The sequence below is a fragment of the Phyllopteryx taeniolatus genome, chromosome 6, assembly GCF_024500385.1.
Source record: "Phyllopteryx taeniolatus isolate TA_2022b chromosome 6, UOR_Ptae_1.2, whole genome shotgun sequence".
NCBI classification, from domain to species: Eukaryota; Metazoa; Chordata; class Actinopteri; order Syngnathiformes; family Syngnathidae; genus Phyllopteryx; species Phyllopteryx taeniolatus.
Genome location: NC_084507.1, coordinates 2,405,975 through 3,559,407, shown reverse-complemented (window position 1 = coordinate 3,559,407; position 1,153,433 = coordinate 2,405,975). Strand labels below are relative to the sequence as shown.

At 42.0% G+C, this 1,153,433-nt stretch overlaps 17 protein-coding genes and 3 long non-coding RNA genes across 40 annotated transcripts in view; 10 read left to right on the top strand and 10 right to left on the bottom strand.

The window, feature by feature from the left end:
* The window catches only part of LOC133479357 (protein LYRIC-like), a 12,850-nt gene extending 12,796 nt beyond the window's left edge, over window positions 1-54 (top strand). For all 7 annotated transcript variants that reach the window (XM_061776244.1, XM_061776245.1, XM_061776243.1 and 4 more), the window contains one exon: window positions 1-54. This exon is cut by the window's left edge and continues 718 nt beyond it. The gene's annotated coding sequence lies outside the window, so the exon portion shown is untranslated.
* Window positions 55-5,531: 5,477 nt separating this feature from the next.
* Window positions 5,532-12,686, top strand: LOC133479359 (lysosomal-associated transmembrane protein 4B-like). The gene is made up of 7 exons (XM_061776247.1): window positions 5,532-5,757; window positions 6,992-7,103; window positions 8,665-8,738; window positions 9,030-9,152; window positions 9,255-9,353; window positions 10,273-10,368; window positions 11,703-12,686. Exons 1-7 carry the CDS (start codon window positions 5,659-5,661, stop codon window positions 11,784-11,786), a joined length of 687 nt encoding a protein of 228 aa, XP_061632231.1. The 5' UTR covers window positions 5,532-5,658; the 3' UTR covers window positions 11,787-12,686.
* A 6,966-nt stretch (window positions 12,687-19,652) lies between these two features.
* Window positions 19,653-33,984, top strand: LOC133479722 (uncharacterized). Of its 3 annotated transcripts, XM_061777045.1 has the most exons (5): window positions 19,653-19,943; window positions 21,892-22,213; window positions 24,948-26,153; window positions 32,427-32,492; window positions 33,367-33,984. In XM_061777045.1, exons 3-4 carry the CDS (start codon window positions 24,989-24,991, stop codon window positions 32,486-32,488), a joined length of 1,227 nt encoding a protein of 408 aa, XP_061633029.1. In that variant the 5' UTR covers window positions 19,653-19,943; window positions 21,892-22,213; window positions 24,948-24,988; the 3' UTR covers window positions 32,489-32,492; window positions 33,367-33,984. The 3 variants fall into 3 exon arrangements, with proteins under 3 accessions (XP_061633029.1, XP_061633026.1, XP_061633028.1); XM_061777042.1 differs by lacking the exon at window positions 21,892-22,213; XM_061777044.1 differs by lacking the exons at window positions 21,892-22,213; window positions 32,427-32,492.
* A 6,861-nt stretch (window positions 33,985-40,845) lies between these two features.
* Window positions 40,846-59,800, top strand: pop1 (POP1 homolog, ribonuclease P/MRP subunit). Its single transcript, XM_061776866.1, has 16 exons — window positions 40,846-40,983; window positions 41,151-41,262; window positions 44,052-44,189; window positions 44,977-45,152; window positions 45,258-45,515; window positions 46,819-46,906; window positions 46,999-47,177; window positions 47,243-47,517; window positions 47,596-47,689; window positions 47,774-47,882; window positions 47,962-48,081; window positions 50,565-50,686; window positions 50,776-50,967; window positions 51,355-51,509; window positions 53,332-53,565; window positions 58,638-59,800. The coding sequence occupies exons 2-16, from the start codon at window positions 41,154-41,156 to the stop codon at window positions 59,308-59,310; spliced, it is 2,922 nt and encodes a 973-aa protein (XP_061632850.1). The 5' UTR covers window positions 40,846-40,983; window positions 41,151-41,153; the 3' UTR covers window positions 59,311-59,800.
* Window positions 59,801-61,692: 1,892 nt separating this feature from the next.
* Window positions 61,693-77,243, bottom strand: LOC133479643 (NIPA-like protein 2). Its single transcript, XM_061776867.1, has 11 exons — window positions 77,015-77,243; window positions 74,027-74,095; window positions 72,923-73,091; window positions 66,642-66,701; window positions 64,972-65,093; window positions 63,627-63,723; window positions 63,262-63,397; window positions 63,032-63,120; window positions 62,246-62,309; window positions 62,066-62,160; window positions 61,693-61,931 (listed from the first exon to the last, which is right to left on the bottom strand). Exons 1-11 carry the CDS (start codon window positions 77,102-77,104, stop codon window positions 61,825-61,827), a joined length of 1,098 nt encoding a protein of 365 aa, XP_061632851.1. The 5' UTR covers window positions 77,105-77,243; the 3' UTR covers window positions 61,693-61,824.
* Window positions 77,244-95,076: 17,833 nt separating this feature from the next.
* LOC133480119 (potassium voltage-gated channel subfamily S member 2-like) lies at window positions 95,077-98,866 on the top strand. Its single transcript, XM_061777801.1, has 2 exons — window positions 95,077-95,380; window positions 95,598-98,866. The coding sequence occupies exon 2, from the start codon at window positions 95,600-95,602 to the stop codon at window positions 97,037-97,039; it is 1,440 nt and encodes a 479-aa protein (XP_061633785.1). The 5' UTR covers window positions 95,077-95,380; window positions 95,598-95,599; the 3' UTR covers window positions 97,040-98,866.
* Window positions 98,867-202,861: 103,995 nt separating this feature from the next.
* LOC133480047 (uncharacterized) lies at window positions 202,862-214,740 on the bottom strand. Its single transcript, XR_009789161.1, has 3 exons — window positions 214,613-214,740; window positions 204,518-204,605; window positions 202,862-203,037 (listed from the first exon to the last, which is right to left on the bottom strand). It is a non-coding gene; the product is annotated as an uncharacterized LOC133480047 (long non-coding RNA).
* Window positions 214,741-220,973: 6,233 nt separating this feature from the next.
* On the top strand, window positions 220,974-224,482 carry osr2 (odd-skipped related transciption factor 2). 2 transcript variants are annotated; one of them, XM_061777696.1, is made up of 4 exons: window positions 220,974-221,236; window positions 222,724-223,417; window positions 223,667-223,766; window positions 224,094-224,482. In XM_061777696.1, exons 2-4 carry the CDS (start codon window positions 222,762-222,764, stop codon window positions 224,166-224,168), a joined length of 831 nt encoding a protein of 276 aa, XP_061633680.1. In that variant the 5' UTR covers window positions 220,974-221,236; window positions 222,724-222,761; the 3' UTR covers window positions 224,169-224,482. The 2 variants fall into 2 exon arrangements, with proteins under 2 accessions (XP_061633680.1, XP_061633679.1); XM_061777695.1 differs by having other exon boundaries at window positions 224,012-224,482.
* A 2,814-nt stretch (window positions 224,483-227,296) lies between these two features.
* Window positions 227,297-716,501, top strand: LOC133479384 (intermembrane lipid transfer protein VPS13B-like). 8 transcript variants are annotated; one of them, XM_061776309.1, is made up of 69 exons: window positions 227,297-227,572; window positions 227,936-228,022; window positions 228,266-228,435; window positions 233,868-234,011; window positions 253,288-253,405; window positions 263,507-263,674; window positions 265,073-265,254; window positions 269,040-269,214; window positions 283,605-283,876; window positions 293,450-293,545; window positions 294,304-294,426; window positions 296,545-296,682; window positions 300,780-300,867; window positions 305,399-305,584; window positions 311,015-311,184; window positions 311,743-311,937; window positions 316,192-316,316; window positions 350,853-351,037; window positions 377,949-378,083; window positions 378,583-378,762; window positions 434,138-434,247; window positions 436,584-436,716; window positions 450,652-450,785; window positions 470,357-470,591; window positions 472,046-472,263; window positions 486,901-487,104; window positions 499,512-499,683; window positions 504,008-504,122; window positions 508,504-508,639; window positions 509,439-509,708; window positions 509,807-509,963; window positions 510,043-510,154; window positions 549,849-550,052; window positions 555,534-555,660; window positions 556,294-556,437; window positions 586,293-586,625; window positions 587,578-587,986; window positions 588,116-588,253; window positions 595,871-596,233; window positions 618,102-618,304; window positions 620,779-620,995; window positions 628,238-628,422; window positions 642,509-642,705; window positions 647,988-648,169; window positions 648,269-648,489; window positions 648,693-648,824; window positions 655,125-655,286; window positions 678,583-678,738; window positions 681,668-681,934; window positions 683,719-683,802; window positions 690,700-690,875; window positions 692,641-692,811; window positions 696,986-697,193; window positions 697,283-697,471; window positions 698,184-698,330; window positions 699,217-699,503; window positions 699,818-699,945; window positions 700,031-700,227; window positions 701,261-701,379; window positions 701,800-702,250; window positions 703,226-703,384; window positions 703,477-703,705; window positions 708,597-708,773; window positions 708,851-709,021; window positions 709,875-710,051; window positions 712,158-712,260; window positions 713,925-714,093; window positions 714,175-714,255; window positions 714,813-716,501. In XM_061776309.1, the coding sequence occupies exons 3-69, from the start codon at window positions 228,289-228,291 to the stop codon at window positions 715,059-715,061; spliced, it is 12,135 nt and encodes a 4,044-aa protein (XP_061632293.1). In that variant the 5' UTR covers window positions 227,297-227,572; window positions 227,936-228,022; window positions 228,266-228,288; the 3' UTR covers window positions 715,062-716,501. The 8 variants fall into 8 exon arrangements, 7 of the variants coding, with proteins under 7 accessions (XP_061632293.1, XP_061632292.1, XP_061632294.1 ...); XM_061776308.1 differs by lacking the exon at window positions 227,936-228,022; XM_061776310.1 differs by lacking the exons at window positions 227,936-228,022; window positions 508,504-508,639 and adding an exon at window positions 507,702-507,768.
* Window positions 716,502-718,496: 1,995 nt separating this feature from the next.
* On the bottom strand, window positions 718,497-738,104 carry LOC133479400 (regulator of G-protein signaling 22). Its single transcript, XM_061776377.1, has 22 exons — window positions 738,090-738,104; window positions 737,844-737,906; window positions 737,539-737,718; window positions 737,373-737,458; window positions 737,056-737,120; window positions 736,071-736,191; window positions 734,165-734,326; window positions 733,917-734,070; window positions 733,710-733,832; window positions 733,448-733,549; window positions 731,287-731,481; window positions 730,998-731,090; window positions 730,366-730,538; window positions 729,812-729,974; window positions 727,361-727,525; window positions 725,477-725,518; window positions 724,830-724,976; window positions 723,642-723,821; window positions 719,469-719,639; window positions 719,262-719,399; window positions 719,017-719,116; window positions 718,497-718,679 (listed from the first exon to the last, which is right to left on the bottom strand). The coding sequence occupies exons 1-22, from the start codon at window positions 738,102-738,104 to the stop codon at window positions 718,582-718,584; spliced, it is 2,736 nt and encodes a 911-aa protein (XP_061632361.1). The 3' UTR covers window positions 718,497-718,581.
* Window positions 738,105-738,765: 661 nt separating this feature from the next.
* fbxo43 (F-box protein 43) lies at window positions 738,766-746,767 on the bottom strand. Of its 2 annotated transcripts, XM_061777847.1 has the most exons (7): window positions 746,629-746,767; window positions 746,159-746,285; window positions 743,612-744,434; window positions 742,726-743,454; window positions 742,216-742,318; window positions 739,335-739,529; window positions 738,766-739,206 (listed from the first exon to the last, which is right to left on the bottom strand). In XM_061777847.1, exons 3-7 carry the CDS (start codon window positions 744,388-744,390, stop codon window positions 738,958-738,960), a joined length of 2,055 nt encoding a protein of 684 aa, XP_061633831.1. In that variant the 5' UTR covers window positions 744,391-744,434; window positions 746,159-746,285; window positions 746,629-746,767; the 3' UTR covers window positions 738,766-738,957. The 2 variants fall into 2 exon arrangements, with proteins under 2 accessions (XP_061633831.1, XP_061633830.1); XM_061777846.1 differs by lacking the exon at window positions 746,159-746,285.
* Window positions 746,768-746,797: 30 nt separating this feature from the next.
* spag1b (sperm associated antigen 1b) lies at window positions 746,798-773,294 on the top strand. 2 transcript variants are annotated; one of them, XM_061777844.1, is made up of 19 exons: window positions 746,798-746,879; window positions 747,463-747,545; window positions 747,876-748,035; window positions 748,114-748,236; window positions 748,331-748,386; window positions 748,493-748,596; window positions 748,718-748,823; window positions 748,908-749,038; window positions 755,645-755,751; window positions 758,617-758,737; window positions 759,666-760,109; window positions 764,676-764,775; window positions 765,307-765,459; window positions 765,638-765,795; window positions 767,211-767,352; window positions 767,890-768,016; window positions 768,229-768,387; window positions 770,800-771,120; window positions 772,060-773,294. In XM_061777844.1, exons 1-19 carry the CDS (start codon window positions 746,859-746,861, stop codon window positions 772,186-772,188), a joined length of 2,745 nt encoding a protein of 914 aa, XP_061633828.1. In that variant the 5' UTR covers window positions 746,798-746,858; the 3' UTR covers window positions 772,189-773,294. The 2 variants fall into 2 exon arrangements, with proteins under 2 accessions (XP_061633828.1, XP_061633827.1); XM_061777843.1 differs by lacking the exon at window positions 746,798-746,879 and having other exon boundaries at window positions 747,309-747,545.
* Window positions 760,642-762,710, bottom strand: LOC133480153 (uncharacterized). Its single transcript, XR_009789200.1, has 2 exons — window positions 762,570-762,710; window positions 760,642-760,809 (listed from the first exon to the last, which is right to left on the bottom strand). It is a non-coding gene; the product is annotated as an uncharacterized LOC133480153 (long non-coding RNA).
* Window positions 773,295-774,090: 796 nt separating the features above from the next.
* rnf19a (ring finger protein 19A, RBR E3 ubiquitin protein ligase) lies at window positions 774,091-822,221 on the bottom strand. The gene is made up of 11 exons (XM_061777845.1): window positions 821,985-822,221; window positions 810,715-810,879; window positions 804,429-810,568; window positions 801,181-801,389; window positions 795,572-795,716; window positions 785,881-786,043; window positions 783,332-783,446; window positions 782,917-783,078; window positions 778,713-778,926; window positions 778,493-778,636; window positions 774,091-775,944 (listed from the first exon to the last, which is right to left on the bottom strand). The coding sequence occupies exons 3-11, from the start codon at window positions 805,142-805,144 to the stop codon at window positions 775,203-775,205; spliced, it is 2,610 nt and encodes an 869-aa protein (XP_061633829.1). The 5' UTR covers window positions 805,145-810,568; window positions 810,715-810,879; window positions 821,985-822,221; the 3' UTR covers window positions 774,091-775,202.
* On the top strand, window positions 791,504-793,336 carry LOC133480152 (retrovirus-related Pol polyprotein from transposon opus). The gene is made up of 2 exons (XM_061777848.1): window positions 791,504-791,944; window positions 792,502-793,336. The coding sequence occupies exon 2, from the start codon at window positions 792,519-792,521 to the stop codon at window positions 793,308-793,310; it is 792 nt and encodes a 263-aa protein (XP_061633832.1). The 5' UTR covers window positions 791,504-791,944; window positions 792,502-792,518; the 3' UTR covers window positions 793,311-793,336.
* A 6,078-nt stretch (window positions 822,222-828,299) lies between the features above and the next one.
* LOC133479004 (polyadenylate-binding protein 1A) lies at window positions 828,300-840,942 on the bottom strand. The gene is made up of 15 exons (XM_061775385.1): window positions 840,139-840,942; window positions 839,043-839,236; window positions 838,750-838,865; window positions 835,702-835,841; window positions 830,868-830,962; window positions 830,661-830,798; window positions 830,463-830,558; window positions 830,083-830,355; window positions 829,871-829,961; window positions 829,673-829,795; window positions 829,426-829,568; window positions 829,176-829,260; window positions 828,960-829,090; window positions 828,752-828,842; window positions 828,300-828,654 (listed from the first exon to the last, which is right to left on the bottom strand). Exons 1-14 carry the CDS (start codon window positions 840,329-840,331, stop codon window positions 828,753-828,755), a joined length of 1,908 nt encoding a protein of 635 aa, XP_061631369.1. The 5' UTR covers window positions 840,332-840,942; the 3' UTR covers window positions 828,300-828,654; window position 828,752.
* A 3,932-nt stretch (window positions 840,943-844,874) lies between these two features.
* LOC133479005 (14-3-3-like protein) lies at window positions 844,875-864,414 on the bottom strand. Its single transcript, XM_061775386.1, has 6 exons — window positions 864,255-864,414; window positions 855,162-855,473; window positions 847,934-848,057; window positions 847,187-847,350; window positions 846,497-846,592; window positions 844,875-845,759 (listed from the first exon to the last, which is right to left on the bottom strand). The coding sequence occupies exons 2-6, from the start codon at window positions 855,462-855,464 to the stop codon at window positions 845,724-845,726; spliced, it is 723 nt and encodes a 240-aa protein (XP_061631370.1). The 5' UTR covers window positions 855,465-855,473; window positions 864,255-864,414; the 3' UTR covers window positions 844,875-845,723.
* Window positions 864,415-886,221: 21,807 nt separating this feature from the next.
* On the bottom strand, window positions 886,222-951,721 carry LOC133479723 (neurocalcin-delta A). Of its 3 annotated transcripts, XM_061777048.1 has the most exons (5): window positions 951,481-951,717; window positions 904,207-904,616; window positions 891,965-892,070; window positions 889,123-889,242; window positions 887,865-888,004 (listed from the first exon to the last, which is right to left on the bottom strand). In XM_061777048.1, exons 2-4 carry the CDS (start codon window positions 904,582-904,584, stop codon window positions 889,145-889,147), a joined length of 582 nt encoding a protein of 193 aa, XP_061633032.1. In that variant the 5' UTR covers window positions 904,585-904,616; window positions 951,481-951,717; the 3' UTR covers window positions 887,865-888,004; window positions 889,123-889,144. The 3 variants fall into 3 exon arrangements, with proteins under 3 accessions (XP_061633031.1, XP_061633030.1, XP_061633032.1); XM_061777047.1 differs by lacking the exon at window positions 889,123-889,242 and having other exon boundaries at window positions 886,222-888,004; window positions 904,207-904,613; window positions 951,481-951,721; XM_061777046.1 differs by lacking the exon at window positions 889,123-889,242 and having other exon boundaries at window positions 886,222-888,004; window positions 951,481-951,720.
* A 25,943-nt stretch (window positions 951,722-977,664) lies between these two features.
* On the top strand, window positions 977,665-981,141 carry LOC133479644 (uncharacterized). Its single transcript, XR_009789029.1, has 4 exons — window positions 977,665-978,772; window positions 979,768-980,004; window positions 980,283-980,479; window positions 981,026-981,141. It is a non-coding gene; the product is annotated as an uncharacterized LOC133479644 (long non-coding RNA).
* A 98,855-nt stretch (window positions 981,142-1,079,996) lies between these two features.
* Window positions 1,079,997-1,083,093, bottom strand: id4 (inhibitor of DNA binding 4). Its single transcript, XM_061777736.1, has 3 exons — window positions 1,082,530-1,083,093; window positions 1,081,905-1,081,971; window positions 1,079,997-1,081,341 (listed from the first exon to the last, which is right to left on the bottom strand). The coding sequence occupies exons 1-2, from the start codon at window positions 1,082,917-1,082,919 to the stop codon at window positions 1,081,924-1,081,926; spliced, it is 438 nt and encodes a 145-aa protein (XP_061633720.1). The 5' UTR covers window positions 1,082,920-1,083,093; the 3' UTR covers window positions 1,079,997-1,081,341; window positions 1,081,905-1,081,923.
* Window positions 1,083,094-1,153,433: the final 70,340 nt, after the last annotated feature.

Here is a 1,153,433-nt window from a genome sequence, read left to right as displayed (position 1 = left end):
AAAGATTCTTTTGTTTAAAAAAGGTGGTTGGTAATAAAAGTAAAGCAAAAGCCATATGTTAAAAGACCAAAATTACTGTGGATTTCCTTTCCTTTCGGCTTGTCCCGTTAGGGGTCGCCACAGCGCGTCTCCTTATCCATCTAAGCCTGTCTCCTGCATCCTCTCACCAACTGCCCTCATATCTCACTACATTGATCAACCTTTTCTTTGGTCTTCCTCGAGCTCGCTTGCCTGGCAGCTCCATCCTCATCATCCTTCTACCAATATACTCACGATTTCTCCTCTGGACGTGTCCAAACCATCGACGTCTACTCTCTCTAACTTTGTCTCCAAAACATCTAACCTTACCTGTCCCTCTGATGAGCTCATTTCTAATCCTATCAAACTTGGTCACTCCTAGAGAGAACCTCAATGTCTTCATTTCTGCCCCCTCCAGCTCTGGTTCCTGTTGTCTCATCAGTACCACTGTCTCTAATTCGTACATCATGGCTGGCCCCACCACTGTCTGATAAACTTTGCCCTTCATCCTAGCAGACTCTTTTGTCCTATAACATACCTGACACCTTCCGCCACCCGTTGCAACCTGCTTGGACTTGTTTCGTCACTTCCTGACCACACTCACCATTGCTCTGGATGGTTGACCCCCAGTATTTAAAGTCCTCCACCCTCGCTATTTCTTCTCCCTGTAGCCTCAGTCTTCCCACTCCACCACTCTCATTCATGCACATACAGTGGCTGAAATATTTAACCTCACCATTTTCTCACCAAATATTCTTCCAAAGGTGGTATTGACGTGAACATTTGACCAGAATAAGAGTTGTCCAACAGCCAATGACCACCTGTGAAGAGTTTCAAAAAGACCTGGAATTAGCAGGTACCTTTGTCACAAGGAAAAACAGTGAGTAATGTACTCCACCGGCATGGCCTGTATCCACACTCTCCACACAAGACCCCATTGCTGGAAAAAAAAACATACTGCCAAGGAAACACTCAATGGTTTTCAAAGGAAAAAAAATAAAGCTGCTAGAATGGCCCAGCCAATTACTAAATTAAATCCAATTAAAAATCAATGGAAATAACTCAAGGTCCATAAAAGAAGCCCACGGAACCTTCAAGATTTGAACACTGCTTGTGTGGAAGAATGGGCCAAAATCACACCAGAGCAATGCATGCGACTAGTGTCTCCATACTGGAGGCGTCTTGCAGCTGTCATTGCAAACAAAGGCTTTTGTACAAAGTATTAAATAAATACCAGTTGGGGTGTTCAATATTTTTTCCCTGTGTCATTTCACATTCGACACAACTTAATTTCTGAGCTCATTTGTTCTACTTTCTTTGTATGGATTACTTGGGTTATTTCCAACATCTGGTGATGTTTTCATGTCAATAGTACCTTTGGAAATATATTTGAGATAAATGGTGCAATGTTAAATATTTATTTCAGCCGCTGTATATTCTGTTTTACTTTGGCTAATCTTCATTCCTCTCCTTTCCAGTGTATGCCTCCATCTTTCTAACTGTTCCTCCACCTGCTTTCACTGCAGATCACAATGTCATCTGTGAACATCATGGTCAACGGGGATTCCAGTCTATCCATCACCGCTGCAAACAGGAAGGGGCTCAGGGCTGATCCCTGATGCAGTTCCACCTCCACCTTAAATTACTCTGTCACACCTACAGCACACCTCACCACTGTTCTGCTGCCCTCGTACATGTCCTGTATTATTCTAACATACTTCTCTGCCACTCCAGACTTCCGCATTCAGTACCACAGTTGCTGTCTGGGTACTCTGTCATAGGCTTTCTCTAGATCCACAAAGACGCAATGTAGCTCCTTCTGACCTTCTCTGTATTTTTCCATCAACATCCTCAAGGCAAATAATGAATCTCTGGTACTCTTTCTAGGCATGAAACCATACTGTTGCTCGCAAATACTCACTTCTGTCCTGAGTCTAGCCTCCACTACTCTTTCTTCATTGTGTGGCTCATCAACTTTATTCCTCTATAGTTCCCACAGCTCTGCGCATCACCCTTGTTCTTAAAAATGGGCACAAGCACACTTTTCCTCAGGCATCTTCTCACCTGCTAGAATTCTGTTGAACAAGCTGGTCAAAAACTCCACAGCCACCTCTCCCAGATGCTTCCATACCTCCACAGGAATGTTATCAGGACCAACTTCCTTTCCATTTTTTATCCTCTTTAATGCCTTTCTAACTTCCCCCTTACTAATCATTGCCACTTCCTGGTCCACCGCACTTTCCACTTCTACTCTTCCTTCTCTCTCATTTTCCTCATTCATCAACTCCAACAATCAAAGTATTCCTTGTGTGTTTTTGACATACTTGGCAAATAAAGATGATTCTGATTCTGATTGTTTCAGACTTGCAAGCTGCCAGAATTAAGACAAGGGCATGCAAATTCCTCTCGGAAACCTCCACATCCTGGTTACCATCAAGCGTTTGTGATAACTGGTTATGAGTCTTCTGCTTCACTGTGGAGAAATTTTGCCCCATTCTTTGCATAATTATTTCAACTCAGTCATCTTGAAGTGAACTCTGTTTAAGGTCATTCCCCTCTGAGGAAGCAAAGCAGGACCGTCACACTGCCAGAACCATATTTGACTACTGGCATGATGTTTTTTTTCATCCTGCAATTATTTTTTCATAGAGGGCCCCTTAATAAATAAAATCAGCATTCAGAAACTGTTTTTATATTCCATACTTATTTGGATTGTCTTTGAGATTTTGGCATTGACTTGATGAGCCGAAATATTTAAGTGTGATAAATATGAAGAAGAAAAAAACAGCGATCAGAAATCAGGAAATCAAAACCCAGTACTTCAAATGTCAGACTTTTAAAGTGCCCGGTACACCTCACCAGGGAGGCGTCCAGCAGGCATCCTAATCAGATGCCCCAGTCCCCTCATCTGGCTCCTCTCAATATGGAGGAGTTTTGTCGAGGTGGGTGTCCAAGACATGCGGCCGCAAGTCCGATGACACAACCACAAAGTCCATCATCGAACTGCAACCTAGAGTGTCCTGGTGCCAAGTGCACGTATGGACACCCTTATACTTGAACATGGTGTTTATGGACAATCCGTGATGAGCACAGAAGTCCAATAACAGAACAATATGGTTTTGATCGCGGGGGCCGTTCCTCCCAATAACGTCCCTCCAGGTCTCACTGTCATTGCCCACGTGAGCATTGAAGTTCCTCAGCAGAATGATAAGAGTCCCCAGCAGGAGGGCTCTCCAGCACCCCCTCCAAGGACTCCAAAACGGGTGGGTACTCTGAACTGCTGTTTGGTGCATAGGCAAAAACAACAGTCAGGACCCCCCCCCCCCCCCCCCCCCCCCCCCCACACCTGAAGGCAAAGGGAGGTGTACCCTCTCGTCCACCAGGGTGAACCCGGATGTACAGGCACAGCTCCTCGGCGCCTCTCATCGTGGGCAACTCCAGAGTGAAAGAGAGTCCAACCACTCTCAAGACGACTGGTACCAGAGCCCAAGCCATGTGTGGAGGCGAGCCCGACTAGATCTAGTCAGAACTTCTCGACCTCACACACCAGCTCGGGCTCCTTCCCTACCGGAGAGGTGACATTCCACGTCCCTTGACCCAGCTTCTAGCCGGGGATCAGGTCGCCAAGGTCCCCGCCTTCGGCCACCGCCCAGCTCACACTGCACCTGACCCCTATGGCCCCTCCTGTAGGTGGTGAGCCCATGGGAAGGGGGGCCCATGTTACCCTTTCGGGCTGTGCAGGCCCGGCAACCAGGTGCTCGCCTTCGAGCCCCACCTCCAGGCCTGGCTCCAGAGGGGGGCCCCGGTGACCCACGTCCGGGCACGGGAAACTAAATCCATTTGTATAGGGGTCTTGTATAGGGGTCTTTTAGCCGTGCTTTGTCTGGTCCCTCACCTAGGACCTGTTTGCCATGGGTGACCCTACCAGGGGCGTGAAGCCCCAGACAACTTGGCTCCTAGGATCATTGGGACACACAAACGCCTCCACCACGATAAGGTGACGGCTCCAGAAGGGGTGTTTAAGATCATCAAACAAATTTAAATAGAAGACAAATAACCTAAGTGAACTTAAAATGTTGTTTTTTTAATCGTAATTTCTTTTCTTATGGGGAAAAAAATATATATATAATAAAAGTATACATATACAGTATTTTGGCCCACTCTTCCTTGCAGAATTGTTTGAATTCAGCAAAAATGTAGTTGTTTTGAGCATGAACGGCTTTTTTAAGGTCATGCCACTGCATTTCAATCAAATTCAAATCTGGATTTAGACCACTCCAAAACCTTCATTTTGTTTTTTTTAAGCCAGAAGTTGACTTGCTGGTATGTTTTGGATCGTTATCCTACTGCAGAACCCAAGTGCGCTTCAGCTTGCGGTCACAAACTGATGGCCTCCTTCAGGAGTTTCTGTTAAAGAGCAGAATTCATGGTTCCAGCAATCACAACAAGTTGTCCAGGTACTGAAGGAGCCCAAGCAGCCCAAGACTATCACACTTCCACCACCATGTTTTGACTGTTGGTATGATGTTCATTTTCTAAAATGCTGTGCTACATTTACGCTAGATGTAACGAGACACACACCTTTCAAAAAGCTCAACTTTCATCTCGTTAGTCCATATAATATTTTCCCCAAAGTCTTGGGAATGATGTTTTTCAGTATATATATATTTTTCTAATCCAAAGCTTTATAAATGGGTTTTGTAACCTTTTCCAGACAGATAGATGTCAATTACTTTGTTTCTCGACTGTTCTGGAAATTCTTGAGATTGTGTCATTTTGTTGCAGCTTTTTTTTTTGGATCTTTTGGCCGTCTTGATTTTTGTCGGGACAGATTCTTTTTAAGTGAGTTCTTGATTTAACAGGTCTGGAGGTTAATCAGGCTTGGGTGTGATCAGTGAAAATGAATCAAAAATTGTGATTAGCCACGATTAATGCATGATTTAACAGGGGTGTAATTACTTTTTCACACACGGCGCAGGTAACTTTGAATATTTTTCTTTGCTTAATAAATGAAATCACCATTGACAAACAACTTCAAACGTCTGTGTCAGTGTCTTCCTTTTTTTTTTTTTTTTTTTAACACAGCCATAAAGAAAACACAATTTTAGCTAGTTGGGCTTCAAAACAATGATGTCGTGCAACCATGCAAAGTACGTCAACATCGCGTTTTCCGGGTTAGGTCACGTGACGTCCGGCATGACGGATTGGGGTTTGTATATTTTTACATTTACCAAATATTTGTATTTATTTTATGACATAAGTGATGAATAAATTTGAATGGCATTAATTATAAATAGTGAGCAAGATTCAAATCTGAATGAATTATTTGATTATTAAACTATTATACATACACTTTTTAAACGTGGCCCTTGAGCACAAATGTTTTCCAACAATGGGGTATACAGCACCGTATGAGTTAACCAAAAAACAAACAAAAACAAAAATCTATAAAATGTGACTGGAATGTTTTATTTTGAAAGACGGAAGTTGTATCACATATGTTCCGGCATTTTGACGCTGGGGCTCTTCACGGTTAATCTGCTCGCAGAGATCGGTAACAAGTAGGGTGCAAGTGGTGGACTGGACTGGACTGTGGCGCCACGCTGTGAGGGAGCGCCGACGTAGTTTTGAAAGGTTGACATGATGAGGACATCCCCGTGGGACCAGTGGTACTCCACAAACTGCTGTCTGTGCTGTCATGTCCGCACTGGAACCATCATCTTGGGGGTCTGGTACATGGTGAGCACCGCATATCAGCAATCATCCAATTGAATGACAAGTAGTGATTATGGGCTGTTTTATATTTACATAAGATGTAACTCACCTTCCATCGTGGGATTATAAATTAGAGGAGAAACAAGAGCGCACACGTGGAAAAATGTGCTCTCCCAATAAATAAATAAATGAACTGTGGGCCTCCTCAGGTAGCGGCCGGCTTTTGTTACAGGCTGCCTATTGAATTTTCCGTTCCTGATCAGTGTTTGGAAAACTGTTTTTGACCAGACTAAAGCAACCCCCCCCCCCCCCCCCCCCCCCAAAAAAAAAAATATATACAATTAAATATTCACTGGATTTCTGCACTTTTACATCAGTATTATACACTAACTAGACACTTTATAAGATACACCTGCCTATTGGGCTGCTTTAAGGGAGCGCTGTCAAAATTGGAATTAACTGTCCTAGCCATCCATCCATCCATTTTCTGTACCCCTTGTCCTCATTAGGGTTGCAGGTGAGCTGGAGCCTATACCAACTAACTTTGGGCAAGAGGCCGGGAGCGGGTTGAACCGCAAAGTTGAATTCATCAATATTTCTGACTGTTCTCACGTTTCTAATATTTGTTTCAGCGGTTCAATTCAAAAAGAAAAACTCATATTATACAGATTTATTAAGCACATAGGAAAGTAGTTTTCAGAAGGCCAATTTCTACCTAATTTCTAGATCAGGGGTGTTCAACCTTTATGAAACTGAGAGCTACGTCTTGGGTACTGATTAATGCGAAGGGTTACAAGTTGTGAAATGAAAAAAAAAATAAAAATATTATATGTCATTGTCAACAATTAATTTCTGTTCATTTATGTGAACCTTCTGACCATGCTAATGATTTCTCACAATAATTAGGAAGCAGAGAAATATCAATATGCAACACTCTATTTCGGAATAAAATCTTTGCCAGTGTTTACATTTTCAAATGGTGACTTCTCCAACTTTCCTAGAAAATCACAATGTCTCATCAGTGGCGAGCAATATTTAGAACAGGCCCGTGGGCTACTCATGTCTCCTACGGGGCACCACGTTGGAGACCCCTGTTCTACATTAAAACCATTTTGATTGTTTCTGATGTATTAAAGCAGTGGATTCTAATTTCTTGAGGTAGTGGAGTTGGCGTTTTCTTGGTCTAACCAATCTCATTGCACCTGCCTCCTTGTCTACATTGTTAGTCTTATCTGCCCATATGCTGTGTGTCCCTAAGCTCATCAACGCTGTGGTGTTACTCATCCTGCTCACAGCGCTCGGTGATCCTGAGCAGTACCACCTGACCACCGCTGAGTTGGCTAATGACTTGGATGTCATGGATGACGCCAGTAAGTTGCTCAGAGTACTTTGCTCTTAGTCCCAACAGTTTGACAGACATTCTAAATGGCACAAGTCCACAGATGTCAAGATCAAGGTTTTATTTTTTTGTTTTTGTGATGCCAAGCCCAAGGCACAGCACACAAGCTTAATGTGGGTCGGTGCTGAGCATTTGAAAAGCGTCCTTAACAGTTGGAGCAGGTGTGCACTCAGAACAGTCTGACAGGTGGGACTCAGTGACAGCCACTGTTAACCTTTGGACTCCAGTGTCCTTCTGAGGGATTAAGCTGACTGATGATTTTTTTTTCTGCCAAGTGAGTGCTTTTGGACTTTTGAGCTTCAATCAAATAAACACACTGTGGTTCTGTGATAAGACAGAATGAAAGCCATCAAGGACCGACCAGTGGCTGGCCTGTCATCAATTATTAATTGTGCAAACCTGACCCTTCTATGATATTGTTGAAGAGATAGCTATCCACGTAATTCACATTCAGAATGAGGAAAGTTATACCAGGATAATAGCGGGTTACTGTAAATGTTTGATGAAGTGGGGGAAAAGAAATAAAGCACCTTCAGTCCAAAGTTGTGTTCCAGAAAACACCCGCAATAGACAAACTAGCAACCAATTACTTGCTGCATTATTTACATACATTTTCAAGTTTCATATATGCAATATAATCGCAATACACAGCATGTGATGCTGCAGAGAGGTGCAGGTATTTATTTGTCCACTTGAGGTCACCATCCACACACTCAAGGTGGGTGTCCTCTGCTTGTGCGACATGAAAGTCAACCCCTGCGGACGTGAGAAAGATGAGTTATTTGCTGGCTCAACCATTAGGCAATGTGCCACACAGTGATGGTCTTGGAGTTGTAGGCAGTGCAAAGCATCATAATCCTTACTGCTGCTTCCCATAATTCATTGCGGCGCTCTTTTAACTGCAGATTGTAGAAAATCAAACTAAACTTTGCTCTTTACTTGCATGTATTCCATATTGTTATGTGTCTGTGCATTAGCTATACGATACGTCGAGCTAGGTTGGCATTTGTGAATTTCTTTCAATGGCGATTGAGGATGTTGTTACCATGACGTGGAGCAAGGGGATTGAACAGGCGAGCAAGGTCTTCTACTTGCAGGAGGAGTAAGGGGGGGGGGGGGAAAGCAAGTGCCCATAAGGACAACAAAGCGTTCACTCGTGGGGGCAGCAGTTCATCCAATATCGCTAAACACAAATACCGCTGCGTTGACAACTTCACCAAGCAATCAAGTATATATATATATATATATCAGAGGCTAACATGCTAACGCTCATTTGTGCAGACAACAAAACTCAGTGCAGCTCTGCTTACCTTTTGGCTTTGATATGATACATGGGGCGTTGCACCTGTGGGGGATGTGGGTGTTTCTGTATCATAGTATCCTCTGCAAGCTAGTGCTGCCTGATCTCACCCAATTCTCCATACATCCCCTATAATAAAGATTATCCACTTTTCTTTTTTTAACCACATTTGGCAGATTCATTTTACATTCTCTTCCAAATACAATAGGTTTGCCTTGTCTTTCTGCTTCAGATATGTGCATTGCCTCGGCCATCTCTCTGCTGATGATACTCATATGTGGGATGGCAACATATGGTGCATACAAGGTAAAACGTATATTTATTTCCATAATCCGGTACATGTTAATACTTGGTTAAAGTACTGCAAGTGACAATGGTACACAGTAGTCGTTTGTTTTGTCCCGAAGTGTGATTTGGCTTTGTACTTACAGACTAATGATGAACAGCCTCAACCGAAGAAATCCAGATTATTGTACATTTATTAATATTCTCCCTGCAACACAGGTTTAAGATGTGTTTAATGCAAAGTTAGATTTTTAGGATTTAGCATCTTGTGCAAATTGATCTGAAAATCTGCAATCCAAATTTCTGTTCCAGATGCGTGCTGCCTGGATCATCCCATTTTTTTGCTACCAGATCTTTGACTTTGCACTCAACACCCTAGTTGCTGTGAGCATTGTGGTTTATCCTAACACGATACAGGATTACCTGCAGCAATTGGTAAGAAATCTACATAATAGTCGTAATAGTAATAGTGATTTCATAATGAGATTTCTTTACATGTTCAGGTATGTCCACGCTTTACCTTCTTCTCCCTTTTAGCCTGACAATTTCCCTTACAAAGAGGAGATTGCTGCCCTGAGTACTGTGTGCTTGGTTCTCATCGTGCTGATCTTCATCAGCTGTATTCTGGGCTTCAAGGTATGTTCTTTTCATTTGAGGAGATTCTTTTTTTTCAGCATGATGTTCTAGTAGCAATTTTGGACAATGCTATGCTTCCAACCTGGTGGAAACAGTTTGAGGGTGACCCTTTCTGTTCCCCAGTGCACAAAGGAAGGTCTGTAAAGTCAGTTGGGAGAGTTTGGTATAGATGATTGGCCCACACAGACCCCTGACCTCAACCCAATCAAACACATTCAGGATGATCTAGAACAGAGATTGTCAGCCTGGCACTATCATGTGACCAATGCGCTCGCTTTGTGAGCGTTATGGCAAGAATGACAGTATGCATGCTTATCTGTTTTTTAGACTCGCTGATCGGCTCCCAAAATTCTCCCTTGGTCTGATGTGTTAAGAGTGGATTCGTCCCGAATTTAAATCATGAACACCTTTAATATTTATGAGCAAAACTCTCCATGTGTGCGGGGAATGCCGACTTCTCCCGAGTCATGACTCCCAAGAGTGGTGATGTGAAACCGAATGTAGCCCATCAAAGAAGCATCCGAGACTGACGAACACGGAAAACGACAATAAATAGAAACAAAAATGTCATGTCATGTTATGTCGTTTTATGTATGAAAGTGGGTTCCCCAGACGGCAAGCAGTATTTACCAGAGCAAGTAGTTTTTTTAGAACGTCGCCATTTTACAAGGCTCCCGGCTCCGGCAACCTTTGGGAACAATTGGGAAACATCGGCGTGTATCCTGAAGTGTTTCTTCTTTGTTTTTGTGAGATCACGTGCGATCATTATGTGGAAAAGTAGAAGTATTCTCTGTACTCAAACTCCCACTTGTGCGTAATAGGATTGGCGTCATTCGCAATGTCCGTTTCTCATGAATAAACTCAAAAGGAGGTTTGATTTTCTATAGTTCACTGTTATCATACTCTTTTCTCACGCCAGGCTTACCTGATAGCCTGCGTGTGGAACTGCTACAGATATGTGTGCAGTCGCGGCACTGCTGAAATTCTGCTTTATGTCACAAGCAATGACACAACGGTAAGTCACAGAATTAGAATAGAATAGAATTAGTCCTCAGTATGATGCAGTACATCCAGTTTTACATCCCTTCAAACTACAACCACAATAATAGCAATATCGTGAAATTAAACCTGTTAATGGAAAGTAAAAACTACAGTATTACAGGATTGATACAGCACTTCTCATCAGATTGTACTCTCTTGTAGTCTATGCTCTGTTGAACTGTTTCACTTTGTGAAAAGTCACATATAAAAAGCACATGGACAAATTGAATTTGTAACCATATCCTGGTTAGGCCACCTGTGTGAACATTAATCAAGTTTTCTATTGGCTCACACTAACACTGTTGGTTGACCACACGCAGTCAACATGCCAGATTCAAATGTGCAATAAAGCATGCATTTAGTCGCCATTCTTAGGCCCTCGTTAATTCTCCTATTCTAATTGGTGCTTGATTTCATGTCCAAAAGGTAGTCAAAGGAGTGTTTCTGAAGAATAATGTACAACTTTGTTCCATACATCAAGGGCCCATTTTTATCTTCTTCGTTAGTTTCATCAACAACGATGAAGTCATCATGTTGTGTGAGGAAGGAAGTAGAACGCTGGCCTGGAGCTTCCGATTGATTTACATACGTAGCGTCACATGGCACACATACGGTAGAAAGATGTGGCTCCATGCTTCATGCACTGCGGGTACACAGTTTGCAATTCTTTTACAATTGTACAACTTTCTTACACTGTCAATACCTAAAAGGCTGTTCGGATGTAGTTGAGAAACATATTTGAGTCCTGATTACTTTAGCAGAGTCTGTTTATTCGAGCATTGTAATCATGACTTGTTAAATTGTTTGTTGAGCTTTTGCGTAGTTCAGCTAATTAACCAACCAAAGCTTGATCAATGTGAATATTTACGACCTTTCGGAACCCAAAGCAGTCTCATGGCATTGTAGACTGAACTAACAAGGAACACAAAACCAAAGCTCAGAACAAATCATGACAATTACAACAGATGTCGTAAGGCTCACTTTTGAATACACTTTCAAAAGTCAGAGAATTGGTGGACCCCATTTCTCATCCAAAGCCAGCTGAGGTAGACTGTGAACAGGACAACTGGAAGAAAAGAGATGGATAGTTTGTCGTGGTGAAGAATTGTGCTGCATCATTTGTTGCATCTCATTTGAGGGCATGTACCCCCAATATTACTGTACAGTAGAGCAAATACTGCTTGTGCTGTGTGCAGTAACATTCCGAATTGGTTGTTGTTGTGACAGTTGCAACATGAGAATGTTGTGGAAGCATTAGAGGAAATCCCTCTCATTTAAAAGTGCGTGTCCTTTCCTATTTATGCACAGGTCCTGCTTCCGCCGTATGACGACGGTGTCGGTGTTCCTACCAAGCAGGGTGCTCCTCTGTCCTCATCCACTATGACAGCATGAGAACATTCCCAGGATCCCTCTGATCGGAGCCTAATGTGAAGACAATCCATGTGTGCACCACACTGCCTCTCCAGTGTCCCTTATGCTCATGTTGTTTCTCAACACACATTTTTGAATGGACAAAGTCATCACACACGTATGCTGTAAAATGCACATGCACACGCCATATGACCTACTTATAACCCTACTAACTGTATGTATCTCATGAGTCCAACACACACTGACTCCGTCCGAGGAATTCCGGAAATGGTTTTATGCATTTGATTTTGTTGATATTAGAATTAAGAAAGCACCAGAACGTTTACTAGATAAAAGATGATATCTATTTTTTATTAATGCTGTGTTTGCTCTTCGTGTACATGTAAGTGTATCGTGTGACTTTCATATTCAAGCGATCAATGCCCAGAGTAAAGAGTGAAGGGCTGACATGTGATTCCTGTTTGTCGTATCTCTTCTAATGATCAGGCCTTCATTTATCCTGTGGTGTAGTGTTCTTTCTGATGGGCTGCACGTTGAGTAAAACATGTTTTGAGAGCATCCTAATCTAAGGTTATGTGTAATTTTGCCTTTTTGTTGATGAGAAAATTAGTCTTTGGATTTTTTTAAATGTTTTTTTTTTTGAATGATTCAAATCGGTTCGCAGAGTCATATTATAAAGTCACTCGTGGCAAAGATGTGATGATGTCTGTCAGGCCTCGATGTTACAGAAGCAAAAATGTATATGGACCCATTTGTGTTTTTTCAATTAAGTCAGTGTTCCGCTGTGTCGAAACGCACACGTGTTGTACCGGATACGCTTTTTGGGTTCGTGTTCTCCGGAAAGCAAATGCCCTGCTGGAATGTGCAAACAAAGTGCAAAATTAGTTTTCTTGTGCATTAAACTCAAATTGAGATTTCAAATGTTTGTGTTGCAAAGTTATTAAACAATCTGGAAATCACTGTATATTAGGCTTAAATTTGTCATGATCCTTATAAGAGGCTTCATGTTGACAAACAGGTGGAGGGTTAGAGGATGACGTCTTTATGCTACACGGATATCCGATTCTCACTGCTATTATAAACCTGACACGTGCTGTATAGAAGCCTTAAAATGCTGCATATCAGTTGTTTCAGACTAGGACACACCTCAACATTTGGTGACTCTTATTTGCCAGCTCTGTTTTCAGGTACATTTGAAACAGCAGGGGACAATATAACAAGACAGAATGTGACTGTTGTGGGCTTTAAACTGAAGCAGCTTGAGGTGTTTTACTGGACATACTCACTCATTACAAACCACATGCAGCCAACAACTGAATGGCACTGAAATATTGTTAGAAAAATATCATTGCAGTGAACATTTCTCCCAAATAAAATGTAAGCATTTTCAATTTGCAATCTCAATGCTTTACACTGTACCTGAATTAAACCTATGTATTTATTTGTAGTTATTGCACTTATATACACTGTAGGAAATCTGAAGCCTGGACACTCAAATATGTTGGAGGGGAAAGTTGTGCCTATTTATAAGCCTCCTCATTAACTTCAATGCAACACCCTGTTTACTGAATGTCACTATTTCTTTTGGTCTGGAAGCAGCAACATCCAGTGTTTGGTTGTCTGCTATTTTGCGCTTTCCTTAACAGATGACATATTTGATATACTGTACATTTAGTGCATTTATCATTTTTGAGTGGGAATAGGAAAATAGGAATAAGTGATTGAACTTAAAACCTTTTGTCCCACTTCTTAAGTCAACAATAAAGGCGTCTTCATACGTCGAATGCCGCGAAGATCATCTCTCGCGATTGGTCCGTTTTAGTCACATGCTGTGATGACGTACTCAGCGTGCCCCTTGGTTCCACATACCACCTACGCCGCCGCCTTCTTGATCGACGTTGCAGCATAATTAAACATACTGGGAAAACTCCACCCTGTGGTGTCCTCGCCGAGACCAACCGTAAGCGACTGTCAGAGTTCATCTGTAAATCTACAGATATTCTCAATTTAGCATGCACCGGAAAGAGACAAGAGTCATTTCCTCATTATTTGTTTCCCCTCCCACAGGTGGTGAGCCCATGGGAAGGGGGACCCACGTTACCCTTTCGGGCTGTGCCCCATGGGTGCAGGCCCGGCCACCAGGCACTCGCCTTCGAGCCCCACCTCCGGGCCGAGCTCCAGAGGGGGGCCCCGGTGACCCGCATCCGGCCAAGGGAAACCTAAAACTATTAATATTTTTCCTCATAAGAGTGTTTATCTACAAGTACATTATATAGTTCTACAAATTAAAAAAATAACTGTTTTACCTAATGTGTAAGGAATTTTAAAACTGCTAATCTAACAGGGTACAGGAAGTGATTGTTTGACCCCGTTTTTTCAACATTTGAGGTGGAGCAGTCTTTTGCGCTAAGAGATGATGGAGGGCGGGTGGAGTACTAAACAATGGTCTGTGGACTGTGTAAAAGGGCCTGCCCTCCAAATGAGAGCCAGTACTACTTTATACAGATGCAGTATCAACATACTGTATATCAATCTCCTGGAAAACATATTTACATTGCACTAGAGGACTTTAACTGAGCATAATAAATGGGATTCCATCAAGTGTGATTTTGCAATCATCTGAGCAATTGATAAAATGCATGAATGAATACATAGTTTATAACTTTGTCCCCTGTGAGCATTAGCGAGAGATGATTTACAAACAAACTGGTACTCTTTATTGCAATGTTTTTATTCCTGCTACCTGTTGTTCCTAATGTATAGCACAAAAAAGCACAGATCAGTAATACATGTACTTTTCTCTGCTGCTCTCTGTGCTATACAATTGTACAGTATCCATGGTAATACATTCAGAGCAAATTCTAACCCCACAGATTAGACTTCTGTGACCTTGAGTGCACAAGGATAGATTATGACTTGTACACTGAGACGTGATGCAGCATGCTTTTACAATTTGGGATGTCAAATGAATATAGACAAAAATACCATGTAAGAGTTACATAAGGTGGCACGGCGGACAACTGGTTAGCACATCTGCCTCCCACATCTCAAAAACATGCAGGGTAGGTTAATTGAAGACTCTAAATTGCCCGTAGGTGTGAATGTGAGCGCGAATGGCTGTTTGTTTGTATGTGCCCTGCGATTGACTGGCAACCAGTTCAGGGTGTACCCCGCCTCCTGCCTGATGATAGCTGGGATAGGCTGCAGCACTTCGCGACCCTTGTGAGGAGAAGCGGCTCCGAAAATGGATGGATGGAGGGATTGTGAGAATATTTATTGTAATGTCCCTCAGCTCAATAAAAAGGCGAGACTTTTTGTATCGGTTGTTTCACTTTTATTTGCAGATTAGTATCATCAGACACCGTGTGCAGTAACACTGTTAAAACTAAGTACAAATGAACATTATATCAGTTCCCAGATCAGGACAAAATACAATGACGCATACAACTGTCCTTTTTCTATGAACACAAAGTAAATTACCTTGTTCCGCATGTGACTGGGATAAATGGCACCCCCTACCAAAGCTGTTCTGTTTTTGGATTGTCCATAATGAACACTGTTTTGTTTTTTTATTTTTACATTTTTTTTTTATTAAGGATATCCATACTTGCACTTCACAGCACAGCACAGCACCGCAGGTCACAGTTTGATGATCTACTGTATTTGCGGGCACATATCTTGGACATTCAAGTGAAGAGAAGGACGTAGCTATCAACTTACCGTAGTTAATCACCACCAATGGTGGGGAAAATGTTGGTCCATCCTGGCAGACCCAAACGTATGGTGAATACGACCCTTTATAAACTACTTACAGTATCTATCGTAAAAATTATAACAACAAATGGCAAGTGTGGTTATGTAATATAATGGGGTCATAATCAGGTAAGGGACTGGAAGTATAACTACCTCGCGTACTACCCACACATCTCGTCTGTAAACAGACAACATGTCTTGCGAGATTTGTTAAGTCATTCGGAGTGCCATAACATGAAAATGAATATCAGTGCAGCGTGAAAATAACATTGTTTTGCATTTTGTTCCCTTACTGTATCGAGTGCAAACAGAACCGTGACCTTAAAACCAAGGTACATAATGACCTGTGATTTGGGGTGTACCGTGTTCCGCCCCTAGTGATTATACATTTATGTTTCGCCATTATAACCGGCCCGTCGAGGGCAACCATTAACTATGTGGCACAAATTCCACTCTGGAGGCGTGATTCAAACCAGATACCGCTTGACTGTTTGTTAGACATGCTCATCACTACTTAGACATGTTGGGGAAGAATACAGAATAATATTTTCTCGCCAGTGGGCCTGGCAGCGCCTTGCATGGCAACAATCACCCATTGGTGCATGAATGTGTGTGTGTGCTTTAGGCACTGTGATGTTGTAGATAAAGCGCTATATAAGTGCAGTCCATCCAGCATTTTCTACCGTCACAGTAGTGAACACAGCGAACACACACAGTGGAACGGGCTACTGAGGAGCAATTCAGTGTATCAGTGCCATGACCCAATGGCAAGGCGTGGAGCTGTGCCAGACAGTGGACCATCGTTGTGAGTGTCAGTGTGTCAGCACCACTCACTCCTACGTGTGCAAGTGTACAGAAGGATTTATGCTGGATGAGGATGGGCGGAGCTGCAAAAGAATGTCACCCCGATAAATGGCCTATTCGTTTTAATGTGAAATATGACATTCATCCGGGCCGTTTGAGAAATATGTCTATTACACTGAGGACTTTGAGAAAATGGAAGAATCAAGTCCAGGATATGTAATGGTACGCCACACATGGCTAACACGCAGAACTCTTTATAAACATATAGTTTATAGTTACAGACGTATCCCTGCCAATAGCCAACACGTTTATTAGTAAAGTTATAGAAAAGCTGCTCAAACCAACAATCAAGGCCTCTAGCACTAGAAGACCCTCAGCCCAGACAGAGGGCTTTTCTACCTATAATGCCTCAATGGTAGCCAAGTGGCTGGATTAGTTTGAACTAATATCCTAACTCAGGTGTGAACAGCCCAGCAATTTGCCTTTTCTAATTTCCATGACCAAAGGGGCTTGCTGGTTGAGTTTTTTCACCATTCTTCACCATCTTGTCACCATTGTTCGGTAAATGAGGCAATTACTTGCTGCGCGTCGAATGTCGCGGAGATCATCTCTCGTGAAATGTAATGCAACTATATGTTTCTAAGGAGATCTGGGTGTGTTCTGTAATGAGACGTGTCAAACAAAAAAAGTGTATGCAGTGTTGTGTAAGCGTGCATCCAGCCCTTTGGGTTAGCCTTGATGATGACGCCGGCTGGAAACTTTTCTTTTGGCAAAGTCTTCCTCTTGAAAATGACCATGGGTGGTAGTTTCTGGCCATTAAGCTGGCAACCGAGAACTACAGTGAAGGATGACTTCTGGTTCCCAGTGGTCTTCTTTACTTGGCGCAGGTCGTCTTCTTGCTTCCGACACTTCCGTACCATTTATTCATTCATGTTGAATTCTCTCGCAGCTGCTCTATTCCCGTGTTCTACTGCGTGACTGATAGCCTTGAGTTTGAAATCAGCTTTGTACGCATGTCTCTTAACAGATGCCATTTTGGGGTCCTTATACAGCACCATAATATTAAGTTGAAGCACAGTACATATTCCTCTGTGAGGCTCCTTACTACGGTAGCCATAATGCTCCGACAAGCCATCAAGCATTGCGGCTTCGTACCTGACCAAAGTTGTACTCAAACATTTGAACAGATTCTTGAGTATCGGTTCGAGGTCAGTAAGCACAACCAAAATGAATACATAAGGTTTATAAGGATTGTAAGGCGCACTGTCGATCTTTGAGAAAATCAAAGGATTTTAAGTGCGTTTTATAGTCCAAAAAATACGGTACACGTGAAAGTAGTGCTATCAAGAAGAATATAAAAAGTGTACCGCAATAAACCACTAAATAAATAAATGAAATAAAACCATATTCAAAAATACAACCCCAATTCCAATAAAGTTGGGACGTTGTGTTAAACATAAATAAAAACAGAATACAATGATTTGCAAATCATGTTCAACCTATATTTAATTGAATACACTACAAAGACAAGATATTTAATGTTTATACTAATAAACTTTATTGTTTTTAGCAAATAATCATTAACTTAGAATTTTATGGCTGCAACACGTTCCAAAAAAGCTGGGACAGGGTCATGTTTACCACTGTGTTACATCACCTTTTCTTTTAACAACATTCAAGAAACATTTGGGAACTGAGGACACTAATTCTTGAAGCTTTGTAGGTGCAATTCTTTCCCATTCTTGCTTGATGTACAGCTTCAGCCGTTCAACAGTATTGTACACTTCAGAATGCACCACAGATTTTCAATGGGACTGCAGGCAGGCCAGTCTAGTACCAGCACTCTTTTACTACGAAGCCACGCTGTTGTAACATGTGCAGAATGTGGTTTGGCATTGTCTTGTTGAAATAAGCAGGGTGTCCATGAAAAAGACATTGCTTGGATGGCAGCATATGTTTCTCCAAAACCTGTATGTGCCTTTCAGCATTAATGGTGCCTTCACAGATGTGTAAGTTACCCATGCCATTGGCACAAACACAGCCCCATACCATCACAGATGCTGGCTTTTGAACTTTGCGTCCATAACAGTCCGGATGGTTCTTTTCCTCTTTGGCCGGGAGGACACGACATCCACAATTTCCAAAAACAATTTGAAATATGGACTCGTTGGACCACAGAACACTTTTCCACTTTTCATCAGTCCCTCTTAGATGAGCTCGGGCCCAGAGAAGCCAGCGGCGTTTCTGGGTTTTGTTGATAAATGGCTTTTGCTCTGCATCGTAGAGATTCAAGTTGCACTTACTAATGTAGCGCCGAACTGTATTTACTGACCTTGGTTTTCTGAAGTGTTCCTGACCCCATGTGGTGATATCCTTTCCACATTGATGTCGGTTTTTGATGCAGTGCCGCCTGAGGGATCGAAGGTCACGGGCATTCAATGTTGGTTTTCGGCCTTGCCGCTTACATGCAGTGATTTTTCCAGATTCTCTGAACCTTTTGATGATATTATGGACCGTAGATTATGAAATCCCTAAATTCCTTGCAATTGTACGTTGAGGAACATTGTCCTTAAACTGTTCGACTATTTTCTCACGCACTTGTTCATAAAGAGGTGAGAGGCCCCATCTTTGCTTGTGAATGACTGAGCAATTCAGGGAAGCTCCTTTTATACCCAATCATGGCACCCACCTGTTCCCAATTAGCCTGTTCACCTGTGGGATGTCCCAAACAGGTGTTTGATGAGCATTCCTCAACTTTCTCAGTCTTTTTTGCCACCTGTGCCAGCTTTTTTGGAACAGGTTGCAGCCATAGAATTCCAAGTTAATGATTATTTGCTAAAAACAAGGTTTATCAGTTTGAACATTAAATATCTTGTCTTTGTAGTGTATTCAATTAAATATAGGTTGAACATGATTTGGAGAATCAACTTGTGAAAAAGTGAAAGACTCAATTTGATGGTCGAGTCCCTCATTTATCCTGCGGCCTGTCGTCAGTGCAGAGTCAAGCTTCCCTTACCCCTTCAATTGCAATGCTATGATAAATTTTTAATAGATCTTCTTGTCGTGTAACAAAAAAATACAAAAGTCTTTGTACAGTTAATTGACAAACTCTTTACATATCACATGGTGGCAAAAGTCACAACTGCATTGAAGCCCTTTGCAGTCACTTTCTTTGCTCACATGCTACCATACATATTACCACAAGGTGGTGATTCCTTGTAGTGGTGGAAGGGGAGGAAACATCAGAGGTGAGGAAGGGGAGGACACACATTCCATACAGGTTTCCCCTCTCCAATCCCCACCCTCCACTCCTCCTCCTTTTTGAGAACAATGTGAGCGTGTGCATGAGGTTGACAGGGAACAGTGAACAACAGATGTTTCGGGGACAGCAGGCCACTCATGGTCACACAGACACACACGGAGTGTAGCTGTGCATGTGATCACAGCTACAAACTCTCCCTATTTGTCAAGCGTGATTTGCTTGAGTCATAGATACATAATTTTTAGTTGAAGTGTGCTTTTATTCCGCAAACATGGGCTGCTCCTCATCCAGTGCTCAGACAGTAGATCAAGAAAAAAAACCTGGTACCAAGCCAGAAGAGAGCAATGGAGGCACACTGGGTAAGTTATGAGTTACTTTTCATTTAGACATCAACAACTATCTATACATGTGGAAAAGTGAATATTTTCATTTAGTGAATCTTTGTTGAGGGGGTGTGTCTTTTCCCTACTGCTCTGGTACACCGTGTGCTTTCTCGGTGATGGTACGGTAAACAATGAATTTTATGGTTGATAAATGGACATTTTTTTTGTACTGGTGGTAATTGTAATTGAACATTTGTTACAATGTAAGTCCAAATAATATGCTTGTTGAACAAAACATATACCTGCACAATCTAACAATTTCATACAAACGGTCCATTAAAACAACAAATTGTTGATTGTTGTGGTGTAGAATTTGCACTGCATCAAAACAAGATGTGTTTCTAACGAACTTATAGAAAACAAATGTCAGGATAGCTCCTTGTGAAAGAATGTGCGCTGAGATACATTCCTCTGTGTGGAATAACGCTTCCAGTTGTTGTGTCTCAACATTTAGGTATGCTCTTTACTGGAATAAAAGAATGCAGAGTAACTGCCTCTGTTTATTTAGTTTTTTTGCGCATTTACAGGGCTGTGCCCATGCCCATCAAGGGAGTCAACATCACCATGATTGTCCATTCATGGGTCAAACCTAAAGTCACATAGCTATAATGTCATACCAGGCACAGCTTTGCGCTGACAAAACCTCCACACATACATGCATGACAATCCCAGCTATTGTTAGTCAATATTCCTTTTTATTGTGAATGCGCAAATCACGTTCGCACTGTGTAAAAGTTGGATTCCTACCGGCCTGAATTAAAAAAATGAGCAAAAAATACGGTAATACTATGTACTATACAACAGGGTCTTGAGCCATTAAATTTTCCAAGCATGTCAACTTCTATGCCTTTCTGTGACTCTTCCAGTCTCACTGTTGCCCCCTACTGATGACACTCTAAGCTCAGTGGCAACTTCCCTCAATGGTGAGGTACTGTTGACCAATTGTTAGATGTCATCTTGGTCTCACAATGTCAAAATGTGAAAGAGGACGTGTTTAAATACCTATTCTCGTTCAACCAGGAAATTCATTGGTCCATTCATGAATCAAACAGCTGTTTTGTGAATTTTGCCGTTCAGCTCCTTGTTAGAGAACAGAAAGTTGTGCAAAAAATACAGAAACACTTACAAATTTGCCATATGCATTCAAAAGCATAGAGAAGGTCAAATGAAGTGTCCCTCAAAAGTAAAAGTGCGTTTTAGGTTCACCTTGAAACTTCACCCAAAGGCCGAATATCCCATTGTGATGTCAGTGTTAATGCATTCATTTTTCAAGCACCTGTAGCTCATTTCTTTAATAGGCTTACAAAATACAAATGAGAACAGTTGGTATACTCTTTTCCGAAACTGAGCTTGTTTCATGTGACTTATACAAACACATTGTGTGCTATCTCAGTCGCCAGTGGTCCCATCTACTCCCTGGACTCCCTGTCTGCCTCCTCCCAACCATGTCACTGTTTTGACTGCCACCTCTGTCATCATTGGCAGACAAATCATGTTGACGCGCGAGTCATCCATGTATGCAGGCACTCCGTTTCAATACATATCTAAGTTCTATCCAAAGTTTCAGTGTCTTGTGGTATCCAGTCATTTATATTAAGATAATATATTTCAAAATTCAAAAAGAACAAAAATCTGCTTAAATTACAAATGCTGTTATACTCTTAACCCCTGTTCAAAAAAATGTTGCTCTACTCATTAATACTGAGTACCATGATTGTGATGTAGCCAAAAACAGCTAAATTCATTTGAGCCTGAGTTTGCCAGCTTATTCTAGCTACACCATTGAAAGCATAACATAGTCGATTTTGTTACTCACTGACCATGTCCATGTGAAAATGAGAGACCTCACCATCCGATCAAAAGTTCAACTTCTAGAATAGTGTGCAATGCAGTTCTTTCATTTTCTATTGTTATTTGTCGGCAGGAAGAAGGACTCAATTGCAGAAAGAGAGAAGTATCCAAGTGCAAAATCACAATGTACTGAACACAATGATCAACACAAACTATCGAAAGGCAGCGCATATACCAAAAACTCAAGGGCCAACGTAAGGGAACAAGGAGAGACGTTCTGGCGCCAAGTGACTGCAACACGGAGGCTTCCCAATTCACCATGCCATCACATGTTCTTTCAGTTGGCAAAAATCTAAGTTTCTCTGATGGCACCACTAGTAAACAAACCCTTCTATGTCATTTGACCAAGGCAGAGTGATTGAGAAAACAGGCTAAATGGCATGTGGGGTGTCACAGTAAGTCTTCTCTACTGCTGTAATTTCAATGTGTGAAGTATTAGTTGAAAAAATGTTACGTGAGGTAAACTGCTTGGAAGGGAGTCTCAATGGCGGCTTGAGCTAAACTCCAGCTGAGATGCACAGCCTTGCAGACTAACCATTATAGGTTGCTAAATTGTTCAAAGACAACCCATCCAAACCTTTTACACATGCTTGTGAGAAAATGACTTAACGATGGAGGTTTGGTTGCCAGTCTGTCTCTTTTGCAGTGGCTACTCCATCACCAGACAGCTCTGCTATCTTCTCTGTAGAAGGTTTTGGCCAATCAAACCCATTTGCAGAGAAGGCACAATAACAATGGACAAAAAGCAAACACACACACAAATATATACACACACATGCGTATGCACACACACACACACAAACCATGCTAATTTTAGCACCCAAATATAATTGGTTTCAAGATTATAACATTTATTTTATTTGGCATAACATTTTGTTTGTGGGCGGACCAAAATGCATGGAAAAATATGCCTTTTGCAAATGTTTGTGTTCGTGTGAAGGCGGCCTGATTTGAGAAAGCAGGCTATCACATTCCTTTCCACCTATCAACTCTTGGCTCTTTACACCATTTCAGACCCACTAATACAATCATGCAGCTGCTGAGTCGAAACCTTTCAGCCATTCAGTGAGCAGATGCATTCTGATTTGTCCTGTTTGGGGGTAATCTTTGAAAAAGTCAAACAGGCTAGGCTCTTATGAAACCTTTATGGATTTACTTTAGGTTATTGCTCCTGACATTTGACTTGAAAAATCTGTGCACGCTTTGTTTGCTCGTGTACTGTACTTTTACCCCAAGGCTAACATTTTGTCGACACACAATTCAAGTCAGTAGATGTGAGTTAAGGTGGGGTGCGTCTCAGAAAAGTTATTGTCAGATGTGATTTATTTCCTCTGAGCGTGCCTCGCCGAGCCTCCAGGATTCAACTCAGTGTCAACTCTCTCAAGTCTCACTTTAGACTCAGGAAATGAAAATTTGGTTTCAGCCATTCTTTGTGGCTCATCAGAATCAGAATCAGATCAGAATCGTCTTTATTTGCCGAGTATGTCTAAAAAACACACAAGGAATTTGTCTCCGGTAATCAAATGTTTATTCATTGTTTACTTAAAATTTCCTGTAGTCAATTAATATTTTAACCATAATCCCTGTGTATTTTTTATTTTATATGTGTATAATAAAAAAAAGATGAGCCAGCATCTGCCGTGTAGTCAAAAGGAAATGGGTTTGAATCTCGGCGCAGGCCAGGAGTTCACATGTTGTTTGTGTTTGTATGGGCTTCCTCTCAAACTCAAAAATCATTCATCTTCAGTTAATGGACGACTACATTGTCCATAGGTCACGGTGGGAATGTGAGTTTCAATGGTTTGTCTATACGTGTCCTGCAATTATCTAGTGCTGTGTGTACCATCCCCTCTTCTCAAAAGTCAGCTGCAATAGACCCCAGCTCGACCATGACCCCAAAAAGTATAAGTAGTAGAATACAGATAGTCACAGACCATAATCAGAATCCTTATCATCCGAATCATCTTTATTTGCCAAGTATGTCCAAAAAACACACAAGGAATTTGTCTCCGGTAGTTGGAGCCGCTCTAGTACGACAACAGACAGTCAATTGACAGAGAACACTTTGGAGACATAAAGACAGTCACTGAGCAATAAAGGATTGCTAGTTATCTGGTAATGCCGGTACAAATGTATTTATTTTTTTTTTTTTTGGGACAATTGTGCAAAAAGATGCAGAGTCCTCTAGCATTTAGAGCAGAATTGAGCAGGATAATGCAGGATCAGGTCCCAGGATTTTGTTTTTGGCTCCTAAATAGGTTTGCACCATTAAACAAAGTCATTTCCCCTCCCCTGTCCGCAAATGTTTCTCTGAATTATCATATAACATAATTGCTGTGTGAAGAATGGATTGATGTGTTAAACATGCTTTTACAGATTTCATACATGCAAATCAGTCGCCTTTCGGCAAAATTCGTCGTTTTGAACTCAAAATAGGACATTTATGTGAATCGTATAGATCCGATGAGTTTTTCCTGGGGGAGGGGTATTAAGCGACGGAGCGATGTTAGGGATTATGTCACAACACAGAACGATCTAACTTCAAATTCAGAAATGGCCAATAAAAACAGAAAAATATTGTCCTTAATATTTTCCTGGAGGATACATTTGGGATTAGCCTTTGAAGTTGGTAATAGTGAAAAATGAAGTGAAACAGATAATGATTTTAGTCAATTCTTTTCCAGAATGAGTGCTTAAAGAGGAGGAGGCTATTCATGTGGCACAGCTTGAAGCAGGCATCAGGTGCAGATGGAGATGGGCCTGGGTCAAGTTGGAGGCCAGAACAAAAAAAAGCAAAGAAATTAGGCAAATTTCATTTTAATCTTAAATTTGTACATCAACATGTACTTGAGCGCTGTAAATAAATGTTTTTCTGCGTGAAGAAAATGTGTTTGCCTTATTGTCCTCTTCAGAGTCTTCTAGATTGCTTAATTTATGTTAAAATAAAAAAGAAATCTCTGCGGAGGCCTGGAGAATCCCCCCAGACCCCCATACAATGTTTTTTTTTGGTCACCTTTTTTTTTTCATGCCTTTGGTGTTTTCATGTCTGAGATTTACATTGGATTTCTAACTATGATTAGCTATTCGCCTCAGCTATAAATCATTATGCCTTTTCTTGTCTGTTGGCAGCTGTTCAGAACGGCATCATTGGAGAGACCATTGAGGACAAAATGCAATTGCCTGTAAGTGACTTGGCAGATGATCTTCAGCAGGAAGCTGATGATGGGGCAGAGGCAGTGTTAGTGGTAATGGAAGCCCAAGAGGATCTTGGCTCTGGTGAAGACATTTTGACTGATCTTGAACCACAACCAGATCCTGTCAGTGTTGAAGAACCTGGTTCAGCTTCTGGTTCATCAAAAGCCTCCGGTGACTCAACATTTGCTGATGTTGCTGCAGAAGCCTTGGACCCTTTGATGGCCAAACCACTTTCCGAGGAGGAGATCCCTGTCATGGGAGATAGTGAAATTAGGCAAGCAGAGGTACCTGCTGAAGAAGATATTGAAACTTGGAAGACAATTGTTCCTGTCCCAGAAGATGATGATGTGATTAAGGGTGAGGTCCCAGTTGTAGAAGAAATGAAGGCTGATAGTCCTACTGTAGATGTTGAACCTGTGTATGCTAAGGTTCCTGCTGTTGTAGAACAGGCATCTGCTGTCCCAGCTGGGGCCTCTCCTGAAGTTGCCAATCCTGTTGCTGAACCTGTGGTAGCAGATACACAGGAAGCAGTAGCTGATGTCCCTGATAAGGTGGCCCCTTGTTTAGAGACAGCAACTGAAAATTCTCCCCTGCTTCCACCTTTAGTAAGGCCTGAATCTCCTGCTTCAACTGAGGCTGCAATCAATGAAGTTGAACCACCAGCTGGAGCTACACCAGGTGATGCTTCAGTAGAAGATCCAATGACTGCTAAATCCTCTGAGGTAAAAGAAGCTACCATAGATACAGGGATTGCAGTGGCGACGATTCCGGAGATGCTTCCTTTAGTTCCAGTTACAGATGAGACACAAGCTGAGTATACATTTGCTGTTGAAGAGTCCAATGAAGCTCTTGTGATGCCTTCAGAAACTGTTCCACAAGCAGAACCCTCGTGTCCTGCAGAATCGACCGCTCCTCAGGAGCCTGCCTTGGTAGTCCTGGAGGTTCCAGTCTCTTCCACATTGCTTTTAAAAACATCATCAAAAGAAGCCTCAGAAGTTCCACCAGCTTTTGGAGCCTCTTCACCTTCTGTGGCGATTGATTGTGCTGTTGAAGTTCCTGTACCTAGGCCTACACAAAAAGAAATTGAGACCAATTCGCCAGTCACTGCTGCTGAGCAAGTCTCTGAACCCTCAACTGAAGGTATAAACTGACAGAACACCTTGCTGGTGCTCTTTTATTTAACACCGCCAAACACAAAGTCAAGAAATATTTTTTAGATTACTGTTTGTTGGTTTGATGGGTTAAAAAAAAAAACAATATTCATGAAATGGAGGGGTGGCACATGTGCCAAGCAAGACGAATAGGTGTACGTAATAGAAATGCAGACAGATTTTCACTTTTTGCTGTTTGGAACAATTGAACTCCACCCCAGAATTCTGTCCGTCAGTTACAAATGTTTTAGGTCATCGTCATAAACCAGGAAGTAGCCTGCTAATTAATATACGGCTCAACGAAAAGCTTTTTACTTTTGCTTCTACTACTTAATTTTCGATGGAATTACTATTGACATATTCCCCTTAACAATGGTTTGACAATCAATAAGTGAAGTGAAGTGTGTGGTAGGTGACATTATTGTTTATTTTTTTCCCTCCATGTTCTCTGAGGTAAAACATTTAGTTGATGATGACAGCTATTATTTTACAGAACTTGATTTAACGCAGCTTTATACAGGTATTATCTGTCAAACCTACCATGGTAACTTGGTTGTCAAGGTGTCATACCACATCTCAACCTGTTAAATAATGAATGACTGATGAATTCTGACAAGCTTTTTGAAAAGACTTCCAAACTGTGCAACATTATGACTGGCTAAAATAACCGACTAATCCACGCAAAGTTGGGCACTGGACCTGTCCAACACATTTAGACAGGTAATGAATAAGACCAAACATATAAGAGCTTGTTTACATGCAGACAAACAACTAATGGGAAAAGTCCCTTATCTAGCATGTAAACATTAAGATTGGCATTCATTATGCCAAAGCTTTGATAACTGTTACCATGCAGATATCCAACACACAGTTGGCTAGCAACCAAAAACACACAATGAATTGTTTAACTTTCTTTGAAGTGAAGTCCAACAATCCATTGCACATGGTCCTGTCTGGAGTATATTGTTTCCAGCAGACAACACCTCGTTAGTCTGTGAACACACACATATGCACGTACGGATGCACGCACACAAAAACACATGCGCGCATGCACACACGCGCACAAACAAAATGTAATACTTGTCTTGAGTGAGTTTACTGTGGTAGCATTTTGTCACCACAACAGACTCTGTCACGCAAGTTTCACTGTGCACCATTTACTATAGTTCCTGGTTCTCCACATTACATTAGACAAATGCTCAACAAGACAAACCAGATCCCAACCAGGCACGAGAATTATTATCGTAGAGGTGGGGAAAGAAATTTAAAGAGCATTTAGCTGATTTTACAACTTGATAAAGCTGTAAAATCCCGACTTACCTTTAACTTTTTCACTGCTGGGTTTGAGAGAGGCACGTTCCTTGTTCTTATTTATTCATTTTTTTGCCTCATTTTAGAGTTTAGAATAGATTTGCCATGCAACGGTAGAAAAGCTTCTGATGTGTCCCCAGCTACGTTCTCCATGTTAGGCAAGGTAAATTTATTTACCCAGCGCATTTCATACACAAGGTATAACTCAATGTGCTTTACATGATTAAAAGCATTTAAAAACAAAGAGCAAAAAGACATTTAAAAAGAAAGCAAAGAAAATCAAAAGACAGTATACTAAAATTACTAAAAACGTACAGTGCAAGAAAGACCATTTAAAAATGGAAATGCTCTAAAATGCTTAATCGTAAGCATGTCAAAAAAAGAATTGTTTTTAACCTGGACTTAAAAACATTGCAATTGATTTCACTTCTGTTAGCAACTTTTTTCCATTTGTGTGCTGCATAATAGCTAAATGCTGCTTCATCATGTTTGCTTTGGACTCTGGGCTCCACTATCTCAGAACCCTACTGGGTTTATGTCCCATGAGCATTTCTTTAATGTATTCAGGACCTAAACCATTTAGTGATTTATAGAGCATTAGCAGAACTTTAAAGTCTATTCTATAGCTGACTAAGAACCAGTCTAGCGACTTTAGAATTGGAGTAATGTGCTGTGATGACTTTGTTCTGGTCTGAACCCGAGCTCCAGCGTTCTGAATGAACTGCAGTCATTTAATGCTCTTTTGCAGGAGTCCAGTCAGAAGACCAGAACAATAGTCCAGTCTACTGGAGATAAAATCATGTATGACCTCCTCCTGGTCTGCTTGGAACATGCAACCCTTCACTCTGGATATGTTCTTCAGCTGGTAGAGGCTGTTTTAGTAATAGATTTGATATGAATGACGAAAGTCAGCTCGGGTTCTATCAGCACACCAAGGTTTCGGACTTGGTCTTTGGTGTTTAAAGAGTGTGACTCCAGGTATTTACTAACAGTGATGCTCTCTACTGCCAAAAACAATTAGCTTGGTTTTGTTGTGGTAAATTTAAATTAAGGAAATTGTGATTCATCCAGTTATTTGTTTTAGACAGTGACACAACACCTCAATTGAACTGTAGTCATCTGGAGTCACTGCTAGATATAAATAACTGTGTGTCATCTACATAGCTAAGATAGTCAACATTCAAGTTCTGAAGAATTTGACTCAAAGGTAGCATATACAGGCTGAACAAAAGGGATCCAAGAACTGACTCTTGAGGAACCCCGTGTGTCATTGCCTTTCTATAAGATTGGAAACTTACAATAGTTACAAAATAACTCGCCATGGTGGTTGACTGGTTAGCACATCTGCCGCACAGTTCTGAGGACCCGGGTTCAAATCTGGCCTCGACTATGTGGAGTTTGCATGTTCTCCCTGTGCCTGCGTGGGTTTTCTCCAGGTACTCCGCTTTCCTCCCACATCCCAAAAACATGCATGGTTGGTTAATTGGAAACTCAAAATTGCCCATAGGTGTGAAAGTGAGTGCGAATGGTTGTTTGTTTATACTATATGTGCCCTGCGATTGGCTGGCGACCAGTTCAGGGTGTAACCCACCTCTCACCCAGACTTAACTGGGATAAGCTCCAGCACGCCCGCGACCCTAGTGAGGATTAGTGGTATGGAAAATGAATAAATGAATTAATGAATAACTCATTTCCGCTGGGTAGGACCTGAACCAATTAAAGATCAATTTAGTCCTACACACATTTCCACCGTGTTCAACAGTATGCTACGATCTGCTGTGTCAAACGCTGCACTGAGATCCAACAAGGAAGGAAATGACACCTATCCCGTGTCAGTGTAAGCAAAGCAAAGTAATTTTATTTATATAGCACATGTGATGAGGTTGGAAAAACCTGATTCAAATTTGTCAAAATGTCCATTCAAGTTCAAGAAATTGACAAGTTGATTAAAAAACACTTTCGCAAGAATCTTGGCTATGAAGGGGAAGTTTGAGAAGAGTCTATAGTTTGCTAACATGGAAGCATCCAGCGTTCTCTTTTTTTAGAAGTGGCTTAATGGCAGCTACTTTTAGAGGTTCAGGACACTCGCCGGACTGAAGTGAGCAATTGATTAGTTGCTGCAAATCAGCGAGTAATGACTTTGGAATAGTTTCCAAAAAGTCAGATGGTATTGAGCCAAGACAGCTAATTGATGGTTTCAGCTGCTGAACTGTTTTCTCTACGTTTTTTCTTTGGGTCAACTGTATCAAATTCAGATTTTTTTCTTGGTGGTTTTAGGTGTTGCATCATTTGATCATTTTGCTGATTTGTGCTGATATTTGAACTGATGGATTTTTTTTCACTAAAATGGCAAGCAAATTCATTGCATGTATCTGATTATGGGAGTTTGTGAGCATGTCAACGACAGTAAACAAAGTGTGAGTATTGTTGAGATTCTTGAGATTGTTGAGAAAAATGTTGCTGTCGAGCCCTGACTAACTAATGGTTAAAAATACAAAGACTTTGTATGTAGAGGTCGTGATAAATTTGGAATTTAGTTGATCTCCACAAGTTATACAAGTTTCACTATGTACAGTAAAGCCCAAAATTATCCTTTCATTATTTGTTGAATGTTCTGGCACAAGAAAGTGTCAAAAGATGGTGTGCTAAGATATATTAAGGAAACATTTTAACATTTGGAAAATTATTAATCATCGAGACAATTTTGAGGAGACGTAATCTTTTTTACCATAGGATCCTGGTAACTTCTAGCCTAGACAAAACAAGAACATTCTAATCAACTATAAATTTAGAACATTAAATATGCCTGTACTGAGAAAGGGCATGAATCATTTTCGTCATTGAATGAAGGATGGCCTTAGACTTTTACAGAGTACTCCACATTATTGGGAATTATTCTGCTCAGGCTTCTCTTTATTTATTTGAATCCTTCCCTCACAAATTAAATACAAATCTGTCACATCAGTCTACTGCAACAGTTCTGTAGTTAAGATCGATAAAATAACAAAAGTGTACATCAAATAAATGTAAAACAAAAGAAGCAACAGACATAATCAAATATTTGGTTACCACATAAATCCTTTATATCAGTATCCAGTGGTCAGTTGTCTTGAATGAGAGAGACCAGAGCTGCTGCCTTTGCTACCTTGTTTTTTTTTTTTTTGTCCTGTTCGGCTGTTAGGTCAAGCAGAATGGAGGATCTGTATGCCTTTTACGCCGGAACAGTTTTACTGTGTCACAGTTTCTTAGTATTATAATTGAAGTTTCTTGAGAATCAGAGTCAAACAGAACAAAGTTTCTAGAGGGGAGAGAGAAATGAAGACAAAAGACAAAGCAATACTTGTAAAGAGGATGAGAAATGTAAGTCATTACATTATCTACAACAATGAAACATCAAATATTAGTGTGCATGGGGCTGTAGTGTTAAGGACAGGAAGGACAGGACAAGCGAGAACAGGACATGAAGCATGCAGGACAAGGGTCGTGAACCCAGCTGTACAACTGAAGTGTGGTGGGATTGACTATGTAAATTATAAAAGTCTATAGGACGAGAATATGAGTGAGGGGATACACAAGCAATTCACATATTCATGAGTTATTTGTCGCAATAAGTGAGTGGCCCCACACGCAGTGAAAGAGTCCCAGGGGTATGTGCCTGCGGACCCCATGCAAGTGAATTGACACTGTTTTACATTCACAAAGACTGACAGAAGTGTCCTGTAATTGCTGTGCACGTAATTGCTGTGTGTAATTGGGATGAGGACCCCACCCAATCTATCGAGGGGCAGGGTCGGGCCCAGGGATCCACCTGAGAGCAGCCCGGTGGACGGGACACGTCCCAAACCGAGGGACCCAGGGCGGACCGCCGGCCCCACAGAGGCGCCCCAGCGAGGCCCCTCACAACTGGCCACCCTTAACACAAGGTTTAGGAGTGTGTTTATGGGAATTAGTAACCATTTTTCCAGAAGCGCATTTGTGAGATTACACACTGACGTTGGACGAGAAAGCCTGGCTCTCAGTCTCCGCTCTAATTACTCCAAAAGTGTTCTGTAGGGTTGAGGTCAGGATTGTCCAGGCCAGTCATGTTCATCCACACCAGACCCTGTCATCCATGTCTTTATGAACCTTGATTTGTCCACTGATACACATTTCCAAACTGTTACCACAAAGTTGGAAATGCCCAAAATATTAGCTCCAGTGAAGGGAACTGTGAATGCTTCAGCATACCAAGAGATTTTGGACTGTCAAACAGTGTCATTACCCCTTCCTGTTCCAACATGTATGCGCACTACTGCACAAAGCAAGGTCCATAAAGACATGGATGAGAGAATTTGGTATGGTTGAACTTGACTCTCCTGCACAGAGTCCTGCCCTCAACCTGATAGAACACCTTTGGGTTGATTTTGAGTGGACAGTGAGCCAGGTCTTCTCGTCCAACATCAGAATGTGACCTCACAAAATATGCTCCTGGAAAAATGGGCAAAAATTCCCGTAAACTCACTCCTAAACCTTGTTGAACGCCATCCCACAAGAATTGAAGCGGTTACAGCTGCCAACGGTAAACCCACATTATATTAACCCTTTTAGCACCATAATAATAGATATATTTATTAGTTTCACAGCTTCCAGGGGCAGTTTGAATGATTAAAATTGCACGACGTAGCAAGGACGTAGTTACGGTAATTTCAAATACACATGCGTCGCGGTGTCACCGGTGATCCCCGTGGTTTTAAAAGGGTTAAATCATATGGATTTAGAATAGGATATCACTTAAACTTATATGTGAGTCAAGGCAGGTGAGCGAATACTTTTGGCAATATAGTGTATGTGTGGTATATTTGGCACGTGATTAATCACGATTAATCAAAATTCAAATGTGTGATTAATGTGATTAAAAAAGTAGTCAATTGCCTTTCCCTATGTGTATGTGTGTGTGTTTGTGCCTGTGTAGTAGTGTCTGAAGCAGAGTGCCATCAGGCTATGGAGAAAGAGAAAGCCAAAAAGGAAGACTGAATCGGTAAGAGAAAACAAACTGTACTACAGAATCAGAATAACATTAACCAATAGAAGAACAACCATCCATCCGTTATCTGAGCCACTTATACTCACAGGGGTCGCAGGAGCGCTGGAGCCTATTCCAGCTATCATCGGGCAGGAGGCGGAGCACACCCTGAATTGGTTGCCAGCCAATCGCAGGGCACATATAAGTAAACAACTATTCACCCCTACGGGCAATTTAGAGTCATCAATTAACCTACCATGCATGTCTTTGGGATGTGGGAGGAAACCGGAGTGCCCGGAGAAAACCCACGCAGCCACAGGGAGAACATGTAACTTCACACAGGCGGGGCCGGGGATTGAACCCCGGTCCTCAGAACTGTGAGTCAGACGCTCTAACCAGTCAACTACCGTGCCGCCTAGAAGGATGTCACGCAGTAAAACCAACCAGAATCATAATCAGAATCAGAATAGAATCATCTTTATTTGCCAAGTATGTCCAAAAAACACACAAGGAACTTGTCTCCGGTAATTGGAGCTGCTCTAGTACGACGTGCCACGTGCAGTGATGGACAGAACTATTGTATGCCTGAGGAATTTGCAGAAATTCTGAAGAAGTGTCAGCACTATAAACATTTGAGCTATAAAAAAAACAACATACACATTTACCAGTAGTGTGAATGGTTGTTTATATGTATGTGCCTTGCAATTGAGGGGTGACGAGTCTGTGCTGTACCCTGCCTCTCGTGCAGATTCTGGTGTCAGATCCAGCTCACCCATGACCCTAATGAGGACAAGTAGTATAGAAAATGGATGAATGGAAGGAAAATTTTAATAAAATGTTGAATAGTCGTAGTCATAAGTGTTCTTTAACTGTTTTTATCATCTTTCAGACAGAGGAAAACTGCTAAAAAAGGAAAAAACTCAAAGCTGCAAATATAAAGGCAAGTGAAGGAAAAAGGTGATGCATCAACAAAGCCAACTTACCATTGTCTGTAATGTCTTAGTTTTTATCAAGTGTATACATGTCTGATAGATGAATACACAATGTGGCTTAATTTTCCATCTATTAGAACAAGTTTTTAACAGATTCTATTATTACTATATATTGGAGATGCTATGTAAAAAAATAAGATGGGTAACATGGTCCAAGTGTAGTTGTTAATGGTACTATAAAATGTTTTAGTTATGTCACATTTCAGAAATGTAGTCATACTCTACTTTGGTGTGTATGTAATATCTTTGGCATCTTCCTACTAATGTGGTTGGTGTTTTTAATTTTAAAAATGTGTTGAATTACCTCTAGTTCTGAATGACGTTTTAAAATAAAAATCCTGAATGTCGAACAAAACTAACTTACAAAACGTAATACATGGAATGTGCAGAAAGATTCCTTTTTTATTACTATTGTCTTTCGTCATCAGCATTTTTGTCTGTAATACAGAACATTCCTTATACTGTATGTGATTCTGCTAACAGTGAACAGAATAAAGTTTCAGTCACTAATCCCATTTTGCGTGTTTCTCTATCTGTGTGTGTGTGTGTGTGTGTGTGTTTTAAAGGATACAGAAGTCATTTTTGAAACAATATTCAATTTTGTGCAAACACAGAAGGGACATTATTACAAGAAATAATGTAAGAACCATGATGGAGGAATGTGTCGATTTAAATTACCTGTTCATTTACTGTATATAATTTTATTACAATAAATAATGTATCTTTGTTCCTCTATTTATGCCAGTGAGGCATAGTGACAGACAGAACAAATGAATGGTCTTCTATTCGATGGCAGGAAGTAAATACAGTAACTAATGTATCCACTTTTTGTGACATTTTTGTTTGTTGGTGTGCCGTGAGATTTTGGCTCCATAAAGGTTGGAAATCACTGCTCGAGTCAGGTCATGTATTCTAATCAGTCAGGTCAAATCAACATTACAACATGACAGAAATAATGGCTGGTAACTTACTGTAACTAAATTACTTTATTTTTAATTACATTACTTCACCCACACTGAAACTTTAGAGCATGATTTGACAGAATAGCGGCATGTTTACGTACAACCATTCGTGCTAGCACTAGCTTGCTAGGCTACATAACGTTTTTGTTGCCTGCTTGCTAGCCGTATCGTATTAAAAGTATGTAAACATACCTGAAGCAAGCCTTAAATGAACATCCTCTCCTGTCCTGAGCACCGCAGACCACCAACACACATTTTGTTCTTACAAACACAGGACGCGATCCATCATTGTTGTCGTCGCCATGGTAACGAGTGTATCCGGTCGCGTTTGTGTTGACACGATGAAGCCCAGTGATCGGAAAAAAACGGGATGCGGCGGTATCGGAATACAAGATTTTATTGCAGTAGTCTGACATCGTGCAATCGTGAGAGCAAATTTGTCTTGTAGTCTGATCCGGGCATTACGTGTTGTCTGTCTCAGACGTGGCGGCACGGTGGCCGACTGGTTAGAGCATCAGCCTCACAGTTCTGAGGTGCGGGGTTCAATCCCCGTCCCCGCCTGTGTGGAGTTTGCATGTTCTCCCCGTGCCTGCTTGGGTTTTCTCCGGGCACTCCGGTTTCCTCCCACATCCCAAAAACATGCATTAATTGGAGACTCTAAATTGCCCGTAGGCATGACTGTGAATGGTTGCTAGTTTCTATGTTCCCTGCGATTGGCTGGCAACCAGTTCAGGGTGTACCCCGCCTCCTGCCCGATGATATCTGGGATAGGCTCCAGCACGCCCGCGACCCTAGTGAGGAGAAGCGGCTCAGAAAATGGATGGATGGATGTCTCAGACGTGTTGTCTGTTCCACACTGCCGACATGTTTTTTTTTTTAAATAACTTTATTGCCCGTCAGATATTTACACTACTACGCCAAATCAACGCCAATCAATGATGTCATTGATCGGATCGGCAAATTATGACATTAAAGCCGATCAGCATAAAATGCTAATTATCGGCCAATACCGATAAGGCCGATAAAATCGGTTTAGAGTCTACAAAATTTACATTTAGGACATAAAAAAAAACACGAGTGTGGAAAGTCATTGAGCAATGAAAGTATACCACTAGTGTGGTGATCCTGATATAATGGCAATTGTGCAAAGGATACAGTCTTCAAGCAATTTAGAGCAGTTTTAAAGTGACTAATAGTGCAATGATCTGGTCTAGTGGCGATTTTGCAAATGGTGCAGAGAGTCCTTCGACACATAAGTGTGCAGGAGTAATCAACAACAGTATGCAAACAGTGCAGCATGATAAAACTGAGTGTATGGATAATGGAGACGTGTCCCGACAGAGCTGTGCAAAATTGGTAGCATGTTGCAATAAAATTGTAAGTCAACTGTTTAAGAAGTTAACGGCAAGAGGGAAAAAGCTGTTGGAATGTCTGCTGGTTTTAATTTGCATTCTTTGATAGCGCCTACCTGAGGGAAGGAGCTGGAATAGGTGGTGACCAGGATGTGGAGGGTCCAAGAGGATTTTGCATGGCCAAGTCTTATTTCTGGCAGCATGCAAGTCCTCAAGAGTATGGATAATTTTTTTGGTAGTCTTGAATGTCTGTTGCAGTCTGATTTTGTCCTTCTTTGTGGCAGAACCAAACCAGACTGTGATGGATGAACCGATTCAGTGATTGCTGTGGAGAACTGCCTCAACAGCTCCTGTGGCAGGCCGTACTTCCGCAGGAAGTATATCCTCTGCTGGGTCTTTTTGAGAAGTGGTTCCCAACCTTTTTTGCAACACGGACCGGTTTAGAGTAGGCATTTTTTTTCGTGTAATTGCTGTCAAGGTGTGTTCTATATATATATATACAGTAAAAATAAATTATCACGACCGACTTTAAAAAGAATGTTACACGCATGAAAAAAACAACAACCCACCATAACCCATACCGGATAAAAGAAGCTTTCTTTTTCTTTGAGGTCGTAGGCTGTTCTTCTGCCTCCTCAGATGGGCTTTTTCCTTTTGAAAAGAAGCTCTCCGAAGACGTTTGTTTTTTACTCATTTTTGCTTGTTTGCGGACTTATTTTTGGTAACGTATCACATGACCGACGTGCAGTCTAAGTGTGTTCAAAAGAACAAATCTTTTCAGTGAACGTAATGAACTGAATCAGTTTATGAAATGATTCGTTCTTTGAGCTTGGCCACCGCCATGAGCGAGTCGGCTGGGTAACAAATGCCTCACGGACCAGTATCGGTCTGCGGACCGAGGGTTGGGACCACTGTTTTTGAGGATGGCGTTGATATTAGTCTCTCACTTCAGGCTCAATTCCCAGGGACCTGAAGGTCTCGACTGGTGTCACAGGGCAGTTGGCCAGCGTGAGGGGCAGCTGTGGCGAAGGATGTTTCCTGAAGTCCACGATCATCTCTACCGTCTTGGGTGTGTTCAGCTCCAGGTTGTGTTGGCCGCACCACAGGTTCAGCCGCTCCACTTCCTGTCGATACGCAGACTTGTCACCATCTTTGATGAGGCCATTGACTGTGTGTCGTCTGCAAACTTCAGGAGGTTGACGGCCGGGTGTGTTGTTCGTGTAGAGAAAGAAGAGTAGCAGAGAAAGGACATATCCTTGGGCAGCCCCGGTGCTCATGGTGCGTGTGGATGAGGTGGTGTCAACCAGCTTCACCTACTGTGTCATGCCCGTCAGGAAGCTGTAAATGCACTGGCAGACGGCAGGCGAGACGTTGAGCTGGAGAAGCTTGGAGGAGAGGAGTTCGGGGATTATGGTGTTGAACGCAAAGCTGAAGTCCACAAACAGGATCCTCGTGTAGGTCCCTGCGCTGTCAAGGTGTTCCAGGATGAAGTGCAGTCCCATGTTGACTGTGTTATCCACAGACCTGTTTGCTCGATAGACAAACTGCAGGGGGACCAACAGGGGTCCTGTGGCGCTTTTGAGGTGGTCCAGCACGAGGCGATCAAAGGACTTCATGATGACAGATGTTAGAGCAACAAGTTTGTAGTCATTCAGTCCTGAAATTACAGGTTTCTTGGGGACTGGGATGATAGTGGTGGCTTTGAGGCAGGATGGGACTTCACACAGTTGCAAAGATCTATTGGAGATCTTGTTTGAAAACTGGAGCAAGCTGGTCCGTGCAGGCTTTCAAGCTGGAGGGGGACATACTGTCCAGGCCTGCCGCTTTGCTGATCTTTTGTTGTTTAAAGACACGTTTCACATCCTGTTCGTGATGGTCAACGCAGAAGGGGGAGTCAGAGGTGTGATGGTGGTTGTCGGTGGTGCAGCTGAGTGGATCTGGTGTGTGAAAGTGTCCTTTTCAAATCTACAATAGAAGGTATTCAAGTTGTCAGCCAGTCCTTTATTGTTCGCCGCTTGGGGGATGATCGCTTGTAGCTGGTTAGCGATTGTAATCCTTGCCAAAGTGACACAGTCATTAGCAGCAAACTGGTTTTCCAGCTTTCCTGCATAATTTCTCTTTGCAATGCTGATTTCCTTTGTCAGCTGGTTTCTGGCCTGATTGTACAGAGCTCTGTCCCCACTCCGATAGGCCTCCGCTTTAGCCAGGCAAAGTTGGCGAAGTTTGGCGGTGAACCATGGCTCGTTGTTATTGAACGTGCAAAATGTCTTTGTTAGTACAAACACGTCTTCACAGAAGCTGATGTAGGATATAATAGTATAGTCATCCAAACTGCCAGTTGAAGTTTCAAAGGCATTCTAATTTGTGCAGTCTAAACAGTCTTGAAGTTCCATTTTAGCTTCATTGGTCCACTTCTTCACTGTTTTCGCCACAGGCTTCGCACATTTAAATTTGTGCTTGTATGTTGGTATTAAGTAAATTAAACAGCGATCAGACGAGGCCAAAGCTCCACGGGGAATAACACGGTCCTTAGGCGTGGTATAGCAGTGGTCTAGAATGTTGTTTTCCCTGGTGGGACAGTCAATGTGTTGCTTGTATTTAGGGAGTTCGTGGTTGAGTTTTCCTTTGTTAAAGTCCTCAAGAATAATGAAGGATGAATCTGGGTGCTTTTTGTTTGTTTGCTTGGTCAGCCAGCGTTTGCAGTGTGGCGGTTGTGTTAGCCTGTAAGGGGGGGGGGGGGGGGGGGGGGTTGTAAAGACCGGTGAGTATGAATGAAGCAAACACGCGCGGCGAGTAGAATGACTTACAGTTCAAAAACAGTGACTCCAAGTCCAGGCTGCAGTGTGTGCTGAGCTCCGACATCAGTTCACCATTTTTTATTGATGTAGATGCATGTCCCGCCACCTTTTGTTTTCCCCGAAATCTCCATGTTACGGTCCGCTCAGTGTAGTTGGAAACCAGACAGCAGTACAAAGCCGTCAGGGATGCGTTCACAAAGCCAAGTCTCTCTGAAGCAGAAGGCAGCAGAATGAGCAAAGTCTTTACTGGTCTTTGTAAGGAGATGAAGCTCGTCCATTTTGTTGGGTAGACAGCGTAGATTTGCAAGGTGAATCGAAGGAAGTGGTGTTCGAAATCCTTGCTGTCAAAGCTTAGCTTGCACTCCGGCACGCTTTCATCTGTGGCGCCGTCTTCGTCTTCTCCATGCGCCATAGAGTGCTAGTAAGTATCTCTGAGAAAAAAACTTTGTGGATTTGTGAAAGTTGGCAAATAAAATGTGGAGTAGACTCTCTAATATTAAGCAAGTCTTCCCTAGTGCAAGTAAGTCACGTAATGTCTCCAAAGATGAACGAAAATACAAAAACAAGGACAATACTACAGAGTGCGTTATCAAAGCGCCATCTTAGTCATTGACCGTATTGAAGTATGAGCAGTCTATTAGGTTCAAATTGAATTAATTTCAAGCAACATCAGTTTCACTGTGCTTACACAGGACGCAACACGCACCACAAACATGGTGAACAACTTTAAATATACAGTATAATGCACAGTGTTGTTTTATTTATTTTTTTAAATAAAAAAAAAAAAAACCTAATTCCAATGTAGCTCACAAGTCAATCGCACCTCTATGATATCAACCTGTTCAGTTAGGCAGCCATACGAATTGTGAATCAGTTTCTACTGCTGTTGTGGAAATGGAACTGACGTCCGTTGGAAATGAGCGGTAATTAGCAACTTAGCATGTATTGAAGAAAGGTTTTCAGTAGAATTTTTCAACCATTAATATCTAGGATGTTGTTTACGTGTTCCCTTTATTTTTATTTTTTATAGAAGCACATATTGACACAATTTTAAAATCAGTTACCGTTAGAGAAATCCTACCCCTAAATAGTGTGTTTTCTACAAGTTTAACCATATTGGAATAAAAAATGAAGTACAGTACAAGTTGTTGGGAAGCTATTCCAGCATGGGGAAACAGCGCCCTCAAGTGGTTGGAATGTGCTCTGAGCATGATTGGTAAGCTACTGAAGGCAAGAGCAGTTCCCCACTGTTGTCACCCTGGGAACCATATTTTCCTATTGTTGCAAAGTCGTGAGTTGTGACCCACTTTTATAGAAGTTAAGAACAAGAAAGATTTGTTTTTGTTTAAAAATAGCCTTTGAAAATACATGTACAATCAGGGTTGGGAAGGTTACTTTAAAAATGTATTCCGATACAGTAAAAAAAATTTAGTCAATAATGTATATGTATGTATGTATATAACTTGATGACATTCACTTTTGGATTACTCCAATACCAAATCTGACAAAAGACATTCCAATAAAATACACAGTATATTTAATATATATTTAATATATATTCCACTACTCTTTCCCATAACTTCATTGTGTGGCTCATCAACTTTATTCCGCTATAGTTCCCACAGCTCTGCACATCACCTTTGTTATTAAAAATGGGCACCAGCACACTTTTCCTGCATTCCTCAGGAATCTTCTCACCTGTGAGAATTCTGTTGAACAAGCTGGTCAAAAACTCCACAGCCACCTCTCCGAGATGCTTCCATACCTCCACAGGAATGTCATCAGGACCAACTGCCTTTCCATTTCTCATCCTCTTTAGTGCCTTTCTAACTTCCCCCTTACTAATCATTGCCACTCCCTGGTCCACCACACTTGCCTCTTCTACTCTTCCTTTGCTCTCATTTTCCTCATTCATCAAATCAAAGTCTTCTTTCCATCTATCTAGCACACTACTGGCACAGTCAACAAATTTTCATCTCGATCCTTAATCACCATAACCTGCTGCACATCCTTCCCATCTCTAGCCCTCTGTCTGGCCAACCTAAATAAATAAATAATTTGATTAAAAAATGGGAACAACAGAGTGAAATAATTTAACTACACGTAATAACTAATCAGCCAGGATGATAATGAATTTGGAAAACAAAAATCACATTTTAATAGACTATATTAAAGTATATTTTAAAACATTAAAGTGGTATGCAGACAGGTGCATTTAAACAATGCAAACGTTCCTACGGCGCTCGATAAATGTAGTTGCGCATACACACTACAACTCCCATGAGCACCAAATATCCGGAAGCAACTCGCACGTTCTCTCTCTTGAGTTTCACACGCTGGCTCGCTAGCTTGTCAACAGGACAAAAATCACATTTGAGACAGAATTCCTGGCATCCACCGAGGTAAATGTAGCTCCATAATACTATTTCATTGCGTTTTTGTTCGACAATAACACAATTCGTCACGTCCGCCTGGAATAACGTTGTTGGTTTGGTAGAAGTCTATGTTGTTTTTAGTTAGCTGGATATGATATAATAATATGGAATCAGGAATGTTCCCTTCTCGACAGAAAATGTCTGCCGCAAAAGTCAAAATGCGACAGAAGAAACTGAGAAACCAGCCCGCCAGTGTGCAGTTTGTATCCTCGCCTGTTCGTGAGGAGGGCAGCCCCCATCCCAACGGTAACAGTTGAAATCTTGACGTCTCAAAAACACACCGTTAATGTAGTAGTTTGTCTGGTTTTGTTCCTCTTCTTTCCCTGACGCGCACTACGTTTTCCTGTTGTTCTTTCTTCATATTACCGATATTTAAGCATTTACACGCAAACCCTTTTTACAACTTAGTAGCATTTCTGTCACCTTTCTCTCACGTCATCTTCAATATCGTTGTGCCCGTTACAATGACGATAAACATTATTTAGGTATGTTACAAAAAACTTCAAACCTCCTGTATATTAAAATGGAGAATATAATTAGAGATATGACACACAAATGAAATTAGCCCTAGTTTGTAAAAATCGGATAAAAATTAAGGATTTTTATGCTACTTTTTATGTCGCAAATTGGCCCAAGTAGATTTTTCCTGATTTTTAATTTCAATCTGATTCAAGTCTTGAATTTGACTATGCCACTCCAAAGTCTTCATTTTTTTTTTTTTTTAAAGCCATACAGAAGTTGACTTGCTGCTGTGTTTTGGATCGTTATCCTGCTGCAGAACATTACACAGTACTGATCGTGCACTGCTTCCCCCCTCCCTAAAATGCCGGATGGTGTACCAGAATTTCCTCACAGCTGTGTGGAATTTGATTTCCATGGCCTCACCAAACACCTCCCACGCCGGAGTTTTTGCCTCAGCGACCCCAAAAGCCGTATTCCACTTGGCTAGCCGTACCCATCAGCTGTATATAGGCCAAACAGGCCCAATAGGACTCCTTCTTCAGCCTCACAGCATCCCTGACAACTGGTGGCCCCCTCCAAGGACTCCAAGAAGGGTGGGTAATCTGAACTGCTGTTTGGTGCATAGGCACAGACAACAGTTGGGACCTGGCACAGACAACAGTTGGGACCTGTCCCACCACCCGAAGGTGGAGGGAGGCTCCCCTCTCGTACACCGGGGTGAACCCCAACTTCCAGGAACCGGGACGTGGGGCCGTCAGTATACCCACACCTGCTCGGTGCCTCTCACCGTGGGCAACTCCAGAGTGGAAGATATTTTGTTGCAGCTTTTTTTTTTATCTTTCGTCCGACTTGATTTTGTTGGGACAGATTCTGTGATGTTTTTTTGTTTGTTTGTCCCCATCCCCCCCTTCCCCCTGATTGAACATGACTGGAGATAATCAGGCTTGGGTGTGATCAGTCATAATTAACCAAAAATTGTGAATAGCCGCAATTAATTTATGATTTAACAAGTATGTATTTACTTTTTCACAGAGCGCCAAGTAACCTTGTTCTTTTTCCTTAATGAAAAACATTTAAAAACAGCATTTTATTATAATTTTTTTTATTCCCTTGGATTATATTTGTCTATTTACATTTGTTTGATGATCTTAATAAAGTGAGGAAATTATGCAAAAAATCTAAGAATTTGAGAAGGGGGCTATTACGTTTTCACGGCACTATATATCGACTTATCGTTTGATAAATAAAATGATCAACGATAGTTTTTCCCGCACTCGGTATATGGTCATTGTTGTAGTGAGCCGGTGTGTGGATCACACAGTGGACAAGAGTTGGACGGCTCTGTTTTTACGGCGGACCAGTACACTCTTGCTGGTGTTGGCTCCGTCCAATACTCCACAGCCTTTCTACATGTGCAGCGCAACAGAGACACTTAAGGGAATGTTCAGTTTGTTGTGTTTGCTAGCCCGGCCGTGAGTTAACGAGCTAGCCTGAAGCTAGGGAGCTAAACAGCTCGCTCCGCCGCGGCGAAGTCATTTTAAACGTCAGTCACTGACGTCATAGTCTGTTTTCGTACTCCTTGAAAGCTGCCAGCTAGATCCCTTTCACACATCCACCATCAACACACAGATGTAATTTTGAATATTACTCCGCGGTGGAATAATATACGGCCTGAGGTTCCACCTGTGCGCTCGAAGTCACAGGAGTTGACGAGACCAGAAAAAAACTTACGCCGCGTCTGCTGTTAATAAGTCACGGTACCTTTACTTCGTTACAATGATCTAAATGTCGCTTGCTACTTTTATTCATCAATTATTGCTTTTTTATCAACTATTTCGTGCGCATCGGGCGCTGTCACTCCAATTTAAGAGCGAGTGACGTTTAAGTCTAGTTCACCAATTAAAACGACACAAGAAAGTCACATGACCTCACACAAAGTCTTCCATTGGGCTTCCCGGACATAGGTATTCATACTAGATAAGCCTGCCCCGCTGATCGTCGTGCGTACATGGCGGCCATGTTGAGAAGATCGCCGTTACCATGAAGGCTACTCTTGTTTACATTTAGACGAACAAAAACAACAGCTTTCATGTATTGTATTGTCTGGCACTGTCGGAAGAAACGTGGATATTTCAGCTCACTTATAACTTGAGAAAACACCGTGCAGTAAATTGCTGATGTTTTGACTGTGGATACACACACACACCCAGCAACATCAGAATTTGTACATTCACATTTTTTTTAAATATTTTTATTTTTTTTTAAATGCTGTTCATGCTATGGTAAAAAAATCTGAAGTTACTCACTATTTACCAAGTATGCTTTCTTCAAGCTGTTTATTCATCACTCCCACGTAGTTTACTGTAAAAGAAAACTGGAATTGATGCTCATATTCATTCTGTCTGCAAGATAATCCTTCTCTTTTGTTGTGACAGAAAAGTCACCTGACCAAAAATCTGAAGTTACTCACTATTTACTCTATTTACAAGTGAAATGGAAAGAAAATGCCGACCGGTGATCTGGATTTATTAACATCACAACATTCTTATTTATTTGTAAACATTGCCCGTCAGGTGGAGGTGGTGATGGTCCATCTGACAAAGATCCACTTACAGTTAGAAAGAAGAGCTCCCACCAACAGACTGGGTGGGTCCGTGGACACCAGAAAGATGGTGGAGTCTATGCTGACAAGATGCCTCAGTATATTACTGGTAAATACACCTCTCCTCTTTTACATGAGTAGACCGTTAGAGACAGTTAGAGTGAAGGCTTAATTATGATTTACCCCTTCCTCTAAACATCAGCACTGTAATCAACTTACTACTTGTATTCTTTCAGTCTGTTGCTTTTAATCAGAATGGTTTCACTCATCAAGCTAACATTTGGTAACTACAGTGAACTTCCATTTATTGCGGCTTGCACACTTCTCCAAGTAAGAGGCCAAGTATGCTTTCTTCAAGCTGTTTATTCATCACTCCCACGTAGTTTACTGTAAAAGAAAACTGGAATTGATGCTCATATTCATTCTGTCTGCAAAATAATCCCACCCTTTTGTTGTGATAGAAAAGTCAACTGACCAAAACCTCCAATCAGGTTCAGTGGGAATATTTGGAATCGCAACACATACGATCTGCATCAGATTAAATTTGGTTTTGCGTTTTGGCCATTGATATAACAATACTAACTGCTCTATGGGAACAATGCATATTAAAATGGCAAAATGTGCTACTGTATTACACCGAAGGGGCATCCCCTCTCCTTCGTCTCAATTATGCTGCGTCTTTTCCAGTCGACCTTGGTGGTGCCTGGAATGTTGCGGCTGTGGACACTGCAGGCGCACATCAAAACCCATAAAAAATGGTTGCTTAAAAATCCATGCTAAAACGAGAGCGAACAAATGGAGATATGGGGGTTAACTGCCCACTGTAAGAGGCTTCTTGCATTGTTTGAGTGACAATTGTTAATGTTCCTCTCGCCTTCGCCAAATTGTATCCGTAGCTGGAGTTTTTGCCAGGGCCAGGGCAGCAGAGGTAAGAGCCATGCTGAAAGCTGTTACCAAGACCACAGGCAGCTGTCATGTCTTTGGAGCGCTGCCAAAACATATGAGAAGAAGAGCAATGAGCCACAACACCAAGCGTCTTCCTTGCCGGCTGAGAGAGATGGCCAACAAAATGGTAGTGTTCAGAAGTGGTACTTCCTCATTGTTGGTTTCTGTTTTAATCAATCTTACAAACACGTTACTTTGTCACTTAAATTATTTTGATGTTGGCTGACCACAGAGGGAGAAATGCCTGCAGGGCAGCTTTAAAAAAAAGGCGCACTCTAAGAACAAGAGCCGCAAAGCTCGTCGCCGTCACGGAAACATGCTGCTGGAGTTCAACCGGCGGCAGAGAAAGAATGTGTGGTTGGAGACGCACATTTGGCACGCCAAGCGCTTCCACATGGTAAAAAAGTGGGGCTACTGCCTAGGTGACAGACCCACCTTGAAATGCTACCGCCCCTGCTACAGAGCCATGAGCAGTCATTGTCTGCTGCAGGTATGGACCTTCACACAAGGGAGGAAAGGATTGTGTTTTGTATTTCATAAACAGTGAACCCCTGTTTACCGCGGGGTATAAATTCCAGATTCACCAGTGATGAGTGAAAATCTGCTAACCAGTGATGAGTGAAAATCTGCTATATATATATATATATATATATATATATATATATATATATATCCATCCATCCATTTTCTGAGCCGCTTCTCCTCACTAGGGTCGCGGGCGTGCTGGAGCCTATCCCAGCTGTCATCGGGCAGGAGGCGGGGTACACCCTGAACTGGTTGCCAGCCAATCGCAGGGCACATAGAAACTAACAACCATTCGCACTCACAGTCATGCCTACGGGCAATTTAGAGTCTCCAATTAATGCATGTTTTTGGGATGTGGGAGGAAACCGGAGTGCCCGGAGAAAACCCATGCAGGCACGGGGAGAACATGCAAACTCCACACAGGCGGGGACGGGGATTGAACCCCGCACCTCAGAACTGTGAGGCTAACGCTCTAACCAGTCGGCCACCGTGCCGCCATATATATATATATATATATATATATATATATATATAAATATAAACCATTATCAAAATGTTTTTATATATGTAGGTTTACCCCTCTGAGAGGTTTATAATAGATTTTAACTTAAGTACTGCTTATCTCATGTTCTCACCCTCTCGCAGTCACGAAATGGGAAACTATTGTATAACATAACTATGAGGAAACAAAAAGAAGACTCGCTTGCACAGTTCTCCAAATAAGAGGCAAGCCTGCTTGCTTCAAGCTGCTTGTCATTCTCCGTTAGGGATGGGATTCGAGAACCGGTACCGATCGCGAGCCGGTTCTCAAGTTAACGATAACTTGGAATCGTTCGCTAAATTTCCAAAAGGTTCCCTTATCAATTCTAGTCGGGGAGAATGACATATCGCACACTTGACGCAGTTTACGAAACGTGGACCTTCTAGTATTCATAGGATGATCGCCCTGCAAGTGGTCTTAATAGGCTATATCAGTCTAACAATTCTGAGTAAGGGTGCCAGATTGCCACCAAAACCAGCAGTAACGACACCAATTTAACTATACTAAAAACGACACCACTTAAAATATTAAACCCTGTCTGTGCAAAATAACACATTTAAATATGGGTTTTAACGCATTAAAAATAAAAACTGAGCGCTTAAAAATCCACGATAATACAAGGGTGCAAACGATAGACCTTGGCATAGCGGGGGTTCACTCATAGAAATAGATTTAAAAAAAATAAAATAGTACTGTCAGAGACAGATTTCTGCTTGTGATTGAACAGGACCTGTCTTACTACTGCTGCCTAGAGCTCCAGGGAGAGGAAGACAAGCTACTGGATTGTCTGTCACAACTGACCAGCAAGGAGACTGGTGACTGTGCTCTTCCTCAACCACAAATGCAGCTTTTGATTTGTCACGAGGAGTCAGTTTGCATAACATGTACTGCTTTTCTAATTCGGCAGGCCCTACATTTGCTCAACGGTTGTGTCTGTCAGGACAAAGACAAGGTAGCGTGGTGTTGTACAGGGCAGGACAGTTCCCCTCGCAGGCTTTGGGCCCGGTCACATTCCTCTGGAGACCCCGTTCCCTGGGCTCAGTTCACAGGCAAATGTGGACCTGGGTTCATCCCACTCTTAAACAAGTAGGGTGTTTTTGTTATTTGTTTAATTTAAAGTTTTTCTTTACTGAATTAATTTTTACTTGCAGGACATCCTCAGTGAGTTCCTAAGTGTGTGTCAGTGTCATGAGGCTGTGGTCCCACTGCCCATGCCATATGGTACGCGCACAGAGGCAATCTCCACCAAAGATTCAGAACCAAAGCCTGATGGAGCCCCTGAAATCAAGCAGGCACCTGGAACTAAGAGGAAGCAAAGCCAAAAGGATGCCAGTGGACCTCCTCCTAAGAAGATCTTTGGTGATGGCACCAGATCACCCGACACCCCTGTTACCTGGAAATCCAACTCAACTGGAATATTAATCAAGTTTGTGTTGCTTCTTGATTGGATTTGTGAGAAAAATCTGCAAAAGGTGACATGAAATATGTTGTTTATCTTATGCAGTGATCTCACAATGGAGATTGTACGATACCGCCTGATTGGACCGCAATCCCATTCTGTGCTGGCAGATGCTTTGGAAGCTGCTACAAACTGTGATGTAAGTGTCTGTGAATTTTTATCAGCATGGAAAGCAGAGTCTTTTTTTTTTATACCAACCAAATGTTGCATTGTCTCTTATTAGGATATGAGCAAATCCCAGCCCTCCTGCCTCTGGTGGCCTGATCACTGCAAAGATGAGCATAAGATGAAGCTCCATCAGCAACAAACCGATGTCTTTCACTTATTGAAAGGTTTCCTTTTTCTGTCTCTGTGTGAATTGGTCGGTTTGAATGTTTTTGTCATCTAATCATTTTTGTGTAACTCGTCCAGGCATCTACTCAACTGCAGAGCTCCCACCTGGCACAGTGCTGGGGCTGACAGTTGATGACCCGAGGCTTAACATACCGGCAAAGAGGGTTAAAGCGTTGCCCTGTGTAAAGGAGACACAAGGTAAAAGCTGTCCTACCGCTGAGGCGGTGGAAGTGCGGGCTGCTAATTACGACAGATGCTAATTGTGGTTTACACGTATGCCATTTAGTGTGCTTAGTCTTCCTTTTCAAATTCGAACCCCCATTTGCTTCGTAGAACTTGGCTTATCTGTCAAAGGAGATGTACAGTGGGTATGGAAAGTATTCAGACCCCCTTAAATTTTTCACTCTGTTATATTTTTCACTGTTATATTGCACATTCATGGCGGCACGGTGGGTGACTGGTTAGGGCGTCGGCCTCACAGTTCTGAGGACCCGGGTTCAATCCCCGGCCCCGCCTGTGTGGAGTTTGCATGTTCTCTCCGTGCCTGTGTAGGTTTTCTCCGGGCACTCCAGTTTCCTCCCACATCCCAAAAACATGCATGAATTGGAGACTCTAAATTGCCCGTAGGTGTGACTGTGAGTGCGAATGGTTGTTTGTTTGTATGTGCCCTGCGATTGCCTGGCAACCAGTTCAGGGTGTACCCCGCCTCCTGCCCGATGATAGCTGGGATAGGGTCCAGCACGCCCGCGACCCTAGTGAGGAGAAGCGGCTCAGAAAATGGATGGATGGATGGATATTGCACATTCAGCCAATCACATGTGACCAGCAGCCATGTCATGAGCAGACAAATGTGTGGTGGACTGTCATCATGTCAGTTCACCCACTGTTGTGTAACAGTGGGGCGGGTGTGCAGAATGGCTCACAAACACATTTTTAAAATTTGGGCAGATTAAGAAAAATAAATAAAAAGATTTACCATAATTTCTCGTGTCTAATCCGCACCCATATTTAATCAGTACCCCCAAAGTTGACCTCAAAATTCTGGAAAACCCTTCTACATATGTATAATGCATTTGTACAATGCATCATTTTGCTTCTACCCATATGATCAAAACATGATTATCTGTATTTTTGTTTTTTCAAGGAATTATTCAGAAGTTAAGCACTTTATTTGAACACGCTCTTATTTTGAAAGTTCACAGCCCTACTTTTATTTAGTAAATAAAAAAACATACGGTTGGCAGACTTTTTAAGATGGGTACAATTCTTTAAAGAAAACATGAAGCGCTCTGGTGAAACACATACAATTTGATTTTAATGGAATTCAAATTAAACTGTAAATTATTTCAGAAATGCATTATAATTAAACAAAACATACCAAAGAAATTAATTATGGTTTATGTTCAGTCATCAGTCGTACTTAAGACAACAAAAAATATTTCACATATTCTGTCAGGGTATGTAAACTCATGAGCACAACTGTATATATATGCAGTCATACATACCCCTGTCATATTGGAATGAAAGTGTAGGCCGAGCGTTTTTCATAACCTCTAGATGGCAATGCCATATTAGAATGAAAGTGTACACCGTTCTCATAACCTCTGGGTGATGGTGGCATATTGGAATGAAAGTGTACAGCTTTTTCATAACCTCTAGATGGCGGCATACATTTATAAAATGTGAAAGTTTTTTTTATATTTTCCCCTACACCTATGTATAATGTGCACCATTGACTTTACAATTTTTTTGCAGAAAAAATGCGCGTTATGCATGAGAAATTACGGTACTTGGTTGTTGTTTTTTTTTTGTTCGCCCCCCCACACACTCTTGATGGGTGGGCTGGCCCAAATGTTTGTATGAAAGGCCATTAAAAAGTACATTTTCCGTAATGTCCTCTTCAAGGTTTTTTTGGCTCAGTTTTATTAGTTCATCAACATGAGATACAAATATGGTTGATAATAGCAGGTCCAAATAAGTCTGTTGTTCTGTCCTGAGGCCGTTTCACAGAGTGCACCCCTGGTCCTGTGCTCCTGGGGGGCCTCTGCTCAGCCATGCAGATGCTCCAGGTTCGAATCCTGGCAGGACCCTGTACTCCAAAAACGGCATCACTGACAAACAACAGCTTATGTTCCTCTTCCTTTAAACAGAGTGACACATTTTCACTGGTATTAATAATAGAAATGTTGCTCGGCAGCAAGAAGAGAGTGCCCCAGTTTTTGCCCTAGCTTTCCTTACCACCCTGAAATGGATAAGCAGTGTAAAAAATGAATACACAGTGCAGGAAGACACTTCAAGTTTCTCATTGTCTGCTTCAAATGAGGCTTGTCAATGGTCATTACCGAGGAGATGGATGCTCTTGTTGTCTGTATCTCGAAAACAGATATAATAAGGTAACTACAAAGTAAAATGGCTTTCATTTAGAATACAATACCGGTCATTCTCTAAATTTTGTATGTAGGTCTGATAAAATATATACTTTGAATATGAGATGGTAAACACATTCATGGATATATTAGATAGAAACATCTAAATTGGCATCTTGCTGCTCATTTAGACAACGATCATCTGAACTGAGAAATTTCCAAAATATGTCACTATGGCAAGATTCATACAGTTACTCCATTTTCTATTTAAATGTGGGATTACACAGGGGCATGCTTATGTGATGTTTATTCCAGAGGTGGATGACGACAAGAGAAAGGCGCTGTCTTTGGGCGGTGTACCAGAACACTGTTGTCAGAGTTTCCTCTGGGAACAGTCTGTTCGCAACAATGTCACAGAGAAAAAAATTTCAGAGCAGGTATCACAAAATGGCATTCAAACTTTGTCTTAGTTTGTGTACAGTACTTTATTTATAAGGCCTTTTACTTCTGCCTTTACATCTCACAGGACTTGAACCGTATGAGGAGCGAGGTTCTTGTGCCCGGGTCGAGGCTTAGCCCTATTCCCCCACAGTGTCGAGTGCCCATCCTGCTGGTTCAACAGCCTGGCAAGCAGGAGGGACATGAGATGAATTCGTGGGGTGTCGGATGGGACCTGTTGCTTCCTAAAGGCTGGGGCATGGCTTTTTGGATCCCACTGGTGAGTACTGGGGACCACCCATTTTTGCGTGTGTGTGCGTGCGCGCGCGTGTGTGTGTGTGTGTGTGTGTGTGTCTGGGTTCCATTTTCCCTTTGTAAGAGGGACAGAAAGCAGAGGGGCTTACAGGTTTGTTTTTGAGGTTTTCCTTTCTGTTCTTAAACCTGTCTTTTTCAGGCGCTTGACGTGTGGAAATTGATCCTTCATGTTGATAGTTTTATAGAAAGATTATTCACTTGCTATGTCCTTATTTTTGTTTCAACATGCCCTGTGAAAAAGTTAAATCTACCTTGAAATGAAAGGTAGACGTGAAGCCCCCAGGTTTATTTTGTTTTTCCAATGACAGCTCAAAATCCAGTGCTTACGTTCTGACATTTGTCCCTCTGCTAGGTGTACAGAGGTGTTCGCATTGGTGGACTAAAAATGAGTCTGACACACTCGCAAAATAAAGGTGTTCCTCACTTCCCCAACGATTACCCAGACTGCCCTGCAGGAGCCCGTTTTCAGGAGGACCAAGAGTCTGAGCTGCTTGAAAAGTTCAAAAGGTCAGTTGAAAAATAAAAGCAATTTAAGTTTAATCAAAAATACATCTTGCTTTTTCTTGACAAGAATAATTGTCATGTGGTATAGATTTTGTTTTTTTATACACACACACACACACAGCGGCTGAATTAAGTATTTAACACATCACAATTGTTCTCACTAAATATACTTCCAAAGGTGCTATTGAAAATTTCGCCAGATGTTGGGAAAAACCGAAGTAATCCATACATAAAAAGAAAGTAGAAAAAATAAACAAAAAAATTAAGTTTTGTGTAAAAATGTGAAATGAAAAAGTATTGAACACATGAAGAAAGGGAGGTGCAAACAGGCACGGAAAGCCAAGACAATCCAGCCCTTTGTCACTGCAAATGAATATCAGCTGGTTCAGTCTTAATTGATGGGCTACAAAAAGGTCTCATTGCCAAGGTGTGAGTCAAGACACATCTCATGATGGGTAAGAGCATAGAGCTGTCTCAAAACCATTGCAAACTAATTGTTGCAAAACATAACGATGGCTTTGGTTACAGGCGCATATCTAAGCTTCTGAATGTTCCAGTGAGCACCGTTGTGGCCAGAATACGTAAGTGGAAAGCCAATCATATACCACCATAAATTTGCCTCGATTGGGTGTTCCTCGCATGATTTCTGAAAGAGGAGTGCTAAGAATAATGAGAAGAGTGGTCCAAGAGCCAATGATCACCCGTGCACAGTTTCAAAAAGACCTGAAATTCGCAGGTCCTGTTGTCACAAGGAAAACAGTGAGTAATGCACTCCGCCGCCATGGCCTGTATGCCCGCTCACCACGCAAGACCCGTTGCTGGGAAAAAAAAAGCATGTCAAAGCTTGCTTAAAGTTTGCTGAACAACATTTGGACAAGCCAGTTAAATACTGGGAGAATATAGTCTGGTTGGATGAGAGCATAATTGAACTGTGAAGACAGTGACGTTCGGAGGTAGGAACATGATGGTGTTGGGGCTGCTTTCAGCATGTGGTACTTGTAAACTTTACATTATTGAAGGAAGGATGAATGGGCAAACCAAGACATTCTTGACTAAAATCTGCTGCCATCAGTGAGGATGATGATAAATGAAACGAGGGTGGACATTTCAGCAGGATAATGATCCAAAACATGCCAAGGAAACTCTCAATTGGTTTCAAAGAAGAAAAAGTTTCAAATTAAAAAAATAAAGCAGCTAGAATGGCGCAGCCAATCACCTGACTTGAACCCAATCGAAAATCTATTGAAAGAACTGAAACTCGAGGTCGATAAAAGAAGCCCACGTAACCTCCAAGATCTGAAGACTGCTTGTGTGGCCCAAAATGGGCCAAAATCACACCAGAGCAATGCATGCGACTAGTTTCTCCATTTAGGCTTTTGTACAAAGTATTAAATAAATACCAGTTGGTGTGTTTTTCCCTGTGTCATTTCACATTATTACACAGAACTTAATTTCTGATCTTATTTGTTCTACTTTCTCTGTATATATGGATTACTTGGGTTGTTCCCAACATCTGGTGAAATTTTCCGGTCAAATAGCACCTTTGGAAATATAATTAATGAGAAAAATGGTGACGTTAAATACTTATTTCATATAACATATCAATAGGAAGTACAAATTTACGTTAATGTACTTAAAATATTGGGTGATTTTACTCTGACCCTAAATAATTTCTATCACATGGATAGTTCCCCTGATGTAGATGAGATTGTAATAAAGCTGTTTCGTCATCCTACGCGAGCTGCTGTTTAGCTCTCACAGTTTGTCTCATAAACTGGGGGATTTGCAGTTTGACAAGGGTTTGACCATTTGCCCTCTACTCTAGACGTCCACCTGCCAAAAGAACCAATTACATTAAACATGGCTGCCTGGCTCCATTCTGTTGCCCTTGGCAACAGCTGGCTGAGGAGTGGGACGTTATTGGAAGTGATGGAGAGGATAAAAAAGGAGACATCCAGGCTAAAAGCACATCGCGGGGTGATACAGCAATCCAATCTGAGATAATGTCACATCACGAAGTCCCTGCGACAAAGCTGCAAACCCACTTCACTGTCCTGAGGTATGATATTTTCATGACACGTTTGATGTAATGTTCTCTATGGTGCCTGTGTCATATTGGTCAGATAAACAAGGTCGATTTTACTCAAAATATGCAACAGTCTGGTCTCTGCTGACATTATTAGGCTTTACCCGATCAGGATTTTTGGGGCCGATCAGCGAGTTTAAACGATCCCGCCCCTCGATTGATTGGGTGGGGTCCTCAGCCGCCGCCATGCGGCCACAGCAATTACAGGACACTTCTGTCAGTCTTTGTGCATATAAAACAGTATCAATTCACTTGCATGTATCCGCAGACACAGACCCTGAAGACTCTTTCACTGGTTGTGGGGTCACGCACTTACTGCGACAAATAACTCATGAATATGCAAATCGCTTTTGTATCCCCTCACTTATTCTCGTCCTGTAGACTTTTATAATTCACATAATTAATGCCACCACACTTCAGTTGTACAGCCGGGTTCACGACCCTTGTCCTGCATGCTTCTTCTCCTGTCCTTGTCTTGTTCTATCTTGTCCTGTCCTTCCCTCACAGGGTGTAGCACTACAGCCCCATGCAGCACTCATAGTTAATGTTTCATTGTTGTAGATAATGTAATGATTTACTTCTCTCATCCAGTTTACAATTAGTGCTTTGTCTTTTGTCTTCGTTTCTCTCTCCCTTCTAGAAACTTTGTTCGGTTCGACTGATCAAGTCTGATTCTCAATAAACCTCAATTATAATACCACAGTGGACGCTTAAAAACTCCACTGTGACACAGTAAAACTGTTCCGGCAAAAAAGGGATACAGATTTTCTATTCTCCTTGACCTAACAGCCGAACAGGACCAAACCCCCCCCCAAAAAAAACGATCACTCATCCGATCACAGGATGAAGCAATGTGTCTATTTCATTTACTTTATATACTTGTGTGCTGTATACTGAGTATCTTCAGAAGTATTCTCTAGCATTTTAGACATGGTAAAACATGAACGACCTGTTGGTGGCATTCAAGGATTGGCCACTGACATAAGTAAGTTTTCAGTCAGATCAAACCAACATTACAACATGACAGAAATAATGGGTGCTAACTTAGTGTAATTAAATTACTTCACACACACCGAAACTTTAGAGCATGATTCAACAGATCACTGGCATGTTTACTACAACCGTTAGTGCTAGCACTACACAGGCTACAGAACGTTTTGTTGCCTGCTTGCGAGTATTAAAAGTACATGAACATACCTTAAGCAATCCTTGAATGAACGTCCTCCCCCGAGCACCAGTGATGACCACCATGTTTTTCCTTATTTTATCTTCCCCCCCACACACAATAAATTTGCACGATCCATTGTTGTTGTCGTCGCCATGGTAACGTGTGCATCCGGTCGTGTTTGAGTTGACAAGATAAAGCCCAATGATCGTAAAAAACGGGATGCGGTGGTATGGGAATACAAGATTTTATTGCAGCAGTCTGACAGTGCAATCGTGAAAGACCAAATTTCTCTTGTAGTCTGATCCAGGCATTACATGTTGTCTGTCTCAGACAAACAACTTTATTGGCGGTCAGATATTTACAGTACTAAGTCAAGCCACGAGACAAGGCTAAAAATAAACTAGCTTTTGGATTCAAATATACTGTACACGATGGCGAGGCGGAGTAAATGTCTTTTGCGGAGCCGATCACTTACCTCATTGACCGGACCGCTGAATTATGAAAAATGCTAATTATCGGCCGATACCGATCTTTAGTTTTGAAAGTTTTTTGGGGGAGAGAGATGTTACTTTGGGCCTATACAGCACCTCATAGCCATGCGACTTGTCATGCAATCCCTTATTCCAGTGAACATCCAAAAACTAAAAAAAAAATAAATAAAAAAACTGTAGTTTCTGTTTTTTTTGTTGTACTTCCAAAATGCTACCAGACAGAAGGGCACCAGTGGTGGCAATGAGGACTAACGTGATGATGACCACTGAACAATAAATGCAAGTGTTTTAACAACAAAATGGTTGGCCAGTACAAGATGGTGACAATAATTAAAGAAGAAAATGTGCACGCTAAATAGAGCTGCATGAAGGAAGAAATGCACTTGAGGCAATAATCCTCCATCTCCTGTCATCTCCCCTCTTATAAATGTTAAAATGATATTTAAAAAAAATATTGTAATTTTTCTAAAATAAAGGCTTTACTTTGGGAAATATTCAAAATCTGAACACATTGGAGGTTGACAGATTGGGAGATTGACTTCAAGGTTCCACATCTTTACAGGAGAATGAGGAATTAAATGTAAATGTGTAATTCTCCAAGACACCTGGATCAAAGTTTGTGGCCATTTCAGGGGTGTCAAATAATTTTTAGTTGCGGGCCTTATCGTAGTTATGGTTTACTTCTGAACGAGGGACCGGCGAGTACCGATATCGGCCTTATTTCAAGGTATTGGGTACTTGTTAAGTTTGTCGATACCATCCACCGATATTTAGGTTAAAAAAATCTATCGAGTGAGTAGTGTCCGCTACCCTGTGGTTTGACACATGAGCGAATCATCATGTGCGTCAGTAAGAAAGAAATGTCTTTATTGACAATCATCTGTCATTGTGTTAATTTAAATTTTATTTACAGATTTTAATCGGCCGATATTAGCCTTTTTCAAATCAGCCAAAACTGCCCGATTTAGTTATTTTTACCTAATTTTCAGTTATTATTCAATATATTTTAAAAGAGGAAATTCTAACAGGATAATGCAAGCATTACTTTAACGTTATTAAAAGGTGAAGAAAGTCTGCAAGTTTGGTATTTTGGCAAGAGACATACAGTCCACACACTTCATTTGCTTTTGTGAGCCACATAAAATAACGGATCATGAGTTTGACACCTGTGCATTAGGCTATTATCAATAAAAAGGAAAGCAAAAAAATATATTTTTTTGGCCTTCCCTCAATATGAAACTGTTTCGGTGATTATAAAACGTTAAACTGGTAAACATTTTTGGTTCCTAAACTGAAAAACACTAGTCTGTGAATAAAACACTGCAGCAAGCCACATTGGATACACATTACTCATACAATGGTGTGAAAAAGTATTTGCCCCCTTCCTGATATCTTTTTTTTTTTTTTTGCAAGTTTATCACACCTAAATGTTTCCCATCAAACAAATTTAAATATTAGTCAAAGACAACTCAACACAAAATGCATTTTTTAAATGTTTTTTTTTCTTATTAAGGGAGGGGGAAAAAATCCAAACCTACATGGCCCTGTGTGGAAAAAGTGATTGCCTCCTAAACCTAATAACTGATTAATAATAATAACCCTTAGCAGCAACGACTGCAATCAAGCGTTTGCAATAACTTGTATAGTGTACTGACTAAAATGTGAGTGTAGTGTACTGTCTAAAATGTGTTGAACTGTATTTGTTTGAATTGCTGTTCTGAAAACTAGTTAAAAGTTTGTTTGGTTCTTTGCGTGGATGGATACTGGGGTGTCCTGCGTTCTGAGGGGTCTGTAAACATTTCAGGTTTTTTTTTGTTTTAATGATTGATTGAAGGGGTGGTGCGTCCAATGTGATTGGGGGAAGGAGGTGGGTCGTGGAGCGGGAGATGCGGCGGGGGAAGAAGAGTTTTTTTTTTGGGTGTCTGGACCTGGTTTTTCGACGCGAACGGATTTACTGTTTCAACGCGAACGGATTTTTGACTGTTTCAACGCGAACGGATTTACTCTTTCAACGCCACGGGTCCTGCCTGCTCAACGCCACCGGGCTGCCGCTTCGACGCTACGGGATCCAGTCGCTGTGCCTACTGAAGCGTTTTGAGGGCGCGTTCCTACGGCAATCGGTTTGGGTTTCTTTTCCCCAGTGAATTGAGGGTTCAACGGTTTTGTGAGTACTGCCAGTGAGGGCTACATGTGGGGGCTCGTCCGGGATTGTTATTGTTCACTAGTGTATTTGTGAGCAAAGAAAAACAAAACAAAAAACAAAAAAAAAAAACCCTGAAATGTTCACAGACCCCTCGGAACGCAGGACACCCCAGTATCTATCCACACAAAGAACCAAACAAACTTTTAACTAGTTTTCACAACAGCAATTCAAACAAATACAGTTCAACACATTTTAGTCAGTACACTACACTTGCAATGAGTCTCTTAAAGCGCTGTCATGTTGACACCTTGCAAAAAGTTCAACTTTTCTCATCAGAACACAGGGTATTTTCCCAAAAGTGTTGGGGGTCATCAAGATGTTTTTTGGCAAAATTTAAACGAGCCTTGATGTTCTTTTTTGCTCAGCAGTGGTGTCCGTCTAGAAAACCATGACCATTTTTTGTCCAGTCTCTTTATTATGGTGGAGTCATGAACACTGACCTTAACTGAGGCAAATGAGGCCTGCAGTTCAATGGATGTTGTTGTGACGTCTTTTGTGACCTCTCGGATGAGCCGCGCTGCGCTCTCTGGGTAATTTGGGTCAGCTGGCCACTCCTCGGAAGGCTCCCCGCTGTTCTGTTTTCGCCATTTGTGGATAATGGTCACTGTGGTTGACTGGAGTCCCAAAGCTTTAGAAATGGCTTCATAACCTTTTCCACACTGCTAGATCTGAATTACTATCTTTCTCATTTGTTTCTGAATTTCTTTAGTTCTCTGCATGATGTCTGGCTTTTGAGCATCTTTTGGTCTACTTCACTTTGTCAGGCAGGTCCTATTTAAGCAAGTTCTTGATTGAGAACAGGTGTGGCAGTATCAGGCCTGGGTATGGCTAAAGAAATTGAACTCGGGTATGATAAACCACAGTTATATTTTAACGGGGGGCAAATCACTTTTTCACACATTGCCATGTAGGTTTGGATTTATTTTCTCTCCTTAAAAACAGCATCTTGTTTGCTTGTGTTGTCTTTGACTAATATTTAAATTTGTTTGATGATGGGAAACATTAAAGTGTGACAAACATGCAAAAAAATAAGAAAACATGGCATAAATGTTTTTTGCTGATGTTATGTCCCTGAAACATCAAGAAAGCAAAGGAACCAGTTCACGTTTTTACTCAATCCTTCTCATTTATGCATACATTGAAGTGCATTTTTAAATTTTAATCATACAACTTTGTTTCCTAGGAACAGGAAGTCTTTGAGGCTTCTCTCTAGTTGGTGCAGACCCACTTCATGTAAAGGTCAGAGGTTGTACTGTGTCAAGGAAACGCTACCTCTGGACCATGCTGCAAAGATGTCATTCCAAGCAAGTCATGGGATGACTCTGGTTTGGGTACGTCTGTCACTGTTGTTGAAGGGTAAACCAGACCCCCATGCCATGGTGTGTGTGCCAACTGCAGATGACCTCAAGCTGCTGAACCAAGGGCCTGTCAGTAGCGGCCCTCAGGAGCCCCCCCACAAGGACCTCTTGAAAAGCACGATTAAACATAGTAAGAAGGGTGCCAAGAAAAGGGCTTCTGATAACAGTAAAAGTAAAGACACTCCCTCAGCCTCCGATCAGAAGACCACCACGTTTGAGAAGCCCCAGTCATCTTCTCCTGCTTCTGATTTTGTTTTGGGAGTGTGGCCGAATCCCCTGCCGAGTGTCACCTCTCACTGCTCCCGACTGACGCTAGGCTGGGTGACTCAGGCCGACTTCTCCCTGTCTGCAGGGAGTGGGGAGGCTCTTGGCTTTGTGAGTGTCACCGGCCTCATTCACACACTCATCAGTCAGCCTCTGGAACACAGAGGAATGGTGCTGCTACGCAACCCCATGTCCCTACAGTACCGCTTTGCAAAAATTAACATAGAAGTTTGAGTGGAACATATGCTGAACTTGCTTGATTTTGAGGCAAATACATTTTTCGGTTTATGGGTAACTGAAAAGCGCACCTAAAACGTAGCATCATGCAACTTTGTCATCGGTCTTTGCGCAGTGATCTAACTGAAACCCTATGTCTTTAATTTGTGTCGGCTGTAAAATAAGATGACTGGTAATATAAATTACATTTTGCATTTGCTAGACATACTCGAGTGCCGGTCATGGTCAAGTTCATCTATTACCATTTTAGTTAAGTACATTTCTTGTATTGTCTATTTTACATGCAGATGGAATCTGTCAGTACTAGGATTTTGATTTAAACATTTCATTGGAAACCAAATTCCATCGCATAGAATTCTTATTTTTTTTTTCATTAAAGTTAATAAAAGACCCATATATGACTGTTCAGATGATTACTACGCACGTATGTAATTGTTGGTACCCCTCTGTTAAAGAAAAAAAATAAAAATAAATGGCGACCCCATCATCTGCGACCGAAACCAACCTTTCTGACACTGGTTAGCACAGAATGCGTTGTGTTGAGATTTCTTGCACCCTGCACACATTCAAGACACCCTGTGCCGGATGGAGCGAAGCAACCCAAGAGCAAAACCAAGCATCCATGTTTCTTTGTATGTCTGTAAACATAGAGCTGATGTGACTTGCACGAAAGTTTCAGTTTCCTCATCTGTTCAAAGCATCTTCTCCCATTAGCAAGTCAAATTGTATTCCCCCCAAGATTAACAGTATTTCATCGACCATTGTTGCTTTTTCTGCAACAGAAGGATACCAACAATTTAGCCTACATGTATCACATTCTCCAGCGGGAACAAAAACACCAACACTATATGACAGCAGAGGCAATGTGAGAGAAGGCACAGACTCCTCCTTAAACATCAAGTCTTGTATACACATCCCATTATGTGTGGGTGGTAAGAGGGAAGTAAAGGTTTGGTTGCTTGGCAACCCTTAATTTTAGATTCAGGTCTTTATGTGGTTTGGTTTATTTGAGGTTAAGTGTATGGTATGTATTATTTAGTGCCGTGAAAAAGTATTGGCCAGTTCTCAAATGATATTTTTGCATAGTTTCTCCACTTTAACATCATCAAAAAAATATTTTTTAAATATCTGGCATATAACCCAAGTGAACTTAAAATGCTATTTTAAAATGATTTCTTTAAGAAAAAGAAAATGCAGTTACCTGGAGCTGTGTGAAAAAGATCTAAAAAGCTGCAACAAAATGAAAGAAATTCCAGAACAGTGGAGAAAAGGTAATTGACATCTATCAGTCTGGAAAGATTAGCCCAAGAGAACAGCAATGACTCATCCAGGAGGCCACAACGGAACTCAGGACAACTTCTGAAGAACTGCAGGCCTCCCTTGGCTCAGCTCCTTCAGGACTTGGACGACTTGCTGTGATTGATGGCACCATGATTCTGCTCTTTAACAGAAAATCCTGAAGGAGAATATTCCACCATCAATTTGCGACCTCAAGCCGAATCGCACTTGGGTTTTGTAGCAGGATAACAATCCTAAACCTACCGTCAACTTCCTATTGGCTTAAAAACACTTTGGACTGGTCTAATCAAAGTCCAGACTTGAATCTGATTGAAATGCAGTGGCATGACCTTAAAAAGGCCGTTCATGCTTGAAAACCCTCCATTTTTGCTGAATTCAAAAATTCTGCAACGAAGAGTGGGCCAAAATATCTCCACAGAGATGTGAAAGACTCAGTGCCAGTTCTAGAAAACGCTTGATTTCTGTTGTTGTTTCTGAGAATGGCCCAACCAGTTATTAGGTTTAGGGGGCCATTAATTTTTCACACAGGGCCAGGTAACTTTGAATAGTTTTTTCCTTAATAAATGAAGGATAATAAATGTCACTTGGGTTATATTTGTCTAGTTACATTTGTTTGATGATCTTAACCAAAGTGGGGAAACTGCAAAAATATAAGAATTTGAGAAGGGGGCTGCAAACCGGCGGCACGGTGGCCGACTGGTTAGAGCGTCAGCCTCACAGTTCTGAGGTGCGGGGTTCAATCCCCGTCCCCGCCTGTGTGGAGTTTGCATGTTCTCCCCGTGCCTGCGTGGGTTTTCTCCGGGCACTCCGGTTTCCTCCCACATCCCAAAAACATGCATTAATTGGAGACTCTAAATTGCCCGTAGGCATGACTGTGAGTGCGAATGGTTGTTTGTTTCTATGTGTCCTGCGATTGGCTGGCAACCAGTTCAGGGTGTACCCCGCCCCTTGCCCGATGACAGCTGGGATAGGCTCCAGCACGCCCGCGACCCTAGTGAGGAGAAGCGGCTCAGAAAATGGATGGATGGATGGCTGCAAACCACCGTCAGTAACCATGACATATACACCAAAAACATACCACACCTTTTTACATTTTGCTTTAATTTACAAGCCCTTACACATTGATGAGCCTTTTTTTTTTTATGCTGCCCATTCACTTTTTAGGAGGCATGTGTTCACACACTTCCTCAGTCTCAACAGATGGGGCGGGTCCTAAGACTCTTCTGTTTGGTCACCTCTGTTGCACATGAGCTTGGCTGCCAATGATCCATATGTTTGAGTTTTGGTCTCAGGCTGCACTCTGTCTGTGCGTCGCTTTCCTGCCAACACAAAAAGGAGAGCTCTTTCGATGAAGCCTTAGATGCCAGCGCTGCTGCACTCAGCCATCATAGAAGTCGTGGGTCACTTCTTGCTAGTACATTTAACGCTTCTTGCTAGTACATTTAACGCTTACCAGGGACAATATCCATTGCTATAAAGTTGCAATCTTTTTTTACTTTTGGCCTGTTTCTGGCTATCAGGAAAACTCCCAGGAAGGATAGCAAACATCTGCAAACAATGTAGAACCTGTTAAACTCCTCATAAATGAAAAATGAAATCGTAAGATGAAATTTGTGTTTTAGTGAATGCTCACCCGAAAAGGAACATGAAAATATTCAGTAATGCCAACCCTTCAAATTCCTGGTAAAAGATTATCCCTGTAAGGCAACATATTCAACGTCAACTTCTAGTGTACACAACAGAATTTCCCATGTAGACAAGTACGTATTTAGAATTAGGTGCAAGTGTACCTAATGATGTGGCTTTTTTTCTTCAGTGTTCTATCCACTTTGTTTGTATAATATTCAACTATGAATAATAATCATCATAAAAAAATCTCTGTCACCATACAGTATGGCCTCAGTTATACTTTACTTTGTTCTGAAAATATTTTTGGCTACTTCGCTTATTGGTGCTCAGCATGACAGAGCTGCTAACACGTGCACACAACTAAGTCTCCAGTACTTAATCTTGGTGCAAACTGGAATTACTTTTAATTAAAATTAGATATTAATTTTGTGCATTGCTCATAAAATCTACTGTTAGTCCATCCATTTTCTGTAGCGCTGGTCTGTATTATGTATTATTTTTAAATTGAAATAATTGTATTTTGTATTTGGATTATTTTTAACGCACCTAAATGAGGTCATTAATATGTTAGAAACAACAATCTGTGGCTGCAAACTACAACCGTAATACCAGACATATTTTTTAAATTTGTCTCTCTGACCATCTCGTGGACATTTTTAACTTCGCAACAGCAGCATATTTCATAATGTGTTCGTACTGGATCTCATCAAATTGTGTAAATAGAACATAATCTGGAGGTTGGTGCGTAAATGGAACGACCCACAGAGTGACGCTTTTGTGATTAACATACCTGCAACAATAGCGCTTGCGGTGAAAAACACAAAGTTGATTGGAACCACCTCCGTGGCATCAAACATTTTCATTGCCTGATTGAGAAACCTGTGGACGAGCAGAAGAATAATATTGGATATGTGCAGCGAATCCTTGCTTTACATGATTGTTTTGTCGGACTGATCCGAGTAGTTCCATCCAATAGAAAAGTGGGAGAATAGCAAGCCCAAAAAGAAAAGTAGAACTAACTTGATCTGGAAGGCGCAAGAGGCCACCAGGACGACGAGCATGACGTAGAAAATGGGGTAGATGAGCTGCAGATGACCTTTTATCGACTCCGTAATCATTCCTGACACAGCCTTTACTGAGATGACCGTAACAGAGGCTGCAGGAATACAAGTAACACGTCACTAATATGTAATTGCGTGGCTAATATTCAGAGTAAATGATCCCATCTGGATGTGAATTCACTTAATTATTTTGCCTTGACATTCTCTATGCAGAAATGATGAGTGACCACAGGTCCATTTTGGTAACTAGGCAACAAAGCAACACACGACCCAAATTGCTAAAATTCATGCGCCCTCAATCAAGCAGTGTGCACTTGTCCGTACCAAGCAGTGCCACCAGCAGCATCACAATAACAATGTGCTTCATGTTCTTCTTCTTGTATAGAAAGAGCAGGATGCAAAAAACGATGACCTCTATCATCTATTGAGAAAGGAGAGGGGGGGGGGGAGATTAATTTATGCAGATCCTATTTCCTCATACTTCACAAAGAAAATGAAAGTTGTAATTGCTCTTCCTCTTTTCCCGACCACCTCATCTGTATGACAAAGTGCTCTTTGCAGACAAAAGAGCAGCACTCTTTAATTGAAACAAATCACCACGGTGTGGGGGGGTGGGGGGTATAAATTGCTGTTCTTTTAATGAGAAGAGCTGTCCTTGTGAGTCCAATAGCATTCAGCTGTTGAAGGACCTCGAGCAAACACCACAGGGCGGTAACAAATGGAGAATAAGAGGGGAATGCAAAAGTAGGGTGTGGAAAAAGGGCAAACTGACCTTTAAATCAATCCAAACCACCCCTCTGCCTTTGCGTAATATGGACGTGCGTGTGCGTGTGCGTGTCTATATCAATTGCAGGACTTTTTCAATGCAGTGCATCTAGTCTTCCATCAGTATTACGCAAATTTCGGAGACATTTCTATTGCACATTTCTTGCGTCAGTTAAGAAAACCAGACCAGATTCAAGTGTAGAATGTGAATTACAATAATATGGTGATCAGTGAATAATGCTGGTATTGTTACACAGGGCACACACTCAGCACTGACTGAAATACTTGGAGAGCTGCTTGCTGTTATCTTTCTGGGTCTGTTTGGAAAGACTACAGTATGTGCATGCAATAGACTGTCCCGTAGGAATAAAGGGAACATTTGGAATATACGTGGAGATTTGGCAGGGTTGAATTGATCTGTGCATGTTGCGGCATTAGATAGAAATAAATAGTAGCTTTTGTCAGAAGCGCATTCATCCCTATGGTAACAGCCACAGTATGTTTACAACATCCATGCCAAAGGTTAAACTGGAATGACTTGCATCCATCCATCCATTTTCTGTACCGCTTGTCCTTGTCGTTAGGGTCGCAGGTAATGGAGTTGTTTTAATCTTTTATTTGTTAGGAAGACAGAGGACTTGCTGTCTATAAACTACTGTATACATACTGCATGACACTCATACCAGATCAGAATCTCAATCTTATATGTCTCTTATATAACATGTTCAGGTTTAAGCACAATAATGGTTGGTTATTCATACTCTATACACCTGTACTCCTTGGATCTCCCCCCCCAATGAGTGGTTCTTCTCATGAAAACTTTGGACCCAAAGAAAATAGAACTCTTCTTTCTCTTACATGATTGTATATACTGCATAGATCATGTTTGGATAGGGTTACATACAAGGTACAGCAGGAAGTGCCAGCTGATGACATAGTACTGGACCAGATGGGCTGTAATGTGAGTGGATGTGTGGGGAGCAAATGTCACCAAGACGTAGGTGCCTGTTATTGCCAGGGTGCCACCTAAAGACAGAGACGAGAGGTGAGCTGACAACTTGCAAACATTCATCGGCCAGATCCATTGAAACACACGCGTACAGGAAAAAGTGGGTATTGTATTTCAAATACTGTACAGAGAAACCAAAGACACCTCAACGCTGACGTATTTTTCAATCCAGACAATATGGAACAAAACAATATTATTCAATCCAGCAAGACCTTGGATTATTATTTTGTTATCAGGATTTCATGCTTCTATCATGACCGAAACAGCAAAAACAGACAAAAAATAATTTGTCAACATTTCTACCTGCATTAGCATACAAATATAACTGGTTCTTGCATAGCAGTGGTGCACTTTTTTTTTTTTGTCATCCAGACAAACACCAAATGGCGGTCTTGCCCTCCTGCTTTTGCACTTTTTAGAGTTTTCCTACTTACTTGCCCCACTTCATCCCATCAATCCTTATTTTTTGTGTGAGTGATAGATGCTGTTGTCAAGACTAAATACGGAATATGTACTGATTGCATTGAAATAACAGAAATCCATCCATCCATTTTCCGTAGCGTTTATCCTCAATTTGGTCGCGGGCGTGCTGGAGCCTACCCAGCTGACTCTGGGCACACTCTGAATTGCCCACCAGCAAATCGCAGGGCACATATAAACCAACAATAATTCCCACTCACATTCACACCAGTGGGCAATTTAGAGTTTTCAATTAACCTAGCATGCATGTTTTTGGGGATGTGGGGGGGAAACCGGACACAGGAGAGGCCGGGTTTGAACCTGGATCCTCAGAACTATGAGGCAGATGTGCTAACCAGTCCTCCACTGTGCTGCTGAAATAACATAAATAAATGATATAACAATAAATATGAGTACATAAAGTGCATTTCTACATTTTTTCTTTGCAGCACTTGCAACAACAGGAAAGTATATATATCATGGTTGTTTCCTGCAGTCCCCTTTTTGGAGCTTAGGTGGCGCTTTGTGCCTCGCCTCCCTCTTTCGCTCTCTCCCCCAGCAAATCAGCACCACCTGGGCCGTGCCCCTGTCCTCTATCAACACTCATCACTGCCTGCATAAAAGCCTGCCGGATCCAGGAAACCATCACCACAGTATTAACACGTTGTGGTGGTACACATGCCGACCCTTGCACTCTCTTCACTCGCTTTCCTGAAGTCATACTTACCTCCTTGTGTTTTCCTTCGTCTCCAGTGCCCCTTCCGTGCCCCCCGCCTCGCTGTCCGCTCCAGCCACGCCGCCAAGCTATCCCACCTATCCTTACCCTGAGCCAACCTTCAATAAACCATTCTAAATCTACTCCCTCCGCTTCAGTCTGCTTTTGGGTCCTGTCAAACCTGATACGAATTAGTATCGTGACAGTATACATGGATATGCCACAGCAATAATATTAGGTTTCTCAGTAAATTTCCATATTTCTTTACTCTCTCTCTCTCTGACAAATAGTTTAAAAACTAATTTCATTAAATATAACTTTAGTTATTTCTTCAACCAGCCAGCAATCTGTCAGCAGATACATCTATTATTGTTCCTGAGTGTTTGCTTACCGACAATGTCAGAGACGCACAGGGTCTCCTTGAGGAAAATCACAGAAATGAGAGCGCTTGCTAGAAAGAGAAATAAAAAGATATTCCCATTAGTTTAACAATCATTGAAGCATCTGATTCTTTGTTAGTGTCATAGAGGCACTGAGCTCTAATGCAGTCTTTTTTTCACCCTCTGACTGTGTGCCTTGAAAGTAGCAAAGTCTAGACACAATAAAACAGGATTAAAATATATAATGCTTGTAAATTATTTTGCAACCTTGGGATCGACATAGGGCAAAGGACAAGGGCATAAAGTTGATTGGATATAAATACAAACAGGATTGGGATGTGTTTTTTCGGATGAGGAAGCGTCAATTGGCAGACAGATGGTCTCAAGTTCTCTTGCAAAATGTCTTGATAAATTCATTGTGTTATTTTTACAGTGCTGAGGTGCTCTAGCAAGACTCAATTAACCTGCATATTATTCATGTGCATTCAAGTATCAGACAACGAGCGGGGATTATAAATGACAGTAATGGATATGGCCGCAGTAATTGTTGATAACTGTGCTTTTGGAGAATCACAGTGAGGGAATTTTTACTTAACAGGGCTGTCAAACTCAAAATCACGGTGGGCCAAAATTAAAAATGGGGACAAAGTCTCAGGCCAAACTCAATATTTATTCAAACTTGACCGCAATTGTGCATGTTTTCACTTCTCTCCAGATATGTAATGTCAAACCTTATCCTATGAAAACCAACTTAAATGAATTTGGAATAAGCAAACGTTATTATTATAAACGCACGACATTGTCCAATAAAGGACACATCAGTGGTATTTGTTTCTTATTTAAACAAATACAAACAGGATTGGGATGTGTTTTGTCGGATGAGGAAGCGTCAATTGGCAGACAGATGGTCTCAAGTTCTCTTGCAAAATGTCTTGATAAACTTGGGATTATGTCAATTTTATTTTATTTTTATGTCAATGAAAGCAATGCGTCCAGGCCCTGAGGATGCTAAGCAGTCCCAAACCACGATGCCCACTGCACCATAATGCATGGGGCCCCTGCGGCCTCTTGCGGGTGGGTGGTTTTTGGGGCGCCTTAGTGATGCCAGTGGACCGCCCGGAGTCCCTCGCAGTAGGGGTGTCCCATCAACCGGGCCGCTCTCGCGTGGACCCCGGGACATGGACCCGCCTCTCGGATGGGTGAAGTGGAACCCTCTGCTCCCGCGGTGCTGGCACAACAATTACAGGACACCTCTGAGGGTTATTGTGCACGCGAGATGGTGTCAATTCACTCGCATGTGTCCGCAGGCACACCTGGGACTTATTCGCTGGGTGTGGGGTCACTCACTCATTGCTATAAATAACTCTTAAAACTATGCGAAGTTCCTGGGTATCCCCCCACTTGCACTCCGTTTCCATAGGTGTTTAGAATTTAAACTGTAAGTCTTTAGCCAACACTCTAGCGGTGTCTGACTATGGACTGATGAACATCAAGACATCAGACCCCTTCCAGTTTCATGCAAGTTAACAATTGTGAATTGTAGGGCATCTAAGAGCTCTTTTGTGCCAGGCATGGTTAGCATCGGGTGATGCTTCTTGAGAGTCGAAAACTCTAAATTGTGTTTTTTATAGGGCAGGGCAACTTTAACCAACACCTCCACCCTTATCAAATTGATTGGGATCGAGGTTGACTAACTCCTGACTTTGGTTAGCTCGTAGAGAGGTTCATTGTTTACACAGTGTGTCCAATAAAAACATGAAAACCTAATTGTTTGTGTGGTATTAACTAATGCAGACTGCTTTTCTCTATTACATATAGATTTTATGACCAATTTATGCAGGAATCCAGGTAATACCAAAGGGTTCACATGCATTTTCTTGCAATTGTGCACACTAAGTTGACAGTTTGATCTGCCTGTAAAATCTGTCAGAATCCTGAGATGGATGGAGCACATTAGGTTAAGCTCACCAACTTGATCTTCCATGCAGCATGTTTAATGAACACATTCATCAATATCAGCGTCAAAAGATGAGATACTGAAAAACAATCATTTCTACATGAGCCAAGCCTCACAAATCGTCTTTGTATTGCCCCGGGATACGCAGCGAACCGAGACTGATGGGCAACCATTACAGTGTTGGAGTGTGACAAAGATGGGTTGTGATCCAGGACCACAGACACACGTCAATAAGGAAGTACGCACACAGATGGATGGCCACACAGGCCCAAACTGCATGGGGCAATCAAAGCAGACAGACATAAATACAAATATGTCATGCTGGGGATCTAAATGTCATCACGATGTACTGTATTGCAAAATACTGACAAACGCCAACCAGGACACAGACGGGCAGCGCATAAACAATCAATATTACACGGATTCACACAAACAAATATGTGAGATTAAATGTAGTGAAAAGGTAGGACACAGTTTCTTCACACATTGATCGCCAAGCATGACAACAGTTTTAATTAAATGTCTGGCACTGGAAATGAAACCAAAGTACTTTTAAAACAACATACACTTTTAAGTTAAAGCAATAATATCTACACTACTGTAATGTATCGGTCGGAGTGTAAAACATGGAATGCATGTGCACAAAGCTGGAAGGACATTAGTGACTAATTGGAGGATTAAAAAGACTCTTCAACCGTCAGTTGTTAAATATTTCATACAGATGAAATACACACACATTAAGGAACATGCCTGTGCCTCTGGGAGCAGCTGGCTTTTGCCAAGTGACGTCACCATAGCAACACCGTATAAAGTGGGATTCACACAGCTTGATAAAATGAGAAATGTGACAAAGGGAACCTCTGGGGTAAGCAGTTGTGCGCGCGTGTGCGTGCGCGTGTGTGTGCATGCACTAAACCGGGAGACTCCCTGAGGGAGATCACACATCACACTATAGCAATCAAGCTGCCGTTTTGGCAAAGAAACAAAGATAAAAGATCCTACAATATTGCTGATCCTGTGTAACCAATGCTGCTAATTGCTACTATACACTACTGTTAGGTCCAGAAGTATTTGGACATTTTTTTAAACTACTTGTCTTCATTAGTGCTGAAGCCTCTCCCAGCAGTAAATAGTCAATGACATATACGTTTACGAAACATCTTAATTAGCTGAAAGTCTACACTTGAATCACATCCTTATTGCTTTGTTTCCAAATGGGTTAACTGTAATTGGATTTTTGTTATTGCGATATTATGTGTCGCCGCCATGTGTTTAAGGTGACCTTCAGTGGAGCATGCCAGCCTCCTTCCTCCGAGTGATGAATTGACTTCTATTTCAAGGGAAGGAGAGGTGACACGTGGGCCTGCACAACATTTGGAAGGCTGTTGTCTCACCTAATTGTGACAAGCAGCCTCAGAGGAAAAGGCCGGGATAGTGACTGGGGTATCACAGTGGCGGACTTGGACAGGCGTACAACAACAATCTCATCAATGGGCTCCCTCTCGCATCGTCTCCATTTCCCCCCCCCACTTGGAATATTATTTTAGTACTCATCTGTATTCTTCATCCTTTTTTTTTTTTTTTTTTAGTCTCCCCTCACAAATCTCTTTCATCTATCACCCACCCTCCTGTTGTTTACGCAGCCGAGGACTCCTGCTATATTTGTCGCCCCACGAAGCCTTCGCTCGCATCCAACACCGCCACAGGATCGGAGTGCGTTAGCTAGCAAAGCATGTCTGAAAAAAAGAAAAAAAAACTCCACACACCCTGGGTGTCAACACACCGCTTGCTCTTTTGTGTAGAATGGTAAGGCGCCCCCTTTCATTGTGTTATTTTTACAGTGCTGAGGTGCTCTAGCAAGACTCAATTAACCTGCATATTATTCATGTGCATTCAAGTATCAGACAACGAACGGGGATTATAAATGACAGTAATGGATATGGCCGCAGTAATTGTTGATAACTGTGCTTTTGGAGAATCACAGTGAGGGAATTTTTACTTAACAGGGGTGTCAAACTCAAAATCACGGTGGGCCAAAATTAAAAATGGGGACAAAGTCTCAGGCCAAACTCAATATTTATTCAAACTTGACCGCAATTGTGCATGTTTTCACTTCTCTCCAGATATGTAATGTCAAACCTTATCCTATGAAAACCAACTTAAATGAATTTGGAATAAGCAAACGTTATTATTATAAACGCACGATATTGTCCAATAAGGGACACATCAGTGGTATTTGTTTCTCATTTAAACAGATACAGTGGGCACGGAAAGTATGCAGACCCCCTTAAAATGTTCACTCTTTGTTATATTGCAGCCATTTGCAAAAATCACTTCTTTTGAATAAATCTGCAAAAATATCAACAATTCCGTTTTTTTTTTTTTCTTTCTGTCGATATGGGGTGCTGTGTGTACATTAATGAGGGAAAATGAACTTAAACGTTTTAGCAAATGGCTGCAATATAACAAAGAGTGAAAAATTTAAGGGGCTCTGAATACTTTCCATCCCCACTGTAAGATCTGAAATCTAGAATCTGTCGTGAACAGATAATACGCCTCCCACTTTGTCTTGAAAGCTCCTGTTTTCCATCTCTCATTTGGCCATTTTACGAGGGGTAAATTTGCCCGAGGAGACTGGGTGCATGGTCGCTAATGCTGGTCTCGACTGATGCGCCAACACACTAGCAAAGCATTCTGGGATTTGTAGTATTAGTATTAGTATTATGCGCTATACACTGGAGGGCCAGCTGTAATGCACATTTGATATGATCTTGCGGGCCAAATACTAATACATCGGGGGCCGGATTTGGCCCGCAGGCCTGATTTTGCCTTATAATGACTTACAGTAATGATATCAAATTTTGTGTGTTAACAGCATTATATACAGTCAAGTACAAAGTACTTTGGTAAAACTAAATTGAGTACGGTACTGCATTCAGCCCTCAACAAGATTGTGGTTTACTTCAGTGTATTATTCAAACCACTCAGCCATTTGCAACACATGGCAATAGAAAAACTGTTTGAAGCACTTGGGTAATCGATATCAATAATCATGAGCAGCCGTCACCTCCGTTTCGGTGACTGACGAGTTGCAGGAGTTAAAAAAATAATAATTAAGCTGTGTTTTTAATGTTTAACCTGCGTTTGGAATGTATGCACAGAGCAGCTGCCAGCTGCGACGAGCAGACAGGCTTTGTTTTGATTGGCCCGTGAGTCTGGCTTAGTTCATAGCAGCTTAGTTCACACTGTCACAGTCAAATGAGCTAGTGTGGAAGAGGAGAAGAATGGAGAATGGAAAGAACACGGTAGGAATGGAAATGAGTCCCGAACATCGCCTGCACCCACAATTTGGTTGCAATCACCAGGTCGACTGATTTAGAATTTTTAGAATAGATGTCTTATATCAGACAGGAAATCATTCAAAATTCCCTTCGGATTAAGAAAGTATTGGAATGCAGATACAATGGAAGCTCAAAAGTTAGTTAGTACATTGAGGATTAACCATGCTCGTTGAGATTTCCAGCTTTATCATATACATTCACGCTTGTTATTAAAAATTGTGGCACACGTTTGTGCGTTTTCACGCTTTACTTTTAACAAGAGTTATCTTGTTTTTACACCTACTGTATATAACAGTAAAACAAAATAAAAATTTACCTAACTTGCATGTTTTTGAAATGTGGGAGGAAGCCAGAGTACCCGGAGAAAACACGCAAGCATGTTGAGAACATGTAAACTCCACGCCAATTTTTTCTTCAATGATCCCTTTTCTTTTTTTTTTAAAGATAAGAAAGGGAATTACCGTCTGTGACATCAATTCCACCTGAAGTGTTTTGATACCTGACAGGCATTTATTTGAATTTTGCATGCGACATGATATAATTATGATAACTATTACTGGGACTTTTTGTGCCCTCCTTTTGACTAATACCTTTGAATGATGAGACCCATCTGATGCTGCGGAAGCTCTCTGTGGCCCACGGCTTGTGTTGTAAAATGTGACTACAAAAAATGTCAGGACTAGCCTACTAGAACATCTGAGATTCATTTGGGGTTAATAAGAGGCACTAAATAGTGGCAGTTGTGTGGTGACTTCTATAGGTTAACTAATAGTAGCAAAAGGTTTTGAAATGATTTATCTTGGTTTTTTTATTTTGGTGTATCACAAAAACCTGCAATTTGAACAGGGGTGTATAGACTTTTTATATCCACTGTAGCTTCCCTTCATCTCATTTGTTAATAGTTGTATTACTGACTGTTGATTGTGTTAACAGATATAAATACACGATACATAATACGTATGCTGTTTTTTTTCTGAATTTAATCAAAATGTACCTATGACAGACACACAGCCCAGTGGGGCTATGAGGGATGCCGGGGCAAAGCCGTAGGCCGCAAAATTCCCCAGTTCCCCAACTCCCATGAGAACCAGACCGCACCACCACAGCACAGAGGTGTAGTAAGGCTTGGAGCCTTGCTGGGACAGACGGACGTGGGCATATTTCTGTTTGGAGGAGAGGGAAGAAGAGTTTGTGGCAGCTTCAGATCCATGCAGTAAACACCTGCATAAAGCACACTTGCACATCACACTGATAGTAATTAATCATACGTAACATTTTCCGTAATATGTCATGATAAGGGTCGTTGCCCAACTCTTAATATAAACGTAAAACTTTCAGCAGCATTCAATCAGAGAGGTGGCTTGACACCAATTAAGCAGATCAATGAGTGGGAAGCTCATTCCAGTCGAAGAAGGACACATTCCTCCATAAACAAGCTCACGGTGCCAAACCAATGGTTGGCTACATTTGCTCAGCATTTCCCCTGATTTTTAATTGACGCTGTAACATGTCTCAACCTCAGTCAGTTCCAACCGTTTACGAGGTTTCTCTCCAAATCGATTTTTCACCAATTTGCTCGATTTTTGTAAGATGACAACGCATGCATTTAGGACATTCAAGCAGACTCGGGTGAGCAACACTAGTGGCACAATGCCAAAGCAATCGATTTTTCTAATCAACTGAGAATCATTTGACCACATTTACTTTCAGATGACCTTTTACACTTGTACACCTAATCAAACAATAGTTACTTTTTACAGCTAGACTTTCCAGAAGAAGTCGTTTGGTCAAATAGTTATAATTCTGAAAGGTACTTGGCTCTAACAAACAAAAATTATGTTTCCAGTACAATTGCAAATATAAACTTTTTATTTTTTTTATTTGCTATCTCTACCCATGACAGTGTTAAATTCAAATCCAACTATGATGTTTAAGCCTTGGTTAAGCACGCTTAGCACTTGTAGCCAGTAGGTCACACATTCCGTTCCGTAAATATGTCAAAGTCAGGTTACGCCGCAGAAGATATGCAACAAAGTGTGCAGAAATTGGGATTTTAATAATTTCATGTTCTGGATAGCAGGATGGCAGAGTGTCCTACTTGTATGTTGAGGGAAACGCTGATGAGGACATTCCCACATATCGAGATGATGATTCCGAGGAGATATGTCTGTGGAAGCAGGCAGTAAACAGGCAGGAGATTAGGTGACGCTTGACTAGTCATACAGCAACTCCCACAATTCTGCAACTCTTCCCTCCAGCTGTTACTTTTATGAAAGTCACACAGAGCCACGAGGGTTCTGTGTTTGCATGTGTGCTTCACTACACGCTTCCGAATTTGTGAATATCAAAGTCTCTCTTTCTATATATACATTGACATGCAACAAACAGACAGGAACAAAGAGTCACGAAAATGTTACTCGCACAGAAATGATCAACAGTATCCCAAAAATAAGAGTGCAGTCAAAGTCAATTTCTGTCCCTCAAGTTACGGGTCGACACTAGTGCTCATTATTGGACTCCAAATGAAATGTTTTTCCAATATGTGTTTCCCCAACCATTCTCACATTCACCTTGAACTCAGAACTTCATGTGTGTTGTTGACTCTCGCCACACATAAAGCGAGAATGAGACCACGCCAGAAGTAAACAGGATTACGTCTTTACTGTGTGAATGGCTTTGTCTCGAAGTGAGACCATGTTTGATGATCGCCGTGTATCAGCGGCGTAACAGGATTTGGGAGAAGGAGGAGGCAGAAAGCAGATGGGCGGCTGCTTAATGAGATTCTGGGACTGATTTTAATTGAACTGTGCGTGTGTAAAGTATAATGGGATGCAAAGCTTAAGGACATCATTTAGTTAGCAATAGCACTGATGAAATTTCATGCTGAGGGTACTTTTGACTTTAAAGCAACATTGTGTAGTACCTGATACCAACTCACATCTTAAAAATAATGATGATGATGGTGATGAGGATGTGCGGGGGGGCGGGTGAAATCTATCCTCTGTTATTTTCTGAAAAACTCACCTATTCGCTGCTTCTGTGTTCAGGCTAATGCAATATAAGTATGAATTTGGCACTATCTTGTGTCATCTTGGTGCCAGGGAAATACTGTGTGTTGAAGTGAGTTGAAGTGTTTCATTTATACAAAAGTAGTGCTTTGCTGTCATCTTGTGACATCTGTAGGTAATTGTAAACCTTTTTAGGGGGGCATCAATTGCGGATTTTTGCTATTCACAGCAGTCTTTTTCGTGGAAGACCATTGTCATAGTCGTAGCTCTTCCTGAGCTTCTATCAATTCAGTCCATAAAGATTTGACCTTAGATGGACGGGGCGACGAATCCAGCTGCGGAAGTTTAAAAAAAATAAATAAATACCCACCCTCCCAGTTATTAGTTTTAGCCATAAAAATGTACCGGTAGACAGATTGCAACACTTGCACAACTTTTTTTTTCTTATACTGTAGGTGTGTTCCCGTCAAGAGCACAATGTAATTGCCAAATCAAATCATAAACCCCATGACATATTTAAAGCCAAATGATAATTGCATGAGGGAAGCGTAATGGGCTTGCAAGCTGCTGGTATGGTTGTTGGTTTAAATGTGCCCTGCGATTGGCTGGCAACCAGTTGAGGGCGTACCCCACCTCCTGCCCGCAGTTTGCTGGGAGAAGCACTGAACAGCTATGAATGCTAAGCATCATTCACCCCATGATCTGAATACTGTACATCAGTGGGACTCAAGTAATCAAACCAACCGGATAAGTTCTTTGCCTGTGGTGTGCTGCACTTTTTTTTTCTTTCTCTCTCTTTCAGGCACACTGCAAACCTCCAGCTCCAGCTCCAGCTCCAGAAGCCAGCTGAAGTGTGAGACAGAATGATATTGTTATGATGCTCACTGGCATCGTGGGTAGCTTGGGACAAAGGAGGCTGGGACCATTATCCAGCTCTTCAGGATTCTTACAGTAGATCCATTCTCTAACGCCCACCCGTGAGCCATTACTCACTATTTGTGCCTCTCTTGCCTCCTCTTGTTACTCTCTCCTCTCTGCCGCCCCAAAATGTCACACACAAGACAAGACAATTAGAGGAGAAGCTGAGCATGAGGAGAATGTGAGCGTAAGAGTGGGAGGACAATCACATGTGTGCGCCTCCCGTTAAAGGCATGATCATACACAAACTTTCTGTATTAGTGCAGTGAGTTGGAGAGTCCAGCTGAAAGAGAAGGACTTTCTGCACAATGGTGTAGTCGTGATCACATGAGAAAATAGTGACAGATGTCAACATTAATATATTTCTGTGCTGGCCCACGCCCAATAGTCATGACACAAAAAGCTTAAGAGACAACACAGATGAACGTCATCACTATTGGGGGCATGAGTGGTCCATGTGGTTTGTTTCTACAGAAAGGCTAAATTTGAATATTTCCAAGGGAATTTATTGGCTCATGATCATGAATTGCCATCAATGTACGCCCATTGCAAGCGGTGGCTAAAAAGGTCGACACACAATTGTTCAAATGGCAAAGTTTTGCGCTGTAAAGATATTCACCATACTATTAGTGAAGCCTTGTTGTGGCGGCATCATGCTTTTGGGCAATCATTTCCCCCATCTAGACCTGTCAGAATTCCGACAGTTCCGAATACCAGTCCCTTTTTTTTTGGGACACAAAATCATCAGGCTTCATTTAGAAAGCTGAAGTTAAAGAGGATTTGCGCCTTTCAGCATGCATTATTAAATCAGCTAAGGAATTTACTTGACGAATTAGTTTTCAAATGGCCGAGCAGGATTGAAAATCGGAGTCAAATCTGGGGGCTGTGCACAGATTTCCTTGCAATCTGACATATTTCAAGAGCATTCAAATGGCCAAACATTCAAACACCGAATGAAGTGTACACATGAAAACAAAAAAAATATATATAAAAAAAAGGGTTTCATTTTTCTGCATGACCAAAACCTGGTTGTGTGTTCACTGGATACTACTGTACTAGGTTATTGAGTCAATCACAATGAATATAATACATACGTATTATATACAATGGGATCCACTTCTTAATACTGACTAATGTAGGCTTCAATAGAATAAGGTTACCTGAAGTGGATTTTGCAGGACTTCAGCCCGGTGAGCCAGTGCGATCGTCAAATTAAGAGCACTTAAATTCGCCCTCATATTGTACAACATCGATATATATATATATTTTTTTTTGTCTTCCAAAGCTTGCCGCTTCACATCTTTGGCCGCCGCTTTACAGCCCTCTCCATTCCGTGCACGCACAAAACTTGAGGCAAACTTCTGTCTTCCACGACGACTGTCAGCACTTTTACGACCGTAGGAAATATGTCACTTTACCAATGGAACTATGACCACATATTTTGGGCGGGGAATAAAAATGACAATTAATACAGTACTAAGACACTTTTAGTCTCATGAGAAGCTTTCCATGAGGTTATTTCATTTTTTTTTAGGGGAAAACATTGGATTTAGATATAATTTACACAATTTCGAGTGTGCCTGAACGCACCATCATCAACTCCTACTTTCGTGCCAGAAACATCGTCAGATTTATTTGATATCCTTTTAAGACAACTTCAATAGAAGATTGAGAAAAGAGACAGACCAAAGATAGCACTGTTAAATTCTTTCTTTTTTTTAAATTACTAAAATTTGAAAAACTAGATCAATTGTTTTCGTGCATTTCTTCAGATTTCAAAGTGTTTATTTTGTGTATATAACGCAAAATAACCTGAAACTGGTATTTGATGCGATTTGTGAGTGCGTGCATGTTTTCCGAAGTAGTGAAATGTTTAAAAGTCAAAAAGATAACAGAAAAAAAAAGATTACATGAAACAGATAGTCATACAATATTTAGATATGTCGCCCCCTACTGGAGACCTCCAGGATTCCTAAGCGATATGAGGGACAGTTTTGTCTGTAAACTATGGAAATTCATGAAAATGCATTGCACATAATAGTTAAATAAAAATTGTAGCTAAATAAATGTTTGGAAAATAAACAGTTCCATAGGAGATTAAACAGATATATATTGTACTTAAAGGTTACGCAACTGTACTATACTGATCAGGTGTAGTGGACTGGATTTAAAAAATACGTTTAAGGCCACATTATCCAGAGTTTGAACATTTAATCCAAAGATTCCTTCACATACCACACTTTGAGAATCACTAATAGTTGATCTGTCCATTTGTCACATGCACACAGTGAACTCCTGCCTCTCCAAGTGAAACTGCTTTTTATTGTCTTTGCAGTACTTACTTACTTTAAGTAAAATGAGGGCAATGTTCAACACATTGGTTTAATTGTGGCGCATTTTTAGTGCTTCCAACTACGAAGGCTACAAACCGCCTCCTGATATTTCTAGATGGGCGGCTAACGTTCTCACTTCCAGTCTACAAGATGTTTCAGTGTATCTGGATCCTCATCGGCCCTTCCTTTTGCGAAGCTCATCTGCAGCTGAAAGGGAGAAAGAGAAAGGACCGCCTCAACAAACACAAAGCCAAAGCATCTCTCTGTATGGGCCCAGCTGCACGTTCTCTGGTCAAAGAGATGAAATTCGACAAGACGGCGCTCCCTTTCATCTGAACTCACTGAGTGATCCCGCTCCCGACGAGGATGCAACCGCAAAACATGTTGTTTATCACGGCCACGTCTATGTAGACGCAGATTATTATAGTTGGCTCCCGTAACGTGTACTCGTAGTTGTAATCCTTCGTTACACTTGCTACCCTCTTAAATCAACATGTGAGTCAACGGCATCTCATATTTTTGATTTCTTTTCATTAATCTCACCCTTTGTGCGCTGCTCTGAGTCTACCAGCCCTTTGCGACAATAATTGACAGCCATTTGATGGGATTGCTGTGGTGTGAAAGGGAAGAGGCACAATAAAGCAAAACATACTTCATTTGAATTGTCAAGACTTCACATGACTAAACAGATTCCCTTTTATTTACAACATGTATTAATCTCTCGAGACATTGTTTATAAACTGGTGCCAGTAGACGATCAGGATGGGCTTTGAATGGCAAATTCTCTTATGCCTCCAGGCAAGTAACATTTTCCATGTGGCTATGGAGACACATGTCACCAAATGTTTTCAGTCAAAGAGGAGTTCAAAATATTGTTGTTCCCTGACCTTTCTGATGGAGAACAATGGTGGAGGGTAAACGTGAGGAAATACTCGTGTGGAACAAGAGATAAGGCAGCGATTAAAGGGTTAAGATAACAGAGGGTGAATAATGTCTCAGTTGAGGGAAGAGTGAGGTTTCTGTTGAGAAAAGCTCAGGAGCAGCAAATTTAAAATAAAATAAAAAAAAAAAAAAAAAAAAAAGACTCCTACGCACTCTTTGTCAAGCCTGCGCCTCTGATTTTGAAGGAAAGGAAAACTTCATTTTCTCTCCTCCCCATCCTCAATTTGACATCTTTACCTCCTCCTAATCTTTCTCCGCACAACCGTCTTACACTAAACCACTGCTATGGTCACGACGCTGTGAAGGGCAACAGTACATGCAATGATTCTTATTCTCTCTTCACTATTGTTTGATATGTGTAAAAATATTGTTGATGAGCTAAGTTTTAAGAACCAACCTTCAAATCATCAGAACACGTATATACTGTTTAAAATAGTGAAAATGTGGAGAAACAAGTGAGGGATACAGCGTGAGAGTTGTGATGTCATAGAGAATGTTGATGTGACAAGCATGAAGCAGTCATGTCACCTGCGCCTTTATGATTACTCCCTTTGACGACATGAAAATCTACATTGGATGATAAAATAGTCGGTTCACTACTCTTGTTTTGAACCCTACCTTGTTCATTGAGCTATACGGCAGAAAAGTGACAATGGATTTTATTGATGGAAGCATAGGTGTCTATAGACCCATCATGGTATGTTTGTGCTGGACTCGAAGTTTCTCTATTCATGTGGCACTTTTCCAGCTACTGGTAACAGACTGAAAAATATCTCTGGTTTAACCTTCCCCTCAAATCCCTCCAGAAGGATCCTTCTGGAATTTCTAGGGCTAGGCCCACCCACTTTAGGGATTGTTGGAGATTGTGCTTAGAAAGAGCACACAACCTGCAAATAGCAAGATGCAACCTTGTCACTCAGCACTCCCTGAGTGTGTCTTGAGATTGTCCATGACTATCACAAACATAATCAGATTTAAAAAAAAAACACAAAAAAACACCTGGTGGAGCACAGTCTCTCATTGTGATTGTGTTGGGATCAGGTAGTTCCTAGCAGTAGTCCCCCTCACCCTCTACTAGGCCAGTACCTCATGGACTGGCCCTCTCCTGGTCATGAACATGGAAATTCCCACAACCCACCTAAGGACTCCTTTTGAGTCCAGTGCAGACTTTCACAGTTTGACAATCAGGTGGATTCTCCTTGTGAGTCCTCATAGGAATAGTCATAGACTGCCCCAAGAGGCTATTGTTGGAACACACCTTCGCATCGGTACACAATTTGGAATCAATTTCAAGGAAAGACCATATATCCAACTGCCACTACTCAGTGAAAAGGCAGGTCAGTCAAGACATCCATGCATCCATCCATTTTCAACAGCGCTGGAGCCTATCCGAGCTGACTTCGGGCGAAAGGCAGACTACACCCTGAACCGATCGCCAGACAGTCGCAGGGCACATATAGACACGGACAACCATTCGCACTCACATTCACGCCGTCATTGAGTGGGAACTGAACCCACTCTGCCCGCACCAAAGTCAGGCGAGTGTACCACTACATCAGTCAAGACAATCCAACAAAATTTAAAGCCTTCAGTATCTCAAGACAAATCTTGTCCATGTGCAGTGTCTTTTCATAACCCTAATGTTCCAAAAAAGTGATGGTAATGGCCCAGGACTGTATATCTTTTGGGATTAAAGGTTCCCCGGATCACCTCAAGTCAGCAGTCATTGCTGCATGACCATTGAAGTGCTCTTGCAGCACAAGAGAGGTATTGTCCAGCACATCGCCCAAGATTTCTAAGAAGGCCAGATACTCCGAACCTCTGTTTGGTGCATAGGCACAAATAGTCAAAACACGTCTTTCAGCAACCCACATTGACAAGAAGGTACTCTTGTCGTCAACAAAACAGAACAAAACAGCGCTTTGCTTCTGCCCACTGCTATTTGACATTAAACCCTACACCCATACATTTTCACACCCAGGTTAAAAATGGATTTAAACCCCCCGCCCCCCCAAAATTATGACTTATTTTTAATCCTACTTTACAGATGTTTTTTGACACTCCCGCGTATAAAAATGCTCTGAAGACTTGCTGGAACCTCCACGCTTATATCATCCAGGTAACACCCACAAAACAAACATGTCTAATCTAATATAAAATAGATACATGCTACAAATCTTCTTCAGTACTTCACCGGAATGATGAAAGTGCTTGTTTTTTTTTTTTTTAGATTGGACTGTTGGCAGAACTTTTGAGATGTCAACAGAATAACTTGATCCCGCCTGAGGTGACTGTTGAAACAATGACTGACCTTCTGGTGGAAGAGACCAATAAATCTCTCAGAATAAAATAAGTTACTAGAAATATAGTTACATGGCACCTATACTTATGTTGATCTGATTCATTTGAAAAGTAAATATTTTGCTTGTGTTTGCAGGCTTTGGGAGTTTGACGTGGAAGAATGTTTTGAGGCTCAGGCCAAGATGGTAAGATTACAATCTGGAAAAACATTGGCCGTTTTTAGTAAGTAACATAATGTTTAATTAACTTTGCAATGTTCTTCTTGCATCTTATTCTTATGTCAGGCGTTTGAGGTGAACATCAGTATGAAGATGAGAGACATTGAGTTTGAAGCCAGAAGGCCTCCTGGCGTCTCCTGAGATGATCCCTCCCCAGTTAAAGTCAGTGTCGCTTGATGCCCATTCAGCATATCAGCCCAAGTACAATGTTTATGTCTACATACAGCATTTATCAAACATTAATATATAATTTCATAATTGTAACCTCCAGACATCCTGGGATCATCAGCAAAACTCAGCAGATTGCTAGCAACTTGAAGCAGCAGGAGGTCACCTCCGGCAAGCTACTCACCTTGCATGAGATCGTGATAGAGGTGCTTCCAAAAGTCTTGCAGGGCTTCTGGTTCTCTCCTCCAAAAAAACTCTTTAGCATGCCATCCCTATACCTCAGCAAAATGGTTGTCGGAGTGACACAGGCAGTGCTGGATTGTATCTCTCTACCCTTTACCGAACAGATCCGTATATATTTCTCCCACTTCATGAGAGACAATTTGGTCCTGACTATCCAGGATAAAGTGAGTCAGGCTTTCACTTTGGATGACCTAGCAAAGAACATTCATAGCTTTCAACCTGAACTGCTTAAGATCATCACACATGTCGCAGTGGGAGAAATCTGCACGCTGTCTCCTTTCTTTACTCCTTTCTTTCCTACCCCACCTTTGCCATTTCCCGACCAGTCCCTAGGCACTGTTTTACAGCTGCATGATGAAGACCTGAGTGAGGAGCTCATTGAAGAAACAAATTCCATTTATTCAACTTTAGCTCTTCTCCCTACAAGTGAAGAAAAGGAAATCAGTCAGGATGATATCACAGGGAAGATGATAATCCATACCATTTTTAATTGGCTGAGGAAAAAAGTCTGCTGTTGGTGCTGCTGAATATTTTTCTGTTTATTTCGTGCATTCAGTAGCAACATTGCAAAATGTATATGTGACAGATGGTTTCACTATTTTCCTCGTCTACTGCTCAACTGTCAGGGCTCGGAATGGGCATAGTAACATAGCGGTACTCAATTGATCGTTGAGAATTGATTATTATTTGCTTCTTGTAGCAACTGAAGCAAAATAGAGTACACTCCTTGGCTGCAACCATCAGTGGCGCTGTTTATCTCAGTCTCAACTAGTTTGTGGTCTTAAGCAGAACCATACGTCAACTAGGATTATGCCTTGGCTTTATGGAGTTCGCATCATTTAGAGCAGGGGTAGGCAACTTTTTTCCTGTCAATTCAATCGCGGGCCGAAATTACATTTTAATCAGGCAAACCCTGCCTTTTCTGTTTAACCCCCCCATCTCATTTATGTTATTATCCATCCATCCACCCATTTTCTGAGCCGCTTCTCCTCACTAGGGTCGTGGGCGTGCTGGAGCCTATCCCAGCTATCATCGGGCAGGAGGCGGGGTACACCCTGAACTGGTTGCCAGCCAATCACAGGGCACATACAAACAAACAACCATTCGCACTCACAGTCACACCTACGGGCAATTTAGAGTCTCCAATTAATGCATGTTTTTGGGATGTGGGAGGAAACCGGAGTGCCCGGAGAAAACCCACGCAGGCACGGGGAGAACATGCAAACTCCACACAGGCGGGGCCGGGGATTGAACCCCGGTCCTCAGAACTGTGAGGCTGACGCTCTAACCAGTCGTCACCGTGCCGCCTTATGTTATTATATCATGGAAAAAAATAATTTAATGAACTTATAAATTTCAAACAATTGAATTCGCTACAGGGTTTTATTACTGTGTTACTTCTGCCGCTCCTCACGGTGTCATGAAACAGATAGTAACCTGGCGATAATAAAGCGGCTGGCTTTAATCGCTTACACAAACTGTCTTCTAAGACTTAATGGTTAAGTAATTGCCATTTTAAATAATAAATACTTCTCTGAGCGCAATTCATGCATTTTTAGGTATGTATTTGACTCTTTTTGCCCATGTAGTTGTTATTAGTTGAGATGAAAATGTAATGTTTAAACAGGCCATTTTCAGGTTTTTTCGAGCCATCTCATTCCTGGGATGCAGGGGTGGTTTCTGATATGAGTGATAAGGGCAGTCGCCCTGGGCGGCATTCTGTGTGTGTGTGTTTGTGTGTGTGAGGGGGGGGTCGAGGAATATTTTGATCTTTGTAGGAAGTACAAAGAAGAGTGGAAATAAAAGCATGTGTTCATCGTACCTGTGTTTGAAAATGCCACGCCAACTTGTCTCATTTGCAACAAGGTTGCAGCCAGGATGTGGGCATCCTGTTTTAAGGATTGGGGGTGAGGTTTCGCAATGTACATCCGCACAGCCTCGCTTGATCCCGTTACATGAGGAGCACCTCTCGCCCGATAGATTGCAAAGCGACCCTCCGATAGGCGAGGTGCCTTTAAAATCACAATGATGTGTCCTGCAATTCCCTTTACTTAGTTTTTTTTTTACTGGGTGATTAACATACACCCCTCATAAATAATTACAGCTGGTGTAGCTGGTTGCGTTTTTTAGACATTACTTCTGCATTCAATAGCGACGCTGCATTTTGGTCATGTGGGCAAACAGCCAATCAGTGTATTTCTTGTGATATCACATCAAATGGGTTGCTTGGCCAATGATCTGCTTAAATACTGTAACAAGGAATTGAAGTGCCATTGCACTGTAGCAGCCCAGCTCATTATCGTGCCTTGACAAACGTCATTTGGCGGGCCAGATATAATTGGCCTGCGGGCCAGGCCCCTAGTTGCCGACCTCAGATTTAGAGAGAAATTCCGTAATCCCATTAAAATATTTTTCAGATATCAACTAATCAATTAATTTTGTTAATTAAAAGCTAATTTCCCATTCAGTTTGATTAAAGAAACTTCAATTTCCCATTCATAGTCAGGGATATGCGTCCTCGCTGAAGTTGTTTGTGTGTTTCGATACAACAATTTGTACATGTTTCAGGCAATAGTATAGAGTCCACTTCCTGCTGTGTGCTGTTAGAACGTGCATTAAGAGGGAAAACACAATTTAAATAATCTCAGGCGGCTATCATTTAAGAATGAAATCCTAAATGTTGTGACCTTTTAACAGCATTCAGAAATGCAGCAGTAAAGATGTGCTGGTGCCTACATGCCATTAGGCTGCATCATACAGCAGCCCTATGGGGGCACAATCCAGTGCAAACTGTAGGCCAGTCCCAAGCCTGGATAAATGCAGAGGGTTGCGTCAGGAAGGGCATCCGGCTTAAAACTTTACCAAACAAATATAAGCGTTCATCCAAAGAATACCATACTGGACCGGTCGTGGCTCGGGTTAACAACGTCCGCCACCGGCGCAGTCAACCTGCGGGGCGCCGTTGGAAATTCAGCTACTGTGGGTCGAAGTAAAAGGAAGAGGCGGAAAGCGGGTTCTTCGGCAGAAAGAGAAGAGGAAAGCACAGAGCCTAGAACTGAATGTGGGGACTTTGAATGTTGGGACTATGACAGGAAAATCTCGGGAGTTGGTTGACATGATGATTAGGAGAAAGGTTGATATATTGTGTGCACAGGAGACCAGGTGGAAAGGCAGTAAGGCTAGAGGTTTAGGGGCAGGGTTTAAATTATTTTACCATGGTGTAGATGGGAAGAAAAATGGAGTCGGGGTTATTTTAAAAGAAGAGTTGGCTAAGAATGTCTTGGAGGTGAAAAGAGTATCATTTGGATACTCCGAAACCAGAGTATCATCCGGCATTACCACATAACTAGCAACCCTTTACTGCTTAGTGACAGTTTTTTTTTTTGTCAATGTCTTTATGTCTCAAAAGTGTTCTCTGTCAATTGACTGTCTGTTGTCGTACTAGAGCGGCTCCAACTACCAGAGACAAATTCCTTGTGTGTTTTTTGGACATACTTGGCAAATAAAGATGACTCTGATTCTGATTTTGATCAGATCGAGTGATGAGGTTGAAACTTGAACTTATATATAATGTGATTAGTGGCGATGCCCCACAGGTAGGATGTGACCTAGAGGTGAAAGAGAAATTCTGGAAGGAGCTAGACGAAGTAGTTCTGAGCATCCCAGACAGAGAGAGAGAGTCGTGATTGGTGCAGATTGTAATGGACATGTTAGTGAAGAAAACAGGGGTGATGAAGAAGTGATGTGTAAGTACGGCATCCAGGAAAGGAACTTGGAGGGACAGATGATGGTAGACTTTGCAAAAAGGATGCAAATGGCTGTAGCGAACACTTTTTTCCAGAAGAGGCAGGAACATAGGGTGACCTACAAGAGCGGAGGTAGAAGCACGCAGGTGGATTACATCTTGTGCAGACAATGTAATCTGAAGGAGGTTACCGACTGTAAGGTTGTGGTAGGGGAGAGTGTGGCTAGACAGCATAGGATGGTGGTGTGTAAGATGACTCTGGTGGTGGGGAGGAAGATTAGGAAGACAAAGGCAGAGCAGAGAACCATGTGGTGGAAGCTGAGAAAGGACGAGTGTTGTGCAGCTTTTCTGGAAGAGGTGAGACAGGCTCTCGGTGGACAGGAAGAGCTTCCAGAAGACTGGACCACTGCAGCCAAGGTGATCAGAGAAGCAGGCAGGAGAGTACTTGGTGTATCTTCTGGTAGGAAAGGAGAGAAGGAGACTTGGTGGTGGAACCTCACAGTACAAGAAAACAAGTATGTTAGAATAATAGAGGACATGTACGAGGGCAGCAGAACAGTGGTGAGGTGTGCTGTAGGTGTGGCAGACGAAATTTAAGGTGGAGGTGGGACTGCATCAGGGATCAGCCCTGAGCCCCTTCCTGTTTGCAGTGGTGATGGATAGGCTGACAGTTGAGGTTAGACTGGCATCCCCGTGGACCATGATGTTTGCAGATGACATTGTGATCTGCAGTGAAAGCAGGGAGCAGGTGGAGGAACAGTTCGAAAGATGGAGGCATGCACTGGAAAGCAGACCTTTCTGTGACACATCAGTGCTACCTACAAATTGCCACCCTCAAATCGACAATAAATAGTAATGTTGTATTGAATTGTGTCACTGATGGTGTAGTGGTACACTCGCCTGACTTTGGTGGAGGCAGCGTGGGTTCAGTTCCCACTCAGTGACGGTATGAATGTGAGTGCGAATGGTTGTCCGTGTCTATATGTGCCCTGCGACTGACTGGCGACCAGTTCAGGGTGTAGTCTGCCTTTCGCCCGAAGTCAGCTGGGATAGGCTCCAGCGCCCCGCGACCCTAACCAGGATAAGTGGTGTTGAATATGGATGGATGGTATTGAATTGTCTACCTATAAGCCCAAATAAAATTAACGGTTCACGTCCTGGTCAAATTTTGAGTTAAAACAAATTCATATTTTTTAACCTGTGGCGCCAAATGAAACAAAAAAGTGGCCCAAAAATAAGAAGTTGCGTTGGAGATATTAATGACAAATTTTGCCATGGACATTTTAAAAATTATTCACAAGCCTGGCAATTTTGAGGAAACCTAACATTCTAAAGGACCCTAGAGCATTGTAAACTACTACTCGTACAGAACATTGCATATGCTTCTGTGGGGTATGAACAGGTGTGAATAATTTTGGACATAAATTCTTTTGGGTCAAAATACAAAATAATATATTTTTGGAAATCTCTGAAAAAAATATCCATTCACCAAATAAAATCGGCTGACCTCTGTGCAGGCAGCATGGGTTCAATTCCCACTCACATTGTTTGTCTCGATGTGTGCTCTATGAGTCACTGGCGACCAGTTGAGTGCCTCTCACCCGATGTCAGCTGAAATAGGTTCCAGCTCCCATGAACCTTGAACAAGATAAGCAGCTTAAGCAGTATGCAAAACGAACGGCTGGTTAAGAACCTCTGAAACACAAGTTAATGGGGTCATCTTGTAATGTCAAAGCATGGCTCTCTACTGGACCTATTAATAAAAGTGGATGTTGTGTTTCAGAGCAACTAGTTCTACTGTTATCTGCAGTCTGGAATGTTCCTGAAGTATTAGCATTAGCAACACCAATTTGCATATGTGTAATTATTTCTTTTGTATTTCCAAGACAATTTCATATCTCTCTTATGACTTTACCATCATGCCTAGTTCCTGTGTGGGCTAAATTATGCTGGTAAACTGAACAGCATCTGCCAAAGCTTTGCCTTGAGCGTAGATGTATCTGCTTCTTACATCAATGCTTTCAATCATCGATATTTATTGAGACGCAAGGAACATACCCATCGGTGTTTCATCAGTAATGGCTGTTCTACAATGAGACAGTTTTATGACAGGCCTTATATTCTGACTGATGGTGTTGATGATGATAACATCACTGAAGTGATAAAGACAGCTGGTGTCATATAGGTTAAGTGTTTAAAAATTCATAAAGTATGTTCACCTTTTGGATTGTTTGTTCCCCCACACTGTTACAATTAGGAAACCGGACTGTAGCAAGTCAAATGTGGAAATTCACCAAGAAAAAGGGTTGATCAACAACCATGAAACTCAATAATTGAATGTATAGAAGCACTGCAGCAGTGCTTTGTCTTAAGGGAAACAGTAAATATCTGGATAATGATAATCGTGTCTTCAATCGGTACTATGCCTCTACTGTTTAAAATGAGGAGCTTGTCATTAAGAGACAATTGTGACTATAGATTGTCCGCTAAAAATCTTTTTATACAGCATTTTGGAGCACGACCTACTGTAAACGGGTGTATATAATCTATATAGTTCAATCTTTGCTGAATGGATTTCAAACGATCTTCAATCACATTTTAGGAAGTATAGACTTATTTGTATTTATTTAAAAAAATAATTTATAATTTAAAGCTTTGATTATTTATCTGCCAGGAAAATAATAATTCTATTGGTATATTTCATCTGTATTTTTGATCACTTGCTTTCCATTCACATAAAATTCAGTCATTCATTCATCTTCCATACTGCTTATCCTCACCTGGATACGGTCACGGCTGTGCTGGAGCCTATCCCAGCTAACTTTGGGCGAGAGGCGGGGTACACCCTTAACCGGTCGCCTGCCAATCGCAGGGCACATATAAACAAACAACCATTCGCACTCACATTTACACCTACAGGCAATTTAGTCTTCAATGAACCTACCGTGCATGTTATTGGGATGTGGGAGGAAACCGGAGTACCCGGAGAAAACCTACGCAGGCACGAGGAGAACATGCAAACTCCACACAGGCGAGGCCGGATTTGAACCCGGGTCCTCAGAGCTATGAGGCAGACAGTTAACCAGTTTACCACTGTGCCGCCCATATATACATCCATCCATCCATTTTCTGAGCCGCTTCTCCTCACTAGGGTCGCGGGCGTGCTGGAGCCTATCCCAGCTGTCATCGGGCAGGAGGCGGGGTACACCCTGAACTGGTTGCCAGCCAATCGCAGGGCACATACATACAAACAAACAACCATTCGCACTCACAGTCACACCTACGGGCAATTTAGAGTCTCCAATTAATGCATGTTTTTGGGATGTGGGAGGAAACCGGAGTGCCCGGAGAAAACCCACGCAGGCACGGGGAGAACATGCAAACTCCACACAGGCAGGGCCGGGGATTGAACCCGGGTCCTCAGAACTGTGAGGCTGACGCTCTAACCAGTCGACTACCGTGCCGCCCATATATACATAATTGTGTCAAAAAAGAATTTTGTCAAATAAATAATTTCCATCAATATTTTGGGTGCTCTGCAAAGGCTCAAGTTATCTGACAGTGAGGGCACCGTGAGTGCATAAAGCATAATATAGAATGGTTATGTACGACAATTATTACAAACTTCTTATCCACACTCCTTATTAGCAGTGACAGACCACTGAGCTCAGTACAGAATGCTTGCTGTGACTTTTCTCCAGAGTGACATTTAATACAGTATATCTTTATACTCTCCTGTATGATATTCCCATAAGACATTATGTTGCTTGTGTTTCATGAGACTATAACAGTAATTACCTCTTTGAATGAATTTATGTTATCATTGACACGGTAAAGTGTGCTTGTTTGTTCGTATGCACTTCCCTGTGTACTTTTTATGCCATGTTTAACCTGCAATTTAATCATCCATCCATCCATCCATCCATTTTCTTCTACTTATCCAGGGTCGGGATGCGAAGGCAGCAGATTAGGCAGGTAAACCCAGACTTTCCTCTCCCAGCCACTTCATCGAGCTCTTCCAGGGGGATCCTAAGGCCAGGCCCAGGCCAGCTGGGAGACATAGTCTACCCAGTGTGCTAGAGGCCTCCTCCCGGTGGGCGCAGGCCCAGAACACTTCACTAGAGAGGCATCCAGAGGGCATCCTTACCAGATGCCCAAGCAATTTCATCTGGCTCTTCTCGATGTGGATGCGCAGCGGCTCCAGTCTGAGCTGCTCCTGGATGACCAAGCCTCTCACCCTATCTCTAAGGGAAAGCTCGGACACCCTGCAGAGGAAATTTGCAAATCTTGTTCTTGGTCAAGACCCACAACTCGTGACCATAGGAGAGGGTGGGAACGTAGATCGACCGGTAAATCACGTCCACAATAGACCGATGCTGAGTCCGTTTCACTGCAGACGCTGCACCAATCCGCCTGTCGATTTCCCGCTCCATTCTTCCCCCACTCGTGAACAAGATTCCAAGATACTTAAACTCCTCCACTTGGGGTAGGATCACTTTCCCGACCCGGAGAGGGCACTCCATCCTTTTACGACTGAGACTCAGATTTAGAGGTACTTATTCTCATTCCGACCACTCCAAATTTGCTGCAAACCCCTCCAGAAAGAGTTGAAGATGGCAGCTTGATAAAGCCATTAGAGCGACATCACCTGCTAAAAGCAGACACATAATACTTAGGTCACCAAAGCAGACCCCCTCAACACCTCGGCTGCGCCTAGAAATTCTGTCCATAAATTATACACAGAATTGGTGACAAAAAGGAGCCTTGGTCAACCCTCATAGGAAATGAATCCGACTTACAATGCGGCTCAAACTTTGACACCGGATCGAACAGCCTGCATTAGGGGGTCCGGTACCCCACACTCTCCCTCCACATGACTCCCCTGAGGGACACGTTCGAAAGCCTTCTCCAAGTCCACAAAGCACATGTAGACTGGTTGGGCAAACTACCATGTACCCCCCAGAGCCCCACTGAGGGTGTAGAACACCCACTGTTCCATGGTCAGGATGAAACCACAATGCTACTGATAAATCTGAGATTCGACTTCCCAATGGACCCTCCTCTCCACCACTCCTGAATAGGACTTATCAGGGAGGCTGAGGAGTGTGATCCCCCTGTTTATGGAACACACCCTGGTCTTCCAATGTCAGAAGCCCTGTCCCCGATGTCCTCGTGTTGTTGCAGAGGCGTCTTAACCAGGACAGCCCCACAACATACAGAGCCTTTAGGAACTCCTGCCGAATATTTTCCATCGCTGGGGCCCTGTCACCGAGGAGCTTTTCAACCATTTTGGCAACTTCAACCCTAGAGATAGGAGAGCCCACCTCATATCCTCATACAAAAGTTGTGTTGGTGGACATGAGGAGGTCTTTCGAAGTATTCTCCCCACCGATTCACAACGTCGCGAGTCGGGGTAAGCAGCACCCTGTCCCCACAGTGTTGATGTTGAACTACTTCCCCCTCCTGAAATGGTGGACCAGAATTTACTTGAAGTTGTCCTGAAATCCTTCTCCATGGCCTCAGCAAACCCATCCCACGGCCATGTTTTTTGCTTCAGTGACCACCAAACCTTTTTTCCGCTTCGTCTTACATTACCTATCAACTGCCTCTGGAGTCCCACAGGCCATGTGGTCCAATAGGACTCCTTCTTTAGCTTGATGGCATCCCTCACCGGCAGTTTCTACCAATGGGTTCGGGAATTGCCATAATGACAGGTACTGACCTCCGTACGGCCACAGCTCCATTTGGCTGCCTCACCAATGGAGGTGCGGAACATGGCCCACTCGAACTTAATGTCCCCCGCCTGCTGTTGTCAAAGTTCTGGTGGAAGTTGAAGCTCCTTCTTACAGGGGGACTCCGCCAAAAGTTCTCAGCAAACCCTCACAATACGTTTAAGCCTGCCAGGACGGACCGGCATCTCCCCCCACCATTATTGCCAACACACCACCAGGTGGTGATCGGTTGACAGCTCTGTCCCTCTCTTCACCCGAGTGTCCAAGTCCTCCGCATGTCCAATGACAGGACCACAAAATCGATCATCGAACTGTGACCAAGGGTGTCCAAGTGAAAAGTGCACATATGGAGACCCTTATGTTTGATCATGGTGTTCTTTATGGACAATCTGTGATGAGCACAGGAATCCAATAACAAAGCACCACTTTGGTTAAAATGGGGGTTGAGGGGGTGGGGGTTGGCAGTTTCTCCCAATCACGCCCTTCCAGGTCTCACTGTCATTGTCCATGTGAGCGTTTAAGTCCCCCAGCAGAATGAGGGAGTCCACAGCAGGAGCCCTCTCCACCACCCCCTCCAAGGACTCCAAAAAGGATGGGTACTCTAAACTGCTTTTTGGTGCATTAGCAGGAACCGTTGCCCGACAAGATGGTGGAGGGAGGCTACTCTCTTGTCTACTGGTTTGAACATCAACGTACAGGTGCCGAGCTGTGGGGCAATCCATATGCCCACACATGCTTGGCACCTCTCACCAAGGGCAACTCCAGAGTGGAAGTGAGTCCAACCCCTCTCAAGAAGACTGATACCAGAGCCCAAGCTGTGTGTTGAGGCGAGCCCAACACATCGAGTCAGAACTTCTCGACCTGTCACACCAACTCAGGCTTTTTTCCTGCTAGAGAGGTGATGTTCCACATCCTTTGAGCTAGTTTCTGCAGTCTGGAAACATACCGTCAAGCAGCTCACACTGCAGCTGACCCCCTCAACCCCTACCACAAGTGGTGAGCCAATGGGAAGGGGGCCCACATCGTCTCTCCGGACTGTGCCATGCCAGCCCCATGGGTGCAGAGCCAGCCTCCAAACACTTGCCATCGACCCCCCCCTTCGAGACCTGGCTCCAAAGAGGGGTATCGGTGACCTGCATCCAGGCAAGGTAAAACATCCAAATGTTTTTCGGGTTTTATTGAGTGGTGCATTGTCTGGTTCCTCACATACAGTAGGACCTGTTTTCCCTGAATGACTCTACCAGGGACATAAAGCCCCCGACAACAGAGCTCCTAGGATCATTGGGACACACAAACTCCTCCACCATGGAAAGGCAATGGCCCGTGGAGGAGCAATTTAATTATCATAAGGTTTTTGTGCTGCGACTTACTTTAGGTGGGAATCAACACATATGAGGCAATAATGAACAACCATCCATCCATTTTGCCCTCATTAGGGTCACATGTGAACTGGAGCCCATCCCATCATACTTTGGGTGCAAGGCATGATGCACCCCAGAGTTGTCACCAAACTAATCAAAGGGCCAACACCAAAAAACAAATGTTTACTATGATACACTGAACAAAAATATATATTTCTTGCAAATATTGTGAACAAATATGTCTAAATCTGTGTTAGTAAGCACTTCTCCTTTGGTGACATAATCCAATTACCTCACCACAAGTTAGTGTGGCACACTAAGTTGCTGATTATACAGCATGATTTATGCACAGGTGTGCCTTAAGGCTGCCGCACACCGACTGAACTGTTATGCAGTGTGTGTGGTTTGTTTTCATGGGTGGCCGATCAGTCGGACATTTGTTTTGCCATGATTCAAAATTTTCATTGGCGGCGCTCACCTTCGCAACATTGCATCTTACAGCCAATCAAAACGCACACAAACTTTCACTCACGCTGAAAACACATTTCCGGGTTTTTACGCAAGCGAGACACTGGAAGGGCCGCTGCGCCGCCCCAAGCCAAATATTTGACATACAGTATATAAAGCATCAAATATTGTGTTTTACATCAATATTTAAAGGTCCTGTATTTTGGCTATTTACACCTGTTTAGAGCGACTCTCTAACATGGACTTGGTAAAAAATGGTCAATTTCATTTAAAAAAACAACAACTTGGTTTTGTCATACGATTGTCCAGAAAAGGCTCCTGTGACAGCTACTTCTGTTTGACCCCGTGTTGTATCCGCTTTGTCCATATTTGGCTCAGACAGCCCCCTTTCCTCTGATTGGTTGCCTCTATGTAGAAGACGCACATGTGAGAGGACACGTTTGTCACGTATACATCCCTGGCTCGGGAGCGGAAAAACTCAGCAGAAAAACGCCAACAATAATTCATCCAAAATACTAGAAAAAGTTGGTTTGGCAAAATATGTCCCCTTTCACTATATTCATAATGTATAATGTGGATGAAAAAGCAAAGCTTGTGACCAAAATGCACATATCTCGCTGGGTACATTCAAATGAATGGAGTCAGCGCGACTCCTTTAAAATCTCCCCACTCACGCTTTTATTCCCGCCCACGTCCACTATCTTTAGCAACCTGCCTCTTCTTTAACTATTATTATATGTTTTTATGGTTTAAGAAATGTTAAAAAGTACAATATACTGTTTATACAGCATCAAACGCCTACACAGGCTCACTATTCAGGCCGTCCGTATGTCCAATTGCTCAATGTGTGAGGTCGCGTGGGCAACTCTTATTTTTATGCAACGGTCCGGTCCAGTCGCATTCGACTGCATCGAGCAGTGTGGCCTTAGGCTGCCCACAATAAAAGGCCACTCTAAAATGAGCAGTTCCACTGTATTGGGCAGAAAATCAGTCACTACCTGGTGTGACCACCATTTGCTTCATACAGTGCGACATGTCCTTCGTATGGAAGTGATAAGGTTGTTGTGTGGCCTGTGAAATGTTGAGCCACTCCAACCCAAAGGCTGCGGGAAGTTGCTGAATACTGTCAGGAACTGGAACACACAGTCAATTGCACTCAATCACACTTTATAAAACCAGTTTATTTCATTATATTCTCTTTAAGTATGTTTTATTATGATTTGATAATCACATTTCACAATACAGTGAAATACAGTCAACTGTATTTGTCAGAAATACATGGCCGGCCGTTTATGGGCCTCAGGCTGTAGGTTCCCCAACCCTGTTCTATTGACTGTGGCAATTGCACATAACAAAGGAGGTGGTCAGTGCTCGCTTTTGGCTTTTATTGTTTTGTTATGATGCACTGATTTTCTTACTGATGCCTGTTTTGTCTCACTGTCTATATTTTTACCACCTGGTCAGTGGTGACTCCGAAAAGAGCCGCTGTCCCCTTATCACCGTGATGTTGAAATCAGTGGAGGGAGGTGGGCGGTGCAGTGGGAGAGCTACGTGTTGCTGCGCAGCAACAGAAAGAAGAGAGATGTTGGAGAGAGAGAGACAGAGAGAGAGAGACAGAGAGAGAGAGAGAGAGAGAGAGAGAGAGAGAGAGAGAGAGAGGAATAGAGCAAGCCGGGGAGAGGATTCCCCTATTCAAACAAAAGCAGTTGTCAGGGCGTGTGTCTGCTGCTTGCGCTCATAGCCCAGACTTGTCCGTGGCTGTGATGCTGCAAACACAGCGGACTATATTCTTGTATATTTGAGAAAGGAGTGTCAATTCATTTTGTATGGCTACGTCTTTACATTTGGCATCACTCCCTTTGGAGGAGTTTATCCTAATCAACGTGACTGAGACACGTCTGCGGTTTTCTGGGAAATCCATGTCAATTTATACATTTTAGAGGAGACAACTTGGCCACAAATTGCCAGGATGCTATCAAAGCAATCATCTGCAGGGATTTGTTGACCCAGTTGCAGTAAGTTCTTTGTTTTCCTGTTTGCTTCTAAATTCCTGGGAATACGTTTGAGGGGAACACGTGGTTGTACCGTAAATAGGTGCCAGTTGATTACAAAGCACAAGCTTGCAAATAGTTGACCTACATCAGTGATTCTATTGATGCTTTTTTCTTACATTTTTGTTTCTTTCTTTCTTTCTTTCATTGTGTGTGTGTTTTTGTGTGCGTGTGTGTTCAGACATGACGGGTCAGGTCCTGAGGGAACCTGGCGCCAGAGCTCCCTCAGAGGACGATGCCGCCATCCGCATCAACGTGGGCGGCTTCAAGAAGCATCTCCACACAGAAACTCTGTCTCGGTTCCCGGAGACACGACTGGCGCGTCTTCTCCACTGCCGGTCTAAGGAGTCCATATTGGAGCTGTGCGACGACTACGATGACGCAGAGAAAGAGTTTTACTTTGATAGGAATCCCGCGCTTTTCCCCTATGTCTTGAATTTCTACAACACGGGACGGCTGCACGTCATGGCTGAACTGTGCATTTTCTCCTTCAGCCAGGAGATTGAGTACTGGGGCATTAACGAGTTCTTTCTCGACTCCTGCTGCAGCAGTGCCTACCACTGTAGGAAAATGGACCAAGACCGGGAAGAGTGGGAGGACAGGAGTGATGAAGGAAGCACCACCTCGTCATTTGACGAGCTGTTGGAGTTTTACAATGACGCCTCTAAATTTGACAAACAACCGCTGGGGAGCACCCGGAGGCGCGTTTGGCTGATGCTGGACAACCCAGGCTACTCCGTGGCCAGCCGCTTTATCAGTGTCTGCTCCATCTTGGTGGTGCTCGGTTCCATTGCCACTATGTGCATGAACAGCATGAGCGAGTTCAGCCTCGTGGACGCCGAAGGGCAGCCCACGGAGGATCCCCGGTTTGAGATCGTGGAGCACTTGGGCATTGCTTGGTTCACGCTGGAGCTGGTGGCCAGGTTCGCGGTGGCCCCAGACCTCGTACACTTCTTCGAGCACCCGTTGAACCTGATCGACTTGGTGTCCATACTTCCCTTCTACCTGACGCTCGTCATCAACCTGGTGGTGGAGAGTAGTCCAGCGCTGGCCAACCTGGGCCGTGTCGCTCAAGTGTTGAGGCTCATGAGGATTTTCCGCATCCTTAAACTGGCGCGCCACTCGACCGGGCTACGCTCCCTCGGGGCCACCTTGAGAAACAGCTACAAGGAGGTGGGCCTGCTGCTTCTCTATCTCGCAGTCGGAGTGTCTTTTTTTTCCGTCGTGGCATACACGGTTGAGAAAGAAGATAGCGAGGACTTGTCCACCATCCCGGCATGCTGGTGGTGGGCCACGGTCAGCATGACCACTGTAGGCTATGGGGATGTGGTGCCCTTGTCTATTGCGGGCAAGCTGACAGCCTCGGCCTGCATTCTGGCTGGGATCTTAGTAGTAGTGCTTCCGATCACACTTATTTTCAATAAATTTTCCCTGTTTTACAAGAGACAAAAACAACTGGAAATCGCAATGCGAAGCTGCGACTTTGATGAGGGCATAAAAGAAGTGCACTCAGTCAACCTGAGGAACTATTATGCACACAAAGTCAAGTCTCTTATGGCCAGCTTGTCAAACATGAGCCGGAGTTCACCTAGTGAGCATAGTCTGAGTGAGTCAATACACTAAGGGCCTGCGTGAGGAGGTGGCCCAGGGACTGAATCATCAGGTGTCAAAGCCCGATGACCTTCCATCATGTGGGACATTGGCTTGTGGGAAATTAGAAGCTTTTTCCATGGGAAGTTGGATAGCTTTTGCAATTAGTTGGAATGGACTAGAAACGTGAGGTACAGTCATTTAAAAATAATTAATTTCATGCAATCATAATATTGAAAATTTTGCTTTAGATGTTTTCTTTATCAGTCCTTTATTGGAAAAAGCTTTGTTTCAGCAGCCAAAATGCTGAATAATTTTATATAAAAAGAAGGCAGCCCAGTGACCTTGGGGTTACCACATCAGCCCCAGAGTTCTGATCTTCTGGGTCAGAATTTCGGCTCTCCCGCCACATTCCCAAAACATGTAGGGTAGGTTAATTGAAAGATCTAAATTGTCCATAGGAGTGAATGTGAGTGTAAATTGTTGTTTCTCTATATATTATGTGCCTTGTGACTGGCTGGCAACCAGTGCAGGGTCTCGCCCCGCTTCTAGCCCAAAGCCAGCTGGGATAGTCTCCAGCTCACCCATGACCTTAATGAGGACAAGCGGTATAGAAAATGAATAGATTTCATATGATCATGAGAATTAACATTTTGTTTTAGATCTATTGTTTTTCAATCCCTGTGATTGGCTGGCAACCAGTTCAGGGTGTACCCCGCCTCCTGCCCGATGACAGCTGGGATAGGCTCCAGCACGCCCGCGACCCTGGTGTGGAGAAGCGGCTCAGAAAATGGATGGATGGATGGATGGATGTTTATCAATCCTTTATAGGAAATTGCTTTGTTGCAGCAGCCACACAATCGTAGTCATAAAAGTAGAAGTGAAACATAAAGTATGCTTAAATGTTTCGTGTAAAATTATGTAAATGATGTGAAAACACTTGTAATTATGCAACAACAGATCAGGGTGTAAGTGTGCAATGATGAACAAAGCTGTAGGTACAGGTATAACATGGATGCATATTGTCATCTTCCTACAATAATAGCCTAAAATACTGTAAGTCATGTTTATTTTTGTTTTTTGTTTTGCCCAGAAAACGCAGAAAGCTGAACCAAATACTGAATATATTATATTTTTTAAGAATTACATTTCAGGGGTAGAATTGCAGGATCTGTTGAGCTGAGGATGAGAGAGGTGGCCAGCATGATGAGGAGATGATTTAGGCATTTAAAATGTTTATTTCTTATTTTTACTCAGGCTATTATTCTAGGAAGGTGACGATATCAATACGTATATACTGTATTCATATAAACATAGACACTCTCATAGGTACATGCTGTTTTCTCATAAGCATGCAGAATAATATACTTTTTAGGTGGTTTTAAGGCATTAAAATAAGGTTAAATGAACACCACCAACAACAAAAACATTCATGCTAAATCCAATGAACAGATACCCTAATTTCCAATTTATTTCTGGTGATCTGTTCTAAAAGTCCATATACTGGATTTCCATGGACAGTCTCCAACTTAGAATTTTGCAATCCTACCTACGCCTCTCTGTAGCTGCGTGCAATAATCTTTGTGTCAGTTCTCAGCGGAAATAACAGCAAACGTAGTGGAGTCTGAATATAACATCCCACTGTGCAGTATTTCCCAAAAAGAAAAAAATGAAAAAGACAGAGAATGCTGTGGTCATTTTCAGTCTTATAGAGTATATGTAGTCCAGCCTCCAACTCTACTTGTTGTAGTATCTGAAGTAAGCTGTAAAAGATGTGACTTTAGGAAGAGTCAAATGTGAAATTGTGGTTTTGCAACATCGTTACTTCAAATGCGTGTCATGCAAAGTGAATTAAACAAGAAATACATTAAAGAGTTTTTCATTTTTCTTCATGAAGGATCATGTTCTACCCTTTCCCTTTCATCCTGATTCAGGTAGTACATAGAAATTAGGAGACAACCAGACATTTGTAATGACTGACATTAAATCGAAAACATTTTGACAGGGAACAGCAGTGATATGCAACTGACATTTCTTAAACGAGACAATTGGTTTATTTTCTACTGAGCCGTGTAACTGTGACGCTTTGCAATCATTCTGACGTAGGGCATTTATTAACGTACAGTACTCTGTAAACTGCATACACTGGCCACTTTTCATAACATCTAACAGGAGCTATTAAATATGCCTTGAACAATATAATTATGTGATGAAAACACTTTAATTTAAATTAACATATTTTGTTATTTATTCACAAAATCAATAATAATAATATTTTGAATGACACGGTCAGAGTTGTTTCTTTCAAAGTACAGTACATTCATTATTTTTTTTGTTCGTTTGCAGTGGTGTGCAACTGCAGTGTATTCTATTCAGACATGTTTCTTGTCCCAAAAATAATAATATCCCAAAATAATGAAAATTTAGATTTGAGTCTCAATCCAGACATTGATTGACATCCTCCAGATTCGTCCTACAGTCTAAAATCATGTTACGTTCCAAAGTCAGCTGGAACATACACATAGTGTATAGCTGTACAGTAGAAATAATAGTACATAATATATGAATGAATACAAATATTTAATCAATGATGAATATACTGTTTGACATTTTGAAGACGATATTAACGGGAGTTGCATAAAATAATCTATTGGTCGTACAGAGGACCATTAGTAGCGTATTGGTTCACCTAACTGACTTTCTTGCAGCTGGTGCAGGCTCGATGACCGGTCGATTCCCCATAATTGGTTCATGAAAAGGACAGGATCCGTCAACTGTCATACAAATATGAGTGTATTTAGGTCACTGGGACTCCTGAGGAGCAAGATGGAAATGTCTTCCCCGCCCTTCTCCCCTTTGGTTTGACTACACTATTATCCTCTGACTGAGGTGTTAAGAGGAGAGCTTTACTCCTGTCTGACACACAGCGAAAGCAGGGTACACACACCAGGGATGATGATTCTCCCTTCTGATCAAAGTCAGCAAAGGCCTGATGTTCAGATGTCTATAAAAGATTATTATGACTAATTATTCAGTGAATTTTACAAAAGCAAACCCTTACAGTATGTGTGTGGACAACATCGGCGATGGCCGAGCCATGGACTCCATGAAACCCAAGAATATACAATTAGGAAGTGACCTGAAGCTTATGCTGCTTCCGGAGACAAATAAAGGAGAAAGTGGATGTGTTGAGTGTTTGTATAATGTGTCACCTAAGTCATTCAGCACAATAAAAATGACAAGGGAAGAATTTGCAACAGCAGCGTTGTTGGTACCAGATCAGTCAACATTAATGGATAGCCTACTTTCTTCAATTTATTTTTCTACAACTACTCTTTCTTCTTTGCATATTCTGGCATTCTGTGTCCCACAGGTCAGTCTTGGTACTACAGAAGACATCTGGTTTGGGGAGAAGACTCACGATTACAATATCGTTATACAGTATGTGTGGTGCGCTGTGTTCATCATCTCGAGTACGTCACACACTGTAAGAGCAGTAAGAACACACATTTTTTTCATCATCATGTGTGTGGTCTCTCAAATTTGAAAAAAAAAAAACCCAAAAAAGTTTGTGTGTTTTTCTGGCTTAAGATGGCATCTTAAAGGGAGTTTGCAGTTTTCAAAAACAACAACACTTTTTATCATATCAGAGTAGACTGATAGTTTCTTAGCCGGATTGCTTGATTCCATTCGCAACAAAAGTTAAAACAAAAAAAAACAAAAAACAGCGCTTAGGCCTGTGATGATAACTTTACGATAACGATATTCTCCCAAAAAATATCACGTTAAAAGATAATCTATAAATACATATTATAAAATATAATATCCCCTCCTGGAGCCGTCACCTTATCGTGGTGGAGGTGTTTGTGTGTCCCAATGATCCTAGGAGCTAAGTTGACTGGGGCTTCACGCCCCTGGTAGGGTCACCCATGGCAAACAGGTCCGAGGTGAGGGACCAGACAAAGCATGGGGAAAAGACCCCTATGATGAATATTGTAAATGGATTTAGGTTTCCCTTGCCCGGACGTGGATCACTGAGGCCACCCTCTGGAGCCAGGCCTGGAGGTGGGGCTCAAAGGCGAGCGCCTGGTGGCCGTGCCTGCACCCATGGGGCGTAAGCGTCCCCCTTCCCAAGGGTTCACCACCTGTGGGAGGGGCCATAGGTGTTGGGTGCAGTTTGAGCTGGGCTGTGGCCGAAGGCAGGGACCTTGGCGATCCGATCCCCAACTACAGAAGCTGGCTCTAGGGACATTGAATGTCACCTCTCTTGTACAGAAGGAGCGTGAGCTGGTGTGTGAGGTGGAGAGGTTCTGAATAGATATAGTCTGGCTTGCCTCCACACACGGCTTGGGCTCTGGTACCAGTCCTCTTGAGATGGGTTGGACTCTCTTCCACTCTGGAGTTGCCCACGGTGAGAGGCGCCGAGCAGGTGTGGGTATACTTATTGCCCCCCCATTTCGGCGCCTGTACGTTGGGGTTCACCCCGGTGGACGTGGGCATTGACAGTGAGACCTGGAAAGGCGTGATTAGGAGGAACCACCCGATCAGAACCTGAGCGGTGTTCTGTTATTGGACTTCTGTACTCACCACGGATTGTCCATGACGAACACCATGTTCAACCATAAGGGTGTCCACATGTACACTTGGCACCAGGACACGCTAGGTCGCAATGATCGACTTTGTGGTTGTGTCATCGGACTTGCGGCCGCATGTCTTGGACACTTGGGTGAAGAGAGGTGCGGAGCTGTCAACCGATCACCACCTAGTGGTGAGTTGGCTCCGATGGTTGGGGAACATGCCAGTCCGACCTGGCAGGCCCAAACTTATTGTGAGGGTCTGCTGGGAACGTCTGGCAAAATCCCCTGTCAGATGAGTTTCAATTCCCACCTACGACAGAACTTTGCTCATGTTCTGGAGGAGGCGGAGGACATTGCGTCTGAGTGGACCATGTTCCATGCCTCCATTGCTGAGGTCGCCGACCGGAACTGTGCCTGTCATGGCGGCAACCCCCAAACCAGTTTGTGGACACCAGTGGTGAGGGATGCCGTCAAGCTGAAGAAGGAGTCCTATCGGATCTTTTTGGCCTGTGGGACTCCTTAGGCAGCTGATGGGTACCGGCCGGCCTAGCGGAGGCCACGGAGAAAGACTTCTGGAATACTTCGGGGAAATTCTGGTCCACAATCCGGCGTCTCAGGATGGGGAAGCAGTGCACACTCTGTATAGTGGGGATTGGCAGACTGGGGTGGTGGTCCCCCCTTTTTAAGAGGGTGTGTTCCAACTACAGGGGGAGTTCGACTGTGTCCTTCGGGGAGTCCTGTGTGGGGTGCTTCGGGAGTATGGGGTACCGAACCGCCTGATACGGTCTGTTCGATCCCCGTACGACCAGTGTCAGAGTTTGGTCCACATTGCCGGTAGTAAGTCGGACTCGTTTCCGGTGAGGGTTGGACTCCGCCAAGGCTGCCCTTTGTCCCCAATTCTGTTCATAACTTTTATGGACAGAATTTCTAAGCGCAGCCGAGGCATAGAGGGGGTCCGGTTTGGTGGCCTCAGAATTGCATCTCTGCTTTTTTGTAGATGATGTGGTTCTGTTGGCTTCATCAAGCCGTGATCTCCATCACTCACTGGAGAGGTTTACAGCTGAGTGTGAAGCGGCTGGGATGAAAATCAACACCTCCAAATCTGAGACCACGGTCCTTAGTTGGAAAAGGGTGGATTACCCTCCCCGGGTCATGGAGTTCAAGTATCTTGGGGTCTTGTTCACGAGTGAGGGAAGAATGGAACGGGAGATCGACAGGCGGATTGGCACAGCGTCTGCAGTGATGCAGACTTTGTATCCGTCCGTTGTGGTAAAGAAGGAGCTAAACCGAAAGGCGAAGCTGTCGATTTACCGGTCAATCTACGTTCCTACCCTCACCTATGGTCACGAGCTATGGGTCGGATACAAGTGCCTGAAATGAGTTTCCTCCGCAGGGGCTCCGGGCTCTCCCTTAGAGATAGGGTGAGAAGCTCGGTCATCCGGGAGGATCTCAGAGTAGAGCCGCTGCTCCTTCACATCGAGAGGAGCCAGATGAGGTAGCTGGGGCATCTGTTTAGGATGCCTCCCTGACGCCTCCCTGGTGAGGTGTTCTAGGCACGTCCCACCGGAAGGAGACCCCAGGGACGACCCAGGACACGCTGGAAAGACTACATCTCCCGGCTGGCCTGGGAACGCCTCGGGATCCCCTCGGAAGAGCTGGAGGAAGTGGCTGGGGAGAGGGAAGTCGTGGCGTCCCTGCTAAAGCTACTGCCCCCGCGACCCGACCTCGGATAAGCGGTAGAAAATGGATGGATGGATGGATGTTTTTCTTTAAACAGGGAAATCACAGCTTTATGACCGTGATCCATTTTGCAAATACAAAGAGTCCTGAAGTTGAGGCAAAAGCATAGATCTATATATTGCAGTATGCAGGAAGAAAATGTATTTAATTAATGTAGCACTGTCAGCGTGAAAGCACAACACAAACATATTAGAGTAATTTGAAATGAGAGCCTATTGAATATTGCCACAAGAGCATCCTCTTCAATGTGCTGTGTTCTGGTAAAATTAACTCTGCTGCTGTTCCTAAGGAGGCGTTAGTGTTGCTTCACATCACCATCTGCTACTATGCCCTTGCTTAAAACAGTGTGGAGAGATTGACTCTTTTCTCCATGTGACTGTGTGAGTGAGAAAATTGAAAATATGGAACGTATTACATCTTCGATTGCAGTAGATTAATTTCACCAAATGTGTCAAAGTGCATTTTACAAGTGTCCAAAAGGCATAAACAGGACTGGGCGACCCAAGTTGGAGTGGGTAATTTGCGTAATTGTGTCTGCTTTGGTGGTCAAGATGCTAAACTGTTATTGCAAGCTATTATTGCAAGATATAAATAATCTTCAGTAGATGGTAATCTCGTTTTGAGGTCAGAATTGACCTGACTCAATCATATTCTCATTCTCTCTGATGACAATGTGATGTCTGTTTTAGAAGGTATGTCATAATCATTTTTTTTTTTTTTTTTGGTGGTGTTGGTGGCAAGGCAAAACGTGGAGGACCCAAGTGCAGGGAAGCAGGGAGGCAAGGCAGGAGTGCAGGAGTCTCAAATGCTAAAGTAACAAAGTCACTACGGGACAAAGAACTCACCACTACAAGACAGGACCAGGAAACATGACGTGAGACAACAGACTAGAATCGACATCGACATATAACATTCCACAATGAACCAACAAGCACTGAACGAAACCAGGGACCTAAATACAAACAAATTGATGAGACAATGAGGAACACCTGGACAAGACACGAGTGGCTGGCGGGAATTGAATGGTTGACACAACGTAGAGGGTTGCTCAGAACAGGTGGACACAATAACTGAATGAGCACACAAGACATGAACAACATGGGACACAGGAAGACATGAAAAAAAACTAAATATAATCGAAACTAAAACACAGACCATGACAAGGTATATGTTATGGTGCCTTGTACAGGTATCTAGAAATGTGTCACAAATACATGGTGTATAAATGACATCATTTCAAATAAACATATATGAGTTATTTTAAATTTAAAAAATAAAAGACAAGAAAATTGCAACAAATTCAAATGGATATAGCGTTTATAACTGATTTTACCAAGCTTCACAAATGTTCAATATAAGCATCGCCTGTGACACTAAAGACATTTTCATTTTTGCTTTCCTCTTTGAATGTGTTGTGCATTGTCCAAATCGGCTTCCCATTCAGGGACTTTTTATTTAATGTCCTCGAAAATGCACGCTGCACACTATTGTTTGTCTGCGATTGAGCATATTCTAACACGCAAAATACTTTTTCATTGCTAGTGAATGTCATGCTTCACCATGGTAAAAAGTCAACGTAAAACAATAAACTAACACTACTTCAAACTTGAGATCTTTGGAGGGAAAATTGGCTATGTTATTAGACTAGGAAATGATTTTTTTTGAACATCTTGTACAGTATTTACTTTCAGGTAATTCTAGCTAACACCATCAAGTTTGTATCCACAAAGGACTTATTCATTTTTCTTCAAGTTGGCGAGCAACAGTGTTCAGACGGATGGTAAAACATTTTGCACAAACTACTGCACAGTCATGAGGGCAGTACACGTAAAAGCTACTTTTTGTATCCTTAAAATCTGACCTGAAGACTTGGAAAAACGATAGATAGTGTATGTTCTCCATACCGTCTGTTGAATGGTTTAGGTCAAGTAGCCATGTGTAATGGGATTTGGATGGAGTCATGCTAAATACATGTCATTGGAAGTGCTGTTTTCTTGAGCTAGGATTTGCCGAGGACACCAGTTCAAACAGTTTCATTTACAAATATATGTGAGAGCTTTATAACAGGTCCCACCTGAGGCTGGTGCGATGATATCACAGGACAACAACTGAGAGGTGTGAAAATGATATTATGAAGTTCTGGAAGGAGCTGACGATGTTTGACATAATAACACCATCGGTTGTAAAATAAATAATACATGAACTACAGTATTCTGCAAGCAACCACTACAATAGAAATAGTTTCATTTCCAATAAGGTCAATAGTTAAGCGGTTGCTGTTTATGCAAATGTAGCTATGAAGAGGCACCATTGCTCTGTAACCTATTTCTAGTTCTAAATGGTCATGTTTAAAACAAGGTCAGTCGTCGGTTTGCTGCTGTCCTATGTATTTGCCTGGAAAATAAACTCACGCCAAATTAAATGTTACAATCAGCACCCCACACTAAAGGGATGGTGATAATTACCTAATTTGTTGTAATTACTATGCTGGACCATGGCACTGTAGTCCATGTGGTGTTAAAGCGCTGTAGCCAATCCTAAATTGACAAGGCATCCAAAGGAATGAAATTATGGTAACAAACTGAATCATTGCACTATTATACTCTTGGAATGGTCCTGTATTTTTGGCATATAGCTCAACAAATTTATCAGACCACCCAATGTAAGGTTATGCCACAGCTGCTCCAAATTAGCAGCATTGGTAAATACCAAAATAACAATAATAATAATAATAATAATTGTATTATTAATATTATTACTTTTCTCGAATGGTAATACACCATGTATGTAGAAGTGCAAATAATATTTTCCAAAATATAATTATTGCTATCGATTGTTTTTAAACATTTTACAAAATCTGAATAAATTTAAAGCAGCTTTTTTAATGTCTTGATCAAGAAATTACAGTCTAACTTTCTATTGGCATTAAATTCAAGCGAATTTAGTTGAATTCCTGAATGGAATTTCTTTTTATTGTTTCCATGTTATGATCAATTTCTGACTTCTGAGACAAGCCTGAGTGAAAGTGTGGGTATGAAAAATTGGAATATATATTTTTTTTAATTCTCATTCCTCAAAATTGTAAAATGTCTATAGCAGTGCTCCCAAAAGAGGATCGCAAACCCATTTTAAGGAGGTTGCGGGCAAATTACAAGGAGTCCTTGGTTTACAACAGTGCCAATGTACGTGCCATGAACTAGTTTGCGCGGCAGTGTCGTAATACAGTATGTCCTCACATGGCACAAAAAGGCATGCTCAATACAGCGGTACTTGATTCATTTATATGTATGGACTAGACATGCATTTTTGCATACAAATATTTACTGTAATTATGACTTAACTACTGTGTTACCCTAAGTTAGTGATAGAATTATTGCGCGTTCCGACTCATGCCACACACACACACACACACACACACACAAGGTAACTCAATGTGCTTTACATGATTAAAAGCATTTAAAAACAAAGAAAAAAACAGCTTATAATAATTTGAAACATTTTTAAACATTGGCGTATACACTGTATAGTTATACATATATATTTATAATACATATATGTCGTGATTGTTGTGTTACAATAACGCTTTTCCTCATTGACTTAACATGGTTACTTTTAATTTGTAAGTGCTGTAGGATATGATGCGTTGGTCAGCCAATCAGAAGCCGTGTCGTGCATGACTCAGGGCTCGGCTCGTCTACCCAGAGCTAGACGCCATTAATCGAACGTGGGTGCTGCCAAAAGCGCAAATTGATGTGTGTTTACTCCTGGAGTCAAGACAGAGTTTCAACACTGCTCTATTACATGAAATGTACACAGTTTGTTGCAGACAGGATGGCCGGACAGTCGCATATAGGCGCCCCTGCGCCAGTGTACCTAATGAGGTGGCCCAGGTGAGTCAAGGAATTTTATTGTCATACCAACACATAGTTACACATGGTATGGCATGCAATTTGATACCTGAGGTCCTATATTAGCCCGATGGGTCCCAGGCCTTGTGAAACTATACTAGTAGTATTTTTATTGTATGTGTTTTATCCACTTTAGGACAAAGGATGAAATTTAGCCACTCTTTTATCTCTGGCATACTTATATGAATGCCTTTTTTCTGATGTGTTGATTAATGTGGATTCTCCTATCAAAGAAATAATTAAACACAGGTAGATCTCGATAAATTAGATCAGCGTCTAAAGCATAATATTGTTAGGAAGTTCAATTCAAAAGGTGAAATTTGTGCACTATAGACTACACACCCTCAGTCAAATATATCTGTATATATATCAAATATTTCGTGATTTTTTTTGTTTTAATATCGGTACATCTCAATAAATTAGAATGATTCCTGCCTAATTATTACAACTCCAATTCCAATGAAGTTGGGACGTTGTGTTAAACATAAATAAAAACAGAATACAATGATTTGCAAACCATGTTCAACCTATATTTAATTGAATACACTACAAAGACAAGATATTTAATGTTCAAAGTGATAAACTTTTTTGTTTTTAGCAAATAATCATTAACTTAGAATTTTATGGATGCAACACGTTCCAAAAAAAGCTGGGACAGGATCATGTTTACCACTGTGTTACATCACCTTTTCTTTTAACAACATTCAATAAATGTTTGGGAAGTGAGGACACTAATTGTTGAAGCTTTGTAGGTGAAATTCTTTCCCATTCTTACTTGATGTACAGCTTCAGCTGCTCAACAGTCCGGGGTCTCCATTGTCGTATTTTACGCTTCATAATGAGCCACACATTTTCAATGGGAGACAGGTCTGGACTGCAGGGAGGCCAGTCTAGTACCCGCACTCTTTTACTACGAAGCTACGCTGTTGTAACACGTGCAGAATGTGGTTTGTCATTGTCTTGCTGCAATAAGCAGGGGTGTCCATGAAAAAGACATTGCTTGAATGGCAGCATATGTTTCTCCAAAACCTGTATGTACCTTTCAGCATTAATGGTGCCTTCACAGACGTGTAAGTTACACATGCCATTGGCACTAACACAGCCCCATACCATCACAGATGCTGGCATTTGAACTTTGCGTCCATAACAGTCCGGATGGTTCTTTTCCTCTGGCCCAGAGTTAACAACGTCCACATTTTCCAAAACAATTTGAAATGTGGACTCGGACCACAGAACACTTTTCCACTTTGCATCGGTCCATCTTTGAGAAGCTGGCGGCGTTTCTGGGTGTTGTTGATAAATGGCTTTTGCTTTGCATAGTTACGTTTCAAGTTGCACTTACGGATGTAGCGCCGAACTGTATTTACTGACATTGGTTTTCTGAAGTGTTCCTGAGGCCACGTGGTGATATCCTTTACACATTGATGTCAGTTTTTGATGCAGTGCCGCCTGAGGGAACAAAGGTCACGGGCATTCAATGTTGGTTTTCGGCTTTGCCGCTTACATGCAGTGATTGCTCCAGATTCTCTGAACCTTTTGATGATATTATGGACCGTAGCTATGAAATCCCTAAATTATTTGCAATTGTACGTTGAGGAACATTGTCCTTAAACTGTTCGACTATTTTCTCACGCACTTGTTCACAAAGAGGTGAACCTTGCCCCATCTTTGCTTGTGAATGACTGAGCAATTCAGGGAAGCTCCTTTTATACCCAATCATGGCACCCACCTGTTCCCAATTAGCCTGTTCACCTGTGGGATGTTCCAAACAGGTGTTTGATGAGCATTCCTCAACTTTCTCAGTCTTTTTTGCCACCTGTCCCAGCATTTTTGGAACATGTTGCAGGCATACAATTCAAAGTTAATGATTATTCGCTAAAAAAAAATCAAGTTTATCCGTTTGAACATTAAATATCGTGTCTTTGTAGTGTATTCAATTAAATATAGGTTGAACATGATTTGCAAATCATTGTATTCTGTTTTTATTTATGTTTAACACAACGTCCCAACTTCATTGGGGTTGTACCTTACAAATCACTTTATTTCTTGAATGAATTAATTAATTATTTATTTTCACATTAGAATTTAGTTTCTAAAGATAGGGAATTAGTTTTTTTCAGTTGCTATGAGCTATACTTATAAAATTATAAATATATATTTTAAATATGAAATATTTCACTCTGAGTGTTTGCAGTGCATCTATGAGTTTCACTTTTTGAATTGAACTACCTAACTAAATCAAGATTTACACTATTCGCGTGTGAGCATAATCAATGTGCGCGTAAGCGTTTGACATGCGCACGTGAATGTTACTGATATTTGTGCGTTAACGTCAGTGACTTACGTGTGAATGTGATTGACATGCATGCGCGAGTGTCAGTGACATGAGCGTGTGAGCGCTAGTGACATATGCGAGTGAACATGATTGACATGCGTGCGTGAGTGTCAGTGACATGAACGTGTGAGCACCAGTGACGCGCGCATGAATATCATTGATTTGCGTGCGTGAGCGACAATGACATGCGCATGTGAGCGCCAGTTACATGCTTTTATGATCGCTTTTGACTTGTGTTTATGAGAGCAAGACTTTCAGCCGTGTGTATGTGTTTGACTAGTGTTTATAAGAACATTTGACAAGTGTTAATGAGCGTGCTTGACTAGTGTTTATGAGAGCCATTCAGTAGTTTGTGCGTGTGAGCATTTGAATAGTAAGTGTGAGAGTTAATCCTGACTAATGTCCCTAACGGCCCCTCATAATACAGTGAGATACTGTATTTAATGCAGTCCTAGGTCAGACTTGTCTTTTATTCTGACAAAAACATTTAGAGAGGCATGCATCAGAAATGTTATTACTGAGGGCATACAGTAATTGTACATGTACATTACCGGTATTTGTATTGTGATTTTTTTGCATGGAACAGAGGTGTAGAGTTCCCACACAGAACATATTTGATAAGGGACAAGAAGTGCAACTGCCTCCCCTCTAACCACTTGTTCAGGGATTCCCAACCACCGTGCCATGGCACATTGGTTTGCTGTGAGAGATCATTAGGTGTGGCGCAAGAAAGTATCCAATTACCAATCACTACATCCCAAACCTTACGTACATGGTCTTTTGGTGATTCCAAGAACTAAAAAAGAATTCACCAGGTTCTAGAGAATTTTCTATTTGGGCCCCAGTATTCTGGAGTGCCCTACCTGTGAAAAATTAAAACAGCTGTCCCTTTAGAAATGTTTAAATCTCTCGTATTTTGTTAAACCACAGCTAGTATGCAAGTAGTCTCCTAACACTGTACTTGCCCCCTCAGCCCACAATAAGTACATTTTGTGACTAAATTGAGACAAGATCATTATTTCAGTATTCATAATTTTTGCTGTCATGGAAGGTTCTGCCAGGCCCGCTGGGAACATTTTACGGTTCAGTGTTCCCCCAAGGGCACTTTAACATTGGACAGTTGGAGCTGGGATTCAAACCGTCGACCCTTCGGTCACTTGGTGACCCAATCTACCAACTAAACCACAGCTCAAGTCATACATAGTTTTAACATATATGACAAAAAGTGTAGTTTTTTTTTGTGTTTTATTTTCAACTGCAAACCCCATGATCTAGCCATGATCTACTCTTTAAAAGATTGTTGAGCAAAACCAGTATAGGCTACTATTCGATTGGAAATAATTATTTGGCATGCTACTGTGATAGAGTTGAACGGCAAATGACAAAATAAGAAAAATGAGGGTGACAGAAAGAACAAGTGAGAGACAAACAGTGTAAGGATAGGCTAACGGGTAGGAGATCTGTTTGAGGTGACTGATCAGCTGCGACATGCTGCCTTTGTTCATCATTAGTCTACTGACTGGAGGCAACAGTGTTGTTAATCTTGGAAAATAAGTATTAATAAAGATGGACAACATCACATTATATGTACTGTATTATCATGCCTCCATGTGGGACAAAGATCTGCTAATGTGACAGTGGAACAGAGTGGTGCATCATCATTCTTCTTCATTCCTGTTGCGGGTTGGAGACAAATGCTGCAAAACATTTAATCTATATGCATGTAGCTATTGTCTTATTAACACAAAAAAAATATTATTCTTTGTGGCACTGTTAGGCCCTGCTGTGCCCATTTTCAAATGCAAGAACATTTGAAGTCATGGCTTCCCCATCCCCTTTGCCTAAATAGGTAGCACAAAGTGATAGAGGCAAAAGGGTGATAGACTGGCTTATACTTTACCTGACACTCCTTGTCAGTGCAGCTTGTCAGCTCCGAATCCATTCAAGGGTTTGGATTTTGACCTTTGTGGTGCCCTCAGCAACCCACCTTCCAAGTGATTCCCCTAAATACTCTTGCCTACCCTCATTGAATGAGGAGACGACTTTACCTCTGTGAATCTTCTTTTTTTGTTTCTTTTTTTTTTTTTTTGGTGAGATGTCACACCAATATTAATTTCTTGAAAGACTGTTTTCCCCTTGTTATCTCTCAAACCATGTGAGACAAGTAAATCATTGGGAGCAACTCATTACTATTTGAGCACTTAAATCAAATGCACCTTTTCACACACACATTTGTTCCGAAGGTCACCATTAATTAAGTGTCTCACTGTTGCAGAGATAGTGATGAATGGCTGGTATTTCCTCAGAAAGTCCACTCTGCATTGAATGCCAGGGCAAGTCTTTCCTCCATCAATCATCCAAGAAGGAGGTTTAAATCTATTTGCTCCTGTCCGTTGGAGCAACTGGGCTCAAGACACACCAGAGAGAATGGCATCTGAGTGGGTGTGGACTAAATGATATTTTGTCACTGCTGATCTTGCAAACACTCCTCCAAGGACACTCGCCCTTTCGTTCAGACAAAATAACAGCAAAGGACATATAAAGACAAATTGTATATATATCAGAGTTTCCTTTTAGAACAAAGTATTGGTCCTTTTATAAGACAAACAGAACACTAAATACCAAGAGTCACATTATTTATTTACAAGTACAGTACTCATTCTCTTTTCTATGGCCTTAGGTAATCTCCTCATACCCCATTGAATCACATAATTATTACTGCCTCATGTTCTTAATTACTATTATCTAGGAGACAAGATAAATGTAAAAAACAAAACAAAAAAAACAGAAATTACATTTCTAGAGATGCAACAGATATAGGGCAACATAATTTGTTACTGTAAGAAGTTCATCATATGTCAAGTTAGAAATGGATTGCAAACCACAAGCACACTTTTCATGCACAAGACGCCCATGCACACCCCTGAAAGACCCAAAAGGGTCAACACCAGTGGAATTATATGTTACAAGCCATAAATGCGCTTGATAGATGTTCATTTCAAATAGCAATTTGCTAAGTGTCAAGTAAAACAGCAGACTGTGAAGTTTAATTAAAATATAGTAATAATGTCCATGTTGCTAGGTATTTACAGGGTCATGTTCCCTTCATATTTTTTGTCAGGGAGATGCTGCTTTGGGGTATGAAGAAAAAGTTGTTTGTGCTGCAATCGATTATTCTGACAATTTATCTCTCTGCTAACCTTGTCAGGTTACTAAATATGATAATTCTATTGTTTTTATACTGTGTCTATGTGGAGAGGCATTGCCATTGTCCACATTATGCTGAGTTACTACACAAAGAATCCTTGCTGTATGTGCGAGGGTCTGAAGATGTTTTTTTTTTTTTAAATTTATATTAAGCTAGTAACAGAAGAAGGAAATAACGTGTTATAAACTGTCACATAGAGTGAATTCTAACATCCAAATAATCACTTGCAGTCCTGATACTTATGTCTCTCATAAGAGCGAAATAAACATTTACATCCAGCCATTTAATATCCTAAATATCCTCATTAGGGTCAGGGGTGAGCTGGAGCGTTAGCGTGAACAAATGTGCCCCCTGCACACCCGCGTCATCAGCTCTGAGCCTGGCCTGATTTTTCATTATTTTGAAGCCTCATTTTATATGAAGTACTTGACAATTGTTGTATTCATTCAAATTTGGTATGGTAGTTAACAACACTCTTCTCTGTGGTGTGTCAAATTTACAAAACGGCCAACGGCCGTAATAGGTATGGACACTTCACGCCGACATTCACCTATGGGTATAATGTGTCCCTACCATTATAACATATGTCGCCACACGTTGTAAGCGACTTCCAGAAACCTATGAAATATAGCCAGACTGGACAAAAGATATTTTACTGAGCTGGTCAAAGAGTCGGCTATTATAGCATTTTATTTGTGATGTATATTGGCAAAAAAGGAGCTTTTCTGCTTCAAACATGCTCCTGGTGGCTTGGATTTTTTTTAAGGCGCAGGGCTTCCACTATTACAACTCCTGCAGTTTTCATAAATTTGGCACAATGGTGAGTTAGATATGTATTCATTTGTTTTTATTTGCTCCTATGGCGGTCATCAAAGTACATGTCCATGTTAAAGTGATTCTTTGGTGCAAGGAAAGTTGTGCACCGCTGCTCTATAGAATGGCAGGCACTAGACTAGACTGAACGCATGTTTGGAGGTGCATCCAGAAAAAAAGGGGTCGTCCCTTTTTTTGACGTGACGTGATGACATGAATAAATAAATGACGAAACGTTTTGTGGGGTACTCAAGGTCAGAGGTCTGAGAATGCAGGAGCATCCGGGTGCACAGATAGATAGATAGATAGATAGATAGATAGATAGATAGATAGATAGATAGATAGATAGATAGATAGATAGATAGATAGATAGATGATAGATAGATAGATAGATAGATAGATAGATAGATAGATAGATAGATAGATAGATAGATAGATAGATAGATAGATGGATAGATAGATAGATAGATAGATAGATAGATAGATAGATAGATAGATAGATAGATAGATAGATAGATAGATAGATAGATAGATAGATAGATAGACAGACCAATATACAGTACATACATATGCACATACACATATAATACATACTGTAAATAGCAATACACCATACATACATCAAGGAATCTGAGCAGTCATGCTGCAAACCTCCTGCTCACAAATAGTCAGGGAGCGAGTGGGAAGTCCAGTAAAACTGGAGAACACCTTGACTCCACTCTGTGTGCCGTTTTTCCCTTGCAGGTTGATGGAACGGTACCAGCAACATGAAAACACAAAATGAAAGGAAACTGCTGTTTGTTGAGAACTTTGATAACTACTTTATCTGGGCAATCTAGCAGGCCCACACACAAGCGTGGATTTATTGTTCCTCTGCGGAAGTTCAAGGGCCTGGCCCGTGGCAATTACAGGGGAGTAAATTTCACTTCTGCGTGAACTTTTTGCACGGGTGATGAAGTTACTTTTGTATCAGCAACCCAAGCACTCTGGATTCACTCTCCAGAAGTCAATGGTCAACTTCATCTTTGCACATCCTTCTTATAGTATCAAATGTAAATTCCAAACAAGATTCTTTGCAGATTTGTTGATTTTTCAGTCTTGTGCAGCCCTTTAGAATGTGCTAAGAATTTTTGCTCCCATAGAAGAGACTGGACCTCATAGTCGATCTGCATAGCATGTCTGTTGGTGCTTTACAAGTTGGTGGTGGTGTCTTGTTGCCCAAAGTGCTAGAGGGACTCTGCATCTTTATGCACAATTGTCAAAAAAAAAAAAAAAAATTGTTCTGTCATTACCAGATAACTAGCAACCTTTTATTACTCAGTGACTGTTTTTCTCGATGTCATTTTCTCAATGTGTCAAAAGTGTCTGTTGTCGTACTAGAGCGGCTCCAACTACCGGAGACAAATTCCTTGTGTGTTTTTTGGACATACTTGGCAAATAAACATGATTCTGATTCTGATTGTTTTTAATCACAACAATAGGCTCTCTCGAGGACTAGATGCCTGCAGCAGCCCAACCATATAATTGAGAAGAATTACATATATTGCCAGGTAGTGAGACCTTTTTCCATGCATGCTTGGGTAGCAAATTGATAAGGAATATAAGCATGAAAGGACCATTTTCATGCAGAAATGTTGGCGCCTACTTATTAGGTGTGGACGGATTATACACTTGCACTATTGATTCATTGTTCATAGACCAAAAGATAGGTTGGCAGACATCCTAAAGGTGGGTTTCATTACTATAATTAAACAAAATGCATTTAATAGCTCAAGTAAAAAGCAGTCAGATCCCCCAGTTCTACTACTAAAGAAACAAGTGATGTTGCATCCACACTTTAACTAGAGATCCCAAATGAGTCGCTTAACGATTGATTGTTTACAAACAATTATAAATGGAAGTAAAAACAAGACTGAGTTTAATCAGGTCTGGGGAATCAATATGCTATTAAACCCTGTCTTTGCTTCCCACTGCCCAACGGTGCCCTCTGGCTGACCTACAGTATGTTACGTTAACTGAAGAATGCAAATAGGTGGCGCAGTACTAAAGCGGTTAGCACTTATGCCTCACATCTCGCGACTCTGTAGGATTTGCACGTTATTCCAAGGTAGCTTCCGTGCGCAGCAAGCTAATGATGAACTGTTTGCTGTGTGGCTTTTGTCAGAAAGACTCACTTCAGGATTACGCACGGATGTTTTAGCTGACTCGGGCAGAACTCTCCCAACAGACTGCTTGCCCTGTCTCTCTTTTGACGTGTCTGTCTGACACAGTAGCAGAAAGGCACGCAAAAAAGGAAATATTCCAGTCATTCCATTTTCCCCAAGTTCATCTGACATTGCACAAATGCATGCTTCTAATACAGACTTGCGAACCACTGGTTCACTGTGCTGGCTGGCGGGCTAGTGGTTGTATTATTACATTTGTATTATAAACTAGCGATTGTCTTATTATTAAGAAAAATAATTGTCTTATATTTGTGTTGCTTTGATAGCACTGTTAAAATACATAAATACAAATACACACAAATACATAGATCATCTATTGTAACTGGTAATTGAAATGAATGTTTTTTCCCTCTTTTTCTGCAATTTTGCACTTTCTTATATGGAAAAAAAAAAGACTGCCTTGAATTCAGCATGCATGCGTTACAAAGTGACATTTATAATAAAGGTAACACTTGTTAAATGCAGAAAAAAAGTTTTGTAAGGGAGTGACTTGCAATTTATTCAAAAAGAACTCTGAAAAAAACAAATTGTCACATCCACAGGAGATTTTGAATTCCACATCAATAGCCTTATTTTTATCTGTGATTACCCAGAGGCGGTAGCCGCATTTATCTGCAGCAGTCTCTTGAGGATATTAATTTTACGCACAATTCATTCCATCAAAATCAGAAATTCTTCATCATAAAAGACCTCTTTTCTCTTTTCCACAGTCCATCAGTGGAATTGCATACTTGAACCTGAATATGCAAGATGAGACATCCTTGCGATGGTCACGGTTCCCAAGGAAACAGCTTCCCACTTCCCAACAATAATGGGCTTTTCCTTTTATTTTTTTTGCTCTTTTCTTATATAAGAGAAAGATAGTTTATTTTCATCATCTCCCATTTTGCTGCGTGTCTTATAGCGATACCTTATAACATTTGTGGGAGTCTGGAAGAGAGCCATGAACAGAATATTTGAGACAGACAGAAAAGGATAGACTTTCAATGCGTCAGATCACATAAAAATTATTACAATCACATGCCTCTGCGTCCTTTTAGTTTTGACTCAGCCAGTTGATTTCCAATTGAAAATGATTCAACTCTCGAAAGGCATTGCACACTTGGATTTGGGCCCCCTTAAATGATGCAAGGACATTTAAAAGGAGGTGAAAGAAGACCGTGGACAGTACAGCTCTTTAAATTATAAGTGTGAATATGACAAGTTATATTTATAGAATAAAACAAATAGCTACGCCACCTACCGTATCAACACTTCAGCCCCTTATCTTAATACCTTCTTTGACAAGTAGGGATGAACAGATGGAAGAGATTGTAAAACTAAAATGAAAAATACTTAATAAGCTTGACATAGCTTCTCGTATTGACATTGTGAAGTAAGAATCTCACAACGGTGTATAAGGACACACTTTCAGTGAACAACTGGTAACATAAACACATGGATGAATAGGATTAACGTCTTTAGAACAGCAATAGTTCAGCATTGCACGTTGCAATGCATTCTGGGAACCACATGGCTTCACTGTCACAACAATACTCATTATTTATTTTCCAATTAGTTTTGAATTTTAATTTGTTTGTTTTTCATATGTAATTTTAAAATTGTTTCTGGTCATCTTGTAACATTAAAATCAATAATTGTTACCTATTTTTTTTGTCGTCCAAAATATGTGCGACACATGGCGCCAATATTTATTCATGCCACGTGCTGTAAGGACTATATAAAAAAAAATAAAACATCGCTCTCATAACCTCACAGATGACAGCTTACAGTCGTGTGAAGATGAAGGGGTATTATTTTGCAAATATATATTTTACTTTGTTAAGTGAACTAATCCTTTTTCATTCGAGTTAACAGCTGACTACGTGCTCCACATGTGATAAAATGGTGACGAAACACAAAGGCAGACAGCATTTTTGGTTCGCTGCAGGTGGATAATTGCAGGTGACTTTAATTTCATGAATATGAGAAGGACTCATATGGATGACGATTTGATTAGAAAGTAAGCTTCAACCAAGTGTCCTTTAAAGAGTTCACAATGCTTTTGTTTTGTGCGGAAATAACATTTTGCGTTCTCTGTAGTAGTTTATTGATTTAATAAATGGAGCACGGTGACTCCACTATAGTTTATTATAAAGTACATACAGGTGAAGGTCCTGTGGTCTTGTGCTTGTGTTGTGCTTCAGTATGTCATAGTTTTCTTTTAAAATGGCTGTTTTTAGATAATTTTAATGGAACATGAAGGATGTGTTTACATAAGAACTAGAAGTCAATACAATATCTTAATCGAGGATGTATACATTGTACTGTATGTCACCTACCAAAACAACACACTTAACTTAAATGATAATGTGATATTCCAAATTACAGTAAAAGTCAGAGGTGCATAATATCGACTACTCATGGAGTTAAACTATGGCCATTACTTAGATAATGAGCTCAGCTTTGTCCCACCCATTCTAATGCTTGTTTACCAACTTACTTATTACTTCCAAATGTTATCAATTACATTTGTTGTACTGGGGACTGGTGACATTGTTGAGCTGTCGACTTACTTAAGACTTGACTTTAATTTCTTGCGAACCAGTTCCACTTAGTTGACAAAAGTTGACAAAAATAATGTGTTGACAGAATAGCATTTTTTAAAAATTATTATTTTTTGTGTGTAACTAAAACAATAGAATCGCGTAGAACCAGCTGACAAGAAAATCTTAATTAACGCTGACTATACTTAACACTTCAACACTTCAAATCATTAGAAAGCAGCAAAAGTTAGTAGGTAAACAAAATGTAAAATATTAAATACAGTAAATTATATTAATTCATATTAACTAAAGTCATTGCTTTTTATTTATTTATGTATGTATTTATTATTATAATCATTCATGTTAATGAATTAATTTATGTATGTATGTATGTGTGTATTTATTTATTTATTTATTTATTTATTTATTATAGTCATAGTCAGAAATGTGCACCTAATTGGAATTGGACATTAAGACCTAAAGTGCGTAAATGCAGCCATCATGCCTCCTTCAACATCAATAATGGATGACCAGCCAAGACAGCTATTGAGCCTGCCTCGTGCGTACATAACCATGTCCAGTTAACAACATTCGTTAAGACAAGGATTCCAGTAAGACTAGTTTTTTTGGTTTAAATATGGTTTGATTTTTCTCTATTTTATACAGTATATGTTTGACTTTAACTATGCGGCACAGTGGTCAAGTGCATTAGCACATCCACCTCACATTTCAAAGGTTGGGGGTTTGAATCCGGGCTCTGGCCTTCCAGCGTGGAGTTCGTATGCTCTCCCCATGCTAGTTTTTTCCAGCTTTTTCTCACATTCCAAAAATATGCTTCTTTAGTTAATTGAAGCCTAAGTTTTTCTTAGGTGTGTATAGGAGTGTGATGGTTGTTTGTCCTAATGTGACCTGCGATTGGCTGGCAACCAGTACCTCGCCTCTTGCCTAAAGTCAGTGAGGATAGCTCAGCTCACTTGTATTGACTGATTGCTTGTTTTTGCTTGTTATTGAACATATAAACATGTGACAGAAGACATAATCATGAAAAGTAAAAGGGGAAAAAAAAGAAAACATTGATAGAGCCATTGTAAAGGAAAGTTTACATGTTCAAAAGGGAGTAGGAAGAAGTAAGAAACATAACTAGTATTACCCCTTGAGTTCCATTCATCCATTTTCAACACCGCTCATTTTGGTTAGGCTCGCGTGGGATGCTGGAGCCTATCCCAGCTGACTTTGGGTGAAAGGCAGACTACAACCTGAACTGGTCGCCAGTCAGTCACAGGGCACATATAGACACGGACAACCATTCGCACTCACATTCACACCGTCACTGAGTGGGAACTGAACCCACTCTGCCCGCACCAAATTCAGGCGGGTGTACCACTACACCATCAGTGACCGACCACTGGAGTTCGATATATTTTTACTTATGTTAGTATAATAATAGTCTATGCATACCATGCCATAGAAAAATAAAACAGATGCACACCCCTCTGAACCCGTGTGCAGATAATCATGGATTTGAGCTCAACATATATACATTTACATACCTGTATGTACATATACACTGACACATGTAAATACAAGCATACGTATGTGCATTACACACAAACATACATACACATGCATACTACACCCTTACACATACTTACAAATATAACCTCGTATTCACATATACACATACCTACGGTAAAAGGGGACATATGATGGAAAATGTACTTATTAATGTGATATAGAAATATGGATGATGAATGGATAGACGTCTCTAAAACCCAGTTAGACTTGTGCAGTCCAAGTGTTTTGTCAGCCATCGGTGTGGATGTCCATACCAAAAGAGGATTCTATTCCACGTAAAATTCCCATTCTAACCAAAACCACTCCGTTAAGGAGCTCAGGTTGGTAAGCCTCGGCTCTTCACCAACAGGGCTCTTTCATCACATCTCTTAGCCACACAAATCTCAGACTTAGACCTATCCAAATATTTGAGATGCCATCTGAGTGTTCCACATAATACGAAAAGTATTATAATAACTATAATAGTATGAGGCGGCACGGTGGCCGACTGGTTAGAGCGTCAGCCTCACAGTTCTGAGGACCCGGGTTCCATCTCCGGCCCCGCCTGTGTGGAGTTTGCATGTTTTCCCCGTGCCTGCGTGGGTTTTCTCTGGGCACTCCGGTTTCCTCCCACATCCCAAAAACATGCATTAATTGGAGACTCTAAATTGCCCGTAGGCATGACTGTGAGTGCGAATGGTTGTTTGTTTCTATGTGCCCTGCAATTGGCTGGCAACCAGTTCAGGGTCTTCCCCACCTCCTGCCTGGTGAGGAGAAGCGGCTCAGAAAATGGATGGATGGATAATATGAAATGGCTGTACATTGAGTGGGATACAGCAGTTATGATCGTCGTCTACAATGTGCTGAAATAAGACTGATTCCCATATTAATACATTCTATAATTATATTTATTTCAATTTGTGTATACAATGCATGTGTGTTGTGAAATATGCATGGACATTATTAAATTCATGTCAATGTCACTTGTGCAAATCCTAGTACAAACTATGGTATTACACATCATGTCTTATAGACACTTTTATTCTGCCTCATATCAAAATGAATGAACCATTATCATAATAATAGAGAGAGAGCGAGAGAGAGAGAGAGAGAGAGAGAGAGAGAGAGAGAGGGGGGAGAGAGAGACGGCTAGGTGACATTGACCGAATCTGATGCTGTTGCTGTTTGGGTTCTGCACTGACCAACTTGGACAAGATCTGAGGTGGACGACTTACCCCATTGCCATGGAGGATTTGATCCGCTCTGACCGACCGGGCCAGGTCTTGACGCAGAACCACCGAAGGTGTCTACACTGCAGCGCCTTTTCTCTTGGAATGGACTATGCTATCCTAATAAACATTGTACAGCATCTTGCCATCGTAATGAACATTGTACAGCACCAGAATATGTGATAAATTTTGCCCACTCGACATCCATTGCAGTCTGGTCATCCTGGAAGGGGAATCCCCCCCATCTGCTGTCCCTTCTCAAGGTTTCTTTCTTCCCCAAATGAGGTTTTGAGCTTTTCCTTGCCCGATTGGGGGGTTTAGATTCAGGGATGTCGTCAATTATTGCCAACTGTGGGCCTGTGAAGCACTTTTGTGAATAAGGCCTATACAAATAAACTTGACTTGAATAATGATAATACTAGACTTTACACCGATTTTATCGGGCTGATCGGTATCGGCCGATAATTAGCATTTTATGCTGATCGGCTTTAATGTCATAATTCGCTGATCTGATCAATGACGTCATTGACATTTACTCTGCATCGCCATCGTGCACAGGGTGTTTGAATCCCAAAGCTAGTTTATTTTGAGCGTTGTCGCGCGTCTTTTGACGTATTATTGGAAATATCTGACTGCCATTAAAGTTATTTAAAAAAATACATTTAAAAAACGTCGGCGGTGTGGAACAGGCAACACGTCTGAGATAGACAAGATGTAAAGACAAATTTGCTCTCTCGATTGCAGACTACTGCTATAAAATCTTGTATTCCGATACCACTGCATCCCGTTTTTTACGATCATTGGGCTTTATCTTGTTGACTCAAATGCGACCGGATACACGCGTTACTGTGGAGACAACAACAAGAGTGGATCGCGCCGACGGTATTATAAGAACAAAATGGGGAAAAACGTGTGTTGGTGGTCACCGGTGCACAGGACAGGAGAGGACGTTCGTTTAAGGCTTGCTTGAGGTATGTTCACATACTTTTAATACGATACGGCTCACAAGCAGGCAACAAAAACGTTATGTAGCCTAGCAAGCTAGTGGTACCACGAACGGTTGTACATAAACATGGCGCCGTTCTGTCGAATCATGCTCTAAAGTTTCAGTTTGGGTGAAGTAATTTAATTAAAAATGAAGTAATTTAATTACAGTAAGTTAGCACCCATTATTTCTGTCATGTTGTAATGTTAGTTTGACCTGACTGATTAGAATACATGACCTGACTCGAGCAGTGATTTCCAACCTTTATGGAGCCAAGGAACATTTTACAATAAAAAAATCTCACGGCACACCAACAAATAAAAATGTCACAAAAACTGGATACATTAATTACTGTATTTACTTCCTGCCATCTAATAGAAGACCATTCATTTGTTCTGTCTGTCACTATGCCTCACTGGCATAAATAGAGGAACAAAGATACATTATTTATTGTAAATATAATTTTTGGAGCAATTAAGTACACAAATATATACAGTAAATGAACAGGTCATTTAAATAGACACATTCCTCCATCTTGTGATCGGATCGGTGATCGGTTATCGTTTTTTTTAAACTTGCTGATCGGTGATCGGCCCCAAAAATCCTGATCGTGTAAAGCCTAGATAATACTAATGCATTATATTGATTGCCCCTTGTGCCTACTTTAATTTCACTTCAGAGTCAATTGGACACATGTCGTAGTGTCTTGAAACACCCAATAAGAAAGACAGTGGGTGGGACAGCAGATAAACAACAGCTCTTTTGTTATCTGCATCGTTCGTAGTCTTGTGTTGCTTACATTTTCTTTGTCAATTCAAGCTTGTTTCCTAGAATTCTTTTGTTTGAATTAATGCATGGCTCAGCTCTATTCGGCTTCCTATATTGCCAACAACCTTTTTTAACTCATTGTTTCCCCCATGGTGCTTCTCTAATTTCACCACCAAACTCGTTTTTCCTCCATGGCTTCTCATGTGAAGATGAGATGATAGTGCTGTTAATTAACTGTGAGATGTGCGAGAGGTTCAACAAGGCCGTCAAGAGTGAGAGAGAGTACTTGACAGCGGGCCAAAGATAATGAACAGATCTGAGGTAAGAACCGTTGGCAGCAAGTCTTCGAAACTCACTGCTGCCACTGTGGAGAGGACACCTTTGACTTTCAACAGCCACGTTTTTTGCTCCCATTTATTTCAAAGATGATTTTCCGTCCATCCATTTTCTGTACCGCTTATCCTCACTAGAGTCGGCGGCCTGCTGGAGCCTAGCCCAGCTATCTTTGGGCGAGAGGCAGGGTACACCCTGAACTGGTCGCCAGCCAATCGCAGGGCATACACAGTATAAACAAACAACCATTCACACTCACGTTCACACCTATGGGCAATTTAGAGTCTTCAATCAATTCAATTTTTGGGATGTGGGAGGAAACCGGCGTACCCGGAGAAACCCCAAGCAGGCACGGGCAGAACATGCAAACTCCACACAGGTGGATTTGAACCCCGGTCTTCACAACTGTGAGGCAGATGTGCTCACCAGTTGGTCACTGTCCCGCCAGGTGATTTTCCATTAAAAAGCAATAAAACTAAAACACACTTCTGTTGTCTCTCTCCTGAGCAAAACAAGCTTCTTTTGTCCTCCGATCAGACATAATTTGTTGATTTGATACCATTTTGAACACATAACATTTCAAGTAGGCACTTATAAGCCAGTTGGTCATTTTGGATTGACCCACCCAGGATTTTATAAGACCATCACATTTTTTGTCTCTGTTGCCACTGCGACTTACTATGTTCTAAAGCTATCTCGACACACTATATGAAGACCAAGACACAGGAAACCTGGTTTATATCATCTGACGCCATAAAAATGGTTGCACAGCATTGGGGGAGGAGGAAGTGATGGATGACTGTTCAATAATGGAACATAATCAACCATCTCCAGTGGTGGTTAGAGACACTGCCTTTCGGAAATTGAAATCCCACGTTTGGAACAAACAAACCTTCAGGAATATTCTAAATGTATGCCTAGATGTCTGTGTCATTAATGTGTCAGTTTACAGGTTCGGCTACAAGACTTTGAGGACTGTCCTCTTGATTTGAAGCCAAACAGTAAGAAATTATGTTGTATTGAACAATTAGTTGATTTGCCAAGACTGAAGTTTACACAATCATTCTATATGCTTGATCTATGAGTAAGCGTACAAAGTTGGGAGTATTTTAGATTAATATATGATTTTTAAACCCATTTTATGGGCCAAATTTGTAGACGAAATCCAAGTTGTTGGGTGCGGTCTTCTCTACTTCCCCCGTCCCTTAGACACGCCTCCTTGGTATTTAACCCTTCGACATCCGTAGCTCTTCTCTCTTGTCTTCTTGGTCTCTTGGCTCTCTGTTCCTCATGGCTAACCTCCTCAGCTACGGGGCGGCTTCGGCCAACCCTTTCCCCCTCCCCTTTTCCTTGTCCTTCGTTGCCACCACGTGCGCGAGTGACGCCGGACCACAACGGCGGTACCGTCCGATCAAAGAAGCTGGCCATGCAGCTTCGATCGTTTTTTTTTCCCAGCCTTGATCTGTTGGCGGAGCTCCAGGAAACAACTACTGGCATCTGTACTTGTTACGCCTGCAGTTGAGAGCAACAGCGGGGCCTGCAACAAGTTCAAACACCAGGAAAAGTTACGAGCACACCCCAACGGGAGAACAACTTTCTTTTTGCATCTCTTTTGTTTTTACTTTTTCTGAATCTTCTTTTTCAACTAAACCTACCTCCTTTCCTCCTGAGATGCTCGGAGACAGACAGATCAGGGCCAACTGATTTACGGTCGTGAGTAGAGCATGGCAATGAATGTACAAAATTAATGCCTAATAATTTTGGGGGGAAATACTAGCTACACATAAGTTCCAACTTTGTACTAGCTCAACACGCTGTAACCTATTCATGCGCATTCATTTCGAGTTCAGCCACACACAATGCCCTATATTTCTTTACGTATGCCTATTTTTCTTTCTATTACCATGATTATTTTCTTTTTGAGTATAATTCCTCTTCATTGTTTCCCTTTAGATTTTCAATAAAATTTTCTATAAAATTCCACTTCCTGTTGTGTTTTGTGAGTATTTGAGTTTAATAGTGAAACCGCTGTAATCAAGAACTCATATTTCATTCATGTAGCAGCCTTCTAAATTACTGAGATTGATCAAGGTTTTTCATCACTTTTCCTAAATTTTACATGTATAAAAAGAGATGTGGTACACCTTTTCGAGACAAAAATAGTTTGATTGTAACGTTAAGTAGAACTAAACCAGAAGTAAATGCAGGTGTTCGCTTCCGGCGATTCTTTTCCAAAATGAATTACGTTTTTTTCCAAAACCAATATACGCTAGACTTTGCTCCTCTGTTGGCACTACAGTCACTCTTTGGCGCTCATGTAGGTCAATTAAACCAGGTTTAAGTAGTAATTTATGATGCAAATCAGTGGTTAACAATGCCCATTTAAAAAATGCTACCATGTTTTCATCCATCCAGCCATCCATTTTCTTCCGCTTATCCAAGGTCGGATTGCGAGGGCAGTAGCTTTAGCAGGGACGCCCAGACTTTCCTCTCCCCAGCCACTTCATCCAGCTCTTCCAGGCGGATCCCGAGGTGTTCCGAGGCCAGCCGGGAGACATAGTCTCTCCAGCGTTTCCTGGGTCCAAGGCCACGGGGTTGGATGAGATTTGCCCGGAGTTCCTAAAGGCTCTGGATTTTGTAAGGCTGTCCTGGTTGACATGCCTCTGCAACATCGCGTGGACATCGGGGACAGTGCCTCTGGATTGGCAGACTGGGGTGGTGGTCCCCCTTTTTAAGAAGGGGTACCGGAGGGTGTATTCCAACTACAGGGGAATCACACTCGTCAGCCTCCCTGGTAAGGTCTATTCAGGGGTGCTGGAGAAGATGGTCCATGGGGAAGTCAAATCTACGATTAAGTGTTGACTAACAGTCAACCACATTTCCAGACGTTTGACAGTTTTATCTAAAAGTTCCAAATCCTTGACTAATTCTTCTGTTCTTTCTCAACCAACTTTCTTCTTATTTTAATTTTTTTTTTAGTAGTACACAGGCTCCCTGTTGGTGGAAAACCACATTCATTCATCCACATCTCTACGTATTCCACAGACTTGTCTTCATATTCTTCTCTCATACGAGACATAATAGGTGACGTGTACACTGTACTCTTTTTTTGGTCTTCCCACTTTCCATTTTCCAATACCCATTAGAAGCGCTTCTCTTTTTTACAATATTCGAACGTCTTCAGAACTGTTGGGGACCTGAACACCTGATTATTGGACTCGAACCTGGGGACCCGAACCCCTGACTATCGGACTCAAACCTGACACTGACCTAAACCACTAACCAAACTCCAACCGGGGAACTGTAACCTAGACTTTAACGGACTCAAACCTAAGGAATTTAATCCAGGACCTTAAACTAGACTTTAAGCCAAACGTAAGGACTCTGACCTTACCAATGGAATGTGGGGACAGCAATTACTAATACCACTTATTACAAAGGCAAGATTGTTTCAAATACAGTACACCATATGAAATGGTCTGATTTTCAAGGAATTAACATTTTCTTTACCGTAATTCTTTGTTTGGAGGACAACAGGTCCGTTTGGATCCTGAGGTGGTAGCCGACATCCAGAGCCCCGGCAGCCCCCCATCCTTAATTCTTTGGGTGGAGGCAGGACTCATGTGTTGGTCCTGGATGATCAATCACTCCCAGGGTCCCCGGGATCGGCGATCAATCCTAGGATCCCAATTCTGACACCAGCTGTTTTGGCAAATCTTTTTCTGACAGAATAAGTAAGGAAGCAATCTTGTCTTTGTGGGTTTTTTATTACAAAAAAGAAAGAACAGTCTTTGCAAAGAGAGGAAAAGGTACAAATTTTATGAGTTGTGACCCCTTACTGAAGTCTAAGCAAAACAATCACCTCTGTTATACAGAAGTGAGAGAGACAGAGAAAAAAAGGAAAGCAAAACAATTATCTTTGTCCAGCTGTATTCAACTTATCCATCCATCCATTCTCTGAGCCGCTTCTCCTCATTAGGGTCGTGCTGGAGCCTATCCCAGCTGTCATCGGGCAGGAGGCGGGGTACACCCCGAACTGGTTGCCAGCCAATCGCAGGGCACATACAAACAAACAACCATTTGCTCTCACAGTCACACCAACGGGCAGTTTAGAGTCTCCAATTCATGCGTGTTTTTGGGATGTGGGAGGAAACCGGAGTGCCCGGAGAAAACCCACGCAGGCACGGGGAGAACTTGCAAACTCCACACAGGTGGGGCCAGGGATTGAACCCCAGTCCTCAGAACTGTGAGGCTGACGCTCTAACCAGTCGGCCACTCAACTTATCTTTATCGAAAAACAGCTATAGTAAGTCTTTGATTATGTATCCTGTATATCATATTGTCTTGTAGATGTATTTTACTGCTTTTTTACATCACGGCCAGGGGACTACAGATGAAAACTGACCTTCTGGCTAATTCTGGCTTTTTTAACCATGTGTACTTCATGTGTTTTATGAAATTGCATTGACGCCGTTCAAATAAACTGATTAACGATTAACGAGCTAGTAGTTACAACATGGCTGGGAACAACCTGGATGCACAAAACGGTCGGAAAACAGCCAGCAGTCACAACATGGAACAATAAAGCATGTGAAGGTTGTATAAGACTAATAGAAGAAAGATTTGGTATATATAAAACCTGAATTTTCCAACTCAATAGGCATCACTGATTTCAAAATGCTGGCAGGCTGTAGTGCAACAAGATGTGCGGTGACAATGCTGCGACATGTCAGTCATCTAGGGGGAACACCTGGGGGGTCCAATTAAATTTTAGCAGTGTCCAGTGCTACCCCAGCTCCCTCTCTGGCTCAGCGAGTGCCTCTCTGGTTTGGTTCATGTTCACACAGCAAAAATTCTAAGTGTACCAACATCCGTCACAACAAGCCAGAAACAAGAAAGTTTACTGTATGAATAAGTGTATGATGATAACGTCATACGTACCTGGTGAAAAGACAATGTGCTGCAAGTCTACACAAAGCGGCAGTGTTGGGCAAGCTACTAGAAAAATGTTATTCTACATTAAATCAAGCTTCACTGCACTGAAGCTATCCACCAGAGAAACATAGCAAGCTATGCTACAATGAAATAGCAAAAGTGGTGTGGGTCTATTTAAAAGAAAAACAAAATCTTAAAATGTTGTACCCCGCAGTGGGTGCTGCAAGTACCAAGTGCAGTGTGTGAACACCTTTGGGTTTCGTTCAGCTGTGTGTGTCAATGACAAAGTGAGTAGTGACACACAAGTATACTATAACTGCACTATATATCCATCGCTTTCGTGCAGAGATTTCTCCAAATTCTCTGAATCTTCCATGTTATGATGGACCAAAGATGATGAATTGCCTAAATTCCCTGCAATTGTAGGTTGAAAAACTGTTGAACGATTTACTCACGCAACTGTTCACAAAGTGGTGAACCTCGCCCCATCCTTGCTTGTGAACAACTGAGCCTTTCGAACTTAATACCCAATACCCAATGTTGACACTCACCTGTTTCTAGTTAACCTGTTCACCTGTGCAATTTTTTTGCAGCATTCCTCAACCTTCTCACTTTTTTATTGGCCTTGACCCAGATTTTTGGAATGTGTTGCACGCATCGAATTCAAAATGAGAGAATATTTGCAAAAAAAACAAACAAAAAAACGTTCATCAGTTTGAAGATTAAATATCTTGTCTTTGTAGTGCATTAAATTGAATATAGGTTAAAAATGATTCGCAAATCATTGTATTTTTTTTTCATTTTACTGTTTTTATTTACATTTTGCACAACAACCCAACTGAATTGTAATTAGGGTTTGTACATCTCTGCCCCCTACTCTGCCATTGTCTGCCGATGTGCACTTTCCATCCTGATGCGCTCCAATATCAGACTTTGCGGGCATCTTTTAATACACCTTTAGAGGGGATTGGTAAGTGACATCAAACGGAAGAGACACATTTAAGGTTTAGAACAGCCTGGGGAAATGTAGCTTCTGTGGACACCTCTGTGTTATGTGATCACAAAAGTAGCCTCATGACTGAAAAGTTATATGATGTTGGAAGCTACGAACAGGCTACTGAGAAATATAATTAAAGTAGTAAGGCAGCTACTTATAACGTCACTTGTGCCCAACACTCCAAAGCTGTCGAATGAGTTTACATGCCACCTGTAGTTTAGTCCCCATGATTTTCAAGACTGGTTGGAGCATATCAGTAGCAATCTTGTTGTGCTACGATGCACATGCTCCATCACAGAATGCAACCCTTAAATTCAAAGTTAACTCTCTCTGTCTCTCCCTGCCCTCATTGTCAAATCTTTATATTGAGGTCTCAGCATAGCTCCCCAGTCTAATTTTAGCCTAGAGTTCCTTGGGGGGGGGGCCTTGGGTAGACAGTCCCATTCCTCTCCGCCATCAGCCTGCAAATGCCCATGGAGCTAAACCTTTACTTTTTTAAACAGACCATTCCATTGATATTGTTTTTAGTAAAATAATAATAATAATTATAATATCGGCATTGTCATTCATTACATACTGTATATCTGGAGCACAAACAAGGAGACTGGCCTGTTAAAAGCACACAAAACAAAACGGATGGCTGTTGGAGTTGCTTATTGTTAGTGAGGTTTCTTTCCCTGGACAAAACACTTGACTTCCAGATCTCTAATGAAAATGTGCAATATGATTGTATAGAATAGTGTGCTACCTCCTTTTTACCGCATTCACATTATTATGTATTCATACAGTGCAACCTCCAAAGTCAAATACTGCAAAACTGGCAGTCTGCCATTTCGGTCATGACAGAAAGCCAATCTGTCTGCCAATCACATTCTCCTAGCCACAGTGATACACCCCCTATTTAAGGCTTTGTTGATGATGCAATGAGTGTCAGAGCGTCCGACAGTCATCCGTGCAACATGCAACAATGCTACCCCGTGAATCCACACCGCTGTCCGCCACAACCACAACCACAACCCTGGAGTCGCCCTCGCCTCTCGGTTGGGTGGGGTGGGGTCCTCTGCACCCGTTGTGCTGGCACAGCAATTCCAGGAACTGACGTTTAACCTTTGACGTTTATTGCACATGCGAGACAATGTCAATTCACTTGCATGTATCCAGAGACACACACCCGTGTGACTTGCTTGGTGTGGGAGCACTCCCTAATTGCTATAAACAACTCATATGACATTGTGAACTTATTGCACTCAGTTTCTAGAGATGTTTAGAATTTACATTGCCACACCCATGACATTCCAGTTGCACAGCCGGGTCCACTACCCTTGTCCTATTCTCTTCCTCTCCTGTCCCTGTCCTGTCCTCGCCTATCCTAAATTGGCCTGTTCTTCCCTCACAGAATGTAGCGCTACTGTCACGTACAAAACTCGAATCCAATGTGACATTGTAGTATTCATAAAATGCACTTGTTTGTTTACTTTTCTTACAACTTACAACTTATTTTTATCTCTTTCCTCTCCTTTTTCTTTTTTATCACTCTCCTCCAAAACCTTGTTCTGTTCGACTAAAATACAAGTAAAAACACTTTAAAAAAAAAAAAAACTGCGAATGATGTTTTATTAAGAGTTCATGGCCCTGAAGTAATTGAGCCACTGCTGCAAAATTGTTCCGACATATAAGAAATACTGATTTTCCATTCTACCTGACCTAGCAACCAGACAGGACAGGCTAAAAAACAATAAAACCTTTTGATAAATGCCCATTGTTCAGTTGTTTGACATTTCAGGAAAGCTGACTGAAGTTGACCTATCAAAGGTAGATCTTTCAAGTATCTCAAATGTTCTTAACTTTCTTTACTGCCGAGTTCTGTACCATAAAAAAAAAATGTATGTAAACCGTACTTGAAACTGAACTAATGACAGGAAACCGAACTAATGAAAAAACTGGGTGGACAATCAGAAGAAAATACAAGAAACTGGACTGAAGAAAAGGCTTGACAAGAGATGGCTACATCTCACGGCCAGCCACAGATTTATTAGAAAGCTGGATTACAGGACTATGTCCAAATAACTTGAATGAACATGAGTGTTTGTTCAATGGAGTGGGAAGTCCTTTCCATTGTCTGTATTGTATCAATCATCACTCAAACAACCCAGTCAACAATCGTACAGTACGTCGCATCAACCTTAGGAAGGCATGTCGGCCAGCAGTTGCTATACGTCTGACAAGCATCGGCCGAAAAACGTGTATTTCCCAGCTTCATTAAACGTCTCATCGGAGTCTGACAAAATAACCTTACTTTTTATGTCCTTTTTCTATTGTCAGCTGTAATGTTATTTTAATAAATAAAAAAACGTAAATCTGTCTTTATTCGTGTCTTACATGTTCTGCTTCAAATGTGCGTTCTGCACTGTTAATTTCAAGCGGTCATAGAAGTGCTTCATGAGCAGAAAGGTGTGGAGGTGACATGCATGCATAGCCATTTCGCTTGGCTGGCCCACCCCCGTATCGTGTGGGAGGGAACTTACCAGTCTTAGCGCAGAGGCTACACAAATATTTCACAGCTGTATTAATTAACACACAACCACGCCATTTACCACCACCATTTTTTCAGCTAAGTTATCATTTCAATTAGGGATGCATGATAACTGTTAACCACTGATACCAATAACTCGCTGCTTCTCGAAGCCAATGCCGATAACCAGAGGTGGGACCAAGTCATTGTTTTGCAAGTCACTTTTAAGTCCCAAGTCTTACAAGTCCTACACTTGGATTTTTCGACTTTCAAATCATTTCATTGCTGTTCAAGTCTAAGTCCAATTCTTGCTACATTTTGTCAAGTCGAGTCTAAAATCATCAAATTCATGACTCGAGTCCAAATCATGTGACTTTATAGTCCACACCTCTGCCAATAACCAATATTGCATTTGTTTAATGGTTAAAATCAGGAGCCTTCAACAATTTCCAGGCCAAGGACCCTCAAACCTTCGCTGTTATCCCACCTTGGCAACCTTACCACTCCCGCACGCTCCTGTGTCGGCTTGAGCTGCTATGCGATTCCGCTGCGTCGTAGGCCACCGGGTCTCGCTGAGAGCTGCTCTCCGAAAGACGCGAGTGCAGTAGTTAGGAGCTCAAAGTCGCTGGATGCTTGTAATTTCAACAAGTCCTTGTGATCATATGCTAATTTACTGTGGTTATTGTGTTTTTTTTGTTGTAGCCGAATAATTTTGGTGATAATAGTCATGAAATTCCCAAGCCAATGCAAACTGAGTTACACGGCTCTTGTTATCGGTCCATTTTTTTGTGTGATGTAATTTTTTTCCAAATGTTGTCCTGCATTATCGTTATCATGCATCCCGAATTTAAATTAAATTGGCAGAAATGACAATGTTGCCACAAGTAATGAAGTTGTGTGTTACTGTCGGCACAAACCGAGTGTGCCAGTCGCCCATATCCATCCCGTCTGCAACACACGAAAGCTTCTGATATGGGCAGCTGGCATTCTTTGTGGGGCGACACCACCCGGCCCCACCCCGTCCTCAACACAGACCGCCATTTGGTCTAGGAACGTCTAATCCTCACCTTTCATTTCCACTGTTTTTTTTGCCTGTTTTTTCACTTTTTGTCTTTCACCTCTGTTCTCCATCCATCCATTTTCTGTACCGCTTATCCTCACTAGGGTCGCAAGCGTGCTGGAGCCTATCCCAGCTATCTTCGGGCGAGAGGCGGGGTATGCCCTGAACTGCAAACTCCACACAGGCGGGGCCGGGGATTGAACCCGGGTCCTCAGAACTGTGAGGCTGACGCTCTTACTTACTTACTTACTTACTTACTTACTCAAACACCCAAATAAAAAAAACTAAAACTAATACTTCAACTAATAAAAACTGAACTAAAACTGAAGTCAAAACGAAATAAAAACTAACTCTATTGAAAAAATCTCCAACTAATAAATCTTGAAGAGATGTGGTCACTTGTGCCATTCACCCACGACCATCACCTCATGTTGCAGCATGATAATGCACGGCCCCATGTTGCAAGGATCTGTACACAATTCCTGGAAGCTGAAAACATCCCAGTTCTTGCATGGACAGCATACTCCCCGGACATGTCACCCATTGAGCACGTTTGGGATGCTCTGGATCGGCGTATACGACAGCGTGTTCCAGTTTCTGCCAATATCCAGCACCTTCGCACAGCCATTGAAGAGTGGACCAACATTCCACAGGGCACAATCAACAACCTGATCAACTCTATGCGAAGGGAATGTGTTGGACTGCGTGAGGCAAATGGTGGTCAATAAAGCAAAACTGCATATTTCAGAGTGGCCTTTTATTGTGGCCAGCCTAAGGCACACCTGTGCAATAATCATGCTCTCTAATCAGCATCTTGATATGTGAAATCTGTGAGGTGGGATGGATTATCTCGTCAAAGGAAAAATGCTCACTAACCTACTAACCCGATTTAGACAGATTTGTGAAGAACAATATTTGAGGGAAATGGCCTTTTGTGTATGTAGAAAAAGTTTTAGATCTTTGAGTCAAGCTCATGAAAAATGGGAGCAAATACAAAAGTGTTGCGTTTATATTTTTGTTTAGTGTATGTAGAGTGGTGGCGCATGGTCTGAGGTAGAACCCATGAAATTCTGGTGAGGATCTGTATAGGGATATAAGGATGTACTGTATGATGATCCTCGCAAATACATCTACACACAAACTGTGTTAATGAATGCATTCAATGGTAAAAATACAGTACAATGATAGGACAAGAGGCAACTAAACAGGACATAAGCTAGAAAAACAAGACAATATGTGACCATATAATAAAGCATTAAGTAGATCATTTTATATATAGTACAGTCATCCCTTGCAGCTTACTTATTGTGGATTCAGTGCACTGCTGACTTTTTTTTGTGTGTGTAGGTCAGTATAGTGCAGTTACCCGCAGAATTCTGATACAGTTGGCTTTATTGGCTATATGATTTTAATGCTGCAGCAATAACTCACACAAGGTCAGCAAATAGATTATTCTTAGCAGAAAAAGACCTTACTGAGACATCTCAACTCATACATTCAGTAAGTCACAAAATTGCGTGAGGATACAACAAACAAGACTGAAACGTTTTATGAAACAAATTCACAAATACCAACCTTAGCCCGACAACGAGCAAATGCGCACACTCATAACAATATGGACAGGAACAAACGCAAGTAAAGAGCACCATAAAGTTAGATTTTCTACAGCTACTACTTTAGTTAAAAAAATCACTGCAGTGAATTCTGGGTTCCCATAATGCTTTTAACTGGCTACATTGCCAGAACCGTCAGTGTGAGGAACGGGGCCAAGGATTAACACAGGAAATCGGCTGTTTTTTGGACTGTAGGACTCCTGAGGGAGCTGATGGGTACTGGCTGACCAAGCGGAATATGGCTTTGGTGGTCGCTGAGGCAAAACCTGGGCGTGGGAGGAGTTCGGTGAGCCCATGGAGAACGACTTCCGGACGGCTTCGATGAAATTCTGGTCCACCATCCGGCGTCTCAGGAGGGGGAAGCAGTGCACCATCAACACTGTGTATAGTTGGGATGGGGCGCTGCTGACGTCGACTCGGGACGTTGTGAATCGGTGGGGAGAATACGTCAAAGACCTCCTCAATTCCACCGACATGCCTTCGCATGAGGAAGCAGAGTCTGGGGTAACTGGGGCGGGCTCTCCTATCTCTGGCGTTGAGGTCACCAAGATGGTTAAAAAGCTCCTCGGTGGCAAGGCCCCGGGGGTGGATGTGACTCGCCCGGAGTTCCTCAAGGCTCTGGATGTTGTGGGGCTGTCCTGGTTGACACGCCTCTACAACATCGCATGGACATCGGGGACAGTGCCTCTGGATTGGCAGACTTGGGTGGTGGTCCCCCTTAAGAAGGGGGACCAGAGGGTGTGTTCCAACTACAGGGGGATCACACTCTTCAGCCGAACTGGTGAGGTCTATTCAGGGGTGCTGGAGAGGAGGGTCCGTCGGGAAGTCGAGGAGCAGTGTGGTTTTCGTCCTGGCCGTGGAACAGTGGACCAGGTCTTCACCCTCGGCAGGGTCCTCGAGGGTGCATGGGAGTTCGCCCCAACCAGTCTAGTACATGTGCTTTGTGGACTTGGAGAAGGCGTTCGACTGTGTCCCTCGTGGAGTCCTGTGGGGGGTGCTTCAGGAGTATGGGGTACCGAACCACCTGATACGGGGTGTTCAGTCCCTGTACGACCGGAGTCAGAGTTTGGTACGCATTGCCGGCAGTCAGTCGGACTCGTTTCCAGTGAGGGTTGGATTCCGCCAAGGCTGCCCTTTGTCCCCAATTCTGTTCATAACTTTTATGGACAGAGTTTCTAGGGCGGCACGGTGGATAAACTGGTTAGAGCGTCTGCCTCACAGTTCTGAGGACCGAGGTTCAATCCCTGGCCCCGCCGGTGTGGAGTTTGCATGTTCTCCCCGTGCCTGCGTGGGTTTTCTACAGGCACTCCAGTTTCCTCCCACATCACAAAAACATGCATGCGAGGTTAATTGAAGACTCTAAATTGCCCGTAGGTGTGAATGTGAGGGCGAATGGTTGTTTGTTTGTTTGTATGTGCCCTGCGATTGGCTGGCGACCAGTTCAGGGTGTACACCACCTCCTTCCCCTTGATAGCTGGGATAGGCTCCATCAAGCCCGCGACCCTAGAGAGAAGAAGCTCAGAAAATGGATGGATGGATGAATTTCTAGGCGCAGCCGAGGCATAGAGGGGTCTGGTTTGGTGGCCTCAGTATTGCATCTTTGCTTTTTGAAGATGATGTGTTTCTCTTGGCTTCATCAGGGCGTGATCTCCAACTCTCACTGGAACGGTTCGCAGCCGACTGTGAAGCGGCTGGGATGAGAACCCGCACCTCTAAATCTGAGACCATGGTCCTTAGTCGGAAAAGGGTGGAGTGCCCTCTCCAGGTCGGGGATGAGATCCTTCCCCAAGTGGAGGAGTTCAAATATATTGGGGTCTTGTTCACGAGTGAGGGAAGAATGGAACGGGAGATCGACAGGCGGATCGGTGCAGCGTCTGCAGTTTCCTGCGCAGGGTGTCCGGGCTCTCCCTTAGAGATAAGGTGAGAAGCTCGGTCATCCGGGAGGGGCTCAGAGTAGAGCCGCTGCTCCTCCGCATTGATAGGAGCCAGATGAGGTGGCTCGGGCATCTGTTTAGGATGCCTCCTGGACGCCTCTATGGTGAGGTGTTCCGGGCACGTCCCAATTGGACGAGACCCCGGGGACCACCCAGAATACGCTGGAGAGACTACGTCTCTCGGCTTGCCTGGGAACGCCTCGGGATCCCCTCGGAAGAGGTAGAGGAAGTGGCTGGGGAGAGGGAAGTCTGGGCTTCCCTGCTGAGGCTGCTGCCCCCACGACCCGAGCTCGGATAAGCGGAAGACAATGGATGGATGGATGGATGACATGTACTGAATGTACTAGTCAATATACAGTAGTTGTTTTTGTGATAAACACTCCTGAGTGGAGGTGCGGCAGTCATGCTCAACAGCAGTATTAATGAGGAGGCTGCGGCAACTGTGCCCAGTGAGTGCCCGCAGAACAGAAGCATCAACGGTATGACTGCCCAGCAAACTCACACTGACTCTCCATTCTCCACTACCACCCACTCACTATTAAACAGCAGGATGGCCACGTTCAGGACAAACAAGGCATCCATATACTACAGAAATTCAACCAGTGGTGGCTTTCAGTCTGTGAACAAGAGAAATCAGCATGTAGAATAATTATATGAATGTAGTCTATTTTGCCAGAACTAACTGGTTAGGTCTCCTCCAATAACAGTTTACTGAAAATCAACAACCCTCTATGACAGGATGAGCACAACATAGAAGACAGAACACAGAAATAGTAAGCTGCAAGCTTTTGAAAGTGAAAGAGAAGAAACCTGTCACAAGTTCCTTGCATTATTATGTAGAAGCTCAGCATTCAGATACTGTCCACTTAGGTTCATCTGGAAAATTACGAGACATACTGTCCTATAAATACTTATACTTAAAATACTTATATATATATATATATATATATAAATACAGATGTGGGCGTGTGGATTTGCATCTTTGCACACACGCAAATTTGTAGATAAGTATTTTATCTTTTACATCTTATTGGGCCAATCTGGGACGTAGGGGATCGTATCGTCCTTTCTGTGTTAACTGAAACTGTGTTACAGTAACTGACAATGGATTTCTGAAGTGTTCCTGAGCCCACGTGGCAATATCCCTTACACAATAATGCCGGTTTTTAATGCAGTGCTGCCTGAGGGATCGACGGTCACAGGCATTCAATGTCAGTTTTCAGCCTTGTCACCTACATGTGGCGATTTATCCAGTTTCTCTGAATCTTTCGCTAATACTATGGAACGTAGATGATGAAATCCTTAAATTCATTGCCATTATACATTGAGAAATGTTCTTAAACTGTTGGACTATTTGCTCATGCAGTTGTTCACAATGTGGTGAACCTCACCCCATCTTTGTTTGTGAACAACTGAGCCTTTCAGGGATGCTCCTTTTATACCCAACCTTGATACTCACCTGTTTCCATTTAACCTGTTCACCCGTGGAATGTTCCAAACAGGTGTTTTGTTTTGTTTTGTTTTTAGCATTCCTCAACTTTACCAGTCTTTTGTTGGCCCTGTTCCAGATTTTTTGGAACGTCCTGCAGGCGTCACATCCAAAATGAGAGAATATTTGCCCAAAGAAAAAAACAACTTTCATCAGTATGAACATTTAATATCTTCTCTTTGTAATGTATTCAATTGAATATAGGTTGAAAAGGATTTGCAAATCTTTGTATTCTGTTTTACACAACATCCTAACCTCACTGGAATTGGGGTTTCTAATTTTCTGATTTGGGAATCACTGGATTAGAGTCATTTGAGTGATGAGCAGTATTAGTAAAACCAATGACAACATAAAAATAGTAAAAGCCAGAAGGAACTTGCCACAGGGAACTGTATTAATTTTAAAAATTCACTCTTGTCCCGTCATCTGTAAATGCACTGAAGATAGGGTTGGGCATCGAGAATCGAGAACCAATTGGAACTGGGACTAATGTTCCGGTCCTCCCGGAATCGTGAGGGGAAACGGCGAAGAAAACGAACGAAGAAGAACGCACACGAAGACGTGCTTGTGCTGAATGGCGGTGGCGAACAAAAGTGTGTCTTAACTTTGTTAAAATTAAGTTGTAATTAGGTTTGTTAGTTTTTATTAGTTTTATTTTTTCAAAAATGCCTTTATTAGTTTCAGTATTAGTTTTACAACCCCAATTCCAATGAAGTTGGGACGTTGTGTTAAACATAAATAAAAACAGAATACAATGATTTGCAAATCATGTTCAACCTATATTTAATTGAATACACTACAAAGACACGATATTTAATGTTCAAACTGATAAACTTTATTGTTTTAGAAAATAATCATTAACTTATAATTTTAGGGCTGCAACACATTCTAAAAAGCTGGGACAGTTGGCAAAAAATACTGAGAAAGTTGAAGAATGCTCATCAAACACCTTTATAGAACATCCCACAGGTGAACAGGCTAATTGGGAACAGGTGGGTGCCATGATTGGGTATAAAAGGAGCTTCCCTGAATTGCTCAGTCATTCACAAGCAAAGATGGGGCGAAGTTCACCTCTTTGTGAACAAGTGAGTGAGAAAATAGTCGAACAGTTTAAGGACAATGTTCCTCAACGTACAATTGCAAGGAATTTAGGGATAATATTATCAAAAGGTGCAGAGAATCTAGAGAAATCACTGCATGTAAGCGGCAAGACTGAAAACCAACATTGAATGCCCGTCACCTTCGATCCCTCAGGCGGCACTGCATCAAAAACCGGCATCAATGTGTAAAGGATATCACCACATGGGCTCAGAAACACTTCAGAAAACCAATGTCAGTAAATACAGTTCGGCACTACATCCGTAAGTGCAACTTGAAACTCTACTATGCAAAGCAAAAGCCATTCATCAACAAGACGAGACGAGAGTCAGCCGGTGAGTGACAAACAAGTGTCAATACTCAGGCGACGGCTTCCTGGAACTGACAGGGTTATATGCAGGCAGTGATGAGTACTGATTGAAGACAGGTGAGCGGCCAAGGTGATGCTGATTACTGGGGGGGGGGAGAGAGCGCGAGAGAGAGATAGAAAAAGAGAGAGGGAGGCAAGGCAAGGCGCATAGCGTCACCCAAGCTCCAATAGAGGAACTGCAGGGCACAGATCATGACACATAATACTGCTTCTAAGGTTGGTTTAGATGCATCACAACGTACAGTAAAACCATTTATGAGAAATGCCGTAGTATGCCCTCTTATATGTGTTGATATGTTTTACTTACAAAAAAACCTCAAGTTCTTATTTGGCATGTTTTCCATCCAATGTTGCTAAATAGCAAACGTCACAAGTGGACTTTCAGATGTGTGACTGTTAGACAGACAGATACATAGAATATGAGCTTGCTTTTACCTGCTGTATCTCCAGTGAAAGGTATCCAGGAAATGATTCACTATAATTTTTTGTCAATTGCAGATAATGAGCTCGGCTGACTTTGTGACAACATGGGGACCTTTTGTGTATAGTTTTGCTTACACTCTTTCGTGGTTAATCCTGTAAACATACTTCCTGTGTTTGTATACTGTATTTAAAAACAGAAAACAAATAACTACAAATCTAGTGACTTTGTCACAAGGTGACTTTGAACTTTTGTTCAATATTATATTGTTTTAAAATCTGTCCGGAAACGTTAAATAGCCATTTCTGAGTCGTCGTTAGCTGCTTGTGAAATTTTGTGATCGCGCGCTACATTCACTCGCATCCTTTTCATCTCTTGGGTGCTAAGATCCCCTATCCATAAATCTTAGTGACGGCCTTGGACTCGCCTATGATGAGTACTGTACATTAACAATGACCTAGCACAGTAAGTTTGGATAAAATGTGAAACTTTCAAGTTTCAAACATCTATCCATCTATCCATTTTCTGTACCGCTTATCCTCACTCGGGTCACGGGCGTGCTGGAGCCTATCCCAACTATCTTCGGGCGGGAGGCGGGGTGCACCCTGAACCGGTCGCCAGCCAATCGCAGGGCACATAGAAACAAACAACCATTCACACTCACATTCACACCTATGGGCAATTTAGAGTTGTCAATTAACCTACCATGCATGTTTTTGGAATGTGGGAGGAAACTGGAGTGCCCGGAGAAAACCCACTCAGGCACGGGGAGAACATGCAAACTCCACACAGGCGGGGCAGGGATTTGAACCCCGGTCCTCAGAACTGTGAGGCAGATGTGCTAACCAGTCGTTCACCATGCCAAGTTTCAAAATTTTTTTTTTGTATTTATTTACTATTTACTATGGCGTCAAAACAAAAGAGTGCTTCAATGTTACAAACAATTACAACCCCCCCCCCCCCCCCCCCCCCCCCCTGCCTTTATTCATCCATCCATCCATCTTCCGTTCCGCTCATCCTCACTAGGGTCACGGGCGTGCTGGAGCCTATCCCAGCTATCTTCGGGCAGGAGGCGGGGTACACCCTGAACTAGTCAACACAAACAAATGTGGCATTAAGACAAAATCATACAACCTGCTGCTGGTTCACAGCTTAATACAAAAAGGTTTATGGGTCAATTGTCTTAGTTTGCAAGGGCACCATGGAGGATTTACTGCAAAGATAAATTTTCCAAAATCCTACCGAAGAGCTGAGGGGAAACAAATAGTTAATTACCTTGAATTTACAAAGCCTTTGAAAAGCAAGGGCTTCACTCTATTTCCCTTTGCATACTCAAAATGTGTTGTACTGAGTCATGCAGCAATTATACTTTTTCAAAAAGATTACACACGATTAGATAGTCTAGTAATGTTTCTTTTATTCAAAAGCTAGTCTGATGACGATATGTTGCTTGTTTGCATTAGACATGGTGGATCACAAAACATCAACGGGTAAATGAGTAGTTGTGATTTGTCAGACACTGCACATTTGTTTTCGGCATATCCCTCTAAAATATGCATTGTCTAGATATACCTGCTATACACTATAGTATTAAAGTACTTGGGTAATAACATTGCCTTTCAGAAAATAAAATACATTTTCAGAATCACTGTTGATGCTTCTATGATAATAATAATAATAACAAGAAGAACAACAACAATAATAATCATAATAATCCATTCATCCATCCATCCATTTACTTCCACTTATCTGAGGTCAGGTCGCAGGGGCAGCAGCCTCTCCCAAGCCACTTCCGGGGGGATCCCGAGGTGTTCCCAGGCTAGCCGGGACACATCGTCTCTCCAGCGTGTCCTGGGTCGTACCCCATACTCCCGGAGCACCCGCCACAGGACTCTGCGAGGGACACTGTTAAATGGCTTCTCCAAGTCCACAAAACACATGTAGACTGGTAGGGTGAACTCCCATGAACCCTGGAAGAACCTGCTGAGGGTGTAGAGCCGGTCCACTGTTCTATGGCCAGGAAGAAAACCACACTGCTCCTCCTGAACCTGAGATTCAACTTCCTTACGGACTTTCCTCTCCAGGACCCCTGAAGAGACCTTACCAGGGAGGCTGAGAAGTGTGATACCCCTAAAGTTGGAACACACCCTGACCTTTTTTTATTTAGACAGTGTCCCAGTCTGCCAATCCAGAGGCACTGTCCTCGATGTCCAAGTGAAGTAAATGAAATATTGAGGCGAGTGTTCTATTTTAAGAGGTTGAAGTGGGCATAAGTACAGATGTCAACATAAATTTTAGTGTTGATTGATTGGAGTTTTGTAATATTAACCTACGTTAAGGTTTTTCTCTATAGTGAGAGGAGTCGCCAAAAGTTCTCCAGTTAAATTGAACGTGCGATTTCATCGCGACTCCTTGGCGTCCCAGCTAGTTTCTCGTAGACTCCAGGAGATATCATGGAGACGTCTCCGCAACCAGCTGAGACTTGAGTCTCCATCCGGTCGACAACTAGTCTCCTTGGCAGTGAGATAGGGGTCTTACATCTGAAGTCTTTGTAAAGAGGAAGCCAGATTTAAGGGCTCTCCTTGCTCAGTTTCGTACTTACGTCTCATATCTTTCAGTTCCGTTTGTGTGTCACACATGAATTGAAGGTATTTGTTGTTTTACCAAGTGTTTCTCCTCATTATCACATTAATGAAGTTAAAGAATAGCAGATCAGTGCTGGTCTCGATGAGTCTTAACGGAAAATTCAGAGTCTAGTCCGAGACCGAGACAAGACCAAGACTTTTGGGACAAGACAAGAAAAAGAACTTCAAAATGTTGTCTCGAGACAAGCAATGTGTTCAGTTTCTGCTGCCTAAATGCATGAGTGCAGTCAAAAAGTGGGGCTATCATTGGAAGCAGCCTATCAAATAGGTAAATTGAAGATTCAAGACTCAGTTGTCCATAGGTGTGCATCATAATTTGTCTACCTCCTGTATATACTGTATGTCATGCGGTTGACTGGTCACATTACTGTGACAAGGGAGAATCTCATTACATACAGTAGATAATTGCTTGGATGTGGATATTTCCCAAATGAGCACCAGTTTAGGCACGTTAAGATCAGTTCATGTATCGGCCTAATGCGTTTGAAGCTAATGGCAAAGTCTCACCAAAATGCGGATGCTCTAGTCCTGTCTCTTTCTGTCTGTCTCATCCCTCAGTACTCTTCTGTCATCACGCTACCCCTCTTTACGCCCTGAGTCATGTTCCTAGGCTCACGACATTGAGGAAAATCTGTAGTGACTGCTGTATTGTGTTTTCTCTTGGTGGTTAAGGAGTTGCTAGAGGCTGGAGATCAGCATTGTTCCAAATCTGTTTGCTCTGCAGGCCACTGAATTGCACCATCAGAAACGATCATATAATTTATTTCCACAGCCATTTAGCACAGGCTCCTCTAATAATGACTCACACAGGAGCAGAGGCACTACGCTGCTAATGATGCAAAGAACAAATCAACACACAGCTGCATTAAAAATACACATTGCACAGAAAAAGAAACAACGTGTAGTACCAGAAAGACTCACACTGACACAGAGATGCAAAACCACATATTACCACTTCATTTACTGTAAATATATTTAACCACTGTAAACATGCTCATAACGTTGAATTCCTATGGTACTATTTTTTGTTATTATTTTTGTTACATACAGTGGAACCTCCGCAGTTGAACCCAATGTTTTCTGGGACACTGTTTGATCTTGAATGTGTTTGTTTTTTCCATAAAAAAAATATTACCATTTTAAATATTCAATTCAAGAGTCAAACTGTTGCAAAAATCATGACGGATGGAAAATTGTTCTATCACTCTCTAAAATAATCTACTGTATACATAAACAGGAAAAAAAAGAGAGAGGTGAGTCTCCTCACATTAACTCTCAACACGTTGATTGCCGCAGGTCCAAAGCTCCGAAACCAAAGTTACATTCTGCATTTTGCTCAAATATGGCTTTTACATTTGGAATAGTCTTAACTGTAAGTAAGTGTAGAAATAATTTCTTATCTTCCTATTGCAGAACTTTATAACATGACCATGTATTTGCAACAAGGCATAAGTGTAAAAGGTCTAGTTGGAAATTTCATCAGCGACCCAAGGTTTTGCAGTGCTGGCACAGTTCAGAGTGGTTTTAGCAGTTCCCGGAAATCTTATGAAGACTTCAAAATTCCTCACCCGGACATAATGTGCCCCATATCGGAAAGGCTTTATCATTCCAACCCTGACAAGCAAAAGGACCAGGCAGATTCTAATTGACATATGCTGAGCAGATGTACCTGCCTTAAGTGACTAAGGAACAGAATGAGTTTTGTGTGATGCTATTTATGAATAATTAATTGGAGCGCTGTGGTTAGACGACCAGGGCATCCTAAATAATATATGAATTGCCCTGGATATATATGTATATACAGTATATATATATATATATATATATATATATATATATATATATATATATATATATATATATACATATATATTCAAATGTTGTCTTAGCAAAGATAAAAATGATCAGTTTGTCACTGCAATAGTAAAGAAGTAAAGAAGTATTAATTTTAATGTGGATGTAGTTTGCAGTGGTGTAGTCCTGTATTGCACATTACTGCCAAAAACGAGCATTCATTTACTCAGAGCAGAGTATTTGATACTCCTGTTGCATTGATCAAATGTGCAGGACTCCTGCAGCAGGAGCAATGAAGTCTACAGTATATTGCATTGGTTTTCCATTAAAAACGTGCGTTTAAGAAGACCAACAAAAGCACAGCAGAAAGAGAGGGTAAGGCATATAATAGAAGTACCGTAAGTATTAATTAGCAAAGAAGGAGTGTGTATTATATTGCTATTAAAAAATGGCCAGGGGCTGGCTGGCAAGTGTCGCACCCATATTGAATAATGAGCTCCAATGACGTGAATGTAGCTCCAAGCCAATGTAATATTGTATTACATGGATGTCATTTGATGCTCAGTGCGATCACAAACTGGTTATGTCTATGCATGAATTAAATTGGTTCATTAGATGTGTTTATGACCAGGACCAAAGTGAACAGATGAGCTCGGGTAAATGACAGCAGACAGTAGAGTTCTGAAGGAACACACAACACTATGCAGATAACTTTATGTCATAGGTTCAACAGTTAGGTCCAGAAGTATTTGGACAATGATCGAGTAAATGGTAAATAATCCTCGTTTTGTGAACCTCTTTACTGTAAATCAAAACTGAAGGTCTTCACGTAACATTTTGTGATCCATTACAAATCTAGGCAAAATCATGAGGAAAAAAAACCCAAGATTGAAGATCCAAAGACTGGACGACAGAAGAGAGCAGAGATGGTGTAGACTGTTCTTCTTTAATTCAGTCTTTTTTTCTTCTTCGAAACATTGATGGCACCTACCAGTGTGGTCGCCTCGGTAACGCGCTCTCTAGTATTGTTTTTGTTTTTATGTTTTTCGTCCGTCTTTGGAGACCTTACACGACTCACTTACACAAGGGGAGACCTGCTAACCATCAAGGAGGCTACTCCGGACTTTCTGTCACCAACTTTCACAAATCCGCTCAGTTTTTCCCCCGAGTTACTCACCGGAGCGGCGTCCGTGGTTTTCGGCGCATGGAGATGGAAGAGGCGCCACAGAGGGAAACGGGCCGGCATTCAGGTGAAACTCCGCAAGAGAGGACACAGATTGGCGTTCCCGTCGATCCACCTCGCGAATGTACGCTCCCTACCCAACAAAATGGACGAGCTTCATCTTCTGTTAAAGACCACTAAAGACTTCGGACGTGCTTCACGGAGACCTGGCTTTGCAACGCTGTACCCGATGGCGCCGTCATGCTTCCCGGCTTTCACATTCATCGAGCGGACCGCGACATGGAATCATCGGGGAAAACAAAGGGCGGCGGGCTATGCCTCTATATCAACGAAAAATGGTGTACGGACGTCACGGAGCTCAGCACACACTGCAGCCCGCATTTGGAGTCGCTATTTTTAAACTGTAAACCATTCTACTCGCCACGTGAGTTTGCATCGTACATACTGGCTGGAGTCTACATACCGCCTCAAGCTAACACGAACGCCGCACTGCTAACGCTCGCCGAACAAGTCAACGAAATTGAAAAAAAACACCCGGACTCACCCCTCATTATTCTCGGGGACTTTAACAAAGGTAAACTCAACCACGAACTCCCTAAATACAAGCAGCACATCGACTGTTCTACCAGGGAAAATAACATTTTAGACCACTGCTACACTACGGTAAAAAACGCATACCGTGCTATACCTCGTGCAGCCCTGGGCTTGTCTGATCACTGCTTATTTCACTTAATACCGACGTACAGGCAAGAACTTAAATGCGCGAAGCCTACAGTGAAAACAGTGAAAAAGTGGACCAATGAAGCCAAGATGGAACTTCAAAGCTGTTTAGACTGCACAGACTGGAGTGTCTTTGAAAATTCAGCTGGCAGCCTGGATGAATATATGGACACTGTCACATCCTATATAAGTTTCTGTGAAGAGGTTTGTGTACCAACAAAATCATTTCGCACATTCAACAACAACAAGCCGTGGTTCACTGCTAAACTTAAGCACCTTCGCCAAGCTAAGGAGGACGCATATCAGAGCGGGGACAGGGCCCTGTATAATCGAGCTAGAAACCAGCTGACTAAAGAAATTAACATTGCAAAGAGGATCTATGCAGCAAAGTTGGAAAATAAGTTTAGCGCTAACGACTCTAAATCAGTCTGGCATGCATTCCAATTGCTGACTAATTACAAGCGACGATCCCCCCAAGATGAGAACAATAGCACACTAGCCAACGACTTGAATACCTTCTACTGCAGATTTGAAAAGGACAGTTTCACACCACACACCCACCCGGCCGCACCCGCGACCACAATCACACCTCTGACCTCTGTGTTAACCATTCATGAACAGGATGTGAGACGCATCTTCAAACAACAAAAGATTAACAAAGCGGCAGGCCCGGACCACATGTCCCCATCCTGCCTCAAAGTCTGTGCGGACCAGCTCACTCCAGTCTTCAATCAGATCTTCAATAGATCTCTGGAAATGTGCAAAGTTCCATCCTGTTTCAAATGCTCCACCATCATTCCAGTCCCCAAGAAACCTGCAATCTCTGGTCTGAATGACTACAGGCCTGTCGCTTTGACATCTGTGGTCATGAAATCCTTTGAACGTCTCGTGCTGGACCACCTCAAGAGTGTCACAGGTCCCCTGCTGGACCCCCTGCAGTTTGCCTACCAAGCGAACAGATCTGTGGATGATGCAGTCAACATGGAACTGCACTTCATCCTAGAACACCTCGACAGTGCAGGGACCTACGCGAGGATCCTGTTCGTGGACTTCAGCTCAGCGTTCAACACCATCATCCCTGAACTCCTTTCATCCAAGCTTCTCCAGCTCAGCGTCTCACCTGCCATCTGCCAGTGGATTTACAGCTTTCTGACGGGCAGGACACAGCAGGTCAGGCTGGGGGAGGCCACCTCATCCACACAAAGCATCAGCACTGGAGCGCCCCAAGGTTGTGTCCTCTCTCCGCTGCTCTTCTCTCTCTACACGAACTACTGCACCTCAGCGAACCCGACTGTCAAACTCCTGAAGTTTGCAGATGACACCACTGTCATCGGCCTCATCAAGGACGGTGACGAGTCTGCATATCGACAGGAAGCGGAGCGGCTGGAGCTGTGGTGTGGCCGACACAACCTGGAGCTGAACACGCTCAAGACTGTAGAGATGATCGTGGACTTCAGGAGGCATCCTTCGCCACAGCTGCCCCTCACGTTGTCCAGCTGCCTTGTGTCAACCGTCGAGACCTTCAAGTTCCTGGGAATTACAATCTCTCAGGACCTGAAGTGGGCGACCAACATCAACTCCGTCCTCAAAAAGGCCCAGCAGAGGATGTACTTCCTGCGGCTTCTGAGAAAGCACGGCCTGCCACCGGAGCTGCTGAGACAGTTCTACACAGCGGTCATCGAATCAGTCCTGTGTTCTTCCATCACAGTCTGGTTTGGTGCTGCTACAAAAAAGGACAAACTCCAACTGCAACGGACAATCAAAACTGCTGAAAGGATTGTTGGTACCCCCCCTACCCACCCTTGAGGACCTGCACGCTGCCAGAACTAAGACAAGGGCGTGCAAAATCCTCTCGGACCCTTCGCACCCCGGTCACCAGCTCTTCCAGCTCCTTCCCTCAGGTAGGCGCTACCGATCAATGCAAACTAGAACTATTAGACATTCCAACAGCTTCTTCCCTCTTGCAATCAACTTCTTAAACAGCTAACCTATAATTCCATTACAACAAGCTGGCAATTTTTTGACTTGAGTTCAAAATTATCAGGCCAATTATGTATTACTCGTGCACTCACTGTAGTTGTCTCGCCACGCTGCACTATTTGCATATCTGTTGTTGAGCAATACTGGCCACTCACGCCAGAGTAGCATCTGCTCCATTTGCACACTGATTGAGGAGTATCTGTAACATTTGCACAACCATTGTCCCAGATTATCGCACTACTCATCACTTTAAACCGCATACACTCCTTGAAGTCTCAGCGCCCTTTGCACAATGGTCATTGCACCGGACTATTGCAATATTAGTCATTCGAACTGCTCTAAGTGCTAGAGGACTCTGCATCTTTTGCACAATTGTTTTTTGTCAATGTCTTTATGTCTCCAAAGTGTTCTGTAAATTGACTGTCTGTTGTACTAGAGCGGCTCCAACTACCGGAGACAAATTCCTTGTGTGTTTTGGACATACTTGGCAAATAAAGATGATTCTGATTCTGATTGACTCTTTTTTTTCTGCTTACTTGTGCTTGCAATATACTGATAAACAATGCCAGGATCTGTTCATCTGTTCTCATGCTGCTTTCTATGCATGGTATTTTTCATTGTGACAGGTCTGAATTTAGCCATCTTTAACTTCACGCATTGCATTAGAGCTACAGGCTAGTTATTCAACTATGGACATTTAACATTTTGGGTGAAGAAGACAAGACTGAGAAATGGTCAGGATCAAATCTTGTGTGGACTTGAGGTAATCTCTTTGTAAATGGGGCCCACATTTCTTGAAATAAATAAATATGAATCAGGTTATTAAAAAAATTCAGCTATTAGCATGTCGAATAAGAAACATCCATCCATCCATCTTCTGTACCGATTATCCTCACTAGGGTTGCGGGCGTGCTGGAGACTTTGCCAGCTATCTTCAGGCGATAGCCGGGGTACTGAACTGGTCGCCAGCCAATCACAGGGCACATATGAACAAACAACCATTTTTGGGATGTGGGAGGAAACCGGAGTACCCGGAGAAAACCCACGTAGGCACGGGAGAACATGCAAACTCCACACAGGTGGTCCTCAGAACTGTGAGGCGGATGTGCTAACCAGTCTTCCACCGTGCCGCCAATATAAAACATATTAAACCAAAATAAATTTCCTTTGAAAAAAGAAAAAAAAAAAAAAAGAAAAAAAAAAAAAGAAAAAAAAAAAATATATATATATATATATATATATATATATATATATATATATATATATATATATATATATATATATATATATATAAACTCATGTTGGTTTTCCTCATAAAAGAGCTGCAATTTGCAGCAGTTTAGCACTGGTTGGTGCATTTCTTACAAACTGACTATTCTTTTTTTAACCAGGCTTAACAAACAAGCCCTTAACAGTCTTTCCAATTTGAAATTTCCCTAAAAGTTAGTCTTGCTGTAATCTAATCATAGTTATTTATTTGATTAACAAGACAGCTTGTGTGATTGTCTAACCAATAAGTGACACTGAAAAAGTAATCAACAATCAATTTCCCACTTGTTGAATCACTATGGTGTCAGGAATATAATGTCTGTTTGGGCCCAAAGACAAAAGGTCATCTGTGTGTGCTCAGGGTTTTAGTTGTGTGTTTATCTAACTCTCAACATAATTTAATCATCAACTGTGACTCACTGACGCCATGATGCCAGGGCAACGCAGCCATGCAGAGATTATTGCCGTTTTGACAATATGGAATTGCAGTCAAATCGCTAGGCGGGCAATAAAAATTAAATTAGGCAACACTTACATCTGCTGGTAGGTAGTTGAATTGCAGCCTCACAAACTCAGGTGATGTGTGTTTTTTCGAGCCATGTGCAAAAGATGATAAACCTGCCCACTCACACCGCCAATTTCCTCTGACAAAATATTTCAACTTCCAAAAGCAAAATTGTGTCCAAAAATATGATGACTTCTGCAGAGTTGAAGCAGCTATTTAAAGTCATTCAATCACAACACTAATGCGCTGTGGAAAGACAGGAGAAGCTTCTCCAATTTTTTGAATGTCTTGAACCCTAGCACTCATGAGGTGGGATATTGAGAAAGCATTTTGTAACATTTGCATCTCTGCTCACTTGGGTCTTTTGAGTCATTTTCCTCTAAAGCTGTGTTTCCAGCACACCATCAATCAAAAATGTCACAAAAGTATCGTGTACACTGAAATAATGACAATCTTGTCCCAATTTAATTACAAATGTACTTTTCTGGGCCTGTTTAGTTGCATATAAAGTTATTAGTCTACTGTGTGAATGACAACAAGAGATTAAACAAGTTAATTGTACATTTTGCCATGTGATTGGATAACATGCCAGCTGTGTCTTTGCAGAGCATTTAATTGTTCTGCCTGTCTGTGAGCATTAATTCCCTAGGTTCGCTCTTTATGTTTTCATCCCTGCTTAGAGAAGGGAATTGTTTGAGTGCCTCTCTCAAGGGCACTTTAGCTATTTTGGAGAAGCATCCATCCATCCATTTTCAGCACCGCTTGGTTGGGGTTGCGAGGCGCTGGAGCCTATCCCAGCTGACATCGGGCGAAAAGCGGACTACACCCTGAACTGGTCGCCAGTCAGTCAGAGGGTACATATAGACATGGACAACCATTCACGCTCACATTCAAATTCACACTGTGACTGAGTGGACACTGAACCCACGCTGCCCGCACCAAAGTCAGGCGAGTGTACCACTACACCAACAGTGACTTTTTGGAGAAGCAAACTGTTAAATCTAAACTGGAAGCAACTAATCCCAATTTATGCCATCTTGCTGACTGACATGCCTCGTGGCGGCCATGTTGGGAAAGTCGACGTTCCCATCAGAGGCGATGCATGGACATTTTAATCTGTTCTTTATTAAAACTGTTCTCTGCTGTATAAGGTCCCTATACTGTGGATTTTTGCAAACTCACGGAATGGCTATTGCCGGTCCACCCATCTCACCATGGGCAACTCCAGAGGGGAAAAGAGTCCACTCTCTCTCAAGAGGACTGGTACCGGAGCCCAAGCTGTGTGTGGAAGTGAACCGGACTACAACTAGTTTGAACTTATCAACCTTGCACACCAGTTCGGGCTCCTTCCCTGCCAGAGAGGTCCCATTCCATTATCCTTAGAGCCAGCTTCCGTAGCCGGGGATCAGACTGGCAAGAACCCCCAGCTTCGACCGCCACCCATCTCACTATTCATCCAAACCCCCTTGTATTATGAAGCATAAAATATGACAATGGAGACCCCGAACTGTTGGAACAGCTGAAGCTGTACACCAAGCAAGAATGGGAAAGAATTCCACCTACAAAGCTTCAACAATTAGTGTCCTCAGTTCCCAAACATTTATTGAATGCTGTTAAAAGAAAAGGTGCTGTAACACAGTGGTAAACATGACCCTGTCCCAGCTTTTTTGCAGCCATAAAATTAGTTAATGATTATTTGCTAAAAACAATCAAGTTTATCAGTTTGAACATGAAATATCTTGTCTTTGTAGTGTATTCAATTAAATATAGGTTGAACATGATTTGGAAATCATTGTATTCTGTTTTTATTTGTTTAACACAACGTCCCAACTTCATTGGAATTGGGGTTGTAAGTTTCTCGAATGCTGTCAGCTTCAGCCATATCTTATCTGTTCCAGAGCTACTCTCCTTACCGTCATGTCCCTTTTCTTCCTTTTTTCACACACAGTGTTGAGGCCAACCACATGTAAAGAAAGACTGTCGAAAGACTGGCTACATCAGCACCTGAGCTACAAGAATGCCCCTACGTCTCGCTCTAGTACATTCTCTCCCTGGGGCAAGAGGATTTTCACTCAAGATGAAGTTTCTGGTGACAGCTTTTTGTTGTTGTTCTTGAAGCGAAGACTACTGCTGCTGTCTTACAGGAAAAAAAAGAACATTAGGCGGCTTGAATCTGACTTCAAATGGAAACTCAATGAGGGTGTGAAATGGTTTGACTGTGCAGCAGCTCAAACAATTTGCTGTTGCTGAGTGTCTGGTTCTATTTAAGAGGAACAGACAGTGAAAAGCTGTTAAGAAATGAGGATTCACCCCCCCCCCCCCACAAACACAATATCTGCTTCAGGCAAGTGTTGGGTGGATGTTGTGAGCTGAGCTTGCTGTTTGATTTTCAAGTGACAAATGTGACAAATATGTGCAATTAAGTCTTGGTTTGAATTTAAGAACAGAGAATTTGGTGGGGGCATATTTTCTCACAAGTGAAATTGTTTTGGTCTGAGCTGATTAATATGTGAGGTAATAATCTGATGAGTTGGGAAGAACTGGTCCAACAAAACTGGAGTGGGTAATAACAGAGCTGTGTGCGGCCGAGTTGATGAGATTCATAAAGTAGAGGGTTGTTTTTCACCTCTTCAGGGAGGAGCGTGCCGACCTGATGATGTAATCGTCATGGTAACATTAACCACAAGTTTGTTACAATCCATCAAAACTAAAAAAGTCGTTCTTCTAATTCTTTAGGGGATGGTACTGTAATTCTACACTGACCGTGCATTCATCCCTCATTAAAAAAGAGAAGGCTACTCCACAGGCTAATGATAGAGACGTGTGTGCAGAGGACTGAAAGTGAAATCAAGCATTAATCACTGTGCATGTCATGAGTGTGTGTTTAAGTGTAAGAGAGATCGAGAGGGAGATTCACCTCATTGCATTTGCTACCAACTGGACTCTCCTTGTGTTGGGCTCAAAGCCGGTTGCTGGAGGCCAGGGGTCCTTAGTGGAATGCTGTCTGAACAGAAGCCTGAAATGTTATTAAGAAACTGTGGAAGGAAGAGAAATCTATGCCACATTTCTTTCCTCACAAGCTCACATTAGACATCAATAATTAAGTTTAATTCTTTGCAGATTTCTTGTGAATTGAAGCCACAGTAAAGTGATGGGATTCTGATAGGTTTGGCCCTTGTCCGACATTGTAGTGGTTTCTCATCACTGCTCTCTGCGGGTTATAATTTCAACTGACCTTCATAATTGTTGGAATTATTACCTTTTGATTTAGACTTCAGGCAGTCATTGACCACAAAGTATTGCAGAAAACTAATGAAAATACATTTGAAGATAAACTGCAGCCAATGAGAATACTTTCTGTATTTGGGAGTAAGCCACTCAAGCGATTCATACATAATACAATGATGGGTCATTTAAGGACACCTAAGAACAAATCTAGCAAGCCAATTATAAACAACATTAAGATGATGAAGATTTGAGTCTGAGGTGTTCTGATACACTATATCTGCATAGTCTAAAATTGCAAGTAATAATGCAAAACAATTTTTTTTCTAACTTGGAGGCTAAAACAATTGATTGAACGGTATAGTATTCTCAAGCTACAAGTTATCTTCTGTATTAACTTAGTCAACGTGAGACTTAAAAGAAAGTTGAGGCTCAAGCCAGAGGCCCAGATATTTATATTCCTTGACTTACTCAAGGAGAGAGGCATCACGCAATCGGCAAGGATAGAGAATTTGCTTTTAAAGAAAGCTCCATACTGTAGGATTTCTTCCTGTTAAGTATCAGCTCATTTAGATGAAACCATTTTTTAACAGAGTTCAAGTCTGGCTGTAGTGTGCAGAGAGTTTGTGAAATGTCTGGTTTGCAACAATAAATAATCATGTCATCGGTACCTTGTAGAGTGTAGAGTCCGAACAAATTTTAGGCAAATCATTAATAAAAATGGAGAAAAGTAGTGGCCCCATGGAAGAGCCCTGCGGTAAACTCCTCACAATGATTACAAAGTCTGATCATAATCCAAGAAGCCTGAAATTAAATCCAATTATTTGATTTCTTCAATGATTCAGAAGGTTCGGTGCCCACTGTTCACACGTTTAGAAAATGAAATACATCTGTCATCCATCACACATGTCCGCGCAGCTCGCTTATCTGTTTGCTTGTGCCCTGATTAAATTCACCAAAACTGCGTAAGACTAGCTGCTTCAAAAGTTAGATGTGGTCTCAGAAGGCGTAAATTTAGAACAACATTCGGGCACCATTGTAAATGCGCCGGCCGTCATGTCAAAAGACACACCCTTTCTGCACCAGTATACCCATCTTGTTTGCAGACTGTTCTGCAGAATTGGCAAACGCGCAGCAGGGGTTGCACTCGGATGAAAATCAAGACACTCCAGTTTTTGCGCTCCACCTCAGTTGCACAGTCCACAAAAATAGAGTCCTTTTTCTCACTGGTCATTGTTGTTTTGATGCGTGTTGTCGTTCCTGTTGTCTGCGGTTTAGAGTCAGATTGCCATGTTTTTTTATCTCTCAGTTTCTCAGTTCATGGAGAGAATTGTTCAGACATACATTAAACAGTTCAAGTGATTAATTTTTTTTATATAATTGTTGATATTATTCTAAAAATGCAGATCTTTCAAAAATATGTATAAAATGATCAAAATCTTTGTAAAATCACAAATTAAGACAAATTGACCTCCAAGAAATGACTATTCGACTATTTTGTTCCCACTTGTTAACACAATTGGATCGCCAGGCAAAGATTATAAACATAGGAACAAGGCTGCAGTGGATATAAAAAGTCTACACATCCCTGTTTATATGCCAGGTTTTTTATGTAAAGAATTTAGACCAAATACAAACCCAATTCCAACGAAGTTCGAACTTTGTGTTGAACATAAATAAAAACAGAATACAATAATCCCTGCGCCACAGTCTGCTCTTGGGTCCAATCCAACTCACATCCAACTTCGCATCGTGACAATTATGCACTGCACTTATTGCACTTCAAATTCTGTGGACTGTTATCAGTACCTGTATTTGATTTGTGGATGGTTGTTCATGTTAGTAAATTAGTTCCTTTTTCTAATGGTATTTTTTAAAATGTTTTTATTACACCGTACTTATTGCGATCTTTTGACAAATACCCCCGAATAACAACAACCAACGTTGGGACGTTGTGTTAAACATAAATAAAAACAGAATACAATGATTTGCAAATCATTTTCAACCTATATTTAATTGAATACACTACAAAGACAAGATATTTAATGTTCAAATTGATAAACTTTATTGTTTTTAGCAAATAATCATTAACTTAGAATTTTATGGCTGCAACACGTTCCAAAAAAGCTGGGACAGGGTCATGTTTACCACTGTGTTACAGCACCTTTACTTTTAACAACATTCAATAAACGTTTGGGAACTGAGGACACTAATTGTTGAAGCTTTGTAGTTGGAATTCTTTCCCATTCTTGCTTGATGTACAGCTTCAGCTGTTCAACAGTCCGGGGTCTCCGTTGTCGTATTTTATGCTTCATAATACGCAACATAGGTTAATTGAAGACTCTAAATTGCCCGTAGGTGTGAATGTGAGTGCAAATGGTTGTTTGTTTATATGTGCCCTTCGATTGGCTGGCAACCAGTTCTGGGTGTACCCCGCCTCCTGCCTGATGATAGCTGGGATAGGCTCCAGCTCTGCAGCGACCCCTGTGAGGATAATGGTTCAGAAAATGGATGGAGGGATAAGGCGCCACACATTTTCAATGGGCGACAGGTATAGACTGCAGGCAGGCCAGTCAAGTACCCTCTTTTACTACGAAGCCACGCTCTTGTAATACATGCAGAATGTGGTTTGGCATTGTCTTGCTGAAATAAGCAGGGCCGTCCATGAAAAAGACATTGCTTGGATGGCAGCATATGTTTCTCCAAAACCTGTATGTACCTTTCAGCATTAATGGTGCCTTCACAGATGTGTAAGTTACCCATGCCATTGGCACTAACACAACCCCATACCATCACAGATGCTGGCTTTTGAACTTTGCGTCCATAACAGTCCGGATGGTTCTTTTCCTCTTTGGCCCGGAGGACACGACGTCCACAATTTCCAAAAACAATTTGAAATGTGGACTCGTCGGACCACAGAACACTTTTCCACTTTGCATCAGTCCATCTTAGGTCGTGTGTCTGCTTTGTGCCGTTTGATTGGTGAACTAGAGTCAAATGACACCACTGGTAACATTGGATTGGTGCAAACAGCGCCGACGCAGAAGTGGAAGTCAAAGTCTAAAAATTGATTGCGGCGCATGCAATAATTGATTAATAAAGGAGTAAAAGTACTGCTTCTTAAATACTCAAGTAAAAGTAAAAAGTATGATGCATTCAAACTACTCTGAGAAGTACATTTAATCCAAAATGTTACTTGGCTAAATGTCAATGTACATTCTTACCCACCTCTGTATGTGTACTTGTGTGTCGTGACTCACTTGTCATTAAAACACACAGCAAAAAAAAATTACAATCCTGTACATACATGATCTTCTACCAACTGCATCACATTTACTGGCATTTACTGGGAGCAAAAGCCCAAAGACATGGGACAACATCTAAAACGGAGGACACAACACCAGTAGATTACCAGAAATCCGGCCTGCCTGCGTTGCGGGCTGCTTCAACCTCAAGTGAGCGGCCATGGATGGTCGCTACAGCGAAGGGCAAGAAAAAAGGATGTGAGTCAATGCAAAATATTGACAACAGACTTACAAACAGATTTGAGCCACTTTTACAAGACCCTGGCCAAGAATGCCCATCCTCCACCACCCCTGAAAGGTATGAAACTAAATCATACAAGAAAAAAATGGCACCCCAAACGTTAATAGTTGGTGATGGAGCTGTCAACAATGTGAAACGTTTTTGCAGTGAGAAGAACACCAAAGTACTGTGTTTTACCAATGACATGGTGTCTGATATCTCTAAAAAAAATTACTGAAGATCGCTAATCAGCACCCAACTGTGAAATATGTCATTATACACACAGGGGCCCTGGAGCAAGCAGGCAATCAAGCAGCAATCAGAGGTACTGAAGCGAGATTTCATAGACCTAACAAAAGTGCAATGTTTGGAAGCTGAGGTTTTTATTAGTGGACTTCTCCCACTTGTATGATTTGGAGATGAACGTTTCTCTATGCTCAGTTAATTAAATAAGTGGCTCAAAGAAGTGTGCACGGCACTATCCGTGAGTTTAATTGACAATTTCTGCATTTTTTGGGAGCGCAGACATCTTTACAAGGCAGATGGTTTCTGTCTAAATAGACAAGGATTTAAGTTATTGGCTGCCAACATTTATTACTGTGTACGTCATTCAGCGGCCCAAAAAGAAAACACTGGCTTTGGTGACATGGATGAATGACAAAAAGATGCAGTTGTTCCCAAACAATCGGAGGAACAGGCGATAAGGCAACACGAGGCTCAGACGGATTAATCAGCATCATCCAAACAATTGGAGGAGAGAACTGCTAGGTATGATTTGGGATGAAGACTATTGTCAATATTGGAATCCAACGCACACCACGCCAATATCTTCCTCCTATCCCCCCTCGCCTGAAACCACCATCCACTAAGATGCGAAGGGCCCCTCCTCCACCCATGAAGAACCTTATCTGCGAATCTGACTGATATCTGTGGGGTCTTTTCCAGAATAAGTCAGACCCCTATGGAGATCAAGCATTTTTGATCCCTGTAATTACAAGGGACAGAAAGTTGGTCACAGAAATATGGCACAAAAAAAGTAGAACTACACACTTAGTGAGGATAAAATGTGAATCTATCAAACCATTGTCTCCAGTTATCTCTGCGAGACTAGCACTTTTCAATATCAGGTCACTGGGTAATATAAATCAATGTTGATTAATGACATAATTTCAACCTATGATCTGGACTTTTTGTTACTAAATGAAACGTGGTTAACAGAATGTAGCTTTAATACCATTTTAAATTAGGCAACACTATGTCATGGGCGTGTGTTCCGGTTGTTGTTTTCCCCCTGTCTCGTACACACCTGCTCCTCAGAGCATCTTCACCACCTGTGACTCGTTCACCCTAATTACCCCTTGCATTTAACCTTGTGTCTTGTTCTTTCTAGTTGCCAGTTCGTTGTACCTTGTCGTCGCGTTTCAGCATTCCTTGTTTCTACGTCACAGACTCACAGTAAGACTTGACCCTGTTCCAATTATCGATCTCTCCTTTTTGCTTCACGTTTTTGGATACTGTTGCCTTTTTTGGATTGCCTGCCTGTGTACCGACCTCTGCCCGTATATTAGACCTCTCTTTTTTGAAACTGTCCATTTGTTTTGGAGTCGTGCATTTTTGGGTCCCGTCCTCTGTTCCGTTCATGACACACTAGCAAATTTTATTTTTATGAAAAGTGTCGAATAGGGAACAAAGGTGGTATTCCTGTTATTTTTAAGTCGTTATTTCAGTGTAAATAAATTATACTGGGTGATTCTATCTCTTTTGAATAGCTCTGTTTTTTAGTGAAAGGTGACCCAAAGGTTACTGTTTTAATAATTTATAGGCCTCCAAGATACAATAGAAAATTTATAGAGGACTTTTCAGAACTGCTGTCAGTTATTTGGACTGACTACAACTATTTTGTCATAACAGGAGACTTTAACATTCACGTTGACAATATCATGGGAAAAAAAATAAAATAAACTATTTGCTATACTAGACACATTTGACCTGTCTCAACATATTAAGAGTCCAACCCACACTCAAGGTCACATCTTAGACCTGGTCATCTCTATGGATGTTGAACTTCTAAGGATATGGCAATTTCTGAGCATTTTTGTGTATTCTTTGAATTATAGATTCTTCCAAAAATTCAAACAACCTCTATGTCTATTAAGAAAAAGGTACATAAATGAGAGGACCCCCACTAAGTTTATAGAGACCATTGCTGTGCCACAAACTGTGAATGCAATCGCATTGTCGCTACTATTAAAACTAAGACAACCTTGAGGCGACCTAGAACACCGTGGAGGAGCACAATGATGGTAAAGACCTCTAAATCAAAGTGTAGGAAAGCAGAACATAAGTGGAGAAAAACTAAACTCCAAATTGACTATGACCTCTACAGACAAAAGTCTTTGTAATTTTAACCAAAAGTTAGCCAGGGCTAGACAGCAACACTTTTCTGACATCATCAGTAAGAACTTCAACAATGCTCGCACTCTGTTTGCTGTTGTTGACAAGCTCACAACCCCTCCAAATCAGATGGCTCCTGAACTCCTAACAGCAGATAAATACAATTAATTTGCTTGTTATTTTAGTGAAAAAATAGAATCCATCAGGTTAAATATTAGCACAAATCAGCAAAATGATTACAATTATACTACATCTGAAGCCACCCAGGAAAAACTCTTTTACCAAGTCAGAATTTGATACAGTTGACCAAAAAACTGTAGAGAAAACGATTCAGCAGCTGAAACCATCAACGAGCTGTCTTCACTCAATACCATATGACTTTTTCAAAGCTATTGCGCAATCTGTGCTCGCTGATTTGCAGCAAATAATCAATTGCTCACTTCAGTCAGGCAAGTTTCCTAAAGCTGTTAAAGTAGCTGCCATTAAGCCTCTTCTAAAAAATAGAATGCTGGACGCTTCCATGTTAGTAAGCTATAGACCCATCTCAAATCTCCCTTTCATAGCCAAGATTGTTGAGAAAGTTATTTTTAATCAACTCAGCAATTTCATGAACTTAAATGGACTTTTTGACAAATTTCAATCAGGTTTCCAAACTCCTCGCAGTACAGAATCTGCTCTTATCACCCTAGGGTGCTAAATAATAGAAGGTTGAATACTGACTCGGGAAAGGTGTGAATTCTGGTCTTGTTGGACCTCAGTGTAGCTTTTGATACGGTTGCTCATAATATACTGCTGAACCGGTTGGAAACGTGGGGAGGACTAAATGGTTATTTTGTAACCATTGGAAGTGTTCAATTTCATCAAATGGCAATGACCTATGGGGTCCCTCAAGGGTCAGTTCTTGGACCCCTCCTATTCAGCCTGTATATGCTACCCTTCAAATTCTTCATAACTTTAATTTTGAGCATCATAGCTATGCAGATGACACACAGTTATATCAAGCAGTGTCTCCAGATGACTAGTCCATTTGAGGTGTTGTGTCACTGTCTAAAATAACTGGATGAGCCAAAATCTTCTTCAATTAAACGACAATAAAACTGAGAAAATTGTTTTTGACAAAAAAGAAAAGAGGATTGCTGTTAGTAAATACCTGGAGTCACTCTCTTTAAAAACCAAAGACCAAGTCCGAAACCTTGGTGTTCTGATAGATTCCGACCTGACTTTCAACAGTCATCAAATCAATTACTAAAATTGCCTTCTACCATCTGAAGAACATATCCAGAGTGAAGGCTTGCATGTGTCAAGCAGACCAGGAGAAGCTCATCCATGCTTTTATCTCAAGTAGACTTGACTATTGTAATGGTCTTCTGACTGGACTCCCTAGAAAGAACATTAAACAGCTTCAGCTCATTCAGAATGCTGCAGCTCTGGTTCTGACCAGAACAAAGAGGTCAGCGCATATTACTCCAATTCTAAAGTCTTTACACTGGCTTCCAGTCAGCTTTAGAATAGATTTTAAAGTTCTGCTACTGGTCTATAAATCACTAAATGGTTTAGGTCCTGAATACATGAATGAAATGCAAATGGTATATAAACGCAGTAGGGCTCTGAGATCGACAGACTCAGGTCAAATAGTGGAGCACAGAGTCCAAAGCAAACATGGTGAAGGAGCATTTAGCTATTATGCTGCACACAAATGGAATAAGTTGCCAACAAAAGTGACGTCAGCCCCAAGTGTGCATGTTTTTAAGTCCAGGTTAAAAACTCTTTTTTTCCCATGTTTTTTTTAGAGCATTTCCACTTTTAAATTATATTTCTTGCACGGTATGCTGTTTTAATTGTCCATCCATCCATCCATTCTCTACCGCTTATCCGGGTCGGGTCGCGGGGGCAGTAGCTTCAGCAGGGACGCCCAGACTACCCTCTCCCCAGCCACTTCATCCAGCTCTTCCGGGGGGATCCCGAGGCGTTCCCAGGCCAGCCGAAGGATGTAGTCTCTCCAGCGCGTCCTGGGTCGTCCCCGGGGTCTCCTCCCGGTGGGACATGCCCGGAACACCTCACCAGGGAGGCGTCCGGGAGGCATCCGAATCAGATGCCCCAGCCACCTCATCTGGCTCCTCTCAATGCGGAGGAGTAGCGGCTCTACTCTGAGATCCTCCCGGATGACCGAGCTTCTCACCCTATCTCTAAGGGAGAGGCCGGACACCCTGCGGAGGAAACTCATTTCGGCCGCTTGTATCCGGGATCTTGTTCTTTCGGTCACGACCCACAGCTCATGACCATAGGTGAGGGTAGGAACGAAGATCGACAGGTAAATTGAGAGCTTCGCCTTTCGGCTTAGCTCTTTCTTTACCACAACGGACCGATACAAAGTCCGCATCACTGCAGACGCTGCACCGATCCGCCTGTCGATCTCCCGTTCCATTCTTCCCTCACTCGTGAACAAGACCCCAAGATACTTGAATTCCTCCACTTGGGGCAGGATCTCATCCCCGACCTGGAGATGGCATGCCACCCTTTCCCGACTGAGGACCATGGTCTCAGATTTGGAGGTGCTGATTCTCATCCCAGCTGCTTCACACTCGGCTGCGAACTGCTCCAATGAGAGTTGGAGGTCACGGCTTGATGAAGCCAACAGAACCACATCATCTGCAAAAAGCAGAGATGCAATACTGAGGCCACCAAACCGGACCCCCTCTACGCCTCGGCTGCGCCTAGAAATTCTGTCCATAAAAGTTATGAACAGAATCGGCGACAAAGGGCAGCCTTGGCGGAGTCCAACCCTCACCGGGAACGAGTCCGACTTACTGCCGGATATGCGGACCAAACTCTGACTCCGGTCGTACAGGGACCAAACAGCCCGTATCAGGGGGTTCGGTACCCCATACTCCCGAAGCACTCTCCACAGGACTCCCCGAGGGACACGGTCGAACGCCTTCTCCAAGTCCACAAAACACATGTAGACTGGTTGGGCGAACTCCCATGCACCCTCGAGGACCCTGCCGAGGGTGTAGAGCTGGTCCACTGTTCCACGGCCAGGACGAAAACCACACTGCTCCTCCTGAATCTGAGATTCGACTTCCTGACGGACCCTCCTCTCCAGCACCCCTGAATAGACCTTACCAGGGAGGCTGAGCAGTGTGATCCCCCTGTAGTTGGAACACACCCTCCGGTCCCCCTTCTTAAAAAGGGGGACCACCACCCCAGTCTGCCAATCCAGAGGCACTGTCCCCGATGTCCACGCGATGTTGCAGAGGCGTGTCAACCAGGACAGCCCCACAACATCCAGAGCCTTTAGGAACTCCGAATCTCATCCACCCCCGGGGCCCTGCCACCGAGGAGCTTTTTAACTACCTCGGTGACCTCAAACCCAGAGATAGGAGAGCCCGCCTCAGAGAACCCACACTCTGCTTCCCCATGGGAAGGCGTGTCGGTGGAATTGAGGAGGTCTTCGAAGTATTCTCCCCACCGACTCACAACGTCCCGAGTCGAGGTCAGCAGCGCCCCATCCCCACTATACACAGTGTTGGTGGTGCACTGCTTTCCTCTCCTGAGACGTCGGATGGTGGACCAGAATTTCCTCGAAGCCGTCCGGAAGTCTTTCTCCATGGCCTCACCGAACTCCTCCCATGCCCGGGTTTTTGCTTCAGCGACCACCAGAGCTGCATTCCGCTTGGCCAGCCGGTACCCATCAGCTGCCTCAGGAGTCCCACAGGCCAAAAAGGCCCGATAGGACTCCTTCTTCAGCTTGACGGCATCCCTCACCGTTGGTGTCCACCAACGTGTTCGGGGATTGCCGCCACGACAGGCACCGACCACCTTACGGCCACAGCTCCGGTCGGCCGCCTCAGCAATGGAGGCGCGGAACATGGTCCACTCGGACTCGATGTCCCCCGCCTCCCCCGGAACATGAGCAAAGTTCTGTCGGAGGTGGGAGTTGAAACTCCTTCTGACAGGGGATTCTGCCAGACGTTCCCAGCAGACCCTCACAATACGTTTGGGTCTGCCACGTCGGACCGGCATCTTCCCCCACCATCGGAGCCAACTCACCACCAGGTGGTGATCAGTTGACAGCTCCGCCCCTCTCTTCACCCGAGTGTCCAAGACATGCGGCCGCAAGTCCGATGACACGACCACAAAGTCGATCATCGAACTGCGACCTAGGGTGTCCTGGTGCCAAGTGCACGTGTGGACACCCTTATGCTTGAACATGGTGTTCGTTATGGACAATCCGTGACGAGCACAGAAGTCCAATAACAGAACACCGCTTGGGTTCTGATCGGGGGGGGCCGTTCCTCCCAATCGCGCCCTTCCAGGTCTCACTGTCATTGCCCACGTGAGCATTGAAGTCCCCCAACAGAACAATGGAGTCCCCAGCGGGAGCGCTCTCCAGCACCCCCTCCAAGGACTCCAAAAAGGGTGCGTACTCTGAACTGCTGTTTGGTGCATAGGCACAAACAACAGTCAGGACCCGTCCCCCCACCCGAAGGCGGAGGGAGGCTACCCTCTCGTCCACCGGGGTGAACCCCAACGTACCGGCGCCGAGCCGGGGGGCAATAAGTATACCCACACCTGCTCGGCGCCTCTCACCATGGGCAACTCCAGAGTGGAAGAGAGTCCAACCCCTCTCGAGAGGACTGGTACCAGAGCCCCAGGTGTGTGTGGAGGCGAGTCCGACTATATCGAGTCGGAACTTCTCGACCTCACACACCAGCTCGGGCTCCTTCCCTGCCAGAGAGGTGACATTCCACGTCCCTAGAGCCAGCTTCTGTAGCCGGGGATTGGATCGCCAAGGTCCCCGCCTTCGGCCACCGCCCAGCTCACACTGCACCCGACCCCTATGGCCCCTCCCACAGGTGGTGAGCCCATGGGAAGGGGGACCCACGTTACCCTTTCGGGCTGTTCCCGGCCGGGCCCCATGGGTGCAGGCCCGGCCACCAGGCGCTCGCCTTCGAGCCCCACCACCAGGCCTGGCTCCAGTGGGGGGCCCCGGTGGCCCGCGTCCGGGCAAGGGAAAACGAAGTCCATTGTTTGTCGTCATCATTAGGGGTCTTTGAGCCGTGCTTTGTCTGGTCCCTCACCTAGGACCTGTTTGTCATGGGTGACCCTGCCAGGGGCATAAAGCCCCAGACAACTTAGCTCCTAGGATCACTGGGACACACAAACCCCTCCACCACGACAAGGTGACGGCTCAAGGAGGGGTGTTTTAATTGTACTTTTATTTTTTTTCCTCTTTGTTTTAAATGTTTGTAAGCTGTTTTTTTTCTTTGTTTTTAAATGTTTCTAATCATGTAAAGCACATTGAGTTACCTTGTGTATGAAATACACTGTATAAATAAATTTGCTTTGCTTTATTGTCATGAACATTCAACCATGCACATGAAATTTGTTCTCTGCATTTTACCCATCACAGTGAACACACACACTTCTTAGTGGAACACACTGGAGCAAGGAGCAACCTAAGCGCCTAGGGAGCAGTTTGGGGTATCAGTGTGTGGCTCAAGGACACCACAGCCGTGTGTCAGGGAGATATTGGTGGATGGTCCAGTCGGGGTCTTGAACCAAGGTGCCCACGGTGGCAGGTGATGATCTTAACCATTTACCATTACCATTGGGCCACAGCTGACTGCAGCTTTTAAAGGATTATCGGAGCCACTCAAAGACGCGCAGCCAGGGACGAACCCACCACTCGAGGAATTCATCTCATTGGCCATTAAATTGGACAATCGTCTACAGCAGGGGTGTCAAACTCATTGTTGTCACGGGCCACATCATAGTTATGACTTTCCTCTGAAGGCCGTTACGACTGTGAACCCATATAAATGAAAGATTACATCATATAATTACATACACTATACACAACACGTTGATGAATAACTAGTTCTGAAATCATAAGCCTATAAAAACATGTTTATCAACTATTACATTTGTTTTCAAAGGGGGATTGGTAAAAAAAAAATGCTTATCTCATTCTGGTGGAATATCTCTGTTATTACACCAGAATGAGCAATTTTTATTTGCTTTCACTGGCCAGATAAAATGATGTGGCGGGCCATATCTGGCCCCCGGGCCACCAGTTTGACACCAGTGGTCTACGGGAAAGAACTTGAGAGCGAGGAAGTAGGAGCGCAATAGAGCACTGTCCATGGGCACAACACCTCCAGCCACTCCGCCGCACCCTGAACCCCCCGGTGCCTCCTCTTCACCCTACACCGGACTGAAGGAGCCCATGGGCAACACCCGTTTAGACCCCCTGCAACGTCAGTACTGCTTCACTCAGGGATTATGTATTTATTGTGGACAGCCAGGTCACTTCAGAGCCAATTGCCCCATAAAACCAAAAGACCGGGCTCGCCACGACCCGAGAGCGTGGTGAGCCAAACCAGTTCTCCCTCGCGTATGACCGTTCACTTGTGTATTCTTGGTCCCGTTCGCAACGCACCTGTCACAGCCCCCATTGACTCCTGCGCAGATGACAATTTTATTCATGAGGGCTTAGGGTTTTAGCACCAGGTTCCCCTCAAGCCCCTCGAGGATTGACACCTCTCGACACTGCGTCTGGAGCCGTCCTTTGCCGGCGGGACCCTGTATCCCAAAAATTACATCCCTATGCCTTATTCTCTCATCCCATTTCTACATCTGAGCAGAAATACAACCTAGGAAAGGTGAGCTATTAGCCATCGTCTGGGCTCTGGAGGAGTGGAGGCACTGGCTGGAGGGGACCGTCTCTCCCTTTATTATATGGACTGACCACAAAAACCTTGCTTAGTTCCGTTCCGCCAAATGCCTTAACCCCCGGCAAGCACGTTGGGAGTTATTTCTCAGTCGGTTCAATTGTAGCCTTTCCTTCCACCCTGGTTCCTGTAACGGCAAGCCTGATGCGTTCTCCCGCCTTTATTCAACCCCTCGCCCCAGCCCGGTGGAACCGGAGCCTGTCCTTCCTTCTCCCTGCTTCATTGGGGCTGCCACGTGGGAAATCGAACAAGTTGTTAAGAAAGCTCAGAGAACCCAACCCGATCCCAAGACTGAACACCCTGACCGTCTCTTCGTGCCCAATTCCACCCGCGTTGAAGTACTTTAGTGGGCCCATAACTCCAAACTAACCTGTCATTCCGGAATCACCCGAACCATTAATTTTATTCAACAACACTTCTGGTGGCCCAGTCTGGCTAAAGACACCCGTGAGTTCGTCCTAGGATTCTCTGTCTGTGCCCGGAGTAAAGCTTTGCATCAAACCCCAGCTGGTCTGCTGCGCCCCTTACACATTTTGAGCTTCCCTTGGTCCCACATTTCACTGGACTTCGTTACCGGCCTACACCATCATCCTTACCATCATTGATCGATTCTCCAAGTGTGTCCATTATGTACCCCTTCCAAAGTTGCCCTCTGCTTTTGAAACCGCTAACCTTCTAGTCCTCCACGTATTCAGACTCCATGGCAGTCCGATTGACATTGTTTCAGATCGAGGTCCTCAATTCTCCTCCCAGGTTTGGAAAGAGTTCTGCAAGGCGGTGGGCGCAGCAGCCAGTCTGTCTTCCACAACCCCGCCTCCTGGAGCACCTTTCTCCTGTGGGTGGAATATGGCCACAACTCCCTCACCAGCTTCACCACAGGTATGTCTCCCTTCATGGCGTGTTACGGTTTCCAACCCCATTTGTTTAAGGAACAGGAGCATACGGTGGCGCTTCCCGCGGTGAGGGAGCATCTTCGACGTGTCCAATCGGTGTGGAAGGAGGTCAGGGCTACCCTTACTCGTTCAGCCAAGAAGAATAAACGGCTAGCAGATCTGCATCGCTCTCTCACACCAGGATACAAGGTGGTTCAAATGGTTTGGCTCTCCTCCCGTGACCTCCCTCTCCAAACCGAATCACGTAAGCTCACGCCACGCTTTATTGGTCCCTTTACTATCACCAAAATCATCAATGCCACCTCGGTACAGTTAAAACTCCCATATCCCTCAAGATCCAACTGACATTGCATGTTTCCCTGCTTAAGCCCGTTTCCACCAGTACGCTTAGCCCTCCCTCTGGCCGTAACCCCTCCGTCCCCCTCATGTCATCACGGTGTCACACATCCTTGATGTACGGCCCCGGGGCAGGGCCTTTCAGTTTCTGGTGGTGGACTGGGAGGGGTATGGTCCGGAAGAACGTTACTGGATCTCGCGTAAGCTTATTTTGGACGAGTCGCTGATTAGGGACTTTTACCAGGCGCATCCTGATAAGCCTGGGAGGACGCCAGGAGGCATCCGTTGAGGGGGGAGGTGGGGGTGGGGGGGGGGGGGGGGGGGGTTGATACTATCATGGTCTGTGCCCTGCAGTCCCCTTTTTGGAGCTTGGGGGGCGCTTTGTGCCTCGCCACTCTCTCTCTCTCGCTCTCTCTCTCTTTCCCCAGCAATCAGCACCACCTTGGCCACGCACCTGTCTTCAATCAGTACTCATTACTGCCTGCATATAAGCCTGCCAGATCCAGGAATTCATCGCCAGAGTATTAACACTATTGTGGTACACAGGCCGACTCTCACAACCTTGTAAGCAAGTACCTATCCGACGACCTGCAACTGTACTCACCCTGTAGTGTTTTCTCCCGCTTCCAATGCTCCTTCCGTGCCTCCCGCTTCGCTGCCTGCTCCAACCACACCGTCAAGCCATTCCTCCTCCTCACGTTCCCGCTTCCTGACCCGTCTTTGGTCCGTCGAACAACAACCCCGTCTTGGATACCCGAACTCTTGCCACTTCTAAATAAACCATTCTCATCTACTCCCTCCGCCTAAGTCTGCTTTTGGGTCCAGTCCAGTTTGAGACAATTTCGTATGGTTACAACCAAGTCGATTTCTCCTCCTGTTTCATCAGCCATTTGGGGAAATTTTTGCTCTAATCAACCAGTCGAGGACGGGAAAATGCCGACATCATTCGGTGCCTTCTAGGTAGCCCTGTTTATTGAATCTGAAATCTGATTGGTTGAAAAAAAATCAACAGCCATTACCATTGTGTGTATGCGGCATGGGCCAGTGTGCACAGCATTGAATGCTTAGGCAAATTACATTGACTTGGCAACACATACAAGCTAAAATCTGATTGGACCAAGAAAAAAATCATCCACACGAGTAGAAGCTGGACAGCCAAGAAAAACGCTTTGAAATTCAGACAAAAGACTTGGAAATTAATACATATTATTATATGTATTAACATTAATACATATTCTTGTAAATGTTATATTTTTTATATTACATTATACATATAAATATGAAGAATTATTTAATAATGTAATGGAGTTGTAAATGTACTTCAGTGCTTTTTATAGTGATTAGGCCAGCAGAGAAGGCTCTGAAGGCCTTCACTGCACATCACTGCCCTGCCATCTGCAGTTTAGTAAATGAACACCCGCGCCAACATATTAGGAAATATGACTCTTCTCGACTAAATTGTATCCCGTTTTACCGATATAAGCCCCGAAACGCTCAACAAATTCACTCAAAACTTTGTGGAGGGGTGTGGAATAGGCCAAAGATCAATCAATTTTGGTGGAGAGATCACAAACGTGCCTAAAATGTGGAGAGAGAAATGTCATCTTCTTGGCCAGCATGCTAATGGTAGAGTGCTATCCATAATACAATACTAAAGCCATTGTCCAGTAACCAGAATTAAGCCCGCTCATTAGAGGTCACTCACTTTTTTGTAATGTAATTTTGTATAGTTCTTTAAAATGACATATCGTCAATTTTATTTGAGGAAATCTCCTGGAGTTTGTTTCGAAGAAAGACAGAATATACTTGGTGTGGTCAATGAAGATTTGTTCAAACATACAATCCCCTGCCAGTGGCTGAGGGGAAACAGTAATCAATTATCCTCACATGGTTCTACAGGAATTATGTACTCCAATTTAGTTCTGGATGGTGTAGAGAAGGGAAGACGGGAGGGGGTTGAGGGTAAGAGAGCCATTTCATGCTTCTCCTAACCACTTCCACCCATGTATCTCTCAGATCATATCTCATTAGAGCGTCGGTGCACAGATTCAAGTTGGCATAGAGGAAACTAGGTCCATATTACCTCCTAATTGGTCATTTCCAGGGGAAGCCTTCGTTTGCAAAACCTACTTCCAGGACAGGGATTTCTTAAACAAGCATGGGCTTAAGACGGGGGCTACATCTGGGTGGCGGCTGGCTGACAGGCAGGCAGTGATTGGGTCCGTCACAGCACTAAGTGGGCTGATTACAGACTAGGCAACACGTTACATCAGCTTTTGGTTTCCTATTTACCTTATGTCACAGGAAAAATACTGTTCAGGTACTGTAATCGCTTCAAAGTGAATGGAGACTGTGTCAGGAAACTATAATGTCCTTGACTGTGTAACTACACAATTCGCTGATGCTACTGATTGTACTGCATGGGCCTCCTAATGTAGTGTCTGGACTGAATATCTCAACATTGTGGGCTACTATTTGGTCATGGAGAAAAAATGAGTATAACTCTTGGCTCAGCATCGTTGTCATTTTTTTGTCTGTACTGATTGCTGGTATTTACTGTACAAAAAAATAAGGTATGCCTGCTCACATTCATCATGTGGAGACACCTGGTATTATTTAATTCACAGAGAGAATTTAGTGGTGTAGAGCTGCACTGTATTATGAGAACTGTATTTTTTACCTCATTTGGCTACAGGAGAGGCATCGAATACTTGACTCACCTCTCAGTATGATGCAGTGCAGTTCTACAGCCACAAATAGTAAACATATTGTCAAATTAATATTTCTCAAAACTGGGTATTATGATGTTTGGAAAGAGTGGCTTTTTGCTGCTCTTGTATTGGAAGTCATTCCATACTGTAAGTGGATGATAATGTTTGGTTGGTTCAACATAAATAATGCACCATAATGATCACGCACACACAATACACCATAATGATCACGCATACACACACACACACACACACACACACACACACACACACAGCACCGATGCGTAGCCTGGATCTGGCTTTAAAGTACTGACAGAACTTGTGGCTATTGGGTTTCTAGCTGCAGGTTACTCTTGATGAGCAGCTCCTTATCGACTGTTTAATTGAGGTGTGACTATGTGTGTCTTCATGTAAATTTGCATTTACTACCACGAAGGGTTATTAAAATGGTCATGGACTTTTAAGTGCTTGGAAGTGCTCCATGCCATTTTAGGGATGCTTGACAGTAGTAGTAGTCCATGATCTAATTTTCCTATTTTTCCCAGTAAGGGGATGTATTAAGCACTGGGGGGCAGTGTACTGTCGAGTTGAACACCCTCACCTACCACCCTCCACATGGTTGAGCACATCTAACAATAGACTGACTGTTGTACAGTGTTGGGGTCAGTGCTCCACTCACCTCCACCCATGGAAATCACTCACAAAATTTCTACGACTGGCAGAGTGCTGAGTGATCACTAAAATCAATCCACCTCACACAGTTAAACCACTTTAAACTGAATTACAAGCTCAAAAAAATCTGCATGAGTATAAACAGCTTTTTTAGAAATGTCGAAATAATTATATATATATCTTTTTAAGTACATTATGAGCACACAACATGGTCCTTGCAGGTATGTTATGTGTGATTTATCAGAAACATGAGGCAAAAAAAACCTTGTGAATGCGTGTGTGCGTGTGTGCGTGTGTGTGTGTGTGTGTGTGTGTGTGTGTGTTTTCGTCTGGGTGCTGCACTACTGTAATAACATTGGCAGGTGGCCCACCCCACCCCAGCCCTTTTGGTTCCCCCAACCCCCGTCCTCTCCACCGCAATGGAAAGCAGGTGTCCGACCCTGGTCTGGGGACAGAATTGAATTAATGTGCAAAAACAAATGACTCCATCAGCAATGTCTAGAGGGGCTGCAGTGACAGGCCTACAGTTTAGAGCCCAAAGCTGAGCCCGCTGTCACCCGACACTGGGCCGACCGGGCTAATATCCACACCTATTACACAAGGATTCATGGGAAAACAACGGTAAGGCCAAAGGTGAGGATGAGAGAGGAGGGAGATGTGAAGAGCTGGGAAAAGTAGGGAGGTTAGAGAGGACAAAGTTGTATTCTTGGACTCATCCAATTTAGCCAGTAACGGCCTCTATGTCTGAGGTGAAAATGCACAAAGGAATGTGTTAGTCCTTTCAATCTGGAAGGCTTTGAGGAAATGTTTTGTCTAATTGGAAACGACGGTAGTCAATACACAGGCGGGATCCCTCCCTTGAATGACATGCCCAAGTCTAATACTGTCTCCAATTTCAGGATTAGCCCGATAATAACCGAGCCAGTCATTTCCAGAATACACGCAATACATACAAGCAGTTCTGGCAATGACATTGTACCAGGGCACCGAGACTATACAGTATGTCTGAAACTATTAACTGCATTGAGGCTTTCTTGGCAGGGCGCTCATGAGAACCATCGAGAGAAGCTGTAAACATGACAAAGTCAATATCAGAGATGACCACAATTACAGACACTTGGGGGATTTAGTTGGCCTTTCTGGGAATAGTAGGCCTCCATACGTATAGTATTGTTATCTTTCTGTGGCATGCTTCTTCACAATATATTTCCAATTTTTGTCATTTTATCTCCTGCTTTTCTACATTTATCAATTTAAAGTTTGCACCCACGGTGAATACCATTTACATAAATAGGTTGCTGTCAGGCATGCAAGGAGGCTATATTTACAACTGCTCCAGACTAGTTTCCAGGCAAACCAGGGGGATACCCTTTTTCCGTACCCCAAGCTTCCATATACACCCCCTCCAAACATTCTTGCACAGCCCCCAACTCGTGCTAATCTTATCATCTACCATCATTACACCCTTCTCCCCACAAAACAAAAGCCACCAGCCAGAACTATCACGCCTGACCCTCCCTTACCCTTAACTTGCTCTCCCAAAACTCTCCTCAATCATGCGGTGATTTGTAACGACCCCTCTCCTCCCTTACGCCCCGCAATAGCTGCCCTATCCCGTAATAATCAAGCCATCAGCCACACTTTGATATTAAGGATTAAGCTCCCTTCTGATGGGACGTAATTTCGGTCCTCTGATTTGTGAAAAAATGTATGGAATGACATCAGCAGCTATAAAAACACCAGGAAGCGGGGGAAGGGAAAATGTAGCTCGTCTTCGGGATTCTCGCTGCCCGACAGTGGCTGATTGAGTTGGATTGTGGTGGTGTATCTACTCAAGCCGTGTAGACAGACACAAGGGTTAATGGGTGGCAGAGTGGCGATCAAATGAGGGACGTCTCTCTCTATCTCTCCTTGTCCAAGCCAATGCATGCAAACCAGTGGCTCGGCATGTGGGGAGTGGGGTGCCAGCTGGGTGAAGTCAGCAGGGAGGGGGGTCAGGGGCAGTTATCAGCTCTGATAGCATTATCTGGGAGCAAACAGGGATCCTGCTGTGTTGTGATCTAAATGGGCTGGAAAGATTGAACCGTGGTGTGCAGCGGGTCGGCCACTGTGTTACGTACAGGCCGTCTGCATTTTCAGACTCTCACCAGAGCTAAAGAAGTCACACACGCTCATACACAACAAGCCGTCAAGTCATTCATAGAATGTGCTTGGCCCAGTGGGTTCATCTGTTCAGTTCAGTAATAGACCCATCTGTTCCCGAGGAGAGGAAAGCAAAAATCTAATAAGGTTTGAAGGTGCCCTTGCGCTTACCTCATGAGTCAGTAACACATGCCAAATGTACACTGGCTATTAATCAACTATTATTACAGAAATTGTTTGATTAAAATATCAAACTGAAATTGCCACACCACTTTGCAATAAGGGTAACCTTACCGAGGGTTTACACCATTCATACTGTATAGTTCCAATGAGTTTGTTAGGACTGCCCCTTAAGTGTTAAGCCTCAATTACAGGAGTGACCTCCTGCTTGGCAAATAGTCATCCCACATTTAGCACTACTAACTTTCCTCCGTCTTCATTAGAAAGAGTTGGATTTATTTTGTTGCTAGCATTATATAGGGAATGTTAGGAAAACAAGAGATACACCCCTCAGAAAGAAAATGTATTTTAATTAATCATCATTCATATTTCATTCGAACATCATTTTGAGTTAGAATTATTATTGTGGGGAGATTCAAATGATTAATAAACTTCTAACAGATGCCTGGTACTCTGCAGTGGAGTAAATAATGTGGCGGTATAGTCTGAACTTGCCAATTAGTGGTGGACGGCTTGCATGTAATCTATTTCTTTCTAATAATGATCTAGACATAGTTGATAATCTATTTAGGAACCCTTATTGTAAAATTCTTACCTGATATGAAATGCAGTAAACATGTAGTCTTTGCATGAGATGAATTCTTTGTTTGTCAGTGAGAAGCAGTTAACATTAATATTACCTTTTGGAAGGATTTACCAGCTCTACAATTTATACAGTGTGTGATGGATGACCTGGCTGCAATCTCTTCATTTCATCTCTATCTGTGTGTCGCTTGCACTATTACTCATCACTGAATTTATGACCTGCAGCGAGGTCATCAAAAGACTTACACATTCCCAACAGTAAAGAAGTCGATGGAATGAGAAGGGGGTGGTCCTGTGAAAGGAAAGCAGTGAGTTGTAGTGAAGGATGTAGTGAGGGGAGTGAGGACGAATGGGGAGCAGGAGCGAGAAGAGAGATAAGGAGCGAGAGAGAGAAGTGCTGATGGCTGTAGGTCAAATGCCTCCAACCACCAGTCAATAAAATTGAGGCCCACCCGAGAAATGTGATAAGATGTTTCTCTAAGTGTGCTCTATATATCACAACAATAAACATGTTTGAAAAGACATTTATACCACTGGAAAAAAAAGCGTGTCCGACTGGTTAGAGCGTCAGCCTCACAGTTCTGAGGACCCGGGTTCAATCCCTGGCCCCGCCTGTGTGGAGTTTGCATGTTCTCCCCGTACCTGCGTGGGTTTTCTCCGGGCACTCCGGTTTCCTCCCACATACCAAAAAAAAAAACATGCATTAATTGGAGACTCTAAATTGCCCGTAGGCATGACTGTGAGTGCGAATGGTTGTTTGTTTCTATGTGCCCTGCGATTGGCTGGCAACCAGTTCAGGGTGTACCCCGCCTCCTGCTCGATGACAGCTGGGATAGGCTCCAGCACGCCCGCGACCCTAGTGAGGAGAAGCGGCTCAGAAAATGGATGGATGAATTAAAACAAACTATCATTATGGCTAGCTACTCCAGGAGACTAATAAAAAGGCCAGGATGCTATTTTTTTGTTTTTATTTATTTTTTAAAATGTATTTATTTATTTATTTTAAGAAAGTTGTGTTTGGTGGACAGACCCACAACATTTAAGATTTTGCCAAATCAATCTCAAGATTAAGTGAAACCTAATCACTGGTTTAAATAGAATCCAACTGGGCTTGGATTGCTGCACTAAATACAATGTATAGTATTTACATTACAGGAATAAAGCTACATTAGAATGGACCTGTTTAGCTGTACAGCTGCAGCTGCATATATCAAAATATCCCTTTAAAGTGAGGCCCGACTACTTTTTTAGAAGATCTAATTGGTTTCCAACTATTCCCCATCAGTTTATAGCTTTAGGTCAGAAGTCTAATGCTGCATGTTGGCCATCCATTCCAACATATAATTCATTGCTATCTTAACGTAATACGTAACATAATACATCACAAATTGTGCGTATCCGCCAATATGTTATGGATGGTGTTCTGTAGGTTGGAGTAACAATGACTCTGGGGTATTCAAGGTAACAGGTTATCAATAAATGTGACTAATGATGCAATCAACAGGTCCTATAGTGAAAGCATTTCTTACCGTCATCTCACTCAACCACTCAACCCTCAGTGGAATCATCCACACACACTCAGGCCCCACTCACATATGCACGTACAAGACAAATTACAACTCTCACTTGCTCTCATCTGTACATGTGCGGCACTACACACACACACACACATTCACACACATGAACACACACCGCTTGTAAAAATCCAAACTGAAATCTTTTTTTCACGGCAGCCTTTCTTCAACAAGTGACTACATTTGTCAGCCTGAAGTTTTAGCATCGAAAGGATCCTGTGAGGATTTGTTGTGGGAATTCTGAAAAGAGTGTGACAAAAAGAAGAAAAACGGAGGAGAGGCAGACAGTGACACATAGAAAGAAATAGGCCAGGAAAATCTGCAAAAAGATATTAACCATTGCTGTCTGATGTACCGGGCAAAAAAAAAAAAAAAAAAAAAAAACTTTCCAATTTCATCTCTTAGTTGCTATCATGCTGTAAATCTGGTGATCACATTAACTGTAGAGGGCTAGGATGTGTGAATGTTCAAGTGTGTGTGTGTGTGTGTGTGTGGCACATTTTAATATTTCCACCATGACTGAGGTCCAGGAAACTGCTCCATCTGCTACCAATGTAGCCACTTTCATTAAATTTCCTCTCTCAAAAGGGCATCACATAGAACCCATCACTTCTTAGTCTTTATCTTTGGCCTCCTGAAAGGCTCTCTGGAGGCTGTAATGACCGACATATACCTCAGTCCATTTGACAAAAGACAGTTTATTCTTTGTACAAACACCACAACGTCCTCGGTGCTGTTGGAAGGCACGCTTTCCAGACAGGCACACAAAAACAAGTGCACACATTTTCCTTACTCAATGGATAAGGTTCAACGAGGCCGAGGAGATAATTGTAATTAAGTTTATTTACTACTAATGCGACCATCATCCTGACCTCAGTACCTGAAAGATACTGTTTCACATGCACGCTGAATTTAGGGAGCGGAGTATTGCCCGCCCGGATGGTGCTTTTCTTCTTATTTAATTTGAATTTACTATAATTAATATCCATGGGTCTCATAGGAAATCATGGCAAAGAAATAATCAGTTCCAGATGTAAATTTTCTACATTTTTAAGAAGCATTTCTTATTCTCTTATTTAGGCATGTGAAGATGATTCATGTCACAGATGTGCCTCCCACATCTCACCTAACAGTATAACATTCCTACCTTAAAACCTTAATACCGTAACCCTTACCTGTCAAACAAGTGTGAAATGAAGTTAACCTAACCTAAATCTAACACACACTACCTTAAAGTGACAATGCGCAGAGTGACGTTGGTGTTTTACAGTTCTGAATGTGATTCTACCTCCTTCATGTAACTTTGAGTGCATATACAACCCCGATTCCAATGAAGTTGGGATGTTGTGTTAAACATAAATAAAAACAGAATACAATGATTTGCAAATAATGTTCAACCTATATTTAATTGAATACACTACAAAGACAAGATATTTAATGTTCAAACTGATAAACTTGATTGTTTTTAACAAATAATCATTAACTTAACTGCAACATGTTCCAAAAACGCTGGGACAGGTGGCAAAAAAGACTGAGAAAGTTGAGGAATGCTCATCAAAGACCTGTTTGGAACATCCCACAGGTGAACAGGCTAATTGGGAACAGGTGGGTGCCATGATTGGGTATAAAAGGAGCTTCCCTGAATTGCTCAGTCATTCACAAGCAAAGATGGGGCGAGGTTCATCTCTTTGTGAACAAGTGCGTGAGAAAATAGTCGAACAGTTTAAGGACAATGTTCCTCAATGTACAATTGCAAGGAACTTAGGGATTTCATCATTTACGGTCCATAATATCATCAAAAGGTTCAGAGAATCAGGAGAAATCACTGCATGTAAGCGGCAAGGCCGAAAACCAACATTGAATGCCCGTGACCTTCGATCCCTCAGGCGGCAATGCATCAAAAACTGACATCAGTGTGTAAAGGATATCACCACATGGGCTCAGGAACACTTCAGATAACCAATGTCAGTAAATACAGTTCGGCGCTACATCCGTAAGTGGAAATTGAAACTCTACTATGCAAAGCAAAAGCCATTTATCAACAACACCCAGAAACGCCGCCGGCTTCTCTGGACCCGAGCACATCTAAGATGGACTGATGCAAAGTGTAAAAGTGTTCTGTGGTCCGACAAGTCCACATTTCAAATTGTTTTTGGAAATTGTGGACGTCGTGTCCTCTGGGCCAAAGAGGAAAAGAACCATCCGGACTGTTATGGATGCAAAGTTCAAAAGCCAGCATCTGTGATGGTATGGGGTTGTGTTAGTGCCAAGGGCATGGGTAACTTACACATCTGTGAAGGCACCATTAATGCTGAAAGGTACATACAGGTTTTGGAGAAACATATGCTGCCATCCAAGCAACGTCTTTCTCATGGTCCCCCCTGCTTATTTTAGCAAGACAATGCCAAACCACATTCTGCACGTGTTACAACAGGGTAGCTTCGTAGTAAAAGAGTGCAGGTACTAGACTGGCCTGCCTGCAGTCCAGACCTGTCTCCCATTGAAAATGTGTGGCGCATTATGAAGCGTAAAATACGACAACGGAGACTCCGGACAGTTGAACAGCTGAAGCTGCACACCAAGCAAGAATGGGAAATAATTCCATCTATAAAGCTTCAACAATTAGTGTCCTCAGTTCCCAAACGTTTCTCGAATGTTGTTAAAAGAAAAGGTGATGTAACACAGTGGTAAACATGACCCTGTCCCAGTATTTTTGGAATGTGTTGCAGCCATAATTTACAAGTTGATTATTTGCTAAAAACAATCAAGTTTATCAGTTTGAACATTAAATATCTTATATTTGTAGTGTATTCATTTAAATATAGGTTGACCATGATTTGCAAATCATTGTATTCTGTTTTTATTTAACAGAACATCCTACTTCATTGGAATTGGGGTTGTACTTCTATCATACTACTTCACTTTTAACACCTCTTGCTTAGGTTAGTCCTTTTAAAAAGAAAACACAAACACACACATATACAGACACACACACACACATAAACCTTTGATGTTTGCAGGATTGAGGTCTTGCATGACACAGTGAAATTTTGCATATGAGTGGTTTGTCCAGTCATACCTTTCCATAAGTGTTGGTCAAATTCTCAATTGAGCATTAGAGATTTGGTTTTTGACCTCTTCAGGAGCACAGTGCTTTTAAAACAGCCTAATTGGCATGATTGGCATGGGATTTTCTTTTATTAGGCTGTAGGGCATAAACAGTTGCGCATCACGAATTGTGCCCCACAACAAGCAACTGAACGTACAGTATGTAAAACAGGAAATAATCACAGCAGTTCAGTTGATCTAGCTTGCTGCTGTTGGATTGATTGCAATGTTATTTCAATTGTGAAGTTTGCTAATAATTCATGAATAATTTTGTGTGTCTGCCCAGTTTATAAAATTGCACTCAGAGCAGAAACTTGAATTTAAAAAAAAAAGCACATTGCAGTTGTTTTGTGTGCTCTGTTTTGAAAGAGTTCATTTTACAGCCAGGCACATGACCCATTTCTCAGTTCTTGTTTTACCACTCTGATGCAAAAATGTTTGATTTTGCACTGCTGGACAGTATGACAAATAAACACAGACTGACATCACAGAACCAGACTCAAGGGCTAGAAAGGCACACTCCTCCTATGTGACCTTCTAACATTTATTCAACTCCCCAGTGGAAAGAAAAACAGACTGAGGGTGAGGTCCACTTGGTGTAGGTGGATGTGGAAGGGCTAAGCCCCACAGTGACTGTTAAGACTGACACCACCTCCTCACATCTGTGCAATGTTAAAATTGAAAGGGAATGTGAAGGAAATAAGAAGACAGGAAGGAGAAACAGAAAAAGTAACCTCATGTTTCTTGCAAGTTACCTGTATATTGCTTTAATTACTGATGTGTGTATGACAACTGACAGTGGGCAATTGGGTAAAATTGTGATGAGGACATCAAACCCTTTGTGTTGCATGTTTCATACAGATGAACTTGAACTTTAACTGAGTAGTAGCCTCTTACTGCAGCTCAGACACCTCTGAAGAATGCCACCCATACAGAAGGGTGGGTGAGGTTGACGAGGATGGGCCTTGACGGATGGGTGAGCGGCAGTGACCAAAATAGTAAGAGGCTTCTACATGAGTTAACTAATCAGTGCTCATTATAGATCATGTCTCGCCATAACACAAACAGAGGCTCAACAAAGGCTCAGGGTGAACTGACACCGCGTCAATTAAGCAACTGAGGTTGTTGGCTAAGATTGGTCCTTGTTCCAGCCAGTAAAAAAAAAAAAAGAAAAAAAAATGTGATGTTTTTTTTTTCTCAAGTCCATTAAACCAGGGCATTTATATACTGTATATAACTGTTTAAAAAAACAACAACAACAACACTAAAACAACAGCACACCCTCTCACCGTCTGATATACTTCTTAAAATTACAATTTCTATTCCAACAGCAATAAATTGCAAAGAAAACTGCTGTGAATCTCTCTCTCTCTCTCTCTCTCTCTCTCTCTCTCTCTCTCTCTCTCTCTCTCTCTCTCTCTCTCTCTCTCTATATATATATATATATATATATATATATATATATATATATGGATCCCACATCACCTGCACCAAAGACAACCGCATGTACCACTTCCATGCATTAGTAGAGCATTAAATATTAAAATTGTAGTCATAATATTACACTGAAAAAAGTTGCAATGTTACAAGACTAATATTGTATTTAGTCAAGAAAAACGGTGCTTCCTTACAAGAATTAAGTCATAATTTTAATGGGTGAATATAAGAATATAATAAGTAAGAATAATATAACAACTTATTATGATTTACTTATTATTATTCATACATTCATCCATTGTCTTCTGCTTATCCGAGGTCGAGTCGCGGGGGCAGCAGCCTCAGCAGGGAAGCCCAGACTTCCCTCTCCCCAGCCACTTCCTCGAGCTCTTCGGAGGGGATCCCGACGCGTTCCCAGGCAAGCCAAGAGACATAGTCTCTCCAGCGTATCCTGGGTCATACCGGGGTCTCCTCCCGGTGGGACGTGCCCGGAACACCTCACCAGGGAGGCGTCCAGGAGGCATCCTGAACAGATGCCCGAGCCACCTCATCTGGCTCCTCTCAATTGGGAGGAGCAGCGGCTCTACTCTGAGCCCCTCCCGGATGACCGAGCTTCTCACCTTATCTCTAAGGGAGAGCCCGGACACCCTGCGGAGGAAACTCATTTCGGCCGCTTGTATCCGGGATCTTGTATCCGGGATGAGCCAAAGCTCATGACCATAGGTGAGGGTAGGAACCTAGATCGACCGGTAAATTGAAAGCCTCCCCTTTCGGCTTAGCTCCTTCTACACCACAACGGACCGATACAAAGTCCGCACCACTGCAGACGCTGCACCGATCCGCCTGTCGTTCTCCCGATCCATTGCCCCCTCACTCGTGAACAAGACACCAAGATATTTGAACCCCTCCACTTGGGGAAGGATCTCATTCCCGAACTGGAGAGGGCACTCCACCCTTTTCCGACTAAGGACCATGGTCTCAGATTTAGAGGTGTTGATTCTCATCCTAGCCGCTTCACACTCTGCTGCAAACTGCTCCAGTGAGAGTTGTAGATCATGGCCTGATGAAGCCAACAGAACCACATCATCTGCAAAAAGCAGAGATGCAATTCTGAGGCCACCAAACTGGAGGCCCCTCTACGCCTCGGTTGCGCCGAGAAATTCTGTCCATAAAAGTTATGAACAGAATCGGTGACCTTGGCGGAGTCCAACCCTCACTGGAAATGAGTCCGACTTACTGCCGGATATGCTGACCAAACTCTAACACCCGTCGTACGGGGACCGAACAGCCTGTATCATGTGGTTCAGTACCCCATACTCCCGAAGCACCCCCAACAGGACTACACGAGCGACGCGGTCAAACGCCTTGTCCAAGTCCACAAAACACATGTTGACTGGTTGGGCGAACTCCCATCAGAATCAGAATCATCTTTATTTGCCTAGTATGCCCAAAAAACACACAAGGAATTTGTCTCCGGTAGTTGGAGCCGCTCTATTACGACAACAGACAGTCAATTGACAGAGAACACTTTTGAGACATAAAGACATTGACAAAAAACAGTCACTGAGTAATAAAGGGTTTCTAGTTATCTGGTAATGCCGGTAAATTTTTTTGACAATTGTGCAAAAAGATGCAGAGTCCTCTAGCACTTAGAGCAGTTCGAAAGACTGATATTGCAATAGTCCGGTGCAATGACCATTGTGCAAAGGGCGCCGAGACTTCAAGCGAGTAGTGCGATAATCTGGGACAATGTTGATCGTGGAAATATTGTAGATACTCCTCAATCAGTGTGCAAATGGAGCAGATGCTAATCTGGCATGAGTGGCCAGTATTGGTCAACAACAGATATGCAAATAGTGCAGCGTGGCGAGACTACTACAGTGAGTGCACAAGTAATATATAATTGGCCCCACTGAAATGTGACAACAAACGCAAGTCAAAAAAATGCCAGCATGTTGTAATGGAATTGTAGGTTAGCTGTTTAAGAAGTTGATTGAAAGAGGGAAGAAGCTGTTGGAATGTCTGCTAGTTCTATTTTGCATTGATTGGTAGCGCCTACCTGAGGGAAGGAGCTGGAAGAGCTGGTGACGGGGATGTGGAGGGTCCGAGAGGATTTTACACGCTCTTGTCTTAGTTCTGGCAGCGTGCAAGTCTTCAAGGGTCAGTAGGGGGGTACCAACAATCCTTTCAGCAGTTTTGATTGTCCGTTGCAGTCAGAGTTTGTCCTTTTTTGTAGCAGCACCAAACCAGACTGTGATGGAAGAACACAGGACTGTTTCGATGACCGGTGTGTAGAACTGCCTCAGCAGCTCCTGTGGCAGGCCGTGCTTCCTCAGAAGGCGCAGGAAGTAAATCCTCTGCTGGGGCTTTTTGAGGACAGAGTTTATGTTTGTCGCCCACTTCAGGTCCTGAGAGACTGTAATTCCCAGGAACATGAAGGTCTCGACGGTTGACACAAGGCAGCTGGACAACCTGAGAGGCAGCTGTGGCGAAGGTATGCCTCCTGAAGTCCTCGATCATCTCTACAGTCTTGAGCGTATTCAGTTCCAGGTTGTGTCGATTGCACCACAGCTACAGCCGCTCCACTTCCTGTCGATATGCAGACTCGTCATCGTCCTTGATGAGGCCGATGACAGTGGTGTCCTTTGACAGCCGGGTGCGTTGATGTGCAGTGGTTCGTGTAGAGAGAGAAGAGCAGCGGAGAGAGGACACAACCTTGGGGCGCCCCAGTGCACAGTGCAGATGCTGCGTGTGGATGAGGTAGCCTCCCCCAGCCTCACCTGCTGTGTCCTGCCCGTCAGGAAGCTGTAAATCCACTGGCAGATGGCAGGTGAGATGCTGAGCTGGAGAAGCTTGGATGAAAGGAGTTCAGGAATGATGGTGTTGAACGCTGAGATGAAGTCCACGAACAGGATCCTCGCATAGGTCCCTACACTGTCGAGGTGTTCTAGGATGAAGTGCAGTCCCATGTTGACTGCATCATCCGCAGACCTGTTCGCTCGGTAGGAAAACTGCAGGTGGTCCAGCATGGGACCTGTGACGCTCTTGAGGTGGTCCAGCACGAGACGTTCAAAGGACTTGATGACCACAGATGTCAACATCAGGCGACAGGCCTGTAGTCATTTAGACCCGAGATTGTAGGTTTCTTGGGGACTGGAATGATGGTGGAGCGTTTGAAACTGGTCCACGGCCAGGACGAAAACCAAACTGCTCCTCCTGAATCTGAGATTTGACTTTCCGACGGACCCTCCTCTCCAGCACCCCTGAATAGACCTTACCAGGGAGGCTGAGGAGTGTGATCCACCTGTAGTGGGAACACACCCTCCGCTCCCCCTTCTTAAAAGGGGGGACCACCACCCCAGTCTGCCAATCCAGAGGGACTGTCCCCGATGTCCACGCGATGTTGCAGAGGCGTGTCAACCAGGAGAGCCCTACAACATCCAGAGCCTTTAGGAACTCCGGGCGAATCTCATCCACCCCCGGGGCCTTGCCACCAAAGAGCTTTTTAACCACCTCGGTGACCTCAGCCCCAGAGATTGGAGAGCCCGCCTCAGATGCCCCAGACTCTGCTTCCTCATGGGAAGGCGTGTCGGTCGAATTGAGGAGTTCTTCGAAGTATTCTCCCCACCGATTCACAACGTCCCGAGTCGAGGTCAGCAGTGCCCCATCCCCACTATACACAGTGTTGATGGTGCACTGCTTCCCCCTCCTGAGGCGCCAGATGGTGGACCAGAATTTCCTCGAAGCCGTCCGGAAGTCGTTCTCCATGGCCTCACCGAACTCCTCTCACGACCACCAAAGCCGCATTCCACTTGGCCAGCCGGTACCCATCAGCTGCCTCAGGAATCCCACAGGCCAAAAAGGCCCAATAGGACTCCTTCTTCAGCTTGACGGCATCTCTCACCGCTAGTGTCTACCGACAGGTTCGGGGATTGCCGCCACGACAGGCACCAACTACCTTACGGCCAAAGCTCCAATCGGCCGCCTCGGCAATAGTATACTCGGACTCAATATTCCCCGCCTCCCCCAGGACGTGGGTGAAGTTCTGCCGGAGGTGGGAGTTGAAACTCCTTCTGACAGGGGATTCTGCCAGATGTTCCCAGCGGACCCTCACAATACGTTTGGGTCTGCCACGTCGGACCTACATCTTCCCCCATCATCAGAGCCAACCCACCACCAGGTGGTGATCAGTTGACAGCTTCGCCCCTCTCTTCACCCGAGTGTCCAAGACATGCGGCCGCAAGTCCGATGACACGACCACAAAGTCGATCATCGAACGGCGACCTAGGGTGTCCTGGTGCCAAGTGCACCTGTGGACAACCTTATGCTTGAACATGGTGTTCGTTATGGACAATCCGTGGTGATCACAGAAGTCCAATAACAGAACACCACTCGGGTTCTGATCGGGGGGGTCGTTCCTCCCAACCACGCCCTTCCAGGTCTCACTGCCATTGCCCACGTGAGCATTGAAGTCCCCCAGCAGAACGATGGAGTCCCCAGCGGGAGCGCTCTCCAGCACCCCAGCTAAGGACTCCATAAAGGGTGGGTACTCTGAATTGCTGTTTGGTGCATAGGCACAAATAACAGTCATGACCCGTCCCCCCCCCCCCCCCCCCCCCCCCCCCCACCCGAAGGCGGAGGGAGGCTACCCTCTCGTCCACCGGGGTGAACCCCAATGTACAGGCGCCGAGCAGGGGGCAATAAGTATACCTACACCTGCTCGGCGCCTCTCACCGTGGGTAACTCCAGAGTGGAAAAGAGTCCAACCCCTCTCAAGAGGACTGGTGCCACAGCCCAAGCCGTGTGTGGAGGCAAGCCGGACTATATCTAGTCAGAACCTCTCGACCTCACACACCAGCTCACGCTCCTTCTCTGCAAGAGAGGTGACATTCAACGTCCCTAGAGCCAGCTTCTGTACTTGGGGATCGGATCGCCAAGCTCCCTGCTTCCGGCCACAGCCCAGCTCAAACTGCACCCAACCCCTATGGCCCCTCCCACAGGTGGTGAGCCCTTGGGAAGGGGGACCCACGTTACCTTTTCGGGCTGTGCCCGGCCGGACCCCATGGGTGCAGGCCCGGCCACCAGGCGCTCGCCTTCGAGCCCCACCTCCAGGCCTGGATCCAGAGGGGCCCCACTTATTGTGTGTGTGCGTGTGTGTGTGTGTGTGTGTGTGTGTTTGTGTGCGTGTGTGTGTGTGTATACAAGGTGATTGAAAAGTAACTCCCGATTTGAAAATACTTATAATTTATTCATATGTTGTAATGTTTTTCTCAATTTCTTTGCGTATGTTCCGTGATTAAAGGAGTAAGTCTATTCTGCCAAACCAACGACTTTGGAAGAACTTGAAGGGCGAATACGAAAAGTTATGTCTTCCATCCCACAAGAGTTCCTAGTGAAATCAGTTAATGCGGTTCCCAGGCACCTTGAGAAACTGTTGTTAATGCTGGCGCCCATATCAAATTTGAAATAAAACTCCATACAATAAACTTTCTTCTCATGTTCATTTCTTGTAAGAATTATAGTTCAGAAATAAATTACAAGTACTTAAAAATAGGGAGTTACTTTTTGATCACCCTGTATATAGATATATAAACTGAAATGAAATGAATACCTTTTTGTCAAGTGCTAATAGAATGTGTTTTTCATTGTCATTAGTTTAAGAATATTTTGTGTACAAAGTTAAGAAATACTTTCCTTAAAGAGGTTAAGTTCTATAATGTATATCAATATGTTAACTGCCCACGTGTTAGTATCAAGCTCAAAGCACAGACGTCACACAGGTTGTTTACCATTAAGGCAAAGACAAACATTGTCAGAGCTGCAGGACCAAGACTACTAACAAGGAAGAAAACAACACTGAAACAAAAAGATAATTTAAAGTGAACTGATTTTTGGGGGGCTCTGTTTTGAATACCCTTTGAGCTCAAAGACACTCCAATGCTTATCTTTCTAAGATATGACATTTCCATGCACGTTTGGTTGCTGGTTATCAGAGCACGGAAAATATTCCAAGTAATACCTTCTTTAGGTTGCTGCCCAGAGCTTCTAGAAGATGGAGAATGGCACTAATAAACACTTCACCTTTGTACTGGGCAATCAAAATGAGTATCAGTGGTGACAAGAGCAAAGACAAGAGGAGGATAAGACCAACCTTTGACAGAGGGCAGCGAACAACATTAATGTTAAGGTGAACAGAGTATGCTGAGATTTTTTATTTTATTTTATTTGTTTTAATTCATTTTGTTTAATCATATGTAAAGTATTTCAATGGCACATGTGGCAAAGAAATCCTTTTGCCTGATGACATGCAAAAGATAAGGGCGGGACTGTTTATAGACAAACCAACCGATGGTTATCATATCACAATCAATATTATATAGCGTCATCAACATCCCTGAGTAGTTAAGTGCACTTTATATTCCGAACTACACTTTGCTTGCCTGCAGGCCTCATTGCTCTAATGGGCCTGTTTGCTGCTCTGTCATCAGCTTAGGGTGCTGGCGGCTATGTGATCCCACGGTCAACACATCGATGTGGATGCCTGATAACCGTCGTATCATTATCTTATCACAGGCATCTGCTAGCAGTGAGGAACTGGTGCCCTGCTATGCTCGCAATCAGCTCATTTTTATGCTCCTAAACGGTGCCGTTTGAAAGGTCGTAATGGCAGCCATCCTACCATTTGCAGATGAGAGTTTTCAACTCTTTGCCTCACTCACACGGGCATATATACAGGTACTGTATATCCGCTAAAATGCATATGTGCATTTGGACAAGTTGCTGTACAAATACATATACACGCATGTGTATCTTGTGCGAGTACAGAATTATGGGATAGGAAGTGAACAGACTTATAAGACAATAAGACTAGCAAGGCAAATGACTGGTTCCAGACAGACAAAATGGCTGTTGGTCAGTTACAACATAAAAGCATACAACTACAGGGACTTTTCCAACAGGAAATAACTTGTATATTAACCCAGTACCATACTGATGACTTGTATGTGTTGATAGCCAGGTGTTTTGTGAGCAACATTCAAAAAGAGTCCAATCTTAAAATGCAAATGTAGATCAATTAGAAAATGAGTATAAGTAATTCATATAGTTATGGTATAGCATATTGTTTAAAAATGTATTAAGGTTTAAGAATACTCATACAAATACTTGAAATTCGTGGAGTACAGTCATATAATAAGAATAAGAATAACGATAAGAATAAGAATAAGAATAACAATAGGAATAGCAATCAGAATAAGAATAAATGTGAGATACAGTAAATGTTATCACATCGGCCTCACAGTTCTGAGGTTGGGAGATTGAGATTGAGTTTCTATGTTTTCCCTATGCTCTTGTTTGGTTTTTTTGGTTTTTGTACTTCGGCTTCCTTCCACATTCCAAAAAACATGTTTCTTAAGTAAGCCTCTAAATTATCCATAGGTGTGAATGTGAGTGTAAATGCTTGTTTGTCTACATGTGCCCTGCGATTAGTTGCAAAGTGTACCCCACCTTGTTGTTGTTGTTATTGTTGTTATTGTTGTTGCTGCTGCTACTGCCAATTGCAGGGCACATAATGTATAGCAATAGAATACGAACATTAACGTTATTTTTATTGTTACCATTTTTGTTGGTGTATTTATTTTTTTAAATATTCATCTATTTGGCATTTTACAAATCAAGAAAACATTTGATAACGTATATGTAATTTGATATATATAATATACTTTCATGTCATTATACATTTTATTATTATCAGTTCCTCTATTTGCCGCTGTGGGAAATCACAGGCTTCTACTGTTTTATAGTGAGGTAGCCTACATTATGTGGCATACATGTCTTTTGTTAAGGTTACCAAATACGGTTCCTTGCCTAATGAAGTGCTAAGAGGTGAAATATCTGTATTTGTGGTTAGTGTATTATGGCTTTAATATAGAACCGTTCATATAAATGGAACTGATTCCAATACTATTGTTTAAAAATTGTCAATTTTTTTTTTAATACATTGTCTTACCATTTGAGACATTGAAGTGTATAAACAGTCGACTGAGCTGAGACTTTAATTTGCAGATATGTGCAAGTGCAGGAGTTCTTAATCAGGGAATCGGTGCGCAGGTTCAAAGTCACTGTAGTTAAGAAATCAATAGACAGTAGCCATGATAAGACCTCACAACTTTTTGCTTTTTATTTTTTGGTTGATTTGCCATTAGGTGGCACTACTGCTGTTGTTTCATCTCTAAATTCAGGACAGTACATTGAAACGCAGGACTTTCTCGTCAATCTACCTACAATACTGCTTCCTCCTTCCAATTCCTTCTGTTTTAAAAAGCAAAATTCAATGTTATTGACACTTTTGAGTGCATCAGTGCCACTTTTTTGCCTAACGTTGCTTCTGTGTGCATGTAAATACTTTACTTTCACATTTTCTGACTGAACCCTGGCTGAGGACAGTGAAAGAAGATGCATGATAAAACTGTATGATATGATTAGAAACTACTGTGCTGACTGTGCTGCATACACAAGTCGGACAGGATTGATATTTTATGCCCCGTTCATTATCTTGTGCACTGCGTCTGCTTCAGTGTTCTCAAGTGTTTGTGCAGCCGCAAAAACTTGAGGGTTGCTCGAGGTTAGCAAAAATATAATTTGAGAAAAATCTGCACATATTGCAACAATCGGAAAAGACCAGATGGTGTTCTTTTTTATGAAACAAGTTTTTCCATTCATGACCATGACTGGCAGTGGTCCAACTATGACAGGTTGTAATGTGTTCAGTCCTTTTCGCCGTACCGTTTCATGTCTCTGATTGTATAATAAGACATTAACATATGTCTTTTATTAATCTAAAAAAAAATATGTCTCCCTTTTATTGAGGTTTAGAATCTAATCAAAGTATTCTGCTGATGATGATGTACTGTCCTGTCCGAGGTTTGTATGGAGATATTTTAAACTCATCACAAATCCTTACACAAACGTGGAACCTAATCTCTGAAAGACAACATAGATGCACCGACCTAACACAGAAAACTTTGCGTTAGTCGTCGTCAAGAGTCCAAACCTTGCACGATGAATTTAAAAAGCTTTTTCAACATTAGATCAACTTGCTGATGCGATCTAAAGAACACAACATTGCTGCTCTTTTACCTTCGTATCAACAGAGGACTAAGATGAGCTTCAAATAAAACAATCTTCCGCCTGCCCAGAACACATCTTAGTCTTTATTGTGAGCAAAGGTCAGCAGCAGCTGGCACAGAGAGGTCCCGAGCTGAAATAATCTTATCTCCCACCAGCTATAAATATTTGACAGAGACGAGGGAAAGAGCCATGAGGAGCGAAAAAAGGGATGAGGAGAAGGGTCAGATGCCCAGTCTAAATGACTTCAAAACATGAAATGGGACTATTACAATTACAATTACAATTAGAGAAACAGGCATTTAGAGACCCACTTGACTTACTTTACACAATATGTTTCTCATCACTATCACAAGTTGATTCTTCTGGTTGGAAACACAGGTGGATCCACAAATAAACAAAATAAAACAGTCTGGACAGCGTTTCTATTTGTGCAGTACTCCCATAACATTCCTAATCAAAGGAAACAACCCCCAAAACACATTACAGGTGGTCTCTGTTAATGTGTTTGTGTGGGTGGATGAAGGGGGTGGGGGCTCGGGGGGTACTATTCTATTCTTACATCCAACGACGTCAGATTTTGTTTTAATGTATTCCATATTACTTGACTGACTTGTTCTGTTCCCCCTTTTTTTCCAGCGTGTGGTCCAAGCCACTCGCAAAAGGAGAAGATTATATGAAGGGTGGAAAAACAAAACTAATTACTGGAGGTATTTCAACAAGCCAATGCTGCTTAAAATGTAATTACATGGGTTTAGAGCACTGGCTCAGGCTAGGGTGACTGCAAATCTCACACTGGCCGACCAGTTCCCGCTGTACCTTTTGACTGACGTGCAAGATGACAGCGAGGCAGAGACCACATGTTGGGCACATGATTATTGTATTTGCAAACAACAACAAAAAACATTTTTTCATTGAAAATGTGCCCTGTTGAATGAAGAAGTACTACGAGAGTCAAGTCCAAATATTACAAGTATACGTTAAGAGAATAAAGTTGCAATACCGCAAATCGAGCCTTATAATTTTACAAGAAAATAAGTTAGAATATTACAACTGCCTCCGTTAGATACTGGACTGTTGGTGATCTTATCTGTTGACGCTTTATATTTTCTTGTTTTCATTTTTTAGCTGTGAGAAAGTAGAAGAAATGTTGTTTGTCTAAAACATTCTCGCAACACAGTTTTTCAACTTCTCATGAGCTTACTTTTTTTCATACTCCGTGCACTGTGCTAATGAATTACACTCCGAAGAAGCCCGCTACACCACATCAGCTTGCAAGTGGTTCATTGCAAAATGAGCCAATAAATCCATTCAAAACAAACATTTATTTTTCAAACTCAATGAAAAGTTCTACATCCTAAAATAAAAGTCTTTGAAAACACCACAACACAGGTAGCGACATTTTACAAGGACATCTTGTCGTTTAATCACCAATTAACTACTGTAAACTGTTATCTTTGGATGGATGCACCTTTGAACGCTATCACAGGTGAAGAGACGCACACAAAGGGTGGTAAAGCCATAAAATTAGGGTAGCTATTTGACAGGCCTGTACGAAGCAGAGGTGAAGGCTGTGCACTGAGGGAGCTGATAAGAGGAGCTCATCGTTCTCAGATTGCTGACTTTTGCTGATGTTTTTTTTAAAGTTGGTGTTTTTTCTATCCGTAATGAAGTAATTGCAAAGGGAATGTAATATAGCTATAATAACAGATTCAAGTCATACACCAAGTCATGATATTTTTACAACCAGTAAAAAAAAAAAAAAAAAAAAAAAAAAAAGCAACGTAATAAATGTGAAGGTATTTGGGGAAGTGAAGTGGACTAATCCGGTACAACAAATTTTCTTTGATAGAGCATAAAACATAATTTAAGGGGGAAAGTGTGGCTTGATCCATGCAGATAAGGGCCTACGTTTTAATGTTGCTGTCGGGAGGAAGAAAACATTTTTCAATGAAAACCATCATTAGAACATCTGCTTCAAATGAAAACGGCCCTGCCTTCTTATGCAATGCGACAGTAACACAGCGCCCATAAACTACTGTTTATTCCGTGGCCGTAAAAGAAAGGTGTGTTTCCTCTGCCTGCTTTACTGCTGCTTTACTCTGTAGTCTTTTCATCTTTCTAGGGCTACCTGTGAAAAAAAGAATCAATTGCAAATGTTTGAGAATAAAAGGCAAACACAAGCCACTGCGCTCTCCGTGGACTTTGTTAATTGTGCTGTTAAAATGATGTATGAGAGTGTTTCCAGTTAGAGACAATATCCTGTATAGGCCATCACGAAAAGCCTTAAAAGATTGGTTTCTCTTGAGGTCTAGGCGTATATCTTACGTTTACAACATAAAACACCTAAAATAAAACTAGACTTCATAACTTTAATGTCCCCCTGACACTATCTCCACATCTCTGACTTGACATGTGCTTTGGCTTCAATTTTACAAAGGAGAGAAAGTGAGTCACCAGTTATTGGACGTGACAAAAAGGCAGCCCGCTCTCTTTTTAGTCAGCTCCCGTCTCAGAGGGAAACATCTCCAAGAGCAACATCAATGCGCATATATTACAGCATTAACACAACAGTACTGTGCCACAAGCCTATTAGTATTGTTTTAAAAGCCTGTGTAAATATCCCTACACAGCTCCGTAGGTGCAGAAGACGACTTCCTCCTTGAGAAATGGAGGTTTGGAGAATGTAGAGCACACAGGCGGGGTGATTTTACAACAACAAAGTACAGACATTGCAGGCTCTTGGATCATGCTTCAAAGACCAGTGTGTTAAACACTTGCAGAGAGAAATTCTTTGGATTCATGGTCATTTGAAATAAGGGGAAAAGAGGAATTAGGGAGGAAGTTGAGGAGGAGTATGAATGCAGAGAAGAAGAACAAGGAGCCCAATACTCAAAAGAGTCAAGCATTAGACGAGAGCGAGCTCGTAAAAATGTGGCCTTTTCAAATGTCTCACGTGCGGTTGATAATGTTCACATTTATTTTTTTTCCCTTTCAAACTGAAAATGCTCCGGTGTAAATGGCCCCTCGGTGTGATAACATAACATGAATTTGAGTTTAATCCACAGGGTCGATCCCCTCACCCAGTCTTCCTGGTTTCTTCCTGCCCCCATAAGAAGCCCACACCTACATACACTGTTGCCATTGGAAATGAAAATAATCCAGTCTAAGTCTCTGGTGTCATGTGGCTCTGAATGACCCAAAACATGAGGTACATGTGCTGACGTCGCTGCTAAAAAGGTCCATCCTCTGCCAGAACTCCACTCTGTGTCTCATCAGGTGGCTCAGTCCACTTACTGAAACCTCTGGCAGTGTGTTTCAGGCCTGCTGGATTAGAGGAACTGGCACCAACATCTAAGGGCCAGTACACAATATAAAACGAAATAATAAACTTCCTCAAAGAAATGAGAGCCAACCATGTGGGTTAACGGGGCTTTTGTCATGAAATTAATGACAGATTGGGACACACTAACTTAAAAACAGATATGTGCTGGTCTAAATTGTGTGCACTTTGCTGTACTTTCTCTCATTGTATCATAATTAATTAAAATGATTTAACTGACAAAAGAGTTTTTTTGAATTATTTTTTTTTAATAAATGCCGTATTGTACCCTCGAGAAAATTATGGAATTTCAATTAACACGATAGTTTGATTAAAAGTAAAACGATGGCAGAGTGGCCACAGTCAAGAGGTTGTAGGTTTGAATCTCAGCTGTGCCTTCCTGTGTGGAATTTGTGTTCTCCCTTCTCCCTGTGCTTGCGTTGGTTTTCTCCGGGTACTCTGGCTTTCTCCCATCTTGCAAAAACATGCACGTTCGCGTCATTGAAGCATCCATGTGAATATAAGCGTGAATGGCGTGAATTTCAGGGTGTACCCACCTCTCATCCAAAGTCAGCTCACAGGATTAGAGGTATTGAAAATGGAGGAATGGATAGGTTTGATTTAGGTTAGGAAAAGGTCAGGTCGGATTAAGAGGGTTGGACAAATATTATAGATTATTTTTTAGAATTAGGTTATGAAGACGTCACTATGCAAGTACACAAAACCTGTGAACAACAAATGCCTATTCATGGGAGGAACATCTTTTTTCAATGACACAGGAATGCATCCCATTCTTCCACTTTTTAGTTCAGCAGCTTTTCAACTATTTATTCTTCCATGTATAATTGCATGCACAATGACAGATCAATCAAAGAAAAGCTAAGCATCAAGTGAGTCATGTTTCACATTCCCTCCAAATGGCCACCTACCCTTATTGCAAGTTAACTGAAACCTTGTTTAGAAATGCCAAGTTCAACCTTTCCAGCCATGTTATCCTAATTAGCCTTGCAATGAATCCCTTTAAGTACGGGGTTTGGAGTAGATGACCCAAAGAGCTACTTGAATTCCCTGTGGGACACCCACATTCAGAGCCTGGGAATGACAGAATGGGGAACTAGAAGGGGGCATGTGCTGAAGATGGGAAGTGGTGAATTATTCTCATCTGTTAAGAGATATATTTAGCCATCATTTGAAAGTGTCTCCACTGTAATACTACATCAAATCTGTTTTGCAACCAGTCCCAATTTCAGTATTTTGTCTTTCGCCGCTCTTGAACCTTTGACACAAACAGTTGTATATTTTGTTTGGCTTTATTTATCCATCCATCCATTTTCTATCACGCTTGTCGTCACTGAGTTGGAGGCTATCCCAACTGACTTTTAGCACGAGGCGGGGTACACCCTTGACTAGTCAATACTCTTTGTTTATTTAATTTTTATTTTTAGCCTTTCTAAAGAGGGCATAACAGCACACAAGGATGAACAACAATAATGACAGAATTGATACCAATGATGCAATGAAATGTGGTGATAGTGAAGAGAAACAAAATAAAAGCGGTTGCAGAACTAAACACCAAAAAGAGGCACAAGTATGAGAAACAAAGACAGACCTAATTGGTTGCACACAAATGGTGGGTCAAACTAATCAGACAAAAGGGTGCACAAAGACGTGGGTACAAAGAGTATGTATATGAATCAATTCAATTTCTGATTAATTATATTGGAATACATACAGAGAAAGAGCGCAGAAAGATGGCTGATTAGAATTATCAGAACAAGATGCTGCATCTGGAAAGGAAACATGCAGTCATTTCTTTTCTTTTTCTTTATAAAATAAAAAAGTAAAGCAGATTGTATTGGACATATTCATTTGATTATAGTCCAAGCAAGAGATGCCATTTGTAAGGAGAAATTCCTTACAGTGATCAACTATGGTCGTAGTTAATAATAATTAGACTATAAAAAAGGAAGAAATGTCTTCAAATAAATGGAATCTATGAAAATAAAATATACAAAGGAAATTCTGAAGTCCAACTGCTGTACAATTTAAAATTAAGTCAACATTTTTGGGAAATATACAGTACTGCATTCCTCTAGTCACACATATCTCTGCAGACATTCAACTCAAACAATGTCATCATTACACGCGAGACCTCAGTTCAGCAAACCTCAGATGATTAATGCTGCACGTGTTTTTGCTTTTTCTTTGGTCTTTAATGGCTGTTTTCGTGCCGCCCATTCCGAAAAAAGGATCCGCCTCAAGATCTGCAACGCAGTTCCGCTCACATGACGTCGTCGTCAACAGCTCAAGTTAAGACTGTCTTCTTGTTTTTATGTTTAAGTAAAAGTGGTTAAATTATTTTTACATTTTTCTATTGTAAAGAAAAATATCAGGTAAATGATGTTGTTATTACGCCATTTATATCTCTGGAGAAATACTGTAATACAGTTTTCGTGTTTTTTTTTTTTTTTGCTGTTATACTGTACTCTTTCCATTGAGTGAAACCAGAAGCATCCTGAGAACAGTATATGTAAAGACTACGAAATATGAAGGCTGCCTCAATGGAGCGAGCAAATTCCATCACGAATCCTGATCTCTCTGATGTGAATTATAACATGGAGTTACATTGGAGTAGTTACGGCAATTTCCCTACTGTGGTTTCACAGCTTCCAAAAACACAAGCAGACAGTGTCATTACCACACTTTAAGACAGCCTTGTTGAACACCACAGCTTCCCTTTTCACTGCATTTCCACTACAAATACACAGATCACTGCCCAAGGTTAAGAAAGCAGGGCCTGTGTATTTTGGCAGTTGGAAAATATTCTGCAGCAGCAACAAATCTGCTATATTTAGGCTTTGATAGCTGAGGGAGCAGCAGGAACCAAGGCCGGTGTCAGTAGGAAGGAAGGACAAAGTAGCTCCAGCTTGCAAAGGTGATGCAAGGGATGCAAACCATATGCTTGTCGTAATGCTCTTGTGAATGAATTATAATGTTCCACCAACTCTGGAGTTTGGTGTCAGAAAGCCTTATTTATATAAAGAATGAACATGGTGAAATGTATTATTCATATTCCATCTGAAGGAGTTTTGCCCATTTGCCAAAAAGTTACAAAAGCGACAGTAACATCTCACTTTCCATCATCTCTGCGCAGCTTGTCCAGCAGATTTACGGCCCAGCACTCAAGCAGCAGTTGGCTGTGCAACACGGGAGGGAGGCTAATCTTGTTTACATTCAATCTGCTATTTCCTTCCCTATGAAGCCTTGAAAGAGCAAAGTCATGTAATACTTTATTGAAATTGTTGCAGAAATGGGCCTACTGGCAGCATGCAGCAGAAGGGTTTTGTGGCCTGGCCAAGACTGCCTGTAGCAAAACCCAATAGATACACTCGATATTTTGAACATGCAGTCTTCTCGAATAACAATAACTCTAAACCGCAAACTCCAAGAGAAACGAAGGAAGCTTACTTTCTCTGTCCATCTTGATTCAAACATATGTTGAATATGATGAAATGTAACATTTACATGTGTGCCTGTCAATGTCTGCGTTTTAATCAAGATTCAAGGTAAAGAAAATAGAACAGCATAATCTTTTGCACAGTTAAGGTTAAACCTTTAACAGATCCATCACATCCATACCTCAGAATAACAACATGTTATTTTTGTGTCATGACGATTTGCTGCAGTTGATGCTGGGAAGCATGATGGCCGTGATCTAACTTGGTCTGAAACAGACATTGAAAGTTATACTTTCTGTTCATCACAGGCCGCTGTTAACAAGTTGCTTCATCTTTATAATGCTAGAAATAGCTCTGCCTGGGGCCTTGGCTTGCTAATTGACATGTTTTTTCCGGTATATAGAAGAACAAGTTCAGCCAAAAATTGACAGCTGCACAAAAAGTTGTCCAAATGAAGCAAAGAAAAGCAGAAGGCCATCTGCTGTTCTTTTGGTTGGATTAATGGAATGATTCTTTTGATTTAAAGCCCATTCATCAACATAGGAGACTGAATACCTGTACGTGGCCACTAATCAGCAGGGCCGGCTCAACCATTAGGTGAGATTAGCACATGCTAAGGTTGCTGCAGCCTTAAGGGGGCAACCAAAAAAAAATAAATCACATGAAAATTCACCTTTAAAAACCAAAGACCAAGTCCGAAACCTTGGTGTTCTGATGGATTCCGACCTGACTTTCAACAGTCATATCAAATCAATTACTAGAACTGCCTTCTACCATCTGAAGAACATATCCAGAGTGAAAGCTTGCATGTGTCAAGCAGACCAGGAGAAGCTCTCCATGCTTTTATCTCAAGTAGACTTGACTATTGTAATGGTCTTCTGACTGGACTCCCCAATAAGAGACTTAAACAGCTGCAGCTCATTCGAATGCTGCGGCTCAGGTTCTGACCAGAACAAAGAGGTCAGAGCATATTACTCCAATTCTAAAGTCTTTACACTGGCTTCCAGTCAGCTTTAGAATAGATTTTAAAGTTCTGCTACTGGTCTATAAATCACGAAACGGTTTAAGTCCTGAATACATGAATGAAATGCTAATGGCATATAAACCCAGTAGGGCTCTGAGATTGACAGACTCAGGTCAAATAGTGGAGCACAGAGTCAAAAGAAAACATGGTGAAGCAGCATTTAGGTATTATGCTGCACACAAATGGAATAAATTTCCAACAGAAGTGACTTCAGCCCCAAGTGTGCATGTTTTTAAGTCCAGGTTAAAAACTTCTTTTTCTCATGCTTTTTAGAGCATTTCCACTTTTAAATGATATTTCTCGCACTGTATGCCTTTTTAATTGTATTTTTATTTTATTTATTTTTCTCTTTGTTTTAAGATGGTTTTTTTCTTTGTTTTTAAATGCTTTTAATCACATAAAGCACATTGAGTTACCTTGTGTATGAAATGTGCTATATAAATAAATTTGCTTTGCTTTGCTTTAATAATATATTAAAATAAAGAATTACTAGCAACTCTTCATTTAAAGTCAAAATGTTTCCACTTTAAGAAAAGGAAACAGGAGAATATTGAAATGAATATAAACAATTAAATAAAAGGAGAGGAGCAAGGTGAACTATGTACTTTAAAATCAGTGTTCCTGCTTGGAGCATAAAAACCGACATACCCAGCCACAGTTGAAAGCAAACGGGGTGTAAACAGATAATTCTACGAGTAGCAAGTGGGACAAAGATGCTTTCTAAAGGTACTTCTGCAACGGAACACATTGTGCAGGACTGAATAATCTACACAAGCCCCAAGTAAAACACTAAGTTAAGACGCAAGCAGAGCAGCGCTTCTAGTGTTGGGAAAGTTCATTTTCTACGCAAACTAGTTCAATTTAAATGCAGAATTACAACAAAAACAGGACTTTTGTCCTTAATGTGCAAACAAAATGTGCTCGCCAGCCAATCGCAGGGCACATGTAAACAAACAACCATTCACACTCACATTCACACCTACAGGTCAATTTAGAGTCTCCAATCAACCTACCCTGCATGTTTTTGGGATGTGGGAGGAAACCGGAGTGCCCGGCCGGCAAAAAACCACACAGGCACGTGGAGAACATGCAGACTCCACACAGGCGAGGCCGGATTTGAACCCGGGTCCTCAGAACTGTGAGGCAGATGTGCTAACTAGTCGTCCACTGTGCCGCCCTATTCTTTTATTACAAAACTAAATCAATTGCATATCATGATAGTGTGATTGTACAGAGTTACCTCAAGCTGATACAAATGCAAGTTGTAATAATTTCTCTAGTAATCAAGTTCATCAGCAAATCAACAAAACCTGGCACTCTTGAATGAAAATGAAATTTCGCTCGAAAACCGTTCTTTGATGCCAGAATGAGCACATTCCCGATTACGTTTATATATATATGTACTTGAATTAGCTGCACTGGTTAGAGCATCAGCCTCACAGTTCTGAGGTGCGGTGTTCAATCGTAGACTGGCTCTGGGGCAAATCCTCTTCTTCTGTTGAGATTCTTCTTCTTCTCCTAACAAATGTGGATTACAACTCCTTGTGGTACATAGCGCCAACTACTGTACAAGAGGGACTTAGCAGTCAAAAGGCGTCACAGATTTTAAAAATGCAAACGGTTTCTTTCGACAAGACGTGCGGTGCCGTGATATATCAATTATCTGGGGGGGTCATCAGATTTCAGGGGGGTCCAGTGCTACCCCAGCCTCCCCTCTGGCTCCACCCCTGCCCATTAGGTGTCACAACAGCAAGTTACGCGCATGATTTGTTTGGCAGCAACAATGCAGTAATGAAATGAAGAAAATGTTCTATTTCGTATTTTAAATTGTATGACGTTATCTTATAAAGGCAATGTTAAAAGCGATGTTATTCGACGTTTTGTAAGCGTATGTAGTTCATCGATTGATGGGGGCGCCGTATAAAATCTCGCCTAGGGCGCCGCATTGGCTAATGCTAATTAGAACCAATTTTGCATGAGGGAGCACATGCCCCGCCATATCAAGCGCTGTTTTGGAAAGATGTTTTGTTTTTTTCATGTTTGTATTTTATATTTAATACAGAGTAGTGATTTAACAAAACTATGCACGGTAACATTACCAGTCTAAAGTTTGGACACACTTTCTCATTAAATAGAATGACAAACGAGCCTTTAAACTGCTACTCATTTGGAGACACCTTCTGTCCCACTTTTGACTAGTAATTCATCCCTACGATTTATTTTTTCTAATACCTCCCTTGTCTGACTTTTATCAAGTCGAGTCATGTTTATTTATATATCCTTTAATCGTTACAGAGTCCCAAAGGGCTCCACAGGCCTACAGTTCATGAAAATCTGCATGTGTTACCGTTGACCTTCCCTGTCCTCTCTTGTGTTGCTAAAATAGAGCCCTTTGCTACAACAAGAAACTATTTTTAAGTTGTTTTATCATAATTTATGTTGACAATTTGTTTGATTTGTGGACATGCATACCCACACACTCACTGACTTTTTTTCCTCCACATGAAAACAGGACAGGTGTTTCAGATCAATATACATCTGTTTGTTCATGTATTGAAATAATTTGCTCCCTACAGTAAGTAGTTGATACCCTACCATTTTCCATGTAAAAACACCACTGGCTGTAATGATCTCTTTCCATCAAGGACATGCAAGAGAACACAAACAGACAAGGGAAAACATTGAGCAGACCTAGTTTGAGGGTCATCACAGCTCCTTCATTTGAAACATGATCCTAAGCCCAAGGATCATATCAACCCAGCCCAAGTCATCAGCACCTAACAGCACCATCCCCCACCTTGTATCTACATGAAGTAAAAACAAACATGGAGGGTTCTAAAATTTGGAACGTTCACAACTTAGCCATTTGAAATTCTCAGGGCAAGTATCCAACAACACTGACGGTATAGTGGTACGTTCACCTGACTTCAGTGCAGGCAGCGTGGGTTCAGTTCCCACTCAGTGACGGTGTGAATGGGAATGTGAATGGTTGTCTGTGTCTATAGGTGCCCTGTGACTGACTGGTGACCAGTTCAGGGTGTAGTCCAACTTTCACCCAGAGTCAGCTGAGATAGGCTCCAGCACCCCGTGACCCTGAACAGGATAAGCGGCATTGAGAACGGATGGATGCAAGTAGCCAAAAAAATGCTTTTTCCATTCAACAACTCAGTAATTATTCATGGCAGGAGTATGTCATCATCCTAAAGATTGAAGTCTTAGAAGCACCAGACCAAGCTGCCCTTCCTGGCCACCTGACCCAAGTACGTCACTTGCACTTATATGTCGCCCTTGTGAACTCATACTTGGCAAAGGTTGATGTTAAGAGGTACCGCCGCCAGCCAAGAGACTGAGCAAAGCCTGGATACAGTACAAAAGTGAGAACCTTGTATTTGAATGGACCAACATGACATTGTATTATATCACACCTCCTCACTTTCCTCCAAAACGTGGTCATGGGCTTTATTGTAGGAAGGAAGCCGTTGCCTCAGTCAAACTGAGAGAAAAACACAAAGGCCACTGCCGTATTCACCTCACATCCAGTTCCGAACCAGCTGTGGCTACCCATAAATGAAAACTATGGTTATGAGAACACCTCCCTCAGGTGCCATACGGTCTTTGATTTTCCCAAGATTTCTTACTTTTGCCCAAAATTCCACAATTCCCTCCCACTATTCATGGAAGTTTATGTCTTGTACTTCAGCTGCACTGATGCAGTGATGACAGAGCAATGATGCCAACTCCAGCCGCAATATTTACTACTTTCAAATGTGACGAAAATATAAGTTGGTGAAGAGTTCAGAGCTCAGTGACAATCCTGAGTCAGTACCTTGGAAAAACTGATAATTTCAGCAACAAATGAGAGCAAAAGACAACAGAAGAGTGTGTTCTTTTTACGGAAACTAACTTTCAAACCGAAGCCGTGCAATCACCACATTAAAGGGCTCCCATTCTTTAGACAACCACTGGTATGCAGTGTGAATGCCAGGGTAGTGTTTTTCATTAGATTTCTCTGTTTTTTTCTGTTGATCTGGCAAATTAACTTACAACAGGCTGAACACAAGATGCAACTTGGAAAAGAGCATTGCAGCAAATTGCTTTTATCAAAAACATTCACTGGAGCTGTTTACTTTGAGTGATCTAATAAAAAAAAATAAAAAAGCTCATGCTGAGAGTGTTTCGGTGAGTTCATGTGGATAAAAGACCACAATAAAGCACACAAGAGCATACGCATTTGATCTCCATCACGGCCATTTATTAATCACTTACTGCTTGCTTGTTCGAAATTTTGCATTCCTGAGAAAGGGTATTGTGGCCGAGCAAAGGGACACATCACACACATCGGGGCAAGGCTGCAGGCTGTGACAACAGTCAGCACAGCTTGCAGCATGTTAGTTATTGTCCATGTTACATCTTCGGGGGCAACCGGGGTGCAGCTGTATACCAGGAACAAATGTTGGGCCACTGTGCTTTCCAATTAAACCACATCGCAGATAATACAACTAGAGGTGGTTGAGTTTTCAACCACTTGTGTATATCCATAATTAATCTTTTTCAAAAATACTTGCTGAGTCACTTTAAAAATTGTGCAGGACTGTTGCGAGTCAAAATATTTGGGGACTTTAGAGATATGTGTCTCAAGTGGAGGGCATAAGAATCTTGGTGGGCGGGCACTGCCCTCTATGGCCTCCCCATTGTGACGGGTGTGGTCTGCAGCCAGATTGGCATTGCAAATGAGAATCAGTTCTCAGATGACTTACCTGGATAAATAAAGGGTTAGGGTTAGGTTTTAAAGGTCTCGAAAAATGTTAAACTTAGCTTGAGATATAAAATAAGACACTATCTTGAAAGCTTAAATTGCCTGCAATTATTTTTTTAGATCCCGCAAGTGTCAGTAATTAGCAAATCCCCCACTCGGATAAGCTATCGTGAACTAACACAAACACACATGGTCCACAGGAACCTTCTGCTACCAGGAAGTCAAAGTTCCGAGGCCGGTTGGTGACAAAAGGGCTTATGTGCTTTTCAAAGTCAAGTACAATATGTTTGTTAAAGTCATACAGCACATGAGTTGGATTAGGGAGAAAAAATCTGTAAGTAACATGAAAATAATTCATGTGAGCTGACGGCCATAAAGTATTTCCTTTTTTTTTTTTTTTTTTTAAACCTGTCCTGTTCAGCTGCATGGCCTTGCAGAATGGTGGCTCTGTATGCCTTTGTGCTGGAACAGTTTTGCAGTGCAACAGGGGAGTAAAGTATTAAGTATTTCAGTAAAGCATAAAGCATTTCAATCATAGATCCTTAGTACTCTTTTCTGCAACTCAACAATTCTGGTACTTTAATGCAAAGGGGTGAATTTGCTGAATATGATGGATTCACATTTTTTTAGGCATGAAACTCCACAATACAGAATCATTAGCCACATTGAATTTCATGACACGCAGACCATAATAAAATACTATCAGGTCCTTCTCCAATCCCTTACAGCCTTGACATAAAAATTCACAATGAGCACTTGCTGACTGTCATACATAAAGTCATACAAACAAATAAGTATATTTTTGTCTCAGGATTTCAGATTTTTATTTTCAAAATATTTCTTACACTGTGTTAAGCCCAGGGGTATGATGGTTTATTGAACTATATACAGGACATTCCAAGCACTGTATTAGAGCCTTAACACCATTCCTATGGCCCTACTTTGCTCCCAGCTCAGTCTCAGCCAACTCGGGTTCTAGCAGGTCACATTCTTTAGGGGTCTCTTTAAATCACTAAGTTCTTTGCAAAAATGGATGTGTCCAGAAAGTAAAGGGGTGTGACCAGGTGAGTAATGGGTCGCTTATGCTCTGTAGACCATGGACCACCCAGTCAGCAGCAAGCCAAGTAAGTTTGGAACTATTTGGCTCTTTCATTTTAATTCTGTCTCTGAACAATATTACCAAAGATATCATTACAGTATGTGGTCTCCCAAGGGTATTTGTCTTGTGACTTTCTCAGTGGGGAGATTAAAGGTCAAAATTAGCCTACAGAGTAGTCAAACACTGTGGTCACAGTGACCTCAACATGAGAGGAAACTTAACAGTTTGCTAATCTTGTGGGCGCTTTGGATGTACATTTAATTATGTGTAAATGTGAACTTAATTTTCCACCTTTAGCATATTTCACAAATTTCCTATAGTACAGGGATATTCCCAGCCTTAAGAAAGAGAACTGCTGATCAGCTGGAAACGGTTGTGCACTGGTATCCACAGGGAGCTGAAGTATCGCTTTGGCCCCCCGCAGAGGAAAATATTCATCAGACAAGAGCAGCAAAGACAAAACCAAGAGTGGAAAAGTAAAATGTTCTCAGTGACTTGCAACCACCCCTCCATAAATCTATTAGAAACATAAAAAGAAATTAGATCCATACTCCCCAAAATATTACAGCATTTTCTTTTGTTTGCGGTGTTTTCTTGGGTTTGACATAATATAGGCTCACGTGAAGAATTAAATACATGACTACATTGTTTGGATGCCTAATGTAAGCGAAGACTGTGAAAAAAAAAAATTCAATGTATTCTGCCTTTTGTTTTGCATCTCAAAGGTTAATTCAGTCACAGTAAAACCACTCAAGACAAGAATGATCATTTGTCATAATCCCCAAGGAAGACCTTTTTTATTATGTTGACTTTTCAATAGTCGAAGGCCCAGAGGAATCAAACTCACCGTCAAATGGCCAGCCAGACCAGATTTAGCCAGTTTCGCATGACCTCCCTTGTCACAAAGTATATTCCCAGCTTCAATCTCCCTGGTGATTTTCCTCATAAAATGCAGATAGCACAGGCTCCTCAAGGTTAATTTGAGGATGAAGGCTGTCGCATCCTCTGTGTACAGTAAAAACATTCATTCCATTCTCATTTTTGAGACATTGTGAAATATCAGAAGATGTACTGGTTACACAAGTTGTAGGTATTGCTAGATAAACTGATACTATCACTTGTCAATTTACACTTCTACAGTTGTTTAATACTCAAGTAAGCAAGTCTGACATAATTTCATCCATCAAATTAGAAAAATTAAAATGGATTTCCCAGTTTTGTGGAGCATGTGGAGTACATTTAAAAAGATCAGATGATGAATGTCAACATACAGTGTTGCCCATGCAAAGTACTTCCCTGTCCACACCACAGTGTCAGGGGCACAACCTCTAAACAGACACCCAGACCTGTATTTACTCAAACCTTTTAACAACGAGGCAGGTTGCTCTGCCAACCTGTCCAACAGTGGCAAACCAGTTGCCGAAGATTCATAACTCAAATATTCTTTGGCTAATAGCTGACATTTTATAAGATTTGTCACACACATACACACACACACTAGAGTGACAATGGCAGCGTGTGAGGTAGACAAAGATGCAATGAAGACTGGGGATATTCCCATTAAAAGATGAGCAAGGTATCAAGCTTGCCAAGCGCTCCACTCAGAATGTGCACTTCATTAGTGGGGAAAAGGCTGGGGAGAACCATGTTGGGCCAAGTACTTTGGGGCTCTGGAACAGCTAATAAAAAAACAAGCCAAGAGACATACAAGTACACTTGAACTAGCACCATTGAGTGAGTGAGGCAACAGAGGTCTGATCAGAAAAATTACTAGAGGTATTTTAAAGGGTGAAATAATAGTCCAATACTTGGATTTTTCTGTGTAGGCTTTATTATGTATGTCAAAATAAAAGTTGAATGTACAGTATTTTTGTTTGTTTGTGTTGGGATTCGGGGGGGTGGGAGTGAGGGATAGCGGTCGGGGCAGGTGGGGGAGTGCAGTGCTGGTGAACGTTTTTAAAGGCCTCCCAGCATAAGAATAAATTTTCTACAAAAAGGTCCTCAGAGCCTGAGAAGTCTCTCGACACCACAATATCTGAATATCCAGATCCCAGCATTTGCAGCTGGGCTGGAACTGCTCTGGTTGACTTACACCGCAACACTGCAGGGTGGGACCTAAAGGGCACCAGGTCAACACAACTTCAGCAGCCACCCAGCTGTTTCAGCTTGGGGAGTGCACATTAAACAATCCCTATACAAATATATACTATTTACAGTATACTTACTTACTGACTTAAGTAGAGTGAATTTCAAGTTGCCATTCTACAAAGACTGAACTAAGAAAACAATATTAAGGAGAAGAAATAACAGCATCGGCCAAATAATCTGGTTCTGTATGAATAGTGGGAAGTGATTACTTTTTGACAAAACATTGTACACAAAATAACTTTTGGAAACTCGACCTATCCATAAATAAACTGAAACCAAAACATCAAACATGCAGTGTTGAAATTAATACTTCCCAAGCAGAGCTAACTGTGCTCACCTGACCCAGAACGACACATCGCATGGCCAAATCAGGGGAAGTAGAAGGCCAGTGCACTAGGGAGTCCCCAAAGCTGCAGCCTATGACTCTGAAAGAAGACATCAAGAAGTTATTCAGCCAGTCCCAGAGCAATTTAATAACCAAATAACAGACAAATGATGAAAATGTGCAGTTTTTGCAACATATTATTTGTCGATGGCTCTTAATACCTATACATCCATAGTTGTATTGTAACAAAATGATACACAAACAGAGTACTAGTTGGAACATGAAAAAGACAGGTTAGAAATAGTACAATGACCTTGATTATCTCGGAATGTATACCATTGAATGGCAGCAGGCAATTGGGATATGTGTAGTATATTGGCAAGGGGGAAATCCCTCGAGAGTTTTTGTAGAATTTATACGTGGATGAAGATAAACTCATATGTGAGGGGTGTCTCGAGTTCAAGCAAGACCAATAGAAGTGTCAACACACTTTATCTGTACTGATGTGGTAGATAATCTTTTGTGACTGCAAACCACAGATCAGAGAGGGCATGAGTGACCGATGTCCTGTCCCACCTGATGTTATTTGTGTCAGTAGAGAACCTAAGGCCTGGAACACACATAAAGACAATTAGGCTCTTTTTTTCCCGATTTTGCCACCTCCCGACCAAGGACGTCAAACGCCAGACTATTTTATCCATCCATTTTCCGTACCGCTTTATCCTCACAAGGGTGGCAGGCGTGCTGGAGCCTATCCTAGTTATCTTCGGGCGAGAGGCGGGGTACACCCTGAACTGGTCGCCAGCCAATCGCAGGGCACATATAAACAAACAACCATTCGCACACACATTCACACCTAAGGGCAATGTAGAGTCTTCAATTAACCGACCATGTATGTTTTTTTGGGGGGATGCGGGAGGAAACCGGAGTGCCCGGAGAAAACCCACGCAGGCACGGGGAGAACATGCAAACTCCACACAGGCGGAGCCGCGTTCAATATTTTCGACCAAAAATCTTTATGTGCCCCTCCTGAAGCCATCACTTTATCGTGCTGAAGGGGTTTATGTCCCAATGATCCTAGGAGCTCAGTTGTCTAGGGCTTTATGCCCTTGGCAGGGTCATGCAAGGCAAACAGGTCCTAGGTGAGGGAGCAGACAAAGCACGGCTCAAAGACCCCCTAATAAGAGAAACATTGAATCATGTTTTTACTTGCCATGACGCAGGTCACCAGGGCCCCCTCTGAAGCCAGGTTCGGAGTGGGGTTCGATGGCAAGCGCCTGGTAGCCGGGCCTAAAAGGCAACATGGGTTCCCTTTCCTATGGGCTCAAAACACGTGAGAGGGGCCAAGGCGGTCTGGTGCTGTGTGCGCTGGGCAGCGGCCAAAGGCGGAGACCTTGGCAGTTCGATCCCCGGCTACAGAAGCTGGCTCTAGGGAAGTGGAACATCACCTCTCTGGCAGGGAAAGAGCCCCAGCTGGTGTGCGAGGTTGATAAATTCTGACTGGACATTGTCGGGCTCACCTCAACACACAGCTTGTGCTAGGGTCTTCACAAGAGAGGTTGGACTCTCTTCAACTCTGAAGTTGCCCATGGTGTGGGCATACTGACTGAGCCACCCCCAAGCCCCGCCCCCGACGCCCCCACACAATGACAGTGAGTTAGGAACACCTTGCGGGTGCAGTGTTCCAGGCACCTCCCACCAGGAGGAGGCGCCAGGGATGATCCAAGACACGCTGTAAAGACTATCTATCCCAGCTGGCCTGGGAACACCTTGGACTCCCCCCAGAAGAGCTGGACGAAGTGGCTGGGGAGAGGGAAGTCTGGGCTTCCCTGCTTAAGCTGCTGCCCCCGCGACCCGACCTAGGATAAGCGGAAATAAATGGATGGGTGCAATATTTATGTGGATGGGGAACGGCGAGTCATGACAACGTTAATTGTGACGAGCAACAGAATGTAACGAATCAAGAAGTGCCCTGCCTGACCCGATGTCATTTTTCCATCCATCCATCCATTTTCTGACCCGCTTCTCCTCACTAGGGTCGCGGGCATGCTGGAGCCTATCCCAGCTATCATGGGGCAGGAGGCGGGGTACACCCTGAACTGGTCGTCAGCCAATCGCAGGGCACATACAAACAAACAACCATTCACCCTCACATTCACACCTACGGGCAATTTAGAGTTGTCAATTAACCAACCATGCATGTTTTTGGGATGTGGGAGGAAACCGGAGTGCTCGGAGAAAACCCACGCAGGCACGGGGAGAACATGCAAACTCCACACAGGCGGGGCTGGGGATTGAAGCCCGGTCCTCAGAACTGTGAGGCAGACTTTCTAACCAGTCGCCCACCGTGCCGCCCCCAATGTCATTTTTATTCTTTAAAAGTTGATTCCCCAGACTGCAAAAGTATTTTTCAAAGCAAGTCTTTTTGAGATGTCGTTGCCATTTAACAATGGTCCTGCACCCAGCAACATTCAGAAACACTCGGGTAACATCAGCGCATACCTGGAAGTTTCTGCTCATCTTAATTTTTGTGAGCTTACGTGTGATCACGCGAGATTTCGAGATCGATGGCAGAAAATAATCTTTATGTGTGGAGCTCTCTGTTGAGAATATCGGAGCACAGCACATATAATCCAAACAAAACTGTTAAATGCCAGATTTTTTTTTTTTATCTTTATGCATGGGGTCTGTAAAAGATAAAAACAATCTTTTAAGATTTGAATTTCATCCTATTCCCATTGTCCATTGTATCCCTCTGTCTGTCCCTTTTCTGTCTGGCTGCATTTTTTAATAAACATTAGAATAATTAAAAAAATGTAAAATATGCAACGGGAGTACTTCAAACTCCTAAGTTGCACAGCAAAACTGTTTCAGCACAAACGGCAGACTGAGCCACCATTCTGCATGGCCATGCAGCTGAACAGGACAGGTTAATTAAAAAAAGAAAAGAAAAGAAAATGTGTTTACCAGGCTTCAGGAAGCTGGCAATATCCACTAGTTGGACATTAAAATGTTGGGACATCCGTAGCAGTATATCTGGGTCTGAAAAGCCATATCCTGTGATTGCAACCCGTTTGGAAAGCTTACACATCTAATACCATTGTGACCAATATGGCTACTGTGACTAATTTTTTAAAGACTTTGTCCATCTACCCCAACCTGACCATAATGGGGCCTGTCAGGGTCTCATGAAAAACCAATTGTTGATGACCTGTTGGTAGCCCCTATTTGGGCTCACCTAGCAAAATTACATTCCAACAACATTCCACATCAGGTGGCAGAAAACCCAACATGTTGTGGGAATGAGAGGGGACATAGCAAACTTGGGGTGCACATGTATAAAAGAAGCCAATTATCTGTTGGTAATTCCTGTAGGCAGACGTCACCTACGACATCACATACTACTTAGATCCATCGAAGTGAGTTACATTGTTTTGTTTCTGTTCAAACAAAAGAAGGGAGCCTGAGTACTACTAAGTAAAATGCATTTGATGACAAAAGTGCAACATTTGACTAATATATGCTGGATAAGAGTTTGTAGAGCATGGTGAATTACAGATCCCCACAGCCCAATTCTGTTACTTGGACACGTCAAACTCCCAATGCTTTCTGGTGGCACATAACAACTCCCCCTGTCCTTCCTCTAACCCTTATGTATGTGCTCTATTAATAATGAAAGGATGTGACCGCAGAGAACTGTATCTTTTGTAATTACATCACTTATATGAGCAGTGAAATAAACACACAAGAGCTCCAGCGTCTGGTCGTCCAGGTTTACAGCTTTCCTACCTGTCTGTCCAGTGGAACCTCTCGTGACTCATGTAATGCTGTCTGCCTTCTTACTAGCGTAAGGAACAACTTGCATTAGTTCACAGCTCAATTAAACCTAGTTACAGCATGCAAGACTGCATTGTTTTTTTCAAGCACTCATGGAGAAGCAGGGAGTTCTTTCAAGATGAATAGCTTTACAATGTTGGAGGGTCTCGTTAAACAACGGCACTGTGTTAAATAATGAGCGCAACCATTGTTACTCTTTCTCTTGGATAGTTTGAGATATACTGTATACCAATATTTTTGTTGTGGCTGTTGTTGTTGTATAAACTCAAATGTCAAATGACTTGATAATCTAATAACTAAGCTGTCTAATATTAAATTAAACAGTATTTGAATAAACATATATAAAATAAAAAACATCATCTGGTTGGCAGTGAATTCAGGGCAGTAAAAAGCAACCTTGTAATTTAATATGAATTTTGAGCTTGTGGGAATTTCATTTTAGCCACATTTTCCACACGTCTCCATATACTGTACATACATCTCGTGAATGTGCTTAATTGATTCTTTTCATATTGCCAACATTTTCTCATTATTCGCATGAACAATGGCACTGGACACTAGCCAAATAACACTGAAATTAGACCCCTACAAATGCAGTACTACACTCAAGGCCAAAGCCAACTTTGGAATATCAAATCTTGTTATTGCATGAGAGGGTAATAAAGAAGAATTTATGTTTAAAAAAATCATAAAAATCACTTTAGTCGAGTCAGCATGAAACAACGGCTGCAATTTTGGTGGTCTTATGCAGTATCACATCTTGAAATCGAATTCTGTCTTGTGTACAAGAGTTGCAACAATATGAGCCTTTTAAGTTGCAGAGTTGAAATGAAAGATTCCAGATGGTAAAAATGACAAAGATCAACAGATTTCCAGCATTGCAATCATAAATAAAAAGCTAGTCCCTTTGGGTTCCAAGGCTGCGGTCGAGGCACTAATATGGAGCATTTGGATCTGCTTCCTCCTCGCAGTACTTTTTTGACAGTATACAGTATGCTTGCTGTGCTGTACCCAAACCCCATTAACTAAAAATCCCAAGAAGATAACAATTAAATAAAAACAAAAGAAAAGTGTGAGGACCATTTAGCCACTGAAAATTGAGCTTGCTTGTCATGAATTTATTGGTTTTTTGTTTTGTTTTTTTGGATCCTGTCCCGCATTACCAAATAACTAATGACGTTTATCAGAACTTTGCTCAAACTGATAATAAGAACCTTTCAGTACAAATATTACCAGTGGAGTAATGTTTTGGGATGATGTTTTTGTAGTTAGCATTAATTTTGTCTTGGTCTTGTATTGTACTGTAATTTGCAGTGGCATTTGCTGTGGTATTTGTTATTAAGAATGCTGTTTCTGGATACCAGAATCTTCTATGATAGATAACAATAATGTATACTGAAGCTAACATAACGTAGTCATAACATAGTACAGTTGTGTCTTGAGATACGAATTTAATTTGTTCCGTGACCACACTCGTAACACTGAACACTCATATCTCAAGTCCTCTTTCCCCATTGAAATGAATGGAAATGCCCTTAATCTGTTCCAGCCTCTCAAAAAAAAAATTTTTAAGCACACAGTAATGACATGATAGAATGTAAAGAATTGATCAGTTAGCCACATTTTTTGCTTTCATTGAGTGGACATGGTGCTGCTCCTTCTGGTGTGCACGCCTAGGCAATATAATAGAGACATACGGATATATAAATGCCTATGCCAATGAAGTGCGGCCGTTGTGTAAAATGTAAATAAAAACAGAAATGATGATTTGCAAATCCTTTCAAACCTATATTAAATTGAATACACTACAGAGACTAAATTGTTCATGTTCAAACTGATGAACATTATTGGGTTTTTTATTTGCAAATATTCTCTCATTTTGAATTTGATGCCTGCAACACGTTCCAAAAAAATCTGGGATATGGGCAACAAAGAACTGGGAAAGTTCCATTCCATTCCACAGGTGAACAGGTTAATTGGAAACCGGTGAGTGTCATGACTGAGTATAAAAGGAACATCCGGGAAAGGCTCAGTTGTTCAAAAGCAGAGATGGGGTGAGGTTCACCACTTTGTGAGCAACTGCATGAGCAAATAGTCCAACAGTTTAAGAACATTTCTTAATGTAAAATTGCAATAAATTTGTTGTTCTTATCATCTACAGTCTATAATCTCATCAAAAGATTCAGAGAATCAGGAAAAATTCCTACACGTAAGCAGCAAGGGCGAAAACCAACATTGAATGCCTGTGACTGCATTAAAAACAGCCCGGACCCGCAGGAGTCTAGCCTCTTACTTCACAAACTCTGCACATTTTTTAATACCCAAACTGTACAAGTACATATTCCGCATATTGGGCCCGCTCATATCTCATTCAGGGTCCCCTGGGGGACTGGCATCAGGTATGGTGGGGCGGGGGCCGGGCCGGGTGCTGACACATCTGTACTGGTTTCTGGTCTGGTCGTGAAACCCCCCTCCGCCCCGACCCTTCACTGCTCTGCCGGTCCTCCAGTTTTAATAACCCCCCCCCGCCCCACCGTTTTGGCCCCGCCTTCCTCTCCCCTCTCTTGGCACCCTCGCCCGTCCTTGCTCACGACGGGCGCTTAACTCGGGCTCACTTTGGCGGGCTATGACGCTATGACTTTTTTTAGGTGACTGCTGGCTCCTGCGTTGGGCTCTGTTGGTGGCTGGGGGCCCCAATGCTCTCCGGGGGTGATGTGGGTGATGGTCCCCTTGGGACTGGTCGGGGCACTTCGGTCGGGCTCGGGACCTCCCTCGGTCCTGGGCTCACTCTTCCTCAATGTGCCGGCTCAGCAACTATGTACACCAATTGACTAACATGCATGTGATATGGTGTTCATTCACTCATAAGTTCGATAGAAACACTATAGACTTTAATTACTAGTGCTGGGACCACTAATAACAACACAGGTTATACTAACATATCAACTCACAGGTTCTTCCAGAAAAAAAATCCCACCGCACCACTCGACAGTAGCACTGCCTTGCTCATTTTCCCACATCCTGTCCTGCCCTTTTCTGTCCTCTCTTGTTCTCTTGGGTAGTTATTGCATGTCCTCACCGGCTGTATCCCGCCGCCCCCTCCCCCCTGTCCCCAACCACCAATCTGCAAATGACTGTTGTAATGTTACTTGTGTTCAAATATGTAGACTGTCTCACTATTATTCTGCTGTGGTTTTCACCCCTAGTCCCCTTGTCCACTCTGTCCCTCTGTCTCTCCACTAAAACCCTTTTATGTCTGGCTGCATTTTCAATATCCATCCATCCATCCATCCATTTTCTTTACCGCTTCTCCTCACGCGGGTCGCGGGCTGCTGGAGCCTATCCCAGCTATCTTCGGGTAGGAGGCGGGGTACACCATGAACCGGTTGCCAGCCAATCGCAGGGCATATAGAAACAAACAACCATTCACACTCACATTCACACCCACAGGGCAATTTAGAGTCTCCAATCAACCTACCATGCATGTTTTTGGGATGTGGGAGGAAACCGGAGTGCCCGGAGAAAACCCACGCAGGCACGGGGAGAACATGCAAACTCCACACAGGCGGGGCCGGGATTCGAACCCCGGTCCCCAGAACTGTGAAGCAGATGTGCTAACCAATCAGTCACAGTGCCAGCGCATTTTCAATAAACATTCGAATAATAAAAAAATGTAAAAATAAGCAAAGGGAGTATTTCAAACCCCCGTGTTGCACAGCAAAACGGTTCCAGCACAAAGGCATACATATCCACCATTCTACAAGGCCATGTAGCTGAAGAGGACAGGTTTTTTTTTAACCTGTCCTAGGTTTAAAAAAAATAAAAATAAAAAACTGGCATCATTGTGTAAAGGATATTGCCACGAGGGCAAACTTCAGAAAACCATTGTCAGTTATATTTACAAATGCTTTACCATGCAAAGCGAAAGCTATACATCCACAACAAAATCCAACTGAATATAGTTTTTAAAGGATTTACAAATAATTGTGTTCTGTTTTATTTATGTTTTACACGTCCCAACCTCATTGGAATTGGGGTTTGTACATGGAGACGGTCACTTCTAAGTAAGCCACACTAATATTAGTCATTCTTTGCAGTGCATAAAGAATATCCGCTTGTGAGTATTGTTATATTATTTGTCTAAATGAGGTACAAACACCACAACACCTATGCTATGCATTAGCCCGTCGATGCTATTTTGTAGTGCTTCTTAGTATTTGTCTTGAGTTTGTTGTCACATTTCTGTCGGGCCAATTATACATTACTTGTGCACTCACTTTAGTAGTGTTGCCACGCTGCACTATTTGCATATCTGTTGTCGACCAATACTGGCCACTCATGCCAGAGTAGCATCTGCACCACTTGCACACTGACTGAGGAGTATCTGCAACATTTGCACAATCAACATTGTCCCAGATTATCGCACAAGTAGTCACTTTAAACTACATACACTCCTTGAAGTCTCGGCGCCCTTTGCACAATGATCGTTGCACCGGACTTTTGCTATATTAGTCATTCAAACTGCTCTATGTGCTAGAGGACTCTGCATCATTTTGCACAATTGTCAAAAAAAATAAAGATTACCAGATTTCTAGCAACCCTTTATTGCTCAGTGACTGTTTTTCTCAATGTCTTTATGTCTCAAAAGTGTTCTCTGTCAATTGACTGTCTGTTGTCGTACTAGAGCGGCTCCAACTACCGGAGACAAAATCATTGTGTGTTTTTTGGACATACTTGGCAGAACAAAGATGATTCTGATTCTGATACGGCACAGCTGTGGTTGTTTTAAATACACGTGTAATTCTCTTTGTTTTGTGTTTAGTTTGACCATAAACTTTAACTGTGGGTGGCAATAAACAGTTTGAAACATCTTTTTCTTAAGAATTATTCACTTTCTGTCAAACTGCTGCTTGTTGTAAAGCAAGATGAGTTCACTGCCACCATACAGCGCTTGTATCTCAAATTTTTACTCACAAGCCAAAGCAAACATTTTCTGAACGACGGCTCGTATCTCAAAAAAACTCATCAGATCACTCATATCTCAAGGCACCACTGTACATTTGTTTTCATTTTTAAAGCTGTTTTTTACTCACTTTTGACAATTCATCCATCCACTTTCTATACCGCTTATCTTGTGTTGCAGCCTATCCCAGCTGACTTTTGGCAAAAGGTAGACAACACTATGCACTGCTAGCCAGTCTATCACAGGGCACATACCATATAGAGACAGACAAACATTCAGACTCACATTCACACACTCACTGAGTGTGAACTGAATCCGTTCTATATGTTAAAATGGAAGGGATTCCTTAACCTATAGTATAGGTTACTGAGCATTTTTGGCATTGCCTTTGATTAGTTTGAAACATCTCGTTCTTATACACAGTCTTCCTATTAAATATTCGTCTGAAGGTTTACTGTATGCGTAATAATTGTTCATGCAATTTCCTTGGTTCATAATCTTGTTAAATTAATTCACTTCGGGTTTTTCTGTGGCAAAGCAGAGAACGGGTTGCTATGACCAATATAACATGCCAAATGATATTTAAAAAAATAATAAAATTGTTCCCTGTCTCTGCTCATTTATAGTTACTGCGTAAACTCTTATCAAGTGAATCCAAAAAGCAATCATAATTGCAGAAAATCTAGACTTTCATAGTATTTTTAACAGGTCCCACAGCGGTGGAAACAGTCAATGGGCCCCTGGAGTGTCTAGTATTAACATCCGAAGCTCTGAATCCCCTTCATGTCTTAATACTTTACCTACACATGTGAAATTAGTGTTACATCATTTATATTGAATTCTTACTTGTGCTGTCAAATCTGAAGCATATTGCCAAAAGTATTCCCTTTTCATACTCTCATAATAGAGATAAAACCCGCTTCGGTGTATGAGAAGAACCCAGAATATTGGAAAATAGCGCAAGGAAATCATATGACACATATTTGCGCATTTAAAGGGTGTTTCAGAATTCTCTTTCTTAATGTATCATTTTGAATTACGTAGTTCTCACTTCTCCTTTGTAGTAAATTGATTCCTGATAAGTATCATAATTTGATATCCAAATGGCAGGGGTGTAGATCTAGAATCAGGGAATGTTTCGTTGGATATGCAGGGGCCTCAACTAACTCGAGACCCACTTTTAGGTGTTTAATAATACAGCAATAGTGTTCATCTAGCACTAACACTTTGACTAAGATTATGTGCTTTGCAGATCAACCCCAGGGTCTCTTAAATGTTCATAAAACATAACCCTGGAACAGACTTACACCATCCATGTGACGCACACCACTCATGCAGAGAAAGTTTTTTTGTCACCGTGACAGGTAAGTCTGCATGTTCCATTCCTATTATTTCCATTTTCATTTCATCTGTCCCAGTCAGGACAGAAAAGGGCTGTGGGAAACCGGCACAGTAAAGCAGAATGGTGTCACAACAGGGATCGCAAACTCTCGTTAGGTTGGTATGCAGCACAGAACATACATCACACCTCTATATGCAAGTCCTTCAACACTAGTTCCAAAGTCCAGTGACGGGTACTTGTTTGCATCTAAAAAGAAAGGAACATGGCTGAAGAAGTACCCGAAAAGAGCCTTGCCATCAATGTAGATACAAAAGTACCTGTATTTCGGTGTACCTGTACTTCAACTCTCAGCAGACACAGCAGCCCACAACACTTGCATGGTTTTGCCACAGGGGGACCTTTTCCACCCACTTCAAACAAATACTCAAGTTGTGACTCCACTTCCCCCTAGTTTTATGACAAAGCGCCTGTGTTAGTATAAAACAGGTCATTTGGACCTCCCCGGGACCAGTTTGGTGGAGCTGTGCAACCTGCCAATATGTACAGCTGCCCAGAAGTCCCCGAGGGACCACTAACTCCACTCTCACCTATATGTCATAAACAACTTAAAACCCTATTAAAAGCACAAATACATTTCAGAGACAAGTACACTTTAAAAAATATATATATTTCCTGTCTGTGAGTTGACTGTATTGAATGTGTGACTGTATAGATGCAGAAGCCTATAATGTTTTCCTAGTGGTAGCCAAACTTTCCCCTGGCTATAAGTAGTGAGCATGTATTCTATAAATGCATTAGTGAAAACGGTGATTTAGTGGGCTGGAGGGGAAGTGATTATGAGTGACTGATGAGAGGGAAACACAACCTCCCTAAAGACTGCACCTGTACATTAACATTTATTTAGTGTGTGAGTGAGTGAGTGTGTGCTAGAGTGTGTTGAAGCCCCCCATGTTTACGTGTGTTTGTAATTCAACCATAGAGACATGCACACTAATAATTCAAACAAGAGTGGATCAGTAATCCATCAGCAACAGATGCTGTTAAAAATGTTTTTAGTTCAAAGTGATGGAGAATAATAAGAGAAAGAAGTTCTACAATGCTGAAGGGATATTTTTAGCGTTTAGAGAAACAATTGCCTTTTCAGTTTTTATTACAGTAATTTATGAGTGACTGATGTGCACAGCAATAACATATGGAACAAATATTGTGGATGACTTTAATTGTTACTTCTACGCTTCTATGAAAACATGAGAAAAGCCTACTTGCCTGCAGAGTGGTTTTCCCACAGGTCATTCACAGCCACAGGTCTCTCTTGTAACAGTGTCAAGATCTGCATGCACTTTTTTGATGGAAAACCATTTCCTGACTCTCTTTGTAATTGACTTACATCTGGCACATCACAAAGAGAAAATAAGTCAAGGGAAGAAGAAATTATATGAACTCAAACAGGATTGTTGATGCAGGATGGGGCTATTGCAATATTCAGTCAACATCCAACTTAATCAACAAATGTTTTCAAGGTCTTCAAAGGGGACTGATTACACAAAATCATGACGAGTAGTCTGGATCCCGGTTCCTTCATCTCTCCATTCCTCACTTTAGCTCGTTTCCAGCTCACACTGTATCTCTCGATATTTCCACTACTTCCGCAAACATCTTTCCCTCCTTCCATTCTACAGTTCTTCCATTTCTTCATCTTATTCTCCACCCACCTCCTTTCCTCTCCACCCATGAACTGTAAAAGCTTTCCATCGCTGCTTTCATCTCTCCATTCTGGCTGTATTTCCATCTCCCCAGGTAAATATTGAATACAGCGGGCACTGGAACCTTTTAAAAATGTCATTTCTGACAGACTGGATGAGACACATTTGCTCTCTGTTGATTTATCCCTCCAAGTGTGTTGCAGAAACTTTGTTAATGTCTTCTCTTCGTGGCTGTAACAACACTTCAGCGTGGCCAGGAAACAGGTGCAGGAGTTTTACTGTCCATCACTTTACCAGCGAGAGTAGTGGGGAATGTATAGAGTGCAGTTGCACCAGAGGATTCGACACCGTGGGTCAAAAAGGCACAATAGCAAAGTATACAATATAAGATACGGGGCAAGTGTATTGGACATTGATGTTAATATGAATTTGTTTGTAATGGCAGCTCTGAGTTGTTGCAATATTTTAGGAAGTACATTCCTGTACCAAGTGATATACGTAAACTGACCAGATGCAAGGCAAATTATGTTATTATAGCAATACAAAAATGCAATTAAAGAAGTTAATACCTATATTGTGAATGAAAGAAAGTGGTGTCACCACAGTAGGTTACTGCACATTCTTGAGAAGTCTGGCTGACTTTGTACACAATATGGATCTTCCAACATCACTGCATGCACACTTTTGCATACGTCTCCTTGGATAGTGATCAACAGTGATGATCATGTACAGATTCTCCCTTTGTTTCGTCTGTTTACTGCATATTGACTGCAATCGCCACCAGATGGACCTGAAAACAAAACAAAAAAGTCAAGTATGGCATATGAATGGCAGGCAGCTCTACAGAAGCGCCTGGCCAGAACAAACAGCCTCAGGGAAGCTATTTGCTGACAAATGGGATTCAGTGCTGAGATTCAACACCATTAACTGGTGGGTTTTATCGGTTGAACAAGCACGATATCATGGTTTTCTTTGCTATGCCTCTCTGGCAGCACGGATGACATGGCTCGGAGTAAAGGCATTTGGTCACGCGAAGACGGTGGGTGCTGTTTAACAGATGGCAGGAGACCAGTGAAGAAAAGTGGCAATGGACAGCAGATGGAGAAGAGATCAACAGGAGACTAAAGACTGCACAATCTCTTTGCTGCCATTCGGGCAACAAACACATATTGTTACATTAATGCCTCTCCGTCAGTGTCATTCGAAACTTTTTAAAGGCAGACGTTTTGACACAGCCCTTGAATTGTGGTTCACTCGGTTCTGTGTATAGCTTGCAGTGAAATTGTGGGGTTGTAGTTTGGTGGTTAACCAACAGGAGGCAATCTTGTATAGTGCAGTAACCAACACTGTGACAAGTGGACCATCCTAAGCAGTAAGATTTACAAGCGCAAACGTAACCGCTTTGCAATCCAATTAGAAACATGCCAATAACAAACGTTTTTAAATTTCACACGTATGGGTATTTTACAGGCTACGTGAGTTTTACAGACACATCTGCAGGAGAGGGTCCTCGCCTCAATGTGACCTTAATATGCTGTTGTCGAGATTTAGGGTACACAGTGTACACATTTGAAAATCTGTAACAAATGCGACCACTTTCTCCATTTCATGTACTGTATTACTATTGCTTTTATTTAGTCTTAATTACAAACTGTATTATTAACATCTCATTTTGAAAATGTAGTTAATTGAAATAATGGATAGATTTTTTTTTTTTTTTTTTTAATGTTATGTAGAAGTGTGATGTGAGAAACTGTGACAGCAGGGGTCTTTGGGTGAACCAGTGCCGTATACAGGATGAGGGACTGTGTAGGTGGGAAGGTGGGGGCTTTGAAACCACAGCGGGTAGGTAAGAGTGACAGCTTTGCCTCCGCGTGCACTTGTAGTACGGACCTGACATCCTGTAAGGCAACATGCTTAGAAACACATAGAATCCCACACACTCACATGCAGAAACAAAGCCAGGAACTACTACACTGTCAAAGACACCACAAATGAGTACAGAGCAAGTGGCCCTTTCGTAAAATGAAATCCAAAATAAAAAAAATAGTTTGTTTAAAATCTAGACTTTTAGACTAGACTAGAATATATATATACTGTGTTTAAAAAAAAAAAAAAAAAGAGGCATAATTTGATGTCATGTACAGTACATGTTTTATGTAAACCTGTGAGCAATCTCATAGTCTTTACCGATAATCGAGTGTACCCCTTTTCTTTTGATGGTCAGAGTTGGGGGGAAAAAAAGTATCGGCCATTACAGGCTTGTCAGCTGTATGGCGCTCCAACACTGAGGCTCTCTGGTAGTCAGATGATCACAGAGAATGATGGCGGGTGCTGGGACTCAAGCCAGGGTCAAATGTCACGGCACTAACTCGCTGACGTAAACCGGAGTAAAAAAGACTGTATGCGTGTCCAAGAAAGAAAAAAAAAAAAAAAAAGAAGCCACAAAATATCATGGTGATGATCTCATGATCAATCATCATGCAGACATAAAATTCAACACCCACACTTAATTATTTACTGTCTGAGTTGTGTCATTTTAACACTAACAGCAAAACACTTTCCCTGTGTTACAGTATTGATTACTACTATTTCGCCAGGGGGTGGGGGGAAGACACCACACAAAGTTAACGCTGGCATTGTCAACGTACCACTGATAATTGAAATGGATGCAAGTTGCAACCATTAACCCAAGTTTAAATATGATCAGAAATGACACTCAAAAACAGTCAAACGGAGAAAAAAAAAATGTCACATCTGTGAGTTTTCGATCAATCTTCAAGCTCATTCATATAAATAGCCCTGCTATTAATGGATTTAATTATCAAATCAAATTCAAATCTGGAAGTAATTTTTCAAGGGACTGAATGATAAAGCAAATTTCTATCATCCATTCAAACACGTGTCATCCTTTTAATGATAAACACAAATCTTAATTTATGTAAAATAAATATAATGGGCTATATTGTACTAAAAATAGCTGAAGGTAACGATGGAAGTCGGAGTAAAAGAATGGAAACCACACGCATGTTGTGTGCAGAAATGTGTTGCACATGCTCTGCAGCTCTGCAGTATTTTTTCAGTATTTCACTTGTGCTACTGTTGGAAATTCTGTTTGTCTGATCACTAAACAGTGTTCGGTCATGTTTTGTTTCACGTGTAGCTCAATTTTATACACTTGCGAGAAAAGTTTAGAAATGAAAATGATCGGTTTAGTCTTGTCCGTGACCGATATCTGAAATAGCCAGACAAATCCTTTAAAAAAAAAAAATCATAATAATAATTGTCATTCAGTTGGTTCATTTCTGTTCGAAATGTCTGTTTTTGGCAATGGTGTGATAGAACGTCCCCCCCCCCCCTCCCATTTTTACATTCAAACGCATGAGTGGAGGAGGCCTTGTCGTTATGATAAAACATCGATAGGGGACGCTGCAGACTCATATACTCAGTGCCAACGTTCTGATGCGCCACAGGCTGCCGCTGCGTACCTTCAGCCACTCGCTCTGCATTCAAAAAATTCACCATTACAGGACCATGGCAATTCCAATGCTATTGACAGATTTAAAGTTATTATAATAATTATAATAATAATAATAATAATAATACACATTTTGAGAATTAGGCCTATTATGTGTATTGTATTTGTATGTATTTGAATCTTTTATTTATTTGTTTGTATTATTATTTATTTTAAATGCTTATCATTTTTTTTATTGTTTATTATATTTTGATTATTTAAATTGAATCGGGAAAATCAAGCGTCTTCGTTTAACGGTTGACATGGTTTACATGAAGATACGCGTGATGGCACTTTGTGTGTGAATGCACACCACCGTTTGGTGCGATGCCCTCACACGTCTTCACAAATGCATTCGATCTGTTGCCAAAAAGAAACCAAGCGCAATTAATTACATATTGAATAATGCGACATGCAGTAGATACTTTTCCACATGGACTCGCAGGAAATACACGTTTTGTTAATACATTAATTCTGGCATTTCAACTTGTCCCTTGCTCATGAATTTGAATTTCGATTGAGTTGTGCAAAACATCTCGAATGCCTTGTTTTTACAGACGTATTCGTTGTGAATAACACCGATTGAAATTTCCCAACAAATTGCATTTTGTGTATTGCAGGATAAAAGTTTAGATACAATTAAGAAGCATTTATTATTGTGTGTATTTTCTTTTCTCCCCGCTAATATCAGTGACTCCATCCGCATGGAAATGTTTCCTTCTTACTTAAATGACACAAGTGGTTTAATATTGTCCTTTTGCATCATGCCGCGTCTATGGTTTGAAAGAACATCTCGCGAGGTAGTCAAGCATCCAAAAGCAGGTACCGTGTTCAAGAAGCGTGGCGATGAGATGGTGGGATCAGACTTTGCACTTAATGTGTCCATGAAATGCAGGACTCCTCTGCCTTGTCTGTTTTCAGAGAGGTGTCGCATGGGGTATGGTTGAGTTGAACGGGGTGCTTCAGCTCTAGTTGCTAACCAAACACAAATAAACAGAGGAGGAACGTTGGAATTAATGATAGAGAAAGAGGAGGCGTGTCGGAGGCGGGCAGAGTGAGCCCTAAAAAGTGAAGAATCGGTGCGCATGACGCACACTTCCAGCCTCAGCTGCGGACGGGACTCCCACAGTGCTGCCTGCCTGCCTGCCTGCCTGCCTGCCTGCCTGTCTCCCAGACCCACTGCAGCTCGGTCCCACTACACGAGTGTAGTGTGCACAGGTCCGAGGCATAGCACTTGGCTGCATGGCTGTGAAAGTTTCATGGACTTCGAACTTGGAAAACTTATAGTGGCGCTGTACTGGAGCCGGTCGCTTCAGTAGTTCCTGTGGATTACTGGCATACCGCAGGATTTTGACAGCTATTTATTGGGGTAAGAGTGTGTTTGGAAGGGTACATGCCGACGTACGTCACTCAAAACTTGACTTGTTTCGGAACTGCTCTGTCACTTCAAATACTTGCGCTGCAATGCGCATCAAACCAGCACTTGTCATCTTCCCATAAACGAAACCAATGGATCCATGAGGCTGATTATCGCTTCTTGTTGAGGAATGTGCGGGTCACGTCTTGCTTTTAGTTTTTGCACAAAAACATACGCGCGTTGTAAACACGTTGTTGCTATAGCGCAAAAAAAAAAAAAAAAAAATAATAATAAAATAAAGAACGTCAGGAACACGGACACGCACACACGTTCAGGCAAACTGTCAAAGTGTAAATGAAGTCCAAAGGTTAGGGAGAACATGTTGATCGAAATAGTGAGTATGGCAGAGTGTGGGTGGGGTGGGGGGGGGGGGGGGGAGTGCCTGTATGGTGACTTAAGCTGCACCTGTGCAACTTTATATTTAACCCCATCCTGTCTGATGTGGGGGGAGAGCCCAATTCGAAGACTTATACTGTGAAAGTGTTTTCAAAAACATCAGCGGAACAATCGAGGCCTTTAGTCATCTCGTGCATGCTGTCTCCAAGCATTTTCCTGGAGGAGGAATGCTACATTTATTTTGGGTTTGATTTATAAAATGATGGGAACGGGATAAAACATCAATTCCGAAAAGCCCCAAAAAAGAAAGGAGTCATTTTTCTTCTGTGCCCTCAATAATCATTCTCGCTGTCAAGTAATCAATCTCTCTCTCGCTGTGATTCAGTCCAAAATAATTTCGGAGATTTACTTCATTCACTGTTGGCAGATCACCTGTTTTGTCTTATTTTCCTTTTAAACTATTTGCAAAGGCAGCTTAAAATCTCGAAGTGGAAGCGTCAGAACAGAAATAAGTTACTCCTAAAATTGTTCAACAATTCAAAGAAATACGAAATGCCTTTTTAGCATCCTCATAATTAATACGCCTATACAAAGGCTTTATGTATTTTATCATGCCTTATAACTTGTAAAATAATGTTAATTGATATAGTTCAATTTTCCCACAGAAATTTCACGAGAAAACATGATGTCAAATACAGCTCGCGTTTTTTTGTTTTTTGTTTGCTTTATTCAAAGAAATGAATAGATACACGTTCATTTGTGTTTGTCGCCATCACTGAAAACAATGACTGTATACAGTGACGACTTTTGGAGAGCCCGTTGCATTAATTGTAAAATGTGCCTTTTTAAAAACATATATTATTAGTTTATTTATTTATTTATTTATTTTTAAATGGTGCTTGTTCGCACAGTCTCGTATCCGCGCTCTCCACAGACGACCGCTTCGGCGTGCGATCGTGGTGAGTTAGAACAAAGTGGCTATATTATGCACAATGATTCCCATTGCGAGGTTAGGGTCCGCTGCAATGCAGCGTTCATTCTGTAAGTCTCTTGTGTCTCCCAATCCACGCGACTAACAGCGGACATGTTTTCTGTTTTCCAAGGGGTTGTCGGCGTGTCCTCTGCACAAGCGTGAGCCGCGATGGGGAGCAAAGCTCTGCACGCTCCGATCCCCCTGCACCCGCCCCTGCAGCTCACTAACTACTCCTTCCTGCAGGCCGTCAACACGTTCCCGGCTGACCAGCTGCAGGGACTGTACGGCCTGAGCGCAGTGCACACCATGCACATGAACCACTGGACTCTTGGCTACCCGCACATCCAAGGACTGAGATCGACTATCACAGAAATGGCAGCCGCCCAGGGCTTGATGGACCCCAGGATTCCATTCCCGGCTTTGCCCTTCACCGCCGCCGCGCAGCTCTTCCATCCAAAACAAGCTTCAGTCACGCACGGCGTGCCCTCGCTCATGCACAAGGACAGGCCGAGGTTCGACTTCGCCAATCTGGCCCTGGCCGCAACGCAGGAGGACCCGCCGAAGGCTGCGGATTTGGCCAAGCTGGCGTCGGGACTAGGGGGAACCATAACCGAGCTGAACAAGCTGTCCCCGGACAGAAAACCCACGAGGGGCAGGCTCCCGTCCAAGACTAAAAAGGAATTTATTTGCAAGTTCTGCGGCAGGCATTTCACCAAGTCCTACAACCTCCTCATCCACGAAAGGACCCACACGGACGAGCGGCCCTACACCTGTGATATTTGCCACAAGGCCTTCAGAAGACAGGACCACCTCAGAGATCACAGGTACGGCACGACCCTCCGCCTTACTTATCCCGTAATAACGATGACATGAAGTCGCTGTAAAATCGCGGCTGTCTCCTTCAGCGCGCAGAAGCTCTTGCGAGCAGACTCTCACTTTTTGCACGTTACAGATGGCCGCTTTAGTAGAATATTCTTCTTTTTTTGTTTTTTTTTAAATGGATATTCGGCTCGTAACCCCCACGCCAACCTTTACCTCGTAGCGCACCTATAATTGTCATTTCTGTTTTACAGATACATCCACTCCAAGGAAAAGCCATTCAAATGTCAAGAGTGTGGGAAGGGATTCTGCCAGTCTCGCACTCTAGCAGTCCATAAAACCTTGCACATGCAGGTGAGATGCCAAAAACACCAACATATTTCATGCATATGTAGCTTTTCTTAGCTTTATGACCATTCGTTCACATATGCATGCATTCGTGGGGATATTACAGAACGTCTGTCGCGGTCAGTCATACAAATGGGGCACATATCTCACATTTCAAAATCCGCATGAGTTCTAATTTTGGAAAGATATTCATGATCAAAGTTCTACATCATTGAAAGGAATAATCCTTTGCTTGCTTTAAATCTAAACAGGAGTCTCCCCACAAATGCTCCACATGCGGAAGAACCTTTAATCAAAGAAGTAACCTGAAAACTCACCTTCTCACCCATACAGACATCAAGCCCTACAGCTGTGGCCGCTGCGGAAAGGTGTTTCGGCGCAACTGTGACTTGCGACGGCACAGTTTGACGCACAGCCCACATCGGGACTTCTAGGTCTGGACAGAAATAAACAAAATAAACAGAAAGGAAAAAAAACAACAACAACAATCAAACAAATGGAAACGAGACGAGAAGTCAGCAACCTTTGTGCATGGACAATATCCGAACGTGGACACTGCAAACACATGACTTGATTGCACAGCATGTGGGACACCACCATGTAAATATCAAGATCGTGTACATAAGAAAAACTGTATTTTCTGGCATTCAAATGATAAAGTTGTTATAAAAAAAAAAACCCTGTGTTGAATTTGTATTTTAGAAATAAATATTTCCATTACATTCATTGGTGTGCTTTTATTTGTTTATGACCTCAATATTCACATGAATCTAACGTGCTCATCAATTGTATAGTTTATAGTCGCTAAATTTACTACTGCAGCAGAATGTACAGTATAAGCAAGCAGAAGACACACATTTCTACTTAAATTTAAAAAAAAAAAACACTTCAAGGCCTTGGATCATTGACGAAGCTAAACCATGTCCGTATTGACTAAATAATTATCATATTACAATCACACAAGCATCTCAACATTTCCATTTAAATAAATGTTGAAATGGATCACTATAATGTCAGCCGTATCGCATTTTCACGACGCTATCATGACGGCAGAGACAATTTTGAGATAACGTGACAAGTTGAATAACACAGGACAAGAACGGGAAACTAAAGCGTGGCAAAAAATTCAGTCATTTTCTTTTAAAGTGAAATGAACTGCAACGAGGTTCATTTCAAATACAAGATAAGTAAACATGTAGGCGTGTATGTTTTGTATGTCGCTATTAGAAGAAAGGATATTTGGGGTGTGCGATTAAAGCTCGTATTTAGGCTGTGTGCAGAAAGGGTTGGATTTAATCCAACTAACCTTTGATTAGGATGATCTTGAATATTAACCCACAACAGTGTCGGACAGATAACACATCATCATCATCATCATCATTTTTATCAGGTTTTTTTTTTTTTTTAAATTGATTAGTTGGCCTTGAGGCCTGTTGCTTCATGACTGCAAGAACCACAGACAAAAAAAAAAAAAGATCAAAATCTGCTTTTCCACGCACATGGGAAACAGTTGCTTAAATGATAGTACATTTACACTTAACGGTCTTAAAGACTGGCAAAAAGAAACAACGCAAGTTTTTAGATATTAATAGATATGGCATTTTTTATAATAATAACACAGCTGGATATTTCAAAAATAAAAAGATCACAAACGTTGTGAATATTATATATTTCTAGAAACGACAGTAAGGACTTCTGTCTTGGAAATAAAGAACTTTCAAATAGATGAAATCATTTCGAGGGCATTAGTCAACATTTCGTCATTTTGTTCTGGCTGGACATCTTACAAACCAGATGCACAAAAGGGCTTACAGTTTGTCTTTCGTGTTCAGATTCATCATCTAACCGCTATTTGTAGAAAGCAATTTTAATGTTGGCTGGAAGTTTATATATATATTTTTAATTTTTTAATTTTTTATTTTCTGAATCACGTTGTGTGCGACGCGTTGGTCTCAAGATGATTTCAGAGTAAATCGTCTCTGCATCGGTCATGGTACACAAATACATGAAGCAAACAAAGTAAATGTTTAATTTTAAAATATGTAAATAATTTCATGATAACATATGGCGGTGACTTACACTCTTTTTCTGCTTACATTTCTGACTAGTAACCCTTCCTGGGCATTTTCAACAATTTGTTCAAGCATGGAACTGACAACAGTATATATACATTTCGCAAAACTCCACAGATATATGTTTGTGCCGTTCATGCTTCTGATAGGACATGCTCTCAATTATAATTTATAATTGCCTATACAGGGAGGGACGGCTCTAATGCCAGCAGTAATAGCTACAACTTCATAAACAATATGTCAGTACCTTTGGACTATATTAACAACATGATTCAAGGCCTGTATACAAAGTCAGTTACAAAGTTTAAAAATTATAAAAAAAAAAAAAAGAGGTTTATGGCCCCAAACTAAAATGATGTACACTTAAAAACGATTTTCAACGTCGTGTATGGTATTCTTGTGAACTTTCTATGAATATATATATATATATATATATATATATATATATATATATACACACACGTTCAATTCATACGCTGATAAAGTTTATTTTCCTATATGGTGCCTCAAAAGGTCCCCTCACATACCCCTAAAATAATACAGTTGGTGGACCATCTTTGTTTGTTCGGGCTACAGTCTACAAATAGTGACCAATCAAGCAAAACAAATAATTGGGGAACGAGGCGTAACGTAATTTAAAAAAAACGACTCTTTTTCCAAATTCATTTTTCAGCTGATTTAAAATGTGAAAAACTCCAATATTCACAACGTCAAGGCGTAAAGTTCCTCAGTACATTAGATTCGGGAAAATTATGATGGCAAGAATAGTTTAAAATTGTTTCTTCCGTTAGATTACGTAGCTATTTTATATATATATATATATATATATATATATATATATATACACGCATGTTAATTTGCATAACTAAAACGGGAATCTATGCACCGACAGAAACTGTCTAATGCTGATTTATACACACAAAGAAAGTACACATCAATTTCGCATCAAAACTCCATACGCGGCGTTTTAAGTTTACGTTGCCCGACTGAACGCAACAACTGCTCCATCTAAAATAATATTGAGTCAAGAAAAATACCTGCAGACTGCAGAGAGATGCGCATATTCTGTGCGTGACGTCCTTACTCCGCACCGTGGGTAGCTGTATATTCTTCTAATATTGCCAGATTTTAAAATACCGATCTGAATGTATTAGGTAAAATTACGCCTCCGTTCTCGAATATTGAATTATTAGTTACAAATACACTTAACCGGTTGCTGACCTGTTGCTGAGACAATGTATAGTTTAGGCTAAATGACGCCTAGTTCCCCAATTATTTGCGTAGTAGATGAGACGCCATTCGGTTCTAAATGGCAACTCACTATTAAGCATACAACACAGTAAAATACGTATTATGACAAATCATTCCAATGTAGCACCTGCCGTGAACAAAGTAGTCGAATTTCACATTTACCAGCGGACTTAAAGGCAACACCAGACATGCGGAAGTCGTAATCGTGTTTACTGATGACGTTGCCTCTGGAGCGGTGGAGAACTGGGGCTAGGCGTTTGATAATGCAATGAAATCGTCACTTTAAATGCAAACTAAACCACCAGATAATCCAAGATAGTGTCGCGTGAGAGCATGTTTTTTGTTGTAACGCGTGTCTACCCGTTTGGCTTCGAGAAAACCAAGTTAGGAGGACTTCTTTCAAGGAGTTAGCTTAGCTACTCTGCCTCGCAGCTGCGGCGCTGGTTGCTTTAAATGATGACAGCTCGTAGCTAGACTAAATACAGCGAAGTAAGTTTTCTCTACTCTACGGTACCATTTTAAAACAAAATGCCGTGTTACACGGGTGTGCACGAGTCAAGCACTGGCAAATATTGTGTAGCTCATTCACTACAGACGTATGTACAAAATGAAGGTGGGTCAGAAAGCATTAGGAAACAGGCTAACTGATCATTCAGTTATTTAAAAAAAAAAAAAAAAAAAAAAAGATAAAAATATGTAGGGACTCCATCATACGCAAACTACACCTCCCGCCTCTGTTTTGTCTAAATATCCTTGCTTCCATACATGGAGCCGTAGCCACTGGACTAATGTGTCAAAATGGATGAAGTTTTAATTCATTTTGTGAATGTCCTGTACTTTATTTGTTCGTAGATGTTCCTTACCGAATACACGCTACAAGGCCTTCAGAAGACAGGACAGAGTCCCTTGATAGAGCAGAGTGACACTGAGCTAAATTTTGTAAGGTTTCAGTTGATTTTAATCTTGCATATGCACTTCTTTTCAGTCACCAGTACTGACGATAATAATAATAATAGTTACATGATAACTAAGCTGTTAAATGCACAACTCTGCCCTTGGGATTAATCTGTGAATAATTAGTATCTGGCCAGACAAGATTTAGAGAGAGAAAAAAAAAGTGGCATTAAATAAGAGTGCATTGCTTTTTATTTTTATTTATTTTTTATTTTTTTGTCCAAACAGCTGGTTTACAGAAGAGGGACACGATGTTGGAGTCCTATGTCACGCCGCTCCTGATGAGCTATGTGAACAAGTACATCAAGAATCTGAAGCCATCTGACTTGCAGCTGTCTCTCTGGGGAGGAGATGTAGTACTCAGCAAGTTGGACCTGAAGCTGGATGTGCTAGAACAGGTACTTTCTGCAGTATGTAACCTCAACTGTCTTGAGCCTTTGGCAATTTAAAGGCTAGATTTATTGGCATGGTAGGTATTTCATTCGAGTCCCTGTAAAGTGAAAATACGTCTTCTAAATTTGACACACCACTCAGAAGAGTGTTGTTAACAACCGTGTCAAATTTGAATGATTAAAAAAAAAATGCCAAGAATATAAAATGAGACTTCAAAATCATGACAAACCAAGCTTGTCTCTGCTCTCAGATGCTGTAGGTGTGGCTGCTGAATGCACTCAAATCATGACCCACTCAACTGTCAATCAAATACCTATGTCAAACAAATACCTCTACTATGACCTTAAAAATGTCTAGCATCTTTCTTATGCTGACACATAACTACATGTTTGAGCTGGGAAACTAGATCCGCCTAAAGCCTCTGTTGGCTGGAATATATCCGTCGCCAGGCTTTTCCGTGCTGCTGCAATGAGGCACTCTGAAGCTGCCACTCCACCCCGAAGCCCCGGTCCACAGGCTGACTGTCAAGTTGGACTTTTAAAAATTTTTTTTTACCCCCTCCTGGCCCTTCCACCTTTCTCACCGTGACATGGGCGTGCTCACAGCTGACGACGAGGCACTCTCAAGCAGCCACACTATTGCCAAGCCCTGGTCCACCCTCTGGCTTTCAAGTCAGATTTCTTTTTTTTTCTTCTCCTGGCGATTCCGCCTTTTTCTGGGTGATATGCGCGCACTCACTGCCAACAACGAGGCGCAATAAAGCAGCCACGCTAGTGGACAATCCGAAAGCAAGATGCATTTTTGTGTTGTAGGCATAGCTAGCAAATAGGGGTGTAACGATTCATTTTGGCAGCGATCTGATTCATGTCACGATTCGTGGTTGCCGATTCAATTCTAGGACAAGATTGGTGCATCTAAAGTGATCTGATCTGAAACGATTCACTGTTTGGAAATCGAGTCAGTATTTTTTAAGACAAAATTTCAACGATTATGACTGTGAAATAAATACCTGGGTAGTGGACAGTGCAGGTGAAAATTTGGAAATTCCTTTTGTTCCTTGTAAACGTATCAGGTAAACAAACCATAACCAACACTTTACAGCCGTGGTTCTCAAAGTGTGGTACATGTACCACTCGTGGTACGTGGGCTCACTCTACTGGCATGCAAGAATCACTGAATTAAAGGTTTAAACTGTGCGTCATGTTACAGTGTCTTAAACTTTTTAAGAAAATTTTTAAAGTACAGTTGTATTTAAAGTTTAAGCACAATACACTTGCATTTGATTGTTTATAACTGTTGTAAAGAAATTTCTTTCAGTACAATTTTGATTGAACTTTTATGTGCAATACATTTTAATTAAATCATTTAAGTATTTTTTAATTTTCCTATATTTAAGTGCAGTGTTAACGTTCAAACTGTGTATAATGTTACAGTGGCTTAGGTTTTATTGCTAAAAAGTATTGATATCTAAAGGTCATCATTTATTATTGTAAGCCGTTTTTGATGAACTCTTTTGCCTACTACGCTACAGAATTTTAATGTTGGTCATGATGATGGTGGTACTTGGAGTCCTAAGTATTTTTGAGGTGGTACTCGGTGTAAAAGGTTTGAGAGCCACTGCTCAACAGTATGCCTGCTCAATGCTCTCTTTCACTACTTTGGGCTTTGTCTCTTAGTGAAGTGTTGGTGTTTGTATTTCGTGATGAAATATTGTACCGTGGCACATTAAGCGTGTTCACGAACCCTTTAGCTCTCGATCATCCTATCATGAAACCTGCTTGAAATGTCTCACGAATTGGTGTTGGGCCTCACTTGCTTGTTGGTTCCAGGTGATTGCGGCTTTTCATATTACTTGTATTCCACGACTTGTCGATGGCGGCAGTCAGCAGTTATTGCATGCCTGTCATGGTTTCTCTGCAATTGTTTTTTATTACTGCAAAACAGAAATGCGTCCATATTTCTGATTTAAGCTTTCCAGGACGTTCCCCCAATGTCTTCAACAAACAACAACAGTCCAGTTGCCCTGATTCATCCATCCATCCATCCATCCATCCATTTTCTTCCACTTATCAGAGGTCGGGTTGCGGGGGCAGTAGGTTTAGCAGGGACGCCCAGACTTCCCTCTTCACAGCTACTTCATCCAGCTCTTCCGGGGGGATCCCGAGGCGTTACCAGGCCTGCCCGGAGACGTAGTCTTTCTCGTGTGTCCTGGGTCATCCCGGGGTCTCCTCCTGATGGGACCTGCCTGGAACACCTCACCAGGGAGGCGTCCAGGAGGCATCCGAATCAGATGCCCCAGCCACCTCATCTGGCTCCTGTCAGTGTGGAGGAGCAGCGGCTCTACTCTGAGCCCCTCTCGGATGACCGAGCTTCTCACCCTATCTCTAAGGGAGAGCCTGGACACCCTGCGGAGTAAACTAATTTCAGCTGCTTGTATCCAGGATCTTGTTATTTCGGTCACGACCCACAGCTCGTGACCATAGGTGAGGGTAGGAACATAGATCGACTGGTAAATTGAGAGCTTTCAGCTTAGCTTCTTCTTCACCACAACGGACCGATACAAAGTCTGCATCACTGCAGATGCTGAACCGATCCGCCTGTCGATCTCCCGTTCCATTCTTCCCTCAATCGTGAACAAGATCCCAAGATACTTGAACTCCTCCACTTGGGGCAGGATCTCATCTCCGACCTGGAGAGGGAACTCCACCATTTTCCGATTGAGGACCATGGTCTCAGATTTGAAGGTGCTGATTTTCATCCCAGTCGCTTCACACTCTGCCGCAAACCGCTTCAGTGAGAGTTTGAGATCATGGCTTGATGAAGCCAACAGAACCACGTCATCTGCAAAAAGCAGTGATGCAATACTGACGCCACCAAACCGGATCCCCTTTACGCCTCAGCTGCGCCTAGAAATTCGATCCATAAAAGTTATGAACAGAATCGGTGAGAAAGGGCAGCCTTGGCGGAGTCCAACCCTCACCGGAAACGAGTCTGACTTACTGCCAGCAATGCGGACCAAACTCTGACACTGGTCGTACAGGGTATCCCATACTCCCGAAGCACCCCCCACAGGACTCCCCGAGGGACACGGCCTTCTCCAAGTCCACAAAACACATGTAGACTTGTTGGGCGAACGCCCATGCACCCTCCAGAACCCTGTCGAGGGTGTAGTACTGGTCCACCGTTCCGCAGCCAGGACGAAAACCACAATGCTCCTCCTGAATCTGAGATTTGACTTCTTCTTTGGACCCTGATCCCCCTGTAGTTGGAACACACCCTCCGGTCCCCCTTCTTAAACAGGTGGGGGGATGGGTCCTGACATAAAAAGGGGGACCACCACCCCAGTCTGCCACTCCAGAGGTACTGTCCCCGATGTCCACGCGATGTTGAAGAAGCGTGTCAATCAGGACAGCCTCACAACATCCAGAGCCTTTAGGAACTCTGGGCGAATCTCATCCACCCCTGGGGCCTTGCCACCGAGCAGCTTTTTAACCACCTCGGTGACCTCAACTCTAGAGATAGGAAAGCCCAGACTCTGCTTCCTCATGGGAAGGCGTGTCGTTGGAATTGAGGAGGTCTTTGAAGTATTCTTCCCACCGACTCGCAATGTCCCCACTATACACAGTGTTGATGGTGCACTACTTCCGCCTCCTGAGACGCCGGATGGTCGACCAGAATTTCCTCGAAGCCGTCCGGAAGTCGTTTTCCATGGCCTCACCAAACTCCTTGCATGCTCGAGTTTTTGGCTCAGTGTCCACCAAAGCTGCGTTCCGTTTGGCCAGCCGCTGCCGCTTTACGGCATCCCTCCACCTGAAGGCGGAGGGAGGCTACCTTCTCGTCCACCTGGGTGGACCCCAATGTACAGGAGCCGAGCCGGGAGGCAATAAGTATACTCACACCTGCTTGGTGCCTCTCACCATGGGCAACTCTAGAGTGGAAGAGAGTCCATACCCTCTCAAGAGGACTGGTACCAGAGCCCAAGCCGTGTGTGGAGGCGAGCCAGACTATATCTCGTCCGAACTTCGCGACCTCACACACCAGCTCAAGCTCCTTCCCTGTGAGCGAGGTGACATTCCACATCCCTAGAACCAGCTTCTATAGCTGGGGATTGTTTTGCCAAGGTCCCCGCCTTCGGCCCCCGCTCAGCTCACATTGCACCCGACCCCTTTGGCCCCTCCCACAGGTGGGGAGCCCATGGGAGGGGGACCCACGTTACCCTTTCAGGCTATGCCCGGCCGGGCCCCATGTGTGGAGGCCTGGCTCCAGAGGGGGGCGCCGGTGACCCACGTCTGGGCGAGGGAAATCGAGGTCCAATATTTGTACTCATCATAAGGGGTCTTTGAGTGTGCTTTGTCTGGTCTCTCACCAAGGACCTGTTTGTCATGGGTGACCCTACCAGGGGCGTGAAGCCCCAGACAACTTAGCTCCTAGGATCATTGGGACGGCTCTAGGATGGGCCTTGATTCAACCTTTGCGGATTCCACACATTAAGTTTTGTGTGCTGCTCAATGGAACACTGCTCCATCATATTTCCTGCACTGCGCATGCTCATTCTTAGTACACTCCGCCCACTCAATAGCGCCAGAAAAATACTACTGTTTGATGCTCCCATGATCACTTGCGACCTCACGGACATCAAATCTTAATCAAGTAACGCTTTATGGCTATCATTAGAAATTCTAAAATACACACACATACGCATCCATATAAAGTGTGCCATGCCTAAATCCAATGTGTTATTTCGTATTAACAATAGAAACGATTGATTACCTTTTTAAAACGATTTAAATCGATATATTTTTGTCCGGAAGAGGAACACGGCAAATGACTGATCGATCCAATTGAAACGCAGGAATATAAATCGATACATTGATATCATGAATGAATCGTTACACTCATACTAGCTAGTTAACTGCACTTCGTAATTGCGCTGTATAACTACTGATGCGACAAAGGCTTTCAAGTTCTTATAGTAGGAGAAGCGACTTATGCCGAGGCCCAAGTGCATCAATGGTTTTAGCCACGTCCCAAAAAAACTTAACATTTGTCGTAAAGCCCTCTTCATAATACAGTAATCCCCGCTATCTGCTTTTCGCGGTGGATAGGGGCCAAGCTTAGGTGGGTTTTTCAGCAAATAGGAGGGGATAGGTTCCACAGAAAAGAAAATGTAAATAGGTGAGTTTTTCAAGCAAATAATGGAGGGTAGATTAAAAAAAGAATAAGTAGCGAACCATGAATATGTGGTCGATTACGGTACATCTCTTTATTATAATGTAATGTCACTTTCAAATCAGATTCAATATTGATAATGTATGACTTGACTATTAGTGTTTCTATTATTTACCCTTTATAAAAAGGTCTTCAAGGTAGATGTGGGTTTTTTGTTTTTGTTTTTCAAACCATTGTTTCTGTTGTGTTTTTTATTTGTCATTTGTAGGAATTGAAGCTTCCTTTTACATTCATGAGTGGTCATATACATGAGCTGCGTATTCATGTACCCTGGACCAAGCTGGGTTCCGAGCCTGTCGTCATCACCATCAACACCATGGAGTGCATCCTAAAGTTGAGGGATGGAGACCAGGTTTGTTCACAATTTGAACACATTCCAAAAACATCCATGTTAAGTTGATTGAAGCCTTGTCTAAATGTGTGAATATGAGTGAATTGTTGTCTGTGTGTGCTATATGTGCTCTGCGATTGGCTGATGACCAGTACAGGGTGTACCTCACCGGTCCCATAAAGTCAGGTCGGATAAGCTCTTGCTTATTCGCGACCCTAATTTGGACACGTGTTTTCCCCTTATGCCAAAATTAAGATGTTGTATTCCATTTTCTGCCAGTGTTACAGGTTCTTTATTCGAATGGATCCCATATCACCCACTCCAATTGGTAATATTTACAAAATCAAAAATGGTCTTAGGAAGTGCGAAATATGGCTTCCTTAAACTTGTAGATATCTATATTACAGTAATCAAATCCGAAGTGACAAAAGACTAATTTATGTTGGCAGAAATTATGTACTTTTGAGTCAGAAGAGAAACATTTAATTTTATTAAGTTTTAACAATGTTGACTTTTCATATTTTTTATTATTTTTGCTGCAATGCCTAGTCATCCTTTTGCCATTCAAGCAAGTTAGAAAGATGCTATTGGAGGCCAGGCACGTCTTTTTGGGAAGTTGCAGTTTTAAGACCAGATGTCCCAGAAGAAACACATTTCTCGGGAAGTCAATTACAGGTAATTATATAGGCTGTGGCAAAAAGATTTGTAACACATGAGTTTTAGCTGCTCAGAATTAAGGGTAAATATCATACAGTGCCGGTGGCTACTGCTTGTTGAATCAGGTTTCAAGAAAGAAGCAAATTGAAACTTGGATTTTGTGCCCATACAGAGTTGACCAGCACTGGTAAAATGCAATGTCTCAAAATTATTTATATATATATATATATATATATATATATATATATATTTTACTGTTCCATAGAGCCAATATTACATCCCAAATACTGTAAAAAAGCTGGTTTGGGAAAATATGGCAACTTTAATGACACCTAGTCTATGTAATCCACTTTAAAAGATGGAAATGCAGCAAAAAGATAAGCTAAGAATAAGATAAGAAGTGGATATGTATGTTTTTGGACTAGCCAAGTTAATTTCGAGACTTAAACCAAATATAGCACATATTTTATAACATGCTGCCTGTAAAAGTTGTGCCAGTGAACGTCTGCCAAGCAGGCCTTAGGAGATGTCTTGTTCTTTTTCAGGCTACTAACTAGTTAAGATTGGATCAACGACACTGTTGTAGTAGTGCACACTATTTTGCCTCAATTCCTTCAATTTCTTTTGCCCTGTCTAGTACTCCCCCGCCTATTCATGTACAACCCCAATTCCAATGAAGTTGGGACGTTGCGTTAAACATAAATAAAAACAGAATACAATGATTTGCAAATCATGTTCAACTTATATTTAATTGAATACAGTACAAAGACAAGATATTTAATGTTCAAACTGATAAACTTTTCAGTTTTTAGCAAATAATTATTAACTTAGAATTTTATGGCTGCAACACGTTCCAAAAAAGCTGGGACAGTTGGCAAAAAAGACTTGAGAAAGTTGAGGAATGCTCATCAAACACTTGTTTGGAACATCCCACAGGTGAACAGGCTAATTGGGAACAGGTGGGTGCCATGATTGAGTATAAAAGGAGCTTCCCTGAATTGCTCAGTCATTCACAAGAAAAGATGGGGCGAGGTTCACCTCTTTGTGAACAAGTGAGTGAGAAAATAGTCGACAGTTTAAGGACAATGTTCCTCAACGTACAATTGCAAGGAATTTAGGGATTTCATCATCTACGGTCCATAATATCATCAAAAGGTTCAGAGAATATGGAGAAATCACTCCATGTAAGCGGCAAGGCCAAAAACCAACATTGAATGCCCGTGACGTTCGATCCCTCAGGCGGCATTGCCTCAAAAACCGACATCAATGAGTGAAAGATATCACCACTTGGGCTCAGGAACACTTCAGAAAGCCAATGTCAGTAAATACAGTTCGGCGCTACATCCGTAAGTGCAACTTGAAACTCTACTATGCAATGCAAAAGCCATTTATCAACAACACCCAGAAATGCCGCCGACTTCTCTGGGCCCGAGCTCATCTAAGATGGACTGATGGAAAGTGTAAAAGTGTTCTGTGGTCCGACAAGTCCATATATCAAACTGTTTTTGGGAAATTGTGGACGTCGTTTCCTCCGGGCCAAAGAGGAAAAGAACCATCCGGACTGTTATGGACGCAAAGTTCAAAAGCCAGCATCTGTGATTGTATGGGGCTGTGTTAGTGCCAATGGCATGGGTAACTTACACATCTGTGAAGGCACCATTAATGCTGAGAGGTACATACAGGTTTTGGAGAAGCATATGCTGCCATCCAAGCAATGTCTTTTTCATGGACGCCCCTGCTTATTTCAGCAAAACAATGCCAAACCACATTCTGCACGTGTTACAACAGCGTAGCTTCGTAGTAAAAGAGTGCGGGTACTAGACTGGCCTCCCTGCAGTCCAGACCTGTCTCCCATTGAAAATGTGTGGCTCATTATGAAGCGTAAAATACGACAACGGAGACCCCGGACTGTTGAGCAGCTGAAGCTGTACATCAAGCAAAAATGGGAAAGAATTCCACCGACAAAGCTTCAAAAATTAGTGTCCTCAATTCCCAAACGTTTATTGAATGTTGTTGAAAGAAAAGGTAATGTAACACAGTGGTAAACATCACCCTATCCCAGCTTTTTTGGAACGTGTTGCAGCCATAAAATTCTAAGTTAATGATTATTTGCTAACAATAAAGTTTATCAGTTTGAACATTAAATATCTTGGTTTTGTAGTGTATTCAAATAAATATAGGTTGAACATGATTTGCAAATCATTGTATTCTGTTTTTATTTATGTTTAACGCAACGTCCCAACTTCATTGGAATTGGGGTTGTACATGAATAGGCGGGGGAGTACTAGACAGGGCAAAAGAAATTGAAGGAATTGAGGCAAAATAGTGTGCACTACTACAACAGTGTCGTTGATCCAATCTTAACTAGTTAGTAGCCTGAAAAAGAACAAGACATCTCCTAAGGCCTGCTTGGCAGACGTTCACTGGCACAACTTTTACAGGCAGCATGTTATAAAATATGTGCAAACATGATTTGCAAATCACTGTATTATGTTTTTATTTGTGTTTAACACAACGTCCCAACTTCATTGGAATTGGAGTTGTATATTTTTAGGGCGGTACCTATCCTCTGTTATTCGCTGAGAAGTTCGCCTATTTGCCGTTTGTGTGCTCTTTCTGAAACATAGTCCTATTTTTTTTTATTAGACTAGGCTTTGGTGCCATCTTGTGCCATGCTGGTGCCTCGGAACTAAGTTGGAGTGTCACATCTTGACTGAGAGAGAAGCTTTGTATGTCATTAAGGAGCTAAGTTTAGACAAGGAGGCGGAAGAAATCAAGAGAGTTGTCACACTAGGGCTTTTCAAAATCAAATAATCTGTAAGCCATTTATTTTTAATTGTAATGTTACAAGCTGAATTTGATTTATATTAAACTGTCTGGGGATCATAGTTTAGGTGTATATGTTCTGTTTGAACTATTAGTATAGGTAAATTATAAACCCTCTTGTGGGGAGGGTCAATTAAAGTGGACCCCCATACTATGGTTCGGCGCCTGCGGATTCACCTATTCGTGGATTCCTTTCACCCAATTTGTTTTCATTGTTTTTTTCAATTTTCTTTTTTTCTTTCTTTTTTTGGGTGGGGGAGGGGGGAACCAACCCTGAAAAGGTTCATTGGCAGTACATCCCTGCTTATTCAAGAGTTTTTTGGGTTTACAAAAAAAAAAATTATAATTTTTTTTTTTTTTTTACCCCTCTCCAGTGCAAATGTAATGGACGTCAATTATTCACAGATTTTTGCGATTTGTGGTTGGCCCTGTCTCTATACTGTATTTAAATTTTAGGTCTTCAGATCAGGTTGTGTATAGCTTTTGGATATTTATTTTTGGGTGTTTTTGTTGTTTGATTTTGTAATATATAATAAAAAATTGGCCACACTGACAGGAGGCACAGCAATTTTACTAGCACATTTTTCTTCCTCTATAGTTATTCTTGACATCTTGGGAAACTTCTCCAGATGTTGGAAGATGAGGTGTTATCAGCAGAGATAGTGGCGTGACAGCAGCTACAGTGGATGATAACACTCCCAAGCAATTTATATTTCTTTACAAGACAAAGATAAGGTTTTGCTGAGTAACGTTTTTCCTGATTTTTGGTTCTGTGTTTGCCTCATGTGGGAGTTTTAGCCCTGCTGAGTGCATTTGCCACTGCTGTGGAGCCTCTGATTGATGTATTGCTTCAAGACAATTTGTGGAGGTGCCTCTAAACATGCTCTTGGTGTTATGGAGCCTTTTCTTCGGTTGAATTCCTTCCAAAGTGTTTTAAGCTCTATTAACACTCGATAGTATCCATCTAATGTATTTGCTAATAATGTGATTCTGGGATCCACCTCCTTAAATTCCATCAAATCAAAATAGAGCAAAATAAAATAGGAGATGCTGCAGACCTAAAATATAAAGATTAAATGTGACTTTTGGAGAGACGCTGCTCTGCTTCCTGAGCACTGTCGAGGTGCCCTTAAGCTCAGGCACTGAACCAAAGAACTGCTCCGTGGTGTTTGAGTGATTTATTATTCTTTTAATTTAAATTTGTTCTTCCAAGGCCCTCTTTCATTACGTAAATGTTTTCTCTTTTTGTCCCTTTTTCATATTTCATCTTTTGTTTTTGGAAGGGCCATCTCAAAAATGCCAATGGGAGAACAGCATATTAAGATCTTTCCTGTCAGCCACTATAGTCCTAGTCTCCCTAGACAGAACAAGACCAAGTCTATTTGTGCTTGTAAATCTCCACTTACAAGGGGCATAAAAGACAAAGGACAAATGAAAAAAGTAGAAGAAAACAGCCTGTGGGAGTTTGCAATCAGAGAGCAAAAACTGGTTAATCTCTGTCCTGTTACCATCCGGAAATCTAGTCTTTGATTCTCCTGCTTTCAGGCAACAAATGGCTCACAGAGATTGCACTATAAATCCATCTGACCATCAGTTAAACTCGGCTTTGTCTTCAGGGAAGAGGAGTCAGAAGCTGAGAACATGGAGCTTTGAAGCTTTCCTATTCCTATAGTTCAACCTTTTGTGATTAAATAGACGTATAGATAGACAAACAGACAGACATTTCTTGTAGTTTATTTTTGGGATGTATCAATTGAATAAAAAAAAAAGTGGAGTTTTCAAAAGACTGCCTTTGAGAATAATATTAACAATATATAACCTTGGATTTAATGTAAAATAAATTACTATTTTACTTGGAAAGTGAATAAGTCAAACAAATGTTTTCTGGCATGAATGTAACAGCTTAAAAAACATAATAATTTGTGCTTTATCAGTTTCTCCCTGATTTAAGTTGTAACAATTCCAGAATGATCCATTGCTCTGAGCATGTTGGCATTCCAGACTGATTTAAAGCATATGCAGACGTGAATGCAAAGCAGCATGTCATTCTACCAGAAAACAGTGTGCTTAGCTGCCCTTGCATTTGAGTCAGGTGATTCTGGTGTAACACTGCTTTGTCTTTGAAGTTTAATGAAGTTTTGGGTTCCTGGTAGGATGATGTTACTGTTGCTCCTCAGACACAGGAAAGCAGCCAGGGAAAGAAATTAAGCCCAGCGGCTTCCTCTATCCATTGAGTCAAGTGGTGATCAATACACTCTGGACAGGATGCTGCCACTGCTCAGCTTAATCCTTGCTTTCAGCCCTTCCGGACTGTCGCAATTCCTCTTTGGAGTCTATTACTTGCTTTCCAGGCCTTGTTGGTGATACTGCAGTCTTGAGGTCATAATTTATTTTTGCTGTATTAATACTTTGCTGAGGACAAACTGACTGGTTATTGTGGTGTATATACACATAATTGTCCCAAATAAAAATTGGGAAATGTTTCCATGAAAGGTTTGCCACTGCTGTTTACAGATATGAATGCAGCCATAAGCTTAAGGAAGTGGAGGCCAATGACAAAGCACTCACAAGCAATGGATTTTATGGAGATATTTTCTGTTCGACAAGAAACCTAGGGAGTTTGTTGCACTCGATACAACAGATTTGGACTGCCTTGCCAAGGATGGCAGTCAGCGCTAAATGCCTATTATTTGAGTATAAAGCGTTTTGGGCAAAGAGTGCACTGGAAATGTGATTTGACTTTGTTGCCTTTTCTGGATTCATAACATGTTTTGTCAAATATGCTGAAATGCTTATAATGCCCTGTAAAAGGTTTTGTGTGTAGTTGGTATGAAGACACCCTGGAAATAGATTGGTTTACAGGTCCAAGATGTTTCAAGGACACAATTGAAATGTTTTGTTTACCAAGTATGACAGTTTTCCATTATTAAAGTGAGTTTGATACTACCGTTATATTATCAGTACTTCAGTTGTATTAGAACCTGGCGGTTGAAAGTGCGGGAAACATGAAGTTTCATCCATCTCACTTGCTTGCTAAATCCTCCAGCAATTTGGCATTGATATTTATCATAGATGAAAAGTCTTCTCCCATTTCTTTCTGTTTGATTTGCTGGTTTTAGAACATTAATACTTTCCAAGAACACACATGACTTTGCCGTGCCCGCCTTCCAGCTGTACCTCACATGTGCAATTAAGTTGTCAAAGTAGCCTCGGCCACTGCTTGTATTGTTCTTGGTGGTCGATATGTTGTACAAGGGATGCTTATAGCTTTTATTATGTGCCCAAAACAGTGTATACAATAATGACTGAATGTAAGAAAGTGCGACCATCACTGTTGTGTGTGTATATATATATATATATATATATATATATATATAGTGTATTATATCATTATTAGATATAATAATAATAAATCATTTTGAATTTCCTTTGATTGATTAGAGTATGTATTTCATTTACACGTGGTAAGGAACTTTGTTGTTATTTGGATTAGAAATCAAGTTGCCCTACATGTTGGAATTTCCCATTGCGGATTGTGGTTGATTTGACAAAGATGTATGTGTTTGTGTATATATCAAGGGTATGTATTGACTGTTATACTACTGTATATAACACATTGCAATAATCAGCATGAGGGGATAGCAATGCCTGCACAAGCAGCATGCTTGTGGTTAGTTGATGGAGACATCTGACGGACCAGAGCCTCTTAGATCTAAATTTGGAAAAAATTCTCCTGTTTTCTCTTTCTATCTGTGAGTCTCCTTCACTTTCTCCCCTTCACTTTCCTTTACTTGTTGCCATGTTGGCCTCTTCACAATAATTTCTTTTGTCTGTTCATGGTGCAGCCAGTTGTGTGAGGTTAAGAAAGAAACATGACTAACATCAAGAGGTCGCAGAAACATCATGACAACTTGTTGCCTATCCCTTCTGGTATGAGGGAAATCATGTTTGAATTTGAGATACTATGATTTTAAATGGGACATATGATGAAAAAATTGCTTTTTAATTAGCAACAATATAATAGTTCCCCAAAATGGTCTGTCAAAATGCTTAGTCTGGTTGGAATGGCCACTTCAACCTGAGAAAAACACATCAAGAATTTTGAAACTCGGATGATGGTAGAAATTGAGTTTTTGTGTTGGAAAAAAAAAAAGCCTTTTTGGGGAACGTTTTTGTGCGATGTCGACGATTGAAAATCTGGTTAAGAAAACGCTTTGAATTAGAGTAAAACAGTGTTATTTCATTATATTTCTCCACGGGATCCCCTCGGAAGAGCTGGAGGAAGTGGCTGGGGAGAGGGAAGTCTGGGCATCCCTGCTAAAGCTACTGCCCCAGCGACCCTACCTCTGCTAAGTGGTAGAAAATGGATGGATGGAACATATCCCCTTGACCCTTTCGTTTCGTCCGCTACTTGGAAAACCCCTTTTGTGATTGACTGACAAGTTTCAGTCAGTTAAAAATATCAACCAATAAACTTGTATGGGCCGAAATTCCAAGGGGTTCTCCAAGTTGACGTGCCAAAATTACCATGACGTTTCAGACGGCCTCACTTGCACTAAAAACTCGACCTAAATAGCGCAAATGGAGCATTATTCGTGAGAAGAGCAGTGTGGGGACTAGAATAGGTCATGTACTTTAGTAAGACCGCCCCACGAATGTATTTCTTATGGAGGATTTTAGCAGCGTTTGAAGTTCTCATTCCATGATTTTAAGAAAATTTTACAAGGCTGGCAAGCACTTGTCGCGTTGCGATTTTAATTGCTTGTATATGAATAGTCTCTGGAGTGCCTGTTTCACCCATCCAGTGCCAAATTAAACCAACCAACCAACCGAATAAATCTTGTTTGCTGTGTATTTCTGAAAATGCGTCTGTGAGCGAGCCATTTGGAATTTACCCTACTGTGATGTAACAGAGGTGTTACACCAAATGTGTCCACCCACGATTTGGCAGCTATGCTTGGCGAAGATCTGCCACTTTTACGCCACAACCAGACTACATAGTCGGAAACACTATGCCAGAGCAAAAACGAGCTCCATTGAGTTTTGTTGGATGCACAGAGTTGGATGTATTAGCGGTTGCCACCAGTTTTAGCTTTTGATATTTGGGGAACATACTTGATTGCTCTGTGAAGTCGACTTGGTGGGGTGTCTGCTGCATGCGCCACATTCTCGGATCAGATTGTGTCTAATTCAGTGGCTTGGTGATGAAATGCTGAGTAGGGAAATAGATGCCGTCTTTTTCGGGGCTCCCATGTCCTTTGCTTTTCACACTTCCTTTTTAGACTTTGGGCTCGACATTCACCCCCACCCAAGAAGAGCTAGCTGGGGGCATCAAGAGGGCTAAAGAAGCCTATGCAGAAAAAATGTAATGCCACTTCACCTCCAGTGACCCTCGGAGCATGTGGAAAGGCATCAAGTGCATCTCAAATTGCAACACCAAGGATGCACAATGCCCAGAAGACCCTTCCCTGCCAGATGCCCTTAACCAGTTCTTTGTCCGCTTTGAGGACCCCAACGTCACCCCCAGCCTCAGTGCCAGACTCACACCACCACCCGATGACATGCCCCTCAGCATAACCCTAACAGACGTGAGGAAGACCCTGCGAAGGATAGACCCCCGCAAGGCTGCAGGTCCTGACAACATCCCAGGGCGGGTACTGAAAGACTTTGTCCACTAGCTGGCAGAGGTTCCAACAGACATATAACGCCTTGCTCCAACTAGCGTCTGTCCCAACCTGCCTAAGGACTGCCTCCATCATCCCCATACCCAAGAGCCCCACACAGTGACAGGTCTGAATAACTACTGGCCAATAGCCCTCACTCCAATAGTCATGAAGTGCTTTAAAAAGCTGATCAAGGCACAGATAAAAAAAAACGCTCAACTGATGATGCTATCTCATCAGTGGTCCACACCGTCCTCACTCACCTGGAAAGCAAGAACTCTTACGTTCGCCTGCTATTCATTGATTTCACCTCCGCCTTCAACACCATCTTCCCACTGACCATGGTGAAAAACTGGACATTCTAGGGCTGCGTTCATCACTGGGGAACTGGGTCCTGGACTTCCTGACCAACAGACTGTCAGGATCCACAACATCATCTCCACCTCCATCACCCTCAATACTGTCTCCCTCTAGGTCTGCATGCTTAGCCCCCTCCTGTTCACACTACTGACCTACGAGTGCTCAGTGAAATCCCACCACTCCAGACATCTCTACCAGCAGGTACAGAGAGAGGGCTCTCTGTGTATCAAAGACAACCCATCCTGCAGAACCCTCTCTTTCATCCACTCCGCTTGGGCAGGAGGCTACGGAACATCCGATGTAGGCCCACCAGTCTGAGGAACAGCTTCTTTCTGGAAGCTGTAAGACTACTAAACTCAAACAGTGGTCTTTTGCCTCGACATCAACCCCCCCCATGCCTATTAAGCCCTGTACGATGAACACTTTATTCTTTTCAACTACAAAGGACGAGTGCTGGGAGAATGAAGGGCAATCCAATCAATATTTTAATAATCCTTAATATCAAAAAAGGCGATCATCGATTTTATGTTCCATATTTTTCGCTACTCCGGGTGATTTTGTGGCACCGCATGACTTCTGCGGTAGCTCTTGCTGCACTGACACAACATGGAGAAGATGCTAGCGACCAGCGAGTCAGAAATAGTCCAAAAAAAAAAGAGCATAACTTCTATCATTTGGAAACAACCGCAGTCTGTGAAACGTGTATGAAAGATGTTACGACAAAGACAGGCATATCTGTGTAAAATCACCTGAGGATAAAGCACGTTATTGAGTGTGATGCACGTGTCATGCTAAAAGAGCCGCGACTCCCTGTGCCGCTGCATTAACCTAAACAAAACAACGGCACGGACCGCATAGTGATAGCGGAGGGAGTTGAAGCGCTTTTGTTTTTGTTAGCTCCGTGAACGGGGCAGGAAGATGACAAGATAGTTGTTTGCAAATCATGGACGAGATGCAAAGTGTTTCATGGGATTGTTTACATTAGCATTAGCAGCTAGCCTCGTTGCATGAGTGATCAGGAAATAGTTTCACAGTGGGCGTGCCATCGCTGTCTGAGCTACCTGTTCCGTACAGTCTGGTTTGGTCAGTGTGGCATTGTCAAGAATCAGTATTTCTCTTTTTACTCTCTTCATTTATAGATCAGCACACAATATTCATTTGGCGTGATGTCACATAAAGCAAATCAGTTTGGTCTGGTCTGGTTTTGTACATTTATAAACTTTGATACAATAAATATTGAGTCATATGGACATTAGGGAAAAAAAATTGCGATATCAAATGTAGGCCATATCTCCCATCACTACAAAGGATCATGGAAATAATATGTAAATATTATGTGCAATTCAAGCCTCTGGCATTTTGTATAGTCACTGCATCCAAATCCTTGCTGCATTTGCACCATTGCAAACATTCACAACTGCAAATAGGTATTAGGTATTATTTTATCTTATTTCTTTTTCTATTTATATTTCACAAGTCTTGAGACTTATTGAGCTAATTTTGGACCTTGGGTATAAAATCTCCTGTCATATTACACTGGGGAACACAATTTTTGTTGAGTTAGGTCTGACAGCTGTTTTTAACAAATTTTTGGGTGCGGAATCCAAAACTCATCACGTCAAGTTTTTGAACAAACTGAAAACAAAGTGCAACAAAGGAAATATATACCTATGTAAATAAAACATTAAGATGGAATAGTTACAAGCTTTGAAAACTAAACTGCATGAAACGAAATAGAACTTACAACAGTATACCCATGGTTACAAGGTTAAGAGAAAAGCCAGCCCAAATCCTCTTAATTCCTACTATGCTAGCTTTCTGCTTGCAGATATTGATAGTACTGACCTATTGAGAGCTGCACACACCTCTCACCGCACTGTCTCAATTGTGACTGCACAAACAAGTTGCCACGTAGCTGTCCAATCGTAATCAGCTGCCAAGTCTTACTACAGCTAATCAGTGGAATTTAGTCTATCTGGAGGGTAAGCTGTGGAGAAAAAACTTGACTGCAATTTTGGAATCAGCATGCAAATTTTAGTTTTAATCAGCATAAAAATCTAACTCAACAGATTTCTTTTTTTCAAATTGTTCCCGTTATTGACAGTGTTTTCCACAAATACATTTGTGGTTGGCCGCAACAAGTGAATTTTGGCCGCCACTAATGGATTTAGCTGCTATCTGTTCGTCTTCGCTGTGACTGTCGCGTATCATTACACGCCGGTCAGTAGGTGGCATTATGTATTACCTCCGCCAAGAGGCGCAACTTGGTCTGCCAGAGAAGAAGTGGCTCAAGACGAAGTGAGCCGACAGCGTGAATCGTGAGGGACACGAACAGACGAAGATAAGAACGAAGGTAAACAAGAAATACGATCACACAAAAAAACCTCGCCAAACAAGTCCAGAAGTTTGAACAGGTCAAATTTATGTTATATTAAGCTGTCTCTTTGTTAATGATTCTAGAAGCTAAACCATGAAAACTTCAGTGCTCCAGCGAAGAGTGCAAATTCTGCAAGAAAATTGAACACTTGTTACTTCATTTGTTACATACCTTATTTCTTATTTATTTCAGTAAGCCATGATATTTCTAATGAAATTGCCTTTGTTATTTGGCATTTGATATTACAGTTTTCATAAATTTAAAAATTGATGCGCAAAAAGACATCCCCCCCTTTCAGCAACGCGCCCGCGCGGGCCAGCCGGTAGATGCCCACAACTGCAAGTAGATTCTGGTCCTGTGGGAAACACTGATTGGTATGACAAATAAACTCCTTGAATCTTTGAACTCCAAACTCGCCACTGGCACAGAATTATATGGGGCCATTTGAGCACTGCCTCACATGTATTACCCCCTCAAAACAGACTAATTTCAACAAGACAACAAATAGGTGGTGTGAAATGTGATATATTTCTTAATACTGAATACAAAAGCATGCCACACGTTAAGACGCGTGGACTGTTTTAGATTGTTGCTATGGAGAAGATGCAAAATGTATTGTATGTTTCCTTTACAGTGCTATAAAAAAGTATTGGTCCGCTTCTCAAAATCTTATATTTTTCCATAGTTTCCCCACTTTAAAGTTTAAGATAATCAAACAAATGTAAATATCAGACAAATATAACCCAAGTGAACTTCAAATTCTGTTTTTAAATGGTGATTTCATTTATTGAGGGGAAAAAAACCTCTTCAGTTACCTGGCCCTATGTGAAAAAGCAATTACTCCCCTTGTTAAATCATTAATTAAATCTGGCTAATCACAACATTTGGTTAGTTTTCACTGATCACACCCAAGCCTGATTACCTCCAGACCTGTTCAATCAATAAATCACTTAAACAGAATCTGACAAAATCAAGTCAGACAAAAGATATAAAAAAGCTGCAACAAAATGACATGATGCAAACAAATTCAAGAACAGTCAAGAAAAAAAGTAATAGACATCTATGAGTCTGGAAAAGGGTTACCAAGCCATTTCTACAGCTTCAGGATTTCAGCGAAAAATAGAGAGTCATTTACCTGAAATGGAGAAATTATGGAACCTTCTCAGGAGTGGGCAACCGACAAAGATTACCCCAAATGCACAGCGATGACTCATCCAGGTAGTCACAAAGGAACACAGGACAACTTCTAAAGAACTGCAGGCCGCCCTTGCCTCAGTTGAAGTCAGTGTTCATGACACCACACTGAGGAAGAGACACGGCAAAATTGGCATGCAGGGCAGACTTCCATTGCGAAAACCCCTGCTGACCAAAAAGAACATAAAGGCCCGTCTTACTTTTGCAAAAAACATCTAAATGATTCCAAAGACTTTTGGGAAAATATTATATGAACTGACATGATGAAAGTTGAGCTTTTTGAAAAGTGTGTCTCGTTACATCTGCTGTAAATGTAGCACAGCATTTCAGGAAAATCATACCAATAGTCAAGCATGGTGGTAGTAGTGTGATGGTCTTGGGCTGCTTTTCTCCTTCAGGACCTGGACAAGTTGCTGTGATTGATGGAACCATGAATTTTGGTCTTTAACAGAAAATCCTGAAGGAGAATGTTCGGGCATCAGATCACGACCTCAGGATGAAGCGCACTTGGATTCTGCAGCAGGATAACGATCCAAAATATACCAGCAAATCTACTTCTGGGTTTGGAGTGGCCCAGTCAAAGTCAGGACTTTAATCTGATTGAAATCCTGTGGCATGACCTTAAAAAAGCAGTTCATGCTCGAAAACCCTCCAGTGTTGCTGAAGTTCTGCAAGGAAGAGTCGGGCAAAATATCTCCACAAAGATGTGAAAGACTCATTGCCAGTCATAGAAAACCATTGATTTCAGTTGTTGCTGCTGAGGATGGCCCAGCACTATATGTGTGTAAATGTTTGACTTTGACACTCCGTTTTGCATATCTCACTGGAGTTTGCATTTTCTCCCCATGGTTGTGTGGTTTTTCTATTGGTATTCTGATTCCCACATCCCAAGAACTATTTTTTATTTTTTTAAAGGTTAATCGAAGCCCCTCAGGCGGCACGGTGGACGACTGGTTAGCAAATCTTCCTCACAGTTCTGAGGACCGGGGTTCAAATCCCGGCGCCGCCTGTGTGGAGTTTGCATATTCTCCCCGTGCCTGTGTGGGTTTTCTCCGGGCACTTCGGTTTCCTCCCACAGCTCTAAAACATGCATGGTGGGTTAATTGAAGAGCCTAAATTGTCTGTAGGTCTGAATGTGAGTGTGAATGGTTGTTTGTTTTATATGTGCCCTGCGATTGGCTGGTGACCAGTTCAGGGTGTACCTCGCCTCTTGCCTGAAGATAGCTGGGATAGGCTGCAGCACACCCGTGACCCTAGTGAGGAAAAGCTGTATGGAAAATGGATTGATGAAGACCCTAAATTCCCCATAGATATGAATCTGAGGGTGAATTGTTGTTTATCTGTTTGTCAGCACTGGGGTTGACTGTGGTTTGAACTAGTCCTGGATTTACCCCTCCGCTCGCCTGAATATAGGCTCCAGTCACCCGCTATCATAAGGAGGACAAGCAGTATCGAAAATTGACTGTTTCATTATCACTTTAGCTTACAGGGGTCTTTCTTTTCACAGATATTTTTGAGTAGAAACTTAAACTCATACAGTATCTTTAATTGTTGTGTAATGCCTATCAGTCTTCATAACAATTTCATTAAAAACCCATTAGTGGCATTTTTTTTTGTTGAGCTCACCGATGGGTTTGAGGCCAAGGAACATTAAAAAGTGTAATATGATTCAAATGCGATGAGCTCTGTTTCACTCCACCTACATTCCAGTGGGTTAATCGTCAATAGGTTAAGCTGCCCCAAAAGGCACAAGTGAAGTGTAGAAAAGTGGCCACATGCTGACATTACATTACTGTAAAAAATCACTTTTTTTTTTTTTTTTTTTTTTTTTTGGTGGTGGTGGCTACAAACAATTTTTTGAAAGTCAGTGTCGTTAGTGTTAAAGTAAGTGTAGATCAAGTGTAGTTCAAATACTTCTATTAACTAATATCTGACAGCTTATGTGTATAACCCGGTCGTTATAAATGATGATTGGATGATTGACTACATTTGTTTAACCAAATGTGACCTAGTATGTATGATTAGAATTGTAAACGCAACAGGAACTTCTGAAACACTTTTTTTTTTTTTTTTTACCCATAGCGGGGATGCATTGACCACTTCTCTGTTACATTAATTCACTTTAATTGAAAACAATGTCCCCTCCAAAAGTATTGGAATGGCAAGTTCAATTCCTTTTTTTTGTTGTATTCTGAAGACATTTGGGTTTCAGATCACAAGTTGAAAATGGGTGGGTTCATACAAAAGGTGCTCTGTCTTGAGTCGTTTAACACATCTAGATGTAAATACCATGAAATAAAAGATGTAATTCTGAACTTTTGTCTCATATTCATCTTTTGATCTGAAACCCAAAAATGTCTTCAGTATACAACAAAAACAAAGGAATTTACCTTGCCGTTCCAATACTTTTGGAGGGGACTGTATTTTGGGGGGCATTTTTGGCTTCAGACATCATTTGTAAATCCATAACTCTGGAATAAGTGCCAATTTTTACACGATTAGCTAGGTCCTTTAAGCTACAAGTCCGAAAAATATTGGCAGAACACTGCGTGGTAAGTGTATCTTGTATTTAGTTGTTAAAACACAAGCGGTCTAATCCCAATTAGAGAGTTCTGTAGGTCCTGACATGGAAGACGGGGCCTCTTCATGTCACGGGTGAGGCGGCTGGAAGGCGGGATTCTGTCTTTGATAAAGAGCTATTGGGTGTCCTATCATTCATTTATTTTATCACGCTATTGGCGTTCACCCTTCACTGCATGGCCTCCAATCTCCACGCCTGTCACTTTGATGTCAGCATGAGTCTGCTTGCGACTCACAGTGGAAAAACAACAGTAACAGTGAGAGTGTTTGCGGTGCACGAAGTGAATTGCTATTCTTTAACTCTTCATAAGACTTGTTTTTTTTATGTTTTTTTGCGTGTTACATTGCTTTTATCTCATTGGTTTCTTTATTTACAGTGGCGTGAAAAAGTATTCACCCCCTGCTCAAATTCTTACATTTGTTTGCATAGTTTCCCAACTTTAATGTTTGAGATCATCAAGCATCTTTCACATCTCTGTGGAGATATTTTGGCCCACTCTTCCTTACAAAATTGTTTGATAATAATGGAGGTTTTTTTAGCATGAACGGCCTTTTTAAGGTCAAGCCACTGCAGTTCCTTTGTAGCCTCCTGGATGAGTCATTGCTGTTCTCTTGGGGTAATAGTAGCCCGGCCACTCCTGGGTAGGTTCACCACTGTTCCATGTTTTCTCCATGTGAGGATAATGGCTCTCTCTATGGTTCGGTGGAATCCTGAAGCTTCAGAAATGGCTTTTGTAACACTGTATTTCTCGACTGTTCTGGAATTTCTTTGGATCGTGTCATTTTGTTGCAGTTTTTTAAAATCTTTTTTCCGACTTTATTTTTTCGGGACAGATTCTGTTTTAGTGATTTCTTTATTGTACAAGTCTGGAGGTAATCAGGCTTGGGTGTGATCAGTGAAAATCAACCAAAACATTTGATTAGCTACAGTTAATTCATGATTAACAAGGGGTGTAATTATTCACTCAGGGCGAGGTAACTTTGAATATTTTTTTTTCCTTAATCAATGAAATCACCATTTAAAAGCAGCATTTTAAGTTCACTTGGGTTATGTTTGGCTGATATTTACAGTACATTTGTTTGATGATCTTAAACAGTAACGTGAGGAAACTATGCCAATATAAGAATTTGAGAAGGGGGCCAATACTTTTTCACGGCACTGTATTGCAACCTGTCCAATAGCCTATTTCCAAGTCTTATATTACCTTGTCTTAAGTTTTTGTTGTGGCTGAATATGCATTGGAACCTGAAAGCTGTAAATTAATTGCCTGCATGGGGATCTATAAAGTTGTCTGAATCTGATTCGGCAGTGGCCATTTATATGCTTCCATTAACCTACAGAATCTATAAAAAAGGGTGCTATAAAAATGTTTTAGTTACTGACATAGATTAATCTTCAGAAAATATGTACTTTGATTTTTCAATGTGTGCATCAATAATTTGACAGTGTTACAAATTGCAACCGTGTGTAGTGTGTATTGTGTAGTCATAAAATGTGGTGAGAGGTAATATTGGTTAAATGTTTCTAGAACCTCTAGTAGTTTGCATGTTTATACAAGGAAACCTATGACAGTATCTACAAAGTTAATGTTTCTGATAGCCAGCTGTGGCAACAGGGTTCAACTAATTTCTGAAAGACTCAGATGGGGTCAACACTTCAGACATGTCTAACACACTGCGTTTGGGTCTCTCACTCAGCCAGATGTCTGCGGGGATAGAGGTTAGATCTGGCCTCCCTTTGCGCTCACCCTCAACTGGTGCTCACTTACACTCTGGCTAGGGGGTCCCCACTTGCCGAGAGGCAATGCCACTCTCATAGCTGAATCCTGTGCCTCTTTGTCTGCCTGTACAGTATTTTGTTTCACATTTGTACTGACTTGATATGGCTGCAGGCAGTGCTTGGCCTGCCTTTCCTCAATCTCCATCTTGTATCCCCTGTGTTCCTGCAGCACTTGTTCCCTGTTTTGTGCCCTTATGTAATAACCTAGCGATCCATTTACCTGGCAGCCACTGAGGCACCATCATGTTGTCCTAGGGAGTCACTCAGAAAAAGGCATTTTGTGCCTCATGAGAAAAGTTTATTGCCTAAAATGGTATTGAGTGGTTAATTGTGCGCCTTCCTCTTCCTTCCCTCCCCCGTTTGAGTAGTTGAAATCAGTCAGCTCTTAAAGCTAAAATGGCTAGGCAATTTTTGTTGTAAATATTTGCAACTCTACATAACATAATCTGGCTAGTGCCTGTGTTTGTTTAAAAAAAGTTTTGTTTTTATTACATTTCTGTGCGTCTATCTGATTCAATCCAAGAGCAAACAAAAATAAATTTCTATAGCCTTTTTAAATTGCTTACTTGATTCTGCATAAAGACAGACTATTGCAGGACCACAGAGACCCTCCCACCATAAATAATAAGCACACGTGAATGCTGCTTTTCTTTATCTTGCTTAGCTCACAATTTTACCCCCTAGATTGACTGTTAAACAGTTACAGTTCCAGTAACCCCTCAATGCCATAGACAGTGCTTATCACACATAGCCCACCAGCTTTTCACAAGATCTCAGATTTTACAATTGTTGAAATGTTTTGTCTTGCTTTTCCCCCTTTTATTGTATACCTTTTCATTACCATTATTTACAAAATGTCTCTCGCTCGCCACTTTATTTTATGTGGCCTGCGAAAGCAAATCAAGTGCATCAACTTCCATGATTCTTGCTAATATCCATACTAATATTTTGAATTGTTATATGTAGCAAATGTGGAGATATTGCAAAGGCATCTTTTTGTTATAACTAAACCTCTTTTTACAGTAACTTGAACAATAGTTGGTTATCCTTGACTTCTATTTCAACACCAATTATCCATCAATTTGTATGTACATGTAATAATATGTTGAGGCAATTAAACATTTATATGGTTTCACAGTCAAAATTCTCCTCTGCGGGAAAACCGTAACCACAATGTGGCCCGTGACAAAAATGAGTTTGACACCCCTGGGTTTGGGTTACAAATTTATAAATGGAAAAATTTTTTTTTTAAACAACCTATAAAACTAAACTAGTGTGGGGATTCTCTAATGCAAAACCTATGTACTTAGGATGAAGGTTTCCTGAGCACGGTGGCGGTGCCCTTGGGCAAGGCACCAAATTCCTAAACCGCTGACAGTTCTATGTAGTGTGATGAATGTAATACAAATATAACTATGAATTAAGTGGTTTTCTTAGTGTCTTTCATACTATCCATACTACTAAACGGCAAGCACCTTGTCACAATGTTTTGAAAAGTACTACATAAATTAAGTTATGTTATTATTATTAATACTAATGGAGACATGCAAGTTGCGGTTACATTCCTGAGTTGCAATTACTCAGAAGTGATGTATAGTGTTGCGGAGGAAAGACACGGCCTCATTCAAGGACCACTATTTATTTATAGTCTAAATTGGGAGTGGGGTCTGGTTGGAATTAATGTAACCTAAAGAAATGCTCAAAAACAGTACTGCATGGTTGCTGCCACCCCAAATGCACCTCGTATTGTTCTGGTATCACAACACTGTTGATTCTGCCATTTGTCTGTGATTAAAAGTCATATTTGAGTATCCATCTTAACACGAGCTTGTTTTTGTTTGTGTTTGTTTTTTTCATCAGGATGACCATGAGAGTGGTTCTAGCTCCACGAGTCGGAGTGTCTCTGAGAGTTCCAAGGCTGTCGGCAAGCCTCGCCGACTCCAGCAGGCTGCCCCTAGTGACCCAGACCTGCCCCCAGGTGAATGCTCTGCTACCTCCCTTCTTTTTTAATTATTCCAATGAAGGCTGTAGGGGGGAGGACAGGGACACGGACCGAGGCTCATCTTCGAGCCAGTTTACACAATCAAGGGGTTGAGCAGGCCTCCAAGAATGTTGAGAATATGTTTGCATTTGAAAGGCTTCAATGGACCAATGCCTCCAGGTTTGCCATCAAATAATGTCTTACCTGTTTATGAGAAAAATACTCATATTGCCATATATTAAGGAAGATCACCAGTGTAAATACGTGTTGAGCAGTGTGGGGGTTGTGTCTGTGACCTGCAAATTTTACAAACATTAAAGGGGAAGGAAAAGCAATTTTGGGGGGCAAGAATATGTTGTGTGTGCTCCCACTAGTCTAAACACAGCATACTGATTAATATTGTGTTCGTGGAATAAGAACTAAACAAAAAATTCATAAATTTTCACTGATCCCAGGGGGCAGCCATGTTAAGCAATATGGCCCTCTTCTGTTGACTGAAATTAACGTCACATCTGCCCTTGCTCTTGTATAGCGAACGTCACGTGACCAAACCCAGTGATCAGGATTGCGGGCTCTCCGTGTATTCTGCGATAACTAGCAGAACTATGGGTTGATTACTAGGCTTTACACGATCAGGACTTTTGGGACCGATCAGCGAGTTTAAAAACCCATAACCGATCCGATCACAAAATGGAGGAATGTGTCTATTTAAATGACCTGTTCATTTACTGTATATACTTGTGTACTTAATTGCTCCAAAAATTATATTCACAATAAATAATGTATCTTTGTTCCTCTATTTATCCCAGTGAGGCATAGTGACAGACAGAACAAATGAATGGTCTTCTATTCGATGGTAGGAAGTAAATACAGTAATTAATGTATCCACTTTTTGTGACATTTTTGTTTGTTGGTGTGCCGTGAGATTTTTCAAAATATGTTCCTTGGCTCTATAAAGGTTGGAAATCACTGCTCTAGTCAGATCGTGTATTCTAATCAGTCAGGTCAAACCAACATTACATGACAGAAATAATGGGTGCTAACTCACTGTAATTAAATTACTTTATTTTTAATTAAATGACTTCACCCACACTGAAACTTTAGAACATGATTCGACAGAACGGCGGCATGTTTACGTGCAACTGTTTGTGCTACTACTCGCTTGCTAGGCTACATAACGTTTTTGTTGCCTGCTGCGTGGCGTTGGGTCCCTGTGGTGGGTTTTCGGGATGCCTCAGTGGGGCCAGTGGACCCTGGATCCCTCGGTGTGGGAGATGTCCCGTCCATCGGGCCGCTCTCAGGTGGAATCCTGAGCCCGACGCTGCCTCTCGATTAGGTGGGGTGGGGTCCTCAGCCCCGACGGTACAGGCAATTACAGGACACTTCTGATGGTTATTGTGCATGCGAAACAGTGTCAATTCCCTTGCATGTGTCCGCAGACACACACCCCTGGGACTTATTTGCTGAGTGTGGGGCCACTCCCTCATTGCAACAAACAAAATAACTATGCGAATTTCTTAGGTATCCCCTCACTTACACCCTGCTCCTATAGATGTTTATAATTTACATAGCCACTCCCATCAAACTTCAATTGTACAGCCGGGTCCACGACCCCTGTCCTGCATGCTTCCCCTCCTGTTCCTGTCTTGTCCAGTCCTGTCCTATATTGTGCAGTCCTTCCCTCACAGGTTGTAGCACTACTGACACACACAACACTCAAATCCAATGTGTGGCTGGCAACCCATTCAGGGTGTATCCCGCCTCTCATCCAAAGATAGCTGGGATAGGCTCCAGCACACCCGTTACCCTAGTGAGGATAAGCGGTACGGAAAATGAATGAATTAAGGTTGCATGAACTCCGGGTACTCCGCTTTCCACATTGCAAAAACATGCATGGTAGGTTAATTGAAGGCTAAATTGTCATTAGGTGTATATATGAGTATGAATGGTTGTCTGTCCATTTGTGCCCAGTGATTGGCTGGCAACCAGTTCATGATGTACCCCGCCTCTCGTCCAAAGTCAGCTGGGATAGGCACCAGCACACCAGCGACCCTAGTGAGGATAAGCGGTGCAGAGAATGACTGGATGGATGGAGGTCTTCCTATGCATTTTTGTTCATTTTGAAAACAGGATACGTGTAGACCGACCAAGTATTAGCTTGTCAGTTTTCCATATCAAGTCTAAAATTATATGTACACCGATATAAAACATTTCACACTATTAAATTAGTGTAGTTTGTAAAACAATCTTAAAGCAAAATGGTAATACTAGGAAAAAATTTTTTTTTTGAGGGGGTTGTAGCAGAAGAACGGGAAGGAAGGAAAAGGGTATTCAGCTTACAGAGCAGGTCACAGTTTCACACCCAAGTTATCCGAACCTCAGCATGCCAGAATATATGAACTTACATCCATTCCTAGCTGGTTTTATCTAGGGAGGATCCATTTCCATGCCTGATGTTATGATATAATATCTCTCCCCAGCTGCTAAAGCAAGGTGCCTCACCTCAGATTCTCCCCTTGGGCCTGCATTTAGCTGAGCTCTGATGTAGGTGTGAGAGAGAGAGAGAGAGAGAAAAAATCCCACCACACTTTTCCAGGAATGAACCAACCAACTACAGGCTGTAGAGACTCTAGGTCAAATGTTGAGTCACTTCTCAAACCGTCCAGTGGTGGTGGCATTACACAACTCCATCCAATGCTTAGCATTTACCTTGAGATGTGAAGCTTCCATATAGTTGTTTACCAATGGAAATGCATGTCATTAGGTCTCTGGTGCAGTTTTTGGGGAACCACCACTTAATTTCCCCCCAAATTAAATAACAGTGCTTTATGGGGATTAACTATGAAAACTTGGAAAAAAAGCATGTCCTTGGACTCTGTTGCAACCAGTTTGTTGCTGTGGTGGGATGTAATGTCAATTTGACTGGCATAGGATCATACTTACGATACTGACAGGAATGATTGTTCGCCCCTTTGGGATAGACTTACCAAATTCTTATGAATTGCTATTTAATATACTGTGTTTACTATAGTGTTGAGTGCAGTGCTTACACACAAATATGTTTCACATTTGTTCTGCTTCCACTGCTCTTGAGTGTGTCAAGAATTGTGCATGCATGATTGTGTAATTATGTGCGTGATTGGAGGAGATTGAGATTTGCCTGAGCTGCAGAGCAAACACACTCCTGAGATAAATCCATGGTCCAGTGCTACTGCTGTCGTGGTACTGGGGCCTCTCCAAAGAGAATAAATACGGCAGCTGTTCTGGTATTACTGGGAAATGCTACTTAAGAATACTGAATATCCCACCCTTGAGCTTTTTGCATGTACAGCTTACTTCTGTACCAGACAAGTAACGTACTCAACACTTTTGGGTTTTGCGAATCTGTTTCACTGTTTTAGAACCAAAGGTTGACTATAAAACATGAATACACTATGGTGATAAAAGACATACTGTTATTACTTTGTTACTATTACCTGATCGATCACTGTTTGTTTTCTCGCTTTGCTGAAGTGGAGCTCCTTTCAAATCTATAAGATCAAGTCAAAAATGACATGTTTTTAAGCAAACTCTAAAATTTTGTTGAAGTTGGTAGACTTGCCCAGTAGAACAAAATCATAGAGTGGTCCCTTGCATTCACCCCCTCCCCCCCTATGTTTTTCCTCTTAACTTTTCTGACTGGGGTGAACATTTTTGAATGGCGTATATTTTTGGCATTAGGATAGGTGCTGGCCATGTCAGTTGTTTACAGAAGGTCACACAAGTGTGACAGTTCATAGATGGACTTTGTGTGAGGCAAGAATAAGTACAAGTGAAATTTGAGAGAAAAACATCCCAGCGGTCGACAAATTAGATCCAGAAAGGGAAATAACATTGCTGGTTTAATGTCCAGGCTGCTGATGCAACAGCAGCTTTCTAACTGACCTCAGAACCACAGCCACACTCATACATGCTGCAGAAGCCAGAACACACTCAAACTTTGGCACACGCATGCATGCAAAGCCAGGCACCTATGTGACAAACACATTGCATTTGTAGCTGAGTTTATGTCAACCTCGCCTCTTACCTCTAATTGGTCAGTCAGCAAACTCTCAACAATTTTGTCATGTCTAGTCAGGCACAGCAGAACACCTTGCTAATTCATTTAAAATAATTTCATCAAGAGCGGCATTTAGTGCTGCTTCATTATTGGTTCTGTTACTCTTTAGGGTATTCATGAAAATACAGGAAGAAAAACATTTGGTTTTGAAAATAAAGGGAAAACTCAAGATGTTTATACAGTATGTTTTACTATGCTGTGACTGTGTTAAACGGGACACTGGAGAAATAAATGACTGCACTGGTCTGATGGTTTGAAGGATTCTGTCTGGAGTATTTTAAGTTAGTTCTCACTTTGGTTAGTAATGTTATGTACTGAAGCTTTTCCCCAGTGGATTTGGCTCCCCAAGTCAAATGACTCATATTCTTTTAGATTGCTTATTCTCTTCTTCTTGTGCACATTTACTTTCTCAGCACAAAAGCCCTATGGTTGTCATTTCACTTAAACACAATTCAAATTCTATATTTGTTTTTTTTAATATGTACACTTTATCCATTAATTGGACTCCAGGACTCAGTGTCTCAGTGTCTCAGTACAGAATCAATGTGTGATTTGTGGAAGTAAGTATATGCCAATATAATGTACTCTATTTGCACAAAATGGAATACATCTTTTTTTCAATTATTTCATTCATCATGACTTAGTGGGAATCCCAGGGGTGCTGCTCAAGTAGTGCGCAGCTATGTATGTATGTATTTTATTTATTTATTTTATTTTTTATCTCACAAAGGGAAAAATATAAAACATTTTATGTCATATGCCACGGTGGACAACTGCTTAGCACATCTGGCTCACAGTTTTGGGGACCGGGTTTCAAATCCCCGCCCGCCTGTGTGGCGTTTGCATGCTCTCCCCATGCCTGGGTGTGTTTTCTCCGGGCACTCCGGTTTCCTCCCACATCCCAAAAACATGCGTGGTAGGTTGATTGACGACTCTAAATTGCCCGTAGGTGTGAATGTGAGCGCTAATGGTTGTTTGTTTCTATATGCCCTGCGATTGGCTGGTGAGCGGTTCAGGGTGTACCCCGCCTCCCACCTGAAGATAGCTGGGATAGGATCCAGTAGCCCGCGACCCTTGTGAGGATAGGCAGTAAAAGAAGATGGATGGATGGATGTTACGCCATCAATTAATTCAGCAGCACAAAGGCCTCGTGAAACAAGAGAAATTACCCAACGTGGCAGTGTTTTAGCAGACTCCAAGTGCCTTCCTTTCCTATCTGCATCGCTCTGCCCTCATTAACTCGTCTAATCGCAGCCTCTGCGATTAGCAAATCGTGTTTTATCATATTGCGATGATTTGCAGATGCAATTAATTGTTCAGCCCTATCTAAAACCTTAATTATTATTTTTTTTTTTAAGCCATTCAGAATTTGACTTGGTCGTGTGTTTTAGATTATTGTCCTGCTACAGAACCCAAGTGCGCTTCAGCTTGAGCTCACAAACTGATGGTCGAACATTGTCCTTTAGGATTTTCCGTAAAAGAGCAGAATTCATGGTTCCATCAATCACAACAAGTAATCCAGGTTCTGAAGAAGTAAATCAGCCCCAGACCATCAGACTACCACCACCAATGTTTGACTGTTGGGACGATGATGTTTTTCTGAAATGCTGTGTTATATTTACTCCAGATGTAACGAGATCCACCTTCTAAAATTTTCAACCTTCGTATTTCGTCCAAAGAATATTCTCCCAAAAGTCTTGGGAATCTTTCAGATGTGTGTATTTTTTTTTGTGTGCAAAACCAAGACAAATCTTTGTTCTTTTTGGTCACCAGTGGTTTTTGCCTTGGAACTCTGACATGGATGCCATTTTTGCCCAGTCTCTTCCTTATTGTTGAGTCATGAACACTGACCTTAACTGAGCCAAGGGAGGCCCTGCAGTTATTTAGATCTTATCTTCGGTTCCTTTGTGACCTCCTGGATGAGTTGTCGCTGTACTTTTGGGGTAATTTTTGTATGCTGGCCACTCCTGGAAAGGTTCACTACTTTCCATGTTTTCTTGATTTGAGTATTATGGCTCTCACTGTGGTTCCCTGGAATCATAAAGCTTCAGAAATTACTTTCTCACCCATTCGAGTCTGACGGATGTCATTTACTTATTTCTCGTCTGTTCTTGCATTTCATTGGATCATGGCATTTTGTTGCAGCTTTTTGAGAGCTTTTGGCCAACTTCATTTTGGCTGGTTCTATTTAAGTGGTTACTTGACTGAACAGGTCTGGAGGTAATCAGGCTTTGGCGTGGTCAGTGAAAATGAACCCAAAAATATCACTACCCACAGTTAATTCATGATTTAACAAGGAAAGGGGGGGGGGGGGGGGGGGGGTCATTTTATGTTTACTTGGATTGTAATTGTCTGATATTTACATGTTGGATTTACATGTGTTGGATGATCTTCAACATTGAAGCAGGGAAACTATGCAAACTTATAAGAATTTGAGAAGAGGGCCTATACTTTTTCACGGCACTCTATATTGCTCGGGTCCATTTTGGGAACAGTGACCGCAAGCTTCACTATTTATCCCACAGGTACAGTTGTGCTCACCATTATTGGTACCCCTTGATGTTTTGGCGTAACCTGTGTAATATCTTCAGAAATAAATGGAAATGTATCAAACTTATATCATCATGGTATTTTAATTGAAGGTACAACATAATTTAACAATTTTTTTTTTTCAATTTTGATATTGTAATAATAAAAAAAAAAAAAAAAAAACAGAAAACAACATGCAGCAATATTGGCACCCCTCAATATTTGGTTGCACACCCTTTGGCAGCGATGACAGCCTCCAAACATTTATTGTATCCATCCGTAAGCTTTTTGCACTTCTTAGGTGGTGTGTTCGCACACTCTTCCTTTGCAATTTGTTAAAGGTCTTGAACATTTGCAGGGTTGTTTTCCCCAATGGATTTCAGCTCCCCCAAAAAAATTTCAATTGGATTGAGATCAGGACTCATTGCTAGCTATTTTAAAAGAGTCAAATTTTTCCTTTTCAACCATTCCCGTGTGCTTTTGGATGTGTGCTTTGGGTCTTTGATATCATGATACCTGTGACACAGTCAAGGCCTCCAGTTCCAGATGATGCAAAGCAGCCCCATAGTATTATGGATCCTCCACCATGCTTGATTGTTGGGAGGGTGTTCTTTTCCTTAAAAGCTTAATTGTGCCGTCTGTAAACATACTGTTTGTCTATATTGCTAAAAAGCTGTATTTTTGTTTCATCTGTCCCTAAAATATTTTTTGTCATTTGCTGTTTTTTATCTATAGAAAAACTTTGTTTCACTTGATTAATTTTCTTCAGAAGATATTCCACATTTAATACTTAAATTTCATGGGTGCCAATAATTGTGAGCACAACTGTACTTATGAAATTATATATATTGTTAATTATTGTTGTAAAAGACAATACATGTATACTGTGTATACTGTATTTGCATGACTTGGCAGTGTTCGGCTGGCTCTCACTTGCTTAAAACCAGAAAATGTATTTTTTGCACGTGACATTTGCGAAGTTGCAACACCATGCAACTCGCTGCAAAACCAGTGGCTGACTGTCAGCCAATCATGAAAACTAGTTGCCAAAACCGCTGAACACTGCACAAGAGTTCAGTCGGGTTCGGCCGGGTCGTGCAGTGTGTGCTGGCCTTTAGTTAGCGCACTCGACTCTCAGCTCAGGGGACGGTGTTAACGTAGGGTTCGAGCCTCGAGCAGGACCACCCTGAATGACCACTCTCACACATGCACTCCGAGATACAAAAACTCGGGAAGTCATTCTGTCACAAGAGACAAACCTGTTGTAAATCAGGCCCTAAAGGTGGTATAGGGTCTTAATGGTCCATATTTTACGAACAACTTGATTTTATGTATTTTGTGCTCAAGAATAATAATAATATCAATCCATTTTGGAGCAATTGGTAAATAACCTTCTTGCCTTTGGAACGCCCCTTTTTCATCAACAAAATCAACATTCCCCCCATGTCTTGGAAGTGGAGACCAAATTCACTGCATAGCCGGTGTGAAAAAGAGTGTGCGTGCTATACTATGAAGTGGCAGTATCATATTTTATATATTCTCGCTGTTGGGTAGAATCCGCTCACCTTCAAAATGCCAACTTTTTAGGAAAAAACAAATGATAATGACAAACAGGCGTTTGATTTTGTGACTTTAAAGGCTTTCTGTACAGTTAAAAGATTTTAATCCTTATTCTGAGTGACCAATCGACTAATTGTAAAACACACGTATACACACACAAACGCAAGTGGCTTGTTTCCGCTCACGTGAAACTCTACCACACATTTTTACACTTTTCACACTCTACAGAGCAGGCATGCATAAAAAGCCTCAGCTGTAAATCAAATGCACATATGGACTAAATATGATAGAGTCCAGTTGCACAAAATTATTAAATTAGGAAAACTATTGCTGATGTCGGTCAGTAGAGTAATGCCTATTGGGTAGGGCTGCCCGATTATGGCCAAAATAATAATTGCAAATATTTTGATTAATATTGTAGTCATCATTATTAGTCATGGTTACTCTTCATGTTAGGGAAAAATCTTCATTTTTATTGCACTACTTTTCAACAAACAATATGTAACAGTTTTCAGTGCAAAATTAATCTCTAAATAAGAAAAAATAATTGATAGATAATAATACAAAATAAACGTACCCCCAAAAAATCTACTTTAGCAAGGGCTAACTGAATAAATATAAATATGAAATACTTTTCATTTGAAAATCCCCATCAATATAGTGAATTGTCAAGGAAGGGTAAGTCTTCGTTGTTTTGCTTGATTGTTCAATCGTGCACGGTCACAAACTGCAAAGAACTTGACTTGTGATTTCCCTCTCTATTTACTTCTGTTTTTTTTTTTAATTTTCATTTATTTTCTTTTTATTTTTTACTGCCGTTAGGCCACTTGAAAAGTTGAAGTCAAGGCAGCTGCCACAACGATTGTTGATAGGGTCTTGCCGTGACACGCTGCCTCTCCACCAACGGGCTGAGAGGGCCAACTTCAAAATAAAAGCTTCATCAATTACTACATTGGACATCAATGCCATTTTAAGCTTTTATTTTGAAGTTGGCCACAGAGCGCAGTGCAGGCCCTTAATGAAGCCGTAAACATACGTTTGCTCCCTGGTGGCTGACTGACAAGGTAGCGGGCACTGCTGTAAATTAAACACTTTTCATATGAACAAATTTGCCGACAATAAGGCTCATTTAATCGTGGCAGGCGAAATCCATCCATCCATTTTCTGAGCCGCTTCTCCTCACTAGGGTCGCGGGCCAGCTGGAGCCTATCCCAGCTATCATCGGGCAGGAGGCGGGGTACAGCCTGAACTGGTTGCCAGCCAATCGCAGGGCAGCAGGCGAAATCATGATCACGATTAAAATTTGACTTGTGAAGCCCTACTATTGGGGGAAGTAAACAATATGCAAAATGTGGTACTTCTATTATTTATTCATTATTGTTTATTTCCTTGTTGTTTCTGTCCAATGTTTCCACTATACACTGTACTTTGTAGTTATTGCATTATGGGCGCTCTGCACATGCAAGTTGTTACAGGTGTTTGGTAAAAATAAAACGAGTGATATTGTATATGGGTCACTTGAAATGTCTACGTCATTAGGCCTTTAAAAAAATCTCATGTCCACTAAATCAGAATTTGCACATAGACCTTCCGTGTGTATCCAGCCTAAGTGGGCTGAACATGAACAGTTGGATGGAAGAAGTTAGCACAAAAATATTGGACAATTCTATTCTTTCATCTTTGTGGGCACAGTTTGGGGAAGGCTCTCTTCTTTTGCAGTGCTTCAAAGTTGCGTACAGTTGCAGAAAGTTACATACAGTATTGCTGGATGTTTTTGTGTGGAAAAATTGCACTAAAAATTGTGAGCGAGGCCTTGTCCGACAACATACATGTTTTACTTGTGTCTGTTTAATGTATACATAGTATACGGTATAATGTGTTTCTCAATTGTATGCTTGTTTTTGTTATAGGTTATGTGCAGAGCCTTATCAGACGTGTGGTGAATAATGTGAACGTTTTGGTGAACAACTTGATATTGAAGTACGTTGAGGATGACATTGTGTTGTCAGTCAACATTACTTCAGCAGAGTGCTACACTGTGGACGATGTGTGGGAGAGGGCCTTCATGGACGTCACTGGTAAGAAAGGCTATTCACATTCTGTTGTAGTGGTAGACACAAATCTGTATACTATATACTGTGTTCAAGATCAATATGTATGTATGATTTAAGTTAAACATTTGTGTTTTGGTTTATCTAGGGAAGTTTTTGCACGTTGTTTCTCCTTTCAGTTAAGATCACTGTTATCAATCTCAGAAAAGTTTGATAATTAACTTCTAAGCTCACTTAAAGAAAAATAAGGGAGTTACTTTTCACCCACACTTTAGTTTTATCCAGTGATGAATGCCATGCTATTTTAAATGGTCCAGATGGATGATGTTCTGGATTGCTGGTGGGTGTCCCAAATAGGCTGGAGGCTGTAGTAAGGAGGTGGTGGAGTGATGTTTTGGACTGGAATAAAAGGGTATGAGATGGTTGGTGCCTGAAGGTGTCAGAATGACCTCTGCAGAATATGTAGAGTTGACCATTTTCTGCCATGGTACAAAACAAAGAACTGTGCCTTCTTAGTAAAGTAATACTCATGCAAGACAAAGCACTATCCCATGCTGCAAAAGATACACTATATTGCCAAAAGTATTCGCTCACTTGCCTTGACTCATACATGAGTTTAAGTGATATTCCATTCTAAATCCATAAGGTTTAATATGATGTTGGTCTACCTTTTGCAGCTGTAACAACTTCAACTATTGTGGAAAGGCTTTCAACAAGGTTCAAGAGTGAGTTTATGGGGATTTCTCCTTTTTCCTCCAGGAGCTTATTTGTGAGATCACACGCTGATGTGGGACGAGAAGGTCGGGCTCACTGTCCACTCAAAATCAACCCAGAGGTGTTCTATCGGGTTGAGGACAGGACTCTGTGCAGACCAGTCAAGTTCATAGTTCATCCATACCAAATTCTCTAATCAATGTCTTTATGGACCTTGCTTTGTGCACTGGTGCATGTTTGAAAAGGAAGTGGTAATCCCCAAACTGTTTGACTGTCCAAAATCTCTTTGTATGCGCAAACATTCAAATGCGCTTCTGGAAAAATGGTCATAAACCATACACTCCTTAACCTTGTAGAAAGCCTTTCCAGAAAAGTTTAAGATGTTAAAACTGCAGAGGGTAGACCGATGTCATATTAAACCCAATGGATTAAGAATTGGATGTCACTTAAATTCATATAAGAGTCAAGGCAGATGAGCGAATACTTTTGGAAATGTAGTCCACCATTGAAGCTTTACAAACTATGGGTATAAAGGCAGAAAACCTGTGGACTCTCTGTAAAATGAAGGTCTATGAGTGTGGATAGCAGGCAATTCTTGCATTGTCAAATATGATACAGGCAAATTTAGGGGTTTACAATTTCAAAGGATGAGAGAGATGGGATACTGAAGAGGGGGTCGAAGATTAACATGTAACTCTGCTCTTTTTGCAGCTCCAGAACTTGTTCTTCGGAAAGTGATCAACTTTTCTGATTGCACTGTGTGCTTGGACAAACGAAATGCAAGTGGCAAGATTGAGTTCTACCAAGACCCACTGCTGTACAAATGTTCCTTCCGAACACGTCTTCATTTTAGTTATGACAACATCAATTCTAAGATCCCCTCTGTCATCAAAGTAAGTAAATAAGCATCAACAACACAATAACTACCACCAATGCTCAAAACTACAAGTTAATTTGAGTTCCAATTGTGCCACATGCTCTAGTGGCAGTAAATCAAATGTGAAACAAAAATTTGAAATAAAGGGCTCTCATATTATGCCCTGTAATGTTAGCTTAAAGTTCCCATATTATGGCTATGTAGACCTCCATTAAGTGACTCTCTAACATGGACTTAGTATAAAAGTGTCAATTTCATTTTAAAAAATAACACCTTGGTTTTGTCATACAAGTGTCCGAAAAAGGCCATCCGACAGCTACTTCTGTTTGACCCAGTTTTGTATCCGCTTTGTCCATATTTGGCTAAGACCACCCCCTTTCCGCTGATTGGTTGCCGCCGAGTAGAAGATCCACTTGTGAAAGTACATGTGTTTGTTATGTTGACAGTGCTGGCTTGGGAGTGGAGATTTAGGTGGAGATCTTCGTTAGTCACAAAGACAAGCTCGAGAAATTCAAATGACCTGATTTCAGGCCTCGAGGCAGAAAAACGTCTAGAACTCAGGAATGCATGGACGATTTTAATTCATGCAACCCCAATCCCAAAAAGTTGGGACGTTGTGTTAAACGATAAATGATTTGCACATCATGTTCAACCTATATTTAATTGAATACACTACAATGACAAGATATTTAATGTTCAAACTGATAAACTTTGTTTTGAGCAAATAATCATTAACTTAGAATTTTATGGCTGCAAAATGTTCCAAAAAAGCTGGGACAGGTGGCAAAAAAGACTGAGAAAGTTGAGGAATGCTCATCAAACACCTGTTTGGAACATCCCACAGATGAACAGGCTAATTGGGAAGAGGTGGGTGCCATGATTGGGTATAAAAGGAGCTTCCCTGAATTGCTCAGTCATTCACAAGCAAAGGTGGGGCGAGTTTCACCTCTTTGTGAACAAGTGCGTGAGAAAAAACAGTTTAAGGACAATGTTCCTCAACGTACAATTGCAAGGAATTTAGGGATTTCAAAATCTACGGTCCGTAATATCATCAAAAGGTTCAGAGAATCTGGAGAAATCACTGCATGTAAGTGGCAAGGCCGAAAACCAACATTGAACGCCCATGACCTTCGATCCCTCAGGCGGCACTACATCAATGTGTAAAGGCTATCACCACATGGGTTCGGGGACACTTCAGAAAACCAATGTCTGTAAATACAGTTCGGCCCTACATCCGTAAGTGCAACTTGAAACTCTACTATGCAAAGCAAAAGCCATTTATCAACAACGCCCAGCAACGCCACCGGCTTCTCTGGGCCTGAGCTCATCAAAGAAGGACTGATGCAAAGTGGAAAAGTTTTCTGTGGTCCGACGAGTCCACATTTCTAATTGTTTTTGGAAATTGTGGACGTCGTGTCCTCCAGGCCAAAGAGGAAAAGAGCCATCCGGACTGTTATGGACGCAAAGTTCAAAAGCCAGCATCTGTGATGGTATGGGGCTGTGTTAGTGCCAATGGCATGGGTAACTTACACATCTGTGAAGGCACCATTCATGCTGAAAGGTACATACAGGTTTTGGAGAAACATATGCTGCTATCCAAGCAACGTCTTTTTCATGGACGCCCCCTCTTATTTCAGCAAGACAATGCCAAACCACATTCTGCACGTGTTACAACAGCGTGGCTTCGTAATAAAAGAGTGCGGGCACACTGACTGGCCTGCCTGCAGTCCAGACCTGTCTCCCATTGAAAATGTGTGGCGCATTATGAAGCGTAAAATACCACAACACTGGACTGTTGAACAGCTGAAGCTGTACATCAAGCAAGAATGGGAAATAATTCCACCTACAAAGCTTCAACAGTTAGTGTCCTCAGTTCCCAAACATTTATTGAATGTTGTTAAAAGAAAAGATTATGTAACACAGTGGTAAAAATTACCTTTTTTTGGAATGTGTTGCAGCCATATAAATGCATGTGCATATATAGAACATGAATTGCAAATCATTATATTCTGTTTTTATTTATTTTTAACACAAGGTCCCAACTTGATTGTAATCGGGGTTGTATTTCACATGTTTACTGAAGCACCATAAAGCCAACATTACATCCCAAGTACTGGAAAAAGTTGGTTTGGTAAAACATGGCACCTTTAAATGTTCATACTAAATGCTTTTTTCTCAAGTACATTTGATTATTGTAATGGTCTTCTGACTGGATTCGCCCAAAAGAGCATTCATTCATTCAGAATGCTGCAGCTCAGGTTCTGACCAGAACAAAAGAGGTCAGAGCATATTACTCCATTTCTAAAGTCTTTACACTGGCTCCCAGTCAGCTTTAGAATAGATTTTAAAGTTCTGCTACTGGTCTATAAATCACGAAACGGTTTAAGTCCTGAATACATGAATGAAATGCTAATGGCATATAAACCCAGTCGGGCTCTGAGATCTACAGACTCAAGTCAAATAGTGGAGCACAGAGTCCAAAGCGAACATGGTGAAGCCGCATTTAGCTTTTATACTGCACACAAATGGAATAAGTTGCCAACAGAAGTGACGTCAGCCCGAAGTGTGAATGTTTTTAAGTTTGTTAAAAACTCTCTTTATCTCTTGCTACTTAGAGCATTTTCACTTTTAAAATTATATTTCTTGCACTGTATGCTGTTTTAATTGTACTTTTATTTTTCTCTTTGTTTTAAATGATTAGAAGGTCTTTCCCTTTGTTTTTAAAGCTTTTAATCATTTAAAGCACATTGAGTTGTGTATGAAATGCGCTATTCATCCATCCATCCATTTTCTGAGCCGCTTATCTTCATAAGGGTCGCGGGAGTGCCGGAGCCCATCCAAGCTATCATCGGGCAGGAGGCGGGGTACACCCTGAACTGGTTGCCAGCCAATCGCAGGGCACATATAAACAAACAACCATTCACACTCACATTCACACCTATGGGCAATTTAGAGTCTTCAATTAACCTACCATGCATGTTTTTGGAATGTGGAAGGAAACCGGAGTGCCCGGAGAAAACCCACGCAGGCACTGGGAGAACATGCAAACTCCACACAGGCGGGGCCGGGGATTGAACCCCGATCCTCAGAACTGTGAGGCAGACGATCTAACCAGTCGTCCACCGTGCCGCCTGAAATGCGCTATATAAATAAATTTGGTTTGCTTTGCTTTAAAGCTGGTGCATGTTCTCATTAGATCAGCGAAGTGATCCCCCCCAAAAAGTTTAGATATTTGACTGTTCATACTTCACAGTACTCTTTGAAAAACATTGTGGTCTTTCACTTTATATGCTAATCTAGTAGTTGCCACCCATCTTGCCCTCAGTCATGTTTCATCATTTTAGGGATAGATGGATATCAGGATCAAGACAAAATAAAAGTACTTTAGTTAGTTTACAGAATTAAAAAAATGTGGAGACATATAGCTTTAAAATAGTATATCAGGTCCTTGAAGTAGAGATTTATTCATGACCCATCGGTCAATACATTGTTGCTTATTTTATAATCGAAGTACTATGTATACTGTGTTGTATGGCAAGAATTAACATTAGCAAGTTAGATTGATTTCCATTTAGGTCTAATTTCCATTTGTACTTATGTCTTTAAGGTTATAATGTCTTACTCTCATTCCACTCACATGCAGACAACTCGTTTTTTGTTTCTATCTGCAGGTAATCAAATCAGCTTTGATTAACCCCCATAGTGGCTTGGTGTGAGGATGTTTCATGCAAAATCATGTAGTTTGAGAATGGATTTCTTTATTAAAACCATCATCATCTTTTATTTCTTCTGTCTCCTCAGATACAAACCATGGTTGATAGCCTGAAGTTGTCGATTACGGATCAGCAACTTCCCATGTTTATCCGCATTTTACAACTCATTATTGCACTCTACTATGGGGAAATAGGAGGGCACAAAGAAGCAGAGCGAGAAGAGGCCAGCTGTCATGTCAGAGAAGCTGGAACAAATTTACCTGGTAAGTGAGTTGTCTTTTGAGTCTACTTCATTTCAATTTAATGTCAAGTATTATGCTTTTTAAATATTTATTTTCACTGGCCTTTGTTTTTGATGATGTAAAAAAATAAATAAATCTGGTGCTAAAGCAGTGTGAGTATAAATTCACCTTCACATAATGTTCCTTATGTGAAATGTTCCTTCCTGACCTCACTCCAAAGGGATGTTTTCTTTTTTGTCATTTTTGCTGGATGATCTCGCTAACTTCCAATAAACACCAAAACAAGACAGCTGTGGCCAAGTACTGTACTGCAATATATTATGAAAAATCGCGTTAGAAGTTTAACGTTAACGTCTTATAGCATTTTCTTTTATTCTGGAATATTTCAGTAACCATACCTACTCATCATCCCTGTAAGGTGAAATCAAATGAAAATAAAAGAAAATATATTTATTCTGCTGTGAAAGAGGGTCATGTACTAACAATACTGTACAAAACGGTGGTTGAAGAATATTTTTCCAGGTAAGGCAATTAATTGTGAACAGATTTCATTTTCCAATGGCTACTAATATAATGATTAGGGATGCACCAATGGCACTTTTTTTTTCAGACGGAGTACTTGCATTACTTATTGATATTTGATAATGCCTTTGTCTTGCAATTGTGATGAAAATGTGCCATATTTTAATTAAATATTGTTCAAAAACAAACTCTTCTTGAACATGGCATGTTTCATTGTAATATAGCACTTTCTGGATTAACAGCTTGTCATTACTGACATCTTAACATCCAACATCATATTTTCACTTAAATGTAGCCTGTAACACAAGGTATTTCAGTTACTTGGTGTTTAAGTCTGAACACTAGGGGCACTGATGTTCAGACCGTGTGTTCACATGAAGGAGTATAAGAGACAAAGAAGAAGGTCTTCTTGAGAAACAAGTAGGAATACAGATGCCATGTTACCTCTGTGTGTTAACCACAAAATAAAAATAAATACAAGACTGCCTCTTGAGAATACCACAGGTTATAAAACTGTGGCAGGACAACTGAAGTGATACTTATCATACCACCGCATACTTCTCTTTATTCAACGTGTTAGATCGCAGCACGTTGTCTGCTGCAGCTTCGTGATGGGAGGGTGGCTGGCTCGGCTGGAGCCAAGTAACACGCTCGACGAGGCTCGCGAACATCTGTGCTTGCCATGACCGCTAACCGGGCCCCGCGAGTTGTCTCTATCGCCTCCCGCACATTCGTTATCCTTTTTGCAGAGTATTATGTGCAGTCTGCTCCAACCATAATGTACATCATTATTATCAGTGTGTACTGCATTGATATAGTGGCTTAAAAACAGTAAAACATAATACTCTCATCTAGTTGTAAAATCTTCACCACTTTCTAGTGAACATGAACTTGTTGGCTTGTGCTTGGTGCCGATTTGCACATCAGGTGTTAATCTACTTAGGAAAATTATGTTGTTGCTGAATAGAAAGACTAGTTGTCCCCAAAAGGGGAATTTATTTATTTTTTCCACTTTTAAGTTGAAAGACAGACATGTACTAAATATTTATGGATGTGATTAAGTGAACATGCAAGGAAGAGTTAGAGCTAGAGCGGTGCACTTCATTGAGCACCCCAAAGTGAGGACAGTGATTGGGAAACAAACTAACTCCTCAAGCAACTGGTCCCCATTTCATATTTTGTCAATAGCAGGACTGGAATTGGCCACCCTCAAGTAACTTGTCCCTAAACTACATCCTTACAGAATGAGCTACGACTGAATTTAAACATGCTATGGAAAAAAGCAAGACTTAAATTGATTTCACACAGTTATCGTAGTAAATCTTTTGGGGCTTATGAAAATAGTCCATATAGAGGAGCCTCATGTAAGTGCTGAATTATAGCAGTGCTTTTCGAGAAATATACTGTATATTTTTTTCTCTTTCTTTACAAATGGGACAGTATACGTCACTTCTACCATTGTGCATCTTCCTCCTGCTTTTTCAGCAAATAAATCTGAGCATATTTAACTGAACACAGACTATTGTCATCAAGCTTGAGCCCTCCATGTGCATAGAAGGATCAAGTGAAGAAACACGGGTAAATCAAACACAGCCCCATCTCTTAGTTTCTGATTTGAACCTCATAGGAAATCACACTCCTCACATCCTGGAGCCAACTAAAACACACATGTTCCTGACTTCACTCGCAAACGTGTCCACACTGCATTATTATACACAATGATACCTGGAGCATATGCACATGTTAAATTAGGTTTAATGGTCACATGACTAGTCTTAATATGCAACAGTAACCTTCACTACTATTCTTGTTACTTGATCATAATATCCTTACGACACTTAAAGGAGGTATGTGGTCTTAATGGTCCATATTTCACTAACAAGTTGATTGTATGTATGTTTTGCTCAAGGAAATAAAACTAGCAGTCATTTCCAATAATATCAATCCTTTTTCATCGTCAAAATCAACACTCCTAATAGAGTTCCATAGATCACAAAGCATTTCTGTAGGTGACAATATGTGATAGATGCAGATTTGGCTGGCTGTCATAATGTCAGCTCAGAAGGGCATCGATCTCCTGGCCAAAAGCTTTATGTCCCAAATTTGTGGCTGATCATCACCAACATTTATAAGTGCGTTCCTACTTATGCCCATGTACGCCTCTGAAAATATCAGAATAATTGGCCCGGTATTTACAATTTTATGGACCAAAACGTTTTCCTCTCCATAGATGATCATTTTGGGGAATTTTTTTCTGCAGACATCATTTGTAAGTTCAGAGCTATGGAATAAGTGCCAATGTTCACAGAATAAGATAGGTCCTATAAACTCGGTGCAGTTGTCCAAAGAAAGCCATGTTGTTGGGACTTTTGTCGTGTCCAATCAGGGATCACCACGATGAATCACTCGCATGATTGGTTTGGCACCAATTGCCCTTACTGATGCAACCTACCCATTTTTATTTATTTATTTATTTATTATCATCTGGGCTTGCGACCGGCCGTTGCTGGGTATTGGGTGCTGTCAGCATGAAAGAGAGCAGCATGCACCACTACACCACCAATGAGCACATACATAGAGCCATACCATTTATAAATACATTCTTTCAATAACTGAAGACACAACCATAACAAAATCGCACCTCATGCTGATCCTCATTTCAACACGATTGAGTTATTAAGTCCCAGGTCTCAATGGGCCAACACTCTTTTTGTAGCACTAGGAGCAAATAGAAGAAATGATGATCAGAAGGGAGGGAGTCAGAGAACACGACACACTATACTGTAGCTCCTTCAGTTATTCCCCACCAACCTACTCCCTGCTTGTTGGCCAGGAACTTTAACTGTAAGTTGGCGCAGCTTGCAGTTTGGTTTTCAGTGCCAGATGTAAAAGTCGGTGTCATCCTACTGCTACAGTATTTGGAGCCTCTGAGAATGAATTAGTACCCTATCAAAATATAAAATATACAAGAGGGGAACAGCTCTTGGAACCCGAGCACACCCAGAGCTTGTTTTGCTGGAAATAATCGACAGAGTAAAGAAACTGGGTGTGTATTTGCTGAAATAGGATTGGGAGCAATTCTGGCTTGTGCATGAACATTAGGCTTTCCTTGCATTCCCCCCCGATAGGCTGGCAACCAGTTCAGGGTGTCCCCCGCCTCCTGCCTGATGATAGCTGGGATAGGCTCCAGCACTCCCTTGTGAGGATAAGCGGCTCAGAAATTGGATGGATGGATGGATTCCCAACCAGTGTGTCATGAGAGATCATCTTGGATATCACGGGAATTTATCCAATTCACTTAATTTGTCCAAAAAGTATGGATTAATTTCAAATACACTCGTGCCTTGCTAGAGTGACCTGACTTAGCAGTTTTTTTTAGATACAAGCAGTCATTTGGACGAGTTTTTGCTTTAACTTGCAAGTTCGAACTTGAGATATGAGTGCTGTATGGTGGCAGTAAACTCAATTCAACTCACTTCATAATAAGCAGCTTCAATACAATTAACGTTAGCATCAATGATCGCGGTGATACAACACTTTAAGCAACAGATATTTGAACACAAATGGTGGAGCAACACATGTAGACTAATTATATAACAATACTCACAGGCTTATTCTTTATCCTCTATGAAAAATGACTAATGTTGCAGAAACTTACTGAGTAGTAGTAAAAGAAGCAGAGTACAGTACATTACTGTCTGCATGACAGTAATGTACAGTACTGCCTCCCGTTGGCCAAGGCGGGCACACCAGATGTAGCAGCACACTGAATTGCATTGCAGCAATAAATCATTATGCACAAATTGTTTAATGCTTTACATTTTTAAAAATTATTTTACGACTCCGTTTTAATAAGGTACAATATGATAGTGTGCTTTTTCATTATTAAAAAACTAAAAGAACAATTGTGTTTTTTGGCGGGTGGGGGGCTGAAACAGCTGAATGTAATTTTCATTCATTTCAATGGGGAACGATGATTTGTAATACAAGTGTTTTGAGTTACGAGCGTGGTCACGGAACGAATCGTACAAATCGAATCTCAAGGCACCACTGTATATCTTTGTTCATCTATCTATGCCAGTGACGTATACTGACAGGCACAACAATTAAATGCTCTTTCATTAGATGGCAGAAGGTACAATAAACCTGTGTAGCCACGTGTTGCCATTCATACAGCAGAATAAGTCTTGATTTCCTGCACATACAGTCCGGAAAGTATTCGGACCCCCTTAAATTCTTCACTCTTTGTTATATTGCAGCCATTTGCTAAAATAATTTAAGTTAATTTTTTTCCTCATTAATCTACACAAAGCACCCCATATTGACACAAAAAAACGGAATTGTTGCAAATTTATTAAAAAAGAAAAACTGAAATATCTCACAGCCATAAGTATTCAGACCCTTTGCTCAGTATTTAGTCGAAGCACCCTTTTGAGCTAATATGATGATAATAATGATAATAATAATAATAATGATGCAACAAGTTCTTCACACTTTGGGGATCCTCTGCCATTCCTCCTCGCAGATCCTCTTCAGTTCTGTCAGGTTGGAATGTTGGTGGACAGGCATTCTCAGGTCTCTCCAGAGATGCTCAGTTTGGTTTAAGTCAGGGCTCTGGCTGGCCCATTCAAGAACAGCCACAGAGTTGTTCTGAAGCCGCTCCTTCAATATTGCACAATTGGTGGCTGACTTAGGCTCATTGTCTTGTTGGAAGGTGAACCTTCGGCGCAGTCAGAGGTCCTGAGCACTCTGGAGAAGGTTTTGGTACACTATATCCCTGTACTTGGCCACATTCATCTTTCCTTCGATTGCAACCAGTCGTCCTGTCCCTGCAGCTGAAAAACACCCCCACAGCATGATGCTGCCACCACCATGCTTCACTGCTGGGACTGTATTGGACAGGTGATGAGCAGTGCCTGGTTTTCTCCACATGTATTGCTTAGAATTAATTAATCTTGGTCTCATCTGACCAGAGAATCTTATTTCTCACCATCTTGGAGTCCTACAGGTGTTTTTTAGCCAACTCCATGCAGGCTTTCATGTGTCTTCCACTGAGGAGAGGCTTCCATCGGGCCACAATGCCATAAATCCCTGACTGGTGGAGGGCTGCAGTGATGGTTGACTTTCTAGAACTTTCTCCCATCTCCCGACTGCATCTCTGGAGCTCAGCCACAGTCATCTTTGGGTTCTTCTTTACCTCTTTCACCAAGGCTCTTCTTCCCTGATTGCTCAGTTTGGCCGGACGGCCAGCTCTAGGAAGGGTTCTGGTCGTCCCAAACGGCTTCCATTTAAGGATTATGGAGGCCACTGTGCTCTTGGGAACCTTAAGTGCAGCAGAAATTTGTGTGTAACCTTGGCCAAATCGGCCAGCTCTAGAAAGGGTTTTGGTTGTCCCAAACGGATTATGGAGGCCACTGTTCTCTTAGGAACCTTAAGTGCAGCAGAGGCTTTTTTGTAACCTTGAGCAGATCCTGTGCCTTGCCACAATTCTGTCTTTGAGCTCTTCAGGCAGTTCCTTTGACCTCATGATTCTCATTTGCTCTGACATGCACTGTGAGCTGTAAGGTCATATATAGACAGGTGTGTGGCTTTCCTAATCAAGTCCAATCAGTATAATCAAACACAGCTGCACTCCACTGAAGGTGTAGAATCATTTTAAGGCTGATCAGAAAAAATGGACAGCACCCGAGTTAAATAGGAGTGTCACAGCAAAGGGTCTGAATACTCATGGCTGTGTGATATTAAAATGTTTTCTTTTTTTAATAAATCTGCAAAAATGTCAACAATTCTGTTTTCTCCTGTCAATATGGGGTGATGTGTGTACATTAATGAGGAAAAAAAAAAAGATTTTAGCAAATGGCTGCAATATAACAAAGAGTGAAACATTTAAGGGGGTCTGAATACATTCCGTATCCACTGTATATCAGCTTTTTGTTCAGTTTAACGGCTATTGATTTGAGTAAGTAAATTTGCAAGTGAATTGAGACAAGATCATCATTATTTCAGAACTTATACTTTATGGTGGTGTGTTGTGAGGTTTTTCTTATGTAAAATGGATGCATTGTCTCAAAGTTGGGAAATACTGATGAGTTATGTCACATTTTGTTTGAAAAAAAAAACAAAAAAACATCAACAGCTAACAAACGCGTTTGCCTTTAATACCTTGTGAATACAACCACATTTAATTATGTTGACACTTAAAGTTACCGATCTCACATTTACGGAACTGTGCAAAAGTTTTGTATCATGTCTGTATTTGTTGTTTTAATTACCTATTCCCAGAGCAGTTATTTTGATTAAGTCAGACACTGGAAGCAGGATTATGCCCCCAAAAAAAACAAACGAACAAAAAAAAACTTATGCATGGTTAGATTTTCACAAAGCCTTATAAGGGGTTGGTAAGTGTGCTAAGAAAGAACCCATTCAAGAATTTAGTTAAGACCTGGATAAGGGAGCAGATACAGGAATTCATTTATTTTTAAAATGTCAATATTCAGTGTAAATATGACATCAATGGAACAGTCCACCATCATTAAGCCATTTTTCTGTTAGTCATCCTCCATGAACCAGAAAATAGTCTGCTAACACACAACTTTCCTACCCGTAACCTGAGTGATTCCTTCTAAGAATGAGATTCCTCTGAATCTCCTCACCTCTCTGAGCTCTCTGTGGACCATTGTTTGTGCTTTAAAAAGTGACTACAAAAATGTCAGGAAATGTGTACTGTAACAGCTGAACTTTATTTGGGGTTAATCACAGGCACTTGGTGACAGGTGTGTGCAGGCTCCCATTTAACATGAGTTTGAATATCATTGGTCATTAACTCCGAACACAGCCACATCCACAGTTCTGAGAGGGTGAGACGCTTGTATTGTGTGTTGTTTATTTTTGCTTCCCTTCCTGCAACTATTCGTTTTTTTGCATTTGGTTTGCGTGGATTATAGGTCACATTAATGGTGGAAAACGTTTTGAAATGATCATGCTCTCCTTTTTTATACCACAAAAACCTTGCAATTGAATGGGGGTGTGTAGACTTCTTACACAAGCTGTATTTGTATTATGTTGCAATTCTTAGGGCATAATGATCGAAACAATGTTGTGTACTGCATATGTTACTAAATATGTCTCTATGCCTGCAATTTGTTCACGCGCTATTTTGGTATGAGCCTGTATCTTAATAAATTGCCCCGGTAGGTGGAAGGTCAAGGAGACTTGATCAATTGATGATTCAGTTGGGAAATAGTGTAAATGCTTCAGTGATTGGAAACAAACAGAAAATTACTAAAACACTTGAATGGATGAGCTGGTCATTTTAGCAAAAGCTGTAAAGTTTCATGAATATGTGAATCATTTTCAATTGTTTTCTGTGTATGTTAACTATGGTCTGTAGCTGTGTGTGTATGCACGCGCACATTTCGTGTGTTTACGTGGATGCGCATGCGTCTCACTGTAATGTACTGTATGCTCTGTGTGTAAGGGCCTGGATCATGTCCAATAGCTCATGCTTATGTTTTCTGCTCATAAGTTTGCTTTGAAGGAGAGCTTGCAGTCACTTTTCTTACAGTCTTTGAATGGACCAGACTATCACACATATTGGTTAGAGGCCACGCACTATCAGGGTATCTCAAACAGAGTTCATATGGCTCACATATGTCAGGGTGGTGACATGTCAAGACCTTTTATATTTTACACAGCATATGAATTAGGATAAAAAAATATGACTCAGATAATCATATTACTGTCTTTTATTTTTCAAATCATTTTCATCCGAATGGATATTATTTTTGCTTGAAATGACACAAGAAAATGTAACGTTTGTATAAAACAAAAACATGTTGATATATATATTCATTAGAGATAATCACAATTGTAAATATATATATATATATATATATATACATATTTTTTTTACATTTTAACAAAACGTTTTGTCTAAAATTGTTCATACACTGTCTCAATACAGGCCTATACAATGTTCTAAATACTTTTTTTTATTCAGAGCTGCACAATCTTCCCATTGAAGTGCATTATCTTTTATGTAGGCTCTGAAAATAAAATGCACTGAGAAGACAGAAGAAGAGTCGGAACACTTCAGGGTTGGCTAATGTGTCAGGTGATCAGTCCACCTTTCCCTTGCATAAACATGGAGAGACATCTGCTGGCCTTTGAGGGCACAGCCTTTCTCCCATTTGTCCTCTTAGGTCTTTCTCAATGTCAATCACCTGGTCACTCACTTACATAGCCACTTGTTATTTAAGCTGAGGAGCAAAGCGACAGGTGTTAAATGCTGACCCTGGAGCCCTACTTTGGACATTGATACTCCTCTGATTTGAGTTATTTTAGATTCGGCCACGAAAGCTTAGGCTGAACTAATGTGAGAAACAGTGGTCATTTTATTTCTGCAGATGCAGGGAATCAGCCACATCTCTCTGGGAATTTTTCACTCACTTCTTTGGATTAATACTTCAAAGTCTACTTAAGCCGCTGTGTTTTGATCATTTCGTTCATAATTGCTCTTTTATTCTGATTGTCTCATAATTCAAACGTAGGCTTCGTCAGCCTGTGACATGAAGCAGAACAGCTTAACTTGTTGAAGTGGCACCTCAAAGGCTACCACAGAGTGGAAAAAAGAGACCAAATTGGACTGGAACACTGGAGAAGAGAGCGATAATAAACCATAACATTGGACTTCCAATTGACCAAGTGAAACATTTAATTAAAATATGTCATATTTTCACCCCTTTAGCCTCTGGGATTCCTAAGCAATGACCTCACAGACAGTATTGTTTTCCTGCAGAGGACATGAGCCTGCAAGGAATGGGATTACACATTCTTGTGTATTGACATCAGCTTCCTCTTTCTCCATCTTTATGGTAACAGACATGAGATGAATGTTCGGGATCAGAAAATGAACAGTGTGGTGTAGTTCAAACCTGTGAAGAGTGATTGCATTCAGAGGTATTTGGTTTTGATACAAAAACAACCAATGTACCAGTCTGTCTGCTCGCTTTACATCCAGGTTCACTGAAATAAAGACAATTGAGGACAATTTTGTTTGCATTATTCAATCATGGTTGAATGAGACGAACAAAATGGTCATCCCTCTTGTGTTGTACCCGTGATTTACCAATTCCTTTTTCTGTCCAAGTTTTTTTTTTATATTCTCACTTACTTTGTGGCACATTTGTCTATTCACACGATAAGAGGCTGATTACAAAATGTTTGTGTAGAAACCCCAATTCTAATGAAGTTGGAATGTTGTGTAAAATGTAAATAAAAACAGAATAGAATGATTTGCAAATTATGTGGCTTGGCATTGTCTTTACGTTTAAAAAAAAAAAAAAAAAATGTCCCAACTTCATTGTAATTGTGGTTTGTAGTTCCAATCTTCAAAACACTTGTTCCATCACTATTTGGTGTATGCTAGTTTTTGATCCATTAACATGCATTGCACTTTACTCATGTGAAAAAGTGTGTTTAAGCAGCACATGTGCTCAGTCTCACGTATGCTACAACTTTGGCAGCAACCAATGTGAGAGTGTTTGCGTCTTCATTTGTTGGCAATTTAAAAGTACTAAACTAGTTAACCACATATGCAGTTTGCCATGGGCAAACTGCATATGTGGTATTTAGGGCTGTCACTATCGAATCTTTTTAGTCTAGTGATTCCCCCCCCCCCCCCCCCCCCCCAAAAAAAAAACATCCATTCATCCATTTTCTGAGCCGCTTCTCCTCACTAGGGTCGCGGGCGTGCTGGAGCCTATCCCAGCTGTCATCGGGCAGGAGGCGGGGTACACCCTGAACTGGTTGCCAGCCAATCACAGGGCACATAGAAACAAACAACCATTCACACTCACAGTAATGCCTACGGGCAATTTAGAGTCTCCAATTAATGCATGTTTTTGGGATGTGGGAGGAAACCAGAGCAATTTAATTATTATTATTTTTTTTTAAATACTACTAACACCTTATTCTCATTTATGAGGGCTGGACTTATATCCTTAAATTGCATCTGTTGGTTCTGAGTGTATAGTATAAACTCTGCAGAATTTGAGTTAACAAAATCAGCCTTTGCTTAACGGTTAGCATTTGTGATTAGCATTAGCAAGCTAGTGTTTACCATTTTAGGTAAAAAACAAAAAATGCTAACTACCATTCAGCTCACTCAAAAACAGTGGGGCAAAAAAGTATTTAGTCAGCCACCAATTGTGCAAGTTCTCCCACTAAAATAGATGAGAGAGGCCTGTAATATTCATCAGAGGTATAACTCACCTATGAGAGGCAAAATGAGACACAAAAAAATCCAGAAAATCACATTGTCGGATTTTTAAATAATTTATTACCAAATTATGGTGGAAAATAAGTATTTGGTCATCTACAAACAAGCAACATTTCTGGCTCTCACAGACCTGTAACTTCTTCTTTAAGAGGCTCCTCTGTCCTCCACTCGTTACCTTTATTAATGGCACCTGTTTGAACTCGTTATCAGTATAAAAGACACCTGTCCACAACCTCAAACAGTCACACTCCAAACTCCATGATGGCCAAGACCACATGTACATCATGTTATACGTACAACCCCAATTCTAATGAAGTTGGGACGTTGTGTTAAACATAAATAAAAACAGAATACAATGATTTGCAAATCATGTTTAACCTATATTTAATTGAATACACTACAAAGACAAGATATTTAATGTTAAAACTGATAAACTTGATTGTTTTTAACAAAATAATCATTAACTTAGAATTTTATGGCTGCAACACGTTCCGATAAAGCTGGGACAGGTGGCAAAAAAGATTGATAAAGTTGAGGAATGCTCATCAAACACCTGTTTGGAGCATCCCACAGGTGAACAGGCTAATTGGGAACAGGTGGGTGCCATGATTGGGTATAAAAGGAGCTTCCCTGAATTGCTCAGTCATTCACAAGCAAAGATGAGGTGAGGTTCACCTCTTAGTGAACAAGTGCGTGAGAAAATAGATGAACAGTTTAAGGACAATGTTCCTCAATGTACAATAGCAAGGAGTTTAGGGCTTTCATCATGTACGGTCCATAATATCATCAAAAGGTTCAGAGAATCTGGAGCAATCACTGTACGTAAGCGGCAAGTCCGAAAACCAACATTGAATGCCCGTGACCTTCGATCCCTTGGGTGGCAGTGCATCAAAAACCGACGGCGTCCCTGGTAAAGCTATGGTCCCGCAACCCGACCTCGGATAAGCGGTAGAAAATGGATGGATGGATATCACCACATGGGTTCAGGAATACTTCAGAAAACCAATGTCAGTAAATACAGTTAGGCGCTACATCCGTAAGTGCAACTTGAAACTCGACTATGCAAAACAAAAGCCATTTATCAACAACACCCAGCAATGCCGCCGGCTTCTCTGGGCCCGAGCTGATCAAAGATAGACTGATGCAAAGTGGAAAAGTGTTCTGTGGTCCGACAAGTCCACATTTCAAATTGTTTTTGGAAATTGTGGACGTTGTGTCCTCCGGGCCAAAGAGGAAAAGAACCATCCGGACTGTTATGGACGCAAAGTTCAAAAGCCAGCATCTGTGATGGTATGGGGCTGTGTTAGTGCCAATGGCATGTGTAACTTACACATCTGTGAAGGCACCATTAATGCTGAAAGGTACATACAAGTTTTGGAGAAACATATGCTGCCATCCAAGCAATGTCTTTTTCATGGACGCCCCTGCTTATTTCATCAAGACAATGCCAAACCACATCCTGCACGTGTTACAACAGCGTGGTTTCGTAGTAAAAGAGTGCGGGTACGAGACTGGCCTGCCTGCAGTCCAGACCTGTCTCCCATTGAAAATGTGTGTCGCATTATGAAGCGTAAAATACGACAACGGAGACCCCGGACTGTTGAACAGCTGAAGCTGTACATCAAGCAAGAATGGGAAATAATTCTACCTACAAAGCTTAAACAATTAGTGTCCTCAGTTCCCAAACGTTTATTGAATGTTGTTAAAAGAAAGGGTGATGTAACACAGTGGTAAACTGTGTTACATCAACTTTATCAATCTTTTTTGCCACCTGTCCCAGCTTTTTTTACATGTGTTGCAGCCATAAAATTCTAAGTTAATGATTATTTGCTAAAAACAGTAAAGTTGATCAGTTTGAACATTAAATATCTTGTATTTGTAGTCTCTATCCAGCCATCCGTTTTCTGAGCCGCTTCTCCTCACTAGGGTCGCGGGCGTGCTGGAGCCTATCCCAGATATCATCGGGCAGGAGGCGGGGTACACCCTGAACTGGTTGCCAGCCAATCGCAGGGCACATACAAACAAACAACCATTCACACTCACATTCACACCTACGGGCAATTTAGAGTTGTCAATTAACCTACCATGCATGTTTTTGGGATGTGGGAGGAAACCGGAGTGCCCGGAGAAAACCCACGCAGGCATGGGGAGAACATGCAAACTCCACACAAGCGGGGCCGGGGATTGAACCCCGGTCCTCAGAACTGTGAGGAAGACGCTCTAACCAGTCGTCCACAGTTCCCACCGTCTTTGTAGTGTACTCAATTAAATATAGGTTGAACATGATTTGCAAATCATTCTGTTTTTATTTATGCTTAACACAGCGTCCCAACTTCATTGGAATTGGGGTTGTAATAGGGTCTAAAAAAATAACAGACGCTCCTACATTGTTTTTGGCAATGTTTTCAGTGGTCCAAAACTGCGTCCGTCTGCAAAAAATGTCCATGCAGTGAACATGGACAGTGGCCAAATGCTTCCGGGTGGCGCAAATATGCTTTTATTAATATTTTTTTATTGCCTCGAGGCAGAAATGTTTGCCTTGAACAATGTTTATGGTTAACCTAGCCGAGTTAGCTTTCACAGCCCTGGTTGTACTGGGTAAAGAGACTAGCAGATATTTCCCCTAAAATGTGTTCTTTAAACTACGATTTAAATGTTTTGTCTTTTGAGTGGTAATCGTTGGTATCATGCATCGCATACATAATTTCTTCAATGTTCTCCAAATCAGTGACACTCGTCTGTTTGCGTTCCTGTTTGAACTTCTATTCCAAGCCTTTTTATATCTATTGTGTGCTGTAAAGTGCACGTGACCAGTGAGGTTTTTTGGCCTCAACCTGCGACCCACATTTTGCTATGGTAATTTAGTCAGAATCCCTTTCATAGATGTCAAACCAAGCCTTTGAAAACACATGTACCGTTTGTCAAACAGAGGAACACAACAACTATACCGTAGAATAGATAGAAGAGAAAGTGAAGAGAATAAATATTAATACTTAACAAATTAAACACGACCTAATGAAATGTCATTGAAACAGTTCAACATGTAATTTATTCTTAATCTTGGGTGACAGTTGACAATGATTCTAAAAACATTTTATTTCCAACCTGTTTGGCAACGCTATTTTTTCATGTTGATATCAAAGGGTCACGTATCAATGTACAAAAATCCACATATACCCCGGATTGGATTCACGCTTTGCTTCTTTGCCATTTTCCCTTTAAACAGGAACGCAATCTTGTAATAAATCAAATAACATGGAGTAAGACACTACACTGTTGCTGAATTTGGATGCATACCTGTCAATATGTTTTTTCAAAAAAAAAAAAGACGTTCAACAACACATGCAGATATATAATGAATATTAAAAAATATATAAATAATAGATATAAATATTTTATTTCCTGACTCCACTAGTTGATTGATCACTGCTCTCAGGGTTGTAGGTATGGTATTTATTGTGCACTTATTTACCTACTTATGTACATTAGATAAAGTACAGAGTTACATACTTTGACCAACCAGACAATTTTTGTCTCACCTCTATCAACACACCTCTGTACAGTTTAATTAATGTATGCTGTTTTTGTTATTTGCATATTTTTGTTTCAGGGATAGATATGGACATGGAGAACCAAGGTCCAAGCCCGTACTCCAGTCAAGAGTTCTACATGAACTCAGGCCTTTCTGCAGATAATAACCAGGGCTGGGTGTCTTGGGCTTGGTCCTTTGTTCCAGCCATTGTGAGCTCAGAGGAGGGCGAGGAAGGTGTCTACCAGCAAAGAGAGACAGGGGGCATCCCAAACAATCCCCAACAACACACAGTCAAGGATCCTGTTGTTTCAATCGGCTTCTACTGCACCAAGGCTTCTGTAACATTTAAGGTAATTTATCTATTGCAGACCTGGCTTGTTGTGAATGTTGATTAAATGGCTATAATTGTTTGATTTTATTTACTGCTTATAATTGTTTACCATTTTTATTTCCCAACTATAACAACATATACATATATCCACACGTAGCAGCTTATTAAAACAAAACAATTTTACATGTTAAATAAATACATCAAATTAATATTGAATGCCCTGGAGGTGGGGCTCGAAGGCGAGCGCCTGGTGGCTGGGCCTGCACCCATGGGGCCCGGCCGGGCACAGCCCGAAAGGGTAACGTGGGTCCCCCTTCCCATGGGCTCACCACCTGTGGGAGGGGCCATAGGGGTCGGGTGGAGTGTGAGCTGGGCGGTTGCTGAAGACAGGGACCTTGGCGATCCGATCCCCGGCTACAGAAGCTGGCTATAGGGACGTGGAATGTCACCTCTCTGGCAAAGAAGGAGCCCGAGCTGGTGTGTGAGGTCGAAAAGTTCCGACTAGATATAGTCGGACTCTCCTCCACACACAGCTTGGGCTCTGGTACCAGTCCTCTTGAGAGGGGTTGGACTCTCTTCCACTCTGGAGTTGCCCACGGTGAGAGGCGCCGAGCAGGTGTGGGTATACTTATATCACCCCGGCTCGACGCCTGTACGTTGGGGCTCACCCCGGTAGACGAGAGGGTAGCCTTCCTGCACCTTCGGGTGGGGGGGACGGGTCGTGATTGTTGTTTGTGCCTATGCACCAAACAGCAGTTCAGAGTACCCACTCGTTTTGGAGTCCTTGGAGAGCGCTCCCGCTGGGGACTCTATCGTTCTGCTGGGGGACTTCAATGCTCACGTGGGCAACGACAGTGAGACCTAGAAGGGCGTGATTGGGAGGAACGGCCCCCCCGATCATAACCCGGGAAGTGTTCTGTTATTGGACTTCTGTGCTCATCACGGATTGTCCATAACGAACACCATGTTCAAGCATAAGGGTGTCCACACGTGCACTTGGTAGCAGGACACCCTAGGTCGCAGTTCGACTTTGTGTTCGTGTCATCGGACTTGCGGCTGCATGTCTTGGACACTCGGGTGAAGAGAGGGGCTGTCAACAGATCACCACCTGGTGGTGAGTTGGCTCAGATGGTGGGGGAAGATGCCGGTATGACGTGGCAGCCCCAAACGTATTGTGAGGGTCTGCTGGGAACGTCTGGCAGAATCCCCTGTCAGAAGGAGTTTCAACTCCCACCTCCAACAGAACTTTGCTCATGTTCCGGGGTTGGCGGGGGACATCGAGTCCGAGTGGACCATGTTCCATGCCTCCATTTCTGAGGCGGCCGACCGGAGCTGTGGCCTTAAGGTGGTCGGTGCCTGTCGTGGCGGCAATCCCCGAACACGTTGGTGGACACCAACGGTGAGGGATGCCGTCAAGCTGAAGGAGGAGTCCTATCGGGCCTTTTTGGCCTGTGGTACTCCTGAGGCAGCTGATGGGTACCGGCTGGCCAAGCGGAATGCAGCTTTGGTGGTCGCTGAAGCAAAAACTTGGGCATGGGAGGAGTTCGGTGAGGCCATGGAGAAAGACTTCCGGACGGCTTTGAGGAAATTCTGGTCCCTCATCCAGCGTCTCAGGAGGGGGAAGCAGTGCACCATCAACACTGTGTCTAATGGGGATGGGGCGCTGCTGACCTCGACTCGGGACGTTGTGAGCCGGTGGGGAGAATACTTCGAAGACCTCAATTCCACCGACACACCTTCCCATGAGGAAGCAGGGCCTGGGTTCTCTGAGGCGGGCTCTTCTATCTCTGGGGTTGAGGCTACCAAGGTGGTTAAAAAAGCTCCTCGGTGGCAAGGCCCCGTGGGTGGATGAGATTCGCCCAGAGTTCGTGAAGGCTCTGGTTGTTGTGGGGCTGTCCTGTTTGACACGCCTCTGCAACATCGCGTGGACATCGGGGACAGTCCCTCTGGATTGGCAAACTGGGTTGGTGGGGTGTGTTCCACCTACAGGGGGATCACACTCCTCAGCCTCCCTGGTAAAGTCTATTCAGGGGTGCCGGAGAGGAGGGTCTGTCGGGAAGTCGAATCTCAGATTCAGGAGGAGCGGTGTGGTTTGGAACAGTCCTGGCCATGGAACAGTGGACCAGCTCTACACCCTCAGCAGGGTCCTCGATGGTGCATGGGAGTTCACCCAACCAGTCTACATGTTTTGTGGACTTGGAGAAGTGTCCCTCGGGAAGTCCTGTGGGGGGTGCTTTGGGAGTATGGGGTACCGAACCCCCTGATACGGGCTCTTCGGTCCCTGTACGGCTGGAGTCAGAGTTTGGTCCGCATATCCAGCAGTAAGTCAGACTCGTTTCCGGTGAGGGTTGGACTCCGCCAAGGCTACCCTTTGTCACCGATTCTGTTCATAACTTTTATGGACAGAATATCAAGGCGCAGCCAAGGCGTAGAGGGGGTCTGGTTTGGTGGCCTCAGTATTGCATCAATGCTTTTTTGCAGATTGTGTGGTTCTGTTGGCTTCATCAAGCCATGATCTCCAACTCTCACTGGACCAGTTCGCAGCCGAGTGTGAAGTGGCTGGGATGAGAATCAGCACCTCAAAATCTGAGACCATGGTCCTCAGTCGGAAAAGGGTGGCGTGCCCTTTGCAGTATCTTGCGGTCTTCCTCACGAGTGAGGGAAGAATGGAACGGGAGATTGATAGGCAGATCGGTGCAGCCTCCGCAGCGATGCAGACTTTGTATCGGTCTCGATTCACCGGTCGATCTACGTTCCTACCCTCACCTATGGTCACAACCCACAGCTCTTGACCATAGGTGAGGGAGGCGGCTGAAATGAGTTTACTCCGCAGCGTGTCCGGGCTCTCCCTTAGAGATAGGGTAAGAAACTCGGTCATCCGGGAGGATCTCAGAGTAGAGCTGCTGCTCCTCCACATCGAGAGGAGCCAGATGAGGTCGCTGGGGCATCTGATTCGGATACCTCCCGGACGCCTCCCTGGTGAGGAGACCCCGGGGATGACCCAGGATACGCTGGAGAGACTATGCCTTTCGGCTGGCCTGGGAACGCCTCGGGATCCCCCCGGAAGAGCTGGATGAAGTGGCTGGGGTGAGGGAAGTCTGGGCATCCCTGCTAAAGCTACTGCCCCGCGAACCGACCTCGGATAAGCGGTAGAAAATGGATGGATGCGATGGATGAATATTGAATGCAACTGAGGTTGCCCCACCCCTGATCTATTGAATGATTATTGTTTCAAAAACCTGAACTGAAATGCTATATATAGAATGGAGTGCATGCCAATCCTTTTCTATCACATTTTCCAAAAACAACACAAATGCATATTAAATGACCGAATTATTTAAGTGTGAATGGACCAGTTTTCCAGTTTGTTTGTTTTTTTTCGTCAGTAAGTACCGGTAATTATTATACACATTTGTAATCACTGGTAGGGGAGCATCAGTTATTCGCAGAAATGTGCTATTTTTGGTCGGGCTCTGTCCCTGTCCCTCACGAATAGTAGGGGTCTACTCTATCTCACAAAAGTGAGCATCCCCCTCACATTTTGATATATATTTTATTATATATTTTCATGGGACAACACTGAAAATACAACACTTTTCTATAATGCAAAGTAGTCACTGTACAGCCTGTATAACTGTCATTGTCCCCTCAAAATAATTTAACACAAAGTCATTGATATTTAAATGCTGGAAACAAAAATGAAAATGTCTAAATTGGGCCGAAATAGTCAATATTTTTTAGTCTGCTTATCTTCAGCAAACTGTGTCCGGGCTTTGTTGTACATCATCTTTGGAAGAGGCTTCCTACTGGGAAGACAGCCAAGCAGACCAAGTTGATACAGTCTGCAACATGTGGTCTGAGCACTGACTGGCTGACCCCTCACTTCTTCAACCTTTGCAATAATGCTGGCAGCACTCATACATCTATTTTCCGAAGACAACCTCTGGATATGATGCTGAGCATGTGCACTCCACTTCTTTGGTTGAGCATGGCGAGGCCTGTTCTGAGTGGAAACTGTCTTGTTAAACATCTATATGGTCTTGGCCACCGTGCTGCAGCTCAGTTTCAGGTTGTTGGCAATCTTCTTTTAGTCTAGGCGAGTGGTCACTAACTAGCGGTTTGCGGTCCGGGTTTGGGCCCGAAAGCTGTCCCATATGGACCCAGACCTAAAGACAAAAATGCAGGGTTGCTTCTATTTTAAACTGTGCCGCAATTGTAGGCTTTACAGCAGTGGTTTAGTGGATGACAAAACGTACAAACCAATTACTTGTGAGTTAAGACATCCCATAGGCCCTTACTCAGCCAATCAAGTCTCCAATTCAGTTAGTAAACATTGTGACTTTATAGTGCAGAGCAGACAGCAAATAACTGACAGAGAAGGAGCAGGGGAGTGTATTAGTCTACTGTGCTGGAGAAAGATGAGTTAAAGTCAGAGAAAGTGAGATTCCCTGGAGAAAGTTGAAAAATGAATAAAGGGAGAGAAAATACAGACAAAGTAACTTATGTGTAGTGGTACACCATTGGCTGTCTTTGGTGCAGGCAGCATGGGTTCAGTTCCCACTCAGGGATGGTGTGAATGTGACTCCAAATGGTTGTCCCTGTCTCTTTGTGCCCTGCGACAGACTGGCGACCAGTTCAGGGAGCAGTCCGCCTTGCGCCTGAAGTCAGCTGGGATAGCCTCCAGCACCCCATGACCCATAACAGGATTAGTGTTATTGAAAATGGATGGACGGAAAATACAAAAAAATGAAGATGGAATTTTAATATTTCTGTTTCGACTTCCCACTGAGGAGCACTGATTCAAAACTGCAAATGTGAAACGCCATTATAAGACAAAATGTAAAGGTTTTGAACAATCATAGCCACTCAAAATCTGAAGTGACATGGCAAAAAATCCTAGAAGTACAAGCTAGAGCTCAATTCTATCATCGAGGAAAAACGTGGGGGGTGTGTGCGCTTTGGTCTCTGGTCTGACGAGTCCACATTTCATATTGTTTTTGGAAATCATGGACCGCTTCCGGATTGTTATCGGTGCAAAGTTCAAAAGCCAGCATCTGTGATGGTATGGGGGTGTGTTTGTGCCAATTGCATGGGTAACTTGCACATCTATGAAGGCACCATTAATGCTGAAAGGTACATACAGGTTTTGGAGAAACATATGCTGCCATCCAAGCAAGGGCCTTTTCATGGACACCCCTGCTTATTTCAGCAAGACAATGCCAAACCCCATTGCGTTACAACAGCGTGGCTTCGTAGTAAAAGAGTGCGGGTACTAGACTGGCCTGTCTGCAGTCCAGACCTGTCTCCCATTGAAAATGTGTCATGCATTATGAAGCGCAAAATATGACAACGGAGACCCCGGACTGTTGAACAGCTGAAGCTGTACATCAAGCAAGAATGGGAAAGAATTCCACCTACAAAGCTTCAACAATTAGTGTCCTCAGTTCCCAAACGTTTATTGAATGTTGTTAAAAGAAAAGGTGATGTAACACAGTGGTAAACATGATCCTGTCCCAGCTTTTTTGGAACGTTGCAGCCATAAAATTCTAAGTTAATGATTATTTTCTAAAAACAATAAAGTTTATCAGTTTGATATTAAATATCTTGTCTTTTTAGTGTATTCAATTAAATATAGGTTGAACATGATTTGAAAATCATTGTATTCTGTTTTTATTTATGCTTAACACGTCGTCACAACTTCATTGGAATTGGGGTTGTAGTTTAGAGCCCTTTAAGCGTTTGATTTTACATTTTACTTTTGTATTTATGTATGTATGCATGTATGATAAGTGTAAGGTTGTGTGTTTTGTGTTCTTTTATCTTTAATCCCCGCCCAACACCCCAAAAACCCCGGCCAGCCACCGGATACCGACCACCACAAATAGATTCTGGTCCTGTGGGAGACACTGTAATATTTTTTTTTTTTTTACTGAAATCCACATAATGCATTGTAACAATGTTCTGGAGAATTTCATGATTGAATAAATTTTTGTGTGGTTACAGTGGGGACGGAAAGTATTAAGACCCCCTTAAAATTTTCACGTTTTATATTGCAGCCATTTGCTCAAATCATTTAAGTTCATTGTTTTCCTCATTAATGTAAACACACCACCCCATATTGACAGAAAAAAATAATTATTTAAATTTTTGCAGATTTATTAAAAAATAAAAAAATAAATATCACCCAGGCATAAGTATTCAGACCTTTTGCTGTGATACTCATATATTTAACTCTGGTGCTGTCCATTTCTTCTGATCATCCTTGAGATGGTTCTACACCTTCATTGGAGTCCAGCTGTGTTTGATTATACTGATTGGACTTGATTAGGAAAGCCACACCCCTGTCTATAAAGGACCTTACAGCTCACAGTGGATGTCAGAGCAAATGAGAGTCATGAGGTCAAAGGAACTGCCTGGAGAGCTCAAAGACAGAATTGTGGCAAGGCACAGATCTGGCCAAGGCTACAAAAAAAATTGTGCTGCACTTAAGGTTCCTTAGAGCTCAGTGGCCTCCATAATCCTTAAATGGAAGACGTTTGGGGACGACCAGATCCCTTCCTAGAGCTGGCCGTCCGGCCAAACTGAGCAATCGTTGGAGAAGAGCCTTGGTGAGAGAGGTAAAGAAGAACCCAAATATCACTGTGGCTGAGCTCCAGAGATGCCGTCGGGAGAAGGGAGAAAGTTCTAGAAAGTCAACCATCACTGCAGCCCTCCACTAGTCTGGGCTTTATGGCAAAGTGGCCCGACGGAAGCCTCTCCTGAATGCAAGACACATGAAAGCCCGCATGGAGTTTGCTAAAAAACACCTGAAGGACTCCTAGATGGTGAGAAATAATATCCTCTGGTATGATGAGACCAAGATAGAACTTTTAGGCCTTAATTTTAAGCGGTATGTGTGGAGAAAACCAGGCACTGCTCATCACCTATCCAATACAGTGAAACATGGTGGTGGCAGCAGAATGCTCTGGGGGCGTTTTTCAGCTGCAGGGACAGGATGACTGGTTGCAATCGAAGGAAAGATGAATGCGGCCAAATACAGGGATATCCTGGACACAAATCTTCTCCAGAGTGCTCAGGACCTCAGACTGGGTCGAAGGTTCACCTTCCAACAAGACAATGACCCTAAGCACACAACTAAAATAACGAAGGAGCGGCTTCAGAACAACTCTGTGACTGTTCTTGAGTACCCCAGCCAGAGCCCTGACTAAACCCAATTGAGCATCTCTGGAGAGATCTGAAAATGGCTGTCCACCAACATTCACCATCCAACCTCACAGAACCGGAGAGGATCTGCGAGGAGGAATAGCAGAGGATCCCCAAATCCAGGTGTGAAAAACTTGTTGCATCATTTCCAAAAAGACTCATGGCTGTATTAGCTTAAAAGGGTGCTTCTAAATACTTAGCAAAGGGTGTGAATACTTTCAGTTTTTCTTCTTTAATAAATTTGCAAACATTTTAACAATTCTGTTTTTTTCTCTATATGGGGTGCTGTGTGTACACTGAAGGGAAAAAATGAACTTAAATGATTTTAACAAATGCAATATAACAAATATTAAAAAATTGAAGGGGGTCTGAATACTTCACGTACCCACTGTACATCCCCTCCCCTTTTACCACATCTTTGCTGCGTAGTTCATTCCTTATGTGCACCCACCCCTAAATCGTGTGGTCATTTTGAGTTTAAGTCTTAAGAATAGCTTGGTCCCCAGGATGTTTCAGTCCTCTTTGTCTCTGTGTGTGGTGCAGGCAAGGATAGAGAAACCGCTAACTGGCGTCTCGTGTCCAGTTAATGATTTAAACATTCTATGTGGATGGATGACTGTTCAGAAACAGATCACAATCTTTAATCCTACCAGTTCACTCAAAATTCTTAGAATTCATCTGTGTAAACCCTCAGGTTCAGGCTCTCATATCACATTATTACTTTGTCTGTGTGTGTGTGTTTTCTCAGTAAAGAAAAGGAATGGTGCCAATGTTTAAATTGTTTTTATATTGTTTAATTTCTTTTAATCAACAATTACTTGTCTAGAGTAATTGCTAACAGCTGAAAAGATTGTTTTTTAAACGTTCACATCACTTTCCTTTTAGGAAGTATTTGGCTAGAGGGAATGGTTAAATAATGCCTAAAATCCAGTTTGAAATGTATGGGCTTGAAATCACAGGATTTACTTTAATTGCTGACGCTATACTCTCCAGTTTTGTTTTGTTGGAAAAATGGGCTGTATACATAAATGACTTTTACAGGCACAATTTAGCCTTGCCTGTTTCACCTTTGCATGCCTGCCAAACTTTCATTTGTTCTCTCTCATTTGGCATTTTTTATTCCAAGAACGTGATGTATGGATGAAAAAAAAGCACTGAATGTTTAGACCTGTGTGTGCATTTTTTTAAATAATGGACAATCAATTCAGCAATTTGGTCTAAAATTGAAGCCACATAAAATGAACTTTTAAAAGGACTCAAAATGCCATGAAGGTAAAGTAGCAAGGGTGGTTGTGTGGCTACTTTTCTCATTGCATATACAATGTCTTACGAGTTTAATTAATCGCTTACCAAGTAGCATATTCTTAATACTTTATGAATGCTTCTGCACTCACTCGGTTATCAGACAGTAAAACATATCTTCATTCAGGTTTGAAGTAACCTTCTTCCTTAATATTGCAACCAGGAATTTGCAGGTTAGTCCTCACACGTGATTAACTGAAAAAGGGAGAGGAAGGCAGTGACTTTGAGAGAATCTGCTCCATCAGTAGGGATAATAAGGCACAGCTGCTTCTTGTTCTGCACCTGCTTCCTGTGCTAAAGTTGAATGGGTTGAGGCCTGCACAGTCCTACTCTACACCCACAGTTGTTACACTGACCAAACTCTAAGCATCACTGCCCTTTCTTGTTGCAGCCAGGGAGCTTTGACCAGATGCTCTCTCGGGCTCTTTCTTTGTTCAAACTTCACTCAGAGGAGTAAAGGTTTTGCTGAACAATCCCTATTTTACATTGACTTTGGAATTTTTTGGCCTGTAGCAGTGTTCTGATTGTTATTCCCCAAAGAGACAATCAGGGCCTCCCAGAAAACTAGATAGGAGTTGGTGCAATATGATTTGATGAAAGTATTTGTCTAAAGCCCAAACTTGGTAAAGAAAATGACCAAAAGGATCATTTCGGTTTTAAACAACATTTTGTAGGGCTTCATTGGCATTCAGACTTGGATGGCATAGTTTATTTTTTAAAATCACATGTAATTTTAAAAAGTCAAATATGACTTTATACTCAGACACACATTATCTGACACATGCTTTTAATTTGACCACGACGACATTAAAATAAGTACATTTAAATTTTTGAAATGACATCTAACGTTAAGGCTCAGTGAGCTTGCATTATTGGTTACAAACTTTTTTGGTTTATTCTTAAATTACTAAAAGATGAGAACAGTGAAACTTCCAAGTAAGGTTTGTTTATTCTTTGACTGAATTGTCCCTTTTATGAAACCAGCATTTAGTTTAGCACTATTTTAGTTTGCTCTTAATAGTATAGTCAAGCCTTCTTAGTTAGAGAAACATGACAGTTTGACAATGCACTCTCTTCATTGTGTCAGCTTACAGAATCCCAGGCAGAGAGCAGCTACTACAGTCCTCAGAAGGTTAAGTCAAGAGAGGTATTGGGCCTGGAACAGGAGGGAATCACTATTGAGGTAAAAATCAATCATCATTATTTATTTATATTGCAATTACCCCCACCGTCCCCCCCACCCCCCAAAAAAAACAAAACAAACAAATCCTGATTGTGTGACTGTATTACTTTATTCTCTTCCTTTTTGATCCTGTAGTATTTTATGTTATTTTAAATTGCCCTCATATTTACTTTGGAATACCTCCATCTCTAATTGTATCTATAAAGCCTCCCTGGTCACTTATCTCTTGCCAGTTGTTAGTATAGTGAAATCTCTGCCTGAGTCTGATCATTTCTGTATATCTCCCTTGGTGTAGATATAAGTTTTTCTCTGATTACCTGGTTGGAATAGAATTGTGTTTTCTTTGTTTAAGCTTTCTACCAGATGTAACAATTTCACAACGTTTCCAAAGACAATTTTTGTAAGTTATGCTTTTTTTTCTGGTACACTGAGAGAGTAGTCTGAACTCAGACCAAAAATAAAAAAGCCAAGCAATTCAGAAAGGCCTACTAAATATTGTGTGTAGTAAGATGTTACATTCTGTGTATACTCTGCTTACTATAGTTTCGTGTTAGGTTAGCATAAGGAACATTTTGTGTTAATTTCAGTCATGACTTTTCTCTCTTAATACCATTCTTGTGTTTCCTTGAAACAAGCAAATTCAGCTGGTTTTCATTTTGTCTAATGTTTCAGGCTTAATTGTTGTTAGTTGTTTTAAGATGTTTTGTAAAAGGGAATGCATTGGTTTAACCTTTTTCATGTTTTTATTTTATTTTTAGGTGCTTATGAAGGGAGAACCCTTCTTTGACTGTCAGATTGGCTTTGTGAGCTGCCGGGCTCTCTGTCTGAAAGGCATCATGGGAGTGCGGGATTTTGAAGAAAACATGAACCGACCTGAAAAGGTAAGACAACCTTGAAACCACAAATGAGGACCAAAAATATCTGGTGTGAAAAACAAGAAAACTTGAGCCTGGAATGCAGTTGCTTTTTACTTACAGTGGGGCAAAAAAATATTTAGTCAGCCACTAATTGTGCAAGTTCTCCCACTTAAAAAGATTACAGAGACCTGTAATTTTCAACATAGGTATACCTCACCTATGAGAGACAAAATGAGAAAAAAAATCCAGAAAATCACATTTTCTGATTTATTTATTTATTTAAAAGAATTTATTAGCAAATTATGGTGGAAAATAAGTATTTGGTCAATAACAACAGTTCATCTCAATACTCCCTCATATATATATATATTCCCTTTGTTGGCAATGACAGAGGTCAAACATTTTCTTTAAGTCTTCACAAGGTTTTCACACAATGTTGCTGGTATTTTGACCCATTCCTCCATGCAAATCTCCTCGAGAGCAGTGATATTCTGTGGCTGTCGCTGGGCAACACAGACTTTCAACTCCCTCCAAAGATTTTCTATGGGGTTGAGATCTGGAGACTGGCTAGGCCACTCCAGGACCTTGAAATGCTTCTTACGAAGCCACTCCTTCGTTCCCCGGGCGGTGTGTTTGGGATCATTGTCATGCTGAAAGACCCAGCCACGTTTTATCGTCAATGCACTTGCTGATGGAAGGAGGTTTTCACTCAAAATCTCCTGATACATGGCCCCATTCATTCTTTGCTTTACACGGATCAGTCGTCCTGGTCCCTTTGCAGAAAAACAGCCCCCAAAGCATGATGTTTCCATACCCATGCTTCACAGTAGGTATGGTGTTCTTTGGGTGCAACTCAGCATTCTTTCTTCGCCAAACACGACAAGTTGAGTTTTTACCAAAAAGTTCTATTTAGGTTTCATCTGACATTATGACATTCTCCCAATCCCCTTCTTTTATTAATTTTTTTTTTTTGTCCTGTTCAGCTGTTAGGTCAAGCAGAATGGAAAATCTGTATCCCAATCCTCTTCTGGATCATCCAAATGCTCTCTAGCAAACTTCAGACTGGCCTGGACATATACTGGGTGAAGCAGGGAGACACGGTTCAGCTGTTAGGTCAAGCAGAATGGAAAATCTGTATCCCAATCCTCTTCTGGATCATCCAAATGCTCTCTAGCAAACTTCAGACTGGCCTGGACATATACTGGGTGAAGCAGGGAGGCACGTCTGGCACTGCAGGATTTGAGTCCCTGGCGGCGTAGTGTGTTACTGATGGTAGCCTTTGTTACTTTGGTCTCAGCTCTCTGCAGGTCATTCACTAGGTCCCTCCGTGTGGTTCTGGGATTTTTGCTCACCGTTCTTGTGATCATTTTGACCCCACGGGGTGAGATTTTGCGTGGAGCCCTAGATCGAGGGAGATTATCAGTGTTCTTGTATGTCTTCCATTTTCTAATAATAGCTCCCACAGTTGATTTCTTCACACCAAGCGGCTTACCTATTGCAGATTCAGTCTTCCCAGCCTGGTGCAGGTCTACAATTTTGTTTCCTTTGACAGCTCTTTGGTCTTGGCCATAGTGGAGTTTGGAGTGTGACTGTTTGACATTGTGGACAGGTGTCTTTTATACTGATAACGAGTTCAAACAGGTGCCATTAATACAGTGGAGCACAGAGGCGGCTCTTAAAGAAGAAGTTACAGGTCTGTGAGAGCCAGAAATGTTGCTTGTTTGTCGGTGATTAATACTTATTTTCCACCATAATTTGCTAATAAATTCTTTAAAAATCAGACAATGTGATTTTCCAGATTTTTTTAATTCCCCCCCTCATTTTTTTCTCATAGGTGAGGTATACCTATGATGAAAATTACAGGCCTTGCTCATGTTTTTAAGTGGGAGAACTTGCACAATTGGTGGCTGACTTAATACTTTTTTGCCCCACTATAAACCTTGTTGGTAAAAGAATGAAGGTAAGATAATATGCACTCTTTTTTTTCACTGCAATGTATGCCTTGTTTAGTATGCCATTTATTCCCCAAAAAGGTATTGGCCCAGATATACTCCATACTTCCAGAAAATGTTTTTTCTAACTTGTATGTTCTTCATTGACACCCTTTACTTGTTTGATCATTTTGTCTTTGTGGTCCTTCAGGATGCAGTGTTCTTCAGCTGTGGTGACAGCCTAAGCAGCAAAGGAATGACCTACCTTACCAACTCTCTGTTTGACTACCGCAGTCCAGAGAACAATGGCGTCAGGGCTGAGTTCATCTTGGATTCTGTAACTCACAAGGTCTTTATACTTGTAGTAACATCTTTCTTACCTTGACAGCATTGCATTTAATTCCTACTTATTTTTGCTCAAAGTATTTGGCCCATTCATTACACTTCAAACTTGCTCATCAGCAAAGCAGTCTTCCGAAAGTACACCTTTTACACGGTGTTCATCAATTCTCAAGACTCACTGCTGATGCTGCTTTGTGTTGAAAGCAAATGTCGCTGTCGAGACGCTGGTCTTGAGGTTGCCATTTATCTAATTATCTTAATGCGCAAGGACGCAACCGCTGTTTGAATGCATACTAAGGACACAGCCTGCTTCCAGTACCATTGGTCGCTGACATGCTGCTCTCTCGCTCATGTTTGGAGTCAAAATATGTTGTGTGTGAAGTTGATGCCTCAGATTGCTCTACACTCCCTTTCATGGCCACATCGTGTGACCATTTTGTAATCGGATGTTTTGTCTAGAAAATCGCATTTTATCACAAAACTCGTCACCTCTTTATCACAAAAATCTTAAGCGTGGAGAAAAAAAAACAAATTATGCGAAAACGATCCCAAAATGATCCTAAAATTATCAAAGGAATCACACATTTGAAAATGCGCACTTTTTTTTTTAGCACCTAGCCATAATAGTGTTTTGCCTGGACTAGTAATACACTGTAATTAAATAGTTTTTTTAATGAAGCAATGACAGCTGTTACTATATTCAGTGGTACTAAGTAGGCCTACATATGTATTTATAGTTTTTTAAAAAGTGTATTTGTGCAGCCTCTCATCTCAACAAATCAATAAGACAATACTTAAATGTTTTATTAAACTTTAAAATCCGCACTTCTAATTTTAGCCACCCAGCTGCTTGCCCCAGTGCAGGAATTTTCCTCTTATTGAACTAGTAACTACCACACCAAAGACTGTCTGACAACTCTAGGCTCACTTCATCCACTGTCACAACTTGAGTATTGACTTTGCTCACAAGTGCTCATGACCATCAGTGAAGCATTTGTTTGTATATCCATTCATCCATCTATTCAGGCTCAAAAGTCAAGAAGTCAAAGGTTTTTGTGTTAATTCATTAGCGGTTTTGAAATCAGCTTTGATCCAAAAGCATGGCAGGGCTATTCGAGTACCCCTTATAAATATTACTCATTAACCTGCTTTTCTGATAAGACTGCATTGAAATCTCTGTTTGGAGAGCTTGAGATTTAGTTTGGGGTTAAGTATGTGTGCGCACGTACTTTGTGTATGAGTTCTATGTATGTCTCTTGTTTCATACACACATTTTGTTAATTGAATGAGTATAAGAAATGTACTTAGAGCTTTTACATTAATTTTTTTATGTGGAACGGTTCACAAAATCCATGGTTTGGTTCATATCTTGGTTTTGTGGTGACGGTTTTTGGTTCTGTTTGGTATATGTTGACTCTTAAGAAAATCAATGTCTTGTATATTTTGTATTATTATTATTTAAATTATTTTTGCTAATCAAAAATATATATTTGTCTATCCCTGCCAGTGGTATTTAGTGACAGGCAGAACAATTAAATGCTCTTCCATTGGATGTCAAAAGGTGCAATAAACCTCTGTATCTACATGTTGCCATTCATAAAACAGAATAAATCACATGGCTCCTTGCAAATATATCAGTTACGTGTTCAAGCCCAAATTTCACACTGAGTATCTACATATCTAAATTTAGACAAGATCATTATTTCAGTATTCATACTTTTCATGACCGTGAGATTTTTCGAATATAAAATATAGTAGGCACCTTGCCTCAACCAATGTTGGAAAACATTCATTCATTCATTCATTTTCCGTACCACTTATCCTCACGAGGGTCGTGGGCGTGCTGGAGCCTATCCCAGCTGACTCTGGGCGTGAGGCAGGGTACACCCTGAACTGGTCGCCAGCCAATCGCAGGGCACATATAAACAAACAACCTTTCGCACTGACATTAACACATATGGGCAATTTAGAGTCTTCGGTCAACCTACCATGCATGTTTTTGGGATGTGGGAGGAAACCAGAGTACCTGGAGAAAACCCACGCAGGCACGGGGTGAACATGCAGACTCCACATGCAAACACCACACAGGCGAGGCCGGATTTGAATCCGGGTCCTCAGAACTGTGAGGCAGACCAACCAATCTAACCAATCTTCACTGTGCCGCCAGGTTGGAAAACACTGATCTTATTATTACGCTCCTTAATAAAAACTCAAGTTTTTTCACATCTTATATGATGCACATTAACTGACATGTTTGTACGAACGTAGCGATTTCCAGGGAGTTGTAAATACTCCAACGCGAGAAGAAGTCCATTTTATGCAACAGAGCTGTTATGTTGGAGAGATACAGAGTGGGTACGCTGATCTTGTGTTCATCTGGGATGTTATGAGAGTATTGAAAGGCACACGAAACAAGTATCTAGTGCCGGTCGCCAGTCTCATTAAGGTCTTGGCGGTTGTAGCAAATGATCACAGAATTGATAGCGCATAAACAAGCAAGGAAATAGTACATATAGTGCACCGAAGAGGAGAGCCGTATGTCACTGCAGCGTGATTATAAATCCCACTTGAGTACGCGTCAGTACGCGCCCCGCTGCAAAATGATTGGCTGCTGTATCGCTGGAAGAGCATGAGGCAAATGGTGTGTCCTCCCTAGTCGCCTACTCGAGTGGGAGTCAACGCAATGCCGCAACCATGTGCGCCGCCATGTTTACCAGCATTTGCGCTACATTCCAATTTGCCTCAATAGTAAATGGGTGAAAAAAAAAACCAAAAAAGAGTTTGCGTGCCGAATGGTACACATGCGGACCGAAGCGAAACAATCGAACCGAACTGTTTGTACAGTATTAAAAAACTGTTTCACCCCTAGTGTGTATAAATTCCAAGGTTGCTCCTTGTATTGAGCACCGTTGCTGTGCAATATTACCATATATATTGTAGTGCTATGTAAAAATGTCTACCGTATGTTATAACTCTCTTTCGTTTACATCTTTTTTTTTTTCATGCGAGGTGTATCGGGTTAGCTCTGTTGCTACACTAATGTAGTGTCCGAGGTGGGAACATAACAACAGGCTTTCAATTACGTCATCCTTGTGCCTCACTTTCCATGTATGACTATTCGATGTACGCTCAATTCAACTGTTAAGGCGTCTTTATACTCCCGCGGTCACGCGGCCGACAACGCCCGCATTGCATCCATGACCAACGAATTGGCCCGCGCGGCCCCTCTGTGTTGCTTGACGCGCTCACAGCAAAAATAGTTGCTGCGCGCCGAACGGCGCGGAGATCATCTCGCGTGATTGGTCCGTTTTAGTCACATGCTGCTTACACCTTGGATGCTACCCTTTGCATGAACAATGAATGTCGGTTGCTGTAACTGCAGTGATGCTACTACTTTGTGGTAGCATTTTTACATTACCCGCAAGTACTACGGCACTGCTAGAGGAGGATGGATGTAAACAACATGCCAGACGTTGTGAGCTCAGCAGAGAACAAAGTAGAAAAAGAGCCAGAGAGTTGGTCCTGAAAAGAAGGAACCTGTAATTCCATGGTTTGGTTTTAAAAAGTCAGACACCTACCAGAAAACGGTAAGCTGCGAGACATGCCGCCAACAATTCATTATTCATGATGCAAACACGTTACATTAAAACCACAAAGGGATGAAAAAGAAAGTGACTGGTCATCAGTGTCTCCAAAATGTGCATATGACAGCTCCAGAATTTGCATCGAGGTATAAACATTCTCCTGCCAAATTGTTTTTAATAACTCACATAATTGCCATAAAAAGTGGTGTACGCAACTTTCAGACCCCGATTTGCGCATACCCAACAGTTTGAAATGAGGGCTGAGCTCTTTAACCTTTTAATTTCCAATTGAAGGAAAGTGCCAAAATCCATCAGATTTTCTGGTTCATTGTGTACTTGTTAGTGAAAGGCTCCAAAAATGTAAAGATCAACCCATTAATGAGTTTTTTTATTTTAATCATAGATTTTTAACCCCTCGTTGTCATATCCAAGATGACCCCAGTCATTGCCACTCTTGAAGGCTATCAGCTTGTTTGCTCCCTCACTGCCATGTTTATCTAACTCTTCTTTTGTTTGACAGGAGACCTACACAGAGATAGCAGGCATGCAGCGCTTTGGTGCTTTCTACTTGGATTACCTCTACACAATGGAGAACAGCAGCAGCAAAGGTATTGTCTTAAGTCATTCCTCCTCATAGAGCTTGTTTGCTAACCTTGCCACCTCTTCTCTCTTTTTCTTTATCCTTGTCATGTTCTCTTTTGCTCCGGCTTGCCCTGCCTTTCTTCCTATCAGTCTTGCGCTTTCTATTGCATTCTGCTTCTTCATCTTTCTTTTTCTCTCTCTCCTTTTTCTCCATCAAACAAGCCCCCTGGAGACCTGAATAAAGAGATTGTCTTGTTTGAGTCGCAGCCACCTGGTCCTTGACCCTTCCTGTCCTCTCTCTCACCCCCAACTTACCTGGAGGGCAACTGTCACAAAAGTGTTTAGTCTGCTGACACATTTGAGTTTCATTCTCCCCGCTGCTTGTTGAAACACTGTTCCTCCCCTTTCTCCCTACCTGTAAAGCCCTTGAGAAAGTGAATTGAACCGTCTTGCCTAATTAGGTGTCACTCTTTTTGGCAAGTGCTGAGAGTCGGGGGGTCTTCCTCATTCTTGAACTAAAGCACTCAATGATTAAGTTTGAAAGAACAGAAGTTTCCATTGAGCGATACAATTCTGTCTAACTGAAATAATTCATTGCAGCTACAAATGTTTGTCTGATACTGTGGGATTGCCAAATCTTTGAATTTGTTGGCTATATATGATGTAAACTTAAACTCATAAGAGGGATTCTCTGACATGATGAAGTCTGAATGACAAAGATTTATATTTGCTCAGAACTCCAGAGAGACCATGTGGTTTTCACTTGATTCATGGGCCAATCCAGTCTGACAGACAAATGTTGAAGTGGAATCTACTGTATTTGGAGTTGAATTCTTGCTAAATTGCCTGTCGTTTATCTTGCAGTTTGCAGAGGCTTATTGCGCGTGATTCAATACCTGGACAATAAATGATCCGCCGTCTGGAGAAATGGATTGTCTTTTTTTTTTTTTTTTTTTTTTGGTAAGAATTTAGTTTAGTGAAGTTGCGTTACAAGTCGTAAGAGCGCATAGCATTTTTATCTCTGCGGAAATGACAATTAAAAGCTGTAGTAAATTTACTGAATTAATGCATTGCCTACAATTGATTACGAACCCATCTTTATCAAATCTGATCAGTTTGGTCCGAAAGCAATGTTGTATGACGCTATCATAGCAAATATATAGCAAAAGCAGTCCTAGTTCATTTCTGTTTGAGCAAATATATTGTTAGATGATAATCCAAAATTGGAAAAGGAACATTGATATGATCTTTTTTCACTGTATTTTACAGTAGGAATAGTGTCCGTACTCCTGTGGGACGACCGTGGTCAAATAGAATGCTTCTCTTCTGTCAGTGTTTTCTTCCTTCCTGCACACGAATGAGATCCAATGTCTTCCATACAAATTAGTCTCTATTGCCACAGGACTAACATAAACTCCGAGTCAACTGAAACACTAACCCACCCAGGTCACACTTACTACTGACTTCAAATTCAAGGGAACTTTCTTTTTAATCTTTAGAAACAGAGACACTCTTTAAATTGTTTAAATCCTTACTGTAGTCTGCCTCGCATCATGTCACACTGACTATTCAACTGTAGCCATATGGTTAATATTAAGCCTAATCCTTCCCAGTGAAATCTAACTGAAGAAAAGAAGAGGAAGTGGCATTGCCAGTTACCCTTTTTAATCTGTAAAATATCTTATCCATCATAGAACCATTGTAGCTTAGAAAGTAGTTCCTACTTTGTCTTCAAAACTAAAAGAATTTTCTGTGTGTTGGTGGAACTTAAAGCAAGTTGTGACCTTCTGTCCTTCCACTCCCTGTGTCGTCCATTCATCCACCCCCTTCTTTTATTTTTAATTTCTCCACTTTTATTGCTGGGGAGCATAGTCTTTTAAGTGAACCTCTGGAACAGAGGCCTGCTGAGACCGAAGGGACAGCTGTGTGAGGATAGCGGACATTTGGTATACTCATCATTCGAGAGTTTAATGCTGTGTGAGCTGATTGCTTTGGGCTGTATCAAATTCTTGCATAAAGCCACTTAGCACAGTTTTAATTGGCTAATTATTCCCAAAATGTTGCCCAAGTAGAGGGTATTTTTTATTTTTTTTTACTTGATTAAGAAATCAATATTTTTTGTTGCATTTATGAATATTGGAAATAGAGGAACCTTGTCTTGCAAATTAAATAATGTTGGCTGTGCAGAAAACCCACTCCGCTATTCGATCGCTTTAAGTAGCTAAATGAAGGCGGAATTAATTTGCAATCAAATAGTTCGAGTGCTTGGCTGTATGCCAAAAGTCACAGTTTGGTATGTACCTTTGTGTTGAGATTACGGTTCAGTTAACATTCGGGACAGCAAAGGAACAAAATATAAAATAATTCCTTTGTATTTTGTGTGAATAGAGACAGATTTAATGACACTTAAAATTAAACATCCTTTCCTTTTTAGGAAAGTGCAATATCAATAATTTTCATTTTTTTCAGGAAATGAATGCTGCAGACAAGTCCAACAGTAACAATTTGAACAGTCTGAATCATGCTATGAAAAACAGTAATAAAGGGCATTCACTTATTTTTTTGCGTTGACTCCAGCTGCATTGCCCAGGAAAAGGTATTTAAATGCTGCTGTAAGTTGCATTTGCACAGCTCTACTTCTTTATTTTTCACACTGCACTTCATATTCGAGTGTTGTCATTTCAAATGATTGACCAAGTTCAGCCAAAACCATACCGCTAGCCATAACAGCTGCTAACCAAATGCTGAGTTGCACTGTGTTTGTTTACGGACTAGGCGTTACCCAGAGCGGGAGGCAGTTATACTTCCGGTCCCTTACCTAATACGTTCTTTGTCATTACCCTAATAATCGGCCAATCATATCATATAAGTGCCCCATGCATTCGACGACGATCATTTTTACGACTAGTTTCCTTGGCGAAACAGCAGGCGACCAACATAAGGACTGTAACAGTTGGGTATAAGACACAGTGGATGTGCTGCCCAGGTATGTTAAGAGATAAGAGATAGATGATAGAAAATAATAGAAATAGAAAATAATATTTCATTCATTCCATTCTTTTCTAACCCTGTCCATTATTATTATTCACTGTGTTTTATGTTCGATCTTTATTTACTGCTTTTTCTTTTTTTATTAAAAAAATGTTTTTAATTTGAAAAAAAACCCCAAGTGTTCTAGAAATAAAGTTGAGGTAAACTTAAAAAAAAAAGAACTGAAAAAACTCCCATGCTTTTGTGGGCTGGATAAAATGATGTGGAGGGGCAGATCTGGCACGTGGGCCTTGAGTTTGACACCTGTGTTTTAAATCTAAAATCAAAAAATTACTAGTTTGTCCCACGTGTTTGAGCTCAGATCTTGATGGATGTCTTTTTTTACACTGTGCCGCAGTCATACAGTGACCTTCTTAAACTGCTTTCTGCAAGTTGGTAGCATAGGCTTTGCCAAATGTGGAAATTTAGTGTATCTAAACCTTAGATTATTTAGGGTATATAATGCTTGTTATTAGGGTTTACGCGATCAGGAGTTTTGGGGCCGATCACCGATCAGCGAGTTTAAAAAACTGATCACCGATCCTATCTCAAGATGTAGCAATGTGTCTCTTCAAATGACCTGTTCATTTACTGTATATACTTGTTTACTTAATTGCTCCAAAAATTATATTTACAAGAAATAATGTATCTTTGTTCATCTATTTATGCCAGTGAGGCATAGTGACAGAGAAGAAACTTGTAAAATATGTTCCTCGGCTCATTTGAAATCACTGCTCTAGACAGGTCATGTATTCTAATCAGTCTGGTCAAACCAACATTACAACATGACAGAAATAATGGGTGCTAACTTACTGTAATTAAATTACTTTATTGGAATTAAATTACTTCACCCACACCAAAACTTGAGAGCAGGATTTAACAGAACGCCGGTACAACCGTTAGTGCGAGCATTAGCTTGCTAGGCTACATAACGTTTTGTTGCCTGCTTGCGAGCCGTATTGTATTAAAAGTACATGAACATACCTCCAGCAAGCCTTAGACGAACGTCCTCTCCCGAGCACCGGTGACCACCAACACACGTTTTTCCCCATTTTGTTCTTATAATACAGCCTGCGAAATCCACTCTTGTCCTTGCCATGGTAACGAGTGTATCCGGTCGCATGTGAGTTGACAAGATAAAGCCCAATGATCGTAAAAAATGGGATGCAATTGTGAAAGAGCAAATTTTTCTTGTAGTCTGATCCACGTATTACGTTGTCTATCTCAGACGTGTTTTCTGTCCCACACCGCCGACATGTTTTTTTTTTCTTTTTAAATAACTTCTTGGGTGGTCAGATATTTACATTACTATGTCAAAAGACACGCAACAAGGCTAAACATAAACTAGTTTTTGGATACAAATATACTGTACATGATGGCGACGCGGAGTAAATGGCTTTTGCGGAGCGGCGAATTATGACATTAAAGCCGATCAGCATAGAATGCTAAATATCGGCCGATACCGATCAGGCCGATACCGATCAGGCCTATCAGATCGGTCTAAAGTCTACTTGTTTCTCTTGGTAGATTCTCAGGACTTCTCTGTGTTGAATGTGGAAGAGGTCGTCCCAACTAGCCAAGAAGCATCCATCAAGACACTTGTGGTTGGACCGTTAGACATCAAGTTGCACAGTAGTGCAGTCCATCGTATACTGAAAATGGTGACCTGTGCCATGGATCACGAATATGAGCCTTACTGCAAACCACAGCAAGGTAAGACATCACTATCCACACTTTCATTATTGGTTTTCTGGAGTTACATAACACCCTAGGCAGCTCATATCAAAGAAGTCATTCCACTCCCTGCATTGAACTAATGCAATACTATTTCTGCTCCATTCTGTCAGTGGTCAGAAACTACACAAGTTTGAACTTTACAATATCTTCATCACATTGTTATTTCCTTGCGCAACCCATCTTTCACCATGTAGTTGTACATGAAAGTAGTGACCTTTTGGAACATATAAGGGAGGATGAGCCAAACACCTCCGTAGTAATCAGCCCTGCAACGCTGTCGAGTTCATCCCTGGCATGTTGTGAAAGAATATGGAATGTGTGTGTAATATCTAAAGCAATAATTCTCATTATGGTGAAATGATAACATCCTTTGGTTTTACTTTTATTTTAGCATCTGTGATAGATAATACAGAATTGGGTCGTTACTGAATCTTATGACTAATGCCATATATTGTTAGTATCTCAGTGATTTAAGGGCATTCTCTCATTTCCTTAGCTAACAGCTGAATCAAAAAAAAAATCCTCAGTCTTACTAATTAATATTGAGTATACAGTTTCCAAGATACTTCATGTCAATTCATATCATTCTACACCATTCTCCATGGAACACCTACTAACTAAATAACAGATGAACACAACAAATGCAAACACGGATATGCTGTTCTTTGTTTCTTTTTCTTTTGTTAACAGTTGGGCTTGAGCAAATGTTATGTCACTGTAGACACGCAAAGTATGTACAGCGATTCAGTTTTTCCATGAAATTGTTACATTATTTCAAAATGGAATATTTTTCCCCCCTAACATTTTTACATACAACAAACACCCTATAATGACATTAAAGGTTTTAAAAAATCTCTCTCTCTCTCTCTCTCTCTATCTATCTGTCTCGCTTTCTCGCTCTCTCTCTATATATACATATACAACCCCAATTACAATGAAGTTGGGATGTTGTGTTAAACAAATAAAAACAAAATAAAATGATTTGCAAATCATGTTCAACCTATATTTAATTGAATACACTACACAGACAAGATATTTAATGTTAAAGGCCGAAAACCAACATTGAATGCCCATGACCTTCGATCCCTCAGGCGGCACTGCATCAAAAACCGACATCAATGTGTAAAGGATATCAGCACATGGGCTCGGGGACACTTTAGAAAACCAATGTCAGTGAATACAGTTCAGCACTACATCCGTAAATGCAACTTGAAACTCTACTATGCAAAGCAAAAGCCATTTATCAACAACACCCAGAAACGCTGCCGGCTTCTCTGTGCCCGAGCTCATCTAAGATGGACTGATGAAAAGTGGAAAAGTGTTCTGTGGTCCGACGAGTCCACATTTCAAATTGATTTTGGAAATTGTGGACGTCGTGTCCTCCGGGCCAAAGAGGAAAAGAACCATCCGGACTGTTATGGAAGCAAAGTTCAAAAGCCAGCATCTGTGATAGTATGGGGCTGTGTTAGTGCCAATGGCATGGGTAACTTACACATCTGTGAAGGCACCATTAATGCTGAAAGGTACATACAGGTTTTGGAGAAACATATGGTGCCATCCAAGCAACGTCTTTTTCATGGACGCCCCTGCTTATTCTGCACGTTACAACAGCGTGGCTTCATAGTAAAAGATTTCGGGTACTTGACTGGCCTGCCTGCAGTCCAGACCTATCTCCCATTGAAAATTTGTGGAGCATTATGAAGCGTAAAATACGACAACGGAGACCCCGGACTGTTGAACATCAAGCAAGAATGGGAAAGAATTCCACCTACAAAGCTTCAACAATTAGTGTCCTCAGTTCCCAAACGTTTATTGAATGTTGTTAAAAGAAAAGGTGACGTAACACAGTGGTAAACATAACCCTGTCCCATCGTTTTTGGAACGTGTTGCAGCCATAAAATTCCAAGTTCATGATTATTTGCTAAAAACAATGAAGTTTATCAGTTTGAACATTAAATATATTGTCTTTGTAGTCTATGCAATTAAATATAGGTTGAACATGATTTGCAAATCATTGTATTCTATTTTTATTTATGTTTAACACAACATCCCAAATTCATTGGAATTGGGGTTGTATATCACATGTATGCAAGTATTTACAGCCTTTGCTGAATGCTTAGTAGTTGCATCTTTGGGCTTCTGTTTGGCCACACTACCACATAGGCCAGATTGGTTAATTGCTTCAGAGATCATTGTCTTTCGGGATGTTTTCTCCTCTTTCCACAGAGGAATGCTGAAGCTCTGACAGAGTAAACATTGGGTTCTTGGTCACCTCCCTGACTAAGGCCCTTCTTTCTTCCCCGATCACTCAGTTTAGATGGGCGGCCAGCTCTAGCAAGAATGCTGGTTGTCATCAATTTACGGATGATTGAGGCCACTGTGCTCATTACGACTGTCAAAGCAGCAGAAAATGTTCCTTACCATCTCCACATATGCTTGACATCATTTCAACCAAATAAGTAGAGGTCGGCTGAGTAGGCAAATATTGTACTCAAGTAAAAGTACTGTTACTTTAGAAATATATGAAGTAAAAGTAAAAATTAGTCATCCAAATATTTACTTAAGTGAGAGTAAGAAAGTATGCAATGAAAAAAACTACTCAAGTAAAGAGTTACTTGTAACTTTTTTTTTTTTTTTTTTTTTTAAATCAGAGCAAATAAAGCAAATTAAAAAAAATAATACATGGGAGTCGACACACACCTGCCACCATTTAAATTTTCAACTCCCCAAAAACCAACACCACATGCATTGGGGCCCTACAGAAACATTATTTGCTTTATTCACTTAAATGACTTCATGAAGAAGCTGTTTGCTGACAGGACTTAGTGATTGTGTGTGGGTATGCATGTGAGACACCATAGGATAGGGCTAATGTTGCCATATCCACTCCCAAAACAACAAAAGAAACATCTGCAATTTACCACAAGGTGTTTTCTAAAGTTAGAAGTGGGGTGAAATAGTTTGGGCAGTCACAATTTTAGAGCTGCTTGACAAAGCTGCGGTTGTTGGGAGTCAGTAAAGTAAACACACTCGCGCGGCTGCCCCCCCTCCACACACACACACACACACACACACACACACACATTTGTCATTTTGATTGGGTCGCAAAGGCTACGTGTGCGGTCATGCGACTGCCTTGTGTTGTCTGATTGGTGAATTGGAGTCAAATTACATTAGTGATCATGTTGGACAGGGCAACGGGCACCTTGTGCGGAAGTTGTAGATGGAGTCTAAAAATAGACGCACACACGCAAGAATGGATAAATAAAAGTAGCGAGCGGCATGTCGGTCATTGTAACGGAGTAAAAGTATCGATCCTTCTTCACATAAATAAGTAAAAGTAAAAAGTACGGTGTGTTTCAAGTACTCTGACAAGAACAGTTTACAGAAAATGTTACCTGAGTAAATGTAATGCATTACTACCCACCTCTGCAAATACGTTTACCATTTTCTCATCAGACCACACGACATGGTCATAGTAATCCATGCCTTGTTTGTCGTGCTTGTCTTCAGCAAACTGTTTGCGGGCTTTTTTTGCATATTATCTTCAGAAAAAGCTGAGCCCCCCACCGCTTCAACCCATTCACCAAAGCTGGCAGCACTCATATTGTCCATTTTCCAAAGTAAACCTCTGGATATCACGCTGAGCATGTGCACTCAAATTCTTTGGTTGACCATGGCGAGGCCTGTTCTGAGTGTAAACTGTCCTGTATGGTTTTGGCTACTGTGCTGAAGGTCAGGTTCGGTGTGTTGACAATCTTTCTATAGCCTAGGCCATCGTTATGTAGCGTAACAATTTTTTTTTTCAGATCCTGTTCCCCTCTCTGAACCATCACCTTATCGTGATGGAGGAGTTTGTGTGTCCCCATGATCCTAGGAGCTAAGTTGTCTGGAGATTTACGCCCCTGGTAGGGTCACCCATAATGAGGGACCAGACAAAGTACAGCTCATAAGACCCATCATGATGATAAACATAAACATAAAGTTTCCCTTGCCTGGACGTGGGTCACCGGGGCCCCCCTCTGTAGGTGGGGCTCGAAGGAGAGTCCCTGGTGGCTCATTCTACGTCATTTCATATCATTCAACATCATATCATTCCACGTTTCCATATGATGTCATTCAGCATTTCAGCTTTCACATGCAATTTCTCCAGAAATTGCGTTGTCTAGTTTAACTCTTTTTTTTCACAGATTAGGAAGAATTTTTGCCTGTGAGTATTGTTGTATTATCTGTCTGTATGTGTTACTATGGAGTTTGTGTATAAATATTCGTTATTTGAAGTGAAATCCCCCTGTGATTTAACGCTAATTCTAGCTAGCCCTTCAATTGGGTTTTCCCATTGACTGTTAGCATTAAGCTGGCAATTTCGTGTGTCTTGCATTAAAATGTTTCATGTGTGTAATTCTTTTTGTTACGTGTTTAGTTTTACAATAAAATCTACGCTTGGGGGTAGGGGGTGCCGTCACAAATAAATGTATATGTGGGAAACCCTGCAGTTAGAAAAGGGTGGATTGCCCTCTTTAGGTCTGTAATGAGATCCTGCCCAAAGTGGAGGAGATAAAGTTTCTTGGGGTGTTGTTCACAAGTGAGGGAAGAATGTAGCGGGAGATTGATAGGCGAATCGGTCTTCTGTGATACGGACTCTATCGGTCTGTTGTGGTGAAGGAGCTAAGCAGAGGTGCAAGCAAAGGTGAAGCTCTCAATTTACCGGTGGATGTACGGTCCTACCCTCACCGACATCCCACAGCTCATGACCGTACGAACAAGATTGCGGATACATGCGGCCAAAATTAGTTTCCTCCACACGGTGTCTGGGTTCTACCTTGGAGATAGAGTGAGAAGCTCGGTCATCCTGGAGGGGTCAGAGTCGAGGCGCTGCTCCGCCGCATCAAGAGAAACCAGATGAGGTGGGTCGGGCAACTGGTTAGGATGCCCCTTGCACGCCTCCCTGATGAGGTGTTCAGGTCATGTCCCAAGGGGAGGAGGCCCCTGGGGACGACCCAGGAGATGCTGGACTACATCTCTTGGCAGGCAACATGCCTAATTTGGACAATTTCACTTAGGGGTGTACTGACTTGTGTTGCCATTGGTTTCAACATTAAGAGCTGAGTTATTTTGACGGCACAGTAAATTTGCACTTTTATACAGGTTGACTACTTTGTGGCAAAGTGTCATTTCTTCAATGTTGTCCTATGAAAAATGATAATAATTTTTTTCCAAATATGTGAGGGGAGGTACTCTCATTTATGAGATACTGTATATGAATGTATAAATGAAAATTGAACAATTTTCCACGACTACACATTTGACCATATTCTTTTCTGTACACGAGCAGTATATCAGCAGACAAGTTTTTTTTTTTTTTATTATTACTGGTATTACTTAATGACTTCATCATGTCTGCAGAAATGGTTGAGGAGAGTTGTTGTCCAGTCACTCCAGAAGAGATATCAAGATTAGAGGAATGTATCCCCACCAGACTCACTTGTCTCACACTCCTCCAAGTCTCAGTCACAGTTTCTATGGCTGAATTCAATCTTCTTCATATGCTAATGCCCGTCATCATCGGATGCAAGGTGAGTGAAAAAATATACACGACCTTTGTTGTTCATGTTACATTTTATACATTTAGGTCCATAAATATTTGGATAGGGATGAAGTTTTGTTTGAATGTTGGTTCTGTACAGTACCACAATGAATTTTAAATGGCACAATTCAGATGCAGTTTGAAGTACAGACTTTGAGCTTTAATTCAATGGGTTGAACAAAAACATTGCAGGAAAAACTTCAGGAACTAAAGCATTTTTGAAAACCCCAACCCATTCATTTCAGGGGCTCAAAAGTAAGAAATTAAGAAATTAAAATAAAAAAAACCTGAAAACCTTTTGCTGGCAATGACTGGTTGAAGCCGTGAACTCACTGCACCCATGCAATCTGTGGGGGAAAAAAAAAAAAAAAGAAACCTGCTAAAAAGACATACTTTATGTAGAAGAATAGCACATCTCCTTTATTATTCAAAACTACAACCAGGTTAACACAAATACAACTGAAGAAAACATTGAATAACCAGTGTTTGCAATGTGGATAGCATACTCACTTTTATGTTGTCCTTTCCCACATATTTAATCTCATAGGCTACTCCAGGACTGGTCAACATATCAGCATTTCAGCCAGCGCGCCCCCTACCATCTGTACAGTTCCAAGTGGAGAGAGTGAATGTTGAGCATTCTGTGCCGATGTATGCTCTGGAATTGGTCAGCACTGTTAGTGCTCTCAACCAGCCTCCTGACAACCTCCTACATCACTGCTATGCACATTTTTACCTGAAGGTAGATGGGACAATTTTGAATTGAAGCATTAGCTCTGATACATTTCACCAATTCACAGTCGTAAAAGACAGCTGTCTTTATTATTATTACAATTAGTTAAATGCACTACAGTTGAATCATTTTGACCTTGCTAACTACTAAAAACTTCTTTAAAAGGTTCTCCAGATCTGATTAAAAAAAAAATAATAATAATAATTAAAAAAACTTAAATACCCACGTATTTACACCACATTTTTTTCATTTATTTATTTTTTTATAGACCCTTGTCCAGTCTCTATAGTCAATGAACTAAATAGCCACACTTGTAATTCCAGCCTGTTATGGTGCAAATGACCCTTTAGTGACCTTGATGACCTTTTTCCACCTGGTCATAAAAATCTTAGCACTGTGAGCTTCCTGAGGATTACCAGTCCTGCTCTGGTCCTTCACAGCATTCAATGGGATGCTAAAGACCGCTATTGCTGCTGGCACTCTGGTCTTCGCCTGTTGTTGTGTCGGTTTTAGCCTTTAATTAGTTAGTTCAGCATACAGTATATGTTCAATGACATGTTTGTGTTGATTGATATTTTGTATTACCGTCCAGATGTCACTTAGTGATTACTCATTTCTATTCTGTACACCTCCTTGGCAAGGTTCTGCATTTTGCCAGTCATAATCTTTATTTCACTAATTGCTAAAATTTCTATAATCTATTTCTATAAACTCAAATGTACATCATACATTTACAAACACAATCTGTTGAATCCATTGGTCAGGCTATTTAGGATGTGTTTTTTCACTTGGCTTGCTCTTGCAGTTGTATGCACATGCAGAAATTTAATTGACACGCCCTGGGCAATGGGACATATTACTTCCTGTTAACATTAAAGCAGTGGCCAGCGAGTGAAAGCTAAGTCTTTCGCGGTTACAGTACAACACATACAGTAGATACACAGAGGCAAATTAATTGTGACTCGTTAAATGTACTTATGCTGATTAATGGGGGTACAGTTTAAGAAATGTGCAGACTACCATTTTATTACCATTAATCTGATGATCTATGTGTAGTCTTTTCAATGAGAACAGTATGACTCAATGAAACTGTTCAACAAACCATTCCAAAAGGAAACCTTTCTTTAATTCATCCAACATTTGTAACTGATTTGATCTTGGTTTTCGACATAAATATTTGTATATCCTGTTATATCTATAAATAGCTTTGGCAAATGGGAATAATCAAAACATTTGGAAAGCTGGCACATACTGTCTATCTGTGTTAATCTTGGATGCTATACTCTGGCCTGAAATTGCCTGGAAGTATTTTTTTAAGGCAGGATGTTTGCTGGATGTCATGCTGTTAGTCTTATCACAGGGTCACTGAAGGGTTAACAATAAACTGGTCAGTGGATGAGGATCAGTCCAACCAACTAGCCAATGAACATCTGCCGATCTGCAGTCAAATACCACTTCTGTATTTTGAGAGTGGGATTGTGATTTAGTGGAGGTCACTCTGGCCACAACTCACCCATTTCAGGAAATGACTTGAAATGGATATAAACTAAGACTTATCTTAATCTTTGTTTTATGGAGTCTGGTTGTCAGCGTTTAGGTGTCTGTCTTGATGGTGGTGGTAAACCATTATCCCACCCCCATGGTTGTTGAAAATAACTAAAATAAGCCTGGAAGGGAGGCTTAAGCGAATAGTCGAAAAGCAAGCATTTTCTGAAGAAATGCTTCAGTATTTCCAAAATTGGAGTCGATGTTAAAAACAAACAACAAAAAAACAAGGTGAATCGACTCTACTATATTGTGTTAGTTGACTATCACTCTTTGTTTTAGTTTTGCATGTCTTCTCTAAAATGTCCTCCTCACAAGACCGAAATCTTCTTATTGCAACATTGGAAAGAACTGATGCAGTGCGCTAGGTCGTTATTGAATACACTTGCATGCACTAAAGAAAAATTAACTCTTGCATTAAATCGCTCGAAACTAGACTTTTAAAAAACAAACAGCATTGACCGTGTTCGACTTTTAAAAACTGGATTAACACACTCGACTGTTTGAGTGGGGGAAAAAATTCTTCTCACAAATACATTTCCGTTGATCGAACATCCGAGCTGGAATACCAACAAACAACAATTTAGACTTTGTCATAAAAATTGCTGTTGAGGCCTGCATTTTAAATGATGGCCTGTACAGCGGAGCGATTGTTTTCAAATAGTCAATCAAAGCAAGCCATCAGCTATATTTAATTCACTCATCATACCTTTCTTGACTTTTGTTTGGCATCACAATAATGAGAGAACCTTCATAGTTGACACAATCAAAAGCATTTGGTGATTGTGTTTTGATTTGATTAAAAAAAAAAAAAAAAAAAAGTCTCCTCTGTTTTTGAGTGCCAACATAACCATAAGAGTCATGACAGAGCTCTTGCAAAAATTAAAACAGCAGTATGGCACTCGGCTTGTGCCAGTTAGTAAGTAGCAACAAGCTGCTCTTCCTTGTTGAACCCTAACCATTAAACAAGCCAAAAACTCGCCGCGTAGCATTGTGGACTTAGACATAGTTTGGCTAAACATCAGATTTTACTCGACTCATATAAACTGTGACTCCACAGTGAGAGGGATGTTTGGAAAAACTGGACAGTACTATGTCACTAACCTGATTAATCTGTGAATGTGAACTTAGTCAATGACGTCGTGTAGTTATACAGTATACAGATTTTTTCCCACTGTGGTTGGTTGGTCTCAACAGCATAATGTGTTTGGCAGTGTGACCTATTGTGACATAGGTTATAAGACCTGTCAGAGAAACTGTGGAGGATGTTGGAATTTTGGATTGATATTGTTGTAGTATTGACATGATCACTCTACCTCATAAGGTGTTGATTGCGCGCTTTATTGTCAAGACATTGGAATCAGTAATGTTTACATGTTACATGTGCATGTTAATATACAGTATACTGTAGCGCCTTGTCTTCAGGATGAGTTCCTTCTGTCAAAGCAGTTATACTATTGACTTAGGAGGATATCTGACACAATATGACTAAAATTGAAAACACCACGTTCCTTGAGCAGTGTGCCAATTTCAACTTGCATCTCAAAGTCGGGAATGAGTTTGAAATCTGTTTTAAAGGATATCCATCCCAGGATGTTCAAAGTAGCTAAATGTTCGTTGCGTTCTGCTAGAACCAGGCGGCACAGTGGACCGACCAGTGGTTAGCACATCCTCTTGACAGTTCAGAGGTTGTGGGTTCAAAACCGGGCTACGGCCTTGTGTGTGGAGTTTGCATGTTCTTTTCATACCTGCGTGGGTTTTCTTTAGGTACTCTGGTTCCCTCTCACATTCCAAAAATATGCATGGTAGGTTATGTACATACATGTGTGAATGTAAGTGTGAATTGTTTTTTGTCTATACGTGCCCTGCGACTGGCTGGCGACCAGTTCAGAGTGTACCCCGCTTTTCGCCCAAAGTCAGCTGAGGTATGCTCTCAGCACACCCACGACCGTAGTGAGGATAAGCGGTACAGAGATTGGATGCATAGATAATGGCCACTGTTTTACTGTAAGGCAGAAAAAATATTTTTAAGTAATACTGCTTTTTTTTTAAGATTTCGCAGGCCACATAAAATGGTATGACCGGCCAGAGTTGATTTTGAATTTGGAAAAAAACGTATGTGCTGTATAATGTTTGTCTGAAAAGTTGGGACTCATAATCAACACAAAAATATAATAACTTTTAATTTGTGTGTAAAACTGTTATCATTGTATGAGTAAAAGTACAATGCAATGGCCAAAGCCTTTCTGCCATATAAACATCCATCCCATCCATCCATTTTCCGTACCGCTTCTCCTCACTAGGCTCGTGGGCGTGCTGGAGCCTACCCAGCTATCTTCAGGCGAGAAGCGGGGTACACCCTGAACTGGTCGCCAGCCAATCGCAGGGCACATATAAACAAACAACCATTCGCACTAACATCCACATCTACGGGTAATTTAGAGTCTTCAATCAACCTACCACACATGTTTTTGGGATGTGGGAGGAAACTGGAGTGCCCGGAGAAAACCCACACAGGCACGGGGAGAACATGCAAACTCCACACAGGCGGGGCCGGGATTTGAACCCCGGTCCTCAGCGCTATGAGGCAGTCAACCATGGTTCCACATAATTATTGTTTTAAAAAACCTTATGGAGAGAAAAATGGTGGCACCAGTGTAGATGTGCTGTCCAAACAAGCTAAAGCAAATCTGCTAATATGTTTGTCCGTTTCTCTAGGTGTTTGGGTTCCAGGCAGGCCTGACATGCCAAGACAATACAAGCGGGTTCCTTCCTCTCATCCCTGTTATTCCCTCCTTTAGTACGGCAATTTATGGGAAGACGATCCAGATGCCTGCATACTGGTGAGTACTTATTGTTACAGATTAAGGACTTTTATTCATTTTTAGATGTTCTACCAAAGTGTAGTTCTTTCACGTACACTATATGGCCAAAAGTATTTGCTCACCGGCCTTGACTCACATATGAGTTTACGTAACATCCCATTCCTAATCCATTGGGTTCAATTTGACCTTGGTCCACCCTTTGCAGCTATAACAGATTCAGCTCTTCTGGAAAGGCTGTCCACAAGGTTTAGGAGTCTGTTTAAGTGATTTTTCACATTTATTTATTTATTTTTGACCATTCTTCCAGAAGCGCATTTGTGAGGTCATGCACTGATGCTGGAGGAGAAGACCTGACTGTCTCCACTCAAATTCATCCCAAAGGTGTTCTATCGGGTTGAGGTCAGGACTCTGTGCAGGCCAGTCAAGTTCATCCACACCAAACTCTCTCATCCATGTCTTCATGGACTTTGCTTTGTGCACTCGTGCACAGCCACGTTAGAAATGGAAGAACTGTTCTCACAAAGTTGGGAGTATGGAATTTTCCAAAGTGTTGACTCATTAGTTCCAATGAAAGGAACTGTGAAGGATTCAGCATACCAAGACCTTTTGGACAATTCATTGCTCCTAACTTTCCAGGAACAGTTTTGGGATGGCCCCTTCCTCTTCCAACATGACTGTGCACCAATGCAGAAAGCAAGGTCCACAAAGACATGGATGAAAGAATTTGGTGTGGTTGAACTTGACTGGCCTGCACTGAGTCCTGACACCAACTTAATAGAAAACCTTTAGGATGAATTAGAGTGCAGACTGGGAGCCGGGCCTTCTCGTCTAACATCACTGTGTGACCTCACAAATGCGCCTCTGGAAGAATGGTAAAAAATTCCCGACACACACTCCTGAACCTTGTGGAAAGCCTTTTCAGAAGAGTTAAAGCTGTTATAGCTGTAAAAAGGTGGACCGATGTCATATTAAACCCTATTGATTAAGAAGGGGATGTCACTTCAGATCACATGTGAGTCAAAGGCAAGTGAGCGAATACTTTTGGCAATATAGTGTCACTCAATAGATTGCAAAAATTGGGAGGGAGGGAGAGGGAGAGATTAACTAATTAAGTCTTAATTACAGTAAATATTTGTATGAAAAACACTTCCAGGTCATAAATATGAGGGCCAAAAAACATCTTGTAAATTTGACACATCACAGAAGAGAGTAGTGTTTACAATGAATGAATGGGGGGGAAAAAATTGCAAAGTCTGTGAAATCAGGCTTCAAAATGGTCAAGAATTGAGACATTCTTTGATTTTCCAGACGCTGTAGGCTTGTCGCTGGGTGCTCTGAAAATGCCGCCTCCAGCTCTGAATCAAATACTTCTTCTGTCGCAGCTTTTATCTATCTGCGGGTAGAGGAGCGATGCACGTAGCGCACGCTTGCACGGGCTGCAGAGTCATTTTGCCCCTTTGTTTCCATTGAAATTCAGCGGGCTGTTAATCGATAGAGGTACTTGTCAGATGCGCCGTGTCGTGAGGAGAATGGGGTGGATTCCGTGGTGCACGTATTGCGAGTTGGAGCCTTCAGCGGCGACAGCCGGATGACCCCCCCCCCACTTCCTTGCCTGCAACGCGAGTGGCTAAGAGCCCTTCGCTGTTGCGCGGCACCTTCGTTGTGTATTCAAACCGCTGTCGGGCTGGCGTTGGGCCGCGGGGTGTGGGATACTATACGGTTCGCTGCTGCCTCATAACACAAAGTGCATGGGACCAGATGGCAGAGACATGTTAGCCCAAATAACACCAAACACATTGCACTTCAGGCAAGATTTTTCAAGTTGTGGGCATACTTTGATGGCTAACTGCACACTATACTGGTTCCATTATGAATGAGGAAGGGCCAATTACATCGGCTTGCCACTGCATGGAATAAGGGCACTTGGTGTTTATATAGTGGGAGACTAAACGTATACGCCAAACCTCCTGACATCACGAGGATAAAGCCCTGACCACAAATCTCAGGAACATTTAGAAGGTGAAAAAGAGTTTTAAGCCATATCTCAACAATTCAGTACTATAATGTTCTCAGTCTTTGCACATGTTTTCAGTACTTCAAACATATTTAATGTATTTAGAAACAAAACAAGTATTTACGCTTTGGGGCACTTTAAGAACCTCACCAATTATTTGATTTCAATTCTTATGGTTGCAATTCGATTTGATATTGATTTAAATGCTTGAATATCGATTCAGTAAGAAGTAGAAATAAATAAGAGTAAATTCTGACACATTTTAAGTATTTTTGATGCCATGTAAACTAACATGTCGTATGTCATGTCAATTTTGAAACATTTATTTTTGATGCCATGTAAACATGTCGTACGTCACATTACAATTTTTAAGAAATAAAACATCAGAAAATACAAATTTTCACATTTATTTGTGCACATGGAGTAGAAAAAAAAATGCATTAACTTAATGTTCATATCCTCTTGGTAATTGTAATAAAACAATGTCCACAAAACCAAACACATGATGACAGTTCTGTATGTATAGTGCTTTGAGAAAGTATTAGCCCGCTTCTCAAATTCTTATTTTTGCATAGTTTCCCCACTTTAACGTTTAAGATGATCAAACAAATGTGAATATCAGACATATATAACCCAAGTGAACTAAAAATGCTGTTTTTAAATGGTGATTTTATTTATTAAGGAAAATAAAAATATTCAAAGTTACCTGGCCTTGTGTGAAAAGTAATTATCCCCCTTGTTAAATCATGAATTAATTGTGGCTAATCACAATTCTTGGTTAATAATTTACATAGCCACTCCTACCACACTTCAGTTGTGCAGCCGGGCCTACGACCTCAGTCCTGCATGCTTCCCCCTCTGTCCCTGTCCTGTCCAGTCCCCCATACAACACTCGTTTATAATGTGTCATTGTACTAGGTACGTAATGATTTACTTTCTTGATCTTGTTTACAGCTTGTGTCTTGTTCTTTGTTGTCTTCTTTTCCTGTATTATTTTGTTACCTTTTCACTGTCTCTCCTTTTTGTTTCCGTCACTCCCCTTCCAAAACTTTGGTCTGTTTGACTGAATGACTGTAATACTCAATAAATATCCGTCCGAATACAAAGGAACCACAGTAGCAGCTTAAAAAGTCCACTGTGACACATTAAAACTGTTCCGTCATAAAAGGGATACAGATTCTCCTTTCTGCTTGACCTAGCAGCTGAGCAGGAAAAAAAAATAATAATAATAATTTTCACTGATCACACACAAGCCTGATTACCTCCAGACCTGTTCAATCATGAAATCAACAGAATCTGTCCAGACAAAAGATCTAAAAAAGCTGCAACAAAATGACATGATCCAAAGAAATTCCAGAACAATCGAGAAATAAAGTAATTTACATCTATCTGCCTGGAAAGGGTTACAAAAGCCATTTTTAAAGCTTTAGGATTCCAGCGAACCATAGGGAGAGCCATTATCCTCACGTGGAGAAAACATGGAATAATGGTGAATCTTCCCAGGAGTGGCCGGCCTACAAAGATTACCCCAAGAGAACAGCAATGATTCCATCGGACTACATCCGGTGTAAATGTAGCACAGCATTTCAAAAAAAGAACATCATACCAACAGTCAAACATGGTGGTGGTAGTATTGATCTTGGGGTGCTTAGCTCCTTCAGGACCTGGAAAACGTGCTGTGATTGATTGAACCATGAATTCTGCTCTTTAATAGAAACTCCTGAAGGAGAATGTTCAGCCATCAGTTTGTGACCTCAAGCTGAAGCGCACTTGGGTTCTGCAGCAGGATAATGATCCAAAACACACCAGCAACCCAACTTCTGAATGGCTTAAAAAACAAAATGAAGATTTTGGAGTGGCCTAGTTAAAGTCTAGACCTGAGTCTGTCTGAAATGCAGTCGCATGACCTTAAAAAGGCCGTTCATTCTCTTTTTGCTGAATTCAAACAATACTGCAAGGAAGAGTGGGGCAAAATATCTCCACAGAGATGTAAAAGACTCATTGCCAGTTATAGAAAAAGCTTAATTTCAATTGTTGCTGCTGAGGGTGGCGCAACCAATTAGGTTTAGGGGGCCATTACTTTTTCACACAGGGCCAGGTAACTTTGAATAGTTTTTTTTCCTTAATAAATGAAATCACCATTTAAAAACATAATTTTAAGTTAACTTGGGTTATATTTGTCTATTTATTAAATTTGTTTAATGATCTTAAACAAAGTGGGGAAACTATGGAAAAATATAATTACTCACACCTTGCAGTCAAGTGCCTGACTTATGAATTGGTTTTTCCACATTACTTTCAATTTAAAACTGTCAAAGGGCTGTAGATGGTGTCAACTTTTTTTTTTTTAACTTCTTTTCCAGACAATTGTCGTATGTGCAAGTTTGAGAGCAGGTCACACAGAAATCTTCCATTTAGTCTTCTGTAGAAGCAGGTCTATGTCAAGACTCTGTTTTACATCTCTGTTCTCAATATGAAACTTGTAGTTGCTTGTTTGATCTCCAAGTGTGCCTTTTCTACCCTGCCTACATCAAATAGTGGATTCAGATCTGAAACGGATGTTATTTTTCACTCTATGTTTCTCCTTTAAGAAAACCTCACAGATCATACCGTGCTGTATTTCTTTTTTGGATCTGGGACAAGCCCTTAAAAATAACACAGACAATTTCCCCCTCCATGTCTACTTCCCTCAACTGATTAATAGACAGGGCGCTCTTGGGCAAGCCTTTTAGATCTTTCAAGTATACTGTAACTTGACTTAGGTTTGACCTTTTCTTTCTTAGGAGGTATTGCTTACTTCCAATCTCTGTCCGTCTATTGTCAAAATGTAATTAACATAAAACGACAGTGTTTGCCTGTAAGAATGATTGTGAGGTTTGACAGGAACCTAGTTTTGAAAAATCAGCAACTTTGTGACGTTTAGTTGTATGTTTTTATTTCTCGTTTTTCTAATGCCTTACGTTCTTTGAGCAGAGGAGCTGCCCCTCTAGTAGGATTCTTTGGTTTAACAATGTGTAGTGTATATTGGCGGTTGTATAAAATGTAATGTAGTTAAGAAATACATTCATCGAAGCAGCGACGCCTCCGTTGCTTCCGGTTTAGCGTGATTTGACGACTAACGTTACAAATCAAGCTATTTTGTCTCGTAAAGGGCACCACGTCTCTTTTTTATATTTATAAAATTTAGGAAAAGCGAGGAGAAACCTTTTATCAGTCTCGTAATCTAAAGGTTGCTACATTTTATGAAATACGAATCCTAGATTACAGAGGCCTGATTATTAAACACAAAACACATCAAAGAGTAGAATTTTATAGAATTTTTAATTAAATCTACAAGGGATCTATAGGGAAACAAACAGAGGGGTCTAACTACAAAAAGGAAACACGAATAATGGTGAAAGAAAGGGAAATAGGACATTGTGTGTTGCGGGGCTAAAGTTGAAAATGTGAGCGTTTATCGATTGCACCGTGTTGAGCGAGTACAAGGTTGGAGCTTGTGTGAAGCTAACAATTTCCCCAAAATTATTAGGCACTAATATTGTACATCCTAGCAACGCTTGTTGTGGTACTCACGACCGTAGCAGGTTTGGTTGAAGAAGAAGAAAAAGGATGCAGAAAAATAAAAATAAAAAACAGGCAGGAGAAGAAAAAGGGAAGTTATCTGTCAGGCTTCGTTGGGAGAATATGACCGTCTCTCTACCTGCCTGTTTTCGGGATCTGCTAGCACGGCCAAGCCGTGCCGGGGTCACCCAGCGCAAGACAGAGGGAGTCAGGCACAAGAGATGAAAAAAACCCGAGACACCCAGAAGAGGCGGGAGCCAAAGGTTAAATACCCAGGGGGTGTGTCTAAGGGATGAAGAAGACTGGAGGAAGACCACACCCATCAGTTTGACGCTAGTCTACAGTTTTGACCCATAAAATTTGCACCTGTAAAGTTGACACACTGACACAGATATCAAGGAATACATTTGGAATATTTCTGCAGAGTTTGTGAAATATCAAAACAGACATTTTATCTTCAGTTAAAGAAAACCCTGAATGGAAGTCCACATTGCAGTAACTCTCAAACACAAGTGGGTGGCGCCCCTGTACCAGCAATTGTTCCCAGTGGGCGTTCGGCGCCGCCTTGTATGCATGTTTCAATATTAAGCAAATAGTTCATTGCTGTATTTGCATTCCGTTGTCGATCTGTCCCAGCTTGGTCTTCTTGGAGAGAGGATCCCCCAACCTTTTGGTTGCTATCCTCAAAAGAAGGAAAGGAGTCTTTTGAAGATGGGAATCCAGATTTTACAGGAAGCTGCTAATTAGGTTAAGGTCCAGCAGGCGTCTTTAGTGGCTTTCTTGCACAGCAGGGCCGCAGGGGGGAATGCAGTTTATCAAGTTGTTGGTGGGGGGCGTGAGGTTTTTGCAACTGGGTCAGAGTCACTACAAATATAATATTTGTACAAACTCCAGTTCCAATGAATTGGGATGTTTTATAAAACGTGAATAAGTATGTTATGTTGTTTTTTTGTTATGATCAAAAAAATTGTGGTTTTATTCTCTCTTAATAGTATAGTTTGATTATGTATCCTGTATTATATTGTCTTGTAGATGTATTTTACTGCTTTTTTACATCATGGCCAGGGGACTACAGATGAAAACTAGCCTTCTGGCTAATTCTGGCTTTTTTAACCATGTGTACTTCATTTGTTTTATGAAATTGCATTGTCCCCTTTCAAATAAACTGATTAAAAAAATAATAATAATAAATTAAAAACACAATACAATGATGTGCAAATCCTTTTCAACCTATATTCAGTTGAATACACGACAAAGAAAAGATTTTGAACTAATAAATTGTTGTTTTTTTTTTGCAAATATTCACTCATTTTGAATTTGATACCTGAAACATGTTCCAAAAAAACTGTGACAAAGGCATTTTTACTGCTGCGTTACATCACCTTTACTTTTAACAACACTCAATAAGCATTTGAGAACTGAGCAGTTTTATTTTATGTACATCTTCAATTGTTCAACAGTCTGGGGTCTTCGTTGTCGTAATTTGCGCGTAATAATGCACCACACATTTTCGAGGTGAGACAGGTCTGGATTGCCGGTGGACCAGTCTAGTACTCACACTCTTTTACTACAAAGCCACGCTGTTGTAACACGTGCAGAATGTCGCTCGGCACAGTATTGCTTAAACAAACAGGGACGGGCCTGAAAAAGACGTTGCTTGAATGGCAGCATATGTTGCTCCAAAAGATGTACCTTTCAGCTTTAATGGTGCCTTGTTGTTGAATTTGAAAATGAATGTTGAAATTCCAAATGAGAGAATATTTTTTTAGGGAACAAATTTATTGAATCAATGTTAATTTCAGTTTAAATTTTACAAAACATGTAAGAGAATTTAAAAAAAAAAACAAAAAAACGTGGCAACTCGTCAGTAGTCACAAATACTGTATAAATTATACATACCGTATTTTCACGACCATAAGGCGCACTTAAAAGTCTTAAATTCTTCCCAAAATGGACGGCACGCCTTATGTGTGCACCGAGTTCCTAAAATCCGTAAATGTTGTTGTGTGACTTTGATGAGCGCTCCGCTTGATTGACTGGTAGCATTTCCTGCCGACACGCTGCTTATATAGAGGAAAGGCGGACGTGACTGAGGACAGCATGCGGACGTTAAAGGGGGAAGGGTGCGTGTGAAAGAGGACGCTAAAGGCACGCCCCCAGTAGGTATAAAGTGCCGGTATGTGAATTGTGGGAAAACAACATCGGTTTGGTTAAGGACCCCCGAAAATGGCACCTACGAAGAGAGACACTTACGAAGCACGGTTTAAACTGCAAGCTATCAGTTACGCGGAGGAACATGGGAATAGAGCAGCCACAAGAGAATTCGAGATCAACGAATCCATGGTTCGCAAGTGGAGGAAGTAGGAAAACGCCGGCATCATTGCTGAACAGCCCCCTGGCAACGAGACTGACTCCGACACTGACGAGAGGGCATGTTTGATGGAGAACTTGCCCAGCTGTTAATTTCGGATACAGAAGATGATGGATTTATGGATGAGGATTGATAAAAAAAAATCACGTGAGTACATTGTTAAATACTTCATTAAAGTACAACCAAACTCACTGTTTACATTGTTAAATACTTCAATAAAGTACAACCGAACTCAGTTTTGCTCCCGCTGCCTTTTAAAAACATACGCTAGCATGCATGCTAGCGTATGTTTTAAGCTAGTGTATGTTTTACCATGCCTGCGCCCAATAATATGGTGCGCCTTATGTATGTGTTAGATACAGAAATTGACCCAGTGACTGAGACTGCGCCTTTTAATACGGTGCACGCTATGGTCGCGAAAATACAGGACTTTAAAAAAACTTTTTTTTCCCCCTTTCTTTTTCCCCTTTTCGCCTTTATCTCCCTTTTCCTTTTTTCCCCTTCTCGTTTCTTCCTTTTCCTTTTTTCCTTATTTTCTCTTTCCCTTATTTTTTCTATTTTTTTCCCTTTTTCTTCTTTTCTCCTTTTCCAAAATGAGATAAAATAATAAAAAAAAGAAATAAAAAAAAAACGAATTGTCAGTTTGCACGTTAAATGTCTTTGTCGTGTATTCAATTGAATATAGGTTGAAAAGGATTTGCAAATCATTGTATTCTCTTTTTATGTACGTTTTACACAAAGTCCCAATTTAATTAGAATTGGGGTCTGTATAAGAGTATAGAGATAAATTTTAAAGGTTAATAATAAACTGGCCTTGGGGCAAGGATCATTCTGACAAACCAGCCAATGAACTTGGGGTGGTTAAAAATATTGATTCATCAGTGCATTGCAATACTGTCCCCCGCAATTCACTATCAAATTTAAATTCACTATCTCCCCCCCCCGGGGACCAAAAGGGTGATAGAACGCACCACTTACAACTACTTCTCATCCTAGGATTATTTGTGGTTTTAAACCATTGGGAATAAAAGATGAATTATTGGATCTAAGATAAGGTAACCGGTTCCCAGCTTTTCATTGTCACGCACACCCTATTTAATTCATGTAATGAGTGTTTAAATTTTATGTGGGTGCTGAGAGCATTTAGTATTTGCAATGTGGCATTTATGTTGTGTGGGGTGAAATATCTCATCTGGTTCAGTTGACAAAGAGATTTGACATCAGACATTCAAATTCGAAGAAATACAATCACGAGTGACACTGGGAGCATTCATGCAAAGTTCTTAAAATGTCACACAACATTCACATTCGGTGAAGCTATGTTTGCAGTAACTCTCCACCGCCTGCGGGTGTCGTTTGTGATCGACCAATTGTCCCAGACCCGAAGGGCCAAATGGTCTTCTGTTGGTGAGTAGAGACAAGTCTTTGTCAGTGAGAGTCTTCAGACCGGCTGGGGGTGAAAGTTAAATAACTTGGCATCCGAGTGAGAAACCAATGTCCTGTGCCTCAGCTTTGATAATGAGATTATCATTATCATTACCAGGCTGGCTGGTAATTAATTTAGCGTCCATGCGAGAAGCCAGGTTTCCTGTGCATATAGGCCGTGGCGGCGGAGTACATTTTCCTTGTGACAACAGTACCTGCTAATTCCAGGTCTTTTTGAAGCTATGCACAGGTGGTCCTTGGCTCTTTTACAACTCTTCTGATTATTCTTTGCACTCATCTCTCAGAAATATTGTGAGGAGCACCTGATTGAGGCAAATTTATGGTGGTATGATAGGCTTTCCACTTAAGTATTATGGCCTCAACCGTGCTCACTGGAACATTCAGAAGCTTAGATATGCACCTGTAACCAATGCCATCGTTATGTTTTGCAGCAATTAGTTTGCACTGGTCTTGGGGACAGCTCTCTGCTCTTACCCATTATGAGATTTGTCTTGACTCACACCTTGGCAATGAGACCTTTTTGTAGGCCATCAATTAGGACTGAAGCAGTTTATATTCATTTGTACTGACAAGGGCTGGATTCCTGTTTGATTATTGATAGATTTTAGGTATTGTCTTGGCTTTCCATGCCTTTTTGCACCTCCCTTCATGTGTTCAATACTTTTTCCCTCTGTCATTTCACATTTTTACACACAACTTAATTTCTGATCTTATTTGTTCTACTTTCTTTGTATGTATGGATTACTTGGTTTGTTCCCAACATCTGGTGAAATTTATAGCTCAATAGTACCTTTGGAAGTATACTTAGTGAGAAAATGGCGACGTGTTAAATACTTATTTCAGCCACTGCATATATAAAGTAAACATTTTTTTTTTTAAATTAATTCATCAAGTTAATGTTTCTGTCTTTGCTAATCTGTTACTTACTAAACATTTTTTTGATTAGATTACAATTTTTTAAAGATCAGATTTGTCTCCTACTGGACTTTCTATTAGAAAGAATTGTGATTATGAATAGTAGAACTGGAGAGGGCAAGCGATGTCGTACATGTGGTTAAGTCACTTTTGTTCAGTCATTCACTTGAACAGACAAGCAAGCACACACATTTGACGTACTTTTACCAAATCTTTTTTGCTTGTATACAATTACATGATGGAGTTTGGATAAACACTGGGCATCTTTGAAGGGCCAGCTCCTCTCCTGTGAGCTTTCCTACAGTCCTCAACTCATGTTGCGTTTGGTCTCACCACAAAGACTCTTGCCTCGCACAGTGGGCAGCCTGGGATTTTCAGTGGGGAATGTACATCACTGACATCTTTTCTGTGCCAACCTTGGCCTTAACTGGGCATGATTAATGTCAGACTTTGGATCTCTTGAAATGAACTGAAATGTTTCTAAGCTGGCTGCTGGTTAGCAATTGCAGAGTGACATTGTACATTTTGGGGGAATTTGGAGATTGCAGAAAAAAATTAATCTCACACGTGGCAGCTTTTTTTTTTATCATATGTTTCTTGGCTGTAACCTTCCTGATCAACTAAACATTGGACACCTTAACCAACCTGTATTTTCCTCAACATTGTAAATTTCAGTTGTTACAACCTGATAAAATGTCTCAAATCTTTTCTAACTATAACACATTTGATTTGACTGGCACAGTGGAACAGTGTGTAATGTGTCTGCATGGCAACGATCAGTTCAAGCCTTATTTGGTAGTAGAATGTTGGCTCAGTAAGTTCGGACAAAAGACATTGGTATCTTTTCTGCTATTCACTACAACTATTCCTTTGAAACAATTGTCAATATTGAAACCGTAGACAACACAACATTTTGGCTTCATAAATTACCTTCTGCTAGCATAAGTAATGCATTCTTTCAAGTGACTCAACTATTTTGTGAAATGACACTGAATTTTAGTATAGTACACACAGAGGTAATTTTTGGCACTTTTCTGTTAAAGAAAACCCCCAACAGTGGTCATTGAAAAAGAACTTACTAAAAATTAACTGATGAAAATCAGTTCATCATCTCATTTTATTAAGCAAACAAACAAATCGGGCGTATACAAGGAACTTACAATCAAATGATTTATGTAACTCTCAATGAAACCTGTGCACTTTCCTGCTCCTATTCTAGATGTCTCAGGTTTGATTGGTGGCTTCTCTGGACGGCATGTTTCAACTCATTCCAAAAATGGTCAATAGGCTTTAGGCTTTTAGGCAATCGGGGGTACACCTTCATTGGAGTCCAGCGGTATTTTATTATACTGATTGGACTTGATTAGGAAAGCCACATACCTGTCTTTGTAAGACCTTACAGCTCACAGTGCATGTCAGAGCAAATGAGAATCACGAGGTCCAAGGAACTGCCTGAAGAGCTCAGAGACAGAATATATCACAGCCATTTGGTAAAACCACTTAAGTTCATTTTTTCCCCTCAACGTACACACAGCACCCCATATTGACAGAAAAAAACTGCATTGTTGAAATCTTTGCAGATTAAAAAAAAACCTGAAATATCTCACAGCCATAATAAGTATTCAGACCCTTTGCTGTGACACTCATATATTTAACTCGGGTGCTGTCCATTTCTTCTGATCATCCTTGAGATGGTTCTACACCTTCATTGGAGTCCAGCTGTGATTGATTATACAGATTGGACTTGATTAGGAAAGCCACACACCTGTCTATAAAAGACCTTACAGCTCAGAGTCCATGTTAGAGCAAATGAGAATCATGAGATCAAAGGAAATGCCTGAAGAGCTCAGGGACAGAATTGTGGCAAGGCACAGATCTGCTCAAGGTTACAAAAAAGCCTCTGCTGCACTTAAGGTTCCTAAGAGAACAGTGGCCTCCATAATCCGTTTGGGACAACCAAAACCCTTTCTAGAGCTGGCCGTCCGGCCAAACTGAGCAATTTGGGGAGAAGAGCCTTGGTGAGCGAGGTAAAGAAGAACCCAAAGATCACTGTGGCTGAGCTCCAGAGATGCAGTCAAGAGATGAGAGAAAGTTCTAGAAAGTCAACCATCACTGCAGCCCTCCACCAGTCGGGGCTTTATGGCAGAGTCGTCCGACGGAAGCCTGGAGTTTGCTAAAAAGACACCTGAAGGACTCCAAGATGGTGAGAAATACGATTGTGTGGTCTGATGAGACCAATATAGAACTTTTTGGCCTTATTTCTAAGCAGTATGTTTAGAGAAAACCAGGCACTGCAGTGAAGCATGGTGGTGGAAGCATCATGCTGTAGGAGTGTTTTTCAGCTGCAGGGACAGGATGACTGGTTGCAATCGAAGGAAAGATGAATGCGGCCAAGTACAGGGATATCCTGGACGAAAACCTTCTCCAGAGTGCCCAGACTGGGCCGAAGGTTCACTTTCCAACAAGACAATGACCCTAAGCACACAGCTAAAATAATGAAAGAGTGGCTTCAGAACAACTCTGTGACTGTTCTTGCATGGCCCAGCCAGAGCCCTGACTTAAACCCAATTGAGCATCACTGGAGATACCTGAAAATGGCTGTACACCAACGTTCACCATCCAACCTGAAAGAATTGGGGAGGATCTGCAAGGAGGAATGGCAGAGGATCCCCAAATACAGAAAACTTGTTGCATCATTCCCAAAAAGACTCATCGCTATATTAGCTCAAAAGGGTGCTAAATACTAAATACTGAGCAAAGGGTCTCAATACTTATGGCTGTGTGATATGTCCGTTTTTGTTTTTTAATAAATCAGCAAATATTTAAGCAATTCTGTTTTTTTCTGTCAATATTAGGGGAATAAAATAACTTAAAAATGTTTTTAGCAAATGGCTGCAATAAAACAGAGTGAAATTTTTAAGGAGGTCTGAATACTTTCCGTACCCACTGTATATCCTTACAATTATCAACACGCAATTTGATGTATTAAAAGGGGCACAAATGTAGTCCTCTGTGAACAGTGTCGATTCTTTCACACTTACATCGAGGTACACTTCTCCACAATTGGTGTGTCTGAAGCTTCCAACTTCACCCGTGCTCAGTTTCAATTGTTCTGGCTGTTAAACCCCTAATCCCAAATAAGATCAGTGCTATAAAAAGTAGGATAGTTGAGGGATGTGGCACTTAGAAGGGGTGTTAGAAGTCCCACCTGCATCGAGCTACCCAATAACTGCCCCCCTCACACTCATGCCATGCAATATGCAGGGCCACCTGAAAGCATCAGCATATGGAGGCAGGCCAAGTCTGGGGCCCACCAACCAACCAACAAACCCACAGCAGCTTAGTGTGGCTGGTCGCTTTGCAGACTATAATTCAGACCCACGTCAGCTTTTATGTGGCACTTTTAACAGCCTCTATTTCTCGCTCAGCTATTTCAGAGGGGATCATTTCTTAGACCATGTGGCATTACAGGTGCATGTTATATAGCCACAAAAAGCTCATTTGCCCTGTGAATGTTTCTCAACGAAAAGCAAATGTTTTATTTCCCTTGGTATCTAACGCTTGCCATAACTCTAGTATATTGTCAATAGTTTATTCTTTTTTTCACACAACTTGAAGTATTGTTTTATGTGAAGTTGAAATGTCCATTACTATGTCTGGACCAGTAGTCTAGACTCTAGATTAGCTCATGTGGTGATTTATGAAGGCTGCTTGAGGTATCTGAGGCATGAGCCTTGTGGTGTGATTGTAATGCCTCATTACTTCTGTTCATAGTTAGTCAAGGCAAGCAGCTCCTGGTCTGTCTCCAAGCACAACTAAGAACGGAGGGACATAATGTCACAATAAGTTAAGTCATGGTTAGCAACCATACCTCAAATGGCAATGATCACAATGAAAACATAATACATTTGTATTATAAACAGGCAAATTGGTTTTGGAAGTCTTTACTGTCCCTGAGGGGTCATTCATTAGTAACAGCAGAAACACATCGATTGTGTGGCTAAGATACTTTATCTGATTATTGAAATTTAATTGATTGCTTGGTAATATTTACCGGAATTTTAAATAGTCTTGAATTTTTTTGTTTAATCTCTAATTATCAAAGAATGACCTTCCTTTGGATTCAAATGTTGTGGCTATGTTGAGCTTTTTCTGAAACCATATTGTACATGCAGGGAATAACTAATATAGCTCAAGAAGGCGATACCAAGATTACTCTCCATTTTCCATTCTTATCAATATTTTAGAAAGATAATATTACCCAGTCACTGTTGGTGTAGCGGTATAGTACATTCGCCTGTTTTTGGTGCAGACAGCATTGGTTCTCTTCCCACTCAGTGACACTGTGAATGGGAATGGTTGTCCGTTTCTATAAATTTGTGCCCTGTGACTGACTGGCTGGCAGTCTAGGGTATAGTCTGCCTTTCACCCGGAGTTAGCTGAGATAGGCATTAGCTCCCCGCGACTGTTAACAAGATGAGCAGTACAGAAAATGGATGGATGGATAGTATATTCGCCAATGATTAAGCTCCAACAAGTTGTCATTATGTATTAACAGGTGTTTAGCCGACAATGACAATATGAGGTAATATTGGTCCACTCTGCACTCCAAACCACTGGACTGCCATGCATTGTAAACTGCAAGGTAAAACATCAGGCAATACATGGGCCATGGCTGAAGTATTTTGTCCCATTTTGTGTTGTTTTGTTTATTTACATCTGGTGTCTGCAGTTTTATATGGTTGCTGTGTATAGCTCTATAGGTGTATTAAGCCCTGTAGCAAGGCAATGAGATAATTCTAAATCTTTGTTCTGACTGACATCACTATACTATAGTGATCAGCTCATCATTGTGATTAACAGATGTTTAAAAGGCAGTGTCTTTTCCTTCTAAAATTATGTATTCAATTTCACTGCTACAGTAAGATGGTTTTGTTAAAACTGCAAACAATATGAGGAAATAAAAAACAGGTGCTGATGTTTTCAGTTGACTAAAATGTGATTAATGCCTGAATCCTCATCTGAAGAACTGAAACTTGAGGGAGGGAAAACAGTGGGAAATGGGGAAGGGTAGATGGATTATCAACTCTAAATGGATTATCACTGTGTGCATTCCACTTTCCTCTTCTCCCCACAACTCCTTAGACTGCGGTGCTGCTCCACTCCTTCCCATGAACAAGTCGATCAAATTTTTGCTACTTTATCGTCCCTATTTCTATTTTCTGTCTTCTGGCCCAGAATAATACTGAACAAAACTACTTTGCTGTATTTTTCATTTCACTGTGACATGACTTACAACTGCTGTGATTACAATTTTAAAATAAAACTGTGACAATAATTTGCATCTCCTAATAATGACCCACATCGTCCACAGTTGGACATGCGAGACAACGGCAGGAAGCTGCATACACTGTTATACACACTAATGCATGGGCTTCACATACACAGGCCTCTTGATATGTTTTCCTTTAACGCCTGATGAACCACGTCATTGCCATTTTCTCGCCTTGCGATCTGCAGCTGTCTGCACAACTTGATTAAAACATTTCTTTTAGTAATCCCTGTGTAATGAAGCTCTCTCCTGAGAATGTGTGTGTGCATGTGTGTTAGGTCAAGGGTGCTCCAGATGGTGCTTTTGTGTGTGTGTGTGTGTGTGTGTGTGTGTGTGTGTGTGTGGCCGTGTGTGAGAGAGACGGGGAGTTGTGGGGAGAAAGGAGGAGTGAGTTTCACTCGACTGTTTCTTAGTTTGGGTATTACAGAACAGATGACTGAGAAATGCACACATGGAACAAGTTTGACACTGAGGAACAGCAAAACTTGGAAAAGTGACCAGCAATCTAACCGCTGCATCATCTTAATTCCCCATACTCAGATCCATGAGTGTTTATTCGGTTTGTTGGCTAGATGTCATGATTGCCTTTATTTGACCACAATTATTTCGCAGAGAAAGCAGCGCCATTGATAGGATATGTAATGAAGTACTTACCATAATTTCTCGTGTATAATGTGCATACCCCCACCCCCAACAATTGTCAGAAGTCAATAGTGCGCATTATACATGGGTATAGCGGAAAATGGAAAAAAAAGTTCCCCTTTTTATAAATGTATGCCGCCATCTAGAGATTATGAAAAAACTGTACACTTTCATTCCAAAATGCCACCGCCACCTAAAGGTTATGAGAAAGGTGTACACGTTAATTCTAATATGCCACCGCCACCTAGTGGTTATGAAAAAAGTGTAGCCTACACTTTCATTCCAATATGACAGGGTTACGTATGACTGCAATTATGTACCGTGTGCTCATAAGTTTCCATACCTGAGCAGAATTTGTGAATTGTTTTTATTTTTTAATTTTTTTTATTTATTTATTTTTTTTAAATATGACTGAACAACAACCATGATTAATTTCTTTATGGTTATGTTTTGTTTAATGATAATGCTTTTCTGAAATGCTTGACTGTTTAATTTGAATCCCATTAAAATAAAATGAAATGTTTCGCCTGGCCCTTCATGTTGTCTTTGAAGAATTGTACACACCTCTTACAAATTCTGCCTGGGTAATCAAACATATGAGCACAACTGTGTGTTTTCTCATTTACTAAATAAAAGTAGGACTGAGAACTTTCAAAATAAGAGCAAGTACATAAAGTATTACGTGTTCAAATAGTGTTTCACTTCAGAATAATTATTTGAAAAAAACTAAAACAAAATACAGATAATACTTAATGTTTTGATCATATGGGTAGAAGCAAAAGCATGCATTGTAAAAATGTATTATACATAGGTAGAAGGGTTTTCCAGAATTTCAAGTTCAACTTTGGGGGTACGTATTATACATAGGTGCGTATTATACACAAGAAATTACGGTAATTTGGTTTATAGGGCCTAATTACATATAAAATATGGGATGTCTTATGTTTTTTAAATACAGGTATAATAACCCTGTGTTTACACAGTTTTTATACAACACGTTTGAATCCGTTTAATTATTGTCACTGGTTTGGAACCAGGGGCACGGTTGCCGACTGGTTAGAGCGTCTGCCTCACAGTTCTGGGGTCCGGGGTTCAATCCCCGGTCCCGCCTGTGTGGAGTTTGCATGTTCTCCACGTGCCTGCGTGGGTTTTCTCCGGGCACTCCGGTTTCCTCCCACATTCCAAAAACATGCATGGTAGGTTAATTGACAACTCTAAATTGCCCGTAGGTGTGAATGTGAATGTGAATGCAAATGGTTGTTTGTTTGTATGTGCCCTGCGATTGACTGGCAACCAGTTCAGGGTGTACCCCGCCTCCTGCGGATGATAGCTGGGATAGGCTCCAGCACGCCCGCGACCCTAGTGAGGAGAAGCGGCTCAGAAAATTATGTCCTCACGCCCTGAGAAAACTTATCATGTTCTCACTCCCTCTACAAAGGTTTTCTCAGCTGAAGATGAAAAATATAAATTTGTACATATATATGTATATATGTATGTATATGTATATGTATATGTATATATATGTGTATGTGTATATATATATGAGTATATATATATGTATACGTGTGTATATATATATATATATATATATATATATATACATGTGTGTATGTATATGTGTGTATGTATATGTATGTATATGTATGTATATGTATATATATGTATATGTATATATATGGGTATATATGTATGTATATATAGGTATATATATGTATGTATATATAGGTATATATATGTACGTATATATAGGTATATATATGTATATGTATATATAGGTATATATATGTATATGTATATATAGGTATATGTATATATAGGTATATATATGTATATGTATATATATGTATATATATGTATATGTATATGTGTATATATATATGTATACATGTATGTATATGTATGTGTATATATATATATGTATACATATATGTATATATATATGTATACATATATGTATATATATATGTATATATATGTGTATATATATGTACGTATATATAGGTATATATATGTATATGTATATATAGGTATATGTATATATAGGTATATATATGTATATGTATATATATGTATATATATGTATATGTATATGTGTATATATATATGTATACATGTATGTATATGTATATGTGTATATATATATGTATACATGTATGTATATGTATATGTGTATATATATATATGTATACATATATGTATATATATGTATATATATATATGTATACATATATGTTTTTTTGATATTTTTAGAGTGGTAGTTTTTTGGGTTCTGTATATATATTTTGGGATAGTATTGGTTGTGGGTGGGAGTGGGGGTAGTGGGAGGGGTGGGGTGGTGTTTGGTTGTGTTTGGGTTGGTGTGGGGGTGTTTTGGTGTTTGGTGTGGGGTGGTGTTGTTTGTGTGTGGGTTTGTGTGTGATTGTTGTTTGTTTGTGTGTGTTTTGGTGTGGGTGGGGGGGTGTGTGTTGTGGGTGGGGGGGTTGTGGGGTGGTGGTGGGGGTTTGGGTGTGGGTGTTGGGTTTTGGGGGGGTGGTGGTTGTTGGGGTTGGGTTGGTGGTGGTGGGTGTTGGGGGTGTGGTTTTGGGGGTGTGGGTTTGGTGTGGTGGTTGGGTGTGTGGGGTGTGGGTGTGGGTGTTGTGTTGTGTGTGTTGGTTTGAGTGGGTGTTGGGGGGGGGGGGTGTGTGTGTGTGGGGGAGTTGGTGTGGTGGGTGTGTGTTGGGGGTGTGTTGGGTTGGTGTGTTGGTGTGGGTGTGGGGGTTTGTGTGTTGGATGTGTGGGTGTGGGGGGGTGTTTTTGTGGTTGTGGGGGTGTGGGTGTGGGGGTGTGTGTGTGGTTGTGTGGGTGTGGGTTGTGTGGGTGATGGTGTGTGTGTGTGTGTGGGGGTGGGGGTGTGTGTAGTTGTGGTTGAGTGTGTGTTGTTGGGGTGTGCTAGTTGATAGAGGTGTGTCGATAGATGTTTGATGATGGGAGTTGTGTGTGAGTGTGTGTGTGAGTTTTGGGGTGTGTGTTTGTGTGTTGTGTGAGGGGGTGTGAGAGTGTGTAGTGTGGGTGTAGGTAGGGGTGTGATTTGTGTGTATTTGGTTAGTGGGTTGGATTGATATTGTGTTATTTTTGTTTAGTGATGGTGTGTATATATATGTATATGTATGTATATGTATATATATATATATATATATATATATATATATATATATACTAGTCAAAAGTATTAACTGAGCTCCAAAGATGGGTGCCAATTTAATTTCAATATTTTTTTTAACAATTGGAAAATTTTCTTTTGGTAATGTTTGCTTTGCTTAATTAAGACAGGCTGTGGCGGTGAATGATTTAGAGAAACTTTAGATAACATCACTGGCTCTAAGACAGTGGCTATCAGTTTTGTCTATCCGACAAATATTTCACTCTATAACGGATTATACTGGAGCTGCCATGGAATAGAGTGGTTTAGATAAGCCAACTGTCAAGTAGGACAATGTAATGATGATTGAAACAAACTGACTTCATTGACATGGTCCTTTTGCTCACTGAATTTATTTTACCATGAATTTTTTTTTAATTCTTTCTAAAAACGTTTTTAAATTGCCAGTTTCAAAGCATCTGTACTGGAACAGAAAACTGAAGAAGCTACAGAGTAGTTCAACATTCAAGTAAATTAAAGAAAAATGAAAAAGGTGAATATATTAAAAAAAATTAAACCATTTTTTTCCTCAACAGTACAAGTGTAGGCAAATATAAAATAACACAGTGAATGAGTTTTTACAGTCTTGACTGAGTGTTTTTACTGGTATGCAAGACCCAAAATAAACAAATTAATCTCCTTGGATATAATGAAGATGCTTTAAAATGTGAATCCCACCATTTTCAAGTTATGACACTACATACAGTGTTAACTTCATTGAAACTTTCAAATTGGCGTAATCTTTAATCACAATACCAAAAAGAGAGAAGACAAAATGGAAACAAAAACACCTGGAACCAGCCGAGCTTCATTCGGAGCTTCCTCCGGATGATAATGGAAATGAAGGTAACTCGTTTCCAGCTCGCGTTAGCTACATTTAGAAGTTTACAGTTTGAAGTATACTGTAACACAATACCGATTACAAGTAAAAATATAACATGGTCAATATTTAAAAATGTATGACAGATGACACAAGTGATTCCTGCTTAGTTTGCGTCCAGTTGCCAAACTGCTAATGCTACGTAGCATCAGCACGTATGTAGCAGCATGTACGTGTGCTGGCAGAATTGAGTGACAGGCTGTACCGATACTCACATTTTGTCACTTGCATGGTACTACTTGGAGAAACTGGTTGCGAGACGGGCGGCCCACTGCAGGGACTTCCGGAGCGGCCGCCTCCGTTGCAGGGCTAGCATCGGGGTGAGGAGGGGCCGCTAACAAAGGACGGCTGGGTCCAATGGGGCGTCTCACTATGGAGCGGGCAAACGGAGGAGCGTGGTTTCTGTTTACTTCCACAACTTGCAAACAGAACTGGAAAAGGTTGACTCCGTTTGGCTGTTGTCATGCACAATTCCACCATGTTTGATCACACCTGATCATCGTGATCAACCTGAAATTTTATGTGATCACTAATTGTGATCTTTTAATCACGCAGCCCGAGTTCAAACTCATGTTAAATGTGAGTCAGCACATGCCTGCCACCATTTAACGTGCCTCTGATTAACCCCAAATAAAATTAACCTGTTCTAGTAGGCTTTTGCTGACATTTTTCGAGTCATGTCTTACAGCACAAGCCATAGTCTGGAGAGAGCTTACCCCACATCAGAGAGAGCTCATTGTTGAAAGGTATCAATCAGGAGAAGGGTACAAAAGAGTTTCCAAGGCATTAAATATTCTATGGAACACAGTGAAGACAGTCATCATCAAGTGGAGTCCCTCCAAAATTAATGAAAAGACGAGAATAAAAGTGGTCAGGGAGGTTACCCCATGAGGCCTACAGTACCTTTGTAGGAGGTGCAGGAATGTCTGGCAAGTACTGGCTGTTAACTCATTTCCTGCCAATGCCGTCCAAAGACGTGATTCAGAATCGAGCTATTCCCTGCCAATGCCGTCTAAAGATGTCAATGGCGCTTTTTAAAGGGGATGGGTGGGGGGGGGTCTTATGCATTTTGTGTGATCGTCAAGCCTCTGGATAACTGCAATGAGGAGTGGCACCCTGTAGAGGGCAACAATGCCTTGAGGTGAACGTCCCTCCCTCAGAGGAAGAAGAAGGAGGGGGAGGGGGGGACAATGAGAAAAGGCAAGCATAATGGAAAAGAGAGAAGACAAAATGGAAAAAAAACACCTGGAACCAGCTGAGCTTCATTCGGAGCTTCCTCCGGATGATAATGGAGATGAAGGTAACTCGTTTCCAGCTCGTGTTAGCTACATTTAGTGAGCAAACACGCTCCTTCAATCCTTGACATAATTTAGTCCCACTAGTACACATTACAATGTCTGTTGCCAGTACTGATTTGAATTTTCCATTTCCAACTCGCCCGTCTTGCAGTAATTCAACACCCGCAAGTCAAATGTCTTTTTTTTACCCTTCCAAAACACGTCATCAATAAGAAGTATCTCAAAATCGTATTTTTTAAAACTTACAAGTTATGCATCCATCAGACGTTCGATTCCCATTCCATTACGCAGTGCAAACAAAATGTAATTAAAAGCTTTTTTTTCTCCACATCCCACTTCAGCAATTTCAATAATGTATTTTTATAGTAATAGTTATATTTCTAAACTGCACAGGTTGTGCTTCGAGCAGAAGTAGGGACTGGTTTCAAGGACAATGACAACCACCCAAGATCCCATTCACCGCCACCAAAGAATAAAATACAGATGTGGATAAAACTTTGCTAGATTTTATGCGCAAGGTAATAAAATCCTGGACTTAGGAGGAGAATTAGGTGGAAGAAAGTACAAGCGTGGGAGCCCCATTTGTACATGCATTTTTGTCTAATGTAAATTCTGTACATAGTTATACTTGTAAATACATTATTTTTCTGTCAAAAGTACTTTCGCAGTGTTGTTTTATGTTCAGATGTTTGAGATTTTCACGAAAGAAAAAACAAATATTGGTGTGAAAGTCATTATTCTGCTTGATCTGTCTGCTTTCACAAAAAGGCTGTTTTCAATTTTTCTTCCCTACTGAAACAGATTCGGCTGTAAGTAGCCTATATTTGTCTGCTGATTACTAAAGAACGGTATAAGCAAGAGCCTTTTTTTCTCGGATGGAAGAAGAGAGTCTGATCTTTTTTTTTTTGGTGGTTTGGGTGTTTACATAGTCATAGTACACAATATTCTGTGGGGCTTGAAACATGAGTGAAATTGCTCGAAAATGCCTGGCAGTCTAGGGGTTCACTGCTCAGGAAACGGCTGGCAGTGAATGAGTTAAGTAAATGTGACAACAATCTCCTGTCTCCTTCATATATACAGTGTGTACGGAAAGTATTCATGCACCCTTAAAATTTACACTCTTTGTTATATTGCAGCCATTTGCTAAAATCATTTAAGTTCATTTTTTTTCCTCATTAATGTGCACAGAGCACCCCATATTTTTCACACCTGGATTTGGGGATCCTTTGACATTCCTCCTTGCAGATCCTGTCCAGGTCTATCAAGTTGGAGGGTGAACGTTGGTGGACAGCCATTTCAGGTCTCTCTAGAGATGCTCAATTGGGTTTAAGTCAGGGCTCTGGCTGGGCCATTCAAGAACAGTCACAGAGTTGTTCTGAAGCCACTCCTTCGTTATTTTAGCTGTGTGCTTAGGGTCATTGTTGGAAGGTGAACCTACGGCCCACTCTGAGGTCCTGAACACTCTGGAGAAGGTTTTGGTCCAGGAGATCCCTGTACTTGGCCACATTCATCTTTCCTTCGATTGCAACCAGTCGTCCTGTCCCTGTAGCTGAAAAACACCCCCACAGCATGATGCTGCCACCACCATGCTTCACTGTTGGGACTGTATTGGACAGGTGATGAGCAGTGGCTGGTTTTCTCCACACATGCCGCTTAGAATTAAGGCCAAAAAGTTCTATCTTTTTCATCAGACCAGAGAATCTTATTTCTCACCATCTTGGAGTCCTTCAGGTGTTTTTTTTTAGCAAACTCCATGCGGGCTTTCATGTGTCTTGCACTCAGGAGAGGCTTCCGTCGGGCCACTTTGCCATAAAGCCCGACTGGTGGAGGGCTGCAGTGATGGTTGACTTTCTAGAACTTTCTCCCATCTCCCGATTGCATCTCTGGAGCTCAGCCACAGTGATCTTTGGGTTCTTCTTTAGCTCTCTCACCAAGGCTCTTCTCCCCCGACTGCTCAGTTTGGCCGGACGGCCAGCTCTAGGAAGGGTTCAGGTGGTCCCAAACGTCTTCCATTTAAGGATTATGGAGGCCATGGTGCGCTTAGGAACCTTAAGTGCAGCAGATTTTTTTTTGTAACCTTGGCCAGATCTGTGCCTTGGCACAATTCTGTCCCTGAGCTCTTCAGGCATTTCCTTTGATCTCATGATTCTCATTTGCTCTAACATGCACTGTGAGCTGTAAGGTCTTTTATAGACAGGTGTGTGGCTTACCTAATCAAGTCCAATCTGTATAATCAATCACAGCTGGACTCCAATGAAGGTGTAGAACCATCTCAAGGATGATCAGAAGAAATGGACAGCACCCGAGTTAAATATATGAGTGTCACAGCAAAGGGTCTGAATACTTATTATGGCTGTGAGATATTTCCATCCATCCATCCATCCATTTTTTGAGCCGCTTCTCCTCACTAGGGTCGCGGGCGTGCTGGTGTCTATCCCAGCCGTCATCGGGCAGGAGGCAGGGTACACCCTGAACTGGTTGCCTGCCAATCGCAGGGCACATAGGAACAAACAACCATTCGCACTCACAGTCATGCCTACGGGCAATTTAGAGTCTCCAATTCATGCATGTTTTTGGGATGTGGGAGGAAACCGGAGTACCCGGAGAAAACCCACGCAGGCACGGGGAGAACATGCAAACTCCACACAGGCGGGGCCGGGGATTGAACCCGGGTCCTCAGAACTGTGAGGCTGACGCTCTAACCAGTCGTCCACCGTGCCGCTGTGAGATATTATCTTTTTTTTTTTTAATCTGCAAAAATTTCAACAATGCTGTTTTTTTTTTCTGTCAATATGGGGTGCTGTATGTACGTTGAGGGGAAAAAATGAACTTAAGTGGTTTTACCAAATGGCTGTAATATAACGAGTGAAAAATTTAAGGGGTTCTGAATACTTTCCATACCCACTGTATGTCTGGGCTATGGGTAGAGTGACAAGATAGAAGCCTGATCATACGCAAAAAAAAATCCATTTATCTCATTTTTTGCATTCACAAAAACTTTCATTTAAACCGGGGTGTGTATACTTTTTATGTACACTATCTTTAAAAGGGTTGTTCTAGTTCAAATTGAATTTTCACATCCAGATCTCATTACAGACAGACTCCACCTGCGCAAGGGAATATACAATTGTGTAAATATAGTCCTCCTTTCCGATCCATTGACAGGCACCGAGCTCCTCATCTCCTGTCGACCTCCCAAGCCCCACAGCTGTCTTTGTCACTGTATTTTGAAAAGAGTGAGGGAAATGAATTTTGGTCTTCTGCAGCATATGAGTAATAACAAAAATAAACACTGTGGAAAAAATTCTGCTGGTTCCAAGCTTGAATTCTGGGACACTGTATAAACCATTTGGACCAGCTGCTCTTGGCAATGTTCTTCCAATCATGGCAAGATGCAGGCCTTACTTTTTTAGGGGGGGTTTGCAGACCACAGGTGGCTCTGCTGTTGAGGAATTATGTTTTGTTCTTAGTAGCACCTCTCTCAGAACATTGGAGTTACTCTCAATAATTTGCTGTACATCTAAAGACACACATTACGTGTGAACACACACACCTAAATATTTATATACAGTGGGTGCGGAAAGTGTGGCACGGTGACCGACTGGTTAGAGCATCTGCCTCACAGTTCTGAGGACCGGGGTTCAATCACAGGGCCCGCCTGTGTGGAGTTTGCATGTTCTCCCCGTGCCTGCGTGGGTTTTCTCCAGCCACTCCGGTTTCCTCCCACATTCCATAAACATGTATGGTACGTTAATTGAAGACTCTAAATTGCCCGTAGGTGTGAATGTGAGTGCGGATGGTTTGTTTGTACGTGCCCTGCAATTGACTGGCAACCAGTTCAGGGTGTACACCGCCTCCTGCCCCATGATAGCTGGGATAGGTTCCAGCACTCCTGCGACCATTGTGAGGATTGGCAGCTCAGAAAATGGATGGATGGATGGGTACGGAAAGTATTCAGACCCCCTTAAAGTTTTCACTCTTATATTGCAGCCATTTGCTCAAATCATTTAAATTCATTTTCTTCCTCATTGCACACACAGCACCCCATATTGACAGAAAAAAATTGAATTGTTAAAATCTTTGCAGATTTATTAAAAAAGAAAACTGAAATATCACCCAGCCATAAGTAGTCAGACCTTTTGCTGTGACACTCATATATTTAACTCGGTTGCTGTCCATTTCTTCTGATCATCCTTGAGATGGTTCTACACCTTCATTGGAGTTCAGCTGTGTTTGATTATACTGGTTGGACTTGATTAGGAAAGCCACACACCTATCTATATAAGACCTTACAGCTCACAGTGCATGTCAGAGCAAATGAGAATCATGAGGTCAAAGGAACTACCTGAAGAGCTCAGAGACAGAATTGTGGCAAGGAACAGATCTGGCCAAGGTTATAAAAAAAACTCTGCTGCACTTAAGGTTCCTAAGAGCACAGTGGCTTCCATAATCCTTAAATGGAAGACGTTTGGGATGACCAGAACTCTTCCTAGAGCTGTCCGTCCGGCCAAACTGGGCAATTGGGGGAGAAGAGCCTTGGTGAGAGAGGTAAAGAAGAACCCAAAGATCACTGTGGCTGAGCTCCAGCGATGCATTTATGGCAGAGTGGCCGACGGAAGCCTCTCCTCAGTGCGAGACACATGGAGTTTGCTAAATAACACATGAAGGACTCCAAGACGGTGAGAAATAAGATTCTCTTGTCTGATGAGACCAAGATAGAACTTTTTGGCCTTAATTCTAAGTGGTATGTGTGGAGAAAACCAGGCACTGCTCATCATCTGTCCAATACAATCCCAACAGTGAAGCATGGTAGTGGCAGCGTCATACTGTCGGGGTGTTTTTCAGCTGCAGGGACAGGAAGACTGGTTGCAATCGAAGGAAAGATTAATGCGGCCGAGTACAGGGATATCCTGGACCAAAACCTTCTCCAGAGTGCTCAGGACCTCATACCAACAAGACAATGACCCTAAGCACACAGCTAAAATAACGAAGGAGTGGCTTCAGAACAACTGTTCTTGAATGACCCAGCCAGAGCCCTGACTTAAACCCAATTGAGCATCTCTGGAGAGACCTGAAAATGGCTGTCCACCAACATTCACCATCCAACCTGACAGAAATGGAGAGGATCTGCAAGGAGGAATGGCAGAGGATTCCCAAATCCAGGTGTGAAAAACTCATTGCATCATTCCCAAAAAGACTCATGGCTGGCAACCAGTTCAGGGTGTACCCCGCCTCCTGCCCAATGTTAGCTGGGATAGGCTCCAACACGCCCGCGACCCTAGTTAGGAGAAGCGGCTCAGAAAATGGATGGATGAATACTTTCTGTACCCACTGTACATGTATAGGTCTGAAACAACCTCTCCAATTAAAGATTTCTAGAGTACTGCAGGAGTTATTTTTGTTTGATATATTCCACTGGGCGGCATGGTGGACGACTGGTTAGCACATCTGCCGCACAGTTCTGAGGGCCGGCGTTCAAATCCCGGCCTCGCCTGTTTGGAGTTTCCATGTTCTCCCGGTTCCTCCGTGGGTTTTTTCCAGGTATTCCGGTTTCCTCCCACATCCCAAAAACATGTGTGGTAGGTTGATTGGAGACTGTAAATTGCCCGTAGATGTGAATGTATGTGCGTGTGGTTGTTTGTTTCTATGTGCCCTGCGAATGGCTGGCGACCAGTTCAGGGTGTACCCCGCCTCTCGCCCGAAGATGACTGGTATAGGCTCCAGCACGCCCGCGACCCTAGTGAGGATAAGCGGTACAGAAAATGGATAGATGCATGGATATTATACTGATGTCACTGATGATGTGGTGGTAAATTTGCCTGACTTTGGCGCAGGCAGCGTGGGTTTAGTTCCAGCTCAGTGAAAGTCTGAATGTGACAGTGAATGGTTGTCTGTCTCTATATGTGCTTTGCAACCAGTCCAGAATGTAGTCTGCCTTTTTGCCTGATGGGATAGGCTCCAGCTCCCTGCAACCGTGCACAGGATAAGTAGATAAGCAGAGATTGGCTGGATGGATTATTTTACTGAAGACCAGGAGAAACACCTATAGCTTTTTCATATAGCTTTGGCATTATATTGTAATTGCAAATTGCTGTGTTCTTATTAGTCTGAGCATATTCTGTGCACAGTTGAAACAGTGAGTTTGTTATGTCAGTCATGGTTTTGGCATTAGTTTTTTCTTTTTTCTTTTTTCTTTATTTTGGCGGTTTGTCTCCATTTGCATTCTTATGTGGTCACTGTTGGCAGAAATAACAGCCTATTCGAAAGAGCTGTATTTGTCTAAATGTCATGACCACAGTCAGATCAGACCAGGAGGCTTGTCTGCCTGAGAACCATTGGCCTGTATGGATATAGCTGATGGAAATCGCAGAATGTATCTCAAACCAGCTCTGAGCTACGATTGGATCTATAGAAACTCACTATGAGAGAAATAGGTTATTTTGTGAGTCATTACTGTTAATTCTAACACCTTTTTGATTTCAAGTATTCATTTTAATGACTAAAAGCAACTTGCTGTTCCTGTTTATTTTGACATTTTAGCCAGTCAAAAGAGGAAACAGACTAGGGAATAGTACCTCTGCTGTTATAGTGGCTGTAACTCATGACTCATATCTTCTGCACAACACCAGGCTCTGTTTTGCCTGATTCCGACTGGGGCATTAGAGAGGAAGACAGGTGTGCCAGTCAGTAAGTAACCTAGTCCAGCAGTTTGGGAGTCTTCCAGTTGGCTTTGCCTCGATTTGGAGTATGATTTTGTGACAGCACCAACGGAGGACAGGTCAGGAAATGGGGCTTAATGTTGTTGAAATACACCTGGCAGTAGCTGTAGTTCAGATGCCTTATTTTTATAACTCCTGACTAATTTTAATTTGCCGTTTTTTACAAGCTTATGTGTTCTCAGTTGAGAATGTATTGATATGAAAGACTAATGTGGGATCAGACACTGTCAATTCAATGAAGCATTGATTTTGCAAGTCAGTAAGCGGGTGTCTTAATTTATGAGCCAGGATCCCAAAAGGTTTGTGGGGCCACTTCTGGTGGGTTCCTACATTATAGTTGAAGTATGCTAAAATGAGCGCTACTTCCCATGGTGCAAAGTCAACTTTGTTTCACACAACAAGATGTTAGCTGCCCAATACAGGGTTATTTGTTTTGTGTTAAATATTTCCATTGTGGCTTTTAAATTCTTCTCCTCGGATAATTTTTTTTTTCCAGACCCGAAGGTTTCTGCCAAAGCTGTTTACCATGTTGCATTGCCAGCTGAAATCTGAATTGTCTTGCTGGCCTCACAGCCAACATTCTGACCCTAATGAGACTTTATTTAAGTCCATCCGCATTGCTTTTTTAATGATGAGTTGTGCATAATATAATAAAAGCAGGTGCATAATTAAGGTTTTAGGGGACCTCATACGCATGACAACTCCCTTGAAATCACACTTGAATAAGCCAACAAACCTTTATACTTTATCCTTTGCCAATCCGCCTATTGAAGTGGCTTTGCAGACACATTTGCTCTGCATGTGGGGGACATTATTGTTGCACGGTCCCCTTCACTTTTTTTGTACATCAGCAAAAAGTAACTATGTACACAGGCATGCACAAACACATGAAAATCTGTTTGATGTCAAGCTATATATAATGTAACAGTTGTGATTTGAATAGTTGAGAACCATGGTTGTCAAATGCACCACATGCAACTGTGGATTAAAAGTATGCGTACTATAAAGTTAAACCTGTTGACCCTGTCACATTTTCTCTTTGCTTTTATCTTCTTTCTGTCCAACTGATTCTGTCTTTTCGTTGCCCCCCCTCCAAGGCAACAGGCGGTTTAGTACTCCGCACCCGTCTGTGTGCAGCTAACGGGTCGTGTCTCCCGGCTGAACCACCCAGGAGCAGAATAAAGGGAAAGATATAGAGAGACAGAAAGGAGAGCAAGAAAAGTAGAGAAGTTAAACGATTGCAGAGCTGCTTAGCGGGGGCAAAACCTCGTGACATACAGCACACTTTAAAGGGGAATTTAACCCAAGTTGTTAAAACGTTTTATTATACTGTATTATAAATGTGCATATCTTCTTTTTCAGTTGCTGTTTACTTAAATCTACAAAGTATTTATTCTGAAAAATACTTTAAAACACTCCATCTACTTGCTCATGGGGGGCACCATTTTTAGTTCTTGGAATATGAATTTGCAAGAATGTGTGTGACTTGTCAAGAGTCAGATTGTATTATCCATTTATGTCCGTTTTATTTACAAAAAAAAAAACAGAGTTGGTAAATATTCAGTAACAAGCTAAACATCGGACAGAGCCACTTATTTAGTCAGCTAATGGTGGAATCCTGGCTGATGGTTGTTCTCGCATCGTTTAAATTGGTATTACAGCCTAATTTATCTACAAATTGCCATCATATACTTGTTGTCACCAACATCAACACAACACCCTCCCGAAATCATGTTCAATGGATAATTTAATATGCTAATAAAATGGTAATTAATTACGCTGTCATGGATTAAAATTGTAAAATACAGCTCCAGTTCAGCTAGCTGCTTGGCCTCTCGCCCAATGCCTTGTTGGCTTGGGCTAGCCGGCGGGCTACTTTAGTAAGTGAAAACTAATCTGCACACTTACACTTCATTCTGACAGCCTGACACAGTTGCATTTCCTACCAATCCTTTTTTTTTTTTTTTTTTTTTAACAAACCAGGCTTACCTAAATGTGCTGTGGCAGGAGGTAACCGCTTCGTCGTCACTACGTCTGCGATAGAGGGCGACATGTGGCCGCTTCCTTAGATTGTTGACATTTTCTGTTTCATTGTTACTCCATGAATGCAATATTAAAGTATATAATACTGCGAACATTGGCACGTATTCAATACTTCTAGACTTAAAAACGATGCCTGCAGAAAACAGTTCCCCCTTGTTTTCTGATCACATTTTTGATTTTCATACAGCTCTTGGCCTGCCCATGTTTAGGTAAAAACTTGCATGTGCGAGCACATTTCCTTATTCTAGTACGTGTTCTTGATTGCTTCACAAATCGATAGTATTGGTCTGTCCCTACGTCGTCTGTTATTTTTTACACAATATTAATCAATTTAAAGTAGTGAAAATAGCTTGAGAACAAATCGATAAACGCTCTTGAATGCTGAAAATATCTTGAAGTGATCCAAGTTCCTCGTTCTCCCGAGGCCGGCAGCTTGATTGTCACCTATATTGAAAGTCTAGAAGTTTTTGTTTCGACAATAATGAATGAAATCAGGTTAGATACATTCCAGTAGGCTTGTTTTGTTAAAATCGATTGCTGTAATTCTTTGTTGCAGAAGGAAGGAAGCTCTATGGGCATAGGTAAGTGCGTGCATGCAGATTAATTTCCACCTATATATACGTATTTAGTCAGCTCGTTGTTGTATTGATTGCATCAGTTTTGAAGAGTTTCGAAAGATGACATAATATAGCCGTTTGTGTAATTAAAGGCTCTTTGTACGGTCGGTGGTATTGTGTGACCGTGGTGGTTTTTAATGGGTACGTCTGGCACCCAGCGGGGTGTTCGTGCCAATTTAATCATCCATCCATCAATTTACCATACCGCTTATCCTAACTAGGGCCGCAGGCGTGCTGGAGCCTATCCCAGCCATCTTTGGGCGAGAGTTGGGGTAGACCCTGAACTCATCGCCAGCCAATGACAACATAATAAAGTATTATTTTTTTTTTGCATATTAAATTAGCATTTGAACAGAATTTTGGGGTGCTGTTGTGTTGATGTGACTGTGCAACGGTATATGATAGATAGCTTAGGATGAGCGAAGCTTGTAATGAGGACGGTTGGCGTCCGGTAATGTATTCTACCGCCGTATTCTACTATTTTGACAGGCGACAGGCCTGTAGTCATTTATACCCGAGATTGCAGGTTTCTTGGGGACTGGAATGATGGTGGAGCGTTTGAAACAGGATGGTACTTCGCACAGTTCCAGAGATCTATTGAAGATCTGAGTGAAGACTGGCGGGAGCTGGTCCGCGCAGACTTTGAGGCAGGATGGGGACACATGGTCTGGGCCTGCCGCTTTCATAATCTTTTGTTGTTTGAAGATGCGTCACACATCCTGTTCGTGGATGGTGAACGCAGAAGTCAGAGGTATGATTGTGGTCGGGGGTGCGGCCAGGTGGGTGTGGGGTGTGAAAGTGTCCTTTTCAAATCTGCAGTAGAAGGTATTCAAGTCGTTGGCTAGTGTGCTATTGTTCTCAGCTTTGGGGGATCGTCGCTTGTAATTAGTCAGCAATTGGAATGCATGCCAGACTGATTTAGAGTCGTTAGCGCTAAACTGTTTTTCCAACTTTGCTGCATAGTTCCTCTTTGCAATGTTAATTTCTTTAGTCAGCAGGTTTCTAGCGCGATTATACACGGCCCTGTCCCCGCTCTGATATGCATCCTCCTTAGCTTGGCGAAGCTGCTTAAGTTTGGCAGTGAACACGGCTTGTTGTCGTTGAAAGTGCGAAGTGACTTTGTTGGTACACACACATCTTCACAGAAACTGATATAGGATGTGACAGTGTCCGTATATTCATCCAGGCTGCCAGCTGAATTTTCAAAGACACTCCAGTCTGTGCAGTCTAAACAGCTTTGAAGTTCAATTTTTGCTTCATTGGTCCACTTTTTCACTGTTTTCACTGTAGGCTTCGTGCATTTAAGATCGTGCCTGTATGTCGGTATTAAGTGAATTAAGCAGTGATCAGACGAGCCCAGGGCTGCACGAGGTATAGCACGATATGCGTTTTTTAGCGTAGTATAGCAGTGGTCTAAAATGTTATTTTCCCTGGTAGGACAGTCGATGTGCTGCTTGTATTTAGGGAGTTCGTGGTTGAGTTTAGCTTTATAAAAGTCCCCGAGAATAATGAGGGGTGAGTCCCGGTGTTTTCTTTTCAATTTCGTTGACTTGTTCGGCGACCGTTAGCAGTGCGGCGTTCGTGTTACCTTGAGGCGGGATGTACGCTCCAGCGAGGATGAATGATGCAAACATGCGGCGAGTAGAATGGCTTACAGTTCAAAAACAGCGACTCCAAATGCGGGCTGCAGGGTGTGCTGAGCTCCATGAAGTCCTTACACCATTTTTCGTTGATATAGAAGCATATCCCGCCACCTTTTGTTTTCCCCAATAACTCCGCGATGCGGTCGGCTCGGTGAAGATGAAAACCCGGAAGCATAACGGCGCCATCGGGTACAGCGTCGCAGAGCCAGGTCTCCGTAAAGCACATGGCGGCGGAACGTCCGAAGTCTTTACTGGTCTTTATCAGAAGATGAAGCTCGTCCATTTTGTTGGGTAGGGAGCGTACATTCGCAAGGTGGATCGACGGGAACGCCAATCTGTATCCTCTCTTGCGGAGTTTCGCCTGGATGCCGGCTCGCTTCCCTCTGTGGCGTCACCTCCGCCTCCATGCGCCGAAAACCGCGGACGCCGCTCCGGTAAGTAACTCGAGGAAAAAACTGAGCGGATTTGCGAAAGTTGGTGAAAGAACCTTCTTCAGAGTGCTCAGCACATCAGAATGGGCCAAAGGTTCAACTTCCAACAAGACAATGACCCAATGACACACAGCTAAAATAACGAAGGAGTGGCTTCAGAACAACTCCGTGACTGTTCTTGAATGGCCGAGCCAGAGCCCTGACTTAAACCCAATTGAGCGTCTCTGAAGATATCTGAAAATGGCTGTCCATCAATGTTCACCATCCAACCTGACAGAACTGGAGAGGATCTGTAAGGAGGAATGGCAGAGGATCCCCAAATCCAGGTTGCATCATTCCCAAAAAGACTCATGGCTGTATTAGCTCAAAAGGGTGCTTCTACTAAATACTGAGTAAAGGGTGTGAGTACTTTTGGCTGTGTGATATTTCAGTTTTTCTTTTTTAAGAATTCTGCAAAAATTGGGGTGCGGTGTGTACATTGAGGAACAAAATGAATTTAAATGATTTTAGCAAATGGCTGCAATATAAAAGAGTGAAAAATTTAAGGGGGTCTGAATACTTTCCGTACCCACTGTGTGTAAGTGTGTGTGTTTGTCCATAACACATACTGAGTTTCTGATGGACATAAACCTGAAGGACACCAATCCAACTGCTGTTACATAAACCTCCCTTAAGCTTGTCTTTCCCACGCATGCAACTACAGACACACATACTCATCTCGCTCTCAACTGACAGATGAAATGTTAACTGTTCCGAGATTCTTTTCCGTTTTAGGTTTCTAGGCTAGACATTCCTTCACATAAATCATCATTTCAGTTTTGGCTGAGGTGGGAGAGGGTTCGGTGGCAAAGCAGGCCCTATCCCAGCTTTTTTTAAACGTGTTGCAGCCATAAAATTCTATCGCACTACTCGCTTGAAGTCTCGCCGCCCTTTGCACAATGGTCATTGCACTGGGTGACTTTAAAAAAAAAAACAAATATATATATATATATATTTTTTTTTGTCGTCAATGTCTTTATGTCTCAAAAGTGTTCTCTGTCAATTGACTATCTGTTGTCGTACTAGAGCGGCTCCAATTACCGGAGACAAATTCCTTGTGTGTTTTTTGGACTTGGCATATAAAATTGATTCTGATTATCAGTTTGAACATTAAATATCTTGTCTTTGTAGTGTATTCAATTAAATATAGGTTGAACATGATTTGCAAATCATAGTATTCTGTTTCTATTTATGTTTAACTCAACGTCCCAACTTTATTGGAATTGGGGTTGTATATTTGATGTTGGAATTAAATTCTTCCTTTTTAGCGTCTTGTGCTATGCCGTCAAGGCAACGTTATTTATTAATCATATGAATTAGAGTCAAGCAGAAGGTTCCGCCAACATTATTGTGAAAGTACCTTGCCTGCAGTTGTACTATCCTTCACCTTACCATCTTTCTATGTTGCTTTACATTATCTTGCAGGAGTAAAAGGTCTTCTGTCCCCACCACAGAGTGTATTGTGGAGCTTCCTTACTTCACTGTGCAGGCCACAAGAGCACAGACACATCTGCTCCAAGCAATCTGGCAAAGCTGGACACCTGGCATTTTGAATTGGGCACCCTCGATATCCAGCGAAAGCCTTATCAATGAGGTTTACAAAGCTCCAGGTAAAATAAAGCGTTAGGTCTTAATCAACTCATAACTGCTCAGTGGTGCCCTTAATTGTTTTAATACTAGCACAAAGTGCAAGCTTTGTACAGTATGTACAGTGCCCTCTAAAAGTATTGGAATGGCAAGGTCAATTCCTTTGCTTTTGCTGTATACTGAAGACATTTGGGTTTCAGATCAAAATATGAATATGAGACAAAAGTTCAGAATTCCATCTTTTATTTCAAGATATTTACATCTATATGTGTTAACTCAGGACAGAGCACCTTTTGTTTGAAGCCCCCCACTTTTCAAGTAAGCAAACGTATTGGAACGTGTGACTGATGGGTGTTTCTAGTTGCTCAAGTTTTGCCTTTTAGATCGATTGCTTAAACATTAGAGAGTGCTTGTTGTTGGCTTTGGGTTTCACCTGTGAAAACTGCATTTGCTGTTAAGCAAACGTGAAGACCAGAGAGCTGTCTATGGGAGAAAACCAAACCATTTTGAAGCTGAGAGAAGCGGGAAAATCCATTAGAGCTATTGCACAAACATTGGGCATAGCCAATACAACAATATGGAAAGTCCTGAAAAAGAAAGAAACTACTGGTGTGTACTGTACTGAGCAACAGACATCGAACAGGTCGGTCAATGTTATCAACACCAGTTGATGACAGAAACATTGTGAGATCTGCGAAGAAACACCCAAAGACAACAGTCAGTGACATCACTGCCAATCTCCACAGGGAAGGGGTGAAGGTATCGCAATCCACTGTTTGAAGACTACGAGAGAAGAAATATACAGGCCATATCACACGAGACCAAGATTAACCTCTCCCAAAGTGATGGAAAGGCCAGAGTATGGAGAAAGAAAGGAATTACATGTGAGCCAAAACACACTAGCTCATCTGAGAAGCATGGTGGAGGTAATGTCATAGCTTAGGCTTGCATGGCTGCTTCTGGAACAGGCTCACTCCTCTTTTTTGATGATGTAACTCATGATGGTAGCAGCAGAATGAATTCTGAAGTCTACAAATCCATTTTGTCTGTCAATTTACGGAAAAAGTGCATTTAAATTAATCGGGAGAAGCTTCCAAATGCAACAAGACAATGACCCAAAACACTGCCAACACAACAAAAGACTTCATCAGGGGGAAATAGTGGAAGGTCTTAGACTGGCCAGGTAAATCACCAGACCCAATAGAGCATGCATGCATTTTATCTCCTGAAGAGGAGACTGAAGAGGGAGAAGCCCCCAGAAACAAACAAGAACTGAAAGAGGCTGCAGTAAAGGCCTGGAAAAGCATTTCAAATGAAGAATGCAACAGTCTGGTGAAGTCAATGGCTCGCAGGATTGATACAGTTATTGCTTGTAAGGCTTATGGCACCAAATATTAAATGTCATACACTAAGTTAATTTAATAATGTCTGTTCCAATACTTTTGCTCACTTGAAAAGTGGGTGGCTTCAAACAAAAGGTGCTCTGTTCTGAGTTGTTTAACACATCTAGATGTAAATACCATAAAATAAAAGCTGGAATTCTGAACTTTTGTCTCATATTCATCTTTTGATGTGAAACCCAAATGTCTTCAGTATACAACAAAAACAAAGGAATTGGCCTTGCTGTTCCATTACTATTGGAGGGGACTGTTTGTCTGCATGTTACCAGCGTAACACAACTACTTCACTGATTTCCATAAGACTTTTTGAAGCGGTATGGCAGAGGCTTGAGCAGAAAAGTTGGCGTTCACCTACTTCATATGCTCTCTTTTTAAAACTGAACCCCAAAAACTTTCTATTGCGTCAGAAAATTGCACTATGAGATCAGAAAGCTACAGCAGTAAACTTGTGTGACAGACAGCTGAGCAATGAAATTAAATTGTCCATAAAGCCTAAAGTAAAGCCAAAGTAAACAGAGTTGGGTGATATTTTGTATTTCCATCATTAATCATGACTACAGAAGCATGAAAAATTGTTCCTTTATATATTCATCACATAAAATGGATAAATGAAAACATTCACACGTTCAGTCACATAAATGTGGATCAACTTCTGCCTGGTAGGGGGCTAAGAGTTGGAAGTGGTTCTGAAGACAAGGTGAAATGAACTCAAACTCCTTTATGCTTCAGATTATCTGCCATAGCAATCTTCCGTTTCAGCGTTTTTCCTTTTGTTAGAGTCAAATTAAAACAGTAGCACTTCTCATGATGGTCACATCTGGACAGTTCTCTGGAGGGTTCGGGGTTTTCCAACTCATTACGATTGCGTTGTTTGGTAAGCCATCGGTCTCTGGCTGCCAAACCAGCAAAGCTACCTTTTTACTGTTGTGTGGCTGCCAAAATGTATGAAACTGGTCTCCTGTGGAGTAAAATCAAATATTCCTCTTCTCTCACTCTGTGTTCTCTTGGAACAGGGTTTGACCAGAACAATTTTAACATCTGGACATTTGGTTGCAGGTTAGAAAAAAAGGTGGTGGGGGAGCCTTTTGGAGGCAAAGAAGTGTTGAGGAATTGTTGATGTGTTCTGTAGGTTTGTAGTTTAAACGTGGAGGTGTTGAATAAATGTTTGAAACTGCATATGAATGTGGGATGGTGAGTAGCTTTTTACAACTTTTAATTTAGTTTTACAGCTCAACCCTTACTATTTTTTTGTGGTTAACGATCAAGCCGTGACCCGAATATCGAAAATTAGCAAATAATGGACGCCCATCCTAAAAATGTTTGTATTTAGGTATACACACAGTAAATTTGGTCTGGTTCTTAAAGGAGCATCACAGGTTGTTGCTTTGTGTTAATTTTTTGCCTGACCCACCAACCTCAGTGGTTGAACGTAAAGACTTACAGTATGGGACCACACGATCAGCTGCTTTGGTGTAGTTCTCTAGGGCAGGGGTCGCCAATCTTTTTCGCACCACAGACCAATGTCACAGAAGACATATTTTGACGGACTGTCGCAGCCGCTGCGCAGCCAGATTGAGACAGCCACAAAGCCTGCTGTCTCGTTGGGGAGTTTCTAGTGCGGCACATGATCATGGCTGAGTTCAACTAAATTGAGAAAGGAACAAATCAGTTCATGAAGTGATTCCATTCAGTATGTTCACTCAAAAGATTTGTTCATTTCTGTGAGTTGTTTGTGAACGACACAACACCCATCGAGCCCAGTCTATCGCTCCGCTCCAAAAAACCCAAAAGAAAATGAAAAATGCGGAGTGACACACTAGAGTCTGGTAAAATTTTTGATGAAAACTTGGGCCTATTATGCTACTGCATTTTAATGTGGGTCATTTTGTTGGTATTTGAAGAGCTGTTTTTTGAGGTGGCGCTTGGTGTAAAAAGTTTCAGAACCATTGATTGATTGTGGGCATTTGGGCGGCATCTTAGGGCATTACTGAAAGAGTACAATATGTGGATAGGTGCCAATAGGTGGATTCTTTCAGTAAATAGTTGTAAGAAAAGAAACAAATCACGGATGGCAATTTGGAAGGGGTTCACTGTACAATTTTTACGATATAATAACGATAAAGGCACCTTAATGGTCACGGTAAAAAAAAAAAAAAAAAAAAATCTTAATTTTACTGAATAAGCCTATGTTCTATTACAGGGGTGGCCAACTAGTCAGAGACTAAGAGCCACTTTTTTTTCTGTGTTACTGCAAAGAGCCACATACACGGGTACACATGAACATCATCTTTTAATCATGTATGCACGCATACACAGACCTCTGCTCAGCCAGATCTAATGAAAATAACCACACCAACATGATAATATCAGTAATTTTCAACAGTTAACATTGTGTACACTGTCTCACACACACAAACTCTCAGTTCAAGCAAGTCCACAAACAATAATAGAATAATTTTCAATAACATCTTTCTCTTACTATGCTGCTTAGTGAGACTTCTGGCATTCCTTATCTTGAACAATCTTCTTCAAATCTGGCTTGTATTCTGTTGTTGCCACTCTAAGCAATTCTTTCAAATGAGTGTCAGTCAGAACAGATCGATGCTTTGATTTCACGTTTCAGGGTAGAAAACACAGACTCGCAGACGTACGTTGACCCAAACATGGACAGTATCTTAAGCGCAGCTCGTTTGATGTTGGGGTATTTTTCAATTGGCACACTTTTCCAGAACTCAACGGTCCCTTCCCTTAAAACAGCTTTCAGTTGATCCTCCTCACAAAGGTCGATCATCTCCAACTCAGCCGCAGCCTCATCTGTGACGAGCGGGGCTTTCAAACAGTCTGGCTTCCAAGCCAGCTGATATGATGCAAGCGTTACGGTCTCCCGAGTGTTTTGTAAATTTTTTGCAAAACTGCACCTGCTTTTCTGCCGTGCTTTTCAAAGCGACCAACTTGTTCTTGCGAAGTTCAGTCCCTTTTGGAAATTCCTGTTCGATGTTAGGGTGGAGTGAGCTTAAGTGACGCTGAAGATTTGAAGCTTTGAAATGCGCTAATGCTGCGTGACATATAAGGCAGATCGGCTTGCCATTACGTTTAACAAAAAAATATAATCTCTCCCACTCTGGCAAAAACGTCCTGTGTTCTTCTTCATATTTTCGTTTGGCTGTGCTTTTTTTCCCTGCCATTTCAAGAGGTAACTTGACGGAAATTGTTTACAACACAAATGATGTCACACCAACGATTCTCTCGTCGCTCGTTTGACGTCACTCAAACAGGCTTACGTGGTCAGTGTGCCATCTAGCTGTAGGGGGAGTGAATGACAGCGCCAGCCAAGCATTTTTGACGCATGTCATGTGACAGCTCCTGAAGAGCCGCATGAAACTAGTTAAAGAGCCGCATGAGGCTCGCGAGCCGCGGGTTGGCCAGGCCAGTTCTATTATTAATAATACAGTTGTTGTGGTCAGCCTTAAAGCATAGATTTGGGTGTTGTGTGTATAAAAAAAGCCTAAAAGATGGATTCCGTAAATGCAAGTGTAAGTGTTTAAATGTTTAAAAAAATTGTAATAGTCTAACATTATTGGACCTTTCTAATATTTTTACGCTTGCTAATTCTCTTCACAACACAGGTTTACCTTCTGTTTCTCTTTAAAGTGCTGACACAGTAGCATTGTGTTAATAGTCATCGTCGCAGTCGCATGACTTTTCTCTTAATGTTGCTTTCTGACAGAGTGACTGTGGTTATTTTACAATAATTACAAAATCTAGAACTGGAACCGGATTAGAGACCTGTGTTCGTTCTTCTTTCACCAACCAGTGGCCATACATCAACTGCCTTGACCAGTGTTGTCAAACTCAATCGCACAGGGGTCCAAAAATCAACACACACTTTAGGTTGTGGGCCGAAAAGGATACCACAATTATTGAATAGACTAAAATTTAATTTTTATTAACATCAATATTAATTGAAAAAGACAGGATACAGTATTACAATAACATAATACTAATACTGTATGTTACTCTGCATTAAAATATCTGTCAAAATTGTACAAATTCAAAATTTTAACATGCTGTAAAATGATAAAATTATAATATATTCAGTCAAAGTTAAGGTAATCATGAATCCAAACTTCCATTTTTCTTTGCTATTATGCCATTTTGTCAGAGCTGGATATTACTTTTTATTTTTTTTTACACTTTTTTTCTGCAGCAAGTTCATTTATGTTTTGGGTAAGGTTCTGTGTTGAAGAGATTCTCAGGATGGACTGCTGGACTGCAGGTGTTCATGAGTGAGGCAACTCCTGTGTGATGTTTTGTTCATTTTCATCACAGAGAACAGCTGCTCACACAGATATGTGTTCGAGCTACAGAATGATTGCCGTTAGCCTGTTGTTCTGTAGGGTGGCTTCTCCGCGCTGTATTATTGCATTTGTAGTTTGTGCTTCATCACACTGCACCGCTAAAAAATATATTGTGGCGTGTTAGGGAATCTGAGGAGAAGGCATTTCCCAGCATGTTTTGCTGCCTGTTATCATGCCTCTTTAATGTGTTATTTTGTACAGACATGGTGTAATAGTTAAAGTGGTGTCGTTTCTAGTCATGTCGAATTAAATTATTGCTACTTTTGGTGGTGGCCAGTCTGGTACTCTGAATTGCAATGTGAGTGCGGTAATTGACACTCTGGTCTCTTGCGACATTTTTGAACCACATCTGTGGTTCTGTTAAGTACAAAGTAATTATTGCTGTGAAGAGTAAAGTCACCATATGTTTACGGCTTAGTTCACATCCGTGGTGTGGGTCAGTTCCACGCTATTTATCAAATGATTCTGTTGGCCACTTCCGGTATGGAATGAAAATACATCCGGCCTGAAACTTTGACACACATGGCCTTGACTGATGCACTCAAACATAAAGGCTGAAGCTGCACCCTGAACGAGAAAAAACTGTTCGCTTTGAAAATTTATTATTATTTTTTTTTTGTTTGTTTTTTTTTTATTTTATTTTTTATAAAGGAATTTTACCCCCCTCCCTTTTGATGTAACAGGGTTTCTCAATAGTAAAAGGTGTTTCATATTGACTATCTGTTAACACATATGGTCAGTGTCCTTCGTGGGGGAGATGCTTTGGATTGAAATTTCTTCTCCAAAGTAAAAAATCAAAAGCAAGGGGGGCAAACTCATGAAAGCTGAAATTTTAATCTCAGGGTACTGACAGGCAGGTAAAGTTTCCCTGAAATAATTTTGGCCACAGATTAAAGCAGCTGTCAGAGATTTGAAATAATTGAAAAAGACTAACACAACCACAAGAACTTGTAAGTAACTTATTATTTTTTAAATTACTGCACGGTGGCAGCAATTTTAACTCAACAGGCAGCATGGTTATTAGCCTACATTTGGCATTGAAAGCTGATCGATGATTGAATAAAATCAGAAAATAAAAAAGTGTAAAATTGTGTTTTTGCAGCACAACACAGATTTCCAGTGCTGTTTTCTCTTCATCTAAGATACGAGTTTTATGTGGTGACCAATGATGGGAGTAATGGCGTTATAAATAAATGGTGTTCCAAAGTGTGTTCCTTTTTGTGCATAATCGAAGTACAGTGGTCCCTTGAAATACGAGTTTAATTTTTTCCGTTCTCAAAACACTTTTCTCAAATGATCTGTCCCAGTAAAAATGAACGGAAATACAATTACAGTGGACACCCGCATCGTTGTGGTTCAGCATCTATGGATTTGCGGCAATTTTATAAAATAGTTAATTTTTTTGTGGCGAACCTATGCCCGATTTTCATGGAAAACGCTTATTAGTAGTATTGTACAACTTAGTCAGCCTTTTATTTTTTTTCATATTTCGTATTATTATTATTATTTCACAAATCTATTTTATTGGTCAGTTCCCACATGGGTCTGTTATTAAGTTATTGCTCAATATAAAAAATGGCTGCTCTCTTGGACAATGTAACATAATTGGCTCAACAAACAAGACATTTTTTTGGCCTCCTGAAATGTGATTGTTTTGGAGATGTGAGATTTGCTCTCCACATAACCAATAAACATGGAAAATGTAAGCACAAAACATGAATGTACCTAATGGATTGACCCTCCATGTTTTTCTTCTGTGGTCTCTATTGGTAGTTGGCAAGCCAACTAAATGGCGCATTACTCCCACCGACTGACATTGTCCTTCCACTGCAAGGAAACAATTTGTGAATTAATTATGGCTGGATATTGTGAAGTGGTGGCTGGGGTTCTGAAGCGCATTTGTATCTCAAATTTTGCTTGTATCTTAAGACAAAATATCTGGAAAAACTTGTAATTCAATGCACCCATGTCTACTTTTTTAATCATGATAACGCTGTTACTGCCAACAAACGCAGACTAATTCAGTTAGTAAGTCAATTACTTTATTGAGAAAGTAATTGGTTACGAGAAGTAGTTTTCCAAGTACTTTACAAAACATTGGTGGTAACACGTGATACCAGCTCTCTCCTTTTTATTCCACACAACACACTAGTGTTATGTTTTTGTGGGGTTGCAGAAAAACCTCGTCGTACTTTGTGTCTGATGGAAATGGAGAGGTGTCCCATAGAGAGAGAGGGATTTACATTTGTACACGTACTAACTCTTAACACCATGTCAACTGTCCACTTAGGGTAGAAACTGCTTTTCATTCATTTATTTATTTTTTTGCTAGAAGAAAATCCTGGACTTTTTTGATGTGTTGACAGACTTTGTTTTACATTTTCTTTCAATCTTTTCTGAGTATACAGACCCTTTCCAAAAAATTTAAATATCATGAAAAAGTTCATTTATTTCCATAATTCCATTCAAAAAGTTAAACTTTCATAGATTATAGATTCAGGGCCCATAATTTTAACAAAGTATTAATTAATTAATTTATTTATTTATTTTTTAATGTCAGCTCATAAAACCCACAAAATCAGGAATTCAAAAAAATTTAGTTGGCTGGTCAGTCAAGCACTGTGATGGCATGGGCATCAAACCAGGTTTTGGTGCTGGAAGATGAAATCTGCATCTCCATACAGATCCTCAGCAGAAGGAATCATCAAGTTGTCTAAAACATTCTGGTAGACTGTTACGTGATCTTGGATTTAAGAAAGCAGAGTTTACCAACACCTGCACTGGAAATTGTACTCCAAATCATGACTGTCTGTTTATATTTCACACTGGACCTCAAGCAGCTTGGGTTCTGTTGTTCACCCGTCTTCCTCCAAACCCTTGGACCTTGATTCCCGAATGAAAGGCACACTTTACTTTCATAGGGTAAATAGGACCTTGGACCACTGGCCAACAGTCCATTCCTTGTTCTCCTTGGCCCAGTTGAGACTCTTCCTACGTTGGCTCAGGCTCAGATCTCCATCTCCCGGATGCGTCTGAATGTGGTGGTTTTTGAAGCTGTGACTCCCGCCTCATTCCACTCTTTCTGGATCTCTGCTAGATTCTTGAATCTTCTCTGTTTGATAATCTGCTGAAGCCCACGGTCATCTCTTTTGCTGGTCCATCTTCTCCTGCCACAGTTTGTCCTTCCACTAGACTTTCCATTGATATACTTGGACACAGCACTCTGTAAACAGCCAAACTCCTTAGCTATGAACTTTTGTGGCTTACCCATCCTATGGAGGGTATCAATGACTGTCTTCTGGCCAGTTGTCAAATCTGCAGTCTTCCCCATATTGAACCCAACTGTGACAATTGAACCAGACTGAAGCAATTTAATGACACCTGGGGAAACCTGTACAGGTGCTTTGAGTTTAGTAGATTATTAGTGTGTGACACTCAGTTTAAAAAAATTATGGCCTGCAAAATTTGGGCTGATTTCTTCACAGTATTCAAATTTTTTTAATTCCTGATTTCGTGGGTTTTATGAGCTGGAAGTGAGGAAATGCGGTACAGAAAATGGATGGATGGATGCCCAAATTATATAAAAAAATAAACAAATAAATACTTTAAATTGTTTAAATTGTGGGCCCTGAATCTATAATCTATGAAAGTTTAACTTTTTGAATGTAATTATGGAAATACATAAGCTTTTCCATGATATTCACATTTTTTGGAAAGGGTCTGTATCAGAGTCCTCATTTCTGTCGCACATTCATTGTTTAATCTGATTTCCTTACGTATACTGTACATATAATTTATTTGCTTACTGGCTGTGATTGTCAGCGGCCCCCCTTGTTTTATATTCTGTCAAACTTTTGGGATCCGTGTGTGGTTTATAGTAGCAGCTATCATGGTAGCAATACCAGTAGGAAGCCTGTAATTCCTGCCTGCCGTGGCGTGCAGCCACTGCTAACCTCAGCTTTAGTGGCACACTGACCACACTGTCGTACCACACACTTCGCCAGTCTTGAGGTTTTTTTCATGTATTTCGTGCAACAAAATTGCAAGAATGGTCAGAAACCATTTTCTAAAGTTGCTTGGTTCCTCTCCATTACATATTAATTGCCAGCAGAGCTGATTTCTTTCACCAGACATTTTTAGAACCATTAAAATAAAAACGACGTCACGGAATGACTGTCATGGGGTGAAATTTTTTAATCAAAGGCACATAATTTTGCTGAAATTCTAATATTATCACTTAATATAGATAAACTCGTGAAAAACAAAAGGTATCCTTTAAAACTTTATTTTTATAGCACAAACAGTATTTGTAGTTCACTATGCTGCACCGGTCACCGAGTTGACATTGAATTGATTTACTCACCCTAATTTGAACATTTCTGTTTTTGGGGTGTGACTGTTACAATTTGAGCAGACCTTTAAATTACTCAGATCATTTAATCCCTGTTCAAAATACATTTTTCTAAAAACATTTTTGCTTTGCATATTGAGTGCATCATGGACACCAAAATTCATGTAAGTGTCATAAAGTGGCAAATTTATCAGGGACAGATTGCGCATGAAGTATAGACACTATTCAAGGTGGCGGCATTATATCACACCTGCTGTTTGGAAGAACACAATTTACTGGTAAAAGTCTGCCTATTCACTTACTGAATAGTTTATCCAAGACCCTAATTCTCAAAAACGTTGTTGGCACACGTCACTGACTGACATTTTATGAAGAAAACATTAGTTCTAAGCTGTATAGCACCCTGTAAAACATTTCTTTTTGGGAAAAAAAACTTGTGTGGTGTGGGAAGTATAAAGTATGAGTATTATTTGCTTTAATGAAAAAGCTGTATTTTATTTTATAAGCAGTAAGGACCTGGGAACACTGTGGCCACTAAAAATAAGCGCTGAGCGTTGCATAGCGTTGAGGTCAGGATTGTGCAGGCCAGTCAAGTTCATCCACATCAAAGTCTCACATCCATGTCTTTATGAATCTTGATTTGTCAACTGATGTACAGTCATGTTGGAACCAGAAAGGGTCGTCTGCAAACTGTTCCCACAAAGTTGGAAATGTCCAACATATTAGACCCTGATCTACAGTGAAAGGAACTCCTAATGCTTCAGCATACCAAAAGATTTTGGACAGTCAAACAGTTTGGGGATTACGCATTCCTGTTCCAACATGTCTGTGCACCAGTGCACAAAGCAAGGTCCATAAAGACATGGATGAGAGAATTTGGCATCGATGAACTTGACTGGCCTGCACAGAGTCCTGCCCTCCACCTGATAGAACACCTTTGGGTTTATTTTGATTAGAAAGTGAGCCAGGCCTTCTCGTCTATCAGTGTGTGTCACAAATTATGCTCCTGGAAGAATAGGCAAAAATTAACTTAATCTTGTTTATAGCTTTCCCACAAGAGCTGTTTTAGCCTCAAAGGGTAGACCACCATCATATTAAACCATATGGATTTAGAATGGAATATCACTTAAAATTAGGGTTGGGCATCGTTTGAATTTGAGCGATTCCAGTTCCTTATTTCGATTCCGGTTCCAAACGATTCTCAATTCCGATTCTTTTAGGGGGCTGGGTCAAAAAAGTTTGCATGGTTTAAATAAAAGGTGTCCAAATTATGAACATCCATTTTCTTACTAGCCCGCAGCGTAGACTAAAATGAACATTTTACTCGAGGTTCTTTATAACCAGTATCAATATCAAACCAATGAACTAAATGGCAATGTGTGTGGAACTAGCCTCATTGACTTAATATTCATTAATATTTCAGATAAAAGTTAAATACAGCATTGTTAAAATAGTTATTTGGGACTGTTTCATCACGTGAAATGGTTTATATGTGCAAGTTTTAACTTGACTTCATGTTTTAACCTTGTAGCCTTTTATTTTGTAGGGAACGCACCGGAACTCAGCATTTTGGCACTAGCATTTAACTTCACACGGCACTAGTGATTTTATTTTTTATTTTTTTAATGGATGGAACCAAATGCTATAAATCGCTGATTAGTTTCCTTACCCACTGATGAGGCACAAGGTTATTGTTTGTGATACTGTGAGACATTTATGTGAATTTTGTCCCAATTCATTGTGATGTAAAGTTGCTACGGTGAAGCTTTACCCCAATGTTAAATTAAGCTTCTTTTTTTTTGTCATCGCTCACGTTTGTTTGAAGACTAAAATAAATGCTAAAAAACATCAGTGCAAAAGTGCCAGCAACCTTATTAGCTGTCTCAATGTTAGCATAGACTTATTTTATTGTTTCACTCACCCAGTTGACTGAAAGATGACTTCACTGAAGCTCCGCGCGGTGTAGGCTAAGGCTCAGAGCGCGTGAGACGCTACACATCGTGAAAGCCTCCTTTGGACAATGTAATCTTTTTCCAAGTGTTGCACTGAGGTGACTGCTCATTAATTTTAAGTTAAGACGAACTTTTGTTCGCCGCAGCCTGGCGTGGGGCACAAGCACATCATAGTGTGCGTTCTTCTTCGTTGGTTTACGCCGTTTCTTCGTTGTTTTTCCCCACTTCTTCGCGGCTGGAGGACTAGGCATCGAAACTGGGAACCGAAATTTTTACATTTCAATGGTTCCGGGAGAACCGGAACGTTAGTCCCGGTTCCAATCGAATCTCGATGCCCAACCCTACTTAAAATCATATGTGAGTCAAGGAAGGTGAGCAAATAATTTTGGCAATATAGTGTACATGAAATGTATCAGCGATGCAACGTTTATCAAAGTTAAGCGTTTAAGGAGTATTTTATTTTGTCTAACGTATTGCTCTTAGAATGGTGTGTTGCTGTGTGTTATATGAGCTGTGACATAACTTTAGAAAGACAGAGTAAGCGTGTAAGGACAAAAAACGAAAAGTCATGATATACAGTGAGCGAAGAATGACCAATGAAAAAGTGGAATAATAAAGGTTGATGGTGAAACGTGACAGAAGGATGGACATAAAAACATTTAGAGTGTGGTGTGGACCCAATGCCAACACATCTGACGATTGCTTCACTTGCTATGCTGACACAGCTTCTCTGCACGTAATTGGGTGTGACACTCCACATTTTTTTAAGCGATCTGGCCTGCACCATTGAGTGTTTTAACACACACTTTCATACTGAATTCCCTTCTTCTCTACGCAAATTTGAGCTGGCTCATTTGGCCTCTGAGAAGTCAGAAATTCGTCAAGCATTACATTAAAACACTAAAGCACTTTCTACTCAGGAACTCAAGTAAATACGTAACAATTTTATGTCAATGAAGAAATGATGTTTTACAATTTTTTCATGTTTTTGTGAATTAGTGAATTATAAAATTCATGGATAACAATAATGCTCTAGATATACTGTATGTTACCATAAAAAATATACAAACCCCAATTCCGATGAAGTTGGGACTTGGTGTAAAACAAATAAAGAGAATACAATGATTTGCAAATCCTTTTCAACTTATATTCATACATGAAAATCAGTCGCCTTTCGGCGAAATTCGACGTTTTGAACTCAAAACAGGCCATTTACGTAAATCGTATATATCCGATGATTTTTTTTTAGGGGGTCGCTGTCATCATAGGCTGTTTCATAGTCATTGAACGCTGGCAGCTAGGTCCATTCCACACATCCACCATCCACACACAGATGTAATTTTCCGCCTGTGCATTCGGGACCTGCTTTGGATAAGTCGCAGGAGTTGACGAGACCAGAAAAAACACTTCCGCCGCTCCAGCTGTTAAGCAGTAATGGTACTTTTACTCTGTTACAATGTCGCGCGCTACTTTTATTTATCAATTATTGCTTATTTATCAACTATTTCGTGCGCGAGACTACGATTTCGACTTCCGCATTCGCCGCTGTTTTTTTATTTTAGTCAATTCTTTTCCAGAATAAGAGTGCTTAAAGAAGAGGATCCTATTCCTGTGGCACATTAGCAGGCATCAGGTGCAGGTGGAGATGGGCCAGACTCAAGTTGGAGGCCAGAACAAAAAAGCAAAGAAATTAGGCAAATTTAAGTTAAATCTTCAATTTGTACATTAACATGTACTTCAGCGGTGTAAATAAATGTTTTTCTGCTTGAAGAAATTTTTTTATTTTACCTTATTGTACTCTTCAGAGTCTTCCAGATTGCTTAATTTATGTTAAAATCCCAAAATTTCTCTGCGGGAGCCTGGGGGATCCTCCCAGACCCTCATACAATGTTTTTTTTCTTGTGTTTGCATGTCTGTATATTAAATTGAATACAATACAAAACACAATATTACAAGTTTAAACTGATGAACGTTGTTTTTGCGCCCCCCCAATTACTCTCTTATTTTTAATATGTTGCCTGGAACATGTTCCCAAAAAGCTGGGACAGGCAAAACAAAAGACTGGGAACGTTGAGGAATGCTAAAAAAACACCTGTTTGGAACATTCCATTGGTGAACAGGATAATTGGAAACAAATGAGTGTCATGATTGGGTATCAAAGGAGCATCCCTCAAAAGGCTCAGTTGTTCAAAAGGAAGGATGGGGCAAGGTTCACCACTTTGTGAACAACTGCATGAGCAAATAGTCCAACAGTTTAAGAACAACATTTCTCAACATACAATTGCAAAGAGTCGAAGGATTTCATCATCTGCAGTCAATAATATCAAAAGATAATTTCATCCAGAGACTCTGAAGAAATCTCTGCACGTAAGGGCAAGGCCGAAAACCAACATTGAATGCCAGTGACCTTCAATCCCTCAGGCAGCACTGCATTAAAAAGTGCATCAATGTGGAAAGGATATTGCCATGTGACTTCAGGAACACTTCATAAACCCATTGTACGTTAACACAGTTCGTCGCTACATCTGCAGCTACATCTAAGACACACGCAAAGCAAAAACCACACATCAACCACACCCAGAAACACTACCAGCTTCTCTGGGAGCGAGCTTATCTGAGATGGACTGAAGCATAGTGAAAAAGTGGGCTGTGGTCTGAGTCCACATTTCAAATTGTTCTTGGAAATCATGGATGTCACGTCCTCTGGGCCAAAGAGGAAAAAGACTATCAGGATTATTATCAGTGCAAAGTTCAAAAGCCAGCATCTGTGATGGTAGGGGTGTGTTTAAGTTCCATTGGTATGACTTATTTGCACACGTGTGAAGGCAACATTAATGCTGAAAGTTTTGGAGCAACATATGTTGCCATCCAAGCGACATCTTTTTCAGAGACATCTCTGCCTATTTCTTGCTTATTTCAGAAGGTTAATGCCACGCCACATTCTGCACATTACAACAGAGTGGCTTCGTTGTAAAGGAGTGCAATTACTAGACTCACCTGTCAGCATTCCAGACCGATTTCCCGTTGAAAATGTGTTGCACATTATCCATCCATCCATCCATCCATTTCCTGAGCCGCTTCTCCTCACTAGGGTCGCGGGCGTGCTGGAGCCTATCCCAGCAATCATCGGGCAGGAGGCGGGGTACACCCTGAACTGGTTGCCAGCCAATCGCAGGGCGCATACAAACAAACAACCATACGCACTCACAGTCACACCTACGGGCAGTTTTAGACTCTCCAATTAAGGCATGTTTTTGGGATCTGGGAGGAAACCGGAGTGCCCGGAGAAAACCCACGTAGGCACGGGGAGAACATGCAAACTTCACACAGGCGGGGTCGGGGATTGAACCCCTGTCCTCAGAACTGTGAGGCTGACGCTCTAACCAGTCGTCCACCGTGCCGCCTGTTGCACATTATGAAGCACAAAATATGGCAACGGAGACCCCAGACTGTTGAGCAATTGAAGTGGTAAAACAAGTAAGAATGGGAAAGAATTACACCTACAAAGCCTCAACAAATGGTGTCCTCAGTTCCCAAATGCTTATTGAGTGTTGTTAAAAGGAAAGCTGATGTAACATAGTGGTAAACATGCCAGCTTTTTGGGAATGTGTTGCAGCCATCAAATTCAAAATGAGTGAATATTTGCAAAAAAAAAAGTATCAGTTTGAACATTAAATACAGTATCGTGTCTTTGTCGTGTATTCAATTGAATATTGATTGAAAAGGATTTGCAAATCATTGTACTGTGTTTTTATTTATGTTTTACACAATGTCCCAGATTCATTGGAATTGGGGTTTGTACTTTTGGTTAAAGAGCATTTGCATGCTGGTGAGTAACAAAATATCAGCCCATGTAAGGAAAAGATTAATCAAGAATGTTTGGATGCATGGTTTTACTTATTGTCACTCTGATTCCAACCAATTATATCAGTTCTATTTTTTTCAACAGCAGAAAAAAATTGAAATGTAATATATAAACTATACAGATTCAAAGGTCAAGACTAGAGAAAAACAGTGTTTTGAGAAAATGTAAACCAAGTCTAAGGCTGATTAAGTCACTTATTAAACTATCACCCATTCCTTGGTAAGCAAAACAAAACAAAAACCTAAAACATTTTGTTGCACCTTTAACTTGTCTCCACAAAGCATTGGTTCAGTACATTTATTTATTTATTTATTTTCTTTGATAATGTCGAAAGATGTGAAGTGATACCTAATATTGTAACTGTGTCATAGTTCTTTAGACCATTTCTCCTGGGTTATAATTCACTTATTAATAATGTTTTGAAGCATTTAATGCAGCATTGAAAAACATAATCCTGTAATGACCAGTTATTCACATTCATCCTGTAACTGTGTTTTCGGATGCAAATCCCACTCTATACGCTACTGCTTTATCACTTTAAATAATCGTTCTGTTATTGGATGTGGATAAAACTGGATCAAAATGTAATGTTTTACACTACCACAATGTTTATCATTTAGTTAATACTATGCAAATAATGTTGATTGGTCCCGCAACATGACCTGTCTTATTTTTTCCCTAGTCCCTTTCACCTGGGTCAGTGTTGCTGCTATTCACCACCAATGTCCAATGCTGCTGCTGATAGCCTTCTCTGACCATGCATGAACATTGGAGGTTGTTTTCCAACGTCTTCTTATGCTGAGTTTGGCGGAAATATTCTTCTTACTCATTGTTAATGTTTCACACACATTATTCAAATGTGTTATGCTATTATGTTTTATAATAGTTTCAAACTCTGAGACAAACATTGAGCTCCGTTTCATTGTTGCTCAATGAAAGCAAAATAAATTATAGTCACAAATGGTGGTTAGGTTTTGAGACAAAGTCTGTTTCACTATGGCCTGACCCCCTCACTCAGGACACTTTCTTTGAAGAGGTAAATTGTTAGTTTGAGTCAAATGTTTGCCTGTCACCTACTGTGCTTTAAATGGTAGCGAGAAATCAGGAAGAGTACGAAAGAAAGAGGCCTTTTCATACACACAGAACCTTATTTCTGACATTAAAAACACATTGTGTCAGCATCAGAGAACTGATAAATAAATCTTGGATGGAACTTGAGACGGCTCTTGTCAATGCAAACTTCAATGGGCCACATACGGTCTAGTTCCTTTCCTGGCGGATCATGATGATGTTTTAAGTTAGTCCAGACACTGGGCCTTCGTCTTTTTCTTTTGTCCTCCTGCATCTCTGTTCTTTTTTATGTCATTCACTTCTGTCTAGAGTTTGTACATGAAACCAGGGAAATTAATTCAAAACATGTATTTTGAGCTGTATTTTCCCATAATCATTCAAAGCATTGGACTGTTACTTTTTATGAGATCAAAGCAAAACAAAGCACATTTGTTAATCGTTTAAACAACATCTCTGATCAACTGTCACCAAGCAACCGCAGTTACACTGACTCAGAAACACTCAGTTAGCCTCTATCTGTCCTTAGTCTTGATATTCTCTAATCTTCCATGTGAGGATTTAAATGGGGAGAGAAAAAAAGAACAGTCGTAACTTGACGTTTGAATGGCTCAAAAGTGGTACAATTTGGAGTCTGCCAATATTTTGAGAAAAAATGGAAGGTGGTTTTGAGTAATTGATCCAAATATGCTTTATTTCAATGGAAAATAACATTTTGTACATGGACCAAATTGAAGTTCAACTTGTGTACCACTGTAGTTAACTGTAAATAAAACAGCTAATTTTCTCCTTACCAGTGCCATTGCAGGAATCCTGTAGCTCCCTGCAAATGCTTTTCCCACTCTTCACACATACCTTCTTACTGGTCCTGTGATTGTTGCACTGCCTCTCTTTTATCCCTCGCTTCCCTGGCCCAACTTTCACTGTCTCCCAAGCCTAGTGCCAAGACCCATTAGTTTTGACCAAATGGCTTCCGCAAGAAGCCTTAATTGAAATAATTCGGTGGCGGAGAGGATAGCCAGGAACATGTGTCACTGCTTTAAGTGTGCAGACAGAAAAGCATGCAGCCCGTGGGGAGGATGGAAATCTTGACAATTACACCCCAAGCCTCTGCCACCACCAACATTAACAACCGTGATCTTTTTCTTGGAATCACTATCTTAATACTAGTATCTGTTAGACATTGACATAAGTATTTTACACTGTATACCTAGGAAATGTTATTACAGCGATACACAGATAAGTACACACACACATGGACACATGCACACACATGTGGACACATGCACACACATGTGGACACATGCACACACATGTGGACACATGCACACGCATGTGGACACACACGCACACACACACACTTACACCCGCACACTCTAAAATTGGCCTCGTCTGCACAAACTAGCAAAAAAAACAACAACAAAAAAACAACAACTGCCCTGTTCCTGTTCCGCCTCTTCCCAACCTATACTGGCATTGACTCCTATTTGAATATGTACACAAAAAAAAATTATTTTGCCCTTTTACTCTTCATTTTTTTCTGGACTCACTGCTTAATTTCAGGATGGCAAATCCAGCTGCCCATATTTGCCCTCACGGTGTTTGATGGTGTGCTGTAGCCTCTGGCCTCTAGCTGTGTGTTTATGTACTCCTTGCACCTGCCCTCTTTTGACAAATAACAGCACCACACACATTCAATTCTCTTTGCCACACACAGAAACACACGTGTGGTTGTAATACACACACTAATGCTTTGCACACATATACCTAATGGAATACCACAGTTCATGGCAACAAACTAAAAACCCGTGTGTTTTCTCTTCCTGGGCACCCCACTTTTTATAGGCTTAACAGCTGGACAAAACATTATTCATAGCCCCCCAGTGCAACTACTACCACCCCGGCAGGTGCACTGTGCCCTTTAGGACATCTACGTGGATATGGGGTCGAGTAATACCTCTCGAGTTCATGGTTGTTGTCATATTCATGTTTTTATAAAAAAAATAACTACTATAAAATAATGTTTAATGTTTAGAAAAAAAAGCTTATAACACAACCACATATTAATCATTTAGAATATTTACACGATAGACCCATAAATCTCAACAGGTGGGTCTGTTCTGAAAAGTGGCAAGTAAAAAAAATCAATTTTCAAAGATTTGTGCATCCGATTTTTCTGTCGGTCTAGCATTACCCTGAAGATTGGTTGATGTTACGTCAACTTTGTGCTGATAGTGGGGTAAATATGAAGTAAGGTTTTTAAAATATGAATTTTCATACATTGGGAATAAAAATGATCAGAAACCAAGATGTGATAGTTAGTTTGGCCTTTTTTAAAATTGCAGTTTAGTTTTTACGTTTATTTGTTGTGTCACTTTATAAAGGGATATATTTATTAACTGTCCAGCTTTATTCTGTGTGATTTTGGAGTTTGTTTCCTCAGTACCTTTATAATGTGCTCTGAATGCGCTATGCACAGGTAGGCATGTGTATTTGTTGGGTTTTACACGATCAGGATTTATAGGAGCGATCAGCGAGTTTAAAAATCGATAACCGATCACAAGATGGAGGAATGTGTCTATTTAAATGACCTGTTCATTTACTGTATATACCTGTGTACTTAATTGCTCAAAAAATTATATTTACAATAAATAATGTATCTTTGTTCCTCTAGTTATGCCAGTGAGGCATAGTGACAGACAGAACAAATGAATGGTCTTCTATTAGATGACAGGCAGTAAATACAGTAATTAATGTATCCACTTTTTGTGACATTTTTGTTTGTTGGTGTGCCGTGCGATTTTTCAATTGTAAAATATGTTCCTTGGCTCCATAAAGGTTGGAAATCACTGCTCTAGTCAGATCGTGTATTCCAATCAGTCAGGTCAAACCAAAATTACAACATGACAGAAATAATGGGTGCTAACTTACTGTAATTAAATTACTTCATTTTTAATTAAATTACTTCACCCAAACTGAAACTTTAGAGCATGATTCGACAAAACAGCGGCATGTTTACGTCCAACCGTTCGTGCTACCACTCGCTTGCTAGGCTACATAACATTTTATTGCCGGCTTGCGAGCCGTATCGTATTAAAAGTATGTGAACATAACTCAAGCAAGCCTTAAACGAACGTCCTCTCCTGTCCTGAGCACCGGTGACCACCAACACACGTTTTTCCCCATTTCGTCCTCATAATATAGTCGGCGCGATCCACTCTTGTTGCCATCGCCACGATAACGCATGTATCCGGTCGCATTTGAGTTGAAAAGATAAAGCCCAATGATCGTAAAAAACAGGATGCGGTGGTATCGGAATACAAGATTTTATTGCAGTAGTTTGACAGTGCAATCGTGAAAGAGCAAATTTGTCTTGTAGTCTGATCCGGGCATTACGTGTTATCTGTCTCAGACGTGTTGCCTGATCCACACCGCCGACAAAAGACGCGCGACAAGGCTAAAAATAAACTAGCATTTGGATTCAAATATACTGTGCACGATGGCGACGTGGAGTAAATGTCTTTTGCGGAGCGGATCGGCGAATTATGATCAGCCGATCAGCACAAAATGTTAATTATCGGCCGATAACGATCAGCCCGATAAAATCGGTGTAAAGTCTAGTATTTGTATGACATACTGGTATTTTCAAGGACTTCCAAGTAGGATGCGACTTACTCCAGACAGAGGAATCTATTAACAAAAATTCTGTTGCACTACATGTATTAAGTGGCAGGCGAGGAGAGATGAAGATTGTTATTAACGTCCTCCTCTTCCACGTGGTAATACAGAGAGCCGCTCATACAGCGAAGGAAGAGGTCACTAGGTAATTTGTTGAGAGGGAGAGGAGGGAAGTCGGTCGTTAAGATTTTAGCAAAGTGCCTGCAATTCTTTTGGTTAAATGTCAGTAGATTTATCTACTTGAGTCATTCCATTTACACCCTGCCTGCTGTTTGGTGTTTTATATTTTTCGAGGCCTTTAAAACTAGTTAATGGGCCAATCCCAATTCTACCACTTTAAACCTTCCCCTACATCTTTCCCCTCCCTCTAAAGCCTCTGTTTGGATGGATTTGTTCATCCCAATTGTTTGTATTACTAATGCTCAACAGTAAATGACTTATTTTTAAAATGTACATAATGTGTAATGTTTAAAACATTAAATAAACCTACCTGCAAAAGAATTTTGAAACAACCCTTTCCCTTAGTGGTAGTTTATGACATCCAGGGAATGTAACAATTATTTGTTCACAATAATTTGTTTAGAACGGAGGGAAAGCAAAGATAAAGTCAAAAGAATGCTTGTTGGGAATCAAATAAAGAGGGGGTTATTTTGACCAGTCAGACCTATCAAAACAGATAATGCAAGAATGACTATGATCCGCTCTGACACTTTTAGCCTCTTGGAAGAATGTGCATGTGATGAGTGAATCCTCCTCTTTTCTCTCAACAGGTGGCCTAGCACGTAATTCCCTAAGCTATCTTGATTTTTGTAGTCAACCAGCTTTTTTCCCTTCTCAGACTACTCATTTGAAATTCCTTTGCAACATAGAAATAATATTGACAGTGTACATTAGAGCTATCGCGATCCCATAATGTAATTTTAAACTGATTTGTATGAGGTGAAAAACATATTTTTAAAAATACTCTTAATTTTTAATGAAAAAATAATCTAAGGTACAAAATAGTTTGCCAAATAGAACAGCAATACCTTAGTGTTATATTAAAGTTAAACATTTTGAATTTGTTAAGTGGAGTGAAAAAGGGGCAGAAAAAAAAATCCACATCCACATGATTGCTGGGATTCCACTAAAATGCTTGTTGTTAAATCAAGCTGCAACTTTTCCAATCTGGTTGTAGAGCAGTTTTTCATCTATGAACCAAAAAAGGAGCCCACACATTGCCTCATGTTACAGGGTGATTGACAAAAAAAAAGAGGAGCTATGGCAGTGAGTTGGCGACCGAAACAAAGGTGCTGCCTGATTTTGCTTCTAGGCGACGACGCACAGTAAGAGAACAACTTTACCCAAACGATTGTTGCAACATCAATCTTCATTGTTACACAACGATTGTTGCAACATCGATCTTCATTGTTACACAGACATGAGTCAACGTAACGTAGTTTACAGCTGATGGGTAACGTTAAGCTAGCATTAGTTGGAGTGGGCATGCTGTCCCTTGTGGACAGTGTAAACGTGAAGCTGGTGTCTCAGGACAGGGTTATTGGCTGCAAGTTGGAAGTATTTCAATTCGGAAAGCGATGACAGTGCAACAGCGACTTGTAATGTCTGTAAATGGAACGTATAATAATAATACTAATAATTAATAATATTTTGAGGAGGTGGTCGATCCTGTGTTATGCAAATGAGCCACTTCTCATTCACCCTGCCCTCTTCCATGCGGGGCCAACACTGAGTACAGACTTTTGTTACCCTTACAACTGAGGGCTGAGCTTGTGCGATGTGATGAACGGCTATTTGCTCTCAAGCAGCCCATAGTCCGAAGGGAAAAGTGAGCCATAATAAAGACAAATTAAAAACATCAATTGTAATCTGCATCAATTGTATTCTACATCGAGGAGGCGCCACTTCATCACCAATCTGTCGTATTTGTATTCCGACCTTTCCATAGTTTTGCAAAAAAACGTTATGAAGTCAAAGTAAAACAAAATATGTGGTGCTTTCATTTTAAAAGCACTGCTTTTTATGTGCACATAGATACAAGCAAGCAAGAGAAAGTACTAGTGTCTTTAGTGTTGCCGACTAAGTGACTTTATATTTAACGGCTTTTCTGACCACACTATCGACTACTTTTCAAAAAGCGACAATGCCAACAGTGCTTCTCGACATTCTTATTTCCTACACGGAGAATGAAAGAGTATTTCGACATAAGTAGTATCTTATAAAAACAAGATGATTTACTGCATCATATAAACAAATAATTGCGTTCACAATTGAGATTTCCATGTTGGTATGGCCCTCGACAACCATTCCAGTTAATCATACAGCCCATTTGGAAAATTAATTGCCCACACCTGATCTAATCCATCTATTCCATTTAATCCCTCTATTTCATTGAATTAGCTGTTACCAAGGGGAACGCTGAGTACGTCATCACAGCATGTGACTAAAACGGACCAATCATGATAGATGATCTTCGCGGCATTCTTCGTGCAGCAACAGTTTTTGCCGTGTGTGCGTCAAGTGCCGCAGCGGAGCCGCGCGACTCAATGCGTTGGTCACGTGATGCAATGCGGGCGTTGTCGCCCGTGCGAGCGCGGCAGTATAAAGAGACCTTTAACCATATTGTTTAATCTTATGACTAAAAAATAAGATATGATTTATGTTTTCTATTTGCCATGTATACAGTAGCGGGCAATACAGTAAATCAAATTGAATGATGGTTTTTAGTGTTTCGTAATGAAACAAGCTTTTGTTTCAATCAGCTTGTGTTAAAACCTCAGTAGCCAGCTAATTTGTTTTACCTTCTTTCTCCATGCAGCGAGGTAACAGCTCTGCGTAACAGCGGCGTAACATTCCTGGCCTTAAACGGCAGTGTAAAAGTGGCTAATGACTGCCTGAAATCTGGAACCCATCAAATATGTTTCTCCCCTTGGAATGTTCTGCCAGGTCTTTCCTGCAACAGCCTTCATTGCTTGTTTGGGGGACTTTTTGCACAGGCTCTGTGGGCTTCAATGTGTGAAAATGTGCAATCACCATATTGTCACAAGCAATTAGAAGGAAATTATTTGTAATCAGATCAATACTTCACAAATGTTTTGATTCTCAGTGGCAAAGTTTGTGTGTTGCAGAATCATTTTGATAATATTCAACAATCATTTTTTTTCCAAGTCATGCCAATATTACGTTTTACAGACATTATATTACATTACATTAAGCCCGCCGGACACTGAACAATATTGCCAAAACTGACTGAACTGCTTGTGCAGTGTGTCGGGTTCAGCAATTAGTTTTCAATATCACTGCTTTTGCGGTTATCTAAAATTTGAATCGCTGGTGCACGGCGTTGCAACATTTTAGATGTAACAGCCAATCAAAAATGCACATGAGCTTTCACATACCCAAGAATATATTTCCAGGCATTAAGCATAAACAAGACCCAGTCGGCCGGTGGCTGCAGCGGTGCCACCAAGTTGTACCAATACAGTATATGCACAGTATGTTTTTTGTTCACAATTTCATATGCACCTGTGTCAAGAATGCAAAGTGCGTGGAATGTCTGTCGCCGAAATTCACGGGTGCGATCAATGAATGGGGCAATCGTTCATTGGCAAACAGCCTTTCAAAATATCCACACTCCTTATTCTTGCCTGTTTCCTATTTTGTGGACAGCCGCTTCTTTCTTGACAATTGCGACATTCTTTAATGTAATAATACATCATCCATCCAGTTTCCTTAACGCTTATCCTCACTAGGGTCACTGGCTGCTGGAGCCTATCCCAGCTATCTTCGGGCGGGAGGCGAGGTACACCCTGAACCGGTCGCCAGCCAATCGCAAGGCACATCGAAACAAACAACCATTTGCACTCTCATTCATACAGTAAAGTATATTTAATGTGGAGCCTCAAAACCCGATATAGGACCATAGTTTTTCCGTTGCAGCGCATCAGTCGATGTGCGGCAAAGAGTCGCCAACTCTATTTTTTATGCAATGGTCCACTTCAGTTGCTTTCGGCGCTTTGCTCTGTGCCGTGGGCCTTTCATGCTAAGGTCAGGTGACTGACTTGGTCATGTCAAGAATTGCTTCATTGTGTCATCCGTATGCTCGATAACACTCTTTACCTGTTAGGTAGCATTTGGCAAAATGTCAACAGATTGCATTGTCACCTATACGTTCAGATTGGTGAGTGCTTGTTCCTATCTGTGCTATACTACGAAAACCTTATTCAACATATACAGTAATTGTATACATCACATGAACAGAGAGTTACGGTCACTCAAGCAAGTATCAAGTTAGTACGGGTTTGCGGTCACCTTTTTGCCAGAATTCTAAACTGTGCAATTTTTTTTTTGTCTTGACGGCTGGGAAATTAACTTCATTGATATCCACAGACCTTTACTATTTTCAGAAACGTATACTTGTACAGACCCCTCCATTTATGAAAGAAAAACCCTCATTCGTCACTGAATTAACTTGAAACTGACAAATAATGTAATGGATAAAAAAATTACTAAAACTTAATCAATGAAAATCAAACATTGTTTCTGAGTTGTGGTTCAACAGAATCAGTTTAAAAAACAAAGTAATGAAACAGGCCTGGATAAAAATGATGAATAGAGGGGTACCAACAATTCTGTCCATGTGTGTGTGTGTGTATATATATATATATATTTATATAAATATGTGTATATATATATATATATATATATATATATATATATATATATATAAATATATAAATATAAATATATAAATATATATATAAATATATATATATATATTTATATTTATATATATATATATATTTATATATATATATATATATTTATAAATATATATATATATATATATATATATATATATATATATATATATATATGTGAGGTGTGTCTGCGAAGTTCCAGTGGTGTCACAAAAGATGCATTTCAAACCCAAACTACATGTTTGAGACAGACAATGAACCAGCACTTGATGTGTTAGGAGAGATGGAGTGCGAGAGAGGGAGAAGGAAACAGGAAGAGACAGGTGTCAGAAAAGTGTTGTTTGTTCCGATGGCGAAAATTGAGCTTGAAAATCTAGCCAGCTGTCCATCCATTTTTCTATAGCACTTATCCTGTTCAGGCTTTGTGGGGAGATTGATTGATTGTTTATCAATCACAGGGCACACATAGTATACAGTGCTCCCTCACTATATCACAGTTCAACGATTGCAGACACAGTACATTGCAAATTTTTTTTTCATATTGATATTGCACATAATTCGCCATATTGCGGGATTTAGAGTGTATGCTGTAATTTGTTTGTGGTAAAATAAACATAGCTTAAACATTAAAACTGTAAAAAAAAAAAAAAATTAAAAACATATTACAAGGCATAAAATGTACATAGTATACAGTACTACTGTGGATTAGTTTAAAAAATGTGTCAGAGTAAAGAAAGTGTTTATAATAGTATGGTAGAAGTTAATAGGAGTGTCGGAAAGATTATGAGTCTGGGGCGGTTCATACAGTTTTAAAATATGTATAAATAAAAAAATAAAAAAAATATGTGATGGCTACTTCGCAGATTTCACCTATTGCCAGGGGTGGTCCGGAACCTAACCCCCGCGATAACGAGGGATTACTGTATAGAGAGACTACACACACACTCACATTTACATCATCGCTGAGTGGGCAGGCAGGTGAGTCAACCACAACACAGTCCGTGACTCGCGCAGGTCCAATTTAAAAAAAAAAAAAAAAAAAAAAAAAAAAAAAAAAAAAATAAAAGTCATTCATGTTGTCTCGACATCGGAACTAAGGCTTTAGAATGCTCGACCAAGACATTTGATGGTGACCTTGATTCAATTTTCATTGACTGCTTGGCCAAAATGTGCTTGAGAGGTGACAAATGTGTTTTTGTGGAGATTTTATTATTTTTTGAAATATATTTTTCAACATACAGTATACGTAGGTGTTGATGTCAATTAGGATGTGTGAGTAGAAAAACAAACTAGTCGGTTAGGATTGTAAATTACGCTGTAATGTTGGACTCTGGTTTTATGTTCCTGTTGGAACTCAGCTTTTGGGTTTACCTCAGTTCTGGTTTAGTGTATCTCGTTGCTCAGAACTTTGCAAAAGAAAGTGGTTAAGAACAATTAAAGGGCAATCAAGTGTTTAATGAAGCCACAGCAACTGTATTTAAACCTGTCAAAATTCACTTCATGTTCACTGTTTTCTGCTTTTTCCTTGTTCTTCCAACCCCCCTTTTTTTTTTTTTTATTAGGTGTGAAATCTCGAGGCTCGTCACCGACTCTTGAGGGCTCGCTCCAAAACCTTGAGCTGAAATTCTGCAGCCGTGCAACGGTGAAATGCGCTTCAGGAACCGTGGGAGCTGTAAAAGTGTGTGCCAGGACCCCAGGTGTGTGCAGCTGTGCCCTGTTAAAACTTTACTGCCTGTGTAGGAGGGAGAGAGTGAGACCGACTGGACTGCACTAGACTGTCTTTTACGTTCTCAAACATACACTTTTCTCAAACCAACACTGTCTCCTGTCTTTCCTACTTTATGTTGATTCACTTCCAGCTATGTGATTAAGTTGCTGTTTTCTCCCGTGGCGTTGTCATTGGGCTTTGGTCATGTCTTTGACGCAAGGATGTTATTGGAGACCGAGTCCAACAGGTCAACCTGAACATATGATGTCAGAAGCTTAAGATTTACTGCAGCTGTTGATAAAGAAATACGACGATATAAGCGTACACACTTCGTTATAATTTAATGACATTACAAGAGTTTAAACTGGGTCAAAATCCATTTGAAACTAGGTAACTTCTACATTATAACTATAGTTATAAATAGTTTTATAATGTGTCATAATGATTTTAACAATGCTTACTGAGGAAATTTTGTTTACGTCCCGCAGGCTCAGAAGAGGTCACAAAGGAGAGGCTGATTCCTCTGATCCAGGGCCCATCCGACACCAAGGAACTTCATATGAGGCGATGGCTAAATGAGAGCCGCAAACCTGAATCACTTTTGGCTCCTGACCTGCTGGCATTTTCTGTGCAGGTGCCACAGCAAGGAGATGATTCCAGGAACTCAGGTAAAACGCTTCAGCTATTATAAGGCTTCATTGAAAACTTCATTTTCAGAATACCTTGCTTATCACCAAATACGCATGTTTTTGTCAGACCACTAACCTGTTGCTGTTTTAAATTAACAACATTGATAATTACCAATTTTGTTTTCCCTGTGATGGTTAAAACACTGGCATCAAGAAGCTCTTTTACTCAAAATTGGATTGTTAATGCTAAAATACATTTTATTTTACAAAAAAAGAAAAAAATAGGAAATCTCTATCATTTACTGATTGAGATTTATTTATTTGTTTTAGGGGCATTTCTGGATTGAAAATGAGTTTTAGCCCTTGAGTGTTATGCTTAATTAATGTTAGACTTTTCAGAGAACCTCAGTGAGCTGACTCAAATTTGGGTATTAAAAGGCGATCATTGCTGATGCAAAGAGCGCACTAAATTGAAAGAGTCCCCACCCATCAAAGCACTTCATGATGCTGGATGGTCACTTCGTGACAGTTGGTTGAATGAATTACGTTCAGCACTGTAAATGTGTCTGTTCTCAGTTTTTTTTATTTTTTTTTTATTTATGTATTTATTTTTTAACTATAGGTACTAGTTGCTGGTGCTTGTCTGCATTATTTGTTTACATCTATGCATGAAACCAGACTGGGTGGACAGAGAGGATTATTCAGATGCTGTTTTTAAAAATCTTGAACATGCAACACAGTCTAGAGACCTGTTTTGTTTGATAACATTTGGTCTCCAGCACTTACCAACTGGGCAAATATATAGCTTGGCTGTGAATACAACAATCAGTGCGTCTTCATAAAACTATCCTAAAATGCAACCTTTATATATATGTATTTCTGCCTTGTTTTTTTCCTCAAAAGTAAGATTTATATTTTGGACTTCCAAAATGTATTTAACTGCCATTCACATTTTCAATGCGATTCCTTTTGCACATTTTCAAACCAAGCAGCATTGTATTGACCTACCTAGACATGGAACTGGCATGAGGAATGGAAAGGCTAGAAAATGCAACTGTCTGCTCAGGTGCAATTAAGAAGTAGTTTTTTTCTTTATCGTGAGATTGCTCTGGCTTATCGGGTAAATCACAGTGCGAAGATACTGCTGCGCTATGTATATATATTGTGTGGTAAGAAAAGGCCTGGGATACCTTTTTAGGAATGTTGGTACAGTAAAAACCTTGATAGATTATTTTTTTTTCTTTTCATCACTGGCAATTTCTGCATCTGGAATTTCAAGAACATGCTTCTTTTTTTTCTGCAAATTAAAGACCAGTGTCTTCTCCAGAAAGCGAAAAGGGGAGTAAGACACATTCTGATTTAGCTGTAGAGGTCCTGATTCCCAGAAGCTTTGCATATCCAGTATATCAAGCAGATGTAGAGCAGAAGGCGCTAGAGTCCCTTCTGATCATCAGTTCTCTTGATTTCTTTTTTTTTTTTTTTTTTTTAATCTTTTTCTCTGCATTCGTTGCATCCTTTGATATACTGTACTTAAATTTCACATCTAGGGTTTACTTGTTCTCTTACCCTTCCTGCCATATGCATTTATCTTACTAGCTGGTGGTAAGTTCAAAAGAATAACCTCATATGTGCAATAAAATGTATTCAAATATTAACTGCAAAAAAAGACTGTAGAACAGCTGGCACACACACACAGTATTTACGGCACGCTCATACATACAGAACCAAAGTTTATACTGTATATGTCAGAAATATTTCTTTTATCTATTAATACTGTCATAGTTGAAAAGTGCCCTATTGTTTGACAAGTAACAATTTGACCAGACTGCTACATTCTCTCTTCGCATGTGTGTCGTGTCAAACATCTGAGAGACGAGTTTGAAAACGAACCGTGAGTTCCCGTGTTCATGCGCTTGTGTGCTAATGTTTGTATGCAACAGACATTTTTTGGGTGTCTGATTTTAAGCCTGCGTTTTGTATGGTGGCCAGGCTTACATCAAAGCCTTTAGTCCACATATTCAATGTCCCTGCCATCATCCAGAGGTTGACATAGAGCCTCTTAGAGCAGCGTTAATGGAATGATGAATGCAGTGCTTAGCTCTGGCAGAGATGAAAGGAGAAGTAGCACCAGTCTAAATGAGTTGCACCTTTTGCTCCCATTGGACTGACTCATGGCCCAACATTTTGTGATGATGACCATCCAGCCATCCATTTTCTACACTGTTTATTCTCACTAGGGTCGCGGGTATGCGGGAGCCTATCCCAGCTAACTGCGGGCGAGAGGTGGGGTTCACCCTGAACTGTTCGCCAGCCAATTTGGCCTTACTATTAAGCACAATTGATTAGTCCCATGTGGTTCTATGGGATCCATACACCCATCCATTTTCTGTACCGCTTATCCTCACTAAGGTCGCAGGCGTGCTGGAGCCTATCCCAGCCATCTTCGGGTGAGAGGCGGGGTACACCCTGAACGGGTCGCCAGCCAATCGCAGGGCACATACAGTGGGTATGGAAAGTATTCAGACCCCCTTAAATTATTCACTCTTTGTTATATTGCAGCCATTTGCTGAAATCATTTGTTCATTTCTTTTCCTCATTGTACACACAGCACCCCATATTGACATATTGACAAAAAAAAAACGGAATTGTGGAACTTTTTGCAGATTTATTAAAAAAGAAAAACCGAAATATCACGCAGATGTATGTATTTAGACCCTCTGCTGTGACACTCATATATTTAACTCTGGTGCTGTCCATTCCTTTGATCATCCTTGAGATGGTTCTACACCTTCATTGGAGTCCAGTTCTGTTTGATTATACTGATTGGACTCGATTAGGAAAGCCACACACCTGTCTGTATATGACCTTACAGCTCACAGTGCATGTCAGAGCAAATGAGAATCATGAGGTCAAAGGAACTGCTTGAAGAGCTCAGAGACAGAATTGTGGAAAGGCACAGATCTGGCCAAGGTTACAAAAAAAATCTGCTGCACTTAAGGTTCCTACGAGCACAGTGGCCTCCATAATCCTTAAATGGAAGACGTTTGGGACGATCAGAACCCTTCCTAGAGCTGGGAGTCCTGCCAAACTGAGCAATCGAGGGAGAAGAGCCTTGGTGAGAGAGGTAAATAAGAACCCAAAGATCTCTGTGGCTGAGCTCCAGATATGCAGTCGGGAGATGGGAGAAAGATCTAGAAAGTCAACCAGCCCTCCACCAGTCAGGACTTTATGGCAGAGCGGCCCAACAGTAGCCTCTCAGAAAGACACATGAAAGCCCGGATGGAGTTGGCTAAAAAACACCTGAAGGACTCCAAGATGGTGAGAAATAAGATTCTCTGGTCTGATGAGACCAAAATAGAACTTTTTGGACTAAATTCTAAGCGGGATGTGTGAAGAAAACCAGGCACTGCTCATCACCCATCCAATACAGTCCCAACAGTGAAGCATGGTGGTGGCAGCATCATGCTGTGGGGGTGTTTTTCAGCTGCAGGGACAGGACGACTGGTTGCAATTGAAGGAAAGATGGATGCGGCCAAGTACAGGGATATCCTGGACCAAAACATTCTCCAGAGCACTCAGGACTTCAGACTGGGCTGAAGGTTCGCCTTCTAACAAGACAATGACCCTAAGCAAACAGCTAAAATAATAAAGGAGTGGCTTCAGAACAACTCTGTGACTGTTCTTGAATGGGCCAGCCAGAGCCCTGACTTAAACCAAACTGAGCATCTCTGGAGAGACCTGAAAATGGCTGTCCACCAACGTTCAACATCCAACCTGTCAGAACTGGAGAGGATCTGCAAGGAGGAATGGCAGATAATCCTCAAATCCAGGTGTGAAAAACTTGTTGCATCATTCCCAAAAAGGCTTCTAGTAAATACTGAGTCAAGGGTCTGAATACTTATGGCTGTGAGATATTTCAGTTTTTCTTATTTAATAAATCTGCAAAAATTTCAACAATTCAGTTTTTTTCTGTCACTATTGCTGTGTGTACATTAATGAGGAAAAAAATGAACCTAAATGATTTCAGAAAATAGCTGCAATATAACAAAAAGTTAAAAATTTAAGGGGGTCTGAATACTTTCCGTACCTACTGTATACCTAAACAACCATTCACACTCACATTGGAACCTATGGGCAATTTAGATTGTTCAATCAACCTACCATGCATGTTTTTGAGATGTGGGAGGAAACCGGAGGAAACCCACGCAGGCACGGCGAGAACATGCAAACTCCACACAGGCGGTGCCGGGACTTGAACCCTGGTCCTGAGAGCTGTGAGGCAGATGTGCTAACCAGTCCTACACCGTTCCACCTCTATGGAATCCATTCTGCAAATTATTATAGTGTGATCACAGTATGTTTAGTGCATGACTGGTGAAGCAGAGTAAAACCATGGTAAAAAAAATTAACTCCCTCACTAAAGTAACTAATATTAATCTATACAAGGTTTCAGTACTAATGTCACAAAAGACATTTTAACTCCAAACTACAAACTATGTTTTCCCTTTCAATGTGGGCCAGACGATAAACCAATCATGTCTACAAAAAGATACTGCATCATTTGCTTCTGTCAATACGTGAGAAGAGGCAAGAGTTGTGGCAGGACAGGTCGTGGCTGCTTCACCTTGACAAAGCGCCCACTCACAATGCCCTGAGCATCTGACAGTTCCTAGCTCATAAGATCATTGCCCTGCTGGAGCAACTTCTTTCCCAAGCTCAAGGGAGTATCAAGGGAACGTGTTTTGAAGACTTGGATGACATCAAGATGGCTGTGATGATGGGGCTGCGCAACATCCTGGAAGGTTCCTTCTAATAGTGCAGGTGTGGCAGAGAAGCCTAGGAAAGTGTGTTACACACCAGGAGGATTGCTTTGAAAGGAAAAACGTAGTGTCGATTTGAAATGTATCTTTTGTGACACCATTCCTGGAGTTTTTCCTGAAACATCTTGAATATTCAACATTTATTTCAATAATTTTTCACATTTTTAATACTTTTTATTTCTGATTTATTGGGTGACTTGTTGTGTTTTGGACAGCTTCTCTGATCACGGAACAGTGTCATTGCAACCTGCATTGAATACAATTAAGGGCTTTGGTTTAAATGCAGAAGGTCCACGTGGCACAACTTGGTCAACCTTTCCCCGGATCCAAAGAGGCATAGTCACCTACTGCAGTAGAGCATAAACTCATACCTTACATGCTTACATTTTATAAAATCCATGCATGACTTACACGGTACAACATGCATGTCATAATGACAAATCAGGATCATTAATGAACATTATGCACCGATTACTAATTTTAAAAAGTACAGATATTTTTCAGTAAAATACAATTAATAAAGTAAAAGTAGGTTTGATCTTGTATTTGCCATCAGTGAAGCACCTGAGACAGCCAGATGTCTCTATTAACTTTATTATATAAATTTAGATTTTTGAACCTACTGATAAGAAGTTCTTGACCACATCACACTAACCTCCAGCAATACTCGAGTGACTTATCATTTTGGTCCATTGACATTTGCAGTCCTCTTTGGCTTGATCTTGGCCTGTCACTGCTGATTGATGAGAGAGACTTTTGGAGCCTTGGACAAACCGAATGTGTGGGACCAGAGGGAGCAGAGGGCCAGAGGGCGTGTGAGGAGCTTGGCTTTATGCTCAACTTCAGGGCGAGCAGCGACCTGCAGGTGTTTCCCGCCACCCTCCACCACACTCGCTTGCAACAGAGGAGGAGGGACTTTTGGGTCGGGTGTGCTTTATGATCATAGTGAAGACAAAAACGAGAGAGTGAGTGAGGGATAGCATGTGTTCTCCCTAAGCACGCCAGCAGCTGCAAGACAGTGATTTATGCTTTTCTTAGAACTCTTAGCTCTCTGAAAATGTTACATTTAATCAAGCACACTGAGAATAGAGCAAATGTTAAAGATGTTCCCTATAAAAACCCTCCAGTTTTGATCTCTTTACCAAACCATGGAGGCTGTGAAAATAAGGGTACAAAGTGACCTTTAATCTTAATTTCAATAAATTTAAACCTCCCTGAAATTTATTTTTTTAATTTATTTTTTCGAACATATGTATGTAGTTTCCTCATAGATCTTGAAGCTGGTTTCAGTTGAGTTCCGTTGTTCAAGATGAAAGTAAAAAAAAAAAAAAAAATAGTTAATCATTTTATGGAAGACTTTGGTGTAATAGTTTGACCTTTTTAAAGTTATTGAGCCCTCCGTGATGGGACTTTGAATGTCCTAACTGGGAGACCTTCCCATGGCAATAAAAAAGGTTGCATCTTGTACTACGTAAGCCCGTAGACCAAAGACTAATGAGAGCAGATGCACCACCTGCCTTTGATATGAATATTTCACCCACAGACACACTCTAGCAAGTGTAGTGCCTGCATGCATTGAAACACACATGCTCCTTTTGTTGAAACTGGAACCCTTGAATGAGTTGCACCGTAGATGAGGTGTGAATTTTGGGATATCCCTTGGTAGTCTCCTCCATTACAATATTTCAAAGACCTGCTGTACTTTCATATGTCCATCTATCATACTCCCTTTCACTCCTGTGCATATGTTCATTCACTCCGCCGAGTGGTAAATCAACAGGCTGGCTTTATTTCAGGCATCAGCATGATGGTTTTAAGCTGCTGGCTCGAACTTTGGCTGGCTGATAAATCCACAGTAGACAAACTTAAACTAAAAATAGATTTTATAAAATCAATCTTGTGAGTTAGTCAGTGAAAAATTAGACCAGATGGACCTATTATTATCCAACCATTTTCTGTACCGCTTATCCTCACTCGGGTCGCGGGTGTGCTGGAGCCTATCGCAGCTATCTTCGGGTGAGAGGCAGGGAACTGGTCGCCAGCCAATAGCAGGGCACATATACACAAACAACCATTGGCACTCACAGTCACACCAACGGGCAATTTAGAGTCTTCAATTAACCTACCACGAATGTTTTTGTGATGTGGGAGGAAACCGGAGTACCCAGAGAAAACCCACGCAGTCATGGGGAGAACATGCAAACTCCACACAGGCGAGGCTGGGATTTGAACCCCGGTCCTCAGAACTGTGAGGCAGATGTGCTAACCAGTCATCCACCGTGCCGCCTCTATTATTATTTCGAGGTCATTTAAAAAAACTTAAAAAAAAGGGTAGAAAATTCAAAAGTGCTGCCACTACCTTGTTTTGCATCATCCATCCATCCATCCATTTTCCTTAACCACTTATCATCATTTCAAAAAAAGAAGAGAGAAATTCAGAACCACCAGGACTCTTCCTCAAGCTGACCACCCACCGAAACTGACTGACTGGACGAAAAAATTGCCTTAGTCAGAGAGGTGACCAAGAACTCGATGGTCACTCTGTCAGAGCTCCAGGGCTACTTAATGGAAAGAGGAAGAACCATCCAGGACAACCATCTCTGCAGCAATCCAGCAATCTGGCCTGTATGGTAGAGTGGCCATACGAAAGCCCCCTTTAGTAAAAAGCATGTTGCAGCCCACCAGTAGCTTCCCCAAAGACACTTGAATGTTGTTGGACCATGAGAAACATAGGTCTCTGATCTGATGTGATAAAGATAGAACTCTTTGGCCAGACGTCATGTTTGGAGCCCGTCACTGCAGTGAAGCATGCTGGGGATACATCATGCTCTTGGGATGTTTTTCAGTGGCAGGAAATGGGAGACAAGTCAGGATTGAGGAAAATATGAATGCAGCAATGTACACAGACATCCTCGATGAACACTTGCTCCAGAGCACTTTTAAGCTCAGACTGGTGTGAGAGTTTTATCTTTCAACACGACAATGACCCTAAGCACACAGCCAAGATATCAAAGAAGTGGCATCAGGACAACTCTGTAAATGTCTTTGAGTGGCCCAGCCAGAGCGCAAACTAGAATCTGAGATCTGAAAATGCCTACGCAGGCTGATGGAGCATTAGCGTTGCTACAAAGGATTCGATTGAAGCTCAGGGGTTCGGCGAGTGAATTTCAGGCGTTCAGCGGAGGTCAAGATACATAATGTTTGTGCGTGTTCATTCCATTCACCCCACTCGTATGACTCTTGAGAACGCTTCAGAACAATGAGGCTCACAGGGTTTTGGCGTCGTAGAAAGCCTTTGAGATACTCATACTGTTTGTTACAACGTATCTTTGCGAGCAATCCTTTTCGGGGATGGTAGACATAAAATCAAAGAAAAGGAACATACTTTGCTGGGAAAATGATGTGTGGCACTTGCCACGGTGAAGTTGAGCATTCCCGATTCTTTAGTTAGTTTTTGATTTTTGAGTGAAATTCATGATTTGTTGGTTTTGTTCTTTGAAAACAGTGATTTTGTGTGCAAGTGATGCATTTTGTGCACTGATATAATATGTACAGTGGTTTGAAAAAGTGTTTGCCTCCTTCCTGATTTCTTATTTTTTGCATGTTTGTCACCCTTAAATGTTTCCCATCATTAAACAAATTTAAATATTAGTCAAAGACAACACAGGTAAACCCAAAATGCAGTTTTTAAATGGTTTTGATTATTAAGGGAGAAAAAAAAATCAAAACCTGCACGGCCCTGTGTGAAAAAGTAATTGCCCCCTAAACCTAATAACTGGTTGGGCCACCCTGAGCAGCAACAACTGCAATCAAGTGTTTGTGATAACTTGCAACGAGTGTCTCTTACAGGGGTGTGGAGGAATTTTGGCCCAGTCAGCTTTGCAGAATTGTTGTAATTCAGCCACATTGGAGGGTTTTCAAGCATAAAGCCTTTCTAAGGTGGCCATGCAGGCCATTTTTGCCCATTCTCTTTCTTATGGTGGAGTCATAAACACTGACCTTAAATAAGGCAAGTGATGCCTGGAGTTCTCTGGATGTTGTTGTGAGGTCTTTTGTAACCTCCTAGATGAGTCGTCGCTGCACTCTTGGCTAATTTTGGTCGGCCAGCCACTTTTGGGAAGGTTCACCGCTTTTCTATGTTTTCGCTATTTGTGGATAATGTCTCTCACTGTGGTTCTCTGGAGTCCCAAAGCTCTAACAATGGCTTTATAACCTTTTCCACCCTGATAGACATCAGTTACTTTTTTTTTTACTCATTTGTTCCTGAATTTCTTTAGATCTCTGCATGATGTCTAGCTTTTGAGGTCTTTTGGTCTACTTCACTTTGTCAGGCAGGTCCTATTTAAGTGATTTCTTGATTGAGAACAGGTCTGTCAGTATAAGTCCTGGGTGTGGCTAGAGAAATTGAACTCTGGTATGATAAACCACAGTTATGTTTTACCGGGGTGGGGGGGGCAATAATGTTTTTTTCACACAGGGCCATGTAGGTTTGGATTTTTTTTCTCCCTTAGTAATAAAAACCTTAATTGAAAAACTGCATATTGTGTTTACTTTGACTAATATTCAAATTTGTTTGATGATAGAAAACATTTAAGTGTGACAAACGTGCAAAAAAATAAGAAATCAGGAAGGGGGCAAAAAGAAATTTCCACACCACTGTACCTATGTTTTGAATTTGAAATTAAAAATCACATTTTCTTTTTCAATTTCAAAGTGTTGTGTGAATGCATGTCTTAAAAGGGTTTCAGTACCACCAACGAGGTTAAGAAGAACCACTGGCCTAAAGATAGGTGTGCCATGCTTGTGGCATCATATTCAAAATGTTGAGGCTGTAATTGCTGCAAAAGGTGCATCAACCACGTATTGAGCAAAGGCTGTCTTATTTTATTATTTTTAACGTATTTGCAAAGATTTTTCATACTGTCATTATAGGTTGATTGTAGAATTTTGGCAAAAAAGAATTATTTGATTCCATTTTCTAATAAGGCTGTAAGATAACAAAATGTGGAAAACGTGAAGCACTGTCAATACTTTCTGAATGCACTTTACACCTCAGTTATCTTTTTAATCTACATGTCTGTTAGTCTCATCATATTTATCAGTACGTATGTGGGAAGCAGAGCTAGTAATGGGGAGATTAGACCTGAGGGAACCCACTCAGAGCTGACTATTGAGGTCAATCACAGCCCATTACTAAAGCTGCTCATCTGTGAAGAAACTTAGGCCATTATCACAGTGCTTAAAGTTTGATTGGCTCATGAGGCTGAGATGCAGTGGGCATAGATAGATTTGAGACAATGACGGACAGTATAAGCGCTGATACTGATGATAGTGCTGGGGTTGGGTTGGCATGTGGCTGGGGTTTCGTCTGTTGCTCAGTCGACCTTCCCCTCTCTAATGATATCACTGCCCCCATGTGTCTATTTGGGACTGACCAAGTCACAACTATTTCAAACTGCTATGAGTACGAGAGGACTCTGCATCTTTTTGCACAATTGTCAAAAAAATAAAAAATTAAAAAAAAAAAAATTGTACTGGCATTACCAGATAACTAGCAACCCTTTATTGCTCAGTGACTGTTTTTCTCAATGTCTTTATGTCTCAAATGTGTTGTCGTACTAGAGCAGCTCCAACTACCCGAGACAAATTCGTTGTGTTTTTTTTTTTGGACATTCTTGGCAAATAAAGATAATTCTGATTCTTCTAGCTAGGAGTTAAGATCAAAGTGACGCAAAGGGAATAGGAAGCAACTGACACTTGATTCTCTTAGTCATAGAGATTATGTACCAAAATGATTGTCAAAAATAGTCATACAAACAAACACAAGCCTCGTTAAAAACTCAAGAACAAACATATCTTAAAATTATAGGGTTTCAAGCAAAAACATAATGATACTGCAATATATTAGAATATACAACCTGGTCAAGTTGATTATGAATGAACACAAAAATGATCTGGGATTGTGGTGCTTTGACTTTGGAAGGTTTTGTCGCTTTTACTTAACACATAACACAACTTTATAGAATGCACACCTTTCTTACAGAAAACATTAAAAAGTCACATCTCACATATATGCTGAAAGTATTCAAAAGACTTTCTCATAGGACAACGAGATAACGCTGCCAAATACTGAATCAGCATTTGTTTTTTTAATTGGTTTGCTGGCAGGAAATGTTTTGACAATATCATTGTCTGTACATAAACCTTTTGAAGCATTCCTATTTTAACTGGGTTTTCAGTGTTGTGTGAATGTACCTGTGGTTGTCAGCATCATAGTGTAGTAGTGACTGGGCTAAACATGAAAATATGGCCTTGAAGAGGAAAGAGAGGTCATTGTGGGTCAAGGGGTTCTCAGGTTGTCTTCTAAGAAGGGCAAGGTCAGAGGGAAAAAGAGCAATAATGATCCTTATTCACCGTGTGAAAGTTAACCCATCAGGTTTGAAGATGTCCAAATGGATTAAAAGATCTGTATGGCTTCTATATTGTGTGTGTCTGTCCGCGCGCACGTGAGTTTTTTTCAATTATTGTTGTTTTAATTTTTTGGTGTAATTTTGTTTAGGTACCGGTGATTTAACTGGTTGTTTGATACATTCCCCTTGTAATGCCAAAGTTGCACTGAAACTTATAATAATTTATTTTAAAAAATGGACACCAATTATTGAAAATATTTGTTTTTAAGTTTCAAATGGGTCTTTTACCATGAGTGGAACACTGGGACAACCAGTCATGAATGTGCTTTTATTATGGAGAACACTTTATGATGCAATATTTACCGTAATTTATCTTGTATAATGCACACCCATGTATAATGCACACCCCTAAAGTTGACCACAGAATTCTGGAAAACCCTTCTACCCATGTATAATGCGCAATATACACGAGAAATTACGGTATATGGAAAGTGCCATTTTAATATGGATTGATTCTGACTAACAGAAATGTGCATATGTTATTTGGGCAGTGGCATCTTAATCCATGTATAATTGGTCCTTTCCATTTTCTATTAAAAATTTGATGGATTTTGTTTTATTTTTCAAAATCCTAACACCCCACGGGGAAGAAAAAGAAAAAAAAAAAAGCCTAAATTTTCACGTTTTTATTTTAGGCCCAGTTCAAAAGAATACGAAATGGAAAAACTATCAAAAATATTTAATTAGTCTGGTTTCATATTAGTACTAGTAGTATTAGTAAAGATACGCTGGCTTGTTAGCCACCACAATAAGTCTGGACCACGACCATGAACCATCAAACGATCCATCATTCTTATTATATCAAGGACAAAGCTTATTGTAATTAGTTTCATGCGTTCTGTCTGACACAGAAGATATGCTTTCATTGCTGTTTGTCTATGCGATCGCATTCCCCACCACACGAAACACCACAGGATGACTAGTGGACTTGGCGAGAAATCACTTCAGCAACCATTCTTTACATTGTTCTTACTTCAACCGTTGTACAGTGACACACAAGGAACTACGTATATATGACTCAATTGGGGGCGTGGCCCTTAACAGTCAATATGGCGCAAATATAACGAGCAGAACGAAAATGTTCACCAACTGGTTCTGACTGCAGCTCATGCTATTTGATTAGGAAGAGAGAGATGAAAAATTGAAGTGGGCCCTTGAGTAAAGTGTGATCTTGGACAGCTTTACTTGAACCGCTGATGCAAAGTAATAAAGCAAGGTCTAGATGTGCTCTTCCCTACTGCTATAATACCAACTACCACAATTTCACTGGTGTAAAATATATACCAGTACTACTACACTTAAACAGACTAATCTAAGGTACGCACATGTCAGATGGCTAAAAGAAAGCAATTTAACACGGTCAAGGTTCTTTAAACTCGCGCATGGAACACCCAGGTACCTGATCTGCATCAGATATAATGGTACATTAAATACGTATGTTTGGTGATGACACTGTGTGTATGAGCAAAGACATGTTTGAAGCCTTTCTCTTCATCGACTTTGTTCATTACTGCAGACAGGAAGGAAACCCTTCCACTTGGGCTGGACGATAATTCAATATCAATATGTATCGTGATAGACACGTTTGTCAATATCAATAGAAAATACGTGTAATATGAATGTAAATGTTTGAAAGAAAAAAAATATCTTGAGGAAAGCCGCAAGGCATTCTGTGGGAGGCTTCAACAGAGGCTTGAGGGCTCTTCTCATTTCTCTTTTTGCCGGGTTGCTGTTGATGTACAGCGGCTGAAATAAGTACTTAACACGTCACCATTTTTCTCATTAAATATATTTCCAAAGATGCAATTGACATGAACATTTCACCAGATGTTGGGAATGACCCAAGTAATCCATACAGCCAAAAAAAGTAGAAACAAGGAGCTCAGAAATTAATTAATTGTGTAATAATGTGAAATGACATGGGGAAAAAGTATTGAACACACCAACTAGTATTTATTTAATACTTAGTGCAAAAGCCTTTGTTTGCCATGCCAGCTTTAAGACGGCACCTGTATGGAGAAACTAGTCGCATGCATTGCTCTGGTGTGATTTTGGCCCATTCCTCCACACAAGCAGTCTTCAAATCTTGAAGGTTCCGTGGGCTTCTTTTATGGACCTTGAGTTTCAGTTCTTTCCATAGATTTTCAATTGGATTCAAGTCAGGTGATTGGCTGGGCCATTTTAGCAGTTTTATTTTCTTTCCTTAAAACCAATTGAGAGCTTCCTTGGCAGTATGTTTTGGATCATTATCCTGCTGAAATGGCCACCCTTGTTTCATTTTTATCATCCTCTTAGATGACAGCAGATTTTTGTCAAGAAAGTCTCGGTAGATTTGCCCATTTATCCTTCCTTCAAGAATGTGAAGTTTACCAGTGCCATTTTCTGGAAAGCAGCCCCACACAATCATGTTCCCACCTCTGGACTTCACTGAGTATGGCCAATTTATGGTGGTATGATTGGCTTTCCATTTACGTATTATGGCCCCAAACGTGCTCACTGGAAGGTTCAGAAGCTTAGATATGCGCCTGTAACCAATGACATCGTTATGTTTTGCAAAAATTAGTTTGCGATGGTCTTGAGAGCTCCCTTCTCTTACCCATCATGAGATGTGTCTTGACTCACACCTTGGCAGTGAGACCTTTTTGTAGGCCATCAATTAGGACCGAACCATCTGATATTCATTTGCACTAACAAGGGGCTGGAATGCTGTTTGATTATTGATAGATTTTAGGTGTTGTCTTGGCTTTCCATGCCTTTTTCCACCTCCCTTCATGAGTACAATACTTTTTCCCTGTGTCATTTCACATTTTTTACACACAACTTAATTTTTGAGTTGATTTGTTCTACCTTCTTTGTATGTATGGATTACATGGATTGTTCCCAACATCTGGTGAAATTTTGAGGTCAATAGCACCTTTGGAAGTATATGTGGTGAGAAAAATGGTGACGTGTTAAATACTTATTTCAGCTGCTGTATATGGAGAAGTTAGGAGCCTTTCAATCTATCATGGCCCGGCTAAGCAAATTTGTTTACATCCATATTTTGACAGATCATACCAATAGCCAATTATAATGCGAGTTGCTCCACGCTGAACCAATCATGTGACGTGAATTGAACCATGGCAAGTTAGGTTGACGCACACAAAACCTTAGCAGCTAGACGTAACAGGCGCTAGGTGTTGAACCAATTAGTCAACTAATCAACACGTCGACTTTGCCACTGTGCAATGACGGTTATAACTTGTAGTCGAATCACTGCCAGTCACGTGTTTTGGACACGGACTAGCTTGCTGAAAGGGCTAAAGCTAACGCTATTTGACGAGCTGTAAATTCTCACCAACAAACGCCCTCATACTGTGGTGTTTGCTTACACAATGACATGGAGGCAAGCCATGGTTGATTAATAAACTCTTTATTGTCAAGATGAACGCTTAATGTGTCAAAGAAAGATCGTCTTCCAATCTTAACTCACTCGTAGGTTGTGTCTACTCTCTGCTGTGGCTAGGACCACCTCCTTATACATTTAGGGACTGTCAAAGAACATTTTTTTAAATAAATAAAACTCTTTTATAAAACTCTTGCAACAAAATTTCCTGTAACACAACTGAAAGTTTTATAAAATACATTGTTGAAAACCGGTTTCTCCTCTTTTATTTTTGGTTTTTAAACTTCATAATACTCTTATACAGTATACTGCAGCAAATTGCGATGCTGCTGTTTTAGATTAATTGTTGGTAGCGGTGTATACATTCCAAAGGTACCTGAACTGTATCTTAATGTGATTGGATGAATGTGTAGGAGGGTGGGGTGTGTCTTCAGCATAGCAGCCAGCCAGTGTGTGAGGGAGAGCGAAGGTTTGAATGCACAGCGATTAATCAATCAATTAATTTATTTATTACATTGGCGTTCAAGTTAAGATACATAACAATGATGTCATCAATCAGTCGACGTCGACTCTACTACTATCACCCAAGTGTCGATTTAAAAAAAAATTATCTGGAGTCGTTCAACCCCTAACAGGCATTGTTTGTAGCCTACTGCTGCAGCCATTGGAGAGCGCTGGAAAAAAAAAGAAAACGAGTGTTGCCTTGGAAGAAACAATGGGAGACACAGGCCAAGCCTCATTGTTCACAAGAAAGGCCCGAAAAGTTTGGCAGTGTGGAGTTATTTTGGTATTGTAGTCTGACCAGAAAACAGAATAGGCCCACCCCACCCCCATCCAAAAACAACAAACACATTGTATCGCAAAAGACATACTACCTATAAGCACAGTTAAAAAGAAGGGATTAAAGTGGATGATTAAAGACTCTCATTACCAATTTTTTGGGGCATAAATTGGTATTGGAAAACCAAGCTTTTGCATGGTCAGATGATACATGTTTGTAAGTTTACAAGTTGTATTTGTCTGGATTTTTATTTTTATTTTTAATATATATATAATGTTCCATGTCATGTTCAACTTCTGACAGAAAATAAAAATTTAAATCAAATGGTTGAGTAACAGGGAACATTTAAGATTGAAAAAAATATATATTGATTTGTTTTATATCGTGGTATATATAAAAAAGTTTTGTGATTGGATTTTTTTCCCCATATAGACCAGCCCTACCTTCCACTGCTGTTTGCTTGTTTAATTGCGTTTTTGAACTAAAGCCATTCATTTCACATCCTCAGTGTTGGACCAAATGTCTTAATTGGATACAGCGTTTTGTTATTAACCTGACAATCGGAAGAGCCCAGAACTGTTCACACTGCAGGGCATGATGCCCAATTCAGATGATTTTTATTAAATCTGATCTTTTTATGTAGTCGTTCACATTGCAAAAACAAATACGACTTCTACTGGAGACGGAACGCATCCTTGACGTCTCACGCATGTGCACAAAACAGGATGTCATATTGCGCATGTGCACAAACACGAGGTGCCGTCTTGACAGAAGTAAATACGGTCCCTCGCGTAGGTCTCGTCATGAAGCGCTTGTGGTAATTGCAAGGATTTTGTCCAACCGGAGCCAAGATTTTATTGGATTTATCACTGAAGCATCTTCTTTTCGACACTGTTTTCTGCTTCTTTGTCTGCCGTTTACTTTTACCGCGTCTCTTTTGTCGAAAGATTGTGACGTCTGCCGCTGTTTGATGACATATAGGTCAGATGAGCGCGTCATGAGCATCCATATTGCACTCGTTTCGGATACATATCAGATTTATATCCGCATACAAAAGAGGCCTGAAAAAAAAATCGGAATTGTACTATTGACATTGAAATGAACAAATCTGAATGGACCTGCAGTGTGAACATTGCCTAAGACTTTATTTTTCAACTATTCCCCTTTGTCAAGTTTGTTGTTGTTTTTGTTCGATTAAAAAACTAATAACAAAATATTTTTTAATTTTTAATTTTGAGAATTTTTTGGATTGCCAATGGAAAATAGAAAGAATGAATGGTCCACGGATTGATCTTGATTTTCTAATTTGGACATTTGCACAGTGGTAATCCCTGGTTCACTGTGTACCAAACAAACCACTTACTATCCAGAGCCAAGAGCCTATCCAGCTCTTGCCTGAGTGGCAGAGGTGGGGGAGGTCAATATAGTTAACCTTATCTAATTGAATGTTGTCACCAGATCAAGGGTCACCACATTCCACACAGTCAGATCAAACATCATACAACACAGTCAAAACAATTGGTTTCCCCCGAACGCCTAATCAGAGACTTGGGATTTTGGATGGATCAGTCTGGATAACGTCCAGACTGACTGTGGCAGGTTATGACATTGTCCTTGGTTGGATTCATTTTAATTTGGTTGCTGCATCTCTACAGGACTGAATTCACATATTATATACACTATTTCCCATTCCTCTTAACACCTTGTAAGTGATACATGCATGTTTACATCATTAGTAATGTAACTATGGGCTTTGGTGAGATTGGCAGAAAATTGCAAGTCATTAAACATCCGTCATTTGTCATTGGTAACTTCTGCTGAACTTAACAAATATCAAAGCAACAGACTGTTTATTGTTAGCTTCTAAAATACATTTTCCTTTTACTACTGTAGCTGACAGAGGCAAACAATTTGTGGTGTATCCCTGTCACTTAAATCCTGACAATGATCATCATTTTCTTTCTTTCATCTCCCAGTATTGCATTGTTCCAGCTTGAAGTAACTTCCTTCCCGCCTCCTGATATTATTAGAATTGGGTTACTGATTCATGCATTCATACGGCCAGTACTTAAGTCACATACAGGCTAACCAGAGTCCAGGCACTTTCAAAATGCACCTTGCAAACTGCTATTGAACCATGTCGACTGGAGTTCTGTGCCAGTAGCCTAACCAATATGGGCTTGACTGCTCCAGTGGCCATCAGAAAACATAGTGTTGCCGTGGGAAAGGGAAGAGGATGAGAGCCCATTAGCTTTTTCACAGCTCAGCTGTTGTAGCGCGCCTCCTCCCATGTTCCATGCCTTTCCTGCATCTCTTAGACCATTCCTCCCACACTAATTCCTACCTCCACCTCAATCTTCTCCCTTACCCACACTTTCCCAGGCTATACTGTTGCCTAAATCAGTTGCCCAAACTACAGGGAACTGCAGTAGTCGCTTCAACAGATATAAGTTAGTGGGTGCTTGCGGTTCCACATTAAGCAGTAGTGATGACAAATATGTTTTGAGGGAAACCAGTTATGAAAAGTGTATGACAAATTAGCTTGGCTTAATGTAATGATGGCAGGATCTAACTTTTCCTTATAAGATCTAATTTATTCTTCCACGCGCACTCACGCGCACACCGACCCGCGTGCGCGCACACACACACACACACACACTCAATTACAGTGTTTTTCACCTTACGGTTTGACTGATGTAAGTGATGACTGGATCTAACAATCAGTAGTGTTGTGTGCCAAAAATGCATTTATATATAAAGCACCAATTCACAACAAAAGACTTCCCAAGGCATTTTTCATCTGGAACAGGTTGAAAAAGACACTTCTTATAGACCAGTGGTTCTCACCTGGTGGGTTGGGACTCTAAAAGTGGGTCGCGGAGCCATTTTGGGCTGGTCGCGGACTGCTGGTAAAACATATATAGTATAATAATTCAGACTTTTAAAACTGTTCCAGCTGCTTTGGTCTGCACCCTTCATTTCCTAAATAGAGGACATATTTGTTGCAATTTCCTAAAAAGAAGAGATCAGTGCCAAGATATACATTTTTGGAGGTACAGTTATGTTCATCCTCAGTTTCTTAATAAGGTACTCTGAAAGGTACTTTAAACATGTAAGCGTGATTATTTGTTTAAAAATATCATATTCTTATGGTCCAAAGGTTATTTTTGAACAACACGTTCTTTATTGTTCCTAACTTCTGTAAAAGTGGGTCGCGACTCAGCGGCAATAGAAAATTGTGTGTCCCAGGGTGACAACAGTTGAGAACCAATGTTGTAGACTAAAGATACTCAACAGTTGAGATGAGATTCAGAATCAGATTTAGAATCATCTTTATTTGCCCAATATGTCAAAAACACACAAGGATTTTGTCTCCAGTAGTTGGAGCCGAATGAGCAACACTTTACAATAGTTCATTTTGTCACCTTTATACAAATGGTGCGTTGGATTGTGCACCCATTAAAAGGGAACATGAGCTGGGTTTAGACTGTTGTGATACAGGTTAGTTTTGCTCTACTGATGATGTGTTGTCGCATTAGTAATGAAAAGGCAACATTGTAAAACTCAGTGGGTTTGAGGCACTAAATGTGGTACAATATAGACTGGCCTAAAAATACAGTACCTAAAATAAAGCCAACGGTTCCACTCTGTGTGTTTTAGGCTTTAGTAAATTAGGGAAGATTAGGTTACTCACAGATTTTTTTATAGTGTGTCCAAGTGTGCGTGTCCACGTGATTGACAGTGACCTCTCAAATTAAATCTTTTAATTTTCCATTCATTCTGTGTTAATGTCCATACCTTTGTGCTTACTTCACGGTCTCACAATTGGAAGTCTATTAACTCAGGCCTAAGCAGGAATCGCTGGAGGAAGTGGGAGCTCAGCATCCTGGTTTATGTCAACCTCTCTGCTGTCCACTGCTGACTGCAGGGGTCAAAGCCTTAAGATATTTCTTCCTGCCATTACGCATGGCAGTAGGATTTGGAAAAGACAGCTTTTGGAGAAATAACATTTTATTCCCATGTATTTGCAATCTTTTGATCGATGACAGCTGATATGATTCTTCCTTTGGCAGGCTTTTGTGATGCTCAGCTTTTTGAAATGAGCAAGGAAATAAAAAGGTTTACATACTGAATCAAAGTGAAATGGCCTAGCTAATGTGTTTATATGTAAAAACACTGTATACCCTTTACTCCCTCAACCCACTTAACCTTTATTCAGTCTTCTGCCAGGTTAGGCAGGAATGTTAATGGCACCTGTCAATGGGACTAGATTTGGAAGGTGAATGAGATCTCCTTACAGGGCAAGCTTTCGTGCAAGAGGTTCTGGCCCAGCAAGAATTATGGTTTCTTAGGTGAGGAGAGCATCTAGCTCCCTTGGGCCTTCATCCTCTTCTGGAAACCTGAGCTTCAGTGTTTTTGAAAGCCAGACAAAACCTTTTGACTGGTCATCTTCAGCTCTGCTAAACTTTTATGATCAGTTGTCATTCTCTGACTCTGAACACTCATTTATTTGTCCTGTGCCTCTGTTTCTCATCGCCCTCCCTCTTTCTTCTCCTCTATGACTCACATGGTGTGGCTTACATAGAAAAGGACAAAGTTTAAATTTACTCTCTGTGTACGTCTTAATTTTTGTACCATGTAAGTGGACAGAAGAGAATTGTCCTAAAATAAAGGTTGCATGGACAGCATCAACTCTGTATTGCTGTTAAAATACTACGTTAGAGACATACTATTACAAGTACAGATTAGGATTAAAACTTGACCTATGAATTTATAAATAAAGAAAAAAAATCATTTTGACATCACTATCTGTGTGTAATCACACATTTGATGAATTACATGCGGTGACTTGACCACATGCGCATTGAAGAAATTAATAAGGAAAACATTTTTGACCATGAAATATAATCTGGTGTTTTGAAAGCTGTGGCTAATATGTCTCTGTGCCCATGGTGTGTATCAGCTTAATCAGTTTCCGGACGGCACAAATTGTTTGGACTGAGAGGTTTACCAGTAGGCCTGGGGGCTACTTCCTTGCTTCTGTGTGAGTGAGCTCCACAGTTAAGGTGAAGACTGTGATCTGGGTCCTTGGACCTCAGAGCCTCCCTATCAACTCGATGGTTGACAGCACCATTTGGCCCAGTTTCTCTAAAACTGACAGTCAGTTCCCCTCACATTCTGTAACTGTAATAAAACAACTATCACGATAAACGATAGTATAATTGTTTATTTTTATGCCACTGATATAATGATATTATAGCACATAATAATTAAAGTACATCTTTTTTAAGAACAAGTAACTTTCAATTCTAAAGAACATTGAACAGTGGCATTGTAATGTAGAACAATCAATAAAATGTCTTAGAGAAATATCCATCCATCCATCCATCCATCCATCTTCTACCGCTTATCCGAGGTCGGGTCACGGGGGCAGTAGCTTTAGCAGGGACGCCCAGACTTCCCTTTCCCCAGCCACTTCATCCATCTCTTCCAGCCGAAGGATGTAGTCTCTCCAGCGTGTCCTGGGTCGTCCCCGGGGTCTCCTCCCAGTGGGACATGCCCGGAACACCTCACCGGGGAGGCATCCGGGAGGCATCCAAAGCAGATACTGAGGCCACCAAACCGGACCCCCTCTACGCCTCGGCTGCGCCTAGAAATTCTGTCCATAAAAGTTATGAACAGAATCGGTGACAAAGGGCAGCCTTGGCGGAGTCCAACCCTCACCGGAAACGAGTCCGACTTACTGCCGGATATGCGGACCAAACTCTGACTCCGGTCGTACAGGGACCGAACAGCCCGTATCAGGGGGTTCGGTACCCCATACTCCCGAAGCACCCCCCACAGCACCACCCGAGGGACACGGTCGAACGGCTTCTCCAAGTCCACAAAACACATGTAGACTGGTTTGGGCGAACTCCCATGAACCCTCGAGGACCCTGCCAAGGGTGTAGAACTGGTCCACTGTTCCACGGCCAGGACGAAACCCACACTGCTCCTCCTGAATCTGGGATTCAACTTCCTGACGGACCCTCCTCTCCAGCACCCCTGAATAGACCTTACCAGGGAGGCTGAGGAGTGTGATCCCCCTGTAGTTGGAACACACCCTCCGGTCCCCCTTCTTAAAAAGGGGGACCACCACCCCAGTCTGCCAATCCAGAGGCACTGTCCCCAATGTCCACGCGATGTTGCAGAGGCATGTCAACCAGGACAGCCCTACAACATCCAGAGCCTTGAGGAACTCCGGGCGAATCTCATCCACCCCTGGGGCCTTGCCACAGAGGAGCTTTTTAACCACCTCGGTGACCTCCTCCCCAAAGATAGGAGAGCCCGCCTCAGAGAACCCAGGCTCTGCTCCCTCATGGGAAGGCGTGTCGGTGGAATTGAGGAGGTCTTTGAAGTATTCTCCCCACCGAGTCCCCACCCTCACAATATCCCGAGTCAAGGTCAGCAGCGCCCCATCCCCACTATACAATGTTGATGGTGCACTGCTTCCCCCTCCTGAGACACCGAATGGTGGACCATAATTTCCTTGAAACTGTCCGGAAGTCTTTCTCCATGGCCTCATCGAACTCCTCCCATACCCGAATTTTTGCTTCAGCGACCACCAAAGCTGCATTCCACTTGACCAGCTGGTACCCATCAGCTGCCTCAGGAGTCCCACAGGTCAAAAAGGCACGATAGGACTCCTCCTTCAGCTCACTGTTGGTGTCCACCAACGGGTTTGGGGATTTCCGCCACGACAGGCACCTTACGGCCACAGCTCCGGTCGACCGCCTCAGCAATGGAGGCGCGGAACATGGTCCACTCGGACTCGATGTCCCCCGCCTCCCCCGGAACATGAGCATCTGTCGGAGGGATTCTGCCAGACGTTCCCAGCAGACCCTCACAATACGTTTGGGCCTGCCACATCGGACCGGCATTTTCCCCACCATCGGAGTCAACTCACCGCCAGGTGCTGATCAGTTGACAGCTCCTCCCCTCTCTTCACCCTAGTGTCCAAGAGATGCGGCCGCAAGTCCGATGACACGACCACAAAGTTCATCATCCAACTGCGACCTAGGGTGACCCGGTGCCAATTGCACGTGTGGACACCCTTATGCTTGAACATGGTGTTCGTTCGTTATGGAAAATCCGTGATGAGCACAGAAGTCCAATAACAGAACACCGCTCGGGTTCACGCCCTTCCAGGTCTCACTGTCAATGCCCACGTGAGCATTGAAGTCCCCCAGCAGAACGATGGAGTCCCCAGCGGGAGCGCTCTCCAGCACCCCCTCCAAGGACTCCAAAAAGGGTGGGTACTCTGAACTGCTGTTTGGTGCATTGGCACAAACAACAGTCAGGACCCGTCCCCCCACCTGAAGGCGAAGGGAGGCTACCCTCTCGTCCATCGGGGTGAACCCCAACGTGCAGGCGCTGAGCCGGGGGCAATAACTATACCCACACCTGCTCGGCCCCTCTCCCCGTGGGCAACTCCAGAGTGGAAGAGAGTCCAACCCTTCTCAAGAGGACTGGTACCAGAGCCCAAGCTGTGTGTGGAGGCGAGTCCGACTATATCTATTCGGAACTTCTTGACCTCACACACCAGCTCGGGCTCCTTCCCTGCCAGAGAGGTGACATTCCACGTCCCTAGAGCCAGCTGCTGTAGCCGAGGATCGGATCGCCAAGGTCCCTGCCTTCGGCCACCGCCCAGCTCTCACTGAACCCTGGGCGGTGGCCAGCTCGCACTGAACCCGACCCCTATGGCCCCTCCCACAGGTGGTGAGCCCTTGGGAAGGGGGACCCTTTTTACCCTTTCGGGCTGTGCCCGGCCGGGGCCCCTGTATGTTCTCCTTCAGGATTTTCTGTTAAAGAGCAGAATTCATGGTTCCATCAATCAGAGCAAATTGTCCTGAAGGAGCAGGGCAGCCCAAGACCAGCACACTACCACCGCCATGTTTGACTGTTGGTATGATGTTCTTTTTCTGAAGTGCTGCACTACAATTACCCCAGATGTAACGAGACATGATGAGCCTTTATGTTCTTTTTGGTCAGCAGTGATTCTCACCTTGGATGCCATAGAAGACATTTTTGCCCAGTCTCTTCCTTATTGTGTCATGAACACTGACCTTAACTGAGGCAAGGGAGGCCTGCAGTTCTGTAGAGGTTGTCCTGAGTTCCTTAGTGGCCTCCTCGATGAGTGTCATTGCTATTCTCTTGGGGTAATCTTTGTAGGCCAGGGAAGGTTCACCACTGTTCTGTGTTTTCTCCATGTGACGGTAATGGCTCTCCCGATGGCTCGCTGGAATCCTAAAGCTTCAGAAATGGCTTTTGTAACCCTTTCCCTACTGATAGATGTCAATTACTTTATTTCTCACTGTTCTGGAATTTCTTTGGATCGTGTCATTTTGTTGCAGCCCTTTTAGATTTCTTGTCTGACTTGATTTTGTCGGGACAGATTCTGTTTAAGTGATTTCTTGATTGAACATGTCTGCAGTGGAGGTAATCAGGCTTGTGTGTGATCAGTGAAAATTAACGCAAAATTGTGTTTAGCAACAATTAATTCATGATTTAACAAGGGGATAATTACTTTTTCACACATGGTCAGCTCAGTGTGCATAGTTTTTTTTCCTGAATAAATGAAATCACCGTTTAAAATGCATTTTAAGTTCACTTTGGTTATATTTGTCTGATATTTGTCTATTTACATTTGTTTGATGATCTTAAAGTGGGGGAAACTATGCAAAAATAGAAGAATATAAGAATTTGATAAGGGCTCCAATACTTTTTCAGGGCACTGTTTGTTTGTCAACTATTGGTATCAGTTTTGCAAAAAGCAGAGCCACGATTTTGACCTCAGTGGCATTTTTTGAACCACAATTAAAGCAAAGATGCGGATCACAATACACATAACAATACATAATGATGATGATGTTATGTACACATAAAATAATTCTTATAATGATGTTGGCAGTTCAAATCATTGGACAATATCTTTTTAGGTACCTATTTTAAACATGTTCTGATACTGGCATGATTGTTTGTTTAAGTAAATATGAATCAAAGGCATGTTGTACCAAACAGTTTTCAACCATGCACTAAGTTTTTTTTTATTTTTATTTTTTAAAGCAAATGCTGCCCCCTGTGATTTAACATAATAATAATAATAATAATATTTGTAATACATGGATGACAGATAGTTGAACCCCTTCCTGGAGGACAAGTAAAATATATTATCCTATTACACAGTAAATTATAGCCTTTCTGTCCGTTATCCTTTCTATATCAACACATTCATCTAATTCTCATTTTCTTGCTGATTAATCTGCCATGTTTTGTTACTGCGTCATTGTCCTCTTGCTGCATTTAGCTTTTTTTTCCCCACATAGCATCACTTTCCTGTTAATTGTAAATCATAGTAATTCAAAATGAGTTATTTTGTCTTGTGGTAAAAAATGTGCAATATAGTTTGTACAAAGAGTTGTCTTTGTGCATACAGTATTTATTTATGTATGTTTTCTGGTTGTGTCTGTCTAAGGTTCATTGTCTACTTATTGTTGATCTTGGTGGCTCTTGTGAAGTTGTCCAACATTATCGCCTCGCCTCATAGAATCACTCTCAACCTTTAACCTTCATCTGCCTCTGACAGACAGACACCCAGCCTCTCTGAGACAGGTACTGGATGGCTAAGTGGTAAATACTGTAGATGTGTGACAATCCTGAGAGGGTGGAAGGCCCCTTTAGTGAACTAATAAGTCTGGCTAATCTGTAAGCCCTATGATGGCCAACACTCTCCCACCACCTCTGCCACCTCCGATGTGTTGGCAAAAGCATTTCAGCACCGCTGCTTCTGGATCCGTCTTAGCCTCTGGGCTAGTCAGTCAGTCGCCCTGTCAGTCCAATCTGCCCAGTCCATCAGTTTCATTTAAGAGCCTCTTTAATACCCTTGATTAAGGTGTCAAAGGTCACACCGTCGTGCTTTTCCATAATATGTAGAAGAACGGAAGGTGGGATGGTGGAGTGGAGGGAGTGTGCAATGGTGTGATATGAAGCATATGGGGGAAGCTCAGCCAAGGGACCTACAGTTGGGCAAAACATTATTTCGTGTGCCACCAATTGTGCAAGTTCTCCCACTTAAAAACATGAGCGATGCCTGTAATTTTCATCATAGGTATACCTCACCTATGAGAGACAAAAGGAGAAAAAAAATCACAGTCAGAATTTTAAAGAATTTATTAGCAAATTATGGTGGAAAATAAGTATTTGGTCACCAACAAACAAGCAAGATTTCTGGCTCTCACATACCTGTAACTTCTTTAAGAGGCTCCTCTGTCCTCCATTCGTTACTTGTATTAATGGCACCTGTTTGAACTGTGTAAAAGACACCTGTCCACAGCCTCACAATAGTCACACTCCAAACTCGACTATGGCCAAGACCAAAGAGCTGTCAAAGGACTCCAGAAACAAAATTGTAGACCTGCACCAGGCTGGGAAGACTGAATCTGCAATAGGTAAGCACCTTGGTTTGAAGAAATCAACTGTGGGAGCAATTATTAGAAAACGGAAGACATACAAGACCACTGATAATCTCCCTCGATCTGGGGTGCCACGTAAGATTTCACCCCGTGGGGTCAAAATGATCACAAGAACAGTGAGCAAAAATCCTAGAAACACACGGGGGGGACCTAGTGAATGACCTGCAGAGAGCTGGGACCAAAGTAACGAAGGCTACCATCGGTAACGCACTAGTCCGCCAGGGACTCAAATCCTGCAGTGCCAGACGTGTCCCCCTGCTTAAGCCCGTACATGTCCAGGCCCGTCTGAAGTTTGCTAGAGAGCATTTGGATGATCCAGAAGAGGATTGGGATACAGATTTTCCATTCTGCTTGACCTAACAGCTGAACAGGACAAACAAATTACAAATAAAAGAAGAGGATTGGGAGAATGGCATATTGTCAGATGAAACCTAAATAGAACTTTTTGGTAAAAACTCAACTTGTCATGTTTGGCGAAGAAAGAATGCTGAGTTGCATCCAAAGAACACCATACCTACTGTGAAGCATGGGGGTGGAAACATCATGCTTTGGGGCTGTTTTTCTGCAAAGGTACCAAGACGACTGCTCCGTGTAAAGCAGAGAATGAATGGGGCCATGTGTCGTGAGATTTTGAGTGAAAACCTCCTTCCATCAGCAAGGGGGTTGAATAAGAAATGTGTCTGAGTCTTTCAGCATGACAATGATCCCAAACACACCGCCCGGGCAACAAAGGAGTGGCTTCGTAAGAAGCATTTCAAGGTCCTGGAGTGGCCTAACCAGTCTCTCGATCTCAACGCCATAGAATATCTTTGAAAGTCTGTGTTGCTCAGCGACAACCCCAAAACATCACTGCTCTATAGAGGAGATGTGCATGGAGGAATGGGCCAAAATACCAGCAACAGTGTGTGAAAACCTTGTGTAGAAAACGTTTGACCTATGTCATTGCCAACAAAGGGTAATATAACAAAGTATTGAGATTAACTTTTGTTCTTGACTAGATACTTATTTTCCACCATAATTTGCTAATAAATTATTTAAAAATCAGACACTATTGATTTTTTTTTTCTTTTTTTTTTTTTTTTTTTTTTTTCTCTGATTTTGTCTCTCAGGTGAGGTATACCTAAGATGAAAATTTACATCCCGCTCTCTTCTTTTTAAGAGGGAGAACTTGCACAATTGGTGGCTGACTAAATACCTTTTTGCCCCACTGTAAATCACCTCGTCACATGGTAGATTTATGACTGTAGAACTTATGGTATTTTCACATTAGCATCCTTCAGTTTGCTTTAATCGAACACGAGTTCGTGTGCCAACTTGGTGTGGTTCAGTTGGATAGGTGGGAACACAGCAAACAAATTGGTGCACTTAAAACGCTAGTCACATATGATGTGAAAGCCATCCGACCTCAATCGACTAACCTATGATGTGGTGTGTGTGCAAGTTGAAGCAAGTTGTGATTGATTCGCTCCTATCATGCTTGAAAATCATTTTAGTGACGTAACTACATGTGACATTTAAGCAGATTAAACCATTAATTTGTCAGACACGTTTGGTTTAGCATGTTTGCAGTTACCAGCAGGTCTTCTTTTCACGGCAAGAACAATTATAATGTGGTCAACTTTTGCTTTTAAAATCATGGCTATTTTCTGCTATATTGTAGCCTGCTAGATAATTATTAAGGTTCTCAACTAATGTCCAATTTGCTCCATGTTGTATTTATTTCTGCTGATCTATTCGCTAGTACAGTACAACAAACTTCCTTTTGTTTCCATTCTTGTGAAAAAGAGTGACATCATGTGGTTTGTTGGGATGCATTTGGTACACTTTGCATTTTTGTTGCGTGGAGTCAAATATGTTTTTATACTCACCAAGTGATTTTGGCCAAATAAAGCCAACTACAGGTGTGAAAGCGCTTTTAGTGCAGCATAAAATCTGAGCAAATAATCAATGTCATCTTAATTGGAAGTGAATGAAGCTCAAATTTAGTCAAACTGGATTCAAAAGTCCTAATAAATTACAACTGTGATGATTGGTAGCTCTACCTCGTGACATGCTGTTAGGCCTGTAAACCTTTAACCTCTGATCCGTCATTGTAGACCCCTGCAGTGACAAGTTTACCCTGCTGTTCACACCTTGCTTATCAAGCAGCAGTACTTCTCTGCTATCACAAAGCTTCACAGGGGCTTCCTCTATGCCATAGGGAAGCTAGACAGACCACAGCACTAAGAATTAAGGCCTTGCCTGTGAAAGAGAGTGGCATGTTTGTCAAAGGGGAGATGTGGATGATAAGACTGGTCTTGTATACACTGTAATCCAGTGTTATCCAGTCCTAAATTATCATCTAATTTCACTTTTAATGGAAAAGGAGATCTTGACTTCCAACAGATCCTCTCAGCAGTTGCAGGCAGACTGTGGATATGATGCTCGCTGGAAGAGTGCCGCCAGACAATCAGAGATTTAGAGGAACATTTCAGAGTTTTCTTACTGCTATCAAGGAGTTAACATGGGGTCACCAGTGACAGGGGAGGGAAAGAACAGCAGGGTGCTGGAGACGGTGGTCAGGCCCCGACTGGTAATGCACCAGAACTGTTTTTCCTTTTCTAAACAAGTGATTCAATTTGTTGCTTATCGTGCGGTTCATGTGTTTGTGAGAAAGTATAGACTGTTTTACGAAAAAAAATATCCACTAAAACATAACTTAGACATACTATGCAATGTTTTCACAATTTTAAAGCAAGTCCAAGATGTCTGTGACATGCTTTTACTAAACTATTCCAAGGATATTACAAGAATATTCCAAAATAGAGTATGGTCTTCGTTACCGTGACCACCAAGCGTAGTGGATCCGTGCAGGTGTCACAATGAAACTTAGTTGAGGTTTTTGTTGATCATACAATCTTGAGAAATTAGTACTCCAGGTTTCCAAGGCAATTTTGGCACAATCTTAATTTTTAAACATAAATTAAAGCACCTCCCTCTGGGACATTTTGGCTTAACCGGAACACATTTCTGGAACTAGCCTAAAATCTATTTTATACCAATGCACCAAAATAATTTTATTTATCATCCTTTGTGACAGTCAATATAATACATAAAGTTTTGGTCTGGTTTGGTTTAGTTTGTAGGAAGTTCAACTCTATTTTTTTCCAAGTCTCTGTCCTTCTAAAACAACAATTAACGTTGCAGTTTAAAGTAATGTTTGTATATACATAGTACACTCTGTCACTGTTTTCAAGTCTTTGACACAAAAACTTCCTTTTGCACATCTCTTTTTTTGCCGTTTGTACACAGTTGATATTCCTTTACACTGTCCCATGTCTGTAACAAGAGGCCTCTTTGACCTTTGGTAGGTCTTTGTTACATCACTGCCCCCTTGTGGTTTGCTATGAATAATGTGAAGCAGTCCACCTATACCTGATGGCAGACCACCCCCCATGGTACAATTGCAATAGTGTGTATAAAGTCTTGTACCTTGGGATTCCTGGTTAGTTATTCGAACATGGTAGATTGTCTCTTTGTTGGAAAAGATAGAAGAACTGCTGTCATTTTAATGTGGACACAGTTGTTTCTGTGATAAAGAACATTGATTTGCTGACACTGACATGTTAATCTTTTTCCATTTACTGTAGATGAAATGCACTATTATGTTAAACTGTTGTATATGTGTTGCTGTATATAAATTAATTAATTCAGTTTTTCCTTTTAAAGAAATAATAAAGGCACGCCAGTGCCTTTCATCCTTTATACAAGGTCAACAACACGAAGAAAGAGGGTCTGATATTATTTTTCCCCCCACAAAATAACTTGAGCTAGTCACTTTTCAAAATATATCAAGTTAAGCCAGGCCTTTATATGAATCTCCGAAGTGGTTTCTGCCGGGCCAACTATATATTACTCGTGCACTCACTGTAGTAGTCTCGCCACGCTGCACTATTTGCATATCTGTTGTTGACCAATACTGGCCACTCGTGTGCCTGAGTACCATCTGCACCATTTGCACAATCGACTGAGTAGTATCTGCAACATTTGCACAATCGACATTGTCCCAGATTATCGCGCTACTAGGCACTTTAAACTGCATACATTTCTTGAAGTCTCTGCGCCCTTTGCACAATGGTCATTGCACCGGACTATTGCTCTTTTCGTCATTCAACCTGCTCTCATTGCTAGAGAACTCTCTTTGCACAATTGTAAAAAAAAAAATATTAATTTTACCGGCATTACCAGATAACTGGCAACATTTTATTGCTCAGTGACTGTTTTTCTCAATGTCTTTATGTCTCAAAAGTATTTTCTGTCAATTGAGTGTCTGTTGTCGTACTAGAGTGGCACCAACTACCGGAGATAAATTCCTTGTGTGTTTTTGACACGCGAAATAAAGATGGTTCTGATTCGGATTCTAAATGTATCTAGTCTTGGCAGTGCGAGCGTGAGTGCATGGGTGTGTGCATGTATGCGTGTGTGTGTGTGTGTGGGTGGGTGGGTGTTTGTGCACAAAGTTGTGTAAATGTTGTGAGGCTAAAGGAATGTGGCCATTCAGAGGGCTTCTCCTCTCCAAATAAATATTTGGTGATGACAGTATTGAAGATATGTTAAACACAAGCGGGGTCATTTTCTATTCAAATAAACCTCCAGTGTGGTGTTGGTGATGGGGGCACATATGTGTCTGTATTTCAGTTGTGCTCAGATGAAGGAAGGATTGGTGGAGATAACTAAAGAGATAACTAAACATATGGTCAGTCAATGCTAACTACTTGATGGTATTGTTGGAGTGGGCTTTATTATTTATGGTATTGCACAATTTTTTTGGGCTTGATTCTTTTGTCTTATTCTTCTGCATCTGTGAATGTTCAGTTCAAAGCACATAGGAACAGATATAAACACAATAATTACAAATGAATAATTGTTTTTGTTTATTTGTGTTAGGAATACAAATTTATTACACTTTCAAAATGCATTTATACGCTATAGTCAAATATGAAATAAAAATGGAAAATGCATTTTATATGTTCCACTTCTTCCATCGAATAAATTTCGTTGAGGGTTTGTTAATACCACACTATTTTAGGTATCTTTGCAGTTCATCCAGATCAGTGAAGATTTTTTTCCCCCCCTTTGTATATTGTCTTGTTTGTATTATCCATTCCAAGTTCTTTTTTGTTGCAGTCTTGTTAAACGTGTCTATCCATTGGATTAAAAGGCCATAGCATATAATACATATAATAAATCATATAGGCCAACTGTACTTTCACTTTAGGAAATTATTTAAAGGGGACACATTATGCATTTCCCCCCACAATTTAAAACAATTCCCAGGTGCTCAGTACACACATAAAGGCAATCGGGCTGACTAACTAATTTATGCCTTATAAAATTCATCCCATAAAATTATCCTTCGGTTCTTTATTGCATTAAGAATGAATTTGTCCCGTTAATATGGTCTGAAACTGGCGGGGGCCGACAGTCATTAAGATTGAATGTTCAATATTTACCACCAAAAATCTTTGTGTGTCGGGAAAGCCAAGTGCTGGTTTCCTGGACGGCAAGAAGTATTTTCCAAAGCAAGTCTTTTCTGACACCATCGCCATTCTACAACACTCCCGCCTCTGCTCCCTTCGGAAACACTCATGAAACATCTGCGCATATCCTGAAGTGTCTGCCCTTCTTCGTTTTTGTGAGATCATGTGTGACACACATGAATTCTGCCTTGTTTCTAGATCGGTGGTAGAACAGAATCTTTGTCGTGTTCTAGGTTGAGATTATCGTAGCACACCACACACAAAACAACCAAAACTGTTAAATACCTGATTTTTTTAATCTTCATGTGTGGGGTCTGTAGCAGATAAACAATATTTTACAATTTGAAAAATCCCTATATGTGTACCAGGCCTTAGTAACATCTTTTGTCAAAATACTCCAAGGATCACAAATTCAATACACTTGACACACCCTATGTGTGTCTTTCTGAAATTAGCCTGTTTTGAGGGGGCCAGCTCTGTTTTAAGTGAACCAGCTGTTATCCCGTCCCACACACTGCTGGGCCAATGGGGAGTGCAGATTTTGTTACCATGACGATTAGGACCAGTAGTTAGGAGTGGCTGCTGTTTGAGCCCCAAATACAAAAAAACAATAACTGTGAACTATGAAGCACATAGGAACCACAACAAAGGCAGCATGGGTTATATTTTCCCTCGCTGATGCATCACTTAATCACCCAGCCGCCAAATTAAACGTGTTAAATACAATGCAGTTCCGTGTTTGTTGCACATGCAGACACAACTTCAAATACAAACAACTCCTCACCCCCACCACATTGACAACTTCTCAGAGCAATCAAGTGTGTACTGCTGATGAGAAGATAACAGTAATCTGTGCATCCAACAAAAATCTGTACAGTTCTCCATACCTTTGGGCTTTGACATTGTAGAACGTGCATATACACTATATTATCAAAATATTCCCTCACCTGCCTTGACTCAGATATGAATTTAAGTGACATCCCATTCTTAAAATCCATAAAGTGTAATATGACTTTGATTCCCCCCTCTGCAATTATAACATATTAAACTCTTCCGGAAAGGCTTTCCACAAGGTTTAGGAGTATGTTTATGGGAATTTATGACATTTGTCCAGAAGTGCATTTGTGAGGTAACACACTGATGTTGGACGAGAAGGCCTCAAGCTCAGTGTCTGCTCTAATTCATCCAAAAGTGCTCTATAGGGTTGAGGTCAGGATTGTGCAGGCCAGTCAAGTTCAGCCACATCAAACTGTCTCATCTGTGTCTGTATGAACCTTGATTTGTGCACTGATGAACAATCATGTTGGAACAGGAAGGGGCCATCTCCAAACTGTTTCCACAAAGTTGGAAATCTCCAAAATATTAGCCCCTGAGCTACAGTGAAAGGAACTCTGAATGCTTCAGCATACCAAGAGATTTTGGACAGTCAAACAGCTTGGGAATTACCCCTTCCTGTTCCAACATGTCTGCACCGGTGCGCAAATCAAGGTCCATCAAGACATGGATGAGAAAATCTGGTATGGATGAACTTGACTGGCCTGCAAAGAGTCCTCTCCTCGACCCGATAGAACACCTTGGGGTTGATTTCAAGTGGACAGTGAGCCAGGCATTCTCGTCCAAGATCAGTGTGTGTCTTCATAAATATGCCCATGTAAGAAGGGGCTAAAATTTCCATAACCTCACTTCTAAACCTTGTTGAAAGCCTTCCCACAAGAGTTGCTGTTGCAGCTGCAAAGGGTAGAACAACATATTAAACCATATGGATTTAGAATGGTACATCACTTAAAATCATCTGTGACTCAAAGCAGGTGAGTGAATACTTTAGACAATATAGTAGAGTAATATAGTAATTCAGAATGAATTTTCATTAAATATTTCAGTACTTGCCAGTTATCAGATGCTGCCGCTGACGATGTTGGTAGAGAATTGTAATCTCTGCAGTTTTCCTTACCTTTCGGCTTTGACGGGGGACTGCCTATGTGAAGTCCGCTTGAAAATGGCGGATATTTGCCCAGCCTCGCTGCTAAATCATGGGCGAAGAAACTTAGTGAGAGGGTGGTATTAGTCAGCAAAATTCGGAACGGCTTGCTAAGAGGCACATTTTTGGTAACGAAAACTATTTGTATTCAAACTATTGGCCTAATAGATGGTAACACATTCAGCATTTCTGGTGGAAAGGTTAGTTGGCATAACTCAATATCAGTATGTTACAAGCTACTGGGACGCCATCTGACTGAAAAATAATCTCTGTCGTCAAAAGTGTGATAACCAGGGGTTGAATAATAGGTATATTCAATAGTTTGATGGTGGTAATTTTCGAGGTCAAAATTGCAGCAAACGTTTCTCCTTTTCAAGACGAGGAGATAATCTTATCCAGCTCAACAGAATGGTGTGCCACTATGTTCAGCATCATCTCTGTTTTTCAGTTTTAACAGGTTGCCCATTTAGTGACAAATGTGTTTACATGCTAACTGTAAGCTAAGATGTCATCTTACACAAAACGCAGTCATGCTACGTGCATAGACTCCATTAAAAAGTCAGTTTTAAGTCATATGTAGCCTTTAAGCTTTTCCTTTAATTCAACACACCTCTGTAAGATATTACTGATACTCAGTAGATATTTCTGAGGTACAGTTTGCTCCAAGGAGGTAACCTCTCTCTGAGTTCTCTTCTGTGGTTGACAGAAAGAGATGTAATCAGCCTTAGTAAAGCATATGAGGCAGGTCAGAGCTGGGTGAGCCAGAAGCGCCACAGACTTTGTCCGCACTCCTTAAACTTTATGGTGGGCTGGGATGACAGCAAAGCAAAGAGGTCAGAGCCAGGACAGCGTCAGTTTTAAATTTTTTGTTATATATGTAAAGTTCTGGGCGAGGTGAGTTTTGTAAACAAATCGGGCCAATTAAAAGAGAAAAAAAACATCATTTAATGCTCCATTCATCTTTTTTGTCAATAAAAGTTTGAAAAATATTTGTATCAAAGTCATTCAACATATTAAACATACAACATATTAGACACTCATTAAATACTCTATCAACTTCAATGAAACATGACAATCACAGCTAGTGGCTCTTGTTAGCACTTAGCAATGAACCCCAATGTCTTCACTCAATGTGTCTTCAACATGACAATCTTCACTGTGTTCATTCATTCTTCGATCTACTCCTGGTTCAACTTCACATCATCTCTAGCAGATGAAATACTAAAATGCGCTGGGCACTGAGACGCAGAGGAGCGTTATGGCCTTGAATGTTCGTCTGCTTACCTTTGTTATTCTGGCTTCTACTTTTGAAGCTGGTTCTCTTTTATCATAAGAATAAATGCATGATGAGAGTTAAACCAAGTTTTTCCACAGAGGTATACGTAATTGTTGTTTATATTTAAAAGGTTGGGTAATTTACTTATATCCCAAGGTCTTTAGAACCAGAGGATTGGGTTTGAATCCCACTGCGGAAATAGCGGTTTGTTGGAGAGATACTAGTTTGCACCTTGACTACTGTCCCGCAGCCTTGAGCATGGTACTGAACCCCTCAACTTCAGATCAGGGGCAGACCACTGTTCCTCATCACTGTGACATGTCTGTTTGTATGCCTGCATGATTGTGGTCTACTTCTTTGTGTGGTATGCAACAGAAATATACAGCAGTGATAATTGGATTTCCCTTGTGGGTTTAAAATGAGTATAGTAATGTTAAAAACATAAAATAATGGGGATTTTTTATTTTATTTTATTATAATTGTTTTAATTAAGCTGATCCTCAACTGTAGTACACACTACTCCACATATTACTATTGCTAATAACCTAACAAAGTAGTTTTACTGGCACTGTAATAGTTTTCAACCAGGTACCTAATATTAAAACGTTCAGATGCCGTATTAGCCGTTGTGGTCCTGACATAGACTGTATGGCTCTAAGGCCATTGCAACAGCATTAATTGTAGGACTAGATGTGTCAGATGGCACAATATCCTGCATACATGCCAAGGTTTATTTGAACAGCAGCTCTACTTAATGTTTTCAAAGTGTGAGAAGGGATTTATTGTTTAGCTGTGTCTGTCAGTGACATTCTTATTTCAATACTTGTTGGATGGGTCCAAGAAAAATAATCCTGCACCTGAACTAGGTTTATGGGCTGCCTTACGTCAGTCCCCGCATCCACAGCAGTGACTTCACATTTATATCCATCTGCTATTTGTATTGTTTTTGCTCTTGTCCTACTTTTAATAGAAGAAGTAGCTATGTGACTGTGTTAAATGTTCATTCTCTTCAACAGTAAAATTATTTGCCAATTAATTGGGGTTCTGGTGGATTTTATTTTATTTTTTTAGATGGAAGCATGTGTGACACTAGAGTATAAAGTGACAAAGAAAAAGGACATTAAAATGAACAATGATCATGCCCTGTTGCGAGGAGGACAGAAACTAATGACTGGTCATACAGGGTGGTACAGAACATTAAAAGTACATTTTGAAGTAATAAAACAAATGTGCTCTGTAATATGTTCTTTGAGTAAGAGGAACTTTGCAAAATGTGCAGTTAGGATCTGCGTTTTATTGCATTCCTCGTTTTTCTTATCATGAACACCAAGACTGACCTGTATGCGACATCATGTGAGTCCAATTCATGTCTTGGATAGTTTGCTCCATAAAGCCCAGTATTTTGCAACACTATCTCCTGCTTTATCCAACATTTTCTGGGGCCTGACCTCACTGCAACCAAAACATGAACTGAACACAATCCTTCAAAGTTAGGTAATGCACCATGGACCCATGTTGACCATCCCTTGGGCTCGGAATCAGGGATCAGTTCATTTTATCCTGTTGTCTGGTCCTTATTACTTAGCTCCTCTAGAGCTGTTTGAGATGAGTGGCTCCACCCAGCCCTGGGTCTGTATTCCCAAAAGTGACCACAAAGATCCTATTAAACTAGTGAGTTGAAGTGAGAATTTCAACACTCAGAGGGAAATTTGTGGGAGAATTTCACCACCATGACAATATTCTAGTATGGGCTAGCGCTTTCACTCGTGTAGTTCTTTTCTACTTAGGTAACTCAAAAATTTTACTGGACACACACACACAAAACGAGTGCCCACAGAGTGTTCATTGGCACTCTCAGAGACAGCATTACATAACTCAGTCACCATATTGCATTTGTTAAGTCAATAAGTGTAGTGGTGTGGTGCATAGCATCGGCAAACACAAATACCCTCTACTCCCATGAAGCCAACTTAGCCGAACATTATTATAACATCATTAGAAGTAATCCGTTAGGTCACGCTAATCTTTGCCGACACTACAACTACTATATCTTATATAATATTTATATATTTGATTTGTGGGCAGGCACTCCAAGGAGCTGACCATTTGTATTAAAAGACATTAGAAAAGGTTGATTGAAGACTCTAGATTGCCCATACGTGTGAATGTTTGTTTGTTTATATTGGAAACAATGATACGCTAAATATAAGCTGAGCACAGACTAACGTCTTAATCATCTCTTTTGTACTCCCCCCCCAACGGTGCATGGTGGAAAATTGATGGCTAGAGGGATGGATAGAAAAGTAAATTTTCCATAATATGTCCCCTTTAAGAGAATATACAAAGGTGAAACATCCATCCATCCATTTTCTTTACTGGTTAGACTCACTAGGGTCGCGGGCTGCTGGAGCCTATCCCAGCTATCTTAGGGCGGGAGGCGGTGTATACCCCGAACCGGTCGCCAGCCAGTCACAGGGCACATATAAACAAACAACCATTCACACCTACGGGCAATTTAGAGTCTTTAATCAACCTACCACGCATGTTTTTGGGATGTCGGAGGAAACCGGAATGCCCGGAGAAAACCCACCCAGGCACGGGGAGAACATGCAAACAATGATCATGACCCGATGATTTCAACCCCGGTCCCCAGAACTGTGAGGCAGATGTGCTAACCAGTCGTCCACCGTGCCGGCAAAGGTGAAACAGAAAAGGGGGGGAAGTACGAAAGAGATGATTAAGACGTTAGTCTGTGGTCAGCTTATATTTAGCTTATCATTGTTTCCCCTCCCCTTGCAAGTGAGTGATGCGTGGGTAGAGGGAGGACGTGTAGAGTGAAATAAGGTTGATAATCATGTTCCTTCAATGGAACTCCTTTGATGTGGGTTGTTTTTGCCTCTTTGAGGCTCTCTGCTTGGAGTCATCCCCTACAGCAGATGTTCACTGGTCAGTGAGCACTGAGGGTGAGCTGTACTGAGCGTTCTTTTGTGCTCTGCTAATCGGATCTTCCAGCTGCCCTGAATAACAAATAATAAAATATTATTTTCATGAAAATGTAATAACTACCATTTAATTAGCCTTCTCTTTTTGATTGGCTATGTATAAAATTATTGGACACGGGAAACAAGAAAATGACAGATCCAATCTGAGTGTACCCTTAGAAAGAAATAAACCTTAGCTGAGCTCAAGTTGGTCCGACTGGTCTCCTGCACTATTTATTGTCTTGAGCTGTGTGAGGCAGTTGGCCTGCTACGTTCACAATACACTGTTGGTCTGAGTTAACACTGGCTAAAATACAGAAACAAAAACATAACACTGATGAGGGTTATAATTCATTATTCATCAAGGTCTACAGGGTTTCAACTTTCCTGCTCCTCTAGAGCTTTCCCAGTTGGCTTTGTGTTTTTTGTTTCCTTCTACCGTCTCACCTTCCATCTTTTTCCAACTTGGCTTACTTGACCTACCTTTCTGACGTTTGGCTACCAATCAGACAGATGACAACCACCTGTGCCACAGTTTTGACACAAACCGTTGTTTACTTTCTTATGTAACCCCGTAATTAATAATAGTGATGTATTTAAACTATTTTGGGACAGATTGCATTAGATATAATGTTTCAATTTAGATGTTCTATGTAGATTTTTCAATTATTAATTAAATCATCACCAATACACATGGACTCAGTCCAGCAATTTAAAGGTGCAGGTGCCTCATATCACCCTCAGTGTTCTTGGGATGGGCAGCTCCCTACACAACTGAGATACCACATGTAGACATAACAGCAAACATGAAAGGTAGTTGCAAAGAGATAGTATACACTTATACAACACAGAAGTAGTACAGTGGGAGGAATGACGTTGCCACACTTCATGTTTCAACCTTAGGCCATACTATCAGACTTAAGGAGAAATCGCATACCTTAGACTCTGTAAAGACACAGCTGGATGGCCCTTATTTATAATGCCAGCCTTACACCGTGAGATGTTTATATTCTCAGACCATAATGGGCTAGGATTTTGATTGCTTAGATGCCTTCCCAAAAACATTCACTATTTGACAACACTCTCCTTCACTTTTTGTTTTAATCTCTCTCTCTCTCTCTCTCTCTCTCTCTCACTCACTCACTCACTCGCTCACTCCGCCACTCCTCTCTCCTTTTTCTCGCTAGCCCCCATGCCTCAGGCAGTTGTCTTCATTAACCCAGGTTGTAATTATTTTTGTTTTAGTCTCATATTGCTGACATCTCAACTCAGGGGCTCCTCAATCAGGATTAACCCAAACCACAAGAAATCACACTTCACAGCCTTTTTTACAGCAGCCCCTGTTGCCTGCAATTTCAGTCAAATTAAAATGTTTATTTTATTTAGCTATTTCTCCTGCCCACAGCCCCATTCAAACCCTCCCCTACAAGAAAACAAACTCAGCTGCTTGCCTTCAATTTGCTGGTTGCTAGTGGCTGCCCTATGCTTTTTCTTGGTCTGCACAAAGTGGTCCTCTGTGCAGATTTTTAATAGCAACACGAATATCACACAGGAGGTAGTGGTATGACCGCCTGCTTGGAGGGAAAATTCAGTTTTACTTTCTTGGTAAGCGTACATATCATTGAGAAGTTTGCAAGCCTTTCTTCACTGGCCAATGAGTCACATATAAAGTGAACCCCTGCATGTTTGTGGTTTGGCATTTGCAAATTCACACATAGACTTTTTTTTTTATTTACTGAAAACCTCAAGCAAAGAAAGTATTGTTTTACTCTAGAGGACTGCATCATTTGCACAATTCCCCCCCTCTAAAAAAATAAATAAAAATTGTATCAGCATTACCACATTACCGGTAACCTTTCATTGCTCAGTGACTCTCCGTACTGTGTTTGGTTTTTTTTTGTCGCAAAAATATTTATTTTTTTGTCAAATGTTGTCGTGCTACAGCGGCTCCAACTACCGGAGACAAATTCCTTGTGTGTTTTTGACATACTTTGCAAATAAAGATTATTCTGATTCTGAATCTGAAAAGTGCCCTGCGCTGCTAATATCGAATTTATTTGATCTGTTGCGATCGACAGTATCTTACACATGCTTGGCCTTCTTAAAGCTGGGATTCTTTCTTTGACTTGTTCTTAAAGTCCCCCTCAACTCATCTCCCTGCCCCAGGGGCATCTAGTCTCACCACAGTAGTAATAAACTCTCAACACTGAGTCAAGGATGTGTGTGTGCATCAGCAGCAGTAGTTATAGACCAAGCAGTAGTTGTAAAACTTCATCACTATGAGTAGTCCTTCGGGGGTCCTGGACTCCTCTCACTGTGTGTGGTTTGACCTGCTGTGGCCCGCCAGGCCCCACATGCCCACTTAGATAAACAGGCAGTAAACACTGGCAGTTCAAGCACCTCTCTCTCCTGCTCACAGCATATACAAGCTTGGTAGATGAAAGGACGGGTTCCCGACACTATTACCTTCTTCTAACCTCTGCCTCATAATTAAGAGTCATGCCACCATGCTCATGAAGCTTCTAATAATAGTAGAAGTTTCTGCTCACATCACAGACTCACAGCTTGCATGTTCTCTAGCTTTACTTTGAAGCCTCCTCTCCATATCTTCTTTGCGAAACAACTAAAATATACAATGCCAGCATGTTTAAATATAGGTTATATAAGGAAGTGGATCTGGTTGAAGTTACTATGAACATCCAAGCCACAGCAATCTTAATGCAGGCCTGAGAAATTAGACAAGCTGAAGTTGGGGGAGGTTTTTATTTGCTTATCATGCTCTCGCGCTTATCTGAAAACAAGCTTAATTTGATGTGTGCAATGAGGGCCTTATTCTTAGTATAATATTATGGTTTCTGATATCACAACCTGTTTTTTTGTGAGGTCATAGTCTCAAGATTGACCTTTTGGGTCTTGGTTTTTCTCATTAAATGTAGTTTAAGCCAATCCTACTACAACAGAAGGCTTGTTGACCACTGTGGTCAAAATATGATTGCCTGCTGTCGCAGGGTTTACTGTATTTTCACTGGTGGACTTTGCAGATCATTTGGGTCCATAATAAATGATGTACCTATCACTGAGAATATATTTATGAATCAGTGTGATGAAAATGACACAAACACTTACCAGTAATGTGTACCGTATGCTGGCTCATTACAACACCCTGTCTCACAATATTTGTGATTATTTGAGTCCAGACAGGAATTTTCATTAGGTTTATGATTTCCAAAAAGATGGTCATTTTGGACGCATTTCCATTGGGGTTTGTTCCATTTCACTAGCCAAGTATGTCATCTCCTTATTTTGATGGTTCCTTGTCTAGTGTCAGACAGGAAGTAGAGTAGATAGCTGGAGGATTATGACCTAATACCACAGCATTAGATGTGTCAAAAACAGAGTAGTGGTGTTAATTGTATAAGTTGTGCAGGTGAACTGTTCAGCCTCATTCTTCCTGAAACTGGAACATACTATATAGTTTCTTCCAATGGAATTTAGTAGAGTATACATTTCAAATGGACATTTTATTAGGAATTTGAAAATGAGGAAAGGATGAGCCAATTAAAGAGTTTCCTTACTAACACTGTGTACCACTCGAAGGACAAGTGCAGCTGCTGCTTTTACACCTTCAAAGTCCTTTCTCCCTCCCTTTCCTCATCACACCCTGACTCTTTTGCCTTTATATAGATATATATATTTTTAAAAAGCTTGTCCTCTTCGTTTCCTTGTCCCAAACCCTACATTGCAAAAACTCAAAATCTTACGAAGACTATTTGTCTTATTTCTAGTCAAAAATCTCAAAACTAATCTGATTACACTTACAATAAAATTAATCACCTAAAAAAGTAAGTAATTTTTAGACAATTTTCACTTGTTTCTATTTTTTACTTGAATTAAATAAAAGTTGACAGTGGAGTATTTTTTATTATTTTTATTTTTTTTATTACTCCACTGGGAATTTTTTTCCGACTAATTACAGAAAAAAATATTTTGAAACAAGTGAAAATTGTCTTAAAACAAGTTACTTTTCACATTAAGTCTTATTTTAATTGGTTTTGACTAGAAATAAGACTAATATTCTTAGTAAGAGTTTGAGTTTTTGTAGTGTATCTGCTCCTCCTATAATAATAGAAATATTGCAGCAATAAACATACAGTTCACCTTGAACTTTTAACGTTTTAACATGCTCACCCATCATCTGAGCAAAGGAGATTGGTGATGAAAATAACCTCCACTCTATTGTGAAAGTAATCTATGCATCCATTTTCCGTACTGCTTATCCTCACTAAGTTCGCGGGCATGCTGACACCTATCTCACCTGACTCTGGGCAAGAGGTGGGGTACACCCTGAACTGGTCGCCAGCCAATAGCAGGGTACATATAGACAAACTACCATTTACGACCAATTTAGAGTCTTCAATCGACCTACCATGCATGTTTTTGGAATGTGGGAGGAAACCGGAGAAAACCCACGCAGGCACAGAACATGCAAACTCCACGAGTGAGGCCGGATGTGAACCAGAGTCCTCAGAACTTTGAGGAAGATCTGCTAACAAGTCGTTCCCCCCATATTTTATTATATTGTGAAGTTCTGCAATATAAAATATCAATAGAATAATGGATGTCTTAGTAGTAGTAGTAACAATTGCCACATTGTATTATTTGTTTCATGTATGAGATAAACTGTTGTGCTATGGTCCATACAGATTCATCCTTATTGACAAAGCCGTTAACATTCCTGTTTCGTGCACGTTTTATGGTTACTGAACAACTTGTCGCTCTATGGATTGCTTTTGCTTAACTCATTCACTGCCAGCCTTCCCAGTTAACATGGATATTTGACTTCTAAAGCCGTCAATGGCAGTGAATGTGTTATTAATATGCTTTAATTACGCTTTGGTTGTTACACACCAAGTCATAAAACTTTGTCATTTCACTTGTGTGCACTGCCGTCGTTCTCCTCGCTGCTTTGTGCGCGCCTACATGTGTGTGCGCCTGTGTGTGTGGGTCTGTGTGTTTATCGCAGGCTCCTGCGATAAAAGACCCCCTAACAGACAGCGAAAGTACCATCATTTATGGATAAAAAATAAATAAATGTGTGTATATATATATATATATATATATATATATATATGTAGTGGTGTGAAACTGTTTGCCCCCTCCCTGATTTTTTTTTTGTTTTTTTTGCATTTGTCAATGTTTCCCATCATTAAACAAATTGAATATTACTCTAATATAATACAAGTAAACACAAATGCTGTTTTTAAATGAAGGTTTTTATTATTAAGGGAGAAAAAAAATCAAAACCTACCCTGTGTGAAAAAGTGATTGAACCAGCACCCCCCCCCCCCCCCCCACCCCCATTAAAACATAACTGCGGTATATCACACCTGAGTTCAATTTCTCTAGCCACACCCAGGCCTGATACTGCCACACCTGTTGTCAATCAAGAAATCACTTAAGTAGGACCTGTTCGACAAAGTGAAGTAGACCAAATGATCCTCAAAAGCTAGACATCATGCCGAGATCTAAAGAAATTCAGGAACAAATGAGAAAGTAATTGATATCTATCAGTGTGGAAAAGGTTATAAAGCCATTTCTAAAGCTTTGGGACTCCAACGAACCACAGTGAGAGCCATTACCACAAATGACGAAAACATAGAACAGTGGTGACCCTTCCCAGGAGTGGCCGGCCGACCAAAATTACCCCAAGAGCGCAGCAATGACTCATACAAGAGGTCATGGAAGACCCCACAACAACATCCAAAAAACTGCAGGCCTCACTTGCCTCAGTTAAGGTCAGTGTTCATGACTCCATCATAAGAAAGAGACTGGGCAAAAATGGCCTGCATGGCAGAGTTCCAAGACTGAAAACCCTGCCGACTTTGGAGCAGCCCAGTCAAAGTCCTGACCTGAATCCTGTTGAGATGCTGTGGCATGACCTTAAAAAGGTGGTTCGTGCTCGAAAATCCTCAAATGTGACGGAATTACAACAATTCTGCAAAGACGAGTGGGCCAAAGTTCCTCCATAGCGCTGTTAGAGACTCGTTGCAAGTTATCGCAAACACTCGATTGCAATTGTTGCTGCTAAGGGTGGCCCAACTAGTTATTAGGTTTAGGGGCAATCACTTTTGCACACAGGGCCATGTAGGTTAGGATTTTGTTTCTCCCTTAATAATAAAAACCTTCATTTTAAAACTTCATTTTGTGTTTACTTGTGTTGTCTTTGACTAATACTTAAATGTCTTTGATGATGGGAAACATAGTGACAAACATGCAAAAAAAATAAAATAAGGAAGGGGGCAACCACTTTTTCACACCACCGCGAGTGTGTGTGTGTGTGTGTGTGTGTATGTATAAATATATATATATAGTAACAAAACAATGGTTCATCATTGACCATTGTTCAGCATTATTACCGTGTCCACATTATTTGAGTAACTGGCTATTTATTCTGTCGCATATTATATTATTATCCTTTTGGCAGAACCCATCTCATAAATTGCGGAGAATTTTTGTTTTTTTGCACAGAACACAAGTCAAAGTTAAAACAAGGACAGAAATTATTAGAGACGGCTCACATTTTAATCCACTGCAGTTCTACATGACTGCACAGTTCCACCACAACAATCCAGTATCATAGATTTTCTTTGCATTTCTCTATGGATGTCAGATTATGAGAAGTTTTCATAATGTTGTGACCTGTCACTTTTTATTGGAACCTGTTTTGTTTTTTAAATCGTTTCTATGCATGTACTGTATGCATTGAGAGATGCCCACTGGGAGACGCTGTGGTCATCTACCACCATTTGATGTGTACTTTTCACATGAAGAGAAATGTTGAGAAACCTTTTAATTTGTATTAACATAGCTATGTTCAATTGTCAGATCAAGATAAAATACACACAAGAAGCCCCCATTAATGACTGACATTAAATAGTTAAACTACCCCCTCACCCATCATGATGAACTGGGAGAACTGAGCTTGAACTGTAGTAAAAGCCCATGAACCAGCTGCAGGCTAGCTGCGATAAGGACTTTTCAAGGTAATGCTGAAAAATTCTGTCCGTCGGTCGGAATTCAGCAGCAGAAGCAGAAGTCTGTTTATTTTAATGAGCTCAGAATTGTCTCCTCCGTTTCCCTTATATTACAGTGGAGCTCATTTTAAGTTTGCACAGTGCACTTATAGCCATGATGGATATGGTAAAGATACATTAGTGCAATCAGGCCCTTGTCTGTTTTGTCTCTCATAAAGAAGACTAGCTATCTTGCTGACAAGAGCCAGGTCATGACTTTAATTTCACATTAGTGTGACAAGACAAAATACTGATTATTTTTGTGGTCATTGAAAAAAATAAATAAATAGTGCCAGAAAGATAACAGCTGTTATACTCCAAATCCAAGCAGCTCGTTTCTTTAGGGGTACAGGCAGGAGCTATTTTATTTTTGTTCTCCCAACAATGAGAGTCATTGCTAATTTATGAAGGCTCAGAGTTGGCTATAAAAGGGGATATGTTATAACTGTGTAGCTTCTTATCAACATCTGGGGGCTCAACAGAGCTGCTGTACTACCTCTTCAAACCCTCATCTGGCCTCACTACTATTCGGCAGTTCATGCAAAAAGTATTTTTCCCATGTATTTTATATATTGCATGAGCATGTGTTTTAAATCATTTCAGACATTTTTGTGAACTTATTTGTTATAAAAAAAAAAAAGTTTAATTACATTTATTCATGTATACATTTTTTTGTGACTGTAGTTATGGATTTTTGTTGTTTTCCTATTTGTATTCATTGATTCATTTTATTGTAAGTATTGCTTCTAGCATTAGTCGAATATTTTGCAAAAGTTTACTATTTTGTCCATCGGATAATATGCTTTGGATTATCTATCTTTTAATTTTTCCATCACATTTCCATTTTCATCACTTGATGAGACCCACTCGAAAAAGTTGCTATTGTTCACATGTGCAAGCACGCACGTACGCACACACACGGACACACAAATGCAAGCACACACAGTTTACTGCATTGTCTTGTCTAGCAGTATGTGATGTACCCAGTTCAATTTACATGACATAGCATGTAGATTATCGTAATCGCAAAACTCATACAGACACGGACGGCCCATTAGCTTTCCTATATTCCCTGTTTTAGATATTCCATCCGTTTATTTTCACTAGCTCAGCCTTTGCCTCTTTTATCCTCTCTGAATGTATGTCTATCCTTTATGTCATAGATGGCTCATTTTATGTTCACAGACATGCTTAGTGGCTGAGGCGCATATGCCTCTCTCCCTAATTATTCATCATTGCCGCGACTACCCTTCCCAAACAACCAAGTGGGCACGCACACACACACAAACACTGATCAGGCTTTCTGTATGCCAGGAGTCTGTTTCCAGTCCAGCCAGTCTGTGTCCTTCCTGAGCCCCTGGCTCCTTCGGCAGCGTTGCCCTCAGGTCACAGCCCCACATGGAAATAGCAAAACAGTGATTGTGAGTAGGAATTAGTTTACATAGGGAGTATTTTAGTGTAGAGTACAGTATTTGGCTGTCTTTATCCCTGTCTCTTCATCCTCTGTTGGTGGATGAAAATAGAAACACTCCCTTATCTCGACAAATATGCATGTACACTTTTTGTTTTTTTAATTTTAACATAGTGTTCATTACACCCACCCACACACCGCTGAGTCATTTTTCTGTAGTGCCAACAGCTCCTGGTCTGTCACGTGCATACATTGACATAAACACACACACATACATTTATAGTTACTGACACTCACACCGATTCCAAAAAATAGCAGAACACCTGTCGAAGTGCATGCCTCGCTCCAGGACACCTTAAAGTTATGAGCTCATCGGAAAACCAATTAAAGGCAGCATAGGCCCTGTACGCTTGCGTAATGTTTTGTTTTGCTACTTGGCTTCGAAATTAACTAAACCTGTCAGAAGTCATCTGGCTGACGTGAGCTGGGCTATATTTATTTATTTTCTGTTGGAGAAGCTGGACACACAGTCCCAGCACTGCCTCATGTCCAATAATGAACCAATTCTGAGGGGGCGATTAGCTGGCTAAAACACGTATACTCCCCCCTCCTCTTGATGGGTTGGGGGGTGAGCATGTCTTTCTTGCCTGTCTGAAACTCTGATTTTTGCGTCATGCCCCTGTAGTTTTGAGGTTGTGCCCTTTTGAAGGTTGGGTCCTCTTTAACCCATGACATAACCCATTCCCTCTGGGAAACATGTTGCTGTACACCGACTTTGCATTGTAACATAATATATGCTGTATGCTGATAAAGACATAAAAAGAGGATATGACCTCAGAGCGATGATATGAAAGAATTACCGGTATTTGGGGAGTCAAGAAAAAAAAAAAAAAAAAAAAAAAAAAGTCAAAATATGGATAACATTTTAAAGGCCTTGATTAGCCGGTCTCGTGATTCAACATGGCCTGGGAGCAGCCTGTTGTCAGAGAGCTGTAAAACAACACCAACAGCCCCGTACTCTCTTTTAAGTCTACTGCTCTTAAGCCTTTGGAGAGAAAAAAAAACACCTTTGACATTAATAGGTCCATTGTGGGTGAGTCAAGGTAAGTGTGTCCTCATATGTCTACACATACACGGCACAGTTCTCTAGTGTTTTCTTGAGGAATAATTTATGAAGTAAGAAAAACACATCTGTTATCGTTGTCATCACTTTCTGTAATTACCCATGTGCCACCCTATTAGAGGAGAGAAAACAACAGTTAGCGTCCTGCTGAGGTCGCCCCCTAAGCATGTCAGGCTGTTTCATGATACTGCCTGCTTCAAAGGAGATGTCACTCTGTGGCTGTTGTGCCAACACAATAAATGGAACAAGAACACAGTTGTGTTATTAGGCTTGGTCTTCAAAGCCCCAAGAGGCAGGTCAACACATATTTTGTCTGTGTTATTGTGAGCTTAGTTCAGAGAAAATGTTTGCTCTTTAAGAGATAAAATGCCATGCCAATAAACTTGTGGGCATATTTTCAATTGTTGAAATATACTGTACGTATGGAGAAATAATTAATAAACTCTAGCAAACAATGCCCCATACATATTTCAGTACACTGGTTTAAATCAGATGTTCACATATGCTTGAGATTCATCTACAATCCTAGTTGTTATTCATCGAAAGGTCTGGCCTAACTGCTGAACATGTTTTAGAATTTGTTTGGTCACTGAGAAATGGTAGCGATGGCACCACTTTTCTCACAGTACCTAATCCCCAATTGCTACATGACATAAAAAAATAAAAAAATAAAATAAATATAAAACTTTTGCCACATCACTTACTTAACACTGTGCGATTCGACCTAAAACATGCTCAACCGATTATGTGCCACATTTTACAACCTGGCAACCAAATGTCTGCCAAGCACCACTCACTTAAATTCCAAATGTTGTAATTGGAACTTCTGATGGAGAAATTCAATTCACAAGAGAAATTACCTCAGATTGTGTAAAAGAATCCATCATGCATTTGCAACTGCTTTCCATGTCTGTAAGCAGCTTTAAGATATGTGACGTGAAATCAATTGGAGGCCCACCTCATAACATGACAGTGAAATACAGTTGAAAGAGAAAGTATGTGAATCCTTTGGGAATACTTAATTTCTGCATTGACCTGTCATAAAACGTGATCTGATCATGTAAGTCACAATAGACAATCTGCTTAATGTAATACCACACAAACAATTATGTTTTCATGTTCAGCCATTGCTAGCAGTTTGATGTTGTATTTTTTAGAATTTACCATCAATTAAAAATATAAGAGATGTGATAAATTTACTTGTCGACCTGGTGAGGATGTGTTGGAGGCGGCAATGGTAGCTTGTCAACAGAGGGTGCTGCCCCTCCGCCACTGACTCAACATTAAGAAGAAAAGTGAATGAAATGAAAGAAAAATGAAAATAAGATTAGTTAGAATTAGTTTAGATTAGATGAGATTAGTTTTTCGCCATTGTCTCATTCTTTGACGTAACTTCCAGTTTTGAGTGCACAGTCGTTTGCCCTTAATGTCTCGTTAAATTGTGACATGCAGGCTGGGGTCATGTACAATAAGAAAGATGTTGCCGAGACAGGGCGTCAAATTCCATCGCCCAAACCAATTAACGTTAAACTGAGTTACAGTTAAACCCTCCCTCACTCAATCAATGGAAGCCAAATCAGCCCACGTCATTTCGCCACCCCGCTGCAGAGGCCCCTCTGCAGACTGGCTCATTCAAAATGGCATGGAACAAGTGTTTGTTAGAGAATGGATTGATGGATGGAAGTAATTTAAATTTTTTAAGGTATGACATGTTTTCTGAAACTGTTGCCCATGCTGTGAAAGCAGCCCTCACTTTTGCTGGTTTAAGAATGGTGATTGGCTCTATACCTGCCTGGCTGAGTGGTTAGAGCCTATGGCACAAGCACTGGCTGTTCATGATTTTAGTGTGACTTTAGTGATTGAAGTGTTGTGTTGTGCCTTTCAACAAATGCCTTTCATAATTCAGATGTTATATAATAATTTAATTGAAACTCAACTTTATATCTCTGCTTATGGCTTTTCTTAATGGCCGAAGAGCTTATGAAGGGGGCTGTTCACGTCATTGCAGACGTGCTAATGGCTGACCAAGACAGTGCAAGATGTAATAATAATATTAATTCATTCATTCATTCATCTTCCATTCCGCTTATCCTCACTTATCCTCACGGGGGTGCGGGAGCCTATCCCAGCTATCTTCGGGCGAGAGGCGGGGTACAACCCAAACTGGTCGCCAGACAATCGCAGGGCACATATAAACAAAACCCCATTCCCACGAACCCCGGTCCTCAGAACTGTGAGGCAGATGTGCTAACCAGTCGGTCACCGTGCCGGTAATAATAATAATACAATAAAAAATAAATACATAAAATGTTATTTTATAATTAAAATATTGAAGAGCTCCCTTGATATTGGCTTATATGTAGCATACAGGAGATGATGTTTTATTCGTTTTCATGATTAGACAGGTTGTCTATACTGTAAATGGAGAATGTTTAGCACCGTTGCAACTTTCCCTAGGGGTGGCCGTTCTGTAAAGATGACAAAGAGCATCGCACAGAATGCAAAGAGGTGGAGAAAAGTCGTAGTCTTTCCGCTAAAGTTCTAAATATTACTTAAACACAAATTTAAGTTATTGGAGGACACCATGGAAGAAGCTGTTGGATGTTCCACAATGCTATTTGCAAACTATTGTGTAGACAAATGAAATCAAAATGGAGTTCTTTGGAAGGAACACACGATGCTATGTGTGAAGGAAAAAAAAGACACATCACACCACCATCAAAACCTCATCCCAAATGAAGCATGGCTGAAGGGGCATCATGGTTTCCAACTGCTTTGCTAGCTCAACTTTGATGAGAAAAACACATTTCCAAGTTTAATTTAAGACTATCAGTCTTCCAATTAAAATTTAACAGAAGGTGGGTGATGCAATGGAACAACTACCCAAAGGACTGAAGTAATTCAACAACTGATTGGCTTCAAGAGAAGAAAATACACATTCTGGAGCGACTCAGTCAGAGTCGTGACATCAACCCTATTGAGATGCTCAGATGATCAGAAATCCCATAACTATTGCTGAAATGAAACCGTTTTGTAAGGAGGAATGGTCCAAATTTCTGGTCTTTGGTTGGTCTCTGGTTTTATGTAGTTGCATATCAGACCTTGATTGATGATGATGCAGTTCTCAATCAATTTAGAGCCATCTAAAGTGACTAGTAGTCCAATGATTTGGTACAGTGACAATTGTGCAAGTGGTGAAGAGTTCTCAAACACATAAGTGGCTAGTAGTAATCAACAACAGTATGCAAATTGTGCAGTGTGATAAAAAATTCAGTTCACGAATAATGTAGATGTGTCCCAACAGAGATGTGCAAAATCGGCAGCATGTTACAATTAAATTGTAAGACGACTGCTTAAGAGGTTGATGGCAAGAGGGGAAAAATCTGTTGACATGTCCGCTGGTTTTAGTTTGCATTGTTCGATAGCGCCTACCTGAGGGAATGAGCTGGAATACGTGGTGACGAGGATGCGGAGGGTCTAAGAGGATTTTGCACAACCTTGTCTTAATTCTGGCAGTGTGCAAGTCCTCAAGAGTGGGTAGGTGGGTACCAGTATTTTTTTTGGCAGTCTTGACTGTCGGTTGCAGTTTGATTTTTTTTGTCCTTTTTTGTGGCAGCACCAAACCGGACTGTGATGGATGAACACAGAACCGATTCAATGACTGCTGTGTAGAACTGCCTCAACAGCACCTGTGGCTTCTAAAGAGGTGTTCCAGGAGGAAGTGCAGCCCCATGTCGATTCCGTCATCCACAGACCTGTTTCCTCGATAGGCAAACTACAGGGGGTCCAGCAGGGGTCCTGTGATGCTCTTGAGGTGGTCCCACACGAGGCGTTCAAAGTACTTCATGACCACACGTCAGGGCAACAGGTCAATAGTCATTAAGTCATGAAAATGCAGGTTTCTTGGGGACTGGGATGATGGTGGTGCGTTTGAGGCAGGATTGGAGTTCACACAATTCCAAATATCTATTGAAAATGTGTGTGAAAACTGAAGCGAACTGGTCCGCACGGACTTTCAAGCAGGAGGGGGGCACACTCCCTGGGCCTGCTACTTTGTTGATCTATTGTTGTTTGAAGACACGTTTCATGTTCTGTTCGTGAATGGTCAATTCAGAAGGGGGAGTCAGAGGTGTGATGGTGGTCTTAGGTGGTGCGACTGGGTGGGTGTGGGGTGTGAAAGTGTCCTTTTCAAATCTGCAGTACAAGGTATTCAAGTCGTCAGCCAGTCCTTAATTGTTCTCCGCCTGGGGGATGAGCGCTTGTAGTTGGTTAGCGATTGTAATCCTCGCCTAATTGATGCAGAATCATTAGCAGCAAACTAGGTTTTCCATCTCTTCTACATAATTTCTCTTGGAAATGTTGATTTCTTTTGTCAGCTGGTTTCTGGCCTGATTGTACAGGGCTCTGTCCCCACTCCGATAAGCGTCCTCTTTAGTCTGCGAACTTGATGAAGTTTGGCATTGAACCATGGCTTGTTGTTATTGAACGTGCAAAATTTCTTTTTTAGTACGCACATATCTTCACAGAAGATTTAGGATGTAATAGTGGCTGTATAGTCATCCAAGCTGCCAGTTGAAGTTTCAAAGACGCACTTATCTGTGCAGTCTAAACAGTCTTGAAGTTCAATCTTGCCGTCATTGTTCTACTTCTTTTCTGTCTTCACCACAGGCTTTGCACATTTAAGATTGTGCCTTTATGTTGGTATTAAGTGAATTAAACAGTGATCAGACGAACTCCAAGCTGCACGGGGAACAGCATGGTACAAGACCTTCAGCGTGGTATCGCAGTGGTCTAGAATGTTGTTTTCCCTGGTGGGACACTCAATGTGCTGCTTGTATTTAGGGAGTTCATGGTTGAATTTTGCTATGTTAAAGTCCCCAAGAATAATGAGGGGTGAATCTGGGTGCTTTTTTACAAGTCTTTTACTTGGTCAGCCAGCATTTGCAGTGCGGCATTTATATTAGCCTGGGGGGGGGGGAGGTGTAAACCAGCGAGTATGAATGAAGCAAACTCATGTGGCGAGTAGAATGACAAGTTTTAAAAACAGCAACTCCAAGTTCGGGCTGCAGTGTGTGTTGAGCTCCGTGACATCGGTGCACCATTTTTCGTTGCTATAGAAGCATATTCCGCCACCTTTTGTTTTCCCCGATAGCTCCGTGTTGCAGTCTGCTCGGTGTAGTTGGAAGGCGGGCAACAGTACGTTGCTGGCGGGGATGCGTTCACAAATCCAAGTCTCTGTGAAGTAGAGGGCGGAAGAAGGAGCAGTCTTTACTGGTCTTTGTGAGTAGATGAAGCTGGTCCATTTTTGGATAGAGAGCGTAGATTTGCAAGGTGAATTGATGGAAGCAGCGTTCAAAATCCGCGCTGTTGCAGCCTGACCAGGACACTAGCTCGCTTCCCCCTATGCCGTCTTCGTCTCCTTCCTTCGTGAAAGTATCCTTTTCAAATCTGCAGTTGAAGGTATTCAAGTCATTGGCTAGTGTGCTATTGTTCTCAGTTTGGGGTGATCGTCGCTTGTAATTAGTCAGCGATTTGAATGCATGCCAGACTGATTTAGAGTCGTTAGCGCTAAACTGTTTTTCCAACTTTGCTTGCAATGTTAATTTCTTTAGTCAGCTGGTGAGAGTGCATTACCGAGGCGACCACCCGTGTCGGCGCCATCTTGGATTGCATAATACACTGCAATGAGTGTTCCGCGGTAATGTTCTTGACATCATTTTAAAAATACGGAAATTGTGACCAATTGTTCTTGAAGTCAATTTCTACAGGTTATTTTGGTGTTTCAGCTTTTGGCCATGGATTCGTCAGTTTCAGGTTTTTGGTTTCGTCCATGAATTTTTATTTAATTGCTAGTTCACATACTTTTCCCTGAAACTATATCTTTATTCTCTTTAAAGTGGATAAGATTCTCTGCTTGAGACTATAGTGAACCCCCCGCTATTTGCCGGTGATAGGGACTGGACTGGACTGCAATAGCAAAAATCATGGGATAAATGGCATCCATTATAATTGTGTTGACGATATATATATATATATATATATATATATATATATATATTTCTTTTTTTTTTTAAATATTTTTGAATGGTGACAAGTTGCCCCCCACCAAAAAAAGTAAAAAAATCAAAAAGTTAAAAAAAAATTTAAAAATTGAAAAAAAAAAAAATTATTACATTTATCTCTCTAATACTCAAATAGGTTGATTACTTTTGGTGTGACTCATGATAGTGCTGTATCATGTATAGCTGGCTGCCAAACCTTAAATTTAAAGTCAGTTATCGAATACATATTCACTATGCAGCTCATTCCCTGCCTTACGTGTTCTATCTTGCTCATGCAGTTCTGGTCTATGATGAAACTAGTTGAAGTTGGCTTCCAGTAGTACAGCGAAAGCCAAGTCCAATTAGGCAGCCACATTGTGGTACAGGAGTTCAAGCCACAGGGCTGAGATTATGATTCCTATTTAGGAAAAGGCGAGAGTGGATGCATGGTGACAAAAGAAGACTGAAGGTGGAAAAACTTGCAATGTGCAAAATGGAGGATGACAGCGATCTGGACACTGAAGTGAGAGATTACAATGGTGTGGAAGTTTTGGTACAAGGGAATGAGGGGTGGAAGATGGATGGGAGAACACAAGGGTGGGTTATGGAATAGATTTGAATTAGGGACAGACGCCAGAAAAAACTGTTGTTAAGGACACGACATTTGGGAGGTACAAGGGGAGACATTATGACAGGTCTGACGGAAAGTAAACTACAGAAGATTGATGAAACAAAAGAGGAAGGGTTGTTAATTTGACTTGATCCAAGAAAAACATTTGTCTTTTTTTGTCATTTTGTATCCATTGCACACCATTAAAGGGTACTTAGTAAACAATGATTAGACACACAAAACAGAAACATTTGCCCAAATGTATTGCCCATCCAGTATTGTACACACATACACACATTTTAACATTGCACATAATTTCAGTCAACCATTTCACACTGCAGACACACACAAATAGCGTCACAAATCACTGAGCACTGAAAAAGCGAAGCAAATTAGAGCCGTTTTATTCTTTCAAAATAATATAATAGTTGAGAGGAATGCCTGCTCGGCTGGCAAATTTCTGTATCAAAGTGCATGCTTCTGTTGCGTGCAGTGCGTTTCTGTGTGTGCATGATTGTCACATCTGCAAGACAGCAAGCAATCAGGCTTCCACTGTCTCACACACACACACACACACACTCACACTGGTTCTCCTTTGCCTTGGGGCCTGAAACAGCAGATTGGGGTCTTGTCCAAAGTATCATTAAACTTCTTGAAAGTCCTGCTGTTAGAGCTAAAACATCCTCTTGTCGTCATGCTGGGACATTCCACGGCACGCCAGAGACCCTGCACTAATCCTGCCGGCATGGGAATCATTATTGATAGGATCCTAACGCATTACCTCAGGGCTCGCTTATTGTTGGTAAAGATTATTATTTAAGAGTAAACCAAAACACAGCGAAAGTCTCAAGTTTCATAGAAATTTATCAGAAGAAAATGTTATGATTGGCTTAGAGCGCTACCTCTTTGAACAGTGCAGTTGGAGGAAAAATAGTCCTTGCTGCTCTCCAATAAACAGTTTTATATACTCAAGATATGTAGGTCACACTGAGACCTGTGAGAGTAGAACAAGAGTAATCCACCTTTGGCCTTTCTGCTATTAATTTAAGGTACAGCTACAGTGCTGCGGGTGATCGTTTTTTGTGATTGGCGGCTGATCGATCGGAGCACCACAACTAAATACAAATGCACACCACACTTTTCAGATTAATATTTGGTTAAAACTTTGAGAACCATATATATCATTTAGTTACGCTTCGCAATTATCTGCTACTTTTTGTTGGTCTATCACAAAAGCTCAACAAAATACATTCAAATTTGGGATCTTCGAGTCACAAAATGTAAAAAACAAAAGTTCAACGGGTATGAATACTTTTTCAAAGCACTGTATTAATAATATTCCTTGTATGTTAGTCAAATTGTGTGTCATCAGTTGAGCAGTTTTGTTAGGATAACACTATTGAAACTCATTTTCTTCTGTTTTCCACGTGTCCAGGTGGAGTTCTGTTGGCCAGTGTCCAGGGTATATCCATCAACGTGGACCCAATCTTCTGCACATGGCTGCTGCATCAGCCTCATAGAGGGAGCAGCAGGCAACAGCAACAGGTGTGAAAGGCTTCCTTCAGTTATGTTTGGAACAAAACAGCTTTTCCATCATCATTTGTGTTGATAAAATGCAGCAACTCTATTATGTTGCACACCCCCTAGCGTGAGTGAACGTGTGTATGCATGTGACAGTTTTAAGGTATGTATTATTTTTCATGTAAATGACATGGACAGGACACCCTGTCCAGGTTTATCGGGTTTCTTTTCAGTTAGCACTATTTGTGTTATTTTTTTTCAATACAAGTGGTATTGTATCAGAGTCATTAGGGTTGAATTCTCTCACCACCCTTTTTTTTTGTAATGACAATTTCTTTTTGTATTTCAGTGAACCGCTGACAGAACATAAAACCAACACTTTCAATTTTGGTCACACTGACGCATAAAATGAAAAGTAAAATGCAAAGCAACATTGCTGAGGCGTCTCCTCTTTCTCTCTCATCTTCTCTAACTAAAAGCTGCACACTCATCCGGGATCAGATCCTGCATCTGGTGCGCCTGTCCATGTAAAAATGAAGTATTGATGGAAAAATACAAGCTAATACATGCTTTAAATGTAAATAAGTGGAAGCTCCAGATTTCCGCAGTAATGTGACGCTAGTTTGATACTGGGTAAGGACAGTGAAATTTTATTTATTTATTTATCTATCAAGCAATCATTATTATTTTGATTATTATTAATTATGTGAGCGGACGTGCCCGACAGCACAAATGATAATTTCATGGGGCTCTCCTACAGCTTCTGTTGCTCTAGATATTGCCTAGCTTGTGCACCTTTAAAGTATCAGTGAGGACACTGTTACTTCTTGCAAATTGCACAAGTGGGGCATCAAACTGCAATGAACAGCAAGGATTGCAGAAGGAATTATCAGTGCCCCTCTGCCCATGCTTGAATCAGAATCACCTTTATTTTGCCAAGTATGTCCAAAAAGTACACAAGGAATTTGTCTCTGGTTATCTACTACGACAACAGACAGTCAATTGACAGAGAATACTTTTGAAACATAAAGACATTGAGAAAAACAGTCACTGAGCAATCAAGGGTTGCTAGTTATATGGTAATGCCGGTACAATTTATTTATTTATTTATTTTTTACAATTGTGCAAAAAGATGCAGAGTCCTCTAGCACTTAGAGCAGTTTGAATGACTAATATTGCAATAGTCCGGTGCAATAACCATTGTGCAAAGGGTGCCGAGACTTCAAGGAGTGTATGCAGTTTAAAGTGACTAGTAGCGCGATAATCTGGGACAATGTTGATTGTGCAAATGTTGCAGATACTCCTCAGTCAGTCTGCAAGTGGTGCAGATGCTACTCTGGCATGGGCGGCCAGTATTGGTCAACAACAGATATGCAAATAGTGCAGCGTGGCGAGACTACTACAGTGAGTGCACGAGTAATATATAGTTGGCCCGACAGAAATGTGACAACAAACTCAAGACAAAAAAATTGGCAGCATGTTGCAATGGAATTGTAGGTTAGCTGTTTAAGAAGTTGATGGCAAGAGGGAAGAAGCTGTCGAAATGTCTGCTTATTTAGTTTGCATTGTTCGGTAGCGCCTACCTAAGGGAAGGAGCTGGAAGCGCTGGTGACCGGGATGTGAAGAGTCCGAGAGGATTTTGCACGCTCTTGTCTTAGTTCTGGCAGCGTGCAAGTCCTCAAGGGTGGGTAGGGGGGTACTGACAATCTTTTCAGCAGTTTTGATTGTCCGTTGCAGTCGGAGTTTGTCCTTTTTTGTAGCAGCACCAAACCAGACTGGGATGGAAGAACACAGGACTGATTCGATGACGGCTGTGTAGAACTGCCTCAGCAGCTCCTGTGGCAGGCCGTGCTGCCTCAGAAACCGCAGGAAGTACATCTTCTGCTGGGCCTTTTTGAGGACGGAGTTGATGTTGACTTGCATGTTGCAAGAACTTAAGAAGTGGCAGGCAAAATCCTCATGCACTCATTCTACCCTGGACACCACCTTTTCCAGTTCTTTCCCACTGTAGTAACACTGCACACCAAAACCACCAGACATTCCAACAGCTTTGTTCTTTCCCCTTGTCATTAACTTTTTAAACAATGGACTTGTCAGATCAAAGTGAAAACAGCACTGCATTTGTCACTGTAGCATCTGCGCTTTGACATGATCTTGCATACTTATGTTGTTGATTATTCTTACAGCACCGTTGTAATAACATTTGTGTATATGTCCTAAAAGTGTGTGTATTATGTACAAAGTTTGTTGCTAATTCATGTGACACAAGCGCTACAAATCCCCTCCGTGTTTTTCGCCTACTTTGTGAATAAAGATGATTCTGAAGGAGAAGGCCGCTTATCTCAAAAATATCATTACAGAATCCAGGTCCAGTTCCCTTGGCAAAGCGGAGAGAGGATGAGGTATCGGTAGGCAGCACACCATTGGTCCAGCAGCCCTCCAATCAAGCTTCCGACTATGCAAGCAGCCCCGTCAAAACCAAGACTGTCACAGGTAAGCTTACTAACCACCGAATGTACTCCAGTGGCAGCTGCATTTCTGTATTTACAGTTGCAAATATTTTATTACGATTAGACCTGTTTTCTTGCAGTCACTCTGTCACAGTTTTCAAAACCGTAATGCTAGCGACGTGAGGTGGCTGCCCTCTTGGTGGAATTAAAAAAAACAAAAAAAAAAAACATGGACCTCGCACTTCAAACGCCTCTATAATCCATTGCTCCATAACAAATAAATTCACGGAAAAACAATTAATTACTAAAGGACGACCTATTATACCGCCCACACTGCTATTCTCACAAATAATGTCCCATTTATGCTATTTAAATCAAACCTTTAGGTCGAGTGATGCCGTTTGAAATGTTACAGTAAATTTGACGCGTTGACTTGAGTTGGAGAACCCCTCGGATTTTCAGCACATAGGAGCTTATTGGGGATATTTGTAACTGAAACTTGTCAACCAATCGGAGGAGGGTTTCGACGAGTAGTGGATGGAACGAAAGGGTCAAGGAGATATATTGAGAAATAACTGTACTGTTTTACTCTAATTTGAAGGGGTTCTTTGACCAGATTTTCTCTAGGTGTTTACCAAAAAGGGATTTTTTTTTCCCCTCACAAAGTTCTTTGTGCGTTGTACTCGGGTGGAAGTCGCCATTCTCAGCATTTTGACAGACTTTCATTTTTGGGAAATCTTGTCATATTGCTAGTAATACTACCACTTTCACAATGATTCTAACCCTACTGCGGCAGGCACACTGACCCTCTTTGACCAGATTTCTCAAAAGACACCTGTCCTCTCATTCCGCTTCTTTGATAACGTAAGAGTGGCTACTGTATATGGTTCTGGATACCCAGAATAGAAGCTGTAACCACACGCTGCTACCAATGTTTTACTTTTTTCTTATTTTTTTTTTTCAGCCAGAAACAAGTAGTTTTGCAAAACAACAGGCTGTAACTCGACATTTGTAATTCGGATCATTATGTTTATATGTATTCCGTAATAAAAAAATTAAATATGCTTTATATGGCATTAGACTAAATACCTTAATTGCTTTACCAATATGAGGACCGCACTGTAAACTGTATGGTGGTGAATATATAAATTATCACAATGAGAGCTTATTATATTATGTAAAAAATACTGAGTTGGACAGGCCTTTAATTTAACTACATTTAAACTTTTCATTTTGGAATCATAATTTCAGTGGTATTTTTGAATTATTGACTTCATGCTGTACATAAAACTACCTTCAGCTTTTTTTACAGACACATTTTCTTCATTGGGCAGCTCACAAAAAATATTCTTGTTGGGTAATTTCACACTTGACGAGTGGACAGGCAATCCAATTATTGGTATAAAGTACAAGCAATAAAACAAATCCATATGTCACCTTTAAGACTTTAAGGCCGATCGGCGGTTATGATAGTTTTGAGTTACTTTAATGTGATAGTGAGATTAAGTGAAAAAAAAGGTTCATACTTGATACAAAAAGTGAAAAATGCATAAGTTTGATTGAATGTAGTAAAGCACACATAACAGCTGTCTTCAATGATTTTTGTTTCTTATGAAGTGAAATTCAATTTGTGATTTGGCGTCATTTCATCACATCACCAGTTGCCAGTCCCCAGTGCCTCCAAAATGTGTGTATGACAGCTTTTGAGTTTGCACAAAGGTATACACATAATCCCAGGCCAAGTTGTTGTTGTTGTTGTTGTTTTTTAAATAAATCAAAGCAGTGGTGTAAAAAAGTGTCATATGCAGCTTTCAGGCCAGTGCAGGTTTTGTCCATATTTTATTTATCCTTTATAAATTAGGCCATAGGTCTGTTTTTGAGGGTTCCTCAGATTGGCCCCAAATTAAATAGGTAAATCAGGCAGATGGTCATGTTGGATTTGGAATTAACATAATCAATTGCAAAGAAAAAGAAAAGATCCAGCCACTCACAACGTTTGTACAGTCCTGCTCACCATTATTGCCACCCATGAAGTTTAAGTACTAAATGTGGAATATCTCCTGAAGAAAATGAATCAAGGGAAACGAATTTTTACAATAGAGAGGATGCATTTGATACAAAAGAGCAAATGATAAACAACATTTCATGGACAGATGAAACAAAAGTAGAGCTTTTTGGCAATGCACACAAACAGTACGTTTACAGACGGCGCAATGAAGACTTTCAGGAAAAGAACACCTTGCCAATAGTCAAGCATTGTGGAGGCTTTGACTGTATTACAGGTATCATGAAATCACAAAATTATCAAGGGATTTTAGAGCGAAATAGCTTACCCAGTGTGAGAAAACTTGGTTTGAGGCGAAGATTATGGAACCTACAGCAAGACAAAACCCCAAAGCACACATCCAAAAGCACACAGGAATGGTTGAAAAGGGAAAAACTTTGTTTTAAAATGGCCAACAATGAGTCCAACAGTGATCTCAATCCAATTAAAAATCTCTGTGGCGAGCTGAAATCTCCAATTGGATAAAAGAACCCTGCAAAATTTCAAGACCTTGAACAAATTGCAAAGGAAGATTGAGAGAAAATACCACCTGAGAAGTGCAAATAGCTTGTAGATGGATACAAGAAACGTTTGGAGGCTGTCATCACTGCCAACGGGTGTGCAATCAAATATTAAAGAGGAGTGCCAATATTGCTACGCATGCCTCTTTTCTGTTTTTTTTTTTCTTTTTTCTTTGAAATTACAATATCTAAGTTGAAAAAAACAAAAAATATTTTGTTAAATGACTTCGGACCTCCAATTAAAAGCTCCTGATGATACAAGTTTGGTACATTTCCATATATTTCTGAGAATATTATACAGGTTATGCAAAAAAAGAAGGGGTGCCAAGAATGGTGAGTGGCACTGTAGTTCCTAGATACTTTGCTTTCAACTGGCCATGCCTGGAATGTTTACTGTAAAGAGAGTATGATGCTGTTTTGTTAACACATTTAGCGTAGCTTCATTGTAATCAAGGGGACTTTCCTCCAGGCTTTTTGTGGGTTCCTGTTAATGTGCAAGCAAATGTACACAGACACACATAAGCAGCTCACTACAGATCATTTCCCCAGAAAGCGCTAAGGGCAAGGTGATATCATGCCGCAGTGTTGTTGCTGCCCAGCTCAAATCTCGGAACCAATAATCTCTGCATTTGGCAAGCAAATATGTTACTCTGTCTTTATTCCTCTCAGGTTTTAGTGGTTGCTTGTTAAATATACATGTACATGTTCAAAATGGGGCGGCACGGTGACCGACTGGTGAGCACATCTGCCTCACAGTTCTGAGGACTGGGGTTCAAATCCCAGGAGTCTCCCCGTGCCTGTGTGGTTTTTCTCCGGGCACTCCGTTTTCCTCCCACATCCCAAAATCATGCGTGGTAGGTTGATTGAAGACTCTGAATTGCCCGTAGGTGTGAATGTGAGTGTGAGTGGTGGTTTGTTTATATGTGCCCTGCGATTGGCTGGAAACCAATTCAGGGTGTACCCCACCTCTCTCCTGAAGATAGCAGGGATAGACTCCAGCACGCCCGTGACTCTTGTGAGGATAAGTGGTACAGAAAATGGATGGATGGATGCCACTGATTTGTAGAACAAACATGGCTGAATTTAACTGAGGCCCCTATAGTGTGTCATACAGGATTTGTAAATAGAAAAGGGTATTTTCATGTTTTTATCACCCTCACACTTTTATTTCTGTCCGTCTACAGTTCAATACAGTACTTTTTTTTTTAAATATACAATTCAAGATATCACTCCCTTACCATTATGTATTCACAGCAGTGTTGACTATTTTGTTAGTCGCAGTTTTTTTTTTTTTAAGCTATGCTATGTGTGTAATTATGTTTTTCACTGTAGTTTTAAATCGGTATTCATCTGCCCGGACAATTACTTCTTAAATTGGTTCACATAAACGTTAACCCCAAATATATATTTTTTTAAATTTCTCCCTAATGAATGTTCTTTGTAGAAGCAGCATCATGTTCCAAGTCCCGACCTTCTCATTGTTCGCTAACATCTACCAGAGAAATGAGCTCACTGGCCTTGCTTTTCAATCCTTCAATTAGCCGTTGGCGCCCTAAAAGAATTCTGCTTTGCTGAGAAGCCTATCCTCCAATCTGGCTCTGCTTCCCAAAGTTTGGAACAAGAAGTGCTGCCTTTCTTCCTGTCTGCTAGTGGTCTGGATGATGGGATTATGTGTAATTTTCCTGTTTACTGGGAGGACTAGCAAACGATAGAGTGAAATGGAAACAGTTGTATTGTTTGTGCCATTAATCTGTGAGGTTGTCAAAAAATATAATTTGGTGGTCAGAGCTGCCCTCCTAAAAAAAAAAAACTCAGCCATATAAGAAAAATGATGGTATGCTAGGAACAGGAAGGTTCATGGTCAGAAACATTCCTGATAGTCCTCACTTGCTATATATTTGGTAGATGTATTTGGTAGATATAGATGTATTTATATACAGATAAATGATAGAGGAAACTGAAGGGAAGACATGTAGGCAGAACTAGGTATTTCTACATAATCTCCTAGTAGTCTGATGGAAGTCAGGCAGGTTTTTATTGGCTGCTGTGTGCTTTCCAGAATGGGCTAATATTTTCATTGCAAAGTTTATATAGTTTAACTTTTTCTGGTACAGCCAATAATTTATCAAGGTAAGGATTGTTGGCTTGGGAAAGAAAACAAGACAAATTCTAAATAATGAGATATGAGGCCCCTTCTTGAGAAGACTGCTTAGTCTCAAAGGGACTCTTACTGCTAAATTTGAATGTATTTGGATGCCTCATACTGATTAGCCCATTCAAACTGTCATTGACTCCAGGGGGAATACATTTTTCTTTGCGTTGCCTTTTTGCGCTTTTATGAATGATAAGGGTATTATTCTTGTGGAATCTTGGCTTCATGCAATTAGGTCAAAGTGAAGTGAACAAAAAGGGAAGTGATGAGAATAGGAGAACATGCAGTGATTCGAAACTGGGTTTCCTCAATTTCACTGAGACGTTTGAAAGGATGTTGTGTTGTCTATTATTTACATCTTGCGTCATGGTTTTGCTGGCGTAAGTCCTCTCCAACATACACTGCACCATCCCCATCAACGGTTCAGGCATTATCCTGCACATTTTATGCATTTACACATTTTTATTCTCATTTGCGATGCTGACCTGGCAACACATGCCAGAGCGACCCTATTGCTTCATTCTTTTCTCTGCTCTTTCACTCCGCCAAGGTCCACCTTAGATGACCTCATAACAACCTACCCATTCTTGGCCCCACTTTTAGCAAGGGGGGAATGACTCTTGATCCCAAATATAGCAGGTATAATAACTGATTGAAAACTGACCATAGCACCAAGAGCCAGACCAGTTATGGTAGTAAGAGCCACATGCTTAATCGTAACAATAGTAAACCATCATGTACATTCCATTCGGCTCCAGTCTGCCAGACGATAATCACATGTTCATGTCAGCTCCGATTGTGCTGTAACAAATGGTCACATGAATATTTAAATAAACAACTTGCATCCAAAACAAATAGCTAGTCAGGTTTATTAAAAAATCCATTTTGCTGCCTCTTGCACAGCACATTTTTGTTGGGCTAACCTTTCTATTGGTATTGACTGTCTGTACAAACATCTAAAATGTGCTCAATTTAGGTTTGATTGGTCTAAAGGATAATTTTTAAATTCTAACTGTAGCCAGTACCACGTTAGATATTATCCTAGTAGATCATCTACCCTAGAGCACTGGCACAAATTATTTTTTATTAGCACAGTAGTAGAAAGACGTGGACACGTGGACAGTGTTAATTAAGATGCATATTATGATTTTTAGCCTCAAAAACTTTGTGTTGTCAGTTGTAATCTTGAGTTTAGCTGTAAGCTATTCTTCCTTAAGTCTCTACCATTTGGGGTATGAAAATCTCTTGACTTTTTAAACAGTGTTACATACACTATACCAGAAACCAGACTTTTAAAAATGCATTTAAACACCCTTAATATGACCATGTTCAACTGTTTAAAAATTGCATTAACACAAACAGACCATTCAAATTACTCTTGCATTTATACACATACTGTAGCTCGATTGCTATGGAGTGGATTTATATGGCAGCTTAAGTCACGAGAGTAGACGACAAAGCCGGAGGGAGAGGGGGCTGGCATGTTTGGACTGACGAGGATGTGAATTCATGGAGCATGAGCTCAAAGAAGTCAATATTTGTGAATGGATGGAAGGAAAGCCTACCTATTCAAAAATGCAGTTTTAAACTGTACCCAAACAAATTCGCCTATCAAACAGACACATTTTAACATCCAAAATACATTTTTATATTCACATCTACAGTGTAAATAAAAATAAGCACAAATAATTCGCCTGTATCTTGTTGGTCCATTACAATTGATAAATAATTCTGTACTGTTACACAAACGAAATGTACTCATCTTCAGCAATGTCGCTTGTTACCCCAATGCAAATTGACTTAAAAATAGTAAATACTTGAAATTAATGTAACGAGCATGCACAAGAAGTTGTGTAATTGTTTATTCATACTTTATTTAATCAAGTAGGTATCCCCAGACTCACCAATTTAGATGTCGCAAACATGTTATTGTTGAATACATTTAATGGCATGTACATGAGAAAATGTGTTTTTAGCTAAATCAAAGCAATCATTTAGAATGTATTAAAAACAATGCGTCCCACCAGTCATTACTTTTGATCATCATCAACTATTTGTAGACAAGGTAGTAAACAAACTGAAAGAAGCGTCATGGAATCCTAGTGTTGCAGAGACAAACAGTTTGGTATATGCGCCCAATACATGTAGACATCACATAGAAATGTGGGGAAAATGGAGAGAACCACCTACATTGGTAACCTCATTGTGTGCATGTAAATTGACTGGGTGACACTAATGAGAGGCTTGCAGTTATTGGCATTTATTCTTTGATTGTGCCGCACCTTAAACTTAGTGTAGTCTTACACCCTGATCTTCTGAGACATTGAGCTCCAATGCATATGCAGCATATGTTTCTCCAAAACCTGTATGTACCTTTCAGCATTATTGGTGCCTTCACAGATGTGTAAGTTACTCATGCCATTGGCACTAACACAGCCCCATACCATCACAAATGCTGGCTTTTGAACTTTGCGTCTATAACAGTCTGGATGGTTCTTTTCCTCTTTGGCCCGGAGGATACGACGTCCACAATTTCCAAAAACAATTTGAAATCTGGACTCGTCGGACCACAGAACACTTTTCCACTTTGTATTAGTCCATCTTAGATGAGCTTGGGCCCAGAGAAGCCGGCGGCGTTTCTGGGTGTTGTTGTGAATGGCTTTTGCTTTGCATAGCAGAGTTTCAAGTTGCACTTACGGATGTAGCGCTGTATTGTATTTACTGACATCGGTTTTCTGAAGTGTTCCTGAGCCCATGTGGTGATATCCTTTACATATTGATGTCGGTTTTTGATGCAGTGCCGCCTGAGGGATCGAAGGTCACGGGCATTCAATGTTGGTTTTCAGTCTTGCCGCTTACATGCAGTGATTTTTCCAGATTCTCTGAACCTTTTGATGATGATATGGACCGTAAATGATGAAATCCCTAAATTCCTTGGAATTGTACATTGAGGAACATTATCCTTAAACTGTTTGACTATTTTCTCACGCACTTGTTCACAAAGAGGTCAACCTCACCCCATCTTTGCTTGTGAATGACTGAGCAATTCAGTGAAGCTCTTTTTCTACCTAATCATGGCACCCACCTGTTCCCGATTAGCCTGTTCACCTGTGGGATGTTCCAAACAGGTGTTTGATGAACATTCTTCAACTTTCTCAGTCTTTTTTGCCACCTGTCCCAGCTTTTTTGGAACGTGTTGCAGCCATAATATTCAAAGTTAATGATTATTTGCTAAGAACAATCAAGTTTATCAGTTTGAAAATGAAATATCTTGTCTTTGTAGTGTATTCAATTAAATATAGGTTGAACATGATTTGCAAATCATTATAATCTGTTTTTATTTATGTTTAACACAACGTCCCAACTTCATTGGAATTGGGGTTGTACATAGGGTTGGACAATATGTCGAAAAAATATCGTGATATTGGCACGTGCAATATGTGGATACAGTATATGAACAGCCCTAATTTTACACACATTTATATCTATTATGTTGGATGCAAAGTGAAAGTCAGAACAACATTAAACAGCAGCAAAAAGAAACAAACTAGTTTTATTTAACAATCATAAAGTCTGGCATCCCTTTTCCTGACACAGTCCTCGTGCCACAGTATTACAGCCTCCGTGGGATCATACTCCCTGGCACTTGTGCTCCTGTTTAAATTTTCATCATTGAACATTTTTAAAGGACTTTCAAGCAGCTTGGAGGTTGAAATATCAGGCTGTCCGTGTTTTATTTAATTTGACTTGAAAGAGTTTGGATTTTGCTAAGTAAAACAGCTGTGCGGATTGTTGTATTATGAGATTTTCTGAATGTTTTTAGCTTGTACTGCAAACCTGTTTAATGTGTTGGTTGTTGGGCTGGGTGATCTGGCAAAACAACAACAACAAAAAGATCCCATTTATTTTTTTCATTATCCTCCGATCTTGATTATCACCATATTTTCTTTATATTGTTTTTAAACTTTTTAAAATAGCTACTTTTAAAGCATCTATACTGAAAACTAAAGCCAGAGAGTAGTTACATTTTTTTATTAAAGCCTTTTGTTAAGAACACTCTTCCAAGTCAATAATTAAAATCGCAACCCCAACATCATATTAGCATACTTACTACAGTAAGCAAATAAAATACATAAAGAAAAATATAAGAAGGCTTTTTACTCATTAGTTCAGCTAATGTAGAAACATATAGTTGGAAAAACAGTTTAGCGCAAACGACTCTAAATCAGTCTGGCATGCATTCCAGTCGCTGACTAATTACAAGCGACGATCCCCCCAAGCTGAGAACAATAGCACACTAGCCAACGACTTGAATACCTTCTACTGCAGATTTGAAAAGGACAGTTTCACACCATACACCCACCCGCCCGCACCCGCGACCACAATCACACCTCTGACCTCTGCGTTAACCATCCATGAACAGGATGTGAGACGCATCTTCAAACAACAAAAGATTAACAAAGCGGCAGGCCCGGACCACGTGTCCCCATCCTGCCTGAAAGTCTGCGCGGACCAGCTCGCGCCAGTCTTCACTCAGATCTTCAACAGATCACTGGAAATGTGCGAAGTTCCATCCTGTTTCAAACGCTCCACCATCATCCCAGTCCCCAAGAAACCTGCAATCTCGGGTCTGAATGACTACAGGCCTGTCGCTTTGACATCTGTGGTCATGAAGTCCTTTGAACGTCTTGTGCTGGACCACCTCAAGAGTGTCACAGGTCCCCTGCTGGACCCCCTGCAGTTTGCCTACCAAGCGAACAGATCTGTGGATGATGCAGTCAACATGGGACTGCACTTCATCCTAGAACACCTCGACAGTGCAGGGACCTACGCGAGGATCCTGTTCGTGGACTTCAGCTCAGCGTTCAACACCATCATCCCTGAACTCCTTTCATCCAAGCTTCTCCAGCTCAGCGTCTCACCTGCCATCTGCCAGTGGATTTACAGCTTTCTGACGGGCAGGACACAGCAGGTCAGGCTGGGGGAGGCCACCACATCCACACGCAGCATCAGCACTGGGGCGCCCCAAGGTTGTGTCCTCTCTCCGCTGCTCTTCTCTCTCTACACGAACGACTGCACCTCAGCGAACCCGACTGTCAAACTCCTGAAATTTGCAGATGACACCACTGTCATCTGCCTCATCAAGGACGGTGACGAGTCTGCATATCGACAGGAAGCGGAGCGGCTGGAGCTGTGGTGCGGCCGACACAACCTGGAGCTGAACACGCTCAAGACTGTAGAGATGATCGTGGACTTCAGGAGGCATCCTTCGCCACAGCTGCCCCTCACGTTGTCCAGCTGCCTTGTGTCAACCGTCGAGACCTTCAAGTTCCTGGGAATTACAATCTCCCAGGACCTGAAGTGGGCGACCAACATCAACTCCGTCCTCAAAAAGGCCCAGCAGAGGATGTACTTCCTGCGGCTTCTGAGAAAGCACGGCCTGCCACCGGAGCTGCTGAGACAGTTCTACACAGCGGTCATCGAATCAGTCCTGTGTTCTTCCATCACAGTCTGGTTTGGTGCTGCTACAAAAAAGGACAAACTCCGACTGCAACGGACAATCAAAACTGCTGAAAGGATTGTCGGTACCCCCCTACCCACCCTTGAGGACTTGCACGCTGCCAGAACTAAGACAAGGGCGTGCAAAATCCTCTCGGACCCTCCCCACCCCGGTCACCGGCTCTTCCAGCTCCTTCCCTCAGGTAGGCGCTACCGATCATTGCAAACTAGAACTAGTAGACATTCCAACAGCTTCTTCCCTCTTGCAATCAACTTCTTAAACAGCTAACTTACAATTCCATTACAACAAGCTGGCAATTATTTTTTTTTTGACTTGAGTTCGTTGTCACATTTCTGTGGGGCCAATTATGTATTACTCGTGCACTCACTGTAGTTGTCTCGCCGTGCTGCACTATTTGCATATAGTGGCCACTCATGCCAGAGTAGCATCTGCTCCATTTGCACACTGATTGAGGAGTATCTGTAACATTTGCACAACCATTGTCCCAGATTATCGCACTACTCGTCACTTTAAACCGCATACACTCCTTGAAGTCTCAGTGCCCTTTGCACAATGGTCATTGCACCGGACTATTGCGATATTAGCCATTCGAACTGCTCTAAGTGCTAGAGGACTCTGCATCTTTTTGCACAATTGTTGTTTGTTGTTGTTTTTTGTCAATGTCTTTATGTCTCCAAAGTGTTCTGTAAATTGACTGTTGTACTAGAGCGGCTCCAACTACCGGAGACAAATTCCTTGTGTGTTTTGGACATACTTGGCAAATAAAGATGATTCTGATTCTGATTCTGATATAACATGAGTTTGAAGTCCAGGGTATTTTTGTAAGCACGAGATACAAAATTGTTGTCTGATTTTGAGGGCGCCAACATACCTCACACAGTTATAATAGCATTGCTCCAGGTTGCTTTGGAGACGCCGCCACACAACTCGTGTACTCGCGGACCTCCGTCCCCGAGGTGAGGACAGGGCGCCACCGACTCAGCAGGCGGCGAGGACAGCTGAGTCGACAGTGCAAGCCAGCCGAGTAGCCGCGGTTTCTTTTTACTCCCACTACTTAAAAACGCGAGTGGAGCAGGAAAAGGATGTATCTGATTGGCTGCTTTACAGCACATTTGCGTCATGTTAGATCGAGCCCTGCTCCAATATTACTGGCTCCAAGAAACCCGCCGCTGCACAATGATTGGCGTACGTGGGTCCAAACATTCACTCACCATGTCGAGTCGCGCTCTGAGATTCACTCGCCAAACAAATAATTTTGTCGCATTTGGCACCTGCCGAATGTTAATTTCGGACCCTGCCCTGTTATAAGCAAGTGACCGTTCCTAGAGCTGGCCGTCCCACCAAACTGAGCAATTGGGGGAGAAGAGCCTTGGGGAGAGAGGTAAAGAAGAACCCAAAGAGGCTGTGGCTGAGCTCCAGAGATGCAGTCGGGAGATGGGCAAAAGTCGGGGCTTTATGGCAGAGTAGCTCGACGGAAGCCTGTCCTCAGTGCAAGACACATGAACGCCCCCATGGAGTTTGCTAAAAAAAAAAACACCTGAAGGACTCTAAGATGGTGAGAAAAAAGATTCTCTGGTCTGATGACACCAAGATAGAAATTGTTGGCCTTAATTCTAAGCGGCATGTGTGGAGAAAACCAGGCACTGCTCATCACTTGTCCAATATAGTCCCAACAGTGAAGCATGGTGGTGGCAGTATCATGCTGTGGCAGTGTTTTTCAGCTGCAGGGACAGGATGACTGGTTGCAATGGAAGGAAAGATGTATGCGGCCAAGTACAGGGATATCCTGGACGAAAACCTTCTCCAGAGTGCTCAAAACCTCAGACTGGGCCGAAGGCTCACGTTCGAACAAAACAATGCCCCTAAGCACACAGCTAAAATACCTAAGGACTGACTTTAGAACAACTCAGTGTCTGCTCTTGAATGGCCCAGTCAGAGCCCTGACTTAAACCCAATTGAGCATCTCTCGAAAGACCTGAAAATGGCTGCCCACCAACGTTCACCATCCAACCTGATAGAACTGGAAAAGATCTGCAAGAAGGAATGGCAGACGATCCCCAAATCCAGGTGTGAAAAACATGTTGCATCATTCTCAAAAAGACTCATGGCTGTATTAGCTCAAAAGGGTGCTTCTACTAAATACTGAGCAAAGGGTCTGAATACTAATGGCTGTGTAATATTTCAGTTTTTCTTTTTTTAATAAATCTATGGGGTGCTGTGTTTTCCTTAATGTGGAAAAAAATTAACAAATGTTTTTAGCAAATGGCTGCAATATAAAAAAAAAAGTGAAAAATTTAAGGGAGTCTGAATACTTTCCGTACCCACTGTATACTTTACAAGGTAAGTTCCTGCAATATTGTTCAGTGCCTAAGCGATTCACATATTTAGCTATGCTGATTGATTTGGCTGTTTTATTGATGTATAGATGAGTGGTATCTGAGGAGGCTGGGGTTTCTGTGACATCACCACTGTTTCATGACAAATGTGGGCTAAAGCTGCTGAATAAGGCATGCCTAAATCATGCAATATGTCTAAATGCGCCTTCAGAGAAAACTCTTGTTAATCTCTGACACCCTGATGGCTTTAACATGCACAGACGTCAGGGTAATCTGGTAGAAAGGGCGTTCATGTCCCTCTCATCGGCTCAGTTTCTGCCTCTCTACTTAACCTTTCTCATCCCTTGTTTCTCCTCTCGCATTTTTCCCACAGTGAGTGTGCCTTAAACGCTTATGATGTGTTCTAAGATTCCTTCGATCTGTGAAATATGAGGGGTAGTCGCTGCTGTTCAGCATAAATGTCTGCACAATCTGCTTTCGTCTGGACCACAGCAGGCATACCAGGATGTGTCATGTCTAGCTATTACTGTCTTTCGGTGTGTGTGCATGATATATGTGTGCACACATTCCCAGTTGAAGAAGTACACGATACTGTCCAGTTAAATGGATTTGTATTCCAAGATCATAAATTTTCTCATTAATTGCATCCATCCATCCATTTTATATGCAGTCGTATCTCAAACTCTGACCACAATCCGCTCTGTGAGATTGGACAAACTTCAATTTGTTCGACTTTGAAATAAAAAAATACCATTGGGAATAATTTATTACTGAGTCCAAAATGTTGTCATAATAAAACATTTATTTCCTGAACAATATATGTTTTAAGTGACATTTTAATGTTGGTGTCATACAAATATCAGCAGGAGTTAAACACTCCAATAATACTCTGAAAGAAACAATTAAACACTCTTTAAAAGACTCCTTTTATGAATTATTCTCAATAAGCATTGCTGGAAAGCTAGAACCTATTCCAAGTGACTGGGAAAAAAGCAGATAACACTGAATTGGTTGCACAATGAACACCTAGCAAAAGACAACCATTCACACACATTCCCAACTAGTGTCACAGAGCAAGAATCTATCCTACACTGGCTGCACAGTTGGTGCAAAAGCTTGGTAAATACAGTCTTCCTGAGATACAGTCAAGGCAATGGGAATTTAACAAATTAGGAAGTAACAACGTATCAAATCAAAATAAAAGTAGTCGTACTTCTAAAGATCGCTGAACAGAACTTGTGTTTAGTTATCCACATGGCTATTCTTGATATCCGACTGTTCAAGTGAACACACAGGTAAATATAATTTGTGTTGCTACTACAAACATGTTGATGAATGGATTGAGAACACACAAGCTGTTGTTTGAATCCAGTGTAATTTGCCTATTTCCCTCCTCTTCTCCAGAATCTCGTCCCCTTTCCATTCCTATGAAGGTAATGCCTGACACCACAGCAGTAGAGTCATTGGCAACGTCGGAGGAACAAATGAAAGAGCTCATTGGCCAAGCCTGGGATTCTGTTAAACGCCTAACTCTACAGGTAACAAACCACACCCCGCAACTCTTTTGTATGTTTGTGGCATTATCAGCAGTGATGGAATGAAATCATGATTTAGCAGTTTTGGGCGCATGAGACTAAATTTTCACATAATTCAATCAGTTTTAGGGAAATCCAAAGGATTGAGTTTTGAAAACCTGCACACGCACATTGTAAACAGTCACTCAATCTCAAGTGATTTATTTTTGCCTGTCTCGCATTGTTTAACACAAGATACACCATTCTGCAGCTGCAGCGTCTCACATTATCTGGCAGAAACAATCACAATAGTCCGTGTTCTGGTGGCTGACAGGTTGACATTACGGTTGAATGTGTTGGAGAAAAACAACAGTTTTTAGATTCTTGCATACATTTTTAAACCTCTAAATGGTCTTGCTCTGCCTTACCTCTATGAGCTACTCCATCTCTATGCCCCTGCCCCGATACCCGAGTTCAGCTGATTAGCTGCTTCTTCAGGTACCGATTCAAGGCGAAAGCTCAGAGGAAATAGAGCCTTTTCTGTTGCTGGTCCAATGCTGTGTGTGACCCCTCTGCACATTACAGAAGCCCCCCTCACTGTCCATTTTTAGAACTTGTCTTTTAAAACCCATTTTTCCTCTTTGGCTTTCAACAAGGCTTAAGACTCGTTTTATTGTTTATATTTGTTGTGTTTTGTTGTTTTAATTGATTTAAAAAATATATTTTTTTTAATCTGCGATTGGCCGGCGACCAGTTCAGGGTGTACCCTGCATCTCACCCAGAGTCAGCTGGGTGAGATGCTGAGATAGGTGCCAGCACACCCGTGAACCAATTATTATAAAGTTTTACCTTATTATGATTCTCCTTACCTTGAGGACTTTACACTTCACCGTGAACACTCATCATGTTACCCAATTTTACCTGCAAGCAACTTAAGCCTTTTCAGTTTAGGAGGAATACTGTCATCTTATGGAGAAGATGCACTTGGAGTTTCTCGTTCAGTATGCTCAGTTTTTTTTTCTCCCAGTAATGACAGTGTCTTCAAGTGGTCTTATTTAAATCGGCATCTTATTTGATGTGCCCCGCTATGCTGACGCCGATTCTGGCTGGGGAGCTTCATTCGTCCACGTTTCTTCCATAGAAGGCCTTGACAGAACGTGTGTTGGACCTGATCAGAACGTGATGGGCCAGGAGGAAGCGTACTGGCATCCATGGTAAAACGTGCGCCAAACTCAAGTGCATCTCGGGAACTCATCAGCCCCATTACCCCCGCGGTCCGTCACAGCGACTGGGATAGACCCTGAGAAACTGTCGCAAGACTTGAATACAGAAAAAAATGGCCCAAAATCCACGGTATACTACATTTTGGTGCTGCTGTGGCCGCCAGGAACGTAGTATGAATGTAGCCTAACTAATTTTGAATTTATGTTACCGGTGGTTGGCGATCCATTGCAGGACTCTGGGCCATGCTATTCTGATATCTTGGCAATTACTCCTTTTTCAACTTTTCAAATCCTAGAGCTTGTGCTTTGTCAAATTTCCAGTAGATGAAGAAGGCCACTATGTAAACCTTATAAATGACAACATTTTCATACTAATGACTCCCCTAAATTGCGCAATTGACTGAAATTTTAGTACAACATTCTTTTTTTCGGAGAGGTACCTTGCAGTGGTAGAGAATATTCACTGTTTTTATTTACTTTTGAATGAGTTTATAAAAGATAGAAGCAGTGTCTTACCAGATTTATAGAAAAGATGTCGAGTAAATGGGTGAGTCAACCTTTTAGTATAAACATGGCTTTTTAGGGATGTCTAAACAATGTAATTGTAAGTTAATGTAAAATGCAAGTAAACAGCCAATGATGCAAATCCAACAGGCTTTACTAATTCCATTTAATTCTCATTGCTGGGACCACACAAACCGATGTATGTCAAACATGAAAGAGTGCATGACGTGTGTGAATTTGGAGGGGGGAAAAAAGCTCCAATAACCCAAGTCTCATGTCAGGCCATTAAGCTGTTTACAGTACTTCCTCAAAAGTTAACTCAACCTTCTAATAGTTTGCCGAGCCCGTCATTGCCTCCACTTTCCTCTGTCCCCTTTGGCTGTACAACTGGGACCACACCAAGCACAGCAGTAATTAGGAAACAGCCTACACTGTTGACATGGAGGTAGAACTGAACCAAACCGACAACCTGACAGCTGGTACCCCAGGCCTTGGATATCTCAAAACTTAAACCACTCTATTTATTTTAGTGCCACGTAAATAGAATACCTATTGGATCACACTTCTTCTGCACATGAGGATGTAGGAATTCGTTTCTTGCATCTTTTACAAAAGAGAAGTGTACCAAAGAAATGCCTTAACAAGAAGAAAGTTGTATTTATCTTTTTGAAGAAGATTTTACTTAATATATTTTTTTCTCAACAGTGTCAGAGAAAAATTAAAGCTTATTAAAATAAGGACATGTGACTGCTGGTTATGATTTATAGGCCGCTATAAATATTGGGGCAAAGACACAATTCTCATCTTTTTCGCTCTTGACATCACCACAATAGATTTGAAATGAAAGGAACACGATGTGCTTTAACAGCAGACTTTCATCTATAATTTGAGGATATTTACATCCAAATCAGATGAACGATGTAGGAATTACAACAGTTTGTATACTGTATGTGCTTCCCAGTTTTTAAGGGAGCAAAAGTAACGGGACCAATGAACAATCATAAATCCAACTTTCACTTTTTCATAATTGATTGCAAATCCTTTGAAATCAATTTCAGCCTGAAGTCTGCAATGCATAATCACCACCAGATGTTGGATTTCATCCCTGGTGATGCTACTGCAACTGTCTTTAGTTCCTGCTTGTTCTTGGGGCATTTTGTCATCAGTTTTGTCTTCTGCAAGTGAAATGCATTCTCACAGTATGCTTCGGGTCATTGTCCATCTGCACTGTGAAGCGTCGTCGAAGCCTAAACGTCGGATACGGTCATCCTTGATAACTCATGAAGACAAACAAAATGACAGTGTAGATTTTTAATATTTCTACCGTTGCTTTGTCCTGGTCTCCTGCCAGCTGGCTTATCAGTCACCTGAACTGGAAGGAAAAAGAACTTGAATCAGTATTGCTGAATATGGAGATTGGTTACACATAAGCCCTTTTGACGACTTATTGTGTCAATTGACAGAGGTATGAGTTTCAGTTGATTCCCTGTGGATTGAGCAAACACCTCTGGCAACAGTAGCTTTTCTTCTAGCGGTGAAATGGTGGGAGTTGGCCAGCATTACAGGGCAATCATCGTTTCCTACTGTTTAGGAGTGTGAATGGCCAGCGTATACAGCCCTTTAAAATTAAAGCACGGTCATTTTGAAAATTTTTTTTTTTTTTCCCCCCTCTGGCGACCCATTGAAAACTCTTCTCTGTCCCGTAACCCACCAGCGCTGCTTTAATAGAGACTATATTGTACTTTAGAGACATTTTCTCGACTCAAAATGTAGTACAGTACTCTGAATATTCACGGTTCACTGTTCACAAATTCACCTACTGTATTTGGATATTTTTGTGCTCTGAAACGCCCTAAAATGCCGCAAGAGGCCACCTAAGCCTTGTCTAAATAGAAAAGTGGTGTCAAGGAAGTATGTTGAAGTGATACATCTCGACTAAGAGATAAGGTTTGTATGGCAAGGGGGAGCTAAATTTAGCAGGGGTTGTGAGTGGACGTTACGGAGAGTTCGCCGCAGGTGGATGTATTTGTGCACTTATGGTGCCTTTTTTTCAAAATCAAATCACCTGGAAGCCTTTTGTTTTTAAGGGTGATGTTGTAAGATGTGGTTAAAATTGTATGTAACTGTTTTGTGGAATGTTTATGATTTAACTATTAATATAGGCAATTATAAAAAATTTGAGTTGTCCCTATCCGATCATGTAATACTACACAATGCCGTGTTTCAGGTTTGTGTGCTGTGTGTGTGTGTGTGTGTGTGTGTGTTGGGGGGGGGGGGGGGGAACCTTGCCCAGAATTTCACATAATTGCTCATCATTTATTCAAACTGCAATCTATTAAGGCCAGTTTTATAAAACCTATTCGTTCATACATGAACCAAAAAAAAATAGACCACACTTTTTCCTTGCCTTATGGGGTGAGTTGGTTGACAAAAGAAAAGAGGCGGTGGGCAGGGGTGCTGGTTGGCCTGGGGGGGGAGGTTCAGCGGTGGCTCCCTGTGTTCTCCTCCAGGTGTCTGATTTTGAGGAGTGCGGTGGAGCTGGGGGACCGCCCTGAACCCCTTGGTATGGGTGGTGTCCTGTCAGTCGAGCCCTTCTCGGGTGGGCCCCTGGGCCCATCATCCCCTCTTGGCTGGGTGGAGTGGGGTCATCCGTCCCCATCGTGCTGGCACCTCAATTCCAGGACACAGCTGACATTTATAGTGCATGCGAGACAGTGTCAATTCACTTGCTTGTGTCCACAGACACACCAATGGGAGTCAGTTGCTTGGTGTGGGGCGACTCCCTAATTGCTATAAACAACTCTTACGACTTGTTCAACTTCTTGGGATGTCCCCTCACTTGCACTCCGTTTCTACAGATTTTTAGACTGTACATAGCCACTCCCACCACACTCCAGTTGCACAGCCTGGTCAACTACCTTTGTCCTCCTTTCTTCCCCTCCTGTCTCCCGCCTGTCCTATCCTACATTTTTCTGTTCTTCCCTCACAGGGTGTAGCTCTACTGTCCTGTACAAAATTCAAATCCATTGTAGTATGCATAGAATGCTTTGTTCGATTTTTCTTAGAGCTAGCTCTCTGTTCTTATTTATTTTTCCCTCTGTCCTCCCCTATCTTTTCGGTCACAACAACAGATGGTCTGCTATAACTAGTAGATAACGTAAATGTGAAGCTGTTGTCTCGTGAGAGGGATAATGTCTGCAGTTTAGAATTGTTTTAATTTGGAAAGTGAAAGGTGGCACGGTGGACGACTGGTCAGCACATCTGCCTCACAGTTCAGAGGACTGGGGTTCAACTCCCGGCCCCGCCTGTGTGGAGTTTACATGTTCTCCCCGTGCCCGTGTGGGTTTTCTCCAGGCACAACGGTTTCCTCCCACATCCCAAAAACATGCATGGTAGGTTTACTGAAGACTCTAAATTGCCCTTAGGTGTGAATGTGTGGACGAATGGTTGTTTGTTTATATGTGGCCTGTGATTGGCTGGCGACCATTTCATGGTGTACCCCACCTCTCGCCCGAAGATAGCTGGAATAGGCTCCAGCACGCCCACGTTATTTTATTAGTTTACTTGGTTTGGACCACCGCTGCACTAGATTTATTTTCATATAAAAAGCTATCATGTTGGAATACTTATACATTTACTTATACATACTTTTTTTCCCTCCTTAATGCATTGGCGAGGTATCGGATTGGAACTCAATTTTAATATCAAATCAGGTAGCATCTAATTGACAAGACAGTGACTCAAAGAGAAGTTGCTCTGTTTCTGTTGCATTTTGGGGGAGTTTTCTGATTGAATCAGTTACATTCTGCATTTTAATCAAGACATCTGTGTTCAACTTGTTGGGAGAAAAAAAGTACACAATTTACCTCTTGTGTTGGGGACAATTGTGTCTGTTTGACAAGTCTTGCATACTCTGTCACACCAGGCGCCGGCACGCACATAACCACATTTAATTATCTGTTTGCGGTAAACTATGTTGCTGATTGAACATGCACGCACTTCATTTAGTTCTGTGTGAAAGGCACAGGAGAATATACAGTATGCTGGCTATACTGTTATGTCTGTGATGCCCCAAATTTTGCAAAAACTCTTTTACATCTCCAGCTTCTCTATAGGCCTCAACCGGATAAGTGGTATGGTTGGATATTTTGATGGATGAATGGGCTGTGAGTAGCATCACAAAAACCTTGACAGCTTTGACAGCCAGCGTGAAAGAGGCTTTAGGGTTAGAGAGGCAGGTTACTCCCGAGACAGACCTTTTAATGACATGGCTGATACATTGTGTTGACATGTACACATTAGTTGAATTACCACAAAAGTTTGTCTTCATACATAAGATTAGAGTTCTCGCCTCGTCACAGTTTCCATGTCCAGTGTGCGTAATTCGATCTTTAGCCAAACTGTTCGCCTTCGCAAAGATAGATGAAAATATGCTCTCTTTATGCTTGTTTAGCAACTGGGCTTTTACAGTTTATCTATTACGTCACCAGATTTTTGGAGTCTGTCTCGCTTTTCTTTAATCATACCTCGATGCAATTTTTGATGACCAGTTTTATCCCTTTACTATCTATGATACTTCAAATGTGTAGACTTCATCACTGTAGAATACATTTTCGATTCTAGGTAGTGACTCTATTATATATTTTTTTGTAACTCATGTTTACCCTGTATAAGTATTTCCCAAATGTTCATCTCATACCTATCCATTCCTTCCTCGGTTTCCTTCCTTTCATCTCTTACTCTTTTCCATGTTTGCCCACAAGACACCCATGTTCCCACCCATGTTAATAATTGCTTGTGATCAGGACTGTGAATTTATCTCAGGAATTTAGCAATAATTCCTTCTATTTAACACATGCAAGTGTTCAATGTTGGCAAAGCAGCACGTTGCTCCCAAAACTGAAATGGGATCTACTTAAACAAAAATACTGTTGCCATGGAAAAATGCAGTAACACTGCTCCCTGCAGCTGCTGTTTATTAATGAGTAGGATTTTTTTTAGGGACAAAATGCAGAGGCATCAAAGGTAAAGTGATGGAAATGAGAAGGAAGTTGAGATGAGAAGAAGGAGTAACATACACAGAGGTTACTTTTAAGGAAGAAGTTAAGGGAGAGATCGAATAGGACTACACTGTATTTTTGGTGTTGCTCTGATGGAGCTAGCCAGATGGTTTCCATGAACAGGATTTGACCCCCAGCTGGAGCATTTTCTGCAGGCACATTACTTCATCTTCTGCACCGTCCCTCCATTTTATCATCCCTCCATTCAACACCTCATCTTCATAATCAAGAAAATCTAACAGTTTCTGAAGGATTTACAATCATAACTAATAGCACTTTGAAACACTTTGAATAATTACAGAATCATATACTCATTAACTAATAGGATGTTTACTTTTGACTTTATTTGTGACGTTTAAGAAAAATTTAAGAACTTGAATCATTTTGGTGAAAATATGTTAGTAAAATTTCTTTGAAGTATACCAGTTACATTTAGGGGTTCATGGGATAAAAACATACATAGTTTACTTAATATGACCATTGTTTGACCAGTGGTCGCTTGTAACACTGACTCTAGATATGAACATGGAAAGCTGTTTAATGTATGAAAACCTTGGGAATTTTTCACACAAATACTAGGGCTAGAGTAGGTTCACAAACCAATTTATGTCCAACTTGTTAATGCACCGCAAAGTATCGAGTAAAAAATGTACTCAGGGCAAATATAGATGTGTGTAACAGTGACTAAAACTACATGGAAAATGAAGGACCTGAATACTAACAGGTATAAGTGAATGAATTCAGTGGATATCAGAACTTAATAGGACTAGTTAATTTTTTAATATCAGTTTCCTTACTTGGTATTATACCCTTCACAGTTAGACCATCATCTTGAAGCTTGAACGTTGACATGTTCCATCACTTGCCATTTGTAACTTAAAATTAAATCATTTGCCCAACTATGTTTATCTAATTGTTTGTACATGATAAACAATGTACAACCCCAATTCCAATGAAGTTGGGACATTGTGCTAAACATAAATGAAAACAGAGTACAATGATTTGCAAATCATGTTTGACCTATATTGAATTGAATACACTACAAATACAATATATTTAATGTTCAAACTGATAAACTTTATTGTTTTTAGCAAATAATCATTAACTTAGAATTTTATGGCTGCAACACGTTCCAAAAAAGCTGGGACAGGGTCATGTTTACCACTGTGTTACTTCACCTTTTCTTTTAACAACATTCAATAAACGTTTGGGAACTGAGGACACTAATTGTTGAAGCTTTGTAGGTGGAAGTCTTTCCCATTCTTGCTTGATGTACAGCTTCAGCTGTTCAACAGTCCGGGGTCTCCGTTGTCGTATTTTACGCTTCATAATGCGCCACACATTTTCAATGGGAGACAGGTCTGGACTGCAAGCGGGCCAGTCTAGTACCCGCACTCTTTTACTACGAAGCCACGCTGTTGTAACACTTGCAAATGTGGTTTGGCATTGTCTTGCTGAAATAAGCAGGGGCGTCCATGAAAAAGATGTCGCTTGGATGGCAGCAAGTGTTTCTCCAAAACCTGTATATACCTTTCAGCATTAATGGGGCCTTCACAGTAAGTTACCCATGCCATTGGCACTAACACAGCCCCATACCATCACAGATGCTGGCTTTTGAACTTTGCGTCCATATCAGTCCGGATGGTTCTTTTCCTCTTTGGCCTGGAGGACACGACAATTTCCCAAAACAATTTGAAATGTGGACTTGTCGGACCACAGAACACTTTTCCACTTTGCATCAGTCCATCTTAGATGAGCTCGGGCCCAGAGAAGCCGGTGGCGTTTCTGGATGTTGTTGATAAATGGATTTTTCTTTGCAAGTAGAGTTTCAAGTTGCAGTTACGGATGTAGTGCCGAACTGTACTGACATTGGTTTTGTGAAGTGTTCCTGAGCCCATGCGGTGATATCCTTTACACATTGATGTCGGTTTTTGATGCAGTGCCGCCTGAGGGATTGAAGGTCACGGGCATTCAATGTTGGTTTTCCGGCCTTTGCCGCTTACATGCAGTGATTTCTCCAGATTATCTGAACCTTTTGATGATATTATGGACCGTAGATGATAAAATCCCTAAACTCCTTGCAATTGTACATTGAGGAACATTGTCCTTAAACTGTTCAACTATATTCTCATGCACTTGTTCACAAAGAGGTGAGAGTCCCCATCTTTGCTTGTGAATGACTGAGCAATTCAAGGACGCTCCTTTTATACCCAATCATGGCACCCACCTGTTCCCAATTAGCCTGTTCACCTGTGGGATGTTCCAAACAGGTGTTTGATGAGCATTCCTCAACTTTCTCAGCCTTTTTTGCCACCTGTCCCAGCCCCAACGTGTTGCAGCCATAAAATTCCAAGTTAATGATCATTTGCTAAAAACAATAAAGTTTAAATATCTTGTCCTTGTAGTGTATTCAAATAAATATAGGTTGAACATGATTTACAAATCATTGTATTCTGTTTTTATTTGTTTAACACAACGTCCCAACTTCATTGGAATTGGAGTTGTAAAGTCAACATTTTAGATTTTTAGATCAACATTAAGGTTGTTTATATTTTTATTCAGGTTTAACTATTGCCATTTTTTTACTGCTCAAACCCTAGATGTACCTTTTCAGTGTTATGCTTTGTCAGTTGGAAGTACACACAAAATTGTTTATGAAGAACAGCATGTACGTAACTTTGACTGGGCTTTATGCCAGTCAAACACATTTCCAGTTACACACACCATGGCATTCCAGAGTTTCAACATGTATTTCAAATACCAATCTTTGACTGAACAATACTATGATTTCAAAACGTTGACACATAGTTCTGAACACAATGTCTCTACAGAAGTCAGTGTTAGTAAACGATAATACAGCCATTTAGACCTGTGCGTAATTTTGACACCAGCGGTCTTTGCCAGTGGCCATGTCATGTTACAAGCACCAGTAACAATCCACCACACATCATCGACATTTTTATCAACAAAGTGAATCATATGTTTTGATCAAAGATAGTTAAAAAAGTTTGACAGGAGGCCTTTATAATCGGAACCGAATCCAAGTTTAATAATAAGGATTAAAGTATGAGCGTAATCATGACCACATCCTCAACACTGCTGTGAGTCGTCAAAATTACCAGCGAGTCTGTAGTGCCGTCAGGAAACACAGAAAACAGCCTGTGCACTAGCGATAGAAAACGGTCGAAATTCACCAATCATTTCTCCTTCAACGAATCAATGACTGCTGAAATGTCACACTTCATGCTGGTCAAAAACCACAAACATGCATTTGACATGGTTTATTCCAAAATAATTGGGGGTGGAAAATTCTTGATACAATATTATTTTATATCTACCTGTTGATACCTGATTACTGACGATACTGTTGTGTGTTACTATTTGATGCCTTTTAATGTATTTTGCCGTTAATAATGGCTCGTAACATTTCACCACATCCGTGGAGTAACCCATATATTTTTTATTTTTTTCCAGAAGTCGACTCAAGTAAAGCAGTAACACCTTTGGACACACTGATAATTTCATAGCCATGATTGATACAAACACCTTTGACTTTGTTTCTGGGCTACACTGGATAAGTGCTTACAGTATCCTCTTGATTGACCAACTGAAACACAGACACTTTAGAGCTCTGAGACCTGGCTTAATTTGAAGGAAACTTTTTCATAAAAAGTACAGTACTGACACAAATTTATCGCTCTATAAAAAAAAATAAATAATTAAATGTGTATTTTGGAATCCTTGTGTGGAAGTGAATCTGGACAATTTTTGTGGCATGCATCCACACTTTGCCTTGGGGTGTAAGAAGATGAAGCCTTGCCAAACATAGGTCTGGTCAGCTCAGCTGAGGATTCCGTTTGGCTTGCTGTATTCCATCGCACTTCATAAATCAGCGATGTGCACTACAACACAATTCATTCCATCCATTTTCAGTACCTCTTGTCCTCATTAGGGTCACGAGTGATCCATAGCATATCCCAGCTCTCTCGGCAAGAGGCGGGGTCCACCCTGTATTGGTCGCCAGTCAATCATAGGGCACATATAGACAAACAACCATTCACATGCACATTCACACCTATGGACAATTTAGTCTCTATTTAACCTAACATGACATGCGTTTCAACATGCAAACTCCACCCAAGCCGAGATTCAAACCCAGAAAGTGTGGGGCAGACGTTTCACTGTGTTGTCCCCCATTTCACTCCATTTCTAGTTCAGCCTTACTACCCTATCACCCAGTAAAAGGAAAATGTCTCTGTCTGGGCACTTTAGATTTAAAGCCTTTAAGGGCATCCTCTGGCCTAATTTGGCTGAGGCTACCCCTTTGAATGCATCTGTACTGGCTCAGTATGCCAAAAATGGTTGTGAGTTGATTGTTTGAGCTCAAAGGGTGGGATCAGCCGATGCAGGCCAGGCCAGCCGCACTCTAAGGCCACTGTTGGATCAATAAACGTAGCGATCAAAGTTGCAATTAACCCACTGCGCTAACACAAACATCTAGGCCAGCAGAAACAAACAAAGCCTTCATGTCACCTAAAGCGTTTATTTTTGCAGATTTCCACCTCAGCCAAGGAGACCTCCAGTGCTTGTCAGCTTCTGTAAGCACTGTTAGAAGAGAGGAATGTGGGGCTTCAGGGATGGCTGACGGCTTTGCTGTGCTCCTGTGCCAGGCCACAAGCTTATTGCTGGTGATGGCATGCGGCCGAGAGCTAGCCTATTTCTTGTCAAAGGGCATCAGCCTTTCTCACAGTATTTTAGAAGCGAAGCAGTTTATTGAGGTGGCAACAAATGTGTGCGTATACATCCACACACCACAATGCACATCTGCACAGTTTCATCTTTAAATACACACATTAATCATCTACATTTCTAGAAGACACTATTTACACTAGTTTAGCCACTATTCCAAATGTGTTTTTGGATACAGCTGGAAATGCAGGCTGTCCAGAAAAACGGGGAGCAAAAGGTGAACGGTGGGCGGGGTGCCCAGAGAGATATTCGGGGGATGCTCCATGAACCTTCTGTTCATCCGACCAGCCACTTCGGAAACACTGTCCCGTCTGGTGCAGGCACAGGAAGATTACATTTGGAGAGGTTTCAGGTTTTCAAAAACAAAAGGATGTGTTTTTCCGTTCACTGCCGATCCCCCCAGTGAGATTTTTCTCCTCCTGAGTTGCAAATGTTTTCACCGGGGATGCAAGGAGGGTGTTTCTAATTTCCTTTCGTACAGCTCTGTGTATCTGGTTGTGAATAGCTTTTTTGCGTGTGTATGCAGTATGTGTGAGATTGCAAAGTGTTGGCAAAGAATTAGAGATCAATGTCAGATAAGTCAGTGAATGTGTAACTGTTTAATTAATTTATTTTTTGTCTCTATGTGGACACTCTGTCCAATGAGAGTTTATGGTTTCTAGGTGTTAGGAAAGAGGTTTTCAAACTGCCGCTATATGAAAGCAGTTGCCAATTGATCTGACCATATATATACACACTGATTATACCACAGGTTAAATGTCTGTCTTAATTTTATGCCAGGGCTACGACAGAAATGATTTTTAAAAAGTGATTAATCAGGGTGATTTGTCAGGTAAACAAATACATATATGAATTCATTATTCAATAAAGGTTAAGTATATTTGACAGTAATTTCTCATTGAAAACCGTTGTAAATGCTAACAATCCTAATGTATGTGCAAGTCTGCTTCTGCAGTGGTAAAAGGAACCAAAAGCATAACACAGAAAGATAAGATGGCTCGAAACTTGCTGGTGAAAATGGGTAAACATACAAGGTATGAGTGTAAGCTAGTAGTAAATTTTTAATAAACCATTGGTGACAGACCCCAAATGCCTCCTGTGGTTGTAAGGAGGATGGTCATATCCTTTAAACGTATGTCTGTTTGTGCCTTAGCTTCCTTTCTGGTGGAAGCTGCTCTGTTTGAACTAGATAACTATCTTCACAAAGACTCAAGGGGGAAATGATAGACGAGTCAGAGGATATGCTCTCACTCCTGCTCATTGACGGAGGAAGTAAGGGACATTTTGTAGGTGGTGGTGGCAGTGGTTGTGAAAGGGGAAAGTAGGGATTTGATTTGATTCACTCGTGGCTGGAATTGTAACACTATTTGATGGAGTAGAGAAGCGATTAAGAATAAAAGTGAGCAGAACTTGCCACAAAAAAGACAAACCATTTTGAGCTCTTTGATGTGATGCCAGGCTTAAAGGGAAGGAGATACCGTACTAAAAGAGGGAAAAAAATGCAATTTAATTAATATACCCAACAACTGGATATACTTCTGTTTTCTTTGTGTCTCTTTTCTAGTAGTATTTATTCATTACAGACCAGCAGATGCTGGTGCTGTGATCCAGAATCCAGACTGAGTTAGTGCCTGATTGATTACAGATCAAAGTGTAAGAAGACCTTCTTACCTTCTTACACTGCTTCGTTTGAAGACTTAAAATGACGGGATCAGGGCCTAAGCGCGAGGATAAGCAATAGTCACCTCTGAAATAGTCTGGAGGCTGTCACTCAAAAGTGACATTCGTTTTAACTCTTTGGGGCAGTTATAAGTTGAACAGACTTGTGTTTGTTTGTGTGAGTTGTTTAACTTAGCTGATAGTCAGCTTTGTTTCATTATAGGGCTGCATGATTATGACTAATAATCACTATTTTTTTTAATCAAAATTGTAATCTCGATTATTAATCACGATTATTCCTCGTTAGGGAAAAATCTTGATTTTTTTTTTTTCATTGCACTACTTCTTAACTAACAGTTTTCAGTTTGAAATGAATCTTTAAATAACAATGAATGATAGACAATAAAAAAATTCTACTTTCGCAAGGGCTAACTGAATAAATGTGCTGTTACAAAGTGCAATCACTAATTGCAACATAATGGAAGCAAATACAGTTCATGCATAGAAGGCAATAACATTAGGGTGCAAGCACTGACTTTTCATTTGAAAATCATTTGCCTATCGAGCAAAGAGATCTGTGGATGACGCAGTGCACTTCATCCTGGAACAACTCGACAGCGCAAGGACCTACACGAGGATCCTGTTCGAGCTCTGCATTCAACACCATCATCCCCAAACTCCTCTCCTCCAAGCTTCTCCAGCTCAGTGTCTCGCCTGCCATCTGCCCTCTACTCTTCTCTCTTTTCTCTCTCACGAACGACTTCACCTCAACGCACCTGGCTGTCAAACTCTGACGTTTACACCACAGTCATCAGCCTTATCAAAGATGGTGACAAGTCTGCATATCAACAGGAAGTGGAGTGGCTGCAGCTTTGGTGCGGCCAACACAAAGTGGAGCTGAACACGCTGCAGATGATAGGGATGATCGTGGATTTCAGGAAACATCCTTCGCCATAGCTGCCCCTCATGCTGTCCAGCTGCCTTGTGTCAACTGTCAAGACCTTCAAGTTCCTGGGAATTATAGCCCAGCAGAAGATGTACTTCCTGAGACATCTGAGGAAGCATGGCCTGCCACAGGAGCTGTTGAGGCAGTTCTACACACCAGTCATTGAATTGGTTCTGTGTTCATCCACCACAAAGAAGAAAAAAAACAGACAGCAACGGACAGTCAGGGCTGCCAAAAAAATTACCCACCTACCAACTCTTGAGGACTTGAGCAGGCTGCCAGGACTAAGACAAGGGCATGGAAAATCTTCTTAGACCCTCCACATCCTGGTCGCCACCTATACAGCTCCTTCCCTCAGGTTGGCGGTATCGAACAATGCAAGCTAAAACCATCAGATATTCCAACAACTTCTTCCCTCTTGTTGTTAACTTACAATTACAATTTCATTGTAACATGTTACCAATTTTGCACATCTCTGTCGTGACATTTCTACATTATTAATAGACTCACTGTTTAATCACGCTACACAATTAGCATACTGTTGTTGTTGAGTACTGGCCACTTATTTGTTTGAGAACTCTCTGCACCATTTGCACAATTGTCACTGTACCAGATCATTGCACTATTAGTCACTTTAAATTGCTAATCTACTTTGCTGGAGGACTGCATCATTTGCACAATTGCCATTATATCAGCATCATCACACAAATGGTCCACTTTTATTGCTCAATGACTCGCCTGAGAGCGCTGCCTGGAAGTCATTATGTGTATATGTACATGTATGTTTTGTCACAGTGGCTGTTTTTTTTGCCATACTAGAGTGGCTCCAACTACCGGAGACAAATTCCTTGTGCGTGTTAGACTATATTTGGCCAATAAAGCTGAATCTGATTCTGCTATTCTGGATAGCTTTCAAATATGTCAACTGTGTGTTTAGGAAGATATTCTTAACGTATGCCTTGTCTATACAACAGTGGTGACAACTTTTCTAAATGTGATCTCATTATCACACCTCTGTTGTAGTTGCACATTTCTCAAGTGCACCGCTGTTGCACTCCTACTTCAGGGGTAAAAAAAAATCTGTTTAACAACTAGTAACCAGTTGTTCATTTAAATTTGCTCCATAATGTAGTGGCAGTTAACCCTTCAATTCAGTTTTATATCTAACACTGTATTTTATATTACCGGTATATGGCCAACTGACGTGTTAGTTAGTCATTGTGCTTTATTTGTTTATGGCACTTTGTCTCTGGGCACTTGTCTCCCTTTTGAGGGTAAAACGTAAGTGATTTTGATGTAATTTATTATTTATTAGAAGGCTGGGTTTAAAGTTTAAGTCTCCAGGAAATTAAAATAAGTTCGTGTCCTCTGAAGCAATATTTACGCAGTTAAGCTGTGGCACGTGTGACTTCATATGGAGTTGATTGGTTTAAAGCTTACTTAATATAGAGTTCCTGATCAAAAAGGAAGTCATTCTGTCAATTGGAATGGTTTTGACAGTATTGGATACGCGTGCAGACTCACTGACTCTGACGTTGTCTCGTTGTTTTCCTAAATCATTCTGTCGTTCGACGTATTAATTAACTGTAGAAATTCCAGGCTCATTTTTTTGCTTTATTAAATTTCACCTTAACATTATGTCATGTGGTAAATGTAATTACAAATCATATTCTATTTGCTTCACAAGTGAAGCCTTTATTGATATGTACATTTTCATTGTCGCACCTCTTCCCAACAGAAGACTAGAATCCCAATTACTCCTTGTACCCGAGTTATTTTCAGAGGCAATGTATTTCTATATTACCCCGAACCACTGAGGACAGAGTTGGGTAACAAATATTCCACACAGCAATTACACTCCTGAATTTAAGCTATTTTTTGTGCCCATTTCTAATTTTAGAATGTTCCTTTAGCATCACTTGGAAATCCTGCCCTTCCATGCGTTGGCCCTCAAATGATTATTAATTTTCCACTATTCTATTATGGACACAAATTTGTGAGTGGCTCTTGAGTCTAGTTTCATGTGGCAGCTGTGGGCCTCACGCCCTTAGCATCTGATGGAACAAAACTTCGGTCATCCTGGCATCGTTAGTTTCCTGTCCTGACATTGTGCATGCGTTCTCTCTCAAAAAACATACACAAACCTGACATGCCCATCACCTCATACTAAAGAGACATACTCATACAGGCTAACTTCTTCCATTCTTTTGTTTATTTACTTGTTACCGAGCTGTTAAACATAATTGTGGGGAATACCATACTTAACCCGAGACAACCTCAACTGAACTGTTATACCTTTAGTTGAGACACAAAGCCCACACACCCATTCTCTGCTCTTTGTACTGAGTGCAAGCCACAGTCATTGTATTTCCACTGTGCATGCAACTACATAATTACCCTTAACACAAACAGTGGATTCCCCACAACTCTTCCAAACTCCTTTCTATCCCCGCTAGGATTTTTATCTGCAGCCTTTGCTCACAGCATGTCTACATGGACTTTCCATCTGGAATCAATGCCTGGTCATGGAGAGAGATCTATATGCCAAGCTTTGACCTTGACCAAAGGACTGATGCACATTTGGGCTGGGCGATGGCGTAAGATGGATATAGAGTCAGTCAGGGAAAGGGATGCTGTCAGTGGTTTGGCTATGCTCAAATTAATGATTTATTTGCAACATTTTGACCTCAGACTATTTCTGTCGTTGGATCTGTCAGCTCTGTCAGGTCTTTCAGGTTTGTTCGGAAAGTGCATGTTTCCCTCTCTCTGCTTATGAGTGAGACACAAGTCAAACATGAGACCACAGTGGATTCATGGACAGTTTTTTGAGGTAAACCACAGTGACCTGTTGTTAACAGTAGCTTGGAAAATAGGGTGAATGATAGCCAGTCAGCTATGCGGGCTTCCAAAATTAGGTTCATGACTGTTCAGTTGACATTTTAGCTTATGCTGTCCCTCAATTCCACGTGGATTGCTGGGGTAAGGAATGCAGAATATTTACATTATGCATAGAAATATACAATTGGAATTGAAACAACCATTACAGAAGCCTCAACTGGCGTAGTCATTTTATTTTCGTCATATTTCTTAGCAATATTTGTCTTGATTCAGTTTCAGCCAGTAACTGTTGCCTTTTGCAGTTGGTATTGGTTACATTAAGTTTTGCTGAGGAATCTCCACATTCTTAAAACTTGAATTAATCAAAGCACTGGCAAGACACTGACTTTCATTTCAGTCTTTCAAATTTGATTTGTTGAACAATATTTCCTTATTCCACACTTCAAGATTTTCAGTAGCTGCTTGTTCTGATCCTCAGCATGTATATGTAATTGACTGTTATTCTTACCTATCAACTCTGTTCATTTCATCGACTTTTCTCAACAAGTATAACGCATATGTGGATGCAAGTACAATTTGAATGTCTGTCGTTTAATGCGAGATGTTAATTACAGTTTCAGCATCCAGAATATTGCAAAGGGGAAATTATTTTTGACCAATATTGAGATCCGTTGTAAACACACAACATGAGAGCATGGACAAACTAAAACTATGATCTAGGTTGCATGCATACCAAAAAAATCCTTGTTGCTGTAAACACAATGGACAAAATACTATAAATCCATATTTGCTGGTGCGATACTACAATTATGTACTTTATGTCGCACGATATACAATCTATGTCAGATGAGCGTTTGCCCCAGGCAGCCTGAAGGGGCCAACGTGAGTAAGAATCCTAAACCTTGCAGTTTTAGTATGCTTGCGTTAACTATTTACAGTAACCCTGCTAACATCTGCAGTTGTCTCAGTAGTGTAAATGTATTTTCTTTCTGCGTTTAAGAGGATGTAAATGCAGATGCTTTATGTGCTCTCAAAACTACATTTGAAGAAAGAAAATGGAATACGAAACTGCGTTAGAGTAAGATTAACATCTTTCCCATCTTTATCGTTTTCTCTTATGTTTACCCCATTTCATTCTTTTTGTCTGCTCTTCTGTCAGTCTCGTGGAATTTGTATGTCTCAATCTTGCCTCTGTGTGCAGAAAATGTAACATAATTGCTTTTGTGCTTCTCTCACATGAATAAACACTCACCACAATAACAGCCCAAGGCAGTATAGTCTTATCATTTGTTGGTGTGGATGTTTGTAATTATGAAATTTATGCTGAGTATTGTTTATATTAATGTTATGTATATGAAATGTGCTATGCCATGGACCTTGCATGCAGTCTCTACAACATTTTGAGGTTAAGAATGGCAAGCAGTGTGCTAGTTTACATAAGAAGGCACGTTCACTCCATACTTGCTGTTCTTTATATGATTGTTTTTGTCAGGGGAGAGCGGGTAAATGGAAAAGGACCCCAAGGCAGACAACGAGCCGTAGAACGAATGAATACTACTAGTACTTTAATAAACAAAAGGCGCACGATAAACGTGGACACAAAGTTCAACCAAAAGCAACGACGAAAAAGGCCGTCGTGAGCCGAGTTACTCAAAACAATAACAACTATACTGTGCGCTGGTGGATGGAGCCGCAGCGAAATGGAGTATCTAACAACAATAAATCCTACACAAGGATGTAAGCAAAACTACTCAGAAAACAATTGTAAAAATAGCACAAGTAGGACGTACCACTGAACAGTGGGCAGGGAACTCGAGATTCTGAATACTAGGAATACAAACTAGGCAATGGCAGTATGCAGGACCGTATGATCTGACAATTCCTTTCTGCTCCTGCTGGGCTTTAAACCAAATGAACAGCAACACCAATTTAAGACCATAACAGTTTTATATTAAAGGCCTGTGATTGTTTTTTATGCAAATCCTTACTGTAATTATGACTTTGCTATTGCGTTAGCATAGCTTAGTGAGACTACGTTCCGAGTTGTTTCGTCGCTGCCATAGGAATCAAAGTCTGTCGTAAATTGAGGAAACTACAACATAACAATCATTCCTACTTATCTAAGACAAATATAGCTACGTCAATTTTAAACGGAAACTTTCACATAAAAATGGAAACTTTATTAATGGCCATCTTGTTCATGTTCAAACTTGTTGACATTCTGTGCTTGTCTACAGCTTAAGAATAGTTATTTAATTTCCTAGGAGGTGAAATTCATTTGTAATATAATTACATACATCTGAAAATACACATGCAAAGTCAACAACCTCTTGCCTTCATATACAGTAGGTAGAGGGGTAAGCAGAGTGAGTCAATCATCTGCACTTTCACAATTCTGTTTTTCCATGTGTTGGTTATGGGCTTTATTTTGGACCGATGGCTTGAAAATGTTCTTTGTAACCTACACTTGGTTGATAACTTTCAAAAAACTTAATTAGCATATCCCTTAGATATATATTTTATGCTATTGTTGTTAGTAATGTTTCTCATTTATCTAATTGAAAGTTACTAACTTGATCATCATGAGCCATGCGTTCCACTGTGTTTTCTCTCCAGTTGGAGCTGCAATCATGTTGTGTGTTCCTGCCCAATGACAGCCTTCCATCCCCAAGCACTATCATCTTTGGTGACATTCCTGGTACAGTGCGTAGTTGGTACCACAACCAAGCATCTATGCCAGGAACCCTTGTGGTCTGCCTGCCCCAGATCAGTGTCCTCAGTGCTGGGCACAAGTACATTGAACCGGTGCAGGAGCTCCCATTTGTGGTCTCCAAGCCCATCCTGGAAGAAGGTAAGTTTTCACAATGTATGCTATGAAATGCATTTAAAAACAATCTAGTTTGTTAAAACCGTTAATGCCGTAAGTTTAAACCGTAAGTTTAATTAATATTAGACTTTGAAAAATCCAATATAAATATTAAGAGCAACAGTTTGAGATGTGAATCTGAATCCATGTATTGGTTCGATATGTTTGATATGATTAGGAATTTAGTATAGTGGTATAAATTTCACCCCAAAAAAATCACAACATAATTACAGATATATCATTTAGAATTGAAATGGCTGGTGATAATAATAGCAAGGAGATATTATATGGAAATTCATCATCATTATGGCCTTTTCATCACTAGGCAAACCTTTGACTGAATAGTACTCATTTACCATGACAAAAGACAAACAAACTTAAGTAGACCGGCTTTGAGAGATAGAGATAGATCCTTGCACGTGGTCTGCACACCTGGCAAAGTTGACATAAGCCCTGACAGTCCAGCAGTGTTTTTTTTTTCTTAGAATAACAAGACTTGGGGGCACACCACTTTTTTTCATACCTCCCCAGTGACATCAGAATTAGGCATACAGATTTTAAAAATCCAGGAGAAGAAATGACAACAAAAATAGTGACATCAGTAGTCTTGGCAATATTGCTGGTGAAAGGATGGTTTTAGCAATATATTCCTACCGTTAAATATGTGCGTCAACACTCCTGTTCCATTGAATGTTAACAGATTATCTCAGCAATAGTTAATTAGAACTGCGTGCTTGAAATTCACACTCAAATGTTTTGCTTTTTTCCCCTAGCAAGGATATACACACGTGGATAACATTGTTGGTACTGCTCTCTTCATGAAAGAAAAACCCACAATGATCACAGAAATAACTTGAATCTGACAAAAGTGATAATAAATTAATCAGTGTCAATGAACAGAATTATTCCAATAAAAAACATAAAACAGGCCTTGACAAAAATGATGATACTCATAGAAAAGATTGAAAATAATTTGATCATAGGGACGTTCAAACAAGATGTGTCCTCTAAGTAGCGTCACAGGTGTCTTCAAACTTGTAATCAGTCAGTCGGCCTATTTAAGTGGTGACAAGTAATCACTGTGCTGTTTGGTGACATGGTGTGTACCACACTAAACATGGACCAGAGGACGTGAAGGAGAGAGTGGCTTTAGGAGATTAGAAAAAAAATTATAGACGCGCACGTTACAGGTAAAGGCTGTAAGACCATCTACAAGCAGCTTGAGTCCAAAGTGGACTTTATGGGAGATGACCTAGGAGGACAGAGAGATTGGTGTTAACTGTTTGTTGCAGTCTGATTTAAAAATAAATAAAATAATAATAATAATTTAAAAAAAAAAAAAAAAAAAAAAACATTTCACCAAATTTCATCTGGTTATCTCTGGTTTTAACTTTGTTTGTGTAAATGTTCACGTTTTCTTTGATTTGTAACCCCACCAGGTGATGCTTTCCCATGGACAATTAGCCTGAGTCACTTTAGTGTGTACACTCTGCTGGGGCAGCAGCGCAGTCTGAGCCTTCTCAAACCAATGGGGTGTACCTCCACGCTGGCAGTCACGTCACATAAGCCGCCAAACTGTTCAGAAGGAAGGCAGTCTTTTGTTGTCTGCCTTCATGTTGATCTGCAGCCCGTCCGAGTCACGTGCTCCAACCCTCAGGTGAGTCATAAATCTCACAAATCTCTGAATTAGCCAGCTACATCCCTTGTTTTATTTCCATTGAATATGTACTGTACATCTTACCTGAAGACTGAAAAAATGAGCCTGCCTCCTGACAACGGTTTACAGTTTGCTTAACAATTCATATCTTTTCAAGTTGTAATTACCATTATTACCATATTTAATGTAAACAATAAAGAAGGTTCATCCTGAGAGAAAACCACAACCAGAGTTTATATCTACTCAATCTTGCAGTGCAGGTATCCCTGACTATAGTGCTCAGGTTACAGAGAGAGCTACACTGTGCTGATGCTCCAATCATGAACAGCTAATAGTTGACAGAAAGTCCTTTAAAAGCTTGAATATATCTCATGTGAAATTCATGAGTTTAAGCCATGTAAATATTATATCAGCTCTAAATGCAGCTTGTAATAATATGCTTAATATGATAAATAATAATGAATATAAATGACAATTATCTGTTAGTGTATGTTTAGCATGATGGAAATGTTTTTTTTTTGATTGAATGTTTTCATTTATTTTCATGTGTATAGGGTCCACCAATACCATATGCCTTTACTTGAACTCAGACTCGAAAAAAACACTTTAAACACCAATACCACTTTACCAGCCTGACATATAACTTTCAGACAGGTGGAGTAGTAGCCATGTCAGCTGTGTGGAGCTACTTTAAGTTAAAGACGGATGACAACACTTTGTTAGTCAACTGCAAATTATGCGCTGTAAAATGTATGATGAGCTCGGGCAGCTCCAAGTCTCTCGGACTCCGTCGCTGGCTCGGCTGCAAAGCGGTCCCATCACAAAGTGGCTGTTGCATGGCACGTCGAGTAAAGAGACGTAAGCGATGATATGATAAAGTGTCATTTCAGTTCTCCTGTCACGGTTTTATTTTATAATTTGTGGTATTCTCCAGAAGATTTACATGATTAAAAGCATTTAAAAACAAAGAAAAAAAACAGCTTATAAACATATAAAACAGAGAAAAAAAATTAAAGTACAATTAAAATAGCGTACAGTGCAAGAAATATCATTTAAAAGTAGAAATGCTCTAAAAAGCATGAGAAAAAAGAAGAATGTTTTTTTCTAGACTTAAAAACATTCACACCTTGGGGCTGACGTCACTTCTGTTGGCAACTTATTCCATTTGTGTGCAGCATAATACCTAAATGCTGCTGCACCATGTTTGCTTTGGACTCTGTGCGCCACGATTTGACCTGAGTCTGTCGATCTTTGAGCCCTACTGGGTTTATATTCCATTCGCATTTCTTTCATGTATTCAGGACTTAAACCATATAGTGATTTATAGACCAGTAGCAGAACTTTAAAATATATTCTAAAGCTGACTGGAAGCCAGTGTAAAGACTTTAGAATTGGAGTAATATGCTTTGACCTCTTTGTTCTGGTCAGAACCCGAGCTGCAGCTGTTTAATGCTCTTTTTGGGGAGTCCCTTCAGAAGACAATTACAATAGTCAGGTCTACTTGAGATAAAACCATGGATGAGCTTCTCCTGGTCTGCTTGACACATGCAGCCTTCACTCTGGATATGTTCTTCAGATGGTAGAAGGCAGTTTTAGTAATTGATTTGATATGATTGTTGAAAGTCAGGTCGGAATCTAGCAGAACACCAAGGTTTCGGACTTGGTCTTTGGTTTTTGTAGAGAGGGACTCCAGGTATTTGCTAACAGCAATCCTTTTTCTTTATTGCCAAAAAAATTTTTCTCAATTTGTGGTTTAGTTGAAGAAAATCTTGGCTCATCCAGTTATTACACCTCAATTGAAATGTAGTCATCTGGAGACACTGCTAGATATAACTGTGTGTCATCTGCATAGCTATGATAATCAAAATTAAAGTTCTGAATAATTTGACCCATGGGTAGCATATACAGGCTGAACAGGAGGGTTCCAAGAACTGACCCTTGAGGGACCCCATAGGCCATTGCCATTCGATGAGATTGAGCACTTCCAATGGTTACAACATAACTTCCTCCCCAGTTAGGAACTGAACCATTTAAGGACGATTCCATGTAGTTCATGGATTGTTCCATTTTAGTTAGTAGTTAATTATCACATTTTAATCGTGATCTTGATTTTGGCTGTTAAGATTAAATTAACCTGATAGTCGGCAATTTTTACATGCAGCCTATGCTGCATATGAATTTGAATCACTTTCTCAACCAGCAGTCAGGCAACCACCAGGTGGCAAACACATGGTTAAGGCTTTATTAAGCTGCCTAAATAACAGGTGAGCGACGCCCAGCGCACTCTGCAGAGGTAGCCTCAGTCAATCTCCGTGGAATTATGAGCTTGTGTCATGGCGAGAGAAGCAAGGTGAGGAGCTTCATGGTGAGGAGCTTCATGGTGAGGAGTTAGTGCCTCGAAAAGGGATCAACATGTTTTCTGGACATGTTTTTATTCAAGGCATGTTACCTTAAACAAGATGTAAAGAGTGCAGCAGAGTTGTCTACCTCACACAGTAACAGAGCTGCCAAATGTTACGGAAAGTCTGTATTTTGTTACGGAAATCACTGAACGTTGACTTGTTACGGCCGTAACACTGATTGTTCCGGATATTAGGGGGGGGGGAAAAAACAGCGTCTTACATTACTGCCACGTCCACATTGAACAGCTGCTTGGTGCACGCTATTTTATTACACCCCCTGGCTGCCGAGCCATAGAGGCGAAAGTTCTCTTTGCGTCCGGTGTCAATGCATTCATTGTAAGTCATTGATCATCGACTCCATAGTAGCGAATAATATACACATCTTACCATGCTTCTTACAAGTGTCACGAAGGGGGAACGAGGGGGTTGCTAATGACTAAATGCTAATTGCTAAGCTTGGCGGCACAGTGGCCGACTGGTTAGAGCGTCAGCCTCACAGTTCTGAGGACCCGGGTTCAATTCCCGGCCCCACCTGTGTGGAGTTTGCATGTTCTACCCGTGCCTGCGTGGGTTTTCTCCGGGCACTCCGGTTTCCTCCCACATACCAAAAAAAAAAAACATGCATTAATTGGAGACTCTAAATTGCCCGTAGGCATGACTGTGAGTGCGAATGGTTGTTTGTTTCTATGTGCCCTGCGATTGGCTGGCAACCAGTTCAGGGTGTACCTCGCCTCCTGCCCGATGACAGCTGGGATAGGCTCCAGCACGCCCGCGACCCTAGTGAGGAGAAGCGGCTCAGAAAATGGATGGATGGATAATTGCTAAGCTATCGTTACAAACAGTCGCAAATCATCGAAAAAAAGTGGTTTGGTGAAACAATACACTTGTCACATAGGTCTGGCTGGAACCGTGTTTTTGCGGAGAGTAACCAACTTTGAACAACAAAATAACACACCAATTAATATGTTTAGAGATATAAATATAATATAATACAAGTCCACACAGGACGCTGTGTCTGAACCAGAAATGAATTAGTATGTCACTGCACACGTCACTTAAGAATGTGGGCAAGTTTAATGTATATAATTATTATTAAATATATGTAATATAAGATAACCTTTATTGGTCACACAATGGGGAAATTTGCATAGTTTCAGCGGCATTCGTGGATATAGGAAATATAAATATGTAATATAAATAGCATGCAAGAGAAGACACAATTGCATTTCTTCTTCTTACATGTACTTCTTTTACGTGTACAAGAAGTACTGTACATTGCACAAAATAGAAAACAAAGCTATTGTCTAAACATCCATCCATCCATTTTCTGAGCCGCTTCTCCTCACTAGGGTCGTGGGCGTGCTGGAGCCTATCCCAGCTATCATCGGGCAGGAGGCGGGGTACACCCTGAACTGGTTGCCAGCCAATCGCAAGGCACATACAAACAAACAACCATTCGCACTCACATTCACACCTACGGACAATTTAGAGTTTTCGATTAACCTACCTCGCATGTTTTTGGGTTATGGGAGGAAACCGGAGTGCCCGGAGAAAACCCACGCAGGCACGGGGAGAACATGCAAACTCCACACAGATTGAACCCCGGTCCTCAGAACTGTGAGGCTGATGCTCTAACCAGTCGGCCACCGTGCCGCCTTGTCTATACATAAACTATCCAATTCAATCTATCAGCATGTTATTTGTTTGTTTTCAAAATAGAGTGCAGAGTTTTTATTTTGACGTTTGAGATCTGATTGATGTGCTTGATTAGACTTGCGTTTGTTCATTTATTTATTTATTAGTTTATTTGATACCAGGGTTGAAATCAGAATTGGTGAATTTATATACAGACAGATATTTTTGAGAATGGAATGTCGAAATCTCATATAGTAGTATTTTGCCTCAGGCTGCAACTGCGTCCACCATTAAAAGGTTAATGTAATAAAAACATTTAAATGACAAATATTGAAGCTATCATTTAGTCCCGATTATGATTGTGTCTGTCGCACGGAAATGTTCTTGGTAAAATTTTGAAAATATGGAAATTCAGACAAATTTGGATAAATAGTTCTGGAAGTGAATTTTGATCGGTTGGCAGCTCTGCGGTAATACAACTAATCTATTCAACCATCTGAAACAATGGCAGAAAACATTACCAGATCAAAGTACTGGACAAGAAATAAAGTGTGTGAATCCCTCGCACAATTTTTTTCTCCAAAGTGGCATGAACTACACTGTATGAACAATGACTGCGGTCAGGCCAGCCTCCAGTCGAAAAGAAGCCAGCCGCTTTGTGAATGTGAAAAGTAAACAAGAATGTGACACTAATGACAGACGTCTGTGTGAACCAATCAGCGTTTGTCAGCACAGACCACACCGTCAAGAGTTGCTGGTAGGCTGAAGAAGACCCTAGGAAATAAATAATCCTTGGGGAACGTTCGGCACCCTGGTAGTTTTTCTCGGTAGAAACACAGGGAACTTCCTATGTACCAGGGTAGATAGGGAAGTTGCAGAAAAGGTTCCTGCAGTGGAAAAGAGCCTTTTACAAACTACTATCTCATATTAGCTGTTTTGACTGGGGACTCACAAAATGGGAAAGTTGCTAACATTGCACAACAAGAAGCGCTATTGATAAGGTCGCTAGTCATTTTTTTTTCTTTAAATGGTTGCTAAAAATGGCAACAAAGTCACTAAGTTGGCAATTCTGAACACAAGTTGTTGCTCTTGCTTGCTTGTACTGGTGACACGTGCAAATCAAAATAAAAGCACCACTGTCAAAATAAAATGTTCCATTATTTTGTTTTTACTTTTTATTTTGACTTCATATAGACTGCAAGGGCCGGTCAGAGACTGTGGACGGGCCGGATGAATCCAGCGGGCCATGCTTTGCCCAGATTGTGTTAATGGCTACATTTAAGTGAAATGTGTAGCAAGACTAAAAAAAAAAAACATGCAGTTGGATGTTAAAACTAATAAGTTGTTACTCTAAAATGTGTTATATTTGGCTTGTTCCAGAAAGGTTTGTTTCGTGTCTTTGAACAATATTTGATTAAAATAAAACCAATTTTTATCACAATTGCAAGATCTAATGACATTATCAAGTATTGGTATTCGGTATCAGTGAGTACTCAAATGTAAGTACTTGTGCTTGGTGTGAAATACAGTACGTTTTATTGGTGCACCCCGAAGTTCCTTTTCAGTGACAAAAATTTGTGTCATACAGTATTTATTTGATTTATTTATTAAGTTTCAAATTTGATTAATGTTTTAAAAGAATCCCACCACCATTAAATATTTGATATTTGTTTTTATTGTGGGGTCTTGCATGGTTGTTGCGGTTTACAATTTCTGATGTCCAAAACTAAATAGGGTTGCTAATTTAATTTTTTATGGTGAGAATAACAAATGTTGCATTGTTTTTGGTGCTTGTACCCAACATTTATTTGTATGTTTGCATTTCTATTAGCAATAAAGTATATTACTAATAATCTTGATGTGAACTTCATCTCCACTCCTCACTTTTTTAAATCTGATTTTATCCAGAAAGTTATTTTTTTGTTAGGCGTAGAGGGGGTCCGGTTTGGTGGCCTCAGTATTGCATCTCTGCTTTTTGCAGATGATGTGGTTCTGTTGGCTTCATCAAGCCGTGACCTCCAACTCTCATTGGAGCAGTTTGCAGCCGAGTGTGAAGCGGCTGGGATGAGAATCAGCACCTCCAAATCTGAGACCATGGTCCTCAGTCGGAAAAGGGTGGCGTGCCTTCTCCAGGTCGGGGATGAGATCCTGCCCCAAGTGGAGGAGTTCAAGTATCTTGTTCATGAGTGAGGGAAGAATGGAACGGGAGATCGACAGGCGTATCGGTACAGCGTCTGCAGTGATGCGGACTTTGTATCGATCCGTTGTGGTAAAGAAGGAGCTAAGCCAAAAGGCGAAGCTCTCGATTTACCGGTTGATCTACGTTCCTACCCTCACCTATGGTCATGAGCTCTGGGTCGTGACCGAAAGAACGAGATCCCGGATACAAGCGGCCGAAATGAGTTTCCTCCGCAGGGTGTCCGGGCTCTCCCTTAGAGATAGGGTGAGAAGCTCGGTCATCCGGGAGGATCTCAGAGTAGAGCCGTTGTTCCTTCACATCGACAGGAGCCAGATGAGGTGGCTGATTCGAATGCCTCCCGGACACCTCCCCGGTGAGGTGTTCCGGGCACGTCCCACCGGGAGGAGACCCCGGGGACGACCCAGGACACGCTGGAGAGACTACGTCTCTCGGCTGGCCTGGGAACGCCTCGGGATCCCCCCGGGAGAGATGGATGAAGTGGCTGGGGAGAGAGAAGTCTGAGCGTCCTTGCTAAAGCTACTGCCCCGCAACCCAACCTCGGATAAGCGGTAGAAGATGGATGGATGGACTTCTTTTTTTAATCCCTTTTGTTATTATAAAATGAAATTACTTTGCCTCATTTGTGGTCAGATTTAAGGAATCCATTGGATTATTTGTGATGCACATTATCGAATATGATGTTATTATACTGTACTTTTGGTGAGGGCATGTTTTTTTAGAAAGGAGCACTTTTACGGTATCTCCCAGTTAGTTGACTGTGTTGTTTATGGTTATATTCATCAAATTTACAGGTACAAATTGAATTAGCTGGATGAAATTAGGCTTTCTGTAAACACTTTATTGGGGCAACCTTTTGAGTGGTCACAAAGTCTCAGACCGCAGTGATGAGCCGTGGTGATATTGGGAAAATTGGTACCAGAAGCAAATGATAGTACGTCATTTGTTGTTGGTGGTGTAAAACTTCCCCAGATATTTGAAGAGCTGGTCTGGGAAACTTCCTTTTTGCCCTTTTAATGTGTAATTCCTTTTGAAATGGTGTGTCTAAATCTGGCAGTGCTGGGTACGGCTATTTTGATTATATGTTGAGTCATTACTAATACTAAGACCCAATGAATCTCTTTCCTACTTCTTTTCTCTGCTCATAATGATGAGTCAAACCATGCAGCAGCTTTGTAAGTGCTGCCAGGGTAAACCCACCCTTTCAAAACAAAACAGACCTCCCACTCCCCTCAAAGTATTGGAAGAGTGAAACCATTTTGTATGTATATGTTTATATGAAAACATATATACATACACACACACACACACACCGTGTGTATCACAATCCTCTTCTGGATTATCCAAATGCACTTTCCATACACTGATCCTTGTAAAGGAAAGAATGAATGGGGCCATGTATCCTGAGATTTTGGGTGAAAACCTCCTTCCATCAGCAAGGGCATTGAAGATGAAACGTGGCTGGGTCTTTCAGCATGACAATGATCCAAAACACACCGCCCGGGCAATGAAGGAGTGGCTTCGTAAGAAGCATTTCAAGGTCCTGGAGTGGCCTAACCACTCTCCAGATCTCAACCCCATAGAAAAACTTCGGAGGGAGTTGAAAGTCTGTGTTGCCCAGCGACAGCCCCAAAACATCACTGCTCTAGAGATCATCTGCATGGAGGAATGGACCAAAATACCAGCAACAGTGTGTGAAAACCTTGTGAAGACTTGTAAAAAAACGTTTGACCGCTGTCATTGCCAACAAAGGGTATATAACAAAGTATTGAGATTAAATTTTATTATTGACCAAATACTTATTTTCCACCAATAAATTCTTTAAAAAAAAAATTTTCCTCTCATTTTGTCTCTCGTAGGTGAGGTATACCTATGTTGAAAATTACAGGCCTCTCTCATCTTTTTACGTGGGAGAACTTGCACAATTGGTGGCTGACTAAATACTTTTTTGCCCCACTGTGTGTGTGTGTTTATGTGTGTACATATATATACACGCACACACTGAACAAAAATATATAAATGCAACAGTTTTGTTTTTGCTCCCATTTTTCGTGAGCTGGATTCCAAGATCTAAAACATTTTCTACATACACAAAAGGCCATTTCCCTCAAATATTGTTCACAAATCTGTGTTAATCTATGTTAGTGATTTTTTCTCCTTTGTTGAGATAATCCAACCCACCTCACAGTTGTGGCATAGCAAGATGCTTATTAGACAGCATGATTATTGCACAAGTGTGCCATAGGCTGGCCACAATAAAAGGCCATTCTGAAATGTGCAGTTTTATCACACAGCAAAATGTCACAGATGTCGCAAGTTATGAGGGAGCATGCAGTTGGCATGCTGACTGCAGGAATGTCCGCCAGAGCTGTTGCCTGTGAATTGAATGTTCATTTCTCTACCATAAGCCGTCTCCAAAGGCGTTTCAGACAATTTGGCAGTACATCCAACTGGCCTCACAACCGCAGACCACGTGTAACCACACCAGCCCAGGACCTCCACATCCAGCATGTTCACCTCCAAGATTGTCTGAGACCAGCCACCTGGACAGCTGCTGCAACAATCGGTTTGCATAACCACAGAATTTCTGTACAAACTGTCAGAAACCGTCTCAGGGAAGCTCATCTGCATGCTCGTCGTCCTCATCGGGGTCTCGACCTGACTGGAGTTCGTTGTCGTAACCGACTTGAGTGGGCGAATGCTCCCATTCGATGGCGTCTGGCACGTTGGAAAGGTGTTCTTTTCACGGATGAATCCCGGTTTTCACTGTTCAGGGCAGATGGCAGACAGCGTGTGTAGCGTTGTGTGGGTGGGCGGTTTGCTGATGTCAACGTTGTGGATCGGGTGACCCATGGTGGCGGTGGGGTTATGGTATGGGCAGATGTCTGTTATGGGCAACGGACACAGGTCCATTTTATTGATGGCATTTTGAATGCACAGAAATACCGTGACGAGATCCTGAGGCCCATTGTTGTGCCGTTCATCCACGACCATCACCTCATGTTGCAGCATGATAATCCACGGTTCCATGTTGCAAGGATCTGTAAACAATTCCTGGAAACTGAAAACATCCCAGTTCTTGCATGGCCAGCATACTCCCTGGACATGTCACCCATTGAGCACATTTGGGATGCTCTGGATGGGCGTATACGACAGCGTGTTCCAGTTTCTGCCAATATCCAGAAAGTTCGCACAGCCATTGAAGAGTGGACCAACATTCCACAGGTCACAATCAACAACCTGATCAACTCTATGCGAAGGGGATGTGTTGCACTGCGTTAGGCAAATGGTGGTCACACAAGATACTGACTGGTTTTCTGTCACCCCAGACCGCCACAATAAAGCAAAACTGCATATTTCAGAGTGGCCTTTTATTGTGGCCAGCCTATGGCACACCTGTGCAATAATCATGCTGTCTATTCAGCATATTGAGATGCCACACCTGTGAGGTGGGATGGATTATCTTGACAATGGAGAAATGCTCACTAACACAGATTTAGACAGATTTGTGAACAATATTTGAGGGAAATGGCCTTTTGTGTATGTAGAAAAAGTTTTAGATCTTTGAAAATGGGAGCAAAAACAAAAGCGTTTATATTTTTGTTCAGTACATATATACATATATATGTATATTTGTATATATGTACAACCCCAATTCCAATGAAGTTGGGACGTTGTGTTAAACATAAATAAAAACAGAATACAATGATTTACAAATCATGTTCAACCTATATTTAATTGAATACACTACAAAGACAAGATATTTAATGTTCAAACTGATAAACTTGATTGTTTTTAGCAAATAATCATTAACTTGGGAGGAGTTCCGTGAGCCCATGGAAAACGACTTCTGGACGGCTTCGAGGAAATTCTGGTCCACCAGCTGGCGTCTCAGGAGGGGGAAGCAGTGCAACATCAACCCTGTGTATAGTGGGAATGGGGCGCTGCTGACCTCGACTCACGATGTGAGTCGGGGTAGGGAGAATACTTCGAAGACCTCCTCAATTCCACCAACACGCCTTCCCATGAGGAAGAGTCTGGGTTCTCTAAGGCGGGCTCTATCTCCGGGGTTGAGGTCACCGAGGTGGTTAAAAAGCTCCTCGGTGACAAGGCCCCGGGGGTGGGTGAGATTCGCCCGGAGTTCCTAAAGGCTCTGGATGTTGTTGGGCTGTCCTGGTTGACACGCCTCTGCAACATTGCGTGGACATCGGGGACAGTGCCTCTGGATTGGCAGACTGGGGTGGTGGTTCCCCTTTTTTTAAGAAGGGGGACCGGAGGGTGTGTTCCAACTACAGGGGGATCACACTCCTCAGTCTCCCTGGTAGGGTCTATTCAGGGGTGCTGGAGAGCAGGGTCCGGCGGGAAGTCGAATCTCAGATTCAGGAGGAGCAGTGTGATTTTCGTCCTGGCCGTGGAACAGTGGACCGACTCTTCACCCTTGACAGGGTCTTCGAGGGTGCATGAGAGTTCGCCCAACCAGTCTACATGTGTTTTGTGGACTTGGAGAAGGCGTTCGACCGTGTCCCTCGGGGAGTCCTGTGGGGGGTGCTTTGGGTGTATGGGGTACCGAACCCCCTGATATGGGCTATTCGGTCCCTGTACGACCAGTCTCAGAGTTTGGTCCACATTGCTGGCAGTAAGTCGGACTCGTTTCTGGTGAGGGTTGGACTCCGCCAAGGCTGCCCTTTGTCACCGATTCTGTTCATAACCTTTATGGACAGAGTTTCAAGGCGCAGCCGAGGGGTAGAGAGGCCCGGTTTGGTGGCCTCCGTGTTGCATTTGCAGATGTTCTGTTTAATTCATCAAGCCGTGATATCCAACTCTCACTGGAGCGGTTTGCAGCCGAGTGTGAAGCGTCTGCAGTGATGCTGACTTTGTATCGGTCCGTTGTGGTGAAGAAAGGAGCTAAGCCAAAAAGCGAAGCTCTGAGTTTATAGGTCGATCTACATTCCTACCCTCACCTATGGTCACGAAAGAACAAGAACCCGGATACAAGCAGCCGAAATGAGTTTTCTCGGCAGGGTGTCTGGGCTCTCCCTTAGAGATAGGGTGAGAAGCTCGGTCATCCGCAAGGGGCTCAGAGTAGAGCCGCTGCACCTCCACATTGAGAGTAGCCAGATGAGGTGGCACGGGCATCTGATTAGGATGCCTCCTGGACTCCTCCCTGGTGAGGTGTTCCCGGCACGTCCCACCGGGAGGAGACCCCAGGGACGACCCAGGACACGCTGGAAAGATTATGTCTCCCAGCTGGCCTGGGAATGCCTCGGGCCCCCCACCCCCTCTCCCGGAAGAGCTGAATGAAGTGGCTGGGGAAAGGAAAGTCTGGGCTTCCTTGCTAAAGCTACTGCCCCCGTCATCCAACCTCAGATAAGCGAAAGAAAATGGATGGATGGATAGATGGATGGATCTAGAACATTACTACGGGACAGTTATTGCACAAATATACTATGTAATAGGATTTTAAAAATAATAATACTATTGGCATACTGTTCAATTTCACAGCATACATAATTATTACTCTATTATCATTAATAAATGGTTTTATTATTTGTTATTTTAAAGTATTTATTGCATCAACCTTGTAATGCCGGATGCATTTGCAGCCAAATGTCTTCTCTTTTGCATGCTCCTTTTGTATTTCCTGTATCCACTATTGCTGCTGAACTGATGCAAATTTCCCAATTGTGGGACTTATAAAGGTTGTCTTGGATTTTAAAGATTCATTATATTAAAACATTCACTGCCAGCCATTTCCTGAGCAGGGAAACCCTAGACTTAGTTAATGTACTTTTAAATTATAGGTTCATAGTCTCAAGTGACGTTGCAGAGGTGACATACTAATTTGTTTCCAGTCGCTGTTATGGCTGTTTACCATCAAATAGTAGGGTATTTACCTCTATAAACACTTCCTAATTTGCCCACTATTTTACTCTTCTAAGTTGGCTTGTCTCCACTATAACGCAGCTCTCAGACAGACCGATGTGATAAGTGTACTATACCACCCAATCACATATTTTGGTGTTTTGCAACAAGCATTCCCCTCACCCGGACAGCGGAATGTGTTTATCTTACCAGTAGTTTGTTGAGTGAATGTGTTATTTAACATATGCTTATTTCACATTTATGGTTGGTTGATTGGTACGATGACACTATGTCATTGTCCAACTGTGAGTGTGTCATAAAGGTGTGTGTAATAAAGTGACCTCCCAGTCAATTCAACTGGATAGTCAGCAAAGCTCTATAGGGCATTGCTTGTTAATAGTGAATGATTCTTCCCTCTGAGGTGTGCACACACGTGTGCGCCGGCAATCACTGTGTTCAACAGGTGACATGTATGTGACATGTTATTTCGGTAGTTCTACTTTGGTGAAATAGTCTTTCAGTCCGAAATTGAAAATGCCCTTTTGGTCTATTTTCGACCAAAACATTTTGGTGGTTGAAATTTCTGCGCATCACTAATTGTGAGTCCATGTTAGCATGTGTGTTCTCGTCTCTTTGTGTCCCAACCTGCCTGTAGGTTAGACAATAGTTGCTGAACAATACCCACTCTCCTTCAAAAATGGGACGATAACCAGGAGATAGATAGGGACCTAAGGCAGTCAGTCAATGACAGATGAACGACAAGAGATAAAGATGATGGACAGTGTAGAGATGACTAAAATATGAAGACATGGTATGTACAATATGGGAATTGGCTTTAGGTGGGGCACTAACATTTTCATGGTAGAAATAGAGATTACAGTCAACACTTTGCTCAGAGTAGTGGTAATTTATTGCCCATGAACAGCCATTCTCTAGCTCTTTTCTCTAGGTCTTGTGTTTTGTTTGATTTACTGGCCTCAGACTCAGACAATGGTGCATGGTGTAAGGTCTCTGCTGCCTGAGGCACAGTCCACTTGCTTGGGTATGGCTGACAGCTGTTGGCTCTGTCCCTGTGTGGCTGCTGGACTAGCGTTAGCAGGTCTTCCTAGACATGTTTGAAATAACCCAGCTGTAATGAATTGCGCTGATTTTCATTTATTTATAGAAAAAATTCCCTCTAATGTATGTGCTAACAGGCCAGCATGTGTGGGCGAATGAGCAGATGAGAACAATAAAATTGTGTTTGGAGTTGTTTAAAGTTATTTTGTGTGTTCTCATATATCTGTGCACCTTCTACTTTCGAAGGACCAGCAGTAGTAGTGTGGAGTTATAGAGGTGTATGGTAGGCTTCAGAAGCGAAACATTTGAAATCCACAACTGAGCTCATGGTGAAAGGGGGTTGCTTTTTTAGAGCTCCCTCTTCTCTAAATAAGTCTTCGCTGAATGCATGAATAACTGAAAGCATCACATCACGTCCCCCTGCTTTTCCCGTCATGATTTCCACTCGTGTTTTTGGCTTTGTTGTTGTTTAAAGTTAGGGCCTCAAGTGAGCACATGATAAATTGCTCTGAACTTTTTGACGCCAAGCCTTCAGTTTTTCCTTACTGTGGTGAGTTTTTTAAAGGGAAAATTATGAGACAACAGAAGTTTCCTCTGTGGCTAATTCTTTGGGATTTTTGTTGTTAGAGATAAAGAAAAAAACCTGAATCGTGAGGCACGTGTGTTAGCATGCGGTGCATTTCAAATTAATGTACATTGAGAAAAATCAAGATTTTCATTGGAGTTTTGGAATTTCAAGTCAGACAAAAACAATCAGTGTTGAAGAGAGTATTGGGATGGATTGTGGTCCATCTCTGGCTGCTTGTCTCTTTACTCTCACTCTTCAAGGTTTGACAAGATTTAGTGTCACGCAACTACCAAACTGTCAAGCCAAATCAGTGGTAACGGCCTCAAACGACATGGGAACTTCCTAAAGCAGCTGTTGGAGTAGATTTTTTCCAAAATACATTTGAATCTGCTTTCAAATGTTAAGATGTGTGGTATGTTTTGTAGGTTTATCTTTTAAGTTACTCAACTGGAACAGCGTTCCGCATGTACTGAAGACATATGCAGCTTTGAAAAACATGTATTAATCAGCATAATAATAAAACCATGTTAACAGCACAGTGTGAATTCCAGAAAACTGCTACCTAGTCACGGTTTACTATTGACAAATTCATTGTTTTTTTCTGTGGAACCTATTTGCTGAAAAATTCAAATATTCGCAGGTCTCAACAAATTTTGTGGTGTTTTCTGTCATGCTTGAAATGTTTATATGTTTTAGGATCATAGTTTGTGATATATTGACAGTTTAAACTATTAATATCGGCAGTTATGAAACAATTTAGAGGGGGGTGTCCATTAGTCGTGGGTTTCTGCTATTTGCATCAGGTTCAGTCCCTACCCCACACAAATAGCAGGGCTTTACAGTATTTGATTTGTATTCTTTCTCCATGTTTTTGGGTATGCTTTTTTTTCTTACTTTCTTTGGTCACTCTTCAGGTGCAGCTGTTGTACAAGCTCCTTCTCAGCTGGTTGTCTACATGGGCTCGTCTCCAGAAACATGGCATCTTACCTCAGTCTGCCAGTAACGCAGAGCACCCTGCTGGTGCTGCTCCATCCTCTTCAGTACACAGCAGCGCTGGAACAGCTTTGCCCGATACCAGCACCTATAGCCCCTCTGCAGATGTGGGATCCCCGACTGAGGTTTGTTTAAATTGTACAGCTGAAGTGTTTATAAGGGTCGATTCTCTGTTAAGCAAGTATATTAGAAATGTACCTGTCAAAGACAACTTTTACATTGCACCCCAATTTATTGTAAGCACCTTGTATCGCCTACGTTTAATTACTTTCAGTGAATACATCTTGCCAAAATGAAACCATGCTATGTGCAATGCATTTAAACATACTAGATAAGACTTTGTTCTATGCATATTTATGCTCTTGATTTATTATTTAACCACACAGTTTTTTTTAAAATTTAGAATAGCTAAGTATATGATTGGATTCCAAATAAACATTTGATATACAATGCTGCAGGTTTATGCACTATCGAGTTACGAGAAAAAGTATGTGAATCCTTAGTTGTCTGCAAAAATTGGTAATGTGATTTGACCTAGCATGTAAGTCACACTAATAGACAAACACCATGTTCTTGAACTAATACCGCACAAACAATTATATTTTTCCGTTTTTTTTACTGAACACAACATTTATACATCACAATGCAGGGTGGGAAAAAGTATGTGAACCTTTGGATTTGATCATGGTTTTAGCCTCCTTTCGCAGCAATAACCTCAACTAAACATTTCTTGTAGTTCCAGATCAAACCTGGACAACAATCAGGAATAATTATAGACTATTCCTTTTTAGGAAACTGTTTCTGTTCAGCAATATTCCTGGCATGTCTTGTGTGAATTACTCTGATGGTCTTTCCAAAGCATCCAAAAGCCAGTTGAGGTCAGGACTCTGATTGGGCTACTCCAGAAGGCGTCTTTTCCTCTTTTGAAGCCATTCAGTTGTTGATTTGCTTCTTTGTCATTGTCTTGTTCTGTGTCACACATTTTCTGTTAAGCTTCAATTGGCAGACAGATGGTCTTAAGTTGTCTTTCAAAATGTCTTTAATGTTTTCTGTCTATGACAGCAATACGTCCAGGCCCTGAGGTAGTCAAGCAGTCTCAAACAAATGGTGCCGACTCCACCATACTAAACAGTTGGGACGAGGTTGCAATGGTGCAGTTTTTTTCTCCAGACACAGGTTTTGTGTTCCTTCCAAACAACTCCACTTTGGGTTCATATGTTCACACAATAGTTTGCCAGTAGTGTTGTGGAACACCCATGCATTCTTTTGCAAACTTTTGACAAATTATTGTCTTTGTATTGGCAAAATTCTGATACAGTACTGGTATTGGATTGACTGTTGTGTGTTGGAAAGACAACAACTAAATGCGTGTGTGTTATTTCTCATTTGGGGGTAGTTAGGCCCGTCACGATAATTACGATATACATTTATCGTTCGATAAATAAAATGGACACGATAGTTTTCCAGACTTGATAAATTGTCATTGTTGTGGTGAGCCGGCTTGTGGATCACATAGTGAGTCGACAGAGTTGGACAGATCTGTCATTAGCCACTAGTGGGCTTATGAAATGCCAGCAGACCGGTCCGTCCAATACTCCATAGCCTTGCTCCATATGCAGCGCGTAGATTCATACAACATAAACACTTAAGGGAACATGAACAGTTTGTTGTGTTCGCTAGCCTGCAAGCTAACAAGCTAGCTTGCGATCTAACGAGCAACCGTGCCGAAGTCGTTTAAAATGTCAGCGCCTCTCAGAGTTGTTGTGTGTGTCTGTGTGTGTCCCCAATTAACACAAACACAGGAACTAATTGTTTATTCAGCATAACCTCAGTGGCACACAGTATTCAGCCAGTAGTTGACTCCAGCGAATTTGATTGACAGGTGAAGGGCTCGCTTTCAGCGGACCAATCACACGGTAGCCGGGTTTGCATGGAGACTTTTTTGTCATTATGATTGAAATAATTTCGATTGAAGATCTCTGGTCAACTGTTTACGTGATGTGATCTACTCCGATCGGGTGCCCACTAAATTTAATCGGAACATTCATGTGAAATGCGCCCTTCGTCGTGGACGTCACGTCATTTATCAAGATGGAAGTCCGTTGTCTATTCAGCACAGTAGTTGGGATTGTTTATATATGTTTTGTTTAAAAAAAAAAAACACACACAATAAAAACAACATCTCCGTCGCATACATGCTCTGCTGGGAGCTGGCATATTTACCCCGCGCATAAACGATGACATCACCGCATCTCTGTGAAACCGAATGAAATTCCATTCAGATTCGGCCTGTTTATTCCGATTAAGGTGTTTATATGTAACATTTTGATTCGGTTGGGCTTCTAAACCAATTATAATTGAAATAGAAGGCTCCATGTAAACCAGGCTAGTCTTGCAGCTCTTTATTCTTTATTTCAGACCCAGGGGGATCAATATCACAGAGTAAAGAAAAACAATTTAATTAATTATAATAATAACAATAATAATGATGATGATGATAATAATAATAATACTGAATTAAAAGCAAAAAGTAAAATAGAATAATCAAAAATAATAGTATTTTTCATGATTTCAGAGACATTAAAAAAACGACATTATCGTTAATTGTGATAGTTTTTGGGAAAATATATCTTTAAAAAATTGTTATTGTGACAGGCCTAGTGGTAGTGAATGTTTATCCCAGTTTGAGGGTATTTATCTAAGCAGTAATGATGGAAGCAGTGAGCAGTATTAAGGCATTTACACTGTTAGTGGCCAGGGTGATCATAGAGATGGTAGAAAGGATAACTGTAACACTAACTGCCTAAGTCCCTGCCCATCCCTAGTGCATTGTGTGATTTTTGTGAGGTTGAAAAGCCAGCTCCATTACAATGATGGTCTAGATGAATGTTTGTGTTGTTAAACTGTGGCAACCAGCCAGTGATTTAATGACTACTCTTTGACCACATTGGACCTGTCAGAAATGTGTGGCCCTCCGGGATCACAGAAACAACGTTATGACATCTGAGAGGCAATAAAGTGAGTCAGTATTCATGGTATTTTCATACCATATGCCTATGTACATCTGTTTTGGCATTAATTTTAGAGCCATCAACGTGTTTATTCTTGCATCATTTGTGGAACCAGTGGCAAGGCAACAGTTTAGTTAGTCAGGGAAGGGCTTTATGTGTGTGTCTATAACAGCCTTAGAGTCCCCTGACAACCCACTTGTCACTGTTTACTTAAGTACAAACATTGGAAGAAGTGTTTAGTCCTGTGGAAGGTTGATGATTAAGCAAGAATGTAGGAGCTGTTTTGATAAGTCTCAGCAGTAGTGGCAGCACACTCTCCCCAAGAAGCACACCCCATGACCTCCCCCTACTCCCTATCTTTTTTTAAAATGTACCCAAACCACACACAACACATCCCAACCATTACCCATCCCAATAAATGGCAATATTATACCATCCTATAAACCTATAAACTTCTCCTTGTTTGAATATATTTTGTCAGATTGATTAATTGCTAATGGTATACGAAATCACTTGATATTCTGTAATAAAGTTGAATCATATTTTCCATTCATATGTTGTTTTTCCACAGAGATTGAATAATTGTTGACCACACAATAATCTTCCATTTCACAACGTCACACAGTGGTGCAAAAACCCCAATCCGCCACACCCACCCCACATCTCACCGTGCCAAATGCAAAGCGCTGCCTTCCACCCACCTATCACAACACACTAGCATGCCATGAAGTGTTTAACGTAACCAGATTTGCTGATTTAGCTTATCTATTTGGAGATGCAGTAACTTACATTCGGAGGTCCTTAAGTTAGTGTCAATAACTCATGAAATAAGCTATAAAAAAAATCCCGTGCCAGTAATCCATTCATTCTAACTTGTTCACTTTTTTCATCCACTCTTCCATAGTTTACCTCACCCATAAGAACCTGTTTGAGTAATTCCAGTCTGCTGTTTGTCCCCTCCACAGCACTGAAATAGCCGCAATAAAAATCACCTACAAGCTCCTCCTGGCAACTGACTGACTGGTTTACTCACCATCCTTCTTATCCTTGATCTCTGTGCGGCCTTTTACACAATATCCTACACTATCCTCCTCAATGGACTAATCTCCATTGGCATCTCCCAAATCCCCTTAAACTGGTTTAAATCCTACCTTTCTAACTGTACTCATTTCATTCGACTTAAAACATTTAACTCCCAGCAGCCCCCAGTCACCACAGTTGGCGCCTCCTCTTCGTCACATCTTATTCCAATCTGCAATATATTTCACAAGCGCAACATCTATTTTCGCTGCTACGCGGTTGGCACCCAGCTCTACCTCTCCAGCACGCCTCACCCCCCCCCCCCCCCCCCCCACCCCCACCATCTTATCACACACACTGTCTCACTGAACTTAAATCCTTATTCAGTGCAAGCTTTCTCAAACCCATTTTTCCCTCTGCCCCAGGTTAAGAGAGTGGCATCTTTTCATTTCAAGCGAAAATAGTGCAGTTAATATAACACGGTCCGCACACATGCATATCAGCAGTAAAAAATGTTCACTGCCTTGTCACATCCTGGGTCGAATATGGCAATTTACTTCATTTTGGTCACAAATCCTTCCATAAACTCCAGTTGATTCAGAATTCAGCTGAGTCAGAATGAGAATCCCATCCTTCTCACTACATCACCCGTCTTAAAAAAGTTCCAATGGCTGTAGGTTGAATTTCTATTACATTTCTAGGGTTGGCACTGGGTCATGAAACCTCTTAGCCAATGGGGCTAAACATCATAAAAATATCATAGCCACACTTGTATAGTTAGCCACAACATCACGTGTGATGATGTGGCTAAACCTTTAGTCACACTTAGCCATTCTTCGTCACTGGGAGGGAAGCCGATAAGCCTTAGCGATGTGGGCCCAATTAAATCTATCAAGTCATTAATCAGGAGTAGGGCTGAACGATATGGATATTGCAGGACACATTGACTAGCAACACTTCAAACGCACGTAGCAGTAATAAATATGCATGCCTCAATTCGGCCCCAACCGACATCCAATCTTGTCTTCGCCAAGGTGCCGCTCCCCGCAGTTGGGAAAGCCTGTGAGCCTGAATGCTTATAGCCAGTATCGGTTGGATGGCGGATTTAAGCATTTTATGAAGCGGGGGGGAAACTAAACCTTTAACACCGTTCACAGCTTCACACAAGGCTTTTAAACTTTTATCAGGAAGGGCTTTTAAGTTTTGATTCACCAGCGTGGCGAACGTCGGCAGTATTCATCCTGTTTCAATTAGCCATTAGCGAGGTGGCAAACGGCCAGCGCGAACCCTGATTTCAAAATTCTTCTGCTTACTTTCAAGACCACCATAACTTCACCCCATTCTGTCACTTTGCTCCCGTCCTCTGGAACTGAATACCAAAAGACCTGCTGCATAACACAGACTCTCTTTAAAGCCAAACTCAAAACATACCTAATCAGAATTTCATACTCGCCCTGGTATAGTCTTGTTTTTTTACTTTGGTTTCTTGACCTTTTAATATATTTTTACCTTAATTTTACTGTTTAATTATATGATATCCTTGTGTTCTTAGAAAGGCACATTTAAATAGCATGCATTAACCCCCCCCCCCCCCCCCCCCCCCACCCAGCTGTCAGTTCTTCCCTCTTTCATTCTCTGACACTTACCAGCCTGTTGTTTGCCAGTGTTTGGGCCTCTTTGATGAGCAAAGACAAACTCTGCAGAAAAAATAAACCGGGATACTCAGCCCATGTATAGCCCTGTGGCCCCAAAATTAAACTGTATACTGATTTTGAAGGAAAAGGGTGGCGTGCCCTCTCCAGGTCGGGGATGAGATCCTGCCCCAAGTGGAGGAGTTCAAGTATCTTGAGGTCTTGTTCACGGTTGAGAAGAATGGAACAGGAGATCGACAGGCAGATTACTGCAGCGCCTGCAGTGATGCGGACTTTGTATCAGTCCGTTGTGGTGAAGAAGGAGCTAAGCCAAACGGCGAAGCTCTCAGTTTACCTGTCGATCTACGTTCCTACCCTCACCTATAGTCACGAGGTGTGTGTCGTAACCAAAAGAACAAGATCCAGCACACAAGCGGCCGAAATGAGTTTCCTCCGCAGGGTGTCCGGGCTCTACCTTAGAGATAGGGTGAGAAGCTCGGTCATCCGGGAGGTACTCAGTATCTAGGTAACTAGCTCGGGCATCTGATTAGGATACCTCCTGGACACCTCCCTGGTGAGGTGTTCCTGGCATGTCCACCAGGAGGAGACCCCAGGGACAACCCAGGACACACTGGAGAGACTACCATATTTTCATGACCATAAGGCGCACTTAAAGTCTTCAATTTTCTCCTAAATGGACGGGGCGCCTTATAATGCGCTGTGCCTTATTTGTGCACTGAGTTCCAACATCTATAAATGTTGTTGTGTGATGAGCGCTGTGCTTTACTTTTTTTTTTAAGCATTTGCTGCCGACACACTGCTTACACAGAGGAAAAGCGGACGTGGCTGAGGACAGGGAAAGGGTGCGTGAAGTACGACGCTAAAGCCACGCCCCCAATAGGTATATAGCACTGGGGTGTTTTTTTTTTTTTTTTTTTTCCCGCTTGACTGACTGGGAGCATTTCCAGGGTGTGCATTGTGCAAAACAACATCGGTTTGTCTAAGGACCCCCGAAAATGTCACCTACGTAGCGACACACTTACGACACACAGTTTAAACTGCAAGCTATCAGTTACGCGGAGGAACATGGGAATCGAGCAGCCGCGAGAGAATTCAAGATCAACGAATCCATGGTTCGCAAGTGGAGGAAGCAGGAAAATGAGGTTCGCCAAGTCAAGAAGACGAAGCTGAGTTTCCGCGGGAAAAAAAGAAAAACAAAACGCGGAAACAAGGCGAGGTGGCCGGAGTTGGAAGACCAACTCCAGCAATGGATTAATGAGCAAAGAACAGCCGGGAGAAGCGTCTCTGCAGTCTCCATTCGACTGAGTGCAATAACTCGGGGCTTGCCATCATTCCGGGAGGCTTGACGAACCCCTGGACATCCGTGTAAACAGCGCGTTCAAAGTGAAGTGAGCGGCGTGGGAGCCATGGATGACAGATGGCGAACACAGTTTTACTAAGACTAGGAGGCAGCGGCGGGCGAGTTACGCCACAATTTGTGAATGGATTGTGGATGCTGGGGCTAACGTGTCTGCTTGCACTGTTGTTCGAGCTTTCGCACGGCAATGAGACTGTCTCGAACCTGGCGTGTTTGGCCCAGCTGTTCATTTTGGATACAGAAGATGAGGACTTTGATGGATTTGTGGATGAGTATTGAACAAAAAATGACGTGAGTACATTGTTAAATACTTCAATAAAGTACAACCAAACTCAGTTTTGTTCCTGCTGCCTTTTTAATACATTGTTTTAGTGTGCATGCATGCTACCGTATGTTTTAAGCTAGCGTATGTTTTATCATGCCTGAGCCAATAATTAAATACAGAAATAGAACCCGTAACTGAGACTGCGCCTTTTAATACGGTGCGCCCTATGGTCGTGAAAATACGGTATGTCTCCCGGCTGGCCTGGGAATATCTCGGGGTCTCCCCCAGAAGAGCTGGATGAAGTGGCTGGGGAGAGGGAGGTCTGGGCTACCCTGCTAAAGCTACTGCCCCCCACCCCCGCGGATGAATGCATGGGTGGATGCTTTTGAAGGTATGGGGGGAAAAAAAGAGGGCGTGTGTGTCTGCGTGTGTGTGTATTTGGGGCCCCAACTTGGCAGCTTAGGAATGTGAAAGAACCCGCCTCACCCTGCGCAACATGGCTATACTATGTTTTCTTTAAGTTATCACCTTGATGAGTGGAGCAGGAGTAAGCTTAGTTAAACAGATTAAACATGAACTAAATGGTGTCCTTGTACAGTTTTATCATTTAATTGTTATGCCAATGTGCTAATTTTCTGTAAATGCTTTATTTCAGTTCCGTTTTAAATTTGTATATACTTATTTAATCTAGGTGTCTAGTATCTCTACACAATAGCAACTTTGTTGGTACGCTTTCATTAAAGAAGGTTAGTGTTTTAAAAAAATAATGTCAGGAAAAGCAAGCTAGAACATCTGAACTTTATTTGGGGTTAAACAGATAATCAATCAAATACCAATAGTGGCAGGTGTGTGCTGACTCTCATTCAACATGAGTTTTAATTTAATTGGTTAATTCTGAACAAAGCCACATCCCTAGTTATAAAAGGGTGTACACACTTTTGCAGCCACATCATCATCATGTTGTTGTTTTTTTGTTTTGTTTGTTTTTTTAGAAAAAACATGATTTTGTTTTCTCTGGTTACTAGTCATTTTTATTATGCTTACCATGTCTAATGTATTTACTAAACTGAAAGACCTTACACACGGCAAATGCAAAATTACTGGAAATAAGCCAATGAATATTAGCATTTTTCACTGAATTCAAATGTCTTGGCTTTCTCTATAAATTATAATAAATAGGATTACATGTTTTTTGAAGAAAAAATACTTGAATCAATTACATTTTAGAAGTACAACACAAATCTAAGACATTAATGATGTTTTAAATCACCACTGATAAAAAAATTTTACTATATAGTTTGGCTTTCTGTTCAGGGGCCACTACTCCTAACTTTTGTGCTTGTCTCCCGTAAGTACGAAAATAAATATAACACCTTGAAGCTGATCAGCTCAGTGTCATTGGGCTGTCTCTATCTTCAAGACTCTACGCACCCTGATGGCATCATATATCCTTGGCTTTTTGCCATCCAAATAATGTAGTACCGTACAACACACTACCGATCGATTGAATTTACTTGCCGTTCCTTTTCGGTGTTAGGCATGGCTCAACGCCCGTCCAATAGTAGTTTTTATAGATTTCAGATAATGTTAAAGGATTTTTATCCAAATCCACTGCCTTTTGTAACACCTTCCACAAACTTCGACTAGTGATTTTGGCAATATTTAATTACATTTGCATGGTGCCGACAAATTGAACAATGTAACTGACTTTTGACCAATCAGCAATCACGGAGCTGTTTACCTCTACGCAGTTTTCATTTCTGTGATAAATCCACGCTCTCTTCGCCGAGTGACGAGAAATAAAAGGTTCAAAACGTGCATCGCATATTGTAGCGATGGAAATTGAGGAATACATCGTTAAAGACCTCCTTTTACGTTGCATTTGGCGATGCAATACCAGATATTTCGGACCCTGTGTGTAGACTTAAAATCCATTGTATCTATCCATCCATCCATCTTTATTGAAAGCTGTACTTCTTTTTGTCACTATTCTTCTCTTCGCTGTGCACGAAGGTGGGAATAGGGCAGCTGATACCTAGGATCTGAATGTGATTGGCTCTGTAGCTCGGGAGAATGGCAAGAAAGTCCATGTGTGGAGAAAGGTCTGAGGTCAGGGCCACAGGTCTGAAGTCCTCTGTCTGACTCGTGAGGGCTCTTGGGGACTCGGATGAAACATGATGTCTTCTACAGCAGTGTTCCCCAACCTTCTTTGCACCGCGGACCGGTTAGGAGTCGGCATTTTTCTCATGGAATGGCTGTGGTGGCGTGCATATATATATTTATATATATATGTGTGTGTGTGTTTGTATATGCACACTTGCCTCGCTTCTGCTTCCTCCTTCGCCATTCATGGCGCGTCCAGGGTGGGCGCGATGCAGGAGTGGGGGTCGGAGTTTTTGTAGGCGGCCAGACCAGACTGCAGTTCCGTAGCTCCTCATTGAGAGTAGACTTTTAACTCCGTAAAAGTAGTTCTGCCTGTGTCGAGCAAAAACCTACGACTGTATCTATATCAGAGCAAACTCGGTGCGTGAAAGTTAACTTTTGCGATAAACCCGTTATTTTAAGTAGTACTCCTGATATAGTGTTGTTTCGTTCGCCAACGTTTCGTTCAACAGAACAAATCTTTTCAGTAAACATAATGAACTGAATTAGTTTATGAAATGATTTCGTTCTTTGAGCTCTGCCGCCGTTAGCCAGCCCGCTCGGACCGGAAACAGAAGCGTTCGAGCCGGCTGGGACCGGAAACTGAAGCGTTCATGTTCTGGCAAACATGCATTAATTGAAGACTCTAAATTGCCCGTAGGTGTGAATGTGAGTGCGACTGGCTGTTTGTTTCTATGTGCCCTGTGATTGGCGGGCGACCAGTTCAGGGTGTACCCCGCCTTTACCCCGAAGATAGCTGGGATAGGTTCCAGCACGCCGGCGACCGTTGTGAGGATAAGCGGAACGGAAGCTGAATGATGATGAATGTTATGGATGTTAAGAATTTAATTAATGTTGCAAAAATGTATATCGGTTCAGTTTCATTTCAAGTAGGGGTGTACATGTATTCATATTCAAATTTTTCACACTGAACATATTAGGTAAGGGAAATGTAACTGCCTCACGCTCTTGTCACACGGTACTCCGTAAACAAATACAGTGAAGCTCAGCCTCTGGCTAGCGGACGCCATGGATAGCGACATACTCTTGCCAGTATGTTAAACTTGTTAACTCATTTGAAATATTATCACAAACTATTACAGTCACACTTATGTGAATCGCTCATTTTCTGAAAATGAGAGAACGAAAAGAATTAGTTATAAATGATTCAATATTTATTAGTATAATATTGTTTTTGGGAGAATTTACTGCAAACATTCTTTTGTTTTTATTTGTTTTTCCGTTTACATAAACGATACGCAGTTCTATAGTTTTCATGTTGTTCCATTACCGTACCAAATGTGACCCGAACCGTGACCTTAAAATCAAGGGACGTACAGAAATGAGAAATGTACCTTTAGACCCCTAATTTCAAGGCTCTTTTTTGTATCGCAGCGAAAGCGGTTTCAAAGGGCTTTTCTGGTTGGGAAGTAGAGGTGGTTGGGTGTCCAATGTTACAGCATAACAACTCTTCAGTACACTGTGGTCAGTCCCACAGTGCCAGCGGCCAGCTCCTACTTGGACTCTTGACATTACAGAGTGTAATCCCACTGACTGGCTAGAACTGTAAACTAAACACTCGTAACCGCACACATTCAAGTACCCACACACACACACACACACATGCACTCACCGAGGGATATGTTTTGACTCCAGCTCAGCAATAATTAGTCCCCAAATGGCAGTTGAAATTATATCTTATGAGACGGACTGAGCACCATTACTGCTGGGCTCATGTTACCCGCTGCCAGTCGTTGTTATTACATAGGCAGACTGACACACAACAATCTTGTTTGGTTCCCTGGAAACCTATTGCAGTGCTTTGGCAGTTTCTTGGAACAAGTTTCACTTAAAAGATAACTGAATAATTATTTGTCAAAGAATATAATTCCTTTACAGCCTTTAAATTCCTCCTGTTGACAGGACTAATGGTGTTGATGCATCATGTGTAATGTTGTGTAATTTATGCTATGGACTATGGTATTATAATAATAATAATAATAATAACGTGAGTGTGAATCGCTTTGCGATTGGCTGGCGACTAGTTCAGGGTGTACCCCACCTCTCGCCCAGAATCAGCTGGGATAGGCTCCAGCACGCCCGCGACCCTAGTGAGGCTAAGCAGACCTGAAAATGGATGGATGATAATAATAATAATCATAATATGCCTCTCGGTTAAATTTTTCTTCTTCAGTGTCACATCTGATCATACTTTTGTCTAAAGCCTTGCTTAATTTTAATCAGTTTGAAATTCAGTTTTAATCAGTTTGAAAACTTTATACTCTGAGAACGTGCCTAAAACTTTTTTTCTTGCTTAAAAAGCAAATATATTTAATGGGGCACATGTTTCTCATCAGTGTCTTGTGGTCTCCATACGCTATAATGTTGAATATGTTTTTAAATCAGCGCGATCCATATATATTTTTAATACGATTGTCACTGAGCCCTTGTCAGCCACTCCAAACTGTGCGATTAAATTCAATTTGCAAATTAGTGTTGTGCTCTTATCCTTCCCAAACATTGGAATGGGGACATAGTTTCCTCATCTGGATCCTCTTAAAGACGCTGTAATCATCCCAGCAGCTGTGGTGTTTCTAATTGAGATGGTTGATAACCTCCCCCACCAGCCACAGCCAGGCTCAATAACCATGACATAATCTGTCATTACAAGGCAGCGATGGAAGAAGCTGTGGAAAAAGAGAAAATCCCACATTTCTATAGCTTCAAATTACCACATTGTTTATTTGCAGGTCTCTCACTTTCCAGTCATGCAAATATATGTTTGGAAAACAGATTTACTCGGAAGAAAGACATCGGCACAAAAATATCCCCATTGCCCTGCTCCTCAGAACCTCACCAACCTCAGTGCTGAGATGAGAGATGACAGGGAAAAAAAAAAAAACACGACATTTTAAACTATGTGTTATTACATACAAGTATCCCGGTGAAATTGAAGAATATTTTCTCCTTGCCATGCAATCGAAATTATCATTTGGATCTTGTTACTCACTTGCTTACAGTAATTGCACATTTTAAAATAAACATGGGGGCACCCTCTTAACTTAACCTTGCTTTGCCTCCCTAGGGAGATTCAGTACCAGGAGGTGATGATGGTCCTTTTGCTGACACAGTGACCCTGGAGCAGAAAACTAGCAACATCGGTGGAACTAGTGGAAAAGTCAGCCTTTGGATGCAGTGGATGTTACCCAAGGTTATTGTTAAACTCTTTGCTCCTGACCCAACAGTCATAAAAACAGGTATGTTTCTCTATGTGATATTCACAATTATACTTTGTTATCCCAAAGACAATATTTTTCACAATCTTCAGTTTCCTCTTTCTGAATTAGAAGACATACTGGATAGTTATACGGTGTATAAAGCAAGTTCATATTTTGCTGCTTTGATTACACCGTTGCTTCTGCAACAATGATGACTATAATGAATAAAAATGAGCTCCTATAATTTTTATAGTGGAACAGAGATGTGAACTGTGGAGTTTCGCTGTCTTAGCATTTAACTGTTGAAGGGTAAGAGGAGGGGAGTAGCTGGGGAGGAAGAGCATTGATGGAAAATACATTTAAATAATTGGGTGATGAATCCAAGTGAACTGTGTCCTGTCCCTGTTAAATTTATTGTCGTGCTGAAAATCTTAATTTACTTTCAAAGGGTGCCGCCAATATGGAGCATCTGCCCTCCAGATTTAAAAATGGCCAGTCTTTAAGTGGGGACATTGAATTTTTTGGGGGAGCATTTGAAGAGAGGAAGAGGTTTTGGAAAAACAAAAAAACATTTCAATCATGCATCATTTGGTTCACAATGAAAGAAATCTGGGTTTATTTCCAGCCAAATCCACCGACCGATGATCTGACTAATGTCGGGTCGATGTTGTCGCGGTCCGATGACATCCATGTATGTCACATTTCCTTATTCATCAGTATTTGATTAGAAAAAAATAAAAAATACAACAAATGTTTTTTATTGAACATACACAAAATGTTATTTAAGGGACAGGCTACTTTCAGGTTGAAATTTATTTGTTGACACAAAATGCCCTATGACCTTTACAGTTGAACTCAGTTTTAAACTTTTGTCCAACTGTTGAGTGTTTCAGTACATTCTGCACAACTTGCTGTTCTCTGAGAAGGAGCTGAATGGCAAAATTCACAACAGGTCTTTGAGCCATGAATCGACCAATACATTTCATGGTTCAATTAGAATTGGTATTTAAAAACGGTCATCTTCATAATGCTGTTCACATTTATAATGTGAACAGCATTATAAATGATTCATAATCAGTACCTCGCCATTACGGGGCTTCAAACACGATGTTCTCAGAGGGAAGTGGCCACTGAGCGTAGTATGTCATCAGCAGGTTGCAACAGAGACTGGAAGAGTTACGGAAATGCATAGAATTGGATGTCCTAGGAGATTTTCATGGATCAAGCACTTTTTGTGAATCTTGCTGTTCAGCTCCTTGTTAGAGAGCAGCAAGTTGTGCAAAACGTACTGAAAGGTTGAACAGCTTGACAAGATTAGAGAAGGTCAACCTAAGTTCACCTTTAAAGGTTAAAGTGCATTTTAGGTTTATCCCCAAATTTCACCCAAAAGCCGAATGCAAATAAAATGTTTCCGGTAGTAAGGTTAGTACAAAAAATGTAAATCAATCCTTTTTCAATCGTTATGTTTTATGTATTCATTTGTTTTGAGGTACTTAAGCGACCAACAATGGTTGTGTGTAATAACTTTCTAAGAAAAACGGAAATAACTGTGTGTTTATTTCACAGTTCGAACGAAGTACCAAACTCATAATTTTCTACATTGATCATTTTACAATGAATTCATCATGAGGCATCAGCTTAATGGGTAATTTTCCCAACGAGTTTTGCCATGAGTGCATCAGTCTTCGTTCAGAGAAATTACACCTTGGTCAATGAGTGGCTCTCAATATTACGTTAGATTTGCACGGTTATTTGCATTTTGTGTGTTAATAGAAAGTAAGTGCTTTGCCCTTGATTTCACTGCGTTGTTTCTTCCCAATTCAAATGAATGGGGGCGGTGCGTTACATAGAGGAAGTACGTTTAATATGGACTTCTGTCGACTAGCTGGAGAGTAAGATTTCTGTATATGTTGCCATCAATGAAACACATCTCTAGATTTTGGATTCAAGCAAAAAAAAAAAATAATAATTCTCTCACAATTCAGACACATGGCACACTACAACTACCACTATTTTAGGTTTAGATCTCAAACTTCTCATACTAATTAGATGAGGTAAACACACCCATCCATGACATTTCATGGGATACCTTATAGAAATGCATTGGCTCATTGTTTCCATCCTGCAAATGGTAATTGAGGCTCAAGTACTGGATTCACTCAACATTTTCTGAAGCTAATCGGGTGCTGATATTCTCCACCCACCCAAGTTATCTCAATGATAAATACAGTGGACCCCCGCTATTCATATGGGATTGAGACTGAGCCCGACAGCGAATATGAAATGTCCACAAATTATTGATGCTCCCCTGAATATAATCATAATTGCCTATATCAATAGTTTAAACCTTTAATATACCACAGACTATGATCCCAAAACATCTTATTAGCATTTTAAACACTTGCAAACAAATAGATTTAGACAAATAGATTTTTTTAGGGGGGGGGTCGTTACAGCTGACAATAACGGTTTGTTGTCTCAATTAAAGAGACACTACATTACAATAAATATCACGCATACTGTAGGGAATATTTTGCCACGGGTGAAAAAAAAATCTGAGTTTTATTGCATTTACAAAAAGTTTTTCTATGAATAACGGATCGTTTTTTTATTTATTTATTTATTTATTTATTTATTTTATAAATAAGTGAATAGGTGAGGGTCCACTGTACATAAACAACATTCTGCTATCTAGATCACCCACAAATTATTCTCCACTGGCTCAACCTAAAGTGCCAGAAAAAATGCCCAAAAATTTGACACACCACAGAAGAGAGTAATGTTAACAAGCTGAACAATGAATGAATGGTTATTCAGTTGCAAAGTATGTGAAATCAGGCTTCAAAATGGTCAAGATTCTTTGAGTTTCCAGATGCTGAGGGCGTGTCGCTGGGTGCTCTGAAGGTCCCGCCTCCAGCTGTCAATCAAATACTTATTCTATCACGGCTCCTATCTATTGGTGGGGAGAGGAGCGATGCACATAGCACATGGTTTCACGGACCACAGAGAGTCATTCCGCCCCTTTGTTTCTGTTGAAATTCAGCGGGCCGTAAATCGATGGAGGGACTTGCCAGCTGCGACGAATTGCGAGGAGAAGGCAGAGTGGGGGGGATTTCTGTGGTGCACGCTTTGCGGGAGCCGGAAGATTCCCCCCAGCTCTTCCTCGTCCACGCCGCGAGTGGTTGAAAGCCCTTCGCTGTTGTGCGGGACCTTTGTCGTGTACTCTGACCGCTGTCAGGCTGGCATGGGGCTGCGGGGTGCCTCACAACACATGGGGCCAAACGGCAGAGACATGTTAGCCCAAATAACCCCAAACACATCGGATTTCAGGGCAGATATATTTTTTTTAGAGTTGTGGGCATACTTTGATGGCTAACTGCACACTAGACTGGCAGAACTGTCAATTATGCCGAATGACCACTGCATGGAAAAAGGCCGCTGAGTGTTTATACAGTGGGGGATGCCTCTTGACGTCACAAGGATAGTTTTTAGCCCCGCCAACAAAATCAGGAAAATTTAGAACGTGAAAAAGTGTTTCATTCTTTTTTTTTTTTTTTTTTTACTTTAATGTATTTAGAAACAAAACAAGGATTTAGGTTTTGGCGCACTTTAAAGCCCAAATCAATTATCCAAATTTTCAGCATGAGCTGAGTAAAGTCGTACATCAATATTAAATCATGTTCGGAGACTACGAGTTCCTGACGACTACTTGTACCAACTTGGGTGCGTTCTTTCCACACAATATCCACAATAAAGCTGACATGCCTTGTTTTTCAAGTTAAGAACCCACGAGGAACCTCTGTGTTTCTCAAAATCACCACAAGGCAACAGTAAAAACATGCTTGAAGTCCATTTTCCCAAGCCACTCTTAGACTGCGGGACTTTTTCAGTGGAAACAATGACAACGATCCACTCAGCTCAGAGGCTTGCTTCACAACAATCTTCATCAGTTTGTAGAGCATGAAACTCATTTTGCCTGTTGTGGGTAATTTAGCTTTCACACAAGGTGCAGTGAGTAATGCGCATAGTATATGTACAGTATGGCTGTATAAATGCACAGTCTTTATGAACAATCAGTGTTGGGTGACATGCACGTTCCTCATTTTGGCAAGCTGAGGCTGTACTGTATACTCAAGTCATTTCACCTTGTTACTCATTCTCTCATTTTCCAATATGGTTCTTTTTGCCAGTGTGAACGTATGACCATTGAAACAAAAACTAGGAGAGCCCCTCCCATCATTAGCAGTGTTCCAGCTTAAGGATTCATGTGCAGCCAAACATTTGTAATGCTTGTATGTCAGCACTTACAAACGTCATATGAAAATATGAAAAACAATACCTTTTTTTTTTCGTTTTCCAACAGAAGTCTGCGTGGTCAGTGAACTAGAAGACTTGAGCGCCTCAGTAGATATCCAGGATGTATACACTAAGATCAAATGTAAAGTTGGCAGTTTCAACATTGACCACTACAGATGCAGGTGGGGTATTGTTAACACACAATCGCACACACACACACACACACACACACACACATTGCGTCTCTCTCTGTGCATGTATATTCATGGGGAAAGTAACCATCACCACTTAAAACCCAAGTAATAACAAAAACACCCCCGAAACACACACCCTCACACACACACATGCACACACTTTACCAATGCCAATAACACTTTTCTGTTCCCATTCCACCTTCGTGAGGGGGATTTTTCGGATTATCACCCCAGCGTCATCGTCTTTCCAGACAGCTTGAGACCAAAAAATTGGATGGACGATTTGACTCTGCTATGGGCTGGCCCAAGTCTGACTCACAGAGCAGATGAGTTCAGTTAGGCCATCAGTCATTTTATTTGCGCCTCTGGTGTCTGAATTGATTCATAGAAACATTAACACACTGGAGGAAAACCACTTGGCGTTGTTCCATGACATCCTAATATATAGTAATCTTTCTCCAAGTCCAGTTGCATTTGGAATGCTATGATTTAGCTTCTCCACAGAAATTATCAAAGCCAAACAAACTGAAATGGTGACTAAATTACAGTATTTGTAATTATTGTTTTTCTTTCCACATACTGTATGCATGTTCCTAGTCACTTTCTCCTTGAATTTTTCCTGCTCATGCCATTTGCATTTTTCATTGTTGGACTCAGTGATTCAAGAGTGCCCAGTATTTTCTGCCTGAGGTCCACTTAGCGGAAGACAATTCCCTCTGCCTTAGTTTAAGAAGATAACAAACCCAGCTCTTTGGAACCTATAGACCGTACGGTAATGTGTTTGTGTGTGTTCTGTGTTCAGTTCTGTGTGCTTACATGTCTGTGCAAATATGTTCTTGGCTTTAAGTGCCTCTTCCTCTCATCGAGCCAGACAGTGAAGTGGGGATGGAACCTCCTTGCCCTGAGTCTATATTGAAGCCTGTCATTGGCAATGAGTGCGTGAACCACCAAAATGATAACAGAAAAGGACTCTGATTTGCCAGATTTTGAAATCACCTTAGCTGGTTCCAATTCGGTTTGTAATAGCCGTATGTGTTAATTACTGGCAAGAGAGTGATTCAAACAACTGACTTGGCTTTAAAAGTAAACCTCAGATTTGTGCAGACCTCCCTGGTGTTTTTTTTATTTTGTATTTTTTTTTTTTTGCTGTAGTTTTTTAATTTGATTCCACCAGGCAAAATGTTTTCCATTAAGTTTGCTCCACCACACCAAGCCAGTACAATGTCAGTGGTGAGAAGTAGTTTTCCAGTGTTAAGGTGTCATGGGTGATTATGCAATCTTACCTCTCTCTACAGGTGTGTGCCCAATTGCTACTAGGACTGGGCCAAGCTCAATCTTTTTTAGTAGACCTCCGTGCTTTCCCAAGAAGATAATGGGTCTATTTGCACATTTTCCAGTTATTTCTGTTTAATACACATTAATAAACGCCCTTTAAACTGACCAGAGTTTTGGCAGGAAGAGGCTCTCCACAATCCAAGCCAGGTAACATACATGTCTGTTCAGGACACAGTGGAGGCTCCATGGGCTCCTGGCCCACTGTAATCTCTATCATCCGCATATACAAGAGAGCCCACTGGGATTGGAGTCTATATTCATAATTCTGAACAGATAATTGTTTGGTATTTCTGCCCCAGCCCAGTTTATTTGTGTGCAATGGCTTGGTTTAAATTAAGCCTGACACAGAAAATGTCTCATCTGGCTCATCATGTCTCACTCCTGGAAAATGGTAAAATGGTTAGGTCAGTCTAGTATTAGAAGTACGTAGATCATTGAATTCTAAATTTAATCAAACATGAGGAATATAAGAGTAGAGGATTGAGAACGACAGAGAGGTAACTCAGAATAATAGCAACATTTTGATGTCGTTTTCAGATGCTTTCATTATAAGGCATGAAAGGGACTTTAGGGGAGACAGTAAAGCAATGTTTTGTCACTTTTGTGGACTTTTGTGTGATTAATAGCAGTGCCTTTCCCATCTAATTATTACTGTATTTGGGAGAAAAGCAATAAAGTAGTTGTCTATTGTATCGCCTTCAAGCACTTGTCTATTGTAATTATGATATGGCTTTACATGACCAGTATTTAAATTTTTAATTACTGTAATTTCTTGTGTATAATGCGCATTCCCCCCAAAAACAATGTCAAAAATCAATGGTGCGTGTTATACATAGGTGTGGGGGAAATGAAAAATAAACTTTCCCATTTTATAAATGTATGCCGCCATCTAGAGGTTATGAAAAAGTGGTACACATTCATTTCAATATGCCACCTATACACTTAAATTTATATACCCTGGCAGAATTTGTGAAATATATATATATTTTTAAATATGACTGATGACAGCACAACAACCATCATTCATTTCTTTATGTTTATGTTTTGTTTTATGATATTGATTTTCTGAAATGCTTAACAGTTTAATTTGAATCCCATTAAAATAAAACCAAATGTGTTTCGCCTGTCCCTTCATGTTTTCTTCAACGAATTGTACCCATCAAATTCTGCCTGGGTAATCAAACATATGAGCACAACTGTGTGTTTTCTCATTAACTAAATAAAAGTAGGTTTGTGAATTTCAAAATAAGAGCAAGTATATAAAAATAAAGTATTACGTGTTCAAATAAAGTGCTCAACTTCAGAGAAATTCTTTGAAAAAACTAACAAAATACAGATAATACTTAATCTTTTCATTATATTGGTAGATGCAATTGATCCATTGTAAAAATGCATTATACATGGGTAGAAGGGTTTTCCAGAATTTTTAGGTCAACTTTGGGGGTGCATATTATAAATGGGTGCGCATTTTACACGAGATATTACGGTAATTTCTTTATTTGGCATTTTGACCCACTGACAGCATCTCTCAACTTTCAAAAGTTATGACTGAACAAAATGCAAATATGCTCCCTCGGGGAGTTGTGAGGTGTTTATTTATTAGTCAGTCACACAGACATTAGAGACAGTCCGAAGAGAAAGTCATAGAAGGGATTCATGTGTCTTAGCCACCCCGGCAAATGTGTTCACATACCTTAATGTCTCGTGTATAATGCGCATTTTTGCAATCAAAATCATGCAATGTAAAAATGCATTATACATAGGTAGAAGGGTTTTCCAGAATTTTTAGGTCAACTTTGCGCATTATACACGAGAAATTACGGTACTCAGATTCAAAACCAGGCCACCTGGTTTGAAAAGAGAAATCCTGATTGCTATACTAAATGGAAACAAGTGAGATGAATGCTGTTTATCTTAATTTTAATAGCTTCATTGTGCATTTTTTCTTTACAGGTGCTCTCTGTTTCTGTGTGCCACAACCTTAATTGGATGCCAGAAGGAATATCTGGGTTTATTATTATTTGTTTATCTTGTCTCCGTTAATACCTTCGAAGACTGTTACTGTTAAAATGATATCCCGGTTGCAATTGTATATACATACATACGCAGCCAAGCCCATGGCTTTGTTTATCCCAAAACTCCTGCCATTAAAGAGATATTATCAAACTGTGTCACAGTCATGTAATTAATTCCAGATGCCCCATTTAAACTTGGCCATGTGTGTGTCTTCAGGCCAGGTCAAGGCTGGCACTCTGGGCTTTATGAAGGACTCCTTCTGCGGTGCAAGGAGACCGCTGTGGTGAGGCCTCTGCCTGTCCCAGAGCAGCCAGCATTAGGCCTCCTTATAATGCGTCTCTGCCATTCTGCTGCTCTTAATTAGGGTTCTTAATATCTCCTCATGCTGGACAGACAGGAAAAGACTTCATGATTCTGGCTGTGACTCAGAGTGGCCAGACATGTTGGATTAAGATACACCCTAAAAAATTAATAATATAAGAACAGTCTGACATTAAATGACATCCCCTGTCTCTCCAGTGGTTCTAATTGTCTTCATAATCAAGTGGATGGAATCTGGTGACATGGCCTCCATTCTCTTGTTGATTCAAGCTAATACTGTAGATGGTCTTATACTTGTAACATATGCTGTATCTAAAATTATTTTCATAATAACAATCAGTCATTATCCAATCATGTTTATCATGGAATGAATCTACTTTACTACACAAAAAATAATGCTTTGACAATTGCATTCATATTGTGATGACATTATACTCATATTGTGTTCTAGTATATGACCATTACACAGTATTTCTGCTGGTTCAAGATGGCACAGTTTTCTTTGGTTTTACCGATTAACTCTTAACGTTTCCCCCCCAATTATGTAAAGGACACAATTCTATGAAATTCAATGAACTTCAATCATCTCTGTAATATTGTTTGCTGTGTTTCTTTCTGTTTACGCACACTAAAATTTTCTCCTTCTCCTGCTCTCTCTGTCCTCCTGTCCACCTATTGTCTCTTTCCTTACCTCCAGTACGGAGGAGGGTGTTCGGCACAACTGTGGAGGAGTGGTCCTCTCTTGCACTGACAAGCTGAACAGACGCACTGTGTTGGTTCGACCGGTCAGCAAGCAAGATTCTTTCAGCCAATTCTCTGGCTTTTTCCCTCCTGTAAGAATATGGCACTTCTGCTTTGTAGCTTTCTCTGCTATGCTTCATCTGTAGTGGTGTAGGTTCTGTGCATTCCTCAGAGATGTTTTTTGGCAGCCAGTGCTTTGAGACTTTTACTTTGAAACGTTCCACTTTATTTAAATCAGTCACATATGATTCTAAAGGGATGTAAATCTTTAGATATGACACTTTGAGGAATGTATCATAAGTTTGTTTGCTTCAATTTTTGCAGAAAGCTCTTCCAAAGGGCACATAATTGTATGTTTCACACTTGTTTAATTGAATTTTTTTGTTTCATGGATATCAACTGTCACTGTTTGTTTTTGAAGACTAGTTTGGTGTTTTAAGAAAAGTTGTCGTTTTCTCGCTTTTGATTAGGAGTATATTTTACATTCTTATTCAACATTGACTGTATAACTGTATACAATTTCACAACAAAAACATACTTTTCTGATTTCATTGTCATCTCAAAGTATTTTTCTTTTACCTTATTCCCTGCTAGACCATATAGCATCATAGCCCAGGCCTCTGTCCTAATAGGCATTAGCTTATGTTTAAACATTTTTAAGTCTGGTACAGATAGTTCAGTGTTAAAAAAATATATCTGACCATTTCAGATTTAAAAAAAAAAAAAAAAGTCTCCTGTAAGTCTCATTATGAACGCACATTTATTTTCAATTGGATCTTACAGTCAATGTATTTAGTTATTATTGGTTGTACTGTAATGAGTTTGACATGATTTCAGGTGACAGTGCCTGTTGCAGTAATAATTTTTTCCCCCTCTCTCACCACTGGCCAGACGGCAGCCAAGGTCTTGGAAGGCTCTCACCAACAACATGGGTTCTTGTCCATTACCTACACACAGGCTGTCACCAAAAATGTTCGTCATAAACTCACCACACGGCCTGAGCGGCCAACGCGCAGTGCTACAACAGCCGGTCAGCGAGTTACTGCTGATCCACTAGCAGATGGTTCACCTCAGTACCTGAGAGAAATCCTGCTGACAGCTCAGCCCTTTGATGTTGTGCTGTCCTGTCCTTTGTTAACTACTGTAGCTGGAATATTTCAGGTAGGAACTAATTGAATGTACAAGTTTACAAATATGTTGTTCCATGAAAATTATTTTGACGTTCTTTTGAATTATCTAAATTTTGACTGGATTATTAGACGACAGTACCAAGATGTTACAAAGACCGTGGAAAGTCAGCAGGCCAGCCAATGAGGAGCCACACCTTGACCTCTCGGTGTTTGCCTCTCATCTACCTCAACACTAATCTGATCAGGGTTTTCTGCCCTCGAGCACCTGACAAAACTACCACACCAGGTACAAAACAGTCGTTTGAAGACACTCTACTTTTGGATGTTCCATAAGACTTATACAGCTGTCAATTTTGTGTCAACAGATCTCCATGCAAAGAAAGAAGATACCTTAGTACTTAAGTTGGGTTCCCTTAGCATGGCACCTCAGGCTGATAACCACCTTACCCGCACAGTGCTACGCAAAGACCTCTACCAGTAAGATGAGCCTTTTTTTGCCCCCTAATAAGTCTAAGCTATTTCAGAAACGTCTTCTATGAGCTGATTGTTGCTTTATTATTACAATGTGCAGCATAAACACCGATGCCATATTTTAATTGATTTCAAAGTCCAACAGACTTGGCTGATTAATTGAAAAGTATTGTAACATAGAATAGAACCTGTAGTAAGGCAAATATTTTTCAGGGTACCTTACGATTAGTAATTTGTCCCATGAGTGTTTCCCCTCAACAGCGTGTTATATTTAAGAATACAGCTAGCACAGTCAAGCTGCATCAGCAATGACAAAGCACAATAAACGACATATTTAGGGTCTACAACTTCTGCCAGCTCAAACAAAAGAGTCATATGGTTGAAAGCTGCTAGGTCGGGAAAATCTGAACTTCTAAGGGGAATATCTCGGCACAAAACATATTTCCCTGCTATAGGCAGCGCTGAGGTTCTGGATTGTGTCACAGCTGCCTGGAAACCACAGCCCCACATTGTATCTGTGAGAAAGCATTTGTTTGAATGGGCAGATATGTTGCTGGCAAACATATGTAATGGGGGGATAAAAGTGATGCCTAATGCTTTGTGCAGCTGCAAGTAAGATGTGTGCTGACACACGACGTAATGTGGAAGAAAAAAAGGATGGATGACAACACTTGCTTCAGCCAGCGGGAATGTCTTAAAAGGGGGAAAATGCAAGCGGCAGGCAGGCAGGCAGGCAGGCAGAGATGGTCTATGCTCAGGGGTATACCCGCCAACCTGAAACAGATATAGAGAACAGCACGCATGCTATTGATCAGTTACCATAGCTACTGTTTTACTGCCTCTTGTCATGTTCCTTCTTTTTTTTAAATTCAACCCAGTTTCACAAGGGGCACTCTTATGTTTTATGTTTGTTTATGGTAAATGTTTGTTCGGCATATACTTCGGTTCCATGGAATTGTGTTGACCATGTTGTTATCTTGTCAGATGATGACTGATGATCTTGTAAATATGGAAGAAATCCTTTGCGAAAATAAGACTTTCTTCCCCCAAAACGTGCAATTTCACCCTACGAAGGGCCTGAAAAGGTCTGCTTCTGGTAGTTTGAGGCTCTGTGGCGCCACATCTCCTCAAGAATGATGGGCTCATAGAAAGCTACACCCTGACCCAAACACACTACATTGACTCAAGGCTGCTCCATGCACTTCTAGTAAATGTACGATGAACTCAGTAAAGTGCACATAACATTCATAAGGTTGTGCATATATGTAATACATACACCACATGCTGTACATATTCAAGATGCATGTTTGCACTCACTCTTACCAATACCACGACCAGTAAGCATGTGTTTGTGCATGTGTGGAAACAAACCACATTTGGAGTCACCACTTCCCTTTCTGAGTGGAACCAATGCCAAACTACTTTGTGTGAACATTTTTCTTGTCCTAACCAGGCATTATCTTCCTCACTACCTTCCTAGATCATGTCTGAACATCAATTAAATACGATCGTTGACATTTTATTCCGAAGAATGCATGTGTTTTATCTGTGCTTAATCATGCTGTATTTGATCCCCCAAGTCATATAACGTAAGTCACAGTCGATGGGCTGTGATCCTGTAAACATATGTGTGTTTACAAACTATAACCATATGTGGCTGCAAACGCAATATGTGCCAGTAGCCATTTGCTGTAACTCTGTATAAAGTCCACCTCTAATTACATCCGTGGACCTAACTGAATGACTAATCCGAGCTACAGCTATGGTGTTATTGTCTCCTGTACATGGAATTGGTTAGAATGTCTAACACGAGGTTTGATTTGAATGCCACCCTGGGAGACGAGAGGCCGGCCAAGGCTAAGCAGCGAGCCGGCGTAAACATTCTGACGGAGCATATCTAGATGAGGTTTCCTCGAAACGCTATCTCCAACTTCCATTTGATCCTGAACATTTTAAGTGTACTGTGTGCATGGTCATCACTTTGCCTCTTCAAAGAAGGCTAAATAAACCAGTGCCTGTAAGACTTCAGACCCAAGTTGATATCCACTACGAGGTTCATTTGGTAGCAGTTTACAGTTTCATTTGATCATGTGACATTGAATTTAGTTTCCATAAAAGAGGAGGTCCCCAGCGGCTTCTCTGCTAAGCAGGAATTATTACACAGGCCTCAAGGCTTCCCCTTTTCTTCCCTCTCCATCTTGAGCTTACAAGGCCGCTGTCAATTTACACAGCTGAAATCATTTTCCTGTCTTGAAAAATTGTGTGCATGAGTGCTGGTCCGAGGAACGTCCAGCATGCATTCAACCCTGACTTTCTTGTGGTTTGGGCCCTTTCTAAAATCATACAGATCTTTTACTCACCACTTATGTGCATTTTTTTTTCTTTTTTCAGTCAGTTTTTTATTTTTTATTTTTGCTCCATATGGAACACCCAATTGAAAGCTTCTTGTTGGGTCACAAGTTTGTGTGAAGGGGATTACAAGTACCCTAAAGATGGCTGCACCTTTTCAGGTACACCATGTTACATGTAGAATCACATACAAAATGCAATGTGAAGGAGTTTAAACCCAGTTTGTGTTTCTATTTTCTGTACAGTGATTTTTGATCATTGATAGTGGAATGTTTAATTCCGAACAATATTTGTTCTGAGAAGCTGGACAGCTGACAATTTGCTTTAGTTTCGAGAAATGAAATTCAATCTGTTCGATGTTCAAACTGTAACCACTATAAAATCTTTATTACCTGTCCAAGCAGTGTTTAGCTTAACATTTTAAATATCATACACCAGTGGAAAGTTTATTTCATAGTATATTTCATAGAAGACATTGATTTTCAAAGGAAACCCAAAGTTTTCTAACAAATATTTTAGGGTGTACTCGTTTATGTTGAGTCCTGGATTTGTGTTTGTATTTGTGTCTTTAGCGTCCTGCACATTTCCCGACAACTCCTAAATGACACAGCCCTAGATTCCATCACATACCCGTTACCTCATGGTCTGTCTGAGAGAGACCAAGGGAGCATCCCGCAGTGCCTCAAAATATGTTTTGTTATTTTGTTTTGATTGGTGCAGGTCTGCATTTCTATGGTAACAGAGGGGAAGGCTGATCCTGCTGTGTCAGTAGTAAGAGAGAGCGAGCAAAGCTAAAAGGGTGAACAGTATCTATAGATGTTATTTCAGTCTCCCCTTTTATATTTTATTCGTCGGTATAAGATTCTCCCATTCTGTATTAGTTTCCTGACATTTATGGCACTCCAGCCAATTTTGATAGTTCAATAACTTTAATTTATTACCTCTATTATACAACGCTTGTCTCCTTAACATTAGTTATTTTTTCTTCTTTGACCACTCCTGCTTGAAGCTTGATTTTTGTAAGTTAAATTGAACTGTCACTTTTTGTAATTTCTTTCACATGCTCACTGTTACCCATCATTTTTATTGTTATTCGCCTTTTCCTTTTTTTCCCACATGCTCCATGTCTTAAAAAAAAAAAGTGTCTATCCACATTATATTTCACTTGTCTATTTTTCCATGCCCGGTCACTCTTAAAGGTCTTACTAATGTTTTCTTTCTATGTCTCCATGTGAATTTGTGTTTTCCTTTTCCCCATCTTTCCAATGTAGGGAAAATCACTGTATCTATATCACAAAAATATCTATATCACACACACAAAAAAAAATTTTTTTTGTGATATAATGTATCTATTGTGATATAGATACAAGTAAAAAAGATTACCCCAAGATAAACCATTTCAAAACATTTTCCACCATTGTGACCTATAACCTGTAGAAAACAATTGGAGAAAAAAAAAAAAAACTAAATAATTTTATCTATTTTCTTGCCAATTTACCCCTTAGCCCAGACATATGAAGAAGACGTTAGTTTGTTGTCACCTTTACTAAACAGCCAGTAAATGCCAGACATTTCTGAAGCTCCTTCAATATTGCTGTCAGTCTCTTGGCAGCCTCCCTGACTAGTTTCCTTCTCGTATTTTCATCAATTTTGGAGAGGCTTTCAGTTCTTGGTAATGTCACTGTTGTGCCATATTTTCTCCACTCGATGATGACTGTGTTCCAAGGTATATTTAATAATGCCTTGGAAATTCTTTTGAAGAATGAGACCCCACTGATGCCGTGCAAGCTCTCTGTGGACGATGGGTTTTGCTGTATATGTGACTACAAAAATGTCAGGAAAAGCATACAAGAACTGCTGAACTTTTGGGGGGTTAATCACTGGGTCTTTCAAAGACGGGAGGTTTGGACTCCCATTTAACCTGAGTTTGTATGTGAATGGTTAATTCAAACAAATGGAACGGTTGTACATGCTCAAGCAGGACATTAAATTGCTTGTGACGTCACCTTGAAGTGGAGTTCCCGAGATCAGTGGTTCTCAAAGCTTTTTCCCCACATACCCGCAAAAAAAAACTTGGCTCTCCCAAGTACTGCCATAGTGACCAACATTACAATACAGTAACAAAACAGGCTATAGTGGTCATTAAAAACAAGATAGATGATTTATTCCTAAAAAGTGTTTTTCATTTTATAAGCCACTGTATGTTATCTGTGGGCGGCACGGTGGGCGACTGGTTAGCACATCTGCATAACAGTTCAGAGGACCGGGGTTCAAAATCCCGGCCCCACCTGTGTGGAGTTTGCATGTTCTCCCCGTGCCTGTGTGGGTTTTCTCCCACATCCCTAAAACATGCATTAACTGAAGATTCTAAATTGCCCATAGGTGTGAATGTGAGTGCGAATGGTTGTTTGTTTCTATGTACCCTGCGATTAGCTGGCGACCAGTTCAGGGTGTACCCTGCCTTTCGCCCGAAGATAGCTGGGATAGGCTCCAGCACGCCCGCGACCCTAGTGAGGATAAGCGGAATGGAAGATGAATGCATGAATGTTATCTCTATTATGCACAGTTTGAACATTAACACTGTTCAAATATAGGGAGAGGAAAAAAAAACCTCTACTAAAATCATTTGATTCAAATGTATCGCAGTTATATAAAATTTTACCTAAATATGTTTTTTAAAAAAAACAGTTCTTAAATATTCACTTCAAATGTACTAATAAGTTCAATACAATAGAATATATAGGCAGTGATTATATGGCGTACCACCAGAGGGATCCCGGAAACCACTAGTGGTACTGGTACTACACTTTGAGAATCATTGGCCTAGAAAATTATTCTATACTGACCAGATAATTAGTTATCAACATGGCCCTTTTGTGGCCTCTTGCTTTAATTTGTGGTGTTTCACTCATTACACTGTACATTCTAGGCATACTAAACCATACGTAAGGTTTATTATTTTTATTATTTATTATGCAACCCCAATTCCAATGAAGTTGGGACATTGTGTTAAACATAAATACAAACAGAATACAATGATTTGCAAATCATGTTTGACCTATATTTAATTGAATACACTACAAAGACAAGATATTTAATGTTCAAACTGATAAACTTTATTGTTTTAGCAAATAATCATTAACTTGGAATTTTATGGCTGCAACATGTTCCAAAAAAGATGGGACAGAGTCATATTTACCACTGTGTTACATCACCGTTTCTTTTAACAACATTCAATAAACGTTTGGGAACTGAGGACACTTAATTGTTGAAGCTTTGTAGGTGGAATTCTTTCCCATTCTTGCTTGATGTACAGCTTCAGCTGTTCAACAGTCCAGGGTCTCCGTTGTCGTAGTTTACGCTTCATAATGCGTCACACATTTTCAATGGGAGACAGGTCTGGACTGCAGGCAGGCCAGTCTAGTACCCACACTCTTTTACTACGAAGCCACGCTGTTGTAACACAATGGGGTTTGGCATTGTCTTGCTGAAATAAGCAGGGGCGTCCATGAAAAATATGTTGCTTGGATGGCAGCATATGTTTCTCCAAAACCTCTATGTACCTTTCAGCATTGATGGTGCCTTCACAGATGTGTAAGTTACCCATGCCATTGGCACGAACACAGCCCCATACCATCACAGATGCTGGCTTTTGAACTGCGTCCATAACAGTTCTTTATGATGGATGGTTCTTTTCCTCTTTGGCCCGGAGGACACGACGTCCACATTTTCCCAAAACAATTTGAAATGTGGACTTGTCGGAACACAGAACACTTTTCCACTTTGCATCAGTCCATCTTAGATGAGCTCGGGCCCAGAGAAGCCGGTGGTGTTTCTGGGTGTTGTTGATAAATGGCTTTTGCTTTGCATCGTAGAGTTTCAAGTTGCACTTACGGATGTAGCGCCGAACTGTATTTACTGACATTGGTTTTCTGAAGTGTTCCTGAGCCCATGTAGTGATATCCTTTACACATTGATGTCGGTTTTTGATGCAGGGCCGCCTGAGGGATCGAAGGTCACGGGTATTCAATGTTGCAGTGATTTCTCCAGATTATCTGAACCTTTTGATGATATTATGGACCGTAGATGATGAAATCCCAAAATTCCTTGCAATTGTACGTTGAGGAACATTGTCCTTAAACTGTTCGCCTATTTTCTCACGCACTTGTTCACAAAGAGGTGAACCTCACCCCATCTTTGCTTGTGAATGACTGAGCAATTCAGGGAAGCTCCTTTTATACCCAATCATTGCACCCACCTGTTCCCAATTAGCCTGTTCACCTGTGGGATGTTCCAAACAGGTGTTTGATGAGCATTCCTCAACTTTCTCAGTCTTTTTTGCCACCTGTCCGAGTTTATGTTTAACACAACGTCCCAACTTCATTGCAATTGGGGTTGTAGTTTACTTCCGTGTTGTCACTTCCAGGTGTTGAGACTTGTGGAGTTACTTAGATGTGATTTGGACATCTATGCATGTGGATTGTTTCTTAGGTTCCGTGAACATAAACACATCTGTAAGGGATATTAGTTGCTAGCAATTATTCATTTTAAAATCAGATATAGGAATTGGGCACTTGTAAGTGTTTAGACAGATCTGTTGTCTCCTCACTGAGTCAGAAAGATGCAGTAAAATTGTCTCAATTGTCTGTGTGACAACCACAAATGTTGTTTCCTTTAGTTTTTAATGGAATGCCGTTGTTTTTTTTTAAGCTCTCAGCTGCCAACCCCGTGTCCACACTCCTCATCTTTCTTTTCCTCATAAAACCCAGAATTCCCAGAAAATGATTCATTAGATGCTTCAGTGCACACTTGCTTCATCACTTTAGTCTGTTGCCAAGTGCCAAATTTCCCTGTTTGTTTACACCAGCAAAAAGTGTGTCAACTCTGCTACACTGCTGCAGTGGAAAAGCACTTTTAGGCCACACACAGTGCCAAACTGGACCTGCGCTTATATACATTAATTTTGGAGTTGTTTTAAAATATTTCCGGTCTACTGAGAAATCTAATGATTACTGTAAGCTCTTTTATAGGTAGAGTTTTTTTGGCTTGACACACTGCATGTACAATACTGTATGTGTATGGTGTTGAAAGGGGTTCAGTCCAGAAGATTTCTTGAAGCAAATGTCCGGAAGATCATAATGTGACATTATTTAGTCTTATGTATATTTAAGTAGCCTCATAGTTGTAGCCACTTCTGCATCAGTCTAATCAAATGAATTCAATACTATTTATAAACCTTTTGATAATTAATAATAATAATTATAATAACCATCTCATTATTTTCTTTGTGGCTGTTTTGTTTAATGATTGCGCTACTGTAAAATGCCTTATAGTATAGTGTAATTTGAATGCCATGTTTTCTTTAAAGAATGGTACACATCTTACAAATACTGCCTGGGGTCATGGATTCCCATCATGAACACAATTGATTTCAACACAAAGGGGCATGGGCAGTGAATCTCGGGTGTTAAACTTCACACTGTGGTCGCAGCTGACAGTGTTCCACCTCTGATAGTAAATTCCTGGGTCAACTTCAAGCCTCCATACTGCTCTGGTACCATGCACAGAGCACGGTGAGCCAGGAAGAAGCAAAGGGGATGTGTATAAGGGGCTTTAGAGATTTAGTGACTACAAGAGGAAGTATAGACTCAACTCATTATTCAGATGTCTTTGATCCAGGTTCTTATCTTTACTTTTTTTTATAAATTTGTTTTACAGTTTTAGTAGATCTATATCTGTTATTCTTCTCTTTAAGAAATGGGGGTTTGATTGATGGATTTCCTAATTTCCCAGAAGATATAGCGAGCATGTTATATAGTGTGTAAACTGATATCAGCAAATGGAAACAATGGCATTCACTAAGAGTGCTTTCCGAGAACTTTGTTTGTGGAGCTTAATTCTATGAGAGAAGAACAGAGGAAACCAGAAAAATGTTAGTGGTTTTGATCTTTGATCTGTGAACTACAGTACCTTTCCACTTTATTTAATGAAGTCAACCACTCAGAATGAGGCTATCATTCTTTTAAGGGTGTACTCCACACTCTCTAGACTGACCAGTAGTCATACCTCTTTCTGTTTAGTAACTTAAAAGAGATTTGCTTCAAAGTAATATTAAGACCTAAAAAACTTGGCAATGCATTGTTATCAAACAAACTCAGACTTATTCATCATACTATGTTGTAGTCATCTTTCATTATTCCTCTAAATCCACTTAACCGTCATCCTAAAGTTGTCCCGCAGCTCCTCATTGTGTTCAACCAACAGTCTTTACGCAAGCAGGGAGCTGTATACAGGGTCTTGTGTTGTGGTGTCTGCTGACTTCTGTGTACAGCTTGTGGTTCATTCCTTAAATATCTGTGGCCTCTCTGATGTTATTCTCAGGCTCTTTAGCTCAATGACATGGTTGCAACACAACACTTGTATTCCCCCACTGGAGTTTAGATAGTTGGGGAGATTAGGCAAGAAGAACCTCCCTTGCTAGGGTCCCACTTTACATTATATAGTAATATTATTTAAAGAATTTTCATGGATTCTGTGAAGAAACATGGAATGCTTGGATATTGGAGCTCACCACAGGCGAATCAAACAAATAAACCACATTAAACTAGTACATTTGTTTTCATTCTTTTTTGTAGGAGCTGTTGGTCTTGGAGCTTGGTCCAACGTTTTTACCCAGCCTGTGGTCTCCTAATTACCTTTGTCAGACTGAGTATTTATGTAATTTTTTACCGACCAAAGAAGATTGATTCTTGTCATCCTTATGACATGCTGATCTTTTCTGTAATCACACTGGGGGTTCGCAGAAGTTTTCTTGAGATAATGATTCGACTGAAAATGTTTTCAAACATCTAAAACTAGAATAACAGTCAGGAGAACAGCCTTCCGTCAAGGTTGAACTATAACAAAAGACAAACATTATAGAGCCCTACATTTATATTTGTTTGTCCAATCACATTGTGGCAAGCTACAGTTTGTGTAGTCAGCGACGTGCGCTCTCCCAATAACGATAGCAGTGTTCTTTATTGTTAACCCACACACAAAAAGCAAACCACCGGGGTTTCTGTCCTGCAACCAGGCAGTTAATTGAACACAAAACCCACAATGGACACTGACTAATAATGAAAAAATATATACTGAAAATTAACCAACTAAAATCAGACATTGCTTTTGCATTGTAGTTCAGTAGAATCATTAAATTGTATTTTATTTTATTTATTTATTTATTTTAAGTTTTTGGCTGGGAAAACACCTCTCACTTGTGGGTTAGGTAGAAATGTAGAAAAGTTAAAAACTCATCCAGTGCCCTATGTTGTTAGTTTCTTTACGCAGGATATTTGTTAGCAGGATACATTATGGTTCATCGGAAAGGTTGCAAGGGGGGTGGGGGTAGGGGGGGTTAACCATTTGCAGTCTGGCATAGGGAGACGTGTTCCATTGTAACTCAGAGTGCAAAAAGAGAAGATACATTGCTTGATCTGCCTTTTATTTCTAAATATGCACCAAAATTCAGTGAGCCCCTGCTCAGCATATGTGTCATCTCTCCAGTGTCATGTTAATCAGTTGTAGCGTACATTGGATTTGGATGAACGTAATTTATTTAAGAAATTAATTCGTCGAAGGTGAACGCCTGCGTTCACTTCCAGGTTAGTTCGATTTACGTTTTAACGTCACAATCAAACTATTTTTGTCTCGTAAAGGGCACCACGTCTCTTTTTATATGTATGAAATTGGGGGGAAAGTGATGAAAAACCATCAGTCTCATAATCTGAAGGTTGCAACATTTAGGAAATACAAATTCTAGATTACAGAGGTCTCATTATTAAACTCAAAACACACACAAAACACAAGGAGTGGAATTTTCTAGAATATTTAATGGATCGAGCAGGGATCTATAGGGAAACACAGAGGGGTCTAAGTACAAAAAGGAAACACGAATAATGGTGAAAGAAAGAAAAATAGGCGTACGAGAAGCGAAATAGGACATCGTGTTTTGCTGGGCTAAAAATCAAAATGTGAGCATTTAATGCGTTGAGTCAGAGCGAAAGAGTACAACGTTGGAACTTGTGTGAAGCTGGTATTTTACCCCAAAATTAGTAGGCATTATAATCTTATACATTCGAGCAACGCTTGTTGTGCTGTACTCATGACCGTATATCAGTTGGTCGTTGGGGATGGTCTTTCTCTTCGCATCTCAGAAGGAAAACGAAGCAGGTTTGGTTGAAGAAAAAGGATGCACCAAAATAAAACAAAAACAGGCAGAAAAAGGAAAATTGTTGTCCCATCGGGGTGCGCTCATAACTTTCCTGCCAATTGAACTTGTGGCCGTTCTTGCTCTCAAATATAGGTGACCGGTACGGAATGCTGGTAGTTGCTTGCTGAGGCTCCGCTAACCGATCACGGCTGGGACAAGCGATTGAAGCCGCATGGCTGGCTTCTTCGATTGAAAGCGTCGCCGTCAGCTTGTGGGGGTCGCGCGCGCACATGGTGGCACCGGAGGACAAAGGAAGGGGGAGGGGCTTGGCCGAAGCCACCCTGTGGCTGGAGAGATTAAACAGCCAGAACAGCAGAGAAGCCGGACACAAGACAGAAAAACACGAGACGGAGAAGAGGCGGGAGTCAAAGGTTAAATACCCTGAGGGCGTGTCTAAAGGACGGAGAAATTGGAGAAGACCACGCCCATCGACTTGAATTTTAGTCTCCAATTTAGCCATAAAAATGGTGTAAAAATCATATAATAATATAATATACTCCCAACTTTGTACTCTTACTCATAGATCAAGCACATAGAATGGTTGTTTAAACTTTACTCTTGGCAGATCAGCTACTTAATGTTCAATCCAACATTTGTACTGTTTGGCTTCGCATTAGGCTATTGGTCCATATTGAACACAAGTATTGATGTGGACAAATTTGCTTAAATGATACGACTCACCTTGTTCAGCAAAATTTCCATTGTCTTGAGTGATCTTGTGAAGAACGCAGTCATTTTGTCAGATTGACGGACCTGAAGAACCCAAGCAGGGTGAGTCCTTAAAACAAAAATTCAGGTTCATAACCCCCATGAGCATTTTTACTGGTTAAATGGTAGTTGGCATACTTGCATGTGACTTGAAGCACTTTATTATTGTATTTATTTTAATTATCTGCACTTTATTGCATTTCTTGAAAACTGGTCGTACTACAAGATACTTTAAATGCTATTTATTTATTTATTATTCAGCTCATCTGCAATCCATGTGCCATTCACAGCATAGCTTCTTCTTCTTTTGTCCACCTCACTGTTATACAGTATGAAACAAGGCCTCCTCTAATTCTTGTTTAGGGCATGTGCAAGGTGACAGACCTTATCTGCGAGCTTCCCGGAAACCACTCTTGTGTTTTGGCATGCTGCTGTCAGTCAGGTCGGGATGCATGTTGACAGATGTCAGTGGGTTGACCACTCAGCTGTGCTGCTCTCATAAAAGGATCTGATCCAGGGGTTGAATGCTTGGCCACTGGACTGTGACCTCAGTGGCCTCAGCTGTATGTGCAAGTGTATCAACTTCATCCTGAAGCAGGATATGAGGCTCTAAGAATACACCCTATCACAAACTAGGAAACCCAACTGAAAACTGTGATACACACATTCTCCTGTCAGTGTGTGATGTGTGCACACACAGCGGAAATAGAATGTGCATATTTTTTTGTGTGCTTGTGTGTCAGTGTGTGTTGTCAAACCCCAGCCTTGCACATTATGATGGTGTTTTTGTTCTTTTTCATGCTACGCATGACATGTTGATATTCTGGCATCCTGTGGTTGGTTTGAAGCTGTCAGGGAACCTCTGACTGGTCAACCACACAGCATATCACACACCAGGTGGTCGGCAGTATGTCGTCGCTAATTTCTTTTTCGGAAGATTTACCATGAAATATCAGAAACTGAGCAATTCATCAATATACAAAGCAAGGACAGTTCAGAAGTGTTCACATGGAAACATTCTTGTTTAAGCTTGAAAGTGTGCGTGTGGTCAGTAGTTACCTGCCATCTACACAGTAGAACATCACATCAAAGAAAAGACAATTGGAGGGCTGAAGTAGGAAAAAAAAGACTTCAACCTCAAGAAAGAAGGAATGTGCAGATGCTTTTAAATGCCCATGTGTGAAGCCACAAGCATAGCTCTGGGAAACCCATGAGAATCCAGTGGTAATTGTCTAATGCTTGTGTAATGAGAGGCATATTATAACCCCAGGAGGTCATACCAAACTCTAAAGAACCAGAAGCTGTGCTCAGAACTTTTTTTGGAGATCCAAGTCCTTGAGGGGGGTATAGGACGTTTACACTGTCTGTGGCTCACTTCCTTTCTACAGTAGTATATTTGTCATAGAGACCATGGCAGTCTGGCTGGAATAATTACTGCATTGCACACAGGTTCATTTTGGTTTCATTTAATTAAAATTTCAAGCCAGGTGTATATACAATATACAGTAAAAACCTGAAGCAGAGGTATAAGTCATTATCTAGATTTTTCTTTAATTACATGTATAGACAATGTGCACATACTTTAATCTAAATCAAAGGCATAAAAAGACAATTGCACCCGATTTAGCAGAAAGCAAATTTTTATCTGTAGTCCCGACCATAAAATAAACAAACATATTGGAGTACATAACAACTAACTCATAAAATATACCAAAATGTAATACAGACTCCGTAATATATCGAAATACAAAACCGTAATAAAAATTACAATGTAAAGTTCAATTAATTCCTACATAAAATGGCAATAAAATAATTTAAATCACAATGTAAAGTTAATTATAACATATATAAAGCGCCTATAATAAAAATCACTTGGTAAAGTGCCAATTAAATTATCAAATCCTAGATGTGAAAAAAACAAGGCTTATTTACAAGTGTAATAGAAAAGAATTGCGGACAAATCAGAGATTGGGGGGGGGGGGGGGGGGGGGGGAATCCAATGCATTGGGTGTCACATGTTCTGCACTGTGCAACATTTGGTTTTTGAAGGCAAGGCAAAAACGTGGTGGGCCCATGTGCAGGGAAGCAGGGAGGCAACGCAGTAGTGCAGAAGTATCAAAAAATGATATTTAATTTCCAAAAAAGGCAAACAAGGAACATGGAAAAGCAAACTAAACGAAGTCCCACAACTGATAACCAAAGAAAGAAACATTTGAATAAACCTAAAACTGGAAACAAGACATGACTACAGACGACTATGACGTGACACAGACAGGGACAATGACAATGAACCAACAAGAACTGAAAGAAACCAGGAAATTAAATACAAACAGATTGACAAGATAATGAGGAACACCTGGACAAGACACGAGTAGCTGGAGGGAGCTGATTGGTCGACACAAGGTAGAAGGTTGATAAGAACAGGTGGACACAATAACTACCATATTTTCCGCACCATAAGGCGCACCGAATTGTAAGACGCATTCTCAATTACAGGGTCTATTTCTTAAGCCATACATAAGGCGCACCGTATTATTCGGCACATGCTAAAATTAGGTAACGGAAGCAAAACAGTGAGTTTGGTTGAACTTTATTCTACTACGCATTTAAAAATACATTTATGTTATTTTTTGATCAATCTTTTGTCACAAATCCATCGAAGTCCTCATCTTCTGTGTCTGAATTCAACAGCTGGGCAATTTCGCCATCAAACATGCCGGGTTCCCTCTCGTACTTGTTTGAGTCAGTCTCGTTGCTGGGTAGCTGTTCGGCAATGATGCCGGCTTTCGCGAAAGTTCGGACAACAGTCAAAGCAGATGACTTTTCACAAGACATGAAAAAGATTGAACACAGGAAAACATGAAACAAAACACAGACCATGACACACTGTAGACCTTTATGGCCAAGGGAACATATGGGCAGGCCGTCAACAACACTGGAGTTTGGATTTTTAATTCCAAACAGTATGTTTGACGAAAAATAAGAGAAACTGGCACAGAACCAAAAGTGCATACCCAAATGAAACATGTTGGTGGGAGGATCGTGCTTGCGGATTGTTTGTCTTCAGCTAGAATTGGATCGTTTGACAACATGGAAGGACTTCACTAACAGTTTCAAATACCAGTTTTGGCTCAAAAACTTAAGAGTGTGGCTGGGAAAGTGAAGATGATGAGGAATTGCACCTATTAGTGTGACAATGATCCAAAGCATATGTCCACCTCAACAAAAAAAATGGCTTCACAAAAAAGTGTTGTTTTTGGAACCACTCAATTAGAACTGAAATCACGACTGTGCTTTGTAAATGCCATTGTAATGTGAGACTTGATCACTTTTGTATAAAAGGGCTATTGTTATATTGTTGATACCCATCTTCCAGGCAAATCTACTAATTGTTTTAATGACTGATACATTATTTTACAGACATGTTCTGTAAGTCAACTTGACAGCTATTTGTACTTGATCCAGTGAACAGAACAAACAACAATTCAAAATCCACTCCACTGTTTATATAATGTGTTTCAATGCATAATTTGGAAGAAAAAAAACACACACACAATTTGAAAATAATAAAGGGGGGATTGTAATGATTTGGTCGAGCTACGTATTTTGAAGAATAGTTTGGAAATAATAAAAAAAACATTTATTGTATTTTATGTATTACACATGAGTATTTAATGTATCACACAGGAACAGTGCTCAATGTTTAACTCAATATAATAATGTAATATAAATTGCCACAAATAAAACTTTTCTTTTTTGTTTGTCCTGTTCGGCTGTTAGGTTAAGCAGAATGGAAAATCTCTATCCCTTTTGTGCCGGAACAGTTTTACTGTGTCACAGTGGAGTTTTTAAGCTTCCGCTGTGGTATTGTAATTGAGGTTTATTGATAATCAGACAGTCCAACAGAACAATGTTTTTAGAAGTGAGAGAGAAAAAAAGAAATGACAAAGCATTAATTGTAAACAGGATGAGAGAAGTAAATCATTACATTATCTACAACAATGAAACATTAATTATGAGTGTTGCATGGGGCTGTAGTGCTACACCCTGTGAGGGAAGGACAGGACAAGATAGAACAGGACAAGGTCAGGAGAAGAAGTATGGAGGACAAGGGTCGTGAACCTGGCTGTATAACTGAAGTGTGGTCGCATACATTATATAAATTATAAAAGTCTACAGGACGAGAGTATAAGTGAGGGGATACACAAGCGATTTGCATATTCATGAGTTATTTGTCGCAGTAAGTGCGTGACCCCCCCACTCAATGAAAGAGTCCTAGGGGTGTGTGTCTGCAGATACATGGACGTGAATTGACACCGTTTTACATACACAAAGACTGACAGAAGTGTCCTGTAATTGCTGTGGCCGCACAGCGGCAGCTGAGGACCCACCCAATCAATCAAGGGGCGGGATCAGGCCCAGGGGGCCGCCCGAGAGCAGCCCGGCGGACGGGACACGTCCCGCACCGAGGGACCCAGGGCGGTCGGCAGGCCCCACCAAGGCGCCCCGACAACTGCGGGGGCCGCAGGGACCCAATGCCAGCCTGCCAGCCAAACCCCCCACCACCCACTCCACCTCCAGGAGAGCCAGACGCCCCCAACCCGCAGGCCCCGTGATGCAGCCAGTCCCCGCCCAGCCCGAGGGTGCGAGAGTGTCCCTTGTTTGTTGGAAAGGAGGGCGGATAGGGGCACCCGACAAGGGAACGATAAGAGGGGGACCCAAGGAGCACCCGCGGGCCATGATAGGTCAGCCCCAACATCAAGCAGTCATCCAGCCCGGGGGACCCGGCCTCAGGAGTGAGACCCACCTCCCCCCCTGTTACTATGACTGCCAGGTCCCCGACTGGCAGCTATTGGCCCTACCCCGTGTATCAGTGACCCCCCCACACACACACACACACACCCGAGTGGTGTGGGTGCATTAAAATCTGGAGAGGTCCGTGAGCCGAGGGGTGGGGGCAGGGCTGCCAGGCACTACTGCCTAACAGCCACCCACCCATGACCCACAGCCCTCCAGTGATGAGTGTATGTGGTGCATTAAAACATGGGGAGTGTGTGTGATGCATTTAATATCCAGGGGGGGCAGGCAGGGGGAGGGGCAGGGCGCACGGAACGGGAAACAGCACAGACGTGCTGATACCCGATCCGACACCAACACCCTCCCGATTCCATACCAGTCCCCCAGGAACCCTTTGATATGTGTATATGCCCAGATGCGATTAGTGAGAAAAATATATACAGTGAATGGTGTGAGTGTGTGCTAAGTGAGTGATTAAGAAGCATGGCTCCTGCAGGTCGGGCCAATTAGGCCGTACAACCACCGACAAAGAGGGCCATCCCACCCAGACCCGCAGCACCAACCCCCCCCCCCCCACACACACACACATTCCCGCCAGTGCTCTCTACCAGCCCCTGACCGTGGGAGGTGGACCCTCGGAACATGGGCAAGTCACCATCACACCACCATTACTCCCCAGGAGTTCCCCCCCACCCCCGAGATCAGGAAGGAGTGAAAAAAGCACAGACTCCGGAACAGCAAAGACAGGGAAAAGAGGAGAAGATCCACACAACATGCATGTGTCTTTTCACCATGCAAACTGATCTAAAATGTGTGAAAATAAAAAGAAAAGGAAAAATAGAATAATAATAAAACAACAACCTCGACAACAAAGAATATAGAATTCCATTTTTTACTTTTTACACTTATGAAAATAGTCTTGCTATTGTCAAATGGCTCCCTACTCAGGCAAAGGAATCAAGAGTCTAGATTAAGCATGTTGCGGAAAGGTGACCAGCTATCTACGTATATGTGTATGTAGTTGATTTTTTTAGTTCTGCTGATATTTTTTCTAACGCAATATATTCTATGATGAGATTTAGCCACTGATTGATGTTAATAGCTTGTTTGTTTTTCCAGTTTAATAGAATTGTTTTCTTAGCGGTAGCTAACGCGACAAGTAATGATTGTGAATATACAATTATGCTTAAGTCGCCAAGTATGCACAATCTTGGGGAAAGTGGAATCCTGCAGTTTAAACAAGAGTTTTTGTATCACCGAAGACCAAAAGCGTTGAATTGGTGTACATTCCCATATAGCATGAAAACAGGTGTCTGGGGTATTTTTGGTGCATTGCACGCATATATTAGATGGAGAGAAGCCCATTTTATGCATAATGTACTGAGTAAAGTGTGTTCTATGGAGCACTTTATATTGTATAAGCTGTAGATTTGTGTTTTTTGTCATTCTAAACATATTGTTACAAAGCTGTATCCAGTAGCTACGGTCAGGAGACATGGAGAGCTCTTCTTCCCATTTGGTGATTGATAAGTGCATTGATTTAGTACATGAAATTAATTTATAAACTTTTGAGAGATTTCTTTTGCTTTGCGGGAGAAGCTTCATTATTTGCTTGACAAACTCCGGCAGTTCGAGGGTGCTCCGGAGTGTTGGTATTCTTTTTTTTAAATTTTTTTTTTAATTGCTGCTTTTAATTTATTGTATTGAAGAAAGTTTCTGGCTGTTATTTGGAATTCTTGGAACAGTTCATCATGTGTCCTAAAAACATTATTGTTAAATAGTTGTTGTCGGTGGTTAATTCCACGTTGTTCCCATATACTAAAATGAAGGGGTATATTATTAATTTCGAAATCTGTATTATGCCAGATTGGGGAGAGCATACTGGGAGCTAATTGAGATCCTGTCGATTCTAAACTTTGCCACCAAGCCGTTAAGGTGGATGCGATTATTGGATACGTGAAACATTTATGGCGTTTAAGACGAGTAGAAATAATGGGAGTTTTGGTAGTTTGATGTTGTTGCAGTCTGTTTGTTCCAATTCTAGCCAAGAATCACACTCCTCACTGTGGTGCAACCATTTGATGAGGAACATCAAGGCTGTCTTTAATTTGTGTATTTAATTGAGGGATGTTTAGATCCTTAATAAAAGTTTACATTTCTTTTTGATCTGGGTTGTTTGAAGATGCGTATAAAATGCTATAAAAATTGTAAAAAATGTCATTTCTAGCGGTGACTGTCTACAGTTGCTGTTTGAATCTTGAATGGCTGTAATTAATGACTTTCCTTTATTGCGCTGAAGTTGGTTGGCAAGGAATTTTCCCCATTTATTATTGTACTCAAAGTTAGTGTAGCTTAACTGTTGTAGAAAATCTGTTATTTTTGATACAATAACGTCTAACTGATGTTTTGCCTTTTGAAGTTGGTTTCTAAGCATATCTATCTGATTAATTGCATATTCTTCTGTGAGGTGTTTCATTTTTTTTCCTCCATTCCATTTTCCAATTTTTGTTCTTGTTTCCTCTTCTTTACCTTTCGGCTTGTCCCGTTAGGGGTCGCCACTGTGTGTCATCCTTTTCCATGCGAGTCTATCTCCTGCATCCTCCTCTCTAACACCAACTCCCCTCATGTCTTCTCTCACGACATCCATCAACCTTTTCTTTGGTCTTGCTCAAGTTCTCTTGCCTGGCAGCTCCATCCTCATCATCCTTCTACCAATATACTCACTCTCTCTCCTCTGGACATGTCCAAACCATCGAAGTATGCTCTCTCTAACGTTGTCTTCAAAACATCTAACCTTGGCCATCCCTCTGATGAGCTCATTTCTAATTTTATCCAACCTGGTCACTACTAGAGAGAATCTCAACATCTTCATTTCCGCCACCTCCAGCTCTGCTTCCTGTTGTCTCTTCAGTGCCACTGTCTCTAATCCGTACATCATGGCTAGCCTCACCACTGTCTTACAGACTTTGCCCTTCATCCTAGCAGAGACTCTTCTGTCACATAACACACCTGACACCTTCCGCCACCCGTTCCAACCTGCTTGGACCTGTTTCTTCACTTCCTTACCACTTGCTCTGGACTGTTGACCCCAAGTATTTAAAGTCCTCCACCCTCGCTATCTCTTCTCCCTGTAGCCTCACTCTTCCCCCTCCACCCCTCTCATTCATACACATATATTCTGTCTTACTTCGGCTAATCTTCATTCCTCTCCTTTCCAGTGCATGCCTCCACCTTTCTAACTATTCCTCCACCTGCACCCTGGTTTCACTGCAGATCACGTCATCTGTGAACATCATGGTCCACGGGGACTCCAGTCTAATCTCATCTGTCAGCCTATCCATCACCACTGCAAACAGGAAGGGGCTTAGGGCTGATCCCTGATGCAGTCCCACCTCCACCTTAAACTCCTCTGCCACACCTACAGAACACCTCACCAGTGTTCTGCTGCCCACACATATGTCCCGTACTATTCTAACATAGTTCTCTGCCACTCCAGACGTCCGGATGCAGTACCACAGTTCCTCTCTGGGTACTCTTGTCATAGGCTTTTTCGAGCTCTACAAAGACACAATGTAGCTCCTTCTGACCTTCTCTGTACTTCTCCATCAACACCCTCAAGGCAACTAATGCATCTGTGGTACTCTTTCTAGGCATGACACCATACTGTTGCTCGCAGACACTCACTTCTGTCCTGGGTCAAGCCTCCACCACTCTTTCCCATAACTTAATTGTGTGGCTCATCAACTTAGTTCCTCTATAGTTCCCACAGCTCTGCACATCACCTTTGTTCTTAAAAACGGGCACCAGAACACTTTTCCACCATTCCATATTCTCACCAGCGAGAATTATGTTGAACAAACATGAAAAAAACTCCACAGCCACCTCTCCTAGAAGCTCCAAGGTATTTCATCAGGTCCAACTGTCTTTCCATTTTTCATCCTCTTAAGTGGCTTTCTAACTTCCCCCTTACTAAGCTTTGCTACTTCCTGGTCCACCACACTGGCCTCTTCTACTCTTCTTTCTCTCTGATTGTCCTCATTCATCAAGTCCTCAAAGTATTCTTCCCATCTGTCCAGCACACTGCTGGCACCTGTCAACAAATTTCCATCTCTATCCTTCATAACCCTAACCTGCTGCTCATCCTTCCCATCTCTATCCCTCTGTCTGGCCAACGTGTATAGATCTTTTTCTCCTTCTTTCGTGTCCAACCTGGCATGCATGTCATCATATGCCTCTTGTTTGACCTTTGCCGCCTCCATCTTCGCCCTACTTCGCATCTCCACATATTCCTTTCTCCTCTCCTCGGCCCTCTCAGTGTCCCACTTCTTCTTAGCTAACCTCTGTCCTTGGATAAGTCTGCCTCTCCATTTTCCTACCAGAAGATACACCAAGTACTCTCCTGCCTGTCTCTCTGATCACCTTGGCTGTAGTGGTCCAGTCTTCTGGAAGCTCCTTCTGTCCACCGAGAGCCTGTCTCACATCATCCCGAAAAGCCGGACAACACTCTTCCTTTCTCAGCTTCCGCCACATGGTTCGCTGCTCCGGTTTTGTCTTCTTAATCTTCCTCACCCACCACCAGAGTGATCTTACACACCACCATCCTATGCTGTCTAGCCACATTCTCCCCGACCACTACCCTGCAGTCAGTAACCTCCTTCAGATTACATTGTCATCACAAAATGTAATCCACCTATGTGCGTCTACCTCCACTCTTAAAGGTCACCCTATGTTCCTGCCTCTCCTGGAATATGTCTTCAGTACAGACATTTCCATCCTCTTTGCAAAGTCTACCACCATCTGTCCCTCAAGGTTCCTTACCTGGATGCCGAACTGACCCTTCATTTCTTCATTACCCCTGTTTCCTTCACCAACATGTCCATTACAATCTGCGCCAATCACGACTCTCTCTGTCTGGGATGCTCAGAACTACTTCGTCCAGCTCCTTCCAGAATTTCTCTTTCACCTCTCGGTCACATCCTACCTGTGGGGCATAGCCACTAATCGCATTATACATAATACAAAGCAACAACTGTCGTATTGCCGAGGATTACTTTATCTGTACTCCGTGATGATAAATTGAAGGGACTCATTGTTCCGGGGGCTGGGATTCATTGTTTCCAGACATGTGTATCCTGGGACTGACATAGTCAAGTGTAAAATGATCTCTGACATTCATTCATCTTCCGTTCCGCTTATCCTCACTACGGTCGCGGGCATGGTGGAGCCTATCCCAGCTATCTTCTGGCGAGAGGCAGGTACACCCTGAACTGGTCGCCAGCCAATCACAGGGCACATATCATCAAACAACAATTTGCACTCACATTCACACCTATGGGCAATTTAGAGTTTTCAATTAACCTACCATGCATGTTTTTGGGATGTGGGAGGAAACCAGAGACCCACGCAGGCACGGGGAGAACATGCAAACTCCACACAGGTGGGGCTGGGATTTGAACCCCGGTCCTCAGAACTGTGAGGCAGATGTTCTAACCAGTCGAGCACCGTGCCGCTCTCTCTGACATGTGCAACTCAATATAAAATAATAAAATCTTTTCGATCGGGAAAGTGAAAATAAACAACTGAGGTAATGTGTTTCGATAGTGTGCACCTCCCCCATGGGAATGTGGTTGTGTTCAGAATTCACCAATCACACTCAAACTCATGTGAAATGGGAGTCAGCACACCCCTGCACTCATTTAAAGTGCCTTGGATTAACCCCAAATAAAGTTCAGCTGTTCTAGTAGGCTTTTCCTGACTTCTTTTTTGGCTTTCTAGCAGAAGCCTGAAAGTTTTGTGCTAAAACTGACACATTTTTGGAACTGGAACTCTTCACTATTCCTCTCACCTTGACTAAGGCCACATTTACAGCTGAAGAAAAACAGCCCCAACACATGATGCCGCCACCACCATGCTTCACTGTTGGTATAGTGTTGTTTTGGTCCAATATACCTTTTGGAATTATCACCAAAAGTTTCAACCTTAGTTTCATCAGACAATAACACATTTTCCCACATGTGTTTGGGATATTTCAAGTGTGTTTTTGCAAAATGTAGCTGGACTTGGATGTTTTTCTTTGTAAAATTAGGCTTACGTTTGGACACATATGAAGATGGGAGATGGTGGTCACATGTCAAGGCCAGTACTTGCGAGAAATTTCTGCAGCTCCTTCAAGTTGCTGTCACCCTCTTGGCTGCCTCCCTGATCAGTTTTCTTACCATCTTTTCATCAATTTTGGAGGGATGTCCTGTTCTTGGTAATGTCATTGTTGTGCCATATTTTTTACACTCGATAATGACTGTCTTCAGTGTGTTCCATGGTATCATTAATGTCTTGGAAAGTCTTTTATAATCTTCTCCTGATTGATACCTTGAACAATGTGTAACGGACATGCTCTCGCCCGATGGCACTGTGACCCCAAAACTCCAGACCAAGCGGCATCACTATCGGGACGAGGTGGCAGAGGCTGGGAGACACCGAACTTCCCGCAGGAAGCTCCTGCCAACTCCCCGAAACTACCCTTTTGGGTGTGGGACAGTTTACGGACAAGGCTCCGTTGGGAAGTAATTGCGGTGCGAGGTTTTCCCTGACTGCGTGGCAAGCATTGCAACTGCCAGCATCTTTTTCTCTTTCCTTCCTTTTTCTTCAAACCATCCCTTTTGAGCGCTGTTGCCAACCCCCGGAAGGTCGACCCGCCTCCCTGAATTGATCAACACATGTAAGTCAAACTTGCAGTCTATTAAAAGTACAGATTAGTGCATATTTGGGTTTTAAACTGAGAACAGGAATCTCAGCTATATGCATTGTCATCCCAACCTCACATCACAAGTCAGTTTCCTTTGCCAATGTTCGTCCGTCCTTTGTTTTTTTTTTTCTCTGTATTGGTTCCCTGTAGATTCCCCATTTTAGATATCATTAAATTTTCCATAAAATTCACTACCTGCATTGTTGTGTGTGTTTGGGTTTGAGGAAAAAAAAAACTCTGGCCGTCTCGAACTCTTATTTAATTCATGTAGCAACCTTAAAATTACGAGACTGAAGAAAAAAGGTTTGTCGTCACTTTGTCCTGAAGTTTTATACGTTTAAAAAGTGACGCGGTGCCCCTTTACTAGATAAAATAGCTTGATTTAAAATTACGCTAAACCGGAAGTAAGGCAGGCATCGCTTCCATCTTATTCTTTTCTCCTAAATTCATTACTTTATTCAACTCATATACGCTACAAATGTGATACCTGTGATGCTGTGGTAGTACTCCGGGGACCATGTTTTGCACTGTAAAATGTGACTGCAAAATGTCAGTAAAAGACTACGAGAACATCTGAACTTAATTTGGGATTAATTCGAGACCATTAAATGGTGGCAGGTGTGTGGTGACGCCAATTTAACGTGAGTTACAATGTAATTGGGTGCCACTTTCCCAGTCCAAAGAGGGTCTTCACACTTGTGCAACCACATTGTCTCAGTTGTTTATTTTTAGTTACCAACGCGAAAATATTTCTATTTTTCAGTTGAGTTGTAAAGGTTAGAGATCACATTCATGGTGGAATAAGTTTTTGAAATCATATAGCTTGGTGTATTTTATTTTATTAATTTTTTTTATCACAAAAAACGGCCATTTAAACAGGGGTGTGTAAACCTTTTATATCCAGTGTGTGGCTGAACTACTGTACATCAACGTGTGTGTGTGTGTGTGTGTGTGTGTGTGCGTGCGTGCATGCGCGCGTGTGTGTGCCAAATGTAGATTTGAATTAACCACAGAGGGAAATGTGAAGCCACCACATGGACAGGTCTACTGTGGTGGTCCTCTTTCTTCTCTCCATAGCGTACCCGGCGCACATAACAGTACACACATGCACCCATACACAGCAGCCCGCCAAGTCAGCGCCCAACCCCCCTCAATTTATTACTGCCCAGCTCCAGTTTCACACATGTAATCAGGGGAAAAATTATTAACTCAAGCAAAATGCTTTGCTACATACGGTACATTCATGTTGTAATAAAATGTCAGGTTGTTGGCTCAATTTCCATCCATCCTCAGTAATGATGAATGGACGGTTTAAAGTATCATGCTTTTCAATTTACTACTTCCATCTCATCATTGAACAACTCTCAAGGCAGTCAGTGCCTGGTGTTTTTTTTTTTTTTTTTCTTTGGTCCGGTCTCTCCATATGTGTGGCTGGTTGTGAGATCATTGGTATCATAAAACGACATTATACATTTCGGATGCCTGGTTTGATGTATGCGAGAGAGAGCAGGTGACAGGGAGCACAGGCTCAGACATCGTCTGACCAGTTACATTAAAGTACCGACATGCACCTCAAACACAAAATAGCACACATTTTTACAGTCACAGTGGACCCCTAGTAGTAGTAGTATTCGTAGCGGTGGTGCTTAAACCAGGATATCACCATGAAAACTGGCAGTGACATAATATGCCTGTATATACAGTACAGTGTGTGCATGCGTGTGAGTGAGTTAGCTGTGCAGTATGAGCAACAGTTCTGTTATTGAGAAATTAGTATGACAGATCCATTAAACGGAGTGAGGGTGTGAGGAAGAACAAATTTTGCAAATGTGCCAAGCAAATCTAACCATTCTTAGAAATCTTGTAATGGAACATGTTTTATTGTGCAAGTTATCATAAAGTTGTGACTGGTCGGCAGACTTGTATTGCACAGTATTCTACATATGAACACACAGACATTCTCTGAACATCTGGGAACACTTTTTAATGTAAAATCTGTCCAAGTGTTATTTTAAAATCCATACATCTTTTTTTTTCTTCCTCAATTAATTTCTTTTATTCTCTGTCCAACTAAAGCAAGCCAAGTTCACCTTCGGATGCCTGCTTTGTATTGCTGTAGTTGGCGCAGTCATTATTATGCATCTTATGTGACCACCCCCTACACCCCCTTCTCTGCAGGATGCTCTTGAACATCTTCTACATGTTCTTAACCTCCCGTTTTATTTAGACTCCTATATGCTGTCACTTTTTGGTCAGATCACAGGATGCTGTTGAGCATTTCCTGCCACCATGGCTGCAGGAAAGAGGGGAAAAATGGCCCTGTTTGATGTGCCATCTCCTCTAATGCTTTCCACCTGGAATGTGCTCTACACACATTTTATGTTCAACAGAAGCGCTTACATTACATCCTCCCTTCCCACCCACTCCTACAAAGTTGTCGTTGCTCTAACTGCAGCCTCTTGCTGTGCAATATCCACTCATGTTTAGTGCCATTTAAGATAAGGCTTTTCAGGTAAGGTTAATTTCCATTGCATCATATCACTGAGGCTTCATCCTTGGTGTGGCATACAGTACTTACAGTGTAATTGATTTGTGTCTACATAAAGACTGAGGCACTGGAGTGTCAGATGTATCATGACTGATATTTTAATGAATTATTGTGTCCATTAAAAGTTCCCAGTACATGCAGATTTAAATGTCGTTAGGGGCCACTTTATTTTTACTCACATGTGTTCTGTATTTTTACTATTTAGTTTTTCATAGTCAATTCGAATGAGCTGGAAGCTTTTCTTTTTGGGGCCTGCTGTTTTGTTTTGTTTTTTGGGGGTTTTTTTTAGGGGGTGGTGGGAGTGCTGAATCAATCATTTACTGTCTTTTTTTTTTTGAAAACATGATTTGTACTGGTACTTCACAATCTGCTGTGGTCGGTTTAATCCTTAAAGTCTCTCTCTTTTTTTTTATATTGCTCTTCTTTTTTGTTCCAAAATTAACAATCTCTAATTGCAAAAAAAGAAGTATCTGCTGACTTAACTCTTGGTGTATGTGACTTAATTCTCTTGGTGTGTTTTCTTCGGAGAGCGACAGAAGGGAAATGGAAATCTCCCTCGTAGAGATGTCAGTGAATATAAATACACTCAAAGGTCTGCACAAATGCCAGATCCACCTCAGAATTACCAAGACTTACGCTGCAGCCTTTTAGTGAAGAGGAAGAATTAACTGATTTAGGAAGCATGTGTGCCTTGGATAATTGTAATTCTTTTGCATTGTTTTGCATGACTAAATGCTAATATAAAAGAGCTGCCGTTTTTAATTATATATTTTAGCGACAAGTCATTGTATTTAGTTTCATCGTCATTGCTGTATTTAAATTTGAAGACAAACAAAATGTTGTTAAAGCTTGTGGCAGACGTCAGCACGAAGGACCTACTGTTTTAGCTATCAAATTACATGTTACATTGTTCAGCTTGCCCATACATTATACTCATCAAATATGGCCATTATTCCCCTGATTTTTGTTTGGGGGAAAAAAAATCTGCCTCTATCCAAAGAAGGATAAGAACTTTATGTAATCATACCTCTTTAAACATCTGTCAGGATTAGGCCTGTCACGATAACACACACACACATATATATATATATGGGTCATTCCACAGATGTGGTGAAATGTTACGAGCAATTATTAACGGCAAAATACATTCAAAGGCATCAAATATTAACACACAACAGTATCGTCAGTAATCAGGTATCAACACGTAGATAGAAAATAATATTGTATCAAGAATATTCCACCTCCAATTATTTTGCAATAAACCATGTCAAACGCATTTTTGTGGTTTTTGACCAGCACCGAAGTGTGACATTTTAGCAGTCATCAACGGAAATAGGCACAGTGTGAAAAATATCGGCAAAATCATGCAACCACTTCGCCAATATCTGCTAAAAGGGTGCGCCCACCACTCAACAGAAGTTAATGACATTTCACGGCGAGATTTCTTAGAGGCACTTATCAGAAATAGGCGTCATGCTCGTAACTTTGTCGGTCAAAACGCGTTACGAGCAAGCGGCCACTCAATTTCATAACTGTAAACAAACAACGATCATTTTACGACGGCTATTTGGAATTGATGCAATAATCTCCAAAAATAATCATAGAAGGATCAATCAAATGCTTCAGAAGGAGTAGGAGACAATATTGACTTACATTTTTAAGTGTCGGTCATACTTTGGACAAAATAACAAAACTGGTCGACTATTTTGCGACATCGATCACCCAGAACCATTTTCGGCTTTCATACGACCAGCATACGGCAGCATTTGAGCTTGATGGGAACATGGAGGGGCCGGTAGAACCTGGTAAGTGTTTTCAAGAAAATGATGTCAAAATGTTACAAGCTTCGATCTCAAAACGGTCAAGTTACTAGCAATGATGAAAAGCGAGTTTGTATAGAATTAGATGGTTTCTTGTTTGATTCGTTGAAGGAGAAATGATTGGTGAATTTCGACCGTTCTCTATCGCTAGTGCACAGGCTGTTTTCTGTGTCTCCTAACGGCACTGCTGACTCGCTGGTAATTTTGACGGGTCACAGCAGTGTTGAGGATGTGGTCATGATTACGCTCATACTTTAATCCTTATTATTAAACTTGGATTCGGTTCCGATTATAAAGGCCTCCTGTCAAACGTTTTTAACTATCTTTGATCAAAACATATGATTCACTTTGTTGATAAAAATGTCGATGATGTGTGGTGCACTGTGGATTGTTACTGGTGCTTGTAACATGACATGGCCACTGGCAAAGACCGCTGGTGTCAAAATTACGCACAGGTCTAAATGGCTGTATTATCGTTTACTAACACTGACTTCTGTAGAGACATTGTGTTCAGAACTATGTGTCAACGTTTTGAAATCATAGTATTGTTCAGTCAAAGATTGGTATTTGGAATACATGTTGAAACTCTGGAATGCCATGGTGTGTGTAACTGGAAATGTGTTTGACTGGCATAAAGCCCAGTCAAAGTAACATACATGCTGTTCTTCATAAACAATTTTGTGTGTACTTCCAACTGACAAAGCATAATACTGAAAAGGTACATCTAGGGTTTGAGCAGTAAAAAATGGCAATAGTTAAACCTGAATTAAAATAAAAATATAAACAACCTTAATGTTCGCTCTGATCTTAAATGTTGACTTTACATTGTTTATCATGTACAAACAATTAGATAAACATAGTTGGTCAAATGATTGAATTGGAAGTTAAAAATGGCAAGTGAGGGAACATGTCAACGTTCAAGCTTCAAGTTGATGGTCTAATGTGAAGGGTATCATACCAAGTAAGGAAACTGATATTAAAAAATTAACTAGTCCTATTAAGTTCTGATATCCACTGAATTCATTCACTTATACCTGTTAGTATTCAGGTCCTTCATTTTCCATGTTGTATTTTTAGTCAATGCTACACACATCTATATTTGCCCTGAGTACATTTTTTACTCAATACTTTGCGGTGCATTAACAAGTTGGACATAAATTGGTTTGTGAACCTACTCTAGCCCTAGTATTTGTGTGAAAAATTCATACAATAAACAGCTTTCCATGTTCATATCTAGAGTCAGTGTTACAAGTGACCACTGGTCAAATAATGGTCATATTAAGTAAACTATGTATGTTATTATCCCATGAACCCCTAAATGGAACTGGTATACTTCAAAGAAATGTTTCTTTTTTTTTGAAAAACATATTTTCAACAAAATGATTCAAGTTCTTAAATTTTTCTTCCGTTACAAATTGTGTACCACCTCAGTGGAATGACTCAAATAGAATATATTCCCCAAAAACAATAACACAGTAATAATAATATTGCTATTTTTATGCCTCTGAAATCATGCAAAATAAGGCCCAACCTTATTATTATTATTATTATTATTTTTGCTTTTAAACAGTTTTGTTGGTATTATTATTGTTGTTTTTATTATAATATCATTTCTTGTTTCTCTATGCGATTTTATTGTATCTATGATATGGATCCCCCTGAGTCTGAAATAAAGAATAAAGAGCTGCAAGACTAGGCCTTCTATTCCAATTATAATCGGTTTATAAGCACAAACCGAATGAAAATGCTCCATATAAGCACCTTAGTCGTAATGAACAGGCTAAACCCGAATGGAATTTCATTCAACTTCATTGGGGTGGAATATTCCTTTTGCTAAAGTACATTTTCACCATGCTTCGTCTCACCGTTAATGTGCGGTGTCGTCATCGTTTTACGCACGACGTAAATATGGCGGTTCCCAACGGAACTCGTATATGACGGAGGTCTTGTTTTTAACTACTTATAAGTTGTTTTTATCAAGCGTTTTTAAAATAAATCTATAAAAACAATCCCACTTTTCTGAATAGACGATGGACCGGCATCTTGATAAATGACGTGACGTTCAGTGCGCATGCCACACGGCTGTTCCAATGAAATCTAGTGCACAATAATGTATACACCTGATCGCAATAGATCACGTCACATGTGAACAGTTGACCAGAGATCTTCACTTGGAATAATTTCAATCGGAATGACAAAAACATCTCCACGTAAACCCGGCTACTGCCGTCCTATAAAGATGAGCCCTTCATCTGTCAATCAAATATATGTTGACGTTTGCTGTCGTCAACTACTGGCTGAATAACGTGTGGCACTGAGGTCATGCTTAATAAACAGATCATATTCCCAAATTGGTGTTAACTGGGGTCTAACATACACAAAAACACGGAGTGAAGAGCTGATATTTTAAACGACATTGCTGCCGTGCAGCGAGTTGTTTACCAACTTAACTTGCTAGCTCATTTGCCGGTGAGCCAGCTTGTGAGCTCGCAAACAAACAGATAACTTTCCCTTAAGTTTCTATGTTGTGTAAATCTACGTGGCGCACATGGGGCAATGCTGTGGAGAACTGGACAGGTTCACCACCTGCAAGAGTGTACCCATCTGCCGGCGTCCCAATAGCGGCTAATGACACAGCCGTCCAACTCTGTTGGCTCATTGTGTGATCCCCACGCCAGCTCACCACAACAATGACCATTTATTGAGTCGAAACTATCGTGTCCATTTTATTTGTCGAACGATAAGTCGATATAGTCATTATTATTAATTGTCGTGACAGGCGTAGTCAGGATTCAATATTTGTTGTTAACAATGTGTAATTTACTTAAAAGTGCTTTGCCAGAAGCCCTCTTTGACAGATAAAAAGGATTATCTTCAGAAATACTCTTTACAGGCGTGTCTGTAATGTGAACCAGACTGGCAATACACAACCTCCTAATCAATTTTAAGTGGGGAAAAAAATGCTCATGTTGTTTAAGCTATTAAGCAATCCTAATTTTACAACTCTATAAAGCGCCCTCTGCCAAATCATGAGTCAAGACTCATATTACACATTGACCAATCATATTTTGACTTTCCCTGTTAGCTCAAGTGAAATTGAACTGTGTTTAGAGAGTTTTGCCGTAGCTTTGAGTCATTTTCACATAGGCTTCCATGGATGGTTTAGTTGTGGCCTTCACACTCCATTCTTTGTTTTTAAAAACCAGTCGTAATATTTTCATGTTCGAAATACTGGAAAAGGAAGTCTGGACATTGTGTGTAACATGTAAGTGGTTAAAAGAGTAACTATTGGATAAAATTTTAGTCATCCACTAGAACATATCTCACAGATAACCCAAGTAAATGTAAAATCTCCACCTTATAATTATTAAGGAGGGGGTAATACAAATCTGGCCTTAGTTAAAAAAGTGTTATGAGTTAAACCCTGGGCATGTGGTGTTTTAAAATTATTAGATTAGATTTTAATGTAGCCACACTTCACTAATCTCCCCCCCCCCCCCCCCCCCCCCTTAAATTTCTGAACAAAGCCCCTTCCTAACGTGAATGTGCGCGAGACGTGCACTGTACGCAACGTCCACTGTAAACAAGCTGACATTAACCACAGCTGCTGCATTGGTAGCATGACTTATTTGTAATTGAGTGTTAGTATAACGCTAAATGTTATTGCTTTGATGTTTTATTTTTTATTTTTTGGGGCATTTACAATCAGTTTAACAAAAATTACCTTAAACTTAACTGTCCATCAGAAATGTTGCTAATTTCGCGTTGCTGCTAAATCCTCAGCTACCTTTTTTTTTTTTTTATATATATAAACCTGCCCTGTTCAGCTGCATGGCCGTGCAGAATGGTGGATCTCTGTCTTTTCTGATGGAACAGTTTTGCTGTGCAGCTGGGGAATTTGAACTAGTCCCTCTGCTTATTTTTTTATTTTTAATTATTCTGATGTTTTAGGGATAGACAGAGGGACAGAACAGGCAAGGGGACTAGGGGTGTGAGGCACAGCTAAACGGTCTAGATATTTGACCACAAGTAACGTTAGAACAGTCAAATCGTGTTCTTATTTGTGGATGGGTGAGGGTGGGGACACCCCAGGTTATCTGGTGAGGACATGCAACAACTAACCAATAGAACAAGATGAAAGAGGACAGAAAAGGATGTTGGATGAGCAAGGCAGTCCTATTGATGAATGGTATGGTGGGATGCTTTTTATAGTGTCTAAACACCTGTAAGAACCAGTGAGTTGATATCTTAATATAACCTGTGTCAACCAGGACAGCCCTACAACATCCAGAGCCTTTAGGAACTCCGGGCGAATCTCATCCACCACTGGGGCCCTGCCACCGAGGAGGCTTCAACCCCAGAGATGGGAGAACCCACCTCAGAGTCCCCAGACTCCTTCCTCATAGAAAGGCGTGTTGGTGGAATTGAGGAGGACTTCAAAATATTCACCCCACGACTCACAGCATCACGAGTTGAGGTCAATAGCACCCTGTCCCCACTATACACAGTGTTGACGGTGCACTGCTTCCTTCTCCTGAGATGCCGGATTGTGAACCAGAATTTCCTCAAAGCTATCAGTCCATTCTCTATGGCTCCAAACTCCTCCCATGCCTGAGCTTTTGCCTCAGCGACCACCAAAGCTGCGTTCCGCTTGGCCAGCCAGTACCCATAAGCTGCCTCTGGAATCTCACTGACCAAAAAGGCTCCATAGGACACTTTCTTCAGCTTGACGGCATCCGTTATCGCTGGTGTCCACCAACAGGTTCAGGGATTGGCGCCACAACAGGCACCGAGCGCCTTACGGACACAGCTCTGGTCAACGGCCTCAACAATGGAGGCACAGAACATGGTCCACTTGGACTAATATCCTCCGCCTCCTCCGGGACGTGGTCAAAGTTCTGATAGGGGATTCTGCCAGACGTTCCCAGCAGACCACTCACTGTCATTGCCCACATGAGGGTTGAAGTCCCCCTGAAGAACGAGGGAGTCCTCAACAGGGGCGCTCTGTAGCACCCCCACCAAGGACTCCAAGAAGGGCAGGTACTCTGAACTGCTGTTCGGTGCATAGACACAAACAACACTCATGACCCGAAGGTGGAGGAAGGCAACATTCCACGTCCCTAGAGCCAGGTTCTCTACCCGGGGATCGGATCGCCAAAGTCCTAGCCTTTGGCTGCTGCCCAGTTCTCTATGCACCCGACCCCCTTCGCCCCTCCTACCAAAGGTGGTGAGGCCATAGGAAGGGGGACCCACGTTGCTCTTCGGGCTTTGCCCGGCCGGGCCTGCACCAACCAGGCCTGGCTCCTGAGAGGGGCCCCTGTGACCCGCGTCCAGGCGAGAGGGTCTTTGAGAGTTCTTTGTCTGGTCCCCCACATAGGACCATAGGTTTACCCTGCGTAACCCTACCAGGGGCATAACGCCCCCGACAACTTAGCACAAACACCTCCATCACGTGAACGTAACGGCTCAAGGAGGTGGATATACTGTGTGTGTGTGTGTGTGTGTGTGTGTGTGTGTGTGTGTGTGTGTGTGTGTGTGTGTGCGCGTGTGTGTGTGTGATATATCCATCCATCCATTTTCTGTACCCATTTATCCTCACAAGGGTCACAGGCGTGTTGGAGCCTATCCCAGCTATCACTGGGCGAGAGGCACGATACACCCTGAACTGGTCGCCAGCCAAGGGCACATGTAAACAAACAACCATTCGCGCACACATTCACAACTACGGGCAATTTAGAGTCTTCAATCAACCTACCATGTATAATTTTTGGGATGTGGGAGGTAACCAAAGTTCCCGGAAAAAACCCACGCAGGCACGGGGAGCACATGCAAACTCCACACAGGCGAGGCCGGGATTTGAACCCCTGTCCTCAGAACTGTGAGGCAGATGTGCTAACCAGCCTCCACCGTTCAACTGTGTGATATATACATATATATATAATATATAATGTATTTTCACGACCATAAGGTGCACTTAAAAGTCTTAAATTTTCTCCAAAATGGACAGGGCGCCTTATAATGCGGTGCACCTTATGTGTGCACCGAGTTCCAACATCTATAAATGTTGTGTGATGAGCGCTCCGCTTGACTTTTTTTTTTGACCGCTTGACTGACGGGGAGCATTTCCTGCCGACACACTGCTTATACAGAAGAAAAGCGGACGTGGTTGAGGACAGCATGCGGACGTAAAGGGTGCGTGAAGTAGGACGCTAAAGCCACGCCCCCAGTAGGTATATAGCGCCGGTGTGCATTGTGCAAAACAGCATCGGTTTGGCTAAGGACCCCCGAAAATGGCACCTCGAAGAGACACGCTTACGAAGCACAGTTTAAACAGCAAGCTATCAGTTACGCGGAGAAACATGGGACTCGAGCAGCCGTGAGAGAATTCAAGATCAACAAATCCATGGTTCGGAAGTGGAGGAAGCAGGAAAATGAGCTTCGCCAACTCAAGAAGATGAAGCTGAGTTTCCGCGAAAAAAAAAGAAAAAGAAAACGCAGAAACAAGGCGAGGTGGCCCGAGTTGGAAGACCAACTCGAGCAATGGATTGAGCAAAGAACAGCCGGGAGAAGTGTCTCAAGTCACCATTCGACTGAGTGCAATAACTCTGCCATGTGCAGCAAGTGAGGAAGGTTGGCGTCATTCCGGAAGGCTTGACGAACCACTGGACATCCGTGTAAACGGGGTGTTCAAAGTGAAGTAAGCGGCGTGGGAGCCATGGATGACAGATGGCGAACACAGCTTTACTAAGACTAGGAGGCAGCGCCAGGCGAGTTATGCCACAATTTGTGAATGGATTGGGCTAACGTGTCTGCTTGCACTGTTGTTCGAGCTTTCGTAAAAGCCGGCATCATTTCTGAGGAGCCGCACGGAAACGAGACTGACTCTGACAAGTACGAGAGGGAACCTGACGTGTTTGATTGAGAACTTGGCCAGCTTTTCATTTCGGATATAGAAGATGAGGACTGATGGATTTGTGGATGAGGATTGATCAAAATATAACGTGAGTACATTGTTAAATACTTCAATAAAGTACAACCGAACTCAGTTTTGCTCCCGCTGCCTTTTTAAAAACATTGTTTTAGCGTGCAGGCATGCTACCATATGTTTTAAGCTAGCGTATGTTTTACCATGCCTGCGCCCAATAATACGGTGCGCCTTATGTATGTTAAATACAGAAAGCGACCCCGTAACTGAGACTGCGTCTTTTAATATGGTGCACCTTATGGTCATGAAAATACGGTATATATATAGAGAGAGAGAGAGTGAGAGCGAGAGAGAGAGAGAGAGAGAGCGAGAGAGCGAGAGCGAGAGTACCTGTGGCTAGAAACCAGAGCACGTAGTAGTCTGTCAGAAAATGGGGCGATCCATCATTGCCAACAGCCTCTCAAGATATCCACACTTTCTCCCTATTCTTGCCAGTTTCCTCTTTTTTTGTGGCCACCCGCTTCTTTCTTGACAATCGCTCCATTTTGTTCATGATTCAAAAAAAATTATACAGTACAGTATATTTTATGTGGATCCTCAAAACCCCGTACAGGGTTGCAGTTTTTCCCCATTGCATTGCGTCGCTCAATGTGCGGTGCTCAACATGTGACTCTTGATGCATCCAGGAGATGTTGTTTAGTTTTCAAACTGTACGACTTTTAAGTTCACTTCTATATTTGAATTACCTAAAATACGCAATGGCTGAGGCCAAATTAAATATGTGGTCGTTATACATGGATTTTTTGCCACGTGAATGTGCTAGATGGTTCAGACATGTTAAGCGGCCCATCATTGAGAGCACATTAGCCAGTGTTTAGAGTAACACACACATCCGATACCAACTGTATATAGAAAAATATCACTTCCCTGACATGTAAATTGCGAGGGCGATAGATTACTTATGTTGAAATAAATCTGCAAACACTGATTTTGTGTTGTATAAAGATGCAGTGTAAATAGAGGGCCTCATTGTTTGGTATCATGTATGACTTTCGTGAGGGTGGCATACATTAGAATTTTGGGCACAACTGTTAAGATGAGTCATGCTGAGCATGATTGTCGTGAACATGAGCCAATGTATGAACTTTAAATCACAGAGCAGGAATGCTGCACTTTCTCTTTATCATGTGTCAGCCCATTTAAAGGAAAAACACACTTAGAATGCGAACAATTAAGTTCCTTTCATACACACATTTGGAGTAGCTTGTTGCTGCCGTCTTTAAAATGGTGTTTTCTTCGTGACTGAGTTTCATCCTTGTTGAAGTCATCGAAAATTAGTTTGGGAGAAACTGTAACTGACAGGGTTTTATATTTTGCTTACTGTATATATTCCACAGCATCATTTTACCCCCTCATTCTGAGGCTTGGCAAGCATTGTAATTTCAATGATTTAATTACAATAATTGGTGGTTGCAGATTAAAAGCTATTTGATTTGTTGACTGGAGTCATAAATCCGCCACTCACAAGTTGCAGAATGTCTGGCTAGTCAGAACAGATCACTATAGACAGGGAGGGGGATTAACCTACTTACTAATTGCAACTTTTATGAATCATACTGCTTATGAATTCCCTCTCAACATTCACACTTGCCAAGTGGGAGTCAAAGCAAACTGATTGAGAAGCCACTGTGCAGCCTAATGCTTTTACAGGACTCCTGGATGCAAATAAGGACTTGCTGGCTACACTTGGAGCTACGAGGGAGCAACACCAGAACCTGAAACAGTGGAGCCTCAAATCGCTGAACACAAAATGTGGAGGAACATCTCACGTCAAAAACAGTCCATTCCAGTTTTTACACTTGCCAAACAAGTGTAGAATGAAGTTACCCATGTAAATACTACACTCTACCTTAGCCGTGATAACAAGTGACAACAGCATTTAAACGTATTGCCACACCAAACCTACTCCTTGTGAGTGTGAATCAGTTGACCTTATGTTAATAGGTGTATTTTTTTCTTCTCACTTTCTGAACAATCTTTGCCTCCTTTCAGAAAATGTTTTGAACAGCCACAATAAGTCAAAGAGAGAGCACAAAACGCACCTAGCATTATTCCTTTGATGCATGGTGAAATGAGGTACGCAGAGGTCTTAAGAGGCATATGTTCGCGGACATTTCAGTATAATTAATAATTCTATGACTTCAGGGGCATTTAACTTTAGAAGTTCTAATGTATATGGAGCACTCTTGAATCAGTACATCTCTATTTGAACTTCACTTTGCTGAATTACTACAAAAACAGAGGACCTAATCTCCTAATCTAAGTGCAACGATACATGTATTGCAAGTGATTGTTGGGGAAATAGAGTGAAAAACAGGTTTGGGGTTGTGGGTTCAGGTTGTGGGTTTTGGAGTGACAAGACCCAGAAGCTGGCAGGGCTTAGTATTACACTGGCGCTTCCTGTACCACTAGCCGGAGGCAGGAGTTTGGGAAAGGGGTCTGGATGGAAGTTGCAAGAGAAGTGTTTGTGCGCTTTCGCGTGTATGCACACGTGTGTATGTTGCCCTGCCGGATCACCCCGGTTGGAGTGTTTTAACACAGCTCACTGCTCCCACACTCCAACCATCAGGCCAGCAGCCTCAACCAGATCCCACTGTGGTTTATTTTACAACCTTGAACCTCAGTTAGCCTTCAAAACCTCAGCATGGTAATCAGTCCGTCCCAGGATTCTACTTTTAACAAGCCCTTTTACTTATTTACAATACAATTTGCTGCAATATTCTCAAGGTATTCAACTTTACTTTTCTAGCAATTATTTCTCCACTGTAATGCAAATATATAGTCCATGTCTAGATTTGATTTTTGAAAGTTGTTTTTTTTTCTCCACAGTTTAGGCTTCCACTTTGATGTGCTACATCATGAAACAGCAGAGTTTGCCTGCATCTATCTATAAGGCCCCTCCTTTAATTCTGTCGCCACATGATCCCTAATCTGCAACACCTCTATCACCAATACTCCCAGAAGTCTTCCCATTGAGACAAATCAAGATTAATGTTCTGTCAAAAACACGCAGACTCAAAGACTTTCAAACACTACAATGTAGGGTGTAATTAATTTTCCATTTTTGCTTTGAAATATTTTCTCATGTCTTATTTTCAAGGGAATTTGGGCTAGCGATATACAGTATGTACAGTATGTTCCTGTCATGACGCACCTGTGAATTTGCAGGTCTACATTCAGCATATTGCCAGTGCTCAAATTGGTAGTGTTTGACTTTTCTGCCAAAATCATTTGGAACAAGCGGTCTTATTTGAACTCCAATCCAAAAGATTTCTGGCTCCTCAGACATAAATGGTGTGTTTCGAAAGAAGTTGAACTGCCTCCTGAAATAATGACCATGAATGCAAGATACAGTGCACTTACAGCATTTATGGTGCTTTTGATCTTTTTTTTTTTTTCTTTTTTTTGTTTTCCCCATACATAAATTGCAGCATTTTGTCATTCACTGATATTTCCCAGCTATTAAATAAGTTTGGCTCAGGAACAAGGGCAAATTAAGGTACTACGTGCCCCCTAATCCTCAAATACTCTCCCTCCCGTCATGCCTTCCTCATCTGGAAAAGGGTGTCAATTATTAGTTGTTGTTTTCATTTTCCTCACTATTCTCCACGTGGTAGTGGCTCGCAGATGTGTGATAAAAGCTTGTGAGAATAAATGGTGTGTTCCACCTGCCTTACATGTTTTAGGTCATACATGTGCACATGAGTAGGTGGAGTGCTGTGCTTTCCCAAGGCCTTCTCTGTCTCCTCTTGGCCACGCAGTGTGGTCCTCACATGACCAATCAAATATGTCAAACCGCCAGTGCCCCCCACCCCCAAACACACATGTACAGCAAGAGCTCTGGCTTCAATTATTATTGCACCCCAAGGGAAGCTCCCAAAATTCCTCCCCTCCTTATTTGTCAGAAATGAAGCTCTCTTGTTTCCTCTGATTGGCTGAAATATGCCGTTTGATATTAAATCACACAGGTTTCCATTGGCTGCATGACCAAGAAAAATGTTTATCATTTATACTTATATCACTGGGGGGGTGACCCTGCAGCTCAACAATGTAGAAACTTGGCTGCAGGCGGTCATGTTATGTTGATTATGAGTAAGAGGCTCTGCTAAATGGGCTCAAGTGGAGAGACAATTTGGAAAGCATATGAGCTAACTTAGGTTTGTTTAATGTGAAAGATAGAGTTTGAGGATGGGCAGGAGATGGAGGTAGTGTTACAAAAAAACCTAATGAATCTAGACTGACACGTCCCACCGAAATCATAGTTGGGCTTTTGGCTTGATTCAAATCTAACTATGTTGATAAATGTAGTTCCAAATGTTGATTAAGGATCAGTTTCGCTTGTTTGTGTGTCAACAAATCCAGCTAACTCTGGTTATGCACTTCTGATCTCCCATCACTGTTGTTTTTGTATTTGATGCTTATGTCATAACATAACGCACTTGTGGAGGTTTTTTTTCTAGTGCGGCTAAGCGAGGAAAACTGAATGAAAATTAGCATTGACGTTGCCGAACTAAATAAAACTACTCAGCCTGCCACTACATCTGTAGTCATTTTAAACTCTTATTTATTCCATTTAAGCATTCATTTGAATTCACCAGCACAAATAAACATATCATAACAAACCAAAAGCTCTGATGTCATAAGCAGATGCTCGATTGTGATTGTTCCTTTTTGCTTTGCGAATTCATGCGTATCTTGTCTTTAGAATGCATCATCTTTTCTTGGCACTGATAGAATAGTGTTTGTCGCAGTTCAACTACTGAAGCCAGCCATACCCATGCCTGATGTATCTCTCCATCTCTTCCCAGATTTGTGTTTGTGTCCATGTCCTCTACTACAGAGATCACGAAAAAAGAAAGAGCGGTGTACCCAGGCCACTATCTGAAAACTATGGTGCTGTCTTGCCAGACAGGCAGTGAACATTTGCAGTGTTTACTGCCAATGATAAGCTGGCAGGGTTGTTGGTCTTAGGAGTACTACTGTTTTTTTTCCCCTTCCCAATCGTCCTGTAAAAATACTGAACTATTTAGTGGGCAAAGGAAAAGATTGTGAGACATGCCTGTTCATATTCTCATTCATCATACTACCGCAGTGCAAACACAACTTCTTGCATTGTTCATTTTCCTGAAAAGGAGACAATTGATATACCACTTTCCTAAAAAGAAAAGCTGTTTTATGTTATGTATTTATTTTCCGTTTTATTGGACACATTCTTTCATTTGATTGTAGGAAGTTAGCATTTTTTTTCAGGTTTCATTTATTTTTTTTGCCATGTGTTTCAATTTATTCCGTATGTTTTGAATTTTGTTCCCTATCAAATATGAACCCAACTGGGACCTTAAATCCACGGCCTACCGTGACACCCCACCTAAGTGGAATTCATGAAAAGTGATTCAGTGTGACGTTTACCACAATGAAATATATTTGTGCACTAGTATAATAGGTTTCTGTCCCATTATGCGCCAAGGTAACAATTCCATCTTTCTTCCCCCTCTTTTAGACATGCATTAAACCTTGGTATCCTGCGTGACCCAGGTTCAGAGGTTGAGGATCGTCAGTATCAGGTCGACCTTCAGTCCATCAACATTGGCACTGCTCAATGGGAGCAACTCAAGCCAGAGAAGGAGGGAATAAAAGGAGGTGTATCCTCCGACGTTGAGAGGAACTCCCAGAACCCGGCCCTGGAATGGAACATGGCCAGCAGGTCAGGAGAATTATTATTTCTTTATTGTGTACAGACAGCTTAACTCCATCATCATTTGTAAGGAAGTCGTCACACTTTACCCCACCTTTTTCATCAAACTAATGTCTGCTGGACTCATTCGTAATGGCGGCTGTCACAAACACATATGTAAGATGCACAGAGTATGTGTTAGCCAAAGAAACCGAGTGAGAGGTGAAGTTGAACATTTAACACACCAAACGGAGCCAGATCATTTTATGACTTGGCAACTCAACCAGTGGTGAAAAGCTAAGTTATCATTGGACTTACTGTTCAGTAAATCTGTTTACTTGTCAGAGGGACACCATGTCTGGCCTTGGATACATGAAAGATACTTGAGACTGTTGTTAATTGTGAGTCACAGATGTCCTCTGACGGTATTGTGACATTTAGTCTGGCGAAAGGCTTAAATGGTAGTTTCAAGAGGTTTTGATGGTGAGGAAACGCTCCATTCTACACCACTTTTTATTCGATAATACAGGTGCACTTAAAGTTGTGTTCGATAAGTCTAAATATTGTTTGTCTTACCAACAAGTGTTAACATTTTTACTGACTGTAGATCAATGTACAAATCTGAAACCTATCGATATAGATCCCTGCGATGGACGTCACTCATGAATGCATGAACATTTTGGGGAACAATTGAATTCATTTTTTAATTCTGCTTTGTATTGATTTATTCTAATAATATTTGTTAGCTGATATATGTCTTGTCTGAATGAATGTCACGTAATTTATCTCCAAAGTATTGATGTGGGAGCAGGATGTAGTCATTGAGGTAGCTTTCCCTTTAATGGAGCCTCTTTGAACACGTAATTTCACACTTTTGATGCTTTTTTTTAAGGGCTCGGGAGCTTAAACAAGCATGAGTGTTACAGCCTGTTTGGCCTCACATCCATTTTTCCACTCATGTTTTCTGAGGAATCAAACCCAAAATTCACAGACTCATGGGCTAAGAATTCAGTTTTGTTCTCTGTTAACTAAAAACAAGCGTGCAAGAGTGGAGTGCAAAATCAACCTGGGCCTGATTTCTCTCTGATCATCAGGATATACTGTCGACGGAGTCCATCTAAAAGCGCGCCTTAGGTAACTGATGGCTTTCCCGATTGAAAATTTGGGAGAGCATCGCAAGCGTAAAATGAAGTTTGAAATGATGGCATTGGAAGTGTTAGGGGAGGAGGCAAACAAACATTACTGAGTTACAGAAAAGAAATAGATCGCTCCCATAATCCATAAAAGATCTGTTTTGTTTGATTTAACTCGCCCGAGCGCATGGCAGTTGGATGTTTGTGCCAAGCCTATGTAGAATAGCATTTCAAATTTGGGACAGCACACCCGACAAACTGCTCTGGGAGAGGCCAGCACCAATTTTGTTTGTACAGTGGCTAGAAGAAGTATACACGCCCCTGTTCAAATCCCAGGTTTTGGTGATGTAAGAAATGAGACCGAGATGAGTGATTTAAAAGCATTTTTCACCAATAATGTAACCTGTAACCTGTGCAACTCAGCTGAACGCAAAATGAAATCCCTTTTTTGGGAGGATAATAATGACAAATGTGGCTGTGTTTAGAGTTAACCAATAACATTCAAACTCATGTTAAATAGGAGTTAACAAACGACACACCTGCCACCATTTGAAGTGTCTCTGACTAATTATCAATGACGTTCAGATGTTCTTCTGAACACAGACACATCCCCAGTTACTGTATAAGAGGGTGTGCACACTTGTGCAACCACATGATCTCTATTGTTTATTTTTACTTCTGCTCTCTAAAATATTTTCGTTACTGGTTTTAGGTCTCATTAATGGTGGAAAAAGCTTTGAAATTGATGACATGAGTATCTGAACTATTGGTGGTCGTTATCCATCAAAAAGTCTTAATTGTTTCTAAGAAAAAATCTATTCTAAAGTAATGTTTTTTCAAAATGAAGGTACATGATTTGTAACATATTTTCTGAGGCTGGTAATTACATTTTTAGATAAATCACATTTTTCTCCTATTGCTTAATCTAAGTTTTCCATGAAAATTAACACAAAAGCATGTTCGTGTCTTCAGAGCTCAGTACTGTACGTTGGTTCTTTTACAAACGGTCCTTCTTTGTCACTCAAGCTGTCTTTACCGTTAATGCCACTCGAGAGAGACTCATTATGTTTCTGCAATACACCAGAGGGATCTGTGAGCGGAAATGCCAGGATGAGGAAGTCCTTTTGCATTCACACAAAAAAGCCCACATTAAAATAAATGGTGTTATTTCTGAGATATGAATAAATATGTAAGCATTTGTGAAATTGGCGGAACTATTGCATGTCTTTACCGTTATTGCGGTTGTATAAAAACAAGAATAATTTACTGAGTACCGCACTTGTAACCGCAGAGTTTTAAGGTGCAACATGTGAAAATTGTGCAACTCACACACACAATTTTTATGCACTTTTGTGTGTTTTTTTAATTTATTTATAAAAAGAAGTGTATTCCAGTGGGCCACCACCCTTTCCTCTGTCAATAAGCATTGCCTTTACTATGAATGCATACATTTTTAAATCATCAATAACGTTTAGAAAGTAGGACTTTAAGTCTGGCTGTTACAGCATGGGAGACATTTACCCATTTTAAACCAAGGCGGCATAAAAGAATTGCAAATATGTATTTATTTATTTATTTTACAACTGTATTTGCCATTATTGATCAAATGATATCTCAATGACCCTTAATACACATTTGACATTGTTCTTAAAAAAAAATAGACACAAATACACTTGAGTCGCAAGGCAAGCAGACTTGTGGAGTTTATTATGCTCATTTTGTTGAGCATGAAGTCATGCATGGCTTTGGTTTGACCTCCTGCGTTTTAGGTGACTTAAGAGGTGTTTCTTTTTTTGCGGCACATATTACAAATGAATTAGCTAAATGTGTTTATGTATTTCTCCAATTATCTCTCGATGAGATAACTATTTCAATCCTAATTGAATTTGTCATTTGTATGTATGAATATATAGGTTTTACACATGGCAGCGATGACTCCCTCACTTTTCGTTTTCATACCAAATATAAACAGAAAAAAAAACAGCACTTAAGACAAAGAGTTGAGTTCACAGTTTTACTTGTCTCCTGTAATCACACAAAAATGCAACCCCCTCCATTTTAACAAGATTTGACGCACACCACTTCCAGAGTTCTCACCTTCCACTTGTTTTCTACATCGATACCCTCACACTCTCTCCTGTTTTGGAGACACTAGGCATGTTCTCTCCACAGCTTTTTGGGTTCACTACAATTCCAGTAGTTTTGGATCAGCAGTGGCCTCAGTCAGTTTCCTGAGGTTTTGTGAGGAAATTCCAGCACCACGGATCCACTGACAGGATCTGTCCTCATCCCACTGTGTAGTTGCTGGATAGGAAAGACCCTTTGTCAGGGCTCTGTGAACTTTCTCCATCTCTCAGCTTGTCAAGCCTTCCTCATTTTGCACATGCCATTGATATTGCTGCTGTTTCGTTTTGCACAAAATATAAGCCACACTTCCCGTGTGTTGTTGTTTCCACCACATCCACTCAAAGGTGTATAGAGACACACACTCAGCTCGATGTCAGAGGCCCCCCATATATTACTGGTAAACTGAGCCCTATGCATTTTTGCCTTTCTGGTGAATGATAGCACCTGTCCACTGCAACGAGACACTTACTGTTTCAATCCCTGTCTGAGGAGAGATTAGCTAACACCAATTGCCCTCATAGATCATTTCACCTCTAAATGAAACCTCTTTTGCTGGCTATTCAAAGAAATGTGTCAGAAAATAATAGCCTGAGGGCAGCAGTAATGCACATTTGTATTGGAGAAGTGAAAATGATAGTGGTTCGGGCTGAGTACTGTACTCCAGGCCACCTAGAGACAGGGCTTTTTATAATCCCGGCCAACTATAAATATTGTAAGCCATACAGCATGATTGTTTTAATAGCAGCAGATGTGGCAATTAACACCACCTTATAAAGCTGGCTTGTATATTTGTTTTACTGCTAACAAATGTTCCCACAAATATGACCTGATTGTGGGAATGCACATTAGTGGAATGAAGAAAGCTGATGTGAGAAGGTCTCAGTTTGATCTTGTGTATACAATTAAGGTTGTTCCCAACTGGGACTTGTCAAATAATGTCTCACTATGTCTCTAACTTTGTTTGTGCTTCCAGCTAAAATGTGTTTAGCCAGGAATTTGAATCGTCTATTCACGATACTATTATGTCCAGCATATAAGAAAAATAAATCACTGATAGTTGGAACTTTTATTTTCCTTTAAATGTGACATGGCAATGCAAGTGTATGAAATGTGTCTCTGGTTGTCAACTTGAGACATAACAATGATTCAAATGTGAATACTTTTTTTCCCCTAGTGTATCATGACATTTTAGCTCAATTGGTCAAATGAACTCCAATGAATTCTGCCTTTACAAATGTAAAACTAATAATCCAATTTGATGGACGTGTGGTTTTAGTTTGCAAACATGTAGGACTGCACTGATGATACTTGGAACCCGCTGTAATATTTTGTCCTTCTCCTTTGAAATTGTTTCCCAGGAGCAGGGCTTTACATGAACACCCGCCAAGCCGCAATTTGCGGGTCAGTTTCCACCATGGCGGGGAGCACGGCCACTCCCACTTGCCACTTTGGCGGGTTGAATTGTATTCATTTTTTTTGTACTGCACGCAGTACACGTAAATTCGACCACTCTACTCCTCTGTCTCATTCACTCTGCCTTGAGTCCACACACATATGCACGGGCGCACAAGCAAACACGCGCGCGCGCACACACCCTTCCGCCGATCACACGCTGGCCGGCGGCCACGTGTACACAGACTGATAGCGCTTTTGTCAGGCATGTTTTAGAGAGGGTATTCGAGCATTTTACCATTCTGTAATTTGCAACTTTGCAAACTAAACAAAGATATATAACTGGTAACACCCATGTCTGCCATTATACCATATAAGACTCATATACAGTGTTTTAAAGCTGTGTAAGTTGCGTCTTTGTTCCACAAAGATACTGAATATGCAACTTAGCTGTTGCAGCTACAAGACGCAAATAACTGCAGGAATTGTCTTTTGACGTCAGCTGTATTTTTAAAGCCAAAACATTTCGATATGGGCTTACAACGGCGCGACAATACGCCTTGCCTGGGCTACGTCGTTCGACTGACGTTATGTTGCCTCCATACAAACCGATACATCAATATTAAACAATAGAAAATGAAACCATAAAAAGGTATGTGGGGTGATCAGTTCAATGCCCTGCGAATGAAATGACCTGGATGAATGAGAATATTCACAGGCAGGCATAAACAGTGAACCTTATTTCCAAACATGATCATTAAAGATTGATGCCTCTGATGAAATGAATGTTGTTTTTTTCCAGAACCTTCCTAAAATGCATGCACTTAACCATTGTTTGATTTTATATGTATTTGTGTAGTATCAGGAGGCACCAGGAGCGTCGGGCCATCCTGACACCCATTGTGACTGACTTCTCTGTCCGAGTGACTGCTGCCCCCGCCATCATCTTCAGCAAGAATCTCTCCCTTGATACTGGACAAGCAGAGGTCAGTGGACTGAGCACAGCTTGTACAGTGTCAAAGCATTTTTTTTTTTTAAGTTCCCATCATGGAAAGTTTGATTCAATATTGAGTAAACGTTTGACCACTAGTGCCACCTTATTGTCCCCTGTCCTTGGACCTTGACGTTCTTAGAATGGGGACTGCAGAACTGGTTCTATGTTCTTGATTTCGGGTGATGCCAGATGTATTCAACTTTTGCCTCTTTACATACAGTAAGTCCCTCATTAGGAATCCCACAGACAGAAAACCATGTAATGGAGACTTTTGACCTGCAGAGTTCAAACCTCTGCTTGTACAGCTGATGTTTTCTGGCCCAGCTCGCTCCAACTTCCTGCCTCTTTGATGCCTACTCTCTCCGCACAAACATTCCCCTTGACAATGCATAACAACTAATTCATAATCTGCACTGACATGTACACACAGGGTATGCAAAATATGATGTGCGGCTCCCAAGGATTTGGAAAACATAACTAACAAGTAGGGATTATAATATATCTGATATGACTCATATATTAGAATACATGAAACACTGTTACAGTACTTTACATTTTTTAAATGAATTTTCTCCTATTCTGCTTCAATGATTGATTTGCTATTTGAACTGCCCTTTCTTTTTAGGACTTTGTGGTGTGTGGCCATTCTCTTGAAGTGAATGTGACCAGCAGTCTGGATTTTTACCTCAGCGTTGCGCAGGTGCACCTCCTTCAACAGCTTCTCAGAGACAACATCAGGGGCATGGACACTCCTGTGCAAGGCACTGAGGTAAAGACCTGTACAGTAATTGCAATTCCCCATCCTAACTTGGCACTCACGGTCACTGTCCTTTAACGTAATCTTTAACTTTTGTTTAGTTGACACTGTTAACTTGAAGATGGTGCTTCAACATAATACATCCATATACTTATACTATATATGTTATTCATATACAGTGGTGTGAAAAAGGGTTTGCCCCCTTCTTGATTTCTTTCTTTTTTTCCATGTTTGCAACACTCAATTCTTTCCCATCAGCGAGCAAATTTGAATATTAATCAATACGGACAAGACAAGTAAACACAAAATGCATGTTTTAAATGAAGGTTTTTATTATTAAGGGAGGGGAAGAAAATCCAAACCTACATGGCCCTGTGTGGGAAAACTGATTGCCCCCTTAACCTAATAACTTGTTGGGCCACCCTTGGCAGCAACAACTGCAATCAAGGGTTTGCTATCGCACTTGCAATGAGTCTCTTTCAGCGCTGTGGAGGAATTCTGGCCCACTCATCATTGCAGAATTCAGCCACATTTGAGGATTTCCCAGCAGGAACTGCCTTTTTAAGGTCATTCCACAGCATCTTAAAAGGATTCAGTTAAGGACTTTGACTGGGCCACTCCAAAGTCTTCATTTTGTTTTTCTTCAGCCATTCAGAGGTGGACTTGCTGGTATGTTTTGGATCATTGTCCTGCTGCAGAACCAGTTCGTTTCAGCTTGAGTTCACGAACAGATGGCCGGACATTCTCCTTTAGGATTTTTTGGTAGACAGCAGAATTAATTGTTCCATTTATCACAGCAGATCTTCTAGGTCCTGAAGCAGTAAGACAGCCCTAGACCACCACCACCACCATATTTTACTGTTGGTATGATGTTCTTTTAATGAAATGTTACTTTTACGCCAGATTTAATGAGACACACACCTTCCAACAAGTTCAAATTTTGTCTCGTCAGACCACAGAGTATTTTCCCAAGTCTTCAAGAGTCAAGATGTCTTCTGGCAAAATTGAGATGAGCCTTAAGGCCTCTTCATACTCCCGCGTGACCGCCAGCGCCCGCACTGCATCACGTGACTGACGCATTGGCCCACACGGCGCCTCTGCGTCACTTGACGCGCACACGGCAAAAATTGTTGCTGCGCGTAGAATGCCGCGAAGATCACCTCTCGTGATTGGTCTGTTTTAGTCACATGCTGTGATGACGTACTCGGCGTTCCCCTTGTTTCTACATACCGCCCGCCGCCTTCTTGATCGATTTTGCAGCATAATTAAACATCATCTGGTCATCTAGGTCCATTTGTTCTAGCAGACACTTCCACGGTCGCCATTGTTGTTGCTTTGTTCCTTGTTACAGAAAGGAAAGTAAAAATGGCTACCGGAAATGGCCAAACAATGCAGAGGAAACTCCACCCTGTGGCGTCCTAGCCAATACCAGCCGTAGCGACACCTCCGACTTGGAGGACAACTGCAGTACATTTTCAAAACTGCGCGTGTGGGTTGAACTCAAGTATAAAGGCAAACTGCGTGCGGGTTAGCCGCAGTGACTTCAGCGTGGTCGTCGCCCGTGCGAGTATAAAGAAGCCTTTAATGTTCATTTTGCTCAGCAGTGGTTTTCGTCTTGGAACTCTTGTCATGCAGGCCATTTTTGCCCATTCTCTTCTTATGATGGAGTCATGAACACTGACCTTAATTGAGGCCAGTGAGGTCTGCAGTTCTTTGGATGTTGTTGTGGGGTATTTTGTGACCTCTTGGATGAGTCATCGCTGCAGTCTTAGGGTAATTTTGGTCCACCGGACAGTCCTGGGAAGGTTTAACACAGTTCTGTATTTTCGCCATTTGTGGATAATGGGTCTCACTGTGGTTCGTTGGAGTCCCAAAGCTTTAGAAATGACTTTATAACCTTTTCCACACTGATAGATTTGAACTATCTTTCTCAGTTGTGGCTGAATTTCTTTAGATCTCTGCACGATGTATGGCTTTTGCAGATATTTGGTTCTACTTCACTTTGTCAGGCAGGTCCTATTCAAGTGATTTTTCGATTGAGAACCGGTGAGGCTGTATCAGACCTGGACGTGGCTAGAAAAAATTCAACTCCGGTATGAAAAACCACAGTTATGTTTTAACATGGGGGGGGGGCCAATCACTTTTTTACAAAGGGCCATGTAGGATTTTTTTTTCCTCCCTTGATAATAAAAAACATTTAAAAACTGCATTTTGTGTTTACTTGTCTTTGACAAATATTTAATGTATGATGATAGAAAACGTTTATGTGTGACAAACATGCAAAAAAAATAAGGAAGGGGGCAAACACTTTTTCATACCACTGTATGTTATTATATAAAGTTGAGTTATCCATTGACCTCTGTCGACTTTGGTCAAAAATCCTATCGCAAATGTTTTCTTGATATATTTTCTCTAAACTGGTGCCTATACTGGGGTGCATCCAACACATTGAAATATTTACTCAGCACACAGTGGTTCTCTAATGTGGCTTTAGTTTACTGCACTGTGCTCAGCTGCAGCTTTCAGGGCCTTTTCCTATTGTTTACAGGACAGGGAGCTCCCAGGCGCCATTTGCCCAGTCTGACCGCTCAATAAAACTTGCTAATGGAACACAATATAAAAATATTTACCAGCTGTGGTGAGGATGAGAGTCATAGCGATGAGCAATGGACAGCGAAAAGAAGAGACTGTGCAATGAAATGAAAAGAAGTGACTTGACAGGCATGGAGTAATTCTGTTCCTCCACCTGTAGTTCTTTTCTGCTTGTTTAATCAAGTAGCGTGAATTCTATCAAAGATATCACAAGTGACATTAGCTTCTCTGGAAAGAATAAAGGTAATTAACATATGTAGTATATTTTAGAATATTGTGTTAAAACAATTCTTGACCAGTCACTTGTGAAGCCCTTTTGTTACTTAGACAGCTAGACCTATGTAGGTAAGTGCTAGCTTTACATCTGCTCTTGATTTGGTCTTGAAGGCCTCACCTTTGACTGGTAATGATTCATGGCATGATTCTGCTGAGGGTCAGCTAATGGCTAGAAGAAGGTTCATCCAAGTTCAAGGCAAGATGGGAAAGATCAGCAACTCCTCTGGGAGGTCTACAAAAAGATTACATAGGATAGTTGTTTATCCATTAGCCAATGCATGAGCAGAATCAGAAACACAAAAGGTTTTTTTTTTTTGGCCAGCAGTTGGTGTCACTCTAGAACTATAGCAGAACATGATACGCAACCAAATATACCAACTTTATATATTACGTTTGACCTGGTATGATATACAGTGGAATCCCGGGTTATGAATGACTGTGGTTACGAACACTTTGGGTTACGTACCAAACTTTTGTAGAAAACTGACCTCTAGTTACGTTACTTTCGGTTTGTGAACGGTCTTGGTATGAACAAATGGAAGGATCTTTTGTGCTTCTACTTGCACTGCGTCACAATCATCGACTCTGCATAACGCTTGGATGTAACGTGAAAACCAGTTTTTTGCTTTGCAGCGTAAGGCGGAAATCTGTTCTAGGCGGACGTTCCTCCTCAACATCATCGATCATCTTTTGTGATTTGACGTAAAAAAAAAAGTCCGAAAATCATTTATTTTCATCAAAAAAAATACTATTTACAGTATGCACAGTATGTTATTTATTGAATTGTTGCGTCTCCTTAATTAAAACAACGAATGGTGAATGTTGGCTTAATCATGTCAACATAGCCCTTCACGGAGGTGTTAGCTTGGCAAAGCTCCGCCTCTACACACATTCAGCTAATCCAAATGCGAACAGCAGCCGCCACGTTATGAATAAAGAAGGAAGGAGGTGTGCTATTGTCGCGTGGAACTTTTTCTAAAAAAGTAAACAAAGGGCTAAACAGTCAGAATGGCACCCAGGATAAAAAGGGAAACTGCTAAAGTTAGTGTTAGGAAGCACTTTTGATGAGCAGAAAGATGTGCGCATTGTGAAACCGTCATTTACTGTGTGTCACACACTACAACTGAAAAGGTACACACACTCTGTAGCTTTGTTGTTTGCTCTTTATTAACCTGACAAAAATAAGAAAGCACTCGCTGGTGATAGCGTTTGGCAATAAAAGAAATGATCATAAGAAATGTGCAGCATGACAACAGAAAAGTTTCCCTGGATCAGTTTGCTGTGCCATAATCAACCAATAAATTAGAAAAGAAACACCTGAATCAGAATTTCCCCGTGTTTTGATGGAAGAACGCTCTTCTTCAATGAGGAGCTGTATTCCTCCTCCCCATTCCCATCCTTAGTTAAAGTTAATGAGCAATAAACTGCAATCATATTTATTTAGTGTTTTATTTCTTTAAAATAGTGTGTTTTCACTTATTTCTATATTGCACTCTATTTTTAACCACATCCTGATAAAACAAAGGTAAGTATAATAACATTTTGGGGCTGGAGCAGATTAATTGCATTTCCATTCATTTTAATGGGAAACATTACCTCGGATTAAGAACGTTTCGGGTTACAAATGGTCATGGAACCAATTATGTCCATAACCTGAAGTGCCATGGTATATGGAAAATTGGCTTTTTAACTGCTAGCATACAAATAGTTGGATATATTGATTTCCTGCCCACCGATCAAGTGTGAAATTACACAAACAAGTAAATACTTGGTTTTATGGCCAACATAAATGATCAGTTTCCGAAAATGTGTCTATGAGCAATGTGTCCATTCTCCATTTATGACTTGTTAGCCAGAGTGTCATGTCATAATGAAAGCACGTCACAGACGTATCATTAATAAGACAGCTTGGAACTGGTTTAAATTGGAGGAAATGCATAATATGGCTCCTTTAAAGGTTACTGAACGCAAAGTGTGTCCACCTATGTTGGTAAATGCTTCTATTGCCGTCAACTTTTATCACCTTGTAATTCTTTTTCAAGAATAATCTTGCATGCATGGAGGTTAATCACAATAAATATGGTCTGGCTCATCTTGTTTTAACTATCTGTAGCTCCATCTGTGTCAGGGGTGTGAGTCCTTTGTGAACTGCCTCTTCCCGCTTCTTGGCCCAGGCTAGTAGGAGAGAATTCCACAATATTCCAGCATGGGTTGGTCATTAAGCAGGAGCCCATTGTGCAAGCTACGAGTCCCTCTAGTGGTGTGTTTTATCTCAGTATCCCCCCCCCAACTCAAAGGCTGAGTCTTCTCACTTACCAATCTGCTGTGCCAAAAATCTGTCTCCCCCCAGCTAATGCATTAGGCCCACCACAACAAAACAATCGTATCAGTCGCATGTACTCTGACATTGTTTGCTGGTGGAATTCGCAAGAGTTTTTGATGTATTGAGAACAGAACACAATAGATGCTGGTCCTGTGTTAACGGCATACAAAGAAGTCATCAAGATAAAATGCATTTCCATTTGCCAGTTTCCAAGATATAAAAAAAATGTATGTATATATATTTGGAACCGTTATATTTGTACATTACAAGTACATTTCATGAGTGATATTTATAGTATTTGACAGTTGTGTTTGTACTTCATTTATACATCCTGTTCATAACATTCTATTAACGCTCTATTAAAAACGGTTCCTTATTGTGTTTTAGGAAAGCCTAAAAAGCAACTCTGCTCTCACTCAGCAGTTTAGATTAAACACTGCTCCTCTCTCAATGTCCCTTACTTCTAAGTCTTTTTTTTTCCTTGCCTTTCTTTCCCACTCATTTTGAGAACATGCTGTTTGACTTGAACAGATTCCCCCCCAATCCCGCGCACTGATTTCAAACAGTTCCCATCATCCCTCACAGCTGTGTTTTATTGTCCGGGTTAATGAATTTGTTTTGTAGAGGCTTTTGGGTTCCCTGGCAGTGGTGAGGCGAAGCAGGCATGTGGGCAATGTGTGCACACATGCCTTCCATGGAAGCCTTGTATGGGACTTCACTCATTTCAATTCATTGAGCTGTGTGTGTGTGAGAAAGTTGCGTATTGTCATATGCTGTGATTTTCCCCATAATCTGTTGCATTTTATGCTGTTGTATAATATGGCCTTTTATCCATACTTAAATCACAAGGTTTATGCAGACTGATTGAAGTAAAATATAGGCACATCCAATTTACTCATTATTTATCACCCACTACATTTATCTGCTATGTTATTGTTTCTCTAGCTATAGCACTATAATGCCATCACCCACACCTTTATTTACATGGTATCGCATTGGTCAAGGGTGAACTCATAACATTTCGGGCAGATTGTTTTACACACTTTTCGTTGTTCTTCCTGGAGGACTTGCGACATAAGATGGTTTATATTAATCATGAAGAAGTGAAGCTGGGCTTTTGTCAGGCAGCTTTCAGCAGCAGGCGATGATTCAGTGAAGCACATATGAATAGGTGATCGAGTGATTTCTTGGACTTTGGCAGTGTCACAACACAGAAGTGTCTATCCTCACTCGCGCACATATGCATATACATACATATGGTTCCCACATTCTCTACATGCTAACATTATCACAGTGTGAGGGAGATTACTGAAATCCTGCTCAAGTGTGTATTTTGTCTGTCTGCTCTGCTCTTTTACTGAAAGAGAAGTAGAGACACCTACAACGTGGGACAAATTGACACTCAATTCTCATCTCACTAATTCGTCACACCTTCACAATGATATACAATACAAGTTCTCCTCTTTCAAAGATAATAATTATCAGTTTTGGTTGACACAGTCAGATAGTTCTTATTGTGGTGATACTCTGCAGTGGTTTGCAGCTTTACTGTATCATACCAAGATGCGTTAAGATTTTTGGTGCCCTTGTTTTAGTAAATTATTTTTTAAAATGCAGAGTAACTTAAAGGTTCCATGCCATTAAAATCCACTGTTTTATGCATAACATACCGTAATTTCTCATGTATAATGTGCACCCATGTATAATACGCACCCCCAAAGTTGACCTCAAAATTCTGGAAACCCCTTCTACCTATGTATATAATGCATTTTTACAATGCATGATTTTGTGTCTACCTATATGATCAAAACATGAAGCATTATCTGTATTTTGTTTGTTTTTTCAAAGAATTATTCAGAAGTTCAGCACTTCATTTGAACACGTAATACTTTCTTTTTATTTACTTGTTCTTCTTTTGAAATTCACAGTCCTACTTTTATTTAGTAAATGAGAAAACACACATTTGTGCTCATATGTTTGATTACCTGGGCAGAATTTGTAAGATGGGTACAATTCTTTCAAGAAAACATGAAAGGCCAGGCGAAACACTTTTTTTTATTTTTTTTATGGCTTTCAAATTAAAGTGTCCAGCATTTCAGAAAAGTATTATCATCAAACAAAACATAACCATGAATAAATTAATGATGGTTGTTGTTCAGTCATCAGTTGTATTAAAAAAATAAATAAATAAAAACAATATTTCACAAATTCTGCCAGGGTATGTAAACTTATGAGCACAACTGTACATATTACGAAGTCATATTGGAATGAAAGTGTAGGCTACATCTTTTTCATAGCCTTTAGGTGGCGCTGGCATATTAGAATGAAAGTGTACACCTTTCTCGTAAACTCTAGGTGGGGGTGACATATTGAAATGTACCGCTTTTTCATAACCTCTAGATGGAGGCATACATTTATAAAATGGGAAAGTTTTTTTTCATTTTCCCCTATACCTATGTATAATGCGCACCATTGACTTTTACATTTTTTTGGGGGGGGGTGCGTATTATACACGAGAAATTACAGTAAGTCACAATGAATCTGTGATCTGGTTGAAGTTTGACATATATGCGGTTTGTCGATTGTATGCAATAGGTGATAAAAGGAAAAAGGCAGGAAAATGAGCTGAGTTTAAGGCGTCATAGTGATATAGTTACAATACTTATTAATGAAGTACCCACCCACTCAACTCATCTTTGGAAAATGGCTGACCGACGCTAGCCTAAACAGTCAATGTAACGTTTGCAGCTAGATCGACCTACACTCTGTATCCGATCAGATTTGGGCTTTAAAACAGTCCAATGATTGGTAAATTCTGTATCACAATGATAGGCATAGCCAACAGCAAAGGATCAAAAAGCGACATTGCTATGAACACTCGGCCACCACAAGCCAGTTATCTCGTGGTAACTTTTTGACATCTCCTGCTTAAAGCCCAGCTATAATGATGATTGCGGCCAAGATATAGCCTCCTAACAAGCAGACGAAAACTGCTTTCTATATTAAAATTAAGGAGAACAGCGATCCAATCAGAGCAAAGCTTATTTAAATATGGAATATTAATGAGAAATCCAGCCATCTGACCTGAGAGGCATTTTAGACCAACTCGAATAGCTTAAACAAAGGGCATCCTGGGCATTTCCAACACAAATTATCTTGCAACCCTGTAGAAAGGACATCAAAGATTTTTTTTTTTTAAAAAGGAAAAAAAAAAAGGTATGCTATGGGACCTTTAAGAGTTAAGCTGAAGAATGCTTGTCTCAGCAATCACAACCTCTTACATGCAGTGTCTTCTTATAGACAGAAATTTTCTGTCTACTCTCTTGTTTTTGATAGTATTAGATTGTGCAGGTGTACGCAATGAAGTGTCCAGTAAGCATACAGCTGTACATTTTATTTTGACATTTGTCCATCATCTGTCCATCAACATACAATCGTCACCTAATTCTAAGCAGCTGCGTGCAGCTCGTCATTTGTCATTAACATCGTCACACTGCCAGTTGCTAAGGTTGCCAAAGTATTTCCTCTGTCAGACGCGAGTACAGATACAGAACAGTGCGTGTCCCTTTGGTCTTCGCTCACACACGGATGCAGCCGAGGTCAGCCATGTGCCTCTACCACAGTGGAAGAGGAAAATACCCTCTGGTGCGGGGGAAGTCCCGCACGGCTTCATCATCCACCTCATCCTGGGATGATTACACGCATGGGAAACAGGGCTTTAGACTTCCTTCAGCACTCACACAAGCGCACGTTTCAAAGTGCACACACCAAGGTTGTACACAGGTTCGGTCGGGGAGAAAGGTACCCTGCATGAAATGTACATCTTAATTACAGTCAATATGTATGACAAAAACCTTTAGTCGCTCATAACTTGGTCACAATTGCCCCGTGTCATGTTTTTACATAGCTCTTCTGTCATCTCTTATGAGTCTTTTTATCTATATACACCCTTGTTTCATACTTTTCATCTTCTCTTGCTTAAAGGTCTCCTTTCACTATTATTTTGGCATTAAAATTTTGATCATCTATGATGTCCTTTTTCTCTGGTTCGCATGGTAATTTTGGTTGGAAATGGCAAAAATGTCCTTTTCCAAGCAATTGCAGTTGGTCTTTTCCTCCTGACATTTCAGACTGTCCGATTTCTCGTTATTTTGCAACATGTAAATGAGATTTGCTCTAATTGGATTGCTCACCTTCCCTCATTTAAATATCGAAAAAACAGCTTGGGTCCAATTGGTCCATATCATGGTGTCTGCTAGATGGATGTCAGGTCCTTTGATGCCTAGTTCAGATTCGAATCCCTTGCATGAATTTGATCATGGGAGTTATTTATATTCAAATATTCAATATTCAATATTCAAATACAGTCTTAAGTATACATATGTTGTGTTTTATAACAATACTTAACGATATTTGTAATTTTAAAAATGTAACCGGTGGATGAAATAGCAAAGCTTGCATTCATTGTCACCAGCAATGGGCGTCGCGGCCAATTCCATTCACATGAATGGGAGTGAAACATGAGTTCAAAATAGCCCGCTCTTTTATGTCACCCACACGTCCCATCTCAGCCAGCTCACATTCTCTTTCAGTGGGCCAACAATCAAACACTTAAAGAATTGTGCTTCACAATGATTTATACACACGGAGCCACTCATCTCACCCGGGCCACCTGACATGCCACCTAAGTCCTCGTCACTCTCACCATGCTTTGACAACCGGTGGGGGACGGGCGTCGCTGTGGCGACTCAAAGTGCTTTTTGGCGCCGGACCTCCACTAACTCGGTCCTCCCTAGTGTGCTAGCGTGCTGTTTCATCCACCACAGTTTCATAAAAAATGACAAATATAGGGTATTTAAGTTTAAGTATTGTTGTAAATCATCCATCCATCCATTTTCTGTACCACTTACCCTCACTGGGTCGGAAAGGTGACAAGCTATCTTCGTATATATGTGTAATTGATTTCTCCGTTCTGCTGATATTTTTTCTAACGCAATATATTTTATGATGAGATTTAGCCACTGATTGATGTTAATAGCTTGTTTGTTTTTCCAGTTTAATAGAATTGCTTTCTTAGCGGTAGTTAACGCGACAAATAATGATTGTGAATATTTATTAAGGAGGTCAATTATGCTTAAGTCGCCAAGTATGCACACTCTTGAGGAAAGTGGAATCCTGCAGTTTAAAATATACGAGAGTTTTTGTATAACCGAAGACAAAAAGCATTGAATTGGTGTACATTCCCATATAGCATGAAAATAGATTTTTGATGCATTGCCCGCATATATTAGATGGAGAGAAGCCCATTTTATGCATAGTGTACTGAGTAAAGTGTGTTCTATGAAGTACTTTACATTGTATAAGCTGTAGATTTGTGTTTTTTTTTTGTCATTCTAAACGTATTGTTACAAATCTGTATCCAGTAGCTACGGTCAGCAGACATGGAGAGCTCTTCTTCCAATTCTAGCCAAGAATCACACTCCTCACTGTGGTGCAACCATTTGATGAGGTATTGTAATTGGTTAGCTAAATAATAGTGTTTAAAGTTGGGAGCATTTAGGCCTCCCTCCTGTTTATTTTTCTGAAGACTGGATAGACTGATTCTATTTTTCTTATTTTTGGAATAAAAATGTATTACACCAGAATCTAAGGTTTGAAACCATTTAAATGTGGGCTTAAATGGAATCATTGAAAATAAATTTATTTCAGGTAAGGTTTTCATTTTTATTGTAGCTATTCTTCCCAGTTATGATATAGGCAAGTTATTCCAGCGTCTTAAATCAGATGACATTTTTTCCAGAAGTGTGTCATTGTTAATTAATTAATTAACTGTTATTGTAGAAAATCTGTTCTTTTTGATAACGTCTAACTGATGTTTTGCCTTTCGAAGTTGGATTCTAAGCGTATCTATCGGATTAACTGCATATTCTTCTGTGATGTCTTTAATTAAAAGGCTAGATCATCTTTATTTGGAGCGTATATATTGACAATTCTATAAAGCTTGTTAAATATTGTAGCCTGTATAATTATATATCGGCCTTCTGGATCTACTACTGTACTATTTATTGTAAAAAGTAGTCTTTTATGGACTACTATTGAGACTACTCTTTGTCTGCAGTTATAAAAGGCCGAGATAACCTGACTGGCATTTTTCTTCTGACTTAGTAAGGTGCATTTCTTGTAATAGGAGGAGGTCTGTTTTAAGTTTAGTGGTATAATCCATAACCTTAATTCTCTTTGCCTGTGATCGAATGCCATTGACATTCCAAGACATGAATGTTAAATGTGACATATAATGGGTGTGTGTATCATAATTTTAAATAGATTTGGTACGATGCATTCTCTGTTTTCTTTTTTTTTTTTGACAGTTTTCGGGAGATACACCCTAAACTGGTTGCCAGCCAATCGCAGGGCACATAGAAACAAACAGCCATTCGCACTCACGTTCACACTTACGGGCAATTTAGAGTCTTCAATCAACCTACCACGCATGTTTTTGGGATGTGGGAGGAAACCGGGGTGCCCGGAGAAAACCCACACAAGCACGGGGAGAACATGCAAACTCCACACAGGCAGGGCCGGGATTTGAACCCCGGTCCTCAGAACTGTGAGGCAGATATGCTAACCAGTCTTCCACCGTGCCGTTGTAAAACACAACGTATGTATACTTTAGAGATTTTATATTCATGGCTCTGTAGCGGCTGAGACTGGACCAGAAATGCTGTGTTGCCGTTCAGCTGAGTTGTGTGGGCGGGAAAAACCCATGAAGTGGTCCAGTATAATAAATGAATAGATGAATATACTTACCAAAACTATGTCACACTGTCAGCGATTTAAAATCATGTCTTTTGTAAGTGGTTTTGGTGTTCAAAGGCATTCAGAGGACGAACCTTGAACCATTTCACAGACACATTTTCACCTACGTTATGCATAAAGATTAGAAAAAAATGGATCTGGTGCTTTAATGTCTTTCCTTCATGAAATTCGTACAGTGCAGTGTGTTGTCTTCAATCTCTGTATTGCGTGTCTGTGTTTAAAGGCTCAAATATGCACATAGGCTGCAGTCACGCACAGCTTCACTATTACAGCACCTAATTATAAAGCAGAGTACATTGCCAGCCAGCACGAACTGCGGTGAGACATGGATTTACAGTAGACACGAAACACATTGGTCGGTAGCTGCTTTGGTTTGTCAGTGGGTTAGGAGAGCAGTTAGAAGCGGCCAGCACTTCTGTGAAGCTTCTTTTTTGTGTGCACATTCGCCATGCAACCACACATAAATAGTGTGTGTTTCAAGGTTGTCCCATTGTTACGAGTATGTCAAAGTACTCCAAGTATGTCCAGTATATGAGCGACTAACTTCTAAGGTGTCACCTCTAGTTAAATAATGCAACATTGTTTTCTCGTCTTTGCCTCTTCATGTACTGCTAGAAAATGTTAGACTGTCAAAGTTTGGAAGCTCAGTTGGTCTCATACGCTGTTTCAGTTTATCTTTTTTGTCACAGTGTCAGCTAAATATCAGAAGCACATATAAGATTTGGACCTGAATCTGGATCAATTTCTGTGTACGGTATGTTTCAAGTGAGCTGTCTCCAGAAGTGCTTCTCCTTGTGATGAGTGTTTCATTATTGTCTCTGAGAGGTAAAATGTCTCACTTGAAACTTTCCAAGACAGTGATGTGTCGCAGCGACCTTTTATGGCCAACAAAAATAATGAGTGCAGCCGGTAACAGACTGGAAGCTTGAGCACGAACGGATGGAGAATGTAGCCGAAGGAAAAAAAAACACTGACATGACATAGGGAGAATAAGAGAAGCTGAAGCTGATGTTTGCTTTGATTTCTGCCTCTTTCCAAACTATTTTCTGTAAATGTGGGAGCTGACGTTCCTCAGAGGTCTGCTCTTAACCAGTTAACCTGGCCATTAACACTCTCTGAGGACGAGATTGCATTTCCCCTACAACCTTTTCCCATCCTGCTTAGCTCTGTTCTCATTTGCCCTTTTTGCTCCTGAGTACAATAATAAATAACCATCCCTGTGCAGCCATCTCCTTTTCTATTTTGGCAGGCTTGCATCTTTATAGGAAACACTGTTGTCTCATCTCATCTTCAGCACAGTTTCTTAGCCAGTACACATCTCGCTGCCCTTCCTTTGTTATGAAACTATACCGCCCCCTCCCATTTTTCCATCCCTTACTGACCCTCCTGTTTGAATCAACTGCTAATTGACAGCCAGTCATAACAACTCACCTTGCCTGTTCAGTCCATGCACCCTAACCGTCCAACTTCTCAAAGCAATAACTGTGGCAGTCTAAAATGGGCCCTTTGGAAACTTAATCTTTTGAGATCAGTAGCAGCTGAATTTGCTGTCCCTTCAATCGGTTTTGGCAAAATTGGCGTGAAAACTCCAGATTAAATCATGAAGGTTGGAATTGTGTTAGGGCAGACAGCGTCTTATAGGGGAGGTCGATTGTGAGATCGGGTATCGACTCAGGTGAACGGAGTGAGACGTGCCCTCTGTCTCTCTGCCTGCAAAGGAAACGGAGCCAGCGACTCAGGGGACAAGTAAAAGCACGGCACATCAGGCCAACCAGTGCAGACTCATATGTACGCATATCGTGATAGACTTGGTTCAGTACAAAAACGAGCAGTGAGGGGGTGGAAAAAAAGGAAAGATTTTCTTTCTCGACTGTAAAAGCAACAATGTGTAGCAAAAGTGTTTGCATGTTGACATGGTTGCATTTGATTGTACCTTGCCCATTGTATCTGTCTGGTCTCTAAATTGTGGTAATGTCATGTAAAATAGACATACTTTTAAGGTTGCAAGAAAAAATATACAGTGGGTATGGAAAGTATTCAGACCCCCTTAAATGTTTCACTCTTTTTTATATTGCAGCCATTTGCTCAAATCATTTGTTATTTTTTTTCTACATTAATGAACACACAGCACCCCATATTGACAGAAAAAAAAGGGAATTGTTGAAATGTTTGCAGATTTATTAAAAAAGAGAAACTGAAATATCACACAGCCATAAGTATTCAGACCCTTTGCTCAGTATTTAGTAGAAGCACCCTTTTGAGCTAATACAGCCATGAGTCTTTTTGGGAATGATGCAACTTGGGAATGAAGTTTTTCATACCTGGATTTGGGGATCATCTGCCATTCCTCCTTGCAGATCCTCTCCAGTTCTGTCAGGTTGGATGATGAACGTTGGTGGGCAGCCATTTTCAGGTCTTTCCAGAGATATTCAATTGGGTTTAAGTCAGGGCTCTGTCTGGGCCATTCAAAAACAGTCACGGAGTTGTGTGAAGCCACTCCTTCGGTATTTTAGCTGTGTGCTTAGGGTCATTGTATTTTTTGAATGTGAACCTTTGGCCCAGTCTGAGGTTCTGAGCACTCTGGAGAAGGTTTTGGTCCAGGATATCCCTGTACTTGGCCACATTCATCTTTCCTTCGATTGCAACCAGCCTCCCTGTCCCTGCAGCTGAAAAACACCCCCACAGCATGATGCTGCCACCACCAATATGCTTCACTGCTGGGACTGTATTGGACAGGTGATGAGCAGTGCCTGGTTTTCTCCACACATGCCACTTAGAATTAAGTCCAACAATTTCTATCTTGGTCTCATCAGACCAGAGAATCTTATTTCTCACCATCTTGGAGTCCTTCAGGTGTTTTTCTTACAAAACTCTATGCGGGCCTTCATGTATCTTGCACTGAGGAGAGGCTTCCGTCGGGCCACTCTGCCATAAAGCCCTGACTGGTGGAGGGCTGCAGTGATGGTTGACTTTCTAGAACTTTCGCCCATCTCCCGAATGCATCTCTGGAGCTCAGCCACAGGGATCTTTGGGTTCTTCTTTACCTCTCTCACCAAGGCTCTTCTCCCCTAGTTGCTCAGTTTGGCCAGACGGCCAGCTCTCGGAAGGATTCTGATCGTCCCAAACGTCTTCCATTTCAGGATTATGGAGGCCACTGGGCTCTTAGGAACCTTAAGTGTAGCAGAAATGTTTTTGTAACCTTGGCCAGATCTGTGCCTTGCCACAATTCTGTCTCTGAGCTCTTCAGGCAGTTCCTTTGCCCTCATGATTCTCATTTGGTCTGACATGCATTGTGAGCGTAAGGTCTTATATATACAGGTGTCTGGCTTTCCTAATCAAGTCCAGTCAGTATAATCAAACACAGCTGGACTCCAATGAAGGTCTAGAACCATCTTAAGGATGATCAGAAGAAATGGACAGCACCCGAGTTAAATATGAGTGTCACAGCAAAGGGTCTGAATACTCATGGCTGTGTGATATTTCAGTTTTTCTTTTTTAATAAATCAGCATAAATTTCAACAATTATGTTTTTCTTTTGTCAATATGGGGTGCTGTGTTTACATTAATGAGGAAAAATATGAACTTAAATGATTTTAACAAATGGCTGCATTATAACAAAGAGTGAAAAATTTAAGGGGTCGGAAAACTTTCCGTACCCACTGTAGATACATAAATGTGTACACACAACCACAGTGGGATCATGCTAATGTTGGATTAAATAACCCTATCCAGCTAACTGGTTTTATTCCACATACACACATTAACTATCCATCGATCTATCTAGCGATCGATCTATCTATCGGTCGGTCTGTCGGTCTGTCTGTCTGGAGAATATAAAGTCTACACACCCCTGTTTAAATGCCAAGATAAATACATTTTCCGCCATGACTGTGACCTGTATTCTGTACAACAAAATTAAAAAAAGGAAGTAAAAATAAACAACTGAGATAATGTGGTTGCACAAGTGTGCATAACTTCTTATAACTGGGGATGTGGTTTATAATTAAATAATCGCATTCATCTCCATGTTAAATAGGAGTTGACACACATAGGTATGTGTATGTATGTGTGTGTATGTATGTTGTCCCTTTTATTTTGCACAATACCTACTCACCACGGCTCGCCTCACCATTCCTTACTTTCCATTGGTGGAGCAGGTACTCCCAGGTACTATGAGGTACCATTTAGAGTACCTGGTCAGCCAAGGAAGGTGCCAAGCATGCCACACCAATGTTCACATTTTGTTATCGCCACAACATTGGAACACTTGAGGCTATAAAAGACAAACATAAATACACATGCTAGAGGGTTCCTAGTGTTAAACCCTTTCTTAGAAACATCCAAATGCAGTCTAGTGATCATGAGTTTAAGTTTCTCCCTTCTTGAACAGTCTGTCAGTTCAGCCGGAATGCTATGAAACCAGAATGTCCTTTTTTTTCCATTTTGCTTATCTTTTTGGTGTATTTATCGCCAAAGAAAAACACCCTGCTATTGTAGATGATGGGACGGTGGGGGTCTTACATTATTGTCCTTTGCGTGCTCAACATAAAGCACATCTGAGCAGTTTCCTCCCTCAGTCCTTGGAACATATCCAGACAGCAATGAATAAGTACTAAATACTTTTCTTGTTCTCTTTCATCACCTCTGGACATAAACAGCATTCCTGCACTTATAGTTTCTTAGATTCATACCACTTTTTATGCTATTTGTAGTGGCACGGTGGGGAGTGGTTAGCACATCTTCCTCACAGTTCTGAGGACCCAGGTTCAAATCCGGCCTCGCCTGTTTGGAGTTTGCATATTCTCTATATTGAAGACTCTAAATTGTCTGTAGGTGTGAATGTGAGTGTAAATGATTGTTTGTCTTTATGTGCCCTGCTATTTGCTGGCGACCGGTTCACGGCATTCCGTGCCTCTCGCCCAGAGTCAGCTGAGATTGGCACCAGCACACCCGCAAACCTAGTGAGTATAAGCGGTACAGAAAATGGATGGGTTTCTAGAACACCCGTTTATGCATCACTCGTATCAGTCGTCATCAGATCATGCATCTTTGCTACACTGAACCACACGGCCCCACTCAAAACGGCCTGATTCCCGCCTCACGTGGTTGCTGTTTTCCCTGCTGATGCAGACATTGCTATCTTGCAGAACTTACAGGAATTTCAGAAGAACCCTTCATGAACTAATGAAAAGCATCTACTGTTTTTGAAGTCTCTCAAGCCTTTGCTTTTGTGAACCGCAAGCCAATGCTGAAGACAATACATGCTGAAGTATCCTTTATTGTTTGTTTGTTGAAAACTCGATGCCAAAGCTAAAGATGTAAAGTTAAAAGCATTACTGAATCTTCAATAATTTATCTTGGGAGCCAATTTTGTAACCTAAGAATGTGTCTTTTCTGTTGGAATGCCACTCTTTGCTTTCTCCCCTAAGTACAAACTGAAATGAGACAAGAATTACATTGATTCATTATGCCTTAACAATATACTTAAAAAAATATTTTTTAATTCCAATTACACAACAATGTTTAATGTCCACAACTTATCTCCTGGTATCCTACCCATAGACTCAGTGGGCCTCATTCACTAATAAATGCGTAGAAATGCTCTTACTCTGGGCACAAGTTGAGCATATAGTGGAACCTCAATTTAACAAACTAATAGGGGGTAGGGATCGTCCGTTAATTTGAATAAAGTTTTTCTATGGCCTATAAACACCCAGTATCATACAAAATTATTGTAAATAAATGTTAAGACGTTTGAAAATGTTTGTAAAGTTTTAATGTTGACCTAAATTTACCTTTAAACATTGCTGTGATTGTCTAATACTGCCGTGAGAGCCGTGATCGCTCGTGCTTGGGCGGTGTGATAATGGCCTGCAGCTGGTAGGAAAAAGTTGTTGTGGTGGCGAGTTGAGGGTCACTTACATGAGCCGCCTGGTTAGCGTGCGTCCTTTTCCCACCTCCATTACGATTGGTTGCCATAGAGAAGAGCTTGACAAAAACCAACAGTGTACGCTTCCAAACTCAGTATATCATGCTTGAGAGGCATGTACATGGCCAGCGCCCGAGTAAACAACAGCCATAGATATGAATAGATACGACAACAAGGCTAAGCCAATATCAATGATGCCTTTGATGAGAACGTTGCCTCTGCCAACATGGTCTCTACGTAAGTTAGCTGGATCTGTGACAACAGCGGCACAAGCCGGAAATGCAGTTCTGTTGATTTTGCCAATAAACAACAGCGGCCAATTCTGGAACCAAAAGACTTGGTCCACTACAAAGGGAAATGTTGAGTTCCAAACGGACACTATTTTCTGTCCATGCATACCGGCCAATTTCCGACGCCCCACCGTGTGTATGTTAATGAATCAGAATTCATTCTAAATGACAAGGTGGTGGCCGCGATCTGCAATCTGCATAAACTTTGCCCCTATTTCCCTATAAAAGGGCGTCCGTCTGAAGCATCTAAACCAATGCGCGGAGGTTTAAAGTTTAGAGAGATGGCCCCGAAACTTTAATAACTTTATCCTATTTTCAAAAGGTTGGTATCATCGGTAAGCTTGCTAAACACAGAAACTGACAACATATAATACTCATATTAATCATGTTTTTACTAATTCTGAAGTTAAATTCGAGAATATTGCACAAAACATGCATATACAAAAACAGGTTAAGAGCTGATAATGAACAAACACTGCATATGTTGTTAACATACATAGTAGCACAACAAAGAGGCAGTTGAGGAAACTTATGAAATCAGCATTGAAAGTAGGCTTTACACAATCAGGATTTTTGGGGCCAATCAAATTTTGAATTAACTTTATTGGTGGTCAGATATTTACAGAACTACGTCAAACGACACGCAACAAGACTAAAAATAAACTAGCTTTTGGATTCAAATATACTGTACACGATGGCGACGCGGAGTCAATGTCTTTTGCGGAGCCGATCAATGCGAATTATGACATTAAAGCCGATCAGCATAAAATGGTAAATATCGGCCGATACCGATCAGGGCGATCAGATCGGTGTAAAGTATAATTGGAAGCAACGGAAAATACATGTGCCATAAGCCATATGCCTATCAGACTTAATGTACGTCACAAGCAGCCACGCGAGCGTCAGTGTGTGTGCAAATTGATCAATTTTCATCACTTTTGAACATGCAGAATCACAGAAAAATATATAAATCAGATTTTGGTAGGGATTTGAAAGAATCACTGAAGCCTTGGATAAATTAGGAACTGCAGGTTGCACAACCTGCTCACTGAGTACTGCACGCAGACAGCTGCATCCGCGGTGTCACATATACTGTAAATGCACATATAAGCACATGAACGGAATGAGGATACAAGTAATGAGAAGTGTCCTTTTCACTGTTATTTTGGACATTAGTCAACTTATTTGCAAATTCCTGATTTAGGTTATTATAGTTGAAGTTAGCGGCACGGTGGCTGACTGGTTAGAGCGTCAGCCTCACACGTGGGTTTTCTCCGGGCACTCCGGTTTCCTCCCACATCCCAAAAACATGCATTCATTGGGGACTCTAAATTGCCCATAGGTGTGAATGTGAGTATGGATGGTTGTTTGTTTGTATGTGCCCTGCGATTGGCTGGCAACCAGTTCAGGGTGTACCCCGCCTCCTGTCCGATGATAGCTGGGATAGGCTCCAGCACGCCCGCGACCCAAGTGAGGAGAAGCGGCTCAGGTAATGGATGGATGGTTGGATAGTTAAAGTTATTATTGTTTTTATAAATGACTGTAGTTTCAATACAGTACATTGTGCGTCTTGGGTAAAGGGTGTGGTTAAAATGTTGATCCTTCATTTGTGCGTACCCAGGGTCTGAGCAGGTTCTAAATTTGTTCATAAATTCAAGTGCAAACATGTTGATGAATCACAGATTTGTGCGTACGCACTGTTGGAGAACAATGGGAGCCTATCCCATTTAGGGATACATGCGTAAACACTGCAGCCCGATTATCAGATTAGAGAATTAACCCAACACAGTTCTCCAAGCTAAATAGTGACAGTTCATTCATTTTAACATTTCTATTACATATCTTTGTGTTTGTGTGGCCAAAATCCAGACTTAGTCTGCAATCAGATGGTTTTTTTCTTTCTTTCTTCCATTTTCCCTTAATAGAAGAAAAGGGGGCCCACTATCTTGCTGTTGAAAAATGTACTTGTCTAATGTTGTGTTACCCAGATGACACGTTCTTATTAGATGTTAGTGGGGGTGCAGCACGGTGAATAAGTGGTTAGCACATTTGCCTCTGAGGTTGGTGGTTCGACTCTCAGCTCCAGCCTTTCAGTGTGGAGTTTGCATGGTCTCGTTGTGCTTGCGTGGGTTTTCTATGGCTTTGGCTTCCTCCCATATTCCAAAAGCATACATGCATGTTAAATTTATTGAAGATTTAATAGGTGCCCATAGCTGTGAATGTGGATGATTGTCAGTCAGTGTGCCCTGTGATTGGCCGGTGACCAGTCAAGGGTGTACCATGCTCAACGTTAGCTGGGATAGGCTCTAGCTAATCTGTGACCCTAATGAGGAAGAGCAGTATAGAAAATGGACTGATTGAACGCTGTGAGTGGTTCCCTCCCCGAGTGAGAAAAGAAGCAGAAGAGGATGATTCTTTGCTTTCAAATGCAGACACTAATGGCCACCATTCGCTTTGCCGATAGAAGTGAAGTCAGTTTGCTTTAAAGTGCTATTGAAGCAGGAAAGTGCACGTTCACTTCACACTGAGCTGCTGTAATTGCTGCCTGAATAGAAAACACTGTCTCTTACGATCTTTCCCCACGATCCAATTTGTTCAACCTTGTACTCATAGATCTGCCAACAAGAAATAAAACCTCTGTGTGAGCTGTTCCTGTGCATTTATAGTGCATTGTCTTTCAAAGATTATTTAGCTGTTTTTTGTTTGGTTCCATATACTGTACGTCTACCATTTTAGATGATGCTGGAGGATGCATTTAAATATTTTTGGATGTTGGAGAAACAGATAAATATACATATTTGGCATCACAACATATTTCTTACGAGTACTCCCACCAGCTTTCGCTTGATAAATTAATCTCCCAACTATAAATTTCTATTTGGATTGCTGCTATATCTTCATATTTTGATGATAAGGACTATTCTGCAACAACTTGTTCCATGCAGGCGAGCTCTTATTCTGGATGTGAAGAGAAAGTCTTTGGCGTATCTAAATTCTCACATCATGATGCTCAAACTAATTGCTCACGGTTTGCTTCAACTGAGAATTGGGCTGTGCAGTTAGATATAGAATTATAACAAAGCCTTTGCAATAAATTCCTTCACAGAGTTATACAATGACCTTCACCCTGCATGTTATTGTGTCTTATCCGGGTTAACTCCTGCATGCCCAGCTGTCAAATTTGATCTGAATCAGGTATTGGGTTTATATTGGTTGATCTGTTCAGAATGCTGAAGCAATTATCACACATGAAGATGGCGCCTACCCGTGTGGTCACCTCGGTTACGCGCTACATTACATGACTCACTTATACAAGGGGAGACTTGCTAACCATCCAGGAGGCTACTCCGGACTTTCTTTCACCAACTTTCGCAAATCCGTTCAGTTACTCACCGGAACATCGACCGCGGTCTTTGGCGCATGGAGGCGGAGGCGGCGCCACAGAGGGAAGCGAGTCGGCATCCAAGTGAAGCTCCACGAGAGGATACAGACTCGCGTTTCCGTCCATCCACCTTGCGAATCTACTCTCCCTACCCAACAAAATGGATGAGCTTCATCTTCTGATAAAGACCAGTAAAGACTTCGGACTTTCCGCAACCATGTGCTTTATGGAGACTTGGCTTTGTGACACTGTACCCGATGGCGCCGTCATGCTTCCCCGCTTCCATCTTCACAGGGCAGACCGCAACATGGAATCATCGGGGAAAACAAAAGGCGGCGGAATATGCTACAGCAACGAAAAATGGTGTACGGACATCACGTAGCTCAGCACACACTGCAGCCCACATTTGCCCACACTGTAAGCCATTCTACTCACCTCGCGAGTTCGCATCATTCATTCTGGCCGGTGTTTACGTTCCTCCTCAAGCTAACACGAATGTTGCACTGCTAACGCTCGCTGAACAAGTGAACGAAATGGGAAAAAAACCTCCCAAACTCACCCCTCATTATTCTTGGGGACTTTAACAAAGCTAAACTCAACCATGAACTCCCTAAATACCAGCAGCACATCGACTGTCCCACCAGGGAGAAGAACATTTTAGACCACTGCTATATTATGCTAAATAACGCATACTGTGGCAAACCTCGTGCAGTCCTGGGCTTGTCTGATCACTGCTGAATTCACTTAATACCAACATACAGGCAAGAACTTAAATGCGCAAAGCCTACAGTGAAAACAGTGAAAAAGTGGACCAATGAAGCAAAGATGGAACTCCAAAGCTGTTTAGACTGCACAGACTGGAGTGTCTTTGAAAATTCAGCTGGCAGCCTGGATGAATATACGGACGCTGTTACATCCTATATCAGTTTCTGTGAAGAGGTTTGTGTACCAACAAAGTCATTTCGCACATTCAATAACAACAAGCCGTGGTTCACTGCCAAACTTAAGCAACTTCGCCAAGCTAAGGAGGACGCATATCAAAGCGGGGACAGGGCCCCCTATAATCGAGCTAGAAACCTGCTGACTAAAGAAATTAACATTGCAAAGAGGAACTATGCAGCAAAGTTGGAAAAACAGTTTAGCGTTAACAACTCTAAATCAGTCTGGCATGCATTTCAATCGCTGACCAATTACAAGCGACGATCCCCCCAAGCTGAGAACAATAGCACACTAGCCAACGACTTGAATACCTTTTACTGCAGATTTGAAAAGGACCCTTTCACACCCTACACCCACCCAGCTGCACCACTGACCACAATCACACCTCTGACCTCTGCGTTGACCATCCACGAACAGGATTTGAGATGCATCGTCAAACAACAAAAGATTAACAAAGCGGCAGGCCCGGACCATGTGTCCCCATCCTGCCTCAATGTCTGCGCGGACCAGCTCTCTCCAGTCTTCACACACATCTTCAATAGATCTCTGGAACTGTGCGAAGTACCGTCCTGTTTCAAACGCTCCACCATCATCCCAGTCCCCAAGAAAACTACAATCTCAGGTCTGAATGACTACAGGCCTGTCGCCCTGACATCTGTGGTCATGAAGTCCTATGAACGTCTCATGCTGGACCACCTCAAGAGCGTCACAGGTCCCCTGCTGGACCCCCTGCAGTTTGTCTACCAAGCAAACAGGTCTGCGGATTATGCAGTCAACATGGGACTCGACAGTGCAGCTACCTACGCGTTCAACACCATCATCCCTGAACTCCTTTCCTCCAAGCTTCTCCAGCTCACCGTCTCGCCTGCCATCTGTCTGGATTTACAGCTTCCTGACGGGCAGGACACAGCAGGTGAGGCTGGGGGAGGCCATCTCATCCACACGCAGCATCAGCACTGGGGCACCTCTCCGCTGCTCTTCTCTCTCTACACGAACGACTGCACCTCAACGCACCCGACTGTCAAACTCCTGAAGTTTGCAGATGACACCACTATCATCGGCCTCATCAAGGATGGTGACGAGTCTGCATATCGACAGGAAGTGGAGCGGCTGGAGGTGTGGTGCAGCCGACACAACCTGGAGCTGAACACGCTCAAGACTGTAGAGATGATCGTGGACTTCAGGAGGCATCCTTCGCCACAGCTGCCCCTCACGCTGTCCAGCTGCCTTGTGTCAACTGTCGAGACCTTCAAGTTCCTGGGAATTACAGTCTCTCAGGACCTGAAGTGGGTGATCAACATCAACTCCGTCCTCAAAAAGGCCCAGCAGAGGATATACTTCCTGTGGCTTCTGAGGAAGCACGGCCTGCCACGGGAGCTGCTGAGGCAGTTCTACACAGCGGTCATCGAATCAGTCCTGTGTTCCTCCATCACAATCTGGTTTGGTGCGTTCTTCCGGCTCCTTCCCTCAGGTAGGCGCTACCGATCAATGCAAACTAGAACTAGCAGACATTCCAATAGCTTCTTCCCTCTTGCAATCAACTTCTTAAACAGTTAACTTACAATTCAATTGCCACATGCTGCCAATTTATTTTGTGTGAGTTTGTTGTCACATTTCTGTAGGGCCAATTATATACAACTCGTGCACTCACTGTAGTAGTCTCGCCACACTGCACTATTTGCATATCTGTTGTTGACCAATACTGGCCACTCATGCCAGAGTAGCATCTGCACCACTTGCACACTGACTGAGGAGTATCTGCAACATTTGCACAATCAACATTGTCCCAGAATATCGCACTACTCGTTACTTTAAACTGCATACACTCCTTGAAGTCTCGGCGCCCTTTGCACAATGGTCATCGCACCAGACTATTGCGAGATTAGTCATTATGGCAAAATAGTGCTAGAGGACTCTGCATCTTTTTGCTCAATTGTCAAAAATAAATAAATTAATTCATTCATTCATTTTAAAAAATTGTACCGGCATTACCAGATAACTAGCAACCCTTTATTGCTCAGTCACTGTTTTTCTAAATGTCTTTATGTCTCAAAAGTATTCTCTGTCAATTGACTGTCTGTTGTCGTACTAGAGTGGCTCCAACTACCGGAGACAAGTTCCTTGTGTGTTTTTTGGACATACTTGGCAAATAAAGATGATTCTGATTATGATTAATCTCCTTTTGTGCTTTAAGGGCAGCGTCTTTCAGAGCTATTAAATCATTCTTGATTGCTGAAGATTGAGCGCGGGGCAGTGTGGGTTTGCTAAATGTCATTACTCAGGATGTAGCTCAGTTTTCTTCAGCAACAGAAATGTGGGCTTTATTTGTGGCAGCATATTTGTAAGTAAACTAATGCTGCACAAAGGCACAGGAGAGAACCCGTTTTTGAAGTTTAAACAAACAATTATAAAACCAAGGCTTTGGCTGCCATGTGTCCCAGAACCAGTCTTTTGTTAAGTAGCTTACTGTCGGTCCCCATTTGGACGGCATTAAATCTGTCTTTTGCCAATTATTCTTTTCATCATCCAACTTTTATAATACTGTATCTTTGTGTTTGAGCCAAGGCTTTCCCAACCTTAAGGCATTTGAAAACTGATCAAAATCATTGTTGATTTTCCATCCTATTATACGGGTCCAGCAGACATCCCTGAATGTACAGTGAGCAGGAATTACATTATTATTATTTTTTTAAACTTGAGTTTCTTTCTGAATCAATATTTTCATACTATATACATTTTTGTACATTTGTCCATATGGAAATACAAAAATGTAATTCTTCCACCAAATTAATTTAATATTGCAATGTTACAAAATGTGTGAATACCAGCAAAGCTAATCTTTTTTTTTTTATATATATATAAAATTCTAATTTATACCAATTCAACCACAGGTATCAAATTATCATCAAGATTCTGATTTTTTTTTAATCCTGTATTCACTGAGAAATAAATAGAAAACATTTTTCCAAGGGTGTGTACTTATTTTTGTTGAGCACAGTACAACAGCCTTATCAAAGAATTCACCCCCCCCCCCCCCACCCCCACTCTTGGCGTCTCTTCCAGTTGAAAAGTGTTCCATCTGACCCAGTGCTTTAGGAATGTCCAGATGCATAAATTGTCCTGTCATTAAATGTTTTTTTTTCCTTAAGTATGTCGCGTGCAACTTTTTTTCCCCCCCTCTTATTATTAGCTCTCTAAGCCTTCCTGAAGTCAAGACAGAGGATATGCTGGTAGTCTGGGAAATATAAATGAAAAGTATAAAGTGTGAAGTTGTCCCTCATTCTCCTAAAGGCAAAAGATGGGCCATTAAGCCCCGAAGGAGTAAAACCACCCACCAGCATTACAGAGTGCAGGGAGCTTGTTAAAATGGCCCCTCTTGGCGCCCTGAGCTTTGGAGTATGCCATGTTTAAAATACAGTTGACAGTCACTCTGAAGCACTCAGCATCCATTTCCAAGCTGCAAGGTCATGACCTTCCATTGCTACTTTGTTGTGGTTCAGTTTAAGTGCATTGCAGGTTGCCTTTGTTAGTGAAACAACGTTGAACGTATTAAATGGCAGCCTTTGATGCCTTTCTTTACTTAGTGGCTGCCGTTAATGCCTAGAGAGAGGTGACTTCACATTATAAATGTCTTCCACCAACTGTTTTCCACAAGAAAATGAAAGGTTGAATTGAAGTCTTTTTGGCATTTAGTATAGAATTATTGTTATTATTTTTTGATGAAGGTGGGGCCCATTTGAGTGTTTTCTACCTTGGGCACAAAAGAACAGAGGCCTGCTATCGGCTTTCAGTTTCTGGTAAACAATAGCGGGTAGCGCAACAGGGGGTGAACTTGTAAACGCTGATGTAGTCGAGCAACAGAAGTTAATCCCATGCAGACGTCCTGCAAGCAAGTAGCTCAACTGTATTGTGCTGTCACAAAGATTTACTAATATGACTTCCTATGATTTTAATGGAAATTCTACTGCAGTCCACCAGAGAACACGAGAAACCCGTGTCAAACACTGAATAAACATTAAATACTGAAAGATAGCTCAACATTCTATGACTACCCCCACTCACTCTTACTCGTGGGTGACTTTTATATGCTTAAGAAATAAATGAATTGCAAGGGAGCATAATATTTACGTAGTGATGTTTTTAGATTGGAAAACATTGCAACTAACCATATTGACTGTAGTTTTTGGAACAATTTTGTGACCAACTCAACTTGTAGCGCTGTTGCTGTTACTATGTACTGTTGTCATTTCCATTCTAAAAACCTTTGAAATTCACATATTGGAGAAAATACACTATATATGGTACCACTAAGCTATTACAAGATTTATTTTGTATTTATTGTTCTTTTGTTGTCTTTTTTTTCCTTACTTGTACTTTATTTATTTGGTCCTTGTCTGCCCCCTTGAATAAATCATTGCACCAATGAATCCACTCTCGTAGAATATTAAAGGAGTTGGACTTCACTGTGGATATATGGCTTCTAAATAGACTCGTGAAATAACATTCACCTACAGTATGTGACTTATGCTAAATTGACTGTATTCTTTTGAGACCATATGGACTTTCCTACAAGTGAAAACCTCCAGATTTTCTTATTCCATGATCTCTCAACCTGAATTGCAACCTACTTTTGATTCATCTGGAAACACTCAAGTGCATATGTGCTATTCAGATGTAAAACGTATGTTGTCATATTGGACTAGCAAGCCAACACTGTAAACGGGTGGCATTTGGATGATGTGACATTTGCTTCCGCTTATTAGCCTTACTCGAGCCAAGCTGTTCTGAGTTACACTGACAGAAATTGGGGTCACACAGATGCGCACTGATATGATTGGCACCTGGGAGACTCATGGTTTCACACTTTGGGGATTATCCTCCATTTTCCAGGACGTTATGCCTAGAGACTGTGAGAAGCATGACATCATGATTGGCCAATGGAGGTTGTGGGTTGCGTGTGTGTGTCATCGCACATTCACGATCACGATCAACTCCCAAGTCCAGAGAAAGATTACTCTGGGATGTGGAAACTGTGTTTCAGTGCAGCTATTATATAATGTAATAGAAAGTAATGGTTGGAAAGGGGGATTTCAGCTGGGAGCAGGCATGTAGCTGCAGTGCATGTTTGTATTCGGAATTTATTGCCTTCTGTCAGTGAATAAATTGGCGTAACGTTAAAGTCTACAGACTTCAGAGCCATGCGTTGTTAATACCTGTTCGCCTTGCCTGTGAGTAATAATAAAGGTGTGTAACTAAGTCCAGAAATGCTGGGAGAAATCCAGTCGTCTGCTTTACTTTTTTTTTTTTAAAGTGAAATTTATATGAAATCATGGGTTTGTGAATGTGCTAATTGCACGCTTTGAATCAAACTGCAGTTCGAACAACTGTTTTGCCATTGTTTCTTTTCCTCTACCCCGCGATTGTGTGCCCCATTATCCCATATTCCACTTGCAAGCATGTCTAAATATAGATCAAGAATTTGCTTAGGAGGCACTTTCTTTGCGGTGGTGGTAAGAGAAGATTGGGTATTTGCCATAATTGTAAATGCATGTGTATAGCCTAAGCTCATGAAGAGAGACAGGGGAGCAAAATGAGTATTTGGCAGTGGTTTTTTCTGGCTCTTGCTCTTTCCCAGCTGCTGCACAACTTATTTGTCCCCTCCAACAAGGGGCACTCATTAAGCGGACATTTCTACTGCGCTGATGCGCATTTCAAACACCTCTTTTCCGCCACAGAATCGTCACCTGCTTTAGACAACACTCTTGAAGATCAGCCCAGAATCCTTCCCCTTTCATTTTTGGGGAAAATCTTACTTTTCTACAGAAATAGAAGTCCACACATCCTATCCACAATCAGCCAGAGAAAATAAGAAGGATCTGGCAGGGCCTATCCTGTGAAAGCCGGGCCTAAAAGAACAGAACAGGCAGGCGTGCCGCAGCGTTTTATATGGCTCTTGTTCTTAGCCTTTGATGACACTGTTTAGTTTCGGAAATATCTAATAAGTCAAGTATTCTGTCTAATGTGCTGCCAGTGGGTTTACTATTTGCTCAGAGGTCTTGAAACACTATCTCTGCCACGGCAATAATATACATTTAAAATTCCCATGGAGTGGGTGGGAGCGAGTGATGCAGAGTGCAAGGGGGCAGCTGAGCGTACATGCTGTAATAGCAACCATGTGCATGTTGATCAGATGAGGGTATAATAAGATTCACCACACATTGCGTCCACTTGAAGCACTCTTTTCCAAACTAATGTAAACGGTAAAAATAGCAGTAGCGAACTGAACGTACACTGTAAATACGTCGACTAATGTGTTTTCCGGAAACATGTTCGACCAAAAACCGTCAGAAATTTCTAACGTGAGTTTTTAATTATGATACACACGTGAACAGCGTCATCATTGGGAGTTAGTTTCTTTTGCCCTCCCTGCCATCTCCTTTGTCACAATTTCTACTGCTGTCGAGATATTACTTGTCATTTTCGTTCCATGGGAGCCAATTGCAGCAGTTTCATGGTGGCCATGTTTTGTAGATTAAACATGTCCATTTTTTCTTTGTCGTTTGAATCACTACAATCTAGTCTCGAAACATATTTTCTGGCCATGAAGTCTTTTTCATAGCCACAGTAGTTGGAAGTCTCTGCATCTGGAGCCAAGCATACAATTTGGGCTGCTTTATGCGTGATACCACAGCCACTGCAAAAAAAACAATTGGATTTTACTGGAGTGAAGCCCTTCTTTCAAGATATCTTCAATATTTCAGAATTGCTAAATTATGTTGAAGACCACAAAAAAGGTCCCACAGCATGCCTTTAATGTTTTTGTGGCAATACGATGCTCCCTTTCATTGGTCAATTGCTCCATGGTTTCAATCAAGTCAGCTATTTGGTTTATGTCTTGTTGTAAAGGCCACAAACGACACAAGAACTCTCTGAAAAGAAAGAATGCTCTCATGTTTTATTTGATACTCATTGATGTTCCTTTCATTAATTCCAATCAACTGGTTTGTTCTGGGTCGTTTTGTTTTTGAATGTTAAAACTTTTCTACACATTGTTCATTTTCGATCATTGTCATCTTTTTTCCCTGAGCTTTTTTTTTTTAGTGAGTGTAGTTTAAGTGTCTGCTGTGGTTAAAGTAACCCAAAAACATTTCACACCTGACGATAACTAAACTATTGATCTCTTTCTATTGCTATTTAATCAGGCATTGGGATTGCGGTTGTTTCCATTAGTGACATTTCCAAAAGTGCAATACAAGCAGTATGTAGTAACTTGAGACTCAAATGTGGCCTTTCTTTTCTTTCCTCTGTGCCTGTATGCAGATCCGTAAACACGAGCAGAAGCAGAGCAGTCGAGGCTCGTTGACAGGCATCGACAGTTCATCTCGTCACAGTGGGAACGGGCAGGACAGCGGCTTCGGCAGCGATAGCGCTCACATCCGAATTGTCCAGATTGAGCAGCAGAGTGGAACCAGTCACCACTGCATAGCCAGGCCCTCCCATAAGTCCACCATTACCAAAAACCTCAACTTTATCCCCTTTGACATCTTTCTGACTGCTAGTAGGCTGTCTGTCATGGCCTATGAATGTTCTAATCCCCCACAGGCCCCCACTTCATTAGACAGCACACAGGATAGGAAAGAGCCCATTGAAAAGGTAAACAAAAAAGTGTGACTTGGAAGCTCCCACTGGAGTCAATGGTCATAACTGGTCTGAGTGCGTGTGTGTGCATGGGAGGCCCTTTGTGTCTGTGTAACAACAAGTAAACATCAGTTATCGAAGCAAATGAACACAATCTGAAACTTGTTACAAAACAAGTCAACATACATAGCTACAGTAAGATGTTAAACAGTTCCTGCACTCATGAAAATTACATTGGGTAGTGTTTGGTACCCAGGTACCAATTCAGTCCAGTCCAAGAATACCTCATTGTTTGGAAAGAATTTGGTCCTGTCCTTACATTGTTGTGGTGTCCTGTAGCCATGATGAAAGATCACTTCTTTTTTTTTTTTATTTATTTTTTTTTTTTTCCCCCAGCTCATGTTGTTGCTATCCACTGCTGCCACTGGAACTTCACTCTCTTAATGGTGTCCGTTCATGCATTTCTAAATGCATTATCCTGCACTGAACATGCTGAACCTCCCCGGAACATAATGTGGGAGAATGTTCATTCAGTTTATTTTTTATTTTTTTTCAGTTTGAAACGAATGGTGGATAATGCAGAAACAATGGCTATCAATGTAGCATGCCAAGATGAAATTAAAATGGTAACTTGGCATTTACATACTGTTGACTGGCGAAAAGGAAGGTTCATTTGTTATAGTTAATTTGGGGTCGGCGTGGTGCAGAGGATGAGTACGCTCTTCAACCAGAGGTTTGCCGGTTCGTATCCCCGCCCGAGCGGATGTCATCGTGGCCTCGGGCGCGGAATGGCAGCCCTGCTTCCCCAGTGCAGCTGTGGCTACACAAGGGAGTTATCACCACTAGGGTCGGACTGTGGAGTGAATGAATAATGTGTGCAATTCTAAAGTGTGTTTGAGTGCCTTGAAAATGTGGTATGCATTATTCTATTATTATTAATTTAGGGATCCATTTACACCTTCTTTAGGTAGGAAAGAGTGCTCTCAACCAGCCTGAAATCCTGTCTGAGTCTCCTCCAGCCTCGACCTTTGCGTCTCCGGACCCTGCTGCCCAGGTTACCCTGACAGACCTGACTGCTGAAGACATCCTCAACAGCAATAGCTCCAAGCCCGTCTCCCCTATGCTGAGGGGCAGTCTGCTCTCCCTCAACTCCCTGTCAACCCCCAGCCGCTCCTCAGCACGCCACGCGCTGGGGGTGACAATTGTAAGGCAGCCCGGAAGAAGGGGGGCTGCTGACCAGGTACTGGAACCGCTGCTCTACCTGCAGGTGATCCAACCTTCTGCTCTTCTCAGCTGCCACCACCGCAAACAAAGGATGGAGGTCTCTGTGTTTGATGTGGCCTTAAGAGGAGTGGCTTCAGACTACAAGTGCCAAGGTATGAGAGCGATATTGTATGGCTTATCATAATACATAATACATTTGACCGCTGAAATAGTTTGTTGTTGTTGTTGTTTGTTTTTTTTGTTTTTGTTTTTTTAATTTCCATTTGTGTCATTCCGTTCAGACCAAGGGAAGACCTTGCCCGAGTCTCTGGATTATAATGTGTGCTGGCTCCAGACAGCAGCAGGTGAGGTGGACAGCGAGACAGGCATTCCGCCGCCTCTGCTATGCCTTCAAATTAAAGACTTCCTCAATGGACCCGGTAGGATGAATTCACTTTTGACAAAAACTTTTGTTCAAAGATGAAACTTAAGATGATGTATATTGTAATATATATCTATATATGTATATATATTTTTGAAATTTGTTTCACATGAAATGTGCGAAAGCACCCTTGGACTACATTGTGTGTGTATGAGTGTGTGCGTGTGTGTCCTGTGAATTTGCTTTTTCACAGGGCTTGGCCATCTATTTTTAGACTTATATTATATCCATATGAGTACCTTGACGCTAAATATTTTGACCCATGGGTTTGTCTTACATTTTATCCAAATTGATCTGCAATAATCAACTGTGTGAGTGGGCTTTTGAGTGGATGAGTAAGTGGAACTTCCTCATCCCTTTGAGGATTTCATGAATCCATGAACAGTGTGTGTAGGCGCAGGAAATCCTTCACAGTTTAGCTCCCTGATCCCAGTAGACCCACCGTACTGTAGTTGTTATTGATGATGGTTCGAGCCACACACATCCCTTCCTGCTGTCCACGGAAAGCCCTCAGCGTATCTGTCCACCAAGGATCAGTCAGTACAACACAATGCTGCTCTGTACACCACGGCAAATACACAACACAGCCACACACAGATTTCCATCTACCCATCTGCTTCTTTCAGCGGACACCAGAAGCAGGAAGAAAAAAAACAGTATACTTTCCATATGGTACATTTCGAAGTCAGTCACAATTTTAACCTTAAGTTCCAGTATCTATTGTCTTTGTGTGTGTGTGTGTGTGTGTGTGTGTGTATTGAATTGTAAATCTAGATAAACTGGAGGCACCAAAAACAGGTTGAAAACTCTTGTATTAAAATGGTGCTTGTTGTTTGTAAAGAAATTCATTTATGACTTACGACTTTCGGCTTGGCCCATCAGGGGTGCCCCCTGCGAATTGCTCACATTTGTTTGTTTGCCACAGTTGTTCCAGGTTCACTATCTGCATGAAAAGCAGCAACATTGACCGCTACATCACCAGTGCCAGATATGTAAATGAAATTTTCCAAAATCTATATTCTGCGCTTCTGGGTACCAGCATAGAAAATGACGTTTACCATCCATCCATTTAACGAGCCGCTTATCCTCACAAGGGTCGCAGGAGTGCTGCAGTCTATCCCAGCTATCGTCAGCTATTATTCATTTATTGCCACTTTCCAGTATCCAAACCGCTTGTATCTCCAAATTGTGTGTGTTTGTTCCTATCGGATAAAAACAAAACTAATCATTGGAGAGAGCAACAATACGTCCCTCCTCTTATGAATTCACCATGGAGTAATTGAGTTTATTTTTGTTCAAATTAAATTTGTATTGTTAAAATATAAAAAGCAACAGCTAATACATTCAAATGTTAGACATGTAGCAAATAATGAAATGGTAATCCTTTAAATTATTGATTGAAAAAGTTTTATATATTATTATTATTAATAATATATATTAATATATATTATTAATATATTTATTATTCTGTGTATTCTTATGAGGAACAACATTTGCACTTAGACGCTTCGATCGCTTTTGATGAAATACTATTGTACAGTATTCATTTTATTCATAACAGGACACTAAGACTTCCTTTTTCTCAGTAGTGGAAGTAACGAAAAAAGGACATCATGTACAGTACATTACAGATATTTCCCTTGAAGATAGCAAGATTACCTGCCCTTATGTCTGTCTATATTTATAACTTCACTTTGAATCGTGCGCACACACAAAGAGCACTCTGGCAAATTACATAGACAGGATCCAGGCTCAGTGTGAGGTTGCCCCTGCCACCCTCACACCCCCTGGGTCACCGTATGCTGGAAATATGTGGAATTGACCACACGTGCTACTGGTTTCCCTTCACCCACATCACCTTTCACAGACACATTTGCACACACACTCATGCACATTTTTTGATTGATTGATTGATCTTTTTTTTTTTGCTTTTTAAACTAAGGGGACTTTACTGTTGGCAGTCTGTTCCTGCAATGACGCAAAGGAAATTGCAACGAGGAGAGAGATTAATGAACCTGAAATTCTACTTTCATGTCAGAACCGTATATGCATCTACATTCATGTTCGGAAATTCTCCGCGCATAGTAGTCTGCGCATATACCGGCTTGAGAACAGATTCATCTCATTTTTAAGGCAGACCTGGCTGCAGACAGCAGAGTAAAATGAAATTAAAATAATATAATTAATAAAATAACTGAAAATTAACAAATTATTTTTTCAAAAAAACATTGTTTTCTTCTGGTACAATACAATTGTTCAACAACATGATTTTGTTCAACAAGCTTTTGAGGCAGTCACTGCAAACAAACAATTTATGCAACTCTCGATAGGTATCGTGGCCCGTGCCTCCATCTGTCTCGGGTTTGATGGGTGCCTTCCTCAGATTGCGTGTTTCAGCTCCTTCCACATATGTTCAATAGGTTTTAGATCAGGGCTCATGGAATGCCAATTCAAAATAGTCCAATATTTTGCTCTTGGCCATTCTTGGGTGTTTTCTAGTTGTGTGTTTTGGGGCTTTCTCCTGTCAGATGACCAATAACCTGTGCTTTCTGACACTGGGCAACACATTTCACTCCAGAATGCCTCAATAGCTTTGAGAGTGCATTGTACCCAGCTCAAATTCAAGAAGCCTTGCTTGTGCCCGATGGAACAAAGCCCCCAGAACATAACTGAGCAGTTCTTTTCTTTATATGCTTTATTTTTGCATGACTTTTGATTTGCCTAAAAGCTCTCAAGTGTAGTCTCATCTGTCCAAAGGATATTTTTCCACTGTTCTAGAAGACTTATGGAAGCTTTGTGGCTCGTCAAAATGCATTTTGGCAAATTCCAGTCTCATCAGTTCATTGAACATTGTGGGCTTTTCTTTCTTTAACAGAAGGAGTTAATTGCCAATTTACCTGTGCTGCCTTTACAAATAACAATGTACTTACTGTAAAACATTGGAGGAGGCGCATTTATGTTCTGGGGCTGCTTTGCTAAATCTGCGCAAGGTACAATGAAATCGCAAGACTATCATGGTATTCTGAGGCAAAATGTACTCCCCATTGTCAAAGCTTGGTCTCAGCTGTAGGTAATGGGTACTATAACAGGATATGGACCCTAATCTAAATCCTATTGAATCTGTGAAATGCAGTCTGAAGAAGGCCCCCTTTAATCCTGAGGCTGCAGGAGAATTTACCTTAAGAGGAGTGGGCCGAAATACCCGTTGACAGGTGCCGAAGTCTCATTGAGAGTGATAGAAATTGTCTGAGAAATTATGCAACAAAATTTTAAAGGATAATTGTTTGTCTGGACCACTTTTACCACACACGTAAAACAATGCTTAATTTTCATGATTTCATTTACAGTCATTTAGAATTATTATTTTTATTTATTTATACTTTCGTCATATTTTACAATTCTGGGTTTTTCTTTCTTTAATAGGAGGGCACCAACATTTTGGTCAATGTGTTTAACACCCAAGAAGAGAGAAATATAATGATATATTTTGAGATTTTCTCCTGAATTTTCTTGAACCATCCACAGTTTAATTGGTTTCTTGTGGAAGTCTTCCTAATAGTTTATCGCTGTGTGTGTAATGCGTGCCTATCACGTCTGCCGGCTCTTAATTTGACAATGCGTCAAATTTGATTTATTTAAACGAGATGTCACTATGAGGCTACTTTTTCCTGCGTGATGAAAGCAATATGCTTGCAATTTTAGTAGTGTTTATTCCACATGACCAATCCAACCTACCCTCTCAAGGATGCATAGTGGAAAAGCTGGATGGTGTCTCAGCACAGTCATCACTCGATGCAATTAATATAACTAATGCAGATACATACTGATTTTTCAACTGCGCAAGTTCATGTTTCACCAGTGATTATTAAAAACAAGGTCGTTTTTTTGTTTTCTAATCAGTGATGGAGTGGCATACCCTCAGACAATATCTTCCCCCCCTTTTGTCATCCTAAACAGTTCCAGTCTCGTAGCAGGTCAGTCGGTCAGTCCAAAGATGTAACTGCTACCATTTGGAAACGAGAGATCAGCCTTCTCTCGAGTGAGAGGCAGGGGGTGATAGATTAGCTAGAACAAATTGGAACCATTACTCTCCTATGTCCCTGGTTTCCGTCAAAGTACGGCTTCTAAGAAAGACTGTCAGTTACTGTATACAAGCTTGTGCACCTCCAAACCATCTAGAACCATTGTAATTCAATTCAGATGGAATCTGAGGTACGTGTCACTGGCCTTATATGTACGAGGCTCTTTTTGTGAATTTGGAATTCTACCGATACCCTTCAAGCATTTGTGCTCACACAACCACAGCCTTGCACAAACATCCTCTTCACACGCAGGCAGCGTGTAATTGGACACATCACCACCTGTGTCTGACACAGCCTCTCTGCTGTCAAAAGTCAAGCGTAAAATGTCAGCCGCAGAATCAAAGGAGGGCACAGATGAAAACAAACTTTGTGGTTGTTGCACACACGCGCAGCAGGTTCAAAGGGGCAACGTTGTCACGCTTGACCTTGCCAAAAATGCAAGGTAACCTGTTTAATAAGCATATTTTATCCAAGTTCCATGTTCTCACAGTTCCTGTAGTGCTAATCAAAGCTGACATCAGAGAAAGGCTGTGTAAGAATCCCCACAGCTTGTTCATATCAAGGACTGTTCTTTAAAATGTTGAAACAACTAAGAGTAATTTCCAACCTACAGAACTGATGCCCGCTCCTCTGTTAGGCCTTCCACTTACAGCAACAATCTTGAAATAGCTGTTAGTGTGTCTGAAGCTTATCTCGTCAATAAACACATTGAGGATGATGCTGGGAAAACTCAGGAATTCCCCTTAACCTTATTTTAGGCCCAACAAGTACATTTGAAACTTTGAGGTTTGCTGAGGTCTCACAAGATGTCATGCATGACAGCAGTTCCAATTCCGAAGTTTCATGCAAATCTAGAAGCATATTTTTTTCTGATAAATGTAAGAATGTATGAATTATAAGACCTTAGGGGAATTGGAAGTTAAAGTTTGTGCTCCATGACAACTAAATCCCTAAATATACGTATTTATAGGTGAATCTGTATCAGTTGTATTATGTAGTCAAGTTTATTTATGTAGCCCTTCATCACAAAAGAGTTTTGAGGGGCGTAAGCCCAAAGGTCACAAAAATAAATGACATCCCCTGGTCTTAAGGAAAAACTCAGCGAAAGTGTAGAGTGTGCATTTAATTAAATGAATCAGGCCTCCAGGAAAGTTGTTCTCCTCAGGACCATTCCCTGTTGGTCAATGTTAAATCCTCCACAGCAGCGACTCTGTGAAAGTGGTCCTCCTCAGATCTTGTCCCGGTCAATGAATGCAGAGTCCTCCACAGCAACAGCCTCAATTCGCTCATCGCCACCTGGCCCACTCTCCGAGCAGGGCAGGGGGGAAGCGAAGCGGCAGTAAAACAGGCCAAAATCCAGATGTCAGGGGGTGAGGAGAGGCAAGAGACTAGTTGTATATTAGGTGTGTTTTAACCAAATGCAAGTGTATAAATAAGTCTTAAGTTGCTCTAATTTGCGCAGGTAGGGCATTCCAGGGTACTGAAAGCCAAATAGAGAATGTTCTAGAACCTGCTGGCTTCTTTTTAGCTCTCGGAGTCACCAAAAACCAGTATGGAATATATGATATTACTAAGTCAGCAAAATAGTTGGGAGTAAAGCAATATTTGCAATATTTTCCACATAACAAAACCATAAAATCACATCAGGTAGACAGACCGGAAGCCAGTTTGTATTATCACAGACTGTGGCTCTCCTTTCCCACATGCAATGGCAGTACAGTAAGTAAGTATACTGTAAAAACCCATTAAAAAATTGTGAAATAGTGATGGCATAACAACAATGAACCACGGTATATGGGGGAACGCTATATGTGAACTGGCAAAGCAGTGCCGCGCTCTGTGAGGAAGGGATACAAGAAAGCACTTCTCTTATTGAATGGACATTGGACATATTTACTGCAGGGGTCACAAACATGTTATTTAGAAGCAAAGGTTTAAGGTTTGTTTGCATTAAAGGGTAATACTTTACCTCATGTAAAGTTAGTAAGTCATTCATTTTGTGTTCCTCAGTTGCTTTACTACTAACTGGTTATAGGGGTACAGTTGGGGGGGTTTTCTGGGTGGGTACAGAAAGGGACACTTGATGTTGACAGTCAGGCAGAGAACACAGAGCCAGGCACCGCCCTGACTGTGATGAGAGCCAACTTGATGTGATTACAACCAGGGTGGGGTTGATTAGGCTGGGGCCCGGTGGAAAAAGAAAAAGATGTGATTGAGTAAAAGAGGAGAGAGGCAAGAAGATGAACTCCATGAAGCAGAGAGGGGGGAGGATAAATGAGTGAAGAAAGTTAGAGGTGTTCTAAATGAACAGCTGCATACATGGGTTTTATTCCATCTCCGGAAAATTTCCAGGTCTAAGTCAGGTGGAAATGATAAGCTACATTGCTCTGCAAATTGCACCTATCTGCCCTCCAGTTCCATCCTTCCTTTTTACCATCTGCCTCACTTCCACTGGATTAAACAAAAGAATCTTGGTTGCAGTGACTGTGTGCGTGCGTGCATGCACACATTGCCTCTCCTGGCAGTGCTGCTGCTAGTTCTCATCTAGTTCTTGTATCTGGGAAGGAGACATACGGAAGGCCTAAACCCCCTTAAAAGCACTAGTGCCTTGAGGATACCATGAAAAGCAGCTGGACTTGTTTTCAGCTGCTTCCCTATCCCATCATCATGACCAAGTGGAAAAATTGGATAATGGAAGTGGTGTAACACGGCACGGAGTGAATTCATGTGTCTCGGCGAATTCCAGTCAAGTGTTTGAAGACTGTAGTGCAGAAAGGCACAAGCAAAAGACGTCTTGAATTTATGTCTTTCATGAAGAAAAGATTCCCTTTCATGCTCTTCCACATTAATTTATGTTATGTATATGTTTGATTATAAGAACAGGAGAGTGAGACTGAGACCATCTGTTCTCAAACACATTCTTTCAAGCAAAGCTGAACGATCAGAGAAGATAAAATCCAGTGTCCCGTGGGTTTGGTAGCAGCACATTTTGCTCCATGGAACACTGATGAAGCTTGTCCCTTTTTTATGGAACGAAATGGAATTTGTCCAGTTATGGCGGATTTTCAAATTACTAGCAGGGCCGCACCTAACCTTCTATTTGTTCATGTTGTGTCCTGGGTGAACACTAAGATTAAGAAGCCTTGTTTTAGCATTTGCACATACTAAATAGCCCATCACGAAATTGGCTGTCATAAAATGAATATACTAGAAAATTGCAATTTCCCATCCACTGATGCAAAACCGCAGAAATTGGAACACCCACAAAGCCCCAAGACCAGTGAGCGTATGTGAGCATGATGACAATATATTTGTCACTAGCTACCTGAAAGCATTGCTCCTTTTTGTTCCCTTGATATATGCTTTCTCACTTGCCACTTCACAAATATTACACACTCAAGTACTGGGGAGATTTTCTGGTTTTTAAAGATAGCCCTGAATCTATTCGTGAACTTGCAGTAAAATGTTGATAGCACTGTGTGTTTTCATTTAATTGTACCTATCTAATTCCATCTTTCTACTTCCCTCCACAGCTGAACTGAATTTACAGTTCTCTCGCCCCTTGAAAATCAACCCAACACTGGTCAAACTGGAGCAGGCCAAAGCCTACCTGAAGAAAATCTTGCCAAACCACACTTGGATCACCTCCTCTTCCCCTCATCCATCCCCTGCAAAGATGCCAACAAGGGCCTTTTCCCCACCTCATCAAAGTCAAGGCCTGTGGAAAGCCAGCAGCATCGGTGCTTTGGCTTTGTCCTTCCACAAAGTCTTTCTCCACACTACACAGATTGTGGTTGTCCTGGAGACGGAGGCCCATCCAATGAGGCCCAGCGTGACTGTGTCTGTGTCTTCTCTGATGGGAAGTCTCAACTTGAAGTCAGACCCAAGCATCGAGGGTGAGTAAAACAGAACTATGTTATTCGGTTTGGTGGGCATGGAAAAACATTGTTTAAAGATAAATGATCACATTTTATAACAACAGAGTTAGGAACTTGTTCTCAGGAAAATGTTATATACATTTCTGCAAAAAAAAATGCATTTGAAATCGTACCAAACTGACTGGGATTGCTTGAAAAGCTTTTTTCTTTTTTGAAATACTTATCTAAGTAGGAATTCAACTTTGAAAAGCTTTTTTTGTTTGTTTGTTTATTTTTGTTTTAATCATTTTTAGACCTTTGTTTTGTTACCGTAATTTCTCGTGTGTAGTACGCTCGAGTATAATACGCACCTCCAAAATCACACTTTCACAGCTGAATTTTCCTTCTACTTATTTATAATACGCACCGTAGAATTTGTGGTATTCATGCTCAAAGGTTGCAGTATTAGCCGCATATTAACTTGTGTTTTGTTAGGTTTTCAAAGAAATTTTAAAGTTCTCTGAAGTTCTTTGGCTACTTCTGTGTATGCGTCAAACAAAACAATAGCGGAAAATGCTTGCCTTGCTCTGTACACATGCGCTGATGACACTGATACTTAAGACTATGGAAGCAGTTACATAATCAAAATGATCTATATTAGTCTATGAATTAGGTATATTACAAATTCACAAGTGAGCATTTCTGCCGTCAAGTAAACTAAGACACAATATCCGTTGCCGTCAAAGCACCCTATATGCCTAAGACATAGAAGCAGGGAAGGTTTTTGCGTTGTTTTTTTGACAGTTTAAGGCTAATTTGGTAAATTTTTTTACACCTATGTATAATACGCAGTCTCGATTATTATTTTTTTATTAGAGCATAACAAAAAATTGTACACATCTTACGAATTCTGCCCTGGTAATCAAACATATGAGCAAGCCCTACTCTTCTTCTTATTGGCTAGCACAAAGACAGACTTTTAGTGGATAATGATGCGCTGAAGCGCTTCAGCAACACACACACACAAGGCTCAAAATATATATATTTTTTTTGAGGAGCAACTTTATAATTTTGAGGAGCAATTGTTTTCAGATTTATTGCACATGGACCCGAAGCAAGGATTTTATGAAACTATTAAAATATGACAATATAATAATGGGGGAGTTGAATGTAGGGCTGCAGCTAACCAATATTTTAGTACTCAATGGATGGATGGTATCCGACTGAAAATTCTATCAAACAGTCGATTGTTTGGATGAACTATATTTTTCCTTGGTTAAAGAGCAATTTTGAATACAAAAGAGAAAATAAGAACTTTCACTTAATACTGTATAATAATTAATTGGTTCCCTTTTTTCTTATATAACCAACAGTTTGTATTTCTTGAAATGACTGTGCATAAATGATTTTTTTTAAGCATTAACAGCCTTTGTGCCTCTTCACTTAAACAGCTTGCATTTTAGCAATTTGTAACATTAATACATTATGTTCATGGCTGGGCATTTATGATCTTAAATCAGCTGACTAGGAATAAGACAAATATTCTTTTATAAGTTTTGGAAGTGTTCAATTTGTTCATACTAAAATGAAGAAACCTCGAGAGAGAAAAATATTTCCTTCATCTCCCTTCACCAAAACCCTCCTCTGTTTGGGTATATGATGATCCATTTTACTCGTATTCCTGTCTTGCCACATTTGCGACGTTTTTCACCTATTTGACGCAACGTTTTTCCACTTACAGGTCATCAGTGGCCATATGTCACACAGCAAAAAGCACACTGCACTGTATGTACTGTTATGGTTGTGTTATGCTGTTCTTGTCACGGTAAAAAAAAAAAAGCCACACATTTGACAGTACTCATAATTAAGAGAGACACTCTGCAGCGCTAACGTTGTTAGTAAAGTAGACTAATGTTAAGATCACTGATTTGTGCTATGTTAACTTCACCTATGTCTCTCGGGTCCCGTGACACGGCGTCATACTCTGCTGAGAGAAAGGTCCGTGTTACAACGAATGGGTGCTCGCCTTCCATTTTACTCTGAAATGCTACCACACTTTCGCCATTTGTCTTTTTTCTCTCTCTCTCCTCAATTCGGCGTCACATTTCGCAACCGCTGTCTTCCCGCTAATCCATCGAACGCTTCACTTCCGCGTCCGTGCTTCGGTGACGTACGTGTGTTGTGTCTAATACTCCCCTGCCTGCTCCCGTCTTCGCGACTGTCTCCGTGGTAAACCTGATGTGCAGTTTTGCTTTTCAATGTTTTGAAAAAATTAGAATTTTGACACACAAAATGCGATGCGAAAACTCTTAATTCGAGCCTTGCACACATACGTAGGTAAGTAATGTTGTGCGTCAGTGGACGGACATTCTCCATGCTTTTTGCGTCCCTGATCATTTTTGTTCATCTAGGACACGGGATGCACATCAAACGAGATCCCTGTAATGCATTTTATTTAGGGCGCCTTTCATGTCACTCAAGCTCACCTTGCAGGATTAAAAGAACAATATAAAATTAAGTATTACAAAATGAAGAATATAATACAGCAAAGTGATCTAAAAGTATTGTCTTTATGTGTTTTTTCGTTCGTCTTTGGAGACATTACGCGACTCACTTACACAAGGGAAGACTTGCTAAACATTAGTGAGTCTACTCCGGACTTTCTTTCACCAACTTTGGCAAATCCGCTCAGTTTTTTTCCCCCCCGAGTTACTCCCCAGGGGGGCAGCCGCGGTCCGCATGGAGACGAAGGCGACGAAGGGGGAAGCGCGTCGCCATCCAAGTGAAGCTCCGCAAGAGAGGATACAGAATGGCCTTCCCGTCGATCCACCTCGCGGATCTACGCTCCCTAACCAACAAAATGGATGAGCTTCATCTTCTGACAAAGTCCAGTAAAGACTTTGGACGTTCCGCCACCCTGTGCTTTACGGAGACATTTGTGAACGCTTCCCTGATGGCGCCAAAATGCTTCCGGGCTTCCAACTACACCGGGCAGACCGCGTCACGGAAAACAAAAGGCGGCGGGATATGCTTCTACATCAATGGAAAATGGTATACTGACGTCACGGAGCTCAGCACACACTGCAGCCCGGATTTAGAGTCGCTGTTTTTGAACTTTAAGCCATTCTACTCGCCTCATGAGTTCGCATCTCTCATTCTCGCCGGTGTTTACGTTCCTCCTCAAGCTAACACGAATGTTGCACTGCTAACGCTCGCTGAACAAGTGAACGAAATGGGAAAAAAAACTCCCAAACTCACCCCTCATTATTCTTTAGAACTTTAACAAAGCTAAACTCAACCATGAACTCCCTAAATACAAGCAGCACATCGCCTGTCCTACCAGGGAAAATAACATGTTAGACCACTCCTATACTATGCTAAATAACGCCTACCGTGCCATACCTCGTGCAGCTCTGGGCTCGTCTGATCACTGCTTAATTCACTTAATACCAACATACAGGCAAGAACTTAAATGTGTGAAGCCTATGGTGAAAACAGTAAAACAATTGGACCAACGAAGCAAAGGCAGAACTTCAAAGCTGTCTAGACTGCACAGACTGGAGTGTCGCACGATCGCCCACCATCACACCTCTGACTTCTGCGTTTAGCTTCTACAAACAGGATATGAAACGCGTCTTTAAACAACAGAAGATTAACAAAGCAGCAGGCCCGGACCTTGTGTCCCCATCCTGTTGGCGCGGACCAGCTCGCTCAAGTCTTCACACAGCTCTTCAATAGATCTCTGGAACTGATCCAAGTACCATCCTGTTTCAAACACTCCACCATCATCTCAGTCCGCAAGAAACCTGCAATCTTGTGTCTGAATGACTACAGGCCTGTCGCCTTGACATGTGTGGTCATGAAGTCCTTTGACCGCCTCGTGCTGGACCACCTCAAGAGCGCCACAGGTCCCCTGCTGGACCCGCTGCAGTTTGCCTACCAAGCATACAGGTCTGCGGATGATGCAGTCAACATGGGACTGCACTTCATCCAAGAACACCTCGACGGTGCGCGGACCTACGCGAGGATCCTGTTCGTGGACTTCAGCTCTGCGTTCAACACCATCATCCCTGAACTCCTTTCCTCCAAGCTTTTCCAGCTCAGCGTTTCGCCTGCCATCTGCCAGTGGATTTACAGATGACGGGCAGAACACAGCAGGTGAGGCTGGGGGAGGCCACCTCATCTACACGGACCACCAGCACTGGAGCGCCCCAAGGTTGTGTCCTCTCTCCGCTGCTCTTCTCTCTCTACACGAACAACTGCACCTCAACGCACCCGGCTGTCAAACTCCTGAAGTATGCAGACGACACCACAGTCATTGGCCTCATCAAAGATGGTGATGAGTCTGCGTATCGACAGGAAGTGGAGCGGCTGGAGCAGTGGTGCGGCCGACACAACCTGGAGCTGAACACGCTCAAGACTGTAGAGATGATCGTGGACTTCTGGAGGCATCCTTCGCCACAGCTGCCCCTCACGCTGTCCAACTGCCTTGTGTCAACTGTCAAGACCTTCAAGTTCCTGGGAATTACAGTCTCTCAGGACCTGAAGAGGGAGCTCAACATCAACTCCATCCTCAAAAAGGCCCAGCAGAGGATGTACTTCCTGCAGCTTCTGAGAAAGCACGGCCTGCCACAGGAGCTGCTGGGGCAGTTCTACACAGCAGTCATCAAACCAGTCCTGTGTTCTTCCATCACAGTCTGGTTTGGTGCTGCTACAAAAAAGCACAAACTCCGACTGCAACGGACAATCAAAACTGCTGAAAAGATTGTCGGTACCCCCCTACCCACCCTTGAGGACTTGCACACTGCCAGAACTAAGACAAGAACATGCAAAATCCTCTTGGACCCTGCACATACTGGTCACCACCTCTTCCAGCTCCTTTCTTCAGGTAGGCGCTACCAAACAATGCAAACTAAAACAAGCAGACATTCGAACAGCTTCTTCCCTCTTGCCATTAACGTCTTAAACAGTTAACAGTTCCATTGCAACATGCTGCCATGCTCATTTTCAATAATAATCTGAATAATAATAAAAAAATTATTAAGCAGAGGGAGTATTTCAAACTCCCCTGTTACACAGCAAAACTGTTCCAGCGCAAAGGTATACAGATCCACCATCCAGGCATACAGATCCACCATACAGGCATACAGATACACCATCCAGCTGAACAGGACAGGTTTTAAAAAAAAATTAATTTAAAAAAAGATAAAAGTAGATAAAACCAAACCAGTTCTAAAGAATATGCCTGTATACAAAGATGTGTTTTGACTAATGATTTGAAGGTGATGAGAGAGTCTGATTTCCTAATGTCAGAGCGTTGCACTGGTGCGGGGGCTGAGCGACTGAAGGCTCTTTACGCCATGGTGATCAGGCGGGTGGGAGGTGAAACAAGTTGAAGAGAGGAGGATGACCTAAGGGAGCGGGTGGGTCTGTTGATGTGGAGTAGGTTGGTGAGATACTGAGGGTCGGGGTTATTGATGGATTTGAATGTGAGGAGGAGGATCTTATATGAAATGCGGTGTGTAATGAGCAGCAGTGAAGTTGCTGTAGGACAGATGTGATGTGACTTGTGAGGGCATTTTGTCAGAATGCGGGCGGCAGAATTTTTAACCATTTGACATCTACGGATGAATTTGTTTCGGAGGCCAGTGAGAAGAGAATTGCAATAGTCAAGATGGGATGTGACTAATGTATGACTAAGCGTGACAGTGTTGTTAGGGAGCGGGATGGACAGAGACAGGAGACGTTGCTTTGGTGAAAGTAGGCAGACCCAGTGATGGAGTAAATGTGTGACTGGAAGGAGAGTGCTATTAAGGATGACACCCAGAGTGAGTTGTCGATCTGGAGGGAAAAGACTGCTGGTTTTTGAGAGGGTGGATTTAGTGCCAATGAGAATTTCTGTTTTTTCACTGTTAGTTTGAGAAAGTAATGGCAAGCCAGGATTGGATTGGATTGTAATCCAATTTACACTCTCACACTTAACTGGGACTCCAAGGACTACACAAGTAGCCCTACGGGTCTGTTCTAAAAAATAATTTAGAAGTGATTGGACATTGTGATTTCCTAAGAATGCTGGAGAAGTAATCATTTGAAAATATAAATACTTGCAGAGATTTATAGTGTTGCATATAAGTGTTGCATATTGATATCTGTTTCTAAGCTTTGTTGATGATTATTGTGAGAAAACAGCACAATCAGTATCTTCACATAGATGAATATTATCAACGATTGATAATAAAATATCATTAAAGTTGAGCAAATGTGTTATGAAGTGTGAATGAAACTGGTAGCACTTTGCATTAATCAGTACCCAAGAAGTAGCTCTCAGTTTCAAAAAGGTTGGTGACTCTGGTATATACTGTAGTTTGTTGTACACCACACACATTGAACCAAAGCAACACATGCGAGCATTTGAGATGTCAACCCTGCAGGTTTTGTGCGGAAAATGACCTGATTTCTATCTGAAGAAAAACAGCCCCAAAGCCACCATTATGTTTCACTGTGGGTGTGGTGTTCCTTTGGTGATATACAGTGTTATTTTGCACCAAACATACCTTTTAGAGTTATGGCTAGTAAGTAATAAGTTCAACCTTGGTTTCATCAGACCATAAAACATTTTCCAACATGCTTTTGTGAGACTTTGTTTTTGCTAGGTTTAGCCAGGGTCTGATATTTTTCACCCATCTTACCACCTTACCCCCTAGCCCAGACATGAATAGTATGGTAAATTGTTGTCACATAAAGGACACAGCCCATACTTGCCGTAAATTCCTGCAACTCCTTTAATGTTGCTGTTGTAGGCATTTTTAACAGCCTCCCTGATCATTTTTCTTCTTGTCTTGTAATCACTTTTGGAGTAATGTCACTGCCATGTTTTATCCACTTGTCAAGGACTATCTTCACTGTGTTCCACGGTGTGTACTAACAACTCTTTAATGTGAGTTTAAATGTGAATGGTCAATACTGTGCATAGCCACATCCCCAGTTACAAGAGCTTGTGCATGCATTGCCAATTTTCCTTAGTTAAAAAAAAATTAAATGATAGCAAAAGAACCAAAGACTGATGATCTTCCCCATGCAGTAGATAGAGGTTTTACCTCTAAGTGGCTTGTTTGTACATGCTGCATTGCTGTGCAACCTCTCACTACGGTTGCTGAGGGACAAAGACAAAATTGGGGCAGGGCTACACAAGTGCCTGCATCTGTTTTACAGATGGTGATATAGAGTTACATTATACTAAGATATTTCTGTGTCTAAGCATCTCATTAAAACCTCAAAAAACTTGTATTTTGTTTACCTTAGTCTACTTAGCTGCACAATGAAACAATACTACATGCTGCCCCACTTTTCATCAACCTTTTCCATCATGGATGTGTTGACTTTGACAAAACCATACACTGGAACCTCTTAAGGGTCAATGCAATTTGTTACAGAATGCCAGTCAACCTCCAATTTAGTCAGATTTATAGATAGAAAAACAATTCCATCACGACTAATATACAGGTAGTTCAGTGTAATTGGGGTGGTTTATTCACATTAAGTGTACGCCCTGCAACTGGAGGGTGGCTTATTCACATCCCTGCCCGAGTGCATGTCGTTGTTGTGTCCCTGCGCAAGAAACTTAACCCACATTGCCTACATATGAATGTGGTTGGATATTTGGTGGCGGTCGGCGGGCCCGTAGGCACAGAATGGCAGCCATGCTTCCACCAGACTGCCCCAGGGCAGCTGTGGCTACACAAGTAGCTTACCACCACAGGGGTGTGACTGTAGAGTGAATGAATAATGTGGGCAATTGTACAGCATCTTTGAGTGCCTTGAAAAGTGCTATATAAAGTGTATGCATTATTATTAATAAGGAAAGGTGTTGACCTCTGACAGTTGTAAAATGTAAAAGCAATAAGAACACGCTTAGTCTTAACTTTAATGGCAAATGATGAAGCCCTAATGCTTTTTGAGAGTAATGAATCTCACTCACTAAATTTTCATCATATTTTTATTTAGTTAATATTCTATGCGTAAATCCAGTGAACCAATGTTAAAAGTCAAACTTTTAAATAATAAAACATCCTCCCTCAACTTTCCAGTTGTCACACATTGAAGTGGAATTTTACTATAAGTCTCTGTCACGCAACTTCCAATGTGTGTTATTCTTGTTCTCCTCTTACATTCTTCTTCTCTTACTCCTTGTTGTGGCTGATCTTTCTTTTATGTATTACAAAAAAGGCGGGGGGGGGGGGGAAACTAACAAAGTAATCAAAACACATCCAGTGTTCATCCTTTGGACTTGCTGAATTGAGCTCTTTACTAACACGGACTTCTCAAGGGACATCAGACTTGACGTCTTTTAGGGCAAGAAAACACACACCCAGAGTTAATCATTGGAGGGATCTTGCTTTCCTTATAAATATGAACATATTATAAAAACATGTGCCCTCATGGAATTAGGGTTTGACTGGAGAATCGTTACAATTATTCAGTTTGGCTCACTCGTGTTTACTGATATTACTGCAGTTTGGCTGGAAAATGGTTGCTGGTATGCCCCAACAAGATTATGTAGACAAGCACGTCTGTTCTGAGCAGCACAGCTATAAATATAACACTGTCACCATATGCTACAAAACTTTTATTTTCTTCCTCGTAATTCCTATTTGAGCACTTGGTGAAAACCTGTGAGGTTTCTTATGTCTAGCTCATTATAGTTGGTAATATTTCATCCCTGTCTTTGAAAGAATGTTGAAAAGTTCATGTGGGGTGAAACTTGTCCATGTTGCCAGTGGAATACAAGAAAGCCAAAGTATGCTTGTGTGTGGGAAACAGTATTTTTTAAAGCAAATGTCTCAAACCTAGCTGTTTAGCGACATGTTTGCCTCACCTTTTTTAGTCTCTTGATAACTTTGGGACTCTTATAGGGAGGGCTCTGTCATAAATTGTCTCTGTTCCCCAAGGATGCCTTCTCATAGTGATTCCAGATTTTGTTGCCATCATAAGGAGACAGATGTCTTCAATTACGACGACTGATTGTTGGTTCCAATAGGTCTATCTCCCAATTTTACGTATTTTGTTTTGTTTGTTTTTTGACTCCGCCGCACCGGCTCCATCACTCACCGATCCAGACTGCTTTTTAATCCGTACCTCTGAAAAAAAAGATACCTTAGAAATTTACTCAGATGAAAGTTAAGATTCCAGTTTGAGAAGCCTCAATCAGTCAATGGGAATGACCCCCATGAGACTGGCTGTTCATATGAGATGTTAGACAGGAGAATGTAATAGGACTACTGCTGCAATATTTACCAGTACTACTGCTACTCTTGTTGCTCTCCTGGCCCTTAGTGGATGATAGTTGGTATTGATGGAGCACAGCACAAGTGAGCAGAATGTCAGTGTGCATGGAAGGAGACATAAGGACAGGGGAAAGAAAGATGGAAGGAAAATCATTTCAAAGCAAGTATTGTAGAAGATTGATGCAAACATGGAGAAAAAGCAGCTTGAATAGAACGAGGATACAGACAAAATTAATTAGTGTACAAAGAGCAGATGTTGTGGAGGTCATTCAAGAAACACTGGAAAAAGACGTCAATAAACAAGAGAATGGCAAAAATGGAAAGAATGAGATATGATAAAGGGCATGAAGTAAGAAGAGAAAGCAGGGAAAACAGAGGTCTTCCCTGAATATGTCATTGCACGCACCCCACCTCATCCTGTCTTCATGAGACTTTAGCTGCTCTAACATCTGGGGGTCTGTACCTGGTCATAGCAGCCACGCTCTGCCAAGGAACAAGATGGAGAGAGAGGGGATTAGGTTGACAGTGAGGTGTGTTACCAGATCCTGTGTTAATGAAAAGCAAGTGGAAGCCCCACATTCTTCCCTCCGTCCACGGCTCACCACTCCCCAAGGTAGAGGGGCATTCATAGTTCATTGAAAGAAAGGAGGGAGGTGGGCAAAAAGAGAGAGAACAGATGTCTAAAGGTCCATGAAACAAGACCTTCCCTAATCTCTCAACTCTCCATCAGACTGCTCAAAGAGTGCCCCCGACTTCCTATGAACGAACACACACACACACACACACGCCTACTTTTTCACGCGCATACGACAATATGTAGTCTGACATACAAAGCTTTCACCTCAGTCCTGTGCCTCTGTGGACCCTTCCCAACCCTCATGACACCCCACCACCCCTACCCCAGCCCACACTTCAACTCTACCACCCCACTTCTTCAGGCTGGTTTACTCTAACATGCTTCCAACGGAAAACGTCTGCTCGTAGGAACAAGATGAAAGCTACCCAGTATTTATTTAGGTGTCTTCATTTAATTCATTATTAATTGTTTTCTTGGACAACCTTTGGATTGGGATCAAACCTGTTAGTTTACACACAACAAAAATTATGATCCCTTTCCAAGTATCCTGTTGTTATTATTGTCTTTGTTTTATCCAGTACTGAGCATTTTCCTCCACAAAGCATCTGGCTCGTCACAGTGTTCTCTCGTCACTTAAACAGTTGGAAAAGGCCAAAGACAGTGACATGATCATAAATCATCGTTAAAAAAAATACATTAATAACAATTTGACCAAACTAATAATTTTGTCAACTGAACAGGCATTTTTAAAGGGGAAATATTGTGTTATGGAACATGTATTTTTTTTGTTTGTGTACAAATATTTGGCCCTCAGGAGAGCCTGCCCACCCCATCATGTGTGAAATTAAACAACCAAGTAAATTACTTATCTACTTATTTCTGAAAACGTGCCTGTCAGCAAGTCAATCTGCCCCCCCCGCCAATCCCATACACACACACACACAGTTACAAAGCGGTGTGGCTCATTAACATAGGTAATAACCACCACACACATTTTTCGGCCAATGACATGCCTCTTTTAAGTAACCTTTTAACCTTCTTAACTATCATATAAGCAGAAAAGTGAAAGTACTGTAATTTCTGAGATGCACCTCTCTCATTGAAGCTCAAAATCCAAAATCCTTCCATTTTCTTGACCACTTATCCAATTTTGGGTACTTTTTCAATTGATTGTCAAAGAAGTGTATTAAAAAGACTGTACATTTCCATACATGGCTCATAATTAGATATTGAAATTAAATAAAATAGTACTCTGCCTTTAATGACAAGTGATGATGCATACAATGATGCTGAAGTCTTTTTTTTTTTTTTTGCATGCGAGTCCGTTTAAGTATCTGCCGGTGACATCATGCTTGATAATCGTCCATCTTTGAATTAAAGTTAGCAAATGGAGGCAGGTAAGAGGTCTCTTTGTAAAAATTGGTTATCATTGCCATACAGTTCGGGCTAGAAGCCTCTACTCCCAAACGTCAACCCATGCAACTTAAACAATGGTCGGATTTACAGTGTATGTGAATTTTCCCTATCACAGGAGCGTTATATTATCGTCTATTCACCAAAATTGTGTTTACAGTTTAATGTTTTTGTTTTGAATTTCCATGTTGAAGTGTCAACTGTTTACATCAGGAGTGTCAAACTATTTTTTGTCACGGGCCACATCGTAGTTCTGGTTTCTATTATATGGCCATTATGACTGTACCCATATAAATGTATGATCGTCTCATATTATTACAGACCATATACACATAAAATTAATAGATGACTGCTTGCGAAATAAGAGGCCAGTTTGTTCAACTATTATATAATTCATTTTAAAAGGGGGATTGATTAAAAAAAAAAGTACAACATTAATACCACTGAAGAAAATTTTGAGTTTTGGTATGCTATCAAGAAACAAGAAGTCAACGGCACATGATTGTCTTTCACGGGCCACATGATCTAGCCCCCGGGCCTTGAGTTTGACACCTGTGGTTTCCATTTTTAATCAAATTGAGATGCATTGAAGCTTTCGGATCGGTATTCTGCTCTGCTCAAGCCCACGTTCATCAGACAGAAAACATGACTTGTTACTTTGTACTTTTTCCACTTGTTTAAGTCCTAGAGTAAGGTTAGTTGTTTTTGTTTTCTCTTGTATTTGTCTGTGCAATATGTGGGGCTTATACGTGAAATAAATGGGTGCAGTTTATACAGTATACCTGTGCGCTCAATTTTTTATTTTTTATTTTTTTTTAAAGTAAGACGAGCATTTATGTTCTTTTTGGTCTGGAGTGATTTTCGCCTTGGAACTCTGCCATGGATTCCATTTCCGCCCAGTTTCTTCCTTATTGTTGTGTCATGAACACTGACTTTAACTGAGGCAAGGGAGGCCTGCAGTTCTTCAGAGGTTGTCCTGAGTTCCTTTGTGGCCTCCTGGATGAGTCTTTGCTGTTCTCTTGGGGTAATCTTTGTAGGCCGGCCACTCCTGACAAGGTTCACCACAGTTCTGTGTTTTCTCTATGTGAGAATAATGGCTTTCCCTATGGTTTGCTGGAATCTTAAAGCTGTAGAAATGTCTTTTGTAACCCTTTCCAGGCTGATAGATGTTAATTACTTTATTTCTTGACTGTTGTGGAATTTCTTTGAATCGTGTCATTTTGTTGTAGCTTTTTTAGATCTTTTGTCCGACTTGATTTGGTGGGAACAGATTCTGTTTAAATCAGTGAAAATTATCAAAAAATTGTGATTAGCCACAATTATTCATGATATAACTAGAGAGGTAATTACTTTTTCACGCAGGGCCAGGTAACTGAATAGTTTTTTTTTCTTAATAAATGAAATCATTTAAAAACAGCATTTTAAGTTCACCTTAGTTATAATTGTAATTGATATTTACATTAGTTTGGTGATCTTAAAACGTTAAAGTGGGGAAACTATGCAAAAATATAAGAATTTGAGAAGTGGCCAATACTTTTTCACAGCACTGTCTTGTTATTTGTCATCTTTTTTCTTATTCACTTGTATGTGCAGTTGCCTTATAAAGAACATCTTATAGATTCCCTTTTTCCTGTGGGTGTGATGTGAGAAAATCTCGGTGATACAAGAATAATTAATCTGCAGTATTTGTTCTGTTTGCCATTCTAGAACTTTGACTCCAAATGAAAAGATATTTCCGAAAATCTCCCAAGCCTTACTTTCCTTTTCTTTTGATTAATAAATTGGCACATATATTACAGAACAACATTTATCACATAGGGGTTGTCTAATGACTTAGATGACATACAACACTTGTACTTGGGCTGTAATGTCTGCCCCTATGGAACCAGTTCCCTATAGTGGTCTGGTGGTAAGTGGAAAGTGTATTCCTGTGGTGAGTGACAATATATTATTTCTATTACTCTAAGCATCTCAGCTAGTCTATGGAGGGTTCTGCTACTTAGGTAATGACTCCTTTAGGTTTCGTCTAATTGATACCAGTTCACCCTGAAGTATAAATCAGCCAGGCAGTGGTCAGATAAGGCCTGCCAGGAAGAAACTGAGACAGTAAATCAGCCGCGATCCTATCTAATCTTACCCAAGTGTTTGCCAGAGATGTGTTTCACTCTACGAAAACTTCCACCCACACCACCCACTTAGTTGCTGGAGTGACATAAGTTATATGTTAGCCTGCAGAGAAAGGCTGGTGTGCACTGGATTACTGGCGGGTCTGTAGAGTATTATGCAGGTGAAGGTTAGCATATGCACATCTTTGATTGAATGTTCTCAGCGTTTTGACATCGTTCCAGTTCTTTACATCAGTCAGCCAGCCATGCATGGACCAAGCTTCCTGGAATATGCTATTTACCCCCCACCCCCTCCCCATCCAATCATATACAGGGCTGCTTGTATTTACTGACTCGCTGATGCCCAAAGATTGGTACTGCAAGTTTTGCAGATACTTACATAGATGGTAAGGTATGTATGTACCTGTAGAAATTAATGACAGTCCCCCAAAAATTGAAAAACCCCAAATTTGGAATTCAATCACTGTAAGTGCATGTACATGTTCATATACTAATATCATTTTTGCAATGGTACCTTATAAGGAGGCTTTTCCAGCCATAGATGTTACCACAGCATCAAATGGCTCCAAAACAACAGCTGTAGGAGTTCCCCTGTGTGTGTGGTTGTGTGACTGCATGCGCATACATTTCCATGCATGGCCAATAAAATAAAATGCCCCCTGTTGGTCATGTGTGAACCTCTTATTTTTAACTTCAACAGAGATGTCGACGGTGCTACTTCTACACTGGGTTTTGTCACTCCCTCATTGTGCCTATAGCTTGAGGTGGGGTGCAAACCAGCCCGCCAGGATGAATTTGAAAGTAAAACAAATATGGCAGTGATCCTGCAGTTGTGTTGTGATAAGAGTTTCTTTAATTTCCAACTGTTTTTGAGGCTGTGAATGTGAAGAGGAGTCCTGACTTGTGACTGGATGAGAAAGCCAAGGGGGCAGGTGCAATTAAGTGTTAAGTCAGCAGCTTCACTACAATACAGTTTGGTGTGGTGGGATCATATGGTTCATGCAATGCCATATCATTTATCTATGTATTTTTTATGTGTTTAATTCATGCAGTTTATACATTTGAAGTGCAGCCAGTCACTTTCCTGCTTAGATAATACATTTGAAATAGTTTGCACATTAATTTGTACATCAATTTAGGTTTTGAGAATTATTCACATGTAGAAAATGGAGTGTGATAATTCCTAGATCTTCATAAATTGATTTTATTTGAATGTACAATACTATATTCTTCAGTTCCAAATACCTATGACTTGAAGTTTGGACCTCACTGCGATCACTTAAAATACACACATTTTCTTAAGAAATCTGAGATCGTTTTTAATGTTTCTTAAAAAGATAGTTCATTAAATGTCAACATTTTCATAAGGTACTACGGTATTGCTTTGCATTAAGGTAAAAGCAAAAGGGAGTTGGTGTTCTACCAATTTATTGTTTGATATGAATGTTGCTATGATTTTACTGGTGCGGCCAAGACAACATCAAATTAGACTTTATGTGGCCCCTGAATTGCAACTAGGGTAAGATTATCATAACAAATATATTGCAAATTGCAATTAGCGTTTATACATAGCGTACTGTATCTACGAGTATTGATTTAAAGTCCGTGCAACAATATTAGCGATAGCATGAGAAGCTAACAGGATCAAGATAGGTGTTCTTACAATGCTTAAAAATCATTATGGTGATGTAACTACAGGTGGCACATAAACAGATTACACCACTGGCTGAACAGATATGTCTTTGGTTTAGTATGCTCCTGTTTTTTTCACCTCGTGAGATAATGTAGTTACATCATGCTTTTAAAGTGACTCTGCTATTTGCTGGTGTGTTGTTGCTTACTAGATTGTAAAGATAATTATTTAAGTCAGAAACGCAACACTTTTGCTCCATTTGGGGTTATTTGAACTTCTACCGCTGCACCATGGAGAGCATCCTCACCAACTGCATCTCTGTGTGATGTGGCATTTGCTCTGTTGCGGACCATAGATCTCTCCAGAGGCTGGTGAAAACTGCCAAACGCATCACTGGTTCTTCACTCCCCACATTAAGGTCGTCCTACGCAAAAGACCTTTGCAGCTTTAACAGCTTCAGCTGTTCTAAGAAGGCTATCCACAAGGTTTAGCAGTGTGTTTATGGTAATTTTTTACCATTATTCCAGAAGCGCATTTGTGAGAAGCATAGTCATGTTGGACGAGAAGGCCTGGCTCTCAGTCTCTGCTCTAATTCATCCCAAATGTGTTCTATGAGGTTGAGGTCAGGACTCTGTGCAGGCCAGTCAAGTTCATCCACACCAGACTTTGTCATACATGTCTTTATGGACCTTACTTTGTGCACTAGTGCACAATCATTTTGGAAGAGGAAGGAGCCAGCTTCAAACTGTTCCCACAAAGTTGGGAGCATGGAATTGTCCAAAATCTCTTGCTATGCTGAAGCATTGGGTGTTCTTTTCACTGGAACTAAGGGGCCAAGCCCAGCTCCTGAAAAACAACCCCACACCATTATTCCAGCTCCACCAAACTTTACACTTGGCACAATGCATTCGGACAAATACCATTCTCCTGGTGACCACCAAACCCAGACTCGTGAATCAGATTGCCAGACGGAGAACACGGCCACTGCTTTAGCGTCCAGTGGCGGAGTGATTTACACCACTGCATCCAACGCTTTGCATTGAACTCGTATACTTGATGTATAGCTTGGATGCAGCTCTCGGCCATGGAAACCTATTCCATGAAGCTCTCTGCGCACTGTTCTTGCGCTAATCTGAAGGCCACATGAAGTTTGGAGGTCTGTAGCAATTGACTCGACAGAAAGTTGGCGACCTCTTTGCACTATGCGCCTCAGAATCGGCTGACCCCGCTCCGTCGGTTTATGTGGCCTACCACTTTGTAGCTGAGTTGCTGTCATTCCCAAACGCTTCCACGTTCTTATAATACAGCTGACAGGCGACTGTGGAATATTTAGGAGCAGGGCCCGAAATTAACACTCGCTAGGCGCCAAATGCGACTAAATTATCCTTTTGGCGAATGAATCCCAGAGTGCTACTCGTCATGTGGCGAGTGAATGTTTGTACCCACGTACACAAACATACACGCCCCAATCATTGTGCAACGGCATGTGTCCTGGAGCCGGTGATATTGGAGCAGGGCTCAATCTAACGTGACGGGAATGTGCATGACAACAGACAATCAGAGACATCCTTTTCTGGCTCCACTTCCATTTACAAGTTGCAAGAGTAAACAGAAACCGCGCCTACTCGGTCGGCTCGCCCTGTAGCGAGATCTGAGTCGGCGGCACCCCGTCTTCACCCCGCCCTCGCCCCAGCGACGGTGGTCCGCGAGTACACAATGCCGGTTGTGTGATGGCGTCTCCAAAGCAACATGGAGCAATGCTAGCCAATGTGTAAGGTATAGCTGCGCCCTCAAAAACGGACAACAGTGTTTATTCATTTGAAGACGTACCACCCAAGTGATTATGTGGAAAGCAAAAATAAATAAAAAATAATGTGATTGCAGTCAGTATAGCCTGTCGTTATTTGTTGCTAGCACAAGTAGCAGTTAGCCACTTCTAGCAGTGAGGCCACCAGCAACAACAATAATTTGTGTCATCATTATTCAAGTGGTTTGTAAAATGGCAAAACTACTTTATCTGTATTGTTATTACAGTTGATGCACATTTGAAAGTAGCAATCATGTTAACAGGGTATTAGCATTATAAATGGAGAATGATCATGTTTGCGATTCAAGGTGCCTTCATTTTCTCCATCATACCTCCAAAAATACTTCAAACCACTGTTATATTTTTCTACATTCACTCCACTGTTGAGCGCAAAGTGTTCTTATATTTTTCTTTGTGTCTTTTATTTGCTTAGTAAGTATGCTAATATATTGTTGGGGTTATTGTTTTAATTCTTGACTTTGAGGAGTGTTGTTAACAAAAGGCATTCACAAAATGTTGAAATACTCTCTAGCTTCTTTAGTTTTCAGTTTAGATGCTTTAAAACGGGCTATTTGAAAAAAGCTTTAAAACAATATAAAACATTTGTGAATTTTATTTTGATTTATTATTTCAGAATCAATGTTGGAAAAATTCATTTTCTACACCAACTTGGTCAAAGTTCAGTTCATTGTTCATAATTCCAAATTTTTAACTAAGTTACGGGTTCAAAAATTAACTAGTTCATAGTTATTTTTTTACCCCCCAATATGTTGCTGACGGGCTATTACCCTCAAAATAGTGGCATTTCATTTCCCCATTGTTGCCACCCATTCAGGCCACACGAGTAGCCAGCTGGAGCTTTCACCCAACAATCTCAAAAACATGTCGCTTTGTTTTTTTTTGTTGGTTTTTTGGGTTTTTTTTAAATGATGAATTAAAACAAAAACAAGACTGTAGGACTATATGTGCAACCAAAAACATGCAACACAGTATGACAGGAACGATGTTGAAAGGACATTGATAACTTTGCATTCCCAGGAGCATTTAACAAAATATCTATCTTATCTACTATCAAAAAAAAATCCATCTTTTCACAGTGTGATTGTACAGTGTTATGACTAAAGCATTCAGATGGAAATAATAATTTTACTAGCAATCCATTTTTACAGTTATGTATTGTATTACAAAAGAATCAAGGAACATATTTGCTCCTATGCACACAGTGTCCCTGAACACACCTTGTGCACTCACGCAGCTGCGGCATGCCTGACTATAGTTTCTGAATTGTGAAGAGCAAAATAGGAAATGCAGCAGGTGTACATTGTTTCCTGCGTCCTCTTACCATAGTTATCATATGTTTGAAGCGTTATAATTGACTGTAACATGGGTGCTAATCTTATTAGCATGTCCAAATGGGTCCCTGTTAATATAACAGTTGATTCACAGTGTATTACAGGACACCAACATCGCAGCGGACCCTGCGATGTGACTATTGCGCATAGGTACATACTGATGACAATGCTCAAACAATGTATCGTACAGCCCTAGTGTATACTACTATTCAGATGCACCTCCTGCTCTCTTACCACTCACTGGTTAGATGCTAAACTGTCTCAATACTTTTATGCTGTGCAATGACAAAGTTGAATCTAATCTAATTTATGCTGCTTTATTCGCTTCTCAGTCACCAATCCATACAGCAAACCTTCCTGTTTATATTCTTGTGACCAATAGGAGAAGATAGTTTGTTGTGACGCATTTTGGTTTTGTACTTGCCATTTTTATTAAAGAACCGATTATTTACAAACCCATCAACTCATTTCAGTCGCTGCTGCTTACGATGTCTAATGAGCAAAAAGTGCATTTCAAATAAAACCGCAATACTTAGGAAATACCTGGATTTCCTCTACCAATATCGTGGTAACAGTGACAATTTTGGTCATTTAATTGTGATGTGATTTTTTTTTTATACCATTTTGTGTGTACTTGCCACATTAAAAAAAAAAATAATAATAATTTTGTCATAGTGTGACTGATTATAAAAGTTACATGGATATTGGTAGGCAGCCTAATTACAGACACAGCTTGTTTTATTTTTTTAGACAGGGAGCCTCGCAATATTTCTTTACATTTTCAAGGATTTGTAAACAAAAATGGCAGAGGCAGTCAAGGTCAAAGGGCTGCATTCCCGAGATGGCTGAGGTAGCTAAAGTCAAAGGTCAAAGTCTGCTGTGTGCAATTTTCAGTCCATCTTTTTTAGGATTATTTTTCTATGTCAAAGCAAAAACCTCCTCATGGCCTGGCGCATACAACGTCCGCGTGTATCAGAAACTTTACTTTACCGGGAACTCATAAATTCAAGGTGTTACATCATGTGCATTAGGGTCTCTTACAGTATTTGATGAGTTCTACAGAAAACCGATGACACCTGGCTCATCCTACTGTGTATCCAAGTATTTTTATTGTGCATTCCTTCCACTCACACTTTTCTGTTGCGCTGCATAATGTCTTTAGCTGTCTGCTGACGCATCTTCTGGGACCAACATACTGGTAATATGGTCACACAGAGCGCTTAGGAGTGGATAGGGAGGAGGTTGACAAATAAGAGTCTGACTTGACTGGATGGAAAAATGGGATGAGTAATGACTGTGATTCCCCCTCATTAAAATCATTCCAAATTAACGTAATTATTATGAGCTGCTGCTGTTGCTTCTGGTTGCAACTGCAGGATGCTGAGGTCAACTAGGCTGTAAATGATGCATGGTGAAAGAGTTGATTGCCCATTGGATCTGAGCATGTGTGTGTGAGTATGTTGCATGGTTTTGGGCGCACTAGCTTGTCCATAGTTCAACTTTCTGTGTCTGGGAATAAAAGACCACTTTTCACAATTTAAACAACCCTGTTTGGGAGTTTCCTTGCATTGTCAAATAAATCCTCACCATGAAAATAAACCTGTTCAATAAATAACTTTCAGTGCACCACAACACCAGAAGACGTTAGCAGGTAAACTGCCAACATGTATCAACAGCATCTGTCCTGGACAAATGACTCACCCCAGTGTAATATTTCAGAATGATTTATACAAAAAAAAGCCTTCTTTCAATGGAACACTCCAGTTGTGATGTTGGGCCCGAATATTGAATAAGACATATCTTAGTCAGTTTAGCAAGTCTGGAAAGATCTGTGCCATATAGATCATTTAATGTCATCCCCCCCCCCCAAGTCTACATACATTTGTCTCCTTAGTTGATCAGCTCCTGTTCCACTCCCACTGCATGGTTTTCCATTTTCTCCTTAAAAATTCACCTAGCCTATATCACACCAGAAGAACCCATTGGAATTTCTGCAAGCAGCTATGGTTTAAATATGAAATGTTTTGCGTCATTATTGATTGGTTACAGGAATTGGCAAAGGAATCATGCCAAGTATGTAGTCCACTGGATATCGTATTCCAAATGGAACCCTGGCAACAACCTTACCTGTATGCAGCTGTATTTTGTTGTTGGAGGCTGATGGATAGAATTCCCCCACTCTTTTTTGTCCAAGTCAATAAAAAAATGTAATGAAAAATGACATTTATATCAGTTACATACTGTAAATGTAGTGAAGATAAATCAATCATTGCTGTTCGAAGATGACATATCGTTTACCCAATAGCTTAGTTGCCAAAGTCAGATTGGAACATTTTCGGAAAACAAGAAAAAGCACAACGAATTCAATAAACAAAAAGTCCAGTTGCCTTGTTTCAACCTTTGGGGATTACCATGACCTGGATGACTGAGAATCTACACAGACAACAAAAAAACAAAAACAAGCAAAAATTTCAGCACGCACATTGGTATTTTTGATTGACATTGTGACAGTAAAGTTAAAAATGACTTGGGCAATTATGCTATTAGGCTAATGATTTGTATAAATGTGCCCTATGTTAGCCACATCTGTGTAATATAATGTGGACTGTAGTTGCATGTGCACGCTCTACTTTTCTGCTTCCCAGGACTCGGAGCCAAGCACAGTGGAGGGACCATTACTGCCGTCAAAAGGCAAAGGGCCACTTCACAGGGCATTATTAGTCATTCTGGTTTGAGGTTTCCAAATGGGCTGCTGCTGTTGCTGTGACTGACCAGCTCAGCCCTGCCATGTTAACAACTACTAGATGAGGTTGGAGTCTGCTGATTTATGGGGACTTATAGGCCAACTTCTGGACAGCCTGTGACCACAGTTAATGACCCATCTGCGATTAAATGGAAAGGACAGAGAGTGCTGTCTTATTGTGGTGGCTCCTGCTATGTTTGGTTCTTTCGGGATGAGTGGGTGTTTGGCTTCTCCATGTGGATCTCACCATGTTTTTTTCAGTCTCACTGTCTTTGTTTAAACATGTTGGTTAGCGGCACACTTTTAAAGAAAAACAGGAGCAGCCTGATTCCCTGATTCTTATTGTAATTGTTCCCATGCAGATCAGTTATAATTGAAAGAATCTGTGCCAGAGTAAAAGTGTCACAATCAAATCTTATCTTTATTAACTGCACAGGCATTCTTTCGGTAACATTTTACAGTTTTTACTGTCATACAAGTAAATATAGAGTAAATGTATGTTAACCACAGTTACTAATAATGTGTACTTACCGACATGTTTGATGTGCGACAAATGGTAACGAGTGTACAAAGTGTACTTTTATATTATTATTGTTGACGTATTGTTGAATTGGCCATATGGTGACCAGCCTGGACAGATATAAGGGGACTGAACAAGTGACATTACCATGTATAAGATTCATAAGAGACCAAGTCGACATGGGCTGGCGCGCAGGTACCGGTTGTACAAAGTGTTCAACCTTGAGGGCATTTGGATTTGTATGTTCCACGGTAGTTATTACATGAACAAACCTTAATTCCATTTGATTGCTTTTTCCTGTATTTCATCTTTTTCAAAAGATAGTGTAATATGTCTGTGGATACTGTATGGTGTTCTATGACTGGCCTAACATTTTCCATTGTCCTGGTCCAATGTTTTTATATGGTTGTGTAACCCCTCATCATTTCTTGTCACTTCTTCTGTTCTCCCAGATGCAGTGCAATCTGCTTCTGTGCAGCTGGAGCTACAAGATGTGCTGATGAGAACAGGGCTGAAAGACAGAAGCCATCTCCTACTGGGGCCATTTTCTTGCAGCAGCTCACTGGAGGCGAGGTGGTGTCGGCACAGTGGTAGTCCTGGACCTGAGCCTGGTCCCCCTAAACTGCTGCTGGACCTGAAAGGAGGCCTGTTGCAGGTCTAAATACCTCCATATGTGATAATTACAGTACATTTGTAAGAGGTCAAGAACCTCTGTAACATTTTTGGGCTAAGTATTTTTGTTATAGTTAGATGATATTCCAATTCCATTTGAGTGCTTTTCGGTTTCGCATTAATAACATTCTTTGATATTTTGCTGTTTTATTCTGCTGTTCCTCTTGAATTCTGTGTTACCGGCTGTAGTTGTAGTACTAGAAGAGGCATTGAACCCTTCAAATCCACTGTGACCAGTATGTGTGTGTCACTTGGGGTCTCATCTGCCGGTTAAGTAGTGGAACATTATTTGGCAATTTCTAGGCTGGGTTATATTTTATATGTGGCTTTGTGCTCAGTGTTACATAATGTCCCAGCTGAAAAATCCCCTTTTCAATGTGACTAACTGATTGCATTATTACTAATGTATTGTTCCACATTACTACTTCAGAGTGACCCTGCTCTCTGTCTTTTTCAGTGGTTGCCCTTAATACGTAGTTGTATGTTTCCCTTTGAAAATATTGGTGTTCGTGGTGTTTTAATCAAGTGCTGTACAAAAACCACTGGAATTCCTTCCGATTTCTTCATCTTATTTTCTCTCTCCAAATGCCTCGAAGAAACTCCCACAATTTTCCTGTTTTCAGAGTTTAGTCATTAGTTAGTAGCAGGCACGCACACAGCACCATGTGTGAAATGCTTTTGACTCAGAGATTCCTGCTCCTTTGTCCAAACCCCAGCAGACCCACATTGATGGTGTGTGGGAAGGGGGACACCATGTAAGAAGGAAACTTAGTTGTGTTTGGTAGTTATTGATCATGCACTGTAAAGTGGTGACTCATGTGACTGTTTCACATCTTGTTTTGGGAGATAATGTTGAAAAATGATCAACATCTGCATACACACATCACCCGTGAGTCATGTTGCTGTGCAGATATTTACTGTATGTGCTGACACCATGTACGATGCATCCTGAAAGTATTCAGAGCGCTACACTTTTTCTGCATGTTACAGCCTTATTCCAAAATGGAATAAATTCCTTTTTTTTTTCCTCAGAATTCGACACACAACACCCCAAAATGACAAAATGACTTTTCTTTTAAATTGCAAATTCATGAGAAATAATATATATATATATATATATATATATACTAAGAAACCACATGTGAGTATTAACTGGTCAATACTGTGTCGTTGGACCTTTTGCAGCAATTACAGCCTTTCTGAATACGATGCCATAAGCTTGGAATTTCTTTAGGCAGTTTTGTCCTTTTTTCATTGTAGCACCGCTCAAGGTTGGATAGGGAGTGTCTATGAACAGCCATTTTCAGATTTCATTTGTATATGTTCAATAAGATTCAAGTCTGGGTTCTAGCCGGGCCACTCAAGGACACTCACAGAATTGTCCTGATCTCCTGCTGACAGATGAAGTGTCGCCCATCTGAGGTCAAGAGCGCTCTTGAGCAAGTTTTCATCCAGGTTGTCTCAGTGCATTGCTACAATCATCTTTCCCTCACTCCTGACGAGTTGCCCAGTTCCTGCCGCTGAAAACATCTCTGTGATGCTGGCACCACCATGCTTCACTGTTGGGATGGTATTTGCCAGGTAATGAGCAGTGCCTCTTTTCCCTCGAAACGTGAGAACTGGCATTCACGTTTAAATTTTGTCTCATGGTCCAAGACTCCAGATGCATTTGGGAAAACTCCATGCGGACTGCCATGTTCCTTTTAATGAGGAGTGGCTTCCATCTGGCCACTACCATATTGGCCTAATTGGTTTATTGCTGCAGAGATGGTTGTCCTTCTGGAAGGTTCTCCTCTTTAAGCAGAGGAACACTGGAGCTCCTTGACTAAGGCCCTTATGCCCCGATCATTCAGTTTATAAGGGGTGGCCAGCTCTAGGAAGAGCATTTGTGGACAATGGAAGCCACTGTGCCGATTGGGACCTTCAGAGCAGGAGTTTTATTTTCTGTACCCTTTCCCAGATTTGTGTCACAAGACAATCCTGTTCAATTCCTTTGACATGCTTGGTTTGTGCTTTGACATGACCTGTCAACTTCAGGACCGGATATAGAAAGGTGTGTTACCACGGCTGGACTCAAATTAAGCTCTCAAGGATTATCAGTGGAAACAGGATGCACCCGAGGTCAATTTGAGCTTCATGGCAAAAAACAAACAAACTAAGAAATCACACGTACATAAGTATTCCGTACTTATGTACATGTGATTTCTTCGTGTTTTATTAGTAAAACATTTTTTAAAAGGTCATCGTCATTACGGGTGTTGTGTGTAAAATTTTGAGGGGGGAAATAGATTTAATCTTTTTGCAGAAAAGTAATTTATTAAGTGCATGCTTGCCGGATACACTGTACTTCCAAACTTTTTTCCAGGAATTAATCTCACAGTTTCATTACTTCTGTAAACGCTTCTATTCTCCCCACCCACCTAAAGTCCAGCTGCTCTCCTGCTGCTTGCTACACAGGTGTTCTGGGGACAAGAACATCTAAATTGCCTGAAGCTAGTGGAGGAGCACCTGCAAGCATATCACTCTGCACAGAAAGGGGACTCGGAGGAAAACTGCTCTAAAGCCAAGACTTTTCTGGCCCAGCCACCGCCCTCCCCAGGCTCCCCCTGTTCTGGCTCAGAACACAGCTCTGACGACCTGCGAACGGGGAACTTTCAGTACATCCAGGACTCAGGTGAATAATAATTCCATTTGTATTTTAGTGGGTTACAAAATTACAAACTTATATATGTTTACTGGAGAAAACCGAGTTACACATTGGAGTCATAGTTATCTGACCGCTCTGTCCACCAAAGTTTGTGTGTGTGTGTGTGTGCGCACACCATACTGTAGGTCACAGGTTAATTTGGACCATGTTCAACTGGTGTGCAGGTAGCCAACAATTTGCACGATGATATCAATCAAAGACCTCTATGTAGAGAGGTTTGATCCGACAAAGCTGCCTGGTTCTACTCTAAGTAACATGCTGTCTTGACGTTCTTTGAGTTTTGTGTGTGCTGCTCTGGGTATGCACACATAGGAACATTATACAAAGAGGATCAAACTACTTAATGGCTGTAGACTAGTCATCCACTGTCAACTGTGGTTGACCTTGTTTTTGTTTTCAGTTTTACTCTTGCATCTTTGATAAAGAATGCAAATTTTGGGTGGCGTGGCACAGAGATTAAGAGTACGCCCGACAACCGCAGCGACGCTGATTTGTTTCCCCGCCCAACCGCATGTCGTCGTTTTGTCCCTGGGCAATACACTTAACCCACATTGCCTACGGATGAATGTAGTTGGATATTTGGTGGTGGTCGGAGGGGCTGTAGGCGCAGAATGGCAGCCACGCTTCCGTCAGACTGCCCCAGGGCAGCTTACCACCACCAGGTGTGACTGAGGACGGGATGAATAATGCATGAAATTGTAAAGCATCTTTGAGTGCCTAGAGAAGCGCTATATAAGTATAATGCATTGTATTGCTTGAACAAGGACACAGGGGACAAAGTTTGCAAGACGTTGTCAACAGACAAAGGAAAGCAATCCCCAAAGTGCAGAGTAGTGCAAGTACCCCCCAAGGGCTTGACAAAGGGATAGAAGGAACTTGAGAGAAGTAAAAGATAGAGGGAGAACAAAAACAAAAGGGTCTCTGCTAATGCGACTGAACGCCAAACCATGAAAATGTCTGTTTTTGCTTTTGTTTCCTCCTCTGTTTGCAGCAGAGTAATACGTTGGTCTCTTAACATGAAAGGAACATTTACCCACAGAGAGATTTTGCTACTCCCTGAAATGTGTTCGCTACAAAGAGTATCAGTTTTGTACCCCCAGGGTTATTTTTCCCCAAATAAACATTTTTCCAAAGGACTTGGATACGAAACAGCAGCCACAACTTGATTCAAACCCCACTCAAAAGTTTCAATCCATGTAATCCAGCTTTTTCAGGTGCTTGGCACAATTCAGTCAGACTGTTTACTCTCTAAAGAAAAAGTTTAGTCAACCCCTCTGTTTACATATTGCTTCTTATGCACATAAACATTCTGAAAGCATGGAAAAATCTATGTTCTGTTTTGGGTTCCATAGAAACACCTATAAATGCATCACTCCACATTTTGCAATCTCTGCTCAAAGTGCAGATCCGATTTTTATTCTGAATATATAAATAAGAAATGACAGGGACTGAGCAACAACAAAAGGAAGTTTTCTCACAGCAAATAAGACAGAGAAAAAAGAAGACACAGGAGTTCCCCCGTCCTGATTTGTGATATTTTTTTTGTGTCATATTTGTCGCACTTAAATGTTTCAGATCATCAAGCCAGTTTTAATGTCACAAAGACAGTGTTAAGTAAATAGGAAATCAAATTCCAAATGATGATTGTATTCAAACCTATCTGGCCCCATGTTAAAAAACATTTGCCCTCTAAAAACCGGTTGCGCCACCCTTGGCAGCATTAACTGGAATCAAGCATTTGTGATAACTGATGTGTTTTGCATCACTATGGAGGAATCTTGGCCCAGTCTTCTTCACATAATTGTTTTAACTCAGTTATATTGGAGGATCTTCGTGCACGCACTGCCCATTTATGGTCATACCACAGCATCTCATTGGATCCAAGTCCAGACTGTGACTTGGCTATTTCAAAATCTTTTTTATTTTACAACCCCAATTCCAATGAGGTTGAGCTGTTGTGTTAAACATAAATAAAAACACAATACAATGATTTGCAAATCGTGTTCAACCCATATTTAATTGAATACACGATTTTTAATGTTCAAACTGATCAACTTTATTGTTTTTAGCAAATAATCATTAACTTAGAATTGTATGGCTGCAACACATTCCAGAAATGCTGGCACAGGGTCATGTTTACCACTGTGTTACATTACCTTTTCTTTTAACAACATTCAATAAACGTTAGGGAACTGAGGACACTAATTGTTGAAGCTTTCTAGGTGGAATTCTTTCCCATTCTTGCTTCATGTAGAGCTTCAGCTGTTCAACAGTCCGGGGTCTCCGTTGTCGTATTTTACGCTTCATAATGCGCCACACATTTTCAATGGGAGACAGGTCTGGACTGCAGGCAGGCCAGTCTAGTACCCGCACTCTTTTACTACGAAGCCACGCTGTTGTAACACGTGCAGAATGTGGTTTGGCATTGTCTTGAAAAAGTCCATGAAAAAGACGTTGCTTGGATGGCAGCATATGTTTCTCCAAAACCTGTATGTACCTTTTCAGGATTATTGGTGCCTTCATAAATGTGTAAGTTACCCATGCCATTGGCACTAACACAGCCCCATACTATCACAGATGCTGGCTTTTGAACTTTGCATCTATAAAAGTACGGATGGTTCTTTTCCTCTTTGGCCCGGAGGACACGACGTCCACAATTTCCAAAAACAATTTGAATTGTAGACTCGTCGGACCACAGAATACTTTTCCACTTTGCATCAGTCCATCTTAGATGACCTCGGGCCCAGAGAAGCCGGCGGCGTTTCTGGGTGTTGTTGATAAATGGCTTTTGCTTTGCATAGTAGAGTTTCAAGTTGCACTTACCGATGTAGCGCCGAAATGCATTTACTAACATTGGTTTTCTGAAGTGTTCGTGAGCCCATGTGGTGATATCCTTTACACATTGATGTCGGTTTTTATGCAGTGCCGCCTGAGGGATCGAACGTCACGGGCATTCAATGTTGGTTTTCGGCCTTGCCGCTTACATGCAGTGATTTCTCCAGATTCTCTGAACCTTTTTGTGATATTATGGACCGTAGATGATGAAATATCTACATTCCTTGCAAATGTACGTTGAGGAGCATTGTCCTTAAACTGTGCGACTATTTTCTCACGCACTTGTTCACAAAGAGGTGAACCTCGCCCCATCTTTGCTTGTGAATGATTGAGCAATTCAGGGAAGCTCCTGTGGGATGTTCCAAACAGGTGTTTGATGAGCATTCCTCAACTTTATCAGTCTTTTTTGCCACCTGTCCCAGCGTTTTTGGAACATGTTGCAGTTAAGTTAATGATTATTTGCTAAAAACAAGTTTATCAGTTTGAACATTAAATGTCTTGTCTTTGTAGTGTATTCAATTAAATATAGGTTGAACATGATTTGCAAATCATTGTATTGTGTTTTTATTTGTTTAACACAGCGTCCCAACTTCATTGGAATTGGAGTTGTATAATCAATTCAGAGTTTCACTTGCTGGTATGTTTTGGGTCTGCTGCTGCATAACCCAAGTGTGCTTGAGTTTGAGGGCATAAACGGAAGCCCACACGTTCGCCTGCAGGATTTCCTGGTAGACAGCAGATTTCATTGTTCTATTGATCTCAGCAAGTCGTCTAGGGCAGTGATTTCCAACCTTTATGGAGCCAAGGAACATATTTTACAATTGAAAAATCTCACGGCACACCACCAACAAACAAAAATATCACAAAAAGTGGATACATTAATTACTGTATGTACTTCCATCTAATAGAAGAGCATTTATTTGTTCTGTCTGTCACTATGCCTCACTGGCATAATTAGATGAACAAAGATAAATTATTTCTTGTAAATAAATATTTTTTTGAGCAATTAAGTAAAACTTGATAATTTCCCACGGCACACCTGAAAAGCGCTCACGGCACACTGGTTGGGAATCACTGGTCTCGGGGTCTCTGAACTTCATTGTTGGTATGGTGGTTTTTGGGTGATGTGCAGTGCCATTTCTCCTCCAAACGTGGTGTGCATTATCCCATCCAAACAGTTACATTTTGCTCTCATCCGACCAGACTATATTCTCCCAGTATTTAACTGGCTTGTCCAAATGTTGTTCAGCAAACAAGCTTTGACATGCTTTTTGTTCAGCAATGGGGTCTTGCGTGCTGAGCGTGCATACAGGCCATGGCGGCGGAGTGCATTACTCACTGTTTTCCTTGTGACAACAGTACCTGCTGATTACATGTCTTTTTTAAGCTCTCCACAGGTGGTCCTTGGCTCTTAGACAACTCTTCTGATTATTCTTGGCACTCCTCTGTCAGAAATCTTGCGAGCAGCACCTGATCGAGGCAAATTTATGGTGGTATGTTTAGCTTTCCGCTTATGTATTACAGTCCCAACCATGCTCACTGGAACGTTCAGAAGGTAAGATATGCTCCTGTAACCAATGCCATCGTTATGTTTTGCAACAATTAGTTTGCGATGGTCTTGAGTCAGCTCTCTGCTCCTACCCATCATGAGATGTGTCTTGACTCGCACCTTGGCAATGAGACCTTTTTGGAGGCCATCAATTAGGACTGAACCAGCTGATATTCATTGGCAATGACAAGGGGCTGGATTGCTTTTTGATTATTGATAGATTTTAGGTGTTGTCTTGGCTTTCCATGCCTTTTTGCACCTCCCGTCATGTGTTCAATACTTTTTCCCTGTGTCATTTCACATTTTTACACACAACTTAATTTCTGAGCTTATTTGTTCTACTTTCTTTGTATGTATAGATTGTTTGGGTTGTGCCCAACATCTAGTGAAATGTTCAAGTCAGTAGCACCTTTGGAAATATATATATATTTTTAATGAGAAAAATGGTGACGTGTACTACTATACTATATAATACTTTTCAGCTGGTGTATATGGTTTGGTTAAATACACAATGTGTAATTCTGTTTGTTTTATGTTTAGTTTTACAGTAAACTACAACTGGTAGTGGAAACAAACAGCTTTAAGCAGGCACTTGGCCAATTTATTGACAAATTGTTCACTATCTTCCAAACTGCTGCTTGAAATTTACTTCCTCCATCTAGTGTTTGTAACTAATTTTTTTTCTCGCAATTCAAAACAAAAAAAAAGTCAGATTACTTGGAATTTAAGATGCCATTCGATTCAAAGTGTTGGGAGGAAAAAGTATGTGAAGCTCTTGGCTAATAACTAATGAATCAGTCATTAGTCGGCCAACCTAGAGTCTGCACACTGTGACGAGATTGAAGGTGTTGGTTAACGCTCCCCAGCTCTCGTAAAACAGTTTCGAGTTTTGTATTCTCAAAAAGCATTCCGGTACAAAAGAGCTCTCGGAATACCTAACATTCAAAATTGTTAACTTACAGTACATGAAGCTGAAAATGCTCACAGAAGCATCTCTAAAAGCCTTCATTTGTCATCAGTCCACAGATTGTCTGTAAATGGAGAAAGCTGAGCACTGTTGCTACTATCCCTAGGAATGGTCGTTTTGTAAAGATGACTGCAAGAGCCCAGCACAGAATGCTCAATGAGGTGAAGAAGAATACTGGAGTTTTGCCTAAAGACTTTAAAGAGGTCTCTTGACACATGCTGACATCTGTGTAAACAAATCTACGATAGGGATGTAATTGGAGGACATCACAGAGGAAGCCACTGTTGTCCAAAAAAACATTGCTGCACGTCTGAAGTTTCCAAAAGAGCTCCCCGCAACCTGAGGTGACACAGTGATTCCCCCCCCACGGCTTGATAAAGTGCATTCATCCAAGCGGCCCTGCTGTGAGACTACCACAAGAAGACGCCTACTGGACCCTCAAGTAATTAGCAGATCCCCTTGAAATCTTGGTTTGCAGTCATCAAAGAGTCCTTGTCTTCGTTTTGAACTGACAGCAGCCCAAAAGGGACGGATCGACGATGGAATGCAAAGACAGCAACAAACTATTTGCTTAATATTCAAACATGCACGCAAGGCAAGACCTGCTGGCGTTGAGAGCAACTGCAAAGCCGAACCGTGAACTCGCATTTGATGTTTAACCAAAGGAAAATTTCTGTTTTAATATTTTACGAACTCTGCTGAATTATTCCTAATGTATGCCTTGATGTCTGTGTCAGTTTGTCAACTCTACAGGTGCAGCCGTGAGATTGTGAGAACTGTTTGCCTTGATTTGACTCCAAGTAGCATGAAATGTGTTTTGAACCATAAGCACTTGATTTGCCAAGACTAAAGTTTAAACAGTCACTCTACATGCTTGACCTGTAAGTAGAGAGTACAAAGTTGGGGGTATAATATATGTTTTTAAACCCATTTTATGGGTAAAAATTGTAGACTAGATTCAAGCTGATGTGTGTGGTCTTGTCTGGTCCTCGGTCGTCTTCGACACGCCCCCGGCGTATTTAACTCTTGACTCCCGCCTTCTTGCTCTCGTGTATTTTTCTCTCTTGGTGTCCTGGCTGGCTGGCATCGGCTCTCCCTCCCCCCTCTCCTTTCTTTGTTTGGGCACGGAGCTTGGTAACCGCAGGCCTTGGGTTTGGAGACTGATTCCCAGCCTCTTCGTGGCTGTTCATAAAATGAAAAACATTCAGATTACGAGACTGATAAAAAGGTTTCTCGTCACTTTCCCTAAATTTTACACACATAAAAAGTGATGTGGTTCCCCTTTACGAGACAAATTAGTTCAACAGTGGTGATGCAACAGAACAACAACCCAAAGGACAGAAGTAAATCAAAACCTGAATGACTTTAACAGAAGAAAATATGTCGTCTGCAGTGGCCTAGTCAGTCGGAGTCCGGACCTCAACCCAACCGAAATGCTGTGGCACGACATCAACAGTGCGATTCACAGGCGGCATCCCAATAATAATGCTGAAGTGAAACACTTTTGTAAGGAGGAATGGTCCAAAATTCATTCTGATCGTTGGGCACGTCTGATCTGCTACTAAAGGAAACGTTTGGTTGAAGTTGTTGCTGCCAAAGAAGGCTCAACCAATTGTTCATTTCAAATGTTCACAATTTTTTTTCCACCCTGCACTGTGACATGTTCAGGAAAACAAATACATGGAATCATTATTTGTGTTATTAGTTTAGCTTGTTTGCGTGTCTATTTTTGTAACTTGAAGATCTGATCACGTTATAATCAATTAATGCAGGGATCCAGGTACTTCCAGAGCTCCCCTACATATTACCTGCACGTGTAAAGTGTATCTCATATAACTATCGGTTTACTTTGTGACAGCTTCCCAAAGATGGCCAGGACCACATGAGGTTGTGTTCTACGGTGAGACAGAGGATAGCCCAGGACTAATGCTGTGGAGGTATCCTGAACCTCGTGTGCTAACCTTCATCAGGATAACTCCAGTCCCTTTCAACACCATAGAGGACCCGGAAATCAGTATGGCTGACCTAGGGGACACCTTACAGGTAGAAACAAGCCAATGTTTGATTTTAGAAATAATTGATTGCACCCATGAACTTCCAACACATTACACTATATGATTGACAAGTATGCTAATTGGGTTTAGACTTAAATTTAGCAGCATACGAGTTTTTCACATCAACAGCTGATATAGTCAGGAGTGCCACCCGGGATTTGAGGCCACATGAGAAAATTTCCATTTGGGCACTTTCCCATCATTCCCTCTTAAGGGACTCATGCTTAGAGTACATCCATTGCACTCAACCAAACCTTGAGGCCAGTAACAGTTCATAAGTACAGTCATGTACAGTCTACACCACAACTGTCAGACTAACAGTAGTATTTATACTTGGTTGTCACTGTTTTTCATGACTTTTTATTTCAAATTAAATTTGTTTTGTTGTCTAAATTGCCCGTAGGTGTGAATGTGAGCACGGATGGTTGTTTGTTTCTATGTGCCCTGCGATTGGCTGGCGACCGGTTCAGGGTGTACCCCGCCTCCGGGATAGGCTCCGCAGCCCGCGGCCCTAGTGAGGATAAGCGGTAAAGAAAATGGATGGATGGATGGATGTTTTACATATATATATATACACCCTTTCCAAAAAAATTAGAATATCATGGAAACGTTTATTTATATCCATAATTCCAATCAAAGAGTTAAACCTTCATAGATTCTAAATTCAGGACCATCCATCCCATCCATTTTCTACCGCTTATCCGAGGTCGGGTCGCGGGGGCAGTAGCTTTAGCAGGGACGCCCAGACTTCCCTCTCCCCAGCCACTTCATCCATCTCTTCCGGGGGGATCCCAGGCCAGCCGAAGGATGTAGTCTCTCCAGCGTGTCCTGGGATCCTGCTCCAAGAGGAGGAGGATCTCATCCCCGACCTGGAGAGGACACGCCACCCTTTTCCGACTGAGGACCATGGTCTCAGATTTGGAGGTGCTGATTCTCATCCCAGCCGCTTCACACTCGGTTGCGAACTGCTCCAGTGAGAGTTGGAGGTCACGGCTAGAAGCCAACAGAACCACATCATCTGCAAAAAGCAGAGATGCAATACTGAGGCCACCAAAACGCACCCCCTCTACGCCTCGGCTGCGCCTAGAAATTCTGTCCATAAAAGTTATGAACAGAATCGGTGACAAAGGGCAGCCTGGGTGGAGTCCAACCCTCACCGGAAACGAGTCCGACTTACTGCCGGATATGCGGACCAAACTCAAACTCTGACTCCGGTCATACAGGGACCGAACAGCCCGTATCAGGGGGTTCGGTACCCCATACTCCCGAATCACACACCCACAGGACGCCCCGAGGGACACAGTCGAACGCCTTCTCCTAGTCCACAAAACACATGTAGACTGGTTGGGCGAACTCCCATGCACCCTCGAGGACCCTGCCAAGGGTGTAGAGCTGGTCCACTGTTCCACGGCCAGGACGAAAACCACACTGCTCCTCCTGAATCTGAGATTCTCCAGCTCCCCTGAATAGACCTTACCAGGGAGGCTGAGGAGTGTGATCCCCCTGTAGTTGGAACACACCCTCCGGTCCCCCTTCTTAAAAAGGGGGATCACCACCCCAGTCTGCCATCCAGAGGCACTGTCCCCGATGTCCACGCGATGTTGCAGAAGCGTATCAAGCAGGACAGCCCTACAGAGCCTTGAGGAACTCCGGGCGACTCTCATCCACCCCCGGGGCGTTGCCACCGAGGAGCTTTTTAACCACCTCTGTGACCTCAACCCCAGAGATAGGAGAGTCCGCCTCAGAGAACCCAGACTCTGCTCCCTCATGGGAAGGCATGTCGGTAGATTTGAGGAGGTCTTCGCAGTATTCTCCCCACCGACTCACAACGTCCCGAGTCGAGGTCAGCAGCGCCCCATCCTCACTATACACAGTGTTGATGGTGCACTGCTTCCCTCTCCTGAGGCGCCGGATGGTGGACCAGAGTTTCCTCGAAGCCGTCCGGAAGTCTTTCTCCATGGCCTCACCGAACTCCTCCCATGCCCGAGTTTTTGCTTCAGCGAACACCAAAGCTGCATTCCGCTTGGCCAGCCGGTACCCATCAGTTGCCTCAGGAGTCCCACAGGCGATAGGACTCCTTCTTCAGCTTGACGGCATCCCTCACCGTTGGTGTCCACCAACGGATTCGGCCGCCTCAGCAATGAAGGCGCGGAACATGGTCCAAATCTGTGTTTCGACTTTCGGCTTAGCTCCTTCTTTAGCTTTTATGAGTTTGAAGCCCGAATCTATAATCTATGAAAGTATAACTTTTTGAATGGAATTATGGAAATAAATAAACTTTTCCATGATATTCAAATTTTTTGGAAAGAGTCTGTGCGTGTGGATGGATGGATAGATAGATAGAATTGCAGGGGCAATCATATTTACATTATAATATGATGAGGTGATCATTCATTTATATCATTTTCACATTCATTCCTCTGAGGAGAAGCCATAACTATGATGTGGCCTGCGATGCAAATAAGTTTGACACCCCTGGACTACACTATTATGTGTTTACTGTGTTCTCCGTGGTGTCTCATTATTACGCCTGCTCTTGAATATGCATTACCTACATTGGCAGTGGTGACTAATCCTGGGAGCTGCAGAAGTTTCTTACATGGGACCACAGTGTCTGGGAAAGGGTGGTTGACTATGTTGAGTGTGCTGACCCGACAGTTCAAACAGAATTGGTCACATTGGAGCATCTGTAGTTGGGCATTCCAAGATGACATAGATATCATAGAATGACGTACACCGCAGTCTTGCAACATCCTGCCCAAACACAGACATACACAGACGTATATCACATTTTCACCGATGACACATCTGGAGGATCCAAGGAGTGACGACGTGTTATGCATCCACACAGGATATATTAGTTGTCTTGGAGTCGTGCTGCTAAAACTAAGGTGCTAGGGGCCTATAGAGCAAAGACAATCCACAAACTTCCTTCACTGCTCCATGCTCAACATCACTCATTGAAAACGACAAATAAATTCTCCAAGCTGGGCTGTGTGCCCATATGATTCTCCTGATCTGAGTCACGAGAGACCCAGAGCTTACATGTTATTGAATGACATAGAGCCCTGCTGTCCCTCCAAACATGTAATGTACGGTGAGACAGCTGTGAAAGTCATCTTACATGTCATGTGCGAAAAGCCAGGTGTCTTCAAACGCAGATGAGGTTATGTTTTTGGCAGGCTGTTGCAGCTACTGAGTCTACTAAGGCTCGGTATGGGATGAGGCATCCCATCTTTTCTTCTATTACTTGTTTGATACATTTCAATGCACCACCTCCCTTTCCAGCATAAGTATTCGAATGTCATGTCCCACTTTCTCTGTCCCTATCCTTTCCTTTGTGTCTGGTGTAGGAATATACTGCTGCTTTTGACAAAACAATTGTACTCCATCTCATATTTTCCTCTGAAGAACAAATGTTATTCTACTGTATGTATTTAAGATGTACCAGCACATATGCCAAGAGATGCTGTGCGATCAGGGCCCACAGTTGTAAAATCATGGGCAAAGCTTCTAGACTCTTTGGTTGTTGTTTTTTTGGTCCTGTTCGGCTGTTAGGTCAAGCAGAATGGAGGATCTGTATCCCTTTTATGCCGGAACAGTTTTAGTGTGTCACAGTAGAGTTTTTAAGCTGCCGCTGTGGTTTCTTAGTATAATTTACAACCCCAATTCCAATGAAGTCGGGACATTGTGTTAAACATAAATAAAAACACAATACAATGATTTGCAAATCATGTTCAACCTATATTTGATTGAATACACTACAAAGACAAGATATTTAATGTCCAAACTGATTAACTTTATTGTTTTAGAAAATAATCATTAACTTAGAATTTTATGGCTGCAACACGTTCCAGAAAAGCTGGGACAGGTGGCAAGAAAGACTGATCAAGTTGAGGAATGTTCATCAAACACCTGTTTGGAACATCCCAAAGGTGAACAGGCTAATTGGCAACAGGTGGGTGCCATGATTTGGTATAAAAGGAGCTTCCCTGAATTGCTCAGTCATTCACAAGCAAAGATGGGGCGAGGTTCACCTCTTTGTGAACAAGTGGGTGAGAAAATAGTCTAACAGTTTAAGGACAATGTTCCTCAACGTACAATTGCAAGGAATGTAGGGATTTCACCATCTACGGTCCATAATATCACAAAAAGGTTCAGAGAATCTGGAGAAATCACTGCATGTAAGGCCGAAAACCAACATTGAATGCCCGTGACCTTCGATCCCTCAGGCGGCACTGCATCAAAAACTGACATCAATGTGTAAAGGATATCACCACATGGGCTCAGGAACACTTCAGAAAACCTTGTCTTTGTAGTGTATTCAATTTAATATAGGTTGAACATGATTTTCAAATCACTGTATTCTGTTATTTATGTTTAACACAACATCCCAACTTCATTGGAATCGGGGTTGTATATTTATTGAGAATCAGTCGATCAACACTTGTGGGAAGGTTTTCACCAAGGTATATGAGTGAGTTTATTGGAATTTTTGCCCATTCATCCAGGAGCATATTTGTGAGGTCACACACTTATGTTGGACGAGAAGGCCTGGCTCGCTGTCCACTCGAAATCAACCCAAACATGTTCTATTGGGTTGAGGGCAGGATTCTGTGCAGGCCAGTCAAGTTCATCCATGCCAAATTCTCTCATCCATGTCTTTATGGACCTTGCTTTGTGCATCGGTGCACAGACATGTTGGAACAGGAAGGGGTGATCCCCAAACTGTTTGACTGTCCAAAATCTCTTGGTATGCTGAAGCATTCATTCCTTTTCACTGAAGCTCAGGAGCTTATATTTTGGACATTTCCAGCTTTGTGGAAACAGTTTGGAGATGGCCCCTTCCTGTTCCAACATGACTGTGCTTCAGTGCACAAATCAAGGTTCATAAAGACATTGATAAGAGAGTTTGATGTGGGTGAACTTGACCGTCTGGCACAATCTTGACCTCAACCCAATAGAACACTTTTGAATGAATTTGAGCAGAGAATGAGAGCCGAGGCCTTCTCGTCCAACATTATTGTGTAACTTCACAAATGCGCTTCTCGAAAAATTATCATAAATCCACATAAACACACTCCTAAACCTTGAGGAAAACCTTCCCAAAAACTGTTCTAACTGCAGAGGATGGACCGATGTTATATTAAACCCTATGGATTAGGAATGGGTCGTCACTTAAATTCATATCTGAGTCAAAGCAGGTGAGTGAATACTTTTGGCAATATAGTGTACAGTGCCGTGAAAAATTATTGGCCTCCTTCTCAAATTCTTGTATTTTTGCATACTTTCCCCACTTTAATGTTTAAGATCATCAACCAAATACCAGACAAATATGACTCAAGTGAACTTAAACTGCTGTTTTTAAATAGTGATTTCATTTATTAAGGAAAAAATATATTCAAAGTTACCAGGCCCTGTGTGAAAAAGTAATTATCCCATTTGTTAAATCATTAATTGTGGCTAGTCACAATATTGGGCCTGATTATCTCCAGACCTTTTCAATCAAGAAATCACTTTAACCAAATCTGTCCTGAAAAAAATCAAGTCGGACAAAAGACCTACAAAAGCTGCAACAAAAAGACACGATCCAAAGAAATTCCAGAACAGTCAAGAATTAACATAATTGACATCGATTACTCTGGGGTGACAAAAGCCATTTCTAAAGCGTTACGATTCCAGCGAACCTCAGAGAGAGCCATTATCCTCACATGGAGAAAACATGGAACAGTGGTGACCCTTCCCAGGAGTGATCGCCTACAAAGATTACCCCAAGAGATCAGCAATGGCTCATCCAGGAAGGCACAAAGAAACTCAGGACAGCTTCTAAAGAACTGCAGGCCTGCCATGCCTCAGTTAAGGTCAATGTTCATGACGCCACAATAAGGAAAAGACTGGGCAAAAATGGCATACGTGGCAGAGTTCCAAGGCAAAAACCACTGCTGATCAAAAAGAACAAAGGCTCGTCTTACTTTTGCAAACAAAAAAAAACATCTGAATGAATTTCCAAGACTTTGGGAGATTATTATATGGACTGACGAGGTGAAAGTTGAACTTTTTAGAAGGTGTGTGTGTCGTTACATCTGGCGTAACTGTAGCACAGCATTTCAGAAATAGAACATCATACCAACAGTAAAACATGGTGGTGGTAGTGTGATGGTCTTAAGCTGGTTGCTTCTTCAGGAGCTGGACGACTTGGTGTGATTGATGGAACCATGAATTTTGAAGTGGGGAAACTATGCAAAAATATTTCAATTTGAAAAGAGGGCCAATGCTTTTTCACGGCACTGTATTTGATAAAATGTCTCATAGTGAATGTAATCTTGACCAGAAACTTTTGCAGGAATCAAATAGATTTCTGGCTACAACATTGACCATTCATTCATTAGTACTTTTGCAAGCCATTGAACTACAGTGACTTTGGATCTACAGTGTATTTATGGTCCAACCATAAGATTTGTGCTGAAGTACTCTGAAGTAATCGTATTTCTTCAATATTCTAGACAAAGCATCATGCCAGTTCAGATTATCAATAAATAACAGAGGAAAGCTCCCATCACTTGTTGGGACTGGTCAAATAACTAAATGGCATGCTTAAACACTCCAGAAGGAATTGCCTTTGTCCATATGGTCTGTTGTAAATATGTGATGTGACCGAGGAGGTTGGGCCAACACCTGTCTGTCTTTCCTGGACAACAACCTCGCTTCAAAATGTTTTTGGCATAAATAAAGTAGCTACCAAACCGATGTTGACACTTATTCCGTCAGTGTTCAGTTTATGGCAGGCCTTGTTAATTCCTGAGGTATTACTTATACTACTCACACATAATGTTTGGGCTGATGATCCTGGCATGTTCAAGACATTCATATCTTCCGCAAATCAAGGATCTTCTTTCTCAGTTCCGTACTGTCCTAATTGGACTCGTGATCATCACAATCATTAACATGCAGTTGGAGACAAAAGGCCCTGGCCTTGTCAAGTTAAAACATCTTGGAACTTTCTACATAACCTCGATTTAGTGTACCTATCATTTCATCAAAATCAAACATCAAAACATTTTAACCATTAGAGAAGAATAAACCTTCACATCTTTATGAAGGTGAGTAGGCCTACATCAACTGCCAATACCCCAAATACCACATTGATCAAATCATTAGCATACATGAGACTACTTCCGAGTTATGTGTTAAAATGAGTTACACGGCAAAAAATGCAGAATGCAACCTGTGGTTGATGAACATGTGTTTTCCACATCTTCTAATCCCCTTGTCATCTGGCATGTTCCTGCCGAAAATAAGTCTGTTAAACAAATGATGAGTGTTTCATTCAAGTGTTGAAAGGAGAGGGTTCGGAACCCCCTTCTATTACTGAAACCACCTTTGGATAATGTGAACTGGTGAGATGATTTGTCTCTACAGAATGCACGTTGTATATGATAGAGCCCACTGTGTAGTAAGACATGAGAAAGTCAAAAATGTATAATAATGTCTGTACATGCCAGAAGGCAACATAGTTACAGAAAACAGTCAGGACCATAGCAGTGAGTTAGCTGAACTTACTGTAGGTATAGGGGGCAATAAACATTTAGGAGGCCATGGGTGAATGGCCTTGATCCATATTACTCTGTTTGAAAAATGCATGACCTTTTGAAAAGTGTGATTGTGAAGTAATCATAATTTATTGGCTCCATTGCTTATGGGGTTACACAGCCAAACTTGCCTTAGACTTGTGTCCAAATACTCACTCAGTCTGTCAGTTGTGTGCGAGCACAATGGTTAGGTTCAAGGGGGTTATTTGAACTGGACCCCTCAGTCATCAACCAAAAGTCATTGTGATCCCAGATGTAATAGATTCAAGCCTATGGCCAACAAGCAGCTAGCCTTACTTTGTGCAGAAGTGCAGATGTTTTAATTATTTCGCTTCCTCCCAAGACCAGAAAAAAAAATGAAAAGAGTCAAAGGATGGAAATGCAGCCATAAAAAAACATTAATGATTCGGTTTCTGTTCCAAAAAGAATTTAACTCACTTCGCATCTAGACACTAAAGAGTGAGGGGTTGAAACCAAGTCAGTCATTTATTTCTCAGGCCTCTAGAATTACCATGGAGCCACACAGAGATGGAGGCTGATAGATTTTGAGAAATGTAAAGTGAGAGGCGTAGGAAAAGAAATAGAAATAGGGAGCAAAGAGAGCTGTCTTGTAATTCCTATCTGTCATGTAAAGGTTCTCTGAAAATGGCTCTTTAGGATTGATTGCAAGTGGATAAAATGTGATCCATATTTTCACTCCATTCACTCTTCCCTCATCCTCTTATTGTCACCCCCACAAATCCTATTTGCTGCTGCTGTGCTCCCAGTCTCTACTTTGCTGAATAGATAAAGGTAGGAGTTGGGGGGTTGTAGTTTTTAGCCATACCTCTTGCTTGTCCCCAGAGCTGATGATTATATACAGTCTATAAAATCAAGTTTCCCTGCAAATAAATAGTTCTGGTTTCCCAACTAATTCCAGTGTCCTCCAGTGGGAATCCCAAACTACGACTATTCCATAGTACTGCTTGCAATATTTTCACACACAGACAAAGGAAAGTGGCAGGATCAAGGGAGTTGGATCTAGAAATTGACAGATCTCTGAAAGAACTTCTACAAGTTTGCACCAGTAGAGGGCCGAAGTGATGATGGGACAGTAAAAGAGAGAGGAGGGTGACTCATTGACACATTTTCAGTGCACTGTGGACTAGCACTCTGATTTATAGGCAGGTGTCCTTTTTTTGTCCCGATGTCGCTTTGTGGCGTTATATAGCCTGATAAAGAGAGTTAATACAGGAACAGGAATTTTTGTCACACCTCAAATTAGGAGTGCAAGAGCGGGGGGTTACAGTATGTTAAAGCAACTCTCAACTCAATTTCTGTATTTGTACTTTCACAACAACTAGAGCTGTAACAGTAAAGTGCTCTCCATAAGATCGAACATAAAACATAAACCACAATACAAAAAATAATAATATAATACTTATGATAAAATAATAAATAGATCAATAAATAAATATTGGTCTCTAATTAAAATAGATAAGCGCTCCCTAAACATTGGCATTTGGCATACAGGAGGTCCAGACTTTGATTTCCTCTTGTTATACAGTCCAACATCTGTGTGAAGTTGTTAGTAGATGAGAGAGAGGAACATGATTATATATTCGCCGCTAAAAAAAAGGGAAAAAAAGTAGCACCGCTATAACGCTGTCATAGTGCAAACACAACATGGCACAAAAAGTAAGGGTGGGCAGTGTAAAGAGGATAAAGTCACACATAACAACAAGCGCTGATATTCTTTGATAAAGAATGTCAAGGCTAAAACGATGGGAATGTTTCAAAACGGGTTAGCACAATGCAAACTGAACATCCATCCATTTTCTGTACCGCTTATCCTCTCTAGGGCCACGGGTGTGCTAGAGCCTATCCCAGCTATCTTTGGGCGAGAGGCGGGGTACACCCTGAACTGGTCGCCAGCCAATTGCAGGGCACATAGAAACAAACAGCCATTTGCACTCACATTCACACCTACGGGCAATTTAGAGTCTTCAATCAACCTACCACGCATGTTTTTGGGATGTGGGAGGAAACCGGAGTACCCGGCGAATAACATGCAAACTCCACACAGGCGGGGGGCCGGGATTTGAACCCAGGTCCTCAGAACAGTGAGGCAGATGTGCTTAACAGTCGGTCACCGTGCCGCCGAAACTGAACACTAAATGATAAAAAAATGGTGGGTAAGTACAGATAGGAGAAAGTTAGCTGGGCTATTGCCACAGGCTGTCAATTCACAAGCACTTCCTTGAACTACATGAAAGATCAAACAATGCTATACTGTAAATTTAGTCAGCATCAGAAGTAAGGAAACAAATGCAATACATTTCCCTTTTGTCAATACTACAATGCATTGTATTTTACAGTATGTAGTCGTGGTTATCCAAGACTTTTTTTTTATTTTGGAGGCGAACATCAATTTATTAGTAGTCATATTATCTTCTGTGATACCTATTTTACTCAAGTCCAGGATTATTTCTTCCGACTAGAATTTAACCTCACTTATGGTGCACAACACTTGCTGCATAACACTCACAATTCTCCACTCTCCCACCAATTGCCAACACATCACTACAGTGGAACCTCGGTTCCCGAACGCCCCTGCTCACAAAGAAATCAGTTTACGAACAAAATATTGTTTCAATTCACCAACGGTCACAGCATCTACTTGTGCGTTCTCTCACACGACAAAAGCATAACTGATGTGACTAGCATTCCGTCACTAAAGGACAACCATACTTTGCTGTCTGACACTTACAACTGTGAGTAAGATAGAGCCCTCAAACTCCAATTAATAAAAGCCTAAGGGAAGTCTATGAGCTGTTTAGCTTTAAGCGCGGCATTGACCTAAAAATAGCACAAATGCATTTCAGCCAAGATAATTATTGTTTTAACAGGACAGCACTCAAGTAGACTTGTACTAGTCACAGCTAATGCACTATAAAAAAGAAAATACTGTTCATGTGGTTAATTTGATTTTGAGTTTTTACACCTCATCCACCAAAAACTTCACAGTCCCTCTTTGCAACTTTGGCATTACATCTTATCCCTGATTTTCCACCCTGATTAACGTTAACATATACAGACCCTTTCCAAAAAACTTTAACTTTTTGAATGTAATTATGGAAATAAAAAAACATTTCCATGATATTAAATTTTTTTTTTGGAAAGGGCTTCTATTAGCCCACCTGAGACAGCAGTGCGGGAGTCGTTTTCAGGGGTGGGGGGGGGGGGGGGGAATCATTGCATCTTCTGAGTAAACGTTTGGTCAAGCTGATGTCAATTCAATTTTTCAGCTGGCGTATAAGACGTAATGAGCTGTGGATATTTTATACATATATAGACACCAGTCACAGAACTGAGGACCTAATCAGTGTTGATCTTTTTAATAAAAGTCATGGAAAACAGGGCAGGGCATGTTAGCAGTCAGAGCCTCAGAGCAAGCTAGGGGAGTCTTCAGTTGCACAGGCATACTTGAACTTTGATTCAGCGATCACACCTGGGTTCATTGTGGAAATTGAAATCATTTCTTCATGCTGTGTGTTTGCTTTAGGTCGCCTGTCTTTAATTATCCTTCAGAGGGACTGTAATGTGTCAATCAGTCCAAGACAAGTAACTCCATGCAAAATAATAGTTTGAGGTTTGGCAGAAACTGAAGTGCTTGACAGTGATGGAAGTCAGATCAGCTAGCCGCCCTAGATGTAAAGGAAATTTATAAATAGTTTTGAATATTTACTGTACTTGCCCTCAACATATGTACATTTTCTTGGCATTTGAGCAGCTTTCAAAATGGAACTTTATCTAAAGAAATAGGGTAACCTGGCTGTCTTACATCATCAAGTCGTTTAAGACTTGCAGCAGAGCGTGTGACTTATTTATAGTTACATCTTGTTCATCAGGTAAGATACACACAATCACGTTGAAACTAACAATACACAGCCTGTATTTACTTGCCCTTCATAAGAACAGCTGTATATACAGTACATATGCAGTCTACATCCATATTGTCTTTCATAGACAGTTATTTATTGTCTTCTCTTGAATACAAACAGGTAACATATACAAAGCTCTATTTGCCACCTAAAGTCAAATCAAGAAATATTTGGACAATGGCAGAGTTTTTCATGTTTTAAGCATTTTGTAGCCCCTAAAAATTTAGTTACTCTGCATAAAATGGCTATAGTTTCAAAATGGTAAGGGGCATACTTTTGTCGAACCTTTTTAATTAAAGGAAAAAGTATTTCAGTTGCGTTGGCGTTGTTTTATCTCGAGTCTATTGTGTTGGTGTAAACATGAGCAATAATAAAAACTCAATTTAGCCCAGGCAAAATCAAGTGCATCAGTGGTCTCGTGTTAAGAGGAACATGATAGAAATTCAACAGTTTCTGTCCTATTGTATAAACATTACGTAGTCATATCTGCTGTTGTGTGGATAGAATAAAAGAGGGGATATTTCCGGGAATTCTCTTTGGAGACGATAAATTTCCGCTCCAGTGGCAAGTGCTAAGGTTGCGGGTGCACAACTATGTCGGCTACAATTATGAAAAGTTGATTCCAGGAAGCCGTATGTGGCATTTCTTACACAATGTAAACCATGGTTACCTCATCTGATCAAGGTTCAGACCCCCACATACAAATTCAAGGAGTTCACACTGCACATATGCATACTGGCCCTCTTGACAGTTCCAAATTGTCCGGGGAGCACCATAGCTTTAGTAAACAATTTGATTTACACAGACCAATGCACTCCACACACACCTTTGTGCCTTGGTGTCTGGCATTTATCAGGTGGGCTGCTGAGAGCTCCCTGCCACTACTGATCCATCAGTAGCAGGGTTCTGCAGGTGGTCAGTGAAACCTGAGAACTGGGTTTCGTTCACACAGGAGCACCCACCCACCACATGCATGCTAATGTTGGCTCACTGTAACAGAAATTAATGGAGCCCTGCCAGCCATTGTACTGTGAAAATGGTCCCATATCCTGATTGAAATTCAGTGTGAAAAAAGCTCTAGGACTTAAATGCAAATGGATGTCTCGTAGCCTGCAGTTAACTTATGCTGCTGTCATGCAGTGTTGTTATGGCTATGAGTTGTCACTCATGCTTTATTAGTGTTGTTCTGTGGTGAAAATGTTTTGGCTTTTATGACTTGATGAGAAACAAACTTGTTTGTTCGGTAAATAAAAAGAATGGCATTGTACAAAATTACCATAATATGGCGGTAATGTATCACACGGTTTGTGTTTAGTTGACAACAAAAGTAGCTTAATCTGTATAGGGATACACTGGAAAGTATTGTTCATTCAATAGCAAATGATTGCAATGATGCTATTCTTTGTCAGTCATGGTTGTATTGGTGTATTTGCAGGGTTTTTGAACCGCAAATTGAAATGATGTATTGTCCTGAATAGGAGACCAGGTTCATTTGGGGTAATAAATAAATAAATAAATGGGGCATCGAAGGTCAAATGCTTACAGGTGCCCTTCCATCAGAAGCCAATTTATTTTTTTTTTTTTTACTGTTTTATGCATAACATAGGTCAAATGCTGATCCGTGCTGATAGCGACACTAAACTAGGGAGGTCAATGTCATGTGTGTGGACGGTAAGAAAACCAAAAGGACAAGGATGCCGGCACATTGTACTGAAATTGCACACAAAGCTGTACAATTACGACAAGGGACCTGGGAATAACCTTTCACATGTACAAATATCGTTTTTTTCAAACGTTGGGGCTTGATAGCATACACTTTGGCATTGACAAAAAAAGTAAACTTCATGAAAATCGGTTGAGAAATAACCAAGTTAGAATTGAATTTCCTTGAAAGGATCACAAACACTTGAAGAGCCAATGAAAGCCAGTATGCTAATTTACTGTCGTATTCCCACACCCCCAACAGCCCTGAGCTGCTGCAGGGATTTTCCCCACAAACAACAGATTTTAATACAAAATTGAAGGTTTTATGTTCCTCATTATTGTTAATTGAAAGTTGGAGTAAGTGACTTCATGACAAAAAATAAAATAAACAGGAAAAAAACTTGTCAGGCCGGCTGTTTTTCTCATGGCCGGCCACAAATGGTCCAGCAACTCATTTAGACATTAAGTACAACAGTACTCACATTGATCTATTCTTTATCCTCTATGAGGAGCTGAGACGTCTGTACTGTCCCTTGTACATAGACGTTCATGTTTGAGAAAGTATGACAAAACAAAATTATTTTTAATTCTATTTAATTATGTCATTACTGTATGTTTTTATAAAGTACAATATTAGAGTGCTAATTTTCTCATTTTAAAACAATATTTTTTTGGGGGGGGCGGGGGGCTGGAAAGGATTAATGTCCATTAATTTCAATGGAGAAAGATTATTTGAGATACGAGTGATTTAAGTTACCAGTGTGGTCTCCTATCTGGAGTCAACACTGTACTGTGTACATTCAGATGGATGCAGAGGTTGTATGAATAAACACCATGTTATTTGGTGCCTTTTTTCCAGGTACCATGCAGCCTAGAGTACTGGGATGAGCTCCAGCAGACCTTTGTTCCATATCGGGACTTTAGTCTGTCTGAGAGCCGCACCTGCCAGCTGCAGCTTCCCAGCCTGAGCCTCGCTGATCAGCAGAAGGAGTTGGTGGCCTCAGACGTGTGGAGGATTGTCCTCAATAATAACAGTGAGGCAGGAGATGAGCAGAGGTAAAAGAATGTTCACCTTATTATTGTTGTATGTTCTTGTGGAGACACACCACCCAATCAATTAAGGAGCTAGCCTAGACCACTTCAGACCATCCTGTTTCTACCAGTAGCATGGTCTGTTTCAGTACAAGTTCTGTGTTTCCATTGTAAAAGGTCCCAAAATGTCTAACCTGTACTGCTGCCCAATGACTGATCGACAGACGGTTATCACTTCTGTCTCACGACTGGACGTAAGAATGGAATGGGAAGGAAACTTAGAGATTCATTTCAAAACGTAGTCTTGTATTACAACAGACAAAACCATTCAAAGCCCTTCATCAAGCGAGATCAAGTTTTCCCAATCCAAACTGTACAGTGGCGAAGGAAACTGAACCGAAAACCGTATTTAAGTTCCTCCTGAACTGTAATACTATAGCGCTCACAGACATTTTCTAAATTCTGCCTCACACTTTGTGAAAGCTTGAACAAAGTACTTTGTTCCAGCATGACTGTGCCACAGCACATAGCAAGGACCATAAAAAGCTGTGTGGGAGGAACGTGGTGTGGAAGAACTTGACTGGCCCACACAGACCTGATTTCAACCCCATCAAATCTGAGTATGGGTTCCATCCTAAACACATTAGTGATTAATTCGAATAAAAGTTGTGAGACAGGCCTTCTCATCCAACATCAGTGACTTCTTACCTCGGAAATGCTCATCTAGGTGAATACACATTCCAAAATGTTATAGAAAGTCTTCCCAGAAGATTGCAAGGTGTTTTCTTGTTGGTGTAATGACTCTGTGTCCTCACATTTAATATTAATGTAAGTCTGGCTTGCCTGTCTGTACACTTACTGGAGCTTACGTTGTAGTGCGTTGAGGTGAAATATTGAGCTATTTCTGCTGTACTGTGTGCATTTATATCTACAATGGGTACAAGTGAAAGTAGAGGGAGAGCCACATCCAGGCGACTAAGTGCAAAGAGTCAGCAATGTGTCCCTTGTCCCACATATGGTGAGCAGGAGCTGGGAGTGGGTTTGGAAGGCGTTCAGATCGGCCTAATGAGATTTCCCAGCACACCAAGTGCCTGTCAGGCCCCATCCGGATTCCTTCCTGCTTACCTTGAGTGTATCTAATCGAGGGAAAGCTCACGGGAAGCACAAGGAGTAAAAGCCCCTTTTGGTTTGGCTCACAAGTTGCCAGAAGGGTTGGGTCAACTTGTAACACCTCAAAAAGAATGTGTTTGGTCGTCCAGTCTTACTACCAGTGCTTCTCTTCTCCAATATGTCAGCGAACACCTTCTGACTTCTTATGGGCTTCACACATTCTCTTTTCAATGTCTTCCCATCTTAATTCACTTATTTCCTCTCTCCCCTATTTCCTCCTGAGATTTAGGGAACTTTAAGTGGAATAGAATTTGAGAGAGCTAGACGAGCAGAAAGGGAAGGACCAAGAAAACGTAAGAGAAGAAACTGGGGGGGGGGAAATAACTTGCCAGAAAGAGTGTAAAACTAAATATACATCTGACTTTCATTATAATCATCCTCCAAGTACTACATGTTCTTTGTTTAAATTATTTGTCTTTTTTGATCTAAACTGATCCACTCTCCCAACTCACTCATTTCAACTGCCGTTCTTTAGTTTCAAGGAGGGAAAAAAAACACTAAGAAAAGCTACAACATACAAATTATATTAGAAATCGTCAGCATACGATGCTTTTCTCTTTTAAGGTGTGCCCTGCTGTAGCTTTAGGTCTCAAGTATTTCCTGCTAGAGTTGTTATGGTGGACCAGCAAATTACTGAGCAAATGGTCATTTCTTTAATTCAATTACCTTCCATTCAGCACCATCAACCATGGCATACATTAAATGTCCATGGGGATGCAACAGCAGCAGCAGTAACCATATACCTAATTTTGCTATGTTAAACCATGAGGGGGTGGGCCACAATCGCAAATAATTACTATTATTCAGAAAATGGGTGCTTTTTTAAAATACAGTAGGTACGGAAAGTTTTCAGACCCCCTTAAATTTTTCACTATTTGTTATATTGCAGCCATTTGCTAAAATCATTTAAGTTTTTTTTTTTCCTCATTAATGTACACACAGCACCCCATATTGACAGGAAAACAAATGTATTGTTGAAATTTTTGCTGATTTATTAAAAAAGAAAAACTGAAATATCACACAGCCATAAGTATTCAGACCCTTTGCTGTTACACGCATATATTTAACTCTGGTGCTGTCCATTTCTTCTGATCATCCTTGAGATGGTTCTACACCTTCATTGGAGTCCAGCTGTGTTTGATTATACTGATTGGACTTGATTAGGAAAGCCACACACCTCTCTATATAAGACCTTACAGGTCACAGTGCATGTCAGAGCAAATGAAAATCATGAGGTCAAAGGAACTGCCTGAAGAGCTCAGAGACAGAATTGTGGCAAGGCACAGATCTGGCCATGGTTACAATAAAATTTCTGCTGCACTTAAGGTTCCTAAGAGCACAGTGGCCTCAATAATCCTCAAATGGAAGAAGTTTGAGACGATCGCAACCCTTCGTAGAGCTGGCCATCCGGCCAAACTGAGCAATCGGTGGAGAAGAGCCTTGGTGAGAGAGGTAAAGAAGAACCCAAAGATCACTGTGGCTGAGTTCCAGAGATGCCGTCGGGAGATGGGAGGAACTTCTAGAATGTCAACCATCACTGCAGCCCTCCACCAGTCGGGGCTTTGTGGCAGAGTGGCCCGACGGAGTTTGCTAAAAAACACTTCAAGGACTCCAAGATGGTGAGAAATAAAATTCTCTGGTCCAATGAGACCAAGATAGAAATGGTTGGCCTTAATTCTAAGTGGCATTTGTGAAGAAAACCAGGCACTGGTCATCACCTGTCCAATACAGTCCCAACAGTGAAGCATGGTGGTGACAGCATCATGCTATGGGGGTGTTTTTCAGCTGCAGGGACAGGGAGGCTGGTTGCAATCGAAGGAAAGATGAATGCGGCCAAGTACAGGGATATCCTGGACGAAAACCTTCTCCAGAGTGCTCAGAACCTCAGACTGGGCCGAAGGTTCACCTTCAAAAAAGACAATGACCCTAAGCACACAGCTAAAATAACGAAGGAGTGCCTTCAGAACAACTCCGTGACTGTTTTTGAATGGCCCAGCCAGAGCCCTGAGTTAAACCCAATTGAGCATCTCTGGAGAGACCTGAAAATAGCTGTCTACCAAAGTTCACCATCAAACCTGACAGAACTGGAGAGGATCTGCAAGGAGGAATGGCAGATGATCCCCAAATCCAGGTGTGAAAAACTTGTTGCATCATTCCCAAAAAGAATCATGGCAGTATTAGCTCAAAAGGGTGCTTCTACTAAATACTGAGCAAAGGGTCTGAATACTTAAGGCTGTGGGATGTTTCAGTTTTTCTTTTTTAATAAATCTGCAAAAATTGCAACAATTCTGTTGTTTTTTCCTGTCAATAGGGGGTGCTGTGTGTACATTAATGTGGAAAATAATAACTTAAATAATTTTAGCAAATGGCTCCAATATAAAAAAGAGTGAGAAATTTAAGGGGGTCTGAAAACTTTCCGTACCCACTGTATGCCAGTCCCATTGTCTGCCTGCATTGCGCCACAGCGCCAATAAACGACAGCGGCCAATTCTGGACCTATGAGACTTTGTCAACGGCATTTTAAGTGACAAATTTATTTTTCTATTTTTGGACACATTGGTCAGACCCGATGGTCAGTTTTATTAGATATCCATTATATCGCGGTCCGTTTTATCGAGGTGCCCCTGTATTTGTCCAAACAAATGTACCTTTAGTTCCACCAAGCCTTAAAAATGAACAAAAAACTGAAAAAAACAAGAGTGGTCAAATATTTTTTTCCATGAATATATATATAAAATAAATATTCCGATTGTTGTAATTATGGGGAGTAGAATGGCCATTATTTTGCCAATGGAATTACTGCATATACTGTACTTGATTCAAAAAAAATTTCGCTTATCCTCATTTCTTGAACACCTAAGAGGAACTTAGCATTTTTTTTAAATAAATCTAAAATGCCAATCGTGATATTCTACCTAGTTGTTATACACAATTGAATAATCCACCATAAAATTATACACTGACAATTCTCAAAATTTCAGATACTGTGGCAAAATCATGTATTGCCTACAACATTAAAACACATTGTTCATTAACTTCAAGTAATAGTAATGATATAATAGTAATTTGGTAATATCTCAACTCAGAATATCTCATTTTAACATAATGCTATTAATATATATTATACATATATATCATCTTAACATAATGCTACTAATATATACTATACAATATACTAATATATATATATAGATCATCTTAACATAATGCTACATACTAATATATACTAATATATATATATATATATATATATATATATATATATATCATCAGCCATTATCTATCCACTGCAGGATGAAGGCCTCTTCTTCACGTTTCCAACTACTACGACATTTTGCAATTTGTTGCCAGTGTATTCCGGTGTGTTTAATGATTTCATCTATCCATCTACTTTTAGGTCTTCGCCGTGGTCACTTTCTGTCCAGTGGTATCCAATTGATAGTTTCTGTCATCCACCTTTTGTCAGCTCTTGGGGCAACACGGCCAGCCCATTTCCATATTAGGCTTTTTATTTTTTGAATGACGTCGGTAACTCGCGTCTGTTGTCTCATCCAACTGCATCTTTTCTTGTCCCAAATGCTTATTTTCAACATTTGGTGTTCCATGTTCCTTTGGGTTACACATACTCTTTGTATAACTTTGCCATTCGTAGTCCAAGTTTCACTACCGTAAGTGAGGACTGGTAAAATAAACTTAACCGTAGGTAAAACTACGGGACTAAGTTTGGGCAATCTGCCAACACGCATTAGGCCAGCGTGGCAGATTACGGCCTATTCCTTCTTCATGGCAGTATATATATATATATATATATAGATCATATAAGATGTATGCACATACATGTCTACTATATGTAAAGAGGCAGATAGCTTGATCAGTGACATTATCTCTTTGAACAATTTGATCATGTTCAATCATTGAATGAGCCTTTGCCTTATAATTATCAAGTGTCTTATCACTTCAGTTTCAGTCATCAATATTAAACGTTGTCACATGTTAAAATTGAAGGCTTTTACATTTCTCATTTTCTCCACTTTTGTTTTTCTCAGAAATTGTTTCTAAAGTGGCTTCACGTTCACTTGCATATGAATTTTGAATTTATTTGAAGTCTCAAATCTGTTTCTCTTCATTGCCTACAGTTCAGATAGTGAAACTGGATCTCAACTACCATGCGATCAGTTGGTATCTCCCATGGCCCTGGCAGCATGCACCCGTGTGGACTCCTGCTTTGCACCTTGGTTTGTCCCCTCCTTGGGTGTGTCCCTGCAGCTAGCACAGATGCAAGTTCACCTCTGCCACCATCTAGAACAACTGGGAACAGGTCAGGGTGCAGAAAACGGATTCATACCAAACTCGGTTAACATTTTTAAGTTTGAATCAGTTTAGTTACACAAATGTTTAATACTCTCTCTCGTCACAGTTCCATCTCAAAAACTTCGACCCTTCCTGCCAGACAGGAAGATACCTCAGAAACAAGAATTCATGGTTGTTGGTGCTTGGGAACCACAGATCTTCTTGCGTCAGTGGACCAGTGGACCAAGACGTTGTCAGGAGTTCAACTTTTCCACCCAGTTAGACTGCAAGCTTCTGGAGTATCGAAACTTAACACACCTGCAAGTTCTGCAGCCCTGTGTAATACAGGTAGATGACAGTACAATTACAGAATATGTGTGTGCAGCGGTATAGAATTGCATTGCATCCCTAGTATTTGAACCCTCTCATTTCAGTTAAAAAAAAAAAAGGATGTCTGTATTCTTACATTAGAGTGTATTAAAAAATTCAATCCAATTTATTGGTGTCCATTGATTTTGAGATCTGATTTACTTTCATGTGCTGTGTTTCAGGGCCAGGCTACAGCCACATCTTGTCTCCAAAGCAGTGTGTTGCATGCAAACTTCTTTATGGAACCTATGTTTGCCACAGTCAGTCAGTATGCCATCCACACATTGGACACTGCCCTGCAAAGCTGGCAACAGGTAATACAGAGAACAACACTGTATATATTAAATCACATCTGATATATTAGTGATCCAGAAGGTTTTCCAAAATACTTCACATTTAATAGAACATATGTAGTAAGAATATTAGCTGTAAGGGCCTGGTTTACTAAGATCTCAAAAAGCAGAGATTCAATTGTTCAGTCACTGTAATAGATTGTGTGCGCTGTTGGCTGCAGGTGTAAAAGAGGTGGAGATTGCCATATTTCAAAAGAGGATTTTGTACTTTAGATAGCTGTGATGGATTTCACTCTTGAAAATTTGCAAAATGCAAAATGAAGTTTGAAGTGAAGGAATTGGAAAGGTTAGTGGAATACAAAGAAATGGTTACAGAAAGTAAGTATCGCAAACCAAAACGAAACCAGCAACCACATAAAAGCCAAGTATTGTTTGATTTAACTCACCCCAAGTGTGTTTGAATTAGATATAGCTGCCCATTCTGCGGCACATTGCATTTAAAACCTAGGACAGCAGTCCCGAAAAACTGCTCTGGGAAAGGCCAGCATCAATTGTCACAGTGAGCTGAAATCAAATGACCCAGATGCAAGGAAAGTTTTGTCATAAGTGATATGGCCTGACTCCTTCTTGTGCCTCGCTCCAAGTCAGCCCTTGGATCATTCAGAAGCTCAAAAATTGGATTGCTCAATGTGCCATGTCATGTGTCATGATATAGTTTTGTTTCTGGCATTTCAAAAATGTTTATGCTACACTTGCGCCACTTTGCGTGCAGGTGTGCATCTGCCTTTCAGACGCAGTATTTGAAAACACAAAGTCAGCCATCGCAATTCGTCTCAGGTTTGATAAATCGCATTGTGCTTGCTAAATCCATTTACACTATTTGCATACACTCCTCCCGGAACGCGCAAAATGAACTGTACGGAAATATTGCTCGTTTGGCAGATGCAATCCTGCGGGCACCTGGTTAGATCAGCTCCCACATCTCTTTGCGTGAGTGCAAACCTTTCGTGAATCAGGCCCTGGGTATTTACAATTAATACTTACTGTGTTTGTAGTACTACTGGCTAATGTTTGCGTCTGTAGAAAATGTTGTGGACTGTCAAGTGGTTTAAAAAAAACGCTAAGGGAAACAACAGTTGACGCTCAATTGTTCTTTAGGTATTGTTTAAAACCTGCCTGTTAAGTCTCTTTCCCTTGAGTCATACAAGCCAGCATAGGAGAAAGAATGGTATATAAAAACAGCTTGTGCATTTTTACTTGTTTGATATGCACATAGCAACAACAAACAGAAACCTTTTTCTAATGTTAGTCATTTAATTACAAGGAACCAAATATTATGCATACCATTTTGTGATATTTTTTCTCAGAGGTTAAGTACCAAACTGTTGAGACTATAACCACTGTTCTAAATTTGTAGTTGATTGGGTTTTTCTACTTACCAGGATCCTTTAGAAGTGTTTCCTCAAAATTGCTCCATAAGATCAGGGAAATTAATAATTTTCACAATGTAAACAAATGAAAGTCGTCATTTTTTGTTTGATTATCTATTGTTTTTGCAGCCAGAAGATACCCAATCAATAAATTCAGATTAACTTTAACTCAAAACGGGGAACGAAGGGTAAGAATAAATGTGTTCTAAGATGTATGTCAGATGAGAATAGAATATTCATGTAGATAGCCATTAATTAAAAAACGGGTTTAGTTTGATCAGCACAAAACACGGTTATGTTTTATTTATTTTCAGTTTTGATGCTTGATGCAATGCAGGGTTTCAGTAGCAGTCAAGAGGGCGTACTATGTGTATTCAATGAGCCTTTTGTGCTGTTTGTTCTTTCGCATCTGTTCGGTCTCAACCCCAATGTCAATCGTTTGATGTAACGAGTTTGGAAGATAAAGACTGCAATGTATGCAAACGAAAGAACAATAGTAATCTGTTGCATTTACATAGTATTGCATTACTTGATATTCAACTAGTTTACTTGAGACAATTAATTCAAAATGCGCTTCTTCTCATTTTTGCATATGGTAGAGTAAATCTGTCAGGGAAATCCCAAGAAAATACTGTAAACAGTTATCTCCCATCCCAGGTGGAATATCAGCTAAACAAAATGAAGCAGCTCACACGGATAGTTTGGATTTTATGCAACTCATGTATATACAGTATACGTACCGTAGGTATAATTCCTTTTTAGTTAGTTGTAAATCATGACAAAGACTACTGCAATGTGTCTGTTGTAGGACTTTAGCATGTTGGTCCTCGTCCTCCCTCCTTTCTCAACTCTCACCACTGCCTCTGGTAGCCAGAATTGCACCGTGTTTGAAGTAATGCCCAAGATAATACGGTAACATTTGAGTGATGACACCTGTCAAGACTTCATCTGGCCCAGGTCCTCCACCCACTTCTCTACCACACAAACAGGCTCACGCACTTGGGACGATCTGGCTTTGCGTGGCTCTGCTCAGCTGTGCTGACTCATTATAGTGGCCTCTGGAGACATGAAATATCCTCATGGTTTTACTTGTGAGAAATAATAGCTATTTGGAGGTTTTATATAGAAAAACAGCTGTGGTCTCTACCTGTGGAAAATAATCTATCAAATACATACAAATCTGTCTTAAATTAATCGTTCAGCACGGAGTTTATTTGTACTCCATCAAAGTTCTAATTAGATTTTGCTGGATGATGGATCATATTTGACCATTGGCCTCGTTATTTTATTGATGCACGCTAATGCTCCTTCCCAATTTCTATCCGTTAATTTAGCCATAAATAATACTTGAATGAATGAGCACTGTAATGAAAACTCATAGTGCAGCACTGAAGTAGTGTTTTGGACATGTTGATGTCTTTGCTAAACTTGCCAAGCATGACTTCTTGGTCATTTCATATCCCACAGAGACTTTCTGATACTCACTAGGGGTTGGTTCGTGGAGTTGTTGAGTTTATATATTGCTTTGATTGGACTAAACAGCAGCAACCTTGGAACTTCTACAGAACTACTTCAACCACTTTGCTTAACACGGGGGGGGAAACAGACCATAATTATGAGGTAAATGTGCTGTATGTGGGTACGGTCGTTTTGGAGACAGGGGTAGAGAGAGGTCAATCACAAAACACAGATCTTGTTAAAAATGGTGGTGTGCTAATGTAAGACTTGAGCTTTAAATGTGTTTGATTTAAATGCGACTAAAGCCTGAACACACACACACACACACACTGTTCATAAATCATAAAACGTGATCCAAATTGAAAACCTACTTAGTCTGACATGTTAACAGCCTTTTCCTGCCACAACAGAAGGATGTGTCTTGGCTTGTTGTAAACATTTTATGATTTTCATGGTTCCTGGTTTCAAGGCTACCAGACAGGTCTGTTGTGATGTGGCCTTAAGGGTTACCATTGAACCAAAGAGAAGATTCCTCAACTACCACACAAGTTAATGCTATTAGTCCGTGTCTGGTCATACCACACCCCCAGAACCAGGACAGCTGTAACGCTTCCAGATGCACAGCAATAAACATGCATAAAAGTGCTGCGTTGTTATATGGTTGTAATTTATATGTATATAGTCATACACATGGTTGTTGTCATGGTAACTTGGGTTGCTGTTCTATCCATAATACCATCAAGAGCATTTCTGCTGTCAGAAATGTACACGCCAAATGGTTTCTCAATGTTAATAATCCTCACCTGTGTTCTTCCATCTACTTTGTGCTTTCTATTGGCTCTATCCATCAATCTCTTGGGAATTATTATTTTATGACATGTAAGGATTGTGGTTAAATTCAGAGCATATTTGTGTGTTTCTGTTATTTTTGAGAAAATAGGCAGCCATTATATTTATCAGATTCATCTTTTTTGGTTGATATCCTTGAACTCAGTTCCCCCATATGGCCTCGACCTCAGCCTTCTTATATTTTAACCTCAAGCTTCATCATGCCTCCATTTACATTTCTCCATCCTCATCTTTGCTCCCTCTCAGCCACTAAACCTCAGGGAATTGGCTTAGGGGGAAAGCCACAAAAAAGCCTGGCACTATGTATTTTCTCACAGAATCTTCACAGGCCTTTGTAGTGTACGTATATGCTAGTGAGACTACAAAGTTATTGTCTTATGTCAATTGCATAAATGCACGCCCGGACACACACACACACACACACTGTGTGCACACAGTGTATTGCAAATTGAAACAACGTGTCAAAAGGTAGTTTTCCCGGTAGTAGCAGATGTATGGTTGCAAGTCATCTATCGAAGAATAGTGAGATCAGACGTGCTTCTCGGCTGCCCCCGGTGCAGCTCGCAGATGTTGTACATTTTTATGAGGATAAACCTCTTGAGGTGTAGCATCTTGTTTTTGAGATGGTCCCGTCATGCATTACAAACATCAGAATAGGAGCACAAAAAGAACAGAACTGGCCAAAACAAGACTTGCGAATAAGATTAGCATTGATGTTGCGGTAAATTATAACACTTCAAACACACACAAAGCAGCCCAGAGTGTTATATACTTTTACAATTACCACCTGCATTTAATGTAAAGGTCTTCCAAATGTGACGAACCAACTCTTGGCAATGGAATAGGCTGTTTTTGTCTCTATTTTCATCTGGCTGGCTACTCCCAATGTAGGTGATTGTAGCTCTAACAATTGTTTCCTTATGTCCATTTTACAGGCGTCAATCTCTAGTTTCAAATTTTGTGTGTTCTTATTTTCAGTGGGTATCATTATTTACAATTTATATTCCAGACATTTTATGGGCATGTAGGCATGTGCCACTTGCATAAACTCAAGATACTAAAGTAATAGTATCTGGGTTGATGAGTGAAATTGATATGCTGATTCCTGATACAGAAGCTGACAGAAGTTTGCATTTTATCATGTTCTATTTAACGAGGAAGATTCATTTTCTTTTCATTTCTTTTCTATTTTCCCGAATGCTGATACACTTAAAATCCCTGGATAGAAAGAGGTGATTGCAATCACAGTAGGAATCTTTTGTGACGTGCCTATCATGTTGTCTTGTGAACTGGAGCAGAAACACGATACCATCAAAGAGCGGGATTAGCAAGATAGCACCAGGAAGTTTGTAAATGTGCAGTGTCAGATTTGATAGGGAACACAGATAGTGTTCCACTGTAAAACTGGAAGTGGATGCAAAACCAGTGCAGCTGTCCCCTTTCTATGTTGCTCAGGCTTTCACCTCTCTCTCTCTCTCTCTCTCTCTCACACACTCTCTCTCGCTCTCTCACACTACCTTATTTTAGTGTTCTGTCTGTCTTGTACACATCCATCATCAAGTGCTGTTTCGATGGTTTAAATTTTCCCATCCGTTCTCAATAGCCTCAACAACCTCAGGACCTTAAACGTGCTTGGCAGTCAAACTGTAAGCTTTTACTGCCAGCCTCTTATAACCACGAACCCTTTCGCCATTTGAAAGTCTGTCATTTTTTTTTTTAAGAAGTTGGGTAGCAGTAAATAGGCCGTCTGAACTAAATGCTGGGAGGGGTGTGCATGAGAGATCCCCTTTGGGCCGAAAAGCTTTGAATGGAGCTCAACTCAAATTGTAAATTGTACATAGTATGTTGCCCATAAGCTCTCTTTAATTTCATTAAAGTGATGTATGAGTACCAAGGCATCAATCCCTGCATGACGCATCTTGGTTTTCTCATTGATCCATGGATTTAGATCAGACTAGGAACTCAGTAACACAATAACTCCCCAACTAATGTGGCCTCTTTGTGTAATCCTTTTTTCTATATGAATCAATATAGTCATAAGCACATAATAGAACTGCTGTTTGCAATAACCTGACTTTCTTGTCTAATAAGAACTCTGAAATAATTATATACGGTCATTATAGCATTGCATATACTTGGCATAGTGGTTTAAATCATAAATGATCATTATTAACTAGTGGAATTACCAAAACTATTGTTGCTTTCTGCTACTTGAAGATCTAGGATGTGAGAAAGTAAAATGTTTCAGAGGCAGAGAAACCAAGATGTATATTTGGCTCTCAAGTTCATTCCATGCAGTATCCTGGTTAGCTGTCAGTCTGTGATTTGTTTTACTCCCCTATTGAGGTTGTGTTGCTCCCACAGATGAAATCACCGCAATTTCCTACTGACTCACAGCTGACCTGGCAAGTTCAGAATTTTTTTAGATCAAGAACACTACTAACTTGATGTTGTAAATGCACTCAGAAGCAGGTCATAGTACATGATTGCCGGCCTAAGTCCTTTCTCTCTTCTGTCACCTTTTTAATTCATCTGTCCAGTCTTAACTCCTACCGCTAACTACCATTGTGCTGTTCATTCACAGAATGGAAACCCAGAGGCTGAGGAACTAGTTTACAGCCATTATGTCATCTGCAATGATACCCATGAGACTCTGCGCTTTGGCCAGGTGGACACCGATGAGAACGTGCTGTTGGCAAGCCTCCACAGCCACCAGTACAGCTGGAGATCCCACAAATCTCCCCAGGTAACGCAAACACACAAAGGCTGGGAAGTACCCGACATCTCAGAGCTCTTTGGCTGTGCTAGTTTTTATAATTTCAACACATTTTATACAATGTACACTGCCATGAAAAAGTATTGGCCCCCTTCTCAAATTATTGTATTTTTGCATAATTTCCTCACTTTAATGTTTCAGATCATCAAACAAATGTAAATATCAGACAAATATAACCCAAGTGAACTTAAAATGCTGTTTTTAAATGATTTATAAAGGGGGGGAAAAAAACGATTCAAAGTTACCTGGGCCTGTGTGAAAAAGTAATGGCCCCTTAAACCTAATAACTGGTTGGGCCATCCTCAGCAGCAACAACTGAAATCAAGCATTTTCTAGAACTGGTAATGAGTCTTTCACATCTCTGTGAAGGTATTTTTGCCCACTCTTTCTTGCAGAATTGTTTGAATTCAGCAAAAATTGGGTTGTTTTCCAGCATGAACGACCTTTTTAAGGTAATGCCACTGCATGTTAATCAGATACAAGTCTGGACTTTGACTAGGCCACTCCAAAACCTTCATTTTGTTTTTTTTTAACCCTACTTGACTTGCTGGTGTGTTTTGGATCGTTATCCTCCTGCAGAACCCAAATGTGCTTCAGCTTGTGTTCACAAAGTGATGGCTGAACATACTCCTTCGGGACTTTCTCTTAAAGAGCAGAATTCATAGTTCCATCAATCACAGCCAGTTGTCCGGGTCCTGAAGGTACAATACAGCCCAAGACCATCCCACTATTGCCACCATGTTTGACTGTTGGTATGATCTTCTTTTTCTGCAATGCTGTGCTACATTTATGCCAAATGTAATGAGACACACACCTTCAAAAGTCTTATGAATCATTCAGATGGTTTTTTTGTTGTTGTTTTTCTCAAAAGATGAGCTTTTTTATGTTCTTTTTGGCCAGCAGTGGTTTTTGCCTTGGAACTCTGCCATGGATGCCATTTTTGCCCAGTCTCTTCCTTACCTGACCTTAAGTGAGTAAAGGGAGGCCTACAGTTCTTTAGAAGTTGTCCTGAGTTCCTTTGTGGATGAGTCTTTGCTGTTCTCTTGGGGTAATCTTTGTAGGCCAGCCACTCCTGGGAAGGTTCACCACTGTTCCATGTTTTCTCCATGTGGGGATAATGGGTCTCCCTATTTCTGGCTGGAATCCTAAAGCTTTAAAAATAGCTTTTGTAACCCTTTCCAAACTGAGATGTCAATTACTTTATTTCTTGACTGTTCTGGAATTTATCTGGGTCATGTCATTTTGTTGCAGCTTTTTTAGATCTTTTGTCTGACTTGATTTTGTCAGGACAAATTCTTTTCAAGTGATTTCTTGATTGAACAGGTCAGGAGGTAATCAGGCTTTGGTGTGATCAGTGAAAATTAACCAAAAATTGTGATTAGCCACTATTAATTCATGTTTTAACAAGGGGTGTAATTACTTTTTCACACAGGCACAGGAAACTTTCAATATGTTTTCCCTTAATAAAGGGTTTATATTTGTCTAATATTTACATGTGTTTGATTATCTTAAACAAAGTGGAGAAACTATGCAAAAATATAAGAATTTGAGAAGGGGGGCCAATACTTTTTCACAACACTGTATATCAGAGATGGGAGTGAGTCACAAATGTGCAAGTCACAAGCAAGTCTCAAGTCATAACCTTCATGTCTCAAGCAAGCCCTAAGTCACTGTGGGAAAAATATCTAGCAAGTCAAGTCGAATCGCCGCTAAATTTCAAGCAAGTCGAGTCAAGTCATTACTTGGTTTAAGCAAATCGCAAGTCAAGTCATACAGACTAGCTCCAGTCGCAACAAGCTGTAGTAGTGGAGTGGTAATAAAATGTTTTTTCACAATTTTTTTCCCCATAAATCATAACACTAAAAAAGTTTTCATCTCCGCAACACAGTTTCACTTCTGCATTCAGCGGTTGGCATTATATTTTAGGCGCTACTTTCTAGAGTGCACGAAAGAAAGAGAGGGGGAAAAAAAGACTTTTGCATGCCTATAAACCAAAACTAAAGGTTCGGACAATTATAAACCATCCCACACCTAGTTATGTTACTTTGCTGTACTAAAACATTCACAATCACATCATTTTTATTTTTAATTATCCCAAACCAGTCTATGAAACTTAATGTTTGACCAGCTAGCTAAATTGTTAAATGAGTTTACCTGTCTTTGTGAGTTTTGTAGTGACGGAGAAGTTCGATGTCTTTAATGCGCGCGTTACAAGGCATGCAGATTGCCATCTGCTTTTTGCAGACAAAAATAATCCTTGAATCCAAATTGTATTATCTTTGGAGCTCCTTCCATCGTTGTTCATGCAGGTGGTTATGTCACACTGGCAAGTGTACAACAATGCATACTGGGACCAAAACATTTCTTACTTTAAAAAAAAAAAAGGGAAAAAAAAGGGAGGGGGGGGTGGCAAACTGTCTCAATTAAAATGTAGATTTCCAACTCTAAACGAGATGACTTTTCAAGTGATGTACTTCAAGTGAAGTCTCTTGGCTACCAAGTAAAAGTCAAGTCTTTCTGAAGTATTTTGCAAGCAAGTCGCAAGTCATAAAAGTGGCAACTCGAGTCGACTGGAGTCAAGTCATTTGACCCGAGTCCCCCCATCTCTGCTTTATATTAATGCATGCCTTTAGAACACATAAAGACACAAACAAAAGGTGTGTTATTTGCATCACAGCATAACAGAGGATTTATACTGTCACTGGTAATTATGATTTAAGGTGTATAAAAGTTGTTTTTTTTTTTGCTAAATTTGTCTAAATTTCCTTCATCAACTGTGGTGCAAATGTGCAATCAATAACAATCCCAACCACATTAATTGTGTGAATGCTCTTCAGCAGTCACACAATTAATGAGGTTGGACCTAACGATAGGTGTCAAAAATGTAGCTTGATGTAGATCTGTCTGTGGTACTACACCTTTTGACAGTAGAAACTCAAAAACGTAAAATACTGTTCCAAACAGAGCAGAACTGTACTGCGTGGTCAACAGTGTGTTTCTTTAGTGTTTCTGTCCGTGCCCAGACAGTGTTGGTAAAAAAGATTGATGATATTTAACCCTTTGTGGTTTTGAGGTTGAGTGGAGGGTGGGCTTGGCTGTTGAGAGCATAAACGTGTGGGCTCGTTGAACACATGTACTCTACGACAAGTGTGAGAAAGTCAACCTTGAGAAAAGACATTGCTATAATTACTCACAGTAAGTCAGTCAGTCAAGTTGTATTAATCATTCACTATGGTTAAGCTGTGTGCTCTTACATCATTTCAAACACCCACTGGGGAACTTGCAATCCGGCATATTGGCACAGCAAACATCCCATCTCATGTCTGAAGTGAGTCAAAATGACCTCTGTCTGTATCTTCAAGATGTCTCTGAAGAAACATTGTCCGAATGATAAATAATGTGATTCCAAGATGCTTTTGTCATATGTTATTTTATCATGTGTTTGTGATACAGCATATTAAATATGTGTTCTCAAGATGAGCATGATTTGTGAAAGTAGATAAATAAGTAAGTGCATCTCTGCCAAAACAATCAGCTAACTTATTAAGCCTGATGATAAATGTGTGCCCAGATGTCCGCCTTAGGACACACACTTAATTACTTTTCAGGGTTATACAAATAATCAAACTGATAAAAGAAAGGGTTGTATTTCTTAAATGGTTGTTCAGAGGTCTGTTTTTGTTGCTTTTGCAAATCATTTCCCAACAGTCCTAATTGTTTGCGCTGTTTTGCGTACATTCCATGCTGCTTCGGAGAGTCTCTCAAACAAGTGAACATGATGAGCCATGAATACCCCCAGACATACCCTTTCTCAGTTACTTTTTTGTACTGCATTACATTGTTAATTTCTTTTACTTATGAATTCATTTTAACGGCTCATGACCTTTCCACTTCTCCTTCCCTTCCAATTGCACACTAATTTCCCTATTTGTCTTATATCACCACCAGAATACCAGAAAAGCGTTATAGCTTGGGAGTGTTGGTGTAATTCTGTTCAGTTTTGCACTTTAAACAACAACAATATAGTAGAGAAAATTCTATTGAATACTATAAACACTGTGCTGGGTGGATCAGAAGAGAAAATGGTTTATAATTACATCTCCCATCTACTGTAATTTCTCGTGTATAGTGCACATTTTTCCCCCCAAAAATTGTCAAGTCAATAGTGCGCATTATAGATAGGTATAGGGGATAATGGAAAAAACTTTTACATTTTGGAAATGTATGCTGCCATCTAGTGGTTATAAAAAAAGCTGTACACTTTCATTCCAAAATGCCACCGCCACGTAGTGGTTATAAAAAAAAGTGTAGCCGACGCTTTCATTCCAATATGACTCCATGTATGTACATTTGTGCTCATAAGTTTACATACCCTGGCAGAATTTGTGAAATATTGGTTGTTTTTTTAAAACATAAATAAAAACAGAATACAATGATTTGCAAATCATGTTCAACCTATATTTCATTGAATACACAGACAAGATATTTAATGTTCAAACTGATCAACTTGATTGTTTTTAGCAAATAATCATTAACCTAGAATTTTATGGCTGTAACGTGTTCCAAAAAAGCTGGGACAGGGTCATGTTTACCGCTGTGTTACATCACCTTTTCTTTTAACAACATTCATTAAACGTTTGGGAACTGAAGACACAAATTGTTGAACCTTTGTAGGTGGAATTCTTTCCCAGTCTTGCTTGATGTACAGCTTCAGCGGTTCAACAGTCCGGGGTCTCCGTTGTCGTATTTTACACTTCATAATGCGCCACACATTTTCAATGGGAGACAGGTCTGGACTGCAGGCAGGCCAGTCTAGTCCCCGCACTCTTTTACTACGAAGCCATGCTGTTGTAACACGTGCAGAATGTGGTTTGGCATTGTCTTGCTGAAATAAGCAGGGGCGTCCATGAAAAAGACGTTGCTTGGATGGCAGCATATGTTTCTCCAAAACCTGTATGTACCTTTCAGCATTAATGGTGCCTTCACAGATGTGTACGTTACCCATGCCATTGGCATTTACACATTGATGTCAGTTTTTGATGCAGTGCCGCCTGAGGGATCGAAGGTCACGGCTATTCAATGTTGGTTTTCGGCCTTGCTGCTTACATGCAGTGATTTCTCCAGATTCTCTGAACCTTTTGATGATATTATGGACCGTAGATGATGAAATCCCTAAATTCCTTGCAATGGTACGTTGAGAAACATTGTCCTTAAACTGTTCGACTATTTTCTCACACACCTGTTCACAAAGAGGTGAACCTCGCCCCATCTTTGCTTGTGAATGACTGAGCAATTCAGAGAAGCTCCTTTTATACCCAATCATGGCACCCACCTGTTCCCAATTAGCCTGTTCACCTGTGGGACGTTCCAAACAGGTGTTTGATGAGCATTCCTCAACTTTCTCAGTCTTTTTTTGCCACCTGTCCCAGCTTTTTTGGAGCGTGTGGCAGCAATAAAATTCTAAGTTAATGATTATGTGCTAAAAACAATAAAGTTTATCAGTTCGAACATTAATTAAATATCTTGTCTTTGTAGTGTATTCAATTAAATATAGGTTGAACATGATTTGCAAATCATTGTATTCTGTTTTTATTTGTTTAACAACGTCCCAACTTCATTGGAATTGGGGTTATACATGGGTGCGCATTATACACGAGAAATTAGGGTAATCACAAAAGTGGAGCTAAGACATTACCAAAAACAAGAGACGATAAAATAATATGTATATAAAAAGCAAATGTATTCTGGAAATTTAAACACTAACAGCAATATTACGTACACATTGAAAGCAGTGAAATAATTATGCCCATTCTACAGTATGCCTATTGAAGGAAGTTGGGCAAAATTGAGGATGAAAATCTTTGGAATTAGACCAAGTAAAATTTATAAACCAAGGGTGTCATGTTCTTTTGTTATATCATAATTCATCTTGCATTTTTTTTTTTTGTTTTTTTTTTTTTAAATGAGCATTTTCTGATGAGTCCTTACTGTAATGACCTTGCATGTTGTTTAAAAAAAAAAGAAGCTATTTATTAAATGCTGGGAGAACAGTAAAACACATCAACTGTACACATTTCCGCCAAAGCTGCTGTCAGCACAGCCCACTCAAAAAATCGCTCACACGCATACTCGCTGAATTCACACAGCACCCCACAAGGCCCCCCTCTTAAAGGCACATGCATGTACACAGACACTGCAATATGTACAGTATTTTTTATACATTTTATGTTTGTAATTTGTTCTTATTTGTTAAAATTGGTTTGAAACATCTTTCAAGAGTGTATTTTAATACATTGATGATAAGTTTCAATGTGTTTAAAGCATATTTGAGGGGTGGTCTTTATATGGTCTCTGTATATCAGATGTTCACCTATTGCGGGTGGGTGTGGAACGTATTACCCGTGATGAACGCGTGTTCACAGTATATTGTGTATTTTTCTTTGCAAGAAACCAAACGCTGTACAGAGATGCCTTAATGTCAGTTTGATCCTTTACTCTCTGTAATTCACTGACCAGCTCATTAAGATCAGTAATCCTGAGCCACCGCTGGCTTATTAACTGTTTTGGAACTTCATTTGGATATCACAGTAACAATAAAAAAACAGTACTTCCTGGTACTGTGACTTTCGCAGTTCCCCTCCTGGTGTCAAACATACAGTACATACTGAGCATATTGCCCATGCCTTCTTTCTGACCAAGCTTTTTTTTCCTTTGAGGCACGATAGATGCTCTTCACCCCTCTTGTTCAGTTATTTTTACTCTGCATCAAGATTGGGGCCTTCAAACTGTTCTCATAGCTTTGGTATGATGTCCGTGTCCCAGCTGAAATGTCCCATAGGCACACACGAACCAGAAATTTATTTTTTGGCTGTGAAATTATTAGTCCCCTTCTCTTGAATTCTATTTCTTTCCCTGCAGATCCTCTGAGAACTCACAAAATGGGAAGGGCGGATTGAGGAGAGTTTGGAGCACAATGGAGTGGATTTATTATTTTTTTAAAAAACCAAAAACAAATTGTAGTAGTTGTAAAACTCACTGGGAAGAGAGACCAAAAGCAAAAGAGCAGAGAATAATCCATGCTCACTGGTCCAGAGAACCCACTATCACAACACAGTGAAACTCAATACAGTCGTACGTTGTCTTGTGAGTTTTCCAAGTTACAAGCTGTTGGTCGGTTGATTTCTTTTTTCTTTTGTATACTTTGTGTTGCGAGCCAAAATTTGAGGTACAAGCAGGCCCCAATTGCTACATGCAGCGTACAGTATGTCCGTTTTCGTGCTCCACTCAGTCTCCTCTCAATTCGAATGCGTTTCCTTAGAGTCGCCAACAGCCACATGCCTACAAGTAAATTCAGGACACCCTCATTCTCCTCCATTGGTGTTGTTTTCTTAGTACGTCGAATTGCGATTGATGCATAAATAGTCCATCAGTTTCCCACCGTACAATTTTGTACTGTAACAAAATACCTATCACCACCACAAACCAAAGCAAGTACAATGCAACCTCAGTTTACTAACTTAGTTGGTTCTTGAACAAAATTGACAGTTTGTCAATTGGACATAATTTTCCCACAACAATAATTGGTTCCAGCCTCAACAAAATTCCCTATTTAGTAAAGGTTTGTACAGATTGAACACAATATAACGCTATACAGTACAAAAGATTAACCAAGTTAACAATAACAAGCGGAACTGTCCTCCTCATTCAAATGCAGCTGTCCTGCAGACTTGCGCTCAAACGGTGTCCCTCTGGTACATTCACAGTCAGTCGGAAATCACAAAACCCGTTAACTTTAACAACCAGGTTGCTACAATTACGAAGACTAAAAAACGAAATCCACTTAACCAACAGTGTCTCGCCTTCACGCAAATGATGGTCTTGTAAATGCTGTCACTTGCTAGCTGTTTTTTGTTTATCCAGACGAGCAACAGCAGACTTGGTCCAGAGGTTTCTCTCGGTCCGATAAAAATACTTCACTCCCTTGGCCTTGTCAGTAGCAACAAAATGTCCTTTTTTTACACAATAGTGGCATTTGCTGACTTGTTTCTTCCATACTGTGCTGTACTTGCGAACAAGCTTTACAATGCGTGCACCATTGATATACTCCTGACAAAAAATGTCCACAGCTACTCTCTCCTTCTTGCCATGCTTTTCTGTTGCTTTTCTTAGACCCATATTGAGCTAGCAAAACGTGAAAATGAAGGGGGAAAAGGCACACAACGGCGCACTAAGCGAAGCAGTGACCAAACGCGACGCTGAAGCGGCTGAGAGTCATCCACCTCGCCACAGTGGGCGCACCACCGCCTGGCACAAAATGGATGAGTGAAACGTTGTCACACTGCCATAAGCTTCGACCATCGGGCAATATTTTTTTTATCGCTGTGGTTCGTAAATGGGAAAGTGCGAACATTGAGGCGTTCGTAAATTGCACTTCCGCTGTAGAGCTTGGACGAGGGTTGAAATGCAGCATTATTTATTTTGCCTGTTTTTACCTAATTGATGTACTTTTAAAGAGTAAGGAAAGAAGGAGAATCCTTGAAATGAACGGAACAACCCCTTACATGCTTGTGTTTGAGGAGAGTATAGTGTTAAGTGCATCTGATTCCGAGCAGTCAAACCCGACAAACTTGCAATGATGTTGACATACCTCTGGATATCTGTCACTTCTCTCCCAAGGAACGCTCCAGCAGAGTGTTTTCTTAGTGAAACACAACCCTTGACTCAGGTCACACTCCCTCTCAGTGCTCCTGTGTTTTTTTGTTTTTTTTCTCACCCCGTTTCTTCTGCAAATCATAACCATAAGTTGCATTAAAATGGATAAATGAGGCAGGTCGGCTGTGACCTGACCCTGAATCAAATCCTCTCACACACCTATAGAACGTGATCAAATGTTTCCTACGGTCGGGAGGCTGGCAGGGCTCAAAGTCTAGTTTTGCTAGTCAAGCCCCCGCATGCCTTCACACCCCAGCATTTCCCAACCAAAGCAATGTATATTTATACTGTATCGTAGACTACAAGCCATCTAGTGATTAACAACATCCATTAAAAACTCATCACTGCGTCGTGCTGCACATACTTTTATATTTAGAAGCATGTAACATCTATTCCTCTCACACTCCACCCTGTTGTTTTTCAGGACTCTGGCGTGTGGTGTGGATAGTTGAAATATCTGGCTACTCAGTACAGGAAACAGCCTGGCTGATGGAAATCCTTGTGGTTATTGTGGTTAAGCTAGGAGAGGGGCGTAAAAAGCCCCCAGGATTTTGGACTTTTAAGTGCCTACAAGGAATTATCAGAATTCGAATAAATAGTGATTTACTCCAGCGGCAGGCTTCTAAGCTTGACCTCTTTGTAGTGATTGCTGTTCTCCTGAAGTCCAATAGTTAGAGCGTGAGCAAAAGTGGTCATTGGTTCTTTCCCTAGACTGACATTATAAACCGTTCTGGGAAAAGTGAGCGCTTGCAGGTTCTTTGAGTAAAGGTCCTTCATCCCAAACTGCTCAAGTGGAGCTGCTACTTGGCCTAAAGATCAGACTGTGGTTTTAGTGGGCAGATTGCAGATGGGTTTACCTGTGGACATGATACTGACATTGTTAGATAAGACAATATTGCTCTCTTTGACCCTTACCTAGAAATATATTTCTTTTGGGCACAAAACATATCAAAACATTTCTGAATGCACAGTAGAGTGGATATAGAAGGTGAACAGGGAAACTATGAATGAAATAAGTTGGTTGCATATAGTTAATTTCAGAATTATTGTATTTGGACAATGATCTGTTTGGCCTTGATACACCACAATATTTGGTTTGGAATCAATCAGTCAAAAAGTGGAGACTTCAACTTTAATTTGAGAGTTTGTACAAAAATACTGCATTTACCATTTAAGAAAGCAATTTTCAGGGTCAACTTCATTTTGTGGAGCCCTTGTACAAATTATTTTCCTCCCTTGAGATGCTTTGACAGGTTATCACTGCAGCCATCTTCAGTCACTGTTTCTTTGTAGTTCTTGCTGCGTTCACCTTTGTCTTTGTCACAGGAGACATTTTTTTCCAAGGACCCCTCATAATCCTAAATCCAATTAAACACCTTGTGCACCACTAAATGTAATGGTAATTGTTGTTTTATGTTTCAACCTAAACCTGTTTAATAGAAAGGAACTTGGCCAAATTGAAATGAATGAAATTCAACATTTATCAGTCATTGCTAACTGATTGTCATTTCTTCCACTAACAACATGGTTGTGAACAGAGAGGAGCTAGTTTATAAAGCCACAGTTAGTTTTGCCAATTTAGCGATTTGATTGATTGATTCATTCATTCATTTCTTATGAGTGTTCCAGGTACTATTTTTCAATTTTTTTGTCTTAAATTGAGCGGGCTCATTTTCACATTGTTTTGCATATAACAAGAAAGGAGCCGATGGAAGGCAGTCACAGAGTCAGTCGCGCTTTGCCCAAGACATGGTGGCCATTTATGCTGTACGTTGCAAAGCATTGATTTTTCCACATGCGGGAAACTTTTGACCAGAGCTCCCAAGCTGCAAATATTTTGCTGAGGTCATTTTGCCTCACCGATACAACTCTACATGAGAAAAGCTAGAAATGCTGAGCAGGAATGTCAGATTTATGTGATATTGTCACAATCATATCATAGCTTTTAATTGGTCAGAAGTTAAGGTAGGGAGGAGTAGAGTGGACACCCGCATACTTGTGGTTCGGCAACCGCGGGCTGATTCGCCTATATTTGCAGATTTTTGTTCTTCTTTTTTTTTTTTTTTTACATTTTTTGTTTTTGTTTTTTAAAGCTATTTTTCTGATTTTTTTTTTTCTTTTTTTTTTGCAGGAGAACGAATCTCAGAAATACTTATTGGCAGTTTATCCCCGCTTATTCAAAAACTTTAGGGGTTTTAAAATATATATCTATATATACTTTTTTTTTTTCCAAGACAATTGTAGTGGATTTTCACTAATGCCCTGCGAATAGCAGAGGTCCACTCTAATTTGTTTAGTTTGTTTTATTGGTGCGCCAGTCCCCATATGTAGGTAGGCACTTTTTTAAAAATGATACATCATAATTTAATACAAATTGTTTTGCAGACCCCACCTCTTGTCAATGAAAAAATTGCCCACCATAAAAGATAAACTGAAATGGTACAATTTGGTGGAAATATAGTTTTTGTCAGCAAAGTTTACTCAGAAAAATAATCTTCTTTTACTAACTGCTTTTGGAGGACCATTGATATATATATATATATATATATTAAATGTAATTGCTTGTGTACAAATATTGTGTCCCTGGAGTGCCTGCCCACCTATCAAGTGTGAAATTACGCAACCAAGTAAAATTTTTGTGAGCTGCTTATTTCCAAAAATGGATCATCAGTGAGCAAAAAAAGGTACAAAAAAAAAAAAGTTTTTTTTTTTTTTTAAAGTGCATTACTAGCTGTATCATGTGATAACCGGCACATACTAGAATGTTAGCAAATTTGTTGACGTCACGTGGGGGCATTGTTTACACAGTTGTATACGCAGCATGCGCCGCAGGCACAGAACCACTAATTAACAAGTGTAATTCAACTTCTTGATGAAGTCCTGCCTGAACAAGTGAAAATAAAATAGATCTTCAAATCCTCGCTTGCTTTTTTTTTCTTCATACTCTGGGCTAGTGGTAGCCCTCGCCTCGTCGCAAGCGCCTCGTTCCCACTCTGTTCTTCATGGTAATGAAGGCCAAGCAAAACTTTGAATTTATCTTTACTCTTAAGACCACAGGGTTAAACTATTTTTCCTATCTGTACTTGTTCAAAGCTTATTAGGGATGAATTGGTTGTCTCTAAAATATCCAACAATATGAATTAATGATTGATTATCTATTATTAACATTTGTTCACCAGCCAAACTTTTAAAAAACAATCAATTTTATTCCCTAGCTCCTTACCACAACTTCTTTAGCCAAACCTTCATGAGAAATACAATAAGGACTGTCAGTCTCTTTCTTCACCACCCCCTTTTTTACTGTTTTATCTCAGTATTCTTAAATCCCTCTCATCACTCTAAAGTCTATCAGGCCAATATTTACTTAGGAGGGTTGTTTTTCTCTCTCTGATTTTCTATGAGATTGTATTATGACTCCATGGTGTCTATCAGATGATCCATTGTTCTGTCATGGCTCCTTGTGTGTGTGTGTGAGTGTGTGTATATATATATATATATATATATATATATATATATATATATATGTTTATGCGTTGAAGTAATTCAACTCCCTGTGTAGTTTGTCCCACAGGAAGTTCTCTTTTTCTGACATGGGGAATTAATTCAATTATCATGTTGATGAGAGTTGAACTTAGAGAATAATAATTTTTTTCCTTTGTAATTTTTTAAACATGTCAATCTGTTAGCATTTTAAAAATGAAAGGATGAAAATATTTGCTGTTCCCTGCCAAGTCCCTGGCCTTGAATCTACAACAAAGGGCTGTAACTGTGTTTGGGCAGCAAAACCATTCCTGGTCAAACTCCACATGACAAAAGTCCTGTTAATGATTCTGCCGCACTGTGACTCCAGATTTAAGCAATTGAGATCCATCTTCCAACAAGTTCCTCAAATCAAATTGGGCTATGATGTCACCCACACAATAAAAGGTCTCCTACTGTGACTGGTGTTTTGTTTTGACTCGTATCTTTTTTTTTTTTTTTTTTTTTTTTTTTTTTGCAAGCTTGTCATTGCTTTTCAAACACTTTGTTTGATTGAGATTTTTTTTTTTTGTTATGATCTGAATATTTTTGGTGACTTTCACTGAAAATCTAGAAATTATGCAGAAAGACGTTGTCTCACTGGGTGACTGTGACCCGAACAAACCATGCAGATAAATACTTAACAAAACTGGTTAATCTCAAAGGGGCCATATTATGGAAAAGAAACTTTTTAATGTTTCTGTACAAATAGTTGGGTATCTGTGGTGCCTTCCCACACTCAAGTGCAAAAATAAACAACCAAGTAAATCGTTGGTTATCTGCTTAGTTCTGAAAATGTGTTTGTTAGCGAACTGTTCTGCACTTCTGACCCGCTGTTAGAAAACAGTGGACCTAATAGAATAACCTCCCCAGCCAATGATGTGGCAGCTAAGATGGACAGAATTCTAGAGCTAAAAAAAACACTTTGAAGCAGCGGTTGCTATCATGTCAAAGCCAAAAGGTAATCAAGAGTTGCAGTGTTATCACAGAATATCTCTAGCTAACAGTGTAACCAGCGGTAGCTTCTGGGTATAATGTTATGCAAGGGTATCAACCTCGTTTTTTTCGCGGGCCATATCAGAGTTGCGGTTTCCCTCGGAGGGCCGTTATTACTATGAACCTATATAATATGTATGATCGCCTCATATTATTACACACAGCAAATTTATGGATATCTAGTTTTGAAATCAGAAGCCAATTTAAAAGAGAAAACAAATTGCAATTTTGGTATTTTAGCAACATTAAGTTGGCGCACATGATTTGGTTTTGCGGGTCACATAAATCAGTGTGGCGAGCCGGATCTGGCCCCCGGGCCATGAGTTTGAGACCTTTGTGTTTTAGGAATGTTCATGCATCTTCCGTATGCCACAATTTACTGAACAGCTCGATGTCATTTAAATTCCCTCATGTTATGTTTTGTGTTATTCAGGCTACCGAAATATGTATGTTGAAGCACAAAGCATTGTGGCGTTTAGAACGAGCAGGAAGTATGTGCTCAAATGTTGTGTAGTCTTAGCAACCGGCTGAATAACGTGTGCCGCTGTGCTTAATAAACGCTTCACTTTCCCTGAAGTGCCTCTGTTATGTCGACCCACACACTGACACAACACCAAGTGAGGCGGTGACGTATTGGACGACCCTGCCAGTCTGCAGCATATGGAACCCTGTTAGCCCGTGCAATAAATATCTCCTATATCTCTATCCATATCTCCTGAAGAAAATTAATCAAGTGAAACAACATTTTTCTAGAGAGAACTTTTGTTTGATACAAAAGAGCAACTGATAAAAAAAAACATTTTATGGACAGATCAAAAGAGCTTTTTGGCAGTGCACTCAAACAGTATGTTTACAGATGATGTAATGAAGTCCTTAAGGGAAAGAACACCCTGCCAACAGTCAAGCATGTTGGAGGATCCATAATGCTGTGGGGCTGCTTTTCTCTATCCGGTACTGGAGGTCTTGACTGTATCACAAGTATCATGAAATCAGAAAATTATCAAGAGATTTTAGAGCGAAACGTCTTACCCTGTGTAAGAAAACTTGCTTTGAGGCAAAGATCATGGGTCCTACACCAAGACAAAGACCCAAAGCTCACATCTAAAAGCACAGAGGAATGGTTGAAATGGAAAAAAATGTACTGTTTTAAAATGGCCAGCAATGAGTTCTGATCGCAATCCAATTATATCTCTGGGGGGAGCTGAAACCATTCATTGTAAATGTTACAGAGCTTGAACAAATTGCAAAGGAAGAGTGGGAGAAAATACCACCTGAGAAGTTCAAAAAGCCTATAGATAGATATAAGAACCGTTTGGAGGCTGTCAACGCTGCCAAAGGGTGTGCAAATATTAAGGAGTGGTGCCACTGTAGCTGCACATGCTGTTGTCTAATTTTTTTCTTTGAATATGATGATATAAGTTTGGTACATTTCCATTTATTTCTGAAGATATTATACAGGTTATACCAAAAATGAAGGGGAGCCTATAATGGTGCGCAGGACTGTATAGGAATGTGTAAGGCATATGCTAGACGTCCGAACATATTTGATTGACAGTTGAAAGTTTAGCAGGACGTGTTTTCAGCTCATTCAGCGGACACGCCTGAGAGCTTAGAGAACATGTCAGCCAAAAAAAAAAACGTGATTTCATAAACTTGCGGATATTTTTATTCATTCAAATTTGGCAGGTTTGTTAACAACACTTTTCTCTGGGTTGTGTGAGTGTATAAGACCTTTTTTTGCACTTTAGAAAGGACTTAATATCTCTATGGGCACTTGCTATGAATTTGATGATGATGATTGTTATTAGTACTATTATTATTGTTATTAGTGTGTCTGAGTGGGGGCGATGTAATTTTATTAGCTAGTGGTGGCGTTGTACTCAGCAAAGAGAACAAGAGTTTTCAGTCTGAATTAGATAGCACTGTTGTCTTCTAAAACGTGCCACTTTTTGATGCCTCGGTGAAGTTGTTGGCGGGGGTGTTTGTGTTTGGCAATGAGTCAGTACATTGATTGATTTTAAGAATGTTGGTGAAACCCTCTGAGCTCTGTTTTTATCCATTTGTCCATTCATGTCAACACCCCCAATTTTTTTCCCAACTGCTCTTCACTAAATTGTCCTTATTTGGTGCAAACACCTTACGTGTCTGCGTCTCTTGGAACCCTGGAAGCCGAGCGAAGAGTTATGTGCCGCTTAAGTTGAAATGAGAGGGAAAGTTAGCTAGTTAGTTAGTTCGGCACATACCTCTTAATGTCCTGGCAACCACAAGGTCACACAATATGTTTTCACTCTGTATCTCTCATGAATAAAACGCCTCTTCGACTTGCAATTCTGGCCTTTGATGGTGTACTGCCTTGCTTCTTTTGTCAAAGATAGGGAGCCATGGAGAGGTGAAGTATTGCAGGCAGATGTTAGCGCCACCATAATTCCCTCGTGTTACACTGGTGAGCCTTGACTGCCCTGGCAAGGACAATGCTGGCTCTCGCTTTTCATTTACTGTCTTTTCCCCTCCTCCTGCCATTCAATATTGTGTTTCTCTTCCAGAGCACAATCATCTAAAGCCTTTCATGTTCGTGTGAACCTGTTTCTAATTTGTTAGGTGCCTAGGCCAGCTAAGTGGTCTCCAAGTCATTTCACCAGGAAACACATGCCACTGTTCCATACGCCTTTTTTTATATTTGGTCCATAATAGCATTTATAGGCTAGAATATGAATTCAGATGAACTGAATTCATACCATTTATACAGTTCAATAAGTGTTATTGTGACCAATTTAGCACTATGTACACACATTAAAAAGTACAATGAAAAAAATACCCCTCTTGGGTTTCTCTGTGTCTTACTCTTGGGATTCTTTCAGCCTCCAAGCCTTGTCTTTATTATTTATGTCCAAGTATACATTCATGAGTACTGCCCTTACTCATTGCTGGCAGGGTGGCAAATGATGCCTTAAATGTTTTTTTACTCCATTAAGGCATGACATAATAAGCATTGTCATTTTTAGTGGGGAGGGCGGGGGGGGGGGGGGAGTATTAAGAGAAATGCATGTTTAGAGAGTAGGGTGAAAGTAAAACCTAGTGCTGACATTAAATCATAGACCGATACTATATACACAAAGAATTATTCTATGATGAGCCCAATGATCCAGCTCAATCCCAAGTACTATTATTCCACTCTCAACTCTCAGTAAAAAGGAACAAGGTGGTCACTAAACAGATTATTAACCTTTCTCTGTAAACAAATAGAAAGCACGACACATAACAAGTACAGTCCCCTCCAAAAGTCTTGGAACGGCAAGGTTAATTCCTTTATTTTTGTTGTATACTGAAGACATTTGGGTTTCAGATCAAAAGATGAATATGAGACAAAAGTTCAGAATTCCAGCTTTTATTTCATGGTATTTACATCTAAATTTGTTAAACAACTCAGGACAGAGCACCTTTTGTTTGAACCCACCCACTTTTCAATGGAGCAGAAGGATTGGAACCTGCGACTTGTCTCATATTCATCTTTTGATCTGAAACCCAATTGTCTTCAGTATATAACGAATACAACGGAACTGACCTTGCTGTTCCAATACTTTTGGAGGGGACTGCATATAAAACACATAAGTATTACTACTGCTCCGGTAAACAACAAAAGCACACACACAACTACTATTACAACTATGAGGAAAAACCAAACAGGTGACAATAACACGTACAGTAGTTCCCAAAACGAAAACAAAATGCCACGAGAAATGATGGAAAGTGCAGCCTCATCTCCTAGTGTTGGGGAAGTTGATGCTTGGCATCCCACCATGCTTTGTGGCATTTCTAAAAAGTGGTAGATCATTAGCTCTTTCATTCTCAATAATTAGGGGGGTCTCGCACAGGGCGCGTATTCAAGCCAAGACCGCCACCGGTACTGCTTTTTTTTTTTTCACATTTTTCAGTGAAATACTGGAATAACATTCGCCTAACTTTCAAATTGTGTTCTTTTGTATGTGTGTGCGTGCATGCGTGTGTTGTGTACGTGTATATATATATATATATATATATATATATATATATATCCATCCATCCATTTTCTTTACCGCTTATCCTCACTCGGGTCGCGGGCCACTGGAGCCTATCCCAGCTGTCATCGGGCGGGAGGCGGGGTACACCCTGAACCGGTCGCCAGCCAATCGCAGGGGACATATAAACAAACCCTTTGTTGGCAATGACAGAGGTCAAACGTTTTCTGTAATTCTTCACAAGGTTTTTACACAATGTTGCTGGTATTTTGGCCTGTTCCTCCATGCAGATCTCCTTGAGAGCAGTGATGTTTTGGGGCTGTTGCTGGGCAACTTTCAACTCCTTCCAAAGATTTTCTATGGGGTTGAGATCTGGAGACTGGCTAGGCCACTCCAGGACCTTAAAATGCTTCTTACAAAGCTACTCCTTTGTTGCCCGGGCGGTTAAAGATGAAACGTGGCTAGGTCTTTCAGCACGACAAGTCAATATTATGTGTTTTTTTTTTTTTTATTAATCAATTTGAAGTCTGTTTGTTACAATAGTTTTTGCTCACCTAGATTGTGGTGCTGTAAATCGAAATAATGCCATCTTCTCAGTTGTGTATTACATTCAAACGTGAATATCTGAAATTAAAGCTGAAATGTTGTTCTCTTTTCTAATATTTATTATTTGATGTCAAACAAAAATATTTTTGAGCTATAGCAAAAATAGAGGAATTGGCCCCACTGTTTAAATAGTTTTCAAGGGGCGTGAATGGGAAAATCATTATGAGTGGGAAAGGGGGAGAGAATGTGTGATATTATATATATATATATATAGAGAGAGAGAGAGAGAGAGAGAGAGATTTTTTTCTATTGTTTTATGTTTTCCTGTGTTTCTGCTCACACCCGCTCAGCTCCACTGCATGCGAGGATGTGCAAACCAAGTGAGGGAGCGACTATGTTTAGCGCATCATTGCTTTGGTTATATGTGGGTAATCTACCCACTTTATACAGGAGTCTTTGAAACTAATTATTTTTTCCCCGAACCATTCGTCTTAGACTTATATATTAGATGTGACATAAATCTATGAAAACATCTGCTTGTTTGATTGACTCATCAGTTCTTATTAGCATTTAAAGGCGGGTGCTTCTCAGACATCAGCACCATTTCTGAATGTCAGTCCCATGTTTTTTGTGCATATACGATCTATAGCAACCACAAAGATCTGTGTCATGTGGTACCAATCTTATGAGGCCATACATGGTCCCAATTGGATCTGTCTTGACTTTCATGTCATCATTGTGACCCTTCCATATTTGGTTCAGAAGAAAAACATCAAAACGTTATCATGTGTTAATCATTGAAATAAATGTGTAAGCACTATGGCATTTATGCATATCAGATAAATAAATACATCCAGTGGCATGGTATGTTGATCCAAGTCTCGTCATGAATGTGATTTTGTGTTAAATGCAAATTAATCAGTCGTACTCATGGATCTGAGATGCAACCTCCTGATGTACATCTTTATCATTTTCAGCAGTTAACCTGTACGATGATGAAGCCTGGCTCATCTTTTAGTTCCAAAGACAACTTGTTGTCATATCTTAACGACGTGAATAATAGTTGTAGTTTCAAACATTGAGTTGTTGTGTTTTTTGCCATTTTTAAATTGTCCCATCATGGGCCGCCACAGCGAGTCACTCACATGATTTTGGTCGGCACAGTTTTTACACCAAATGCCATTTCTCAATCCTGATACAATCCGTCCATTTTTTTTATCCAGGTTTTGGAACGACAGTTGTTGGGTTTTGCGTCACTGACCGGGAATTGAACATGCACCTACACAAAAGGGAAGTTTGAAGTTGAAGTTGGTAATAGTTTAAAATGAAGTGAAACAGACAATGATTTTAGTCAATTCTTTTCCAGAATGAGAGTGTTTAAAGAGGAGGCTGCTATTCATGTGGCACAGCTTGAAGCAGGCATCAGGTGCAGGTGGAGTGGAGATGGGCCTGGCTCAAGTTGGAGGACAAAACAAAAAAAGGAAAGAAATGAGGCAAATTGAATTTAAAATTTAAATTTGTACATCAACATGTACTTGAGCGCTGTAAATAAAAAAATTTCTGCGTGAAGAAAATTTGTTGATTTTGCCTTATCGTACTCGTTAGCGTCTTCCAGATTTCTTAATTTATGTTCAAATAAAAAAACAATTCTCTGCGGCCCGGATACCTCCAGACCCCCCCCCTGTAATGTTGGTTTTTTTTTTGGGGGGGGGGGGGGGGGCTTCATCTTTTTCATGCCTTTGGTGTTTGCATGTGTGATGAATATATGCATGAGAGTCTCTTGAGAAACTAATATAGGGCTTAATTGTACACTTTTTAACTGCAGTTTTCATTTAGCTGTCAGTCACAAGGCTCTTGGTCCACTGGCCTGATCATTACTCTCGTGTTGGCATCATTTCTTATCCAATACGTTTACAAAATTGCCATCAAAAGTATATTATACACAGCGCACATTGACATTCTGTTAAAACAAAGAAATCAAAATGAATGGCAGGGTTCTCCCTTTAATGAATGTGAGTGCAAGGTCTGGCTTAATTTCTGGGCTGAAAGCCACCACATGTGGCAGACTAGCTTTTTTTCTGTGTCACTAAAGTTGGATAAGTCAGAAAGAGGCAAAACAGCTTTGTATTTTTCATTCTTGTTGTCTTACGTGCTCGGTTTGTGTTAGTGATGTTTTCGTGTTTTTCTTTGCTTGAGTCAGAGCCGTGATGACTTAGACGTAGTCGCCGTTTGAAGTTTGAGGAGAGACACTGTTATGACGTCTGTCTTAAAGGTCAAGTTGAGCCACAGGCGTGATAACGTGCACAGAGAGGAGGGCGGGTCGACGAGGTTAAAGGAGAGAAAAGTGTTGAAATAACAAAACAGTCGTCACAGATGGTGCTGAGGCACAACACAGACTTCCAGTAAGTGCACTACCAAACAATTTTAACCATAATTAACTTCAGTCCAGTCCTTCTCAACTACTCACTGAGACTGAAACTAATACTAAGAATGTAAAGCAGGCTTTTAAATTGACTCAAACTTAAAACGTTTCCATTTCATACCAAGCAGCTTACAAAGCAGCTCAAACTTTACGGTACTTTAATGTAATGCTAGTGTTGCTTGAGGGGATTATATAGTAGTTCTCCACCCCGAGGCTTGACCATAACTTCCACCACCTGGTTGTTTACACTATTTTGCCACTTTCCCTGTGATCAAGCCCACAGGGAAGGAGATCCGAGAAATTATGTCACTTCCACTCACCCAAAAGGAAGTAGAGACAGTCTCAAATAAAGTGAATTCAGGCTTTGATTAAGAATGTTATTGTAAAGAAATCTGCCTTCAAACACTGAGGAACGATTGCAGTGGAGGGGATCATAGAAGCTCTTGACCAGGGCTCCCCCATGCCCTCTGACCTGAGGAGAAATGTGTTTTCCTTAAACAAAATAAAAAGAAGAGAGAGAGAGAGAGAGATTACCTAAAAGTTCGGAACATTAAAGTGTTGTGTTAATCTTGAAAAATTGTTCAAAACCACTCCTCTGTGTTTTAGTCTGGTTGCGTCTCATGTGGGAGCATATTGAAGCCAGCCACTGACCCCATGTTTCCCCCTCTTTCGCTCAGTCCTATACACTCTTTCATTACCTTTCTGACATCCTCCCTCTTGTTCAGTGACTCAGGCAAGTTGTGTTGGCGGCAACACTAACACAGAGTTCACTCAGGTGGAATGTCAGCCTTGTTGCCTCCAGAGGGGAAAGGGCTTTAGATCTCGCCTGCGTATTTATGATTCGGCTCCTGTATTGTGACTATCATTTCATGACAACACTGCCTTGTTTGACATATGAGCTCTCGTCATGTCACGCTCAGAAGAAAAATGTGGACAGTCACTGAATGACCTTACTGTAGCACAAATTTGCTTTGTGCATCCATGAACTGGTTAAGTAGTGATAACCTACCGACGGTAGTACAGAATATTCTTTGTTATTCTACGAATAAAGCAGAATGTCACTGTCTGGTGAAAATCACATATCTCCACGTTCTGATCATTTTTGAGAGGAACTTAAACATTTTTGTAGTTTGTCAAATAGAGTCAGCATTAGGGTCGCGAGTGAATTGGAGCCTATACTGCTGACTGAGGTGGGATACACCCTAGACTCATACGTATAGACAACCATTTACACACATTCACAACTATGCACAATTTACAACTTATTATGTATATAGGTTTTTCAAGAAAATCATTGTACTAGATGGAGAGCAAGCGGGTTTGTTCCGATAAAAGCCTTTTAAAAAACGTAAGTCAAGCAGTGCTTTGTTTTAGAAATATTTTAGCTATTTAGACCTCCATAGAGTGACTCTCTAACATGGTCTTAGTTGAGGAAAAGAAAAAAAAAAAAAAAAAGTGTCATAAAAAAGACCTTGGTTTTGTTATACAAGTGTCCAGAAAAGATCCCTCTGAAAAGCTACTTCTCTTTCACACAGTTTTGTATCCGCTTTGTCCATATTTGACCGCCCCCATTTCCTCTGATTGGTTGCCTCCCTATAGAAGCCCCACTTGTGAGAGCACACGTGCTTGTTTTGTTCCGCTTGGGAGCGGAAAGGGAAGGCGGAGATCTTCGCTAGTGACGGAGAAAAGCTCGTAAAATTTGAGCTGATTTCAGGCCTCTCGGCAGAAAAACGTCTGGAACTCAGGAATGCGTGGTCATTCATATTACATATTTCACATGTTATATGAGGCACCACAGAGACAATATTACATACAAAATAGTAGAAAAAGTTGTTTGGGTAAAAAAAAATATCAAGTTTATACCAGCAGCTGTTCAAAAGCAACTGATGAGCAGAAAGCAGGTATCTGAAGCTGCTGGTTTCTCTGGGAACCCAAGAACCTCTCGATGCAGGATTCTCCAAAGGCTTGCAGTCATGCATACAGCTGTGTTTCGGCCAGCCCTGAGCAATCTCACTTGGGGGAGTGTTTGCCTTAAGGTCAAAAATACTTATTACTATATATACTTAGACTTATTTTCAAAGAGTTTTTTTCACTGATGACTGCCTGCTTCTCGATGGCGTTATGGATGGGTGATGTTCCAGCAAAGCGGAGCCAGAATGATGTTTTGGATTGGAGTGGGTTGGTAGGCCACTTTAGGGTACCTCAAGGCATCAAAATGACCTCTGTAAAAAAACTAATAATAATAATAATTTCCTGCCACAGTAGAAAAAAGAGAACAGTTATGAAATATGTTGCTGTAAGCGCCTGATAAAATGAACAAAATTACACAGTTTTGATCAGACAGTAGCATCACAGTTCCTATACTTACCAACCACCTAATTAGGTACATCTTTACATTTTGGCTGCATTAAAAATTCCGCCTTTGCAAAGAGAATAGTCCTCTGTTTTGTTTTGTATTGATTTCTGTGAGTTGTGGTGTAGAACAGCACTGTATCATACGAAGAGGATTTTTGAGCCGCTCACTGTGAGTCTGCAAACACAGAATTGAGTTGTCATCCTCATCAATACTGCCATATTGTGACCCATGGTTCAAGGAATTATATAAAACACAGTTGGAAAATGTTATCCTATGTAAGTTTGTTCACCATCTGTTTATTGTCCTCCATACGCTGTGTGTTTACACTCAAGCAGACACGCGGGTGAGCTCCATATTGAAGTGATGGATATGAGGCTGAAATGGTTGAGGGCCAAACTATGTGCCTCCTATTTAGACGTGTGCGGAACAGACTCGTCCACATCCATCACACATGCAGCCACAATTAGCTTCCACATCAGCTGTTTTCCACCAGCCAGTTTATTGTGTGTGCCTCCTATTTTTGTACAGCAGCAGGCCTGTTCTGCACCAGTAAACAGGAACTTTGTGTTTGTCCCCCTACCAAAATCTTTTAAACAAAGAATCCTGTTGTTTATGTGCCTTTTGCTTCGCAATAAATAAAGAGCAAGGCGACTGCCCTCTGATGTTAAGTGTGCCTCTGTCTTTGTTTTTGTGTGTTCTCGTCTGTGTTCTGTGCTGCAGCTGCTCCACATCTGCATAGAAGGTTGGGGTAACTGGCGCTGGTCTGAGGCTTTCAGTGTGGACAATGTGGGGACCCTGCTCAGGACCATTGAGTACAAAGGCCGCACAGCCTCACTCATCATCAAGGTTGTGCAGCTTAACGGTGTCCAGAAACAGGTACGTTACATGTGTAGATATCTTGACAATGGCAAGCAAGAAAACGACTAATAATTTTTCAATGTTCAGAATTCTCCCTTGATTTATGACATGCATTCCAAATTAATCGGCTTGATAATCAGTTGATTAGAAATAAATCTACATTGTTACATCTACCTTGTAGTAAATCTTTTATATAGTTTTCAATAAAAGCGAGATGACAATGACAAATACTCACCATAGAGTCTGAAAAACTTAATCCAATCTTTACCTTCAAGAATACAACTCCATAAATCTTTGCAGGAGTTATCTGTATATTGTTGCACCGTCTAAAATCAGACCAGCTGAAACATGAATAGACATATTTGAGCTACTCTTCGAGAGTTCCCTATTTAAATAATTTAATAATTTTGTAGATTTCGCGTACGTTAATGTTAAATAGTGTCCGTGTTTAAATACAAAATCAGGTCATGTCCACCACGTGACACTGAAGGTCTTCATGATAAAACAAAAAGCAGGGAAAAGATTTATGTTATATGGAGCAACTACCTTTTTAATGTTACTGTAGCAGACTGGACTTTTCCTTAATCTGTGTTTTATGATTTACATTTGTCACTCTTAATATCACTGACTGTCAAGAAGACTGTTTACTTTTCAACAGTGGTCTTGGTTGTCTGTGTTCCTGAGGTGACCTTTTTATTTTCCTTTATACCAATAGAAGCAATATGAAATAATTTGATATTGTGTGCCCATTCAGTCCACATCACAGGCAATCACAAACCATTAACCATCTGTATTTACATTTTTACACCAACAGTCATGTTGTAATTTCCACAAAACACAAAACAGCCACTGTAGTTTTAAAAAGCCATCATGCCGTTAAATTACACATACTTAAATGACACATACTTGACGGTGTCAATGACCCAGCATGTTTCCCACTTGTCCTCCAGACAGAATAGCCGTAGTCTCTCACAATTCTTCCCAATATCCCACACAGTTTCTATCTTTTTTCCATTGCTTCAAATGATAGGGTAAGGTTGTCGGTCCAATACAATTCAGAACACTCTATCTCAGAGTGAACATGGGTGGCTGCTGAGAAAGTTGACTACTCTGTCATGTGTCTATTTTTTCACAATGAACCCCGACATTCTATCAGTTGTATCAATGAAGCTTCCCACTACGCGTTCAAACACTATTTAAATCAGATCTGGGTATTATATGGTCTGCGGCCCATGTCTGGCCTGTCCACAGTCCACAGTCTCTGACCAAATCTTATGAAGTCGAAACAAAATAAGAACAAATAAGTTTTTATTTGAATTATGTGCAACTAACTAAAGTTTGCCTCTCCTTGAGCCGTCACCTTATCGTGGTGGAGGGGTTTGTGTGTCCCAATGATCCTAGGAGCTAAGTTGTCTGGGGCTTCACGCCCCTGGTAGGGTCACCCATGGCAAACAGGTCCTAGGTGAGGGACCAGACAAAGAGGGGGTGCTGGAGAGCGCTCCCGCTGGGGACTCCATCGTTCTGCTGGGGGACTTCAATGCTCACGTGGGCAATGACAGTGAGACCTGGAAGGGCGTGATTGGGAGGAACGCCCCCCCCCCCGATCAGAACCCGAGTGGTTTTCTGTTATTGGACTTCTGTGCTCACCACGGATTGTCCATATCGAACCCCATGTTCAAGAATAAGGGTGTCCACACGTGCACTTGGCACCAGGACACACTAGGTTGCCGTTCGATGATCGACTTTGTGGTCGTGTCATCGGACTTGCGGCCGCATGTCTTGGACACTCGGGTGAAGAGAGGGGCGGAGCTGCCAACTGATCACCACCTGGTGGAGAGTTGGCTCCGATGGTGGGGGAAGATGCCGGTCCGACGTGGCAGGCCCAAACGTATTGTGAGGGTCTGCTGGGAACGTCTGGCAGAATCCCCTGTCAGAAGGAGTTTCAACTCCCACCTCCGGCAGAACATCACCTACGTCCTGGGGGAGGCGGGGGATATGGACCATGTTCCACACCTCTATTGCTGAGGCGGCCAACCAGAGCTGTGACCGTAAGGTAGTCTGTGCCTGTCGTGGCAGCAATCCCCGAACCCGTTGGTGGACACCAGCGATGAGGGATCCCGTCAAGCTGAAGAAGGAGTCCTATCAGGCCTTTTTGGACTGTGGGACTCCTGAGGCAGCTGATGGGTACCGGCTGGCCAAGCGGAATGCGGCTTTGGTGGTCGCTGAGGAACCCCTCGGAAGAGCTCGAGGAAGTGGCTGGGGAGAGGGAAGTCTGGGCTTCTCTGCTGAGGCTGCTGCCCCCGCAACCCGACCTCAGATAAGCGGAAGACAATGGATGGATGGATGACTAAAGTTTGCTGTCTATTTCTGAAATGTGTCTGTGCAAGCCGTTCTTAATTTTGTGGTGATTTTGTCTTCACAATTTTCATAATAACCAACCCACACAGAGTTTCTCAGTCCTCTTCCCATGCAAAAAAAATAAATAACACTTTCAGGCTACAGCTGTACAACTCTGTCTGAAACACTATCATGTCAAATCTCAAAGGAAATCAAAGCTGCTAGCTCCACCCTTGCTCATTACTGTACCAAAAGCCATACTCACCATTGGTTTCACAATATAATTAGTGGGGTTAGCAGTCGCTCATCTTGATTAGACAGGACCACCCCCTCAAAAAAACTGAATTCTTGATTTTTAGCTTATAACATTGTTCTCATCTCGGCTATGGGGGTTACGTTTTCCTTGCCATTTGTTTGAGAGCAGGATCATGTAAAAAATAAAAACAAAGAATAAAAAGCTTTGTATTTGGGGTATTTGCCAAAGGTGGTTATCAATGAAGATGAACTATTTGGTACTGATCCAAATTGTAATTTTTCAACCTTAATGTGCTGTGGTCTACCATTGCCATTCTAGTATTTACATTATTTGTGTTTCTTTTCCCCTCTGCAGGTGATAATCTGTGGGCGGCAGGTCATGTGCAGTTATCTGACTGAGGACATTGAACTGCGGTTGGTGCAGCACTATGTTGGCCCTGATGCTCAGACAGTGGTCAGAGAACACTGTGACTGCCTGGAGGCAGGGACAAAGTTGCCTTCCTATATTCTGGAAGATGCTGAGCTGACAGAGTTGTGTGTACGGGCCAGAGGAGATGATGACTGGTCCCAGGATGTGCAGCTAGAGCGGAAGGACAAAGGCACCAGCAGCTCTGTTGTACAGGTAAACTGGCTAAACAGTTGCAATCTAAGAAGAAACAAGCAGAATGGAACCTCTCATTATCAAACCTCTAATTTGTTCCAATTTTGAAACAAATGGCAACACCGCAGAAATAAAGAAGGAAAAAAAATAATTTTAACCATTCAGCTGTATTGGTAACTCTACCTTCTCCTTGCATTATTCTTCTCTTAAAAAATATATGGACTGGTCCTTCTTTTTTGAGAGTTGTGTCACAAAACGCCTCGGAAAAAAGAGTTCTAGTGAGGTAAGCTGAGTGTCACAGTACAGGTACATGCAGTCTATTTTGCTGCTAATCATACAACAGTTGTAATTTTAATGGTGAGGCAAAGATTGCCACCAGTCTTATTTTACCTTTTTTACACTCACACAAATCCAGCATTAAATGAATTGGCTTTCAGAAATCAAGTTAGAAGTAAAATTTTACTTGACTTTACAATGGCTTGTCAATAAGGTGGTACCCTCAAAGGTGCTTTTGTATCCTTCACCTTTGCCTTAATAGCTTGGAGACACACCAGAACTCTTTCTGGTTTGGAGAACGTATCTACTTCCCGTATGGCAAATTTCCGGTTTGATTGGACTATGAGAGCCAGAATTGGACTCCGACTGTACATACATAGATATATATTTATACACATATATACACGAACAGAGTGCATTTATAGTTTTCTGCTCCATTCATTACGATTGAAGAATGTTCAAGGCTGGCAAACAGATACATATACATATTGCACAATCAAATCTTCATCCTGAGACCAGTTTGTTGCTGTTTCCTGGACCACCAACTGTGAGAACATCTTCTCCTGGGTGGCCACTGTGGCACATCACTTGAGAACAAACCGTGATCGTTCCCTTACAAATGTGTTTCATTTTTGTTGTCTGTTACCCAAAGATGTTGCTCCCTCATAACATCACTAACCATAAACAGGAAACACTAGCTGATATGTGGGCACGAGCAGATGCTTTGAAGACACTTTCACACCACTGGATTAGCACCAGATGATCTCTTCCTCACTGATGTTGCCGCTCTTATTCTTTAGTTTACTTGTCAGCGTATTTGTCTTTCTCTTCTCGTTTTGATACTTTATGAGCCTCTGATTCTGTCACCCCAGCTGACTCCATTCCACATCGTCCTCTGCTGTTACAGTATCTCTTCTGTGCAGATCAGACATTCATTAGACATGCAGGATTGTCTCGTATCTGAATGTTTGCTCTTTTGTCTCCTGTAACTCTTTCCCTCTGTTTCTTTTGCTCTCTTGCCCACATTCTGGCTACCTTGACGATCATGTAGTTACCGCCCTTATTTTTTAATTTCATCTTCTGGGAACCTGCTCATGTTGCATTTCCGTCCTTCCTACAACATACTTTCCATGTCTCTACTGTCTCATTTTTGGCTATAAAGCACCGGAGGTTATTTTGATCTTCCCCATAGGTTGTAATCCCTCATCCAAACAGGATTGCGCTTATTTTTTACTCTTGCTCTGTCTATAATTTCCATTCATCAAATATCACCTACTTGACCACTATTTGAAATGTGCATTGGCATACCAGTGTTTTGATAGAGTAAATGGGACAAGGACAAAAAAAAAATTATGAAAATGCTTATGCTCAGCCTTTAAAATCTTACTTACTGTACCTTACTCCAAGAAACCAGTAATACAATATATTACTGACGTTAACTGAGTTCTGGATGAAACTACCATATCCTCAAGTCCAGTCAAAACTAGTATGGAGTTTGGCCTACTAACAAGGATTTCTTCTTCTTTCAGGTGCCATGTTCTGGTGGTTCTTTGCTCTTTGTGTGGTGTAATCTCATCACTATAGAGCCAGATTCCCATATGAAGCAAAGAGTGGTGAGTGTCCTTGATTTATACCTATGTTTTTTTGTACAATGCAACCTCGACAGAACACATTGGTGAGGTGTTCCGAGCACGTCCCACCAGGAGGAGACCCCGGGGACGACCCAGGACACGCTGGAGAGACTATGTCTCTCGGCTGGTCTGGGAATGCCTCGGGATCCCCTCGGAAGAGCTGGAAGAAGTGGCTGGGGAGAGGGAAGTCTGGGCTTCCCTGCAGAGGCTGCTGCCCCCGCGACCTGACCTCTGATAAGCGGAGGATAATGGTTGGATGGATGGATCTTGAAAGTCTAGAAATTATTAAAACAATAACCTTTGGGTCACCTTTAACTAAAAAGCAGAGATATTCAAAAGAGCTAAAATCACCCAGTGTAATTTCTTTACACTGAAATAATGACTTAGAAATAACAGCAATACCACCACCTTTCTTTCCTATTCGACACTTGTTCATAAAATAAAAATTTGCTGGTGTTGCCTCATTTAAAATGAATGGTATTACAGCTACTTTCTGTTAACCATGTTTCATTTAGTAGCAAAAAGTCTAGATCATAGATTGTAATGATGTCATTAATCAACATTGATTTATTAGCCAGTGCCCTGATATTGAAAATAGCTATTCTCGCAGCGATAACTGGAGACAACGGTTTGATAAATTCACATTTTATCCTCACTAGGCATGTAGTTCTACTTTTTTGTCCGACATTTCTTTGACCAACTTTCTGTCCCTTGTAATTATCGGGATGAAAAATGCATGATCTCCGTTGGGCGTCTGACTTATTCTGGAAAAGACCCCGCACATATCAGTCAGATTTGAAGATAAGATTCTTCATGGGTGGACGAGCGGCCCTTCGCATCTTAGTGGACGTTGGTTTGAGGCGAGGACGGATGGGAAGAAGATCTTGGCGTGGTGTGCGTTGGATTCCAATATTGACAATAGCCTTCATCCTGTCCGTCACATCTAACAGGGCATTTAGGTTTGTAGAGAGTGAGTTTTGTGTTGGTCTTTGCTCCAATGGGGCAGGAAGGGGTGTGGGAGGTGCTGCCTCATCATATTGCTCATTCGTTCCTCCGATTGTTTGGGTGACTCCATCTGCGCCTCGTGTCGCCTTATCTCTTGTTCCTCCAATTGTTCGGGAACAACTGGAGACTCCTTCTGTGCTTTTTGTCCTTTAGCTGCGTCAACAACACCAATGTTTTCCTTTCGGGCCGCTGAATGACGTACACAATAAAAAATGTTGGTAGCCAATAACTTAACTCCTTGTCTATTTAGAGACAGAAACCATCTGCCTTGTAAAGACGTCTGCGCTCCCAAAAAATGCAGAAATTGTCAATGAACCTCACAGATAGCGCAGTACACACTTCTTTGAGCCACTTATTTAATTGACTGAGCCTACTGAAACGTTCATCTCCAAATCGTACCATTGGGGGAGGTCCACTTATGAACACTATTATGAACACACTAACACCTTAGCATCTAAACATTGCACTTTCGTTAGGAGATCATTGAACTCTCGCTTCAGTACCTCTGATTGCTGCTTAACAACAGCCTGTGTGTATAATGACAGATTTCACAGTTGGGTGCTCATTGGTGATATTCAGGATTTTTTTTTTGAGATATCAGACACCATATCATTGGTAAAACGCAGTACTTTGGTGTTCTTCCCACTGCAAAAACGTTTCACATCTTTGAAAGCTCCATCAATAACTATTAACATTTGGGGTAACTATTAACATTTGTATGATTTTGTTTCATACCTTTCAGTGGTGGTGGGGGATGGCCATTCTTGGCCAGGGTCTTGTAAAAGTTGCTCAAATCTATTTGTAAGTCTGATGTCAATGTTTTGCATTGACTTGCGTCCTCTTTTCTTGCTCTTTGCTGTGGCGACCGTCCACGGCCGCTCTCTCGGGATTGAAGAAGCACGCATCGCAGGCCAGCTGGATTTCTCAGTAATCTGCTATTGTTCTGTCCTCCCTTTTAGATGTTGTTCCATATGTTTAGGATTTGCTCCCAGTAAATTCCAGGGAGAACTGCTGGCTGATCCATTACCATTTCCACAGTCCACATCCGTCCTCTTTGTGGAGCTAAGTGGCTGTCTGTTACCATGCTTCTGCTCACCATTTTGAGACATCGGTAGATTGGTTTCATTCCCCGACTGCCCATTTACATCCACATACACTTCAAGACTTTTCATTTCCAGGACCAGCATATTTTGTAGCAGTTTATGATAGTCTTCATTGGAAAATGGAGACATCTTGTTGCTGGTCTCGTTGCTAATATCAGTCTTGTGCTAATTAGCAGGCCACGCTCACGTAATGGTAAGGAGGTATCAAAAAATATTGGAATATGGCAACAACTGACCATCTACAAAAAAATGTACAGCCCTGCAGATGTAATAATATCCAGGAGTCGCTGCTTCTAATTTCTTTGGAAGAAGAAAAACAAGTTTATCAACAAGAAAAATGTTAACAAAGGCTATGCAAGCAGAGCGAGCAGAAAATCATCTGCACTGTCCGAGAGCATCTGCAGGGTATGAAAAAGATGAAGATGGACGAGACAAACGTGACGGCAATTCCAACACCTCTCCTCAACTTAATAGATATCATTTGTACTTTATGCTATAATTTATAGGCTGTCTTTTGCTCATGGAGCATTCACTTACGCATAATCAAATGTGACACTTCATTAGAATGATCACATATTTCATTTCAACCAACTAGGACTCAGACTCCCCCTCTAAATCCCGATTTGATATTGAAAATATCTTTTCCTCCAGAAAGTATTTATTTTTAGTTTAAAATGGCTTACTTTTACCAGGATCCCTCACTGTACTGTGGCCAAAAGTAGAAACGGTTGGTTTTATGCCTGTCTTGGTGCTGTAAAATGCGTAAATCCATGCTGGCTGGGACCATCTGCCTTCTTTCTTTTAGTTCTCACCATCTGCCACACTGTGTTGGAACTTGTGTAACTTTGTTGCACTTATTCTACTGTTGTCACTGTCTGCCATGAACATCCATGCAGCTCCTTGGGCACGGCAGTCGGACACCTACGTCCACAGAAATCATCATCTCACTGAAGGGCGACAGCTATTTGCATCTGTGATCCATGATCAACTGCAAGAAAGAACTCCTGTACAACTGTGCATATGTGCTACTATGTGCAGTAAGTCAAATGGTGTGGGCCGTATTCAAAGGATATTGAAATATTTTGTATTTTTTAAGTAAATGCGGTGTGGCAGCAGTTGCTCCTCGTCAGATAATAATTTTTTTTTTTTCCCCCAAATGTGTTTTCAATTTTTTCTTTCCTGGTTGAGGGGTTTAAATCTGGGGACGTTGTCGAGCTCCGTCAACTGTGGGCCTTTGAAACCCTTTGGGACGCTTTCGTGATTAAGGGCTATACAAATAAACTGGGCTTCCTTGACATATTCTAAGATTCGTTCTGGTTTGAGTCCTGAAAATTCTCATTCGATGATCGCTTGTCCACACCCACTTGAATTGCAACTCGAGTCACCACCCATTCGTGAACAGCCCTAGAAGCAACCCAAGTGTAAGCACACCCTAAAGACTGTAATGAAGGGTAATTCCATTCAGTTTCACTCATTTCAGAAGCACAATCCAATTTCCATGTCCTTAATCACATAATTAAAACTACATACAGTATGCATAACCAGTGACCAAATGTGACTAGCCTCTTTCTTTCTCTGTCAAATAATATTATTATATGTGTATTATTGGCAGCATAAAAAAAGCTTTCATTTACAAATTAGGAATAATTTGTAGGAATAATTTGAATAATAATTATGGAATAATTATTGAGTAGAATACCGTACAAGGTTGAAAAATACTTTTTTATCAACTGGTTGACAAGCTACTAAATTACTAGAAAAACAGCACCTTACACAACATATTTGCACATACTTAGTCATTTACATGTCAACAATATCTGCACATGCTACCAAATACAAAAGATATTTGCATTTCTCTTAATAATCGTAATCAATAACATGCATGTTAAACTACGTGCTGTTCTTTCATACAATACTGGAATCTGACTTGATTAAACATATTTTATATTGCTTAAAGAAGCTCATTTAATACCAAAACGTAGTTTTACGTCTTTTAAAACTTGATCACCTAATCCCAAAGCCGTAGTTTTACGTCTTTTACGTTTTCTTTGCGCAATATGCTTCAGAGGGGGCTGACGTCACGCCTCACCATGGGATTAGGCCTGAGAGCAATTTTAATGCCCATAAAAGCCGACACTAAATGGCAGCAGTGTATCATACAACTTAGAATTTTGGTATAACTTACCTATGTTCTAACACTAATTACTAAAGAACGGAAAAGGCTAGAAACAAACCTTTTTTTGTTTGAAAGATGGAAGTCTAATCTTTCTTTTGGTGGGTGCCATGTTTAAATAGTCGTAGAACACAATATTCCATGTGCTTTTTAAAGATCGGGTCAAAATCCTCTAAAATGGCTGGTACTGAGGGGGGTTCTCTTTTAAAAAATGGCTGGGATTGAATGAAGTTTATTTTAATTTTATTGTTTACCTATTCTTAGCCCTGTGTGCGGGCAAGTAAGCAAAGTAAGACTTTCACTGCATAGCTACTGTGTTTGTACTTTCAACATGACAGTAAACCTTGAATCTTGAGATCCATCCATCAATTTTCTTCCGCTTATCCGAGGTCGGATCACGGGGGCAGTAGCTTTAGTAGGGAAGCCCAGACTTCCCTCTCCCCAGCCACTTCCTCCAGCTCTTCTGAGGGGATACTTATGCGTTCCCAGGCAAGCCAAGAGATGTCGTCTGTTCAGCGTGTACTGGGGCGTCCCCGGGGTCTCCTCCCGGTGTGACGAACCCGGAACACCTCACCAGGGAGGCGTCCTGGTAGTATCCTAAACAGAGGGCCCAACCACCTCATCTGGCTCCTCTCAATGCGGAGGAACAGCGGCTCTACTCTGAGCTCCTCCTGGATGACCGAGCTTCTCACCCTATCTCGAGATCTCTGAATAGACCTTACCAGGGAGGCTGAGGAGTGTAATCCCCCTGTAGTTGGAACACACCCTCCGGTCCCCCTTCTTAAAAAGGGGGACCACCACCCCAGACTGCCAATCCAGAGGCACTGTCCCCGATGTCCACGCGATGTTGCAGAGGCGTGACAACCAGGACAGTCCTACAACATCCAGAGCCTTTAGGAACTCCGGGCGAATCGCATCCACTCCCGGTCAACCCCAGAGATGGGAGAGCCCACCTCAGAGACCCCAGACTCTGCTTCCTCATGGGAAGGCGTGTCGGTGGAGTTGAGGAGGTCTTCGAAGTATTCTCCCCACCGACTCACAACGTCTGGAGTCGAGGTCAGCCCCATCCCCACTATACACAGTGTTGGTGGTGCACTGCTTCCCTCTCCTGAGACGCCGGATGGTGGACCAGAATTTCCTCGAAGCTGTCCGGAAGTCATTCTCCATGGTCTCACCGAACTCCTCCCATGCCTGAGTTTTTGCCTCAGCGACCACCAAAGCTGCATTCCGCTTGGCCAGCTGGTACCCATCAGCTGCCTCAGGAGTCCCACAGGCCAAAAAGGCCAGATAGGACTCCTTCTTCGGCTTGACAGCATCCTTCACCACTGGTGTCCACCAACGGGTTCGGGGATTGCCGCCACGACAGGCACAGACTACCTTACGGCCACAGCTCCGGTCGGCCACCTTGGCAATAGAGGCATAGAACATGGTCCACTCGGACTCAATGCTGGAGGTGGGAGGTGAAACTCCTGACAGGGGATTCTGTCAGACGTTCACCGGCAGACCCTCATGTTTGGGCCTGCCAGGTTGGATCGGCATCTTCTCCCACCATCAGAGCCAACTCACCACCAGGTGGTGATCAGTTGACAGCTCGGCCCCTCGCTTCACCCGAGTGTCCAAGACATGTTGCCACAAGTCCGATTAAACGACCACAAAGTCGATCATTGAACGGTGACCTAGGGTGTCCTGGTGCCAAGTGCACGTGTGGACACCCTTATGCTTGAACATGGTGTTCATTATGGACAATCCGTGGTGAGCACAGAAGTCGTTCTGATCGGGGGGCGGGGCGTTCTGGGCCGTTCCTCCCAATCACACCCTTCCAGGTCTCACTGTCATTGCCCACGGGAGCATTGAAGTCCCCCAGCTCTCCAGCACCCCCTCCAAGGACTCCAAAAAGGGTGGGTATTCTGAACTGCTGTTTGGTGCACAGCCACAAACAACAGTCAGGACCCGGCTACCCTCTCGTCCACTGGGGTGAACCCCAATGTACCCGGGGGGCAATAAGTATACCCACACCTGCTCTGCGCCTCTCACCATGGGCAACTCCAATGTGGAAAAGAGTCCAACCCCTCTCAAGAGGAATGGTACCAGAGCCCACGCCGTGTGTGGAGGTGAGCCCAACTATATCTAGTCAGAACTTCTCAACCTCACACACAAGCTGGGGCTCCTTCCCTGCCAGAGAGGTGACATTTCACGTCCCTAGAGCCAGTTTCTGTAGCCGGGGATTGGATCACCTTCGGCCACCGCCCAGCTCACACTCAACCCGACCCTATGGCCCCTCCCACAGGTGGTGAGCCCATGGGAAGGGGGATCCACGTTACCCTTTCCTGCTGTGCCCAGCCGGGCCGCATGGGTGCAGGCCCGGCCACCAGGCACTCGCCTCCGAGCCCCGGTGACCCGCGTATGGGCAAGGGAAACCTAAAGCCATTCATTTTATTCGTCATAGGGGTTTTATACATTTTAAATAGTCACAAGTTTGCCTGAAGTTGTTGATATCTGTTTCAATCACCCCTGTACTAGTTGGATGACTTTTCATTGAATAAAACATTGAAGGAATGATGTACAATACTGTCTCAACATATTAATTCCCTCATGCAGGTTGTTTTTAGTCCACTGTTTGTCATGAGGAGCCACTTGCCAGACCCGGTAATCATCCACATAGAGAAGAGAAGCCTTGGACTGAGGGAAAGCCAGCTGGTTCCAGGACAGGGCCACCAAGAGCCCCTGTTCAACACTGAAGCAGACCTCACGCATCACCTCACTTTTCAGGCCAGGTAACTAGTAACTAATTCATAGAAATAATAGTCATTAAAACCCATACAGCATCAACCTTATTGATTTGAAAATGTATACAGTAGTAACAGATGAGATAGACAGACAGACGAAGCTACATACTGTATGTCATGTTTGTTCTTACAGTGTTGTGGCAGATCATTAGTCTTTTAGTCTTATTTTAACTATGGTGGCAAAGGAGAGTCTGATTCTTTTTTTTCTGGCTTGTTATGCTTCGATCGAGTGTAGTGGGAGAGACACGTAAGATTTTGTTCCACCACATTTTGGTTTCTGTTAGCCAACATTAGCTCACAATCCAGGGAGATCCAAGCACCGTTTCAGGAGAACAGGAAGTGATCTTGGCAGCAGAAACGCAAACTTAATTCCAACATGTCAGGTCTAACCATAATTACCCCTAATTTACATAGAGACCCTAACAGAGAGCAGGTTTTTGTTCCCACCTTGGCTCTGTGTGTGTTTAGATGCATGTATCCACTCGTGTTCAAGTGGATATCCAGTATCCATGTGTTTGAGTTGGTTAGCTACATACAGTATGTGCCATTTTATGTGTGACCGTCATCACATCAGCATGGGCAGTCACTACTGCGCGGGTGTGCATATCTGTGTTCATTTGTTCAAAACATCCTGTAAGAGACTGTTTACAGTTTATCATTGAGGGTTCTTCTCAGACAAAATGTCATTTACATCAACATTTGCCCTAAAATAATCAGGATCCATCTGTAATTCATCTGAAGGAAACAGTGTAATAACATCACTGGATAACATCACCATGATACCTCATGTGTCATGTCACGCATGTAGAAATGTCAGATGCTTTGACTTTCAGTAACATTGGTGTTTATGCATCGGTGTGGGTGGCCCCTTGGGAAATTACTACCAGATGTATACAGTGTATGGTAGCTACTCCTACCGTATTTGTCATCTGTGCATGAATAAACTGTCGTGTTATGAAAGTGAACGGAGGGAAATTCATACTTTTGGTAGCAACTACTGATTGAATGTAATTGACTCCTGTGAGAGAGTTTTTAGGCACGTCTGTGGGTTAGTGACTGGAATATATATTTAGCTCGTGTTGTTTCAGATAAGTCTGAAAAGGATTGAACCGAAAACATTTCAGTGTCTTGTCCTCCCTGGGTTGGAACCACAATGATCCTTGTATTTACATAGTGTCCCCTGAATACACCATGTCTCACCACAAACTTCCATTCTCCATTCCCTGGTACCCCAACTCAATCCATGGCTTATCCCTTTCCGTACTCACAAATACACTCGACAGAAGCCACAAGTGGAAATATATCTTTATGCGTGCACACACGCACGCACGCACATAAACCTCAAGGAAGGATTCAATTTTCACTGTTCACTGGTCAGCGGCTCATCTTTCCTTCCTGTAATTACACATAGTTGTGGGCTTTAATGGACAGAACTGCGGGTGCAACGCAAGCGAGACAGACAGGTCTCAAGCAGAACCACCATGTCCTGATCAGGTCATGTTGGTAACCACATTAGAAAACAGAGGCTTACAATCAAAAGCCTCTTCACTTCAATTCATTCTTCACTGCACTGTTGTAGGCTTTTGTAGCATATACAATTAAGCATTAACATTCAGATTTGTCTGTGAGCACTTTCAACTTGCATCGCGCTTTCTGTTTGAGTTTAGTCTACATTAAACATCCGCTTTTTTGGCCAACTCTTGTATGTTGTCACCTCTACACCCGATTGCATGCGTTTTGCGGTCTTTTACAGTGAGGATAAGGACGCTTCCCACTGTGCTGTGCCCATCTCCACAAGCCTCATCAAACAGATACTGGATAAGAATGGAGTTGAGGACAACCTGGAAAACATCCTGTGTGATTTCTATGGACAAAAGGCCTCCGCTGAGCCTCCATGGCCTTACAGCTCCAAAGATGCTGCCAGGTATGCCGATATAGTTGCTCCCTCCTCTGTGCCCTGTATCCATGAGAGCAAGTGAAGAATAGTTACATTTTACTTCCATGGTGATGCAGCAATGTAGTGCATGGTACAGTGGTATGACTTATTAGTGCCTCAATTTACAAGTTTTTCAAGTTACAAACCATTGCTTTGTCGAATTATTTTTGTTTGTTTTGCGATCCAAAATTTTTGTTTAAGCGCGAACTTCAGATACACTGCCGCTCAAGTGAAGTGAAAAAAAAAGAGAGCCACACACGCAGATGCACTCTGTCGTTTATTGAACAGGAAAACAGTCAAATACAAAATGAGAACACTCGCAAGGAACTACAGAAGCTAAAAGCCATGCCAAGACGCTCACACGCAGACTAACCGACGTCAATCACTCGGTGACGCCCTTTCAAGGCAGATGTACAACACTACAGTTGCATTGTGGCTTTGGGCTTGTCCCATCCATACAATAATTACACTTTCTAAATTCATTTCATTACATTATCGCTTACAATGGTTTTCTACAATACACTTCTATTTATTGTGATTGAAAACAAAACAAAAAAAGTTAAAATGCTTTTGTTTTTTTGCGGGCAGGAACAGATTAATGTCATTTCCACTCATTTCAATGGGCAAAATTGATGTGGAAAAAAAAAAAAAAAAAGACTCAATTGAATCTTTCCACCCAGTGTAGAATGTTTTCGGTCAGTATTTCAACCCTCATTGATGTGTTAAAGCAACAGCTCTCAACTGTTTTTGAGGTGAACTTACCGTTCTATTCCATCCCTCATGATGAATGGGCAATACATTTTCTCCCACTTGTCCTGTTCAGGGTCAATAAAGCTTATCGTAAAGATGACTTTGGGCAAGAGGCGGGATATACTGCACCCTGAAAGTTCATAGTTACTACAATATAGTATGCATTCAAATCATTTGCATTTGACAACACAAACTATTTAAAGATCTGCTTCTATTTACTTTTGAACTTTTGAGTCTTTTTTTTCTCATCAGAGCCATAAATCAAACTCCTCTCAGCACACCAAACGGTGCAAAGATCTTTCATATAAGTCGGACGGAAATGCCTACCAGATCAATACTAGTCATAAATGGTGAAACTTGTCTGGAATGCTAATCACCCACCAAAACTTCATGCCAGCTGGAAAATGTTTTATTTTAACATTTGTGTATGAACTGTAGTTTAAACAACACATTTACATGGAAAAAAACATGTAAACTGTCCATGAAATTCACATTTAAATAACTAGTATTATTAGTGCATACAGCATAAAAACATTTCATATTTGAAAAAACGCTGCAATTGGTATTTATTTTATTTTTATTTTTTTGTGAACAATACAACAGGCACCGCACTGCTGGCAAAAAATTTTTAATGACCTTTGCCACTGGCTGCACGCTGTAACACATTAGGTGTTGGCTCAGAGTAAAATAAAATATCTAACTATTTCCATGGCTATTTTGAAGCTATTTCAATTCAGCCAGTGTTGAGTACATAAGTACGTAAGTAGAGATAAAATTACAAATATCTGAGTAAAATGTAAATTGTGACTTTATTTCAAGCTGAACAAATACCTTATGTTTTACAGTGTTGGTAGTGAGACTCATGACGCAGTCTGGTGACCGCGTGTCCAATTTCCACTGAGAGTCGGAATTTATAAAGCTTGCGACACGTAAGGCCAGAGTTCTGTGCCCCCAGTGCATCTGAGCCGTACAAACGTACTGTACAACAAAACTTAACTATTAACGATACAGGTAGTGTTTTACGTGAGCATCAGATAGCATGAGTTCCGTGACAGGCTTGTACGATTCGTCTCACTTGCCGAGTTTGAGATCCGACTTCAGGTAGAGTGGGTGATTTAAAAAAATTAAATAAAATAAATTTTTTAAAAAAAAGTGGTGTGGACGGATCGATTTAATGTCATTATGAATCTGAGTGGGTACCGGTACTATCTGCGCCCTTTTCAGTGGCACCTCCTCACCCGACGAAGCAGGGGACCGCTTTGCCATGTGAGGCTATCTCTTGCCGTGCCGAGGGGGCTGAATGCGCCCGTTGGCGAGGTCATCATAACGAAAAGGCATTTTTTCTTCAGAAAGGAGAGCGTGCAGGTGGAGGAAATTGACTAAAGCAGTGGAAAAGGCCGACTTTCAACCAGCATGTCTTGTACAGTTAGACTGTGTTAAGGGAGCATTAAAACATGCACTGGCGAAAGTGCGACCATATGACATTTTTACTCGCACGTACTGAAAAAAAGGTCTCTCGCATATGCAAGCCCTTTTATGGCAGAATCTGTGTAATTCGAAAAGGCGCAAGCCAGGCACGTAAAATACTGTTTTACGCACCAACGGGAGAAGATGGCCCTTAATCCCCACTGGTTGTGACAAAAATACCGTAATATCTCGTGTGTAATGCGCACCCATGTATAATACGCACCCCCAAAGTTGACCTCAAAATTCTGGAATACCCTTCCACCTATGTATAATGCATTTTTACAATGCATGATTTTGCTTCTACCCCTATGATCAAAACATGAAGTATTATCTTCATTTTATTCATTTTTTAAAAATAATTATTCTGAAGCTAAGCATTTTATTTGAACACGTAACACTTTCTTTTCATTTACTTGCTCTTATTTTGAAATTCACAGCCCTACTTTTATTTAGTGAATGAGGAAAAACACAGTTGTGCTCATATGTTTGATTACCAAGGCAGAATTTGTAAAATGGGTACAATTCTTTAAAAACATGAAGGGCCAGGCGAAACACATTAGTTTTAATTTTAATGAGATTCAAATTAAACTGTCAAGCATTTCAGAAAAGCATTATCATCAAACAAAACATAACCATAAAGAAATCAATGATGGTTGTTGTTCAGTCATCAGTCATAATTAAAATAATAATAATAATATTTCACAAATTCTGCCAGGGTTTGTAAACCTATGAGCACAACTGTACATATTATGCAGTCATACGTACCCCTGTCATACCTACCTATGTATAATGCGCAACACCGATTTTTTGACACTTTTTTTAGAAAAAAATGCGCATACACAAGAAATTACGGTACTCCTGGACACTCTGCAATAATGTTATACATATTGCATATGTTCGATCAATGTTGTGCATATTAACATACATACCAGACACTTTTTATACTAGTATCCATATCCATAACTCTTAATATGTCCTCACTGTTAAAATATGACTTCAATGCGCAATCTCACACATATAGTACATATTATGCATATTAACAGGTTGTTCATACACTATACATATTTGGTGTATCATAATTCCTCAATATGTCATTCCATATCCATTTTCTGAGCCGCTTCTCCTCACTAGGGTCGCGGGAGTGCTGGAGCCTATCCCACCTATCAACGGGCAGGAGGCGGGGTACACCCTGAACTGGTTGCCAGCCAATCGCAGGGCACATACAAACAAACAACCATTCACACTCACATTCACACCTACGGGCAATTTAGAGTCTTCAATCAACCTACCGCGCATGTTTTTGGGATTGGCAGGAAACCGGAGTGCCCGGAGAAAATATGAAAATATATATATTCTCATATATATATATATATATATATAGATAGATATTTAAAATATAAAATGTCTGTTTATATACAACTCTAAATGACTGCTTTACTTAAGAAGTGTAAAACATACTGTAGCAAGTGGACAGGAGAACGGTCCCCCTTAGTTTTGGCAATTAGGTTAAATTGTTTAGTTAACAAACTAAACTGTCTATGACATTTGTTTATCAGAGCTAAATTACAGGTAGCTGTGTGTTTGTCACTTTGTCTATATGTATGTCCTCGTTGTTTATGTGTCTGTGGGGAGACGTTTACAGTCGGAGTCATGGTGCTGTGGCTTACATTTGTACTAAGCTCACCACTGTATTGGCATGCTAGTGTCATCTAACTAAGCTCACTGCACAGAACAAGCCATTAACATTGTCAGTATTAGAGCTTCCTTCAAATCTACTCATGCTCAAACCATCCATATTAATGACAATGTGTTCCTGTGTTCCCAGATCACTGGCTGCTTCTTTTCATTGAGTTATGTCTAACTACTCATTAGCCACAGTAGTAAAATGAAATTGATGTGACTGGAGCGAATTCAAATGCAGTGCTTCCACTACTGCTTCAACTAGGTCAGTGCCGGAGCCCCTTGCCCAGTGGGACAGTCCCATGCAGGTAAAGTTATCGTGCTGGAAATTGGGCCTCAGCACCCTGCTGGTGGAGCTGCTGCCCTGGGCCCTGTTAGCTAATCACTCCCAGTGGGATCTGTGGCTTTTTGAGGGAGAGACCATTGTGCTGCAGATTCCAGCCGGCAAGGTCATCGTACCACCCAACTTCAAGGTAGAGAGGCATCTATTGCATTCAGTTTTTAGTCTAAATGAATTATCATCGCGCTTTATTACACACTGTCCTTTGTGCCTCTGATGTAGGAAGCTTTCCAAATTGGCATCTATTGGGCTCAAACAAACACTGTCCACAAGTCTACAGCCATGAAACTTGTTCATGATCTCACCTCCCCTCGATGGAAAGAGGGCACCGATTCTGAGGTGGTAACCTTGGATGAGGAAGGATATGTAGAGGCAAACATCACCCTGGGAGCCGTCCCTGGAAGACAGAAGGTGAGAGTCACATGATTCAACAATATTGGCTATTTTACCAACATGATCTGTAACTGTTCATTTGCAATTTTGAAAGTCGTTGGGTCATTGATAAACCTGAAAGGATGAATGGAAAGACCCTTAATTGGTACAACTCCACAATTTATTGAGAACTGGAAAGATGTCTTTAAAATCCTGTCTGGGTAAAATAAGTGAGTTTGTTTAATATTGTTTCTTACTGAAGCTGAAGTTTGCAGATCCAGTATGTCGAACTCCCCTGCATCATACGAAATGTGTTAAAGTGGAGTTTGATCGGGTGAGCAAAATAGAAATAACTTTCAATTTGCAGTTCTATAAAACTGGAAGTTCCTCCTCCGATGAACATATTAAGTTCATCGCTGACAATCAAAACCATTGTTACTGTCACAGTTAGTTAGTTAGTTAGTTAGTTAGTTAGTTGCCACCTATAGGACTGGAGTATTGTGGAGCACATCATCATCAAGTTTGACATTTTTCAAGACAGTTCAGCCTTGGTGGATGCAGGGCTATTATTGTCATTTCTAATTTGATTATACAGGTGTACTTAATGTTGAGACCAATAAGTGCTGTTTCAGTCTAAAACTTCTGGTATCTGCTTCTGATGCCATAGTAACCACATCAAGCAAATAAATGTTTGATTTATGAAGCATTTCATGGCTAATATTGCCGTCTGTGTCTGTCATTTCGTCCATAGCTGTGTCAGTTCTGTGTGTCATCTACGGTAAAACATGGCATCCAGATTCTCCAGATAGCGGACAGAACGATCCTTGTCAACAGCACTCCTTACACAATACACTACAGGCCTCTGCTCACTGACCACAAGCTGGGAAATGATAACCAGGTAATAAGCGGAAATGTTCATGTACATTTCTAGACCAATGCTGTAAATTGCTGTTTCAAAGTAGAAAGAGAACAATGACAGAAATGACAACACAATACACGTCCCGGTTTTCCTTTCAGAGCAAAGTTCCTACAAAGCCAAAATGTTTTTGCTTGTCTATGGCACTGCATTATGTCTCCTGTCCTTACTACTGCTTCACACGTACAGTAAATACACTGCGCACATGACTCATACACACACCCCGTAACGACCACACAAATGGATTAGAGGGACACAGCAAGCCATTTTTCCATCAGATCATTTTGCTCCACTGTTCTCACCATGAGTCAATGGCACTTCTTAGGGGTATTAAACTAACATCCAGAATTGGATGCAGGTTTCCCTTCTCTCTTTCATCTGCTGCTTGTCCCCCCCAAGAGAGCAACAATGTAATGATGTCATTTCACAAGCTTTAAGATCTCCCTAGAGAAAAAAGCCAAAGCGTGCCAGTTGCCACTAAAGTACGGACTGAAATCCTAAAACAAAATGCCTTAAATAACAACAAAGTGGGTGCAAATCTTGAAAACATTTACATACCAGTCCATACTCTCTGTTCCTCATCTCTTAAAAGCCAATCCCAGGGACTTTAATCCAGCCCATCACTTCTAAGAAACCAAATTAACACAAAGCACAGTTGGGAAAAGTAAATAGAATAATAATAATAATATGGTTTCAACATGTGCATTCCTGCAATGTCTTCTCCCCATCTGTGCCCCCTGTACAGTATTCTCCTCCAGTCTTAAGTTTTTCTTTCCATGTTTCTCAACTTTTCGAAATAACTTCTGTTGTGTTGATTTCCTTTTTAAAGACAAATGCAGTACAAGTTTATGGTATGTCCTTTGCACAGGCCTGTGACATACCGGAGACTACAGTATTCAACCTGGCTCCGTCTGAAGCAGCGTCTCAGACCAAACCCTACTCTTTGCCATGCTGGGATCGTCTTCAAACCAGCGCCCAGGAAAAAGTGGAGTTTCCCTTGGCAGTGAAATGCATGCTTTTCAGCTCATTATCAAGGCCTGATGCCAGACATGGGTCTACAGCATGGAGCCTCCCCACTCTCATCCGACCAGACTTCCTCAGGCAGAGTGTGTCGGTTCCTGGTGAAACAAACTCTTGGGGTGGCCCGAGCAGCAGGTGGGTTAACTTTGGCACAGAGTCTGTGGCAGCAACAGTCAATTTAGAGCAGGGTCCCGGACCAAGCTGGCACAGGACTCAAAGAAGTAGTTGGTAGCATGCTAAGCAACAGTAATGAAATTCCCTCACTTTCAGTTCCTGAGCTCGTCTTGGTCCATCTCGACTTGCCCCATGTTTTCCCATGACTTAAGACTTGTTAGTCTTCGGTCTGTTAGATCTCCATCGAGCTTTGTCTCCTCAGATCAATTTTGTGTGGCTATGAGAGACTGTAATGACGATTATCATGGATTTGTTTATTGATGTGTATTTGCTAGAGCCATAGTCTTGACATACCAGGAGCATCTTGGAGTGACGTACATTACACTAAATGAGGATCCTTGCCCTCCCATGCTGGTGCACAACAAATGTCCTTTCCAGCTTGTGCTTAAGGAGAACGTAACAGGTGAGAAGGAAAGACTATGACAGACTTTCCTCCTCCTCACGTCTCCTTTTTGAATTGCTCAATATTTTAAACTCATCTTTTACAGAAACTCCAAGGACCGAGGTGTACTGTTGTCCACTTGCTGCAAATAGCTCAGTGCACCATGAGCTCTACTATCACTTTTCTAGTTTCCCCGACTGCAGGCAGAGAGAAGCACTGCCCACGCTGTTGTTAAAAACCGCAGCAAATGTTGGCAGCACAGACTGGACTGACCCTATTGACATCAATAGCCCTGGCACTCAGGTAAAAGTGTTCCTTTGGAACGGGAGTTCTCATGTGTCATCACTCACACAAAAAATTAGAAATCTGTTTGATTCTCTAGTAGCTTTATGAAATCGTGTTGCAATCTCATTTAATTTTTTATTTCCCCCCTCCCCCCCCCCCCCCCCCCCATCTTTCACAAGGGACTTGATAATGATATATGTTATATGATTGCACGATCAGGATGTGATGTGATGTGTTTCTAATGTAATGATTTTAGTTCTGATACATACTGTTAGTGAGAGATTAGTTAAACAATATGTTCATTATTCCATTGCGAGTTTGCTGTACTGTGCTGCATCATAATAGCCTAATAGTTTTGACTCTCTCGCATGATCAAAATATTATTATAGACATGACAGACTCATTATAATATAGTACAGTTCCATAGCACTGTAATCTACAACCACGATGATAAACATATCGTTGTAAAGGCAGACTATTTGATACAGCTCTTTTCAGTGTATAGTGTTCTCGTTGCTCATTAGTCCACTCAATCATAAAAAAGGCCCAAAGTTGGCAATAATTTAGCCCCATGGTAGGATATAGCACGCTCTCAGATAATACAGTACAAGAGGATGTTACATGCAATGACAATGCAAATGTTTTAAAGTTAGTGTGATCAGCTGGTCAGGGATTAGAGTAACCTGGAGGGTGTGTAACGTTTCGTGTTGTGTCTAGCCAGTCACAGGTTGGGGTTGAGGCTGAGGCCGCGCATCTCTAGTTACTGTGAGGTCCTCATTTGACCTCTGTGGTACGGGTGAGAGGTCAAAGGTCAGGCTTGTTATGACTGTTGAGTGAGGTTTGCAGTGGGCTCTGCTTCGTTTTGTCACATGAGGAGTTGATCATGTTGATCTGGGAGTGATGGAGGTTAAAATCTGGCACATGCATGTTTGAGTACACATCTGTGAAAAGAATCTTGGATGGCGCTATGAATCTGATAGTTCTTGACTTTGTGAATGCTGGTTATGAATAGTTTTGCTGTTAACTATTTTCTTTTGTTATTGTTGCTCAGGTGGTATTCCTGCCAGGTTTTGGTTGTCTCTACATCGATGTGGGGTATGAGAGAGGAACCTTGGTTCTGTCTCTGTCACCAGAGGGCGGTGCAGATTGCGTAATCAACCAACACAGCAGGTATGTGTGCAGACAGATGCTTGCTTGGTGGTGTATTTTTCTGACCAAAAGAACCCAGGTGCTCGATTTGCAATTCCTATGCAGAAATCATTAATAGACGTGACATGCAAAGTGCCATCTTTTCCACCACAGGAGGGGAATAAAAGCCTGCTGTGTTCCCATGACATTGTGTTTCAGAACATGGCTCTTACTGCTTTATTCCATTACATCAACACCAAACATCATTTACGTTTGAATAGCAGGAGATCTATGTGATTAAATATTAGGTTAATGTGAGCAAATGACAACAGACAGTGTTTGTTATTATGCTCTGTTGGTAGAAAACTCACTACTATTATGCTCTATAAACAATTTGAGTGCTTTAATTAATCTGTGTTGGAGGTGGAGAATGTTCATTTATTTTCGCACTCCTTTTTTCAGGTCTACCAAGCTGTCCCTAACTGTCCTTCTGAGTGAGGCCAGCGTAGTGTTGAGTGATGACATCACCAACCCCTCAGGTTCTGTGGAGCTGCTAAGACTCACACTGACCAACCTCTTCCTCAGACTGGCCCCAACATCCACGTGCCTACCCCCCGAGGTCACCCTCGAGCCTGGAGCAGCTACAGCGTCCATTTATACTCTGATGCCTGACGCCTTTCTGATCGAGGTTTACTGCTTGTGCCTGCAAGTGGATAACCAGCTATACAACCGTGCAAGCTTCCACTTCCCCGTGCTGCTGTGCCAGGAGCAGAGAGGAGGTGCCGAGCTCGGGGATCAGTGGAGTAACCACGACGTTCCCACTGAGACTCCTGAAATGCTGGAGGAGTTTAAACGTTCTTGTTTCCTTCAGCTGAGGCTAATCCTGTCTGCGGATGGATGCACCCTAGACGAGGTTGGATTCAGTTCTCCAAACCTTGTTATAGTGTGTTCTAATGCAGGGTACAGTCAACCCCCACATATTTGGAGTTTGATATTTATAAATTTGCTCATTTGTTGATTTTTTTGTTTTGTTTTGTTTTGTTCTGGTGTTTTGTTTTGGCACGGGGGGCTAACCTAATATTTCACCGGTCCGCTGTTTCTGTGCTCAGGCCAAAGCTATGTTTGCTTTGGTGCCAAGCAACTTCTGAATTGAAGAGATATTTATTTACTCAGGCCATAGCCTAGTCTACTAGAAAAAAAGTGCTTTGCTGCCATTTCTTGGCATCTATTGGCAATTACAAACTATTTTAGGTGGCCGTCAACTCCATGCAGATTTTCGCTGTTCGCGGCAGGGCTCAGCCCCTATCCTGCACAAACAGCTGGAGTCTGTACACACATACCAACAAAAGGTTCTCCCTTGTGATCAAATTTGTTCAGCAAAGGCCCAATTGTCACATGTCTCTGAAAGATGACCATGAGCAGTTATCCTGTGGTGTGGGGTGTGTTAAGGGTGATTTTTTTTCACATTGAAGCAGTCAGGCCAGCCGACAATGGTAAATGTTAAACCTGTTCAAATTTCCAATTGCAAATCCTTACCTGTGCGGTCAACACCGAGATGGGCTGAGCCACGGACTCCGTGAGTGTGACGTGAAACAGACCGCTAGCCAATTCGGAAGCGACCTGAAGCTCTCGTCGTTCCCTGACACAAATAAAGGAGCAACTGGTTGTGTCGGTTGTTTGTATAATGTCACCAAAGTCATTCAGCGCAATAAACATGACAAGAGTCTGCAACCGCAATGTACTTACCAGATAAGCTAACATTTAGCCTAGTTTCTTCTATATCTTCTTCAACTACTACTATTTCTTCTCCTTTCGTGTGTTTAGCCTGCTTTCATCACTTTGTTTGCAATTTATAGTCTCAAAACAACTTTGGTTGTGTCCTCCACAGGTTAACTTCCAGGTCCAGCCTGCTAGAATATACCTTGAAGACACATTTGTTTACTATGTCAAAACCTTGTTCCACACTTTCGTCCCTGGCTCCACCTTTGCCTCAGTGAAGCCTCAGAAGTGTAAAGAGTCTGGATCAGCCTCCACCGTCCCTGAACAGGTGCATAATTCTTAACAGTAGTGATGGAATTAACTGAGACAATCTAGGCCAAGATGAAGATGATAATGTTGTACTGTGAAAATGCTCTGTAGGTACTTCAGTCAATACAGGCACTGGTCCGGCCTGTGCGTCTGCAGAGGCTAACTATTCAGCCAGTCAACCTGCTGGTCAGCATCCATGCATCCCTCAAGCTCTACATTGCTTCAGACCACACTCCTCTAGCCTTCTCCCTGTTTGAGAGGGGGCCGCTCTGCACTACAGCCAGACAGCTGGTTCACGCTCTGGCTATGCATTATGCTGCTGGGGCCCTCTTCAGAGCCGGTACGTAGTGCTGTAGTTGTGCTGTGCAAACTGTATGTACACCTGACTCGCGATGATTGAGGTGAGGTTAGATCTTTATCATTCCAACTGCCGTGCATACATTTCTGAGACAAATGAGCTGCAGTGATAAAAGTTTGCAGTGTTTGGCAATTTTCATTATGGTGACCTACAGGACAAGAGTGGGACAGTAAACTGCTGTGTATGATTTTTTTATTTATTTTTTTAAAGTCCCGTATTTTGGCTATTTAGACCTCTATACAGTGACTCTCTAACATGGACTTTAAGTGTCTATTTCTTTTTTTTTTTTTTTTTTAAACACCTTAGTTTTGTCACAGAGGGTGTCCAGAAAAGGCCTTTCTTACAGCTACCTCTGTTTGACCCAGTTTTGTATCCGCTTTGTCCATATTTGGTTAAGACCACCCCCTTACCGCTGATTGGTTGCCTCTGTGTAGAAGACCCACTTGTGAGAGCATAGGCGTTTGCTATGTTGAGAGTGCCGGCTCGGGAGCGGCGATCTAGTGACGTAGATAAGCTCGAGAAATTCGAATGACCTGATTTCAGGGTTCTCGGCAGAAAAAGCCTCTGGGACTCAGGAATGCGTGGACGATTTTAATTCATATTTCACGTTTACTGAGGCACCATACAGACAATATTACATCCCAAATACTAAAAAACGTCGGTTTGGCAAAATGTGTCCCCTTTAAATCAAATGAGTCGATTGTTTGGTCTGTGGCATGTTGTTTAACTGGTAATGAGACAGTGTTCTAGTTTTGCTAGTGCAGGGTTGTCAAACTCAATCTAATCACAGGTCTCGTGGGAGTTGCCCTCAGAGGGCTAATTATAAGTGTGTAAGTAAAAGTGTAGTTCCCAACATAATAGAAAACACACTCTTTGAAAAGTAAGATTTTTTATCCATTTCTCGGTGAACACAAGAACAATGTCCAGAATTTTAATGATTAGATTAAACAAATTTAATTGGTGTACTATATACTCATAGGTTTTTACATTCAATTAATTGAGAGTGAACCCTTTCATGTTTGTGGTTTGGCATTCACAAATTCACCTATTTGCCAGTATTTTGGTCTCCTCCGTTATTTGCTGAAAATGTTTGCTTTTGGCTGTTTTTGTGCTCAGGCCAAAGCAAAAATGTATCACTTTGTCGCCATCTTGGTGCCAAGTAACTACTATTTTGAGTTGAGCAGTTTAACTGAGCCAAAAATAATGCTTTGCTCAGTTCGCTGCGATCTTGTGGCATTTATAGGCAACTACAAACCTTTTTATTGGGGGTGTCAATTTCATGACATTTACACAGATGCAGATTTGTTCAAATATATCTTTTCCTTGGGTGGTGTAATGCAATGATTTAATAGTATTTAAAATCTCCTCTGTAATGTACAAACCAGAGTCAAATCCACGGATAAAGATTGCCGGCTGCGATGTGTCAGTCATGCCGGTGCTGTCATCCACAGCGAGGGAATATGCGATCAAGTCTTTCCTTTTGCATCGCCTGTAATTTTAAATTGATTGCAAGTTTGCATACCTAATCAGCATCAGTATTTCTGCTGAGACTTACAATAGAAAACGCTATCTTGTGTGGACATAAGACATCGCAGACTTCAGTCATGCATTTGGGCCACAAGGCAGCGTGGTGCCCGAGTAGTTCGATAGATGGACGGACAGATGGACACACCCAGTGAGGAATGGTTATATCAGTGAATAGTGAACAGTATAAAAGATGAGCTGAACCATTGTTTCTGACAGAAGGTCTGAATAAGTCTGTTGGAGGAAGAGCTTCTTTGCTGTTGCAGCGTACTATCTCAATCTCCTCCCGCTGATTGAGATAGGCTGAGTGGTGGTTGTGGACCTCTTAAAGTCCGCAACTAGCTCCTTAGTGTTGAGGAATAGCTGATCCCTACTGCACTAACCCACAAAGTTGTCCACCGCCTTTCTGTACCTCGTCTCCTGCCCGTCCTTAATACATCCAAAGTTGTATTGAAAGCGTACAAGGTGAACAGAAATGGTGACAGAACAGTCCCTTGCGGTTCTCCAACATCACTGAGGGTGAAAGTAGCATCTGACAATTCTAAGGTTCATGGTTCTTCTGGGCCGCTGTGTTCCTTTGTGGCGTTTGCGTCGGCTTCCTTCCATATTTTTAAAGACTTCCTTGTCTAAATTTGGGTGTGAACGGTTGTTAGGTTATAGAGTATGTGCCCTGCAATTGACTGGCGACCAGTCCGGGGGTGGACCCCACCTCTCAGCCAAAGTCAGCTGCAAGGGATAGCCTCACCCGTGACCCTAATGAGGACAAGCAGCATAGAAAATGAATTGATAGAATTGCATCACAAGTTCCGTTCTGATAATAAACATCTAAAATGAGCTTGCAGGACGTGAATAAATGGAAGTTGGGCCTTGAGTTAGAAATGTTTTCTCTAGAGGAAAGGAAAGGAAGCAAAATCTGAATCCCCTTATGCCTGGCAAAGGCTTCCTAATGTTTGACAGATTACTTGTGATACATTATGGTTAATCTAAGCAGTCACCATGGAGAAGTCTGGATATCAGGCCTGTATAAAGCCTTTGGGCCGTGCTCGCCCTGTCTCGTCGAAGCCTCCACATGTGGTCTGATTTAACCCATCATTTCCACATCAGAAATGGTTGTTCTGGCTGGGTTCTTCCTTTTCCGCTGTGTTTCATCACAGCCCTCATTTCTGCTTGTATTTCAACACCTCGCCATGTTCTCTGCTTCCTGAGTCATCATTAGTTTGGGCAACCATTGCATACTGGGACTGATTAGCTTCAGGATGTACAATACTACATTTAAACACGCACACAATGTAGGCATATGGATATCATGCACATGCTTATCCATATGTCCAGTGTGCGTGCGTGCTGTGATATAACAAAAATAATGCCCCAAAAAACTATAACTTGTACAACCCAATTGAATAACAGTAAAGAACCTTTTTTTCACAAGGGGAAGTGAAAATAAACAACTGAGATAATGTGGTTGCACAAGTGTGGACACCCTCTTATATAGTAACAGATGTTCTGGTGAGGTTCATGCTAAATGGGAGTTAGCACACACCTGCCTGCATTTGTGCCTCTGATTAACCCCAAATGAATTCTATATGTACTTGTAGGCTTTTCCTGGCATTTTTGTTGTCACATCTTATAGCTTAAGCCATTGTCTACAGAGAGCTTGCACAGCATCAGAGTTTTGTTTTTGTTGTTTAACGTTATCATCAGTCAGGAGAACCAAAATTGATGAAAAGATGAGAAGAAAACTAGCCAGGGAGGCTGCCACGAGGCCAACAGTAACATTGAAGGAGCTGCAGAAATAAGTGCTACCTGTTTCGTACATGTGACAAAAATCTTCCATCTCCTTCATATGTTGGGGCACCAGCTATATTTTGCAAACACACTTGGGACGCATGTGGGAAAATGTTTTATGGTCTGCTGAAACCAAGGTTGAACCTTTTGACCATAATTCCAAAAGGTATGTTTGCCGCAAATACAACACTGCCCATCACCAAAGAAAAAAAACACCATACCTTACTTCAAGCATGGTGCTGTGGCATGTGGTATGGGGAGGCAGAAAGGCAGGCATCACATTTTCTTTATATTGGTTTTGAATCCAATAAAATCCATGTTATGTTCAAAAGAGCTGAATTTGCATATTTACTGTAAATATACATGGGTGAAAGCCTCACCTCAGATTGCACAATTCTTCACTAACAGGGTTGAGGCTTGTGATTGGCAAGTTCCTGTTTCTGTCTCTCGTCCCGTGTCCAATAGAATGGTTACAGACACTTAATATGCACTCTATCGTTGATGGCATGAAAAAAGATAAAGCTTGAGGGGAGGCAGATGGTATGTCTGAATGCGATCAGTTAATTCGGAACACAGCTACATCCTCGAGTACGAGGGGGTGTGCAAACTTGCGCAACCGCACTATCTCGGTTGTTGTTGTTTTTTTTACTTCCCCTTTCCAAGAGATTTCTTTTTTAATTGAGTTGAACAGGCTGTAGGTCATATTCATGATGTAAACAATTGTGAAATGATTTATGTTGGTCTCATTTTTGTATTTCACAAAATCCTGGCATTTGTAAAGGCGTGTGTACCCTCACGCATTACAGATTTATACAGATTAGGGGGATGTCATCTAGCATTGCCAACTGTGGGCCAGTGAAGACAAAATAAACTTGACACTATAAAGTGTTTGTTTGTTTGTGGGCAGGTGCTGCTGTTGTATTTCCTCACTCATAAAACAACTGTGGCTTCTTCTGGAAATACACCCACAAGTGTGTCATTTTATCCTCGTTCTCACCATTATGGAGTTCACCATTGTCGTGGTGTTGGTTTTCATCTGCTGCATGCGCAACCTACATCCACATTTGGCCAAACAGGTCTTAGCACTTCTTCCTGGTCCCGCTGAATGGCGAAGGGTGCCGTGATAAAGCAACCGTAGGAACTTTAGGCGTCCGAAGACAATAAGCCATAAAGAAAAAAAAAACTTTTTTGCAACATTGGCTTCGAACAATCATGTCGGCAAACTGTAGGTCATGTTCATTAGCGTCGCACACACAGGAAGTCAGCTAACCTGTTTTCTGGGCTTGGTCACGTGACGTTCCCCATGTGGATTGCGTGCTGAATGCTGGCACTTTGGCCCTGCAGTGTAAATCCAGCCTCAGGATTGTAGCCTGACTGATGAATTTATTGATCGAGAGTCATGACGCTCTACCTCTGGCAAAAAAAAATCTTAAAATAATATCTAAGGTGGTTTTGAAAAGGGTTGAATTCCTCCATCTATTGTCAAAAACAATTCAAATCATATTTCCCAGCAAACGTTTGCCTTCACAGTATGCCCGTGTCTGTATTTGTTCCTGTGTGTTAGGCTGGGTTGTGGGCTCTTTGGAGATCCTGGGCAGTCCTGCCAGCCTGGTGCGCAGCATCGGTAATGGCGTGTCCGATTTCTTCCGCTTGCCATATGAAGGTCTGACACGTGGACCTGGTGCCTTTGTCAGTGGCGTCTCCAGGGGTACCACGTCTTTCGTCAAGCACATCTCAAAAGGTAACACAAATTTTTTCTTTTTTTTTTCTTTCCAGTTAAAATGTTCTCATGATTAAAATGTGTCCACCTGTGCCCAGGCACCCTGACGTCCATCACCAACTTAGCAACCAGCCTAGCCCGAAACATGGACCGTCTGTCTCTGGATGAGGAGCACTACACCAGGCAGGAGGAGTGGAGACGGCAGCTACCAGAGAGTCTGGGGGACGGACTCAGGCAGGGGCTGTCACGACTTGGGATTAGTTTGTTAGGTATGCGAGGATGCAGATCGTACGCACGTCAAAGTGGCTCGTCAACAACGACTAGTTGTTGCCTTCAGTTGTGAATAAAAGCTTGCTTTTGCCGACTGGTTGAACCCCTTCATGCGCGTTACGTCAGAGTGAAGGTATCCATCTTGAGATACACATAATAGCTGCAGGACAAATGAGAACAAAGGTTGGTTTTGATAAGCTGTTTACTATATTGTAGTTTTAAAGGTAGATGTGTGTTTGAAAGCCTGTTTTAGGATCATAGTGTTATCATCTATTTGTGTCTTTGGCTATTAATAAAGGCAATTATAATCACTTTTAGGGGAAGCATCAATTATTGGAAGAAATTCACTATTCCGGTTGGGTCCAGTTCCTATCACCTACAAATAGCAGGGCTCCGTTATATTATGATCTTATTCAACTTTAATCAAATAGTTGTTGTTTTTGTTTTTATGAAACGCAAACGTTTTTTTAGGCCACAATATTTCAAGAAGCACATGATGTGTAAAGTCTGTCCCCTGTGATTGGTTGGTGACGAGTCCCAAAGTCAGCTGGGACAGGTTCCAACTCACCCAAATGAGGACAAGCCATATGGACAACAAATGGCAACAATTTGTTTATTGATTTCTTTTAACTTTTCGTACAAGTAGAAACGTACAAGAATGCCAACATACATTTAATTTAAAAAAAAATAATAATAAATGTCCAACAGACAATAATAGGAACGGTTATATTATCACACCTTAGGTAACAAGCCTAAGGTTGACGCGACACCATGTACAATAGTCAGAGAATACTCAGGTTCAATGGAAAATGGATGAATGTTAAGATGAAACGCTGCTTGTTTTTGTTCCAGGAGCAATAGCGGGCATCGTGGACCAGCCCATGCAGAATTTCCAAAGGAACTGGGAGATGCAGAGCACAGCTGGTAGCAAAGCCAAAGGCGTCATCTCTGGCATGGGGAAAGGAATTGTGGGGGTTTTCACTAAGCCCATTGGAGGAGCAGCTGAACTGGTATCCCAAACTGGATATGGTGCGTTCAAAGTTGATCTTACTGGTGTTTGTTTATAAAACCAATAAGGTGTTTCAAGTTTCTTTGTCATGCTGGTTGACAGTCACAGCCACCACGGTCGTACAAAATGTCCTTGTCAAGGAGGATATTACATCAAACGCTGTCGAGTGATCGCTCAGAAATGTACCCTACCTCTTTCCCAAATCAGTTATGTAGCGATGCAAATATGATAATACTAGTGCATTTACTAGTATTAAGATTGTTTTTGCATTGCATTTTGCAAGAAAAGGTCTTAAGTTTTCCAATGCCAAATAACAAAGATGGAATGAATACAGTGCTTCCTTGAGATACGCGTCCAATTCGTTCAGTGACCACAATGGTATCTCAAATCATCCTTTCCAATTGAAATGAATTGAAATGCCATTAATCCGTTCCGGCCTTCCCCCCAAAAAACAACAAAGGTTGTTGTCATGTGTATTTGAATTAGGAAAAATAGCATTCCATAATATTGTACTTTATTATGTAATGAAATGGAATTAGAAAGAATGTGCCTCTTTGCAGCAGCAGGGCATCATGCCTAGAACTCAAAATTCATAATGGAAGTCTCAAACTCCTCTCCGCGCTCATCAATACGGCACTAATACTATCTTTCTACACAAAATGTATATCAAGTTTAGTCATATAGCCATGTAGGACACAGGGGTGCGCTGTCTAAAAATAAGACCCTTTAGGCTGTGGAGTTAGCTTAGTGGGAGATGGAGTTGAGGAATAAGTCAGGCGGTGGTGTGTTTTGGCAAGTAACAGGTTATTGCCGCTGCACATTACCAATGTGGTGAACCACTCCCAATCAGAGTGATGGCTCCCAGAGCGAGCCTGGCACTCTTCTCGCTGACCCTCTGAGTCCAACACAAACATTATCGTATTGTGCTCGCAACGTTGGCATGAGATGGAGATCATCTGCCTTGATTTGTGTCATCATTTTGTCACTTCATTGTGTCTTCTGAAAGTGGTTTGTATAAACATCCACTCGGCTTTGCAGAGTACCACTGGAGTGACATCATTAATGGAGCGCTCTCGTGTTCTTTATGGCTCTATTTCACCCGATGACTTCACTGCTGACTGAGAGAGCGGGATGAAGGGAAACCAACCACACGTACATGAACTCATTCGGACATATACATGCCAAACACGTCTTGTTTTCTAGACCGTGTATAGACCAGACTGTGGAAGAGGATGTAATATTCCTCTGAAATACAGAGGAAACCTCGAACACAAGCATTTTCTCCCAGAGAAAATAATGGAAAGAGAAGAGAAGTCATCCGTTCCACTCAAAGTGTCGCCATCGTAAAATCTTTATTAACTGTACCGGCAGGTTTTAATAACATTTCAACATCCTAAACTGTCATACATGTGAAATAAGTCAGACACTGTTAATAAAAAATCTTTTTTAAAAAAACATGACATTTTATACTCTTGTGATCCTTTAGCTCAGGGGGCACCAACATGGTGCCAGCGGACACCAGGCGGCCCCCAAGAACCACATAAGTCGCTCAGAGGGCTGTTCTAAAAGTAGCTCACCGGTGATGTGTGTGTGTGGGGGGGGACGGGGGACGTTGTGAATTCCTCGCAATGTTGTAGAAGTGATCATCTGAAAATATAAATAGAGATTTACAGAAATAAAGTGTCGCACATTGATATTTATGTAATTCGTACCTTATTAATTCATTGTTGATCATTATTGCGCAAAATTGCTAAGATGATCACTGTTTTCGCATAGATGAATCTCATTAATTACTAATGACATAAATGTAATTTGAGCGAATTTGTTATTTCAGAAGTGTGTATCAAACAGTTGGGCTTTTGCATGAATCGGTACGCATAAAAGAAGTGGCGCTCAGTATGAAAAAGGTTGGTGACCCCTGCTCTAGATCCTCACTTGGCTTTAAGTCTCGAGATTTGATGGAGTCTGGATGTGCCATGCGTGGCAGCAGTTCAAATGGTTTTTGTTCAACGCATATTTTTCCCAAGAATGTCGGTTTACCTCCACATTAGAAGTTCTGTTCTGTGTCTAATTGACCTCACGGATGCGTGACATGCTTTGTCCGTTTGTGCGGTGTCTTCTAACAGGGATCCTCCATGGAGCAGGACTGTGGCAGCTTCCTAAACAACTTTACCTGCCAACAGAGGAGAAATCCGCTGAAGCCCCCAACAGCCACCTTAAATATGTTTGGTATGATTCCCCCCCCCACCCCAAAATGAAATAGCATCCCGTGTTCCTTTACTGTCTTGAAGCTGTGCGTTTAAAGTCGGACATGTTGGCCTTTGCTTTTCTTGGATCCTCTCCAAAATCCGGTGTTCCTTTTCTCCCACTTACCTCTCATCATTTTCGCTGTCGTGAAGGGTTCATTAACACCACCCCACTCCCCGAAAAGTCTGTTTGACCTTGATTCCACACATGGTAGCCAGCCTGCTCTCCCTTGTTCTCATCAAACCATGTTAAAAGGTTTTTGTAAGCACTCTGCCAAAGCCTCCAGCTCAAAGTCGTGAGCTGTGAGTGGATCCAGAGAGATGCCTTCACGTGGAGGAGGGACACGTTCCTCTTGGTGCCAGATGCTTTGGAGCTTGATCACTGAGGTTGCATGTTGTACAGAGCAGGCGTGCTCACCTTCAGCTTCTGCATTATTGAAATTTGATGCGTCACATTTTGGCCTTCGTTCCAGTATTTCCTCTCAGCGGAATGCTTATAATATTAACAAGGTTTATTAGAGGGCCAAGTCTCCAGAGGGTAAGAGAGGATTGCATTTTATAATGAGCTTTCCGCGATGCAGTTGGCTTTCCATAGTTCCCGAAACAAGTATTTTTAATAGCGGCCGGTGATGGCAAATCTTAAATTCAATATTCCTTTGGAACATTTCACCTTAGATGTCGACACCAGAGGGGTTAGCGGTATGTAACGTTAGTAGAGAGGGGGGGGGGGGGGGGGGGGGGGAGTGATAAAAATACACGAATGCCAAGAGAATTCTCCCTTGTGGTGTTATTGTTTGCATTTGCACTGAAGCTGGTTTCCATCAGGTGTCCGTCAATTATTTTTACTACTGCAGGTAGCGCAGACACTTGAAGGGTCAGACGGTTTGAGCCCAGTTACACTGAACAGAAACAAACTGTCCCCTTCTGCTGCTTCTCACATCTGCTGCGCAATTGGAGCACCTGCCTACCAAAGTAAACACAGTGTCCGAGAAACACGACTAAACACTCGCCTTCCTTCACGCGTAGTTCAACTGAGCGTTCGTGTAATAGGAGCCACACGTTCTGTAGACATGTCAATTACAGGTTGTATCCAAACATATGTTGTCACTTGTTTGTGTGGTCTTTATGGAAAATGTATATACACAGTGGGAGACAAAAGTATGTGAATCCTTTGGAATTTCTGCATAAATTGGTCATAAAATGTAGTCTGACCTTAATTTAAATCACAGGAATAAACAAACAATATACTGTACCACACAAACGATTGGTTTCTCTTTTTTTTTTTTTTTTAAATAACATTCAATACAATAAACATTCTGAGGACAGGGAGGAAAATGTAATAGAACCTTTTGGCTACGGATTATTTAGGAGCTAATCAGAGTAAAGTGTGAGCCAACCTGGAGTCCGATCAGTGAGACAAGATTGAAGATGTGGCTTAAAGCTGCTCTGGCCACTAAAAAAAAAAGAAACACACCAGTGTAGAATTGTCTCTCGTCAAGAAGCATTCATTGATTGTGGACCATGCCTTGTTTAAAAAAAAAAAAGCTCTCAGAAGACCTACGATTAAATTCTATCACTGAATGAAACATCTTGATCTCGCCCTGAAATGACAAATCCTAACTCTCTTCCCCTCTTCTCTGCCTATAGGAAAATGCTCCAGTCTTTAGGGCGACCGGAGCTGCACATGGCCTTAGAGGTGACTATTGTGAGTGGGTCTGGCCACGAGCATGCTGGGTGTCTGCTGCTTACCTCGGAGGTCCTCTTTGTGGTCAGCCTCAGTGAGGACACACAGCAGCAGGCCTTCCCCATCACGGAGGTAAAGGAACGCATGACTGAAGGAGCAGTTCAATATCTGCTGCTGTGTGCACACTAAATCTGGCAGCGGCGTCGTCTGCAGGTCGAGTGTCAGCAGGAGGCGGGGCAGCAGGGGCAGCTCACTCTCACGCTGCAGCAGCAGACATTAGCCAGTGACACAGAGGTGAGCCCACCAAAACATCTTTGGCCTCATTGGGAACATGACAAAATTGTTGTCATCCATTTCCTATACCGTTTATCCTCACTAGGGTCACGGGCGTGCTGGAGCCTATCCCAGCTATCTTTGGGCCAGAACCCTGAACTGGTCGCCAGCCAATCGTAGGGCACATATAGACCAACAACCATCCGTGCTGCCCTAAAAGCGCTATATAAATCAAATGTATTATTATGCTACTAGGTAACACAAGTGCCTTGTTAGTATTAACCGTCACTTGTTGCACCAGAATGCATTGTTACAGAGTGTCTTACATGATGTTTATTTGTTAAGTAAGCTACGTCTGGTACTGGAAGTGGTACAATGTATTTTGACAATAAGAGCATGATACAGGAAGTTACGTGTTAACTGTGTAAATACTGCCGATGTAAGTATTCTTAATATCATGAAGTGTACTCGTTTGGATTTGGTCATAGTTTCTCCCACTCGAAGTGTTAAGCCTCAATATAAATGTCCTTCTTTATTATGGTTCTCTGTGGCAGTCATCATGTGTTGTCCTCCCCCAGGGTGAAGGTGTGCGAGAGCGTCTATCCGAGCAGCAGTATCAGCGCCTGGTGCAGTATGTGAAGCGGGCCTCCCACTATTTCCCTCCCTCTGCTTCATCACTGCAGCTGCAGCCTCCAGTGACGCTCGCTGAGCCGCCGCCCTCTGTCACCAAGTCATACCGCTATCTGGTTGATCCCGCGTTTGCCAAGGTGTTTGTCAGCAAGTTCACCATGGTGAAGGATAAAGCCTTACGGATCGGATTCCACTGACATTGATCAGCTGCACTTTTCCACCTACCCATTTATGCAAAATACACTACATTGTCAAAAGTATTCACTCACCTGCCTTGAATCATATATGATCTGAAGTGGCATCCCCTTCTTAATCAATAGGTTTATATATGATGTCGGTCCACTCTTTAACAGCTTTAATTCTTCTGAAAAGGCTTTCCACAAGGTTTAGGACTGTGTTTGTGGGAATCTTTTTTTACCATGCTTCCAGAAGTGTATTTGTGAGGTCACACACTGATGTTAACTACGCGCTAATTCATCCCAAAGGTGTTCTATCAGGTCGAAGTCAGGACTCTGTTCAGGCCAGTCAAGTTCATCCACACCAAACTCTCTCATCCAGGTTTTTATGGGCCTTGCTTTGTGCACAGCCATGTTAGAAATGGAAGAACTATTCCTCCAAAGTTGGGAGCATGGAATTGTCCAAAAGGTTGACTCCTTTGTTCCAGTGAAAGCAACTCTGAAGGATTCAGCATACCAAGAGCTTTTTGGACAACTCATTGCTCCCAAGTTTGTGGATGGCATCTTCCTGTTCCAACATGACTGTGCACAAAGCCATGAATGAGAGACCCTGGCGTGGATGAACTTGACTGGCACAAACCGGACAGAACATCTTTGGGATGAATTACAGTGCAGACTGAGATCCAGGCCTTCTCGTCCAACATCACTGTGTGACCTCACAAATGCGCTTCTGGAAGAAGGGTCAAAAATTACCTACATATACTCCTGAACCTTATGGAAAGCCTTTTCAGAAGAGTTAAAGATGTTATAGCTATTAAAGGTGGACTGATGCCATCTTAAACCCTATTGATTAAGAAGATCTTCAGATCATACATGAGGCAAGGCAGGTGAGCAAATACTTTTGGCAATATAGTGTATATCCAATAGGAGCACTTTGTTTTATATGAGTCAAGCATGTGTGCAAATACACCTGAAAAAATTGCCTTTACTGCGATTGGCTGGCGACCAGTTCAGGGTGTACTCTCGCCCGACGATAGCTGGGATAGGCTCCAGCACGCCCGCGACCCTGTTGAGGATAAGCGGTACAGAAAATGGATAGATGGAAAAATTGCCTTTATACATCTTTTTTAAACACAAGAGCTGGAAGCAGCGCTCAGAATCTGTTTTTATTCATAGGTGCAAAACAGTTGAACTTGAAGACTGCGCAAAGACAAAGTACATGGTATATACAGTCCATAAAGAGCAACAAGCATTCTTGTCAGCTAGAATATTGAATGAAGTCACAAACACCAGCTGCCAACCAATTGATGTTATAATATGATGTAACGCTGTACACTGATGCCCAACCCTTATGTTTTTGCCTTTTATAGTGTCATTGCACAACTGGGCTCTGTCTAAGGTTTCAGTACTAGGCCTTTAAAATTATATTTAGAGAACCTTTATAATAAAAAAATAAATATTTGTGTGTCGTCGTGTGTATGTAAAACATAACATCAAGAATCTATAAAAACAGAGTCCCCTCCAAAAGTGCTGGATGGGCAAGGCCAATTCCTTTGTTTTTGTTGTACACTGACTGAAGACATTTGGTTTTCAGATCAAAAGATAACTACGACACAAAAGTTTAGAATTTCAGCTTTTATTTCATGGTATTTACATCTAGATGTGTTAAAACAACTCAGGACAGAGCACCTTTGGTTTGAAGCCACCCACTTTTCAAGTGACCAAAAGTATTGGAACAGACATTATTAAATTAAAGTGAATAACATTTAATATTTGGTGGCATTATCCTTGCTTGCAATAACTGCATGAAGCCTGTGACCCATTGACTTCGCCAGGCTGTTGCATTCTTCATTTGAAATGGTTTCTCCTGAATGCATGCTCTATTGGGTTAAGCTCCAGTGATTGACTTGGCAAAGAAGCTTCTCCTGATTAGTTTGGATGCATTTTTTTTTATATAAATTGCCAGACAAAATGGTTTTATGGACTGATGAGACCAAGATTAACCTCTGCGAAAGAAAGGATCTGCTTATGATCCAAAACACACAAGCTAATCTGCGGAGCATGGTGTAGGTCATTGCATGGGTGCTTCTGGAACGGGCTCACTAGTCTTTGATGATGTAGCAGCAGAATGAATTCTGAAGTCCACAAAACCATTTTGTCTGGCAATTTACAGAAAAATGCATCCAAACTAATTGGGAGAAGTTTCATCATGCAACAAGACAATGACCCACAACAAAGGACTTCATCAGGGAAAAAAAGTGGAGACCGAAGGGAGAAACCCCCAGAAATAAACAAACTGAAAGACACTGCAGTAAAGGCCTGGAAAAGCATTTCAAATGAGGAATGCAACAGTCTGGGGAAGTCAATGGGTCGCAACCTTGATGCAGTTATTTCAAGTAAGGGTTATGCCACCAAATATAAAATGTTATTAACTTTAATTTAGTAATGTCTGTTCCAATACTTTTGCTCACCTTAAAAGTGGGTGGCTTCAAACAAAAGGTGCTCTGTCCTGAGTTGTTTAACACATCTAGATGTAAACAACGTGATATATAAGCTGGAATTCTGAACTTTTGTGCCATATTCACCTTTTGATCTGAAAACCAAATGTCTTTAGTATACAACAAAAAAAAGGAATTGACCTTGCCGTTCCAATACCTTTGGAGGGGACTGTACATACACAGAGTGGAGCACGGTCAGGGACAGCAAGGCCTTCTATTCAGGCCTAAACACTATCAAAAGTACTGACTTGCATTTACAACGTACATGAAATTGTATTATTTCCAAACAGTCTCTTATATTCATTTCATAGCGTGTGCTTTGGCTGCCCAGCTTCCAGTAGTGCACATGATACTTTGTACAATAATCTGCCCAGGGCCTTCAGAATCAGCATTGCTGGCCTATGACTCATCCACAGTATTAGCAGTGACTTTTTTGTTTCCGGAAAAAGATTTCTACGACACTTTCGGGTAGTGTATATGAACGCAACAACTAGCTAGCTCTGAAGAGCAAAGAAGAGGAGGATGGATTTTATGATCTATCAAGCATCGATGGTGAGCATGATGTATTTTATTTAAAGTTATGTTTTATCGTGTTATTAGATGAATATTGATTGTGAACTGCTCCAAAGGATGTAGTGTAGAGGTTTGGAGGAAGATAAAGGGTTAATTATGTTTCTTGCTTTAGTAATACAGTGGAACCTCGATAAAACGAACTGTCGGGATTGAACAATGGGCCAAATCGCCCCACGCGGCCCTTCTGCGTAGCTTGCCGCGGAGGTCATCTCTCGTGATTGGTTTTAATCAATGATGACGTACCAGTGTGCCCAATGGTTCTACGCCACCGCCTTCTTGATCGATTTTGCAGCATAATTAAACGTATCATTTGGTCATCTAGGTCCATTTGTTCTAGCAGACACTGTTGTTGCTTTGTTCCTTGTTACTGAAAGGAAAGGAAATGGCCCCAAAAAAATGCAGAGGAAACTCCACCGTGTGGTGTCCTAGCCAATACCAGCCGTAGCGATATTTGTTTACTTCCTGTCACATTAATGACATTGTTTCACGTGGGACCTGGAGAAGTGTTGTGAGGTCTCCCGGTGGCTGTTTATACTTCCTGTTGACCTCACACTGCCGTCGGAGGACACTGAGGAGACAGACAAGGTGAGTAGTGGTGGAAAGCCCCACCTTCTACCTTGTTTTATAATAACGATGATTTCTAAGCAATACATTCACTTTTAGTCAGGTAAAACCTTAAATGGCAACGGAGTGCGGCAGGTGTTTTGTTTCGTGTTCTATATCATGACATCACATTGACATGTGGAGGTGGTCGCTTGACAGGCACTCAGGCTTTAACTGCTAGATTAAATAAAACCTTTGGAAACTTGAGGTGGATTTATATGAGATGTCAAGATTATAGTTCCCTTTTGTCTGTCCAGTGGCAGAGACGAGTTCAAAATTTGAGCTGTAGGAGTTTAATGTACCCGAGTATGAGGAGAAGGATGCTTCTTTCTGACTGTGTGTCCTTAGTAGCGCCTCCTCCCTCTTCAGTGCTGCCATGTATTTGGAGTAGGACCATGACAACTGAGGAAACATAAGACATCCCATCAAATTACGTTGTCATAAAAACTAGTAGAGTACATGGCTTCTGCGGTTTGAACTGAATTTAGTTTACAGGATTTTATTCATTTTTCCCTGCTGAAAAGATCCTCGGAGGAAATTATCTTACTGGTTCTGTGGAAAACGGCATCAGGCCGCTCTGTGTCTTTAATGCTGTATTTTCACCTCTTCTCTTTTCTACTCCCTCGTCATCATTTTTCGTTTCTTCATCCTCACTAGAACCGGAATCAAGCCGTTTTACATCTTCCTATACAAAGAGAAGAAGGAAGAACTTTGATTTAAAAAGTAACAGATGCACTATCATCATGTAGCATACCTGAGCTCTCCTCTCATCCTCTTCCTCCTCCTTCCTCCTTTGTCTTCGTAATTTGGCTTTGTTTTTGAGTCCTTCGTCCTGAAGCATTTTCAGTAACTGACCTTCATGCACACTGCTCCTAAGCTCCCGAAACTTGGGCCAAAACCTGAGCAACTTACTGAACACCGACATCTATAAACACAGAGGAGCATGCAGTTGATGCTGTGAAAAAGAAATACACAAATTTTTCTGATCATAAAGCCACTTGCGATATCTCACAAAGACAACCCAAGTAAATAAATGCACTTCCTAAATTTTTATTTGTTAAGGGAGGGGGGAATCCAAACCTATCTAACCTTATGTGAAAAAATTCCCCCTCCCCTTTTAAAATTTATGTTAACTGTGTTTAAACGCACTTTTTGCAAAGCTGAATTCAGTTCCATTATCGACTGCCAGGTACTCCAGATCACTTAAATAGTACCCGTCAGACAAAGTTAAGAGCTACGGCCTGTCTCTGCCCTCTCTAGAAGGGGGCACATAACGACCAAGCAGTATAGGCTGATTAAAATGTGAACCTGACATCACCTTCGGAATGGATGCGAGGTTCGGCCATAGAGTGACACTGGCACCATCTGGGTGCCACCTCAGGCACGAAAGGCTGACCGACAACGCGAGCCACTCACCGACATGTTTCGCTGAGGCAATGGCGAGCAGGAACGCATCCTTGCGAGACACTCACTGCAACTCCGCACCTGCCAGGCGCTCAAAGGGAGGCTGGCAGCACCAAATGCAGGTCCTATGCTGGGGCTCGCGGAGTCCTCGGAGGGTGAAGTCTCAGAGCCCCCTTGAGAAAAGACGACACTAGGCCGTGGCTCCCCACTGTGCCATTGTCTACCCTTGCATGTCGGGTCGAAATCGCAGCCACTTACACCTTCAGAGAAGACTGTGACCAACCGTTGTCCAGGAGGGACTGCAGGAACTCTAGACCCAAGGGTATTGATCAAAGGACCAGGTCCAACCTGCAATCCAACATCATCCCGCAAAGTCTCCACCTATTGGCATATGGAGCCCTGGTGTTCAAAAATGGTCTGCTGAACAGGCGGAGCACACTTACACACAAGCGAGTCGGGCCTTCCAGCGGCCAAACCCACAAGGGGATCTGACGAGGATAGGGATGCCAAAACCGACCCCTTGTTGAGATAACATATTGGTCCTAAGGGAGAGACACCAAGGCTCGCCGAAGCAGTCTGCGCAACAGGGGCAACCATATCTGGCAGTCCACCAGCAACAGCCTGCAATCTATTGCCTGGTCTCACATGCCCGAACAGTCCCCTCCAGCACCACCACCACCACCAGACACCTGCTTCAGGCCATCACCCCACAGCCCCGCAGGCATGCAATTGCCACCCAAGCTCGGGTCTTCAGGCATTGGTATCGGCTGGGTGGGTGGCTTTGGGTCCCTGCGGCCTCTTCCAGGTGGCCAGTTTTGGCGTGAATCAGTGGCCACCCCGCCTCTCGGGTGGGTGGGAGTCCTCAGCCCCCGCGGTGCAGGCGCAGTAAGTAGACATCACTTCTGAAGGTTATTGTGCATGCGAGACGGTGTCAATTCACTTGCATGTGTCCGCAGATACTCACATCTGGAACTTATTCACTTGGTGTGGGGCCACTCATTGCGATAAATAACTCACTCAAACCTACTTTCACTCTATTTCGATAGATGTTTGGAATTTACATAGCCACTCCCACCACACTTCAGCCATACAGCCGGTTCCACTATCCTGTACTGCACGTTTCCCCTCCGATTCTTGTCCTGTCCTTCCTTCACACGGTGTTGCACTACTGCCCCATAAACGAATCTGTGTTATTGTATTAGGCAAATTATGATTTGCTTTCCTCATCTTTCTTACAGCTAATGTCCTGTCTCTTGTTGTCTTCTCTTAATAATTTATATTTAGTTTACTTGAGTTAAAGTTATACTGCTATTACATTCATTTATGTACAGCATTTATGAAAAGTAAAACTGAATACAAGACATGCATGCCTGCTGTTATGCTTTGCTTTTATTTGAACATGTTTCCATTGTCTTTTAAACTGATATAAAAGAAATATGACCGTTTTAGTCAGCCACTGCTTGTTGCAGACAAACTTCAAATTCCCAGTGAAATATTTTGCAGATATAACTTGAATGTCTTTCAATGTTTGTTTCAGTATAGCCACAGTATGCCAAAAATACATCATGCATGGTCCAGTGCTACCAAAGTTAGTGTAGAGCCTTGTGTTTGATTTTACATTTTATATTTTTTATTTATGTATTCATTTTAATAAGGGATTGTACTGTATTGTTTTTTGTTTTGTTTGTTTTTTTAATCTAGGCGGCACAGTGGGTGACTGGTTAGTACATCCGCCTCACAGTTCTGAGAACCCGGGTTTAAAAAAATTCAGTCTCGCCTGTGTGGAGTTTCCATGTTCTCCCCGTGCCTGCGTGGGTTTTCTCCCACATCCTCAAAACATGCATGGTAGGTTAATTGAAGACTCTAAATTGCCCGTAGGTTTGAATGTGAGTGCAAATGGTTGTTTGTTTATATGTGCCCTGCGATTGGCTGGCGACCAGTTCAGGGTGTACCCCGCCTCCCACCCGCAGTTAGCTGAGATAGGCTCCAGCAAACCAGTGACCCGAGTGAGGATAAGTGGTACGGAAAATGGATGGATGGATGTTTTAATCTATTATAAATTATTGTTTGTTTAAATGTTACAATTCCCAAGAGGAAATAAAAATTATTTAAGTTAATGACATACGACATGTTTCCATGGCATAAAAAATAAATACAATATTTCAAAATTGTCAAAATTTACTCTTATTTGTGTCTTTCTACTTCTTACTAGACTTTACACCGATCTGATTGGCGTTATCGGTATCGTCCGATAATTAGCATTTTATGCTGATCGGCTTTCATGTCATAAGTCGCCGATCCGATCAATGACTTCATCGATTGGTTCTGCACAAGACATTAAACTCCGCGTCTTCGTCGCGTATGAATCCAAAAGCTAGTTTATTTTTAGCCTTGTCACATGTCTTGTTGCGCAGTACTGTAACTATCTGACGGCCAATAAAGTTTTTTCAATCTTGTCGGTGAAAAAACACGTCGTCGGTGTGGGACTATTTTGCGGTGTCTCAGACAAACAACACGTAAGTTATTTGCCGTCTGTGCACAACTGAAGTACGTCGTGGGGAACGTCATCTCAATGCTTCAAAACAACAAATTTGAAAAAGTGGCTAATCCTTGAATGCCCCCTAGAGGTCGTTGGTGTTTTAACTTTTGTCTAAAATGCTCAGAGAATCATTTGATCCAACACGCCCGCGACCCTAGTGAGGATAAGCTGTACACACAGTACACAAGCATGTACAATAAATGAACAAGTCATGTAAATAGACAGATTGCTCCATCTTGTGATCGGATCGGTGATCGGCCCCAAAAATCGTGATCGAGTAAAGCCTACTTCTTACTGAATCTATATCAGAGCATTTGAATCAATATCAAATCACAACCTAAAGAATCGAAATCCAATCCAATTGTGAGGTTCTTAGCCATGCCTAGCCTTAGCGATTACTTTTTCACAGTGGGTCAATTGGTTTGGACTTTTTGTCCCATAACAAATAAAATCACCATTTCGAAACCGCATTCTATATTAACTTGTGTTGTCTTGATGAGATAAATATGACGTCTGATAAATCCATCCATCCATTTTCTGTACCGCTTCCCCTCACTAGGGTCGCGGGCGTGCTGGAGCCTATCCCAGCTATCTTCGGGCGAGAGGCGGGGTGCACCCTGAACTGGTTGCCAGCCAATCGCAGTGCACATATAAACAAACAACCATTCACAACGACGGGCAATTTCGAGTCTTCAATCAACCTACCATGCACGTTTTTGGGATGTGGGAGGAAACCGGAGTGCCCGGAGAAAACCCACGCAGGCACGGGGAGAACATGCAAACTCCACACAGGCGGGGCCGGGATTTGAACCCCGGTCCTCAGACCTGTGGGGCAGATGCGCTCACCAGTTGTCCGCCGTGTGATAAATATGCCAAAAAATATCAGAAATCAGATAGGCAGCAAATACTGTTTCATAGCACTGTACGCACAGTTGGCAGTGAACGAGCCAATAAACTGTAATGTCGCACACTGACACTGATTACCTGTGCCTCTCTGAAGATGTAAGGGCCCAGTTTATGGCGTTTCTCCATAATGTGCTGCGCCTGTTCCAGAGGGATGTCTATCTGCAGGGCTGGAGGTGTGGATGAGTTGATGAAACACTTGATTATTGTGGATATCTTTTGCTGAATTGTGGCCTCGTCACTGTGAGAATGACACAGGTCCTATATGGAAGGACCAAAACCATGTGTGAACATAAAACGTGTTTTATAATCCTCAAGTGCTGTTTCTGGGGGAAGACTGCTCACAAATTCTGCCACGCAATATAACATTTTACTTTATGATGAATCGTGATTGAAATGTGTTGTCTGTGCTTTTCAATATATTACAGTCAGATGATGAATTGGGAGGAAAAAACTGTGGGAGACTACTGTATTTTTTTAGTGATGACAAGTAGTTGGCTTCGTAGCATCTTAAATAGCAGGTTCAACGTCAAATCATATAGTTCCTTATAATCCAAGTTATACCATAATTCTCATTATTGTGTAGCAACAATATAACTAGATATTTTAAAGGATATCTAAACTAAGATCATCTTAAATCGCACAAAGTAGTACTTGGCTACATTACTGAAAAGTTTATATTTTACAACTGGTTACCCTGCGATTGGCTGGCGACCAGTTCAGGGTATACCCCGGCTCGCGCCCGAAGATAGCTGGGATAGGCTCCAACACGCCCGCGACCCGCGTGAGGATAAAGCGGTACAGAAAATGGGTGGCTGGATTTTCCAAATGTACATATGTTGTATCATTATTATTATGCACACATTTATGCTAATACTTTGACAAAGATTACAAAAGTCACATGAATAGAGATGTAACTGGAAAGGTGTCACTTTCATCATCATCATCATCATAGTAATTGAAAAAAAAAAAAAAAAAAACACTTTCCAAATGTAAATGTACCCAACTGTATTTTAAAGGTTACTTTTGACCTTTCTGAATGACAATCTTTGATGTATTGTCTTATTGATGACACGGTTGCTGCCTCTCAGAATGTATGTAATGGAACCTGAGATGATAACGCCAGGACCAGTCCTACTCTTTACTGTTTTACTATGTCAAAATGACTTTTGCTCTTCATTAAAACAACAACGTTACTGTTGTCCTGAGACTTTTTGTCTACCGTCTGTCTGGGTTGCTGCCCATATACATAGTATAGTGTTGTTGTACCTTGTACCTCTGCACCTCCAGCCAAAACAGCACATCATTCTCCAGGAAGTCACCCTTCAGAGAGACAAAGTGTTGGAACTGCAAGCAGGAGGCAGGGTTGAGGAGAAGCTGTCGAAAAAGAAGGCTCTCCTTGGAGGAACTCACTCTCTGTGGGGAAGCATACGCAGCTTTTAAGGACACTGCAGAAGTGTCCCCAGAGGTCAATAAATGGCATCTTGTCATCTTGTGGTGGGACATAAACAACAACAGTAACAATGTTATGGGAGCGATGAGCTCACACGAAATTGAAATAATGATACTCTTCCTTGGAGAAGCTGCTCTTTTCTAGTGATGACATCATGATCATAAAGATCAAAGTCACAATCACGTATGAAAACTCTGTCCTGTAATCACGCTGCTTCAAATGTTCATGTTTTATATCTGTGACATGCGGCTGAGCTGCATGAAAACCCTCCAAAGACTATTAAAGCAAGGTTAGTTATGCTGATGCTTTAATCTTATTTATCCTGGATCCCATTTGGGAAAATTAAACGCTGGGCCAAAATGGAGTTTGACAAAGCCAGTGCTTGAAGCCAAGTGGTGAAGAAAGGCCAGGCCAGGAAATGCCTTCTCGCCATTCCAACTAACAACTGTGGCTGTCGCCTCACCTTCCACCCTTCTTTTCTCGTCGGTTGTCGTTGAGAGCCGTCCTGTGATACACAAACACAAACCAAGTAAAAAAAAAAAAATGATCAACACAAACAGAGATGAACTCTATGCTTTGGAATCATGTTGTAGAAAGCACTTCCACACTCTTCAGTACGTTTTGTTCCTAGTGTATTTTCTTGTAGAAACCCCCTCATTTCAACTGGCATTTCTCTTCACCTCCTTCTACTCTTCCGCCTCCCGCATGTAATGCTAAGCTACCATTACCATTTCTACCTAATGAGAGGAACCATGTGGCCAAACTATGTCAACTTGATAACATAATGAGTCTGAGCAACAGAATCTGTGGTCCGTGTGTTACCTGATGAGGCAAACCTGAGAGACAGAGTACTGACGGCATTTCGTGCTTTCCCACATGTAGCAGAGCTGCTAATGTGAACCTGACGTCTTATCTCAAGGCCATTAGGCAACAGGAAGCAAAAGCTGCATGGTTTATGTAGAGGAAGTCGAGGTTGGCAAGAGTCAGTCTTAATACCGTTCAGCAAATGCTTGAAACCTTGCTCAATAAACAAATCTGTTCGTATAAATGATTTAGAAATTAGCAACACTTATGGCCTCAACACAAGTTGGCACTTAGTCTAATCATTTGTCTTCCAAATTACAATGAAGTTAATATGAAACTTGTGATCTCAGCATCTTGGGGAGATCAAGCTTTCCATTTTCTCCTTTGAAATAAAAACAGCCCCCACAGTCCTCATCGCTCACGTTAACACTGTCCTTCCTGACAGTCCGATAAGTTCAAACAGATCCATGTTGTCCAATGTTCGATGACAAGACCGAAAAAAAACAACATCTGATGGTGTACACTGTACAGTAGCCTTAGTTTATCTCTACATGAATTTGTTTAATCAGGCTACATTCATTTCACAGCTAAAAAGACAATTTACCTGTGATTAGAATTTTGTTTTGGAAACTATGAAATTAATTATAGTTGTGCAGTGTAAGAATGCAACTCGGGAGGCACAAATCATCCAATTAGTTTGTGGTAGCTTTATCTTAAAATAGCAGCTTCATAAATAGAATTAGAATGGTTGGAGGAGATCATCTCTGTGATGATCCCAAGATGACCTACTTTTGGTGATATGTTGTATTGGTGGCCCTTGCTTCGTGTTAAGTTGGAGGACTTGCACATGCACTCCAATAATAAACAAACACATTCGTGTCACAACTAAACATTTGTGGCTATTCATCAGACAAAAAATTTTTTTTTTTTTAAAGTTTCTACGCTCTGTGGGAAGGGTCTTCACACATGCCAGATAATAATTTGAACCAACAAGGGGTAAGATGTCTCGTTAACATGCAACCTAACATTGAAAGTGGAAGTGACGAGTCCATTATTGCTTAATTACGTAAACAGTAGTTGATTGCTATCTCGCCAAGACTATTTTGGAATATTTAATGGCTTTAGTTGTTCCGCATTTGACTGTTGTTGGGGTCTGTCAGTGATATTGCCAATAGGCTTTGAGACAACTTCTGCTAAACTTGACACTGCCTTGTCCCAGTAGCGTTTTAGGTTTTAATTCAATTGTAGACTTTGTCCATGAGAATCTCTCGGGGGGTTGTTTTTTTTTTTGTTGTTTTTTTACAAAAGCTCTTGCCAACATGAGCACACATGCTAACCAACACTACATTCTGTTTCAAATTAGTGCGTAGTTTGGATTTGAGATGTCAGCTTCAATGTGTCTGCTCACACACCTCTGATCTGTTTCTGATGACATGCCTCAGACCACCAGTTTAGAAAAAAAAAAACCCTGACGTATTATGGAATTTGCCATTTCGGCTACATCAAGGATTAGTCGTTTTAGGACTAGTGTATTGGCGTCTACCTTTAGTTTGCATTTCTGTCGTTCTGTGAACTCTGCTGTGACCAGAAACAGAGGCAGCCATGTTTTCTCAATGTGACATCTGATGATGTACTGGATCTCCACAGTAACTTGCCTTGAGAGACACTCTAGTTTCAGAAGCTCCAGCCCACCTGCCAGGTGCAATATCTACACACAAATGGACACACATACACGCACGCACACAGGAGTGAGAAAGACTCAGGAAAGCCACGTAGTAGGTGGATACTGTATATGTCATTAAATCCACAGGACAAATATGAGGCAGTGGATCTCGTCAGATTAAACCTTCCCACAGTGGGAAACCAGACTGAAAATGTCTGACTCATGCTGTTCTCAACATCATTCCCACAATCCACTCATTCCCTTCACCTCCTTTGTCTGCTTTCAGTCCTCATTTATCAGGGTCCCCCCCCCCTCCCCCATTTGTAATGGAAACTGAAAATAGATCTGCATATTCTTGGAAAAATAAATAAATAAATAAAATAAAAAAACTCGGACAAAACATTTCAGAAATTTGACACATTCAGTATGAAGACCTTTTTTATGAACAGTATATTTTCTCATACCGGCACTTGCATTCAAACCTCAACATGAGTAACATTGCTAACCAGTGAAGGAACTGGATTAGGAGCCACTAGATGAAAGGAGGTCATTTTTGTGAGTGGACAACTGAATGACTGCACGTGTGTTGGGCCAAAGGCAGTAGACCAGTTTTACACCCTCGGCAGCATCCTGGAGGGTGCATGGTAGTTGGCTCAACCAGTCTACATGTGTTCGTGGATTAGGGACTAGGGGATTCCTGTGCAGTCTGCTCCATTAGTATGGGGTACTGGACCCCCTGATGCAGGCCTTTGGTCCACGTACAATCAATGTCAGAGTTTGGTCTGCATTTCCAATAAGTCAATAAGACTGATTCATTGCTAGGGAGTGTTGGACGCTGCCAAGGCTGGCCTTGTCACGGATTCAGTTCATAACCATCATGGACAGGGCCTTGACGCTGGCTATACTGGTAACCTCAGTATAGCATCTCTGATTTTTGCAGATTATGTGGTTCTGTTGGCTTCTTTAAGCCATGATCTTGAGCGGTTCACAGCCAAATCTAAAGTGTATGGGATCAGAATAAGCACCTCCAAATCTGAGCCCAAGGTCTAGAAATAGCATGGAGTGCCCTCTCCGGATCAAGGATGAGATCATGCCGCACCTGGAAGACTTCAAGTATCTTTAAGGCTTATCCATGAGTGAGTGAAGAATAAAGCGGGAGATTGGTGCAGCATCTGCAGTGATGCAAACTCTGCACTGGTCTGTCATGGTGAAGGACTTAAGCCAAAAGGAGATGCTCTCAATTTACCGATCAATCTATGTTCCCAGCCTGACGTATGGTCAAGAGTTGTGGGTAGTAACCCAAAGAACAAGATCACGGATACAAGCGGACGAAATGTTTTCCTCCTCAGGGTGTCTGCGCTCCCTCAAGAGATTGCAGATCCAAGAGGATGCCTCTCTTGTGAGGTGGTCGAGAGGAGGCCCTGGGGAAAAACCAAGGACACATTAAAAGAGACTCTCTCTACTGGCTGCCCTGGTAGCATCTCAGGATCCATCTGGAAAAGTTGGACAAAGTGCCTGAGAAGATAGAATTCTGGATTTCTCTTATTAGGTTGCTGGCCCCGTGACCCAACACCAGATAAGTAGGAGAAGATGGATGGATGGATTATTCAAAGACTTTGGATTGAGTAGTTGACTGGTATTTGTGGAACAGGGGTGGCACTAAAAACAATGGCTGTGTACAACATATACAGTAGCTATGTACTAATTTAACAATGTTAAATACAGTAGCTCATCTATAAGGTCTTGGGGTTTTGGAAACAGAGGGTGCTCATGAGCAATCTTTAAGGCAAAATGTATTGCTTGAAGCAGCTCTTGTACTGCACTGCACTGAATTGTGTAGTTTTATCTAACATTTTACCCAGTGACTTAAATAATATTTAGTGCCTTGATCTAGAAAATCAAAGTGGCCAAACCCCTTGCACAGTATGCCCCCTGCAGTTATACTTTGATCTAAAAAAAAAAACTTTAGACAAGAGATTTTCTCCTACTAGGGCTGCGTGTGTCTTGTGGATCCAAACCACAAACCTATAACCCACATTCATTTAATTCGAACCATGTCCTTTGTTCTCAGATCCTCCAGTGACACCCTGTCAGAACTGTCAGTAGCAGAAGCGGTAGAACATTGTAGGAGAGCTACAGAGGTCTCAGTTTATTAGATCTGATTTGAAGCCTCAGCAGGAGCTTATACACAAAATATGGATTGTCATGTCACAGGCAGAATGTTCATAGCCCTGTGTCGATAGTACTTTCCCACAAACTTGACAACGATCCAAATTCTAGTACATTCTATTGCACATCACTACAATTCAATATACTTGTTTATCAACTTACATTATTCTGCTCCTCTTCTGTGGCAGGACTGTGGGAGCTAAAGAAGTAGGTTCTGTTGAGATATTTGTTTGCAATGCGAGAAGATCGGTCCTGTCTCACTGCCTTGTTCCTCTGAGGAGTTCTCCTGTACTGCTCCAGGTCCAGCCAGCATTCCAGGTGGATGCTGACAAGAAACATTTCAAATACACAACGCTACACGCACGGGAATTGCCGAGTTTATTTACAACAATTTTGAGCTCCAAGATAAATTAAAGACAAAGAAGAAGAAATTATATTCTTATTTTACCTTGTTGACATTACAAAAATCAGATAAGCTTTATGAAAAACAAAAAGAGAACGGATAAGATTGTATTATATTACTGCATATGTATATTTTGTGTGCGTGTGTGTAACCGTACACCCACTTAAATATAGTTCATTGACTAATGAATGTCTAAAATACCTTTTCCAGATTGCAGGACAATGGTTAATTGAATAATGACACTTTATAGCTTCATAAGTGACCAGACATCAGTCCGATGCAGACCAACAGTTTGTTGCATACAGTAACTCACCTGGCGTCTTTATTCTGGAGGAAAGACATCAAATGCCAGATCTCATGGTTTTGGCAAAGTAAGGAGCCTAAGCGGTAACCTTGGTACTGTGGAGGCACATTGGACCAAGAGTCAAGGACCCGGGTGCCCTCAGAGAAGATACCGGATGAAGTATTAGATGGAGATGTCACACCCTGCCGCACGTATTTAGACGGCACAAACAACATAATTAATAACATTATAATAAGCGTGGGTAAGGTCAGCTGTAATCTGACCCTACCCACGCTGGTCACAGCCTGTTCGACCCTCTCCCCTCAGGTAGGAGGCTACTGTCCATTCGGACCAGAACCTCCCACTGACTACGTCGGTATCACCCATTATAACTTCACCACACACACCTGATGCTGATTGCACATTATTTTCCTTCTTAGTCTATTTATATTAGAATTTGAATTTTCATTAATACCATCTATTTTTCAAGTTGGACCAAGTTGACCGAGAAAAAAAAAATCCTAGTTCCACATTATGACAATGGCAATAAAACCAATTTGGATTACATTAAATGTAAACTAATTGAACTAAGTTTTCAACAGGCACACATTATTTCCCCATGAATTATATTTGTTCTTTTAGGCGTACATTTCTTGACTGACCTGATTGATTTTTTGTTTGGATTTTGCGCACAAACTCCGCAATTCCCTGTATTGCCAAGTGTTGACACAGCGCACCTCCTCATACACACGTACCTGAAAACGTACAGACATACTTTATGAACACAAAGCCCTATATTGCACCTTACACATAATTCTAAAAAAAAAAAAAAAAAAAATTACATGATTGATGAGGTGACGTATTTGCTATTTGAAATACTGTATAATATTTTTAATATTTCAACACCTTTGTTAGAAAGAGTAATATTAATAAAAGGTGCATGAACCTAACCTGCAGGAACGACTTTTTCTCCCGGTCGACAAGCACTGCCCAAGCATCCAGTAGGATGTTCAAGATGTGGTCCTCAACTTGATCAAAGAGCTCCTCAAAAGCAGGCATCAGCTGGTCTTGCACCTCCTTCCTGATCTCCTCCTTGATGCCAATGCTCCTGCTGGCAGAGCTGCGGAGGTATGTGGAGTAGAGGACCTAAAAATTGACAAAAGATCATGTCACCTTAAATGTACCCCAAAAAGTTGAAAACTCTGTTTTAAACAATATTTGCGCTCAAATACACTTGGCCTGTTTTATGAATATACATGTAACTCTAGTCAACCATTGTTAGGCAGTGTTGAACTTCCAGTCAGGGTTATTCTTGGGAGTTTGGACTGGCATTAAGCTGGGGGGCAGTGCACATACTGCAATAAAAGAAATACATAATGTGTCTCTGTTATTGATCTTGTTTTTTGTTTGCTTTTTTAAAGGCATTGTTGTCCATTTTTCTCTTGTTTTGGGGGGAGGAGTGACCATTTTAGCTGTGCTTCAGCTTGTGGCAAGAGATTTTGCAGAACATTTTCTTTTTAGTGTGTTTTGTTAAATCCGGCGTTTTGGACTCTTATATGTCGTTTAGACTGCAATTTGTTGACCCAATTGTGCCCTCCAGGAACCTTTGTGGCCCAAAAAAATACAAGCACAAATACATGGCTATTAAATCATCAACAATCATTTTCTCTGCTTTTTTTAATAAATCACACAAACAACTTCAGGCTTGCTCATAACTACCAAAATTAAATATCTATTTTGCATTTCGACCATTTATTTCTTTTGAATTATTGCAAAAACAAAAATGAAATCATTTTCTAAATAATAATAGTTGGTGGTGATTAGGGTTTTCAATAAATCAAAGATTAGCAAAAAAGTTGACTTGACTCACCACCACTATGGCAGCATCACCTGGTGTACATTGAAGGCTGAGACAATGATTCAATTGACGAATAGGACAAGAAGCCACTGATGGGTCCGCCTCGCACAGCTGTAAATGCTTACCACTTACAAACAACCAAGAAAAAAAAAAAAAATCAAGAAAAAAATACTTGTCCCACATATTCAGGAAAGCACGCTTGTACTCCTCCTCGTGAGTCAGTCATCGAACTGGAGGCTGGGACTCGCTGTCGGTTTCTGGCATATGCATTATGTGGGGCAGCATTGCTGGGGGACAGCAACATGCCCCAAAAGAGAGAAAATTGCTGCGTGAAATGGTTTGGAGAAACAAGCCAATTTTTTTACAATAAGGTTTCATTACATTGTTTTTTTTTTTATTCAAGATTTGATTTTTTTTTTTTTTCATTCTCTACATTTTCTAATGACTGCATTGTTTGCCCTTTGCTGTATTCTTGTTGTTTTTTTTATAATTAAATATATTTTAAAGAAAACATAAGGTCCGCTCCTGTGTGCGTGCGCATGCTGGTGTTGGTGTGCACCAAAGGGGGGTCTCGCAGAGGGTGCCTTTCAAGCCTGGATTGCCACAAAACTGGCACTTGAAATTGTTTGTGGTACACAGTGGCCCTGAAGACAGGTCTCCAACTCTGGTCATCCCACAAGTACATTCCCCTTTGTTCCCATTTGTGTGTTTTCTTCTGCACTGAAACGTCTCTTCATTTTTCTCCAGGTCTTTGTCCTTCTCCGCTCAGTGAGCTTCTTCCTCTTGTTTTTGTTGTACTGGTCTAATGGGCAATGATAAAGTATCGTATTGCAGTCCAATGTTTGACATACATAAGACTCTTATCACTACCAAAGCCTCATCACACTACTATTTAATATATGGGGGGGGGGAATCACTTTTTTGTGTTGTTCTGTCATAAAAACAACAATGCAAATCATCATCATGCCATTGAAATGGTTAAATTTCACAAAATGATTTAGTAGTTGGTAGTTTTGCCCACGCTTGAAGTTGTTTAAGTGATGCATGCGGATGGCGGAAGCAGGAAAAAAAATATTGAAGGATGATGATTTTAGAGCACATTTTGCCACAAAGCTGTCCAAAGGGTAAGAGTAAATTTCAGTAGGGCACAAGGGGTAAATAAACGCCGTTAGTCTCATAGAGTGTGTTGCAATTTCTTTTCACTTCTTTGGCCAGTTTTAGCTCAACTCACTGTACGTGTGTGTGTATGTGTACCTGAGCCACTCTCTGCACTCTGTAGGGATCCAGTCCGTCCTGGTAGAAGAGCTCATGATAATGCTGGAGGTCATGCCAAAAATAAACTGCATTCTCCCACAACTTTGAGTGAAAGAGTAAAAGGAGCAAAAAAATAAATAAAATAAAATAAAAATTAAAAAAAGAATCTTAATAGACAAACGTTTACCATGGTTATTAAAGAATTGGGATATCGGTGTCATTAAAATAAAGCTGTAAAGCCACATTATATAGAGTTTTGTACCTGGTTTCTTGATTGCTCACAGAAGTGAGTGAAGTACCAGCCAGCATCTGGGTCGACAAATAGCGCTTCCAAAATCTTTGCCAGTCTTGTGCAGCCTAATGATTGACTTCTGCTTGGGCAAAACTGCTCATAAAAGTCAGTAAATGTAAAGTTAACGTCTCTATGTGCACAACCGCAGCCAGTCGTATCATACCCTAATTCTCTTACCTGTGGATGGTTGTTATAAAATGATTCGGCCAGCCAGGGTTCAGGGCAAAGGGAACAAGGGGTCACTGAGGCTGAATGAGGTCCAACACACAGCTTCATGTCAGAACAATCAAGGTCTCCTTGGACATGCTGGGATGTCCAGTAACGAGGAACCCTGTGGGGACAGCAGGGTTGAAATAGGGGTCAAATATATTCAGAACTCAGAGACGCATGCAAAAACAGAAACTTGGCATCACAAAGAATATCACCAGTACGAGATGATTGACTCCGTGAGGTTGGGTTGTATTGAGCACAGTCTCTCTTTTGTCCAGCAGGGGGAGGTAGTCAGCCCCAACCTGCAGAGCAGCTCCATGTTTAGACTGTTCTGACTGCTGCTCAGCAGGTAGCGGCTCCTCATTAAAGCCAAAAAGCTGAGGCAAATAACACTGCACGTTACATTTAAAGCAAAACACACGAGCACATTTTCCTTCATTTCTTATAGAGTGTACACAAAGATACAGGTGAAACCAGGTGTTTACATACACAATTTAAAAGGCACTATTTTTCCTCACTGTCTGACATGAAAACACGCTAAACTTTTCCTACTTAAGTTCAATTTGGATGACCAAACATTTCTAAATGCCAGAATAATGAGAGAAGACATTTTTGGGGGACAAGTTTTCATTACTTTCTTCTAAGTCCGAAGTTTACATATAGTAAGACTGTTATGTCTTTGAACAATTTGGGAAAACCTAAATGTAATTTCTTTGAAAGCTTTTGATAGGTTCATTGACAACATTTGAGTTAATTAGAGACACCTGTGGATGTATTTGAAGTAGGTACACCTGAAACAGACTTCATCATAGGAAAGTCAGCAGAAATCAGCCAAGATATCAGGAAGAGAATTGTGGACAAGACTGGTTCATCCTAGGGTGCAATTTCCAGATGCCCGACGGCAAACAGCCATCCATCCATCCATCCATTTTCTGTACCGCTTCTCCTCACGCGGGTCGCAGGCGTGCTGGAGCCTATCTGAGCTATCTACAGGCGAGAGGTGGGGTTCACCCTGAGCTGGTCGCCAGGCAATCACAGAGCATATATAAACAAACAACCATTCGCACTCACATTCACACCTATGGGCAATTTAGAGTCTTCAATCAACCTATCACGCGTGTTTTTGGGGATGTGTGCGGAAACCGGAGTACCCAGAGAAAACCCACGGAGGCATGGGGAGAACATGCAAACTCCACACAGGCGGGGCCGGGATTTGATACCCAGTCCTCAGAACCGTGAGGCAGAAGTGCTAACCAGTCATCCACCATGCTGCCGCTGTGCTTTGGTCTGAAATTTGCATATCAACCCAAGAACAAAAGCAAAAGACCTTGTGAATGTGCAAATGTACACACTGACAACGATCTTAATTTTTGGAGATGCCCTGTGGTCTGACGAAACTAAAATTTAACAGTTTGGCCATAAATGAGGATTGTTACGTTTGGAGGAAAAAGAGTGAAGCTTGCAAGCCTGAGAACACCATGCCAACTTTGAAATATGAGGGTGGCACCGTCATGTTGTGGGGTTGTTTTGCTGCAGGAGGTAATGGTGCACAAATAAAATGGCATCATGAGGAAAGAACATTATGCGGAAATACTGAAGCAACATCTCAAGACGTCAGCCAGTAAAGTTACAGCTTGGGCGCCAGTGGGTCTTCCAGATGGACAAAGACCCGAAACATAGTGCCAAACTGCTTACAAAATGGCTGTAGGATAACCAAGTCAGTGTTTTGTCATGGGCACCGAAAAGCCCTGATCTCTCTTAAAAAGTTTTGGACAGACCTGAACAGGCATGTGCGAGCAAGGTGGCCTACAAACCTGGCTCAGTTACACCAGTTCTGTCTGAGAAATCGGCCACAATTTCTGCCAACTATTGTGAGAAGCCCGTGGATGTAAACATCTGACTTTGAAGAAAGTCAAGAAAATTTGTCCAAAAAAATAATAATCCTTCCGTTATCCATTTAGCAAATAAAATACATTTTGGTAATCCTAAGTGACCTAAAACAACTTTAGTCTGATTTCATGTCAGACATTGAGGGGGAAAAAAAAGCATGTATTTTTATATAGTGTATGTAAACATATGGTTACAACTGCAGATCAGACAAAGCAATGGTGGCATGATCACCTGTTCATCCGCTGACTGTTTATACTTTTCAGTCTCTCTATGTCCCGCCAGAGATTTAACAACCTGCCTCCTGATGTGCCATGCAAAAACTCCTTGAAGTCATCCATGCCTGGTTGGTTGCCTAGGTGACAGGTACCTTGGCAGCAAATATTAAACACCGTTTCCAAGTCTGTGCTCCAACTGCACTCAGATATTTTGGTCTTATCCCCATTATGTATTTCTTTTCCCCAACTCCATTGCTGGCGTCCTTCACAGGGTTCTTTAGTGTTTGCATCAACTGAACACTGCCAATCTGTGTTGGTGCAGCCTGTAAGGTCACCGTTGTTTTCCCAGCTCTGCGCAGTCAACAGAAATACAGCATCTTCAACCACCTGTTCAACCACTTGGGCAGCCAGCTCATCCAAATGTAGTTCAGAGGCCTCTTCATGTAGTTGCTTCGTTTGAGATGCAGTTGATGTCTCTTGGATGTTGATGTCAGCACCGTTCGGGTTTGAGGTCAAGGAAGTGGAAGGCTTGAAACTGTTGGATGATTCACTGAGATTTCTGTCCATATGTCCACCATGACCAGAGGATGTACACATTGGCTGATGTATTCTCGCACCACCTTTACAGTGATGAAGCGTCATTAGCATCCTGAACATATAGTACACAAATCTAGACTCAATGGCCATGGACAATCTAAGGGCAACAGCTATATCACAAATTCAGCCTTTGCAAAGATTATAACATACAGTTTTTGATTGACATGGTTGGAAAGGTATTAAATTAATTATTTTAGTTGTATTTTTCAGTGATGTAAAACTGCACTCCATTATACTGACGATTGCTACTTATCTAGGATAGGGCTCTTAGGTAAGTTTTGCAGCTAATGAACGTAAATTGTGCAAACCTTGTTTGGATGATTTGTTCTTGTGAGCACACAATCGTGTTTCCGTATACAAAGCTGTGCCATTTTCTTCGTCACTGAGAGTAGTTGTGGACTGACGAGAGCCGCATCTTCTCTTGTGGCCATTTATATTTGGTGCCCGCTGAAACAACAACTTGGATAGTCTACAAAACACCAAATGAAACAGGATACACTCAAAAACATAGCACACATGAATGAAAGATTACACATTGTGGAAAATGATACATCTTGTTACACAATCTCTATGGAATGCATTTTAAGGCAAACACACACATTAGGCCATAAAAGTACAAGGACAGAAATTTTTATTTTTTTTTAAAGTTATATTATTCAAAGCATACATTGCACTGTGTAGACATAAATTTGTGCCAATTGGCTCCTATCGTGTCTAGTACCTGTACTCATGGTAGCAACTACTTTGAAGAAAAAACGCCAATCTTTCTTTTAGAATCCACTGAATCCCCTGTTCTCGGTCCAGACACTACAATGTAAGGGAGAGTCAAAAATGAAAGTTCATTATCTTCTCTTTTGCTATGCAAATAGGAAACATACTTTACTTACAGAGACAGTGTAATGGTTGTCCACTAAAGCGGTTTTGGCCAGTCCTCTGACATCCTTATAAAGGAGCTGTGATTTGCTTTGTTCTCGAGCTGATCTGATTTTGTTGGTCAACTCTGCTGCGTTGCTGGGCATCTCAAACTGATGCGTCTCCTCATTGTATAGCAACGCCTGTGGGAAACACTGGCAAAAGATACAATCTTACTAAAATGGCGTGAAAATATTTTGTATTAAAAAAAATTATTATTTGAATTCTAATAATTCTAATTTGTGACTTCAATATCAACGATAGATTAATATGAATTTACCGGTAGACTTAAAAATGTATTGAACATGTGAACAAACTGATGATCAGAGGTCAGGAAGCCCTCCTGTATGGGAATAAAAGAGCATTTATTAGACTGCTGTTTTCATAGTAGGACTAATCCTAAAACGTGTACTGTACTCACCAAATTGTGAACAGTGAGTTGTGGAGATCTTGCTAAAAATAAAAATAAAAAAAAGTTTAAAATATGACAAAATCCAAATGTAAAGTTTTGAAAAATAAGTCTTACCAGTTGAAATTTCATGATACATGGCTCGTGCCTCAAAAAAAATAATGATAAAAATAAAAAAAAGTTCCTTATGCAGTTCTTCTGGAGATCAGGGCACCAAGCTTTGTGTGATTACCCACTGCAGGTTGCTATGGAAGTGGAGTCACTTTCACAACATGGGTGGAGGCGGCTGCTTATAAAGGTTTAAGGGAAGACCAGAGGAGTGTGACAGAAGACATTGACTTTCGGAGAGCTTGTGAACACCATAATACATTGTAGGAGGCATTTTTAATCATATGCGCTTGTGAGACAAACCCCCTCCCCAGAAATGCTGGATTACTGATTATGTGCGCAAAAGAGAGAAATTACTTTGGAGGTATATGACCACTAGATGTCCCCAAACATTTACATATGTATTTCCGCAGACGAGGTCGTGGTAGGGGATTTAAACAAAAAAAAAAAAGTGCGTTGTAAAGGAGCAGACGTTTTTTTTTTTTTAAAGATGGAATTTATTTTTAAATGGTTTTTTTTTTTTTTTTAAAGTCTGAAAACACACTGAAGTCAGCTCAAAGCGTACTTCAATATCTATGGAAAAGGAAATCAACCACACGTTTTGTGACTTTACCATATTTGTGATTAAAAATACAAAAGCATGACTTTATGTTCAGTAAAGTTTGTATATAAAAAAGGAAAAAAAAACGTTTCTAAAAAGTTTTTAGAAAAAAGTGGCACATACACACACACACACACAAAAAGACTTCAATACAGAAGTTGCTCTTATACTCCTAGCAACATAGGACTTGGTTTAATCTAGTCTTCACTAATCAGTGGCAAAAAAATATTTTAAAATAACCTCAGAACAGTAGCAAGAGCTACACGTCATTGTCTGTCATAGTCTCCTAATGTTTCGCTTGCTTTGGGCACTTCCTGGAAGTAATGCGTCTTTCTTGCGACGGCCTGCAGACTGGCTGCCACATTCTCTGGCGCCATGGAAAGCACACAAGCACGCTGTGCAAAACTGGAACGCACAGTCAGCTCTGGTGCAAATGCCTTCGCGTTTCACAAAGTGACACTTTGCGGGATGCTGACAGCGAGGGCAATGTCTGAGGCATTCATCGTTGAAGAGGGTTTTGGCAATCTGAAAGGCATAGGCATATAATAATTTTTGGATATGAATAATTTCACCTTGCACTTGTTTATGCAAGCACGCACTTCCAAGTAAAAAAACTCAAAAGCCAAACCACAACAAAAACCTAAGAAACGCACCTCTACGAACTTCTCCCTTTTGCTGCTGCTGCCTAAAGACAAAGTGCTGTTTTGTAAAGGGGTGACAGTGCATCTTCCAGACCGTGGCGTGCAGTAACTGGAGGTTCGAGACTGGGCCTGTACAGTCTTGAGGGCTGACCTTTCAAGCAGAGCCAATCTGGTCTCAGCGTCAGAAACGTGGACAGTTCCACCAAGCTGAAAATTAACAGATAAGAGACTTGAAGCTCATTTCAAACATTAAAAAAAGAGGATAGAAGATTCCCATGAGACTGCTTACAATGGTTTTGTGTTGAGGCTCTTAATTGTCATACAACCCCAATTCCAATGAAGTTGGGACGTTGTGTTAAATAAAAACAGAATACAATGATTTGCAAATGTTCAACCTATATTAAATTGAATACACTACAAAGACAAACTGATAAACTTGTTTTTAGCAAATTATCATTAACTTAGAATTTTATGGCTGCAACACGTTCCAAAAAAGCTGGGACAGGTGGCAAAAAAGACTGAGAAAGTTGAGGAATGCTCATCAAACACCTGTTTGGAACATCCCACAGGTGAACAGGCTAATTGGGAACAGGTGGGTGCCATGATTGGGAATAAAAGGAGCTTCCCTCAATTGCTCAGTCATTCATCCATCTATCCATTTTCTACTGCTTATCCGAGGTCGGGTCGCAGGGGCAGTAGCTTTAGCAGGGACGCCCAAACTTCTCTCTCCCCAGCCACTTCATCCAGCTCTTCCAGGGGGGTTCCTGAGGCGTTCCCAGGCCAGCCGAAGGACGTAGTCTCCAGCGTGTCCTGGGTCGTACCCGGGGTCTCCTCCCGGTGGGACGTGCCCGGAACACCTCACCAAGGAAGCGTCCGGGAGCCATCCGAATCAGATGCCCCAGCCACCTCATCTGGCTCCTCTTGATGTGGAGGAGCAGCGCCTCTACTCTGAGATCCTCCCGGATGACCAAGCTTTTCACCCTCTCTCTAAGGGAGAGCCCGGACAACCTGCGGAGGAAACTCATTTCGGCCGCTTGTATCCGGGATCTCGTTCTTTTGGTCACGACCCACAGCTCGTGACCATAGGTGAGGGTAGGAACGTAGATCGACCGGTAAATCGAGAGCTTCACCTTCCGGCTTAGCTCCTTCTTTACCACAACGGATCGATACAAAGTCCGCATCACTGCAGACGCTGCACCGATCTGCCTGTCGATCTCCCGTTCCATTCTTCCCTCACTCGTGAACAAGACCAAGATACTTGAACTCCTTCACTTGGGGCAGGATCTCATCCCCGACCTGGAGAGGGCATGCCACCCTTTTCCGACTGAGGACCATGGTCTCAGATTTGCTCAGTCATTCACAAGCAAAGATGGGGCGAGGTTCAACTCTTTGTGAACAAGTGCGGGAGAAAATAGTCGAACAGTTTAAGGACAATGTTCCTCAATGTACAATTCCAAGGAATTTAGGGATTTCATCATCTACGGTGCATAATATCATCAAAAGTTTCAGAGAATCTGGAGAAATCACTGCATGTAAGCGGCAAGGTCGAAAAACAACATTGAATGCCCGTGACCTTCAATCCCACATGGGCTCAGGAACACTTCAGAAAACCAATGTCAGTAAATACAGTTCGGCGCTAAATCGTACGTGCAACTAGAAAATCTACTATGCAAAGCAAAAGCCATTTATCAACAACACCCAGAAACGCCGCCGGCTTCTCTGGGCCCATCTAAGATGGACTGATGCAAAGTGGAAAAGTGTTCTGTGGTCCGATGAGTCCACATTTCAAATTGTTTTTTGAAAATTGTGGACATCGTGTCCTCCGGGCCAAAGGGGAAAAGAACAATCCGGACTGTTATGGACGCAAAGTTCAAAAGCCAGCATCTGTGATGGTATGGGGCTGTGTTAGTGCCAATGGCATGGGTAACTTACACATCTGTGAAGGCACCATTAATGCTGAAAGGTACATACAGGTTTTGGAGAAACATATGCTGCCATCCAAGCAATGTCTTTTTCATGGACACCCTGCTTATTGAATTCAGCAAGACAATGCCAAACCACATTCTGCACAAGTTACAAAAGCGTGGCTTTGTAGTAAAAAAAAGTGCAGGTATGAGACTGGCCTGCCTGCAGTCCAGACTTGTCTCCCATTGAAAATGTGTGGCCCATTATGAAGCGTAAAATATGCCAACGGAGACCCCGGACTGTCTAACAGCTGAAGCTGTACATCAAGCAAAAATGGGAAAGAATTCCACGTACAAAGCTTCAGCAATTAGTGTCCTCAGTTCCCAAACGTTTATAGAATGTTGTTAAAAGAAAAGGGGCTGTAACACAGTGGTAAACATGACCCTGTCCCAGCTTTTTTGGAACATGTTGCAGCCATAAAATTCTAAGTTAATGATTATTTGCTAAAAACTATAAAGTTTATCAGTTTGAACATTAAATATCTTGTCTTTGTAGTGTATTCAATTAAATATAGGTCGAACATGATTTGCAAATCATTGTATTCTGTTTAACACAACATCCCGACTTCATTGGAATTGGGGTTGTAAATACGTTTTCACTTGATGCATAGCATAGAATGGTACTCAGTACCGCACAGATTTGCAAGGGCAAAATACAGACATTTGACACCTCATAGATGCCCACAAAGATGTATTTTGTCCTTAAGTCATTAATTATTGACTGAGAAATCAAGAAAATGTTGAAAGATTCCCTCTCTCAAAAAAGAAAAACATGTCACTGGTTCATTTTCCACTGTTCTTCATTCAGCCATCAAATGTTTTTAATATGATCAAATTTTGTGAAATCCTGCTAAATAACAGACAGCAATTAAAACATTCTTGGTGGAGGTACACTACTCATCAGATATTGCTTTTAAATGTTCCTCTACCTCGAGAGCAGCTTCTACTTCACTCCGGTGAATTTCTTTTTTGAGATGAGCTTGCTTGTCCTGTTGGATTATTTCATTCCAGTCCTTGCACACCTGACAACACCTGCAAAAAAAATAATAAATTGAATAAGGACATTTTCCACCATATCTCATCTCATACTGCAATATTTAGCGAAAAATTCCTGAAGGTTTTAACAGCAAAAAAATAGAATTTATATATTTTTTTTAAATGCAACAAAATCCAACTTTTGACCACAGCTACCTGAGCCAGCATGGGTCCAATTCAAAATCAATAGGATTCTTGTTCTGACACAGCACACAAGTACCTAACATTTGCAAAACACTGATAATAGTGATGAGTGTGGCTGTGACCAGAAACGTCTATGGAGATAGTGGGCCAGCAATAGATCCGTATTCAGAAATTGAAATTTGAGGGTTAAAGAAAATAATTCTGAAATACTACAAAACAGTTAATAGCAGAGGTTACGACTGAGAACATCAAGTGCTGACCTGTAGACACACTCAGCAGACAGGTGGCTGAGTATGACAGCCAGGATGTGCCTGAGGTTCCTCTTTCTCAGCTCTGTTAATAGGTCCACCTTCCCCAGGCCCATCTTCCGACCTATCAGCCCTGCCAACGGCATAATTGTGCTCAACATTACAGGGGTCTCAGTTAGAGCTGATGTGGTCCTCAGCTGCTCTTTTAGACTTGGACTTTGGCCAGCAAACATATTGGCCCTCTGCTCACACAAAGTATGTATCAGCTGCAACGCAGGTGTCAATGAAAGGTTGGATACGGTTGTCTTGAAGGGGGTTACGTTGGAATTGACAGACGTGGTACTAGAAGGTGGGATGCCGTCGAGCTTGGCCGTTGTTTGGCTTCGAGGAGTTGTATAACCTTCGTTATTCGATGCCGGCACATCAGACGTTGTAAGAACCCTGCGCGGGGTTTCCCTGAGAAAAACCTCATCTTTAGAAGTGCTGCCGTGGCTGTGAATATGCTGATGCTTTCTGTCCGACAGGTCTTCATCAGATAAGGAGCCTCCTTCCTTTAGAGTGGAAAGTCTTTGCTGACGTTGCAAACGGGAACGCCGTTTTGTATCTGTCAGATTGGGGGTTTCGGAGTTTCCTTTTGAGGCGGAAAGCAGCAACTCCTGGAACGAGCCGTCATGATCGACAGAAGAGCCTTGGGATTTATCGAGCGCAAGGGAGCTGAAGCCACTGTCCTCACACACAGACCTGCAGTGGGATTCAGACATATTCTCAAATTACTTGACTGAGAAGTAAACTAAAAGCATTGCTGAAAACCTCAGCAAGCCTCTCCACATCAATTTCCACAGAAATGCAGATAATGTGTATCATGTTTTTTTTTTTTTTTAAAAACAGTTTACTATACCTGATATACTTGGGTGTTTGTGAAGATGATGGCGTGCACAAGACACTGGAGGAGTCATATAAGTCACTTGTCTGCTTGTTGACTGGTGATGGAGAGTTTTCCTTGGATGAGGCCAGCAGGAATTTGCTTAAGCACGGTGCTTCTACATTAAGTTGATCAGAGGCACCAAGGTGCTGACTAAAATCATCCAAGAGTGAAATTCGTCTCTCCAAACTGTTGCTGTCACCCAAGCCGAAGGTACCGTCCACACGAGTGGAGGTCCTTACCTGAGAGAAGAGCAGACGACGTTTCCTACCAGATAACGGGAAATCCTGCTCCAATTTTAAAGTGCTTAAAGTCAAAGACTGCGGCGTGGTATCAAGAGAGTCAAACGAAACATTGGGCCAATGGTCAGACCCAATTGACGAGTCTATCCTTCCGGTGCATGGGGAGGTTGCGTTTTCTTTAGTGGCATCGCACAGAGCAGGTCTATGTCGCAGAGAGACATATCTTTTGCACACTTTGGGAGTTTCACACCAGTTCAGCGTGCAGGACCGCTGAAGCCCCTTGGAGTCTTTGTGCAAAGGGGCCCTGCTACTCTCCTTGGGGGTGACAGGAAGTCTGAGATACTCTTTGGGTGTGTCAATGAAGTCCACTGAAGCCAAAGGCCTAGAGGAGCCAAATCCACTGATACTCTGTGGACTGTGGAATAAACCCGAGTAGCCACTGTCAAAACACTCATCACACTGTTGGCCTTTGCAGCTGCCATGGTAGACATTGGACTCCGGGGTACACTGCATTTTCAACCTCCTCTTTGCCCAAACAGCAGCACTCCCACAGAGGCCTGCAGATGACAACAAAATAAATTCCACCAACTCGGAACCATGTGAGACATACAAACACAGCTGTAGCTCGACAGTCAAGAGAACGGTTAGGCTCAAATTCTAATCCTTTAAAAACTGTACGGAAAGGTTGATACATCAAATTTAATCTGAGTAGAAGACTGAACTCTTATGCTGGATTCCAGACTGTCGGGAATTAGGACATTTATGCGGAGGTCCGACCTAAGTGTTTCATTAAGAAGCAAAAAACATGGATGACAACCTCAACCAGCACATTGAAGGTACATTCAAGCAGATTTCCTGAAAAATAGTGGACCTCTTTTTATGCAGCCTCACTCAGTTTTATATTATAACTTCATAAAAATCTTACCAGTATTCATGGAGCTCAAGTTGTGATAAATTGTCATGTCTGGAATTACTGATAATGTACAGTAGAGGTAAATGGTTTTCTTTTGACACTTTATCTCTCAGTCCATCATGTGTGATGTCAGATTTCTCCATCTATGTAAATTGGGGTACATCAATGTGCCCTGAATTCCCAGTGTTCAAATGCACTTTTCCTGGTCAAAGATTTCTGACTTCCCAGTTTGGAATGCTGCATCAGCAAGGCGGTCCTGTCAAGACAATGTGTGTGCATGTGTGTTTGTTTGACCGAGGAACATGCTGTATTAGCATACCCCTGTGAATGAGGTGAAATATTCTAAGAATTTCAAAAGTGGTTTGTGTCATTTCCTATGGACCACCCATTGTTAAACGAAGAGAATCGGAGCAGTGTCTTATTGGACACTTAAGTGTTATTACATCAGTACCGCATAATTAATTGCAGCTAAGGTCTGGTTAAACGTCACAAAACCACCCAATATTTTAGATCCAATAGGAAGTTGGACACAGTGACAGACAAAACAAATAAATGCTCTTCTATTAGATGGCAGGAAGTACATAGAGTCATTAATGTATCCACTTTTTGTGACATTTTTGTTTGTTGGTGTGCCGTGAGATTTTTCAATTGTAAAATACGTGCCTTGGCTCCATAAAGGTTGGAAATCACTAGTATATTGCAATGCACTTTGTTCATTAAGATCAAGGTGATGGAGACGGGCGTGCATTTGTCATTTTACAAAACGTTTGGGATGTTTAGCTTCTGGGTGAACTTTTGAGCCCAAAATGCACAGGCTAAACTTAATTTGACCTTTTCCAAAGTTGAATGCACATCCAACTGTTTGTTTCAGTAATTTTCCCCCTATTTGCTGTTCTCTAACAAGACGTTGAACAGCAAAATACACAACAAGTCCACCGTCCCCAAGGACATTCACTTCTATGGCTTTCTGTGATCCTTCCAATCGCTCTCTATTTTTGTTCCGACCTGCCGATGACGGTCTGCAACACGCTAAACTCAGTGGCGACTTTCCTCTGAGAGTTTGAAGCTTTGCAACGGCAAGGTACTGTTGATCAATTGTTAGGCGTTGTCTTGGTCGCACGATGACAAAAACAGGACAGCACGATAAAGAGGACTATTTAAATATCAATTCTAATTGACCCAGGAAGTGTCAGCACGATAAAGAGGACTATTTAAATATCAATTCTAATTGACCCAGGAAGTGTATTGTGCATTCATGAATCAAACACCTTCTGTGAATTTTGCTGTTCAGCTCCTCGTTGGAGAACAGAAAGTGCATTTTAGTCTCATCCTGAAAAGTCACCCGATTGCTGAATGTCCCAAACTTACTGTGAGTTGTTAATGTGGAACTCACTGAGCTGGTTAAACGCCAAACACTTTCTGGTGCTGTACTGGCGTCGCCATGACAACGCCTGTCAATCAATTAGACCCGACCGTGCCGTTGTTGGCACCAAACCTGCCAGACGAGAATTCACGTTTATTCGGAGTGAACTCACACAGCCTTGAGCATCTTGTGTCACGCGCTTTTTTTTTTTTTCCTTTAATGCAACTACGATATGAAGTCAATGAACACTGCTAGCATTTCATTGTGTTCCTTCGGTTTTCATCCACTTTTAACATTTTTTAAATTGCCGTTACAGTCATATAACCCCTCAAACAAAGTGTTCCACGTCTAGGTCACCATTATATTTCAGGTTAATTACAGAAGAATTTGAAGTCAGGTCAAACAGGCTAGCATTCGAGTCAAATTGTTACCTTGACGGAAATTTACGACAGTAATAAAGTAAAAAGATACTTACTCTAAAATACGGCGAGGTACCGCGTCTGGGCTTGTTCGGACCTCAGTTGCCACCGCGTGCCCTCGTTTCAGTCCAGTCCATTTGGGCAAGGTTTGCCAGTCAAGTTGCAGCTTGCCACGTTTTCAAATTTGGAGCCCACCGTTGCTCGTAACACGTGTTTCCGCCTCCGGGTCAGCTGGGCTGACGCCTACCGTTACCATGGAAACAGTCAGGGTGACACGGTGAGAAGAATGAAAGTTCAATCAGATCAGGTAGGAGTAGCGATCCATAAGTGATTTAAATGGGACATAAAAATAATTTCAATAGAATACATATACCAATTGTGCTTAAAATTATCTTTCCTGAATGCAGCCGGTTTTGCAGGGTTTTGGAAGCGGTATCTTTTTATTTTTATTTTAATTACATACGTGTATCTTTTTTTTTCTTCTTTTTAAACTTGTATCATGTTGTACCAAAGTTTTGTGGTTCTGAGAATTGAACATTGCTAAACGGAATGAACGGATGAATGAAGTTTTGAGAATTTTGGGTCGCTATTTTTTTTTTAAATGCAAATTGTGACAGAATCAGACCACGCGTTGATCAATCACACGTTGACGCCATCTGATGACGTATGCAGCGTGTCCCGTCTCCAGGGGCAACACTTCAAACACTATCCTTTATAACGCCATTTCGGGGTCTTTAAGCATCAAGGACTAGAGACAACAACGAGACAAGTGGCTTTAGCTCCTAAAGGGCTTTTTGTTTTTAAATCATAGTTTAAAGGGGTTTATAGCAATGAGTTCGGCCTCCTTTTTTCCAAACTATTTCGGTTCTTCTGACTGCGGCGCCCTGAAGATCCCAGTGGAGCACCTGGAATATGATTACATTGACAAATGCAAGGATGCCAAATACCTGGAGAAAATCCTGATATTGCTCAGGTAAAAATGCAGCAGTTATTTATATCTAAATTGTTGTTTTACAATGATGATAATCATCAGCTTTCATCAAACTGTCAAAGAGGTATGCATTTAACAATATTTATTATGGTTGTAATTTATCGTGTGATATTTTGGCTCATGTAGTTATAAAGGTAACAAATTCATCAATACAACTTGTGAGAATTATGTGCATGCAGCTAATTATATTAATCTGTGTGCAGAATCTAGAATTTTTTAAAAAGTGTACAACAATAAGATACATGCAGGCATTGGCTCTCTAATATGAATAAACAAATGTAGCCTGTAATAAACAAGTGTTATTACGTACAGGTCTGGCAAGGAGGGCATTTATCCTCATCTGATCGATTTCTGTGAGAGTCGACTGGAGACTCTGAACCCTCGGAGCCGAGCCCTTCGGAAGGAAATTCCCGTGGCCACATCCTCCCACCTTTCAGCAGATGAGTGGAGCCATATTGAGGATGAGTTGAGGGTGCGCTGTTTTACTTATTCAACTTGTCATGACATGGCTATATCATGAAAACATGACTCAAAAAGGTTCATATTGCAGATTTGGCAAGATGAAACCAGAGTGATGGAGACTTGCCTTAAAAGACAGCTAACGTTTGAGGATGTTGTGGATCAAAACATGCCGCCTGTAAGAGCGTCCAACTACTCTGTTCCACTCAGCGGGGTAACCATGCCTCCTCCTGTTCACAGAATCATTTCAAGAATTAGTTTGAGTAGATAACAAAAGGAATGTTTCCCCCCCCCCCCCCCCCCCACAGAACTCAGCTCGTAAACAAAAGCGTATCCAGCCACGAGATTATCGAGAATGGGACAAGTGAGTGATTCTGTCTTAAAATTGAAAAACTTTGGATTCAAAAAGGAAAAGGAAGAAAAATCCATTCATCTTTGTATTTTGTCACACCTTGAGCATATTCCTCCAGGTTTGATGCGGAGAAAGAATGTCAGAAAATTGATGGGGATGTGATTAAAAATGACCGGCCTGCCATTATAAACGCACACCCTACAACGAAAGTGGACCCTTCATGTAATTCAATTCCATTCCATTGTATTTATATAGCATCAAATGCATTGAGTTCTGCAACTCATGTAGCGTTTTGGGGTCTTGCGATGCCTCTAACATAAAGGTTATATCTCAATGCATCCAGCGCTAGCAACAGAGGTGAGAAACCTTCTGGCAGAGCGTGAAAAAGACAAAGGAAATGAAGCTTTCAGAGCAAATGATTATGAGGAGGCAGTTGTGTACTACTCCAGGTCAGACTTTAAAAACTTCCCGTCTCTGTGTGCTGGGCTGCTGCCTGTCGAAAGCTCTAATGTAGTTGTATCATCTAATCACAGGAGCCTGTCCATAATGCCCACAGTGGCTGCATACAATAACAGAGCCCAGGCAGGAATCAAGCTGAAGCAATGGCATAGTGCCATGAATGACTGCCACAGTGTATTGGAGCTAGAACCCTGCAACGTGAAAGGTATTTTATATGTAGGTGCATCACAAAATAATTTCATATTGTGGAAAACTTTATTTATTTCAATAGTTCAATAAAAAAAAAAAAAGTGAAACTCGTGTACAGGTTCAACTCACTTGAGTGAAACCTTTCTTATAATTTTGATGATTACAATGTACAGATTTTAAAAAAATTAATCGACTCGCAAACTATTTGAATGACATAAGAACCAACAAAGATATTTTTAAAGTATGCGGTTTTCAAACTGCTAGCAAGATTTGAATGTAGCCTCACTTCATCCCCCACCCCATTGCGTCTCCGCCCAAAGGAAGCCCCCCAGTTTACGAACGAGCTTGCACAGCAGCATCACAAGTCAGCTACGTTGCTAGTATGACTTATTCATTATGGAATCTTGCCAAACACAAAATGTTACTAGTTTGATGTTGTATATTTTGGAATCTGCAATCAATTAAAAAAAGAAGTGTTCAATTTACCTGACGAGGTGGTTGTCCGAGCCCAGCCATGTGCAGCCGTCCGTGTATAGGACACCGCCGTCAGATATGTTTACCCTTGATTTGAAGTAGAGAGCTGTCCAATTCATTCTTTTTCACTTTTCTTGCCAATCAGAGTTAAATAATCCTGCCAAGAAACGAATAGTCTCCTTTGCAAAAGGCTGCGGTGTGTCCCCACAAGCTACATGTGCGCGGTGTGCGTGGGCAAATCATTGACACACTATTTGCTCACGACTCCTGTCGCGCTGTGACCAGTTGTAAAATAATGATTAAAATTAAACCAGAGGCATGAAATGGGGCCAGAGAGGGATGATTTTTCAAAAGATCATACTTGGTATGGTGGCATTTCATTGTCAGTCCTCAACATAAAGTATATAGAACATAAATAGGGATGAAATGACTTTTCCAAGTGGCCACTCACAAAATCACAAACCTTAAAAACGTAAAAATTCCATTCATACATGCTCTTTGAATTATGAAGCGGTTATAGATGAAAGAGGTCTGGAGTCTCCCTTCACGAGTCGATCATAGATGTACGGTCGGTACGGAAAGTATTCAGACCCCCTTAAATTTTTCACTCTTTGTTATATTGCAGCCATTTGCTAAAATCATTTAAGTAATTTTTTTTCCTCATTAATGTACACACAGCACCCCATATTGACAGAAAAAAACAGAATTATTGAAATTTTTTTTAGATTTATTAAAAAAGAAAAACTGAAATGTCACACAGCCATAAGTATTCAGACCCTTTGCTGTGACACTTATATATTTAACTCGAGTGCTGTCCATTTCTTCTGATCATCCTTAAAATGGTTCTACACGTTCATTGGAGCAGCTGTGTTTTGATTATACTGATTGGACTTGATGAGGAAAGCCACACACCTGTCTATCTAAGACCTTACAGCTCACAGTGCAATCCAGAGCCAATGAGAATCATGAAGTTAAAGGAACTGCCTGAGACAGAATTGTGGCAAGGCACAGATCTGGCCAAGGTTAAAAAAAAATTATTCTGCTGCACTTAAGGTTTCTAAGAGCACAGTGGCCTCCATAATCCTTAAGTGGAAGACGTTTGGGACGACCAGAACCCTTCCTCGAGCTGGCCGTCCGGCCAAACTGAACAGTCGGGGGAGAAGAGCCTTGGTGAGAGAGGTAAAGAAGAACCCAAAGATCACTGTGGCTGAGCTCCAGAGATGCAGTCGGGAGATGGGAGAAAGTTCTAGAAAGTCAACCATCACTGCAGCCCTCCACCAGTCGGGGCTTTATAGCAGAGTGGCCCGACGGAAGCCTCTCCTCAGTGCAAGACACATGAAAGCCCGGTTGGAGTTTGCTAAAAAACAAGTGAAGGACTCCAAGATGGTGAGAAATAAAATTATCTGGTCTGATGAGACCAAGACAGAACTTTTTGGCCTTAATTCTAAGCGGTATGTGTGGAGAAAACCAGGCACTGCTCATCACCTGTCCAATACAGTCCCAACAGTGAAGGATGGTGGTGGCAGCATCATGCTGTGGGGCGTTTTTCAGCTGCAGGGACAGGACGACTGGTTGCAATCGAAGGAAAGATGAATGCGGCCAAGTACAGGGATATCCTGGACGAGAACCTTCTCCAGAGTGCTCAGGACCTCAGACTGGGCCGAAGTATCACGTCCAACAAGACAATGACCTTAAGTACACAGCTAAAATACTGAAGGAGTGGCTTCAGAACAACTCCAAGACTGTTCTTGAATTACCCAACCATAGCCCAAACCCAATTGAGCATCTTTGGAGAGACCTGAAAATGGCTGTCAACCAACGTTCACTGCTTTCCTCTCCTGAGACGTCGGATGGTGGACCAGAATTTCTTCGAAGCCGTCCGGAAGTCTTTCTCCATGGCCTCACCGAACTCCTCCCATGCCCGGGTTTTTGCTTCAGCGACCACCAGAGCTGCATTCCGCTTGGCCAGCCGGTACCCATCAGCTGCCTCAGGAGTCCCACAGGCCAAAAAGGCCCGATAGGACTCCTTCTTCAGCTTGACGGCATCCCTCCAACGGGTTCGGGGATTGCCGCCACGACAGGCACCGACCACCTTACGGCCACAGCTCCGGTCGGCCGCCTCAGCAATGGAGGCGCGGAACATGGTCCACTCGGACTCGATGTCCCCCGCCTCCCCCGGAACATGAGCAAAGTTCTGTCGGAGGTGGGAGTTGAAACTCCTTCTGACAGGGGATTCTGACAGACATTCCCAGCAGACCCTCACAATACGTTTGGGCCTGCCACGTCGGACCGGCATCTTCCCCCACCATCGGAGCCAACTCACCACCAGGTGGTGATCAGTTGACAGCTCCGCCCCTCTCTTCACCCGAGTGTCCAAGACATGCGGCCGCAAGTCCGATGACACGACCACAAAGTCGATCATCGAACTGCGACCTAGGGTGTCCTGGTGCCAAGTGCACGTGTGGACACCCTTATGCTTGAACATGGTGTTCGTTATGGACAATCCGTGACGAGCACAGAAGTCCAATAACAGAACACCGCTCGGGTTCTGATCGGGGGGGCCGTTCCTCCCAATCGCGCCCTTCCAGGTCTCACTGTCATTGCCCACGTGAGCATTGAAGTCCCCCAACAGAACAATGGAGTCCCCAGCGGGAGCGCTCTCCAGCACCCCCTCCAAGGACTCCAAAAAGGGTGGGTACTCTGAACTGCTGTTTAGTGCATAGGCACAAACAACAGTCAGGACCCGTCCCCCCACCCGAAGGCGGAGGGAGGCTACCCTCTCGTCCACCGGGGTGAACCCCAACGTACAGGCGCCGAGCCGGGGGGCAATAAGTATACCCACACCTGCTCGGCGCCTCTCACCATGGGCAACTCCAGAGTGGAAGAGAGTCCAACCCCTCTCGAGAGGACTGGTACCAGAGCCCAAGGTGTGTGTGGAGGCGAGTCCGACTATATCGAGTCGGAACTTCTCGACCTCACACACCAGCTCGGGCTCCTTCCCTGCCAGAGAGGTGACATTCCACGTCCCTAGAGCCAGTTTCTGTAGCCGGGGATCGGATCGCCAAGGTCCCCGCCTTCGGCCACCGCCCAGCTCACACTGCACCCGACCCCTATGGCCCCTCCCACAGGTGGTGAGCCCATGGGAAGGGGGACCCACGTTACCCTTTCGGGCTGTGCCCGGCCGGGCCCCATGGGTGCAGGCCCGGCCACCAGGCGCTCTCCTTCGAGCCCCACCACCAGGTGTTTTGTTTTCAAATGCATTAAATATGTTTGAAGAGCGGCACGGTGATCGACTGGTTAGCACATCGGCCTCCCAGTTCTGAAGGCCCGTTTCAAATACGGCTTTGCCTGTGTGGAGTTTGCAAGTTCCCCCCATACCTGCGTGGGTTTTCTCCGGGTACTCCGGTCTCCTCCCACATCCCAAAAACATGCATGATAGGTTGATTGAAGATTGTAAATTGCCCAAAGGTGTGAATGTGAGTGCGAATGGTTGTGTTTCTATGTGCCCTCCGATTGGCTGGCGACCAGTTCCGGGTGTACTCTGCCTCTCGCCCGAAGATAGCTGGGATAGGCTCCAGCACGCCCGCGACGCTAGTGAGGATAAGCGGTACGGAAAATGAATGGATGGATGTTTGAAGATAAGTCCTGAAAACATATGCAAAGACTGATAACAATATAGTGTTGAAATGTTGAGATACAGCTTAAGCATCTTTTTCATTTGAATTTTCCTGAATTTGTGGGCGGGGTTAAAACAGCCCTGCGACGGGTTTGGGGCCTATACTTTCTAGTGCGAGTTCCCTCCACCACTATATAAGAACAAAGTGACGTCATTTAGTTTGGCTATGCTGCTCCGTTGTGAGTTAGCTGTGCTTAGCTGCCATAACATGTCCTATTTACTACTCCAGCGTGCAGTTAGCAAGTTAACGATGGTTTCACCCCGAAAATGCATCTTCGTTGGATGCCTCAATTTACAGAACAATTCAGTGATGTTTTATTAAGCTCCCAAAAAATGAAATAAAAAAAGCACTGGATTGACTTTTTGAAGACACGCAGATGGCGAGCTGAACATAAACACCACCAGCCGACTCTGCAGTGAGCATTTTACGACAGATAGTTTTGTAAACTTTCACCAGAGACAACATCACACCCTGAATATGTTAGATTATTTTAGGCGCAGCCATCCATTTGACACCCACAGCGTCTGAGAGCTGAGAGGTGGCCGTTATTATTCAAGTTTTGAAACCTCAGTTTATGTACTTAGCAATGTTTTTATTAATTCAAATTTGGTAGGCTTGTTAACATTACTCTTCTCTATGGTGTGTCGAATTTACATGCCATTTTTTGGGCCTGTTTAGTGTCTCTTTAATAGCAGCCTTGAGCACATCTGTGTTATTGGCTATGGTGTCTCTTGTCTCTCTCTTGGCAACACCCAATAAGTTTTCTACAGGGTTCAGGTCTGGTCAGTTTCTGGCCAATCAAGCACAGTGATCATGGTTATTCAACCAGTTTTTGATAGTTTTGCAGGGTGGGTGCAGGTACCACTACCAAGTCTCGCTGCTGCATGAAATCAGTTAAGCTTGTCAATGGAAGGAAGTGCTGTAAAATGTATAGGTAAATAGCTGCATGCATGGACTTTGGAGAGAAAACAGAGTGGCCCAGCACCCAACCGTCACTAAGTGGAAATTTTACACTTGACTGAAAGCAACTTGGACGGTGTGCCTCTCTCGTCTTCCCCTAGAATACGGGTCCTGATTCTCAAATGTAATTCAAAATGTACTCTCACCTGACAATATGACTTTGGACCACCGAGCAGTAGTTTAATTGTTTTTCTTCTTAGCCCAGGTAAGACACTTCTGACATCGTCTCTCTTTCAGGAGTGGCTTGACGCCAGGAATTTTGCTCAATTCCTTGATACGTCTACAGTATGCACTGACTGACTGCGGCCTCAGTCCACTCCTTGTGAAGTGCCCCCAAGTTCTTGAATATATTTTGCTACACCATACTCTCAAGGTTGCAGTTACCTCCGTTGCTTGTCATTCCATTCAACTTTGTATTATAGTGCTCGGATACTGAACTCTGAGCCCAGCCAGTTTCTTGAGCAATAATATTTTCAGGGTGTCATTGACTGTCTTCTGGACATCAGTCAAGTCAGTAGTCTTCCCCCTGTTTGTGGAGGCTACTGAAACAGACTTGGAGACAATTTAAAGGCTGGGGAAGTCCCTGTAGGCATTTCAACACAACAGCGATGCTTTGACATTCATTCACTTGAGTAAGTGTAGCTTTGGCCAGGAGCGATTGATGTCATCAGGTGCTATCCACCGTTCATTTCATTGGGTGATTCAACCCTGAAACGCAACGCCCACCCGAAGGTGGGTCGGCAGTGGTGGCCAAATCACTGCCCATCTCCACCTCGTGACTTCCATCTTAACGCCTCTCTTGTTCCATAGACAGAAAGAGGCACTTTCTATTCCTGTTACCCCGATGGCTATAAGCATTCTCCAAACAGATTAGGCAGGGAATCCTTGACAAACAACTTTGACTGGAAACATTCAACTTGCCATCCTTTTCGCCCTGCAGTCACTCAATTGGTCCTCTCACGGGACAGTCAGCTCAATGAGGATGATTTTCTTTGCCTCTTCAGACCACAGTACCACATCTGGGTTTATGGTGGACAACCTGAGGGAACTGCAGCCTTTCTCCCAGGTCTACCTTCATATCTCTTTTGTGGTAGCTTGTTCCGTCTTTAACCTGTGGTTGTTGGCTTTTCTCCTTCCCCTAAGACACAGAGCAATGATGTTGTTTTCCCATACTTACTGATGTGTATTAATTTGTTGATTTGAGTGCAACACAAGTGAACTTTTTCACAATATTTAGAGTTCATGAGATACTGAATTTGTTTTTTTTATTAGCTATAAGCCATAATAATTTACTTCAAACAACTAAAGACAAAATATTTCCCTATCCGTTAAGGTTCACTTTTTGAATTGAACAATAAATTGAGTTTTCCCACAATATTGTAATTTACTGAGATACACATTTATGTATCAATTTGTTGTTGAGGAGACCCTCATTGGATCTCAATAATATAACACGACCGTAGAACCTAAACAATAGAGTAGTAGTAATTTGTAATGTATCTCCTCTTCAGCTTTGCTACGTCGTGCTGCTGTGCACAATGAAATGGGGAACTTCGAAATGGCTGTTGAAGACCTGACAGCGGTGCTGAAACAAGAGCCACAGAATGTTCTGGCCATTGTAAGTTACAGAACAGGAGGTTCTTATTTTACAGTCGAGACATACGACATTTGAACGGTGTGCAATTAACCATGTCGTTTGAGCACAATTTTAAATGTAATAATTTGTGTACTATGAGGGTCACATGGACAGCGGTTTCAGCTTTTTTTATTATTTTGGGTTTTTTAATACAGTTTAGTACTTGTGTAACGTACAATTCAGTTGTATTTCACTTTTAAGTATAATACGTTTGCATTTAATAATTTAGGAATGTTTTTTTTTTAAATTTATTTAGGTACAATTTTTTATTAAATTTATGTGCAATACATTTGATTTCAATCAGTGAATACATTTTTTTATTTTCTATGTTTAAGCACAGTTCCAAGTGTGCATAATATGAAATACACTTTTTAGGAATAAAACCTGCACTTCATTTTAGATGAACACTGACGACGCTACTGTATTTTAATGTTGGTCATTATGGTGGTACTTAGAACGTAGTTACATCCTTAATTTTTGAGGTGGTATGGGGGTAAAATGTTTGAAAAGCACTGGCTTAGAGGCTTTCAAGTAAAAAGAGGTCATAGCCAGTTATTTCACAGAACATTGTCGTTGCACACTGTACTGCAGCAAGGGGGAAACTTAGAATGTTTGTGGTTAAAACATCTAAGTGACGTGAAGTAAAAATAAAGTGAGATAATGTGGTTACACAAGTGTACACAGCCTCTGATAACTGGGTGTGTTCAGAATTAACCAGTCACACATCTCATTAACTACTGACTGCTATTTTGAGCTGTTGATAATTAGGCCCCAGTTTCAGTTAAAGATCAAAAAGTGCATAAGTATTATGCTACCACCACCATGCTTTACTGTAGGTTTGGTGTTCTTTTAGTGATGAGTGCTGTTGTGTTTGCACCAAACAGACCTTTTGGATTTATGGCCACACTGGCAGAGATTTTTAGTAATAAAGTATGGCAAATTGATATTTATCTGTTCGAAATCATTAACCTGATCAGTATTTACATAAATGAAGATCATTATTAGTGATAACAAATAACCTCTTTATTGAAGGTAATTGAACATTTTTGTTATTTCAGAAGTGTGTATCAAACTGGTAGCCCATCTCATTAATCAGTGCCCAAGAAGTAGCTCTTAGTTCCATTCATTATACAGATTCAGTTAATGGATATTTTACTTCTAAAGCCTTCAATGGCAGTGAATGTGAATTATGATTATTACTAAAGAAAGAAACATAATTAAACCTTTACCTTTCAACTCACCTCCCGAAAAATTACAAACCTCTACAATATCAGTTCTAACTTACAATAACATAACAAAAGCATAAAAACCTTAATAGAAAAATAGATAAACATCACATCTGGCCATTTTTCAGAGTCAAGGTTTCCTAATGATTTAAATTGATTTCTAGGCACAACATTTTGGCACATTTTTGACATAAAAAGTGGCATAAAATCCTTCATCCTTATCCCATTCTTACAAACTAGGGATCATATTGTTCTTGTAACACTCTTCTATCCAATGATGCTGTGTATTTTGATATAATGGTATTTTGAAAGGCGGCACGGTGGACGACTGGTTAGAGCGTCAGCGTCACAGTTCTGAGGACCCGGGTTCAATCCCCGGCCCCGCCTGTGTGGAGTTTGCATGTTCTCCCCGTGCCTGCGTGGGTTTTCTCCGGGTACTCCGGTTTCCTCCCACATCCCAAAAACATGCATGAATTGGAGACTCTAAATTGCCCGTAGGCATGACTGTGAGTGCGAATGGTTGTTTGTTCCTATGTGCCCTGCGATTGGCTGGCAACCAGTTCAGGGTGTACCCCGCCTCCTGCCCGATGACAGCTGGGATAGGCTCCAGCACGCCCGCGATCCTAGTGAGGAGAAGCGGCTCAGAAAATGGATGGATGGATGGTATTTTGAAAATGTTAGTAATCTACTCAGAGTTGTGTTGGGTAGTCAGAGCTACCCGTAGCTAGCAATCAAAACTTAGAGGTTGTTGCTACTCTAGAAGCGAAGTGAATAAACCTTTTCCGGGTTCAAACAAGCCAGCCGCCCTGTCCTCACAATTTCCATTTTTTTTCCTGAAAAGTCCACTTTGAAAATGATTTTTTAATCATGTCCAGTAATCGTCCGTCTTCAAGGCACCTGCGCGAACCCGAGTAATAAATCCCGTTGAGTTAGCAGCTCGACAACGATCAACCAATCAGAGGACGGGGGTGGGGGGGGAGAACGTCGCGCGAGACCTGTGAGAGAGGCGCAGACTGACGTGAGAGTAATGAATATGGCATCTTGTTGGTTCATTAAGACAGCCATTGTTCATCGTGCCTATTTGGTCGGAAATAAATGAATATATATATTATTAAAATATACGTTGTATTAGATTATACATAATGAATAATTCAATTCAATTTTGTGTATATTTCAAAGTTATGAACGGTGTCCCATCGGCACACGGCGGAAGGAGGCATGCTAAAACATACTGAGTGTTTTCATTTGATTATGACTATTCATGGCCCAGAAGTGTTTTTCATTGAAATATTTATTGTAAATACAAATGTCCTACTGCGTTAGCGAACGTTGGTGATATTTCGGGTGACGTCGTCCCCGTAGGAACGGGACACCGTCGCAACGCGAGGACCTCTGTGGCTCGGCGGTGTCAAGAGTTTGCAGTTCACAGTTTGTCCCCCAGGTGTCGCTGTCTGCGCGGCGTCATATCCGAAACATGAACTCGACAAGAGAAAACGGTTGACATAAATGCGTCCCCGGAGGCGGTAGTTGTGGTCATAGGCTGTGGTCACCTTTGCTGACGTAATAGCCTGTTTTAGTGTGTCATCACAAATACTGATGTGTGCAATGATTTGTGATGTAGCAACTTCTGTCTGAAACGACAAAGAAGATGACAGATGTGCGACAGGGAAAAGCGAGAAAAGGCCGAAAAATCATCATCCGAGAGGAGGAGGATTTCGAAGAGGCGAAATCGGAGCACACTGGTAAGGATTGTTAAATATTAAAAAGAGAGGGGAAAAAAAAAAACAACAACACACACACTATCCAGCAAATGAGCTCAGCTTAGAAACGTTTTAAAAGCTCTGCCTTTGCAAAGATTATAATGCTCCGTTTTGACTGACGCTGTCAGAGAGCTGTGTTTAATTCTAGCAAATATTTGTAGTTGTGATGTTAGTCTGCAGGGATTTTTAGCGACTGCAGAGTCCAAAAGGGGAGAAACAGCTTAACATGAAAGCTACAATCATAATAAGACAGTACATTTCAAATGGATGCAGTAGATACTGTTATCTTGACTTGACTTGTACACATGCCATATAACAGTGATTCCCGACCGCACTTGCCATCATGTTTTCCTACTATGAGTGACTATACCCATAGACATCATATATTCCGGTATTTTAATACTTTCCATATTACATCCAATCCTGTCTTGACAATTGAAACTGTGCACCTTGTTATATATACCTTTTGGTATATCTCGTTTTTTTTTGGCTGGGATATATAGTTCTCACTTTACCGTAACTTAAGTATGAATTGTATAATATGCTGGGGTGCAAAGCAGCTTTTAATTGGCGAGAATTTTTGATCCAGCGTCCGTATTGAATCTTATAGCTAGTGCCGCTCGCTGCAATGTTATGGCATATACAGTGAGCGTACACAAGTGTATTATTTGACCACAAATGCCCTCCCACAGGGCCACGTGACCCACGACTGTATGCACGCATGTGTTTTCCACCCTCCCCCCAACCAGTGCTCCTGTAATTCCTCCTGCCACTTCCTGAAAGTCTTCTTATGTGGCTCTGTGTCATGTGAATCCCAACCCTCCCCCAACTGTGATGTAACCACCGACTGCTTCCTGTGGGTGTGTTTCATCCTGCGCTCTTTCTGCCGCTCTCTCTTTGTCCCCTCTAGATTGTCCGGTTGAACCCAGCCAGCTTGTGGGAGGGGACGGGCGCTCAGCTGCTGCTGCGGAGAGGGGAGACATGGGTAACGCGCAAAAGAGGCCCTACGGCAAAGGGGACGGGGCCCCGCACAACGAGTCCTCGAACTCCCATCACGGACACTGGAGGGGCAAAGGCGGCAGCTCAGACAAGTACAAAGTCCCACAAGACGGCAAGGAAAAGGTGGCGAATGGGACAGTCAAGAGGGGCTCGACAGTGTTGGCTCAGGCTGACAGCAAGGAGACTCCAGCGGGCACAAATGTTGGAGAACCTGTCAATCTTGACGCACCATGTGGAGCCCTCCCCTTACCGCTGGCCCACTTGAAGAATGAGGGAAACCTGCTGTTTAAGAATGGACAGTTTGGCGATGCACTGGAAAAATACTCCCAAGCCATTCGGGGCTATCGTGATGCAGGTAAGGCTGAGCGGGTTACCGCTAAATTCTTAGTAGGTACACTCACGTAGTGTACAAACAAAACTTGTTGTGGCACAATGACATTGAAGTAACTACTATGCTGATTAGCGTGTTAATGTGTTGCGGCAAGAAGCCGGTACGTCTCCCCTCACCATCTTACTCTGACACCTCCGCCCACATCTAAATAGCTTAAGAGTCGTCAACGCTGTCATTAGGCGGGCATGACCTTGCCAGCGTAATGTCTGCATTTCCAGCTTTTTCAGTCGAACTTCAAGTCACCTACCTCGTCGTCATCACCCATAATCTAATTTCATTTAAGATACGATTAATAAGAGTTTAGTATTAATGGAGTGTACACTAAATGTAGTCACCGGACACAACATTGGGAAAACGTTGGAAGTAATAATACAATAAATTTCCATCTGGCTGTATCTGACCTCTTGACCAAGTCAGCTGGGATAATGTCCAGCTCACCCGTGACCCTAGTGAGGATAAACAGTTCAGAAAATGGATGGATGAACAGGGCACTCAGTGAAATAATTGGCCTTTATTTTACTTTGTTGAAACTATTGAAACAATGTCATTATAATGATACATTTTCTTTTCTTCTATTCTATCCCTTTTCATAATCATTGCAGTTTTTGCTGTTCGGCAGGGTAAAACCGGTGTTATAGAGTGCAGCGTCCATCTTGACTTAAATCTGAAATTACCAAAAACAGGGGGATACTTTGCGATTTATTTGTATAAAAATGCATCCTAATCTAGCCGTCTAATATTTGGACTTTCTCATGTAGCCGAATAAGACAACCAAAATATTATCAACCTGTTTCACTATAATGCAGCGCAATTCTTTACCATTGCAAGCTTTTACCTCAATAATCAATATATATTTTTATATGAAAACACTCTTGACAGTGTCAATCAAAACCAAGAATTATCTTTGTCAAAAATGAATCTTTTATACAGCTCTTGATGGTATTTTAATTGCCGATGTAGCTAAAGCTAGTGAATGTACAGTGGGGCAAAAACTCATTGAGTCAGGCACCAATTGTGCAAGTTCTCCCACTTAAATAGATGAGAGAGGCCTGTAATTTTCATCAGAGATGCAAATTATGGTGCAAAATAAATATTTGGTCAATAACAAAAGTTCATCTCAATACTTTGTTATATACCCTTTGTTGGCAATGACAGAGGTCAAACGTTTTCTGTAAGTGTTCACAAGGTTTTCACACACTGTTGCTGGTATTTTGGCCTATTCCCCCATGCAGATCTCCTCGAGCAGTGATGTTTTGGATCTGTCGCTGGGCAACACAGACTTTCAACTCCCTCCAAAGATTTTTGATGGGGTTGAGATCTGGAGACTGGCTGGGCCACTCCAGGACCTTGAAATGCTTCTTATGAAGCCACTCCTTCGTTGCCCGGGTGGTGTGTTGGAGCTAATTGTCATGCTGAAAGACCCAGTCTCAGTAGTCTCTCCAGCGTGTCCAGGGAGGTGTCCAGGAGGCATCCTAAACAGATGCCCCAGCCACCTCATCCGGCTCCTCTCAATGCAGAGGAGCAGCGGGTCTACTCTGAGCCCATCCCGGATGACAGAGCTTCTCACCCTATCTCTAAGGGAGAGCCCGGACACCTTGCGGAGGAAACTCATTTTGCCCGCTTGTATCCGGGATCTTGTTCTTTCAGTCACGACCCACAGCTCGTGACCATAGGTGAGGGTAGGAACGTAGATCGACCGGTAAATACAGAACTTCGCCTTTCGGCTTAGCTCCTTCACCACCACAACGGACCGATACAAAGTCCACATCACTGCAGACGCTGCACCGATCCGCCTGTCGATCTCCCGTTCTATTCTTCCCTCACTAGTGAACAAGACCCCAAGAAATTTGAACTCCTTCACTTGGGGCAGGATCTCATCCCTGAGCTGGAGAGGGCACTCCACCCTTTTCTGACTGAGGACCATGGTCTCAGATTTGGAGATGCTAATTTTCATCCCAGCCTCTTCACACTCGGCTGCGAACTGCTCCAGTGAGTGTTGGAGATCACGGCTTGATGAAGCCAACAGAACCACATCATCTGCAAAAAGCAGAGATGCAATACTGAAGCCACCAAACCGGACCCCCTCTACGCCTCGGCTGCACCTAGAACTTGACAAAGGGCAGCCTTGGCGGAGTCCAACCCTCACCGGAAACGAGTCAGACTAACTAACGGCAATGCGGACCAAACGCTGACACCGGTCGTACAGGGACCGAAGGCAGAGGGGGAGGAGTTAGAGGCAGAGGATCCCCAAATCCAGGTGTGGAAAAACTTGTTGCATCATTCCCAAAAAGACTCATGGCTTATTTGGTCAAAAGGGCGCTTCTACTAAATACTGAGAAAAGGGTCTGAATACTTATGGCTGTATGAGTTTTTCTTTTTTAATAAATCTGCAAAAAATTCAACAATATATTACTCTATACTTACATTCATAATGGGGTTTAGATCCGGCGAGTTGACAGGCCAGTCAAGCACTGTGATGGCATGGGCATCAAACCAGATTTTGGTGCTTCTGGCGGTATGGGCCGGGGCCAGGTCTTGCTGGAAGATGAAATCTGCATCTCCATACAGATCCTCAGCAGAAGGTATCATCAAGTCCTCTAAAACATTCTGTAGTCTGTTGCGTGACCTTGGATTTAAGAAAGCAGAGATTACCAACACCTGCACTGGACATTGCACCCCAAATCATGACTGACTGTGGATATTTCACACTGGACCTCAAGCAGCTTGGGTTCTGTTCTTCACCCGTCTTCCTCCAAACTCTTGGACTTTGATTCTCGAATGAAAGGCACACTTTACTTTCATTGGAAAAGAGGACCTTGGACCACTGGGCAACAGTCCAGTCCTTTTTCCTCCTTGGCCCAGTTGAGATGCTTCCTACGGTGACTCGGGCTCAGAAGTGGCTTGACCCGAGGAACCCGACAGTTATAGCTACCGGATGCGTCTGAATGTGGTGGTTTTTGAAGCTGCGACTCCCGCCTTATTCCACTTGAGCTCTGAATTTGAAATGAAAAAAAACCTTCTCTGAATCTTCTGTTTGATAATCCGCCGAAGCCCACGGTCATCTCTTTTGCTGGTGCATCTTCTCCTGCCACATTTTGTCCTTCCACGAGACTTTTCATTGATATGCTTGGACACAGCACTCCGTGAACAGCCAGTCTCCTTAGCTATGAACGTTTGTGGCTTACCCATCAATGACGGTCTTCTGGCCAGTTGTCAAATCTGCAGTCTTCCCCATATTGAACCCAACTGAGACAATTGAACCAAACTGAAGCAATTTAATGACACCTGGGGAAACCTGTGCAGGTGCTTTGAGTTTAGTAGATGATGAGTGTGTGACACTCAGTTAAAAACATTTATGTTCTGCAAAATCTTGGCTGATTTCTTCACAGCTATTCACATTTTTGGAATTGCTGATTTTGTGGGTTTTATGTGCTGCAAGCCCAAATTATGTAAATATCTACAAATACTTGAAATTGTTTACATTGTGGGCCTTGAATCTCTAATCTATGAAAGTTTAACTTTTTGAATGGAATTATGGAAATAAACATTTCCATACATACATCCATTGTCTGTACTGCTTTATCCTCACACGGGTCCCAGGCGTGCTGGAGCCTATCCCAGCTATTTTTGGGCAAGAGGCGGGGTACACCCCGAACTGGTCGCCAGCCAATCTGCATGGCACATATAAACAACCAACCAATCGCGCTTCAAACAACCTACCACGCATGTTTTTGGGATGTGGGAGGAAACCGGAGTGCCCGGAGAAAACCCGGGGAGAACATGAAAACTCCACACAGGCGAGACTGGGATTTGAACCCCGGTCCTCAGAACTGTGAGGCAGATGTACCTCCGTATTTAAACTCCTGACTTTGAGAAGAAAGTAATGAAAAATTGCCTTAAAAATTATTTTCATTATTTGGGCATTTAGCAAATTGTAATAATGTTGGTCATCGTAATTGATCGAAAACAGGACAACTTTAGTCTGATTTCATGTGAAACAGTGAGGGGGGGAAAAAATGTATTTTTATATAGTGGATGGAAACATCTGGTTTCAACTGTATTGTGAATATTAGTGTCTCAACTGGTAGTTTCAACTAGCGTGCGCAATAAGTTTTATAATTAGATTTTAATTTTTTTAAGGTTGCAAGGTGAAATAGCATGCTCTCTGTGCTTGAGTGGGTTTTCTTTGGGTACCCTGGCTTCCTTCCACATTTCAAAATCATGGATGTTTTGAATTGAAAATTCTTAATTTCCCATGGATGTGAATGTGAATGTTATACAGTTTGTGCCGTGCGATTGACTGGTGACCAGTTCAGGGTGTATGCCGCCTTTCAACGGAAATCAGCTGGGATAGGCTCCAGCTCACCAGCGACCTGAATGAGGAAAAGTGGTAGAGAAATAAAATGGATGGATGGCTGCATGTATGAGTATACAAAAAGTCATACTCTAAAGACTTTAATAGGCGGACAATTTCACATTGTATCTGTTAAAAATGACTGCATTTATAGGTTGATTTTGTTTTTCTTGCAGGTCTCGATAGTCCAGATGATCTGTGTATTCTGTACTCTAACAGAGCAGCTTGCTACCTGAAGGATGGTAACAGTCAAGACTGCATACAGGACTGCACACGGTGAGATATACCTTGACCTTGTAATGCTATGCTTATGTGTGTGTAGACATTGAGTGAGAAGGAATGTTAATAGTATACTGCAGGTGCGACAAATCCCTAACCTCCAGAAATGAATAATAATATATAGTGTTGTAATTAACCACCTTAATGTAATAATTAATGTCTATAGATGTATGTCTGTAAGCATAAGCAATCGATGTTGGGGGGTGATTCTGATTCGGTTTTGCTGCTCTCATAAAGCTAAATGATGCAACCGGAATAATAATTTAAAAAAAACAAACAGCATCATGCAGACACCACACTATGTATGTTTGTGGTTGTAAACAATATTTATGATATAAACATTGTTCCATGAATAGCTCTGTGACAGATGCATGTTTTCCCTTAGGAATTAAGGTTAGCGTTGCAATTCATGAATACACAGTGTTTTTCAAAGCAGACGTAGCAAGATGGAGAGCTCTCTCACAGCAGCATCTGCTAACAGTCTTGATCCTTTGTTCCTGTCTCCTCGCATCTATTTATACTCACCAGAGCCCTGGAGCTACAGCCATTCTCCCTCAAGCCCCTCCTGCGCCGGGCCATGGCTTATGAGTCCCTGGAGCGCTACCGCCAGGCCTATGTGGATTACAAGACTGTTTTGCAGATAGACGTCAGTGTGCAGGCAGCGCATGACAGTGTGAACAGGTATATTAGACTTCTCATTTCGAGGCCAAACAGTTCACTGACTGCTCAAACACTTAATACACATTTTCGATAGTCGTAATAATAATAATTTTTTCATGTTTTTTTTAACTTGTGTTTGAGGGATGGTACATGTTCAATTGTCAGCATGTCCCATCAATTAATGCCTGCTCTCATTCAGGATCACCCGCTTGCTGATCGAGCAGGATGGTGCGGACTGGAGAGAGAAACTCCCAGATATTCCTTTGGTTCCTCTTTCTGCCCAGCAGCACCGCAGAGAGGTGCCACCCAGCGCTGAGGTCCTCAAGGCTCGGGCTGAGAAGGCTGCCAAGGATGCAGGTTTGTGATTAAAATAAAGCGACTTACTCTTGCTGCTTTTAGCCTGTCCACAGACACACTGGGGGGGGGATTACACTCTTTAGTGTGAAAGGGGGCTATAAATGTTCTCTCTGCTATTACGTCACCACAATCAAAGACACATCCCCGAGCTCGGATTGGCTCGTTCACGTACTGACTGCAGAAAAATTGTCTCCGCTTGAATGAGCTTTAACAGAACTTTGGTTCACGTCATTGCCATATTCTGTAACCAACAGTGTTGGGCAAGTTAATACTCTTTGAGGTTTAACATCATCAAACAAATGTAAAAATCAGACAAATATGACCCAAGTAAACATAGAAGCACTTTTTAATGGTGATTTTATTTTTTTTAAGGGTAAAAAAAAAATGCTATTCAAAGCTACATGGCCCTGTGTGAAAAAGTAATTGCCCCCCCCCCCCCCTTGTTAATCATGAATTGACTTTGTCTAATCACATTTTTTTGAAAGCTTGAGTCCATTTTGACTGACCACACCCAAGCCTGATTACCTCCAGACCTGTTCAATCAAGAAATCACTTCGAGCCTGCGTGACAATATGATCTCAGTTGCTCAAAACGCCACGATACAAAGAAATTCATGAACGGATGAGAAAATAAGGGCGTCACGGTGGACGACTGGTTAGAGCGTCTGCCTCACAGTTCTGAGGACCAGGGTTCAATCCCCGGCCCCGCCTGTGTGGAGTTTGCATGTTCTCCCCGCGCCTGCGAAGGTTTTTTCCGGGCACTCCGGTTTCCTCCCACATCCCAAAAACATGCATGGTAGGTTAATTGAAGACTCTAAATCGCCCGTAGGTGTGAATGTGAACGGTTGTTTGTTTCTATGTGATTGGCTGGCAACCAGTTCAGGGTGTACCCCGCGGGATAGGCTCCAGCACGCCCGCGACCCTAGTGAGGAGAAGCGGCTCAGAAAATGGATGGATGGAAGAGAAAATAAGTTGTTGATATTTATCAATCTGGGAAGGGCTACAAAGCCATTTGTAAAGCGTTAGGATTCCAGCGAAGCACGTTGAGAGCCATGGTGATGGTTTGGGACTGCTGCACTCCTTCAGGACCTGGACGACTTGCTGTGATTGATGATTCTGCTCTCTACCAAAAAATCCTGAAGGAGAATGTTCAGCTATAAGAACATGAACTTGAGCTGAAGCGCACTTGGGGTCTGCAGCCGGACAACGATCCCAAAAATAAATGGGCAGAAATGAGGATAAGCGGTATAAAATATGGATGGTTAACTGTAAATATGTGAATGTCTTTGGATTTGAATAGGATGTGATGTCATAAAAGCTTCTTTCGTTGATTTTACTTGAATGCAGCACATTCTCGGCATCATTGTTCAGGTTAGGGTTTTTAGATTGTTTTTCTTTTTTCTTTTTGTCATCTAGAAAGGAAAGAAGAAGTTCGTTTTGCAGATTTGAAGCAAGATGGGAACGAGTTTGTGAAAAAGGGCCAATACCAGGACGCGCTGGGAAAGTATTCGGACTGCCTTAAGATGAAGCCAGAGGAATGTGCTATCTACACCAACAGGTGAGAAAGAATTTGCCTCACATATATTTTCTTCAAATTTAAATAAATGTCATGGAGAAACATTTCATTTCTTTTGTGAATCTAAACCTGATTAGTCATGATCATGAAACATGGTATTGAATAATTCACCAAAATGCTGTAGACAGTTGTTGGCTCAAGTTGTGCTCCTCATCGCTCCTCCATGTTCTCTGCATTCACAGATATAACAATGGTGAAAACTGTGATGCAGCTAGCTGGAATAACTCCCCATTGTGTTTGTGTTTGTTTTTGTTCGTGGCTCTGCTGTAGATCACCTTCTACTTTGGAGCCACACCTGAGCAAACACACATACCCATGCTGCTGCTAAGACATGATGACACAGGCGGCGTGTTATAGGCCCTTGTTGTGAAGACATAAATGGCCCTTTGCTTTTTTTTTTCTCGTGTTCGAGGTTTTATTAGCAGAATGAGATCAGATGAATGACTCAGATAAGATGCCGGTGAAAGACAAGTGTCACAAGTCAAGTGTGTGTGCGCCTGTGTGTATTTGTACTGACAGAGCCCTGTGCTACTTGAAGCTTGAGAGGTTTACTGAGGCCAAGGAAGACTGTGACGCAGCACTTAAACTGGAGCCGAGCAATAAGAAGGCCTTCTACAGGCGAGCGATGGCCAATAAAGGGCTTAAGGTGAGGGCAGCTGGCCAATATGCTGAAAGTCATGCAGGGTTAGGGTTCTGCTCATCAAGGTAATGATTTCCTTTTGTAAAGCAGCTCCAGCAAGATTTCACATATTAGCAGAGAAGTTGTCAATGTTGGCTTTTCTTTGTGTTGAATTTTGTTTTGCTTTTTGTTCCATTGTGTGAGTGACCATCCGTATGGTTTGTTGTTCCTTGGGCTAGGACTACCTGACATGCAGCACAGACCTCCAGGAGGTGCTGCGGCAGGATCCCACTGTCCAGGAGGCAGAGAAGGAGTTGGAGGAGGTAACGATTCTACTCAAGCAAAGTCTCGTCCATGAATCACAAGCTAAATCCAGGAAGATCATCCCCATTACAGAGGTAGAGACACACATTTTGAATATACATGTATACGTGGATATAAAATATGGTGTATATGGTCTTTCTCCTTTAACCATGTGCTGTTGTCAAAAGGGCTTTATAGCCAAGCACATTGCTGTCAGTAAGATTGCACCTAAAAATCTGCCATTTACGATCATTTTATTTAAACATCCAAGAACCGCAAGGAGAGTGGCGCAATTGTTGTATTGAAGGCCGAGACCCAAACTTTTGGGTGCCTGGCCTGGAGGTTCTTTAGACCCTAATATCATTGAGACCATGTGGCCAATCCTCGAGAGTTCGGTGTTTTCCATCGTTTAATGAGCCAAGGCACCCTCCTTCACAGGTTTATTGTATCTTCGGCCATCTAATGGATTAACACTTAATCGTTCTGCCGGTCACTATCCATCGCAGGAATAACTAGATGAACAAAGATATAGTGGGTACGGAAAGTATTCAGAGCCCATTAAATGTTTCACTCTTTTATATTGCAGCCATTTGCTCAAATCATTTCCCCTCATTAATGTACAAACAGCACCCTATATTGACAGAAAAACAGTGAATTGTTGAAATTTTTGCAGATTTTTTTTTTTCTGTCAATATAGGGTGCTGTGTATACATTAATGAGGAGAGAAAAAATGAACTTGAACTTTGCACCAGTCATACTGCAAAGAGACATTTTGAAATTAAGGTGAGTAATTTAATTGTCAACTCAGTGACAGGCCCAGTTTAGTGGTACTTAAACTATATTATTTATGCTAATTAAAGTTAAGTTAAAGTTATTCAAATTAAAGTTTTAAAGGATACATTTTGTTTTATCACGAGAGAGTGATAATATAAAATTTTTAAGCAAAATGATGTGCCCTTGATTTAAAAATGTCATCCATGACATTCACTCCATAGTCAATTTGAAGAAATCAGCTTTACTGGCAATTGTTGTGTAATGGGCGGCACGGTGGTCGACTGGTTAACTGGTTAGAGCATCTGCCTCACAGTTCTGAGGACCGGGGTTCAATCCCCAGCCCCGCCTGTATGGAGTTCGCATGTTCTCCCCGTGCCTGCGTGGGTTTTCTCCGGGCACTCCGGTTTCCTCCCACATCCCAAAAACATGCATGAATTGGAGACTCTAAATTGCCCGTAGGCATGACTGTGAGTGCGAATGGTTGTTTGTTCCTATGTGCCCTGCGATTGGCTGGCAACCAGTTCAGGGTGTACCCCGCCTCCTGCCCGATGACAGCTGGGATAGGCTCCAGCACTTGTGAGAATAAGCGGCTCAGAAGATGGATGGATGGATGTTATGTAATGCAGAGGGTCCAACTAACAAAAAAATCAAACATGACAGCACGGTTGCCGACTGGTTAGCACATCTGCCTCACAGTTCTGAGGACTTCAAATCCAGCCTTGTCTGGGTGGACTTTGCATGTTTTCTCCTGGTACTCTGGTTTCCTCCCACGTCCCAAAAAAAAAAATCCTGCATGGGACGTGAATTGAAAACTCTGAAAAATTGTCTATAGCTGTGAATGGTTGGTTGTTTCTATGTGCCCTGCGATTGGCTAGTGACCAGTTCATGGTGTACCCCCCCTCTCGCTCAGTCAGCTGGCATAGGCTTGAGCATGCCCGTGACCCTAGTGAGGATAAGCAGTATGGAAAATGGATGGAAAGTTTTAATTTGTTTAAATGCACTTAAAAAAAAGTCCTTCTTTTCTCCACTGGCCACTAAAAATAAAGAAACCCTCATACGTGCCCTGCGATTGGCTGCCACCCAAATTCAACTGTTATAGGCTCCAGCTAACATGCGACCATGAGTACAAGTTGTATTGAAAATGGATGGAAGAAAGAGAAGTTTAAAAGTCCCATATTTTGGCTATTCGGACCTCCATAGAGGGACTATCTAACATATAAAACACTTATAGTATAAAAGTGTCAATTTCATTTCATAAAATGTCACACGAGTGCCCAGAAAAGGCCCCTCTGACAGCTACCTCTGTTTGACCCAGCTTTGTATCAGCTTTGTCCATATTTGGCTCACACTGCCACCCCCTTATCTCTGATTGGTCGCCTCTGTGTAGAAGACCCACTTGTGAGACCACACGTGTTTATGTTGACAGCGCTGGCTTGGGAGCGGAAAGGTAGGCGGAGATCTTCGCTAGTGACGGAGACAAGCTCGAGAAATTCGAATGATCCGATTTCACGCCTCGCGGCAGAAAAACGTCTGGGGCTCATGAATGTGTGGACGATTTTTTCATATTTCATGTTTACTGAGGCACAATAGTACATCCCAACTGTCTGAAACCCAGCATACCCCCACCCCTTTAATTTACATTGTAGTGCTGCTCTTAACTTAAAATCAGTTATTCAACAAAGCCTCCCTTTACGTAAACACAGAATTTGTCTTTGCTTCATTGGCCTCCGTAGGTGGACGGTGATCAGGAAACGTCAACTGTTGCAAATTCTGACAGTTGTTTCAGAGAAGAGTTGAGCAACAAATCCCAGCCAAACAATGCATACGAGTTTGGGCAAGCTTTGAACAACGCCTGCAGCAGTGGAGACATGGCGTCTTGCGCCGACATGTTGGCTTCAACGGCTCCGGAGATGCTTCCGCAGTTTTTGAGCACTCAACTCAATGGGCAGACCATCAGCTTCATTGTGAAAGTGCTGGACTCGCACCTCCTGGAGAAGGACCCAAACCTAGTTTACAAACACCTCAGTCATCTTCATACTGCTGACAGGTTCTCGGTAAGAGGAGCTTTAGTCTGTTTTAGAAACAGTATCTCACAAAAGTAGGTGACATTTTTGTAAATACTTTAAAAGTAACTGAACATGCAGTAATATCTAAATTGCTGGCAACTAAAGTGAGTAAACCCTCAGTGAAAATGTCCAAATTGGGCCCAATTAGCCATTTTTACTCATTGTTTAAAGGTCTCAGCCATACGAGTAGGGCAACTACATGTTACTACTGAGGCTAAACTGCACTTGTTGACATCTGCCAGATACTCGTACTACTAGTGAAGCACTAGATGTTAACTAGCAGACTTTTGTCACTATAAGTACTAATAGCATGCATTTGTCAGCGAGTGCAGTTGTTCCTTACTTACTCAACTAGTATGACAAACTTGTCTTACTCGTGAGTCCATGTACTAATACTCTTTGTCCTCACTAGTAAGACAATTCAGCCAACTAGTAGAATGACCTACTTAATGTCTTACAAAAAAAAAATTTTTCTATAATTGCCTTCCACTATTGTAGGACATTCCAAACATACTAGTGGGACAACAACATGTTACTTGTGAGGCAAAACACCTAGTGGGCATTTTGGTGCTACTAGTAGGGTCCAGGAGGCTACGAGTGTCCCTACTAGTTGGGCCTAATAGTGTTACTAGTGCATCACAGTAGTTTAGTGTAGAGGTTTATTTGAATACAAGTGAATAGGCCGAAAGTGGCACTAGTAGTGGAAAAAAACTAAAACATTACTACTTACTAGTAAGAAATAGTTCTACTAGTGTATGGAATTGTCTTAAAAGTGAGGACAAAGAGTGTTCTAGTATATGGACATCAAGGATCTCAAATACAGTAATTGCTTCCTTGTCTTGCCATACTGATGTCACAATATATCAGAATCTGGTTGCTAAAAACTGCTTTTGTTCTAAACGTATGTACATGTACCCTTTTCCTCAGGTTGTACTGATGCTGCTGGAGAAGGATGAGCGTCGCCACGTGAGCCAATTGTTTGAGCACCTGTCATCTGCTGAGAGCACAGAGTTCACCAAGACTGATGTTCAGAACCTGGCCAACAAATACATCTGACCCGCCTGCAATCTGCATCATCCCTGCCCAGCCCGGACCGCACAAGCCACCGCGCCGCTGCTCGCCACAACTCTTGGATCTATGCAAAACTCCTGCTACAGAATGTGTCCCAGATTAAACACATTCACTTTAACTGTTCTGTAAATGATCTGAGATTATATAGTATTTTTAAAGTGATTATACAAGGAATATATATATATTTTTTTGAAGACAATTTTGCTACGGAGAATTACTTTTGTATTACTCTTAACCATTTATGTACAATGGGCACAGTACGATGGACATTGTGTGTACTGGTAAATTGGGCCCAAAATGAGCCATATTTTCTCAGTACAGCACAGTAGCCCAGTACTTGTGCTCCTTGCACTCAGTCCTTTAATATCAGCATGTTGATGATTGAGCTGCTGTCCAAGCTGCTAATATTCAGTGCATGGGGACTTTCAGGGAATTTTGAGCTATTTAAGACTTTCCTTGCTTTTGGGAAAGAAAAGTTCTACAACTGTATATACTATTATTTTGGAAGACATAGGTCTGCATGATCTCTTAGAACTGTTTAGTGCAGCAACGGTAAGAGTACCTGTTGAACTAGTGAAAATACAACACCATTATTTGATGATTTTTTTTTTTTTTTTTTTTAAAGTAGCCTTTGATAGTGTAGTGGTTCACACACTCCGCTCTTCACAATCAGCCCGTGATGGGCTGGCGAGCAGTCAACATGTAGTCTGCAGTGATGGAGATGTAGTTCTATGTTGGCTGCGATGGCTCAAGTTCCTGCTGTGACCCTGAAGGGAATAACTGCCATAGAAAAGGAACGGCTGGCTTTCTTTTTACAACTGAAAAGGATACCAAAAAATGACTTATCGGAATAAATGTGTGCTTAGAAAATACATTGGTTAAAAATCTATTACCGACATTTTCCACATTAAGAAAGCAAATGTACCTGCCCAATTCTCTTCACTGTATTTATTTTTGATTTGGTTTAAAATTATTTAACAAAAATCAGTAGTAGGCTGTGCCTGCTTCAAATAAAAAATCTTGTGGCACTGAACTTAAATGTGTGTATTAAAATTACATGATTTAAAAAAAAATAAAACATTCTGACACAAGCTGTGCAAATTATTGGACATAAATGTTTAAGCCATAATTTAAATGAAATGTGAATGATTTTAAAATGATGCAGTAAAGTTAAAACATTACATTTATTGTATCTTAGGAAAGGCTACTTCTGTCCGCCAGTTGGCGCCATCTTTCTCCAAATTTAACCCTTGCGATGAGCAGTTAACGTGTGTGTGAGTCTAGAATACTCTCCCTGTTGTGTTTGTTTTATTCTGCAAGTAAGTTATATTGGATTTGGATGACCACTGGACAGCAATACATGGTTTGAGAAGGGTAAAAGAGAAACTAGAACAAAATTCCAAAAGGAACAATAACACCTGCTGGGATCTGGTTGGGGAAACAATTGAGAAAAGAGAGCTAAAAGCAATAACAAAAAGACAAGGACAACAGCTGTTAAAAGCTGTTGTAGAACCTGGAGATAAGACTGGGGGGAGGAAAAAAAACACCACCACCAAAGGTGAAATCATAGCAATAGTTCTTAAACACCGGGGTACTTTTTGAATCCAGCAATCCCTTGTAATTACTGGGATTAATATTTTTCCAAGACCTATTTTTTTGCAGTTGTATCCACTACATATACTACAAATTCTAATCCAGAAATTCAAATGTCTCCATTTTGATGAACATTTTTGTTCTGGAAAATGTAGAACTACTAAAATACAAATTTGGAATGTGAAATTGTCATTGTTGAGTATCCTGAGAGAGTGGAAAATGTTTGCCTTTCGAAAGGGTTTGAAAGTAGTTTTGAAAATGAATTTTGGAAGAGCACAATTACTCTGAAAAGAGTAGAACCAAACGTAGTTTTTATTTTTTTATTTTATGCATTTACACACGTAATAAAGCAAATGACTAATCGAATACGCTCCACAACTCTTATCTGGCACTAGTGTGAAGTCAGGGCCAGTTTTTGTGATAAACAGAAAAAAAGGTGGCACATAGCTTTATCCAACAGAACGAAAAAGTGTTCATTCAGTAACAGACCTGGGTCAAAACAATGTCGACTGCATCCACCTAAATGACACAGCCAGTGAGCAGAAGCACAGCTGAAACGGCTGTGTAAGAAATACCATTTTACCCCCAGTCTGTGTAGCAACACAACTGTGAAGGAAAATTAACACTGAAGACAACTCAGTATGCAGTATGTCGCTGAACCTTGCAGATCAACAATATTACAGGAAAACGTTTATGAAATCGCAGTATGCAGTACAATGCTGTAAAAAAAAAAAAAAAAGTAAAAAAAAATCCTGCACCAACGTGAGTCTACTGGTGAGAAGTCAAAGATGTTAGATTAGCAAGAGCCTGAGTGCTGTCTTTGGTAGGCAATTGCCACGTCTTCATTTACCATGTTTCCCGTGCCTCAGTATGTTGGTTATTACGTTCTGCAGTATCGAATGGGTCATTATCTTGGGTTCTTAAGACACAGTGGAGAGAGCGCGAAAGACACACTCAGAGAACACAAACTGCTTTTAAAGGCACCATGAGTGGGGGGGAAAAAAAAAGAAAAAAAAGATTAAAACACTCTCTTCTTACTGAGTGAGGCAGGACCAAACAATCCAAAACTCTTCTCCATGGAATTTTATCAATCCAAGTAAAACTGACTCCATTTCTTCTCAACCACGGCCTCCAGAGAAACCTGAAAAACTCCAAGCACCACCACCTCACACACAGACTACAAATGTTATCCAAACTGGCACAGTGGTTTCATCTCAAACCTCCACAGACCAAAATAAATGGTCTACCTCCTTCCACCAATGATGACAAAGCAATTTGCAGCCAGTTGACATGCAAGGCTCCTTATAGTCAAAGGTTTTTGTTTTTTTCCATGAACTACACTTTTGATAAGACTGATGATGGACAAAACTGAGTGTCTACTGTATGAAGCACTTGTGGTAGATATTTCATATGCCAGTCTGTATACATGGGTTCTTGTGCTGGGTTTGAGTGCTATGTTGTGGTAGGTGCGGATTACTGTTGGTTTCTTTTATTAGCTGTGCAGTGTATTTCTGAGCGTCCCGGTCAGCTGGACACACCAAAGTGACATTTTCCTCTGTGATGAGGCTGAGAGCGGATAGCTCTGCAACGTGAGCCGGGGAGGAGGTAGGCGACCGGGGAACCTTGGATGTGGTCCTTGAAGGGGGGCAGGTCTCCGGCCGGTCGTTCTCCACCTCGGGTAAGGGGCTGACGGTGGCGAAGCGCGTGTGGGAGTCGCCTCCGCCGGAGCAGTGGCTACATGACGTTTTCATGCACTCCAGATCTGAGCAGCTGAACTCGGAGAAGTGGCTGGAGTGGGAGTCTGAAACGGAGGGCAGGCTGCCGCTCAGAGAAAGAGAGTCAAACTCCAAGGAGGTGGTGCTATACTGCTCCAAAAGCTGAGCAACCATGTCCTCCCTCATATCGTTGATCTTTGTGCCTCTGTCTCCCTTCTTGTGCAGTTTGCCTTTGCACTTTTTGCCTCCTGAGATGGTCGATGACGGGCACTTGGTGTATGTTCCTCGGCCTTCCGAGGTCCCACAGTCGTTAGAGGGGCAGGTCCACCCACAGCGGCCCATGTGGCTGCTGTCGTCCATGCTGCCGTTGTGGTTCCGCAGTTTGGCAGGTTTGGATTCAACGTCCACCTGAACTTCCATACTGTTCCCGTCTCTAAGGAATGAAATGAGGACAGACAAGAAGCTCAAGGAGGACAGGTGTTGATCATTAAACAGATTTGCCACCCCCTCCCCAAACAGGTATTTTTATTGTTTGGGTCCTGTGAAAGACGCTACTGTATATAAATCTAAGCTATTTTTATTATTGTATTTCTTATTGTTTTCTTAAGACCTAAGCACCAGGCAGTGCTTGGAACTGTTATTCCTAAAATGTACTTAGGCGGGTCGCACATCGAGTGACACGGCCGAAAGACTCAAGTCTACGATCACAAAAACATTACAGTCGTCGACTCTTCCCTGCACACAAAGCTGTCTGAGTACCGCACATCGAGCGATGCACAACAACGGAAAAGCTGTGACTCTGTTTCGAGTTTTGAGCCTCCGCATACAATATACGGTATAGTACTTTTTTTTTTTTTAACCACAAAGACATGGCAGGATGGTCAAGGAAGAAGCGATTGCCATCAAGAAGAGGAAACGGACAATAATAAAGAGAAAGGGGATATTTTGAGAGGCTAGGCATTGATCAGTCCCACCATACATTGACTGCACCAACGGATTTCAATGACCAAGACTACATACACACTTTGCTTTCTACCCACAGCTACATATGAAATTATAAATATAGTTAAGTATTATTTTAAAAGACAATATATACAGTGGACCCCCACTATTCGAGGGGGATAGGGACTGGGCCATACCATGAACAGTACATGATTGACACCCATTAATTATACAGTGAGTACGGAAAGTTTTCAGACACTTAAATTTTCACTCTTTGTTATATTGCAGCCATTTGTTAAAATCATTTAAAGTTCATGTTTTCCTCATTAATGCAAACACAGCACCCCATATTTACAGAAAAAACATAATTGTTGAAATTTTTGCTGATTTATTAAAAAAGAAAAACTGAAATATCACAGGCCTAAGTAGTCAGACCCTTTGCTGTGACACTCATATTTAACTCGGGTGATGACCATTTCTTCTGATCGTCCTTGAGATGGTTCTACACCTTCATTTGAGTCCAGCTGTGTTTGATTATACTGATTGGACTTGATTAGGAAAGCCACACACCTGTCTGTATATGACCTTATAGCTCACACTCCATGTCAGAGCAAATGAGAATCATGAGGTCAAAGGAACTGCCTGAAGAGCTCAGAGACATAACTGTGGCAAGGCATAGATCTGGCCAAGGTTACAAAAAAAATTCTGCTCCACTTAAGGTTCCTAAGAGCACAGTGGCCTCCATAATCCTGAAATTGAAGACGTTTGGGACGATCAGAACCCTTCCGAGAGCTGGGCGTCCGGCCAAACTGAGCAATTGGGGGAGAAGAACCTTGGTGAGAGAGGTTAAGAAGAACCCAAAGATCACTGTGGCTGAGCTCCAGAGATGCAGTCACTGCAGCCCTCCACCAGTCGGGACTTTATGGCAGAGTGACCCGACGGAAGCCTCTCCTCAGCGCAAGACACATGAAAGCCCGCATGGAGTTTGCTAAAAAAAAAACACCTGAAGGACTCCAAGATGGTGAGAAATAAGATTCTCTGGTCTGATGAGACCAAGATAGCACTTTTTGCCTTAATTCTAAGCGGTACGTGTGGAGAAAACCAGGCACTGCTCATCACCTGTCCAATACAGTCCCAACAGTGAAGCATGGTGGTGGCAGCATCATGCTGTGGGGTGTTTTTCAGCTGCAGGGACAGGGAGGCTGGTTGCAATCGAAGAAAAGATGAATGCGGCCAAGTACAGTGATATCCTGGACCAAAACCTTCTCCAGAGTGCTCAGAACCTCAGACTGGGCCGAAGGTTCACCTTCAAAAAAGACAATGACCCTAAGCGCACAGCTAAAATACCGAAGGAGTGGCTTCAGAACAACTCTGTGACTCTTCTTGAATGGCCCAGCCATCCAACCTGACAGAACTGTAGAGGATTTGCAAGGAGGAATGGCAGATGATCCCCAAATCCAGGTGTGAAAAACTGCATCATTCCCAAAAAGACTCATGGCTCTATTAGCTCAAAAGGATGCTTCTACTAAATACTGCACAAAGGGTTTGAATAATTATGGCTGTGTGATATTTGTTTTTCTTTTTTAATAAATCTGCAAAAACTTCAACCATTCCGTTTTTTTTCTGTCAATATGGGGTGCTGTACGTACATTAATGTGGAAAAAAATAAACAAATGATTTTAGCAAAGGGCTGCAATATAAAAAAGAGTGACAAATTTAAGTGGGTCTGAATACTTTCCGTACCCACTGTAACTGCGTTGAAAGAAATTAAAAAAAAAATAAAAAAAAAAAACCTCAGAAAAGTAAAAGAATCAGCACTGACACACCTATTGTGTGTGAATTCTGGCTTGGGGTATTTTGACAAAAGCATGAAACACAATTAAGAGACCTAGGAATTGCTTAAAATTGTGCAACAAACTATTAGTGGTTGGCCATGACTTTCACAAAGGACTGCAAAGATTTAAAATAATTTTAATGTCTGACGAGACGTTCTACAAAACAAAGAAATGGAAAAAAAACAACATATTCATGCTTCTTACCTGTCAAGGGGAATGTAAGCATTAAGAATGGATCCAGCCATCGCTTTAGTGCTTGCATTGTCGCCAATTGTTCCGAGGCTGACAGTACCAGATTCACCGCTGAGACTGCAATGGTCCTTTTGCACATCAGCTTGGACTTCCAACCTGTTATTGTGTTAGAGAGTTGTTTTGAAAAGGCACTAACATCAACATCAAACAGCATGTGTCGCCGCCTCTGTACCTGCTTAGGTAGTGAACCATGGCGCTGCCAGAGAGGCTGCCAGTGATGCTGGCTCCAGCAAGGGCTGTGGTGGATGCTGTCTCACTCAGATTGTCCCTGAGGGCCCCAAGTCTGTCCATTTGGCTACCACTGGCGCTAAAACTGCCTGTCAGACCAGCAACACTGCCTTCACTGACACTGGGATTGTTTCTCGTGTCTATCACAAATGTTGAATCTAAAAACGATACAATCAAAGTTATTTTAAAATGTGTATATCAGGTATTAAAAAAAAACTCAAACTGATAAATGACCACAATGCATTCAAATTATAAATTCAGATCTGGACAAATGTTCATGAATTTGTACTTGCTCCTCCTCGAGCCGTCACCTTATCGTGGTGGAGGGGTTTGTGTGTGGGCAATGACAGTGAGACCTGGAAGGGCGTGATTGGGAGGAACGGCCCACCCGATCAGAAACCGAGTGGTGTTCTGTTATTGGACTTCTGTGCTCATCACGGATTGTCCATAACGAACACCATGTTCAAGCATAAGGGTGTCCACACGTGCACTTGGCACCAGGACACCCTAGGTCGCAGTTCGATGATCGACTTTGTGGTCGTGTCATCGGACTTACGGCCGGCCGCATGTCTAAGACACTCGGGTGAAGAAAGGGACGGAGCTGTCAACTGATCACCACCTGGTGGTGAGTTGGCTCCGATGGTGGGGGAAGATGCCGGTCCGACGTGGCAGGCCCAAACGTATTGTGAGGGTCTGCTGGGAACGTCTGGCGTAATCCCCTGTCAGAAGGATTTTCAACTCCCACCTCCGACAGAACTTTGCTCATGTTCCGGGGGACGCGGAGGACATCGAGTCCGAGTGGACCATGTTCCGTGCCTCCATTGCTGAGGTGGCCGACCGGAGCTGTGGCCGTAAGGTGGTTGGTGCCTGTCGTGGCGGCATTCCCCAAACCCGTTGGTGGACACCAAAGGTGAGGGATGCAGTCAAGTTGAAGAAGGAGTCCTATCAGGCCTTTTTGGCATGTGGGACTCCTGAGGCAGCTGATGGGGACCGGCTGGCCAAGCGGAATGCAGCTTTGGTGGTCGCTGAAGCAAAAACTCAGGCATGGGAGGAGTTCGGTGAGGCCATGGAGAAAGACTTCCGGATGGCTTCGAGGAAATTGTGGTCCACCATCCGGCGTCTCCGGAGGGGCAAGCAGTGAACATCAACACTGTGTATAGTGGGGATGGGGCGCTGCTGATCTCGACTCGGGACGTTGTGAGCCGGTGGGGACAATACTCCGAAGACCTCCTCAATTCCACTGACACGCCTTCCCATGAGGGAGCAGAGTCTGGGCTCTCTGAGGCAGGCTCTCCTATCTCTGGGGTTGAGGTCACCGAGGTGGTTAAAAAGCTCCTCGGTGGCAAGGCCCCGGGGGTGGATGAGATTCGCCCGGAGTTCCTCAAGGCTCTGGATGTTGTAGGGCTGTCCTGGTTAACACGCCTCTGCAAAATCGCGTGGACATCGGGGACAGTGCCTCTGGATTGGCAGACTGGAGTGGTGGTCTCCCTTTTTCAAAAAGGGGGAACTCAGTCAGAAAAGGGTGGCGTCCCCTCTCCAGGTCGGGGATGAGATCCTGCCTCAAGTGGAGGAGTTCAAGTATCTTGGGGTCTTGTTCACGAGTGAGGGAAGAATGAAACGGGAGATCGACAGGCGGATCAGTGCAGCGTCTGCAGTGATGCGGACTTTGTATCGATCCGTTGTGGTAAAGAAGGAGAGAAGCCGAAAGGCGAAGCTCTCGATTTACCGGTCGATCTACGTTCCTACCCTCACCTATGGTCACGAGCTGTGGGTCGTGACCGAAAGAACAAGATCCCGGATACAAGCGGCCGAAATGAGTTTCCTCCGCAGGGTGTCCAGGCTCTCCCTTAGAGATAGGGTGAGAAGCTAGGTCATCCGGGAGGATCTCAGAGTAGAGCCGCTGCTCCTCCACATCGAGAGGAGCCAGATGAGGTGGCTGGGTCATCTATTCGGATGTCCCATCGGGAGGAGACCCCGGGGACGACCCAGGACACGCTGGAGAGACTACATCCTGCGGCTGGCCTGGGAACGGCTCGGGATCCCCCTGGAAGAGCTGGATGAAGTGGCTGGGGAGAGGGAAGTCTAGGCGTCCATGCTAAAGCTACTGCCCCCGCGACCCAACCTCGGATAAGCGGTAGAAAATGGATGGATGGATGAATTTGTACTTGGATCATGGTAAGGAAATTAGTACAATTAAAGGTCCCATGCCATCAAAATCCAATTTTTTTTCAACAGCTTTTATGCATAACATAGATCAAAATGAGTCTGTGACATGGTTTAAGTTTGACATCTATGCAGTTTGTCAATTAAATGCAACAGGCAATAAACGGCATAGGGCTTGCAAAATGGGGTGGATTTGAAATCGGCGTCATTGTGACATAGTTTCGTCAATTAACATTCAAGCACCTGACCACCTTGTTGGTACCAACCCACTCAACTCAGCTGAACGGCAACATGGTATTTCCGGGTTTTAAGCGAACAAGTTTCAGCCGCAGCCGTATAAATATTCGTTATTTGAAGGTAAATCCCACCTGTGATTGAATTCTAATTCTAGCTACCCCCTTTCAGCTCACATTCCCTATTAGTGGGCCAACAATCCAACGCTTGATGAATTCTGCTTCACAATGATAGTAAGATCCCACATACTCTCCATTGTCGTATTTTACGCTACATAATGCGGCACACATTTTAAATGGGAGACAAGTCTGGACTGCAGGCAGGCCAGTCTAGTACCCGCACTCTTTTACTACGCAGCCACGCTGTTGTAACACGTGCAGAATGTGGTTTGGCATTGTCTTGCTGAAATAAGCAGGGGCGTCCATGAAAAAGACGTTGCTTGGATGGCAGCATATGTTTCTCCAACACCTGCATGTACCTTTCAGCATTAATGGTGCCATCACAGATGTGTAAGTTACCCATGCCATTGGCACTAACACAGCCCCATACCATCACAGATGCTGGCTTTTGAAATTTCCATCCATAACAGTACGGATGGTTCTTTTCCTCTTTGGCCCGGAGGACACGAAGTCCACAATTTCCAAAAAACAGTTTGAAATGTGGACTCGTCGGACCACAGAACACTTTTCCACTTTTCATCAGTCCATCTTAGATGAGCTCAGGTCCAGAGAAGCCGGGAGCGTTTCTGGGTGTTGTTGATAAATGGCTTTTGCTTTGCATAGTAGAGTTTCAAGTTGCACTTATGGATGTAGCGCCGAACTGTATTTACTGACATTGGTTTTCTGAAGTGTTCCTGAGCCCATGTGGTGATATCCTTTACACATCGATGTCAGTTTTTGATGCAGTGCCGCCTGAGGGATCTAAGGTCACGGGCATTCAATGTTGGTTTTCGGCCTTGCCACTTACATGCAGTCATTTCTCCAGATTCTCTGAATCTTTTGATGATGATATGAACCGTAGATGATGAAATCCCTAAATTCCTTGCAATTGTCCGTTGAGGAACATTGTCCTTTAACTGACTAGTTTCTCACACACTTGTTCACAAAGAGGTGAACCTCGCTCCTTTTCTACCCACTCATGGCACCCACCTGTTCCCAATTAGCCTGTTCACCTGTGGGATGAACAGGTGTTTGATGAGCATTCCTCAACTTTCTCAGTCTTTTTTGCCACCTGTCCCAGCTTTTATGGAATGTATTTCAGCCATAAAATTCTAAGTTAATGATTATTTGTCAAAAACGTTTATCAGTTGGAACATTAAATATCTTGTCTTTGTAGTGTATTCAATTAAATATAGGTTGAACATGATTTGCAAATAATTGTATTCTGTATTTATTTATGTTTAAGACGTCTTAACTTCATTGGAATTGGGGTTGTACTATTTGTGATTTCAATATCAATCAAAATAATTGTGAACATTACTTTTTCCATTATCACCCAGCCCCAGTTTAGAACAGGTGGGATTTATCAACACACATTACTGACTGGTGTGCCTGCGACAGGTGCCCTCGTATTTGATAAATCCAGATTTTGTTTTGTACGTACACACATACTAAATTTCAGTCGTATTCAATTTAGAACCTGTTCTACACACTCTGATAAATGAGGGCCCAGGATACAACTAGTGTTAGTTAGTTTTTGGTTAGCAAGACATTTGGAGTTGTCAGTCAGTGGTGGGCAGGCAAAGGGCTTACCAGTGGCTACTGTCCCAGTGGCGACATTCATATCATTCTCATCATCAAATTCTATCCGAACACCTTTTCCATTGCCTGTAGAGACACCACAGCCCCCACTCCGGCACAACGAGATGGGCACCACACCATACACATATGCAAGCATAATGGGAACTCCAACGCCTGAAAAACAACAACGGAGAAAGACACACACAGAACAGTATTAGACTGCATCAGCAAGCTAGGCCTCCGTTGTGGTTTTCAAAATCATCTTTTTCAATTTCCTTTATCTTCTCCCACGATTAAGCAATAGATGAGAGATCTGTTGGATCTCAAAAACATGTTTGTTTGTTTTTTCTTAAAACATTACTGAACCTACCAAAGTCAAACAAGGAATGGCATGACTCATTTATTGAACAAAATGCAAGAAACTGACCAACAGTGACTGCTGCAACCACAGGAGACACAATGACAGACAGTGTCACGCCACCTGCAATCACGAGATTCCTCTTGTATTTGGCGATATCTTTACCTTCATAACGATTGTGAATCTGGGGGAAATTAAGAGACCTCATCAATTTCTCAGAGAGAATGCAATATGAGAATACTGTGTGCATCAACAGATCTGGGCGCTGCAAGTTACAAAACCAGGACTGAATGATGAGAGTAGAGGATATTTACAGTATGTACACTTAGTTATGTGGTCATTCTTGAACATAGTCCATTTTCACAACCAATAAAAGGCTGGGTAATGGGTACTTGGCAAAGAGAGGAGGAAAACTCAGAAGAGCCTGGCTACTATGACGGGACTGACAATTAAATAGAACAAGTCTATGAACATGACAAAACACAGAAGACTAGTTAACAGTTTAAAGCTGAAAGGCTCTTCCCAGGTAACTCGTCCATCTTGAGTCCACAAGTCCAGGAAAGAGGGTGGGGGGAGGCAATAGGGACCATAAATAATGAACAGCAGCGAATATGCGGGGTCACCCAAAAAGAATTATTAGAATTGTCTATATTAATAGTTTAAACCATAAATATACCACAAACTATACTATACCCAAACAATTGGGGAAAGGGTTACAGTATTTGGACAGTATTGTGCCATGAAATAAAACTGACTTGTCCAAAAAACGTGAATAGATTCCCCCACAAAATATTTGCAGATAGGTTAATTTGCACCGGTGGAAGCGTAAATAAGCAGGAGTCCACTGTATTCAATTTAGAAGATGGTTTGTATAGCAATTCATGAAGGGGCATTGTTGTGTGGTCAACAGTCATGTCATAGATTCTGTCAGGGTTGTAAATCAAGCATTACCTGGTCATTAGCGTTAACACAGCTGGAAGTGTGTGTCGCGGTTCTGACCATAGATATGAAGACTATACGCCAGCGTGCTGTAGCAGCCCGGCTATCCGACGTGCCTACGTGGCGGCCATGTTGTGAAGGTCAATGTTCCCTTCAAAGGCAATCCATGGACATTGAAATTAAGTCATAACTTGCTCATTTCTCCACCAATTTTCATGTGGTTTGCTTTTTCGTCAATGCCAAAGCATGTGCTATCACCAAATATTTTTTCTAAAGAAAATAAAAAAAATAAAAATAAAACGAAAAAACATATTTCAAAATAAATGAGGACAAATTCATTTCGTGGGCTAAGGCAAGTTTTGGGTGGGCTCAAGCCTCACCACTGTTTCGCAGCATTCAAAAACCAACTGACAAGAGCATCTGCAGCTTTCCCACACACAAGGGTTTTACAGTACATTGGTTTACTGTTAAAACTAGTGCTACAACGAATGAGTGCCAATTTAGATTCACTCGTTCACAAACCCCAAATCATAATTTTTGAATTCAAATGAAAACGAATCAAAGTACATATTTTATTCTGACAAGAGCTACAATGCTTTTGTTTACGTCTGCCACCATTTTGACTTACTGCTCATGCACATATGCGCAGTTGTAGCAACGGTTCACGTTGACCAGTTGTCTCATGTAGACTAGTTCTCTCTCCCTCGAAACGATAACGTCGGAACAAGGTGTGCTATGCCGTGAGGAGCTACACGGATGTTCATGACAGACAGACATGACGACTCCGGTAGATGAATTGGAAAACGTTACGCAAGATTCATCCAACACATTGTGGCAGATGATTGACGAGAGCTAGCCAGCTACCGCGAACTACCTGCCGTAGTAGAAGCAGAATGTTGCCAGACAGTGTGGATTTACAGATTTTACGGCACAGAGACGGCGCAAAACCGACCACAGCCATGATGCGGCGTGAGATTCTGATTAAAGTAAACCATTTTAAACTAAAAAGAGGCGTTTTAGTAACCGCTTTTTTCCAGAGGAGTTGCTAAAATGCGCCAGCCAAAATCTGTCAGCATACTGTCTTTTTGGTGGTGTGACAAAACCCGCGCCCCCCCCCCCAAAAAAAATTGCGACCAGGACTTAACCAGGAGGCTATAAATAGTTCATAATTGGGGATTTAGACTGAGTCTGAGCTGTAGTAAAAACCCATAAAAACAATCACAGCATTCCACTATATAGCAAGGACTTGGACGACAAACACAGAAACACGTTTCACACACAAATCTGCGCTATAGCGTGGGGGGGATGGCACAAACGATGAAACCGTGATATAGCGGTGTAACACTGATGGATAGCAAATTTTGAAATAAGAAGTAAAAGACAATTGTGTGTTCAGCTATTGTTCAATTGATTTAAAAAAAAAAAAAAAAAAAGGGGTTAACACTTGCAATATTTCAACATTATTAAAAGTGAAGTCAATTTGCAATTTTAGTCCAGATTTTTGCAAGAAACAGCAGTAAATGCACTTGATTTGCTTTAGCAGCCACATAAAGTTACTGTATGTGGCGGGCCAAGTCTGGCCTCCGGGCCTTGAGTTTGACACCTGTGCTGTAGAGGCAAATTAACAGGGAAATTTTAACGTATTCATAATTAGTTAATATGAGTGTTTACAATCTCACCTTTCTTCCCACATATACAGGGATGCCAATAACCATTGCAGGGATAGCTATGCCAGCGATCAGTGCAATGCCAAGAGGGGCACCAACAAGTGTTCCCAATTGCCAAAGAATCTTCTTCTTTCTGCTCCATGGCTTCTTCCCCCAAAAGGTACAGCCTGACGGACTGGGAAAACGGTAGATAGGGAGGGGGAAAAAAGTTTACTCTTTCCCTGTCATTAAGAAACAGATGGGTCTTAGCTATTATTTAGTGTAAAAACAGTACTTGGAAATTCAACATGTACCAAAAAATGGTATCCCTTTCTTTAATTTTGATGAAATTGTGACATTTTACTTATATTTTATCAAACTGAAAATGCATTTCTTTTGGTTCTTCATTTGAGAAGGTCAAATACTAGAAACAGCCGTCGTTATCCTAAAGTAGAGTTGTAAAATGAACTTTTACACCGAATGTGGCCAACAATATATGAAAGTCAATTCGAAAAAAAAACATCTTTTAGAAAGGGGAAGTCAAAATAAACAGAGATAATGTAGTTACTGAAGTGTACGCACCCACGGGGGGAGCCAGAGGGTGGCCTGGGGTGGCTGCGGCCACGCTAGACTGAAACTCAGCCAACCTGATGGCCACCCCCATTGGGTGTCTTTGTCGCAAAGCTTTTCTAAAGAACCAAAAGACACCAAGGAAAAAGGGTAACAATTCCACTCGCACCCCCATTTATTTTAGAACACACATTTTATATCGGCGGCACGGCGAGCGACATCTGCCTCACAGTTCTGAGAACCCAGGTTCAAATCCGGCCTTGTCTGTGCAGAGTTTGCATGTTCTCCCCGTGCCTGTGTGGGTTTTCTGCAGGTTAATTGAAGACTCTAAATTGCCCATAGGTGTGAATGCGAGTGTGAATGATTGTTTGTCTATGTGTGCCCTCTCGCCCAGACTCAGCTGAGATAGGCCCCAGCATGCCCGCAACCCGAGTGAGGATAAGTGGTACGGAAACTGGATAGATGGATATTTTATTTAGAAAAATTGAAAAAAGTCAAAATAAGACAAATATCCAGTCCACAAATACTAGCGCAATTTCTTGTGTATAATATGCTCTCGAATAAAATGCGCACCCCGAAAGTTGATGCCAGAAATCAAGGTCTTCTATGTACTATGCACACCCATACCTTTTTATATATACTAATATATAAATGATTTGCAAAACTGCTCTTCAAAGAAGAAAAACAAATTTGAGCCTTGTGTGTGTTGCTGAAGTGCTTCAGCAAATCATTATCCACTAAAAGTAAGAGTCCTGTCTCGGCAATCAGAAGAAGAGTAGGGTGTGTTATTGTTTCATAAATACAATGGACAAGATACTTTTTTTTCCGGTTTGTTTACATTTTCATTGTTGTGGCAACACCCGTCGCTCCACTCGCAACGCAGCAAGCCACTGGCGGAACGACTTTGGCTTCGTAGATGCAAACAACTGTATTTGTATGACGTGTACAATTCTTTGTTATGCTCTAATATGATTATAGTAGTGGCATTAAAAAAAACAAAAAAAAACAATGATACTATCATTTATCTTCAAAGTTTTAGGGAAAATAAATTGTTCTAAAAAATTTGCTATTGTGGCAGGCCTAAACACAATGTATTGAGAGAGAGCAAGAGCAATGGATAACACAAAAATATTGTACAAACAGTATCATTGTTTGTATCATTGTCACTCATTGTTTCCATGATACATGCATCTCAGCACTCACATAGTCTCAAGTGAAGAATGATCTATGCTCGTTAGGTCATCTGTCAGGGTGATAAATACACTTCTGGTTCCAGAATAGTAATAAAAAATAGTAAACACTCAACAACTAGATGCAGAGGGGGGATAAACACACATAAGATCTAACAACATTCACATTATTAACAATTTAGCGGATTAGGGGACAAACTGACATAAAACAGCATTTTAACAACTATATACGATGACACTGCTGTTAAATACGCTGATAGCAAGCCGCCATGTTTTAATGATGACGTGACCAAGCAGCCTCGGCGTATTTCCCAGGATGCCTCGCGTTGTTGTAAATAGTTGTTACTTATGTTTATGTCAGTTGGTCCCTAGATAGTTAATAATGTGAACATTAATAGACCTTGTGTGTGTTTATCCCCTCTTCTGCATCTTGTTGTTGCGTGTTAACTTTTTAAATTATTCTTATTATTCTGGAACCAGAACGGAATCTAGTTTTCATTACAGCGTACAAAGAGGAACCATGCAGCAAAATTGGAAAAACAGTTTAGCGAAAACGACTCTAAATCAGTCTGCCATGCATTCCAATCGCTGACTAATTACAAGCGACGATCCCCCCAAGCTGAGAACAATAGCACACTAGCCAACGACTTGAATACCTTCTACTGCAGATTTGAAAAGGACAGTTTCACACCACACACCCACCTGGCCGCACCCGCGACCACAATCACACCTCTGACTTCTGCGTTAACCATCCATGAACAGGATGTGAGACGCATCTTCAAACAACAGAAGATTAACAAAGTGGCAGGCCCGGACCATGTGTCCCCATCCTGCCTCAAAGTCTGCGCGGACCAGCTCGCTCCAGTCTTCACTCAGATCTTCAATAGATTTCTGGAAATGTGCGAAGTTCCATCCTGTTTCAAACGCTCCACCATCATTCCAGTCCCCAAGAAACCTGCAAGCTCGGGTCTGAATGACTACAGGCCTGTCGCTTTGACATCTGTGGTCATGAAGTCCTTTGAACGTCTCGTGCTGGACCACCTCATGAGTGTCACAGGTCCCCTGCTGGACCCCCTGCAGTTTGCCTACCAAGCGAACAGGTCTGCAGATGATGCAGTCAACATGGGACTGCACTTCATCCTAGAACACCTCGACAGTGCAGGGACCTACGCGAGGATCCTGTTCGTGGACTTAAGCTCAGCGTTCAACACCATCATCCGTGAACTCCTTTCATCCAAGCTTCTCCAGCTCAGCGTCTCACCTGCCATCTGCCAGTGGATTTACAGTTTTCTGACGGGCAGGACACAGCAGGTCAGGCTGGGGGAGGCCACCTCATCCACACGCAGCATCAGCACTGGGGCGCCCCAAGGTTGTGTCCTCTCTCCGCTGCTCTTCTCTCTCTACACGAACGACTGCACCTCAGCGAACCCGACCGTCAAACTCCTGAAGTTTGCAGATGACACCACTGTCATCTGCCTCATCAAGGACGGTGACGAGTCTGCATATCGACAGGAAGCGGAGCGGCTGGAGCTGTGGTGCGGCCGACACAACCTGGAGCTGAACACGCTCAAGACTGTAGAGATGATCGTGGACTTCAGGAGGCATCCTTCGCCACAGCTGCCCCTCACGTTGTCCAGCTGCCTTGTGTCAACCGTCGAGACCTTCAAGTTCCTGGGAATTACAATCTCTCAGGACCTGAAGTGGGCGACTAACATCAACTCCGTCCTCAAAAAGGCCCAGCAGAGGATGTACTTCCTGCGGCTTCTGAGAAAGCACGGCCTGCCACCGGAGCTGCTGAGACAGTTCTACACAGCGGTCATCGAATCAATCCTGTGTTCTTCCATCACAGTCTGGTTTGGTGCTGTTACAAAAAAGGACAAACTCCGACTGCAACGGACAATCAAAACTGCTGGATTGTCGGTACCCCCCTACCCACCATTGAGGACTTGCACGCTGCCAGAACTAAGCCAAGGGCGTGCAAAATCCTCTCGGACCCTCCGCACCCCGGTCACCAGCTCTTCCAGCTCCTTCCCTCAGGTAGGCGCTACCGATCAATGCAAACTAGAACTAGTAGACATTCCAACAGCTTCTTCCCTCTTGCGATCAACTTCTTAAACACCTAACCTATAATTCCATTACAACAAGCTGGCATTTTTTTGACTTGAGTTTGTTGTCACATTTCTGTGGGGCCAATTATGTATTACTTGTGCACTCACTGTAGTTGTCTCGCCATGCTGCACTATTTGCATATACTGGCCACTCATGCCAGAGTAGCATCTGCTCCATTTGCACACTGATTGAGGAGTATCTGTAACATTTGCACAACCAACATTGTCCCAGATTATCGCACTACTCGTCACTTTAAACCGCATACAGTCCTTGAAGTCTCAGCGCCCTTTGCACCGGACTATTCCAATATTAGTCATTCGAACTGCTCTAAGTGCTAGAGGACTCTGCATCTTTTTGCACAATTGTTTTTTGTCAATGTCTTTATGTCTCCAAAGTGTTCTGTAAATTGACTGTCTGTTGTACTAGAGCGGCTCCAACTACCGGAGACAAATTCCTTGTGTGTTTTGGACATACTTGGCAAATAAAGATGATTCTGATTCTGACAAGTCAGCTCGTGTCAACGCTCACGTGGGAGGGGTAAGCCTCCCACCTTAAAGCCGTAGTATCAAAACTGAACTCAGAGTGCACCACAGCTACAGTATTAAACATTCAGGAGTAAATAATTTCCAGTAGTGATGGCGAGATGAAGCTTCATGAAGCATCGTAATGCTTCGGCCATTGGTTCGAGTAAAGGTCCATTTCTTGATGCGTCGTGTGCACACGACACCACCTGCTGGCCAAGTGTATAATCACACGCAACTGTATCTTAGGCCACATAGTGTGTTATGCATTGCAATATGGTGGTTGTTGTGGCACTTGGAAATGACGATGAATGACAAAAAAAAGTGTTTGACCAAATACTGTGTCAACATGAAATAATAAAATATTGTTTGAACGTATTATATGTGCGTAACTGTTTCTAAAATGATAGTAACCATATACCGGCACATCTAAAAACATTTGAATATGGTAGAAAACTCAATTGATTTCAGTACTCATACAAATGGAGTCGTCAAACACAAATACTTTTCAGGTCAAATTCCTGCCTAAATTCTAAGAAAATATAAATTCCATTGTTTCATAATAGTTTACATTATGTTCTAGTTTCTAGAGATGGTGAATTTGGAGTTGTCATTTGCTGTAAACTACAATCTAAATTATACATGAATAAAAAAAATCATTAACTATTTCAGTATGTGTGGTGTATCTCTGAGTTTCACTTTTTTTTTTATTTATTTTTTTTTATATTGAACTACTTAACTAAATTAAGCTTTTGACAATATATATATTAATATATAATATAATTTATTGAGATGTACCAGTATGGCAGCTCGCGTAATTTGTTTGTAAACTTTGGAGAATGGCAAAAACCCACATTTTCATGAAGCTGCTTGACAGGGTCTATATTGCTGTTTAAAAGTGTCACACCGCGGCAAATTCTGAACCACTTTCTGAACCAGTCACGTGGTGCTGCCAGGCAGCGAAGCTTCGGACGTCATCATTTCCGGCCCCTGCCCCAAATGAACCAAGCCTTGATACACGCTTCGCGGACACGCCCCCTTAATTACTCGACACACGCCTCGAAGACTCGGCACAACCCGTAACATGACGACATACTGTCATGTGTGTGTGTGCTACTGCTGAATGGAGCCGCAATTCCACCGCGTGTCATTCATGGGCTTTTTTCGTAAAGACTATGGAGCAAATTTTTCTATTTTCCACTCCAGATCGTGAGGCAGCTCGCTCCCTTGTCACCTTACAACAAGGCAAGCGCAGGGTTTCGCATTCTAGCAGCTGAGAGTCATTGGAATAATCGGGCGCTACTCGATGCCTTTTTTCAAGGACTATCCCCCGCCGTCAAGGATCATTTAGTCCCGCTAGACCTGCCGACCGACTTGGACACTCTCATCGCTCTCGCCGTAAAAATCGACAAGAGGCTTTTGGATCGCGAGCTGGATGGAGATCGGCGGAGGGCTGCGTCACCGCGCACTTGGAGGACGAGCCTCGGTGACCAGCCAAACCACGGCAGATCCCCTGGTTCCGGTCTCAACCCACTGACTAGCGTCCCCACAGATGAACCCATGCAACCGGGCAGGTTCCGTCTCTCCCCTGAGGAACGTCAACGCCGGCTGAGGGAAGGGCGATGCTTCTACTGCGGTCAGTTGGGTCATTCCGTGAGCAACTGTCACGTCAAAGTTGCCGGTGCCGGTAGCAAGGGCACGGGAGAGGTGAGTCTGAATTTCATTAAGGAAGACCCTACACGGGTTCTTCCTAAAGTGACACTATGCTCTCCTGATCAAGAGATTCATACACCTGTATTAATTGACTCTGGTTCTGACGCTAACTTACTTAACTCTCTCCTCGTTAGACGTATGCACCTTAGAACCTTTCAAATAAAACGCCACCGCAACACCTATGCTGCAGACGGCAGTTTTATGGGCAAGATCACTCACCGCACCCAAACACTCACATTGACATTAGTTTTCATGTTTTTGACGCCATGAATCATGACCTTATCTTAGGGAACCCATGGTTGAAATTACATAACCTCCACATTGACTGGTCCTCTGGGCAGGTTATGTCATGGGGAAGCAATTGCGCCCGGAACTGTTTCAAGCCGCCATGTGATGTTCAGGGTCATGGTTCTAAGGACAATCCACAGACCCCATCTGGGGATCCTGATTTATCTCAAGTGCCCACCTGTTACCCCACAGACCTTATGACTGTTCTGTTGACTTGCTGCCTGGAACCACCCCCCCACGAGGGAGGTTGTTCTCTCTTTCAGGGCCAGAACACAAGGCCATGAAGGAGTACGTGGAAGAATCACTGGCAGCCGGGATCATTCGCCCATCTTCATCCCCTGCGGGAGCAGGATTTTTCTTTGTGGACAAGAAAGACAAGACCCTGCGACCCTGTATCGATTACCGGGGTCTCAACAAGATCACTGTAAAAAACAGGTACCCTCTTCCTCTCATCTCCATCGCCTTTGAGTTCCTGGAGGGAGCCAAGATTTTCACCAAACTGGACTTAAGAAATGCATATCATCTAGTCAGGATAAGGGAGAGGGATGAATGGAAAACAGCATTCAACACACCAACGGGACATTATGAGTATTTGGTAATGCCTTTTGGGCTTACTAACGCTCCAGCTGTTTTCCAAAACCTTGTCAATGATGTCCTGCGTGACATGTTGAATGTTTATGTTTTTGTCTATTTGGACGACATATTGATATTCTCCCCGGATGAGGAGACTCACATTATTCATGTCCGCTCTGTTTTGCAGCAGTTACTGCAGAATCAACTATATGTCAAGGCTAAGAAATGCGAGTTCCACAAGGCGTCGGTTTCTTTTCTGGGTTTCGTCCTGGCTCAAGGTGAAGTCAAAATGGACCCTTGCAAAGTCGATGCAGTTATTAATTGGCCTACTCCCACGTCACGCAAAGATGTACAAAGGTTCTTAGGGTTCGCAAACTTCTACAGAAAATTCATCAGAAATGTTTGTTCTATAGCCTCTCCTTTGCATGATCTTACCTCGCCACACAAACCTTTTGTATGGAACCGCTTTGTCAGGCAGCTTTTCAAAAACTTAAATTGAGCTTTACCTCCGCTCCCATCCTTACTTTGCCAGATCTCAAACAGCAGTTTGTGGTAGAAGTCGATGCGTCTGATGCTGGAATAGGAGCAGTGCTCTCCCAGAAATCTCTCAAGGATGATAAATTACATCCTTGTGCTTTTCTCTCCAAAAAACTGACCCCAGCTGAAAAAAATTATGACATTGGTGACCGTGAACTGCTGGCAGTCAAGGTGGCTTTGATGGAGTGGAGGCACTGGCTAGAGGGGACACAGACTCCGTTTTTAGTATGGACAGATCACAAGAACCTTGAGTATATTAAAACTGCTAAAAGATTAAATGTGAGGCAGGCTAGATGGGCTCTGTTCTTCACTAGATTTAATTTCAAGTTATCCTACCAACCTGGTTCTAAAAATGGTAAGCCAGATGCTTTGTCACGTATTTTCTCCGAAGAGAATTCTTTGTCTGACCCTAAGAATATTTTGCCCAAGTCATGTTTCATTTCCGCTTTTGTTTGGGACATTGAAACTGCGGTTAAAGGGGCTCTGAAAAACACTCCTAGCCCTGAAGATTGCCCTGAAAACAGGCTTTATGTGGTTCCAACCTTAACGGGAAGAGTCATCAGCGCATCACTCATCAGTACCACTGCCTTGCTCATTTCCCATATCCTGTCCTGTCCTTTTCTGTCCTCTCTCGTCTTGTCCTATTGGTTAGTTGTTGCATGTCCTCACCGGGTGTGCCCCCCCCCCCCCCCCACCATCCAAACATAAGAACGTGATTTGACTGTTGTAACATTACTTGTGGTCAAATATCTAAACTGTTTTTATTGTTCTGCTGTGGTTCGCACCCATATTCCCCTTGTCCTTTCTGTCTGTCCCCTAAAAGCCTTTTCTGTCCGGCTGCAATTTCAATAAACATCAGAATAATAAAAAAACATTAAAATAAATCAAGGGAGTATTTCAAACTCCCCTGTTGCAAAGTAAAACTGTCCCGGCACACAAGGCATACAGATCCACCATTCTCCATAGCCATGCAGCTGAACAGGACAGGTTAAAATAAAGAAGATATTTTTGGGGAAAAAAATGTGCATTATACACGAGAAATTAGTTCTCAAAATATCTAGTCGTACAACCAGCTTTAAAGGACTGCAATAAAGTGCTTCAAGTAAAACAAATATGCCTACCATTTAATCAGCATAATAAACAGGTTCAAGGGATTAGCTTTTGGAATGTTTTTCCAACTTGTTTTGACGTGCAGTGCAACCTCTTGAAATAACTAATAACAGTGTTGCTTTTTTTTACGTTTTGGTTAACGTTTCACAAATTGAGAGATACAGTAGGAAGACAAGATGGTCAACTCTTGCCAGCTTGACACAATGTGACGTAATTATGTTCTGTTAAAGTACTGTGCCATGTACTGTTTTTTTTTTCCCTTTTCATCACTTTGCGCTTTTGATGTAATGGTAGCGCTTTGTTGTAAGTTTGCGCTGTATCTGTACAAGTCTTCATTTTGTGTCTGAACTGGTAGAAAAGATATGAGTAACGACTTGTTGATGACATGTTTTGGAAGAATACTGTACCAATGTTTTAAAACCAAACCATGGTATTACTGTTCCCTCTTTTCGGAACAAATCTTTGAACTGCAATCCACTTTGTTCTCTACTAAGCTCCCCACATGCTGTTTACATCCATGCTCCTCTGGAAGTGCCATAAACAAGTATTTCCAGGTGATGTAAAAAATGCTACTGCAAAGCAATAGCAATACTACAGTTACAATCTTCAGTCATTGTTTATAAAATGTTAGCATAGCATCCTTGGTGTATGGCATCTAAAATCACTCTCCATCTATTGGTGTATTGGTATTTATATATTTCATTTATAGAACTCAGCTCACACATTACCAGCATAACATACCAGTCCACTCTTTAGCACGTAATATCGGCACATAACTCTCCAGACATAACTAATCAACACATGCATATTTCAACTAATTACAATCGTGTAACAGTTAGATTGAGCGTAACTTGATTAGTCAAGCGTGGGACAAAGATGACCTAATAGAAAGGTGACTATTGTGCTACCATCTCAGATGCTACAATTATTGTAGCAACAGAGCTAACCCAATACCCCACACATCAAAATAACTACTGTGTAAACACAACAGGTTACAGTGTATTGCATGGTCGACTTTTTATATCGCACTACGATATATATCATAATATTACACAGCTCTACCTTTTTCATTAATAAAAACTTGTCTTTGGTCTTTAGCAAGCAGTTACTAACCTCAAGTAATGCAAGTCTGAGATCTCTTTCATACAAAGCCAGCAGAACTCACAGCCGCAGACAGCACAGGTCATGTGGTTACAGCTGCCATCATTCATTTTGATGATATAAGCAGCACAGCGTGGGCATGGCTTGATGTCATCAGCTGTGGGCAGGACAGAACGAGAAAATTAAAACGATCAGAACATTTTTGTCCAATGACAGAAGATCAGGCGGCAATGACAGAAGATCAGGCGGCACGGTGGACGACTGGTTAGAGCGTCAGCCTCACAGTTCTGAGGACCCGGGTTCAATCCCCGGCCCCGCCTGTGTGGAGTTTGCATGTTCTCCCCGTGCCTGCGTGGGTTTTCTCCGGGTACTCCGGTTTCCTCCCACATCCCAAAAACATGCATGAATTGGAGACTCTAAATTGCCCGTAGGCATGACTGTGAGTGCGAATGGTTGTTTGTTCCTATGTGCCCTGCGATTGGCTGGCAACCAGCTTCTCCTCACTAGGGTCGCGGTCGTGCTGGAGCCTATCCCAGCAATCATCGAGCAGGAGGCGAGGTACACCCGGAACTGGTTGCCAGTCAATCACAGGCCACATACAAACAAACAACCATTCACACTCACAGTCACACCTACGGGCAATTTAGCGTTGTCAATTAACCTACCATGCATTTTTTGGGGATGTGGGAGGGAACCGGAGTGCCCGGAGAAAACCCACGCAAGCACGGGGAGAACATGCGAACTCCACACAGGCGGGGCCAGGGATTGAACCCCGGTCCTCAGAACTGTGAGGCAGACGCTCTAACCAGTCAGCCAGGTTTACTTCAGTGGAACATAAACATCTCAATTCCCTTGAGGTTATACCGTACACTTTGAAAATGGACCAAACATCCATCCATCCATCCATCCATTTTCTGAGCCGCTTCTCCTCACTAGGGTCGCGGGCGTGCTGGAGCCTATCCCAGCTGTCATCGGGCAGGAGGCGGGGTACACCCTGAACTGGTTGCCAGCCAATCGCAGGGCACATACAAACAAACAACCATTCGCACTCACAGTCACACCTACGGGCAATTTAGAGTCTCCAATTAATGCATGTTTTTGGGATGTGGGAGGAAACTGGAGTGCCCGGAGAAAACCCACGCCGGCACGGGGAGAACATGCGAACTCCACACAGGCGGGGCCAGGGATTGAACCCCGGTCCTCAGAACTGTGAGGCAGACGCTCTAACCAGTCAGCCAGGTTTACTTCAGTGGAACATAAACATCTCAATTCCCTTGAGGTTATACCGTACACTTTGAAAATGGACCAAACATCCATCCATCCATCCATTTTCTGAGCCGCTTCTCCTCACTAGGGTCGCGGGCATGCTGGAGCCTATCCCAGCTGTCATCGGGCAGGAGGCGGGGTACACCCTGAACTGGTTGCCAGCCAATCGCAGGGCACATACAAACAAACAACCATTCGCACTCACAGTCACACCTACGGGCAATTTAGAGTCTCCAATTAATGCATGTTTTTGGGATGTGGGAGGAAACTGGAGTGCCCGGAGAAAACCCACGCAGGCACGGGGAGAACATGCAAACTCCACACAGGCGGGGCCGGGGATTTAACCCGGGTCCTCAGAACTGTGAGGCCGACGCTCTAACCAGTCGTCCACCGTGCCACCAATGTACCAAACATTTCTAGGAAAATGTCTTAAAAGTCAAAACCTGAAAATGTTTTATGTCTTGCAAGCAAATCTCCCAAGAGTCGACCAGCATCCCAGAACGGATGGAGGCCGACCTTTAGAGTTACAGTGTACAGTGGGAGGTTTCCTGTAGTTGCAGATCAGATATGCACAACAATCAGGATGAATTTATGACAATTCCTATTCACAAAACTGTTGCATCCCTCCTGGAGCAGTCACCTTATCATGGTGGAGGGAATTGTGTGTCCCAATGATCCTAGGAGCTAAGTTGTCTGGGGCTTTATGGCCCTGACAGTGTCACCCTTGGCAAAGAGGTTCTTGGTGAAGGACCAGACAAAGCACGCTCAAAGACCCCTTATGATGAATACAAATATTAGACCTAGTTTTCCCTCGCCCAGACGCGGGTCACCGGGGCCCCCCTGCGGAGCCAGGCCCGGATGTGGGGCATTATGGCGAGCGCCTGGTAGCTGGGCCTGCACCCATGGGGCCCGGCCGGGCACAGCCCAAAAAGACAACGTGGGTCCCCCTTCCCAATGGCTCACCACCTGTGGGAGAGGCCAAGGGGGTCGGTTGGAATGTGAGCTGGTCGGCGGCCTAAGTCTGAGACCTTGGTGGTCTGATCCATGCCTACAGAAACTGGCTCTAGGGACGTGGAACATCACCTCTCTGACAGGGAGAGCCTGAGCTGGTGTCCGAGGTCGAGAAATTCAGACTGGATATAGTCAGGGTCACCTCCACACACGGCGTGGGCTCTGGTACCAGTCCTCCTGAGAGGGGTTGGACTCTTTTCCACATTGGAGTTGCCCATGGTGAGAGGCGCAGAGCAGGTATGGGTATACTTATTGCCCCCCGGGTACATTCGGGTTCACCCCGGTGGACGAGAGGGTAGCCGGGTCCTGACTGTTGTCTGCGCCCATGCACCAAACAGCAGCTCAGAGTACTCACCCTTCTTGGAGGCCTTGGAGGTGGTGCTGGGGACTACCTCGCTCTTCTGGCGGACTTCACCTCTCACGTGAGCAATGACAGTGAGACCTGGAAAGGCGTGATTGGAAAGAACGCCCCTTCCCGCTCCCCTCTGATCAGCACCCGAGAAGTGTTCTGTTAATGGACTTCTGTGCATGTCATGGATTGTCCATAACAAACACCAAGGGGTCCATATGTGCAGTTTGCACCAGGACACCCTAGGCTGCAGTTCGATGATTGGCTTTGTGGTAGTGTCATTGGAATTGTGGTCGCATGTTTTGGACACTCGGGTGAAGAGGGGCGAAGCTGCCACCTGATCACCACCTCGTAGTGTGTTGGCTCCGATGGTGGGGAAGATGCCGGTCCAACTTGGCAGATCCGAACCCATTGTGTGGGACTGCTGGGAATGTCTGGGGGACTCCCGTCAGGAGTTTCAACTCCCACCTCCGGCAAAACTTCACCCACGTCCCGGGGGAGGAGGGGGACATTGAGTCTGAGTGAACCATGTTCCGTGCCTCCACCGTTGAGGCCGCAGACCAAAGCTGTGCCCGTAAGGTGGTCAGTGCCTGCCGTGGCGGCAATCCTGCAATGGTCGACACCAGCGGTAATGGATGCCGTCAAGATTAAGGAGGAGTCCTATTGGGCCTTTTTGGCCTGTAAGACTCTGGAGGCAGCTGATGGGTACCGGCTAGCCAAGCGGATTATGGCTTTTGTGGTGTGCTAAGGCAAAAACCCGGGCCTGGGAGGAGTTCAGTGAGGTCATGGAGAAGTACTTCCAGACACCGTCGAGGAAATTCTACGTCCGCCATCTGGCGTCTCGGGAGGGGGGAGTAGTGCACCACTAACACTGTGTATAGTGGGGATGGAGCTCAGATTCAGGAGGAGCAGCGTGGTTTTCGTCCTGGCCGTGGAAGAGTGGACCAGCTCTGCACCCTCAGAAATGTCCTCGAGGGGGCATGGGAGTGTGGACTTGGAGAAGTCGTTCGACCGTGCCCCTCTGGGAGTACTGTGGAAGGGTGCTCCATGAATATGGGCTACCGGACCCCCGAATAAGGTCTGTTTGGTCCCTGTATGACCGGTATCAGTGATTGGGCTGCACCGCTAGCAATAAGTCGAATACGTTTCCAGTGAAGGTTGAACTCCGCCAAGGCTGCCCTTTGTCATCGATTCTGTTCATTACCTTTATGGTCAGAATTTCTAGGTGCACTTGAGTTGGTGAGGGGGTCCGGTTTGGTGGCCTCAGCATTGCGTTTCTGCTTTTTGCATATTATGTGGTTCTGATGGCTTCATCAAGTCATGACCTTCAACTCTCACTGGAGCGGTTTGCAGGAGAGTGTGAAGCGGTTGGGATGAAAATCAGCACCTTCAAATCTGAGGCTATGGTCCTAGAAAGGGTGTAATGCCCTCTCCGGGTCGCGTAAGAGATCCTGTCCCAAGTGGAGGCGTATTTGGGGGTCTTGTTCACAAGTGAGTGAAGAATGGCGCGAGATCAACGGGTGGATCGGTGCAGCGTCTGCAGTAATGCAGACTCTGTATCGGTCTGTCGTGGTGAAGAAAGAGCAAAGCCAAAAGGCAAAGCGCTCTATCTACCGGTTCATCTACGTTCCTACCCTCGTCTATGGTCATGAGCTGTGGGTCATGACCGAAAGAACAAGATCGCGGCTACAAGCAGCCGAAATTAGTTTCCTCTGCAAGGTGTCCGGGCACTCCCTTAGAGATCGGGGGAGAAGCTCGTCATCTTAATCGCGTTGAGGTCAGGACCTTTACTGGGCCACTCCAGAATACGTATTTTCTTCTTCTGAAACCATTCTGCTGTAGATTTGCTTCTGTGTTTTAGATCATTGTCCTGTTGCAACATCTATTCTCTTTTGAGCTTCAACTGCTGGACAGATAGCCTCAATTCTTCTGCAAAATTTCTTGATGATGATGTGAATTTATTTTTCCATTGGAGATAGGCTTCAATTCTCCAAGCCCTGAGGAAGCAAAGTACACCCATACCTTGATGCTCCCTGCACCATGCTTCGCAGTTGGGGTAAGGTTTTGATGTTTGTGTGCTGCGTAATTTTTCCTCCACACATGGGATTGTGTGTTCCTCACAAACAATTCAACTTTGGTTTCATCAGTCCACAGAATATTTTGCCAGTTGTGCTGTGCAACATCCAAGTGCTCTTTCGTATACTTCAAATTTACAGCAATGGTTTTTTTTTTAGACAGCATGTGCCAGTGATTTCTTTAAGTCTTCAGCGGATACTCTAGGGTTCCTTTTTACCTCATTTAGCATTCTGTGCTGTGCTTGCAGTCATCTTTGTCAGATGGCCACTCCTTAGAAGAGAAGTAACAGTACTGAACCTTATCCACTTATAGACAATGTGTCTGTGGACTGATGAACACCAAGACTTTTAGAGATACTTTAGTCACCTTTTCAAGCTTTATACAAGTCAAAAAGTCTTAATCGTAGGTCTTCTGAGAGCTCTGTTGAGTGAGACATGTACAGATCCGGAAATGCTTTTTGACAAGAGACAATTCTAAACTGGTGTGTGTTTTCTAGTGGCCAGAACAGCTTAAAGTCACACCGCCAGTCTTGACTCATTCATTGGACTCCAGGTTGGCTCGCATGTGACTGATTAGCTCTACGAGAATCTGTAACCTAGGGGTTCACTTAAATGTACTTTTTCCTCCGTATCCTGTTTAATGTTTGTTATTTTCAATAAAAATATGAAAACATATAATGGTTTGTGTGGTATTAGTTTAAACAGACTCTTTAGTTGTGTGATTTAGATGATTAGACCACATTTTATGAACAATTTATGCAGAAATTTAAGACATTCCAGAGGGTTCACACCTCCCACTGTATGACAATTGTGCAAGAAACTAGGTTTAGGTTTGGGACACTGACATTATTGTAGTAATATGATGCCATTCAGCTAGTAATTATTTTGTATGTTTTCGTGTTTGTGCATGTTCAGTCGACCTGTCACTCCACTCTCTTGGCTGGAGCTGAGGGATGATGAGCGAACTGTCCTCAGGCGAAGGCTTTGGGCTCTCTGCTGTCGTGCTGCATCACAGGTTTGGTTGGGGTGCCACAGCTGCTTACAAAGATAACAGAACTCGGTACCACAACTCTCCCTCCCACAAGTGATTTTGGGGCAGCTCGCACAACCAAAGGCAATAACTGCATACCTAGCAGAAAACAAACAGAACACATTTGTGACATGACTGAATTTATAGACATTGAAAAAGATTATATAGCAAGGTGGTCACAGTGGCTGGCTATTTTTTTCGTGTGTGTACTGTGTGAATATTTCACAATGACATGATGGAAGAAAAAATATTAAGAGGCAATGCAAACACAGGCTGCGGGGATATGGAAGGTCACTAATGGAAAAATACTTGACTTGGAGGAGCATGAAACCCTTTTAAGACCGGCGCCATATGCTGCATGAACATGCATGTACAAATGCAGTGTAAAACAAATACAAACCACATAAACAATGTAAGGAATCCCTCCCTCATGAGAATTATAATGCTTAGTCTTTGCCATTCAATTATTTTGCAGGCTGTAATTTGTATTGCTATTGAAATGTGTTTGATAGATTGTCACAGTGTGATTGTGGACCTAAGGCAAAAAAAAAATGTTATACAGTATTCGTTAATGGTGAAATCATTGGCCAAATTTCAAATGCAATAGAGCACACTTTTCAGTGACGTAAGACAAAAGCGAAAGCAGTAAGACCCACAAACAAGAAGCAACAGAAGGTAGCTCTGCCCAAGCATCTCTAGTGAGGAAACCAGTAATACCAGGCAACCATGGACTTCAAAGGACTTTCACCCAGGTATTCACTGAAAAATCTGGATGCATTGGTTTTGCACTCTAGATTGAGCGCGCTGTTGGCAACAGGCGAAAAAGTGTTTGGAAACCGCAGTATTTAAAAATGGTTTCACACTTTACGGAGCTCTAATGGTTTTCACCATGGAAAATTTGGGAGAGCAACGGAAGTGCAAAATAAAGTTTGAAATAATGTAATTGGAAATGTTTGTGGAAAAGGTAGACAGTGAGTTACAGAAGAGAAATCTATCGCGCCAATAATTTTGAGGAAGCCAGCAACCGCATAAAAGCCATATTTTGTTTGAATTAACTTGTCCCAAGGGTGGCAATTAAATGCATGTGCACATGTTGTGTAAGATAGCATTTAAAACTTGGGCCAGCATACCCAAAAAAGCTGCTCTGGGAGAGGCCAGCACCGATTAGTTGCTGTGAAGATAAATAATCCATCCATCCATTTTCTGAGCCGCTTCTCCTAAATAGCGTCGCGGGCGTGCTGGAGCCTATCCCAGCTATCATCTGCCTGATGATAGCTGGTTGCCCTGAACTGGTTGCCAGCCAATCGCAGGGCACACATAAACAAACAACCATTTGCACTCACATTCACACCTACGGGCAATTTAGAGTTGTCAATTAACCTACCATGCATGTTTTTGGGATGTGGGAGGAAACCGGAGTGCCCAGAGAAAACCCACGCAGGCACGGGGAGAACATGGAAACTCCACACAGGCGGGGCCAGGGATTGAACCCCGGTCCTCAGAACTGAGAGGCAGACGCTCAAACCAGTCTTCCAACGTGCCATGGAAATAAACCAAATGTAAGGAAATCCAGTTAAAAGGAGTTTTTTAATAGGTTATATGGCACGAATCCTTTTTGAGAATTGCTTTAATCAGCCCTTACATCATTCAGAAGCTCCCAAATTGCATTGCTGATGAGACTAATTGTCTCGATAATTTTTGTTTCTGGCATTTTAAAAACGTTTGCATTAGTGAAAAGATCTGCCCTGCTACCCATTTTGCCTGTGCTATGCTGGAACCGCATGGTTTGCATCCTGTTTTTCAGATACGGTGGTTAAAGATGCAAACTCATCCACTGGAATGCGTTTCAGATAAAATAATGTTGCAGGTGCTAAATTAATCTATTTGCATGTACTACTGCCAGAACACGCGCGGCAATATTGCCTGGTTGGCAGCTGTAATCCTCAGTGCGCCCAGTTAGTAAATCAGTTTCCACATCTGTTTGGCGTGACTAATAAAGTTTGCACCAGTTTTTGCATGAGCAAACCTTTAGTAAACTGCTCTGCACTTGGGTGCGTAAAAGTTTCTATAATTCTTGATTCTTGTACAATATGCTATCAAGATACCTTGAAACTGTTTTAAATTGTGAAGAAATTACATAGTATGACTCCTTTAAAGGTCCTGTATTTTGGCTATTTAGACCTCCATAGAGTGACTCTCTAACATGGACTTAGTATAAAAGTGTCAATTTTTATTGTGTGTCAACGAGTGTCAAACTGATAAACTTTATTGTTTTTAGAAAATAATCATTAACTTAGAATTTTATGGCTGCAACACGTTCCAAACGTTCCAAAGAGGAAAAGAACCATCCGGACTCTTATGGACACAAAGTTCAAAAGCCAGCATCTGTTATGGTATGGGGCTGTGTTAGTGTCAATGGCATGGGTAACTTACTGTGAAGGCACCATTAATGCTGAAAGGTACATACAGATTTTGGAGAAACATATGCTGCCATCCAAGCAACGTCTTTTTCATGGACGCCCCTGCTTATTTCAGCAAGACAATGCCAAACCACATTCTGCACGTTACAACAGCGTGGCTTTGTAGTAAAAGAGTGCGGGTACTAGACTGGCCTGCCTGCAGTCCAGACCTGTCTCCCATTGAAAATGTGTGGCGCATTATGAAGCCTAAAATACGACAACGGAGACCCCGAACTGTTGGAACAGCTGAAGCTGTACACCAAGCAAGAATGGGAAAGAATTCCACCTACAAAGTTCAACAATTCGTGTCCTCAGTCCCCAAACGTTTATTGAATGTTGTTAAAAGAAAAGGTGATGTAACACAGTGGTAAACATGACCCTGTCCCAGCTTTTTTTGGAACATGTTGCAGCCATAAATTTCTAAGTTAATGATTTTTTGCTAAAACAATAAAGTTTATCAGTTTGAACATTAAATGTCTTGTCTTTGTAGTGTATTCAATTAAATATAGGTTGAACATGATTTGCAAATCATTGTATTCTGTTTTTATTTATGTTTAACACAACGTCCCAACTTCATTGGAATTGGGGTTGCAAAAACCTAATTATAACAGAGGCATAACAATTATCCCTATCACTTGGTCCAAGTCAAGTCACTTAACTGACCAAAAATAAATCTTACCCGCAATCGGGCGCCGGACACCAACGACAGTCAGGGTCAGCCACCAACCACCTTCTGAGCATGAACTCTTCATATTTCTCCATTAGTCCCCGGTCACCAAGAATCATGCAGATGTCATGTGGGTTGAAACGCTCCGAGCACTCAGGACAGCTAATGTTGACACGTGACTCTGAGATTTCAATGCGCAGGTACTGCCGTAGACAGTCAATGCAAGACCGGTGATGACAAGTCATGATGTCAGGGAAACACTCCTTAGAATGTTGAAGAAGGCACAGGGGGCACTCCAAAAGCTCCATCCCCACTCTACTCCTCAGCCTGGAAGGAGAGGGGGTGGTAGCAGATACACAAGGTCCCGAGGCAAATGAGGTGGAGGCAGCAACAAAAGCAGCAGAGGGAGCCCCGGTCCCAGCCACAGTGAAAAAGGCAGAGGTCTTATCATAACACATCTCGGAGTGGATGCTGTCAATGCTTGCAATACCATCCACTCCTGTAAGCCCACCTGGCCCAGGGTTTTGCAGCTCTCGAGACTTTCGGCGAACTGATTTGGCCTCCCGTCCTCGCCATCTAAAAAGAGAAGCCAGGGATAGGCGCCTTTTCTTGGGAGCCTTCTTCACAGAGGACAGGGAAATGGAGGAGGCAGTGGATTGCAGATCCCTGTCGGAGCCCATTACCCTGCCACTACCACTACCAAACTGATGGTGCTTAGGCAGGCTCATCTCTCTAGGAGAACCAGAGGGGTGGGCCAGTGGGGGTCCAGGGCAAGGAAGCCTGTTCCTCACATGCCCACGGAGATCATGGAGTTGAGTGGGGCTGGGAGAAGGGCTAAGGTGATGGATAGGGGAGGGGGAAGGTGGTCCAGGGTGAAGGTAGAGGGCTCCAGAGGGCCCTTCTGTACTCAAGACATGGTGGCTTGTCCTGATCAACCTCGAGGTCACATCTAATAGTCGGATGATTGCGGAAAAGTGGTCACTTGATCAGAAACAGCTGCAACACAACCTAGCAAGAAAAATAAATTATAAGAGAGGAGTGAGAGACAAAACTGTGTTAATACATTACAGCACAGGTGTCAAACTCTAGGCTCGGGGGCCAGATCTGGCCCGCCACATGTGGCCCGCGAATTCCGTGAAAGAAACTTGTGTCAACTTCCATGATTCTTGCTCAAATCTGTAGCAAAATTTAAAATTATTAGCGTTGAGATATTGCAAGCCTTTTTTTTGTTAGCAAATCCCTTTTACAGCAACTTGAAACAATAGCTGGACAAACTATCCTTGACTTGTGATTCCAAAACTAGTTATCCAGCAATATGTTTTGTATATGTCATACTATGATGAGGCGATTAAACATGGTTTCAGTCATAACAGCCCAGGAAACCATAACTACAATGTGGCCTGCGGCAAAGAAGAGTTTGACACTCCTGTATTATAGTAAACCCTTTTGTGGAGATAGGGGCTGAGCACTGCTGCGAATAGTTAAAAAGTAATGAGTAATTGAGGCCCCTCTTAATAATATTCATAACTGCCTATATTAATAGTCTATGATTGGCTCGCAACCAGTCCCAGGTGTACCCCGCCTCTCACCTGAAGTCAACTGGGATCGGCTCCAGCACACCCATGTCCTAAATGGGGATATGCGGTACAGAAATGGTTGGCAGGATATGAGTTTAAACAGAAATATACCACATACTTTGATCCCAAAATACTTGAGGACCTCTGCAGCGAGTTGGCGAACATAATAGGCGCTTCTAGGCCAGGGCTCCAGACTAACTTGTTACTAGGAGCACAGTGGCCCCTAACTTACAGTTTTAGGGGCCAACACTATAAATTGACTTGTAAATTAAATGTTCACATTTATTCTCATTTTCACTGTATCAGTGATATGCAGCCACTCATCCCAAAAACAGAATTTCCTGCCTTTCTTGGGGCGCGACCATTTCGAGTCGGACCCGTTATCAAAATTTGTCTCCTCTGGCACTCTGGGTTTACTGGGGACAAAGCAAGCACTGACAGTTCTCTTTGCCATTGTTCATTGTTTATAAGAGCTACGTGAAACCCAAAAACCCATTTCCTAATCCAATTTGTGTGATAACCCCAACACCCATCTCTTTTCACACATTCCCAATAACACCAGGCCTGGGCGATGTGGCCTTAAAATAAATGGTAAATGGACTTTTACTTTTCAACCTTAAAGGTACTCAAAGGACTTTAAAACTGTCTCCTAATTCACCTAATGATGACACAGCATCAGGAGCAACTTGGTGTTTGGTATTTTGCTCGAGGACACTTCGACATGGTCACAAGGGCTAGGGCTCAAACCCACAACCTTCGGTTGGGAGCTATCACTATTATTTTTTTTTTATTCCAATTTTAATTGATTATTTTTTGCCCCTTCAACAAAATGAACAATCAAATGACTGACAAAATTCAAAATAGAAATTTAAACACAGCCCTTAATACATCTTAATAAAATATTTCAAATGTTTGGCCATTTAAGATGAATGAAATAAATAAATGAAATACTCTGGAATTAATACAGTTTGTAATAACAAAACTGTCACTGAACATAACATGAATAAAAGGTGCTACCTCCAAACAAAATCAACCTTTAGTCCCATTATTTTAACTGTACGCATTACTTGGTAATGTACGCCACACAAGTGACAGAATCATGTTTTCAACATGAACCAATAACTTAAATATTAGTGTAGTTGAAGCCACATTAAATCAGCAACTTAGTGCAGACTTGACATGCCGACACAATACAGTAAATTCCTAAACGTAAACAACCACACTATTCTCAGTATACTGCCGATTGTGGTCCATGAAAGCAACTGTGTGTGTGTTTCACATTTACGCACACACATACACACACACACACACACACACTCCATTGCTCCCACCACAGTAATTTTGATGCAAAGAGCGAGAAAACTTTTTTTCTTACTACGTGACATCAGCCGTGCAGCGCGTTCAAGCAGCTCACAGACGAAGTTGAGAGTTCTCACTTTTCTTTGCAAATATTATTTAAGCTAAGTATTGTTCAGTCCTTCAGTGAGTCAGTCCTTACCCTCCATGACCGATTGATGAACGCGCACTCGGTATGAATAATTAACCCACAATCCATTGCGCGTTTAACACGCTAGTAAAACTGTATTCTTAATGGTTAAATAAAAACATAATAATCAAATACACTTTTTACTCAGAACAATAACAAATAGTGTGGCGACAGTGAAATCGTGCATTTCTTTGCACTTTTATGGTACTGCACAGTCACTGTGCATTGTGTAATAAACAATCACTACCCAATCGCTTTCTTCTATTCATTGGAATAAAGGTCTCGGTTAAATGCTTATGCACATTTGGACTGCTCTTTGTTTGAATCACCAGCTACAAATTACTGTTTGGTGAGAGACATTGATGATGCCAAAGTAATTATTGTTTGATTGACGAAGTAACTGTAGTCTAATTAGACGCTTTTTTGCTCGATCTGCTTGCTTCGCCTCTGTTTAAATTTTTTATTGTTGATAAGCTTGTTTTTCTTTCAAAAAATAAATAAATAGAAGCAGCGACTCCTGGGTATTTTTAAACCTGTGGGACTGTACTTTTTTTTTTTTTAGATGCAGTCATCTGTTGCCATATTCCAATATTTTCTGATACCCTCTCACCATTACGTGAGTGTGGCCTGCTAATTAGCACAAGCCTGCTATTAGCAACAACACCAGCAGTCAAGATGCCCCCCTTTTCCACTGAGGACTATCATGGACTGCTGCAGAGGATGTCAATCCTGGAAACGAAAATCCAGCGGCTTGAAGTGTATGTGGATGTAAATGGACAGTCGGGGAATGAAACCAATCTATCGATGTCTCAAATTGGTGAGCAGAAGTGTGCTAATAGACAGCCACTTAGCTCAACAAAGAGGACGGATGTGGACTGTGGAAACGGTAATGGATCATCCAGCAGTTCTCCCTGGAATTTACTGGGACCAAAGCCCAAAGATATGGGACAACATATAAAAGGGAGGACACAACACCAGCAGATTACCGAGCTGGTTTCTGCATTTTTTGGGAGCGCAGACATCTTTACAAGGCAGACACTTTCTGTCTAAATAGAGAAGGGGTTAAGTTATTAGCTGCCAACATTTTTTACTGTTATTCAGCGGCCCGGAAAGCAAGCACTGGCCTTGTTGACACAGCTGAAGGACAAAAAGATGCAGTTGTTCCCAAACAATCGGAGGAACAAGAGATAAGATAAGTCGACACGAGGCGCAGACGATTCATTAGCGTCATCCAAACAATCGGAGGAGCGAATGACATATGAGATGAGCCAGCACTTTCAATCTCCCACACCAGCTCAGGCTCCTTCCCTGTCACGTCCCCAGAGCCAGCTTCTATAACCGGGGATCTGACCACGAAGGTCCCTGCCCTCGGCCACCAGCCAGCTCCCACTGCACCTGACCCTTATGGCCCCTCCCACACGTTGGTGAGCCCATGGGAAGGACGACCCCCATTACCCTTTCGGGCTGTGCCCCATGGGTGCGGACCCGGGAACCAGGCACTCTCCTTCGAGCCCCACCTCCAGGGCTGGGTCCAGAGGGTGGCCCCGGTGGCCCGCGTCAGGGCAAAGGAAAATGTGATTCTAACAATTTACTCATCATAGGAGGTCTTTTAGTTGTGCTTTGTCTGGTCCCTCATCTAGGACCTGTTTGCCATGGGTGACCCTGCCAGGGGCATAAAGCCCCAGACAACTTAGCTCCTAGGATCACTGGGACACACAAACCCCTCCACCACGATACGGTGACGGCTCAAGGAGGGGTGAATAAATACTAAGTTTTGAAAACAATGAATTATGATCGAACACCCGGGGAGTGATCTGAAGAAGGCTGTGCACAGGAGATGCCTTCGCAATCTAACAAATTTGGAGCGTTTCTGAAAATCTTGCCGCATCAAGATGTGCCACACTCATAGACCCCAAAAGACAATGCTGTAATAAAAGCCAAAGATGTTGCAACAAAGTATTAGTTGGAAGGTGTGCATGTTTATGCAACCAGGTTATTGTAAATTTCTTTGTTTTTATTTTTCCCCTACAAACATTTCAGTTTCTCTTTATGATTAGGTTGTACAGGTCTTAAAATATTTCAGTTTGTTTTTCAATTGGGTTGTACAAGTTATACCTCACGTCAAGTTGGAAAAGGATTTGAAATTATCTAACTTAGTCTCACTTTTTTACATCACAAAAAGCTGGCAGTTGAACAGGGGTGTGTAGACTTTTTGTATCCACTGTAAGGTATAGAGACGAGGCAGGGGGATACAAAGTGATGGTAGCTTTGAGGACTTAAAAATGGGAACAGTGAAGTACACAGCAGCTGAGCCAGTGTAGTTAGCCAGACGTTATGACTCTGGCTGCATTCCTGTCCTTTGAGTAATGTTGCATCCATGCACATTCTGTGCCTCTTTGGGACAGTGGGAACATCAGTGGGGATCTTGAATAATAAAGATATGATTTGGTGGGTAGGTGACTGATTTGTTGTTTGACTTACAATGTAAAATAAAGCCCAACAAAGGAGTAAATAATGGGGGGGGGCAGCTGAAAATGTATTGCAACTGCGGTGCTGTGAATAAGTATTTGCCCTCTTCTCAAATTCTTTTTTTGCATCGTTTCTCCACTTTAATGTTAAAGACCATCAAACAAATGTAAATATCAAATATAACCCAAGTAAACATAAAATGCTGTTTTTAAAGATGATTTTATTTATGAATGAAAAACAACTATTCAAAGCTACTTGGCCCTGTGTGAAATAGTAATTGCCCCCTAAACTGGTTTGGCCACCCTCACCAGCAGCAACTGAAATCAAGCGTTTTCAATAACTTGCAATGAGTCTCTCACATCTCGGTGGAGATATTTTCTCTCTCTCTTCCTGAGCATGAACGCCCTCTTTAAGGTCATGCATCAGCATTTCAATCAGTTTCAATTCTGAACTTTGACTTGGCCACTTCAAAGCCTTAATTTATTTATTTATTTATTTTAAACAACCCATTCAGAAGTTGAATCGCTGGTGTGTTTTGGATTGTTGTCCTGCTCCAGAATCCAAGTGTGCTTCAACCTGAAGTCACGAACTGATGCACAAACATTCTCCTTCAGGATTATCTGGTAAAGAGCAGAATTCAGTGTTCCATCAATCACAGCAAGTCATCCAGGTCCAACAGTGGCGAAATAGCCATAGACCATCACACTACCACCACCATGTTCGACTGTTATTATGTTCTTTTTCTGAAATGTTGTGTTACACTTACGTCATATGTAACGAGACGCACACTTTCAAAAAAGTTCCACTTCATCTCGTCAGTCCAGACAATATTCTCCAAAGAGTCTTGGGAATCGGCAGCACGGTGGCCGACTGGTTAGAGCAGGGGTGGCCAACTAGTCAGAGACTAAGAGCCACTTTTTTTCCTGTGTTACTGCAAAGAGCCACATACACGGGTACACATGAACATCATCTTTTAATCATGTATGCACGCATACACAGACCTCTGCTCAGCCAGATCTAATGAAAATAACCACACCAACATGATAATATCAGTAATTTTCAACAGTTAACATTGTGTCTCACACACACAAACTCTCAGTTCAAGCAAGTCCACAAACAATAAAAGAATAATTTTCAATAACATCTTTCTCTTACTATGCTGCTTAGTGAGACTTCTGGCATTCCTTATCTTGAACAATCCTCTTCAAATCTGGCTTGTATTCTGTTGTTGCCACTCTAAGCAATTCTTTCAAATGAGTGTCAGTCAGAAGAGATCGATGCTTTGATTTCACATGTTTCAGGGTAGAAAACACAGACTCGCAGACGTACGTTGACCCAAACATGGACAGTATCTTAAGCGCAGCTCGTTTGATGTTGGGGTATTTTTCAATTGGCACACTTTTCCAGAACTCAACGGTCCCTTCCCTTAAAACAGTTTTCAGTTGATCCTCCTCACAAAGGTCGATCATCTCCAACTCAGCCGCAGCCTCATCTGTGACGAGCGGGGCTTTCAAACAGTCTGGCTTCCAAGCCAGCTGATATGATGCAAGCGTTACGGTCTCTGAGTGTTTTGTAATTTTTTTGAAAAACTGCACCTGCTTTTCAAAGCGACCAACTTGTTCTTGCGAAGTTCAGTCCCTTTTGGAAATTCCTGTTCGATGTTAGGGTGGAGTGAGCTGAAGATTTGAAGCTTTGAAATGCGCTAATGCTGCGTGACATATAAGGCAGATCGGCTTGCCATTACGTTTAACAAAAAAATATAAACTCTCCCACTCTGGCAAAAACGTCCTGTGTTCTTCTTCATATTTTCGTTTGGATGTGCTTTTTTTCCCTGCCATTTCAAGAGGTAACTTGTCGGAAATTGTTTACAACACAAATGATGTCACACCAAAGATTCTCTCGTCGCTCGTTTGACGTCACTCAAACAGGCTTACATGGTCAGTGTGCCATCTAGCTGTAGGGGAGTGAATGACAGCGCCAGCCAAGAATTTTTGACGCATGTCATGTTACAGCTCCTGAAGAGCCGCATGAAACTAGTTAAAGAGCCGCATGAGGCTCGCGAGCCGCGGGTTGGCCACCCCTGGGTTAGAGCATCAGTTCAGTCCTCACAGTTCTGAGGACCCGGGTTCAATCCCTGCTCCCGCCTGTGTGGAGTTTGCATGTTCTCCCCGTGCCTGCGTGGGTTTTCTCCGGGCACTCCGGTTTCCTCCCACATCCCAAAAACATGCACGTTAATTGAAAACTCTAAATTGCCCGTAGGTGTGAATGTGAGTGCGAATGGTTGTTTGTTTGTATGTGCCCTGCGATTGGCTGGCAACCAGTTCAGGGTGTACCCCGCCTCCTGCCCAATGACAGCTGGGATAGGCTCCAGCACGCCCGCGACCCTAGTGAGGAGAAGCGGCACAGAAAATGGATGGATGGATGGAGTCTTGGGAATCATTCAGATGTTTTTGGGAAAAAGTAAGATGAGCCTTTATGTTCTTTTTGGTCAGCAGTGGTTTTCGGCTTGGAACGCTGCCAGTTTTGCCCAGTGTCTTCCTTATTGTCGAGTCATGAACACTGACCTTAATTGCGGCAGGGAAGGCCTGCATTTCTTCAGATGTTGCCCTGGATTCCTTTGTGACCTCCTGGATTAGTCGTCACTGTGTTCTTGGGGTAATATTTGTAGGCTGGCCACTCATGGGAAGATTCGCCACTGTTCCATGTTTTCTCCATTTGTGGATAATTGCGCTCACTGTGGTTCGTTGGAATCCTAAAGCTTTAGAACTGGATTTGTAACCCTTTCCATACTGATAGATGTCAATTACTTTATCATCTGTTCTTAAATTTCCTTGGATCAAGGCATTTTCTTGCAGATTTTTTTAGATCTCTTGGCCGATTTCATTTTGTCAGACAGGTTCTATTTAAGTGATTTCGTCATTGAACAGGTCTGGAGGTAACTTTCTATTAAATGTGATTAGTCACAGTTAATTCATGATTTAACAAGGGGGGCAATTACCTTTTCACAAAGGGCCAGGTAGCTTTGAATAGATTTGTTTCCTTTATAAATAAATGACATTTAAAATCTGCATTTAATGTTTACTTGGATTATCTTAAAGTGACCTTAAAGTGGGGAAACTATGCAAAAAATTTGAAATTGAGAAGGGGCAAATACTTTTTCACAGCACTGTAGGTCCCATTGGAATACTGTTTAAAAAAATGAAGCGGATTGCAGCAGATTACTTTCAATAAAAATAAGACAACGAGAATACAGTTCCCAGTCGGACACCACTGATTTAATCTCTTTGCTAGCACGTCGTTCTAGGACCCCGTTCACATGGAAACGAGTTTAAGTGTATCTGCAAAGGTTTTGTACCGTTTCTGTTTTGTCCACATGGAACCAGCATTTTGGTAGCCTGATCATTTTTTAAATGTTCCCTTGCATTCCATTTGTACAACACATATTCTTTTTTCCTTAGATGAAGACAAGTTAGTCCCAGTTCTCGCGTCACAGTGCCACAAAAACAACAACAACGGTGGATGACCGTGTCGGCTGTCCTTTACCTTGGAGGTGATCTGGGCTTTCGTTCCAAAGCATAAGTTCAACCTCGTCGTCAGTCCACACAAATATATCCTTTCTTGCTCGCTTCACATTGCCTGCCATTGTTGTGTTGTTTACAGTGCCCAAGTTTCTTATTGTCTATTTTTGGTGACTTCCTGTGGCACCATGACAGCCCCACTTCAGGCCTAGCATATCCAGCCCCCTCCAAAAGTATTGGAACGGCAAGGTCAATTCGTTTATTTTTGTTGTACACTGAAGACAATTGGGTTTCAGATCAAAAAGTGAATATGAGACAAAAGTTCAGAATTCCACCTTTTATTTCATGGTATTTACATCTAGATGTGTTAAACAACTCAGGACAGAGCACCTTTTGATTGAAGCCACCCACTTTTCAAGTGACCAAATGTATTGCAACCTGTGACTGATGTGTGGTTCTAGTTGCTCAGGTGCTGCCTTTTAGATTGATTGGTTAAACATTAAATAGTGCTTGGTTTTGGCTTTGGGTTTCACCTGTGAAAACTGCATTTGCTGTTCAGCAAATATGAAGACCAGAGAGCTGTCTATTGGAGAAAAACAAATAATTTTGAAGCAGAAAGAACAGGGAAAATCGATCAGAGCTATTGCTTGAACATTGGGGATAGTCAATACAACAATTTGGAATGTCATGAAAAAGAAATTAACTAATGGTGTACTGAGCAACAGTGATTGAACTGGTCGGCCAAGGGTATCAACAGCAGTTGATGACATAAATATTGTGAGAGCTGTGAAGAAACACCCAAAGACAACAGTCAGTGACATCACTGCCAACCTCCACAGGGCAGGGGTGAAGGTATCACAATCCACTGTTCAAAGAAGACTGAGAGATTAAATATACAGGCCATACCACAAGATGCATACCACTCATCAGCAAAAAGAATCGAAAGGCCAGATCGGATTTTGCAAAGTAGAGATGAGCCACAAAAGTTTTGGAACAAAGTTTTATGGACTGATGAGACCAACATTAACCTCTCAGACATGCAAACACCAAAGGCATGAAGAAGGTGACAAAAAAAAACATTGGAGGAAGCACACAGGCCCCCGCAGAGAATGCTTTTTATTTTAACATAAATTAAGCAATCTGGAAGACTCTGAAGAGTACAATAAGGCAAAATCAAGAAAATGTATTCAAGTAGAAAAACATTTACACATAAGTATATGTTGATGTACAAATTTAATATTCAAATTAAATTTGCCTTATAAGTACAGTCTCTCACGCTTTTCTGCTCGGTTTGTTTACTTCGCTTCTGTTTATTAATCGGTTAATTTTTTATTGCAGATAAGCTTGTTTTTCTTCTCAAAAAAATGTTGAAGCAGCGACTCCTGGATATTATTAAACCTGTGGGACTGTACTTTTTTTTGTAGATACAGTCAGCTGTTGCTATATTCTAATATTTTCTGATACCCTCTCACTATTACGTGAGCATGGCCTGCTAATTAGCACAAGGCTGCTATTAGCAATAAGACCAGAAATCCAGATGCCTCCCTTTTCCACTGAGGACTATCACGGACTGCTGCAGAAGATGTCAATTATGGAAACAAAAATCCACCATCTTGAAGTGTATGTGGATGTAAATGGACAGTCGGGTAATGAAACCACTCTACCAATGTCTCAAAATGGTGAGCAGAAGACAGCCACTTATCTCAACAAAGAGGACGGAAGTGGACTGTGGAAACGGTAATGGGCCAACCAGCAGTCCTCCCTGGAATTTACTGGGAGCAAAGCCCAATGATATGGAACATCATCTAAAAGGGAGGACACAACCCCAGCAGATTACTGAGGAATCCGGCTGGCCTGCGTTGTGGGCTGCTTCAACTCCGAGTGAGTGGCTGTGGACGGTCGCTACAGCGAAGGGCAAGAAAAAAAGGACGCGAGTCAATGCAAAACATTGACATCAAACTTACAAATAGATTTGAGCCACTTTTACAAGACCCTGGCCAAGAATGCTCATCCCCCACCACCCCTGAAAGCTATACAAACTAAATCATACAAGAAAAAAATGGCACCCCAAACGTTAATAGTTGGTGATGGAGCTGTCAAGGATGTGAAACGTTTTTGCAGTGTGAAGAACACCAAAGTACTGTGTTTTACCAATGACATGGTGTTTGATATCTCAAAAACAAATCCTGGAGATCACTAATCAGCACCCAACTGTGAAATATGTCATTATACATACTAGGGCCCTGGATGTTCTCAAGCAGCAATCAGAGGTACTGAAGCGAGATTTCATTGATCTCCTAACAAAACTGCAACGTTTGGATGCTGAGGTTTTTAGTAGTGGACCTCTCCCACTTGTACGATTTGGAGATGAACGTTTCTCTAGGCTCAGTCAATTAAATAAGTGCCTCAAAGAAGTGTGTACTGCACTATCCGTGAGTTCCATTGACAATTTCTGCATTTTGTGGGAGTGCAGATATCTTTACAAGGCAGACGGTTTCTGTCTAAATAGACAAGGGGTTAAGTTATTGGCTGCCAACATTTTTTACTGTGTACGTCATTCAGCGGCCCAAAAAGAAAACACTGGCCTTGGTGACACAGCTGAAGGACAAAAAGATGCAGTTGTTCACAAACAATCGGAGGAACAGAAGATAAAGCGACACGAGGCGCAGACGGATTCATCAGCGTCATCCAAACAAACGGAGAAGTGAATGACAAATGAGATGAGCAAGCACGTTGAATCTCCCACACCCCTCCTCCACCCATGAAGAACCTTATCTGCAAATCTGACTGATATCTGCGGGGTCTTTTCCAGAATAAGTCAGACCCCTATGGAGATCAGGCATTTTTGATCCCTATAATTACAAGGGACAGAAAGTTGGTCAAAGAAATAAGGCACAAAAAAAGTAGAACTACAAACGTTGTGAGGATAAAATGTGAATCTATCCAACCATACCAGGTTTCTCCATACTCGCGCGGACGGCGACCGCGCTGACGTCACTGCGGCTGTCCCTCGCGTAGTTTGCTTTATACTCGAGCACAACCAACGCGCGCTGTTTTGAAAGTGTGCTGCAGTTCTCCTCCAAGTCGGGGGTGTGGCTATGGCTGGTATTGGATAGGACACCACAGGATGGAGTTTCCTCTGCATTTTTTGGGGTTATTTCCGGTAGCCATTTTTCCTTTCCTTTCAGTAACAAGGAACAAAGCAACAACAATGGCGACCGCAACAGAACAAATGGACCTAGATGACCAGACGATACGTTTAATTATGCTGCAAAATCGATCGAGAAGACTGCGACGTAGATGGTTTGTACAACCAAGGGGCACGCTGAGTACGTCATTACAGCATGTGACTAAAACGGACCATCCATCCATCCATTTTCTGAGCCCCTTCTCCTCACTAGGGTCGCGGGTGTGCTGGAGCCTATCCCAGCTATCATCGGGCAGGAGGCAGGATACACCCTGAACTGGTTGCCAGCCAATCGCAGGGCACATACAAACAAACAACCATTCGTACTCACATTCACACCTACGGGCAACTTAGAGTCATCAATTAACCTACCATGCACGTTTTTGGCATGTGGGAGGAAACCGGAGTGCCCAGAGAAAACCCACGCAGGCACGGGGAGAACATGCAAACTTCACGCAGGCGGGGCCGGGATTGAACCCCGCTCCTCAGAACTGTGAGGCAGAGAACTCTAACCAGTCGTCCACCGTGCCGCCACTAAAACGGACCAATCACGAGAAATTATCTCCGCGGCGTTCGACGCGCAGCAACTATTTTTGTCGGGTGCGCGGCAACCTACGCATAGGTGCTGCGCGGGGCAATTCGTCGATCACGTGATGCAATGCAGGCGTTGTCGGCCACGTGACCGCGTGAGTATAAAGAGGCCTTAATTGTATCTTACAAAAAGTACTGACAAAAACATTCAGAAGGAAGAGACTTAACATGAATACAAATAAAGGTAAAGGCTTTCAAATGTTTCACCCAAGATTCATTGGGGGTGACATTTGTATTATTCGTTTTTAATCACGACACCCCCCTGTTGTGTTGACCAGGCCAACACTACCTAACCTTGCAGCTGTGTTTACAGCAGGCGAGAAGATGAAAGAGCATTGACAGGTCTCTCTCTCTCCCTCTCACACACACACACACACACTCTCACACACACACACACACACACACACACAATCGTCACCATCATACACACACACACACACACACACACATCATCATCATCACCATTTAAGGCTGATGACCTTTCTTTGGAAGAACACACCGGTCTGGACAACATGAGGCAACATTCATCCACTCCTGAAAATAGACAGTAAAGATGTCAAAGTACACAAGTTTTCATCCCACAACTGCTGTTAACAGTGGTTGATACTACTACTTTAATTTGGTGGGGGGTGGGGGAAGAAACGATGCATGAGCATGGTGAGGTTCTATTCTAGCAAAGTTTTAAGAACAAAGAATGGAGGATCACAAACAACCCTTGTGATAGGAAAACTGGACTGCCTAAGCCTAACTAATTTTTAGATCTACAGTACAGTAAAGTACTGTACTTGTTTCCACTTTAGGTAAGGACAATAAAAGCGTGCACTGCACGAGTGGAAACAAAGATCTTGCTTACTCTGGCAGATTAAGCCAAACACCTCCCCCCCCAAAAAAAACAAAAAAAAAAAAAAAAAAATGAAGGGGATTCAGGCAAAATGGAATTTTCAACGGTACACAAGACAGGATTTTTTTTTTTTACATGTAAAGCCATATGAATTTGGGCTGGTATATTTAGGTGGTAGAGAAGGTTTAAGGGCTGAAATATGTGCCAGCAGGAACTGAATTTGAATCATTTACATTTGAATTTCTACACTTGAATAATTGCATTCAAAAACTTAATTTGAAAAACTGAATTAGAATTTGTATTGTTTAAGTTTAAACAGTATAGTAGTATAATTTGAAATTGAATTTATTAGTTTCAAACTGAAGTCCAATAAACTTGAAAGTGAATGTAAGAATTTTTTATCCGCAATGCAAATTAAAATTGTATATTTTCACATTCAGTTCAGATTCAGTTCGACAAATAGAATTTCAAATTAGCTGTGACACACATCCGGGAACTGTAAGGAATAGCAATCAATCGACGATACACAGATCTCTTCTTCAGCTAATCAGCGCCTTCGTTATTTATCACGTGACATAGGGACTCTCCGGAAAGTCAAATCTTTTAACCAGGTACTGTATTCTAACCTTTATACCACCTTTCCTTAACCTTTGTGGAATCCATCATACGGTCAGAAAGAGATCAAAACGTGTTTCCTTTCAAACATAGGAAAGGACATATTACACCGACATGCTTTAAGGCCTCTTTATACTCCTGCGCTCGCGCGGCCGACAACGCCCACATTGCATCACGTGACCGACGAATTGGCCCGCGCGGCGCGGCCCCTCTGCGTCGCTTGACGCGCACACGGCAAAAATTGTTGCTGCGAGTAGAATGCCGTGGAGATCATCTCTCGTGATTGGTCCGTTTTAGTCACATGCTTTGATCATGTAATCAGCGTTCCTCCCGGTTCCACACAGCACCTACGCCGCCGCCTTCTCGATCGATTTTCCAGCATATTTAAACGTATCATCTGGTCATCTAGGTCCATTGGTTCTAGCAGACTCAGTTCCACGGTCGCCATTGTTGTTGCTTTGGTCCTTGTTATGGAAAGGAAAGTAAAAACGGCTACCGGAAATGGCCACAAAATGCAGATGAAACTCCACCCTGTGGTGTCCTAGCCAATACCAGCCGTAGCGACACCCCGACTTGGAGGAGAACTGCAGCACACATTCAAAACAGCGCATGTGGGTTGCTCTCGAATATAAAGGCAAACTGCGTGCGGGATAGCAGTAGTGACGTCAGCGCGGTCGGCGTCCGCATGAGTATAAAGAAGCCTTAAGTCGTCTTTTCACTTCTTTTCCAACATAACGTCATCGAGGCATTGAACTCCATGCCTAAGGCTTTACTGACACCTAGGGGTAGAAACAGTACATCTCAATACAGAGCACTTTATCAAATGAATTTAGGGGGTTTACATGAATGAATCCCCGCAAATTTCCCTGAGATTGCCTGATCTCAGTAGTTAAGCAGGGTCCATCCTGGTTAATACTTGGGTGGGAGACCCCCTAGGAATACCAGAAAATGGCCAACGACTGCATAAGGACTGGACTCCAATTCATTCATGTAAACCCCTTAAATTCATTTGAAACAGTGTTGTCTGTATCGAGATGTGCTGTGTGCTGTTTCGACCCCTAGGTGTCAGTGAAGCCTAAAGGCTTCTTTATACTTGCGCGGACGGCGACCGCGCTGACGTCACTCCGGCTATCCCGCGCGCAGTTTGCCTTTATACTCGAGTCGGGGGTGTCGCTAGGGCTGGTATTGGCTAGGACACCACAGGGTGGAGTTTCCTCTGCACTTTTTGGGCCATTTCCAGGAGCAGTTTTTACTTTGCTTTCCGTAACAAGGAACAGAGCAACAACAATGGCGACCATGGAACAGTGTCTGCTAGAACAAATGGACCTAGATGACCAGATGATACGTTTAGTTATGCTCCAAAATCAATCTAGAAGGCGGCGGCGTAGGTGGTATAAGGAACCAAGGGGACCACTGAGTACGTCATCACACCATGCGACTAAAAGGGATCAATCACGAGAGATGATCTCTGTGGCATTCTACGCGCAGCAACAATTCGTGCCGTGTGCCGCATAGGGTCCGCTCGGCCCAATGCGTCGGTCACGTGATGCAATGCAGGCGTTGTCGGCCGTGCGAGCGCGGTAGTATAAAGAGGCCTTAAGGCAGGGGTGTCAAACTCTTTTTTTGTCTCGGGCCGCATTGTCGTTATGATTTCCCTCAGAGGGGCGTTAGAACAGTGAAACCATATAAATGTTGAATCACCAAAACATATTACCATTACATAACAAATTGAGGGATAACTAATCATGAAATCTGAAGACAAGGATAATAGTTTGTTCAAGTATTGTTTAAGTTACTGTAGAAGAAGGGTTTGGTAACAGAAAAATGAAATATCTCAACATTATTGTTTTTTATTATGACAATTTGGAATTCGGGTACAGATTTTAGGAAAAATCACAGAAGTTGACGAGCATGATTTGCTTTCGCGGGCCACATAAAATGGGGCCTTGAGTTAGACACCTATGCCTTAAGGCATGGAGTTCAATCCCTGGATGACATTACTTTGAGGAAAAAAACGGAACGAAGACTTAGTCACATCTGTGTCCTTTCCTATGTTCGAAAGGAATCACCTGTTTATCTCTTTCTGACCGTATGATGCATTCCACAAAAGTTAAGGAAAGCTGGTATAAAGGTTGAAATACAGTAGCTGGTTCGAAGAGTTGACTTCTCGGAGAGTCCCTATGTCACGTGATAAATAAAGGCGCTTATTGGCCAAAGACGAGATCTGCGTATTGCTGATCAATTGCTATTCCTTGCAGTTCCCGGATGTGTGTCACGGCTAATTTGAAATTGAATGAATCTGAAATGATCAAACTGAATGTGAAAATATATCATTTGAATTTTCATTGCGGATAAAAAATTCTTATTCAACTTTCAAGTTTATTGGACTTCAGTTTCAAACTAATAATTTCAAATTATGCTATTCAGATTCTGTTTTTAAATGCAATGTTTCAAATGAAACAATACAAACTCAAATTCAGTTTTTTAATGCAATTATTCAAGTGTAAAAATTCAAATATAAATTATTCAAATTCAGTGCCTGCTGGCACATATTTCAGCCCATAAAGGTTGAACAAGGGGTCACTTGGTTGCTTACAATTTCCTTTCATCATAATGTGTAAATGGATATTGTTACTGCAACTTGTCTGTTTTTTTTTTTGGTCTGTGAGGAGGCAGTGATCCTTAACGTTATCAAGGGTCACAAAAGGCCATGCTACCTGATACACTCGAGGAACAAATACCATTTCTGTATTACGACTGGGAATCTGAACGTTTCTCGGATTTCATTACTTGTCACTCATCAGGCAGCAGTTTTAATGGGCGTAGCTGACGAACAAAATGCACTGCTGCTGCAGAGCAGGGTTTGACAGACAAATATAATTTTACCTCAGTTAACGCATACAAATGGACACCGTTACACACACACACACACACACACACCGACAACAATTAATATTTGATAGCCGGTATGATTTATGACACAATAGTAAGCCAACGGGGAAGGTGATGAACTGTTCACTGGCTTGTGTTCTCTTTAAAGCTTCTGCGATAACTAGCTGCACAATTATGGCAATGTCAATTTGAATGTGCTTTTTTGTTTTGTAAAGAGTTAAGAGATAGACTGCACGTGCATCGGAAAGTAAGGCACATAAACGTGTCAGTTGTATACAATTGTATTTATGTCCGAGCTGCCCTTACTCGAGACATTAGCCCGAGTTTGAGCACGAACCACTACTAGCGTTAGCATCAAGCTAGCAAGGTTAGCGTCGAATGCGAGAACATACCCAGTCTCTTTCTCTTGCCATTTGCTTTTCCTCAGGACAGTGACGACGAAGAAAGGACACGTTCTTCCGAAAACAACGAAAAATAAATACATAAAAATACATAAAACCCGTAATCCTGTAGCAGTACCGCAAAGTACTTCCCACTGTTTGCCACTCTTGGTTCACATCACTGGTGGTGAGCCGAGCAGCTAGCAGGCAAGACTGTTGGCCCTCAAATTCACAAATTCAAATCACATCGCGATAGTTTGTGTGGAGTGGAGATAAATGGTATGGTCCACTCAGGCATTTCTGGGAAAGTACACTAACAAGCACAATCCAGTGAGCGCAAAACAAGTGATCTTTCTAAAATGAACACAAATAACACACAGGGATTTATTTTTTTGCAGTGATAGAACTGCCCTGTCTTACATACATTTATGCCCCAAATGAGAATGAAGCGTAAAATCAAATTTATGTGCATTAAAGCTTATTATATTATCTCTGGAAAGACAAGAGTTTTTGATAAAACTATAGTTTGGGATTTCATTTGATTGTGACGACACAATAGTAGAAGCAACATGAAGTAGCAAAACAAAAATCATATTTTTAGATTAGCGCACCCTATTACCCAGGTCCAACTGCGTTGCAAAAAGGTAAACTAAATGAAAATTTTGAGCGATAACGATTCTACTTGTAATAAATTATGTATATGTTTTATGTATTTACAATATTTTGATCAGGACTTGCCTTATGTTCTGGCCTGAAGGGAAAACAAATCTTTATTTTCATGATATATACATCCATATTCACGAAATCTGTTCTTTTGACCCATTGCAGAAGTGAACACCGCAAACATACTGTAATATCCGTAACTAACAAACTTAAGTGTGGGCCTTAGGTGCAGGCCTGGTGATTGGCAGTCGTGGCATCTTCAAATATGAAAGCGCAAAGGAACATTTAAGTTTGAACGTTGGCGCAAGTAATTCAGTCTGTGTGTAGAGTCACTGGGCGTTGTAGCCGATAGCAGCTCTTGGAGTACACCCTGAACCGGTCGCCAATCGCGGGGCACATATAAACAAAACAACCATTCGCACTCACATTCACACCTATGGGCGATTTAGAGTCTTCAATCAACCTACCACACATGTTTTTGGGATGTCGGAGGAAACCGGAGTACCCGGAGAAAACCCACACAGGCACGGGGAGAACATGCATGCATGACTCGCCCAGAGTCAGCTGGGATAGGCTCCAGCACGCCCGTGACCCTAGTGAGGATAAGCGGTAGGGAAAATGAATGAATGAATAATGTATTCATTTTAATTTATTCAAATTTCATCCTCTTTATTTTCCATACTTAGCAAATACAGATGATTCTGATATACAATACAGTTATGGGGCAGGGGCTATACTTTCAGCGCCCAGGGAGCAGTTCAGGTTATCGGTGTCTTGCTCAAGGACCGCAGCCGTGAGTCCAGGGGATATTGTCGATGAATGGTCCATGGTCGATGGCTTGAACCGGTTGCCCCACTGTGGCAGGCAGCAATCTCAACTACTTGGCCAAGGCTGCCCACAGGGCTGAAAGGCAACTCTTGAGCGTGCAAATTAATATAGCGGATACTACATAACATTTTACCCTCATCTCTACTAATGAAGTATCAAAACATAAGAGCACCCACAACACTAACCAGATGCACATTTAGGCCTGTCACGATAACATTTTTTAGGACGATATATTGTCCCAGAAAATATGATAAACGATAATATTGTTTTAAGGCAGTTGATATAATGATACTAGAGCATATTAGCATAATAATTCAAGCACATCCTCTAAGAACAATTTACTTTTAATTCAAGAATATTTAACATTTGCATTTAAATGTAGAGCAACAATAAAGTCTTAAAAATATAAAAAGACTCAGGCTCTCTTCACAAAAATTGCATTGAAAAAAAACAGTAAGTAATAGTGAACTTAAATGGACTTTTTGACAAATTTCAATCAGGTTTCCAAACTCATCACAGTACAAAATCTGCTCTTATCAAAGTGCTAAATGAGGTTGAATACTGACTCGGGAAAGGTGTCAATACCTTAAGAATTGCCAATCAAGTTTCCAGTTGGTTAAACAAGCAGCAACAATAATTTGGTAACAGTAACAACAACAAAAACTCTGTCCCATTTATATTTGCATTGTTGTGCAAAGGAAGCCTTAGTTGGAAGTTGTTAGGAAGGCCCTGCAAGTCCCGTCATGTCTTTTATTCCTAGCTGAAGGAATTGAGTGGGATGGTTATATTTCAGCGGCACGGTGGACGACTGGTTAGAGCGTCAGCCTCACAGTTCTGAGGACCCGGGTTCAATCCCCGGCCCCAACTGTGTGGAGTTTGCATGTTCTCCCCGTGCCTGCGTGGGTTTTCTCCGGGCACTCCGGTTTCCTCCCACATCCCAAAAACATGCATTAATTGGAGACTCTAAATTGCCCGTAGGTGTGACTGTGAGTGCGAATGGTTGTTTGTTTGTATGTGCCCTGCGATTGGCTGGCAACCAGTTCAGGGTGTACCCTGCCTCCTGCCCAAAGACAGCTGGGATAGGCTCCAGCACGCCCGCGACCCTAGTGAGGAGAAGCGGCTCAGAAAATGGATGGATGGATGGTTATATTTCAAATGCATTCTGAGGTTGGTTGTGTTGCCATTTTTTGTAGCAAATTGCTTCGTGCAAATGCGACATACTGGGTCGTTGATATTAGTCCTGAGTCAAGGTCAGCAGTGCCCCATCCCCACGATACAGTGTTGATGGTGCACTGCTTCCCCTCCTGAAATGTCAGATGGTGCAGACATGCAAACACCAAAGGCATGAAAAAGGTGACAAAAAAAAACATTGTAAGCTTGGGCGTCTGGGGGATCCCCCGGGCCCCTGCAGAGAATTATTATTATCATTTTTTAACATAAATTAAGCAATCTGGAAGACTGAAGAGTACAATTAGGCAAAAAATGTTTTTAAAGTAAAACTCTTCACACAGAAAAAGTTATTTACACCGCTCAAGTACAGGTTGATGTGCAAATTTAAGATTAAAATACATTTTCCTTATTTCTTTGCTTTTTTGTTCTGGCCTCCACCTGTACCTGATGCCTGCTTCAAGCTGTGCCACATGAATTGCATCCTCCTCTTTAAGCACTCTCATTCTGAAAAAGAACTGACTAAAATCATTATCTGTTTCACTTCATTTTTCACTATTACCAACTTCAAAGGCTAATCCCAAATGCATCCTCCAGGAAAATATTAAGTACAATATTTTTATTGGCCATTTCTGAATTTGAAGTTAGTTCATTCTGTGTTGTGAGATAATCCCAAACATCGCTCCGTCGCTTAATACATTAAACATTAACATCCGTAAACTAATTAGATAATTGTAGGCGCGTTTCCTAATTAATACAAAATCTACTACCGGATCAACTCTTGTCGCCGATGTTACGTGTGCTTCGCGGTTCCACTTGGGACCACAATCAGGGCCCCGCAGCACCTCAACGAGAAAATACAAAAGACCAGCGCAACAAATACCACACTGGCTGATCTGATGAGCAAAAATGTTGCTTAAACATAAGAGTAGCAATAGAGGATGTCCGCTCCACAGGTGGGTAGAGTAGCCAAACATTGTCCTCATATAAGAGTACTGTTACTTGACAATAATGTGACTTAAGTAAATAGTAGTCCCCCCAAAAATTACTTAAGAGTAAAAAGTACACTGTGAAATTACTCAAGTACTGAGTAAATAGTGAGTAACCAGTTTTTTTTAAAAAAAATTTTACCACAGCATGAACAATAATAAAAAAAAAAATTTACAAACTAAAATGTGAATGTACAGTTCTGATGTTGCTGTGTGTCTGCGTGCAGAGTGAAAACTACAAAAAAAAAACATTTGCAATTTACTGGTTACAGTGTTTTCTCAAATCATAAGTGAGCTGAAATATCCACGTTTGGGCTGACAGTCCCAGACAAATACTACATGAAAGCTGTTGTTTTTGTTCGTCTAAATGTAAATAAGAGTAGCGTGCTGTTGCCTTCATTGTAACGACCTTTCAAACATGGCTGCCACGTACGCACGACGGTCAGCCAGACATAGTACCCATGTTACGCACGACGATCAGCTAGACATAGTACCTATGTCCGGGAAGCCCAATGGAAGACGTTGGGTGAGGTCGTGTGACTTTCTTGTGACGTGATTGGTGAACTAGACTTAAACGTCACGAGCGCGTATGTTGGATGGCGCAAACAGCGCCCGACGCGGAAGTCGAAGTCTTAGTCTCGCGCACCAAATTGCTGATAAGCAATAATTGATAAAAATGGCAAGCAACATTTAAATCATTGTAACAGAGTAAAAGTACCGTGACTTATTAACAGCAGAAGCAGCGGAAGTTTTCTTCTGCTCTCGTCAACTCCAGTGACTTCGAGCGCACAGGTGGAACCTCAGCCGCCACGGAGTAATATTCACAATTACATCTGTGTGTTGATGGGGGATGTGTGGAATGGATCTAGTGGCCAGCTTTCAAGGAGTACGAAACAGCCTAGGACGTCAGTGACGGCGATCATTGCATCTATACGATTTACGGAAATGGCCTATTTTGAGTTCAAAACGGCGAATTTTGCAGAAAGGCAGCTGATTTGCATGTTTTTCGCGATCAGCGGTACGGTATTCAGTTTAATATTGGGGTTGTAGTTTTGCAGAGTTGAACTGAACTGAACTCTAAATGTGAGCCATTTATCAGTTCCACTAAAATATGTTAGAAAAAGCTCAGTATAATTCAGTCCTACAAGACTGAAAACGTTAAAAAAATAAAAATAAAACAAAATAAATAGCTAAAGGTTTTGGATTGCATATCGTATTGTGCAAGTGGTCATGCTGTGGTTGTCAGTGTACCAAAAACTATTTTATGCCCAGAACAGTCCATGACTACTAATATTGATGAAAATGTTGATCAATTTTAAGAAATGCACAATCTGGAAAGTTTGATCAATTTTAAGAAATGCACAATTTGTGTAATGGTAGGTCTCGTACCATGATTTTGCTTATCATCAACACTGCAGGAAAATGTTTGCAGATACTGTGATACTCATTTCATACTAGCACTAATTTTTAATCCAACACTTAACATGAAACCCAATAGATCATGTCAAACTTAGGCCCGGGGGCCAAATTTGGCCCACGATGTAATTATATTTTGCGCGCAAGACCATATCAAATGTGTATTAGAGCTGGCCCGTCAGTGTATAGCACATGCGCCACGAATATTACAAATTCCACAATACTGTGCTAGTGTTGGCCCATCAGTTTAGACCGGCGAGCACCCCTTCCCTTTCTGTTGCAGTCGTTAGAAACTATGCTACCAGTCTCCTCGAGCAAATTTACACTTCCATCCATCCATTTTCTGAGCCGCTTCTCCTCACTAGGGTCGCGGGCTATCCCAGCTGTCATCGGGCAGGAGGCGGGGTACACCCCGAACTGGTTGCCAGCCAATCGCAGGGCACATACAAACAACCATTCGCACTCACAGTCACACCTACGGGCAATTTAGAGTCTCCAATTAATGCATGTTTTTGGGATGTGGGAGGAAACCGGAGTGCCCGGAGAAAACCCACGCAGGCACGGGGAGAACATGCAAACTCCACACAGGCGGGGCCGGGGATTGAACCCGGGTCCTCAGAACTGTGAGGCTGACGCTCTAACCAGTCGCCCATTGTGCCGCAAATTTACACTTCCCCTTCCCAAAAATAGCCAAACGAAAGATAAAAAACAAGACAGACCTGTTTGTCGTGTGCAGAGCAATGTGGCTGTAACAAAGAATATAACAATTGAATTTTTTTTTATTTTTTTATGCCTTTTATCAACTCCTAGGCAGGGGCTGTTAATAGTTTGAAGTTTGTATTTTTATTGAAGTACATTATTTTTTTGGGTTGTTTTGTTGTTGGCCTTTGAAAAAAGATAGGTAGTTAAATAGGAGAGACAGAAGAATTCATTTAAATACAAAACAACAAATAGCACTGAGGTCTTATTGCAAATTTGATTTCTCATTTATAATATTAAAGTTTGTTTAGTCCAGATTCAGTGTTTAAGCAAAGTTTAAGTTTGTTGTCATATGATAAACTTAAAACGCTATTTCTGCAGAGAAGGGAAACATGCACATCGCAGTGATTTTTCATTAAATATTGAGTTTGGCCTGCAACGTTGTCCCAATGTTTTATTTTGGCCCACGGTGAATTTGAGTTTGACACCCCTGCAATAGACCGTCTCTCAACAAATGTTAACATATTAGTGTTTACAATTTGGACAAAAATAATTCAGACAAGGATTTGAATGAGAATTTATTAGCCAGTAGTTAACTATAAACTTTCAAAAATGCTCTGGTACCTCCATCCCACACAATGGCTGATAATCTGAGCATTTAACACAGTAAAATGACATAAAACAGAGGAATGCATTCAAATTTAATTACATTTTACCCATTTTGCTTTTTTTTTTTCAAAAACTTTTTTGTATATGATCAAGGTCTAGTCAAACCATCCCTAGACCTGGCAGAGTAAATGTTTTTCTTTTTTTTTAAGAAAGAATTTATCATTTTGCAATGTTTTCAGTGTTTTAGGTTTTTCAATGTTTAATTTTTTTTCTCTTTTTCCATCGGTGAAGCAGGTTTCAAAATGTTCAATCTGTAGATAGGAATAATAAATAAATGGTTACATATTCATTGTAATAAGACGTAACTCTTGGGCATTGTGATTAAACCAAATGAAACTCCTTACACACCTTAGACACTGGGAACACCAGCAGGAGTGGTGGACTTCTGAGCAGCCTCTTTGGCCTGGTGGGCCTGGAGCACGGCAACAGCCTCATCCACCTAAATCAAAACAATGCTGAATGAACTTCACACAGGTTGGTGTTGAATCACAGTAAGCCCACACACTGTGCAGAAGAAAAACGGAAAATCAGTTTTGTTTTCAAGCCATTCACTGACCTTTGAGCGCAGGGATTCGGGCGATTCAAGCATGTGAAGAAGCTCAGAATTGTCTATTTCCAGCAGCATGCCGGTGATCTTGCCCGCCAGACTTGGGTGCATGTTCTGAATCAGGGGGAACAGTCGCTCACCTGAGGGACCAACAAGTGTTATCTTGAATCAGTGGAGCCACTCAGAATGTTAGTTTATCTCAAAACAAGCATATAAACTACTGACCCAGCATCTGCTTCTGTTCCTGAGGAGGGGCAGCAGCCAGCATGGAGGCAGTCAGAGGCTCCTGTCCTTGGACATGGACAGCAGGCTAAAAAAAAAATACACAATTGATATCAGAACATGCCCTTTTCAAACATTAATAAAGAACATTTATTCAGCATGTCAAACTAACCACAGTGAGAGAGAGGCAAAAACTGATTTTACATTCCATATTAAGTCTAGAGCTGTATTTATGTAAAAATAAAAAATAAACCTGCTGCATGGTGACTTGTGGCTGGGAGGCCATGTGCTGCTGAGGATTGCGGACACCTGCGGCATATTTGTAGTGGGGCATTGCACGCACTGGGGCGGCAGTGGCCGAAGCACTGGCAGGGCGCTGGCTGAGGGCCTGGGTGGCTGTGGTGCAGAAAACAAATGGAAGGAGAAAAATAAAAAGGTACACCTCTTAATGTTACTATCATAAAAGCAAAGACTAAAGTGAGAATGCTAGTTTTACTCACGCATACGTTGAGAGGCCATCATGCGTGGGACCTGGGTGTTGGTGGTGGCAGTGGGACGGATGGTGCTGAAAGTCTGGGGCCTGGGAGCTGAAGGCCGCATTGCATTGGGCATGTTCTGGAAGTCTAGAGGAAGAATATGATATTTTAGATTAACACTAACAAAAATGTATCAACAACAATGCAAATGTTTATACTTACGCTGTGGACGCACTGCCTGAGTGGCCCATCGTGGGCTGGGACGCAGCTGGGCCAGTTGGTTGGCAGAGTAATACGCAGCACGGTTTTGGGCCTAAGGACAAACACCAATATTGATCATCTCATTTAAAACAGTTAATTCCTAACTATTAAGAGACTATCAGCCACACACACACAAATTATCATCCCAATATGCTTGTCTTCCAAGGACTCACCTGAGGTAGAGCTGTCATAAAGTAGCCAGAAGGTGGAGCTTGTTGATAAGGGTTGAGGACAGGGTTAGGCACAGCTCGGACAGTGGCCATCCTCTGCATGTACTGATTGGTTAGATGGGCCTGACGCTCTTCTTTGCGTTGAGCAAGGGCCACATACAACGGCTTAGTGGCAACAATACGCCCGTTCATCTCTGTTACAGCTTTAGTGGCCTCTTCTGGAGAAGAAAAACACACAAAGCCAAAGCCTTTGCTGCGGCCACCCTCCATCATAACCTGCGGAGGAAGAAACTAAGCTGAGTGGTGCAAAAGCATCATCAATTCATCACTAGTTTTTTCAATTAAAAAAAATAAAAAATCGATTGATTCCTACAAGTCCTAACCTTAGCACTTGTTATTGTCCCAAATGGAGAGAATTCCTTGCGCAGTCGCTCATCATCAAGGCCATCGTCCAGGTTTTTCACATAGAGATTGACACCCTGGAATACAAGTTCACAAGTTGCTCTTGAGTCTCAACTTTGAGTTTAAAGTTTGAAGGAAAGAAAGGCATCCCAAGTGTAACATTTTCCTTTCAAACAAACCTGGTATCTCGTCATGCGATCCTGTTTCATCTGCTCAAATTTGCGCTTGAGCTCATTCTGGCGCTCACCCTTTTTCTGTGCACGACCCACATAAACTTGTCTGCCATTCAGTTCTTTACCATTCATGTCATCCACAGCCTACAAAGACATAAATAAAATAATAAAATCACCCATTACGACATTCAACAACACTGCCAAATTACCTACCTTTTGTGCATCCTCATGTCTCTCAAAGCTGACGAAACCAAATCCTTTGGATTTGCCACTCTCGTCAGTCATAACACGGATACTGAGTGCTGGGCCTAAAGAAAATGACAAAAAATAAAGACCTTTTGCCCAACTTGGTAACGTGTCAAATATGGCAGTAAATATTTTCATTCATCCAGCTCAATTTATTCTTAGGACATTGAATCAGTTGCAACTGGACAGTTCTAGTTGTCTGAGAAGACATTTTGCCTCTAATCCAGTGGTTCTTAACCTGGTTTAGATCGAACCCCAGGGGTTCGGTGAGACAGTTGCGGGGGTTCGCAGGGGTTACTGTCCCGCAGTAATGTTCTTGACAATTTTAAAAGTAATTTCTATAGGTTAGCAGCCCTGCAGTCATAGTGATAACCACAATTTTACTAATAATTGGTGGGTTTGATTTTTACATTTAATGTTAAAGCACTGTGTTGCATTTTTGTATGAAAAGCGCTTACAAATAAAGTTTGATTGATAATTCCTTTCGGAGTTTTGGCTTCCGGTTTTCGGTCAAGAATATTCATTTTTGTGCATCACTTATTTTCAACTTTGTGGAAACAGTTTGGGGATGGCCCCTTCCTGTTCTAACATGACTGTGCATCAGTGCACAAAGCAAGCTGCATAAAGACATGGATGAGAGAGTTTGATGTGGATGAACTTGAGTGGTCTGCACAATCCTGACCTCAACCCTATAGAACACTTTTGGATGAATTAGAGCTGAGACTGAAAGCCAGGCCTTCTCATCCAACATAGTGTGTAATAGGGCCGCACAATATATTGTTTGAGCATAGTCATCGCGATGTATGTGCGCGCAATAGTTACATCTCAGGGTCGGCTGCGATGTTGGTGTACTGTAATATACAGTGGATCAACGAATATAAAAAGTGACCAACAGTGGGACCTGTGTGGACATAAGATTAGCATCCATGTTATGATCATTTATAACGTTTCAAACAACACACCGAGCAGCCCCGGGTGTTGTATATTTATCTCCCTTGTAAATTAACTATGAAAGAGGATTCGGAAACAATGTACACCTGCTGAGTTTCTTATTTCGAGTGAATATATTTCTTCATTCTTTTGTAATACTATTGTAAAAATGCATTACTAGGAAAATTATTTGTATCAGAATGCTTTAGATAAAAGTCCCATATTTTGACTATTTAGACCTCCATAGAGTGACTTTATAAGATCTACTTCATGTAAAGTGTCAATTACATTACAAAAAACACCTTTGTTTTGACAGCCACATCTGTTGCATGATTTTGTTTGAACATTAAGGACTACAGTCCTGTTTTTGTTTTAATTCCTCATTTATTTGGGGTGGGGGGGAGAACAACTATTAACGAGTTCATTTTTGGAATGGTGAGCTGAACTTTGAACTAGTTTGTGTAGAAAATTAACTTTCCCAACACTGAACCTGTATTATTTCAACTTCCAACATTATATATCCATCCATCCATCCATCCATTATCTGAGCCGCTTCTCCTCACTAGGGTCGCAGGCATGCTGGAGCCTATCCCAGCTGTCATCGGGCAGGAGGCGGGGTACACCCTGAACTGGTTGCCAGCCAATCGCAGGGCACATAGAAACAAACAACCATTCGCACTCACAGTCATGCCTACGGGCAATTTAGAGTCTCCAATTAATGCATGTTTTTGGGATGTGGAAGGAAACCGGAGTGCCCGGAGAAAACCCACGCAGGCACGGGGAGAACATGCAAACTCCACACAGGCGGGGACGGGGATTGAACCCCGCACCTCAGAACTGTGAGGCAGATGCTCTAACCAGTCGGCCACCGTGCTGCCACATTATATATCCATGGTTTATAATTATTATTATTTTTTATAAAAATCACCCCCCCACCCCCACAACCTATATATAATGCATTTTTACAATGCCTGAACTGGTTGCCAGCCAATCGCAGGGCCCATTGAACAAACATTCACACTCATTCATACCTACGGACAATTTAGAGACTTCAATCAACCTACCATGCATGTTTTTGGGATGCGGGAGGAAACCGCAATACCCAGAGAAAACCCACGCAGTCACGGAGAGATCATGCAAACTCCACACAGGAGAGGCCGGATTTGAACTCGGGTCTTCAGAACTGTGGGGTGGATGAGCTAACCAGTGGACAAACGTGGCGCCTAATTGTGTTGGGTGTCATTGTTAGGGAAAAATATTTTTATTGCACTCCTTTTTAAACATACAATATGGAACAGTTTTAAGTCCAAAACGAATATCTATAGAAGAAGAAATTATAGATAAAAATTTTAAAAAATTGTACCCCCCCCCAAAAAAATTCTACTTTAGCAAGGGCTAATTGAATAAATACAGTGGGACAAAAAAGTATTTAGTCAGCCAACAACTGTGCAAGATCTCCCACTTAAATAGATGACCGAGGTTTGTAATTTTCATCATAGGTATACCTCACTTATGAGAGACAAAATGAGAGAGAATTTTTTTTTTTTTTAATTCCAGAAAATCACATCTCATTTTTAAAGAATTTATTAGCAAATTATAGTAGAAAATAAGTATTTGGTCACTGACAAACAAGCAAGATTTCTGGCTCTCACAGACCTGTAACTTCTTTAAGAAGCTCCTCTGTCCTCCACTCGTTACCTGTATTAATGACACCTGTTGGAACTCATCAGTATAAAAGACACCTGTCCACAACCTCAAACACACTCCAAACTCCACTATGGCCAAAACCAAAGAGCTGTTAAAGGACACCAGAAACAAAATTGTAGACCTGCACCAGGCTGGGAAGACTGAATCTGCAATAGGTAAGCAGCTTGGTGCGAAGAAATCAACTGTGGGAGCACTTATTAGAAAATGGAAGACATAAAAGACCACTGATAATCTCCCTCGATCTGGGGTTCCTAGCAAGATCTCACCCCGTGGGGTCAAAATTATCACAAGAATGGTGAGCAAAAATCCCAGAACCACACGGGGGGACCTAGTGAATGACCTGCAGAGAGCTGGGACCAAAGTAACAAAGGCTACCATCAGTAACATACTAGGCCGCTAGTGACATGCAGTGCCAGACGTGTCTCCATGTTTAACAAAGTACATTCCAGGCCCGTCTAAGTTTGCGAGAGAGCATTTGGATGATCCAGAAGAGGATTGGGAGAATGTCATATGGTCAGATGAAACCAAAATAGAACTTTTGGTAAAAACTCAACTTGTTGTCTTTGGAGGAGAAAGAATGCAGAGTTGCATCCAAAGAACACCATACCTACTGTTAGGCATGGGGGTAGAAACATCATGCTTTGGGGCTGTTTTTCCTGCAAACGGACCAGGACGACTGATCCGTGTAAAGGAAAGAATGACTGAGGCCATGTATCGTGACATTTTGAGTGAAAACCTTCCAACAGCAAGGGCATTGAAGATGAAACGTGGCTGGGTCTTTCAGCATGACAATGATCCCAAACACACCCCCTGGGCAACGAAGGAGTGGCTTCATAAGAAGCACTTCAAGCTCCTGGAGTGACCTAGCCAGTCACCCAGCGACAGCCCCAAAACATCACTGCTCGAGGAGATCTGCATGGAGGAATGGGCCAAAATACCAGCAAGTGTGTGAAAACCAAACTCCACACAGGCGAGGGCGCATTTGAACTCTGGTCCTCAGAACTCTGAGGCAGATGTGCTAACCAGTCGGCCACCATGCAGCCCCGCAAGAGAAGACATTTGGCTGCAAATCCATCCACCAGTCCAAGGTTGATGCAACAAATACAGTAAAATAAATATTGAAGCCATAATTTAACAATTTTAGAGTAGAGATTATGTTGTGAAACTGAACAGTAGGCAGAATTTGTTTATCCTATTATATAATAGTAGGCTTACACGATCAGGATTTCTGGAGCCGATCAGAGTGTTTAAAAAGCCGATGACCGATCGGCTCACAAGATGGAGCAATGTGTCTATTTAAATGACTTGTTAATTTACTAAATATACTTGTGTACTGTATACTGAGTATCTTCAAAGGTATTCTCTAGCATTTTAGACAAAAGGTAATACAATGACCGTGAGGCGGCATTCAAGGATTGGCCACTGACATAAGTTCATTCATTCAAACTAACATTACAAGATGACAGAAATAATGGGTGCTAACTTAGTGTAATTAAATTACTTTATTGTAATTAAATTACTTCGCACACACAGAAACTTTAGAACATGATTCAACAGAACGCCGACATGTTTACGTACAACTGTTAGTGCTAGTACTAGCTTTCTAGGCTACAGAACGTTTTGTTGCCTGCTTCCAAGGCGTATTGTATTACAACTACGTGAACATACCTCAAGCAATCCCTGAATGAACGTCCTGTCCCGAGCGTCGGTGATGACCACCACACGTTTTTCCTTATTACCCCCCCAATAAATTTGCGCGATCTTTTGTTGTCATCGCCATGGTAACGAAGTGTATCCGGTGCCGTTTGACTTGACAAGATAATGTATCTTTGTTCCTCTATTTATGCCAGTGCGGCATAGTGACAGACAGAACAAATGAATGGTCTTCTATTAGATTGCAGGAAGTAAATACAGTAATTATTGTATCCATTTTTTGTGACATTTTTGTTTGTAGGTGTGCCGTGAGAGTTATCAAATTGTAAAATATGTTCCTTGGCTCCATAAAGGTTGGAAATCACTGCTCGAGTCAGATCGTGTATTCTGATCAGTCAGGTCAAACCAACATTACATGACAGAAATAATGGGTGCTAACTTACTGTAATTAAATTACTTCACCCACACCGAAACTTTAGAGGATGATTCGACTGAGGATGAGTCTACTTACCATATTTTCCAAACAACTCCTTGAGCTTTTCATCATCCATATCCTCCCCAAAGTTCTTAATATAAACATTGGTGAATTCTCTTGCACGGGCTCCGAGCTCAGCTTCCCTCTCTTTACGAGACTTGAAGCGCCCAACAAATCTATCGGACAGGGGGAAAAAAAACAACCTTTAGGCAATATCTGGATTACATTTTGACTAAAATCAAAAGATTATACGTTCCAATTTTCTGCTCAGAACAGGGATGTCCTGACATACAGGTTGCATGTCGAAAATTTTAATGATGCAGGGGCCACTTCGATATTGATCTTTTTAGTAGAACAAAAGCAATCAAATGTAGTAAAACATATGTTCAGCAGTTTGATATACAGTGGGGGAAATTATTTGATCCCTCACTGATTTTGTAAGTTCACCCACTGACAAAGACATGAGTTGTCTATAATTTTAATGGCGGGTTTATGTTAACAATGAGACAGAATATTTAAAAGAAAATCCCAATAATCACATTTAAAAAAATTATAAATGTATTTCATTGAGTAAAAGAATTTGATTCCCTACCAACAATAATGAATTCTGACTTCCACAGACTAGTCGTCTCACTTTAAGAAAGTACTGCTAATCTAAAATCGTTAGCTATATGAAACTTGTTACCTCTATAAAGACACCTGTCCACAGAAATCAATCAACCAGACAAAAACCTCTCCATTATGGGAAAGACCCAAGAACTTTGAAAGGACATCAGGGACATGATTGTCGACCTGCACAGGGCTGGAATGGGCTACAAGACCATTGGCAAGAGTCTGGGTGAGAAGGAGATAACTTTTGGTGCAATAATTAGAAAATGGAATAAACATAAAATGACTGGCAGTCTCCCACAGTCTGTGGCTCCTCTAAAGACTAGACCTCATGGGCTATCGCAATTATAATTAGAAAGGTTGGGCACCAGCCCACAACTACATGGGAGGAGCTTGTTAATGATCTCAAGGCAGGTGGGACCACAGTCACTAAGAAAAATATTGCCGACACACTAAGCCATAATGGATTTAAAATCCTGCAGCATCTGGAAAGCCCCCTCCTCAAGAAGGCACATGTCCGAAGTTTGCCAACGAACACCTGAATGACTGGGAGAAGGTGATGTGGTCAAATGAGACCAAAATCGAGCAGTTTCGAATTAACTTGACTCGACGTGTTTGGAGGAAGCGGAATTCAGACGATGACCCCAAGAAAACCATCCCCACCATCAAGCATGGCGGTGAAAGCATTATGCTTTGGGGGTTTCTCTTCAAAGGGGACAGGTCAATTTCACCGACTTGAGGGAAATATGGATGGAGCCTTGTACCGTGAAATGCTGGGTGACAACCAGATAATTTAAAATCGGTAGTGGATGAGGCTTCCAGCACGACAATGACCTAAAGCACACAGCTAAGGAAATGAAAGACTGGTTAAAGAAGCAGCACATTAAGGTCTTGCATGGAGTGGCGTAGCCAGTCTCCAGACCTGAATCCCAGAGAAAATCCGTGGAGGGAACTGAAGCTTGCATAGCCTTTGAAACCTGAAGGATTTGGAGAGGATCTGCAAAGAGGTCCAAAATTCCTCCCAATATGTGCAAACCTGGTGACCAACTACAAGAAATGTTTGACCTCTGTACTGGCCAACAAGGAGTTATCCACTAAGTACCAAGTCATGTTTTGACAGGGGGTCAAAGACCATAATTTATGTATATGTACCCATGTATAATAAGCTCCCCCAAAGTTGACCTCAAAATTATGGAAAACCCTTCTACCCACATATAATGCATTTTTACAATGCATGATTTTGCTACAACCCATATGATCAAAACGAAGTATCATCTGTATTTTGTTATTTTTTTTCTTCAAAGAATTATGCTGAAGTTAAGCACTTCATTTGAAAAAGATTTTTTATTTACTTGCTGTTATTTTGAAATTCACAGCCCTATTTTTGTTAGAAAATGAGAAAACACACAGTTGTGCGCATATGTTTAATTACACGGGCAGAATTTGTAAGATGGGTACAACTCTTTAAAGAAAACATGGGCCAAGTGAAACATTTTTATTTCAATGGGATTCAAATTAAACTGCCAAGCATTTCAGAAAAGCATTATCATTAAACAAAAAGAAATTAATGATGGTTGTTCAGTCATCAGTTGTAAAAACAATATTTCACAAATTCTGCCAGGGTATGTAAACTTATGAGTACAATTGTACATATATGCAGTCATACGTACCCCTGTCATATTGGAATGTAAGTGTAGGCTACACCTTTTTCCTAACCTTTAGGTGGCGGTGGCATATTGAAATGAAAGTGTACAACTTTTTCATAACCTCTAGATGGCGGCATACATTCATAAAATATAAGTTTTTTTCTATTTTCTCATGTGTAATGTGCACTACTGGAAATGTTTTTTTTGGGGGCGGTGCACATTATACACGAAATTACGGTACTAGTTTCCCTCAATTAAGTCCAATTTTAATATTTTGCTTAATGCGATTTTCTATAATTTCTTTCTGATATAGTTGCTCCCTGTTAAAATACACTAAAATTATAGACCATTCATGTCCTTTTCAGTGGGTAAACCTACAAAATCAGTAAGGGATCAAATAATTATTTCCTTCACTGTAATTGACACAGCCGACATCTCAGCTTTGTTATAGGTGATAAAGCAAATGGTATTTTGTTCTAATGACTTTTTGGCAACAGTCCCTACATGCAGTACTTTTGTTAATGTGAATAAATACCTGACAGCTAAATTTTCCTAAATAGTAATGCAGTGAGAGAATACAAGGATCTGAATGAATTTTAATAAATCTTCTGTATGCCCAAAGGGTTTATGCTGTTTCAAGTTTTGCATACAGGATCTTTTGCTCTACAGGGAATTTTAAGCCGTGACACACACACACACACGCAAAATAAATGATTACATCTTGTTAATCATATTAAACACACTCAGATACTCTCATAGCATTAGATTACTAAAGAAAAAAAGGTTAGTAAGACACTTAATTCGAGGTGTCAATCATAATCCCACTTACACTTTTCTGTCATTGAGCAACATGCCATTCATTTTCTCAATGGCCCGCTCAGCAGCCTCGTGGGTCTCAAAGTGCACAAAGCCGTAACCCTTTGAGCCATTTTCATCACAAACCACCTTGGAGAGGGAACATTTGAGCACTTCAGTAAAATTCACAAACACCATGCATTGCAAAGACATTTGACTAACAATGAGATTCCGCTGACATTCTATGTCATGCAAAGTAGTGGTGAGTATGCGAAAAACTCAAGACGCAGACCAAAAGGGTCACGAGGCAAGCGGTGCTTCGCCTACCTTACAGGACAGGATATTTCCAAATGCTGAAAACGTATCATAGAGGGCCTTGTTATCTATGGACTTGTCCAGGTTCTTGATGAAAATGTTGCCTACTCCGCTCTTCCTCAGCGAGGGGTCCCGCTGAGACCACATGATGCGAAGTGGCCTGCCTTTGATCACATCAAAATTCATGGTGTCCAGGGCTCTCTCAGCTGAAAAGATAGCAAAGTGATGAGTACAATCATTATACAAGGCACACGGCACTATAAGGGTAATTTTCATATAATTTTATCAGTAACGGTAAACACACTTGTAACAAAAATAACAACTTCCAATTTTGTATTTTTTTATGCCCCCTTGGTTTTACATGGGTAAACGTCTCCCATGGTGTTAGAGCCACAATTGAACTTTTTTTTTTAAAAAAGATTTCAAATTTGAGGTATTAATAGTAAAGGCAAACCTGATTGACAGCGCAAATGGTGGTGGCCTATTGAAATACACTCCCTTTTATAAACACCATAGACAAAAGTACATAAAGGTGCAGTAAGCAGTCAAGACAAACAGCTTCATAAAAATTAGTTGCACAATTCACATGTTGCCCTTCAAACTCTGTGGATACAAGTGATCCTCACTACTCAAACTCATTACACTCTTTCGGCACTTTCACAAAAATCATTCATTCAAATCTCAGAAATAACACCATTCATTTTGCTGTCTGGCATTGTGTGAATACAAAATGGCTGCATCATCATGAGACAAATACTATACCAAAAAAATTGCATCTTTGGATATGACATTGCAAATCTTGAAACGTCATTTAAAACCCCTAATGGTAAAGACATGCTAGCATTAAAAAAAAATTTGGGGGGGGGGGGATCCTTTTGATGGCTAACAACAATAATTAAAAAGTACTCCTGTCAGTAAAATGTTCAAAAGGAAATTCAGTGGGCCATTGTCTTTACCGTTTTTGACCAAATTATATGAAAATGACCCATATATTCGATATCTTTATTGTAAACTGGTGAACATGAAACGAACATGACACTAAAGTGCATCTTAACTCAACAGTTCATAATGGAGTTAAGCAGTGCTCTACGACAATCACAAGACTTACCATCAGCGGGCTGCTGGAAGTTAACATAGGCGTAACCGAGGGAGCGACGGGTGATCATGTCCCTGCATACTCTGATAGACAAGATAGGCCCCGCCGGGCTGAATTTCTCGTAGAGCATGGCCTCGGTTACGTCTGGATGGAGGTCCCCCACATAGAGGGAGGCCATGGGGTAGCTAGGAGCGCTGGGGTTCATAATGACGACGCGTGCTCAGACACAAGGACACGTAATAACAACTGACGTTGAAATACACCAGTCTTCAATGTGAAGCGGCGATCTTCTTTGTCCCGTCGTAAAGGACCGGGCGCCCAGACGACTTGTTCCTTGCGTTACCTCCAAAGGTGGCAACGTGGGCTAGCTAGCCTGATTAGCAAGCTACCGGAGCGAGCGTGGCCTAACCGATGCGGCTCGTGGAACAAATGCCCTTCTGTACCGTTCACGGACAGAACAAAACGATTCGTAAACGTGTGAAGCTATTTGTGTTACAAATAACAAAAACACCGTTGTAGAAACGTGCTTGGCACAGCGATGAAATTACCACCCACGCGTGCACAGTAATGGCGGTTATATCTTCACGTTAGCTCTCTAGCATCCGTCTCGCTACGTCTTGTTTCTTCTTCCTCTTCGCGTTGCTTGAGTTGGCAAATGAAATCCTGCTTCACCGATTTTTTTTTTTTTTTCTTATAAAAATATGTCTGCGTGTGCGCTCTAGCTTTTGGTTTGTTTCATAATAATAAAATGTGTGCCGTGGCTAGCTACGGAGCACACCCGACGCAGACGGATTACAGGCATGAAAGGAAGGTCGGTGGAGGTTGTTTCTCGATACCAATTCCAACGGCGACTGTGACGTCACATATCTCGCGATATTTCCCATCGTCTTTCATCATTTTCAGCTGCTTCATGGAAAGTCGGCTCGTCCAAACCCAGCCCCACCCAATTACTTTTTTCAATAGATAACCGATGCGAGGATCATTTTTGGTACAATTTCTTGCGTCTAGTGCTCCCAGTATGTGTCATTGTCATTACAAAAAAATTAAAAAAAAATAAAAAAAAATCACCATTTGGATGGCTATTACGTTTAACGTGAAACCTCTAGTTTACATAAATGACTATGGCAAAGGTGGTTGAGGCGCACAGAATAAAAAAAAAAAAAAAAAAAAGTTTTGAAATTTTGAGTCTCAATAGCTGTGGGTATATGACTACTTTGATGTGAACTGCTCTACAGTATCCACAGTAACACGCTTATTATTAGTAAGCATTGACTTATTGACTCTATGTGTCAAACTCAAGGCCTGGGCGCCACATCTGGCTCGCCGCATCTTTTTTACGTGGTCCTTGAAAGCAAATCATTTGCATCATCTTCCATAGTTCTTGCTCAAATCTGTACTAAAATTTCAAATCATGGAATAATGTTGGGATATTAAAATGATTTTGTTACTATTATTTTATTATTTTGCCCCCTCTCGCCCAGAGTCAGATGGGATAGGCTCATTTTCACCCATTTTCAGGATTTGCAAGCCACATTTTGTATATTAGATTTTTTTTTAAAAATCATTCAAACTTGTCAGGGTTGTTTCACATCAAGGATAACTAATACTCCCGCCCTTCAACAGGCGATTGATTGTGTTTCAGTACTTGGGAGTAACGATGGATAAGGCTCTGAAACAGCGGTAAGAGAAGTGGCGAGAACTGTCGAATTATGGGAGACTGCCCAGAAAATGCCCAGGAGAGTTTTGCTCCTAAGGACCAGGATTACCCTGATCCCACTGGAAGGGAGGATTCCAGGCAGGGGTGGAGAAACCGAGGCTTTCTGAAGCAATTAATCATTTTAAGACAATTGACCAACTATGACTCACTGCTTTGAAGCATTTGACACACTTGAAAAAGAGCTCCATCTGCTGGCTAAACCCGTGTATTGCATTTCAAGGGACCCATTGCTCAAGCTTCTTTCGTCACTGGTCATGCCTCACAGTTTACGTGTTAAATCAAGACCTAGTTGCCTATCATTGTCATCGTGTTCTTCGGAAGATAAATGCTCCAAAGGGACTTATTATAATGTGATGTCTCCTAATACATGCTTACAGATCGGGAGGGTAAATTTGTATTTTTCTTGAAGTTATAGCAACATCCAATTTACGTGATTTTCTGCATGTTTGAACCAAGTGTCGAAACACTGCTTTGCCACGCCTTTGCTCCATTTGGTCGAATCAGATTGGAGCAGACAGGCTTGCGCGTAATAAAAATTTGTCAGGTGCAATATTAAAACAAAAATAGGCCACAATACATATTGTGAAATGAAAACTCAACAAAAGATCTAACTACAAAAATGTGTTAACTTACAACTAGCCAACACACACCCATTCAAAAATCAAATACAGGTGCTGTAATTGGCATATTTGCACTGTATTTCGTATTTTCCTTTATTTCGCGGCAGCACAGCACAAAGGCGCTGCCTGATGGCGTCAATTCTCTACGACACAGTGAGTGCGGTACAAAGCTATGTATTGGTACACGCCCATTTCGACCTCCTTGCGGAGTCGGACTGCGACGCCAAACTAGGGAGATGGAAGTCCTCGGCGCATGTGTGTGTACGGCAACAAAACCAAAAGACCAACAATGCCGGTACATTAGTTAAGAATGCTGTGTTCTTTATAATTGTTAATTATCCCCTATTACTGTTAGTAGACGTTATGTGTGTTTGACCACCCCTTTTCCACTTGTTCATTAACTGATTATTTTGGCACCATGAGTGTGTATCACATCGCGGTCAATGATTTCCCTCATTGTCACTTGGACAAGTCAATAAATTCTTCTTCGGTAAACCACAATAGGTCTTGATCATTGTGTACTGAAACAACTGGTGCTGTTGGATGGGGCACAGGTATGGAGAATGGGGAACTAAGAGAGGATGCTAAGAATCGAGTGAGTGACACTGAAGGATGACAAGTGAGCACATAAGGACAGAGCTAGGAGTGAATGGTATCATTGAGAAGGTGAAGGAGATCAGAATGAGGTTGTATGGAGGAAGATGACCCTGCTACAGAGGCGATAAATCTGCAGATAAAGGAAAAAGACCAAGAGGAGGAACAATGAAGAAATGGAAAGAAAATGTACATCAGGATTTGCTCCACTTCAACGTGCCGACAAGAGGACGCTCACAAGAGGAGTTCCTGGAGGTTAAAGACAGCAGCCTACCCTGTAGTTTAGTGGGAAAAGGCGTGGAAAAAGAAACTTTGCATTAACTCATCTCTCAAATTTACCAGACACAGTCCCCTCCAAAGGTATTCAAACGGCAAGGTCAATTCCTTTGTGACTCATCTCTGTACTTTGCAAACTCCAATCTAGCCTTCCGATTCTTTTTGCTGATGAGTGGTTTGCATCATGTGGTATGGCTTGTATATTTCTCTCGAAGTCTTCAGTGGATTGTGATACCTTCACCCGGCCCTGCGGAGGTTGGCAGTGATGTCACTGACTGTTGTCGTTGGGTGTTTCTTCACAGCTCTCTCAATGTTTGTCAGCTGCTGTTGATACCCTCGGCCGACTTATTCGATGTCTGTTGCTCAGTACACCAGTAGTTTTATTTTTCAGGACATTCCAAATTGTTGTACTGGCTATCTTTGTGCAAATAGCTCTGTTCGATTTTCCCTCTTCTCTCAGCTTCAAAATGGTTTTCTTTTCTCCCATATGCAGCTCTCTGGTCTTCATGTCTGACTAACAGCAAATGCAGTTTTCACAGGTGAAACCCAAAGCCAAAAACGAGCACTAATGTTTCACCAATCAAACAAAAAGACAACGCCTGAACAAAAAGAAACCCCAGTCAGTCACATCTTGCAATATTTTTTCCCACTTGAAAAGTGGGTGGCTTCAAACACAACACATTGAGATGTAAATACCATGAAATAAAAGCTGGAATTCTCAACTTTTGTCTCAGTCATCTTTTGATCTGTAACCCAAATGTCTCCAGTATACAACAACAAAGGAATTGACCTTGCCGTTCCAATGCTTTTGGAGGGGACTGAATTTATGTTCACAGGCGGCACAGTATATGACTGGTGAGCACAGCTGCTTGACAGTTCTGGGGACCTGGGTTCAAATCTGGCCTCCCCTGTGCAGCATTTGCATTTTCTTCCTGCGCCTGTGTGGGGTTTGTCCAGGTACTCCCGGTTTCCTCCCACATCCCAAAAACATGCATGGTAAGTTAATTGAAGACTAAATTACCCGTAGATGTGAATGTGAGTACGTACGAATGGTTGTTTGTCTATATGTGCCCTGCGATTGGCTGGCAACCAGTTCAGGGTGTACCCGGCCTCTTGCCCAAGAGAGAGCTGGGATAGGCTCCGGCATGCCCGCAACCCTAGTGAGGACAAGCGGTATGGAAAATATGTTCGCTTTACATTTGAAAAACATGCTCAGACACAAGTTTTTATCTAAATTGTTGTCTTTGTAAGCTTATCAAACCATGGGTTGTTTAGGTAGTTGCCGTACAACTTCCACTGCATTTTGAATAACCAGACTTTGATCAGCAAAGCAGTGTTCAACATTTCACTGATGTGATATTAAGTTTGTGGTTTTCCCAGTATTTTTAATCATACCACTAACACTCTACAAATGACACATTGATTAACAATGCCATGTACAACTGAAAATACTCTATTCATTGAAAACAATTAGTCCTGTGGACTAAATACTGTGCAATTAAAAACACTGCCCCAGTCAACCGAAATTGCTAGTTTGTGGATGAATTAAAACTTAAATTATCTTTATTGAACTTACACATTCCCCCTCAAAAAAAAACATTTGAGTGATTCCAAATCAAGCGGACAAAACTATCCAACCTGACAAAAACCTCTCACATCACAATCTGTTTGCCCAATATATGCATTTTAGATTGACAAAAGGGATAGTAAAATGGAAAGTAGAAAAAGGTAAGCATTTTTTTCTCTGTGCCTAAATGAAAACCAGTAAAAAGGTGTGGACTCCAAACTTTGTAACTTATACAATAAAATATAGAAAGAAAATTTCAAGCATTGGACAGTGATGGAATGTAACCTGTGAGTTGCGACTTGGCTGTCCTTTTTGTCTTGTTTTGTTGACTGCTTTCATTCCTCTAATTAGAGCAGCTGATGTCTCCTCTTGTGAAGAGATAATTGTGATATTCACATTAACCACAAGAAGGTAAGAAAACCAAGATCCCTCACATGAATGAGATGCTGTACACACACAGTATAACTGCACTCTTATTTTGAAGGCTTGAAAGCCTGCTATCTGACCCACCACCGTTAAAGTATAAAACTTACTTGCCTCAGACAAAAAAAAGTACTTAGATTAGCAGCCAAGAACACACACCCATTAAATTCCAAATGTACCCTATACTGTACCCCCAGCCTCATAATTTCTACAAAAGAAAAAAAATGTAAACCCATATGAGTGACATGAGTTTTAACAGAGCTGAATACAAAATTCATTTTGGTGAGCTCTGGAGAACAATGACATTATTATGTTGGTCTCAGTGTTTGATGGTCTTGATAAAGATGAGTCAGGGTGATGGCAGGTGGACAAAGGACAAAAGGTTTTGCTCTCTGGGCTTCTATACATCCTCACATTGGTTGTCAGAATTCCACAACTGAGAAAAGAGGTACAAAAAATGGATGCGAGGAGAGGGCAGAGAAGGGGAGATAGAAAAACAATATTAATTGGAAAGCATTTCTATTTATTCATTTATTTTTTTACAGTCCCCCTTTCCATGCAACTGTGGTAGGTGACAAGTGGTTCGAGTACATTGTAAGCTGGACCTTGGCTATCCCACTCCCAGCTACAGAAGCTGGCTCGAGGGCAGTGTAATATCACCTCTATGGCAGGGAAGCAGCTGGTGCGCGATGTCGAGAGGATTTGAGTAGACAGGGCGTGATTGGGAGGAACCTCCCACCCCCATCTGAACCTGAGTGGTTATTACTTATCAGACTTCTGTGATTGTCACTGACTGTCCATAACAAACATCATGTTCAGGCATAAGAGTGTCCCATATGTGCACTGGGCATCAGGACATCCTAAACCAGTTTGATAAATCAACTTTGTGGGCATGTCATCGGACTTACTGCCGTATGTCTTAGAAACTCACATTTGGAGTTTTCCTCAGTGATCACAATGGTAATACAACACAAGACAAAAATAGGCTAAATATGGTCACACTTTATATATATATATATATTAGCCTTGTATTAATGTAGCTTGGGAAATAAACATTTTAAAAAAGTTACAACCAGTATTTTTAGAATGTTGATGGAACACATCAATAACATGGGTTTAATGAATGAATAATAAATGCATCTGTGGTTCAGCTTTGCAAATTAAGAAACTTACTGTCAAGTTGTCTCTCAGTAGCTGCATGATAAGTGTACTGTCTTTGTATGAATCGTCATTCAGCGTTTCCAGCTCTGCAATGGCATTGTCAAAAGCCTGCAAGATTGAATAACAGTTTTAAAGGTTGGTTTCCTCTGTCATTCATCAGTAGAACTACCTGTCTGTTTGGGGCCAGCTTTTTGCACATGCATGCATTGTGTGCAAAGCATCACATTAAGTAAAAATTTTAACAGTACAGTATACAAAAATTAAATCCTCAAAACATTACAGGGTAGGTTTCAATTAGAGGTGCAACAATTTATCATTATCAGACCTTGCATCTCAACAGTAAATATTCTGATTTCTGCAGTCCTCCATGAAAGCAGACTGATTATCTTCGTGTTTGGTTTAAAAAAAAAAGACATCTGCATTTTGGAAAACAATGGTCAACATTTTCCCTATTTTCTGACATGTTCCCAACCAAACCAGTAACTGAATCATAATCAGTTCATGTTTGTGCATTTTCTGCAATTTGAAGGAATGTCCTATTTTATTAATAAAGGACAGGAAATTAAGTTTTTTGTCCAATTGATTGATCGAAAAAATAATCCACAGATTAATCGATTGTTAAAATAATCATTAGTTGCAGCCCTAGTTTGAATCATAGAATACAAAACTATTAACAACAAAACATTTATCAAGAATTCTTACAGTTTGAGCCAGTTGGCAGGCCTTTTCAGGCGAGTTGTGAATCTCATAGTAAAAAACGGAGAAATTGAGTGCAAGACCAAGACGGATTGGGTTTGTGGGCTGCATGTGTTGTGTGCTGGTGTCAAAAGCCTCTTGGTAGGCTTGTTCGGAGTCTTTGATGATTTCTGAAGTTAAAATAAAGATGACATACGTTACAACATTGAATGTAAATATATCTATCAACTACAATATTCAGTTTATCATGAATACATGACACAAAATAACACTCAGTAATGGATAGTACTAGAAGAGCTTGGTCTTTGTTTGTGGTCACTTGATGCCAAATAGGTAAACAGTGAGAAATGAGACAATGTTGATTTTCGTTTCAAAAGCTGCTGTGCACCGAAACATGCTAATGAAAACAATGTTTGTGTGTAAGATCCCCTACGGCGGAAAACACATTGTTATCAACCTACAACCCTACATCAATAACTACAGTATTACAAAAATGTCTGAAATGTGCAGCAAACACCATAACCCCCCCCCCCCCACACACACAAACACTTGTAAAACAACTTGAACATTGGGTGGTAGCTTGAGCACAGTAAACACTGTTGTGTGAGTGCCCCTGAAACATTTTATTTAACTAATACATCATTACACACCACCTACCTTTCACCTTGAATTACACACAAAAGAATAAGAAATATGAACATTGAAACACAACCACATTCACAGATTGTTTAACCGTGGTAAGTCCTCACATACCCTGCTTGTCATCCCCCGTTGCCACTTCGGCCTGGTAGCGGTGGTAGTCACCTTTCATTTTCAAATAGAAGACTTTGCTCTCCGGCGAAGTGGCTTTTGGAATGAGATGAACTTTCAAGAGATCCTGCGCAGAGTAAGAATGTAGGAAAAACACTGTAATTTGTAAATAATTAAGTGTCTATACATTTCAGAAATGAACACATCAAATCATTGTTTGTACAAAGTGAATACCTGTGGTGCTTTATCCAAAAGAATCACCCCTAATTTGATAAAGCATTGCCAAATAAGCCAGCCACGTCCAATATTGTATATTTATTTGTGTGTACACTGAACATGTGAAGGCATACAGGTTGCCCGCAGTCCACATGCAACATCAAACAACAGTCCAAAGATTTGGTCTTAGCCATTCTGTTTTTAGCTGTTTTTATTTGGATCATTATCCTGTTGGAAGACTAATGACCTGCAACTGAGACCAAGCTCTCTGAGACTAGGCAGCAGAATACCTTGATAGTCTTGAGATTTCATCATATCCTGCACAGATTCAAGACACCCTATGCCAGATGTAGGAGTGCAGCCTCAGAACATAACAGAGCCTCCTCCATGTTTAAACATAGAGAGAGAGTTCTTTTCTTTGTATGCTTCATTTTTGCATCTGTGAACACAGTTGATATGGCTTGCCAAAAAGCATGTTTTGTCTCATCTTTCCAAAGGACATTCTCCAAGAAGCTTTGTTGGTTGTCAATGTCCATTTTAGCAAATTCCCGTACTGCTTTTTTTCCTTTCAAGAGTGATGTCTTATGTCATCATCCATGAAGTCAATTTTGATGCCAGCAACAAAAGATGGTGTAATCTGACACTGATTTACCTTGACCGTTAATTTCACCTTTAATTTCTTTGAACATTGTTCTGGGATCTTTGGTTATTGTTGGTATTGCGTGTCTCTTCAATTTGTCATGGATTTTCCTTTTTTTGGCCACGTCCAGGTAGGTTGGCTACAGTCCCGTGGACGAGCCTAAACCTTTGAATAATCTGCGACTCAAGTCACAGAAACATCAAGCTGCTGGGAGATGGTGCTATAGCCTTTACCTTTAACATGCTTGAGAATTTTCTTTCTTATCTCCTAAAACAACTCTCTCCTTCGCTTTCTGTGGTCCGTGTGTTTAGGGTATTACATACCATGTCACCAAACAACACAGTGACTACTTGTCACCCTTTAAATAGGCAGACATACTGAAAGTTGGAAGACATCTGTGATGCTAATTAGAGGACACACCTTAGTTTTAACATGTCCCTATAGTCAAATTAATTCCAACACACTTTAGTTTAACATGTCCGTATGATAAAATTATTTTCAGTCTTTTTAGGGGTACCATAATTTTTGTCCAGGCTTGTTTTATCAGTTTGTTTTTCCAGTTTAAAGTTATTTCAGTGACCATTGGGGGTTTTTCTTTCAAAGAGGGGTTTTACCACGAATCCAGCTCAGAAACTTGAGTTCCTGGTAGCAAAAGGTCACTGTGGCCCATGTGGTTTGTGTTTCCATCGCACTTATTAGGTTAGGGTAGCTTAAGCAAATGAGGCTGATGCTGCTCATTACTGACACCTACTGGATCTAAAAAATGCTGGTATTTCAAGCTTTTGATGTCTTATTTTATATTGTAATCTAAATTTCAAATATTTTTTATACCTTTAAAACCTAACCCTTTATCCAGGTGAGGTAATTGTAATTCTCATTTGTAATGCCAACCTGGTTGCAGACAGTCTTAACAGTAGGGAGTTTTATTATATACAGGTACAATAAATTTTCGATAAATTAGAATATGTTCTATTTTATTGAGATGACATACCTAAATAGATTGTGCAACAGAAGCTTGCAGATGACTATCGATGTGATTTATCAGCTGGAAAATGCAATAGGGACATGAGGTTGCAGCCTTACACAGTTCCAATACAAATGTGAGAACAATAAATCACATCTATCCAGGTGAGTCAACTGAGAAGTGATTCTCATTTGCAATGCCAACCTGGCTGCAGACAGTCTTTGCAGTAGAGTATTTTATTATATACAGGTACATTTCAATAAATTTGAATATATTTATTCTATTTTATCGAGATGACATACAGTGGGGCAACAAAGTATTTAGGCATCCACCAATTATGCAAGTTCTCCCACTTAAAAAGATGAGTGGGCTGTAATTTTCATCATATACCTGACCTGAGAGACATATATGACATAATGAGGGGGGGGGGGGGGGGATTCCAGGCGGAGGAGCACCAGCTCTACTCTGACCCCCTCCCAAATGACGAGCTTCTCCCCCTACCTCTAAGGGAGAGCCCGGACACCCTGCAGAGGAAACTCATTACGGCAGCTTGTATCCAGGATCTTGTTCTTTCAGTCACGAGCTATAGGTGAGGGTAGGAACGTAGATCGACTGCTAAATTGAGCTCTTCGCTTTAGCTGCTTCTTCATCCCAACGGACCGATACAAAGTCAGCATCACTGCAGACGCTGCACCCATCCGCCTGTCGATCTCCTGTTCCATTCTTCACTCATTTGTGAACAAGACCCCAAGATACTTCAACTCCTCCACTTGGGGCAGAATCTCATTCCCGACCTGGAGAGGGCAGTCCACCCTTTTCTGACTAAGGACCATGGTCTCAGATTTGGAGGTGCTGATTTTCATACCAACTGCTTCACACTCGGCTTGCGAACTGCTCCAGTGAGAGTTGGAGATCATGCCTTGATTAACCCAACAGAACCACATCATAAGGAAAAAGCAGAGATGCAATACTGAGGCCACCAAACACGACCCCCTCTACACCTTGGCTACGCCTAGAAATTTTGTCCATAAAAGTTCTGAACAGAATCGGTGACAAAGGGCAGCCTTGTCGGACTGGAAACGAATCAACCTTACTGCCAGCAATGCGGAACAAACTCTGACACTGGTCGTACAGGAACCAAACAGCCCGTAACAGGGAGATCGGTACCCCATACTCCCGAAGCAACCCCCACCCCCCCAGGACTCCCCGAGAGACACGGTCGAACGCCTTCTCCAAGTCCACAAAACACACGGAGACTGTCCATGCACCCTCGAGGACCCTGCCTCAAAGACCCCAGACTCTGTTTCCTCATGGGAAGGCGTGTCGGTGGAATTTAGGAGGTCTTCCCACCGACTCACAACGTCCCGAGTCAAGGTCAGCAGCACCCCATCCCCACGATACACAGTCTGGGGGATCCTCCAGTCCCCTGCAGAGAATTTTTTTTAAAAACATAAATTAAGCAATCTGGAAGACTGAAGAATACAATAAGGCAAATAAATAAATTAAAAATAAAATTCTTCATGAAGAAAAACGTATTTCCACCGCTCAAGTACATGTTGATGTACAAATTTAATATTAAAATTAAATTTGCCTTATTTCTTTGCTTTTTTGTTCAGCGACCCCCACCAGGAAAAACTCATCGGATCTATACGATCCACGAAAATGGCCTATTTCGAGTTTAAAACGGCGAATTTCGCTGAAAAGTGACTGATTTGCATGTATGATGGTGGACCAGAATTTCCTCTAAGCTATCCGGAAGTCGTTTTCATGGCCTCACCGAACTCCTCCAATGTTTTTGCCTCAGAGACACCAAACCTGCCATCCGCTTGGCCAGTCGGTACCCATCAGCTGCCTAGCGCCTAAGGAGTCCCAAAGGCCAAAAAGGCCCGACAGGACTCCTTCAGTTTGACGCCATCCCTCACCGCTGGTGTCCACCAACAGGTTTGGGGGTTGCCGCCACGAGAGGCACCGACCACAGCTCCGGTCGGCCGCCTCAGCAATGGAGGCTGGTCCACTTGGACTCAATGTTTGGCAGGGGATTCTGCCAAACGTTCCCAGCAGATCCTCACAATACATTTGGGCTTGCCAGGTCGGACTGGCATCTTCCCCCAGCATCGGAGCAAACACACCACCAGGTGGTGATCAGTTGACAGCTCTGCCCCTCTCTTCACCCGAGTGTCCAAGACATGCGGCCGCGAGTCTGATGACAAAACCACAAATTCGATTATCGAACTGCGGCCTAGGGTGTCCTGGTGCCAAGTGCACATATGGACACCCTTATGCTTGAACATGGTGTTCGTCATGGACAATCTGTGATGAGTACAGAAATCCAATAACAGAACACTGCTCAAGTTCTGATCAGGGGAGCAGTTCCTCCCAATTAAGTGTTAAATTAAAATATGTACAATTGTTTGAGACTTCACAGTTGTGTCAAGATGCCAAACAGAAAAGGGTATTTTTTTTTCTTAAGTTAAGCACATTATTTGAACACAACTTTCTATTTTTATTTCTTTGCTCTTATTGTGAAATGCAGCCCTATTTTTATTTAGTAAATGAGTGAACATTACATAGTTGTGCACATATATTCGATTACCAGAGCAGAATTTGTAAGATGTGTACAATTCTTTATTATGCTCTAATATCATCATATCAGTGGCATAAAAAGAACCCAGCAACAAAACTATCATTTATCTTGAAAATATATTGTTCTAAAGAATTTGCTTTTGTGGCAGGCATAAACACAATATATTAAAACGGAGCAAGAACAATGGATACAAATATTGTACAAACAATATAAGAGAGTCACAACTGCAATAAAAAGCTGCAATAAGTGGGACCGCGACGCAAGAACCGTGATATAGCAGAGAATTACTGTATCTGTATTCCATGATGATAAATTGCAGGGACTCATTTTTCCATTTGTTTCTGCATGTGGAGAAAGCAAATACTGCCCCCACCATATACTGAAAAAAAAAAAACAACTGAACTTTATTTTGCACTTTAAAAGTATCCATCCATCCATTTTCTGAGCCGCTTCTCCTCACTAGGGTCGCGGGCGTGCTGGAGCCTATCCCAGCTGTCATCGGGCAGGAGGCGGGGTACACCCTGAACTGGTTGCCAGCCAATCGCAGGGCACATAGGAACAAACAACCATTCGCACTCACAGTCATGCCTACGGACAATTTAGAGTCTCCAATTCATGCATGTTTTTGGGATGCCGGAGAAAACCCACACAGCCAGGGGGAGAACATGCAAACTCCACACAGGCGGGGCCGGGGATTGAACCCGGGTCCTCAGAACTGTGAGGCTGACGCTCTAACCAGTCGCCCACCGTGCTGCCCACTTTAAAAGTATAATTTGTATTTGAGATTATTTTTCATGGTTTTCTATTTTTTAGTTTTTTTTTAATCTATTGAAATGTAGAATATGCTTATGTTTAAGCAGTGGCGATGTTGCAATTTAAATATATTTTGATATTGATTTCATTTAAGTTATTTTGCAGGATCTAATTTCGATATATTTTATTCAATTGTAGTACATTCTTATTTTTAAAGTTACTTTATGTAACCCATTGGTTAATAAAAAATTGGTCAGTTTTTCTCATATTGACTGTTGGTGATTATAGTTCTCTGTTTCAGTAATATTACTTTATCAAGCCTTTTCTAACATTCCGTACTACAAAATAAGTATTATGATTATTGCTGATATCGGATCAGGCCGAGATCGGTATCGGCCAAAATTCAAGGCTACAATATCGGTATCGGATCGGAAGTGAAAAAGTTGGATCGGGACATCTCTAGTCTTTATCGATATATTCCTCAATTTCCATCATGATTGGTCAAAAGTCAGTCTGAGGGAGCGCATGGCAGCTAGCAGATGGTTAAATGTAACATGCCAAGCTCACAAACGGTTAAAAACTGAAAAGCCCAAATACTTTCATTTTATTTGTAAAGAGGGTGCTGTAGATAAGATACATTGTTCCCTGTCGCCAGCACACAAATGTAATTAAATATTGCCGAAATTTCTCACCGAAGTTTGTGGCAGGTGTTTCAGGCAGCGGGCTTTAAAAAAAAATTAAAGCAAAATAACGTTGACAAGCACAACCGCGTGGAGGCACACAAGAAAGCAGTAGATTTGGATAAAAATCCTTTAATGTTATCGGAAATATCCAAAATTACCATTGAACGGGCGCTGAGCCATGCCCCTAACAGCGAGAAGGATCGGGTGAGTAAATTCAATCGATCGGCAGTGTGTTATATGGTATATATTGTGTGTATGGCACAAGGTGGAAGGATATATGATTTTTTTTTTTTTAGGGAAAAAATCTATTTATTCCACTTTGGAATGAGGCCGTAACATAACAAAAACGTGAAAAAAGTGAAGCGCTGTGAATACTTCCCGGGTTTATGGTAGAAAAGCGTAAAATTAGACAGTCATTTAGTACTTCGTGAAACTTTTAGTCAAATTACTGCCTAAAACAGCGTGTTGAAAAATTGCCACACAAATCTCATCAATTGCAAGAGAAAAATAATTTTACATAGCAATAATTGCTATAAGAAAATTAGTATTTCAGACCCTGAAACATCAAAATGCACTGTAAAAGCATGGAGTTTTTGCTTACGCCTATGTCACCAATATTAAGGGTAGTGCGCATCCTTTTCTCACCTCCATTATGATTGGATGCCAGAGTGAAGGGCTTGACAAACATAATACTGGAGAATGTACCAAAATCAGTATAAAATGTTCGAGACACGACGCATGTGTGTACATGACAAGTGCTCAAGTAAACAACAGCGGCTATTCCCAGAACTGCTCTGGCAGCGGACAATTCTGGAACTGACAGACTTAGCTCACTATGCGCAGGTGTTTTGAGTTCCAGCCGGACACTACCATTTCTGCAGAGTTTGTCCGTGAAATCCAGCATCTATTGGTTCTGAGACCATTAATTTGAGGTTTTACTGTAGCAAAGTGGATGACGGAGCAAGTGCTTGTTTTGTTAGTGATGTTTGCGCTGTTACCGAGTTTGGTATGTTTCTACTTTACATTAGTGGTCAATTTCATTCTATAATTGGGACAATAAATAAAAAAAAGTGATGTGCACACAATATCCCTCATGATGTCATTAAAATGAATGTAGTTAAAGAGTGTATTGTCCACACATTTTCTTTCTATATTGCATTTTTTTTAATTTTTTTATTGTAAATGTATATTTCGTGGTTGGTATGTTGGTGAGAGGTGGGACAGAGTTCTATTTTCAAATGAACCAGAATGCCAAAGAAAGATGGTAGTCCCAAGCATACTACTTTGTATTCTTGATTTTTTTTTTCTGGTTTAAAAAGAGAACCAAGTTAATCATGACTAGTTTCACTAGCCTCAAAGAAATTTAATGTACATGACAAAATAAAGCTCACCAGAACATCCTGGCAGATTCCCTTGAGCTCAGCCTCAATTTTCTCCCGGTACTCTTTGGCTAATTCCTTTTTTCTGTCGTTTTCTGCCTTCCCCTCAATGCTGGCCAAAACACGCCAAGAAGAACGACGGCCCCCAACTACATTCTTGTAGGCCACAGAAAGCAGGTTGCGCTGCTCGCTGGTCAGTTCTACGTCATTATTTTCTGTTGCAGACTTCATCGCGGCAGCCATGTCGTCATACCGCTCCGCTTGCTCAGCCAGTTTGGCCTTTTTGATCAAGTACTCCTTGGTTTCCCCACTCATGATGGCTCACTGGAAAACAAATGCAAAAGGAAAGAGGAAGTCAAAAGCCACTCAAGGAAATACTGAACCAGACTACTGACACCCATAAAAGGTAGTGTAGCCCAAACTTTCAGCCCCAACTTTTAACACTTCATATTCCCGGTAACAGTAGATATGGAATTTATTCGCCTGTGCCTTTCAGACAGAACAAGGCATGGGGCAGTTACCGGTTTGACGGTATAACACAATTTTAAAAAGTCACTGTTTGAAAACAGATAACACTTCCACCACTGGTATGAGCTGTTTGTTTTGTTTTGTTTTTTCATCAAATAAAGTGCAGGGAGTGACACGGTGGACGACTAGTTAGAACATCTACCTCACAGTTCTGAGGCAATGGGTTCAAATTCAGCCTCTCCTGTGTGGAGTTTGCATGTTGTCCCCGTGCCTGTGCGGGTTTTCTCAGGGTAATCCGGTTTCCTCCCACATCCCAAAAACAGTCATGGTAGGTTAATTGAAGACTAAATTGCCCGTAGGTGTGAATGTGAGTGAGAGTGCGAATGGTTGTTTGCTTATATGCACTTGGCTGGCGACCAGTTGAGGGTGTACCCCACCTCTCACCCAGAGTCAACTGGGATAGGCTCCAGCACGCCCGCAACCCTAGTGAGGATAAGCAGCTTGGAAAATGGATGGATGGATGGATGGATAGATAAAGTGCAGGGCTCCGGCAGTGTGCAGACAATGCATTATAATGAATATATGATACAGTGGTGTCAAAGTGTTTGCCCACTTCCTGATTTATTTATTTTTTGCCAGGTTTGCCACACTTAAATGTTTCCCATCAAACACATTTGAATATGACTCAAAGACAACAACTAAACACAACATGCAGTTTTTAAATGTTTTTTATTATTAAGGGAGGAAAAAAAAACCCTACATGGTCCTGTGTGAAAAAGTGAGTGCCCGCCCCCTGTTAAAACATAACTAACTGCAGTTTAGCATACCTAAGTTCAATATCTCTACCCACACCCAAGCCTGATACTGCCACACCTGTTCTCAATCAAGAAATCACTTAAATGGCACCTGCCTGGCAAAGTCGACCAAAAGATCCTCAAAAGCTAGACATCATGCAGAGATCCAAAGAAATTCAAGGAAAAAATTAAGTAATTGATATCTGTCAGTGTGGAAACGGTTGTAAAGTCATTACTAAAGCTTTGGGACTTCAGCTTCCCAGGAGTGACCGACCAACCAAAATCACCCCAAGAGCGCAGCGACGGCTCATCCAAGAGGTCACAAAAGACCCCACAACAACATCCAAAGAACTGCAGGCCTCACTTGCCTCAGTTAAGGTCAGTGTTCTCCACCATAAGAAAGAGACTGGTCAAAAATGGTCTGCATTGCAGAGTTCCAAGACATAAGAACAGAACATAAGGCTCGTCTCAATTTTGCCAGAAGACATCTTGATGATCTCCAAGACTTTTGGGAAAATACTCTGTGGTCTGATGAGAAAAAGTTGAACTTTTTAGGTCTGTGTCCCATTACGTCTGGCGTAAATGTAACAGCATTTCAGAAAAAGAACAAAAAATGCGGTGGCGGTCGTGTGACGGTTTGGGGCTGTTTTGCTACTGGACCTGGAAGACTTGCTGTGATAAATGGAACCATGAATTCTGATGTCTACCAAAATATTCTGAAGGAGAATGTCCGGCCATCGGTTCGTGACCTCAAGCTGTTCTTGTTCTGCAGCAGGACAATGATCCAAAAAACACCAGCAAGTCCACCTCTGAATGGCTGAAGAAAAACAAAATGAAGATTTGGAGTGGCCCAGTCAAAGTCCTGACCTGTAGCCTATTGAGATGCTGTGGCATGACCTTAAAAGGGATGTTCATGCTCTGAAACCCTCAAATGTGGCTGAATTACAACAATTCTGCAAAGATGAGTGGGCCAAAATTCCTTCCACAGCGCTGTAAAAGACTCAATGCAAGTTATCACAAACACTCGATCGCAGTTGTTGCTGCCCAGGGTGGGCCAACCAGTTATTAGGTTTAGGGGGAAAAAAATCACGATATGATTGGCGGCTACATCCAGGATGGCTGGATGCAGCTGCCAATCGTATTGCAGCAGAACTTGTCCTGCCTCAAACTCCAGTAAGATTCATAAAATTGCAGCAGACAAGTAAGCTCAGTTTCTGCAAAATAAGTACTTTTTACTGTTAAGCTTATTAAATGTAGTTGTTATCACATCTATAATTTTGTTAAGTCTTCCACCCTTGTATACATCTGTTCAAAATCATAACATTTTTTAATACAGCATGCAGGCTCTCTTGGGGTTTTGTGACTATTTGTGTTGTATGGAGAGACAGCATGTGTATGCATAAAGTAAACACTCAGGTCGACCCGACACTGGCTCCTAATGAGCGTGGAAGTATGCATCAACATTGAAATAATAGAATCCATATTGTAGCATTATTTGATATTTAATGTAATAGTAGTATTAAGTGTGGTGGTATTTGTTTTAACAAAAGTAATTAGTAATCATGTAATGCTGTTTAACTTTTTTTTTTTTTAAATCCAGTACTATATTTCTAAAGCACATTTAATTTGCAGCAGCAGTTAACTTTTAGATTTAGGGTAAATTTACATGTCTGTCCTTATTTTTCTTTTTAGTGCATTAGTTACACTGGCAGTAAATGAACATTCACATCGAAGTGAGCATGTCCCCAAAAACACTTGAGCAGCTTGTATGTTTAAACCAACTTAAGTTATTGCATTTAATTTTGAAGTGTTTTTTATTTATTAATTTATTTTAAACTGAAAAATACATTTGTGTGATTGTTCTCCTGTAGGTTTATACATTTAATACAGATTGCATATATTTTAGTTTCATTTTGAATTTTTTTTGCAGAAAGGATTCAAGTATTTTATATTGTTCAACTGCAAGTTTCGCTCACTTAAGGTACTGTATTTATTTTTGATTTGAACTAAAAATGGTATGTTTACTAATGTACCAAATATTACGTATATATTTGGTTTGAAAATAAAAGACTATTCAATAGAAAAAATGTATTTACCCAGCGATTTCAAAAATTATACATCTTAGAGCAGTAATTGCACTACTGCGATTTTTCCTCTCTTTGGCGACAGAGGTGATGCTGGGAAACTTATAATAAATCTGCACAGAGACACGAACAATTAGCACCGATGCACAATTAATGCCTGGCAACATTTGATTTCAACAATGTAAAAGAGGCAAGGACTCAGAATTCACTTGTTAACCAGTGTATTTAATGAATCACTGATATTTGTGAGGACACCTATTAATTGGTCAAGGCAGTCATTTATGCCGCCTATTGCCCTCACAATCTCTTCTTGTGACTCCAGCACAAAACGGGTGAGGACACGGCCAGCCGGAAGGGCAGCAGCAGCAGCCGGTTGTTGGCGTGTAATTGCGTCGGAGAAGCTGGGGATGGCGGAGGAGACTCCAGGAATCGTGGACGAATCGAATCCTCCGCGTCTGTGACACCAGTGGTGTCAGGGACGATGGAGGAATCCTCCACGTGTGTGACACCAGATACACTGGGGATGGTGGACGAATCCTCCGAACATGTAGCACATGGCTGCGACTGCGTCTTCTCCTGTGTATTAAAATAATAAATTGAGTAATCAAACAGAGTCAAAGTTTTTGATATTCTCTTTGATATGCTGACATGCTTCTATTTGAAATCAAAAGATTACAAATACCATGCATACAACATTTACGCATGAACCTTTATCTCATAGGGCTGAGTGTAGGTTACTGTATGAACACATTTATGAGTTATAAAAATACTTGGGATTTACCTTGGGGGTAATCAGTCAGCTACATGTGCTCCCACCACCCTTGAGAGAGCAGTGTCACCCATGATTGCAGCAGCTCTCTCCTTGAACTGGGTAAGGCCCTGCGCCCCGGTTCCTCCGCCTGTTTTCCCCCACACTTTGGCGGTGGGTAGCGGTCCTCCGCTTCACATCCACCTTTATGTCTGACCACTTCTTTTTTTAGTTCAGGGTGTGTGCAGTCTTCAGACCCCACAGCATTGACAGCCGCACACACGCTGTCCCATTTACTCCTCTTTCACTTGTTGTTGACCCCGGAGGACAGTGTGCCAAAGAGGATTTTCTTGCGCGCTTCCACTTCATTGAGCAGCGTCTCAATTTTCAATAGCTTGCTCATTTTCTTTTTTTTATGGTCATGCAGAGATTGGGATCAAAGGTGCACAGGTCATTTAAATATGATTTGCATAGTTAAATATGGGCGTGGACAGGGAGGGGTCGACTACTCCAACATGTGCGCTCAATTCTATGTTGATTGGGATGTACAAAGGTAATGTGCTTGGATTCATGCGTACGCACATGTTCATACATCTGGATACGTTTTCTGAATTTGAGCGTACGCCATGTGTCCGTAGTAAATCCACGCAAGTCTTTGAACATGAGGCCCCTGGTCTCCTCTTCTGCCATTGACGTCACACCAGGACATGGGGGCACCTGGATTTTGGCGATGAAAAGGGGTGTTCCGAAGGCAATTGGTTATTAACCAAATTGGTTATTAAAATGGATTGATATTGGAAAGGACTGCCAATTTCATTTTTTAAATCAAAAAAATACATAGTCAACGTTTGTGAAATATGGACCACAAAGACCTCATGCCTCCTTTAATCATGTTGCAGCTTGCATGTTTGTTGCATCACTCACAATTACGTCAATACCACACATCGCGTATATGATTATGGCACAGCCCAAGTGATGAGGTGCTGAAACATTTAACCATCTCTCTGGATTCTCTTGCCATTAAGTCTTGTATTGCTTTAGAACATCAATATTGTAGAATAAATAATTAACTGTCTTTAAATATCAAATATTGATCTTAATAGTCGTGTATTTTCCATTTTGTACATGTTCATGTAATGTGTCCTCTACATTTAACCCACTACAGTATAACACACTGGAACAGGGGCTGCGACTCGTAGAGCACAGGAGCAGGTTTTATTTTTAGTGTTTTGTGCCTTGCTCAAGGCTATCGCAAAATGTATATATTATTGATCCCCCCAATATGCACTGGGACACAGGGACATCATAAATAAAATACTTTTCAATGCAATGGTAAATAGAATTGGGCTGAGAGGTCCTTGGAAGAAATTAGTCCTGAGACTTTGGAAGAAGTCAGGACACAGCCAAGAAACACATTTACACAAAAGGCAAGTACTGAATCTCAAGACAAGCCAAACCTAAACTCCAGCGTGACGAAACAGAGCTTAAGTCTTGAATCTTTGCAGGCGTAACACAGTAATTTTCGTTGTGTTTAAAAAATACAAATAAAAAGACAGCTGTACTTGTATTATATGCTTCACCTTACTGGGTGCTGATATATCCACTTGACCCTAGTTTTCACTGTGTTAGAGGATTGCAGATGGTGGCTCATGATACAACCTGCAAATAAAGTTAAGAACCGTCTGAAAACGTCTCGCCTCCTCATTGAGCCGAGAGACAGCTACAGTAGAGGAGGATATCATATGACTGTAAAGCAGACATGCCCAAAGTCCGGCCCCCGGGCTAAATCCGGCCCGTGTTCATATTTCCACTGGCCCGAAGCCTCTGTCATAAAACCAATAATATGTGGCCCGGCAGTACAAAATACATGCACAATTTTATATTTCACCACAGGATGGCAGTAAACTTGTGGCTGAACTCTCATGGGGCCGTTTTGCGCATGATCTGTTTTTTGCCCATTTCTAAAATGGCAACTGGAAGTAAGAAAAGGAAAGTTGATAGCGAGGGCCGACGTTTCCAGAACAAAAGGAAGTCTGAATATTTTTTCACTGAGTTTAGAAACAACTGTCTAATTTGCCAAGAGACTGTGGCTGTGTTCAAGGAGTTCAATATAAAGAGGCACTACCAGACGGAACATGCTAATTACGACAAGCTAACTGGGAACGAACGCAGTGAAAAATTTAAGCAACTGGAAGCTGGTTTAACGGCACAGCAACACTTTTTCACAAGAGCCAGTGAGTCGAATGAAAATACAACAAAGGCAAGCTATGAGGTGGCAACGCTGATTGCCAAGCACTGCAAACCTTTTACTGAGGGTGAATTTATTAAAGACTGTGTGATGAAAATGGTGGAGAACATTTGTTCTGAGAAAAAGCAACAGTTCGCCAATGTTTTCCTGGCTCGTAGCACTGTGTCACAAAGGATCGAAGAAGTTTCTTGTGATATTAAGAGACAGTTGGACGCAAAAGGAGTGGAGTTTGAATTTTTTTCGTTAGCCTGTGACGAAAGCACAGATGCATCCGACAGCGCTCAGTTACTGATTTTTTTTTTTAGAAGAGTGGACAGTGAAATGAACATGCGTGAAGAGCTACTTGACCTCCAGAGCCTTAAGGACCAAACAAGAGGGAAAGATTTATTTGCTTCTGTTTGTTCCGCCGTACATGACATAAAATTAAAGTGGAATAAAATCACGGGGATTATTACGGATGGCGCACCTGCCATGGTTGGCTAGCACAGTGGATTATCAACCCTAGTGTGTAACAAAGTAAGCGAAGAAGGAGGTAAAGCTATAAAACTCCATTGTATTATTCACCAACAAGTTCTATGTGCCAAACATCTGAAATATGATCACGTTATGAAACCGGTGATAAAGGCTATTAATTATATTCGCTCCAAAGCCCTGTGACACCGCCAGTTTCAACAATTTCTACTGGATATCCACGCTGAATACGGAGATGTTGTGTATCACACTGATGTAAGATGGCTCAGTCGGGGTCTGCACTGCAGCGTTTCTACTCACTCAAAGAGGAAATTGGACAATTCTTGGCAAAAAAGGGACAACCGATGCCAGAACTAACCGATCCTGTTTGGCTGTCTGATTTTGGATTTTTAGTTGACATAACCCGACATCTTAACAACCTGAACACGAGCCTTCAGGAGCAAAATGCATTGATAAGCCAACTGTATTCACATATTAAAGCCTTTCGGATCAAGCTGCTACTTTTCATAACCCACCTGTCACAAACGCAGCCCAATACCACACATTTCCAATCTCTGCAATAAATAATGACTCGTTTTCCAGCGCACAATATCAGTGCGCAAATAAGGAGGTATGCCGCAAACATCTCATCTCTGACTGAGGAGTTTCAACAGCGTTTCAGGGATTTTGCAACTATTGAAAAGGAGATCATGCTTTTTTCTTCTCCCGTTTCCGTGGATCTCAGTGACGTTCCAGCCCACCTGCAGTTGGAGCTCATTGAGCTGCAGTGTGACACGGAGTGTCGCAGCCGGTACCAACAACTCCCTCTTGTCAACTTTTACCAACAGCTGGATAAAGACAGGTTCCAAGAGATTCGTAAATTTGCTAAGAAAATGTTGAGCTTGTTTGGCTCGACATACTTGTGTGAGAAGACATTCTCAGTCATGAACATGAATAAGAACCGCGTGAGGACAAGACTAAGTGACTCCCACCTGCGTGACATCTTGCGCATTAAAACCACCGCTTTTGAGCCAGACCTGCCCCATTTACTGCAGTCGAGATCTCAGTATCACCCTTCACATTAATGCAAACATGTTTGTTGATTCTGATGAATAAAGTTTGAGTCAAATTTCATAAAAATACTTTATTTTGCATTTCATTAATTTGTATTTTAACCTTCATTTATCCAGGACAGACAGTTATAAGATCTACCTAGCAGCAGACAGCATAGTAAAACAAAGTAAAATAAAAATACAAAAAAGCATTCCCCTCATCGGTAGCATGTAAAATTAATGCAGGCCCGCATGACAATTTTTTTTTACAGCAATGTGGCCCCTGAGCCAAAAAGTTTGGGCCCCCCTGCTGTAAAGTAAATAGTACGACTGTAACATGGCGGTTTAGACAAATGACGTACTGGAAATCCATTTACATACTTGTCCAAGCCTTCCGTACAAAACACAAATCTTCCCCCCCCCCCACTCTTTTCCCGCATATATACACCACACCCATCCCCACACCTGCGTCTCGTCCAACAAGCTACGTGCAAAATGGAAAACTTTTAGGCCCAGGCTTTAACCCACTCGAAGGCCAATCAACGATTATAATTACACAAACTACCTCCCGTTCTAAAGCAAGTTATGAACGGACATATCATCGACAACAGCGTAATGTACGCGATAACATTAGCCCTCTCGTAACCCCTTTACAGAATGGCACCGGCTATTTCCTGAAAGTGACCTCAGCAAACTGGCAACGTTTAACATTCGGGCCATAGGGTTGCAGATACTACAAATGGCTTTTCTGACACATTAATCGTAACCAACTCACGCACAATCTATAAACTATTTCCAAAGCAAAAACATTTGTCAAAGCGTTACAAAGGTTGTTTGAACAGTTACGGTCTGTTCTCTCCAAGCGTACAACTAACGTCTTGTTGTTCAAAATGACGTTAGAAAATTTCAAGATCTCAAATCATATAGAATAACGAATAATTCAATGTAAGAATTAGCTACAAATACATAACCACCAAAAACCAACTTGGTTTTCTTCGTAGTGTGGTGTACTACTGTTGAGTTAGCATACACAGCCCAACAGGTCCTATATTCTCGTTGAAAGCAGCTAATAGACCTCTCAATTGTAGTGGAGCTAGCCATTGTTCCTGGTCTGCTTATTGTCGGCGCTTTTCCGGCAAACCCAAGGTCAGTTACAGAAAGCGAGGACAATTTGTCGCTCCATTATCACACGGCGAAAGTCAAGCAGTCGCCTGTGCTAAGGCGACAATGCAGTCGCAATACGTTTTCTGTCTATTCCTACCTGTGTAATGGCTGATAGCAGCGGCTTTGCCTTTCAACTTCCAGCTGCTTCTCAGCGTTGTCAGTGCGAACAGTCGACGGCGTTTACTTTTCCTTCCAATTCCACTCGTTCAAGGCGCTGCCCGTACAAGGGTGGATGACGTCGACATCACCATAGCAACCAAGCGGTAAGCATCTTGGGAGTTGAAGTTTCAATAGCAATAGCACAGTAGGTACTGGACTACTACTACTACTACTACTACTACTACTACTACTACTACTACTACTACTACTACTACTACTACTGAGGGCCCCAAGAAGGAAGGAGGTCCCACTTTAACTTCCATCCATCCATTTTCTATACCGATTTATCCTTTATCCGGGCGTGCTGGAGCCAATCCCAGCTATCTTCGGGCGAGAGGCCAGCCAATCGCAGGGCACATATAAACAAACAACCATTCGCTCACAGTCACGCCTAAGGGCAATTTAGAGACTTCAATCAACCTACCATGTATGTTTTTTGGGATGTGGGAGGAAACCGGAGTGCCCGGAGAAAACCCATGCAGGCACGGGGAGAACATGCAAACTCCTCACAGGCGGTGCCGGGATTTTAACCCCAGTCCTCAGAACTGTGAGGCAGATATGCTAATCTGTCGTTCACCGTGCCACCCCACTTTAACTTATTTTTGAAATATTTTCAAATTAACAAAGTGTGATACCTTGAAACATTTAAATGTATTCCCAATTTTATTTCAACTTTTTTTTTGACAAACTTTCATTTAACCTTTTTTTGTTTGCATTTAGAAAAAGAATAAAAACATAAAACGTGTGATGTCTTTCCTTTTGTTACATTATTATCTTCAATTTTAAAAAACTGTAACTTTCTCACTAGCTTTTCATGCGGGCTGTGTTTAATTATCTTATTACAATATGCGGCTGGCCATTAAAAAATGTGCAGTGGGCTATAAATGGCCTTGGGACAGAATTTGGACACTCCACAGTACTTGAATTGAAGTTAACTTGTTAGATCAGAGGAGGACAAACTTTTTCTTCAAAGGGCTGCATAGAGAAAAATTGAAGACTACAAGGGCCACTTTGCCATTCTCAAGTTTAATTTAGTCAACATGCTAGAACCAATCAATCAAACGATTGATCTACAATCTACAACCCTAATTCCTATGAAATTGGGATGTTGTGTTGAACATAAATAAAAACAGAATAAATAATTTGCAAATCATGTTCAACCTATATTTAATTTAATACACTACAAAGACAAGATATTTAATGTTCAGGCTGATAAACTTGATTGTTTTTTGCAAATAATCATTAACTTAGAATTTTATGGCTGCAACACATTCCAAAAAAGCTGGGACAGGTGGCAAAAAAGACTGAGAAAGTTGAGGAATGCTCATCAAACACCGGTTTGGAACATCCCACAGGTGAACAGGCTCATTGGGAACAGGTGGGTGCCATGATTGGGTATAAAAGGAGCTTCCCTGAATTGCATTCATATTCAAAGATGGGGCGAGGTTCACCTCTTTGTGAACAAGTGCGTGAGAAAATAGTCGAACAGTTTAAGGACAATATTCCTCAACGTACAATTGCAAGGAATTTAGGGATTTCATCATCTACGGTCAATATTATCATCAAAAGGTTCAGAGAATCTGGAGAAATCACTGCATGGAAGCGGCAAGGCCGAAAAACAACATTGAATAACCGTGACCTTTGATCCCTCAGGCGGCACTGCATCAAAAACTGACATCAATCCATCCATCCATCCATTTTCTACCACTTATCCGAGGTCGGGTCGCGGGGGCAGTAGCTTTAGCAGGGACGCCCAGACTTCCCTTTCCCCAGCCACTTCATCCATCTCTTCCGGGGGGATCCCGAGGCGTTCCCAGGCCAGCCGAAGGATGTAGTCTCTCCAGCGTGTCCTGGGTCGTCCCCGGGGTCTCCTCCCAGTGGGACATGCCTGGAACACCTCACCAGGGAGGCGTCCGGGAGGCATCCAAAGCAGATGCTCCAGCCACCTCATCTGGCTCCTCTCGATGTGAAGGAGCAACGGCTCTACTCTCCCGGATGACCAAGCTTCTCGCCCTATCTCTAAGGGAGAGCCCGGACACCCTGCGGAGGAAACTCATTTCGGCCGCTTGTATCCGGGATCTCGTTCTTTCGGTCACGACCCACAGCTCGTGACCATAGGTGTGGGTAGGAACGTAAATCGAGAGCTTCGCCTTTCGGCTTAGCTCCTTCTTTACCACAACGGATCGATACAAAGTCCGCATCACTGCAGACGCTGCACCGATCCACCTGTCGATCTCCCGTTCCATTCTTCCCTCACTCGTGAACAAGACCCCAAGATACTTGAACTCCTCCACTTGGGGCAGGATCTCATCCCCGACCTGGAGAGGGCACGCCACCCTTTTCCGACTGAGGACCATGGTCTCAAATTTGGAGGTGCTGATTCTCATCCCAGCCGCTTCACACTCAGCTGCGAACTGCTACAATGAGAGTTGGAGGTCACGGCTTGATGAAGCCAACAGAACCACATCGTCTGCAAAAAGCAGAGATGCAATACTGAGGCCACCAAACACGACCCCCTCTACGCCTCGGCTGCGCCTAGAAATTCTGTCCATAAAAGTTATGAACAGAATCGGTGACAAAGGGCAGCCTTGGCGGAGTCCAACCCTCACCGGAAACGAGTCCGACTTACTGCCGGATATGCGGACCAAACTCTGACTCCGGTCGTACAGGGACCGAACAGCCCGTATCAGGAGGTTCGTACCCCATACTCCCGAAGCACCCCCCACAGGACCACCCGAGGGACACGGTCAAACGCCTTCTCCAAGTCCACAAAACACATGTAGACTGGTTGGGCGAACTCCCATGCACCCTCGATGACCCTTCCAAGGGTGTAGAGCTGGTCCACCGTTCCACGGCCAGGAAGAAAACCACACTGCTCCTCCTGAATCTGGGATTCAACTTCCCGACGGACTCTCCTCTCCAGCACCCCTGAATAGACCTTACCAGGGAGGCTGAGGAGTGTGATCCCCCTGTAGTTGGAACACACCCTCTGGTCCCCCTTCTTAAAAAGGGGGACCACCACCCCAGTCTGCCAATCCAGAGGCACTGTCCCCGATGTCCACACGATATTGCAGAGGCGTGTCAACCAGGACAGCCCTACAACATCCAGAGCCTTGAGGAACTCCGGGCGAATCTCACCACCCCCAGGGCCCTGCCACCGAGGAGCTTTTTAACCACCTCGGTGACCTCAACCCCAGAGATAGGAGAGCCCGCCACAGAGAACCCACATTCTGCTCCCTCATGGGAAGGCGTGTCGGTGGAATTGAGGAGGTCTTCGAAGTATTCTCAACACCGGCTCACAATGTCCCGAGTCGAGGTCAGCAGCGCCCCATCCCCACTATACACAGTGTTGATGGTGCACTGCTTTCCCCTCCTGAGACGTCGGATGGTGGACCACAATTTCCTCAAAGCCGTCCGGAAGTCTTTCTCCATGGCCTCACCGAACTCCTCCCATGTCAGAGTTTTTGCCTCAGCGACCACCAAAGCTGCATTCCGCTTGGCCAGCCGGTACCCATCAACTGCCTCAGGAGTCCCACAGGCCAAAAAGGCCACAGAGGACTCCTTCTTCACCTTGACGGCCTCGCTCACCACTGGTGTCCACCAACGGGTTTGGGGATTGCCGCCACGACAGGCACCGATTACTTTACGGCCAAAGCTCCGGTCGGCCGCCTCTGCAAAGGAGGCGTGGAACATGGTCCTTCAGACAGCGGATTCTGACAGACGTTCCCAGCAGACCCTCACAATATGTTTGGGCCTGCCAGGTCATCTTCCCCCACCATTGACAGCTCCGCCCCTCTCTTCACCCAAGTGTCCAAGGCATGCGCCCGCAAATCCGATGACACAACCACAAAATCGATCATCGAACTGCGACCTCGGGTGTTCTGGTTTCAAGTGCACATGTGGACACCCTTATGCTTGAACATGGTGTTCATTATGGACAATCTGTGGTGAGCACAGAAGTCCAATAACAGAACACAACTCGGGTTCTGATCGGGGGGGGGGGGGGGGGGGCATTCCTCCCTATCACGGCCTTCTAAGTCTCACTGTCATTGCCCACATGAGCATTGAAGTCCCCCAGCAGAAGCAGTGAGTCCCCAGCGGGAGCAATCTCCATCAACCCCTCCAAGACTCCAAAAAGGGTGGGTACTCTGAACTGCTGTTTGGTGCACATAAACAACAGTAAGGACCCGTCCCCCCACCCAAAGGCGGAGGGAGGATACCCTCTCGTCCACCAGGGTGAACCCCAATGTACAGGCGCCGAGCCGGGGGGAAATAAGTATACCTCTCACCATAGGCAAGTCTAGAGTGGAAGAGAGTCCAACCCCTCTCAAGAGAACTGGTACCAGAGTCCAAGCCATGTGTGGAAGCGAGCCCGACTATATCTAGTCAGAACTTCTCAACCTCACACACGAAATTTGGCTCCTTCCCTGCCAGAGAGGTGACATTCCACGTCCCGAGAGCGTGCTTCTGTAGCCGGGGATCGGATCGCCAAGGTCCCTGCCTTCAGTCACCGCCCAGCTCACACTGCACCCGACCCCTATGGCCCCTCCCACAGGTGGTGAGCCCATGGAAAGGGGGACCCACGTTACCCTTTCGGGCTGTGCACGGCCAGGCCCCATGGGTGCAGACCCGGCCACCAGGCGCTCGCCTTCGAGCCCCACCTCCAGGCCTGACTGAGGGAAACCTATATCCATTTATTGTATTTATCATAGGTTTTTTTTGGAGCCGTGCTTTGTCTGGTCCCTCACCTAGGACCTGTTTGCCATGGGTGACCCTACCAGGCACGTGAAGCCCCAGACAACTTAGCTCCTCGGATCCTTGAGACACAAAACCTTCCACCACAATAAGGTGACGGCTCATGGAGGGGCTTCTGAAACGGAATTATCTTTATCAACTGGGCATTTTGAAGAGTGTTGTTGTTATTATTTGAGTTGTAAATAGTGTCTTTGTGTGTTTGCATGTCTCTAAAATCTTTCTATATAAAACCAATGTATTATTACAGTATTAGAAGCAGTATTCATAGCAGTTGTCAGGGGCCTTGCACTGACGGGGGCATGGGGGATGTGGGTGTCGCAAACCACACCAATTTTTTCGACACTCCAACATTTTTACAGTTTCATGGGCTTTTGCAGATGCTTTTTTTGCTCGCTCTGCTTGCTTCGCTTCTGTTTAAGTTTTCTCTTGCTGATAAGCTTGTTTTTCTTCGAAACAAAATTTGAAGTAGCGCCTCCTGGATATATATAAACCTGTGGGACTACTTTTTTTGTAGATACAGTCAATTGTTGCTATATTCCAATATTTTCTGATACCCTCTCACCATTATGTGAGCGTGGCCTGCAAATTAGCCCAAGCCTGCTTTGAGCAAAAAGACCAGCAATCAAGATCCCTGCCTTTTCTACTGAGGACTATCACAGACTACTGCAGAGGATGACAATCCTGTAAACAAAAACAACCGTCTTGAAGTGTGTGTGGATGGAAATGGACAGTCGGGGAATGAAACCACTCTACCGATGTCTCAAAATGATGAGCAGAATTGTGCTAACAGACAGTCACTTAGCTCAACAAAGAGGACGGATGTGGACTGTGGAAACGGTAATGGATCATCCTGCAGTTCTCCCTGGAATTTACTGGGAGCAAAGCCCAACGATATGGGACAACATCTACAAGTGAGGACACAAAACCAGCAGATTACCGAGGAATCAAGTGCACACCACGCCAAGATCTTCCTCCCATCCCCCCTCGCCTGAAACCACCGTCCACTAATATGCGAAGGGCTCCTCCTCCACCCATGAAGAATCTTATCTGTGATCTATGGAGATCAGGCATTTTTCATCCCTGTAATTACAAGAGACAGAAAGTTGGTCAAAGAAATGTGGCACGAAAAAAGTAGAACTACAAACTTAGTGAGGATAAAACGTGAATCTATCAAACCATTGTCTCCAGCTATCTCTGCGAGACTAGCTCATTTCAATAACAGGTCACTGGGTAGTAAATCAATGTTGATTAATGACATTATTACAACCTATGATCTGGACTTTTTGTTACAAAATGAAACGTGGTTAACAGAAAGTAGCTCTAATACCATTTTAAATGAGGCAACACCAGCAAATTTTAATTTTATGAACAGGTGTCGAATAGGGAAAAAAAGCAGTGGTATTGCTATTATTTTTAAGTCATTATTTCAGTGTAAAGAAATTAAACTCAGTGATTTTAGCTTTTTTATTAGTTAAAGGTGACCCAAAGGTTATTGTTTTAATAATTTATAGACGTCCAAGATACAATAGAAAATTTCTGGAGGATTTTTCAGAACTGCAGTCAGTTATTTGTAGTGACTACAACTATTTTGTCATAACGGGAGACTTTAACATTCATGTTGACAATAACATGGAAAAAAGATAGAAATAACTCTCTGCTATACTAGACACATTTGACCTCTCTCGACATATTAAGAGTCCAATCCAGACTCAAGGTCACATCTTAGACCTGGTCATCTCAAAGGATGTTGAAATTCTATCAATTGGCATTCAGCATATGGCTATTTCTGACCATTTTTGTGTATTCTTTGAATTACAGATTCTTCCAAAAGTTCAGACAACCTCTATGTCTATTAAGAAAAGGTACATCAATGAGAGTACCGCCACAAAGGTTATGGAGACCATAGCTGTGCCACAAACTGTGAAATCTGAGACAGTTCATGAACTTTTGGATAATTTCACTTGGAAAATCTCAGATGTCATGAATGCTGCCCCTCCTATTAAAACTAAGACAATCTTGAGGTGACCTAGAACACCGTGGAGGAGCACAATGATGGTAAAGACCTCTAAATCAAAGTGTAGGAAAGCAGAACATAAGTGGAGGAAAACAAACTCCAAATTGACTATGACCTCTACAGACAGTCTCTATAATTTTAACCAAGAGTTAGTCGGGGATCGAGAGCAACACTTCTGAAAGCATCAGTAAGAACCTCAACAATACTTGCACTCTGTTTGCTGTGGTTGACAAGCTCCCCCCCCCCACCCCCCCCCCCCCCCCTGCCCCCCGAATCAGATAGCTCCAGAACTCCGAACAGCTGATAAATTCCATCCATCAGGTTAAATATCAGCACAAATCAGCAAAATGATAAAATTATACTACATCTGAAGCCACCCAGGACAAACTCTTATTACCATGACAGAATTTGAGACGGTTGACCAAAAAACTGGAGAGAAAACGATTCAGCAGCTGAAACCATCAACGAGCTGTCTTGACTCAATACCATGAGTTTTTCAAAGCTATTGAGAAGTCTTTGCTAGCTGATTTGCAGCAAATAATCAGTTGCTCACTTCAGTCAGGCGAGTTTCCTAAAGCTCTTAAAGTAGCTGCCATTAAGCCTCTTCTAAAAAATAGAATGCTGGATGCTTCCATGTTAGCAAGCTATAGACCCATCTCAAATCTCCCTTTCATAGCCAAGATTGTTGAGAAAGTTTATTTTCATCAACTCAGCAATTTCTTGAACTTAGATGGACTTTTTGGCAAATTTCAATCAGGTTTCCGAACTCATCACAGTACTGCTCCTATCAAAGTGCTAAATGTTATAAGGTTGAATACTAGTGCGGCTTTTCATACGGTAGATCATAATATACTGCTGAACAGGTTGGAAACGTGGGTAGGACTAAATGGAACTGTCCTTAAATGCTGCAGGTCCTACCTGGGGGAAAGGGGTTATTTTATAACCATTGGAAGTGTTCAATCTCATCGAATGGCAATGACCTTTGGGGTCCCTCAAGGGTCAGTTCTTGGACCCCTCCTGTTCAGCCTGTGTATGCTACCCTTGGGTCAAATTCTTCAGAACTTTAATTTTGACTATCATAACTATGCAGATGACACACACAGTTATATCTAGCAGTGTCTCCAGATGACTACAGTTTAATTGAGATGTTGTGTCACTGTCTAAAACAGATAAATAACTGGATGAGCCAAAATTTTCTTCAATTAAACCACAACAAAACTGAGACAATTGTTTTTGGCAATAAAAAAAAGAAGATTTTTGTTAGTAAATACCTGGAGTTACTCTCTTTAAAAATCAAAGACAAAGTCCAAAACCTTGGTGTTCTGATAGATTCCGACATGACTTTCAACAGTCATATCAAATCAATTACTGCCTTCTACCATCTGAGGAACATATTCAGAGTGAAGGCTTGCATGTGTGAATCAGACCAGGAGAAGCTCATCCATGCTTTTATCTCAAGTAGACTTGACTATTGTAATGGCTTTCTGACTGGACTCCCCAAAAAGAGCATTAACAGCTGCAGCTTGGGTTCTGACCAGAACAAAGAGGTCAGAACATATTACTCCAATTCTAAAGTCTTTACAATGGCTTCTAGTCATCTTAGAATATATTTTAAAGTTCTGCTACTGGTCTATAAATCACTAAATGATTTAGGTCCTGAATACATAAAAGAAATGCTAATGGGATATAAACCAAGTAGGGCTCTGAGATCAACAGACTCGGGTATAATAGTGGAGCACAGAGTCTAAAGCAAACATGCTGAAGCAGCATTTAGCTATTATGCTGCACACAAATGGAATAAGTTGCCAACAGAAGTGACATCAGCCCCAAGTGTGAATGTTTTTAAGTACAGGTTAAAACCTCTTTTTTTTTCATGCTTTTTAGAGCATTTCCACTTTTAAATGATATTTCTTGCACTGTAGGCTGTTTTAATGTACCTTTATGTTTTTTCCTCTTTGTTTTAAATGTTTATAAGATGTTTTTTTCTTTGTTTTTAAATGCTTTTAATCATGTGAAGCACATTGAGTTAGCTTGTGTATGAAATTCGCTATATAAATTAAATTGCTTTGCTAAAACATGGATGGCGAGCCACCAAAGGCCCGCGGAACTGAGTTTGGACACCTCTATTTTACTTGTAAACTATACTAACTATACTAAACTATGCTAACTATACTTAGTGTTACTACACCTAAATAAAAGAACATTTCAAACTATTACTTTATTTTCAAATAATTTCTGTATTCGACAGAATGGTCAACGCTGATCTTCCCCACAGGTCACACAAAGCAAGAGACAGCAAGAAATTTTTTTTAACTGTGATGACATCTTTGTGGTTTGATGGAGGACATCTTAACAAATATTACTCATGTAAAGATTTAAAAATTGATTTGTTCATCATTTTAGGAATCTACAAGTATGATAATAAAAAGTGACTCATTCCCTACAGTGTTTTTTTAAGAAACATATTGGTATTCCCATTTGTCAAAATATATTCTACAGAGTAAGCCTTTTATATTATTATTATTACTACTACAATTATAATGTATGTAGGATTTTTTTAAAATTTCGCCTCAGAATTTTTTTAAAGAATTTTTAATAATAAAAGTACTGTATTATGAATTCTGCTTTAACTTAAAATTAATTATGTACAATGTACATTTACTTTGGCACACTGAAAATCAATGTATTCTGCATAAAATGGCTGTAATGCAAACTTGTAAAAACTGCTTGTACACAAACTCCCTTTTCTTTTGTCTTTTTTCTGGGATAGGCTCTAGCTCCCACAGACCCTTTTTAGGATGCCAGGGAAGAACAAAATGGTGGTTATTGAACTGAAATCTTGATATTGAAGGTAAAATGCGGGCGCGGGGGGGGGGGGGGGGGGGGTTCTGGGGCACATTTCAGCTTTGTGTTTGATTTCTAAGGGAAATATGAAGTTAGTATGTGCCCCCCACACCCAAGGCAAATTTAAATGTAGCATCTATGGTCTAAGTTTTTTGTGTCACTGAACCCCCCACTCATTCTAGTTTTCTTGTCAAGGTGTGGTCCCATGAGAAAGGAAAGTAATTTCAGATAAAGACAAAAGAGTTCAACTCAGGGAATGAGATGCCTAACCAGTTAAACCAGTTATAATTCAGTCCATCGACCACACACATCATTTGTATTTGTCAGTTGATAAGCAAGTGAAATGTACATATTCATGCACCCGATTAATACATGCTTTGCTCAGCATCTGGTATGTTGCTCACATGCTATGATATGTGGCAGTGTATAAACATGTAATGTACATATTGTAGGGTCACTGGGGGAAAGGAAGGGAAAGAGATGGGATGACAAGCAGCAAATAGGTAATGTTGAAAAACTCTGTTGTGTTTTTTGCAAGTTATGGTATATTTTCTGTGGTAAAGAGGTGTGAGCAAGTGGCATTTGCCTCTCGAGTGAAACAGAAAATTACAGTTGTTCACAAACCTGTTGGTCCAGTTATACATTTGCAAAGCAGACTGACCTCTGCAATTACAATGCCAAAGTCACAAGATGAGCTCAAGGCTTTTTCTTATCAGCTAACAGTGTATGTTGGCACACATAACAACCGTAAATGGAGGTGTAAATGTCTGCTTGTTACGAGTTAAAAAACTATATATATATATATACATGTGCAAGCACACACAAACACACGTAACATTGCAAAGAGGAACTATGCAGCAAAGTTGGAAAAACAGTTTAGCGCAAACGACTCTAAATCAGTCTGGCATGCATTCCAATCGCTGACTAATTACAAGCGACGATCCCCCCAAGCTGAGAACAATAGCACACTAGCCAACGACTTGAATACCTTCTACTGCAGATTTGAAAAGGACAGTTTCACACCACACACCCACCCGGCCGCACCCGCGACCACAATCACACCTCTGACCTCTGCGTTAACCATCCATGAACAGGATGTGAGACGCATCTTCAAACAACAAAAGATTAACAAAGCGGCAGGCCCGGACCACGTGTCCCCATCCTGCCTCAAAGTCTGCGCGGACCAGCTCGCTTCAGTCTTCACTCAGATCTTCAACAGATCTCTGGAACTGTGCGAAGTTCCATCCTGTTTCAAACGCTCCACCATCATCCCAGTCCCCAAGAAATCTGCAATCTCGGGTCTGAATGACTACAGGCCTGTCGCTTTGACATCTGTGGTCATGAAGTCCTTTGAACGTCTTGTGCTGGACCACCTCAAGAGTGTCACAGGTCCCCTGCTGGACCCCCTGCAGTTTGCCTACCAAGCGAACAGATCTTCGGATGATGCAGTCAACATGGGACTGCACTTCATCCTAGAACACCTCGACAGTGCAGGGACCTACGCGAGGATCCTGTTCGTGGACTTCAGCTCAGCGTTCAACACCATCATCCCTGAACTCCTTTCATCCAAGCTTCTCCAGCTCAGCGTCTCATCTGCCAGTGGATTTAGAGCTTTCTGACGGGCAGGACACAGCAGGTCAGGCTGGGGGAGGCCACCTCATCCACACGCAGCATCAGCACTGGGGCGCCCCAAGGTTGTGTCCTCTCTCCGCTGCTCTTCTCTCTCTACACGAACGACTGCACCTCAGCGAACCCGACTGTCAAACTCCTGAAGTTTGCAGATGACACCACTGTCATCGGCCTCATCAAGGACGGTGCCGAGTCTGCATATCGACAGGAAGTGGAGCGGCTGGAGCTGTGGTGCGGCCGACACAACCTGGAGCTGAACACGCTCAAGACTGTAGAGATGATCGTGGACTTCAGGAGGCATCCTTCGCCACAGCTGCCCCTCACGTTGTCCAGCTGCCTTGTGTCAACCGTCGAGACCTTCAAGTTCCTGGGAATTACAATCTCCCAGGACCTGAAGTGGGCGACCAACATCAACTCCGTCCTCAAAAAGGCCCAGCAGAGGATGTACTTCCTGCGGCTTCTGAGAAAGCACGGCCTGCCACCGGAGCTGCTGAGACAGTTCTACACAGCGGTCATCGAATCAGTCCTGTGTTCTTCCATCAGAGTCTGGTTTGGTGCTGCTACAAAAAAGGACAAACTCCGACTGCAACGGACAATCAAAACTGCTGAAAGGATTGTCGGTACCCCCCTACCCACCCTTGAGGACTTGCACGCTGCCAGAACTAAGACAAGGGCGTGCAAAATCCTCTCGGACCCTCCCCACCCCGGTCACCAGCTCTTCCAGCTCCTTCCCTCAGGTAGGCGCTACCGATCAATGCAAACTAAAACTAGTAGACATTCCAACAGCTTCTTCCCTCTTGCAATCAACTTCTTAAACAGCTAACTTATAATTCCATTACAACAAGCTGGCAATTTTTTGACTTGAGTTCGTTGTCACATTTCTGTGGGGCCAATTATGTATTACTCGTGCACTCAATGTAGTTGTCTCGTCGTGCTGCACTATTTGCATATACTGCCCACTCATGCCAGAGTAGCATCAGCTCCATTTGCACACTGATTGAGGAGTATCTGTAACATTTGCACAACCATTGTCCCAGATTATCGTACTACTCGTCACTTTAAACCGCATACACTCCTTGAAGTCTCAGTGCCCTTTGCACAATGGTCATTGCACCGGACTATTGCGATATTAGCCATTCGAACTGCTCTAAGTGCTAGAGGACTCTGCATCTTTTTGCACAATTGTTTTTTGTCAATGTCTTTATGTCTCCAAAGTGTTCTGTAAATTGACTGTCTGTTGTACTAGAGCGGCTCCAACTACCGGAGACAAATTCCTTGTGTGTTTTGGACATACTTGGCAAATAAAGATGATTCTGATTCTGATTCTGATTCTGATAGCGGCTGATATAATTATTTAACACACCACCATTTTTCTCACTAAATATATTTCCAAAGGTGCTATTGACATGAAAATTGCACCAGCTGTTGGGAACAACCCAAGTAATCCATACATACAACGAAAGTAGAACAAAGAAACTCAGAAAGGAAGTTATGTGTAATAATATGAAATGACACAGGGAAAAAGTATTGAACACGCAAACTGGTATTTATTTAATACTTTGTACAAAAGCCTTTGTTTGCAATGACAGCTTCAAGACGCTTCCTGCATGGAGAAACTAGTCACATGCATTGGCGAAACCTAGGAAACATTGACGCTCTTTGCAGGTGGAGGGGATGGGCCAGTTGGAGACTGCTTGGATCTTTGCTGGGTCGGGTTGTAACTGTCCTTTGGCGATGACGTATCCTAAGAAGTGTATGGAGGAGAGATGGAATTCATATTTTTCCTGACAGTGTCAGTGCTGGGTTTCGAAACACCGACCTGACGTTCCTGGGGGTCTAATTTTGTCTTGCCGAGTTGCATTGGTTCTTCTAAAGCAGTTGGGGATGATGCGGAAGCGGCCAGGAGTTCAAGATGCGGCGAAATAGTTGGCGGCGCTGTGCCCGCATAGAGCGCTCCCTTTCTCTCTCTTGCTCTCTCCCGTAGTCGATTGTCTAATGTAATTGATAACGAAATTAATTGTTCGAGTGAGGTGGGTTCGTCCCTGACTGCGAGCTCGTCTTTGAGCTGTTCTGAAAGTCCTTTTATTAAAATGCCCCTTAACGCCGTGTCATCCCACCTGCACTCACCCGCTAAAATTCTAAATTCAATGGAATACGAAGCCACTGAACTAGAGCCCTGAGTAAGAGCAAGGAGGCGATGAGTGGTTTCCCTGCCTTTGACGGGATGGTCAAAGACCTTTTTAAGTTCGGCAGAAAAGGAATCGAAAGAAGCAAGGACCGGGGATGAATTATTCCAGAGCGCGGTTTCCCATTTCGCAACTCTTCTGTGTAGGATGTTGGTAATGAATGCTACTTTGGATTTCTCAGAGGGATAAGTCAACGGATTAGATGGAAAACAAGGGCACAATTTAAAAGAAATTGGCCACATTAACCTAGGTCCCCCGAATAGAGTTCAGGAGGAGCGACGTGAGGCTCTTTGTATGGGAGGAGGGGTTGGTTAGAGGCTGTGGGCTCAGACGGAACCAAAAAAATAGGCTGACAGATGAGGTTAGACTGGAATCCCCGTGGACCAGGATGTTTGCAGATGAAATTGTGATCTGCAGTGAAAGCAGGGAGCAGGTGGAGGAACAGTTAGAAAGATGGAGGCGTGCACTGGAAAGCAAAGGAATGAAGATTATCCGAAGTAAGACAGAATATATGTGCATGAATGAGAGGGGTTGTGGGGGAAGAGTGAGGCTACAGGGAGAAGAGATAGCAAGGGTGGAGAACTTTAAATACTTAGGGTCAACCTTCCAGAGCAATGGGGAGTGTGGTAAGGACGTGAAGAAACGGGTCCAAGCACGTTGGAACGGGTGGAGGAAGGTGTCAGGTGTGTTATGTGACAGAATAGTCTCTGCTAGGATGAAGGGCAAAGTTTATAAAACAGTGGTGAGGCCAGCCATGATGTACGGATTAGAGACAGTGGCACTGAAGAGAAAACAGGAAGCAGAGCTGGAGGTACAGGAAATGAAGATGTTGAGGTTCGCTCTAGGGGTGACCAGGTTGGATAAAATTAGAAATGTGCTCATCAGAGGGACAGCCGAGGTTCGATGTTTTGGAGACAAAGTTTAAGAGAGCAGACTTCGATGGTTTGGACACGTCCAGAGGAGAGAGAGTGACCACTCTGCTGGATGTCTGGAGAGCCCGTTTTCCTGCTACTGGTTTGGACCGAAGGCTGATTCTTCGTGCCTTCTCGTATTATCCGTTCATGCTGCTGAGTGAAGCACATGTCCGCCGCTTTTATTTATCTTTTATTTTCCTCCCTTATTTGGTACTCTTTCCTCCATTCTCTTGCTTCCTACATACCCACCACTCCTGTGAGTACTTAATCCATAAAACTTGTGCAGGCCTGCTACGTGCGTTGGACTACGGTCCTAGTACCTTGTGAGTGTGTGTGAGTGAGTGTGGGCCCACATTTCTTTGTTTATTTGGTACTTGGTGTTCAATGCAATAATCACAGTTTACCATTTACTGTTTTGGAAGCCATATCTTTATTAATTTCGTGAATTGGGTGTATTAAGAATACATTTGTTTGGCTTAATTTTACAACAGATCCTACGTTTTGATCCTATAGTCTACATTGTTTTTCCTATATACTGTGGCATTGTACATATTAGTTTCTTTCATATTAATAAATGTTTTTTTGTGTTTAAATTTAATTCATGTCATAGATATAGAATCACATCGCACATAATTAATAGGGGTTTAAAAAGTAAATAAATATGTTTAAAAGTGTAAAAGGAAGCTGTTCCAAATACTTCTGCAATAGTAATTAAAAATTAACCGTTAAAAGTTGATCGATCCAGGTAAGCGAATTATACAGGTTATTGGTCACATTTTTACAGGTCTGAATAAATGACTGACCTATTTATATATTTATCTATCTATTTTTTTTTGGGGGGGGGGGGAATCACTACCTGCATCCATTTTTTTGTATGTAAGACGACGCTCAGAGAAGCAAGGAATCTTAATATCCAGCGCAGCGATGCCTTATCGCACCCTAATTTGATTCCCTGTGCTGTTCACAGCCCCTCTAGAGGGCATACTTGCTTAGCATCTGGTGATGCATTTTCCACGGTACCACTCCTTAATTCATTTCTTTCCTTGGCAGCATTTCGCTGTATTCTCATGCATTTTCAGAGGGAATTGTAAATGGCTGACTTTTTTTGTTCTTTTTTTTTTTTTTTTTTTTTTTTTTAAGAAAAGATGTCATGGCAATTATCTTTTCCTCTTTGTGCAGCGACTGAGACCGGCCTGGATGCCCAATTACCCTGTAACGGGTGTACACACAAACCAGATATTTTTTGAGCAAATTATTAGTTTTGGTTAAATTTTTACATGGCTTTGCTGTTGCCCGGCAACAACCATTATTAGGGAATATGTACTGTGGAAAATGCAGCCCTATGGGGGGCACAAGTCAGTGCAAACTGTAGGCCGGTCCCAAGCCCGGATAAATGCAGAGGGTTGCGTCAGGAAGGGCATCCGGCTTAAAACCTTGCCAAACAAATATGAGCGTTCATCCAAAGAATTCCATACCGGATCGGTCGTGGCCCGGGTTAACAACGTCCGCCACCGGCGCCGTCAACCTGCAGGGCGCTGTTGGAAATTCAGCTACTGTGGGTCGAAGTCAAAGAAGAAGAAGAAGAGGTGGAAAGCGGGTTATTCGGCAGAAAGAGAAGAGGAAAACACAGAGCCTAGAACTGAATGTGGGGACTTTGAATGTTGGGACTATGACAGAAAAATCTCGGGAGTTGGTTGACATGATGATTAGGAGAAAGGTTGATATATTGTGTGTCCAGGAGACCAGGTGGAAAGGCAGTAAGGCTAGAAGTTTAGGGGCAGGGTTTAAATTATTTTACCATGGTGTAGATGGGAAGAGAAATGGAGTCGGGGTTATTTTAAAAGAAGAGTTGGCTAAGAATGTCTTGGAGGTGAAAAGAGTATCAGATCGAGTGATGAGGCTGAAATTTGAAATTGAGGGTGTTATGTGTAATGTGATTAGTGGCTATGCCCCACAGGTAGGATGTGACCTAGAGGTGAAAGAGAAATTCTGGAAGGAGCTAGATGATGTAGTTCTGAGCATCCCAGACAGAGAGAGAGTCGTAATTGGTGCAGATTGTAATGGACATGTTGGTGAAGGTAATAAGGGTGATGAAGAAGTGATGGGTAAGTACGGTATCCAGGAAAGGAACTTGGAGGGACAGATGGTGGTAGACTTTGCAACAAGGATGCAAATGGCTGTAGTGAACACTTTTTTCCAGAAGAGGCACGAACATAGGGTGACCTACAAGAGCGGAGGTAGAAGCACACAGGTGGATTACATCTTGTGCAGACGATGTAATCTGAAGGAGGTTACCAACTGTAAGGTAGTGGTAGGGGAGAGTGTGGCTAGACAGCATAGGATGGTGGTGTGTAAGATGACTCTGGTGGTGGGGAGGAAAATTAGGAAGACAAAGGCAGAGAAGAGAACCATGTGGTGGAAGCTGAGACAGGACGAGTGTTGTGCAGCTTTTCGGGAAGAGGTGATACAGGCTCTCGGTGGACGGGAAGAGCTTCCAGAAGACTGGACCACTGCAGCCAAGGTGATCAGAGAAGCAGGCAGGAGAGTACTTGGTGTATCTTCTGGCAGGAAAGGAGAGAAGGAGACTTGGTGGTGGAACCTCACAGTACAGGAAATCATACAAGGAAAACGGTTAGCTAAGAAGAAGTGGGACACTGAGAGGACCGAGGAGAGGCGAAAGGAATACATTGAGATGCGACACAGGGCAAAGGTAGAGGTGGCAAAGGCAAAACAAGAGGCATATGATGACATGTATGGCAGGTTGGACACTAAAGAAGGAGAAAAGGATCTATACAGGCTGGCCAGACAGAGGGATAGAGATGGGAAGGATGTGCAGCAGGTTAGGGTGATTAAGGATAGAGATGGAAATGTGTTGACTGGTGCCAGCAGTGTGCTAGGTAGATGGAAAGAATACTTCGAGGAGTTGATGAATGAGGAAAATGATAGAGAAGGAAGAGTAGAAGAGGCAAGTATGGTGGTGGACCAGGAAGTGGCAATGATTAGTAAGGGGGAAGTTAGAAAGGCATTAAAGAGAATGAAAAATGGAAAGGCAGTTGGTCCTGATGACATTCCTGTGGAGGTATGGAAGCATCTAGGAGAGGAGGCTGTGGAGTTTTTGACCAGCTTGTTCAATAGAATTCTAGTGTGTGAGAAGATGCCTGAGGAATGGAGGAAAAGTGTACTGGTGCCCATTTTTAAGAACAAAGGTGATGTGCAGAGCTGTGGCAACTATAGAGGAATAAAGTTGATGAGCCACACAATGAAGTTATGGGAAAGAGTAGTGGAGGCTAGACTCAGGACAGAAGTGAGTATTTGCGAGCAACAGTATGGTTTCATGCCTAGAAAGAGTACCACAGATGCATTATTTGCCTTGAGGATGTTGATGGAAAAGTACAGAGAAGGTCAGAAGGAGCTACATTGTGTCTTTGTAGATCTAGAGAAAGCCTATGACAGAGTACCCAGAGAGGAACTGTGGTACTGCATGCAGATGTCTGGAGTGGCAGAGAAGTATGTTAGAATAATACAGGACATGTACGAGGGCAGCAGAACAGCGGTGAGGTGTGCTGTCGGTGTGACAGAAGAATTTAAGGTGGACGTGGGACTGCATCAGGGATCAGCCCTGAGCCCCTTCCTTTTTGCAGTGGTGATGGATAGGCTGACAGATGAGGTTAGACTGGAATCCCCGTGGACCATGATGTTTGCAGATGACATTGTGATCTGCAGTGAAAGCAGGGAGCAGCTGGAGGAACAGTTAGAAAGATGGAGGCATGCACTGGAAAGAAGAGGAATGAAGATTAGCCGAAGTAAAACAGAATATATGTGCATGAATGAGAGGGGTGGTGGGGGAAGAATGAGGCTACAGGGAGAAGAGATGGCAAGGGTAGAGGACTTTAAATACTTGGGGTCAACCGTCCAGAGCAATGGTGAGTGTGGTCAGGAAGTGAAGAAACGGGTCCAAGCAGGTTGGAACGGGTGGAGGAAGGTGTCAGGTGTGTTATGTGACAGAAGAGTCTCTGCTAGGATGAAGGGCAAAGTTTATAAAACAGTGGTGAGGCCAGCCATGATGTACGGATTAGAAACAGTGGCACTGAAGAGACGACAGGAAGCAGAGCTGGAGGTGGCGGAAATGAAGATGTTGAGGTTCGCTCTCGGAGTGACCAGGTTGGATAAAATTAGAAATGAGCTCATCAGAGGGACAGCCGAGGTTCGATGTTTTGGAGACAAAGTTAGAGAGAGCAGACTTCAATGGTTTGGACACGTCCAGAGGAGAGAGAGTGAGTATATTGGTAGAAGGATGATGAGGATGGAGCTGCCAGGCAAGAGAGCTAGAGGAAGACCAAAGAGAAGGTTGATGGATGTCGTGAGGGAAGACATGATGGCAGTTGGTGTTCGAGAGGAGGATGCAGGAGATAGGCTCTCATGGAAAAGGATGACGCGCTGTGGCGACCCCTAACGGGACAAGCCGAAAGGAAAAGAAGAAGAAGTACTGTGTTGGTAGATGAGATCAGCTGTTTTTTTTATTTTTTTTTAATTTTTTTATTTTGGGAGCACAAATTGAATTCAGTGTCTATTTGTTTGTGACAGAATGGGCACAATTACACAACCTCCGTGAACTTTTAAGCTTTTCAGAAACAAAAATACATTTAACACCGGTTTGCACAACAGACAACAACACACACACACACACACAATGGTCTGGTTTTGTGGAGGTGTCAATTTGCGCAGGAGAAGTGTGGGAAGCTCATTTGTGCTACACGAGTTCACACATAATGCTGATAACGCTGTGTAATGGGGAAAATTGCTGTGTAAAACATTGCTGCACGTTTGAAGTTTGCTAAAGCGCACTTGGGTGTTCCACAGCAATACTGGCAAAATATACTGTGGACAGATGAAACTAAAGTCGAAGGGTCTGAAGGCCCCCCAGTGAATGCCACTGCGTGTATGGCAACAGCTGAGTAATGACGCCGTGAATTGTGACGTGGAACGGAATGTTGCCAATCGAGAAGTGCGCTGACTCAGAAACAAGGTAACGACCATAAACAAACCCAAAATGTATTACCCAATGTCGTTTTTTGTTTTGTTTGTTTTTTGTTTGCGTAAAATTGAGTTTCCAGACGGCCAGAAGTATTTTTTTCTTCCAAGGCAATTACTTTTTTGAGACATCGTTGTCATTTAACAACGGTCCCGCTTCAGGCAACCTTCGGAAACACTCGGCTAACATCGACATACCCGGAAGTGTTTTTTCTTTGGTTTTGTTAGCCCACGTGTGATTTCTGCGTTGGAGGACTTAGGTAGTGGAAGAGAAAAAAAATGTTAATGTGTACCAGCCCTGAGTTGGATAACCGTAAAATAAACCTTGTTCCTTAGCCTCAGAATGGACGTAAAACAGCATGAGTCACCAAAAGGACCACTCATGATAGGCTAGGCTCAATTACAAATTATGGCAGTATGCTAGCCTATAGGCTAGACCAGGGGTCGGCAATATTTGACCAAAAAACAAAAAAATTAAAAAAGTCTTATATAGGCCTTATAATGAAGGCAACACATGCTGTAAGTGTCTATATTAGCCTACTATCCAAATGGCATAATTAGCATTCATGATTAAATGTTTATTTTTCCTGCAACGCGTCCTGGAGAGAATGACGCACCACGTGACTACTCTGCTGCATGATGGTGTTTTAAGTTTAACTTCCATTATTGATGTTATGTTTCGTTGCATTGATGAAATTATAGAAAGATAACAAAGAAAACAGATTCTTTTTATGTCATTTTTATTTTGAGGATTCAAAAAACCAAAATGGAACATGCCTCCTGTAATTTCAGGAAGAGCATTCCATGTTCCAAACACAAGTTTCTCGGATGTTGCGAGGCTTTCAATTGCGCTCCATTCGTGGCTTTGGGCAAGCTGGCCTTTCTGGCGAGTGACATTTTCAAGCTCGGCTGTCAGACTTTTCAATTTGGACACCCATAAATCTTTGTCAGCTATATCGGCCATTTCCATTTCAAGGTCAGCTTGATTTACTCCTGGGAATGTGTTCAACGAGGAGCGCTAGCATGCCTTCCCTGGAAATGTCTTTCCACACGACTCTTTTTGTTATTTGACAACTTCTCATTACAAAGCAAACATGTAGGCAAACCCGCGTTGGCAATGAAAGCAAATGATTCGGTCCAAGAACTGTTGAATCCTCTGTTCTGCTCAGCTATCTTTCTCTTTTCCCCTTTGCGATCCATGGCCCATCACACACCCGCCGGTTTGTTTGCGACAGCCACCTGCCGAGCTCAAAGAAGCGCGCGTCGCAGGCTATGACGCAGACAGAAATATTGAAATTTAATATTATTCCACACATTTTTACAGCATTGGAAAATGTTAAGAATGTTTGTGTCATGTTTGTCCTCCTACAGAAACCACATTAAAACAAAAAATATATTTTTCTCCCCCATCTTTTTTCCATTTTCATACATTTTTTTTAAAAAGCTCCAGGAAGCCACTAGGGCGGCGATAAAGAGCCGCATGCGGCTCGAGAGCCGCGGATTGCCGACTCCCGGGCTAGACCAAAACGGCCCAATAGGACTCCTTCTTCAGCTTGACGGCATCCCTTAATCTTGGTGTTCACCAATGGGTTCGGGGATTGCCGCCATGACAGGCAGCAACCACCTTACGGCCACAGCTCCGGTCATCTGCTTCAAAATGGAGGCACATTGTCCACTTGGACTCAATGTCCCTCAGGACGTCGGTTAAGTTCTGTCGGAAGTGACACTTCTGACAGAGCACTCTGCCAGACGTTTCCCAGCAGACCCTTACAATATGTTTGGGTCTGCCAGGTATGACCGTTGTTGCATGGGGCTGTAGTGCGACACCCTGTGAGCGAAGGACAGGACAAGCTAGAACAGGACAAGGACAGGAGAAGAAGCATGCAGGACAAGGGTCATGGACCCGGCTGTACAACTGAAGTGTGGTGGGATTGACTATGTGAATTATAAAAGTCTATAGGACGAGAGTATGAGTGAGGGGATACACAAGCAATTCGCATATTCTTGAATTATTTGTCGCAATAAGTGGCCCCACACCCAGTGAAAGAGTCCCAGGGGTGTGTGGCTGCGGACACATGCAAGTGAATTTTACATGCACAAAGACTGACAGAAGTGTCCTGTAATTGCTGTGCAGACTGTGGAGGCTGAGGACCCCACCCAATCAAACGATGGGCGGGATCGGGCCCAGGGGTCCACCCGAGAGCAGCCCGGTGGACGGGTCACGTCCCACACCGAAGGACCCAGGGTGGTCTACCGGCCCCACAGAGGCGCCCCGACAACTGTCCACCCGGTGGGGGCCGCGGGGACCCAATGCCTGGTGTGGTTACACGTGGTCTGCGGTTGGGAGGCCGGTAGGAAGTACTGCCAAATTGTCTGCAACGCCTTTGGCGACGGCTTATGGTAGAGAAATGAACATTCAATTCACGGGCAACAGCTCTGGTGGATATTCCTGCAGTCAGCATGCCAATTGCACGCTCCATCAGAACTTGCGACATCTGTGGTAAAACCACAATAACGCAAGACACAAGATAGTCCATTAAATTGTAAATTTAATTATTTACTTTTAAGGCTGACCAAAATCTGAATCTTGTATTTCTCAAAGTGTAGCCATTTAAAACAGGATACCATACAAACCTTACAAAAATGCAACAACTACAAACATTCCATCGAACAAATCACAAATGTACAGTATACATTTATACAATACTGCTTTTGTTGCTTATTTGGCACTTGACCACAAGATGCTTTTTTTTTTTTTTCGCATTTTTCAGAGTTAATACCTGACACGGTATTGGAAAAAAAAAAAAAAAGAAATCCCACAAATACAGTAAAAGCAACCCATTCGGCGTGTCATTGCAGTAGTTTATGGAGTGATTATGTTTTTCTTTGCATGGTATAAAATAAAACACAGCAGTTCTTCAATATAAGACCCAAAGGTAAGCTTAACTGCAATGGCTCCTCCGCCGTGAAGTGGGCGCGGCGCCACACGGAGTCACATTTGTCCAACTTTTAAAAAAAGAAATCCAGTAGTGGTCTCAATAATACTGACTACTGGTAGTACTGATCCTGGCACTACAGTACTTGGGAACAGAAGCAAGCACAGAGCTGCTTAACGCAACAGCCGTAAACACATACAAGCATAAGCCCCGTGCATACAGTGGGTACGGAAAGTATTCAGACCCCCTTAAATTTTTCACTCTGTTATATCGCAGCTATTTGCTAAAATCATTTAAGTTCATCCTTTTTCCTCATTAATGTGCACACAGCACCCCACATTGACAGAAAAAAACGGAATTGTTGAAATCTTTGCAGATTTATTAAAAAAGAAAAACTGAAATATCACACAGCCATAAGTATTCAGAGCCTTTGCTGTGACACTCATATATTTAACTCGGGTGCTGTCCATTTCTTCTGATCATCCTTGAGATGGTTCCTTGAGAATACTTTCCGTACCCACTGTATGTGTTAGGAGTCGCACTGATCCCAACTGACATGCGGTATTTGAAAACATCTAAATTTAAAAGTGTTCTCTTTCATCTTCACATACAAAGCTTTTTTTTTTTTAATGCTGGAAATCCCGCTGAAGCATGAATACAAAGGTGATAGTAAAATCATCATGGGCTGGATCTGCAATTTACAAATTGCTCTTTTTTTTTTTTTTTTTTGTATTCTATCCCAACAAATAATTCAAAAACCTAATAAAAAAAAAAACAATTGAAAAAAGGGCAGAAATTCTGCACCAATCCTCAAGAGATACTCACTAACATTCAAACCATCCTTACCTTTGTGAGACCTTGCAAGTGCTGTAAATGAAAATAAAACACAAATTTGGGGAATTTGCAATATACATTAATATACATTCTCACACAAATGTAGCAAAGATGAAAACAAACATAATACTTGTTCTCAAATCTGCTCTGCAGATTAAATTCTCTTGCTTACATTAGGTAATTTTTATTAGAACGTCATCCCAGTTCTCATTAATGTCTATGCACATTAGGGCCTTCTACACAGTGCACAAAGAGCCAAGCAAGGACACTGATACAGAAACACCAGTGAACATACAACCTAGTGGAAACTTCTCTATAAGCCTGTTGATGGCAATAGCTGGGATTTCAAAACCGATAGAAGGTCTGGCAGTTGGAGTTTGCCTTAGAAAAACTGCTAGTGGGTCAGGAGTTGTGCACATCTTTGACATCTTCAGTGTATACTGAAGGCCTGTTGTCTTCACTGTCATGTGCTTGACATTCTTCATCATCAGTCAGTCTTCTCCATCGTGGAGGGTGAAGGGCATTATGGATCACCCAGAGAAGTACTAAAAGAGACAAAAGGACCTGCTCAGAATTGACAGTGGAAACCAGAATTGACAGTGGAAACCAATTGAAAGTTAGGACATCCTTAGACAGTGCTTCCACAGAAATTTGTTAAGATTAAAGTGCCTTTTTTATTTCTTAAAAGATGGGTTTCCAGCAGGAGACACAAAAGGTCACAAATGCACTTCACTATCTATCCATCCATCCATTTTCAACACCGCTTACCCTGGTTAGGGTCGCGGGACGCTGGAGCCTATCCCAGCTGACTTCGGGCGAAAGGCGGACTACACCCTGAACTGGTCGCCAGTCAGTCGCAGGGCACATATAGACACGGACGACCATTCGCACTCACATTCACACCGTCACTGAGTGGGAACTGAACCCACGCTGTCTGCGCCAAAGTCAGGCGAGTGTACCACTACACCATCAGTGACTTCTTCACTATCTACTGAAATCTATTTGAACGGCTAGTGTCATTTGTTGATTACACTGCGGAACACAATTTTTGTTGAGTTAGGTCTGACAGCTGTTTTTATCTAATTTTTGGGTGCGGAATCCAAAACTGATCTCAATTTGTCTCTATCATGTCAAGTTTTTGAAAAAAGTGGAACAAGGAAATATATACCTATGTAAATAAAACACTAAGATGGAATAGTTACAAGCTTTGAAAAAAACAACAACTAAAAAAACAGCATAAAAGGAAATAGAACTTACAACAGTATACCCATGGTTACAAGTTTAAGAGAAAAGCCTGCACAAATCCTCTTAATTCGTACTATGCTAGCTTTCTGTTTGCACATATTGATAGTACTGACCTATTGGGAGCTGCACACACCTCTCACCGCACTGTCTCAACTGTGACAGCACAAACAAATTGCCACGTAGCTGTCGATGAGTCCTATCGTAATCAGCTGGCAAGTCTTACTACAGCTAATCAGTGGAATTTTGCTTATCTGGAGGGTAATCTGTGGAGAAAAAACTAGACGTGCTAGAAAAATAAAAGACTGCAATTTTGGAATCAACATGCCAATTTTAGTTTTAATCAGCATAAAAGTCTAACTCAACAGATTTTTTTTTTCTAATTGTTCCGCAGTGTTACAGTATTAATATTGACCCTTACAAGTCAAGTCGATGCCTCATCTTTAAAACTGTCCAGCACTGCTGGGGTCACATTGCAACAGGCGTACGATGGAGGGGTCACTCTTCGCCCCCTTGATGAACTCCTCCAGGGACAGCTTTCCTAAAAAACAGTAGTGTTGCAACAGTTTACAGTAGAATTTACACCGATTTTATCGGCCTGATCGGTATCGGCCGATAATTAGCATTTTATGCTGATTGGCGGCGGCACGGTGTGGCCGACTGGTTAGAGCGTCAGCCTCACAGTTCTGAGGACCGGGGTTCAATCCCCGGCCCCGCCTGTGTGGAGTTTGCATGTTCTCCCCGTGCCTGCGTGGGTTTTCTCCGGGCACTCCGGTTTCCTCCCACATCCCAAAAACATGCAATAATTGGAGACTCTAAATTGCCTATAGGTGTGAATGTGAGTGTGGATGGTTGTTTGTTTGTATGTGCCCTGCGATTGGCTGGCAACCAGTTCAGGGTGTACCCCGCCTCCTGCCAGATGTCAGCTGGGTTAGGCTCCAGCACGCCCGCGACCCTAGTGAGGAGAAGCGGCTCAGAAAATGGATGGATGGATGGATGCTGATCGGCTTTAATGTCATAATTCGCCGATCCGATCACCGCGAAAGAAATTTTCTCCGCGTCGCCATCGTGCACAGTATATTTGAATCCAAAAGCTAGTTTATTTTTAGCCTTGTCACGTGTCTTTTGACACAGTACTGTAAATATCTGCCGGCCAATAAAGTTATTAAAAACAAAGCAAAACAACAAACATGTCGGCGGTGTGGGACAGACAACACGTAATGCCCGGATCAGACTACAAGACAAATTTGCTCTTTCGTGATTGCACTGTCAGACTACTGCAATAAAATCTTCCGATACCACCGCATCCCGTTTTTTATGATCATTGGGCTTTATCTTGTCAACTCAAATGTGACGGGATACACTCGTTACCCTGGCGACGACAACAAGAGTGGATCGCGCCGACTGTATTATAAGAACAAAATGGGGAAAAACGTGTGTTGGTGGTCATCGGTGCTCAGGACAGGAGAGGACGTTCGTTTAAGGCTTGCTTGAGGCATGTTCCCTTACTTTTAATACGATAAGGCTTGCAAGCAGGCAACAAAAACGTTATGTAGCCTGGCAAGCTAGTGCTAGCACTAACGGTTGTACGTAAACATGCCGCTGTTCTGTCGAATCATGCTCTAAAAATTCGGTGTGGGTGAAGTAATTCAATTACAATAAAGTGATTTAATTACAGTAAGTTAGCACCCCTTATTTCTGTCATGTTTTAATGTTGGTTTGACCTGACTGATTAGAATACACGATCTGACTAGAGCAGGGATTTCCAACCTTTATGGAGCCAAGGAACATATTTTACATTGAAAAATTTTTCAAATCATGGAAATTTAATTACACATTTTCTCCCAGTAATCTAACGGATTACAATTTACAACAATTTTGTAATTAAATTATATAATGTCATTACATGTAATTTGTTCCTCCCCTTTTACACCCCCCCTCCAGAATTATTGGAACAGTGAGGAAAATTTCTTCATTTTTGATGTAGACATAAACATTTGAGCTTGAAATAAAAAAAAAATAAAAAATGAATATGAGGGAAAAGATCAACATTTCAGCTTTTATTTCCAGTTATTTACATCTAGACAACTTTGAAGGTAGAGATGCCATGTGTAAGGCTGCCGCACTGGGTAGGCAATTGTATTATGCGTAGTACAGTGTATACCGCAAAAATGATGAGACCTAAAATCAGGGTCACCACTCATTTGTTAGTATTTGGGACTTCGCTACACAGCAGGAGGAACAAAAAAAATGTGGTCTTCGACCATGCGCACCGGGGCTGCTCCGTCTCAAATTCCTGGGCTGAATTTTGGGCCCAGTACGTCCCTGCTTCTAAGTAGTGTATCAGATCCAGTAGTAAATACAGTACTTGGAAATAAAAGCTGATCTCTGGTCTCATATTCATCTTTTGATGTTAAACCCAAATGTTTTCAGTCTACAGAAAAAAACAAAGGAATTTGTGTCATTATTTCAATACTTTTGGAGTGAGTGAGTTCCCCAATACTCGAGGTGTCCCTCATGTTGCATTTGCTCCTTACGCATCGTGTTTCTAAGGCTGGGTTACACGACAGATCTGAATGCCCAATTATGATTCAATGCCTACATCAGCTTTTCCTCCCCATTTATATGCACATTTCAAATGACACATTTTTGATTGTTTCCAGTCACTAAACACAGGACAATCATAACAAATACATAACTGTCAACACCTGGCAATGAAAAAGGAGTTCTGTTAAGCCGGCTGCAATAGGAAATCTGGACAATAATGGAGCTAAAGTCTTGTCGTCTGATCTACGCATTTTAGCTACATCAATATCAGGCCTGTGTGAATTAATTTGTTAATGCTTTAAATTGAAGTATCGCTCTGAAAGGCAGGCATCTTTTAAAGGAGACCACAGCTGATGGCCAGCAAAGCACCTGGCAGTGACATGTTTTGACACACATGCACTTCAAAAGAAATGCTTCTCATTCCACCTAAATTCAACAATAAGGCTGGATTTATACTACATTCGAGAGATAAATTCAGTTATTAATTTATTTTTTTATTTTATTTGCTACCTACTGTAGTGTTGCAGTGCAGACATCCTGTAGATCATGGTAGTGTAAAGAAATAAAATGGAGGACAAAAAATAGACTATGTATAATGTAATGTATAATGTATAATACAATTCTTGATCTTAGGGGTATTTGGACAAAGGCATATCACATACACCTGGGAACTTTGTGTCTTTTTTAAAAAAAAGCAGCCAATAAAGTGAGTCTACCGTCTCTGTTGGTGTCCATTTGCCTGAAAATCTTCTCTGTCCTCTTCTCAGGCGTTGACTCATCCTCAGGCATCTTCATCACAGAGGACACCATCTTATAAATAGCCTGCGTGAAGGAAAACAAATGGTTGGTCAGGAATTTTTCAAAATCACTTTGATGGAAGTGGTTAGTTTGGTAATTTTTTTTAAATGTGCAATTTACAACACAAATGAAACTTTTCCCAACCATTTTTAAACTTCTGTGATTCCCATTTCATGGTACAAAATAACAAACTGTTATGGAATTGTAGTTTTGTTTCAAGTTAAAATCATTTAAATTGTTTGCAGCACTCTCAACCAAACTGATCCTATTCAAACATGGACCTGGAGCCTATTCCACTTGACTTTGGGCTAGAGGCGGGGTACACCCTTGACTGGTCGCCAGCTAATCGCAGTTCACTATACACAGTTAAATAGTTAATTAAATATTAGGTTAGTGAAATATTTCATGATCTGATTATTTTACTAAGCTAACGAATGCCCCTCAAAACAAATTTCATAAGAAACAACAGTTTAGTTTTTTCCTACAGTATGTTTAATTAATCTGAATGATATGAGCTTTACTTTTTTAATTGAACGATTTGAAATAAATTTTTTTTCTATGAGATTCAAATTTGAGATCCAACTATACAGTATATATCTAGCGCCCTGCGACCCTAACCAGGATAAGCTGTGTTGAAAATGGATGGATGTCTTACATCAGATGGCTGAGGTGTTTTTGAAGTCCCATTTGTTTTTGTTTTTTTTGCTGCTAATCTGTGTCTGGAAAACAATTCGTATGCAGAATCGACAGCGCTCACTCAAAATATGTTTTCTTCTCCCTCGAGATCATCACTGATCACACGAACACACACACACACACTGAACTATCAGCTGTCCTTGCAGGCCGCTCCGTGGTAAACTGAAATCATAGCCCACTGTTACTGCTTCTTATAAGGAGGCGGCCGTGAGGAGAATGAGAGCAGACGTGAACAGAAGAGGGCTGATTGTGATTACAGTGCAGTCGGAGCTTTAAATAGCTGATGATTATGCTTCCTATTACAAAGTGTCAGGGCAGCTCATCATCAGGTCACAAAAAAAGCTGATTGATAGCTTTAATAAGTTATCATCATCTGTTGTAAACAAATAATTCCCAAAACAAATCATTATTTCTGTGCTTATTTAGTAAGACATATACAGGTAGTTGTAATTCTGAGCAACACAAATCAGGTGCCAAGAAAAAGTACTCAAACTTACAATAAGGGATGGGAATTTGACGACTGGATATTTCTCAATTAATCTATTACTTGTTATATCCATCCATCCATTTTCCATACCACTTATCCTCACTTGGGTTGCGTGCGTGCTGGAGCCTATATTTCAAATATTATTTGTAATGGGATGGGAGACTGATGTTGAACATAATAATGCTGCAGAGGAGTTGTGCCATAGTGGAGGTTTGTGTTGAAGTAGCTCACAGAGTGACAAAGTTGACACTGGATCAACAGTGCCTCTGCTGGTTGCAGGCGAGCATGTTCTACATTTTACTACTACGACTACTACTACTACTACTACTAATACTACTATGTAATGTATTAGGGATGTAATGATATCTACAGTATATCTCACGGTTCGGTTTTATCGCGGTGTTACTCTCACAGTACGATAATTATTGTGATATCGTGGTGAAAGCTCACGGTACTGCAGGAAGACTCACGGTATTGCAGGAAGGTTCACGGTGAAGGACAGGTGGGGCAAAGAGGCAAAAGCAGGAGACCCAAAAAACCTCTCTTTCTTGCTCTTCTTCTCCTTGATTCTTGGCGAGTCCTTCTCAATAGGTTTTAGTAGTTTCTGTCTGTTTTTCCACAGGTTTTTGTGAAAAAAGCTCACAGTGCATATGTCAGGTCAAATGAGAATCATGAGGTTAACGTAACTGCCTGAAGAGCTCAGAGACAGAATTGTGGCAAGGCACAAATCTGGCCAAGGTTACAAACAAATTTATGCACTTAAGGTTCCTATGAGCACAGTGGCCTCCATAATCCTTAATGGAAGACGTTTGGGACGACCAGAACCCTTCCTAGAGCTGGCCGTCCGGCCAAATTGAGCAATTAGGGGAGAAGAGCCTTGGTGAGAGAGGTAAAGAAGAACCCAAAGATCACTGTGGCTGAGCTCCAGAGATGCAGTCGGGAGATGGGAGAACATTCTAGAAAGTGAACCATCACTGCAGCCCTCCACCAGTCGGGGCTTTATGGCAGAGTGGCCCGACGGAAGCCTCTCCTCAGTGCAAGACACATGAAAGCCCACATGGACTTTGCTAAAAAAACACCTGAAGGACTCCAAGATGGTGAGAAATAAGATTCTCTGGTCTGATGAGACCAAGATAGGAATTGTTGGCCTTAATTCTAAGAGGTATATGTGGAGAAAACCAGGCACTGCTCATCACCTGTCCAATACAGTCCCAACAGTGAAGCATGGCGGTGGCAGCATCATGCTGTGGGTGTGTTTTTCAGCTGCAGTGACAGGGAGACTGGTTGCAATCGAAGAAAAGATGAATGCGGTCAAGTACAGCGATATCCTGGAACAGAGTGCTCAGAACCTCAGACTGGGCCGAAGGTTGACCTTCAAAAAAGACAATGAACCTAAGCATACAGCTAAAATACCGAAGGAGTGGCTTCAGAACAACTCTGTGACTATTTTTGAATGGCCCAGCCAGAGCCCTGACTTAAACCCAATTGAGCATCTCTGGAAAGACCTGAAAATGGCTGCCCACCAACGTTCACCATAAAACCTGACAGAACTGGAGAGGATCTGCAAGGAGGAATGGCAGAAGATCCCCAAATTCAGGTGTGAAAAACTCTGAAAAAGACTCACGGCTGTATTTGCTCAAAAGGGTGCTTCTACTAAATACTGAGAAAGGGGTCTGAATACTTATGGCTGTGTGATAGTTCAGTTTTTCTTTTTTAATAAATCTGCAAAAGTTTCATTTTTTTCCGTCAATATAGGGTGCTGTGGGTACATTGTGGAAAAAAATGAACTAAAATGATTTTTTAGCAAATGGCTGTAATATAAAAAAGAGTGAAAGATTTAAGGGGGTCTGAATACTTTCCATACCCACTGTATGTCAGATTTATTTTTGCATTGACATCTGTATTTGTATGGAGTGGACCTATTTCATTTTTGGGACGACTGTAATGTATTGGCCAAGAGGTATGTTGAAATGGGGAGTCTGAATTGTTATTTTCTCTTCGTGTTATGTTAGGTCGGGGATGAGATCCTGCCCCAAGTGGAGGAGTTCAAGTATCTTGGGGTCTTGTTCACGAGTGAGGTAAGAATGGAACGGGAGATCGACAGGCGGATCTGTGCGGCGCCTGCAGTGATGCGCTCTTTGTATCGGTGGTAAAGAAGGAGCTAAGCTGAAAGGCGAAGCTCTCAATTTACCAGTCGATCTACCTTCCTACCCTCACCTATGGTCACGAGCTGTGGGTCGTGACCGAAAGAACAAGATCCCGGATACAAGCGGCCGAAATGAGTTTCCTCTGCAGGGTGTCCGGGCTCTCCCTTAGAGATAGGGTGAGAAGCTCGGTCATCCGGGAGGATCTCAGAGTAGAGCTGCTGCTCCTTCACATCGAGAGGAGCCAGATGAGGTGGCTGGGGCATCTGATTCGGATGCCTCCCGGACGCCTCCCTGGTGAGGTGTTCCGGGCACGTCCCACCGGGAGGAGACCCCGGGGACGACCCAGGACACGCTGGAGAGACTACATTCTTCGGCTGGCCTGGGAACGCCTCGGGATCCCCCCGGAAGAGATGGATGAAGTGGCTGGGCAGAGGGAAGTCTGGGCGTCCCTGCTAAAGCTACTGCCCCCGCGACCCGACCTCGGATAAGCGGTAGAAAATGGATGGATGGATGGATGGATTATGTTATTTGACCCATGACTTTCGATTTAAGATAAAAACTTACTACAACCCCAATTCCAATGAAGTTGGGACGTTGTGTTAAACATAAATAAAAACAGAATCCAATGATTTGCAAATCATGTTCAACCTATATTTAATTGAATACACTACAAAGACAAGCTATTTAATGTTCAACTAATAAACATTGTTTTTAGCAAATAATCATTAACTTAGAATTTGATGGCTGCAACACGTTCCAAAATATCTGGGACAGGTGGCAAAAAAGACTGATAAAGTTGAGGAATGCTCAACAAACACCTATTTGGAACATCCCACAGGTAAACAGGCTAATTGGGAACAGGTGGGTGCCATGATTGGGTATAAAAGGAGCTTCTGTTCATTCACAAGCAAAGATGGGGTGAGGGTCACTTCTTTGTTAAGAGGTGCGTGAGAAAATAGTCGAACAGTTTAAGGACAATGTTCCTCAACGTACAATTGCAAGGAATTTGGGGGTTTCATCATCTACGGTCCATAATATCATCAAACGGTTCAGAGAATCTGGAGAAATCACTGCATGTAAGCGGCAAGGCCGAAAACCAACATTGTATGCCCGTGACCTTCGATAAATGATATCACCACATGGGCTCAGGAACACTTCAGAAAATACAGTTCGGTGCTCCATCCGTAAGTGCAACTTAAAACTCTACTATTCAAAGCAAAATCCATTTATCAACAACACTCAGAAACGCCGCCGGCTTCTCTGGGCCTGAGCTCATATACAATGGATTGATGCAAAGTGGAAAAGTGTTCTGTGGTCCGGCGAGTCCACATTTCAAATTGTTTTTGGAAATTGTGGACGTCGTGTCCTCCGGGCCAAAAAGGAAAGGAACCATCCGGACTGTTATGGACGCAAAGTTCAAAAGCCAGCATCTGTGATGGCATGGGGCTGTGTTAGTGCCAATAGCATGGATAACTTACACATATGTGAAGCCACCATTAATGCTGAAAGGTACATACAGGTTTTGGAGAAACATACGCTGCCATCCAAGCAACATCTTTTTCATGGACGCCCCTGCTTATTTCAGCAAGACAATGCCAAACCACATTCTCCACGTTACAACAGCGTGGCTTCGTAGTAAAAGAGTGCAGGTACTAGACTGGCCTGCCTGCAGTCCAGACCTGTCTCCCATTGAAAATGTGTGGCGCATTATGAAGCGCAAAATATGACAACTGAGACCCCGGACTGTTGAATGGCTGCAGCTGTACATCAAGCAAGAATGGGAAAGAATTCCACCTACAAAGCTTCAAAAATTAGTGTCCTCAGTTCCCAAACGTTTATTGAATGTTGTTAAAAGAAAAGGTTATTTAACACAGTGGTAAACATGACCCTGTCCCAGCTTTTTTGGAACGTGTTGCAGCCATAAAAAGTTAATGATTATAAACAATAAAGTTTATCTGTTTGAACATTAAATATCTTGTCTTTGGAGAGACTACATTCTTCGGCTGGCCTGGGAACGCCTCGGGATCCCCCCGGAAGAGCTGGATGAAGTGGCTGGGGAGAGGGAAGTCTGGGCGTCCCTGCTAAAGCTACTGCCCCCGTGACCCGACCCGGATAAGCGGTAGACAATGGATGGATAGATGGATGGACAACACTAAAGAGTGCTGCTGTTACAAGGCTTAAATAATTCGGCGGATCATCTCTTCTCGGCCGGGATGTGGCTTCGCGAAGTGCAGGTCAACTAGCAGTCGATGCGGGCCCGTGGTTCAGCGTTTTCTGGGACGAAGGCCGGTGCGAACAACAAAGCGTCTCTCGCTCAATAGATTGCTACACGACGCTCAGACTGGCATAGGAGCTACGCTGCAGCCTTGGGAGGGATTCGGGGCACCGAGTTGTTTCTGCATCCCTCCCAATGCAGCCTTTTAGTGTTCGTTCAAAAGAACAAATCTTTTTAGTGAATGTACTGAACTGAATCAGTTTATGAAATTATTCGTTGTTTGAGCTTGGCCGCTGCCGTGAGTGAGTCTGCTGGGAGTGGGAACGGAACTGCTGTAGCGTTCTGTCACTCACTTCTGAATCTGCAACGAATGACCAATGAGCAGCCAGCGTTCAGGCGGGGACGGGACTTCACTAAACATCATGCATGTAATTTGCAATTTTCCAGTGTTGTCACTCACTTCAGCGAATGACCAATGAATAGCCAGCATCAGGCAGCACCGTGCACACAAAAAGTGAACTGAATGTACTATTGAACTCAATGTACTGAAGTGTACTGAATGTACTGTTAACCACGAGTGTTTCGTTCATTGAACTTCTTCGTTCGTGATCCATTAGCCATGAATGATTCGTTTGTTGAACTTCTTCATACGTGATCCGCTAAGGCAGTGTTTTCCAACCTTTATGGAGCCAAGGCACATACTTTACAGGTGAAAAATCTCACGGCACACCGACAAACAAAAATGTCACAAAAAGTGGATACATTAATTACTGTATGTACTTCCTGCCATCTAATAGAAGAGCATTTCTTTGTTCTGTCTGTCACTGTGCCTCACTGGCATAAATTGATGAATAAAAATACTTTCTTTCTTGGAAATAAATAATTTTTTGAGCAATTAAGTACAATTTGATAACTTCGTATAGCCGCTCCAAAACAAAATTTTAATCACAAGACCATGATGTTATCGAGGCACTTTTATTTTTGCGATATCACGGTATCATGAATATTGTTACTTCCCTAGTTATTAGGTACTCGTCATAATGTTTCTAAGGAAATGTAAAAAAATGCATACTTGTACAGACCCAATCTGTTACTGCTTGGTCGAAACGGGGATCGAGCAAAGGGTTTTGCTATCTCAATTTTACTTCCAAGCATTCCCATGGTAACAACACGATTCACAAAATTCTGTTCACTCTTGAAATTACTTGTCTACTGATGGTATCTATTTCACATGGCAAGTGAAAACGTTGACGGCACAGTGGGCGACTGGTTAGCACATCTGCCTCACAGTTCTCTGCAAACTCCACACAGGCGGGGCCGGGGATTGAACCCCAGACCTCAGAACTGTGAGGTAGACGCTCTACCAGTAGCTCACCGTGCTGCATGAGGTAACATTTGAAGTCTGAATATTATTACTTCAGAGAATTTGGTAGCTACATTTCTGTATTTGTGACCTTGTTGAGAAAATGATCTTGATGAAAAACATTTAGTCCTGAAGCCTCCTACTAGTGTTTCTAAAAGTTTGTGTCCAAGCTGAGATACATTACTGCACCCTAAATATTGGGCAGTTTGTTGCTAATCCCCTTCTGTCCAAAACGCCCCATTCGTATAAGTGTGCCCTTCATCTTGGCAGTAGCTGGAGTCCATCAGATGGTAATGGAGTCCAAGATGGGTGAGTAAAAGGGCATCATCATTGTTAGTGCCATCTTTAACTAGGGAATGATATAAATACTTTTGCTAATGGTTAATTTAATTAAGACTAATTATTAGCACCACATGAATTTGCCACTAACTGGAAAGAACCTCAATTAGCCATACTCTACGATACGTACTGTAGTTCCATTGTCAGGTTTTATCACATTGCTCCTGGCTGCTTCTGTGGCTTTCAGTGCGTAAGACTCTCTGCAATTTCTATACCCAAATATATAGACCTTTTCACAATGTTTGTGAACAAGAGGCGCCAGGGTACTTGCCGGAGGCAGAACGCAATTGACTACTGCTGACCTGAAATGAAAATTATGAGAAAAAGGTAAAAGAAAAAATGTTTTATTTCCTTAAAAAAAATATCAAAATTAATCCAGCGGCAGTGGTGGGAAAGTTCATTTTCTACGCGAACTGTTTCAAAGTTGAGCTCACCGTTCCAATAATGAACTAGTTCACTTCATTGTACATAATTCAAAATTCTGAACTAAGTTCACATTACAAAAATGTTATTAGTTCATAGTTCTTTTTTTAATGTTGCTGACAGGCTATTACCCTCAAAATACTGGCATTTCATTTCCCCATTGTTGCCACCCATTCAGTCTACACTAGTAGCCAGCTGCAGCTTTCACCCTACAATCTCAAAAACATGAGAACAAACTTGTTGCTTTAATAGTCTTTTTAAAATGAGGAATTAAAACAAAAACAGGTCTTTTGTCCTTAATGTGCAAACAAAAACATGCAACACAGTATGACAGGAACGATGGTGAAAGGACATGGATAACTTTGCATTCCTTGCAGCTCTCGCTGACTATATTGACTAAATGTTTTATCTCATCTATTCTTCTAAATATCCATCCATCCATTTTCTGAGCCGCTTCTCCTCACTAGGGTCGCAGGCGTGCCGGAGCCTATCCCAGCAATCATTGGGCAGGAGGCGGGGTACACCCTGAACTGGTCGCCAGCCAATCGCAGGGCACATACAAACAAAAAACCATTCGCACTCACATTCACACCTACGGGAAATTTAGAGTTGTCAATTAACCTACCATGCATGTTTTGGGGATGTGGGAGGAAACCGGAGTGCCCGGAGAAAACCCACGCAGACACGGGGAGAACATGCAAACTCCACACAGGCGGGGCCGGGGATTGAACCCCGGTCTTCAGAACTGTGAGGCAGACGCTCTAACATGTCGTCCACCGTGCCGTTCTTATAAGTATATTACAAAACAAAATACATTCCACATTATGACAGTGTGATCACACTTTGTTTTAACTAAAGCATTCTGATACAAATAATTTTCCTAGTAATAAATTTTTACAATGATGTACTGCATGACAAAACAACCGAAGAACACATTCACTCCTATTTACACAGTGTCCCTGAACACACCTTGCGCACACAGGCTGCTGCGACGTGACTGCCGAATGTAAACATGAACGGCGGTTGCCAAGTACGGCGTTTATCCCTGACATAGTATGAAGGCTCATATATTTCCAAGATGGCGCCTACCAGTGTGGTCGCCTCGGTTACGCGCTCTCTAGTATTGTTTATGTTTTTGTGTTTTTCGTTCGTCTTTGGAGACATTACACGACTCACTTACACTTGCTAACCATCAAGGAGGCTACTCCGGACTTTCTTTCACCAACTTTCGCAAATCCGCTCAGTTTTTTTCCCCGAGTTACTCACCAGAGCGGCGTCCCCGGTCTTCGGCGCATGGAGGCGGAGGCGACGTCACAGAGGGAAGCGAGCCGGCATCCAGGTGAAACTCCGCATGATACAGATTGCCGTTCCCGTCGATCCACCTCACGAATGTATGCTCCCTACCCAACAAAATGGACGAGCTTCATCTCCTGTTAAAGACCAGTAAAGACTTCGGATGTTCCGCCGCCATGTGCTTTACGGAGACCTGGCTTTGCGACGCTGTACCCGATGGCGCCGTCATGCTTCCCGGCTTCCATATTCACCGAGCAGACCGCGACATGGAATCATCGGGGACTGCACCTCAGCGCACCCGGCTGTCAAACTCCTGAAGTTTGCTGATGACACCACTGTCATCGGCCTCATCAAGGACGTTGACGAGTCTACATATCGACAGGAACCGGAGCGGCTGGAGCTGTGGTGCGGCCGACACAACCTGGAGCTGAACACGCTCAAGACTGTAGAGATGATCGTGGACTTCAGGAGGCATCCTTCGCCACAGCTGCCCCTCACGTTGTCCAGCTGCCTTGTGTCAACCGTCGAGACCTTCAAGTTCCTGGGAATTACAGTCTCTCAGGACCTGAAGTGGGCGACCAACATCAACTCTGTCCTCAAAAAGGTCCAGCAGAGGATGTACTTCCTGCGGCTTCTGAGAAAGCACGGTCTGCCACAGGAGCTGTTGAGGCAGTTCTACACAGCGGTCATCGAATCAGTCCTGTGTTCTTCCATCACAGTCTGGTTTGGTGCTGCTACAAAAAAGGACAAACTCCGACTGCAACGGACAATCAAAACTGCTGAAAGGATTTTCGGTACCCCCCTACCCACCCTTGAGGACTTGCACGCTGCCAGAACTAAGACAAGAACATGCAAAATCCTCTCGGACCCTCCACATCCCGGTCACCGGCTCTTCCAGCTCCTTTCCTCAGGTAAGCGCTGCCGATCAATGCAAACTAGAACTAGCAGACATTCCAACAGCTTCTTCCCTTTTGCGATCAACTTCTTAAACAGCTAACCTACAATTCCATTACAACATGCTGGCAATTTTTTGACTTGAGTTTGTTGGCACATTTCTGTGGGGCCAATTATACATACTCGTGCACTCACTGTAGTAGTCTCGCCACGCTGCACTATTTGCATATCTGTTGTTGACCAACACTGGCCACTCATGCCAGAGTAGCTTCTGCTCCATTTGCACACTGATTGAGGAGTATCTGCAACATTTGCACAATCAACATTGTCCCAGATTATCGCACTACTTGTCACTTTAAACTGCATACACTCCTTGAAGTCTCGGCGCCCTTTGCACAATGGTCATTGCACCGGACTATTGCAATATTAGTCATTCGAACTGCTCTAAGTGCTGGAGGACTCTGCATCTGTTTTTGTGGACATACTTGGCAAATAAAGATGATTCTGATTCTGATATAGTGTTTCCAGATGAGTTTTGTCCTGGAAGTCCTTAGCAAAACCTGGCAGTCTTGAATGAAAATGAACTTTCATTCAAAAAACATTCTTTGACGCCAGAATGACAGTTTTCTCAATAACGTTCATCAGGCACAAATGAACTAAGTTCAATTCACCTTCGCCCAAAATATGAACGACTTCATGTACTTTCATTTAATGAACTCTGTCCAGCGAAACTTGTGGGTGAGGAGGATAAACTGTGTGGATAGTTGTAAAGAGAATAATTGAGGCAAGACTGCAAAGTAGCCACTTGAGAGGTGACAGACCGGGAACCAAACATCCGATTTTGGGGGCTTAGCTCTGCCGTTAGTCATCACGGTAACATGGCCTGTATTCAGCATTTGCATGAGACAGAATAGCAAGCTGGGGTTGCCACTGCTTCTATTAGTGATTCAAAGTATGCACGAGTATAAATATTAAAATCCGAACCAATGCTCCGCTATCATTACATGTTCATCAGTGAGGACCAGGCCGAACAATGTGATCCTTGCATGTAGCCATGGCTACACATGAATGCTCTCACAGTTTAGTATAGCGTTCCATAAGCACCTTTGTCATCTTTCATAAAAAAATACACCCTGCTAGATATTTCACATTATGCAGTATTTATTTCTACGCTTACTATGTACTTTCCCTCTGTCAGCATGATGTGTAGTTATTACTCTTTCCTTCTTTCCTCCCTTACAGAAGCGACATTATGTCTCTTGACTTAATGTGAAGCCAGAGAGGCCCACTTAGCTCCTGTTACAGTGTGTCTTGTATCTGATGGTGTTTACATTTGGAGATCCAGGAAATACCATTCTAGCGCTCTCCTTCAGTTTCTTGTTCATACTGTGTGTGTATGTATATATATATATATATATATATATATATATATATATATTTTTTTTTTTTTCTTTTTTAAGTAAACACCATACCAACACTGCAGGAATGCTACAGTCAATACTTGACCAATCATTCCCCTTTGGGACCCCAAGTCAGTCTCGGAGGAAACTGAATATTTAGAACATCCCCTGGACATTTACCTACAGTGTTATTTGAGCAATTATGATTGCTTTTCTAACCCCATATGAGATTTCTTTATAGGGCAAGAAACCACATTTGGTAACATAAACTAATGCCAAAATGGAAGACACTTGCCTCACCGAGGCTGTGGAACCATGAGATTACTCTCAGTCGTAAAGTAAAAAGTAACGACAATAATTAAACGATTACAATTAAATATAATGAAATGATGCTTTAGATGTTGAATGTAGTAGGTAGATTAGAACACTGTACATGGATATGGAGTTTACGCCCATTCCCTCCAAGACGAAAACATTTTACGTGGGACTAAAAGCCGTCTCAGGGAGAGTGCATTGAATGAATGCCTGCTAAAACCACTTTCATATGTTAATGGTTGCCTAAATGCTTTTTTCTTCTTCTCACTAAACAGATGTTTTCTTTGCGGGTAGTGTGCTAATTTGATGCACATCTGCACTTCCATAGATATAAGAGCCTCTTACATCTTTGAGCAAAACTGTCCTCCTTTATCACCAGCAATTTTTGTCCTAATCTCATGAAGGGTTTATTATAGATACTGTGGTTAGCTGTTACTACAAACATTGCTGTGACTAGTGCTGCATTTAGTGTATAGCTGAATTACCTCTTTGGTCGAGACTATGATGAAATAGGGGTTGGGAATTAAATTGAAAATGGTAAATTCAGTATTTTAGCCCTTGTACAAAACATAGAGATGACTTACTCACCTGTACAATCTCCAACATTTCCGATTTACTGATGTACCCATTTCCATCTAGGTCATACATGCTAAAGGCCCATTTTAGCTTCTGCTCCAGCTTGCCACGTGACGTCACACTTAGAGCAATAATGAACTCCCGAAAGTCTATTGTCCCATCACCATTCGCATCAAATGTGCGAAAGACATGCTCTGCAAACTTCGAAGCATCTCCATAAGGGAAAAAGTTGCCATAGATCTTCTTAAACTCCTCCATGGACAGGTTTCCACTGGGGCAATCCCGCAAGAAGCCTTTGTACCACTCCTGGATCTCATGCTCGGTGAAGTCAGTGCTCTCCAGCAGGTCCTGCATCACCTCAGGACGGAGCTTGCTGTTCTGCTTCCCCATGTCTGACAGTCCTTTAATTAGTAGGCTCACTGCTGGAGGACACAGAAAATGAAGAGCTTTGATTTTCGGATGCAAAGGATATCACAAAGAGTTTTGAAATGTCAATTGACTGTTTACAGTTTTGTGTGAGGGAGGTTTTTTTTCATTCTTGTTTGTACAACTATGTAAGCAGAGTAAGGACTGACAAGAGTCAATATGAATGATATTTTATTGTATTTACACATACTTTAAAGACACACATCATCCAAAGACATGGGGCGGTATTTTCATGACAAGTGCAAATCCGGCACATCCCATGTCGTAACTCAGCGAGTGGTCAGGTTAGACCGGATGTTTGTAATCTTATAGAAGCGCGCTGCTGTCATATTTAACAAAAGGGGCTGTCTGCGGTGGAGGGGGTAAACACAGCCGACTTTATTCGCCGCCAATCAAAGTGTCGTATTTCATTCATTCCCTTTAGGTGAGGCACAACGACTGTCTCGCATGCATGGAGAGAGTGATCCGTGTGGGACGGAGCATTGTGATTATATACAGTATGAGCTGGTGATAACCGCGGGCGACTTAAATATGCCTGCGAACCTTATGAATCCATCCCCACCTATGCACGATTGTTAATGCATGCACCCGCTCCACCCTCTAGCTGCGTGCTGGCGAGTGGGGTGATTTAAAAAAATAAAAATTGGCTAATAATGATTATGCTTTCAATGAATTGCTTTCTACAATGATTCAAGGAGTTTGATGTCCGCTGTTCACATATTTACGAATGACATACATCTGATCCACTCCACGTGTATTGTCTGCCCACTCTGCTAGGAGGCGGCCTAGACCCGATTCTAGTACTTTTGTGAACTGGAGGACCCACAGTGGATTTAAAATGGGACGTCTGCGCTGGTATGGGTGTCACCACAGCCGACTTCAATCCTGTTCAATCGAAGCGGGTTATTTCATGTCCTAGTGTGTTCCACTAACATGTGTATGTGTTCACTGTGATGGGTTAAACGCAGAGAACAAATTTCGTCTCCATGCATCTCACTCACGTCTTTGGTATCACAGGACTGGTCCATCGCGCCCCCAAGTGGCCTGGCTGGCATACTTCCATTTGGTGGCGTGCAATTGCAGCATTTCTGCCTTGCAGTTGTTTTTGGGTTTGTGTTTTTGGTATTTGCAGCATTTTTCTTTTGCATTTTGTTTTTTGGTTTGTAAGTTTTTGCTTCTGCTTCGTTTCTGTGATTGCAGCAGTTTTTGTGTTGCATTTGCTTTGTTGCATTCCTGTGCTTACAGCGTTTGGCCGTTTGCCCCTGTCGGCCACCATAGGTATACCCTTATTAAATACAGAGCTGGTGAAATATCGCTAGTGACTTAAATGTGTCCACCACACATGTCTAAGGATCTTGCATGTCTTTCTGGCTGCATCTACACTGATCAGGTTCACCAAAATCATGTTACATCCCCTACGTGGTATGTGCAGGCTTAAGTTCAGACCTCTGACAACAAAATCTTATTCTGCCAAGCGCATCTCCAAGGGCACACCCTCGCTGCGCCGACACTGCCCAGCTTGGCGCAGACCAGTCTGCTGAATAGGCAAACAAGTGCAGCGAGCCTTACGCTGATACGAAAATTAAGATGTGTACCATTTTCACTCTGGCGCATGTTGCGCAGTCAACAAATAGAGCCCAATGCGACAATTGCCATCTATCTGAAAGAGGAAACCGTCAGTTGACAGCATATATACAACAGCTCTTGCTAATTTTCACATTTTAATTTCAAATTTCAATTCCTCTTAATTGTCTCATTAATTTATACTTTTCCACCCTTTTTGTCATTTAGTGTTCATTGTGCTTTGGGCAAAGCCATTGTGGACAGTTTGCAGCAGTTTTCAGTGTGTCATTCTTTGGCAAAGAATATTGGCGCGTGTTGTTTGTGCCTTCACCAGCAGCATGTTTACAACAGCTGCGTTTTTATTGAGAGGAGAATATCGTTGCTATTAGACCTGCCACTTGTTTACGATGCTTCAACCGTGAGAAGCTTTACCCCCCGTTAAGCCAAATGCATGCCAGAAGAAATATGGAGAGGGATTTTGTTTCTCAGGCGGCACGGCACGGCGGTCGACTGGTTAGCGCATCTGCCTCACAGTTCTGAGGTTCAATCCCCGGCCCCGCCTGTGTGGAGTTTACATGTTCTCCCCGTGCCTGCGTGGGTTTTCTCCGGGCACTCCGGTTTCCTCCCACATCCCAAAAACATGCATGGTAGGTTAATTGACAACTCTAAATTGCCCAAAGGTGTGACTGTGGGTGTGGTTGGCTGGCAACCAGTTCAGGGTGTACCCGGCCTCCTGCCCGATGATAGCTGGGATAGGCTCCAGCACGCCCGCGACCCTAGTTAGAAGAAGCGGCTCAGAAAATGGATGGATGGATGGATGAATTTTGTTTCTCAATTCTGCATTAGTTTAGAATACTTTTGCGCAATAAAACACTACCCCTCCCATCACCTTATCGTGGTGGAGGGGTTTGTGTGTCCCGATGAGGATAGGAGCTAAGTTTTCTGGGGCTGTTAGGGTCAACCATGGCAGACAGGTCCTAGGTCAGGGACCAAACAAAGCAAGGATCAAATGCCCCCATATGATGATAAAAATAAACTTAAGTTTCCCTTGCCCGGACGCAGTTCGCCGGGGTTCCCCTCTGGAGCCAGTCCTGGAGGTGGGGCTCGAAGGCGAGCGCCTCGTGGCCTGGTCTACACCCATGGGGCCCAGCCGAGCACAGCCCGAAGAGGCAACGTGGGTCCCCGTGGGTCCCCCTTCCCAAGAGCTAACCACCTGTGGGAGGGGCTAAGGAGGTCAGATGCAGAGTGAGCTGGGTGACGGCCGAAGAACCCGAGCTAGTGTGTGAGGTTGAGAAGTTCAGACTCGGGCTCACCTCCACGCACAGCTTGGGCTCTGTTACCAGTCCTCTTGAGAGGGGTTGGACTCTTTTCCACTTTGGAGTTTCCCAAAGTGAGATGCGCCAAGCAGGTGTGGACATACTTATTGGCCCCCGACTCGGTGCCTGTACAGTGGGGTTTACCCTGGTGGACGGGAGGGTAGCCTCCCTCCGCCTTCGGGTTGAGGGACGGGTCCTGACTGTTGTTTGTGCCCATGCACCAAACAGCAATTCAGAGAACCCACCCTTTTTGGAGTCCTTGGAGGGGGTGCACTGGTGCACCGCTGGGGAGTCCCCTCGTTGTGCTGGAGGACTTCAACGCCCATGTGGGCAATGACAGTGAGACCTGGAGGGGCGTGATAAGGAGGAATGGCCCCCTGCTCACCGGAACCCAAGTGGTGGTCTGTTATTGGACTTCTGCGCGTGTCATGGATTGTCCATAATGAACACCATGTTCAGACATAAGAGTGTCCACATGTGCACTTGGAAGCAGGACACCCTAGGCCGTAGTTCGATGATCAAATTTGTGGTTGTGTCATCGGCCGCATATCTTGGACACTCGGGTGAAGAGAGGGTTGGAGCTATCAACTGATCACCACCTGGTGGTGAGTTGACTCCGATGGTGGGGGAAGAGGTTGGTCCGACCTGGCAGACCCAAATTTATTGTGAGGGTCTGCTGGGAACGTCTGGCAGAATCCCTTGTCAGAAGGAGGTTCAACTCTCACCTTCGGCAGAACTTCACCCACGTCCTGGGGAAGGGTGGGGGGGACATTGAGTCCAAGTGGATCATGTTCCGTGCCTCCATTGTTGAGGCGGCCAACTGGAGCTGTGACCGTAAGGATGCCCGTGCCTGTCGTGGTGACAATACACGAACCCGTTGGTGGACACCAGCGGTGAGGGATGGCTTCAAGCTGAAGAAGGAGTCCTGTGGCCTACGTGACTCTGGAGGCAGCTAATGGGTACAGGCTGGCCAACCGGAACGCAGCTTTGGTGGTCGCTGAGGCAAAAACCCAGGCATGGGAGGAGTTCGGTGAGGCCATGGAGAATGACTTCCAGACGGCGTCGAGGAAATTCTGGTCCACCATACTGCATCTCTGGAGGGGGAAACAGCGCACCGTCAACACTGTGTATAGTGGGGACGGTGCACTGCTGACCTCAACTGAGGATGTTGTGAGTACTAATACTTTGAAGAGCTCCTCAATTCCACCGACACACCTTCCCATGAGGAAGCAGAGTCTGGGGACTCTGAGATGGGTTCTTCTATCTCTGGGGTTGAGGTCACCAAGGTGTTTAAAAAGCTACTCGGTGGCAGAGCTCCAGGGGTGGATGAGATCTGCCCTGAGTTCCTAAAGACTCTGGATGTTGTGGGGCTGTCCCGGTTGACACGCCTCTACAACATCGCTTGGACATCAGGGACAGTGCCTCTGGATTCGCAGACTGGGGTGGTGGTCCCCCTTATTAAGAAGGTGAAGGGATCCTCGAGGGTGCTTGGGAGTTCGCCCAGCCTTTCCGCATGTGTTTTGTGGACTTGGTGAAGGCGTTCGACCGTGTCACTGGGAGGAGGCCCCCGGGGATGACACAGGACATGCTGGAGAGACTACGTCACTTGACTGGCCTGGGAACACCTCAGGATCCCCCCGGAACAGCTGCACGAAGTGGCTCGCGAGAGGAAAGCCTGGGCTTCCGTGCTTAAGCTGCTGCCCCCGCGACTCGACCTCGGCTAAACAGAGGAAAATGGATGGATGGAATACAACACTAGCATGGAAACAGGAGTTCAGAATATTCAGAGAGACACTCTCTCATCTCTCATCACACTGATAGAAAGCTAATAAAGTGAGTTTACACAGGAAAAAAAACAATATTTTTGTGAGTAGATGTAAAAGAAATAAATGAATCAGCTTCATGGTATGCATGCAAAATCACATGAATAATTTGATAACGCCAGAAATTATATAGTAATAATCATGGTTTTAGTGCATTCGATTTTTTTCTGTGTCAGCTAAATCTACTGTTACTGTATTTTCAATATCAGAATAACAGACTGAAGGTAATATGAAAGAACTAACATGAGCTATTAGCAACTTACACAACCGTTGTCTTTCAGTCAAAAAGGATTCAAATGTGTATCCTTAGGTGGCCTTAGTGAAGTACTGTCCAAACATGCAAAGCACATGCTTATTTATATTTTACATTTGGCAGAATAAAATCACTCTCTATTTCACAAACCAAGAGAACATTTCCTGGAAAACAGTTCTGTGTACAGAGTACACTTAACACCATATGCCCAACATGAGTTTAAGCTCTAGACACGCACTAAACTCAGGTTTAGATGGAGGTTTAGGCTTACATTAGCAACTCAGAGAGGAGAAAATGTAAATATATTTAAACGCAAGAAACAGCATTGAGATTTACAAGAATTTGTGAGACAAATTGGTAATCTTTCAGAAAATGCTACAGAAGTGCTTGTCATGCCAATCTTTATTACTAGGATGCATTTTAGTCATGCAGTTTGCAATGATATTGTCAGGATAATGTGTGATACATATTAAATGTACTCAACCATTCATTGCGAGGACCAATGACTATGCTCTTACTTTATTAAAAGCTATCTTTTTACTTTCTTAAGATAAATAAGCACAGATCAACCTCGTCTGTAAAGTGCAAGGCAGACATACTATTTAGAGTTGCTTCATTGGCATTTACTGAGAAAGCCTTTGCTCTCTGAGTAGTAAGTGAGTAAATTGTCTGTCTTCAATGACAAGTTACTAAGGCCTGCCGCACAGTGCGCGATGTCGTAGTCGAAGTGGATTGGTCCAGACCATTGCATAAAAATGTTGCCGACGCACCCCCTGCACACTGAGCGATTGGAAATGAACAACCAGCCTGTATAGGCGTTTGATGCTGTGTATGCAGTGTATTGTACCTTATCACATTTATTAAACAATAAAAAGATAGATTAATAGGAAGACGTGGGTTGATATAGAGAGAGGACGTGGGTGAGAATTAAAGCGAGAGTGTGGATATTTTAAAGGCGTCTCGCTGACTCCATTCATTTGAACATACCCAGTTTGTACGTACCGCTCGCATACATTTTGGTCACGAGCGAATTCGCTTTTTCATCCACAGGCACATTACACATTATGAATATTGTTAAGTATTGATGTAAAACACAATATTTGATGCTTTTATGTACTCTATTTATATGGCTTGGGGATGTCTTGCTCGTTTGAAACTGCAACTGTATTTACACCATGAGTGGAAATGTGCATTTTGATCGGCTGTAATCTGCAACGGTGGCGATCGCAACACCAGTGGCAAAATTATCACCCATTCATTCAAAACAGTTGCCAAACAACACACTCTGCAAGACAGTTCAGTTGGTTTTGGCCGCTTTCGATACACCTCAAGAAGAAGAAGAAGAAGAATCATCTTTTATTTTCATGAACATGCATGCATGCACACGAAATTTGTTCTCTGCATTTAACCCATCACAGTGAACACATACACATGTTAGTGGAACACACTGGAGCAGGGGGCAGCTGAAGCGCCCGGGGAGCATTTCGGGGTATCAGTGTCTTGCTCAAGGACACCACAGCCGTGAGTCCGGGGGATGTTGGCGGATGGTCCAGTCGGGGTTTTGTACCTAGGTCCCCCACGGTGGCAGGCGATGATCTTAACCATTGGGCCACGGCTGCCTATTAGACATTTATATACACTGCTTTGAATTAGGATGAGCCCCCATCTCAAATTCTTATTTGTTTGCATAGTTTCCCCACTTTAATGTTTAAGATAATCAAACAAATGTAAACATCAAACAAAGATAACCCATCCATCCATCCATTGCCTATCCCAGCAATCATCGGGCAGGAGGCGGGGTACACCCTGAACTGGTTGCCAGCCAATCGCAGGGCACATACAAACAAACAACCATTTGCACTCACATTCACACCTACGAAATTGAAAAAAAACACCCCGACTCACCCCTCATTATTCTTGGGGACTTTAACAAAGCTAAACTCAACCACGAACTCCCTAAATACAAGCAGCACATCGACTGTCCTACCAGGGAAAATAATACTTTAGACCACTGCTACACCACGGTAAAAAACGCATACCGTGCTATACCTCGTGCAGCCTTGGGCTCGTCTGATCACTGCTTAATTCACTTAATACCGACGTACAGGCAAGAACTTAAATGTGCGAAGCCTACAGTGAAAACAGTCAAAAAGTGGACAAATGAAGCCAAGATGGAACTTCAAAGCTGCTTAGACTGCACAGACTGGAGTGTCTTTGAAAATTCAGCTGGCAGCCTGGATGAATATACGGACACTGTTACATCCTATATCAGTTTCTGTGAAGAGGTCTGTGTTCCAACAAAATCATTTCGCACATTCAACAACAATAAGCCGTGGTTCACTGCTAAACTTAAGCAGCTTCGCCAAGCTAAGGAGGACGCATATCAGAGCGGGGACAGGGCCCTGTATAATCGAGCTAGAAACCAGCTGACCAAAGAAATTAACATTGCAAAGAGGATCTATACAGCAAAGTTGGAAAAACAGTTTAGCGCAAACGACTCTAAATCAGTCTGGCATGCATTCCAGTCGCTGACTAATTACAAGCGACGATCCCCCCAAGCTGAGAACAATAGCACACTAGCCAACGACTTGAATACCTTCTACTGCAGATTTGAAAAGGACAGTTTCACACCACACACCAATCCGGCCGCACCCGCGACCACAATCACACCTCTGACCTCTGCGTTAACCATCCATGAACAGGATGTGAGACGCATCTTCAAACAACAAAAGATTAACAAAGCGGCAGGCCCGGACCACGTGTCTCCATCCTGCCTCAAAGTCTGCGCGGACCAGCTCGCGCCAGTCTTCACTCAGATCTTCAACAGATCACTGGAAATGTGCGAAGTTCCATCCTGCTTCAAACGCTCCACCATCATCCCAGTCCCCAAGAAACCTGCAATCTCGGGTCTGAATGACTACAGGCCTGTCGCTTTGACATCTGTGGTCATGAAGTCCTTTGAACGTCTTGTGCTGGACCACCTCAAGAGTGTCACAGGTCCCCTGCTGGACCCCCTGCAGTTTGCCTACCAAGCGAACAGATCTGCGGATGATGCAGTCAACATGGGGCTGCACTTCATCCTAGAACACCTCGACAGTGCAGGGACCTACGCGAGGATCCTGTTCGTGGACTTCAGCTCAGCGTTCAACACCATCATCCCTGAACTCCTTTCATCCAAGCTTCTCCAGCTCAGCGTCTCACCTGCCATCTGCCAGTGGATTTACAGCTTTCTGACGGGCAGGACACAGCAGGTCAGGCTGGGGGAGGCCACCTCATCCACACGCAGCATCAGCACTGGGGCGCCCCAAGGTTGTGTCCTCTCTCCGCTGCTCTTCTCTCTCTACACGAACGACTGCACCTCAGCGAACCCGACTGTCAAACTCCTGAAGTTTGCAGATGACACCACTGTCATCGGCCTCATCAAGGACGGTGACGAGTCTGCATATCGACAGGAAGCGGAGCGGCTGGAGCTGTGGTGCGGCCGACACAACCTGGAGCTGAACACGCTCAAGACTGTAGAGATGATCGTGGACTTCAGGAGGCATCCTTCGCCACAGCTGCCCCTCACGCTGTCCAGCTGCCTTGTGTCAACCGTCGAGACCTTCAAGTTCCTGGGAATTACAATCTCCCAGGACCTGAAGTGGGCGACCAACATCAACTCCGTCCTCAAAAAGGCCCAGCAGAGGATGTACTTCCTGCGGCTTCTGAGAAAGCATGGCCTGCCACCGGAGCTGCTGAGACAGTTCTACACAGCGGTCATCGAATCAGTCCTGTGTTCTTCCATCACAGTCTGGTTTGGTGCTGCTACAAAAAAGGACAAACTCCGACTGCAACGGACAATCAAAACTGCTGAAAGGATTGTCGGTACCCCCCTACCCACCCTTGAGGACTTGCACGCTGCCAGAACTAAGACAAGGGCGTGCAAAATCCTCTCGGACCCTCCCCACCCTGGTCACCAGCTCTTCCAGCTCCTTCCCTCAGGTAGGCGCTACCGATCAATGCAAACTAGAACTAGTAGACATTCCAACAGCTTCTTCCCTCTTGCAATCAACTTCTTGAACAGCTAACTTACAATTCCATTACAACAAGCTGGCAATTTTTTGACTTGAGTTCGTTGTCACATTTCTGTATTATGTATTACTCGTGCACTCACTGTAGTTGTCTCGCCGTGCTGCACTATTTGCATATAGTGGCCAATCATGCCAGAGTAGTATCTGCTCCATTTGCACACTGATTGAGGAGTATCTGTAACATTTGCACAACCATTGTCCCAGATTATCGCACTACTCGTCACTTTAAACCGCATACACTCCTTGAAGTCTCAGTGCCCTTTGCACAATGGTCATTGCACCGGACTATTGCGATATTAGCCATTCGAACTGAGGACTCTGCATCTTTTTGCACAATTGTTGTTTGTTGTTGTTTTTTGTTAATGTCTTTATGTCTCCAAAGTGTTCTGTAAATTGACTGTCTGTTGTACTAGAGCGGCTCCAACTACCGGAGACAAATTCCTTGTGTGTTTTGGACATACTTGGCAAATAAAGATGATTCTGATTCTGATTCTGAGAGTGCCGGGAGAAAACCCACGCAGACACGGGGAGAACATGCAAACTCCACGCAGGCGGGGCCGGGGATTGAACCCCGGACCTTTTTTCTTCAGCTTGTGTGATTAAAACGTTCATCATGTTGCACTTGCGCGAGTGCATGTTTTAATGGTTGAAATTTGCTCTCTGCAGTGCACACACACCAAGACTGCTAACTGCAAAGATTGCCTGCTTAATTTGTCTCTCGTTGTCATTTCACTCAATATAACATCCACAGCCATGTGCAAAGGTTTTAATAACTTTATGAAGCTAGCAATAAGCCAACAAATCTATCTATCTATATAAACCATGTTTATAGCATAGATATATGAAGATAGTGATATGTCGTTAAAAAGTCCAAACTCTTTTAAAGAGGATTGAATAGGAAAACAAACTATCATTAAAATAAAATGCAATGATTGCAGTTCGTCGTTCTTTTTGGGACGATGATTTCAAATGGGTAAATTGGTTTGTTTTGCTCATAAATAATTTGCAAAATAGTGTGAATAATCATAAACGGCACTTTTATATGGCGGTGGTACACTTATGCAATCATTTTAAATGTATGTCAATCATATGGTTGTGGTAATGCTCAAAATTAAGCGGTTTTCCCAGGGGAGGAGGGTCAGGAGCCCTCACTATAAAAACTGGCCCCTCTGAGTCGAACATATGATCAAATAAAAGTAAAGCCTTTGCCTTTTTCTATTTTTTCTTTTCTTTTCATTGACCCGTTTGTCTGCCACTGCTTGTTGCGGACAAACTTGTTCACAGTAAAACATTTAGCAACTATATCTCGAGTCACTGTCAATCCTTACTTTATACGAAATTATGGTATGCCATGGTCATGCTGTACTTCCTCAATAAATGGTGCAACCAAATCATGTGCTGGTGCGACCAACTGAAAAAGTTGGTCGCACCAGTGCTACTCGTGAAAACGTTAGTGTAGAGACATGTCATTGGAATTGGTGTTTATATATTTACCTTCCAGATACAGTAGGATCCAGTTCACCCACAACCCGAGTTAGGATAAGTGTATGTATGTATCTATCAATATATATGTATCAATATAATATAATCAAATTATATATAATACATAATCTCTGCCTGGTGAGCCTACTTTTTACTTTAACTTGAGTCAGATAATTGTAAGGTAACAGTGCATTGACTTGAGTAAAATTGTTGGCTACTCAGTAGTTGTGGTCTTGGGGAAGCAACGGGACAGTATAATGTCGGTGCCAGTCCGCAGCATAGTTTCACACAGGGTCACTAATATGATCAGCCACTACAAGGGTTACTAATGTGAAAAGTGAGGATTCCTGCTAAATTGAGTTGGCCCTTTTTGGTCGCCACCCTTTCCTGATGTTGACTCACAGTAAGAGACACCCATTTGTTGAAGGGGAACATTAGATTGTTTGATGAACTATGCTGGACAATCTTGCTGTTTGTTAAAGGCAGTGGCCGAATGTTCACCCATATCAGCAGACAGTAACAGTAATATATATATGGATAGTAGGCCTGTCAAAGAACATTGAAAGGTTAAGATTTTCATGTGAGTAATATTGCCACCTAGTGTAATACATGAGTTTCACTTTTACAAATACTGTTATACTGTATTTTTCCCAAGGTGTAAACCTAGGCTTGAATAGTAACAAGTTGCATTAAAAGTGTTGCATGTAGCTCGATTGTGCTCTTAATCTAGAAACATTTAGATGTAAAATCCCAGCCAATGCTCTCAGAGATAGCCGTATAGTTGCCAAACACATCTGTTAGTCCTCTAAAGCAAGTGAAAAAAGTAAAAAGGTGAAATTTACTGTTTGGAGACGTGCATGCTAAGCAGCCAAACATGGTAATGTTTTTGTTGGTGAAATAGCTTCCAATGTTACAAGGGAAAATGTAATGTCATCGCAGCTCTGATAAAGTATGGGTAGTAGATCAGTACAGGACACTTTTATTTCTTTGACAAATACTTTTGAACAAAAACACATCTGCTAAATCAATCATCCTGCTTCATACCTTCAACCAAATGGATTATCATTCAAAACCAGACTGACTGAGTTTTATATTCCTGTGATAAGATGACCTAACCATTCACATTCGCACCTTTACCTGTTAAGATGATAATTTAAGGATTTGAAAATGATGGTGGCACATAAGCATATGTAGTATTATTTATTGTTTCACTATTGCGAAAATAGTTGGCTGGGGAATATTAGTGTTACAGTGAAATAATTGGAAAATTTTACTAAATTCACAGAAAATTAACGTACAAAAATATGGAGGTTAAATTGTAAGCATGCATGATGTTGCATAAGACTTCACCTCACATGAGCTCAGTTCAGCCTGCATGAAAGCATCAATAAGGCAGTAACAGACTCCTGTGTTAGTGTAATTTAGTATATAAAAAAGCTGATGAGATGGTTAAGTCCAGACAGTAGGGTTGACTGCTAACATTTCAATCACAAGGTATAATTACATATTCATCACTGACTTTTATTTATTTTTTTAACTCCAAAGAAATTGGAGTATTGGACTAGCATCATCCCACAAAAGATTATATTGCAAATTTAGGATTCCACTGTAATGAAGTCACACATGCTGCTCCATTGGGCGCTGCATCATGGTATTTCTGCAATGTGGAAATAAAAAAAAAAAAATCAATCAAAAAAAATCAGTACATCTAAAAGAATTTGTTGACTAGAAACCCCATTGTAATACACTGACAAAACATGATTAACAAGAAACTGAATTGCAAGTTTAAAACCAAAAGGAGCATATTGAGGCCTCTTGAACATGAATCATTTGTTCCTTCCAAAATCTCATTGATACTCTTTTTTCTATTTCCATACACTTTAGCAACTTTACTGCAACCTACACTCTCTCCTGAAGCTTTTCATTTTTTTTTTTTTTTTTTTTACAGCAGTTACCATAGCAACATGCTCACATCACATAACCATTGATATTTCTGGCTGAATGCGCTGACATGTTCCTCCACTTATACACGGATACACGTTTCTCCCAGATAAAACAGAGGCTGGGGCTGCGTGATGTGTGCGCCTACATGTGTGGGTGTGTAGGTGATGTGTGGGTGAAGGTATGTGAGGTGAGTAGCACGCAGCCTATTGTGAGGAATGCAGTCCTTGTGACAACTGAAATTAAAGAAGGGTCTACAGTGTGAGAATCATCAAAACAAAATGTTTAAATAAAATTAAAAAAATTAAAAAACATGCTTTAATATACTGTGTAGCTGCAGTATTAGCCATAGGCGTTTCCAGCCCATTTTGGGGGGTGCTGAAGGTAGTTTAGTACGGGCTAAGGTTAGGATTGGGGTGGGTTAGGGTTAGTGGGAAACATATTAATGCTGCCACACTTAAGTCTCATACTTCTTTTCCCGTCTGGAAACAGAAGGGCGTGTTCTACAGGAATACAACAGCCAATCATAGTGCAGCGGCGTGTGTCCTAGAGCCAGTAATATTGGAGCAGGGCGTGTCCTGCCTAGAAACGTGGCAATCCTAATAACGCATTATCATTCAATAAATACAATGGACACAAGACTTTTTTTCCGGACTCGATACATTTTCATTGTTATCGTAACACCCAGCGGGCCACTCGCGACACGGCAAGCCGCTGGCAGAATGGCTTTGGCTCCGTTAATGCACACACATGGGACACTTTAGGGAAAGTTAACTGTTTATTACGCTCGCTAGCCCGCAAGCTAACCCGCTAGTGTGCTAAGGAGCTAAAGAGCTTGCTCTGGCTGACTCAATTGTGGCAACATCGTATTAAACAGAGGTCACTAACTAACCGCGGTGCGCATCCAGACCCAGAAGCAGTCCCAAACGGGCCCACACCACAGCCAAAAAAAAAGAAACGTTATGATTGAAAACATATGGGGTGCTTTTATTTTAAACGGTAAATGAGAGAACTACACAGTTGTGCTCATATGTCTGGTTACCAGGGCAGAATTTGTAGGATGTCTACAATTCTTTATTATGCTCTAATATCATTATATCAGTGGGATAAAAACTTCAACGACACTCACATAGTCTCAAGTGTAAAATGATCTATGCAAGATTTTATATGTTAGTCTTCAAAGTGTTCACAAAAGTAAATTTCTGTTCATGTCTTTTACATGTTGTGCATTGCATTTCATATAATGTGCCGTTATATTGTCTGTATTGTATGAGATGCTGCTCCATGTGTGTTAAAGTAGCAGTTGTTCGAAGGTTTAAAACAACAGTAACATAAATGCTAAATTCCTTTTGCCCACTTATGGAATTTTGCATGATTATTTTACATTATATGTTAGCCTTGCGAACTTTGTGAGGATAAGCGGTTCAGATGGATGGACTATATGTTAGCATTAAAATAGCAGACTTTCATTATTATAATCTTTGGTTGCTAATCTTGGTGTTTAAATATGCAATGTTTAATTCGCTTTTGGTTTTTGTGTCAGTTTTATAGTAAACTTCAACCTGGAGTGTCAGATAAACAGCCTGAAGCAAGCTTCTCATTTGGAGACTGTCTTCTCCTTTCCTTAAAGTGATGTTATACAATCGTCTCCCATTTCGCACGCGGAATTGTCATATACTGCTACTTTCATTCAGGCTCCAACTGGAGCTACCATTAGAAGGTTCATGTAATAAAAACATTAAAATGACATATTGAAGCCATAATTTATTGATGATTATCATTATGACCGTCCCACAGTATGTTCTTGACAAAATTTTTAACATATGGTAATTCAGACAAATTGGACAAATTGTGGGTGACACGGTGGACGCCTGGTAAAGCACATCTGCCTCACAGTTCTGAGGACCGAGGTTCAAATCCAGCCTTGCCTGTGTGGAGTTTGTATGTTCTCCTCGTGCCTGCGTGGGTTTTCTCCAGGTACTCCGGTTTCCTCCCACATCCCAAAAAAACATGCATGGTAGGTTAATTGAAGACTCTAAATTCCCCCTAGGTGTGAACGTGAGTGTGAATGGTTGTTTGTTTATTTGTGCCCTGTGAATGACTGGCGACCAGTTCAGGGTGTACCCCACCTCTCGCCCCCAAAGATAGCTGGGATAGGCTCCAACACGCCTGCGACCCTCGTGAGGATAAGCGATACGGAAAATGGATGGAAGGACAAATTGTTCTGGAAGTTAATTTTTATAGGTTGGCAGCTCTATAGCTAACGCCTCCCACTGGCTCTCGCAGCAAGCTCCTGAAGCTGCCCTAGCATCTCTGGACTTGCAGCACAATTATGGCCGGTGAAAAAAAACAACACCTAGTAGACTATATACCAACATTATACATTTCCTGTGAATAACCAATGAGCAGCCAGCATCAGGCAGCACGACCCATGCGGGGGAGGGACTGAAGTGTACTGAATGTACTGATGAACGGAAAGTGAACTGAATGTACTGTCAGCCACAAGTTGGTCGTTCGTTGAACTTCTCACTCGCGACCCGTCAAGGTTCACCAAGACTTGGATAGTGAATTAGGGTTTTAATCACGTCCTCTGGTGGTTCCAAATGTCAAACTCCTTGAAACATTCTGACAAATATCTGGTGACCAGGAAGTAGCTGGATGGAGGCTGAACATACATTTACAGTCTCCCTCCTTCCTTAGGTTGCCATAGTAACAGACCTTGCAAAAGAAAGAGGCGATCAATCCTCATTGATTCAGGAAAACAGAAGTCAATTTTAGCATCACTAAAATATTTTATTATAATATATTAAAAGTATTTTACTTGTGTTGAAGATGATGTAATAGAAAATAAACACGAAACAATGCTATAAAAGCTGTTTTTTTTCCCCCCCACACAAATGATGTAATGTGAAAGAAAAAAAGGGTGTGAAGGAAGCAGTACCAGTGGATTCAGCTCCCACTCAACTGAGTCACACTTGACAACTATTTTTGAATGTTACAGGAATTAGCTCAGCTTCCTCACTGCTTTATACTACCAATATTGGTAGTGATGAGTTTGGTGTCCATGTCTTTGTGGCACTGGTCGGCCTTGACACGAAAGTCCAGCCTGGCAAACACTTGTGTCACTGCTTGGAATGCATACTACATTTGCTGTGAAGATGAGTGTGAGCATGAGTTTGAACTGCTAAAATTCACAAAACAATATGTCATAGTCTTCTTTAAGGCTATGGGGAGGGGGGGGGAATCAAAGTTAAATATCAACCAAAGCTCGAGGCCTTCTTTAAATATAATATAGTTGTTTCATCAGTTTAAAATCATTTATACTATTGTGGTCTGAAGTTTACATACACGTTATTATATATTTTTTTATTTAATAATTTTAACAAGGAAAACCTTAAACTTTTCAAAAGTGTCCTGGCTAAGACCAGTAACAGCTTGGGTTGGGCATCGAGAATCGAGAACCAATTCGAGCTAGGACTAACATGCCGGTTCTCCCGGAATCGTTCAAATAAAAACAATTCGGTTCCCAGTTTTGATGCCTACAGTCCGCCGACCATGAAGAAGAAAGTGGCGAAAACCAACAAAGTGGCGAAAACCAACGAAGAAGAATGCGCACAGAGGTGCTTGTGCCCAATGGCAGCGGTGAACGAAAGTGTTAACCATGTTAAAATAAATGACCAGTCAGAGAGCTGATGACAGAAAAATAAAATATAAATTACTTTACCATACTGGACAGAAAGTAGGAAGAGTCGCATTAACATTCAGCTAAAACTTCACGAAAGGTCAAACTAGCAACCTTACATCACAATGAATTGGGACAAAATTCACAAAAATGTACTATCACAAACACTAACCTTGTGTCTCATCGGTGTGTAGGTAAAGGAATCAACATTTATTTTTTTTTTTTGCATTAATTTAAAATTTTTTTTTACCGGTGTCGTGTAAAGTTATTTTTCGTGCTACAATGCTGAGTTCTGGTGCATACCACTTCAAAATAAATGGCTACATGCTTAAAACAGGAAGTCAAGTTAAAACTTGCACATATAAACCATTTAACGTGATAAAACAGTCGCGAATAACTATTTTAACAATGCTATATTTAACTTTTACCTGAAACAATAATATTAAGTCAATTGTGTTAGTGCCACACACGTTGCCTTTTAGTTCATACGTTTGATATTGATACTGGTTATAAAGAATGCCAAGTCAAATGTTCATTTTAGGTTATGCTGCAGGCTGCTAAGAAAATGGATGTTCATAATTTGGACACCTTTATTTAAACCATGCAAACTGTTTTGACCCAGCCCCTTAAAAGAATTGGAATCGAGAATCATTTGGAACTGAAATCGAAATTAAGAACCAGAATCGGGACCGGAATCGCTCAAATTCAAACGATGTCCAACCCTAGTAACAGCACGGTTGTGAAAGTTTCAGATGCACAATCAACAGCCAAAACATACTTGAAAACATGAATTAAACAATTTCAATTCAGCACATTTATGTTGGAACTTGATCACAACCATAAAATCCCAGGAATCAGACAGAACATTTTCAAACAGATGTGTAGCCTTCCAGATATCCAACAACATCTTAAAAGCATCCAATGAAACCAAATCATGAAATTTTAACCTTTTGTGTAAATCGCTCCAGGAAAAGGGAGCAGAAAACTTAAATGCCTTTTTACCAAGTTCAGTTCAAACCCTTGCAACAGACAGTAAAACACATCCTGAGAATAAAGATGATTAGAATACAGAGTTCCTCTGACGAATGAAGGTCCGAAGGTAGGAAGGCAGAAGACTAAGCATTGCCTTATAAAAAAGAGGGGGTCGAGGGGGGGTCATAAGATGACATTTATTGCCAGACAATGATAAAAAATGTGTGTAAAGGGTTGGGTGATAAAATCTGCCGATAGTTCTAAAAAGTAGGGATCCAACTTATGAGAGCCTAATGTTTTCATTATGTCTAAAAGTTTGAGGCCTTTGTGAAGATTAAAATTAAAGGAGAACCTTGGCAGCTTGTAACCAGCAAATTGAATTGCACAATGGTTGTTAGGCTAAAAGGACTCAACCAAAAACTATAAAATGTGTGTTTAAACAATCAAACATTTGAGACTTGTCTGTGATTTTTGTGGGCCATTTACAATGCATGGTGGAAGCGCTAAGCCTTTGTTAATATCAGACTAGATTTTTATTGTTTTAATTTAATTATTTTGATTGTTTAAAGGTTGAGTGAGGAAATAATCTACTTTTTCTGTTTTTTGTGGTCCACAGATTGCAAAACTGCCTGAAAGCCTTATGGGCAGGAAAAAAATTCTGGGCAGGAAAAAATTATTGGGCCAATCTTTGTAGGCAGGCCACTCCTGGGAAGGTTCACCACTTTTCCATGTTTTTGCCATGTGAGGAGAATGGCTCTCCCTATGTTTCGCTGCAATCCTACAGCTTTAGAAATGGCTTTTGTAACCCTTTCCAGACTGCTAGACTTCAAATACTTTATTTCTCGACTCTTCTGGGATTTCTTTGGATCGTGTAATTTTGTTGCACCTTTTTTAGATCTTTTTTTTTTTATTTTTTACTTTTGTCGCCAGCCAGTCGCAACAAAGACAACACAACTAAAAACATCAAAGTGACAAAATCCATTTAAACACATCCATCCATCCATCCATTTTCTGAACCGCTTATACTTCGTTATTAGGATTCCCACATAGTTTCCAGGCAGGACAAGCCCCACTGCAACATGATTGGCTCCTGCATCACGGGAAGGGCAGGCTACGCAGATGTAACGAGATGACCATCCCAAACATCTATCACATTTGTTTGAAATAAAAACAAAGACGTTTTTTATGGTTAGGTTTAGGGATAGGGTTGGGGTTTAAGGCAGTTTAGGTGGGTTAAGGTTATGATTAGGGCAGGTTAGGGTTAGTGGAAACATAGTAACGCCGCCACACTTAAGTCACATATTTCTTTTCCCGTCTGGAACCAGTAGGGCGTGTTCTACCGGGATACTGCAGCCAATCATAGTGCAGCAGCACGTGTCCTGGAGCCAGTAATATTGGAGCAGGACATGTCCTGCCTGGTAACTATGTGGGACCTAATAACGCGCTTACATTCTCACGAGGGTCGTGGGTGTGCTGGCGCCTATCTCAGTTGACTTTGGGCCATCCCACCCAATTTCTTCAGATAACGAAAAACAACACTCTGGGACATATCCCGTTTCCTGTCAGCTTGCAATTCCTTTGCCCAGCAATGCAAATATACACGTGACAGCGTATATGGCACACATATGCTCACATTATACAGTTAATATACATTACTCACTATTCTAAGAGATGAACCATTGAACATGTCGACAAACAGCATTTAAAGAAATGCTGCAGTTAAAAAGTAGAGAAAATCTTGATTTAAAACAGGTAGCTTTGCGCTACGTCTGGTGATGTTATTAATGTTGCTACTTTGCAAACTGGAGACTTGATTGGTAGTATATTGCCTGTTAAGGCATTAATTTAATGACTCTATATACCTATTTGCCAAATATTTAATATTTGTATAATTGCAATTTCTGTGAACAGAACCTGAGTCTGTTTTATTTATATTTGTTGTTTATCTAAGATATTTTATTTATTGTTCTACAATTCAATGTCAAGGCTTAATATTCCTGATAATTAATTTAATTGCGCTTAAAAAGGATATAGCTGAACTAATATTAATTCATTATTACAATATTAGATCAGCAGCAGAAAATAACATCAACGATACTATAATTTATTGTGATCGTGTGTGGGAAAATATACTGTCTTAAAAAACATGTTATAGTGACAGAACTTGGTTAGTGGCCTAGGCCCTTTAGATTTACAGTGGAAATAGCCACAATGACAAGATGAACAGAACGACTGACAACTTCTTTTTGAAGAATGTTTAGTTAAGGCCTGATTCGTCCCAAAGTCCAAACCAACACTCTGACACGGAGCACTTTAACCACCAACACTTTTCAGGAGCTTCAGTAAGTCTTGTGGAATTTAACTTTGCTGACCAGATTGTGAGTTAATCATTTCCTAATCGATGCTGCCTGAAAAGACATGCAACTATTTTTTTTTCCCAATGTGACCCAGTAAGACTACGATGTTGAATGTGAAGTGGTCGAAAATTTTGGTCCATCCAAGAAAAAAGTTGGGCCGCACCAGTGCAACCAGTGCCAAAAGTTAGTCTCGAGCCCTGAATGGGCCAGGTGTATCGCAGCGCTCACAAATAGTTTTTTAAATTTATTTCTATAGTGCAAGGCAGTTAGCATTCATAAGTGGTGGAAGGAATGATTGCATTGATTCTACAACACATACATGTTGGGTGCCCGTGCATGTGCTTATGCATTACAAATCGTGCTGTGGTCAGGCTGACCACCTCCAACTGTGTTGATCCCAGTGAAGTGCTCACACTTGTGAAAGGAACACAACTTAAGATGTAAAGAATGCTTGGTTGGAACATTTGAATGTACCCTTAACAACACCTGCTCATACATACAACAATCAGTATGTAGTGTGCAATGGAATGGTGATACCAAAATGTGCCAAGTTACAGTTCAACTCTTAACTAGAACAACCAGAGCATGTGCAAGCTGTCCAAGCCACTCCTGACTAACAGTACTGTATGAATTGTGGGAGACAGAGAAAGCAGTCTGGAGGCAAGGTCTGAGATGGTTCTCATTGAGTATGCCCCCAGGGATGGACTCAAGCTCAGTTTACTTCCTGTGCAGAAGAATACAGAAACCGGATATAGCATCACGGAAAATAACCAATAGAACGGATGTCAGAAATACAGCCCTAAGGGGGGGTCACAAGCCAGTGCAAAATGTAGGCCGGTCCCAAGCCCGGATAAATGCAGAGAGTTGCGTCGGGAAGGGCATCCGGCTTAAAACTTTGCCAAACAAATATGAGTGTTCATCCAAAGAATTCCATACCGGATCCGTCGTGGCCCGGGTTAACAACGTCGGGCACCGTCAACCTGTAGGGCGCCGGTGGAAATTCAGCTACTCTGGGTCGAAGTCGAAGAAGAAGAAGAGGTGGAAAGCGGGTTCTTCGGCAGAAAGAGAAGAGGAAAGCACAGAGCCTAGAACTGAATGTGGGGACTTTGAATGTTGCGACTATGACAGGAAAATATTGGGAGTTGGTTGACATGATGATTAGGAGAAAGGTTGATATATTGTGTGTCCAGGAGACCAGGTGGAAAGGCAGTAACGCTAGAAGTTTAGGGGCAGGGCTTACATTATTTTACCATAGTGTAGATGGGAAGAGAAATGGAGTCGGGGTTATTGTAAAAGAATAGTTGGCTAAGAATGTCTTGGAGGTGAAAAGAGTATCACATCAAGTGATGAGGCTGAAACTTGAAATTGAGGGTGTTATGTATAATGTGATTAGTGGCTATGCCCCACAGGTATGATGTGACCTAGAGGTGAAAGAGGAATTCTGGAAGGAGCTAGACGAAGTAGTTCTGAGCATCCCAGGCAGAGAGAGAGTCGTGATTGGTGCAGATTGTAATGGACATGTCGGTTAAGGAAATAGAGGTGATGAAGAAGTGATGGGTAAGTACGGCATCCAGGAATGGAACTTGGAGGGACAGATGGTGGTAGACTTTGCAAAAAGAATGCGAATGGCTGTAGTGAACACTTTTTTTCCAGAAGAGGCAGGAACATAGGGTGACCTAGAAGAGCGGAGGTAGAAGCACGCAGGTGGATTACATCTTGTGCAGACGATGAATCTGAAGGAGGTTACCAACTGTAAGGTAGTGGTAGGGGAGAGTGTGGCGAGACAGCATAGGATGGTAGTGTGTAAAATGACCCTGGTGGTGGGGAGGAAGATTAGGAAGACAAAGGCAGAGCAGAGAACCATGTGGTGGAAGCTGAGACAGGACGAGTGTTGTGCAGCTTTTCGGGAAGAGGTGAAACAGGCACTCGGTGGACAGGAGGAGCTTGCAGAAGACTTGACCACTACAGCCAAGGTGATCAGAGAGACAGGCAGGAGAGTATTTTGTTTAACTTCTGGTAGGAAAGGGGAGAAGGAGACTTGCTGTGGAACCTCAAAGTACAGGAAATCATACAAGGAAAAAGGTCAGCTAAGGAGAAGTGGGACACTGAGAGGACTGAGGAGAGGAGAAAGGAATACATTGAGATGCGACATAGGGCAAAGGCCAAACAAGAGGCATATGATGACATGTAGGCCAGGTTGGACACTAAAGAAGGAGAAAAGGATCTATAACGGTTGGCCAGACAGAGGGATAGAGATTGGAAGGATGTGCAGCAGGTTAGGGTGATTAAGGATAGAGATGGAAATATGTTGACTGGTGCCAGTAGTGTGCTAGATAGATGGAAAGAATACTTAGAGGAGTTAATGAATGAGGAAAATGAGAGAGAAGGGAGATTAGAAGAGGCAAGTGTTGTGGACCAGGAAGTGGCAATGATTAGTAAGGGGGAAGTTAGAAAGGCACTCAAGACGATGAAAAATGGAAAGGCAGTTGGTCCTGATGACATACCTGTGGAGGTATGGAATCTTCTAGGAGTGGTGGCTGTGGAGGTTTTGACCAGGTTGTTCAAAAGGTGGAGGAATGAAAAGGCAAGTGTGGTGGACCAGGAAGTGGCAATGATTAGTAAGGGGGAAGTTAGAAAGGCATTAAAGAGGATGAAAAATGGAAAGGCAATTGGTCCTGATGACAGTTTTTGACCAGCTTGTTCAATAGATTTCTAGCACGTGAGAAGATGCCTGAGGAATGGAGGAAAAGTGTGCTGGTGCCCATTTTTAAGAAGAATGGTGATGTGCAGAGCTGTGGGAACTATTGAGGAATAAAGTTGATGAGGCACACAATGAAGTTATGGGAAAGAGTAGTGGAGGCTAGACTCAGGACATAAGTGAGTATTTGCAACAGTATGGTTTCATGCCTAGAAAGAGTACCATAGATGCATTATTTGCTTTGAGGATGTTGATGGAAAAGTACAGAGAAGGTCAGAAGGAGGTACATTGTGTCTTTGTAGATCTACAGAACGCCTATGACAGAGTACCCAGAGAGGAACTGTGGCACTGCATGCGGAGGTCTGGAGTAGCAGAGAAGTATGTTAGAATAATACAGGACATGTACGAGGGCAGCAGAACAGTGGTGAGGTGTGCTGTAGGTGTGACAGACGAATTTAAGGTAGAGGTGGGACTGCATCAGGGATCAGCCCTGAGCCCCTTCCTGTTTACAGTGGTGATGGATAGGCTGACAGATGAGGTTAGACTGGAATCCCCGTGGACCAAGATGTTTGCAGGTGACATTGTGATCTGCAGTGATAGCAGAGAGCAGGTGGAGGAACAGTTAGAAAGATGGAGGCATGCACTGGAAAACAGATGAATGAAGATTAGCCGAAGTAAGACAGAATATATGTGCATGAATGAGAGGAGTTGTGGGGGGAGAGTGAGGCTACAGGGAGAAGAGATGGCAAGGGTGGAGGACTTTAAATACTTGGGGTCAACCGTCCTGAGCAATGGGTAGTGTGGTCAGGAAGTGAAGAAATGGGTCCGAGCAGGTTGGAACGGGTGGAGGAAGGTGTCAGGTGTGTTATGTGACAGAAGAGTCTCTGATAGGATGAAGGGCAAAGTTTATAAAACAGTGGTGAGACCAGCCATGATGTACGGATTAGAGACAGTGGCACTGAAGAGACAACAGGAAGCAGAGCTGGAGGTGGCGGAAATGAAGATGTTGAGGTTCGCTCTCGGAGTGACCAGGTTGGATAAAATTAGAAATGAGCTCATCAGAGGGACAGCCGAGGTTCGATGTTTTAGAGACAAAGTTAGAGAGAGCAGACTTCAATGGTTTGGACACATCCAGAGGAGATATAGTGAGTATATTGGTAGAAGGATGATGAGGATGGAGCTGCCAGGCAAGAGAGCTAGAGGAAGACCAAAGAGAAGGTTGATGGATGTTGTGAGGGAAGACAAGAGGGCAGTTGGTGTTCAAGAGGAGGATGCAGGAGATAAAAGGATGACGTGCTGTGGCGACCCATAAAGGGACAAGCCGAAAGGAAAAGAAGAAGAATGGATGTCAGATCAGGGGAGGTCAGGAGACAGGAAGACTCCAAAAGAACTAGGATGTGTTTGAAAGTTTTTTTTTTTTTTAAAGTATTTCTGAAAATAGATACTGCTGGACAGCTTGACATAGCGTTATGAGCTTTAGTGTGCTAACCGCTTGATTAACATCTCAATAGTTTACGGAAGCAGGAAAAACAGATGTGTATTGAGAGATAAAGTAATACTACTCGTACTACTACTACTAATACTACTACTACTACTAATAATAAATAAAGTTGCAGGACTGTAAATCAATATTGTCAAATTTCATTTTTTGGATGGATTTTAAAATATCAAGTGGAGCACAAGGTACACGCAGGACAGCACACAATCCATATACTGTACATTCACAGTAATCTTGAGTCATTAATGAACCTGACGTACGTTTTGAACAGTGGGAGTAAGATTATGGTCTCACCGTCTGCCATAGGGCACGGGGGGCTGTGTATGGTTAAAAAAGCAAGTGGTGGCTTAGCGCAAGTGCCATTCATTTGCAGTCTGGACGCAAATGGGTGAAACACTACATCAATGCCAAAAGTTAAGTGAGGTTGCATTCAGTTTTGTTGGATGCACATATAAGCATTAGCTGACAAGATTTGGTTCTGATAAGCGGCACATACTTGATTGCTCGGTGAAGTCATGTCAAAGTGCTTGCTCATGTGGGGTTCTGTCAGTTTTCTTGAATGTACAGTATGAGGACTATGGTTCTTGACCTAATGTGACCTGTTTAAAATGACTTTGTTCTGACCTGATGTGACGAGTTTAAAAATGCCTTCACTTTTATTTTTGCTGTCAAATATAATTGAGAGAGCAAGAGCAAGAGCAATTGATAACACAAAAACATTGTACAAAGAGTATCTGTACTGTATCCCTAATCCGCGATGATAAATTCCAGGGACTGATTGTTCCAGGGCTGGGACTCATTGTTTCCAGACATGTGTATCCTAAGACTCAGTTTCAAGAGTAAAATGATCTATGCTATATGTGGCTGACATAGATAGAACAGCAAATGTATATTTCTAATTAATAAAAAATAATAATTTAAATAAAAACACAAACATAAAAAATAATAATACTGCTGTGCAGGTATACTTTCAGTATATTTTTAAATGGTAAATGTAAAAAAATTGCATACAGGAATAATTGATTTTGCTGAGAGTCAACATGTACCGGACCGAACCAAAAACTGTGGCCACAAAACCGAAATACGAACCGAAGCGTGGATTTTGTGAAACATTCCACCCCTACCATTAACTAATGTTTTTCTTAACAATATCAATATAACATCTGTTTTTCAAAAGAAGTAACAGTTAATGAGACAAATATTTTCAGAAGTCGGGTTTTTTGTTTTAGATAAGATAGTCTTATGATGACGATGTCACAATTTATGTCACGAATAGGAACAAGGTTAGCTTAGTAAATGGTATCACTGTCAAATATAGTCTAGCAAAAAAATAAAAAATAAATAAATAAAGGAGCAAAAGAGACACCCACTTCCTTTTTATCATTCGCTTGTGTCCAGCATGACATTTCAGTGTGTGGGAATTTCACTCTGTGGATAAAAATAGAACATCTGTTTCCCATAGGTTACGCAAATGCATAGGCCAGGGTTATCCTTTAGAAATGAGCCATGTGGGACAGTGACACCCTGCACGGAATCTTTCAGTTGCAGGCGACCCCTTTGAACATTCTGCACCCACATGAAGTTGGATTTCAGTTTATATGATCCACCCCTTTATAAAGAACCCAATTGCAAAATAACAGAGTCTGGCAGGCCAGCTGTAACTTTGCAACCACCACAAACGTGCATGCATAACTCACATCAATTTTAGATCACACGGATGGCACAGACAATCAACAGTGATCTGAGGAACACTTCTCGGTCTGTGCATGAGTTGTGAAGATCTTCTTGCATTGAGAGCAGGAAAGTCTCAAGAACCCATGCTGTAAAGCCGGAATGTTGGGCATTTTTATTTGAAGCTGTCCTTTTGGGGTCAATCGGGCTGTTTCCACAAGTGCTTCAAAGGTTAACGTGCTACCAAATTTGAACCACCAATAGGCAGATGGGAACCTCTACAACTGTTGAGGTCCTGTACGTGAACCATTGAGTCATAGCACCCGCCACAAAGTAGCCCTGGAATCCAGTTTAACTTAGTGACATTAAATTCAAGAACAGATGCCCAAAAAATGCACTGGAAGCCAGCTATTTTGGTTTGAAAGAAGAGTTTCAGGGGCACTTTGGCAATTTCCAGGAGTCAGTCTAATCAGTTTTCATCAATAGCTAATCTTTGGATCAATACAAATAGTTGAAACATAATTTGTAGCCCATATAAAACAATTATTAATCTTCAAAACTTTAAATGTTAATTCAATTCAACTGTTTATTTCCAGGCGGCACGGTGACCGACTGGTTAGCACGTCTGCCTCACAGTTCTGAGGAGCCGGGTTCAAATCCGGCATCCCTTGTGTGGAGTTTGCATGTTCTCCCCGTGCCTGCATGGGTTTTCTCCAGGTACTCCGGTATCCTCCCACTTCACAAATACATGCACGGTAGGTTAATTCAAAACTCTAAATTGTCCGTAGGTATGAATGTGAGTGTGAATGGTGATTTGTTTAAATGTGCCCTGCGATTGGCTGGAAACCAGTTCAGGGTGTACCCTGCCTCATGCCCGCAGTGCGCTGGGATAAGCTCCAGCGCGCCCGTGACCCTAGTGCGGATAAGTGGTGTAGAAAATGGATGGATAGATGTTTATTTCCAATTCATCCAACCATCCATCCATTTTCCTCACTAAGGTTGTGGGGGTGCTGGAGCCTATCCCAGCTAACTTTGGGCGAGAGGGGGGTACACTCTGAACTAGTCGCCAGCCAATCGCTGGGCACATATAGACAAACAAACATTCTCACACACATTAACACCTACGGGCAATTTAGAGTCTTCAATTAACCAACCATGCATGGTTTTGGGATGTGGGAGAAAACCGAGAAAGCCCACGCAGGCATGGGGAGAACATGTAATCCCAACACAGTTGAGGCCGGATTTAAACCCAGGTCCTCAAAACTGCATGCACCATGCCGCACATTTCCTAAACGTTTCATAAAAATAAATTAATATAAGATGCACAGTTAAATTTAAAAAAATAAATAAAATATATGTACAATAAAATACCATCATGAACAACACAACTTTTGACAATGTCGTATAAATTAGGATGTAAACTATGACATAAAAATCACATTAATCAGGCTTGCATGCTTTTACTGTAAATTTGACCAGTAAAATATAAACATTCCAATTGCGCTACAACAGCTTGGCAACTGAAAACGTTTTGTAAAACAATTTTTGTATGCAACTAAAATTTCCTGCGCTGTTCTGAGAACATAACCATACATGAGAAGAATAGAGTATTTTGCTTAATACTGTATGTTTTCAGAACTGTACCATACCTTCTCCAAGGAGGTTTTTAACTAGTGCATCGGCTCTAGCAATATTCTCATTATTCTTGCAACATCTCATTGCATACTTAAATCTTGATCTGGTACGTGACATTTCCTGAAAAATAGTCATTGGTTGAGACCAGGGGTTCTTAACCTTTTGGACCTTGTGGCACAACCTTTACTGTAAAATTGGCCAGGGCCGATTCCAATATTTACAGTGTACTGATTAAATCGGTGTTTACCAACTTTTATTAATCTCACCACACACCTGCAAAAATGTCACACAAGTATATATACTGAAATAAGGATGGTCATGTCTCAATTTACTAACTAATTGACTTATTCAATATGGAATTCAATATGGAATCTGGCCCGTTTAATTAAACAAAAAGCTGTCAGGTCTCCCACCCTTTTTGTTGGGTGCGTGTGTGTGTTTTATTCAACAGACTTGGCCAGACGAGTGGTACTGGACCACGTGCAAGCAATCTCATCAGTGGCATACTTAAGCTGGCCCAGAACTCCATCTTGTTGCCAGATCAACAACTTGTGAACCTGATTTGGTGCATCTAGCCACTTTGTTTACTGGAGTATCACTCTGATATTGACTGTGCCTTGTTACCTGTTTTTATAGAAAAATCCATGATTCTGCTCCTTGCCTGCCTGCCTTGCACCCTGCACTTGATCAAATGGCAAACCAGTCACAGCTTCAATCCTCCCCCCAGAACACCTGAACAGCATGGACCCCACAGACACTGATCCACTTCGTCAGTGGGTTAATGGACAAGAATTGCTATTGGACCGGCATAACCAAGCATTGAACGTGATTGGTCACGTATGTGAATTCTCCACGTACGCTCCAAAGAGAGTTTTCATCTTTCCAGCCAGTCTTATTTTACTGACCAAGCCAAAATATCCTTCCTCATTTGCTGTCTCAGGGGCCTGGTGATGTCTTGGGCCACTGCGGAATGGGAGAGGCAGTCCCTGATTTGCGCGTTGCGGATGAGATGAGGAAGCTCTTCAACCATCCAGTCCGCGGTAAGCAAGCTGCAGTGTCTTATGTCACTCCGCTAGGGGGCTTGCAGCGTGGCCGAGGTTTCTGTTGACTTTAGAAGTCTCGAAGTCGGGAGTCATTTCAACGACCAGGTGTGTTTTTCGGGGGGTGGCGGCGGCGCACTGAATGAGTCCATCAAAGATTAGCTAGCTTCTAGGGACGAGCCTACTAGTTTTGATTAACTCTCAAAGCTAGCTTTTCGGCTCGATTGCCGTCTTCGGGAGCGCCAAACAGAATGTTTGCTTTTTTTTTTCAACTTTACCCACACCCCTCTCACTTCTGCAACAGTCTCCTTTCACCCCTTCCTTCCAGACAAGCAATTTGCTTCCCCCTACTGCCGCTAACGAACCCATCCAGTTTGGATGTGCCCAGCACACTGCTGAGGAGGGAGCATGTAGGCGTAACTCTAATTTGTGTCTGTATTGGGGAGGAAATGGTCCCTAAATCTCCAACTGTCCCACATGACCATGAGCAGTGGAAGCTACGTCTTCCGGGAAGGATTGACGGGTGAATCATACACAAACTTACTCTTCTTCAGCTTTCTTTAAGATCTCTGCTACCCTCTGGAACGATGTCAATGCCTCTTTGTGCTCTTGTCCATTCAGGAGCTGATGACAATCTGACAATCTGGTAGAGCAGATGGGCATTGATATACTGTCAATTACTTGTTTGCATAAGCCAGAAGACGCTACCTGTTCTGCTAGTAATGGGCTTACCTTGGGTGATGATTCCAAATCACACATTTTTTTTAATTAGGAGGTTCATCCGGAACTACAGCCACATTGCAGCCCCTCATTCTACCCCAATGAAGGTTTGGCACATCCAAATCAAGGTGGTTTTGGTTCTGGTTCCCTGGACCCTGTTTCTGCTTGTCTGGTTATGTAGGCGGACTCTGATGTGGCCTTCCAGCCCCGTGGGCCCTGCTCTCCATGTCTCAATCTGGAGTATCTGCACCCTCTGTGTTGGGTTTCCTCATCAGCTGTTCGCCCTGACCCGCTAGCTCTTGCTAGGTTTGGCCTGGTCCATGCCAGATCACTTGGGAATAAAACATTTATCCTTTAAGGATCTCTTCATATCTCGGGAACTGGACTTCCTCTTTATCTCAGAGACATGGCTGAGTCCTGTATCTTTATGCAACTTTTACCTCACGAGTGTGTTATTTTAATTCTCCCTGGACATCTGGCCGAGGTGGAGAAACTGTGACTGTTTTTAAGAGTGATTTTAAATGCAACCAGATGTCACTGTCATCCCCCGCCGGCTTTGAACGGAATATGTTTGAACTGGGACATTCTCACACGGTGTTGTGTGCGGTAGTTTATCGGCCTCCTAAATAATAACAGACTTTAACTTTTCTATATTCTTGACTGATATTGTCTAAATATGACTGGTTCCTGATTGCTGGTGATTGTAATATTCACGTGTTGCCCCAAGAACCCATTAGAGTGTGACTTTCTAAGCATCATCAACTTTTTTAATTTTATCCAGTCTGTAATTTGGGCCTACACTTGATCTTGTTTTTATCCTATAGTTTTTCTGTTTCTAATCTGGAGATCTGTGATGCCTTCTTCCTTGATCATATGCCTGTACTGTTTGCAGTCAAACCTCACGCTGCCGCGTGCAGATGTCGTGTTATTAACCCTTCCACCGCTGCTTACTTCTCAACTGCCTTCAGTCAATAATGACATTGCGGCTCCATTAAAAACAAGAAAGCAAAAAACTAAAATGGAGGCTGAGCCCTGGCTGAATGAAACAACCCGTCCTTCCAGACGGGCGTATCGTGTCTTTTCAAATGTTGAGACTCCTGGCATCGTTACAATCCACTGTGAAAGAGGCTAAGAAATATTTTTCTGATATTGTTCTGTTAAACTCCCACAAGCCTCGTGTTCTGTTTAAGGTTATCGACTCGGACTTGAATGCACCACAAACTGTTGGACTTGAGGGGTTCTGTGTGTGTGTGAACTTTTTTCCTTGATGGTCTCTTCTGCCAGAGCCCTTATTTCACCCCCTAGCTTTGATCCTTCAGTGTTTGTCCCCTCTGCTGTTTTAGACTATTTTGAGCCGGTGACCCTGCACTTTGTGCTGGAAAATGTTGGTCATTTGAAGTCCTCAGGTTCACCAAGAAGTAATGTCCCTCCCTGACTTTTTAAGGTATTCCCTACAACTGGGCCATCATTTACTGCAGTTATTAAGAAGTCTGTCTGTATGAGTGGTTCCCATTAACCTTAAACATGCTGTCGTACAACCTTTTGTTTTATTTAAAAAAAAAAAAAACAAGAAAAAAAACCCTGGGCTGGATCCCACTGTTTTGGCAAATTTTAGGGCTATCTCCAAATTGCCTTTTCTAAAATCTTGGAAAAGCTTCTCTATTCCCTTCTATTGTTATGTAGTTTAATAAACAAAATATTATTGAGCTTTTCCAATCTGGTTTTAAAACATTTCACAGCACTGAATCTGCGCTTTTTAATAATTTCTGACATCTTTTTAGCTACTGACTGGTCACTGTGTTGTCCTAGTACTTTTAGATCTGATTGCTCTTTTGGAGCAGTGGGTAGGCATCAGTGGTACTGCACTTGAAAGGTTCTCTGAGACGGGTAGGACCTGAACCTTTCGTGTTAGCCTTGCTGACTCTGTGTCCTCCACTCTCACATAGGGTACCACAGGGTTCTGTGCTTGGCCCTCTCTAATTTAACCTCTCTCTACTCCCACCCTGCTCAATTATTAGGAAACATGGTATTTATTTTCATTCCTATGCAGATGACAGTAAGAGCTGTGCCACGCTATTGCTAGAGTGCTTACATGACATTAAGGCCTGGATGTGTCTCAACCTTTTAAATTTTAATTAAAAAAAATACAAATTGGTGGCTCTTCTTTGACACTCTTCCCCCCCCCCCCAGTTGATCTGGGTCCCTTAGCGTGATCTCAAAAGTGCATCATTAACAACATGGGTGTAAGAGTGGACAATGATCTTAAGTTTGACACCCAAATTAAAGTTGGTTAAAATCTTCCAGTTAAGGCAGCTGGCAAAAATCAAACCAATCCTTCAGAAACATGACTTTGAAATAGCAACCCACGCCTTTGTGACTACTCGGCTGGTTTACGGGAATGCGCTATATATGGGGGTTAGTGGGTCCTACATTGCTCATCTGCAACTGCTGCGGCTCGTCTTTTAACGGGCACAAGAAAGTACGAGCATATATCGCCTATTTTAGCTTCACTCCACTGGCTGCCTATTCATTTTTAAATTATTTGATTTGCTTTTTAAGCCTTGAATGGCCTTGCCCTACCGTACCTCTCTGAGCTGCTGCACCACTACATTCCCAGCAGCTTTCTCAGGTCAGCTGAACAGCTGCTCCTGAAAGAGCCTAGACCCAGCCTTAAACTTGGAGGTGAACGAGTGTTTGCTGTTGCAGCTCCAGAATTCTGCAATGTTTTTTTATTCCACATGCGACAAGCCGAATCACTCTAATTTTAAATCCTTGCTAAAAAAAAACACATTTTTTTTTACCCTGGGTTTTAACACCAGTTGGCGTGTGTGATGTGATGTACTGTATGTGTTGTGTGGGCAGTGCATTTTATTTTGATTTTACTCATTTCATTTTATGTAGTTTGTATCATTTTATTTTACTGTTTTTATCCTTATTTTGTAGTTTTGCTGTTTTTTTTTTTTTTGCATTGTACAGCACTTTGTGAACGTTGTTTAAATTGTGCTATATAATAAGTGGATTGGACTTCATCCTTGACGCCTTTCCGGTGGTCTGACGAGGAGGACTTTGCTTTTGGAGAATTGAAAAAAATGGTTTGGTTCCGCTCCAGTCCTAATTCATCCTGACAATTCATTGTCGAGGTTGATGCTTCGGATGTGGGAGTCGGTGCCGTGCTGTCAGTGTTCCAAGGAGGATGGTAAGGTGCATCTTTGTGCCTTCTTTTCACGCAAACCTTTCCCAGCTGAATGGAACTACACTATCGGGAACAAAGAACTTTTGGCGGTCAAGCTGGCCCTGGAGGAATGGCGACACCTGTTTGAATGAGCGGAACACCCCTTCGTCCTTTGGACTGACCATCACAATCTGGAATACATCCTATCAGCCAAGTGTTTTAACTCCCAATGAGCAAGGTGGGTGCTATTTTTCCAATCGGTTCATTTTTACCCCGTTACCACCCAGGGTCTTGAAGTACTAAATCTGACGCACATTTTGTCAGTTTGCTCCTGATGGTGCTAATGCAGAACCTGAAGATATTCTGTCTCATTTTTTTCTTTTTTTGCATCCCTTACCTGGGAGATCGAGTCTCAGGAGGAGGAGTCAGATCCTGGTGGAGGGCCCAGGAACTGTCTGCTTGTCCCTGTTTCAGTCCATTCCCAGGTGCTGGAGTGGGCTCACTCATCGCAACTGACTTGTCACTCTGGTGTCTATCACCCTTTGTCGCCAGCCTACCACACTCAAGAGGTAACACTGTCATCCTCACAATTGTAGACAGTTTCTCTAAGGCTGCTCATTTTCTTGGACTCCCCAAACTTCTGTCTGCAAAGGAGACGGCTGAATTACTAGTCCAAAATGTGTTCTGTGTACATGGTATTTCCTCTGACATTGTGTCTGAAAGAGTTCACATCATGAGTCTGGAAGTCCTTTTGTGCTGGTCTGGGTATCGGTGTTTGTCTGGCCTCTGGGTACCATGTTCAGACTAACGGGCAGGCTGAGCGTACCAACCAGCAGCTGGAGTCTACCCTGCACTACATGACCCACTAAAACCCTAGTTCGTGGCGCATCCAGCTCACATGGGTCAAGTAGGCAGACAATACGCTGCCGAGTGCATCCCTTGGTATGTCTCCTTTTCAATGCTCCTTGGGCTATCAGCCCCCACTGTTGCCGTCACAGGAGAGAGTGTGCAGTTCCTTCTGTCGAGGTCTACATGCGCTGGTGCACCAAAGTTTGGAGGTCAGCCTGTTCCGCCGTGCTCTGTGCCACTTCTAGATCTCGGGTACAGACTAATCGTCATCACACGCCTGCATCACAGTCAGACAAAAAGTATGGCTTTACACACTGAACATTCTCCTTAAGGTGGAGTCTAAGAAACTGCCAAACCGATTAATTGGGCCCTACCAAATTACTGCCGTGGTAAACCCCTGTACAGTCCGCCTTAAGATCCTCAGCTATCTTCGGGTTCATCCATCTTTCCACGTTTCACAAGTTACACCTGTCCGTTGTGCCTCCTGCGCTGCTTATTGACGGTCATCCTGCCTTCACCGTCAGCAAGCTCTTAGATGTGCGTCGCAGGGACCGGGGCGTCCAGTACTTGGTGGACTGGGAGGGTTATGGGCCGAAGGAGCGGCGTTGGGTTCCTGCCCGCAAGGTGTTGAATAGGGAGCTCATCTGCGACTATCGTCGCCAGCATCCCGGTCGCTGGGGTTGTGCGCCGAGTGGCACCAGTGGATGGGGGGATACTGTCAGGTCTCCGGACTCTGCTCCTTGAGCCCTGCCCTTTCTCTCTGTGTGTTTTTATTTTTTTTATTTTTATTTTTCTCCCCTCCCATTGTGCAGGATTGAAAAGACAAGCGGTGCTGGACCAGGTGCAAGCAATCTCATCAGTGGCATATTTAAGCCAGTCCAGAACTCCATCACGTCGCTACATCAACAACTCGCGAGCTGTTCATCCAGCAACTTTCTTTATTGCAGTATCACTGATATTGACTGTACCTTGTTACCTGTTTTTATAGACAAATCCACAATTTTGCTGCCTGCCTTGCACCCTGCACTTGATCAACTCTCAAACCAGTCATTGATTAAATCCTACCCCCAGAACCCCGCACCTAGCGCAATCTCCATTAGATTTGTTAAATAAATCCATCATTGCATCTGCCACGTCGCCTTCATTTCTGCAATTGGGGTCCTCTTCACATGCAAAGCCTTAACAAAAGCTGATACACTTGCAGAGAGCTGACTTATTCTGTTGTATGAATGACAACAGGTGGATACACAGATCTGTTTCATTACGAAGAGCATTTAATTGTTCTGCCTGTCACTTTTGTACTGGCATACATGAACAAAGATGTATTTGTAATTAATCATATTTCCAAACAAATGAGGTGAAACTGGATAATTTCCAACTCCACCCCTGAGGATCTCTCTCGGCACACTAGTGTGCTACGGCAGGCTGGTTGAAATCACTGGGTTAAACTGATCTACACGTGTATAAAACTTTAGTACCCCTCTGTTAGTGAAAGGAAAAACCCACAGTGGTCATAGAAATCACTTGAATCAGAGAAAAATAAATAATAATGTATGTATGTGATAATTAATCAGTGAAAATTAGACATTGCTTAATTATTTAAAAAAAAAAACTTATGAAACAGGCCTTGGCAAAAATGATGGTACCCTTAATATTTTATTGCACAACCTTTTGAGGCAAACGATATTACTTTCAATTTCAAAACTATTGGTTAGTTGCTGCATTTCCTCACTGTCCCTCGGTCTATCCCAAAAAAGCTTTTTCTGTCGGGCTGCATTTTTATAAAACATCAGAATGATTAAAAATGAATAAATGAGCAGAGGAAGTATTTGGTTGTGAGGTTGGTTGGAATACAGTATATTATTCACCCATTTCTTTCAGACACCAGACTAACAAAGGAGTAATACTCAATATACCTTCAATGGTTGCTATACATATTACATTGGATAGTAGAATAATTCCAAATGTAATCAAGGATGTACACGATGTTAAGCGGATTATTACATGTACAGTATAACTGTATATGACTCAATCACCATCGCCACAGACTTTCCTTGGGTCTCTTCAAGTCGAATGAAGGCAGCTTTGGGCAACTAACGTATTAATAGTGATATCTAAGTATGGTGTTCATACAGATCAGACCCGTGTGAAGTAGCCTGATGAGCCTGTATAGCGGAGACACAGTGGTCCAGCAACTGATAAAATGGCCAATGATAAAATGGGCCTAAGTGTCGAACCGAACAGAATCACTTTCAAGTGCTTGAAAAAAAATATTTATTTGGGGCCTTTACCTCTGTTATCGTAAGGCATATAGACATTGATCAGCATTATGTTTGAATTCTCAAAGTGTCAGAAATATGATCCTATTATCAGTGGTTAATTTGGATACTTTGACAATGGCAACATGCCACCTGGACACAAGCCGGGGATTGATCAGAACCTGGTTCACCAGGGCGATTGCGTCTGATGCATAAAGATCCAAAACTTCCTTTTGTCTTTGGGCTATCACTAAGGACATGTCCATGTATCACTAGGTGGCGTAGTCAAGCATCAGGGGAATATTTTTGCGTAATAATATATCAAGGCCTCCAGGAGGTATGCTGATCACTAGATTTACAATGCCATCTCCATAAAAAGACATCGATATTATTGACGAAACACAGTTCAACCCTTGCAAGCCATGTATCCTGTCGTAAAACAATGTCACATGAGCAACATACTTGATTATCTCGTACAGATGTTTTCATTTCAATTATGGAATTCTGCGTACTCAGAATGTACATAGCTAGATCAGATACATCTATCCATCCATTTTCCATACCGCTTATCCTCACTAGGGCCGCAGGCGTGCTAGAGCCTATCCCAGCTATCTATAGGCGAGAGGCAGGGTACTCGCTGAACTGGTAGTCAGCCAATCGCAGGGCACATCTAAACAAACAACCATTCGCACTCGCATTAATACCTACGGACAATTTAGAGTTTTCCATTAACCTACGATGCATGTTTTTGGGATGTGGGATGAGTAAAAACTCACGCAGGTATGGGGAGAACATGCAAACTCCACACAGGCGAGGCCGGATTTGAACCCGGATAGATCAGATAATTTTTTTTTTTATTTTTTTATTTTTTTTTTTTTAAAAGGAAATACTAAAAGTGTCCTACAATTTGTTCACAAATTTCCTCACAACAACAAATTAAGGCCATAAATTCACGACAAGAAGACAACCTAGCTTGTCATCATTCTGAATTATTCTGAATGACTTTTGATATTTGTGTTTTAGTTCGAAACATCTCACACCGATGTCAGTTTTGGTTTAAGACATATTTTTACCATATCTGCCGACAAGGTGTCAGGATCCACGTGAGTCACAAAAAACATCTAGCAGGAGAAGGTTTGCAACGCAGACCTGGGATGGCCGATCAAGCACACTGGCAAGAGACCTAAAATCACATTGTGATTTTGATGGGGATTTAGAACTGGCGACCCTGGTCGATGCCACTGAACAGGGATTTGTTTTTTTGTGTTGGCTAGCTATGGTTGCCCTTGACCAGAGATTTCGCCGCCACACACACACGTACGTCTTCGATGGGGCCTCACCCGATAGTGGGAAGATTGACAGTTGGTGTTTAGATTTTCGTGGGGATTTCAGGTTGGACCTTATTGGACGCTGCAGATGGAGTTTCCTCTGGCGGCACGGCTGGGTGAAGGCTTTTGTTACTTCGATGTCCAGGGCCGACATGAAGCCTCTTTGAGTGTTGGCACTGTAGGAATTTAAAATACTGATACTTGATACTCCAGCCATGAATGTATGAATCTTCTCAGTCATCTTGAGATGCCTATATGCAATTCTTTTTCGCTCAGTTTGGGAGGATGATACTCCTGGACACTACTGCTTTACTCTTGCTCCTTTTGTTCTCATTAATCATTCTGAAGCCAGAAAGACTGCACTGTGTTGCCATAGAAATAGTGTCTTGGCAGGAAATGAGAACTGGAAATAGGAAGAGGTCAAATTTCATACAACCATTTTTGATATGTTAATGCGGTCGCGTATCTGTGTAAAGTCCACCTTATGCCTGTTTTCACACGCACAATAAATACGTTTCTGGGTTTTAAGCACAAGTGATCGCTTGATAGTTTGAGAATCGAGACCCAGCCGGCCGCCGCTAAGTCATAGAAATACAATTTATACACTATGCATATATTGTGTTATACAAACAATACTTCATCCATCCATCCATTTTCTGAGCCGCTTCTCCTCACTAGGGTCGCGGGCGTGCTGGAGCCTATCCCAGCTGTCATCGGGCAGGAGGCGGGGTACACCCTGAACTGGTTGCCAGCCAATCGCAGGGCACATAGGAACAAACAACCATTCGCACTCACAGTCATGCCTACGGGCAATTTAGAGTCTCCAATTCATGCATGTTTTTGGGATGTGGGAGGAAACCGGAGTACCCGGAGAAAACCCACGCAGGCACGGGGAGAACATGCAAACTCCACACAGGCGGGGACGGGGATTGAACCCCGCACCTCAGAACTGTGAGGCTGACGCTCTAACCAGTCGGCCACCGTGCCGCCACAATACTTCATAATATTTATTATTTCATACAGTATGTTCCTGTGAATGAAATAGATCGGAGTGCGGTCTCCATCACCAAAATGCATGCGAGCGATGTACGTAGCATGCCGCGTGTCAGTGAATGGGTGCGATTGTGGATCGCCCCAAAATGTTCACACTCTCCTTTATAAAAAGGAAATAGTAGCCAACAAGTTAGGTTAGCTGACTGTGAACGTGGAAAAGTACAGATCCAGACTTGGATATTGATCTGGTTCAAGACATTCCTTACGGGAAGGATTTAACCTCACGCACACAAAATGTGCACAATGCGGTAAAATGGCTTGATCGCTTTAAGTGGTTAAAACTGAAAATGTTAGATATTAGTGTTGTTAAAAGGAAAGGTGATGTAACACAGTTGTAAACATGTCCCTGTCTCAGCTTTTTGGAATGTGTTGCACACATCAAATTCAAAATGAGTGAATATTTTCACAAAAAACTGGATCAGTTTGAAAAATGAATATCTTGTCCTTTAGTGTATTCAATTGAACATACATTGAAAAGGATTTGCAAACCATTGTCTTCTGTTTTTATTAATGTTTTACACAGCGTCCCAATTTCATTGGAATTGGGGTTTGTAAAATGTATTCCTTCCTCCTTATGTACTTGCACTTGTATTGCATTTGTAAACAAATGAGACGTATTTTCAAATTTAAGACAGGACAGAATAACAATGAAGTTGTACCTTTTGATTATGACTCCAGTTTGGTAATGTCTTCATGATCTAATTGTCAGAAATATGTGAAATATAATGGGTGCAATCCTAGTAATTTGGATACATTAACCATTGTAATTACATTGAATACATTATATATATTATGTTGACCCAACACAAGTCCAGTGAGATTAACCAACAGATTCGTGCTTAAAAAAAGCCATTTCATGTTCATTTTTTCAAGTTCATTGAAAGAGTTAATTTTTTTTAGCGTACTTATGATGTCCCAGGTAATACACGGAGCTCTAAAACCTCTTTAAAAAGATGACCTTGGTGACAAAGGAAGGAAACTGTGAAAGGTCAGTGAATTGTGTTGAATTCCATGGTGAACAAAGGGCGAAGTAGCTAACACAATGGCAGACAAGCAAGTTTTGACATTTGTAGAATGCACTGAAAATAGTCACATGACGAGGGATGGACATTGTTCAATATTTAATCATTAGGAATAATGGACATTGTTGAAAAACACTTTTTTAGTATTAGTGTTTTCTGACATAATCAAGTTGTCAATGTGCAATTCTGGATGAGTAAAGGGACTTTTGACTCACACGTGCTGTAATTACATCATGAAAGAAAAGGGAAAAAATGAGCGGGTCATACTGTTACACCTGAAACACCTGTTTATGACTAGTGCCTCACAGCACGGATGTTCGATTAGGACTCAAATCCCCTTTACATTAAAACTTTGTCATTTAGTTCTTGAGTGTTTTGTTGTTTTTAAATAATGTGAACAGTGGGCAACTTATTTTTACACGTGAATTAAATTTAAGAACAATACACAATACTACTTAAACACTGACTTTTAAAGTTGTTAAAGATTTTATGATGGCAACAGATTGACCTTGGATTATTTTGAGTTCCCATTACTTCCTATATAAGGAATATTGTTTCATAATCAGTCATAGTCTAGGTCGACATGCATTGCAGAAGGGATTTTGTTTGGCCTCAGAGGTTCTACACAACAAGATTTTTTTTTTGTTCATAACACCTTACCTGGCACGGTGGCCGACTGGTTAGAGTGTCAGCCTCACAGTTCTGAGGACCCGGGTTCAATCCCCGGCCCCGCCTGTGTGGAGTTTGCATGTTCTCCCCGTGTCTGCGTGGGTTTTCTCCGGGCACTCTGGTTTCCTCCCACATCCCAAAAACATGCATGAATTGGAGACTCTAAATTACCCGTAGGCATGACTGTGAGTGCGAATGGTTGTTTGTTCCTATGTGCCCTGCGATTGGCTGGCAACCAGTTCAGGGTGTACCCCGCCTCCTGCCCGATGACAGCTGGGATAGGCTCCAGCACGCCCGCGACCCTAGTGAGGAGAAGCGGCTCAGAAAATGGATGGATGGATGAACACCTTACCTTTTTTGATAGCCAAAGATAAATTTTTTAAGGACTGATCATTCAGACTTTAAAAGTATCAGATTAAAATTTACTCCTTGAGTATTTGTCAATTATCTTAACTGTTCCTTTCTTTCTCACTCACTCACTCACACACTTTCCATTTCTTTCTTTCTGACTGTGGTCATAAATCACTGGTTGCATAAACTGCCTTCAAGTTAGTTTCCACTCGTGTTACATGAAACCCTCATGAAACCCTCTTAAGTACAAAACAGGATGTTATAGGAACCTTAAAGAAGTTTATCTTCGCTTGTGGTATTTTAAAAAAAATATAATTTCGGAAGTTCAGCAAAAGCAAATGTAGCATCCGACCCGTATTTGCGGCAAACATTGCAGTTCTGCATTATGCATGCATGTGTGTCACTTCAGAATAATGCTCAAGTAATACTCAAATGACATTATTATTATTATTTGGTGGTCTCTCTTTTTTTTTTTTTTAAAAAAAAAAAGGTTCACAGCTGGTGACATGTTAAGAGGTGAAAATAGCAAAATAATCAGTTAATGATTTATCTAAAATTATAAATATATGTGTATACTGTACAACCCCAATTCCAATGAAGTTGGGACGTTATGTTAAATATAAATAAAAACAGAATACAATGATTTGTAAATCATGTTCAACCTATATTTAATTGAATACACTACAAAGTTATTTAATGTTCAAACTGATAAACTTTATTGTTTTTAGCAAATAATCATTAACTCTGAATTATATGACTGCAACACATTCCAAAAAAGCTGGGACAGGTGGCAAAAAAGACTGAGAAAGTTGAGGAATGCTCATCAAACACCTGTTTGGAACATCCCACAGGTGAATAGGCTAATTGGGAACAGGTGGGTGCCATGATTGGGTATAAAAGGAGCTTCCCTGAATTGCTCAGTCATTCACAAGCAAAGATGGGGCGAACTTCACCTCTTTGTGAACAAGTGCGTGAGAAAATAGTCCAACAGTTTTGACAATGTCCTTCAACGTACAATTGCAAGGAATTTAGGGATTTCATCATCTACGGTCCATAATATCATCAAAAGGTTCAGAGAATCTGGAGAAATCACTGCATGTAAGCGGCAAGGCCGAAAAACAACATTGAATGCTCGTGACCTTCGATCCTCAGGCGGCACTCCATCAAAAACTGGCATCAATGGGTAAAGGATATCACCACATGGGCTCAGGAACACTTCAGAAAACCAATGTCAGTAAATACAGTTCGGCGCTACATCCGTAAGTGCAAAAGCCATTTTTCAACAACACCCAAAAACGCCGCCGGCTTCTCTGGGCCCGAGCTCATCTAAGATGGACTGATACAAAGTGGAAAAGTGTTCAGTGGTCCGATGAGTCCACATTCTAAATTGTTTTTGGAAATTGTGGACGTCATGTCCTCCGGGCCAAAGTGGAAAAGAACAATGCGGACTGTTATGGACGCAAAATTCAAAAGCCAGCATTTGTGATGGTATGGGGCTGTGTTAGTGCCAATGGCATGTGTAACTTACACATCTGTGGAGGCGCCATTAATCCTGAAAGGCACATACAGGTTTTGGAGAAACATATGCTGCCATCCAAGCAACATCTTTTTCATGGACGCCCCTGCTTATTTCAGGAAGTCAATGCCAAACCACATTCTGTACGTGTTACAACAGTGTGGCTTTGTACTAAAAGAGTGTGGGTACTAGACTGGCCTGGCTGCAGTCCAGACCTATCTCCCATTGAAAATGCGTGCCGCATTATGAAGCGTAAAATATGACAACGGAGACCCCGGACTGTTGAACAGCTGAAGCTGTACGTCAAGCAAGACTGGGAAAGAATTTCACCTACAAAGCTTCAACAATTAGTGTCCTCAGTTCCCAAACGTTTCTTGAATGTTGTTAAAAGAAAAGGTGATGTAACACAGTGGTAAACATGACCCTGTCCCAGCTTTTTTGGAACGTGTTGCAGCCATAAAATTCTAAGTTAATGATTATTTGCTAAAAACAAGTTTATCAGTGTGAACATTAAATATCTTGTCTTTGTAGTGTATTCAATTAAATATAGGTTGAACATGATTTGCAAATCATTGTATTCTGTTTTTATTTATGTTTAACACAACATCCCAACTTAATTGGAATTAGGGTTGTACATAAAAATGTCATGAATTATTCAAGCATAACTTTCAACCAATAAAACTAGTTTTTCTGTTCAGGAAGGCCCGTATGTATGCGCGCGCACATACGCACACACTGGAGAAAGCTGCAGGATGTCTGATAAAGCTACCAGTATATCTGTCTGTGGTGGTGGTTCGTTCAGGAGACCAACGGCTCTTTTTCAATATACAATATATAGTTGTTGTTTTTTTTAATGCAAAGAAGAATATATATATATATATATATATACACACACACACACACACACAAACAAAAACCTTTGTTTTTGTTGTACTGTATCCTGAAGACATTTAGGTACAAGGTATTTTTATTGTCAATTCTGCAATATGCATAACACATACAGAGGATTGAAATGACAGTACTCAAGGGCCCACGGGACTACAAAAGACAGTACAAATAGTAACTTCAATATAAAACCTAAATAAACTATATTATCCATCCATTCTCTGAGCCGCTTATCCTCACAAGGGCCGCGGGAGTACTGGAGCCTATCCCAGCTATCATCAGGCAGGGTACACCCTGAACTGGTTGCCAGCCAATCACATATAAACATACAACCATTCACACTCACATTCACACCTATGGGCAATTTAGAGTATTCAATTAACCTAGCATGCATGTTTTTGGGATGTGGGAGGAAACCGGAGTGCCCGGAGAAAACCCACGCAGGCACGGGGAGAACATGCAAACTCCACACAGGCGGGGCCGGGAATTGTACCCCGGTCTTCAGAACTGTGAGGCAGACGCTCTAACCAGTCGGCCGTACCGCTAAACTATATTATATACAGTATAAAAAGTATTAATTGAATGTGCAAATATCAAAGGTCAGGTGACGTGTGCAACATAGTCAACGTCAGAGAACTCTAACTTTCTCACTGTCCCAGCTATATGGACGGGTGTTGTCCAGAGTTTGCATCGGTCCTCCTTGTGTACATTCTTCAGGTGCCCGATCAAATTTGTTGAGGTGAAGCATTTAGATGACGTTCCCCACGACGTACTTCAGTTGTGCACAGACTGCAAATACCTTACGTGTTGTTTGTCTGAGACACCGCAAAATAGTCCCACACTGACATGTTTTTTCACTGACAAGATTGAAAAAAACTTTATTGGCCGTCAGATAGTTACAGTACTACGCCACAAGACACGTGACAAGGCTAAAACTAAACTAGCATTTGGATTCATACACGACGGCGACGCGGAGTAAATGTCTTTTGCGGAGCCGATCGATGACGTCATTGATCGGATTGGCAAATTATGACATGAAAGCCGATTGTCCGATCAGCATAAAATGCTAATTATCGTCCGAAACTGATCAAACTGATCAAATCGGTGTAAAGTCTACTCGAAAGCCCCGTCAGTCACATGTTCCAATACTTTTGCTCACTTGAAAAGTATTTCGTTTTTTTAACACATCCAGATGTAAATACCATGAAATAAAAGATGGAATTCTGGACTTTTGTCTCGAATTCATCTTTTGATCTGAAACCCAAATGTCTTCAGTATTCAACAAAAACAAAGGAATTGACCTTGCCGTTCCAACACTTTTGGAGGGATATATATATATATATATATATATATATATATATATATATATATGTGTATGGGTGAGTGAATAGTTTTGGCGATGTAGTGTCTATTGCAATATGAAATAATACAGGATCAGTGTTGGGAAAGTACATTTTCTATGCAAACTAGTTCAGTTCATCGGTCCAGCTGCAGCTTTGACCCTACAATCTCAAAATCAGGAGGAAAAACTTGCTTGAATTTTTAATGAGAAATGTAAACAGACGGAATTTGTGTCCTTAACTCATTCCTTGCCAATGCCGTCCAAAGACGTCATTCAGAATCCATCTATTCCTTGCCAATGCCGTCTAAAGACATCAATGCCGTTTTTTTAATGGGGATGTGTGGGGGAGGGTCTTGTTCGGTTTATGTGTGACGTCTAGCCTCTGCGTAACTGCAATGAGGATTGGCACCCTGTAGAGGGCAACAATGCCTTGAGGTAAACGTCCCTCCCTCAGAGGAAGAAGAGGAAGACGAGGAAGTCGAAGGAGGGGGCGGGCCGGCGGGGTCCAAGAGACAATGAGAGAAGGCAAACATAATGGCAGAAAAGAGAAAAGACAAAATGAAAAAACATCTAACAGAAAAGCTTTCAGTACTAGAAATGTATTGCGCCAAGGCAAGAAAAAGATTCCTGCGACCCATAGGAGTGACGCCTTAGATCATGCGGGGAAATAAAGGATGACGCTCCGAGGGATCGCTTTGTAGCAAAGCTATTGCGTAAAATGCCGGGCCAAATGGTGACATCCTCGGCCGCTTGCCAGCTGATCGTCTGCCGACCAGGATTTGAGTAAATGCTCATCGTCAGATGAGTGAACTGCCTCTGGATCGCCTGGAAGCAGCTGAGCTTCATTCGGAGCTTCCTGATAGGGAGACGAACTTGTTTGCAGCTTGCGTTAGCTACATTTAGCGAGCAAACACGCTCCTTCAATCCTTGTTACATAAAAACATAATTTAGTCCCACTAGTTCACATTACAATGTAACATCTGTTGCCAGTACTGATTTGAATTTTCCATTTCGTCCATCTTGCAGGAATTCAACACCCGCGAGTTGAACGTCCTTTACGATTGCAACGAAGAAAAGTAATGTTGTTTTTTTTTACCCTTGCAAAACAAGTCATCAATAAAACATACTCAAGTAATGGTATGTATTTTTTAAAACTCACAGGTTATGCATCCAGTAGACGTTCGACTCTCATTCCAGTATGCAGTGCAGACAAAAAAGGTAATTGAAAGCTTTTTTTTCTCCACGTCAGCAATTTCAACAATGCATTTTTTAGTAATAGTTATGTTTCTAAACTGCACAGGTTGTTCTTTAAGGAGAAGTAGTGACTGGTTTCAAAGAGAATGACAACCACACAAGATCCCATTCACTGCCAACAGAAGAATAAAATCTAGATGTGGATAAAACTTTGCTAGATTTTATGCCCAAGGTGATAAAAAACTGGCCTATTGAGCAAACGGTAGAGGAGGAGAATTTGGAGGAAAAAAGTGCAAGTGTGGGAGGCCCATTTGTTCATGAATTTGCGTCCAATGTAAATTCTGTACAGTTATACTTGTAAATAAATTATTTTTCTGTCAAAAGTACTTTTTCAGTGTTGTTTTATGTTCAGATGTTTGAGATTTTTACTAAAGGAAAATAAATTGGGCGGCATGGTGGACGACTGGTTAGAGCGTCAGCCTCACAGTTCTGAGGACCGGGGTTCAATCACTGACCCCGCCTGTGTGGAGTTTGCATGTTCTCCCCGTGCCTGCGTGGGTTTTCTCCGGGCACTCCGGTTTCCTCCCACATCCCAAAAACATGCATGGTAGGTTAACTGACAATTCTAAATTGCCCGTAAGTGTGAATGTGAGTGCGAATGGTTGTTTGTTTGTATGTGCCCTGCGATTGGCTGGCAACCAGTTCAGGGTGTACCCCGCCTCCTGCCCGATGATATCTGGGATAGGCTCCGGCACGCCCGCGACCCTAGTAAGGAGAAGCGGCTCAGAAAATGGATGGATGGAAAAAAAATTGTTGTCAAAGTCATTGTTCTGCTTGCGCTGTCTGCTTTCACAGAAATGCTGTTTTCTCCGTTTTTTTCTTCCAGAAACAGATTTGGCTGAAAGTAGCCAATATTTGACTGCTGATTACTAAAGAAAGGTATAAGCTAGAGACAACCTTTTTTTTTTTGATGAAAGAAGAGAGTCTGATATTTCTTTTGGTGGTTTTGGTGTTTACATCGTCATAGTACACAATATTCTGCGGGGCTTGAAAAATGAGTGAAATTGCTCGAAAATGCCTGGCAGTCTAGGGATTCCCTGCTCAGGAAACGCCTGGCAGTGAATGAGTTAATAGGCAAAAAAAAAACCCCAAAAAAACCCAACAACAAAAACATGCAACACAGTATGACAGGAACGATGGTGAAAGGACACTGTTAACATAAGTATACAACACACTGGGCTGCTCCGTGTGTTGTTTGAAGCGTTATAATTTACTGTGACATTCGTGCTAATTTTACGAGAATGTCCAAACGGGTCCCTCTGCTGGTCACTTTTAATATTACAGTTGATTCTCTGTATATTACAGCACATCACCATCGCAGCAGACCCTGAGGATGTGAGTATTGCGCACACACACATCACGATGACGATGCTCAAACTATATATGTGTGTGTGTGTGTGTGTATATATATATATATATATATATATATATATATATATATATATATATATATATATATATATATATATATATATATATATATATTACTATGGGAGAAACACAATAAAAGCTACAAATGTCCTCTAATTAGGGAGCGTGAATACCAATATAAACCTGCAACACGGACACAATGACCTGCTGCATAGTGTGGTCTCACAGCAGATGAATAAAAGAAAAGAAAGTAAGAGTGAGAGTTTTCTCGGAAGACTACAAACATTGTTTTTTCCCTTTCTTTCCGCCCTCTCTGGGCTAAATTTGGGCTGGCATGCTTTTGTTTGGGGCGTGCAGGAAGACGGGTCTTGTAAAGGAGGGAGGGGGGATTCTTAAGCATGACCCTCATCAAGAGAAATTCAGGGGAACTCTTATCGTACCCTGTTACTTTTGTGTGCTTTGAAATCATAAATACTCACGGCCCTCATGCTTTTTCCCATTATCTCCGAGGGGGTGGGGGGGGGGGGGGGGGCAGGTGGCAGCTGCTCAGCCCCCCCCCCCCCCCCCCCCCCCCTACCGTCTTCTAAATCCTTGGCAGGCAGAAGCAGCAGCCCACGACTGTCACTAACATTCGAATGCTTTGAGAGGAAAAGCCATGTGGTGCAGCCCATCACTCGTGGCTCGAGAGCACCTAAACACTCTCAGCCCTTCGCACACATCACCCACCCTCTCCCACAGACACCCCCATCACTTCCTGCAAAAAAAGATCAGCCTGTGTTTGCCGAGGTAGAAACACGCTCGTCTTCTCATCAGAGATCGCTTGTAGCTGTTTTATCATCACTGTTTCATAACATCCCTGACTCCGGTTGACCAAAGGCAGGCTAGCATGAAGTGGTACAGTCAGTTAATACATTGAATGCCCCCCCCCCCCCCCCTTCTCCCTGAACAAGTATCGGAATCTTCTTTGCTGTGCAACGAAAAGCAGAAACATTTTCAGTGCTCAGCTGTGCTTCCAGACGCAACCACGAGTTACTGTAAAAGATTCATCGAAAAAAAACACGACGCTTACCTCACTTTGTGGCGATGTACAAGTTGTTTAGCAGTCCATCACCCAACACTGTCTCTAGGCTAAGTTTGGGGCGGGAGAAGAGGAAGCAACAGGCGACAATAGTAACGGCAAAACAATGTGGAGTCAAACTGGGAGAAAACGAGAAAGACTGATTGAGTTACAGAGACACACAAGACTTCCAGAGACTCCTCGTTTGAGCAAGAGGGTTTGTTTAAAAAAAAAAAAAAAAAAAAAACACACACACACACACACGAGAAAGCTAACTCTCTCCCTTGCCTTCCTCTCCAGCGTGACGTCAGCACAGTCACATGACCGCACGCTGGAGTGGAGGGGAAATGCAAAGGGAGGGGAAAGACTGAGAGAAAAGTGACACAGAAGCCTGCGTTGCCATGGCAACAGGGACACTGCTCTGCAATGATTTCAATAGGCCAATACACACACACACGCACACGCGCGCGCACACACACACACACACAGCTGGTAAACGACAGACTCCTTTACACAACCTGTTTAGGAAAAGCGCGCTGTTAAGGCGAAGTGAATCCAAAAAGGTATTAAAAGTGGCGTTTGGTTCCTAAAATTAAATGCAATCAATGCAGGGTATGATCAACCGCAAATTAAATTACAGTGTTTTCCGCTATTTTAAGAAAGTACTCTTTTGACTCCATTTAAGACACCATAAATGGAAAGAACATGAGTTACCCATAACACAGAGATTCAAAATACCTTGTAATGAATTCAAGGAAATGTGGAGCATGATAAATTTAGACGTGGTAAATTACACAACAGTGTAATAACAAAGACATAGAGTGCATAACATCCCCCGAATTGTGACACTGAAGGCCTTCTAAGCCCTAAACACTATAAGCACTGACATTTACAATTTAATTATTCTTATTTTTTTCCTAGCGTGTCTCTTGACTGTCCAGTTTCCAGTCATATCGATTTTTTTGTCCAATCAGATTTCAGTTTCTGCGTGTTGCCATGTCAATATAATCTGCCCTGGGCCTTCAGAATCCCCATTGCTGATTTCGGACAAATAGGCACTGTAAACAGTGGTTGTTTTTCTTAACCAATCATATTCACTATTCCCCACGTCACTCTCCGCTTTCGCTGCATTTTCCCCTCCTTTGATGGGTTGAATTTCCCGTCCTCTAATTGGTTGATCGTTGTCCTGCCGCTAACTCAATGGGATTCATTGGGGTTCACCCAGGTGCCTTCGGACAGATATCGGACATGATTAAAAATTCATTTTCAAAGCGGACTTTTAAAAAAAACTGGACATTGTGATGACAGAGTGGCTGGCTTGTTTGAACCAGGAAAAGTGTTTATTCACTTCACTTCTATAGCAGCAACAACACAACTATAGCTCTGAGGAGCAAAGGATGAGGAAGTTTGTGAAAAATAATACGCATCTCTGGTGAGTATGATGTATTTTATTTCAAGTTTTAATGCTTTTGTCATGTTATTAGAAGTTAGAACTGAAATATTGTAGTGTACAGGTTTGTAATTTTTTTCTGAGGTGAAGTTGGAAGTTAAAGGTTTGATTACTTAGTGTCTTTGTTGTCACCAACCTTGAAATGAAACTGAGAGCTAGTTCTTGGGTACTGATTAGTGCAAAGGGACAGTTTGATACACACCTCTGAAATAACAAAAATGTTCAAATTACCTTTCATATGTTATTATTATACTGTATGTTATTTTTAATAATTATCTTCATTTATGTAAAGACACTGATCAGGTAATTGATTTATTACAATAATTAAGGCGGCACGGTGGACGATTGGTAAGAGCGTCAGCCTCACAGTTCTGAGGACCCAGGTTCAATCCCCGGCCCCGCCTGTGTGGAGTTTGCATGTTCTCCCCGTGCCTGCGTGGGTTTTCTCCGGGCACTCCGGTTTCCTCCCACATCCCAAAAACATGCATGAATTGGAGACTCTAAATTGCCCGTAGGCATGACTGTGAGTGCGAATGGTTGTTTGTTCCTATGTGCCCTGCGATTGGCTGGCAACCAGTTCAGGGTGTACCCCGCCTCCTGCCCGATGACAGCTGGGATAGGCTCCAGCATGCCCGCGACCCTAGTGAGGAGAAGCGGCTCAGAAAATGGATGGATGGATGGACAATAATTAAGAAACTCCTAGAACAGGGCCGTGGGCACCACATCTCTCTCTCTCTCTCTCTCTCTCTCTCTCTCTCTCTCTCTTTGTTTCTCTGTAATGCCACATATAATTTCTATTGTGTTTTTGTACATTATTTTGTGACATGATAGTGGTGGTATTAAGATGTGGATTTGCACACCTACTGAAGGTCCCACTGCAGGCCACTGGTGAACACAAACCCCCACTGAGAGTGAGTAAGCTATGTATGTAAAAGGCTCATGGAAAGAAACATGAGACGGAATGCCATGGAGGCCAGAGAGAATCAGAAGTGTCCTGCTCAGAGCTAAAGGAGAGTCAAGAATTAAAGCCATCACGATACAGTGCACAAAGCGCTCTGACGATGTTAAAAGTGAGTGAAGAGTCTGTGGATGAATTATTCAGAATGAATTCTGGGATCTAAGATGACTGACTGATAGCGTGTCTCGTGTAAGGACATTCTACTTCTTTGGGAGTTTGCAGGGATAATAAGCATAAGCAGCAAAATATCAAAAGGTGTCCAACGAAATGTTCGTATTTTGCAACCAATCATGGAAAATTCAATTTATGTATGACATAGTATAAAATTCTGGCATTGTAAAATCTGCTACATTTTCATTTTTCGAAAATTCCCAACAGTTATACATTATTACATTACAATTATTTAATAATATATAATGTGACAGACAACACTACAACTACATAGCAATGCGTTCCATTCACAGTTCTATGGCCATTGTCACTGAATTTGGATGGGAAGTCAGTAAATTTGCGTGACAGTGACAGTTTGACCTCAAAGTTTTTTGTGTGACTTGTGTTCAAAATAATAATTGTCTAACATGACTAACCAGATAAATCACTGTTTTTGCAAGAAATTAAATTATTACATGCCAAGTAATTCACCAGTAGGGGCATTAGCATCATAGAAAACTAGCAAACCCGACATTTATGATATGCATGCCCCTGCGTCTGTGTAATTGAATACCTAATTGAAAGGGCCGTGTTGAAAATAAAAGCAGTGTGGGGCTCAATTAGCATGGTAATTAATTCTGTGAAAAAACAAGTGTCAATTATGTGGACCTTATTTAAGGTTGAAGCCAGCACATGTATAACTATTTTGCTCTGAAGAAAAAACAAAACAGAGAAAATAGGTCATTCTAGACATCATTTAGAAGAACGGCATACTTTGATTGAAACATTGAGAGAAGTGCAGAAAATGATAGGATGCATGGCTAAAATGAGCTACAATGCGTTAAAATGGAAAACAAAACCAGTCACGAGGAAGAGAATGAAAGACCATCCCTCGAATGCATTGAAGATTCAGATTTAGAAAAATTCATTTACCCTTGCGGTGCAATTAAAAATAGCCACAATGACAAAGACGAGCCAATGATCAGTTCCAGGGTGATCAAAGACGATTTGGAGTTACCTGCGAATACTCTGTCAATTAGAGGACATCTGTGTGAAGCTAATCGATCAGCAAAAATGATCTGTAAAGTCCCTCTGTTTAAAATAATGATAATAATTAAAAAAAAAAAAAAAAAAAAAAGGCATGCTGAAGAAGTTACCATGTGCCTAAGTACACATCCACTGGGCGAAAGAGAAATGGAGAAATATTTTCTGGACTGATGAAATTAAAATTTATCTTTTTGGGTCCAAGGGCTGCAGACAGTTTGTCAGATGACCACCAAACACTGAATTTGCATACCTGGGTATCATGGATCATTTTCCATATGTCACAATACTTTAAGAAATCATGTTGCCTCATGTTGCAGAGGAAGTGACGTTGAAATCAGTAGTTCAACAAGACAACAACCCCAAACACACCAGTAAGCAGCGCTGGCCCGCCCACAGGGCGAGGTTAACAAATGCTAAGGGCGCTGCGACCTCAAGGGGGCGCTATAGATCGGGTGAAAAAAAATTTAGGTGGATTTTTTTTTTTTTTTACGTGGGAGTAGGCCAATTAATCACGGCATGGACTTTGCAATGGTCCATTTTGACTTCACCTTGAGCCAGCACGAAACCCAGAAAAGAAACGGACGCCTTGTGGAACTCACATTTCTCAGCCTTGACATAAAGTTCATTCTGCAGTAACCGCTGCAATACAGAGCGGACATGAATAATGTGAGTCTCCTCATCCGGGGAGAATATCAAAATATCGTCCAAATAGGCAAAAACATATACATTCAACATGTCACGCAGGACATCATTGACAAGGTTTTGGAAAACAACTGGAGCGTTAGTGAGTCCAAAAAGCATGACCAAATACTCATAATGTCTCGGTGAGTTGAATGCTGTTTTCCATTCATCCCCCTCCCTTATCCTGACGAGATGATGCGCATTTCTTAAGTCTAGTTTGGTGAAAACCTTGGCTCCCTCCAGGAACTCAAAGGCGGTGGAGATGAGAGGAAGAGGGTACCTGTTTTTCACGGTTATCTTGTTGAGACCCCTGTAATCGATACAGGGTCGCAGGGTCTTGTCCTTTTTGTCCACAAAGAAAAATACGGCTCCCGCAGGGGATGAAGATGGCCGAATAATCCCGGCTGCCAGTGATTCTTCCACATACTCCTTCATAGCCTTGTGTTCCAGCCCTGAAAGAGAGAACAACCTCCCCCGTGGAGGTGCGGTTCCAGGCAGCAAATCAACTGCACAGTCGTAAGGTCTGTGGGGTGGAAGGGATTTGGCCTTGGATTTGGAAAAAACGTCTTTAATGTCATGGTAACAGGTGGGCACTTGAGATAAATCAGGATCCCCAGATGGGGTCTGTGGATTGTCCTTAGAACCATGACCCTGAACATCACATGGCGGCTTGAAACAGTTCCGGGCGCAATTGCTTCCCCATGACATAACCTGCCCAGAAGACCAGTCAATGTGGAGGTTATGTAATTTCAACCATGGGTTCCCTAAAACAAGGTCATAATTCATGGCGTCAAAAACATGAAAACTAATGCGTTCCGAGTGAGAATCAGGAAATGTCAATGTGTGTGTTTGGGTGCGGTGAGTGATCTTGCCCATAAAACTGCCGTCTGCATCATAGGTGATGTGGTGGCGTCTTACTTGAAAGGTTCTAAGGTGCATACGTCTAATGAGGAGGGAGTTGAGTAAATTTGCGTCAGAACCAGAGTCAATCAACACAGCTGAATCTCTTGATCAGGAGAACATAGTGTCACTTTAGGAAGAACCCGGGTAGGGTCTTCCTTAATGAAATTTAGACTCACCGCTCCCGTACCCTTGTTACCAGCACCGGCAACCTTGACGTGACAGTTGCTCACGGAATGACCCAACTTCCCGCAGTAGAAGCACCGCCCTTCCCTCAGCCGGTGTTGACTTACTCAGGGGAGAGACGGAACCTGCCCAGTTGCATGGGTTCATCCGTGGTGATGCTAGCCTGTGGATTGAGACTGGCAACAGGGGATCTGCCTTGGTTTGGCTGGTCACCGAGGCTCGTCCTCCAAGTGCGCGTTGACGCATCCTTCTGCCGATCTCCGTCCAGCTTGCGATCCAAAAGCCTTTTGTCGATTTTTACGGCGAGACCAATGAGAATGCCCAAGTTGGTCGGCAGGTCTAGTGGGACCAAACGATCCTTGACAACGGGGGATAGTCCTTGAAAAAAATGCATCGAGTAGTGCCCTGTTGTTCCACTGACTCTCAGCTGCTAGAATGCGAAACTCAATCGCATAATCTGACACTATGGGCTTGCCTTGTTCTAAGGTGACAAGGGAGTGAGCTGCCTCACGATCTGGTGTGGAATACTGAAAAACTTGCACTAGCTCAAAGTGGAGTTCGCACTGAGTGATGAACGGCTTAATATTCCCAGAATCTCCAGAGAACCTCTCCAGTCGAGAGAGCTGTGGGCAGACAGCAGCAGAGGTTGCAGGTGGCTGCATGGTGATTGCTTCACATGGAAACATTGGTACAGTGGCGGCATCAGGTGTTGTGCCAGCTGGTTCCTTCTTCTGAACCATATTCATGAGAACTTCAAACTGTGAGGCCACCTGTCTCATCATAGTGTCCTGATGCTCTGACAGTCCCTTTAGATGAAGGTGGAGGGCAGCAAGCTGCTCATCCTGCTTCGAGAGGCGTTGACCCTGCGCTTGAAGGGCTTTACGCACCGGGTCTGAGTCTGCTGGGTCCATGTTGTGGCCAGTTCGTTCTGTCATGAACGGAACAGAGGACAGGACCCAAAATGTACGACTCCAATACAAATGGACAGTTTCACAAAAGAGAGGTTTAATAAACGGGCAAAGGTCGGTACACAGGCAGGCAATCCGAAAAGGCAACAGTATCCAAAAAACGTGAGGCAAAGAGGCAAGGTCAATAATCGAAACAGGGTCTTGTCTTACTATGAGTCTGTGACTTGGAAAAAAGGAATGCTAGAATGTGACAACAATTGTACAAGGAACTGGCGACCAGAAAGAATGAGACAGGAGGTTAAATGCATGGGGTAATTACGGTAAACGAGACACAAGTGGGAAAGATGCTCTCAGGAGCAGGTGTGTACAAGACAGGGGGAAGACAACAATCCTAACACACGCCCATGACATGAACAGGTCTGCAGGTAATCTCCAAAACAAGTCTCCAAAACATCTAACCTTGGCCATGAGCTCATTTCTAATCCTATCCAACCTGGTCACTCCTAGAGAGAACCTCAACATCTTAATTTCCGCCACCTCCAGCTCTGCTTCCTGTCTCTTCAGTGCCACTGTCTCTTGTCCGTACGTCATGACTGGCCTCACCAGTGTCTTATAAACTTTGCCCTTCATCCTAGCAGAGACTCTTCTATCACATAATACACCTGACACCTTCCTCCACCCGTTCCAACCTGCTTGGACCAGTTTCTTCACTTCCTTACCACACTCACCATTGCTCTGGACTGTTGACTCCAAGTATTTAAAGTCCTCCACCCTTGCTATCTCTTCTCCCTGTAGCCTCACTCTTCCCCCTCCACCTCTATCATCTATGCACATATTTTCTGTCTTACTTCGGCTAATCTTCATTCCTCTCCTTTCCAGTACATGCCTCCACCTTTCTAACTGTTCCTCCAACTGCTCCCTGCTTTCACTTCAGATCATGTCATCTGTGAACATCGTGGTCCACGGGGACTCCAGTCTAACCTCATCTGTCAGCCTATCCATCACCACTGCAAACAGGAAGAGGCTCAGGGCTGATCTCTGATGCAGTCCCACCTCCACGTTAAACTCCTGTGTCACACCTACAGCACACCTCACCACTGCCCTCATACATGTCCTGTACTATTCTAACATACTTCTCTGCCACTTCGGACCTCCACATGCAGTACCACAGTTCCTCTCTGGGTACTCTGTCATAGGCTTTCTCTAGATCCACAAAGACACAATGTAGCTCCTTCTGACCTTCTCTGTACTTCTCCATCAACACCCTCAAGGCAAATAATGCATCTGTGGTACTCTTTCTGGGAATGAAACTGTAACGTTGCTCATACTCATTTCTGTCCTAAGTCTAGCCTGCACTACTCTTTCCCATAACTTCATTGTGTGACTCATCAACTTTATTCCTCTATAGTTCCCACTGCTCTGCACATCACCCTTGTTCTTAAAAATGGGCACCAGCACACTTTTCCTCCATTCCTCAGGCATCTTCTCACACGCTAGAATTCTATTGAACAAGCTTTTGAAAAACTCCACGGCCACCTCTCCTAGATGCTTCCATACCTCCACAAGCATGTCATCAGGACCAACTGCCTTTCCATTTTTCATCCTCTTTAGTGCCTTTCTAACTTCCCCCTTAGTATTCATTGCTACTTCCTGGTCCACCACACTTGCCTCTTCTACTCTTCTTTCTCTCTGGTTTTCCTCATTCAGCAACTCCTCAAAATATTCTTTCCACCTATTCAGCACACTACGGGCAACAGTAAACACATTTCCATCTGCTGCATATCCTTTCTTTTCTTTTTCTCCTTCTTTAGTGTCCAACCTGGCATACATGTCATCATATACGTCTTTGCCACCTCTACCTTTGCTCTCTGTCGCACCTCCATGCATTCCTTTCTCCTCTCCTCAGTCCTTTCAGTGTCCCACCCCTTCTTAGCTAACCTCTTTCCTTGAATGATTTTTCAACATATTTCCATCTCTATCCTTAATCACCTTAACCTGCTGCACATCCTTCCAATCTCTATCCCTCTCTCTGTCCAACCTGTATAGATCCTTTTCTCCTTCTTTAGTGTCCAATCTGGCATACATGTCATCATATGCCTTTTGTTTGGCCTTTGCCACCTCTACCTTTGCCCTCTGTCGCATCTCAATGTATTCCTTTCTCCTCTCCTCGGTCCTCTCAGTGTCCCACTTCTTCTTAGCTAACCTTTTTCCTTGTATAATTTCCTGTACTTTGTGGTTCCACCACTAAGTCTCCTTCTCCCCTTTCCTACCAGAAGTTAAACAAAATACTCTCCTGCCTGTCTCTCTGATCACCTTGGCTGTAGTGGTCAAGTCTTATGGAAGCGCCTCGTTCTCACCGAGAGCCTGTCTGCAGAAGTAAAAGTTTGAAACAGTTGCACAACATAACACATACATAACACAATACAGCAAAAAGAAAAACAACAGCCAATGCAAAAAAAAAAAAAATTACAATATCAAAACCAACCAGCACCTGTGTGTAGAAGTAAAACTAACATGAAACAAACAAACAAACAAAAAAATAGCAGATGTGAGAACAAAAGAAGACTTGGAGATATAATCAAACAAAAGATGCTGGACGGGGCCACAGCTGAAGGGAGGTACAGATGAAGCAAAAACAAAAAAATCTATCTACAATACAAAAGGTCGGACCAAAAATCACAGAAGTACTTTAAAACCCGAAACTATTTAGTATTTCTGTTACACCAAGGCAAACAAGAATGGAAACACAAAATCACAGTAGTACTTAACATTACACAGACCTTAAGTGGCACTGGAACCGAGAGACGTAGAGCAACAGGAACAAGGACTGGGAACTAGAGAATGACCACAAGATAAACGGCTACAAAGGCAATACTCCGGCACCTTCCTTCAGCATGAGCCAAACTTAAATATACCAACAGCTGATTGAAATCAGGTATGAATCTGTGGCTCCACCCAACATCACGTAGACAACGCTGCGAGAGAAGGGAAAGCATTACCACATGACATGGTAGATATCAGTCGTAATCCATTCATATATATGTGAATAGTGGGCATCTGAATCCTTGTAGAATTCAATTAATTTAATGCATTATTACGGCACGGTGGCTGACTGGTTAGAGCGTCAGCCTCACAGTTCTGAGGACCCGGGTTCAATCCCTGGCCCCGCCTGTGTGGAGTTTGCATGTTCTCCCCGTGCCTGCGTGGGTTTTCTCCGGGTACTCCGGTTTCCTCCCACATCCCAAAAACATGCATTAATTGGAGACTCTAAATTGCCCGTAGGCATGACTGTGAGTGCGAATGGTTGTTTGTTCGTATGTGCCCTGCGATTGGCTGGCAACCAGTTCAGGGTGTACCCCGCCTCCTGCCCGATGACAGCTGGGATAGGCTCCAGCACGCCCGCGACCCTAGTGAGGAGAAGCGGCACAGAAAATGGATGGATGGATAATGCATTATTATTATTATTATATTTTTTAAAATCCTCCCTCTGGCCAGCATGGAGAGGCACACGAACGATTGGGTTTGAGGGACAGTCTTCAAGTGCTCACTTCACCGTGCAGATATTTGTAATTTCCTTTACATCATTTGCCCATGGAGGTCTGCTTGCAGTTCCGTATAAACGTACTTTGCGCCCTTTGACCTCCCGGACTCGAGCAAATCAGTTTCTTCTTCCACCAATGTCAAAGACTGTTAGTGTGCTTCTAGCGCGCCACAATTAAATGATATGAGAGGAGCCGCTTTTATTGGACAGTATTGAAGTCGGCTCTGATCACGGCCACAGCAGCGCAGACATCCCTTTTTAGATGCGCTCAGGTGTGCTGGTCCACAAAATTACACCGTGTCTAACCCACCTCAGCACAGTTACGCCACGGAATCACGTCGGATTTACGCAATCACTAAAATAGAGCTCAATGGTATTATTTTGAACATTTAGATCAATGATGAAGCCCTTGATTTGGCAGCCTGTTACAACAGCTCAAGTTTTCTATGTTTTTGGCTGTGGCATTCTTTGATGGAGAGTTTGGGCATTTGTTGTTCTGTGCCTTCACAGGCAGCATGTTTGCAATGCCACCGTTTTTGTTGAGCGGAGAATGTCGGCGCAATTGGACTTTGGCAGCTGGTCTGCGATGGTGTGACCACGAGGAGCTTCGCCCCCTCAACGTGGAGCTGCATGCGTCCCGGTGGAGGTCTGGAGAGAAATGAAAACTGGTGCTAAAATGTAGTGAAGTGAAGCTAGAGAGACGACTATATGGGACAGGAGAATACAACCAATCTTTCTGTATGTGTGTTACTCGCCAACGGACGAACTATCGGTTGTTAGAAAACAGTAGCTGTTTACTTTCAAACCCAGCTTGTAGCTAACGTGAGTGAAGTCATGCATGCTGTGATCACAAGGTTACAGTTTCAGTGTCCCGGCCATCGACGTCTGTAATCCTGGCGTTCCTGACAGATTCACAAAACGTGCAACCAGAGGAAATAAAACTCTGGACCTCCTGGATGCTAGATGCCAATGTAAAGGAAGTACTTGTATATTTTAATTCGAAAATCATATTGTATTTAATTATTTATGATTGTATAATTATTATAATTATTGACATATGTTTTATGTGCAGCACTTTGTTACAGCTGCAGTTGTTGTTAAAGTGATATAAATAGAGTTGAGTTGAGTTGAACAAATCTGTATTATTGCCGAAAATGTGTGGTGTGTTTCCAAATTGTCCAACATTTTCTGTCTTTTGTGCTTGAGGTTCCAATTTGCCTTCTATCTAATGCCTGGATCAGACTACAAGACAATTTTGGTCATGGTAATGTTAGACTAATGCCAGAAAATCTTGCTGTCTCTCGGGCAGACAGTGACAACATTTATTCACCGTACCGTATCCCGTCTTTTATGATCACTGGAGTTTATCTTGTCAAATCAAACTGTCAGAGAGGCAGAACCAGAAAACGTGTCACCGGTCAACGTCACCCGTTAACAACAATGGATTGCGCCAATGCATTGTATTTCGTTGGGGAAGAAAGAAGAAAAAGGGGAAAAGCCTTGTCATCACCGGTACTCGTGAGTGGGCTATCCAGTCCAGACGAGGTTGAGGTATCTTCACGTAATTTTAATACAATATGGCTCGTAAGCAGGTAACATAACGTTATGTAGCCTAGCAAGCTAATGCTAGTACTAACGTTTGTATGTAAACAAGCCATCGTTTTGTTGAATCATCCTTGCGCGTGAATAAACGCGAGGTGTGCTGTCGGAGAGTTGTCGTTGATGTGTCACACTACATGGCAGATATAAAAAAAAATAAATAAATCAAACATGCTAGACTTTTCATTTTGATATCGTAGGGCCAAATCGTTGGTCGTGGATTATGTCACACGACAAGAAGTTTTGTCGTTCCTGACAAAATATGTCGGGCCCGATCTGGGAAATCGCCCGCGATGGCTAATCGGGCCAATATCGGAAAAAAAATCTTCTAGTCTGATCTAGGCATAACGCGATAATAAATGGAATGTAGAACGCAATTGTCCCTGCCTGTGTGTGTGTGTGTGTGTCTGTATCAGTGTGTGTCAGTGTGTGTCTGTGTGTTTGGAAGGAGAGTGGGCAACAGGCACAAGAGGGAATTCCTCCCTGTTGAAGATTCAGGAAGCAACAGCCTGGGGGGAAGAGAAAACAACTTCTCTCTCCAAAGCAAATCAGTCAGAAGTTCCTTTGACAAAGGAAACAGTCCCACACAATATCTTTGTTTGAAACACACGCCTAATTAAAAACATTATTGTCTGCATGCAACTGAAATCAGCTGAGTGAACAAAACAAATTGGGAAAACTGAGGAAGTGTGAGACCTTGACAAGACTTAAAGTTGGGTAGTCAAAACTAAAACCTGCAGTATCAAATATAATCAGATCACAAATGTGATTTTTAAAATTTTTTATAATCATGTCAGATATGGGTGCATTGTCTTGCGCTGTGGCCTCTGACACTGTATGAGGTTTTCAACAATGTACAAAAACTACAAGTAAGAGTAGCATCCACATATGACGGCCTTTTTGAACCCTCAACCTTCTTGCTGTAAGGTAGCACCACTAAACAATCGCTCACTGTGTAGCCTGGCTAAAAGTTTTTAAAATTGACCAACAGCTTGTGCCATGATATCAACATAAACAATTTAGCTAAGCATGTGGGTGATCAGGGTTTGGTTATCATCCACGGATGTCTCCTACTGCATACTAAAGATGGGCCTGGCAACCAATAAAAAACCGAAATTCTCATTAAGAATGTGTGGAATTGATTGTTGGTAACAAAATGAAGTACACTACTTGGCTGCCATCAGTGGAGGCGCTCTCAATTCAGTTTTGTGGTCATAGCGTCATCTTAATGCTTCTTTATACTCGCACGGACGGCGACCGCGCTGACGTCACTGTGGCTATCCGGCGTGTAGTTTACCTTTATACTCGAGCGCAACCCACGCGTGCAGTTTTCAAAATGTACTGCAGTTCACCTCCAGGTCGGGGGTGTCGCTACTGTGGTATTGGCTAGGACGCCACAGGGTGGAGTTTCCTATGCACTTTTTGGCCATTTCACTTTCCTTTCCGTAACAAGGAACAAAGCAACAACAATGGTGACTGTGGAACAGTGTCTGCTAAAACAAATGGACCTAGATGACCAGATGATACGTTTAATTATGCTGCAAAATTGATCGAGAAGGCGGCGGCGTAGATGATACGTATAACCAAAGGGCACGCTGAGTACGTCATCACAGCATGTGACTAAAACGGACCAATCACGAGTGATGATCTCCACGGCGTTCGATGCGCAGCAACTATTTTTGTCGTGTACGAGTCAAGCTACGCAAAGGTGCTGCGCGGGGCAATTCATCGGTCACGTGATGCAATGCGGGCGCTGTCAGCCGCGCGACCGCGTGAGTATAAAGAGGCCTTTCGGGTGGCGTTCACACAGCCCTCTGCTATGACACAACTCCTCTGGGAAGCATTATTGTGCTTAATACGAAAATGAAAACAGGAGTTCAGAACATTCAGAGAGAGACTCTCCCATCCATTGATTGCAACCGGGCACGCGGAGGTAAGTGAATAGAGTGAGTTTACATAGCCTAGCTGAGTTAACATATAGGCTGAAGTAGGAAAAATTCATGTTCCTTAGTATGTATTTCTTGCCATAAAAAATGAATATCAAAATAATATCTTGGGTGCATACACACTAGGCAAATATGGGGCAACGTGTGGCCCCTAAAAATAGTTAAATGAATGATTCATTCACAGTGATTCGCTGGCTACCAGTCCATGGTGCACCCCAACTCTCGCCCTTAGATGGGATAGACTCCAGCTTACCCGCCATTAGTGTAGGGAAAGTTCTTTTTCTACGCAGACTAGATCAGGAAATTGTGGATTGTGGCGGGAAGGTAGAGTTAAGAGAAGGGTATTAACCCTGGGAGAATTTTGATATGTATGGCACTTCGGTGCAGGGGTAGTGGGACTGTACATAGGATGGGGGGTGGATGGGTAAGCACCAAGCTTACGTGGGTGAAAAGTGGCGGAAGCGCCCCATTTGTTTTTCATTCTGTGCTTTTGTTTTTTTTTTTTTTTCATTTTCTCAATATTTAGATTTTGCTCAATAGAATCACAAAATAGATCATCATCACCCATTTGGAAAGTGTAAATATCATAAATAATATACATTTAATTCCATTGAATGTTAACGGGGAAAACCACGCCACTACTCTCTGGCTCCTGCTCTCGTGCATTGCAGACACTTTTTTTTTTGCTCGCTCTGCTTGCTTCACTGCTGTCTACATTTTTCTTGCTGACAAGTTTGTTTTTCTTATTCCAAATAAATTAGAAGCAGCAACTTTTTAAACCTGTGGGACTTTACTTTTTGTAGATACAGTCAGTCGTTGCCATATTCAAATATTTTATGAGACCCCCTCACCATTACATGAGCGTGGCCTGCTTATTAGCACAACCCTGCTATTAGCAATAAGAACAGCAACAAGATCCATCCATCCATTTTCTGAGCCGCTTCTCCTCACTAGGGTCGCGGGCGTGCTCGAGCCTATCCCAGCTATCATCGGGCAGGAGGCGGGGTACACCCTGAACTGGTTGCCAGCCAATTGCAGGGCACATATAAACAAACAACCATTCGCACTCACAGTCATGCCTACGGGCAATTTACTGTCTCCAATTCATGCATGATTTTGGGATGTGGGAGGAAACCGGAGAGCCCGGAGAAAACCCACGCAGGCACGGGGAGAACATGCAAACGCCACACAGGCGGGTCCGGGGATTGAACCCTGGACCTCAGAACTGTGAGGCAGACGCTCTAACCAGTCGGCCACCGTGCTGCCCAGCAACAAGATGCCTCGCTTTTCCATTGAAGACTGTCAAAAACTGCTACAGAAGATGGCGGCCCTGGAAATGAAAATTCACTGCCATGAAGTGTATGTGGAGATAAATGAACTCATAGAATAAAAAAACTATACCCATGTCTCAAAATGGTAAGCAGGAGGATGCCAACGGACAGCTAGTTGGCTCCATAAAGAGGACGGAGGTGGACTGTTGAAACGGTAAGGGATCATCAAGCAGTTCTCCCTGGAATTTACTGGAAGCAAAGCCTAAAGATGCTGTATGGGACAGCAACCAAATGGAGGAGAGAACACCAGCAGATTACCGAGGAATCCAGCTGGCCTCCGTTGAGTGCTTCTTTAACCCTGAGAGAGCGGCCGTGGACAGTCGCTGCAGCGAAGGGCAAAAAAAGAGGACACAAGTCAATGCAAAACATTGACATCAGACTAAAAAATGTATTTGAGCCACTTTTACAAGACTGTGGAAAACAAAGCTCATCCCCCACCATCATTGAAATGGATGAAACTAAGTCATACAAGAAAAAAATGGTTAATATGATATGAATATGTGATGGAGCTGTCAAGGATGTGAAACGTTTTTGCAGCGAGAAGAACACCGAAATAGTCCGTTTTACCACTGAACTGGTGTCTGATATCTCTAAAAAAATCATGGCGATCATTAATGGATTATCCAACTGCGAAATCTGTCATTATACACACAGGTGCCCTGGATGTTTTAGAGCAGCAATCAGAGGTACTGAAATGAGATTTCATTGATCTACTAACAAAAGAGCAATGTTTGGATGCTGAGGTTTTCATAAGTGGACCTCTCCCAATGGTACGATCTGGAGATGAACGTTTCAGCAGGCTCAGGCAATTAAATGAGCGGCTCAAAGAAGTGTGTACTGCACTACCCGTGAGCTTCATTGACTAATGTTAATTTTTTTGGGAGCGCAGACATCTTTACAAGGCAGATGTTTTTTGTCTCAATAAACAAGGAGTTAAGTTATTGGTTGTCATTTTTTTTTGATAGTGTACGTCATTCAGTGCCACAAAAGGAAAACATTGGCCTTGTTGATGTGGCTGAAGGACAGAAGGGGTCTCCAACTGTACCTAAACAATTGGAGGATCAAGAAATAAGACGACATATGGCGCAGATGGAGTCACCAGTCACCCAAACAATCGGAGGAACGAATGAAGAATGAGATGAGGCAGCTCTTGCAATCTCCCACACCCCTCCTTGCCCCATTGGAGCAAAGCCGAACGCAACACTCACTATCATCGAGCCTAAATGCTCTATTAGATGGACAGAATGAAGGCCATTATCAATATTGGAATCCAATGCACACCACGCCAAGATCTTCCTCCCATCCCCCTCGTCTGAAACCAATGTCCACTAAGATGTGAAGGGCCTCTCCTCCAGCCATGAAGAATCTTATCTCCAAATCTGACTGATATGTGTGGGGTTGTGGCTGCAAATCAGATACAAACAACATTCTTCTCCAGAAAAGGTCAGACCCTATGGAGAGCAAACATTTTTCATCCCTGTAATTACAAGGGACAGAAAGTTGGTCAAAGAAATAGGACACAAAGGCAGTAGAGCTACAAGCTTAGTGAGGATAACATATGAATTTGTCAAATCATTGTCTCTAGTTATCGCTGCGAGATTAGCTCTATTCAATGTAAGGTCACTGTTTAATAAATCAGTGTTGATTTATGACATCATTACAAACTATGATCTAGACTTTTGACTACTAAATGAAATGTGGTTAACAGAAAGTAGCTGTAATACTATTTTAAATGAGGTAACACCATCCATCCATCCATTTTCTGAGCCGCTTCTCCTCACCAGGGTCGCAGGCGTGCTGGAGCCTATCCCAGCTATCATCGTGCAGGACGCGAGGTACACCCTGAACTGGTTGCCAGCCAATCGCAGGGCACATACAAACAAACAACCATGCGTACTCACATTCACACCTACGGGTAATTTAGAGTCCCCAATTAGTGCATGTTTTTGGGATGTGGGGGGAAACCGGAGTGCCCGGAGAAAACCCACGCAGGCACGGGGAGAACATTCAAACTCCACACAGGCGGGGTCGGGGATTGAACCCCGCTCCTCAGAACTGCGAGGCTGACGCTCTAACCAGTCGTCCACCGTGCCACGAGTTAACACCAGCAAATTTTTTAATTTTGTCTCGAATAGGTGATCCAAAGGTTATTGTTTTAATCATTTATCGACCACGAAGATACAATGGAAAATTTATGGAGGATTTTTCCAAACTGCTGTCAGTTATTTGTACTGACTACAACTATTTTGTCATAACGGGAAACTTTAACATTCATGTTGACAATAGCATGGGAAAAAAAAATCAAAATCACTCACATCTACGGGCAATTTAGAGTCATCAATTAACCTACGATGCGGGAGAAAACCCACGCACGCACGGGGAGAACATGCAAACTCCACACAGGCGGGGCCGGGGATCGAACCCCAGTCCTCATAACTGTGAGGCAGACGCTCTAACCAGTCCTTCACCGTGCCTCAGTGCAATATAACATCCATCCATTTTCTGAGCCGCTTATCCTCACAAGGGTCTCGCTGCAATATAACAAAGAGTGAAACATTTAAGGGGGTCTGAATACTTTCTGTACCCACTGTAGAACACCGTGGGGAAGCACTTTGATGATAAAGACATTGAAATCAAAGTGTAGGAAAGCAGAATGTAAGTGAAGAAAAAGTAAACTCCAAATTGACTATGACCTCTTCAGACAAAAGCTTTGTAATTTTAACCAAGAGTTAGTCAGGGCTAGTCAGCAAAGCTTTTCTGAAATCATCAGTAAGAACCTCAACAATATTTGCACTCTGTTTGCTGTGGTTAACAATCTCACAAACCCCCTTAATCAGATAGCTCCAGAACTCCTCACAGCAGATAAATGCAATGAATTTGCTCATTATTTTTGTAAAAAAAATACAATCCATCAGGTTAAATATCAGTACAAATCATCAAAATGATAAAATGATGCTACATCTGAAGCCCCCGGATAAAAACTCAAGAACCATTACAGAATTTAATACAGTTGATCAAAAAACTATAGAGAAAACAGTTCAGCAGCTGAAATCATCAATGAGCTGTCTTGACTCAGTACCATCTGACTTTTTCAAAACTATTGCAAAGTCTGTGCTAGCTGATTAGAAGCAAATAATGAATTGCTCATTTTCATTCAGGCGAGTTTCCTAGGGCTCTTAAAGTAGCTGCAATTCAGCCTCTTCTAAAAAATATAACGCTGTTCGCAAGCTATAGACCCATCTCAAACCTCCCCTTCATAGCCAAGATTGTCGATAAAGTTATTTTTAATCAACTCAGCAAATTCTTGAACTTCAATGGACTTATTAACAAATTTTAATAAGGTTTGCAAACACATCACAGTACTGTATTAGCTCTTATCAAAGTGCTCAATGATATAAGGTTGAATACTGACTCGGAAAAGGTGTCTTTTCTGGTCTTGTCTCTCAGTGTGGCTTTTGATACGGTAGACCATAATATACTGCTGAACAGGTTGGAAACGTGGGTTGCACTAAATGGAACAGTCCTTAAATGGTTCAGGTCCGACCTGGAGGAAAGGTATTATTTCGTAACCAATGGAAGTGCTCAATCTCATCGAATGGCAATGACCTATGGGGTCCCTCAAGGGTCAGTTCTTGGACACCTCCTGTTCCGCCTGTATATGCTACCCTTTGGCAAAATTCTTCATAACCTAAATGTTGTCATAGCGATTCAGATGACACACAGTTATATCTAGCAGTGTCTCCAGATGACTCCTGTTCAATTGATGTGTTGTGTCACTCTCTAAAACAGATAAATAACTGCATGAGCCAAAATGTTCTTCAATTAAACCACAAAAAAACTGAGATAATTGTTTTTGGCAATAAAGAAAAGAGGATTGCTGTTAGTAAATACCTGGAGTCACTCTCTTTAAAAAACAAAGACCAAGTCCGAAACCTTGGTGTTCTGATAGATTCCCACCTGACTTTCAACAGTCATATCAAATCCATCCATCCATCCATCCTTCCATTCTCTACCGCTTATCCGGGTCGGCTCGCGGGGGCAGTAGCTTCAGCAGGGACGCCCAGACTTCCCTCTCCCCAGCCACTTCATCCAGCTCTTCCGGGGGGATCCCGAGGCGCTCCCAGGCCAGCCGAAGGATGTAGTCTCTCCAGCGTGTCCTGGGTCGTCCCCGGGGTCTCCTCCCTGTGGGACATGCCCGGAACACCTCACCAGGGAGGCGTCCGGGAGGCATCCGAATCAGATGCCCCAGCTACCTCATCTGGCTCCTCTCAATGCGGAGGAGCAGCGGCTCTACTCTGAGATCCTCCCGGATGACCAAGCTTCTCACCCTATCTCTAAGGGAGAGCCCGGACACCCTGCGGAGGAAACTCATTTTGGCCGCTTGTATCCGGGATCTTGTTTTTTCGGTCACGACCCACAGCTCATGACCATAGGTGAGGGTAGGAACGAAGATCGACCGGTAAATTGAGAGCTTCGCCTTTCGGCTTAGCTCTTTCTTTACCACAACGGACCGATACAAAGTCCGCATCACTGCAGACGCTGCACCGATCCGCCTGTCGATCTCTCGTTCCATTCTTCCCTCACTCGTGAACAAGACCCCAAGATACTTGAATTCCTCCACTTGGGGCAGGATCTCATTCCCGACCTGGAGATGGCATGCCACCCTTTTCCGACTGAGGACTATGGTCTCAGATTTGGAGGTGCTGATTCTCATCCCAGCCGCTTCACACTCAGCTGCGAACTGCTCCAATGAGAGTTGGAGGTCACGGCTTGATGAGGCCAACAGAACCACATCATCTGCAAAAAGCAGAGATGCAATACTGAGGCCACCAAACCGGACCCCCTCTACGCCTCGGCTGCGGCTAGAAATTCTGTCCATAAAAGTTATGAACAGAATCGGTGACAAAGGGCAGCCTTGGCGGAGTCCAACCCTCACCGGGAACGAGTCCGATTTACTGCCGGATATGCGGACCAAACTCTGACTCCGGTCGTACAGGGACCGAACAGCCCGTATCAGGGGGTTCGGTACCCCATACTCCCGAAGCACTCTCCACAGGACTCCCCGAGGGACACGGTCGAACGCCTTCTCCAAGTCCACAAAACACATGTAGACTGGTTGGGCGAACTCCCATGCACCCTCGAGGACCCTGCCGAGGGTGTAGAGCTGGTCCACTGTTCCACGGCCAGGACGAAAACCACACTGCTCCTCCTGAATCTGAGATTCGACTTCCCGATGGACCCTCCTCTCCAGCACCCCTGAATAGACCTTACCAGGGAGGCTGAGCAGTGTGATCCCCCTGTAGTTGGAACACACCCTCCGGTCCCCCTTCTTAAAAAGGGGGACCACCACCCCAGTCTGCCAATCCAGAGCCACTGTCCCCGATGTCCACGCGATGTTGCAGAGGCGTGTCAACCAGGACAGCCCCACAACATCCAGAGCCTTTAGGAACTCCGGGCGAATCTCATCCACCCCCGGGGCCCTGCCACCGAGGAGCTTTTTAACTACCTCGGTGACCTCAAACCCAGAGATAGGAGAGCCCGCCTCAGAGAACCCACACTCTGCTTCCCCATGGGAAGGCGTGTCGGTGGAATTGAGGAGGTCTTCGAAGTATTCTCCCCACCGACTCACAACGTCCCGAGTCGAGGTCAGCAGCGCCCCATCCCCACTATACACAGTGTTGGTGGTGCACTGCTTTCCTCTCCTGAGACGTCGGACGGTGGACCAGAATTTCCTCGAAGCCGTCCGGAAGTCTTTCTCCATGGCCTCACCGAACTCCTCCCATGCCCGGGTTTTTGCTTCAGCGACCACCAAAACTGCATTCCGCTTGGCCAGCCGGTACCCATCAGCTGCCTCAGGAGTCCCATAGGCCAAAAAGGCCCGATAGGACTCCTTCTTCAGCTTGACGGCATCCCTCACCGTTGGTGTCCACCAACGGGTTCGGGGATTGCCGCCACGACAGGCACCGACCACCTTGCGGCCACAGCTCCGGTCGGCCCCCTCAGCAATGGAGGCGCGGAACATGGTCCACTCGGACTCGATGTCCCCCGCCTCCCCCGGAACATGAGCAAAGTTCTGTCGGCGGTGGGAGTTGAAACTCCTTCTGACAGGGGATTCTGCCAGACGTTCCCAGCAGACCCTCACAATACGTTTGGGCCTGCCACGTCGGACCGGCATCTTCCCCCACCATCGGCACCAACTTACCACCAGGTGGTGATCAGTTGACAGCTCCGCCCCTCTCTTCACCCGAGTGTCCAAGACATGCGGCCGCAAATCCGATGACACGACCACAAAGTCGATCATCGAACTGCGACCTAGGGTGTCCTGGTGCCAAGTGCACGTGTGGACACCCTTATGCTTGAACATGGTGTTCGTTATGGACAATCCGTGACGAGCACAGAAGTCCAATAACAGAACACCGCTCGGGTTCTGATTGGGGGGGCTGTTCCTCCCAATCGCGCCCTTCCAGGTCTCACTGTCATTGCCCACGTGAGCATTGAAGTCCCCCAACAGAACAATGGAGTCCCCAGCGGGAGCGCTCTCCAGCACCCCCTCCAAGGACTCCAAAAAGGGTGGGTACTCTGAACTGCTGTTTGGTGCATAGGCACAAACAACAGTCAGGACCCGTCCCCCCACCCGAAGGCGGAGGGAGGCTACCCTCTCGTCCACCGGGGTGAACCCCAACATACAGGCGCCGAGCCGGGGGGCAATAAGTATACCCACACCTGCTCGGCGCCTCTCACCATGGGCAACTCCAGAGTGGAAGAGAGTCCAACCCCTCTCGAGAGGACTGGTACCAGAGGCCAAGGTGTGTGTGGAGGCGAGTCCGACTATATCGAGTCGGAACTTCTCGACCTCACACACCAGCTCGGGCTCCTTCCCTGCCAGAGAGGTGACATTCCACGTCCCTAGAGCCAGCTTCTGTAGCCGGGGATCGGATCGCCAAGGTCCCCGCCTTCGGCCATCGCCCAGCTCACACTGCACCCGACCCCTATGGCCCCTCCCACAGGTGGTGAGCCCATGGGAAGAGGAACCCACGTTACCCTTTCGGGCTGTGCCCGGCCGGGCCCCATGGGTGCAGGCCCGGCCACCAGGCGCTCGCCTTCGAGCCCCACCACCAGGCCTGGCTCCAGTGGGGTGCCCCGGTGGCCCGCGTCCGGGCAAGGGAAAACGAAGTCCATTGTTTGTCGTCATCATTAGCGGTCTTTGAGCCGTGCTTTTTCTGGTCCCTCACCTATGACCTGTTTTTCATGGGTGACCCTGCCAGGGGCATAAAGCCCCAGACAACTTAGCTCCTAGGATCACTGGGACACACAAACCCCCCCACCACGACAAGGTGACGGCTCAAGGAGGGGTCATATCAAATCAATTAATAAAACTGCCTTCTAACAACTGGATGATGAGCTAAAATTTTCTTCAATTAAACTACAAAAAATTGTTTTTGTCAGTAAGGAAAAGAGGACTGCTGTTAGTAGATTCCTGGGGTCATTCTCTTTAAAAACCAAAGACCAAGTCCAAAACCTTGTACTGGTAGATTCCGACCTGACTTTCAACAGTCAAATTCAAATCCATCCATCCATCCATTTTCTGAGCCGCTTATCCTCACAAGGGTCGCGGACCATTTAGCCATTTGTGTACTTTTTTAGAAAATGTTCTGTGCGACAATATCACATCTACAGTCGTGCACACCATTATTGGCACCCATGAAGTTTTAGTACAAAATGTGGAATATCTCCAAAAGAAAATTAATCAAGTGAAACTAAATTTTGCTATAGAGAACTTGTGTTTGATATAAAATAGCAAATTATGAACAATATTTTATGGACAGATGAAACAAACTTTCCAAGCTTCCATCCGCCAAGGAGACTGCCGACTGGTCTGGTCGAGCACGTTTTCCGCCTGCATGGCATTCCATCTGATATAGTCTCTGACAGGGGCCCCCAGTTCACCTTGCAGGTTTGGAAAGCGTTTTGCACAACACTTCGTATAGGTGTTAGTCTATCCTCTGGCTATCATCCTGAGACTAACGGGCAATGTGAGCGCACCAATCAACAGCTGGAGACGGCGCTCCATTGCATATCCCAGTCTCGTCCCGCTTCATGGAGCACCCACTGCCCAGCACCTCCTTGGCCATGTCTGTCCCCTTTTCAATGCTCCTTAGGCTACCAACCTCCACTGTTCCCATCGCAGGAGCCTGAGCCTGCAGTCCCTTCAGTACAGGCCCACACACGCGGGTGCTCCAAGGTCTGGAAGCAGGCCCGCGCTGCCCTTCTCCGGTCCTCTACCATGTCTCAAGTACAAGCCAACCGTTGCCGCATCCGTGCACCCGCTTACACGGTTGGCCATAAAGTGTGGCTCAGTACGAAGCATCTATCCCTCAAGGTTGAATAAAAAAATAAATAAAAAACTGTCCCCCTGTTTCATTGGCCCCTATCAGATTGTGGCTGTGGTAAATCCATGTGTGGTACTCTTTAAGCTCCCTGCCTATCTCTGCATTCACCCCACCTTCCATGTTTATCTGATAAAACCGGTTTCTTTCAGTCCTCTGGCCAGTGCTCACCTCTTGTGGCCCACCGATAACACGGACTCCTACCCTGCCAGACCGGTCTTTGTTGGAACCCTGCCAATCCCGGATTTAGTTCTCGGAGTTCCTTTGTTCACTTCCAAGCTGCAATAAACCTTTATTCACAAACTCACCTTCCTGTCCTCTCTGCATCTGGGTCCAACTTTCAACCTGAATCCTGACAAACCTACAATTGCATTGCAACATGCTGCCAATTTTTTTCGTCTCACATTTCTGTCGGGCCAATTATACATACTTGTGCACTCACTGTAGTAGTCTCGCCACGCTGCACTATTTGCATGTCTGTTGTTGACCAATACTGGTCACTCATGCCAGAGTGGCATCTGCACCACTTGCTCACTGACTGAGGAGTATCTGCAACATTTGCACCATCAACATTGTCCAAGATTATCGCACTACTAGTCACTTTAAACTGCATACACTCCTTGGATGTCTCGGCGCCCTTTGCACAATGGTCATTGCACCGGACTATTGCTATATTAGTCATTCAAACTGCTCTAAGTGCTAGAGGACAATTGTCAATAAATAAATAAATATATTTGTACTGGCACTACCAGATTACGAGCCACCCTTTATTGCCCAGTGACTGTTTTTCTCAATGTCTTTATGTCTCAGTGTTGATTAAGTGCTCTCTGTCAATTGACTGTCTGTTATCGTACTAGAGCAGCTCCAACTACCAGAGACAAATTCCTTGTGTTTATTGGACATACAAAATAAAGATAATTCTGATTCTGATTAATTGTTCATTGTCTTAATTAAACAGACAATACAATTCAATAAATAATATACTGTACATACTGTAAATAGTTTTTATGGATGAATATAAAATGATTTCTGGACTTTTTACCACGTCAATTGCAAACACTATTAGATTTGTGATTGCATGATCGAGGATGAAGAGGCGGAACTTCTGAGACAAGCGTAACAGATTTCTGCCTACACCTCAGAGCAGACAACTAGTTTTCAGCTTACAGCAATGCGTTATGCGTTATCTGTAAGTTATCATCATGCAGCGCGAACAGAAGCACAACAGATCCTTCCGTTTGTCCATATCAAGACCGTTCGCAAATTGAAAATAATACATACCGTATTTTCACGATCATAAGGCGCACTTAAAAGTCTTACATTTTCTCCAAAATGGACGGGACGCCTTATGTGTGCACCGAGTTCCAAAATCTATAAATGTTGTTGTGTGATGAATGCTCCGCTTGACTGACTGGGAGCATTTCCTGCCGACACGCTGCTTATATAGAGGAAGACGGATGTGACTGACGACAGCATGCAGATGTAAAGGGGGAAGGGTGCGCGTGACAGAGGACGCTAAAGACACGCCCCCAGTAGTTATATAGTTCCGATATCTGCATCGGTTTGGCTAAGGACCCCCAAAAATGGCACCTACGAAGAGACACGCTTACAAAGCACAGTTCACACTGCAAGCTATTAGTTACACGGAGGAACATGCGAATCGAGCAGCCGCGAGAGAATTCAAGATCAACGACTCCATGGTTCGCAAGTGGAGGAAGCAGGAAAACGAACTTAGCCAAGTCAAGAAGGCGAAGCTGAGTTTCCGCGGAAACAAGGCGAGGTGGCCCGAGTTGGATAACGCTTGCAGATGAAATGAAAATCGAACATTTTCAAGGTCTGTCTTGGTGCTTTATCCATCCTGGCAAGGACTACCGTGGCGTAGCAACTTCCGGCGGATTACAAGGAAAAGCTGGCCATGTTCCGCTCCTACTGCAGTAAAAATATTGCCGACAAACACATCCAGCCCAACCACATCACCAACATGGACGAGGTCCCGCTCACTTTTCGTTCACTTTTGACATCCCGGGGGACCAGTCCAGCAAATGAACTCGGAGCTTGCCATCATTCCGGGATGCTTGACGAAGGAACTCCAACTGTTGAACATCGGTGTAAACAGGGTGTTCAAAGTGAAGTTGCGAGTGGCGTGGGAGTGATTGATGACAGCTGGCAAACACAGCTTGACTAAGACTGGGAGGCAACGCCGGGTGAGTTACACCACCATATGTGAATGGATTGTGGATGCTTGGGCTAAGGTATCTGCTTTGACTGTTGTCCGAGCTTTCGCAAAAGCCGGCATCATTGCTGAACAGCTCCCCGGCAAGGAGACTAACTGACAATGACGAGAGGGAACCCGACGTGTTTGTTGGAGAACTTGGCCAGCTGTTCATTCCGGATACAGAAGATGAGGACTTTGATGGATTTGTGGATGAGGATTGATAAAAAAATAACATGAGTACTTTTTTAAATACTTCAATAAAGTACAACTGAACTCAGTTTTGCTCCCGCTGCCTTTTTAAAAACATTGTTTTAGCGTGCATGCATGTTACCGTATGTTTTAAGCTAGCGTATGTTTTACCGTGACTGCGCCCAATAATACGGTGTGCCTTATGTATGTGTTAAATACAGAAATAGAAATAGAAATAGTAACTGAGACTGCACCTTTTAATATGGTGCACCCTCTGGTCGTGAAAATACGGTAATTAGAGGATTTTTTTTTTTTTTACAAATATTTGGGACATAACCTAAATTATACCTAAACCGGGTCTTTTTCAACCCAAGGTTCTACTAGAAGTACAGTGGGAACTACAGTTACGAGTAACCAAGTTTACAAGCAATTTGGGTTACGGCCAAAATTTTCGTAGAAAAATTACTTCTCGCTCCGTATTATTTTCAGTTTACAAATGGTCTTGGTATGGACGAACGGAAGGATCTCTGTTGTGCTTCTACTCGCACTGATCATTGACTCGGTGCATAACACTTGGATGCGAACTGAAAACTAGTTGTCTGCTCTGCGGCGTAAGGTGGAAATCTGTTACGCTTGCAGCCGCAAGAACTGCCTTCACATCCTCGATCATCTGCTCACAAATCTAATAATGATAATATGTGGTTAACATGGTAAAAGAAGTCTGATTATTTTGTCTGTTTTGTGTTCACTTCCTGTTTTATTTTGTAATAGTCCCAACTCTTGTTTTAAGTAACTTGCACTTACCGTGTGTTTCTTGCCAGTCTGATTGTCTTCTCCGAAATGATTGTTTCCACCTGTTGCCCATTACATTGTGTGTGTTGCTATATATAGTTTGTGTTTCTTTTTGTCCTGTGCTAGTTTGTGTTTACTAGTGAGTCTTATTTCTAAGCCATGTGTTCCATTCCATGATCTTAAGTTAAGTCAAATGTTGTGCTATCACTGCACTAATTATTAATCAAAGGACTGTGTTTTGTTTGATACTTTGTCTTGTTTTGTTTCTTTAGCCACTAGTTTTGCTCAATAAGGTAGATTTTGTGTTTGTTGTACTATTTGGCTTTTCCTCTTTGATGTATTTTCTGTAGTACTTTTTTCGTTGAGGTATTATTCATTTGAACTTTATTCCGTTTGCTTTTGTCGTACATTTGGGTTCAAATGTAGTCCGGACGTGACGGCTATTGTATTTTCCCAACTTGCTTTTTAGCATCCAGTTTCTGATGGCTTGTGGTAAAAATCTGGTGTTCACTTAGATTCAGAGTGGACAGGAGCTGAATGGGATGCTAATTCACACGGTCTTTAAGACCAAAGCTCTGTCTGTACGTGAGACCAAGGACTGTTTTAGTAAGTGTGAGATTTTTCTAGTGTGTGGGTGTTTAAATATCTATTTCTTTCTCTGAGACTGAGAATGGCTGTTCACCAACTTCACCCATTATAAACACATCAAACATGCAAGCAGAAAATGACAGCGAGGATGTTTGGGTTGTAGTTGACGTTAATCAGCTTCATGCAGAGAGGGGGAGTAATGGAACCATTGGGACTGATACCAGCAGTCATGATGGAGATGAAAATCTGGTCATGTAGATGGGCATGGGTCCAACCACTCAGCCAGCAGTAGTGTTCATGTTAAAAGAGATGAGACCACTGGTGCCAGTGGGCAGGATGATGACTATTCATATTTGAGACTTGTTTCTTCTTCTCCTCCTTACTTTTCTGATGAGGAATTACAACAAGCTATAATTGCCAGTATGGAGAGTCAAACGTGAGTAGACAGCCATTCTGACATTATGTGGATGTTGTTGTATCCCATGCATTCTGGCATTAATCAGTAAATTAATCACCACAGCCATAACCCCGATGGAGAAATCGTATGGAGCTGATGTATACTGTATGATGATAATGATGATTATGATGATAATGATGATTTTGCTTTACCTGATTTGTTACCTGATACAGATGATTACAATGTTTAAACTACAACATTCATATATGACAAGTTACTCTGAGTGTAAATGTATTTGTTTCATAAAAATGATTCTACAGTTAAAAATCGAAATGAAGTGACTGTAAGATGATATGAGAATTTGTGCAAATACATGATAAACAGGAGGGAAATGTTAGATAAATTGTAGAAGTTATCATTTATTTGCTTAGCTTGCATTAGTATAATGGACAATTTTAGATGTCTCGCCTTCAAAAAGAAGACTCAGCATCATCCGATGGAAGGGCGCCTGGACCAAGGACGTGATCGGATGTGGTCGGGTCGTGACAGGTGTTGGTTCAATATTATGTGTTGTGTCTTATTACTTAGAACACTATGTCTGGAAAAAACCCTCTTATAATCAAATATTTTGTGTTGTGTCTTATTGCTTAGAACATTATGATTTGTAAATCCCTCCTATTTCAAATAAAAGCAGGAGCGAGGGGGGGGGATTGTTTAGAGCGTGTTGAGAGGCTGTGATCTGAACAATCTCCCATACGCCCTCCTCATGAGAAAAAGAAACCAGCGTCTTCATTCCTTTTGTGTCTATTTTTTATAATGTTGGGTAAGATAAATCCAACACACATACAGATCATTTGAGCTCGAGAGCTTCGGATATCTATTGCGGATAATCTCACAAGATGAATCATTATATTTAACTATTTACATTATCACATCCACATTTTTTTGTAGTCACCTATAGCAAAAAAAATAAAATGTAAATTAAAGTTTTACATTTTGTGCAAGTGCATCTTTTCATTTATTTCTGTTTACAGGTCAGAAAAGGTTCCTGTCCAAGAAATATTACTGGAACTTTCAAGCAAATTAAACACAAAAAGGCAGTGTAAATTTAACATAAATCGCACTGCTGTATGGGAGGGAGCTATACGAGGCTTCCAAAGGTTGTCCTATGGCTCCAATTTTCTGATGTATGTAAAACATTGGGCAACATTGCCAGGTCACCCATGTTTGAGGGGGAAAAAAGAACAAGAACTTGGTGCTTTCCAGTACAGGTAATGACTGGCTTCATTTAATGTGAAACATTTGACTTTATTGTAATTGTGCAGCTTTTTAAATTATTTAATTACTATACAGCTATGCTATGGCCTCATTGTAGTGAGCCTTGATTATATTGTTGAATTACATAAATGTACATGCTTTTTAAAAAATAAAATAAAATAATAATTATCTGGAATACTGTATGCCACATTTGACAAAGCGAATGTCGGAACTTTTTAAATCCACAATTTATTTTTTTACTGAAATTTGTTTTTTCTTTATTCAACGTTAGATTTCTGCTATCATTGTGCAGCTCTCAGAGGGGACTGGGACTACTTTGCTGGCAGAGCCATTGCAGCGAGCTTGGTACATGGTGGTCCACCACCAAACGTCCTTTCTCCAGTACTATTTAGTTTTCTGGTCAATGGTTCAGCAAATCGAAAAGTCCAAGATATAGCTGACACCGAACTCATGGGTAAAGTAAAAAAGGTAATTTTGTAGTTATGTCTTAAACTGCATTACAATTACTTTACATTGCAGAGTTGTCTTGTTTTCCAGTTTGAAAGGTGTAACGACTCACCTTTATATTTTTACTTTGAATGCCACCACTGCTGAATTGGCAAGTGTTGATGGAAAAGCGCATTTCTCTTTTTACTTAAGAGAAATGCTCCTTTGCTCAACTACTTGGCCAATGCAGGATGTTTGAGTCATATGCAGTTGATTACAGACAAGGATCTGCTGGTACATGACATTGTCATGTTTCAGCTCATTCACAGGGTTCAAGGTATCATATACTGCCTGCAGTTCCATTATTGTAGCCGGGAGGGCGCTTTGCGTTCTCTCTCTCTCTCTCTCTCTCTCTCTCTCTCGCTCTCCTCCCTTCTGTTTTCAGCACCTGTCTTCAATCAGCCTTATCACCACCAGGAAATCCTCACCGAAGTATTGCAGTTACTTTCAGTTGTACCGTGGCCCTTTTACCTCACGTAAGTCACCCTATTCCTTGTTCCCTTTTTGACTCCTGTCTCCTTGTTCCAGTGTGTTCCTGATCCACGTAATTCCTGCCACCAAGCCAGCCGCCTGTCCTCACCACTACCTGCCACCTGTCCACACCGCCGCCTGCCAACCCACCTTTCATCAATAAACTATTCATCCTTTCACATCTGCCTCCGACTGCTCTTGGATCCAGCCACTCTCTATTCGTGTCACAAGGCCCATTTTAAAGGTATTCAGTAATCGCTGTTGTACAGTTACATTCGCAACAGGGTTTAAGATGAGCGTCACAAAATATAATGAAAGTCTATTAAACCCAACGGGTGATTTGACTTTGTACAAGTGAGTTGTGGTTTGCGCAGATTCTGTGAAGGACTGAAAACTCTTGTCATTCTTCAGCAAATTAATCAACATCCAGACAGCTTTTGTCCCCTGTTCTGCTTTGAGCCAAACTAACTGACTGCTGACCAGATGGATATTTTCAACATTCATCTCTCCCAGAAGGGAGCAACAAGACAGCTGCTGAGCTGATGGTGGTTACTTTCTGGAGAGACCATCTCCAAGATAAGGGTTTGCTTTAGTGGTCAAAAACGTATGTATTCTGCCCCTCATGTGTGTCCATGAAATTAAATGGATTTATAAAGTGTCTGGATACGACTCTATTGAGCTCTGACCATAGTCGCTCAATCCTTTGGTTGTGTACTGATACACCTGTAATAACACTGTTCAAACCTCTTCTTTCTAACATAAAACAGGCAATGTTAATATTTTCCATACCATGATCACAATCTGACCTTTAAGGGCAAGACAAAGTTCTCTACTCCTCCTCAAAATAATGACAAGACACTTGATGCCCTGTTGTTGGATAAGCGCCGGATGTATATGATAGTCCAACTGTAGCCATCCACACAGCCATGAAAAACTAATTGCCACCTGACCAGCTTGTGGTTTCCATCAAAATGCCTGTTTGGAGAGAAAGTTTAAATGCTACACCAAATTATAAATTGAAGTATACTCAGTAGTGCTGTCATTTAGTACAATAAATATTGAATTAATTGGTTTTCGACTATTTTTCGCAACCTTTTATTGCGGTCGTGGAGGACTGCAGTGCATTACCTGGAAAAGGATTTCCTGTAATTTGTCTTTTTGTGTAATTTGACATTTTTACACTTAATTGCTGATCTTATTTGCTCTACTTTGGGTGTATGGATTACTTTGCTTGTTCCCAACATCTGTTGAAATTTTTAGGTCAATGGCACAGTTTGAAGCATATTTAGTGAGAAAAATGGTGAAGTGTTAAATGCCTTTTTCGGCCGCTATATTTTATATTTGTGTGTGCGTCTGTGTACAGTATATAAATTAGTTCATGCAAAAGTTGCCATAATTGGTTAGGTGCCTGAACACTGTAGACTCTCTGACGAATAGCAGTTGAAATGAACGGCAAATAGGATCCACTCAATGCGGGCTCTGTCTGACCCGCCAGCGCTGTATCCTTAAGCCACGCGATCTCAGGCTTCCTTGTATGTATGCTTCACCTGCATTTGGGGTGTTCTGTAGGACATTAGTCACCACTGAGTCCAGCTCTTGATTGGACAACACAGACTATCTTAATGGCTCAACTCCCAGTCTTTGTCTAAAGGTTATTTGATTGATTCCAAAGCATGATGCAATTCTCTGCCATGCCATTCCAATGGACACACTGTGGGAAATCTGTTCTCTGATGCTGTATTGGAGTTGACCTGGACAGCCAGCCAACGTTGTTGGTGTTAAATTTGTCACTTCAACAAATCTCTGTCTGGCCTCATATTCAATCAACAGGCTACTAAAACATCTGTACAATCTTCCAAGAAGGTTACTGACGTCCCTGTCATCACACACAGCAAGAAATGCAGATAGAGTTTGAGAATGCTCGTGAAGCTCTCTAAAAAGCCACTCCTGATGGAAATTGTTGGATTCGTCTCATTGCAGCCTCTCAACAGATCCCAGAGCAGAAGTTAAAAAAAAAAAAAAAAAAAAACACCCTCCTCATTGCCCCTCACTTCATAAAAGAAAGCTTGCAATTGAAAAGAAACCAATATCAAATTAAACTACATTATGCTAAGAAGCGCACAAAGTACTTCAAACTCAATAAGACATTCACCTAGATGTGAAGCAGTCTTCCAGTATGTACAATGAAGTCTTGTCTGTGACAGGAAGTACTAGATCTATATCTATCTAAATCTATATTTGTCGAGATCTATTTGTGAGAATTTATCATCTGTATGTGTAGATCTATATCCATGTCTAGATCTGTTTGTCAATATCTGTGTAGATCTATATTTGTCCAGATTTATTTGTCAAATGTATCTATATGTATAGATCTATATTTGTCTAGATCTATTTGTCAAAATGTATCTATATGTGTAGATCTGTATTTATAAGTCTAAATCTATATTTGTCTAAATCTATTTGAAAATCTATATTTATGTCTAGATCTATTTGTCCAAATCTATCTTAAAATAAATCTCCCAATATTTGTTTTCCCCCACAAGCATGTATGCAAGCATTTGAGATGGATATGTGAAAGGATTTGAGTATATTTTATGAATGGATTTGAGGATGGTATGTGAATAGATTTGACATGTTTATTTATTTTGACATGTTTATTTATTTGACCTATATGTGTGCAGACAGTTGACATGTTTATGTGAGCGTGTATTCATGAGTTGAAAAGGAAGTGGTTTCAAAATAAAATATGGCATTGACCAACAGCCGTAAAGTACAATAGTAAGCATTAGCGTTACATAGCATTGTACTGTATAGTACATATATATTTATAACGTATATATGTCGTATACTTGTTGATTATTGTGTTACAATAACGCTTTTCCTCATTGATTTAAAATGCCTGCTTTTAATGTGTACGTTCTGTAGGATATGACGTAATGGTCAGCCAATCAGAAGCCTCGTCGTGTAGGGAGGCTCGTCTACCCAGAGCGAGACACCATTAACCGGACTACACACACTGTCAAATATTTCATGACTTTGTAAAATATAGGTACATCGCAACACATTAAAATATAGTTGAAATGTTTTTCTTCAGTACTCATAGAGTGATTAAACACTGAAGTACTTTTCAGAGGGAAAATTCAGCCTAATTTCTATGTTAAAAATCACTTTATTTCTTGAATTAATTCACTATTTCCTTTGACGTATTTTAGTTTCTCAATATGGGGAATTATTTTTATTTGCTATGTGCTATAATCATAAAAATTATACATATTTTAATTATGAAATACTTCACTCTGAGTGCGTGCAGTGTGCAGTGCATGTCTATAATTTCACTTTTTTAATTTAACTACCTAATAAAAGATTTACACTAGTCATGTGTGAACATAATCGATGTGTGCGTGAGCATGATTGACATCAATTCGTGAATGCCAGTGACGTGCAAGAATGTGATTGACGTGCTCGCGTGAATGCATTTGAGGAGTGTTTATGAGAGTGTTTGAGTAGTCTTTATGAGAGCAAGACTTGTGTGCATGAGAGTGTTTGAGTAGTGTTTAGGAGAGTGTTTGAGTAGTCTTTATGAGAGCAAGACTCGTGCGTTTGAGAGGGTTTGAGTAGTGTTTATGAAAGTGTTTGAGTAGTCTTTATGAGAGCAAGACTCCTGCATATGAGAGGGTTTGAGTCGTGTTTATGAGAGTGTTTGGGTAGTCACTAAGAAAGCAACTCTCGTGCGTATGAGAGGGTTTGAGTTGTGTTTATGAGAGCCTTTCAGTAGTTTATGTGTGTGTGAAAGCATTTGAATAGTAAGTATGAGAGCTAATCCTGAATAATGTCCCTTATGGCCCCTCATAGTATGACATATTTCGATCATTTCTGTGTAAATGTCACACAGATGGCAGTGCGACAAAATATTGGTTGCCAGGTTTGCCCCACAGCCTGGAGATTGGGATTCAAATCTCAGTTGGAACATTTCTGTGTGGTGTTTGCATGTTCTCCCCATGCTTATGTTGATTTTCTCTGGTTACTCATGTTTCAAAAACATGCTTCTAAAGTTAATTGAAGACTCTAAATTGGCTATAGGTGTGAATGGGAGTGTGAATGGTTTGTTTGTCTGTATATGACCTGGCAATTGACTGGCAACCAGTCCAGGGTGTACCCCTCCTCTCGCCTGATACCCGCTGGTATAGGATCCGGTTACCCACAACCCTAATGAGGACAAGAGGTATAGTAAATGGATGGATGGATCGTGCATTGCCTAAAAGTACATTGAGATGCTTTAGGAAAATGTTATTGTCCCTAAAATGCCTGTACAGTCAGTTGTTTTTTCCCCATCTTTCACACATGGATGACACATTTTCAGCCACATTACATTCTTGCATAGTGCTAATTCAGTACATGCTCATGGACACTTGAACAGCCAGAGTGTGAAGTCAAAGCCTTTCGGTGAAGCTCAGCTAGTCTTTCCAATGCTACTGATGGCACTACTTCTGACAAGTTGTCAGTATGGGGTATCAGTGTGAAGTTGTTCAGGTTATGGAGTGTGTGATTTAAGGGCCTGATAGAACAACCAACATGCCACAGCTGTGGCCTATTAGTTCATAAATGGATGCCCAATAGTGTGTTAGCAACTGGGGTGATGTTCCAAATAGCATTTGAGCCCATGGGTGACATACTGTATGTCTATGAATGGCTCCAGACAGCATATTTGCATTCGGGAATGGAGTCATTGACTTAGCATCGGAATTAGTACAAGACTGAATGTAATGTGTCTGGAAACTATGTCAAGGTCATCCATGTGCGAATACAGGGGGAAAAAAATGTATCCCCAAAAGGCTCAGTTGTTCCAGGGTCCAAAATATCCGGTATCGCATCGCCAAATGCGATGTAGAATGAGGTCTTTTGTGATGTATTCCTCAATTTCCATCACTACAATATGTGAAGCATGTTTTGAGCTGTTTATTTTTTGTAACTTGATGAAAAGAACATTTATTGATAACAGAAATTAAACTTCGTCACTCTCGCCCCACTGCTGCCGCGAAAGGGCTCGCCAGCCCAACCCAGCCGTGCAACTCGTGCACGGGAAGTCCTTTGCGTCCATGAATAGTGCTGTGTGATTATATTATGATGTGATTCATGGGATATTAAAACCTCTATCGTGCCGTATAACCACATAGTGTGTATGTTGTCATTTATTTATTTATTTTTGTCCTGTTTGGCTGTTAGGTCAAGCAGAATAGAGGCTCTGTATCCCTTTTATATACAGGACGTCCTCGAGTTACGACACACTCGACCTACGACATTTCGACTTTACGACGCCCGTGCCTCGTCCGCCATTTTGTCCCAGCACCATAGTGTTTCTGCTTAGCTAGTGCATAGTGCTTGTCTGTGTTTGTGCGGCGGGAGTATCTTTGCCTTTTTCGCCCTCCTTTTTTCACACTCTCAGCTGTAATGGTAACTACAGCATCTTATTTTTTTATTTTAGTTTCTTTATACGAAGTGTTAACCTTTCCTGCTACGGTCACCTGACCGTGGTCGGGAGACGCAGGGGTTAACTCCCTTCTCTCGTTTCACAGCTGAGCTGGGTGGCGGCAACAATAAAGGCACGAAGCACTGATTTCCTGCTTTAATGGCTTTATTAACTCCTCTGCGCATTCAACGTCAACGGATCCTCCGCTAATCGCTACTCTTCCCCGGTCACCGTCACTACACTTGTCACTGTACACACTCACACCGGCGTGCACTCCTTCCTCCTTCGCAGTCCCGTCTCACTCACACATCGACGCACACGCCCACACACATTGAGCGTTCTGTCACAATCACGTGGGACAATACCTGTAACAGAAGTATTTCGACGTAAATTTCGACTTTAACGGTGAAATCCGACTTACGCGAAAAATCGTGTTATGTTGCCAGCGTAGGAACGGAACTCCTTCGTAAATCGAGGACTTCCTAAATATATTTGATATATATTTGTCTTTCGCTCTCGTACAGTGCAGACGTTTTTTTGCTCACTCTGCTTGCTTCGCTTCTGTTTACATTTTTTCTTGCTGATAAGCTTGTTTTTCTTCTAAATAATTGAGAAGCAGCGACTCCTGGATATTTCTAAACCTGTGGGACTGTACTTTTTTTGTAGATACAGTCAATTGTTGCTATATTCCAATATTTTCGGATACCCTCTCACCATTACGTGAGTGTGGGCTGTTAATTAGCACAAGCCTGCTATTAGCAACAAGACCAGCAATCAAGATGCCTCCCTTTTCCACTGAGAATTATCACAGACTGCTGCAGAGGATGTCAATCCTGGAAACGAAAATCCACCGTCTTGAAGTGTATGTGGATGTAAATGGACAGTCGAGGAATGAAACCACTCTACCGATGTCTCAAAATGATGAGCAGAAGTGTGCTAACAGACAGCCACTTATCTCAACAAAGAGGACGGAGGTGGACTGTGAAAACGGTAATGGGCCATCTAGCAGTTATCCCTGGAATTTAATGGGCGCAAAGCCCAATGATATGGGACAACATCTAAAAGGGAGGACACAACCCCAGTTGATTACTGAGGAGTCCGGCTGGCCTGCATTGCGGGCTGCTTCAACCCTGAGTGAGCGGCCATGGACGGTCGCAACAGCGAACGGCGAGAAAAAAGGACGCGAGTCAATGCAAAACATTGACATCAAACATACAAATAGATTTGAGTCCTTTTACAAGACCCTGGCCAAGAATGCTCAGCTCCCACCATCCCTGAAAGGTATGAAACTAAATCATACAAGAAGAAAATGGCACCCCAAACATTAATAGTTGGTGATGGAGCTGTCAAGGATGTGAAAGGTTTTTGCAGTGAGAAGAAGACCAAAGTACTGTGTTTTACCAATGACATGGTGTCTGATATCTCAAAAAAAAAACCTGGAGATCACTAATCAACACCCAACTGTGAAATATGTCATTATATACACAGGGGCCCTGGATGTTCTCAAGCAGCAATCAGAGGTACTGAAGCGAGATTTCATTGATCTCCTAACAAAAGTGCAATGTTTGGATGCTGAGGTTTTTATTAGTGTACCTCTCCCACTTGTACGATTGGGAGATGAACGTTTCTCTAGGCTCAGTTAATTAAATAAGTGGCTCAAAGAAGTGTGGACGGCACTACCGTGAGTTTCATTGACATTTTCTGCATTTTTTGGGAGCGCAAACATCTTTACAAGGCAGACGGTTTCTATTTAAATAGACACCGATGTCTATTACGTCATTCAGCGGCCCAAAAAGAAAACACTGGCCTTGGTGACACGGCTGAAGGACAAAAAGATGCAGTTGTTCCCAAACAATTGGAGGAACAGGAGATAAGGCGACACGAGGCGCAGACGGATTCATCAGCGTCATCCAAACAATCGGAGGAGCGAATGACAAATGAGATGAGCCAGCAAGTTGAATCTCCCACACCCCTCCCTACCCCATTGGAGCAAAGCCCAACGCAAAACTCACTCTCTACAAGCCTAAATTCTCTGCTCCATGTGACGGACAGGATGAAGACTATTGTCAATATTGGAATCCAGCGCACATTGGAATAAGTCAGACCCCTATGGAGATCAGGCATTTTTGATCCGTGTAATTTCAAGGGACAGAAAGTTGGTCAAAGAAATCTAGCACAAAAAAAGTAGAACTACAAACTTAGTGAGGATAAAATGTGAATCTATCAAACCATTGTCTCCAGTTATCACTGCGAGACTAGCTCTTTTCCACATCAGGTCACTGGGTAATAAATCAATGTTGATTAATGACATCATTACAACCTACGATCTGGATTTTTTGTTACTAAATGAAACGTGGTTAACAGAAAGTAGCTGTAATACCATTTTAAATGAGGCAACAGCAGAAAATAAAAAATTTACAAACAAGCGTTGAATAAGGAAAAAAAGCGGTGGCATTGCTGTTATTTTTAAGTCATTATTTCAGTGTCAAGAAATTATACTGAGTGATGTTAGCTCTTTTGAATATCTCTGGTTTTTTAGTTAAAGGTGACACAAAGGTTATTGTTTTAATAATTTATAGGCCTCCAAGATAAAATAGAAAATATATGGAGGACTTTTCAGAACTGCTGTCAGTTATTTGTACTCACTACAACTATTTTGTCATAACGGAAGACTTTAACATTCATTTTGACAATAACATGACATAAAAAATCAAAAGAACTCTCTGCTATACTAGACACATTTGACCTCTCTCAACCTGTTAAGAGTCCAACCCATACTCAAGGTCACATCTTAGATCTGGTCATCTCTAAGCATGTTTAAATTCTATCAATTGACATTAAGGATATGGCTATTTCTGACCATTTGTGCGTATTCTTTGATTTACAGATTCTTCCAAAAGTTCAGACAACTTCTACGTCTATTAAGAAAAGGTACATAAATGAGACTCCCGCCACTAAGTTTATGGAGACCACAAACTGTGAATGCTGAGACAGTTGATGAACTTTTGGATAATTTCACCTGTAAAATCTCAAATGTCATGAATGCTGTCGCTCTTATTAAAACTTAGACAATCTTGAGGCGACCTAGAACTCCATGGAGGAGCACTATGATGGTTAAGACCTCTAAATCAAAGTGCAGGAAAGCAGAACGTAAGTGGAGAAAAACTAAACTCCAAATTGACTATGACTTCTACAGACAAAGTCTTTGTAATTTTAAACAATAGTTAGTCAGGGCTAGACAGCAACACATTTCTGAAATCATCAGTAAGAACTTCAACAATACTTGTACTCTGTTTGCTGTGGTTGACAACCCCCCCCCCAAATCAGACGGCTCCAGAACTCCTAACAGCAGATAAATGCAATGAATTTGCTTGTTATTTTAGTGACAAAATACAATCCATCAGTTTAAATATTAGCACACATCAGCAAAAAATTATACTACATCTGAAGCCACCCAGGAAAAACTCGATTACCATGTCAGAATTTGATAGTTGACCAAAAAACTGTAGCGAAAATGTTTCAGCAGCTGAAACCATCAACGAGCTGTCTTGACGCAATACCATCTGACTTTTCCAAAGCTATTGCAAAGTCTGTGCTAGCTGATTTGCAGCAAATAATCAATTGCTTACAGCTCCAAGACTCCACTGCCAGAGTATTAACGTTCTCCTGCGGTACAACGGCTCTCAAACCTGCACGTGAGCTACGCCAGCTTTTGCCCTACCTCTGACCATCGTGTTCTTCCTGGTCCTCAGTGCTCCTTGCTGACCTCCTCCACCACGCCGCCAAGCCATCCACCTGCTCACGCCACCGCCTGCCGCATGTTCCCTGTCCCGACGACCTGCCAAACCTTTCACCACAACCCTCTCTCTCCGCTTGCTCCTGGGTCCAGAGAAAAGTTATACTAGCGTATTGTGACATCATGCAAGCAATCATTTCTTACCAAGCTCCTTTTTTACAGTAATTTGAACATTATACAAAGTATTATCCTTGACTTCTGTTTTTTAAAACTAGTTATCCATCAATTTTTTGTGTATATATATTAATATAATGAGAATAACCATTGATATGGTTTCAGTCATAACGGCCCTCTTAGGGAAACCGTCACTACAATGTGAGCCCAACCAAAGTGAGTTTGACACCCTTGCTTTAGTCCTTATGTATTGCAAGCATCATTGATTGTTGTTGCTCATGATCAGAAAATGATTGCGCTTGCGTGTGATTTATGGCATTTTCTTAAGTGGATTGCCTTTGTGTATGAAGAACATAACTCTTGTTCTGATCATTATGGTTGTTATTATTATTATTATTAGCAGCAGCATCAGCATCAGGGGTGAAGGTCACGAGCAGAGTGGTTATTGAGGGACTGGGTGACCCCATGGTGGCGGTGAGGAGGTGGTGCTGGTCTTGGAGAATGAGGAGGATGAGGAAGATGTGGTGGTCTTATTGGGGGAGAAGGAAGAGAATGGAACAGGAAGCAGCAATAACCAGACAGTTAGCGATGCCGTGTGTTAGGGTGCTGGACTGCGTAGTCAATTGTATTATGCATACAGTATATACAGAAAAGAAATGATGAGACCTAACATCACGATCACCGCTCATTGGTTAGTATTGGGGGCTTCGTTGCAAGGAAGGAGGAACAAAACAAATAAAAATAAAAAATTCGGTCTTCGGTTGTGCACACTGGGGCCTCGCCATCTAAATTCCTGGGCTGAATTTTGGGCTTTTAGCTGGTCACGCTGGAATTACAGTCACAGCAATTGCCATTTTAATTTTATTTTAGCAATATTTCAGGTGATTCACAGACATATCGGCGGTACTCCGAGCTAGCAGACCTGCCGCTTGTGTTTACGCCGCCCTTAATGCTACATTATTGTGCTAGTCGTGAGCTGTAGTTTTTCATGTGACTTTCATTTAAACACACACTATTCTCCCCATTGCTAATACATAGTCTGCGGAGCGCTTAGAGCCAGACCGGGGAACTAAAAGCAAATCAGCCTGCGCCTTAGCGTGCTTCCCTACAATAAAATAAAAATACCGATGCCGATGTATGTAAAAATTCCAAATATCGGTGCCGATAATCGGGCCGGACGATAATTGGTCAATCTCTATGTTCGTCATTCGGAGTGCCCGGAGAAAACCCACGCAGGCATGGGGAGTGCATGCAACACCTCTCAGATGGAAAGAGTTTCAAGTGACCAAAAAACAAATAGGGTTAGAGGGATAGTAGGGGATTGGGCTGATGTACATGTCATGCAAATGAGCACCTAGCTCCGCAGGTTTGTGAAAAACTTTGAGGCTGAATTTCTCAGGAAAGTAGTTTGAGGCGTGCTGAAATTTACATTGCCATATTCCCTTCAGATATTTTGTGCTGCGATTTAAATTGCCGTATCTTCCGATATGTTCTGATTGCCATCATTGGAAAGCTTAGAAACTACACTTTCAGAACAAATAGATACAAAAAAAATGTAAATGAATAACTCTAAATGTCGCTCGGGAGAGGTGTTGCTGGAAAGGAAACAAACTGAAATGGCCGTGAAATCTATTACCACAAAAGTAAATGTATGGGTGCATAGCATATATTATTAAGGCACACGAGCTACAACTACGAAGATGTGTCACTATAAAATTATGAAGGCGTATGGGCTTTTTCATTTGAACATTACAGGCCTCCAATCAACTGAAGACAGTGCAGAGTCGTCTGTATTTCTTTAAATCCGCTGTTTGTTTTTGTTAGTCGACGTGGGTTGACAGTTCCATTTTCAGTCTCCGGCGTCATCTATTGGCCACTGCAGCTAAATAAAATGAAATGACATGACATGAAATTAAATTAAATTTAAAAAAAAACTTACTCGCATTAATTGATTATTTTTATTATATGTATATTTGTTTACATATTTGTTTTAAAATAGAAAAGCAAAAATTCAAATACAGGTTGATTTTCTTTTTTGTTGTCAGGAACGAGTCAGGAAAAGTTGAATAACGGTTTGCTTTTCAATTTTCATTTGTAAAAGGAAATAGAGTACAGCACGGGACAGAAATCGAAAAAAATGGCCTGAATATGTTTTGGATTGGCGGAAATTGTCACCGACAAGAACAGTGCTCATGCTGGCCAGTAGAGGGCGAGAGTGTGATGCCTACATATGCCAGCCGTCGGAAAACACAGAAGAAGAAGAAGCAGAAGAAGAAGCAGAAGCAGAAGAAGAAGAGGGGGAATGAATGAGATTCGTAGGCTGTATGGTGTGGGAGGGAGAAAGGTCCAATGAAGACAATATAATGTTCCATCTCTAGCTCAAAAGTGCTAACTGCGTACCGTTAATTTGATCTCTCCCACAACTGTAGGCTATTAGTTAAGCACCCTCGTTCTTCTTCCGTGTTTTCCTACGGTTGGCATGTGTAGGCATCACGGTGTCGCCCTCAACTGGCCAGCATGAGCACCGTTCTTGCCGGTGACAACCTTTGCCAATCCAAAACAAATACACGGCATTTTTCGATGTGTGTCCCGTGCTATATTCTTTTTTCGTTTTAGAAATGAAAATTGAAAATCAAACCGTTATTCAACGTTCCCGTACTCTTACCGGACAACAAAAAAAGAAAATCAAGCTTTATTTGAATTTTGTTTTTTTTCTATTTTAAAACGCATAACAAAATAACCAGTCGTTTTTCTTATTTAAAAAAAAATCCATTCAAGTTTCCATAAAAAAAATATATATATAATAATAATAATAAAATATTAATAAATGTGTTGATGTTGTGGTATTAGTGGCAGATTTGTGTTTGTGTTGATAGCGAGGTCTAGCCCACAGGAGTTCAATAAGAGACAAAAGACCACTAGGTGGGGATAAAAGCTAGAGTATGCTTCTAAAACTGAAGCGCCACTCTCACGTGTCGATAAATCTACGTTCGAGGAGAGAGGCGTTCAGAAAAAAGTGATGGAAGACGGATACAAAATCAATAAAATAAATACAAATCTATCGTATACCGTATATACTTGACCTCTCAACCACCACCGTAGAACAGACTTATTTAATAAGTATCTTATTTTATATTTTTAACCAAAATATGTGCATCATGTGTACACAGTGATTAACAGTTACAAGAAATAGAAACCCACAGAGAGGATTACCCTTTCAACGACCACAACATCATCATCAACAACAACAACAACAACAACAAAACGCCCAACCCTTTTCTTATTGTTTTGGGGAATATGTTTTGTATTAGCTTCAGTTGGGAACAATGCATTGTCTAAAGCCATAATCAGTTTAATTCTGGTTCGAAATCTTAATTGCTCAAACCTAAAATGAACTGACCGGTAACGTAAAACAAAAAAACCCGAATGCATAATTTTAAGACCGAATGAACAACCGTAGCTTCAACAACACCCAGAGAATGAAGAAAATCGTTCCATTATAAGTGAAGCTTCGGGATGAAAGCAAAGCATGGAAATGGTCTCAAAACAAAAGAAGGTCTCCATAGGGGGGATTACAATTATCAAGGCCGCAGACAGTGAAGCGATCAGAGAGGGATAACTAACAGAAAGCACGTTTAGTGAAATGGGATAGAATTTGAACAATAAAAAAAAAAAAGGAAATACATTAAATAAGCACCCCCCCCAAAAAAAATATTGTTTTAGCTGTATTTTATTTTGGAACATGCTAATTATGTCAGCCATAACGAGTCTGCTCAATTGCTATCTCTCGAAAAGATTTACTGGATGCCGTAAAGGCGTGAAGCTTTTTTAAATGAATTAATTAGGCGATCACAGTAATTACTGTTTATATTGTCCTTAATAAGCCCAAAGGCAAAAAAAATAAATAATCCACTCAACCAAATTACACCCAGAAGACAAAAAATTGACTTCTGGACCAAGAAGCCTATGAGCACACAGAAATGAAAATGAAATCAAACAGATTTTACGTTTTCCTGTGAAAATGCGATCATTATGAGCAGCAGTGTAATGCATATAAACCCAGGACACCACGTCACAAATAGGCAACTGAACCATTTTATTGACAATTTCACTTTCTGTCTGTCAAATTGAGCTGACATTTACAGCTCATATCTTGTCATATTTCATCACGCAATGGGCTAAAAGCAGAATAGTGCTCTATTACCACCATTTGAATGCAGTGACGCATCCCCTTTCGAGTCATTTTGCTAACAAAATAAAAATATATCTTCATATATATAATATTTATATTGAATTAATATGTCTATACAGTATTATACATTGCATTTATATATTTAATATATTTGAAAATCCATATTTATTTATCGAAACAAATTTCATAAACAAGTGCATTGAACGTTTAGATGTAAACTAGGGGGCTGGTCAAATATTTGTGCACCTTCATGGGGGGCTTAGTTTATTGCCCCTTCAAAACCGATTGATAGTGGGTTTTCAGTTATTCTATGAAAATGCTATTATATGACCGACATTTTCTTCACTTTATTTCAGACCTGTTACAAAAAATAATTTGCATCCAGTCGCGCTGCTGATTTAGTAATCGAGCATTCTGCTGACAATCCTGTCAGAATAATCAAATATAAGCGGGAAATATATTCTTGCTTGGTTAAAGAGCAATTATAAGAGAACATTTGAAATTTCACTTAATAATGAAGGGCCAATTGCTTTCCTCTTTTAGATAATCAACAGTATTTTTCCTAAATTCACATTGTGCATATAGGAGGAAACTGCATTTTTTATTTTTTTTTGTCGACAAACATTTTTAGTGAGCCAATTTCAAACACAAATATAAAAACATTTCAATTTAAACTCGGCATTTCTTGCATCAAAAATATAAGGTATTAATTATATATATAAAAAAAAGAGGCACACGTTTGTCATCTTGTCATAAAGGTACAATTTTATCCAACTGGGATATACATATTGTCAAGTCGAGTCGAAAGTCATCAAATTCATGACTCGAGTCCAAGTCATGTGACTTGAGTCCACACCTCTGGCATTTACTGTACAATGTATTTCGTGTATGCTGGATGAAATGCATTGGTTTTCATATTGCATATTTCCTTACACACACACACACACACACACACACACACACACACACACACACGCACACACAATATCTCTCTCTCTCTCTCTCTCTCTCTCTCTCCCTTTCTCCCCCTCAGACATTTATCTAAATAGACGCCATCTAATTAATGTGTCTGGCAGCCTTATTATTCTTTGAGGGTGATATTTTCCTGTGATGAAAGGCAGAGAAGGTCAATTTTAACAGAGACCCTTGGGAGAAAACAGGACAAGTCGAGGTGCGTGTGTGTACACATGCTCGTGTGTATTTGTGTGTGTGCGCGTTACTTCTCTTCGCTCTATGTGCTAATAAAAACAATTAGGAATAAATTTGTTTTACTGTCTAGTTGTGTTACGATGGGGTATCATACTTTCACGAGACATTGTGACTGCTCATTTGACTTAACTTTACTGTACTGTTTGGAAGGAAGAGAAACTGAATAGCAAGTATTTTTTTTTTATGTGTAGAGTGGTTGGATCTGTCCAATTCTGAATACTGTACATTCTATTTGTGCCACGATGGAAGACGACCATTTTTACTATTTTTTTTAATGCATAGGACTGAAATAATGTAATCTGCCTTTGCAATGTATCTTTATTCATTTTTAATTCCATGCATGACTAATGAGATAAGAAATTGGATTTATTCCATTACGAGTCACTGCAACACACAAGCTAATGGGAGTTTGTTTTTAGATTTACACCTAATCTCTGAATTCCCTTTGCTGTCAGGTGTAGGATATCTCATTTTTATTTTAAAATATCAGAAATACATTTTCGGGATGATAATCATGTACAAGAATGAACTATAGCCCATTTCCCATGGATTAGATAATTGGTATATCGTCTGTATTCATAGGCGTGATCCTCACTGATTGTCTCTGAAGTCAGCTAGAGTGCGAGCGACTGGCTGAAACCTGTAGTGAACAGACTTGCATTTAGCACTGGCCAATCAATGTTGTAATTGCAGAGCGACACTGATGGATTCTGAGCGGTGAGGGGAGGTTGTTTGCTGGCACCATATTGATTTCCCTCAGAGCAATTAGTTAGTTTCTTCCACATTAGGGTGGTGGTCTCCAGTCGTCTGCCTCTGCAACACAGAGATGAATACATGTACTTTGAATGCATACATGCCGTATAGAACCATATGGGGTGCCATTTGGAAAGCGGATCATGCTGATAATAACAGCAACATTTTGTCACTTTTAGCTTCAAACAGTGTTTCAAAAAACCGGTGTGATTTTTTTCGAGTCGCTTTTCGGCACATTGAGAGCAATATTTGTCAACTTAAATAGTTAACTGCAAATACTTAATGTTACACATAAATCTTGAATCTAAATGTGATATGTAAATTTAAATATACATTTTAAATCTAAATGTTAAATACTGAATTTAGCGTTCAATATAAATACTAATTGTAAATGTTAAATGTATATCTAAACTGAAATCTTAAATCTAAACGACATGTACATATTAAATCTAAATGTTAAATATATATATACAAAATCTTACATATATACCTGAATATAAATATTAAATGTTAATGTTAAATAAAATCTAAATATAATGGATGGATGGATGATTTTCCAAACCAATTATACTCACTGGGGGTCGTGGGCGTGCTGGAGCCTATCCCAGCTATCTTCGGGGCGAGAGGCGGGGTACACCCTGAACTGGTCGCCAGCCAATCGCAGGGCACATAGAAACAAAAAACAACCATTTGCACTCACATTCCCACCTACGGACAATTTAGAGTCCTCAATTAACCTGCCATGCATATTTTTGGGATGTAGAAGGAAACCGGAGTACCTGGAGAAAAACCGAGGTAGGCACGGGGAGAGCATGTCAACTCCACACAGGCGAGGCCAGATTTGAACCTGGATCTTCAGAACTGTGAGTCAGATGTGCTTACCAGTCGTACACCGTGCTGCCCCAAAACATTTAGATTGAACATGTAATATTTGTATTTAATATATATATATATACATATATATTTAACATTTAGAATGTATTCTATTTAGATTTCCATTCAAGACTAATATCTAAGATGATATTTAAGCTTTATATAAAGATATATAGTTAACATTTATAGTATTTATATTTAAATTTACATTCAACATTTAGATTTATTGACATAAATATTTCACTTTTAGATTTAATATCCTCCTTAAGCTGTCACCTTATCGTGGTGGAGGGGTTTGTGTGTCCCAATGATCCTAGGAGCTAAGTTGTCTGGGGCTTCACACCCCTGTTAGGGTCACCCATGGCAAACAGGCCCTAGGTGAAGGACCAGACAACGCACTGCTCCAAAAACCCCTATGATGACAAACAATTCAGGAACAATTTTCCCTTGCCCGGACGCGGGTCATCGGGGCCCCCCTCTGGAGCCCCCCTCTGGAGCCAGGCCTGGAGGTGGGGCTCAAAGGCGAGCGCCTGGTGGCCGGGCCTGCACCCGTGGGGTCCGGCCAGGCACAGCCCGAAAGGGTAATGTGGGTCCCCCTTCCCATGTGCTCACCACCTGTGGGAGGGGCCATAGGGGTTGGGTGCAGTGTGAGCTGGGTGGTGGCTGAAGGCGGGGACCTTGGCGATCCGATCCCCGGCTATAGAAGCTGGCTCTAGGGACGTGGAATGTCACCTCTCTGGCAGGGAAGGAGCCCGAGCTGGTGTGTGAGGTCGAGAAGTTCCGACTAGATATATAGAGCTTGGGCTCTGGTAACAGTCCTCTCAAGAGGGGTTGGACTCTCTTCCACTCTGGAGTTGCCCACGGTGAGAGGTGCCGAGCAGGTGTGGGTATACTTATTGCCCTCCAGCTGTACGTTGGGGTTCACCCCGGTGGACGAGTGGGTAGCCTCCCTCCGCCTTCGGGTGGTGGGACGGGTCCTGACTGTTGTTTGTTCCTATGGACCAAACAGCAGTTCTGAATACCCACCCTTTTTGGAGTCCTTGGAGAGGGTGCTGGAGAGTGCTCTCGCTGGGGACTCCATCGTTCTGCTGGGGGACTTCAATGATCACGTGGGCAATGACAGTGAGACCTGGAAGGGCGTGATTGGGATCAACGGCCGCCCCGATCAGAAGCCGAGTGGTGTTCTGTTATTGGACTTTTATTGGACCACGGATTCTGCATAACGAACACCATGTTCAAGCATAAAGGTGTCCACACGTGCACTTGGCACCGGGACACCCTAGGTCGCAGTTTGATGATCCACTTTGTGGTCGTGTCATGGGACTTGCGGCCGCATGTCTTGGACACTCGGGTGAAGAGAGGGGCGGAGCTGTCAACTGATCACCACCTGGTGGTGAGTTGGCTCCAATGGTGGGGGAAGATGCCGGTCCGCCCTGGCAGGCCCAAACGTATTGTGGTCCGTTAAAGAAGGAGCTAAGCCGAAAGGCGAAGCTCTCGATTTACCGGTCGATCTACGTTCCTACCCTCACCTATGGTCACGAGCTGTGGGTCGTGACCGAAAGAACAAGATCCCGGATACAAGCGGCCGAAATGAGTTCCCTCAGCAGGGTGTCCGGGCTCTCCTTTAGAAATAGGGTGAGAAGCTTGGTCATCCGGGAGGATCTCAGAGTAGAGCCGCTGCTCCTCCATATCGAGAGGAGCCAGATGAGGTGGCTGGGGCATCTGATTCGCATGCCTCCAAGACACCTCCCTGGTGAGTTGTTCCGGGCACGTCGCACCGGGAGGAGACCCTGGGCATGACCCAGGACACGCTGGGGAGACTATGTCTCTCGGCTGGCCTGGGAACGCCTCGGGATACCCCCGGAAGAACTGGATGAAGTGGCTGGGGAGAGGGAAGTCTAGGCGTCCCTGCTAAAGCTACTGCCCCCACTACCCGTCCTCGGACAAGCGGTAGAAAATGGATGGATGGATGGATTTATTATTTATATTTAAATCTAGATTTAGATTTAAGATTTAGGTGTAAAATGTAATATTTGGAGTTAACTATTTAAGATGACAAATATTGTTCTAAATGTGCAAAAAAGTGACACGAAAATTCACACCATTGTTTTAAACAGTGTGACAAAATGTTGCTGTTACTTTTAGCGTGAGCCGCTTTACAATACATCCTGTATACAGTGTGTATGTATTGCTTGCAGATTTGAACATCTAGCTAGCAAGCGAATAATACTGTATTCTAAAAAATTGACCACTGATGAGGAAAAGTTTGTTGGAACACTATAAGAGGTCAAAATCCCCTCTCAAAAACTCCCTTTATGTGGGATTTATTATTATTATTATTATTATTTTACTTTCCAGCAGTTTAAAGTGCAACTAATAGTTATTGTTATGCTTTCAATTTCAGCACATGCATTATCACAACCATGCTTTTCATAGTAGTTGCTGGTCTTCAAACAACAACAACAAACAAACAAAAAAAACCCCCACAAAGGTGGAACATACGTGATAGAATACAATACGTCTTGTAGATAATTCACTGCCACTTCTACTCCTAAAGAAGTCTCTTTACTATTTATTATCTGATCTCTGCTGAGTTGAACATGCATGTCTGATATTGATTTTGACACTTATTTGCTATAGGTTTCTTTCACCGTTGCTGTGGAATTAACAGGTAAAAGGTCAAAGATGAGTCCATTCATGCGTGCAACGTGTCCACCCAGCCTCAATAATGGAACCACTTGAGATCACTGCGCTTCTTTTCCTGCAAACTGCTATCACCTAAAATAGTAAATGCATCTCTAATTATAAGGATCCTGTCTGAAAAGAAGAGATACAGTGGTAAAACACAGCCTCGGTGTACTGGTCCTTTTCTGTGGAAGAGGCTGAGTTGGAAGAGTAAATGATGCGGTTGAAAGAGTTGTGGAAGCTCTAGCAATTGTTTTTTATTTTCTTCCTCTTTATATCGGGTACATAGTTATTCATAGCTGGATTAGATTTAGGGCTGTCACTGTCAAATCTTTTTAGAATTGATTCTTTTTATTGATTCTTGATCAAATAATAATCGGTCCACGACTATTGCAGTTTTTATTTATTTATTTTTACGACTAAAATGCATTTTAGTCGCATTTACGAGGGATGGACTTCAATCCTAAAACTGCATAGGTTGCTTGCTAAGTGTATGGTATAAAGTTGATTTACAGAATTTGAGATGCAGTTAACAGTAAAGCTAAATGTGGGCTCACTAATTGGGTAGCTGGAGGTCACTGTCGCGTGTTGTAGCTTAAGATTAACAGTGAGCCTTAAAATAGTGTAACGTCTATCTAATAACCCTTGTGTAATTCTGCCTTGACTACTATTAAGATTGGCAAAAAAAAAAATAAATACCAGAGTGACGGGACGAACATGTAATTTCTACAGAAAATGAAAAGAATCCTTTCTGGTAACTTTGCACGTTTCTTTTTAACTAGTTTTCTTTCCCATACCACATTTACATATTTATTTCAGCAGCCCAATTACCACTGGGTGGATGTATCTGCATTTCATTACCAGTCTACAGTAATAGATTTTAATCTATTGTTCTCAGCATTCATTTTCCTAAGACTAATGAGAATGTGACACACACACACACACACACACACACACAGACACACACACACACACACACACACACACACAATGTGGGCTATATTCATCCTTTAATTCCGAAACTATCACATTGAGATTCTAGTAAGAAGGGAAAAAAAAACAGTTTCTTCCAGCACTCTCTCCCTTTTTCTTTATTGTATTCAACAAAGGCAGTTTATTAATCCAAAGGGGAAAGAGAGGTAAAAGAAAGAGAGAATAAGTGAACAAGAAAGAAAAGCAGGGAGTCGCAGGATGAACGAAAAGGGCCTGTCAAAGCAGTTTTGCGCTTCATCTCATTTTTCTTTGAGAACTACAGGATAGAAAAAAAGAAATCAATTATGGAGCACACCTGAATATTATTTCAAGCTCCCAGCCAGCCACTCTAGTCCCTGCCTGTCCCCTAGAAAACCAAATTACTCAGCAAACTTATCGCTTGCTGTAGCAGGTCTGGTATTAAAGAAAACAATCAAGCAGGACTGGATTAATCTCTGACAAGCACCTTATCTTTAACTTGCACCTTTGTTATTTTCTGATGAGCTGCTTTTTCCCCCCCCGTCACATTGTACCATACCTCACTGCCCCCTTTCATTTTCTCCATGGGCCACAGTAGAGGACCTTTCAGTTTATTAAAAAAAAACAAAAAAAAACCTTTATTTGTGAAGAACAAAAAGGCAGCGACGGTAAACAATAAGGTCAGGCAATCTCTCTGCTGCCAGCAGTCACTCACCTGATATTTGGAGTTTTATCAGTGCAGGGAAAGGATTTGCTGTAGGTGAGAGAGATGGACAGTATGGCTGACACTGAGGCTGCAGTGTGAGGGGTGGGGGTGGAGGAAAGAAAAGAAAAAACGCTGATTGACGTATATCAACGTCCAGTGAGTGATCTTTGGATGTCTCTACATATCAAACGAAAAGAGGCCCCTGGTCGCAGAAAACCTTGGCTGGATTATGTCAACAGAGGGCAACACTGCACACACGCAAACTATTAAGTACGAACCGTTAAACACTAATATGCATCGACAAATGCAAAAGAAACACAATACTTTGAAAAGCCTTGCTGCTGCATGGTCTGTGGCTGATGGAGTGGAATAGAACAGACGACCTTTCCTGATTGCTGCTTGTTACTCGCCACTGAACTGCCATCGCCACCGTTTGTCCTTGACAGCCCAAACAGGCAGACGCCTGTCACAATGAACACATGAACACATCTAAAATGCTACCCGTGGCAAAGATCATGAGATAAAGAATAAAGACGAAGATAAAAGACAATATGCGTGTCAAGTCAAGTTTATATATTTGAATCCCAGAGTCTCAAAGGGCTTCAAAGGCCCACAGTTGACAAAGACTGACAACATCCCCTGAACTAAACACGCCAATTGGGCAAGGAAAAGCTCAAAACCCCATTTGGGAAAAAAGGAAGAAACCTTGAGATGGGACCCCAGAAGGAGGGATCCCCCTTTTAAGGATCACCAGGATGCAATGGATGTAGAGTGGACAACATTTATCATCTTATAGTGTGTGTCCAAAGGTAAATTGTGAATTCTTCATGGAACTGGGTATGGTCTATATGTAACAAATGATCTTCCATTTAAAAAAATAATAATAACGTTCAGCTTCTCAAAATACGATTAGGCCTTGAAGCAGTGTCATCATATTACCTCTGTCAAGGAGATGTGTTGCAGGTTTCATTGATCCATTTTCTATGCTGCTTAGCCTATTCAGGGTCACAGACCCTGCTGACTTTGGGTGAAAGGAAGACTGCCCTGGACTGGTTGCCAGTTAATCACAAGGCACATGTAGAGACAGACAACCATTGAAACTAACACCATCACTTTGTATTGACTCAACCACACTTACTTGCATGTAAGTCAGGCGAGCAAACCACTAAGCCAGTAGGCCTCAATAGGAGGCCACCTATCTGTGGACCCCCGAACCGTTGAGGACTACAATTAGCGCCGCACGGTGTGCCGTCGACTAAGCCACTCATCGGGTATGTGCTGCTGTGGCACAACAGCGCAGCGCCATGCCAAAGAGAATGGTGGCGCACGAGGTGGGCGCTATGCCGCCAAAGACCACGTGTTGTATGTGCTTAGGTTGGGTCAGCATGTGTCGTTTTTGGAGCAGTGCGCAAACTGTGCATATTATTGAAACCTACTGTTGACACTTCACCAGCTGTGGGAGCCCATACTGTCTTTTACAAAAATGGCGATGTCGTCTGCAGTCTTGATCAGTTTTGCGGCTTGATGGCTGGAGGTGCAGCACTTGGTGTACAGGGAGAAAGTAAACAGCCCTGAGGAGATCAGGTGTTGTGGTCTGTAGTCATTAAGAATTGTATTTGAGTACCCTGCTACAACTTCATTTTGAAAATATTGAGGATTTTTTTTTTTTTCCAGTTCTGTCTGCAGCGTGCACCCTTCCAGTTCTTTGTTCCATAAAGTGAGAGTTTGGTCATTACAAATCGTGATTACATCAGCATAAATATATTTTAAAATGATATTGGAGATGTTGTTCATCAATTAAGATGAGTGAGCTCGCTGCAGAGGAAGCCATTCAAGACTAAATCATGACTATATCACCACTTCGATTCACTTTTGATTTGCATGTATTTGCCAGCATGTAGTCAAAGCTTGGATGTTTTGAATCATGACCACATCTGTTCTTTCGCCAAATTTTAGTCCTTCCATCACTTTTGTAAATGTCCCAACATTTTTAAAGCTCGTCTCTGTACTTTTCATCAAATTGGCCTGATGATAGCTGGGATAGGCTCCAGGACGCCCGTGACCCTAGTGAGGAGAAGCGGCTCAGAAAATGGATGGATGGACATTCCAAATGGTTGATTTGGTTAGCCTTGTTTTTCACTGATAGACAACTCAGCACAATTTATTGTTTAAACAATCAATGTAATTGTCAGACTTGGGATGCAACGCAAAGGGGGCACAAGCCCAGCGCACACTGTAGGCCGATCTCAGGCCCAGATAAACACAGAGGGTTGCATCAGGAAGGGCCTCCATCTTAAAAATTGGCCAAACAATTGTGAGTGTTCATCCAAGGAATTCCTATACCGGATTGATTGTGGCCTTGGTGAACAACACTTAATATCCAAGTGGAGCAAAAAGGTCCACTGTTTGAAAGTGTCGCGGCTCTGTACGCAGTGAAAACAGCATCAGCAGCAAGTGAAAGCCACTGGAGGAATGTAAGAAGTCAAAGACTATTAATATAGTCATGGAAAAAATATTAGACCACATGTTTTTCATTACTGTATATATTACATACCTCCCCCCACGTGATGGGCTGCATTCTTCCAAGCGGCCCTACTGTGAGAATAGCACGAGAAGACGTCTAGTGGACCCTGAACTAATTCACATCTACCCTAGAAATCTGAACTCCCAAGCGTCAAAGGCCCCCAGGTGTTTTCACCGGACCATCTGTCCTTGAACAGCAACAATTGCTGGGACAAGGCGACACCCGCTGGCATTGAGAGCTACTGCAAAGCTGAATCAGGGACTCTTATTTGATGTTTAACCAAAGGAAAATTTCTGTTTTGATATTTTACGAACTCTGCAGAATTATTCCAAATGTATGCCTTGATGTCTGTGTCAGTGTGTCAACTTTACAAGCGCAGGTTCCAAAGTTTGGGAACTGTTTGTCTTGATTTGACTGCAAGCAGCATGACATGCCCCCGAGGTATTTAACTTCTGACTTCCGCCTACTTGCGCTTTTCTCTCTTGGTGTCCTGGCTGGCTAACCAGACTACAATATTAGTGCATAATAATTTTGGGTAAATAACTAGCTTCACACAAAATCCTAACTTTGTCCTCTCTCTCTCTCTCTCTCTCTCTCTCTCTCTCTCTCTCTCTCTCTCTCTCTCGTCCAGTCTGGATGCGTTATACGCTCGCGTTTTCAACTTTACTCCAACACACGATGTTCTATTTCCCTTTTCGTACGCCTATTTTTATTCTTTGGAAAATTATTAGTGTTATTTTCTTTCTTTAATTAGTCCCCTTTGTGTGTTTCCCTCTAGATCCCTTGTAGATGTCATTAAATATTCTATAAAATTCCACTCTTGGTTGTGTTTTGTGTGGGTTGAGTTTAACAATGAACCTCTGTTGTCTAGGACTCAAAATTTCGTAAAATGTAGCAACCTTCAGATTATGAGACTGATAAAAAGGTTTCTCACCACTTTCGCTCATTTTATCCGTACAAGAAGTGACGTGGTGCCCCTTTACGAGACAAATTAGTTTGATTTTAATGATTAAAGTGGAAATCGGACTAATCCAGGCGTTTATCTTCCTTCATATCTTTTTCCAAATTAATTACATTTTCATTTCAATGAATATACGCTACATATATATAAAATTGTATATATATATATATATATATATATATATATATATATATATATATATACACATATGCAGGCATTGATCGAATTATTAAACAAAAACACTAATGTTCAGAATGGGGTAATTCCATTATTACATTATTTTTCAAGATTTGAATTAATAAAAATAAATATCCCGCGACCCTAGTGAGGATAAGCGGAACGGAAGATGAATGAATGAATGAAAATAAATTGAAATTGCTTTGTTTGTTTTCATTCCACTGCTTTTAGGGTTGGCGTCACGGTGACCCGACTGGTTAGAGCGTCTGCCTCACAGTTCTGAGGACTGGGGTTCAGACCCTGGCCCCGCCTTTGTGAAGTTTGCATGTTCTCCCCGTGCCTGCGTGGGTTTTCTCCGGGAACTTCGGTTTCCTCCCACATCCCAAAAACATGCATGGTAGGTTAATTGACAACTCTAAAATGTGAGTGCAAATGGTTGTCTGTTAGTATGTGCCCTGCGATTGGCTGGCAACCATTTCAGGGTGTACCCCGCCTCCTGCCCGATGATAGCTGGGATAGGCTCCAGCACGACCCTAGTTAGGAGAAGCGGCTCAGAAAATGGATGGATAGATGGATGCTTTTAGGGTTAGGGATGAGGGTTAGAGTTTTTTTAGATTTTTGCCGCAGTATCGTTTCAGTTCCGGTATCGACGTATATTTTATGCAGGTATAGTATCGAAGTCAGAACAGACTACAGAACAGACAACACTAGTTAGCACTTGGGTCAATGAAGCTTACTGGAAATTTACCTTACATGTCTATAGTTTTGAGAGGAAACTGGAGTAGAACATCCAACTCTGCGCAGTAGTGGTTTTTCCTGTCATTGTTGAGCTATAAGGACCTACAGTGGAGCACTGATTCACCATTTTCACTTTGACTCGAGTTGGGGCTCTGGTCTCATTTCTTCCATGCTCAACTGCATCTTTTTCTTTTTATCTGTCCCTCTCCTCCTCTCAGCATCCCCCACAGGGTCTCATTGCCACATGTGAGTATTGTTTGATGTCGTTATAGAGGTAAATAGACGTGGCAAACACTTGACACAGTTGTTAAACAGAGAGTGTCTAAATGTCTCCTAACTTGACATCAAACACTATGTTAATGTCTGTTGCATTAGTGATCGCGGGCGCAGCAGAGAGGAGGAAATGTACATAACCAACCACGGTGACATAGCACAGCTCAAAAAAAAAAAATCAAGGCACAACTCAAAAAATAAAAATAAATAATGCACACAATTTCATAAAAAAGCTTGCTGTTGCAGAAAGATTTGTCCCTATGTAAGAATGTATGGAAGTTGCTTTAGTGCCTGCATTCATACTGTATAAAGCAGCCCCCTCACTAGAGTTGATGTCTCCCTTCCCCCAGTCAAATGTTTTACTGTGACTACTCACTAGATAAATTCCCTTAATACAACTTCCATCCATCCATGAGGAAGGGTACACCCTGAACTGGTTGCCAGCCAATCACAGGGCACATAGAAACAAACAACCATTCGCACTCATATTCACATCCATCCATCCATCCATCCATTTTCTGTTCCGGTTTGTCCTCACTAGGGTCGCGGACGTGCTGGAGCCTATCCCAGCTATCATCGGGCAGGAGGCGGGGTACAACCTGAACTGGTTGCCAGCCAATCGCAGGGCACATAGAAACAAACAACCATTCGCACTCACATTCACACCTACGGGCAATTTAGAGTCGTCACCGGAGAAAACCCACGCAGGCACGGGGAGAACATGCAAATTCCACACAGGCGGGGCCGGGGTTTGATCCCCGGTCCTCAGAACTGTGAGGCAAACGCCCTAACCAGTCGGTCCACCGTGCCGCCTTAATACAACATTCATATGGTAAAAAATACGGTCTAAAAATAAGAAAAATGGAATCAGGCTAGCTACCCTACAGAAAGGTAAAGCAGAAGGGGGACTTGACACACCAAATTTCAAACATTATTATTTAGCTAGGCACGGTAGCCGACTGATTAGAGCGTCAGCCTCACAGTTTTGAGGACCCGGGTTCAATCCCGGCCCCGCCTGTGTGGAGCTTGCATGTTCTCCCCGTGCCTGCGTGGGTTTTCTCCGGGCTCTCCGGTTTCCTCCCACATCCCAAAATCATGCATGAATTGGAGACTCTAAATTGACTGTGAGTGCGAATGGTTGTTTGTTTGTATGTGCCCTGCGATTGGTTGGCAACCAGTTCAGGGTGTACCCCACCTCCTCCCCGATGATAGCTGGGATAGGCTCCAGCACGCCCGCGACCCTAGTGAGGAGAAGCGGCTCAGAAAATAGATGGATGGATGGATGGATTATTTAGCCTGCCAAATACAGTACCTCATTAAATGGTTACATCCTAATGTTAAACAACAATCTTGGTTGGAACTAGAACAGAATGACTGTAATTGCACCAAACTTTCAAGCTTCCCATTTATCAGCTGAAGTCTCAAACATCACAAAAGTTTTAAGAATTTGATTATTGCTACCACTTTATCGGCTTGGTGGAAAAGTCTAGTAATCACGCAATCTCAGTCAGCACCATATTATTCCCCCCTGATCTGACACAATTCTGATTTTGAGATTAACAAAATACCCCTTTACTGCAGCACATGGGAACAAAGTGGAATTGACTGTCTACTGTCACGTATGGGGAGTAGCTGGATCCAAGAGTAGGCGGAGGCAGATGTAAATTTATGAAGTTTATTGAGGAAAGGTAATGGCGGTGTTCCTAGGTGGGTTGGCAGGCAGTGGCGTGGACAGGTGGCAGGCAGTGGTGTGGACAGGCGGCTGGCTTGGTGGTAGGAATGACGTGGATCAGGAACATGGAGGAAAACACTGAGAACAAGGAGACATAGGAGTCAAAACAGGGAACGATGAATAGAGTGACTTACGTGAGGTAAATGGGCCGTGGTACCGCTGGAAGTAACTGCAGGGCAGTATATGACAGTACCCCCCCTCTCAACTGCCAGGCTTCCCCGGGTGAGCCGCGTAGAAGTTATCCAAAAGGGTATGATCGAGTATAAGCTTCCGGGAAATCCAAGACCGCTCCTCCGGCCCATACCCTTCCCAGTCGACCAGGTACTGGAACCCCCTCCCCCTAGGAGGATGCGGACAGATGTGTTCGCCATCTGTCATCCATCGGTCCCACGCCGCTCGCAACTTCACTTTGAACGCCCTGTTTACACCGATGTCCAGCGGTTGGAGTTCATTAATCTATTGCTCGAGTTGGTCTTTGAACTCGGGCCACCTCGCCTCGTTTTGTTTTACTTTTTTTCCCACGAAAACTCAGCTTCATCTTCTTGACTTGGCGAAGCTCGTTTTCCTGCTTCCTCCAATTGCGAATCATGGATTCGTTGATCTTGATTTCTCTCGCGGCTGCTCGATTCCTCGGCATAACTGATAGCTTGCAGTTTAAACTGTGCTTCGTAAGCGTGTCTCTTCGTAGGTGCTATTTTCGGGGGTCCTTAGCCAAACCGATGTTGTTTTGCACAATGTACATACCGGCGAGTTTTCGACTGTGGCCAAGCCAGCCTCGACTCATAAAGTAGCAGTCAAGCCAGCCGCCCCTAATTTTGTTCATACTAGGCATTACGGTAATAGGTCGCCAACTCGCGGCGAGAGCCACCTTCAAAATAAAAGCTTCCCAATAATACGGATGTCTGTGCTCTTCGGTTAAAGAATGCAACCAGCAAAGTTAATTTGAATCGTGAGATACATTAAAAAATGTAGTTTATTTGATATTTTAGGAAAAATAAATGATAAATGGACTGCACTTATGGACTGCTGGGCCTGTTCCCCCCTCCTCCTCTTGGAACCGGTAGTGTCTGCGATGCCGTCCTGGGCTATGCCGATCTTGGGGCTGCTCTCTGGCCCGGATACCGGGGTGGTGCGCCGCTGCAGTCGTCGCCCTTCTCTCCCTCGGGTTGTGTGGGGTCCCCGGCTAACTTGGGGCTCACAGTGGGCTGTCAGCACCTCCCACCTCGGTTGGGCCTGCCTTCTGGCCCTGCTCTGGCCACTGGCCTACGGCTGCTTTTGGGTGGGATGGGGTTTGGGGGGCTTCCCCCTGGGGTTGGGCGTTGGGGGCGGGTTGGGGCCAGGGCTTGCATTCCGGTTCTCCGGCGGCGGACAGGGGCTTGTCTTGACCTTGTTGAGGTTGGTGGCCAGTCGCTTGGGTTGGGACTGTGTTTTGGGGGGCTTTCGCGGTGTGGCGCGTCTGGCGCGCTCCGGGCTCTACGCAGCGCTGTACTTCGGTGGGTTCGGCTCTCGGTCGGCTAAACGGGTGGGGCTGTGGAGTGCATCTGTGCAAGCGTTGGGTCAGCTGGCGGGGTGGGTGGCTGGTTGCGCTTTACACCGATCTGTTTTTTTGTGTGTGTGTGTGTTTGTTTTGGTCCTTGGGCCGGCGTGGGCGTCAATGGCGGAGGCTTGGCCTGGTGCTGGGGGTCGGGTTGCGGCTTGTGCGTATGGACCATTTGGCATGGTGGGCCATTCCCGGGTGGCTGCATTGGCAGTGCTGCTTGACTTTTGGCTGGGACATCAATGGGTGTCGGGTTTATTGGAATATTTCCGCACTCATTGCGTTTTGGTTCGTGGGTTTGATATTGGTACTGGTTGTGGGGATCCCCGGGTCGGGTGTTCATTTTGGTCTGTGCCGCGGGCTGCTGGGAGGGTGTTTTATTTGAGCCGTGCGTGTTTCTTTGGCCCTGCTCCCCCGGGGGGGTCGGGGTCAGTGATCGTTTGGGCCCGGGGTGGGGGCCGGGATCGCTCGGATTCTACTTACCCCCCTCTTGTCTGTGGTCTACCGATCGGTCAGGATTCACTGCTCTGCCGGCCCTTCAGTTTTAATGAATCATACACCCATCTGTGGGGGAGGGGCAGTGCCGGGGGTGGGTCAATATTGTCCTGTGACCATCTCGCCTCACCCCCATCAGTTTCTCCAATTTTAATGCACTACACCCCACCACACACATTCACGTTACAGGGATAATGGTTGCCAGTCTGGGATCTGGTAACCTTAATTATAGGGTGGGACTCTTGGCTGGACTCCTGGGGCATGCGCCCTCCCCCACCCCCAGTTGTCGGGCCATGGAGGAGTGCCCCTCCATTCCCATGCCCTTGCCCTTCCCCCTTGGGACTGGTTGGGGCGCTTCGGTCGGGCTTGGGACCTCCCCCGGTCCTGGGTAGTCGGTGGCGTCCCCTCGGTTGGGTCGCCTGGTGGACGGGCTCGTTGACTCGGCCCCCCCCCCCCCCCATCAGGCTCACCCTCGATGCGCCGGCACAGGAACTCCGTACACCAATTGACTAACATGCATGTGATTTAGTGTTCATTCACTAATGTTCGACAGAAACTATAGACTTTAATTACTTGTGCTAGGATCACTCATAACAACACAGGTTATACTAACATAACAACTCACAGGTTCTTACTGGTGTTTAGACACTAAAAAAGAATGCAATGCAATGTTACTGGCGCCACTCGCCCTTAACATTGCCTTGCTCATTTTTCCACATCCTGTCCTATCCTGCTGACGCTCTAACCAGTTGGCCACCGTGCCGCTTCGGTTTCCTCTCACATCCCAAAAACATGCGTGGTAGGTTGATTGCAGACTCAATTGCCCGTAAGTGTGAATGTGAGTGTGAATGGTTGTTTGTTTATACAGTGGGGACAGAAAGTATTCAGACCCCCTTAATTTTTTCACTCTTTGTTGTATTGCAGCCATTTGCTAAAATCGTCGAAGTTATTCCCCCCCCACCCCCCATTAATGTACACACAGCACTCCATATTGACAGAAAAAAACAGAATTGTTGAAATTTTTGCAGATTTATTAAAAAAGAAAAACTGAAATTAAAAAAAACTGGTTTGGGGATCCTCTACCATTCTTCATTGCAGATCCTCTCCAATTCTGTCAAGTTGAATGGTGACTGTTGGTGGACAGCCATTTTCAGGTCTCTCCAGAGATGATCAATTGGGTTTATGTCAGGGCTCTGGCTGGGCCATTCAAGAACAGTCACAGAGTTGTTCTGAAGCCACTCCTTTGTTATTTTAGCTGTGTGCTTAGGGTCATTGTCTTGTTGGAAGGTGAACCTTCGGCCCAGTCTGAGTTCCTGAGCACTCTAGAGAAGGTTTTCATCCAGGATAGCCCTGGTCGTCCCAAATGTCTTCCATCTAAGGATTATGGAGGCCACTGTGCTCTTAGGAACCTTAAGTGCAGCATTTTTTTTTTTACCTTGGCAAGATCTGTACCTTGCCACAATTCTGTCTCTGAGCTCTTCAGGCATTTCCTTTGACCTCATGATTCTCATTTGCTCTGACATGCACTGTGAGCTGTAAGGTCTTATAAAGACAGGTGTGTGTCTTTCCTAATCAAGTCCAATCAGTAGAATCAAACACAGCTGGACTCCAAGGAAGGTCTAGAACCATCTCAAGGATGATCAGTAGAAATGGAAAGCACCCGAGTTAAATATATTAGTGTCACAGCAAAGGCTCTGAATACTTATGGCTGTGTGATATTTCAGTTTTTCTTTTTTAATAAATCTGCAAAGATTTAAACAATTATGTTCTTTTCCCGTCAATATGGGTTGCTGTGTATACATTAATGAGTAAAAATATGAACTTAAATGATTTCAGCAAATGGCTGCAATATAACAAAGAGTGAAAATTTTAAGGGGGTCTGAATACTTTACATACCCACTGTATGTGCCCTGCGATTGGCTGGTGACCAGTTCGGGGTATACCCCGCCTCTCGCCCAAAGATAGCTGGTATAGGCTCCAGCACGCCCACGACTCTAGTGAGGCTAAGCAGTGCAGAAAATGGATGGATGGATGTTACAAGACACACAAGGAATCTGTCTCCGGTAGTTGGAGCCACTCTAGTATGACAACAAACAGCCATAATGGCAAAATACACATGTAGGACATAAAAAATACAACACAAGTATGGAGAATCATTGAGCAATGAAGTGTACCACTAATGTGGTGATGCAGATACACTATATTGCAAAGTATAGTATTTGCTCACCTGCCTTGACTCACATAGGAATTTAAGAGGCATCCCATTCCTCATCCATAGGGTTCAATATTTTTTCGGTCCACCCTTTACAACTGTATCAGCTTCAACTATTCCGGGAAGGCTGTGTGTTTATGGGAATTTTTAACCATTCTTCCAGAAGCACATTTGTGATGTTGGACGAGAAGGCCTGGCTCTCAGTCTCGGCTCTAATTCATCCCAATGGTGTTCTATCGGGTTGGGGTCAGGACTCTGAGAAGGTCAGTTAAGTTCATCCACACCAAACGCTCTCATCCATGTCTTTATGGACCTTGCTTTGTGCACTGGTGCACAGCCATGTTAGAAATGGAAGAACTGTTCCCACAAAGTTGGGAGCATGGAATTGTCCAATCCTGGAGATCACTAATCAGCACCCAACTGTGAAATGTGCCATTATACACACAGGGGCCCTGGATGTTGTCAAACAGCAATCAGAGGTACTGAAGCAGGATTTCATTGATCTAACAAAAGTGCAATGTCTGGATACTGACGTTTTCATAAGTGGACCTCTCCCAACGGTACGAGTTGGAGATGAACGTTTCAGTAGGCTCAGTCAATTAAATAAGTGGCTCAAAGAAGTGTGTACTGCACTATCCGTGAATTTCATTGGCAATTTCCGCTTTTTTTTGGGAGCGAAGACATTTTCACAAGGCAGTTTCTCTCTAAATAGACAAGGGGTTAAGTTGTTGGCTGCCAACATTTTTTACTGTGTACGTCATTCAGCGGCCCGAAAGGAAGACATTGGCTTTGATGACATGGCTGAAGGACAAAACGATGCAGTTGTTCCCAAACAATCGGAGGAACAAGAGATAAGGCAACATGAGGCACAGATGGATTTATTAGCGTTACTCAACCAATCGGAGGAACGAAATGAGATGAGGCAGCACTTTTAATCTCCCACACCCCTCCCTGCCCCTTAGAGCAAAGCCCAATGCAAAACTCATTCTCGACTAGCCCAAATTCCATGTTTGGTCTGACAGACAGGGTGAAGGCTATTGTCAATATTGGAGTCCAGCCCACACCACGCCAAGATCTTCCTCCCATCCCCCCTCGCCTGAAATCACCGTCCACTAAGATGCGAAGGGCGCCTCTCCACCCATGAAGAATTGTATCTGTGAATCTGACTGATATCTGTGGGGTAATAAATCAATGTTGACTAATGACATCATTATAACATACACTGAACAAAAATATAAATGCACTTTTATTTTTGTCACGTACGTGGTTAGGGCGAAGGCGAGTAACGCAAGGCAAGAACATGGTAGACCCAATTGCAGGGTAGCAGGGAGGCAAGCCAGGAGTGCGGGAGTCTCAAAATAATAATATTTAATCTTCAAAAAGGGAAAACAAGGATATTGGATAAAGCAAAACTGAACGAAGTCCCACAACAGATAATCAAACCAAAGTAACAAATAAACACTTGAATATCTAAAACTGGAAACAAACTATGACCTGTGAGTAAGACGTGGAATAGATAGGGAAAATGACACCTGACAATGACATACCACAATGCTAAAGACAACTGACGACTATGACATGGCAAAGACAATAAACCGACAAGAACTGAAAGAAACCAGGGAACTAAATACAAACAAATTGACGAGACAACGAGGAACACCTGGACAAGACACGAGTGGCTGGAGAGAGCTGATTGGTGGACAAAGTAGACGAGAACAGGTGGACACAACAACCTAATGAGCACACGACATTAGGTTGATGAGCGCTGCCGGAGCGGGGTCGGGTGGCGGCCGCTGGACGAGCGCCGCCGGAGCAAGGATGGGTGGCGGCTGCTGGACGAGCGCCGCCGGAGCGGGGTCGGGTGGCGGCCGCTGGACGAGCGCCGCCGGAGCGGGGTCGGGTGGCGGCCGCTGGACGAGCGCCGCCGGAGCGGGGACGGGTGGCGGCCGCTGGACGAGTGCCGCCGGAGCGGGGTCGGGTGGTGGCCGCTGGACGAGCGCCTCCGGAGGTTTGGGAGTAGAGGGTACGGGAGTGGAAGAGTGCACAAGGTCTCAGGAAGGTGTACTAGGAAAAATGGCTGGTACTGAACATGGTGGCAGGTTTGACTAGACGTGACTTAATTGGAGCCGTGGAACAACGTGTGGGAACAGGTGAAAAATTAAGTGACTTGTGAACAGAGGAGAAACGAGGGGGCAAAATTTGACCTTTACTTGGGCGCCTCCGTTGGCCACCACGCGGCGGTCCCGGGTAGATGGCCAAACGGGTGGCCAAGAAAAGGTCAGAGGGAAAGGATTTGGACTCACTGGGGTTGGAAACGGGGAGACGTGACAAAAACTGACGAGGACGGGATAAACTAGGGAAGGAACCAGAAAAATCTAAATCTGTGTCAGATTCAGAATCAGACAGGAGGTTAACTAAATCGGGGCCATCTTCACAATCAGAAAAATCAGAATCTAAAGAAACATGTGGATGTAAAATAGTAGGTCATGGTGAATAACTAGTACAAGTGGGGGGACCCGAAGAAAAGGACAGAAAAGACTGAACGATAGGGCTTACTGGAGGAGGGTAGGTATGGATGGCAGGCTGAGGACGGTGGGAGGCAGTTTGGTGGTGTCCAGGGTGACACCATGTTCTTCCCGCTGGGTCCTGTTCTGGTCGGTTCATTCTGTCACGTACGTGGTTAGGGCGAAGGCGAGTAACGCAAGGCAAGAACATGGTAGACCCAATTGCAGGGAAGCAGGGAAGCAGGGAGGCAAGGCAGGAGTGCGGGAGTCTCAAAATAATAATATTTAATCTTCAAAAAGGGAAAACAAGGATATTGGATAAAGCAAAACTGAACGAAGTCCCACAACAGATAATCAAACCAAAGTAACAAATAAACACTTGAATATCTAAAACTGGAAACAAACTATGACCTGTGAGTAAGACGTGGAATAGATAGGGAAAATGACACCTGACAATGACATACCACGATGATAAAGACAACTGACGACTATGACATGGCAAAGACATGTGACAACGACAATGAACCGACAAGAACTGAAAGAAACCAGGTAACTAAATACAAACAAATTGACGAGACAACAAGGAACACCTGGACAAGACACGAGTGGCTGGAGAGAGCTGATTGGTCGACACAAAGTAGACGAGAACAGGTGGACACAACAACCTAATGAGCACACGACAAACATGGAACACAGGAAAACATGGAACAAAACTAAACACAACCCAAACCAAAACACAGACCATGACAATTTTTGCTCCCATTTTATGTGAGCTGGACTCAAAGATCTAAAACCTTTTCGACATACACAAATCACAAATATTGTTCACAAATCTGTCTAAATCCGTGTTAGTGAGCATTTCTCCTTTGTCGAGATAATCCATCCCACTTCACAGGTGTGGCATATCAAGATGCTGATTAGACAGCATGATTATTGCACAGGTGTGCCTTAGGCTGGTCCCAATAAAAGGCCACTCTGAAATGTGCAGTTTTGCTGTATTGTAGAGGTCTGGGGGGGTCAGAAAACCAGTCAGTATCAGAGAAACCCAAACATGCTCAATGAGTGACATGTCCAGGGAGTATGCTGGCCATGGAAGAACTGGGATGTTTTCAGGTTCCAGGAATTATGTACAGATCCTTGCAACATGGGGCCGTGCATTATCATGCTGCAACCTGAGGTGATGGTCGTGGATGAACGGCACAACAATGGGCCTCAGGATCTCGTCACGGTATCTCTGTGCATTTAAAATGCCATAAATAAAATGCACCAGTGTTTGTTGCTCATAACATACGCCTGCCTCTACCATAACCCCACCACCACCATTGGCCACTGGATCCACAATGTTGACATCAGCAAACCGCTCACCCACACGACGCCACACACGCTGTCTGCCATCTGGCCTGAACAGTGAAAACCGGGATTCATCCATGAAGAGAACACCTTTCCAACGTGCCAGACACCATCGAATGTGAGCATTCGTCCACTCAAGTCGGTTACGACGACGAACTGCAGTCAGGTCGAGACCCCGATGAGGACGACGAGAATGCAGATGAGCTTCCCTGAGACGGTTTCTGACAGTTTGTGCAGAAATTCTTTGGTTATGCAAACCGATTGTTGCAGCATCTGTCCGGGTGGCTGGTCTCAGACGATCTTGGAGGTGAACATGCTGGATGTGGATTTCCTGGGCTGGTGTGGTTACACGTGGTCTGCGGTGGTGAGGCCGGTTGGATGGACTGCCAAATTGTCTGCAATGCCTTTGGCGACGGCTTATGGTAGAGAAGTGAACATTCAATTCACGGGCAACAGCTCTGGTGGACATTCCGCCAGTCAGCATGCCAACTGCATGCTCCCTCATAACATTTTGCTGTGTGATAAAAGTGCATATTTCAGAGTGACCTCTTATTGTGGCCAGCCTGTGGCACACCTGTGCAATAATCATGCTGTCTAATCAGCATCTTGATATGCCACACCTGTGAGGTGGGATGGATTATCTCGACAAAGGAGAAATGTTCACTAACACAGATTGAGACAGATTTGTGAACAATATTTGAGGGAAAGTCACTGATGGTGTAGTGGTACACTCGCCTGACTTTGGTGCGGGCAGTGTGGGTTCAGTTCCCACTCAGTGACGGTGTGAATGTGGGTGCGAGTGGCTGTCAGTGTCTATATGTGCCTTGCGACTGACTGGCGACCAGTTCAGGGTGTAGTTCGCCTTTCGCCCGAAGTCTGCTGGGATAGGCTCCAGCGCCTGGCGACCCTAACCAGGAAAATGGATGGATGGATATTTGAGGGAAATGACCTTTTGTGTATGTGGAAAATATTTTAGATCTTGGAGTCCAGCTCATGAAAAATGGGAGGAAAAACAAAAGTGTTGCGTTTATAGTTTTGTTCAGTATATGATCTGGACTTTTTGTTACTAAATGAAACGTGGTTAACAAAAAGTAGCTGGAATACAGTTTTAAATGAGGCAACACCAGCAAGTTTTTATTTTATGAACAAGTGTCGAATAGGGAAAAAAGGCGATGGTATTGCTGTTATTTTTAAGTCATTATTTCAGTGTAAAGAAATTGTACTGGGTGATTTGAGCTCTTTTGAATATCTTTGTTTTTTAGTTAAAGGTGACCCAAATGTTATTGTTTTAATAATTTATAGGCCTCCAAGATTCAATAGAAAATTTATGGAGGATTTTTCAGAACTGCTGTCAGTTATTTGTACTGACTACAACTCTTTTGTCATAACGGGAGACTTTAACATTCATGTTGATAATAACATGGAAAAAAAATCTAAAGAACTCTCTGCTATACTAGACACATTTGGACTCTCTCAACATATTAAGAGTCCAACTCACACTCAAGGTCACATCTTAGACCTGGTCATCTCTAAGGATGTTGAAATTCTATCAATTGACATTAAGGATATGGCTATTTCTGACCATTTTTGTGTATTTTTTAAATTACAGATTCTTCCAAAAGTTCAGACAGCCTCTATGTCTATTAAGAAACGATACGTAAATGAGAGTACCGCCACTAAGTTTATGGAGACCACAAACTGTGAATGCTGTGACAGTTGATGAACTTTTGCATAATTTCACAGGGAAAATCTCAGATGTCATGAATGCTGTCGCTCCTATTAAAACTAAGACAATCTTGAGGCGACCTAGAGCACCGTGGAGGAGCAATGTAAACACCAGCGAGTATGAATGAAGCAAGCTCGTGCGTCGAGTAGAATGACTTATAGTTCAAAAACAGCGACTCCAAGTTCAGGCCTCAGTGTGTGTTGAGCTCTGTGACATCAGTTCACCCTTTTGCATTGATATAGAAGCATATGTCGCCACCTTTTGTTTTCCCCGATAGCTCCGTATAGCGGTCTGCTCAGTGTAGTTGGAAACCGGCCAGCAGTACGGAAAGATGGAATAAATGAGTGTAATGATACATTGCACATTGTAGTCTGGGTCAAATAAGTCGAGAAAGATAAAGCAGAAACGAAAGTGAATGATTAAAAATACATTGTATATATTTCAACCGGATGGAGAGAACACAGGTGAGAAAGCTGGACAAAGCAGTCGGGTAAAGCAGAGAGACAGAGAGACAGCTGGTGGAAGCGACCAGTCAGACACAGAAAGGCTTATAACTGCCACATCCTAATTACAATGCACTCACCACACGACAACTCTACAACACTAAAAGGCACACGTCTTGTTCACAACAACCACACCTGAGACATGCAATTTTCTAAAAAATGGGCTAATTTGAGCCAATGGGAGGTCTGCAGAGATCATTTAACACATAACAATGGCCCTTGTCTCAGTCATGTGCACCTGCACCAATTAAGAAGTTACTAATTGGCCAATCCGTAACAGGCAAGACAAAATGCTTGCTCTATCTATCTATCTATCTATCTATCTATCTATCTATCTATCTATCTATCTATCTATCTATCTATCTATCTATCTATCTAAATTTATTTTTTATTACTATAGAGTCATGCCATCCTTGTCGCTGCCTTTTGCTCATCATACCAAATTTCCTCTCCCTCCCTCCACTCCTCTCTCGCCCTTGTCTTTCTCTTTGCAGCTGCACACTTAAAGACCCTTGCTGTATTATCCTTTTAATAAAAGCCCAGGCAGGAAGCAGAGAGGTAAAGGACAGAGGAGGGAATAAAAAAGATGAGCCTGCCGCTGCCACAGCAGCCTTCAAACCTCATTAACTTTTGTCTTGTTGCAGCACTCTCTTTCTCTTGCACACACCCCCACACACACACACGCAGCACGCTCGCATGCGCAAGGACAACCACACACAAACACACTCCGTGACCCACGCCTAGATGTACTGAGCATGTATCTCTTTTTTATTTATTTATTGTTGCAAACACACACAAATCTTGTGTTCTGAAGCTTTTTTCAACAGATGTTAGCTTTGATTGGTTGACTTCCCCATCAATGATGAGGTGGGCCTGATGCATGTAAGTATTTGTTTGTTATTGTCTGTTAACATTATACTGTATGCCTTGGTAAAACCCTGCAAAGGGTCCTTCATAATGTTACAAAAAGTGCAGCTTCGCTGAAGAGGTAACCTGAAATTGTAATAATATTATAATGGGTAATAACCCAGTAAACACAGCAAGAGATAGCGTCAGTTTCATTTATACTGAGGACCAGTGCCAGCCCTACCCAATGTGGTGCCCTAGGCAAGATTTTGTATGGCGCCCCCGTCCATCAGTGATTAAGATATATGGTTACAAAAGAAATCGAATCGAATTGTGATAACTTACAAGATAACATACAAAATAAATTAACAATAATTTAAGTATCCTAATTTATATGATTATTATTTAATATGCATATAATTAATCACTGCCAGCCCTCCCAGGATATTTGACTTCTGAAGCCGTCATTGGCAGTGAATGTGTTTTTTAAAATAATAGTATAATATCCATCCATCCATTTTCTGTACCGCTCATCCTCACTAGGGTCGCGGGCGTGCTGGAGCCTATCCCAGGTATCTTCGGGTGACAGGCGGGGTATACCCTGAACTGGTCGCCAGCCAATCGCAGGGCACATATAAACAAACAACTACTCGCACTAAAATTCCCACCTACGGGCAATTTAGAGTCTTCATTTAACCTACCATGCATGTTTTTGGGATGTGGGATGAAACCGGAGTACTCGGAGAAATCCCACACAGGCATGGGGAGAAAAATGCAAACTCCACACAGGCGAGGTCGGGATTTGAACCCAGGTCGTCAGAACTGTGAGGCAGATGTACTAACTGTTTTTCCACATGTATAATATACTGTTTTTTTTTTTTCCCCTGATATACATTTTAGATTAGATACAGCCTTATTACAGTCAAATGTTGATTAGTAACTGCAAATAAGTTGTAAAATGCAGTTTAATATGGAATGTAGTCATGCGATTTAAACATTTTTTTTTTTTTTTTGTGGGTTCAGTTCCCACTCAGTGATGATATTAATGTGAGAGGTAATGATGTCTCCATATGTGCCCTCTGACTGACTGGTGACCGGTCCATGGTGTAGTCCATATTTCACCTAAAGTCTGCTGAGATACGCTTCAGCTCACGTGACCCTGAAAAGGATAAGTGGTATAGAAGATGGAGGGATGGATAATAGTAAAAGTAATAATAATATGTACTTTAACACTGGTGTAAAGCTAAAAACAATGAACATGCTTTAGACATTTTCAACTGTATCGCTAAAGGGGTAAAAAGGAATATTGTTTTGATTGTGTGACTATTAAAAACAGGTGAAACATTAGCTTGCTAGATATAAATACAACCATCCATCCGTTTTCAACACCGCTTATCCTGGTTAGGGTCACAGGGTGCTGGAGCCTATCCCATCTGACTCCGGACAAAAGGCAGACTACACCCTGAACTGGTCACCAGTCAGTCACAGGGCACATATAGACACGGACAACCATTCACACTCTCACTGTGTGGGAATTGAACCCACGCTGCCTGCACCAAAGTCAGGCGAGTGTACCACTATACCATCAGTGACATACAACGTTGCATATGTAAATACAGTACCACAAATAATAAAAGCGTAGATTAGGCCAATGTAGGCACCAACTGAGTAGGTTTAATCAACATATCTATAACCTTTAAGACGCCTCCCTGCTGCCCAGCTACAGAAATATAAAACTGGTTATTTTCTGAATAGCATACCATGTAGAGGCTAATCTTTCAGTAGCATGTTATTAACATAACAGTACATGTTAGATGCAGTACAAAAGATGCTTCACTTCATTACTGTATCTTATTTGGTATGATATAATTTTTTAGTAATATTAATTGGGCATTGCTTTACATTTGACCCTACTGTTAGCTTTTAAATTTTAAAGAGTTGATACGACTAACAAATTTTAACAACTACAGTGGCGATAAAACAGACACCGGATAAAATGGACCGTCGTGACTGACCAATGTGCCCAAAAATAGTTTCCATTTATCACTTAAACTATCGTTTGACCTGACTTAGACTCGAACCACTGTTGACAAAGTCTGTTAGTTCGAGAATTGTATACTGGTGCTGTGACACAATGCAGGCAGAGGATGGGACTGACGTATGTCACGGTCACTGATATACAATATGACTAGATGTTCCTCCCGTGCATACATGGCGTCCTTGTTGAATGTGGGGCTTTGACGTAGCAGCCATGATGGTTATACAGTCTCTGTTGTCTATTGTGCTATAGAGTGCTGCGGGGAGAGAGAGCGCGGCATGGCAGCAGTGTTAACTCTGAAGAATACAAACAATACATCTCTGGTGTCTGGAACATGCTACTTTTGGTACAGTATAATTTTTTCGTCAAGTCGATCGTTCCCCTTGGGTAATGGATTTGGAACCAGGAAGCACACTAATTCCAGGTCATGAAAGCGACTCGCCTTTGATGGCTGGATGACAACAATGCCACCGTGACCCAGCACGGTATGGTACGTTTAGATAAAATGTGAAACTTTCAAACCTTTTCAGACTTTTTTAATATTTATGTACAATAACGTTGTACTGTACTGGGCGTTTTAGCCCACGGAAAAAAACTACAAAACAATTTCGTGTTGTACAGCAATATGCATATGTCCTCAAAAAATGTGCTTCAATGGAACAGAGAATCGGCTACATCTGACGATTATCGAGGTTCCACTGTATATTGAAGGAACCCTTGTGAGGATAAGCATAATAGAAAATGGTGGGTGGATGAATGGATGGCTACTGTATATTGAAAGTGTATTTTCTTCACGACTGTGGCACCCCGCGGAGAACACGGCACCCTTAGCATTTGCCTAGATTGCTTCATGGGCGAGTCAGCTCTGCTGAGGATTATTAGATCCATTCATCCGTTTTCTATATCCTGTCCTCATTAGTGATCGCGGGTAACTGCTTTCCAGCCGAGATTACTTTCGCTAAGAGGCGGACTACACACTGCACTGGTCCCCAGTCAATTGCAGAGGACTATTAGAACCACACAGAAATGATCATAAGAATAAAGTCCATGCATCCATTTTATATACTGGTGATCCTTTTGAGTGGAACTGGAGCCTATCCCAGATTCATGAGACTCGACCTGACTTCGACTTGAACCATCCATCCATCCATCCATCCATTTTCAACACTGCTTATCCTGGTTAGGGTCACAGGGTGCTGGAGCCTATCCCAGCTGACTCCAGGCAAAAGGCCACGTCTTTAACAATTCTTGCCTGTTTACATTTGGAAATCTAAATAGAATCTAGAAAGATAGTGTGCCATTTGTTTCGTTTTTGAAAGAAAAGTAGAGACCCATGCTCCCACTACACAATCACTGAAGAAGAATAAAGGCATAAAATTATAAATATGTGGACAAAGGTCACTCTATTGCGAGAATAAACTATAACAAAAATGAAACTGTCATATATTAACAAGTTATGCAGCAGTCTGAGCCCAAAAGACGTTTGCACAATCGCTTCAAAGTTATGATGATAATCTGATGTCAATGTGGCCTTGTGTCTTGGTAGACTGAATGCATCATATTCAGTGTCATTGGTATTGCAAAGTAATTCAGATGGTAAACAGGCAGCAATTTAAATTCAAATACCGTAGAAGTAAAAACAAACATGAGTCACCCTTTGGGGAACAATCGAATGTGCAGTATGTAACTGTTTCAGGGCTGTTTTAACTGTTGGTTTTCTTTTGAGTTTCATTGTTAAGGTTGTTGTAAGTCCTCTAGAAATGTTAGTGTTAAGTTACAGGGGGTGTCCTGATTAAGCTTTAACCTGGTTACTTACTATTGACGGCCAGATAAGTTCTTGCATCCTAGAATTTTTTTCAAATTGTGTCTTTAACCAAACACAAAGGTAGATGAAGATATATCTATATATAAGATCTTTTTTTAATTCAATGTTGATACAGCCAACTGCATCACAATGTACAGTACAATACAGTACAGTTACAAATACACACAGTACACTCAAACAGGAGGGGCATCCAAAAGTGTCCAGGTGGTTTGTGCCACTCAGTCACCTGCTAATGAGTAATCAACTTTCATAGCTTGAGTGTTGGGTGGTAATTCACATTCCACACCATCTTCCTGAATCATGGAGTAGTAATTCATTGTCATGAAGATCTGTATAATCAAACAACTAGTCAATTTCTTCTCATGAACGAGGCCTGCTCTGATGTACTTGTTTGTGATGAGTTTAGGGTGACTGAGGCTCTCATGCACGCTGGCTGACTCTGTGACCTTTCCTGGCTGGTTTCCAGTTTGTGGAATTGTAAAAGTTAAAAAGCTTTTGTTGAACGCCCACACTCAGTTTATGTGCCAGACAGAGGAGGAAAACCACAAAAAATGAAAGAGTCCACGTTAAGGTCTCTGAAGCAATATGTGTTGCTTGTCTAATGAATTCTCAGCCTAAAAGCATAAATGCCAAGTCATTTTCGAACATTCTCAGAAAACAAGAAAAAATAATAAATCAACAAACAAGAGTCCATTTGTACATTGCAGTGACCTGGATTACTGAGAATCTACATCGACAACAAAAACCAAACCACAAAAACATCATAAAAGCAAAGTTTTTAGCAAGCACATTTATATTTTGTTTTTTACTCATATTGTGGCAGAATGTTTACAATGACTTGGGCAATTATGCTATTAGGCCAACAAAATGTGTTCAGCACTGTAAGTGTTTCAGTCTTGTTTGTGCACACATATACAAGATTTTTGGTGATCGACTGTAAAAAAAAAAAAAAAAAAAAAAAAAAAAGAAGAAAAAACAGTGACTGAAATAACTTAGATGATTTCTCGAATTGGTGGAACGGTGGACGACTTGTTAGCACATCTGCCTCACAGTTCTGAGGACACGGGTTCAAATCTGGCCTCACCTGTGTGGAGTTTGCATGTTCTCCCCGTGCCTGCGTGGGTTTTCTCCGGGTACTCAGTTTCCTCCCACATCCCCAAAACATGCATGATAGGTTAATTGAAAACTCTAACTTGCCCGTAGGTGAGAGTGTGAATGTGAATGGTTATTTGTTTATATGTGACCTGTGATTGGTTTTCGAGTAGTTCAGGGTGTACCCCGCCTCTCGCCCAAAGATAGGTGGGATAGGCTCCAGCATGCCCGCAACCCTAGTGAGGATAAGCGGTACGGAAAATGGATGGATGGATGGATTTCCCTAATTCTCAATGAGACTTGTGTACCTGTCAACAGGCATTTTGGCCATCTCCTGGAACAACTTGCTCAAATGTAAAAATCAGACAAAGATAACCCAAATAAATAAATTGCAGTTTTTAAATGGTGATTTTATTTATTAAGGGAAAAAAAAAATTTAAAGTTACCTGGCCCAATGTGAAAAATTAATTGCCCCCAAAACCCAATAACTGATTGGGCCAGCCTCAGCAGCAACAACTGAAAAAAGTGTTTTGTGTAACTGGAAATGAGTCTTTCACATATCTGTGGAGGTATTCTGGCCCACTCTTCCTTGTCGAACCGTTTTAATTCAGCGACACTGGAGGGTTTCAATATCAGCAGCCTTTTTAAGGTCATGGCACTGCATTTCCATCAGATTCAAGTCCTGACTTTGACTAGGCCACTCCAAAACCTTCATTTTGTTTTTTTCCCAAGCAATTCAGAAGTTGACTTGCTGGCAGTGTTGTCACAGTTACCTTGAAAAAGTAATTACCGTATTTTCACGAATATAAGGCGCATTTAAAAGTCTTAAATTTTCTCCAAAATGGACGGGGCGCCTTATAATGTGGCGCGCCTTATGTGTTCACCAAGTTCCAACATCTATAAATGTTGTTGTGTGTGCTCTGCTTGACTGACTGGGAGCATTTCCTGCCGACACGCTGCTTATACAGAGGAAAAGCAGACGTGGTTGAGGACAGCATGCGGACGTAAAGGGGGAAGGGTGCGCGTGAACGAGGACACTAAAGCCACGCCCCCAGTCGGTATTAAAACACCGGGGTGTGCATTGTGCAAAACCACATCGGTTTGGGCGAAGGATCCCCGAAAATGGCACCTATGAAGAGACACGCTTACGAAGCACAGTTTAAACTGCAAGCTGTCACACTGATGGCAAAAACGCTTGCAGAAGAAAGGAAAATCGAACATTTTCAAGCAGGTCCGTCTTGGTGCTTTCGTTTTATGAAACGGCGCCATTTATCCATCCGGGCAAGGACTACAGTGGCGCAGCAACTTCCGGCGGATTACAAGGAAAAGCTGGCGTGGGAGCAATGGATGACAGATGGAAAACACAGCTTTACTAAGACTGGGAGGCAGCGCCGGGAGAGTTACGCCCCCATATGTGAATGGATTGTGGATGCTTGGGCTAAGGTATCTGCTTTGACTGTTGTCCGAGCTTTCGCGAAAGCCGGCATCATTGCTGAACAGCCCCCTAGCAACGAGACTAACTCTGACAATGACGAGAGGGAACCCGGCGTGTTTGTTGGAGAACTTGGCCGACTTTAATGAGCGCTCCGCTTGATTGACTGGGAGAATTTCCTGCCGACACGCTTCTTATATAGAGGAATGCGGACGTTGCTGAGGACAGCATGCGGATGTAAAAGGGGGAAGGGTGCGCGTGAAGGAGGACGCTAAAGGCATGCCCCCAGTAGGTATATAGCGCCGGTATGTGCATCGGTTTGGCTAAGGACCCCCGAAAATGGCACCTACGAAGAGACACGTTTACGAAGCACAGTTTAAAGTGTAAGCTATTAGTTACACGGAGAAACATGGGAATCGAGCAGCCGCGAGAGAATTCAAGATCAACGAACCCATGGTTCGCAAGTGGTGGAAGCAGGAAAACGAGCTTCGCCAAGTCAAGAAGACGAATCTGAGTTTCCGCGGAAACAAGGCGAGGTGGCCCGAGTTGGAAGACCAACTCGCGCAATGGATTAATGAGCAAAGAACAGCCGGGAGAAGCGTCTCAAGTCACCCTTCAAGTGAGTGCAATAACACTGCCATGTGCAAGTGAGGAAGCTTGCCATCATTCCGGGAGGCTTGACTAATGAACTCCAACTGCCGGACATCGGTGTAAACAGGGCGTTCAAAGTGAAGTTGCGAGCGGCGTGGAAGCGATTGGATGACAGATGGTGAACACAGCTTTACTAAGACTAGGAGGCAGCGCCGGGCGAGTTATGCCACAATTTGTGGATGGATTGTGGATGCTTGGGCTAACGTGTCTGCTTGCACTGTTGTTCGAGCTTTCGTAAAAGCAGGCATCATTTCTGAGGAGCCGCACGGCAACGAGACTGACTCGAACCTGGCGTGTTTGATTGAGAACTTGCCCAGCTGTTCATTTCGGATACAGAAGATGAGGACTTTGATGGATTTGCGGATGAGGATTGGTCTAAAGATAACGTGAGTACAATGGTTAATACTTCAATAAAGTACAACCGAACTCAGTTTTGGTCCCGCTGTCTTTTTAAAAACATTGTTTTAGCGTGCATGCATGCTACCGTATGTTTTAAGATAGCGTATGTTTTACCATGCCTGCGCCCAATAATACGGTTCGCCTTATGTATGTGTTAAATACAGAAATAGACCCCGTAGCTGAGACTGTGCCTTTTAATGCGGTGCGCCTTATGGCCGTGAAAATACGGTAGTAATAGTTAGCAATAGGCGGCACGGTGGTCGACTGGTTAGAGCGTCAGCCTCACAGTTCGGAGGACCCGGGTTCAATCCCCGGCCCCGCCTGTGTGGAGTTTGCATGTTCTCCCCCTGCCTGCGTGGGTTTTCTCCGGGCACTCCGGTTTCCTCCCACATCCCAAAAACATGCATTAATTGGAGACTCTAAATTGCCCATAGGCATGACTGTGAGTGTGAATGGTTGTTTGTTTCGATGTGCCCTGCGATTGGCTGGCAACCAGTTCAGGGTGTACCCCGCCTCCTGCCCGATGACAGCTGGGATAGGCTCCAGCACCCCCGCGACCCGAGTGAGGAGAAGCGGCTCAGAAAATGGATGGATGGATAGTTAGCAATAGTTAATCATTACTTGAGCTTAGAAGTAACTTAATTACTTTAGTGAATACTTGATTTCAAAAGTAACTAAGTTTGATTCCAAGTAATTTTATTAGTTACTTTCAGCAGCTTCCGAGTGGCAGTAATATCACTTATCCACAGTACGAAAACAGCATTAGATTATTACTTGTTAATACACGCCACACAAGTAATGACGTCATCAACATGAACAAATAACTTAAATATTAGTGTGTAGCTTGAAGCCACATTGAATGTGCTACTTAGTGCAGACTTGTAATACAGGGTTTGGAGGGTTACATTCAAAATGTATTCCAATACAGTTACGAGTTACCTGTTAATAAAATTTAATACCAAATATGATAATAAAGACCAAAGAAATTATATAGCAATACAACTTCATATAGTATTTATATATATTTGTCTGGTCATTTCTGTCTGAATGTTTAATATAAACAGTTTTGGAGGATGCCTGAGTACCCAGAATCCAAAACCTCATGACTGTGAGGTTGCCAACCACTTGTTTACCATACTGCAGAGATGGATGGATGGAATAGATGGATGGACAGACAGGCAGACAGACACTGTAGCAACCCTGCATATTCTAAAGGCGTGATTGCAGCCAACAGTACTCATTTTGTTTGCATTAACGAGTTTGTTGATAGCTTTTTTTTATTCCTTCCCCCATCAACACACATGAGCACGCACACGCAGACACACACAGACACACGCACACAGACACAAACACACCTCCTCCCCCATCGTAAAGTTTGATATGAACAGCGAACAAACTTTGACAAGTTTAGCAGCTGTTTAACGAGTAAAGAAGCTGTGGTGATTGATGAGGGGTGAAGCACTTACTTCCGTGAACGTCAGCGGTGTGGTGCATAAGCCAGCTCGCGAGCTCCGCTGGAGCTGTCCGGACTCCCGACGACGTTGAAAACGTTAACTTTTCTTTGTAAATATTCAAGCTAGGTCCAAGCCATTTTCAAACATTTTCAGAAAACAAGAAAAAAATTTAACTAATTCAACAAACAAGAGTCCAAGTTGCCTTGATTCGACATTTGCGCATTGCAATGACCTGGATTACTGATAATCTACATCGACATCAAAAACCAAACCACAAAAATATCATCAAACACAATTTTTAGCAAGCACGTTTATATTTTGTTTTTTTACTGATACTGACTGACGAGCCAACTTCCTAGATTCAACTCTGAGAGGTAAATTGTGTCTGCATAGCCAAACCTTCTGACCCTTGATGTAATCTGGAGCTGAGGACCTCTTACGGTCAGCAGCGGCCTTGTAAACGGCGGACTGTTTCAAAAGGGTCCTGCGAGTTCACTCCCAAATTCTCCTGCAGTGCCTCACCAAAGTCATTGCAGAAGTAACGGAAGAGCCAGAAACTATGGAAGGGAAGAGAGAGAGGATGATACATTTGCCCATTCATCCTTCCTTCAATAATGTGAAGTTGACCATAAGCAGCCCCACACTGTCATGTTCCTACCTCCGAACTTCACTGTTGGTACGGTGTTTTTAGGGTGATGTGCAGTGCCATTTCTCCTCCAAACGTGGTGTGCATTATGGCATCCAAAGAGTTAAATTTTGCAACAATTAGTTTGCGATGGTCTTGAGACAGCTCTCTGCTCTTACCCATCATGAGATGTGTCTTGACTCACACCTTTGCAATGAGACCTTTTTGTAGGCCATCAATTAGAACTGAACCATCTGATATTAATTGGCACTGACAATTGATATTAATTGCTCTTTGATTACTGATAGATTTCAGGATTTTGCACCTCCCTTTCTTCATGTGTTCAATACCTTTTCCCTGTGTCGTTTTACATTATTACACACAACTTAATTTCTCATCTTATTTGTTCTACTTTCTGAGTATGTATGGACTACTTGGGTTGCTCCCAACATCTGGTGAGAATTTCATGTCAATAGCATCTTTGGAAATATATTTAGTGAAAAAAATTGTGACGTGTTTAATATTTATTTCAACCACTGTGTGTGTGTGTGTGTATATATATATATATATATATATATATTGCCAAGTTCTAAGTTCTAAAAGAAAGTTCTAAAATATAGTGGAACTTCCATAAAGCGGACTAATAGGGAAGGGGGGTCGTCCGACATAGCCGATTGCTACACTGAAGCACTTTTTTTTAAAATTGGATCTATTTTCTTTGTATATCTGTGACCAGGAAATACAGTACGTCAGTCCCAGAGTTGTGTAGAATAGACAATTATTGTACTCAAGAAAGAGTACTGTTACTTTTGAATAACATAACTCAAGTAAAATTAAAAAGTAGTCCTTTAAATAATTACTTGAGTAAGAGTAACAAAGTACTAGAAAGTAGAAAAAAATACTCAAGTAGTGGGTAACTAGTGAATAACTTCTGATTTCTTTTTTAAATCAAAGCATCGATGTCAAATAAAATAAATCTAACTAAATAGAATAAGTATGGCTAAATTCAGATATTGCTGAACAATATCACTTAATCTAAAAGATAATAAAATCTTTATAGAATAACAAACAATGAATAAAAGCTTTGTAAAATAACAAATTAAGGCAAATTCAGCTCCAAGAAATGGTCATACTATATTGCTTCCACTTGTTAAACAGCACAATACTGTAGGTGTCATGTGTGTGTGTTCCGGGTTTTGTCTTCTTTCAGCAGGCCATAACATGGACCCAGCAGACTCAGACCCGGTGCGCAAAGCCCTTCAAGCGCAGGGTCAACGCCTCTCGAAGCAGGATGAGCAGATTGCTGCCCTCCAGCTTCATCTAGAGGGACTGTCAAGGCATGAGGACAATATAATGAGACAGGTGGCATCGCAGTTTGAACTTCTTATGAAAATTATTCAAGAGAAGGAACCAGTTGGCACCACACCCAATACCGCCACGGTATTTCCATGTGAAGTAGTCACCATGCAGCCACCTGCCACCTCCGCTGCTCTCTGCCCACAGCTCTCTCGACCGGAGAGGTTCTCTGGAAATTCTGGGAACATTAAGCCGTTCATCACGGAGTGCAAACTCCACTTTGAGCTGCAGGCAGCTACCTTCCCCACCGAGCGGGCAAAAATCGCTTTCGTCATTTCCCACCTGACTGGTCGTGCGGAGGTGTGGGCTACTGCTGAATGGAGCCACAATTCTGCCGCGTGTCATTCATGGGCTTTTTTCGTAAAGACCGGGAGCAAATTTTTCAATTTTCCACTCCAGATTGTGAGGCAGCTTGCTCCCTTGTCACCTTACAACAAGGCAAGCGCAGGGTGTCAGATTACGCGATTGAGTTTCGCATTCTAGCAGCTGAGAGTCATTGGAATAATCGGGCGCTACTCGATGCCTTTTTTCAAGGACTATCCCCCGCCGTCAAGGATCATTTAGTCCCGCTAGACCTGCCGACCGACTTGGACACTCTCATCGCTCTCGCCGTAAAAATCGACAAGAGGCTTTTGGATCGCGAGCTAGATGGAGATCGGCGGAGGGCTGCGTCACCGCACACTTGGAGGACGAGCCTCGGTGACCAGCCAAACCAAGGCAGATCCCCTGGTTCCGGTCTCAACCCACTGGCTAGCGTCCCCACGGATGAACCCATGAAACTGGGCAGGTTCCGTCTCTCCCCTGAGGAACGTCAACGCCGGCTGAGGGAAGGGCGGTGCTTCTACTGCGGTCAGTTGGGTCATTCCGTGAGCAACTGTCACGTCAAAGTTGCCGGTGCCGGTAGCAAGGGCACGGGAGAGGTGAGTCTGAATTTCATTAAGGAAGACCCTACACGGGTTCTTCCTAAAGTGACACTATGGTCTCCTGATCAAGAAATTCATACACCTGTATTAATTGACTCTGGTTCTGACGCAAACTTACTCAACTCCATCCTCGTTAGACGTATGCACCTTAGAACCTTTGAAATAAAACGCCACCGCAACACCTATGCTACAGACGGCAGTTTTATGGGCAAGATCACTCACCGCACCCAAACACTCACATTGACATTTCCTGATTCTCACTCGGAACGCATTAGTTTTCATGTTTTTGACGCCATGAATCATGACCTTATCTTAGGGAACCCATGGTTGAAATTACATAACCCCCACATTGACTGGTCCTCTGGGCAGGTTATGTCATGGGGCAGCAATTGCGCCCGGAACTGTTTCAAGCCGCCATCTGATGTTCATGTTTTTGGATACTGTTGCCTTTCTTGGATTGCCTGCCTCTGTACCGACCTATGCCCGTCTATTAAACCTCTCTTTGTGGAAACTGTCCGTTTGTTTTGGAGTCGTGCATTTTTGGGTCCTATCCTCTGTTCCGTTCATGACAGTAGGCTCACCAGGCAGATTACAAAAACAGGACCAAGGCTGTAGTGGATATAAAAAGTATACACAACCTTCAAATGCCAAGTTTTTGTGTTAATCAAAAATCATTTAAAAACTTGTTTCACCATTAATGTGACCTACAATTTGTACATCCATCCATTTTCTGAGCCGCTTCTCCTCACTAAGGTCGCGGGCTTGCTGGAGCCTATCCCAGCTATCATCGGGCAAGAGGCGGGGTACACCCTGAACTGGTTGCCAGCCAATCGCAGGGCACATACAAACAAACAACATTCGCACCTACGGGCAATTTAGAGTCCCCAATTAATGCATGTTTTTGGGATGTGGGAGGAAACCGGAGTGCCCGGAGAAAACCCACGCAGGCACAGGGAGAACATGCAAACGCCACACAGGCGGGACCAGGGATTGAACCCCGCTCCTCAGAACTGTGAGGCTGATGCTCTAACCAGTCGGCCACCGTGCCGCCACAATTTGTACAACTCAACTGATTTATTTTTGTATCCTTTTGCAAGTTGAGGTGAAAATAAACAATTGAAATGAACTTGAATGTGATTTGTGAACTTGACCGTTAACTTGCTGCCTTCTTGGCCAAGTCACCATTGCAAGTCTTTTAAGCTTACCTGGTTAAATAAAGCTTAAATAAAATAAATACAAATAAATCTGGGGCGACACAGTGGCACATCTGCCTCACAGTTCTGAGGACCGGGTTTCAAATCCCGGCCTCGGCTGTGTGGAGTTTCCATGTTCTTCCCGTGCCTGTGTGGGTTTTCTCCAGTTACTCGGGTTTCCTCCCACATCCCAAAAACATGTGTCGTAGGTAAATAGAAGACTCTAAATTGCCTGTAGGTGTGAATGTGAGTGTAAATGTTTTTTTTTTTTAATATGTGCCCTGCGATTCACTGGCGAACAGTTCAGGGTGTACCCCGCCTCTCGCCCGAAGATATCTGGGATAGGCTCCTGCACGCCCACGACGATGATAAGCGGTACAGAAAATGGATGGATGAATCTGGTTGCACAAGGATGCAATCCCTCTTACAACTGACATGTGGCTGTATTTAGAAGTAACAGATCACATTCAAACTCATGTTCACTGGGAGTCCACACACACCTGCCACCATTTAAATTTTTAAGTGGAAAAGAAACAATAACATGTGCATTGGGCCTTACAGAAACATTATTTGTTTAATCCACTAAAACGACTGAATGAAGAAGCTGTTTGCTGACCAGTCTCATTGATAAAGCATGTGGGTGTGTGTGTACTGTGTGTGTGTGTGTGTGTGAGAGAGAGAGAGAACAAAATGCATGTTTTACAGTTACTTGTGTCCATAAAATAGGGCTAATGTCACAATCACAATCAAACTATCTGTCTCGTAAAGGGCACCATGTCTCTTTTTTATATGTGTAAAATTTAGGAAAAGCCACGAAAAACCTCTTATCAGTCTGTTGGATTTATCTTACCCAACATTATAATAGACACAAAAGGAATGAAGACGCTGGTTTCTTTTTCTCATGAGGAGGGCGTATGGGAGATTGTTCAGATCACAGTCTCTCAACACGCTCTAAACAATCCCCCCCCTCGCTCCTGCATTTATTTGAAATAGGAGGGATTTACAAATCATAATGTTCTAAGCAATAAGACACAACACAAAATATTTGATAATAAGAGGGTTTTTTCCCAGACATAGTATTCTAAACAATAAGACACAACACAAAATATTTGATAATAAGAGGGTTTTTCCCAGACATAGTATTCTAAGCAATAAGACACAACACAAAATATTGGACCAACACTTGTCCCGACCCGACCACATCCGATCACGTCCTTGGTCCAGGCGCCCTTCCATCGGATGATGCTGAGTCATCTTTTCGAAGGCGAGACATTTAAAATCGTCCATAATACTAATGCAAGCTAAGCAAATAAATGATAACTTCTACAATTTATCTAACACAGTCTCATAAGCTGAAGGTTGCTACATTTCTAAGATATGAGTCCTCGATTACAGAGGCTTCATTGTTAAACTCAAAACAGACACAAAACAGAACAAGGAGTGGAATTTTATAGAATATTTAATTAAATCTACGAGGGATCTATAGGGAAACACACAGAGGGTTCTAACTACAAAAAGAAAACACTACTAATAAGGCTAATAGAAAGAAACTGGCATACGTAAAGGAAAATACGACATCGTGTGTTGCTGGGCTAAAAATCTAAATGTGAGCGTGAAGAGCATTGAGTCAGAGCGAGCGAGTGCAAAGTTTGGAGTTGTGTGAAGCTATTTCCCCCAAAATTATGAGGCACTAATCTTGTACATTTTGGCACTGGGTGTCCCTGGGAATGGTCTATCGCCGCACGTCTCGGGAGGAAAACGAAGCAGGTTTGGTTGAAGAAGAAGACATTGAAGAGGTGCGCTCGTAACTTTCCTGCCGATTGAACTTTGATTGAACCGTTCTTGCTCTCAACTGCGTGCGTGACCGGTACGGAATGCCAGTAGTTGCTTACTGAGGCTCCGCCAACAGATCACGGCTGGGAAAAGTGATCGAAGCCGCATCGATCAAAAGCGACGCCGTCCTAGTCCGGCGCTTGCTCGCAAACACGTAGTGGCATGAAAGGACAAAGGAAAAGGAATGGGGAGGGGGTTGGCCGACGCCAGCTGGAGAACTGTTAGCCAAGAAAAAGCCAAGAAACAAGACACAAGAAAGCGAGAAGAGGTGGGAGTCAAAGGTTAGATACCCAGGAGGCCTGTCCAAGATAAGGGGGAACTGGAGAAGACCGCGCCCATCGACTCAAACCCTGGTCTACAATCTAGCCATAAAAATTTTGTAAAAATCATATATTCATATACAATACTCCCAACTTTGTACTCCTAGTCATAGATCAAGCATATTAAATGATTGTTAAAACTTTAGTCTTGGCAAATCAACTGCTCATGCTGTTAGGCTTCAATTAGGGTTGCAGTGCCAACCGGGCCATAGTCACTAAACACGCAATTATTGATTAATGAAAGTAGTATGTAGATTATTGTAACGGAATAAAAGTGCTACAGCTAGTTTGAAAGGCCTTCTCCAGACTGCATGTTTCAGGTCCTTCCACAGTACAGTTGTTCATTAGGATTTATGTCAGGGCTTATAGAAGGCCACTTTAGAAAAGTGCTTTTAGTGGTGTGTTTTGGGTCTTTAACATGTTGGAGAACCTCAAACACCTGTGGCTGAGGTCAAGCTTTCTTACACACTCTCTCCAGAATGCAGAATGTCTTGATAGGACTTGCTTAGGACTTGCATGCTGCCAGAAGTAAGACAAGAGCATGCAAAGTCGTCTTGGACCCTCCACATCCTGGTCACCATTTCTTCCCTTCCCTCAGGTAGGCGCTATCGAACAATGCAAACTAAAACCAGCAGCCGTTCCAACAGCTTCTTCCCTCTTGCCATTAAATTGCTCGAGGCTAAGTGATTCTCTGTAGTGTGTTTTTATGTTTTTATGTCTCAAAAGTATTTACTGTCAAAATGGCTGTCTATTGTCATACTAGAGCGGCTCCAACTTCCAGAGACAAATTCTGTGTGTGTTTTTGACATACTTTGCAAATAAAGAGGATTGTGATTCTGAAGATTCGGATTCTTGATATTTAATTGTACCCCGCACAGATTCAAGACAACCCTGTGCCAAACACAACAAAACAGCTCGAGAACATAACCGGTCCCCTCCATGTTTCACAGTAATTACAGTAAGTCCAGGTGCTTAAAAGACATACATTGCTATGAAAAAGTATTTGCTTTTTTCTCAAATTCTTTTTTTTTTTTTTTTTTTTGCATAATTTCACCGCTTTAATGTTTGAACACATCAAACAAATGTAAATATCAGACAAAGATAACCCAAGTTTCACAGCAAAATAATGACACTACCAATGCCTTAATTGTGCAATAATTGTAATTCTGGTTGTGTAAAACAAAGCACACAAACACACAAACAACCATCAGATCGAAGGTGTTAAAACAAAATTCTTTGTTGTCAAGACTGCAAACATTGTCTTCACATTAAAAAAAAATTGAATGATTCCCAGCCGTTTTGAACACAGCATTACTGTAGATTGCAAAATGGAACACCAGCTCCCAGAAGATGCTTGTCCGTGTAGACGAACACAGCTGCAAAGAAGGTGCTTTTACCAGAAGTGACAAATTATTGCCATTAATTATTGCTTTTCTCACTACATTTGGGCCCACAATGTGAAGTGTTGAACTCCTTTTTATCTCTAAGGACTGTCATATCTCCCTGTCATCTCTGTCTCCCTCTCTCTCTCTCTCTCTCTCTCTCTCGCTCCCTAGCTCTCTCTCTCTTTTTCTCTCTCTCTCGCTCTCTCTCTCTGGCAGTGCTCTGTGTCTTGTCATGCTCCTAATCAGCAGCTGTTAGTATTTTTAGACCAGTGCAGAAAGGAATAATAGAAGATTATACCATCACATTGATTATTATTGGCATTAACATAGCTTTAGAGTACTAGATGCCATGTAGAAAGCCTGGAGCTTTCATGGAGATTGTGTGGTCTTTGCACAGCAGATTTCACACACATGATGATACTACGGACATTGACTCTCAAAAGCAACTGACAGTGTACATTTCCATAATATTTCAGTTTATTGTAGATTTACATTCCACTGCCAGATGTCTCCTGTGTGTCTAAATGCCTCCATATTACACATGAGCAGTGCCAGATCTGTGTAGTACCACATTGTTGCCTATGTGGGCCTTCAGTGGCTGATACCCAGTCTACACAAATAGCCTTGTCACCAGTGCAATGGAACCCCGAGGCCAGCAGAACCACACTAAAGGAGTAAGCATATAATCCAACAGTACAAAAAAAAAAAAAATTAAGGGCTGTTGAGAACAACAGCAACAAAAAAACTAAATAAAGTGCTCTTTAGTAGTTTTGAAAGGCACCTCAACAAGGTTCAGGAAGGCGACATCTGTTGTACAGTAGTGTGGTTGTAACATATAAAATGACTGCAGAATAATCAATTCCACGCCCCTCCAACAGTATGTATAATTATTCCCGAAAACTATAATTCAGACAGGAAAGGAGACAAAAGGGTCAGAAATAGAATGCAGAAGTGAAGTTATTCGGTTGAAGGAGTGGGAACAAAGCGGGAAGATGTGACATGACGCTGAATTGAGAAGAGGAAAAAAATGACAGAAAATGGTGAAAGTGTGGGAGCATTTCATCGTGAAATGCAATGCGAGGACCCGTTCGTTCTAACACAGACCTTTGTTTCTCTCCACCTAAGAAGCAGTGTATAACGAATAGACGAAGGTGAAATTAACAGTGCAAATTAGTGCGAGTAACGTTAGTCTACTTTACTAACATAACGTTTGCCCTGCGGCGCGTCTCTGTTAATTATGTGTACAGTCGAATGTGTGGCTTTGTTTATGACGAAGGTGACAAGTACAGTGAATGCAATTGAAATCCAGTTGGGAAATATGTCACACTTTAATTCTGGAATTAACCCCGTGTGGATATACAGAGGTGGCTTCCATCCAGTGAGACGAGTGCACCTCTCCTTCCACAGTCTACAGGAGGGTGTTTTTATATTCTCTCTCTAAAGTCTATTAAATAAATACTGTACTATTTACAGGCGGCACGGTGGCCGACTGGTTAGAGCGTCAGCCTCACAGTTCTGAGGACCCGGGTTCAATCCCCGGCCCCGCCTGTGTGGAGTTTGCATGTTCTCCCCGTGCCTGCGTGGGTTTTCTCCGGGCACTCCGGTTTCCTCCCACATCCCAAAAACATGCATTAATTGGAGACTCTAAATTGCCCGTAGGCATGACTGTGAGTGCGAATGGTTGTTTGTTTCGATGTGCCCTGCGATTGGCTGGCAACCAGTTCAGGGTGTACCCCGCCTCCTGCCCGATGACAGCTGGGATAGGCTCCAGCACGCCCGCGACCCTAGTGAGGAGAAGCGGCTCGGAAAATGGATGGATGGATGTACTATTTACAGTAATTTCATCCGCTTTTGGAAGGCCATCAATAAAGTGAGTGGCCTGCTGTTGATCAACATTGCTTAGCAACCATATCGGCGCCACACAAGCCAGCGTGTCACTTAAACAGATTTTATGACCGACGATGAGATCAAATCTGAACAAAATTATTAAAAATCTAACACACCATATTGCCATTCGGATGACTGCAGTTGTGCAGCGCTTTCAGATAAACTCCCAAGCCACCATTGCAGCAGGTTTGAAGGGAAAATGCATGAAAATTAACTAATTGATATGACATGATATGCTGACGTTCCACTCTCGATTGACATAATGTGGTCAGGATACACTACGGCCATTGAGCAGTCAGTGATGGGCCAGCTAGCTGTCGGTCCGCATGCTGCCTCAGCTGCTGCGCCGCCAGCAGCTGTCAGGTGCTCAGAGCACGGGAGCGAATCAAAACGTGAGTAGCGGACATGCTCCCCGCAAACGGAGGTGACACAGTGGCTCACCACCATTTGATAAACTGCAGCCTTTGAAGCCGCCCTGCTGTAAGACGCCCGCAACAAGACGCTTTGGACCCTAAAGTAATTAGCAGGTCCCCTCGAATTCTTGGTTTACAATCATCAAAGAGTCCTTTCTTCGTTTGAACTCACAAAAGGCCAAAAGGGAGCGATTGACGATGGGATGCAAATACAGCAAAAAACTATTTGCTTAACAGCAAAACGTGCGCGCAAGGCGCTACCTGCAGGCGTCGAGAGGAACTGCAAAGTCGACCCGGGCGGACTCTCAGTTGATCTTTAACCAAGGAAATATGTTTTGTTTGTTTTGATATTTCACGAACTCTGCAGAATTATTCCAAATGTATGCCTTGATGTCTGTGTCATTGTGTCATCTTTACAAATGCAGCTGTGAAATTTTGAGAATTGTTTGTCTTGATTTGACTCCCAGCAGCATGAAATGTGATTTGAATCATAAGAAGTTGCTTCACCACCTGTCATGACGTGGAGAGGTTCTCCCAGTTGGCTGCCGCGACTTCCTGAATCTCCCTACGGACCCCTATCGATCTCCGGGGACATAAAACTGAGGTTCAGAGACGAGACATGAAAAGCATGATCGAGATGGGAAAAGAGAAAGAAGAGCTCAATAGAATTTTTCAGTTGGAGTACTAAAATATTCGTTAGCTGCAGCCCTACATTCAACTCCCCCATTATATTGTTATATTTTTATGAAGAAATGATTAGCAAAACTGCTCCTCAAAGAAAAACTGTTATGTACCTTGAGATACATTTACAGGAACATCTTTTGGAGGACAGCACGGTAGACGACTGGTTAGCACATCTGCCTCACGGTTCTGAGGACCCGGTTTCAAATCCTGGCCCCGCCTGTTTGAAGTTTGCATGTTCTCCCCGTGTCTGCGTGGGTTTTCTCCGGGTACTCCGGTTTCCTCCCACATCCCCAAAAACATGCGTTGTAGGTTGATTGAAGACTCAAAATTGCCCGTAGGTGTGAATGTGAGTATGAATGGTTGTTTGTTTATATGTGCCGTGCGATTGGCTGGCGACCAGTTCAGGGTGTACCCCGCCTCTCGTCCAATGATAGCTGGGATAGGCTCCAGCACGCCCACGACCCTGATGAGGTTAAGTGGTACAGAAAATGGATGGATATTTTGAAGGATTAAAACATACTTTTGGCGAAATTTGCCATTTTGAACTCAAAATAGGCAATTTACGTGAATCGTATAGATCCAATGATTTTATATTTGGCTACTTTACCCACGTCTGAAGCGAACATCCTGTATTGCGACTCTTACGTTTAAGCAACATCTTTGCTCATCACATCAGCCAGTGTCGTGTTTGTTGCACTGGTGTTTTGTATTTTTGCGTTGAATTGGTGCGGGTCATCGCCCTGGTTGTGGTCCCAGCGGAACCGTGAAGCACGCGTAACATCGGCGACAAGAGTTGATCCGTTAGTACATCTTGTATTAGGAAAAGCAGCTACAATTATCAATTAGTTTATGGATGTTAATGTTAGATGTATTAAGCGACGGAGCGATGTTAGGGATTATGTCACAACACAGAATTAATTAACTTAAAATTCAGAAATAGCCAATGAAAACAGAAAAATATTGTTCTTAATATTTTCCTAGAGGATGCATTTGCAATTAGCCTTTGAAGTTGATAATAGTGAAAAATGAAGTGAAACAGACAATGATTTTAGTCAATTCTTTTCCAGAAGGAGAGTGTTTAAAGAGGCGGCTTCTATTCATGTGGCACAGCTTGAAACAGGCATCAGGTGCAGGGGGAGTGGAGATGGGCCTGGCTCAAGTTGGAGGACAAAACAAAAAAGCAAAGAAATGAGGCAAATAAAATTGTTATCTTAAATTTGTACATGAACATGTACTTGAGCGGTGCAAATAAATGTTTTTCGGCATGAAGAAATTTGTTTATTTTGCCTCATTGTACTCTTCAGAATCTTCCAGATTGCTTAATTTATGTTAAAATAAAGAAAATAATTGTCTGCGGGGGCCTGCGGGACCCCCGCAGACTCCCCTACAATGTTTATTTTTTTCGTCATCTTTTTCATGCCTTTGGTGTTTGCATGTCTGCTATTCCATCCATCCATCCATCCATCCATCCATGCATCCATTTTCTGAGCCGCTTCTCCTCACTAGGGTCGCGGGCATGCTGGAGCGTATCCCAGCTATCATCGGGCAGGAGGCGGGTTACACCCTGAACTGGTTGCCAGCCAATCGCAGGGCACAAACAAACAAACAACCATTCGCACTCACAATCACACCTACGGGCAATTTAGAGTCTCCAATAAATGCATGTTTTGGGGATGTGGGAGGAAACTGGAGTGCCCAGAGAAAACCCACGCAGGCACAGGGCGAACATGCAAACTCCAAACAGGCGGGGCCGGGGATTGAACCCCGATCCTTAGAACTGTGAGGCTGACGCTCTAACCAGTTGGTCACCGTGCCGCCTGTCTGCTTTTCCCTGAGGCAAAATATTTTTTTGTCAGTCTTACCTGCTGCAACTCAGATGTAAATGGTTATACAGTATTAAATAGTGTGATCTTTCCATGGTGTTTCAGTCACTTCTGTGCTTGCTATGCAGTGTTTTGTGGGTCTGTTTTTGTACTGCATGTTATATGGCTTTTTTCTAGCAGAGTGAAGGCTTGCATCTGTCAAGCAGACCAGGAGAAGCTCATCCATGCTTTTATCTTAAGTAGACTTGACTATTGTAATGGTTTTCTGACTGGACTCCCTAAAAAGAGCATTGAACAGCTGCAGCGAATTCAGAATGCTGCAGCTCGGGTTCTGACCAGAACAAAGAGGTCAGCGCATATTACTCAAATTCTAAAGTCTTTACACTGGCTTCCAGTCAGCTTTAGAATATATTTTAAAGTTCTGCTACTGGTCTATAAATCACTAAACGGTTTAGGTCCTGATTACATGAATGAAATGTTAATGGAATAGAAACCCAGTAGGGCTCTGAGATCCACAGACTCAGGTCAAATAGTGGAGCGCAGAGTCTAAAGCAAACATGCTGCAGCAGCATTTAGCTATTATGTTGCACAAATGGAATAAGTTGCCAGTTGTCAGCCCCAAGTGTTGCATGTTTTTACGTCCAGGTTAATACCTCTTCTTTTTTCCCATGCTTTCTAGAGCATTTCCACTTTTAAATGATATTTCTTGCACTGTATGCTGTTTAAAAATTTATTTTTATTTTACTTTTTATTTGTTTTTAAATGCTTTTAATCATGTAAAGCACATTGAGTTACCTTTTGTATGAAATGCGCTATATAAATAAATTTGCTTTGCTTTGCTTTAGCCTTCTTGTTGCAATTTCTCTGCATTTTCTTTATAATTGTCCTATTTTATTTCAATTTAAGGTAGAACTTGCATAGTTGCTCATGCTATTGATGGAGAAGGTGGTACAAATAAAAGACCACTGAAAAGTATTTGAAAAGTTTTATAAAACAAGCACATAACTATTGAGTACAGTATTTTTCAGATTTTTTTAGAAAACGGGCATCTATAGCCTTGGGCCCGTCTGATCACTGCTTAATTCACTTAATACCGACGTACAGGCAAGAACTTAAATGTGCGAAGCCTACAGTGAAAACTGTCAAAAAGTGGACAAATGAAGCCAAGATGGAACTTCAAAGCTGTTTAGACTGCACAGACTGGAGTGTCTTTGAAAATACAGCTGGCAGCCTGGATGAATATACGGACACTGTCACATCCTATATCAGTTTCTGTGAAGAGGTCTGTGTACCAACAAAATCATTTCGCACATTCAACAACAATAAGCCGTGGTTCACTGCTAAACTTAAGCAGCTTCGCCAAGCTAAGGAGGATGCATATCAGAGCGGGGACAGGGCCCTGTATAATCGAGCTAGAAACCAGCTGACCAAAGAAATTAACATTGCAAAGAGGATCTATACAGCAAAGTTGGAAAAACAGTTTAGCGCAAACGACTCTAAATCAGTCTGGCATGCATTCCAATCGCTGACTAATTACAAGCGACGATCCCCCCAAGCTGAGAACAATAGCACACTAGCCAACGACTTGAATACCTTCTACTGCAGATTTGAAAAGGACAGTTTCACACCACACACCAACCCGGCCGCACCCGCGACCACAATCACACCTCTGACCTCTGCGTTAACCATCCATGAACAGGATGTGAGACGCATCTTCAAACAACAAAAGATTAACAAAGCGGCAGGCCCGGACCACGTGTCCCCATCCTGCCTCAAAGTCTGCGCGGACCAGCTCGCTCCAGTCTTCACTCAGATCTTCAACAGATCTCTGGAACTGTCCGAAGTTCCATCCTGTTTCAAACGCTCCACCATCATCCCAGTCCCCAAGAAACCTGCAATCTCGGGTCTGAATGACTACAGGCCTGTCGCTTTGACATCTGTGGTCATGAAGTCCTTTGAACGTCTTGTGCTGGACCACCTCAAGAGTGTCACAGGTCCCCTGCTGGACCCCCTGCAGTTTGCCTACCAAGCGAACAGATCTGCGGATGATGCAGTCAACATGGGACTGCACTTCATCCTAGAACAACCCGACAGTGCAGGGACCTACGCGAGGATCCTGTTCGTCGACTTCAGCTCAGCGTTCAACACCATCATCCCTGAACTCCTTTCATCCAAGCTTCTCCAGCTCAGCGTCTCACCTGCCATCTGCCAGTGGATTTACAGCTTTCTGACGGGCAGGACACAGCAGGTGAGGCTGGGAGAGACCACCTCATCCACACGCAGCATCAGCACTGGAGCGTCCCACGGTTGTGTCCTCTCTCCGGTGCTCTTCTCTCTCTACACGAATGACTGCACCTCAGCGCACCCGGCTGTCAAACTCCTGAAGTTTGCAGATGACACCACTGTCATCGGCCTCATCAAGAACGGTGACGAGTCTGCATACCGACAGGAAGTGGAGCGGCTGGAGCTGTGGTGCGGCCGACACAACCTGGAGCTGAACACGCTCAAGACTGTAGAGATGATCGTGGACTTCAGGAGGCATCCTTCGCCACAGCTGCCCCTCACGTTGTCCAGCTGCCTTGTGTCAACCGTCGAGACCTTCAAGTTCCTGGGAATTACAATCTCCCAGGACCTGAAGTGGGCGACCAACATCAACTCTGTCCTCAAAAAGGCCCAGCAGAGGATGTACTTCCTGCGGCTTCTGAGAAAGCACGGCCTGCCACCGGAGCTGTTGAGGCAGTTCTACACAGCAGTCATTGAATCAGTACTGTGTTCTTCCATCACAATCTGGTTTGGTGCTGCTACAAAAAAGGACAAACTCCGCCTGCAACGGACAATCAAAACTGCTGAGAGGATTGTCGGTACCCCCCTACCCACCCTTGAGGACTTGCACGCTGCCAGAACTAAGACAAGGGCATGCAAAATCCTCTCGGACCCTCCCCACCCCGGTCACCAGCTCTTCCAGCTCCTTCCCTCAGGTAGGCGCTACCGATCAATGCAAACTAGAACTAGTAGACATTCCAACAGCTTCTTCCCTCTTGCAATCAACTTCTTAAACAGCTAACTTATAATTCCATTACAACAGGCTGGCAATTTTTTGACTTGAGTTCGTTGTCACATTTCTGTGCGGCCAATTATGTATTACTCGTGCACTCACTGTAGTTGTCTCGCCGTGCTGCACTATTTGCATATACTGGCCACTCATGCCAGAGTAGCATTTGCTCCATTTGCACACTGATTGAGGAGTATCTGTAACATTTGCACAACCATTGTCCCAGATTATCGCACTACTCGTCACTTTAAACCGCATACACTCCTTGAAGTCTCAGTGCCCTTTGCACAATGGTCATTGCACCGGACTATTGCGATATTAGCCATTCGAACTGCTCTAAGTGCTAGAGGACTCTGCATCTTTTTGCACAATTGTTTTTTGTCAATGTCTTTATGTCTCCAAAGTGTTCTGTAAATTGACTGTCTGTTGTACTAGAGCGGCTCCAACTACCGGAGACAAATTCCTTGTGTGTTTTGGACATATTTGGCAAATAAAGATGATTCTGATTCTGATTCTGATTCTGAAAACCTGACGTGATTGTCATGGTCTGTGTTTTGGTTTGGGTTGTGTTTAGTTTTGTTCCATGTTTTCCTGTGTTCCATGTTTGTCGTGTGCTCATTAGGTTGTTGTGTCCACCTGTTCTCGTCTACTTTGTGTCGACCAATCAGCTCTCTCCAGCCACTCGTGTCTTGTCCAGGTGTTCCTCGTTGTCTCGTCAATGTTTGTATTTAGTTCCCTGGTTTCTTTCACTTCTTGTCGGTTCATTGTCGTTGTCACATGTCTTTGCCATGTCATAGTCGCCAGTTGTCTTTATCATTGTGGTATGTCATTGTCAGGTGTCATTTTCCCTTTCTATTCCACGTCTTACTCACAGGTCATAGTTTGTTTCCAATTTTAGATATTCGAGTGTTTCTTTGTTACTTTGATTTGATTGTTATCTGTTGTGGGACTTTGTTCAGTTTTCCCTTTTTGAAGATTAAATATTATTATTTTGAGACTCCCGCACTCCTGCCTTGCCTCCCTGCTTCCCTGCAATTGGGTCCACCATGTTCTTGCCTTGCGTTACTCGCCTTCGCCCTAACCACGTACGTGACAGTGATGGAGATTAGTTTTGATTTCCGCACCCCAAAATTTTTTAAAAACAGCTGTCAGACCTAACTCAACAAAAAATGTGTTCCCCTGTGTTATTTGTGGTTTTTCGCTGATCCACATAGTTCATTATATTAAAAAGAAATAGCCCCAGCCTATAGTTTCTAATGCTTGCTTTTCTTTATTACTGTTGCTCTCCATTTTCTCTTTTCTTTGTTTTTTATTAGACTTCTGTTCTTGGCACTAAACCTGCTTCAGCTGCAAAGCTCTGTAACTTGGGCTATCCAGAGGGACAGGCATTTCATTTCCGCACTTTTAACAAGTTGCTACTGTATGTGTATGGTGGAGGTATGGGAGGAAGAGATGAGGAAGGATGGTGGTGGGGTGGGGGTGTTTTCTGAGCCTTCTTCTCCACCACTCTCTCAAAGATAATGGGGGAGCCGAAAGCAGCCTTGGAGACTTATGTGGCTCCAAGCACAGATATGGAATGATAACGTCTCCACCACCCTGCTGCTGCTGTTCTTTGTGTCTTTGTATCTGATGTGTCCTTTGGCCGTTTTGTATTACATGTTGTGCGAGTCTGGTTTTGCAAGCGTCCAACACATAGTATATTCATGTTGTGTGGTATGTTGGTGTTTATGTGGAAGTTGTTGTGTGTGTCTGCTCCTCATTAAAACTGTAATCCTGCACCACATTACCATCCCAGCACACACAGTTTTGATATACACAGTGGTCCGTCACTATATTGAGGTCCAACTTTTGCACCCCCTATAGTGGATCCTCGTGTTACAAACTTAATTTGTTCCGTGACCCTGTCTGTGGCGGCACGGTGATCGACTAGTTAGAGCATCTGCCTCACAGTTCTGAGGACCGGGGTTCAATCCCCGGCCCCGCCTGTGTGGAGTTTGCGTGTTCTCCCCGTGCCTGCGTGGGTTTTCTCCAGGCACTCCGGTTTCCTCCCACATCCCAAAAACATGCATGGTAGATTAATTGCACCGCCGCAGAATAATTAGTTGACAAAAATAACAAAATACAGATAATACTTTATGTTTTGATCATATGGGTAGAAGCAAAATTATGCATTGTAAAAATGCAGTTTCCATAGGTAGAAGGGGTTTCCAGAATTTTGAGGTCAACTTTGGGGGGGCGGGGGTGCACATTATACACGAGAAATGACGGTAATCCGTTCCAGCGCCTAAATGAAGTTGTACTTACCTTTTTTTTTTTTTATCAGTGTGTGGTTAAAAATGAATATAGTACAATATAGAAATAAGTGAAAACACACTATTATAAAGAAATAAAACACTAAATGAACATGATAACTGTTTGTTGCTTATTAACTTTAACTAAGGAGTGAAAGAGGACAAGGACTCCGGCTCCTCATTGAAGAAGAGCCTTTTTCCATAACAACACGGGGAAATTCTGAGTCAGGTGTTTTTTCCCCCTTTGTCTGTTTCGTTTGTAATTCAATGGTTGATTTTGGGACAACAAACTGATCCAGGGAAACTTGTCTTTTTCTGATCATCATCGTTTTTCATTAATATTCCATAGGTAAATAAGGTTCGCTCTGATTGGTTCGCTGTTATTCTAATTTAAATATGGTAAACAGCTTCGCCCTGATTGGTCTGATGCGATATTACAGCGTCGTGTGGCTTGGGGCAGCCTAGTGTTCATAGCAACGTCGTGGATCCTTCATTGTGGAGTCATACTATCATTGTGAAGCACAATTCACCGAGCGTTGGATGGTTGGCCCACTAACAGGGCATATGGAAGGGGAAGTGGGTAGAAATAAAAAGAAGGGATATTTTGACGTTATGCTCATTATCAGCTGAATGCAGCTGAATGGGGGGCACAAGCCAGTACAAACCGTAGGCTGGTCCCAAGCCCGGATAAATGCGTCAGGACAGGCATCCAGCTTAAAACTTTGCCAAACAAACATGAGCGTTCATCAAAAGTTTCCATACCGGATCGGTCGTGGCCCGGGTTAAGAACGTCCACCAACGGCGCCGTTAACCTGCAGGGAGCCGGTGGGAATTCAGCTACTGTGCTTTGAAGATGAAGGAGGGGTGGAAAGCAGGTTCTTATTCAGAAAGAGAAGAGGAAAGCACAGAGCCTAGAACTGAATGTGGGGACTTTGAATGTTTGGACTATGACAGGAAAAGCTAGGGAATTGGCTGACATGATTAGGAGAAAGGTTGATATATTGTGTGTCCAGGAGACCAGGTGGAAAGGCAGTAAGGCGAGAGGTTTAGGGGCAGGGTTCAAATTATTTTATCATGGTGTAGAGGGGAAGATAAATGGAGTAGGGGTTATTTCAACGGAAGAGTTAGCTAAGAATGTCTTGGAGGTGAAAAGAGTATCAGATTGAGCGATGAGGTTGAAACTTGAAATTGAGGGTGTTATGTATTTTGTGATTAGTGGCTATGCCCCACTGGTAGGATGTGACCAAGAGGTGAAAGAGAAAGGAGCTAAACAAAGTTGTTCTGACCATTGCAGATAGAGAGAGTTGTGATTAGTGCAGATTGTAATGGACATGTTGGTGAAGGAAACAGGGGTGATGAAGAAGTGATGGGTAAGTATGGCATCCAGGAAAGGAACTTGGAGGGACAGATGGTGGTAGACTTTTCAAAAAGGATGGACATGGCTGTAGTGAATACTTTCTTCCAGAAGAGACAGGGACATAGGGTGACCTACAAGAGCGGCGGTAGAAGCATGCAGGTGGATTACATCTTGTGCAGACGATGTAATCTGAAGGAGGTTACTGACTCTAAGGTAGTGGTAGGGGAGAGTGTGGCTAGACAGCATAAGATGGTGTGTGGTGGTGTGTAAGATGACTCTGGTGGAACATTAAGAAGACAAAGGCAGAGCAGAGAACCATGTGGTGGAAGCTGAAAAAGGGAAGAGTGTTGTGCAGCTTTTCGAGATGAGGTGAGACATGTTCTCGGTGGACAGGAGGAGCTTCCAGAAGACTTTCCCACTACAGCCAAGGTGATCAGAGAGACAGGCAGGAGAGTACTTGGTATATCTTTTGGTAGGAAAGGGGAGAAGGAGACTTGGTGGTGGAACCTCAAAGTACAGGAAATCATACAAGGAAAGACAATGAGAAGACCGAGGAGAAGAGAAAAAGGAATACATTGCGATGCGACACAGGGCAAAGGTAGAGGTGGCAAAGGCCAAACAAGAGGCATATGATGACATGTATGGCAGGTTGGACACTAAAGAAGGAGAAAAGGATCTATACAGGTTGGCCAGACAGAGGGATAGAGATGGGAAGGATGTGCAGTAGGTTAGTGTGATTAAGGATAGAGATGGAAATATGTTGACTGCTGCCAGTAGTGTGCTCGATAGATGGAAAGAATACTTGGAGGAGTTGATGAATGAGGAAAATGAGAGAGAAAGAAAAGTACTAGAGGCAAGTGTGGTGGACCAGGAAGTGGCAATGATTAGTAAGGGGGAAGTTAGAAAAGCACTAAAGAGGATGGAAAATGGAAAGGCAGTTGGTCCTGATGACATTCATGTGGAGGTATGGAAGCATCTAGGAGAGGTGGCTGTGGAGTTTTTTAACAGCTTGTTCAACAGAATACTAGTGGGTGAGAAAATGCCTGAGGCATGGGGGAAAAGTGTGCTGGTGCCCATTTTTAAGAACAAGGGTGATGTGCAGATCTGTGAGATAGATAGAGGAGTAAAGTTGATGAGCCACACAATGACGTTATGGGAAAGAGTATTGGAGGCTAGACTAAGGAGAGATGTGAGTATTTGCGAGCAACAGTATAGTTTAATGACTAAAAATAGTACCACAGATGCATTATTTGCCTTGAGGATGTTGATGGAAAAGTACAGAGAAGGTCAGAAGGAGCTAAATTGTGTCTTTCTAGATCTAGAGAAAGCCTATGACAGAGTATCCAGAAAGGAACTGTGGTACTGCATGCGGAAGTCTGGTGTGGCAGAGAAATATGTTAGAATAATACAGGACATGTATGAGGGCAGCAGAACAGTGGTGAGGTGTGCTGTTGGTGTGACGGAGGAGTTTAAGGTGGAGGTGGGACTGCATCAGGGATCAGCCCTGAGCCCCTTCCTGTTTGCAGTGGTGACTGGAATGATGTTCGCAGATGACATTGTTATCTGAAGTGAAAGCAGGGAGCAGGTGGAGGAACAGTTAGAAAGGTGGAGGCATGCACTGGAAAGTAGAAGAATTCAGATTAGTCTAAGTAAGAATATGTGTATGAATGAGAGGGGTGGAGGGGGAAGATTGAGGCTACAGGGAGAAGAGATAGCGAGGGTGGAAGACTTTAAATACTTGGGGTCAACAGTGGTAAGAAAGTGAAGAAACGAACCCAACCAGGTTGGAATGGGTGGAGGAAGGTGTCAGGTGTGTTATGTGACCAAAGAGTCTCTACTAGGATGAAGGGCCAAGTTTATAAGACAATGGTGAGGCCAGCCATAATGTACCAATTAGAGACAAACAGGAGGCAGAGCTGGAGGTGAAGATGAAGATTTGAGGTTCACTCTAGGAGTGACCAGGTTGGATAGGATTAGAAATAACCTCATCAGAGGGACAGCCAAGGTTCGATGTTTTGGAGACAAAGTTAGAGAGAGCAGACTTCGATGATTTGGACACATCCAGAGGAGAGATAGTGAGTATATTGGTAGAAGGATGATGAGGAGGGCGGCATGGTGGACGACTGGTTAGCGCGTCAGCCTCACAGTTCTGAGGACCTGGGTTCAATCCCCGGTCCCGCCTGTGTGGAGTTTGCATGTTCTCCCCGTGCCTGCGTGGGTTTTCTCCGGGCACTCCGGTTTCCTCCCACATCCCAAAAACATGCATTAATTGGAGACTCTAAATTGCCCGTAGGTGTGAATGTGAGTGTGAATGGTTGTTTGTTTGTATGTGCCCTGCGATTGGCTGGCAACCAGTTTAGGGTGTACCCTGCCTCCTGCCCGTTGACAGCTGGGATAGGTTACAGCATGCCCGCGACCCTAGTGAGGAGAAGCGGCTCAGAAAATGGATGGATGGATGGATGATGAGGAGGGAGCTGCCAGGCAAGAGCGCTTGAGGAAGACCAAAGAGAAGGTTGATGGATGTCATGAGGGAAGACACGAGGGCAGTTGGTGTTCGAGAGGAGGATGCAGGAGATAGGCTTATTTGGAAAAGGATGACATGCTGTGGCAACCCCTAACAGGACAAGCCTAAAGGAAAAGAAGAAGAAGAAGAAGAAGAAGGCACATTACCCACTGCCATTCACTTGAACATTATCTTCATCGCTCCCACACATTTTGGTGACAATGACTGCAAGCTTCGCTATTTCATCCACTGTTACATCATACATTATAATTATAGTTAAGTATTGTTGTATAACACAAGATATGTATACTTTATAAACTGTATTTGTATGGCTTGATGGAAGCTGAGACCCGCTCGCTTAAAACCTGGAAATGCCATGTTGCCGATCAGCTGAGTTGACTGGATGGGGGCCAACTACGAAGTGGACAGGTACTTGAATAATTAGTAACTTTCGACATCACAAACAGACAGAAATCTTATCCGGTCGTTTTGGAAGCCATTTGCCGCTTATTGACTTTTGTATTAAATCGGCAAACTGCATAGATGTCAAACTTAAACCGTGTCACAGAATCATTTTGACCTATGTTATCCATAAAACACTGTAAAAAAAATTATTTTGATGGAAGAGTACTTTTAACGAATAATAATAAAATAAAGGAGGCCGATGAAACACATCGTATTCCTGACTAAAGGCACACAATGAATAACTTGTGCATTATAGAAGGTAATCAAGGGGTCGACTATTTACTCACAAATTTACAATGTGTTTGATTTTACAATACATTGCTATTTTTCTTTATTAAAATGATAAAAACAATCATGGGGTTTCTTGGATGCTGAAATGGATTGACTTTTTAAATTCATTTCAATGGGGAAAATATGAGCAAATTGAGTTACAAGCTTGGTCACCAAACAAATTAAACTTGTAGGTCAAGTTACCACTGCATATCTGTCTGATCAAATTCAAGTTGTAATTTATTGTGGGATCCTTAAATCAATATCATCCAAATGTTTTCCTTTAGTTTATTAAATACTCTAAAACAGTGATTCCCAACCAGTGTGCCGTGGCACATTAGTGTTGTTGATTTTGTTGTATTATCACAAAAATATAAAATAAAATAAAAAGGGTAGTGTGCAACACTTTGGACATGCACGCTTTAGATACAAGAGAAATTCTGACTTTTTTTCTCAGCTTTTAAAATTGTAGAATGAGTTCATTCATCAAATGACCGACCGACATTTAAGCCCTGGCGTTGGTCTGGACTCTTTGAGTACTCTTATTGCTTATGTATTGTGTTGTGTTATAGTACCATCAAGATAACGTTACAAGCTGTACATGTCATTTTTTCTCTCCAGTTTTAGTGCTTTAATGGATATTTCTATTATTATTGCTTGCCTTTTGTTATTGTGCTGCATAAATCTCCAGTGCTATGGTTGATGACTTTCATTCCAATGTGTGAATTTTTTGCCACTTTGATGAATGGCAAAAGGCCAAGCTTTTCTCAGTGCTTCCGACGAATAATCTTCTCGTATAACAATCATTTCTTGACAGCTCAAATGAGAAAATGATGAATAGGGCTTGCAATTAACATAATGAGTTATCATCCAGGACAGGTAGAAAAATTACTTAACCAAGCCAAGCTATATTTATCCTTGTTCACCTATGCACCTGTTCTACTCATTTTATCACATAGATTGCAGTGTTTGTGGCCATGTGCTGATTACTTTTGATCACCTGTATGATTGGTTGCTTTCTCTCTCTCTCTCTCTCTCTCTCTCTCTCTCTCTCTCTCTCTCTCTCTCTCTCTCTCAGAAAGATGGAAAGAAAACTGTCCACGGAGGCTGCCAAGTGGCAGACAGCAACACTGAAGGAGATGCATGAATTTCTTGCATTTACTGGCTGTTTAGTACATCTTCTTCATATGTATGCTATGGAGTGGATGCAAGCCTTATCTTACGAAGAAAGAAAACACTTTGAATCTCCAAAAGACACGTAGGAAAATGTGTTATGATCCAATGAAACCAAGGTTGAACTTTTGGCCGTAATTCCAAAAGGTAAGATTGGCGCAAAGACACAACACTGCTCATCACAAAACCATACCCACAGCAAAGCATGGTGGTGGCAGCATCATGCTTAGAGCTGTTTTTTTTTTTTTTTTTAGTTGGAACTGGGGCTTAGTTAAGGTGAAGGGAATTATGAACAGTTCCATCGAACAACTATGGGGTTATTTGAAGAGGGCTGTGCACAGGAGATATCCTCGCAATCTGACAGATTTGGAGCATTATTGCAAAAAGGAGTGGGCAAATATTGCCACATCAAGATGTGCCACACTGGTAGACTCCCAATAAATAAACTGAGTGCTCGTATTACAACCCCAATTACAATGAAGTTGGGACGTTGTGTTAAACATAAATCAAAACTGAATACAATGATTTGCAAATCATGTTCAACCTATATTTAATTGTATACACTACAAAGACAAGATATTTAATGTTCAAACTGATAAACATTATTGTTTTAGCAAATAATCATAAACTTCGAATTTTATGGCTGCAACACATTCCAAAAAAGCTGGGACAGGTGGCAAAAAAGACTGAGAAAGTTGAGGAATCCTCATCAAACACCTGTTTGGAACATCCCACAGGTGAAGAGGCTAATTGGGAAAAGGTGGGTGCCATGATTGGGTATAAAAGGAGCTTCCCTGAATTGCTCAGTCATTCACAAGCAAAGATGGGGCGAGGTTCACCTCTTTGTGAACAAGTGTGTGAGAAAATAGTCGAACAGTTTAAGGACAATGTTCCTCAACGTACAATTGCAAGGAATTTAAGTATTTCATCATCTACATTCCATAATGTCATTAAAAGGTTCAGAGAATCTGGAGAAATCGCTGCATGTAAGCGGCAAGGCCGAAAACCAACATTGAATGCCCGTGATCTTCGATCCACAGGCGGCACTGCATCAAAAACCGACATCTGTGTGTAAATGATATCACCACATGGGCTCGGGAACACTTCAGAAAACCAATGTCAGTAAATACAGTTCGGCGCTACATCCGTAAGTGCAAACTCTACTATGCAAAGCAAAAGCCAATTATCAACAACACCCAAAAACACCGCCGGCTTCTCTGGGCCCGAGCTCATCTAAGATGGACTGATGCAAAGTGGAAAAGTGGTCTGTGGTTCGACGAGTCTACATTTCAAATTCAAAAAGATCTAGGTTCAAGACCCCGCCTGGACCATCCGCCAACATCCCCTGGACTCACAGCTGTGGTGTCCTTGAGCAAGACACTGATACCCCGAAATGCTCCCCGGGCGCTTCAGCTGCCCCCTGCTCCAGTGTGTTCCATTAACGTGTATGTGTTCACTGTGATGGGTAAAATGCAGAGAACAAATTTCGTGTGCATGCATGCATGTTCATGGCAATAAAAGGTCATTCTTCTTCTTCTTCTTCATCTTCTTCTTCTTCTTCTTCTTCTTCCATGTGAGCATATCTCCTGCATCCGCCTCTCTAACACCAACTGCCCTCATGTCCTCCCTCACTACATCCATCAACCTTCTTTTTGGTCTTCCTCTAGCTTTCTTGTCTGGCAGCTCCATCCTCATCACCCTTCTACCAATATACTCACTATACTTAAATGTAGGAAAATTAAAAACTGTCCATGAATAAGGATTCAATTAGACAATATTAAACAAAGTTTAATAAAAATGTTACCTAAATGTTTGAAAAGAAACAGTTCTAAATAATGTGAATGCATTGTACTTTAAAGTTAAACAACCAACAATCATGGTCCTCAGTCGGAAAAGGGTGGCGTGCCCTCTCCAGGTTGGGGATGAGATCCTGCCCCAAGTGGAGGAGTTCAAGTATCTTGGGATGCGGACTTTGTTTCGATCCGTTGTGGTAAAGAAGGATCTAAGCCGAAAGGCGAAGCTCTCGATTTACTGGTAGATCTACATTCCTACCCTTACCTATGGTCACGAGCTGTGGGTCGTGACCGAAAGAACGAGATCCCGGATACAAGCAGCCGAAATGAGTTTCCTCCGCAGGGTGTCCGGGCTCTCCCTTAGAGATAGGGTGAGAAGCTCGGTCATCCGGGATGATCTCAGAGTAGAGAGGTTGCTCCTTCACATAGAGAGGAACCAGATGAGGTGGCTGGGGCATCTGATTCGGATACCTCCCGGACGCCTTCCTGGTGAGGTTTCCGGGCACGTCCCACCGGGAGGAGACCCCGGGGACGACCAGGACACGCTGGAGAGACTACATCCTTCGGCTGGCCTGGGAACTCCTCGGGATCCCCGTGGAAGAGCTGGATGAAGTGGCTGGGGAAAAGGAAGTCTGGGCGTCCCTGCTAAAGCTACTGCCCCGCGACCCGACCTCGGATAAGCGGTAGAAGATGGATGGATGGATACAACTGAACACTAAGTATCAAATGTAATGTAGTGGATTAACAAAAAAGTTTAAAATGACTCTAAGCAAAAATATGCGTGTTGTTTCTAAATACATTAAATAAGTTTGAAGTGCTGAAAACATGCAAAGACTTATAACAATATAGTGCTGAACTGTTGAGATATAGCTTAATAGCCCCGTGATGTCACGGGGCTGGGGCGTATACTTTCTAGCGTGACTTCCCTCCCCCACGATATAAGGCTGCTCAGTTGTGAGTTAGCTGTTCTTAGCTTCCATAACAAGGCCCATTTACCACTCCAGCGTGCAGTTAGCAAGGTAACGATGGCTATTTACAGAACAGCTCAGTGACGTTATTTAAGATCCCCAAAAAATGGGGAAATAAAAAGGTTTTGAAGACACACAGGTGCAAGCTGAACATCAACACTACCACCCAACTCTGTACTGCGCATTTTACGATGGATAGTTTTGTAAACTTTCACCAGAGACAACATGGCTTTGTGGGCAATTTGATACGAGTGAATTGGGCGGTGCCGACTGTCTAACAACTTGGGCTTCCTCCTACCGTCCTGTTGTCCGTTATGTCACCAACAATGAGGGTAAGTTGACTTGTGTGCTTATTTTTACGATTATAGTCCACAATAACTATTACATTTTGAAGTTGAGCCTCCTAACGTGATTTTACATCGTATAAGCTATCACCCCTTCTGTATTTTTGATTCCTAAACTACTGGAGTACTTTCAGCATCTCATCAGTTTTACAAAGCAGTCAATTAAAACCACAAGAGAGATGGCATGCCAGTGTGAGGAGATGCCGAAAGTCAGAAGAGATCTTGGTTGTCAAACAGACCAGTTTAATTTTGCCGCATCCATTCGACACGCCCAGAGCATCTGAGAGTTGAGAGGTGCCCCTTATTATTCAAGTTTTTGAAGCCTGATTTTATATACTTTTATATACTTTTTTTAGTTTTTGTTCGTTCAAATTTGGGTGGCTTTTTAACATTACTCAAATTTGTCGAATTTACATGACATTTTTTGGGGCCTGTTTAGTGCCACTTTAAGGCGGTTTGAACATTTATTTCAGTGTTTATTCTGGGTAGTATAGGGGTTGATAAAAGGTTCGAAAAGCGCTAGCCTAGATGCTCTTAAACACAAAAGGTTCATAGCCAGATACAGGATTTCACTGTTTATGAACTCACTGCTTAGAACTCTAACTTACCATTTCTTCAGCTTCCACCTTACAGACGCTCCCTGGCTGTCACTGTCCTGTCACTGCCTGTTCCTTCTTTTTGCTGCCATTCAACCAGTTTTTTCAGCTACAGCTGACTCGTGACTATGGGGCACCTTAAGAGGTGGTGGCGGCTGCGGTACGAACATATCAGAGATTTTTCTACAGGGATTGGGAAATTTGCTTCTCTTAAGAGGAGGCGGCATGGCGCTCACACATGCATACAGTGTTTGTGCTTCCTCGATACTCGTTGCACAGTGCACTGCTCGCTTGGCGGGGCAAATTGATCATCTGACGTCATTGTTAATGTGTTTGGCATTTGAAAAACGTCCTCCACAAATGTATGTACTCCCAACCAAAATTTCTGAGGAGTGGAAAGTGTGACTCTGGTAAAGGTTTCCAAAAGTTTTCCCCTCTCATTGTGCTTGGTTGCTGACCAGGTTGGAATGTTGGAAAATCATTTGCAGACGTGGCAACTCAAAATTCCACCTCAGCCTTTACCTGACTAGTGTCAGTATTATATATGATTACATTGTAATTAAAGTATGATCGTGTTGATAGTGCTTCTGCAGTTTTTTGGTATAGAGTTCAGATCAATCTGTCATGGCGAGCAGGACGTTATAAAAACAATTAGGGATGTGCATCATGCCAAATACCACAACCCATGTTGAATCAAATCTGTAGCGAAAAGCACACCTTGCATAAGTGATTGCCAAAGGGTTGTATGATGAGCTCTGGCTCCTTTGCATCAATTTCTAATGTTTGTTTACTTCTGTGCTGTTTCTGTACAATCTTGGCACTGCTGTTCTGCACACCAGCATCCATCCATCCATTTTTTAATGCTTATGATGTTTAGGGTCATGGGTGTGCAGAAAACTAGTACAGCAGACTGTCTAAGAATGGTAAACAACACCCTGGACTGCTAGACAATCACAGGGCAAACCAGGTAGAACATTCTCACTCATATTCACACCTACAGTCGCTGAGCTGGAATCATTCCCAAGCCTGTACAACTACACTGCCAGTAACTTGTATACCAACACATAAACATAAGACAATGTTTGTAAATTTGTGTTTTGATAGATTATGTCTCTGTTCTAGCAATGCTTCATTCCATTGAATTTCATACCACTGAAAGGGGAAATAAACAGGCTTTCCAACATTATACAATGTATTGGGAAAAAAGGAGAAAAATAATGGAGCAAACCCATGGGAATGATAAAAATGTTATTGTCTTTGTTAAAGAAATTTTAAGGTATAAAACATTGCATATTGGGCCCTTATTGTGGGAAAACATACAGTAGCTCTAAAATAATGAGCTGCGCCAAGCAGTTGAAAATTTGTTTTTGCTGGGGACATTTACAGGAATGCACACACACATGCACTTACAACCATAGTACTAATTGACACTGCGTTCACAGACGTGCAGGGGAAAGCCTCCTGAGAAAGAGCCAAAAGAATTAGCAGGAACATAGAACGAAGAGCTGAGCAATAGGCGAGGAAGAGATGTATGGGAGGAGGAGTGAAGGAGTCAAAAAGTGAAATGCTCACTTGTTGGGTTTTTTCTCTTCACCTGCTGCAGCTGTTTATGCTTTTGCATCAGTCCTCGCTTCGCTTTGATAGATTTCAGCACATTTGTCTGTATTGATTGCTGTCTTGGCAAGTGCAAGAACAAATCAATTAAGACCGGTGACGGATCCCGTGTCTAAACTTTCGCTCTTTCTCAACAGCAACTAACAGTAATTAAGAGTCAACTGTAGCACATGATGTGACAGTAATGACCATAATTGATCGGTTTCAAGGTTCAGATGCCAGATAATGTTGTTGTTTATCTCGATAATTATTGTTGTTTATTCATAAGCTCGGGAAATCCTCCGCCCTTCCTCAAACGAGTCGTTGCCAAGCATACCCTGAGCCCAACACAAACAGGCGTATGTGATATTGAAAAGTGGCCATCTGTCCAATCAGAAAATCAAGTCAATAAAAGGACCCCTTTTGGGAGGGGTGGCATACTGGCACTTCGACTGAGACCAGATCTGGAAAACATTAGCATGTAAATTAGGTGTTGAATGTGTGTCAAAGCAAGCAGACGAAGGGCTGCCAAGTAGATGACAACAGTCTCATAATCGATGGCTTGATATCTATATGGAAACATATGGAGGGATCAGACACACAGCTTGTGCCGTTTCATTTGGATCCAATTTCTTCTCACTTCTTTTCTGTAGCACCTCATGCAGTGTGTGGGCTCGAATGTATTAGAAAATATAACTAAGAAATTTGACATTGATCAACACATAAAGACAAACTGCTTACTTTTTAATTCTGCAATCCTGTATCTATTATATTATATTATATTATATTATATTATATTATATTATATTATATTATATTATATTATATTATATTATATTATATTATGCCAGCACAATGGACGACTAGTTAGCACATCTGCCTCACAGTTCTGGGAACCGGGGTTCAAATAGCGGCCTCGCCTGTGTGGCGTTTTCATGTTCTCCCCGGGTTTTTTCCGGGCACTCCGGTTTCCTCCCACATCCCAAAAACATGCATGGTAGGTTGATTGAAGACTCTAAGTTGCCCGTAGGTGTGAATGTGAGTGCGAATGGTTGTTTGTTTCTATGTGCCCTGTGATTGGCTGGCGACCGGTTCAGGGTGTACCCTGCCTCCTGCCCGTAGATAGCTAGGATAGGCTCCAGCAGCCCGCGACCCGAGGATAAGCGATAAAGAAAATGGATGGATGGATATTATATTATATTAGGCGGCATTGTGGAAGACTGATTAGCAGATCTGAAGACCCGGGTTACTCGCCTCTGTATAGTTTGCATGTTCTCCCTGTGCCTGCATGGGTTTTCTCCGTGTACTTTGTTTTCATCCCCAAAACATGCATGGTAGGTTAATTGACAATTCTGCCCGTAGGTGTGACTGATTGTTTGTTTATATGTACCCTGCGATTGGCTGAAAACCATTTCAGGGTGTTCCCCACCTTTCACCCGCAGTTAGCTGGAATTGGCTCCAGCATAACCGCGACTCTAGTGAGGACAAGCGATGTAGAAAATGGATGGATAGCTTTTTGAAAATAGGACTTCAAGGATGGCTGTTTCCGCATGGGAGACATTTACCGAGGCCGCATAAAAAATAAATGCTGAATTCCCTATTTTTTTTAACGTGTCTTTACCAATATTGATCAAATTACATGAAAATGACTTACACACATCCATCCATCCATTTTCTGAGCCGCTTGTCCTCACTAGGGTCGCGGGCGTGCTGGAGCCTATCCCAGCAATCATCGGGCAGGAGGCGGGGTACACCATGAACTGGTTGCCAGCCAATCGCAGGGCACATACATACAAACAACCATCCGCACTCACATTCACACCTACGGGCAATTTAGAGTTGTCAATTAACCTACCATGCATGTTTTTGGGATGTGGGAGTAAACCGGAGTGCCCGGAGAAAACCCACGCAGGCACGGGGAGAACATGCAAGCTCCAAACAGGCGGGGCCGGGGATTTGAACCCCGGTCCTCACAACTGTGAGGCAGACACTCAGACAAATTTATTCTCGTAAAATTGTTTTCTCTTTCTATTGTGATTTTATTCTCTGTCTGTCTTCTAACTTAGAGTTTTAATGATGAGACAGAAAGATAGACAGACAGAAAAACATACAGATAGATTCCCTCAGACAAAATTCTCTCTTCAGGGGGAACAGCAAGAATTATATCAGTATAAGTATTTCAGTGACTGCCTGAGGGGAAAGTACATCAAACCAAACAGAACACATTAGAGTCAGGGATGACAAATGCAGACCTTGAATAATTGCATTACAGAAATGGAAAAAATTCATTTTCACTGCTCTGCAATATTTCAGTCTCTGTGTTGAGCAAATGTGTTTTGACATAGACCATTTAAAATGTCATAACTAAAGGCATATGTGTATTCTACAAATCTGCCTAATCAGAGAAAGAAGGTTTTGAGAAATGAGCTGTTGACTGAAACCTGAATGAAATAAGCAAGCACCTATATCAGAAAATCCATCCATCCATTTTCCGTTCCGCTTTATCCTCACAAGGGTTGCGGGTGTGCTGGAGCCTATCCTAGCTATCTTTGGGCGAGAGGCGGGGTACACCCTGAACCGGTCGCCAGCCAATCACAGGGCACATAGAAATAAACAACCATTCGCACTCACATTCACGCCTACGGGCAATATAGAGACTTCAATTAACCTACCATGCATGTTTTGGGGATGTGGCAGAAAACCGGAGTGCCCGGAGCAAACCCACGCAGGCACGAGGAGAACATGCAAACTCCACACAGGCGGGGCCGGGTGTTGAACACCAGCCCTCAGAACTGTGAGGCAGATGCTCTAAGCAGTCGGCCACTGTGCCTATATCGGCAAAATAAACACTTAAATCCACAAATAAAATAGTGATTTCATATATTTAATGACACTATTTCAAGTAGGGATGGGAAGTGATAAGAATTTAGCGATGCCCATTCCATTATCGATGCTGCTTATTGATCCCATTCCTTATCAATTCTCATTGGGTGAGGGAATTAAATAATACAATTGATACATAATATCATTGATGTCATTATCATTATATGATATGGTAATACAAACGATGATTCTGAGTAGTGCTGTCCGATATGGACAAAATCCTACATCCTGATATACTGTAGGTAATTTTTTTTATCCCGATAACTATATTAATCCTGATATTGGTCGATTGCAACCGTTAAGTCCCACATACGTAGTATTGTAAATGGCCCTTTGGCTATGGCTATTTATATTATTATTTTTATTTTTGTTGTTATTTTTTAAAACATTGTGTTTTCATATTTTATTATCCAATCTTTATGTACAGCACTTTGTTTCAGCTACGGTTGTTTTTTAAAGAGTTGAGTTTTTAATTTTTCCTTTTAAGTCCCCCAAAACAAAAATCCGTGTTTTTTTTCTAAATACATAAATACGGTAAATATGTTTGAACTGGGCGGCACGGTGGACGACTGGTTAGAGCGTCAGCCTCACAGTTCTGAGGACCCGGGTTCAATCCCCGGTCCCGCCTGTGCGGAGTTTGCATGTTCTCAACCGTGCCTGCGTGGGTTTTCTCCGGGTACTCCGGTTTCCTCCCACATCACAAAAACATGCATTAATTGGAGACTCTAAATTGCCCGTAGGTGTGAATGTGAGTACAGATCGTTGTTTGTTTCTATGTGCCCTGCGATTGGCTGGCAACCAGTTCAGGGTGTACCCCGGCTCCTGCCCGATGACAGCTGGGATAGGCTCCAGGACGCCCGCGACCCTAGTGAGGAGAAGCGGCTCAGAAAATGGATGGATGGATGTTTGAACTGCTGAAAACCTGTGCAAAGACTAAGAACAATATAGTACTGAATAGTTGAGATACAGTATGGCTTAAAACTCTTTTTACACCTTCTAAAGTTTCCTGATGTTGTGGGCGGGGCTAAAAAGTATCCTTGTGATGTCACGAGGTTTGGACATATAATTTCTAGCATGAAATTTTGAACTAAATTCACTATTCCAAAAATTTACTCGTTCATGGTTCTTGCTTGTTCTCAATATGTTGCTGACGGGCTATTTCCCTTAAAATACTGGCCTTTCATTTTCATATTGTTTCCACCCATTTATTCCACACAAGTAGCCAGCTGCAGCTTTCACCCTAATATCTAAAAAACGCAAGGAAAAAGATGTTGCTTGTCCTTTTTAAATTGAGGAATTAAAACAAAAACAGGACCTTTTTGTCATGGTCTGTGCCCTGCAGTTCCTTTGTTGGAGGTGGGTGGCGCTTTGCGCCCCTCTCGCCCTCTCTCCCTCTCCCTCTCTCTTTCCAGTAATCAGGACTACCTCGACTGCGCGCCTGTTGTCAATAAGCATTCACCATTGCCTGCATTTAAGCCTGCCAGATCCAGGATTCCACCGACAGAGTATTTAACGGTCATCCGTGGTACACCACCTTTCTCCTCACATGTAAACTACTCTACACCCCGAAATCATACTTACCTCCGTGGTCTTATTCGTCCTCAGTGCTCCTTCCGTGCTCCCCGCCTCGCTGTCTTCTCCAGCTACACAGCCAAGCTCTCCCACCTGCTCATGCCACCGCCGGTACAATTTATTATTATTTTTTTTGACAATGTACATAAAGACGCAGAGTCCTCTAGCAATTAGAGCAGTTTGAAATGACTAATAGAACAATAGCCCGGTGTAATGACCATTGTGCAAAGGGTGCATAGACTTCAGGAAACGTGTACAGTTTAAAGTGACTAGTAGTGCGATAATCTGGGACAATGTCGATTGTGCAAATGTTGCAGATGCTACTAAGGCACATGAGTGGCCAGTATTGGTCAACAACAGATATGCAAATAGTGCAGCGTGGCGAGACTACAACAGTGACTGCACGAGTAATGCATAATTGGCCCGACAGAAATGTGACAACAAATTCAAGACAAAAAATTGGCGGCATGTTGCAATGGAATTGTAAGTGAACTATTTAGGAAGTTAATGGCAGGAGGGAAGAAGCTGTTGGAATGTCTGCTTGTTTTAGTTTGCATTGTTTGGTAGCGCCTACCTTAGGGAAGGAGCCGGAAGAGGTGGTGACCAGGATTTGGAGGGTCTGCACGCTCTTATCTTAGTTCTCGCAGCGTGCAAGTCCTCAAGGGTGGGTAGGGGTAGGCCTCCTGTGGCAGGCCGTGCTTCCTCAGAAGCCGTAGGAGGTACATCCTCTGCTGGACCTTTTTGAGGATGGAGTTAATGTTGGTTGATCTCCCACTTCAGGTCTCAAGAGGCTGTAATTCCCAGGAACTTGAAGGTCTTGATGTTTGACACAGGGCAGGTGGACAACGTGAGGGGCAGCTGTGGCGAAGGATGCCTCCTGAAGTCCACGATCAGCTCTACAGTCTTGAGCATGTTCAGCTCCAGGTCTTGTTGGCCTCACCACAGCTCCAGCCGCTCCACTTCCTGTCGATATGCAGACTCGTCACCGTCTTTGATGAGGCCAATGACTGTGGTGTCGTCTGCAAACTTCAGGAGTTTGACAGCCGCGTGTGTTGAGGTGCAGTCATTCGTGTAGTGAGAGAAGAGCAGTGGAGAGAGGACACAACCAAGGGACAGAGGCTCAACAAGTATCCCTCTTTTCTTCCCAAATGCACGCCGCCCACCCTCCCGTGAGTATTCCTTCCAAGCCCGCAGCCTCCAATCAATCCCGCCTCCCGTACAAAGAGCCTCATGTTCCTCCACCTGAGCCCTACTCAGGGGACTTAGGTGCATGCGGCCAATTTTTTTTAAATTGCTCCCTAGTATTCAATCTGCAACCGTTGAGCTACCCTACTAAACAATCCAACGTCGCATTTGTCACCAACCTCCTACACGGAAAAGCTGCTAAATGGGCAACCGCGCTATGGCATAATTCCTCCCCGGCACTCGCGTCATTCGACTCCTTTTCCGCCGAACTTAAAAAGGTCTTCGATCACCCCATTCAGGGTACGGAAGCAACTCGACTCCTCCATACGCTCACTCAGGGCTCGAGTTCGGCGGCGTCCTATGCTGTTGAATTTAGAATGCTTGCGGGTGAGTGTGGGTGGGTTGAAGCTAAGGGGTATTTTTTGTAAAGTGCTTTCTGAGCAGCTCAAGGACGAGCTCACACCCAGGGACAAGCCCTGCTCACTGGAGGACCTAATTTAGTTATCCATTTGCCTAGACAATCGTTTGCGGGAAAGAGCGCGGGAGAGGGGGTTAAGAGCTCGTAGATTAGTATCCTCCGTGGGCACAGCACCGTTAGTTCCGCCGCATACTGAACTTCCGACCACCTCCTCATCACCCCCCACTGCATTGGGTGAGCCCATGCAACTTGTCAAAACCAGATTAGATCCTCAGGAACGTCAGCGCCGTTTCAACCAATGATTGCGTATCTATTGTGGACAACCAGGCCACTTCATTGTCACATATTCCGTGAAGCCAAAAGGACCGAGAGCGCCGTGGTGAGCCAAACTAACACTTCTCCCAGCTCTCCCTCCCGCATGACCGTTTCCTCATCTATCTTGGGCCCTGACTGCAATACTCCGGTTCCCGTTCTCATTGACTCCGGCACCGACGATAGTTTTATTGGATGAGGCTTTAGCACGTCAGCTCCAACTTCCTCTCAAACACCTCCCTTCTCAGAAAAAGATCACAGTCCTGGATGAGCGACTCAAACAGCTCTGTTTACTCTACTCATCTCAGGTCATCACAGTGAAACCATCCAGCTTTTTGTTATTCCCTCCCATTAGACTCCATTAGTCCTCGGAAGCCCCTGGCTCATGAAGCACAACCCCGCCATTGACTGGACCCACCTATCGATCACCGGGTGGAGTTCTCACTGCCATTCGCATTGTCTTATTTCTGCCATGCCGCCCTCCAGCAAACTTCAATCACCTGCCACACTGGTCGACCTCTCCCGGGTGCCGGAAGAATATCACGACCTCTCTAATGGTTTCAGTAAAGAGCTTGCCATTTCACTACCCCCTCACCGCCCTTATGACTGCGCAATCAGTCCCCTGCCGGGAGGCCCCTCCCCTCCAGCTGTCTCTTCAACCTTTCCCGCCCTGAGAAAAAGGCTATATCCGTGACTCTCTGGATTCTGGACTCATCCGTCCCTCTTATTCCCCCGTGGGGGCCGGCTACTTATTTGTTGAGAAGATACCACTCTCTGCCCCTGCATCGATTACCGTGGACTCAATGACATCACTGTAAAAAATAAATCCCCACTGCCACTTACTGACCCTTCATTTGAACCCCTCTGCAATGCCCAGATCGTCACCAAATTGGATCTACGCAATGCATACCATCTCATCCGCATTAGAGGGATGAATGGAAAACTCCTTTCAATACCCCGCTTGGACACTTCGAATACCTGGTCATGCCGATTGGATTAACCAATGCCCCCGCGGTTTTCCAAACCTTCATTAAAGACGTCCTCCGTGATACGCTGAATCTATTCAGACGACATCCTCATCTTCTCCCACTCTTACGATGAACATCGCCATCATGTCCCCCAAGTCCTCCAGCATCTGGTTGAGAACTGCCTCTTTGTCAAACCGTAGAAATGTGAATTCCACCACCCCTTCATACACTTCCTGGGCTATATTATTGCCAAAGGACAATTACAACCAGACCCGGCAAAGATCCAAGCAGTCGTCAACTGGCCCAACCCCTCTACCTACAAAGTGCTGCAACGTTTCCTAGGCTTTGCCAATTTCTACCGCCGCTTCATCGGCAATTACACCAAAGTGGCTATTTCTCTCACTAGCCTTACCACCACCAGCTCGCCATTCCAATGGACCCATGCTGCATCCCAAGCCTTCGAGCGCCTAAAAGAATTATTCACCAGTGCCCCCATCCTGAGACACCCCGACCCCACTCTGCAGTTCGTTTTGGAGGTTGACGCCTCTGACACTGGAGCGGGGGCCGTTCTCTCCCAGCGCGACCCTGAATCCCAGAAACTACATCTTTGTGCCTTTTTTTCCCGTCGTCTGTCCCCAGCCGAGCGGAATTATGACGTAGGAAATCATGAGCTGCTGACCAATGTCTGGGCGTTGGAGGAGTGTAGGCATTGGCTGGAGGGGACCGATTCTCTGTTTATTATATGGACCGATCATAAAAATCTTGTCTACCTCCGATCCACCAAACGTCTAAACCCCCGACAAGCTCGGTGGGCCCTCTTCCTGAGCCAATTCAACTTCAGCCTCTGGTTCACCCCATCCAGCCCCGCTGAACCTGAACTCATCCTTCCTTCCTCCTGCTTCATCGGGGCAGCCACTTGGGAGAGCGAACAGGTGGTTAAAAATGCTAAAAAAAACCAACCGGATCCCAAGATTGTACCTCCTGACCGGCTGTTTGTACTCACCTGTCATCCCGGAATCATCCGCACCACACAATTCATACAACAGCCCTTTTAGTGGTCCAGCCTGGTGAAAGACACCCGGGGGTTTGTCCGAGCCTGCTCCGTTTGTGCCCGAGGGAAGACTTCACATCTCCCCCCAGCTGGTCTGCTGCGCCCCTTACCTATCTCGAGCCACCCCTGGTCCCACATCGCCTTGGACTTCGTAACCAGCCTACTTCCCTCTGAAGGTAATACTATCATTCTTACTATTATTGATCGAATCTCCAAGTATGTCCATTACGTACCGTTTCCCAAATTACCATCTGCCTTTGAAACCACTAACCTTGTTGTCAGTCACGTCTTTAAACTCCACGGAATCCCCATTGACATTGTCTCGGACTGAGGTCCTCAGTTCTCCTCCCAGGTATGGAAGCATTTCTGTAAGGTGGTGGCCGCAGCAGCCAGTCTGTCTTCTGGGTACCATCCACAGTCCAACGGCCAGACGGAGTGGACAAATCGGACTCTGGAGTCGGCTCTTTGCTGTGTTGGCGCATGCAATCCCACCTCCTGGCGCGCCTTTCTCCCATGGATTGAATATGCCCACAACTCCCTCACCAGCTCCGCCACAGGCATGTTACAGTTCCCAACCTCCATTGTTTAAGGAACATGAGCATACTCCACGCTTTATTGGTCCCTTTCCGATCACTAAATACATCAATACCATGTCAGTTCAATTAAAACTTCCTCAATCACTCAATATCCATCCGACGTTCCATGTGTCTCTGCTCAAGCCTGTCTCCCCCGGCACTCTTAGCCATCCGGCTGTACCCCCAAGCTTTGCGCCCTCTCTCTTTCTCTGTCTCACTCTCTTCTCAGTAATCAGCACCACCTCAACCGCGCACCTGTTGTCAATCAGCATTCATCATTGCCTGCATTTAAGCCTCCCAGATCCAGAATTTCACCGCCAGAGTATTAACGGTCATCTGTGGTACACCACCTTTCTCCTTGCATGTAAGTTACTCTACTCCCTGCAATGGTACTTACCTGTGTTCTTCTTCATCCTCAGTGCTCCTTCCGTGCTCCCCGCCTCGCTGCCCTCTCCAGCTACACAGCCAAGCTCTCCCACCTGTTCACGCCACCGCTTCCCGCACTTTATTTATCTATTTTATCTATTCTCATATTACAAAACAAAATAAATTCCATACCATGACAGTGTGATTGTACAGAGTTTTAACTAACACATTCTATTATCTATTTACGCAGTATCCCTGAACGCTGCTCACGCTGCTGCAATGTGCAGGTGGCCATGGTCGCACTGAATTGGTTGCCAAATACAGCGTTTACTCGCCGATGTATGAAGGCTCGTACATAGTGTGTTCAGACTGGTTTGTCCTGGAAGTCCTGGCAAAACCTGGCACTCTTGAATGAAAATGAACTTTTGTTCGAAAACCGTTCTTTGATGCCAGAATGAGCCCCATTCTCAATTACGTTCATCAGGCAGAAATTAACTGCAGCTCACGTTCGCACAAAATATGAACTAGTTCATGAACTTTCGTTCATTGAACTTGTTCAGGTGAAACACTGAACACACATAACACAATTTTAGACAGTCGCTGCAGTAGTATGATTGAAAACATATATATCACAGTAGAAGTGAATGCTTTGCATTGCAAATACTGTATGTATATTTTCTGACAATGGTCAGCTCAGACACAGAATTTACGCAGAACAGCAAGCACATCAACATTACAACCAGCAGCAACTCAGCTGTCGCATTTTACCTTACATGCACTTACTCACATAAGGATTCCACCTCTCCAGGATTTAGCACGTTAGTCAGCCAGCCATTAGCATTATCCAGTGCCTTTTCAAATGTGTGCATAGAACTTGTGCTACTCTAATATTTGAGGATGACTGTGTCTACCAGTCAAATATTTTGTCAAATATTAAGACAATGTTGAGGCACTGTTGCTCGATTGCTGAGAGGACCCTCCCCCCTCCTCACCGGCTGCCTTCCAGTCGTCCATGTTGTTGATGCAAATTGCAAAACAAAAATTGGCGATTAATCAATGTCATGCTCTCACAGTTGATGCACAGTAGTAAAGTCGACGTGTCAAATAATCGACCAATTGGTTCAACCCCTACCCTGAATGCATCCCGTGTATCTTGCAGCAAGCGTTCATGTTCTTCTGCACTCCCTGAGATTGCTAATGACCCCAGTTGGAGTTTACTGTAAAATTAAATGCACAACAACAATCATATTTAAATACAAGCCACACACCATTTTAGACCTTGCCAGCTTAATGCTAAAACTCAATTAAAAACCCTATTAACGGGGTAGCTAAAATTAGCACTAGATCCCAGGAGGGATTTAATTTCAAATAACGCCGTAGTAACACATACAGACAGATAATATAACAATACCCTCAGATATATATTCTTCCTAATGACTGAAAAATTAGTTAAAGTTTCATTGGGACTTTCTTCTACTCTTTTTATTTATTTCTTTATGTATTTATTTATTTATTTTTTAAGCTTACAGTAAACGTGTAGCTCCATGCATCCCTCGCACCACACTGCCCCTAAGACGGTAAGACAAAATTCCAGTTACATTTTCTGGTCGGACGGATTTTACAATCGGAAAATTTGCATTCAGTGTTTCCCAGAATGAAATGCTATTGTTAAAATTACTGTATCACATTTTGACTGTGTTAAAATTCATCTTTAATATGTTATTTTGTACAGACAGCATATAATAGTTAAAGTATTGTTCTGCTTTTGGTGACTATCAGGCACACTTATTCAGAATGGTTAGAGTGATGAAGTCAATTAATACCACTTGCAGGCCTAGACTTATACAAATGTCAGCAGGGCTACACGTAGCGTGCGCAATGACGTCACTGTGCTGTATAGGATTGATATGAGAATCGCTTGAAAATTCAGCGGACGATTCCATGGAATTGTTAACTTTAGAACGGATTCTCATTGATTCTCCAGTTTCGATTCCCATCCCTAGATGTAATAGTTGGCTTAAGCGTGGGTTGATTGGACATGCCAGCACAGTGAGGCACAAGAATGCCGAAATGCAAAGGCCTTGTTGCATTACCGTCTCAGATGCTAAGCGAAACCAATGCAATCGTCAACGATAAAATGAAAAATCGGTACAGCGTAACTGATTATATTACTGTGCTGTGTGATGACAGGTTACTGGGCACCGTTCTTAACCTCAAACTTTATGTTGTAAACTGAGGACCTCTGTATTAAATAAATAATATAATATAATATAATATAATATAATATAATATAATATAATATAATATAATATAATATAAATATTATATAATATTATATATATAATATATAATATAATATAATATAATATAATATAATATATACGGCACGGTGGACGACTGGTTAGAGCGTCAGCCTCACAGTTCTGAGGACCCGGGTTCAATCCCCGTCCCCGCCTGTGTGGAGTTTGCATGTTCTCCCCGTACCTGCGTGGGTTTTCTCCGGGCACTCCGGTTTCCTCCCACATCCCAAAAACATGCATTAATTGGAGACTCGTAGGCATGACTGTGAGTGCGAATGGTTGTTTGTTTCTTTGTGCCCTGCGATTGGCTGGCAACCAGTTCAGGGTGTACCCCGCCTACTACCCAATGACAGCTGGGATAGGCTCCAGCATGCCCGCGACCCTAGTGAGGAGAAGCGGCTCAGAAAATGGATGGATAATATAATATACATTTTCCGTACCGCTTATCCTCACTAGGGTCGCGGCTACAGCCTGAACCGGTCGCCAGCCAATCACAACAAATAATCATTCGCACTCACATTCACACCTATGGGCAATTTAGAGTCTTCAACTAACCTCCCATGCATCTTTTTGGAATGTGGGAGGAAACCGGAGGACTTGTAGAAAAACCACGCAGGCACAGAGAGAACATGCAAACTACACACAGGGAAGGCTGGATTTGAACCTGGGTCCTCAGAACTGTGAGGCAGATGTGCTAACCAGACGTCAACAGGGCCGCCCAAAAAGTTAATGATGATTTGAAATTTTATGCAGTCATAGTAAAGGCAATCCTTATTGACAGAGCAAATGGTGGTGGCCCATTGAAATAGACTTTTTTTATAATGGCGAAGTCAAACAGTTTCATAAAAATTATGTGAGTTGTCCAATATACATGTTGCCCTTCAAACTCTGCGAACACAAGTGCATAAATGATCCTGGTCGTTAAATCCATTAAACTCGTCTTTATAAAATGCAATAGTTCCGTCACGTTCACAAATTCATACATATTCATTCATATCTCAGAAATAACACAGTTATGGGACTGTGTGGATGCAAAATGGCTTCCTCATCCTGACACTTCAGCTCACAGTGTACTGCCTCTGGTGTATTGCAGCAACATAATGAGGCTCTCTCTAGTGGCATTGACGGTAAAGACAGCTTGAGTGACAAAGAAGGACTGTTTGTAAAAGAACCAAAATGCTGTAAGGACCTCTGAAGACACTAAGATGCATTTGTGTTGGTTTTCATTGAAAAGGCATATTAAGGAATAGGAGAAAAATGCTGTAGACCCAAAAATTTAATTTGCATCTTCAGAAAACACGTTGCAAAGCATGAAACGTCATTTTGGACACCTAACGTTAAACACATTTTGACATTAAAAGATCACTTCATATTCTTCAATCTTCATTCTTCAGTATCACTTTAGAATTGTTTTCCCCTTAGAAACAAATATGACCTTTTGATGGATAAACAACTGTCATTAATTCAAATATTCATATCAGTAAAATAAATTGATTTTCAAAAGGAAATGAAGTGGCCCATGTCTTTACTGTTATTGATCAAATTATATGAAAATGACATGTATACGCATTACGGTGATTTTAAGTGTCACAAACAATAAAATGGTAAATCTTTTCATCCACCAATACCATTATCATTATGAAAAGTGATTTTACAAATGTTAGTGTCTGTTCCTGAGAAAGAACCACATTGTTTTTTATTGTCATCATCATCGCATCTAAAATTAGTTTATACGCATTACGGTGATTTTAAGTGTCACAAACAATAAAATGGTAAATCTTTTCACCCACCAATACCATTATCATTATGAAAAGTGATTTTACAAATGTTAGTGTCTGTTCCTGAGAAAGAACCACATTGTTTTTTATTGTCATCATCATCGCATCTAAAATTAGTTTATGACTTTATTGCTGTAGCATTACAACTTTTTACAAGTCCCCCCCCCTAATAATAATACTTTTTTATTGTAATGTCACAGCTTTAATCTCAACTTTTTTTACATTCTCTTTTTTTCTGTGTGGCCCTACTACTCTGTAGTGTATTGAAATATTAAATGTAATTAATTACAGTGGATATAAAAGTCCTCACACCGCAGTTCAAATGCCAAGAAAACTGAGGGCATGTTGAATTATTTCAAAACCTTTTCCACCACCAATGTGACCTACTGTACTGCATCAGAGGGGTCTCATGGTTCAAAAGTATGACTCAGGGTAAGGGTAGAAAATCATTTCCAAGGCATTAAATATACCATGGAACACAGTGAAGTGAAAACAGTAATCATTAAGTGGTGAAAACATAACACAACAGTAACATGACTAAGATTTGGAAGACTTTCCAACATTGATGAAAAGATGAGAAGAAAACTCTTCAAGGAGCTGGTCAAGAGGCTGACAGCAACATTGAAGGAACTGCAGGAACTTCTGGGAAGTACTTTAGTACATGTGACAGCAAACTTCCAGACTTCTACCTTCTCAATATGTGTGGGCTATGGGTAGGATGGCAAAATGGATGCCTTATTTTAAAAAGAAAAACATCCAACATTTTGCAAAAACATATATAGGAAAAGATCTTATTCACGGCGGCCGATACATCTCACAACAATTGCAAATCGCACAACACAACGGCATTAATCCACAACAGAAATGCAAACGCCACAACATAGCAACATTAAGGTGGAGCGGAAGTGACCGCGGGACTCCCTCCAACTGTATAATTCGTCCGGATTATGGGGGACTCCTATTGCTTATCGACCAATGGGCTTCCCTTTGTCTTTAATAATAATTAAAAAATCAATTAAATGATTCTCCTAATGAAATTAAAGTTGGGATTAGAACTAAACACCTCACTCTACCCATATAACCAACAGCTAAACAAACACATTTCAAAACCTTAAACGATATCTATCCTTGTAATGACTTTGATTAATAAAGTTGTTTAGTGAAGTTAAGTGAAAGTAAGCTATTTCGGAGCTATTTTAGAAAATGTGTATTTTTGGATTGTCATAAATCATCAATATTGCGACTTCGTTCATTAAAATTTACGGAAATTACCGACTTTTTCACTTGTTCTGTCAGCAATATGAGTCCCACGTAACCCGGACAAAATATAGTCGGAGGGAGTCCCATGGTCACTTCCGTTCTATCTTAATGTCGCTGTGTTGTACCTCAATGCCACTATGTTGTGGATTAATGTCGTTATGTTGTGTCGTTTGCATTTCCCTTGTGGATTAATGCTACTGTGTTGTGGCATTTGCATTTCGGTTGTGGGTTAATGTTATTGTTGTTGTGGCGTTTGTAATTGTTGTGACCGGTCTCGGCCACTGTAGTTATGGTCTGCCGAAGCAAAGGTTGAAATTTGGGCAATAATTTCAAAATGTAACTTTGACGCAATCACAATGTTCATCAGCAAAGGAGCACCATATCTACAGTGAAACATGGTGGTGGGAGTATTATGCTGAAGAGGGCTGTGCACAGGAGATGCCCTCGCAGTCTGACAGATTTAAAATGTTTTTGGAAAGACAAGTGGACAAATATTGCCACATCAAGATGTGCCACACTGATAGATTCCTACCGACCAAACCTTGGCAGCACATCACCTCCACCTTGGAACACCTTCCAGTCAAATTCCGCATCTGATAAAAGCTGCTCTTCCTTGCTTACAAAGCTCAACACAACCTTGCCCCAAATACCTGTCAGATCTAATCCATCACTACACTCCCTCACAATTTATTTAAGTCTGCTCACCTTTACACAATCCCTTCATGACCCCCACATGGGATAGACCCTCAACCACAGGTCCCCAAACCCACATCGAAACCCACTCAGCTAGTGGCGAGCCAAAAGTCTCCTCACTGTCCCTCACACTATCAGACTAGCCTTCAGCGTCCCAGCACCTACCCTGTGGAGCTCTCTTGGTCTCATTTTTGTACATCGCACACACACACACACACACACACACACACACACAAAACGTTTTATATCCACTGTTGCACAAATAGTGTTTTTCCTTTACTCTACAGAATACATTCTTTAGCATCCCCCTAAAAAACTGCATTTTCAATGAAAAATACCCACAACACAATCATAAAAAAAAAACAAAAATAATCACTATATATATTTTTAATAGATCACTATATTTTTTAAAGAATTGGGTCTTTGATGTATTAAAAACGGTATGGGTAGAAATAATTTTTGTAAGCATGGTCTTTGTGTCTCAAGCTAGGATAAATATTTGTGGGTGTTGTTTGAACCAAAATGTAAAATCTTTAAATCAATTTTTGCTGTTTCATTACATGGGAAAATTATTTTCAGGACAGTTTTAGATAGACCTTCGTCTTTGTTTTAGTCGATTCATTTCAGAGACATAACTGTCACGTTGTTGTGTCTTTGGGAGCAAAACACTGTAAATGAAGCCTCATTAATTAGGCTCATTAGGTGAACAAAAACCAGTTGGATTGGAGGCAGTTGGAGCGCTTCCGCCCTGATGGAGCAGCGGTATTTAGCGTGCCATATTGGCTGTCTGATGGTTGCACCTCAGGGTCATGTTCTGTGACATGGCTGTTGGCCAACCCTACACACACACACACGCACACACACACACACACACACACATCCCAATCTTCAATCTTTCAGGGCCTTGGCAGACTTCTGGTTTCCCTTCTCTAATCTCTGAGTTCTCAAGGGGCATGCAGCCATTCTCTCTGCTATTTAGAGAAGCTTGGCATTTGTCTAAGATCTCATTTCTGTAATTCATTGCCTGTCTCCTGGGAGACTCGGTTGGCACTGGTGATGCCAAATTCTCTCTTTTTTTCTTTGTCTTCCCCTTTTCCTCCTTACACGCTCTCACAATGTCTTTCTCTGTCTTTCTCTCATTCAGCCTGTTTGGTGTCAAGCAGGAAAGAAGCTGACTATAATGGTTATGTCGACACATGAATTCCCTTCACGTGATTGCGTTTGATGGAAGCTTCTGTGCTCAGATCACACGAGGATGTTGAATGTGAAAGCAGGTCTTCCTTTGTCAGGCATCGTCTTCAGCTATTAAATTAAACTGAATGATCCACGGTGGGATCGTTGTGTCTTCTTATTTGAAATAAAAATACAAACGCAACCCAAATAAAAATATAACTGTGCATCAATTATGATGAGCAATATGAATTGGGAAAATGTAATTTTAATTAATGAGGCATCAATAAAAACCTGTCTGTTAGAGGGCAGCATGTTTAAAGGTCCCATGCCGTCAATTTCTTTTCTTTCTTTTTTTTTTTTTGAAATAATTTTAGATGTCGTTTTAGCTGATTTGCAATTTGGGTCAAAAATGCCCAGATGCCATTTTTCAAGCTATTCTAGCTGTTACTGGATCCCTAAGCTTCTCGATTTAAAAATGGAAAATAACTTCGTTCTGTCGTTTGGCGACATCTTGGCAGCCAAGCATTCATAATGACAGATCCTTCAATGTGGGGTCTTACTATCATTGTGTGTGTAAACTATATAATATACAACCCCAATTCCATTGACGTTGGGACGTTGTTTTAAACATAAATAAAAACAGAATACAATGATTTGCAAATCATGTTCGACCTATATTTAATTGAATACACTACAAAGACAAGATATTTAATGTTCAAACTGATAAACTTGATTGTTTTTAGCAAATGATCATTAATTTAGAATTTTATGGCTGCAACATGTTCCAAAAAAGCTGGGACAGGGTCATGTTTACCACTGTGTTACATCACTTTTTCTTTGAACAACATTCAATAAACGTTTGGGAACTGGGGACACTAATTGTTGAAGCTTTGTAGGTGGAATTCTTTCCCAGTCTTGCTTGATCTACAGCTACAGCTGTTCAGCAGTCCAGGGTCTCTGTTGTCGTATTACGCTTCATAATACGCCACACATTTTCAATGGGAGACAGGTCTGGACTCCAGGGAGGCCAGTCCAGTACCCGCACTCTTTTACTACGAAGCCACGCTGTTGTAACACGTGCAGAATGTGGTTTGGCATTGTCTTGCTGAAATAAGCAGGGGCGTCCATGAAAAAGATGTTGCTTGGATGGCAGCATATGTTTCTCCAAAACCTGTAGGTACCTTTCAGCATTAATGGTGCCTACACAGATGTGTAAGTTACCCATGCCATTGGCACTAACACAGCCCCATACCATCACAGATGCTGGCTTTTGAACTTTGCGTCCATAACAGTCCGGATGGTTCTTTTCCTCGTTGGCCCGGAGGACACGAAGTCCACCATTTCCAAAAACTATTTGAAATGTGAACTTGTCGGACCACAGAACACTTTTCCACATTGCATCAGTCCATCTTAGATGAGCTCGGGCCCAGAGAAGCCGGCGGTGTTTCTGGGTGTTGTTGATAAATGGCTTTTGCTTTGCATAGTAGAGATTCAAGTTGCACTTACGAATGTAGCGCCGAACTGTATATACTGACATTGGTTTTCTGAAGTGTTCCTGAGCCCATGTGGTGATATCCTTTACACATTGATGTCGGTTTTTGATGCAGTGCCGCCTGAGGGATCGAAGGTCACTGGCATTCAATGTTGGTTTTCGGCCTTGCCGCTTACATGCAGTGATTTCTCCAGATTCTCTGAACCGTTTGACGATATTATGGACCGTAGATGATGAAATCCCTAAATTCCTTGCAATTGTACGTTGAGGAACATTGTCTTTAAAATGTTGGACTATTTTCTCACGCACTTGTTCACAAAGAGGTGAACCTTGCCCCATCTTTGCTTGTGTATGACTGAGCAATTCAGGGAGGCTCCTTTTATGCCCAATCATGGCACCCACCTGTTCCCAATTAACCTGTACACCTGTGGGATGGTCCAAACAGGTGCTTGATGAGCATTCCTCAACTTTCTCAGTCTTTTTTGGAACGTGTTGCTGCCATAACATTCTAAGTTAATGATTATTTGCTAAAAACTATAAAGTTTATCAGTTTGAATATTAAATATCTTGTTTTTGTCGTGTATTCAATTAAATATAGGTCGAACATGATTTGCAAATCATTGTACTCTCTTTTTATTTAAGTTTAACACAACGTCCCAACTTCATTGGAATTGGGGTTGTAGTTAAATCTTGTTGTAAAATACAACATGTATGCTTTTATCTACTGCATTTTCGTGTCAAACTTTAACCAGGTCAGACTCATTCTGACCTATGTTATGCATAAAGAAATAGAAAAAAAATGGATTTTGATGGCATGGGACCTTTAATCAAAATGTTTCAGTGGATCACGTATCCATTTGCTTTGAGAGAAAAAAAAATTATATTACTTGTAAAGTGACATAAGTACATGCAGAAATAAAGTCTTGTTCTTCAGTTGGAGCATTGCAGGCAAATTACTGCATCTCACGCTTTATGAATATACGGCTGTTTGTGGCAGGCATTTTACACTAATAGCTGCTTTAAATAGCTGCAATTAGTGAGAAGCATGATATATTTAATCACTCTAGACCAATTAGACTGTAATCAAGTAGTGTCCAAGAGTGAGCACGTTTTTGTCCTCCACCGTTCAGCTGCAAGCGGTCGCCATATATTTCTGTGAACGCCGCGAAGAGCAGTGATTAACACGCAGAGATATAGGCCCCCGTGGAATGGCATAATGTGGAGTTAAATCAGCGAGAGAAGGAGGTGAGACAGCACAGCTAAACCTGTTATTGCTGTTTAACATATGCCGAAGGTTAATTCAAAGCAGCAACAATTGCGAACATCCTCGTTTTATGGGTTTGTGTCACTGTGTTTTGCAGACTTGTGTTTTGAATCATAGTCGCTGCAGAGTGACCCTGAAGAAGAAGAAGAAGAAGAAGAAGAAGAAGAAGAAGAAGAAGAAGAAGAAGAAGAAGAAGAAGAAGAAGAAGAAGAAATGAATTCCATAATACATTTTTGAGATTTCAACTGAGCCTTTTCTGTTATTTAGAACTACAACTTGTGCACACAAATAAGAGGCCTATATGACTATAGGCCTTTCCTAGAATTGATGACAATGACTATGTGATCACAAGGATAGTTCTGACTGACTGGGCTGATATACTGAATACAGTGGAAATAAAAAGTAAAAAAAAATAAAAACAGACCAAGACAAATCTTTTTAAAACATTTTCCACTATTGATATGACCTACAAGCTGTAAAACTCAATTATTTTTGTCTAATCTTTAATTTTACAGGGGATATAAAAATTTAAATGATGCGGTTGCACCGGTGTCTTATATATACATTGTCTTATAACTAGGATTTCCCCCAAATGTGTTTTGGTCTGATGAAACAAAGGCTGAACTGTTAAGCCATAATTTCAAAAGATGTGTTGAGCAAACACAACACTTTTCTGCAACAACAACAACAACAAAAAAACACCATACACACCTACAGTAAAGCATGGTGATGGTAGCCATTTTTCTTCAGTTGGAACTATGGCCTTAGACAAGGTGGATGGAATAATGAAAAGTTCAAAATAGCAGATTGTGTTAGCATAAAACCTTCAGGCTTCTGCTAGACAGAAAAACACAAATAGAAAGGAAAAGCTGAGTAGAATGAGTGCAATTTTTGTGTGCTGACTCCCACATAACATGAGTTTAAAAGTGATGGATTCATTCTGAACACAACCAGTGGAACAACATTATTTCAGTTGTTTATTTTTATTTCCAGTCTCATTTTTTTTTTTTTCATATTCATACTTCCTTAAACTCTAAAACTAAACGGTAGACCATTCACAGACCAGTTTCACACGAAGCAATATTTGAACTGACTGGCATAGAAACCTAGAAAAACTCATGACAGTATTAAAATACAACTCACCATCATACTTTGTTGTTGTTGCTCCTACAAGCTGGTCCCATCTTGGGGTAATGCAAGGCGATGACACCTGAAGTGTGGTACTCAACTGTATATCCAGTCTATTTGCTCACTGTTGTGGTTGTTATTTTCAGTAGTGTAAAACTGCATGCAAAATAATGCAGATATTTTAAATATGACATATATTTACCAGATTAAAAACTGAAAATATTAAAAACAGTTAGTATGCGCCACAGAAAACTACAACAGAAAAAAAATAATGAGCGTTATTATCTTTGTATTGGCAGAATTCTGATGCAACGGTAGTATTTATGTAAAATGTAAATACAATTATTTTGCAGGTGAACCAAATACGCGGCTGTGATGAATGTATAATGCCGGTAAATCCAGAAATGTGTTTTAATGTGTATGTAAAATCAGGAGATTGCGGACAGATTAGCCCCATGTATGAATTGTGAATCCCTCCATTGATATTGAAGGCAACTTTGAGTCAAGCCAAGAATGTAAACGTACAGTATGTGGTGCCGAACCACGGTAAGCGCGCATCACCAAACTGATATTCAGATTAGATGTGGTGACATATGCTGTCGTTTAAAATCATCTTAATGCAGAGAGCATTTTGGATGATTATGCATCGAATTAATCAAAGTCAAATAAAATAGCGTGAATCCGAAGCTTTTCAATTAGATTCATTAAATGTGTTGCGAGGGTTTATCTCCAGCTTTCATCTGGTTTTATCCTTCAAAACCATTGATGACGGCAGTCGCGGCAGCTGAATCGCATCAAGAGGAACTGAAGTGAATACACACACACACACACACACACACACACGCACGATGATGATGATGATGGCTAACTTTGCTCGATGGTTTGCGTCTCGAGCCTCTGGATCAGAGCTGTAGCACTGTACATCCTTTGCATGCTACACAGAAACCAGGGCTTATAAGCAAACCTGCGTTTTGACTGGAAACTGCTTATACGGCTCATTGTCCTCATTTGGGTCACAGGTGAGCTGGAGGCTATTCAAACTAAGTGGAGGGGTTCGCCCAGGACTGGTCGCCACCATCCACACTCACATTCACATCTGTGGACAATTGAGAGTCGTCACGTAGCATAACACAAATATTTTTGGAATGTGGGAGGAAGCCACCGGGGAAGAAATCACCAGGGTGGGATTCAGACCCCGAACATCAGAACTGTGAGGCCCAAGTGCTAACCACTGGTTCACTATGCTGCCCCAGTATCTGATAGGACGCATAAAATGTGTACCTGTACCTTCTTCTCTCCCCCATCTGTGCTCCTTTTACATGATGGTTCTATTTCTTTGAAATAATACCATTTGTTCACTGTAAAAATAATAATAATAATAATAAAAAGAACGATAAAATTCAAACGCAACAAACTTTGATAGCACTTTAAGTTGGGCAATTCAACTAAATGTTTTAAGTTTTGCTTTTGTGAAAGTTGGCTTTCCCGCATTCGACAACAAAGACATGAGAATTTACAGAACTGTTGTCCTTTGTATTGAACCCCAACTTAACTTAGCAAATAGTTTCGGAACAAACAACTTTTTTGTTGTTGTGCCAGCTAACATTGTTGCCATACTGTCAATGTCAATAATTGAGTTTTTAAAAATTAAACGACTGATTTAGATCCAAAAATAGGTCAATCTAAAATGAAGTGTATTTATTTATTTTTACAGTGTTTAAAGTGCGTCATTTATGTCATTTTTATTCAACAGTTGGAATGTATTTGGAACTTTCCGGAGCGACATCGCTCAGTTGGTAGAGTAGGTGTTGAGCAACTGGAAGGTTACTAGTTTAAACCACTTTCTCCTTTGAAAAGTATCACTGAATAAATTACAGAAGGTTCCAGGTACTCTTGAGGCTTGAATGGACTGTTTACTCATGACACCATACACAATCTTCATAATGTGTAGAAGTGCATTGAGTGCCTTAATTTCAACTGACTGAGCATTTACATTCATTTCAATGTTGAACAATTACGAGGTGTTATTTTCATTGATGTGGAGTAGGTTTTCGATAAAAGTCATTTGAACAAATTACTATAAAGGGCTTTAGAACCAATTTAAAGACAGAACAGAATAATCATTCCAGTAAATGGCCATTTGCAATGTCGTATTTTTCACATTTTATATCATGAAACATTTTAAAGAAGGTAGGCTGTAATTGTTAACATTCCAAGAACCTGTCCAATAATGCCACACACAAAATATTAGTTTGCTTTGTGTGAATTGTGATATTTACAAGATTTTGCATGTAAATGTAAAAGAAATTCAGATTTCGTTAATTTTCTTAAAGCATTTATCCACGTTGCTGTATTTCTGGATGATAAGGTTGTATTTAAAAAAAAATTAATAACATTTAAATTGGGATCAAATTAAAACGTTGATCCAAATTATTTCCCTCTTACATTAATATTTTACCACACCTCCCTCTCTGGCCTCATTATTTCACTTGCCTGCACCAGCACTGCCAACATTATACCTCTGGAGACAAATAATGAGACGACGCAGTTCTTCCTGGAAACTTTAATTGTTTTGACAACTCCTCACGAGCCAGTGAAGGTCAATTCTGACAGTCATGTACATGCGCCCTCCCACACTGGCAGGAGGGTGGTGAGGTAAATTTGGTGTTCAATGTCATGAAAAAATACCCAAAAAAACAAAGGTTTTTATTGTTTTTTAGTTAATCAACCACACGGCTGCTGAAATGAGTTCATGATCGCCATGAAACATCCTGATCACAATTAATGACTACAATTAATTGTCGTCCATGTATTTAATGTTTGCACTGTCCTAATGAAATGAAAAACGATGCCATGACATCACTCACTATCATTGCATTTTAAGATATTACATTGTACACCGACAGAAGTGCTGCGTGTTATGGATTTTATGTTTATTTTTTTCCATGAGTGCATTGTAAAATAAAGACATCCGGCTTTTTCATTTAAAAAAAAAACAAACCAACAAAAAAAACGATAACCTATAGAAGAGGAGCGACCTATTGCCCCAAATGGATTAAGTGTCATCGTTAGTGAGTATAAAAACAACAAGGGAAAGCTGAGCAAATAAAAGAACTTACTGTATCTATACAGGGGGGGGGGGGGGGGGGGGGGCTGCTTCAGTGCACCTTTGGCATCTCTGCAGTGAGCCTGACATGCTACATATTAAACTATTCCAAAACATTGCAATGTTAACTGACAAAACCACATTCATTCACTAAAGACTCCTAAGTGGAAATAACAATATTTACAAAACGACCAATGACATTTTAATAAAAAATATCTTATAATTACAATAGTCTATTTGAAGCATATATGTATTCATTTCACATATTTGTTTTTCTTATAGAACATTTGTTTCTCTTCATGTACAATCTTAATTGTTCTTCAAATTGAATTGTTCTTCTTTACAGTATCAAATATGATATGACCACAGGAATGGCATCCCTGCTCGACACAAAGCATCTATTTTAAACAATAGATGTCAAAAAAATATGTACAGCACTTTTGCAGTTCAGTAAAGCTTGAAACTCACTTTTTTTTTTGAAGCACAATTCACAGGTTTTCAATGTAATGCTCATACACGATTGGGGGGAATGTCTCAAAACGATGACTGTTAATTCAATTTTTAAAGAAAATATGGATAAGAAAAATGGATGGGGCTGGTTTGGGACAAACATAAGGGGAGACATCTTTATGCTAACTCCATGCTCTATGGATCAAAAATTGTAATTATATTTCAAATAAGTTTGTTCCAGTAGTTTCCAAATTCCCTTGTGATTGTGCATCCAGGTGGCTGTGAGTCCCTGGCGAAGCTTTGCTGGCTTTGGAGCGGTTCTGTGCAGCCTGCACACCTGTGGAGGGGATGAATAGAGGTGGGGGTGAGCTTCAGAGCTCCAGACTGACTGGCGCCACCAACAAAACAGAGGCCATGCTCGAGCGACAACCCAAAACAAACCAGGTCAGGCGACATCCACACGGCTCGGCAGGCTACTGCCAGAGCGACCGGCGGATCTCGGACAGACCGGGACACTTTTATTCTCCGGCCGCGCTAAATACATGCCGTGTGCGCCGATTCTAGACAAATGTTCTTGTGCTAACATGAACCCAGGGACTGAGAGTCAGTGTCAAGGACTCAAAGAGAGGCCAAAGTAACGCTTGAACCTGGACTTCTTCAATGATTGCTACACCGGTGACCGTTATTGCACAAAGCACAGCTGCCTCTGTTCGTGTTCCTCAATTATTCGTTTCCTTTCCATGCGCCGGCCTGCATTTACTCTGCGATATTGTGCGATTGTTTCAATGAGGATGCGCCAGTCGCCAACCTGTTGTAGCGTTTAACGTTGTGTCTAGTTAAATGTAATTTGGAGAAAAATGAATCATAACAACAGTAATCATAAAAAGAATTCACACTTACCAATCAGGTGCGTATGTTTTCAGCGGCATAAAATTGAGTCCTCCGGCTTTTTGACAATTGATGTCCTCTAAAGACAAAGAATACAAACGACAGGTATAAAATGATATGCAGTATGGTTAAGCTTTATTGGTGAAAGCAGCGGCCAATGGCCTGAAATAACACAATACAATACATGTTAAAAAATGAAAAAAATAAAATAAAAAGAAGAATGATTTTTCTGGCCTATTGGCTAACAAATGACCCCTTTTGTGCGCAGTGGAGTGGAGTGGACTGCAGGCTGAGGTACTTCACCAGCCCTGGCCCTCTGACATTATCATGCAAATCAGAATGCGCGCGATCGAAAACACGCCAAATGCGCCTTTCCCACGCCACATCGATATATATATATATACATATATATATATATATCGATATATATATCGATATATATATATATATATATATATATATATATATATATATATATATATATATATATATATATATTATTATATATATTTTTTTAAATAGATTGCAAAAACAAAATGTTGGGCTCCATTGACACATAACGGGGATGACGCGCTTTGTCTCGCAAGTGGCTGGCGCTAACTATGTCTCGTCTGGGACACTAGTAAAGAACCGGTACCTGGCGGTGCTCGACGTTGAGCGCGGTGAGCGGTGTTCGGCTGGGCTTGGACGCGAGAGGACCGCACGCCGCGGTCCGTTGAGGCGCTTGTTTGTGGAGAGAAGGGTGCGTCTCCAGGGCCAACTGCAGCTCCAGGATATAGTCGATGACGTGCTGGAGGATCTCCACTTTGCTGACTTTCTTATCCTGCGGAATGGTGGGCACCAGGCGCTTCAGTCGGCTGTAGCAGTCGTTCATGTCGTGCTGCAGACAATGCCGGTCGTCCTCTTCCATCCCGGACCGGGCGACGTTGAAGCTCCGCTTAGTCGGATAGTGGAGGGGGAGCCGCCTGCTGCCGGCGGGGGAGGAAGACGGAGAGTCCTGGGGGTGCACGCGAGGGACAGCCTTCATCGCAAACGGCTTGAAAAATCAAGATTGTTGTCAGTCGTCTGCTGTGTTAGTATCCCGGGAGGCCGCACACTTGCTCTGACTCGACGTGACTGTGAGCGCACACAAGGAGCAGACTGCACATTTATACAGGGGACTGGGAAAGAGGGGAGGCGCCAAGCCAGCACGCTGACAACACGAGGGGGACAAGCTGGTCAATCGTCTGCCCACCAAAGCCCCCCACAAAATGCATTCATGCGCCGAAGCATACCTTTAAGGGGCGTGGCCAAGTCACTGTCATCTGCGGTCATTTCGGCGTTAGCGTCTGCTCCATGCTCCCCTGCGAGTGTTCTCATTTTGTTTTTGTCTTTGACTGTTTGACATCTGAAACTGCTGCTTCTATTCATTTTGGCTTCACCCAATCATTCAACTAAAATGCTTTTATAATTGTTTACTGTGTTGATATTAGTTTTCATGTGGCGTGGCACTCATTAGATGGTGGAAACCAGCGGTTCTCAAATTCGGCGTACCCTGGAGGCGTAAATTGTGGGTTTGCAAAAGAATTGTTGTATTATTTTGAACAAAGTGCATACCCAGAGTACACATGGGAACATGCGTGCCAATAAAATAAACAAACTAAACTAATGACCTTTCACTGCTTTAGCTTTGGTCCAAATAAAATCTCTGTTATGATTTGATTACATGCTCTCGCAATTAAAGTCAGTAGTCGCTTTAAAAAATAAATAAAAATAGCTGCGAGAGAGGTTGGAAAAGTCTCTCTCTCTCTCTCTTTAAATTTAGCATCAAGAAAAAAAAAGTCCTTTGAATGTACTTAATTCGAACATGCACCTAGGTTGCACATGATTAATACATGGTAAACTGTAAATCTATTATTTTCTTATTTTAAAGGAGAAGAGGGGGAAATGACATCAATTTACCACATTTCTATCATTTGCAACCGATACACATGGTCCAATTAAGAACAGCTTTTTATTTTTCCAGTGTATGTTTGATTTAAAAAAAAAAAAAAAAAAAGATCAACCAGACTCTGTAACTACTGCATAGTATTGTTATTTTTGTATTTATTTATTTTTTACCTGGAGTCTATGTTTCTAATGAAACCTGTTTGCAAGCACCCCCTCCCCTTCCCTTTGCCGAGCTGTGTCTTTTTTGTGCTTCTTGAATTCCTCCACTCTGGGATCCATGCCACAACGCCTCTCCCTCCGCTTACAGTGTTCATTGAGCAGCAGAGTCCAGCAGACGACTTGGCACCATATTGGGACCTTATTCATTCACACCTACAGTATGTAACTCCTCTACTTTGCCCCCTTTGTTCAGTCTCGTTACACAGGTTGCCATGGACGCTCAGCTGCATTTCAGCCTCAATCCAGAATGTTTCCCACCCAAAATGCATGTAGGGGGCCCCAAGGTCTGCGTCAAGCATGGATGACACCCACCTCAGCGCCTCTTTTGGAGGGTTAATGTCCCAAACTTTATGGGAACCACCACAATCTCCTCAGCAATGAATAATAAAAAGGCTTAAATGGCTTTAGTTTCTCCTTGTTGTCTTCTCTCACTCTCAGTGTTTTCTGTTGCTATGGGAAGCGGCTGTTGCGCTCAGTAATTTGAGAAGATATTTGGTTCAAGGACAACTTCAAACCATTTCATTTGCCACATATTGTATTCCATGGATACACTCTCATGACAAACATAGTGAGCATTGGGAAGTTAAGTTCGGGGAGTGGAGTTGACCGCGAACGCCAGTACTGGTTAACTTCTTTTTACACTTGCATGACAGTTAACGTTCAAATAAAGACATGTGAGGCATGCATTTATTACATGCTTCTCGTTGATCTTTGAAGAATGTGTAAAGAATGTTTTGTGGTTTTAACCTATTAAGATGACTGTGGTAAACTTATTTTGACTGTCAAATAAATGTTCAAATGTTACAAGGCACTCCCTGAAAACTCACAAAAAAAGGTTTTTGGGTTGCTCAGCCTCTTTGTTGGACCTTTAATGTTCCTCTGTACTCTGAAAAATAACAGATTCAAGTTGATAGACTCAATGGAAACACAGTATCTCACTTTTAAGTCTTTTAACAGACAATTTGAATGAATATTTCAAATGTTATTGTATTTTCAAGTTGGGTGTTCTTTTTTGGTGTCCAGTATTCCAAGTATTCATAAAGTCAAACAAAATACAAGTCAAATCTATCCATCAATTTTCTATACCGCTTGCTCTCATTCGGGTCTCAGGTGACTTTGGCAAGAGGAGGGGTATACCCCGGATTGGTCGCCATTAAATTACAGACAAAGAACCATTCGTACTCACATTCATACTACAACTATTTGCTTCAATGAACCTAACGTGATTGTTTTTGGAATGCGGAAGGAAGCCAGAGCACCTGGAGAAAACCGGCGCAAGCACGGAGAGAGCATGCAAACTCCACACAGGAGGGCTGATGCCCGAGTTTCAGAACTGTGAGGCAGACGTGTTAACAACGAGACCACCATACTGCGACATAAATTAAAATAAATTTCCTTGGCTTGGATTGCTATGTTCCAGTCTCTGTTTGCTGTTTGGATCCTTTGCTTAACAGGACTCCAGAAAAGACACTTGATGGTCACAGTCATCTTTTTAAATATTGTATTATGTTAATTAATTATTTTTAAATATGTTAGTAAAATGTGCCCACGGTTAACATGTCTGCCTCATAGTTCAGAGTTCATGGGTTCGTATCATGGTTCTAGCCTTTTCTGTGTGGAATTTGCATGCTCTCCCCATGCTTGTGTGGGGTTTCTCCAGGTACGCCGACTTGCTCCCACATTCCAAAACATACAGTACATGTAAGGTTAAAGGCTCTATATTGTGCGTAGGTGTGAATATCAGTGTTGTTGTATACAGTAATGCCTTGTTTATTGTGGGCGTTAGGTTCCGGGCCACTCCTGCAATAGGTGAAATCTGAAAAGTAGCGACCACATATTTGTTTATTTATGCATATTTTAAAGCTGCATCAACCTCCCCAGACACAGACTTATTAATTTTCCTCACACTCATATTAAAGTCAAAACTACACTTCTAAACTCTTTTTTTTTTTTACTCTTAATTACCTTTAAACTCTTAAACATACAATAATGCACACTAGTACTGTACACTATGGACAATTTATTCCTTGTAAAATGTGTTTCAATTACTTCTTTTTTTTTTTTTTTTTTTTACAGTTTTAATGTTTTAGGCTAGGAACCATTTATCTTATCACAAAAAAATACAACATACACTCAAAATCCTATGATATGGCAAATTATGCGCCATATGAATATGAAAAAAAAAAATCTGCAATGCACTGAATCCACAATAGGTGAACTAAGATATAGCGAGGGAACACTGTATGTGCCCTGCGACTGGCTGGCACCCAATCCATGGTGCGTCCCCCCTCTCGCTTAAAGACAGTCTAGTGAGGATAAGTGGTACAGAGAATGGATGGATGGATGGATGGATGGACAGAGTACTCTATCACAATCAGAAAATGAAACGGATGGATGGAATCTACCAAAACAACAACAATAAAAAAAAAACATGCCATTGATGAGCCATTCGATCTGTGTAAAGAAGCTCACAGCAGCTATAATTAATCACAAGTTTGTCAGTGTGTCACTAATTCCCATTTTGTAGACATCCATCCATCAAGGGACCTTAGTTCCAGTGCAGTCATCTTGCATTTGCTTCTACCAGGCTTCTGTACAACCTTCATTTGTTATTAAGTTTCAGAATATGTATATGATATGATTTCAGACACCTTCAAATAGCTTGAGTAAAGGAACATTGTCATGCATGTGACTAATGTTGGTAAAGCAGGAATGAGAACAATAAGTGCACGCTTTGTTAGTAACCTTGTTAAAGTCTGTTCTTGTCTTAGTTGAGCTGAGTTGAGTAGCTCCATCTCAAGTTTAACACCAGCACTATGACACAAAAGAGGGAACGTGAGTACAGTATAGGTTTCATCTGGTTGACTTCGGGTTGCTTCTTTAATTGTGGCCCTTCTGGCTGTACTTCCCTAAAGGTTTATAACTGTGCTGACTGGGGACTGGTGCTTGGTAACTAGAGACTCATTATCAGATAAGCCTGGTGGAAGAACAACAACAGAGAGTGCTTGTTGTGACTAGTGTGCTTCGAAAGAGATCAAATCCCAAACTCTCAGTCTGTTCAACCTTAATATTGTGATATTATGCATGCAGCATGTAAGGATGCCAAAAAAAACATGTTTGCAAATGCTTCCATTTGTGGTATTTCAGCTAAATCCCCTAATAGAAGGCCAATTGAGACTGGGTGTGCTTTTAGTATTCATGGAGGTTCACATCTCCTCAAGTATACCCAAGGTAAGTAACACGTAACCCTAAACCTTTAAATGAAAATAATAAGTTTTTAAATTCAGTCTGCAACTACTGTGTGACATCACATTTTATTGTCATTAAGTTTCATTAAAATGCTAATTCATTTGTTTATTTTTAACAGCATTGGTTTTTCTTTGATGATTTTGTGTGCAGGGTTTATTTGAAACACCCAAATTATTAGGGGTGGAGGAAAGGCCAATTACCAGTAGCATGGTAGAGTAGTGGTTAACATGTATGCCTCACAGTTCCGAAGTTCGAGGTTGCTTGTGTATGGGGTGCCGTTTGTAAAGTGTCTCAGGCTGAAAATAACAGCAACATTTTTGTCACATTTAGCTTCAAACAGTATTAAAAAAACTGCCGTAAATTTTTGAGAGTGACTTTTCAGGACATTTACAACAATATACCACAAACTCCCTGAATACTAGAAGCACACTGACTGTCCTACAGGGGAAAATAACATTTTGGACCACTGCTATACTCCGCTAAAAACGCATACCGTGCTATACCTTGTGCAGCCCTGGGCTCGTCAGATCACTGCTTAATTCACTTAATACCAACATATAGGCGAGAACTTAAATGCATGAAGCCTATGGTGAAAACAATGAAAAAGTGGACCAATGAAGCAAAGATGGAACTTCAAAGCTGTTTAGACTGCACAGACTGGAGTGTCTTTGAAAATTCAGCTGGCAGCCTGGATGAATATACGGACACTGTCACATCCTATATCAGTTTCTGTGAAGAGGTGTGTGTACCAACAAAGTCATTTCACACATTCAACAACAACAAGCCGTGGTTCACTGCCAAACATAAGCAGCTTCGCCAAGCCAAGGAGGACGCATATCGAAGCGGGGACAGGACCCTGTATAATTGCGCTAGAAACCAGCTGACTAAAGAAATTAACATTGCAAAGAGGAACTATGCAGCAAAGTTGGAAAAACAGTTTAGTGCTAACAACTCTAAATCAGTCTGGCATGCATTCCAATCGCTGACTAATTACAAGCGACGATCCCCCCAAGCTGAGAACAATAGCACACTAGCCAACGACTTGAATACCTTCTACTGCAGATTGGAAAAGGACACTTTCCCACCCCACATCCACCCAGCCGCACCACCGACCACAATCACACCTCTGACTTCTGCGTTTACCATCCGCGAACAGGATGTGAGACGCATCTTCAAACAACAAACGATTAACAAAGCGGCAGGCCCAGACCATGTGTCCCCATCCTGCCTCAAAGTCTGCGCGGACCAGCTCGCGCCAGTCTTCACTCAGATCTTCAATATATCTCTGGAACTGTGTGAAGTACCATCCTGTTTCAAACGCTCCACCATCATTCCAGTCCCCAAGAAACCTGCAATCTCGGGTCTGAATGACTACAGGCCTGTCGCTTTGACATCTGTGGTCATGAAGTCCTTTGAACGTCTCGTGCTGGACCACCTCAAGAGCGTCACAGGTCCCCTGCTGGACCCCCTGCAGTTTGCCTACAGGTCTGCGGATGATGCAGTCAACATGGGACTGCACTTCATCCTAGAACACCTCGACAGTGCAGGGACCTACGCGAGGATCCTGTTCGTGGACTTCAGCTCAGCGTTCAACACCATCATCCCTGAACTCCTTTCCTCCAAGCTTCTCCAACTCAGCGTCTCGTCTGCCATCTGCCAGTGGATTTACAGCTACCTGACGGGCAGGACACAGCAGGTGAGGCTGGGGGAGGCCACCTCATCCACACGAAGCATCACCACTGGGGCGCCACAAGGTTGTGTCCTCTCTCCGCTGCTCTTCTCTCTCTACACGAACGACTGCACCTCAGCGAACCCGACTGTCAAACTCCTGAAGTCCTCATCAAGGACGGTGACGAGTCTGCATATCGACAGGAAGTGGAGCGGCTGGAGCTGTGGTGCGGCCGACACAACCTGGAGCTGAACTCGCTCAAGACTGTAGAGATGATCGTGGACTTCAGGAGGCATCCTTCGCCACAGCTGCCCCTCACATTGTCCAGCTGCCTTGTGTCAACCGTCGAGACCTTCAAGTTCCTGGGAATTACAGTCTCTCAGGACCTGAAGTGGGCGACCAACATCAACTCAGTCCTCAAAAAGGCCCAGCAGAGGATGTACTTCCTGCGGCTTCTGAAAAAGCACGGCCTGCCACGGGAGCTGCGGAGGCAGTTCTCCACAGCGGTCATCGAATCAGTCCTGTGTTCTTCCATCACAGTCTGGTTTGGTGCTGCTACAAAAAAGGACAAACTCCGACTGCAACGGACAATCAAAACTGCTGAATAGATTGTCAGTACCCCCCTACCCACCCTTGAGGACTTGCACGCTGCCAGAACTAAGACAAGAGCGTGCAAAATCCTCTCGGACCCTCCACATCCCGGTCACCAGCTCTTCCAGCTCCTTCCCTGAGGTAGGCGCTACCGATCAATGCAAACAAGAACTAGCAGACATTCCAACACCTAACCTACAATTCCATTACAACATGCTGGCAATTTTTTGTCTTGAGTTTGTTGTCACATTTCTGTGGGGCCAATTATATATTACTCGTGCACTCACTGTAGTAGTCTCGCCACGCTGCACTATTTGCATATCTGTTGTTGACCAAGACTGGCCACTCATGCCAGAGTAGCATCTCAACCGCTTGCACACTGACTGAGGAGTATCTGCAACATTTGCACAATCAACATTGTCCCAGATTATCGCACTTGTCACTTTAAACTGCATACACTCCTTGAAGTCTCGGCGCCCTTTGTACAATGGTCATTGCTCCGGACTATTGCAATATTAGTCTTTCGAACTGCTGTAAGTGCTCGAGGACTCTGCATCTTTTTGCATAATTGTCCAAAACAAAAAATAAATAAATAAAAGGTTGCGGCATTACCAGATAACGAGCAACCCTTTATTGCTCAGTGACTGTTTTTTGTCAATGTATTGATGTCACAAAAGTCTTCTCTGTCAATTGATTGTCTGTCGTACGAGAGCGGCTACAACTACCGGAGACAAATTCCTTGTGTGTTTTTTGGGACATACTTGGCAAATAAAGATGATTCTGATTCTGATATTTGTCAGCTTGAATGGTTGAATCTAAATATTATCTTACATCGATATGTTAAATCTCAATGTAAAATTTAAAAAACACGAGTGAAAGAATGTTTTATGTAAATATCTTATTATATGAAATTTGGAAGAACGTTATACAACCCCAATTCCAATGACGTTGGGACATTGTGTTAATCACAAATAAAAACAGAATACAATGATTTGCAAATCATGTTCAACCTAAATTTAATTTAATACACTACAAAGATAAGATATTTAATGTTCAAATTGATTGTTCTTAGCAAATAATCATTAATTTAGAATTTTATGGCTGCAACATGTTCTAAAAAAACTGAGACAGGTGGCAAAAAAGACTGAGAAAGTTTGAGGAATGCTCATCAAACACCTATTTGGAACATCCCACAGGTGAACAGGCTAATTGGGAACAGGTGGGTGCCATGATTGGGGATAAAATGAGCTTCCCTGAATTGCTCAGTCATTCACAAGCAAAGATGGGGCGAGGTTCACCTCTTTGTGAACAAGTGCGTGAGAAATTAGTCAAACAGTTTAAGGACAATGTTCCTCAATGTACAAATGCAATGAATTTAGGGATTTCATCATCTATGGTCCATAATATCATGGAAAGGTTCAAAGAATCTGGAGAAATCACTGCATGTAAGCGGCAAGGCCGAAAATGAACATTGAATGCCCGTGACCTTCGATCCCGCAGGCGGCACTGCTTCCCTCAGGCGGCACTGCATCAAAAACCCACAGGTGAACAGGCTAATTGGGAACAGGTGGGTGCCATGATTGGGGATAAAATGAGCTTCCCTGAATTGCTCAGTCATTCACAAGCAAAGATGGGGCGAGGTTCACCTCTTTGTGAACAAGTGCGTGAGAAATTAGTCAAACAGTTTAAGGACAATGTTCCTCAATGTACAATTGCAATGAATTTAGGGATTTCATCATCTATGGTCCATAATATCATGGAAAGGTTCAAAGAATCTGGAGAAATCACTGCATGTAAGCGGCAAGGCCGAAAATGAACATTGAATCCCCTTGACCTTCGATCCCTCAGGCGGCACTGCTTCCCTCAGGCGGCACTGCATCAAAAACCGACATCAGTGTGTAAAGGATATCACTACATGCTAAATGCTTGTTAGGTTACTTGAATACTCAAAACTGCCTATCATTGTGAATTTGAGTGATCTCGCCAAAAGTCAGGTTCTAGCTCATCGCTACCCTGAGGACAAGCTGTTGTACAGAAAAATCGCCAATGCAATTTTAGTTGCAGTCAGCATTCCCCATGTTGGTGAGATGGGCAGAAATGCAAAATGCTTAAAATTAGCCTGTGGGGGCTTGAATTGTGTTTTGCGGAGTGATTTTTCATGCCTCTGTTCGTCATTGTATTCTTCTTCTTCTTTTCCTTTCGGCTTGTCCCTTTAGGGGTCGCTACAGCGCGTCATCCTTTTCAACGTAAGCCTATCTCCTGCATCCTCCTCTGTAACACCAACTGCCCTCATGTCTTCCCTCACGACATCCATCAACCTTCTCTTTGGTCTTCCTCGAGCTCTCTTGCCTGCCAGCTCCATCCTCATCATCCTTCTACCAATTTACTCACTATTTCTCCTCTGGACCTGTCCAAACCATCGAAGTCTGCTCTCTCTAACTTTGTTTCCAAAACATCGAACCTTGGCTGTCACATAACACACCTGACATCTTCCTCCACCCATTCCAACCTGCTTGGACCCATTTCTTCACTTTCCTGACCACACTCACCATTGCTCTGGACGGTTGACCCTAAGTATTTAAAGTCCTCCACCCTTGCTATCTCTTCTCTCTGTAGCCTCACTCTTCCCCCACCACCCCTCTCATTCATGCAAATATATTCCGTCTTACTTCGGCTAATCGTCATTCCTCTGCTTTCCAGTGCATACATCCATCTTTCTAACTGTTCCTCCACCTGCTCCCTGCTTTCACTGCAGATCATAATGTCATCTGCAAACATCATGGTCCATGGGGATTCCAGTCTAACCTCATCTGCCAGCTTATCCATCACCACTGCAAACAGGAAGGGGCTCAGGGCTGATCCCTGATGCAGTCCCACCTCCACCTTAAATTCGTCTGTCACACCTCACCGCTGTTCTGCTGCCCTCGTACATGTTTAGTCTCCACTACTCTTTTCCATCACTTCATTGTGTGGCTCATCAACTTCATTCCTCTATCGTTCCCACAGCTCTGCACATCACCCTTGTTCTTAAAAATGGGCACCAGCCCACATTTCCTCCATTCCTCACGCGCTAGAATTCTATTGAACAAGCTGGTCAAAAACTCCAATGCCACCTCTCCTAGATGCTTCCATACCTCCACAGGAATGTCATCAGGACAAACTGCCTTTCCATTTTTCGTCCTCTTTAATGCCTTTCTACCTTCCCCCTTACTAATCATTGCCACTTCCTGGTCCACCACACTTGCCTCTTCTACTCTCCCTTCTCTCTCATTTTCCTCATTCATCAACTCCTCAAAGTATTCTTTCCATCTATCGAGCACACTACTGGCACCAGTCAACATATTTCCATCTCCATCTTTCCTTAATCACCCTAACCTACTGCACATCCTGCCCATCTCTATCCCTCTGTCTGGCCAACCTGTATAGATCCTTTTCTCCTTCTTTAGTGTCCAACCTGCCATACATGTCATCATATGGCTCTTGTTTGGCCTTTACCACCTCTACCTTCGCCCTGTGTCGCATCACAATGTATTCATTTCGCCTCTCCTCGGTCCTCTCAGTATCCCACTTCTTTGTAGCTAACCTTTTTCCTTGTATGATTTCCTGTACTGCGGCACGGTGGCCGACTGGTTAGAGCTTCAGCCTCACAGTTCTGAGGTGCGGGGTTCAATCCCCGTCCCCGCCTGTGTGGAGTTTGCATGTTCTCCCCGTGCCTGCGTGGGTTTTCTCCGGGCACTCCGGTTTCCTCCCACATCCCAAAAACATGCATTAATTGGAGACTCTAAATTGCCCGTAGGCATGACTGTGAGTGCGAATGGTTGTTAGTTTCTATGTGCCCTGCGATTGGCTGGCAACCAGTTCAGGGTGTACCCCGCCTCCTGCCCGATGACAGCTGGGATAGGCTCCAGCACGCCCGCGACCCTAGTGAGGAGAAGCGGCTCAGAAAATGGATGGATGGATGGATTTCCTGTACTGTGAGGTTCCACCACCAAGTCTCCTTCTTTCCTTTCCTGCCAGAAGATACACCAAGTACTCTCCTGCCTGCCTCTCTGATCACCTTGGCTGCAGTGGTCCAGTCTTCTGGAAGCCCCTCCTGTACACCGAGAGCCTGTCTCACCTCTTCCCGAAAAGCTGCACAACACTCGTCCTGTCTCAGCTTCCCCCACATGGTTCTCTGCTCTGCCTTTATATTCCTAATATTCCTCCCCACCACCAGAGTCATCTTACACACCACCATCCTATGCTGTCTGGCCACACTCTCCCCTACCACTACCTTACAGTCGGTAACCTCCTTGAGATTACATCGTCTGCACAAAATGTAATCCACCTGCGTGCTTCTAACTCCGCTTCTGGAAAAAGTGTTCACTACAGCCATTTGCATCCTTTTTGCAAATTCTACCACAATCTGTCCCTCCAAGTTCCTTTCCTGGATGCCGTACTTACCCATCACTTCTTCATCCCTCCTATTTCCTTCACCAACATGACCATTACAATCTGCACCACTCACAACTCTCTCTCTGTCTGGGATGCTCAGAAGTACTTCGTCTAGCTCCTTCCAGAATTTCTCTTTCACCTCTAGGTCACATCCTACCTGTGGGGCATAGCCACTAATCACATTATACATAACACCCTCAATTTCAAGTTTCAGCCTTATCACTCGATCCGATACTCTTTTCACCTCCAAGACATTCTTAGCCAACTCTTCTTTTAAAATAACCCCGACTCCATTTCTCTTCCCATCTACACCATGGTAAAATAATTTAAACCCTGCCCCTAAACGTCTAGCCTTACTGCCTTCCCAACTGGTCTCCTGGACACACAATATATCAACCTTTCTCCACATCATCATGTCAACCAACTCCCAAGATTTTCCTGTCATAGTCCCAACATTAAATGTCCCCACATTCAGTTCTAGGCTCTGTGCTTTCCTCTTCTCTTTCTGGCGAAGAACCCGCTTTCCACCTCTTCTTCTTCGACTTCGACCCACAGTAGTTGAATTTCCAACGGCTCCCAGCAGGTTGACAGCGTCGGTGGCGGACGTTGTTAACTCGGGCCACGACCGATCCGGTATGGAATTCTTTGGATGAACGCTCATATTTGTTTGGCAAAGTTTTAAGCCGGATGCCCTTCCTGACTATTATTACTCCCAGCTAAATCTCCCACGACACTGAACATTTATGTAGAAGTACAGTAAAAGTAGGGATGTTTTCACTGGTTGGTTGTGGGTCAGTATTTTATAGATAAAACAGATTATATACATAGAATATTACTCTGCAAGAGTAAGTTGTTGGTTATGTAGCTATGATAGGTAACACACAACTGATTTGTAGCATTTCAAGTTTACTATCTATCGAGTGCTTACATGAGACTGGTAACATCTGAGCCCGCATCTCTCAGCCGTGTGTCAGCTGTCTCGGCTACGGTGCTTCACTTTTTTGTCCATGACACAGTTTGCACAACATGCCTCGGTCCCCGATGGCCTCACAGCTCAACACACAACTTCCCTGTGTATCATTTACACAGGTGCATCCACTGTTTACTTTGTGCAACCCGAGTAACTGTCCACACACCTATGCATCCATACACACCTATTTTCAAACAAACACAAATGCATGACACTGAATGAGTGTAATGTCAGTCATGTACAATGAATAGCTATCCAAGAAAAAAGCAAATCCATTCAATATTAAGAAATAATTATAATCGATTATAATCTTTGGGCCATATGCAGGTAGGCAAAATTTATAAGCAATCCAGATTGACCATTTGTATTTTGTTTCTTAATACTTACAGCTGGTACTTTCAGTTCCTTAGTACATCAGTTGAAATTGTGTACACATCAAACACTCCTTACCTGGCATTTAGGACGTTCACTCTGTGCTGCAGGATCCTGTTTATAGTGCAAACGTTGGAGAACCAACAACAACAGTCTGATATTGAACTGAAGTGTGGTGCTACTGCCTATCCTTATGTTTCAGTGTGTGTGTGTGTGTGTGTGTGTGTGTGCGTGTGTAAGCAACAACAGGTGCACCATTGTAGCATCCTGTTGTACAGTACAGCTTCTCTTCTCACAACCTAAACCTTATAAACTGAGCAGCCACAACATTGACTAGTTGCACAATACAATGGTTTCAATACAAAGAGATATAGAAAATATGTTGCTTCCAAAAATAACGCTATTTTTATTGACACCGCCAGTGAGGAAAATATAGATTGTGGTTAAAAAATAAATAAATAAAAATGTTCAGTTTCCAAACACCGCTTTGTTCAAGTTAGTATTATACCTTATATTGCTATCATATACCGTTGCACTCTCACATGAACACAAAAGCATGCTAAGATGATGTCCAATCACAAATTTAATATGCTAAAAAATAGTTCTAATTTATTATAATTGATTAAAATGGTACGAACACGGTGCCAGCCAGCCGTGGACATCAAATTACACAAACCCACTACCATACAAAAAGCCTTTACAAATGCCTGTGTTGTATCAGCAATCCAAACAATTTTTCAAAGGTCAAGAGCCATTTGTGATGCAATCAATACAACATTAAGCTGACAAAACCCCGTTTATTAGGCGTAAATGAATTTGCAAGCACTTACCTCATGACTATCTTCCTTCTGCAACGAATTTCGATGATCGATTTTACAAAACAAGCCTACTAAAATGTATTACCATCATTTATTATTGCCAAAAAAAACAAAACATCCAAACTTTTAATACACTGCAGGCCACAAATTCACACTGCAGAACACGTTCGATGAGGAAATGTCTTCGGCTTTTGCACATCATACGCTGCCGTGTGTTTTTCAACCTAAATGTGGGTGGGCCAAAATCTGCCTGAACTTCAAAGTTTGGCATCAGAAAAAAAGCCAAAATTACCACTAAGTCTATTTTGGGGGGACATGTTTTCTCCAGACATTGTTTATAAATCCAGAGCTGGAATAAGTGCCAATGTTCACAGAATTAGAGAGGTGCTTTAAAGTACCGTATTTTCACGACCATAAGGCGCACTTAAAATTCTTAAATTTTCTCCAAAATGGACTGGGCGCCTTACAATGCGGCGCGGCTTATGTGTGCATCGAGTTCCAAAATCTGTAAATGTTGTTGTGTGACTTTAATGAGCGCTCCGCTTGAATGACTGGGAGCATTTCCTGCCGACACGCTGCTTATATAGAGGAAGGCGGACGTAACTGAGGACAGCATGCGGACGTAAAGGGGGAAGGGTGCGCGTGATAGAGGACGCTAAAGACACGCCCCCAGTAGGTATATAGCTCTGGTATGTGCCTCGGTTTGGCTAAGAACCCCCAAAAATGGCACCTACGAAGAGACACGCTTACGAAGCACAGTTTAAACTGCAAGCTATCAGTTACACGGAGGAACATGGGAATCGAGCAGCCGCGAGAGAATTGAAGATCAACGAATCCATGGTTCGCAAGTGGAGGAAGCAGGAAAACGAGCTATGCCAAGTCAAGAAGACGAAGCTGAGTTTCCACGGAAACAAGGCGAGGTGGCCAGAGTTGGAAGACCAACTCGAGCAATGGATTAATGAGCAAAGAACAGCCGGGAGAAGCGTCTCTACACTGACCATTCGACTGAGTGCAATAACTCGGAGCTTGCCATCATTCCGGGAGACTTGACGAAGGAACTCCAACCGCTGGACATCGGTGTAAACAAAGTGTTCAAACTGAAGTGAAGTGAGCGGCGTGGGAGCCATGCATGACAGATGGCGAACACAGTTTTACTAAGACTAGGAGGCAGCGCCGGGCGAGTTACGCCACAATTTGTGAATGGATTGTGGATGCTTGGGCTAACGTGTCTGCTTGCACTGTTGTTCGAGCTTTCGTAAAAGCCGGCATCATTTCTGAGGAGCCGCACGGCAACGAGACTAACTCCGACAATGACGAGAGGGAATGTTTGATGGAGAACTTGCCCAGCTGTTCATTTCGGATACAGAAGATGAGGACTTGGATGGATTTGTGGATGAGGATTGATCAAAAAATAACTTGAGTACATTGTTAAATACTTCAATAAAGTACAACCGAAGTCAGTTTTTGCTCCCGCTGCATGCATGCATGCATGCTACCGTATGTTTTAAGCTAGCGTAGGTTTTACCATGCCTGCGCCCAATAATATGGTGCGCCTTATGTATGTGTTAAATACAGAAATAGACCCCGTAACTGAGACTGCTCCTTTTAATACGGTGCGCCTTATGATCGTGAATATATGGTACCGTGATTATTAAGCATTTGACATGAATGTAATTTTCTTTATTTAAAGTTAAAGTGAGGTCAGAAATGTATTTTGAAGAGAATCCTTAGTGCATGTGTTCATATACATTTGTCAAGATTAAAAAAAAAAAAAAACATTGCTACAGAGACAATGCAGGTCATTCAAATGTATTCTCTCTTTGCAGCGAAATATCGATTTTCAACTTTTCTATTCCATGAAACTTAGCAGCACTCATATAATTTCGATGAATTTTCAGATGTACTTTTATTTTGTTGCCCTGCGATTGGCTGGCAACCAGATACGGGTGTACCCCGCCTCCTGCCCGATGATAGCTGGGATAGGCTCCAGCACTCCCACGACCCTTGGGAGGATAAGCGGCTCAGAAAATGGATGGATGGATACTTTTATTTTGTTGTCAACAGCACAGTGAGTAATGGTTCGCATGTCTGTCTCACAGTTGAGAGGTTCTGGGTTGGAATCTTAGCTCAGTCCTCCCTGTGTGGAGTTTCCATGTTCTCCCCATGCTTACAGGGATTTTCTTCCGGTACTCTGGCTTCCTTCCACCTCCCCAAAACATGAATGTTAGGTTTAAGTGAAGACACTATACAGGTACATCCCAATAAATTATTTATTCAACTATTGAGCTGGGATGCCCAAACAAATTGTGCAACAGAAGCCTGCAGATGACTATAGATGTGATTCATTGTTCTCACATTTGTAGTGGAACTGTGTGACACTTCAGGCTATGTCCCTTTTCCATTTTCACACTAATAAATCACATCTATAGTCATCTGCAGGATTCTGTTGCACAATTTATTTAGGTATATCCCTGTGTGGAGTTTGCATGTTCTCCCCGTGCCTGCGTGGGTTTTCTCTGGGTACTGCAGTTTCTTCCCACATTCCAAAAACATGCATGTTAGGTTAATTGAAGACTCTAAAATCGTCCAAAGGTGTGAATGTGAGTTTGAAGGGTTGTTTGTCTGTGTTTGCCCTGCAATTGGCTGTTCAGGGTGTACCCCGCCTCTCTCCCAAAGTCAGCTGAGATAGGCGCCAGCACACCTGCGACCCTCCTGAGAATAAGCGGTTCAGAAAATTGATAATTCCAATGGATTCTAATTTTCTGTTATTGCCACTAGGTGTGATTTTTAGTGGGAAATGTTGATTTTCCCTGTGACTGACACCAGTCCAGGATGTACCCCAATTCTCGACAAGTCAGTTGGGATAGGGTCCATCTCAAGACTCAAATGAGGACAAGCACCATAGAAAAGGGATGGATGAATACTTTTGTCTCATAAAGGTGCTCCACCATACCCCAACATTAATAGTAAAGCTGATGCTTGTATTAAGAAATAGTTGACAACCAAACAGTATATTTAGTGCTGAAAAATTACCTCTAAATTAGCTACATTTATCTTTTAACCTAATTGCTAATGATGATCAGAGTAGTCTGGCCTTGTGAAAGAGACTAATTAAATATTAACAGAAAACAGACTAAGTCATCATGCATTAAAATTGATAAAGCTTTTTGAAAGCCTTTTTTTTAAAGACTAACATATGAAACTGATGATTTATAATAGCTGGCAATACCAAAATAACTTTTTTTTTTCATTTTTAAATTGAAAAATATAGGTCGTACTACGGTGTTAGCAATTGTTCAAATAGAGGTTGCTGGTTTGAGTGGGTATTCTTGAACCGTATATTTAATTCACAGTTGCCCTTGGTGGATAACTTTGCGAATGATACTTACACTTACCTTCGGTCAATGTGTGAATGGGTGAAATATGTTGGCATTGTTAAAGTGCTTTGTGGAAAGCACTATAAATGTTGCCCATTCATCATTCACCACCCAAAAAAGATAACTGATGGAGACATAACTGTTCAAGCACAGCTACTTGTCAGTGTCTGGTAAAGGTAAGCATGCATAGCATATCGTTGCTTTCAGGCAGACACCCCATATGTCCAAATATGGTCAGTTTAATATTTTTTCCAAAATCGATACTATTGGTCTGTCCCCACATTGTCTGTTATTTTTTCGGCAATATTAACCAATTTAAAGTGTTGATAATAGCTTGAGAACAAATTTATTAATGCTCTTGAACGCTCAAAACGCTTGGGGAGTGTTGTAAAGCTGTCTCTTTTGTTGTTCTCTGGAAGCTGTGCGGAATATTTGTTGCCTATATTGAAAGTCAGGATGTTTTTTTTTTGAAAATAACAAGTGAAAATAGTAAGGTTAGATACATTTGAGTAGGCTTTTATTTTTAATTTTTGTTAGAATTGATCGCAGTAATGCTTTGTGGCAGAAGAAGCCATGGAAGTAAGTTTGCGTCCAGATTAATTTCTGCCTATACACCGCTTAGTCATCTCATTTTGTTACATCACTCATGGCTCTAAGACCTTGGAAAAATAGTTTGGGGAAGATGACATAACAGAGGCGTTTGCTTTTGTGATGTACTAAAGTTTTCTAAAGTGAAACGGTCCATCGACCATTGTTGTGAGCCAGACTTTTGATGTGGCGGCGACGTAAATCAGCATTTTTTTTTTAACTTATTCAGTCAGTAATTGAACATGATTTTGTAGTGATGTTCGAGTTCAATGGTATGGCAGCAAATATGAGAGCAATATAAGTAGTGCAATGAACGAATGACAGACAAGTCGGATTAACTCCCTAGTCCGTTGAAAAAACAAATCCCGAATCATACTTTTTGTATTCAAATGAAAACAAATCAAAATAGATATCTTATTCTGACAAGAGCTGCAATGATTTGTTTACTTCTGCCACCATTTTGACTTACCGTGTATGCGCATATGTACAGTTGTAGCTACAGTTGTACCCGATCACGTGTGTGAGGAGCCGCACGATGAATTGGAAAAAGTTGTGCAAGATTAATTCAACACATCGTGGCAGATGATTGACGAGAGCTAGCCAGCTACTGCTAACTAGAAGCTAAGCTGACTAGCTGATTTAGTGGAAGCAGATGTTGCCAGCCAGTGTGGATTTACGCATTTTACAGCACTAAAACAGACTTTGCACCAAGGGATCCTGGTTAGAGTAAGCCATTTTAACCTAAAAAGAAGCATTTGGGAAAAGTGGTTGCTCAACTGCATAAACTGTCTTCTCTGGTGTTGTGAGACCCCCCCCCCCCCCCCCCCCCCCCAAAAAAAAAACTGCTACCAGGACTTAAGCAGAGGCCTATAGATAGTTTTAAAATAATCAAAATAATTTTTCATTTCTTGGACAATGAGTCTTTATTTCTGAATGGTATAAGGAGTAATGATTAAATTATGACTCGCAACTAGCGATTGGGGATTTAGACGGCGAGTCCCAGCTCTAAATATGAGGTATAATACCAATTTGAACGAAATGGTGTTTTTGAACTCATGTTTTTATTTATTTTGGAGGTGCAAGGATTCCGCCCAAACAACCATGATAGGTCGTTTTTATTTTTCAGAGTGACTGATGACCAAATGTATGGCAGTAAATTTGCATTAGAGATGTACACAATTCACATGGGCTCACTGAATATACTTTACACCAACATAAGAGACTGCCCATCTGCTCTGTTGCAGTCCTTCACCATGTTAAAGCAGAGAAAGTATGCACGACGATACCAGTGACAGAGTTAATGAGGGACTCAACCCTATGACCTGCAGGGTCATTAGGAGGTCTAGAGAATGCATCGTGGTGACAGATTATAGTCCTTGTGTTCCTGATGAGCTAACAAGATCAATAGATTGTTTGACACAAAAAGGCTGCAGATGATGGACAGAATGACTGATAGGTCATTTGATCGCTCAGGACAGTTTACCATTTGACATGGTTGATTGTTGATTATAATTATGGGAGGACTTATTTGTAATGCATTAATGACAATCACATTTGAGTCTTTGTGTGCTACAGAAAGTCTTTAAAAGTCAATCAAATTGTAGAATATGCAATGTAAAAATCCAACCTCTTTTCATTAAGAAAGTTCCTATAAAAGCATTCCAGTTTTCGCGCGCTTTTCTTTACTGGACAAAACTCCTCCTTCCTTTTCTCCTCTTTCCCTGTGGGAAACACCCACCTCCTTAGAATTTTTTTGGATGGACTTTTGGGAGGAATGCCATTCAACACATTCAGTGTGTGCCCTCAAATCTCTGCTGCAAACATGTTCCCATTGATTCTCTCAAAGAATTAATTGCTTCAAATAATCTCACCATCTGGTTGCAGAGGTCCCTGCCTAGGCAGAAGGTTGCATTGCCTAGGTTGGGGTCTATTCAGAGGCCTGCATTGCTGCTATGGTGAAGAGAGGGCAAGAGCGATAGAGAGGTGGCCAGTGCTTGCCAGGAAGCTGAAAAGAGTAGGCAAGGAGGGAGGGCTGACCACCATCTGCTCCTTGTCTTTCTTATTGGTGACCTCAAACACCAGCAGAGACCCTGCATCTCTATGATCCAACTGCAGATCAGTGGCTGGAATGTTACCGAGAGAAAAGCGTAGAGTATATCTGAGTTAGTCAGAAGGTACAAAGAAAATAGATATTTTTAAATCTGTCATCTCAATGCTCACTCGCTGTTCACAGTGGGTCTCCGTTGTCATTAACATGCCTTCACAATATGATGCAAAGTTTTAAATTGTATCAAAATTAATTATATGTATCTTGAACAAAGGCAGCAATAAATCACTCTGAATATTGAATTCTGCAATCCAAAAATATCAGGGGACTTTAGTCATTGTATTCGATTGATCACAACCAACTGCTTTTCAGTTGCCAGTGGCAACTCGTAGTTGAGGCTGCTGTTGAATCATCTATGGCAATGAAAGTGAATAAAGCATGCATTGGAAACCACACAGCCTTTCTTTAATAAAACGCAAATCTTGATCTTTTCCTCAAACCGAAAAAGACTCTCCTGGTAAGGTTGATTTTGTTTATCAGCCCTGTCATCTGTTTTTTGTAACGCCGACAATTAACAAATAACCCGGCCTTGAATAAGCTGGTTGCTGAATCATATTTTGTTTGTTGACCTTGTGTTCTAGGTTTTTCTCAAGCAAACTCCTATTATTTGTCTCACCTTTTCCTATGTATCTAGATCAATATTTGTATCATTTTCATGTCTGCATACATTTTAAGTAGACAGAAAATAGTAATGTAGCTGGAAATCCACTTGTGTTGGAATGTGTTACAGAAAAGGTTGAGGGTGAATAAAGGTTATGGCCTGAAGTGTGTGCAGTGTGGGCGGATGCTTTCGCTGCCCCTCTTGTGTGTGAAGTGCGTGTGTGTTTTCTTTGTGCTTCAGGGTGGCTGTGGCCCTCCACCTCCACACCCCTGGGGAAGTGTAACAGGTGTGCCTTCTAGCTCTGCAGCAGCAGGGCTAAGGGGCAGAAGACAGACGGGTGCTGTGGCCTCCCCTTGGATCAGCATGCATCCTGTCAGTGAAATAGCCCATCGCCACCAACCACCCACCTTCTTGCCAATGCTGACCAAAAGAGAAGCTTGAAATGGAACATCACAATTGAATATTCATACAATCTAAAAGCGAATGACCAGAAATAGCTAAATAAGTTAACTAGATTTTAGCCAAAATGTTGACTTTAAGTGTTGGTTGGTGGTTAAGTGTTGTGAAAATAAAAGTGGCACTAGCTCACAGAAATTGTATCGTTCAAGTAAAATTTGTCAGAAAGTCTGAGTCGACAGTTGGAGTAATGAACAGTAAGTGGTGATAAAACCCCTCATGGAGCTAAATCGTCATAAAAGAAGGCACAATAGAAGAAGTAGCTTCGTCTTCACGTTTGTACTGCAAGATGTTTTCCATTCATTCACACAGCCCATATGCAGCCGCATTGTTGAAGAGGAGGAAACCACTTTTTGAGCGCGAAAAACACAAACTTGATGCTCTGAATTTGAACTATCCAAAGGCCATGGAGAACACGTATGAATTTAATCATTGTGTCATTGGGATGCACGAGTGAAACCCAAACTACAAACACTGAAAAACCTGCTTCTGACTTAGATTGTTCACGGCAAATAACTGGAGTATGAGTGTGACCTACTGATGAAAAACAAATGCACTATAAATTGAAGGAAAACATTGCTTTTCCCATGTTGTGGAGCACTACGTATGACCTAAATGAAGTCTTTATGTTTTTTATTTTTTATTTTTGGGGAAATGCTTTTTTCATTTTCATTGGTATTCAGTAACTAGTGAAAGTAACCCGCTACTTTTGCAGCGAAACGTCTCGTGAAATGGCACCCGAATGATCATTTTTTTTCTCTCGCTCTCTGAAAAAAAGAAATTCATTTTTTTTTCCTGCGCCAAGCTGGGCATTCCAGTGCAACAAAGGGAGTGTCTGAGATGTGTGTGTGACAATTTTGCTGGCAAAACTAAACTTAAGCCTGCTTAGACCTCACACCATGGCTAAGTCCTTGTGCAGACTAGACTGCTGGTCTAACGCGATTTTGGTTAATTTTATCTGCGGCACAGGCAGACAGATACTGAGCTCGGTGGACATACTGTATTTAAGTCACCAGCTCTTTTTATTTTTAATAAGGGATCCATCCATCCATCCATTCTCTACCGCTTATCCGGGTCGGGTCGTGGGGGCAGTAGCTTCAGCAGGGACGCCCAGACTACCCTCTCCCCAGCCACTTCATCCAGCTCTTCCGGGGGGATCCCGAGGCGTTCCCAGGCCAGCCGAAGGATGTAGTCTCTCCAGCGCGTCCTGGGTCGTCCCCGGGGTCTCCTCCCGGTGGGACATGCCCGGAACACCTCACCAGGGAGGCGTCCGGGAGGCATCCGAATCAGATGCCCCAGCCACCTCATCTGGCTCCTCTCAATGCGGAGGAGTAGCGGCTCTACTCTGAGATCCTCCCGGATGACCGAGCTTCTCACCCTATCTCTAAGGGAGAGCCCGGACACCCTGCGGAGGAAACTCATTTCGGCCGCTTGTATCCGGGATCTTGTTCTTTCGGTCACGACCCACAGCTCATGACCATAGGTGAGGGTAGGAACGAAGATCGACCGGTAAATTGAGAGCTTCGCCTTTCGGCTTAGCTCTTTCTTTACCACAACGGACCGATACAAAGTCCGCATCACTGCAGACGCTGCACCGATCCGCCTGTCGATCTCCCGTTCCATTCTTCCCTCACTCGTGAACAAGACCCCAAGATACTTGAATTCCTCCACTTGGGGCAGGATCTCATCCCCGACCTGGAGATGGTATGCCACCCTTTCCCGACTGAGGACCATGGTCTCAGATTTGGAGGTGCTGATTCTCATCCCAGCCGCTTCACACTCGGCTGCGAACTGCTCCAATGAGAGTTGGAGGTCACGGCTTGATGAAGCCAACAGAACCACATCATCTGCAAAAAGCAGAGATGCAATACTGAGGCCACCAAACCGGACCCCCTCTACGCCTCGGCTGCGCCTAGAAATTCTGTCCATAAAAGTTATGAACAGAATCGGCGACAAAGGGCAGCCTTGGCGGAGTCCAACCCTCACCGGGAACGAGTTCGACTTACTGCCGGATATGCGGACCAAACTCTGACTCCGGTCGTACAGGGACCGAACACCCCGTATCAGGGGGTTCGGTACCCCATACTCCCGAAGCACTCTCCACAGGACTCCCCGAGGGACACGGTCGAACGCCTTCTCCAAGTCCACAAAACACATGTAGACTGGTTGGGCGAACTCCCATGCACCCTCGAGGACCCTGCCGAGGGTGTAGAGCTGGTCCACTGTTCCACGGCCAGGACGAAAACCACACTGCTCCTCCTGAATCTGAGATTCGACTTCCCGACGGACCCTCCTCTCCAGCACCCCTGAATAGACCTTACCAGGGAGGCTGAGCAGTGTGATCCCCCTGTAGTTGGAACACACCCTCCGGTCCCCCTTCTTAAAAAGGGGGACCACCACCCCAGTCTGCCAATCCAGAGGCACTGTCCCCGATGTCCACGCGATGTTGCAGAGGCGTGTCAACCAGGACAGCCCCACAACATCCAGAGCCTTTAGGAACTCCGGGCGAATCTCATCCACCCCCGGGGCCCTGCCACCGAGGAGCTTTTTAACTACCTCGGTGACCTCAAACCCAGAGATAGGAGAGCCCGCCTCAGAGAACCCACACTCTGCTTCCCCATGGGAAGGCGTGTCGGTGGAATTGAGGAGGTCTTCGAAGTATTCTCCCCACCGACTCACAACGTCCCGAGTCGAGGTCAGCAGCGCCCCATCCCCACTATACACAGTGTTGGTGGTGCACTGCTTTCCTCTCCTGAGACGTCGGATGGTGGACCAGAATTTCCTCGAAGCCGTCCGGAAGTCTTTCTCCATGGCCTCACCGAACTCCTCCCATGCCCGGGTTTTTGCTTCAGCGACCACCAGAGCTGCATTCCGCTTGGCCAGCCGGTACCCATCAGCTGCCTCAGGAGTCCCACAGGCCAAAAAGGCCCGATAGGACTCCTTCTTCAGCTTGACGGCATCCCTCACCGTTGGTGTCCACCAACGGGTTCGCGGATTGCCGCCACGACAGGCACCGACCACCTTACGGCCACAGCTCCGGTCGGCCGCCTCAGCAATGGAGGCGCGGAACATGGTCCACTCGGACTCGATGTCCCCCGCCTCCCCCGGAACATGAGCAAAGTTCTGTCGGAGGTGGGAGTTGAAACTCCTTCTGACAGGGGATTCTGCCAGACGTTCCCAGCAGACCCTCACAATACGTTTGGGCCTGCCACGTCGGACCGGCATCTTCCCCCACCATCGGAGCCAACTCACCACCAGGTGGTGATCAGTTGACAGCTCCGCCCCTCTCTTCACCCGAGTGTCCAAGACATGCGGCCGCAAGTCCGATGACACGACACCCTTATGCTTGAACATGGTGTTCGTTATGGACAATCCGTGACGAGCACAGAAGTCCAATAACAGAACACCGCTCGGGTTCTGATCGGGGGGGCCGTTCCTCCCAATCGCGCCCTTCCAGGTCTCACTGTCATTGCCCACGTGAGCATTGAAGTCCCCCAACAGAACAATGGAGTCCCCAGCGGGAGCGCTCTCCAGCACCCCCTCCAAGGACTCCAAAAAGGGTGGGTACTCTGAACTGCTGTTTGGTGCATAGGCACAAACAACAGTCAGGACCCGTCCCCCCACCCGAAGGCGGAGGGAGGCTACCCTCTCGTCCACCGGGGTGAACCCCAACGTACAGGCGCCGAGCCGGGGGGCAATAAGTATACCCACACCTGCTCGGCGCCTCTCACCATGGGCAACTCCAGAGTGGAAGAGAGTCCAACCCCTCTCGAGAGGACTGGTACCAGAGCCCCAGGTGTGTGTGGAGGCGAGTCCGACTATATCGAGTCGGAACTTCTCGACCTCACACACCAGCTCGGGCTCCTTCCCTGCCAGAGAGGTGACATTCCACGTCCCTAGAGCCAGCTTCTATAGCCGGGGATCGGATCGCCAAGGTCCCCGCCTTCGGCCACCGCCCGGCTCACACTGCACCCGACCCCTATGGCCCCTCCCACAGGTGGTGAGCCCATGGGAAGGGGGACCCACGTTACCCTTTCGGGCTGTGCCCGGCCGGACCCCATGGGTGCAGGCCCGGCCACCAGGCGCTCGCCTTCGAGCCCCACCACCAGGCCTGGCTCCAGCGGGGGGCCCCGGTGGCCCGCGTCCGGGCAAGGGAAAACGAAGTCCATTGTTTGTCGTCATCATTAGGGGTCTTTGAGCCGTGCTTTGTCTGGTCCCTCACCTAGGACCTGTTTGTCATGGGTGACCCTGCCAGGGGCATAAAGCCCCAGACAACTTAGCTCCTAGGATCACTGGGACACACAAACCCCTCCACCACGACAAGGTGACGGCTCAAGGAGGGGTTAATAAGGGATAAGTTTACTTAAAACGTGATGCAGAGGGGGGCCCCGGTGACCCGCCTCCGGGCAAGGAAAACTTAGATCCATTTGTTTCTTTCTTCTTTGGGGTTTTTGGAGCCGTGCTTTGTCTGGTCCCTCACCTAGGACCTGTTTGCCATGGGTGACCCTACCAGGGGTGTGAAGCCCCAGACAACTTAGCTCCTAGGATCATTGGGACACACAAACCCCTCCACCACGATAAGGTAACCGCTTCCAGGAGGGGGATTTAGTGTCTGTATAATGTTATTGTTGCTACTGTGATTAGCGTCTCTGAGAGTACCAGTAGTGTCTTTGGCCCTGCAATTGCAAACAAAAAGAGAAAGAAGATGCAAACTGTAGAAGAAGACAAAGAAGAAGGATGCAATTCAGACAGCAAAGAAGACATCACAGGCACATTTTGTATTGTTACAAAATAGCTCGTGGATACTTGTTCATTTACATAGAAGACTACTAAAGAAGTATGTGCATATATATATATATTTTTTAAATGCAGATTGGAAATTATGCATCCATTTTCTATCCCGCTTATCCTCACTAGGGTCGTGAGTGGACTGGAGTCTATCCCAGCTGATTTCGGGCGAGAGGCAAGGCACACCCTGAACTGGTTCCCAGCCAATCGCTGGGCACATAGACAATAAACCATGCATACTCACATTCACACCTGAGGACAATTTAGTGTCTTCAATTAACTGAATAAGCATGTTTTTTGGAATGTGGGAAGAAGCCCGAGTCCCCGGAGAAAACGGAAGCATGGAGAGAACATGCAAACTCCACACAGGAAGGCAGGAGCCTGGCTTTGAATCTCCAATCTCAAAACTGTGAGGCCACTGTTCTAAGCACTAGTCCACTGTTGCACCTGACTGGAAATTAATGTGAGATGATTACCCGGGGCGGCACAGTGGACGACTGGTTAGAGCGTCAGCCTCACAGTTCTGAGGACCCGGGTTCAATCCCCGGTCCCGCCTGTGTGGAGTTTGCATGTTCTCCCCGTGCCTGCATGGGTTTTCTCCGGGCACTCCGGTTTCCTCCCACAACCCAAAAACATGCATTAATTGAAGACTATAAATTGCCCGTAGGTGTGAATGTGAGTGCGAATGGTTGTTTGTTTGTATGTGCCCTGCGATTGGCTGGCAACCAGTTCAGGGTGTACCCTGCCTCCTGCCCAATGACAGCTGGGATAGGCTCCAGCACGCCCGCGACCCTAGTGAGGAGAAGCGGCTCAGAAAATGGATGGATGGATGATTACCCTGTATGTAGAGAATGCAGAAAGGGAGGACAATCACTCAAGAATTTACACCAGTGCATGGCAAGTTTGCTGCTAGTTAAATACACCACTGTCGTATTAAAAATTTGAGCAGCATATACGGTATATTTTGTAATTATGTGCACAAAAAGAGCATAGTGCTGTTGATTTAATATTTCTGGTTTTCAAATTAAAACATGTTGATGTGCTTTTGGTGTATCTTTCTGTGATGTGTTTTCCTTTTGGCAATATCATGATAATACGTCTATGTAAAACACAAACAAACATAAACTCGACCCCTTTTGTTGGGGGCATACAGAGAACACTTTGCGCAAAAGGCAGGTACACCCAGGACTGATCACAGGACTGACACATAGTGTAGAGACAGATAAACATTCACACTCATATTCATACCTATAGGGTATTTAACTCAACATACATGTTCATATTGTAGATGTACAGTATATATTAAGCAGATTTTGTAATAACGTAATAAAAAATCTGCAAACATTGCACATCAAGAAGATGCTGCACCCCTGCTTTTTAAAAAAACCCACAATAAAATTTCATCACCAGATTTGGCAGAGAATTTCAAATCTTCAAATGAGTGGATTTCAATCATTTAAGGTCATCTTTGACAAACAGTGGAGGAGCCCTTTTGTAAAATTGTTCTTTGGAGGTGGTCATTGATTACAAGCTTGTAAACACTCTTTGCATTTCGCACATTGAAAACTAAAAGTCAATTTTGTCTCCTATAAAAGGAGTAACCCCCTCATTTGTTGATGAAGTGTACCACCTGAAGCTTAAACCGATAAACTTAAGTAGCTAAGTTAGCATTTAACTGGAGGCTGTCCACAATTTAATGCTAGCTAAAGGATGAAGTGTTCGAGTGGATCCTGAAACAGTTATCTGCAGGAAGTTTGATGTGCTTTGAATTGTGTACAATTTCTATTGCTGTCCTGTGGCTTATATCCCCAAATCCACAAAGGAATGAGAGATTTGCATTTATATGATTTGCAATAATGAAAAATTGCCTGCTATGTTTAGAGTACAAACAGATTTATTTGGATGGAGAGAAGAACTGGAGTCTGAATTCTGAATTAATAGATGTGGTGCAAGAAAGGGTTATTTTCAGAGGCACGACTCAAAGTATGTGGCGTTTGTTCCTTGAGCTCCAGGCGGCTCCTGAGGTCGTGTTTGCAATGCAAGAAGGGAAGCCAGCACAGATGGTTGAGTACCAAAGGCAGCAGACTTTTCTCATGCCTTTAGATGGGAACACTCTCTTTCTTAGCTAATATTTAGCTCCTTCAAATGCTAATGCCGTTGCTTTGTACTCCAAGGTTAGCGCAATAACTATGGGAAAGCTTTTAGATCTCGGGCATTTCTTTACCAGATGAAAGTGGCTGCAAACAGGAAGGGTGAGTGAGTCCTCTTAACTGGTGTATCTCTGAGCCCAGTCAATTTCATGTGCACTATTTTGTGCCCTTTTCCAAGACTTAATTTACATGACGACTTAATTTTCTCTCTAAATAAATGTGTGTGTATGTGAGGGAAGAGGGAAATCTGGGGATATCTAAAAAATGAGCCACAATGGAGATCCAAATTTCTTCAGCCACCACGGACAATCTATAATATCCAATTCTAGAGCTGTATTAATAGCTGCCTTTACAAGGATAATAATGCACAGATTTGAGTGACACTGTTATGCCTAGCTCAGACTGCAGGATTTTAGCCCTGACACTAGTCGATATTAGCTATGCAGCCGATTTCCCAGATTGGGCCTGACATATTTTGTCGGGAACGACAAAACGTTTTGTAGTGTGACATAATCCACGACCAGCGATTTGGCGCAACGATAGCCCTAAGACGCCAAAATGAAAAGCATAGCATGTTTGATTTTTGGGGATATCTTCCTTGTAGTGGGACATTTCAACGGCAACTCTCCAACAGCACACCTAGACGTCAACCACTAGGATTGCGTATGGTGACCGGTGCATCGCCTCCCGTGCTTGCTGTTGTCATCATACTTGAACGCCGTTGTCAACATTTAATCACGCGCACAAACCAATGTTTACTAAAGCTTTAGCGCATGATTCGACAGAATGACGGGATGTTTACGTACAACTGTTAGAGCTAGCACTAGCTTGTTAGGCTACATAACGTTTTGTTGCCTGCTTGCAAGCCATAGTGTATTAAAAGTACGTGAACATACCTCAAGCAATCCTTGAATGAACGTCCTCTCCCGAGGACCAGTGACGGCCACCACACGTTTTTTTTGTTATTTTCTTCTTTTCTTCCACCCACACAATACATTGGCGCGGCACGTTGCTGTCGTCGCCACTGTAACGAACCGGTTGCGTTGACGAGTGACACGTTTTGTGGTTCAGCCTCTTCGACAGTGTTTGCGTTGACAAGATAAAGCCCGGTGATCGTACAAGACGGGATGCGGTGGAGATACAGCAAGATTTTATGGCAGTAGTCTGACATAGTGCAATCGGGAAAGACCAAATGTATCTTGTAGTCTGATCCAGGCATTAGAGAGACTTCAATACTGAGGAAAAACTTGAAAGTCAAACACAATTTTATCCGTGATGATGGTCAAATTTTAAAACAGTTTCTGCCATAGCAAACCAAGTAAATATGAATAATGTATTTGTTTCCATTATAAAACCTTTATTAACCCTTAAGTACAATTTTGACATTCATAACCAGCATATTAAACATAAGTCACATAAGCTGCTGGTGTACTATAACATGATAGAAACATGACAACAACAATAAAATACTAATTCATTCATCTTCCGTACCGCTTATCCTCACTAGGGTCGCGGGCGTGCTGCAGCTGAACGTGGCCGAGAGGCGGAGTACACCCTGGACTGTACATGCTGTTTAATGAAACTCACGAGATTGTGTATGTGTGCCAGTGAGCCATTCAAGTTGAAAACAAAGTCAAGAATTTTTCTTATATGAATATATAATTCTACTATCTACAGAAAAAAGGGCCATAACCCCGACGTTATCCTGCCAAAAGGTGTTATTATTGAGATCGCCATGGAAACAGGTTAAGAAAACACAAACTTCACTGAACCAAAATGGCATACCTTGAAAGAATAGAAGCTTGACTTAATCAAAGCTCACACATTTTGGCTTAAAGAACAATTCTCCTTTGTGTGTCTTGTGTTTTGTTGAAGTGAGATAACATCAATTATTAATTCTACATCAAAGAGAATGAAAAATGTAAACTTGCCCATAAAAAGTGCATCATAATCCCCTGCAGAAGAGTTTCAGAGGCAAACAACTCATAATATACTTGAGAACTGTAATAAAGCAATATCTTTCCAGCATCTTCGTAATGTATTATTCACTTCCAGTTCTCAAGAAGAGGCTCGAGAGGATGTTAAGAAACGACTACAATATTTATTTGGGGCTAGTACTGTATGCTGTATTGCTGCCACAAACAGAGACACACAGAATTCTTAGCTTAACTCACAGTAAAACCTTACTGGGACATCTACATGTTGTTTTTCCAGAAGCTTTCCCATGTGATAGCCCCCTTTTTTTCCTTTATGTTGTTGACCCATATCAACTGTCATAATGCCAATGAGTGCTGTATAGTGCAATAGTTGTTGCAGGTCATTATAATAATACTCACAATCTACATGTACTGTCCATTGAAGAGATAATGAGTGCATTCTTTACATTTCAAAATATATTTAATTTGTTTCTATTGACAGCCGCAGCTTAATTCCTGAGAAAGACAATCTGAATACATGTGATATGTGCGGTAAGGGAAACTGGTTTTGAAATGGCTGTAATTGATTTAGACACAAAATCAGTCATTAAGTCAATTTCAATAAGTCAAAAAATTATGATCATGCAATGGAAGAGTTTTTTGACCCACAGGAACAGAAACGAATCTCGAACACTGCAGCAGATCACTGACCCAGTAAATGTGTTGGTCGATTCCACTGTCAGAGGTTCCAGGTGATAACTTCATGCTGGCCAAACTGAACCCAGATCAATATGATTTTTTTCATGTGAGTGCGCAGAACATACTTCTCTAAACCTCACCAAATAATATAAAATACCAAATATTTCAACCAATTACAGTATAATAAAATTTCTAAGGTCAAATCCAATCCCTTTTTGTGCACGTCACAGACACATGACATTAACAGGCAGTGTTGGGAAGATTTCTTTGGAAATGTAGTTGTTACAATTGCAAGTTACCCTGTTGAAAATGTAACATTAGTGTAACTATTTCAAATTCATGTCCTTCAAAATACAATCAAAATGTTGTAGAATCACTCATAAGAGGCATAGCATGCATTGCCGACACCATATTTAAGCGACAGCTCTATTCTTTTGTTGTAATGCAGAAGTTGAGCTTAGGGGGTGCCAAAATTACATACTATAGCTTTAACTTTACATTCTAAATAACATTGAACATTGGCAATGTAATGTTTCCATCCATCCTTTTTCTGTACCGCTGATCCTTACAAGGGTCACGGGAAATGAATAGAACTGTGAGGCAGAGGCGGTAACCAGTCATCCACCTTTCCACCACTCACAGTCTCAAGTGTAAAATTATCTATGTATACATATATACCATATTTTCACGACCATAGTGTGCACCGTATTATAAGGCGCAGTCTCAGCTACGGGGTCTATTTCTGTATTTAACACATACATAAGGCGCACCGTATTATTGGGCACAGGCATGGTATAATATACGCTAGATTAAAACATACGTTAGAATGCATGCTAGCGTATGTTTTTAAAAAGGCAGCGGGAGCAAAACTGAGTTCGGTTGTACTTTATTGAAGTATTTAACAATGTACTCACTTTATTTTTTTGATCAATCCTCAGCCACAAATCCATCAAAGTCCTCATCTTCTGTATCCGAAATGAACAGCTGCGCAAGTTCTCCAACCAACATGCTGGGTTCCCTCTCGTCATTGTCAGAGTCAGTCTCGTTGCCAGGGGGCTGTTCAGCAATGATGCCGGCTTTCGCGAAAGCTCGGACAACAGTGCAAGCAGACACGTTAGCCCAAGCATCCACAATCCATTCACAAATTGTGGCGTAACTCACCCGGCGCTGCCTCCTAGTCTTAGTAAAGCTGTGTTCGCCATCTGTCATCCATGGCTCCCACGCCGCTCGCAACTTCACTTTGAACGCCATGTTTACACGGATGTCCAGCGGTTGGAGTTCCTTCGTCAAGCCTCCCGGAATGATGGCAAGCTCCGAGTTATTGCCCTCAGTCGAATGGTGACTGTCGAGACGCTTCTCCTGGCTGTTCTGTGATCATTAATCCATTGCACGAGTTGGTCTTCCAACTCGGGCCACCTCGCCTTGTTTCCACGGAAACTCAGCTTCGTCTTCTTGACTTGGCATAGCTCGTTTTCCTGCTTCCTCCACTTGCGAATCATGGATTTGTTGATCTTGAATTCTCTCGCGGCTGCTCGATTCCCATGTTCTTCCGCGTAACTGATAGCTTGCAGGTTAAACTGTGCTTCGTAACCGTGTCTCTTTGTAGGTGCCATTTTCGGGGGTCCTTAGCCAAACCGATGCACATACCGGAACTATATACCTACTGGGGGCGTGTCTTTAGCGTCTTCTTTCACGTGAGCCTTTCCCCCTTTAACATCCGCCTTTCCTCTATATAAGCAGCGTGTCGGCAGGAAATGCTCCCAGTCACTCAAGCGGAGCGCTCATCAACGTCACACAACAACATTTACCGATATTGGAACTCGGGGCTCAAATAAGGCGCGCCACATTATAAGGCGCCCCGTCCATTTTGGAGAAAATGTAAGACTTTTAAGTGCGCCTTATGGTCATGAAACTACGGTACTGTATGTTGGTTGGTGATTCAGGCCCATTGTACACAGGTTTTGTCTTTGCTGTCTTTCCTTCATATCTTAATCTGATATTGTGATCAAACCTTGACATTCTTCACATCCTGATAAATTTAATCTCTGAATCACAAACTGTAGTTTTAGAGGCCTGATATTTTGCTGTCTGTGAGGCTACTGTGGCCAACATACAAACCCCTATGCCAATGAAGTTGGGACTTTCTCATCCATGTCATGATGAGATGGCGCCTACCAGTGTGGTCGCCTCGGTAACGCGCTCTCTAGTATTGTCTTTGTTTTTGTGTTTTTCGTCCGTCTTTGGAGACCTTACACGACTCACTTACACGAGGGGAGACCTGCTAACCATCAAGGAGTCTACTCCGGACTTTCTGTCACCAACTTTCGAATATCCGCTCAGTTTTTTCCCCGAGTTACTCACCGGAGCGGCGTCCGCGGTTTTCGGCGCATGGAGACGGAAGCGGCGCCACAGAGGGAAGCGAGCCGGCATTCAGGTGAAACTCCGCAAGAGAGGACACAGATTGGCGTTCCCGTCGATCCACCTCGCGAATGTACGCTCCCTACCCAACAAAATGGACGAGCTTCATCTTCTGTTAAAGACCAGTAAAGACTTCGGACGTTCCGCGGCCATGTGCTTCACGGAGACCTGGCTCTGCGACGCTGTACCTGATGGCGCCGTTATGCTTCCCGGTTTCCACATTCATCGAGCGGACCGCGACATGGAATCATCGGGGAAAACAAAGGGCGGCGGGATATGCCTCTATATCAACGAAAAATGGTGTACGGACGTCACGGTGCTCAGCACACACCGCAGCCCGCATTTGGAGTCGCTATTCTTAAACTGTAAACCATTCTACTCGCCACGTGAGTTCGCATCATTCATCCTGACTGCAGCCTACATCCCGCCTCAAGCTAACACGAACGCCGCATTGCTAACGCTCGCCGATCAAGTCAACGAAATTGAAAAAAAACACCCCGACTCACCCCTCATTATTCTCGGGGACTTTAACAAAGCTAAACTCAAACACGAACTCCCTAAATACAAGCAGCACATCGACTGTCCTACCAGGGAAAATAATACTTTAGACCACTGCTACACTACGGTAAAAAAACGCATACCGTGCTATACCTCGTGCAGCCCTGGGCTCGTCTGATCACTGCTTAATTCACTTAATACCGACGTACAGGCAAGAACTTAAATGTGCGAAGCCTACAGTGAAAACAGTCAAAAAGTGGACAAATGAAGCCAAGATGGAACTTCAAAGCTGTTTAGACTGTACAGACTGGAGTGTCTTTGAAAATTCAGCTGGCAGCCTGGATGAATATACGGACACTGTCACATCCTATATCAGTTTATGTGAAGAGGTCTGTGTACCAACAAAATCATTTCGCACATTCAACAACAATAAGCCGTGGTTCACTGCTAAACTTAAGCAGCTTCGCCAAGCTAAGGAGGATGCATATCAGAGCGGGGACAGGGCCCTGTATAATCGAGCTAGAAACCAGCTGACCAAAGAAATTAACATTGCAAAGAGGATCTATACAGCAAAGTTGGAAAAACAGTTTAGCGCAAACAACTCTAAATCAGTCTGGCATGCATTCCAATCGCTGACTAATTACAAGCGACGATCCCCCCAAGCTGAGAACAATAGCACACTAGCCAACGACTTGAATACCTTCTACTGCAGATTTGAAAAGGACAGTTTCACACCACACACCAACCCGGCCGCACCCGCGACCACAATCACACCTCTGACCTCTGCACTAACCATCCATGAACAGGATGTGAGACGCATCTTCAAACAACAAAAGATTAACAAAGCGGCAGGCCCGGACCACGTGTCCCCATCCTGCCTCAAAGTCTGCGCGGACCAGCTCGCTCCAGTCTTCACTCAGATCTTCAACAGATCTCTGGAACTGTGCGAAGTTCCATCCTGTTTCAAACGCTCCACCATCATCCCAGTCCCCAAGAAACCTGCAATCTCGGGTCTGAATGACTACAGGCCTGTCGCTTTGACATCTGTGGTCATGAAGTCCTTTGAACGTCTTGTGCTGGACCACCTCAAGAGTGTCACAGGTCCCCTGCTGGACCCCCTGCAGTTTGCCTACCAAGCGAACAGATCTGCGGATGATGCAGTCAACATGGGACTGCACTTCATCCTAGAACACCTCGACAGTGCAGGGACCTACGCGACGATCCTGTTCGTCAACTTCAGCTCAGCGTTCAGCACCATCATCCCTGAACTCCTTTCATCCAAGCTTCTCCAGCTCAGCGTCTCACCTGCCATCTGCCAGTGGATTTACAGCTTTCTGACGGGCAGGACACAGCAGGTCAGGCTGGGGGAGGCCACCTCATCCACACGCAGCATCAGCACTGGGGCGCCCCAAGGTTGTGTCCTCTCTCCGCTGCTCTTCTCTCTCTACACGAACGACTGCACCTCAGCGAACCCGACTGTCAAACTCCTGAAGTTTGCAGATGACACCACTGTCATCGGCCTCATCAAGGACGGTGACGAGTCTGCATATCGACAGGAAGCGGAGCGGCTGGAGCTGTGGTGCGGCCAACACAACCTGGAGCTGAACACGCTCAAGACTGTAGAGATGATCGTGGACTTCAGGAGGCATCCTTCGCCACAGCTGCCCCTCACGTTGTCCAGCTGCCTTGTGTCAACCGTCGAGACCTTCAAGTTCCTGGGAATTACAATCTCCCAGGACCTGAAGTGGGCGACCAACATCAACTCCGTCCTCAAAAAGGCCCAGCAGAGGATGTACTTCCTGCGGCTTCTGAGAAAGCACGGCCTGCCACCGGAGCTGTTGAGGCAGTTCTACACAGCTGTCATTGAATCAGTACTGTGTTCTTCCATCACAGTCTGGTTTGGTGCTGCTACAAAAAAGGACAAACTCCGACTGCAACGGACAATCAAAACTGCTGAAAGGACCCTTGAGGACTTGCACGCTGCCAGAACTAAGACAAGGGCGTGCAAAATCCTCTCGGACCCTCCCCACCCCGGTCACCAGCTCTTCCAGCTCCTTCCCTCAGGCAGGCGCTACCGATCAATGCAAACTAGAACTAGTAGACATTCCAACAGCTTCTTCCCTCTTGCAATCAACTTCTTAAACAGCTAACTTATAATTCCATTACAACAAGCTGGCAATTTTTTGACTTGAGTTCGTTGTCACATTTCTGTGGGGCCAATTATGTATTACTCGTGCACTCACTGTAGTTGTCTCGCCGTGCTGCGCTATTTGCATATACTGGCCACTCATGCCAGAGTAGCATCTGCTCCATTTGCACACTGATTGAGGAGTATCTGTAACATTTGCACAACCATTGTCCCAGATTATCGCACTACTCGTCACTTTAAACCGCATACACTCCTTGAAGTCTCAGTGCCCTTTCCACAATGGTCAATGCACCGGACTATTGCAATATTAGTCATTCGAACTGCTCTAAGTGCTAGAGGACTCTGCATCTTTTTGCACAATTGTTTTTTGTCAATGTCTTTATGTCTCCAAAGTGTTCTGTAAATTGACTGTCTGTTGTACAAAGGCGGCTCCAACTACCGGAGACAAATTCCTTGTGTGTTTTGGACATACTTGGCAAATAAAGATGATTCTGATTCTGATCCATCCCTCCATTCTCAATACCACAAATCTTGTTCAGGGTCGTGAGGCCTATCTCAGCTGACTCCGGGCGAAAGGCAGACTACACACTGAACTGGTCGGCAGTCAGTCGCAGGGCACATATAGAAATGAACAACCATACGCATTCACATTCACACATAAATCCTTTTCAACCTATATTCAGTTAAATGCACTACAAAGGCAAACTCTTTAATGTTCAAACTGATGAACATTAATGTTTTTTTGCAAATATTCTTTAAGTTTGAATTTGATGCTTGCAACATGTTCCCAAAAAGCTGGGACCGGGCCAACAAAAGATTGGGAAAGTTGAGGAATGCTCAAAAACACCTGTTACACGTTAATTGGAAACAGGTGAGTGTTATGATTGGGTATAAAACGTGCATCCCCAAAAGACTCAGTTGTTCACTGGCAAGGATGGGGCAAAATTCACCACTTTGTGAACAACTGCGTTAGCAAATAGTCCAACGGTTTTAGAACAACGTTTCTCAACATACAATTGCAAGGAATTTAGGGATTTCATCATCTATGGTCCATAATATCATCAAATGTTTCAGACAATCTGAAGAAATCTCTGCATGTAAGCAGCAAGGCAGAAAAACTACGTTGAATGTTTGTGACCTTCGATCCCTCAGGCAGCATTGAATTAAGAACTGGCATCATTGTATCAAGGATATTGCCATGTGGGCTCAGGAACACGTCAGAAAACCATTGTCAGTTAACACAGTTGGTCACCTCAGCTACAAATGCAAGTTAAAACTCCACCATGTAAAGCGAAAGCCGTATATCAACAACACCCAGAAACGCCGACAGCTTCTCTGGTCCCGAGCTCATCTGAGATGGACTGACGCAAAGTGGAAAAAGTGTGATGTGGTCTGACAAATCCACATTTCAAATTGTTTTAGGAAATCATAGACTTCGTGTCCTCTGGGCCAAAAAGGAAAAGGACCATCCTGTTATGGACGCAAAGTTCAAAAGCCACCATCTGTGATGGTCTGGTGGTGTGTTAGTGCCCATGGCATGGGTAACTTTCAATTCTGTGAAGCCACCGTTAATGCTGAAAGGTACATACAGGTTTTGGAGTAACATATGCCGCCATCCAAGCAACATCTTTTCCAGGGACGTCACTGGTTATTTCAGCAAGACACAGACAAGCCACATTCTGCACGTGTTACAACAGCGTGGCTTCGTAAGAAAAGAGTGCGAGTACTAGACTGGCCTGCCAGCAGTACAAACATGCCTCCCATTAAAATATGAAGCACAAAATACGATAACAGAGACCCCGGACTGTTGATCAAGAATGGGAACGAATTCCACCTACAATGCTTCAACAGTTAGTGTCCTTAGTTCCCAAACGCTTATTGAGCGCTGTTGAAAGGAAATGTGATGTAACACATTGATGAACATGCACCTGTCCCAGCTTTTTTGAAACCTGTTGCAGGCATCAACTTCAAATTGAGTGAATATTTGCAAAAAACAAAAACAAAAAAAACAATCAAGTTTATCACTTTGAACATTAGTCTTGTCTTTCTCATCTATTCAATTCAGGTTGAAATTTTTTTGCAAACCATTGTATGCTGTTTTTATTTACATTTTACACAACATCCCAACTTCCTTGGAAATTAGGTTTTGTATTTGAGGACGGGAGCTGTCTGCTTTTTGTCTTCTAGGGAGTGAATAACAAAGCGACTGCAGCAGAAATGTGTGTGTGCGTGCATGCATATGTACATGCCTGTGCGTGTGTCTGCTGAAATAGAAAGAAGGAGGACAGACTTTTATGCACAGACAGAGTGCAGCAGATAGGGCTCTTTGTGCTGATGTGTTCAGTGACCTTGTGCTTTTCAATGATGGGCCTCTAGCTCCACTCACACAATAGCATGGCAAAATAGGATTCTTAGATACATCAGCACACAGGGAAGCCGGAGACTGGATCTCACTGATGCAACGGATCCAACGACTAAGGGGTCGTGCCATGAGATTGTGTGTATGCGCTTCACTGTGAACACGAATGTGTGTGAAGTGCGATAGTGGAAATGGCCGAAATAAAGAAAAAGGAATGGCATCTATCACAAAGTCTAGATAGATCCCATACACAGCCTCAGGGTTCTTATTAAGCTGCAGCACACAACCTGGTAGATTTAGCCTAGGTCTTCTGCTCCAGTGCAAATGAAACTGAGTATACACACCTTGAAAAGTCTACTGCATAACTACACGCATTGGACGTTTATACATGAACCTGAGGGGATGGATATGTAGGGCCTGCAAAACAATGGCACTATGTACAGTAATTGACTACTCCATCATTGAAGTTTCCTGTCTCATTCCCACCTGATCTCCTTCCCACTTGGAGGGAGAATGGTCTGTCTTTGAGGGTGCGTCCTCATTTTGAATGAGCTCAAAACACAAGACGGTAGAGGTAGCTGACGTCACATATCAACTCAATTCAATACATTTTTGTAGGGACGTCCCGATCACATTCTTTTGAATCCAAGTCAGAGTCCCGCACATTTGATGTTGAGTATCTGTCGATCCCCGGTTCTGAGCCGATAGCAATTCACTATAAAAAAAAATGGATCACATCCAAATTGTCTTAATATTTAAATTTTAATATTTTTATATGGCTCTAAGTCTAGTCCAGCAGTGGTTCTACCAAGTAAAAAAATCAAATATTTTTATAGCAATTTAGTGTTGCAGTACAAAATAACGATGAAAAAAATAATACAAAATTGAATGAACAAACTAAAAGTTAAAAATAAAATATCAGATATTCCACTCAGAGCTGTAAGAAAGAAAGATCAGTTTCACAAAGTGAAACTTTGTAGACGTAAAACCAGAGCAAGTAACTCCATATCTGAGAGGTAGCTTCATCCATCCATGCATTTTCTGAGCCGCTTCTCCTCACTAGGGTCGCGGGCGTGCTGGAGCCATTCCCAGCTATCTTCGGGCAGCAGGCGGGGTACACCCTGAACTGGTTGCCAGCAAAATCGCAGGGCACAGACAAACAAACAACCATTCGCACTCACATTCACACCTACAGGCAATTTAGAGTCTCCAATGCATGCATGTTTTTGGGATGTAGGAGGAAACCAGAGTGCCCGGAGAAAACCCACGCAAGAACGGGGAGAACATGCAAACTCCACACAGGCAGAACTGTGAGGCTGACGCTCTAACCAGTCGGCCACCGTGCCGCCAGGTAGCTTCACATTCAGTTAAAAAAAAAAAAAAAAAAAAAAGCCTATTTCAGGGTAGTGCAGAATATAGACCAAATATTCAACGTTGGCGGTTCTACTCTTTTATTTTTTGTTTATGTAATATTACACATATATATTTAGCAAAATATCCAACTGCTCTGAGGCTGATGTAGTATTTTGGAATGTCACCTATTATTAAAAATAATAGTTTTTACAAAAATTCTATACTGTATGTGATACGACGACTGATGTCAATACTGTTTCATCTCATTCCAAGATTTAAAAAATGCAAAAGCAGATTTACTGTACCTGTCCATAGACCGTTCCTGACAATAAACACTTTACACTTCACATTTCCCCTCTTTTATTCTTTGTGCTTTGAAGTTGCAAAATCTCAGCACTCTGCGCTCCACCAGCCGTCTATCATCTGCCCTTTTAGCTGTGATGCGATAAGACACGTATGGCTACACCCAAGCTAGATACATGGCTGACTGTGGTGCATAAAACCTGGCGTCTTTGTGCTCCTCGTGATTTGCAGATCAATCTCCTATAGGTAGGTTCCCTAGAGGAACACAAAGCCTTACAGCTGACATGTTGCTGTCCTTCGCAGCACCCGTTTGCCTCAGAGAGAAGGGGGCAGGAAGAGTTGGGGGGGGGGAAATGAGGAGGCAAGTGGTGAAGTTTGTATGTGTGGGAATGGATTAAGTCTTTTCACCCAGGATAAGAACCTGTCTTTTACAGAGAGAGAGACTCCTTTGGAGAAGGACTTGATCCTTGGTCCTCTCTGCCTATTCTTTTCTCTACCCTTTCTCTCGTCTCCTTCCCTCTTTTGTATGTCTCTCCCACTCACTGTAATCCAACGTGACACAGTTACAGATGGTCTATCAATGCCACAGCCCATCAGAGCCCCGTGAGCGAGGCCACCAGGGGTCTATGGGGACCTGAAGGTCTGTCCAGAAGCATGGAGGCATGCTTTCTTTAGCATGTGCAGGGACATGTTTGCATCTGTTTTTGTTTTTACGTCAACCATTTTGCTCATTTGAGGCCAAGTAAGAGGGACGACACATCACACCGTTGTAGCTTAGACGTCTGCTGGAGGATGTGCCATACTTAATGAGATGTTTGCGTGATCCACGAGCTACAAGGAACGACAAGTCAGTGCATTGGGACTCCACACATTAGATTTCTTCGGGGGGAAGGAGCGCAAGAAACCAGAGTGACACTTTGATGGATGGATGCAGAGTGTTACGGAAGTGAGAACAGGCCTTCTCTGCCAGCTCACCATGAGTATGGCATCCCTCAGGACCGGTCTTTCTATGTCTTATCCCATACATTCCCTCCAAGTCTCAGATCTCATCTCTCAATATCTCAGTATCTAATCGATGTTGAAAGTCGAAAACACATAGCTCTTTCTTATGATAATCATGTACTGAGCACAGAGTAGAGCCCATATTGGACAGATGTTATATTCACGCATATAGAATACAAGCTAGACAAATGGAGAATAGAATATTCTTGAATGTGGCAATCAACATGAAAATAATCATCACTAAGTGTGCGATGCTGATGCCGAATGCATATCATTAGATTTTGTCTAAGGTGCACAACAGGTAACATTGAAAATCAAGTCATTTGTGGCAGACTTGATGCACTGTACAGACAAAGATGATGCAACAATTCATCTGCGAGTTTAATATCAAAGAGGAAATAATTAAATGTGAGCTGCGGTTGCACAAAGTCCTTGAAATGACCCAAACTGCATCATGACGAGATCTACGCAAGGGGCCATATTTACTTTTGTAAACAAGGTGCCTCATATTTGTCTGCATTCGCAACGTGACGTCCTGTTTGGTGCACATGCGTGTGACATCAAAGATGCATTCCGTGCACAGTCCGAGTCAAATTAGTTTTTGTAATGTGAACAACTACATAAAAAGACAAAAAAAAAATCCAAATTGGGTATCATGCCCTGCAGTGTGATCGTAGCCTAATCTGTGAATATATGTTGTGATTGAGCAAGATTGTATGACGATTTCTGACTTAATTGGCCTCGACTTGCTTGAATTTTAGTGGCAATACCACTTGACTTGCTTGATTTTTCCCACAATAACTTCAGACTAGGCGATACGGTTGCCGACTGGATAGCACGCATAGCGTATACGGGTTAAATAAAAATGTAATGAATTTAGGAGAAAAGAATTGGCTGGAAGCGATGCCTGCCCACCCCCTGTTTCTTCCTTTCCCACCACCTTCGGGACCAAAAGGGGAAGTGGGCCGCCTCTGAGTGTTAATTTTCTATTTTGGGATTATTTCGTGGTTTAAAACTATCCATCCATCCATTTTCTGAGCCACTTCTCCTCACTAGGGTCCCGGGCGCGCTGGAGCCTATCTCAGCTATCATCGGGCAGGAGGCGGGGTACACCCTGAACTGGTTGCCAGCCAATCACAGGGCACATAGAAACAAACAACCATTCGCACTCACAGTCATGCCTACGGGCAATTTAGGGTCTCCAATTAATGCATGTTTTTGGGATGTGGGAGGAAACCGGCGTGCCCGGAGAAAACCCACGCAGGCACAGGGTGAACATGCAAACTCCACACAGGCGGGGCCGGGGGTTGAACCCCGGTCCTCAGAACTGTGAGGCTGACGCTCTAACCAGTCGTCACCGTGCCGCCGTTTAAAACTAGTGGAATAAAATATGAATTCTTGGATTTAAGATGACGAGACAATTTTCCCTCTTTGCATTGTCCCACGCCCATCCCCTTTAATACCTGTAACGAATGTCCATCCATCCATTTTCTGAGCCGCTTCTCCTCACTAGGGTCGCGGGCGTGCTGGAGCCTATCCCAGCTGTCATCAGGCAGGAGGCGGGGTACACCCTGAACTGGTTGCCAGCCAATCGCAGGGCACATAGGAACAAACAACCATTCGCACTCTCAGTCATGCCTACGGGCAATTTAGCATCTCCAATTCATGCATGTTTTTGGGATGTGGGAGGAAACCGGAGTGCCCGAAGGAAACCCACGCAGGCACGGGGAGAACATGCAAACTCCACACAGGCGGGGCCGGGGATTGAACCCGGGTCCTCAGAACTGTGAGGCTGACGCTCTAACCAGTCGGCCAACGTGCCGCCTGTAACGAATGTTTCAAATGTAATTTTCAATGTAGTATATGTGTGGTGTGGAGTGAAACATTTAATCTGGTTCAGTTGACAACAGATTCGACATCAGACATTCAAGTTTGCAGCAATACAGTCACTAGTGGCGTTCATGTAAAGTTCTAAAGGGTGGAGACGCCTTTGTTGGTGAAATCCCACAGGCTGGCTGGTGGTGATAGCTAATTAATTTAGTGTTCTAGTGCGACCTAGGTATCTTTGGTCTCCGCTTTGATGCTCCGGGGGCTGGTAATTCACTTAGCGTCGGCATTCTAAAGCAAATGTCTGTGTCTTACTTCTGATGATCATGGCTGGTGATTTACTTAGTCTGTATGTGAAGTTGAGTCTGGCCACGCCGTGGTTGTCTATCTCGGCAGGAAGAGCGAGTCTCGCCGGAGACTGGGGTGCTGGGTGTCATCTTTTCATGGTGTTTCCACGACACACATCTGCCTCACAGTTCTGAGGACTAAGGTTCAAATCCCGGCCTCGCCTGTGTGCAGTTTGCATGTTATCTCCGTGCCTGTGCGGGTTGCCAGGTACTCCAGTTTCGTCCCACATCCCAAAAACATGCATGGTAGGTTAATTGAAGACTCTAAATTGTCCATAGGTGTGAAAGTGAGTGCAAATGTTTGTTTGTCTATATGCCCTGTGATCGGCTGGTGACCAGTTCAGGGTGTACGCCGCCTCTCGCGGGGAGTCAGCTGGGATAGGCTACAGCACGCCCACAACCCTAGTGAGGATAAGGGGCATGGAAGGTGAACTTGAGACTGATACAGTACACATGGCTCGTACATGTAAATTACTCCCACCTCAGGTATCTTCCTACCACAAGTGTGCAGTGCTGTCTGCTGGCCTTATCAAAAGCACTGCATTTACAATTTACATAAAACCCTAATTCCAATGAAGTTGGGACGTTGTGTTAAACATAAATAAAAACAGAATACAATGATTTGCAAACCATGTTCAACGTATTATTAATTGAATACACTACAAAGACAAGATATTTAATGTTCAAACTGTCCATCCATCCATTTTCTACAGCTTAAGGTAGTGGTAGGGGAGAGTGTGCTAGACAGCGACTCTGGTGGTGGGAGGACGATTAGGAAAACAAAGGCAGAGCAGATAACTATGTGGTGGAAGGTGAGAATAGAAGAGTCTTGTGCAGCTTTTTGTGAAGAGCTGAGACAGGCTCTCGGTGGACAGGAGGAGCTTCCAGAAGGCTGGACCACTACAGCCAAGGTGATCAGAGAGACAGGCAGGAGGGTACTTTGTGTATCTTCTGGCAGGAAAGGAGAGAAGGAGACTTAGTGGTGGAACCTCAAAGTACAGGAAATCATATAAGGAAAGAGGTTAGCTAAGAAGGAGTGGGACACTGAGAGGACAGAGGAGAGGAGAAAGGAATACATGGAGATGCGATGTAGGGCAAAGTTAGCGGTGGCAAAGGCCAAACAATAGGCATGTGATGACATGTATGCCAGGTTGGACACTAAAGAAGGAGAAAAAGATCTATTCAGGTTGGCCAGACAGAGGGACAGAGATGAGAAGGATGTGCAACAGGTTAGGTTGATTATGGATAGAGATGGAAATGTGTTGACTGGTGCCAGTAATGTGCTGGACAGGTGGAAAGAATACTTTGAGGAGTTGATGAATGAGGAAAATGAGAGAGAAGGGAGAGTAGAAGAGGCAAGTGTGGTGGACCAGGAAGTGGCAATGATTAGTAAGGGGGAAGTTAAAAAGGCATTCAAGAGGATGAAATATGGAAAGGCATTTGGTCGTGATGACATTCCTGTGGAGGTATGAAAGCATCTAGGAGAGGTGGCTGTGGAGTTTTTGACCAGCTTGTTCAACAGAATTCTAGCAAGTGACAAGATGCTTGAGGAATGGAGGAAAAGTGTGCTGGTGCCCATTTTTAAGAACAAGGGTGATGTGCAGAGCTGTGGGAACTATAGAGGAATAAAGTTGATGAGCCACACAACAAAGTTATGGGAAAGAGTAGTGTAGGCTAGACTCGGGACAGAAGTGAGTATTTGCGAGCAACAGTATGGTTTCATGCCTAGAAAGAGTACCACAGATGCATTATTTGCCTTGAAGGTGTGGTTGGAAAAGTACAGAGAAGGTCAGAAGTAGCTACATTGTGTCTTTGTGGATCTAGAGAAAGCTTATGACAGAGTACACAGAGAGCAACTGTGGTACTGCATGCGGAGGTCTGGAGTGGCAGAGAAGTATGTTAGAATAATACAGGACATGTATGAGGGCAGCAGAACAGTGGTGATGTGTGCTGTAGGCGTGACAGACAAATTTAAGGTGGAGGTGGGACTGCATTAGGGATCAGCCCTGAGCCCCTTCCTGTTTGCAGTGGTGACGGACAGGCTGACAGATGAATTGAGACTGGAATCCCCATGGATCATGATGTTTGTAGATGACATTCTGATCTGCAGTGAAAGCAGGGAGAAGGTGGAGGAACAATTAGAAAGATGGAGGAATGCACTGGAAAGGAGAGGAATGAAGATTAGCCCAAGTAAGACAGAATATATGTGCATGAATGGGAGGGGTGGAGGGGGAAGGGTGAGGATACAGGGAGAAGAGATAGCGAAGGTGTAGCACTTTAAATCCTTGGGGTCAACAGTCCAGAGCAATGGTCAGTGTGGTAAGGAAGTGAAGAAACAAATCCAAGAAGGTTGGAATGGGTGGAGGAAGTTGTCGGGTGTGTTATGTGACAGAAGAGTCTCTGCTTGGATGAAGGGCATAGTTTATAGGACAGTGGTGAGGCCAGCCATGATGTACGGATTAGAGACAGTGGCACTGAAGAGACAACAGGAAGCAGAGCTGGAGGTGGCGGAAATGAAGATGTTGAGGTTCGCTCTCGGAGTGACCAGGTTGGATAAAATTAGAAATGAGCTCATCAGAGGGACAGCCAATTTTAGATATTTTGGAGGCAGATTTCGATGGTTTGGACACATCCAGAGGAGAGATACTGAGTATATTGGTAGAAGGGTGATGAGGATGGAACTGCCAAGCAAGAGAGATCGAGGAAGACCAAAGAGAAGGTTGATGGATGTCGTGAGGGAAGACATCAGGGCAGAGGAGGATGCAGGAGATTGGCTGACATGGAAAAGGATGACACACTATGGCGACCCCTAACGGGACAAGCCGAAAGGAAGAGAAGAAGAAGAAGTGTGTGTCTTGGCTGAGCAGCCTCCATTTGTTTAAGGGTTGATTTTCTTTGGGTCCAATCAGATTTCACCTTCTACATTATGTGTGTTTCCATGTGAATGAAAGATTCCTAGGGCCTTCAGACTCAAGATTGCTGGCTGATGCCAAATACACACAATAGAAATATCTGGTTCTTTTTTTTTTTTTTTTTTACCAGTCTGAACCAATCTGAATTCAGATTCAATAAACTGTAGTAGCCAGCTGGCCTCTGGTGATGTTAGAATTGTGCTGCCTTCTGATTGTTTTTCAAGCGACTTGAGTGGATTTCCCGTCCATAACTTTACAACTGAGTAAGGTGACGAACATGATGGAAATTAATTTTCAGGGCGGACCTCTCAAGACAAACTGGACAGTTGGGCAGTAAGTCGGACAATGCTTATAGCTTGCTGGCATGTTTCAACCCGGTAATGGATTTATTTGCCACTTTAGCAACTATGTAGCTGGCACGGACCCAACACAGCAAGCAAAAGAGGATGGAGTAAGTCTATAAGTAATATGCATCTATGGTGAGTACGATGTGTTTTATCGAAAGTTTTCCAGTTTTTGTCATGTTATTGGATAAATCATGATTGTGAACTGCTATACTGTAGTGTAGATTTGGCATCAGATCCATAGTAGCACTTTTGCCTGCTAAAACAGCACATTCGACTTGATTGAGTAAGCCTGGTTTATTGACAACCGTTAATTTTAACTATACAGAAGACGGAAAACACTGACGGCCTATTTGTTCCATCTTAAAACATGTACTAGCCGATGTTGTTGCTGTTTTTTTCTTTTGTTACTGCTTTTTGTTCTCTCTTCTCTCTCATCAGTTCCATCTCAACCATCATTCCAGTCCCCAAGAAACCTGCAATCTCGGGTCTAAATGACTACAGGCCTTGGCATCTGTGGTAATGAAGTCCTTTGAACGTCTCGTGCTGGACCACCTCAAGAGCGTCACAGGTCCCCTTGCTGGACCTTCTGCAGTTTGCCTACCGAGCGAACAGGTCTGCGGATGATGCAGTCAACATGGGACTGCACTTCATCCCAGAACACCTCGACAGTGCAGGGACCAACGCGAGGATCCTGTTCGTGGACTTCAGCTCAGCGTTCAACACCATCATCCCTGAAGTCCTTTCAGCCAAGCTTCTCCAGCTCAGCGTCTCACCTGCCATCTGCCAGTGGATTTACAGCTTCCTGACGGGCAGGACACAGCAGGTGAGGCTGGGAGAGACCACCTCATCCACACGCAGCATCAGCACTGGAGCGTCCCACGGTTGTGTCCTCTCTCCGGTGCTCTTCTCTCTCTACACGAATGACTGCACCTCAGCGCACCCGGCTGTCAAACTCCTGAAGTTTGCAGATGACACCACTGTCATCGGCCTCATCAAGAACGGTGACGAGTCTGCATACCGACAGGAAGTGGAGCGGCTGGAGCTGTGGTGCGGCCGACACAACCTGGAGCTGAACACGCTCAAGACTGTAGAGATGATCGTGGACTTCAGGAGGCATCCTTCGCCACAGCTGCCCCTCACGTTGTCCAGCTGCCTTGTGTCAACCGTCGAGACCTTCAAGTTCCTGGGAATTACAATCTCTCAGGACCTGAAGTGGGCGACTAACATCAACTCCATCCTCAAAAAGGCCCAGCAGAGGATGTACTTGCTGCGGCTTCTGAGAAAACACGGCCTGCCACAGGAGCTGCTGAGGCAGTTCTACACAGCGGTCATTGAATCAGTACTGTGTTCTTCCATCACAGTCTGGTTTGGTGCTGCTACAAAAAAGGACAAACTGCAACGGACAATTAAAACTGCTGAAAGGATTGTCGGTACCCCCCTACCCACCCTTGAGGACTTGCACGCTGCCAGAACTAAGAGCGTGCAAAATCCTCTCAGACCCTCCACATCCCGGTCACCAGCTCTTCCAACTCCTTCCCTCAGGTAGGGGCTACCGATCAATGCAAACTAGAACTAGCAGACATTCCAACAGCTTCTTCCCTCTTGCGATCAACTTCTTAAACACCTACTCTACAATTCTATTACAACATGCTGGCAATTTTTTTACTTGAGCTCGTTGTCACATTTCTGTGGGGCCAATTATATAGTACTCGTGCACTCACTGTAGTAGTCTCGCCACGCTGCACTATTTGCTTATCTGTTGTTGACCAATACTGGCCACTCATGCCAGAGTGCTCCATTTGCACACTGATTGAGGAGTATCTGCAACATTTGCACAAGCAACATTGTCCCAGATTATCACACTACTTGCTTGAAGTCTCGGCGCTCTTTGCACAATGGTCATTGCACCGGACTATTGCAATATTAGTCAGTCGAACTGCTCTAAGTGCTAGAGGACTCTGCATCTTTTGCACAATTGTCAAAAAAAAAAAAATAAAAATGTACCGGCATTACCAGACAACTAGCAACCCTTTATTGCTCAGTGACTGTTTTTTTTTTTTTGTCAATGTCTTTATGTGACAAAAGTGTTCTCTGTCAATTGACTGTCTGTTGTCGTACTAGAGCGGCTCCAACTACCAGAGACAAATTCCTTGTGTGTTTTTTTTGAGAATGACAACCTTTAAATGGTACAAAACATCGTTCATACACATCACAATTTCTCAAGTATAAATGTCCATGTGAGGAGAAAAGCCTTTATTGACTTAATGTGAGGCAGACTACAACTTGGTAGGTACGTGGAAGTGACTGAGAAAGAGAGGAATTGAGAATATACAAATAACTGACTCTATAACTTTATAATAGTAGCACAAGTCCATGGTGTGCGTGTATATGTGTGTGTGACATCAAGGCGTGGGGTGTTTTGTGCCACACGGGGCTCCTCTTGTCAACTGCCTGCATATCCCAGAATCCTATTAGAAGCAAGTCACACTTGGGTGGCACATTCATCATGGACCCTGCACATTCAGATTGCTGTTATGAATATAATTAGAGGAGAGCACAGAGATGTGCAGGGCACACACACACTTCTTGTCATGTGAGTGCACAAACACATATGTCACAACAAACCCACTTGTCTGTGTACCATAGTACCATGCATACAAAACATAACTCACAATCACATGAGAAACGCCTTATACTATCCAAATGACACATAAAGGTTCGCGTCTTATTCGCACACACCCTCTGTGTAGCACGCAACACACATATACCCCACCCACCCACACACACACACACACACACACACTCATCATGGTGTCACACTATATTTTTAGAGTGACTCAAACTTAAGTGTGAACCGATAAGCTCTCGTAAGACAAACCTCAGACCCAGAATTTATGTTTAAAGCTTTATTTCAACCCTTAAAATGTTGTCATTTTGGCCTGTGTATTTTGTTTAACTACATCGTATCAAATGACATTTAATTTAATAGATATGACATAATAATGTACAACCCCTATTCCAATGAAGTTGGGACATTGTGTTAAACATAAATAAAAACAGAATACAATGATTTTCAAATCATGTTCGACCTATATTTAATTGAATACATTACAAAGACAAGATATTTAATGTTCAAACTGATAAACTTTATTGTTTTTAGAAAATAATCATTAAATTAGAATTTTAGACAGGTCTGGACTGCAGGCAGGCCAGTCTAGTACACGCACTCTTTTACTATGAAGCCACACTGTTGTAACGTGCAGAATGTGGTTTGGCATTGTCTTGCTGAAACAAGCAGGGGCGTCCATGAAAAGGACCTTGCTTGGATGGTAGCATATGTTTCTCCAAAACCTGTATGTACCTTTCAGCATTAATGGCGCCTTCACAGATGTGCAAATTACCCATGCCATTGGCACTAACACAGTCCCATACCATCACAGATGCTGACTTTTGAACTTTGCATCCATAATAGTCCGGATGGTTCTTTTCGTCTTTGGCCCGGAGGACACGACATCCACAATTTCCAAAACCAATTTGAAATGTGGACTCGTCGGACCACAGAACACTTTTCACTCTGCATCAGTCCATCTTAGATGAGCTTGGGCCGAGAGAAGTCGGCGGCGTTTCTGAGTGTTGTTGATAAATGGCTTTTGCGTTGCATAGTAGAGTTTCAAGTTGCACTTACGGATGTAGCGCCGAACTGTATTTACTGACATTGGTTTTCTGCAGTGTTCCTGAGCCCATGTGGTGATATCCTTTACACATTGATGTTGGTTTTTGATGCAGTCCCGCCTGAGGGATCGAAGGTCACGGGTATTAAATGTTGGTTTTCGGCATTGCCGCTTACATGCAGTGATTTCTCTAGATTATCTGAACCCTTTGATGATATTATGGACCGTAGATGATGAAATCCCTAAATTCCTTGCAATTGTACCTTGAGGAACATCGTCCTTAAACTGTTCGACTATTTTCTCACGCACTTGTTCACAAAGAGGTGAACCTCGCCCCATCTTTGAATATGAATGCAATTCAGGGAAGCTCCTTTTATACCCAATCATGGCACCCACCTGTTCTCAATTAGCCTGTTCACCTGTGGGATGTTCCAAACTGGTGTTTGATGAGCATTCCTCAACTTTCTTTTTTGCCACCTGTCCCAGCTTTTTTGGAATGTGTTGCAGTCATAAAATTCTAAGTTAATGATTATTTGCTAAAAACAACAAAGTTTATCAGTTTGAACATTAAATATCTTGTCTTTGTAGTGTATTCAATTAAATATAGGTTGAACATGATTTTATATTATATATATATTTAGTAAATATCTGGATAAAGAATCTGATCATGTACAGTTATATCATCTTAGCTTTAAATTGAACTTTCATTTTTTGTATTTGATCACAACCTAAAAATTAAATGTGTCATGCACAGTATTTTGTTTTTATAACCAGTGTTGTTGAGTGCTAGGCATTGCTCGTGACGAAGTGCACCAACGCATTGAGGGCCATAGTCTCCCGTTTGCTTAAGTGTAGAAAAGGCGCACACATAGGCCGTCCACGTAATTCTATCATTTGCACACCTCACCATTTACGCACTCTGGGTGGAGTAACCCTGAACACCTGCGTTCCCTCTCGTATCTGGCTGATCGCGCATTCTGCCAAAGACTGAAGCACGTTTCTTCATCTGCACTCCAGAGGCTGTTGTAAGTCTAGCGCCCCAGGAAGGTGAGACATCATATTGCAAGTTTTGATTTGGTTAACTGCTCCTGAGCTCGGAGCCGCCGATGCCTGATGGGAGCCAGGCGGCTGACTCGGGCTGACGGTGCGGGAGAACGTGTAATATGGGCCATATTTCACGTTCACCGACTGCCCAACGTCCATGAATGTGTCCCTAACACATTACGCCACTCAACAGCCTAACTTCGACATAGTATGTCATATTAATTGGCTAAGACAAATTCAGCGCAAGCAGACTTATGCATTTTGGTTTCAAACATACTTACGCTTACGACAACTGCAGTCGTGAAATCCATTTAGGTGACGTGCCCGCTCGTATTGTCATGGGTGTGTGTTATGGTTGTTGTCTTCCCCCTGCCTCGTACACACCTGCTCCTGAGAGCATCTTCCCCACCTGTGCCTCATTTACCCTAATTACCCCATGCATTTAACCTCGGGTCTCATACTTTCTGGTCGCCAGTTCGTTGTACCTTGTTCTCACGTTCCAGCATTCCTTGTTTCCATGTCACCGACTCATAGTAAGACTAGACCCTGTTCTGATTATTGACCTTGCCTTTTTGCCTCACATTTTTTGGATACTGTTGCCTTTTCGGATTGCCTGCCTTTGTACCACTCTCTGCCCGTTTATTAAACCTCTCTTTTTGAAACTGTCCATTTGAATTGGAGTCGTGCATTTTGGGTCCTGTCCTTTGTTCCGTTCATGACAAGTATGGTTGCTGGGCAACATTGATCAACAACTTGCTCACTCGCTTTCTTACTGATGGCCTGACTGCTGGCCGTCGAAACGTGTTCACTCTTAAGCACAGTATTGTGATTAAATTACATTTAATGTAAATTATTTATTTAATAGAGAATACAAAACCACATGCTCCTTCAAAGTAACCCTTTTAGACATGCGGTGCATGCACTTACTGGCAACACCCAACTCCCGTACCAGCTACGGGGGTTAATTTTAAGTGTCAACATTTTTTTTCTAAATGGATTTCTATGGCAATCACATTTCTCAGAGAAACTCCACTTGCCAGATATTGAAGCCTCTTTGAGACTTCGATGAGTCACGCCTCATGGGTGTTTGCGCACAAATTCGCCCGGTATGCGCGGCATTGTGTCAGAAGTCGTATACGGGAGAATCGGAGCACCTTGACAGTGCGCAAGCCAGGTGCATAAAAAGAAGACTTATGCACGAATGGGAGAATATTAATATTATATTACATAGTATATATTATAATATTACATTATATATATATATCTGCGATTGGCTGGCAACCAGTTCAGGGTGTACCCCGCCTCCTGCCCGATGACAGCTGGGATTGGCTCCAGCACGCCCGCGAGGAAGCGGCTCAGAAAATGGATGGATGGATATATATATATATATCCATCCATCCATTTTCTGAGCCGCTTCTCCTCACTAGGGTCGCGGGCGTGCTGGAGCCTATCCCAGCTGTCATCGGGCAGGAGGCGGGGTACACCCTGAACTGGTTGCCAGCCAATCGCAGGGCACATAGAAACAAACAACCATTCGCACTCACAGTCATGCCTACGGGCAATTTAGAGTCTCCAATTAATGCATGTTTTTGGGATGTGGGAGGAAACCGGAGCCGGAGAAAACCCACGCAGGCACGGGGAGAACATGCAAACTCCACACAGGCGGGGACGGGGACTGAACCCCGCACCTCAGAACTGTGAGGCTGACGCTCTAACCAGTCGGCCACCGTGCGCATATATATATATATATATATATATATATCCTATTCAGTATCTTAAGGTTAGATTTTTATTTTTGGATCATAATTGGAAAAGGCTCATAGTCATGCATGGCACCAACCAAGATAACAGAAAAGAGCTGGAGGTGGCTTCAGGCATGCTTATAACCAAATAAATAATAGCAGTATCATATATACAGTATATAAAAAACACAACTTTTTGCCTTATGGCCAATTCAAATTGTAGCGTTAATCATGACTTTAGATGTCTATCATATAACCATTGTGGAAATGAAATAAGTAAATTTACTCAACATGTATAGTTCTACCTCCTTAGGTATATTGTATTTCAAATATAATGTATCATCAACATCCAACCATCCATTTTCCTTATCGCTTATGCTCACTCGGGTCACGGGCTCCTGGAGCCTATCCCAGCTATCTTCGGGCAGGAGGCGGGGTACACCCTGAACCGGTCGCCAGCCAGTCGCAGTCATCAACATCCTTGCAATCAAAAATTTGGTGTCTATTGCTAACTTCCTGATTTTTGGTTGCTCTGTTTCTCTCAATTGATTCATTTTGTCGAAAGTCTGCATTTTCAGCTGCTCGTCCATCTGCCCACTGCTGCTGTTTTCACCTTGGTCAACCAGCAGTTGATGGCTGGCATTGCTGTCACAAACGTGGAGACTAAAACAGTTCCTGAAAGGAACAAACCTTTGATTTTTGCACATTCTGCTGCATCTGAGATGACATTCTTCAATTTCAGGCGACTTCTTTTTGTTTTTCCCCGTTACAACACACTGCTTCGCTCTCTACACTATTATGAAACAAGCAGTTTGAGTCACCCTGTGTGACAACCGGACCCCGCAAGAAAGGGGAGGGGCCACTTCCGTCCTAAATCCTGATTTGTTCAATTCACTGTCAATATTAAAAATGGACCAATGGGACGCCCTCCGCATTTCTCGAAAAGGTAACGCCAGATTTTTGCTTGCTTACCACCATTTCTTTTTTCTTTTTGTTTATACCTAATGGTAGTCTCTCACATCCTTCCTTAAATAAACTGTCATTTTTGTTAACAAAAAAAAGAAATTCTGATTGTCCGATTCGTCGTTTAAGGCCTCATTACAGGCATGCTCTCTGTCTTTTCAACGTTCACACACACAAACACACGCACACACATTTTGCACCCTCAGTCTGTCACCCTGTAACTCTCTCACGCTCTCGCTGAATGTGCAAGCAGGAATTTGGCCAAGAATCTTGGAGAGTCAGCATGTGTTTACCACCCTCTAAATGAGAGCCACGTGGAGAGAAATGCCTGCCATCTGAATGCTCTGTAATATCAATAATTGATGCTCTTGAGGAGCAGTAATTAAATTAGTTAATTATGCCAGTGAAATTACATGTAATTATGAGACTGGAGGGTATGTTTAGTAAATTAGTCTCATCCATGCTCACTGTGTGAACTGCTGCCAAATCGTATTCCTCGATGATTCGGTAATTCCGATCCACTCTCTGCTTCTCTCCATTCAGACGCCATCTGATGAGGATTACGTCTCTCTCACTGGAGGTATTTCTTTGTGCCCTGCCAAAATACACTGTATGACAACAATGCAATGAGAGTTTCTGGAAACAACAGGTTTACGCATTTTGCCAAGTAATACAGTACAGTATTGTCACTTTATAATTCTCTTTAGTAGAAAAGAATAAGACTGACATTATCTATCTATCTATCTATCTATCTATCTATCTATCTATCTATCTATCTATCTATCTATCTATCTATTTAATCACAGAGGTCAATGATTCTGCAACCACGAGCTAAATTTGTGGAAGTTCAGCACCTTGCTTTGGAAGCAGACTAGCACCTCTCCAAGTCCAACATTTGCAATATTTTGGGATTCGTCAAGCTTCTGGTCTAAAGTATATTCCTTACTGAGGCACTGCTGCGCTTACTTGATAAAATATTTGGACTTTAACTGTCTCAAATGAACTTCAATAAAATCAAACATTTGACACCGATATATATGTCCATCCATCCATCCATCCATCCATCCATTTTCTGAGCCGCTTATCCTCACAAGGGTCGCGAGAGTGCTGGAGCCTATCCCAGCCATCATCGGGCAGGAGGCGGGGTACACCCTAAACTGGTCGCCAGCCAATCGCAGGGCACATAGAAACAAACAACCATTCGCACTCACATTCACACCTCCGGGCAATTTAGAGTCTTCACTTAACCTATCAGGCATGTTTTTGAGATGTGGGAGGAAACCGGAGGTGGGGCTGGGGATTGAACCCCGGTCCTCAGAACTATGAGGCAATATATCACAAATGAGTTTATGGCAGCAAGGTAGCTTTAAGCAAATAGCTAATACTGCATCTCTCTTTAATATAATCATTCCACAAATACACACACACACACAGACTGTCAAATTGATGCACTTAGTGTAAATCTTGATCGACACTTTGGATAGTTGATCAAGGAATGACAAAAATGAGACAGAAACCTTCCTATCGTGCCCCCCTACATCTGTGTCCACTGTCCAGAGCCCACCCTGATGTTCATTTTGAGTGACTGAGATATGACCTCACTTTGTCTGATCCGTGAGGCATGATGGAAATTATACAGAGTCTAGACATGCTTAGCAGACATGTACACAATTTCAACAAATATAATACCTTATTGTTAAGGTGTATCTTCAATAATAAAAATAAAAATCTGACGAATAAATGTGAAGTAAGGCATTCACAGTGCGTTTCTTCTCACGTGGCATAATGGACAGAGCAGACAGAAAATGCTATACGATGCGTGACTTGAGTGACAGGTTTGTTTAATTTAAACAATGGAAACCCTCCTGACTGAAGCATTATGATGGCGTTAATCCAGAGTTTTATAAAGCCTCAGTGATTATCTAATATTGTCTAATGAAGATCCAGTCGAGATGCTTCAATCTTTTTATATTACATTTGTTAGCAGACCTCTGCTGTCTTGTTTTTCCATGATTTTATTATGATTGTGTACATCTGTCTGTGTGTGTGTGTGTTTGTGTGTGTGTGTGTGTGTGTTTGTGTGTGTGTGTGTGTGTGTTGTGCTGAAGCTTAAATACTGATTTTTATTTTTTTTAGAAAACCGCCTCTTCACAAATAAGAGCAAACGTTTATTAACCCTTTTAATTGCATCCTATAATCTCTCTATGAGCCTCATGATTGGTTATGAAGTTCGAGTTTTGCTTTGGAGTAGCTCACTGCTCCCAATTTTCCCTTCCAAGTCTTTGTTGTTTTATCCTAAACAGTATCATAGTACACCACTGTCAAACATGTGAGTGTGAATGGTTTTTGTTTGTATGTGACCTGCGATTGGCTGGCAACCAGTCCAGGGTGTACCCCGCCTCCTGCCCAATGATAAGCTCCAGCACGCCCGCGACCCTAGTGAGGAGAAGTGGCTCAGAAAATGGATGGATGGGTGGGATATCCACACCAGTGACGTGTGGTCAGGGTAGGCAAGTGAGGCAGAGCCTCACTTCCCCCTGGTGGTCTTTCCTTTCCACTGCATGTGAATAGTAAAAAAAACCTTAAAATATATTGTTCCATTTCAGTTCTATGATCCCTGCTTTATATTGATTTTCTTTTTCAATCCAATAATTTCAATGATTTCAGAATTAAAATAGCAGAATTTTCACATTTCCTGTTCAAATGCATAGGAAGCCCAGCTAAGAGTCACGTTGAGTCATTGCTCACATGATGCTTCAAGTGACCACGCACACATCCATTCAGGCAGGCTGTGATTGGTCCGTGGCTTCACACAAGAGACATTGGTGTTTCCTCATTACATCGCCAATAATATGCGGTTTATCAAACATGTACTACTTTCAAAACAAGTTATCCATCAATTTTTTGGTGTATGTACTGTATATGTAATATGATGAGCCAATTAAAAATGTGTTTCCAGTCATAACGGCTGTGGCATATACGGGTTAACTAAAAATGTAGTTAATTTAGCAGAAAAGAATAAGGTGGAAGCGACGGCTGCGTTACTTGCGGTCAAGCGTAATTTTAAATTACAGCGTTATAAATTAAGATATTTGATCTAGCAAAAGGGGCACCACATCGCTTTTTATGTGGATAAAATTCAGGAAAAGCGACGAGAAACCTTGTTATCAGTCTTGTAATCTGAAGGTTGCTACACTTTATGAAATTTTGTTCAAGACGGGCAGAGGTGTGATGTGAGATTGGTAGAATGAGCGTGTAGTGAATGCATATAGCTGGGGATTCCTATTCTCGTTAATTTAAACCCAAATAATCACTAATCTGTACTTTTAGTAGACCACAATGTTGGACCTATGTGTCTTGAACACATTTGAGGCAGGCGGGTCAAGCTTCCGAGTGTTCGCCCGGCCCGGTCCGCACCGGGAACAGGTGGATTTGGCGGAAAGGAATAAGAAAAAGGAAAAAAGGAGCAAAAAAAAAGGTTCTCAGGCAGGACGGCCGGAGCCCAGGTGTCTCGGCTCGCAAGACATTCGGAAGGGGTGCGTTGTGATGGTCCGATGTGTCCTCGTTACCTCGTTGTGAGGTGGGCATCCTGCGTGGGCCAGTCGTCGGCAAGTTGGTCGGGTGAGGGAAGAGCTGCCTCAGAGAACATGGCTCCGGCCTTTTTATGGTCGAAGCGAGCCAAAAGAGAGGCCCGGCCCCCCCCCCCCCTTTCTTTCCCACCACCTTCAGGACCAAAAGGAGAGCTGGAGACTACGGTGCTGGGTCTCCATGGCGTGTACGCTACAAGGCCATTTGAGGGAAAAAAGTAACTGACAAAAATTTGTTTGACACCCCTGTGTGTCATGAGCTGCCCTGCAGTACTGTTGTTGGAGCCTGGGTGGCGCTTTGCGCCCTCTCGCCCTCTCTCGCCTCTCCCCTCTCTCGTTCCAGCACCTTCCTCAGCCGCGCACCTGTCACCAATCACCCCTTGTCACCACCTGCATATAAGCCTGCCTGACCCCGGAAAGCCTCGCCAAAGTATTGCAGCTTCTCCAAGCGTGTTTCCTCTGTGCTCCTGGTCTACGTAATTCCTGCCACCCCGCCGCCAAGCCAGCCGCCTGTCCTCGCCACCGCCTGCCGCATGTCCCTTCCTCCACTGCCCGCCAACGCACCTCAAGGACCACTTCCATGACTTTCTCTAATAAACTGTTCATCATATGCTCTTGGGTCCAGCTCCTCTCCATTCGTGACAAATGTATGTGTAGAAGAATGAAAACAGAAACATAGGTCATGTGTTGTATTCATTAGAATTTTGTTGATGGGATGGCATGAGGGAATTTTTTAACGGCTTTTATATGTGGACATCAGAAAAAAAATTATGCTATATTTGTAACAATGGATAGCCAATTTCAAAAACAGAATCTAATCACTGTAATGTCTTGCTTTACAGGAGAGAGCTGACAGACTGAGTTTCGAGGAATCACATAGTGTGGTGAGAAAATTTCTGCAACGTGACCCTGGCTCCATGTTTTGACGTCCTCCACGAGACATCTGGGGACGCTCTTCGGACGCTTCAGCCCTTGATCAACGGATTGGTGTCTGCAGACATATGACAAACCTCATGGACACCTTGATCTTGGATGAGGGAGTTTTACACCTAGCCAGACAAATGACATCCTTACAGCTGATGACCTTCGTGACCCTGGACAATTCCATCAAGGCTGCCTTATGTAATATGGGAAATCCCCAAGGACATTATAAAGGATTCAGACAAAGCAGACAACGAGGAACCACATTTCATTTTTTCAAAGCATTGCTCCAGTAGAAATGTGCATGTTACATTACTTCTTAAATATTTGTAGATCCATTTGGACCTTATTTTTTTTATTTTTAAATTGTCGGCCCGCGGACGGGCCTCCCTCCTTTCGGGCCCCACCTCCGTCTCCCCTCTCTTGGCGCCCTCGCCCGTCCTTGCTCATGACGGGCGCTTAACATGGGCTCGCTTTTGGCGGGCTATGACCATTTTTGGGTGACGGCTGCCTCCTGCATTGTGACCTGTTGGTGATGGGGCCCCCATGCTCTCTGGGGGTGGTGGGGGTAATGGCGGCGGTGGGGCACCCTGGGTGGGGGGTGTTCCAGTGCCCATGCCCCTTCCTTTGGGACTGGTCGGGTGCTTCGGTTGGGCTGGTGACCTCCCTCGGTCCTGGGAGGTCTGTGGCGTCCCCCTGGTTGGGTCCTCTGCTGGACGTGCTCACTGGCTTGGTCCCCCATTGTAGGTATAGGGCCAGCCCTTGTGTGCGTGTGTGTGTGTGTGTGTGTGTGTGTGTGTTTCATGAGTGCTTTGCAGGTTTGACGTGTTGGAGTCTAGCAGCTGCGTCTCACCATCCTAATTAAGGCTGACTACTCTTAAGAAGCTGTGCGACACCGACCCTTCGCCACACTATCAACGCTCTGTCGAGTTTGTAGCCTAGCCACATTATCCACCTTTTGCTTCCCGAAGAAGGTGACACGGTGGACGACTGGTTAGACCGTCAGCCTCACAGTTCTGAGGACCCGGGTTCAATCCCCGGACCCGCCTGTGTGGAGTTTGCATGTTCTCCCCGTGCCTGCGTGGGTTTTCTCCGGGCACTCCGGTTTCCTCCCACATCCCAAAAACATCCATTGATTGGAGACTCTAAAATTGCCCGTAGGTGTGACTGTGAGTGCGAATGGTTGTTTGTTTGTATGTGCCCTGCGAATGGCTGGCAACCAATTCAGGGTGTACCCCGCCTCCTGCGACCCTAGTGAGGAGAAGCGGCTCAGAAAATGGATGGATTGATGCTTCCCGAAGACCTTGTGATTAAATCTCTAACCCATTCTTGCTCTTTGTCCCCAGTCTGCCATCTGCCTTCGCTCCCTGCGAACCTGTGCTCACCTCCTGCTGCCCACCAACAACCTGGACTTCTACCTTGCCAGACTGGTCCTCATTGGAACCCAGACAACGCTGGACCTAGCCCTCAGAGTCCCCTTGGTTTCCTCCCGACCAAGCGGTCAACAATAAACATTCGTTCACAAACTCCTGTCTCTCGCTCGTCTCTGCAGCTGAAAAAAAGAGCCATTTAGAATAGAAACGACTCTAACACACAATCCATCCTCCCTTTTTGTGAAAGGCTTCTGTCTGGAATATAAAATAATTTGTGATGAAATTTTAAAGGAAAAAAAAGACACTCCCTTGCTTGACAGCGAAAAATGTGTGTACGCTTGACAATTATCAGATTATTTATTTTATTTTTTATTTTTTTTGCTCATCATAAGCATGTATTTTAGAGCAAAGATGTATTGTTTCCATAGTTAGACAAATGTATTCTTTATACTGTTTTTCAGTCTGATGGTGAAAGGGTTATGTTTGAAAATGCTGTTTTGATGAGGGACAGGACAAGGGTGAAGCAAGACTACTTGGACATGTCAGTTCACACGCAGGATAAATCGATATTAATACTCACCATTCACTGGTCAGAGAGATCCTCTCCTGTAACAATTGTTGAAACAGCAGGAGGCGGTGGTCTTAGGTAACTTTTTTTCAAAGACGTTGAGCTCGATCAATCCTTTCATAACTACAAAACACACAAAAAGACAATATGACGCCACCTCTGAAATAGTAGGTCCAATAGGTATCCAAGTTTTGTTTCTTTCGCCTGACTTCATGGATCGTTTTCCCCAGTCTGGAATAATTTTGATCTTTTGACGCCAACGAAGGTAAATCTTTTTCTCCTTTGGGCATTGTTTACTGTTAGTTTTTTTATTAATTATGTTCGTACTCTATTCTGGTAAGAGGTTTGAATTGTTTTCAGCGAAATTAACTTTGTATTTTATTGTAGGTGAAGTGTCGGCTCTGCTCCACAGAGCTATCATACATCAATGAGAGCACTTCATCAATGCTGAGGCATTATGGAGCTCGGCATGGCAATGGTTAATTGACAGATACTCGTCTGAGTACCCCAGGTATGTTGAAATTCTCACAAATGTTTTTTAATTTTGGCTTAATATTATTATATAAGGGCGGCACGGTGGCCGACTGGTTAGAGCGTCAGCCTCACAGTTCTGAGGTGCGGGGTTCAATCACCGTCCCCGCCTGTGTGGAGTTTGCATGTTCTCCCCGTGCCTGCGTGGGTTTTCTCCAGGTACTCCGGTTTCCTCCCACATCCCAAAAACATGCATGAATTGGAGACTCTAAATTGCCCGTAGGCATGACTGTGAGTGCGAATGGTTGTTTGTTCCTATGTGCCCTGCGATTGACTGGCAACCAGTTCAGGGTGTACCCCGCCTCCTGCCCGATGACAGCTGGGATAGGCTCCAGCACGCCCGCGACCCTAGTGAGGAGAAGCGGCTCAGAAAATGGATGGATGGATGGATGGATTATTATATAATATTAATTATTATATAATATTGTTTGTAAAAATTACAGTCCTTTAATAAGCTTTTAACAAAATATTTCCTTTTGGCTTGCAGTTCCTAACAAGCAAGCAGTGGATGTGGCTGAGGTTTTAAGCAAATTTTAAACTATTGTCATAAACAACTCCGCAAACAAATTGAGTCAATGAAATTATACAATGATGAGATCATATTTTAAGTAAAGGACTAGCGATTAAATATTATTTCACAGGCTGATGTTGGGTTTGCAGCATGTAAGCTTTTCCATCATATTTTCATTTTGTTTACCTGCAATGATTTTAAAACTACTGCAGGGGTCACTATTGAGTGACCAACACAGTGTCAATACAGTCCTGACACAGTTTGTGTCGTGTGTCAATACACTCCTTGAGGTATCATCATCTCATCACTAATGCTTTGTCTTTTAACAGAAGCAGTGATGCAATGTGTTAGTTAGCCATCAAAAGGAAGATTTCAAGAGAAACATTTTCCATTGCAAATTAATATGAAATCATAAGGGACTGACAAGGTCAATCAAGACCACTGACAAAGTTGTGGTGGGTTTCAGTGAAGAATTTGCATCATAAAGAATGAGTTCAATGAGAAATTCTTTCAATTTTTCCAAGGCACAATGGTTTGGAACACAAGCTATGCAACTTTTTTGCTATAACTCAACTAACAGATCGTGCAATTACATAAGGTCGGAGTATTTAAACTAAACAAAAAAAACATATAATCCAAATGTTGCAAGCAATTTCAACCTCTACTTCGATTGAAATCTTCTCATGAAGTGAATTTCAGAAAAATTAAATGTCCAAATATTGCACTCTGAGAAAGACTTATGAGTTACTCAGTGTGCTAATGTTGCATTCCCTAAATAATTTAAATTAATGTGCCATGAAATAGATCATTAACGAGGATGCATGGGCCATACATGGAGACAGACGGATGCGGATGCTGCGGCTTCCATAAAATAGCAGACATCATTACACAAGGCCAGACTCAGCAGTTAATAATTTCAAGAAAAGAGCTGCAGTTTTATTGTGATAAATATGGGCTTCTTTTCTACAAGTGGTACAATAAATCCAATCCCACTTTTCATTGAAGCAAAACTCATTTACATGTACCATAATAGCCACATATCCAAGTAGTACCAGCCAGACTCTGTTGGTTTGGTTTTTATTGGGCAGAAATTTTAAATTGTCTCAGGTAGTTTCAGTTTGTTGAATCTCTTCAACAGAGCTGACCAGTCTAGTCAAACGGCTATCACAAAAGAGGTTGGAAAGAATTCCAGATCCAGGCACTCAGGAGAACATAAATGTAAAAGGGCTTTATTTTTTAAAGCGTCCCAAAATGTAAAACCTTTTGTTTCTAAATACATTAAATACGGTATGTTTGAAGATCAGTGCTGAAAACATGTCCAAAGACTGAGAACAATACAGCACTAAATGGTTGATTGTTTTTCACTTTCTAAATGTTCCAGATTTTGTGGGCGGCGCTAAAAGGTATCCTCATAACGTCACGCCCACTGCAGCTCCCCACTATATAAACCCCGAGCTGTCACGATTAGGGTTTAGGGTTTTTGAAGGCACTGGAGGCAAGTGGAGGACCCAAGTGCAAGGAAGCAGGGTGGCAAGGAAGGCGTGCAGGAGTCTCACAAATGGTATTTTATAGTGATGGGACAAACAACACTGGTGCGTTAGCACTGTGCCGAGCACACAAGCGTGAAACCCTGTATTGGCGCATGTATCGCTTTAAGAAAAAAAAAAATCATGTGACCGATACGGGAAGTGTGTCATTTCGATGTGCCGCGCCAAATTGTGTTTATAAGGAAACAAACTCTGTCAATATGTTGCGGATTTGTTGGATGGAGTTTTCCTGTTGGATTTTGGAGTTTTTGCTTGCTCTCACCTTGTTCCACTGACTTCATGGATCGTTCCAAGAAGTTTTCCCCAGTCTGGAATAATTTTGATCTTTTGAGACCAACTAAGGTGAATCTTTTTCTCCTTTGGGCATTTTTTAATTAAATATGTTTGTACTCTTTTCTGGTAAGAGGTTTGAATTGTTTTCATATAAATACAATTTTTATTTTATTGTAGGTGAAGTTCCACAGAGCTATCATGCATCAATAAGAGCACTTCATCAATGCTGAGGCATTATAGAGCTCGACATGGCAATGAAGAATTGGCAGATACACGTGTGAGGTATGTTGAAATTATCCCCCCCAAAAAAAATAAAAAATTTCAAAAATAGTTTATTTCACAAAAAAAGCTTTGTGTGACTATAATATTATTTGTAAAAATCACAGTCCTTTAATAAGCTTTTAACAAAATATTTCCTTTTGGCTTGCAGTTCCTAACAAGCAAGCAGTGGCTGAGGCTGAGGCTGAGGTTTTAAGGAAAATTTTAACTCTTCTCATAAAAATCTTAGCAAACAAATAGAGCAAATGAAATTATACAATGATGAGATCCTATTTTAAGTAAAGCACTAGCGATTAAATATTATTTCACAGGCTGATGTTGGGTTTGCAGCATGTAAGCTTTTCCATCGTATTTTTATTTTGTTTTCCTGCAATTATTTTAGAATTACTATTGAGTGACCAACACAGTGTCAATACAGTGCCGACACAGTTTGTGTAGTGTGTCAATACACACCTTGAGGTATCATCATCCCATCATTTAATTCCAAAAACAAGGTACATGGAAAACTATAAATACTAATTTAACAAAGTCCCAAAAAAATATATCATTCGAAACAAAGAAGTGTGGAAACCAACATACTGACCATTAATCAACATGACGGGATATGGAAACATGGGGTGAGACAAGATTACCTTTGACATATGACACCTGACAATGACAATGAACCTACAAGAGTTGAAAGAAACCACGGAACTAAATACAAACAGATTGACGAGACAATGAGGAACACTTGGAAAAGACACGAGTGGCTGGAGGGAGCTGATTGGACGACACGAGGTAGAAGGTTGATGAGAACAGGTGGACACAATAACTAAATGAGCACACAAGACATGAAAAACATGGAACACAGGAAAACATGAAACAAAACTAAACACAACCCAAACGAAAACACAGACCATGTCACTAGCGCCCTTATTCCATGCAGTGGCCATTTGGCGGAAATGCATTTCCTTGTTCATAAATAACTTCACCCAGGATAATGTGGAATTGGCCATGAAACAATGGCCACAACTTGAAAAAATACACATTCCCTGAAGTGTAATGCGTTTTGTGTTATTTGGGTGTCTTGCTGTCTGCCACCACGCACGTTGTGTTGCGAGGCAGCGGTGAACAGATCAGGGTGAAATACTCTTTAGGGTCTAGAACTCAACATACTTCTCCTTTCAAGAGATTTTCCTTTGTTATGAGCTTGAACGAGAGTCTGTTTTTTATATCCTCTTTGTCGTTAACCACTGCGGCACGTTGAGTCACGTTGAGTCACAGACGTGTATTAGTATTCAAAATTGTCCACAGGGTATGTTATTAATAAGCTATGGCGGATGAAAACTAGTTGCATGTAGTATGGTGTTCTGGTCTATTACCTTTGTAAATACAGATGTACGCAAAAAAAAAAAAAAACTCGTTGTCTTTGGAGATTTGTAAATCCAGAAAGTTGATCACCTGTAGACCCTGTTGATTTGCCCCAATAAAACACATTTTTATGCCTTGCATCCCACATATTCCAGACCCATAAAGAGATCATTGAAGTTGCAGGTTGTCAAGGATACAGTTTGTTGTGTTTCTAAAATATTCAAATTTGTGTTGAAGTTTATTTTACACCTGTTCGCAAAATAATACATCAAGCACGTATGAAAAATCGGCACCATGTTTCCCAGGGTGAGGTGAAATACTGTACATTGGACCATCTCAGCTCATGAATTTGCTGACTGGCTGCCAATTTAATTTCAGAAAAGAAGGCTTTGTGTGGTGCATGCTACATTCTTCTTTTACTCTGAAAAATAAATGACGGATGCCTTCTTCCCTCCTAGTTAATTGAGCGGTTGCCAGCATCTGGAGCAAGTCAAGTAGTTGCACCTTCTGCAAGTGCTCCATGGATCTACCAGTTTTGAATTGAGCCATTTTACCCTTAAGGTTTACCATAGTTCTTGTTTGTGCTCTGCAATGCCAAAGTGAGCTGAAATAATCACAAACTGTTTTTCAGTGTCTGTCTAATATGCAGGCGTAAGGTGTGAATGCTGAGTCTGCTATAATGGTAGCTCCAGTTCCAGCTCAGCTTGCCTACTGGTGTGGCTGCAAAGAAACACAGGCACAGACCACACAGAAAAGTTGTCAAAACAGAAATTTTTCAGTAGTGGCGAAGAAAAAAAACACATCTGTGATGATGACATGTTATGTGTTGTGACAGTGCCATCAGGGAAAGTGTTGTTGGAAGACAAGTGTAAATAAAACACATACTGTAACATTGAGAAGAGGCTTCACCTTCGTCATCCTATGAGGATGTTCACAATAATCTCACCAAGGATCGAGATCTAAAAATTATTCAAACTTCTTTGATTGCACGTACTCAGAGTATCCAGAGTTTAAATCCATAATTTAACAGTTCCAATCCGACAGTGACATATTTGCAACAACCCTACGACTGATGTGACAACAGATTTGACAAAATTCTGGAACAGATGGTGAAAGGGGTGCCTGGAGGTGTATTCTCACAAGGATGGGGTGACACATTTATTGAAGCATAAATACAGAAGTAGGATCACTCAAAGACGTTTTCATACAAGACACAAGAATTCTGGTCCAAAAGGTGGGCATTCAGTTCCATGAATTTCTCTGGTGTCCTCGGTTTACGACAATCCCGACATATTCAGTTGCAAGGTTACAAATGATGAGCAATTTCATATTAATTTCATTTCTTATTTAATTTATTATTCTCATTATAATCCCTCAAGTGGGAATTCAACTCGCACTCTGCTGTATATTTTGGTGTTGCACAACACGCAGAACCACATGCAAACAGATGTGAACGCTAATATCCGGCCGGGCACAACCAGGATTGCATCTGCCGAGTTTATTTGGCGTGTTGCAGGAGGAGTATATGTAGATGAATTTTGCATGTGCAAAAACCTGAGATCAATTGCAGTGGCCGATTTTACATCTTGAAATAACGCGTCTGAAAGGCAGGTGCAAATCAGCATGCAAAGCATTGCCGGCGTTAGAACAAGCAAAATGAGGTGAGGCGCAAAGAAAGTGTACCACACTTGTAAATCTTTTTTGAAACGCCAAGAAAAATAATAGCAATGTCTTTTCCACAACGCAGTTTTGGAGCTTATGAAACAAAGCTCCCTTCAACTCTATATTTCCATGGGTGCGTCTGGGTTATCTCCGCGCACTGTGACAATTGGTGCTGGCCCCTTGCTCTGTCCCAAGTTTGAAATGTAATGTTATGCAGGATGGACACATACTGCTCCTGTATATCCAATTGCCACACACTCAGGGCAAGTTAAATCAAACAAAACATGTTTTTTATGCGGTTGCTGGCTTCACCGACATTATCAGAGCAATTATTTTATCTTCTGTACCTCGGTAGAGGTGGGTAAGGCAGCCAAATATTGTACTCAAGTAAGAGTACTGTTACTTTAGAATAATGACTCAAGTAAAAGTAAAATGTAGTCCTCCCCAAAATTACTTAAGAAAGAAACCAGTGAAAATGTTACTCGAGTACTGAGTGACTGGTGAGTAACTTCTGATTAATTTTTTTCAGCATGTCAAAAAAAACTAAATAACAAAATAATATATGAATGTGCAAATTCAGATATTTCTGACCAATACCACAAAATATAAAACGTAATTCATAAAATATTGTTAAACTAACAAATGATCCATCAAATATAAAATAACAAATGAAGGAAAATTCAGCTCCAAGAAAGTCTAGTCTGTTTCCGCTTGTTAAAGAGCACAATGGACTCGCCAGACACAGATTACAAGGAAAATAAAAGTGTGCACACCCCTTATCACTAGCTTGTGGCTGTGTTCAGAATTAACCAATCACATTCAAACTCATGTAATATGGGAGTCCACACACACCTGTGGCCATTTCAAGTGCCAAAAAACAACAACACTTGCATAGGGCCTTACAGAAACATTATTTGCTTTATTCACTGAAATGACTGAATGAAGAAGGTGCTTGTTGACCAAATTTATTGACAAAGTACAGGCTGTTTTATGGTAGGCGGCACGGTGCACACTGGTTAGCACATCCGCCTCACAGTTCTCAGGACACAGTTCAAACCCCACGCCTGTGTGGCGTTTGCATGTTCTCCCTGTGCCTGCGTGGGTTTTCTCCTCCCACATCCCAAAAACATGCATGGTAGGTTGATTGAAGACTCTAAATTGCCCTTAGGTGTGAATGTGAGTGCGAATGATAGTTTGTTTATATGTGCCCTGCGATTGGCTGGCGACCAGTTCAGGGTGTACGCCGCCTCTCGCTCGAAGATTCCTGGGATGGGCTTCAGCATGCCCGCGACCCTAGTGAGGAGATCGGAAGATGAATGAATGAATGAAAGTTTTATGGTACTTGCATTTCAACTGTAGTTGGTGTGTGTGTGTGTTTGTGTGTGTGTGTGTGTGTGTGTGTGTGTGCTTGTGCGGGCGCCCGAGAGAGAAACCAAAATTCCAGCACATACCAGAAAGGATGTATGTTTTACAATTACTTATGACCATAAAATAGGGCTAATGTTGCCATAAGCAAAACCAAAATTACAACAAAAACATCTGCAACTAACCGCAAGATGTTTTCTCAAATTAGAAGTGGGCTGAAATATCCACCTTTTGGTAGACACAGACTAGAAAGCATTAAAGCTGTTTTTCGTAGTCTGAATTTTATTTTTTTATTCAATTTTGAAATAATATTGTTAAAATGACATGATTGTTGTTAAATCATTAAAAACAATATTTGCGTCAGTGTAGGGTTATGTAAAGTCAAGCTTAGATATATATATATATATATATATATATATATATATATATATATATGTAGATATATTGTAGCTAGTTATTTAAGGTTTTATGTCATGAATAGATGGTTGCACATTTTGAGCTATTGTCCATCCATCCATCCATCCATTTTCTGAGCCGCTTCTCCTCACTAGGGTCGCGGGCGTGCTGGAGCCTATCGCAGCTATCATCGGGCAGGAGGCGGGGTACACCCTGAACTGGTTGCCAGCCAATTACAGGGCATTGAGCTATTGTGAGGGTAATAAATAACAGCCATCTTGTCGTTCAGGCCAGATTCTTTGATTCTTTGATGCTGTGCAATATGAGCCACTAAACGTCAATTTAAATGCATTATTCACAAATCTGTTTGTAACACTCTCCGTTAAAAGAAACATTTTATTGTTAGTGAACATCCCTAATTAGATCCAGCTATCACACGTGAATTGTAGCAAAGCCGCAACAGAGGAAGCATTTGGGAGTGAGGAAAGCAGAAATGTGAAAGGATTATGTCAAACTCTTTTTCAGGGATTAGAGAGGCTTAAAGTCAGGAGAAAACCCAACGGTGTCTTCTCAAGGTCTCTCTGTGTGACGTGTGTTTACTCTAGAGATGACACACACGCCGATATGCACACACAAACACACGTGCACCTAAGCGTGATTCAAGCAAATGATTACATTCATGTACAGACCTGCCTTTCCACATCATGTGCCCACACACACTTGCAACCATATACTGTATGTTGCTATGATTGAATCCTATGAACAGATGCGTTTGTTTGTGTGTTAGGTTGTCTGTCTGTTATTGAGGTGTGAATAGGCTTTCGTGTCTGCCAAACGCCACCACAAAGGGCATTATTCTGTGAGATGACCCACGGGGTCAAACCCATTCTCTCGGACGTGTCCCTTATTGTAGGAGACAGTTTAGAGGCTCATCCACAGTCAAGATCAGTTAAAGCATGAACAATCTGGGGGCTATCGGACAGTGTGGCCATCACATCTCGTCTGCGTCTGCCTCAATTTTCCTGACAGGGAAGGCAAAGAGGTTTCAGACACAGCGTAGAAGTCAACCTGACAGCTGTCATACTTGAAATGTAAACTGACAGACAGGACGAGAGACAGGGCGGACGAATTTGGACGCAGGCATGTATCTGCCAAATGATTGATAACAATTACCTACATATACACACAAACATTGGAGACAAGTTAACACTCGCACACATAGAGAAGAGAGTCAGCAGTCGGTTTTCCTCAAAGAAAACAGAGCTAACGAGAGGTTTGCTACTGGCAAATAGAGATTTAAATGTAAATCACCATTACACAATTACAACCCATCCAGAATCCAGTTAGCTGTCAGGTTCCATTCCTCTCATGTCCATTATCTTTCAAAGATTTCCTGAATAGTATTTTTACGATCTGCGGGTGATTTTCACATTGAAACTTTAGGTGTGAAAAGCCCACCGATCAGAATAATAAGAAATGCACATCAATAAAACAGTCATCCTTAATATCAAAAAAACCTTGAAACCACCAAATGTTTTTTTTGTTTGTTTGTTTGTTTTTTTTTTAAAAGGATGAATTGTGCTGTATGGAGACATTCTTCCATTCATTTTCTATACTGCTTGTCCTCATTAGAGTCACGTGTGAGCTGGAGCTCACCCCATCTTAATACGATGCAAATAAAATGCAATGCAAATACATCTAATTACAATGCAAACCTCAATTTTGTGAGGTATACACAATGTAGCATATATTGGTTTGGATAAAAACGTAATTCATTTAGGAGAAAAGAATAAGTCGGAAGCGACGCCTGCGTTACTTCCGGTTTAGCATGACTTTAAGTTTAAGCGTTCAAATCTAATTATTTTCATATATTATATTAGGATATTATTCTGTCGAAAAGGGGCACCACGTCTCTTTTTAGATGTGTAAAACTTCAGGGAAAGTGACAAAAAAAAATCTGTCTCGTCTCATAAGCTGAAGGTTGCTTCAGGAATTAGATGAGTTCTCCATAACCAGAGGTCTTTTGTTGAATTAAACACATCAATGATGCATGTAGTGGATTTTTATAGACAATTTAATGAAATCTAAAAAGGGAATCTACAGGGGAACAATGCAGGGAAAAGCAAAAAAAAAAAAAAAAAAGGACAGACAAACATATGTAAAGGAGACTGAACTTGTGATGTGAGGGTGGAAAGTGCATGCGCGGTGCCAATGCATAGAGCTGGGGTTTCCTGTTCTCGTTAATTTAAACCCAAATATGCACCAATCTGTACTTTAGTAGACCGCAAGTTGGATTTACGTTGCGTGGAGCACAATTTAGGCAGGCTGGTCGATCTCCTGAATGGTCGGCCGGTCCGATCCCCACGGGGGAACAGGTGGATTTGGCGAAAAAAGGAGGAAGGAAAAAAAGAAAAAGCAAGAGAAAGAGTTCCAAGCGCAGGGTGTCGCTTGTCGCAAAACGCTTGGAGCAGACGTGCGCCACCCATTTCCCTCCCAACGGAGCTTTGTCCGTAAGATGCCCAGGCAAACGAAAGGGTAGCTAGGGGCGCTGGCAGGGTACCCTGCCGCAGGGAAAGGTCTGATGTGTCCTCTCCACCTCGTGGTGAGAGGTGAGGCTTCCTGCCTTTATGTCCAGCCGAAAGGGGGTGGCCTTCCTCCTGTCTCTTGACCTCTGCAATGAGCTTCCTCCGTTGGAAAACCCACAGTATATAACAGAGGCATATGCCATGATGCTTTTCTGCAATGGTGCTATATTGTTGTTGTTCAGTATTTCTACACAATAGATTTTTATGATGCTTCAACACTGCGGAGCCATGAATATTACAATGCATGCTGCAAAATAATATAAAGTGATTACACTTTCATTCAGTATCATTTCCACTTCATCATGGGATTTTGGTTGGCATCACATACTTTCAACAGAAGAGTTAGTATATATATATATATATTTTTTTTTTTTTAAACCAATGCTTTTATTGAATGTGGTGCTGATGAGTCATGCAAGGAAAATGGGAGCTCTCTTGGCTTTAAGAAGAAGTGGGCCAAATTGAGTAATCACAATGACGTTCACACATGTATCTAATGCAGTTGATAAGTGGGGATGTAATGAACAGCACGTCACTCTATTGCACACAACCCACAGTCAGGGTTTCATAAAAACAAAGAACAACCTAAATGTAACGTGAGACTCAAATAATGCACACATTCAACGAACTACGGGTAACATAAACATTATTTATCCATCCATCCATTTTCCGTACCGTTTCTCCTCACGCGGGTCACGGACATGCTGGAGCCTATCCCAGCTATC

Excerpts from the sequence above, each read along its gene's own strand:
- LOC133479359 (XM_061776247.1), top strand. The coding sequence starts at position 5,659 with ATGATGAGGACATCCCCGTGGGACCAGTGGTACTCCACAAACTGCTGT. Across the intron at positions 5,758-6,991 it reads TCTTGGGGGTCTGGTACATG|CTCATCAACGCTGTGGTGTT; the intron begins GTGAGCACCGCA and ends TGTGTCCCTAAG. Across the intron at positions 10,369-11,702 it reads TCACAAGCAATGACACAACG|GTCCTGCTTCCGCCGTATGA; the intron begins GTAAGTCACAGA and ends ATTTATGCACAG.
- LOC133479722 (XM_061777042.1), top strand. The coding sequence starts at position 19,856 with ATGGGCTGCTCCTCATCCAGTGCTCAGACAGTAGATCAAGAAAAAAAA. Across the intron at positions 19,944-24,947 it reads GAGCAATGGAGGCACACTGG|CTGTTCAGAACGGCATCATT; the intron begins GTAAGTTATGAG and ends GTCTGTTGGCAG. Across the intron at positions 26,154-32,426 it reads CTCTGAACCCTCAACTGAAG|TAGTGTCTGAAGCAGAGTGC; the intron begins GTATAAACTGAC and ends GTGCCTGTGTAG.
- pop1 (XM_061776866.1), top strand. The coding sequence starts at position 41,154 with ATGTCTGCCGCAAAAGTCAAAATGCGACAGAAGAAACTGAGAAACCAG. Across the intron at positions 45,516-46,818 it reads GCAGTCATTGTCTGCTGCAG|GACCTGTCTTACTACTGCTG; the intron begins GTATGGACCTTC and ends GTGATTGAACAG. Across the intron at positions 46,907-46,998 it reads ACTGACCAGCAAGGAGACTG|GCCCTACATTTGCTCAACGG; the intron begins GTGACTGTGCTC and ends CTAATTCGGCAG.
- LOC133479643 (XM_061776867.1), bottom strand. The coding sequence starts at position 77,104 with ATGTTGTACAATATGAGGGCGAATTTAAGTGCTCTTAATTTGACGATC. Across the intron at positions 63,724-64,971 it reads GGCACTTCCTGCTGTACCTT|ATGATAGAGGTCATCGTTTT; the intron begins GTATGTAACCCT and ends CTTTCTCAATAG. Across the intron at positions 62,161-62,245 it reads ATTTTCATGTTCCTTTTCGG|ATGTTTGCTATCCTTCCTGG; the intron begins GTGAGCATTCAC and ends CATTGTTTGCAG.
- LOC133480119 (XM_061777801.1), top strand. The coding sequence starts at position 95,600 with ATGACGGGTCAGGTCCTGAGGGAACCTGGCGCCAGAGCTCCCTCAGAG.
- osr2 (XM_061777695.1), top strand. The coding sequence starts at position 222,762 with ATGGGGAGCAAAGCTCTGCACGCTCCGATCCCCCTGCACCCGCCCCTG. Across the intron at positions 223,418-223,666 it reads GACCACCTCAGAGATCACAG|ATACATCCACTCCAAGGAAA; the intron begins GTACGGCACGAC and ends TCTGTTTTACAG. Across the intron at positions 223,767-224,011 it reads ATAAAACCTTGCACATGCAG|GAGTCTCCCCACAAATGCTC; the intron begins GTGAGATGCCAA and ends AAATCTAAACAG.
- LOC133479384 (XM_061776308.1), top strand. The coding sequence starts at position 228,289 with ATGTTGGAGTCCTATGTCACGCCGCTCCTGATGAGCTATGTGAACAAG. Across the intron at positions 499,684-504,007 it reads CCCAACAGTCATAAAAACAG|AAGTCTGCGTGGTCAGTGAA; the intron begins GTATGTTTCTCT and ends GTTTTCCAACAG. Across the intron at positions 699,946-700,030 it reads GCTTAAGGAGAACGTAACAG|AAACTCCAAGGACCGAGGTG; the intron begins GTGAGAAGGAAA and ends CATCTTTTACAG.
- LOC133479400 (XM_061776377.1), bottom strand. Across the intron at positions 737,719-737,843 it reads ATACATTTTTAAGTCTACCG|TGTTTCCCACAGGCGTTGCT; the intron begins GTAAATTCATAT and ends ATCTTTTGCCAG. Across the intron at positions 734,071-734,164 it reads GAGTCAATCATCTCGTACTG|GGTTCCTCGTTACTGGACAT; the intron begins GTGATATTCTTT and ends CTGTCCCCACAG.
- fbxo43 (XM_061777847.1), bottom strand. The coding sequence starts at position 744,390 with ATGCAGTGTACCCCGGAGTCCAATGTCTACCATGGCAGCTGCAAAGGC. Across the intron at positions 743,455-743,611 it reads CAAACACCCAAGTATATCAG|GTCTGTGTGTGAGGACAGTG; the intron begins GTATAGTAAACT and ends ATCCCACTGCAG. Across the intron at positions 739,207-739,334 it reads AAAGGGAGAAGTTCGTAGAG|ATTGCCAAAACCCTCTTCAA; the intron begins GTGCGTTTCTTA and ends TATGCCTTTCAG.
- spag1b (XM_061777843.1), top strand. The coding sequence starts at position 747,403 with ATGAGTTCGGCCTCCTTTTTTCCAAACTATTTCGGTTCTTCTGACTGC. Across the intron at positions 758,738-759,665 it reads GGCGAAATCGGAGCACACTG|ATTGTCCGGTTGAACCCAGC; the intron begins GTAAGGATTGTT and ends TGTCCCCTCTAG. Across the intron at positions 768,388-770,799 it reads AGATCATCCCCATTACAGAG|GTGGACGGTGATCAGGAAAC; the intron begins GTAGAGACACAC and ends TGGCCTCCGTAG.
- LOC133480152 (XM_061777848.1), top strand. The coding sequence starts at position 792,519 with ATGAAGGAGTACGTGGAAGAATCACTGGCAGCCGGGATCATTCGCCCA.
- rnf19a (XM_061777845.1), bottom strand. The coding sequence starts at position 805,144 with ATGAGCCTGCCTAAGCACCATCAGTTTGGTAGTGGTAGTGGCAGGGTA. Across the intron at positions 786,044-795,571 it reads TCAGACTTGCATTACTTGAG|TCCGTCAGGCTGTACCTTTT; the intron begins GTTAGTAACTGC and ends CCGTTTTCCCAG. Across the intron at positions 778,927-782,916 it reads CACTGGGACAGTAGCCACTG|ATTCAACATTTGTGATAGAC; the intron begins GTAAGCCCTTTG and ends TATCGTTTTTAG.
- LOC133479004 (XM_061775385.1), bottom strand. The coding sequence starts at position 840,331 with ATGAACCCCAGCGCTCCTAGCTACCCCATGGCCTCCCTCTATGTGGGG. Across the intron at positions 838,866-839,042 it reads GAAATATCCTGTCCTGTAAG|GTGGTTTGTGATGAAAATGG; the intron begins GTAGGCGAAGCA and ends TCCCTCTCCAAG. Across the intron at positions 829,796-829,870 it reads TCAGGCAGTGCGTCCACAGC|ACTTCCAGAACATGCCCAAT; the intron begins GTAAGTATAAAC and ends TTCTTCCTCTAG.
- LOC133479005 (XM_061775386.1), bottom strand. The coding sequence starts at position 855,464 with ATGAGTGGGGAAACCAAGGAGTACTTGATCAAAAAGGCCAAACTGGCT. Across the intron at positions 848,058-855,161 it reads GAATCTGCCAGGATGTTCTG|GATCTCTTGAAAGTTCATCT; the intron begins GTGAGCTTTATT and ends TACTCTGCGCAG. Across the intron at positions 847,351-847,933 it reads AACGGGGGATGACAAGCAGG|AAATCATCAAAGACTCCGAA; the intron begins GTATGTGAGGAC and ends TTTTAACTTCAG.
- LOC133479723 (XM_061777047.1), bottom strand. The coding sequence starts at position 904,584 with ATGGGGAAGCAGAACAGCAAGCTCCGTCCTGAGGTGATGCAGGACCTG. Across the intron at positions 892,071-904,206 it reads AAATGTTGGAGATTGTACAG|GCTATTTATAAGATGGTGTC; the intron begins GTGAGTAAGTCA and ends TCCTTCACGCAG. Across the intron at positions 888,005-891,964 it reads AATGGACACCAACAGAGACG|TACTTCTCTGGGTGATCCAT; the intron begins GTAGACTCACTT and ends TGTCTCTTTTAG.
- id4 (XM_061777736.1), bottom strand. The coding sequence starts at position 1,082,919 with ATGAAGGCTGTCCCTCGCGTGCACCCCCAGGACTCTCCGTCTTCCTCC. Across the intron at positions 1,081,972-1,082,529 it reads TCAACGTCGAGCACCGCCAG|AGGACATCAATTGTCAAAAA; the intron begins GTACCGGTTCTT and ends CTTTGTCTTTAG.